The sequence below is a fragment of the Cyrtonyx montezumae genome, unplaced genomic scaffold (assembly GCF_038088225.1).
Source record: "Cyrtonyx montezumae isolate F1298 unplaced genomic scaffold, pur_monq_1.0 scaffold_2, whole genome shotgun sequence".
Classification (NCBI taxonomy): Eukaryota; Metazoa; Chordata; class Aves; order Galliformes; family Odontophoridae; genus Cyrtonyx; species Cyrtonyx montezumae.
Window position 1 is genome coordinate 15706871 of NW_027071936.1, and position 976860 is coordinate 16683730.

The 976860-nt window shown below is 38.7% G+C and overlaps 6 protein-coding genes across 11 annotated transcripts; 4 read left to right on the forward strand and 2 right to left on the reverse strand.

Moving 5' to 3' along the window:
- Positions 1-26964: 26964 nt before the first annotated feature.
- GRID2 (glutamate ionotropic receptor delta type subunit 2) lies at positions 26965-664413 on the forward strand. 2 transcript variants are annotated; one of them, XM_065736492.1, is made up of 16 exons: positions 26965-27076; positions 162892-163047; positions 417426-417710; positions 433377-433582; positions 483138-483191; positions 490796-490969; positions 495621-495782; positions 502831-502950; positions 545289-545390; positions 549518-549715; positions 557169-557481; positions 574773-574911; positions 584476-584671; positions 609008-609174; positions 659803-660043; positions 663917-664413. In XM_065736492.1, the coding sequence occupies exons 1-16, from the start codon at positions 26989-26991 to the stop codon at positions 664337-664339; spliced, it is 3024 nt and encodes a 1007-aa protein (XP_065592564.1). In that variant the 5' UTR covers positions 26965-26988; the 3' UTR covers positions 664340-664413. The 2 variants fall into 2 exon arrangements, with proteins under 2 accessions (XP_065592564.1, XP_065592565.1); XM_065736493.1 differs by lacking the exon at positions 417426-417710.
- Positions 664414-672599: 8186 nt separating this feature from the next.
- Positions 672600-673505, forward strand: ATOH1 (atonal bHLH transcription factor 1). Its single transcript, XM_065736070.1, has one exon. The coding sequence runs from the start codon at positions 672668-672670 to the stop codon at positions 673493-673495; it is 828 nt and encodes a 275-aa protein (XP_065592142.1). The 5' UTR covers positions 672600-672667; the 3' UTR covers positions 673496-673505.
- Positions 673506-756924: 83419 nt separating this feature from the next.
- SMARCAD1 (SWI/SNF-related, matrix-associated actin-dependent regulator of chromatin, subfamily a, containing DEAD/H box 1) lies at positions 756925-796546 on the forward strand. 2 transcript variants are annotated; one of them, XM_065736490.1, is made up of 24 exons: positions 756925-756965; positions 757086-757270; positions 765047-765221; positions 767114-767291; positions 769246-769309; positions 772985-773073; positions 774623-774712; positions 775305-775389; positions 776784-777172; positions 781624-781826; positions 782993-783083; positions 784152-784251; positions 785846-785905; positions 786101-786176; positions 786763-786898; positions 787880-788017; positions 788309-788404; positions 791361-791478; positions 791734-791855; positions 792954-793142; positions 793875-793993; positions 794785-794967; positions 795638-795747; positions 796405-796546. In XM_065736490.1, the coding sequence occupies exons 2-24, from the start codon at positions 757108-757110 to the stop codon at positions 796464-796466; spliced, it is 3036 nt and encodes a 1011-aa protein (XP_065592562.1). In that variant the 5' UTR covers positions 756925-756965; positions 757086-757107; the 3' UTR covers positions 796467-796546. The 2 variants fall into 2 exon arrangements, with proteins under 2 accessions (XP_065592562.1, XP_065592563.1); XM_065736491.1 differs by having other exon boundaries at positions 791361-791472.
- A 3028-nt stretch (positions 796547-799574) lies between these two features.
- On the reverse strand, positions 799575-813588 carry HPGDS (hematopoietic prostaglandin D synthase). The gene is made up of 5 exons (XM_065736494.1): positions 813450-813588; positions 804347-804439; positions 802196-802305; positions 800436-800534; positions 799575-799873 (listed from the first exon to the last, which is right to left on the reverse strand). The coding sequence occupies exons 1-5, from the start codon at positions 813580-813582 to the stop codon at positions 799709-799711; spliced, it is 600 nt and encodes a 199-aa protein (XP_065592566.1). The 5' UTR covers positions 813583-813588; the 3' UTR covers positions 799575-799708.
- Positions 813589-838411: 24823 nt separating this feature from the next.
- On the reverse strand, positions 838412-947156 carry SEC24B (SEC24 homolog B, COPII coat complex component). 4 transcript variants are annotated; one of them, XM_065736488.1, is made up of 24 exons: positions 946981-947156; positions 941367-942074; positions 934904-935089; positions 929966-930070; positions 927174-927254; positions 925258-925439; positions 923327-923511; positions 922060-922162; positions 921154-921280; positions 920461-920570; positions 919441-919553; positions 918060-918178; positions 917651-917706; positions 917165-917371; positions 916487-916610; positions 915699-915857; positions 915082-915255; positions 914696-914806; positions 913863-914038; positions 912074-912211; positions 910182-910286; positions 909100-909192; positions 907831-907960; positions 838412-838421 (listed from the first exon to the last, which is right to left on the reverse strand). In XM_065736488.1, the coding sequence occupies exons 1-23, from the start codon at positions 947099-947101 to the stop codon at positions 907853-907855; spliced, it is 3591 nt and encodes a 1196-aa protein (XP_065592560.1). In that variant the 5' UTR covers positions 947102-947156; the 3' UTR covers positions 838412-838421; positions 907831-907852. The 4 variants fall into 4 exon arrangements, with proteins under 4 accessions (XP_065592560.1, XP_065592558.1, XP_065592559.1 ...); XM_065736486.1 differs by lacking the exon at positions 838412-838421 and adding an exon at positions 907013-907152 and having other exon boundaries at positions 907857-907960; positions 946981-947146; XM_065736487.1 differs by lacking the exons at positions 838412-838421; positions 929966-930070 and adding an exon at positions 907013-907152 and having other exon boundaries at positions 907857-907960.
- LOC136048719 (melanopsin-like) lies at positions 863392-876104 on the forward strand. Its single transcript, XM_065736496.1, has 10 exons — positions 863392-863468; positions 863680-863822; positions 865575-865708; positions 866982-867185; positions 867600-867771; positions 868894-869049; positions 869862-869969; positions 872532-872706; positions 873477-873626; positions 875635-876104. The coding sequence occupies exons 1-10, from the start codon at positions 863466-863468 to the stop codon at positions 876022-876024; spliced, it is 1635 nt and encodes a 544-aa protein (XP_065592568.1). The 5' UTR covers positions 863392-863465; the 3' UTR covers positions 876025-876104.
- Positions 947157-976860: the final 29704 nt, after the last annotated feature.

Consider the following 976860-nt stretch of genomic DNA (forward strand, 5'->3'; position numbering starts at 1 on the left):
TATTCAGTGGTTCCCTGTTTTCGCTCCAGGATAACTTAGTAGTCACTCAAGTGCCTGCCTTTTTATCTGTGAAGTTGGGAAGATTTTTGTTTTGTTGTTGATGTTTTTTAATCTGATGACACCTTCATTTTATCTACACTGAATTTCATTGCTGTTTCTTTGCCCAGCTTTTTACCCTCCAAAAGAGTCTGACAAATTACAGAAATCCTGCCCCCATCCTCACTACCTTGAACAACTTTTTATCTTCAGCAGCTTTTATCATCTAGCTGCTCAACTGCTTTTTCAGGTCACTTTATTTCTAAGTCAAATACCCAAACTGCAGGACTCTGCTGCTTATCATGTACCATTGTGGAAATTGACCTTTACTTCCACCCATGGTTTCTTAATCATAAGTTGATTATTTATCTTTTCCAGATCTTTATCTCTTGAATCACATCTTCTCAACACCGAGGTGTCAGGATGTCCCTTCACTTATTCCCTGGCCAGCTTCAGGAACAAGGAACTCCTGATTATAAAAGTTAAATGAAGGCAAGTATGACCTTGACATCTATAGATCTGTCCGCCTTCAAGGGGCACAGATAAGATGCAGAGATTTCTGACAGGAATCTGTGGGTACCCCAGATGATTTACTTCTTCTTTTCACTTCCTTCTCAACTTCTTCTCTTCGGTGGTGCTTAATTCCTTCCAAATAGTCATCTGACATTTCTGGTGCTGTTTGCAAGCTCCTAGAAGTCAGCACAAGCCTGTTTATATTTTTCTTTACCTTCCTAAAACCTTTCAATTTTTCAAATTCATTCTAAATATCACTGGAATCAATTCAAAATTCTGCCCATAAATAACCCCAGAAAGGATATTTCCATCCCCCTCCTTAAAAAAAAGCAAACAATAAAACACTGGCTAGCTTTTGTCCTGCCTTTGTTACTATTCACAATGTTTTATTCCCTCTTTAATGGTAATGTTTGTTTCTGCAGATGACCTTATCACTACTCTTCCTAATTAGTGAGTCATCTTTTTAGGCTCTCATTCATGACTACAACCTTAAATCAGGAATTCCGTTATTGTTGAAATGTTATCAAAACTATAAGAAGAGTTCACCCTCAAGATAGTGCTGTGAATTATGCCAATTAAGGAGTCCAACACTCTGATCAGGTTCTTTAGAATATTCTACACATGGATGGTAAAATATTGAGTATGAAATCTATATAGTGAAGATATTTCAAGTGATGTGTGATTGTGATTTAAAAAAGTGAAATAGCAATGTGCTGAACTCACTATACAAGCAGAATGAAACAGTTGCAATTTACACTTAGAATTATAGCATCCTCTGAGTTGGAAGAGACATTTAAAAGTCATCGAGCTCAACTCCTCTGCAATGAACAGGGACATCCACAGCTAGATCAGTTATCCCAGAGCCTGGTCCGGCCTTGCCTAGGAGTTCTTTACAGACAGGACATCCATCACATCTTTGGGCAACCTGTTCCCATGCCTCAACACCCTCATTATCAAAGACTTTTTCTTTATATCTGACCTACATCTGCCCTCTTTTAGTTTGAAAACATTTTCATTTGTCCTGTCAACACAGACTATTCTAAAAAGTCTGACCCCTTCTTTCCTGTAGCGCCCATTTAGATACCGAAAGGCAGTTATCAGTAAGATCAGTCTATGCTTTGCTATCACGATGCTGGACATCCTCAGTCACCAGGATGGAATATGTTGGTTTAAGCCAACTCAAGTCTGCTACCACTTTCAAATTTTGTTTGGTAGCTGTTTAGTTATTATACTTTGTGTTGTGCTGAGCCGTGTTTTCACTCTTCTGCTGTTTGAACTGTTTTAGAGAGAGAGATTCACATTCTTTTTCTTTTAAAGATCTCAGGGAGAAACACAGAAGTTGTTGATCCATTCAGTTGTTAATCTGTTTATTTAAAACAAAAGCCACGCTCTCTTTGTGTTGAGATAAGGTTAACTTCGCAACAGCTGTGGTCGATCACACTCAGCATTATTCCCTAAAATTCATGTACATATCCCATTTCCCATCTTCACTGATCTTTGATTATACAGATTATGGGCTACTCTCAGTCTTTGTGGAGAGGTCTATAGCTCCTGGGCGTGTTCCACATTATTTAAGTTACTTTCCCTTTTGGCGTCCTTTTGCACTCTCTCATACCAAATCTGTTTAAGTTTATTTTGCGGGCAGGTAAGACTAAGAACTTCAAGCCAGCATTTTAGTTCTGCTAAATGATTCTCTATTCACTCTTAAACTTCTTTAAATAATGTTTTATCTATTTTATGCCTATTCTTTTACAAGTAGAGGTATCTATAACTTCTATTTCAAGTTCTATATCTGTGTAAATGTACATATCTATGTATATATTGGAATCTACATGTAAGTAAAAGTTATTTGTACGCTCCATATATGCATTTCCCCCTTGTTCTCATAAGCCACAGCATGTCCTTATCTAAGTATATCATACTTATTCAAGGTGTCCAATAATCATCTCTTGTTTCTATTAATTTGTATGGTTGAGACAGGAAAAGATCGGGCTTAAATTCTCTAGATTCTAGCTGATGACTTTTTTGTTTTTTAAGAAGGCACAAAAGTTGATGAAGTTGAGTTAGAGTAAATCCAGAGCTGTAGTGTACTGTATTTTACTAATTCAGCTATTTTGTCTTTGAGTTTTATTAAGGTTTTAGTATAGATTATTATTATTGATATAATTATTTACGATACTTACTTACACTATTTATATTATTGTACTTCTTCTCAACCACTTCACCTTCAGATTCTATGCTCTTCCCTTCTTCAAAGAAGGAAGACTTCTGCTATGGAAAACTCAGGCTCTTGACAATAAGCAGTGATTTACACAATTCACTTTAGTTTATCACAATGACTTTGTTTTACTTGCATGCATCTTTTAATCTAGGCATGTGAGTTGTCCTAGAGATAATCCAGCATTTTGTTTCATTGTCTATTTTGTCTCCTATCTGTTCTTTGCAGGCTAACAGATGTTACAAGAGAGAGTAGCCTTCTTAAACCTGAGGTCAATAAATCCACTGCTGTCCCTTCATCCATCAGGCCTCATCTTAGAAGGCTATTGGGTAAATCAGCAATTATTGCCTCCTTGTGTGGCAGTCTTTGCTGACGATTTGCCCACCTTCTAGTCTCCCATTTTTTTCCAGGATTATTTGCCACATCCCTTTCCTTTTGACAGGCCTTCAGTTCCCTAGATACTCGTACCTGCTTTGTGTCATTATTGGTCAGTTGAGCAGTTGATGTTAAATTAAGTTGCTTAAGTACAACTAGAGCTAAAGATCTTTCTTTTTCTTTTTTTCAGTCATTGCTTCCTCTCCATTTGCACTCAGAGGACTATAGTTAGTGTCCCCATCCAGACAGCATGGTGCTGCTTGTCTAAATTCAGACCAGAAGGAAAAAAAAAAAAAAGAAAAGAAAACACAGTGAAACAGACTGAGACTGAAACTTTGCAGAGAAACTATGACGAGGTCCTTGTAGCAGAGAAATAGACTAGGTAAGGTTTCTTTTTAACTACATGTTGCCTTGAGTTCATGTGTGGCTGACTGAACCATCTGGTCAGAAGCAAATGATATGAAAGAGTTGATACAAATGAGAGTCTGATATTTAATTTAGCAATGTCAGCAACGCTTAGAAAAGGAGATAACCATTTCCATTCATTTCTCTCATGCAATAAGATGATGTAGGGATAACGTGAGGTAGGGTTGAAGGAAAACTTAAAGCAACAACTCTAGAGTTCTTTCTCCAAAGGAGCTTCAAGGAGAACTGAGTCTGCACTGATAAAAATGTGTCTATGTGTTAGTATTTCAATGTGTATAGTGGCTTAGACTAGAGGATAGACAGGCTGAGAAATGTGAGCAGAAGGCTGAAGGGTTGAGGAATGGATCTAGATAGAACGTGGGAGTAGAGGACAAGGTGTCACAAAAGAGAAAACAGTGTTTATTGAGGGGAAAAACAGGAACATAAGAGTGAGATTGCAGATCTCACCTAAGCTTCACTTAGTATCTCATCTACAGTGGCAATCAAGAGTGAAGGAACAGGAGGAATATAGATGTGTTAAGTATGTAATACATCTGGAATGTGTTCTGTTTCCCCTAAATTACTGTTCATGATTTTCTTTATGTGAATGTTTCATTCCATGCTTCAGAAGAATTAAGTCTTTAAAGCCTGTTTGTTTATCTTCTATTAATAGTGTTGATCAGGTACAATGGCAGCATGCCTTTGTCCATTGTTTTCTTGCAAAGAGATTATCATCTCTTGTTCTATCAGCTCACTAATAGCAGAGATATTATTTTTGTTATTTATGAATATAGTTATTGAAGCATAGTATTTTTTTTGTCTCTGACTTTGACATCTCAGCTGAATGTTTCAAATGCTTCCTTCTTAGCAAAATGATCTAAAAAGAGGTTCTGAAAGCACTATCTATAAAATTTTGTGACTGACAATGGTGGGTGAGATTGTTTTCCTGATGTTTGCTGAGATTCCAGAAGGATTTGAATTTCCCTTATTGATTTGGGAACAAGGAGGTGTCCCTTTTCTAAGTTCTGCCTCAACTGTCAGAGAGTGCTTATTTGGGCGGTCTGTTCCTAGAGACTTCTGTATAGTGAAAGAAATAGAGTAATGTCAAGAAGTGATTTGCTACATAGGGTTACTAGCAGATTTTGTGAAGCTGACACAAAATCAATCAGGAGAGCCACCATAAAGATGTAGCCATGCTTTCCTGAGGTTTTGAAATTCAATATTGAGGAATTGCGAATGCGTCCTGGTCAAAGACTTCTTCATCTTTGGAGTAAAGTAATGGTTTTCTCATCAGCTGCTTGAGCACTTTTTTTTTTAACACTTTGATGTATAGATTTCACAAGTAAGGTTCATTCACAAGATTTCATAAATGTCCAACTGTTCTGAGAGTGCAAATCCCTGAGAGAATACTCATTTGAATTATTAATACAGAATGTCACTTTTGAAAATATGAGTATCTTGAACAAAGAGTAGAACTCAAATTTTTCTTATTGTTTCCCTCTGAACTGATATTAAGTAGCATCTTCTCACTGAAATGGCAAGAGAAAAATAATCTTCAAGCATTTCTTCCCTGACCATGAAAATAAAGAGAAACCTTTGAACATGTTTGTGGTCCCTGATGATTTTACTGTTGGAGAATAAAAGTACTGAATGGACTCGCAGAGTCTTCAGCATAATGTGGATAAAATTGTACAGGTGTTTTAATGTTAGATTTAAGCAGTGATGTCTTCCCGATAGATGAAAAATATATCATGAGCATGTCTTCTTAAATTGTCACTGTAGGCTAAATATGGATTATTTGTGTATTTGTTTCATAGTATTTTCTTTTCATTATATCTCTTTTTTTATTTTCCATGCTGAATGTATGCTCATTTATAACGTAAAATTTGTCTTGCAGTCCTACAAGAACAGTTTAGATTTAACTGTGAAACTGACTTCTTTCCATTTCATGAGATTTACTTAGTAAAAGTAAGCTTGAAGGTCTTTTGCTTCCCATTTCCGGAGTACCTTGAGACTTTTTGGATTACTCCTTTGTGCTACTTAACCAAACCTATTTAAGATTGATAGGTATTTAAGTGTGTAACAGAGAGAATGAGTTGAAATCAGAGAGGGTTTTTTAAATTTATCTGTAGGTCTGCAGTCCCTCCTTTACTTTGGTTCATGCGTTCTCTGAGAATAAGCTGCCAGAAAGAAGTATCTGATCCCAGGGAGCTCACACTGCTGACATTTTTATAAATTATAAATCTTTCATAGAGAAGTGCATGAGAAACTCTGCTTATGGAATTCCCTGTGTTGTTTCCATTTTCTCAAGAACTGCTCTGTAGATCAGACTCTGATGCTATTCCAGGAAGATCTGTAACAAATGGACTGGCAAGAGTTGAAATTGTCTAGCCTCTATAGAAATTGCAGTTCATGCCATAGGAAGTGAAACTAAGAATGACAGTTTAAAAAAAACAAACTTTTTTTCCTGCAATTCCTATGTTCTAGTGATTCAGGCAAGACCTTAATAGGTATTCTGTTGTCTGAAGAGATAATCAAAATTTAATACAGCTTCAGTGGACATAACTACATGATTCCCATGAACATGGATCATACAGTCATCTATTTAGACAGAACTAAGTACTAGGAACAAATATCGCTTTGTAAACCAAAGAAATATGAGATCTCCAAAAGTAATGCCTCCTATTTTATTATGTTGGACCATGACTTCAGAGTCAGATGTTGGTGGTATGACAGTAGAGGCTGAACCTTCCCACAACTATTATGTTGCATTTTGCTACCATGTGACAGATGGTAGCAGAGGAGCAGTCTGACAAAATGCCATCTGACATGGGAGTGCATATGAAACAAAGGTATGTCACTGAATTTCTCCATGTGGGAAAAACGGCATCTGCTGACTTTCACTGATGCTTGCTGAATTTATATGGAGATCTAACACTGGATATGAGCACAGTGAGGTGGTGGGTGGTGTATTTTAGCAGTGATGACTTTGATGCAGATATTTAAGAGCTTTTTATTCATCACTGTGGAGAGCATATAACTACTCGTGGTGACTATGTTGAGAAATAAAAATTTTATCTGAGAATTTGCTCTATCAAATAATGTTGTGCGTTTTGTAATTGTTGTTTCCGTGGAAATGAATAGGAGGCGTTAATTTTATCGCAACCTGTGTACCATAGAGCTGAGCTATTTCCAGACTTAAGGTATCAAGATAGACCTCAGGATAAATATAAACCTTACTGATTTAATCAGAGTGGCAGAAATTATTGCATCTGTATTGTCTTAAGCTAGTTATGCATTTAGTCCTTGTGGTAGGTCTATCCTTTGATGTGTTGCACCTGTAAATCCTTACCTGAAGTGGAAGATGTTAGAACAGTCCTTTGGAGCTTTTTTTTTTTCCAGTGTTTAGGAACCTGGTCAGATTACTTCAGCATTTACTTATTTTTCTTTTTTTCCCTGGAAAATTGTATGGTTTCATAGGAATGCGAGTTTGTTTGTACTTAGTTATTTCCCATTACAGAGTGCTGAAAATATTCTGATCACTTTCTAATTTTGTTTGAACCTTTCCTGATTCTTAAAAATATAACTGTTTTAGGGGATGTATTATATCCAAAAAGAATCAATCATGGATAATGTTCCTTTGAAAAGTGAACTTCACCTGCTGTAACGGTCACTGTTCAAGCCTTGCATTCAACAGTGTATATACACGTGTGGTGTGGGGAGGGAGAACAACTGTTCATATTTCAGAGAAGAGAAATGAATTCTGTCACTTTGAAGGAGGAAAATGTGTAGAATTAGATGTTTATTCCTTTTAAAATGTGTTATCTTTGATGTTTTTGTCATGTGATGGGAGAAAGTAAAAAGCAGAATAATGCCTGATTAGAATTTTTATTAATTAGAATGAGTTTTTAAGAAGAGAATATACAGTTCAGAGTTAAATCCTGATGCCCCAGCAATGTGAAATGTGATGTAATGCACAAATACTAGCACTTCTTTCATCACTGGATAAAACAAAACTGACTGTAAATGGAGAGGTGAACTGGAAAAGTCAGTTAATTTCACAAGAAAGAAACTGTGTATACCTAGCCAAAAAATTAAGATTTATGAAAATTTCTTATAGTAAACTTTTACTAATCAGATCTCTCCAGATGAAAAAGTTATAAATTTATTGTTTTTCTACTTTTGGGATTACAGATTATAGTTAACTTTATTGCATGAACATTAGAAAAACTGCAAGACCTTTACTTTAAATCTTTAAATAAAATTCTTGGAAATTTAGAGACAGTTGTGAAAAAAATTGGTTGCTTAGTTGTTTTTTTAACCATTTAGAGAGAATTTGCCTTTGGTGATAGTTAAGAGAGGACAGTGGTTAGAAATCATCTAATTGGCTTTCTTTTATACCATGACTTATATAATGTGGTAAAAACTTGCTAAGTATTCTGAGTTCATTGCTGCACAACATGCATGTGAGCTCACTGTGTTGTTCCTCTGTTAATAGAGCTCAGAACCAAGAGTTTTAATAGATCTTTTCCAAATATCTCCAGTTAATCTCAGAATGACTGACACAAAACACGTTTTTTGTAATGCATCTTGAAAAATAAGCTCTTCGAAGTATTTTATGTATTAAAGCAAAATTGAAGGCAGAACTTCAATTTCACACATTCAGTCCACAAGTACATTTTGCCCTAGGTGATTGAAGTTACATCTCTAGATATGCCAGAAGCAGTATTCTCATGTAATTTTGAAAACGTTAAAGAAACGTTTAAGTAAGTGTGTGTGCGTTCAGAATCAGGCATGAAAGCACAAGGCTGTTTAAAAAGATGTCATCTCTATTTTTAAATGGTTTTCCACTCTTATTGTAGTTTGAAAAGACTATGTGAAAAGAACCATTTTTATTGGGCTTATATGGCAAGACTTTGGCAGCAGTGGGGCCTCAGTGACCTCTGTGCAGAGCCCAGCAACTTCCCTGTGTTGGATTAGATCCAAAAGGGACCTGATGCTGGGCAGAGCTGGGTTGTAAGTGATACTGGGTGTGCCTGTGGGATAGCAGTTTTAAGGGGAAAAAGTGCTTTGCAACAGTAGCTGAGAGAAGAGTGAGAAAATATCAGAGCCTGCCCTGTGGACGTGTCATTGAAGATGGGCAGGAGGTGCTCCAGGCACAGCCCAGGAGCTGCCCATGGAGGATCTGGCTGTCCTCTGCAGTCTGTGGGCACCATGGAGAGCTGATCTCCATGTGCAGCTGTGGAGGAGCCTGCTGTGCAGCGGTGGATTTGGCCTGAAGGAGCGGGAGTCCGCGGAGGGCCTTTGTGGAATTAGTGGCTCTTGGACTAGTGGGCTCCTTCTGTTCAAGAAGCGTTTAGATGAGGTGCTAAGGGATTTGATTTAGTAGTTGGGTAGAGATAGTGATAGGAGGATGGTTGGACTAGATGATCTTGTAGGTCCTTTCCAACCTTATGAACCTATGAATTCCTGAAGGATGGGTCACATGACACAGACCCATGTTGCAGCAGTGCTTGGAAGGCAGCAGCCTGTGGGATTCCCATTTGGGGTCAGTTTGCAAAGGATGACATCCATCCCATGGGAGGAACACCATCTTGGGTTCACTCACAGGGCTGAGAGTGATCATAAAGGAGTGGCAGAGACAAAGCATCATGGATGGACTGTAGCCTGCATTCCCCATTCACCTGTCCCCTCTTGAGGGGTGAGGGTGAAAGGAGGATAGGAGGAATGTGTTTGAAGTTTGTTTTTAGTTCTTGCTGTCCTAGTCTGTTAGGTGGTAAATTACATTAATCTTCCTTATTTTGTGACTGTTTTATCAGGGATAGTAATTGTCGAGTAGTGTCTCTCCATATTGCAACCCATGCACTTTTCTTTGTTGGACTTTTTCTCCCTGTGCATTTGAGGAGTAGGAGTGAGAGAACAATGTGGTGGAGCCTATCTAGCCATCAATGACACCATCACAGATACATAGGATATCTGAATATTGGGAACTATACTGATATTGGTATAATATTGGAAAAAGTCAAGGAACCTGTGAGAGGAATGAAGAAGTAGTAGAAACTAATGAAGCTATCAGCTGTGAACATTATTTGGTTTTCTCAACCATCTGTGGGACCTTTAGGAAACACTCTGCAAGGAAAGTTTTCTGACAAAAATTCAGACAAGCGTTGGCCACATGTACAAAAATGAAAACTCAGAGAAGCTTGGAATGTCTAGACTAGTGCTGTCTTTTTAAAGCAACTTTGCTTTGCTTCTCTAGCAAGAGCTTCACAACCCTCAGTCTACCAGGGAACACCATGAACCTACAGTAAGTGACTCTGCATGTTAAAGCTTAAGATTATTCAGATCTGTCTAAAATAAAATTTAAAAAACCCATGAGTTTTCCAAATCTCTGTAAGAATGAAGCAGTTCAGAAGGAAATCACTTAGTGGGGAAGCTATTGGAAATGTTGAATGACTGTGGCATGCTCACAAGTTTTAATTAAGCATGGAATTAATATTTGAAGAAAGCACAAAGTTTAGACATACGCCTAAGGGAATGCAAGGTGAGAAGGAGTGAATTTCCAAGTATGTATTTGAAAAAATTGGAAGTAAAAGTACACAATCAGATTATTAAAGAAGATTTATGCACTCAATTGCACGCAGCAAATCGGCAGTTGTGAATGAAAGAGTACTTCAGTTGAAAGATATTTGTCTGATGTTTCTAGATAAGTTGTATGTCAGCAAAGTATTACATTAGCAAAATATGGAGCCTTATAATTGTCACATCTAATTGTAATTATCCGTGCTGTTTGAAGTTGCCTCATCAGATATGAGACAAATCTAAAGAATAAGTTAAAAAGAAGTTAGATATCATTTACCAGATTTTGATACATAACAAATGAGTCTAAAACTCAACTTTTTGATTGCTCTCATCTTGTCACCTTCTTATTCTTCCCAACTGCTCCATATAAGTGCTCTCAAAAATTTGCAAACCTGTGATCCACTGTTACTTCTGACTCTCATTTGTTGTTGACCAGAGTGTGTTTGTTTTTAAGCCAGAATTACCAACGTAAACACTGAAACACAAACAGGATGATCTAAGCAAATTTTAATCTAATGAGAGGAAAATACTTCAGGAAAATTTCTGGGCTGAGGAGAAAGAGTCTAGTAATTTGAATCAATCTTTGCCTACCTGCTGTTTGAGTTACGTGTCTTATTTACTGTAGCCATGATTGTTAACTTTTGTGAAGCTGAGTAATAAGTGATACAAGGCTTTTATTTTAGATAAATGTAATAGTTCACAGGTAACTTATTGCTTTATGATATACACCATACACCTTTCCAGGACAGAGAAATCAAGTTTTGCATTTCTTATTACTGTAATTCTGTTGATGGATAATGAAAATAATCAGCTCACATCCTTAAGAGGGTTTGATTAAGCACACAGCTCAAATAAAAACAAATGTTTCTAGAAATTCATTAATGTTTTAAGTAAAGATGTGCATCTTTCCTTGCATGGCAGATCACTGTTTTATAAAATTAACGTAAACATAAATTAGAAGAAAATGTGTTTGGTTGTTGAAATTAAACAAAACACATCTATTGACTTGTGAAATACTGATGCTCCTCACTTTATTGGAGACTTCATTTTAAATTTTCTTTACTATTTTTGAAGTATGTAAGATGGGCAACTCATCCTAAAAATAGATGCTTCGTTGAAATTAATTTAAGATAATGAAATTATAAGGGAGGGCTTTACTGATATCACAGGCTGTAGCATTACTTTTATGCCTTTTTCGGTAGCTCTTGTAATTCAAGATGATTATGTATTACTCTTTTGGATTTTTTGTTTGGCAGGTTTTTGGTTGAGTTTCAACATATTGAGTCTTTCAACATATACTTACTGGCCTTTGCCTATGAGGGAAATAGAGTTTTTAGTTGTCTATCCAGACTGGATGGCATTTTGTCATTTAAAAATCTGAAGCATCTAGAATACCAAGAAAGTTGCTATTAATGTACATTTTGGCAAGTACTGAAAGCTGCTTTAACACAAGTAGAAGCACCATAGGTAATTCCAAAGGCAATAACAAATTCTGCCTGTATTATTATATTTGATTGTATTATTTTACAGCAGCCTTACAATAAAGCAGAGGAAGTGTGAAATAGATGAGTGGACGGTGAGGTGAGTTGAGAAATGGTTGACTGGCAGAGCTCAGAGGGTTGTGACTGGTAGTGTGGAGTCCAGTTGGAGGCCTGTATTTAGTGGGGCTCAGTGCTTGGTCTAGTTCTGTTTAGCTTCTTCATCAAAGACCTTTATGAGGTACAGAGTCCGCCCTCAGTAAGTTTGCAGACGATATAACGCTGAGAGGAATGGCTGAAACACCAGAAGGCTGTGCTGCCATTCAGCGAGACTTGGGCAGGCTGCAGAGTTGGGCAAAAAGAAAAAAAAACAAAAAGATTTAATGAGAGCGAGTGTAGAGTCTTGCACCTAGGGAGGAATAATTGCATGCGGTGGTACAGGTTGGGGGATGACCAGCTGCAGAGGAGCCCTGAGAGAGGGACCTGGTGGATGACAAGTTGACAGTGAGCCAGCAGCACGCCCTGGTGGCCAAGAAGGCCAATGGAATCCTGGGGTGCATTAAAAAGAGTGTGGCCAGCAGGTTGAGGGAGGTGATCCTCCCCCTCTAGTCTGCCCTGGTGAGGTCTCACCTGGAGTATTCTGGGCTTCCTGGTACAAAAAAGACAGGTATCCCCTGAAAAGAGTCCGGGGGGAGGCACAAATATGAAAAAGGGTGTGGAACACCTCACTTATGAGGAAAGGCTGAGTGACCTGGATCTGTTCAGCTTTGAAAAAGTTAGACTCAAAGGGGATCTGATCCACGTCTATAAATATTTAAGGAGTGAGAGGTAAAAAGAGGACGAGGCTGGACTCTTCTTAGCAGGGTGTGGTGATAGGATGAGGGGAAATGGCTACAAACTGAGGCGCACAAGTTCCACACAAATGTGAGTGAGAACTTCTTCACAGTAAGGGCGATGGAGCACTGGCACAGTCTGCCCTGACAGGTTGTGGAGTTTTCTCTGGTGACATTCAAGGCCTGCCTGGATGCCTACCTGTGCAATCTAGTCTAGGGAGCTGCTGTGGGAGGGGGGTTGGACTTGATCTCTGGAGGTCCCTTCTAACCCCTACAATTCTGTGGTTCTAGTATTATTTACTTTATACCTTTACTACTGGTAACATTACTTTAACCTCATAAGTTCTCTGTATTTGAGTGCTAGCACACTTGAACAGTTTTGTACATCGAGGATAGGTTTCCTTTTTAAAGAAGCTTCAGCTCAAGCTTCAGAAGTATTACACATGTAAATTTAGATTCAAAATGTGCCTAAATACAAATTTGGAGGTAAATATATGCAGTTATCTGCCTATCAAACATGGACGCTTCTTTGCCTCCTTTTTAACTCTGCTCCAGTATCAAATGATGAAATAAGACATACTTTGAAATTAAATTATTTGAAGGTATATGTGTTTATTTGAAGTTTCCTAATCAGACTGACAAGCCCTGGTGAAATGAGTTACATTGTCTTTTACATCACTGCATTGTGTTCTATTCACTGTTATGATAAAAAGACTGCTTACTGTGCTGAGCAGGCACTGTTAAAAATAGCATGGAAACTCATTTGACATAAGTAATTGTCACATACAGTATATGTCAGGGACTCAGAGACAGTGTGGACTAGAACTGCCCATCTGAACTCACCAAGCAGAACATTTCTCTGAAAAATGGAGAGTTAAAGGGCTCCTGTGTGATAGGTTAAGTTGTGTTGCAAATGTCCCTAGTCAGATGAGATTTTTTTTACTTTTATTTCCTTATTTGAGGCCAGACACCGGTTTTGGAAATGTGTGTGGGAAGGTTCAGATGTGTGTGCAAAAAATTATTTGGGTTAAAAATGGAACAACCCAAAGTTGCCTGATAGCTGTTATGTATCATTAGTACTTCACCTTTAATTCACTGTTTTAAACTTCTTTTTTTTTTTTCCACAGCCTTGACACGATTCTTCAGCTTTCTTTCTGCAGAGTTTTTCAAGTTGACTTTTATCAAGGGCTTGAGATTGCAAAAACAGGGAAGAGCAATGGGGAGTGTTACCTGTTAAGTACTGACCCTGCTTCTCTGTTTTGTTGAAAATTTCTTTCTAACAAAGTCTTTTTCCTCTTCTATAGGTACTGAGAGGAGCTGAAACTAAGCGTAATGACTTCGATACTAGGCTGGGGTTCAGGAATAAGTCTGTATGGTAAATGCTGTCTATCCTTTGAAAGGTTATGACTCCCTTCAAATAAGGGATGGGCTTTTTTACTTGTTCTGACCTGTACTTCAAACTCTCATAATGACCAGCTGAATACGCCTTCTGCCATACGTACTTCAACACTTTCTAAAACTCAGGATGAAAACAGAACAGCTTCAATGTTGCTGGCTCATTCTTCTATGGCAACTTCAATGTAATATTAAAACGAAATGACCTAAACAGTTGTAATATGCATGGATTTCACATGTTTCAAAGTTTTTAAATCAGTGTCCTTTCTGTAATTCATCTTAAATCTTACCAGCTGCATCTTGAAGAAAAGGGAAGGAAGGAAGGATAGGGGTGGGGAGGGGGGGAACAAAAAGCAAACAGGCATCTGAGAAAGACTACTACTTTAGGGCCATTCACTGCAAAAAGCAGAAGGTCCAAATTAAATCATATGCAAGAACAGCCTAAGCACAGAATCAATCTCCTTTAGCTAGAGAATTATTTATAGAAATTGGGACAGCTCTGTCAAAAGAAGCTCAGGTGCAGTGCACAAATTGCTATATGAACGAGTATTTCTGTGCATCTAGAACTGCATTTTTTTGCCCTGTCTATGTTGGGCTCTAGTCACTGAGACCTAGCTGTGTACAAATCCTCTGTCCTGACAGTTATTTGGTTATCCAGGGAGGTAAAAGTTTCTGCTCTGGCTAGGAACCATGACCTCAAAGCTCAGAACATCATTCAACCAATCCTTATTTTATAGCCTAATAATTACAGGATTTCATGTATCAAGATTCATGTTCAGCTATCGCTCTGTCTTGGAGCTTAATCTGTGATGAAACTGCTTCTTCAACTTCCAGACCCCCTTCTTTTATTTTTTTTCTTTTGTTTTGTATTTTGTGTTTTGATTATCATACTTTTTTTTGTGGGGTGGGGGCAGATTTTATTAATAGCAATGTATCATGCAAAGTTTTGGTTTCAGCTTCCAGATTTTTTTCTTTTTTTTAATTAAATCAATGGCAGAGATCCAAGCATCTACTCAAAAGTACACTGTTCTTGGATGAGTTCCAATGTATTTTTTAATACCAAAGGAAACTGAGATTGGGGTTTAAAATTCAAATCCATCAGTTTGTTTAGTGCTATTTTCCATAGGATTTGTAAGAGTCCTTTCCCCTGCTTGAGCCCTTATGCACAGTGCTGTGTTGTTTTATACGAGCCTGGAAGACACAAGTTACCCCAAAGGTTCGTAAGTTCTTGTTTGTTTAGATGTTTTCCTGTTGGTGGTGGTGCTGTTGTCTTGTTTTGTTTTATCAAGTGATAAATGCTGGAAAAGTATCATACTAACATATATGAAAGTAGTTTAGCTGCCTTTGAATACTTCAGTGGTGAGCCCCTAAAGGCATCTTTGTCTTTCCTCTCTCCCATCTCCTTTTATGTTTTCCTAGTAAACAGATGGTCATTTCTTTACTCCTACATATCTACGTAGACCCATAAATTCAGTTCTCACTTAATTCTACTAAAAATTTGATTTCTTACACTGAAATCTAATCTCACACCTAGCATGACAGAAGATAAAGCTAAGTACTTTCAACTGCTTAATTCGTTATTTGATTTCTGAATCAAGTTTTGCCTGTTGGACTCAGTGTTTCTCCGCCATGTAACTTTTTTTAGTGATCTCATTTCAGTTCAAGTTTTTTTTTTTTTTTTTGTCTTTTTTAACCAATAAGCAGGTGCTTGATTTCTATCTGAACTGATTTTGAAACCAGTCTTTTCTACTGCATTCTGGACTTCTTTCACTTGATGTTGAAGTAAGAACAATCTCAGACAATGGATTTTTTCTTTATTTTTTTAAAGCTGCTTATATTCTGCCATCTGCTGAAGTATCCATATTTTGTCCATTGAGTTTTGACAACCCAAAAGGAGGCATGGCAGATCCCCAGGATTATCAATTTTTTATGCTACATTTTGGTAGAAACAATAGCAAAATAAAATAAGCCAAAAAATGCAGGGATAACTATGCTGAGATATTTATGCTAGAGAGCAAGTGTAGAAATCTTATGCCATTAAACTCCAGTCCTTCAAAACTTTATTGGTGTATCTGGTTTCTGTATATGGGAAAAGTCTTTAATGACACCAAAGCTCTCTGACTCAGTAAGTTGAGAGGATTCAGCTTTGATTATATTGAGACTTTAACTGATTTGAAAGAGATCAGGTAACCAAGTCTTGATGCTAATACCAATTTCTGGATGTGCTCAGATTTTTAAATCCCGGAGATGATTCTCTGCTTTCCAGTTTGTGCCAAGATCCACCTGTCAGAAATGCAATTTTAAATGTGATTTTAAATGTTACTATTGTTTCCCCTTCACTGGCTCTTTTCTGAGTTAATATAAAATTTACTTCTCAAAGGTGACAGTTTAAAATCTGGAACTGCAGCTCATTGGTTACCTCAGACAAGTCAAGGGCCACAGTCTGATGTTCACACCAGTATCAGCCTAGTTTTGCTTCTACAACATTTCCGCTATGCTTCTGTGCATTTACATGAGGAATAATGTATATACGTATATGAAAGGACCTGAACTATATGCATTTGCTGAAGCACATTGCTGTGTCTATATGTGTAGAAGAAAAAAAAAAACCTGTAAAATAATAACACAGTATTTACAGAAGATTTTTGGAGAAATGGGTCTTAATGCATTGTTCTGACTTGTGGGTGGTCCTGAGTGCAAGCAGGAGTTGGACTCACTCCTTGTGGTTTCCTTCCAACTTGAGATGTTCTATGGTGCTATCATACCCGACAGAAGTACGCAGTAAGGGACGCATATACTCAGGTCAAATTATTTACAGCTTTTGAAATTAGTGGCTCATCTTAGTAGTCCATTCAGATTTGTGCATGTAAGGGAAGTCTTAAAACGAATAAGTGTTTACCTATGAGAATAATTTATAAGTATTTGCTGTGGTGCTTTACTTGAAGAATTGTCCAATAAAGAACGGAGAGGATAGGTTTTTTGAAGTGCATAAAGCGTTCAGTGTTTCTTTTCATATCTTAATAAGCATTCAAATTGTTGTTGCTATACTGTAAGATATGGCATAATTCCGTCTATTGAACAGCTCTCCATTTTTTCCTATATCCAAGTGATGAACAGAAGTACCAAATGCTACTGAGCCACTCACTATATTTTGACAATATTGCTGACAATATCTTTTTCTGAATAATTAACTGAATCTTTATAGAGTAGCATTGTTTGTGTATTTTTATGCTCTTAATTTCTGGAATATAAAAAGTAACCGGTGAAAGTAACATTAAGTAGGGCTTTATTGTTGTTACCACTTGACTTTTCAGGCAAGGGACAATAGAGGGGCACATTGTCATTTTCTCTAGTGGTGAAGTTGTTCTCATCGTTTTGCCCAAGATAGGTGCTCAGAAATATCATGTACCTCACTGGTCACCTGTATGTTTTCTGAATCATTCACTTATTTTCAATGACTTAAGTTGATGAAAAAGATATAGATCAGAAAAGTAATCAATAAAGAGGAAAACTGAAAATAAAGAACGTGGAGAAGAGTAATGGTTGCTAAGCTTGTAGAATAAATAAATAGAGTAGAACTTTTTACTGTGCGATGCAGGAACATCTAGTATCTGGAGTCATCCAAAACACACTTCAGAGATGTACTAGTAGGATTTATCTCAAATTATTAGTGTGACTTTTATAATGTGAAGCAAACATTCGACTGAGTTGAAATAGAAAATACGTACTTTTTCTGTTCCAAATTTGTTAGTAATTCTAAAAAGAAATGTTAAAGTGATGTAGACATCACAGGAAAGGAGGTTGTAATAGGAGGATAATTAGGCTCTATTTGTATTTCCCTTTTTCTATCTAATATAAAGTTATTAGAATTTTGGTTATGAGAAGTTCAAAATCAAAATTTTTCTACTGGCTTTCAATGAAATAGTTGCATTTCAGGGTCGTATGGCCTTTCCAGTACTGTTGGGATGGTCATGCTGAGCAAATATTATGTGAAAAGTACTCAGAGAAGCCAGATCCAATTGAGAGAAATGGGTTGTTTATTTTAATTTTAGGTACAGACAAAAATTGAATTATCTTAAAAATCACTACAAATAATTTATCATGTTACTTAGGTACTTTCTTCCTTGCCCTGTCATCAGATCTAATGGTTCTTTCTTAATTTATGATAAAAATACAGTGGAATAAGGAAAATGCCAACTATAATGATGCTGTTTGTTATGATGAAAACACCGAGAGAAGGAAATTATGTTTAATGCATCAAAGCAAGAACTTTCAAATAGGTTATTTCAGCTACCTTGATTTAGTATTTCTTCTGGAGAGAAAGGAATGAAGGAAAGGTAAGAAATTCTTATTGAAAGAAACAGCATGGAAACATGCATCATAAAGAACTGCTGTAGGCTGTTAGGTTTGGAAACAAGATTTTCTCACAGGTGGGCATAAAAAATTATTTCAGACTTTTAGACATACTAATATCCAATCATGTAATGACATAGAAGTAGTGATTTATAGAGTTTTTACATTTAGAAGCTATCTTTTTCTACCAGGCTCTTAATTCAGTTCAAATAAATAAATATTAAATTCTTGCACCAGTAATTATATTGGACAGCAAATCTTAGGCAAGACAGAAGACTTGTTTTTTTTTTTTCTGAGAATATTTTTGAAAAGGTTTGTGGAAACTATGCACTATAGCTCAAGTGTAGTGTTAAAAAAACTTAACCAATGTTCTTGGGACCTTGATACTAAAAACGTAGAATTTGACAAGTAAGTGCGACTTCTGTCGTGTTACTGCTTCTGCTCAAAAAAAGATCATATAGTGTTCAAATGCACTGTGAAAGATAGTGGACAGTTGTGGTGTGGAGTTTTCTCTGATGGAAATTGGGAAATCCAATTTTGTGATGTGTGATCTTGGGACTTCCTTCTTTCCCTAACTCATTTTTCTTAGGTATCAGAATGTATTGTGTTTGTGGTGAGAGCTAGTTTGCCTATGTATTTTCTTTGTTGCCACAATGAAATCTTAGTCTTGTTAGAAATCCCTATATGACACATGATTACTACTAAATAAAGTGGAAAATATGTATAGCTTTGCAGGTACATCTTAATGCTTATTAATTGGTAATGCTTTCACTATATGTATTCTACAAATAATTCAGTCATATTTTTGTTAAAACATCAAATTTAACCAAACTCCTGTTACCTTTTCCAAGCAGGTGAAAGAATTAAATGTGAGTTGTTCCTTTATTTCAACCGTGGGCTTACAGAGCAACAATAATTCTGTGTTCCAATAGTAAGTTTTTCTGACTATCTCTTCCACTGCCAGTGGTAGCACAGACTTATCTGATCCTAGTTCTTGCATGATATGAAGCAAATAGACAGAGTGTGGCATTCCTGGTTCAGCTATGACTTCTCACTGGCCTTTCTTTCATACTGTCACAGTCAAAATTCTCCGCTTTCTCAGCAGCAGTGAAGTAAAATGAGATTGGTAAAATGGTTTGCTCTTGGTTGGCTCTTACACTCCATGTACTACCTGAAGTAGTTTAAATCCTTCACTTGCTTAAAACAAAAGGGTTATATGAACAGATTCTCAGATCTGAACTGTGACTTCAGGATGTCCTGTCACTACTCTGCTGTCTTTCAGAGTTTTTCTTCAAGTTCCCTTCTGCTGTAACACATCATATACTCAAATATAGTCCATCCTTCCTGGCTTCTCCTCTGTGCATACCTTCCTTGATGACTGCTCTATTTTGTTCGGTGGATTCTCCAGTGAACATAATCAGACCCCATTCTGATATTATTATACTGAGGTCTGGTGGCTGCAAAGAGCGAAGCCATTACTAACAGTCAAGAAAAGAAGCTGGAAGGGAGATGAATGAACATCTGATAGACAATACGCTTGTCCTTTGCTCGTTGCTGAGCGCTGCCTCTGCATTTGACATTCAAACCCTAACAAAGTTCTTCATGGTCCTCTTGCTGGAATGACTCCTCACCTATGCTGCTGTCAATAGAAGATGCTCATACATTAAAAGTGGTGTAGTGGCTGCTGGCATCAATGAGTTTCTGCTGCTCTTCCTTCCGCTGTAGACTTCCTCTACTGTTTGTAGCTTGTTTTTTCAACTGGAGCAATTGCAAGATGGTTTTGTCAGAAAGTATCTTGCATATCCAAAAGGTGAAGGAATGGAGAAGAGAAGTAAAAAACACAATTCTGAAACGTGCAGAGGAGGAATACTGGGAAAACTTCATGTAGCACTACCTCTTGCTAGTGCAACATGTACAGTATGATATTACCAGGAGGCACCAGGAAAATCGAAGAGGCGGAAAAATCTTCAACACGGCAAACAGGGAGTTGGGGGAAGAGAGACTAGCTGGATGTTTACAGAGACTAAGAAAGATTGAAAGAATTAGAAAAATTTGACTTGGTACTTACTACTCACTGGGCAGAAGAAGAAAGAGAAGGGAAATTATTCTCTGGTATTCCTCTAAACTAGATGAGATTTATAATATTGTATATATAGAAATATCTCAGAGCACAACTTGACATCATTTTTCCTTCTGTTTTCTTTTCTCAGGTGGTTTGTTTTTCTTTTCAGATCACACCCAGGAAGTCTTATCACTATTAGGCACTGTCATCTCCCTGTTGTAGCATAATGGGTTTTCAAGTGAGGAGCATAAAACGATGGCTCAAGCAACAGAAGAGATGGATAATGTGATTTTAATAGGAGTTTAAATCTACCTCAGCAGCAGTCCCTGCTAGTTTTTTCCAATATCACTGGTTGGTCTAAGGGTTGGCTTTACTTCATAACCACTTTCTGAGTTTTGTGTAGTGAGGCTAAAGGAGAAGACACAAGCTCTCAACTAAATGCAATAACTAAGTAATTGGAAAAAAAAAGGACTTTGAAATCCTTGCTGTACACTGCAGAAGATTTTTTGCATTTATTTTGCCTAGCAGAATAACTAAATCTTGATTTTGATTTAGTAGTTGTTCCTTTCTTGATAAGATATTCAAGGCCACCACATGCACTGTTGAAATGCAGTAAATATTTCATGATTTTTTTGTTTGCGTGTGACCAAATTAAATTACTTCGATCCCCACGTGTACATACATATTTATATATGTGTGTACACATATACTCTTGCAGCTACATACACATTCACACATTAAAGCTATGGAGAAACAGGATCAAGGAATAGGTGTGTAATACTTCATGTTTGGGGAAAAAAAATAAATTAGTCCTCAAAATATTCTGTTAAGTAAAGGAAAGATCAACACTGCTGTTATTCAGCAGTGGTGACATAGGCCCAAGAGTGTGTTTTGTACAAAGTGTGATAAGACAGACTGGAGTTATTGCCTGGGCCACTACTTAAAATTCAAATGGCCCTATTAACCTGGACCTCTTCTCTTATACTGAGAACCTTCGAGTTGGCAATAGACTGAAGATTTTGTGTAAAGGTTATTTGGCGGTCACTGAAGCAAGTCTATTACCTTTTGGACAGATGTCCTCCTAACACCCTCCCAGATGACATCTTGTTTGAAGCTATGCCAGGTTAAGCAAAGACTGAGTAGACACGTCAACTACAGTAGCCTCTCAGAGCTAGCAGCTTTCCCTGAGAGCCTGGACACTAGCACAGTGGCAGAGGAGTGTTTGCTTGCAGCATTTAGTCTGTGTGTAGGTCTGTCAGTGGGTTGCTTTACATCAAGATTTTAAGAATATATTTTTCCTCAAGATTATGGCAATATAAGGTGTGGTATATTTGTAAATTTTTCTTTTTAAAATAGGAGGATCTAATTCTTGTTCAGGTTTAAATAGCATGATAAAATGGAACAGGCTGTCCTACTTAAGTTAGAGAGTGGAAGCCTGTGGCTGGTTGTCTTACTATCATTAAATATTTATCTGGCCAACCTTGAGTAGCCTGAGCTTTATGGTTAGGCAGATCTTCTAAAAACCTACATGACAATAATGATAAGTAACAAGAATTAAATTAGTATTAATGATAATTTTTTTGCCTCATCTCATGTAAATTAGGAAGTGACCCAGGAATTGGATCCTTGCAGGGAGATTCCATACCCATGTCAGTGACTCATTCAAATGCCCCTCTGTAAGGAGTTGCCTATGCCAATCTGATTGAAGAATCTGCCCATTATATTTTGGGATGCAAATTACTTGACGATATTGTACATTCCTGCACTTCAAATATAAAGTTACTGTTTGGTGACAGATCAGAACGTAAATATTTCCTGAAGAGAGAAAAAAGCCCTTCTTTTTCTGTGTAACCATTAAAGAAATATGGAGATTAACAAAATTACTGTTAATTTCTCCCTGTCAGGAGTGCTCACTTAAAAAATGACCCAGAAAGACCCAAAGAATAAGAAGAAGCTTCAGTAGAAGTGAAAACAATGACGTCAAGAGTGCAGAAATATAAACCAATCTCAGCAACAGTCAGTGGGCCTTCCTGGCATTTTTCCCATGTTCAGATGGCATCAGTGACGACTTAGGTGTGACTGTTATGTATTTGTAATTGATGGTCCTTTCCTATACCAGGTGATCCATTCCTTCTAATCCCACCCCTTAGTGAAATAATGTTAAGCTATCTTACGAAAGAGAGGGGAATAAATTAGAGCCAAGCAAATAAATGCTGTTTCTCATGGCCAGCTGTCACTGATGGACTTCACTTTCACAGAAGTTCAGAGTTTAATACTGCCTGGTTTTTTTTTTGTTTGTTTTTTAATAATGTTTACTTAAAAAATCTGAAAGAACTCTTAGGAGTTGTGAATTAAACAAATTAACATCTCAAAGATAATCCATGAAGGTTGGTTAAACTGATCTCAGATCAGTTTGTGTGGCCAATCAGCCAGGAAGAAGGGAATAGCATTTTCCAAATGAAGCTTTAGTTATGTGAAAGGCATGTGAGACTGCTCTATTTGTCTGTCTCTTCTCCCCAAATATAAGATCAGGCCTCAAGCAGGTAAAGGAGAGAAGCGTGATGTGTGGAGAGGAAACACGCATCAAATGGATACGTTTGTTTTCCTGCTGCATCTGTTTTACAAGAATATCTTTCCTTTGTTGCTTCTCTAGGGGTTGCACTCACATGCAGCACTGCAAGAGGTGGTAAGAAGTATTAAGCACATCAACCATTAACCTGGTTTAACGTTAGACTGTTAGGAAGATGACTATTCCCTGTAGTTAAAAACGCTGGTTGGTCTGCAGAGATCCTTCTCCATGAATGCTAATGGTAGAGCTGAAGTGAAGCTGACATGATTGAGAATATTTTGGGAGGGAAATTGTAGTAAAGGAAGAGGAGTGTGGCTAAAAATTGTGGAATTTAAGTGTCCAGAGAGCCTAGGGCAGCATGCCTGAAGTCTCAGGAAATGTGCTCATAACTTATTTGAGGTTTGGATCTGATTAATAGAGTCATTTTTAGAATAATATTTCCACAGGATCAGTAAATTCTGTTCTGGATTTTTCTTCCTGATTTCAACTTTCTGTAAGTGCTTAGCATATATTGATTAGAAGAGACCATTATCCTTTTTCAATTTTCTTTTTTAATACCTTGAACGAATTATGTAGCACAAGATTTTTCACTTTCTTTGTATAGATGACACCAGTTTGTGGTTTTAATGAATAAGAATTGAAGAGAATGAAAGGTAGGAAGTACAAATGATTTTATCTCTATGGGGGATGCATATTATGTCAATAATGTGTTCATTATTTAAAGTGAATTTACTTAAAATTTATGTTTTAATTTTACTTTAGTCTTGTTTCTTTCAAGCTTTCAGGCAGTGTTCTTTGCTACTGGAATTATTATTCAGAACTACACTCAAAAAGCATTTTTATTAGATAGAGGGTATTTGTGAACTACAAACTCTTGGCTGTGCTTTCTGTCCTGTTAAGTATGTCCACAGTCTTAAGTGAAAATTTCCATTTAGTGTGGCCAATTCAGGGTACATTTGCTGGATGGTTTAAATAGTCTTTAAGGATAGCTGGCTTCTAGATAAGGCCTCAAAATTCTTAGTATTATCTAAACTGGGGATTAAAAAGTTTCAGTTTTCCAAACGTTTTCATTACATTTCCTACTCAGCCTGCACCACATTGTACATTATTAAAGAGTACTGCACCGACATGCCCCCAAAAGAAGCAAATTAACATTTCTTGTGAACTCTGTTCTTTTGTGAAGAAGTAATAATGACTCAAACAGCTCTAAAAGTTTTTCAGATGAATCAGAATTTATTACTTGTAAAATTAACGCCCATTACACTCACCAATACTGTTCATAAACTATCATTTATTAAAAAATTTTTTTAATACAATTTACTGTTATCAATAACAGTGACTTGCACAGAGGACGAAGACAAAGTGCATTATACGAAGGACGTTTGCTCACTGTCTTTTGTACTCTTATCTATCCCCTTCTTTTGTCTCTACAAGTTACATTAGATGCAATTTCTTACATTTTTTACAAGAGACACAACCCATTCTAGCCAGTGAAAAGGTGATGCCTGCCTCGTGCTCAAGATCTGGTTTGAAGTCTTTTGGGTGTTCATCGTTTTTAGGGGACCTGCCAGTGTGGATGTAGAAACAGAAATTGCTTCTGACAGTTTATTAACAGATTTGGTTATCAAACATAGAATCATATAATTGTTTGACTTGGAGGGTACCTTTAAAAGTCATCTAGACCAACTTCCTTGCAATGAACAGGGATACCTACAGCTCGATCAGGTTGTTCAGAGCCCCTTCCCACCTGACCTTGATTGTCTCCAAGGTTGGGGACTTCGACAACCTCTCCAGACAACTTGTTTTAGTGACAAACTACCCTTACTGTAAAACAAGCAAACAAAAAATCAAAATTTTACTCATATCATCTACATCTTTCTCTTCTAGTTTGAAGCCATTTTCCCTTGTACCATCACACCGGACCCTGCTAAAGAGTCTCTCCCCTTCCTTTCTTATATCCCACCTTTACATTTTGAAAGGCCATTACCAGGTCACCCCTGAGCCCTCTCTTCTCCAGGCTGAAAAGCCCCAGCTCTCTCAGCCTGTCCCCTTACAAACACGTTCCATCCTTTGGATCACTTCTGTGGCCCTTCTCTGGCTATGCTCCAACAGGTCCATGTCTCTCTTGTTCCCTCCACTGACTTAGTTTGTCTTAATCCTTCCTCTTGAGCTGAATCCTTAAATTTAGTAGGCATATAGTTGTGCTCCCTAAGTAGTTGCATGACGGAAAGGAATGATAGTTCAGTTAGACAGAAATACACAAGTCAGATAAGATTAACTTAATTAAAGTCCTATATCTAAGGAGATATCTTAGGAGATGCCTTCAGAAAGGGTTGTTTGTAGAGAGATGATCTACCTCTATTTACAGTTCTACAAAGAGTATCAGATCATATGTGTGAGTTCAGAGCATTTCTTTGACTTCTGTATCCTGATTCTAATATAACTGGATGTAACAAGGTTAGAAGGAAAGTATAAGAAGACATAAAGTTGTGATTTGTACTAGTTTATAAGAACACTTAACCTGTCTGTGCAATTCTTTATCTGTGCAATGGGCCAATGTATTTAGCTACAGCCAAAATCTGAGGATTAATTGGATAATGAATTCATACAACCCTGGGCATAAAAAGTGCACTGTGAATGTTTTCCCACAGAAATTTCTCCAATACCTAAAGAGAGAAAGAGGGGAGAAAAAAAAAGTAAATTCATTGTTTTAAAGAACTGTGACAATTCCATCAAGAACGCAGATAATTAAAATCATATTAATAGATTTTTAGGTCTTTGTTTTCCCCTTGGGGCCAGGTGTCCCTAATTTTTTTTCCTTTTCTCCTTCAAGCAGTGTCCCTGACTCAGTTGTCAAAGACCGAGAAGCAGAAGTGCCCATCCAGCTTTGAACTTGATACCTGCGGTGGAGTTACAAGGTTAAATAAATGGGATGGGGTTGTCTTTTTTTTTTTTTCTTTTTTTCTCTTTTTTTTTTTTTTTAAGCTGAGCATAAATCTTCAAAAGATTTTTTTCACCCTTCCCCGCCCCCCCCACTCCCTCCATTGTATTTTTAGGCTGCGTGCACTCCTGTCTATGTCTCTTCCTCAGTCCCAATTGAAGATTTCAAGGGAGATGAGAGCTCTATTTTGTTTCTCCCTCGTATTGCAGATAGGGGGAGGAGGTGGTTATTAGAGAGAAGCGCGCTCGCTCGCTCTCTCTGTTTCTCCCTCTCTGGCTGATAGCACTTATCTCTCGCTCTCTCTCCTTCTCCTAGGTGATCCATTTCTAGGCAACGTGCTGGCTGGTGCCGGAGCCGCCAGCTCTCTCTGCATCCCACCAGCAAAGGGAGCTCCGAAAGCAACCTGCAGACCATCGTTGCCTTCTTCTGCCGTGCTCCGGGCACTCCTCCTCTCGCTCCTGCCCTGTCCAACCACTACCTCGCGCGACAGAGACTGCACGCTGGGCTTCATTTGCAAATTGATCTGTTTTTTGCCTTTTTATTTTTTTTCTAATTTTTGTTTTTCTCCAGTTGTAGGAAGCGATTTTTAAGCCGAGGGTGGGGGGAGAGCTCTGCATTACTATCCGCATTACCTTGAAGTTCACTTTGTTTTTTGGCCTGCGGGGGGGCTTTTCCTGCAGGAATCTGGCTGCTGGCACAGGCATCGCCTGCCCTCCCGCTTCCCCTCTCCTCCTCCCTCCCTGAAGGCGAGCTTTTTGCTGCGGGCTCCCGGGGCTCCTCCGGCCGAGAGGGCTCGTTCTCGTGTGTGTGTGTGTTTGCGTGCGTGCGCGTGTGCTCGTGTGTGCCTGCGTGGTGTGGGGTAGGAAGTTGCCGTGCAGCAGCCGGGACCGAGCAGCTCCCTGGACCTGGCGGAAGGATGGGGATGGTCTGACAGGCAGAGGCGGCTGCTGCCCGCGGCGGCGCCCGGGCTCGATGGATTTGCTGCCGGCTCTCCCAGCAACTCTGCTGCCCGGGAGTCCTCCGAAGTGACGCGGGCTCTCGCCGAGGGGAGAGGCGCCCGGAGCCCCCCCGCTCGCCCCTCGCCCAGCCGCAGCCGCACGCTTGCCAGCGGGATTTACGCGTTCCTTCGGCACCTCAAACTCTTGGGTTTCCTGCGCCGCGCCATCCTCCGCGGTGCCATCGTTTCGCCGAGAGAGCCGCCGTCACAAAGCCTGGAGCTCCGCCGGAGATGGAAGTTTTCTCCCTCATCTTGGTTGTGTCCGTCTGTTGGACTCGAACCTGGAAGGCGGCGATTGCAGATTCAATCATTCATATCGGTAAGGGGATGCTGCGTCTGCCGGTGCCGCTGGACACTTTTTCAGCTCTCCTTTGCAACCTCCTCGCTGTTGGCAGGCTTCCCCCTCCCCGCAGCCCCCGCTCTCTTTCATCCCTCTCTCGCTGGCTGTGTGTTGTTCGCTCTACTCCCGTAATTGCTTCCCGCAAGGATCTCGAGCGTCCTCCTTTCCCCCTAGCGCTATGAGGGACGCTTTCTTTCCCGCGGGGTACGTGCGTGCTTCAGACCTTGCGCTTCCACGCGGTTGCCGCTCGGAGGTCCGAGGCTCGGGGACACTTCCTCGCTGCCGCCAGCCCCTCACCCTGCCTCCCAGGGCAAACCTCAAGTCCCCCTCCTCTCTAACTGCATCTAAGTGAAGCCCCCACCCCCCCTCGGCGGAACAGGTGGTTTGGCAACGTGAGTGCTTCCCCTCCGCGGGCAGCCGGCCGCAGGGGCGGGTGGAGGGGGAGCTCCGGCCCCGCTCCCCCTCTTCGATACTCCAGGCGCCTCCCGCGGCCGCGCCGGGAAGGATGCTCGGTTCCCTCTACGCAGGGGGAGGGCGGCTGGCGGCGGGGCGATCGCGATGCTCGGCACCGCCCGCACCTTCAGCTGGGGAGGGGGCACCGGGCTTCACCCGCCGCCGCTACCCGGGCGGGTGTCCCCTCCGCCGGCTCGGCCCCGGGGAACGCGCGGCCCTCCTCAGAGCGGCGGTCAATGTCCGCAGCGGGCCGCTTCCCCTACCTTCCCCCCTCCCCCAACCCCCGCGGTGGTCCGGGGGGCGGCCGCCCGCCCATCTGCATGCTCTGCACGCAGGCGGTGCCGGAGCGCGGACGGGCGCAGCGCTGCCCTGAGGAAGGGGCATCTCGGGCTCGGGGTGGGGTGGGGGGGTCCCGTGGGCGGCGTCTCCCCGCTGCCGGGGGTGGCTTTATAAACATGTCTGCCGGTAGGGCTCCGTGGGAACGGCGTGAGGGCAGCCCGGCCGGAGCTTTCTGTAGGACTCCGGTTTCTGCGCCGACCCCTCCCTCCTTCCCTCCCGTTCCCGAGCCCTCGGGCGACCGCTTCCCTGAGGTGCCGCAACTTTATAGGGGTCAGTCCTCTTTGCTGAGTGCGGCTCGAGCGGCGAATATCGCACGGGGGAGGCAGCGCTTGGTGCCCTCCTTTTAAAGGGAGAAGGACTTCTTTTAAACATTTCATTCTCCCGGCTGTAAACTGTCAAAGCGACACTAGGAGACGGTCTGCCTTATAATTTCTTACTTGGGAGCTTGCAACGGAGTGATCGCATTTTAGGATACGGGGGAAATCTCGGCTGAGTAGCAGATAGGGAGTTTCTCGGAGATTTCTTGCCCCGACCCCCGGCTGAGGGAGCGCTGGATTCTGCAGCAGCAAAGGGTGTGAGGGAGAGGAGAAGGAAGCGACAGCTTTTCTCTTTTCACGTTAATGGCATTTTGGTTTGTCTCTCTTATTATATACTGAGAATGCAACACATTTTACCGCTTGCTTTTTTTTTTTTTTTTTTTTTTTTTAATAATGCCATTAGCGGTTAGATGCATCAGCACAGTAAATCCTTGCTGGAAGAAAAAAATACCCGAGTAGTTGCTTCTCACACAATTAATTTGCCTTGAGAGACAATTAGTACGGTTGACAAGGGGATTAGCTCCTTTTATAGACTGGTTTATGTTGCCATGAAAATGGCAAATTCATATGGGTTGCACGGAGCTTTAAATCTACTAAAATGAATATATTGCGAAGAAATGACCTGAGTGTAGAATTGTGCCAACAGTTAGTGCGCAGACATCTGAACACTCCAACTAGCACAGTATCCTGTGCTGAGTGACCTGAGTGTTCTGACCCTTTCTGTTATCTTCCGCTTGTGCTGAGTGAGCTTAGGTATAAAATATTTAGAGATAAATAATGAACTGTATTTATCCAAATGAGTTATGAAAAGGATCAGCAGAGGACTCTGTGAACAAATTACCCACAGAAGGACTCATAAAGCCAAAGAAGAAAACAAAATGCTCAGTCCAGGCGAAAAGAAATACTACCAGAGGCAATACTGATGCCTTAGGCAACAGGCAAAGCAGAAGTGTTGTCATTCCCTAATTCTACAGTGTTAGTAAATGCTAGAGGAAAATATTTTCCTATGTATGGGAAGGGGACACAGTCCTAAGAGATACCTCGGTGCTGTGCGTATCCTCTCTCTGGTGGCACTGATGGTACTTTTTCAGTGTAGAGCATTAACTCTCTTGGCTGCCTGCGTTAATGGGAAAGGGATGTTTGCTGTATCAAAGTATGTAACAATTCAGCTGTCCCTGAGAGAGTAATGGAAGGTGTTGGAATCAGTGGGCAGGGATTAAAGAATTGGTGATGGCAGTGGGAGGGGAATGGTGCCTGGTACTCACCTATGAGCCACGCTTTCTCACATTCCTGTCCTCGGAATTGATGTTAAGCTGCCGCTTTTGATCATTAAGTGCAGGTCTGTGCTTGTGTAAATGTGCACATGTAAAAATAAGCAATTTTCTGTATCGTAATTTGAACCTGGGCTGGGCTGCTCGTAGTCTGTTTCTGCTGCCCTGGTCTTATAAATGGGAGCTGGCAGTTCAGAATGACCACACTGAGCACCGTTTTGAAAATGCTGAAATGAATCAAATCCCCTGCAATTTTCCTCACCTGTGTATGGAAAAGCAAGAGGCAGGCTTACCATGTCAGAGCTGTGTGATTCTGTCTTGTGTTGCTTCCCTGAGCCCATGCATTGATTGAGTAATTTCATCAGCCCCACATTACTTGATTGCTTAGAAGTTTCCTAATGATCTGTATGCTGTAGGAAGAATGTGACTGCCGTGAGTGGAATGGCAATGATTTTGTGTTTTATGAGGCTATTCAAAAACTCGCTCTGATTTATGTAGCTGGAAAGCTCCAAAGTCTTTGAGATTAGCCACGCTGCCTGGTATTTTCTTCATACATCAGTCGTCCCACACTCCTCACTCCCTAAACAGGAGTTGAGAACCCTGCTTTAATTAAGCAGGGATTAGGTGGCATTCCCTGTCAACTGCACAATTTGTGTATGCTCTGTGTTTTCTACAGTTGATGGTCTTATGCTTTTATATTTTGTATTTTGTACTCGTTCTCATTTTTCCCCTTGGCTTGTTTGTAGTAATGTATTTGTATGTGCATACGGCTTACCTACTGTGCATACACAGTAACATGTGTGCAAACATGTATTAGATGCAGCAAAATCACCTTAGGCAGTGGTTAGATACTGCAGGTGCAAAAGTTTTTACTGAAAAGAAAGTAATTTAAAGATTAATTCAGTACAGTGCTGTGCTGCAGTTGTTTAGATACCCTGATTATTGTGGGTTGTTTCCTTATATTCATCAGTGGCTTCAGCCGTGGGCACTCAGCTGCATACTACCCTTAGCTTTTTGGTTTCAAATGTTAAAATCAAACATATACAAATGCAGTATATGTTTGCATACATATTTACATAGTATTTAATGCATATTTGTATTACTTGCACTTTTTTAAATTCTTCCAAGAGAAAAAATTAGGTCTGCTCTTCCCTTCCCATCAGTTTGCAAAACTAGTGGGGCCAGGAAAGCTACGTTTCTTGCGTTAGGCAAACTGGACATTGCTAAGTCCTGGGCTGTTTTGTACTCTGAAGCTCTTCAGTACTGCAGATAGTAGACTTGAAAGATGGAGTTTAATACTTATTGAGGTGGTAATGCAGTAGAAAAATATAAAAAAGTGTATTTGTAAGAGAAAGGAATTTGGTTTGCTTGGTGGTATTCACATCCACGTTTTGTCGTCTTAGCTGCTGTAGTGCAGTGTGCTTGGCTTGTTTTGTTCTTTTCATGGGTAATAGGAATTTAATTTGATGTGTTGTTGATAAAACTTTGTTGGAAGGTATGTGCTGTATGTCACTGTCCTCGTGTGTTTTTTGTAAAGCATAAGGACAAGCAAGTAGAATGGATTTACTGAAAAAATAAATCCCAAATCTGTAGGTGCCTCTAGTGCCTGCAATACCCACGGATGAGTGTCTAGCTCTATTTTTCCTGTTGTAGAATGTATCAAGGTTACTTGTTTACTTAAAACCTACCTACAGCCAAAGACCCTAAGTGTAGTGTGCTGTGGCTTAGCAGCCAATAGAGTTGGTTAGCAGCGATGTTCTGTGGCATACTCAGTGTTTCTATATATGTGCACTATTTCTTAAAGTCTCACCCAGAGCTTACATTTTTGCTAGTACTTCAATCCCTGGAATGTGTTATAGTGACAGTTACTCTGCTGCTAGAGGGGGATAATTTTCCACGCTTTGGACTATGGCTTGCTGTCCTCCAAAGGCCTGTTTGCCAATAGGTGTCACTGCTTTCTGGAGTGTTTCTTAGTGATCATCAGGGCCTGATCCAGAGTCTGTCATGTTCCAGGTGAGTCGTTTTGTCACTTCAGAAGATTTTAAACTGATCCTGTGGATTGCTGACTACGCCAGGCGGCTCCCTTTCATGTTCTTAAATAACTCTTACCATTATTTCAACTTCTTTGTCCTTATATAAAGACGAGGAGGGGGAAAAAAAAACCAGCCATCCAATTTCAAGTGACTTCCTAACAAATGCCTGACATAGCAATCACTGTGGCTGCTGCTGCTGCTGTGTGCTTTCAGATGACTACTTATGGATGCACAGAGCCTTTATTCTCACAGTGCCATCTTTGAAAAAACACACTGGAGAAAAATCTTTTAAGACTGTGACTACATAAACCTACCAACTAAGGTTCATTTAACTTAATGAACAAAGGCATTAAGTATGGTTCTTTTCCACTCCCAGGCCCTGTAAAGCAAGTGGTATTGGCAGGAGATGACTTTTGTAAGCCATTAGGTTACTCCCTAGATATAGACTTGAACTTACATCACTTTCTTCCATTTGATATATAGCTATCTATAATCTGCCATGACAGTCTGTTTTCTGCTGAAATTTATTGGAGGCTTTTGCCTTTTGAGGTTTCTATTTTTACTCTTTGTCACTGCTGCTCCACTGCTTGATCTTTCAGCAGGCCAGCAATAGTTTTAAAAATGATTTGTGCAAAAGAGTAGTTCTATAGGGCTATCAATTTCTAATTAATTTTCCTAATTAACTGAATTACGTATTAAAGTATGACAAAACTCTTGTTATCTGCCTACCCTCCAAACATGCTTTGTGTTCTATGCCTTCAATGCTCATAAAACTTACTGGACGTAGCCAAATACTGTTTCTGTTTGGACTGAGGTGATTAGTAGGAGGAGAAAACAATATTTATAAAATGGCTTATATTTTGAGAAAATATCAGAAAATAAGACAAAATGGAAATAATGTTATGTAAATATGTATTACAATACATTGTAGCCTGTTATTGAAAATTATTGACTTTGAGTGGTATGCTGGTGATGTAAATTAGGGTATCTATCTGCATCTATGAACTCAGGTGTCACCTTCATTTTTACTTTAATTAATTTGAAATCCAGAAGGAAAAAAAAATGTCTACTCTGGTGAAATTGGAAGAAAACTTGGATTTTAGAGGTGCTTATGCCAACCTTGCTGAAACCTGGGAAGCTCTGCACCTCTCCAACCCATCAGCGCTGCAGTCCAGGTCATGTCTCCCCTCGTGCTGATGCTCACCTCTGACAGCCCTACATATCCTCGTTTATTTGTGCTGTCTGTGAATGCCAAGAAGAGAGCACGGAAACCACAGCCCAGCACTAAAAGCATGACACTCCGTTGGCCAGCAATCCTATTGTAACAGCTGGAAACTGGGAATGCAAGCTGAAGTTTTTCTGGAGCATTTTGCCCCCTAGGCTGACTGTGTAGCAGCTAGCTTCCTGCTGGGCTCCTGGGATGCAAGTGCTATCCGTTTCCTTTTGTGATATTACTCTGTCTTCCTATACCATGAATGATAATCATTAGGTACCATTTTCCTGATAAGTGAAGACACTGGCCTGGAACTGGCCTTCTTCTAAGAGCTGTAGGAAATGTTATATGAAACTCTGGACTCTGCCTTCCTGTGCAAAGCCCAGTTTCTTCCCCAGAACTTATTGTCTTGGGCAAAGCAAATTGCCCCTTCAGTGCTGACAGACTATTGGAGAAGGTGCAATACTGATCTGCCGGCGCGTGATACTTGGCACTGAGTATGTGCTAAATGTGTGCTAAGTGTTATTTTGTTGTCCCTCAGCGTTCTTCCCATGAGTGTCAGAGGACTGTTCCCTCTGTTAGTCATCATTGTAGGTATCGGGCTTTGTTTTCTGGTTATTGTTTACCTATTGTTTACCGAATGATTGCATGAGAGGTGGAGGAGCAAGGGAGAGATTTTCTTGTGCCCACAGCCACTGTAATTAATGTTTATGTGATCTGGAGATTTATTTGGAGATTTGGAGAGTTATTACTGATCTTAATAACATGGAGGACACTGGCTGAATTGAAGGTTAGCAGATGAAATGTACTGGATTTGGATGACAGTTGTGAAACTTGGCAAAGGAGAGGGCTCAGAATTGCATGGTGTAATTCTGCAGGGTTCAAAATTTACATCCTGCTTTCAGTGATAATATACTTAATTCGGCAAAGGAAGTGTTTGGTATTCTGTATTGTACTGCGGTGTACTTCAGCTGGAGAGTCTTGTTCCAGCTTTGATCTGGGTAATTACATCAGCTCAAAGAAAACATAATCTATGAGCTCTAAGTGTTGCATTAAAAAATAAAAAGAAAAAAAAGCAAAAAAAAATTGATGCTTAATGAGAAAGGCTAAAATAGTTACTGGAGTACTTTTGGGCAGTATTCAGCTTAGAGTGGAAGACTTGGTGCAGAGATGAATACTGTATTTTTTGGTCAGCTTTTTGTAAACTGATGGATATTCCATTTATATGTGCAGGGTTAGATTTAAAGTAGGTTCCCATTGCATAGATTAGTTTTGAAATGACATGGAAGTAGGGTGGAAAAAAGATGAAAGGGAAAAGTTTTGTGAAAGTTATGCTGGGTTTATATGACAAGCTATGCTCAGGAGGAAATAGTAAAGGAAGCTGAGTAAAAATGCAAGGAGCAGAAGAAAATAAGATATCAAAGGCAAGAGACACTAGTTCTCTGTTCCTGTTTTTCCAGGAGCTGTGTAATATTCCTGTAAGTGCTATGCTAAATGGAAAAGTTCTGAACCAGAAAGGGGAAAATGTGAAGACATAGAATTTAAATGAAGACTTATATGTGTGTTTTAACCTATTAGATAACACTCTGTGCTGAAATGCTAATTATTCCTAATTGTTATATTTGCTTTACCCATGAATAAAATATCACATATCTAATAAAATATGCAGTGAAAATCACTATAAAATTCCTCTTGGAGCCTTTCATGCAAATTTAAAGGATTTAATCTCTTATTTCTTCATTGCTTTTTAAATCATTAACTTTCTATAATCAGTTGGATTGCTAAGGCCAATATCCAGTGAACCTAACAATAATTGCTTGTTTTGCAGAACAATTTTTTGTTAGTCCATCCGTATCCTTCTCAGAGGCTTAAATCAAGTTGGTGATTTCATTATAATAATTCACTTGCAATAAATCAAAATCAAATAGCACCACTCTGATGCTGGGAAAAGTAGCTCTGGATGAGAGCTGCAGGGAGAGCAGAGGATGACACGTCAGCAGACCTGAATGTTGGCCTGGATTTGCTGTGCCTTTTTTTGCTGTTATACAGATATAATACTGCACACTGTTGCACATCCATGTGGAACAGAGGGATGAGAATGTGCACAAGGCAGGCTTTCCTGCTTTGACATTCCAGTTCTCAAATACTGGGCTCAGGACCCAGTTTTGATGACAGAAGGTAACTTGATTTGTTTTTAAAGTTCTTAGTCTGACTGGATGGCTGTAGAGCTTTGCCTCGCGAGCCACTGAAGCTTTTCGATGATTACAAAAACATAGAATCATAGAATGGCTCGGGTTGGAAGGGACCTCAAGGATCATCAGGTTCCAACCCTTCTACCACAGGCAAGGTTGCCAGCTGCCAGAACAAGTACTAGATCAGAATGACCAGGGCCCCATCCAACCTGGCCTTGAACACCTCCAGGGATGGTGCATCCACAGCTTTTCAGGACAACCTGCTCCAGCACCTCACCACTCTCTCAGGGATAAAGATGATGGTTGTCTTTCTCAGTGAGGAGATACTATTGCAGAGTTTACTAACTGACTGAAATTGTTACTGAAAGTTGCATGGCAGTACAGCCTGGGTTGAAAGTGCACAGCAGAGAGATTTGCGGACAAAACTATTAAGCAAGGACATTTGTTGTTGCCTGCTCTTTGTCTTGTTGCATGCTTTATAGTGCTCACCCTAAATGTCTGAGAACCTTTTAAAGCCATTTTATGTACCGGGTAGTTGTTAAAGGGAAACAGAGGGTAGAAAAGATCCATTTATTACTCAGCAAAGCCAGTGTAGAGTACTGGAGTACGGGCTGTATTAAATGGCAAACAAAAGGCACCAGTACCAGACCTATTAAAACATGTAGTCTTTTCACTACTTTTATTCATTTCTTATATTCTGTGCTCATGGCAGACAGATGTGACAGTAGCTGTGTTCTGTACTCTTGAATGCATAGATTGCTCTAAAAGTAACGCCTCCTATTTATTTCCATGGAAATGACAACAGATACAAAGAGCACAAAAACACTGTTTGATAGAGCAAGTTATCAGCTATGAAATATTATTTTTCATCACAGTCACCACCAATAACTGCATTTTTTTGCCAGTGATGAATTAGAGCCTGCATGCTGTGCTTGTAAAAATATGCACCAATGGAGGTGACCCACTGTCACCACTGCTGAAATGCACCAGCCACTGTCTCAGTGTGCTCACATTCACTGTTTTTGGTCTCCATAAATGTTTGGCAAGCATTGATGAATGTCAGAGTGCGATTTCTTCCTCATGGAGGGATTCTATGATACACCTTTGCTTCGTATTTACATTCATGTCAGATGTGATTTTGTCAGACTGCCTCTGTGCTGCCATGTCACAAAGCAACAAAATGTAATGGAAAGTTGGTGGGAAAGTTTAGCCTTTATTTCCATACCAACAGCCATATCTGATGCCACAGGCCATCATAATAAATCAGAAGGCATAGATTTTGGGGAAGCCTTCCTGTCTAATTTGTTTTGTTTTGTTTTATTTTGTTTTCTTTTTAAGCAAATGAGTTTAAATATGCCGTAACAAAAGTATCCGTTTTTGGTCAGACAAATATGCTTTTCTTTTCTTAATTCCACTTCTTTGATCTATTTTGAGTCATACACTCCCCCCCCCTGCCCCCGCTATTCAGTCCTTTTTCAACTCTTTCCTTTGTGACCCTGTAGAACCAAACGCTATTGCACTATACCGACAAGTGGACTTCCTGTAAACACACTCCTCAGGTGCTATTTCCACTCTACAGTTTTATAGCTAGCAATGGGGAAATGTATTCATGTATGTACATACAATGTTTAAATAAGTGTTTTTTCAGTCATTAGAGGAGTTATTCTTTAAATTAGGATGAAATGAGTTTCTAACTAATAAGTGACATTGCAGAAATTTGGAAGGTTTTTCACTTGTAGGCAGGAAGTTGTTTATGTGAATATAAATTATGCAGTGGCATCCCACTGCGTGAGAAGCTGTACAAATGTGGAACAAAAAGTTGGTCTGTCAGAAGATTTCAAGATGAAGTGAAAGAGGAGGGAGACTTGGATCTCGGCAAGCCAGACAGTTCCTACACCAGGAAACAAAGTTGCACATCTTTTGGTATGTTTTGAGAGACAAATTCATTCATTCATGCTTTTGAACAATCACCGTGTGTACACAGGAGTGAACGTACATCAGTATGTCTTCAGGGATGTACTGACAGGATAAATACGGTGTGGCTGATGGCAGTACTTTCCTGGTTTATCACACAGGGTAACAAAGGTTACAGTGGTGTGAGTTAAGGTAATTGACAGGAAATGAAGGCTAGCAATGCTTGTGTAATCAGTACCTGCAACGCTTTATTGCCAGTAAAACTGGTTAAATTGGCAAAATAGAGCAGTCATTATCTTATCAGCCGCCAACATTTTACTCTGTCTTTTAGTAATGCAGGAACTTATTCATACTTATTGCATATGCATTCCCTTTGTGTCTTCTTTTGTTTGGACAAAATATTCCACAATACAGTTTTAGAAGACGTCAAGGTAGAAGGAAAGTTCCTTTTGCAGAAGTTGGAGAAATGCGTTGCAAAGCACCCTAGTCTGTTTAAAAGAGCAATTTAAATAAAATCTATGGTTCTGAGAGCACCTGCATCTTCATTAGTTAGCCACAGGAAATTTCAAGAAAGCTATCAAAGTTGAAGCAACCTAGATAACTGATTCTGTGACTCCTTGGGGTAACTTTTCTGTGACGGAATTGTATTGCAGTACAACGTGCGGGTGTGTGAGAAACACATATCTTCTTGGAAACATTCTCTTGCTTTTGCTTGTAATAGAAACAAACAAATAAACAAACAAAAACCTCCTGTATCCTGTTTGAAATATTGACTACTTCAAATAAAATGGCTAAGGGGAGTGGGTAGGAGGGAAGTGTAGCCTGTGTGTATGAGCTAGGAGGGATGATGCCTTAGAGACAGCATCACCCCTGTGTCTACCTTCAAAGAGAGGAGGATTTGGCAAGTAAAGGACAGAATGAATGCATCTTCAGGAACCAAAGCATTCTTGTGACTTTTCTCTGCAGCAGACAAGCTCTGAGAACAGGGGTAGCGTGGGAAAGGTGATGCCTTCTCTGAGGGAGCTTTGGAAGGGGATGTTTTGGAAGTGGTTAGCAGTGAAAGCTGGTTGAGCAGTAAAGGAGTGCAGGAAGAATTTGGAGCCTCAGCAATAGCCTAGGTTAATTTTAAAGGGGTGTCAGGTAGTGTTGCATTTATATGACCTTGTTTTGAAGCCGATCTTGAAAAATTAGAGACAAACCATATAAAGGAGGTGTATGTGTGTATAAGGAAATTTGGGAAATCCAGAGGTGTGAGGCACTGGGCTGGCCCAAATATTACTGAGAAGACAAATAATATAATATTGTGTGATATAATACAAAGGATGCTTTGAGAACAATATACATGGAAGATAATACAGAGTTTAAAGGAAACTAAATTATAGATTAGGATGTGTGGTTGTTTCTCCGTGTCCAGACTCCATAATTTCATTGTATTTGATACGTGTGGTACATTTTTTTTCCTTTAGCTGATAATTGCAGCTGGTTAATTTACAGAAAAATTAGATCCATTTTATCTTCATTTTGTCTTGTACTATTGTACACAGATATAAACAACAAGTGCTGAAGTGCCATCTTCTTTTTCAGCTCCCAGGATAATTCAGGGCGTATTGTACCTTCCTGTGCCTTGGCATTATCCCTCTGATTAAATAATCTTCCTCTGTGCAGCAGTTTTTTGCTGCTCCATACTGTGCCTGCATGAAAGCTGAGTGTTTGTGACTGGTGAGTGGGAGGAATGGATGCACGCAGCCACAGCTTCTGCTCCATTGGCTTTTGACCTAATTTAGGAAGGAAAAGGAAAATAATGCATCATGCTTCTAGATTCAAAGCCTGCAGTGTCTTTCATGGAGAGAGAGAGAGAGAGGACTAGATTTCTCCTTCTTTCCTGAATAGCATTCATATTTTGTCTTAAAATTTAGATCTCTAATCAATGAAGGTCCAGAGTGGTGAGCAGATCTACTTCCATGCTTATCTGGTTGCATGTGTCTTCATTTGATCTGTTGAGGTCAAAGCCTGATTTTCTTTCAACATAAGCCTTGATTAGCCCAGCTACAAAGCAACAGAGGGATAGCCACTGACCTGCATTTCCTTTAAATGAGGCACAGCAAGGCTTGGGGATAATAGGTTTTTAGATGTACTTCTCTTCAAGATCAATGATCTCTGATAATGGAAGTGAATGATGTATGGAAGGAGGTAAATACCTCCTTGGGGAAAGGTAAATAATGATAGTACTTAGAAACTTTTATTGCTGAAAATAATCTTCTGCAGGATTTAGGAGTAAAAAATGCTGTTCATTAAAGTACTGTGGTGTTTTGTTTTTTTTTTAAGTACTTTTTTTTTTTTTAAGAGATGCCATTTTCCCCATTTTTTTTGTAAGACTGCCAAATGTCCCCAAAGCTAGAATTAATTGGGTCTTTGTGTTGTGTTAAGTAAGGAATGCAACTGTTTTCAGAAAATACAAAGTTTATAGACTCCCATCCAGAAAGACTAAAGGAAGATAGAGGCTAACTTTGTATGTACATAAACAAGATCCTTGCATCATTTTGCAGCAATAGCTGGGAGTAATAAAAAGAATATTGAGATTGTTGGTGTCTGTGCTTTGGATGTGTTAAACTCATTGCTATAGTTCCCATTCTTTCATTCCGCTAAATCCTCCCTTTAGAACAAGCAGAAGTTCTTTTCTTTCCCTTTCACCTTGATGAATCTTGCAATGAATAAGCAGATATTTTTTACCTAGGAGTAACAGGTGTTTGATTTTTGAAGCACTTCAGAAGTGCCATGGAGAGGTATTTTGGAATTTTTTTTGTCATGGTTTTAGCAATTCAAGAGAGGTTGCCAGTTGTGATTAATTCCACAAGTTCCCCTGGACCAATTTGTATTCTAATATATTTTATCATTCCTAATACTACTATTTCAAAGACCTCTCCACACGATAGAAGGAAGACAGTGGACAGCAGCAGCTGTAGTTGTAAGCTTTGAAATGACTCTTTTATTGAGGGGTTTGTGAAGTATGTCTTGGAGCTGTTGCATTAAAATTCTGAAGTGTTAACTTATATGTAATAATGCTGTGACAAAGTGCTACTACCATCTGCTAGTGACGATCAGTACTACTTAAAAATCTCCATATTTCCCAGAAAGAGCAGAGGAGTCACAGTGTGAAGAAAGTCTAACTAACTCTAAATTAGTATTTAGTTCAAGGAGCTTCAAACTTTGTGGGAACCACTGCCTACTGATATTCTGAGTAGCTCAGTCAGCTCACATAAAGGAGTAAATATTTGTGGTATATGAAAATAGCGATGTCTATTTCTATTGCAGCTGAATCCCTTCTAATTACAACCACTTCTCATTTACATCACAGTAACAATTCAGTGGTAACTACACATACAGTTTGTAAAGTGAAATAAAAAGGGAGTGTGCTCACCCTGTGTACTTAGAAAGATTTATTGATGAGCCTTTCCTTATCATTTAGTTCTCATGGACTAAGAAACAGTCTCTTGCTTAGTATTCCTATGTGAATTTGAACACCACTTAACCACTCAAGCCTGTTCTGTACGTGAATGTCAGTCTACACTTAGAGAGTGATCTGTCATTTGAAATGTTCTTAGTATCAGCATGTATTAATTCCCAGACTTTTCTCAACCGGACATGCAGAAATAAATGAAATTCTAGTAAAATCAGTTTGAAGGTATTCTGAAAGTCAGTGTAACCTGTTAAAAATGATTTGTGCAACAGTATTAAGGTTGCTTTACTCATATTAATGAGGGGCTAAGTCATACTTGATATTTAAGTATGGGAATAAGAAGAAAAATCTAGTAATGACAGACTGTGTATAGTTGTTGATCTTCTAGTTCAGGAAGGACTTTGGAGATCGATGTGAAAAGGTCTATTTTATAAAAATTCTAGCTGAGAAGAAAAGGGAAAATGAGGCTACAAATAAGTATTTTTTTATTTTCTCTTCCATACCTTTAAAAGGTTTCTCCAGGTTTTATTTAGTCTAGTCTGGCATGGAATATAGCTAATACTTTTCACTAGATCAGCAGAGAAGTAGATAGTCCCCCTCATATGCCCTTAGTGTATATATTGTGGTCACTATTACCTGCTGTAGTACAGGCCACGTGTGAGTATGCACATGCCTATTGGTGCAATGGCTATGTGGTCCACTTAGTCAAGACGTGCTAAGATTGATTTCTCTCAATAACATACCAGCTCTTGCCCTTTATTCCTTTATTCTTTTTATTTACTCATTTTCCTTGCTGAAATATGACTAAACTTTTTGTGAAGTCAGAGCTGTTTCTCTTGTTACTGTAAGTGTGAAGATCTTGAGCAATTTCAGTCTGCCCCCAGTAACTCACACTGCTTTCCAGGTTTTCGTGTGGAAGGATTGATCATCTATGAAGCTACTTGCTTAAGCTGCTGTAGAGCTAGGCTAAGTGAAAGATTTCTGAGCTGTCTGTGGCTCAATCCAAGCAACTGTGCTGTATTGTACTATCAGTAAGAGTTATTTCACTTTATTCCATTTGAGAGAGGGAGTATAGAGAGGCACCTTCTGTTGTGATAGAAAATGTTTACCTGAGGCATGGTGGATGGAACTTTGTCTTATCTTAAGGGTATTTTTGTTGATTTTTGTTTGCTTATTTCTTTTCTCTTCTTTTTTTGTTGTTGTTTACCCTGGAAGGCTTTTGTTTCATTTCATATCTGATATATAAATAATAAAGCAAGAGCGATTGGATTTTTCTACTCATTTCAGTAAAGAATAGGCTGATGAAATAGAATTGGCCAGCTCACAGTCACCAGTCAGTAAACTTCCCTTTACAAGTGAGCTTCATATATTATGACTGGGTGCTGAGTAACCTGTATCACATCTGCCATGGAGCTGTTTCTGGTAACTAAGCCAGCTCATAGTTTTGTTTCAGATTGTTCATACTGTGGAGCAGGTGTAATGTTACCATCCTTACATACCTTTTCACCAGGTAAACTTGGACATGGGCCTGGCCACCTTGACCCTCCTGCTCCTGCTTTGTGCCTACCTTTCTCATTTCTAAAATCTTATTTCATCCCATCCCCATCACATGCCAAGTTAGCCCTTATTCTTATACAACAGAGGCCACTTCCAGAGAAGAGTATAAACTTTATGTGCAAAGCAGCGGTTTCTTGTGCTTGTGAAATGTCAGAGGACAAAGCCAAGCAAGAGGAAAGTTTTCTGCTGATTGGCAGATACTTACCACAAGCAGTTGTTTGTCTCGGGCCAGTTCCTCCAGAGTGAGTTTGATACCTACAATGACATTTATCATCAGAGTACTCGTATTGCAAGCAATATCCTTGGGCTTTCTGGAGGTCCAGACCTATAAGATAACGTGAATGCGATTGCAGTGTAAGTATTTATGTTGGGATCTGGCATAATGGCAGCAAGGAAGGGGAGAAGTTTCCGGGGCATCAGCTTTTCAGGCAACAGCTGTTGCTGAAACTTATAGCTAAACTACAAGAAATGTACCATGTTCCCTGTTGCTATTCATCTAACAGCATTGCTTAGTGTTCATGTTGTGTTAATAGCACAGTCCCACCTGAGATCACAGCCCTGTTTTATGCGCTGCATATGTAGCAAAAAGCAGTCTGTGGTGAAGTTCCTGTAATCTTGCTGTCTTGTTGTTTCTTGTCAACTTCATTTACTTGGTTTTATGCCCCAGGACAATGCTCTTGTATTCATGTTTCCAGAAAGGCGAGAGAAAGCTTCAGTAATAGTTTTAGCCTGAAACGATGTGGGGAAATGTTTCTACTTCTATTACCTCTTATTTTCCCCATCTGTGCTGACAGATTATATTTATTAACACAACATAATTTTTGGATCCAGAATCAAAATCTTCTTAAAATTGCTTATTTATCAGTCTGTTCCTCATAAAATAGAATTTTTACATTCTTGCTGGTGTCATTTCTACACTATGGCATCAGTTTGGGTCCTAGGGCTAATTTGCCTGGGCACAGTACCAAACTTACTATTCCTTAGTCTGCTGTTCCATATACTGTATTCATATTCAGCTGCTTTTATACACAGCAAAAGTGAAGATCGGAGAAGTTGGTTGTTTTTTTTTTTGTTTTTTTTTTTCTAACCTATAATCATAAATTGTTCAGCCAAGTTTATGCGGTGACAAAACACATTTTGCATGCATTTGCTTTCATCTTCATGTCATGCAAAACAATGTTTTTTCCTTCACCTGCTGACCATTGAGGCATCTGACTGAATGCAGCTTTGAAATCTTCTCAAACGTAATTTTTTTTTCCCTATTCTGCCAAGGTCTGAAAACATATCATCATCTTATCTCACCTGCTGAGAACCCAGACATCATGTTCATTTGAACATGTTGCTGAATCCAGATGGAACTTTATTCCTGTATTATTTCTTTTTAGGTAATAGCTCCTGGTAGATCAGTCATAAGGATAAAGACCACTGCCTTACTCCTTTTTCTTATTTCTAGTGGGAATGTGACAAAGGGACAATATTCTTGAAGCAGATGCTGGCTACTGCATTTTCAAGTGAAGCATTTAATTCACAGCTCACCTTATTTTCAATATCCCTGGGGTTTGTTGTTCGGCCACTAGCTGTCTGATAGACATTATTGTGTGGACATTAGGGGGGAAAATGGATTTCCATGTGACACATTGCTGGAGCTATTTAAAAGGAAAAATAAACAAATAAAGAGGCTTTAACTCCATTCTTACAGATGATAACCTTACAGTAAGCATCATGTCCCCTGTTGCAAAACAGTTGGCGAAATTCCTGTGTACCATTAGGCCTTAAACCCGTTTTTCACTTTTTCAAACTTCTCCTAACGTGAATTCTGAAGTCAGTATGAATCATGCCATTGGCTTTATTGAACTTCAGATCACATCTTCTGTGTTTATCTGATTCCATCTTGTCCTTTTATACTTCCCCTTTCCCTCCCATCTACGACTTCCTTGATTTTTTTATTTTTTTTCCCCCAAGTCATTAGTAGCTGGCAGTACTCATAAGCAGCCTCTCGAAATGCATGTGGAGTATTCAAGAGTGTGTCATTCAGAGAGAGAGCTTAGGGAAATTTTCACACCTGCAGATTTAAACATAGGTGAAGATTTCACTAAGACGTTATTCCAGTGATAGTTGTAGCCTGTTGTATCGCTTTCAGTATTATTGCCCCAGGATGTGAAAACCTGATTTGGTATTTATTTTCAGTGGGCTTAATGTCCTTCTTAAGCACTGATGGCTGTTAACATCCAAAGACAGACAGGCTAGAGCACTGGTCTCCACAGATGTCTGTCCTGGGCAACTCTTGTGTATTTTCTTCTCTATGCTGAATTCATTTGAGTCAGAGTGCATATTTCCACTGACAGAAATAGACAAAAAATGATTTTATAGTCGAGGAATAAAACTTGAATATATGAAAGGTGCATTCAATTTTGGATTTTCTTCTAACCTTAAGGAAGACACACAATGATTGAAGAAGCTGCCAAAATGAAACTGACAGAGTTTCTTATGCATTAGAGTTGCTGAGGTGATATGTTACCTCTCAGCCTTTGTCTTGTCTTGTTGAACTTCAGTTTTTCCATGTGGATAGTTATATCCTTTCATTGAATACACTCTGCCTTGTCTGCTGAGTTTGCAAGCTCTTTAGGTTATACTCTATCTTGTGCTGTGTGGTATGTGCGTGGCACATTGCAATGACACTATGCTTCAGCTGAGAGCTTTGAAGTTTTCTGTACAACTGTTAGTTGTAAAAATGGTTATTTTTGCATCATTGACTAGAACAAGCTATTCTGTTTCAGGAATGAAAAATTTGGAGGCAAGCAACTAGCATATTCTATGATATGCTTCCAAGAAGATTTTGAGAGTGATGGAGCAGGACTGTTCACTCACATACTGGAGGGTGAAAAGTGCTAGAGTGCTGCTGTTACGAGCATAAACATGAGCTTTGCATGCAAGTTAAAAATATAAATATACATAGTTATGAAAGCAATCAGCTTCTAGCTTGTATGAAGTTGGCTACAACGTTTTCAAATGATACTATAAACACATTTCCACAGTAACATGGGACTACCTCTTTTTTTACGAGTTCTAATTGGAATTGCAGGCTAACTTGCACTGTCTCGAGGAATTGCTCCACTTTGCATTTTCAGCACAGATTTCAATAAAAATCTGGAATACCCAATTTAAAGATGTAAAATTGAAAACTGTAGATTACTTATTGAATTACCAGACAAGTTTTGTTTGGTTGGCTGTTTTTCCTCTGATATCTATTGTGATTCCATCAAATAGCAGGGTAATTAAAATGGTCATATATTCTGCAGTGCGAAGATCAATCAAGTGAAAATATTGAGATATTTAATATATGTAACAGTAGTTAACACTGTATTTTTGAAGGATTGGTGACACAATGTTGTAGTACACCCTTTAAAACATACACAATGTTCAAAATGGTCTTAGAATCAGGGGAGTTTCAAAGTAATACATATGTAGAAGTAGTCCCCAGTGGACAGTATAAGTTGTCCGCATGGTCTTTGCTTATGTTCATCTTTCAGATATTTTGTGGGTAAATCAGTTCCAAGTCACTGGGTGGCATAAGCATAAAAATAATATTAAATAAATAATAATAATGAAAGAGGTAAGCCGTGTTGTCTGAGTGGAGATGAGCAGATTTATTATTTTTCCATTGAGTGTGCTGTATCCCTTAATCAGCTTTATGTTTCTAGTCATTCAGATAATGTCCACTGTCAAATTCTTAAGAATATCCTGCTTTGTGCCTGCAGTTTCTATGGCTGCAGACTCATCCACTCATCTGGCTGTCCTTATGTGCATGTGTCCATCTCTCCTGGTCTGTCTGTGGCAGTCAACTCTGCTTAACTTTCCTTATTGCATATATAGATGCATTGTGCAGGTATATGACATACCAGTACAAAGGATATCATATAGGTGTTCCTCATCCTCATGAAGATGTCTGCACTCTGAAGTCCATGGGTTTACAGCACGGTATAATTAAAGTATTCAAAAGGATTAAGCATGAATTAGCTTTCAAAAGTTTGTGTACTTCACAGTTTATTTTGAAGTAATTCATAGTCTTCTTTTGGAAGTCCTTTTAAAAGAAGAAATATTTTAATGGTATTTCATATTAGGGCAAAGAGTGTAACTGTAGATTTTTTTTAGAGTTACCCAACTATTATAAGTCTTAAATGTTACACATGAATTCACATTCTAGGAATATTTGGATTGTTTATTATGCTAGATGGATTAATCAGATCCTGTTTAAAATACTAATAGAAAGAAATGTCAGCACTCAGTGTAATATTTTATCTTTAGGAATATCTTCTGAACAAGCAAGTTCAGATTAGCAGCACTCTTTAGAAGCAAAGAACAACGTTGTAGTTAAAGCACTTGACATGCACTCGAGATTCCAGTGTTTGGTTTTTTTTGGACCTTTCCACAATTCTTTTGAGATACTGGGGCAAGTTACTTTGTCTTATTATTTGAGTAACAGTAGCTCTGTTTATATCTTTTGATCATAAGGAAACATGGAAAAGTTGGGGCATCCAAGCAGGATTTTGAGCTTCAACGAAACAAACAATATTCCCTTTCTTGAGAATTTCTGCATTGCTTTAAGACAAACTGAGAATATTCTGTTCTGTCTGGATGCCATGATCTGTAATATGTAACAAACGTGCCATTGCCAGATCTTGACAAGGTGATGACAGCATATAGATAAAAATGATTTAATGTGGTAGTGGGAATACTTCCTAGACTGTTCATACACATATTTACTTACACAGTCACAAGTAAGTGCATACTTCTACTATTTTTTCCCCCAACAATATTCAGAGATTTACTTACACCACTATTGAAAATGAAATATTGCTTCCATTTCAACAGAAAATTTTTGTAGACATTGATATGGATAATTTGCCAGTTTCTGGTTGAAAGTGTATTGCAGAACCGTGGCTGACTCTCATATTAATGTCAGAAGTGATGAGAATGATAAATAAGAAAAACAAACAAACAAAAAAACCCCCAAACCAATAACACTGTACATTGCTGTTTACTCTCTAGAAAAGAAAAGATATATATTAAATTGGTGGGTACTGGGTCTTTTGATGGCTTAATGACAGTTGCTTATGCTGTGCTGTTTAAAAGCGCGGTTTAAAAATCTCTTGACTGAGATTTGGATACTTCGGCTATATGTTGTCCAAATTGGAGACATTAAGACTGGTTGCTATAGAGGGTGAATAATTTTTTCTGGCTACTAACATTCATCTTCCTGCATAGCAAGTATTTTTCCTTCTGTTCCAATATGCATATGCAGCTCAATTCATCTATGCTTTGTTCTGGGCGCGTTTGCATAATCCTACAGTGTTTTCTGATAGACTGTGGAATTATATTGTCTTATAATTTTCCTCTTCCCTTGTTCATCATTTGTAACTATATAGAACAATTAATATGAGGGAAAAAGTTTAGTGTGTTGATTATTCTTTAAAACTGCATATTAAAAATAGGATGGTCATCCATAAATTCTGTTTATCAGTCAAAGATTGTTTAACTGGTTAAGTGGTATCATTAACAGATAACATGGTCTTATGCGTGAATCACAGAATTGCAGGAGTTGGAAAAGATCTCCAGAGATCATTGACTCCAGCTCCCCTGCTTAAAGCTGTTATCCTACAATAGAATAGGTAGACATTGAGCCAATTCTTGGATATCTCCATAGAAGGAGGCTCCACAACCTCTGCGGTCAACCTGTTCCAGTCACTTTATCATAAAGATGTTCTTCCATATATGTTGTGATATTGCCAGGTAACAGCCTTAACCAATGGTTGAGCACCAGGTGAGAAGGAGTGGCTAACCCAGGGAGCTCAGGTGCAAACAATGTACTTGAGTGACAGGAAGGGGTGAAGCCTGGATCCACCCCTCCTCATCCTCATTTAGCGGTTAGCAGTGAAGGGAGCAGTTTTTCTTTGGAGGCTGGTGTTATGCTTCTTAACCTGTGACTGGTTGTCAGAAGAGGTGAGCTAGTTTTTCTTCTTTGTTGCTCGCTATTGCCCCATAGTGCTTATATCTTATTTGAAGGTACTGTCATCATCTTTTTTTTTGGTGTATGTTATGTTAGTATGAAGCTACCTATGTATAAGTTCAAGGATGTTATTCTTTGTTCTGTTGCTATGTGCCATTGGGAAGAGCCTGGTCTCGTCCTTTTGCCTCCCACATGTCTTTATGTATTTATATCTAAATCAAATCCCCTCTCACGTTTTCATTTCCCCAGGCGGGATAGACTCAGGTTACGTAGCCATTTCTCATACGGGTGGCGCTGCAGGACTGTTATAATCTTTGTGGCCCTTCTCTGGACTCTTTCTAGGAGATCCCTGTCTTTTTTTGAACTGGGGAGCCTAGAACTAGACTTAGTAGTCTAAACGAGGCTACACTGGGGCTGAGTAGAAGGGGAAGATCATCTCCCTCAAACTGCTGGCCACGCTTTTTTTAACACACCCCAGAGTACGATTGACCTTCTTGGCTAACAGGGCACGCTGCTGGCTCATGGCCAGCCTCTTGTCCACCAGGGCTTCCAGGTCTTTTTACACTGAGCTCAACTCCAGTAAGTCACACCCTTAATCTGTTTGTAAATAGTGTTTTTCTCTGTACTGTTTTGGCTTTCGTAATGTTTTGTTGATGTTCTCCTATGAGATCTAGTGCCAAGTTCAGTTCTGTAGGAAGGAAATAATTAGGTTACTGCACCACAACTGTTATTAAAACTTCCTGTAAGATGCTTGTGACTTTGACCACTGAGTTTGTTCCAAATGGGAAGATATAGTTTTTTGCTGTGTAAAAAAATAAAAATAAAAAATATGAGAAATATGTACCCTGAACTTAGAATAGAAAGCAAACGAGTGTCCTAGATGACATTAGCCTATTTATTTTCACATTTTAAACCACTCAGGAATTATACTGCAAAGTTGTTAGATTAGCCAGTCAGAGTAGTGTCGGAGGATGATAAATTTTAGCCATTAGCACATTAGCAATGTGAAAAAGAGAAAGAAACTCTTCTATTAATGGGGCTGATGGACCAGTCAAAGTAGCTTGAAACTTATTAGGCGGTGTACTTCCATCAACACGTATGTCTGTAGCAATTGAAAAAAACATTTAAGGATTTGGAGACTTCAGAGTATGATTCAGGCACTTGCTTTCAGTAAGGCATTTGTTTTTATGATAACTGCTGTGCGTAGAAACATTTCTTAGAATGCTACAGAGAACTACTCTGCAGTTTCCTATTCTCTAATATTATTTTGCAGCTATCTGATGTCTGCAAAAGTCAAGGATTTTAATGTTATGGACAGAGAAAAGACAAACACAGCTTGTGGAATGGTTTGCTTGATTTAGTGTGTTTTATCATATGTGAGGTTGATGTGGCAAATATACAATAAATGCATGATAACATTACACACTCAATTCATCTTTTGAAGTCACAAATGTAATCGCATTCATAGCAGTGACTGTTGCTTGTCATAGGTCCTGGGTTATTTGCTGTCAAATGCAAGCAAAAATTGTCTTTTTCAGCACCCAGTTCAGGCTTTATAACCTCTTGACTTTCTTCAGCTTGCTTGATCAATTTCTCCTCAAAGTAATTTGGTGATACTTACTGTTGTTTTCTAGCAGGAATATTTTTTCCCCATCTGGTAAATGATGATTTCTAAAAGGTTCTTCAGCAGCAAAAACAAAGGAAAGCCATAAGGGTTGTAGTTGTTTGTTCCCTGCTCTGTAAAGGCCTTTGTAAAATACTGAATTCTTTTTAATCCCGGGTGCTGTTCATGCTGCTGCCTTTGCATGCTGTTGGTGTTTTCGAAGGAGAACTGTTTCTCTTGGAGTAAATGGTTGTTAAGGACAGAGAGAGCCGGTTAACTCAATGTGCTTTTAGACCAGAGAAAGCATATAGTTTCTTCATAAATTCTTTGCTCCTTTAATTCCTCTGGGGGCAAAGGACTTGAGGTAAATTTCTAGATAGTCATTTGAATCTTGGACTTCTTTAAATTAAATTAAACTCTTCATGAGAATTTCATAAATGCTTCTGTAAAGAAATGGTTTCAGTGAATACAGTTCCTGGTAAAAATAAGAGACAAGAAATCAACTGAAATATAAATTGTATTAATTTCATTGTTTAAAAAGTAGTAACCGAAGATTTTTTACCCCCCTAAAAATACAATAGAAAAGGGAAGAAAAGGACTTAGCTTAAGTTACCCTGTGGATAGGGTTTATAACAATCTGATGTAGTGAAGATGTCCATGCCCATAGCAGAGGGGTTGGAACTAAATGATCTTTGAGGTCTCTTCTAACCCAAAGTGTTCTCGAGTTCTAGGATTTTGATTCTCATACTGGTTTTGGAGTAGACTGTGTCATGCATGTGTACGCAGGATACTTCTGAGAGAATGTTTGCTAACATGCAAACTGAACTTGATGCAATTATCAACTTAAACAAGAAGCCAAGTAATTTAAATACAAGCGTGTATATATTTTGCTAAAAAGGATGATTTTCTGTGCTCGCATTACTTTTGTTTTTGAAGTGCAGACTGCTTTTAGGTGCATTGCATGTGTCATGAGTTGGTGAACTAGTTGAGAACTAAGCAAACAAGTTATGCTGGATTTTACAATCCTATTTATATAGGAAATTAAATGCCTATAGTATAGGGAGATGATTGATTTTCAGTCAGCAAGGCTCTATTTTGATTTAATAAAATTGTGTTGTTTCTGTACAGGTGTGTTTGCTTCCAGTTCAGAAACGAACTCTACCTGAAAGGCAAAAAAGTAGGATGAAGCTGTTTTATTTTTCTGTGCCACATTTTCATTTTCTTTTCTTTTGTATATCAGTAATTCCTGGCATAGGAAAATGTTGGAAATGGGGTATGGAAGAAGGAAACAAGGCAGACAATTTCAAATTGCTTTTTCAGGATTTTGCTGCTCAGAATTGTTTGAGTTTCTGCCTGTCTAAATTGATAATTCATGGGCTTTGAGTTTTAGCAAGCAGTTGGTGTAAATGAAGCTTCAGAGAATTGATGTTAACTTTCGCACCTGTCACACTGATAGCTTGTCCTACAAATGTGACCACCTTCCAGAGGACTATCCAACATTGTTGGTAACAGCTTTCCAGAGACTTGGAATTGTCTGACTTGGAAAAGTCACTGGAAACATATGCTGGATCTCACCTGCACTCCAAAGTGTGGGAACTGAAAGGCTCTGAGTGACTTGTCACACCACGTTTAATGTGTTTGAGACTTGGGCTGGTGGCTTCCCCAGTGATAAAACAAGGACGCTTTCTGGTTCTGGACAGCTAATAACCTGTAATTTACAAATACAGACCAAAGGGCAACATATTTCTGAACCTCCTGTCTTGATCAGCATCCTCTCAGTGCTGCAGAAAGTAGGTTTTTCTAGTGACAGGAGGACACTAGACTAGTGACTGCTGGGGTGGGCACCTCTGGTCCAGGGGTCAACCTTCTCTTTTCATCCCAAAGGGTTAGAAAAGCAAACTCATATTTCCAGCTTTTCTCAGTATAGCAAGGGGCAGCTCATTTGAGAGTCAACATTTTAACTTGTCCTCTTTGAAGACTTGAGGTTTCAGGGTTGCTGAATTTGGGCCTCGTTCAAGGCCCATTCAGGAACGCATGCTTGAACACTGACAGGGTTCAAGACCAGAGATAAATGCATGGCCAAAACTGTTTGATTCTCCCTTTTTTGTTGTGTTGAATGTATATCTGGGTGACACCTTGAACCAAATGTAATGAAAACTTCAATATTTCTAAGCCTTCCATCTCTTTATGTAGAGTTTTGTTATCCCCACTGGAGCGTTATAGAAGTTGCTACTTGGGATGTTTTTGTGAACCAAGGGCTGGCTACATGTAATCAACTAACAAGTAAGGAAATCAAACACTTATTATAGTGTTTGTTTGATGCTCCAGGGCTCTCAATAGATTAGGAAGTATAAAGCATATCACTTTCCCGCATGCCATATTGATTTATACTGAACCAGGGTAATGCATATTGATTCACATATGCTTTCTGTTGACACGTGAAAGTCCCTCCAATGTTTCTGGCTTGGTTGGATTTTCTTGTAATGATACTAAATATCCCACAGTAAGTTCACCTTAACAAGTCTCCAAGGCTTGTTGGCCTGGGGCTTGACTACAGGGCAGCTGGCAAAACAAGAGCTTAATGATATTTCACTCTTATGTTTTTCCCTGTGAGTTGATGAGGGTCTATAAGAGCAAGTATATGCATTTGTAGATACAATTTCTAGTGTTAGTATCACTGTATCATTAATCGTGGAACACTGAGAATTCCCCGCAAACATGCAGTTTCCTTGTTTCTGTTGAATGGGAATAGAACAGTCTGTCTTCGAACTTCAGAATCAAGAGACATTCTGGTTGTGAAGATAATCTAGCAGCTCTACATTATGAAAGTTGGAATCTTGCGATTTCTGGCAGGTACTCAGCTGCTTTTCAAACATTGGCTTGGAAAGATATCCAGCTTTATTTTAGTGCTTTAAATTTTGCTTTAATTAAAAGTGACCTTCATGTCTGTGGGCATTATAATTGATAATATGGTCTTCTCTACAGGTGTTTTTAAGAACTAAGCACTTTCTGTAGTTTGAACCTAGCAAATCTTTGAACTTATAAATTTTGTATGCATTCTATTAATCAGTTGTGTTTATGTAGGCGTCTTTACCCATTCTCATTTGACATCCTGCATCTTTGCAATTTATATTGGAGTTTCAAAGTTGCATGTATAACTGAAAAGAAATCTCAGCTTCTGTTCCACTTTCATGTCCTATGTGCTGATATACACTGCTACTATAAATCAGCTTATTTTTTCTTTATCTTCTGTGAGCCTTGAGGTAAGTTGCTGCTGCCCAGATGAAGTCAGTTTGCCCTTGTTGAATTTGTTTAACTCTGTTCTGGGCAGACGCTAAGTGCCTGGCTTTCTAACACAGCAGAACACTGTTATCTCTCCTTTGTTATATTAGTGCTCCTACAGAGTTATTTCTTAATGAGATCAGGGACTGAGTAATTTATAATGCTACAGCTAAGGAAGTTACAGTTTATTACATTAATAGAGTAAGTGTTTGCTTCTAAACCACTGAGATCTGCCTAATAAAGTAGATGAAATTATAAAGGAAGAACTTTTTCCTTCTGTTTGGAGGAACATATTCGAAATTCTGATTGTGGGCAGAAACCTAGGATAGGATACAGTGCTAACATCTTTGTCAGAACTTGAAGTAGGCAAAGAAGAGTTTAGGGTATGAACTGAAATCAGAGAGGCTAATACCTTGAGAATAGAGTTGTGTAATCCCACTGGAACTTCATAAGTTGCCATAATTTTCCTGATCTGTTTCTCCCTCCTTTTTCAACTGTGGATGGTGCACAACATGCAGTGCTAAACCTGGTGCCATAAAACACTGGGGCAAGAGTTATACTGTATTGTGTATTGTTTTTTTCCTGGCTGTTCCCACAGTCTCAGAGATCAGCTTGCTGCAACTCGCTCTAAGCAGAAAAGGTAATGCACAGGGGACCCTGCAAGGTCTAGTGTGCTAGCTGCCCTGCACTTTCATTTCTAAGGTGAGTGGTGAGGATTTTTTTGTGCAAGTGTGTGTTTCAGCTCTCCTTTTTTTATGATGATGCTAAATGGAGTAGATTTTCTGAGATCCTTACTGGCTAAAAAGTGTTAGGCTTGTTACTGATGTAACCATCACTTTAATGGGAATTATATTCCGCAAATAAGGAAGCGGGTGGATGGTCACACTAAGGGTTACTTATGGCTCAGTGCCCAAGTGGAGACCAGTGATGAGTTGTGTTCTTCAGGGACTGGTACTGGGACCACTGTTTCTCAGCATCGTAGTAGGTGACATGGACAGTGGGATTGAATGCACCCCAAACAAGTCTGCAGGTGATATTTTGCTGAGTGGTGCAGTTCACATGCTAGAGGGAAGGGTTGCCAACTAGAGAGACCAGGTTGGGCTTGAGAGGTGGGTTCGTGTCAGCCTCATGAAGTTCAACAAGGTCAAGTGCAAGGTCCTGCACCTGGGTCAAGGAAATTCCAAGCACAGAGATAAGTTGGGTGGAAAATAGCATGAGAACAGTCCAGAGGAGAAGGATCTGGAGGTGTTTCTTGATGAACCATTCAACGTGAACCAGCCAAATGCATTTGCAGCCCAGATGGCCAATTGAAGCCTGGATCGCATCAAGAGAATGGTGACCAGCAGGTTGAGGGAAGTGATTCTGTCCCTCTACTCTGTTCTCATGAGACCACACCTAGAAACTTGAGTCCAGTTCTGGGGCTCCCAACAGAAGAAGGACACTGAGCTGTTGGAACGGGTCCAGAGGAGGGCCGCAAAGATGATGAGAAGGCTGGTGCACCTACCCTACAAGGACAGGCTGAGAGAGCTGGGGCTCTTCAGACTGGAGAAGACTCCAGAGAAACCTTATAGCGGCCTTCCAGTACTTGAAGGGGGTCTTTAGCAAAGCTGGAGAAGGATGGCTTATAAAGACGTGTAGTGATAGGTTGTGGGGAAATGGCTTTAAACTGCAAGAGGATAGGATTTAGACTAGGAAAATACTTAGACTAGATTAGGAAGAAATTCTTTACTATGTGGGTGGTAAGACACCAGAACCTGTTGCTTGGAGAAATTGTGGATGCCCTTTCCCTGGTGGCATTCACGGCCAGGCTGGATGGGGCTTTGAGCAACCTGGTGTATTAGGAGGTATCCCTGTCTATAGCGGATGGGGGGGTTGGAAGTAGATGGTCTTAAAGGTCCCTTCCAATCTAAACCATTCTCTGAAATGAAGTTGCAACTCACCTTCATTCTGTCTTTTGAAATAACTTAGGAAAACATCTAATCTGCATGCTGTAAGTCTTTCTGATTTTTAGTTCAATTTAGGCAAACATTAAGCTTTTGGGTAGCTTAATTACAAGTAAGAGACCTATGTGGACTATAGGAATTATGGAAGTTTTCTGACAGTTATACAAATAAGTTAATCCAATGATGAGTTTTCTAGTGTTGCAAGTACATGTTTTTGTGTAACCTCAGAACTACCTTCTCATTTCAGGTTTAATCTTAAAGTATTCATTTTGAATAGCCAAAGTGAATAAATCTTATTCTCCATAGAAGGAAAGTTCTTAACTGTATTGATTTTGGGGTGGAAAATGCTAGGAGAGGAGATGACAGAGAGCATCTGCCATTTAAGAAGAAAAAATGAATTAAAATCTTAAGTGTAGAAATGAGCAGTCAAGACAAAGCATTAAGACTATAGTCACAGATTTAAAAGAATATTAAAGATAATAATATTAAAGAATTTGGATCTAGCTGCAGTAACACCCCCAGAAATTGATAGTTTTCAAGACATTTAAGGAGGAGAGTGCACTGTCTTTGTTAGTTATAAAATACTTCAGTAATAATCAATATACATGCTTTGTTCTATAAGATTTTCTCTTCATTGAAAACTGAGTTAGTGACTACTGATATTTCCAGGGGCTTCTGAAACTCTGACTGCCTTTAATTAGCTACTGTGATCTTAGTTGTTATTTTGCCTCTAGTAAAAATCTGGGTGTACAATTTTATTTTTAGTTTTCTTGTATGCATGAAACGTGCTTAACGAGTGACTTCATGCCTTATGAAAGATTCTGGAATTAGTGGGAAACAAAATTGACTTTTTGATACGCTTACACTACATCGTATTCAGAGTACCTCTGGGCTTCTTGTTTCAGAGAGCATGATGACAGCACCTTAAACTCATGTTGGTTAGTTATTTTCCTGTATGGTTGATATGTGAAACCTTGCTCTGCAGCAGCAACTCGCTGTTAAAGGACATTCAGTGAAGTACAATTTGTCTGTATAAACTGCAGTCACTGATTCTCAGGACTGGTGAAAGTTCTCTGCTAGATGTCTGGATTATACACAGGCAGGATGTTAAGGTTTGCCATGAAGAGCATTCAGAGTTCTTCTGCCTGGTCTTCTTCTGATCCTAGTCAGAAGGGGGTGTTTTGGGGAATGAGAGAATGTACCCTGGCTTTGCACTTAGCATAAGCATAAGCAGTGGATTTACAGCAAAGCTTATGATGATGGCTGAAATGGAGCCGGGCTTGTTTTTGCGTCTTTATGTTCACCTGTCGTCTTTGTCGAAGTCTCTGTGAGGTAGTTGTATTATTTAGTGGAAAATGAAGTTTTCTGGCTTGAAATTAATCTGTGTATGACACACTTTTCTGATCATGATACCAAATTATAGTATATTCAGAATAGTCTAGACAACATGGTTTAAATATTTTGTTTATAGAGGGTATGACTGATTATTTTTTCTTGCAGTATTAGAAATCTGAACGATTTCCAGACAATGCCACTAAACCAGTGATCAGTTGTATGAATTGGAATTAGTTGTAGTAGTAGTGTTGTAGCACTGCTAGACTTTTCCAGGAATTCTACTGTGTTACTAATAAGGCTGATAAAGAATGAAGATAATTCTGACTTCTAAAACTCCTACAGTATGAATACAAAATGAGACAACAGCTGGGTGTAGGCTAGGCAGTTACATCCTGATTCTGTGGGGTTGTATTACTTAGCGCTGTGGGTAGTCCCAGAAACATTGCAAATAAGGAGTGAAGAGAAAAATAGGTCCAGATATTTGGGGGTGGGGGGAAGCATATATATTACCTGAGCATTAGCGAAGCATCAGAATTGACATTTGCTGCTAATGTCTCTTAATCAGTTGGTAAGAAATTACTAGTTAATTGGAAAGATACAGCACAGCGTGCCGTCTTCTAATCTAGCAAGAAAGATATGTTTCTCTTCTTATGGCTTGGTGGCCTTTTTTAACCAGTAAATAGAAAAAAATCCGAAGTAAGCAACATTGATGAAGCCACAGAATGGGAATTGTCTTCCCTCAGTTGTTTAGATAGGTAAAGGTATAATGAAGGCAGTGTTGTAGTGCACCCTGTGTTGACATTGTTGTGAACTGAGGTATTCACGTGTGGAGGACCTTGTTCTTTGAGGTCATCTGTTTTTCCAACCATCGATTTTTATCAATTAAAATCTCATAATTCATTTTAAGTCAGTGCTCCCCAAATTAAACTGAATTCTCAGAGCTCTCTTAAGTTCACTGTTGTGAAAGGTGCTCTTTTAATTTTGTCAGATATGCCCATCCACCTAAATCCATCTTCCATGCGTATGTGTGTTCACATGTGAACACACATTTGCTTTCCAGTCCTCAAGTAATCCTTTTCCACAATGTCAACATCAAATAATAAAAAAGACTGTATTTTGGCAGGAACATGGGGATGCTATGACTTGAAAGGGCATGTCCTTCACAGTCAAATCATGGAAGCATTACCTTCAAACTAGCGTTCTCCTGGAGAAAGGCCAAGGAGAGTGCACTGCTTTACAAGCCGGTGTGATGAGGGAATAAAATAATGTAGAAAAAGGATTTTTTTTTTTCAGGTTCCAAACCACTTGCTGTTGAAGAGCTGGGAAGTAATTACTGCTAACAGGTTTTTTTGTTTGTTTTAATTTGATACACCTGGTCTGGCTGGACTGACTGTTTTTTTTAAGCAATTATTTATGCTTTGATGAGTTCCTGCTTGTTTGCTGCCTCGCTTGCTCAAGAAGATGCTCATGTGGACTGTGTCAATAATCTTCCTTTCATTGTAGCCACTGAGTTCACATGAAACAAGGCATGGAGAATGTAAGGGTGGTTTCAGCAGCACGTGATGATTTTCTGTGGAGAACGGGCGGGCAAGTATAGGAACATCAGCTGCCCAGATCATTCAAACAGTCTTTCTCGCTGTCAGGCCAAGAAATGGGCCTCTGAGACAAGTGAGTCCTTTCAGGCTGCAGCAGACCTCTCGCCTCTGGATTATGAAATCCAAAATTCTGGAGAAGCAGCAGTCTCGGGGCCAGACACTGACAACCTGGGCTAACCTGTTTCTTTCCTTGTCTCTCTCCATTGCTGGGAATTTGAATACCTTTTACTTGTTTGATGCCAGTGACATTTCTGCAGGCACCCAGTGCTCTGCACTGATGAAATTCCTACCATTTTTCAAGGCAAATCTATCTTGGCTCATACAGTCCCCTGGGGCTCTTGAGCCATTCAGACCTCCTCAGATGGAGGTCCAGGAGACCATAAAGCTCTGTTCTCAAACTTAATTATTCTGTTCAGTGACATTTAGTATTATATTGACTGTTCTTTACAGCTATCTAGTACTTGAGCTCCACTCTACAAGGTAGGCTGAAGAAGTTACTGGCCTTAAAGCACTTCTGGGCACTGAAGAGGAGTAAAGTTGTGCTTAGACCTGCTTTCAAAATTTGGACTATAATGTCCTGCCTACTTTGTTCTGAAGATTTGGCAGGTGGAAATTCAGTTCCTTAGTTTAGGCACTTGCCAGGGAGAACAGGCTGAAGGATAAATTCATGCCTGAATATTTTGAGTATCTTTGGTTAATTATGAAAATGTCCTGCGAGAATTATGTAGTGTGCACTGCTTAATATGTACTCATATAGCTGTGTGTGTGTATAGATCAGTTGTGTTGAGTATTTGAATACAGAAGGGAAAGATTTTTTGGAATAGAAAGAAGGAAAGACAAAAAATAATAGTTTATTTGACGTGGCTGTTTTTAGTGAGGAGTGTTATAGTAAACTCCATTCAATTAGTCTGTGATATGCAAGAGAGCTCTGAGTTATTTTTTAAACTTTCTTTTCCCTTTGTTTTTGTTTTGTAATTGAAGTACCGACCTTGATGTGCTGTGTAACTAATTTACCATCTAACTCTGAGATGCAAGTTTTATTTTCGCGTTCTTCATTTATACTCAGCTGTTATCTATAGTTCTCTCCTTTAAAAGCACATTGGAGGAAATGTTTGTTATATATTTGCATTTTAAGTGCTGCAATTGGCTAACAAAACACTGACATAGAGATGTCACATGTTAAATAATTAGCAGTTGAATAACTGCAAAAGAAATCACTTTTAAATCTTTGAAAATTTTCTTATTCTTTAATTAAAGACCTGGTGGTAGAAGGAAAGTTGGGGGAGGGGACGAATGTTGAGGAAGCAAAGAAGCCATCTCCTTGCTCCTATTTGGTGGAATGAGACAGCACTTTGGTTTTATCTCTAAAATAGCCTGCAAATTAAACAAAAACAAATCACAAATTTATGTAATCAGGAAAATGTAAGTCTTCAGTTAAACAAAAAACCACTGTTCTTTATTTTTTTTTTCCTGAATAAATCAGCCTTGTACGCTTTCTCTGTGGGAAGTGAAACAAAAATACAAATTTTAAATTCATCTTTTATTCTTCAGTTTTAGTGCTAATTGTCTTCCTTTTACTCCAGTTAATACTCTGCCCTTAAGCTGTTAATGCAAGTGCAGTCAGGTGATGCTTTATAGTAGAAATATTATTCAGTGCTACTCTTCTTCTTTCTGGAATGAATGTAAAGCTTCACTTAGTCTCAAATGTTTAGGTCTGTCATTCTGTCATAGCAGTGCTCTCGTTTCCGTAGCAAGGCTCACATCTCAAGGAGGATAATAGTAACCTCAAAAGTGCTTTCAATCAGATAATTTGTGGGTTTTGTGACCATGTGCTTTTCTGAAGCCTACTTGGAAGGGGGATAGTATCCACCTTACAAACAAAGACAAGCATGTCTTCCAGAAGGATGTCCAGTGTGTGAAGGAACACTTATAGGTAAGGGTAATGAGGAACGGAGAGTATCCAACAGTGAAGTGAGGAAAGGTTAACAAAGAAAGTTTGCTGGATGAGCAGGAGGGTCTTGCATTGAAAATCTATGTTGGCCCATGTTCGAACAGATACCTACAGGACATCTTCTGGGAGAAAAAAGCTTTTGCACCCTTCTTGGGATATCAGCATCTCTCAAGTGCATGGGCAGCAGGCAGGAGAACCTTGATATCTGGATGTGGCAGAGGTATTGCAGAAATAAGATAGATTAGTCCACCTGACCTGCACACTGTAAGGGAGAGATGCAGGGCCTTTGGGAAGAACAAGCTGGGATAGGGAGGGGAGGGGGTTTCCCTCTGTGAGAGAGGGCAGTAGGAAAGCTTGGACCTCTGCTGTGGAGTTCCACTTATGAGCAAGCGCTGGCTGTCAGAGCAACACGGGTGACCTTGTGGTGCACGTCAGCTGTTGGTGGATATCTGCTTCCATCTCCTTGATCAGAAGTGCAGGCTTCAGCCTGTTCTGAGCTCTGAAAGAAATGAACCCTGAATAGAAGTTCTTGAGTTCTCCTTGATTTTCATGGATCACTTACTCTGAGTGCAGGATTGATCACTCCCATTGAGCAGGCTATCAGGCAGAGGGAGCAGGAAGCCTCTTTTTTTTTCTCTTCCCCCTCACCCCCTTTTTTTTTTTCACCCTTTTCCTCATCCACTTTCTTTGCTTATTCCTGTTTTTTTTTTTTGTTTGTTGGTTTGTTTTCCTATGTATAACTTAGGAGTTACAACTTTAATGTTGGGAAGAGGTTGTGAGGAAATAACCTCAGAAAGCTACTTTGGTATTAGTAAATCGTTGTCTAAGTGTATAATAACCCACACCTTCTGAGAGATTATCGAACAAGGTAAGGTCTGTAGGTATGAATTCAAAATCTGAGAGAAACAAAGGAGAGAGGGAGATATAGGAAACTGAGCAGACTGATTTCCTGTTGTCTTTGTCATCACACTAAAACAGAGTTGCGTAGGCGGCCATGGAAGCATGTGAACAGAAAGAAGCTTAGTCTTTACTGTACAAATGACACTCAGTGGAAGAGCCATGATTGCATGAGCAGAAAGGCGTTACCTTTCAGGGCAGGAGTTTGTATGGAGGCGAATATATAATACATATACAATAACTGTTTTCTTCTTAATAGACCAGTTAACAAGACTTTCTAAAGGGAGAATGCATTAGGTGACTGAAGATTTTTCTTAAATTTGCTTAAACCTGTGCTGTGAATCCCTTTTCTTTGGAGCAGTAGTTTGACCTTTCTTGAAGGAGCAATGGGATTTTAACCTCTATCTATCAAATGAAGGGAGAGACATTAGTTGCTTATTTTGTGTAGTGATGCAGTAGGTGACCCACTCTTACCTTTACATGCTTGTACTGCAATTAGAAATGAAAGCTACTGACAGGTTTTTTTTTTGTTTCTTTTTTTTTCCCTCTATTAAGTCTTCTAAAGATGATTACTTCATTTCTGCCTTTCTGAAGGCAGATTTGGGAACAAAATGTTCCTCCTTTCAAAAGCTGCTGTCCAGAACTATCCTGACATTTCAGTTAGAAGCAAAAAAAATAAAAGTAAAAATAGCATACCTGTTGAAGTGCTCTACAATTTGCCGTAGAAGCAATGCCGGTACAGTGCACCACACTTGACTTGCTCATAACAAACTTAATTGGAATAGCCGTGGTACTGGGACATCTCTCTAAGGGCAACCTAATGATACGGAGATACAATTACTACTGCTTGATCAAGGTGGAAATGGTCTATGTTCTGCTCAGTAGCACAGCAGCTCCCTGGTGCTGTGCTACTAAATGTTGTTTAACCAGGTGATAAATAAGTGTGAAATTCTAAATTCTGATACTTTTTAAGGTAGTAGATAAAATGGAAAGCATATGAATTATGTTAAATTGTTTTATTTTTCATTTTTGAATTGGCTTTTTCTCCCTCTTCAGACAAGGTCTCCTTTTTCCAGTAGCAACTGAACTTAATTTACGTAACGAGTCTTTTATTCCATTGTATTCATTTTATTATTTGAGTGGTTACCTTAAAATAAACTTTTCAAGTGAGAATAGTTATTCTCATTTATTTGTGCTTCCATTTTGAATTTCTTGTGGGAAATTTTCAAAATTTTTGGCACATGGTTAACCACACCATGAGAGAATGCACTTTGTGTTTCAGCTCTTTTTTCCATCTCCCAGCTGTTGGTGTAAAACGGCAGATGAGATGCAAATGACACACTATTACAGATTCACGGGATCACAAAATCGTAGGGGTGGATTATCTAAAGATCATTTAGTCCAACCCTCAAAGCAGGCTACACAGGTAGGCATCCAGGCAGGTCTTGAGTATCTCCAGAAAATGAAATTCCACAACCCCACTGGGCAACATCTAGTGCTCTGTCATCCTTATTGTGAAGAAATTTTTATGCGCATTGATGCTGAACTTCCTGAAATTCAGTTTGTGGCCATTTACGGCTGCAGAGCCTACTGATCCTTCTGCATAGCTGTGTACCCATTTAGATGTATACATTTCTACATCTCTGATAGATGCCTAGATTAGTGTACGTTTCATGAAATTAAATTAAAAATGTTATTACAGATCTTTGTCCGTGTCAGGAGTTGCTGGGTGCTCTAGCAATATTAAAAGGTTGAATTAGAAAGCATTGAACAAACAGAATTTCAGAAAGGTTTCAGTTGGATTTTCCTTAATGTGCTCTCAGCTTCTCTCAGCTTGTTTGCCTATCTAGAGTGAAAATTACAATGTAGAACGTTTCTGAGGCATGAGAATCTTTCCACACCTGGATGTACTGTTGGAAGTTCTACACACAATTTTTTATATGGCTATAGTTGCAGGAGACTTTGTCACTTACAAATGGTAAGAAGACACTACTTTAGTGAAGCTGTGTTTGCCTATGTGAAGATGCTCTACGAGCATTTATTGAAATTGCTTTTTTTCAGTTTTATGATTTATGTACGGTGTTCATGTTGTTTTCTAAGGAGTCTGCAATGTGTAACTAAAAAATTGCTGTTTTTACAGGAATATTTGATGTAAGCAGCCTTGTCAAACAGATTAAAAAAAGAAAAATGATTCAATAATTTGGAAGACTAATAGTCCTTAACTGTGTCTTGAAAAAATGCTGATCCTGATAAAGATCTAAATTGTTCATGATTCAGTTGGATCAGCAGTGAATGATTGTGTTTCTCTGTGGCTTCATTCCAAATCAAAGATGCAGGTTTTTGAAGTAGACAATCCAGGTTTTTGAAATGGGTAATCATCTTTAAGTATGTGTGTAAATATATAATTAAAAATATATAAACATATGTATTGTTATATGTATATTAAAAATGTATACATATAAAAAGCCAGATTCTTCATTTTAAATAGCTATTCATTTGATATGTAGTATTTATATGTACGTATGTATTCATTCCAACTTATTTTGTATTTGAGCAGTCGGTGGGGATTTTTCCTCCGCTGATAAAAGTTTGTGTTCAACTAAATGCATCAGTTTTTGGAGTAACGCTACCCATCTGCCCTCTGGATTGATCAGAATTACCTAGTTTCTTCTGCATATGCTGAATTAAATCTTTTACTTATTTCTTAAATCAGCACAATTTATATTTAGTGGAAAACTGTCATGTAACAGTAATTGACACCAGTATTTGAAAAAAAGAAGGAAAACAGGGTATCATTCATAAAGAAAATAAATTTAATAGTTAATATGAAAATTTAACCCCAACCCAGCAAACAAATACGGGAGAAACGTTATACTTTTGAGACAACAAAGGAAGGGTGGGTATAATTCTGTTCTTTTTAGTTAACCAACGTGAGGACAGAAAGAGCAATCAAGTAATCAAGCAGTAATCCAAGACTGTTACAGCTATCGCTTCGTTATTTTTGGGTAATGTAATTGTTTACTTCATTTCTGTTAACAGATATTAGGTTATAATGGACCTATAAATGATGTTCTTTCTCAGCGCGATTACAAATTTCAGAACAGTTTTTTTTTGCATGACTACTTAAAATGGGGAACTAACCATGGAATTGAAGTTGTGTTGATGGAAATCATCACCAAACCACTCATTGACTTTAGTGTGTATGACTCATACTAATAAGTCTTCAAGACAGGACCTGCATTCTAGATGTGGATTGTATATTTTGATCATATCAGTTAATGATTTGAGATTAATTGGTGCTTGCATTTTGTCTGTACAAGTGAAGTAGGAAGATAATACAAACAAAATATTGGCTAATGTAAGTTAAAAAGTCATGCAGTCATTACACTAGACAAAAATATTCTCCTTGTATTCAATTTGCTTTGTACAACCCTTGTCTCGGTGTACTTGATGTAATGAATGGATTTCCTTGTAGAATGATCTTGATACGTTGCTTTTACCATGTTGTTTAATGTGTAAGCCCATATCTTTCTGCACTCTTTTAATTCTTTTTAGCTAGAAATATTCATTTTCTCATGAGATTTTTTCATGGTGCTTGCTGCTAGAGTATCTGAGTGCACTCACAAGTATTAATGATTTTGTTTTCACAACAGTGACTTTTGTAGACTTCAGTCGCTATTACAAATGTTCAGAACCTCTGTAAATCAGAACCTAGAGTCTCTAGGCAGGCAACCAGAAAATAAGAGCATGCAATTGCTGACTATCTGTGAAAGCCCACCGTATATGGGTTTTTCTCAGATGGGATCCATAGATGATTTCTGCCTGCAGACTGTTGATAGGAATGGGGATTCTTTGGTTGTATTCCAGGTTCTTGTGTTTAATATAATCCCCTTACTCCATTATTACCCCATGACTTATCCCATTTTTATCCTTTCCTTGTTCTATGCTCTATTCCTTTACTTACTGTGACCATATTTTCACTCTTTAGTCTTGTTGATAGCTAGTCTTTCTTTTCCCTGAGCCATTGTGCCAGACTCTTTCTTCCTTCTTCTCTACTCTTTTCCTCCACTTCTCATGAGTTTCCTATCTCATGCTATCCTATTCACTATCCAGATTTGTTTCTTCTTTTGTGTTGTTTTGTCCCTTTTCACCATTCAGCTGCCCCCTTCAACCTCAACAGTTTAATTTCTTCCCCTTAGCCTGTTCTCAGATTCTGACAGAGCAAATCCAAACTCCCATTCTCCAAATGATCTACATTTTCTCCTACACCACTCTTCTATCCCACTACTATTAGAGTTTATTTCCCATCCCAGTTTCTTCTCCAGTGACATTTTGGATGACTTTCACAAACATCTTTTCTTTGACTTGAAGGTGGCATCATCACTGTTTCTCTGTGGACTCCCTCTACGAGTTTCCTTCTTTAGTCATTTTTCTTACCTACCTAGGAGTGTAATTCACAACTGCACTTTTCTGGTTTTCCTATGTTCTCATATAGCCCTCTGGATGCATTTATTTGTCCCTTTTTAGCATTTTTACTATGCCTCCAAAAATTTTGAATACTTCTGGAGAATGAGCTGTTTGTTCTCTGCTATGCTTTCTAGATCAGTTTACCTGCAAGTCTGCTTAAAGCTGCAACTTCGGGGACAATCTCAGTCCATTTCACCTGTGCGTTAAGTAGTGAATTCAGGCAGGAGGGGAGCTTGTGGTTTTGGACAGTTCAGTACCCATTTGGAGTCTTGCATGTCAGAGGTCCTTAAAAATGGTTATACCTTCTGAAATGAAACCTCCCAGGGCTGGAAAAGGATGGTAGAACAGCAGGATAAGGAACATTGTGCCACCTACAAAAACCTCAGGCGATAATTAAATTAAACAGTACTTATAGTTATCATTGGAATATATTTTTCTGACTGGAAGTAGTGACAATTATCTACAGGTTTTCCTCTCTTTGGAGAAAAAAAAAATCCAAAACCAAAACAAACAGAAGAGAACAAAAATGAAAAGCAAAGCAAAACAAGTACAGTCAAAAGTAGGTGTGATGTTTTGAAATCGATTAATCAATTTTTAGATTAATGCTTCTGTACCACTGTGCTGCAACATAACTTGTGATATCAGTCTTCTTTTTCACACAGAACTCTTCAATTTCAGGGTCCGCACAAAATATATTTCCTTTTTTTTTCAATAGAGAATGGAATAGGAAAGTCTCCAAAATCATGTTTTTCCTTTTTCTGTTAAGTAGTTGTCACAATTTCGTTTTGGCTACTTGGAGAGTTGAGTTCTTTTATGTTTATGTTCATCACAGAAATTTTTAGCGAAGTGTTTAATTTTGATGTATTGTTACAGAGTATAGTGAAAAGTGGGAACTTAGAACTGGAATGAGCTTCAAGAGATAATCCTCTTGCCCCAAGTTATTTTATGTACATCACTGCTGGCAGGATATCAGTCATGCCTGTTCTAATTACAGACTTCCTCCATTCTGCCAGGCAATTTGTCACAGTCTGTTACTCGTTTCACTGTTTCAAAGTTTCCACTATGTTTAATATCCATTGTTCTTGATGCAAGGTGGATTCATTAATGAACTTAGAAAACAGCCTGCTTCCATAATATTTGTAGCAACGTTTTATGTACCTGTGTCTTATCATCATCCTGCATCTCCTCTAACTTATCTATAGTCCGTCCTCAATGTTTCTACGCAGTACTTTCCTAATCACTGGCATCTCAGATGAGAAAATGTTATCCCAGCTTCTTAAGTAACATTTGCTGGTGCTTATCTGAAATTCTGAACAAGCAGGTACTATATCCAGACAAGCAGATGGATAGGTTTAAAAGCCTGAAAAAACAAACATCTCGTTGTTTACCTGGAAGGAAGTGCCTGTACTAAGATTGTTTCAGGTCTTTGTGGACGATTTTCGTATCCAGCTTGTTGTTACTAACATCTTCGTAACACTGTATCCTTTAGGTTTTTCACTTTGTAGGCTTTTGTGTGACTTTTTCCCTATCTTGTATCTAGACTGTTAAGGTGCTCTAGCTTTTATAACTGCATAATAATACGTTTTAGAAATACCTGGGAAGTAAGTAACATTATTTTTTGTTTACTTAATACACTTCAACATCTTTATCTGAAACAGAACAAAAATAACAAGAAAAGCTTCCAACCAAACTATAACAACAAAATACTCTGAAATAAATTCTTGAGAAAATGTCTGCTTATATGCATGAAATTTATACGAATTCATTATGGTAGTGAATGCAGGCTTTTTAGTTGTTATAGGTTTTTGAGCAATATAAGAACATAGTTATACTTTAATATGTTTCTTTGGTATCCAAGCATAGTTACCTATTCGGTCACTTTATCTCACTGCACTTGCTTTCAGTGCTCTCCAACCTGCTTTCTGGAAGCTGAGTGAAACTTTTTGTCACCTGTTTTGCTTATTACTTACTCATCTACATTGTCTCAGATTCCTCATCTTGGTTTTCTGTAATTGGCAGCCTTGGTTTTAATGAAGCTCTTAGGTATGCTGTAGGCTGATGTGCTCTTTCTCAGATTCTTGGCTGTGTTTCTCAGTCAAGGCAGTTGCTAGTTTATTGACTTGCTTTCTGCCTTTTGATATGAACTGCAGTCTTTTGGTTGATGCTTCATTGTAATCCTTTTTTTGTTGTTGTTGTTTGCTTGATTTCCTTTGGTTTTTAAGCATTATCACTTTTCCTTGCAGCTGCTGAATTAATCGGGCATTTTGTAAACAGTGACTCAGAGTTCTCTGGTGCTTCATCTTATGGTAGCTATTCTTTTTGACACTACTTAGACCTTTACTAGTTGCAGGCTTGGGGGGGCGGTGGCCTCCAGATTTGTGTGTTGTTTTTTTTTTTGACTAAATAAAGGGTAGCTGAAGGAGTAAGTCTGTTCATTTGAAGCTGAAACATACACAGTAGTAGGCAGTACAAGCAAGAAACTACACAGAAAAGAAGCATCAGCAGGTGTTTACAGGAAAGAAACAAGCTTGGAGACCAATGAGAAAGTAATTTAATTTGCAGACATTACTTGTGGGGGCCAGCGTGAACTCATTCACTGCTGGCATGGAATTTTAGTGAGATCTGTTGGTAAGGTAGACGTGTCACGCTCTTCTACGGAGTGATCTACACAGAGGATCACAGTGTCTGCTAACAGTTCAAAAAGCTTTTTCTGTTAATCTAATGGTTCAATGTTAATGTTTTTAAGGCTCAATAAATGACAACCTACACTATGAAAATGAAATAAAGTTGCATAGGTTCTTCTTAGTTTTCTTTATTTTATGGATATCACATGGAAAAAAGAATTGAAAGAAAAATGGTCTGAAAGACTTAACTTCAGTCTTTGAGTATGCATCAAGCTGCAGAATCTTTAACTTTTAAGCTTTTTTTTCTGGCTCACATACTTGAAAAAGGTGATATTTGGCTAGGTTAAGTTCTGACTGGTCATATGTTAATCACATTATTAGAAATGTGCTATATAAAGATACATAATGGGTTATAAGATACCGTTTTCCTATCAGTCAACTACAACTAATTGACTTGTTTACTATTTCGCCTCTAAATGCTGCCCTTCAGTTCCTAGTGGATAATACGGTCCACCTTGTTTTCATAGATTGATAGATAGATTCATAGATACTATAGGTTGGAAAGGACCTACAAGATCATCTAGTCCAACCACCCTCCTATCACCATCCCTACCCACTGAACTACTAAATCAAATCCCTTAGCACCTCATCTAAACGCTTCTTGAACAGCGCTAGGGATGGTGCCTCAACCACCTCCCTAGGCAGGCCTTTCCAGTGCCTGACCACTCTTTCAGAGAAAAAAATGTTTCCTCTAATCTAAATCTTCCCTGGCGCAACTTGTGGCCATTCCCTCTTGTCCTGTCATTAGTAATCTGGGAGAAGAGGCCCACCCCCTTCTCACCACAGCCCCCCTTCAGGAAGTGGTAGAGTAGCAGAGTTTTACAGGAGAGTTGCGAAGATAGATTATCAAGTTTGTTTGAAAGAAGAGCACGCTATGATAATACAGTAATATAACCATAGAAAGCCCATGAGGAAATGATTAATTTTGTATTCAGTGCACAGTTTGGATAATCTCCACTAAGTACACTGTACAGTACATTACTTTCAGAGTAGCAAATATGAAAAGAAATGAGTAACTTCCGATTGAGTACTACCTATACCCTGCCTTGAACAAAACAGATGTCTTGGAGAAAAGTAACTTCTCAATGGAAATAAAGAATATATCATATGCATATAAGAACATCAGAAATATAAGGTTTAGACAGGCTTATTTCTATAATCCTCCAAGGTTTTTAATCTGCCACTTCTATATTCCCCAGATATTATAAGTTTTTGTTGAGGAAATGTAAAATGTATAATAGCTGTATTTTACAGGATTCCTAGCTTTAACTTAGCCTACTGATTTTAAGCACATATAGGAGCTTTCTGAAAGTAAAATAAGTGTTGGGATAATAGCAAGGTAATATCCGAAAGATAAGATGATGTGGATGGAGGAAGAAGGCTGTAGTAAATGAAATACGGAGTTAGATCAGATAAACACATTTACTATGCCAGGGAATAATTAAGAATCCCTGGTGGTTTTCCAGGCCTAAATTTAGTTGAAGTCATAAGATTATGTTGATAACAGCTTAATGAGCAGATACAAAGAACATGCATACCAAGAGAGATCAGAGAGGCTTGTCCACAAACACAGGAGAAAGGTAGTACTTCATCTCATCGTGATTGCTGCCTCTCTGTATCAGCTGGGTAGTTGTGAAATCACTTGAGGCTAAACTTCTAGACGCTGTAATTGGCTTTTCCTTGAAGAAGCTAATAAAGGAATCGAGGGCATTTTATTGACACTTTATTATTACCAAGGTATGGTGTATAACAACATTCTTCTAGTCAACATCCTCTCAGAAAACTAAAAAAAAATAAAAAAAATCAAATGAGTCAGTATGGCAGTATGTGTCTCCACTGATGGAAATTGTGAAAAATTGAGTTTGTTCTTTAAACTACAAGAGGGAGGTAAAAAAGCAACAACATTGTTTTCCTAGGTGACATAGTTATTTTTTAAAGGCACTGTATTGGAAGCTAAAACCAAATGCATTAGAGCGTTTTAGAAAGACCAGATTAAAGAAGCATCATTGTTAAGCAGCAAGATTAGTGAGGTGATTACATACACAAACATAACAAGGCTGAATTTCCATTCAAGGAGTAAAAGAAATTGTCTACTAGGTTAAATATGAAACTGCATTAAGGCAGAGGAAACAGGATTGAGGAAGAATTTCCATAGACTTTTCTTTAACTCGCTAGCCACAAATGCCAGTTAAATAAAATAGTCTGTGAAACTAGTGGATGGTAAGATTATAAGAAGCTGAAGGACAGTGCGTGCACACCCGCACGGGATTTGTTGCAGAAGCAGTAACTGTGAAATAAATTAGTAGATTCCCACATGGCCACATGATGACTTTTTATTTATTTATTTATTATGCAGGACTTGATTTGAGAATGTAGTACAGTAGAAGAGGCAGCAGAGTAAACTGAGAAAATAAATGGTATCTATTGGTTAAATTGAACTGTATTTACTGTGCCTCCTTTTGTCTAACATCTTCTCCATACCAAGGGGTTGGAAAAAAATTAATATGACATTGAGCTGTAAAATGATTTCTTGAGAGTATCCAGGGGACTTATTAACCAGAAAGCCTGTGTTCAGCAAACTGATAGAACCTGTGACAAGGGTTAGGTATTGGACATATGAATACCGGCGTTATGCTGGGGAATGCTCAACATAGGTTATTCAGTCATTTATCAGTATTAGAATTCACTTTGTTGTCTGGAGTGGTCCTGTTGATGGGACTGAGGTATTCAGAAAGTTTTTCACCAAAAATAATACTGAAAAAAATAACTTGTTCTGAGAGGAAATGCAAGGTGTTTAGCATGATGTATTTAAAATAGAAAATACAACAACCAACAAAACATGGTAGGAATGGGTGTTTCATTTGTTTTTCGATGGGATCTGAGCATTCTGGAGAAGTGGGTTAAAAATGAGTAATGATGAATTCTCCTGAGGTTGCCAGGCCAGTCAGGGTAATACATAACGGTGCTGTGATGCATCATTTTAGGGACGTGTCCTCTCTGCAATCTACGGAAGATCAAAAAACCCACATATTTGTATGAACAATTGTGTATGTAAAACACTACATATATGAATTCACATTATGCCCATGTACTCAAGCCTTTTTCCAGAGCATGTATTAGAATTTACATGGCTAAAAAGAGGAACAACAGAGGTTATTAAAGAACTGCTTTGTCTTAAGTAGCAAGTGGTAATCAACGTCTCTTCAGATTTGAAAAGAATATTCAGAGAATATGAAGATAATTTGTAAAATACTGGGGCTGAGGGAAGATGAATGGAGAATTGTTATTTACAATTTCTTCCTTGATGAGAACAGTAGGGCATCAAATGAAGATAGCAGAAGTCAGTTTTCAGAAGACTTAATTAAGCTTTGCAAAGCTGTGCTGTTAGATGTTTGAAATGCTGAGTGGTTTTCATAGATCTAAAACAGCAAATGGGTAAAATGAAGGAGAAAAGATATCAGAGGACATTTAAATACAAATTTATCACTGATTGAAAAAGTTCCCAAATCATTAAAGGTAGGAAGCATTAGATGACAACGCGAGAATGGCAAAGAGGCAATGAAATGTGGATTTATGATGAGAGGAAATGTGTAATAATTCTTAATATATTCTCGAAGGCTTTTTCCAGATTAAGTGGTTCTGTGATTTAATCTGATGGACTTCTAGTGTTACATGAATGGTTGGACTTCACGATCTTGTAGGTATTTTCCAACCTAATTTATTCTATAGTAGTGCTGAGGAACTGGAAGGTGTGACTATGGTATATGAGAAAGAGAAGAGAGGTATGAGCAAATCTTGAGAGCAGCAAGAATGGGAAGTTGACACCTATGCTGAATGGCACTGCTGTAATTTAGAAAAGGAGTGGCATGAGAACTACCTGAAGAATGGCAGTGGAACAGAGTAAAAAAATCGTGTGTTTTGTGTATAGCAATATTTCTTTTTTGCACTGAATGTTATGAAGCCTATTGATTCTGATCTAGTAATACAATATAGGTTTGTTGATTGAATATTTTAAGAAACAATAATTGTATTTGAGATGTTGGCTAGTCTGTTTAAAGAAAGTAACATAACTAATGTTTTAGAATTGGAACTGTGTTGAGATTTAAATTAAAGTTCAGTGAAAGTGTCTGAAATATGTGTTTTCTCACATATAGCAAAATTGGGATCATCAGCTAGCTTGGTAGAGCTACAGAGTGCATGCTGTAATTTAATTCTTGGTCTTCTTGTAGTTCTGTATGAGAACTGCTGACTCATGTCCTGAACCACTGATAGAGCGCCTCAAGAAAAGACTCGGTCTGCTCTGGAAGCACAGGTGAAGGTAATTCACCTGTGACCAGAAGGGGTGGAGCCGGGCTTCACCTTCACTTCCTAGATCACATTTAAGGGCTGACTGCCACTGAGGAAGGATCTCTTGCTGGAGATATGTTTTTTGTGAAGTTATTCTATGAGCCTAGATTTTCAGAGGTGGGTGAGCATCCTTCTTTTTGTAATATGTTCTCACTGCATTGGTCCTGCAGCCATTACAGTCTCTTATTGTATCTGCAGTGTATTTTTTGTTGTTGTTGTTATTTTTTTTTTTTTTTGTCAGAGCATCATCAATTTAGCATAGTGAAGATCAACAGAAACATTAAAATCTTCCAGGTTTTCTATTTCCATTCTATGTGTAAGAAAGTGAAAATGAACTGTGTGGATAGCAGAGCTGCATGTTCTTAAAGAAAGTTCCCCTGTGAATGAAATTATAAGCTTTCCAAAGAGTTTATTACTGAAAGGCTCAGGAAAGGCCACTGAGTATGAGGTAAGTGGCTATTTTACATTAAGCTGAGACACAAATTTAGGCTGACAGAAACGCTGTTTTCAAAGACGTGCAAAAGTTGAGCTCAAAGTCAAAGCTAATGAAAGGAGCAGGAGAGGAAATACTTTTCTTATCGAGTTAGGTTTTTGGCCAAATCACTGGTTAATCCTTAATGTGATTATTTCCAGTGTCTAATTTTGATATGGAAAATACCTTGTAATGACATAATTCACATAAATCAGCGGAATGTCATTTTGAGAAGCAATGCTAAATCATGTTGATGTTTTTCTAGCATTAGTTAGTAAAAAGCAAAGGTTTTGTGGGGTACAGTCTTGGTGGATTTATTTGTCCCTTGTAGTTTTAAAAGAGGATCATCTTCTGTTTGAAAGATGATTCCTTTGATTACTGGTGTGTATGGTTTAATTTCTAACTAATGTGCTATGCAGAATGCACTGAATGTGTCTCTCAAGTAGTTTTGTTATTTATTTGTCCCAGTGCAGTGGGAGCTGGTTCAAAATGAAAATCGTCCTACTAAGTGTTGAGCACGTATCGAAGGGCAGGTGTGAAACCACTGACACTGAAAGTTTTACCGGAGGGCTGTTTTTTTTAATTTTTTAATTTTTTTTTAGTGCAGTCTCAACATTTAGAACTGTATTCATACAAAAATTCAAGTAACAGTCGAGTTTAAAAGTTTGAATAAAGAATAAGCATTTTGCCATACTTTTTTCACAGTAAGAGCAATTCTGTCTGAGTAGTATGTCTCATCTGACATTCAGGAAGACTGTGATTAGGGTTTTGGGCCAAGAGTATCAAGTTGCCTAGTAATTGTCCATCTGTGTAAATGCTATCAGTCATTCTAGGACTATTTGACCTCATTATGGTTACAGGGAGCTTAAGTCTTTGTGTTTTCTTACATTGTGTTTATAAATGCAATCTGATTAAAAGCAGAACTTTTTCTACAGCTAAAACCTTTTCTGTCTGTAATATTTATTCATATTCTGTGCGTTTTCAGTGTAAATGAGAAGGCAATAACTTTACTTCTCATTGTATTTAGAGGTTGTTCACTGGGCTTCTGATGTTATTCCTGTTATCATTCATTTCTAGAAGTCTTTTTATTTGTAGCTTTATGAAATGCTCAAACTGCATTATCTTCATCAGTTTTATCTGTCTGGCATGGTCTGTCTGTCTAGAAATACTTATCAGTAGTAGTGAAAGAACACTGCTTGTCTAAGGGCAGTTATCAGTGATAAAAGGACTTGTGCAGAAAGGAGAGACAAAAGGGTACTCTACACAGGGTTGCTGAGATACTTCTAAATATGTCTTGCATCTTTTAATTCTGGTGGTCTGATGCAATTTCTAATGAAATTAATCTGTAAGAGTGATTTCAGATGGTTAGTGTCTGGTTTCAGAGTTTGTCGGGGAGGAGCAGAATGGACTTGCATTTTAGATGGGAATGTTACAGTTCCCTAGAGCCTTATTTGCCATTTCTAGTACACGCTGAATTACCCTGTAAGTTGCCTTGAGTCTGAGATACCTGAAGAATTTAAATTTTCACTTTATCTGAAGAATTCATCATGGTAAACTGTCACTGGGTAAGGGCAGAAATATGTTTTAGGTCCTCACACCTGTTTGAAGAATCTATGCAATCTGCACAGTATTTCTGAGAATTGATTAATCTAGTAATTTATTGCTTTGGATCATTGACAGGGAATGATGCTGTGCATGTTCACATGCTGTCAACCCTCATTTTGATGAGTACCAACATAACTTAAAAAGTGCTGACTTATAATAAAAAAGAGTAATTTATAGGCTTCTTGATTGATAGTTTCTTAATTTTTCAGTAAATAATTACACAATTCATCCCTTCCCCAGCCCCACTCATTTCAAACTCTTTTGGTTTGTCATGAGAAAGCTTGGTTAAATCAGCAAAACTGTAATACTGGGAGGGAATGGTTATTTCACAGGATGATTTGAATATATACCAGTAACCAGAATATCTGTATTTAACCTTTTAAATGTGTTGCAAATGACATTTTGGCAGCCTTTGTTACTGGTGAGTTAGAGGAATGAAATGAATGCACTTCAAGACTCATTAAAACAAGTGGAAACCTGGTGAATGGTACACAATTACTGTACTGAAACAGACAAGTTCTGATCAAAACCCTTCTAGTAGACAAGCTGCTTAAAATCGAGAGGGCCACAGTGACAGCTGGGTGTAATACTTTAGGTAGATTTTTGCAATATACTCTTTGGTGTTTTGATGTTTTTCTTTTTTAGGCATTCTCTGCCATATCTATAAAAATTCTTTTTCCTTCAGTTGTAAGGCTGACACTGAAGTGTTTTCCTTCACATCAAACAATGTATCTCTTCAACTGCTTTTGAAGTGTAGAGATTGCGTTCATTCCATTCTTTTTCATACACAAAGTCTATATACAAACATACATCGAAGTCTATGTCTAACAGAGTTCTGATGTCAAGTGACAGTTTCAGAAAGACTTCTGTGAATACGTTTGTACTAATGGTAAGTATTTAAACATACCTAACCCCACACTTTTCAAATACTACACTAATTGTAGATTTATGTATAGATATCTTTATTTACCTAAGTGGTTTAAATTGAGGAAAGGATAATTTTTATTACGGGTTGTTTAAGTATGGCAAATAACAATAAACACTTCGCTGATATTTCCAGAGGAAATCTTAATTCCTTTAGAGGGCTGCAGATAACATGTTACAAGAGACTGATGGAAAGTAATTACAGTTGCTTCCTAGTTAAACTTTCAGCTGTGCACTGAATTATAGAAATATTTTTTCTGTTTTTTATTCATCATTCCTTCTCACTGAAGACCTAAACTTTAAAGATTCAGTAATGATTTCTATAATATGTACTTTCAATAAAAATTTGTTTTTACTTGATATAATTGCCATTTGTGTGTTGTACTTGAAGTAAATTTGCTTATGTAAATCAGGATACTTCTTAGCATATAAGCTACTTTTAATAGCCTTGTAATTTTATGAAGTTCTTTAGTCCTTTAAACCAGATCTTGTTTTCTAATTTGCATATGCCTAATATATACGAACTACTCATATTGCCTATATCTCAGTAATGCTTTATTTAGTTTTAATTGCTAAACTTCTTTTCAAATAGTTTGAATGGGAGACATAAATTGGTTTCCATACTTCTGGCAAGTAGAATTTTATTTTATGAGCATCTGCAGTAGTCTTCCATTGAGTCATGGTTTGAAAAGCAGATAACAAAACAAACATTGTATTGCACCTTTTAAGAGAGTCCATGCGATAGCAGAGGTGATAAATTTAGGCAAACACTACACAGGTTCTCACTCAAGAGGTCCTCGTAATTATGCAGAGGAAAATTTTATTAAGAAAAAATTTGTCTTCATTTCCACATGTCTGTATGTCATGTTTAAAAAACTTATCCAGTTAGCTACTGTTGTATTGTCTTCTTTGTACTTAAAAGCATCTAGTGATGCTCACACAGTGACCCAGCACAGGAGTTTGTAGGTGGAATTTGTTGTTTAGCCAGTAGAAAGTGAAATTGAAGGAGACCTTTGCCGGAAAGGAACTTCGAATATTTCATGATTATCAGTCCCTTGCTAATTCTTCCTTACTCAATTCTGTTTTTTATGGTATTGTTTGACATTTTTGGCAGCTCAGTTAATTAAGCAGAAGTTATCCCTGATTAATGTACTGTAAGCTGCTCCTGAAGTGCTATAAATAATGTGGTGATTAATTGCTATATCCAAACGCAGTCATCCCGTAGCACACTTCACAGATGGATTGTTTTGGTGAAATGATGTCCCATTCTCATATGCGTTAGAGATGTTGACTTCAGAAAAAAAAAATATTGCTCTATTTTTGTTTACTTCCAAATAATTCATTTCTTTTGATCACTAGAGCGATCTGTATAGAGAAGTCATTTTGAAGAAACAAGTGTAGTATTCCTGCAGATTCTTTGAGACCAAGCACTGCAGCTGGAAAGAATGAGGCATTAAATGGCTCAGATCTAGAATTTCCAATTTTTGAGTTTGTATTCTGTACATTTATGAGTTTTCTAGTTATGTACAGTGCCAATGTTCTTTTTGAATCATAAGGAGAAGATTTTAGTATCGGTTAGCATAACAACAGTACTTTCCAAACTCTTCTTGCCATCAAGGCATACAATACACAGATGGTGATCTGATTTTTTATTTTTTTTAAAGTTGATAATATCCAACTGGTAATATCCAGTTTGTGACAGATAAAAGAATGAGCAGAAAGCTTATATTAGTATTTCTGAATGAGTTACCTATTTATTATTAATTTGAGAATCTGTTTTTAAACCCATTAACCGGAGGGAGGCTATTAGTGCAAAAATGAGTGAGGTTTTCATTATTTGTTCCTTTTGGGAAAGAATGTCTCCATAGTGCAAGAAGTCCCTGGAGACTTCCAAGGTGAGGCTGGATAAGGGCAACCTGATTTATCTGTGGATGTCCCTGTTCATTGCAAGGGAGCTGGACTCGATGACTTTTCTAGGTGCCTTCAAACTCTAAGGATTCAATGATTTTCACACAGATCCCCATTTTTAGATTCAGCTGCTACAGTGTTTTCTGTACAAAGGCAGGCACTCTAGTGGTCATAGGCCTTCACAGCCAACACAGAACTATTTGTTTGCTTCATAATCTGAAAGGAACTCTGGCTGCATTTCAAAGACTGCAGCAGTGAAACAATGCAGATCAGAAGTTTTGTACTGTTCTCTGTGAGATATGGTGTTTATCCAGATAGGATCTCAGTAAAAGACAAGTCAATAGGTTTATTACAGAGGAGGGAGTTGGGAAGACTGTTATTTATAGAAAATTTCTAGTCCTGAACTCTTTGAAAATCACCTTGCTCTTACTTCCCAATTCTCAGCTAGGTTTTGGAGTCATGAACAAGTTCTACTAATATAATTTCTACTAATCAAAAATAAAACCTGTGTTCTGTTCTCTTCTCAGTGAACTTTTGTTTAGTTTTTTTAGGGTTATCCAGTGATTTTAGAGGAAGTTTTTTCAAATTATTTATCTGTTAATCTGTATTTTCTATCTCAATTTTTTTTAGAATCCTTGGTATTAAGTCTGGGTGAAATCTCTGTGAACAGCTATGCTCAGTCAGCAAGAATTAGTATCGCCCTTGGTCCAGACTGTGGGATTCTTATTCCTATGCAATCTTAATGACAACAATGGGACTCTTTCTTGGTATGAATGGCTGACAGTTTCAGCTCAATTGCTTTTAGGCATGGTGTTTCAGAAATACGGCTGATTTTAGTCAGTTAATTAGTTGTCTTGATTGAACTCTATCAGCAGAACAATACTGGCCTCTCTTTAAGATTGTTGCAATTGAGTCATAAAGACAATTGTATCTGAACTAGGAGATTGTCTTCACAGTTCAAATTTGTAATATAATCTTCTTTTTCTACGAAGATAGGAAATAATGTGTTTTTCTAATTCTGGATCTAATTCTGAGTTATCCTGGATAATTCAGAGAATAGAGAAAAATGAGCTGTTGTTATGTCCTTGTTATTTATTTATGCTTTCCCTAGGTGATAAAGTTTCTTTTCTTTACCATTTTGGTTTCATATTTGTACTGATGTGCAAAATGTAGTAGTTGATAAGGAATTTAAATCTTAATGCATTTGAAAGCTGAAAAAACAAGGAGGAAATGTAACATAAAAAGCTTGGGAATTGTCAGCGTCACTATCCATAGGAAATTTCAGTTCAGTTGAAGTAGCTCCAGATATTACTGATAAGATCTATTTTTATGGTTTATTGTCTAATTATGCTCACATGGTTTTTTTGTTAGGCTGCTTGTTGAAGGATGAGCTAATCCATATTGAAGTCAGTAGGAGCTGGAACATATCCCATTCCTGTGAAGATTTACTTACCACGCTCACATTCACATATGTGTGAAGCTCTGTTATCTACAGAGAAATCTATACATGCGTATATCTCAACATGGTGAGCACATATAAGATTTTACAGAATGAGAGTTAAGGACACTTGGGTGTTCTTGTCAGAGTCTGTGTTCCGATATCAACTTTTTACTTCTTTCTGTATATTTGAGGAAGTATACCAGTATTACTCCAAAAGTCTTTTCTACTCACTTAAAGGTACTTCATAAATAGATATAATAGATTATGTAGAGAAAAAATTTTCTTTTATATTCCATCAGTGATAACACCGATTTACACCTCTCTGTACAATTTAAAATCTGTCCTATATTTAGAAGTGCTCTTATGCAATATTTATTGTAGATGTTTACAACAAACTAATATGCTCCTGTTCATGAAGTTTAAACGGATAATGATGGGAGCAATATATTCATAAAAAGTAATCTGTATACTAGGTCACTTTTGCTTCATACAGTTTCTTAAGTCTCAGGAATTTCTTTACAGTCATTTTTACACAGTCAATTTAGATCAGTAATTTGTGAAAATATCAAGTATAGCATACAAACTAAAAATACGGCTAATAAAAAGGGCAGCATATTTGTAAACAGCTATTGTTCTCAAAAAAATTTTATTTATCTACATGGACATTCTTTTTATTACAAGTTCTTTTTCTGCTTGTTTTAAACATCAGCACCAACAAATAACAGCTTAACAGAAGTTCAGATGACTATTTTTCACCAGTCTTCTGTTACTTGTTACCATTTTTCCACTTAGTGCTCTCCTTGTGACTGTAGGAGAAAAAGCTGTTGCTTCATCAGCAACATAAGAAAGCAGAGAAAAATTCTAAATTTTATGGCAAGTGCTTCTCTTCCCTTCTCAAGAGAGATATATTGTCAGATATATCCTAGAAATCAATCATAGAAATTGAAGTCTAACATCACTTCAGTCATTTCTCAAGCTCTGGTTCTCACAAATAATGTCATTCGCTACCAGAAGTTCGAGAGAAATGAAATGTGAGAAACTTACTGAGGTGATGTCTTTTGGCTGAGCACAAAACCTTGAGCAGTTACTGAACTAGGAGTATAAAGTATCAGATTTGGTGGGTAGGGAGATAACAGGACGACTATGAAGAATGACTTCCTGATTTGTAAGACAGGATAAAGGAGGAAAGGGCACATGAGGACTTATGTTGCATTATATATAATTTCTGTACTGAAACGTTCAAGAAGGAATTACGTGAAGGCAGCTGATAGCTGCTAATGGTAAAATAACGTATGTGTAAGGCTAAACATCAGAGGAGAGAGAAAACTTGTGTGTGGAAGACCAATGATCCCTGAAGGAAAGATGTTAGTCTGTAATATGAGTAACATTATGAAATTAGGAGTATTTCACCACCATACGAAGCAGACTATTTAAAAAAAAAAAAAAAAACACTTTGGTGAGCTACTCCTTAGCAAGAGATATTGTTTAAATACACCTGATATTGGTTATGATGGGCATAATAAGGAACGTGACGTTTTGAAGCTGCTCATTTAGAGTTGCCAAAATTTTGCCAATCTGCCTCAAAAGCTACAAGCTACTAGAAATATGTGAAGCTGACTTTTAGAGTTCATAATAAGAAATAATCATAAACTAGAATAGGATGATCTTAGTTCTGCTACTCTGTGTTGGTTTCTACCCTTATGCTTCAAATCCTTGCAAGAACATAGTCAAAATTCGCATTTCGAATAGAACCTGCCTCTTCTGCTTTTTGCCATAATTGTGTAAAATAATTAGTTTGTCATCTTGGGGAATCAGAAATAAAAGTCTACTGAGCTTTTTAATGAATTGTTTTAAATGTAGCTGTTTTAAGCAAACTTGTTTAGAACTCTCTAACCTATAGTATATTATTTCATAAAACCTCGAGTGGAATATGTTTTTCTTTGCCAAGTGTCCTACCTTATGGTCTAAAATGCAGTAGATGTATTGTCAAATATCAATATATTTTTATTAAATGGCCATCTAGAAGGAAATGTTATGAATTCACCTTTTTGAAATTTAGAATTCAAGGTCGAATTAATTTTAAAATGCTGTCTGGAATTAAAGTTTTATTGAAATAGCTTTTATAAAGGTGACATCTTTTACAGTGGCCTTTCAGAATTGAAAGAATGTAAATTATGCATCTGAGGGCATAAAAGTTATGGCCAAACTGCATTTCCTGGAATCAGTACATGTACTTTCTCTTGCACATAGGAATTTATGTTTTGCAACACAATGTCATTGAATCATTGAAACTCAATTTCAAGTTACATTTTGCACTTAATTTTGCACAACTTTTCTACCTAATGGGCATGTTAGCATAGCCTTTAGGAATTCTATAACTCAAGGGCAATTGGTAAGATATGGGTAGAATCGTTCTAGAAAGAACGATTAGAAGAAACTTTCAGTAGTAAGCAATGAAAATAGACCTTAAACTGGAATGTAATGTGTACTTTAAAACAGCTAAAGGAAATTCCTTTTTTTTTTTAATTATTATTATTTTTTTTACTTTTGGACAACCTACTGTCCCACTCCGCAAATATTCCCTGGGCATTTCAATAACAGTGAAGTAAAATCATTTACTTACTTTACATTTCAAGTAGCTGACTTGAGTCACTGAGTTGACTTTTGTGGTAAGATTATGTGCTTAAAATAAATCAATGCATTTATGTTGCTTGTAATGAAATGATCTTAATTTGCGGAAAGACTGAAGTCTTCTGACTTTGTAATAAAAGTTCATAGATCAATTTCTTATCAGTTATGCCTGTCACATACTTAGGAAGAAATGTACCATAGATGTGCTACTGGGTTAACGTTTTCAAGTTGACTGAAGAAAACACAATTTGATCCTCGCTTTGTTGGTGTATTGTACACATAGTGGACAGCTTACAAAGAGAAAAAGCTTGCAGACCTGTGAGGAGAAGTGTTCTGACCCAAGGCATTCTAGTCAATGAATCTTTCTTTCTGCATCTGAAAAATACAGCCATTTTGTTACTGGTCTGTACTGGACTGACCTTGAGTAGCTGCTGGCTGCCCTACCCAGCCACTCGATTATTGCACTCTTCAGCATGTCTCTCTTTCCTGGGTGCAACTTCACTTCTTTATCCCCAACTTCTCTACCACTTCCTCTTCACAGGTGGCATATGGGGAATGAGCAACAGGGGCTGGGGTCAGTCTAGTGTGCAAGCCCTTGCACAGGCTGCATTCCTTTTGGATAAACCTGCTCCACCATGGTCATCAATGGGTTGTGGAGTGACCTTTGTTCACCCTGTTCTGCTACCTGCTGTTGGTTTATTGTTTCTCATAGGTTTTGTTGTGCAGTTTTTCATGAGATGTTCCTGTGTACAATGAGATGTTCCTGTATACAAGTACTCAATCAATCTTCTGCTTCTGGAGCATGATTTAACAAAAGCACAAGTTGATAGGGTGTACAAGATAGATGTACTATGCATTTAGTTTATTTTGCAAAATCTTACAATGAAAAAGGAAAAACATTTTTGGAGGTTGTTTTGGACACTGGGAAGGAGGTCAGAATATTGTTGAGAGAGAATAGGGGGATAGAACTAAAAGTCACTTCAGTTATATGTAAATTATTAAGATTTCCATAAAACATGTTCAACAAAGGGAGTACTGTTGTGAAGCTGGACAAATCGTAAAGCAAAATAATTTTGGAGACTTCCTTCAGATCTTGTTGCCCACTTGCTACTCTGCCGAGGAAAGCCTGAGACACTGCAATTTACTGATACTAATTTACAGAAAAATCAGGCCTGTTGCAACTAAAGCTGTCTGATTAATAGGTGCATATAGGTTTTCTCTATCAAGTCACTCCAATTTTGAAATTTATTGCTTAAATGCCTGTATGGGGTCTGCTGAGTCATGGCCTGAACCACTGATTGTGCACCTGAAGGAAAGACCAGGTCAGTTCTGGGAGCACAGGTGAAGGGAATTCACCTGTGTGACCAGAAGCTTCTTAGACCCCGTAGACCTTACCCTTAGTAAGGAACATTGATGCATGCAAATCCATGAGACCCGATGGAATGCATCCACGTGTGCTGAGGGAATTAGCGGAGGTGATTGCTGAACTGCTCTCTATCATCTCTGAGAGGTCTTGGAGAATGGGAGAGGTGCATGAGGAGTGGAGGATAGCCAGTGTCACTTCAGTCTTAAACAAGGGTGAGAAGGAGGATCCAGGGAACTACAGGCCAGTCAGATTCACCTCCATCCCTGGAAAGGTGATGGAACAGCTTGTTCTGGATGCTGTCTTCAGGCAGTTGTAAGAGGAAAGAGTTATCAGGAGTAGTCAGCGTGGGTTCACCAGGGGGAGGTCATGCTTGACCAACCTGGTGGCCTTCTATGATGTTATTCTTGATTGGATGGATGAGGGCAGAGCAGTGCATGCAGTCTACCTTATTTTTAGCATAGCAATCGACACTGCTCCCACAGCATCCTTATAACAAAACTGAGGAAGTTTGGAATAGATGAGTGGACGGTGAGGTGGGTTGAGAACTGACTGACTAGCAGAGCTCAGAGGATTATGATTGGTGGTGTAGAGTCCTATTGGAGGCCTATACTTAGCAGTGCTCCTGAGGGGTCAATGCTGGGATCGATGCTGTGTCCGGTCTTGTTCAGCATCTTCATCAAAAGACCTCGATGAGGGGACAGAGTCCCCTAAGTCCTGTCAATGTTAATTTCATCATACTTAAAAATTTCTAAACACCCATTTAAGAAACAGTTATTCCTTTACTGTTAAAAAAAATTCTAGTAAACTGATCGTTTGGACAAAAAAAAAAAGATAAATTTTGGGAAGAACAGAATTTAATTAAAATATTGAAATCCTCATAATCTGTTTCTTTTATGATGATGGTTTTACACAGAAGATAACAGAGTGAAATTAGTGATGATCACGATTATGGGAACTGCCGAGTCACAGCCTGAACCACTGAATGAGCACCTGAAAGAATGATTTGGTCAGCCCATTCCTCTTTTTTGGAGTTAGTTCCTCATGAGCTTAGATCTTGGGAGGTGGGTGGGCGCTCATTTTCTTTCTTTTTGTAACATCTTCTTGTTCACATTGGTCTTTTTGCCTTTACAGCCCTACATTAATAATGAAGACAGATATTCTCCAAAATGGATTTTAGGTAGAATGTTGGATTTGTTTAACAAAAGAACAGAGTCAGATCTTCATCTAATATGAATTGATATAAATCCATGGAGAATGGTAATATAGGTCTGGAAAAACTAGTTCTGTAACATACGGCAGAATATTAGCATTAAATGGCCAAAAGATAATAGTATTTAGTATGATCAAATCAAGTTTTAAATAAAAAAAACAAACCTGAAGTATTTATGATTTTGATTATTTGCTCTGCAGTTCTTTATTTTTTAACAACAACAATAATAATTGTTGTTGGTTTCTTTTTTTTGGAATAGGTGGTAATTAGAGCTGGACATTTAGTTCTGAAGTCTAGTCTATTTGGTGACTTTAATTGTTTAGCATTTAGTGAGTACTTGTATTCACTTATTTGTTTGCATTTAAATATTTTCTTTACTATATCTAAAGCTATGGTACATCTAATGTTAATGTGAGCTCTACGTGTTAGGGTGAGTCATCCTTTCTTTTCTAGTACTAAGAAACAACTTACAGGTTCTTGGTTAGGCCGTAGTTCGGGGAAGTTTGGGTTTGTTAATTGTTTTGGCTGAAAATTTGTATTTGCTCCACTTCTAACTGTTCTCATCCAGTGCTGGAAATGTTCTCTTAACCTGGATACCTGTGCATCATTGCCACTGTTATCATCTTCTATCTGTACAAGCTACTAGTTATTAGCTGTTGCAAACAAACGTGATTCCTGCAATTAAAGGATAAAGCCCTGCAGCTCCTTTTAAACCATCTCAATATAATAATCCTGCCTAAAATACAAGATAAATTAGCACTGATTGAATCCAATTTTGACTGTACAAGACGCTATCTGCAAGGACAGAATGACTATGCAAAAGAGCACAACATAACTACTGCTGTAGCTGTCTTTATGGGAATGTTTTATGTACAGTGCATGTAGTTGAAAGAATGCTTCAATTAATGAAATCTGGCATGACCTGAAGTGTACTTTGATTTACTGTATCATATGGGAAAAAGGAAATTTTGAGCGGAGTACACAAATCAGTCAAAACACTGCTTAAGTATTTGCATGGTAAAATTCTATAGACCCAGAAAGTGATATTTTTGCTCTTTTCCCAGTCTTCAACTGTATCCAGTACGAATGAAATATATAGTATTTACCTGCTTATAGTGCTCAGATCACTTTTTCTGTATAAAGAATGAAAATTGCTTTTTCTTGGTAGACCGTGGTACATTTTGTGATTGGAAAGCATGTGCATCTTGTAAACCAAGGGCCTTTAAAGATAGATATTTAGTAACCTAAATATTAAGTGGATTTTTAAAGTAGCCACCTTAAACTTGGTGTGAAAGACAACATAGTACTGGTGTGCAGTACATGTGCCTGTTTGCTCATTTCACACACCCTTGAATTTAGGAATGGCATGGCAATAGAGCATTATTTTTTGGTTAATAGCAAACATCTCAGGAGCAGAACAGGAGCTTGCTGTGAATTTATTTTGAATTACAAATCACTTAAAACACTAAAGTAGGGGTGTGTTACGTGAGATGTATTTTCTTTGATGTCAGTACTCTCATGGTTGCTACTTTCAGTGCAAGTACAGACTTGTAAGTAAAGAAGAGTTAAATGAGTGCTGTGTTTGAAAGAGAAGATAATTGAAACAAGCCAACAAGGATAAAAATGACAAAAAATCCTCCAAGGAAGTCTGTGGTAGTCTCTATCTGGAGATAACAGAATTATTCCATGTGCTTTTGGGAAGCTTTATGTGACTAAACCAGCTAAAGTATATTGACTGTTTCCTGCAACTTATGCAATATGTTTTATTTCCTCTAATGTGCGCAAAACTGTATCTAGCACATACGTGTACCAAGTTCATTTTTAGCTTGCTCCTCTGTCACCTGTTCTGTATCTTGACTAAAGCGTGTGGAGGGAATATAGCCTCAGAGATTGTCCATTTCTCTGGGAAAAGCTGCTGTCTAACAGCTCTTGATTAAAACGTAGCTGTGCCCACTTCTGCTTTTTGTGACTCATGTGTCCCCATATATATGTCATGAACTACTAATTAGCACTTCTGCTGATGAATTGTACCATCACTCTGACACTTGTGGTAGTGCTCCCTGTTTCTGATGTCAGGTTGCACTCCCCATCCATAGAAGACCTGGTTTAAGCATTCTCACTTACTACACAGTGCTAAACTCTTTGGCTCGGAAACAGAGAATGTGTGTCTACACCCCTAGCAATGTCAGCACTAAATAAACCACACTGCCTTTGTCTTCAAAATGTTAAGAATTGCTATGTATCACTAGCAACTGTAGTGTGCATCCAAATATCTGTTGAATTCTTTGAGGGGTCTGTAATAGGATTAGCAAAATTCAGCCATGATTAATTCATCTTTGTAATCAGGTTACTAAACTGTTCATAATGTTCTTGATAACCTAACTGAGGGAATGGTAAATAGGTTTTTATAAGGATTAAGGAATGGCTGACCTTGCTTTGAGCAGGAGGTTGGACAAGGTGACCTCTTTTAACTGGAATTATTCTATTGAAACTACTAGTATACATTTCCAAATGCCATGGGCATGAATCAGGAGACTCCCTTCAGAAACAATAAGCCCAGGTCACTTCACATAACCTGAGCCTTTATGTCTTTGACTACTTTTTTCTTTTTTCAGCTAGCAAATTTTCATTGTCATATTCATTCAGATGAATATGTTTTCGCATCAGGTCAGAAGTTGTGCTCTAACTCTTATTTACACTGCACGATTCTTTACATTGTTATAAAGTACTATAGATTCTGGTCACAAAACAATTGGCTGCACACCTAGCAAACAAATCCATGAGTCCTAAACCCTGCTTTCCAGCTAGAATAATTTAACCACACTTTCTCAACACCAATCTTCATGCTGAGTTGCTGTGCATCAGGATGTGTACATTGTTCACAGCGTTCTGTGTGAATAACCATCTTTATTTCAAATTTCTATTAAATTTGTGTTGTTTAAAAAGGTAAAGTAAAAACTCACAATGGTTTCATGCCACAGGCACAGCAACTTTCCAAATATGAATATTATGTAACTCTGTCATGCACTGTGACATTCAATATAGTGCTTCATGTCACACAACATTGGTATATGTGAAAACTCTGGGGAGAAAATATGCAAAAGAAGGGCAAAAATATTCCTTACGTTCTGCTAGTGCTGGTTTTATATTTTCAGTCTCAAAATTGTCATTGCAGGCATAGAAAGAGCCTTTGATGTTTAAAACACAATGTGTCAGAAGAACAGCCCGAGGAAAGAGATGCAAAAGCAAAGGAAGGAGGATCATACTCTGTTAGTTCTTTGGGTTCATCAGCATCTTTGTCTTGTTCCATCTACCAGCAAATATTATGTTTTAAATAACATCAAGATGAAACAAAGCATTTGTGAATCCACCTGTCACTCCAAACCAGTATCACCTTCTGCAAATTGCTATGAGTTTTAGATAATGCACATATTGAAATATCTTATTAGGAGCAACTGAGTGATTTAGGCAGGTTATGTATTGCTTTATAACTACACATAGTTCAGCCTTAATGTTTGCTTCTTTGAGTCTCAAAATGTTAATTAATTAATTACTATCTGTGGAATAAGGAGTAGGGTTTTTTCTTGTCTGCTAGTAATTTATGAAGTGAACTTTAAGCTGTTACTTTTGGCTTTGACTAATAGCAATAGTGCCTTTTGTCTTCCTTAGTTCTACAGAAAAGCGAACAGTATGGAGGGTCTTCTTTGTATTTCTTTGTCATGAAGATTATTTCTGGTATTTCTTTGGTTTTTTTGGGGGTAGGGGTGATGTAGACTAACTGAAATAATGTTAAGACTACTGAAGTTGTGTATTTATAGTAAGAGAACAAGGGCAGGTGTTACATGCCATGAGATTTAGTGTAAGGGTGCATGAAGAGTGTTTGAAGATGCAGCTCATTGGGAATGTGTTGGAAAAGTGTTCCGAGTGGAGAGGGGTCAAATGAGGTATAATCTTGTCTTGTCAGGGAGTATTCTCTCGAGAAAAACATGTCTCGGCATGAGCTGGTTGACTTGCTAGTAATGATAATTGGGAAGCCATGAGCATTAGAGTATTGGGACTTGAGAGCTCACTTCCGTGATAATGTAATCATGATTGATAACTTATTCTTGGTAAATTCCTGGTAGACTGAATAACCCAGTGCATTTTTCCAAGCTATGTTGAACATTTATTGAAAGTTTAAATGGTGTGAATGCTTATGATCAAAAAAGAAGATAACCTGTTATGCTCACGGTGAGGCTCATGAAAAGTCAGACTTCTCTGGAAGCACTAGAGGAGAGAGAGGAGTAGGAGCTTTTCTTGACTTTGTTTGCCAACATGATGAAGTATGAAGCAGGAGAGGAATGTAGAAAAGAGGATGAAAAACTGATAATACTGTTTTCTTTCTATGTAAGGCATGCAGAATATCTTTCTGTCATCTTTTATTAAATAAAATGTCAGAATGACTCTTTTTTTGTTTTGTCCTTAAAAAAAAGTAATGTGGCAAACAATGAGGTTTGCTTCTGTTATGGGAAACTTATCCATTAGTAGCCTACTTTAAATATTTGGATAACCAGTTGCTTTTTAAAAGAAAATCCTATGTCACTAGTTTTCTAACAGCATGCATTGCCTTCTGTTTATCTCACAGGCTCTCTAAAAATACTGCTGATTGAATTAGTTCTATTTCCACTAGATTTTTGGAAGTATGTTGTTTTGTCTTGTTACTTCAGAATTCTGGAGAAAAATAAAATATAGTTAAAAAAAGAACCCATAACAACAACAATGATTTTATAGTTGAATGTTCATCTTTTGCTGACTAAAGATTAAAATCAAATGAGAATATGTAGTAGTATATAATCCTTTTTTTGTTATTTTTCTTGTTCTGTTCTTTTAGTATTTTGTAAGATTGATTAGTGGTCGTACAAATTGATCTCTCTTTAGTGAAATATTTTCTATATTTAAATAATAACTACAGACTTGTTTTTATTTTAGTTCTAAATATCATTTTATCCATCATATTGGCTGTTTTTAAAGTCTGATAAAGTTAGCTTCTACATTTATATCTGCTGCTTAAACATTGCTATAACTCTTTCAGATTGCTTTCTATTCCTGTGAGAGGATAAGAAAGAGGAAGCAGACATTTGAAAAATGACATTTGCATCATTATATAGAAATACAATATTTTTTAAAGTATCATTTATTTTTCCTTCCTGGCAAAATAATTATATTTGTTCCATTGAGAACACTTGTCAGCTTAAAGCTCTAGAAGTTGTACAGTCAGGTAATTAACAAGGGACTTTAATACTGTCATTTATGTTAATAGTTTTGTGATGAGTGTTACTTAGTATAAAATTACTTTGTACCATTCCTGTTTGCATCACTGCTGCAGGAATTTACTCACTTCACAATCAGAGAATGTAAGCATGATTTGCTCATTGTAGAACAAACAGTATTCATAATAACATGCAAATTTTCAGTAATTGTTAAAATGACAGCAGCTGGGATTCATCTTCCACCTGGTCTGGTGCAAAGGTCTCTCTGAGGGCATTGCTATAACTTATTTTCAGCTCTTACCTGAAAGTAAGAGATTAGTTAAGAAGTGGCTGCTGTGCTTTGAGTGGGGAATGTGATAGAAACCCAACAAATGGTAAGCAGTCTTTTTTCACTGATTCCTTGAAAATGATTTCTGCTTTAATATAATTTAATTTATTTAAAATTTAAATTAATTTATTTAATAACATACTTAAAAGCATTCAGGACTGAGTCCAAACAGCTTCTTGAAATGAATTTACTGATATTTAGCTTACTGATCTTTTGGGTTGGTTTTTTTTGTTTTTTTTTTTTTTTGGCTGATGATTATTAACTTTGCTGTTCAATAGTTTTGCTTATAGATGTACCATTGTTTGTGAAGATAAACTGAGCCTTGGGGGGGACAGTGGGTTCTGACTTAATGCAAGGGCATACAAAGCACTCCAGTCATTGGTCTGTAATCTGTATGTCTGAACTACTGAGTTGACTGAATTTGTGTACTTTAGTGAAAGGTACAACTGGTATTTAAATTAATAGAGTAGGGAGCCATTTTCACTAAAGATGTATTTGGTCTTGGCATGTTGAAGTGATATAAAAGCCAAGCTTATTTGCTTTTTCCTGCTACTACTTCCTCTGGCTTTCTTGCATGCACCAGAAACATTGCTCAGATGCCAAATTTTCCATTTGCGATCATCTTCTGTTTAATTAACCTCTCTACCTATCCTACAGATGAATTAAATTCCTATAGAGTTAAATCACTTAGTCAAAGTTACTGTAGCTCAGTTTTGTGGCTATTTTTTGGGGGGGGGGGGGGGGTGAGGGGAGGGGAGGAGGGGGGGCTTTAAATATCATTACTAAGGACTTGTGCTGATTTGATCTAGGTATTCAATTTGAGTCTGTGCATTGTAGTTACTGTTTTTCCTCAACTCCCCCCCCTCCCCTCCTCCTCCTGCCCTCCAAGTTTTTTTGTTTGTTTGCTTGTTTTTTGTCTGAGGACAAGTATAACTTTGTTATTTTGTATGCAAGTCCATCTCATGAAAAGGAGTCAGTTTGGTACTGCTTTCTTCCTTTGGGCCAACGTTGCAACTTGTTAACTAAAATCTTTTATCTGAACATGGTGTTATGTCTGCACAGGAGGATAGTACAATTCTAAGAACATGCTTTGGAATTCAAAGCAATAGTCTTTGAGCCTAGCTCTCTTAATTACATTTTCCTAAATATGTAGAAAACAAAGATTGTCCAATGATATTTTTAAACCGTGTGATATAACATTTCCTTTCATATTGAAACCAAGTTGCTAGTATTTACTATTAAATACCTGTTCCTAGAGCTTTTTTTTTTTTTTTGTACCAATGTTTATTAAAGCCTTTTGTTAGGAGTAAGTTACATTAAATTAGGTTTTTATATTTATCTTTATTGTTGATCTTAATACTGTGAGGTTAGAATTAGTTTTGCTTAGAGATATCTTGAACGTAACACCTGCCTTCTTTGGAGTATTAGAAATGAGCCTATATCTGACAGGGTGTTTCAAATGTGTCTTCCAGGACTGAATTGTAGTTTCGCCTGCATTGACCGTCCTCCAAACTCCATTTTTTATCTCTTCTTGTTAACAGATCTTTGCCTTGTTATTTCATTGCTTTGTACAGAATTCTACAGTCACAATTATGAGTGTATCAGGCTATTATTAGAATGATTTTTCTGCTTAATCAATACAATTATGTTCTTGGTTTTTGTGCTTAGTTTTGGATTGCCTTTTGATAAGGCTTACAGAAAAATCAGTTTTCTTCAATACTTGCCTGGAAGAAGCATGGATAATAGATACTGCATAGAAAAAGGCAACTCCTGTAGTTTTTGCAAGAGATGTCTGGGGAGGACTTTTTTCGAAGTAGCACCTAAGAAACTGATGTTATTTAGATCTAGATAACCAAACGTTTTGCACAAGTGAGACTTTTCTTCTCACTTTTGCCTTTGTATCGAGCCTAGTTCAGCAATATTTAAGCAACTGTCTAATTTTAAGTGTGTGAGCAGCCCAATTGATTTCACACGTGTTGTGCCAAGTTGACTCCAGGCCTTTTATTCCTTCTATGAAAAGGAGCAAGTGGTGTTTGAGGCAGCAGCTGAGTTTCTCCTTGCACTAGGACTGGATCACTCCTGCTAGAAGTTTTTGCTTCCTTCTAATGAAAGTGATTGCCAGGAAGCAGTTTTTAATGTTAGAAATGGTAGTACTAGTTCAGGAATCATTTTTTAATATCTTTCCCACACAACACTCACCAAGCAAATGTGGTGACATTTTTTTTCATCTTCCAACTGTTCTTCAGTCTCTTTATTATGTAAAAGTTCAGCCAGGTAATGTTCTGTCTTGATTTCTAATGGGAATACTTCTCATCAAGTTGCAGAATAGAGTTCTGTCCCTCTGCCCAGAGATGACAAGATTCCTTTAGATGATTTCTTGAAAAATGTGGGATGTCTGGGAAAAGTGAGAATAAGGACGAAATTTTAAGTCAATAGGCATTTATTTATGCTTCTGTGAATCTTACTGTTTTCTATGATTAATTACTGTTTGCATATAGTATATTTTATTTCTGAACTTGCAATTGCATGTAACTAACCTTAATGCATTTGAAAAATGTGAGTGACTTGTTACATTTTAGATAGCACTGATGTGAACTATTCCTAATTATTACAATTTGGTATTTTTGCATCTAAATGAGCTAGAGTATGTTATCTTTATACAGCATAACCACAAATATGCTCTGAGAACATCTGTGGATGCGGCATTGAGCTGTGCAATGTTCTAAGCAGCTGTAGATAGAAAGTTTTAGTAGTTGGAGCTAAATATTAAAAAGAGATGATAATCAGTTTTAATTAAAATGAACATTTCAAAGTTTACTTTCCTTTCTCATCTGCTAGGCATCAAGCCTGCTGGGTTTCATGTATATTTCGTGCTCCTCTGTGTAGCCAGGAATTAGACTCAGTGATTCATGTGGGTCTCTTCCAACTCAAGATATTCTGTTATCTAATCCTTTCTGCATCCCTCAAGGCAAAATGAAAATAATAATAATATTTCAGGTGGAATGATAATATTGTTGAAAAGTCTTTCTTATTTAGTTTATTTGCTGTTTTATTGGTCTTTTGAGTAAGGATGTATTTGTGTGTTAGATTGTTTATTTTCTGAGTTACCAGGCTACACAGCATGTGAGAGTTAGCAGTTAATTTAACCTGCTGATTGTATTTGCTGCTGGTTCAAATGTTTCTACTCTTCATACGACATTAATGATGCTTTTTTGCTAAATTGCTTCTTCAAACTAAATGATAGATAAACGAGTAAACTTTATTCTCCTATTTTTGTGGTAGCAAGGTCACATTAGTTCAGGGATCAGTTGTTCAGACACTTGAAAAGACAACATGATTAGCACGACAGTGGTTTTATTAATAGTTATATTGAAATACTTTTCTTGCTAAGATTTCTAAGGAGATTCTATGTATGTATTTGGTTGCAGTGTGTAGAATCACTGAACTGCTCAGGTCAGAAGGGATCTCAGGGTCAGTATTTAATTCAGGACTTACTTTCTGTTTGTTTTGATCTTTGAGGACAGACCTTTTGTAACCTCTCTGGATTGTTTGTTCTGATGCTTCATTGTCCTCAAAATGAAAGCCTTTTTTATCCCTCCTTTGTCTAGTTGGAATGATCTCCATTTCAGCTTATGGCTGTTGTCTCTCACTGTACATCCTCATGAATAACCTGGATTGGTTTTCTTAATAGCCTCACTGTAGGTACTGAAATACTAGAATTTTCTGGCTTCAAGGTTGAATATGTCCTGTTTTCTCCATCCCCAGGATGATTATCTTGGTGATCCTCAGGTGAATTCATTAAAATTTGTCGACCTTTTTTTGTTACAACTTGGTGGAATATCAGCCTTTGTTAATTCCAAGGTCCATTGCTGACTTATCTTTAATCAAATATCCACAAGGATCCCTGGAGCCATTTCAGAAGAGCTCCTTCCAGGCTACAAGTGCACACTGCTGGCTAATGTTTGGCTTTCAGTCACGAGAACCCCTAAGTCCTTTGTAGCTCTGCTCTCAATGAGTTCTTGTTCCAGCTTGTACGCTTAACTTTATTGCCCTGACCCAGGGGCAACATCTTGCACTTGACAATGCTGAATCTCATTAGGGTCATGTGGGCCGACTTTTCAAGCTTATCCTGGTTCCTTTCGGATGGCAACCTTTCCCTCTGTTGAATCAACTGAGCTTAGTGACATCAGCAAGCTTGCTGAGGGTACACTCAATTCTGCTATCCAGGTTGTTGATCAAAATGTGTTGTGAGAAGTGCCCTTCGACAGGCCTGAGAGTCACCATTTCTATCTGGTCTCTACCTGGACAAAAAGACATTGACTGCAGCATAGAGCCTTTGACCACAAATGTGAATGTTTGTTGTCGCTGTGGGACATTGCCTCTTAGGCAACATATGTGAAAAATATGTTTATCACTGTGAATAAGAACTTAATTTCTTTCAGAGCCTGTGCTTTTTAGTCAGTCATACTTTCTAACCAGGTTCTATAAACGATACAGGTTTTTTTGAAAATTCCACTTGAACTCAAAAATCATTAGCATAACTAGCAATTTATTCTGTCATTGAGATTCCCTCTAGTGATTAATGTCCCTTCAATGACTAGATTTCTTGCAAGAAATATGACTATGTTTAGGCAAAAGCAAGCTCAACATGACTGTCCTTGCACATGGAAATTTTTGTGGTGTTGTGTATAATTACTCTTGTCTTCCATCCCTTTTGACTCTATTTTAAATGAAATAGACCTGGTGTAGTATGCTCATGACATCACTGATCTTTGCAGAACAGTGTCATTTACTCTTAGTTGAGCCGCATCTTAGTTTACAGTGGTAACAAAGGTTGTGAGAATATGCCTTTGAGAGAAGTTAATTCACTCAGAATTTAATTGGACTGTTAGCTATGCCTTAACTCCAGGTATGATCTATTCCACAAGGAGTTATTCTGGTGAAAGAGAATACATGCCTGCTGCCCTTCAGAAGTAAGGGCAAGAGGTGAGAGAGAGGGGGAGTCAGTGAGGAAAACTTAATTGAATGGATGTTTGATAGGCAGAAGAATATAAGTCCTCCAGATAAGTGGTTATATTAACCTGGAGGTATTGATGTTCACAGAACTACCCTCTACTGACATGTAGAACTCCCTGAAGATGAAACTGTCGCTTAATTAGAAAATTTGTGGTAGCCTTTTTGAAAGAGAAAATATTGACTGTAATGACTCCAATGTCTGGGTTTCTTATTACATCCTGTTTTCTGTTTGCTTGTTCCTTGTTGCTTGATGTAAATGTGGTTCATGGTGGTGGTGTTTTTTTTGTTTTTGTTGTTTTTGTTTTATCATTTTATAAAGCAATTAGTACTCAGGAGGAGGGGAAGTACTTTCAAAGGAACATACAAGGTTGCGCTGGAAATCATTTTAGTGATCAAGAGTTAATTCAGACACCTTAGACAGAGTCAACAATAGCCATTATCTGCAAACCAACATGTCTTAACTGACTTTCTTCAGTTTAGAGGGACAGTCTTGTTCTGAGAGCTTTGTAAGTGAGGAGGATGTGTTACTCACTCTACAAGCACTGAACTGACTCAGCAGTATTGTCCTATTTACTCAGTGGGCAATTTTAGATCATTAGCTATAGTAAGCTTGTGTTCATGTTCCTAGTTTCCTTCCTATTTTATATTTAAAATGTTGCTTTTTGACAGATTGCAAAATGTGCAATTTATTAACACTTTGACTTTTCTCATCTAACTGCAGGAACTAATTATTTTTATTTTTTTGAAGCACATAGTTCTTTTCATTGTCTTGAAATCTTGCCCATCTCCCTACCCTCTCCCTTTTCCCCATTTCCCAGGACGTGGGTTCGTGGGTCTCCTGCCCCATTAGTAATGGAACTGGGCCAAACTGGCCTGTAAACCACTCACAGTTAACACTGACAGTTAAGCAGTAATTTTTCAGGAAGTGAGAAAGAGTGTCTCTTTAATAGGCAGGAACTCCATTTCTAGTGTTGTAGAGCCTAAAATACCAATATTTTTTTTGATATTTTTATGCCACCACACATGCACATATAAATACAAATCAATTCAAAATGTCTACTATGAACAAAAGAAAAGAAGCAACAGACAGTGATGTTTCCTGTTTTTTAGTTTGGGCATGCTATTTGTTGTATTTTCTCAGGATACAATTGAGGCGAGTGTGGCTCCATTCCTTTATTCCTTTAATGTCAGGTATTCAAGCGCACCTTAAAGATTTCCCTGAGCCTGCTCTTGAGGCCCATTGCTGGACTGGCTATGTTCTGTCAGTGTTTATTTTGTACTGGAGAAAGCTTTCTCTGTTACCCCTGTTCCCAGTGCTCAGGATGTACCTCACTGCACAGTCAGAGGGGAAGACCTGCCTCTCTTGACCATGCCTAATACTGCTAAGGAAGCTATTGGTATTCCTCAAGGCAAGGGTGCATTGTGGGCTTGTGTTCTTGTGAACACCAGGGCTCCCAAATCTTTTTCACTGGGTTCTTAAACATTGATATGCTTATACATCCATTTATTTCTGAAACAAGCAGAGAGCAGCAATTCAATTAAGAGTCCAAAATCCAAACAGGAATTAGGAGTACACAGCCCTGCAGGGTGTACTTGACAATCTGATTGGGTCCTTAGAAAAGGACTGGCCTACCAAAAAGTGTCTCAATATCCTGTTGTTGGCAATTGTAACTTGTTTTTACTTTCAAGATGTCATGTAGATTCTTGTAGAATTTATTATTATTATTTTTAATATTTAAGATATACAATAGGTTCTCTTGGCAATAGAAAGTTTAGATGCAGGTAATTTTTTTTTTCTTTCAAGCAGATTTTAACAGAAGTGATTATAAGAAAGGTACTTAAATTTTGTTTAGTGGTGACTTCAAAGTTTGAGTTGTTTCAGGAAACGTATATAGCTGTTATAACTGTCCTTTTTTAAACAATTATCACTAATGTGTAGGTATTTTCTGATTCTTTAACTCAAAGATGATCAGTTCAAAGTTAATTGATTTTTTTTCCTTTTACGGAATCTTCAAAACGTAGGTCAATTGAATCTGAGTGTGCATTTCACACTTTGTCTAAATTGGCTTTTGTTACTACATGTAATTACCTTACCCAGTTTACTACTGTTAAATGCTGAAGTGAAATTTTCTGATTTTCTTAGTATTGATCTTGATTTATTGATGTACTTGTGGACTGCTACACAAAATAGCAATTTTTATTATTTGACGTTAGTTGTGAATTGAGAGGGCTTCTGAAGGAAGAGTCTGAAGAAACAAAAGTACTCTAGAACAGGAAAATCAGTTTACACTGAAATGAAGAAATGATAGAACTTCCTGTTATAAAACTGATTATTTTTTTCTTATCGTTTTACGTGGGAATACTCTTATTTTTTGTTTATGTATAATGTATGCTCTGTCTGTTATGGATAAGTATGACTAAATTTTCTGTAGAAAGAATAAGGAGGAGAATTTATTCATTTGTTGTTATTAAACTGCTGGAATATGGTTACAACACTAGAGAAAACTTGTTTTCACTTGGTTTTATTTAATTAATTTTCATGAAACATTTTAGTGTTTGATTTTTAGAATATTTCAATTTTTTTCATGCACCTTTTATTGGAGTGGCATACTGTTTTGAAAGGTTCTACCTGCGTATGTGTATGTATACATTTACCAATAGAAGTAGACTCCAAATATGCTAACCTGAACCTTGTGCAGTATGCACAATGTGATGATGAAACTTTCAAGTACCATTAAGACCTTGGAGCAGTTTCTATCTTGCAGAATCCAAGCTTTTCTCATCGTTAGATCTTTGACGAAGTAATAAACCTGTATGACTACTACATTTTCCCCTTTTCTGAAACCTACTTGTGTAGCCATTGATCAAGTTATTAATGGAACTTAGGTATGCTTTATGAAACACGAAGTTGCAGTAGTTTTTAGGCTTGCTAGTAAGTTAGTTTGGAGTCAAGTTGGATTTTACTGTGCTTTACTTAAGCACTGCTTATTGTGGTATATTCCCTGATATGACTGCAATTGCATGAACTGTACAGTTGTCTCCGCTTTTTCTTATGCAAAGGCTGTGTTAGGTTCTGTATAGAAGGCTAATTTGATCCTGTTTTAACAAAATTTAGAGTTTTTAATATTCCAGCTATATTTCACTTAGGAGTTTACTGATGCCTTATCCTTGGAATCCTGAGATTAACGTGTTCAGTGTCCACTGTCTTTCTTTTCTTTACTGTGTTTGGACTAGAGAGTGGGCAAGATAATGGACTACATTATTCATTAGCTGGGAAGTCATTTTTTCTCTAGATGAAACTTTGTCTCTTACTGAGTTAGTTTTATTTCCACTCAACAGAAGAAATTCAAGCATTTAACTGGCATTTTCTCTGGACTTCTGTTTGACTCTTGCTTTTAGGACACATTCATATGTTGAAATATAGTCTTAAATTCTGGAAGTGAAATCTGTTAGAGAATTGTGTAGTTAAAATGAATACTCTGAAACTATAATTTGAGTAAAATAATACATGTTGTGGTGTCTCACAGTTCATCAGTTCCCTTTTATGGCTGACAAGGGGAATGAAAAGTAAAGAAGTATGCTCTGACTCATATGGCATTAATTGAAATTCAAGCATATGGTGTAAAAAAGGTAACATCTTGCTTTAAAAATTTAGATTTACTTACTAGTGTAAATGAAAATACTACTATGAAAAGAGGCTTTTAAGCTAGAACTTCATAAATTATAGAATAGTTCAATTGGAAGGGGCTTTCAAATAGTTCCTAGTTGAACTGCCTGGCCATTTCAAGGTTAGCAGAAAGCTAACATGTATTAACTGTGGCATTGTCCAAACGTCTCTTGAGCACTGACAGGCATGGGCTAGCAATCTTTTAACAGGTTGTAAAATGTCAGCTTATTTTCAGGAGAAAGCTGAAGGCCATGGCCCTGGTGCTGAATTCTATAGACCAACAAGCTCTACTTTCTGATGGGATTTAACCTTTTGAAGAATTTCCTGGCTTTTCTGAAGCATTTTTAGGAGCTTTTTAGTTCTGTGGGCCAAGAGACAGCAGCAGGTCCCATGAGCCATGATCTCAGGCCTTCCAGTCAGAGGTACAATGGGGTCATGGCTGAGATGGGGACCTTTTCCAGTGAGGATGGGGTCATGCCTGTTGATTGGTAGTGTGAAGAAAATGGCTGCTTCCCACTCTGCTCACTGCCTTTCGCAATCTTTTTAGATGCACTGTGTCCGAAAAAAAGGCACAGATAAAAGATTGCTTCAAACATAATATTTTACAAGATTATAATCAAGAATTGGATGATATATTTAAATTGTTTTGGTAAATTACATTTCCATTAATGTACTACTGATAGCACTGAAAGTATATCTTGGTCCAGTCATAAATGAAAAAACAAAAAAAAACCCAACAGTATTATTAAATGTGAATGCTTAAAAATTACATTGGAACTACTTACTGAATATTTTATGGCTCATCCTTGATGGACTACTAGATTGTATTACTGCAATTGTAAATATAAGATGGTTGGAGAATATCTTCTGTTTGCATACATGTGGAGCTTTGATTAGAGGAAGACAGCTCTGCATTAGAAACAGAACTGTTATGCTTTCTAGAGTTAGCCTTACTTTTTCTGAGATACGTTGTATTCCCACTCACATTTTATTATTATCTATATGGTTTTGACTGGTTGTGTTGCATACTGAGACTGCTCATTTTGGAGGTTGTTTTTTTTCCTTCTCACTCTACATGTCTTCTTATTCACGATCTCAGTTATGCTTGTTTAACTAACAATGCTTCCTTCTAAGCAGCCAGTATATGGCTCTACCTTGGGCCATATATATGTGTGTATGTATACAAGTGTACACACATATATCTGTGCAAATCTTGGTCTTAAACCTTTATAAAGCAGGATGGTCACTGCAGGAGGCCTGTTTATTATTCAGAGTCAGTGTTGAAATAGATATCTCTACTAGGATTAAAATGAGGAACTGATGAGAAGTGGAGTATTTAATGACTTACATTCTCATCTCTTTCATTTCTATAGTTGGTATATTGGAGGTATGCTAACTATATAGTAAATCCCTTCTTTAAATAGTAAGTGGACTATTTGTATGAAGTTTTATGACTACCAAAATACAAAATCAACCTGTAAAACTCAAGTAAATATTTTCAATATTTGCTTAAACTTGTCTCATATAAAGAGTGAAAATGGGAGAGAACACTAAGTATCCATTATTCCTGAACAATTGAAACATATTTCTTTGAAGTTATGTCCTCGGTTGTAGAGGATTGTTTGAATGTATCATTAGACAGAAAAAAACATGCAACCTGTATGTTCTTCTTAATTAATAGTCTACCAAACAGCGTTAATGGTCCTACTTTTTCCTAAATTAGAGGAGTCTGCATATATTGAAAATAAATAAATAAATAAATACAGTGAAAAGTTAACAGTTACCGCTCATCTGAAATGAAGTTGTCTACGTTAAAGAAGGAAACTACAGATGGCAAATTATGCTAACTGTTAAACAAGTTTCCTCAGGGCACTTGGAAGGCTTGTATTTTTTGTTTTTATCAAGGAAAGTGATGGCCAGTGTTAACAAAACGCAAATGGTTATTTTGTAGTTTTCTCTATTATTTCATGCACTTCATCGTTCTTCTTTGTTTTGCTTTGTTAGCTAGTATTCTTTAATACAGATACACGTTCCTCAATAAAATGATTATCTTTACACAACTAACGATACTTTAAGGAAAAATGCCTTTGAAATGGATGGCTTACTGAGACTCATCAGAAGAGGAAGAAAGATCAGAGTGAAAGAAAAGAAAGGAAATAAATAGGATTCTATTAATTATTTATTTTCCAGTAATTCCTTATTTTGCTCTGGAACTCCAACCTGTCCCGAATTTGATTGCCAAAATTAGGAATATTGTTTTCTATATAGTGGCTAGTTAGCTGGTTTGTGTATAGGAATGTAGTGTTTATCTTCAAGGTTTCTATGGAGGACCTTAATATGAGTCACACAGTCGTTCTAAATAATAACATGAGGCTTTTAAACTGGATTATTACTACTACTATGAAATGAGTCCCTGACTTACAGGCCCTGCTACTTTGAACTTGCTCATACTTTTTTACATTTTCATACTTCCGTAGAATGACAGTCGGAGTGAGCGTGGTCATCTGTAGAAAATAAAGGGACTTGTGTAGGTCTTCTGAGGGGAGGTGATAATAGGTCTTAGATGTGTATGGCCTCCTCCGTAGTTTAGAATACTTAAGTAACTTTGTTATTTGCTCCCTAACTTACCCAGCTCTCTCTGCTGTGAGTCCTTCAGAGTGCTTTATGCTGCATAGCAGAAGCATTTGAATAATTATGACAAGATCTAACTAGTTCTTGTGCTTGGTAAAGGAGAACTTTCTCTCATTGCAGGGCCTGCAGGTGGCAGGACAATCTTGTAGTGTTCATGCAAAACATTTCTCCTGGGAGTGGCAAGGGGATGTAAGGAGAAGAATTATGAAATAAAACTTTAAGATAATTTGAAATCCTTTTTCTTAGTTATCATTTACTGTTGAAAGTTTTCATAGTGTAAATTTAAAAAAAAAAATTTAAAAAGCTTGTTCGAAAGTTGGATGCAACAGCAAGTAGAGCAGAAGTAGGAAATCAAAGGTTGAGAACATCTATGCACAGATACATGCTTCTTTATCTCGAGGCTAACCTGTGAGATGGTCCAAAGTCAACAGAGGTTTGTTAGAAATGCAGCTCTTACATCAACTCATTTAGTTTATAATTTGGAATATTTTGTTACCAACAGATGCATAAGATCTCCTCATCTCATGTGTTAAAGGTGTGACATATCTGTGCTGTTAACTAATGCAGTCAGGAAAGCTTTAGGTATGTTGAGAAAAACATTAACTTAAGAAAAATTAAATTCAGATTGTACTTGTATGGAATGTTTTGTAGTGGGTACGAAATGAACTAAATGGGAAGCAGTGAAATTAAATGAAGTCTGTGTAACAAAACTAGTGATTTAGAAATTGTGTTCAGTCTCACACGCTTGCAACATAATGCTTTCTTGCAAGTATGTTGCCACATTTTTTATTGCAACTCACAGGTAGAGCAAACAAAATTTTGGACATAGAATGGAAGCTGTTGCTCACTGAAAAATATTTTCTTGATTTCTTTAATGTTGGAATGGAAATTATAACTGGGGGATTATTGTGGAGTTTTTGAATTTACTATCTGTCATAGTCTTTGTTCATCTAAAATTGCAAAATTACTCTAAATTTCACTTAAATTGGCTTCTTATTAATGAGGAATACCTTAATTTTTCCCTAGGAGTAATGCTAACAGTCCAAAGCTTTTTCTTAAGTCACTTCACGTTCATGGCATCGTTTTTAAAATGCCCACAGCCTTCAGATATTGAAAAAATGAGGTTAAGTGGCAAATAACTGAGAAAAATATTCCTGTAGTTTGTTTGTTTATTTATGTATTCTATATGGGCTGTCAGAAGACAAGGTGAATATTACATGGCACAAGTTCCTTGTCTGTAGTTTGTGTGAGACTGAAGTCTGAATTAAGAGGCAAAATCTTTCTGACTGAGATGTGTTTTTGATCAGCAGGTTTGATGCACTTCAGTATTGCGGAGATGAGTAATCCAATCATTGTCATGAGTAAAAATTATTTCTGTTTGCACATACAAGTGACATTTACACTTGATTTAGATCTGTTATAGTAGGTCCAGAAGAGGAGTATGAATATCATCAGAGGGCTAGAGCACTACTCTTAAGAAGCGAGGCTGAGATAGTTGAGGTTATTAAACCTGGGGAAGAGAAGGCTCTGGAGGGATCTCATTGCAAACTTCAAATATACTGTATAAATGAGCTTACAGGTAGGCTGGAAAGGACTCTGTCAAGGGAGTGTAGTGATAGGACAAGGGGTAATGGATTTAAACTCAAAGAGGATAGACTGAGATTGGATATTATGAGGCAGATCTTCAATATGACAATGATGAACCATTGGTATGGGTTGTTCAGAGAAGCTGTAAACGTCTCTTCCTTGAGAATGTTCACGGCCAAGGTAATTAGGGATTTCAGCATCCTGGACTAGTGAGAGATGTTCCTGTTTTTGGCAGGAGAGCTGGAGCTGTGTGTTCCGTAAGCTCATTTCCAACACAAAAGCATTTTATGTTTCTATGAAAGCACCACAATAGTTCAAATATTGGTGGTGAGTTATATCAAGTTCAGTTAACCAAGTTTTTCTGTTCAGTCCTGTTGCTTTTGCAGATTTATAGTTAACAGCAAATAATTTTTGCAACTGCTAGAAACACTTATGTGGAGATCATTTATTGCTTAGTAATTAGTTTGTCTCTTATGCTTTTGTGGTATTCTATTTTTATTGTCAAATAGTGTTTATTAAAAAAAAGGAAAAAAATCAGTAAAAAGCAGTGATAAGAAATTTTTAAAAGATATCTTAAAGAATATCCAGCAGTGAGTATTCTTAAAGTTAACTTATGAAGTCATCAACCTCTCTGGAGTTTGAGATCCTGCTGTTGATGCCATGGTGGCAATTTCAGCGTTAAGTTTGTTGTTGTTTCTTTTGTATTTCTATTTTTTTAAAGCATTTCGTTGAGACATGAATATTCTTACATTATGTGGGTGTTGGTGAGTGTATGCTTTTTCACATTCTCTAAGTAGAAAATCAAAGTAAAATAATGCATTCATTGTTTATCCTAGATTAGCTCAACATAGCTACTTCATAGAGCAGAACTCTGTATTACTGATGTTTTTATAGAACTACTATTTTACTGATAGTTACGTGTGTCTAGAAATAGTACCTTGCAATCATTAGCAGTTTACTCTGCAAGTAGCAGGGCGGTACGGAGGAAACATGATTTGTGAATTTTGATAGACAGTTTCACAATGGTGGGATGACTCTAATCGCAACTGTATGAGAATCTTTTCATTTTTCCACACTGGATACTCTTGGACCGTTAATTTTATTTAAATAACTAAACAGCAACTAGATACATATATAAAAAAATCTAAATGAAAAATAAGAAACAATCAGCACAATTTTCTTTTTCTTCTTTTCAAGATAAATAGCACTAAATAGAGACTTGACTGCTGGTGAATGTTTTCAGTATATTGGAATGTTTTCCTTTCTCTTAGTTAGGTTCTCTAATCTTTGTTTGTTTTGTTTTGGTGAATCACCTCTGGAGTGAATAACTTTATATTTTTCTGAGGATGAATCATTCCAAAATTCCATTTTAAAACCTCCAAGTAATCTCATATTATTCTGCCTTTAGCATATTTGGGCTTTTATGGCTGTGAAAAATAATAAAATTAAAAGAACTTATCTATGAGACTGATTGAAGTAAAAGGGAACCAGACAAGTCTCCTTTCACTTATTGTGTGTATAGACTGAAACTGTAGTCTAACTTGCCAGTAGCCTCTGCTTCTCTTCCAAAAACTCATTGTTATGTAGTTGAGAGTCACAAATCAGTGCATGCTGTGTGGGGGCAAAAATGTATTGCTGAGGCATACATGAGCAACTTAAATATATCCTTTTTCATTTTTAAATTCCAGCTTACAATGCCAATAGAACAATAGTTGCCTCCCATTGTTTTAAAAAAAAAATAGAAATAGCTGTGGAGAGATGCATAGCCTTTTGAATGAAATGTTTTCAGTCGTTGCTTAAAATTACCTGTGCAGCCTAGTCTAGGGAGCCTGCTTTGGCAGGGAGGTTGTGCTTGGTGCTCTCTAGAGGTCCCTTCCAACCCTTACAGTTCTGTGATTCTGTGAAAACAGAATTAAATTCATCAAACACATGCCTCAAGTTTCTCCTATCTGAGGAGTAAGTATTCAAAAAACTTGCCAAATAATTTAAGGAATCTTTAGGTATACACAGTGTAGAATTTTTAGTCATGTGTTTGTTTCTCATTTTATTAGTTTCCTTCTTGTTTGCTTTTGAAGTTTGCCATTTTGATTATTTACCTATTCCTAATGTAGAAATTTTGCAGATGATTATATGATCATGTCTATGATTCTTTGGATGTGCGTATGACTGCAAAACTGTCACATGATCCTATGCCAAATGTGGAGTCTGAATATTTCTGGTTTGTTATTATTTTGTTTGATTTTGATCTTTCAGCCATGATTCATGTTTCTCTCAAATGTAAATCAGTATGTGAATGAGAAACTTGGCTACAATTAACTTCCATCTTATCCAAAAAAGAGGAATATAAAAAGCCTCCAAATCTCAGGCTTAAAGAAATGAAGTACTATCAACTAGGCCTATAATTAGTAGTTAGTGGCAAACTGAAAATACAGCAGCAAGATACAGTATCTACCTGTAAGGGTCCGCTCACTCATGGTCACTATCAAAAAAGTTGAAGAATGCTGACTCTCTTAGTAAATGCAGATATAACTTCTATTCATTTTTGAAATGATCTGAAATCGGAGGTTATATCCCGTTCAATAAATGCTTTTTGATGAATTTTAGTGGCACAACCTGTTTACCTATTCCCTCTTTGCATTTAGTCAAAATGGCATGGTTTGTACTCCTGAAACAGACAAAGAAAATGAAAAATGCATTTGCTTCCATTCTCTGTCAAATATCAACACTATAAATTCATATCAAGGTTATGTCAGGTAAATGTATCAAGGAAATTCCTACTACAGTAACCTTTTCTTGTTCTGCATTAGCAGAGTACTTTCTGATCCATTGCCAAATCAGATTTTAAGTAACATCTCAAGGGTAGAGACTCATTAAAATAGAGGGATTAAACTATCACATGCTCTTCCAAATTGTGTAAGTTTCTATGACACTTTGGCTATCTGGACTAAATTCATGACAGAGGCTGATTTTCAATCTTTCATTCTCTTGTTATGTTGTGTTATGAAAAAGACTGTGCCTTATACCTAAATAACTGAAGGATGAACACAACATGGGAAACTATTCTTCTAGGTATAGCTTTTATTTGTTCAAGGCTTTAAACTTCTGTTTGGATTGAAAGCTGGGGCAGGGAAATGGAAGAAGATCGAGATGGTTTCAGAATACTTTTCTAAAAAGAGAGAAAAATCCAGGCCTACAAGTTGAAAACAGAAAAATAAATAAACTTCACTGAGGTTTGCTTATTATTTACTAACTGCTCACTATTCTGTGGCTATTTTTTTGAAACATTGATCATTCTGCTGTGATTTGGCTGGGGTGAGTCCTTTATAAAATGTTATTGAACTGAATGTTGAACAAAGCTGGTTGATCGCTACCGTGCTTACAAAAATTCTTTTCTTTCCTTTTTATACTGGACTTCTCAACCCCACAGGGGAAAGTACAGGCTTGTTCTGTTTCTTATAAAAATTATTTGAATGCTAAGAATACTTGCCAATGAATTACTCTGCTGTTTTTGAAATAGTTCTGATTGTGAGAATATTGAGACAAACAAGACTCCACTTCCTCCTTTTGCCAGTAAATTCCTTCATAAACTTTTAAAAAAGCGTTTGTTATGTGAAAAATACAAATAAATTTTATAACTAGATAAATAGAGTATAGAATACTTTGTCACACTTTTTTTTTTTTCTACGTGGGAAAACTTGAGCCATAGAATATTATATCAGCATGGAAAAAGCTGCTCACAAGTGCTGGTTCGTCCAACTGCTCTTCAATGAACTGCATATATTGAAAAAACAGCAATGTTGTGAACCACAGGGCAGAATCTAAGTGCCATTCAGATCCTTGTGGTCTGCCTGCCTGTGGTTTTTGCAACACTTTTTACAAGATGGTTGCAACATAATATTCCTCTACTCTGAATTGGAACTTAGTCTGCTTCTCTAATGGAGTCAACAGGAGCTTCAGTATAGGCTTTTTCAATCGTAGGTTTTCAGCATAACTAGGAATGCATGTAGTCCTATAAATACACTGACAAAATTTCTAATATATTTTAGTAGTATTTTTCCAGCTATGATTCCAGAAATACTTATATCCGAGGACAACTGTAATATTTGACGTTATACTTGTAGCTCCTATCTGTGTTTTTCTAAATGGCTGAAGTTCCAAGATGTTGTATGATTCTCAGAATTATGCTCAAAAAACACTCCAGGAAAATGGTAAGGTTCAGTGACAGGTGCTAGTCCTTTTTCTAAGTGGAAATAACAGGTTGAAAACCAACAACAGAAATGTGCTGGCTTGTTACAATGCCAGTCCAAGAGGGAAAAAGGGTTTTCAAACCTGAGTTACATGGAGATATCTAGGAAATTATACATATATGTAGATCTCTTCAAAAGTAATGCCTCCTCTTTGTTTGCATGGAAACAACAACAGATACAAAGAGTACAGCAGTATTACTTGATAGATTGAATTCTCAGCTGCAAATCACTGATTTTCAACATATTCACAACTGTTAGCTATGTGTTTTCATCAGCAATGAACAAGAGCCTTCATGTTGTGCCCTCCCCTATTATCTGTTCTTCGGCAATGAAATATATTGGAATATTAATGGGAAGGTTCAACCCCTACTGCTGACATCCATCTCTGATGTTATAGGACAATGTAATAAAATAGGAGGCATTACTTTCAGAACAGCTCATGTGTATGCATTCACATAATAAAGGATATATATATATAATATAAATAATTTATAAATAAAATATATGTTTACATTTATATATATATATAATATATATAATAAAAATATAGTTTTTTTCTCCCTTCCTTGTTTACATTCTCACGTAGGTCAGTAATATCTGCATAAATACATTACTTGGAATAGCTGCCAAAATTAATTTTGTTTAACCCTGCAGAAGTAGCTTTCCTTTGCATGCAAACCACATTGCTTCTCTTAGTAAGCAGATACTCAAAATGAATATTATCGGGAACACTAGCAACAGTTCCTCCATGGAGGATGCAGTAGTTTTCTCTGCTTTTAAGCATGGATTTAAATACAAAGTCTTATGTACTTCTTACTTTGTTACTTCTTTGTTATGTTATTTGTTATTTATAAACTGTCACAAATGGAAGTTTTAACCAGCGTTAAAGTGAAATACCACTTACATGAAATTAAAATATACTGTTACTTTTGAATTAATTCATTTGCATAGTTAAAAATATAGGGGTTTATGATAAAGTGCTGTGGTAAGCGTTGCTAAAAAGATTGTTAATGTGATAAGGCACTAGGTAGAGGTTCAAAATATAATATATTCTGGTTCTGGCTGGGAAAGGGTTTGCATTCTTCGTACAACTAGTACGGTGCTGTGTTTTGGAAACAGGATGAGGACAATGTTGATAGTACACTGATATTACATTTTTTTCAGGTCAGTGGTTACCAAGTTCAGTACTTTCCAACTTCTCCTGCTGACTTGCCAGCTGGAAGCTAGGAGTAGAATCTGGGAGGGGACAGAACCAAGTCAGCTGACTGAAATTGATCAAAGGGATATTCTGTACTATATAGTGTCATTCTTGACAATGAAAGGGGTAGTTGGTTGGGAGTAATGCTTCCGCTTGAATTCTGGCTGGGCATCAGTTGATGAGGGGTGAGCAACTCCATTGTGTCTTACTTGTTTTGTGTATTCTTATTTTATTTTCTCTTCCTCTTTAGTCCTTTTAAACAGTCTTTATCTCAATGCACAAATTAACCTTTTTCTGATTCTTTCTCCCATGGAGTTGAGGGAGTGAGAAAAAGCTTCTGATTCTTTCATCCCACTGGAGTTGAGGGAGTGAGAAAACAGCTGTGTGGTACTCAGCTCCATGACAAGTTAAAATATAATGGATAACAAGATTTAAAATAACACGGTAATTCTAATAGAGCTAGAACAGAATTTGAAATTTGGAAATCGGGCTATTAGTTTGCAGTTTTGAAGGAGTCTGATGACTTTAAAAGCTAGATGAGCTAGAATGAAATCAGAAGAAATACAAAGTAACCTACTATGTTCTAAGGATTACAAAGTTATTAGGATTTTCTTTGGTATCTAGGTGAATTTTTTACTTAGAAGTGTCATTTTGAAAAGGAATTTCTATGTCTACTAGCCTAAAGATGTGTCATGGAGGTCATGGCTCTGATATGTTGAAGTAAAAAGGAAGACTGGAGGTATTTTTTCTTATTGAAGTGTCTAGAGACTGGTCAATCATAATATCTGTTTTTCCTTCAGGGAAGTAGTAGTACTGGGGTTACTTACTGAAAAATGCAGTTTAATATTGTAGAGAAAATCAAGATTTGTGTGAAATATCACATTGCATTTATTTAATATTATTTTCAGGATTGATTGTAAAATACGCTATTTTCAAATGATTTTTTTGAGGCAATAGGAAATCTTATCTTCTTCTGAAACCTCGAGTTTCAGATAAATCCCAGAAATGAAAACTCAAAAGTAGACCTGTGAACTGCTTGTATGTAGAAAGCTAATTTTTTTTCCAAACTGCTCTCAAATGTATGCATATTTTCTTCCATCCTTCTGAAAGATACTGAGACCCTAGATTTGCCTGAGAGAAATTCATGTATGGATAACAGTAGTATGCTTTCACAAGCACACACACCTGAATGTACTTCGTAGCTCGTGAGACATCAGTTCTAAAAGTGTGGATCTGTGTGTGGATTGGACTTCACTTTATATTCTGATAATGCACCATCTGTTCTAGAGGGGTTGAAAATGCTCATTTGAAATACGGGAGTTTCAGTGGAAACTGTGCCCACTCCTAATCCCTATCCGTGCAGCTCTTTGAGACAAGAGTCTGTGATGGACAGAGGGTACTCAAAAGTTCATACAGTGCTGCATGAGGTATCTGCTGTATTGGGACACTGGCCAAACCTTCTCTTTCAATTTTAGGGTCAGTTTTTGTAGTCCTGCCTTGGATGTCTATTCTTACAAGGTCACTGGCTTATATACTAAAACTGTATGCCTGTACAGTGGTGTTTGATGATGCATTAGTATGAGATTGTTGTGTCTGAGCGTGCAAGACTACATTATTCTTGATAACATTTATGAAAGTAAACTTAGTTGTCAAGCTGATGGGGCAGTTTCTGGCAGTGGAGTTTCCTGAAGAAGCATTAAGCTGTTTTTTTTTTTTCTTGTAAGCTATCTGAAAAAAAAAAAAAATATTAAAATCATTTCACAAAATGCATTAAGTATATCTCTTCATATTACATAGTAAATCCTAAAAGACATTATTACGCCATCTGTCAAAAGCTCTTCACAATATTGAGATGAGAGAACAAGCTTTTTCGGTAGGTAACTGAAATTCGGTTTTACTAGAACTGGAAATATAACTAAATGTAACCTGAAATACAAGTGGAAAATTCTGCTTCCAGTGCCACGTGTCATTGATATACAAGCTTGATTTTTCATGATTTTACAGCATTACTGAGAAATCAATTGTATTTCTGAGGTACCTGAAACAACCTTAAGAGTATAAAGGTTGCTGTTACATTACTAGAATGTGCCTTTAAGATGCTATTTTTTTTTGCTAATAGAAATGCCACATCATTGGGCATAAAACTTTTCCTATCTCCTCTGATTACATTTTTCTATCACAGGATCAGTGCAACGTAACTCAGGGAGACTGCAACCATACAAAGGACTGTTCTCTGCATCCATTTAAAAAAAAATAAGTCTGCTCATATTATCTGTGTACTGTTTCAGTGAAGAAAAATTGTTGATAAAAAGCAGATATCTCTGATCTGATCCTAGTCAAGTAAAAATGATATTTTAAGTCCAACCTCTGTGAATTATTGAAATCAAGTAAAAAGAAGCTTCTTTGCTGACACTGATCAGCATTTTTCAAAAAGCATTTGTCCTAGAATATACCACCAGGATCCTATTTGACTTTTTTTTTTATGGATATTTCTCCCTTATTTTGCTGTTTGTCCTCTCCTCTGAGAATTTTCCCCCAAGCACTTCTTGTGTATTGTAGTGTCTTATGGAACTCTTTGATCAAAAAGTATTTTTTTAGTTTAATGGAAACACTAGCATTAATTTCTAGCTGTGCTAAATTCATATCTGCATACACAAAAGATGATAGCCTATAGCAGGAGGAATTCAAATCCTAAAGCAAAGAATTAAAAAGGAAAAAAAAAAAAAAAGGCAGAGAGCAATTTTACCACGAGGATAGATGATGGCATGGTGATAGCAAGACCTAGGAAAGAAGACTGCTTTTATTCTCGCACTTTCAATTGTACTCTACATTATATTATCAGAGATTTGTATTGATTTTTGTTTTGAGGGATGAAGTAGAGAGGTTAGCATGTCTAAAATTAGGTGCTGTTGATAGAAATCCTTCCTATGAAGGAGAAATTTGACATAGCTAGCTTATGTGAGCAGTCTGCCTCCTCTACCTGTTACCTGTATCACCTGTGATTCACTGACTGAAATTCTAATGTAGATGAAAAAGATACATGAAGTTAATGCACAAAGCTTGAATATCAATGGGTTATTTCATCTGTACAATGTGCATTTCAGTACAAATACAAATGCATCACTCATAGAAATACGTAATTGTTCCAATTAGTGCCTGACTATGCTTGCCTGTCTGTTTCTCCTTAACTGATAGATATCTGGAACAATTTTGTTATTTTGATGGCTATACTTATAAAAAACAAAAAAAAAACTGTTGTCAGGTTTTTATTGAGCTGCTTTCAGTGAAGACTAAGATATTGCACTTGATTTGTCAGATGCTGAAAAGAATGATGGTTTGTAGCTGGGTACGTAGAGGAAGTTTGTTATCAGCTAAAGCTGCAAAGTGCATAGTGAAGTTTCAGGTTTGTTCTTTGTACGTAACAGGTTAATTATGGTAGATAAAATTTGTTCAGGATATCTTTCAGCTGCAGTACTAGATAAATCAAAGTACCATGTGCATAATTTTGTCTTCTCACCTAGCTATTCCTATTCTCAGTTGCTTTTTCTCCAAAAAGGATGTTATCTATGACTCTATTTATATATTTACTTTTCATAAAAGCCTAGCAGAGATCTAAATGAATGGGGATTTTAAAATTATCAACTTGTTGAATTAAAGTTTACTCATCCTACATTTTGACTAAAATCTGTGGCAGAAACAGGTATTAGTATTGCAGTTCACCCTTGATTCTAACTTATTCTAAATGACACAAGACAATAAACTTTGAGTCATCTTTCTTTTTTCCCTGACATTAGTCATTTCTCTTTCAAAAGCATGTGTTCAAGTTGTCTTTTTTATACCTATTCACTAGAACATCAATAGTTTTTTCATTTAAGAATGTATATCTATGACTATTTTGTATAATAATAGCTACAGAACAACTCTGATATACTGAAATGTCTTTATTTTTACAAAAATAAACAGCGGTATACATACTGGATAGGATCTGTATGTATGTATGTATCTGTATGTATCTGAGTGTATGATGGTAGGTATGTACTCTTCTACTTTCACATGAACTTAAGATGGGGAAGGCTGTTTTATGTATCCTCTTTACCTTGCAACTGGTCTGTGTAAAGACTGGAGTCTGAAGGGAACTACCAGTCAGGAAAGCACCTCAAAGCATTTATGTTCATTATAGAGCCAGGTTGAACTGCATGCCTTATGTTCCTCCTTCATTTTGTAATTTTTTGCCTGCATATGGCATGGACCTTGTGCTGTCAGTTTTAGGTTGTTTTTTTTTTGGCAGAGGTGGACACAATGATCTGATTTTAGGAGCACTTAATGCAAGGATCCTTCATAGTCAGATACTGTAGGTAGGATAGTAAACTTGGCAAAAGTGACCAATAACAAAATATTTCCTACTTAGTTGGGAAAAAAAGAAATTGAGGTTAAGTGAGAGTATTCTTGTTCTCTCAGGAAACTGACTTTTTCCATCCAGAGCTGGTTAGAGTTATTTTATTGTGAATTATAGACTATCATTTCTGATACCTGCTGAGATTGTGCTGCATTAAGTTTCAGAAAGTTTTTATATATTAATTTCTGTGCTATCGGCTTAAGATCAATTTATTTTGATAAAACCATTAATTATAATGTTGAGTTGACCTATATTTTTGCTCCTGAATTCCTGAACTTGGTCTTACTATACTATTTTGTAAAACATTTTCAGAGTTCAAGTATTCTAAAAGTATAGTACTATTGCTAATAGATCCAGGCATCTTTTCTGCTGGTGTAGAAATAGAAAAAAAATATGTTTTTAAAAATCTGCATCTTACGTAACTGTTGTCTTCTTCTGGATATCTTTGATCAATACACAAAGATCTGAAAGCAGTTTTAAACTCATTGTAGCTTCTGAAACAAACTCAGCCTCGTGTATGTAATCCCCAGGCAGGTCCATGCCCAAAGTGAGATAAGGATTTTCTAGCATCCCATCTGCTAATAATTACTGTAAGACAGCAAGAAAATTTTACTGGGTTTATGTCCATTAATTTATTTACTTAATGCTCCCAGGCTTTTTAGCAGTAGTAGCCATGCATCATAAGTGAAAATGATGGTAAGAAGCTTGATTTTTGCTTCTGACTTCAGATTTATGACAAGTGTAACAAACAGAAATAAAAGATCCGTACCATTTTATCTTGAAGCTTATCTCCTTTCACTCTGTGCTAGAAATGTGATTCGGAAAATTCCTTCACATATCACCCATCTCAGAGAGGAATATCCATTATAGGAGAGTTCTGGCAGGCAACTGGAAGAGCAACTTGTATGTTTAAGCGTAGAGGAACAAAAATCTTCCTAAGTTGATGGTCTAGAGAAACAGTAGCAAAACAGCTTGCAACCTTGGCAATAAGAGAACTTGACATGTTAATCAAGAAACTTCTACTGTAAGATATAATTTGAAGGTTCTTAGACATCAGTATTTCATTTGAATTAACACTTCAGGATTTTTTAGTAGAGATTGGTCATATCATTTGCTTGTAAATACTTCCTAGTGTAGATGTTAATAATTATCTCATTGCTTAGAATCAGAAGAAGAAATATGCTTTTCCTTCAGTCTTAGTACAGATTATTTATGACAAGTGTGTCCAAAACTGTGGATTCACTGATGCATTTGTTGAAACCGTTTCCTAGAAGATTCTTTTAAGCTAGTGCTAAGTAACTTATTCTGTCAGAGGCCTTCTACTGGAAGTCAGTGAAGGTGTTGTAATTGCTTTCAATCCTCAGGACAATCTATTACGTTATGCTGGGATTTCAAATCGAAGTTTCCTGTCTAATTGTGTAGATAAGTGGTTCTCCTTCTTTGGCTTATCCGTGCAGATTTCTGAGGTGAAAGAGCAATAGAAATATGTATTTCTAAAAGTTGTCTTTCAGCCTGGCACATGTTAGGATGAGAGTTGTCTCTGATATCAAAGGCTGGTAAAGATGAGAGGAAAAGAAGGAAACCAAAATAAGCGGAAGACCAGTTGATAAATTTTAAGAACATGCAACTCTGTGCCATCCATAGGCAAGCATCAATACTGGAAAAGTGTTAAATCTTCCTAAGAGTCCTAACATTCTCCAGGCCTCCCATAGCTATGAAAACAACTAGATGAAGTGATGAAGAATCCTCTCTGTTAGTGGTCCACTGCTACTTGCTTCTTGTCACGTTTCTAGTATGTTAGATGTCAGCCTTATGTAGTATTGCACTTGACCTTGCAAACAGTGTCACGCATGGTGGTTTATTTCCAGAGAAAGAGATTGTATCAGTTGGACACAACCTTAAGTGAGTGGGTTAAATGCTCTTGTTTTCCTATAGAAATTGGAAATAACAGACCAACTAGTAGCTATGCATTAAAGTAGTATATGTTAATTCTACAGATGAGGTGTATGGATGGCTCTGACTCACAGCACTGCCAGACTTTTCCTCAGTGGCTGGCTTTTAGTTTACTTGCTAAAAGAATTCTCAGCTTCTCTAAAAAGAATAGAAAGGAAGAAAAAAAAAAGCTCACCGATTTTTAAAATGGATGTTTTGGTTCAGTGCTTGTATCTGATGCCAACACTCTTACCTAAGTAGGCTCATGAGGATTTTTTGTTACTGTTGCAGTTTGTTCTCCCCCTCACCACACATGCAATATGTTACTATTAGTTTGTACTGTTTTCAGCAAGAACAGTTTATCCTCAACCCATTATTTTCTCTTTATTTTTAAAAAAGGAATGTTAGGTGGTAAATTGGTGGCAAATAACTCCCTGAATGAATGCTGAAAACCTGTCAACATATCAAATATAATTGAGTCCACGAATCCTAATACAACATAGGTACGTTTCATTGCCTGTTTGTAGTAGTGCCTGTAGTGACAACCAGAAACCAGAGACGGTATATTGGAATACACGTATACTTCAATTGTTGCAGTGTAGGTTTAAATTTTAGTGCTACTTGCTACGGACTTTTAATTTCAGTTAACTTAGAGATGACTCTAATCATCTACTTGAATTTAGTTTGTTTTTTTTCTTAATGTTTCTGCTCATAGGATGATTTCCTTTACTGTGAAAATAACTGCTATATCTTGCAATATGAATACATTAGATTAAGCATCAATGGAAATAGTATTCATTTATGAACTTGCGAAAAGCTTGGGGTAAATTTGCCTTAATCCAGTCATCTTTCTTTTTCATAATTTTCTTTGTATCTGTGACATTTCTATGTTCCTAGCTAAATAATTTCTAAAGCTTACTTCTTCTCTAAGAATTTATATGCTCAGAGATTATTTCTCTGCTAAACTGCCTAAAAGCACAGTTGTTTATTGTCTTGGAGACTTCATTTTGCTATGGCAGTAAGGTGTCCTATCAATGAAAAATTGAATTTTTTTTTTTTGTTAGATAAGAAGCAGCACTAATATTTTAATGCAGAATTGTTAAAAGCACAATTACAGTTTCAAAAAAAAAAAAAAAGAATTGTAATCAAACTGCTTCAAAGGGTGTATTGGTCAGGGGGTTTTTTTTGTTTGTTTTGTTTTGTTTTCCCTTGAAATATTAGTTACAAGATACTAAACTAATGTATTATGCCGAGCAGTTTAATGACTTTTTAAAAAAGGCAAGCAACCCTTACTGCAAGCTAGTATATAGAAGCACTGTTCAGTTTTTTAAATATTTCTGTATTGTGTTCAATGTGCAGAAGAAGACAAGGGTGCCCAGATGGTTCAGAGTCTGGAAATAAAATCAATGGCTAAATTGATTATTCTATTTTTAACATTAATGAACTTTAAAAGGGAAAGAAGAATGTGGAACAGCTGACTGATCTGAATTTCTGTTTTCTAAGCGTTTTGTGAATTTTTATTAATTTCCATGTCGAATGATTTCTAGCCAAATAGAATTGTCATGAGGGGAGTGTAGATCGATCAAGAGATACGCGGACTTTATGTTGGAGTCAAATACAAGTTTGTAAGACTATGTAATAGTATGCATGGGTTGGGCACTCTCCTTTTCTCCTTCCCTCAGATTTCTTCAGCTGCAGCAAATCTAATTTCCTCAGTTTTGGATCCATCCAGCCTTCTGTATGGGAAGAGCTGTTATAGGAAAGAGGAATGGGCAAAGTCAGTCATTTGATCCACTTAGAAAATTCTCAATAGATGAATAAAATTTGATGTGTATATGCTACTGAAACATCAGAAGAGAGACTAAGGCATCCAGTTACTGATAGGGAGGTGGTTCAGACATCCCTGTAGTTTTGAAGACAGAAGAGGAAATTACGGAAGAGCCTAGTTTGTAAAAGAGATGGTGCTGACTGTTTTGATTAAAAGAGGAGCTGGAGACTACTCCATGAGCAACTCTTAAATATTGTTAAATAGGATTTATATTATTCAGAAACAATGGTGTTGCAGTTAAACCACAAGGGTATTTTCTGTAGTTCTTTCTTCATCACTGGTAATTAGAATATCTGCCTGTCAATATGAGTTGTATCCTCACTGATTAGCACTCTACTCCTGTGTGATTTGTTAACTGAAGCTAAAGTAGAACTGCATGTATCATACATCCTGAAGTGTGACTCATCTCAGAAAACAGGAAAGTCTACAGCATAGTTTAACTTCTTACCAGGAGCAGGTTAACTCAGAGAGAAAAAGGTTCTAGTGGCTGATGCCAGTAGTTCATCCAAACGTCTTGAAAGTCAAAGGTAAGGCTCTATTGCTTCCGAAGTCATTGAGACAGCTTTGAAAGTTGATTTGAATGGTTACAAATCTCCAGGCATTAGTGCTTTGTTTGTTTGTTTGTTAACCAATTATTGATTGTGGTGATTACTTCTGAGGAGTATCTATTTGAAGTGCCAATTATTTAATTTGCATATTCATAGCCATGAGGTATCTCAGGCAGTGGAAAGGGGAGTAGTCTGCTTTCTCTTCTAGTTTGGAGTGCCAGACTGAGAAGAGAAAGTGAGCAAGAGAGCCAGGTTTTTCAATTGGCTGGGTCTGGAAACTCATATCTCACACAACGATCCTTGACCATAAGACTGAGTTCATGCTTTGATGGCAAACAAATATGATTTATAAAACTGGAAAGCATCAGCATTTCAGAACTGAAATCTTAGCAGTGACAATTTCCCTATTTCTATGAAAAATCCAGGGGAGGGAGAGCAAAGGAGACAGTGATGCTCATTCTCATTTTGTATGTGTGTAACTTCAGTTTGTGTCTCAACTTCTCTCTATTTTCTTTTTCTTTTTTAACGCTGTATCTATCTGTAAATAAAGTAAAACGTGTGAAATCTGAAGTTCTACATAATTACAGAAGGATGCTGGGTCAGAAAACCACTGACCAGGTATGAAAAGAGTAATTGATATTATCTTCAGCATTAACAAGGGCACTTAACAGGTTTAATGGCATATTGATTCACACAGCAAGAGTGATGAATTTTACCAATCCTATAGAAGTCCAAATAATAATAAAAAAAAATCAGAATACAATTGGTTTTAAGCTATAAAAATGGTCATCTTTACTGCAGTAATAAGTCGTCTTCTTCCTCATGTTCTCCAGATTGTTGATGAATACCAAAGTAAGATATGCTGATGTTCATTACTGAAGATGTTAATTTCTGTAGGAATTAAGGGTCCTTTACTCATAGTAGTGTTGATTTCTGTTCTCTTCTCAAAATAGCTGGGGGGTTGGTTAGGACTTGCGTGTTTGTGTGTGATATCTAAAGCAATATTACAAAGTGTATGAGATGGTGTATTATATCACTTGCTAGGAGAAACTACTGCAAAATACTTCATTGTAACTCACACTTTTCACCTACCTTTAGTTTTCCATATCATTTCCTCTCTAAATTAAGATTTATAAGGATTTTCTTCCAACTGAAATACTTTTCTTAAATCTGAGAAAGTTTTTTTTCAATAATTAGCCAAAGTACAATTATGAGTAGTACTGTCTATGCAGTGTGGGTTTTTTGTTTGTTTGTTTTTAGTAGAGACATACAATGATTGTTTTCTTTTGAGCCAGATTTGTTACTATGTGAAATAATTTTATTTTTCCAATATAAATCCCAGGTGTGGTAATCACATTCTCTGAATCATATGAAAATTGAGATCAGCTCTTTTCTTGCTTTGAAAGCTTTTCATAGTATTGAGACCACTATCATATGATTATTGGGGGTGCTTTTTCTTGTTTAATCAGATCAAGTGTTGGTCTCAGTTGTACCTGAAAATCTTTTGGAAGGGTTCTGTCATTATTGGATTGTGTGAATAAATTAATCTCTGTTGGTTTTTCCCTGGGACTGACTTCAGAGTAAGCAAGACAAGCGAAGGTGACTGTTTCTTAAGTACAGTGTGTTTGTTGTCAGTCTTGGGGTCCTGGGCTGTTCTGTCAATACAAAGCAGTAGAATGTCTCTTGATCACTCTGAATCATTCCCTCTAAATGGTGTTTAGTTTGTAAAATCATTATTAATGGAGTTGGAAAGGACTTAAAGTGTTTGGGCAGTCATCCTTCCTGAATCATAAAACTTGTTAGGTAAAAAGAAAAAAACAAAATAAATAACTGGGATAGAATTCCAGTGGAATTTTCTTACAATCAAAGCCATTCTTATTTTGTCTTCAGAAGTCAGCAAAGCCAGATTTCTTCTATTTTTCTTTCTCTGAGGCTAATACCATCTTTTCTTCAATCTTTCCTCACAGATTGGTTTTCTAGGTATCATTTTCTTCACCTGTGTTTCCTGTTTATATCTCCTCACCCCCAAAGACCATTTTATAATCCATTACTGGATGTTTTTTTTCCTGAAGTAAGCATATTAATTGTGCACTCCTGAACTCTCATTGAGAGTGGTACAGAGAGCGAAATTACTGAGTCATGTCTTTTATAGGCTAAACACCAATTTGTACATCACAGTATGATGTTTATCTTTTCCTGAAACAAAAACAAAAACAAAAACAAAAACCAAGTGCTTATCATAAGTTTGTGATCCAATACAATATGCAAATGGTCTTCTGCTAAAACATTAACTAACTTCTCATTTTTCATTCTGTATTACAGGAAGTATTCTGCACCCACTGGGGCAATAGTCTTCTAAAAATTCATATGTTTATAATTATACTGAGCAATTAAAAGCTTATATGATGCTTCCACTTGCAAGATTAGAGGCTCACTTTCAGTGCTTATCCTTCCTCACTTATCATATTAAATTATGCAGTGTTTCTGTAGTGACTTGCATCCCAGACATATTTTACAAGCATTAACTAGGAATGATATTTTTTTTTAAATAGAAATTCCATGTCCTCAGGGAAAATGTTTTTTTTATTTTGAATGCAAACATGCCAAACAGTTTCCTATTTGCTGGCTAGCACTAGTTGGCGATCTATAAAGTATGCCATCTCTTTTATTCAAAATCAAAATGATATTTTGTAAGAGGGATAAAAATTCCATCCTTATTTACGAAATTTCACCCTCCACCCACAAAATTATAGAATGGCTTGAGTTGGAAGGGACCTGAAGGATCATCTACTATGGGCAGAGTTCCCACCCACTTAATCACATTCCCCACAACCTCACTTTGAACGTCCTCCATGACAGGGCATCCACAATTAATAGTGCACCTGTTTTGCATCTGGTGTTTTTCATCAGACTTTCTCTACAGATGATTTGGGCTTTTAACTGATTGAGTAGCACAATTTGCAAGAAATACTGAACCTGCATTGAAGTGTTACTTTTTTTCTTGTCATTTTGCATTATTTCTAATGAAATCAGAGATGGAAGACAACATACTGCAGAGGTCTAGCTGTGGGTTCTTCAATAGTTAGCTGAAAACACTATTTCATACTGGTAGTAAAATATTCTAGATGCAATCTTCAGAGTCATCACTACATTTCTTGCGATGCATTTTCTTACAAATATAGTATGACTTGACGCAATGAAAAGAATGCTTTGTTGAATCAGTAGATTAAATTTTAATAATACTTGACCCAGAATTCAACAAAGAGATATTTTTGATCAGTGAGGTATGGTATTTAGATCCTAGTCTTCTATCTCATTTGGTAATCTGTGGTACAGACATTGAAACGCTGTAATTTAAACTTTTACTATGCAAGTTCTGATAGTATAAATCCAGCAAAATATAAGAGATGGAAAAAGCAGGCCTGTTCAGGCTGCATATACCTGCCTCTAACCAAGTTTTCCCAAGGGATGTATTTTAACTTTTTCAGTTTTCTTTGTGTAATGTTTAATTCATTCTTTAATATTTGCTACTGTCAATTATTTAGCCATTACTATTCTATGCCATAAAACCTGCATGTAGTTGGAGTCTTCATTACAGCTGACCCCCTTCTTGTGGCTAGGGTGGATGCTACTCTGCACTGTTCACAATCTACACAAATTAGGAAAAATGATAGTCGAAAGCCTTTCTGGAATAAATACCTTGATTACTGGTGCCTCAGTCCACAAGTACAAAATTTTTTTCTCTGGTTATTCACCTTCAGTTGCAAGGGCACTAAGCTACTGTTTGCTCAAAGACTATCAGGCAGTGCAACACTTAAGAAATATTGAAAATGTAAATATTATACATTTCACGTGTGACGGTGTACTATCACTTGCAGCTGATAATGCATATATTAACTCTGAAAGATGCTTCGTTGTCTAAATTGTAAAAGGAAGAAAAAACACATTTGTTTTTTGGTAATTGGCCTTTTCATATACTGTTTACTGTGACAAAATTACTCAAACAAGAAGCTGTTGTTACATCTTCAAGACATACTGCCAGAGATTTTCTTTTCTTGGGAAATCTTTGGATATTTATCAGGAGAGTTTCCGAATGTCAAAAGACACTTCATCTTATTGGCCTTAAATATAAGTCAACATTGAAACAAAGTATAACTAGTTGATTATCTTTGTACATTTGCAACTGTGGCCTTATATAGTGTTCCTTTTTTCCCAGCATATACAATAATACCATTTTTGTACTTTAGATGAAAAGTTCAAACTTCTTCAGGGGTGATGTATTGTGGAAGGATAAAATTATAACTCCAAGTTGAACACTGCTTATTTAAGAACATTCTGCAAGGCTTTTTTTTGTTTGTTTGTTTGTTTTTAAATGGTAGACTTCTTAAAAATATGACTGTTTGCTCTAAAATATAGAGAAGTTCATGTCTTCAAACAAACAAACAAAAAAGCAATGGAAAAAAAAAAAAGGAACTTCAAAACCCAAAAAGAAAGAAATGAACAATAAAGGAAAAATAGATCAGAAACTTACAAATTATATAGATTTAATTGTTATTTACATATGCACCATTACAAATGTGAAAAAAATGAAGTGATTTCAGTAGTTGTATATGGTAGTAGTCAAATGCTAGATTTTTTGCTTTCTAATTTCAATGAGTATGTCACCTAAGCTGTTACATACACATTTTACTTTCTGTGCTCCATAAGTGAACTGAAAAAAAATTCTTTTTTTCTGTTCTAGAATAGGCTTTTTGAGTTACTGTGGTCACAGCTGCATGCAATATTCATTATGTGTCTACACCAATGATTTGTACAATCATATGAAAATTATTTGTTGTGCTGCTTCTTCCTGACCTAAGAATATATTGGGCTGATTAATCCAGAGAGCTTTTCACAATTCTTTGTTCAGGGAGATTTCACCTAACATTTAATAGGAAGTTATGAAACTTTTCCCAAAATGTTTTCCCCTGATTTATTAAAATGCATGGAATTTCATGTCAACTCTCACCTGAAAGGCTGGAGCAGAAAAAAGAACTTGACTATGCAAACGTATTTGTAGAACATAACTGAATTGTCTTACTGTGAAGGACCTTTCTCTCTTAAGCTGAGCTTAATTATCTTAAAAATGAAGATATGCTGAAATAAGAAGTTGAAATTTATGACAGAATTTTATATTGGAGTGCAGTTGATGTGTCCAGCAGAGATCTTAGTGCCAGATAGAATTTGCTAAAACACTTTAAAATAAATTGTATTTTCTCGTAATGTCCAGCAAACAAAGGTGACCTTCTAAGGTGGAGAAAATAAAAGAGCAACTACTTCAGGCTTGATTTTAACAAATAGATAGAGCTGAGTCTAAAAGAAAATAATTAAGTTGAAAGCATTCGGAAACAGAGTGCTTCAAAGAATGACTTATACCACCAACTATCATCTCTGAATAGAAAAATGTGGAATGATCATCAGTGGCAATGAGTTTTGAATGCTAAGCATCAACAATCTGATGAGATAATTAGGTAGAATAAATCATTTAAGTGATAAAGGTCTTGGGGAAGGTTCTTTCTTAAACAGGTGATACAGTATACAGGCAATATAAGTATAATGCAAAATGATTTTGATGTAAAAGATGGGAAGATTATTAAAAGGCAAAAATAAAATATAGTTCTTTTCATTTAAAAAGCTCTGATTAAACTGTAAGCGGTAGTCACAATCTTGGTAATAACACATGTAAAATATAAGTAGGGACAAACACATAGGAATAAAAACAAAAAGGTGTAAAAAGTGTCAGTGACTAAAAGGCAATAAAAATATAATATTTGCCATTTTTTGAAAGCAAAGAAAACAGTAAATCCATCATTTCATGGGGACAAAGATAAAATAATGGAAAACATAACAAGCTTAAATGCTTCATTTTCTGCTGTTTTTCAGGTCTTTTTAAAAAGCAAACAAACAACAACAGAAAAACAAAATTAAATTGATTTAATACAATTAAAATAGAATGAGAACACAGGCCAAAATAGGAAAAGAATAAGTCGAAAAATATTTATCCCATCTTGCTGTATTTAAGGCAGCTAGGTCTGATGAGGTTTACCTGCAATCCCTAAGGAACTAACCGAATCAATGGCTCAGAAACCAGCACTGTTTATCATGGAGATCTCATGGAGAATGGTTTGGCCCCAGAGGGCTGAAGGAGGGCAAACATAGTAATTAATCTTTCAGAAGAGGAAAAACGAGCGTGACTGATCTAACATCATTTCTTTCCTAACTCAGGAGCTGAAAAGAGGCTAGAACAAATTAACAGAGAGCTGGGTTTTAGGGACATAGAAAATGAAAATAATCCAATATAGTTTTACAAAGAAAAGATTACATCAAACCAATCTGATTTCTCTTTATGTAGGAAAGTTTGCGTAGCACATACAACAGGGTGTTCTTTGATAGCCTTGCATGTGATTTTTCTAGAAAGGAAATGGGAAATAATGCAAATGCAAGATGATTATAAGATAATTGCGCCTTATTAGTAGCCCTGTTTACAGTAATCATCAGTAGTTCTCTGTCATTTGATTATGAAACTGGGATCACAGTCCCAAAGGATACAAAATCCTATCGTTATACATTTCAGGAGTGGTCTGAGATCAGTAAGATGAAACTGAATAAGAGAAAATATGAAAGGTTTATTTATATTCCTAATTAGGAGTGAAGAAAAATCTGATTCAAGACTGGGAAATAGGGAATAGCTGTGTAGAAAGTGGTATGATAGAAAATCATCTGGGACCTGGTGATGAAAAGGTAATAATGGGCCACAATCTCCATGATAAGATAATGGGATAATGAGGAGTGGTGGGTGGAGCAATTAAGCATATTATGGATCCAATTAAATATCATAAAGAATCAAGGCTGTAAATCATTATTTCATTCTGTTCATCAGTAGTAGAATATCTCACACAGAGTTCTCTGTTTTTAAGAAGATAGCATAAGTTAAGAGTAGTAAAAAAATTACTTAAGCTTTTGGGATGAAACATGTAATACTCCTCTATGAAGAAGTGTGCAAATTTGTATGTGTGGAATGAGCTGTTTTAGCCAAACAGAAAATTCTGCTGAAGCATATGGGGGAAACTTGTAATTTAGAGAAATTAGATGAGGAGTGGTTTTGGTAGGGTAAGTACTAAATGAGGGTTTGAATTCTCTCTGGTAGAAGCAGAAATTAGAACAGGTAAAACAGATATTGTCTGAGATTTTAGTGAGGGATATAGATAAGGTAAGGTTTCAAGGTACATTCCAGAAGTATCTTTCTTTGTTTCTCATTTCTCTGTCTAGAAAAATAAGGCAGAGAATACAATCTAGCAATATGTTCTTCTGCGAGTAATGCATTTTTCATTCCTAGTCACTGATAAAGCAAGCTGATCCTTGAGCAGAGATTGCTGTATCAGGAATTTGCAGTTTGCACAGGAGCATGTAGCTGGTGAGAGCCTTTGCTATCCAGGTGGATTTTTTTTTTTTTTTTTAACAGCTTATGGTCAGCACTCTCTATTTTAATAGCACCTGGGCGGTTCTTATGGGCAGAGCTTACAGGGATCTTAGCTTCAACCCATTCTCTTGCTGTCGTTTTAAGCTGTGTTGTTCACCTGAAGGATTGCACAGAAGACGCAGCAGAAGAAAATCGTAAGCAGTCAGTTTTAAGTTCAGATAAACTATGGCTTTTGTATTAAAATAACCTCCTTTTGTAATGTATCGCCCTCTGCACCAACCACGGAGGCAGAATTTGAATACCTTCCCAAGGAGGAGAAACCAGCACTTTTCCAATTATTTATGGGACAGCATATATTTTTTAATTTTCACTTGTATTATAAAGTCCTTTCTATTATTCTTTTGACATTATAGTTCAATTTCTTAGTCTTCACAGAGGGGCAGTGGGAAGCAGCAAAGATCACTGTTTATTAAGTTAGGAAACAGCCTTTTGCTGATGACTGAGGTCATGTATAGCCATGTTTTCCCTGCAAAGATACATACACTAACTCTTAGATCCTGAGTAGGTAAGAAACTTGACCTATTAAATGTTTGTGGAAAAAGGAAAAGGAACAGGAGATCTGTCATAGAAAGAATTTACGACAAACCAGAAATACAAGGTGAGCCCAAGACCAGAACCTAGGTTGCCAGGAAGTTAGGTCTTCATTGCTGTTACTCACTGATCAGTTTCCATGCAGCCTCTTGGTTTTAATTTTATCAAAGTGTATCATAGTGTTTATTGTGTCTCTCAGGAAACACTTAAAGATTAGTATGCTGAAGGGGACATTATGGTTAGGAAGTTTCAATAAAAGGAGCTTTTGCTAAATAATGGGAGCCTGCCAACACATCTCCATAAGCTTTTAAGTGCAACTGATCTAAAGAGGAATTTGTTTTTGGAAACAGAAAACATATAAATGATATAGATCGTTGGGTTTTTTTTTATGCTACCTGAGAAATTTGTTTACTTTTTGTTTACATATGTATGTGTGTGTATATGTCTATACACACACACAAGGAGGGAGAGAGAAAAAGAGAAATATACTTTAATGGTGCTTCAATGGTGTATTCCTGTGGATAATGATAGAGCATACAAAGAGCTTACAGCTTCAATAAACAACTTGATTGGAAAGGTAGAAAATGTTATACCAAATTCAAAAAACTAAAAAATATCAGGAAGGTTATTTCCTTTCTTTTTATTCCTTCTTCTTTTTAAAGAGCAAACTGTAATAGAAGTATTTATGGGCCACAGGAGTAATGTATGGGTAATGTTGACCCCAGAACTCTTCACTCAGTGTTGGAAAATGGGAGCTGTGACAAATGTAAGTGGAAGATACGTTGTAGCACGGCATTAGGATAGCTTTAGGAGAACCTCTTAAAAGGCTCCTTCTAACTCAACCCGCTCTATCATTCTATGAATACAGATTTTATCATTGTTTGTGTTTTTAAATGTCAGTTCAGTGGTTTGCAAGGATGGACCCCTATAAATTAGATAAAGCTGCTAGAGACTTTTTAAAAAAGTTGTGAAGACCAGTGAAGTTGTGTTGTATTCTGGTTATACTTAATGTCACACATACATGTGACATTTTGGTGTATTAATTTGTTTTATCTGAGCACTCATCCGTGTATTGTTTTCTGAAACATGACGAATGCTTATTGTTTTTAAGAATTAAATGCTTATTGTTTTTAAGAACAGCCTTCTTTCCACCTGGGCATCCAATCATTCCTCTCCTGTTCTCTAGCAAGGAATTACATTTTTGTCCTGCAGTTAAACAGCTCCTTGTGACTTCTATTTTTTTGTCATAGATTGAAGCTGTGTTTAAGGCTGTGCTTACGTTTAGTGTTAGGCAGCCACAGTGCGATGTTGGATAGTTGTGATACCATTCATAACAGTGGATGCCTTTGTTATAATTCTTTCCCTGGTAAGTTGTTTATATTTAAATTGTTGCAGAAAAGATTGCTGATTTTTATTTTGTGCTTATGGTTATCAGTATTTCAAGAGAAATATTTTCCACTTGGCAGAGCATTTCCAAAGCAATGCTCTAAGTTTGACAGTTGCATTGAAGATGAGTAGTGAGATTGGCAGTCACTGTGCAGACAGGCTGACCTCAGGAGGCTGAAAACCCGATAGCTATTTTAAAAGTTTTCAAAAGCTTCTTTTGCACTGAGGGAAGACTTCCTGAGTGTTTGTTTAAATAGATTTTCCAGTAGGAATAAACCTTTAATGCTTTTGAATGACTCCGAAGGTTTTCTCCTTTGGAGGACAGAATCCAACATAGCTTTTGCTGGGAAACTCATTTCGAAGATTAGGATTTTTTTTTTTTTTATTTGAGAATTTAAAAGAAAGCTTTTACAACTGATATGACCACAGGGAATTTCCTAAGCTTTTGCTTTTGGTCAAGATGGGGCCCAGAACAATCATTGCATAAATGAGTAAGAGATCTGGAGTATTAGTAACTCATGTGTGAGACTGGTAATTCTTCAAGTACTTATTATATTTACATGGGACCTATTTATTGCTAGAAAACCAATCAAAAAAAGTAGAGAATTATAATATATAAATAAAAATCTGCAATCAAACAAAGCATAGCACTGTCCTGCTTCTGGGTGTTATTGGGCAGATATTACACAATTGAGATGCACATGATGGAATATCCTTGGGGGGTGGAGGTAACACAATAAAAACAGATTCCTGTTCCTACAGGCAATAATCGTAGCATCAGTAACTTAATCATGAGGGTATTAGAAAGAAAAGTGTGATTTAACATCCTGATTCCATTTACATTATTAGGATAAAATTTTGCTTACATAGTGGGAACAAATTATCATTTGCCTTCTGAAACATAATAATGTTAGCCTTCTGAAAGACAGCACAGATGATAGGATAGACTGAACTTGAGCATGTAAAATATAATCATGAAATTGTACGATGGCTTGAGTAGGAAGGCACATTGCAGGTCATGTAATTCTAATCCTCCTTCCTTGAAGAGGGATTCCAATTGAAAAATATAGGGTAGGATCTTGTCTGGGCTCCAAATGACCAACTTTTAGATGTTGGAGGCTTTGGACAATTTTTTAATTTTTTTTTTTGTTTTATTTTCTGAGCTGGTCAGAGATCATTTCCCTTGGTTTTGCAGCTGCTTACAAAACCTGGATTTTTATTGTGGTGAAAATTATGATCATAACTGTTTTATGAGGTGGTCTTGTATTTGGACAAGCATCTGCGTTTTTCATAGACTTTGCAGCCAAATTTTTCATTTTTGTTTAGTTCTCTATTTATCTTTTTAACAAGATTCATGACATGAATTAGAAATCGTATCTCTGTATAACCCTGTCTATGCATGCTTTTTTGCCAACTCTTTTCTTTCCCATTTCTATTCCACTAAAAAGAATCTCCCTGCTTCTTCAGGAACTACTGTTCAATATCTAGGGCCATGATGATAACTTATGGTTCTCAATTTGTCACCTTTGCTTAGTGTTGAACATTCTTTAGTATTTTTGGAGTTTGTATGCTCAGCTTTAGAGGATTACTAATGACTGTTTAGCTATCATTTCATTCCAAAGGGAGATCTTAGATGTACAGACAAATCACTTGTTTCATTGTTGATGGGTTGTGTTAGTCAGAGAATGATATCTGAGATTGGCACTTGTATATTATTTTATATTTTGAATTGCAGGCAGTGACCTAGGATAGTCTGCAGTATTGTACTGTCTGATTTTAAACACCCTGAAATAAAATAAATCTATTTATAGTTATTCCCTCCTCCCTGTTTCTTATTTTTTGCAGAAAGTATCATAATATGCCATATGTTTCAGGGCTTGCAGTGAATTTTGCCAAGACTTTTCTGAATATCAAGTGATTTTTCTATTTTGCATTTCTTTTTCTTGAAATTAATTGCAGTATAATCTTTTGTTTTATAGCCCTGTAGCTTTTTAAAACAAAAAGATCTCCAGAAAGCAGAGAAATAAGGAGTTCATAATTTATTTACAGAGCTTCACACTCTTACTAAGCTACCTTGAAGGATTCAAAAATAGAAACTGATAACTTGAAAAAGACCAAGAAGGTATCAAGAGCAATAAAATATTAAAAGAACTAACACTGAAGTAAAGTAACTCACAGTCTGAATTAGAACTATTTCTTCATTGTATCCTTTGGTTACCCTGGTTTTTGAATCCAGTGTTAGTGATGATGCCTGCTTGATGCTACTTGAGTTTCTTTCACTCTGCGGAAGAGGTATCTTCATCTACAGTGTAAATTTAGCATGTTTCATTGAGATAGAAGCTGCCAATCTTTACTCAATTTACTTTTGTTCTCCTTCAGAGAGTTCATATTCTCTGCATTTTAAGTTTCCTTGATAGTAGGATGCTTCCGGCTTAAAGTTGCATGGCACCTTTCCATATAATTTTGTGCCAATGCTATTCTGCATTCCTAGCTGCTCAGTCAAGGCTGCAGCATCCTGATGTTTCTGTCACATAAATCTGTAGCAGAAAACTTTGTTCTTATGTAACTTAAATGCTCTAAGGAATCAAACTACAGGTTGCGATCACCAGCTATTGTGGGTAACTTAAGCGTAATTCAGCATTAGATTGCAGTACACTTATTTTACTTTAGTTGAAAATTTGATTACGTCTATGTGTATGGCATACTCTGAATCTTGTTTAGAGTAAGGAGAAACTGTGCTGGCTCTTGAATCACATATCCAAATTATGTACTTTTTTGTGCATCACAGAGTCCCTTGTGAGTATCTTTCCAGAATGTACAGTTGACTCATGGTTTTGGGATGACACTGGAACTCCTTAAATCTATTTCTGTCTGAGCCCCTTATATACGCTTCTTTACTTCTGGAAAATCATAGTGTTTCCTCGTTCATTTTCCTATTCCCATTTCCCCTCTTGTGATGGAAAGAGAGAAGGAAGGGAGATGCCCCTAGGTATGTGTGATGTATTTTAAACACATAGGACTGTGCTATCTGATTTTTCCCATCCTAAGTAGTGTTAATGTTTTCCAGTGACTTGCTAAGTTGCAATGGCATAGTATGCACATAAAATTAAAAGATTTGAAATTTAGATCATGCACAGTGTTATGCTGTGATACTCAGGTTTAAGTCTTTGTTGTATAGATATCAAACTAAGCAAGACTGAGACAAGTCCAAAATAGAAAGGGGGAAAAAATTCAAATAATGAATGACTTCTAATCCATGATCTGTCATCCAAACCTAATGGATATTTTCAGTCTCATGAATATATTCTTTGCAAGTCTTAAATAGTACTAAATCAGTCATGAAGATTATAAATTGTGAAAATGAAATGCACTAATGTAGTGTTTTAAATTTTCATACCAATTTGAGTACTTGTGTGACCTTTACATGGTAAAATAAGCTTTCTGGGTTTAGTATGCGCAATTCAATATGCACGTCATCTTTCAGGTTTAAAGAGAGGAGAAGAAAGAGAAATCTGTCAGTTTGTAGGATGCAATAAACTGGCAACTTGGCATTTATGCACCTTCTAATACATTCAGATATTGATAAGTGAACTCTGTAGATTCACAGTCATCTCTCCCACTGAGATTCCAGTAGACCACCTTGTTGGTTTTTTCTTTTATTATTATTTTTTTCTCATATAAAAACAGGTATCTTTCTGAGAACACTTAGTAGGTGGAGGGCATTTTGACACTGTCCTCAGCTTTATTTAGTTACATAAGAAACATGATTTTAAGGCAGGAAAACTAACCTATAGTTCAAAATTCTGCTCTAAAAAAAAGGATATTTCAATATTGACATGACTCAAGAGATCAGGGTAAGTAATCTATATCTGTATATCATCCAAGTGTCAGATTTCTAAAGCCCCCAAGTTCATTAGGGTTTTAGAAACTTGAATAAACCGCAAAATGACAGGTTGATGGTTACTGTAACTTTCACAGGAACAGTTAATAAACTTGATATTTTCTACTGTATTAGTCATATTACTTAGACTTATGTACTGGGATATGTTATTGCTTATCATTAGGTATTTCATCATGTCTTAGGTGTGTTTTCTTATGAGCTATCATATATCTAAACATGTATAACAATGCACACAAACTAATAACATCCAATTTTTCTGTCTTTGTGTGCTGTGGTGATAGTATTGTTCTCCCAGAGGTGGTATGCCAGGCATGTAACTGCATCCAGTTTATGTTCACATATGTGTTAAAACATGTATGCAGTTAAAAATCCAAATAGCAGAGGACCCTCGAAGTGTTGTAGCAAAGAAGGTAGAGTTTGTGTCTATATGCACAAATATTTCACTTCACTCAAAGTCACAAGTCTAGATATGGACCAGTGCAGATATCAGAATAAAATAAAAAGTTATAGGATGTCAGTGAATCTTGTGTGCTTTGTGCTGATTTATTGAACTCCAAAGAGGATGGACTAATATTTAAATATCTTTAATTGCCAAGACTTACAGTTGATGAAAAGTTCTGTGTACTTCGAGAAGTAAATAGCCATATATTTGCAACATTGAATAGCGTTTTTTGGATGTTTCTTGTTGCTTGGGCACAGTATGCTTTGCTGTGTGTTTATCTCCTGTTTTTCAGTTTCATGTTTTCACCACTAGAAGAACTGGATAATCTAAAATAGCCTTTTGTTAAAATGATGTGTTGAGTGGAAATATCTTCAAGATTTTATGCACAGAATAACAGTCCTTTCCCAGCTTAGGCCACTCTGTTTCAAAGAGAGAAGTCAATCAAAATTTTGGCTTGATATCTAGTAAATTTAATCTTACTATAAATTGTCACCATACTCTAGGTGAGCCTTTAAATTTGTGTACAAATTTCTGGGCAACATAATATAATAACAAACAAACGATAAGGATGAATTATGTACACATACCTTATGGTACACCACAGTGTTTCTGCTGTTATCAGTATTGTTTGTTTTCTATTTGATATTAAATGCTTAAAGGATGGCTGTCTTGGTGACTTGGTGTTCTGGTTAGTAGATACTGAACAAATAAACTCACATATTAAATAATGTGTTGTTGTTTGTGATGGTGGTGCCTTTGGTTTGTTTTTATATTTTATTTTTCATTCTCTTTTTAAGCTGGTGAAGTAGCTGGACTACAGAGCTTATCAGTTTTAGTTAAAATCTTCTGAGCTTTTATTTTCTGGTCCTGGAGTCCAGAGGAAAGTGAAGTTTGTGTAGATAAAGAAAACAGAAGATTTTGCGGATTGTTCTTTGAACAAGCTTCAGAAAACTCTTAGGTGAACTATGTAACAGAGAAATCTGTCAGAAATAAGATTCAGCTTTATAGAGAAGAATCTTGGCTGAAGCCTGAGAGCTGTTTTCAGTCCCCAGGCAAATTGTCTTCCCTTCTTTTTCTTACTTTATTTTAGAATTTAATGGTACCCCTTGGGTTACATTTATTAGTATCACATTCTCCACTGGAGAGCTTGGTTTTTTAAAAACTAATAGAAATACAACTACAAAAAATAGGATGAGACTCTTAAAGTGATAACAATGGTTAAGATATATTAAGTATTCTTATCTTTGTTGTTGTTGTGTAGATAAGCTTTCTTCAGATCTTGCTTCTGATAGTTTTCTGAATGTGCCTGAGAATTATTCGATTTTGAATTGAAGTTAAAAATGGTTTTAACTAGCAAAACTCTACTAAATTCCTAGCAGTGACAGTAACTACTGTTAGAATATGAAAGCGAAACAAATAAATATGGGTATTTTAAAAGGTCATCTTGAGACAGAAAACAGGAATAAGACAAAAAAAAACTTGTATGCAACATCTAATTTTTCATGATGCCTCCAGAATTAAGTTATATGTGGAAGTAGGTGGCCTTGAGGAAAAACTAGTCATTGAAATATATTACTAAATACTTTGAGTCTCTTCAGTGCAGTCGTGTCCTACACTTAAGGAGCTGTGGATAAGGGGCAAGTTCCATTTGGATGAACAGCACTGTGTCTAGTGCAGCTTACAGTTAAAATTCTGCTTTCTTCTTTCTTTTCTTAAGCTACATAATATAATGTACATATTTAAACTCTCCAGAGGAGAGAATTGTAGCTGAGCTAATGATTAATGTAAATGTAAATGTATGTTACTATACTGTTTGTTATAGATGATTCCATTCAAATTAAATTTTGCTGATCATCATCTCAGACAAATTTCTGAGAGTAACAGATGAGTGTATTTAAAACATGATATTACAATTTTAAGAGAAGAAATATGTGTAAGTATCAGTGTACATATAGAGAAGTATCAAGAAAACTGCTGTTTGAAGTAGCGTAGTGTCAGATCACAAGTCTTTCTTGCTTCCATGTACAGTTATATTCATTTATTTTTTTTTCTACTTTTCAAAATCTCCTGTCCTCTCCTTTCACTCAATACTGACCAGGCATGAGGGAAGGCTGTGTTCTCATTCATAGGAATGAAGGCTCTATAGTAATACAGAAGTTTGTGTTTCCTGCCTTGCTTCTCTGCCTCCAGTCTTGTTCCTGTAGTTTCTTCAGTCTCTTCAAATATACAGGAATTTAAGTACAAAATTAATGGTGTATCAGTTTTTCATGTGGTGACCACCAGGAGCTCAAGCATGTCAGATGGATTACATGTCATTACATAATTTTGTGCAAATTAGTTGACAGCTGCTCGGCTTACTATCATTTCCATTCATAGCTGCTTTGGCCTGGTTGTTCAGAAAACAGAGAGCTGCCTCAAATAAGAGTGTAAAAGAAAGTGCAAAATTCAGGGCCTTCAATCATATTCAGATCTGAAGGCAAGGGCTGTGTCTTTTTGATAGTGATTTTCTGTGTATTTTATATTACGTGCAAAATCTCTAAATTAAGCCTAATGCTGTGGCTGAAAACTGCATGTTAGGAAAAATTTCTTCTCGGGTAGTGTAGTCTAGCATTGGAAGAGGCTGCTCAGGGATGTTGGTGGAGTCACCGGGATGGTGTTCAAGGAATGTGGAGATATGGATCTGAGAGACATAGTTCAGTGGGCATGTTGGTAATGGGTTGACAATTGGACTAGAGGCTTTTTCCAACCTTAATGATCTTGTGATTCTATGAAGACAAATAAGATGTTGCCTTTCTGCATCCATCTTATGCTATTATCTTTTCAGAAGCAGAATAAAAAAGACAAAGATGAGATTTTCAACATGGTTAATTGGGCAACTTGCTAAATGGAAGGGATTTCTGGAGTCTCTCAATGAAATATGCACTGGTCACAGTTTCTCCTAGCTGGAAGTAGCTATTGCTCTTAGGTTTCTTCTTATTAGAATAGAGGAAAGAAGGATTTACAGTGAGCAAATGCAGTAAGAAGCATGGGCTGAAGTCTTTGTTTGCTTGTTTTTAAAAAAGGAAATAAGGGCTGAGAATGAAAATGGCTATTTCTGGAGAAACTGTGAAAGTTATAGACTGTTTTCATGGCATTCTTTCTCAAGTATTAATAGATTTTAGGTTTTTTTTGTTTTTTTTTTTTAGGTGCCTTGTTTTCCTTTAAGCAACCAGATTACAGAGTTGTCTGATAGTTTCATTATTGCCTATAACCGTTGTATCTTAATGAGTGGTTTGAAATTTTGGGGATGAGTTGAGGAATTACCTCTTAGAAATGTGTAAAGTCTAGAAATCAGTCCTCAAAGTCTTATATATAGCTCTAGAAGATTAATTGCATCTAAGGGAGTAATCAGTTAAAAGCAGTTTTCTGCTACTTTCTTAAGGCTATTTTTTGTGGTTTGATTAATTTTTATTCATATAAATAAGAGTTTAATCAAACAAGAGGTAGCTGTGGGTTTTTTTCTGAGTATAATAGAAGTTGCTGCAGCATTTTCCTTATGATCTGAAATGCAGCTGGGTTGAAGAGTTCACGTTACATTTACATACAGTATGTTTGACTGTTGACTCTGAATTTAATTTCTGACAGCCCTAAATGCCTTAATGGAATACAGACATAAGAGCGGAGAGACTGCTTGCTTTTAACAGCTCATCCTACGAGGCACACAGCCCTTGAGTGATGCATGTAGAAAAACACTCAAATACTGAACTAGTTTTGTTTCATGCTGTTCACTTGAAGGGAAAGTGTGTTACCATGTACTGCTGTGTCCTTAGGGCTACAGTGTTCTGCACTGGCATTAAGCCTGATCTAAATCCAAACACTGGCAATAGAAATAGTGTTTAAAAAAAAGTAAAAAATTAAAAAAGAATAGTTAGTCAGACTAATAGAGCTGAAAATAACATGGGAAAAAAAAAGAGGGGAAAGTCAAGTTTATCTATTATTTTCTTTGCTTCTACAACGTTACATTGTAAGCATAGAATGTTTCTATTCTATTATATTTATGTTTTATATAATCTTTTGCTGGAGATATTCCCAGGTCTTTTGAGGACTGATAGCTTCTTAAGAAATCTTTGATTAAGGGCCACTCAAATTCTTTGCCAGATGTCTGAGTTAAACATGTTTGTGAATACGGAATACTTAGGTGTCATGGTTTTATGATTTTTGGTACTGGTATTCCACATCATAACATCATGTAGTGCATTTGGAGTTGAAGAGTTAATGTTCCAGCTCCGTGGACCATCGATAGTTCCAGGTATGCCTGTCTCAGAAGAGAAGAAGAACTCCATTCCCCAGAGGACTTTGCGATGCTTTGCGTTCTTACGTGTTTACGCTCAGAGGGAAAGATAAAAACTGTCTGCAGTCACGGGACTCTCTCTTCCCTTCGGGACCGAGCTCGGCAGTGGGTGTTTGTTGCAGCCGTCCGCCTTCAGCGTTAGCGTAAGGCCTTCGATTTATCGGACACTCTCTCTCTCGCTCATTTTATTTGATTCATTTGCCTCAATTCCAATTATATTATATTATATTGTGTTATTTTTCCTTTCTGATATCTATTTAGTAAAATAGCTTTCCTCCTCAGATCGTTGCCACTGTTTTGTTCCTAGGGCCATCTCCCTTCTCCTTTTCCCTTTTCCCCCTTCCCCTTCCCCGGGGTGTGGGCCCGTGGGTCCCCTGCCTCAATTGTCACGGTACCGGGTCAAACTGTCCTGCAAACCGTGACATTAGGAAACATGAACAAAAGTAACTTCCTTGTGTATTCAGGAAAATGTCACTATGTTATGGTATATGAAGGCTTAATTCTTACAAGACTTCCAATTGATATTAATCTAAAGGGAAAAAATGCCCTATGGACTTCTTTGTTGGGGGTATTTCTATGTCTTTTTAAGGAAGTTCATTGACTCGCATCTAAAAACATAAGAAGATATAAATCAGTTAGTACTACCTACTTCTGTGTGTCACTCAGATATCCAAGAGAAGAAACAAGGATATATTTGCCAAGGGATTTTCTCAGCTTGCAAGTCCCATCAGAGCTGAACTAGCAGTAAGCAGTTAGCCTTCAGAGTTCTTGTAGATTGCCTAGTTCTCATTCGCTCTTTTTAATTCATTAAGGGTGTTGTTATTTTAGTGTCTCAGTCCATCTTGGAAGAAAAAATAAGATGTTTTTCCCTATCATGTCTTGAGATAACCATTAGCAAATGACAGGTTGAATTGAGATGCAGAAGATTCAGCTCCAAATCAAAACCAAGATCCTAGTTTTGTCTTAAACTGGGTTTTCATGCTGGGCTTCACAAGATTTCTTGACAGATTGTTGTCCAAAGAAAGGTATTAATTTTGATGAGCTGGTGTTATATGGGGAAAATATGTTCTTGAAAAACTTTGTCACACAGCAGGAAAGAGAACAACTAAGCTAATCAAAGCAGATTATACTGAAACCATTGCTTCTCAAGACTAGTATTAAATCCGGAGAATTGTTGCTTTCAGGTACATTTAGAAGATTAAATCTGGTTAATGTTTCAAAGCATCTGTTGGGTGTCCAGATGAAAGTGCATCCTGGGTCATTAAAAAACACTGAGCACTTGTATCTTAGTTCACGGGCAGGCAGGATGCCCTGCTGTCAGACTCTAGATGTCATGCCAGTTTCCTATTGTGAAAGAGAATGTCCTGAGTGTGGGGGTGAGCACATTGCTGGCATCACACTTTGCCAGGAGTCAAGCTGCCCTCAGTGATGTCTGTGGGACTGCTGGAGGAAGTGTTAATGCGGGTTAGTTTTAAATCCAGATGGACTAAAATTTGAGTCCCGAGTGTGGCAGCTGTATGTCAGCTACCTGGTCTGCCTGCGTTCTGCACTGCTTGGACATATGGAGGCGCTTCATGTCAACCCTTGGTTGGTGTCTGATGCTCAAGAACTACCTGAACATAAGAATTGTGAAGTTTTCAAATGTGTCCTTCTGGAAAATTATGTGTTTCCTCTTCATTCTTCCAGCTGAATAGCAGATCATCTCCCTGCTGTCCTTGGAGCAGGAGGAAATGAGCTTTGAACATAGCTCTATGAATACACTATTTTATGTATCCTGTTGATTTTTTTCTAAAGCTTCCAGGGACATTCTCACTGTTTTTCTCCATGTAAAATTTAGCCTGTCACTGTGACAGTACTGAAAAGGGACTAACAAACAGAACCAAGCCAAAACATAAGAAAACAAACAAAAGTGCAGTGCAAAAAAAAAAAAAAAGGCAATGAACATCAGTATAGAAAGCACAATATTTGTTTGTTTCACATTGACACTTTGAACTACTCCTTGAAAAAGGGTTTAGCAACTGTCTCTGCCTTTTGAGTTGGTTGGCTGACATTTTGCTGAAGGAACTAAGAAAACAGATCTGTTATATCTCTTTAATTTTTATTTCTTTCTGTTGTAGTAGAAGCAATATCATCAGTGTCTCTAGTATTTAAGTTTTCCAGTCACCTCACCTGTGAAGTCTGACAAATTATATGTGTGGTTGTTTTTTGTTTGTTTGTTTTTCTGTGTGTTTTTTTTTTTTCTTCTATGTTGTTTTTGGTTTTTATTTATTTATTTATTTATTTTTCGGCAGCCTTTCTTATTCCAGTGAAAGACTGGGATTGTGACATTTGACGTAGACATCAGAAAGCCAGATAAATAGGAAAAGTCCTTTAAGCTTCATAGCTCTAATTACATTAGGGGTTATTGTTGGACTCAGGAGAAAGTACAGGAGCAACTGCTCACTGCTGGACAGTAGGGAAAAACATTTTTCTATATTTTTTATTCTCTGTGGATAGTTTTAATCTTTTATGCTGTACGAAGTTCCAGTTAACTTTTTTGTTTAAAAAAAAAAAAACTTGTTGTTTTACATGATGTAATCAAACAGAAAACAGCCACAGGGAATGACTTTACAATATTCATGCAGAATTAATGCTCTATAGAGGAATTTCAGTTCAAAGGAGAACCTGAGTTTAATGTATATTTTTGCTGGTAGTTTTGGAAAATTTTTATTTATTTTGAATTGCTTATTGAACCTTATTTAGTGCCTCATTTAAAAGGTAATGTTCAGCCATCAGGATGAAATTTTTCTCGGGTTTGAGTCTTTGGTTGTTTGTCTTGTTGCCTGAGACAGTAAAGTGTAGTTTTGAGTTCTGCAGGTGATAATTCAGTGTAGCGATATCTACTATGAGTTAGACATGAGGGAAATGACACACGTGCAGAAATAATTTTAAATGCAATATGGGCAGCTCACATTATGATGTGCCATCTCACACCAAATGAGCTTCCTTTGATCTTCATTAACACATGTAATAAGATAAGACGCAAATACATGCAGACTACTATTTCTTTATTGTTAAGTGCTTGTGTTTGTGTAGAATCCCATGTAATTTTTAAGATCCGTGTTGTTGTTTTTTTTTTCTCTTGCCTGTTCTTGTTTTATACAAGTTTCAGGCTCACAAACAAAACTTGGGCCAATTTCTTGCTCTAATTCATACAGGAAAATCAGCCTTTGATAATATTTTCATGTGACCTATTTAACCCATCTGATTATTAAACTTAACAGATGTCCAAAATTTCACCTATTGTAGTAAATAGCCACAATCCTGAATCACATAGTGGCGTTGATGATGAGCCATTTTTATTGAGGAAGAGAGAAAAGACAGATCTGTCTGCTGTTTGTAAGGCTGACCTTTAAGACAATCTTTCTATTTGGAATTTTCAATCTATGAGTTGTTAGTTCAGAGCATATTACTTGGTACCAGTGATAGTGTTGTGACTTAATGACAAACTGGTGGAGCCAGCTGAAGATTTGAAGTGATTGGTTTTCTTAAAATGAAATTTCTGTTCCCACTTAAAGAGTTTTGAGACAGATGTTGTTAACTTTAAGAAGGTATGTGCTGAATTACAACTGTCTGCTCCTAGTGCCACATCTATTTTGTTAGTTGACAAAGATTCAAAGTCAAAGAGCCAGACAAAGAGAGAGGTAGCATAGGGTCAAGCTGACTGTGGGTGTTACTAAATAATCAGCTCTATCTAATTCTTACCTGAAGCTACATATGCCCCAGACATAAGTACTTTTGTATTCAACACGATTATAAGGGCTCCCAGTTTTAACACCCTGTGGCCGGCAATTAGAAGAGAGAGCTGACAGCAGGACTGCTTGCTCATGCAATGAAATAGCTCATTTTCTTCTAAAAAAGGCACTTTTGTCCTTCAGGCCCATCTCTAGAGGTCAGTGTTGTTGGCTATCAGCTGTACCTGTGGAAGGTCACAGCCTTGATTCTGTTCCTCATGGACAAATTGAGTGACAAAAGCATTTGAGAGAGAAATCTAGGAAAAAAGTCTTTCTCAGACCATTAGCAGTCATGACAGTGCTCAGGCAGACTGAGTGTCCAGGTTATTTGTGTTTTATGAGTGACAGCTTCCTTTTTAATATGACAGAAACCAAATTTCTGACTTGATTTTGCTGGTGAAGGAAATGTAGGAATGTTTTAATAGAGAGAGCTATTCATATTTTGAACAGCCCAACCATAACATATTTTCAATGTGTTTCTGTATGTTCAAGTAAGAATTTACACAGCTATCAAGAATATAGGATGAGGGAAAATATACCCCACGATGAACTGAACTGTAGAAACCTTTCATTAAAAAGTTCTTCTATAATCCCTTTTTTATGAACGTGTACCCCTTGAAGAGTTAATTATATCTGAATGGATCCTGCAGTTATCTCCTAAGGTTTGTGCGCATTCTTTGCAGGAATGTTAGCTGAATTTTACACAGATTTCTTTGGTTTTGGCAGGTAGAAGGTATTTGCTTTACTCTTGTCTGAATTATATTTTAATGGAAAAGACACAAGCTGCAACAGCACAGTTAAGTGGAAAATAAAGGACTTTTTCCTTCATTAATAAAGTGTATAACAGAAGAGAAGAAAGGAAATGCCATGAATTCTCTCATGCTGTAATCTATTGGCAAACCTAGCTAAACCTCTTTTTCAGTGGTTGAACTGCTCTGAAAGTGCTGTGGGTTTATTAATATTAGAACAAGAAATGCAGGGCTTCTGGCTGCAAAATTCATGCAACTTAAGTGCACCTTTTCCTATTTTTAGGGATGATTTGTTGTTGTTTTTCTTTCAGGTAGATACTACATGGCAAAACTTCTCTTGTCTTGGACATAGATTATATTGTTTTGTAACTGAATTAGCAATATGGAACCACTTACCATTTTTCTTCATTGGGACTGGTTAACATTGATAGTCTGATTACTTGTACCGTTTTTTTCTTAACTTTTTTTTTTTATTGTTGTTATATAAGTACCTTTCCGTTGTTTGCCTTTCCTGGATGAGGCTTGGAGTAATCTGGTCGAGTGAAAGGTTACTCTGCTTGTAGCAGAGGGTTTAGAACTAGGTGGTCTTAAAGGTCCCTTCCAACCCAAACCATTGTATGATTAATTTACAGCCTGATTTATTTTTTACTTAGTACATATATAATTGGGAAAATTGTAGTACTTTAATGGGATGTGGACAATTCAAAATCTTGTCATTTTCAGAAAAAATTGACTTCATGGTTGGTACAGAAACTGCAGCTGATACTGGCTCACCTTGCCAGAACCTCGTTGTGTTCTTGTAAATGCAGTTTCATGTGGTTTATCTCCCTTTGTGTTGTTTAAAATAGTAACACAGTAATGAAAATGAAAGATGACTTCCTCACTATAAAAATAGGTGTGAAATTTACTGTGTAAGGGGCTTTGTCGTTCGTAAAGTCAGTGTAAGGAATGGAAGAATGCATGTTGTTGGGTTTTTTTTCCTGACACTATTTTTAGATATTGTTGGTTTAGAGTACTTGGAAACATTCCCAAATCTCTTCCGATGAACATCAACCAATTTTTTAACTGAAGAAAAACTATTCAGTACTGTGTGTTTGTGTGTGTGTGTAAAAGTGTAACTGTGACTAAAGGCTTATACATCTTGGTACTGAAATAATGACACTTGAACTGGTCATCAGAAGACAGGGAACTGTAGGGTCCCATTGTCTGGAACCACAAATCATCTTCTTGAGCTAGAAGGTAACCCTTAATTTCAAAATGTCTTTGGGGTTTACTCAATAGCAGAGAGTATAATTGTTTTTTTTTTAATGCAGAATCCTTGGAAAGACTTGTCTCAATCTTTCTTCTTCTCTTTTGTATAAAGGGAAAATGTTCTTTTCAGTGAAGACTGAAAGATATTCCTAACCCATAGTAATAAAGTTGAAAAATATGACTTTTGAGATACTTGAGGCTTTGTAAACTACAGACAGCCTCAATCTGGCTTTCACTTATAGTACAGAAAAATAAAAGATACGACAGAGTTTGCATTTTCTACAGGTAGCAGCCCATTACAAGATGGTTCAGATAGTTAAGAAATGGTTTGCAATGAAAACAATATAGAAACCAAGCAGGATTCCAACGGAAGATTTCCTATTTGAAAGCTATTCATCAGAAACTTGCCTACTTTCATGCCAATTCATTTTCTGACTGCTTGGCAGCTGGCCTGAACGACTGCAGTTTACTCTTTGCCACCATCCAAATTTCCTCCCGACAAATATTCTTTGCCTCTTATATTCTTTTGTTCCTCTTATATATTAGTACTTTTCTGGGTATATTGTGCATGTCTGCTTTTCATTGCTTTTACCTATGATTCTTCTATTGAGGAACTTTTGTTTATTTATTTGTCTCCTTGAAATCATCCATGCTCTACTGATGCAGAACAGAGCTCATTAAGCTCAGTGATTTTTGGATAGGAAGAATGTTCCTAAAGCTCTGTTGGTTTTATAGTCACTGATGCTTCTATACAATGTCTTCCCACTGCATCTTTCAGAATGTCTTGAAGAGGAAACTCTGAACAAGTAAACTTTAAAGTAAGAGGTACATGAGGTGCTCTGTGGTGCAAAAAGGAGAAAAAGGAAGATACAGTCCTGTGGAAATATCTCTTGAAATCTGTCATTCAAGACTTGATTTCAGGAAATTATAACAGTAGTGAGCTACTTCTGTGCTGGAACAGAAACACATCTCTCGTAACCAGTTTGTCTTGGCTGGAAACAGAGTTAAAGGGAATCAAAGAGGAACTGAGCCTAATTCAAAGGAAAGATGTTAAATCCTCACCAAAGTGTCCACGTCCAGAGGTAAAGTAACTTCTGTGACTCACTCTTTCGTATGAAATATTCATGCAAAGGAAAAAAAAGCTTCTGAAATATGTTATCTACAAGAAATGGCTCATGCTAGAATTACTTAGGTTTCCCTTAACTTTAAATGTGCTAGCATAGAGGAGCTTTTGTCAAAGAAACAGTTCAGCTTATAGTACTGATCTGATGGTTAGAGGTGCTGAGTACCCAGAACCCCACACAGATCAGGTGAGTGGAGTACATTCTCAAGTGACTTCCAAAGATCCTTACTTGCACACAAGCATATGTCTCACTATAGAAATCAGAGCAACACCACTGATTTTACTGAGACGATTACATGAAATTAAGTATACGCTGTCGTTTTCTTTTTAGAAAATAGTATGCTGTGTTCACATCTGTTGGATGTGGGGAAGAGCAAAGAAGGTGTTTCAGGTTACCAATATGAAGGTTTCTGGAAAACAGCAGTACTGCTGTTGAAAGGCAGTTGATGTGGAACAAACACAGTGTCCGCAGAGTATGATACAGTAATCAAGATGCTACTGGGTATCTAAATGAGGTTACTTGAGTAATGAGAGAAGCATTACATGACTTTTTAATATTTCATTTGAGATAATTAGGCTGGGTAAGTTATCCAGGAGTACCCTTTACTGAGCCTGACTGAGTTGCAGTTAATTTCCATCTGTGTTATTTTGTTACCAGCTGACCAGAAGATTCTAGGATCTTGACTGCAAAAAGCTAATATCACTAGGCCTTCAGCAAACTTCATAGCTATTAAGTTAGAAATACAGTCTTCAAAGACAGGTCTGTGACTGTGAAGTTAATAGAAGGGGTGCACCAGAAGTAATGTCTTCTGTTTTATTATGTTCTACCATTACGCCAGAGGTGGCTATTGGTGGTGTGGCAGTAGAGGTTTAACCTTCCCAACAATATTCTCTTACATTTTGTTGCTGTGTGACAGATGGCAGCAGAGGGGGCAGTCTGACAAAATGGCTTCTGATATGAAAGTGTGTATAAAGAAAAGGTGTGTAATCGAATTCCTCCATGTGGAAGATACGACACCGATTGATGTTCATTGACACTTGTTGAATGTTTACAGAGACCAACCAGTGGATGTGAGGACAATGAGGTGTTGAGAGGATGTGTTTAAGCAGTGCTAAGTGATGTGGAAAACAAGCCATGTTCCAGTCAGCCATTCATATTTTTAAGTGCAGAATACATACTCTTGTTCATTGCCAGAGAAAATGCATAGCTAATGGTGGTGACTATGTTGAAAATAGTGTTTTGTAGCTGAGAATTTTCAGTATAAACTGGTGTTATGGTGCTTTTTGTATCTGTTGCAGTTTCCATGGAAATAAACAGGAGGCATTACTTCTGGAACAACACACTGATAAACTATTCTCTTTTTATACATCTGTTCTCATTCATTAGTGGAGATGAAATTCATTCAATGCAGGGTGTCTGATGTTGTTATATAAATTCTCTGAGAGCATTGTGCCTCTAAGAGGAAAGAAAGACATGAATTCTGTATCTCTTTTGTCTGCTGGAGGGGTGAATTTGAAGTGGTGATGGTCTGTTCTGTTGTTTGATTTTCATGCTCATGAGACAACGATACTTTTTATAAGCTTAGGTTGAAAATTCCCTGCATTTGTTAAGTAGTGTCAGAATGCTGCCTCTTGCTAACTAGAAATAACAGTGTCCACTAACCTTTAATGGATTAAGAGAAGTCACTGGGTTGCCTTCTAATGACAGCAACAGAGTATTTTATCTGGAGACTGAAAGCTTTTCAGGAGGTTACAAGATTGTGTCTGATGGGCAGGTTCAGTGGTAGCTGAACGCTTTAGACAATTTTGTCATCAGCTGTTTGCTGTGTGCTGTTCTTTCCCATGTTAACTTCATTAATGTCTGACACATCGAGGAGAATTATGCTGACCAATCTGCAGAAACAACCTGATTCAATGCCCAGTGAAACTAATGGAGGTCTTTACACAGGGATAAGTTGATTTTTAGATTCCAGATGCTCTTCATTGCATATTGTAATTAGCACCATTGCTCCCAGAAAAATGACATCTCTGAAGCTGGAAACTGAATATCTGCAAAATGGTAGAGGTCTTTCCTGTTGTGCTAGGACTGATTGATTTCAGTGTTATCGCTTATTACAGCAGAGCATCTTCTGATAAAATAGCACATATACAGTCACTGGAAGATAATATGTAGAAAAAGTATGGTCTAGTGTAATTCTAATGTAGGAAAACAGGTAAATATAGTAAAGCTTTTCTGTTTTTAGCTATTTGAGTGACAATAGCAATAATTTCCAAATGTTCTAGAGAGCAAGGCAAACAAAGATTAACTGTCTTCCTGAATTCTTCCTTTGATAGATTAATTTACATTCCATCAGAATATGGACTTGTACTAATTGTTCTTTTGTTACTGAATCATTAGGCAAATCTGAGGTCAAGACAAATTCGACCTTAGCTCTCCAGTTGTGATGAATGATATTTAACTCAAAGCACTGTAACATCAAATGATTGCACCATTTTCAGTATACTCTTCCTCATACCATTTCTGAAAGGTTGGAAACTGACTCTTATCTGAAGCCTTTGGAAAAAAAAATTATTTTTCCTTTCAGAAAATAGTTCTGAACTGTACATGATGAACTGTTTTGCCCTCATCTCTGTTTGGAAGCATCCAATTCTATTACAATTATGTTCTGAATCTGATCTAGGCTTCTGAATTGGTTTGTAAATATATGGAAAGTTTTCTCTTAAGGCTTGCACTCCTTCTCCATTTGATTCTCCATGTTTATATGTTTAGCACGCAAGAAAGTGAATTTAAAAGAAGCAAGGCAATTAGGATATGCCACAGGTAACAGATAAGCAACATGTTTCTCAGAAAGATGACCATGAAATGCAAAATCTTTAGTGGATGAAGTTGGAGGAATGAATGGAGGATCATGTAGTAAATGGAACAGAGGGAAAAAAAAAAAAAAGGAACAAGCTAGATGCTGAGAAATGAAAGAGGTGAGAAGAGAGAGTAGAGAAGTGTTTGTGAATAGAGAACTGAAAACCAAGATCAAGGAAGAAATTAATGAGACTTTTTAAGAGGACTCGAACATGATTATGCTGTAGTTTGATCACATTAGGTTAAGTCAGGGACATTTCCCAAAGAATGAAAATGGTATTATTTGGTAAACGTTCCTGTTTACATTGTTAGTAAGTTAAAGTTTTGAAGCATGTATATGTTTCATTCCCACTCCTCGCCCCCCCTTGCCTTTTTCCATAAATTTATAGAGTTGTAAGTATCATGGGACTACTCAATAATCTAGCAAATGTTTCCTACTTCAGTGGTGTCATCAGAAGTAGCATAGGTAGAAGTAAATTTTAAAAATCTCTCAGTGAGTAGCTTAGTGATAAAGGGTAGACTTTTAAGACCCTCAGAGAATATCTTCCTCTTTCTAGTCTCACTTGGAAGGAAATATTTTTATTCAACTTCTAGCTATTACTCTTAGGATGTCTTGAAGTTTAGGTAGCAGGTATTCTCCTTTTCTCTCAGATGACGAAAATTTCCTGACACAAATAAGTAGACATTATCTTTTTCCCCAGCATCATTCATTTCTGTTATTTTAATACCATCACTTTGTGGTTTTTAGAGGCCAGCCTTTCCTCCTGAAGCTTGAATGTTAAAAAGACCAACATGATGCAAACTGCGTGATTGATAAAGAATAGATATTACTGTCTTTCTTGTTTTGTCCATCATGGTGATATGCCATTGACAGCCTTTTCCTGTAGGCTGTAATTTCAGGCTTCTTTCAAATGCATGTTGTCCAGGACACAGGCAACATATCTTTTTATCATCTTCTGATTTCATTCATAGTAGCTGAGGTACTTTTATTTATTTATTATTTAATCTACTTTCTATTTTTTATGGTCTTGTAAGTCAAAATCCTTGCTCCAGAAGTTCTGAGTGTGAATCTAACTCTCATAGCTATGTTTTTCACCCACGTGTTTATTTTCTAGCAGACAAACCAGCCTATGAGCAAGACCTAAAGCTCACAGGCTCAAGAGCTACTGAAATGTTGGACTGTGTTTTTTCAGAAAGTGGTTGTGACTGTTTATGACACAGGAGTTAAAATATTTTTCTAGAAGATAACACTTTTTTTTTCTTGCTTAATCTCATTGTTCATAATCTCTTTACAAAATACTTTTTGTTAACATTGACTAGGTTTCATGTTTCATTTTTCAACATTTAATTGACTTATTTCTATATAAGGATGTGAAAAGCTGTCAGAAGAAAAAGCACAGTATTGCACAGAAAGTGATAGGAGTTATCTCAAATACTTGTAGTGCATTCACACTTCTCTGGAGACTTCCAAGACCTGTTTGAATGTCTACATGTGCAATCTGGTCTAGGAAGCCTGCTTTGGCAGCAGGGCTGGACTCGATGATCTCCAGAGGTCCTTTCCAACCCCTATAATTCTGTGATTCAGACCGTGACTGGTCAGCTATTGGAGCTATTTTTTGAAATGCTCATGTTTGATTTGGGTAGGTCTCTTCACTTTTAAGCCTATTTGTTCCTAACAAAAATACACTAGAAGTACACCTAAGTGTGTAGGTATGTGTGGGCTTATATATAAGTATGTATACTTCTGTATGTATTGTCATTTACTCATGTGTATGCTGTAGACAGGTCTTGCCCCAGTCAGGTATGGCTTTTGAGACTCTCTCCTTGTAGTGAGGAGATAACAGTAACTTTCCCTCAAGAAATTTGTTTGGTTTCAAAAGAGGAAAAACATATCCTGCTTCCCAAGGGGTTACTTCTGCAGCCCTTTTGGAAAAAAATTAAATCCCCATTGTTCAGGTAGAGAGTCCGTGTGTTTCTTTTAAAGAGTGGCTCCGGCAGATGCAGCGTGGTTTGCAGCATATTCTAACTGAATTCGACGAGATGAGTGTAAGTTGCCAACAACAGCAACAAAAGATGGTGGTGGGGGAGGAAGGGGGAGAAATAGAAAATGTGTTGACAGTCTCTCTGACCGACACAGCCCAAAACAATAGGATGCATGTTTAGCATGACTGGCTCTATTCATTCTCCTGTCAGCACTTGGCTTACATGCCTCTCAAAGGCAGAAAAGCTGCAGGAAGTGTCTCTTCCTCACACAATATATAGAGAAATTTCCTTTAGGCTATATTCTTCAGTCACAAATTGATGGTCCTGGTGGGTTTGAATTAGTAAGCAGCTTTAAAAGATTTGCTAAGTTTATAGTAATCATGATAAAGAATAATATGCATGCATGGGAAAAACCTGTTTTATGAATCAGTCAGTGAATGTTAACTAGGCAAGATTTTCTTTTATGCTGCACAGCATGAGTATTTAAGCCTGCGGAAAAGTGTAGCGAAAAAGGCTGTCTGCCCTCTATAAATGCTGTTTTTTGGTTGAAGTGGCAGGGCACCATGTGATCGTTGCTTTTCAAGAATATGTTTACCTTGCATTTGACATGCAGCCATGTCACATTTTCCTTTAAATACAGCAGCAAGCTGCTATTTAATCACAAGCTAAGCCCTTAAATTTGGCAAGAGTTATGCTTGAGAATGACACGTAAAAAGGTAGCCTCCAATTACTCTGTATTTGCAGTACACCAGTACAGTACTTCATCTGCACAATAATATTCTGATGCGTAACAACTGCATACGCTTCAGGTTGCCTGGATAATGCCTCCAATTCCACTGTAAATCAACCAGAAATAATGCCAAGATAGAAACTCATTTTAGTAGCATCCTTGCCATTTTTGCTGTTTCTTTTCTCTTTATCCTTTCCTTAAATCTCACCTACAGCTTCCAGGTCTACACTGTCACCCTGACTCCCATTTGTAGAATTTGCAATAAAACAGTAAATAGATTCAATACCATCTTTTATGGTGTAATTTAAACTGATGAGTACAGAAGGATTTCTGGGAAATGGTTTCAGTTGGTTGTCTTGTGGTGATTTATTGTTCTACCAAGTAAGTGCTAAGTTCTTAGTTTCCCATGGTTGATATAAACCTGTCTACATTTCATACCTACTTTCAGTCCCCAGTGCTTACTGAGAATATGGCTCTGAGTAGTTTTATTTTTGACATGATTTTATGTGCTTCAACTGTGAGGAGGTATAAGGCAATCCTCAGTGCTTTGTATTATAAGCTATTACAGAATGTGGACCAAGTGTGAAGCTCTTTCTGATAACCGTGGAGTTTTTCACATTTCTTGGGATATGTCATAAATGATCATTCTGAATATTAGTTCTGTTTTCTCAAGCAAGTGCTTGATTATATCCCTACCTAGGCTGTTTCAGCATGTGAACAATGTTTACGTTGGTGGAAGATGGGTTAGTCTCTAATCAGTGATTATCATGATTGTCTTTTTCTTGTTTTATCAAAATGAATCTATTTTATTTAAATTTAAATAAATATTTTAAAGTATGTGTATTGTACCCAGAATATTGGGATAAGTGGCAGATGCTTTCCAGTAGAGCCATCACCCAGTTACTGAAACCTGGTTCTTCACAACTTTACAAGTTGATACCAAGATTGTGTAGGAATTAAAATAGCATAAAACAACAACAGAAATGCCAAAATACGCTGTAAGCATTTTCAAAAGTGGATTTCTTTTCTAAGTGAAAGTAGAATTTGAACTAATATGTGAGATTTAAAAAAAATTAACATAGTCTTTTCTTTGCTCTTAATTTAAAAAACAAATAACAACATAAGACAGCTTTCCAAGATTCAGCCATTTAATTTGTAATGAACTTCATAACAGGACTGAATTGTGTCAAAACTGGAGTCAGCTTCTGTGAGATGATAAAGGGTCATGTGTTAGCTGGCTGAAAACTTGCAGGATGTGAAGAAATATCTAGACTCAAGTGTTGTCACCAGGATGAGAAATAACACTTGGAAACCTGTGGAAAATCCTATACTCATTCAGTAATTGCATCAAGTAGAATTTTGTTTCTATGGAACAATTCTCTTGATGTTGTAAATAAATGTTGAACCAGTGAAGCAAAATTCAGTTGACTTCTAAAGAAAATCTCTACTGTTCTCCCTGTGGAAGAGATTTTATATACACATTTGACGAAAAAAAATGGCAAGATCTTTAGCAAAAACACCATAGGCACTAAAATAGATGATTCGTAAGCTATGAATAGATGATAAGAAGTCCAAATAGAGGAAATCTACTAAAAGCAATTAGTGACCTGTGCTTTTTTTTTTCTACTGTGTTTCTTGACAGACCGAGATCTGTTTTCAGATTAACATTAAAACTCTTTCTTGACACTAGTTAAACTATACCCAGCTAAAAATGTAGTTAATTTCACAGAAGTACACTGATAGCATAACTTTCCAATTTTGCAGCCATTTCCTCAGATGTTGTTGATCTTCTTAGCAAATTTGTTTAGAAGAGTGTAAAGTGAAATCATCAACTTCCTTAAAAATGCCTCATTTACATCTGTCTCCCAAACTGTATTGTCATGTCTTTATTTCTGAAATGACTGCCTTAATATCAGAAAACGTTGTAATTTTTATTCCATAAATAGAAAGCGATCTTTAGATCTGCAGATTGCAATTGATTCTTTGAATGTTTTCAGAAATGTGCTACATAGTAAGTATACTACCAATGAAAGGTGGATACAAATATTGCTGGATTCAAAAAAAAAAATCGTCTTACTGCAGCTTATTGGAAGATATTTCTCCTTTCAATTTTGAGCGGTAACTATGGTTGCTTAATTACTCTTAATAAGTATTTTATGGTTATATTGTATATATATTTCCCCATCTCCTATTGTGGGCCTAGGTATTATTTTTAATTCCCAGGATGTAGTTTGAAAATTATAAGCTTTTATGATTTGGTAGCCTTGAGTTCACTTAAATGAAGCAGAACTGACCCTGCATTTTTTTCTTCTGACTTGCTGCTTTTTCACTTTTGATGTTAACTTTATTATCCTTATTCTTTGAGAATATCATCAATTTGGAGAAATGAAGTTCGAGACACAGACATATAATGGACTATATATGCTTACATTTAGGATTGCAGTGCAACAAAGTTGGCTTTGTTGTTCAGATGATATCTAGAGCAGAACTCACAAATCACAAATGATCTTCTTTTATTACTTATCATACTTTATGAAGCCTCTGTTTTCATTTTGAAACAGTAATGTGCTGCTTCTTCATGAAAAAAATGAACTTTGGCTTCTTTACTTTCTTTTGGAGTGTGTATGAATATGCACGAGTACTCATAGTTGATAATTCTATACAGCGTGTCTTTACTGCAGAATTCTATGTGCTCTTATTTTTTTAAATGAGATTTTTCTTGGATTTCATATGACAAACTGGATTATTGCAGCTCTTAAATGTAAAATGTTACCCTTTAGAGTAGTACTTCTATTTATATGACTCAGATGAATTGGAAAGGGAATTTCCAATTTTTTTAATGTAAAAAATATTAAGCGATTTTCTTACAGTAGTTAGAGAAGCAAAACATCATCAGTCTTCAAGCACAAGTAATGTTTGTTTGTTTCCTCCAATTTTCTAGATGTCTGTATTTAGGCAGAAATAAGGCAAATAGAAACAAAGACTAGAAGCTTCTGAGGATTGGCAATTGTTCCATAGCCATAATAAGAGGTGTGGTAGGTGATCTCTTCTTCGACACACTCAAGATCTGACTGAATGGCACTCTGAGCAACCTGATTTAGCTGTAGGTGCTCCTGTTTAATGCATAGGAGTTGTATTAGATGATGTCTAAATATCTCTTCTAACTCAAGTGATTCTGTGATTCCATATGAAATGGAATAACCATTTTTTCTTGTATTCAGTCGGGTAAAAAATAATGCAGGCATCACACCTGTACCAGCTGCTGTGACATAGTCCAGAAACACTGACTGGCATATGCTTACTATGATTTGTCTTGTTCTAAGATAGCCAAAGAGAATCACTGAAACTTCAGCCACATCATGGTTTCTGTAACATACTTTGATGACAAAAGTCTGTCTTTAAACTTTGTTCTTTCTTGAGTTGTAAGAAGCAGAGAATATATTATGAAGACGCCTTGGGATTTACAGTCTTAAATCTTCTGCAGGAGTCAGATGCATAACAAATCTTACCTACGAAATATATTGGAGCATGGGCTCATTTGTCATTAGTTCCTGTATACTATTATGTTATTGAAGAACTCATAAACATTGCTGAAGATCTTTGTTCAGCATTTTCTGCACTCAAGATTTTGAACTGTGTCCCATGAAAATGTTCTGGCCACCCTCAAAGAATTCTGGTAGTCTTCAGCAGTTTTTTTGTTTGTTTTTTTTTAATCACTAGTTAAGGATAAGATTTACTACTATCCAGGAAAAGCAAACAAACAAAAAACCACTGCAAGTTTACTGATCCAAAATCAGTATGAAGTGTATGAATATGAAGTGAAGGAGGAAGGAGAAAATGGGGAATGTTCCCATAGGGCAGAGACTCACCTGGCAGAGCTGTGTCCCTTTTTCAGTGCCTAGTATTATTTCTTCTTGTGCTTTGAGGACTCTTGTTGGTATTCTATTTTTTTTTGTTTTTTTTGTTGTTGGTTTGAATTTATTTTGTTGCTGTTTCTTCTGCTGTTGGTCATAGTTTCCTGGTGGTTTTTTCTTTTCTTTTTTTTTTTTTTTTTTTTTTTAGGAAGAAAAATTGAATTTTCCTTGTTACGCTTTCAGTGTACATTTTAATTTAGGGCATGTTTCAGTACAAGTTCATAATGAATTGTAACTGGAATACAGGATATGAAAGAGGAGATCTGAATGTCAGTTCTTTCTATTGCCCCTCTTCTTCAGTAAATATTCCTATTCTTTAAGAGCTAGTTTGATATATGTGGTATGTTACTATGCAGCATGTTAACTACACTGCTCTCAAGTCCTAGGCAGTATGGTTTTCCTCTTCCTGAAGAATTTCATCTTACAGTAAACCTTACTTTATCAGCAGTAAATGGTCTGTATGATGATGATTTAGGTAGTGTGGGAAATCATTTCAGTTAAGAAATGATCCCTTCCCAAAACAATGGATTTGGGAGTCATGCCTGCTGTTTTGATCTAATTCCTTGAAGTAACTTTTTGCTACTATTAAATTTAGCATAATGAACTCATAGATTTCCTTAGGCACAGAAACACATCAAAAAGACACACATAAAACTCTCCTGTCTTTGGAGCAATGCTGAGTAAGCAGAGGTTACAATTTTAAGGAATTTTTTATCTGTCCTTAAGGAAATCAAATACCAAATACCACAAGTTATGGATACAAGAGGCATTTATATCAAGCAGATTTCTGGCTGTACCTTCAGCATTCTCCCCCAGAAAGGTTCCCCCAATATAGTCTTAAGTATTTATTGGCAGTAATACTACAAAAATTGCCATAAGTAAATAATACAGTCATAATAAGTTTAAAAACTTGTATACAGATTTTAAAGATTTACTGTCTCTCACCACACAGAAAGCGTCCAAGCATCACTGAGTGAGATTTACTCTTTTCCCAAACCACAGAAAGACTTTATTGACACAGAACTAACTAGAAACTGCAGCAGATGTATCCACTGAAGTCGTTTAATTGCAAAGGGGGGCAGAATTCTGTAATATTGAAAATAACGTCTCCTTGTGCTTTGTTAAATCATTTCACAGTTTATTTGATATTCATATTCCATATTTAGAGAGTATACTGGGATTGTTTTATTGAAGTTTTAGAAACAGCACATAAGAAACATGTTTTCTTAAACTAATGAGTTGGGAGAGTGGCTAATACTAAAAGTGACTACAAGAATAGTATGAAGGTTATGCTTCTTGCATGGGTTTCCTTTTGCATTCATCACATGGGTAGTAATAAAATGTGACAGAAAATAAAACACACATTGTTTACAGGCAATTTTATGCTGATTCAAAACAAAACCTTGTTCTCCTTTCAGTCTTGGAACAGAAAATGTTTTAGGCTATATTAGTGCTTTGATAAAGAAAATCTATTTTTATGATTGTCAGTATGTGATGGGAGTGTTGCATGATCTTTTTTATCAGTTCTGTAAATTAAGAAAAAAAATTTTTTAAATATTCTGCCTGCAACTAGCTGCTGCCAAATTATAGCTTCCTCATTTTAACTTTTCACAACCTTGAACTGATTAGCAGACAACATGTAACAGTAAAAAAAAAAGGTTTTGTCCCTCCACAAGTTTGCACATTTGGAGTGTTTCTTTTGTCTATTTATATTTTAAATTTATTTATTTATTTTCCATTCTTAACTATACATGCTTAAGTTTGACTATGAAGCAACCACATGAGATTTCTTTGTTTCTTCCTGTATAACTTTCTCTATTATCCAGTCTGCAATATTTTCCAATTTACAGTATGTTAAACATATTTAATAATCATAGCTTGAGTTTTTATTATTACTAGAAATAATAAAAATAGAAATAATTCTAAGACATTACACACATGATTTGGTCACCTTCAGCTTATAGGCACTTCATGTCCTCCCCTGCCATCATGCTCTCCTATGAAATATCTCTATAAGATAGGGTCTATGATAATAATGTAATTATATTACTTTTAGTGTCAGTTTTACAAGATTATAACGGTTAATCTGTAGATTAAACACAAGATACTCTGAACAAGCAATCAGCACTATTTTAGCTTCTAATTTTAACAGCTGAATCATTACTTTGTCTTTGCAAGTTATTGTATATCTTCTTAATATTCTTTCATCTGTAAAATGGGAATATTATTACTCATTTGCATATGATTCTATCAGGAAGTATTTTAAACCAAATATTTGCTTGTAGATTTCTTCAGTGATTTAAGTGCCTAGCTGATTTCTCAAAAATATTTTTAAATTGCAGATAATTTGAGTTCATAGCAACTTTGGACTTGGAGATTGGGGTAGAAAGTATGCTTCATTTATTTCTTCTGTGGTTATTTTGTGAAATGTTAGAGCAGAAAGTTCATCTGAAATCTCACTCTTCAGTTACAGTACTCATTTGTCAGAACATAGGGCAAAACTATTGCAATTCGACAGGCAAGAATTTTTTTTATTTTTCTTAGGAAATATACACTTCTCAAGAAAATATATTGCTGCTTGAGGCATTTTCAGCCTCAGATTTGCTAACATCCTGACATATATCACTGCACTATGAAGTCTTGAAAAAATGTGGAAAGAAGGGAGGGGAGTATTTGGACTGATACAGGTGCCTGACACATCCGTAGTGTGCAGAAGTAGCCCAACAATTCTTGCTTTGAAAATTTGCCTTCTAAGACAGCAAGAATAATAAAAAAACAGTGTAGGAGTTAGTTGTATTTGTCTTAAAGTTAGGAATTATTTCAATTAATTAATTAATTAATTTACTTCTTACATGATGCTCCTTGGAAACTACGTTTTAACGCAACTGGAATGCACTTATCTAACTTGCGATAAAGCTTTGGAAATTATAAAATCATAGGCATATGACAATGTCATAATTAGCTTTCAAATAGCTTTATGTTACTGCGGTACAGTAGTGTTATTAAAAACAAAGAAGTAAGTTCTAGTGCAGCAGAGAACTGAAGGAATTTAAAGCTGATCTTTTTGGTTATGTTTGGTAGTCCTATACAGATTGATATTTGTTCTGTTTTTCCTCTGTTTTCATGTTTCCTTTTTGCAAAAATATGAGCAAATGTTATCAGAATTTATTGGTTGAAAATTTTAAAGTAGGTCTAAGTTTATTTGTGAGTTATATTCTCAAGGATGTTTTTTTTTGTTTGTTTGTTTTTGTTAGACATACTTGGCAATTATGAATTGGAAAAGTAGAAAATTTTCTCTAATGTTTGTAAGAATTATATTTAAAAAAAAAAGAAAAGATAAAACAAATATGTCACTCTATAAGTGTCAAGCACCACGAACATGCAATGTCTGTGATTGTGAGGTCACTTTGAGCCTTGAATGTTTTGCTAATTTCAGATGAATTAACAAAATTATAGAGCGTGAAGATTAGAGTTAAGGGGGAGTATCAGTACTTCAGAAAACTTGGTTTGAGAAGCATGTGGGAAACATGTTAGAGACAGGCTTATTTGTGCCCATTTTGGAAAGTGGCTATTTCTTAGGACATTTGTGTTGAAACTGGAATCTGATCGATCCTACGTTTGCTACCCTCTGTGACATTAGAGTGAAAGAGGTAATGTATGCTAATTTTCAGCTGAAATGTAAATTACGTTCTACTGAACTATCTTGCCTTTGCAAGAAAATAGGCTAGATGTCTCTGAGACTAGATTGTTCAGTTTCTCCCATTTCCTTTCAAAGAGCGTGTTTGTGTGTAGATTTGCTGAATGCCTCTATTCTAGCAGAAAGAAAACCTCTAAAGAAAAGAAAAGCTGTTTAAGGAAGGGATTAATTTCAGAGTCAGCTTTTGCATTTTTAGAGGAGCACAAAAAACCATTTTTCACTGCAGCTATTCTCTCTGCTGTCATCTCAATCTTGACCATGGTATTCATGACACTTCATGTAGGATCAGATAGATTTTTAGAAGCAATATATTTCAAAGTTATCTGTCTGTACTTTTCAGTAGTATGCTGACTCAGTACCTCTTTATCTTGTTTTTTTATAATGAAATCTACAGCATAAAGCCTGGGTTTATATAATGTGGTGCTCAAGAAAATAACCTTTTATTCCTGTAATATTCTCCCAATGGCAATCTTTATTGTTAACACCTGTATTTCAGTATTCAAAACCAGAGTGCTCTACTGCATGAAATAGCTAAACCATTTAGAACAAAAGGCTCGAGTAAATTTTGATTATTATTGTTATTATTTTATTATAGAATCATACAGTGGTTTGGTTTGGAAGGGACCTTTTAGGCCACCTTTGAAGAGAAATAGGAAGGGAAAAGCCAGAAAACGTTGCACTGTAGCCTTTGCACTTTTACGTTTGTGTGTTATGTAGACATATGTCTGTACGTTATTATTACACCTATAGCACACTGGTAATCTTATTCTCATCAAAGTTCAGCTGTTAGTAGTGTACATTTCAGCAGCTGCTTCTTGACTTATATAAAAGGGTTTGACAGTGGTTTCCTCTCCATCTCTAAATAATAGTTTACATCATTTGGTTAATCTTTCAAAAATTACAGAAGTAAAATGTGACTTAGTGGCAGACGATAATAAACAATGACAAATGGTTAGCAGCTGTTTAGGGCTTTTAGGATGTATTTATCTGCAATGACATTGTTTTATGAGGTGCTCTTACGTTCACAAGCATGGGCTAATGAAGATGATTAAATAGTGTGTAGAAACTGTATTTGCTCTGGTTCTAAAACAGCAGCTCTTAATATACATTATAAAGCATCTTTTGAACATTCCTTTGAAAAATGCAGATACTGTTCAGCAGATTTATTATCATCACACCAATTTTCTGCATGGGACATTAATAATGTGACAATAATATCTACCAAACCAGATGCTTTTCACAGCTAGACCCCAACTTGATAGTTATGGATAAGATAGAAAACATGAAAATCTTCTCATTATTATCAGATCATTTATTGCATAATGAATGCAAAAATTCTATCTCTGTAGTTAATCACCACATCATGTTTACAGTGGATTAGTGCAGAGAAGATATCCTCATTCTGTGGAAGGTAATCAGTATATAATTTGTATTGTTTATAGGGATATCGTGACCTGCTTCAACTACAGCAGTAGACATCAGTCTCCAAAAGCATAGCTGGTGTTTGTACAGTATTTTTGGATTTGCGGGAAGAAAATCATTGCGATATGTTCCATGGGTTAAATAACTACGAACAAATGAAAGGTGTATGCTGATTGTTATGTCTTTTCATACAGTAGTTTGTACATTCATTTTCTATGGAAGGTTCACTCAAATTAACGACAATATAGAGCATGTTAGAAGATATTTTATCTACCTAGAGATTTTTCAGAATCGCTTTTTAAAAATACCATAGGATATTTACTCTGTAGATAAAAAAAAATGCACCTGAATAATGACACACAACTATTCAGGAGTGTACAGATGGTGAAGGGTCTGGAGGGCAAGAGATGTGAGGAGCAGCTGAGGCCTCTTGATTTGCTCAGCCCAGAGCACAGGAGGCTGAGGGGGGAGGCCTGTTGCTCCTTGCAGGAATCAGAGGAGCGATGCTGAGCTCTCTAGTGACAGCTACAGGACCCGAGGGAACAGCATGGAGGTGCATCAAGAGAGGATAGGGGTGTGTGTTAGCAAAAGGTTCTTCACCAGAGGGTGGTGGCCATGGAGCAGGTTCTCCAGGGCAGTGGTCAAGGCCTCAAGCTACCAGAGTTCAAGGAGCATTTGGACAATGCTCTTAGACATAGAATTTGAATCTTGGGTGGTCCTGTGTGGACGTAGGAATGGGACTTGATGATCCTTCCAACTCAGGATACTCTGTGTTTCTGTGAAATGCATTTTTAACAGTATTACAGTGTTTCATTTTATTTCTCTCTCTAGACAACAACAACCTTCCCTAGAAAGAGGCTAGCAAATGTCAACTGTTTTCTGTTTGTTTGTTTGTTTTATAAGATTAAGGAGATTCAGCAGAAGAATTTGACAAATGGCATCATTTGTTGTATTAAACTTAAGTGTTAAATGATGGCTTGGAACTTGAGAACAATTAGAAATGTCTGTCAGGATGAGCTCAAAATAAATCAGCAGTGATTGAAATGAGTTCGTGCTTGTGCATATGTGCTTGATAGACAGTGTAAATAAGGAGGATAAGATCTTAGAATCTGTTATTTCCAAATGTGAACGTAATTCCCAGTGACTCTTACGCGTATCTACAGTGCAGCAATAGAATTAAATGAAAAAGAATAAAAATAAAAATTCAATATGTGCTTACTAGCATTGCAAATTGTGAGAGCAATAAATCTCAAAACTTCCTGAGAACACAACAGAACTCCAGCACCTGTTGCAGTCAAATGAATTGACTGCCACTAATCGTGTTAGAACTAAATTTTGCAAAAAACAATGAGAAGACAGTGAATTCTACATCCTCGAGCTTCTGTTTCTGCTTTTCTAGAAATTCTTTATTGCTTTCTAATTAGTAGGTGTGATGTACAGTACCTGAAGAATTGGCTCTCACTGTACTTAAATTCATTCAGAAAAGCTTGTAACATAAAATGCTCGATTTTTCTTTGTCAACTTGTCAAGGATCCTTTATACTTCCAAATCTGCGTAGCAGACCCTAAGAGGAGAGAGAGGGGAAAATAAATAAAGAGAGTGAAGGGGAATATCAGAGGTTCTCTGATAAACGCAGAGAAGAATCTGCATTCTTCTGCTGAAGAAGGGCTTTTTTTTACTGCCTCAGTTTCACAGTGAAATATTCACGTATCTGATTTTTTTTGTGAAGTCTGTTATTTGTTTGAAAACATTTAACTTCAAGATGTTATTTCACAATTATTATTTTTTTTAAATTGTGATTTTTTTAATTAATAGAATCATAGAATGGTTTGGTTTGGAAGGGACCTTTTAGATCACTTAATTCCAACCCCCTGCTATAGACCAGGTTGTTTAATCTGGCTTTGAGTGCTTCCAGAGAGGGAGCACCCAGAACCTTGCTGAGCAACCTTCTCTGTCTCATCACCCACACAGTGAAGAATTTCTTCCTAATCTCTATTCTCCTACTGTCTTCCAGTTTAAAGCCATTTTCCCTCATTCTGTTGTTACTGACCTTACAGAAAATCCTTCCCCAGTCCACTTGGACATTGAGTTGTTGACCAGAGCCTCTGAATGTGACCATCCAGCTAATTCCTTATTCAGAATGTGGTCCATCCATCAGTTGCCCTGAAAGAGAAGAGTAAAGCATGCTGATACTCCCCCTTCATTTACTGAATCAAGTCTTGATTGCATGGTTTTGAGTGCCTGTAATTCAAAAGAGAATCTTACAGCAGCTCTGAATGTTTCAGGAATTAAAGTTTGTGTTCAGCTGCATTAGTTAACAGTGCGTGCTGTAATTGTGGGAGCTACATAGACAACGGGAGATGTCTGCATATGACCTTCTAAATTCCTGTGATGAGAGCAGTGAGATCCTCAGATACGTCATGACTCTCTTGTTCGTGTTGACAATAACTCCACTATATAATTATTCTTCCAGTTCTGTGTATATATAATCATTCAATCAGGCATGATATCCTTCAGTTTATTCAGAAATTTGCTGTTATAACTTTAAAAAGAATGAATTTTATACAAATATTCCCAATCATTGAACATAACTATTGCCTAATGATATCATGGGACCTTATCCTACACAGTATCGCAGGAGCAGCCTCATTGATTTAAGCACTCAGAAACTAATTTCATGTGGTGGAAGTAAGATTTGGGGCAACTTGCTCATATTTCTGCAGGACAACTCAGATGAGGTTTGACATGAGAAGTCCAAATTCCTGGCTTCCAGTTTTGAGTGTTAACAGCTTGACCATTCTCCTCCCATCTGCTGCATTAATTTTCTCATTTAGAATAAGAATGTAATATTCTTTTTCTTTCCAAACATTCCTGGACTTCTGAACTAGTAAATTACTGGGCTAAGTACATATAACTTTTGCTAATGAGGTTTGCATGGGTAAAATTAAGAAGTGGAGATCAAGCTTATGTGCAGAAATTGAACTCTAACTTCAATTTAAATGGCATTTAATCCATATACTTTCCCCTTATTTTTGAAATGAAGTACTTAATTTGTGATATTAATGCCATATCTTCATAGATAATAGGATACATGGATGATAGTTTAAAGCAGTACAATAAGTGATTTTCCTATTTTCTTAGCCATTGGAAGTATGGACGTAGTTTGAATCTCTTCACATTTCATTCTTCTGGTCATGGTGCAATTCCGTCCTGTATTTGTGTTTCCTGGGCTGCTTCTAGTAAACTAGATAAATTTCTGAAGAAATCACCAGTAGTATGTAAGTCAGATTATATTGTTATACCTTGAGGTCAGTAGGACAAGTGATCTCTGGAATGCTTTTCTGACAGTGTCATTGCTACTTAGTGAACTTAACAAATCTGTGCGTGATTTCGTCTAGGTTCATTGAAATTGACAGATTTCTGGTGACATTGTTGAGTGTGAATGAGATGGTTAAATAATAAGAATTTTCTGCTATGCTACAGGATGTTATTGATGTGCTGAGGTTTTTTAGAGAGCCAGTAGATAATTGCATTTGTGATGCCCTCATCCAGATTCTGAAGTAAAACTGAATGTAATGATGCCCTAATAGAAAAGTGCGAGGGGAAAACTGGTGTTAAGTGCTGTGTCAACACATCAACTCCTGATGCAAGCGTGGGAATTCTCCTTGAGTATAGTTAGAAATGACATGCTTAGTATGAGAACTGTTTCAGTTGAGGTATGCAGTAGGGAGGAGAAGAAAAAGTAACACCACCTCATTTTGAAAACTGTTTCCTTTGCCAAATAGTATTTTTGTATCATTTTCTAAGAGACCATTTGCACATAGTATCTGGAGAAATAATTTTGCTACGTTTCTTTAGCTGCTCATTACTTTCTTTAACGTTTTTTTCCCCCCTATAGCTGAAAGGCTTCATTTTGGAAACACAGTTCAAAAAAGTCTGTGGTCATTCCAGTTTGTCAAGTGAAGAAGATAAGGGCAATATTTACTGTTATCTGGAAAACCTGATAGACCCAATTCACATCAGAAAAACAGAGGACAATTCCTGAGACCACAGAAAATTGAAAATATTTCAGCTATGTTACAAACCAATAATACTTTTATGTTTTTATTGAAATGAGTTTTATTTTGGAGAGCTAAGAAAAATTAACACATTGCGTAATATTGATTATGTAGACACACTGTTGAAAGAAACCTTTCGATCAACAAGTGTGTATATAAGAATAGGAACAATTAGAATGCTTCAGATGCTGCTTTGAGTTTTTCAGTTTTATTTGAGAACAAAAATTAAAGAAATGTGGTGAATCAATTATGAAATTTGTTGTCACCATTTGAAGCTGAATGCACATGCTGCTGTGCAGTGACATTTCCTGAAAGGAACAGTGTTTTTTTCTTTAGTATTTCTCAAAAGGCTTTTTGTATAATTAAATTAGATCCTCTGGTGGATAAAACCCTAATTTCTGAAGGAATCTAGGCTATGTTGCTTGAGCAGAAGTTATTGCTGTTGTGCATTTTTACAATGCTTTTATACATGTAATTGTTTTATGAAGACACAGACTAAAGCATGTGCAATGTCTCATTTCCGTAAGGTAGCTTTTTTAATACGTCAGATGCAGCTCTGTTTAGGGAACTTTTGAAATTTGTGTTTGGTAAATGGAGCCATAAGTGCTGCTTACAGTAGTGCAAAACAGGAGTAGTTGTAGTGTAGCGGGGAAGTATACAATTTGTGAATGCTGCATGGAGTTTCATGAATCCCTATACTTTATGTATGTTCAGATGCTATCAGAGGTAGGATGTGCTTCAGACTGAGTAATGAGAGAAAAAAAGAGTTGTTTAATAGGGGGACCCGTGGCTGAAAGAAACAAGAAGGATTTTGAGAAACTCGTTGCAGCACAGATGAAAGCAGTTTTGGGAGTAGTTCTCTGCTGACCAGTGGTGAAGCTGAGAGTATGAGGGGGGCTATTGTGATAGCTGTTGCAGAAGAAGCTCGCTAACTTGGATTTTTCTGCATCCACTGTTCAGTAAGTTACCTGGTTTGCAGAGAGGAAGCCAGGCTTAAAACAGCATTTCTCAGCTGTAGAATAAGAAACTTTACAGTGTTGGCTGTGAAGCTTTTGTTTTGCCATGGTGTTTGCAGTGGAGTCAACAGCTATCCTGTATGCATGCAATAGGTACATGTTCGCTTCCTTCCACTGTGGCATGTTACAGAATTACTTAATAACCATGTGAAATTGTTGCTTCAAATGTTTATTAGCAATCAATGTCTGTGCTAGGTTGTCATCATCAATATACATGTATTTTCCCTCCACAAAGACAAACAAAACCAAGCAAAAATATTTAAAAAGAAAAAGAAAACACTCCCCTCAAAATAACTCCATAAAACAACATGAAAACAACCACAACCAAGAAAAGCAAAAACAAAAGTATAATCACAATAAATTTTGGTTAAAACAAACAAACACTATTTTCTGAGATTAGAAACAGAAATATGTTTTAGGATATTGTATTAGGTGAAGTCTCCTGTAATTTTAAATTTTACTTGTATACAAAAATAATCTTCTTGGAGAAGCCATGGTTTGCAGCATCTTGCATACTAAGTGTTTTCTCAGCTGTGTGAGGCTTTGCTTTATGGAACTAAATTAAAAAAAAAAAAAAAGCAAGGGAGAAAATGAATCTTTTCAACTGAGATTTGCACAGAGATGACAGGTGAATGAGGTGGAGAGGTAAAGAACAGCTGTTCCAGATGGCAGCAGCTTCAGGAGGAAAATGTTTGAGTCAAAGCGGTCAGATTGTATGAAGAAATGTTCATGTGTAGAATGAGTGGTGCTGGCAGGGAGACTGGAGCTGGAGGTCAGTGGAAAAAATAGGATAAATAATGCATATGATGTTAACTTCTCTTAAAGTTGCCATTGCCTGTAAATCAAACTTTTCCCACATCACTGCAGATTTTTTCTTGAGGTCATCAGCAGTCACTATTATGTGTACCCTTTGGCTGCCTCACAACATGCATTGTTTTAGTTCAGTTTTGTGTTGACAATGAATGCTCAAGAATAAATAAGCCTGAAAACTTGAGAAATTTCATAGAATAGCTACAGTTTTCATCAGTTTGTTTTTGAAGCTTCCCTTTGTCTATGAAGCTTTGAAGCTTCTTTAGTCTATGAAAATAAATAACTTAGAGGTGCTTGAATGCCTCACTTACCCTTTTGTGGCTTTAAACAATAACAAGTTCTTCATAGGACTATGATACTGTGATTAGAGCAATCTCTGCTTAAATACTTAACATAATAAATTAATGTAAAATAATAGGAAATTAGAGATGCTAAAAGTAACATAGACTAAAGAAAGTGAAAAACAGCACGCTCTAGCCTGGTAGTCCTTTTTCAATATACCTAAAGAACTGGACGTGCAAGCTTTAGAAGCCTCTACACTGCCAACTCCTCTTGTGTCTAACAGTTTCCTGTTGAAGATGCTCTGCTTGAAGATTTTGGGGAAAACGCAGAACAGTCACTTTCTGTCACATACATACAGGGAGAAATAACTTTAATTAACCAGTTCAACTTAATTTACTGACAGGTGGTTAGCTGGAGTGGTTATTTTACAAATCGGATAGGAATTAGACCTGAAATAGTTTTATCAGCTGCCGACCTGTGTATTGATTGCTGTTGTCAATTCCAACTCATTTTCCCAGTGCTGCTACTTTTTTAGACTTATTCTCAGTTCTTTTGAACTTCATTTCTTTCTTATCTTTCTTTTAATGATCATTAGATATAATGTGCAATAGACAACTATGACTGTTTTGGTCATCCTGTGTATTAAATAGCACTTTTGGAAAGGTATTTAGTTCTCATTTCTTGTCTGTTTTTCTCTATACATAGATAATTTCTTTTGTGTCTGATTGAAGATCCCCACTATTTCTTGCTGGAGTAAATGCTTCTCTTATATTTCTGCTCTATATTATGTTAAAATGTAGAAAATCTCTGTATTTTGATGTAGCTTCTGGGTTCTGTGTTTTGAGAACTGCTCATCAGGAGTGAGTGAAGAGGTGAAGTTAAAGCATAAAATATGACTCGAGTGATTATGATTAATGTTTTGAAAAGTGAAATGTGCAACTTCATTTTTCTTTTTCCTTTGTTCTTTTTTTTTTCCCAGGGGCAATTTTTGATGAATCTGCTAAAAAAGATGAGGAGGTTTTTCGAATGGCAGTTGCTGATCTCAACCAGAATGATGAAATCTTACAAACAGAGAAAATCACGTGTTCAGTGACATTTGTGGACGGCAACAATCCATTCCAGGCAGTTCAAGAAGGTAGGACATGATTATTTTTCTTTTCTTTTTTCGGGCTTCTTTTTCCATTGAACATCAAATTCTGCCTTTGGTTTTGAATTTAGCTGGTCTGGTTTGTGCTGGTCTTCAGCTGTGACTTCAGGCTGTAAGCTTCGGTTCATATTTGTTGTTTTGCTGTAAAGGCTATTGAAAAATGGTACATTACTTAGACTATGTCTTCACACTCTTTCAGGCTATTTTTAAGTTGTTGTGAAACAGATAGTATTAAGAGGTCATGAAGTACTATTTCTTGGTTTCATTTCATGACAATACCACCTTACTTAATTGGATAATACAGGCTGCTGTATGTCTAGCCTTTTAGCACATGCCCTTGAAAAAGTTACCTGCTTTATAGGAGGGATTAGAGATAACCTGATGACTCAGAGTCACCCATGTCCAACATGATTTTGTACTCATCCATCCCTTGCAATTTCTCAATTACTCCACAAGAGATGGGGGCACTGCTTTGGGCTCCTGTGATAGCAGTCAGATGATAGCAGGATTCAGTATTTCAAATCTCTCTGAGCTTGTGTGACTGAGCAATTGTCTGGAAAGACAGCTATATGAAGTTGGTAGGTGTATGGATTTGAATTCCTAAGTGTTTGTATTTCTTTGCTATTCTGTAATCTCTTTCTGAGTTGCTGAGCATGCATTTATTTTAGGTATATTATTTAACTTGAGTTATAAAGAAAACAAAATGTTGATGGCTTTCTAAATCCTTATTGGCCACTCCAGATTGACAGATAACATAGAACTTAAGACTATGTAGCTAATTTTCAAAGAGTTACAGCAATACCTGTGAAGTTAAAATCCAAATAGCACTTTGTTTTCAGTGGGCTTTTGACAGTGCAGTATTAATAGAATGGTACTCAATACTTATGTTATTGGATTTTGTTTGTTTGTTTGTTGGTCAATAGAATACTTAAGTTATGAAATTTTAGGAAATTTTGGTTTAGTTTAAATTGTGCAAGCAATGCATAAATGAGTAGAGTGAGCAGCATTTCAAGACATGTGACTGTGAAATTAATTCAGTTAGAATGAGTTCACCCTATTTCAACCTAAAAAGATAGACATAAAAGCTATTGGATAGGTATGGAATCCAGAGGGCTGAGGAATTGCAAAGTGAGGTAAATTTTTTTTATAAACTTCTTTGTTGTTGTTATTTAAGCTTTTTTCCAGTTGGTCCAGGATGAATAATAAATGATGCTTTTTGATTAACACCAATTAATGCTGATACATAACAATTTCCTGTATCGATGAGTCAGAGGAGTCGCTAATTATTTTGCAGAACTGAGTTTAAAGAAAAATATTTATTTAATTCTTACTTAAATGAAAAGGAACATCTAGAAAATTAAAGCAAGTTGGATGAGTTAATGACCTTACACTTCAATACTCAATTACTCTTTTTTTTTTTTGCAAGACAGTTACATTTGACTTTTTTTTTAATAATATGGTCAGTACCTGAAATACAAATAGAGTAGATTTGACAGAAGTTTTAATACCATGTGTCAAGGGAAAGAGGTCTGTTGTGATATTGATGAGTTCAAGAAAGTGTTAGTAAAAACTATTGCCAGTGCACAGTTGAATACAGCTATGTGTCCATGATTTTAGTGAAGAACAACAGTTTCATCTTTGGCATGTGTTTATCTGTGGAAATTTGTTTATCGGGTTGTTTTTGTGCAGTTAATATTTGCTTTTAATAAGTTGGAATTGAATATATACATAGGTTGTACTGTATTGTTTCAATTACTTTACACCAGGCTTCTTCCTTTTCCATTTTCTCCACATCCTTACTTAACTTGTATACTGTTCTTAATTGGATTTCTTATAAACAGTAATAGAAGGGAGGAGGATCTCTGTAACATTACCACATATATCATACCTTATACCTTGGTGGTTACTGTGGGTTGAGAAGAGCAGAAAGAATGAGACTGGTCTGTAAGCAAGAAGGAACAGTAGTAATATGCTTAGCAATACCATAAACACCTAAATGCTCAGACTTACATATTCAGTGTATAAAAGAAGTAACAGAATGAGGCAGTTTCCTGGTATTAAACTCGTATGGTATTCAGTGTACCCAAACTTCAATTTCCGTGCCTGTGTAGCTCTTCCTTTAGCACTTCAGCATTGCTATGCTGCTTATGTCAGTAGAAGGTAACGTGTAGTCTACTAATACAGCCTAGAGTACAAAGATTATACTGTAGTAAACTGTCTGAAATGTGCTTTATTCAAACTCATAATAACTATTTGTTGTGGCTTTGACTTCTGTTTTTCATCTTGTTGAAACTATAAACAACTGTAAAAATACAAAATATTCTGATGTTTGACAAAATGATCATTTAAATCACTAAAGACCAAAAGCTTAAATGTCACCTAAAATTACCTAAAATATACTATTTCTAGTAACTGGGGAAAGTTCATAAAAACTTGGCTCAGATTTTGATTTTCAAAAACCACAAAGTCATAAGTAAAGAAATGATAAAATGAGACTTAATTTGCAGAGAAAATATTACAAATATATTTTTAATAATTATCCACTCACATATTATTTCTATCTTTTATTTAATTTTATTAGCAACGTTAGCAATTGACTTCTGAATGAAGTAAACAGGAGCACTCAGATAATTTGTATTGATTTTTGGATGTAAATATAATTAATTTGATGGGACTGGCTGGAACACAGTACTTACTGTTCTCTATGAATCTGTTTGTATAAATTATTATGGTGCCCTCAGATGTCTTCCATTTGTACCTTAGGGCATCTCATTAACAGTTCTGATTGGACCGATGAAACTATATGGCAAAGCTGAGTGGTTTTATCCCAGAAGAGCAGTGAATGACATGCCCCATAATATCACTTGAAGTGTCCTCAGGGGTGATTTATAGACATGTGATAGTGCACAGACATAGGAGATGAAATTGATTTTCTTTAAGTTAGAGAAATTTTTCTCCCATTTGGTTTATGCTGTGTCAGAACGGAGCAACAGTGAGTGTGATGTGTGTAATTTTATAGCATGACTTGTGTTGACATGCAGCATGATAGGGCAGTATAAACACTCCATCAGGATGCAATCAGGAGAGAGAGGACTGCTGTTTGGGGGAAAGATAGACCAGAGTGGTCAGGCTGAGGACCACACAGTTGCATGGCCAACACATGGAGCTGCAGAAGGATGGGCATGAGTTTGCAGAGCAATGTGGCCAAGAAGAAAGGTTGAGGCAAATAGATGCACATCCCAGTCCAGATCAGGGTAGTTGCCATCTAGCTGCTGAAATATGTGTTTACCTATGGACTAAGTGCGGCACTTTCTTTCCTCTCTTCCTTTCTTTCTTCACTACAAAACACTTCACAACACTTATAATGCACATTTTCAGGTAAGCTCTTAAAATGTTTGCGTGTTGGTATGAGCAAGAAAGGAAAAATATTTTGTCTGGTCTTTTTATGCTGTGCCAAAGTTGGGTGCTATGAAGGTAAAGAAGGAAGTACTGTTTTTTTAGCGTAGATACTGAAGGAAGTAGTGATAGCCAGTTATTGCATTGCAGCAAGTTAATATTGTAAGCACTATGAAACAGGGAGTTACGATCCATACTAGTGGCAACTTTAAAATATATAGTATAATAGTATAGACTTCCCTTCTTGTGAGACTTGAATTTACAGCTGTATTTAAATAGGACTGGGATAGGCATTCTGCAATATACTTAAACTGTAATTATTTTTGGAAGATGACATGCTTATATATTTCTTTTTAATGAACTGGGTTGTTGTTTTGTTGTTGTTGTTGTTTTTTTAACTTTTACAGGGTTTTTTTGTAAAAATAGATACATCATTTTTTTCATTTGTCAGAAAATCACTGCATTTTCATAATTCTCATTTTTATTACTCTTGCTTGCTTCTGTATGCTAATAATTAAAGCCTAAATGTTATGATTCAAGGCCTCCTACTGCCCGCAATTCTTAACTTGTCATTAATAATATGATTATGTGGCTACTGAAGGGCTCATGTGAAATATGCATTTTGTAGGGGGTTCTCAGCTGAGTTACTTTGCTGGATAGAGCACTAGGTTTCAGTCCGTTCTTAATGATTCTCTTGTCTTCCTTGTCTTCTGTTTTCGAGTCATATTTCTGCAGTACTGATTTATTTATATCTGTGAGAAAACATTTTTTATACTGAAGGTATTACTGCCGACCTTAATTCCTATCTCAAATTCCACAGAGGGCAAGTAGATTCTTTGGTAGCGTAAACCAAAGCTAACACTTTGGCTCACGCTGATCTGCCTCCTTGGGCAGCACAGGTCCTACAGTCCCTAAACTGCTGTTCTCATCTGTATGTAAGAGTTGTAGAGTGAATCCTGTAGATACTAGCGGTGCTGGAGGCATCCACAGTTTTTGGAGGGCTATCAGAATTTGACAGAACTCACATCCAAACACGTGTAAAGCGTCCTCATTGCCAGTTTCTTAAACCTAATGGCCAGTGTCTTGTTTGTATTTGGTACTGCAAATTTTTATTCTACTCCTTTTCCTGTCTTTTTTAATATTCTTAACAACATCATGTTTTACTTAAATAATCTCCATTGTGATCCAATGTTTTCTTCTACAGGCAGCATAAAATAAATGACGTATAGATTTTGCTGATGTTTTTTGAAATACGGTTTGTTTGACAATTTTTTCTATTATAAACAAATATAGGTTTTACTTCTACTTAATTATTTTTAAATGAACCTCTTTGTCATTCAGGTTAGTCACCAGAGTATGCTAACAGACACCAACTCAAGCCTTCGTAATGGTTTTTGAAAGCTTACTGCGATCAGTGAAGTAAATAAGGCAGTGAGTCATAACTAAATTGTATTCAGCTGTAGAGTAACAGAGGTTTGTAGGGCAGCAATATGTATGAAGGTCACATACAGGATTTTATTCAAGTCAAGTTTTGTGGTCAGAAATTATGGCCTTATGGATACATATGCTTTAGCCTTTGGGACTAGAGGAATGTAATAAGATTGTCCTTTGCTTTTTTTAATTCTTCTTTTTTTTTTTTTTCTACAGAAACCTGTTTAAATCCACAGATATCGTGGACTGCTAAACTTTCTGTCACTCTCTGTCACTTATTTCTTCACATTCCTTACTGCTTCTAGTGCTGTTTATTAACCAGTATGTGTTCAGCTTGAGATTAAACCTTATCAGGTTTTCACTTCCTCACTGACCTTCCATTTTTTTTCAGGTTCAGTTTCTTACTTCCCAATAAAATGGATTTTGGTGTTAAATAATACTACTAATGCTGAAGGGGAAAAAAAACATTTTCAGATAGAATTTGAACTGTAAGATGTTTAATGAAAATAGGAGTAGAAAGAGTACAGTGGATATATAGTATCCCATTGTAAATTGGGAGCTATTGGAAACACTGACAATTGCAACTTGCGTGTGTCATCATTACCTCAGTGATGTTTGGAAATAACATGGTGTAATTCTGTTGAATTTCCTAGCCCCTGTGCATTGGTACCGTGTAGCAGTAGTGATGGCACTGTACAGTTTCCAAAGTGCTGGATGGGAATTCTGGTACTATTCCACAGCCTTTGCTATCATTTTAGTCCTAGTGTTACAAAATCAGTCAGATCTCCAGTTTGTGGAAATATGCCACACATATTCCAAGTGTTGTTAGCTTAAGAAAATTTTACAACTCTTGTGATAGCATCGTGGTGTTTAGAAGACAGGAGTTGCATGGGAGAAGGGAAGGGGGAGCAGTGGCTGAGCTAGAAAGGGCAGAGACTTCTATTGGGAGGAGCAGGACACATTTAACACGTCTTCAGTAACAGTTTCAAAGCTACTGTAACCTTCCTTTCCCTGGAGGTAATTTACCAAGAGCATACTGCAAACTGTAAAGGAGGATCAGATTTATTTTGAGTAAGGCAACATACTGATTCAGCAGTTACAGTAACTGTGAGGTTTCTACTGCCTTCCAGCCTTTGAATTCTGGGCTCCAGTGTTTCCTAATTCTGAATTCTTGCTGTAGTAATGTTTTCTATAACTGCGATACAACTTCTATTGTCTTTGCTTCTAGGTGATAGATCCAGTCTTTCAGTTCCAGCTCAACCTCTGGCCTTCCCAAATACAAATAATTGCAAACATAAGTAAATAAATAGAATCACTCAGTCTGTCAAGAATGGATTTTCCAGAGTTGTTTATGCAACGTGAGAAACGAGGTTTCAGGAAAGAGGTGCAAACCTCAGCAATATTTTGAATTCGTAGATGGCAAATCTGAAACTTTTAAGGTAGACATCAAGTTTAAACTGGAGATATTAGTGCAGTTGAAAAACCATTTCCAAAGGGTGCTTCTGAGTAGCTGAACAAAAAGGGGTAAAAATGTTAATAAAAATAAAAATATTTGCAATTAGGGCAAATTCCTGGCATCTGTAGTTATTGTTATTTGTGTTGTCTTACAGAGTATCTAAAATTCACTAAACACACTGTTTATGACAGCTGTATCTATTTGATGTGGTTTAAACAAGCAATACTGGTGTTTCCACGGAAACCAGTTTGCTTCAGATGACCAGGATGCCCATCTGCTTGCCACTGTTACACTCAGCCACATTACAGCATTCAGACTGATCAATATGGCAAGAGGTATTTCTGCAGACCACACAACAAAACAAAGACTAACATTTAGGAGCTCATTTTGCCTACTCCATTAGCTTTTAGCAGTCTCCTTTTCCTCTTGCTTTTTCATAACTTTAAACCAGCAAGAGTTATTATCCTAAAAATGATGACATTGGCTGTTGCTAGTTGCTGAAGTTTGGCTCAACATTAATTTTTAAGGCAGATTTTGAACTTTCTACCAGAGAGCTTCCACTTTCAAATTACAGACAGCAATTTAAATAGACATGAAAGAACTTCCTCCTCAGACTTCTCCTTTAAAAGCATGTGTCTATGAGGCAGATTATTAACCTTGTTTAAAAAGGTGAATCAAATAAATGAATAAATAACTGTACGAGTGTGATGGCCTTTGATACTTGAGTGCAGAGTGAATTTTCTCTCGTTACTGTAGGAGTAGCTAGATAGGCTGGTATTCTGATACTCACAATTTCAATTGAGATTTGATCATTTCTGATTTTGCAGTATGTGTATTTTCTCTGTCAGTTCACAAGTGCTCAATATATGTTTTCATATGATAAAAATTGTGCTTCCATCTGCCATGTTAATGTATTGTGACATGCTGCTAGTAGTTCACTTGTAAGAAAGCTATACAAAATGTGATGTGATTAAATAATATTTGTAGCACATTTAAATGTTTAAAACCACTGTGCCTGAAGGCTTTTGGGGTATTTTAACAAATAAAAGTATAAAAACAAAGTGAATGAGAGATGCTTCATCTTCCCAGATGTCAATTATTTAGCTACCACCCTAGGCTATTAGTTCCCCCTTTAAAACAATCTCCTTAAGTAAGTAATGGACACCCTATCCAGATTTCCTTCCTGTCTTTTCATGAAGCACTGTCCACTAGAATCACTTGAGCAGTCAATCATCGCTGTCCAACCAGAAATGCATGTTCACAGATAGGCCTAGCAGTGTGTGGTGGCAACCGCTGAGCTATCAACTGCTGTATTCAGTTATTTTCTGTTTTGTGCAGGTAATCTCTTTTTTGCTGTTGCTTTTCCCAAGTTCTCTGAGTTAAGCAAAAGTCAGATTATTTATTTCCTCTGTCCGTTCAGGAAGGAGTATGTATCTGGCTGCATGCCGATAAGTATTTAATTTGTACATCTATATTTGTGTTGATCTAGAAGTCAATATAGTTAATTTAGTAAATTAATTGTATAATTAGTCTCCCCTTTGAGCCTTCTTTTCTCTTCTTCTTCTTCGCTTTCTTCTAGCTTTTCTTAGGAGCAATATTTTTGTGTGGTTGTCTGTGTAATCTGATAGGAGCACAGGCTGTATTCTGTTTTGGGCCAGAGACATTTGGCTATTTCTGTGATTCAAAGTGATTCTAGTGGACAGTGGTTCATGAAAAGACAGGAAGGAAATCTGGATAGGGTGTCCATTACTTACTTAAGGAGATTTTAAGCATACTCTTCTATATATACATAATCAGAGGAAAACTGTACTTTATGGAGGACAGGAGTATTTTAAAATCTAATTCTGATAATGAGGAAATGAGCCATGACACTCTGGAGGTGAAGCCTGAAGTGAATTATGAAGGTCACTCTCTTGGGTGAGGAAAATAATTATATTTTATCCAAGTTCTTTCTCTCAGATTCTTTATATTGGCCAGTACCAACTAATTTTGACTACATATCAATTTATGAAATATTATCACAGCAGTTACAAGGACAGATTTGGAAACTAGGCAGTGTTTTATTAAAACAGTAATCGTATCAGAGAACCATAACCATTCATGTTATCTTTTTTGAAAGGATGTCTGCTGTGGGATTTTAATACTCATATTATTCAATATAATGCCAATATGAAGTTAATTTTTGTGTTCACTATCCTTTTTGAAACCATTTTTCCCTCTTTAAAATCCAATTTTCATTTTGTTTATTTTAAGGGCATATTTGCAACAGAATCTTGTGTAAGTTTCTGCGTTTTTGCACTTGACACCTCTGACTTCTCCATATGGCTGTAGTTCTTCTGTTATTGCTTGAAGCAGAAATGTGCTTTTAAGTCATAGCCATGCCCTTTGACTTCTGGAGAAGGGTTTGAAATCAGAATGAATCTCCCCGGTTGTGAGGCCACAGAAAACAAATAAGTAAAAATCTATAGATGTTTTGCTTTTCATATTGTATTATATGGCAGGAGGGTTGTAATACACTGGGCTCAGTCATCACAAAATTCCAGTGAGCTGTGCTCAGAAATTGTAGCTTCATATTACAGGGAAACAAGTTCTGTTTATCTCAATTTGATGACGTGGTGCAAGAAAAGAAATAAGCAATTATGATGGCTTCTCCACAAGTAATGCCTTCTATTAATTATGTTGGCTTATGACATAGGAGACGAACGTTGGTGGTATGGACGTAGAATTTGAATGTTTGCAAAATATTTATGTAGATCAAACAATAGCTGTGAGGCAATGGGTGGTGAGTTTCAGCAGTGGCTACAGCAACTTCTGCTGGTGCAAATTTCTTATGGTCATGACATGCAGGTACTTGTTCATCACTGGCAAAAATGCATAACTGTTAGTGGTGGCTGTTGAAAACCGGAGTCTTGTAACTGGAAATTTGCTCTACCAAACAGTGTTATTGTGCTTTTTGTATCTGTTTTAATTTTCATGGAAAACAGATGGGAGACATTACTTTCAGAGCGACATTTGTTTTTCGGAATGTGTGTTTTCATCCATTTAGGACAGAGTTGTGACTCAGTGCCAGGCCTTGTGATAGTTAGCCACTTTTAGAGTGTTTTTTGTTTGTTTTTTTCTTTTCAAAGAAACAGTAATATTTGTATAATATAAAAACCATTCTGACTACCAAAAGCTAAAGCATTGGTCCAACAGTTTATATATTCTCCTAAATGAGGGAAATTAGAATTGTGGTGATTTTAAATGACAAACATGGTAAAATAATTGTGAAAAGATTCAACAGTTCTACTTAAAACATACAAAAACTTGAATTTTTTCCCTGAAGTCTTTGCTAACCCTGGTACTCTGACAGAAGAAAGGAAAAGGGAAGTAAAAAGGAGAGGATAACTGCAGTTTGGGTTTCTTCCCTTTCCAACATTTACTATCTGTCTTTACTTAATCATTTCTTCTTAAATTAGCACTAATGGATCAAATAAAGAGCCAAAATCATATTCCTGTGTATGCCTGGCTCACTGAGTCCAGTGCATCATGGGGTAGAAATTTCTTCCCATGAAGAGAATGAGACTTTGTAGAGAAACCTGTGTAGCGTGGTATCAAAGTAACACATTGTTTACCTTGGCTGCGTTAGAGTTAACATGATCTTGAGTCACGATAGAAGCATGTGTAAAACCAAACTCTGAAAACTCTACCTTATGAAAATATTTGAAAATTTGTTGGTTAGTCTTTGACTGTTTTTTTTTTCTTTCTCATTTATTTCCGGCTGTTCGTTGGTTATTCAACCGTATTTGTTTTTTATCTAGCCAGCTTTTATGATGTGAATGTACAGTCATCTAAAACAAAAGCAAATAGCTTTCAGTAGTGGTATGAAAGAGTCAAAATTTGGTGCTTTGAATTACCTCGGAAAATCAGCATGGTTACTCATGCATGGAAGTAGCAGATTCCACAAATACTGCTGAAAATTTTAGTTAGATTACCTATGCAGCGTCGAGTTGGAAAACATTGCATGTCAAGTATCCATGCACTCAACGGTGTGTCTTTCATTGTGATTTTATTCAAAATGAATGCTGAAAACAGTAGTAAAAATTAACTATCAGTTTACTGTGTTATTTTTCTATTTTGCTTGCTTCATGACATCTTGCTGGTAGACACTTGACTAGATTTTTTTTTTTTTAGTTCAAGTCAGTTTACCTTCGCAATGTAAACAGGATTCAGTCTTAGTAAAGTTCCTCAAATACAGGTATTTTAAGAAAGGTATGCCAATCAGCCAGCCAACCAAACATCAGGCTCAATGTAGTAAATGAAATGGACATTAATTGCCATAATATTATTTCAGACAAGGTTTCTTTCTCACAAATTAACAAGCTGAACTGTGCCACTGGCATACAGAAAAATAGGGAGGAATGGTATAAAGAAAAATGTGAAAGCAGCATTTAAAGATTTGCTTGTGGATTTCTAATCAGTCTTAATACCAGATGTGTTTAAAAGCAGAAGTGCTAATGCTAGATTTTGATAAAATGCACAAAGGGCAAATGTAAAAAGTTCATGATGGCTTTTGTAATGCTTTCTGGAAGATGCAGAAGTGGAATAATGATAAGTAGTTGTGTTTATTGATTATAGTACCATACAGGTGGCTTGAAGTTTTCCTTCCTTGTAAACTCCTCAGATTTTGAACTTGGATGGTGCCAAGGAGCCATTTGGGGAGAAGTGCATGATTTATTGCAAGAATTGTCTATCTTATGTAAAAAGGCTTCTTGCCAAAAGCAAGGCTTTTTGAACGTAGATTTTGGTGTGGACTCCTGCACCACAGGAGACCTTTACTTGCTATCCAGCTGCAGGTTATGGAATGAAGGAATATTCTCTTATATAGAAAATCATCGCTTTAACCAGCTTTGTAGGTTAGTCATTCCTTGAGATGCATTAGGCTGTTTGCCTTTTGATTTCAAAGGATAAACGTAAGTCTTTACACACATATTAATGTTCAGAATTGTTAGGGTTGGAAAGCTTCAGGAAGCATTGGAGCGTATGCACGTTTTTACTTTGAAGAGTTTTAAGTGACTTTTGATTAAGTTATGAGAGTTTACTGGTAAATAAGTATATTTGATTCATATAACTTTTTGAGCTAGAAGGGCCCTAAGGATCTTTAAAGGTCATCTAGTCCAAATTCTCTGCAATGAACAAATTTACAGATAGATCAACGTTGTTCAAAGCCCCATCTAGCCTGGCCTTGAGTGTCTCCAGGGATGGGACGTGCACCACCTCTTAGGGTAACCTGTTCAGGTGCCTCACTACCCTTATCTTAAAAGGTTTGTTCCGTTTATCCAGTTTAAACCTCATCTCTTCAAGTTTGAAATAATTTCCCCCTGTCCTGCCACAACAGACCTTGATAAAGAGTTTGTCTCCTTCTTCAGTATCCCTTGAGATATTGAAAGGCTCATATAATGTGTCCCTGGAGCCTTCTCTAGTCTAAACAACCCCAGCTCTCTCAGCTTGTCCCTCCCTGTGAAGGTGTTTCATCCCTTTGATCATTTCTGTGGCACTCTTCTGGATGTACTCCAGCATGTCCATGTCTTTACTGGACTGAGGAATCAGTCCAGTAAAGCCTTACTGGACTGAGACTTACATCTCTGCAAGCAGTACTCCAGGTGAGCTCTCACCAGCAAAGAGTAAAGGGGCAGGATCCCCTTCGTTGTTCTGCTGGCCACCCTTCTTTTTAGGCAGCCCAGAATATGTCTGGCTTTCTGGGCTTGGTGCACGTTGCTGGGCAAGGGAATGTTGCTGGCTTATGTCCAGGTTCCCATCCACTAGTACCCCAGTCCTTTCTGGCAGGGCTGTGCTCTATCCTTTCGTCCCACAGCTTTTATTGGTAGTGGAGGTTCCCTTGACCCAGGTGCAAGACCTTGGTTTTGTTGAAACTCATGAGGTTCACCTGGGCCCACTGCTAGAGCCTGTCTAGGTCTCTCTAGATGGCATCCCATTCCTCAGGTGTGTTGACTGCACCTCACAGATTGATGTCATCCACAAATTTACTAGGAGTGTGCTTGATCTCAGTATCAATGTCATTGATGAAGATATTAAGGAGCGTTTGTCCCAATACTGACCCCCATGGGAAAAGGATCTTATCATAGGGACCTGCACTCCATAAAGACACTGTAAAACAGAAGGAACACTGTTGCAAACAAGAAGTTTGTGCTACTTCTTTCTGTTTCTGTATGGAACTTGAGGGGAAAAAAAAGGATTGCTGTCTCTTGGAAGTAGCAGCTGTGTTGTACACAGAAAAACTTTAGCCAGATTTTTAATTGTTAAGAAGTTATCAAACAAGAGCCAGTGGTGTCATTTCAAGATCTGGAATACAGTGATGTATCTGATTCTTCTGAAACTTGAAGTAAACCTTTAGAAAAGCATGAAATGTTCACCTAGTGTCGTGAACTGAATAATTTAATTCTCATATGACCAACTAATCTGAGATTTCTACCCCTCCCCCCAGTTTATACTGAGGACTGAAATTCTGTTAATGAAAAGCTATTTCCCATGAGGGGAGGGGGTTATGTCTTTAATACTGCATAGATCACAGAAATTGATATGGTGGATTTAAGACTAATTCTCTAGCTCTAACGTTCAGAACAGGAGTTGAGTAGAATCTGATGCCTGTAAGCTCTGCTGGATATTGAACAATGATAGTGCAAGAAAGAGATGGTTTTGCATTTTTCAGTTAACAGGAATTTGAAGATGTTTCTTTAATAATCTCTATATACTTGGTGTTTAGACATAGGAATACATAAATGAAAAATATAGTACTTAATTATTAAAAACAAAAAAGGACAAGCACACCTTCAAACAATAGAATAGTTTTGTATAGAGAAATATGCAGGTACATATAGGATATATTAATGTGTGATAAAATTTTTGTAGTTACCAAGGCTACAGGAACATACATGATGTCATCTTAAAATGCAACAGTAATCTCCTTTTAAACCTATCATTGTAGCAGCAACTTGAGCATTTCAAATAGATGTTCCCTAAAGCTTTACCTGGCATAAAAATTACTTGGCAGATGTATCTGTCTTGCAGAGTCATTACACCTGGCAACTGGAATATATACTGAGATGGAATAGACTGCACTTTTGGAAATAACAGAAGTTTTAGAAAAGTTAAGTATGATTCTGAGATTATATGGGATGAAAGTAATTTTTGAAATGTTTATCTCTTTGTCTGTCAGCTTTCTTAGAGCTCACTCAGTGTTTGCAATCTGATTATTTCTTAAACTGTTTCATCATATCTCCAGATTTGTGACTTAAATTTAATCATAAGGCAAGACCCTGGTCATGTGGACCAGGAGCACGGCACCTACAGTGGGCTGGGGGGGGGGGTGGATGAAGGTCACTTTGTACCTAGAAAAATTAAACTGTATTGGCTTATAAATTAAAAGCAGAGTTTTCTAACTGGACCTTTTTGTGATCTCTTCTGATCTGCCTATGCTGATACTGCCTATGAATGTCCATGAATATATGTTACTAAGAATATCTATTTTAGAACAAATTTCCATGGAAGTAGAGTCTGTCTATCAACCAAGACTAATAATAATAATCATTATCATCATCAATACTCTGCTTCAAGATCCTTTGTTCTGTTTTCTGCCTAATATTCTTGTGTATGTTAACACCTTATTTGCTGTGGAGAATATGGAAGCAGGAGCATAGGAGACAATTTATTAGGACTCTTAGAGATGGAAATTTCTGTGGTTTTTTTTTTAAGCTTTCTAACCTATAGAGCATGAAGTTCTAAATAGCATTTGATGTTTTGCAGAATAAGTAACCTATATAATATTTCACTACAAATAAAATATTTTATGATCTTAATAACAGCTCTTAGGAACAGTTGTAATTTCAGATGGTTTGTGTCTGTATGTGGAATGTTCTAAAGCATCTTCTTAAATACATTATTTGGCTTCTTGGCTATTATTTATTTATTTATTTATTTTCGCTGTATCTCTGCCTCATACAATTATTATACTGATTGGCACTGATTATAACCTGACCTCTAATTTTTTATCAGCTTGATAGTTTTTCAATATTCCGCTTGCAATGCTTGATACCAGCACCAGAGTCCTATAGTTATGGAGTCATTCTCCTCCAGTTTTTTTTAATGTTTTTAGTGTTGCAGCCTTGTTATTTCAAGTGTTGTTTAAAAAATAATACAAACAGGTTAGCAATTATTTCCTCAGCTATCTCTTAGGATTCTAGGATTTTAGATAATCCTTACTGATTTGAAAGTATTGCTCCTTAATGAATAGGAATTTTTACAGAATATGATGGTGCTGTTTTTTCCCCAGCATCTCTCTTTGCTTGCAGCCAGTAGCCCAACCATCATATCTGCTTACAGCATCAGTATTTGGGCTGTTCAGCGGGGCTGTCTACAATATGAGATGGTGGTCAGTTAGGAAAAGCGGGGCTATGACAATGCAATACAGGTGTCCAAGTAGAAAGAGAAATGTTCCCCAGTCTGAATAAATGTCACATGCCATTCTCAAGTTTTGGAGACTTCCAAATGTGCAATTTAGTATAGTGTGCATTGATGAAGGCTGAGAAGTCCAGGGGGGCTTAGAGGACATGTTTCAGAGAATGACAATTGCTATTAGTTGTAAGGCACTAAGGCACTATATGTGAACAGCAAGAATTGAACATCTCTGACTGTAGTGAATCTGTCCCTCTCCCTTTACCCACTTTCCATAACCTCACATTCAGGATGTTTTCAATAGCTATCCCTACACATTAGATCTGTCTTCTCCAAGAAAGACTCTGAATGCGGGGGAGACAAGACCAAGTCTATTGCTTGATTATCTTTTCGCTCTTTGCTTTGCATTATTGCAAGAGAGCAAGAGATCTTCATGTTTTATTCAGCTAATTTAATGTATATTTAATTTGCATTTTTTATGTTTTGAAAGGTGAAGGATAACGACTTCAGCTGAGTTGAACATGGTAACTTAATTGGTTGTAGGGCAACCCAAAAGATTATCAGAAATGTCTGTAAATGCATAGAGGCCACAAAGGCATGCTGAGCACTGGTGAATGTTTCCTCTAATTTCTCTATCACTGGAAATCGTTTGTTATCTGTGTACCTGAGAAATGAAAAAAGAAAACACAGCCCTTATTAAAGGGCAGGGCTTTATATCAAGCAAATTTTATTTGCTTATTTGGCATTTAATTGTAGGATTTAGGCTTCCAAGACAGCACTTTTTAATTGTGTGAATTGCATGTTATGGAAGATAACCAAAGTAAGATGAGGCTTAAGGAGGTGCAGACAGCTGTATCAAGCAAAGAATCTGAATTCTGCAGATTAGATGCTGAGGTGATGCTATTTTCAACTAGCTAATAAATATTCTGAAGTGTGAGCTCAGACAGAAAAACTCTTTAATCAAATTAAAGTAATTAAGTTAGTACAAAGAGGCTATTTGTCTATAGTGTATAATTGTACACAGTATATCAATCTGTGATTACCAAAATAGAGATCACTTAAAACATAAATTAGATTTTGTTACTGCAGTTTTCCTTCAATATGGCTGAGCCACAGCTTTTTTGAGTAGTTTATATCATTGGTGGTAGTTGTAAGAGTAAATTTGCTGAAAAAAGATTTCATTAGCAAAGCTGGTTCCCTAGTTCTGAAGTCCTTTTTGTTTTCCTCTTCCAGTCCTGCTTCTGCATCTTCCGGTTTTTTTTTTAGGCTAGTATATAATGCAGAATAAGATTTCTTTTTCCTGCACATTATTTATTATTTTCCTTATAGAGTTTGTGATACACGCTTTTTTTTTTTTAAGTATGCTGTTGATAGTTATAACAGGAATATGGAAATTAGCCAAAGTGTCTGAAGTTTCTTTATGCTCCAAAGTGGGTGAGACTTCCCAAGACTGATGTCTTGCACTTGTGATGATATATCTTCTTTGTTATTTTTGTCCTTCTGATATGTTTTACTTTTAGAAGCCAGAATTATGAATGTTGGTTACCCCTTGTTTGAAGTTGGTGTATATATTCAGTGCAAATTACAGTAAGATGCCACTTTATTCTTCAACTTTGTTAGACAGGTTTTTAGATTGCCTAACTCAGTTAAGTCTTTGACATTCTACCACCACTTTGTAAGCCAAAGCATACACACACAGTAGGTCAAGGGATGATTTCATGAAAAACATTTATTTAGAATTAGGTCACAATAATTTCAGCAACATCAAGCCATCACTTTTGTAAGGCAGTTTAATCCTGTATGAGTTATTGTTTAGTTAAAGGTTATTAATTACTGCATGCCATTCAGTTAGTGGCAACATGCCAAGAAAGCACTCAGAGGCCTCCCCACTCACCCATCTATCCCTTGCAGTCAGCTAGAGTCAATCAGAACATTTGTCTGTGTGGCCAAAAACTGTAAAGAATTTGTCTGCCAAGCTTTTAGTTCTTCCAATTATTCTATTAATAAAATGCAGATCTTCAACATCATTCTTATTGTCTGGATTTGAGAGAGATGAGGAAAAAAAAGTGGTTGAGAATTGTACTATAGTGTCATCCCACATACCAGCAATTCTTAAAATATTATTAGGGATAGATTAGTAATAAACTCCAGTCATAACTATCCACAGTTTTGTCAGTATTTTTGAAAGTCACTGGTCTCTTTTGAAAGTTATTTCATTTTTCTTGCTTATTCTGTTATAATCTCTTGTATCTATCAGTCTCTCCTTTTCTTTTCCTCAAGAGTATGTCTTTGGAAGACATTACCATACAGTGCAATATATTTTTATCTGCTAACAAGTTATCAAGTCCCATTGGAAATTATATTATTATGGCACATACAGTGTAATAACCTATTCAAAAATATGAAGAGAAAATCAAAGGAGAGCAAATTTATTTTCATTACACTTAGGCCATTTGACACTTGTAATTTTTTATGTGATAAACTAGTGCTTTCATATGAAGAGCAGTCAGTGTGTAATTCATTTTTGGATGCTGCAGTGTAGGATTGTGAAGGAAAATCTGACACTTCACCAAGTAACTCAGCAGCCAAAGTGAAAATGTCCTCCAGTCAACTCCTTCAGAGCACTGGGAGCCCAATGAAAAGCATCCACAGACTAAATGAGCACATATTCCCTGAAGAAACAATTGTGGGAATTTGACTTCAGGCTTGACAGACAACACCGCTTCAAGTGTGACTTTATTTTTAGTTTCACTGTACAACAAGAGGCCTGTAGGGCCACTTGTGCAAAGGGATTTCTGTATTCCTAGTGCAAGAATAATTCCTGATCTGAAACAATGATATTAGCAAAAGCCATACTTATGTTTAAAACAAGCAATAGAGTCTTTCATGATGTTTTGGGAAAAGTTAGATTCTTTCCTTAGTGAGGCATAATACTTTTCCCTTGTGATGATTCTGCTCAGTATATCCAGAAAGTTTTCTGATGAACTGTGTAGGTGCAAATACAGTTTTACAGGGGATTTTTTTTTTCATTCAGAAACATTATTACTGGAAAATGTTATAAGGTTCCAAGCAGAAACTCTTAAAGCAAAATACTGTAGCACTACATATTATTTAATAACTATAGCATGCAGGAGAGACCTATAATGAGTGGTTACTTAGAACTGTCCTTAAAGCTGTTCAAATAATTTTGGCACATATTAGTTTTGTATGCTTTTTGATGCATATTTTATAGTTGTTTTTATTTCTAATATGAGCATGGATTTGTAATCTTGAAGAATATATGTAAAATGAAAGATTGTAGCAAACAGAGGGGTTAGCAACTTTTCGTAATGCTTTATATACATAAATTAAGACTTGAATTTTCTGTCTGTTATACGTCAGTAGTGCTTTAAACTGCTTCTCATACTAAAAAATTTATTTTCACTACTTCAATATGCCAAATAAGCAAACGTGATAGAGTCAGGGGTGGAGAAGGAGGAGGCAAGCAGAATGAGGACTGGCACATGGCTTTTGGCTTTGATGCAGAGCTTGTGATGGTAGGTTTGTTTCAGGGTAGGAACTGTTCTTCAAACTCTGATATTCTTGTGGTGATTAGTTTTGCACACTACTATTGTGGTGTGATGCAGCAGATTGTGGACATTACAGTATTGCTGAATTTGTTGACACTGTTCTTTACCTAGTTAACTTTTAAACTATTTTATGCAAGTTCAACTTACTATAAGAGGAATTTAATTAATTTCACAATGAGTTACAGGACAGAGATGAAAAATAATCAAGGAATAAGTTCTGCCTGTTTTCACTGTGGATTCACATACCAAATGAACTCCACACCCCTGAGAAGGAAGTGACCCTAATGCTTCAAATGTACAACTTCTCTGAATCACCAACACTCAGGATATCATTAAATGTAATTGAAGGCAACTTTCTGTTATCTCACTCTTCAAATGCAATAGTTTTACAGTGGAGGAACATATTTTATGACACTTTCCTGTCTCATGATACTCCTGCACAGGAAAAGCTGTGGTTTCCTTTCATCTCATCACTTCATTTGTTGCTCTCTGTGGTTGTACGAGGTCTTTACATTCAACTTGGTGCACATATATCTGGCAGTACAGGGTAAGCATGCAAGGATGCAAAGGCCTATTGGAAACTGAAAAAGTCCTTAATATTCTCCCTGTAGGGGGACAAGAAGAGCTATGATGCACATATTTTTGCAGACAAGTGGAAGGAGTAGGGCAAGAGGTGCTAGCAATCAACTGCTTTGATTCCAGCAATGGAAGGAAGAGAAGAAATGGTTACTGATGATAAAAATTTTAAGAACACTTACTATATTCCATTTCCAGTATCTACAACAAACCTCTATCTTCCTTCCATGAAGCTACAAAGCCATTGTTGTAGCATAACTACACGCCATGCTGCTAAAACTTGCATTTTGGGGTTTGAGGCAATTTTTTCATGGCATTGGACCGGCATGTCTCTAAGTCTATAACTCCTTCCAAACTGGTGTGGAGATGCGTGAGCTCTACAGACATCTCAGTAGAAAATGTACACAAAAGAAAAGCCTCGAACAGCAGCTGTGTTTGCTGTTCGTGGCTTGCTGGGCATACTTCCCCAGCTCTTTGTGTTTGCCAAACCAACCTTTTGCTGCTGATTCACTGTGAGCTGCCACCTTGCTCCGTTTCTTTCCCCTTCCAACTCCAAAGAGCAAGAGAACTCTTCCTGCTTTTTCTGGACTTCTCATGTTTCCAACACAGTTAACTCTATTTCTCCACCTTTTATAGTTGACCTGTAGCTCTCCTGAATTGAAAAGCAAAACCCAAAATAGATAGACTTAACTGATGAGTTTCTGTTTTTCTGCTTGTAGACTACAGAATTTATTAGTGATTTAATCAGGGTAATATTTGCAGCATTATTAGCAGGGAGATGAAAGAGAAAATCATCTTTCCCTGACCAAATAGCCAAATTCCATGCTTGTGTGTCTGTTCCACTCATCTATTTTGTTATCAGGATCATGAAATGCTGCACATCAAAAACACATAAAACTTGTGTGTTATCATAGTAATGAGCATATGCTTATTCTTATTGTATGTTTCTTTGTTAAAAAAGGCCATCTTATTTTCTCATAATCAGTATAAGTGGAAACAATAAGTCTTTGAATCTGAACTGTTATGTTTTCATGGATATTTCATAAGTCTAATTTTAGTAACTGCCTATTTTTTAAATGCAAGGATTTCTTAATTAAACAGTTAGGCTTCTGATTATGTTTTATATTTCCTTTCAGAAACAGCAGCAAGCACTGTTATAGGCATGTAGAACTACTGAGTCTTAGTTCTGGAATGAAATAAACACCTAACATTAATTTTCTGTTGTTACTTATCTTCCGTATACTTCAATGACTTAATCTGTGCCTACATACAGATGAGTAGGTCAGTTGAAGAGCAGTTTTTACCCTCTTCAAAGCCATTAGATCTTGCTGGAGGAGCTGACAGACTGCAGCTATCAACCATTCTAGCCTTTAGATGGGCAATAAGAAAACATTTGTTAATGAGCTTATTATATTTGTTCTTTATTGGTTATAGCCATCAATCTCGAAACATGAATGCAGATAACACATGATGTCAGAAGTCATTTAAGCAAGCAAACAGTAGCACTTAAATCCTCCCACTCTATTTTACTCGCTCCCAGTCTGGTATTTCACTTGAAATCCCTTTGTGAAATATGTCTATTTTGTGTGTATATATATTTTGTTATTTTGTCTGTTGAAGAGGGACTGTGTTTTTAAAATGTAATGAGCTCTCACAGCACTGCTTAAATAACATCCTGGCAGCATTATATTTGGAGTAGAAAAACCTAGAGCACAGTGCTGTGATAGGTATGGATTTCACAGTTACGAGGGCTCTGAAGGAAAGAGCTTTCATTTTTATTCAGCTCTTATACTTGGTGGCTTTTAAGCGTTATGCCTATTAACTTTTATAGGTGTCATACATTTTTATGTTAATGGTGAAGCTTTGAGTATAATGAGAAGCTCAACTTCTGCTCATCAAACTGGTGTACAAGCAAGATGATGACGCTTTTTCAAAATGGTTAAAAAGCTGTTGTTATTGTTTAACATCAATTCATTGTTTGAGCGTATAGGTATTAAAAAAGGATTTGGGGAGTGGAACTAGAGGACTTCACACTAGCTTAATTAGAAGAATTTGTACTGAATTTTATTTTTGTAGGCGTAGGCACCAGAAATTTCAATTTTGCTGAATCTTGTGTGAATTTTCACATTGAGGTAGAGAGAAACAGCATGTGTTTCTGTGGAGTTTATTTTAAATAGACTAGATAAATGAGTATGTTTGTCTTTCCAAAGTCTTGCTTCAAAAGAGTATAAAACCTTGTTTTATTTCATTCATTATAGCTAAAAGCAAGTGTGATTTTTCCATGGAAACACTACTCATAGTGTAGGTTGATAGGTGTCAGGAATAATAGACTGGAAGTCTCTACAGGAAATCTTTCAACAGCATGAAGTAGCCAATGAACCATATGAGCAAAGAAAAGAGTCCACCTCTGTTCTGCTGGGTGAGGACCTGGCATGAAGGATAATACATCAGTAGAAACACGCTTTTCTAAGTCATTTGTGCTTCTGTATTTGACTACATTTCTACATTTCTTCCACTATACTACAGTATTTCCCTCTTAGCAGCACTGTTTCTCCAATTGCTCCTCTGATATAAAATACTGGGCACTATGCTTTGAATGAGTTTATGGTTTGCTGAATTTTTATTTTTTTCTGAGAAAGAGAGGAGACAGTTACACTTTTTTTTTTTGCCATTGTTTCTTCAATTATGGCAAAAGATGGTAAGGAAAGAAACAAAAATCAGTATTTTGTTATTATATTCTGTGTGCTTTGTTCCATTTCTAGTATAACTGCTACAATCATGTCCTTATTTGCAAACAGATGTCTATTAGATTTGAGAAAGTAGAGAGTGGAGTGCAGTTCATTACAAAATTTGGCCATAAAAATATTGTTACAGTATTTTATTCCAGTTTAATATTTTATTTTTCAAATATTTTCAAATATTTTTCAAATAAAAAGTTGCACACATTCACAAAGACAATATTCACATAAAATTAATCATGGACTACTTTCTGTATGACTTTTCCTATCTAACTTTACATAATAGAAGAAAAATATGTAGTCCACATCTGTCCTGTGTGTGACCTTGGCCTAATTGCTTGATCTTAATTTCCTTGAAATATGGAAAGTAAAACAATGTCAGTAGAAATTGTTGATTAGGTTTAAAAATTAGTTGCTAATTGTTGATTACAGTGATGTTAGTAATCTGAAACTTCTTTTCTTGAAACAGTTACCTAATCAGTCAATAGACCTTAGCACTGTGGTTTCTTTTTTTTTAATATGTCTGTGAATCTAGATTAAATGCAAATTAAATGTGTGCAAAAATTAACCATTATTTATATTTGTGTCTTAATAAATTGGATATATTCTTTCTTGGGAGAAATACCATCAACCTGGTGTGAAAATTATAATTTTTTATTTTTAAAATTATTTTCTTATTTTTCCACTAAAGAGAGCAACAGTTGCTATTTTTACATTTTCTTTTCCAACTGTTTGGATATATTTTAATTTACATACTGTAATTACTGGCACTCCATATGTACCTTTCACGCTAAAGTGTGAATGTTTTCCATTATACAAATTCTAACAAAATATAGCATAAGCAGCCAAGTTGAGATGCCCTGTCTCAAGGTAAGAGATTTTGTTTATTTGACTTGAATGCACATTTGGAAGTGTAGATTTGTATCAGTGAACTTTATAACCCAAACACCAACCAAAAAAAAAAAATCCACCATATTAATGCCATCAAAGGAACTTATTTTTCCTTTGTCACTGGAGGAAAAAAGAAACACAAAAACAAAAAAACAACAACACCTGTCTGTAGCTTATTTAGCTATTTATATTCATTTACCACAAATATGTAGCTGTAATTGTCCACTGACATGCATATATATGCTTCTCCACATAACAAAAAATGTGAACACTAGAATTATTTACTTGAAACCATTGAGACATGACCGATAATAAATAAATAAAATCAGTGCTTCTCTAAATTCAAAGCTCCAAAAAATCTTTAAATTGTTATTTGTATAATCTGGATGGAAAACATAAGATGGAAATGACAGTAATTTTTAATCAACCTGTCAAAAGTTGTGGAGGGTTTTATTCAGGTACTAAATAGGAGAAAATCATCCAACATCAGCCAAGATGGAAACGTCAAGATAAGTAGCAGACCTAGTGGAAATGTTCAGGTTTATCTGCCAAGTAGGATTTAATTTTTATCTGATGTCATTTCTGTCTGTGACTTACAAAAGGAGAACAATGAAATTGTTATGAATGCTGATGGGTCATGGAAAGGCAGCATGAGCGCTGCTGAGCCCAATAACTACGTCAAAATAATTCAGTAAATTCAGTTTACCTTTGGTAATACATTTAATAAACTTATTAGGTGCAGTTAGAGCAAAAGAAAAACAGAGATGATATATAAAAATGACAACAGGAATGAACGCAGTGTTTGACAGAGGTAGAAATGACCCTTTACCACAGATACGAGAGTCTAGAGATTAAAAGATTCTCTTTCTAATTCCTGGCAGTGTATCTAATCTGTATGGTGTGAATTAGTCAGTGAGTTTCCCTTAGTTGTGAATGAGAGCCATGTAATTTATTCTTGGAACTACTCTAGTAATACCACTCTCACTTTGTACTAATCTCTTTCCTTTGTGTTGTAATATGAAGAAGTAAAATTTTCAAGAAAGAACTTTAAAATTTTATTTTATTTTTTACATCACCTTCACAGCTTGATATTATTGTTTCTTCCATGGTGATTCTCCCTAAGAAAAAAATATTATAAAGGAAGTTGCTTTATCATTACAAACAGAAACATTAGCAGATCTTAGCAACATTAAGTAAAATGTGTAAAATGCTTGGACTGTGATTCAGGTGTTTTGTTACCATGTAGAATATTTGTGCTATATCAAGTGAGCATTAGACATTTGCTGAGTGTTGTCATAAAGGCTCAGACTCTTCAAGGTTTTTAAGTTCCAAATTTCTTCTAGTTTCTGTTTTAATAAGTGGTCTTTAACATAAACTACATAACTTCTTATGAAATGATTGTGTGAATATCTAGTACATTGGGTAGTCTTCTTGATGTGATATCACAGATGCAGAACAAGTAGCAAGTAGGTCACATATCATACAAAAAAAAAAGAATTTCACAGTTTTTGTTTGTTTGTTTGTTTTCTTGGGGTGTCCAGAATCCCTTATTTGTGTTATCTTTTTTTCACTAGGTTAGTTAGCTTGGAACAATAAGCAAGGCTTTACATAGAAAAAGTTAAATTTATTGGAGTCTGTAAGATGTGTTGCCAGTCAATTTACAAACAGTAAAATAAATTACTAAATGGGAAAAGCAAAGGCTCATTAAACCTACTTAAGTGGTGTTTTTACCTCCTTTTTTCTCACTCAAAATATCAGTTTGTTCAGAAGAAAAATAAGTAGAATCAATCTGGTATGCGAGCCAGCAAGGTGTAAACCACTATCTTTATCTTCTCTGTCTCCCATAGATTCTAATTAGTTATCCCATTTGACAGTCTGCACATAGACTTTAGATTAGTTTGCTTTGTAACCAACAAAGCACCAAAGACAAAGGCCATTTGCCATCAAATAAATCAGTAAAGTGGCTTATTTATCTATTTTGTCCAGTAGTCATGCACTCAGAATATGTTTCCATCATTATAAAGATGAAAGAAGCAATGGGATGTTTTTGTAATAACGTGTATCTAACTTTCTGTCTATCATATATTTGGTTTAGATTATTCCCTTTATCTGAAGCAACTTTCTGATGCAGGCTGTCCTCAAGAGCTGGGCAAACTATATTGTCCAGAGTTCACGCCCATCAGATTTATCTTCAGATTTTCAGCTTAGGAAACAAATGGCACTCCCTGTTTGTTTGTTTTCTTTTTGTGTTTTCAGCTCCTGCAGTTGTATGTGCAGTAAATTTGGCGTTGATATAAATATTTCTACAAAGCTTTTTCTCTCAGCAACATGCGGCAAGATGCATTTCTTATGGAGAGGGAAGAACAGGTCCCATGTAAACCTGCACTCCTCAATGATATTGGTGTTTTGTATATAGTGTATTGACCTTGCTGGTCCAAAGATGCAGGTTGCTTCTTTGAGAGGATCCACAAACTTCTGAATTTGGCTACTGACAAAAATTCCAACTTTCTGTTTGAATTCCAAGGTTCTTTAAGCATCTTTGTGCTGAAAATCTGGTACCTTTAGTTCCTTGGCAATCTTTGAAGAAGCGACTCTAAGCATTCTTTTCAGTCAAGTTTAGTGGATGTTGATTTATTTATGTTTTAATTGATTCTATATTCTAGTGATTGAAAACATTTTCCAAATCGTTGGAAATGTTTGAGTTTCATTGCAGAGTTTAATACTGTGTTTATCTCCCCATATACAGCTGTGAGTAATGCCAGCTTTTCAGTGTTTGCAGTTTTCTCTCACCCTGTCCAGCCAAGTTTTCACCACAGCATGTCCTGAAGCCCCATTAGGTCTCTCACAAATTGCCTGTATGTTTGCTGCAGATTTGTAAATAATGTTAATATTAGGCACAAGGAGTGTGTTGTCAAGTGAAAACTGTTATTTTTATATTTGCAGTTATTGGAAAGCTCTCACAGGGTTTTGGAAACAGTTTCTCTGGTGTGCACTGCGTTTGTCTTCCTTTAATGCCCAGACTGCAGTTTTGTGTACTTGTGTCTGTCCTTTCCAGAGTACAGGTTTTTTTCCACTGCCCTGGCACTGCAAACTCTATATCCTACCTCAGAACTCTGTATCCATTGCACTTCTTCGTGGGTGCACACTTCAGGTAACAGAGATTTTTTTTCTTCCCACGGAAAGTCCATTGCTCTACTACACACAGAGCTTGTCAGTACTGGAGTCAGAAGTAGGTACTGCTCCAGGAGACAGTGTGAAGCTCAAAGAGCCTGGGAGACCTGCCTGGTACTGAATTAATATTCACATCTTTTTTCTCACTGAGGTCTGTGCTGCCACAGCTATTAGAATTTATTATTTTAAAGTTAACTATATCACTGTAGGTGGATCTCAGAGGTTTAGCTTCCTAATTCCTACATATCTGCATCATAGCCTGTGACCTTATTAGAAAATCTGAAGCTAACTTCTTTGATCAGATAAATTCGGATTGAAGGGAGAAAAATGGAACCTCTGGAAAGACCTACAGATCTGTCTATCAAACACGGTGGTATTGGGATACCTAAAAGTAGCTCTGCAATTAAGACTTTGCAATTAAGACAGGATGTTAAGCTAAGAAAGCTGTGAGGAGGCAGACATAATCCTTCTGAATACCATTCTGAAAGTTGTGCTAATGTAAACAAGCTGTCCGTTACCAGATTTAGTGCCTGGCAAAAATTTCCCATCTCAGATCATGTCAACAGAACACTTAAGAAGTCATCCTGAAATGGAATAGTCTTCCTAATGTAAGTTGTGCACTAAGCCAACTCATCATCATGCGGGTTAACTGTGATAGTAGTAGTATTTATACAAAAGAAAATACATATTGACCTCATTCTTCACAGTTCAGCAAACCTATTTGCGTATGGTGTCCATTCAGAAATCATCTGCTCCTTTGCCAAATACTGACTGCACCTGTCAGCAACAGAACTGATCACAGATGGAAAAATGCTCAAGAACTGAAGACTAAGGGGTGGTTCCCCCAGCATGTGTGCCATCTGGGTGTGTATGCTGTGTATTCTTTCTGTGCCAGGTTGGCCTTTACTCCTTGATGAAATAATTTCATTCAGTATTTGTTGCATTTTCTCGTGCTTGCATTAACATATTGCTTAGGAAGGTGTTTAATACATCTGAACTGTAACTGTATTATCATTGAGGGGGAAGGGGTTGGTATTGTTCATCTAATTTTAAAGCAGAAATCATAACAGCTAATGTTCGACAGATGATTTGAATTCCAGCTCCCCTAAATATGCTACTGTCATGTAAGTCTATTGTCCTAACTCAACATATATTATTATTTAACAGATGTCACAAATCAACATTATCTTTCTATTTACGTATGTATTTATTCAATTTCTAAGTGGCCTCACTAAATCCAGTAGGTGAAATGGTGGGGATATAATCCACATATTATGACATTATGTTGACAAGGATCACATGAACAGTTCAGCTTTCAAAATTCAGTCTGTGGTTACAAGATTATGTTAGGGAGATAGACAAGTCAGTGTCTGGAATACAGTTCAAAAATTATGAAAATTTCAGCACAGTTGCTTGTTTGATTTGTTGAGCCTAGGGATTAAGATGGGCTGTTCAAAGCTGGAAGCAGGCATTTCCCTTTTTATTGAAGCATTTTTTTTGTCCCTAGACGTAAAAAGAAAAAAAAACCAAAAACGGTACAAGTTGAGGCCAATAGCTAGCACCTTGTAAACAGGATTGCTGTTTTTAAAACTCTCTTCCTGTACTTTGTAGCTAATGGGTTATCTCAGTAAGCTGTTCCTAAAGTAATTTGGGAAGCTGAATCAACAAGAGTAATTCATTTCAGTATTACTAATTATTTCTGGTGAGAAATTTAACAACAAAAAAATAGAGGCTGGGAATAGGATTTGAGATTATGGTAAAAGAGGTGAGTAAATCTATGCTCTGTCCCCTTCCCAAATCGAGGCCAGTCGATTAACACAGCAGTGTTGAAACCTTTTTGGACAAATGTCAGCAAATCAGGCTACAGGACTTGTTCTGCCTGTAGTCTAAATGGGTAATAACTCCCAAGTGCCTTGAAGCCAGACAGCTTTTCAATCCCCAATCTGAATTACTGCTGCAATTTTAACCTGGTTACGTGAATAAATCATTCTAAAAAAATAAAAGTAAGAGGATATTGAACAGCCTAAGTATTTATGGCCTCTGGTTACAATAGTGCTGGACACAGGGCAAGAAAACCAATTTCCAGGGGTGGCCTACTTCATACATCACTAGTCAACTATGCTAAAATGCTGATGGCAAGGAACACCTAACTATGCGTGATTAGACCGTGGTGGCAGCACACATTTTTTCCTTTTACGTTCCTTCGCTTGAAATTTAGAGGACATATCGCTCTTTAACTTAAAAGATCAGAGGTCAAGAAGTTTCAATCTCATCTTTCTTCCATCTGAACCTTCATCTCATTTCTCTCCCCAAAACACTATTTACATCCATTGTTAGATGCTGTGGTGCGAGATGCTAAAGCATGTCTTTTTTTTTTTTTTGGCCTGTCAGCTGTCCGTCTCAACAAGCAAAATACAAACTATAAACTAGATTTGAAGTATAGCTAAATGAGGTCAGGTCACTGCACGCATGGCCCTCCTTTGTCTGTTGGATGTGAGGCATTTTAGGACTGTGGGTAAAAATTCTGTAGACTATCCAGGTGTTTTCATTCTCTTGCATAGATTTGATGATGGCACAGTTCAAGAGCTCTGTGAGGCAAGAAAGCCAATTAAAAAAATGCAAAGATGAAATACAGTTTTATGTCTTAGACCACTGTATATGAAACAGAATCAGTGTTACAATCTGACACTAATGGCATCCTTCTGGACCATTTGCTGTTGGGAAGTTGCATCATACAACTTTAAGCAGATGAGTATGATCCTCACAGACCCAAGTTTCGCCAAGACTCGTGATAGGGTCTTCAATCGTGGTGTCTGTGTATTGACTTGTAGGTAAGAATTTTGAAGTACCTTAAACTGAACAGAATGCTAATACTGATTGATTGCTTTGAGGTAATTTTTTTGCTTTTTTTTTTTTTTGTCCTCTTCCAGTACCTAAGGGAGCAATCAGGACAGTTTAATAATCAGCCACCAAGTCGCCTAGAACAGGAGTTTCCTATTTCTAGTACTCAGCCTTCGCAGCTTTGTTATACAATGAATCAATAGATTTGTTAAATATATTTACAAATAATAGTTCCTGTCAGAAAGGGCAAGAGACAATGCATTGCATGTTTGTACTGTCTCTAAAATTGTGAAGAAAGGATATAAAATACTTTCAAACCTGGTAGCAGTCCTCTTGAACGAGTTCTAATGAATGAAGAAACTGCACTGAGGTAATGAATAAGAAGGTCTGCTAGTCTTTATTCTGCTGATTTATTTGAGGAGGTGGATATTAATGGGGAAGGTGATTCTGCGTTATCTCAGCCTTGTCTGGGGTGGCTGAGACTTAATATGACATTTAATAAAGAAGTGAGGTTGCATGATCTAATAGCTTCCCACCTCCCTTTTCTTCTAGCCACGTTTTTTCCCCTTCCTACATGAGGTCGGCTAGTCACTTATTCCTTTGGCAAGCTGGTTCAGATCATAAATTTAGGAGGAAAAAAGTCAATTAAAAAAAAAAAAAACAGTCTTTTCAGCCTAACTGAATGTGAGTAGGAAGCCAAGAGAACAGATTTGATAACTCTGACCGCCCTACTCTGTATTGGTGCAGCCTCATCTTGAGCTCTGTATACCGTTTTGAACAGCATAACGTAAGGACATGAAAACATGAGAGTATCCAAAGGAGAGCTCTGAAGATGTTGAAGGGTCTAGAGAGAAAAACACATGAGGAGCAGCTGTGGTCCCTCCGTTAGTTCAGGCCAGAGCAGAGGAGGCTGAGGGAGAGTCTTATGGTGGCCTACTGCTCTTATCTGGGGTATCAGAAGGGCAGTGCTGAGCTCTGCTGTCTGGTGCCAGTGACAGGATCTGAGGGAATGGCATGGAGTTGTGTCAAGGGAAGGTCAAGCTGGGTGTTAGGAAAAGGTTCTTCACCAGAGGGTGGTGGGCATGGAACAGGCCCCCCAGGGCACTGGTCACAACCCAGTTGGAGTTCAAGGAACATTAGGACAGTGTGCTCAGACAGGTTTGAATTTTGGGTGGTCCTGTGTGGAGGCAGGAGTCGGACTCAGTACTTATGAGTCCCTTCCCATTTAGGATATTTTATGATTAAATTAACTTCCAATTATCAGGGTACAGTTTGCTGGATGAACTTCCATGTGAATCTTCACATGCTGAGTGTTTTTCAGGTACTTCAGCTGCAGTACTGCCTGACCAGATTACTCAGCAGAAGACTTACTCCTGCCATTGTAGTGTGGTCCAGGCTTATATAAAGACAGTTATTATTAGGTCTTACTTATCTTTTAATCTTTACATTATGATGAGAGCTACAAAGCTCTGGGTGTGGCCGCAATCCTAAGAAATAATTTTTTTTGACTCAGGGAATCATGAACACTAATTCAGTTGGAATGAATTCCGTATTACTTGGAAGATATACTTAAAAGAGATCTTCTTTGTGTGTACTTAGTAACAACAATACTATTGATATTTAAAATTGCTTTAGACTTTCAGTCTTCATATTTGAAAGACCTTTTTCTTTAAAGACATTTTCTTTAACAGTATAATGGTTTACAGAAGGATGTATTATAGAGGTTTTTACTAATCTCTGCAGTATTTGTTGAAGGTTTGTTGAAGACTAGTTGTCATCATCCATCTAGCACAGCCTCCTTTCTTCTCCTGTCCTTTGTAGTGATAAAGACAGGAAAAACAGAAGGAGCCTTTAATATACAAAGACTCCTTTTATGTCCAATGACGTTTATTGTTCTGGATACAGAGAAAAAATAAGTAAAATAAATGCTTCAGGATACATAATGAATACTAAAAGGGAGGAAAAAACCCAAAAAACCGACTGCAAAGCTAGAATTCTCTGAAACAATTGGGTAGATGCTTTGTGATCAAGCTCCCTGAAGTTTCTGTCACTGATTTCCTAGGCTGATAGACCAACATCTTGATGCAATGTGACTAACTCTGTGTTTTTAAAGATTTGAACAATGCATTTGCTGCATAGTTTTTAAGGTTCACTTAAGGAAAAAAACTACTTGGAATGCATTTTTTGTGTAATAGTGAATTATTCATTTTAGCAAATTTGTAATCCCCATTTCTCTCTGTGATAGTCACCTTCTTATTTTTTTTTCCTCCAAACACATAGCTGTACTTTTCTTCGCTCCTCACCTTTTTCCAGTTATTATTATTTCAAGTCTAACAGGCATTTTGTTGCTTTATTACTGCCCTCTGAGACCCAGACTTGTGTAATGAAGGACAAGGTCATGCCACTAATGTATGAATTCCATTTCAGTTTGTTACTATCTGTATAAAGTATAGGCATTATCTGAAACTTGATAATGTTTCAGGGGAAAAAAAAAACAAAAAAGGGAACAGAAAACAGTTTGTACCAAGCAGAAGGTGAATAAACACTTAGGTTCTCTGTATTTCCATAAGTAAAGCGAAGCAAGTAACTCAGATATTTGTAGGGGTAAATGAACTTTGCTGACGTTCTTTCAGTAAACTTATTCACTAGTTTTAGTTTTAGCATGTGACTTCACTAGCATATTACTGTGTTTCTAATGACAGTAATGAAGTGTGAAGAATGCAACTTTAAATTGCTATACTTAATTATAGCTATTTTCCCTCTCTGCTCTCCTGCAAAATTGTTTCCTTTTTTATTTAATAGCTAGTGATCAAATGATTTAATGAAATGATCTGTGGAGAGATTCTATGAGAACAGATTTGACACCTCTGTTAATTCAAGAGGTTTTGGCTCATTTCTTAGGAGAAATGGCTTTAAAGAGTCTCCGTGGCTTTAATATCAACTTCTGCCTATATTTTATTTGTTGGATAGTGATTTTAAGGACTCAGTCCCTTCAAAGTTGCATTCCTTGCTATTTAAACCCTGTTAAATGTATTCAAATTTTCTAAGGAAATTATCAAGGTCCACGGTGATTTAAAGCTACCTCTTGTGCTAGACTTCAGCTACTTTTAGACTGCACTATAAAATGTTACCATTAGTTGCTAGGTTTCAGGAAGTACTGCCTCTATCCAGGAGGTCTTATTAAAAACTATGGTCCTTTTTAGCACCTGGATTAGCTGCCAATGCTCTGGGAAAATATTGTTGGGGGGGAAGTAAAAAAGGCATGTTCATGTTTCTCTAAATTCCTCTTGGTTATCATTGTCTCAGGTGTAATTGAACTGGATATAGAAATTTGAGGTTAAAGTGTGCCTTTCTTCCTGCAAGTGAATATTTATTTTGCCTGTAGGGCATGGTGTGAAACTTGCTGTCTTTTGCTCAGAGGGATGTGATGCCTAATGACAACAGAAGAGGGATGTATTTGTAAATTCTTTTACATTTTTAACTCCAGACAAGGTTGAAAGGAGGTTTGGAGTGGGAAGGGGAGGCGTATGAGATGGTAAAGGAGTATAAGTAGCTGGAACGGGGAAAAAAATGGACGATTCTAACTTAAGCTCTTGTTGCCGTGCTATAATAGAAATAAGTTCTGCAGGAAAAAGAAAATTTATGCTGAAGTTATTATAGCATACAACAAATTTCTAAGTCACATATGAGCTTGTGGACTTAAAGGGTCCTTCTCTAAGTATTTCAGTCCAGAAAGATTGGCAAAAGAAATGTAAGATGCTCTCTTTATCCTTTCCACTTCATTAGTGAAACAACGTAATGAAATTTAAGTGAGGTAGTTTGTTATGATGGAAGCCCAGCCTTTGTGCAAGCCCATAGCATAGAACAGGTCAGACATTGTTATTTGAAAATCAGTGCTAATAGAGTAACTTAATTAAAATTAAGAGAGTATTATTCGGTTTGTTACGTGTAAGATTGATGTAGGTTATTTTCAGCTGCTTCTTTGCTTAAGGTTAAACTTGGCTTCCTTAAAGTCCTCCTTTATTTTGTTATTCATCCTTTACCTTTTCTGAAAGCCCATGAAATGGTTCAAAGGTTTGAAGAATTCAGGTTTGGGAAAGGCATATTAAGTCACCTGAGCCTGTTCTTCTGCTAGACCTCATTAACATTTACTCATTCCCTCATTCTTCAGCATAACTCTTAATTGATGTCGCAATAAGAATTGTGTTCATGAAAGCAAAAAAGCATTATACATGGTAGGACATAGTGCATTTGAAGAGTTACGTGTCATCTAAACATAAAGCTTGGACTTTTTTCTTTTAAAAGCAGCACTGCCTCAACATCAATATGTTAGCTGCAGACTCTGGCCTTTAAAAATATAACTGTAAATTAAGGGAAGATCACAAACAGTATCATGTTATGTCTTCTGTAGAACAGTAATTTCTTCAAATTCTTCTCTGGATTTTGTATTGCCTTTGGATAAAGCATATAGCACATGCATTTTCTCATGTGTAGTGGCCTATTTGCTATTTTTCACACCTATCTGAAAGTAGCATTAAAATGTACAAATATTTGTGGATGGAGAAGGAAAAAGGTAACAAATACAGTCATCCATGTTCTTGTTGAAAGTGGAAAAAAGTTTTCATTCATTCTATCATCACTTATTTCATGGTGATGTATTTCAGAGAAAATCAAATTGCCTTTGTTCATGTCATTATCACTGCAACTCTGGAACAGTACCTCTACATACCACAGGTTGTATAACCTGACACAAAACATTGTTTAGTTTTACTGCGTAGTTGGCACTTTCTGAAGTAGAAAACTAAATAACATAAATGGCAAAATCATGGGAACACACAGTGCATCCCTTGCTTATTCTTGTGCAAAGAACTTGCACCTTGAAGAGCTGTTAAGTGGATTGCAGAAAACTGTTTGGGTTGCAACTCAGGTTAAATGCCTTCAATTATTAAAAAGCATGCTGCTACAATCAAATGTGCACTGCCTCAGAGAAAAAAGAACTAAACAAAAATATTCTCAGATGAAAAACATACATGCTCACTGTTTCTCCACACAGAATTTAGGCAAACAAAAAAGGAGTATAAAAACGTATGCACACCTATCTACTTTATTGCTACTCCCGTTATTTTAGCTCACTGATAATACAGCTATGACTTTTCTTGCTATTTGATACTGAGGGAATTGAGTGACTTTCTCATATTTTATAGAATTCAGCATTTTTCTTTATATTGCCACACTGATACGTGCTATGAACTACCTTCATTTTCAGTGTGGTATTTCCTTTGTTAATAAGCATGCTTCACTAATGTTTTGCAAGGATAAACTAGTGTGAATACTTTCTTTTCTTAGCCAGTTCTTGTGAGCTGCTAGAGCTATTCCTCATTTTTCTATTGAAATACCAATCAACCATCAGCATAGGGGAAAGTTGTAGCAGCTTCTGATTAATCTGTAATATACTACTATTCCAGTATTTTTGTTAATGGAATTTGGACTTAGACTGAGATGTTAATTCTATGAGTTTTAAACAGAGCCTCTATAAAATAACGTGTGCAGTGAGCATTTAGTGAAAATTTGGCAAAAACTGTAGAAGATCAGTACCATCTTGACATCCCTGTCCTGAGTTTGAAGGAGTCTGTTCATTATTGTAATCATTTTCTTCAACTCTACTTACACACTTTATTGAGCTGTCTCTAGTGCCAAAACAGGAAAAAAGACTTTCAATTCTGCAGTAAAGTATCAGAGAAACTTCCACGACAGTTTTTAGATGACTATAACAGCCCTAATTTTTGAAAGTTTTTGTGCTATGGAGATTCAATAAGCATAAGCTTGAGTATCCTGAAAGGATGTAAAGGTAAAAGGTAAAGAGCCAAAAATGTCTCAAAAACTGCCATGAATATGTCTGGAAAATGAATGGAGTTGGCCATAATTTAGATAATACACTGGTCTTACCCTTCTGAGGGGTAGTAAAATAGATTGCATGTTTAAGGTTGTTCCACATCTGTACATGGGTTTGCTCCAAAATAATGCCTCCTATTTCTTTCTGCGGAAACTATAACAAAGAGCAAAATAACATTATTTGTTAGAGTAAATTCTCAGCTACAGATTACTATTTTTAACACTGTCACCACCATTAACTATGCTTTTTTGCCAGTTATAAACAAGAGCCTGCATGCTGTACTCATAAAAATCTGCTCTAATGGAGTTTGCCACAATTTCACAGTTACTGTAAACCTGGCTCGTCTTTCACATCATTATAACCACTGCTGAAAGACACTACTCCCCACCTCTTAGTGATCACTCTTTATTTGGTCTCCATGAATGTTCAGCAGGTTACTGTGAATGCCCTTTTTTCCTCGTAGGATAATTCAGTTGCACAGCTTTGTTTCATGCACACTTCTACGTCAGATCCCATTTTGTCTGAGTGCCTCTCTAATGCCATCTTCAAGTGGCAACAAAATGTAAGGAAATATTGGTAGAAAGGTTCAACTTCTATTGTTGCATCTCCATTATCCACCTCTAATACCATGGGGTAACATAATACTATAGGAGGCATTACTTTCAGAGCAGACCTTGTATGTATCTCTATTCTCTTGTATACATCTCTGTTCTCTTGTTGTGGAAAAACACTATGGTTATTTAGCAGACAAAGCTCATCTGTATTTATCAAACACCTACCTTATGTACTTTGTTATTAGTAAATTTATCAAATTAAGGGAGGATAACTTTTAAATCTCTAGAATTTTCACACTCTAGAAGGACAAATAAATTACTTGAGAACATCTTAAAGTATATAAACATGAATTTCATCAAAGCGTTTGAAAAACTAGAGAAGCTTTATATCTATGTAAAATAAGCCAGCTAAAATTTTGAGAGAGATCAAGCATTGCCTGCAGGAAAGATCCAGGGATTACTGCTTAATAACAATAAATCATCAAGGGGAGAAGCACTGAGCAGAATAATGCAGATGTGTTGGAAATTAAAAGGTATATTAGCCCATTTTTAGAAAGCTCACTCCCCACTGAATGTCACAATAATTTGTGAAAGCTTTACTGCTGGTCCTATCTGCAACAGTCATAAATTTAGGTGTCTTTCTGGCTGTGCTGTTGTATCAGCGAGGCAGAACCTATGAGCAGAAGTGCAAGTTTGTGTCTGCATGATGAAGCTTCTCCATCTTCAGACAAACGCTTATGAGTTGATATTTTGCATGAACGTGATGGGAGCCCAAGTCGGCCTCGTCTTTTAGGTGGATTTTCCTTTTAGATAGACTTTTATCTATATCTAGTGTCACCAAAGACAAAAAAAATTTTTTAAACCCAAAGAATAGACTCACCTTGTGTATAAATTAATATTTTAAAGCAGAAAAGTACCCTCAACATAGCCATATAGACTGAAACTGGAAGTTCACAAATTTTATTCTGTCAGACTTGTCTCCTCTTGCAGTCTTTCCATTTCTTCCCTCATACCACTGTGGCCTCCAAGCCTCCAGGCTTGTTTTCACCCTAGTGATTCTGTGGCTCTGGAGCAACATGTACACTGTCTGCTCTGGGCCTATAGATAAGGACTTCATCATTCTGAAACCTGGCTGTGTGTCTGTTGCTCATGTCTCTCAGTGGTTTATGCTGTCCAGGCTCAATTATCTGGTAAGCTCCCACTCAGAGTCCTCCTGCTGCCTCCCCTTTCTTCCCTCACCTTTAGTCTCTGCCCCAAGAAAATCTTGTCCTTAGAAGCAAGCTTCATCATAACCCAATGCGCAGCAGCAAGACAAAGAAAATAACAGCTTGCCCCCTAATGCTCACTCATGTTGTGTAGTAGTAGTTACACCTCACACAATATAGGTGTACATAATACAGTTAATTATGATTTAGAAAGGAAATATGCATGTCATCACAGTAGAGCACTGTAGATTTGCAGGAGGATGTGAATACATTATAAAATCATCAGATGTTTGGAAATACAGAATTTTCTGTGAAGACTGAATAACACAGAGACTATAAAAATGCTAACAGTCAATTCATAGTGGTAACTAAGATCAATGGCAAAGCTTTTCCTCTTTTCATTATAGCTGTATTTGCTAAAGATAGTTTTACTTAAAAATACCCCGAGGAATAAAAACAATATTCAAACTTGCAGTGAAGAGGATAATGCAGTAGATACATGAGAGAAAATATCAATAAGGCAGAAATGCATTTAACATTATAATATGTGGTCTTGTTAACCTCAAACTTGAGACACTATGTTTTTCACTACCTAATAAAACTGTCTGCTCTATTAGCAAGTAGAAAAACAAGATCATATATGAGAGGAAATCAGGTCAATGCAGGTAGCAGTAGTAATTTATTATGAAAAAAGAAGAAGCAAAGCAAACAGTGCAAAAATAAAATCTGAAATTTGGGATAAAAGACTGAAAGATAACCTCTTTTTTTTTTTCCTTGCACACATTGGTATTATATACTGTAAAAATATGAAATATATCTTGTTCTTTTTTACTTCTAGGGTAGACTTGTAATTGTAATTCATATTTACAGCTAGAGGCACTACAAGTTGGGGATGGGTATGTGATGTGTCTACTTTTTTCATGGCACAGTAGTGGTTTTCTATTTATTGCTTAATTTTTCACTTACGGCTAGCAAATAATGTTTATTAAGGGAAAATTATGTCTTCTCTCCGTATTCTATATTGAATACACAAGTAAAAGTATTCTCTCTTCCTTCTGTGGTATTTTGTCTACTTTCATTTTCATATCAAATCTATTTTTTGGATGATTATAGATTTTTTTGTACTTATCTTAAGTATATTTTTACATCTCAGAAATAACTTTTGAGGGCTCAAACATGTACCTTTTTAAAAATAGGATTAAGATACCAATCTAATTTGGCAATATTAAAAGAAACCAAAAAGAGTTACTTAAATACATCAACATGACAGTCCCATGGGGTGAAGTGCTGTCAATGATAGTGGCAGATCTTTAGGAAAATGATGATAGTGATAATGATAGTGGCAGTTCTTTAGGAGAACTGGCATCTAGCAGTGCCTGCTTGATTTGTTCTCTCACCTTCGTGCTACCATTTATTTTCATGTTTATTAGGCCTTGGTGGGCTTCTCATGAAACTGGCTAGTCTGTTTTTGGATGTGAAGAGGCTTGCACTGTGGCAAGGACTAGCCTATAAAAACAAAGCAAAAACAAACAAAAAACAAAACAACAAAAAATGTTAATGGATCTTAGGCCTTGTATAGACAGAGGTGTTTTTTATTTTTCAGTTTTTCTTTTTCTGTGAGCTACATCTAAAATACAGTTATGAAAGTTGCATGTTAGTGATACTGTAAATATCTGTGCTCAGTTTCACTTACTTAAATGCTTTTCTAGGATGCTGTCTGACTTTAAGAGAAGCATAGTTCACAAAAGTAATCTTTTTTTCATGTATTGTGATAATCTTTAATTTAGTCTGTTATAAGTTTGCATGCTTTTAATGTTCAGCTGCAGGGTTTAGTTTGATCATTTAATCATCTTTCACAAGCATAGAAAAGGCCATTCATCTTCACTCTACTTTATTATAGCAATTTAAAAATGGGCCTTCTTATATGAAAAGCACTGGCAATCAGGTCCAATAAGAGAAGCACAGAGAGGAACTAATGCCCAGGCAAGAAACATAATTGATTCATTCTTCTGACTTTTAATTAGAAGTGTATATGTTTTCAGAGGTTAACCTTACTTTATGGAAATTAATCATCTCTTGAAAATTCATTTTCACATGACTTTTCCTCAAATGGTCTGAATCTCATGTGCTATAGTGAAGTATAGTATTCCACATATTTTTTACATAGTGCTATACATGTAAGGCTGTTGTCCAAACTTACGTAGGTTGTTGGGCTTTTTTGCTTTTTTGTTTGTTTGTTTTGTTTTGTTTTTCTGAGTAGGTCCAAAGTCTCTAAGCAATTGTTTCAAGCAAAAGTAATTAGGTAGATTGTCTTGATCCATATGCACATAACTTTGCAGTCATTGCTTTGCTACTGGCTACTAAATGTTCAGCCAACAGAACTGAAAATTTCCAACTTAGCAGCTCAGAAATCTCCAGCTGCCAGGACTTTCTTTGGTTTGCTCAGAAAAGAAGTTGTATTTCACTGTTGTTTGCAATCCAGGCAGAGTGCAACCATTTTAGAAGAGCTGAAGGTCTAACCCATTGCAGTTCTGGTAAACAGTTTCTGCATTTCTTCATTTGGCTGAGGTGGGACACTTAGAATGTGACTTTAGGATGGTGACAACGACTGTCATGGACCTACACCCATCTCACATACAGTTTCTATGCTTTCCTTGGTGGTTTGCCTTTGGTTTGGTTGTGCAGGTGGTAAGGTTTTGGAAGTAGGAATCTAAAGAGCTGCTCTCTAAGAGGCCAAGGCTGCCCTCTACCAGGCAGCCAGCTCCAAAGGCCTTGCTTCAGGGCACAGTTGGGCCTCAGAGCCAAGGTGGCTACACCTTGGGGAAAGAGTATTTAAGGACAAAAAATGCTTCAGAGGGGTATGAGAAAAACAGTACCCTGGAAGGAGGTACTCCAGGCACTAAAGCAGAGGTTCCCCTGCAACATGTGGAGAGGTGGACCAGGCTGCTCCCTCACAGCCCATGTGGTACACCATGTGGACCAGATTACCACGTGGAGCCCACAGTAGAGCAGGTGAGCTTGTGCTATAACCCATACAGATGTTAAATCAGGCTCTGTGAAGAGATGACCATGCAAGAAAAGGTTTTCAGGCAGGAACTGAAGTTTGTGGGATCTTCGTGATGGAGCAGTCTGTACTTAAAGGACTGCGCCTCATGGAAAGGACACCTGTTAGAGCAGTCCATCAATCTGTTTTGCCTGTGACAGTATTTAGTAAGTGTCTCTTACTTCTCCCTGTGGTCTGTACAAAGTCTTCCTTGACCTCCTGAGGAAGGAGAATGAGAGAGCAGATGGATGGTCATCTGATAAGCCAGCTAGTGTCAACCCACCACAAGCTGTGGCATTAGTTATTTTTAGAATGGCATGGCACCAATTTCTGTTTGATTGAGTAGAGACATTCAAGTAGCTGGGAAAATATGCAGGAATTACTGAGGAAACACCTTTTCTGTCCAAACTAGAGACCTGATCCTTGGGAACTCCCAAAGATCTGTTGCAGACACGCATAGAATCTAAATTAGTTTTACAGTAAGAATGGATTCAGTGAAACTCAATTTTCTGATGAAATTGAACAGACTCTCCAAACTGAACATCAGCTGTGGAAACTAGAGTTATGGACTAATGGCCCTGCTTGTTAGAAGATAAATTAACAAAACAAACTTCAGTAGAAAAGCTTTGGGTTACTATTTTTAATCTATAATCTCTTAAGAATAAGTTTTAGTTTGAGAGAGTTAAATAATACCTGGATACAGATAAATCTGTGTAGAAGTACTGTAAACTGTGTTATGCACTTATTCCTGAATTCCTACAGTATTTTTCTCATATATATATATATATCACCTCTTCAAGAACAGAGTAATGCTAAAGAGATACTATCAATTGTTTTGTCAGATATACTTTGCTTCTGAAGTGAAGAGGGTAGAGAGGAAAATACAGAAGTTCTCTAACAGCTATATAGCTACAGCTTTGTGCTTATTCCAGTTAGATCTTTTAGCAATGAATAATTTGTAAGAGCAGGAATATTTACTTTCTAATCCTACTTGTATGGCTCATAAACTAAGATAAATAAATCAAACAAACCAGGATTCTAATGATAATATTTACAATCTGCCTTAAACACTTGTAATATTATTATTAGTGTATTTTATAACTGTGATGCTGTAGTGATCTAAGTTACAGCTTTTCTTCCAGCCTCTTGAAGTACACTAGAAATAGGGACATTTCCATCTGTTAAATGTCTTTAATTTTATTTTGATCTTCCTCAAGTGCTTAGCCTAAATTAGAATAACACCCCACCACACTTTTCTGCTCTATATTTTTTTTCGTCTACTATTTTTAGCAACTGGGTTGCTCACAAGGATACATTTTTTCAAATACCTTTCCACATTTTACTTTCTAATTACGTAATAAAGACTAGTTATTAATGCTGTAATAAGTCTTACTGAGTTAGCTGGAGGGAACACTGTTTTTGCTTAACTTTCAACATTTATCAAAACCTAAACTGCTAAAAATTAAATTGGGTCCTTAGAGATAGCACTTTCCTACCAGTGTTGTGCTTAATCTGACACCAACATCCAGGGGTTATACTCAGTATTGCTTGATTGGCATAAGTAAGAATCATACTAAAAATTACATCACATTTCTAAAACATGAGATTTTAACTTTGCTTATAGGCATTGCTTTTTCCTCTCATTAGAAATTAAAATTACTTCTAGATGCATCAGTATTCCATACAAATGATGCTTAATATTATCAACTGTCAGGTCTAACAGATATCAAAGGCAATTCTTGGCCCATGTTGCCTTGACAACACATCTTGGTTTTGGCCTTCTTTGTCAATTCAAATTCTTGAGCCCCCCCCTTTTTTTTTTTTTCCCTCTTTGAATAGGAATCATTCAGGGGTATCACAGATTTTGAATACATTCAAATAAAACAAGTGGATGCTATCAAATTTGTCTTTATTATCTATCTGCTGGTAACTGAGTGTATCTTACCTTCTGATGGTGTGCTCTTCCATGGAATGTATGAGACTGTCACCAAAAAGGTCTGTTCCATGGTGTTGTTTCTCCCTTGGTCTTTATTCTATGTTTAGTGTTGGAGGCTTGTGAGACCTTTCTTCAAGATCTGCCACGGGACCATAGAGCCATGCTCTTTTTGTGAAGTATCATGCTTAATGTTAATGTTCCTAATGCTGCAGAGCTCATAATAAGGTGTTCCAGTGGTTCGTTGCCGTCAGTGTTAAAAATATCCCACTTATTTTCAGACTAAATTAATCTTTTTTAGGTTTTGGCTGTTCATTTGTGATTCTTCCGTTATCAAATTTTTCTGCTTCGTGTAGTACTTAAAGAGTGTAATCAAGTCACTCCTTCATGTTCCTTTAGATCAGTGAAACAAATTACAACCCCTTTTTACTGCATATCGTTTCTCGAGGCATGAGGTTGCCTTTTGAATCTTCAACAATTTTTCTGAAGCACGAACAGCCAGTCAGGACTCAGCAGTACAGTAGCACTTAGATTCAGTGGTAGATGCAGAGAAAGTAGGACCTTTCAGAGCTTACTTAGTGTTTTCTTACTTATGCAGTGCCGAGCCTCTCACAGTCACAGTCACAGTATGGCAGAGAGTTGCTCTGACTTACCTGAGTAGATGCTGTGACCTGTAAGTATTCATCTTCAGATACTGTTCCCTGGGAGAAAGTCACCATTCAGTAAATCTAGGCTTTGCTGTTGATTCCCAGGAACAAGAAACCATAATGGTCTACAGTGAAAATTAAGAAAAATAAGGATGTAAAATGCAGATGGGTTAGTTCAGCAACAGTACAAAACTATATTACATCCTAGTTTCAGTTACATAGAAAAATCAGACTTTTGACATTTGTTTTTTCTCCTAGCCCCTTCAATTTATTTTCCTCTAGTTCATTTGAAATCCTTAGTTTCCTCTTAATCACAAACTCCATCTATTTACTAGTCTGCTGCACATTAGAAAGGTAGCAAAAGTAACAAATCATTAATCAATTTAGAATATAAGTGATCTTTCTATACCATTTTGTTTTCAAAATAGCTATTGAATAACAAAGTGACATCTTGGTTATTGATCATTTCTAGCAATGTCCTTCCTACTGGAAACTTTCACTTTTCTGATCCAACTTGGCCCATTTGCACCTATGAAGCTGTTGTAGCACAGTTACTGCCTTTGTGTCTCTGTTATTTACTTCAATAAATATCTGATAGACCATTTTACAGTTTCTAGAGAACCTTTTAAATTTTAATTTCCCAATTATCGTAGATACATATTTCAGGTGAAACTTTTGTCAGTTACTGCATATCTTTGATCACATACACTGTAAATGGACAGGCATGCTTTTGCTGAGGTATTTATTTATTTCCATTTGGAATGGGAATACACATCCATTTTTATGTAGTGTAAAATTGAAATGAAAAAATAACCCAACAAAGCAGCTTGTTTGCCTGTATTCATATATGTTTTAAGAATTTCACCAGTTGTATTATTCTAATAACTTCAACAGCTAGTAATTTTCTATTACAATTTTGATCTGGAAGGAGTAAGATATATATATATATTTTTTTTTGCTTGTCTGCTGGTAGTGATTGTGGGTTTGTTTGATTCTGTGTGGTAGCATCAAAGATTCCCAATTAGAAATGAGCTATCGTTAGCACTGTGCTTAGCTGTCCTTGCCTATGAATGGGCAATTTAGTCTTTTATTCCTGTTATGAGGAAAATGTAGTAATTTAGTCTAGAAAAATAGTAGGAGGGAAGGAGTACAAAGTTAAGCATAGCAAAATACAGCCACAGTCTAAGATAGACTCATAGTTTAAAAATATTTCTTTACATAATCAATAAATTAGACCAGTTTTCTAATGTTTGAATGTTATTTCTTGTTTAATAACTTTTATGAATCACAGGCAAGAATGAATCCTGAAGAGAAATTTATTTGTGAAAAAGGTGGAAAGATAGGAGTACAAAGAAGAGCAAAGTATTCAAATGATAACAAAACAAAGACAATAAATACATAAAATCAAACCAAAACCTTTGTATCACAAAGATGACTTAGAAACAGCATTTTTTTTCCCTCTCAGACTGCATCCTATACTCTGTATGCCAGATTAATTCAGACTACAAGGGAGAGACATCTGTCACTGTAAACTCTCTCTCAGCATAGGGAAGGCTGTCCTTGGCACAGCAGTCCGTGGAGATTCTGGAAGACTGTGGGGCAGCTTGTTGAATTCATATACAAGGAACTTTCTATGTTCAGGGCTTCTTGTTTTACTTCCAGACTTTACTCTTGTGATTTTAGAAGCAAATACTTAAGCTACAAATCCCAATTTAAGAAAAAAATCACAGTTACACTGAATTGAACTTCTTTCTGACATTTGTATGATTTTTGTCTCTGTCATGTAAAGTATTGACACAGTGTTGAAAGCATTTTTTAAGATGTTTTTTTGGGCCCAAGTCATGTCTGAAACTCTGTAAGATTTGTAATGATTATTGGTTTGCAAGGAGGAGTTCTAAGAAAGCTCTATCGGAGAAATTGGAAAGGGGTTAAATAAGCTCACATTACGTTCAGAGGAAGGAGTTTGAACTTTACAACTGTTACTGATTGTTTGTTTTTCTGATCTGGCAGTCGGAAGTAGTCTCAAAATGATTCCAGCTGTTATTCAGTCTTGTACCACAGGAGAATCTGTGCCTTGGATGTGTCAGCTCTATGGACTGAGACAGACCCATAATTTTTGAAGATATTCTTGTTAGAGTGTCTGATTATCATAATGTCTCAAGAGGTTTTAGCATAAAAGAAATGTTTAAGGAAGTCCGTCTCTCACTTTCTCCTCTCATCCCTCTCTTCAAAGTACTGTTTGACTTTGCAACAAGGCTAATGAATCAGATTCCTTTTCTTCTATAATTCCTTTTTTGCAGAAGCAATTCTAAGAGTTCCTATGACCTTTGATTCTCTTTCACAAGTGTGGAGACTCGCATGGTTCTTTCAGACCTATCATCTCTCTTTATCCCCTTGTACCACCACCTGATAACAGGCATTTTGGCTTACTGTGTGCTTAGAGATGGCCTATCAGGATCACAGAACTGTGGGAGTTGGAGGGGACCTCTGTGTCCTAATGTCAGCCCCTGACCTTTAGTGATGCTTGCAGTTATTCCTCCCCACATGTAAGAATCTATACTTGCTCTTGATGAACTTCATCAGTTTCCTCTCTGTACAACTCTCCAGTCTGTTGAAGTCTTGTTGAACGGTAGCACAGCCTTCTGGTGTGTCAACCACTCATTCCAGCTTTGTATCTTTTGCAAACTTTATGGGGGTTGACTCTACCCTTTCATCTAGGTCACTGATTAAGATGTTGAACAGGACCAGACCCAGCACTGCTCCCTCAAGAACAATGCAGTCGCAGGCCTCTAACAAGACTGTTGTGATTCACTGATCACAACACTCTGAGTTCTGCTGGTCAGCCAATTTGCAGCCTACGTCACTGTCAATTCGTCTATCCCATACTTTCTAAGCTTCATCTCAAGGGTGTTGTTGGAGACAGTGTCAAACACCTTACTGAATGCAATGAACACAACATTCACTGCTCTCCCTCCATCTATCCAGCTGGTGATGACATTATAGAAGGCTACAAGGTTGGTCAAACATGATTTTCCCTTGGTGAATCCACGTTGACTACTCCTGAAAATCATCTTCTCTTCCAAATGCTTCAAAATGGTGTTCCAGAACAACTTGCCTCATCAGATTTCCAGAGACAGAGATGAGGCTGACTGGCCTGTAGTTGCCCAGATCATCTTGCCCAAGTCCTCAGAAATGAGGGTAAAAGAGGCTTGAGGAATGTTCAGGGTTGGGCTGCAACTCCCAAATTAGCTTTTTCCCTTATAATCAAGGTAGTTGTGTTCTGTATTTTTTTTGTCTGTGGTTTCTTTTTTATAATTATTTTATCATTGTCTTTTTTACCTGTGATAATTTAATTGGTTCTTAAATACTGAGAAATCATTTTGTGTCAAAAAAAATGCCCTTCAGTCTGCATGAAATGGTGAAGAAAATTGGGATTGTGCCAGTAGTATGAATATCCTAGTGGGAGGTAGCAAGAAATTGATTGTACTATCATAGAAAAGTGCTAGGAGTAGTCAGTTTGACTCTTTAATCAGCAATGTATTTCTGCACGTATTTCTACATATGCGTTTTTACTATTTGCAGCTCAAGTAATAAATATTCATATTTTTACAACGTTGCTAAGCTAAAAGCTTTCAGCAGAGAAAATATACAGAATAGAGGGAAGGAGACAGTCTCAAACTACTAGCCTAAAATAAAGCAGCTGAATACATTCCAGCATAGGTTTGTAAAGAAAGGCAATGAGTGTTATGTGAGCAAATAAAACACTGTGACATTGCACTCAGCATTCACACATGCTGAAGGCAAGCTGTGCCTGGCCACACAGTTCTTCACCTAAGGGCCCCTAGCTTTGTCATCAACCTCAGCAACAGTTCCAGAGTCAACAGACAGCAATGAAACAGCTTATAAAATCCTCAGGGACTCAAGTACAGGCCAGCAAAAAATTATTCAGTCGGGTGATAAGATTTTATTCATTAACTTTTTTCACTCTGTATAGGCAGTAATTTCTTCTTAGGGTTAGTAGGGAGACCCATGCTTTTTGGCTGATTAATAGAAGTTCACTAATTATAACATGAAATTAAATAAGTTGAAGTATGAACTCAGGTTACCTACAGTCAGGCAAATATGAAGTTATTCTTGCAATGAAATGATAAGTCCAAGTATGTCCAACCTAAAGTCCGTGGGCTCTATGCAGCTCAGCACAGCTTGCAGTGTGGCCCACCCCTACCTCATGTCATCATCATGGCAGCAGCTCTGCCCTTCTGAGCAGCTTGACCCAGCTCTTCAGCATCAGCCAAACACTGGTGCACTATGAACCCTATCTATGCTGAAACCAGGGTGCAGGATGCAGTGCATTCCTAACTCAAGTTATAGCAATAAGTTTATGGATTTTGGCTAAACAGTCCTGTGAACAGCAAAAGCTATGCAGTCATGGTTTCCATTTTCAGATAGAGATTTGGAAATAGGTTTTGAGATTACTGAAACAATCATCAGTTGTATGCTTTATTTGCAACATCATTTTCAGTTAGTGTAAACTTATTACTCAAATGTAAACTCAAACAAATACAGAAAAGCAATCCCAAATCTGATCGTGTCTCTTAACTAGGTTTGTATTAGCCCCTTCTTACTAGAATTACCCCTCACTTCACAACTATACTTTATTTATGTCATTGCTTTTTTGCAGTAAGTACATTTGTGAGCAACTGTTTTGAATGATGAAGTCCGGAAAGAGTAAAATTTTAGTAAGAGTAAGACACTGATAATTGCATCCTGTGCCATCGAGCCAGACTGACATGTTAGTTTCACAAGAACAGGGCCAAATATCTTAGTCTATAGTTTTTGTTGGTCTTAATGTTTTAATAATATATATTTTTTTCTTTTATATTCAGTAATTGTAATATATATTTAATGAGGGCTGCTACAAAAGTAATGCCTCCTATTTTATGATGTTGACCCACAACACCAGAGGTGATTGTTGGTAGTATGACAGTAGAGGTTGAACCTTTCCACCACAATTCCATTACATTTTGTTGCTATGTGATAGCTGGCGGCAGAGGGGTGGTCAGACAAAATGGCATCTGACATGGAAGCGTGAAAAAGGCAAAGATGTGTCATTGGGTGCAATTTTTTCCACATAAAGGAATTCACTGATGTTCATCAATACCTACTGAATGTCTGTAGGGACAAGTCAGTGGATGTGAGCATAGTGAGATGGTGGGTGGTGTGTTTCATCACTAACAACAGCAAAATTGTTTCTCCTCTGCTAGTGCAGATTTTTACAAACATGGCATGTAGACTCTTGTCCATTGCTGGTGAAAATGCATAGCTAGTAGTGGTTACTATGTGGAAAAATAGTATTTTGTAGCTGAGAATTTGTTCTATCAACTGCTGTTATTGTGCTCTTTGTATCTGTTGTGGTTTCTGTGGAAATAAATAGAAGGCATTACTTTTGGAGTGACTTGTGTATGTGGGGCCGAAGACAATTCTTCTTCACTCAGTGTAGCACAGGCAATACAAAAGTTTGGGTGCCAATGGGAAAGTCCTTAATTTTGATGTTCCCACTCAGCAACTTGGCAAACAATCACAAACAATTGTTCTGAAGCTTCAGTAAAAGACTTATTTTCCCAGTTACTTTGTGCTATGTTGTAGAACGCCCTGTAACAGGAAAAAATCCACTGAAATTATCTTTGAACTGAATCCCTCTCCTAGTGTTAAGAAAAAAGCTTTGTTCAGCAACTTTCTTGTACATTAGCCATATGTTCTTTCTCATGGTTGGGAAATACATCAGATTCCCATGTGAGTTTTATCTAGCAGTTTCCCACAGCCCGTGCAATACATTGTACAGAGTATACATCCCAATTATTCTTTTTTAGTAAGAGAGCACTAAGTGACCAAGGTCTTGGATTTATTTGAAGCCAAATCTTGAATCATGACTTGCACAAACAAAGACAAAATAGGTCTTTGATGCCATTCATGGGTCCTCTAGGAAACAATAGTGAATGTTGTCACGTTGCTTGATTATTTATTTGAAATGTTCTGTGTACTCTCTGCTGCCAGTGCAGTATAATTGAGAAAGTTGCCATTTAAATCCACATATCTTACTGTGATATTAAGTGTATTTAAACCTCATAAAATGCCTTCTAATTTATTTTTCATTTAGTCCATTTAATAAAATAGCAGTAATGTTCTTTCAAGTGAAGGTTATGGAAGGAAAATTGCTCCTACTTTTAAAATACACTCCTCAATTTGCTGTACCATTTATTGCACTGCAGAAGTCATTTACCCTCTGGAACATTCACTTAGAATAAAATTATTGCTACATTTCTTTAAAAAAACACTGGAGATTGATCATATTCTTCATAACTTCAAATGAAGTTTTATACATTGTTAATGCTTCAATGTTATACTTGATGTAAATTCTAAATTTAATTTATCCTTATTGGTATTGTTTCTGAATTTGCTCTATGGAAGTTTTGTCTTCTTCAGTCTTTGGGGAGGTATTGAAGAACAACAAAAATTGTGGTACTGATGGTGCTGTTATCTTAAAATGCTTTATATTGCATTACTGTTGCACTCAGATTTCTTCTTGTTACAGAATAAGCCAGTTTATTATTTCGTGTATTGTTTTTCAATGTGTGTGGGGGCAAAGCATCCTTGATTTACCAGTGCTGCTGCAGAGATGCGCATTTCTGACACACCCAAATGCTTGAAAGACACACCTAGAAAGAAATGTTCTCGCAAAAATAAGAACACGTACAAGTGTGGTGTTTGAATTAGCCCAAGTCTCTTTAATCCAGTCCAAGTCCAAGCAGTATTTCTGCTTTAGGAACCTTCCTCTCTCCACTTTTCTTGCTTCCCTTTGTGCAAACCTTTCATTTGATCAATATTACTTTTAGAGGGTGAAAGTTCAAGTCTGAGAAGTGATTCTGAAACTGTGGCAGTTTTATAATTTCATTTATGTATATCTGCGATTTTCATATAAAGTATTCTCAACTTACAAGTAACTGTATGTGTTTTCTAAACTAGCAGCCTTACATAGTACCTCTAGGAGCTGTAAATCAGGCTGTGCTGCAACTTTAATGATGCTGCTGTTCTCGAATGGTATTTTTCATTGTATAATTGCTCTCCACTTACACCTGTGCAACCCTCTTATTTTCAGTCAATATGAGTACTTGTAAAAGTTCAGAACTGTCGATTTGGTACATAAAAGCAGAGCTGAAATCATTAGTTTTGCCTGTGTTGTCCTGCAAACTCTGGTCTTGGCTTATTCATCCTGGTGGAGCAGAATTCAGTTGAGTGTTACACTTGCCATAGCATTTTCCAGATGAAAAAGCAAGCAGCCCTCGTCCTCCTCTGGAAAGAGTCATTTACAAGTTCAGTTAGGTTAAGGATAATCTTAAATATAAAAGAACAGAAAAGTCCCCCTTTGGGACTGCACCCTTGAGTTTCACATTTTAATCTTGGGCTTCTTTCTGTTGACTTCAATCATGTTTTCTTCTGTGTAGGTCTGACATACAATTCTTGTCCCTGCTCTGTCGCAGAAACTTAAATCTTTGTCTGAAAAGGCTCAGGGGTAAAGAAACAGAATGATTTCTTCATTAATCTGTGACTCTAACAGCTTTCATAGCAACCAAGAACTGTTTTTCCTAACCAAGAACTACATATCCCAAATAGAGGATTAATCTGCTTGTCACAATTTTTCTGTTCTGAAGCAAAGTTTATTCTCTCACAGCTAATAATGTCACTGATAATATTCATAACTTCTATTTATTTAGTTATGAAAATTGATGCCAAATGGGGTTCACTGTTATTTTAGAAGAAATCTTAAGTTACTTGTCTTCTCTGCGGATGTTCCATTAATTGTTTATCTTGAATCTAAATTGTTTTTCTATTAGTTGACTAATGTCTAAGTATCCTTTTTCAATACAATATCCTCCCAGGGCTTAGACCAAATAAAATTTAGAAGACTTAGATAACAGGTCTAATTGTGGAAATCACAGTGGTCGTAACTGCGTGCCACAGCAGAAAGCTGTAAATAGTCACACACGCTGACTGTCATAAATATGATGCTTAGTTGTTGTTTTTTTTTCCTGTGATTATCCCAATACAAACCTATATTGGTGGAAGTCTTGTGACTACTGACTGTGTGATAGAGGATGGATAGTCACATAATAATAAAGCATAACTGTCAATTTTCTGTCAAAAATGAAGAGGAAATGGATTACTTTCACAAAATGTCTTTGTTAAGAATCAAATAGGAGAGCTACTTGGAAAGTAATGCTTCTTATATTATTATGTTGACCCATGATATTAGATGTGAATGTTGGTATGGCAGTATGGTGAAAATGCATAGCTAATCGTGGTGACTGAGCTGAACAATAGCGTTTTGTAACTGAACATTTGCTCAATCAAATAGTGTTTTTGTGCTCTTTGCATTTGTTGTAGTTTCCATGGAAGTAAATAGGAGGCTTTATATTTGGAGCAACCTATGTCTTATGGAATAGAAAAATGCTGGAATTATGGGGCAAAATGTATACGTAGGAAGTAAACTGGCCAAGGCTTTCATGTGGAACTTGTGCTTGACCTTTGACCACTACCTGGGCAATGACTGTTTGAACAGCCAAACCTTTGTCCTTATTCATATTCCAATGAAATATTTAATTAAATAAATGAGTATTCATATAGCAGTTTTCAATCTGTTTCTCAAGAACTGACCATGTTGTGCGAGTCACAGTTTACTCCTATGGTGCTAAAAATGTACCTTTGGAAAATGTCTTGCAACGATGATAAAAAGTAGGAGGATCCTCTCCCTTTGTGTAGGAAGGTAGAAAGAAGTGTTGTTGCTAATGGATCTATAATTATCTGTGGTGGTAGGACAAAAGCCTAGATTTCAGTCTTTAGAATATCTTATATTTATATACCGACAGAAACATCTAAAAATCTAATTTCAGCAGGGGAGTTTTGCATGTGCTTTAAATAGTGAAGAACATGCTATTTTATGCATTCCTTCCAGAGACAAAATTAAAATCATTACATTTTAGCAACACTTAAGATGTCTTGATATGTTTTTCTTAAATTATTCATGAACTTTCCATAATACCTTTCACTTTTTTTTTTTTTTTGTGGTGCTGTTGCAAGCTTCTCAAATAGGCTCGGATTTAATTTAATGAGAATTTCTTATATGTACAGAACAGCGTGGGTGTGTGTTTATAGATGCACAAAATTGTGTGGGTTTAAAAGCTTGATGATTTGTTCTCTTGGTGTATGAAAATAAATGTTTAATTCCCAAGCTCTTAATGTTCTTTACTAGGCAAGTACAAGCACTTTTGGTAGAATCTGCATGAACATTTGATTTCCTGTGGCTAGTGAACAGAGGGTTCTTATAAACTCTTATGAAAGGAAATTACACATTATCTGGAGTCAGCATTGTAGACAAACAGATAAGCCAGACTGGCACTTGCTCGCTTGCCCTTTTGAACATATTAATCATGCCTGTCTATCATTTCTATTTTACCCTTTCCCCTTTAAGTTCACCCTTACACATTCTACTACCTCTCTGCATGCATTTCCCACAAGGAGATTTTGTTTAAGCTAATATTTGCATTACTGAACAGAAAGGCATTATAGGAAGTGGTTTTTTGTTTGTTTTTTTTTCCCAGTGTTTCATGTAAGTGTAGCATAAGTACTTAAAAAGTGTGAGAAAAACAGTCTGAGGGGGATGGCATTTGTTTAATTTATTCAAATCTTTAAATCTGTTATCTAGCTGCCTCAGGTCTCCTGGTTTTTATGAGGTCTTTATGACTGTTTGCCTGACAAATTAAATTTATGGTGTTCCTTTCTCAAGTTTACTTGGATTCCCAGAATTAATGCAGTCTTCTCCCGAGGAGTTGAGGGAGGCTGTGCTTTTTAAGATCATGATCACTGTTCCATATCTTTCTGAAGTTGTCAGTACTCTTAAATCTTTTCAAAGGGTGATAAAGATGCTGCCCTCTACCCCCTTCAGCTTGAGAAACAGCTGGGAGAAATTGTTTAGAAAAACATTAAGGTAATGCACCTGTATTAAACTAGGAATTGATGACAATTGCTTTGCACACTGTAGGTCCCTGTAATAAGTATTGAAATATGAAGCTTGACATTCCATGAGGAAATGGTTTTAAATAAGAGGGTAGATTTAGACTAGATAATATGAAAAAATAATTTAATGTGAAGGTGGTGAGACACTGGAACAGATTACACAGCAAAGTTGTGCATGTCCCCTCCGTGGAAGTATACAAGGCCAGGCTGGATGGAGCTTTGAGCAATCTGGTCTAGTGGAAGGCATTCCTGACTCTAGCAGGGGGTTGGAACTAAATAATCTTAAATGTCCCTTCCAATCCAAATCATTCTATTATTTTATGATTCTATATGAGTAATTCTCCAGTTGGTGGTTGAGGTAAACAGTGGTTGTGCTGTCATCATGACATGTGTTTTCATCTGGCATTTATTGTCATTCAGAGGACTAAGCAGTGGTCTTTATCTGCTCTTCATTAATGCAGCGTACATCACTCCCCATGGCTGTTGTGCAGCATTGTCTCCTTTCCGTTGTTTGGCCTATAACCTTGATCTCATTCTCAGTTTTGGTTACCTTTCATATTTGGTATCTGCTTTCATCTGACATGATTTTCTTCTTATGTGACAGCTCTAACAGACAGCTTTTGTAAGCCATGCACAGGTCTTAAACTCATAGCATTTCATATCCCAGTAATGCAATATTCTGTTTTCTGGTCTTGGCTAATGCCATGTTTTCTGATCCACGTGCTGCCAAAATATTTTTCTTAACCTGTGACTGAGGGCACTTTGCCAGTTCTCAGTTAATCTCTCTAATGGCCCTCCCTCCTCTATTACATCAGAATAAGATACCTATTTTTTATGTTAATGATACTGAAGGCTATTCCAAGCCTACACATTTTTCATCAGATGTCTAAATGTTGCATCCTGTTTCAGTCAGCCTGTGATGTAAGGGTTTTACTACTCATGTACTAGCAGAATCATAGTTCCTCCTCCTTGCTAGGGAAGTACTTGCATCAGCGCGTGAGAAGTCACCTCTCTGCTTCTTTGTCTCTTGCCTTAATATACACCCTTTGTCTCTGGAAAAGGCTTGACAAGTCAAGTGATTGATGTGGTTCTTGTGCTGACTTATACTATCTCATTTTCAAGTTTTCCTTGGCTTTTTTCCATAGATTTCCTTTGTCTTGTACTTCTGTTGTCAGGTCTGTAGAGCAGAGACTGTCCTTTTTTCTGTGCTTGTTAGTTAGTAGGAGAGCATTAAAAAAATGTTAAGCATACAAGTGATATGTTTACTGGAAATGAGCAATATACGAGTTGATATTTGTATAATTTTTAATGGAAGACAGCCTCTTAATTTTGAGGGAAGACTACTTTTCCTTTTTAACTTTTCTCCTCTTTACACAATACCATTGCTGTGAAGTCTGTATGAGTGGTTTGTTTGCCTGATTTAAATACATATCCATGGGCTGAACGTTTTCTGCAGAAAAATGAAAAGAAAAAAAGAAAAAATACCTGTGGGATAGACTTTTAAAATATAAAACGTGCCCAAGGAATTGAATTTGCAGAACTGAAAACTAGAACTTGCAAAGTTTAGGAATTCCTAATATGTTAAACTTAATTTTGTCTTGAGCTACAAAAATCTGTATCAAGTGTATAGCTTGTGTCAATTATTACTTAAGAGAAGCAGGTTTGTATTGGAAACTTGCTTAATTACATGCTTGGGAAATAATTGCTTATAGATACTCTGACTAAACTGATAGAAGTTTTACTTGTGATAATATGCATTTAGAATGGAGAAAAATGGGGTTCAATTCAAGCAACTTAGACTTCACTTTACAATATTCAGTATCAATGCAATTGAGGTTTTTCAGCTTCTCGGCTTTGTATTGTCATCTCTCTAAGCAAGACCTCACCTTAAGGTCCTCGGAGCTAAGAACTGATCATACTGTTGTCTATCCTGGTAGATTTACTGATGAGTATTGTATCTGAGATAAATCCCAAGTCTGTTTTTTTCGTTTCCCTGACTCTTTTACTTTTGCATTACCCTCTATACTTAACCAAGCACTTCTCCACAACCTTTTCTTCTAATTTACTACAGCAACACTGTTTTCATTTCTTCTTGGAAGCAAGTTCTAAGAAGCAAGCTCTCTTCCACCATTGGAATGACTATGTGACTTTCTTTACAAGATCAGACTACCAGTCTGTTGAGAACATGATCCTACTTGCATCAGTGACTAATGCTTGATGTGTCAGGGGTAAACAGGGCAGGAAAACATAATGAATGACACTGTGAATTGCTAAAGATCTAAAGCTATTTTTAGAGTAAGTACTCCTTTATGATCTCTGTGGTGGACTACTAGCACCCAAGGATGTGATATTGCCTCTTCACTCCAACTTTCTGCTTTAAATGACAAAATCTCTATTTTTATATGTTACCAATGACAAATTCATGATGCAAATATTTCTGGCCAAAAACAAATGAAAAGTGAAGCAAATCTTATCTCAGTGTAGGAGTAAAGTGAGCTATTGTATTTTATCTTAGTGATTTACATTTTATTTACATTTCTATATCACTGAAATAAGTTCACATTCTTAAAATGACTGTGCTACAGTGCTTGAAGTTCGCAGTATTATTATTGTTGTATGAAGCTGCATTTCTACTGTAGAGGTAGATGATATGAAAATCCAGTTGTTGCATCTGTCATCATTGCAGTGCATAGTTAAAGATTTGTCATTATCCAGAAACTAATTTGGACAATGGGACTCATTTATACTGAAAGTCAGCAACTGCTCTTTAACACAGGTTGGTCCGTGGTAGCCATGCTTCAGCTAAGGGTTGACTAAATACAGTAGACTGAACACATGACTCTGCTTGCTCTGTGAGATGTAGAAGCAAGTGGCTTGCAGTTTTCCCTTTTTCTTCTAATGCTGGGGCTGAATTAATATGTGTCTTAAGGCTGAACAGCAGTGTGGACTTTCAGAGTTGCCTGGCATTCTAGAAGTCAACGGTGCTGCTTTGAGAATTACAAGGTCTGCTCCAAAAGTAATGCCTCTTACTTTATTCTGTTGGCCCACAGTGTCAGAGGTGGATGATAGTGGTATGGCAACAGAGGTTATGTAGCTATTACAGTTTCCATGGAAATAAGTTGGAGGCATTACTTTCAGAACAATAATTCTGGAAAAGAGCAGTTTCATTAAATGATCAAAATTCTTCTCCACAAAGATACTTATGGGAATGGAATAATAGTAAGGAAAAAAAGAAAATAAAGCTGCTTTTAAAATGTTATAGATATCTCAACACTTAATTTCTTTCTGTTTGTAAAGCATCTCATTGCTTTTGTAAAACTACATACAGCTTCAGATTTTTTGCTTTTTCCCATGTTTTTGGAGAGATGACAGGGGGTGTTGAAAGCTGCATGATTTTTAAAAATTGCAATGTAATGCTCACCTTGACCCAAATATTTCAGGGAATGGATGTTTTCAGTGAAAGCATGTCAAAGGAGGGAGAGCGTGGATTTGAAAGAACAGTACTGGTAGAAAGAACAAGAACATGCTAGATTGAGTAGAGAAGACAAAAGATTGTGGACTTCATTGCTGCTCTGGTTTAACTCCAGTTTAACCATTACAGTGACAGCTCATCCAACCACTTCCCCCCTGCTATCAGTGTTCTGTCTGCTCCCCTCCCTTCTACTTCTTAGAACTCATACTGGAAGAGAACATTATAGGCTTTCATCTCTACCTTTTTTCTTCCACTCTTGTTTTCTCCCTGTGCCATAGATTTATTAAAAAAAAAAAAAAGCATTAGAAAATAAAAAACAAATAGATATTAGAGGGGTTGTTTATTTGTTAAGAAACGTGTAAATGAAGTGGAGCCTTGATTAGGAGTAGTGTAAGTTGAGTAGTTTAAAATAGGGAAATAATTTTTCATTTTTTTCTTGCTTAAATTACAGTGAATACTCAAGGATTTAATTTAACATATTTCTGAGTTGGGTAGTGACTGAGAGTTTTGCTGTAGGGCTGGTTCTGCTCCTGTTCTCATTAGTTACCTGTTTCTGTAATGCCCTTGCCATCAGTATTTCCTGTAGCTACTGGAAACTTGCTGTCAGAATGGGCTGGTACATGTTTACATTAAGGTTAAGAATTTGAAATTAAAAAGGAAAAATTATGATCAATTCATCCTACTGTTTAAAGCCTGCAGTCAACTGTGAGAAAGCAAATATTGTGCACTTCACAGATGAATTTAAGTCCACTTCTCTCATAAGTAACTTTTATTTTCAAGGGTAGTGAATGTTAGTTTCCATTTATTTGAAAATGATACTTCCAGTTCGAAGATCACCTTTGAGTTTTGGTAACAACATTTTAATGTAGTGAAATGATCAAGGCAAATAATTTCTATACTGCTGTACGCTCTGCTAGTGTTTAATAAAAAAAGCATAAATCAGCTGTCTTTTTTCTCCTGCATGCGTATGTGCACAGCATGTCCCGTATTTTAATAGACAGTAGCTAATGATTCAGAAAATATATCAAAACCTCAACAGAGATCTGATCTATGTTACATTCATATTTTGCCATGATTCATGATAAGCAAATAAATAAGATTAATGGAGGCCTGCTGCGTGATATGTCTTACAGGTTGGAAAATCTGGTTGTAGCTGTCAGTTCTGTATTTTGCACCTTTTTCTAAACACAAAAAAAACCAAGAAGATGCTTATTCTCTTTATAAATCAAGGGGCACTGGCCAGGAGGGCTGCATCCTTTGATTGTCACGTATACAAGCTGCTTCTCTATGGCTCACCATCCTTGCTTAGCAGACTGGCTCTTTTTCTGGAAGCTTGAATAACCAGGCCACATTCGAAAGCTCCAGGAAGAATGTGATTATTAATTGTTTTTTAAATTTCAGACCTGCATTTATTTTATGGTTGGAGCTGATGGCAGACATCAGCCCCAGCCTGAACCACCTGTCTGTGTTCCCATAAGCAGTGTACATGCTAGGAGGATTATGCGATTTATGTTTGTACCATGTGCTCTCTAATTCTTCAGTATTTATTTAAAGCATGCTAAGCAGTGTTTGTTTTACGGTTGAATGGTTCTCACAATAGGCTGGAATTTGTGTCTCTTGGCTATTTAACCCCAGTTGTTACAGGAAAGAGAGTGTGTCACACCTGTCACAAAAGTACAATGACAAACATGAGTCTGAGTGCCAAGGCACTTTTATTGCTCCTGTTATTATCAGCATACAGTGCAGAACCAGAGTCAGAGGCCTTGATTAACACACAGAGAGAGATAAGCCCCTGTAAATTGATGGTAGCAAAGTGCTGGGGAATTTGGAGTGGTGCATTCACTGGGTATTGCTTATTTCATTACAGTGTACTCCTTTCCTATCAAATTTTTACATTACTCTTTTCCCGATGATTGACTTCTAAAGTGATAGAATGTATTCCTTTCACATGATAAGGAGCTTAAACGTGTGCAAAGAAATTGGGCAATGATAAGAACCACTCTTTACAAAAACAGATGAATGCTGTTTTTTTTCTTTGATTAAGAATCAGTTCTGAAGGAATCAGTGTCACGCACTGTACAATCAAAAGATTTGCTCTGCACAGGGAGGCTAACATGCACCCAGCAGGAAGGCAAGTAGTGTTTTTTAAGATAAGATGGATGTTCATCTGCAAAAAAAGAAAAAACAAAACAAAAAAAAAACCAATGGTTGTGAATTCTTTTCTTTTTGAATTGTTGCTGAAGTTCCATGTCGTATCCATTTTAATGGCTGAAATTGAAGTTGAAAAAAGGATAATGGAATGAGGAGAAAACGAGATTAGCTGGTTCTGTTATATGGAAGGGCTAACTTTCTATCTGGTCTTTCAAAAAACAAATAGTGAAAAGTATGTATAAAAGTCATGTCTTATGCCACTGGCACAAGCCATACCAATCTTCGTATGAGACAGGGTATCGTTAAAAAAAATATAAAAACCAAAGCTTTGTATTATCACTGTGTCTGTGTTCTCTTGACTTCATATTTTGATTTCTGTTAAATACCAGTTTGATACTCGTTACTCCGGGTTGTTGGTTGCTGCACAAGCTGGCAGTCAGGGCTACGCATTCCTGTTGCTTATGAAGTCTTGAAATTCTTGTAGTTCTCCAGGAAGATGCCATTTCTCTAGTCCCTGGCAAAACCTGCTTTATTGCTTGTGTGATCTGGGCATGGGATTTGCTTCCTGTTCGTCTGAGATTAGAGATACTTACCAGTTCAGATTGTTTTTTGTTTAAATTATTTAGGTGTGTCAGCAGTTGATTATGTCATTCTGAAGTGTATATCTCATTTTTCTCAGACGGTCTGCTCAGAGAGTGTCTCCTTCTTGCAGTTCAAATTCCCACCAACATACCGAAAAAAAAGCTGTATGAAAAAAAAATATTGTCTGCTTCTAAGATCAGTTAACAGGCAGAATCATGAAACCAAAATTTTCAGCGGAAACACTCCTACTAGTTTTGGTAGTGCAAAGACTTTTCATCAAGAGTAAAAACCCAAAGGACGGTAGCTGGCCGTGTAGGAGAGAGTAAAGTATGGATACGGAAAGCCAGGATTTGAATTCCCATCCTGATTAGTTCAAACATCCCACATTACTTCTTTGTATTTGAAATCCTCTTCTCTCTAAGCCTGCCATGTTGTGTTAGTAATTATCTGCTCATTAGATCTGCAGGTTGAGCCTAGCTCTCTTGTGCTGTAGGTTAGTGACATTTAATTATTTGTAATAATGCCAGGCAGAGAAAAAAATCCATCGCTGCAGCAATGCAGTGGCTAGTATTCTGTCCTGTGTCAAAGGAGGCATAGATTCAGGTACAGCCTAAATCAAGATGTTCTGAACTTTGGCCCGGCATCTCCCAGGTGGGCATGACATGATTGGCATATGCACTTAATGAAATTGCTTTGCTCTTTTTGCTTCATTCAAGGAAAGTCTTCCTGCATGCATGGGAACTTCTAGCTTTTGTGTTGGGCGGTGGAGTTTCTAGCAGCACAGGAGTAGTGAGACTCATCCCATGCTGCTAAACCACTTTTAGCAGCAGAGAACCTTTACAATAAAAAATTATAGTGTCAAAATAACTCCAGAAAAACAGTAGTGCTCTCAAAGACTAAGATTATTCCATTGAGTTACTCGAAAAGTCTATATGATATATAAGATATGAAAATTGATCTATAGATATAAGAGAGGAGTTTAAAGCAACAGCTCAGAACAGCACCCAAGCTGAATAGCAAACAACGCCCTCTGCAGCTTTCTTGAACCTTCCCACAGTGCTCAGTGAAAGATCCCTTTCAAACTTCATAAAAGTGTTCAATTGAATAGCATGCTGAGGGATTATTTACAAAAAATCTTACAATTAGTGAGCAATTCCTTTTTACTTTCTCTCTCCAGTTTTATTGCTAGCGGAATTACAAAGTATAGTTCTCTAATTCTAAGGAAAAATTCTAAAGGAAATAAGCTCAAAACATCATGCAAAATTTCTAGGAAGGCAACGCTTTGAAGCCCTCGTTTTTCGGAGGTCTCTTTTACTCTCATAAACTGTGCAGGAGAATTTGTTGTGTATGAAAGTGTCCGTAAGGTGAAAAGTAAAGAAAAGAAAAAAAAAAGCTGGTTTGTAATCTTTGGGAGGACAGAAGTCTGCCCATCTCTCATTAAGCAATTTCATATTTTGACCTTTTTATTCTGAAACAAAAGATATTTTGAAATCTCTGATGTGAAAAATATTAACTCCTCTTTGAGTGTCTCACTGAAGTGCAAGTAAATGGTTCAAACTGATTAGAGTGCTCAGAATTGAACAGGAGTAAGCAAATATCACAGCATTCATTTGCAGGGAAAACAAAACAAAGGGGCAAACAGCTAATGAAAATAAAGTGAGAAATGGAGTGCTATTTTTGTAATGTCACTGGACTATGCATCCATGCCAGATTTTCTCCGTGTATTTTTCATAACTTATATTACTATCTGTTGCTTTATGGTTCCATCTGTGTATTTTTCATAACATATTACTATCTATTGCTTTGTAGTTCCACATAAAACATTTTGCCCATTCAAAAAGGGCAAGATGTTGTGTTTGAGTTCCATACTGAGAGTAAAGACTCCTAGTGTGTCCCAGTATAAAAAGCTCGTGTTGCTATGACAAACTCTGGAATTAGTGGCCAGTGTGGTTTGATGTGTTCTGTGCAAGGGCATGTTGGATCACTACAATCCAACCACAAGATCTTCATGTTTTACTCTTGCAGAAAAGAGTAAATAAGTCACAACCAGGGCCATCCATAAAGGGTTGTAAGAAGTAAGACAAGTTTAGATGTCAATTGATTAAAATATAAAAATGGAAGGCAATATGAAATTTAATAGTCTAATGAAGTGAAAATTAAAGGATACATGGCTTTGAATCAAATAATACACCAAACTTTGAGGATTATTCTTTATGTGTGATTTTAAGCCTTTAAGTCACGTATGTTTGAATGGCTTAGCTTAGCTCAAAGACGTGCTAGTCTCAGTCAAAAATAACATGCCTGATATTATTATATTATTATATTTAATATTATTATATTATAATAATTATTATAATAATTATATTATAAATAACATTATTATATTTTAATGCACTTCTGTATCATTAGATACCCTTTGCACATAAGATTCCCCAGAAGTAAAATAATCAAATCTAGCATTGAATTACTAATTAAATGATAGAGAATAAGTGGCATTTCTCAGAGCAACTCAGATTGAAAGAATCCTCTAGATATGCAGTGTGGTTTTAAGTCTTTGCAGCTGTGGAATTTCAGTACTAACAGTACTATGCAACATTTTAAAATGTAAATTATTTATAGCAAAGAAAACTTTAAATATTTAATCAGAAATATTTCATTGTAGTAGTTGTTCTCGACATTTTTAAAAATAGAGATAATTCTGTATAGTGATGCATAACTAAAAATAAGTCACATCTTAAGTTTGTGGCCCAGGGAATCAGGAAATTTAGAAGCTCATTGCAGGAAAGTCAGGGATGTGCTGGATGGTATGTTGATGAAGTTGCAGGCAATCAACTCTTTTTCTTCTTTCACATTATGCCCTTCACATTTCTGCCTTGGTTTGCTCAGTTCTTTCTGTGACATCGTTTTCATCTACGCCAGCACAGCTTTATGCAGCAGACAGTAACTCCCTCAGCCTGCCCTCTGAGCTACCTGCAGGCTGTGTGAATGTGCTTAGCAGAGTCCTGAACCGAGGCTAAAACACCCTGCCTCTTTGAACAGATTATTTCCTCAGGCTCTGCCTTTGCTAAGGGGAATCTCAAGCCTTTTGGTCAACTGTGAGTGCACAAGCTTGCATGTCTCTGAAAAATACCACCTAGATATTTGTGTGAATGTGTCAGATGCTGTGTCATCCTGATGTGAGGTTGCAGCCACTGGGTTTGTTCCTTTTTCTCTAGTTTTATGTTGAATGATTCCGGGTTGACTTTTGTTGAGTTTGCATGCATGATAAAAACTCATTTTGGTTGTTTACTTCTGGTATCTGTATACAGTTATTAGGACTTTGCACTGAACAAGTTTCCTGGACTCTTGCTGTTCCTAACTTTTTTTTTTAATCTTAATTATAATGTTGAAAAATAACCTTATTAACCTTATTCTTTGAGATATATTTGCAAGTGTTCCTAGAAGTCAAGGTTCCATGTTAGCAAGATACACTCACAATATTGCAACATTTTTTAGCTGTAGCCTGAAAACATACTGATCAAGTTTCTAATTCTAATAGAGATCTGTATGGTATAAGCTTATTTCTTTGTTTGCAGCATTTGTTGTTTGTTAGCTATTTCTGTCATGCCTAATTTCAATGGTAAAACAAATTAATTTGTTTTAATCTACTTATCGAAAATCTCAGTAGTCTTTTTTAACATTATTTTTTAACCACCATGTTAAGTGTTTCGTCTTCCAATTGGCGTTAAGAGGTACTGTCTCAGTTTTCATTGGAATACTATCATTGGAATGACTGCCTCAATTTGAAGTGCTAAGTGTATGCATTTTTGTGATGGTTTGCATTAGAGTCAAGGTGTAAATATTTGAGATGGAACATATTATTTGGCTTTTTGTACAGAGCATTAGAAAATTTACCCGAGTGATCTACAACAATTGTTTGTGTTTTTTTTTTTTTGTTTGTAATAAAACTGAAATAAGATAGCAGCTAGTTGCAATGTCAGATGCTGAGAAGTAATAGTTCTGTAATATCTTCCCAGTCAATGATCCTATACTGAGTAGGTTGTAGTAGCTGTAAGTTTCAAGGAATTCTCTGTGATGACAGTGGGGAAGACTAGGCGATGTAACTATATTCATAGGGAATCAAATTAGTACAGTGGGCAGTGAATATTTATTTCCTGGTAACTTGTTAGTGCTATTAAAAAAACCTCTGAATCTGTGAAGCCATGTTAAAGAAGACAAAGGGAAACCTATACCAGAAGTTATGCCTATTTTTTCTGAGAAGTTTAGATAGCTTAGGACAGAATCCTTAAAATGTAGCATAGTCTTCAGAATTTGTGGTTAAATTCCAAAACCGATGACCCGAGTTTCTAATAATTGAGCAGGAAGAAGGGAATTAGAGGGGCTGGCAGAATGTCTGTAACAGGAACCCTGAGGCAGTAAAGCCTTTTAAACACCTGGACATTTATTCAGGCGATTGTTTTGAAATTTCTAAGTGGTAGGTCATTAACACTGAGATGATTAATACAATGTCTGTCTCACTGTAGCATCTGGAAGTCTCCCAGATGTTAATGAATGTGCCCATGGAGCATGGTTGTTTAAAAAAAAAAAAAATATATATATATATATATATAACTCCAATTTCAAGAATGATAATAAGTATTGACTACTGCTACATTTCCAAATATGCTGAAGACAGAAATTATCTGTGATTTGCCCTAAGTGCAACAAAGAGGAAACACGTGACAAATCTGGGAATTAAGCTAGTAATATGGGAGTTCTGGGGAAGACGAGGGCCTTATTAAGGACCTTATCCTGTTTTGAAAATTACAAAGACATCCTTTAAACTCAACACTCTACATTTTTATTTATTTTCCATCTAGGCGTATCAAATGGAATGTAGGTTGCTTCTTAAGTAATGTCTCCTGTTTATTTCCATGAAAACTACAAAAGGTATGAAATGCACACAGTAACACTAATAGAGAAGGTTCTGGGCTGAAGAACAGTGTTTTTCAACAGTCCACCACCATTAGCCAGGCATTTTTACCAACAATTAACTAAAGGTTGCATGCAGTGCTTGTAAAAATCTGCATGGCTGTTGAGAATGCATCTTGTCATTCACCTTGCTGTAGCCGACAATGAAACGTGCCACTCACCACCTCATAGTGCTCATATCCATTATTTGGTCTCCATAAACGTTCAGCAAATGTCAGTGAATGTAGATTAGTGCAATTTTTTCTGCATTGAGGAACTGTGACACACCTTTGATTTATACACATTTCCATGTCAGACACCATATTTTCAGACTGCCTCTCCGCTACTATCTGTCACACAGCAACAAAATGTAATGGAATATCAGTGGAAAGGTTACACCTTTACTGTCATATCACCAATATCTAACTCAGATGTTGTGGGCCAACATAATAAAATATGAGGCATTACTTTTGGATCAGCCTTCATATTTAAAATTCCTAATATAACTTGTAATTCACATGAATTACTCAAAAAATGTGGCACATTTCTATGCAAAATTTTTATTTCCATGGGTGCTTAGCATTTAGTTCACCTATGGAAGATGTATGCTTAGTTACCTGCTGTAAGATAAAAACAGCCTTACACAGTGAAACAAGAGTAATGCATAGGTAATAGTTCTTGGGTGCCAGTGATGAAATGTACTTTTTTTTTTTTTAAATCTTATAATGAAGTTAGTAAAAGCTAAATATTTTAGGCCACAGAATATTGAACCTAAAAAAAGAGAAGGAAAAAAAAAAGATTCCATGATTTTACTCCTTCCATTTTTATTATCTTCTGTATTCTTGTAGTTGGTAACTGGTATGTTAACCTCATTCAGAGGATTCCCTAGCTCCTATCCAAAAGAGCAAGCAAGGATTTAATCAGTCCTGCCCTCATTAAAATCCTTCTAATGTAATCTGTTGTTCTCAAAAAGCTTAGCCTCAAATCTACCAAATGTATTTTAATTATGTTTTAGATGGATTGTGTCTGGAACTACACTGTTGCTGAAGCAAATTAATCCATTGCATCATTGAATCCAAATTCTTTGTATGAGAATACTTATAAATGATTCACAGACTACCAAAGTACACTTTTAAAACAATGGTTTTATTTACTTTATCTTTTTATTTTTTGTCCATCAACAGTGCATGGAAAAAAATGTTTTTTTCTGCTTCAGAGTATTCCATCTCATAGATGAAAATATTAGCAGTGATGTTTACCACACATGCATTCAGTAGTGATTCAATATTCTTTCATGGAATTTTGTCTAGAATCTGTATTACCACTAATAGAATCACCACAATCAGGTCTTTACTACTCCAAGAATGCAGTAATTTGTAGAATATGTTAAAAAAAAAAAAAAAAGTCTCCTGAAACTTACTATCCTCTAGAGCTTCATTTTCCATGGAAAATTGTCATTTCCTGTTTAACGAACAAACACTGAACAGTTGGGGGAAGTAGTGATGATCTATTCGTTAATCATTTTTTAAATCATGCTAAATACAGTTAAAGTATGGTCTTCAAAGAACCTCTAATTATTTCAATTAGCTTTGGAGTGTATCCTTTCCCTTTGGCTGTGCCTGTAATTTTGAACCCTAGAGGGCTATCTAGTCTTCAGATCTCAGATATGTTCCTTCTCCATTTCAAAATAAAACCCACTGCCATCCCTCTACTACCTCCTCGTTTTCATGAAAACAAGAATTTGGTGCCTTGTCACAACTTTTCCTTCTTCTATCTAGACACTTTGGGTGAATGGGAATCTGGAAACCTGCTGGTGTTTGGTCAGCAAACAAGTTCGGATGTGACTTTTAACCTGTGGGTACTAGTGAGGGATAGTGGTAGCAAATAAATATTTCACACAGGTTTTAAAAGATAATTATTTCATTAAAAACAGGCTAACGTTGAAAGGAACAGAACATTCAGCAGCTCAGTGTTTAGCTGCTCAGCACCTGAAAATCAAACTTATTCTATTGTCAGCTAAAGGTGCACCAAGGACCTCATCTCCAGGGTGTCTTAGTTCAGTAAGTCAGAATATGAGATTTCTGAGAAATCTGAAATACGTCCCCTCATTCCATTATCTGTTCTTAAATTCTCTTCATCCTCGTCTGAATAGAATTAAAAAAATAAAATATAGTAATTAAAAAATTCAAGATAGAAAGAGGGAAGGGCAAAAGGAAGGATAAATATTTCATTTCCTTTAGAATTGTCTTTGCTGATGCTTTTCTACATCTCTCTTTTCTCATTTCTTCTTGTCAATTTATGAGAGAGGGATGTTTTCAGATCTGAAGAGTGGATACGTTTGTAGTGAGGTGGTGGGTGACGTGTTTCAGCAGTGACAACAGTGGGTCACCTCCACTGGTGCAGATTCTGATGAGCGTGGCATGCATGCTCTTTTTCACTGGTGGTGAATTTTTGTAGCTACTGATAGAGACTGATGAAAAAAAGTACTTTGTAGCTGAGAATTTGCTCTCTCAAATAGTGTTATTGTGCTCTTTGTATCTGTTGTAGTTTCCAGGGAGGCATTACTTTTGGAGCAAATATCATGTAAGCTGTTAATTCTTTATGTGCCCTTTTTCTAATATTTGAATTTCAGTAGCTTTTTCTGTTTTATACATCATTTCTTATATGTCTTTGCTCCAATTAGCAAGTATAACTTTTTTTCTGCTGAGCATTAGCATTGCCTCAGTGAGGTTGCCTTACATTACAATGTATTGCAGCAATATTTACAGCAACGTGCTAAAGATTGTAATTAATTAGAAGTTAGTGAAACTGTTCCAGCATATATTTTCTTCAACAGTTCTAATATCCTTTAAGCTTTCCTTTTCTATAAAAAATGCTAGTGAGGGTTCACGGGGGACGATGTATTGTGTTTGTCTGTATAATATCATACTTCACTTTTGTTTCATTCAAAGTGTTTTGCCTGCAGGCTACTGAGTATGTTTGTTGACCTGTTTTCTCACCTGATGGTTGCATCCTCAATCATAGAAAAATTGATCTAATATGTTCTCACAACTCAGAAGACAAAAAATATATATATAAAAAAAAGCTGTTTAATATTTTTTACTTCAGAGCAGCATTCAGTACAGGCTCCAAACAAAGGTTTATTTAGCCACTGTGAAAACATTTATCTACTGAGGCCTTCAGACGAAGGTAATGTCTACAATTTCAGGAGGCACTTTAAACTATAATAAAGTCTTGACAAACTATTTTTTTAAAAAGATATATGCCCCATTATATTATGTTTATGTAGCAAAGTTTTGGTAGCAGAGCAGCTGCGAGGGTGGTCCCTGAGAGCAAAGCCCAGTGTTGCCTTCTGTCAGATAAGAGCTGACAGAGAAACAGCCCTGCAGCCACCAAGCCCAGTGCAGAATTAGGGCCGGAGGACCTCCAGGATCAGAGAATGAGCTCCCTACAGCCCATGGAGGAGCCATGGAGGGCTGTGCCCCTGCAACCCATGGGTATCACATGGAGCTGATCACCATGTGTAATTTTCTGCATGTTTTTGTAAAGGAAGGTGGGTTTTTTTTTGTTTTTTTTTTTTTTAAGTCAAAGGCAAAAATAGGAAGTTGGAAGGCTGGAAAGCATTCAAGCTTGTAAAACTTGCTGAAAAAAGCTGCCTTGCAGGACTGTCATTTTAAAGATAATTTCACATCTTTGAAGCACAAAGGTGTGATGCCTTTAAAAGAAACAGAATAGCCTTTTTTAATATATATGTAGAACAATTCTGCAGTTAAGTATTTTGAGAACTGCTGACATAATCTGTGTATATATTTTATGTATCACTTTCCTTTAAAGGAGTACGTTGAGTCATTTTTTATTTCTGTCATTTCAGCACAAACACAGAACAAGCCCTTTTTTTTTTTAGTAAATCAGACCAGTAATTAACAAAAAGACATTAAATAAAGTGAAATTATTCCCAGAAACTTTCCCAGCTAAACTGTTTCCAGCTTTCCCAACTAAAAGTAATTTGGATCCATACAAATGTATGTTTATTGGAAAGATTTCCTGGTGTGACCTAGTTCACAATGGTTATTCCCTGGTGCAAATTAGATCTCTGAGATTAATGTCCATTTTGAATTTGGAAAATTATTTGCAGATCCTCAAGATCTGACAATATCTGCGGATTCTTCAATACCTCTTTCAATAAATAAATAAATAAAGGAATATATGCAATGTGATATGGTGTATCAATTATATCCTCAGTAGTCTGATGTGCAACTAGATTCTCATCTATGCACATATGAGGGTTGCTCCAAAGTAATGAATGACTTCAGAGGTGGATGTTGATAGTATGGCAGTAGAGGCTCGACTTTCCCACGACTATTGCATTAGATTTTTTTGCTGTGAGACAGCTAGTGGCAGAAGGAGTGTCTGAGAAAACGGCATATGACATAGAATTGCATATGAAACAAAGGTGTGTCACTGAATTCCTCCATGCAGAAAAGAATGGCACTCATTGATATTCATCAGCAATTACTGAACGTTTCTGGAAAACATAGAGAGGACGTGAGCACAGTGAGGAGGCACATGGTACATTTCAGCAGTGACAATGTGAAAGACAAACCATGTTCTGGACAACTGCAGAGTGTTATGCGCTCGGCATGCAGGTTCTTGTTCATTGCTGGGGAAAATGCATAGCTAATGGAGTTAACAGTGTTGAAAAGTAGTGTTTTGTAGCAGAGAATTTTCTGTCAAGTAATGTTACTGTGCTCTTTGTTGCAGTTTGCATGGAACTAAATAGGAGACATCAACTTTGGAGCAACCTGTTCATATTGCCTTGTTTTTAAGTTAAATGTAAGACTAATTACTAAAATACTGTTCTTTAATATCATCTAATCATTTGTAACAGCATAAAAAACTGTTGGTTTATTTGTCAATGCATGTATTTTCTGTTCTTGGTTTCACTGGATGCTATTGTGTGATTATATTTGCAGTATTTGAGGGGTAAGTTTTTTTTATTGGTTGCTAAGCTTGATATAAGGTTCTCAATGGAATTAAATATTAATGCACCCTGAAGCTACTTATAATGCTACAAAATGAGAAAATCCAGATAAGAAAGAAAAAACATGCTCAGCATATAAATTTATATTTCCAAATAATAGGATTTGATTCAGAACATTGTTGGATTTTTAGGGTTTTTTTGTTTGTTTGTTTTGTTTTTGTGTTTTTTGTTTGTTTGTTTGTTTAATTTTTCTCTCTGCTTTAGTGGTTAATGCAGTAAGAAGGTGCAAAGAAGTGTCAAATTTTTACAGTGGTGCTACACTACCAGAAACAGGAAAAATGTCTGACTCAGCAGGTCATCATTGACTGCCGTGCGCTAGATTTCTTAGATTTCTGAGGATTTCTTGAACAGGATTTGAGTGGTTTACAACAATAAGCCATTTGTCATTTGTTTGGAATAGACTCTATCTGCTGTGTTCGTATATAGATGCCAGATTCAGTGAACTTTGGCCTGATTTTATTATATAATTTAGAGAAGGCATGTGTGATCTTATCTCTGGTCTCCTACTGAGCCCATGGTTTGATTGTTGGACTCCAAAAGCTTTCAATCACGAGCCCAAATATCTCAAATAACAGATCTGAATAACCATGAGGAAGCTTTTGTTCACAAGATGTCGTTCTTCTGACTTTCCCCTTGCAATCTTTCTTTTTTTTTTTTTATATTTCTTGTCTGATTATCTGACAGTACCAAAGAGTTTCAGTACCACCTTTCCTGCAAATATACTTTCTGAGTAAGCTTCATTGCTTTTTAGAATCACAGAAAAACTCTGGACGATCTTTCCCAACCTATGTCACATTTTTTGTCGCTCTATCTGGCCTTCTTGTATTGCAGTTCTCCTGATATCTCTTGTACAGGACCATCAGTTCATAGATTAAGCTACTTTCATCTCATTCTGAAAGAGGATTTATTATGCTTTGCCATCTTTTCACAGTTATGCCCTTAACATTTTTCTCTGCTTTAACTCAGGAAGAATCATAGAATTATTAAAGTTGGAAAAAGCTTCTAGGATCATCTAGTTCAATCATCAGATCTAAAAATAATAAAAATGTTTGTTTGCTCTGTGCAGAAAATGAATTTTGTTATTTTAATAACCATTATAATCTACTTTTGGCATTTTTTATTCTTGGCATTCTATTCTTTGGCATTTCTTGTTCTTACATTCTTACTGTGATTTGGATGATTATTTAAAAAAAAATAAAATTAGTTTTAAATAAAATAACTCACCAGGAAAAAGTATGTAATTTTTCAAACAATCTATTTATGCTGAATTTGCTATCAAGCTAGTAGCATAATGGTGAGAATTTAGAGCCAATATTCAGTAGTAGTACTAAAAGCTGAATTTTCCTATTGGCTAAAAGAGAAAAATATTTTAAAGGTAAAACTAATATAAAAATAAATTGTCAGAGGAAAAGAAACTTAATGTTGTATGGAACTACTAGTACAGTTTATACTTATGAATTCATCTTAACTGGATAGATTCTGATCTCATTTTTGGCTCAGTCGTTCCTGACAGTACTTCCTGGAACTGCTATTTGAAGATATAATTTTGAGTGTAGTATTTTTTCTGCACACTTTTAAACCTTGCTTGTAGTTCTTTAATGCTCATCCGTTAGTTGTTGCCTTTGTTAGTATTCTTAGAGATTGAAATAAAGTCAAGACAATTAAACTGAAAGACAAATGTCCAACTGGTTACAGCAAGAAAGAGCACCATTATGAGTGTGTCTTAATTGCTGCTTTTATTTTACATTTCTATTAAAAATCAACAAACTATTCAATAGATCAAACAATGTTGATGATTTCTGTTGAGTAAAACAGTAAAACTACTGTTTTTCCATCTGTAAGAAAGCAGTCCTGTGTTTCTTCGCAATAGGCAGGACAAAATCTGAGCTCGCAGTTTCCCTGTTTTACTCCAATGAGAGTAAGAATTTGATGCTTAACTTCTGAGATGATGAGCAGGATACCCATCCAAGAACCAGGAGTGCCCAGGGCTCTCTTATAGTCTATCCTGGCAATGCCACTTCCCTGTCCAACTATTTCTTTCTCAATTTTATTCAAAAAAGAGGTGGTAAAACTTGATAAGAGTCATACTGGAGTCTAGTGAGCTGCAGAAAATAGAGAACGCTGACTTCAGGTACATTAAGGGCACCTGAACACCAACACCATCTTTTCTGCATGAGTGTTAGATTTCAAACTTCACTGACTGAGTGAGGGATAACTGGGTTCAATTGACTGTAGTTGCTTTCAAGAATCTTACTTTGTTTTTAATTTCCATCATTAGTAAAAAAGAGTAGGAAGGCATTTTATTAGAAAATGGTTTTTATGGCAATAGAACATAGCAATATAACTCTGATGAAGTAGCAGATTTGCATTTGTAGTTGATATTGCTGTATTGTTTCTGTGTCAGAACGGACCTTCTGATCGTTTTATGTATTCATTATAACGCTGATAAATGTGAAAGGTTTTATACAAAATTCTCACTATCCTATTTAATTATCTCACAGAATTGTAGGCATGTTTTAATGTTATCACTTTGTAGTAAGATATAGGTGTATATGTTATATTGCCCTTGAAAAGAATACAGCTGTTCTGCATGTCTGCATTGAGCGTATATATTAACCTCTAAATAATGGACCTAAATTTCAGCTACTTTACTGGGCCTGCTCTATGCACCCCTACTTCTGCTCTCTGATGATAGATGCTGAATTTCCATAAAGAAATCAATGCCTTTCTGAGCAAGTAACGTGGAAATGTCACACTGAAAACTCTCAAACCCCTGAGCTCTACGTGGTTCATGTATGGACCGACAAACTCCATCTGATATTTCCTTACCTGCACAGTGATTAACATGAAGTAGAAATTAACATGCCCAGTCTGTCAATGCTCACCACGTGTATGATGTGATGCCTTCTGACATTCAGAGTCACTTTAGCTTTCAGGCAACCTGGATAGGGGAGGGCATTAAAAATGTAGGCAGCTTTTCTCTTCATAGTTCACTTTGCTGTGATGTGTAATTTCAGGATAACACATTAAGATACATACAGAGTATTTTGCTGCTGACTGTACTTTTCCTGTTCCTCTTACAATGGTCTCTCTAGCTGTGGTGCTTGACCTAGGCCAGTGGCCAAAGCAGGGCCCAGCCATGCCAGACTGTGGAGCCTGGAGCTTGCTGTGTTTGGCATGGGGCAACCCAGACCTCTTCTGACAGCATCCCTGCAGCCTGGGCTACCTAATGTATCACCGTACTCTTGATTTGCTTTGAAAAGAAGGTATTTCCTTCTTTAATGTCTTCTGCAGCCTATTAGGTCTCAGATATCTCCTTAGAAAGCTGATGTGACACAGTGTGGAAGCTGTGATGAACTGTACTGTTTTGGCATTTGAAATGGATGAGTTTAAGCATTAAGTTGTGTAATGAAGCAGCTCTGTTTGCAGAAGGTGTTTCTCAGTTTTCTCATTTTCATTAAGCCTTACCTACTTGTTTTGCCTTAGTTCTTTCTTGAAGGACAAGTCTGTGGATTGATCTGAGTTCCCTACATTCTGTGACAGATGTCCTTTGACTCCATCCTTTGTCTCTACATCAAAATGGCATGAACCTGGTGGTTGTTTTGGAATCTTGATTAAATTTAAAAAAAATCCTTTCCAAACTTGCTTAATTATTTTTTTCATGCACTATTGTTGATTTAAGTATCTGGAATTTTCAGGTGGCCTATTCACAAGATTTTTTTTTCATGAATTATCCACGTAAAGCAATTTCCAATATAAGTTAAATATTTCTTAATAACATTCTCTGTTCTTTCTATTTTATATTTTTAATTCATCTATCGCTACAATTAAATTAGGCGAGTATTTCAGGCAGTACTAATTTGACAGATTTAATTCAGAGCTCTGGATCTAAATTCAGAATTTTGTGCAAGTTCAATTTAAGGAGATAATTATATAATCCTTCTCTCCTACATCTTTAGCTCAATTTATTTTCAGTTAGACAATGAGAGAAGAAAGTTAATGGTCATTTTGGACTCTGTAGAAAGATATGAATGTACATAATTCTTCATAATTCCAGTATAGATTGTCAGGTTCTTATGTTGAGAAGAAAACATTTTTCTCTTGAGTTTGACACCAACTTCAGTTCAAAATTGACATCCTCTCCCTCTATATCTTAAGTAAGGAAGTTATTCCATGCATCAAATGTGTTTTATATTATACCAGCTATAGACACTGTCACTTTCTTGATTCATTTTCTCCATAGATGACCTGTTGATTTGTTTTTTGTGTTGCCCCTCATGCTTGAAACGGAGTACATAATCTTACATGCCATGTAAATTTACTTGGCTTCAGATCATTTCGTTACCTGGTTACTTTTGATTGGCTCTCTAACTCTGGACTATCCTTCTATCCTAGTAGTACCCTCCAGCTTTTTCAACTGTTGGAGATTCAGTATTAAGTTTAATTAATGCCCAGGATTTTTTTTTAGGTCTGCGGATTTCACTTTATTTTGTTTGGGAGCAGATTTGAACCTTCTTTAAAAGGACAGAACATGATTCTTGTTTTCTATAATACTGTGATAAATGGGACTAATTTCATTTCTAAGGAAAATCTAAATGTACAAAGTAAGAGACAAGTTGCTATTTTTCATATAGTGCAGTCTTATATCTTCCACTCCATATGATAGCAAATAAAAACTGGAAAAACTGCCTTTTTCCCTCCTCTTTAAGAATGGCAAACAGCATGGAAGGTTTTATAGACCACTTGTTTCACTGTCTTCATTAGTAAACCTTTCCCTACCAAAACAAATTGATACTAAACAAACAAACAACGAAGCAACTCAGGAAGAAAAAAATGTAGAACAAGGAAAGAGTGTTCTTTTATTTTGTTTCAAGAGTATGATATCCAAGGGTAATTTCAGGGATGTCTGTTGTTTGATGGTATTTTCTATATCAAAGCTTAGTTGTCGTACAAAATAAAAACTTCCTTTATTTCAGCTGCACCACAAGAATGATCAGATATCTTGTCATCACAAGCCATCTTTATAGAAAGCCATTTTTATTTCAGTCAGTTCTTTTTTTCTTCTATGGTCCATAAAATATTATGCATAGACATAGACGTTATGCGTAGACATAGGACTCTCAGGATGTAAAAGCGATCTATACTGAGATAGTATATATAATATAACATACATACATATATATATATATATATATATATATATACTGATTGGGGAAAAAAAAGAGTATAAGTATGGAAATCTGATTTATGTTTGTTGAACTCTGAGGAAGATGATAAATTATTTGTTGAGACCTTTAGAAATGGGTGAGTTAAAAAAAAAGGATGCTAAGTGCTTTTGCCATCACATAGGAAAAATCTCCAAATGGAAAGACAAAAAAATCTATTGAAATATTTCCAGATAACAACATCCCAGTGTTTTTTAAATGCATTGTCTTTTTCTAACCACCTATTGATAGTGTTGTACTGAACAGCCATTTCTGTCCTAAGAACTTGCTGTAAATATTCATATGATAGTAAAGCCTCACTTGGTTCACACTGATTAGTAGAAATTAAATATAATGGTAATCAACCTCAGCATTTAGCATGTGATATGGAAATCTACGATTTCCATTGATTGCAGTGAAATTATACGTATGCTATTTATGCAATATGTGAAAAATGCTAAGATGCTTTTTACTGCTAATAGTTGTATATTGTGCAATTAGAGCGCATCCTTAATCCTACGAGGTTATAGAGCAGTTCACAAATTATGACTTTAGTATGACAACAGCTCTTCAATGCATGCTTAGCCTCAAGTATTGAAATAGTTGTGCTACAGTTAGTGTAATTATTCCTGAACATTTTTGCTGCATTTGGGAATGTCAATACCAACAGTGTACAGTTTATGTCGGATATCTTGAGTGTACTGTGTAATCTTGCTGATGGTCAGCTACACTTGTAGTTCTTTGCAATTTAGTCAGAGATGGTCTTCTTACAACCTCCTTTCTCTAAGATTGAGGATGTTTCTGCAATAGTCTTTGCTAGTTTTATACCTGTTGTTTCTTTTTCTAAAGCCTTGGAATCAGCTTCATGGTTGTTTTTGCATAGCTCTTACCCCAGTGTTAATAAGGAGATAGTTATTTAAATATACAAAAAATTTTTTTGTCAAATGAAGGTGAAAATATAAAGAAAAGTATGGATCTTTTCTGCTCTGCTTAAGTAAGAAGTTGTGTGAACCTCAGATTGCTATGGTCTCATCATTCCTAGAGGAATTATGTACATTTACAAGTCAAGCAATTTTGCTACTTTGGTCTCTCATAAGTGTCTTTTTTTTTTTTTTTTTCAAAGAGATTTTAGTTTAGTTGCAAAACCATCCCTGTAATTCAGATAAGTCGTTTAATTGCTGATATAAAAGCTTTTCCACTAATGCATGTTTTTCATCTCTTTCAAAATACATTTCCCCCTTACATACAATAATAACTGTTAACTCAGCAGGTAGACTACTCTAAAGTCTAAAACAAGTGTATCTTTAAATAAAGCTAAGAGAATTCTAAGAGCAACAAAGTGAGTGAAGCTGTGCATTAGCTGTAGGAAAATGGTGAAGGAATGTCACAATACATAGTTGCTACAACCACTTAGAAAACCCTCTAGACAGGTGAAGGACTAGGAAAATGAGTACAAATTGAAGGAAAGCAGAAAAATAAGATATTAAAACCCTAGGAGAGCCCTTGTCACGAATAAAATCTACAGAATCTAATACTAACCTATTAAAGATGCATAGTGCCTTCTAGCTCCCCAGTCTGAAGTATTTTGCAAATTACTGGCGACACTGCTAAGAAGACATTCACATGAAAATTGGCAGCTTTGTAAGACACAAGTAGGTATAAAAGACTAACATTCCTCTACCAAAACTGGAAACTGAGCAAAATAAGACAGCTATTTCCCATATGTGAACTGAAGACTGTCCAAACAGTCGGAGTGCTGAAGAATTTTCTGAAATATTAACATTAAATAAAAACATAAGGTATTAAATATTTCCGGATTCATATTGTGATGAGTAAGCTTGGAATCAATTTATGTATAAATGAAGTACAGAAATATAATTGAACATTTTTCTTTCTTGAAATTTATGTTAATTCATTTGACTTGATATAAACATCATTTCTAGTTTCACTTGCAAAGAACATGGTTTATTAGAACTTGTATGCAAACATGTATCTTTAAGAACAAAGAAAAAAACACAGAAACTAAAAAAAATAAATTTTACTGATGAGATTATGTGGAAATTTGGAGCAGGTCATATCCTGTATCTTGTTTTTATATATTCTTTTTACGCTATCCTTAGTGATGTTATGAAAGGACTCTTAGAATTCTCTTTGGAAATGCGTGACAGAGTCATGTGTCAGCTTTTAACACATTGTACCTGTCACCTTTATATTTGGAAAACCAACAGGACTGAAATGCGCTTTCCTGTAAATAAAAGATTTTTTTAATTATTATTTTTATCTTTATTTTTGTATGCTTTTTTAATGCTTCTATTGGTGAATGTGTTTGTAATCTAAAATTAAACCTAGGTTTAGTATCTCAAGTTGGGAATTCTTTTACTGGATGGGTCTGTTTATTGAAGAGTCTTGAAAACCTACTGGGGTTGATACGAGAGGAGTTACTTGAGAATTCTAGTTATTAGTTTTCTTTCAGTTATAAGAATTAAAATGGTTATTTGTTCAGTTCAAATTGAGATCCTTTGAGCTCTTGTAAAAGCTAGGGTTAAGGTTGAACTGCAGGGTTAGAAGAACTGTGTTTCTTTTTGTGTCTTCAGTGCCTATGTTTTGGATGTGTTGGTATGGCAACAGTTGACTTTGGGAAGGAGCAATAGTTGATTTTTGCTTTTACTATCTAGAAAAAGTATGAGACATTGGTCTGATTGAAATGTTGACCTAATGTGACGAACATAAAGATATTGTTAGCTATGTAATGGTGGAAGAATTACAGGACTTTGTATTGCTAGCTGTGTTGGCTGTAAAGCCAGTGGGTAGTTTAGATTTCAAGAATAAAGAATTGAAAAACCTCAGCTTATGGTGAATTTTTCAGGCTCTTGTGGAATAACACAAATAACAGAATAAAGAGTCTCTCATTTTGGTTACAAGCTTCATTGCTGTTTTGTTAAGCTTGCATTAGGTGTATGGGAGAAGACTTTAAACAGTTATGTACTAATCATGTAGTATAAAGACAAATATGAGAACAGATTGAATAACTTCATATTCACTTTGATGCAGAAGTATGGGCAGTGGACTCCAGTTAAATACAGGATTAATGTTAGTATCAGAATACAGAAAATCAGTGTCCAAATTTCCCTCTTTATTGTAAGACCATCCAAAGCACAGGGTCCTAGTTCTTGTGTCAGAGGAATAAGTGTCCTCTATTCAATATTATGTGTTGATTTTTTTGTGATGGTGGGGCTCAGAAATGGTAGAAAGAGATGGATCTGGGCTGGAAATGAGGGAATGAAAAATCTAGAAGCGCAGTTTACTGATCAGTGCCAGGAGAAATGTTAAAGGAAATGCTGTTATTCACTGAGGTGAAAATTTGAACCAGGAAGCATTAGTTAAAGATATAGTTAGAATTTAAGCTCCGAAGGATGCTTATTTGTGGAGTACCTGGGTATTTCATAAAAGAGTAATGTTTGACTAAGCTAATGTGGAATAAGATGTATGCCCTTGTTATTTTTTCCTTCTAGAAGACAGTATCACCACAAGGAGAGATAACATCTTTAAAATCCTGCTGATTTTTCAACAGAAAGATAAATAGTACATAAACGCTGATAAAAAAGGTAACTTGAGTAGGTTGTTGAATCCAGTGGTTCAACAAATAGATTTGTTTCTATCCGACAAGAAATAGAACTGTAAGTCTATCACTTGGATACACCCCAGAGGTAACTTAGAAAGAAGTGGCTGCTTCAGCTCATCCCTGAATGACAATATTGTGTACGGTCTCCAGTTATAACTTAAAACAGTGAACTTGATGTCTTGCAGCTGTGTCACTGTTACTGTCACTGTACACATGTTAGCATTCATAGGCAAGCGGGTGCCAGAAAACAAAATGATTCGAGCAAGGATTGACACTGCTTGTCTATGTAATTAGCAAAGGTGATGGAAACACAAGTGAAAGCATAAGCTCAGAGTTCATGCTTGGAGGATGGTATACTTGGAAATGATCCCCAGTGTGTGAAGATGTTCTTTGGAATGCCTCAGTAACAAATGCCGTGGGACTTTTTTTCCCATTCAGAAATGAAAAATGTCACTATAGTTGCCAGACCTTTGATCACTCTTTGCTGTGATCATTTCTGGGCTCCTACACAGATGGTAAAAAAAAAAAAAAAAAAAAAAAAAGAGGCTGATGTGATATGTCTCCTAAATGACAGTATTTCTTATGCGAGAAAGATGCACGGTGTGCCTCTGCGAAGATTATCTATGTTGCTATTGCTAGCATGAGGTTCCAGGTAGTGGCTTGGGCCCCTTTTTTTCTTTGTTTCTTTTGGAGCTGATGTGTGTACAGGAGGGGGAAGATTAATACCACCATTATATGAAGGGCTATGATTTAAATGGAGACATTGTAAGTTACAAACATGACATCTGCCTTTCTTGGCAAGAGAACTGAGGACCTGGAATGAGAATGTTTTGGAACTGTGGGGATTCATTTTAGAACAAGGTCAGAAACATAAAAGCAAATTACATGGGCCAGTCTGAACATTATTTTTCATTAAAAATCAGTGTCCATGCTTACTGTTAGATGCAGTATTATGACCATATGTTAGGACTAAAGAAAAACAGAATACATTTGGAAATTGCCATTGATCTTTAATGAGTGTGCTGTCTGTGATTTAATGAAGCATACAGCATGTCCAGTTCATGAAGTGGAATGGATTTTCACTGGGGACATGCTGACATGGCAAATGCTTGGCACATTTTAGTTTTTCTATTGTCGTTTTTTGAGGTATGGTTTACTGCCACTTTTAAGATGCTGTGACCTCTGTAGTGAACAACATGACCGCTGGAACTTAAGAATTCCTGGTAAAAGGAAAATTTGACTAATTACTATGGTCTTGCTGTTTTTGATAATTCATTTTAAACTGCATATTTTTTTTTATCTTTATATGAAACGCGAGAATGAGGTTATCATTGGTAATTTTCTGTGTAGCAAAATGGCAACATCTCTTCATGATAATATGCATTCTAAAAATCGTTTCTTTTGGCATGAGGGGTACTAAATTACACAGTAAGATATTTCAGGTTTATCAAGTTTCTGAATGTTTATCAAATTTCTAAGTGTTTTAATTCCATGGAAATCTGGTAATTCCATTTTCATAATTTCTGGAAATCCAATTTGAATGATCAAGCACATGGAAGAAATCTAAGGTGAAGTAGCTGTTTACTCACACGTTTATATCACAAGATCACTAGCATAAGTAATTATGAGAAATCAAATAATGTAAAACAATAACAGCAAAGTGTGTGTGAGGAATTTTCCTGACTGTTACTGATGGCAGCTGAGATGGTGGGTGATGCAGAGAACTCCCTCTGCCTTATGCCTTCCAGACAGCTCCATAGGCATTGTGAAGCGGAGCCCTACTTGCTAAATGAGCAAGTCCATTATCATCATTTTCACCTCAGCCACTTTTCCGGAGGCTGAGGCCAAGTGCTGTGCTCAGCAAAAGAGAAAAGTACATATTTTGTCAGCTGAATATGCAGGAGTTTGATAGGATTCGCACATGCAGTGAACTCGCAGTGTTAGCCAGTTTTTATTGCATTATTTTCGCAAAAGCAATCGATTGTACATGTCATAAGCTGAGTGAAAATTGGGCCAGTATTAGGATATTTCTTACAATTAGTGTGTAGCTGAAATTTGATATATTGCAAAATATAAAGAAGCATCACAGGATGTCATTGAGATTTAATAATAATAATAATAATAATAAAATGGTGCTGAACCTGGCACTTTTCCCATTGTGTCTCAGATGATTTTTTAATTTGTTTTCACTCTTTTAATGTAGAAGATGTCTTTCATGATTTTCGCTTTTGATATTTCCATTTCTTTTATTTCCAGAAGCTAAAGTGTGTGCTGACAGAGAAATACTAGTTTTCTGGTATCTTATATCTTTCTCTACACATCAGCACACTGGTAGACCTTTGGCAGAACCAAAGTTTTAGATTATGGATGTTCGTAAATGTTTGCATTATGTTATTTTTGTAAACATACACTCCACTATAAAAGTGAACTAAAATTGCATTCAAGTGTTAAGCATCTTTTCTTTACTGGACACAGGAGTTACTATGACATCCAAGTTTTTGAAAATACGATGTTTTCGGAAGCCTGAGATTTTCCAAATATATATGCATTTCTATTTCTCCCCTACCTAATTTAACTCACTTACTTTTGAATATTGAATTCTGGGACTTGAACTGAGTCTTTAATTTAATTGTCATATTAATCATGAGGCTGAGTATACAGCCTCGTCTGTCAGAACTGACAGCTCCCAGGTTTTTCCTCACCTAATGTGCGAAGCCTGAAGATGATGAACAGACATGACAAAAAGTTGGAACTCATTTTTAAATAGCATACAACTGTCATTGATTTTAGGTATTATTTATTGCAGTAGGCAATCCCCTTCCAAATAGGGGTGCTGTATCAAGAATTCACTGTTTTACAGTAGTAGATAAGAAAAATGAATAGAAAGTACTGTACAATGCATATTCTGTTAATGTAAAAAATGAAGCTCTGAATTGACAACCAAGGCTAAGTTCCATTTTCAAAGCTGTGAAGTCTTGCAGGTGTGTAAGACAAACTTGAAAATGGAATTTAATCCCCTAAGCTATTGAAAACTGCTCTTAGCCTTACAATTAGCTTAAGCAAAGGGACTGTGCTTGTGTGTCAGTTAGGCATACACATAATTCTTTTACAGAATCAAGGCCTTAAATTTGTAACCTTAAATAGCACTGGCCTATTTTACATTCAGGGATTAAACTGACTCTTTGTTCAAATCTCTTTGCTGCAGAAGCTCTGAGCAGTTCCTTGCAGTCCAGGTGCGCAAGCGACCTCGAAGTGAAGAAGGGAAAAAACTTGATGATGAGGGGAAGCAGGAGGAAGAAGGGAACAGAAAAGGGGAAATAGAAAATTAAACAAGACAACTGTGCTTCTAATAGTCTCTCTCAATTTTAAAGCCTGATTAAAGTTTTCAAAATTAGATGCCAATAATTGAAAACTAAAGGCCTGACTTCCAGTTGCAGAGAATCTCCATCTCCCATTGACATCTGCATGACCTTTCCATATCAGAAAGAACATTGTGGTCAGCTAGTTATGTAGTCGTGTAAATTGTACTCATAGACAGTAACACAAGCCCTTATGATATTTTTAAGACTTTTTTTTTTAAGCGTTCTGTTTGTCCTGGTGCTTTAAGCACTGACACACATTGCCTACTGTTGGTTCAGTTGTCATGTAAATACCCAAGCTGTATTATCACACATCAAATTAACATCCTATTTGCAACTTAAGGCTGTTCTCTGGGTATATGCATAATGCCCATTTGACTGTTAATCACTGTAAGTTGTTTGTAGCTCAAAGAACCATTAATAATACTCAAGGTTTTAGGAGAGGGCAAGACTGTACTGTTATGCTGCTGGAGTAGAAGAATAGTGCTGAATGTTGATGGTAATGCTGGTCGGGTCAAGGCTTCTTTAGTACTTTCTAGTGCTTACAGCATTTGCTGCAGAAGTGAGGCTTGTTTCACTCACATCTTAACAAGCATGGTGTGGTGAGGATTTCTTTCCTTTGATGCACTGACTTTTCAGGAGTCTGGCAGAATTCAGTTTATTTTCTCCTCAAGAAAAGAAGCAGGGTAGTATTGTTCTACGGCATATGTCTGCATTGGTTCTTAATATGAAAGCAATATGACTCTTGTGTTAACTGTTGATTTGTTACATCACCCTAATGTTATCTGGGATTCTCCAAGTTGATGAAATCTGTAGAGAGCAATGCCAGGATGTGCTTTGTGTGTATCCCATACTGTGTATACCTATGTACATGCCTCTCTTGGTGGAATCCTTATGCACTATTTTCAGATATATTCTATGCATAACTATCATGCTTATAAAGCAATGCAGACTTTCATTTTCTGAGTGGATGTTTCCCCACTGCCAAAAGCTACTGAAAAGAATGATGGATGATGATGATTCAAAGCTTATCTGTATTTGTAATATATTTCAAGATTCAAAAAGAAGTGCTCAACAGCATATAATACAGTTAGGCTCCGTGTGAGATTTTTCATATCTCAAAATCCTTCTCGCTCTCTAGATTCAAAATTATTTTAATTCCTACAGAATTTCTTAGATGCGTTGAAATAGCTGTCAAGGAGAATCTAGGCGAATGAAACCGCTCAGTGGCTATGTGTAATTCTGGTGATAATCCTGGTTATCCATAGACATTAGTTGCACTTACAGTTGCAGCTGGCATTTCTGCACAACTGTTCATAATTGTTCTGTTCCACACCTTAGTGTCAGTTTTCATATTGCAATTTTTGAAGCATAATGTATAACTGAACCTCATATCATTCACAAGCAGCTAGATTTGATTTTTTTTATTACATTTCAGGGCTTTTGACTAGTTGGGGTTTTGAAAATAAAACACTGCATAAGACCGCTCTTCATAGTGGCTCATCAGAACAGACTATGATGAATAGGTGACACTATGTCTTCCTGCAGTGTGCTTAGGTGTAACACACGTGATAAGATGAATCTTGTTCCAAAGAGCTTATGATCTTATTTATTATCTGTATTAAATCCTAGTAATAGAGTGGTAGGAGGTCCATTTGGCAATGAAGAACTAACTCAAGAAATACAGGTGCTTTAGCCAAACTTTATAGACCCAGTCATGCAAAGAGAGTGAAATTGTATATAATACAAATGATTACTTCACACACTACTTACCTCGAAGCTCTTTTTTCTTATTAGTGTTTTGGAAAGTCATACTGTGGTTTGAAGGATCATCATGTAAGCTAGAGTAGCCGTCTGCAGAATAATGTAAGCAATTTAAATTTGGTTAATACAGCTGTGAATTAAGGGGCATTTATTACTTTCCTTCCCCTCATTCTGTTTGCAACTGTTTTGATTCTGAATTGATGACTTTTTTGGATTGTCCTGTAGGGGAGAAAGAAAAGCTTGGTGGTGTAGGACTCTTTCCATTCCTCAAAGAAATACCAAAACTAAATAAAAAAAATTATCGGGTAAAGTTTGTCTGCCTTTGAATCATACACAAACTGTCTTTCTAGCTCCAGAAAAGAGCAAATTGATAATTTTACAGTAAATAAAGTGAAAAGTCTGCCAATAAAGCTTATCACTGTTCTGTACTGTGATGGAGAAATTAGCCTCTTGTCTCCTTATACTAGGAACAGATACTAGTTTAGATACTAGTTTAATTTGACATATAATTTTGAGAATATATGCATAATTTTTTTGGGCGTTGTTGCTGTTTTGCTAAGAAGTAATGTTTTTGTTTCATTTTGGATACAAGCCATTTAGCTCCTGTGTGCTCTGAGTTATGTTTTGAGTTAATGTCACGAGTGAGTAGAGTTCTCCAGAATTTTACTGACAGTTAATAAATAGAATAAATCAAAACCAAGCAAAAAACTAAACAAAAACAACAAAAAACCCTATACATTTCCTTTGAAAAGAAACTTATCATAAAAACTATTTACTGAGACAGAAAAAAAGAGAAAAATAACAATAGTAATAATTATACATATGTACGCATGCATAGGTCGCCTCAAGGTAATGCCTCATTTATTTACATGGGAGCTACAATAGGTATAAAAAGTGCAATTACACTATTTGATAAAGCAAATTCTCCACTACAAAAGTGTACAGGATTGCTTAGCAACAACTAAAACAATAGTGTATTATCAAAATTGTTTTTCTCCTAAAGCCAAAATGTACTAGGGCTGCTTGTATTGGCCTACAACACCAAAATGGATGTTGGTGGGTCAGGGGAGCACATGTGGTTGTAGAAGTTGGAGATCAGTTGCAAAGTGGTTGAGAAGTCATACTCACTGCTTTTCCATACAATATTCAGCAATTGTGGTTTTGAAGAAAAGAGGAGGAGCCTGGTTTTGCTGAAAATGATGATCCAGGGGTGAAAATGGGATTAGGAAAATTGGAGCAAAGAATGCTGTGGCACACAAGTTATACAAGTTTAGAAGAAACATGATAGAAATCAAATGAGTAAAGCTAGTCAAGCATATTTCCTTTTTAAGCATGCGTTGCTAGCAAAGTGAATTTACAAGATCACTGCTGAAGTAGTATCACTTTACAATCTAAACAGAAAGTGCCCTCTGTCAGCTTCTATCAAAAGTTCACCTTAAGAGATTTCTGTATTGTGCTTTCCCTAAGAGATGGTAGTACGATCAATGAAAACAGGGCTTTTTCTCTTTTTTGGTAGCCAAAGGGTTGTATGCGGTTGTTCAACTATAATGCAGTAAGTCAAACTGAGGTATAAGACAAACAAGCACGTGAAACTGTCTGAATTACTGTGTCCTGTTGAAGTAGTAGCCATGAGCATTTTAGTTGTGGATTTTTCCCATGGAAGTCATGCCTAATGTACAGTAGTTATCACTAAGGCCAATGAAAGCATGAAGAGACACTGGTGGAGAAGATTTGAGTAATGCTGGAAGGAATAGAGCTGCTCAGTGGGAAAGAAATATCTAGAATAGATAATGATAATCTGTTCACGCTCTTTAGGATACACTTTAATCTTCAAGCCACAAGTCTTGTCCAAAATGACCCTTTCAGCTTTATTTTTCTATAACCCTTGTGCATTTTGAGCTGCTTTTTCATTTCTTCTTTGGTACTGGAAATTTAGTGTTTTTTATACTTTCATTTTAAGCAGAGTATTTCAAATGTCTGTAAGGGCTGGAATATCTTTAAAGCTGGGATGGGAAAACATATTAAAGACTTCTCATTTGATTCATTCTCTATCCTTTTAAATGGTAAATTACACAACCCCTTCAAAAGCAGCCTATACTGGGCACCGGATCAAATTAAAAGTGTCGTCACATTTTGGATGCTTCAGTTTCTATTTTTGATCAGCCCAGTCTCACACTGTAGCTTTGTGGCTATAGGCCAACAAATTTCAAATTCCATTTTATCATACTGAATATTTTTCGCTCTTTTTTTGTTTGTTTTTGTTTGTTTGTTTTTTTCTTTCCCACCCATGGGAAAAAAAGTGTGACTCTGGTTCTGGCTCTGTAGAATTGAATTTTACCTGCAACATATGTGTGACAAATTAGAAATTGGTAATTTTTGTAGATTCGTGTTTACTTGAAATTTATAACAGCAGCTGTGAAGATTTTTTTTTCTTATAACTGAACCAAAGCTTTGCATTCAGTCCATAAAATCTGAAGTATTTTCTAAACATTTCAAAAGTAAATGAAGAGCCAGACACCTTCCATGGGTGATTCATCTTATTTATTTATTCATCTTTCTTATTTATTTATTTATGTTTAAAGATAGAGGAACCTAATATCCCCTTAGAGGTTCCTCCTTATTTCCACTGACTGAAAGAATAATCTATGTGAATTAATTAGACATAAATAACTATTTGCATCTAACTAATTGTTTAAGTCTGGTTAAGTTGTGTTGCTTTGTCCCTCACCTCTTGAAATGTGCTTTTGACATGATACTACTGTCCTGAATGTGAGAATGCAAACAGCGTTTGCATTGCATCTACCAGTCTAGCAATCTTGGGAGAAAGATGGTATACAAGTACTTATTATTCTTATCTGACTTTGGACTCTATAGCATTAAATTTCATTCTCTTCTCTTAAAAAATAGGCAACTTTTATATGTGTAATCGTGTTCATACCTTGGGAATATTTTTAAACCCAAATTTTATCCGAAGTTTCTGAAGTCTCCTGGGAAAATACTTTTTGATAGCATGAATAGTGTGGGAAAATGTTGTTGTGGGTTTTTTTGTTTGTTTGTTTTTGTCATACTTACCATACTTACAACTCTTTTTTTTTTTTTTTTTAATTTCAATTTGCTCGGCAAAATTAGGCAAGGGGGAAAGAAGATCTGAAAATGAACTTTTAACATTTTGGGTAAATTGTAGTTTTAGGTCTCTTATAATTTAGGTCTAGCTCTTAAGCTCACTAAAATCAATCGAATTAATGTGTTGTTTTTTTTTCTCTCATTCTTTGCGCACTATTTCAGGCAGTAATAATCAATTTTATTGTTTAACACCATATCTGTTCATTGCTTAATGTATTTATTTATTTATTTATTTATTTCATTTAAGGCCAGCTAGATGTTGTATTTACAGTGTACGTATATTTTAGCCCTGGGAAGGTTCATAATAAAAGGACTAGATAAGCAGTCTATAACTGTCAACAAACAAGTTACTCTTGCTGTTTTCACCTGGTTGTTAGTTTTCAGAGTAGAGAAGGGTACTGTAATTGCTGTATTCAACTCCACATGCCTGGCAGTTTACCTAAGCTAGAGGTTATTGTTTAGCAGAAGAAAGATCAATTATATTGTTGTGTATATAGCTACATGTAGCTTTAATGAGATACTGAAGTTAGTTCATTATTTATTTTTGTGTCACTCTGCACTGACTCCACCTTGATTGACCAGAGATCCACATGATGCATCAAAAATGCAAAAGCAGCCCAAGAGTTTGTGTATGTGTTATCATCATTAGTGAGTGGATAACCTGCAGTGAATTAGATGATAATGAAAACAGTAGAATATCCTTTCAATATTTCAAAGAGTCCATGTATCTTCACTGTGAGTGTGTGACCGGGAACAAATATAGTAGTTTTTTTTAATATTAGTTCTTGCTGACTTTAGTAATAGCTGGTGATCAGTTAACTGATTGCACTGTTTTATATAATTTATGAACTATCAGATTGTTAGCTTAAGGAGCTCAGGAAAACATTTTCAATGGACATATTTAATGTTTCGGGCTTATCAGATGCTTTACTACCTATAGTGCGATAAGGCTAAGGCTAAGATTTCTATTCCTGCTTTGCTAAACATGGTCCCATAAGGACAAAAATAATAGGTTTTGCATTTTTTTTCTTTGTAAGACAAAGATTTCACATAGGAAGAAATAGCTGACAAAAATATGTATTTGATAAATCAATTTAGCTTATGAGTTAATCTTCAGTCTCTCATTGTTCTCCCTTCCCAAATTAATATCCCACTGATGATATAATTTATCTAGTAGTATTTGACTGCAGTAAAATAATTCCTAGCTCTTAGAGTAGTACTGATCATATCTGAGAGCTGATCCTTCTTATACCCATGCATGTTTATTACTTTTTTTCTTCCAAGAAGTGAGTAACAGTATAATTCTGGGTGGATTTCCCTGTAGGGCAGGTTTTATAGACGTATAAATAAAATGAATTTTGTACTAGAAAAACTGTATTTTGTTTCAGCAGAAACATTTTTCTCCCATAACTTCAATCTGTACTTGCTGTAGGATCTGTTAGGGAGATTTACTACCCTCTTGAACAGATAAGATTCATGTGCACATATGTACAGCCATACATCCTACAGGATAACATCTACATCTTTAAGATTGGTACAGAATGTTGATATTCGCAGTTTTGCCATCAGGTTAGCTTATTTTCTGTAAGGTTTGTCTTGCTCAAGCTATTTGTCTATATGTACAGTAGCAAAATACTCCTTTCCTAAGTTGGAGTGATTGTTGACCCACGGTGAAACTCATTGATATCACTTGTAAGTAGTCTAAACTGGACTTAGTCACCAAGTTTCTTCAAAAACAATTCTTTTTGTAAATGTATAAAAATCTTAGGAATCAAGCAATGAATACGGCTTTATTAACAACATTTAGCAGTTAACAAACTCATTCCAAAAATCTAAATGTTCTATAGAGGTGGTAAAAATGTTTGCGAAAACATTGCTAAGCAGCCCATGGTTGAGTGAATTGAGTAGATTTTTTTTTCAGAAACTGATTATCATAATATTTTATGCATTCAGCTCACCTCTATTTAAACAGTGCTATGAAGTTTTTAGTGTTTCTACATCACTGCTTGAAGGTCAATAAAAAGATCAGATAAAAGATGACTTTTACTTACCTTTATCTTCAGGCAGATTATGTAAATCTGACATTAAGATGTGCTTTCTCATTGAGTATCCAAATATTCCAGTGTATTTCTTAATATACTCTGTGCTGGGAACTCCCTACTTTCTTCACTTTTAAATTTATTTTATATGGTGGTCAGTACCAGAGCAGAGTGAAAAACAGAGACGTCTTTGAGGCAGGATGTTGTCCCTACATAAATAACAGTGAAAAAGCTCTGCTGTGTTAGCAAATCACATTATAGAAAAATATTTATCTGCATGCTATGTATTCTGTATCAGACTTTGGAAGAATAAATACTTCAGAAGACAAAGAAAGAAGTGTTGAAATTGGAAATCACTGAAATGAGAAATCTACATGCATATATAACAGAGCTAGGAAGGGAGAAAATAGTAACTCTTTCATTATTACAAATTTACTGGGATGAAATATGTTGATCCTGTTAGAGGCAGAAAAGATTTTTCATTAATACCAGAGGGACCAGAATTTTCCCTGCGTGCTGTTCCCCTGCACCCTTCTTGCTACCCTTTCATCCCTTTAGGCTTTGATCTGCTTAGGGTAGGTATTTTAGGGAGCGATGTAGCTGTGAGCAAAAGAAAACAAGTGTGTTTATGGAATATCAATGTTCTCTGCAATTATTTCTTTGCTGCCACTGTCACTGGCAAAGTGACACCTGCTTTGGTGATTACTGACACTAGGTTAAACTGTTCTGTACTCTTCTATTGACTAATACCAGATTAATGCATTTCAGCAAATTTGAATCTGACATCACTTGCACTGTTCTGGAAAGCTTTCCTTCTTCTTTTCATATCAATCTTAAATTAAAACACATCAGGATTTGTCAGTTTCTTTTAAAAATCCTCTACAAATACTCTTTGACTTCTTCAGATGCACCTGTTGCTGTTGATGTGTCACTTGCTCAGTCACCTTATACAACATTTGAACCCTTTCTCATGGAACAAGGATGTGCCCTAAATTAGATAGCTTAGGACAAACTCTAATCTTAGTTAAGCTTGTATAAATCTGAACAGATACTTTTCAGGTATTTTTTGTATTCATAGTTCTATCTACATCATAAATCTGCGTGCCTATCATATCATTCAGTTGTTTGGACAAAAGGATTCAGAGAAGGTTTAGTACCTGAAACTACTCTTAATTCAAATTAAAGAATGAAATGTTACACCAGTTTTATTTGTTTACAGTGTTAAGAACTTCTATAAGCATTTATAAAAATTGGTGTATACATCCTACATAGAAGGTATTGAAGTACCATATAAAGTACTGAAGATTCTGCATGGATGCCCTGCAGCTAGCAGGAAAATACTTATCTTTTATGCTTTTTATGAAGTGCTACATATCTGGAGTTTGTATGTGATTGTCTTAGACCACTGACACCGGTTAGATATAATTCAGACAGAGCGTCAGTCACAAAGCAAAGACTGAAATAAAATTCCTTACTGTGTCACTGTTACTCTCAGGCATGGCTTGCTGGCAAAGCCCTTTAAGAAGAGGAAATGATCTGTCTTGTTCTCTATGAGGATGTTTTGAAATTACAGTTCTTGCTGCATTACTACAAATATAGCTAGCTGACAATATATCCCATTCCCATACTCCCTGTGGACAGTGAGCCGTAATTTTATATTACTACTGTGGGTTGCACCAATTGAAACTTTGAACAAGGTAAAAGCATCTGCTTTGTGGCATCTTTCCTGTCTTGTGCTGTGGAATGTGGAGGTGGTTCATATTTAGCACAAATGCCATGTATTCTCTGATGGCTGTACAGGAATGCACTGTGAGATGTCTTGATGCAAAGCAGAAAAGATATGATAAATATTTTTCATCTCTAGATGAGCAAACAGCTTGTGTCAATGGAGAGAAGGAGTCACATGCAATGGAAGGCAGAGCACCAGAAAACATATGGACAAATGAACTCAGGCAGCTAATTACAGCACATACCATACTACTAAAAATGTACTGTAGGGAGAGGCATCAGTGGTCCATAACACAGTGTGCATTCAAAGTGAGACATGTTACACACTACACCGAATCCACATTGAAAACTGCTGGAATTATATTTAATTGGAACATTTTTACCTCTTCATAACTGAATGGTTGTATATTTAGACAACTTTTGAGAACTGAAAAAGAAGTTTCAATCAGCTCTCAGAAATATTATAATAATTGTATGTCTGGAAAAGCATCCCGAAATGATCTTTTTGCTTTAGGCTGTTCTTCAGTGGTAAACCAACAGAGTTTTGAGAAAGAACTACAGTAACTTGAAATTAACTTGTTTTACTGATTTGCTTTAAAAGCTTTATAATAACAACATAAGAACTCTGATGCTTTCAGAAGCTTCTAACTTCAGCAAGTAAAGAGCATCCTGCCTTCCCCAGGAACTAGACATCACATCACTCAGCAGCCATTAAACAAAACAAAACAAACCAATATGTATTTTAGAAGAGGATAGAAACTAATGCTAAAATAACATTATTAAACTGTCACAGACATGGTTACTGCCCTATATTGTGGAACTCAGATTTCATGTTTGCTGCTCTATTTCAGACAAACTTATAGCAGATAGACTTCAGATGTAAGGGGCATGGATTTTAATCAGTTATTTTCCTCTTGCTTTTTGTAATTTATTTTTTTTAAATCTTAGCAAACATCACACAGAAGAGACTGTTGAGGCTTTCCGCTTTTGACTTTAAACTTTGATTGAACTTAATGCATTAATATTTAGCATCACAATCTCACAATTCCAGGAAGAAAGCCTTACAGTGAAGGAACAATTCAGTTCCAGAAAACAGGAACCTTGTAAAATAGAGTCAAAGCTACGTAAATTGGCCCGTAACTTGATATCATTCACTTCAGGTAGTGTATCACTTTTTACTAAACACTTAATGATAATTTGGGCATCTTTCTACCATGTCAGCATCATGTAGCCTTTCCTTAATTTTAATAGTATTAATGCTATTCACAATCTATCTGCAGTTCTGTCAAGAAGTTTTAAACATCACTACAAAAACTAAGTGATAGTATTTCACACTGTGCACTTTTATATCTAAATATACCAGGGAATTTTTGGAAGTGAAAGCCGCAATCTATTTGGTCAGGCTCTGAATGATCAAATGCTTTTTCTTTTTTCTGGAGCAGCAAATATCCATGTCAAAAGTTTGACAAAGGGTACTGAATCCACAGTGTGTCAGCCACAGCTTTGCAATTCAGAAAATCATAAACAGTGAAATATCTTGTGCAAATCTACCTTTTTATGCACGTTTGCCTTGATTTCCACAGAGCTAAATCAGGAATTAATTTGAGAAATAATGTTCAGATCATGAAAACAATTTAATCTCTTTGCTATCTACTAACTTTGGAAAATGTCCCATGTTGTGAAACCACTGCATTTAATTTTAGGGGTACTGGAGGGAACTAGCTTGTTAATTTCGCTTCTGGTTAAGAGAAGGACATGGTCAAGTTAGTCCTAGAAAAATGATGCTTCAATAAAATAAGTGGATTAACTGTACAGAAGAAGCAAAGCCCTTCTTTACCTTTGCTTAAAAGTCAACCATAATGCCATCAGAAGTGATGGCTGAGGCATAGAAAGATAGTTCATTCCTTCATTTGTGAATAGTGTGATAAGACATGGCAACAGAATGCAAAGGTAGGAGAAGGAAGACATCCCAGTTTTGATTTTGGAATCAAATAGGGTTCAGTCGTAACTCTTAACTGAATTCTTTGCATTTTCTGGGTGAATCACAGTTAATTGCCAAGCTTACAGAATAACATTAGAATATTCTAAGAGGTAAACCCTTTTTTCTGTACTGTAGAGTTTTACTTTTTATTCCTTTGAAATGCATGGGGAAAAAAATTGTTTGTTTATTTTATTTTTTAAAGTTTCTTCATAGAATAAATTTCTGTTTGATCATACTCCTTTTACCTACAACAGTGTACCAGGGCTCTGTGTTTTCTGACCTAGTATCAGTAATGAATGTGTATGCATTATAGATCGTCTCCCTTTTAATAAGATCTAGGTGATGCGATTTATGAGGCTATTTTCACTGAGTCTTAAAACACATTATTACTTGAAATTTTATGATACAACTAGTTTATGATCATTTATGATTTCCTTAACTCTTCAGCAATTTGCTTAGCTTCAATAACTTTTACCTTTCTTGTTTGAAAACTTACTACTTAGTTAATCCAAAATACTTGTTATGCTGCTGCAGGTTGAGGTTTTAAGGGACTTTTTATCTGAATTGAAGTAAAATAAATGTAAATAGAATGTGAAGAAATTCTCACATCAAATTCTTGAATTCAATTTACCTGAATCTTTAGAAGCATCTTATTTCTACTTCTGATTTCATCTGTTATGTTCTCAACTTTATAGACCATTTTGCACCAGCCAAACTGTTACTCAGGTTGCTGTGACTATGTGGGTATGACTAAGTGTGGATTAGGTATCAGAAGCTTCTACATTGAGTTCTTTGCAAAGTCTGACTGACAGTTCTTAAGGTATGATGTTCTTACAATTCTACTAATCAGAGAACACTACCTTTAATACGTTGTATTCTATACCTTTATCAATTCAGTGAATTCTGTCCTTCTAACTCAAATTCAGTTCCAGCAGTGTGTACCTTTTGCTTGTGGTCTTATCTTGTGTAACCTCCTTCTGTACAGCCATTATATTACAAGAATTAAAGGTGCTCTTCAAAGTGTATATGAAGTCTGAGGCCTCAGCAGCTCAAATCAACATATCAAAAGGTATCATTTTAATTTCTTTTAGGACATACAGACAGACCTAGCCCTCTCTGAATTTTTTTCTGTATTCCAACTTGTTACTGTAATCTTTTGCAGTGAGCAGAATATTAAATTTAATTAAATTTAATGAACAGCTTTGTAATCCTCTTATAACAGTCACTACAGGAATGTCTTGGATCATTATTTGATTTCCTAGTATCATAGTATTATATTCCTAGTACTATATTCCTAGTACCTTATAAACCTAGCTGGTTTATAAGGGAGGAGGTAAATGTATAACATGTACAAAATGGAAAAAAAAATTGTGGTCTGTATATGGAGGAATTTACAAAGAAAATGACAAATTAGAAATAAAAGATATTTTTAAAATAACAACAAAAAAAGGATATTGGGAGGAAGAGGCCTACAAAAGAGGTAAAGAAATAGCAGAGTGAGGAAGAGAAAATTTGTATCTACGTGTGCTTTTGCACAATGCATGAATTTTGGAGATACGTCTAAATATATACATATTCTGGTATGTTACAAATAGATTACGTAAGAGCACAGTTGCATTATATGTACATTATCTCTTATCAGCTGTCTCTAAAGCTCTCTAATACTAACTGGAAATCTGTTATGCTTTGTTGTATTCATTTTTTTTTCTCCTTCTTGCTTGGAATTGGTTCCTATGTTATTCATTTCTGAAACCCAGTAACATTTTTGCATGCTTTGTGTTTTGTGTAGGTAATTTGGGCAATTTGTGCTTGAAATTTGTTGAGTAAGGCTTACTCCTTGACAATTATTTTTCTCCTGTAAGCTTTGTGATATGCTACTGTTTATAAACTGTCATTTCCAACTTCATAAGAGCAGATGTTATGAGTGATGCCTTGCACTATGTTTTTATATAAATGTCTTCTAATGTCTACTAAAAGGCTTCTTTCATCTCTGCTAGGTAAGAATATAATTTCTACAATAAACCATTTAGAAAGTCAGAACTTTACCACATACGTGCTTCATAGTTTTGTAAGAAGGTTAGTCATACATCTGTCTGCAAATTTTTTCAGAATACCTGAATAAATATGAAGGGATATTAAAATCCTAAGTGTGCTGTTATCCACAGTGCTGGTGTTATTATTGTTTTCAGGCCAGTGGATAGAGTAAGTTGAAGATCTGGCCCATAGGAGACAAAACTTGTTTAACTTGGTTGTTGTAGAGGAAAATGCTCCACTGTTGTTGCAGCTGTTTATTCTGTGTTTTTACCACATTTTCCATTTTTTTTACAAGACCATAAAGTATTTTTTTTATTAATTCTAAGTTGGAATTGTTGGCAGGATTGCTTAGAACAAATGTGACAAATATGTGCATTTCTTAGTGAATGTCCAAGCAGTATCTCTTCAACACTTGGGATTTTTTGGTCATCCAAAATGCAATCTTAAATATTTGTTTGGTCTGAATTGGTAATTCAAAATTTTTAAAATGGTCAGAGAGCACATTACATCATCAGAAGGTCTTTCAACCTGCATGAGAGAACAGTTATGAATTATTGTCTATTTTTTCTAAAAATATTCTTAGGAATGGATAGAAACTGAAAGTGTGTTCCAGGAATGGCTAGGGTAAAGTAGAATATTGAACTCACTAGCAGTATTGACATTTCTCTGAGAAGTTATGAGACAGCTGTGAAGGTCTGCAGAGCTGTACAGAGCAGTAGGTGTATAGAAAGCTATGAAGACAGCTCAGAACGGAAATACTTCATGCAACTGAGTTTGTAGAGATGAAAGAGCCTCTGTGATTGGGAAATATCAAATGAATTGAACGCAGGGCAAGTACTGTCCAGTTGGTTTCTCAAAGACATGGCTATAGTTGGGGTTTTGGACTAGATGAACTCTAGAGGTCTCTTCTAACAGTTCTGTGATTCTGTGTGATTGTGTGACTCCATTTGTGTCTGACGCAGGTGCAAACTATTCCTTGTGGTCAAATTTTTGGTTTCTATCTCCAAACATTCTCCTTATTAGAACTAAAGACTTGGTTCATGTAGCACTTCAAATATCTAGTGACTCAGGTATGGTCTGTACGGTGTTCTGAATTGAGAGGAAAACCTTTCATTTGTAGACTTTTTATTTGGGAACAGACCTAAAATGGAGATATTTCTAACACATTGCTGCTGTTAGTGCTTTAAATTAATCCCATGATGAGACTTTCCCGATGTCCTAAACACGATCGTTCTCATTTTTGCTTCTTGTTTCTGGAAAAAGGCTATAACATTTCAGAGATTTAGTTAAGATCTGGCTTAATAGAGATCCATCTTATTATATAAACTTCGCTTAAAAAAGCACTCAAATATAGAGTCATACTAAAATTCTTCAAAATTTGCTCAAAAAATTTGTCTATAATTCAAGACTTCTCTGGAGCATCCAGGGAACGATGTGTACCGGGATGAGAGCCTTGAGATTATACATAGGTCACTGAAAGAAATGCTCCTATTAATTTCCATGGCAACTACCAGAAATACAAAGAGTGCAATAACACTGTTGGATAGAGCAAGTTTTCAGTTTTAAAACATTATATTTCAACAGTCACCACTATTATCTATGTATTTTTGCCAGCGATGAACAAGAGTTTGCATGCAGCACTTGTAAAAATCCACACCAGTGGAGGTGACCCACAGTCTCACAGCTGCTGTGTCTGTTCCATTGCTAGGAAAATGTTGCCCCTGCAAACTATTTTTCATCATCCTGGAGAAAAGAAGGTTAGAAGGCACCAAATCCAGACTCTACTGTGGATGTTATAGAACAGTCCAGAGAAGAATTGACCAAGATGCGACTTTGAAGCTACTTCAATTGAATTTTTCAAGTATTTGCTGCTTCATGATGGAGAAAAGTATACTTCATCCATGAAGATTTAGTCTGTTTTGCACCCCCATACCACCACACCCACTTAAATAAAACACAACAAAACAAACAAAAAAAAAAAAAAACAACAGAAGTTGTGGAATGAGTATAGAGAAGGAAAAAATTAAGAACTCTTGCTTTGAGAGATCTGGGCTGTTAGAGTGATGTTGAGAGGCTTGAGATTTGAGATTTTGTTTAAGTACTAATGGAAATACTGTTCTACTGGAGGGAAAGTAAGTTGAGAAAAAGCAGAAAGGTGCTTAGCAACCTAAAGGAAAAAAAATGGTGGAATGTAAGGCTAGAAGTTGTTTTTGCAGTGAGAACTGAGCATGCAGTATCAGCTACTCTGAAATCTTAACTCTAACCCCTTTAACTGGCATCAGGGGATGTTTAAATAGTGTCTGTGGCTTAAAGGTCACACAGTCATGACAAGCATGTAAAAAAGTTTAGGAAACACTTTATAACGTGATAAGCAGTCTTCTTTGGAGGCTTTTTTCAGAGGTCATGGTGGAGAAAGCAACAGTGGCATTCATTTCAGTTGGTAAGATTCATTTTAATGCGATAGTGCATAAATATACATCCATATAAATATATACTGTATAAATTGTTGGTGAGTTTTCTGTGCTTTGGTACTTCCGTGAAGAAAAGCTCTACTTTGATACATGTGCAGTGAGACTTATGGTTGCCATGGGAACTGCTACTCAACATTTTGTGTGAACGTGCTTATTATAAATGTTGTACTCATGCGGAGATTTTAACATGTTGTTGTTTTTTGGGTTTTGGGGTTTTTTTTTTTTGTTTTTTTGTTTTTTGTTTTGTTTTGTTTTTTTAGTTGGGTTGGTTGTGTGTACTGCTGCCCAGCTAAGAAACAGCTTAGAACAAATGAGTGCTTTCATTACTGGATGTTTATCTGATCCAGAAAGACAAAGAGAATTGCCTTCCATGAAGTCAAGGGTAGAGAGTAGAGCTACTGAGCCTTTATCTCATTAATTCTGCAAGCGAGAGTAGTTTGCAGTTAGCACAGGAAAACAACGTCTGTTTACTTTGATAAACGTTATTGGAAACTTAAATTTTAATACAGTAGTACTTCAGACTATCATGAGAACAAATGGAATTATGATTTTATTAGAGCTTAGATACCATTTAATTTTCCCATTTTATTTTCTCAAGCTTCTGGACAATCCTTAAACAGAAAATCCGTTTCAAATAAATGGATTACAATGTTGAGTTTTCAGGAAAACTATGGAGACTTAAGAGGAGAATGGTCAAGAGACTGACAGTTTTCGTACTTGTTGGAGGGTAATGACAGTTATGAATGAGTTATTCTAAAGGGACAGAAATATTTTGTAGAAACTTTTCTGATAAGTGTCTGAAGTGTGATTTGTTTACCTTACAGGGTGTGCTCTAAAAATTAATCATTGTTGTCCAGATACACACCATGAATTGATACATTCAGTTTTTTTAATACAACTTTTCTTGTTTATAAATAATACAATTCTTACCACTGCTTTCTCAAAGGTATGTTTTCTAAACTATCTTATGTGTTCTTGTATTTTCAATTTGTTTAGTTGTGCACAATAGCTGACAAACAGGTTCTGGACCATGACTGTTAATTTTGAGTGAGACAAATGTCTCTGTGTCTGCACATGTATGCATATGAAGTAATTGATAATATATTGAAGTTAATTGTGGATTTTTGCTACTATTTCTGAATGCAATCAGGAGGATTTCCTCCTTTAGCTGGAGGAAAAGGGCTTCAACAGTCTCAGCTTGATCATCTGGCCTGTAAGTAGATACTGATCATAAGGCTCCATTTGTTCCCTTGATCTCTAACTCTCACCCATAAGTCCTCAACTTGCTCACAGCCATTCTTCATGAACAAGACTTCACACACTATTCTTTTGTTGATGTAGAGGGAAACACCTCCACCCCTCCATTCTCACCTGTCCCTTCTGAACAGCTTGTAGTCATCGATAGCCTCTCTCTCCAGTCATGATAAATGTTCCACTAGGTTTCAGTGAGAGCAACTACACCATGATTTTTTAATAACACTGTGACTTGCAGTGCTTCCATTTTATTTCCCAAGTTGTGTGTTGGTGTGGAGGCACTTTAGCTGAGCAACTAGTCTCGTTGCCTTCTTGGAGGATAATTCCTTAATTCCTTCGAGGTGTTTCCCATAAGTTTCCCTGTTGCCTTTTGTGTTACCTCAGTGGTTACTGGCTCATTACAATATCGTCTCAAGTGTATTCCAGTGTTGTCAGCACATTTAGGGCAGCAGGTTGAGCCCCCACTAGCACCCTGTGCTTCTGACCCAGCTATGCCATCTCACACCTTATAATGGGAAGGCTCGCTATGTTACCCACCTGACCCTTCAAACCTTGTTTAAAACCCTTCCACTAGCTTTTCCCCAAGGACCCTTTTGCAACTTTGAGAAAGGTGAAAAGTATCTGGTGACTGCAAGCCCGGTGCCATATAGACCATGTCATTATTGATAAACCCAAAGTTGCGGTGGTGGCACCAGCTATGGAGCCAAGTATTTATAGACTGGATCTTGCAGTTTCTTTCAGCATCCTTACTAGAGGAAGCAGAGATGAGAAGATGACCTGTGCCCTCTGTTCCTTCAGTAGACATTCCAAGGTTCTGAAGTCACTTTTTGATAGCCCTTGAGCTATGTGTAGCTGCTTTATCACTCCAACATGGAAAGATAGTAATGGGTAACAACCTGTTCTCTGTACCAGGCGAAGGAGTTTGCTAGTGATGTCCTTCACCAATGCTCCAGAGAGGTAGCACAATTCTTTAAGAAGAGGGTCTGCCCAGCATATTGGGTGTTCAGTTCCCAGCTGGAAAAAGTCACTTAGAATACCCATCTCTTTCTTTGTCAATGCAGCCTTGATACTGGGGGAAGACTTTTCTGGTTTTGGTTTTATTTTTTCCTCTAACATAACTTTGATGATTTCCTTAACGTCATAGGGTAGTAATATATTAAGGCATTTCTTCCAAGTATTTTATTAGGCAGCTATTAATGAATACCTTGATTTAATTCACTGAGTAGCAGAGAAGGTCCCATTTTCATTCTAATAACTAGATAGCAGGAGAATTTTTCTTCTTGAACTTAATTATTACAGATGAAGGTCATCCTTCTCTTGACTTCCCCCTCTGCCTGAATTTTGCTCTTTGTTGATTATGATTATCTTACTCGTCCATATATTTATTAGATCTTGTAGTCATTAATGCGAGAAATATTTTCTGGCTTTTCAAAACAAAGTTCTACAGTGGCAACGTACTGTTTGAATGAGTCCTGACTTCACTGCCCGAAGAGAAGAAAGGTAAAGCTGTAGGGAGCTTTAGTGTATTGCTCTTTAAAGCACAGCTAGTATTAGTCTTCTGTATCTGTTTAAGCTATTACTTCAGGACTTGAAAAGCCAAGGAAACCTATTCTCAGTGGAAAATTTTCTGGACGGTGATGAAAATATTAAGAATACAGAAATCACAAGCTAAAATGGCACAGAGAAGATGTGAAACTAGCAAAATGAGATCATAATTAGTTTCTGGGAGAGGTTATCTTATTTAGAAAAATAAGTCTCTCTAACCTGAACCTCAAACACATAAGATGTCAATAGTATTGCACACCTGGCTGAGCCCAGTGCACTTTGCCATGCCAAGGCTTAGTAAATTTTCTTTAAGAAATATTGGTGTGATATTATGAAGCGATAAAAAATCAATGAGCCAATGATTTTCCAGTCAGGTGGAATGCTTTGCTGTTAAATTAATTCTTTCACTTGAGGCTGCAAGGGCTGAAAATAGCTGGAAAGCATTGCTGAGTGACTTGATGGAGATTTAGTTGCTGTATTATTGCAGAGAAGCCTAAAATGAATATCCAAATTATGTTTTTGACTGCAGTAGTGCACCTGTAATTATTCCCTTCACCACTCATGATAGACATCATTGATTAAATTCCAGATGCTATTGACTGTAGTGGTGGAGTTGAAATTATTCTTCTATTGAGATTCTGCATTTATATCTTGCATTTAAAAGTGGTACTGGTAGTGATGGTAGGGAGGGGTGTCATTTTTTTTTTGTTTGTTTTTGATTTTGTTTGTGTTTGAACAAACAGAGATAAAGATGTGTTCAGAATTAAGAGAGCCTTCCTCTGAATTATTACGATTTTATTTCTGACAAGCTGAAATATAACATGCCGATTTAGGAGCTAAAGTAAAAGTAAGTCTGTTTCCAATGGAAATCTTAAGTTATTAAGTTATAACTTTTTATTTTTCTGGTGAAATGATTATAATTGAGATGAAAGACAGTACAAAATCCCTGTTTTCCATGTGTGATTTGCTACCAGATATAGCATTCATAAAACTGATATAAATTATGAAAATGTTGTTAAAATGCTGCTCTACAAGTTTCAGAAATTGAACAATCTGAATAGCATTAGCCTTTATAAAAGGAGAAAGAATTAACAGTTTTAAGGGCTTTGTCATAAAAGTCAGTTGGATATCAAGTGAAAATGAAACCTGTCTGTGTCATTCTAGAAACAAAAGAGAAAGTGGATGAAAAATAAATAGAAAAATTATTTTGTTTTCAGTAGAAGGTAGAGAATATATTCAAAATTCTTCTCCCTATTAGGTAACTGATGTGAAAGTCAGATTTGTCAACCTCTTATTCTTGGTGGCAAAATGTTTTTGAAAGTGAAGGGGTCTCTTTACATAAGTTAAAACAGATCCAACCTCCTCATATGAATCTATATCCATGGACAAGAAGTAATTTGCGAGGCATCTCATCTCTACCTCTGAGTTGGTCATTACCTCTTTAATGCAACAGATGAAAAAAACAGCGCAGGGTACATACCCTTGCATATTTACAGATAAGGAGAAAACAGTCACAATGCCTAAGTAATCACAGCCACTTCAAATGGCATATGTAACCTGTAGTTCTTTTTTCTATAGTAAGGCATTTTAAAAGATTTAAGCATTCAGAGATAGGAGATGGCTGACATTTCGAGAAGACTGAATTTGGTGTCTCATGTTTGGTGTGAGTTCTTTTGCTACTAAGTTGTTAGATATTTTGAAGGAAGAAGAATGGCATTGCTTTCTATTTTAGATAGAAAATTTTTTAAGCTCGTGACCCTGCCAGAGAGGTATGGCCTTTCTGACCCGAAATTCTCTGTCTGTCCCTACCCCACTGCTGGAGTTCAGATTTTATTGATGATTTATTAAACTTGTCTTGACAGTATAAAGATATTGAAATAGGGTTTAGATGTCTACATTTCTTCATTACATGGCCTTGATGGAATTAGATTTTATTTCCCATATTTCGATTTAGCTGCCATAGGCAGCTAAAAGTCATTCAAGAAATGGTGTTACTACTTTTTATCGAGATAGCTAATGAGGAACAATAGTTCTTTACTGACTTCTACTACTTTATCCAAATTGCAAATTGTGATTATGGAAAAGAAAGGTAAGGGGAGGAGAATAAAAAATGATCCAAAATGTGTTTGTTATTACTATTATTAGTAGTAAAGAATAACACCAAAAACCTGCATTACTGATAAGCTTTTTGTGTTTTCACCAGTGCTTATTACTGCATGAAACTAAAAGACAGGAAAAACTTTTCATCACAGAGCTACCGTGTTTATGCTTTTAAAAGTCAATGAGGTGCTATATGCAAACGCCCCATTTTAACATTCTGTGTTTAAATGTGCACACATGTCATGACATAGCAGACTCTGTAGTGACGCTGCTGAATGGTTTTCTGTTCAACTGTATCATCTGCTAGAGGTGATGCTGGGGTTAAGAACTGTTAAGTAAGGAGTTTGTTAGGATGTGTTCAGGCAGTCCTCACTTCTTAAGGGAAATTTCCTTTGCTTTGTGCTATGAGTGCTCAGCCCAAGTGCTTTTCATGATATTATAGTCATGTAACTGGAAGTTATCAGATATGTACGTAAATGCCTATCTGTAAACTTGTTTTTCAGCTGTTTTCCTTTTTCTGTAGTTTAGAAATAATAGTTAACTTTTTCAGCAACAGAAGTTTTTCTGTCGAATCACTTTTTGATGAAAAAACTGCCAAACAAATATTGCTTGTCTGTAACAGTTCAGTGCTACTGACTCTCTTACAAAATAAATGACCCAACAGGTTCAGTTTTAAAATACTTTATGTTCTGTCTTACTCTAAGACACAAAGCCAGGCTTTTCTTTCTCAAAATGCGTGGGATAAGAGCAATAGCAAGGAGATAACTGAAGTGCTGGCAGATTTTTCTGCTTGGAGGTATACGTGATGACTTCTAAAATGCTAAGTTCAACTTCAGTGTTTTTGCAGTTTAGAGCTATGTAAAACTTGAAGTGTATATTTCTTTGTGTTTGTAAACCTGTGTGAAGTAAGATCCACATATTCTCTACTGTCTGAGAAATTCTGCCCCCAAAATGGTTTGCAGGACGTGTCATTTTGGGGGTCTTTGTCAAAGGCTCACAACCACCGAGAGTCTATATATATTTCCGTCTATCTGTGGCTATGAAAACAAATCCAAATTCTGAAAATCCTCTCTGAAATGTCTTGAAAATTGAAATACTAATTGTAGGTTTGCAGCTGTAGCTGTGGTATGTAATTTTAATTCACTCATGCAGTGGTGAGAAAGAAAACAGAAAAAAATAGAGGCATTTTAGGTAACCATTATATATATTGTTTAAATGATTCTTCTCAAAGGGAAGCTGATGTGATAAAAAATGAAATATGTTATTGACCAAATTATATGATAGGGCTTAAACAAATTACTTATAAGACATAGTAGTATTTGTGACCAAGTTAAAATAAACAATCTCACTGGCTATGTCTTGAAGATCACCAGCAAGGTGTATTTTTAAAAGATACTGTGGTATTTTGAATCTCCAAAGTGTTTTTATCACTTCTGGTGGTGTAACTTATATATCACTGTCAACTGGTCTTGCAGAAAAATAGTTCTTCCTGCTAACAGCTCATACATGCTAAAGTTCAAGTTGAAAATAGAGAAGGTATTCATTTTGGGAAAGTAGATTTTTTTTACTTGTTATATTTACATGCTTTCTTAGCTGTTTATTTATTCTGGAAGGATACTGAGATGAATCTTGATATTCTTACATATTTTATTTTGTGTAGATACCTGGAGCCGAACTGAAGAAAGCATTATTTATTTCAGCTGATCATTGTGTCAGCGTCCTATTCTTTTGAAAGCCGTATACAAAATAGGAAGAGTGTCTTGTAGGCAAGTCTGTTTCTGTCTACTGTATTTAAAGAGATGGCTTTTCAGGGGAAACGACACATTTCTGAATCTATGTATATGATGATATGAGGAAAAACATCCATCTGAGATCTCAGATATTATCTTTTCTTCGTCCTTTTTTAGGATTATCAGAACTCCATTACATACCTGGATTTTAGTTTTGCCACTTTTGAAGAGAACACAAAATTCAAATTGCTTGACTTAATCATAGAATCACAGAATGGCGTGGGTTGGAAGAGACCTCAAAACCCATCCAGTTTCCCTTGCCACGTGCAAGCCTGCTACCCACCAGCTCAGGCTGCCCAGGGCCCCATCCAACCTGGCCTTGTGCACCTTCAGGAAAAGGGCATCTACAGCTTCTATGGGCAGCCTGTGTCAGGACCTCACCACTCTCTAAGAATTTCCTCCTTACATCTAACCTAAATCTCCCCTTTTTAGTTTAAAACCATGCCCCCTTGTCTTATCCATATCAGACTGTGACTTGATATCAGAATATCTGCACGTGAAATTAATAAACTTAAAAGATGTTTTCATGATGCAAAAAGTTATTTCTGATTTCTGAAAACATTCCAAGAGGCTGTTGAAAAACTGAGATATGCTAGTTTAAGCAGAAAATATATATTTGCTTGTTTATTCGTTCAGACATCATTACATTTATTTTCTAGCTTTGAACTCGTTTTGTGTCTTTCAAATTTTGGATCATTCAGACTTTCATTCCAGGAAATTAAGCCTGAGGAAATACTTCTACATGACATACTTAAATAATAACTTTCCAAATTGAAGGATAGATTAACGGACAGAATTAAGCTTGTTCTGCTTTAGTGATAAGAACCAAAGAATCCTGTATACATACCAAAAACCAGGATTAATGGCACATCATGTACCCTAAGAGCTTTAGTCTACAGTGATAAATGTGTTTCTGGGGGAGAAGGGCAATTGAATAATAAAGAATAAAATAAAGATTAAATTGCAGTAGAAGATAAATATAATATCAAACAAATTCAAACAAATTTTATAGAGTTTGAATAAATTTTCAATGGAAGATGAGGTCATAAGTGAGGGAAAACTGCTGTTCAGAAATCCTTTTGTTTAACTCTTTTACTAACATGTGGAATTAGTACATAAGCTGCTTAAAGATGTTTCAGAGATGACTTTATGAACAAGAAACAATTGTGATAAAGTAACAACACAGTGATATTTTACTGGAATTGATGAAGGGCCCAAGACTTCCACTGCTATTGAAGAGAGGTATCAGTCTCTTGTGGCAAATTATTTCATCAGAAATGTTACATAATTTAAAAATGCTGAAGTTTGAAGATTAATTTTTGCAATATTGTTTTTTGAAATTGTATTTATTTTCTCCTGTTTGTTTCTGTCTTAGGCTAGACCTAGACTCCAGTGTCTAAATGGGAATTTTATTCCTGTAGTATTGATTTCTTTGTCCACTACATATACCTTGTAACCCCATGCAGACTACTTAGTTCAGCTGTGTTTTTTTCCAGGTATCCAAGGTCTTGCTCTAACACAACATGCTCACATAACCTGTGCCCAGATGTCTGAGAAAACAGTGAAGTTGTGAGAAAGAGCTGTGAGAATGTCTGCAAGACAAAGTTACGATTTCAGGCAGAGGACTTTAGAGACAAGGATTGTTAGTACCACAGAAATTCAGGAGGAAAAGAGCTAACACACACACACACACACACACACACACACACACACACACACACACACAATAAAAATAAAAATAAAAAAATAATAAAAAAATCTGAAGTAAAGAAAATAGAAGAGCTGGTTGGAGGTCATCAGATAAGGTTGTGAGCCACTCAGGTCCTTGGTGCTAGCAGAGGCAGTGAAGGATAGCAATTGGACAGCACATTGGAAGCAAAAGTATTTTGAGTCTTAAATCAGGGTAGTAAGCAGAGTAAGCCGCCCAACATCTCTTAAACTTAATACTTGTGCATGTGTTCACCAACAGATAATTGCTTAATACTTTTAAGCTGCATATATACTTCCAGTGCAGTCTCTTTGTATGTGCTTGAATAAATTAACACAAACGAGGGTTTGCAACACACTCACCCACTGACACACCCAGAAAGGCTATCCAATTAGGTACTTAGGTGTATAAAGACCAAGTGAAAACCTAACACACCAGAAAAGGTGTGAGATATTCCGTGCTTCCTTTTTGTCAGTGGTATACAGGTAGGGTAGAACAAAAGGGATGAAAATGTTTTGGGGCTTTTGAAATGAAGCTGTATTATGGCTATTTCTTTGCTCATTAATTAAAGTTAAGGATTTTGATCCAAAGACAAAGCATAACATAATTGGTTAATCTAAATGTATTTTTGTCTGGTACAATTTCTGTTGCTATTGTCTAAATAGCAATTGTAGCTTGAGTACATTTAATCAATACTTCCTTGGCGATTTTATAAGTTGCATAAGGTATGTGAGAGGTGAACTTTGATATTTCAAATGATGTATATCTTGTATAATTTTTCAGGTTAAAAGGTTTTAATATCTGTTAATTCATCTTAATTTGCACTCAGGCCTTCCATATGAACAGCTTAAATCCAGCAGCTCCTCAGGATAATAAAGGAGTAAGCATTTTGTTGGATTTATTTCCTTGTTCCTCATATAATTTTATTTGCATTTTGATTCTGTTTGGGTAGATTTGTTTTTGTTGTTTTTCTTCTGGTTTTGAATTCAGTTTAACTAAAAAAAGACTTATAAAATATGTATCACTGGAAATCAGTTTTTCTGCTTTGAAATTTATATGTGTAGCATGACTTCATTCCACCCTCATTATGTCTTTTGGATAATAGGTTCTTTCATGTCCTTCTTCACCCAACCCGTTCTTTTTTTTTCCTTCTTATCTCTTCTTATAATGTAATGTCCTCTTTGAAATTAAAACTTATGCAATAGGTTTTTAAAACCTTCTTTTCAGTACATCATAGCTAGAACGTACATAACATTTTAAAGTGTTAGATTTATTGAGAGGAATTTATCCAGTCAAAACAGGAAGATAATGCTATCTTTTTAAAGACTGGAGTAAATTTATATGGAAACCAATATTTTATTTACAGTGTGGTATGTTGAAATACTTGATGTGTAAGACAGGGTGAACACTCTGGTCATGACTGTTATTTTAAAAGACAATTTAATTTAACCCATTAGTTCAGTGAATATAAGAAATGATATTTCTGGAAACAGGCAAATGATTGTACTAAGACACTATCAGGGAAATATATTGTTCAGTCTGTAGACTTGAGATTTTATTTAAAATATTGCAGCTTACAAAAATAAAACTGAAAAAAAAAAGAAAAACATACAGAAATATCACTGAGTGTTCAAGGAAAAAATACCAGTGCAGAAGTGATGTGGGGTTGTTTGTTTGGTTGATGGGGGTTGTTGTTTGGTTGGTTTTGTTTGTTTTTTTAATTAGGAAAGAAATAACTAGAAGATTAATTTTCAAGTTCATTTAAGATCTGTATTTTGGAGCAGAATCAAACTGAAACTGTGGCTGCTCATGGCCATAAAGAAATGAAAATGCCTTTTGATAATGAAGTGGAGAAGTGTGGAGCCAATGAAGGGTGCAAGAAGATTTAAGGGCAATGAGGGTAAGGAAAGAGCAACATAGGATAAAGATTTCAAATTGATGTGGATATAATGCTACTATCAAGTGACAGTGGCAGAACTGTGGATGGGAAGAAAGGTACCAGACAAATCCAAGCAGAGTATCTGGAAGGCTGCCCATCAGAAAAGGACCTGAGAGTGCTGGTCAACAGCCAGCAGCGTGCTCAGGTGGCCAAGAAGGCAAACAGCTTGTGGCTTGTAGCAGAAATACTGTGGTCAGCAGGACTAGGCAAATGATTGCCTCTCAGTACTTGGTAGTGCTGAGACTGCTCCTTAGGTACTGTGTTCATTTTTGGTACTTTTGGTACAAGAATTTTATCAAGTTGCTAGAGTCTGTCCAAAGAAAGGCAATGATTACGGTGAAGGGGCGAGAAAACCAGAGGTGGTGTAGCACCTGAGGATCTGGGCAATCTGAAGTAGAGGCTGATAGGAGACCTCTGTTCTCTACAGCTACCTGTCAGAAGGCTGCAGTGAGGAGGATGTTCTATTCTCTCAGGTGACAAGTGATGGGATATGAGGCAACAGTCTCAAGTTTCACCAGGGAAATTTAGACTGGATGTGAAGAATTAGTTCACAGAAAAGATGGCTAAGTGCTGGAATGGGCTGCCCAGGAAGGTGATGGACTCGCTCATGCCTGGAGGTGTGGATGTGATACTTAAGGATCTGGTGCAGTGCTGGACTTGTTTGTGTTAGGTGTTATTCAGACATGAATGATTTTATGTGTCTTCTCTGACTTTATCATTTTATGATTCTATGCAATAAAAACATTAGTAGAGCAGTTATCTTTATTTTAAGTCCTATACGGAAGTTTCTTGCACAATTGTAAACTGGTGATCTGTTCATTGTAAATGTAGGACATTGTTAAATCAGTATTTATGCTTGTGTTAGCAGTTAACTCAGAAGCTATATGTAGATATGTTCTACTATGTTTCAGATTGATGTATTTATTTATTTATTTATATAAAATGCAGCTAGTTGAAGAGATTACCTGTGAATATAGAAAACTAGGAATAGCAATGAATGAATAAAAACATCACATGCAAAGATAAAGAAAGTAGAAAATTAAATATGAAGGGCTTTTCTTTGCGTTGAGTTAAAGGTGCATGAGTAGGTGGAAATCTGAAGAGGAAGACATGTTCAGAGCAAGGACAGGAAACACAGCCTGATAGACCTAAGGATACATACCAAAAACAAATAAAAAAACAAAAAACAAAACAAATCCCTTTGGGAAAAGGGAGGGTTGGACATATAAGTAGCCCTACTTTGTTTTACACTTCTATCAGAAGCTAAGATATATTAACGTGTGGTGTGGAAGTTTTGGAGGTGGTTTAGTAAGGGATCTGAAAAGTTAATGTTTAAGACCTACTTTTTCATTTTTGTAGGTTATTTTTAATGATGTATTGCTTCCAGAAGCAAACTCTGTAAGATTTATACTTCTCTTTTCAGGTGGGCAAACTCCACTCACTTCAGCTATCCCTGCTCACTTATTTCAAGTAACATCTATGTAGGAAGCTTTGAAGCCCAGTATGGCTGTAGGAATAAGAAAATGCTTAGTAGCTACTTGAGGTCCTCATTGTGGAACTGATAAGAAATTTAAACAAATACAAGAAACTAATCTAAGGGCTTGTAGCTTACTTAGATTGCAACTTACAGGCAATTCTTAACCTCTTTGGGAAGTATTGGTTATTATGACAGTTTACAGCTTAAAGTGGTCTTGAGCAGATCAGATAGTTTGGTAGACTAATTGGAGCAGCACAAACTTTTGTGCTGCTGTGATTTAGGAGAACTAGGGAAAAGGGACCTTGGACCTACGTTCCAAATTGTTATATTTACAACATTTGTTGGTCTTATTAAAAGGAGCATCTTATTAAAAGGAGTGTCAGCTTAGCATTCTGGAAATGGACTTGCAATGGATTTGTACTGTCTCTCTTCTAGAAGCAATTTAGTAAGTGATTTTAAAAGATGAAGTGGTTAAAGTGAGTTTTCCACAGCAATGTAGTTGATGTGTACACACCGGTGTGCTGAAGTGTGTATCTAGCTGGTTATAGACAGGTTGAGTGATAGAGGGCCATCTGGGTAATTGCCTTGCTGCACATCCGAGCAATGACAGACATCCTCAGACATTTCCAATAGAATTTTCCGAAGTTAACCGTGTACGTGTGTGAAAGAGAGAGACTTAAATTTTCAGTGTTTACTTAGGAAAAAAACTTGAGAATTCCTCATCTGCTGCTCATTTGGTTGCAGTGAGCGTGGCTGCATTAGCCTAGATACACAGAGAAGGTTGGCAAAGGCACAGGTATTAAGCTGGCAGCTTTTTGTTATTATTTTTTTTTTTTAATTGGCATAAATGAAACACAAACGAACAAAAATCCAAGAAGCATTTAGCTGGATTTGAAACGTTTTTCTTTCCTCCCCAAGGTCATGGTCTTCGAGTTTAGGTTTTGTAATGGCTTCTATTAGGCATGTCTCAAGAGCCTTTAAGTTCCTCTGCTAATTGCAAGGGCTAATAAATAAATCTTACTCATTTGGTCTCTTGGTAGTTTGCTAACTTCATGACACGGCAGAGCAACACCTGTTCTGGGCTGCTTTTGCTTTTTGTTCATCCTGTGGAACATTATGTGGTTAGTCCTTGTCTTTCAGGGAAGAGCATTCTGCATTAGAGAACCACGTGGTTATAATGCAAATTACTCTGCTTCTGTTAAGACCTCCTAAAGCTGAACAAAGGAACTTCTGTTTGCTTTCTGGCAATCTGCTAGCTCAGGTGTGTTCAGGTATATTCTTATACACCAAGTGTGCAATCCTTCTTCTTACTGGGGCTATGACAATGGTGGCCATTAGTGAGTCATTCTCCTGCCAAATCTTTGCTAATGGGAAGTCGTCTTTTTCAAGTTTCCAGGCAGAATCTGGGCAGGGCACTGAAACTGTTATTGTTACATGCAGCTATTTGAGAACAGGAACATACTTGCTGAAAACATCACTCAAAGCACCATTACCACTGAGTGATCATTAACAGCAGAGTCTGGACTGAATTCAGTGCTTCCCAGCTGGCCATAGTTGAGGAACAAAATTACTAGAGTAACCAATCATCTCAAGTAAAAAATATTGTGACTTTTGTCTTTGCATTTTGTGTATATATAAAACAATTCCATGAATACATTTGTTGTAGAGGAAAAGTTGAGTTTTATTCTTAACAGTAGTAGTTGTGATTATTATTTGTATTAAAAACTAAAATAAGCTTTGGTAGGAAGTTCTATGCTCATGATCAATTGCAGATTTTTGCTGGAATGCTTAACTACATCCCCTGTGACATTATTGGAAATTATTTGAGTTTGGATGATAGCATAATATAATTTGATGCTGGTAGCTCTGCAGAAATTTAAAAGATGTAAATGCATATGCATGAAAACCTGCTCCAGTGATTTTCTGTTCAGTGCAATGTGTTTTGGGTGATCAATTGTTAGTAATAATAATAATCATAATTTATTTATTTATTTATTTATTTGCTTTTTCATGGGTTTTTGCTCTTTAGTTTGGAGGGATTATAATAGTACCCATGGGATTTTATCACATGTCTCTGAAACTGGTAGCAAAACTCCCATTGGCATTCAGTACTTTTAATATTTACAGCATGCTTGCTTTTTGCTTCTTCTGGCATCCCATTTAGTGTCTGCACTGAGTCTGGAAGTTCTCTCTTTGAATTTATGTCAGTTTGGACAAGACCCCCTTCTTTAAAACTGTCAGTAAATTCCAGGAACTAGAACACAAACAGGGGAAAGATAGACACAAGCAAGTACGTGGTATATTTGAACCCAAGATTCATGTCTGCAAAACTATTTCTTAATAGAACCCTTTTATATGTATGTTGACTTTGAATGCTTTGCACAATGTGAAAAAAGTATATGTTGTATACCTATAGCTTGTGTTTTGAGCATATTCTAGTATATCCCTTTGCCTTTGTCAGGTAAAGACTATCCTTGGTTATACACTATTGAGCGTTCAGACTCTTTAGTACAAGCTCCCCAACATTTTAAAGATATGAAGGCTTCATGTGACTCAGAATAAACTGTAGTAGGTTTATTATTTCAAGTGCTGCAGAGCTTAGATTGTATTTTCAATATGTGCTACGGACCCTACAGAGATTATTAGAGGCATTGGATGAAAAATCAGTGAAAATAAGGTTGAAAGAAAAGGCATCAGTACTAGTGAATATAGGAAGTAGAAAATTATATAAACTGTGAGTTATAATCAATTGAGATTAAGTACTTGGAACAGTATTCATGCACGCACCTTCTTTCTTGTATGGAGATTCAATTTTGAGTGCGCTGGATGTTGGTGAGCTATGGCAGATATTCTATTTTTTTTTCCAGTGGAATAATTTGATTCATCAGGGTATTTGTTAAAGACTGGATAAATTAATAATAGGGAATAATGTATAATTAATACTCAGCTGAAATTCAGGCACTAATCCTGATGTGCTTTTTTTCTTACTGGGTACATGGAAATGTTGAAACTCACCCACATTCCTATGATGATTGAAACAGTGCTGCAAATAGGAATTTTGCATCTTTTTTCTGGTACTTCATTGTGCGAGAAGGAAATCTGACTACTTTGACTGGAGTATCTGTATGCAGAACCTACTGAAAATCCTATTTTTCTCCCTTAAAATGGAAGGAATTTAATCAAAGTCCCAGAAACTGATTCTGTCAGTGATTATTTCACTGATTTTCCCACTCAGGTAAGTCAGCTTGTTCTCTATTGTGTTTGCCTACCACCTCTTGTAATGTAGACATGAAACATAGGCACCTTCTTTAGTAAATTATCTGGGTTTGCAGGTAGTCTGTCACAAGTGGCAAGAGGTCAAGATTGGAGATTAAATTGAACAACTGCTTGGAAACATCTGCATTTATCGCATTTGTGCAGACGCTTTTTGTTCCAATTTTACTTTTAAGTAGGTGACTATTCTTAAGATGTTCTAATGTGGGTTGCAGGCTTTAATAGGAAGCACAAGTTTATTTTCAAGATTTGGTCTGTGAGGAATGTTATGATCCAGATCTATTGCTCTGAAGCAAAAGAAGTTTGAGAATCTGGGAATCTGGAAAGAGCTAGGGGCTGTGAATGGCTTCAGCGGTAGTATCCAAGCTGCTGCAAGGAGATCGGGGGTTGTTACAGAGGTGACATCAAATCCTGATATCTTAGATTGTCTGTTTAGGAATATCTTAAGTTTATTACACCTAGGGAGGCCCTGAAGATGAAATTTCACATCAGGACAATATGGATAGATACTACTTAAATTGGCGGGAGAGTAGCAAACTTTTTCAGGAGACAACTTCATCATCTTTACATCAGTAGAATGTAATGAAAATTAACAATCTGAGCTAAGTATGCCTCAGTCTTAGAAGTCTTTTTCTCACCTCTGAGAGCAGCTCTTACTTCTCCAGGTGTTTGGCCTCATTCCAGAAAGTTTTGCATTGCTCAGTCTGATTTGTTGTCACTTTTTAGAAAAAGCTCCTCTTTGGTTTTCTCATCTTTCCTTGACATTGCTTAGATCAGACATAGTTTGAAGATCCAATTCCTGTTTAACTGAGAGCTTTTGAAGTAAGCATATGTATATTTAGAATTTACTGACGCTTCTTTGAAGAACTGTTCTTGCACTCTGTGAATAGCTCTAATGAGTTTCCTTAGTTTGATTTAGAAACATAGAACAGCTCAATGTTATTGTAAAGACTGCAGGTATGTTTCATAATACATGTTATGGAAATGTTTGATGCTGCAAAGGGAAAAAGACAAAGTCTATGTGATTTTATTTTCTTTCTTTGTGAACTGGCAGGCAAAGAAGAAACTAGGAACAAAACCTGAAGCTACCACCAGCCATTAGACATAAATATTGTTTAAAGCTGTGTGATGCTAACCAGGTGCAGTACAGACAATAGGCTTAGTATAAAGAATCTTCTAAATCTTTTTAATTTTTGCTCTGTTAATGCAATGAATTAAATAAAAACACTTGCAGGAATTACATGAGAGGAGTGGCTGAATCTTGTCCTTGATGCTTTGTTTTCTTAGATGGAAGCTAAGTATAAAAGCAGAGCACAACAAAGAAAACCAAACTGTATCTTTAATCCAATAGTCCTTAGCTAAATGCATTAGAAATCTTTTGTGTGTTGTCCTTATCTTTTCCTCTCATAGTGTATTGGATCTCCAAATAGATTAAAAGTCCTTAAAAGGTTCGAGTGGAAGCAAGGTCCATATGACAGAATTGGCTGCTGTGTTGGAAATTAAAAAGCGTTCTGTTAACATTGCTGGATTTATTTTGGGATTGTATTCAAGTGTTTTTTCTTTAGTAAAGGTTAACCAGAGTGATGCACATCTCAGGTAATTCCTTTTAGGAACTCAGCATCTTTCAGTGAAGACCCTAGCTTGGCATTTGCATGTGAGAAGATATATTCCAGGTGTAAAAGCTGAATGAGAACTCTCAGTTTCTTACTCCAGCACACTGTGTTAAGTATACTTCGAAGACAGAAGACAAATATTTAAGTAGTGTGTTACACACTAATATCCTCACTCAATTACATGATAATTTATCCTAAAAGGATATCCTAAAAGTCCCCCAAAATTATTACCGACAATATATCCATACGCTTTTTACTTGAGGAGTAGTACAGAAGAAGAAGCTGAGTATTGAATGGCCTACAGTTTATGTTCTCAGTGGCTTTTCCAGTTCTTATTGTTTCCTGCATTATTTTTGTTTCTTTTCTTGTCTGCTAAATTTGTTTTGTATTGAAGTTTTACCTCCAGGGTTAGGGGACTGGCAGAACAAAAACCATTTCAGAATATAAGAAAATTTATATGTGTGAATGTCTTTTTCAACAGGTGAACGTGGAGACATTTATCTTTATTACTTTCATTAGTATACTTAAAGGAGAATTTATTTATTTTTTTTAATCTCCTGAAGATCTCTCTGAAGCTCACAGCTTATGGGTGGTGATTATAGTTCAGCACTGAGCACTGGTTCAGTGTATAGATCTGACACTTAAGAGATTTTCTCTACTGTACAAATTTTCACTACGATTTTGAGATCAACCTTACCCTGCATGATAAGCTACAGATTGTACAGTGGCGTCTGTGCTTGTAAGTAACGATGCATTCTTCTATGTGATTAACAGTGTTAAGGTAAAGGCAAGAAAAGTATGTTTTTACTCTCTTTAGGGAAGACAGTATGTCTTAAATATGTTCAGCATACAATTGCCAGTTGTAGCTCAGGTGCTTAGCTTCTGGTGTTTGCCATTCCTTCAGTGTCCCCATCAAATCATCTGTTATGCACTTTTATCAATGTTTCAGTGCTGACTCTGTTGACCAAGTCTTCCATGATCATCCCTAAAACATGGAGAAGAGTGGAGCCGCTCTCTTTAGGGTAGGATCTGTGTAGATTTTAGTGTGTTTTTGGTTGTTTTTAAAACATGGTTGAATATTTCATGTATTTCTCTAGTAAACAAGCAAAATTTGCCATGCAATTTTGTGCACTCATGATGGTAAGGGGTGCTGCTAGATAATTGCCAGTTTCATTTTGTCTAGAAATTCTTTGAGTGATGATGGAATTTAAAAAGCCACACACGAAACACCATTAAAGGGCGAACAGGACAATGTTGCTGTCAAGCAAATAAAGCTGCTTAGTGTATATTAGGCAAATGCCATAGGGAGTAGCTGCACATGAACTGTCATACGTGAACTGTATTTAACTATAAGTAGTCTGAAGGGATTTGTCTCATTAACTTTATTCACTCTCCCATATAGATAGAACACAAATAAACAACAATCATACACCTCCAAGAAATAAAAGATTCAGAAAGCTGCACCACTGTTTGTGAGTTCACATTTGTATACAACTTGCAGGCAAGAACAAAGGTATGTTCAAGTATGTGCAAGTAAATTATGCTTTGTCATGCAGGAGTAACTAAAGAAAAACAATCTGAAGAGTTGGTTGTTGTAGGAAATCTCTTATGATAACTTTTCTCAGTTAAATTTCCAAGTGGGTCTGTTTCCAAGCCTTGCCCTTCTGAAATATATGGGTATAGTCCTAACAAAATCTTGTCAGGTTAGAAGGAAGTCAGATTTTCTCATTCCCCAGCAAAGCAGCGCTATTCTCCTTCCTGCAGATTCACCTCATACAGAGTGAATTTTCATCATGTCTATGAAAAACAGTGGTGAAAGAAACCCAGATGTTCTGCAGCAGAAACTGGACAGCAATTATTTATCGCTAAGTAATCAGCAGAGAACAAATTTATCCTTCTTAAATGGAGGCACATATGCTCATTGGTGGTAGCCATATACTGTACAAACTGCTGTTTTTCATGCTCCGTGCAAAGAGTGTAAAGAAGGCTGGAGGGAATAAATGTACTAAGTGTTATTAAACCTTTTATTGTAGGAGAAGGAAAGAATTTGTGATCATTGAGTCTGTTAGGATTTACTGCAGCTATTTTAGTCCAACAAACTGAAACATTCAGTTGGAGGGATCTGTGACCTTAAGATTGTATGAATCTCTTATCAACTAATACAGATGCTCTGCAGGTTTGGGGTCAGCAAGTATTTAGATATTACTGTATTAGGATGCTGCTGAGTCATATTGAGACTTTATTCCCTTCTTTGTTGTTAGACCTTCTGCTGAGCAGTGATGGCTGAAATTTATATATAAATGAGAAAGGACAAGGCTTGGGTAAAGACCTGTCCTGGAATTAGCAAGTCGACTTCAAATATTTTTAATAGTGTGGAAAATTTCTTTGCTAAGTGCATTGATGTTCTGGTAAGAAAAGATAGTGTACCCTCACTTGCTGCAGGGTACAATTTTAGAAACTTAGCATTTCCAGAAAAACAAGGATGTATGGATTTTGAGGATAGGAATAACTTTTCAGGAACTACTTCAAGATGTAGGAGAAGGTGTGTTGGGCTTGTAGCTGCTAAGGGCAACCAAGAATTGTCTGTATTTAAAGCTATTTACACATGAGGATGATGAAGAATAATACGGAAATTTTTAATGTTGTTTTACAAACCCAAGGACTTCAGGAATAGCACAAAATATGTTGTTTACTTTCTCATTAAGATATCTATCCTGACTAATGTGACTGTTACTTGTTCATATTTGTGGGAGCATGAAGATAATTTTGCAATATGCTATAGATCAATTAAATTTCAGTTCCATATGTCAATAACATCTTATTTTCATAATCTAATAATTCAAGTGTCTCAGGACAAAACTGAGCTTTGTAGTTATAAACATCTTGAAATTCATTAACTTATATGGCTTTTGTAAAGAACTATTTAACTGGAATTTATTGAACAAGTATTTAGTACCTCAGTGGGGACAGTCAAAGGTGAATGCTATTTTCTAACCACGTCTAAACGACTTGTCAGACTTGCTGAGCAATCGGCATATTTACTATTTTCAGTTTGGATTATAATCAGTTACTTAAACTACAAGGGGAAGTTTAGGATATCTGAATATATCAGGTAACCAGGATCTGTTTATCTTTTATTATAACCTTTTTGTCCGATTTACAGGTTGGGTGAATTTAACTATAATACAGCAATGTAATGTCTTTGTATGAGACTTGCTATGAGAATGGTGGTGTTTTACTACTGTGCTGTATTGAGTGTTTCATCTGTTTTTATACATTTGAGGTTAGTTCTTTGAACTTATTCTTGATTTTGAGTTGACAATGACATAAGCTAGTAAAATTTCTCAAACATCCTTCTCTGGCTTACTACTTTGAAGTCTCAGAGTCTGCTGAAGTTGATATGAGTGTCTCCTTTAATCCCTGTGACCTTTGGATCTAGTTGTAAGCATTTTCTTTATTTCTTGCAATCTCATCTTTCTTTGACATAGTGACATACATGGGACACGTCCTGAAGTGTTCTGGGATCTATATGTTTTTGCATATAAAAGATTATCTTTACTGCAGATGTCCTTGGATTCTCATTCTTTGCTTTGAAAAAACATTTAAACATCAGGGTATGACCCAGCCCCAACAGACAAATTAAGACAGCACATCTCAGTGAAGTTTTTAATGTGAACATTCATCATCTGTATGAAAACAATCATTTCTACTTCGTATCAGTTAAAAATACAGCATTTAAAACTGTGTTCAAATGATTATTTCTTACAGTTAAGTAAATGTCAGCATTCAAAACTAAATTACAAACAACAGCAACAATTCCCCAAATACTTTATTTGTGCAAAAGCAGTATTACCTATGATTAGTTATTCACATTAAATTTACTACTTTTGAATAACAGGAGAAATTGAGTAAATCTCTGTACCCAGCAAGAACTCAGAAATTCTGCTATTGAGCACATAACCTACAACAGGAAGATTGAGAGTTCACTGTGTATTTTTTCCTTCAGACAGTATGTTTCTCTCACAGTTGGACCCAATTGAATTCCACTCTCCTATAGGACTTCAGGGAAAACTAGCTGTGGTTGTTAGAATAGTGTTTGTTTTAGAGACATAGTCTGTCTTTAGATCTGTGCATTGGGCTTCCACTGAGGTTATTATGTGTCCACTGAAACTAATAGAAAATCTCTGTATGATACTTCAGCTTCAAGTGGATAAGGATCTGGTTACCTAAGAGATCACTTCTTTTGGGTTGCCATATTTCTACAACTGTTAACATCAAATACTGCCAGGTAGAACCTATGGGGAAGATGGTGCCTTCCTGACTCCTGCTCATGAGGCACTGATCCCTGTAGGATCTTTCTTCCCACTTGGCTTGCATCATTTGCATTGGCTAGTGCCTACTTTCCTACCACCTCTTTTGTACTTTCTCCTTGTGACATCTGAATTTGCGATTGGCATTAAGAATGGTTATCTTGTCTCAAAATAATATCTGATACAAATATAATGACGAAGACAACTCTGCAATCCATTTCTCTCATCAACTGTGAGGAAAGTAGTGCATCTGCTACTGTTCTGTGCTTTGGAGTGGCAAGCTTCCTGAACACAGGAGAAAAAGATGTGCTTATTAATAATAATAATAATAAAAAAGTAAGATGTTAGATCCGTCTACAAAGTTTTGGCAGCATCTCATAAGTTTTTGCATATAATATGATATTATTCGTTGTCATTATACACGTCCCTACTGGGGCAGTGATGAATTTCTCCCGAGGCATTCTCCTGCTGTGTTGATCAAATACACAGACATTGCATTCTAATATAAGGTATGTTTCGAAGTTGCGAAGCGCAGGCTGTGGCCGCTTGTCTCCCTGGTATCTGGGTGCTTGGCTCCATCTTCCTCCCTGACCTCTTGTCCAGATTAGCTTCACTGTTCAACACTGTAGCAGCTGTGAAAGTGTCCCTAGGGGCTGGCAAAGGGTTAGATGGCTGCTGGGTAATTATGCAGATGTGGCTGTCAGGAATTTAGCTCCCTGTTTGATGTCTGGGTAGGCTACAGCAAAATAGCATTCTGAGTTGTTAGTTTTTAGGTTTTTTACTTCCCTCTCTCCCCCCCCCCCCCCCCCCCCCCAATCTCTCTCTGCAGACTGCACACTTGTAATGGTTTTAAAAGACTGCCTATAGGTATTTTCTTGGAACATTAAAAAAAAAAAAAGCATAAAAAAACAAAGGGCCCACTCGGGCCCTTGAGCCAGTGTATCCCATTGCCACTCGTAGATACACATTGTATCTATGGAACAGTGAGGTAAGGGCGGTTACACTTAAGGACTATTGGACGTAGTTTTGTTAATTGTGCCTCAAGAAATAAAATAAAATAACCAAGAACCAAGAAAAAAGGAAAAATGTTTTTTTTTCCTTTTTTCCTCCAGGTCAAAATATTATATTTATTTTATTAGTCTTGGAATAGTGACAAATTAATCCATAGTATTTCCCATTTACTAATGTTAGCAAGAACGGGTGTACCAAAGTCTTATGTTTAGACTGCTTTCCTCTGTCAGAAGATGAAAGCAGTCCATAACCAGACTGAGTCTGTGCCTGTCTCCTCTATTGCTTTTATAAGTGGGTTGGCAGATCTTCTACACAAACCTATGCCACAAAGTATAAGACAACCACTGAGCTATTCAATTTGCCACAAAACCAAGTAATTTGAGTACAAGTCGTAGCCTAGCTGTACCAGCTCCAGAACATACTGCAGCCTGAAATGCCTCTGAGCATGGCAGTACAAGTATCAAAGTCTTGTGGCATGCATGTGGGAGAGCCATGGCAAGAGGGAGCCTGCTGGAGAAGTTGGTCTGTTTTTATCAAACCGGTTGCGTGCTCACAGGAGTGGTGTGTTGTTCCTCATCAAAAAAATTCTGTTTAAAAAGGAAATAAACATTGAAACCTGGCACACTGTCAGAAACTGGTTTTCTGATGGCAATATTATAATAATGTTGACTTTTAATTAAATGAAGTTGACATATTTTAAGTCTGCAGATTAACCATCTGTTGTTGCATTAATGAATATTCTTCATAGCGTCAGTTCACGACCCATGTTTTGTTATGTTTTGCATTTTTCTTTTTCTTTTTTTTTTTCTTTTTAATTCCCCTAGACAGCTTTCTGAATCATATACTTGTTGATTAAGGCATGAAATATTGGCCAGAATCAATTTGGATGAGGCATTTACCCACTGCTGGGAAATGAACTTTGTGCACAGGATTGTATTTTCCATATTTCTGCTTTCTCTCTTGGTTAAAATGTTTCCAAGCAAGAATTTTTGATAGTTGTCTTCACTGTGCCAAATAACTTCCTTTAAGGAACGCCTTCTGATTTATGGACTGTGAGGTATCCCTGTTAACATAAGTTTTCCATAGAATATTAAACTTGGAAACGCTTATTTTTCTTCATAAAGGTAGGATATTTCAAAAGCGTGTGTTATCCTAAGTAAGAGATCTTCATGTATGTGATTTGTATTTTGAATTTTTATCTTCAGCACCAGATGTATTGTGCATAAAAGAAATATTTTCTTTGTAAAAATGACTCCTGCAACCAGCAGCCAAACAATATGCTTAGTATCATAATGACAGAGAAAGTAGCTTGTATGAAAACATTATGCCATAATTTGCAGTTTTATCTCACTTTGCTTTAGGTATTTATACTGCTTATTGATGATATTATACTTAGTGTTTATAAAAATGAATTAATTTTATGATACCTTAATCTAGATGAGCATTGTTTTCCTTCTATCATCATTGCATAGGGAGTTATTTGTATAGTGAATGTATTTCCTAACATACCATCATTCAGACCATCATTTTGCAGTAGATTCTTACTGTTTCCATTGTCCGGTCTGATTCGTTGTGAACATGCCTTGTTTGTAATTCTGGAGAGTTAACATTAAGTTTGGTTTCTCTTGAGAGGAAGTTTAAAATGGTAGCAATAGTTATTCTGGTTTTCATGGAATCTTTTGCTCTTATTGGTGACTGTCAAGATGTGGAGCGACATGTCTTCTGCAAACAGTAGGGGAAATGCAAGTGGCCTCCTGACACTGGTGCCCTATGCAGAAGACAGGCCATGATGAATACCACTGGGAAGAACAGGTCTTCTACCTGATTTTGTGATGGAAAAATCTTTATCTTTTTGTTCTATGTTTAGTCCTACTTTTCAATTGACCTAAGAAGGTCATTGACACGTGAGGCTGATAAATTAATTAATTGTGTAAAGAATGGAATCACAGAATTGCGGGGATTAGAGGGACCTCTAGAGATTGAGTTCAACCCTCTGCTAAAGCAGGTTCCCCACAGGTCGCAACAGGCAGGTGTTCAGTCAGGTCTTGAATATCTCCATAGAAAGAGACTCCGCAACCTCCTTGGGAAACCAGTTTCCAGAAGTAGTAGAAAACTTGGCAGTAGTGATAGAAAAGGTGGAAGCAATCTTGTGACCCTTCTGATGTTAATAGTAGTGATAGGAAAGGTGATAGCAAATGTAGGTTTGCTTCTGATGCTCAGATCCCATCTATGGCGAAGTTTATCAACATTATGGTATTTAGAGGTTTAGTTCATAAGTTCATAAGTTCATAAGGTTGGAAAGGACCTATAAGATCATCTAGTTTAATTGAATGTTCTTAAAAGTAAAATAAATCTATTTTTTTCTTTCTGTTTTCAAGTGAAGGAGTCATATATGTAGATATGTTGCTTAATCTCAAGATAAGACAAGGTATGTAGATGATGTCACCAATGTATACCACATGTAGACTGCTCCACATCAGTTGATCAGCTAAATCTGTCCAGCAACCACTAAGGTTTCCTGAGAGTTTTGTGTTCCTCTGCATTTCCATCAGGACAACTTAAAGGCAACCTGGTAGGTGCGCATTATGTGCCTTTACAGGAATGACCTGTGCTTATGCTCCATTTAGACTCAGTCTGAAATCTCTGCCTCCTCAGAACATCTTCTGGTAGATCTGTGAAATGACCAGATACAGCAAAGGTGCCCCACAGAGCAGCTATTTCACTGGCATGGTGTTTGCCAAGAGTAAGGATCTGATGGTGTGATCCAAGTACTCCCTGTGCTTTGTAGAATGCTGAGCAGCATTGGCAGATGTGTTATTTATCGAGGCTACCTTCCTGGTATCATGAATGAATGTGCAGCAAAGGTCCCAGTGTGAGGATAAGAGACAGAGAGGAGTAGCTTTGTGACTGAACTCTCGGGGATGAAGCCTTAGCATGTTAATTATTTAAGATCTCTGTTGTCAGATGTTGTCTGAATCAAGATGAATATCTGGGAAAATTATGAAGTAAAGCAACTCTTATGTAGGGATTTAAAGTTAACAGCGCTATCTTAGTGTTAATTTTCAATTTTAAAAAGCAGCCTTTGAAAACATCTTCAAAAAAATCTGTGTCATGTCACCCAATAATTCCATTAATTCCACATTTAATAGTGTTCTACTGCAAACAGAACTCACCAGTTAAATGATGGATTTTTTGTAATATTTGAAGGAAAAAAAAGTCTCTTGAGCATAAGAAAACTATTAAGTTTTTTTTTTTTTTATGGGGGGAAAAAAGCTTTGCATTTTTGTTAGTGTAAATGTTGTTAGGCTTTGATACACAGATTTTTTCATGCCTAATAACTGATTGCTATCATTCATCAGTATAATTTGAATCATTGTTATCCTGAAGAGAATTGCTTGATTAAAAATATTTATCTTTCAAGAAGATGAAAGAATGCCAATGCATAAAAGATTAGCAAGTCAAATTTTTTAAATGCAATACAAAACCAGAAAGTCAAAGTTTAATTTTCCCATTATAGCATGCTAGCAGAGCATGAGGAGCTAACATTCCTGTTACTGTATTTTCCCTGTATGAGAAGGAAGAAGCTTCAGCTGCTAGGTGAGCACTTCCAGTTCTAGAGTTCTTCCCTATAAATGAGCTGTCAACAGTGATCAATCCAAATGCCAGTTCAGCTGTGAAAGGGCTGGTGCCTCAGCTACTATTAACTAGTTGTGATGGAAATGAAGTTCATATTCTTCTTATAAGTCTTCCTTCTCAGTGTTACCAACCACTCAGACACATTACAGAAATTCCTTTGGAAGCCAGGACTTCATTCTGTGTCTGTCTCTCTTGTTCTCTCTTAAGTAATATCATTTCATGTAAATAGACAATGCTGCCAGCTGTATGAGAGCTGGACTGTAGCTATGGCTGATGTCTCTTGGGGGCAGTTTAACCCAGCCTGGTGCATTGACAGTGCGAGCAGAGACCAGTTAGAATGAAGTGAGCTTTCACCAGGAAGGCAAGATCAGGCTTCAGAGCTGTAGTTCTTTGCCAATGAACACCATGAGCTGCTGAAGGTCAGTGGCTGCTGCAGGACACTGCGGGAAGGAGCCCAGCTCCCTCAGAGCAGTGAAAGTGGCACAGTATTGCAGATGCCAAGGTGATTAAAGCAACCTGTAGAGACAAAGCAATGGAGGTTGCCAAGGCAACCTGATTTCTTCAATCTGAATGAACATAAAATATGAAATACCAACATAAATACTGTATTGCTTTATTTTCTGAAGAAACAAACTCAAAATAATATAAAATAAAAAGTGGAGGTTTTATTATTATTATTTGTTTTGGAAATTTTGTTTAAAATTGCCATATTCAGACTTTACCTAAAGGATAATTTTTTGTTTACTTTCTTACAAGCTTGTGCTGCTAAGTAATGAGTTAGGGATTTATTTGGTAGATGGAGCATTTAGGAAGGTGGCATTTTGTAGGGAAAATTTACTGGCTGAAAATAATGCTATGGTGAATACATACAACAAAACAACAAGCAACTGTCAACCATATTTAACCTGAAATAATGCATTTAAATACATTTTGAACTCTTAAAGAGGAGTCTGAATACAGAGAGGTTTGTAGTGCTGTAGAGGTGTGCTGGTTTGGTATCATCTTCCATTTAAAGTACACATTTTCAGCATCTCTGTGAACCTAAAGTGGTTCATACTTATAATTTTTAAGTGTAGGGTTCTGTTTTGCTCTGTTTTGCATTATAGAAACTTCAAGATTGAACTGCAGATGACTTATCTCTCAGTCAGAAAGCAAAACACATTAGGGAAGAAATAATGCCAACTACTGCAGAGTTTGAGAAATGTAGCTGGATGCAAATTCAAATCAGATGATCATATTTTATACCTGTTTGACCTTGGTTTGCACAATAGCTATATTTTCTAATGGCTGAAGAAAGAGGAAAAAGAAGTAGGAGTGTGGTAATATGGTGTAAAGCTTTGACAAATATTCTTTACCTAGTGAAGGGCATTTTTCCTGTGGGAAAGAACCAGTTAGGATTACAGCTCATGTGAAGACAGTTGTCATTTTGTTGCATGTGTGTCTGGCCTCAATTTCTTGTATCTCCCACCTATCTTTGCAGAATGGAAGTCCAGTATAAAAGGAAATAATTTAATATATTGTTGTTGATGTAAGATTTTCGTAGCCAGAAATAATTGAGACAAATCCTCAGGCAGACAGGCAGAAATATCTAAAGATGATACAGAGCTGCATTTTTGAATGGGGACAGCTATGAGGACAGTTCAGGGTCTTGTTTTAAAATGTGAGTTTGGAATAAAATTTGAAGTTTTTTACTTACTAAGACAAGTTTAGAAAGTAATAATACTAGTGCTTAGAGGAACTACAGATGTAGCAGCATTGTAACATACATGGAGGTATTCATTGATGCCACATAAACGTGCATGTAGTGGATAAGATCACAGAGTTTTTATGAGGACTAAACTGTGGTAAATCAAGGTTAGGCACTTTATGGGGAAAGATAGTGGTACAAGCAACTAAGATCGATAGATGAGCACAGCACTTCCATGCGTCTTTCTGTTAGGAGCATAAATAATAATTCGAAATGCTGCAGATGGAATCACGAAGCCATAGATCTATTGCCACTTTTGCTAAGTGTGTGTAAATCCGAGGAGAAATTTTTGCCATTTCATCCATCATTCCATTTTCCTCCAGAGATAATTGCCTAAAAATAGATGCCACTGCAGTACAGTCCTTAATTATTGTTTTAATTTATTATTTGTTTTAGACCAAATTCCCTTTAAATAAATGGGAAACTAATCGATGTGTTGAGGTCTTGGCATTTAGTAATAAAGGCTACCTCTAAAGTCAGTTTTGTTCCAAGTGGTTTTTTGGTCTGTAGGTATGTAGAGGGAATTAGATAGGCATCAAATGCAAACTCAGAATAGCATGCAGCAGGTCTGTTTTGCACCTCTCTAAAGTTTTGCATTTTTGAATGAAAAGCATCTTACTGCCTGATGTTTTTTTTCATGGCTCCAAGTAGGAAACTTGGACAGAATGGAATTATTAGTAGGAAAACTGGCAGAATGACAGTGTATAAGACCTGCTCAGTGCATGACTGCAGCTAAGTACAACTTTGATAAATGGTACAAAGGTATAATTAAAAATATATTATTTTCAGTCACAGGAAAGAAATCACATGAAGTTATTTGGATTCTATTTTAAATATAAGTTCTATCTTAGTAGCATTGTTCATTTTGTTCAAATTATAGTCACATAGGTTCCCTCTTCACTGAGTACCCCAGCCACAAGGATTTCCCTCTCACACAATATGCTTTGCTGAAACCTTTCTAGCTCTGGTCTTCAAAAACAATCATCTGTTATGACAATGGAACCTATTCAGTTCATAGTTGAGCTTGATTGCAGCTGTGCGTCATTGATTGTTTGTAAGAATTCTGTTGATATCTGAATTTGGTTAATATAACTAAAATTTATGAAATTTTCTCCAGGTTTCTACAGTGTTCAGTTTATCATTCCAAATGCACCCTTCTCATGCAAAACTCAAATGAAAACTGACAGTTTTTCACACAGTGCATCTTCAGAAACTGTCACTTGGTGAATACCATTATCAGCATAAATCTAGGTGTTTGAGTTTTTAATAGAAGTTTCCTGATATTATCTTAAACAGTCTGCAAATGTAATTATTTAGATATAAGCAGAATGTAAATAACTGGTTCTCTTTCTGCAAGAAGAAAGCTCTTTTTAGAAACATTCAAAAAATACCTTTGATACAGGAGCTGCTGACAGTATTTTGTGCTGCTGGTGACAGAATGACAACAATAAAACCAGTGCTTAGAAACCTCTGTTCATTATCTTTTAATTACCCACTGAATTATGCACTCTAAACTTCAGTATATTGCATTTGAAGAGGAGAGTGCGGTGGTGGAGGAATGCAAAAATCTTTTTCTTGACCTGAGCACCATGGTTTTAAGAGCATTAATCTGAAAGATCTTGAATACTATGTGCAGAATGGGAATTTGACTTGCTTAAAAAGATATCAAGGTGTATATCTTCTGTCTTCTTTCACACTCTTTTTTGCTTTTGTAGAGGATAGGAGCAGCAGGGCAGCTGGCACAGCTTACTGCCCGGGGAATACACTGGAGTAAAGGAAACCTCTTGGTGGCATCATGCCAGAAGAGCAATCGTATGTCATTACTCTCTGCATCTTGCAATATGAAGTACATATCAGAGGATGCACACATATATCTGTGGGGAAGTGAGAGGAGTAAAATTTGTCAGGAGTAAATCTTTAATCTGGGGTTTGGAAATACTTTGTTTGCATTTGAGCTGAATTTGAGTTGCCTCCAAACTGTGATTTGAATTCAAAAGGAAAATGGCAAAACTGAAGTACCAATACATCAACAGAATCAGGAAAAGGCCTACTGTGAAACATTTGCCTCAAATTTATAGGGTACTGGTATACAAATATATTGTGCACAAACTGTAAAGACAAAACTGATGAAGTTCAGTTTCAGAGTTTGAGAAATAGACATAAAACTTCTTTATCTGCTCCTGAGCATGAATTGGGCATACGCTTAGTTCAGAAACCATTCTTTAAATGAACTACATGAGAACAGAAAACTCACATGATTTCTGCTGCCAACCAGCCTGGTTTTTTAAGAGTACAACAGTAATGAATAGAAATTGCTCTTTATGTCATAGGAAACCCTCTGTTGTAGTTGCTACTGTGATATTTTTTTTTTTTTGCTATCTGAATAAAAGAATATTGGGGAGAAATAGTCAGGTTTCAATCCAACTTCAAAAAGAAAGGGTCAAGATTACAGCCAAATGATTTATTTTAATTTAGTTGCCAAGGTAACCATTGCAAAATGTTAGGAAATTTGACAGAGATTTATTTATAACACACACGCATAGGTACAAACTGTGTCCAAATACAAGAATGTTAGGATTGCAAAAATCAAATATCCGAAAACTAAGATATACCAAAAATGAGAATTGCCTTCAATCAGTAATCCATAGCAGCCAGGAAGCTGTCAGTTGTTCAGCACGTGCACTTCTAATCCTTCACAATGTATATCTGAAGACTGCATTTATACAACTCATTGTAACTTTTGACTAAATAATCTACAACTAAATAACATGTGTCATAGTGGGAATTCAGTGTTACACAGCAATGGTCATGCAATGCTGCGTAAACTTTAATGAATTTGTCCTAGCCATACCCAAAGGGAAGTTACTGTTTATTTTTCACAAATACACAACTGGCTCTTCAGGAGATGATCAGCAAAATTGACAAGTAAACATTTGTTTGCGGAGGCATGATTTGAATTTACAGATGTATGCATTTTTACAGCAGTATTCCCATTCAGAAAATCATTTCAGTCAAATACAGTTGCAGTTTGAGTGCTTAGCACTTCTGTAAATCTGGCCTCAGGTGTTGCAGGAAATGAGAAACACACAATCAGTAGCCATCTGTGAAATGTTTGCCCAGCATCATACTGGAGCTTGATGGCAGAGTTGGGGATGGAATCCAATCCTCCAGAGCAGTATTCAATTGTCTTCACCATCAAACTCTCATTTCTCTTCCGTCTGTCTCCAGCACCATTTATTAACTCCTTGCAACACTGACAACAAATGGGGCATGGACAACAACTTTCACTACTCAGCTCTAATTCATTTGTGTTGTGTGGTCCTGTACTACACATTGAATGAGTCACTCATCTCACAGAAGGGGTGAAGAAGTACATTTGTGAAATAAAAACTGATAGTTAACAGAGAACTAAGTAAGAGCATTTTTCCTAGGTTTTGAGTACTTTGCTGTACGTCCCTAATGTTCTTTTAGTGCAAGCCTGATGTTTAGAAATATTTTTATGTATATGCATGTTCACTCATGTGGTTATGTATTTAAATAATCATTTCTGCAATAATGGCAGCTGTTTTTTAAATCATAAGCAACCTAGAGGTATGTGCTAAATCTGTGCTATAACGTGTTCTCTCGTGTAAGTTTAGGAAGAACAACTTGACATTATTGATATTGTTGTTATTGTTACTTCTGTTTTATTTTAAGCTTTGACTTGTGATTAGGAATAAATAGCTCCTGGCCTGGAAAATGCAGACAAAAAGAGAAATGAAATCAATCAACCACTGGAATTAATTCAACATAGAATGTCAAAATGATGGTATCAAGTAAAAATGTTTCAGGAATAGACCTGAATACTGAATTCTTTTGCTAAATATCTGGAAGGTAACTTAAATATAGAGAGACAGTAGTTTCTTGTTGTTGATTACATGAAGAATGTCTTGGTTTCACAGATTTATTCTTTTACATTGAGACAATTTGCTCTTTTGCAGTTTCCATCAAGGAGCATTAGGGTCTGGAGATGAGAGACAAAGATGTGTTTTTTTGGTCTCCTTCAGGTTTCCCCAAGGACCTGATAATAATAGATTCTTCACCAAGAAAATGTGAGGAAAACAGCTTGAATCTCAGACACTCTCATCACTGTTTAATCTAAATCAGTTTGTCAAATGTGTTTTCATCAGGATTTGGAATTTAAAAACAGCCCTCTAGATTTTTGAGTCAATAGACTGTTCAGAACTATTTTACTGGTTTTCACTTAAGACTTTCAGATAAGTTAACTGCTAAGATAAGATACAAAAAACTGCCAGACAACTGCCTGTGTCCAGCATAAATGAGACTCGTGGAACCTGGCTGGTGAACTCCATTGAGGAGACTTTGAGGGTAGCAGCAAGCAGAGGTGGAGTATGAGGATGACAGCTGGGATCAGAATATGGGGTTCAAGTTGGAGTCAGGGATAAGTGGATCCTCTACATGGAAAAATGGCTCATAACTGCTGTATTTGGCAAGCTCTGCTTTCTACCTTTAGAGCACCTCTATGGTCAGGGATTACTGCTGTGAAATTTGACATAGTTAGCTCCTGATGTTCTCCAGTATCTGTATAAACATCACCACTTGCTGATGACTTCTCATTTTTTAGTTCCCAGTGGGTCATTCCAATTTTGTTGTTTAAAATTTGATATTCCAAGTAAACACCAGAGCAGTACAGCTGGGTTTGCAGCCGAACCAAAGGCTTGGAGCCACTCTGTTGTCTGCTGAGATCTTGTATGTATTCATTATTGCACTAACAGAGTCATCAACTTTATTGTTGTTATTTTTAGTTATCCATAGACAAGGCAGCATGAGTAGATAACTGTTTAGGATAATTTCTGTATATGATTCTTACTAAGTAGAGGCTAGCAAGTCGTCAGTTACAATAATGTTTATTGTTGTTTATGATTACTTAATGCCAATGCGTAAATGGGGAAATATGGTGATAGCGTATGATTATCTGTGTTCTGTTGCAAATGCAGGATTGAACAATGAGAGTACAATATTCTAATAAATGAATTAATTTCAGTAATAGAAGTCATGGTCCATGTCATATTTTGAAATAGTAGTTGTTTTTTTTTTGTTTTGTTTTGTTTTCTTTTTTTTTTTTTTCAATTTAATCTACATGAAGTAGTAAAATAAAGTCTACTTTTCATACAACATTAATGACTGTGTATAAATAGTTCTGGCAGCCTACTTGGTTATTGTAAACTGTAATTATACGTCCATACAGGAACTTTATGCAAATATAGTGACTACAAGACTTGGCTACAAATCTGTGGTGTCAGTAGTCAGAAATTGCACATGTATATATGATTCATGTACATACATTACATGAAAATATTACTGGATCTGTCTTCTAGCCAAAAGAGAGACAATTAAAAGCTAGTAAAAAGTATATTGTATTATAATAAGGGGTGAAATTCAGGAAACTAACTCAAAGCTTTTGATGCTCCTGTTGTAACTTTATTCCTGGAAAAACATGATCAGTTCTAGAAATGTTGCCTATAGAGGCTACGTAATAATGACACAAGGCTCCACTAGGTCAATCTGTGAGTGAGCTGGATGAATGCAACCTTGTTACATTTATATGATCATTTTAGCATCAATGATATTAAGTACCTTACAGAAAATTATTCTTCACGTAAATTTCATAGTTGGATTGTGATTATTTGAGCTTAAAAGAACAGTTTTCACTTAGGTTTTTCATGGTCTATGTTTGGCTGGAAAAATAGAAGAGGAAAACCCCAGAGGTAAGAGACTTTGTGTATACTGAAGTATGAGTTACTCTTCCATGTAATACAAATTGTCTATTGAACTGAAATGACTTACCTTTTTGTCTTATAATTCCTGAGGGTAATCGCCATCTCAGGTGTTAGACAAGTGGAATAGGAGTATAAAACTCTCTGGAGAAAAAAAATAGTATTGACTTACTCCTATTTGCAATTAATGTAATGGTGTTTTTTGCCTCTTATGTTCAAGTTTGTAATTAATAAATTGAAGTGAGTGTACAAATTGGGGCAATATGTACATTCTTGCTGACCTAAAGACACACAGGAACTGATATCAGAGAGTAAAAGCAATGAAATCACTGTAGCTTGCATGTTAAATCTTTAATACCTCTTTAAAACTTAGCCACAGAGCATATATAACCAGCAAAATGACCTGAAGTTTTGATGTTATCAAACCTGAATTAATCTATCTAAACCAAAGTAGCTCAGCATGGTGTGATATCCAGAATAACTATATTTACCACTACTAATCTCTGTTGCCCTTCTATGGGATTTCATAAGCTTAATAAGGTTTAACTATGGCTTCTACAATCAACATAGGTGCTGCTGGAAATAGTATGAGTTGTTCTCTTCCTTTTTCATTTGTACTGTTATGGTGTTTAAAAGCACTATGCTATTTGACCTCCAATTCTCATGATAAAAGGCCACGTTAAAGAACGGGGCAGGCCATTTCATCCTGTGGTACATTTTGAAAGAAAAGGTATGTAAAATGTAAACTCTTGGACAAATTACAGTTTGATTTCAGCAGCTTTCCTGAAGTTCTGGTATGAGTTCTCTTCCTCACTTGCAATTTCTTTTTAACTTAAATTAGAAAGAATTAGAGTCTTGAAGAAGTCATAAAACTATTTTAATGAATCTCAAGAAAATCTGACCTGGATTTATGTTTATTTTGGAGCCAAATAGAAGTAATATTTTACATCCTGTGAGAGCTCAGAATGTTTTTGAGCTTAGATTAATTAAAACTGATAAATCAGTCTCAATAAATCCATGCAGTGCTAGAAAGATCTGTTTCTTCAGTTGTTTCTATTACATACAATGCTGTTTGAACATTATTATTTTGTTAGAGAAGGTAACTGCCCTAATTTATAACAGAAGGAATTACCTCTGTAGCAGACAGCAAGCCACTGGAAAAATGTTTTATTCACTGTACTATAGAAATCGAACATCAGAGTTGCACATTTGACATCTTCAGACACATACTGTATCATGATCTTTGCTGTGTTTTTTAAGCGTATAGGCTAACTGAAAAATTCTCTTGGCTTATAAGAACATGAAAAATGCTATTTTTCTGTCTCAAGGACATTGTCAGCTTGAAATATTTACTGAATAAAGCCTCTGATTAGTGAAGAATAATTTAAAGAGTAGCATGTACAGCTGGTTAAATTTTGTCTTTATTGGACATTAGAGTCTATCCCATATTCATAATCACCACCTTGGGAAAATGCCCAGGGCAGAGAATTTTAGCTGTATCTGCTGTGTAGTTCATATCATAAAATGCTGTATTACTGGCTATTGTTTCTTGTCAGTGATCTCCATCCAGCAGTCTTGAGGTGTCTCCTTTGACTTTGGATGTTCGTGCCTGTGTGTATACCGCACAGGTAGGCTTTTCCCTGACTAGGGGAAAGGCCTGTAAGGTGTCCCAGCTGGAGTCTGTGGGTGAAACCTCAGGAGAATCCACTCCCCTAAATGTCTGCAGGCCATTTGAATGACTGTCACCTCACAGAGATCTACTTGGAGTGACCCAATTCTGCCAACACATCTCTCTGAAGAACATATGGCATGGCCCACACCATTCATTTCCCATTGACACCAGGATGCTTCTACTAACAGTGTGGCTCTTCACACAGTTGTTCAAGGAGACCTATGCCTTCCCTTCAATACAGAGACTGTACATGGTAAAGTTTTTATAGACCAGCATCCACAAAGCGACATGGAAGGTCAAGGAGACCTACTTTGAAGCAATAACAACTGTTCATGGAGGTAATCCTCTTCTTGAGAAGATCCAGAAGAGCTTTGAGAAGACAGTTGCAGTCTCAACTGTGGAATAAGCAGCTCTTTGAGAGAAGGAAGGAGTGACTTCAGGAATGGAGGAATTTCTTGTCAAACGTCTTGCATATCTGCACAATCATCCCTTAACCATTTCCCTTGGAAATGTCGTATGGTCAGTAAAAAGATTATTTCTGGAAACAGTATGCTAGAAGTTATCTGTGGACTGGCATGTGATTTAAAAAAGAAGAGGAAAATATGAAAGCTGAGGAACGCTGGTGATCTTTTCAAGGAATTACAGCTTTTTCTCTTCTTTTTTGTTTCCAAAATACTACATACAGTGAACAAGGGTTATTGAGAATCAGGTGACCTTGTCATCTTCTTTTTTCACTCAAGTTCAGATTGAAACAGCAGAAAAAGTGGTGTCTCTGTTGTAAACTCTTTGGTTGTTTTGTTATAAGGTGGACAGCTACATGCTTGCCTGATCAGAAAGGCATTGGAGGATGTCCCATACTCTCTAGGGGACAAAAAACTGGCAAAAGACAGTACCAAAGAACCAACAAGGCTCTCATTCCTTTCTCCTTTAGACAGAGGCTGAGATCCTTCCACATCTGAAGTGTTGATGGGACATTACCCCACAGAGTACATCCTGGTCTCAGGTTAACCTTGATCAGAACTGGGAAATCAGCCATCACCTCATCATTTATTCTGACTGTACTCACTCCCAGTCTAAGTTCTGTGCTCTCTTAACCACTGAATCTTGGTTCAGCTGTGTGACCATTGCTCATGATTATGCCATGCCCAACTGAGCATGGATGAATTTAATCTGATAACAAACATATGTTCTGAGTGCATGAGTTAATGGGCCATGGTTTTGATGCAAGGCTTTGATGCAAGTTAATCTTCGTTACAGACCATCAGACTTCCAGAGCAGTGTTTTATTTTTCAGCTTTCTGTAAGGGTCAAGACAGGCATAGTTTGTATTTGTTCATTTTCTGAACTATTTGAACTTCCATGAATGTACTCTCTGTACTAGAATTAAATTTGAAAAGTTATTGAGGGATCTTTATCCTGTAGCTAAGTGCTCTCTTTCAGAATAGTGACACTATTATTGTCCATGTTAAATGAGCATGGTCTGTGTAAAAGGACTCCATAGATGCACTTCAAATGTTGTCTGCTTGTCCAGCAAGAAAAGAAAAAAATACTTTGGTTTACAGAATCTGACTGCACTCTAAGCAAAGCATACCAATGTTTCTACAAAGGGATATATCTTTGTATAAATGTTCTTTTGTTTTTGTTTTTCTGGTTGTTCTCCCAGTGGGTGCTTAAACCCATGCGGCACCACTGAACGTAGAACAACTTTGAAGATTAAGTAATCTCTTTGCAAGGCAAGTATAGTTTGCTGACACTTAACAATATATTTTTTCATTCTTGATTGTTTCTGTGGTTTATAATGTGGTTTCTGAATTCTCTGCCCTGTACACAAATGTTGTGGCCTTCAATAGGACCTGACCATGCAGCTGCAGGATCTTGCAGCATGGATTTGATCTGGCAACCAAAGGACTGTAGAAGATCTAAGACCAGTATAGCTTACAGCAGGATGTCTTGCTGTCTGCTAAGATGAAGCTGCAAAACACCATGGGCTTCAAGGACCGCAGCTTTCCAAGTGCTTTTGATCCTGCAGCTGAGCAGCCAGCATGTCTCTGAGTATTTCCCCTGAATTCTGCATGTTCCTGCTTGATCACCTACACTAAGTAAAATTAAACTGAATGTTTAGTGTACGTGACTAGCTACTACTTAGGGTGAAAAGAAGCAAGGCAACAGAGATAGGGATCATGTGAGAAAGGAAATGAAAAACAAACACTGGGACAGGGCAATAGAACTAAGTGGTGGCACCACTGGTGAGAAAATATTTGGGCAACTTATGTGCTATATCATGAACAGGCCCCGTGATGAATGATTATGCAGGCAGGCTGATTGCTTTGTCTCTGCTCTCCCATTCCTCCTCCTTCCTCTAGCACAGTTATGGTTGTTCTGGGCTGCCACATGATGCGTTGGAGAAGGCTGGAGAAGGTGTTTGCTTGAGGCAGGGACTCATCAGGAAATCTAGCAAGGGAGTCTCCATTAGTAAATAACATTCATCCTGACACAGACTCACATGTGCTAAGGAAAGTTAGTTTTTTCTTATGTTTAGGAGAAATGGTTTGTATGGGTGTCTGGAAGGGTATAAGCAAGCCTCTTCCCTGTTGTAGACAGGTTAAAAAGTGGTTCAGAAATCTGGCTAGTTTGCTTTAATTATGAAACTGGAAATCTGTTTGCAGTTGTTTAATGTACAACAAAAGTGTATATTGATTAAGGTATTTCCATTTTTGTAGCCTTGTGTTCTAAACCTCCTCAGGTTATTATCCAAATCTGCTGTTTAAAAAAAGAAAAGAAATGCAAGCTTCGTGTTTTGTTGCTGTTGTTTTGCAGTTGGCTTGGTTGTTGGTTTTTTTTCATTTGTTTGTTTTGTTTTGTTTTTGTGGCTCTAGAATATGTTACGGGTTTAATATTTACTTAGGTTGGAGATTCTGGGGGATGGAAAGAAACCTGCCAATAAAAACCAGCAGAAAAGAATTAGAAGAGAAAAGAATAAGCTGATTAATCTTCTTTAGCAGGAGGATTGGACTAGAGGATCTCCAGAGATCCCTTCCAGCCCCGGTGGTTCAGTGATTCTATGAAGCGTGTATCTTGGAGATTTACTGAGAGCAAAAGTTTACAGCTGGTAGTAGGTGGGATTCAGTGAAAGGTTGCATTCTTTGATAGTCATGTGTCATGTATTTAACAAAGAGTGATATGCAGAATACTTCTAGGATATTACAGCAGGGATAGTTTATCAAGTTAGTTTAAACCCATTGCTACTGCAATACCTCCTCTTATAGAACAAAATTTGTTGTACTGACTTTAAAAAGACTTAAAAACTTTTCATGCCCAATGAATTATTGAAAAATAGAATTATAGATGGGGAACAGCAATTGTGCAGCATTTTTAAGCTTTGATTTTTATGTAGCAAAATTATTAAGTGTACAGTGATCGCTTTTCCTATTTTTTGCCTTTTAGCCTGGAGGAAAAAAATAAAGCCTTCAAGCACTGGCAGGTGTAACAGTTTGCTTCTCTGTTCTCATACAGTGTTCCTTGGGTTGTAAAAGGGTTAGGAAAAGATTTCTGAATCACTGACCTGTTCTGTTGCAGACAGCAAGACATGTCAAATTCAGAGAGTTTCTGCTGGGTGTAGAGTTCATTCGTAGACCCTAGAAGAATCAATATGTTGTGTAACAAGCATTCTCCATAGACACACATATGTATGTTGAGTGTGAGTGCCTCAGTGGCTCTGCTAGCAAACCAAGATGTGTGTGTGACTGAAGCAAATGTTTCTACATGCATTAATAATAGTTTCTGAGTCCCCATCCCAGACAGTATTTATGATATGCGTGGAGTGACAGTAAAGGACGTGGTTTAGATATGAGGTTCAGTGAATCAGGTTTGTGTTTGACTTGATGATCTTTAAGGTTTTTCCAAAATAAATGATGATCTCAGATGATCATTTATGATACTAGTTGAAATGATCTTAGTCTTATAGTCTTTCCAATGGTAATGAGTCTATGATTCTTTGAGGGCTGCTCTGAAAATAATGCCTCCTGTTTTATTATGTTGACCCTCAACATCAGAGGCAGATGTTAGCGGCATGACAGTAGAGGTTAAACCTTGCAGCTAATATTCTATTACATGTTGTTGCTGTGTGACAGATGGCAGCGCAGGGGCAGTCTGACTGAATAGTGTCTGGAAGTGAATATGAAGAAGCAAAGGTGCGTCACTGAATTATTCCATGCAGAAAAAGTGGCACCTGCTGACATTCATCAACATGTACTGAATGTTGATGGAGACCAAAGAATGGATGTGAGCACAATGAAGTGTGTGGTGTGTTTCAGCAGTGGTGACAACAGATCACCTGCGTGGTGCAGATTTTTACAAGCACAGTATGCGTGCCCTTGTTCATTGCTGGTGAAAATGCATAACTAATGGTGGTGACTATGTTGAAAAATAGTCTTTTTTAGCTGAGAATCACTCTGTCAGGTAGTGTTTTTGTGCTTGTTCTATCTGTTGTAGTTTCCAATGAAATAAATGGGAGGCATTACTTTCAGAGTAATCTATGTAAGAAGGAAAATATATGCCCCCCCCAAACATTATCTTTATAAAAACAAAAGTAGTCCAGGAGAGACCAATGAATTGGAGAAGTTTCATGAAGCTTCTTTTTATGTCAGGTCTATGTTCGATGGCCAAATGGAGTGGTCTGGTTCTGTTCTTGAACCTCATGATCATACTGAATTGGCTTTGATTAAAGCTCTCCTTCTCTTGTTTGGAATAAGTAGTAGTTAGTTTTAATTAATTATTGAATGCTGCTATTTAGAATACAGTGAGGTTATTGATTTGTATATTTTACATTTTATAGACTGTAAATCTGCTATAGCATCTAAATACATATAAAATGCGATGAGAACACCAGGGCTGGAGTTTTAAGAGATGAAAGGATTTGTTTATCAGCCCTTTAAAAATATATAACTGCATTTTTTATTACTGTACTATACAAGCTGTGTGAGCCATAGCATATGAATAAAGGCATGTAGGAGCTCTCAGGAAGATTTACTTGAGCATTTTTGTGGACATATGAGTAGTTTGGAGTTCTGTTGGTTTAAGAGTTTTTCTACTACTGTAAAACAAATTTATATGGAGTGTCAGAATACAATCAGCTAACAAGTCTGCGTCTTGTGATTTTGTGGGTTTTTTACAGCTTCATTTGCATCAGGAGGATGTGAATGATCTCTGATAATTTCTACCTCAGACTTCTAATGATGTGTTAATATTTTATTTATAACTTCAAATCTTATGATCAATCTATCCCATGGAAGAGGAGGTTAGGATTTCCTTTGTAATTTACTTGCATTTGTCAATATTTGTCATTGTAACAGTACTTACGCTGATGAATGGCGTGCTTATTATCTTCATACTACTGACTCTGAAGACTTTCACAGATTGTTGATTTTTCATACAAGAAGTATAATGTAGATATAGTAGATTTTTTTGTTTGTTGGTTGGTTTTCTGTTTTGTTTTGTTTATGTATATAGAGGATATATCAACGTGTGTTGGAGAACAAGCTCATATTTCCAGATGAAGCAGAGATCTAAGTCAGTAAATCTGTAGGTACAAGTGCTAAGGTGAATAAACCAACCCAGGAAAAAGAAGCACCATGTCCACATAAGGTAGAAGATAGGAAGAATCTATTCACTACTACACTGAGCATGTCACTGCAACTTCTGTATCTATGTGGGCTTATACACTTGACATGCAATTGTGATCCTTTGTGCTACTGATCTCTATGTTCCTGACTTTTAAAGATTATTCCTCATTTTCTATCATTTCTTCTTTTATCCACCAGAGTGCTGCTGTCAGTTGTTTAAGTGCCCAGTAAAGGTGTCTCTAGCTGGATCAGATAGACTGGAAACTTGTCTGCATACCCCTTCTCATGAAGTTTACTTCCATGATCAAATCTGCTGTTACTTATGATAGTTCCTTCTACTTCTTGTGGTTTCTTTTTACCCTAACTAGCTCTTTTATTAGCATCTGATTTTGTGCCTCAGATTTCTGGCTTCTACAACAGCCTCACAATATTGTTTTATACTATAGCCTAGTTTCTGTTTTCTTCTACACTTCTGCCTCAAGCTTAAAGTTAGATGAAAATTCACTGTAGTAGTGAAGGTGGCATCTATTACTATACCCCAATCACTGTCTCTTCCAGCCTTCAGACCTTTGATCAGAGTCGGAACAGGTTTCCCAGAAAGGTTGTGGATGCTCCCACCCTGGAGGCATTCATGGCCAGGCTGGATGGGGCTTTGAGCAAACTGGTGTAGTAGGAGGTATCCCTACCTATAGCAGGGTAGATGGAACTAGATCATCTTAAAGTTCCCTTCCAACCCAAACCATTCTATGATTGCACGATAGTTTTTGGAGAGGTAGTTTCATTGCCTAGAGTGGCTCATTTTAGTATTTTATTTTCTTTTGTTCTCCTCTCGCAGTATCTTGACTTTATCTTCCCCTACCCAAAGCAGAATAAGAGCTTGGTAAGCTCATGACTTGTTATGCTACCACTGAGTAAACAAACAGAAGTGACATTTATTGGCTTAGTCCCCCGTTTTTTACAGAACATCAAAAACAATCAGTTGGCTGTTACAGTTTAAGGTTTATTCTAAATTAGCTGTTGGATTACTTATTTATTTATTTATTTTGTCATTTGCCGTTTCTTCTTTGATAAACTGTGTTTAACATTTGGATAAAAGAAACTAGAAGAGAAAAGCTTTAAATAATGCATGGTTTTAGTTGTTTTTTCTTTTCCCTCATTAATCCATAATGGATTCTGGCAGTAATCATTGTTAATTTTATTAATTTTTAAAAGGAATTTTAAACAATTGTTAGAAACTCCTATTTATCCAGAGAATTACCTTGGACATATTATTCTTATTTCTACCTTGGACACGTTCTTATTTCTGCCAGCACAGGAGAAACAAACCAAACAACAACAACAAAAACAACAACAACAACAACAACAAAGAAAAGTCAAAAATCACTGTTTGACTAATGCAGTAATGCAGTTCCAGACTTTGTGCTAATTTTTAATTGAGTTTTAATGCATATCCATTGTTGTGATATCACAATAAAATGTCATTAATTATGCATGCCTTAGTCAAGAGGGAAAAATACTTTTTAAAAATTGTTTTAAATGTTACAGCAGCGTGTTTTCTAAGTTTTAGAATCTGACAGATTAACAGCATCAGATTAATACCTGGTTACAATAATTGGATCTTGGTAACAGTGGTGCTGGCAGGGAGATCCTATTAGCTTGTTTACAGAGCAGCCTTACGTGTCTAATCCAATTTGGAGCTTAGCATTAATTATAGTTATGCACAGATGAATGAATATTGGGTGCAGCACCTTTCTGCAGGGAAACAGGTTCTGGTGGGATAGTGCTGGTTCAATTGATGGGATGACTGTGAATTATCAGAGTTTGAGAAGAGCATACCCAGAGAAAGCTGATCTGTCACTGTGTCTGGCAATCAGGGTTATCCACACTCCTCTTCTGGAAAACAGAAGATTCCCCAGGGTTATCCTTGTTTCTGCCAGGAGGTGAAAGAGGAGGCGATGTTAAGCTGTACATATGAGAACGCAGTATGAAGTTTTGTTTGCATATTTTTATCTGAGTGTGCGTATAGCATGAGATAGAAAGAGCTACCCCTGATGTTGTGCTAACATTTCTACATGTACATATGTGTTGATCCACAAAAGGTCTTGATGTTGGGTCCTCTGAGTATTACAGTTTGTCTCTATTTGTGGACATAAGGCAGGAAACCTTAGACTGTCACATACAATATAAATACAGAACTTGGTTGATCTTATGTTAAAGTTGCTAGACTTGTTGATGCAAGTGAAGAAAGGACAAATCTAATTAGCTCATTTTGAAGCCGAACAAAATGTAAAGGATTTGATTTGATGATTGTGGGTTTAGTTTTATTTCTACTCTTATATCCTCTTCTCTACGTGAATATATAGTATGCATTTTAATGAAGCATCGAAAAGCATTATTTATCTTTTTCAAAGCAAAAATAGAATAGATGGAAGTTTCTTCAAGTATTGTCAAGTGAAAGAATGACTTAAACTGATGTAGCACATCTCGGATGAATAAATCAGATTTTTGGATGGAAGTATGGTTCTGTTCCTTGCTTGGTGAATTTTAGGTCCTGTTTTTCTTTTTTTCTTTTTTTTCGGTGAGTGCTTTTTTCTAGACAAAATTTGAAACTAAAATTTGCAGTGTAATTATTATGCATCGAAAATATATGCTTATCATATTATTTAACATGAAATGTCAATTAATATTAATGCAATATTTTTGTTCCTGAGAAGTGTTGGACTAGCACAGAGTGGCTTTGCTATGTTTTGTGAGTCCATCGATGATGAAACAGATTTAAATCCAAACTGAGTATTAAAATATTTTTATAGTATAATTTACCAGCTCTTTACAAGGTATAGCTCTTGAAATGCAATGTGCTTACAGTATATACATGAAGCTGATAGTCATGCAAATAGCTGATATTACAGCTGTTCTGTTTTCTCCCTTATTTCTTTGGTAACCACCACCAATTTGGCCTCTCACTCAGGCCCTCCACACAGATCTATTTCCATTTGAACTGAGTGCTCCATTTTCCTCCTGTACTTTTCCTGCAGCATTCCCTTCTACTTACACTTAGTATTTCAGAGATGACAGAATTGGGTATTCATGGAAAATATATGCAACATTCACCAGGCAAGGATTTTCAATTTCACAAGGTGAAATTATAACACTTTTGAAGTCAGTGACAAAACTCCCTTCAACTGCAGGAGGACCTAGATTTTATCCTCAATTTTTAGGCCCAGATAAGCACTTCAGACATGAAAATACTCACTTCAGAGTTTACAGTGGAAAAAACTGGCAAAAACAGAAATAATGGCTGTTCCAGAAAAAAAAAGTAAGTAGTTAGGTAACTATGAATTAAAAACTGTTTTCTGTATGCTTACTTACTTGCCAAGGTCATATTATGTATTCAGCTTCTAGTCTGATTGTGGTATATCACAGATACATGCAATGATATGTAACCTATTTTACACTGTAAAATGTAAAAGAAAGGGAAACATGGTGGTATCGTGTTCTCTCTATACAGTGTTAATGTAGAGCGGCTAGGTCACTGGAATTAAAATCAGTTTCTGTGCTTTTAATAATGAAACAAGCCAGTTTAATGATTTTCTGTAAATGCTGAATGGAGCAGAAGGGCAGATTTTTGTCAAAGTGACTTGGAGGACAGGCTTTCTTTCTTTCTATTTTCTTTTTTCTTTTTCTTTTTTTCCTTCCAAGGCTGTTAGGCAAAAGGAACAGAATAATAAGCAAGTAAGCACATTTCAGCCACCCGTGCCGAACTCTCAAATTGTGAAAACATAGACATAGTTTAAGTTTTTCCAAAAAATCCAGACAAAACAAACAAAAAACAGATACGAAACACTGATGAGGTTGCTTTTCTCTCCCTTAATACTGGTGTGCGCTTTCATGGGCATAGGATGACACACACAGCCCTGACATTCTATAATGATCGCCTTGCATTCAGGACTTGAAAAAATGTTTAATCTGGCTGGCTAAACTTTGTATTCAGTGTGACAAAGAAACAATTTATTCCTTTAAGCCTAACAGTAATATGTCTCTGCAACACTTTCAAATTAAAATGGTTACATAAATACTTGCTCTGGTCTCCATTTTTTAAATTCAAATGAAAATTACCCTAACTATTCTTTTTCCCTCCATATATCTATCTATAGTCACTGCTGTTTCAGATATTTAATTGTTTCAAAACAGAACTTGTTTCATAATTCTAGGTGTTTTTGAAAAACTAATTCTTGCTAAATACTGGGAGTCCTCCATTAGCCCACTAATGAGGCAGACAAAAACTTTCCACTCCACACTTCTTTGGATAAAATGATATGATGGAACCTCTGTTATGCCAGTTCTTTTGACTGCATATTGTGATCAGTTGTAGGTTAAGTAAAAGTAAAAGAATTTCCATGGACCTTGGCTATGGTTTCTCTAATAATTTGTGATAATCACAAAGTTAACATGAATTTTTTCGTATTTGATTACACAACATTTTGAACTTGGAGTTGCTGTGTCATAATTATGACACATTTGTAACCATGTTCAGAAATAGCAAAAGCAATTCTACAAAAGGACCGTTCTAATTCCAGGATGAAAAATTTAGCAAAGGTTTGTGCAATGAACATTCAGGGAGACTGAGAAAAATAGCCAATCTTGGAATGTCTAATTGAGGTTTCAGCGTTTATGAGAGAGAACATACAAATTCCCTTGTCAGTGTTTCAGTCAAATAGCATTTATCATTTCAGCATTCAGGTGTTTCTCAAAAGAATTTGCCTATGAATGTGGTTCACAGGCATTTTCTATGTGAAGTAATTATTCCAGAAGTACAAATTTTACTGCATTTCAGAAAGCTTCTGAAAGACCTTCTTCAGTTATTCTGCGTATTACGAAGAGTAATTAAAAGATGCAGATGACTATTTAAAAGGGGAAAGCAGGAAGGGAGCTGATACTCAATTCTGATCCATTTCTGTCTCCTTAATTGTTTGTCTGTTTTATTTCTGGGAAACAGACAGCCCTTTTATTTTGTCATTACAAACTGGTTTAGCATTGTTGTGTTGTAGTCTTGCTCCAGAACTGCGGGTTCTGGGATAGTAGTCACAACAAACTGTGATGCTGTCAGTCCAGATGTTTGTCCTGAGGTTAAAATCATATCAGCAGTGCAAGTGGACGTAATTTGTTTTGTCTTCTTTCTCCTAAAGCAGTGGCGTATTACGACGAGTCAGAATGGAGAGCAAATGATGTTCTCATCTCCTCTTTTAATCCACACAGCAGATCTTTCTCTCATCCCTATAGTTTCATCTTACAAGCTAGAAACACGCAAGAGAACTTTGACATGCCTTTACTTCACTGAGAGCTTTATAAAGAGAAATCTGAATCTGAAATGAAAGCCTTGTCTAGGAGATCTTCACATTCAGATTCGTGAGCTGTAGAATGTTAACCTACATGTTAAACTGTATTTTGGGCATTGGTAGCTTTTGTTTTAAGGAGGCTTATTGCAGAGTTCTGTAGCTGACTTGACATACAGATTTCTAGTATAATTCTCAAACATTTTTAGAAGAAAAAAAAGCCCTCAAACCATCATTGCACATCTACAAATCATCACTTAATTGAAATGCTTGCCCAGAGAGAATGTGATTGGCAGCTGTAGAAAGCTTAATTACTTTTCCTACAGTTCAGCTTTTGTTTCCATTTTGCAAAGAAAATGCTATTTCTCTTTGCTGGATAAGCTGTCAGGAAGAGCAGAACATGGTAGTAAAGTTTTTCTCTTTCCCCACCACTCCCAAATCCCCTGGAATTTGGATGATGCCCAGTAAATCAGCCAATTCCCATTTGTTTGAAGATCCTGGTTCTTTCAGGTGCTGTTTTCTTCCTGTGTGGTGATGGGAGGTAATACCACCACACGCCTTCCTTCAGCAAGAAGTGCTGACACAGTGCAGTTCTCAAGTGGAGCCTGATGTCATCTCCCGTGTGATAGGTCTAAGATGAATGAAAGATGAAATCCTTTCTTGTTAATAGGTATTTTTTAAAATACATTTCTGCCTCGTAGTCCATAGAGTAAAAACAAAAGAGATGTGTAAAGGAGGACACAGTTGTCAGAACAGTATTTTTACAACCACAATAGCCATGATTTACTTTTACATACGTATGACAGATTGAATTATAATTTGCACTATATATATATACAGTATATATATTTCTTTTGTATCTACCCTACAGGTATACATACCACATACACTAGTGTATGTGGTATATATGCATGTATAGGATAAATATATACTATATATATATATATAAAATCATATCACCTGCTTAGGAAAAAAAAAGCTGCAAAACCATATTTGTCATGAATTATTTCCCTCAGCCACAGTTTGTCTCACATTACAACAATTGGAATTGGGAAAAATATAAATGTAGGTTTCTCTTTTTCATTAAGGAAAAAAAAAAGAAGATGATGGTGAATCTAAAAAAATGATTAATGTATTATCTATTCTGTGCAGTACTGGTTACAGAATGTCCTAAGTTATTCTTGAATACAGTGAAATAAGTTAGGCTTGCCAGAACATAGCTTCCAGTCCACCTTTAAAGGAAATCATAAACACTGCACCACTGGGAAGGTGTTGATAATACTGTATGGATATGGGTGTCATTTTAGAATGCGCTTTCCAGGCATGCTTTTAGAGCTGGCCTTTTCCAGTGTGCTCCTTCTTCCTCAATTATTGATGGCATTGGATACAGGCTACATTAAAACATAAACAGTGATTTAACAATGATTCTTGAAATAGATGACAGATTAAAACTCTTTTAAAATGTTTTTTAAAAGAGCTCAAAAATGCTAAGATTTGTTGTTTCTTTTTAGGCAGAGAGAAAATAAACATAGCCAGATATTGTAAAATTCTCATCTCATCATTAGAGATGATTATTCATGAAAATCATGCTGGATTATTCATGAAAATCAGTGTCTATATCTAGGAATGACAGTGAAAACAGTTCAGCTATCTTAACCATCCAAGCAGGGTGACTCGGAGCTCAGTGGATCAAGAGCAAAACTGAATAAAAGTTCATTTTGTTTTTAAAATATCTTTATCTCTGAAAACCTGTAATATTGCTGTTTTAGGGGCTTTCTCAGAAAGTTAGTGATACCTAGTTTTCAACTGAATTTTATGAGAATCTACTTCAGATACCAACTCCAGTATTTATCTAAGGGGGGGAACTTTCTGTGTTTTGGGATGTTTTACTACTGATGTAGACTGGGAGGTAAATGCTTTTTCAGCTGTTTTTGACATCAAAGGGCAATCTGCTTTACAAGTATGAATTAAGAGGTAGACATGTTCAGTGGGCCATAGCTTAATTCATCTGACTCACTAATGGAAATAAGAAAAATTTCTTTGCATCTTGCAAAACAGGTGATTTCTGTGAGATGGGGATCTCTATGGCATTCCTGCTGCTTCCTTTCCATCTGCTTCATTTTCTTCGCCATTTGGAATCATTTCACTAAATAACAGAATCTTGGGGTTTGGAAGGAACCTCTGGAGGTCATGAAATTTAACCTGCCTTCTAACACAGACTCCCCAGCATTAGATGTGCAGGAATATGTCCTTTAGGATAGGCCTTGAATATTTTCAGAAAAGGAATCTCCACAGCCTCTCTGTGCAGCTTATTCCCGTGCTCTGTAACCCTTAAATTAAGGAATTTTTTTCTTGTGTTTTTATGAACTTTCTGTATTCCTGTTTTTGCCCATTCTCACTAGTCCTGTCACTTCACTCCATTGAGAAGAACCTGACCCCATCCCACTTGATTCTTGTTTTTTAGCTATTTATAAGCAGTGATGGGATCCCCTCTCAGTCTTCTCCAGGCTGAACGGTTCCAGATGTTTTTCCTCACACAGGAGATGATTCAGGCCCCTCATCATCTTTGTGGTCCTCCCCTGGAATATCTCTCTTGGAGAGCTCCATCTTTTCTGAATATAGCTTTGAAGTTAGCTGCCTCTGGGAAAGCAAGTTAGTTTCCTGAAAGACCAAAGTCTCGTTGCCATATGCTGGGGGTGTAAAAGAAACTGCCAGAATAAGATTACAAGAAACACCCCTAGAATACTATGTTTCCAAACTCCACAACTACGAAAATACTTCAGTTTTACTGGGTTTGTAACTAAGCAACTTTCCTACCTTATGGGTTTGTTGTACGTTCCAGCTGTACATCTGCCTTCTTAGGTTTGCTCTTGGAAATCTATACTTTCTGCAATTTCTTCCAAACGAAAATTGCTGTGGGAAGGGTGTGTCCTCTTTGGCTTATCTTTAGCTCTTTATGCTTGTCTATGTATTTACTGTTTTCACAAAAAATTTGAATCTGAGGCTCCAAGAAGGGTTAGGGGATGATTTCCAGATTTATTTTAGTCCAAGCCAGAACATTAACAGCCCTGGAGCAGAAGGCCTTAATGTTCCTATTTCTCTCTTTTTTGTTTTTTTATTTTCCTTTTCTTTCACTTCCTTAACACATAAACACATACACGTCCACACATGCAGCTGGCCACATGCAAGAGGAAGACTTGTAAGTAGATATTTGCCTAAGCTGAGAAGGTCTCGTAATTCAAAAAACGTGTCCAAAACAATAACAATAGAAGTATGTACATGTTTTAAGACACCGGTTAAGACGCCAGAACTCGTTGGCTTAGTTTATTTGGACACCAGTTTCTAACTCTAGGAAGGGAGTAGTGGGGTAAGCATCAGGTGGTCTTTGAAGTGTGATAGGAGCTTCTTTGCTCTTTGACTTTCTTAGCTCCTTAATCCGCATAGCCCGTGAAGGTTGTTTCTAAAGCTGGATCTTCAGCATTAATTCAAAAAGACTGCAAGCTACAGTGGAGATGGCAAGAATATTTTAAAATATTTTGTTTATTATAAAATAATTTCCTTTTTTTAATGAACAGTAACTTGTATTTTAATTAAACATTATTTATTTTGGAGAAGGTCATTTGACAGTTCTAGTAACAGAAATATAAGATTATGTAATTTCATTTGAGAGAGACACTGGTTTTGTTTGTTTGTTTGGTTGGTTTTTAACTACAACATTTGTGGAAAAACAAACAGATTGAATTAAAATTAAACACACAATTGTTTAAGTATTTCTTCTTTATGAAAAAAAGATAATCAGATTCAGCTATTCTCAAGTTTCACAATGAAACTTCAGGTGCTCCTGTGTAACCTTTGACTCCTGTGCTTCACTATTCCAGATAGGAAGAAACAGAATAGTTCATGGTTTAGCATATGGAGTGGTTTGGAGCCCAGTATGTTGGAAGAATATTTTGAAGAGAAGATCTGCACAGCTGTGAAAAGACTGTGGGGAAAAAAAGGTCTTGAGAAAATGCTGATGGATCCCCGTTATTGGGGTAAAGCTGTGCATTTCCCTTTATGTCACAGGGATACTTGTAATTTTGATAACAGAGATGAAGTTCAATTTTATTTATTTATTTGCTTTTAATTAGACTGCATTCCTGCAGTTGTGTGTCGGGGGAAAGATACTAGAGAGGGCTGGAGCATTTGTTCTGTCTCTTCATTAGACTTCCTTTGTAGCCTGTGGAAAATTACTTCATCTCAACACCTTCAGTTTCTGTTTGTTAAAATAGGGATTATGTTCTCACACTTCACAGGAGGTAAGAATCAAAATTTACTCATGTTTGTGGAGTGTTCAGAAATTAGGTGTTATTAAAATGCAAAGGATTCTTTCCTGATAGCAGTACGAAAGCAGCATTTCAATTTAGTTCTTTAACTTTTTCCTTTGCAGAATGATCCTTCCCTGCAGAGATCTTATTCACCTTTCCTGAGGTGTTTGCAGTGGAGCACCTTCCAGCCCACAGAACATTTTCTCATGAGATTAATATTGGCAAGATGGTTATTTGGTGTAGGTGGGATGGTGTATGGCTGAGAGCTCATCTGCATTTTTGCTCAGGATTGTAGCCTGCTTACTGAGCCTGGAAAATCAAGGCTAAATCACTGCAACCATGGCTGTGTTCAGGTGCTTCCCTCCACCTCTGCCTGTGTGCAAAGAAATTTCCCTGGGATCTCCAACTGTGGTACAGACAAACTCATTACATCTTCTAATGTTTAGTTACATTATTTTTGTTTGAAGAATTCGTAGTAGGGGAAGTAGGTGATCTGATAAAGTTTTATTGGGTAAGTTTATGATTTTATGTTCCATTTTAAATTGTTCTTGGGAAAAGTTAACATTAATTAAAACTGCATTATTTAATGATCCCATAACAACATGAAAGGGTTTTTCTGGCCTAACATAATATTCCAAGTCAAACTTCTTTTAGCAGCATTACAAGCTTGCTGCAGAGCATATTATGTAGTATTTTAGGAAGGACTTCCAGTGAAGGCAGACATAGCTAAGAAAATACATGAAAACCCAGTAGATAGAGCCCCAACCGCAGGAAGAGTCCAGCAGATCTCTCCTTGTTTCTGCTCTGCAAATTGCTTATTTCCTTGGATTTTTCTGTTAACTCGTGTCATCTCTTTATGTCCCTTTCAATTTTGCAGTGTTTCTTGAAGAGTTGTTCCATTTCAAGAGAAAATGATCCGAGGGACACATTTTAGAATTTTGTGTCAACTAACAATGAATAAACAAAGTTTTCTTCCTTTTGATAGGGAAAATATTAGCTGCAATATTTTACTATTTACCCTAGATTATTAAAACAAGGATGCTATTTTATTTTATTTTATTTTATTTTATTTTATTTTATTTTATTTTATTTTATTTTATTTTATTTTTTATTTTTATTTTCTTCTTACTGTGTTTCCACTGCTCTACTTTCTCTTTATTAGGAGATGTGGGCATGTGTTAGGTGTGTGCTGAGCCACTCACAGGATATAAATGCTATTTAAAAAATCCAAATGGACTTTATGCAGTGGAAGGAAGCACTGTGGTACCCAGTCAGTCGATACTGCTGTGCCTGGCAGCCCTGTGCAATAGTAAAATATCTTGCAATGCAGTGTAGTTTTAGTGACAGTTGATGTACTGTAAGATCTAGACATATTTTTTAACCTAAGATATGAGATGCTTAAGTCATTGAAAACCCGATTGGATCTTGCATACATAGGCATCTGCAGGTCTTAAGTCATTTTGCATGTGGAAGTTGTATAAGTTCATACAAATTGTGGATGCAGACTGAGAAATAGTACTTCAGATAGGTATCTATCTTCTAAAAGTCAGCTGTTGAGGCTCAGGGATAGACAGCACAAAGAGCACAACCCTCAGTTATGGAGAGTGGCATATGTGAAAATATTGAAGTAGGAAAATGAAGTTTTTTTCTGGGATTGTGGATTGATGAAGTCTCATTTTGAGCTTATGAAGTGTTTTATGGAATTTGTGTTAGGTTTTGATTATGAGCTAAGCACTGAATATGATTCAGACAATAATACCATTATCCAAATTTATCCAGGTGTGTTTCATGTAAATTTTCGCTGAAGTCTATTGTATTTTAAACCATATGGTAATTCGCATTAATCTTAGAACACATCACTGTAAAAGGGCTGAAAATTGATGATTTAAAGGATAAAAAGTAAAAGAAAAAACAAAGGCAACCAAGTAATTAGGACATGTGCCAGTAAAACAGGTATTAAAATGTCATTCTGAAGATGAATTTCCTGCAACTTACAGGCTATGATAAAAAGGAAATACTGTGTGCTGTCTACAAACAAATGATCCATTAAAAATGCTAAAGTTTACATCATGACATGTGATAAAACATCTCAAACATCAAACCCTTTGGAAACCTATGTTTTCTTAGAGCAAATCTTCAGAAAAAAATGTAACATCTATTGTGGAGTGGGGTAGACTTTTGTGCATTTTTACATCAGTTCATGTGCAAATCGAGGAGTTAAATTCTCCAGCTCCAAAGTTTCCTTACTAGCCCGTACTTTCAGCAGTCTTTTATGACCTGCTGCCCTTCGCATCTTGCTAGATTGCTGTGACTGAAGCAAGCAGGAATGTAAACATTCAGTTTATCCTCGGTCTACTCAGAATAATACTGTGGGACATTGCTTTTTGAGCAGCACACTTTCACTTGAACTTTCATTTGAAGAGTCTGAAATGGAAAATGTTCTTTTTTTTTTTTTTTTTTTTTGAGTCTTAGTCTATCAAAAGAAATAGCAGGAGATGAACTTCACTGTGGGAAGGAGATTTCCTGCTGATATTACCTAACAATGCACTTTCTGATTTCTCTAACTTCAATGGCATACAGCTACAGTAATGCAGACAACTGAGGGAGTGGTAAATGTATTTGCTAGGATCCAAACACAGGAAAGTGTCATTAAGATCTTAAAAATGCTGTACCTTGTGCTTCTGCACTGTTTGCCTTCGTTAGATGTCAATAACATACATGATGTTAATCCTGGTCCCAAATCATTAATCAGTAGGAAATCTTCAACTCTTGAATTATCAATAAATGCCATACTGAAAAACTACAGGATCCAACAGAGGATTTATATTATTTATATATAAATTTTATAAAAGCAGGTAAGTAGCTGTGGACGGATGTCAGCGATGAGAATTTTGTCTTGACTCTGCACAGATTTAATTGCTGATCCTTTCTGATTGCGATAGATCAGTTCTGGTTAAGAGCTACTTATTTGTATAGTCTTCGTTCCCAGTATACAGTAATTTTAGCTAGATGGGCAAGTTGTATGGGCTGTAATGGAGTTAGTATGGACCTTCCATTGTATAGTAATAGTCAATTATCTGTGTGGGTTCATCAAAGCAGAAAGGAAATGCACCCGAATTAAGCTAATACATTCACATATCAAACCCTCTGGTTCTCACCTAACTCTTTTAGTGTTCATTTACATAATTACGTCAAAGGAAAAACTGACTTTCACTCACAATCAATTTGAACATTAATTGTACATGAATGCAATCTTTTAATTGTTTCTTTTGTGACTGAAGAGATTAGCTGGAAAGGCATAAATGAACAGTGATTAGAAAATTGAGAAAATGGGATTTGCCTGTGGAGAGAAGGAGAGGAAAATAGGTTCATTTCTCTTGCCAAGTTTTGCTCTTCTTTGGTTCATGAGGTTAATGACCATATGCCAGAGATTTCCTTCAGGTTACAGAAATTGGAGGCAAAAATCTCAAGTGAAAGAAGGGTCAGATAGGAAATCCTTTTCAAGCAAAACTGCTCTTTTATTTCAATCAATGCCAGAGGAGACATCTTTGCTCAGTGGTTGGAATATATTATCCTCTTCAAAAGGCCAGCTGAAAGAGGTTCAATAGATAAGCTAATTTTAATGAAAAGACGTGTGATAATGCATTAATCTCCCCTTGTCTGACATTATTCACCCAGGAAAAGAAACACGGAGACTGGGGCTGACCCAACATAAGGAATCTGGCCTATCTACAAAAGTGGCAATGAGGGAGAAAGCTGCCACATATTGCAGGGCAAGATGAAGGAGACATAACTAGAAAAGCCAAGCCCTTAGCCACTATTAAGTGTTATGAGGAATGATGAAGCTTCAGTGAGATGTGAATGCCTTCACTGTGATGGTGCATGCCTTTACACTGAGCTTTCCTTGTTGACTGAAATTCTCACAGTCTGTACTAGGTGCCATCCACGTGGTGCGGTTGGGAATCACTCTTGAAAGCTGATTGATTATAGTTTCTCTTCTCAAGCTCCTGTAATTGAAACATGTATTTCCAAGGTTTACATATAACGTAGACTGTCATCACTGGACATAATCTGCCCTGTGTATGCCTAAGACGCCACTGGTCTCTGTTCCAGACAGATGAATAAATTAGATTACGTAAAAACAATTTGCCAGCCTAGTTGGCTTAAAAATAATGAAACCAAATGAAAATCCTGGAGGTCTGCTGAAGTTGTTACCAGTGTCATACAGCAGTGTGGCCCTTTGGCTTTGCTTGACTCAGAAGTGTCTCTGCTTCCTGAAAGTGCCTTCCTATGGCTGCTCACTAAAGGGATGTTAAAGATATATCATTTCAAAACTTACAATAGTCCTTTCTAGCTTCCTGCAAAGAAAATTACATTTTTCTCCAGAATTTCTGCAAATTACTCATACAATCCCGGGAGGACCAGCTTTTTTGTGATTGTGCTTTCCTGGCATTCAGACAGGGAGGTGAGAGAGACAGCTGTGAATATGAAGTTGATGAGGTGCTGTTGCTAAGAATGGTGGAGCAGAAGCATGGTTTAGGAATTTGGAGGCAGATAAATTATGCAATTCTACCTCTGACTGTTTTTGTTAAGCTGCAATTTGTGTGTGGCCGCGGGCATGTCATTTCTCATACCTTGTCGGTTATTCCCGGCATGGAGTGGATGCAGTGAGAACCCCTTCCTGGGAGCTGCAGCAGGGAAATAAGAAATCTCTTCAGGATTTTGACATCTCTTTCAATATTCCTTCAGAAATGACAGCTATCTCTTGTTTTCTGTCCATTTTTTATGTGCATCTCAGTAGTTCGAGTTCAGTTATGTTTGTAAAGGAGAACAGAAATTCCAAATTTAATGCAGATATTACAAACAAAAGAGCAGTACTTGTCACTCAGTAGCATTACATCTCAGGTCTCTTAAGGCTTGTGCTTGCTTTTGCATGAAAGATGAAATAACTAAACTGTTACAGAAATGAATCACCTGTAAAACACTATTTCCAGTATCTAAGAAGGTTTGCAAATATAAGCACTGCTTAACACGATCAATTGAATTGTTTTAACTTCTGAAAACATATTATGTTTTATTAATTTCTTAATCTCACTGGATATTGTTTATACATTTATTTCCACAGTATACCTAAAAAACCCTTTCTCACAAAACAAAAATAAAAATAAAAAAAAACCCAACAACAACAAAACCCCTCAGTTGTTGGACTTTTTGCTCCTTACCTTGATGTGACCAATAATTAGTATTTTAACTAGAATGTTTAACTGAGGCATAAATCCACCTCCTGAATGTCAGCTACCAAGAACAAAAAGAAAATCCTTTCCAAGGTGATATACTTTCCTAAAGATATATAGCATGTAAAATGCAGTGCTACATAATAGCATTAATCAGCATATCACAGCTTTCAAAATGAGCTCCTGACAGAGAGCATATATTGGTGCTCTGACTGATAATGGCATCTCTAATTTATGTCAGACTACTATGTCTGTACTAATAAAACATCTCCTCCTCGTGCACTTCTGATATTTTTCCATTGATGTATGTCATTTTTGAGTAGGATCAAACAACTCTGTCATAACGTGTAATACATGTTCTATAAATGCAGAATATGCTATTTTATAGAAGGAAAATGTTAATACTGTACTTTCTAGGAAAGAATAAACAGCTTTGTACTGTATTTGTTATTGGGTAGCAACATTTGTTTATCCACTCAACTCTTCCTCTGCTCTGAGGTGAAAGAATTTTCTGAAAGAAATATGTGCAAAGTGTTTTTGCTAAAAAATGAGATTGTGACTTCACGAGTGCATAAGATTTAAATTGGTATGTTGATCTATTGGTAAAATCAGCATTTCAGAAAGCACAAGTAACAGATAATAGTCATGACTTGTTCACAGTGGATCTCTTTTGGAGGGCATTCTTTATTTCAATCATAAAGCTAGCTTGTTCTCAGTTTAGACTTTTTTGACTAGTTTTATCAGTGGAGCCTTTTTAATCAGTGAAATATCAGTGAAAGGAAGTCCTTTGCTCCTCTTTTTGCCTCTTTCTGAAGTGTAATTCATAACGACTAAGAGTAAGATATTTAATACGTTTTATTCCCAGTAGGCTTTGCTGCTTGTAAGAAGAGTGCTAGCTTTTTTGGTAGATTTTAAGAATCAAAATGTACTAGCTTTATAAAATCAATAACCAAATATTGCATAACGTGTGGAAATACACATTTTTGTGAACTCGTAATATTCTTATTTTCACTGTGCAAGGAAGTTGCCATCCAAGTTATAAAGTATTAGTGTGTCTTGTCTGTTTTTAAGAGAAATCAAAGGCTTAGCCCTGAGAATTCTTAATGCCAAAAAAACCTCTGTTGTCTCTGAAGGCTTTTTCAGCACTGATAGTGGAGTCAGGTGGGTCAGCGTTGCTCAGCCACCTTCCTTTGAGAATACTGTGAAAAAGCTCTGAAATTTGAGCTTGCTCAATGCTCTCAGCACTAGGGTTAAAAAGTCCATGAAGTGCATCAGGCGCAGTGTTCATGCCAACTTCTGCTCTCGGTTTAGGAGATCAGAAGTATTCTTCGTAACACTGAGAAACGATTTCAAGGACTATTTTCACACTGAATAGTCTTGAATTTTCACAGATCTGGGTAGTACCTTTCTGCCTATATATATTGTCCCAGTATGTGTGAAGTTAATAGCACAGGATGCTCATAAGAAGTTGCAAGTGCCTTGAGCTACTGTTGAATCACAGATTTTCTGACCTTGCTGACCCATCTCATTGTAGCATTACTCTTTGTCAAAGGCTGGGCAAATGTTCTGCCCACTGGGTTGTGAGCACATGCTTGGAGATTCAAATGCTTTTCTTTACATCTTTCTTTGTTCTCTCTCTCTCTCTCTTTTTTTTTTTTTTTTTTTTTTTGTCACTGTTATTAGCAGTTCTACAGCCTTTTGGGGAAATCTTTGGAGACTCTTTCCAATCTCTGCAGTAAAAACAGATCTCTTCCCCCCACAACTGGAAAGCACAGTGAGAGAGGGGAAGGGTGCCAAGCTCCCTGCAGCATACATTTATGGCATGCTTCACCTGGTCTGGAAAGCCTCAAAATCTCTAAGAAGTATGTTGATGTGCCCTCTAGCAAGGACTCCCCAGGGAAACTGAAAATGAAAGGAACAGACACTACACTGTCATTAAGCTATTTCAAAGAAATTTTAGGATATTATCTAATAAGCTAATCTAAAAAAGTTAGTTTCCTGAATTTTTGCTTTCGTTCACTTTTTTTTTTTTTTTTTAGAACAATACTGTATAACTTTAGTAGCCCTTTGAAATACCAGATACCAAATATCAATGTCTGTGCGTGAGGATGGGCATTTTCTCAGCCATATTTGGTATTATTACATTGATTCCTCGGCAGTTATCATTTTCTGTTTTACTGATGACTTTACACTTAACTGCAAAAATATGATCCAGAGAAATGATGAAAGAATTAAGGAAATAACTTTTGTGTTAAAGGTAAGTATCACAACTTCTTTGAAAAGGAAATAGGGAGGTAAATATAGGAGAAGTACTATGCTCAGGCTCCTTCTCAAGAAGGAAAAAAAAATGGGATGTGTTTTTCCAATCAGGATCCAAAGCATCTGATATGGAGAGGGGGCAGTTGTTGCTTACTGAGCCTTTTCCAGTATAAAATTATAGCATCAAATGTTAAATGAAGCTGGCTACACTAAACATTTCTGCAAGATGACCTATGTTATCATGAAGCTGGTGCTCCTGCAATGTTTCTGGTGCCATTTGGGTCTGAAAGTATTATTTACTACAGCTTGGAGGCTTTTTAATTCTTTGCAAATGAGTATCTTTTTCATCTTTATATTCTTTATATCAAACACTGGCTTCTGGTCAGCAAGAGTTATTGTTTTAATAAAAGTATCTGAAGGTGACAGCAGGATGAATAAAGTTTTTTTTTTTTCCTACAGGTAGTAGAGATGATAGCTCATTTTACCACATGGAAATACACACATTTATATGTAAACATATATTTCATGTTGTGTTTCTCTGGTTCTAGTGGACAAGATGCCTGGTGAAGCTTGGTGACTGAAATGACTACCAAGTGTTTTCTCCATCTGAAATAAAACTTACTTTTTTTTTAACAGTATAAAAACTACTCCCATCAGCTTTGGTGCACACCAAATTTCAGTTAGAAAGGTTAATTATTTCTCGTGTGAACGATACAGACAGAAAATGTCTATCAATTTGTCCAAAGTTTCAATTCTTATTTTTAATATGAAGATTTGCATGTAATAGTGCTATGTAAATGAAAGGCTGTTATTAATCATAAAGAAAAATAAGGCTTAAGAAGCCCTGAGTATAAAAACAGCAGATTACTTTTAAGTTGTTTTAGTTGTGAAGTAGAAAGAGTACTGCATAATGAAAGTCATTTGCTGGAAATGCTGTATACTTGAAAGGCATAATGTTTTTCTCCAGTACACTATTTGTAAAATTTGTTTAATAAAACCATCAAGCCTTTACAGGGCAAAGCGAATGGTGAGTAATGTCACTACTAGGAGCCTCCTGGAAACTAAGAGTGGAAACAAACCAGCAGAGAAGTGGCTTTGAAGAGCTTTTGAGAGACAGCAGGGTAGAGTGGTAATGCATGGAAAGCAGTGCTGATTGAGTTTGGGAGGCCTGACTGCTATTCTGCCTTTGCTGTGGTCTTCCCATAAATCAGATATTGGTTGATATGTGTGAGTAGTAGAAGGCAAAGGGATTACGATGACTTCTTCTTGTGAGTTCTCTAACGTCTTGAGTATGAAATCACACTTCTTCCTCTGCTATATAAACTTTGCCTTTTGATGGATTGCACCTCCTTTAGAAGCTCTTCTGAATGCCCCTACCTTCTTATTCAGCAAGCTGCATCAGACATTTTTTCCATTGGTAGGTACTAAGCCTGATCCAGCAGAAGAGTAAGAATAAACCCACAGCTCTTCTTATCTCTCTCTGAATTCCCAACACTAGTCTTTATTTCCCTTGCATAAGAAATAGCCAGCATTGCTAACACCTCTTCCCTTGTTTGATGTTTTGCTATAAAATCTTAAGTCACATTACATAGTTCTGGACAAACAGAGAATAAATAAGGACAAGGATATTGCTGTGACTGGCAGACTGTTGTTTCAAGGTGGCTCACATGGAGGCTGAAATGTGACAAGGACTGACACAGTTTCGGCACATTTCTGTTGGTGAATTTTGGCCAGTTGTGCTCTGAGTCTCTGGACATAAGGCTGCTTCTTGCTCAGTTTGTATTGTCAGTGGAATCATAAAATCTGCAGATTTGTAGTATAGGATCCTGAATGCTGTTCATGCTCTGTGATGCTGTCAGTGGAAAGTTAAGATTAAAGTCCTTTATTGGATCTGATTCTTTGTGCCCAAAAGAAGCTGTACGTAGCCTAGTGCTTCATTTTGTTCTCTCTGCTGTTTCAAGCTACTGATGAGCATTCTGCTTATTGATGGTTAAAAGAATGTGAGGGAAAATGCCTTAAAGCAAAATGTATTGATTCACAGAACAAGAATAAAATATATGATAAGAAAACACTAGAGGAAAAAAAGTGTGTTTTTTTTGTTTGTTTGTTTTTGTGTTGTTGCTTTTTCCTTCAAGTAAGGATTATGCATAGAAAGGGAAAGATTCAGATCAGTGATTAGAAAAAGGGATTCATGATGAACAAAATCAAACTATTCTAAAACTCTTCTAGAAATGGATACAGAGAGGTTCCAAACCATGGCTGAGTTGCAGTATTAAACAGGAAGCCCAAAGACAAACGCAGGGATCAAACAGTTGGTTGCTTTAAAAGCAATGGAATTACAGTTGTTATCCTTCAAAATAACCAATTCTTTTCTTATTTATTTTATATATATATATATATATTTTTTTTTTTTAAATAAAGGATGATTATCAGTGGGAGAAGCTGGGAGGACCTCAGCCAAGACTGGAAAGTAGGCGGATGGTGACAGTGAGAGATGTAGCTTCAACCAAAAATGGCTGACCTGAGTTTTACATTCTCTTCAAGCCCTCTTGGCAGTGGGAAACAATAGCAACCAACGTCACCTATAGCAGTTTTTACTCAAGCCTCAAATGTTAATGTGTGGTGTGAATATGGCTTCAGTGAGCAGCATGCTTCAGTGCAAGTGAAATATCTTTTGGATAAATAACCTAGCTGATGAAAAACACTTGTGATTTTCTGTAGCCCCCAGTGAATGAGAACATATCCTAGCTATTGCCTTGCCCAGCTGGTAGCTATCTAAGCTAGTCCTCTGTGGTGTCTGAATGAATGATAACGAGCCTGGGAGGGATATGTGCAAACTGGCATTTTTCACATTTACATTAAGCATTCAGAGTTAGGCCTTCTCACTGTAAAGACCCATTTTGAACAGTCTACGCGAGGGTTGTGTGAGGCAGGTAAGCCACTCAGACGTTGAGACCTCAAAAGACAACAAAGAACGTTTTTGGAGCTGAAATGGTCTCTTTTTGTACTTAGCACTTTGAGGGTCACTTTTCTGACTTTACCTAATTCTCACCTAGATAGCTGCAATGCAATTCTGGACACACTGTAAGTACTTCTCTGTAAGGAGAAAGAAGTATTGTGGCACCTTGGAGGAGTAATTAGTTTTTCTTCAGCTGTAGTGCATTGTGCTGAATTGTTTTGAACATCTTTTTGTTCTTAGTAGATTAGTCTGAGACAATGGAGTGCCTTCTTGGCAATAAATATCAGCTAGCTTTCTCTTCTGTTTAAAACATATGGAGTCTGAAAGGAGATCAATATGGTTATCAACAGTGGACCATTGAGAAGAGGAAAACACGGACTAGATGTTGCAGCCAGACTTGAAAATCTCGTTGGAAAACCTCTAGCTGGACAGTTTACTTTGTCTTATTTCCATAATATGCTTCATACTAATGCTTTTGCAAAGTATAAATATCATTACTATGGCTTTTTAGTGCATGGAGAAATTTATATTCTTTGATATTTTTAGAGTATTCATATCATTAGAGCACCCAAGGCATTACAGCTTCCTGCCTACTATTAAGCTAGATAAGATAGCACCTGCGTGGCTCTTTTTTTTTTTTTTTTTTTGTGGAGAAGCTGCTGGGTTGCAGAGGGAAAACTTGTATGTGGCTGTGTGGCACCACATAGCAAGGAAAACATTTTATTTCCAAAGAGTGAGACCTGCATTTTGGTGGATGTGAATAAGCAAAGCTCAGTGGAGCTTAGGTAATTTACAATTGCTAAGAATTTTCCCCTGTATTGTCTCTTGCCTAATTGTTACTGAATGTAAAGCAGTGCATGTGGTTTGATTTTGCTTCTTCCTGAACACTTACTGATGCTACATTATCTTATCTCTGATTTTGTTGCCACTGGCCTTTTCTGCCAGCAATTCTTCTTCGGATAAATGTGGGGAATTTTTATTGACAGCTTATTTTAACGGATCTTATGATGAAGGGTGTTTCTGTTGCAGAGGTAGAGAACAGCTGTGAGATGAGTTTTACTGGCTATGAGCCAATTTATCTAAGTTGTCTGTCTTGCTGTGACTCATCAAGTACTATAAAAAGTGATGTGAAATGGGCAGAAAAAAAATCTTAAAAGACACTTTATGTCATGGTGTCATACATTAAAACAGGTGAAGAAGAGCAGCCTAATGCTTCTAGAATCAGTCCTGTTTGGGGTAGAGCTTGCAGTGAAGTTCCTATCCAAAATAGCAGATAAATTACCATGTTTGGTGCAGGTTTAGATCTTGAAAAAGGATTGTAGGCATAAAACCAAAGAAAAGCACCATTTGGAGCACTTGTCTCATCTAGATAATACCTCTTTTACATTTATACTCTATCTTCCTGGACAGAATTTGTCGCAGAACAAGTTTGGGCCAATTGTCCCATTTCACATAGAGCCTTATCGAGAAAAGATTTACTTGCTGATGATCACTGCTGGCAGTATCAATGCTTTGCTTTCCTACCCTTTGCCTTAATCTCATACTCCTTTTTTCTTTTATCTGCTGAAAGGAAAGAGAGGAGGTTATTTAAAGCCACCCACAAAAGAGTCATTGGCTTGCATTTGTGATAGGTGCTGGAAGTGACTGGGGAGGGGGGAAGAGAAAAACAGAAACAGGCAGTTTTTGAAACTTTTTTTTTTTTTTAAGTATTTGTAAACATGTATTTTATTGAAGCTGTTGCAATGTTACAGGCAAGAGTAAACAGTAGAAAAAAATGGTCAGTGTAACAGTTTGACAGACATATTTTGCTGCCTGAGTATAAATCGAATGACAGCTGCACAGTCAATAAAAAAATATAAAAAAACAACCACAGGAAATATGTGACAGTACATACAATGTATGTGCATATATTAATATACATATATATGTATATGCAGATATGTGCACAAAATGTTATAAATTATAAAACTGTCACTGTTCACCTTAGATATATTTCATATATTAGGTAAATGCTGCCAATGCTTATGAACTGTGCATATTACTTGGTGTCTTGCTTCTGGGAAAGGTGAAATCCAACAATTGAAATTTCCAAAGGAACTAACCCAAGACCTACTGACAGAATGAGAAAAGACGACCTCTAGTTATAGGCTTACATTCTGATCAGGTTTGTGCCTTCTGGTTCAAGTGCATTGTTCTACTGAAGAAAAATAGAAGTGAGTGGTACTTCCATAAACAATTTTTGCAAGAGAATGGCTAACTTTAAATAATTTGTTCCAATACTTCTACTGTTTTTCATTCTTTGTATACTAAAACTCTTGCTATCATTTGACCTAATATTGTGTGTTATTGTTTTTTTCTGTTTCTGTTTTCATTAACAGCAAAAATGATAGGAATGTGGAAAGACAATAGGCTCTAGGTGGATTACTAAAACTCAAAAGCACGTCTTTTCAGATTGTACTATAATTACATCGTAGTCACTACTGAATTTCCTGTTGACTCATAGTAGGCATTAATTCCAAGTCTATTAATTTTACTATATCTAGTTTCAGGTAAGTCTTTAGTGACTGTGTTTTTGAAAAATCTATCACAAATTCCAAAATTTTTCCTATTATTACTTTAAAAATGCATGTGAGGAGCTTAAAAATCACTTCTGCATTTATTCTTCAGCATCCCTAAAGCTACTCACCTCTCACAGCAGTACAAGTGGTCCCAACGTAAAGCACGTTGTTAAGTCTTAAAATGTGTCCAGTGATTTCCTTTGGATTAGTTTTTAAGCTAGTCTCTTGTGGAGAGTGGAAGCTCAGAACATAAGGCTTGGAAGTTAACACCGGCATTTAACATCAGTGCTGTTCCAAATTCAGTAGCCTTCAGAAGGAAATAAACTGTTGAATTATTTCTTGAAGAAAAGGGAATATCATCATTTTTTGCATCCTAAGATTATTTTTCAATTCTAGGGACTTCTAGTTGCATAATGCTCCTGTATTTTTTGCTAGAAACCTCCAAATTCTAGTGAAATTTAAATGGTAGGCCAAATTTCAGTTATTTCTTAAATCTGTCAATAGTTTCATTATTTTAGGGACAGAGTGACATTCTGCTAAGGTAGTTAAACTAAGATAAACTAAATTTTCTGTAACTATAAATGATTTTAGTAACTTTTTTTTCTTTTGGATATTTGTGGAGCCTCTTCATCTGGAAATGGGGCACAGACTAAAAGTGATTTGCCACAGTTGATTGTTTTTCAGTTTATCATGAACTAACTAAAATGCGTATTGGATAATTACTTAATTTTATAAAAACATAGTAAAGGTTTCTAATTTATGAAACATAACCTCTCGAGGACAAATAAACATAGTAACAGCCAACATGCTATTTTGTGCTTGATAAGTATGAAGTGATTTTCTCCTTGGAGGCAGAAATTCCTCACAAGTTGATGACTGGGACCTGACTTAATGTCCTTGAGAGATTTATAAACTGAGGAAAGAAGTAATTATCCTTAAATATTTGGAGAGGTGACCCTTATATTTGTAAAGTTTGTGAAGATGTTTCTTAGGGATTGCTGTATGACTGATTAATCCTCCAATTAATAACATTTGTAGTGAAATGGCTTCTTGCATTAGCAATAGCACCAAATGACCTTGACAGATTTGTGCATAAAACAACTTACTATATATAGCCGTGATATTGAGTAGTTTTCGCAATTTACTGTTAAATAGCTTGAAGAGGCTTGTATCCTTATTGACTGCTTAAGCATCTAAGATATTCTACAGCATATTTTCATAGAGCAGTTATCCTTGAATTTACATGTGTAGAGTTATTGTAAGTTAAAGTAGTTTTAAATTAATGATTCCTAGAATTCTCTGAGTTTGATTCAAGTAACAGTTTTACATAAGGACAGAGAGGTACTTGGTAGTCCATTGTTCATGGTCTTAAAAAATCATATGGGACATACTGATTCATTTATGTCGAAAAGTTTTCTCCTGAAAACTATGTGGCAGCCATGTGGCAAAATGTAAAACAGATATTAGCAGCAGAATCTAGACTTAAACAAGAGGAAAACACTGAGAGTATAAAAAACCCTAGAAGGTAGAACCTAGCAGATAAATTGATAAAAATTATTCTTCAGTACTTTTTCTTCTGTAAAACGTAAGATGCAGGTGTTGCAGAGCTAGGTATTCCACAAATAGTAATGCGTAAACCTGTAAGCTTTTTTTTTTTTTTTTTCTCTCCTGGATTGGAGATTTTTTGATTTTGCAATAATACTTCAACTTAATTGATAATTATCAAATACTGCAGTTCCTCAAAATTGGATCCTAAGTTCATACTGACCCATGGAAAGAGGTCTAAATTAGTTGTTAAGTTAGATTTTAATTCAAAGAAGTTACCCACGTGGTTGTCAGAAGATGAAATCTTTGAGCGCAATTTACTTGGTTGGTATAGCAGAGTTCTGCCATTTTAACTGCAAAGTCATCACTTTTTTTAAGCACTGTGGTGTTGGTTCCAGATTTAGCTTTATTTTGAAAGCAATTTTAAAACGAGTTGAAGGAGGGAGAAACGATCACACAGATAAACCTTTTTTGTCCTGCAGACCATCTTATTGGGAACTCCAGAGGTTTTGAGGAAAGTTCATCTTCCTTTTGGTCAACCATCCATTCAGACTATGAAATGAGTTGTATATGGTCATGCTTTCATTCAGACGATATCTTATACAATATGACTGAACATATTCAGAATTACTCTCATAACCCCAAGAATTTTTAGGATAAGCTTTTATATAGCAATGGACATGTTTTTTCTGTTTAATGAACAGGCTATTAGGGGATTGGGACCTTGCAAAAAGTAAATTTTTTTTGTTTGCATGCTTTTTTATTTATAGGAACCTTAAGACTGCTCAGATAAGCTGCAGTTCCAGCCTTGGCACTTGCCAACATTTTAATTATTCTTCTCTTAAATAATTTTTTTCTTAATCCCCTTTTATTGTTCTGATTCTTTACGTATTCTTTGATAAAACCTTACCATTTTTTCTCTGTTTTTCACCTTTCTCAGAATACCTTAATATTTCATCAAATCTTAAAGAATAGTTTGGACTGGTTTCATAAATGTGATAAATAATGCATGGGTCATTAATAAAGAGCTTCTCTGTCTATATTGCCCCCCCCACCCCCCCTCTTGGAATAGTCCATACTTTAAATGTTCTGTCCATCCACTCATACTGAACTTAGAAGGATATGAGGACAGAATGGAAGAGGTAGCTAATGACACTGAAAAAATCTACAAGAATAAATGCAAGTGACAGATAATACTTTAAGAAAAACAAGCTAGCCAACTGTATCAGAAGTCTGTTAAAAGCAATCAAACCTTTTCTTCCCTGTGGAGATTCAAAAGACAGGATAAAGGAGTAAATGTTTAGTATTGGGTAATGATCACATGGGCAAGAGATTTACAAGGACAGGCACTGGAGTCCTCAGTGTCTCTGTCTGACCTCAAAAACCCTGTTCTCTTCCCCAGCTTTCTGTCTGAAATTATGATGGAAAAAATGTGCTTGTTTATTGAACTTCTCCTAGAATAACGTAGTATTCATACATCATTTTCGCAATACAAAGCACTATAGGAGGCTCAAATATTTTAGCTTTTTTCTTATTTTTATTTTTACAGTTTTCCTTACTTTCACACCTGGGTAAGAATGCAAAAATACAACTTTTACTGTATTCTGAAATTTCAATCTGCATCATTTCTGTCTTCAATTTCCCAGCCGTGATACAAAACAAAAGGGAAAGCACAAATTCTAGAACAGTTGACAATCGCCACCGGAAGAATATGCACTTTAGTAAATTATTGTGGTTTTGATTGTTTTCGTTGTATTGTTATATATATTTTTTAAAAGTTTTGTAAACATATTCCTATTTAAAACTTTTACTGTGACTCTAACATTTGACCACTGCAATTATGTTGCTCTGTCATTAGGTTTCCTGCCTTAAGGGAGGAGCGTTCGTGCACAGCACACCTGCTCAGCAGCTGGCAGCTTCAGTAGGGCATGTGATCACACATTCACACTGAGGTGCTCCTGCTGAGCTGCTGCAACCCATGTACAAGCAGGAAGCAAAGCTAGAAAGCACAGTTGTGTTTTTTTGTTGTGTTTTTTTCTTTCAACATTTCTTCACCAAGTTCATTATCTTTTGGAGACAATATTTTTGCATGTGGTAATAAGAGTGGAATGATCTGAGACATTGATATAGCTGTCTGAATAACGAAATCTGTGTGTTTGCTCTTGTTCCTCTATGCTGGCCACCTTTAACTTGCATTCAAGCTTCTTTCATAAAGGCTGTTGAAAGCTACTTTGAGCCAAAGTAGCAAGGATTTCATCTTCACTGGGGACCCATTGATTTGTGAAACCAAGGAGATATTTATGCTTCCCCATTGTATGGGAACTGCTGAATCACGGCCTGAACCACTGACTGGTCACCTGAGGTGAGCACCAAGTCAGCCATGGGGGCACAGGTGAAGGTGATATACCTGTGATTGGAGGGGGTGGAGCCTGGCTCCACCTCTCCCAAACCCCATTTAAGGGCTGACCAGCACCAGGGAAGGATCTCTTCTCGAAGATCCATTCCACGTGGAGTCCCCTGCGAGCCTTGTCATCCTGAAGGTGAGCCATCCTCTCTTTTGTTTTTTTTGTATACTATCTATATAGAACTATTCAAAATATACCATCGTCTATACTATTTCTTTGTGAAGTACCATCCTTGGGAGTTATTCAACCAACACCCATATGTTTGGTTTTTTATTGTTTTGTCCCACCTCATAGCTGATTGTTTTTCTGCATTTTTTGTCTTCATTTCTTTTTGGTCTCTGTTGTGATCATTACTCTCAGAACAAGGAGCACAATGTGTCTTTTCTGTATATATGCACTTCATGTTCTCTTCTTTCACCCTGGGAGGAAAATTTTGGCTCTTCACAATTTTCCCCATTACTTTTCTTCAAGAGTTAGTATTGTTGTCCCTTGTGGTTGAGCAGAGATGGACCTGACTGTGGGCTCACTTTTAGACCCTTTCACTTCCCTAGAAAACAGTTCATAGACGACTTCCCAAACCACAGCTGACTCAGGAAATGAGAATTGAATTCCCTGCTGAGTGATCACGGTGACCAACTCCAAGCAGAAGCAAAAACTGCATTGTGTTTTTCTCCCAATTTCCCTTCTTGGAGAATGTGGTTTTTCTTCTGATTATTTTCACTATTTAAAATGATTTTTCAATATGCAGTCATTCATCATTTCCCACAAAAGACTCAGAAGACAATTTAGATCCCTGTAACCCCTATGATTTTAGCAGCTTCTGAGACAAGTAGGCATTAATTGGAGATGATTGGAGACAATTTTCCTCAGTGTGACATTTTGCTTTGCTTCATACTGGTAGGAGAGAAAAAATATGACTGGAATTTCAACAAAATGGAAACAGGAAGGTGCAGACATTTTAAATGCAACACTGTTTTTAACCAAATATTGCCCACCAGTTCTAACAAGTTGTTTTACCACACAGGTGCGCAAGGATGCAGTATACATGTACAGGGCTTTGAGTAGAACAGCTGGGGCTGGGGAGAACAGAGAATCCTCTTCTGTGAAGCTTCTTATTTATTAGTATGCAGAAGTTTTAATGTCAGGGCACTCTGAGGTTACTTTAGCCATGGTGAAATGGGAGAAGAAGAGGTTTCTCTATTCCAAGTTTTATTCTTCTGTTGCCTTTGACCCTCTCTCTGACAAATAGAAAATGCTTTGCATATTTTCATTTGCCATTAAAGCGTAATGTATCTAAGGTTAAGTATGCAATTAGGTCTTCTCTAATAAATGCGCCCTTTGTCAACACATCCTTATAAACTTTGGAATCTAATACGAGCTCATACTTCTCTAAAATTTGCAATAAGTGACCTTTAACAGTTCAATAGATCAAATGATGCTACTTCTTCCTTGTGATCAAAGCCAGTTAAGCTCAATGTATTCAGCCAGCAAATGACTCATTATAGCCATTTAGACCCTCAAAAGCATCACCAGCACTGATCACATTCTTTCTCCTAGGTAAATGTACAGCAGTGGCACTGAACTGGGTCTTCTGCCTCAAGGAGGGCCAAAAGTCCAGCTCTCAGCTTAGATGCAATGGAAATTTCTCTTATTTGGCAATAGGAACAAAGTGCCTTCTACTCCCTGTGTTACAATTTGTCTCTGAGCTGTTTTATAAAGCATCTCGTACTATGGGTCCTTGGTCTTACACTTGAAATTCAGCTTAATTATAAATCTTAGTAAAACTTAGTATTTTTAATTGACTTCATGGAAGTGTTTTCTTGGGTTTTTTATGTGCAGTGCCGTAGAGTTATTGTGGTTTGTGTCAGAGGAACTGCTGGCTCTCTCCACTTTGCTGAATGGTTGGTTGCTGAATGGGACACTGTACAGTGAATGACAGTAATACTGGCATTTCATGCTGTGCTGTGTTAAGTCTCTGCCATCTGATATACATTTGTATGGGATGTGTTGAATCATGGCCTGAACCACTGATTGATCACCTGAGGCGAGCACTGAGTCAGCCACAGAAGCACAGGTGAAGACAATATACCTGTGTGACAGGAAGGGGTGGAGTCTGGCTCCGTAGGTTCATTAAGTTGGAAAGGACCTACAGATAAATATATCACCCAAGGAAAATATACCATCCACCTCGTTATTTTCAGTGAATACTATTCGTTCAGGTTATTCACCCTACAACACTGTATGCAACATTTGTCGTTCCTGTGTTATACAGTTTATGGAGGGCTGAGTGGGATTGATGACAGTATCTTTTTTTTTTTTTCTGATTCAACTCTTTGTTTAATGCCTATGTACTTCAGTCACGGCATTTGCAGCTCAGTATTTGGAGCATTGCATGCATCATTTAAGTCTGCTACTTGCTCCAAGGTACTGTATGTGAAACTGCTTGATTGATTGCGCATTCAAAAAGTAATTAGTCTTGGATCTTTCCAGTGGTTTCCTTGGAACACCTGTGGAATATTCATACTAAAAGTTAGCTAAGTACTCTATCCATAAGAAGTGATGAGTAAAAATAAACCGAGGAAAAAAAAAATCAGTGATTTATTTGAAGTCAGTGTGAATGTCCATCCTCTTGCCTATGATTTACAACAGAAATGTGTTACTGAAATGCAACATTACCATCACTGTCTGAATTTTGTTTTGTACGTCTCTTCTCTGAGCAGACAATGGAAAGAAAAAAGAAAAAGTAAGAGAAAGGAAGAAAAATCTACCAATGCTAACAACACTTTAAACTTTTATTACAATAAATGTACAGCAAATACAAAAGCATTGATGCTAAAATAGGAAAAACATCCCCATACTGCATGAATGTAAGTTCTCTCAAGAGGAAGGATTCCTTTAAAAGAACTGTGGGGTTCAAATTTCCACCTCTTCCTTTTAGACACTTCTGCTTGAAGGTTTAATCTCAGTTATTTCATTCTAGTTGGAGGCTAGATAAAGAAAAGTGTAAATATGTATTTCTGGGACTGCTGTCAGTGGTGTGAATTGGTCTTAAGCAGAATGTGTGCACGTGTAGGGATTCAGCTGCTTTTAATATTAATATTCAAACTGAGAGAGAGTTTTAGATTAGATATAAGAAAAATAAGTATGTTGAGGAAAGTGAATTATTTTAAGTATCTTGTCTGTAGAAGAATGTTTAGAAGAGTGCCTAAGGTTGGTGTAGTTGACGTAACTCATGAATGGTCATTAAAACTAATTAGTCCCCTTAATATTTAGCACTGAGGTAGTTAGCAGAAATGTCCTAGTGTTTTACCATGCAGATAAAGAGTCTGAAATAAATGGGTTTATCCTAGTAGACTGTCTGTCAGTGTAGTGAAAAGGTCATGTTGTGCTAATCCAAACTGCATTTCTTGCAGGCAGGGAGATTAGTCTCTGATTTCATTCTTTTCAAGAAATTCAACTTCTGATGCTACATGACTGCAGATAGTAAAGCACTAGATCATGAAGATAGATAAGACCATGCCACGCTCATGCATGAGGTTATGATTTCCTAGCTGCACTCATTTCATTATAGCCTGGGGAAAGAGAAAGTAGTGTGACAGAGTATGGCATCTTTCTAAACAACTGCATCAGTAGAAACCCCCTGCAGAATTTTAAGTCATTCATCATCTTCACACCCTCATTCCTCCTCACTGTGCTGATAAAATGCTTTGCATCCATTATTAAAACACATCTTTCTGTATTAGAATGGCCCCGCAGCCAAAGCTGTTCTCTGCTTCGTTGTGTGAGGTAAGAAACTATACAAACTTCTAATTTAACGTGTTTTCTGACAGTCTAGCATTGTCAAACTGCTTTTGGAAACTTACTTTCTTTTCTGCATTGCTTCCGTGCACCAAAAGTCTACAAGTTAAAATGAGGTGGCACGTTTGTTTGTGGCTTCCATATAATCAAACAAAAAGTCTTGGCGTGAAATTTATTACAAGGAAACACAGATCCTGTAATAAAGGATGTTCAAAGCAAACCACTCATTGTTAGCACTAACCCAGTGTGAGTTGTAGGTTTGGTGAAAATGTTGCCTGTGCCCTGCCACGTTGTATCCTGTGCACTGCTTCACCCTAGATGTCTCACCTTGGATAAGATTGGGTGCTATTTAAAGTGAGTACAATGTACAGGATTTATTTAGTTTTTGTGTGAATCTAAACACATTATGCTGCAATGTGTGACCATCTGTCTAAAAGAAGGAAGCAAAATGATATTATAGGTGTCATGTATTTTTAAGACCTATTGGAGTCTTCGGATGGTGCAAAGTGACACATTGAATTAGTATATAAGGAAGTAAATTGAAAGGAAAAAAGTGTGAAAGAGGCCTTCCAGGACTAACCCAGTATCTTCTCACAGAAATAAACTCACTGTTCTACGTGACTGCTTTTCTTATGTTCAGAAATAACAAAGGCAACTCAAGAAGGCGAACCTCTGAGTATTACTAAACTCTTGGAACATTATTGGTCTCTATAGTCCACCTTACACTGTTGCAGTTGCAATCTTAGCAGATATGCACACATTGCAGGAATTACTTTCTTACATGCTAAGTGTTCTTGTTTATTTTAGCATGCTCCATGCACGTACCCTAGCATTCAGTGTATTCCTTTAGTAGGACTAGTTAAAGGCACATAACACGCCAGTAGTACAGTCAGTCTGAACCTTCTTTAAACCAAATGCTGGCAGAGAAGCTTGTGCTGGTTTCGTGGGTATTCTTTGCTGACATAGAGTGACTCCATCAATCCTATTTAGTGTCAGGAAATATTACTCTCCGTAGCTTCTGGAAGCCCTAAGAGTCAAAATGGCACATGTTATTGTGTATATAGCCATTTACTAATGTTTCCTTTTATGCTCAAAGGGAGGCAGCAACAGTGATTTAGGAGTATAGATGTTTTACAAAGGAGGTCTTAAGGGAAAGAAAAATCACGTAGCTCAAGTTTTGCAAGGTAAATGCCAGTGCCTTTTGGGTGCTTAAGTATAAAATGATTAAAAGCAATTCATCATTTTATTGGAAGAACAAATGAAAAACAACAAGCCTACCTACCAGTAAATCCCCAGTGCTTTTTCCATAGCGAGTTCCCAAATCCTCTGTTACAGGTATGCTCCTGCTTCCACAAGTGTGTGAAGAGTTCATAAAGCTAATTCCTGTAACACGAGGGATTCTGGGTGTAAATCTTGCACAGGGAAATTTCATGCATCTGAATGAGCTGTTGCATTTTATCTTGCTACCGATTTACTGATTTGAATTTTTATTTAAATTTTCTGGCAGACTGTGATGGTGCACTTAATAGTGACACAATGACTCGTTCATAGCTGTTACACTCCATTGTGTTATATGGCTAACTGGGATGTATTTTAATCCATTGACACCTCTCAGAGTAACGTGGACTGTTGACAGCACTCGCTATGAGCTAACAGTCAAGCATCTCCAAACGTTCAAGCTGTGTTTCTGTGTTGCATATATGCTAGGTAATGTGTACCATAGCTGCTACTGGTAGACAATAGACAAAAGTCTGGGCAATAAATCTGTTGAGTGATCTTACAGTAACTTCAGCATGTTAGTTTGTAAGAGCTTTGCATGCTATCATGGGGGGGCTGTCAATAAGATGAACGCTCTAGAATCTGTAGGATGTTGTTAAAAGAAACATCAATTTTGTGTTGATTGTGACTCTATTTGATCTAAAGCCAGATACCTGTGGTTTTGTGAAGATTCATTTAGACTAACAAGAAATGGTAGCTGGACATCATCCTTGAGATTTGCACTTCCTTCAGGAAAACAACTTCTACCAACAAAAAATTGTAACTGGCTTTAGGTATAGAACAAGAGATTACTAGTGGAAACTGCTGGCACTTCCAGCTTATTATTACTGTATTTCAACTCTGCATACTCTAAGTATAAATTCAAATGATGTCTCATACAGGAACATAAATAAAGTAAAAATGCTGTGATAAAAGGGGATGCTGAGCAGCCCCAAGCCCCATGTATAAGAGGTAAGCAGGGGATTCTGTTTCTTAATTAAATTTGAGATTTTGGGACAAAGAAAAGGAGAAACACACACAGAACACTGAAACACTCTTTTTTCCATGGCATGGTTAGCACAGAGTGGTGGATGTGTTAAAAGGAGAATATTAAACAGAGACCTGGGCTCATCATGTGATTGAGTGTACTATGATGTCTTGGTGTTGGAACAGTCTCAGGAATAGATACAGGCAGATGGGTTCTCAGAAGGCTATTCTAAGAAGGAGAAATTCAGACAACAGCTGAGGGTTAAATGATATACAGAAACACAAGTTGTTTGACCATCTACTTGGTGATATCATTAACTTCCAAGATCAAATGGCCTTGATAAGTGATTATGCAGCAAAGCAAAAAGGGTGGTATCTATCATTCTTGTTTTATTATTTATGTTAATAATTCAGTGGAATGAAAGATGAAAGTACACAGTTAGTGTGCCTCACTCAAGTTTGGAAAATATTATGTGCAGAAGCTTTACAAAGAAGCCTGTTAGAAGCTGAGAAGCTTATTCATAGTTAAGGCAGCCAACTGAATTTGCAGTAGGCAGGATTTTCACAGGGACAGCTTGTTTTGCAAAGTATCCTGCTGCTGCTTTCTTTCTTGTATGGAAATAACCAAGACTAGATTTATTTATTTATTTATTTTGCCTCCTCGTTTTTGAGCTTTAGATGGAAACAGAAAATGTGGAGTACAGGATTGTGTGTTCTCTCAGGGTGATAGGACTCATACACATAGTACGAAGGAATATCTGCATGGTGCGTGTAAACAAATGTTGTTATAAGCAAGCATAAATTATCAGGGCTTTTTCTCAACACGCAGCATTCAGAAGTCGTTTGCGTTTAAAGACAGATGTGTGGAGTGAGAGATATGCATTTTATGCTGCTGAGATCATATATATGGTACAGATAAAGTATGTAAATAGAGACTCACTCCAGCTAAGACAAATACAGTTTGGGTATTTTCTAGCTCTGAAAGCCTTGCTCTTTTACACTTAGCCAATAATGAGCAATTTTTGTTTTGTTTTGTTTTTTTTGCGAACAGTTCCATTCTCTCTGCTTGAGCCATGCCTTGCTCCTGAAAGTACAACCTTTTGCTCTTCATTGAGCATACACGAGCCTGGAGGGCAGTAATAGATTAATCTGCTTGTACTTCCACAGGGCCACAGCTACCCTGAGCCAGCACAAATATTTGCAAAGTTAATTAGACTTTGCTAATCTCAGAGTAATTTAAAGTAAGGTTCAGGTAGGTTCTTGTAATGCTTAAGTGGATGTGTTAGCTCTTGCTTCTTTTTAACAATTTCTAATATCATCACTGTGAAGCCATCAGGAAAAAAAAAAACTTTTTCATTGAATTATTCATTTATTTTATATAATTTTCTTACAGATTTAAGTACAGACTGTACTATATTTCTGGAATGGCTAAATATCTTAGTCTACCTGAGCTCAGATAGGCCAAATCCCATGGAACATCTTTATGGTACAGAAATAATCATCAACTAACACTGGCATTTTTTTTTTTCATTTCATTTTTGTAGCATCTTTGCTGTGTGAATCATTATTGGAATCTGTCATTTATTTTGTGCTTCCTGGCCTCTTGAGAAAGATGCAACATTGGCAAAATCATAAAAGAACATGCGTCATCTATTTACATCCCCCCTTGCAGGTTAGAAAACTGAGATCTATTCCAAAATGATTTTCACATCATCTTAAAGATTTCTTTAGAATTTACGCCTTCGAACATTTTTCATATCACTGGGATTAAACCCATTTCTGTTTCCTTGGAGACTTCAAAATTGAGATGGTGTTTATTGTAACCTGTAACATAAGACAATTAAAAAATAATAATAATAAAAGATCAGTCTCTATTCTGCTCATGTCTCTTAAGTCTTCTCTAAGAATCACTTCCAAGGTGGTAGAAAATATGGAGTGAGTTTATTTTTTACCTTTTCAGTTTTTTATTTTCACAGAAATATTATCAAATACAAGTTTGTTCACTGGGAGATGAGTTTATACATCTCTAAGAAAAATTTTAGGAATAAATAAATTTGTGACAGAATGATAGCACCAGCAGCAAAGGTTGACCCCATCTCTTGCTCTAAATTCTATCTTGGTGTTAGTCTTTCCCCACTGATTATCCTCCACCTCACCAAGCTTTCCTGTCCAAGGGAAAAGCCTGTCAGGGTCTAGAGCTCTGCACTGACATGGCTGTAGTAGATCAAGATGCCTTCAATTTTCCACACATGTGGTTTAACAGCGAATACTTTTTGTGTTTGCAATGAACACTATAAATTAATCTGAAGTTAAAGGAAAGGGCAGTTGTCCTTTAAGTGTCTATGAGTAGACCAGAGCAAAATACAATATTCATAAGTAAAATAACTTTCACACTGAGTCTCTTTCTATCAGCTCTTATATACGGAGATATTCAAGATAAAATATTTTGTACCTCCTTAAATTTGCATACAATCTTACACCATGCACCATTCTGCTTCAAGTGGATTTCTAGTCTGAAAACTTAGTTCACTTGAGCACTTACTAAGTTTCTCATTCTTCGTGCAAGGCAGAAAACCCTCTATCAGGTAAATAGTAGTCTTACTGAAGTTGTGAGAATATTCAACTTTCTTTTCATATTCAGTCAAAATTAATTGATTACTTTGATGTTATTTACATCTGTAAAACAAAATAATTCAGCTTCAGTGGGCGTTTTAAAGAGAGTTTAGAAAATGGATGATAAGTATTTATGTTTTTATTTTGTTGGCATTTTCCTTTTAAACAACTTATCCATTTAATGTCATAATGCTTCTTTTCTGTTAATATTTCTTTTTTCAAAAAGAAACATCAGTCTTTTTGCAAAAAAAGTTATATGAATGTTGACCCAGCAAGCTAGTTGTTCTGTCACAAAAAATAGTCAGACTGTAATTAGATGGCAAATTGCTTCATTTCCTTCCTCTACTACTTTGAGCTTTAAGGAGGAGAAAAGTTACACTATTTGGAAGGAATTTATTCTCTTGTGTAAGGTTTAAATTGTAGGTTATTGCGGAAGTTTAAAAGCTCTGTTGAGAAGTAGTCTGAGTCAACATTACTATAAGAGCCATCAATAAACTTGTCAAGAAAGAATTAACTTAATATTGAATACGTTGAATTAAAGAAAAACATCAATGACATAAGCAATTTGCTGCATAGTCCACCATCTGATATTTATGGGCATGTACATCTAAAAAATATTTGTCTTGGCATATGACAGGTGTTACATGTCTTCTTTTACCAAAATATTTATGCCAATGGATATGTTTTCTTACTTGTGGAAATATATCCAGAGATTTTAGACGTTTGTAATCATACACATGAAAGAAAGATTGAAGGCCATAGTGGAAACACTATAATTTTCTCTTCTTATTTTAGAGGTAGAAACACTTGATGTGAGCAATTTTCTAAGTGTCAAATCCTATCATTTAATGGAACTTCTTGTTGTTCTGTATCTCTTCCAGATATCAACCTTCTCATGCTGCAGAAGTAGAAATATTAATGATGCCAGGATACACTTACTAATTAATTAACCTATATAAAAATAACCAAAATGTATCTCTATCCCTATCTAGTGTATTCATAACACATGACATGCATTCATGTTTTGTTTGGCTAGTTATAGATCAGTGAATAAAAACCCATTGCAACCTTGGGCATGTTGTCTTATTGGCAGTAATGTGAATTTGATCAACTGGCTTGTGTCTGTTTTTGTTCATCCATGTGAGATGATCGAAGATAATTTTTGGAGTAGAGATCAAAATTTCTTTATGCTATTACTGTATCACCTAGGAGCACTTCCTATATGTTAGAACAAAAACAACAAAAAAAAAAGTGGGTGTCATTTTGATCCAAAAACTGATGAGTAGTTGTGATTTTTATTCTTTTGAAACCAGTTATGTGAATTGTACGGTTCCTCTTGAATCAACTGTTAGATATGCCCTCTGTAAAATATGGGCAAATGCATTGAATGTACCATATTTATGCCAGTGAGGTATGAATTATATAAATGGTTATGCAGTGTTAAATGGCTATTTATTCCTAATAAAGGAAACTAATATTTCCAGTGTAGACTGCTGCAGTGTTTCAGCTATTGATTGCAGCATTTCATTTAATCTTCTCTATACGTTTTTTTACTTGTATCAGGCTTTATACTGTGTTCATATGGAACTCTGAATTCTTCATTTCACTTCCTCCTAAATTTTTAGAAGTTATTATCTAACAGTAGATCTTGATTTGTAAAGGCAAATGATATCAGCGTTTTCGTTTAAAATATAATATCAGTGTTTATCTGAGCATGTTTGATCTGTGCCGAGGTCTAAGACTGTGATGGTATAAATTCTGAATCATCTATCACCTTATGCATTGTAATAATTTAATTAATTTCAGGACAATTCATCAAAACATAAATTTCATCTACTCTTGATCATGTTTGTAACAGATAGGAGTTGCTTATTTACCCATCAGAATTCTTTCATTCTAAGCAGCATTACATGGGTATAATCTTGTCCTGTACAATAGCTAATTTTTTTATTGTTAATATTTTCCTAGCTCGTGTATAAGTAGGAACTCCAATGGAAGTTGCTGAAAAATCAAGTTTTATCTTCAATTCTTAAAAGTTATGAGAGATTTTTCCCTTGCTTAAGTGTGTGACGTGATAATATTGAACTTCTTTCTCTATGGCGTGTTAAGTGGCTTTGTAAATTCGACCAAATAAGAATTGACGTCTTCAATACTAATTCACATGGTCAAGACATTCGAAAGCAGCAGTCAGAAATGCTAGTTCAGGAGAATGGTTAAAGTGAAAATTCCTGCTTTGGTTGGTAGCGAGTTATAGGCTTGTGTTGCTCTTGAAACGGGATTGTTGATAACAGCTTTTAGATTAAGAATTTCTGAGATTCGGACATGATTTTTTTTCTATTATTTGGGAGACTTAGTGGTTTGCTTGTGATTTGGACACTGGCAACCAAAAGGTAAATAATGCCCTTATTTTTTTGTTTCTGTTAGACTTTTTTTTCTAACATTTGGTTATTCCATCTGCATGGCTAAGTCCGTGTAAAGAAACAGTAACAGTAGTAACTGTGTGGAATCCCTCAGAAGTTCATGATCTTTCTGGATCTGCTAGCAAGTAATTGCTTGCTCGCTACTGTCACAAGCAAGCTGTAAGTATATACAAAAGCAGACCATATCACGGTTGCCTAAGACCTTTTTCTCCTTTCTGAAGATGATTAAATAATGTAAATTAATTCATACATGCATAATAAGCATCTGCATGGTCATACTGTTAGAAACAAACACATTTATCACCATTGCCAAGAACTTGTTGTACTGTGCAAATGTGTTGTCAAAGTCTGATACAGTGGCAGCCCTGTGACGGATTTAACAAGATTAGGTGACCTCCAAAAAAATCCTTTTGTGAAGCATTATAGATAATGCTATGCAAATTGACAAGCAGTACAAACAAAAAGCTTAATAATTACTCCTTCTCTCTGTTAAAACATTTTCTCTTTTAGAGGTCAGTCCAGGTTAATTTATAGAGTCTGAAAGTGTCTGTTACACACACTGTAGTCATTTTTCAGAAAATGAAGGAAAAAGATCCAACAGTTTAAATTAGGAAAAGTGATCAGTGCAGTTTATGTTAATAGGTCTTTGCTGAGCCTCAAAGGTCAGAGAATTTCAGTTTACAATTGGACAAGCTCCAACAGAACCATCGTTCCACATTAATGACCCTACCATATTAGAAAACCTTTTTAGAATGCCAAAAATCCCCCAACAAACCTTTGAAAGTAATTTTTCCAGCAATGATGCTCTCCTTCATTGAAGGAATTTCTTCCAGAAAAACTCAGTGTCAGCTAATGTACGGTTCTTACTTCATGTCTCATGAATGCCTTTCAAAAAAACAGCTTCTCTCATTCACGGTAATTTTAAGAAGACACATGTTGTGGCTTGGGTAAATGTTCTTGAGATTGCTGCTAACTGTACATAGTGCAAGAGATGATAGAATCGTAGAATCGTTTAATTTGGAAGGAGCCTCTAAAGATCATCTAGTCCAACTCCCCTGCAATGAACAGGAACACTCACAGCTAGATCAGGTTGCTCAGAACCCCTCCAGTCTGACTGTGAACGTGCCCATGGATGGGGCATTCACCACCTCTCTGGGCAACCTGTGCAAGTGTCTCACCACCCTTATCGTGAAAAAACTTTTTTCTTTTATCCAGTCTAGATCTCTTCTCTTTTAGTTTGAAACCATTTCCCCTTGTTCTATCAGTACTGACCCTGTTTAAGAGTCTGTTCCCTTCTTTCTTATTGTCTATCAGATCAGAACTCATTGTAATGTCATGATAGAATGTGGGAAATTTTCTGGAGTTTTTCAGATTTTATTTTGTTTCTTCAGTATCAATCTGTTCAGTGTATTTCAGTTTTAATTCATAATAAAGGTTGCAATTCCAACCATTTAATTGTGCATGCCCCCTTGGTATAAAACCCTGGACTTCAGTCAGCTGAGCATATATAATCAATTGAGCGTGTGGCTGAAGTCTTGGCTTCCATTTTGCATTTCTCCTGTCCTGTTGCTTCACTATGGATGTTTAGAGAATATTTGCTTCATCCAAATTGATTATCTTGGTAGGGCAAAATTAATCTTAGGTGACAAAGAAAAACATTTCTGCTTGCAAAAGCGTAATAAGTGCTGAGAAGTTTTTTCTTGAGGCAAGTGGATTACAAACCAAGAAAAACTTGGAATGCAATCACAAAATTATCATGCTAAAATAACCAAGAAAGCCTTTAATACCATTACTTTGCTCTCCATGAAAGGTAGTTCATTACAACATTTGTTGCCTTTTAATTATGGTTTATGATTTTAATCTTTTCTGCAGTGAGTTCTTATTTTACAGAAGATAATTTTGGGGGGGATATTCCTAGGCTACCACCACTGTCTTGTGTGATTATATGTTGTTACTTGAATAAAATCTCATACCAGAAAACATAAAGCATTTCATGTAAGAATCAATTAAAATGTAATAGTCCATCCTTCTCTGAGTACAATTTATGACTGGTTAAGTGCCTCATCTATTATTTGTGTTTATATTTTGTGTTATAAACCCAAATATTGAAACCAATACAATAATACAATAACCAATAAATAAAAAATAAATGTTTATTTATTAATTAATATTTGTTTATTTTATGTAATTATTGTAAATAATAAAATAACCAATACGAACCAATGTTGTAAATATTTTGTGTTAGCTATTGGTCTCTGCTAGAGGCAACATCCAGTACTTGATTCAACAGATGATCTTTTATTGCAAATTTTCTGTTTCTTTAAGTTCTATAGAATTCCAGGGCTGCCTTGTGGATTTTGAGTCTTTCATGTTCTGTGACAGAATGATTCATTTATGCATGTACGTTTGATTCACATTAAGGGAAACATTAATTTAAAAAACACACTTTTCTTCACCTGTGCAAGCACAAGAAGAAAGCAACATCTGATAGAATCAATTTAGGGCTAAAATTCGAATTATCTTCTGATGTCTGAAGCTTCAGTGCTCTCTGAAGATAAGTTACTTTTAAGTTCATGAACCTAGAAAGTTCTGCAGTGTTTACTTCTTTCCATTCCCTTTTATTCCCTTCATTAGATATAAGTTTATAGGAATTTCAACAAAAAGACTACCCAAGGGAAATTAGTCTGTAAAGTCCATTTGCAAACTGTAGAGTTCAACTGCCTTTTCTACTGAGCAAACAAAAAGAGGACTAATGAATATCAAACAGATCTGTCCTCATTACAGCATAACACCTGAGAGTGACTATCTGTAATCATAAAGACATGGACTTTATAGTTCTGTGGCTTTTTTCTAATATGAAAGGGTCAAGGGCTCCAGCAGATGTGAATTACTATGACCATTTTCTGTGTCTTCTCAATTTGTTTTGTTGTAAGCTAAATATTGTGATTTTTCTTTCACATATAATAGCCATCATTTCAAACAAATGATCTTCCTCAGATTTGGTTTTAAAAAGAAATCCTGCTGTTATCACACAGTTCAGCTCCAGATATTGACTCAGAGTAGATTTACTTTATAATAAGATATCCTCCTGGACTCAATTAACCCAAACTACCTCAACTATCTGCTATTTGGCCCCACTGCATGTTCAGAATTCTGTGAATAATAGCAAAAAACTGAACTTGCAATTGTACACAAAATGTTTTTTTTTCCTTAACACAAAAAATGTTGTGCATCTTGTCAAGCAAAGTAGATACCTACAAATTATATGAGTTTGAAACAGTTCAGAGATAGTAGACAAACTAAAGTAGGAAATAATCCCTGGAGGATCATTTACTGTAGGCATGAACTCTGTTTTCAGCCAACAGTTGTTGAAGGTTGGGCAAATATCTTGCAGGATGTTTGCTTTCTAATTATCCTGCTATCCCGGGCTTTGTTTGATTGTCATTTCCCAATGTTAATCTGTGTGTATTTCATGTCTGGCACCAGGGTTTCCCAGTTTTTACATAAAAATATCCATTTAGAATGTATTTCAGAACTATATTATGCTTTATCTAAAGTACCAGACACTTGGGTGAGATTTCTGATTGCTTTGTATGCTCATGAAATAACAAGTCCACATTCATACCTCGAAGGAAAAAGATTTCAGATTCAGTTGATAAATTTAATGTAAATATTGATAAGTAACTCCTGTGATACTGTCATTTTTATTTTTATTTTTTTTGTAATAAAAACAAAGATTCTACAGTTAATTCTCTGCCTTTCCAAATGACATTTGAACTTCAAATGAAAAAAAAGTATATTTTATGTATTATGTCAGACATCAAACTGTTGCTTGTTATTGCCTTTAGGAATGTAGAGATCAACAGTGAAAGGTGAATGAAGCTGTTGAGCATGGTGCTGGCATATGTAAAGAATGTTGCTGATAAATTAATTACAAGCAACATAAAGACATGAAACACTAATATTTGATAGCATACTGTAAGTCTTCATACTTTTCATTCAGCATAACTGGGAAAGCAGATCATTACAGAATATAGTTTTTCTAATGTTTTGTTTTCCTTGTGAATCCTGAGTAGTGTCACAGAAAATTACACAATGGGTTCTTCCTACATATTTGCAGACTGAAAGAGTCGTCTTGATTGACACGCATTTGAAAGTATACTGACAATTATTTGTGAGAGTGCTTTGAAAAGCAAACCCAGCCTGGTAATATTCTCCAAGTGCTGAAGACCATGCAAGAAAATATTTATCTTGGACCCGAAATTTGTTTTATATTTTGCATGTATATATTATGTCAGTGGTGTACAAATACAGAGGAAAATATAAAATCAAACAAAGCTAAATTTCCCCAGGCTTTTGTAGTTTGATGCATAAATTGATATTCACTGAGGCTGAGGGCAAGTGTGCAGTTCAGTTTGTAGCATATGGCCAGCTAGACCCTGTGACTTCATTGTGCGCACTGAAGAGTCATGCTCGTGAGTTATTTTCAAACAGATGTGTTTGTAGCATAAAGCATACATGACTTGGAAAATACAACCATAGAAGTTTGATAAAACCGTTTTCCAAGGCTGCAGTGAACTGGTTTGCATTAGTAACTGTTGAGAGCAGACTGTTTGTTACATAAATTCATTTAAATGTTTTGGAGAGTTTGCAGTCAGAACATAATTTTGCATTTTTAATGGATTCATTAAACATCGTCAACTGGGATTCATAAATATTTTCCTGATTGATATTTCCACTCTCCTTGTAATACAGAGTCTTTCCCGGTTTGGTATTAATGCCTTTCAATTTTGCACAAGACTTGCCTTAATGCCAATAAATATTCATTACGAAATAGTTCTAGGGTGGAAACTGGTTGGACTGAAGTCCTTGGCTTGCTTCTGTATTATTAGAGGTATTACTAGTTTGATACATTAAATAATGATAGATGGTTGGACTAAGCTCTTTAGAGTGTGATCTCCGTGTTTCCTTTTGCTATTAAAATTCATGTATTTCTGTTCTTGCATATTCTGCAGTTGTTCACCTGTGCAAAGTCTAAGCTCATAACTTAGACATTAGGACTCATCTGGTCCATGTATCACTGCAAAGACGGGAAAGAAGTGGTATAACAACCACAAGTTTCCAGATCTCTAGTGAACTAGAAAGATCTAAAGCCACAGGTACTTTTAAACAGGTTTTAAACATACTTGCCATATTAGAATCCTTTTTGGACCATTCGAGGTATCTTTGTTTTTTTAAGATACCCTTTTTTCTGTTATCATTGTGATGTTATAAGTCTTAGCACTCTTATTTCTTTGTGACTTTCTTTCTATTGTTTCCTCTTTTACCACTGTTCCATTTCTGTAAAGCTTCTTTCTGATTGCCTTTCCTGTACCACTTCACTTCAGCTTTTGCAGTTAACTTCTATCTTCTGACAAGCCCATCACCAACACCATGACTGGATGTTGTATTTTCCATCAGACATTCCTATGTGCCCTCTGTATATGCTGCAGGAGAATGCAAGCAAACAGGTAGGCAGCTAACGATTACGTTGGTTGCTGCCCTTGTCTCCCTAGTAGTAAAGAACATCATCACACCTTTTGTTGCACCATAACTTAAACTGGCAGCACTTCCAATAACATTTCCAGCAAGGCTTTTCACTGTGCAGTAATCTTCAGTCAGCTGGGACCAGAGAGCCTGAGAAGTAGAGTTATTCCCAGGCTGAGATTTCTAAAGAATATGCTGTATTTTGGCTCTCTATACTACAATTTCCAGCAGTAGTTCTAAAATACTCATATGATTGCTCTGGGGTCTGGCCGTATGGCTCAGTGTGTAAGTAAAATTTCAATCCTCTTTCTCAGAGTTAGGTGATAAATTTTCTGCTTTGCTGATAAAAATTCAAATCTCTGTTTTAGTGAGAAACCAGGCAATTTCAGTCTAATTCATGGCTTTCTCCTTGAGTACTCTGTGAGCTTATTTTAAATAAAACAGCCGTAATTGCTAATAATAAGACCTGGAAAAGATCTCAAATAAGTTGGAAATTGTGATTTACTTTGCCAGTAATGTGCTGGATTCAAGTGAATGAATAATGCAGATAAAATGGGAGCATGCCTTTGGTTCCTTATCTGTTCTGTTCATCTCCCATTGACAGTTCATATTTTCTTCCATGTGTGACCAAATTGTTATGTTGGCAATAAAGCATATGAATATAATATAAAAAAATGCAATATAAACCAGAAAATCCCAGAAATTTCCTTTGCATGGCACTGGAGCTGTGGCCCAGGTGTAGCGTGGTCAGTGTATTAAAATCTGCTCACAGCTGAGATGAACAGATGACATGCAGCCTGGTTTGTCTCCAGGGATAAGGAGGTGAAAAAACTTAGCTTGTTCTCTGTGACCTTCTATAATGAAATCTTAGGTACCTTAACAACTATGGTTAGTAATGCATTTTTGGCTCATTGTGGATATTGAAAACAATAGATGCAATATCAGCGATGGTATTTACTAAAGTAATCTGAAAGCAGAAATTGTTTTTCAGGGAAAAATCAGTAGCATTTCTCCCACTACTGAAAGATAAATGGCAACTGAAAATAATTTTGTCTCCTAGTGTCTTAGTAGTAAAATGGTTTTTAATGCCTTAATAATACAAATGTAGCATTCTATATCTGAATTTCCAGTACCTAGTGAGTGAGGATGAAAAAAAGATTTCTGCAAGAATTTATAAGGCAAATACTATTCTTTCGTTAACAGCAGTAAATCTAGTCCCCATAACATATGATTTACTTGTCTGCAGAAGATACTGTATTTCAAGATGAAAAATATGATAGAAGGTCTGTATTCTTTTTGACAATTAGCAGCTTCCATGACTGGTTATATCCTGATTAAACTGTCTAAATAATTTTATGCTAATAAGTGAATTCTGTACTTCTTAAACTCTTTTGTAGTGTTAGATTGTCATACTTTATTTCTCATAGGAAGAAGAATGAAAGCAAGGATTTTTCTGTTATCAAAAGCTGGAACTGTTGGGGTGTGGGGTTGTTTTTTTTTCTTGTTGGTTTTTTTTTTCCCTTTTCCCCTTTCAGTTTCTGACAACCTCCTCTACTTGACAGCTGTCACAATTTATGTATGCCATACTGTATTACTATGTTTCTCAAGGACTTTTCCATGTCATGGACAGAGGTGTTGGGAAATAAGTATTTTGCTCGGGGGTGATTTTTACTGACATGACTGTCTTGATGGCCGAAATACTATTTGCTTTTCTTTAAGATGGTTACAGGTAATTACTGATGATGCAATAAATGTATAAACGTGTTCAAGGAATGCTCTGGAAGTAATGCCTCCACTTTTATTATACTGGGGGGGGGGGGAATAAAAAAAAAACAAACAAAAAAAACTGTAACACTGACTGACATTCATAGAATCAGAGAATCAGTAAGGCTAGAAAAAGCCTCTTAAGATCATCCAGTCCAACAGTCAACCCATCACCACCATGCTCTCCATGTCCCTCAGTGCCTACAATCTACAAGTTTCTTGAACATCTCCAGGAACAGTGGCTCCAACACCACCCTGGCAGCCTGTTCCAATACCTCACCACTCTTTCTGAGAAGTTTCATATCTAACTTGAACCTTCTCTGATGTTACTTAAGGCCATTACCTCTCATCATGTCCCTACTTGCCTACACTTCTGTTCATTTCAGGAAAAAAGTCAAGAAAAAGTCAAAAAGTCATATGACTCAAATATTTATTTCAACAGAGCTTCAGAAGGTTCTTCAACAATTTATATCCATGTCTTAGCAATTGTTTCCATACATACTTTTCATATTCAGAGTGGTTATGAGAAGGGGAAAGATCTGTACTTGGCCAAGAGCTCTTGCCAGGATTGTTGTTTTCTCTGTACCTTTGTACACTGTATGTCTAGTGAGGAAGAGGAGTCATGGTAACCTAATTAAGGTGCAGAATTTAATATCAGGAATATTTAAAATCTGGGCCCAAAGATACTGAAATGTTAGGGATAGAAAAACCCAGAGCTTATTATTTTTTAGTTATGAAAGGGTAAAACCTGTAGTAGGTTACAATTGAGGTTGGTTTGTGTTTGTGCGTTTGGATATAGCTTCTGTTCTAATGAAAATTTTTAATGATTAATTTGCTGTGGGCTGGATTCATTCAAGGGATTAACTTCTGTTTGGGCATATGTGTTTATGTAGCTTACATGTGTGATATCACAGAATCACAGTATTGCAAGGGTTAGAAGGGACCTCTAGAGATCATCTAGTACTTTTACTCAATTTCCTGAAAGTATGGTTATCAATCACATCACTTGTTCTTCCATTTGTTATTTTTTTCATACTTGCAAACTTACTGTTCTGTTGACTTGTGTACTTTTATGTAAGGCAGGTGGAATTTTTGAAAGAAAATAGTGCTGTGCTTTGAAATTGTCCATTTCTCAAGCTAATCTTTTGTTCTCAATTTGTTTACATTTGTATCAAATTCTGTTCTGCTTTTAGTATGGTTTGAGGGTACGTGATTAATCTTTGTGATAATGGTATGGACAGCTTGTAAAATGTTGATGCCTTAGCATGTTAATTTTAAATTCAGGAGTCATGGCATCTGAATATGATTCTCTTTTAAGGAATCTCTATTACTGTTCTTTCATTTCTGCTTCATCCTGTAGAGCATACCCACGTAACCTATGGTTTTGCATTCGCTTTGCCAGAAGAAATTGGCTGTAGCCATGTATTGAAGGATTGTTCCCTATTGACATCTAATATATATATATATTTTTTTTTTTCTGGAAATGTCACATATAAATAAAGGCCAAAGATCACTCGACATCTCTGCCAGACTCCCTCCATCATTCTGTGCTTACTGTCACAAGACATCTAGTTTCAGAAGAGAGCAGCTGTGCCAAGTGTTCCTAAAAAAATGAATACCAGTCAAAACTGTTTTGGCTTTGACTACAAAATCTGCAATTCAGGTCAGGGTCGTAAAAAGCTTGCAAATGTGCATCAAAAGTCACCAGCTGCTATTGCTTCCCCTCTATATAGAGAATGGGTAAATATTCCTTCCATTCACGAGTGTTTTAGTTCATTTTACTGTACTTGTGTCTAAAAGGTGTCTTGTATGGGAATTTCCTTTGCTGCTGGAAATGACCATCTGGACTCGTGTTATGGTCGCAAATCCCCTTCCTAAAATAAGAAAATGCTATGAGACTGCTACACCTTAGACTAGCTTTTTTTCTCATTAATTTTTCTCAACTTCTCTTAATGTTGTTAGGTTTTATGGAATTGTGGAACATGACAACTTTAGTATCCTGATTTTTCTTCATTTAGGTTGTGGTGAGGGAATTCATAGTATTTCTGTAATCTTGTCAATTCACTTATATTTCCTCTGATGTATGGAAGTCATCTGGGGAGGGTTGAGTATTGAGTATGTGTGTCTTTATTAGGTCCTTTCTCTTGTCCTTTTGCTCATATACAGCCTACATGTCAAGATGACAGATGAATAATTTGTTTTTTAGTCTGACTGTATATTTACTCTATCTAATTTCCCTTGTTCTTTCCAGGTCTTTAATTCCTTTCTCTCCTTGATTAGTAACCATGGTGCTTGTAATGTGCAGCAATTATAGATTGGAACATACCAGCATAGAGTAATTTATGCAAAAGTAATTACTTAAATGACTCTTCATTATACTGCAATCAAATCCTAGATGCTCTGGTATAGATGTTATATATCCGATCTCAGCATGCTGCTTGAAGACTTTGAGTCCAATTCTGAGATGATGTAAATCAGTCCTGCTCATCTACACAGCCTCAGTGTTTTGAGAAGGGCTGCACAGATTCATTGTGAGCAAACTGAAACTCTAGCTTGCTGGTATACAGCTATGAAAGAAAAGAAACTGAACCTAAAAACTTAAGGTAGGTCTGATTGAAACTGAACTATTTTGAGAACAATAGCTGCAACTATCTAACAATGTCACTGATGTTATTCTTTCCTCTCTGAAAGTCATTTGAGATCATTTTCAGAATTTTTACTTAAGTCGCTGAGCTAGACAAAGTAGTGATTGATGCTTATGTTGATTTTAACCACAACTGATTGTAATTGATTTTTTTTTCATCTGTGGGTTCGTCGTTCGCTTGCTGAAGACCTTAGCACTGTTGTAATCCCAATTTCTATTTCAATCCTGTTTAAACTTGATAATAAGAAAATTACCTTTGACTTTGTTCTCTCAGCAATCTGGGTCAAATTTGACAGTAGCTGATTTGGAGGACTGCATTGCAAGATGTGTAACTGAGGCTTTGCAATGTTCTAATGAAATTAGCAAGTCTAGCTCATGTTGCAGGGTAGTGAAAAACATTTGTGGAGAAAGTTGCTTTAATTCAAAGTATTATAATTGATTGCACTCTGGCTAATATGGAAAGTCAACCTCATTACCTCTGTAATTCAGAATGAAATCTGAAAATGCCCGAATCCTCTGATGATGCACAGAAAGGTTATTATCAACTATGAAAGCTTTTGTGAAAGCAGTGGTTCTACATTTTAAGCTACGCGGTTCCATTTTATGTCTTTTGAGTGAGTGCAAGCCTTGTTTGCTGATAATTTTTCAGCATATTCAGTAAATATCAATATTTTCAGAGATTTTCATAGAGCACTTCTAGCTCAATCAGGTCTCATGAAAGTAATTCCAGGAAAGTCTAGAAATCTCTCAATAATGGCACTTAAAACATGGTCAGCAGGAAACACCAGTGAGAATCCATCCATCTTTCTGGTTCAACTGCTTTGTCATTAGATAAACAGCATGGTATCTGTGTTTCACAAGGATATTTCTTCCAGCAAGAAACCATTTCCTGCTTTGTCTGAAACATTATAGTGCTTAATGTCTTTTTTCCTTTGCAATTATATCTCCTGATCTCCATTGTATTCATTATGAGACAACAGCAAACTGGTTTCAATTCGCTTATGAAGAGGTGATGCCACACATGAAACATTGTAATGTATACCATTGGCTAAGTTTGCTTGTGTTAAAACTGTTAGTATTTTGATTTTGTGTCTTTTATTAGTACACTCATCTGTAAGAGATTCATTTATGTGTGAACTTCACTTGCGTGTTACAGCTTCATCTAACTGTATGTCTAAATAATGAAATTAAAATAGATGCTGGTTGAAACATTTTTCATACAGCTTTCTTTCATATAGTACTTTCAGACTGCTAAGACAAAGATAGAAATAAGAGACTCGAAGAGGCACTTGACTTATTTCCATTCTCTCTCTTCTTTCATAATGTTCTATATGGCAAATAACCTGTTTACATACAGAATAGCTGTGCACCATTTATTCCTAGGATATATTTTTTTTATGGTACTAGAGGATTGGTTTGATCAACAAGCTTTTGTTCCCTGAAAGAACTTTAATTGCTAGAAAATGACCTAATGACCTTCTGTTCATCACAACAAGGACCTGTATTCAGAACACATTGTACTCTGAAAGATGCAGTATAAAAAGGGCATTGTGGAGTGGCATGCATCTTGAACAAAAGTGTAGTAGTGTTTAATGTTGCAATAGTGTGATGTTATGGTCAGGAAAACTCCGGGCTTAAATATTTCATTGCAAAAATGTAGCTTTTAGAAGTATTATTGGGGTTGATTGTAGGCAAACTGTAGGTTTTTACTCCTTGTGAAGAAATGAAAAAGATGTGCATCATGTATTCAATATGAAAAAAAGAAAGATCCCTTCTTTATAAAGCCGTCACACCAATTCAGGTGTGTTTCTTTGTTTGTTTGGGATAAAGGATGGCCAATTTATTCCTAGTTTAGAGCATATTTACCTCATTATACAACATTTGGAAAGAAAGAAAAAAGTGAGTATCTGAGGCAAAAATGTGCATTTCTCATGCTGACTTTTCAATTTAGGGGATGTGTCAATCTAGGAAATGAATGTATGATTACCCTGAGTTGGACCATGTGGTCATTTGTTAGCCTGCCGAGAAGACAGGACCACTGAAAGAGCAGATTTCAGTACTCTACAGCCTGAAGTACCAGGAGAGTTGATGGATACAGTGAAGGCCATGCCACAGGCTTTCTGCTAGCAAAATAAAAGCTAATAAGGGTTTGTCTTCCTGGCTGAAATTCTTCCTTCATGCATCAATTTCATTGATCGACTTATATTGCCACGTACTGAAAGGTATAAAAAGCAGATCTACAATGAACGTATATTCCTGTACAAAAGTATTTTATGAGAAGTGATGATTCAGTAAAGCAGAGCACAGTGGAAAAGTTTTTGCTCTCAGCCTGTTCTTTCCTAAATATACACCATCAAAGACAGAATGTTCCTTTCCCGCTTCTTTTCTGCATTCTCAGTTTTGCTAAAAGGAATATATTCATTCAAAAACTAGATAACAATTTAATTTTAAAAGGATATTTTGAAACTTTAAACCAAATTAGAAATGTATAAAATGTGAAAATTAGTGCTTTGAAATGTATGCCTCAGGTCAGGCTTGTGGGTATTGAAAAAGTGTATATTCAACTTTAATTAAGTCCCAGCTGAGCCAAGTTTTGGAGGGAGGAGAGGTGAATGGGACAGAAAACAGTGCTTTTGTTAACTGATACAAAAATGTAGCAACTTCACAGTCTCTATTTTAGATAAGACTACACTTTTCTTGGATGGTTCAACACTTAATTTTTCTGTGGTGGTCTAGAGAGTAGTAAACAGCTCAGATTCTTATAAACTCTAAATCAATTTGCATTATTAAACTAAATGAATTAGAGTAAATTAAATTAATCATGTAATTTAACTTAGCCTTACTTGTATTCACTCGACTTCTTCCAAACATTCTAAAGGGAGTATGGACCGGTCTTTCAGATTTGCTGTGTCATCACTTGACCTATTTATTTCACTGGCATTGAGATGGTACTGAAGTATGCAACAACTATAGTAGGTGTTGAGAAACAATGACTATTTATCCACGGTAAAATATGAAAGAAAAAAAGACATGTACTTACAAGGCAAATCTGATCTAAATACTTGATTTTGAGTCTTATCATTTGCGGTGTTTTTGTCTCCATTTTAATTTTTTTTATTCTATTTTTTATCTTGATAGGAAACAAATCATTTCTACTTTCAAAAGTATTTAACTGTATCTTGTACTGAAACCTTCTGGAGTTTCATTTGTTTACTTGTTGAAAGTGCCTGTCATATTAATTTACTCAAGATCAACCTTGTCTAGCAGAGAGAAAGTGAACATTTCTTTAATTAAACAGAACATTAAAGCCCTAGAGTCTATGTGGAGTATAAGAATGAAAAAAATAACAGCTGAGCTGCTTTGTGATGTATTGTGACTGAGAGCCATTCAATGGAGTAGTACCTTCAAAAGTCACCATACTGAATGTGAAATAAGGATGCATTTCCGTTCTTACTTAGCAATGAAAAAAAGAAGGAAGAAAAATATTTCAGTTTAATATGAGCTTTCATCAGGATAAATTTTGTACAAAGGAATGTGCATATGAATGATGTGGTTTGGGTAATTTCAGCACTGGCGAGATAGCTTTTTGAAATCTGTAACTAATTAAATCTGCATAATTTAATAATTAGATTCAATTAAGGAGAAATATATCCAGAATTGACAACTTTCAAAACAAAGTTTTCCCAAATTACTATTTTTGTGATTAGTTATTTCAGTTCAAAACTGGCAAATTGACTATTCCGTGTTTTGGATTTTTTTTTTAGTAACACTAGATACTAATTCAACTCAATTACCTGCAATTTCAAATTAAAGAATGTATATCAGAAAGGCTGCCAAATTTTAACATTTAGGCCATGATTTACATAGAATTATAGAATTGTTAAGATTCTAAAAGACCTCAATGATCATCTAGTCCAACTGTGAACCCATCACCACTATGACCATTGAACCATTTCTCTTAATACCACATCTACATGCTACTTTAACACCTCCAGAGATTGAAACTCCATCACCTCCATGGATGGCATGTTCCAATACATCACAACTCTTCCTGAGGGGAAATTTTTCCTGATATCCAAACTGTATCTCCACTAGCATAACTTAAGGCCATTCCCTCTCATTCTGTCACTAATTACCTGGGAGAAGAGGCAAACCCTCACCTCACTACAACCTCCTTTCAGGCAGTGTTAGAGGGTAAAAAGATCTTCACTGAGCCCTCTGTTCTTCAGACTAGATGATCCCAGTTCCCTTAGTCACTCTTTGTAAGACTTTTGTTCCAGAACCTTCAACAGCTTCATTGCCCCCCTGTGGACATGCTCCTGGGCTTCAATGTCTTTCTTGTACTGAGGGACCCAAAACCCAGTGTGGTAGCCAAAGTGCAGCCTCACCAGTGCTGAGTGCAGAGGTACAGTCATTTCCCTAGTCCTACTGACAACAATATTTCTGATACAACTGGGATGTTGTTGGCCTTTTTGGTCACCTGGGCATGCTGTTGGCTCATGTTCATCCAGCTGTGGACCCCCAAGATCCTTTTCCTCTGTACAGTTTTCCAGCATCTCTGCACTAAGTCTCTAGAAATGCATGGTGTTTTTGTGACCAATTGTAGGGCAACAGCTAGTCACAGCCTGAACCACTGATTGAGCACCTGGGGAAAAGACCTAGTCAAGCCCGGAGCACAAATGAAGGCAGTTCACCTGGGTGACCAGAAGGGGTGGAGCCAGGCTTCACCTCTATTAGACCTCATTTAAGGGCTGAGTGGCACTGGGGAAGGATTTTTTGTTGGAGGTTCCTCTGTGAAGTTTTTCTTGTGAGTCGAGATCCTTAGAGAGAGGTGAGCATTCTGTTTTCTTCTCTCTTTGTAACAACTTCTCATTGTATTGGTCCTGTTGTTGTTGCACTTATATTCAAGATCTGACACTTAATCACGTTAAAGCTCATATTACTAAGATCAGCCCATCACTTTAGCCTATCCAGATGCTTCTGCAGTGTCTCCCTCACCTCAGACAGATCATCCCTTTTTTCAGTATGGTGTCATCTGCAAACTTACTGAGGGTGCACTCAATTGCCTCATCCAGATCATCAGTAAGGGTAGATGAATTGTCTATTTTGTGAATCTGTTCCATATTTTTTTGCCTTTAAAGTTGTAGTGAATTAGTATGTATTTTTATTTCTTACTTATTTAATATGCTGTGCTGAAATACAGAGGTCTTTAAGCTTTCATTGGGGAGGGAAGATGTACTCAATAAGTAACAAATAATGTTGAAGTGATAGGATTTCAGGTAAGATCTTAGTCCCAGAGGATAAACAGTTATGTTAGATTGATATTCCACCTTTCATACTCTCTGGTTTCTACAGTTATGGTGCCTATTTAGCTTTTTACTCTAGCGACATGCAGCGACAGCAAAAAGGATAAAATATTTGAATGTATTTATCAACTTTGACTCTAGTAATGAAATTTATAGCATCATATTCTGTAGTCCTCAGCTCCACGAACATGTGTTCTGTCTTCCAAGGAGTCAGCATAGGGCCATTGATTTTTGAGCTATTCTGTTAAATAATATTGAACTTTGCAAAAATCATCATCCTGTTGAAGTCTCATACCGTAAGATTTTGTTTTGCTGATAAACGCATTCTGGGGCTTGAGTAGTAGTAGGCAAAATGTGGCAAGACTGTTACCAGGTCTGGAAGAAACAAATTATTGTATTCTTGGCCTGTGATATAAGTTGTCAGAGAAGTTGTAAAGATGGCATGGAAAAGATGCTTTGATGGTCTACAATTTAGATGAATAAAATCATAAAGGTATCATCAATTATGAATGCAGATCTGTTTATTACTGTAGTAGTGTGACAGAGGGACACAAGGCCATAACTATGGGAAACCAATTTTCAAAGGATAAGAAAATGTAACTTTTTCGTGTTTTTATTTAAGTATTGATCTGGAATTTGTTGCCAGTGCAGAAAATGAAGACAGATAGTAGTGGGGAGATTCACAAAGAACTAGTCTAAACTGTGGCTGTAGATCCGCAATAGATACTAGGAATGTGAAGCATTTTCCACCACACATCCCAGAGTTAGTTCCTGGGAATGGAAAAACTGCAGGTACTGGTCTTCTTAATAGTTTTCTTTGCCTGCTCCAGTCATCAGCTTACTTGGTTTCATGCTGGAGAGAAATATTACTGGTCTAAGATGCAGGTCCGAGATGGTGTTTTTTACACTCTTAATACATCTGCTGTTTGAAAAGTATCCACAAAAGTATAGTTAAGTGTTGATGAATATGAATTGTAACTGGGCTAGTTTCCTGTTTCATAGTTTTCTTCTGCCGTTATCTTTGTTCTCGTGCACTCTCTTCTCATAAGTTCGGCAGATACAAAGTAAGAAGAGGATTTAATTCATTATCTCACTTTTCTTCCACTCTTGCTCTGGGTGTGTTGACACACTTTTAGTCCTGCTATATAAAGCCATGTGTACAGCATGTGTATGCATCAAGTATTGCACAAATCTAAAGAATTTTGTAATTTTGTGCTATAATCCTTGTAGTGTTATTCCAGACAAATAATAAATTCCAGAAATGCTGCCTGCTGCTGACTCAACTGTAGAGCATGGTAAGTGTGTGGTCCAACTTGCTGTAAGAAATGGCTGGAGCATAACTTCAGAAGAAAAGAAAATGACAACCCTTTAATAATGCCTTCCCTTATTGCTTATAACTGACAATATGAAATGACATTTTCAATAATAATTGCTTTTGGGTTTCAGCTATGATTCTCTGCTGCTGTGATTATGAAAATAAAACCAACAAAAGCTACTTTGCTCTTACAATCCTGTAATTAGTATCACATAGTAATTATTGGGCTTTGGCTAGTTCAAATTCTCTGCATGATTTTTGTTAAACTCTGCAGGAAAGTAAAAATGAAGACAAATGTACAGCTTTCATAGTTAAGTAATAAGATAGGGAATTTGGATTCTTTGCAGGGGACTGGGTGCAGTGACTGAAGAAGTATTACACAGTTCATTTTGCATTGGCTTATACTTGCACAGTATTGACTGTCTTTCATCTGTATATCCGAAATCATTACCAGTGAAAAGAGAAAAAAATTTAGGATGGAAAGATCCAGAAATATCCTGCTACAGGATGAAATATGACACACCTTCAAATGACACAAAACTTCAGCAACTGTTGGCAATACTGACATCTAGAGCAAAATTCTATGTAAAAGAGAACAAAGGGTAGGTGGATAGATTAAATGCTCAATTATGACAAAGTTTCTTGAATCAAGAAGAAACTCATTGTGTGTAATCAAATAAATACATGATTTTATGGTTTATTTAGTGATTAAGTGACTGTTTGTTATTGGATAGACAAGATATGTGCTACCCATATTCCTGCCTCTGTACATTTGCAAAAAGCGCATGGACAGAAGGATTTATTATTTTTAATGAATTGTTAAGCACTTTCTGAGTCAAAGCTGTTGTAAGTGAGAAGGGAGAAACTAAGTTTTGTAGTATATCTTATGTGGTGGAGAGTAATTCTAGTTGAATGTTGTGTGTATGTCACAGACATCTAATCCCATAGACTAGAGTGATAAAATTCTGACTTAATAGAGTACACAGGGTTACAGGTATGCTTTAGATATTATAGACACATCCAAAGATATTGTTAGAACATAAAAACATGAAGTTCATAAATTAGCATGGTATTAGTAATCCTCTGTCCACTTCAATGAGTATACTTCATTCACACAAATAACCTGTGTAGGCAACTGATATTCTTATAGCACAGAAGACTCCAAGTACATACTGTATTTTTACAGGTGGACTATTGAGTAAGGAAGAATGACCCCATATTCTGTGAGCTGTAACAGTAAGAACCCCAGTCACACTCATACCTTTATTTCTAGATCCTTGCCTCTTTGATCCTCAAATCAAAATTGAGGATAGAAAAACTTGAATGAAAGAAATGCACATTGTCAGTGGAATATAATGATTTAAGTACAATTCAGTGATGTAAGTACAACTTCCTGAGGATAATCAGTGTTGGCTTGGTGTAGGAATTTGGTGAAACACCCTAATCCAGTTCATCCTCTTGCCTCTCTGGAGAGATTAAAGTATCCCATTACAGTTACACGTTTCCTTTCATTAGGATTAGAGTTGTGCTCCTCCAATGGGAAAGAGCAGTGTCATGTCACTCATGTTGGCATGAGCAACAGTGTGATACCTAAATAAACCAAGCAGCGAATACTCAATGCTCTGTGAATTAGCTCTGCATAGAACTCTCTCTCTAAGCAAGTAAAATCCTACTTAAAGTGAATTTAGGGGAAATTAAAATAGGATCTAATCCAAAGCCCACTAAAATTAATAGAGGAGTTCATGCTTACTACAGTTCTGTGTTAATGAACACTCAGGGAAACAGATGTGCTTAAGGATTTTCCTAAACAGAATAATAATATGCATTTGCTTTGAGTTATTAATTTCGACCCTAGCCTGAATGATTTTCTCAGAATGATGCATGAAATTATCAGTAGATCAAACAGGAAGTTTTAACTGAGAGTCTGGTAGAGGGTTTTTTTTTGTTGTTGTTTGTTTGTTTTGAAATTATGAGTCTTCATGTAGAGATCAGCTCTTGCACACCTTACTGACAAAGTGGAAAGCTTTGCCAATAGTCAGAACTTATTAAGGGCATAATTGCTGATGAATGGCAAGACATTTCACTTGGAATTCAAAGCATGCCTCACACATCAGCTTGAATCTTTTAACTGTTCTGGAGAATTTAATAGAGAATTAAATCCCTCCTGTCAGTTCTAGAGAATTTTAAGAAGAATCTGTAGGATAGTTTATCACAATTTAATCATTCAGTTATAGTATCTGTACAAACTTTTTTTTTTGCCTCCTCACAGAGCCCAGCTGTTATAGGGCTATTTTGTATCAGATCATCAACTAAATTTCAAGCAAATGTTGTCACTATGATATGAAATAAACTGTTATTAATAGAAGTGTTGTCAAACTATATGAATTGGAATGTTTCAAATGTTTAAAGATGTTATGGGTTGGGATTTTTTTTGTTTGTTTTAAATGGGCAAACACAAGTAAATGTTTCTAGGAAATATCAAATATTTTTAGGACCAGTTATGTTTATTTCGTATTAGAATGACCTTGGAGAAGGATGCATTACAAAAATTTGTGTTGATAGCAAAACCAAAATTTGGTTGATGTTGATAACTGAGGTTTTGTTTTGTGTCTTTAAATACAGAGCACTGGGAGAAGGCAGTACAGAATTATTGGATAATTTTAATAGTTTAGAGACATAAAATTTAAAGGGTAGCGAATCTGAGATCCAAAAGTAAAGATATGCACATTGCAGTGGGGAAACGGAAAGCAATGCCAACTTTAATTTTGCAAAACTTTTTGTGAATGATTCCGTTGGCACAGAAAAAGCAATTCTTCATGTGGGCTTGAAAATAAACAATTGTTTATAATTCATTTCAAATTATTTTTTATGTAAGTTGAATAAGTAATGAAATTGCATTTGGAATAATTTGCGCACTTTCAGTGACCTTATAATAAGTAGGACATTGCTGATATTAGGTTGCAGCAGAGACCTCTAATTTACAGTCTGCAAGATGTGAAAGATTAGCCAAATTTGATCTAGGAAGCTCTAGGGGGAATAGAATGAGGAGGGTATCATCAAGGTATATAAAACTGGGAGAAAGAGGACAGGAGTGAAGCTAATACACTATTATTAGTGATAAGTGATTTAAACCAGCAAGATAGCTAAGAATTTGTGGAGCAAGAAAAAATTAATTCATAAGAAATTGAATCATTTTCTCTAAGCAGAGAATAGGAAGAAAACAGACACAATGTTCTGAGTCAGCATTCAGTAAATTGGTCCAGGAGGGAGCTGAGGGAGGTTTTGAAAACATTAGCTTACAGACAAATTTAGTTTTGTACAGATGTTTGCTACTTATCAAGGTTTTGTAAAAACAAAACTGATGGACAGCTGTCACCTGAGCACTACTGGCAGAAACAGGTTCTTCAGTATTGTCTAGGGAGGCAGTGTTCACTTAGCTATATACCTTTTTCTTTCCTAGTTGAGTCAATGCATCTGCATGCCTCTTGGCAAATGGTGTTGGAAAGGGAGTGCCTGCATTGTCTGGAGAGTTTGCAGTGGCTACTAGCTGGTTCCCTGTTTCCACTTATGTCTGTAGAAAGCGTGCTTTTGTTGGTGGAAAACATGGATCAGAAAATCCCAGCGCAACTTATTTTATTCTATCTGAAAATAAGTGAAGCAGAGAGACACTGTCCCGAATCTTTGTAAAGCTCTTTGTTCAGCAGACAGCATCCACTTGCAGAGTATTCAGCATCTCCTTGCACCCTTCCCAAGTGTTAAAAAATGTAAATGTACAAAGACAGTGAGTTCTCTAGGGTAATAAATAACAGGTAATAAAACTGGTGGTAATGCTGTTACTGGAAGTGTTGCTTCCTCAAAAGGAGCTGTTCTGTACTGAGAGTCCTGTGCGGGCCTCAGCTCTAGGAGGTAGCAGATAGGTGGCAGGGAATGCATCAAGGACTGGACTACTCTCCTAGACAGCTAGGAAGAAATAATTATGTTATATCATTGGCTTAGGAATAATTACACTTATCTTTGAGATCCCTTTTAGCATTTATCAATTTTAGAGCAATTGTGGCTTTTTTTCTGTTTTCTGTCAAGCGTCATTCATTTCTTTTTTTTTTCCTCATTGAAAATCTGTGTAATTTTTCCCAAAGCAGAGCTGCATGTCTTCTAGCTCTAATAAAATTTGTTTCTTTTCCTTGCAACTTGCTTCTAGAGCAGGGCCTTCTGGCAAACTCTGCAGCACAGAAGATAAAATAATCAATAAGCCCAGATCTGAAAGTGAAATGCAACATTTGTTTTGTGACTGAAATCTCTACAGAGTCTAAAACAGATGGCTTTGTGATGAGGCTCTGTGTGTGTTCATAAGGATTTTTGTATTGTGTAAGATTTTTATTATGACATATTTTAAAATATAAATTGATTGAATGACTACTCTCACAATGACATTGCATCTATTATCCCCCTTCAAGATCAAGAATCAAGAACTGCAACTGATGGATAATTAGAGTAACATTTAATAGAACTCTTGAAATTAAATGGTTGCATATTCAGTGTATACAACTCTCCTGCTTTTAGTATTGGAAAATGTTTTAGTCCCTCACTGCTTGTGAGGCTGCTTACATACATTAGTGTATGTTTCTTAGCTTATACTCCTGAAATAGTGAATGTGTGCACATCAAGGTGGTTGGTAAACATTGTTTATCTGATGGTGGCAGGCATGAGACAAAATGTATGGGTTCTTGAATATATTTTCATTCTTTATATGTTGCTTTAATTAATTTTTCTTGCCAGGACACATTCTCATAATCCAGTTTTTTAGATGCCGTGTGCTAATTAAAATAAGGAGAAAGAGCAGTAAAACATGCTCTATAAGCAAAGAGGTAGTGTTTGTGTAAGAGATCCTTTATCCAACTCAAGACTTGCTCTCTTATTCCTGGGCATTTGGGGAGAGCAGTGTCATTATGGCAATATTCCAGATACTGTCATTTTTAAGGTGGATAAGGATAATCAGAACATGTTTGTGCGTACTGTTTGATATTTCTAATTAGCAAGAACTTAAATCTCTGGAAATCATTCCCCTCTATGTCCATGTGTCTCCAGTGACTTTTACTCACTCATAAGGCAGCAGTTAGCTGTGCTGCTGCTAGCACAGGCATATGGCCTTCTCCTTAATAGGGCACAGACGGAGGCAGATGACAGAAATGTAATAACTGATGCACATGGCCTCAGACAATCCAAATGGATCTGAAGCTCTTCTATTACCTAAGAATCTTCATAGATTTTTCTCCATTGAAACACAAAAATCTTAAAAAATACAGACACGCACACACCTTACTTAGACTAATTGGTAATCAATTGAATTTATGGCAGAATAGAATTTTTTTAAACAGTTGATGTGTAGAATGACTGGTGGGTCAATTGCTTTTTCAAAGGGAAGCATTTTTAAGCAGATCTGGCATTTTTTTTGCAGGTGCAAACTCATAGGGAAGGAGATTTGTGGGCCTATTTTTGTTTGAAAAACTCATTTTCTTTGCAATATGCTTCAGGACGCAATATTAGCTTAAATGCTTACGAGGAATGCAGACATCCATCTGAAAATGACATGCTCTTGTCACAGTTAAGATGGCCAAATTAAAAAAGTATCAGCAATCTTCAAAATACTCTCTGTAGATCAGATGCAAAGCACTTGAATGATTCAGCTAGTGACTTCTTTTTACATTAGCAAATAACAAGGATTCAAAAAAAAAATTGTCTTCAACTTTTTGTCGTCTCTGAGAGGCAGAGATTCTTGTAGTTTGCCATCTACAGAGTAGGTGGCAACTTCGTTTCTGTTGAATGTAAGTACAAATAATCAGGGAAGAAAAAAACAAATACTTCTCAAAAACAGCAGACTTGAAAAGCTGACATAATGTTTATAAAGCCAAGGGTCAACTAATCAGTCAGTTACTTTCAGGAAGCTGTGGAAGTTCCATCCATGCCAAGGGTTGCATCACAAAATAGATCAATTTCCAGAGTGGAAAAATGTGTTCTAATTGCAAGCTATGGGAAATGTGTTCTCTAGCACTTGGCCAGAGACCAGTAGTGCTACTGTTTTGGGATGGAGGCAACAAAAAAAACTTCTAGATGCAAGGAGAACTTTGAAATACCTGAATAGACATTTGTTCTTTGACAATCCAATACTTCAAGGTTGTGTCAGTACTAGGTAGAGGAATAGAGTAATTTGCATCTGGCTAAAGGCATTTCAATATTTAGGTGTAAGTTTCTGAATGTTGTTTTATTTTACCTCAACCTGAACATCAAATCTAGCCTGTAAAATTACAGAAACATGACATGCCTTACTTCTTCCATAATAAACTATTTCCATTTGTAAAAATGGTCAACATTTTTGCATCCTGAATAAGAAGCAGTTCTTAGCAGGCTTCTGAGTCACAAAAACTTAGCAATCTCAGGGAAATGCAGAGAAATTGATTAATTTATAGCAGAGTTCTGTAGAAAGTACTGAGAAAATAAGGTCGTCTAATTGCAATATCTTATATTTGCTTTAACATCTGTAGATGTTAATCATTACAGATTCATTGTGGAATGCATCTTTCGTAGAAGTGTTTGAGTTGGAAAAGGTCATTAAAGGTCTTCTAATCCAACTCCCCTGCAATGAACAGGTACCCTACAGCTAGATGAGGTTTCTCAGAGCTCCATCCAACCTGACCTTGAATGTCTCCAGGGATGGGGTGTCCACCACCCCTCTAGGCAGTCTATTCCAGTACCTAAATACCCTAACTTATTTTTTTATACCCAATCTAAATCTTATCTCTTTTAGTTTGAAACAGTTTCCCCTCATCCTATCACAGTAGACCCTGCTAAGAAACTTTTCATACTCAGTGCTCTAAAATTTCTTTTGTCAATGGGGTTTTTACTTCAAGTTTTGCCACTGAATGATTTCATAATTATGTTTTATTATGTTTCTCCTACATTTCACTGATATTGTAGAGTTGTCTGCTGCCAACAATTCATCTGTTTATGTCACCAGCATTCTTTTTGCCTTACAGCATAAGGATGTACATTGCCCTAGAAGTTGTGTGTCTATGCTAAAAGCATTTTCTGTTCTGTGATTCCAACTTAATGAACCAATGGATTATAATAATTTCTCAAATATATTCAAGCCATTATAAAGCATTATTGGAGTTACACTTCGAAAAATACTTTGATGGTTCTTCCATTTAATATAATCTCACAAGATTATGGCTTGGATAGCACAGTAAGTATGGAAGTTAACACAGTTAAATAGAACATACAAAATAAAATGTAGTTTCCACTGACATCCACTGGAGCAATGTTGCAAATGCATATCATTTCTGAATCTGTGAAGGCAGCTGAGCCATGGGGATTCAGTTTTCAAAGATAACGTGTAATATTAATAGTTTTGTCACATTAATGGCTTTATCACAAAAGAAGAAACTAAAATTTACAAACAGTAGAGTTTTAGCAGGTCTGTGAATGAGTTACCCTGGCCATACTCACTTTTTTTGTCCAGCAGGAGCTGTGGAGACTTGCATTGGGTGCATTAATGAGGGACAAAGCTTTATTTTCTTTCAAGCAAAAGTTTAGGAATTTGTGGTTCTAATTGTAAGGCAGGTATGTTGTATCTAGTTTCAATATTTGGAAGAACAGAACATTCATTTCTCTTGCTGAATAAACCAGCTCACTGATTGGTTAGTAGAACATCATAAACATGAATTCTGGATCCGTCTTGATTAGAAACTGTTGTCTTGATTTAAAAGAACTAAAATGTAAGATGCTGAACACCATGAAAGTGTTTTCTAGCCACAAGAACGTGAGAGCTGCCCTCTTCCATTATCCCCTTTGAGGCCATCTCCTTTAAACCAGGAGATTTAAAAAAAAATAAGTCTTCAGGAAATTTGCAGATCAAATGGCCCTGCAATTAATTTCTAATGAAGACACCAAGATTTTCAAGCTGTCAGTCATAATTCTTTTCATAGCAACACAGCTCTTAATAGGCACCTGACTTGCTAGTTGTTGTGGAACAGTATTTGTTGGCAAGCATATTTTCTTCCTCTTTTCCTCATTTTAATAGTGTGTCCATGGTAAGCCAGTTCAAACATCAGTGGAAATGATTTCTGGTTTAACAGCAGAGGATGGAACATTTGGAATAACATACAATCTCTCTGCCAGTCTTTATCATTTTTATAAGAATATACAATTTAAATCTCAGAGTTCATCAACTCAGAAAATAGCTGATGTGTCCCAAGGCAGGATGACAATCCTTATGTATGGTGATATCCATTCTGCGCAGGCATCTTCATCTTGCAGAGATCTTCATGAGTTTTTGGCAAAGATAAAATTTTGTCTAGAACAATGTATAGCTTCTTTGGCCACCTTGGCTGAAAGATAAGCAGATTAGTGATTAGTGAATTAGCAAAGTATGCCTACAAGAGAATGTCTTTGGCATTCTTGTTGTCAGTAATCTTATGCCACTAAGAGATAATGTATAGCATCAGTTGTCCATAAAAAAAAAAATGGTGCCAATATGGAGCCATGTTGTGCACTTGTTAGTTCCAACTCTAGGAATTACCTTACTGATGTTGCATTGTTATAGAAGTTTTTTTTTTAATTTATAACACAGAGGTACGAAGGAATTGTTGGATCCAGTAAAGTTGCTGGGGGAGAAAGGTCTTGATGAAAATCCATTTAGAGTGCTAATTTTTTTTTTTTCTAGTAGCTAAGGATAAAGACTTGACTAATGGCTCTGCTTGATAATCTGTCCTGTAACCAATATCTCTCTTCTTCTTCCTCAAATCCTTTATTAGTTTGATACGTTAACTGAGGTTTTTTTGTTTTGTTTTGTTTTTGTTTTGTACAATCAGTAACTGGAGGTGTAGCTTGTAGTCTAATCATACTTCTTGTAGAGACAGAACAATAAGCTTCTAGTTATCATTTATGATTTAAGTGTAGTAAATAGCCTGAAATTATCAGTAGCCATGGGAGGAAACATTAGTTCCCATCTTCAGCTCATCAAGGTTGATGTTGCAAAGAATGTATTCCAGAAGTCTAGCTTACGGAATGTCAGCAAGATCTTTGAATAAATGAAGAGGAAATCACCCCATCTAATGTAACTTCTAATTCAGGGGAGAACAAAAGCAGTGAAAAAAATACAACTGAGCAATATCCTTAAGTTATGGTTTTGTCTTGATAATCGATATTTCATTGCAAAGGCATAGAGTTTAAAGAAAAAGAAAAAAAAAATGAAATAAAAAGCAAAGTAGATTATTCTTTTTTAAAGTAGATTATTCCAAGCTCCTTTCCGCTATCACCAGCATTTGAGTTTTCCTACATAATGAAAAACAATTGTCTAAATTTGTTTTTCCTGAGCTATACCAACTTAGTCTTTTATTCTCAACAAATACATTGGAAGAGAAGCTAATGAGTATCTAATTAATTGCTCTTGTAATTAATTCACTTTGAGAAGTTAAGATTCATCATTTCATAAACATTTAATTACAGAATATGGGCAAAAGTAACTTTATTGTAACTCTAAAGAAGTAGAGTAGCTCAATGCAGAATTTTACAAATGAACACAGATGTTTGGAGACATAGAAATAAACAGAAGGGTTTCAAATGGAAATCTGATGAAATGTCACTTCAATTTTAATTTCTTTTTCCATAAGCTAGTGAAATACCTAATCATTCAAAACTGAACAAAAACATAAATACTTTATAACCTAATCAGCAACAATCTGAAAAACAAATCTAAAAATACTTAAGGGTTGTTTTTTTTAAGCTCAAGAAAGAAGGGGAAGTAAGGGTAAGTACTTACTGAAATGTATTTTATTGTTGCTTTTCGGCTTGGTTTGGAATACTGTTATTGGGAGCATTGGGGAATGAAAGAATATTAAAGAAACAGTAAATATGTAGGCTTTTCGTCACATAAATGCAGCCACTTATTGGCAGAAGCACAAAAAACTGGGTGTTAATAATATATTGTGACAATGTAAGGTTGGAAATAAAGAATAATATCATGCCTATTGAAAGTTGCCAATGCTATTTATGCAGGTAGGATCTGATTGCCCAAACTGGAATATAGGCTATCATGAAAGTGTTTATGCCGTCTGTTTCCAGAAATTGAATGTATACTTCTGTCATAACAAGAGGGAATTTCATCAAGATATACTTGCACATCCAAACTCTAATTCTTTTTATGAAAACTCTGAAGAATCTGTACATTGTTACAATCAAGGTATTTTGTGATTTTAACGTGGTTGCACAGAGAAGAGTGAGGCTGCTATTCCCCGGAATCTTTAAAAATTAAAAAATCAAAACAAAACAAAAAACCTTCCTGTTATATTCTGTTCTAGACGTTTTGTCACTCAATGTATTTAAGGGACTTATATAGTTTGAGCAGATTAAAAATTCATGGTTTACCAGATTCGCTTTTTAAAAAAGTCTGCTGTGAGAGTATGTTCAGATTAAAAAGAGAATATTGCAGGCTTGTTCCAAATTTTTCTGAGGAACCCAAACAGTATGTAAACATAGACTAAATTGCTCGAGAACTTTTTTTTTTTTCCAGAAATTTGCAGTATTACATATACTAGGCTATGATGATTTTATTCATTTTAAGCTGAGTTTAGGATTGATATGAAATGTTATGTGACTCAGGACTTGGACTCTAATATAACAATGAAGCTCAATCTATCAAAATGTCATGTATATGCCCTTGAGCCATAAAAGTGAAATTAAAAAGAGCAAAAGAAACAAAACACATACAGATAGAGTAGAAGGCAGCTCTCCACTTTTCTGTTTGTATTCTTTATCTAACTGTTTTATCTCTTTCTGCTGACTGCATTGTTTTCACAAGTAGGATTGTTTTCTGTGGTCCACCCTATGTTACTTCCACTTCCTGTATACCAGCCTTGGGGAAGGGGATTAGATGACCTGTATCACTGTTCTGTGAATGTGAATAAGCCAAAATTGATTTTTGTATTTGATTGGAGACTTGAGCACATAGATAAAAACTTTTCAGATTTTTTGTCTGTTTATTTAGGCTTGCTTTAAATTCACTTCTGAATATTTCTCTATGAGTAACTGTTAGTTTTGATTTATAAAATTAAAATATATTCCATAATCTTCAGCTTGGTTTGAAGTTTAATTAAAATCTTTGAGACCTACAAATTGTCGCCTGAAGAGAATGTGATCCTAACATCACGATTCTCAATTACACAGATTTAAGTAGTGCATTTTTGATGTGTTCTAACCATACAAGTAGGATACCAAGAAAAAAAAATACTGAACTTCCTTTATTGTTTAGTACATAATCACTTTACCTTGGTTTGGCCAAACCATAGAGTTTGTTATTGGAATGGTACTTTGGATAAATGCCTTGTAGAAATAAATTATTCTGAACTAAGATTAAAATATCCTTAACTATGCCTTTTAAATCCTGTAGTAAAAGACAAAGTACTGCTGAACTGTATTTTGGGACTTCTCTAACTGTGTTTTTCTTCATCTTCATCATAAAGGTTTGCATTCTACCAGAATCATTTTTACGTAATATGGAAAACATGTTTTTTCATTTTCTTCTGTAACATCTATTCATGCTATCACTTGGATGCTGATGCTTTCTTTCTGGGATTTCTCAAGGTGATTTCATGAGCCTTGCTGTTTCTAAGGAACAAAATGAGTTTAGCTTTAGCTGATGCTTAAGCTTTCCAGCAGTTCTTAGATTTTACTGTCAGTATTGTGCTTACTTAGGAAGAGTTGATTAAAAAGAGGAGGAAAAACAGGAAGTAGCAGTGACAATAGCAGTACAGTATGTTATCAAAGAACCTAAGTTTCAGATGTTTCAAGTAAGCTATCACTGTTTGGCCAACTATTTGCACCTTTAGATGTCCTTTGCAGTAAAGGTAACTTTTCCAGGGAAAATATAATCAAGTATTTGCCAGTGTTAGCAGAAGAGAAATCCTTGTTCATCCCACTTCGAGAGTTTCTCAAACCTCTTTCTCTCTTTGTCTGCTTTACCTGCCTTCCTGCAGCCCAGGAACAGATCCAAATCCTTTTCCTTCTCTCTGCTGGAGATATGGCTGTCTAAATGCTGATATAATGGGAGAAATTAGGAACAGAACAGGAAGAAATAGTGTCAAAGTAAACAAATACAAAGGGTACTGTCGCTATTGTCAGCTACTGAGCCAGCTTACATGAGTAGCCATCTCATACTCCAGTGAGTTCACTTATTCTCCAAATTTTAGGGTAAAGGTAAAAATGCCCTTTGGGAATGACCCCTGGAAACCTTATCCTCACAGTTAACCACCAGGAATTTTAACTGATCTTTTTCCTCTCTCTTTCCATAAGTCTGTTGATTTTTATTGCCACAAAATACACCTTCATAAACATTTTGGGACACAAAGATTAATTCAGGTTTTGTCTGTCTTTGGAGGCATATTCATGTGCCTTGAACCTATTAATGTGGTCTCGTATATACTCATACCAACTATAAGAATATTCAGGGTGCTGATGTTATGTTCCTGATTTTCTAGTGTCAATTATCATATGAGTAATCTAATAAATAAATACAACCACTCTAACCATCCAAAAAATTCTTCCCATATAATTGATGGCATTTTGTTTGCTTGACTGTAGATGTGTAAGGTATGCCTTAGGAATTTAAATAATATTTTGTTGAAAAAGAGGACAATATCTTATTTATATTCAAGCACATTTTTTAATTTAGCTACTTAGTTCTGATTTTAATCCAGGGAAACTGGATATATAAACATCTTTGAAGACCTGAAAATATATCTAGGAAGACTGTTAAAAGTGGAAGGCTTATGAGGTACCTCAGTATAGTGGGTAGCATATATCAGAGATGTTTCTTAAAAAAATGATGCTATGTTGTTGTATGCTTACACAGTTACAGAAAGGGTAGTGAGTTTTTGATCCATGCTTTATGTTGTAGTTTTTACTTCATCGTAAATGTATTACTCCAAGTAACAAAAAATATATAGACTGGCTAATTGATTTGCATCAGATGAGAACTGCCAGAAATTAGTATTTTGCCAACAAATGTCTACTGTCAAATATGTATTTAAGATCTTTTATTTAGCTGAAGATGCCTCTGAATTTGCTGTAGAGTAGATAATTATCTTTCATTGTCATTACATTTAAGTCAGTTGAAGTTCTTTCAGCTCTTTCACTTTTAAGTCTTATAGTTAACTTTTGTACGAAATATGAATATGAAGAAAGAAAACCTAGGAGTTTCCTAGCTCCAGAACTTGAAGAGTGACTAATTAGCAGGAAGAGTTGAAGAGACTGAAAACTTTGCCCACATCCTTAGTATTATTGATGAAACTATCGTGTGGGAATTGAGGTCATTATTCTACTAGAGCTGTTCATGTATAGCAAGGCTCATAGGTCTAAAGACTTTCATGCTCTTTCTCTTATGTTCTTCCAAATACAATAAACATGAACATCAAAGAAATTTTTCTAAAATTTGTTTCTAGAATAAAGTTCTAATTATTTTCCTTTTATTCTTTTTTGAGGGTAAAATATTTATGGTGGAATACTAATGTTCCCTAAAAGCATGTATAAATGTTGCGGTGAGTTTGTGGGAAGTAATTAAAACAAAGAAGACAAGTGATAACTTTTAACATCAAGGTTATGGATAACATAATAATGATAAATAATACTGGGATTGTGTAAAACATTTGTGAGACCATAGTAAAGCTTTTTGTACAGGGGCCATCTAAGTACAATTAGAGAATATTGAAGAGCACAGAAATAATTTATCCAAGGGTTCAGGGAAAGCTGTTATTTTCCAAATTGACATATTCTTTACATTTCAGCTTTCTTATGCGTGGGCCTTGTGTATTCTGTTTGTCTTATTTATAAAGAGATTCATATTTTGCATGTAGAAAAAACTTACATTTATGAAAAAACTTACATTTATGAAATAAAGATTGTCATGAAGGAAATTACATAGGAAGCAATCCTATGTCAATATACAAGATTATAGAAACTCTCTCTTCTCTGTCATTGTCTAAAAATTTCCTTGCCTCCAGTGTTGTGCCACTTGCGTGCTTGGAAGCCATACTAACACATCTTCCAAACCATTGGAGATGGTGTGTATGTGTTGGGGGACTCAGAGCTCCTCCAATAAATTGGTAATGTATTGCTTAGTGGTGTTCAGTCTTGATGTTTTCAGAAATCTAAGAAAAAGGATTACAACAGTAAGAAGAGAATCCACGTTATGCACGTGCTTATCCACTGTAATGTCAGGTTCTTTAGAGAAAGAGGAATACAATTGATGTAGTGTTTTGTGTTCACAATATGGCAAGGTACAAGTCCTAGTCCTAGAAGAGCAGTTATCTTTGTTGAAGAAGTCTTCCATCAGGCATTGTTTGTTAAAGTAAATCTTTGTAATTGCTTGAAAATGCAGCAAATGGACACTCTAGGCACCATTTTATTTTATTTAAACACTTCTGCTCTAGTTGCATAAGTGACACTTCTTTCAGACAATCAGAGTACCTCCATCCTCCATCAATAGGGGAAAGCTTGCAAATATACTTTCATAAAGTAGGAAACTAACCATGCTTCAGGTATTGGCACAAATGCAGGAATATAATAGTGGAAGCTATCTCCAACTGACCTGCAGTGTGAATGTAAGGTAACTCTTTAAAAATAAGTTGATGTAAAGCAGTACTGTGAGGGGAATTCTGTAGATATTTACGAAAAAATAACAGCATTCTTTATGGGCTACTATTTCAACACCAGTGGAAAACCCAAATGTATTTCCAGATTTCATTACAGAAAGTCTGTTAAATGTCTGACAGTATTTTTGGTTCTGTCTTGACTAGAGTAAAGAATTATTTTGAAAGCAGAATTCAGAATATAATTCAGAAACTATGAAACGTTTAAATTCACTAATACCTAATTTCATGGTTTGCTTCTGCCTAGTGCAGACTGGGATTACCACTACTTGAACAGTCTAGGCAGAATGTCGTTTGTTTGTTTTTCTAAGAGATGTATTTGAAAAAAATAGTCCTTCTTGGCCGCAATGTACATTAAAAATTACTTATTTTTCAAGTTTGGATGTCAACAGCAACAGAAGAACAAAATTATGACTTTGAACTAGCATAAACTGGTGTGGCTCTATTAAAATCTCGAGGCCTACACTGATTTATGTCACTTCAGCTTCTCAAAGGGATTTTTGATGGTCTGGTGGACTTGTTCCTACAATAAATAAATGAAAGATGATGGCTATAAGATGATATAGCAGCATCTGATTGCTGCTACAGAACAGACTCTTCCAGAAGTCATTTTTCAAGTCAGTGCATTGTATCTAATACAGGTCTTCCTGCTTGCAAATTTTGCCTGCAACTCCAAAAAACTTGGGTGTTACAGCAGTGTAATGCTAATTAACTGAATTGCTTACCCATTCAGGTTTTTAAAATGTACCATTCACCAAGATATCTGGATACCTTTCACACTTTCTAAGATGATTAATGCATGAAGTAATAGAGAAACTTGTTAGGACTATGGGCATCACTGTTTATTGCTATACCTTAATAACTTGGTATGATCCTGGTGTGAGCAAGGTTTGGGCAGCATTTGGGACTGATGGGAGTTCTTGTCTCCGGTGTGAAAAGTTTTTATGCCAACTAGCTCCCATTCACAATTTTTAAAGCCTAAACTGGTTTTCGAGTTAATTTCATGCTTACCTCATATTACTGGTGCACATAAAAATGATAGTTATTTGTACAATAGCAATGTTGTTTTTTTTTCTAGTGTTCTGCTCACTCTGTGTTGCTCTTTTTTTCTACTTACTGCATACTGTATGTCAGATGTATGGTGATGGCAAAATAGATGAGTTCTGTTAATTCCCTGGTGTGAATCACGTCCAGAATGTAGGTGATCACTCCTACTGTGAATCAGAGAAATCTCTAATGTGAAGAAACAAGGAAGAAAAAAGCAACCTTCTGAGATGTACAATTCTATTCCTTTTTTTCTCCTCCTTCTCTTTGGCTCTCTCCACTTTGCACAGTGTCATTTTGCCTCATGTGCTTGTGGCTCATGTATCTTATCTCCCATTTAACAAAGCAGTGATGCCTGCTGTCTACCTTTTAAACTTGCCCTTTTATGTTAACTATGTTTAATGCAGACTTTTTTTTCCTGTTGTCCTTCAGCTACTTCTTGCAAGGAAAAGTAATCCTATACATAACTTTCATGTTCTCCTTCACTTCTTACACAGATGTTGAGGATTATCTGGCTGGGCTGTTCTCTTGCATTTCATCACTAATCTTTTTTGTCAGCTTGTCCATTCTTCAGATGTTATCAGTTCTTTTGAAGTTGTTCACTTCTGTCCCTTGTATTCACTGAAGGAACAATGACAAAAGATCATTGAAAATAGCAGCATAATTTACATATTTTAGACTAATGCTAAGTATACAGAGTTATGCCCTTCCTTGTCACTTCTCATTGTTTCATATCTAGGAATTATTAAGACCTTATTGATTAATAAGAGATAAAAATTATAGCTTGTAGGATGTGTCTGTGGTTGAAAATATTAATATTTGACTCTCAATCATGATGGATCACTCTGTTCCTTTCATATATTTTTCTTCTTATTAACTCTCCCACCTCAGCTGTCCTCAGTACAAAGGCAGGCAGATGTCTGCTGACAGCTGTATTTAGAAATAAAAGTGCTTTCCAGATTTCAATCCAGGATCCAAAATTTTGAGATCAAGGCACAGATACTGTGGAGGTGAGAAAGTGTGGTTTTCAGCAGGGTTTTCTTCTGAGTACCACATTGATCTATCCTTTTAAACAGTGTTTCATCATGTTCCTATTCTATGAAAATAGCAGCAGGCAAAATTGCACTAGCTCACAGAAGCTGAGCAAGTGGATATTTATTTTTTGAGGAGATGCATATTTTCAAGGAATACAATACAAATATATCAGACTGATGGTGTAGTAATGCTCATCTCTGAGGAAGCCCACCCAGGAGGAATGTTAAACTGGCTTCACATGCTTCCAGCATTAATTAGCATTCCAGGTAGATTACTGGGAGTCAGAGCCCTGAGGTTGCATCAGCACACTAGCACAATTCAGAGTTGTGTAGCCATAGCACAATTTCTAATTATGTGTTTTGTTTCTCTACCTTTAGCTCTTGTAGACAAATATCTGTCAACCAAGTCAGTCAGAAAAGCTAAATATATTTATAAAGGCCTGGAGATTTTTTTTCCAGGTGGAGCCACGCACTTTTTGGTGTCAAGTTTTGGAATGGAAAAAGAGCTTTTCTTTTATTATCATTCATATGCTACAATGTTTGCACTGCAGCATTTGGATATAAGAGAGGCTCCTGCATTTCTCATAACGATTGGGAGTCAAGGTGGGAATTAATTTGTTCCTGATTTTAATTTATACTATATTGTGAGAAATCAAAATGGTTCCTTGACTGGATTGATCCTGCAGCAGCCACACATCTGCCCAACTGCTTGCTCGGTCCCCTCTCCCATAGGACAGGGAGGAAATAGGACAGAGGTAAGAAGACTGAGGTATCGAGATTAAGGTAGCTGAGTGAGAAAAGCACTCAAGCAAATCAAAGCAAAACACAGAATTTAGTCACAACTTCCCTTTGGGAGACGGGTCTCCAGCCACTTCCTGGGAGGTAGAGCCTAAACACATCTTGTGTGTGTTTGCAAATAAAACTGCAGTAACCACAGATGTCTTTCTAACCTGCTTCTATCCTTGAACTTTTATTGGTGAGTGTGATGGCATATGGTATTAAATATCAGTTTGGTCAGTTTAGGTCAACTATGTCCTTTTCGATTCCCCATGTCTTAGGGGATATCTGTTGCCACTGCATTTTGGTGTCCAGCAGCAGCAGGCAGTGTGCTTCTTCAGCTGAACCGTTCAAAGATTTTTGAATCACTGGCACTAAGAGGTCAAATTTGGTGATCCTCACTTCCAGTGGACAACACCTATCCCCCAGACAGTGCAACCCACCTTCTCAGCCATCTGCTCAGAGTTCTCACATAGTGACAAAACTTCTAACTGCTCCCAAGTTGCCCTAAAAATCACCATTCAATCCATGGCGTGTTATTGTTGTGTCGTGGTTCATTGAGCCATATAATATTTCTGAATGCATCACCGTTTCCTCTCATAGTATAAGTGCTTGGCATACAGAGGTGATATGATAGCAAAGGTGGTGTGACTGCTTCAGCAGCAAAGGTCTCTTAGTGTTAAAAGACAGGTATGAAAGAAACTGTCATAATGTATTAGTGATATTGTATATTTGTTAAGTATTTGAGTTTCCTGTGGGGAAACACTCAAACTCTTTATATGTTAATTTTTAAAACTACATTGGTTTTTCTAAGATAATATATTTTAAATTACCTTTAAACATTTTATGAGATGCATGTAAAATAAAAACTACTTCATTTGTAGTAGTGTTTTCTTCTCTCAAACCTATTTAAATTTCGAGTGTCGAATGTCCCAAACCCCTAGACAAAATCTGTAAGTCTTCCAATAGGTTATTTTAAATAAGTGAATGACTGTCATGGCTAATGAGTTGATATTGAGTATGGTTCTACCATTCATAGGTTCTACCATTTCTCAGATGAGATTCTTAACTTTGCAGCACTAATGTTAATTCTTGTGTGATCCATTAAATGATTAAAATAAAAAATGTATCCTGAATTTTGTATCTTCTGTTGTTCAGATGCAGCACTAATCCCACTCTGAAGAACATTCCCTCACTCCTCCACTCACTAAAAGTAGTAAATCAGTGACACTTTACTTTTGAAAGACTGGATTATGTTTGTACTATCTCTTCAGTTCTTTCACATCACTGCTTCCCCTTTCCTAATACTTTCCAATAGCTTCACTGCCTTTTGTTTTCAGTGTAGCACCGTTTCTTCTTAATTTTCATAAGTTCATAAGTTCATAAGGTTGGAAAGGACCTATAAGATCATCTAGTCCAACCATCCTCCTATCACTATCTCTACCCAACTACTAAATTAAGTCCTTTAGCACCTCATCTAAACGCTTCTTGAACAGCGTTAGGGATGGTGCCTCAACCACCTCCCTAGGCAGGCCATTCCAGTGCCTGACCACTCTTTTTTTTATTTTAGTTCGTCTGAATTCCAGCTATTCACCTTTTTCCTGATGATGCTTTGGATACTGGGTTTTTGGTTTCCTTAATTTTATGGGGTTTAATCTTCTTCAGTCAATACCCTAGATGTCTTTTTTTTTTTTTTTTCCTCACTGTTTCGTAAAGCTGTTTTCTTTTACTTGTTCTTCAGTGTACGTAAAAGGGCTGCTCTGAATGTAAAGCCCCCTACTTTATTATGCTGGCCTGCAACATCAGAGGCAGACAGTGGTGGTATGGCAGTAGAGGTTAAACTTTCCCACCCATGTTCTGTTACATTTTATTGCCATGCAACGGATGGCAGCAGAGGAACAGTCTGACAAAGTGGTGTCTGACATAGCATCCTAGAACGTCCCAAGTTGGAAGGCGGCATCCAGATTACTGAGTCTAACTCCTGATTCCACACAGAACCACACAAAATATAGTCCATATATCTGAATGTAGTGTCCGGATTCTTCTTGAACTTTGTGAAAATCAAGGCTGTGACCACTTCCCTGAGGAGACAGTTCAGTGTCTGACCACATATTCTCTCTGAAGAACTTTCTGTTGATATCCAGCATGAATCTCTCCTGTCATAGCTCTATGCCACTCCCTCAAGTCCTGTCCCTGTCACAGAGTCACAGAACTGCAAGGGTTGGAAGGGACCTCAAGAGACACCATCCAACCACCCTGCTAAAGCAAGTTCCCTACAATAGATGCATGTTCAGATGAATGTCTTGAATATCTCCATAGAAAGAAACTTCTCAAACTTTCTAGGCAACTCCACCACATCTGGCTGTATATCCTGCAGGTTCTACCCCAGCAAACCCCTTTGCAGAAGAGGGGAAGACCTTGACCTGGACTTTTTGCTTGCTGTGATACTCAACGCTTGTCCAACATCTGGTTCTGGCCCATACCCCAAGCTTCCAGTAGCTGTATCACACTCTGAAGCTAGCATCCAGGAGCAAGCCATACACATTTACAACAAAAAGTCTCTGAGAGAGGAGATCAGCACTGCCCCTCTGCTCCCCCTTGTGAGGTGCTGTAGGCTACAGTGAGGATTCCCCCTTGTGTGGGCTAAACAAAACAAGAAACTTCATTTGCTCCCCAGATGTCTTCCCCTCTAGAACCTTCACCGTATTTATACCCCTTCTTTTGGCACTCTCTAATAGTTTTATGTCCTCTTTGTATTGTGCCACCCAAAACCGCTTATGGTACTCGAAGCCACACTAATGCAGCGTAGAGCAGGACAGTAACTTCCCTCAGTTGGCTAGTAATGCTGTGCTTGATGCACCACAGGATACAGTTAGCCTTCCTGGCTGCTTGGGTACATGGTTTACTCATGCTCATGCCATCAACCAGATCCCTTTCGGTGACGCTGTTCAACATTCTCTCTGATAATCAATCACTTTCTTTTTCTTATCATTCACTCTCTGTGCCATATCATTTATATGTTTGTTTGTTTATTTAGCTCACAATTCTTCTTTGCTTCTGACTTTAAAAGAAAGTATGTTGACATGGAGGAGAGCTTGTTATGCCAGTCTCCAAGCCCTGTGTATAAAATGAAGAGATTACGTGTATATGCATTTCCCACGCTAAATGAAAGCAGAGCTTGCTCCATATTACAGTCTGGTCAACAGTCAAATATTTATAAACACATTTCTCATTTTTGGAGAGTCTAAGAAGAATGTATTTTTTGCTATTCATGTTAAATTTTATGTCAAATTATGTGGAAAACTGCTGGAAAAGAAGTAGGAAAAAATCAGATGGGCTTTCTTGACTCCGATTACAGTAAGCAAGGAATTTTCATCAAGAAAAAGTAATGACATTAATAACAGATATTTTGGGCAAATGGGGCCAGCATTTGCTTCTGTTTATAGTTTATATGCTCATTAAATATAGATTTAGTTTGCATGAGCTGTTCAGAAATGATAAAATATTTATCTGGCACTCTAAAGTGAGTTTGTATTCACAGATCCCTTGTGTATTGTGGGATGTAGTACTACAGTATTTGTTCCGAAGACCAAATAGGAGATGCGATGATAGACAGTTCTCAAATACCAAAATTCTCCTTAAAATTGGCACTGGAATTTCATACATAGCCTATGCCATTTCCACATGGACAAAAGTTTCTTTGCATGAGCAAACATACATGGCAAAAACTAGAATAACAAATTCATGACTGATTGATGACACCCAAGTCTTTATTACACTCAGCAATTGTTTGTGACAGCTACCTAACACATTTTCTAAGTTCAGTCTGTTGTCAGCATGATTCCTTGCAAGACTTAATGTAGAACAATAATTCCAGCAACATTTCCCAAAGAGCTGTAAGTTTTATATTGTTGATAAATCATTTTGCTCTAAGGACAGAAAAATTCAGTCAAGAGGTATATATTGCTGTTCTAATTTCAGTTTGCCTTTGGCTTGTTGAAGGAAAGCAGCTTAATTAGCCCTCTCCAGCTATCACAATCCAGCCAAGTGATTGTATAAGCAGGTAGCAGAAGAATAGAGGACACTGGCTCAGCTGAAATGTGGAAGCAGTGGCCCAAGCTGTAAGGAGCATGGAGATGAGGAGGTGAGACAAGATAAGTGGGTGAGGTTAGGTGTCTGCTATTAGGAAGGTGATATACATAGTGATTTTTTCTGAGGATGACTGGAGGAACTGCAGGAAAGGAGCCAAAGAGAGCTGTTGAAGTTTGGAGCTATTTGCATGCTGGAAAAGTTGAAATTCACACTTAAATTTCATTTGGACAGGCAGAGCAACATAGCTGCCAGAGAAGGCCCAGGTGGGAGGAGTTGGCAATAATCTCAATTTATACGGATGAAAGCATAAATGAGAATATTAATTAAATGGAAAGGCAGAGGAAAGGTGGACTCCAGGCCAATACTTAACAGAATCATCCAGTGCTGATTGTTGTGGGTTTTTTTTCTTACTAAGTCCCTATCTTGAGCCCAACTTTTTTCCTCCTTTCCATATTAATGAAGTACCCATCCAGATAACTGTCAGTGTAAAGACAGCTACATTGAGTTGAGGCTCTGGGAAAGGAAAAGATACTCTTGCTGTGTTAAGTTCAAATTGATGGTGAATCTTCCTGGAAGACATATCAGAGATAAACTTGATGCAGTCGATCCTGTGCATTCAGATGTAGTAATTGGACAGGCGCAAGAAATACTTTTTATTTGCTGCTTCTCTTGACATCTATTCTTTTGGTTTACTCTTTTCCTGGGTATATTTTCAAGATTCTATCTATAGGTACAATGTTGAAAAGTCTGTGGTAAAAGTATCTAGTTGTAAATTTCCTTACCCCTTTGATTCTAAGGCAGTAACAAAGTTGAAATTCAAGTGTAATTATGCAGATAATGAAGGGCATACTTAGAACACCCACATACCTTTTCAATACTGTCCAAACACTGTTGGAGATATATTTAGATATGTGTTATCTTTTTTAATAGAACTGAATAGTTTTAAATGAAGACAATTCTACTGAAGCCGCTGGTTAATGCGCCTCAGTCATATTCAACATTTCAGGGATCATATTTCAAAGAGAATTTATTTTTAAATTGCATTTTAGTCTCTGATATGATGTCTGCAGTTTGGAAAAAAATCAGCAAATGGAGCTAAGTAAATGCAATCACTTTTATCCTGTCAGTATTAATTTGCTACACAATATTTAGAATGATTTCATATTCTGTTTAGAGGAAATCTCAGTTCTCTCAGTGAAAAGAGAGCATGGTTTTTGAATACACACATTGTCTGCTTTATCTGTGTGCTGTTAATACCTGCTTGCTGTACAGAGTCATAACTGGGCATAAAGCTGACTTTATTTGAGCAGATTTTTACTTCTAGTTCCTCCAGAGTGAATCATGGAGAGGCAATATCTGCTAGTTGTTATGCTGCAACTCATTTCTAAAACAACTTCAGATTTAAAAGTGGAAATGGAAAGTGTTGTTGTCACTGTTTCTTGCAAGACACCTGAATGAAGGAGCTTGTTCAATAAAATAGTTAGATGGAATTACATAACTTTCAGTTGATTTAATTATTTGAAATAATTATAATAATAAATAGATTATGATATACTATGATTTCCATGGCTAAGGCTAACATAATTGCCTCAGCTCAGAACAATATTCGTATACTTTAGCCAGTCTTCATTGTAGTGTTACTGTCATGCTCTGATATTTGAATGGAGTCATAGAATAAGAGGAAGGAAACAAGGCTTTACTGTACGTACTAGACAAGATGAGGCTATAGAAAGAGTAGTAGAAGCAAACAGATTTTGCTTGTTTAATCAATCAATAAGTGTAAGAAAGGAATTAAAAAAAAAAAAAAAGCCACACACCTGACTAGCGTGATGCACTTCTCCTGGAGTCAGCAATAAATTGGGTAATGCTATGGTGTGACTCCTAATGGCGTACTCAAGTGGAAGCTTCTTGGGCATTTCTTTGATTGAGCAGCCGGGCAGCTTTCACCCAGCATCTCAGGCTTGTCTAAGTCACATTTAGTGTAAAATGGAGTACATTTCTAACAGGAAAGGAGATCTTGTTTGGGAGTATAAATGTCTCTGAGATTCGTTTCCTGTATCTGTAGAAAAGAAACAATTCAAACATGATGTTAGGGCACTGTAAAATGAATGACATTGTCATTCTCCACAGGGTGACTAGCGGGAAGGATACTGTTTACACAGTAATATTTATGTATTATGTCTTCTTCTGTTGCTGGTAGCATTTTCTGATGAGTTTTTTTTTTCCTCTTTCTCCTTTTCCCATTGTATAATTTATATAGCCTTAAGAGTTGGAGTTTTCTGTTTCTGTACAAATGGTGTCCAGCTCTATGTTGAGGAATACCTTTCCTTTTATCTTCTTTATGAAGGAGGTCAAAGCATGGAAGAGAGCTTCAGAGAAGCTGTGGGGTTTCCATCCCTGGAGGTTATCCAAACCCAACAGGATGATGCCCTGAGAAACCAGATCTCATTTTGAAGTTAGCCTTGTTCTGAGCAAGGAGTTGAACCTACATGACCTCAAAAGGCCTTCCAACAGAAGATTTTCTGCATTTCTGTGGTACACAAACTGAGCCGTACTTTTCTTGAGGTAGCTGTAAAGGCAGTGTTAGATATCCCAGAGACTGATTATTCTGGAAAATGGAGTGGTGGGAGTATAACATTAATTTATAGAACAAGTTTTTATGACCGTTCTTAAGTATATAACCGAACAATTCAACTTACATACAAATCAAGGGGTAGGATGGCTTGGTACTAAAACCAGTATGACTAACGTTTATGAAGGAGGAGCAGCTGTCTCTAGTACTGGAAATCTCTGCCACATAGTGTTTATTTTTTTCTGCCAACACAGAGAAATTGGTAATTACGATAATTGTTCAGCTTAAATCTTGCTTGCAACCCTTCTGTGTTAATGTATTTTGATATTGCTTCTAATTTGAAAGTATACAGTATTGTTGTAATTTAACTTTTGGATAGCAATTTATCATCCTTCTTAAAATACAGTGAGTGAAATGCTCTATTTGTTCCTATCCTTTCATAATGCCTAATATCGGTGGCTTGCAAAGAGGGTGATGAGACAGCACTACAGAACTGCAATTCAAGTTATGACTTGATTGTTTTGTTGACAAGAAAAATGACTGAGGAAATGAACTTCTAGTTACCCTTAAAAAAAGAAAAAAGAAAAAAAGAATCCACTGTTGCAGAGGAGTACATATATACATAATTTTCTTCTATTTTTCCCCCTAAAAATGCTTTCTAGTTTGTTATCAACTAATAAGTGCAGAAAGCACTGAAAAAATCAGTAGTACAGTAGTATTTATATTTTAGAGCCTTTTGTTGAAGATAGCATTTCTAAGCTGTTAAGATGATCTCTGGTTCTAGAGTTCCATGGTACTAACACCTTGAAGTTAGAATTAGAGCTCAAAGCTTCAAAGCAGGAAGCTAGTCCTCCAGATAAGAAATGCAATTGCCACCACTGATATTTAATTTTTACAGAATCTGTAAAATTACTCCAGGCTGGACTTCCATAATTTACTGTAAGAGAGTGGAGAAGTATTCCACAGGACCCCAAGGACTGTGTTTTATAGCAATTGCTCCACACTGTGAGACATGTGGGAGTTCCTTTGCAAATTTTTTCCTTCCTTTACCATTGCAACCATTCTGCAAGTTGTCAGTAGGGAAAGTGAAAGAAAGGTATGAGCTAGAAACCAGACTTGATGAGTACATTTCTGTGGGATTTCTGGTCCTTTTCCAGAAATGCAGCTCAGTTATTCATCTAGTAAATGGTATCCCTGAATCCACTTTGCTTAAGTTTGAAGGTTCGTTTGTTGTACTTAACTACTGTACTTTGTAACTTAACAAGCACAGGGAATCGAGAAGAGAGGAACAAATACAAATAAGTTTGGAAATAAAAGGAATCAAATTTATGTAACTTAAAAAACTGAAGATAGTAACAACGTTTAGTGATGTTAAAAATCACTGGAGGAACGCAAGAACAAAAAATTCTCTGAATCTACGTAGGGCGAGAAATATAGAAGCAGGGGAGTCTGAGGTTAGCTATTAAGCAACATTTTGAACCGTAAAGATTGTGGAGCATTGAAACGAATTGCCTGCAGGGACTGTGTTACTTATATCTTTTGATGGTTTTTAAGAATAGATAAGACAAATATCTGACAGGAATTGCTTATATATAGTCAAGCCTGCTGTGGAGACTTAAATGACCTCTTAAGACCCATTCCAGCTCTTTTTTTTTTTTAATTTTTTTCTGATTCTTTGTAAATAGGGTGAATTTTGAAATCAAGATGAAATGAAATCAAGATGCGCACTGAAAACCAATTTTTCTACATTATTTTTGTTGCCAGTTCTACCCAACCAAATACTTTATGTTTAAAAATGCAGTAGATTGTGTATTATGTTTGATCATATTATGCTTGGTCATTATGTTTACTGTTGGATGAATGATGCTAATTCTTGTTCAATACTAACCGTCTGGAAGTTTGATGCAGGGAAAGCATGATTTAATATCTCCCAGGAATATAAAGGATTGGACTGGTTTTGTCAAAATAAATTTACAATGGGAAATATTACAGAAAAATTAATCCGTGTGACAGTGATTCCATTTAAATTCCAACGGTTACATTTTTAATTGCAGCATAAACAGGAGGTATTCTGTTACAAGTAGAATACTTAAGAAATTAATAGTGGAAGCTAATGAACATGAACAAAAAGGATTTTAACAATTAAATTGGTTATTTATTTATTTACTACATTATTTAGAAAGCGTTCATTTAAACATTAGATGTTTGTCTGTTTGTTTTCTTACTGGCCCATGAGAATTACTGCCCTGCGGACTTTTTTTTTTTTTTTTTTTTTTCCTGTAGCTCATTAGTGTAGCTACACCCCTTAATCTGACTTTAATCATTATCACCTGTGTCTATGAGGATCTGAGTTATATTAGGAAACAAAGCAAATAAATTGCTTCTTCACATCACAGCTTTCTTTTGACATTTGGGACTAAGGACCTTACAGGATCAAGTTGACTTTTGATTTGCTCATCTGTATAGGACAAATTTCTCAGAAGTAAGTGAATATAGAAGTGTTATTAATAAATATTCTGTACTGTGAATTTGCTGCTGTAATGAAATGGAATCCTGAATAATATAATGTAATTGTTTTAAGAAATTTCAGAAGGATTTTAATATGAGTGAACTAAGTTATTTTTTACATGTTTAGAAAAAAACATGTTAGTGTCTACCATGGTAAATAGTTGTACTCTGTCAACCAAAAGAAAAAACAAATTCATTGTGAATGTATTGTAAAATAAATTAGAAAATACCTGCTAAAGTTACTGGAGAGAACTGAATTAAATATGAAGCAATAAATAATGAATAGGTTAGAGGGTGTTTTTTGTTTAGGTGAGAAATGCCAGGACACTGATTAGTTAAAAACAGCTTAGATCTTTCAATCTGAGATGAGAATCAAAATTTCAGTAAATGTTAAGAAAATGAAGAGTCCAGCTGCCTAAGCACAGTGTGCTGTATTTTCAAATTTCTAAGTGATGATGTCCATGCATGATCATAGAATATGTATGGACAGATATTGCCTTTGTACTATAACAATAACAGAAATTCAGGTTCAGTAGCAGCTTTTCTTAAGAGAGCGCTGACGTAAGTCATTCAGTCTAGAGCACCCTGGGCAGTCAGACTGAAGCAGAAATGAGGGAATCATTTTCTAATGAACCCATTTTTTCAAGAGTAGAGTAGCTTTCCCAGCTCTGGAAGGGCCATATGCGACCCCAGGGCAGGGCACAGTCTGGAGTTGCTGCACTCATGTCTGTGTTAATAAGGGTGTCAAAGGAGATTTTTATTTTTTTTATTAACTATTGGGTGAAGTAGTCTTTCCAGTCTCAACTGGCATCTATCTTGCAGCCATTAAACTGTGGCATGTAATGTAGGCATAGTGGTTCCCTCATTCACTGTAATTGTCTGATGGGTATTTTTGGAAATTAATTAATATTGTCCTAAGCAGTAGGATAAAAAAAATTGATCAGGAGGGCATCATCAAATGCCAAAATGCACAGTTAATCTGTAGCTGTGTAGGTTACCTTTTCTAAGTTCTGCTCGTTTAAAAGAGTGTAATTAGAAGAATAGTTCTAGAGGGCTGTTCCAAAAATAATGTCTCCTATGTTATTCTGTTGGCCAATGGTGGCGATGGTGGTGTGGTAGCAGAGAACGAATGTTCCCACCAATATCCCATTATATTTTGTTGATGTGTGACAGAAGTTAGCAGTAGAGCAGGCTGACTAATGGGCAGTTGACATGAAAGTGCATAGAAGGCCAAGGTGTATCATTGAATTCCTCCATGTGGGAAAAATTGCACCCGTTGATGCTTGCTGAACATTTATGGGACTCAGCAGTGGATATGAGCACAGTGAGGTGGTGGGATGTGCATTTCAGTAGTTGCAACACTGACATTGGATCACCTCTGCTGGCACAGATTTTTACAGGCATTACTTTTGGAGTCACCTACGTAGAAAGAGGGAATGTTTTCCTTGTTTTTTTATTTTTTTAATTATTATTATTATTATTATTATTTATTTCTCTGATACAGATTTACTTTGCTCTATATTTTTTAGGGTTGGGATCTTGATTTTTAGGGCAGAACAAAAGATATTTTCATTGTGACTGATTGTAATGAAAGACCTTTGGCATTCCTAAATAATGAGATCTATATAGGCCCACGCTGTAGTGTCATCTCAGGTCTGAGCCTGGTTGTTACTGAAAACTGAGCAACCTCTGCCATTGCCTCCCTGAGAGTGTGAACAGCAGAGCTGTACTTCGGGATGGAGCAACTGGGAGTGTCTGAAGTCTAAGATTCCTTAAGAAATCACATGTTGAGTAAAGAGGACCATTAGAAATATGCGATTACATTGTAAAGTGAAGCACTTGTTTGTCTAATTGTGACGAGTTTTTTGAGATATATTTGCATGTATTCTATATATTGAATATAGTAACACCTTTTTGTCAGCAAACAGAAGAAATGTAGCTTTGGTCTTCTTTTCCTAATAGTTTTGAGGACCAGGGATGCTCTTACTTATAGTCTGGCTTTATTTTAGGGATTTTTCCTTATAAAATTAGTATTTCATCTCTTAGTTTGTATTTATCTTCTTATATAAATGCTTTTCACGGTGTAGTTTATTGAAGAGAGGGAAACTCTTCTGAAACCTTCCATATTAGTTCAGTTAAGGTACTTGATCTCAGCACATCAAATCAGAATATTTTAGAAAGATAAAATATTTGAAGAAAAAAATTATTAGACCATAAAATCTGTTTTTCTGCTGACTTTGACATAGATAGGTAAATCTGATATTAAACTGATCTCACCATAATCTTAGCCAAAGGGTTTAAACTTTATAGTAACCCAATTTTTGATCCTTTCAGTAGGGTTTTAACTGATCATTGCATCCACCTGTAAAAATACTATTACCAGCAGCTTTCTGAATCACAGATATGTGTTTTCCGAGTGGTTTTATTTTAACGACTTTCTGGGAGAGTATTCTTGTATTGTGCATGAAAATGAAAAGGTCATTTGAGAAGACAGATGCCTTTTTTCAGGTTTGATTTCATCGTCCAGATTTACAAAACATAAAATTAATGTTTATGCAAAATAATTGAGGCAAAAGCACAATTACAGTGTGGTAATGAAAAAAACAGAAGGGCAAGTGTGCATATGGAATTATGTACAATGAGATATCTGGTTTATGTAATGTGCATGGGGTACACGGGTTACGATCAACACATACAAATAAAATGTAGCATCTGGCTGATTGCCAAGCAGTATTTTGGGCAGGTGCACGATTGTTTTAGCACTGCAGTTACACCAGATTTTATTATCTCTGCATGCCCCATTTAGTTATCAAACAGGAACATTTGTGCGAACTTTTAGCAAATTAATTTCTGAAGAGAAACTGGGTTTTAGGAGTTTGTAGCTTCTGATCATTTTTTTCTCTGCAGTGTTACTACTGTGTAGTGTTCCTAAGCTAAAAAAAGATCAGTGTCTTTGTGTCTATAGCCGTAAGAAATCCCTTTTTAAAAAGAAAAAAAAAGTAAATGGGGATTTTTGTGAGCCTACATATCTGTGTGGGCCCACAGTAACACATCTTTCATTGACCTTCCCAGTGAGCAGAGTTGCACTACAAGCTGTGCCTGAGCTGTGTATGGTCTCGTTGTCTTCTGTGGTAAAAAGGCACAATTGTTTCTGATGCAGAGTGGCAGAATCTTGCCACTAGAAATGAAACCAGTATCATCTCTTCTTTGCTTGCTGTACTATTTATTCCCTTTGATACTGATCTTTGTGCTTTAGCTGCTGCAGGAAAATGGCAAAGGCTAGGGCAGGAGGAAATGTCCAACTGTTGTATAGCAAACCTGGACATATGGCATGGGTTAAATGGGGGAGTTAAGAGCTGAGGTGCTCTATTTCACTCCCCAAGGAGGGTGGTATCTTGGGGGCCTTGCTGAACTGTAAATGTTCTAAAAGCAGAAGGGGAGGGAGAAAGAACTGCTCCATCAGTGTTGAGTCAGTTAGAGGAGTCTGACTTCCCATGCTCAGTATCGTGTAAAACATGAAGCCAGGTCTGCATTTGGTTGATTTTTTTTTTTTTCTTTGTGAGAGTCTATTGACGCATTTTAGATTGCCTGGTGAATATAGAAAGACTGAAAATAAGTAATTCTGCAGGGCTTTTGCTTTCCTTCCGTCAGCTCTGACCACTGTATCTCCAGTCCCACAGGTACAATAGCTAGATGTCTTACCAAACTCAGGTGACTGAAAAAAAAATCATTTATTTATTATTATTCCAGAGCAGTGTATAAGACCAAATTGTTTTGGATCTTTTCTGAAGCAGCAAAGATTGGCTTGGAAACCATATTTCTCTGGTCCTTATCCTACTTCTTTCTAAGCCATTTATCATGCAACTGACAGCTTGCAAGGAAAGAAGAATATGATGGGAGGGATGTGAGGGCAAAAGAACCCGGAGGTGTGAAGGGGGTCTGTCTTGAGATACCAGCGGTGGGGAAAAAAAAACAAGAACACTAGTGCTGAGATAGAGCTCTGGAAGCACGTATTGTTTCAGGACACTTAGTCTGATAATGAGGGAATTTTTTTAAGCTCATTTGAACGTTTAATTTATTGCATTATCTTAAGTAATGTTGCTCATTAGCAGGTTGTGTCTTCAAAACAGCTGGCTACTAATGAATGATATAAAAAATAAAAAGCAGATCAGAAGCAAATACTTGTATTTATATCTGTTTGAGAGTCAGTGTCAGTGTTATCATCTGAGGTGGAAGGTGTAAACGTCTTTTGAGCTGCTCTGGTGGCTTTCAGACAGCTTACTCGGGAAACTGGTTCCACAAGATTCTTGTTACTTTGAATTGCATCTGATTTCAAGGTCCCTTATTTTTTTTTTTTTGTAAGGTTTTGTGAAGTCCAAGCCAGAAGACATATTTGAGCTGGAAATTAAAATGCAATGCTGTTTCTTTGAAAAAATGAAGGAGGGCTGAGAGTGATATCTCTTCAGTTTTAACATGAAAACTTTTCTTTTTGGCTGGATCCTCAGGTGGTTATGTTTCTGGAGCACTTGAACTGAAAGGCATATTTATATATTTTTTTAACTAATTTTCAGACACTTTCAGCAGTCACGTCTTTAATAACAGCAAGAAATAGAGTGGAAAACACCAGTGAAAACTGAAAACTAGTTATTTAGGCATCTAGCCCAGCTCAAGGAAATACAGACCACTTTCTACAGCTCACACATGCAGAAAGCTGCAGCTAGAGAAAAACAGCAAAAAAACGGCAGTATGTATTAGGGATTTGTTGAAAGATTTTAGACATCTCTTGTCTTTGTCATCAGTAACAGACAGAAAAGCTAGTTAGCTGATGTTTCTATCTTGCTATCTTTCTCTCAGTACGTGTATTCATGTTTAACTGTATTGTTTTGGTTTATTGATGACTTTCTGTTAGCTTAATTCATTTCTGATCTTTACTAATTGAGTAAAGGTATGTTTTGTTCCCATGACTATCAGTAATATTAACACGCTGTTGTCATGTTTAGTGTTTTAACTTATGCATTTATTTTGGAATGTGCTTTGCCTGCAAAACAGTGAAGGTACTGACTTCTTGCTAGGGGACTACTGTTCATTGTGATTAAATGGGGGAAATCCTTTTTATAGATATTACAATAGAATGTACAATCCGTAGCAGGAGTAAACAAATGCAGTGGGGTTCAGCTAAGGTATTGTGACTGACTTTTCAAACACAGCAGTATTAGAAAGATAGTCAGCTGAAATCCAGATTTGCTGAACTCTGGACTTTTTCAGGCACAAAGCATTTAAATAGAATTGAGTTCTTGAGGAGGAATACGATTGTGCTGTAAAACGAGAAAGAGAGGTATAAATAAGATGAATAATGTATTATTTATTCACTCACATTCTCACAGGGGAGGTGTTCATGGAACTGAGTGTCTAAAGTAATAAAAGAGCACTGTATGGACAATGGGACTTATTGCCCATGGGACATTGTTAGACGACAAGTTCTAGAGAGTTCAGAAAGTGGGGCTTTTTTACACTCGTTTTGATATTCTCCCTGCTGTCTAGATGAGAAGCAGCTCAGGGAAAAAGCAGATAAATCTGAATATTAGGTGGGGAAGTGAGGAGCAAGTTAATGCTTTTATTCAATGTATACGCTATAATCGGATCCAAACTGTCTAGCGTGTTTTCCAGAGGAGTGTACTAATGCCTCTTTGAAATCCATTCAGAAATCTAGTTGGAGACCAATGAGGCATAAGATGGCAGGTCTACTACTGACAAGTGTGCTCAGTAGATACTGCATGATTTGTATGAGTTTACAAGTAAGGGAATTGAATTATCAGAGGGTCTGTGTGCACATGTGGTACATGTGTGTGAGCCAGATCGCCTGTTTGCATCAGGTAGAGCCCCATAGCCATCATCCAGAAAAAATGGTGCTTTTATTTGTGAACAGGCTGGTTTCTCCTCCAGGGAATAGAGAAATACTGTTTGTCAGAGTGGCAAAATCTAGTTCCTTGAATCCAAACCAGTGACATATCTCATTTATGTTATCACTACTTCTTTTTATAATCAATTTGAAAGTTCAGCTGTTGCAGAAAAGTGATGAATGGTCTGTGCCCGTTATCTGCAGAAGTTATCTAGGAGCTTTTGTAAAGACTGGTGAGGCTGTTGCTGGTACAGATGTAATCTTATGAATGGCAAAGCAATTGCAATCTTAGAGACAGAATGGAGATCTTAAAAGAAAAAAAAAAAAGGCATTGGGAATGCCTGATGAAATCAGATAAACCCATTCTTCAGTGCACATGGAAAAAATAAGATACCTTTGTGTTTGGCTGTGGATTTGCCAAGCACTTTGAAACCAACACTCATGGTTTGTTTGTTTGTTTTTGTTTGGGTTTTTTTTTTGGGGGGGTGGGAGGGTGGGTTTGTGTTTCTCAAGTGATGTCTAAAATTAGAAGTATTGAATCATTCCTCCTTACTGTCCTCGTACAGCACTGAAGGAAACATAGATGATGATGCAAAACAGTAATGTTTTAATTTTACCCTAAGTTTAAATTGATATTCTGAGAATGAAAATTTATACAAATTGTTTCCTAAACATCCAGAAGCAATGTGAAAAATTTGGACCTTGAATTATTAAAATAAAGGAGATGGCCTGAGTTTACCTGCATTTGACATGTGATCACCAAGTGTAGAAGCACAGTCTTAATTTAACCTAAGTAGTTTCTGCACTAAAAGGTTATGGAAAAGGAATAATATATATATAGCTGGCAAAACTCATTTTCTCAAGTGAAGAGGGGATTATGTAGTGGTGTATTCAAGTTATTCTCCCAAAATAGCGAGAAAGCGGGAGAGTCACTAGATGAAGAAAAACCCAACAGCAGCAAAGGCACCAGCGGGGTGGGTGCTCTCTAAAAAACAAAGCTGCTCTGAGTGTATGCAGAGAAACTAGAAAATGGACCACTGCTGCCAAGCCACTGCTTGATGTGTTTCTGGTAGGATCCTAGCTGCAAGTTCCTAAAGTTACAGGTGGGATCAGTGAACTTCTGCAGCCTGATCATTCTATAGTATGAGACGTCTCCAAATGTGGAAAGTCTGAGATGGGCCCATGGGGAAGCAGTGGGCACCAATTCTGTTCAAGTAAGCTTTAAACACTTCTAAACCTTGCTAAGAGCTCTCCTATAGCTTACTTCATTCTCTTGAAATTACACGCTGTTTTGCATCTGTGGCACTAGGACAATAGAGAAACATCAGTACCTCACTAGATATTTTATTATATATACTATAGAGTTAGTCACCAACTCTGAGAAGTTCTAGAGTATTAAGTGGTTGCTATCAAAAATAGCACGTTTTTTCCAGTAGCATACTGTGGATTTGTTTGTTATGATGACTGCCATGGAGGTGAGATTTTTCAAACAAAATATAGCCTGAACCCTGAATTTAAATGTGTCCTCAAATGTACAGGTCTTTCAGCAGAACAGTGTTATGCCCTATTCTTTTAACTTAAAACTGTGTTCATGCAAAAAAAAAAAATAATAATAATAATAAATGCCATGAATTCCCAACTGTTGTCCTGGCTTTTTCAGCATCTGAAAATACATCATTGATAATTATATTGAGTTTTTGTAAAATAAAATAATTTTATTTAAAAATAAAGCCCTCCTGGGTAAAACCAAATTAGATGAGTCTTTCTACTGGTACAGGACACTGAGGAGCCATGTTTTATTCATATAGCAAGCTGCTATTTTATACTGATGCAAATAAGGCAACATGTGAACTAACAGCTGCTCTCAAACAGATTGCTGCATGTCACAATCTGCTAAGGGAGCACAGCTGGAGAAATCTGCAGAACATGCTTAACTGTAAATCAAACATAAACTAGGAAAGCATTAAGTACTGTACATATAATAGCACTGATGTTTACAAAGGGTTTCCCCATGCTGTACATGGGGAGAGTGGCTTCTGTTTCTAGGCTGCTGTTGGAGAAGTATCCAGTCAAACCATATTTTCCAAGGTATTTGTTCCTATCTCAGGCACGCTCTTTACTGACTATTGGTACCTGCAGATGTTTTAACTGGTTGTTCAGGCTCACGTTTTCTGCCACAAAGTTAAAATCGTTCTGACTTGAACTTCCATGGTGTGCTTCTTTTGAATAAGACTTTGGTCTAAGAAGCCAATAGGCACTCAAGTCTTCGCATCAATACGAGGAGAAGCTGCTTCTGACTCAGATGAATACAAGTCTGTCAGGCACGTTTGTTGGTGGTTTTGTTGCCTGAGAAGACGACCTCTTTCCCTTGGTACGTACTTGACGCCTTTGTGTCAAGCCATGGTCGCAGGCTCTGTTTCTAAAGGGATGGAGAGTTCACATCAGCCTAAGCAAAACAAGTAAAACCCGATAATCACTGTTCTTTCATACGTAAATTAGTAAATACAGAAGTGTAGTATCTTAGTATTTTCCGCTCAAAGCAAGTCGTTTGTTTTGTTCCCCGAAGGGAGGTGAAACCCAAGAATTTACCATTCTTGTCCCTAGCTACATTTTAGCGTTGCCATCTTTTGACTGACAGGTGCTAGCTGGCAAGCAGAGACGAGAACCACAGTGGGAAATGCTGAAAAAGGAAACATCTGAGGTGGTCGGTTAAACCTGTAAACTTCCAAGGGCATTAGGCTAGTAACCAAAAGTGAAATCCCTGTACTGTGTCTTTGTGGTCTGGAGATTTAATGAACGAATGTTTGTAGAGTTGCTGAAAGCAGAACGGCCTTGAGTGTACAGACGTATCGACCCTTAAAAAAGCACTTAGCTGTTTGTATGAGATGGAGACTTCATCACGTTACACCATAGGAGCAAAGCACAGATCCATTTGCATGTAAGATACGGCGTAAAAGAAATGTAAAGTGTTTTGAAGTGTTGTAAAGCACTGTATTGTTTAGACAACTCCATGGCAGGTAATTGGCTATGCATAAATATTTACGTAGCTTTCAGCAACAGTTAAGACTTCTGACTTGAAGAAAATTGCTTGTGCTTTTAAAGATTTACCTTTGTAGGGTGTTTTTTTTCTTTGTTTTTTGAATCTGTAATGCATCAAAGTAACATTTCGTTCTTCATAACTTCAGATGCTTGTTTTCTTTTCATAAATCAGCGCTGTAAGTGACTGTAAGTGCTAAAAAGGGCCTGATTCAGCAGGGCATCTTTACAGGTACATGTAAGTTTGCTGCATCAGGAATTCTGCATAGAGAACTGCAATTCTGTTTGCTATGTGGGCTATCCTCCAGAATTGTATTCTATACATGGCCACTTGTAGCCTAAGAGTACTCCTGGCATGTCAATTGGAATGGAAGCCTCTTTTCAACTAAAGAATGCCATTAATAATTCGGAAGGTGATTATCTGAAGTCAGCGTCTGATCTGTGGGTTCCCTTTTTCTCCCTCGAGCAAGAAATTGATTCTTTTTACATTAAACTGTAAAACAATTGTATTTGCGCTTTGTAGTTCTATTAAGTGGTCTTAATGGTGTAGCATTTCATTCACTCCATCTTTGGCATGGTTTAACTATATGAGGCATTTATTTAAGTCTATCCCTCATAGATTTCTTCTGAGTTTCCCGGTTAGGCAGTGAGATGCACATTCTTTTCAATGTCAATAGCTGACAGCAGCTCAATTAGCTTATGTAATGATATATTCTGAAACGTAGAGTTTAGAGAACTGGGATAGGTCAAGAAATCTTGTAAATGAAGAAAAATTCACTGATGAAATGAAAATTTAAATGTCTTCTAATGTCCTTAATCCTTAATGTCTAAATGTCTTTAATCCATGGATGTGAGAGGTTTTTATTTTTGGGGGAGGGGGTTGTCTTTGACTTGTTATTAGAGTCTTTGTGCTTTTCTAACTTGCTTAGCTTGTAATGAAAATTTTGTTTTCATTGCTTAAATACTGCTTTAAATTTCTTCTTAAAAAATGTAATAATAACATGGCTGTAATGAAGCACTGTGTAGAAAGAGTGATAGTGAATGATAAATTCCTAGTTTTAGAAACACTACAACTTAATTTTTTATTTTAGTGTTCCATGCTTTTATCTACATGAAAAACAATCTGATCCATAATGTTTAATATTCAGGCATTTATTCCTGTATAAGAGTCTGGTTTTGTTATTTAAGAGAATAGTTGAAGCACACAGATAAGAAACTCAGAAAGGCGATCACAATGGAAAAAGATTACCATCTTCTGCAGGCACATTAAACAAGATGCAAATAAATTACTTTGTTTTTCCCCCCACATAGCTTAGAGTTCTATTCTGAGGGCATACAAGCACAAGATGAAACAAACTAGAGGTAATTAGGGAGTAAATCAAAGCCATTTAATTGACCAAAACTTGTCTTATGATACTGACATATCCCTAAACTCTACTTCTGTAATGAATAATTCTACCCAAATGGCTTACAAAGATGTCTAGAAAAAAATTAATTTCAATACATTGTATTTGTTTAACCAGAATTACTTAAGATATTTATGTTGCAATTGGCTATTCTTATAGTAGCTCTGAACTCGTAGAAAATACTTTTTTTTTTTTAGTGGATTCTAACATTGTGTTGATTATCAGCTGTGTCTTAGTTATCAAAAGTAATATATTTTCTTGCCATTTAACATCTGGGAGGGAGAATGGGGGAATGATGTCTGATATGGAAGTAGCTTCTGGCTGCAGAAGAAAAGAAATGCGCAATATTTTGAAGTTCAGCTAAGTAAATATCAAAGGTAGTTTTAGAACTGAATATTCTGGGTGTTGGGTTGTTGGTTTTCTTTCTGTCTGTCTATCTGCCTTTTTTGAACTTGGTTTCATAATCAGGTCTGAAGTAATGCCACAGTTGTATCTTAAGTATTTCAGTATTACCTCTTCTTTTGCACTCGGAAATTGACTACTGCACCAACTTCCTTTACGTTTCACAATCTGAACAACGGATACATTATTTTCAAAACAATCCATTTAATGCAGATTACTCCTAGAGGATGAAGTTAATTTCATGTTGGAATTGCAGAGTTGTGCTTGAACAGAAAGCAATGTAAACTTGTATCACTCTAGCCCTTTGCTTCTAAAATTACATTTTCTTTCAACAGAAAAATTGAAGGCTGTTAGTTTAGATCTTTTGATAGGGAAAGCAAAACTGTTTCAGGAGCTAGAATTGTAGATATAGATCAATTAGCACCAAGATAATTACAAAAAGAAAATACGTTTTCATATACGTTTGCCTAAATATCAGAAGTTACTATTTGCTGAACGCATTTTGTAGCGTTCCTACTCCTCATGGCCTTGAAACATTCTGTTTTAAGATGCAGGATGTTCACAGCCAGATTTTAAGGAGAAAATGAATTATTCTTTTAATAGATAAGTGCGTTAAGAAGAAATTAATATTAATGTGAGGTCTAAGTTCAGCTACGTGGAAAGGGCACAATATAGCAATATAGTAAAACAATTTTATTTTTAAATGAAAAGGATGGTTTTTCTTTTGTCACTTCCTAAAGAATGCACAGAAAATGAATCATGGATATATATTTTGTATTACTTCCTTTGTTCTTAAAAAGTTGAGGCATTTCTACAGGAAAGGTGTTGTAGCACTGACAAAAAATGAAGATTTGTTCTAAATGCATCTCCAGTTTTACTCATCAAAGAGAGAAGAAAATCTTCAGCTGAGGTAAATGATACATTCTTCACATCTGCCCTATAAAATGCAAAAAGTTGTTCCATACATAACTGAAGTTTTCGGAAGTTTATCTTAAACATTAGTAACCAAATGAAGTGTGGGTTAGTCTTTCTGTAGAAGACCAAGTCTGCAGGTGGTGCTGAGCTTCATTAAGTCATATGTTTAAAAAAATTAAAAAATTAAAAAAAATTTCCACCACCATTTCTCAACAAAACAAATCAGAAGCCTGTTTGCCTCAAACTTATGGGATAGGGATGCAAGGTGATGTAAGGTAGATCCTAGGTACTGTGTGCTCAGGGCAGAAGTAAATTGCCAGGCGTTATTTTCCAATTGAAGCTTCCAGTGATTTGCAGAATGCAGTGCATGTTGTGATTCTTCCCTACAGCTTTTTTTTTTTCGCATAACTCCTCTGTGCTCTCAGAAGGCTGATTTCAGAAGTTGTATAGCAACAGAATGGTAAAAGATGCTGTAAGAATTGGGTATGCACTGCATGTCATGTTCAGAAAAGCATAAAATGCACAGTGCTAGCAGAGGCTTGCAACCAACCGCATGCAAACTTGATTTAAAACTTGAGACCTATAAAAAGAGGCATGAGTGTCTGGTTTTGGTTTTGAAAGACTGCATTAAGCTGGATTGGAAGTAAAAACTAAGAGCAACAACAGCAACCATTCTATAAAATATATTAGTGTAATTAAAGGACATAATTATAAGTATACAATGCAGTAAACAACAACAGAGAAAAAAGAACTAATGGGCTCTCCAGAAACAGTGTTGGCATAATTATGGGTACAGACATCGCTTTTTATTGTGGTTAATGTTCTTTATAGAAAAGAATCATGGACAATAAGAGGACAGTCTGCCCACGTTTATTTTGTGATTATCAGTTCTGAGACAGGTTAAATGTTTTATTATTTTTTTATTTATTGTGATTATCTATTTATTTAGGTGATCGAACAGATGGAACAGAAGTTATCAGGAGTAATCAGCATGGGTTCAGCCGAGGGGTGGTCATGGTGTTGCGGAGTCCAGTTGGAGGCCTGTACTTAGCAGTGTTCCTCAGGGGTTGGTGCTGGGTCTTGTCCTTTTCAACATCTTCCTCAATGACCTTAATGAGAGGATAGAGTCCTCAGCAGGTTAGGAGTTAACAATGTCTCAGAATGAAGTTCACTTAAAGGGGAGCATGGTGTGTTTCAATTTTGCCTTCTCCCAAGTGTGAGCGGTAGCATCCGATGTGACATACTTTGTACCAGTGAAATGCATTTATTAGAGATGGGACATCTCTGATGAGGCTGATTTGACTTAACAAGTGAATGAAAATGACTGTGGCTTAACTGAAACATTTTAACTAAAAATTCCACTTGTGTTCAACAAATGCTAAGGAGTAGAAGAGTGATTAACCAAGTCTTAAATCTTCAGCCATTTAATATAGTTTTCAGGGGAAGTTTAAAGGATTTTTTTTTAATTATTGTTTTTAATTAGTTTCTTACAGAATCACAGAATTATTTGAGTTGGGAGCGATCTTTAACATCATCTAGTTCCAAGCCCCCTCCTATAGGGAGGAGCACTTCCTACTAGACCAGATTGCTCAAAGCCCTATCCACCCTAGTGATTATTTACAGTCATGTACTTTGACAAATCTACTCTGTTCAAATGGAAGGAGCCACAAAGGGGACTGTTCATATGAGTTTTCTTGTTCTTCCCTGGAAATTCCTCTGACTCATAACCTTTCAGCCTTTTTTTTAACAGGTCAATGAGACCTTTCTAGAGACATTTAATAGGAAGACAATAATATACTTTTACTAGATGTTGAAGTGGAAAAGTTCTACTGTACCTGATTGCAGATGTACTGCTTCTAGAGTCTGAATGAGTGGTTATTTCTCCCTAGAAAGAGAGCCCGTGAATGATACTGAGAATGGCACACCAGCACATTAGCCACTTCTGTTAGTCATCAGGTGTGTTGAAAATATTTGTAATCTGGTTCATGTGTCCTAGGGAAGCACATGTGTTCTGAAACTGAATGGGGCCAGGAATGGTGAAGGGAATAGAGCAAGAAGTAAGTACAATGCTTCCTCTGGTCAAGGACTGACTTGCCTGTTCCCACAGCAACGGAGCTCAGTGCTTTGCTTAGGCAGCTGCTGATTACACTTTGAATTTTATTTGCATTCATGATTAAGGAAAGTATAAAAGGACTGAGGTAAAGAATTAAAAAAGCTATAAGAGGATAAAAGACCTTTCCATCAATGCCCCTTAGAAGCTTTAATTAAAAAAAGTAGGAAGAGGGGAAAGGAAAGAAATGGATGGAAAGTGATGGCAAAATTTTAGAAAATTGTATTTAATCAACAAATTATTATTGTCAGGTTATTAGAAGGATTGCTAGTGTCACCGTGATGAATTACTTTTATTTCATAGTTTTGTGCTGCGTATAAATATATTTATTTGTTATAGGGAAGACCACCACGTGTCAGTATGGAAAAAATAATTCAATCTGAGACTGCATTTAATGAAATATTTACAATATGTTAAAACATTTGAGGTTTTTCCGGATGTGGCTCTGTACTTTTCATAAGGCTACTCTGATAGTGTGAACTACCTTGGCTTTTTAGTCTGTTTTATTGTGTCTTGCATTATTAACAACAGTTATCAGGGGTTTTCATATAAGTGCATATCAAGTCTATACTATGTATTTATATGTGTGTGAAATAGATATGTATATATTACACCCACATAAAGAGAAGCTGCCACTGAAGTTCAGAAGCTTAAAAGCCTCTTCTACCTCTAATAGCTAGTGTACTTCTCAGTCAAATTACACATGTCATGTCATTGACATAAAAATGAATTTGGTCTTTCTGTACTTTGGAGTTAATGATTGTGAACATTTCTTAGGTTCCTTCTAATAAAATCAAAGCTGAAAAGTCTAACAGTGATCAAATAATCCCTTTTTAGGATGTCTAGGATTGTTAGTGGGAATAGTACAAAGCAGGACAGTTTTGCCATTGCCTTCAGTAGAACTAAGTTTTCACTCTGGATCTTTATCTTCTTCGGCCAGTCCAGAGCAGACCAGATTGGGAAACAATTTTTAATTATAGTTGATGCATAGTTACTCTTGTGGCTCTGTATTCCCTGGACCAAATTGAAGTGATGCCAGGCAAGTGATAAATTTATCTTTCCAAACCAAACATGCATGGAGAATCAAGTGGTTAGACTTTGAGGCAGCTGCAAGTACTCACATATAAGAATGGAAATAGGAGCTTTTGTACCCATCTCAACTTCCAGCTTGAGAGGAATTTGACCAAGATATATTGCTTATAGGCTTGTCTCTATTTCTAACATACTCTGTATTTGTTACTCTGTTAAAAGGTTCTAGACAGCAATTTTCATTTTCTGTGAAAGGACTTGAGAATGCTTGCTTAAGTTAATAAGATTAGCAGGAATTCATCATATTTGGTACATAGCAGCAAATTTTTAAGCTTATTTGACAGCTAGTGGAAATTTCTTTTGAATGATATATGTTAAAGAATACATAATCTAACAGAAATCTATATTTAACACTGTATGTATATATGTACAGTGAACTATATACACAATATAGATAGAATAAGAAGAGTGTACAGAACAAAAGTGGGCTCCTAAGATTATATCCTCAGCACTCAAGAGGTACTTGCAAACACTGAAGGAAAAAATATATATATATAGCTTTCTAGTGGAAGATATTTCAGTATTTTAACAGACATTTGAAACATTTCAACTGTAGAAATACTTTTCCTGAAAAGCTGTTTAATGTTTGAACCAGTATCTATCTTCAGCAAACAAAGATAAACTGATCTGGCATAGACATCCCACCTGTGGAATAGTTTTTCCCTCCTCCGGTAGCATTTAAAGTTTTAATCCTGCCAGCTCTAATATTTCTTTATTGAAACACTAGCCTGTCTGTTATGTCAGACAATGATTCAAACTTCTGAAGAGTACTCAGTGGGGATTACTGAATAAAATAGATATTGAGAAAATGAGTGAGAAAAATCGCAGAGGTTATCATTTGTCACTGCTGAAGATCGTCGCTGATGTGAAAGAGTTCTGTGAAGATTCTAGAAAATGTCAGAATCATTTTTGAGATTTGTAACATTACATGTGATGAAAATAACTGCTTACTGCCACTGTGCTGTGGTAAATCTGATGCTACCAGGAAGCACGCTAAATATGTCCCTTGAGCAGTGACCATTGCTCCTTGTCTTATCCCTTAGGATAGCAAATGTTCACTTTGAACAAACACTTTGATGATGTGCATATTGTTGTTCCTCTGAGCAAGTAACACTGCTGCTTCCATCACCGCTTTAAATATCTCTGCAAAGATTATAGGACTAACTCTGAGGGGAAAAATGGTGCCTTGAATACTGGAGATAGGTAAAGTAATTTGTAACTTGCAATTCTGTTCTAAGTTCATTTTATGTTTACTTACCCACCAAAGCTAGACATAGTAAACAGTTTAAGAGCACCCAATTTATAACACTTCTTGCCTTTTTAGTCTTGTTTAAATTAACAAACATCCTATGTAGTAGCAGGTATTTTGCGATGTAGAGGTTATGCTAGTACTTTCTTGCTTCCCTGAATTTAATTTTTGGAATTAGGAAAAACAAGCTGAAGATTGGCAACCCTGTCCTCCTCCATGCTGTTATCTCGGGGCTTGTCCTTTTCGATATTCCCTCGCTTGTCTACATGCTAACTAACTTCTCACAGCTTCAATTGGCTTCGTCATCCATCCTCTCGATCACCTCCTAGCAGACACACAAATTGATGCGTTTGCATAACTGATGTCCAGTCATCACTGCAATTACTGCTACTATTCATGGAATGGAGTAGCCTCCTCAGGGCAGACATTTATTTCATTAGCAGCTACAGTTTCCCTGAGACTAAACAACAGAAACTGATTACCAACAATGCTCTGAATTCAGAGCCCCGGTGCCAAGTGAGAAAATAGGTGTATATTATTTTCTTGTCTTTTTTAAGTTGACCCTAAGCGTTTTGCAGCTGTGGTGTTAGTTTTTCTTCATGTTCATCAGCGGACACTGGCAAACAAGTATTCAGGTCTGTGTTTTCTCCATTGTAGTTGCTAAATTAAATAATGGAACTGGGTAGTTTTTTATATGTAATGTCACATAAATCATTCAGTGTAGTAGGTTCTGGTAATACAACTTTCACTAATGGGAATGAGTTTTAGTGAGAAGTTCTTGAGTGTTCAAGTGCCAACAAGTACCGTTCTGGTGCTATCTTTGTATTTAGTTCATTCTTCAGTCTAGGAAGTATGTGAGGAAACTGTTATGCCAAGAAAATAAATTCAGTTCAGCTGTACAGTTTTCATGGAATCTTAAATCATCTCATGGAAATAACCTGGCTCTTACCCTGTATTTCTCCCTTGAATTAAATTTGTATGAGAAAATGAACCTGGATTGGTAGCATCTGTGAAGTAGTCTGCTTATAGAAACCAACACATATTAAACTAATGAAATTCCTAATTAAGCTAAAGAATAAACACAGAGGGCCTTAAAGCTTTTGAGGTAATATTTCCTGTTACTGAACAAGAAATGCTTTTGATGCATTCATTTGTGTTGTGAACATAGTGTTCTATGCTTTAAATGATTTAAAATTGATTTGGTCTGAATAATTTGATGTATATTTGCATGCATGAATGTGATAAAAATAGCCAAATAGAGCGCATAAATGCTTGAGTAATGCATGTTGTAATTGTAATGCCTAGCTTTAGCACTTCCAAAGTGATTGCAATACACATGAACGGAAGGACATATTTTTAATATTGTAGCCAAAATGGACTATAGTCAATTTGAGCTTGCTAAAGCATTTGGAAAGAGTTCAGGTAGTTGGCAAGACATGAGCTGACTGGTAATGAATGCAGGATATGCTGCCATCATCTTCTGGGCATGTGGTAATTTCTTTCTGTACTTTGATTTTAGTCAAGTTCTTTGATTATATATATCTTTGCATAGTTATATTCAGATTAAAAAAACACAGCAATGAATTGCTGTTTTTATTTTTGTTTTTAAATAAAAAGTATCTGTCATTCTAGAAAGAGGCCTATTACATATTTAACATCATAGTGGATGTGGCATGTGGTTTTAAAATTGTTTATTTATGTGAGTTAGGACAAATTGGCATGGCACCAGTTTTTTAATTTAATTTCTTCCACACTAGATGTTATGAGAATGTATAATCTAGTTACTCCTCCTTCTAGGAAATCTGTTAATCCGAATAGAAAATGTATCTTATGTGCTGTGAGTGTTCGACATTTTGGCAAATCATCCCACCCGGTTAACAAGGCTCTCTGTCTTCTGTGAGCCACTGACAAGCTACAGTCCTCAAGGTCTCTGGTTCCAACATCATTTTTTGTTTTTCTAACTCTTATATTGGAAAATGCAGTATAGTGGGGAACTAATGCCTCTATCAGAGCTGCTTGTGCTTAAATTGTAATGGATTGATTGACCTGTGTTTAGGCCAACATCCAATTTCACAAGTCGCTATTTTTACCACTTTTGCCAGATGAGCACACAGATCATCCTTAATGAATAAGTATTTACATGGATTTGTTTCTTATTTTTTCCCCTCTTTAGATAACCTAAAAATCAGTGCAGTGCTCTGAAGGGATTCTTTCTGGAGGGATGTAAAACCTCTGGTGTTTGCTTTTTCTAGGATAATGTAACTGTAGTGCTTGCAGTCAAACATCAGTCCTTCTTTCCTACAGATAAATCCTATAGATTTTGCTTGTGAAGTTAGAGTTAGCACACCGTGACCATTCACCCTGCAGCCAGTGTGCTCGCAGGAGTAGTTATGGTGTATGCTCTGCAGAAGGCTGTTATCTTGTGAGATCACCTTTGCTCATCATTTCTCTGTAGCACCAAAAATAGTTTCTAACTGGAAGACCTATTTTTATGTTCACTTCTGGCTATAAACAATGCAATATCTTCTGTCTGTGTTTTGGTTCTTATTTGACAGCTTCTTAGCGCTTTCCAGCTGATGACTCAGCTCCCCGTTTGCAGGATATTTAGACAATGTGATGGCTCTCGGGTAGCTGCTGATGTGGGCTGTCACTGTGATCTGACATTTCCTTGGTGGAGCTAACAGGAAGTCTGCTTCTGTAAAGGCCATGAAATTTAAAGCCTCCTGCTTGTTTTCTCATAAATCTTAGAATATTGATTCCTACAAATCTTCTCTACAAATGCCAAGGGGAGGGGAAAAATAAATGTTTTCTTCACTGCTCCACTTTTTTCTTATCTGAGTTTCTCTGCTGAAGATGTTTCAGATATGTGTGCTCTAGCAAGGCTTTATTTGTATATCTTTGAGATGCTAAGAAAGAAGATGTGGCACTGCCTTGCAAGCGTTTTAGGAATCATCACAAAAAAAAGAGCAAGTTAATTAATTTTCTGCTTCTTTTTGTGATCTTTCTTTTTTTCCTTGTTTTTTCTTTTCCCTTTTTCTCTTTTTTTCCCCTTTTTTCATTCAATTCTTTTGTTCTTTTCTTTTTCTTCTCTTTTTTTTTTTTTTTTTTTTTAACTTGAAATATCCTGTGTGGGTTAAACAAGCAGGAAAGTGTCCTTGATATTTTCACCTGCTTCCTAAGGGATAACAAAGTGAAACCTGACTGTTAGGATTAGCAGCCTCCGGAAATCTAATATGATTCTCATGATGTTACTTAGTGCTTTTCTTAAAGTGAGAGTACTGAAAAGCATCCCAATTGATAGAGAGCAGTCCTATCAATTAGATTTAGTAGTTCACTAATCTTTCTAGCAGGTGTTACGGGTTAAGTCAGCTTTCCCTTAGAAAAAGTGGTACCAAAGAAATAGAGGGGAAATGAGAGCACAGTGGACATCTTTTTTTCTTGAGACGTTGTTTAACAGCAGTTCGTTTTAGCTTGTATGAGGTTTGAGTTTGACCTGATTTTCCTACTCAGCCCAAATTATTTACTGCTAATGAGAGTTACACTGAGACTTCATTTTTTCATTGTGTAAAAGTTGAGCTATTGTGCACGTGACAGAAGGACTTATTTGAAAATGTTTATGTTGAGCAACTATTGACTTGTATGTTTACTCTGAGATAATAAATAAGTTAGCAGAATGTAGACTGTTGCTTTCCTATTTGTGTTTTCAGTGATTTGGGACAGCATCTGGAACTTCTGGTTTCCTGCTTATTCCTAATGAATGCCATGAATATTAACTTATGTATGACTCTAGTTTGCTCATTCCTGTTGCAGCAGGTTTTGTTTGCAAAAATAATTACTTATTCTCTTTCACCAGAGTTCTTTCACTTAGTTTAGTCAAGGTTTGAAGATGGGTCATTGTCATCTCTGTTTGTACTATTTCTTATCTCAGAGTTTTATGTATCTTGGATTTCTTCAGATGTGAAGCAATGAAAACTACTGAAATCTCAAAATACATGTAGGTAAGGTAAATGGTTTTCCATGTAACCCTGCATTTAGTACTCATTACCGGTGTCTCGTGGGGAAAAAAAGGGAAGTCTGTTCATTTGTTGTCCCACAGAATAGTTTGTTCAAGTTCAGGGAAGAATAAAATCAAAGTGGAATTAGAGGGTGCAGAATGGATCCCTGCAAGTGCCTAAAATGAATTTTCTTATATTTAGGTATTGAGAGGACTGTCCCTAATGGAATGGTAACAGATGTTTTCAAGTGTAATCCTTGAAGCACTGTATATTTTCAGTTTCTCCTATGTTCAGACATTTTACTATCTTATTTGAATTTTGTTTTGCTTGTGAGGTTTTGGTCAGAAAAATAAAAGACAATGTGCCCTCTTAGACAAGCAATACTCATAAGTGTTACTCTTTTTTTCTGTCAATAATCTGGAAAATGAAAAAATACTGGTTAAACACCAAATCCTGTTGTGTGTTTAATTTCACAATGTCATCTATCCGTGATTAAATACTGTACATATATATTTCAAAATCCACCACAGTGTTCTTGTGCTTATATTGTTGGATTGGACAGATTCTATCTTTTTCAGCTTTTGCAAATGTATTTCAGAGATGTCTCATTTACATTTGAAAAGAAGATTACAAGTCTATGACAAAAAGGGTGGTATTGAATAGCAGGTTAGAGTGTGAATTTTTGATTTTATCAAACACTTTGCAACCATATGCAGTAAAAGGGGTTAAGTTACCTCTGTTTTCATAGATCACAACAGGGTACAATTAAATATATGCTTTACAGTGGAAGCACTATGCATTTACCCTGTCCCACATGAGTGCCATATCATTCGCGCTTAAGAGGAGCGAGATTATTGTAATTCCTTTCCTGTCAAATGCCTGCTGGATACATGTTCCACATACCTTCTCAGCAGTACACTAAAGACAGCTTGGATGATGTGAGATTAGACTTCTTGATTTGGCTTTGAGAAGAAGAGATTTAAAGACTAGAATAAAATGAAGAGTTTATTCCTGTAGATGAGAGGTATCTTTCTACCCGAGACAAAATGGTTTGCCTGAAGTTTTTGTCAGAAGCAGCAAGTGAGGTTAGAGTCCAGGTTCAGAGAACTCCTAAGGGAATATATATTCTTCTTTTGCATGATAACTGAGTGATTTCTGCATGCTGTCAGGAGATTTAGAAGACATAAATTTTCTTCTTCCACAAGGGATTTCAACTTCTATCTCTCATAATCATTGTGCTATAAGGACACAGTCTCTGATGGGGAAAAAATGGGCTGTTAGTTCCTTGGATTACAGTCCTTATAACTCAAGTCCTACAGCTTTCTTGAAATGCAGTGGTCAAAGAGGCAGTCTTGGGATTCACCACGCAGTGTGTTTCTGTCTGAGGTGCAGCAGGTCCATGAGATATTGTTAGAAGGGAAAGAGGAAGACTGCATCCTGAATGAGTACTTTAATTGCTTATTGGCTGATTAAATTGAGCATTGTTCACAAGTGGTAAGTCTCCCCCCAATAAACAGGGCAACAAAGATAGTGTTTTCCGGCAACATTTTAGTTAAAGGAGTTAATACTTCCAGTACTGCAGGCCCTCAATGTAAGTCTGCATTTGGATTGTAAGAGACACATAACAAAGAAGTGATTCAGCACTGTGGCACAGAAAATGGTTGAATAGAAGGGTTTACAAGCCTAGATTCAGGTAAATGGATTTAATTCTGGAATTTGAAGATGTCAGCAGCATTCTGGATGAAAAACTAGCGACCTTTGCTTGTGAAGACAACTGCTGCTAAGAGTTATGAAGAGGTCCTGATGTAAGTCTACTGAAACACTGTGTTTGTGACATGATAGTAAAATCCCGCAGCAGCCTGTCTGTGCTGGAGGTTTTATACATCTTGCCCAAAACAACTCTACTCAGTGATAAAAGATTTCCCAGTAAGATGAAGTCAAAGCTTTTGATTCCACTTTTAGTTGTATAGCCTAAAATGCATCTTTACTGAACGACCCAAACTGGCAAAAATCATATGCAATTGTTGTGAACTATAATTGACCTTATTTTAACATTATAAACATAATATTACAGAGTGCCTGTGTTGACTGGACTAATTGAATTTTTTCCCCTGTAGTTTAGATTGGTTTAGGGAGTTGTTAATTGTTTGATTTGGAAGACAAGGCTTTTAATTTGTTTAAATGGCTGTAATTTACAATATGTCTGATGGTATTCCTGTCCTGTTCTTACTACCTTGGAAAAACAAATGGAACTGTAAATGTTCAATGGATGATAAATGTACAGTGGTGAAAGGTATAGTTTCCCTTTGTTGTTCTAAATGAACGTGGAAAAGATGATAGACAAAAAACAGTCTTTACTAGCTTTTCTTATCTCTGATGATGTCTGCCTGGACAGTGCCAGACTTTTAACTTGATCTCATTTGTTCAGGCTTGCTTAACATCCCAAGGCCATGCTATTTAAATCCATATGCTCCGTGTGAACAGGTTTTGAATGCATAGAATTACTATTCCCTTTTTGTTCAACTTTGTTTTAGATCATCACCCTTGTAATTTTAGCCTCCTTCATGTGAGCGTTAGCATAAGGCCTTCGGTTTTTAGATGCTCGCTCTCTCCCATTGTATTTCTTTTATTAGCTTCAATTCCTATTATATTATTTTGTGTTATTTTGTGTTCCTTTATCTTGTTTACTAAATCAGCTTTCCTCCTCAGATTGTTGCCACTGTTTTGTTTTTAGGCCCATCTCCCTTTTCCTTTTCCCCTTTCCCTCTTCCCCTTTCCTGAGGCATGGGTCCATGGGTCTCCACTCCTCAATCATCATGGAACTGAACCAGCCTGTAAACCACTGACAGTAGTGTTCTTTCTAAAATGTATTGTTTGTCCAATCTATTTTTCATGACACCAGTACTGTTAATAGATACAGTTGCAATGGGAATTGTTAAAAATAAAACAATGGTATCAGTCCACTGAAATGGCATTATGTGATAAAGTCTTTTTGTGATAGAAGGAAACGATTTACAAATAAGAGCAGTCCCTAGCTCTGTAACAGGATGTGTTAGCTTAAATCCCTGAGCCTATGCCATATCTTACTAATGGCAAAAAGACAATAATAAAAGGCAACAGACAGTTTACATATTCTACAGCCAGAAGGAGCTTCTATTTCTGTAATACTCCCAGGTATAAAAAATTTGCATGTAAAGAAAGCTGTCCTTTAGCTGATAGAAACACATGACACAGTGACATTTCACTGTGTGTGTGTGATAACAAGGTGCTAGGATGTGATGCATTGGGGATTTTATCTCCAAGCAAACCATGGTATGTTGATTTTGAGAAATGTCTGAATCAGATCCTATAACATCTGAAGTGTGAGGATGATGGTTGAGGTCTGCACCCTCTAAAGCTCCTGCCAGCTTTTATAAAACCCTTTATGGTACCTCTTATTGTTCTCCAGTGACACTGGCAAACATGGTTTTAGGTGACAGACTGAAGAGCTTTCCCAAGCTTCGTACAAGTATGTAAGCTCCAAGACTCCCCTGTGGAAGCTCATGTTGAGGACTTTAATTGGAACTAACCATGGGAATAGCTCTCTAGCTAATTGTTCACATTACAAGCTTCAAAAATGAGATGAGCACAAGTTCCATAGTAAAACTGTGGCTGTAGTCTGTTCTGCTTTAGAGGTACTATTATTGATATATGCTGGCAAAATATGTACTCACAGTTCATTTAGGCCTCTTCAAGACTGTAAATCTGCAACTGCTTTGAAGTGAAATAGCGTTTTAGGGAAAGATGACTTCCTAGAGTGGATTTAGGATAGGATACATGGGATGCCAGATCTGGGATACGTTTCCCAGTTTGTAAAAGTAGTTGAAATCACAATTTTACATCTCCACCAAAACCATCTGAAGATGACAGGTTTTTTGTTTGTTTGTTTTTGCTGTTTTTGTTTTTACCATTCTTTAATGTACCTGGGCTTTAGCAGTGTTTGGTTTGGGATCTAGAAATGTCACTTAAACTAAGAATAAGAATTACTACGTCTTTTCTGTCTACTCTTTTATTTCTTACTTGCCAAATTATTACACTCCTCCAATCTTTGTGTTTCAAAGTTCTGTGCAAATCATCTTCTGTGATATGTTATTGTTCATACTATATAGTGAGGAATGAAAGCTGCATTAATTCAAATGTCAATTCCAGGCTAGAAAAGGCTTTCATTTTGGTTTGTGGGGGCAGAATCACTGGATTTTGGGTCATCTCTTGCACTAATACTGACTATATATTTGTGTTAATTGAAGCCTTACTAAGTGACTTTTTCCTACAGTTGGGTGACTTAAAGGCTTAGGAATGCAGGCAACAAACATAAGTGATGGAGGCTGGGGAAAAAAAGATACTGTTCTTAAAGTAGAAGTCTGTTTCTTTCTCTTGGGTTTGCACTTGGCCTATGGAGAATACTGATGTGCACAAGATGAAGCTGGAGATAACTGTGGTATTTTCTGTGTGCATATTTATGTTTTTGTGTGAACATATGCTACAGATATACCATTCAATCTAGTTCCTAAAACAAAAAGAATTCTGTTGTATTGGTTGAATTTCTATTAAAAATAAACTAGTATCAAAAGAAACAATGAGGAGAGAAAGAAAGAAAAAGACATGCAAATTGGTAGTGTCTTAATATATAATTCTCCTTTCGACAAAGGAAAATAATTGATTGCATGGAAATTGGGAAAACTACAGTGTGTAGTTTGCTCTTTCCTCACTAATTCATTAGCAAAAATCAGGAAAAGTCATTAAACTTCACAATTTCTAAGATCACCGAAAGGAGATCAGTGCTATTTGCTAAGCTTAAACCCTCCTATTTTGTGTAAGATCTGCAGAAACAGATGTATAGACGATAAAATAATGTACTAGAATTATGCAAACTCACGCATTACAATGCATTTTAATATTATTTACCCTGGGCAACTAGTCATCTGTAATTAAATTTCTGACAATTGACCATCCTTTTTTATTTATTTATTTAATTTCTTTATTTTTGCAGCTCACCTCTTGCTGCACACTAATGAGATGCTGTGGGAAACTTAGACAGTGTTTGCTCTTTGATCAGACCAGCCAGTGGAGGAAAGACCATGTAGGCATTACCTCAACGCCCTTGGCAGCACTTAAGTTACTAAGAAATCTTTGCTGTGCTCAATCCTAAAGAAACATTTCTGAAACTTCAACACTGTTTCCCTTGCATGCAGGATTCAAACTGCAGTTAGGCATTTAGCGTGACATGCATACGTATCCATCTCTTGCTGCATACCTGAAAACTGGGCAGAGAAAGATTTGTTTCCTAACTCCAGTTTTCTGTGTGTGTGCTGCTTAATCTGCTATATGCTTCCTGTATCACGATGACATAGAAATCGCTATACTTTCTTCCATAAAAGCATCAAATGTTTGAATGAAAAAAATGCTATTTGTTCCAAATCTTTTCTCTTCTTTGCCTCTCACTTCTCTTACTGCATGATACATATTGTACTGTGGATGAGATAGTGGTATGTGGTATTCTGGTTTAGTTCTAGTACTGTAGAATCATTAAGGGTGGGAAAAGTAAAATAATTTAATCCAACTATCGGCCTATCTCATTTCAAGGCATCCTTGCAAGCTCTGTGTGCTAGATGGTGGCAAGGCCTTTTTTCCTGCTGGCATCAAACTTAGTTCTAGAGCTAAGCACTGTAAGTTCAATGTAGTAAATGCATTTGACATCTGAAGCAACCATCCCTGAATTTTGTGCCTCCTATCAGGAGACTGTGTTGAGAAATTGGGCTGAAAGTAACATTGCTTCTTGTAATCCACAACCAGGAGCTCTTGATATACATGGCAAGCCTCATTCACTCCTCGGTGAAGTCCAACATTGACTGAACAACTTTTACTTGAAACTTGTGAAGCGATAACAATGAAATGAGTGCAAATGTGCCTGTAGTGGATACGATTCTCCCATTGTACAGAATTGTCGTAGCATCTCTGTGAGAGAACTGAAGAAAGAGGAGAAAGCTGCTTCAAGATGTACTGTGCACAGCGGTCTGAGGACAGCAATGAAAAAATAAATCTACTCCGATCTGAAGTAATGCAGTAAGCACTGGGACTTATTTCCAATAGTTATTAAACTTTTTTAAAAGACCTTATAAAAAAGTAATAACTTGCATTTTAAGCAGAAGTGAGCAAGTAAACTCAACTAGTCCACTGCTTTTCTTCTCATGAGATTCCTGTACGTGGTGTTGATGTTTCTCAGTAGACAGACTGGCTGTGGCAAACCATATTTCCTCCAGTTTTGGAAGCTGAGATGCTTTGTTTTTTCTACCCCATACCATTCTGTGTTTGTCAGGGAGGGATAGAGTTCTAAAATGCTACTTCAACAGGATCTGTGTCAATTGTTTTCTGATTGTCATTTCCACCACAGAAATGTCCTGTGTTGGATATGTGCCACTTTGTTGTCAGAGGAGGCTTTCAAATCTGGCACTGATGGGAGTTCATGGTTTGTGTGATTCAGATCAACTGCTGCTTCCAGCTAAGGTTAAGTGTTTAGTGTAACCCAAGTGCTCCTTATTGTCAATGTTTATTTTCCATTTTAGAGTTAAGCAAATTTCTTTTTCTGTGACATTGGGAAAAGTGGAGGGAAGAGAAAAGCTGCATTATTATCATCATTTCCTGACGTCTCTTGCAACCATTAAAGTCAAAGTAATCTCAGTAAAAGGTTGCAACTGGCACCAAAGGAACATTGCACAGTTATTCCTGGAGTAAGAGCACAAAAACAGACTCAAACTTATGCATGTTTTGTCTTCCTTCTCCTTCCCTTCACTTGCTGAGGCTGCTGCCAAGCCCTGCTGCTGCTTTTCCTACAACATGCACTCAGTTGATGCCTCAGTGCCCTTTCAACTGACACATTTGTCAATGCACTGGCAGTCTACTTCTTTGGCTGTTTCAGTGTCACAGTTGCAGGCTTTCCTGCTGTATCTGCTCTTCCATTATTCCCATATTGCAGCAGCTTAGATCTTGCTCCTTGATGTATACACAGATTTATTATTTCCCAACTGCAAGTCTTACTGTCTGATTACTTACTGTCTTGTAACAGCTTAACAGTGTTCTCTGTGACATCAAAGCCACTATTACATCCCTTTTCTCTTTCCTCTTTTAGTTCCATTACTGTTGTTCTATGTGCGTTCTTTATTTTTTTATTTTTTTCTCATGTCTTCTATTAGTTCTGTTATAACACTTCTGATTTTGTGCATCTCTACACAAGTACTCTGCCCTTAGCACCAATCAAGTGCATTCTTCTGTACTGTTGCCATCTTAAATGGTTGTTAATGAGCACAGATAAGATGTGTGACTTTCTTAGGACCAGTTATGCTGCATATCAGATATGAAATCATGTTGTGGATATTTGTAAGTAATATATGTTCAGAGACTGGACTTCTCTGTCACTGGTACTGGATACCTAATCTGAAAAAGTCTGTCATTTTTTGAAATGCTTGATCGTTACAGTAGATTTCCCATGCAGTTTTTCTTAGCCTTTTATTTCAGTACCGTACAATTGTCTGTAATTTTCCTTGTGAAATGCTTACTTCTTTATTGAATTCTTCTGCTTATTGTACGTTCCTCGCATCTCCTGTCATTTTGTTATCCTCCAAGTCTTCATCTCCCACCTACCTCTCTGCTTTTATTTACTTCATTCACTTCCCATTACATACTCATTTGACTCTCAGTGTCGGGATACGTTTCACCTTCCCTCATAAACAGGAGTGTGCTTGCTCTGGGGATACTGTACACCTGGGAATCTTTGTCATTTAATTCCACTGTTGTAGGCCATGTTGCTTTGCCTTTCAAATTGTTTTGTTGGGTTTTCTTTTTCATAAAGCTTAGTTATATCAGGCTCAGAACATAAAATGCTTTTAGTTGAACACTAATGCTCAATGAAAACAATGAAAAGCTCCAACAAAAGACTTTGTTTTCAGTCTTTGTGCATGTTTCAGTTTGGCATAGAAAACAGTTTCCTTGGTTTGCTTTCTGACCTTGGGCAAGTAATTCCCTTTGGCACATCTGTTTTCTTCTGTGAAATAGAGACGAAGATGCTGAGAATCTTTGCAAAAGATTTTTGGAGTTACAAATAAAAAACATTCTATAAAAGGTAGTTGATATTTCTATTCTTAACGTGATTGTTATTCTGTGTGTCAGTCAGAGAAATAAGTACAATGTCTATTCTTAGCGAGTAATAATGGTGATAGTTGTTTCCACTCGTCTGAGGTTTTCTTGAGTGGCTAAGTTGCTAATGGAAGTGATGTTCTGAACTCCTACAGGCTTCTCAGGTTTTTCACACCCATGTATTTTCTGCAACTGATGTAGCGGCATCCTTGCTTCCTTTTATTCTCATAAAAAATCTTTTGTCATGATGTAGAATCTGCTTCTCTTTTTCAAGGCAAATGCAAGATCTAACCATAGTATTGTTTGGTCTTCAAAATGCACTGCTCAATTTGCTTGTCTAGTAGAATAGCCTATTTTTCATTAAATTTTATTTAAAAAAATTAAATGCATGTCTCTTTTGCATTTTTTCCTCCCTGTTTTTGGCTTATGAAAATAGCTTCCTCTGCAATGTCACACACCCCCACACACACGCGCGCGGAAAAAAAAAGTTACTCTACTGTCCCCTTTCTGTTCCCTTTGCTGTTTGCACTGAAGGAAAGAAGACTCCCAGACTGCTATTCACAGATTTTCTTTCCTTTGGTGTTGGCCTTATTTTGAGCAGTATTGTTCAGTAATATCTGTTCTTGGGAGAATGCCAAGCTCATCCAGGGCAGCACAGGCAGCTCTTTCCATTGTAGGGCTTCCAATCAGACTAATGCTACCAGCTGTGTGTTCTTTTGTCTGCCCTGGACTAGGTTGTGCTATTGTGCTTCATAGTGCATCTCTTCAGCAGAGTCTGTTGTCTCCATACTAATAGTTCAGGCAAGAAAGGAGAGTTACGAAACATTAGCACTCACAAGAAGGGAGATGTAAAGGAACTTTGCAGAATGTAAATTATACTAAGAAATGGCTTTTCTAACTTTAGAAAAGGTTGTTGGTGGGGCAAAGGGATGATTGTAATCCTTTGCATTTAGATAATCCAAAAGAGTTTCACAAAGGTATCGCAGTATTATAATCCACTCATAATCCTGAGAAATCGTATTTCTTATCCAAAAAAAAGTCATGCCACAAAGTAATGGCAGAGGCAGGAACAAGATCTGAACCTTTAGATTCTCAGCCTGGCTGGTGCCAGAGCTTCCAGATCTTGTGTTTTGTTCTTGGAGGAGACGGTTTGAAGAAGATGGGGGAGGAAAAAAAAAATCAGACAAAAAGGGTATGGAGGAGGATACATGAAGAGCACATGGCTTTGGTTGTAGTAGATGCTAAAGAGAGAGGGAAAGCAGGACAGGGGAAAATGAAGGAGAGTTAAGCAGTACTTTGGGAACAAAAAAGCAGAATAGGGTGAGAAGCTGGATCTGAAATGAAAAGATTGGAAGGAAGAACTGCATGACAATCTGACTGATAGGTGGCAAGGAAAAGGTGTTTTTGGTCAAATGTCTTTAGGAGACGTTTTAATCTCTTAAAAGAATTTTGCCCTGACTTGTTTTGAGCAACTCCATAAAATAAGAATTGTTAATGATCAAAGTTTAAACATGTTTTGTTGTTAATGGATTTTCCCCTAATTTAATAACTTCTGCATAGATTTTCAGGGAACACAGAAGTAGACTAAATCCCTAAGATCTTATCTTTTGATAAAATTGCCTTTAATTTTATATTAAGCTTCTTTAAGTCTCAGTCTTTTTGTTTCCATATAATTGCTGCTATGCAGCAATTGTCTGCTCTGCAGCAGGCAACTAGCTATTAAAAAGAGTATCAGACACTATGTGGTGCTTAATAACTTCTCAAATAGTGCTGGTAAGGAAAATTAAAAGATTCAGCAACAGTAAAGGGGTGAAGATGAAGAAAGTGAGAATGGAGGAAGTTGCACAGTAGACTGTAGTAATATATGCTTTATCATTAAATTAGGTAATGAACTATAATCTTCCAAGGGCTGTGCATGAAATAAAAAGTTTTCATTTCCTTTAATGGATGAATAGAAATTGCTCATACAACAGCTTGAACAAAGATGCCAGCAGTAGATGGGATTTGACTCATGCTAGCAAGGAATCGGCATGCAAAAAAGGGAGGATTTTGGAGTTTCTGTGCATTTCTTAGTTTTCAGTCAGCTAAATGAACTTTGCAGATAGTCATCCTTGTTGGGATGTCAGGTTTAAGACTAATTTTGTGATATCTCTAGCTCTTTCTCCAGTGCAAGTCGCTGCCTGACTTGAATTGGTTTTACCTCCTCCTTTCTCTGCTTCCCTTCAATTAGTGCTCTTATTGAGCATTGATATGGCACCACTGTACCCTAATAAGCAGTGGTGCTTTTCTTCAAGCTACTTATCTTCTCATGGTAGAGGAAATGGTGGCAAAAGCCATTATTTGGCTAAGGATTTGCAGCCATGTATATTATTATGGAATGCTATTTTTAAATGTATTTCAAGATAGTTCAGGGCTTCTGAGTGTGAGGAGCCTTCACTCCTCTCAGCCAAAGTGTGGCTGCAACAGTTGAGTACTAGGTGAAAACAGATTTGAGAAATGTTAACTTTTAAAGATAGTTCAATTGTTTATCTGCTTGTGGTAGCAGTTTGTCAAAGCAAGTGCCCTATGTGTCTCTCTAAAATGGAACAGAAAATCTGCAGGTTGACTTGGAGGCAAAATAATCTGAATTTTAGGCCGAAAAGAGATATTGTTTGAGTGTTCCACTTAGTAGTAGCCTTTGTAATTTGGCTCTACAAGATGCACTTGCTTGAAGCTCTTACTGCGTCCTGTAAAGAATGATGTCAAAATGACATTTGTGTAGAGGTCTTACATCCCTCCATACTTGTGAGATTTCTAGTTTAATTTTCAAGGCTTGGATGAATGATTAAATTTTAATGTGGTGGATTTAATGTTACTGTAATTAGTAGAGCCTTTGTATAGAAGGAAATCTGACCTAAAGAAAGACTTCACAGCAGGCTTGTTAGTAAAAACATCCAAAATCAGCTGCACAACAGAAATGCAAATGCTCTTTCTGATAACGTTTTCTACTCTTATAACTTTTCATTAGAAACGATAATTTTGGATTATTTTTCCTAAAGAAACTCCAAAGCTTAGGAAGCTCACCTGCTAAAACTTAAATATGAGTTAGTTTCTTTTGCCTGTAAAAAACAAATTTTCATATGCATTAATTACAAGTGAATTTCAAATACTGCTAGCAGTCTGAGTTGTGTAGTGGAGAGGACAGCTGGTTAGTTTACAGAGAAAATGAAGAGGCTTTCTATAAACATATAAAAAAAAAGAAAAACAATCTTTAAAACCAAGTGAATAATACTTATTTTTTTCCCCACATCTTACTCTTATTTCCTTCTGAGTAGTTTTCAGGATATATTAAAAATGTGCTGTCACTCATTTATAATTCAGTTCTAAGACTGAGATGAACTGTTGCGTTATGAAAGTAGAATAATTTTCTACAGCAGAATTGCTGTCTGAAAGTGACTATAAAGTTTTACTGAAAATTTTAGACTAAGCTCTAGGATTGTGAAGACCAGAAAGAACTGTACTTTATCTGTTGAATTTCATGTAATTTTTCATGGCTTCTTTTTTCCACGTGAGCACGCTTTTGCAATGAATTCATGAGTGTTTAGGGACAGTTTGTAGATGACGGGTAGGCAAAAAAAACTACTTCTGTGGTTAGTGTGGACACTCACTGGAGGGAGGAGAACACCTCAATGTAAGAAATCCAGGCATTACATTATTACTTAGTCTTCACAAGGAGGAACTTGCTCACTATGGTTGCTCAGCATTCATCAGCATTCTGAAACTAAGTAAAAATTTCTAGGACAGTCATCAGCATATTATTCTGAGAGTAAACAAGGAATTAACAGCTTACAAAAACTGCACAGATGTTCTGGTTTCTTAAAATATGTTTTTCAGGTGTTCAAGTCACCCAGTGTTGAATTTTGCCCTTTCAATCAGGTGTTTATCCTTTTTGAAATATGCATTATTACAAACAGAGTGATGGAAGGGTTGATTAATTTTCTAACTGCATTAATAAATCTGTAAGTACTTTTCTTGTGCCATGTATGGGGAAAACCTCAGGTTCTCATGGGATAGATATTTTCTCTCTGACCTCTGAGTGGATATTTCCTGGCTGTTGTGTTGAAATGGGGAGAAAATTGAGCATCCATTTACTTAAGTAGTGATCAGTCTGGCAGTTTCTTTTGTTTAATCAGCAAGTCAAATGGGAATAAAGTTACTGAAGCCATTACTGAAGACAAGAGACTTCCTGATAACTTTTTCACTTTGACTTGTCACTTTGTTATGTGTGTGACTGATACGTTATGATTTATTATCAGGAAAGAACAGTGGAAAATTAGTAAGAAAGCTGTCACGTAAATTGCAAGAACTAAATCTCAGTAGGCCTTTTATTATTTCTTACATATTTATGCATCTGTTTTCAAGCTTGCTCTTAATTGCAGGAGTTTATTATTTTCCTGAATTACAGCAATCAGTAGTTATTTATAAAACAGAAACAATTGTAAGTTCTTAGAGAAAACATTGAAAGGACATATTTAAATAGGTAGATTTAAAAAATTCTGTTTTTCTGGAAGTGCTTATATAAGCTAATAGGTTACATGTAATTTATTTATTTTAAATTGTATTGGCTGTAGTCTTCAAACAAAATCATACTGGACACAAAATTAGGTTTTTGCTTTTTCTACTTGCCATGCTGTAATGCTATAATACAATGGAAAGTATAGCAGTACTAGCAGAGTTGAAAAATCCTAGGCTGTAGCAGGTGAGGATGAGCCCAAATACATCAGCCATGGGCACAGAAACAAAGGTTCAACAAGGCCAAGTACCAGGTCCTGCGCTTTGGCTCTGGAATGTGTCCAGAAAAGGGCAACAAAACTGGTGAGGGGTCTGAAGCACAAGCCTTACGAGGAACGGCTGAGGAAGCTGGGATTGTTCAGTCTGAAAAAGAGGAGGCTCAGCGGAGACCTTATTGTCCTCTGTAACTACCTGAAGGAAGGTTGTAGTGATCTGGGGTTGACCTCTCATGTAACTAGCGATAGGATGAGACGAAATGGCTTTAAGTTGCACCATGGGCAATTCTGACTGGATATCAGTAAGTATTTCTTCTTCAGAAGAGTGGTCAGGCATTGGAATGAGCTGCCCAGGGAAGTGGTAGTCACTAATCTTGGAGGTGTTAAGGAACATTTAAATACTGTGTTGAGGAACGTGATTTAGTGAGAACAATTGGTGATAGATGGACGGTTGGACTGCATGATCTCAGAGGACTCTTGCAACTTTGGTGATACTATGATGAAAGCTGCTTACCCTTAGAAGGATTTAGGTATGCCGAGATCTACAACAAGATATCCTAGCCTCTACTGCCATCCCTTAAAAGAGGTCTGGGAAGAGGTGGATCCTGGCTCTACCTCTTCTGGTCACTCAGGTACATTGCACACACTTGAACTCCCCTGGGTTGGCCCTGCCTTTCTACCAGGTGCTCAATCACTGGTTCAAGCCATGACTTAGCATTTCTGCTACACGTGACAAACTATATTAGAAGGGATTGTACTCAAAAAGATTGATTTTAAAAAATTATTCCAATTTTTAATTGATGCTTAGGGTGTCAGTGTTTGAAATTCAGTAACTTAGCATTTGCAAAAAGACGAGATAAACTGAAGACTGAAATGTAAAGCTGTGTGTATGCAAGCATGTGTTATATGAGAGAGAGTCTGTATGTATATCTATATCTATGAGAGATATCTATCTAGAGAGTCTGTATCTATATCTATGTTCTATAGACAATATTATCTCTATACAATATTTAAAAATCTTTGTACAGTTGTATAACTTAGTGTATAACTGAATTGTATAACATAATAGCGGAAAGTCCACTTTTTAATGTCATCTGCTGTCTGCTGGTTAGGAGAGTGAACGTCTGGAAAATTCTGCAAAGAGATAATCCATATTGTGAAACAATAGTGTTTATTCTGTGTTCCTTCATTGTTGAGTTTGCAGTGGGAGTGTGTAAGCCTATATGAACTTGATATTTCTTCTGTCCCAAGTGAGGTCTTAAAAGAGAATATTTTTGTATCTCTAGTTGGTAGTAAGCTAATGCAACTTGATTGTATCCAAAGTAGGTCAAGAATCAGCTTGAAAATGCAATCTTTAGGGTTATAAGTAATTTCAATTGTAACTATTTTGAAAGGCAAACTACCATTTACGTAATTTCATGTGTGTGTTTGTACATTATATTTTTTGTTACAAGTGGTATCGAATATAACTTGAATATTTGAGGTTCAAAAAGAAGCGCAAACAGGGTTTGGAATTTGTTTGAACTAGAGCTTTTAGTCAGTTATTAAGGTACAGTGGCAAGATTTGAAGGACTAGGAGAAGGATTCAACTAAGATTTGGTTAATGGATGGGAAGGGGAAGAGGCTAAGGAAACACGTAGAACTCAGTCTCACATTGTACCAAGGTGCTCTTCTGCTGGAGCCAACAATTTCTGCTTACATTATATGGATATTGTATGTGATAGTATAACATTTGTGATTCTCTGATAAGGTATAAGTTTTACTTTCTATGTGTATATATTATAGGAATATATTTCTGTTCAAAAAATAATGTAGTCGTGGTCTGACTCAGAGGTGAGCTCTGCAATTCATCGACTCATTTTCTAGAAAAACTGTTTCTGAGATAACAACCCTTTTTCCAGCATCTAACTCTGTATTAAATAGTTTCTAAGTGTACAGGAAAAAGTTCTATTTGCAATCATAATTAAACGCATAGTACCCCAACCCCAATGCGTACAATTCTCATAAACGTCCTGGAAGAAAGGGCTAAATGGGCAGCTTCGGTCTTGAAGCTATTGTAACAAACAAACGTGGCTCAGTGTCAAGAGAGAAGGTGTTAAGCCTTTATACAGTTTATTTGCTGATATTAGCATTTGGCCCTGTGGAGCTAAACGTTTCCCGCCGCTTTCTTCCCCTTCGTGTTTCAATAACGTTTCCCACTACCTGGTGTTACAGTGAGTACACTGATTATTCTCAGTCTGAAAGTGTGTGCCTGTAAGTGTACACATCTCCAAGCTATTTTTGCAATGTGAGCTGACTCAGGTATATTTTTAAATATATCTGTCTGAGAGACAGCAATGTTGCACTCAGTATTTTATTTGTGTAGTATCAGGACTTCCTAGTACTAAATTTTTGTTGAATTAAAGCAGACATCTGCAAAATCTAGAATTGATTTTATTTGTCAATATTTAACTGGAAAGATATCTATTGAAATATAAGTAGCTCTAGGTATTTATTGATGGATAGATCGATATATATATATATATATATATATATATATATATAGATAGATATAGATATATATAGATATATATATATATTATTTTTTTTTCTCAAGCAGTAGCATTTTCATCAGAATGTGCAACCTAAAAATTGCAGTACTTTACAGGAAAACTATGTCAGTAAAGAGTTTCCAAAAATACCTAAACACAACTTGACAAACTGTTTACTTTCCTGAAAGCGAGGATGATGAGAAATATAAGCAAGCAGCATACTAGGTCAATAGCTAATGAGAATTTTAAGATGTTCTGAATATTACAAATGTGTGAAACACTGATTTATTTTTTTTAAATAATTTTCTAGAAAAGATAGTTGTGAGTATTAACAATCTATTATTTCCTTTAACCTAAAGCCAGCAGCTGGTCAAAAGCTGTTGTATGCTCAGAGCTAATACAAAGTAACACACTATTCTAACCCAAAACACTTGGAAAGCTTTGTGAGAGCAGTCATCCTCCTATTTGCGTGAGGTGTTTGCATCAGTTAGAGCCTCTGTGGTATCATGTTTCAAGTCTCAGTATCTTAATGAGAATCATGTGCTGTCTTTCTAAAAAGGCATTTCCCTGCATTTAAGACCTCCAACACCATCCTTTGCGAGTCATGCTCTCCATGAGCCTGATTGCAGGAACTCCATTTAAGTTGAATCATTCCTTATGCTGTAAATATTTATATTTCAATCAGTAAGTGTTTGTGGAATGAAACATTACTCATTGTGAGCAAGAGCCATATGATATAAGACAACAGGTATGCCACAAGAGTATGCTTTTATATTTTTAGGGGAATATATTCTCACATATGGGTTTTCTGCTTTTTGCTTGCACCTGTTATGTGCACGGATTATTCCTGAATGGTAATTACGCAGTTAATATTAGATGTGTGTAGGTAAATGCATACTATGATTTGATGATTCTCTTTACCATCTCATTGTAGAATTTCTACATGTGTATACTGATTAAGTGCATATGCAGCTTTGCTTGTGGCAAACTGAGCATTTCAGAATTTGGCTTTGGGTGTACTCTGGGGAATTATGCTACAAGCTTCTACTGCTTCGTCATTCAAGCTCTCAATTCTATTAGAAGCCCAACATAAACACTTGACTCTGCTTTGTTTCACAGGGTAATTCTGCAAAATTACAGACCTAATCATTGTTAATTCTTTTGGTATTTATTGATTGCATTAACATTAATCATGATAAACATCTCTGGTATTAATATGGTTGGCATTTATATAGTACTTCAGTTTGTCTGCTTGTAAATCAGCCATCATTAGCTGAACAATTAGTTACAGGGTGTTTTTTGTGTAAGCAACACCATGTCTTTCTTAAGGAACTGAGGAGAGTGAACACAAAAACCGTTCTCTGTGTTTTGAAAGCATTTTATTTATTTTTATTTTTTATTATTATTATTATTTTATTTTTATTTTAAGGAAAAGAAGAAAAAGCTTATGAAAATGATAAGTTACATAAGATCATTGCATAAGTCTTTTAAAACCCAGTAGCATCTCCATTTTTGCTTAGATAAGTTGATGTACCTAACCCTATTCTGCTGTTTCTCAAAGTTGACGGTGAGACTGAGCTGTTACTCCTTCAGATTTTCTCTGTATAATACAAAGATGCTATTTATGGAGCTGTTATGCTAGACAGAATAGTGCTTAACTTCCTGGGAAGTCACGTTAATTCAGTAGCTGGAATTTGCTTTTGATGTTCCTCAAAAGGTCCAGGAGTTAGGTTCCATTTTGAAGACATAATTCACTTCTGGGCTAGGTGAAAGAGGCAGTCGTTCTGCTTTTACCACAAGACAGCACACATGGAATAGAGAAATCTCATTACCTTCATGAATTACTCAATGTACAAAATTTTATCTGTATTTCACTTGATTGAAACCATTGTATTTCAGTGTCAAGTATCTGCACTTAAACGGCAAAATTAGGCCCTGTACAATGAACTGCTCTCATCTTGAACTTTACTGTGTTTTCTTACAGCCTGTGACCTGATGAACCAAGGCATCCTGGCCCTTGTGAGCTCCATTGGTTGCACGTCAGCAGGTTCCCTGCAGTCACTGGCAGATGCCATGCACATCCCTCACCTTTTCATCCAGCGCTCAACAGGAGGAACGCCAAGAAGCAGCTGTGGGCTCACCAGGAGCAACCGCAATGATGACTACACGCTCTCTGTCCGCCCCCCTGTCTACTTAAATGATGTCATTTTGAGAGTGATCACTGAATACGCCTGGCAGAAATTCATCATCTTTTATGATAATGATTATGGTAAGTAAGTAACTGGGTAATTTCTGTCAAATCCTTAATTCTGTGGAAAGCAGTCATTCTATGTCTTTACTGACTTCAACTATGTTGTTTTCCTTCTGAACATTTATGGTTCCACCAGTATTTCATGTTACCTGAGAGGTTCTAAAATCATTTGTTGTTTACAGGTTAATCTGATGATTTCTATGTTAGTTAGCTTATAAATGGAGCAATTACCTGGCTTTCTCAAGAGTAAAAAATTCAGCAATCTTGCTGGGTTTTTTGGGTTTTTTAGAGATGACAGTTCAAGAGGTAACAGGTAAGATTTCATATTCTGTCCAATTTGTTTCTTGTGTTGTGAATGTCTCGTTTTTTATAAGCTTTCATTTGATATACAGAAGCTGAGGTAGCAATGAATGTAGGACAGATACCTTAGCAAGAATGAGATGCTATTTGTAAATGTGAAACTTACAGAGAGAACTTCCGTAGTGTGAAGCACTTGAGGAGGAGGGCTAGAGAAGGCAATATTCCTTCTTTTTTGGTGCATTCAGTGTTCCTGAAGAACGCTGAGTTGACAGCAGATGTGTCAGTAAGTGCAACACAAGTAACGGCATCAGACAGTGCCATCCTGTTTGGTGATTCAGCCAATTTTAGTACAGATATCTTCTGCGACTGACAGCTAAACAGATTTTTGTAGTAGAGATGCATTATCTAACGAATTTTATGATCTTTTCCTATGGAAAATTGCTTTGAAATCAGACTTGTTTTCTTCAGACGCATCCATTATTCATATGCAATCATGATTGGTTTGGATGAACATTTTAAAACTTATTTTCAAAGTTAAATCTTCAAGCTGTTGAAAAATGCAAACTTCAGCAATTTGCTGCGCATAATAACTGGTTCATTCGGGTCAGGTGTTATTGATTTTTTTTGTTCCATGACTACCTAATAAATTCTTAAATTAGAACTATAGAAAATGATGAATAGGAGAATTGCTATTTATAACAAAGTAGTGCCTAAAAGTGCCAGCCACAGAATCAGGAACATGGACATAAACACTGACCCAAAAACCTTGCAGCAGAGTAATTTTTTTCACGGTTTTTTTTGGTTCATGCAACTGAGTACCTGTGTAGTTATAAAGAGTACTGTAGTCTTGTCGACAAAATGATACCTCTTTGCATGCATTTGTTTTAAACATCAAAATTTATTTAATGTTTTTTCGTAATTGTATTCATAAATACTAGTTTTAAATTATTCAGGTTACATTACTTAATGTGAGAATGAAATTCAGGCAGCGTGTCATTTTGTCTTTGATTTCTGGGTGGAAATCTCATTATGGTATAACTTACGTAATGCAGATGCCTGAATAAGTTTCAGACCAGGAGCTTATTCAGTGACACATCGACCCCAGATATGATTTGTGGTAGTCACTGTCTTCCCTCATCTTCTATTCTTTCTTTAGTAGACTACAAGTAATGTTGTGTTGAACTAGACACATTGGTAAAGTGACTCTGGTGAGTGATCACTATCACATATATCAGGAAAAGATGCAAAAAGACCCCTGCATTTAATATGTACTAAGCAGTCTGTCCATTTTCTAACGCTCTTCTATTTAGGCAGAATCATCAGGCTTGACACAGTATTTTGCTTGTGCTTAATTCTCTTAGCCAGTTTTTAATCTGTGGCAGTAGTTTTCCTTTTACGTGTGATTGCATGATTTTCACAGCAGTCCCTAATGAACAATCTTGCAAGGAGCTTATTATAAATATTTTAAAAAATAGATGTTTCTCTCTCCCCTTTTCCTGTCATTGTGTTGATCTGCTCCAAGCTTTTCTAGTATGTTAGCAGGGCACTGTTTTTCTTTCTAGCTTTGTATTGACCGGAGAAGAGTTTGCACACAGGGCAGGATGGAGAAAGCAAAGGCATAAAAGACATGAAATGATGAGCTGGGATCACTTATTTAATGGATAATAGAGTGGAAAAATCTCAACTCACTGTCCACCCTGCTTTGAGCAGGAGGTGGGACTTGATGACCTCTAGAAGACCCATCCAACTCAATTATTCAGTGATTGTGATGTTTGAGAAAGTAGTTTATTTGGATGTGCCTTTAGATGCAAAGTACTAATACTAACTAAACAGAAAAAAAAAAAGCCTATCAGTTTGAGTTTTATGCACACAAGTTGGCCTAAGAACTCCATAGCAGCATAAAGAAGGAGGCATTGGCTTTTGTTCCTGTTTTAGAATGAAATCAAGACTGGGCATTCAGCCCCAGGGCAAGGCATCCTAGTGCTCAATGCATCAGTGCAGCAAAGTGTGGTTGCATTTTGTTCCCTGTGGAAGCCAACATTCACATTCCTCAACATGTCTGAGAGGATCTGAGGCAGTATTTCATTTATTTATTCTCTCACCTCATATAGATTTGGGCTCAAATGTAGGCTTGGAAGCTTTGCTCCCTTGAACTGCTTGCAGCAGTTAATATAACATTTAGTATTAAAGTAGGAGGTAGATTAGCACTTGCATTAGTATTAAATTCATACCATTTAATAAGGAGGGTATTATTTGTTTAAAGCAAAACATATTCAGTCCTCTGAAGTACTCGCACTTGTGCAAACAGAGCTACTTACTACCCCAGTATTTTTTTTTAATCTTTCTTTCTTTTTCAAGATAGATATCGTATTAAGTGCTATTTCCATAGCACTAAATCACACTTGAAAATTAATGGAAATATAGATTTTGCTGTGTTAATTCTTTATTTTCTTTTTCTGTTGTTGCTACAGAAAATATGGAGAAGCAATGAGAAGAGTTTTATTAAGAAATTTCTTCTCAGAGATTAAATTTAATGATTTAGTAAAAATGCTGTAGTCGTATTCCTGAAATTGTTTCAGGGAATATTTTTATATGTGAAAAAGTGCCTTTTGTATTTGCAGTAATTTTCCTACAATGAAATTAGGCTCTTATCCAAAGTAAACACTGTGCTAAACCAGATCCCTTGCACCTTTAAAAGAGGTTGCAACCATTCGCGTATCAATTTATAAACAGCGTCATTTTTTAATACCACGAACTAAACTGCTTTTGATCTTTAACTTGCAATCTATCATAGATTCTTTTTCATTATCAGAGAATGAAAGAATTATTTATAGCTGGAAATGTGTCTTTCTGCGGGGCAGAGAGCTATTTGCTGGATGTTATCCTTTTGTAAAAATGACAGATCTCTTTTGAATAGAAGAAGACAAGTATATTCAATTGTAACATTTTAACACTTCTTCCAGCTTAATGCTAGAAGATTCGAGTCTACTTAAAGTGCATTTATCAGCTGAGAAAGTTGCTATTTGAAGGAAGTAATTATTTTAGTGACTTACAGAGATGGGTCTTAATGAAGGCATGAAGAAATGCAATTCTGGAATAACTGATGTACAAATTTTAACTGCTAGCTATTTTTTCAAGTAAAATTTTAGCTAAATTGGCTTCTGAAACAAACAAAATGGCGTATACATTTTGGTAATGATAAAGATTTTTTTTATTGTTGTTGTAGATGTAGTTAAACTAACCAAAAGAATGTATCAAACCTTTGCCCTTTGGTGATAGAGATTTACTGGTAACAACTAAGGCACAGAAGTATGGTTAGTGGTAAAGAGGTGAGAGAGGAGAACATTTTAATTTGAGCATACTTAAGTGGTTTTTGTGTTTCATTTGCTGCTTTACTTTACTGTATAAACTGAGATGAACTTCTAAAATCATAATGAGACTCCTTCCCCTCATCCTTGCTTTCTGCTTGGGATGATGAAAGTCAAACTCCCAGTAAATTTAATGCAGAGACCCCTTTTATTCAGCGTGTATTGTTCCTTAAGATAAAACAAGATAAAATCCTATGAAAACATGAAACCTGATTTTGTTGAAGAAAATTTCGTATGAGGATATTAAAAGTGTTCCAGGACAATGCTGTGCTTCTGCAAACACCATTAAAGGTAGCTTTATTGCACAGTTAAGGAGTAGGTGGCATGAAACAACCAAAATATCCAGTGGAATAATGCCTTCCTCAGCCTGCTATGAAAAGTACTATCTACACAGTATATAGAAACCAAATTTACCTCATTTAAGCAGCCAGTTCAGCTCCTAGACTTTTTGTTCTTGAGCACTCAGCTGAAGCAGTAGGATCACTGTGCTTCAGAGGACAGCTCTGTGTCTTCCTTTAAGCCTCTACTAAGATTTTGATCTTGTCCTTTGGACTATCAGCAGTTTGTTAAGTCACTTCCAGGCTGGATAATGGAAATGTAAAACTTATACCTCTGGAAGAAGTCACTAAGTTTTGGATGGTAGAAAAGCCACTGAGATATGTAAATATTTTTGAACAAGCTTCACTAAGTTATTTCACCTTTACTTAGTGATCTCAGGTTCAAAATGCAGTTTGTAACAGTAAATAATTCAAATCCTTACACACTATGGACCAACATCTGACCATGGCCAGTCCTCAAATACTGACCAAAAAACCCACCTCTTAATGCATGTAAGAATCACAGAATGGTTTGGGTTGGAAGGGACCTTTAACATCATCTAGGTCCAACCCACCTGCTATAGGCAGTGACACCTCCCACTGGACCAGGTTGCTCAAAGCCTCATCTAGTCTGGCCTTGAATGTCTCCAGAGGGGGGACATCCACAGTGTCTCTGGGCAGAATTTAAATCAGGGAGAAAAACAAATGAAATAATAATTTGAGATCTGAATGTGAGCACCCAGGCTACATAAGGACAGTAATTGACATAGAATGTATGTATATATATTACTATTTTTAATTCTATGGTGTACCAACAAGATGCAAGCTTTTGCAATTCATATCTTCATTTTCAGGCAGTGTACAACTCACTGTATTTTCCAGGAGTATGTAGATACTTAACTGCAGTAGTAAATTTTTTATGAACAAACCAGTCAATCACTGCAAGAACATAATTGTGAATTTTGTGCCATTTACAGTGTAGGTATTTCTGAGTTTGAGATGAAACAGAGAAAGTCTAGCTGCTTGGAAACATATATTTTTAATGTCTTGTTGGTACCAAAGCAGACAAACTGTGTAATCTTTCTATCTAGAAATGTTAAGGGAGTAAGATTGTTTCTGGAGAATGAGTTTTGCCCTAGTTGCTATTCTCTTTTCAACTATTGGTAGTAATATTTTAAAATCTTAATGCATTCTATAAGCAAAGAAAAAAAGAAGTTTAGAAATCCCACTTCTCTGTCCAAATTTCTGGCTTAACCTTTTGTTTTTCAAACCAGTATGTCTTTAATATGCAAGCATTGTTAATATTTACTGATATATATATATATATACTGAAATTAATATTTACTGATTCCAGGATTAGTACATCTTTGCTTGTGTTTTTTTCACCTTCCTACTAATACCTTCATACTGATGCGTAATACAGTGGATATTTGCTAGTCAGTTGAGTTTTTATTTAGTTTTCTTTTTTTTTAATTATAAAAATGAGGCTGCTGTGAGCAGGTTTTACTGCGTGAAGCAAAAGGAGGTAGTCTCATTGCAAATTGAGGTTGAATAAATTATTGAAAACTTCATTGGAAAGGAAAGGTTGAGTTTAGCAGCTGAAAAGATGTAGAGGCAGCTCCTGCAGGAACTTCCATTTGTATTTAACTCTCAGCATAAACAGGGGTTTCAAGTTATTTGTGCACTGGAGAAGGATTAAAGCAGTGGTGAACTAACTGCTTGCTTGCAAAAGCGGGAAAGAGGTGTCCCAATCTAACAGTGGATCTGGGGGAGGATGCACAATATTAAAAAAAAACAAACAAAAAACATTCAAGGTAGAGAGTAGTGAGGTCTGCAGATCTATGAATTTAAAAGAGATTATCTCTGTCTGGCGGCTTCCAAATAAACTGGGTGCACTGTGATAACATGGGAGTACAGTTCTTTAAAGATTGTGGAAAAGAGGAGCTCATACTTGGAACTCAGAAGGCAGAACTCTGCAGAAAGAGCTGTAAAAGGAATTATACTCATAGCTGATGCCCACCTGTGAGTAAAGGCCCCAGACTCCCTGTATCTCCTTTCAAAAACATGTAAAGCAAATAATTCCATTGATGCTTGCCTGCATAAATATTTTCTGAAAGGAAATGCATGATGGCCATAGACAAAGATGTGCTTGAAACCATAACATTTTCAAACCATTTGAAGTTTTAATGCAGGTTTAATAAATATCTATAAAAGAATCACACTCTCCGTAATCAATTGCAAATGCTCATAATTACCCCCAGGCTGTTTTCAGCTGCCTGATAACTATAATATTCACAAATCCAGCTCCAGACAGCCTTAAATATGTTTATTACTCATCTGGTTCTTTGCCAGCTTTCTCTACTCATTTACATCACTGTGCCTCAATAAACATACAATTAATTCAGGCTTCTTATTGAACCACTTTGTTCTTTCATTAGTATGTATTACATCATCTAGACAAGGAAAGTAACATGTATATTTCATCTGTATAACTGTACTGTGTCAATTACATTGCAAATTGACAGCTGTTTGTGAGAACTTTCTTATTAACTTGCTTTTGCTCGTTGACGTAACACTGCAAATTGAATATATACTGTGGCTACCCCCTAGAATTATTCACTTCTGAGGCAAATAGACTGCTATCTTATATTTTTCCAGGGGAACAGTGGCCAAGCTTCTGTTTTTTACCTTGATGCTGTTAGGGAAATTCATTCCAGGAGCTATGTGTCATAATGTAGAATGGTTAGAGAAGAATATCTTTTGTTCAAGTAGACCTTTTTAAAAATGGAATTGATCAAGTTCTTGAAGGCTTGGTCTGTGCACCTTCTGTTCTGTGTTAGTAAAAATGGAATATCAAATTTTCTAGAACTTCAAAATTGAGGTCAAAATCAAGTTGTAGATACTTTCCTGATATCTATATAATCATAATCTCTGGAACTGAGATCTTGATGTTTTGCATATATGTGGGATTTCATTTGTGCATGGGCAGGCTGCAAGCCTCAAGTGAGTACTGGCTGATCCTTGTACTGATCTGCACTTCTGTTAAGTGCCCTTCAACTTTTAATATGATTTTGGTAACTTTTCAGCAGTATTGAAGTTTAGATTGTAAATTATTATTTTGGCAGCAAGATGAGCGGACAGTTGCTAAAATAGGGAACTGTTGAACATAGTACTTTTCATGTTGTTTTGAAAAAATTATACCACTAATGGAAATAAGTGAGTTGATTTCCTATTATTACCATAAATATCATATAGTTTCATAAATAAAAGAAAACTTTGATAGTTTCTATCAGTCAAGAAAAAGAGAGACAGGAAAAACTGAGAAATTATTCACTGCGCTATTTATTAATCAGCATTTAACTGTGTAATCTTCAAAGTTTGTGCTCTTCACATCACCAATCCACTCATATAACATTCTTGTTCCTAAAGTGTACAATTGTAATCAACCAAAAAATTTGTCGAGGAACAGATTGAGGTACACTCGGAGAAAAATTTGTCTCGAATAAGATGATCACACACATTGTTGTGCTTATTCTACTACCACAGTGGGCTGCAAGTACAGTTTCCCTGCAACAAACTTCATATACCTAAGTATAAATAGGTATAAATAGGTATTAAGCTGTTTTACACAACTATAGGGGAAAGAAGTATGAATTTTTAGGATTGACGTAATTTTTAAGAAAATAAACGCTGAAGAGAAATAGTTCTCAGTTCTAAACTGTTATCTGAGTCAACAGAGAAAAATTTATTGCACTGCAAGATGCTGCTTTAGTCAAAGGAAGCTACTGGAGGCCTTCTGAAAATCTCTAAGGTGAATTGTGGTAAAAAAGAAATGGATTGAAGAGGTTTAGAGAAAGTTATGCGGTCAAAAGCATGTGACTGTAGACTGTACTGGCTTGTCAGCCTCTGTGGGTGAGGGGTGATCACAATCCGACTTCCTTTCTATTTTCAAAAACCTAAAGTAACAGCTGATACTCAAGGATTAGTTCTAGCTTCATTTTTATTTATCTTTTTTTTATCTTTTGCTTTTTCTTTTTTTTCCTTTCCTCTCTGCTGAGAAACTCAAATGAAAAATCTTGCATGAATCACCATCATGGTTGGAAATTTAAGTCTTGCAGAATTTGAAAACTGCAGAAGTTTGTAATATCTCTCCTGCAATGTTGATTCAGTTCCAGAGATTATCAGTATTAATTTTCCTTATTTAGAGGGTAATCTCTAATAAGTATGTAGCGAGACCAAAATAAGCTAATGGGAATGATGTATTCAGAGGATCTTTTAAAGAAGGGTTTTTCTACACCCTTCAGTAGTACTGCAATGTTCAGATCAAACAGTACAAGTGAAGTTACATGCTTTTTTTATGATCTGAAGTGGAAATGTTTTCAGATAAATAAATAAATATATATATGTATATAGAGAGAGACAGATGTACTGTCTATTATACTTCTATTTTCCCAACTGGATGATTGTAAGAAATTTCAGACATTTTTAAAAACTTTTCATTTAATGTGTGAAAACTCGGAAAGTTGCATGTGAAGAAGGAAGAAAGTCAGTTTTATCATTTACAAGTTTTAGTTTCACCTGAGAAATAGCATATTCATTTGCTAGGTTCCACAAATTTTGATATTATAAATGAAATTTCAGCTGTAATTAAGCGCTTGAGCTTAAATATTTTTATTGTTTTGAAACTAATTTTCAGTTTCCAAGTACTGATAAGAAGCAACAACAAGAATGTATGTAGGTGTGGAGCTGAGCATTTTTGTTGGTGCTATTGTTTTTTTTTTTCTTGGTGTTTGTTTTTGTTTTTAACTTTGGAGGTTCACTGAATTACATATAAACTTACTAATGAGACGAAATCCCACTGCGTGCAAGTAGGATGAAGGACTATTACTGAATCATCATGCTAAATTGTTGCTTTCCTTAGTTTAGATCTTAACCGTGTTAAAAAACATCAACACAAGCACAGGAATGCGAATGCTTTGCTCAAGGCTTTAAGCAGAACGGTAGCTCTGTCAGATTCCAGCCAGAGCTGCATATCTCCCCTGTGTGCAGTGCATTTCCATAACTAATAGTTTCTGTCATGTTAGCCATCGTTGTGTAAGGAAGAATCACTGTGCTAGTCTTAAAAAGCTTTCTTGATAATAATTTGGACAGTGTCATTTGTTATACAATGGCTTTTCTCATCAACTGTACAAATAAAGTGGTCTTTTGTGTAAATCAACCAGTGAATATTTATGACAGGTGCATTCACCTTTGCTGCCACAGCTGAATCAGTTGGTATTTATCATTTGGATACTGCAAGGAAAATGTTCTCAGATCTAAAATGGTATCAGAGGGAGGATGAGCTAATGACTGTAAACCAGCTTTGAGGTAACCAGAGTGCTCAGTAACAGTGAGTACCTTGTAATTTAGATGAAATACAATAAGGGTGGACAGATAAATTTATTGCTGTTGGTGAATACTGCCATCTTTCTCTTTTCCTAACCATAGTGTGAACTGTAAATTTATTTTAAAATATTTCCTAGAATCACCAAGGTTGGAAGAAGAAGAAATTTTTTCAAACATCCACCCTAAATCTCCCCTGGTGCAAACTGGGGCTGTTTCCTCTAGTCCTGTCGCTTGTTACATGGGAGAAGAGGCAGACCCCCACCTTGCCACAACCTTCTTTCGGGTAGTTGTAGGGAGCAATAATGTCTCCTTTGAGCCTTCTCTAGCCTAAACAATCCCAGTTCCCTCAGCTGCTCCCCATCAGACTTGTACTCCAGACCCCTCACCAGTTTTGCTGCCATTCTCTGCACGTGCTCCAGGGTCTTAATGTCTTTCTTGTAGAGATGGTCCCAAAAATGAACGCAGTACTCGAGTTGCCTCCTCATCTGTGCTGAGTACAGATGGATGATCTCTTCCCTGCTCCTGCTAGCAACACTATTTGTGATACAAGTCAGGATATTATGTTCAGCTGCGTGTCTACCAACCTCCCCAGGGCCCCCAGTCTTCCAACCACTTTGCCCCAAGCCTGTAGTATTGCATGAGGTTGTTGTGGCTGAAGTGGAGGACCTGGCACTTGGTCTTTTTGAATTTCATCCCATTGCCCTCAGCCCAGTGATCTATTCTTCCAGATCCCTCTGTAGAGCCATTCTGACCCCAGACAGCTAAATACCTCCTCCCAGTTTGGTGTCGTTTGCAAACTTACTGAGGATGCACTCGGTGCCCTCATCCAGGTTATCACTAAAGATACTGAACTGGGACAGATCCCAGTACTGGCCCCTGGGAAATGGGAAACACCGCTGCTGACCAGTCTTCATCTGGGTTTAACTCCATTCGCCACCACTCTCTGGGCCTGCCATCTAGCCAGTCCTTTACCCAGCGAAGAGCATACATGTCTAAACCACGGGCTGCCAGCTTCTCCAGGAGAATACTGTGGGAAACAGCATAAAAGACTTTTGCACCTACTTCTAGCTCATTTAGTAAGAGTGTGTAAGATGTACTTGGATTGTGAGATGTTAATTTGCTGTTCTTTTTGCATGGATTATAAAAGCTTCACTGAATATACATACAAACTGCTTTTGCTGCACAAGGTGTGTTAGCCCCAGCCTGTCTTAATCTAGGATGCCCTAAACATTATGCTTTCCCCAAGTCTGAGCGGGACATTTGATCCCTATGAATTTTTTCATTGGCATAGAAAGAGAAATGTAAGAGGAAAGTCACACAGAACTAGAAAGAAGTGAAACTAAGTACCACATCTGTGGTAAGGAAAATTATAGGAGGAGTAATGATTTTTTGGTTGTTTTGTCTTTAGTTAAGATCAGACAGTGGAAATCAAGAATCTCGATGTTCTGTGTGTATCATATATATTCTGTAGCAACCTCAGTAAAAAGTGAGCTATCACAACTCCTTAAATCTTGTGTCAAGGAAAGCTGCGGGCTTTAAATTATCATGATCTATTGAAAATATTGTCTCCCTCTCCCTATCCACTTTCCCGTGTGTATTTTCTACCATAAAGCTGGTGAGTTTTACACTGAAGTTCTGCTACTGTTTTTCTTAGGTGAGGTCTGAGCATTTCTGCCAGGCTGGCCAGTTGAGGAGATCTAGATATCAGACCCATTGTCCAAAGGATAATTTAGTTCTGTTCGCTCTGAGCGTGTTCTTCGGTATCTTGTCCATATCTTGCGGTCTCTCTCAAGTACTGATGTTTACTGAACAGACTATGGGGGTTTAGGTGCTTGCATTTCATTTGCACTGTACCGATGTACAGATACTGACAAGACTATAGCAAAGCTGACATCTGAATTTACGTCACAACCAGACACATATCTAGCTACATTTGAATATACCTGTCACGTCTTTGGAGGTTAGAGGGCTTGTAGGCCTTGTGCTCACCCGCAGAGGATGCTCTGCAGCTGCAGTTCTGCAGAGATAATAATAGATGGATATATGTTACTTCCCTGATCCTTGTTTTTAAACTTTCCAAGCCAACTAACGGTGTCTTCCATCAACCACAATTATGATTGAAAAGAGAGTATTTGCTAACTTTTAAAATTTCCAGGTTGCATACATTCTATAACCGCTGGTGAATCTCTGACTTCAGAATGGTACCTTGTTTTCTTCCACGCATGTGTAAACTGATGACTGTACAGTAAAAAATCAGAAAAGATAATATTAACTAAGAGTGACTGTGAGGCGAGAGAGAAGATAGTACGTAGCCTTGGTTTTAGCATAAGTCTGTCTCTGCGTGGTGATATTGACTTTCATCAATAAAAAAAAAATAATACTGGTGATAATGGGCAGTGTTTCTGGAAATGACTATGACTCATCTGATTTACATAGAAAATAGAAATGCATCTCCTGGCTGGGCAACAGGTTGGCTAGCAAATCCAGGGTGAAAAGCACCTGTGTTCCAGACATGAACAGTTCTGGGTCTTTGCAGCAGAGCCATCTGTGCCACAGGTTGCTTGCCAGATTTTCCTGCAGAAGGAGTTTATCTATTAGAAAGATGATTCCACAGTGCAGTGTGGAAATGTGCCACTTTCAGACAATCCACGCAGGAAAGATAATGCTGCCCATTCACTGGTAGCATCTGTTCTTTGGCATTCACTTTGCATATGATGATTACTAGTGACTTGCTGCTGAAATACTGGAAGCACCATCATAAAAACTTGTCCGTTTTTATACAGATCTTAATGCATTTGGTTGGGCATGGAATAATTCAGAGTGGGTAGTCCTCAGGAACTTCAGAATGAAGGAGTTAATATTATTTTATCATTTGGATAAAGCTAAGCATGTTGTAGCAGTTCAGACAATCTTGTTGCTCCTTAAATTGGTGTCTAAAGTGCTAAAAATTCTAACATCTGATTGGATTGAATTTAATTTTCTTGATTTGGGTATGAGATAAAATCAGATAGAAATTACAGATTCTCTTATAGGACTTCATTTTTAGGATAAGGATATATTTTATTTGTCTTTAAACTGTTCTTCAAGTGTTTAGTAATACTGGTATTTTGGTGGACTTTGAGAGCTGCACTGTGTTGTGGTGCTGAATGCCTAGAATCGCTGCCATTTCGCTCCAGTTCAGTGTTTTAGAGCTCTAGACAAGACAGAGCTTGTTGGCTGTGCCAGGATGACTTCCAAGACCAAGCCCATGGAAATATTTTTGTTATCTGTTTAGCTATAAGCTCTTATGCGATCAGTGCTTTATCCCTGATAGTGGCTTGGAAATCTGGTGCTTGAGGAGGGTGGTTGATTGTATCATTCTCTAGGTAGTATCTCTCTACTCTGGAGACTAAACTTTTTCCTTATACTGTGTTAACAAAAACAAGAGGAACAGGATGGGAATGTATTTCTAGGGCTCAGATCTTTTTGTTGTGCTATTGAATTCCTCTGAAAGTCAGAATCTCTCTGTTGATTTATTTTGCCAAACCCTGAAGTCAAAAGCTAACGTGAACAGGTTTGTTAGCACTTTAAACTTCAGAATATGTTGGACCCCCCCTCCAAATCTACAGACACATAGCCAAGTGGAAAGTGTATTAACTAGGGCCAGAAAAGAGGAAAGCTTGCATTTAGTCATAGTAAAGTTCTTCTGAAATTCAGCACAAAGACATTTCAGCTCAAGTATATTCATCTTTCCTCCAAGGCTCTTTAGGCCTGGATGCTGTAGCACTTCAGCTAGACTCCCTTTGGACAATGCATTATTTACCTGCTGTAGTTACCAGCCAGGCCTTAGGTGCATTTCTCTTTCACCTTCACAGATCCCATGGTAAATCCACTATGGCACATTCTTGATCTTCTCAAGGGTGTGTTACACTGGTTTCTCTATCATTACGTTGGTGCTTTCCCATGGGCATGGGCCACATCATCCTCCACTGTAGCCTTGTTTGCACCCACAAAACTGAAAAACAGTAGCCGAGTGCTGGTAGTAATGCTCTCTGGAAGCCTCTCTGGAGGCTGTTTGTGTGTAGGTGGCATTTTGGGAAGGTACTGGAAAGATTTCTTCACAATACTTTTCTCTTTTTCCCTAAAGGAGTGATTTTAATTATTTTCTCTAGTCTTAAAATTATTTTCTGTCTGTCTGAATGCTGTTCATTGCCTGCCATTGCACCTCTGTAAGAGTACAGTAACTGAAGTCCTGATAAAGTAGAACAGCACTGTGTTCTACTGCTCTCTGCAGCTTGTCTCAGCATTGCCCTGAGCTGTTATTACAATGTGCCAGCATGATGTCACTTGTACCTCTTGCAATGTAGACCACCCTGAGGGTCAACTGAGAGCCCTTTCCTGTTCAATGTTACGGCTGTTCTTGTCATATCTCTCCAAGGGCTTACGGTCTGCCATGCTCAGATATCCCCCTGATTTGCTCTGATTTTCCAGCCTTTTGCAATTCTCTATCATCATGTGAGAACTGAATCTTCTGAGTTTCCAGTAGCATCAATTATTTTTAAGTTCCCCATTCCATATCTACTCATTCTGTACTGGCTTCATTGAAAAGCTGCAAATTTTTCCTGTCTTTTTAGAACAATTTAGAACATGATGTTGCTTTAGATAACAATTATGAATTCAGAAACTAAAAGAGAAAAGTCTGCTTTCTCCTCTCTTCTCCCTTCAGGTGCCCGTACTCAGTGGAAGCATTGTAAGTTGCTGCTATTCTTGAATTTTGTCGTGGAAGTCCTTTAAGAATAATATGGACCTACTGTAATGATTGACTGACTAAATTAAGAAACTTGCTAGAAAAACTTTAGTTAGATTCCTAGTGGTTATTTTTGACAGGAGCTGTTATGTGGCCATTGTATCTTGTGTTTCAGTACTTTAAGTACAAGCATAGCTCCTGAATGATCTCCACTGAATCCGAAGTTAAAGCCTGAGGGGGTCTACCTGACACTGAACAAAACATTCTTGTAATATGAATTGAGTTTTTTTGTGTTGGTGTTTTTCTTTCCAACCTCATCCCCTTCTATGACTGGGTGACCAGACAGGTAGATGAGGGAAAGGCTGTTGATGTAGTCTACCTGGACTTCAGCAAGGCCTTCAACACGGTCTCCCACAGTATTCTCCTGAGGAAACTGGCAGCCCGTGGTGTGGACAGGTTCACTCTTCTCTGGGTGGAGAACTGGCTGGAGGGCCGTGCCCAGAGGGTAGTGGTTAATGGAGTTAAGTCCAGCTGGCGTCCTGTTACGAGTGGTGTCCCCCAAGGGTCAGTTTTGGGGCCCATCTTGTTTAATATCTTTATTGATGACCTAGACGAGGGGATTGAGTGTACCCTCAGTAAGTTTGCAGATGACACCAAGTTGGGAGGATGTGTCAAACTGCCTGAGGGTAGGGAGGCCCTTCAGAGGGATTTGGATAGGCTGAACAGCTGGGCTGAGCTCAATGGGATGAGGTTCAATAAGACCAAGTGCCGGGTCCTGCACTTTGGCCACAATAACCCCATGCAATGCTATAGGCTTGGGGCAGAATGGCTTGAAGAATGTAGAGAGGAAAAGGACCTGGGGGTGTCGGTTGATGCTCGGCTTAACGTGAGCCGGCAGCGTGCCCAGGTGGCCAAGAAGGCCAACGGCATCCTGGCCTGTATTAGAAATAGTGTAGCCAGCAGGAGCAGGGAGGTGATCGTCCCCCTGTACTCAGCTCTGGTACGGCCGCACCTCGAGTACTGTGTTCGGTTTTGGGCCCCTCACTACAAGAAGGACATTGAGGCCCTGGAGTGTGTTCAGAGAAGGGCAACAAAACTGGTGAGGGGTCTGGAGCACAAGTCTTATGAGGAGCGGCTGAGGGAGCTGGGATCGTTTAGTCTGGAGAAGAGGAGGCTCAGAGGAGACCTTATTGCACTCTACCGCTTCCTGAAGGGGGGTTGTGGTGAGGAGGGGGTGGGCCTCTTCTCCCTGATAAATAATGACAGGATGAGAGGGAATGGCCACAAGTTGCGCCGGGGAAGATTTAGATTAGACCTGAGGAAACATTTTTCCTCTGAAAGAGTGTTCAGGCACTGGAATGGCCTGCCTAGGGAGGTGGTTGAGGCACCGTCCCTAGCGCTGTTCAAGAAGCGTTTAGATGAGGTGCTAAGGGATTTGATTGAGTAGTTCAGTGGGTAGGGATGGTGATAGGAGGATGGTTGGACTAGATGATCTTGTAGGTCCTTTCCAACCTAATGAACCTATGAACCTATGAACCTTTTTCCCTCCTTACCAATTAGCATCTTGTTTGGTTTTTGTTTTTCTTAGATATCCGTGGAATACAAGAGTTTTTGGACAAAGTATCTCAGCAGGGAATGGATGTGGCATTGCAGAAAGTGGAAAACAACATCAATAAGATGATCACAGGGCTCTTTGCCACCATGCGAATTGAAGAACTGAATCGCTACCGGGACACTCTGAGACGGGCTATTCTTGTGATGAACCCCTTGACAGCCAAATCATTCTTAACAGAGGTATGTGTTTAGCAGAGGTAACATCTTGTGCTGTCAATGAAATCTGCAGTTGTTTGACAAAAGATTCAGTTTACTTGTAATCATTTAAAATAAGTATTTAAATGGTTTCTTCAAAGTTCATGCCTATTATCTCCATGCCTGTAAATGTGTATGCAGAACAGTAAAACTACATTTTGCATCAACAAAAGCATTTAGGGAAAACATAGAAAAATTAGCCCTCCCTTTTAAAACTCACAGGTATTGTTTTGTTATTTCCTTGTTTGTCATAGCCATTCCTTACAAAAAATCAATTTAAAAATGATTTATGATATAGTGCTTGATAACAATCTGTTATTTGTAGCAGTGGATTTATAAAGGATTTGAATCTGATTGAGGAGTGTAAGATGATAAGCTGAAGTTACACTTAAGTTTAAAAAAAAATTACAAACAGAATGCAGTTTTCAAGGCTCTATGAGATTTAGAGACAGAAGATTTGTAGAGTGTGACTTGCACACTTTATGTTTTAAATACTTCTTATACAGCACTGTATTTCTAATGTTTGTTTATGTTTTAAATGTATGTAGTCCTTTGCTCAACGTGAACTTATGGTTAAAATACCTTTTCTTTTTTTCTCCATTCCACCATTTCACAGAAATATACTTTCTCTCTGCAACAATTTCTTGCATCTATTTGTAAAACTGATGGTGGATTTGTTTGTTTGTTTTTTGTTGTTGTTGCTGTTGCTGTTTTTGTTCTTTTGTTTTGTTCTTATACTTCCTTATTTCATAGCAGAAATTGATGCTCAAAACCTAACTGGGTGTATGCAGTGGCAAGTGAATGGCTGTTAGGAACGTTATTTAGAACAGGGATTTGGAGTATTATTGTGACTAGGCATTCTGTTGTCCTCATCACCCTTTCAACCTTGCTAATTCTGAGTATCCTGCCCTATCCAAATATTTGCATTGCCTTATAACATGTAAACAATTTGTGAGCATGTTATAGATTGTTCTGCACTGTTTTCTTCACTCGAGACAGAAGTGTGCCTTAGATCATCGTTGCCTTTTGTGAGATTCAAAGAGAGAATTTTATATCATGTTTCTGCCAATGATGGTACTGAACTGTGCTTCAACAATCAGTGCCCGTGCAAGAAGATATTTCTTGGGATAGCTTTGCCAGTCAAAATCTCGTACTCTGTAGTTGAACTAGCAGCCATACATTATGGGTAAACAAGTTATAAAGTGTACGTATTGCCAGTGGGTTAAGACATTGCTATGCAATCCAAGCGTGAACATACATTCTTATTCCAAAGAGTGTGCCTTGGTGCCCAGTTAGCCCAACCTTGTCATTTAGCTTAACCTAGTGGAATTAACAAATGAAGCATATAGTTTTAACAAGAAATAAATGCATACATCGACAAGCCTTCATTTTTAAATTTATTCTTATGGCTTTTCTGCCCAGAAGATATGTTTAAGCTGCCTAGTCGCATTTGGCTGTCAGCTTTTCTTCCCAGATCTCACATACTCTGTTTCTTGATCCCTTCTTGGATGACCAGTTTGGCTGAACTCCCTCATTGTTTAGCAGTGAAGAGGGTTCATTCACTTTGCAACAGCTGTAGTAAGTGTGAGCTTGATTACTATGCAAGTAACAACTTTTCCAGGGTAAATAGATAGTGGCTTGTGTAAATAGGCAGTCTGCAAATTGGAGATTCCTTGTGGCAGAAATTATCTTCTCTTTGACTCACTGGAATATTTGTTTATAAATAAGAGCATTCTGGGTTTGAGCCTTCTATTTTCTTTGTTTTAAGAAGTGTTTCTTTCTATGTTGACTATTAGCTGATGCTTTCTTTCTTTCCAGCTTGCTCATCTCTAGACGTTGCAGAGAAAATCATAATTTTAATATACAACAAATTGGTATTCAAGATGTTAATGCAGTGCTCTGACTATGGAGTTTAAAAAAAAAAGAAAAAAAACCACAACTCAAAACGCCCCCCATCCCCCTGCCTTTTTTTTCCTCCTTAACAGTTGCATAATCATTTGCCCACTGTGGGGCATAAAGGCACAGGAATACTCGAGTAGTGGAGCAGGTATCTCTCACCATTCTCTGGCTAATGGGTTAGTGTAAAGTGAGAGGGAGAGACCAGCCATAATCTCTAATGTTCTTCATTGTTTTAAGTCGTCCTGGTGACGGGGAGAAACTCTGCTGATGCAGTGAGATTTGATGAGGCTAAGGATTTCAGAGTCATGGAGGTAGCAGAGGTAGAAAACACTTCCCAGACTGATTTACGGAAGAATATGGGAAAGTCCTTTGCAAGGGATATGGTGATGACTTGTACAGTTTTCAGTAGGGTGATGCATTTTTGTACCCTGAAATAATCATCCAGATCCCATATGTGAAGAAAATTATTCTCCTTTGAACTTCCTTGATTACTGAAAAGCACCTTACATCCAATCATTGCACACAAAAATTGCTGCACTACAGAAATGCTAGAAAATGATGAGAATTGTATGCCGCTTGCTTGCTACTTTATTGCGTGTGTGTGGTTGTTATTTTGTTGTTGCTGCTGTGGTTTTTCTTTGCTTGAGTTCTTCTGATCTGTGATGAACTTCTGATGAAGTTCCAGGATGTGAAAATCCATATGGCAAAAAATCCAGGATCAATGGTAGAAGCAAAGAGAAAGATTCACCTGGTGCTTTAGCAAAAGAGCAGGGACTCTGAGCCAAAGATGCATCTATCTTCATGTCAATCTTGGAAGAAAGGCATTTCAAAATGGTTAGAAAAGGAAAGAACAGTCATTTCTGTGTTGAGCCCATTCTGCAAGTCAAGGACTTACAAAGCCATGTGTAAGAGTGAGGAGGAACAGATCAGTAAACAGATTGCCGTGTCAGTTCTGGTGAGAAAACAAAACCATTTTAGGAAGCAAAGTTGACCAAAAAGATCAAGCTGTTCAGGGCCCTATCTGATCTGGCCTCAAATACCTCCAGGGATGGGGCTCCCACAGCTTTTCTGATCATCCTGTTCCAGTGCCTCCTCACCTTTGCAGCAAATATGTTCTTCCTAATATCTAATCTAGATCTACATTCTTTCATTTTAAATCATTAGCCCTTGTCCAGTCACTACATTTCCTGATAAAAAGTCCCTGTCCTGTGTGTTGACCTGTGTGCATACAGACAAGCTTATTGTACCAATCTACATAAGTTGCCTTTCATTTGTCTGAGTTCATTTTCAAAGAAAATTCAAATCATTTAGCTTTCAGGTGTTAATACTATTTACTGTGCATGTTTTTATCTAGTTTTACTGTTTTCTTTACCCCAAGTTGGTGTGGGGTGTTATCAAGTTAAGGTTGCCTTGAAGAGAAGCTACACTATTACTTTCATAAATAAAAGATCTTGTCACAAATTAAATCTTAAAAAGTCAGGGAAAATAGGAAATGTAGATGAGATATTAAGGAATTCTTGCCACGCAGAATACAAAACAAATTGAGAAGTGGATGTTTATAGGGCACATATGATTAAAAAATGCCATATGTTATTGTACCTCTAATGTCATTTTTTTCTCATTATTGCTGTGAATAGAAGGTGTAATAACATTGTTCTGGGAAATTTTATTATTATTCCTTGCGATAAGTGTTATGATTATTATTATGACTTGTTTTTGTAATAATAGGATATTTTATACTCAGGTGGTTCAAAAATAAACTAATAGTGATAAGGCCATATCAGATTTCATCTTTAGATCTGCTCATGCAGCAAAATCATGAATCTCTTAGGTTAAAGATGGGGATTTGCTGTAGTGTTATAGTGTTTAGTGCAGGCATTTTCTTCAAAACTCTTGTTTGAATTAGAAGAGCCTATTCAACGTTTTGTCCACAAGGACTTTCACCCTTTGTGTGTCTAAGGTCGTTGGAAGCTCACTCTTGTTTTTTTTGTTTGTTTGTTTTTTTTAAACTTTACTGTGTATTGCTGTTCTCATTGACCTTTATACATGCTCCCTGGAACCATTCAAGGCCAGTCTGGACGGGGCTTTGAGCAACCTGGTCTAGTGGGAAGTGTCCCTGTCTATAGTAGTAGGGTTGGAACTAAATGATCTTAAAGGTCCCTTCCGACCCAAACCATTATATGATTCTATGGTAGCCTTGGGAATGTTACATCAGCATTTAACTCTTTTGTTTTTTTAGTTAATAAATGAAAGTGTCTTATCTTTAGACAGAAATGTGATATATAGTTAAGAGATGAAGTGAATTCTGATGAAAATAGAAGTTAAGGATCAGAGTAGTGGATCTGGGTGCTATTTCCTTTGAAATCCGTGGAAAATTTCTGTAGTTTTCCCTGAAAGTAGATAGCAGCATTTTTTGTTCAGTCATGAATAGTTAATTTACATTGGAGAGTTTGGAAGACTCTGGATAGATATCAAGTATACATAACAACCTCTGGAGAAGACACAACCTTCTAATACTAGTCTGAAGTCTCTGAAGGCCACACTAGCTCAAGGAATTCCCTTTTAGTAGTAGGGGTAAAGGGTCATCAGCAGCTGCGTGGACTTAGTGTTATTTTTTGTCTCCTTTTCTTATTGTGTGTTGTCATACATGTTTGAGTGTATGATGAAGAATTATGCTAAGATTTTGCTAGAAGAGGTGATCTTCAGAGGCTAAAATCCAGTGTCACAGTGAACAGTGTCAGCAAATCTCTTTTCTCCTATATTTTTTCTTGTAAACAGGCTGAATGCTGTGTTTTTGAAAGTTATCTTTCTCTTTTCATTTATTTATTTATTTATTTATTTATTTATTTCGAGGGTTTGAGCTTTTTCTACCTGCATTATCTTGAAAAACACATGCTCTTTTGAGGGTCCATTCTCTATGCTATTTGGTACACCCATTGTAATTTCTTGATATTAATTGCAATTGAGTTATTCTCCTTTCTTGTTTTTCAGTCTTTCTGTAAATAGAAACTTAGAAGATTTTTTTAGTCCAAAGATCTTCCAAATCCCTTTACTGTTTAGAAGGTTGAACATGTTGCAACTTTCATCCTTTCAATGTGGTAGAAGACTCTTTTGTGAGTTTATTTAACATGACAGAGGGGAATCCATTTTCTGGATTTTCACATTTCAGTGAAAACTTTCTAATCTTGGATTTACTGTTTAGTCCTGTCTCTTGACTTTTTATTCTTGCAGCTTTGAGTGCAGGCCATTCAGACAATGGATTAATGATTGGATATGATTTATCTGCTATTTTCCAGTGCTTGATGAATGAAGTGATGCTAGGGTAGCTTTTTATATAAACCTGCTTGCCATAAGCACAGGTTAAAAGTTTAGACATTTGGTTGCAAGCAAATTAGAGTGGAAAGAAAGTTTCACTGCTCAAGTAAGTTAACTTTAAAGGGATTTCCATTGCATGCATTGTCACAATGACCAGAACCTAAACCAAACCATTCTGTTTCTGTATTTTTGGAAAAAAACATCAGGAGGGACAGGTTAACAATGTTGTGATGGGGTACTTTTTGCACTATGTAGTACTTGCTGCATCTAAGGTAGTTTATTTTAGTATCTGAAATGAGGAGGAGGCATCATAGGGATATCTATCCCAGTGCAGAAGGTCTACATCTTCTTAGAAGAGTAACCTGAAGCAGGCCCCTTGCACTGACGTGAATTTTAGAGCTGGACCTTGCTGTTCCTCAAAAGTAAGTAGGTAAGTAGAGTGCAGCACAGATGTTCCATCTGTGCTGGTTGCATACAGGCCTTGTTTCCTAACTGAAATGGATAATAATGGCAGCTAAGGAGAATTATAATGCAGGCGTTAGTCAGATAGTCAGCTGTGCCTCCTATGTTTAGGTGATGTGAAAAGTGAGACCAAAGGCTGCCTGGCATTCCAGCCTGGTGGTACCAATATACTATGTTAATGTATGCTCTACCTCTTTTTCAGTATTTTAAGGGTAAAATGATAGCCTCAATGAAGAGTGTGTTAAAAACCAAGTGAAGGAGGATTTATGTATTTCAGAACATGACAAAGTATAGGTGAGGTTGGAAAGAGTGGGTGGGGGTCATCCTTTCTGACCCCTTGCTTATATTCTTATTTTTATTTTTTCTGAAATTTCTTCCTTTTTTTTGTTCCTTATTGTGATATGACAAACAGTGTTTAATGACAAGATATTATAGATGAGTATTGATTTGACTCCAGTTTTAACCTATACCAGAAGGTAGTAGAGTTGTACGGTCTGAATTAGGTCTTGCTTCCTCATGTCAACATCAAAATAAGTAGCATTTTTTTATACATATAAAAACAAAACTTATTTGATTAAAAAATGCACATATATTCATTGATGTGTGCACAACGTGCGAGAGTAATTGCTCTTGGTCTCATTATCAGTACTAATATTTGAACTATCAGTGTTTTCGTAGTAGCACAATAGCACAGTAAAATTTTTCATCCCTTAATACAGTCAAACAAGAAAAATAAATTCTCTGCTGGATGTAAACTTTGACTAGTATTCTGGATTTTAATCTTCTTCAAATTTTGTGACCACTTAATAGTCTTTTAAATTTCTTCTTCTATCCCTAGTTCTCTTTCTAAGTGAAACTAAGTTTCAATCCACATTCATGAGTCTAAGTACAATTTTACTTTCAATGAAATTACATAAGTCATTTGAGGAAACCTACAGCTGGACTACTATGCATTCAAGTGACAGAGAAGAGTAAGAATTGTAGGGGTAAAGTACTGAGCAGAAGAGAATTTTGTATTGAGAGATTCATATAAGAAATTCATATTTGCAGATGTACAGACAACTGGTCACATTTTCCTATTTTGTTGTTGTTTTTGTTTAAGTATATAGCAATTAATGACCGTGTTCCTGGCTTGTTGCTGGGAGTGCTGTTCTGTTGACTAAAACTAATTGAGAGTTTGATTTCTCATGATCTGTTGACATCTAATAACTAACAACTTTCTTTTTCTGTTTGGATTGGCTGTTATTTTTTTTCTGCTTTCATAAACTGCTGTCATAATTGATTATATTCTGCTTTTATTATACCAGAGAATTTAATTGGATATGATAGTCTTCCTTGGTTTTATAGCTTTACTATAAACATCTCTGTTGTGCTCCTTTTTTGACAAATGTCTTGCCATAGAGAACAAGGATATAAAATACATAATGAAGCAAAGCTATTATATGTACATTGGGAGAGACAGTCAGTATATTAAAGTATGTTTTTTCCACAGAGCTGAGGGTGGTTGCCTGATTCATGTAAGCATTATAAAAAGCCAACTCTGAACATCTGCAAAGCTAATGCACAGTTGACTGCCACGGGATGAGTGCCTTTTTGAAGTAAAATGACAGTCAGAGAGGATTAACTTAAAGCCGCGATAAGATATGACAAAACTATTTCTAATCCAATTCTTGACTGAAGTCACGTTGCCTGATTGACAGAACTGTTCTGCTTCCTTCCTTCCCACCTGTAAACAGAGGTGTAGCCATTCTATTAGCCTACTCAGGTTTCTCTAAAATATAACCAGTTTCCACTTTACCGTGAAAATTCACTGTTGAATGTTTCTAACCCTGAAGACTCATAATCAATTAATATTGAAAGCATGTTGTCCATCTGTTAGTCAGAATTGAGGAGAACTTGTAGTTATTAGTTCTTCTATTTTCAAACTTTTCCCAGTGGTACTGATGACACTGTGCTATTTTGTTTACTCTAAAAAGAAGTCCACCTCTTTAATAGTGTTACTTTGTAATTCCTTATGAGATTTAGCTGAGGATATCCCACAATTTCTTGGTTTTTTTTTTTTTATTTTTACTTTTCGGAATGCATGTATTTTTTTTCTATATATACTTCAATATTTGCATCAATTTAAATTCTATCTTTTAAAATTTGGTCAACCAATTTGGATAATTATCTGCAAATAGGTTAGCAGTATATTAGCAACAATGCTTAGATCACTAGAAGCAGCTGCTGTAAGAAGGGGGGGGTTGCATCTTGCATTTGTGGATACTGCTTAAGTGGCAGTGATATTTTCGAAGATTGCTGTAAGATAATTTATTCTATTTTGAAAGTATTTAGCAGACAGTAAGATGACTTTGGTGTCTCCACAGAGTTTAAGAACTTGTCGACTGCTCCGTTGAAGAGCTGACTTCTGTATTAGGCAATAATATTTTTGCACCTCCCAACAATAAATTTCCCTAGTTAGAACTTGTGTTACTTAGCTGATTTATAAATGATTTTAAATCACTTGTTTTTGTCCTGGATGGTCTCATTTCAATTGGAAAATAAATTAATAGTTGTGATTCATCTCAGAATTTCGGTCAATGAAAATAACAGCTGCTTCTGCTGATTGTAAGAGGAGATGCAAAAAAATATAATTTTGTAAAATCATGATATCCACTGGTTTCTTATGCCATCCATACTAAGACACTCATATATAAATAACAGCCCTGTGCATCCTTGGAGGGTTCACTCATTTTATCTCTATTTACAAATGACTAGGCAGTCAGCACTACTGAGGCTGTTGATTAACCCAAATCCTGCAGAGAAAAAACATAGACGTATTGCTCTTGATAAAGGTAATTACACAAGTTTGTGCCAGCCTGACCTATTTTTGGGATGTTGGTGACATTAAGTCTTCTGAGACCGGTTAGGTATAAGTTTCCAGAAAAACTGTTCTCTGGTAAATGCAAGAAAATAGGGTAATATGAAGTAGCAAGTAGGTAGTACATCATGTTGTTACTTCTTTGGGATCCTATAGGAATTTCCACAAAGCTGCTGAGTGTGCTTCTGTGGGATTTAGACAATATCCTTTTGCTCCTAGTATATCCAGTGGTGACTCATTAGGTAGCTCTGACACTAGCTGTGATATCAGATAATGTATGAATCTGAATGTTGAAGAGTTGTCCATTTTATGAAACAGCATAAAGTAAAGCGATACTGTTTCTCCAGCCTCTGATGGAGTTTTAAGAAGCATGCGAGATTTACTTGGGAAAGGAACCAGTGTTTGTCTTAAGATTTATGAATATTTTTATTTTAAGAAATTTCCTATATTTCAAAGCAAATAAGGACTGGGAAGTAGCAGGAGTTCAGGCTGCCAGCAAAAATTATTTTAAAGATTAATGTCTGGACATTTAAACACAGGGAGAAAGAAAAAGAGGAAAGGAAAAGTTGTAAGGTGATGCTATTGGTCTCCTGTATTAAATGAGGCAAGAAGCCTGTCTTGTCTTGTATTTTGTACTTTTATCTGGCTTCTGATCTGGCATTGCCGATGGGTTGTGCAGCCACAAATTCAGAGATTTTAGTTTTAAAAAATGATTCACATATAGTATTGATTTAATTACAGAGGTGCAAGGGTAGAAGCTCCTTTTAACTCCTCCTCAGGCAACTGGGGACAGTCTATAAGAAGTCCTTCAAACTACGCCAGCTGGCCTTGGCATACCGAAGTAGACTCACTGACAACTGTGTGACTTGGCACTTCTCTGCGAGGTTATAAAGGAGAACAATTCCACAGGGTTATTGTGTATGTTATTGGGCATTTCTGCATTGAACAAGAAGTGAGATGTGGTTGCTGGAGGAAGGAAGTGAGGGAGCAAGGAATAGGAAGTGAATGAATGATTCAATCTTTCTCCATTTTCAGTCAAACCAGTGATGAAAGCAGCTTTCCACTAGCTCTTTGAACAGGGTCTTAAAAAAAAAAAAAAACAAAACCAAAAAAAACCCACACATGTACTTGGCATTTTGGAATACTCTGAGGAGTGAATGCTTTTCATGTGTGATCTCCTTAAAATAGAGTTCATGTTTGATTTGCCTTTATACGTATGAACAAAGAGAGAGAATGCACCCTGAGATCCTCTGCTTTTTTCACAAATAGAAGTGTATTTCATAAATAAGCATTACAAAATAGAAATCTTTCACTCTCTGAAGAGAGGAACTACTGGCAGCTGACAGCATGGTACAAATGTACTTTGTGGAAGTCTCAGGGTATTTCAGGTTACAACATTTCCAGGTGCTTCAGTGTTCTGTCCGTAGCAAAATGCAATTTTCCATCTCTTCATATGATCATATTAATGTTGGGCTCTTCAAATTTGTGTTGTGCAGTAACTCTTAGTTCCCATCAGAATATAATTTAATGGATCAGTCTTGCCATAAACCTATCTTTGATTTTTAAAATATTTTATAATCTCTGCATTCTCATTGAGATCTGTTTCTCTCAGACTCTAAATTGTGCAACTCCGAAGATTCAGTGTGTAACAACTATCAGCTAATTTTGAAATGTGCATCTTAGATCTGGACACATTTGCTAGTGTTGAAAAGGCTGTATAGCAGGGCCAGCCCATATTCTGCAGCTCAGCGCAGAGACAAGCTTGCAAAATGCTTGCCAGCTGTGCACTTAAAACGTGTAATTGCAATACACTTCATGTATCCTGTTAACTTTAATTCTTTGGAGCATCCTCATGGTAGCAAGTTAAATGTGAATTTGATTTGTTTTTCTCTGATCTTTATTTTTGGCAACAGCTTGCCTTAATATTAGTAAGTGCAAATTAATAATTATAAAATACAATCATGTATTATTTATATACTGTTTTACATATATCCCTTTAAAATGCATAATCCAAAAAGCCTACTTGTAGCACAGAAGTCATGCCAGCAGTATATTGCTTTTGGAATCAATATTTCACGGGCAAGTTTGTGGTTTCAGCTCTGTATATCAATTTAATGTTGGAAAAACTTCACTGACATTAACACTCGGATTCTGACTGAATCCAGCTAGATGTTTTGGTGTTTTTTTTTTTTCCATAACAAAACCCCAGGGTTTTATGGTATGTTCTTCCAAGACAGTCAGACAGACAGACTACCTGATAGCTTGGGCTCTGAAAACACTTCTCCAAAACTTCAAAAATACTGGGTTTTGTTCCAACTTAAAATACAACCAGATTATGAACATGCTCTGCATATTTGCGTGACCTTTTTTATACAGCTTTCCTCCAGAAAAGATTTTAAATTTACTTCCAAGCCAAATGCTTTACATTTCAGTCTGGCATATTACGGTCATGGGTCTTTCATTACTGAGGGAACATTACTAAATTACTGTCATGAACGTTAAAGCATTCATGTTAGGGCATTTAAGTGTTCTTATTGCCAACTGCTAAGCTTGAGATGGAAGTACTTTTTCATTGTCCATTTCATCCATTTTCATTTTCATCTTGTTTAGAGGTTGCCAGCCTGCTGTTTCTGAGCATCCTAATTAGGCTTGCAACAGTGAATTCAAGCACACTGTCAAAACAGCATTCAAAGAGGATGCAGAAAGCACTGACTAAGTTATGCAGGCTGAGGTACAGCTGGATGCACCACATGCACATCGAGAGAGGTCACACAGTGTGCGACCGTTTTCCCAACGCAGCTGCCTGATCATACGTGCGTCATGTCACATTCATCATGTGCAAAGACAGGCTCCTCAGGCTGTATTCCCCAACTTTGCCATTTCTTATGGAGCTGAACCACAGGAACCGTGGTGAACCATACTGAATACTGCTGAAAGATCTAAAAATCCACCTCACGTCAATGTCATTTGACTTCTGCCCCTTATCAGAAGGAAAAGATCTACTGTAGAAAGAACTATGCAAATGCCTATTCAGGCCTAAGATCTAAAAGTAGGAGGAAGGCAATTGTAGTTTGATTTCCTATGATTATTTTGCAACAAAAATTTAGAATGCGTGTATATGTACAGAACTTAAGTGAAAGAACTGGGAGTGGAATATAAAGTCAGTTCTGGTAACTTACTGATGCTTTTATTTGCCTTACACTTTTTCTGTCATCTGAACATCTGAGAGAGATGAATGAATACTTATTTTCAGAAAACAGTATTAAGAATATATAAAGTTAACTGTTCCTAAGTTATTTGTTTTATCTGAAATGACAATTAAACTTAAATCCTATATTGTCATCGCTGATCACTGTCATTGATATACCAAGCAGCCAAATCTGAGGTTTTATAGTGTATTGCCGGTCTCACTACCAGTGAAGTGATATTCCCTGAGGTACAGTAGTTAGTATTTGCTCAAGGAATTTTTTATGTGTGTACAATACTTGAAATGTGTATACGATCAAGGTTTTTGATATTTTGAATGTATGATTAAAAAAAAAAAAAAAAAAAGGACAGGAGATATGTCTTAACTGCATAATAATTCCCTTTGAGAGAAGGGAAACAGGAGCATAGAATTGCCCCCAGGGAACATTTGTGGAGCGGCTTTCAGTTTTGACAAATATTTTATTGGGATGTTAACATAAATTCTACAGGTCTAAATTTTTTGAGCACAAATATACATGTATAAAAATATACGTATAATCTTAGGCAGTAAGAGTATGAAATTTTAAGTCTGTTGCAGATGTGCTTCTCTTCACTCAACTGATAAGTAATAATGTGTGATGCGAAAAGCTGCTGTTCAGACTGAAGTACTTGACTACTTACATTACTGCGTAATGATTTGAGAAAGTCAGTGAAGAGCACAGAAAATTAATGTTTATTAGAGATCAGTTTAACTATATAGATTCAAAATAATTGCATTTCCATAGCTTGCTTCCATCCTAAACAGTTAATATTGTTTATTTTTCAATACAATTTATATAATTTCCTCTTTCGAGGATTTTTTTTCTTTTGGCTGCTCATTTTTCATACGTATTTAAATGCTCTTTCCAAGGTCAAATCTTCCTGTAGTGAGTTGCACCTTCATCACAATATATAATGAAATTCCTTTCACTTTTAGCTTGGTCTATCTTTCTTTGTCCAAGATCTCTGAAGTATGTTACCTCATTTAAAATCAGGTGTATCACTTGATCCTTTATTATTGTTATTATTATTATTAATTTTCTAATGTTTGTGTGGGAATATACGTAGAATATGGTTACTGTCTCATTCCTTATGTATACCAATTTTAAAGAAGAGGTTTGACTCTTCCTAAGAAAGCAGCATTTGTGTATCATCATCCTTATTTGCATAATCATTTGCAATCATTCTTGAATGATACCACTTGATTCTAAACGTCTTACTTTAGGTAGATCTCTTTCCTTTACCTTGCTGCCTTCTCTCACTTTGTTGTTGCCTGTTTGGACCACAGACAGCAACCCTCTTTGTGGAGCCCACCTCATACTGCCAGAGGGAAAATCATTGTGCCATTTCATTTTGTATCTGAAAACAGAATTTTATAACTTGTCTCTTCTGATCAGATGGCATCCCTCTTTTCATGGAGTGGCTGAGTCAGATATTCCTTTGTGTCATCAACTTTTTTTGTCAGAAGATCATACGAAGTCCCATTTGTGCTTTTTGATGTCAGAGTTTTTGTTGTTTTTTTTCCCTCCTTTTCAGGATTTAATACCCCAATTATTTTAAATACACTTCTTTCTCAGTAGTACACAGCCTACTGGAGTGTAGATCTGATTGCTTCATGAAGTTTTATCAATATTCTACTACGTCTTTTTGAATTTATCCTGTTCAATCAATCTGTCATCAAGACAGCGAGCTTGTGATTTGAAGATGATGAGCTGTCTACCTTTTGTGCAAGTATCACTCTCCCAAGGCAATCACATGACGTGCTCAGTAAGACTACACTTGGACTTCTAGCTTCTACTTGCTTGAAGAATTTGGTTTGCCTTTTTATTTATCTATTCATTTATCTATCTATCTATCTATTTATTTATTTATTTATTTGGAACCCCTAATTAAATTGGCTGATGCTTGCTTTTGTTTCTTTCAGTGGTCAGGGTGGAGAATCACATACCCTCCTCACAACCAATACTTCAAATACCTTGATAGTCTGCTGCTTCTTTTCCAAATTGATGTGAATGCATGCTGTGGTTTGTTCAGTCCAGCAACAACACTTGCTCAGGGATTTCACTTCTTTCTATGATGGATTTTTCTATTTTGATTTCATACTCAGTTATATGCAAAAATACTACATTTTCAATGAAGGGGGAAAAAAAAGGAAATCATATCTTTTTCCCAGACAATTCAGTGTTTGATGGTAAATATTTCTTCTGAAACACTAGAATTTACATGAATTCAGAAGAAATAGGCAAATAGACTATGAGACCACCAGAGTCTATCTGTATAAATAAATAAAATTCTACTTTTCAGCAACTTAAGTTTTGTCAATGCGTTTTGTATAACTTTTAAATTGTTTTCATGGCACTGCCTGTTTTTCAAGGAGCTCGTATTTTACATGATAGCTGTAGGGTGGATTTGTCTGACAGAACCTACTGCTGCTTGTATCTTTTGTTCAGCTTGTAGAATTTGATTCTTTGCCACATCTGTACATTCTGTGCAGTGATATCTAATTTCCTAACATTAATGATGATATATCATCTTTTTTCTATACTGACTTCCCTATGAATTGATGTTCTCTTTATTCGCAGTAACAAAGATATATATTTATATTAAATCATCCCTTCAGTACGTGATTATTTTAAAATATGAGGAATCATATTTAGGAAGCAAAGGGAAATTCTAATCTTGTTAAGGCTTTTTTATTATAATTATTTTTTGTTGACAAAATTTGTCAACATCAGTATGTCCTCGTTTTTCAAAGAATTTCATGGCAGTATTTCATTAGAATCAGTGGCATTTCTACTACGATATCACAGCAGGTTTTAGCAATATGATAGCTCTTAGTAACCTAAGCTCTCATACTCTAGATGACTACAGCATGGACACTGGTGATTTGCAGTTTATCGTAATTTTTTCTTGCCATCTTCTATTGGTACATAATGCCTGGAAAATTGTGATTGTAAACTGAAATTTGAGACCTTCAAGAAGCATTTAGATGAGCGTTCAAGAAGCGTTTAGATGAGGTGCTAAGGGATTTGATTTAGTAGTTGGGTAGGGATAGTGATAGGAGGATGGTTGGACTAGATGATCTTGTAGGTCCTTTCCAACCTTATGAACCTATGAACCTACTCTATGAGGAAGACTCACAGAGATACGCTTTCTGGATCTCCATCCAACTTAAATTTGTTCTCTGTCTTTCAGCTTTCAGTTTGATGCCTAATCACCTCAATTTATGCATTTTTTAATCTTTGTTTGTTTACTCTATTTATTTTGGACAAGCTGCTATGTTCTCATTCATCCCTTATTTGTCAGTTTTGCCTTCTCACACGATCTTCACGTTGTGCAATGTTTGAATATAGCTAATTCTGTCCAGAAAGTAACTTTGACATGCAGACTTTCCCAGCAAAATGTGCACAGCTACAATTTGTTCTTTGCACATGCAAAATCTCTTCGCCTGATCTTAATTAATACAATCTCACATAGCGTGAAACTATTCAAAATTCTCATGAAAAGTTACTTTCCTAGCTTGTTGCTCTAATCATCTCCCTACTCTTCAGTCTACTTTCTTAGCATTATGAAACACAAAGCTTTTACTATTTTTTTTTTCAAGAACTTATCTTGAAGTATTGAATCTTGGCTTTTATATTTTAAAAGGTGTTCAGATGTCAGCCCTTGTTTGCTTTACCCATCTGTTATTGTTCACTGCTTTCATTTTCAGTGATCTTGCTTCTGAGTGTCCTTTGCACATGGAAAGAGCACGCTGCTAATTCACACTAAAGCAATTTATTATCCTGCTTCAAACTTTTCTCACAACCTTTTTGTCACCTTTCCTTTGATTAACTTGACAATTCAGAGGCAGCTGTTATATTGAGACAAGAAAACTGCCTGCCATAGTGAGTAATATTCGCTTGCTTTGTACTCGTCCACCCGTCGACCCATCTTTTTCTCTGTCTACCTACATATCTATTCTGTTTCTACTCTTCAGATAATAACTTTCAGAAGGCGGATTCTGTCTCACCCGTACTCGTGTTCCAAGATGGGTTTTGACCTATAGGACTTCCATTTGCAGTGTTCGTTTTTATGTATCTACCTTAGCCTGCTTCACTGGCCACTGTGGTCCTACCCTCCTTTCTGTCCCTAATTGCCCACTGCATCTCCTTAGTGCCAACTCTTTCACTCATTCAACTTTTTTGCTGAACTGCTCCAAAATGCTAACCCAGCAGATAATTATCCATTTTTCATGCAGGATGGCTACAATTACCGATCTTTCAGTACATGAAATACTTCTTAAACAAAAGCAAACAAAAAGAGCTAACCACTTGCATCTGTACCACCAATTAGGTCTTGAATCATAGGTGTTTCTTGATATTGTTGTAAAAGCTGTGAAAGGATTAGAACATTTAATGTAGCTCTAGTATGAATCAGTTTGTACTAAGATCTATTCAGATGTCTAGAACTCTCAAAATAAGTTCTTACTTGAAAACCTTGGAAAAAGAATAGGTCATCAGAAACTATCTCATAGTTATCTATGACTATACTCATAACTATCCCTGTAGTTAGAAGTGAAAGATAATTCCAGTAAAATTATATTATTTTCCACTTATGAGGGAAGAAGGAAGTTTGAGTTAATGCATTCAAATATGTCATAACATAAAGAACAATCTAAAAGAATGAAGTAGCAGAGTGTGTACATATGTGTATAGCGTGACTGTGCCATGCAACTAGCACCTTTTTTAATATAATAAGATTTTGTTTACTCACATTTGTCTCTCTGGTGCTTGACTTCCCAGAGTCTATTCTGTGGTTCCTCCAGGAAGAATTTTTGCTGCAGAAGACTTTACATGTTATAATTACATACATAGCTACTTAGAAAATCTAAAGCTCATTATAAAAGCAGCAAGCGTGTTCTTTCATTGTTTCAAACTATGGTAGCTCTGAATTTTATCAAATTGCTGCACTCAGTAGCTGAACCTGTAAAAGAGCAAGTGATTACAACAGAATTGTAACCATCATCTTGTGCTAGATATGTCTAAAGTCAAGGCTGCAATTAAGTCTATCCATTTATTTTGGGAACTGTAAAATGATTTTGGAGAACTATTAAATGAAACTTTAGTTTTGATTTTTCTGAGAGCATTTTTGAAGAGTAGGGAACGGTATTTAAGGGAGATTTGTTCAAAAGTCTATTTGAAACAGTTATGAAGATGACTGCACTTTGATGACATCTCTCTGGCTTTGTAGGATACTTCATACATTCTAAAGTTTGAGTTTTCTTTCCAAGAAGCTCATGCCTAGTCACTAAGTTGTTGGAGTTTTTGTTTCTTTTTCTGTATTTAGACTTAACATGTGAACATATAAAATCCAAGAAGTGAAAACAGGTAAAACAGTCTTTGTTTTGATGAATATAGGTTAGTACTGTACTTAACTGCTTACTTTCTTTACTTGTGATTTAAATAACTGTTCTTTGTCTGTCACATAATTGAACACCAACAGTAATTAAAACTAAGTGTCATATAAGACACTTAAGGAGTTACTGAAATGTATATCATTGAGATGAGGTCTACTGCTTGGAGCACTGTCACGTAGAAGAAAGTCAGAAATATTCTGATCGTTTAAAGTTGTAAAAGACAATGAACATGTGGTGATTCAAACTGAAAGTTGATGTCAAATTTAAAGAAGCTGGGAGAATTAGGCGTGAAACTACTTTTAAAACTGAATGGAAATTTACTGTTTATTTCTAAGGGTTCCTAGAAAAATCTAAACATCTCAATAGTTTGAGATAAGAACCACCATCACTTGTCTTATTCATATGATTTTATGTACATTGTTTCAAATCAGTTTAGAAAAGTTTTAATTAATCATTACATAGATCCCTAAATATGTCGCAAAACTAATTCAAAAAGCTTTCAGATCACAATAAGCAAATCAAAACAGATAATGTTTTTAATTTCTCAACTAAAAAGGACAAGTTATATTCCTATATTTGCTTCAGCAGTAAGGCTTCTAAATATCACTGTTATCAGTCCTTAAGGTAACTTCTACAAGGTGAACATGCAAATCAACTTTAGTAAGTCTCTGTAGGTTTCTGATAATATGATGTAGTACTCCAACAATTATGTGGGTTGGTCCAAACTGTCTGGTTTCAGGAATTGAAGGTAAAATGATTTGAGATGCATGTTATCTTTCAATTTAAGTTCATAGAATATGCTAAAATTTTTAAATCTTGCCATTAAACCTATATTGATTAAATACATAGAGAAAGTCAGTTGTTGACCCATAGGGAAGTTAAAAAAAAAATTTCTTTGAAATTTACTCAGAGAAATTTAGAGTTTTAGAATTTAGAGTTTTTGAATGTTTGAATTCCAGGAAGTGGTATAGTATTCAAGTATGCGTTTGGCATTGCTTAGGCTGCACTTTTCTTAAAGTTTTGGCTTCGTCATATAATATTTTTATGTTTGATGACAGATATCTTGCAGAGACAAATACACTGAATAAAATGAAGCAGTGTATTTTTCTTTTGATGTTATATATAGCATATTTAAGAAAATCAATATTGACAATTCATATGATGTATATGTGAATTCCATGGGGTTAAAAATCTTAACTCATAAGTATATATGTTTAGATTTATACTGCTGTATTGGCATCCTGATCAATCACCAGTTTAGTATTTGTGGAGATGGCAGAGACTGAAAAGAGAGAAAATGTTCCTCATGTAACAAAAAGTGAGTTCAAACATCTGTATTACAAACAGTTCCTTCAGAATTTCTGATGGATGACACTATGGTTCTTGTAAGTGTACATAAAGAAGGGAGTATTTTAAACTTCACCTTCAAAAGGGATCTGATCTGAAGATGAATTTTCTGGAGTCTTCCAAACTTAAATGAACTATAATCAAAAAACAATATTTAAAGCTAGTTTTGAAGCAAAATTTAATAAAGAGAAAAGCCTACTGCAGCGTCGTCTTTTCATGATATTAACAGGTATCACAGCAACAACAAATGTAGTGACACAGAAGCATAAGTCTATGGGAGCAACAAAATCAAGGTGTTGGATGCTGATTAATTAAATTGTTCGAATATTTTGTTGCAGAGAACATGCTGCAGCTAGCACAGTCTCTTAATCACATGTTCGCACATACACAAGGAGATTTTGTAATGCATATGGCTACCTTTTCCATTTAGTTTGTTTTGGATGAAGGGTGAATTTCAATTGTTTTATAACTTCAGGAATACTTTGTAGGCAGTTTCTATGTCCATGGTAGTGAGGGGGCAATGGGACGGAGGAGGGATAGGCAGCTAAATGAGTTCAAGTGTTATAATGCCAAATATCACTTAATTGTCTTACTTAATATAAATCAGTCACTCCGAAGATAAATCGTCCTATTTATTTCCATGGAAACTACAACAGATACAAAGAGCATAACAACACTATTTGATAGAGCAAATTCTCAGCTACAAAACATAATTTTTGAAATGTGACCGCTAGTAACCATTTTTTACAACAGTGAATGAGAGCCTGCATGCTGCACTTTTAGAGATGGCCATGCAGAATGTGTCATTCCCATTTCATTACCTCTGTTGAAATACACCATCACTCTGCTCACATCCACTGTTTGGTCTAACAGTTTTTGTTCAGCAAGTGCTGATGAATGTCATTGGTGCGATTTTTTTTCCACCTGGAGTAATTCAGTGATGTACCTTTGCTTCATATGCACTTCCATGTCAGACACCATTTTGTCAGGATACCCCTCTGCTGCTATCTGTCACACAGCGATAAAATGTAATGGAATATTGGTGGGAGGATTCATCCTCTACTGCCATATCAACGTCAGCCAGCTCTGACGTTGTAGGCTGGCATATCAAAATAGGAGGCATTACTTTCAGAGCAGCTTTTGTACTTCAATAGGAAGGGTGTATTAATATGGAGTGCATGCTTCTCTCTCATGACTTGTTCTGGTCAGAGCAGGCTCGTATTTGTTCACATTCTAATGTGCAGATGCAAAATGAATCAAAATACCACTTGGAACTACTGCTAGAGGCTTTGAGTTACTGAGGTTGTAATCAGATTAAGCAGATCTTTGAATGATCTTATGATTTTGGAGAGAGATAAAACTCAGTCATGACTCCTCTAGGATTTTAAACCTCTCTTCTGGGGGAAACCGTTGTAGTGGTGTTTCTCAGGAATGTAATGTTTTACAAGTCTTGATTTATCTGATTCATATTTATCCATAGTTCCAGAAATGGTTATAGTCTTGGGAGGCAATGTGTTATGTTATAAAAGAGAGCCTGGGAATGGAAGTAGGAAATTAGAAAGTTTTATAACCGACGAACTGTACCACAATTCCACTTTGTATTTATTCACTATTAGCTAATAACTCCCATTGTTTCCTTCTGTTTCCTTCTCTGTGTTGGTGTTGTGGTTAAGTCCAAACTGAGTAATTATGTAATGTAGAGAGAAGCAGGGGAACTGTCTCTTTGAGCATGTTCATTAGGTAGCTTTTTTATTTTTAAGTATATTGAAGCTATTCCTAACAGCCATTTTTCCCTCCTCTTAGCAGCTATTGTCTGCTGTCCTCAGCTCTTTGTCAGAGGTACATGTATTTTTTTCTTGACTTCTGAGTATTAATATTTTAAAGAGAGAATTTTGGAGGAGAGGGGGAAGGTCAGAAACGATTCAACAAAGCTTAGGAAAACACCAAGTCAGTTTCAAGGCTACAGAGAACACAAACCATTCACTATAGCTTAAGCCTTCAAAATTATAAAGTAGGTAAATTGGATTTTCATGGAAATTTCACAGAAAGGCTTGTATTTCCAAACACCAGTATAATATCTGAATCAGGGTGAAATCCGCATGAGATTTTCTGACTTTTAAATTCAGCATTTTCACTTTATGCCATTGAGCAAAAAAACTAATTATTTTTTTAAATCCATATTGCATAAATAACAAAATGAAATTTTACCCTCTGTTGACTGGCGATATCTTGCATTAGCCAAAATGAAGTCATTAGAGAAGCATTATAGATTTGCTGTATATTTCAGGGTCTGCTGATGTTTCCATTATAAGACCTGGTTTTAAGGGTTATATAAAACCTGAACTTCAAATTTATTTCCAAAGCAAATTGGAAACTTGACAGAGGCAGAGGCTTTTTTGTAATAAAAGAGAGGAAAGAAACTGTCAAGATTTAAAATGACTTCTTGAATTAAGTATAGGGGCCAGTAACGTAAACTTCCAACTCCTGCCACTGACCTGCTCTGTGAAAGCAGAACACCTTTGCTTCTTGGTGGCTGCCACATCTTTGCCTTCTTGGATTTCAAGTAACAGGGAAAAGGATTCTTTTATAAGGGATTTTAGCTATACAGCTTAGCTCAGCGCAGTTAAAGTGACCAAATAACAAACCAAGCCATTCAGTATACAGGAGGCTGTTTCTGTTTTCGAGAATTATTGAAGATTGAAAAGAAGAAAAGAAGATTGATCTTAAATGACTTTTGCCTGAGTAGTTTCAAATTGGAGTGGTTCCAAGCTCTTCAAAGGCAGGCTCCCATCTATATTTCTCACTGAATAAGCTACATAACATGGGTAATTTATGGATCTCTGTCCTAATCTTTTGCCATACAGAAGAAATTAAAACACGATTACTGCAAAAACTGAATTAACTAACATTTTCCATTCTATTTTGCATTCTAACAAAGTGTCCTTGTCTTATATTCCACTTTCAAGTGACTGAGTAATACAAACACATGAAATATAATTTATCTAATAATAACTTAGAATGGCTTAAGTTGCAAGGGACCTTAAAGATCATCTAATTCCACCCCCCTGTTGGTAAGGTTGCCAACCATTAGATTAGACTGCTCAATGCCCATTTAACCTGTCCTTGAACACCTTCAGGGATGGGGCATCCACACCTTTTCTGGGCAGTTTACTCCAGTGTTTCACCAACCTTCCTAACATCTAACCTAAATCTCCCCTCTTTTAGTATGAAATCATCCTTCCTTGTCCTGTCACTAGCAGACCACATATAAAGTCAATCTCCTCCCTGGTTATAAGCTCCTTTTAAAGTACCCAGAGGCCACAGCAAGGTCTCTGTGAAGCCTTCTCTTCTCTTATGAACAAGCCTCAGCTTGTCTTCATAGGAGTGATGTTCCAGCCATCTGACCTGGACTCACTTTGACGGTTCCATATCTTATTTATGCTGGGGGTCCCAGACCTAGATGCAGTACTGCTGATGGGGCCTAACAACAGCAGGATAGAAGGGGACAATCCTCTTCTCCTTGCTGATCACCCCTCTTTTGATGAAACCCAGGACATAGTTGGCCTTCCGGGCTGCAAGTGCTCAGTGCTGGCTCATGTCCAGCTTTTTGTCCGTGTTTTGGTAGTCTTCATGTATTAATGAAACTGTGGGTTCAAACATGATTGCCTGAAAGAGGCAGTGCTAGGTGCTTAAGGTTTTTTTTTTTTTTTTTTCAATGTAGTGCTCTTTACATTTTTAGAAAATGCAGAGCTGCAATAGCAGAAGGTCCCACTGAAGGAGAACCTTTGCGCCTTTTCTGAAAGGTGTCTTCTTACTGTGGAGAGTAGAGATGAAGCGAGAAGGAGAGGAAGGTCTTCTGGATCTTCCCTCTCTTTTAGCCCAATTGTAGAAAACACAGTGAGCTACTAGAAATGATCACAGCATGCTCAGACACTGTGGGGGAAGGGACAAACGTGATGTCCAGAAATAGGTAGAGGAGCGCTTGCTGTCTTTGTCTGAACAACGTGCAGAGGCACTCCTAATGAGTTTTATTCACTGGAAGGTATTTCTTTCTTCTGGTGGGTTTGTTGTTGTTGTTTATGTTTTCTTTGGTGGTTGTATAGTTGGGTACTAGTTGGACTCAAATATAAACAGCACTTGTGTCGTACTGACATCAATTATTGTGTGTGAGCTTTTAGAATTTCCTCCTGCCTTTCATATTAACAGAGGAAAGGGCATGTTATTGCATCTGTGCCCACTGAAGACAGAGAAAATAGATGAGTTGCAGAGGTCACAGGGCCTTCACAATAAGTCCTTTGCTCCTCTCCCTTCTTCTGTCTTCCGTCTTCCATCCTGTGCTTCAGTAGATTGTCTGATATGGTTGTTCATATTAGGTAATAAAAATATCCTTTTCTATTAATTTGAGAACTCATTAACTGCTTTTTAGGATTTCTTCTACCATGTTTTGTTAATACTGAATAGTCATGCAGTTTATTAATGAATGTAACCGAAGTTTAGTCCACATTGATATTAAATGTTTATGCGTAAATCTTTCAGTTCATTATAAACTGCTAATTAATGCTCTGTAAAGAAGATCTTATTAATGATATTTTGGAGAAAACAGAACAGAAATCTGCAAATCCAGAGCAAGAAACGAGTATCTGTACCCAATAGTCACTCAGGAAGGTTTTGCAAGCTCAAATCTGCAGTGCACACAAAGTAAAATCTTATTATTGATGCCTGTGTTTTTAAAACCAACGTTCTTCCTATATCTTTATAGTACGGATAACATCTTACCCCAGAAACCATCTTAGATATGTCCTCTTTTATTCATGATTATGTCAAAATACTGTCAGCCAAAGCTATAGCTTTTCATGGAATATTGATGTATACATTGCTTTTTCCCTCACAAACTTGGGAGATGAATTTAGAAGCTTTCTGCTGAGCACTGATATTTTCTCCAAATATCTGTTAAACACAGAGTGCAATTATAGAAACACTGCATTCATGCTAAAACAAATCTCAGAAATAAAAAGAAAGAAAAATAAACATGTTTTGCCCCTGGGAAGGGTTTTTGGCTTGATATTATTATACATTACAGTTAAAACTCATTGTGTTATCAGTGGAGCTGGTCACTGGAGAAAGAATAATGGAACTGGCAATCAGGTGCCCTGGGGAGACTGACACTGCTTTTTACTTTCTCGTATTCTGCTGAAATAATTTGGGAGACTGAGACGTAAAGATGGGCATGTAGATGCAAATGGCCATTCAAAATGTTGAGATATCAAAATGTTGTTTTTTGAATTAATCCAGTCCTCAGGCATTTGAAAAAATATTTTATCTGAGCATTGTACCACATATCAAGGGAAAATATGATCTTTTGTATTGATTGAGACACAATGTTTTTTTTACTCCGGTCAGAGCATCACTTTCACTTGTCTTTTGCATGTGTTACTAAGGTAGGCACGGTTATATCGTTATGTTATGAATCTTAAGGTCTTAGAAACTAGGTAACTGGTTTTTATGATGTTTCCTTAATTTGAGAAGAGACGGTTCAGGACAGTTCAGGAGATGCAAATAGCATGGTGTTTTGGCCAAACAGAAAAGGAAGAATGCTAGCCAAGTGTTCCTGAATATCATTTGAAAAAAATATATATTTGGTTGTTGGACTTTCAGAAGAGAAATGCCAAAAGGAATGTATCCTTCTCTAAGATTTCTTGGCTTCACTCATAGCATGTTAGCTCAATTTATTGACAAGAAATTAGCGGTACTGAAGGAAACATATAAGAAATATGTACAATAAACACATCATTAGAGAGTTGGAGTGAATTGTTTTGGATTATTTGACCTGTGGAATTAAAGTAATGAAAAGTACTTAGACTATGGAATGAGTCACTATTTGAAATATTATATGCAAAGCATTTGCAACCTAATTAGAAAATGTGGTCCTGTCCCTCCCACTGACCCTTAAATATTAAAGCAAAAACTTATTATTTTTGGAAAATGAACATTCTGACTTTATTATCATCCTCTGGCCACCATCCTGACTATAAATGGTTGATTCCTTACTATAATTCCACGTTACGATCAAAATTGAAAGAATAATTTTTAGAAAAACACAGGACACAACTTAAAAAAAAGAGAAGTGAACAAGCAGGACATTTAGCTGAGATGTATGTCATTAGATGAGATGTACTCTGTTACGGTATTTCAGATCTGGTTGTTTTTCCTCTCCTAGTTTATTTTTCTATTTGCTCCACCCCCTCCTGTATGCCTGCTAACCCCCTCTCTATCCTTTGAAATCACCTTAGTGAAATGAATGCAAGAGCCTTCTGTTAACTCAAGCACCTTTTTCACCATTCTATGTTTCTATACATATACATTTCTTAACATAAATATTTGTCAATACATGTCAAGAACCTACAGAAAATGTACTTCTTTCCTGTCTTCTCCACTCTTCTTCCCGTTTCTTAAAATCTAATTATATAACTGTATCTGAAACTAAGAAAGAAATTAAAAAGGCAAGCTCTATGTTTCTATCTGCTTTCATTTTTCATCTCAAGCCATTTTGCTTAGTTTTATTTTCATATTCCATTTATTTTGCTCAGTTGTGACTGAAAATGTAAGAGGAAAGATAATGATGTAGTTTGAATGGAAGAGAAAAATAAAAGCTTTTCTGTCTTTGTAATTGTTCCAGAAAAAGAGTGGTTACACTAGATGATCTTAGTGGTCTTTTCCAATCTGAATGATACTATGATTCTCTGAAAAGCTATGCAGAATGACTTGCCTATAATCTACTTTTCCACCAGGAAAAAAATATATTTTATTCTGTTACAAATTAGTTCCTTCTGAAAGCAGTGATTTCTGGTGAAACCAATGATCTGAACAAAAATAACTTGGACTTAACTAGGCTTCAATGCAAATCCGAGAATGTGTTGTGCTTAAAAAAAAAAAGAAAGAAAAATGAATAAACAAAAAAACACTCAATTGAGTTTCAGATATAAGTACAAAAAATGTTTTTCTGGACCTTGCTTTTGTTCATACTAGGTGATTTCATTCTACCTATCTAGATCGAGGTATTGTAAAACTACAGAATCTTGTGCTTGTTTAGGAGTTTGTCTATATAAACAAAATTTGAGCCCTATAACATGAGACTAATGCCTATTTATAAGATTAACTTAAGTGGTTGTGATCTTATCCTATAAAATGTAGATGTCAAAGTTTTCCCTAAACTTAATACTGCTTTCATAAATAATTATATTTTTCATTTGATCATTTTAGTTCATGACTTCTAGTAACACAGTGTGATCCTACGTGTAATTTCAAATTCATACCACAAATAGTGGGAAATGTTTGCGTGTAGGCTTCATAGCACCTTGTTAGCTTGTGCAAGACTGCCATTGCTTATCTTAAACTCTCTCCAGGGTTTAGTCTGTGGACAGTGAGAAGAAAATATTTACTATTTAATGAGCCAAGAAGGTGAAAGAAATCACTTCTGCTACAGAAGATGCCCCCTTAAATCTCAGAATGGACATTTTGTTTTATGCTAACATTTATAATTCAGTGTACTAATAAAGCGGGAGAGAATAGGAATTGAGTTGAACTTTTATTAACACATATTGAAGGCAGAAATTTTGCTGGTCTCTTGAAGTTACATGACTTATTTTTAACCCCAGTTTGGTGTTCTGTTTTGTAAGAGCAGGGTTGGTCTCTTCTCACTGGTGACAGGACAAGCGGAAATGGCCTCAAGTTGCGCCAGGGGAGGTTTAGGTTAGATATCAGGAAAAACTTCTTTACAGAAATGGTTGTTAATTACTGGAATAGGCTCCCCTGGGATATGGTTGAGTCATCATCTTTGAATGCGTTTTAAATCCATTTGGATGGGATGTGATTGGTGGTGGGTTGTTAAGAGTTCAGGTAGTATGGTTTGGTAGTGGTTAGACTTGATGATCTTGATCTTTTCCAACTGGAGCAATTCTATGATTCTGTAGTTGTTTGTATTTCAGGCATCATTTTAGCTTCAATACGGTTCTATCAGCAGTCCTGTAGGAACATGCCAGCTGGTAGAAGGAGGTTCCTGTATGTATAGGATATCTAAAGGCCATAATATAGAATGGAAGAAAAAAAAAAAGTGTTTTAAAACCATTGTCCAGGGTGTTTAAGCAGAAAAGGTTAAGGTTACAGAGGTTACAGTAAGGTTTTTGACAACAGATAGCTGTCAGCATCCTGTCCTTGTCTTAACGCTTAATTTAATGCCAACTTTAGTTTATCTGCAAGATGCAAACAATGACATTGTCCCTGCAATGACGGTCTTTAACCTTAAAAATCGAGGTAATGTGTAAAGCAAGAGACTTAAATCAGTCACCAAGTAGGGTATGCTCTGCAGTGGCATGCGTGTCTGTTGCCATTAACTCACTGCAGAGAAAAAAGCCACTCAGCTGCTCAGCTGTCATTTTGCACAACAAATTCAATGCAGCATGTGATTCTTGGAAAATACGAACAGTGCTCTGAGATGGCAGTCGAGTCTGCAGGCTCTGGCTGCCTTGAGAGCCTCCTCCCTCCCAAGGGAGGGCTGTGTCTCCGCAGCGGGGTCATGGTGAAAGCAGGACTTGCAGCCCTCAGAGGGATGGAGCTGTGCGCACGGGGAATTCTCATGTTAAGAAGTGCAACAATTCTGCTTTTGTAGGCAAAGAAAAAAAGATCATGTGTTTGAAAGAAAGATCGCTACTGTGTTTTATTTTATTTTTTCTATACTGTGGGATGGCTGACTGCATTTTCAGGAGCAGCACTTCTTGGCACTGATATTTCCAAGGGGGGGGTAGATCATTTCACACCGTTCACAGTTATTGGAAGCAGTTATGCTAGCACAGTAGAACATTTCAACCTCAGCACCACATGTAGTAAGATATTCTAAAAAATATTCTTCGGATTTGTGTTTAATCTTGAATTTATTTATTTTTAATTTTTATTTCTGATAAGGAATAACAGACTTGTTACTCTGGATCTTTGCCTTGCTCTAAAAGCTGCTAATTTTAAAAGGGAGAAGGGACTTACCCTCTACCTATAATTTGTAAACCAGGCCAGACAAATTTTACTGCTTCTCCTTATTTACGGTTTGCCCATTTTCTGCTATCTTGAGCGCTTTTGTCTTTTTGTTCACAAGAGGCAGCAGAGATAATTCATTGAGAATAATATGTCCATGTCTTCTCTGTGTTCCTTACACTGAGCAGGTAACCTGTTTTTGGATGAATTCAGGGTTGTCTGACTATTACTTTAAAAAGGAAATAAGAAAATCCTATACCTGAGATATCTTCATTAGCAATGTCTTGACAGCTCAGTGATTATTAAAATAATTGCCTGTATTTTTTCTCTTCTTTTGCCTCTGAAAGCTGCAGTATAGAGAAATACTAGAACAATGTCTCAGTTATTCCAGATGGGTAGACACATGTTGGGTTCCTGCTTTTGATCTGTTGTATTTCTAATAGTGCTATATATTCATAATATAGTAGAAGTTAGGGTATAAAATATATCTATGGCCAAAGAGTTGGAGTTCCATATAGAAGTAGGGGCAAAGAAAACCTACTCTTTTACATGTCACTGAGCTTTGAGACATCTTACTACTGAACTGGCCTAATCTGTTTTTCCATTTTCTTTTGACAAATCCAGTCTCTGCCTGTGGATCTGGCAAGGAAGGGCTGTTTAGAAATAGTATATTTTTTTATTGTTCTGAATCTGGTTCAGTTTCTCTGCCTGTTCCACAGACCGAGCAGGACAAGAGAGGATATAGCATGGGAGGGGATCTCTTGACAGCAGATGAGGAGGGTTCATGGGTAGACGTTGTCACTGGGACTGATCAGCCAGATGGATCTCCCCCAGAATTTCCTAATTGTCAATTAATGGTATTGCAGCAAGACTGGGGCTTTATACAGAAGCTTAATGAACTGAAGTCAGTACAACGTGTGTGTGGAAGGTATAATCCAGATACCTGTTACTCACTGTCAGAAATATCCTTTCTCTAGCAGAGAAAAAAAAAAAAGACTATAAATGGGAATTGATTAAATAGGAAGGGAGGTGTGAGTCAGTGTTTGTTCCCTGAATTGCCATGTGAAAGCCAAAGCAACCTAAGCGTTTCGACAGAAAGTTTTATCCGTACTGTGACGCATTACAATTTCTCATTAACATGTTTCCACAGACCTTAAAAATTTGCCCCTTGCAGCCCTGTATTCTGAAGTTAGGACTATAGGAGTTGTTACAGGGTTTTGCCAAATCGTGCGGTGTGTCTGAGGAATAGCACAAGAAATTAGTTCTCATAACATTTAGTCCTAGCAAATGCGTGTAGAAATCTTTAAGCAATGGAGTCGTTTCTGTTCTTATTTTTGTAAGATTTAGAATTCTCAAGATGTGTAAATGGCTACTTTCTGTAACCTCATAGCTGCCAACTGTTATTTCCATATTTCTCTACTGAATACCAAGTATATGTTTTACATATAATTGGTAATGCACGTTCTGTATTAATCCAGATGGCAAATACTTCAGAATGCACTACAGGGTATGGATTGTAATTGATTCTTATTCTGAACTATAGCTATTAATTACTTAAAATAATAAAGCCTTTATAGCACCTTCAGTGTGTATATATTTTGCAGGGAAAAAAAAAGGAGAGAAATAAAGATATGGTTATTGCCTTGACATTTTGATAATGGGATTTTATGCTGAGCTGGAGTTCAGGAAAAGCGCAGCAAGTGAAACTAATAGAAAGTGGGAAGAAAAGAGCAAAGGTTGGAAGGTATGAGGGAGAGCTCTCAGGCTCCACACAATCGTGCTCATCACCTCTTTAAAGCTTTCCCAGCTTGCCTCTCTGCTTCTGACAGCATCACTGCAGTGGCTGAGGCAGCTAGCAGCTACAAAGAGTCATTGTGAATACAGAGCTCAGTATTTTCATGTGGCATTAGATTATCTAATAGCTTTATTTTATTTAATAGCAAACTAGTGGTAATTCTATGCAAGCGGGTAACACAGGGGAAGTTGGCCTTCCCCCTCTTAGATAGTTACTGTCCCTGACACATTATATTTTGCTTTCTTAACGAATTGCTGCTTTCCTCGCTCTTTGTTTTCTCATTTGATTTCATTTAGGTTCACTGAGAGGGTGGAACTCGGTCTTTTTGCAAATGTACTGGCTATGCATTCATTGTTTTCTGATTGTTCCATCGCTGAAAGCTTAGGTGTTTTGTATGCACAGATAATACGGGTGTATTGCATGAATATGCATAGGGTTGTGGAATTATTTAGGTATGTATTCCACACTACTTCTCATTTTGAAAGCAGTTTCTTTGAATATGCCTTTTGGTACTCTCTATGTGAAAATCTGAGCATTGCTGTCATTTATTGATTCAGGCTGTGTGGAATGATTCCTTTAACTGTTTTGGAACTTTCAATTTGGCTCCGTGTAATTTGCAATGAATACAACTTGCTGGCTGGATCAAGCGAGTGTGGGACTTAGCAAGAAGTAGTTTTGTAAATATAAAAGAGCAAGTGGGCCACGGGAAGGTCACTGTTCTTAATTTATCGGGTTTTATTACACGTTTTGAGCTGACAGAAGATGTCTGCCTTAGTTGTTTTCTCTTTTTTGTTTCTCCTTCCCCTCAGCCTCTTTCCAGTATTTTTTCTTTATAAAACATTTAACTTGTACTAAAGATGACATCTTAGTCATAATAGATGCATAAAGGAATAGATGACATCACCAGTCATCTATTCTTGTATGCAGTTAGCCAACAGCAGCGGGAATTCAGTGGACCTCTGGGGTGTGTATAGCACTCTATGTATACCTTCTGGCTCAAGGAACTTCTGAGTAGAAGGATTTACAGATGGAGTTTTTTGCTTTTTGTCCTTCATACAATTAGTGTTTCAGTCAGTTCTATTACTTTGTTGTGACTTGCCTACATTTCAGCTACATTTATACAACAGAAAATTGAATGTTTAGTATAAAATACTTCTTTGAATACATAAATGAAGAGCTGTACTTCTCAGTTGAAGCTTTTCTTCAAAATCTTACAGTTACAAAATTAGACAGTTTTGACTTATTCCGGAAAAATCTCAGTTTCTCAGTATTAGTTTCTAATGCAAAAGACTTTTTCAAGCAGTTGTGCAGGGAGCATACAACTGGCCTGCAAATGAAATAATCCATTTATGACTACGTGTTCATGCGCCTTTATTAGAAAATATAATTAACATTAACGTTTGCATTTTGTTGGGATAATTTAGGCACTTCCCTGAAAACCTGATATTTTTTTGGAGTGCTGTCTACCCAGCGATAAGTACAAAGAGCCTCTAAAATTGAGGTGTGAGTTGTGAGTTCAGCAGTATGCACCTGTTGGTTCTCCTGTTGGAATAACCTGAGAAGTAATTAATGTGGTGAGAGAAAACAGAAATAAGAGTCTTTGTTCAGAGAGTTTTTCAGTATGTGACTTTAAGAAACAGTGAACCACAAATAGTTACAATGGTGAAAATGTGAGAGCGTACATCCCATTTGTTACGTGAAATTATCTTGCTGGTTGCAGTGGCTTGTTTTATTATGAATAGCCTACACTACAAATGTCAAAGGCAATGAATTTATGAAAAGAACCATAATAAAACATTTTGTTAGGAAAGTAGTGGGGAAACTAATAACAAAGAAATAAATCACAGATTTTCACTTATAAATAAACAAAAATTAATGGTTTCATCAACAGGAATATGTATAGTGGCTTAGACTTGGCTAAGTGTGTTTCAGATTTGAAATGAAAACTTTCTCAACAAATTATTCATAGCTGATTCATAGATCCAGTGCTAAAATTTCACGCTTTCTCTAAATTAAAAGGAAAAACTGTCCCATTAATGAGAGTGAAATGAGGCTAGCCACTATGGTTAATGTGCTATTACACTGTTAAAAAAAAAATTAATTTGCACTATGATAAATGTTAATTTGAAAGCAAGGCAGATTATACTAGTTCCATAATTAACTGCAAACGCTTCACCCCAAGGACTTTGTTTAGCACAGTAACTGACTGAATAGAAAGGATTGAATAACTGTGACTAAATCATGAGGTCTAAGCAGTTTGTGCCTAAACCTCTGTTCAACCTGTGTCTCCCAAGAACTGCTGTAGTACATCTGTAATTAATATACTTAGGAGAAGGTGTTCTTGATTTATTTGTAGGATACAAACTGATGTGTTGATACTGCTTTGCACTGTGTTATGCATCTCCCTGCAGCCAATGAGCTGAAGAGTTTGAATTCAAAGTTCACACTCGGCTTCAAATCTGCTGGAAAAATGATTCTCAGTGAATACTATATTTCACCTAGGGGCTTAACCTCAGGCTAGCTGTGGTCACTGCAGGAGAACTGCCTAATTCACTGAAACGCTTACACATGCTGTGGTTTAAATTTGTTTCCATTATTTATGTTTTGAGTGTTGCATTCTTTTTTTTTGTTGTTTGGATTTTTTGTTTTTTTTTCACATCACCATGTCACTCAGTGCATTACGCTGCTGGAATTTGTTGCCTTCAGAATGAAAAAGCAGAAACCTAGTAAAATGAGAGGAGAGCATGTATGCATGCAAGTAATTTTTATTTATTAAAATAAGCTAGTTAGAGGCTAGCTTAGAGCTAGCAGAGACCCCTTAAGAGGTCTCTGGTGTAAATGAACCTTACATAAGATTTTCCTGTGTACATAATGTTTATGTACAAAGGCTGAATCATTGTATGTTGACTTCACCACCTCAGTACTCAACATAGATCCTTCACTTTTAAACTTTGGGCATGGTCAAGAAAGATTCACATACAATACTGCAAGATCCTTTCAGTAGGCTTTTATATACTGGAAATAACATAATTTGTATTAATTGGTGAATAAAAGCTTCTTAAAATCATCTTTATAATTTGGTGCCAAATGTAATGTGACCACATTATCCCTTGCTTGTTGTTTTAGATATCGTCATTTTGAGAAAAGAGAAAGGTAGAGGACTGAAGAAGGTGCAGATTTTGAAAGATTCCTTCCCTTTGATAGAAATGCATTGCAAAGTGAGCCAAGTTCTGTAAACTGAAATGGTTTTTTGTCTTTCTGAGGTTCTTTGTTGTCTAAGGTTCAGTGCTTTCCTGTTAAATATCCAGACAATTTCCCTGATGTTTCCTTCCCTTTAGGAAGATGACAAATTTGCTTCATTTTGTGGGTTACTTTTTGAAAATTGGGTATACTGTTTTTAATGTATTCTTTCAAATCTACAGTTAGTGGCACTCACAGTACATACTGAGTAATATAACTTCTGTTATAAAGCAATTTTATCCAGGATCCACATGTTAACTCTGTGTTCATTCAGTTTCTTGTCCTTTTCCTTGTGGCTTCCTTCAGGTTTACTTGGTGTGTATACCTCAGAGATAGTAAACTTCCAGTGCATTTATGTTTGAGATAGTAAAGGAAACTTTACAGACTAAAATACAGAAAAATCCATGATGGCTACATCAGGTCTGCTCATTTTGTTAGCTGATTTAGTACCTTTAAGCACATTTATGCTCATACCAACTCAAACTCTAATGATGACAGGCTTCGGGCCTATTTAGCCACTTTAAATGAGCTTTGAATGCTGTTTGACCACTCACTTGCACCTATCAACCGAGCAGTACTGGAAAACTGAATGGTGCCTTTGTGTGAAAGTGTGAATATAGCTGAGAATGCTCATGTAGCTAGTGCTATGTACGATACCTTCTTTCCTGCTTTCCAACTTCAGAGATTGATTTCAGAAAATTCAATCACTTTTTTTTACCTCATCTTCATTATCATCGTAGTAATGTGTTTTCCAGCTGACTCAAGACTAGAATCTCGCTGAGGGCAAAATTGTATTAAAAGCAAACAAAAACAATTTCCTGTCGTGTTACTATCCCTTTCAACATAATGTTCCCCTAGAAAGGAAGGTGCAGCCATACCTGCTCCTCTATCCTATTTATTTACGTTTCGGTACAGGAAAAAAATGAGACAGAATCTGACAGGAGCAGAGGAGAACCACAGTTCTGATTTTTGAGTGTTTCAATTGCAATTGTAAGTGGTGTAATGCCCAAGCTCTATGCCCCAGTTTGAAAGATCACCCACAACTGATATGCAGAAGGTTTGCTGGACTTGAAGCGTAACTGTACATCTGCAGCTACTGCCCTGTCTCAAACACTACAGATAGGATCTCAATGCCTATCAAGTCTGAGCTCATTTAGTGTAGCCATAAGTTTATTTGTTAGGCACTTTTCCTCGTAGGTCTGATTAACCTAGCATAACACCTTCAGTGCTGCCCTGAGGATGTGCTCAGTTGCAAAAAAAAAAAAAAAAAAAAAAAAAAAAAAGAAAAGCACCATAGGTTTTCAGGAAGCCTACATCCACAGCAAGAGCAAAACCTCAAAGATTTCCAAACAAAGACAGCAGTTCTGGTGCTTTTCTTCAGCTAGATGATGCCAAGTATGTTTGTGCTTTAAATGTCCTTTAAGCAAGAGAACTACAGACGTGGGTGGCTATGAGGAGCCTGTGTGTTTGTGTAAGGATGCACTACAAATGATGGTGGGGGTCCTGGCAGTAATGAAATACATGCTGCTACCAAGAATAGGTTTTGTGTTTACTGCCTGAAATATTTTAAGATACCAGCTCTTATTTTAGTTGCGTTGGCTAAATAGTATGATTTTTTTATTCCTTTCTTTCTACCCTGCTCATACTGAACCAGAGCAGGAGTTCTGGATGTGCTTTTAATCCTAGTCATTCTCAGATCTAATTTGATTTAGGCTTTAGTTCGGTTTTATGATTTTTGGCATTGAGAGGTAATAAACATATTTAATTCCAAGTTTTTTCTTGCATTTATTCTCAAAGTAAAGGCAGAAATTATGGTCCTTTCTTTAAAATGTCAAAGAATGATCATAGGAATGGTGATAATTTCTTGCCAGAGAAGATATCTCTTTCATTTATTGCTCAATCGTGTGCTAGGATGTCACTGTTAGATATCATGCAAGTGCAGAACAAAGAAATGATAAAAATGTCTTTTTTTTGCCATAAATAACAATAAAATACTCATGTATTGGTTATTGAAGCATATATTCCAGAAGATTCATATTTTGACGGAAATATGACACAACTCTACTTATATCTTTTGCTCAGGAGAGGGTGAAATAGATATACAATAAGCAATTTTGATTGCTTCTATATTTTGGAGACATGATATGGAGAGGGTCATGGATCAAATTTTGTATCTTTTCCACTAGAGAGAATTTTCTATGATGTTTATGAGGAAAATTTGCCCTCAAAGATGCATGCATCTTCAGTGTAGGGAACTAAACATGAGCGATGGCTGCTCTAGGATCTTGGAAAATGCCTGAATTGGGAGATAAATCTAGGGAGCTGGAATATAAATTGGTGTAAAGGACAACTTGACATGTGCAAAGATGCATTCCCGATCCCTCTCAAAAAGCTAACTGATGGCATATAGGACAAGAAATAGTAGATTAAGCAAATAGGACTAAATGTGTGATGAATGCACATCAAAATATGTTATTTACGTGTAGTAAAGAGGGAAATAAGCTTGTTTTGTTTAGTTGGCACGCAGCTATATTTACTGATAGCTCCATTATTGCAAGCATCAGACATCGCATTAATGAAGCTTTTTAAAACGTTTCCACGATACCAGTGCAAAAAAATGAGCTGAACTTGAACTTCTCATAATTACTTGGAGCTTTTGTCTCACTTAGTTGAAATGTAATCCATATCTGTCTTTCATTAACTTTATTTAAAGTCCTTCCTTTTCCCTTCTCCAAGTTTCTGGTTAATCACAGCAGAAATTTTCCTTTCATTTTTTGTCTCTCTCTCTCTCTCTTTTATTTTAATTTTTTTTTATTTTTTAATGGATTCTCTTGATTCCTCCAGTGAAAATGCTTACTGTGTTCAAAGAAAAAAATGCTATAAAAACATCAGGCATGAAGGCACTTCCAGTCAAAGTAACAACCAGTGGAAGCAGATGTGTTCAAGCTTCCCCAGCAGCTCCTGCTGTGATGGCCAGGGAGAAGGTGGACTCTTGCTCAGTAGAGAGGTAGGAGTCAAATGAGAGCACCGAGACTTCAGGCTGGCCTCTGGGAATGTTAGGGACTTATGTGCCCATCAGCAAACTAAGCATCACTGTATAAAAAGCACTTGGAGGATATACAGCAGACTCCTAAATGAGAATATGGAAATGTCTTCAGTACAGCTAGATAGCAGTGCCTGAACATTTATATTTAAGTGTTTGGCAAAGGTGCATCCCATTCCAGTGATCTTGGTGCCTGCTTGCTCACAGGTGTTGTTCCTGGATAAGGAAGGGACAGGGAAGAGAGAAAGGTTTTTCCACTTCTGTCCCAGACAGCTTCAGGAAACGGCTCCAGCAGTCTCTTGGCAGATTTGACACAGCTTCATTGTGCTGTGCCAGCCTGTCTTGCCCGGGAAAGTTGGAATTTAATTTGACTTGAAATGGGCCATAATTATGTACACGCATTCTGAGTTTCGCTGAGGTCCACAGCAAGCTTCACTGTAATTTATTTCTTCATGATAAACACGCAGTTCTTCTACCTCCCTCACAATAGACCAAATAATGACCTTCTGAAATCATTGTGACTTCTTTCTTTCATGCATTTCCTTTTCTTTCTTTTTATTTTTTTTAACTGGCTCAGCTTCATGCTCTGTCTGTATACCTGGAGATCACAAAGGACTCCTGCTGTACTTACTCCCAGCTGAAAATACAGCCTTATTGCCAAATTCTTATCAATCAGTCTGGAGAGAAGAGCTCTCTATCTTGTTGATCATTCTTGTGTAAAGCTCATGTATCACTTCAAGGATTGTCTAGATATTGGTTCTGTCAGTTTGCTTCTATCACTGTCCAAAAGCAAAGACAATGTGCCCATAATATTAATAGTCAGAACAGGAGACATATATCACAGCTCTGGTTCACGTTAGTCAAAAAGGATGATTGAAAGAACACTATGAAAATGCAGTGCTTAGAGGTAGAAAGATGTTTGACAGTACCTGAGGGAGAAAGAAATGTGATTCTGGAAAAATTATGACGGTCTATATAATAGGCCTTTCATAATTTACGTCAGAGACCTGGACCTGCAATCTCTTACACAGATGAGTTATTTTTCTCACGTGAGTAATTTCAACTGAATAATTACAATGACTTTAGAAGAATTGTTACCATAAATATAAATCGAGTTACTGATGTTTATCAGTCTATCCTTGAGAAAAAGAAAAAAGCAATTAAAAATGATGCCGTAAGCTTCTTTTTCATGAAAAAAAAATATTTGAAATCCAGATTTAGGCAAAAATGATCTTAAATACTTCTTTTGCAAAATTGTTTGTCTTCTTTTTCTTTATAGCTCACTTTGCTAAGGCTATTGCCAATTCCACAAATGCTGTTAAAATGCGGAACCAATCGTCTTTTTAACAGCGTTGTTTCTTCCTTTACTGGAATTCTCAAATCCTCTTAAAGTTCTCCCACTCTCTTTACTCTTCTCCATCAAAGATTTCCAATTTATTAAAAAAAAAAATGTGATAGCAGGGAACTAATTTAAGCCTCTTTGTTCAGTAAGTGAAAAGAAATGAGCAAATGTTCCACAACGAAAGTTCTTGAGAAATAATTCTTAGCAACCAAATTCCTTTAAATTATTAAGGAACTATCTAGCCATTTTTCCAATACATGTGTTTGTTACAGTGTCTCTTTCTGCGACATTAAACTCTCCGATAAAGCCTTTGCATTCTGTACTTAACAGCTTGAAACAGAAACTATTTAGAGTATCTACTGAGACTTAAAAGGCTAGGGAGTTTCACCTTGTTTCTGTAAACGAGCTCTTGCGGCTGTGCCGTTCAGTCGCTGATAAAGTGCTATCTGATCTGCTAACATCTGTCCAGTATTATTTTTACTGAACACACCGTTACATAGAATAGTTTGTATTTACTTTGAACATTATTTTGTTAACAGTTTCTAATGAAACATGAGGGATATCAGATCTAAGGTATGCAGACGTGTCTTCAAAAACAGATTTCAGGCCAGCAGATCTGCATGGAGAAGCTGATTTTTAACCATGTTGTTTGTTTCATGTTAGGACAAACATTTCTTACCAAACTTATGTTATAGCAATATTAAAAATCTTAAAACTATGACATAAGCTTTGTATCATTTACTTGTTGAAAGTAGAGTAATAGCAGGCTTTTTTTTTTTTTTTTTTTTAAGCAGAATTTAAATAATAATTAAATAATGAATTTAGAAAGGCCGCATCCAAAGTACTGAGGTCAACAGATCAACGTTCAGGTGGAGACCAGTGACAAATGATGTTCTGGGGCTGATGCTGCTTAATATCTTCATTGATGGCAGAGACAGTGGGCTTGAGCGCATCCTGAGAAAGCCTGTGGGTAACAGCAAGCTGAGTGGGTGCTGTTCATGCTCTAGAGGGAAGGGATGGAATCCAGGAGGATTTGAATAGGCTTGAAAAGTGAGTAAATTTTTTACTTAGACAGCAGTGAGGCACTGGCACTGGCTGCTCAGAGAAGTTGTGTATGCCCCATCTTTAGAATTGTACGAGGCCAGGTTGGATAGGGCTTTGAGCAATCTGGTATGGTGGGTGGCCCCTTTGACCATAGCAGGAGGGCTGGAATTAGGTGATCTTTACAAGATCCCTTCCAACCCAAGGAATTTTTTGTTTGATTCGTTGAAAAATTAGAACCTTTATGAAAAACAGACTGATGTTTTTATCGTGGCTTTTCAAAGACTTAGCGAGTCCCTGTGTGGATCTGGATTTGCAGTGACTTTGGACTATTAGTAAGAGCAATGCATTTTATAGATCTCTTATCAGGCATGGAAACCACATGGCTGATGGCTTTCACATTTGCTATTGCAGTTTTGTAGTCAGAATAATTTCAGCACATTTACAATAAATTTTTACTTTTTCTGCTTTTTGGGAAGAATTTATCAGATGGAGCTCCAAGCCTGCAGCCAGATAGAATTCATTTAACATGTTCTTGATTCTTGAATTCTTATTGTCACAAAAAAAAAAAAAAAAAAAAAAAAAAGGAAAGGAAAGAAAAATAGTGCTTTCTGTTTGCTTACTTGGAGAGGAGCTGAATGTTCAGTTTGTGCACAAGTCAAAAATGCAGGTTGTCTTGCTTGAACCTCTGCTACTTCTGTCCTCTACAGATAAGTGAAATGACAGGAGAGACACCTCCGTAAAGCTCAAGGAAAAAAAATGCTGATGGCTTTAGTCATATTTTGTCACTTGGGCAGTGATCTTCGTTAATAAAACCTGTGAGAGGAAAATGAAGTACTTTCTGTTTCAGTAATGTCAAGCTGATGCTTGTCAACAGTTGATTTTAAAGGTAGACAGTGAAAAAGAATAGTTGCGCGTTACATTCAGTAATATATGATTTTCAGTATTTCCCTCTGCTACATAGGATGGATTTTGAGTTTACTAACAAGTGTAAAAGGAGTTGAAACTACATTTCCGTATCTCTAAAAAATACGCGACGTCCTGCCAACTTAATCAAGCCTGGATTTTCAAGGCACTCAGCTTAAGTTTAAAAACCTGAATGGAATGGACAAGTTTTTGAAAGCACTCCGCATCCTGCAGCTCCTGTTGAGAGTAATCTGCCTAACTTATGGGTGCTGAGCAATTCAGAGAGTCTGTCCCTAGAATAGTCCCTTAATACTCCTGGAGAAAGAAGGTGGATTGAGCCTTGCATTTTTAACTTGTTGGTATAAATTCAGTCTACACGTTTAATAGTTCCCCTAAATAAATGTTTTCTAAGCATTTATAGATAGCACCCACATACAGTAACAGAGAACAGAAGAATGGTGTCAAACAGACTATTCTAAATTTAGTCATTATTTTGCTTGCTTCCTTTGGTTGCTGAAGCTAGGACAGACAGGAAGGTTTTCTTCTGGGATACTGGCTGCTACTGAGAGAACTGGTGTTCTGCCTTTGTTGAGTTTTTGTTCTTGTTGATTGTGTGTGTGTGTGTTTGCTTCCAAGCAGTGACAAATTAAAAGTGTTTATTCACATACAAAAGACCTTTCTGAATCAGTGACCCTATTTCTTGCACTGGTGTTCATTGCTTCCCTCCTTCAAGTTCATCCTCAAAGCCCATGTTTTTCACCCTCTTTCTGATTATGGTTTCCATTCTAATTAACTGTTCTTCTTCTCATTAAACTGGTATAAAGCAAGTGTAACTGTAGTACATTAGTGAGGTGTGAAATCCAATATGGATAAGAAGGACACGGTTATTCAAAATAACTACCCTTATATGATTCCTTTACCAGTTTTATTTGAATCAATGTCCGTTTCTTAAGTACAGTCAAAGTAGCTAATGCACACTGAGAAGGAATCTTGTGCTTTGTTTCAATTTTATCAGTTTTCTGCCTTGACAGTTAGACACGTTATCTATATAATTTCATTTGGAGACAAGTAAAGAACCCCCGTCCCCCACCAAAAAAAAAAAAAAAAAAAAAAAAAGAATTATTTATATGTCCTACTAAAAACCAGCATATTTTTAAATTGACAGGTACTATTTTATCATCTCTGTTTTCTCCTGCAGCATCCCATACTCTCTTCACTGGCAGCCTAGTCACCTAAAACATGCATTAAGAATGACCCTTCATCAAACTTGACAGTCCTTTCCATTCAAGTTAGAGCCTAGAGTTAATGCTTATTTGTCTGAGCTTCTCTTGTCACATTAACACGCTGAAAGGCTTCTTCATATCCTTAAGAGGTTGAAAGACTTCTTCATATCTTAAGTTTTGACAAAGAAAAATGTCAACATCTGTAAGGCAATTATTTTCCCTGCATTGAAATGCATGTCAACAGCCTTCAGTCAGGAGGAGGTTTACTCAAAGGGTAGTTCTTGCATGTCTTTGGTTGTAGATAACGGTGAGGTATTTAAAACTACAATTGGGATAAATCTGTTATCACTTCAGAATCTTCACAAAGGCTAAAATCTGGAGATTTCAACATAGGTTTAGATTTACATTCGATTCTTCAACGTGAAGTGTGATGGCAATGAGTTTAATTTAAAGCCATATTCAACTCAGATACACTGAAAGTTTTCTGTGTAGTTTTGTAACTTTCAAATATATTTCAGCTTAAAAAACAAAACCAGCAGTTGAAGAGCAGAGACTGTTGAGAAAACTACTATTACTATGAAAACACAACAGTTACGTGTAGAAGAGATTTCAAGAAATTCTTAAGGAAAGGCAGCACAGTCAATTGTACAGAAGTAGCATATCAGAATATCCATGAATCTATGTATTACTTTGAAATATGCAGTTTCCTGGTGGGGGGCACATTACTGTTCACTGAGAGTGCTATTTTTCTACCGTATAACACCTGTTTTTGAGTGGAGGTAGTACGAAGTTGTACTCATGACTTTGAGTTAAAGCAGATTAGTTCAAAACAGGGATGTGTTGTATGTTTTTTTGTTTTGTTTTCTTCTTAACACCAGCTGTTATAAGCATTTTTTTGTGAGGATAATCATAATATAAATCAAAACACATATTTAGAAATTGTGAGGCTGAGTATAATGAAAAGATCTTGGAAGACATTTAAAATGCTTATAATGAGTATTGTTTTAAACCTGTAGTTTACAGGTTGACCTCCAAGGTGGAGTGAGTTTCTGATTATAGATTCCTATAAAATAAACATGTCATGAGCTCTTCTTGATGATGAAGGAGACAAACAAACAAACAAAAAATTAAATGGTCATTTCTATCAGACAGAAGGCACTCTTATTTTCTCTTCTCATTACAAGCCTGTATCATATTCTCTGAAGTACTAATGCAGTGGCTTTTTACACATATTAGATGTTTAACCGTTGGTGTTCCTATACACTTTGTGTACTTCTAGTTTGGGACTGATTTCTTTGCTTGACTGTGAAATCTCTTAAAATCTCTCTTACTTGTAAAAATCTTAACACAGAGGAGATGAAATCTTCCCTGGAACTAGACTTGTTTTATATATAATAAAAGTGGCAAGTAGAATCAATGTAAAAGTAATTATTTAGTGGAATAACTCAATTTCACTCAGCTTGAAAGTGCAGTCTTTTGAAATAAATCTGGAAGAAAAAGAAAAGTAGATCAACTACTTTCTTTTTTAAAGAAATGTGCTCTTATAAGACAAGAAAATTAAGCCTGTCAGCCACTTCAGATGTCCTTAGAAGGACACTGGAATACTTCCTTTCCACTGGAATTGCTGTAGAAACTTGCCTTTCCATGCTTGGTAACTAGATGATTAGTGGCCTAGGGAATTCTTTGTCTGATTTAACCAACCATACTCCCTTTTTCTTAGAAGGAACTTGAGGGAAAGGAATCCCATAAAATGATGCTTCTCCAAAAGAACAAAAATAACAAATATTGTCGTGTAATCTTTTCCATCTTAAGTGTGGAAATGGTTAGAGATTAAAAAAAATTGCCTTCTCTGAAGAGAGATTTTTTATGAGCTTTAGTTTCTGGTGTGCAGGAATGAGCTTTATAAATCAACAACTGATTTCCCTATTGAGAAGCTCAGAGGCTGAGAGCAGAGACACAGAAAAGGCCTTGCTGGGCACAAGTAGGCATGAATGGTACAGAAAACCTGATAAAATGGCAGTGGCTTGATGAACCAGCCACTAGTAGAAAAAGAAAAGAACAAAAAGACACGAACAGGCAGGCTCAGGATGACCACTCATAAGTCCTGCAGCTTTAGTTTGATGTACTATAACTCTGTGCATTTACTTCTCCTCATTACTTACCCACCTTTCTTAGAAGTACATGCACATTAGCTATGTAAGTCTTAGCTTTAACGTTTTGGTGAGTATACCGCTGTTTGAGGAGCCATCTGCAGTACAGCAGACAGCTGCAGGTGCTCAAGTTAGTCAAACTACTTCTCTTCAGTTACAGGAAATGTAAAGAAATGCCTTCCTAGTTCCTATGCTTGCTTGGGATTTTTGCAGAGTGGGGGATCTCTGTCTCATATAGTTGTGTAGGATGCCTGATTTTTGTCATATTTTGATCAAAAAAATACCTATGTCCCAGGGAGAGATAATTAAGTCAAGGCACGTATTTGCCTATAAAACAGCAGTACTGATTCTAAGAAGTCAGTCTATGAAAAGACAAAGACAGCAGGACTAATGATATTGGACATAAGCAATTTAGCACTCTTCCAGCTGGAAGAGCGCAGTTCGGATTACAAGACAGTGTAAATGAGGCATATTGTACGTAGAGGTTGTTTGGAAGAGGTTAGTACTGAGTTTGTGTCCCAGCTCAACTCTTGGGTAAAATAACTAAAAAATCACTTCATAAATGATTTCAGTACTAGTCAGCTCCAAATCAAAGAATTATGCAATGCCATCTGTTGGCTTCTGTGAAAACTCAAATGAAAAACTCACTTGGCATAGCAGTGGTTCCACAGAAAGGGATTTCCAATCTTTACTTCAGCTTCTGGTGGGGCAGAAAATTAGCATGAGGTCCAGTTCTAGTTGCAGACACTTCAGCATTTTGAGAAATGAGTCACGACACCTGGGTGGCTAATTGTAGAACAGTCCTAGCTGCAGCAAGGCTCAATATTGGAGCTCAGGAGTTGCCCCTATATTTAAAACTGGAAGCACTCAAAGTGGCCAAATTTTGCACAGATCTTTCCACACCTAGCACTGCTGCTCATTAAATATTTGCCAGAAACGTCCTATGTGTGGAGGTAAATTTTGAAGATCTGGAGCAGTTTATTTGTAAGGGTTCTATTCTCTGTCTTGCAGTTGAGATCTATACCTGTAAGCCTGTATTTGTAAGTAAGAGATGTAGAAAACATTTAATGTTATTTTCTGTTAAACCGGATGTTCCTTTTGATTGGCAGCTATATTTGTCTTGCTTGTTACTGTAAGAAATATTATTCTGATAAGTAATGAGGATTATCATGAGAAAAGCCTGCATACTGGCAGTGCTGCTGCTTGATTTCCTTTGGATTGTCTTGCATTTAGCCCATTTGAAGATTTAAGTATGAACAATAGAAATAGTTGTGATAAATTATCAGCCTCTTCCAAAGATACAGAAGTTCTGGGGCTACTGCCAATTGACAGATGGTTTGTCCTTGCTCATTGCTTGTCTTTTTGACAGCATTTTTCTGCTCTGAGCAAAGTCTCCCTTGGTGTGTAGTCGTACTCTTTTGAGAAAGAAAATTATATTCTGCTTCGTCCATTTTCTTGTTCACTGATTTGACTAAGTGGAACACCTTCCTCGTGAAGCAGAAGATATATTTATTGCAATTGATTAGAAAAGTGTTAGGAAAACTGCTGGAGTTTGACACGTGCACATTTCTAAGGTTACAAAGATGTTAACAATGATATTTTGTATCTGTTGCTATGGATTTCTGTGGCTGTGCGAATGGCACTCCATACTGGACGGCTGTATTCTTTGCTGCAGGAGTTATGCAACTGATGACAGTATTTTCAAACACTCCAATATGAACTTTCTGGCTGAGCAGGGATTGAGTCGGTAGAGAGGAAATCTTTTTATTTTTTCCCCAATTTTTTGCAATTTGTTTCAGAACTGGCCTGCACAAGTGAAGCTTTGATTCTTACTCATGGAGAATTGTGTTATATGGCAATAAAAATAAGCTCAATAGTAGCTGCCTATAAATGAAAAAGTTCTGAATGGACACAAAAAAACTGTTTTTTTTTGAAGTTGGTGGCTATATTGTCCAAACTCTGCGTATTGTCCAGAACTGATTTAGTTGGGTGAGATAGGAATGTGTGAGTTACTTTGTCCATTAGACTGCAAGGATGCAACTTCATGCAGAGATCCTTCTACTTCTGGATAGTCCTGCATAGTGAAGACCTGAAGCAGAAGTGTCACCTCAACAGCACAAAATGCTTTTGTTGCAAGCATCAGAAAGGCAGCCAGCTAGTTTCAAATATTTATTCTCTCAGTAATTAGAAATAGCCTGAACTACGCAACAGCTGATACAGCGTTATTAAGATTCTTCTGCTTCTTGCCGCTACTATTCGCTACAAAAAAAAGTAAAATTTATTTGGAAGCATAAAAGCGGTTATGTTGGGTTAGACTAAAGACTACTTCAGTGTCTCATCTCCAAAACAGGCTGAAAGGGAATGCTGAAGGAGGAGTAAGAACAGGGTAAGCACATATACAACTGTGTCCTAACAGTTTCTCTGCTACTAGTTATGTTTAGGTTTAGAAACCCTGCTGTGTTGAGTATAACTGTATGTTCAGTAACCCACAGCTGGATTTTTATATGATTTCCCCTAGAGGTACTGATACCCCAGAGGTAGCTGAAAAGAGAATTTGTCAACGTGTGCATGGTTTAATTATATTTTGGAAAGGGTTAACTTTCTGCCATCTGTGTAGATTTCACCGGATGTTCAGCTGCCACAATGGATGCACACTGTAGTTTTTCTCAGTTTTGTCTTAAGAGGTGAGCTGCAAACAATACAGTTACCTGCTTTCTGTCTTGAATGGAAATTTCCAATCTGTCCCTAGGCTTTCCGGAGTGCACAGCAGGGCTCCTTTTCACAGACAGTAGAACAGGTAGATGAATCTGAAAATAGCATTGTATTCAAATTCTCGAGGTCTGTAACTTCTAAACACTCCATCAAATTCTTATCGCTTCTAATATGCGAGATACCATATTTTACATTATCTCCCTTGTGCCCTTGCAAGTATTGTTTTGCATAGTTGTTATTCTCTGGGACAAAATAGTTCATGTCAGCTCACAACATGTGAATTTCAGCCAGAATAAAAGACTCAGATAACAGAATAAAAGTCACTCAGATAACAGATACCTTTCAACTTCTTCAACATATTAGTCATATGAACCTTCTGAACAACTCGATCACATACTTCTACTGAAGCAGTGATCTATATAGTTTTTAGTTAGGATCAATTTTATCAGAACCAGATACAGTTTTTATTTGTTGTTGTTGTTTTTAATAGCTGTGTTGTTTGTTATCATCCCTTTTAAGGGATGTTGCATTAGCTTTCTACGTAAACAAGTGACAGGGTCAGTAGAAAGACAAAGGCGTAGTGGATGACTGTTTCATTACTGTAAAGGCATGCCACTTCAAGTAATAACTGTTTTGCTGACAGATAATTGGGTCTAGGCTACGTTGGTGCTAGCTTTAGATTTATTTATTTATTTCAGATTGATTTCATACAGTCTGGAGCTCGTAAGTGTGTGCATAATAACTGCTGATTGAGAGAATCTTCTGACAGTCGAATTATGAATGTAATCATAAATTTTTAATATTTGAAGAAAACTTTAGGATCGAGCAACATCTTCCTTCAAGTGTCAAGAGTGAAGGGCACATATTTATTTTCTGTATAACGGAGACTGTGTCTGTGTACTTTCCTTCTACACTGAAAAACTTAAAAAGCTCAATAATTTAAAAATACTAGAAGGCTATTACTGATGATAATAATGTAGTGCCCTGCAGTTCACACAGACATAGCAAGAAAGGTGTACTGCCCAATTTCAAAGTCATTTAGCTGAACGGTATTGTCCATACTGGGAGAAGAGAGGTGCTCAGAAGTGAGAGAGTGATCTCAATCCTGCTGAAATTGATAGCCCTGAAATGCTAATTGAGTGCTGGGTCCAAGTTCAGAGATAAATGCGTACTTTATCAAAAATAACACCTATTCATAATAAAAAGATCTAGCAACTTCTTGAAGGGCAATGTCAGTTGCATTTTTAAGCAATTATTTTCAATGCTTGAACTATCTTTGTGTGGATAGGCTAAGGAAAATACCAAAAAGCAGCTTGTGACAGGATGAAAGGAAAAGTGAATTATTAAATCACGTGCTTCTCATAGCTCCTCTAAACTTAGAATATATTAGTTTGAATGTCTCTGAGTACATTACAAGTTCATCGCAGCTTGACATAAGCTTTTTGAATATGGCTTTAATATTAAGTAGATTTATGAACATTTATTTTCCAGCTGAGCATTTTCAGTTGCAACTGAAATTGAGTATTTTTCAACTTAAGATTTGCAAATTACAAGTAAATCTCTCATGGGTAGCCGAGTTGTTTGAGTGACTAGTGAGACCAATAAGCTTCTTCCAGAATCCAGATGAAGTTGTCTATGATCTACATTGAATAACAGTGGTGACTCTTACAACCATCCTCTGTTGAAAAGGCTTTTTTTTAATTGAAATCTGATAACCTAGATGAAGTAGTCTGCAAAACCAAATCTTTCTTAAAGAAAATCCATTGAAACTGAAGGTTCAGTTGATTACTATTTTGAGGCAGAAGAGCTGAGATGTCCTTTGTGGAACTTCTAAATCATTTTTGTTTCCCTAATGCCACCATGAGCCTTGAATCTGAGGATATCCCTCTGACAGATTCTCAGAGCCAACAGGTACCTCGTGAGGTCTTGTCTGGAGAGGAGTATTCAGTGTAGAGCAGCCACCCTCACTGTTATGTCTTGGATCTCGAGGACCGGAGATTGCTAGGGAAAGAGAAGCTAGTGTAAAAGGACAGATTCTCGCGCTTTTTGTCTTTTGGAAATTCTGTTTGCTTTCCAGCAGAAATGCGTGTAGATTGATCGGTAGAAATGTTTCTGCTTCAGTAAGGTGTTGATTTGTTTTGTCTTATGGAATATTTAAACAGCATTATTTATTCTATAAATGGCATAAACTTTCTATGCTTGGGTACTTGTAAGTAAATGGTGCCTTGAGAACATTAAGATTATCGTTCTGTCCATTGTTAATCTTCCTCTCTTCCCAGATGCATTTGTCTTCTAACTGGTTTGATATAAGAGATTTGTTTACAAGCAATGCTCTACTTCAAGCATCTGGGTAGGGCCTGTTGTCCGGCCCCCACATTGCTTACTCATTTTCCGTTGTTTTCTTTTGTTTGTGACATTCAGACATTTCATATGGAGGATGTAAGACAGCGTCAAAGGAACATGGCAAAATACACAGTTGTCATCACAGAGAAAGAGCAATGGATCAAAACCCTGAATAAAGCAAGGACTTTGGTTCTTGCTCCTAAAAGCAGTGATTCTTTCCATGAGTACACTAACAGTGACGGCTTTCCTTCCTCCCAGTTTCCAACTGACACTGTGAGAGTTTCAAACACAGTCTCAGCTCATACACTGCTGCTCTTGTTTTGTTGTACCTAGTCTCTCTAGATCAGAAATTCCAATCTTGCCTGTCATTGTAGTAAATAAGCAGTGACCCTGATTCTAATGGCCCGTGAATTAATAATGAAGGTTATCAGTATGGGGTCTTTTGCTGCTCTTAAGGTTTATAGTCAGTTTAATTGTTCTCCTTTGGATGTGGAACAGTATAAATTGTAGCCATCCTTGGCAACTACTTTTTCTGGTGGTTATCGCTAAGAAGCAAGCATCCCTGCTGTGCACTAGTCTGAGTAATAACAGGCCAGCACCCGTCGTGTACCAGGGCTGCTCCAAAAGTAATGCCTTCTCTTTTATTATGTTGTCCCCCCATATCAGAGGCAGGCGTTGATGGTGTGGCGGTAGAAGTTGAACTTGCCTGCCACTATTCCTGTGACAGATGGCAGCAGAGAGGCAGTCTGACACAATGGCATCTGACGTGAAATTGTGTATGAAGCAAAGTTGTGACTTTGAATTCCCTCACACAGGAAAAAAAAATTGCTCCTACTGACATTCATTGATACTTGCTGAACATTTATGGAGAACAAAGAATGGGCATGAGCATGGTGAGGCAGTGGGTGGTGCATTTCAGCAGTAGTGACAGTGACAGTGGGTCACCTCCACTGGCGCATATTTTTATGATCATAGCGTGCAGGCTCTTGCGTTCATTACTGGCGATAATGCGTAGCTAATGGTGGTTACAATGATGATATACAGTGTTCTGTAGCTAAGAATTTGCTTTATCAAACAGCGTTATTTTGCTCTTTGTACTTGTAGTTTCCATGGAAATAAGCAGGAAGCATTAGTTTCAGAGCAACATATGTAACTGAATGTTATAACATTCCACATTCCAAGACCTGTTTAATTTTTGTCTTTGTTTTTTATTTTAATGTTTTTCTTGGATTAAATACTGTTTTAGATTTTCACTGGTTTTAGATGACGAATTGAGAAGCATACACTGATTATACAAATAAATTTGGATTAACCTATTTAAAACTATTTCAGTGTAAATTCAATTCAGTTTTATTTATTAAAAATAATAATAATAATTAAAAAAAAAAGTAAGCCTTTTCTGTAGATTTCTTGGTCTCCCTTCTGTCAACAATTTCCTTCGTAGCTAGTAAAATACATCATTTGTACATTTCTTCTTTGCTGTGAGTCAAATATGGCTTTTCTTGAGAGTAGTTAACTCAGGAAGGAAAATAATAATGATAATGTTGAGTGAAAGAAGAATTTAAGCAGTAAAATTTCAGTACACTACAAAGGTATTGTCTAGAATAATTCTTAGTGAGGAAATGAAGGGGATGGTGGGAGAAAGATTAGAGGCCTTCTCTAGGGAAAAGTCAAATAGCCAGGGGCAGACACTGTCCATCGTCCCAGTAACAGCCCTCTTTCTCAGGAGAAGCATTTCCTCCCCACTCTGCATTTCCATGAGTCTTAAGGTCCTTGGCTCTTTTTGCTTTTACTTATTTATATATTTATTTTTATTCACAGGTTTCCATGTAGTAGGCATACAAGAGAAAGTGCATAAATCTGATATGAGTTACTTGATATTCATTTTTGGCCTTCCTCTCTGTTGCTCTGTCTCACCACACAATATTACGGCAAAAACGATTTCATTTTCTCCTCAGTCAACTGAAACATATTCTATTTAGCGATGCCAGCAGTGAAATGTATTTTCCAACTGTAATTAGCAAGTCAAACAATAACACAAATGCGTCCACAAAATTATGCTAAAGGTTCTCTATCTTCAGTTGAATAACAAAGGTCTTAAAGAGCATGTGCTTCCATTTTTGTCATTTGCCAAGAACATCTATTTAAGTATATATTTTTTTTCATCTGGTTTTCATAAGCAAGCTCTGACTGATAGCTGGTTTGTTCTCTGTTTCAGGTCGTGGAGACTAATTTGGTTGCTTTTGACTGTCACTGGATCATTATAAATGAGGTAACTGTCAAGTGCACATTGTTGTGAACTATAAATCCCATTTTCAGTCTTACAGAAAAATATTCATGCTGGTCTTGCCTTTGCAATAGGAAGCAGTAGCTACAGCAGAGTTCAGGCATGCTACGAGGGTGAACATTTAGTAGAAAGAGAATGCCAGGACTTTTGGTTTTGCCATTTTGTTTTACCCGTTTTAAACGAAGTAGGTAAATGAGTAAATGAAAAATAAACTGAACAAAGAAAGCTTTCCTACTGAGGACTTGAGCTGACCATTTTAGAGGATGTACTTAAGATCATTTCTCATACATAATGGATTTTTCCCACTGGAGTGCTTTTGTTTCATTCATATTTTAATTACTTTTCTTATTTAAAAAATAAATCAGTAATCCCATCTTTCCCTTTCCTATAAGAATTCATCCAGAATTCAGTTAGAGTTGGTACGCAAAACCACTGATATCAGCAGGAGGCTTTTTGGTAGACTCTTGAACAAGGTCATGTATCAATGTTCCTGAAGGGAACTAAAAGAAAAACTGAGATCTTATTTTTAAACTGTGAAATAGGCTGTTCCATGAACACATCTAAAATATGGCAAGTCAACGTGAAGTAGCTTTGCATATAAAAACTTTGAAAAGCGCAGTTGTTCTAGATTTGAAGGCATTCACTTTTCCTTTTGTTTTCTGAAAAGCAATTTAGATCAAGAACTGCTGAATTCCTTGAGGAGATAACTCTCCCCAGCATGTTAATTGTACATCTCCCGCATATTCTTGACACAAAAGATGTCTTGGAGCAATTGCGTATGAATTCTAGGTTTTCTCTGTATTTACTGTGCTCTTCTGTTTTCATACCTTGTTACTAGTTTTTCACTAGTAGTGTTAATTAATCACATTTTTTTTCAAGGTTATAGTAAGTTTTAGCATTTTACAGTACGTGCATACTTCATCCTACTCCCTTAAAGCAGTGAACTTTAAGCCAACATTTTGTGGAGAAAACTACGCCTCGTTAAGTGCTGTGAAGACAACTGAGGTTCAGTAGAAATTATTGCTTTGGGCTCTGTGTTTCTCCTGGCCAGTACTTTTCTTTGTTCTTCCGCACTGAATGGGGTAGGTCTCACTGGCTGAGAAAGTCACATGAACTGCATGGGTTTTTTGGGTTTTTTTTTTTTGTTTTTTTCTGTCAGATTAAACTAGAAATTATTTGTAGTCAGTGGAATATTGAAGTGGAGTAGATGCGTACTCCTCTGGAAAAGTTATTTAAAAAAACAAACAAAAAAAACCCGAACAGAATTTATATCAGTAGAAGATAGTTGAATGCCTCTGTATCAATAAAGTTCCCAGAGAGTCTCAGAGTAGGTACTTTCGGTTTTTTTTGTGTCCATTCCTCCACTCTCAAATGCAAAAAGAAAACCAAGAACCATTCCTACTGTACATACTTTCTGTATTTTCTGTATTCAGAAAATAGTCTATGAAAGAAATCTTGCTTTTTAAGCACTGTTGTCTGCACGTAGAAGTGGATTAAACAACACAGCAGTAGAAATGCTTTTAACCCACTTTAACCCATACTCTCAGCTCCAAAACTATTCACTTCTGCAGCTAGTAGAGCTGTATGATGTATACAGAGGCATATGCACCACCCCTTCTTTGCTTTGTGAAATGGATGAAAGCTGAAATTAAGTTCGTTCTCACTAACTGTGCTAAGAACCGTAGTCATTGAAATCTTCACTGTATCCCATTTAGTCATTCCTGATGTCAGCTTTGAGAAACGATAGCATGTTTAAGGCTGTGCAGTTAACTCTTCAGCCGTCTCAGACTAATCTTCTCCTGAAAGTAAATTCATATCCCCACTGAAGCATTTTATTGTCAAGCTTGCCCTGTTGTCGAGTGTAGGAGTTGGACTCGATGATCCTTGTGGATCCCCTCCAACCGAGGATATACTATGATTTCAAAATGCTCAATATTTTGTGGATGTAAAGATCATATTAGTATTAAATAAGGTTTGTAGATAATGATACAAAACGTATTTTGCCCTGTCCTTCTTTTAGTTCATAATGCTATGTTCAAATTAAATAGAAATAGAAATATTTTCTGACCGATAAATGTGTCATAATATTATTTATTTATTGCAACATTTTACAAGTTCAGTACTGAGATCATAACACCAGCACTTCTGCAGAAGTGGAGTAATATCTAGGACCTTTGGTACATAAAATCGCCATCTTCCCATCCAAAGCCAATCCATTTGATATGGTTGTCCATTAACTGTTGATGACTGTAGTACTTCCATGTGACTGTGATCTGAATGCTCCTCCTGTTTTCCTGCAATTAACTATGCAGCTCTTCCATAATGAACTTAGACATCCATGCTTGTGTGCCTGCATTAGCCAGATCACTGTCAGTTATATAACTGTGACAGTGCTTCTCTTGCCCCCTGTGAAAAAAATTTAAGATGCTTTAAAACAGATTGCAAACGCACTGTTTGTCAAAATCTACATGTGACAAATAATTCCTTGCAGTAGGACACCACAATAGGCCATTTTTCTTTCCATCACTGTGCTAAGGGATTACAAGGTGCTTCCTGACTGTAATAATATGGAAGGAAATACCACCTTCAATTTTGTGACTGTGAATCTGCCTGAATTTTTGAGGCAACATCTGTTATTTTAATTGCTTGCTTTAAATGCAATAATGTCTGGAAAGAGCTGCTTAATTTTTATTGTCCCATTAGCTGCTATTTTAGGTAATACGGAAAAATTGCTTGAAGACCGTGTATCAAAATGGAAACGCAAGTGTGGGAGGAGGAAGGTTGTTCCTATAAAATGAAATAATTTGTAATACATCTTATTAGTCCTTTGCAAATAACACAAATCTCTAATGCCTGATCAGTGCACTCTGTTGAAGAAGCACGCTCCCAATAAATGTTTCTTTTTCTTTAGGGCTTTAAAGCAGATGGTGCAATTCTGTATTTAAAATTTGTGAGAGTCATAGATGTGAATGTTGTCATGATCAAATGTGCCTTAAAAAATACAGGAGAATGGATTTTGCACTCTCCCTGTCTTTCCCTCTGCTTTCTTTTTTTCTTCTGCACAGTAGTGAAGTGTAACCTTAAAAATCCCAGGGTAGTAAAATAACATTTCTTCACAACTTTTAAATCACTAGTGCACAGTACGACAGATTTTATTTAGTGGACCTGTAGAAAGGACGCTTGCAGCACTATTATTTTTTCTCTTTTTAAATTAATGTTTCCTTTTAAAATTAAAATCAGTTTCTGTCTCAAGCATTTTGCTTTGTTAAAGCATTCAGGGACATCTTACTATGCTCAGAGCTGCCACCAGTTTTCCATTACTATTTACTCAAGAAGAGTCTCAAACACTTTACACTGTTTACAGTAACCATACAGAAGGTAGAAATACTGAAACCTCTAAAAAGTATTTGTAGGTTTCCATTTGCAATAATATGCACAACTGTGACTAACAGAGTTAAAATAAAAGTGGAGCAAGTGCACAGAAAAGCTCGTTTTTTGTGAGAATAGCCTGCCAATTTTGGCTTGCTTAGACTAGGAAAACAAAGGCTGAAAGGGTATATGCTCTCTATTTATATAACAAGTGTGAATAAATGTATCTTTCTCAAGGGCTAGAGAGGACAAGTTTGCCACTCAAGTAAATTAGTTCAAAACACCCGTGAATCAAGTGAAATTAAAATTAGAAGATTCGGAATTAGCCGAAGCATCAGAGTCTGAAAGAGCTCCTTAGAGATGAAGCAATGGATAGTTTATGGGAAAAGATGTAATGATAACTTTACCTGTGACAAAACAGTAGAGATCTGGCAAAACCCACACGATTCCATTCAGAACCTGCTTTCAGATGAATTTTTTCACTTGGAGTGGGCTGCTCCTTGCAACTGATGCGTTCAGCTTGTCCTATTGTGTTTTGGCCCATGAAGAGGAGTATAAAGCATGACTACGTTTTAAGGTTGAGCAGTTTAAAATATTCAACTAGATCAGGTCCCCGGATCATAGTTAAATTCCAAGTGTTCACATTATTTTACATTTGAATGCATATAATTGACTAACAGTAGTGTTAGAGGTTCGTTTCAACCCTTAAATTTTACAGTGGTGACAGCAGGTCAAGCATTAAATGCCACCCCTTTTGATACACCCTCCTTATCATGATGATGGGTCTTTGGTTCAGACGGCTTAGAGCCTATTGATAGGGGTACTCTGCGTGTGGGACTGGTTAGCTCTTGGTTTCTTTTTTTTTACTTTGTGAAAGCTGAAACCAGATGTGGTACTTCCTCTTACCTTTTTTCTCCATCTTCTTGTCTCCCTGCTTTTTTCATCAACTGCTCCACTTTGAGAAGTGTTGAGGAATACAGAAAGGGTATAGCACACGTGCTACTGTGCTCATCTGTACTCCTGCCAAGCAGGAGTAGTGGTGGTTCAGAGGCCACAAGGGATAGTGGCCACCTTATCCTGCTGTGACCCCTCCCTAAACTTGCTTCAGCCAGCTTGCAGAGGAGGAAGAAATAACCCCTCTGAGTGTCACAAAGGACGTGTTGAGAACCTTCTCTTAGAAGTAATTTTTGGAAAATAAGACGTTGAATACATGATAAAATCTGGAAATGTCCTGGCTGAAAGTTAAGATGCCTCCGCAATAAATGTTGTTTTCTTTTTTCTGCCTTTTTTGAGTCTTAATACAGAATAAATTATTTCCCTCCATGTCTCTCGGCTACTCCGTGATAAACAGTAATTCTGTATCTAAGCTGCACATCTCAAAATAGAGATCAAGCTGAATGGCATTGTGTACTGTGTGACCGATGTGTTGTCCTGCTTCTGACTGGAATATTTACCTTGATACGTTGAGGTGATCCTCTCACTTTCATTTTTCCACCTGTACAGATCTGTACATTTAAAATTGCGGTCCTTTCCTTACCTACTTGCGTAATAGAATGAAATGGACATTTAAGTTGTATTTATGTTCTGTTTGGAAAAGAGGCAGTGTGTTCTTATGCCAAGTTCAGACCTTTAAAGAAAGATTTGGAACTGCGTCTTGAGCTTCAGATTTTTCTAGAAAGCTCACAGAATCAAGCCTAAATTTATACAGGTGTCAACTCAGTTCAACTTGGCCAACTTTGTAATTCTTTTTGACATTTCGTGCTTGTATAACAGATCATCTGCCATCCTTCTATCATTATACCGTATCCTGCTTTGAAGTGCAAATGAAAATTGTTTCCTCTCATACAATAGTTACTTAATATAGTTTTCTCAAGTCAGATCCAAAATTCAAGAATGAGAGATTATACTGGAGAGTCATTATATAAAAGCCTCATCACTCAACCTGTGCCAAATATTAAGAAATTGCAAAGAAACACATAGCAAATGACAGAAGTTGAGCCTGGGGTTTGTATGGCATCGCTTTCCAGTTATCCTAAAATCTGAATTTGTGATAAAATCAGTAGAACGCATAGCATTTAAAGTGATTGTTATTATTCTATTGACACGTACATTTCCTAAGCACCACAAGAAAATCTCTTTGCTGTGTGGGTTCTCTTATTAGTTCCCAGGTGCTGTATAAAAATATAATAACCCGAAGTTTAAAGTGTGAGCTTTCTAATTAAAAAACACAAAAATGCTGATCGTATAAAAAAGAAAAACTTCTAAGAGAAAAGAGGAACGCTTAAGCAGGTAAAAGTCAAAATCTCTTTTAAACTAATGTTTAGTGCTGTAGAATTGCTACTCAGGAATCTTCTTTTCTTTTTTCTTCTTTTTTTTTTTATATATTAGTATAACTGTTCCAACAGTCTTGCTATTACAGATTGGGCGCAGTGTGTAATGAAACCAGACTAACTTTGTAAATGCTTCCAGAGAGGACGTAGTTTAAAATCCAGATAAGATCCTTCAACTCTTGTTTATGACTATTGGAAAATTTATTTAAAATTGCATGCTCTTTGCTAAAACAGCACTTTTTTTTTAACCTCACAGCCGGTAAAATGATACAAACTAAATGAAAGGACAGCATCTTAAGCTGAGAGAAACCATTATCTATGGTACATTAAGGATTAATCGACCAGAAATGCAAGATATTGCAGTGGACACAGCTGATACCATGTGTTATTTTTGTTTGCAGAAAAATCTATATTTCATAAGGAACATTAATAACAGATGAATTCTAAGCTATGACAACCTGTGAAAATGAATAAAATATTTTTACTATAGTCAAGAGAGCTGAAGTTAAAGTTTACATCTTGTATGTTTTTCTTCCAAGCTTTAAAGAAACCAAGCGAATCCCGGTGTGTCCAAACCTGTTGTTTCAAACTAATTCATTTGAAGGACATTAAGCCACAGAAAAGTAATCAATAAATAAATGCCAGAGTGGTCGTTTTAACTTCTGGAGAGCTGTTTTTAAAAAAACCTGGCCACCTTTTCTCAATAAAGAAAATTCTCATTAGAATCTGTCCTGGATTCTTCTCAGAAATGAGCGTAGATTAGGAGCCCGGAATGACTGTAGTGTTTAGTTAGAGGAATAGCAGCATGGAACTGTCAAATTCTTTCAAAATTTAGAAGCTAAAAGTATGCAAATGAGAATCAAACATTCAATAAACTGTGGCTGTCTGCAAAGGTATTTTAAATGCAGGCTGTTAATGGGAGTTCCCCGAGGACTTCACTTGCTGGGTTGAGTCTCCCACATTTAAATATCTGGAAAGTTTTGGGACATCAGCCTCTGGTATTAAGATAGATTATGGACAAACAATCCAGTATGATGGGAAATAATTCTACTTTAAAAAGCTGAGAAGTTTTATAGATTATTTCTCCTGGTTTGCAGGAGAAAAAAAATAAATAAATAAAAAAAGCATAGGATTGCCTTGAAAACTGCCAGCTAAGTTATTTGAGTCCTCAGAAGCGGCCTGTGTTTATCTAAATACCAGGATTTTATGTGTGGGATGGAGTCAGCTGCTGTTGCCCCTGAGCCCTGCCTGTCCCTGCCTTCCCTCAGGGCCTCATCTTTCAGCGGTGTAAGATACCGTATTACCATGCTGCAGGAACTCGTTTCATACGGGGCTGTTCCGACTTCCTTAACCTGCCTTAGTTAATCTTTAAAGCTTGATGTTTCGGATATTGATGTAGGTAAATGATGTTCACTAACTTGCACATTCTTGACATTTTTTTTCTGGGATATGCACCCTTAAGATCGGAATAATTTTCAGTACCTTCACAGCTGCTATGTAACGCTGCACTTAGAAATACATCATGCTATGACTTCCTACTGATTTATGCATCATCTCTACCAAGAATGCTGTGAAACACTTTTAAGTAAAAGATCAGAGGTTAAAGGAAAGGAAGAGCAAACCCAAAATGAAACGACTAAGCCCAATTACATCTACAGAGATTCTGTGAAGTTTGGGCACAGTGTATTTTACAACGATTTTTGCAATTATTGAAAGAGTGGTAGTCAGTTGTTTTACTGAGCTTAATCTGTTCTTCATGAGACTATGGCTGAGCTCAGCAGTAGCCGTGTAAGTCATACATCTCTTGGTGCTCTCGGTTTATTTTTCATTTATGTAAAATGTCTGTATTTTAACATCTATGCGTATTGTTTTCGTTGCCTTATCTTCCAGGAAATCAGTGATTTGGATGTGCAGGAACTGGTGAGAAGGTCAATTGGAAGGTTAACAATTATTCGACAGACATTTCCCGTCCCCCTGAACATTAGTCAGCGCTGTTTCCGTGGCAACCACAGAATATCTTCATCACTGTGTGATCCAAAGGACCCTTTTTCCCAAAGCATGGAGGTAGTTTATATTCTGTTCTATTCCCACCTGGGAACTGTCTTTGTGGATAAGTTCAAGGTTTTTCCCCAGAGACTTACTTAATTTTATGGTTATTTTTCATGTCTTTATGACATGCAGGTTAATGGTTCATAAGGTGACTGGGAAAAGTAGTTGGGTGGGGAATGAGCAACAGATCTCATGGACAAGAACTCACGCGCTCCACAACTCAAGAAAAAGCATAAGAAAGCCACGTGAACTCCCAGCAGCATGGTCATTTTGCTACCCTGCTCTCTCAGCTTCAAATGTGTTGCCAGTAGAAAAGCTGCTACTGGGGACAATCCGTAACATCTGTTTCGAGTATTTTGTGTAGGTACCTCAGCTTATGTCTACATTCCTAAAAGGCCTTATTTTGTAGTTGCTAATTCCAAATCCTATCTGTGATTCTGTGATTGTAATTCTAAGTTATAGTTCTACAAATTATAAGAGTCTTTCTACCACGTGAAATCGACAAGATCGTGATCATGAGCAAGTCCCCTCTCTTTTTCTTACTTTCTCTTCCTTATGTCTGATAAGACTGTATCGCGACGAAGCTATGACCAATCAGAAATGTAAAATCGGCTTAAAATATCAATTTACTTATGTATTCATTTTATGAGGTCATTTATGGATTTGAGGAAAGATGACTGTATTGGCGCTGATGCAGGGGAGCGTATCTGTCTTAGCAGCCAAGAGAACAGTTGTGGTGCCAAAAGGAACGAGGGAAAGAATGGAAAACAAATAGGAAATTTTAATAAGCTGTTTTCACTTGCCGATAGTGAAAGATGTCAAGGGGAAAAGAAGCGTGGCCAGTCTTGCACTGTTTCAGGTTAGCAATAAAATCCGTTGTCTCACTCATTGCTCACAAAATAGCCAGTAAGCACCTATTGATGGTTTGAAAAGCTTTGGCCATAGTACATTATACAGTGGTCTTATCAGTGGTTTTAAGGTAAACTGGCCTGTGCAAGTGCAATAAATGCATAGGATGTCAGTAGGTGCTATTTAGGAGCTATGTAAAGTCTTCAGCCTGTGTTGCTCTGCTGAGGCAGCATGGACCTAGGGGGAATGTTTGGAAGTCCGTGGAACGTACATAAGAAGTGAGGAGATGATTATATACAGCAACTAGTGATTGCAAGGAGCAGTTTTCATAGACAAAGTTACTAACTAGAGCAGTGCAGAAAACAGGGATCCCGTTAATAAGAGACTTAACGTTCTGATTCTCACTTCAGCTTAGCTTTTATTTCCCCACATCATTGAACTTATTCTAGGAAAGAAAAGTTCTAGAAATCAAATATTTGTTTTCTACACATTGGTAAACTCCCTTTAATGTGTTAGGTGGGATCATATTACACCTTAAACTATTCTTCTTGATCAAAAATAAGCCATAGCTCTTGGATAGCTGTAGTCTTCCTATTAGAGGCCGTCATTACATTTCTGTTTAAAAGAATTACGGAAGTTCAACTTCAATGTTTGCACAGTTCAGTTTCAATGTTCTTGCTTTCCCCAAGATGGCTGTCCTTCATTAGTAGCCAAGTGAAACAATGATCAGTAGTGAAAGGCAGTGTCCCCTGTGTCTTCATATGATGTACAGACTCAAGTAGCTTTGGAATTTGTTAGATGTTTCTTTGTTCTCCCCAGCAATATTATGAATTAATTTCTATTCCACTGGGAAGTTGGAATGGTTTATAAATTGAAATTCAAATGCTTTTCTTATGCCATCAATGTGTGACTAATCAGAAATATTCCCTGGAAATTATGAAGGTAGATTTTTTTTTCTTTTTTCCCTGAAATACTCCCCCTAAAGGCTGTGCGAATAATTAATTTTTTTTCAGTACCTTAATTAGAACTCTGAAAAAGATGATGGTAAAGGCCTACTCACAACAGCAGTTTCCGTCAGTCTGTGTTGTTTTGTAAGCCTCGGAAAACAGGAAGTTTGCAGAGCTCACTACCGTAATTTTGTCTAAAAGCTCTGCTCAGCAGTCAAAAGATAAATAAAATAAGTGTAGTTAATCCAGATAAATCACTTCGTCTGATTGCTGAAGAAATGTCTTTTTTCCTATGCTCTGAAACAAAAATTCATATCTGGTTTTTGAATTACATCAGCATGAGGTTAACCAATTACATATGGCGTGGTAATGCAAGTGTCCAGACATTAGTCTGAGAGACTCAAAATAGATTAAGCATCAGTAATGGATACCAAGCAATGAATTCAATGTCCCAGTAAATATACGTGGAATTGTATAAAAATGTAAAGTGACTTTAAATTGCAGCCTCACTGTGTGTGTGTCAACACAGTTACTAATGAAGTATGGTCTGGCAGTGGAATGGAAAGGTGATTTTGAGAACCAGAAATTAATTGCAGTGTCTTTATCATTATATTATCAGTGATTGATTGCTGTAAATGTTAAGCAGTACTATTAGTGAAGGAACAACAATGCTTAATAATTGCTGAACTCTGTACTCTTGAGTCCTATTAATACTTGATGAAAGACCAACTATATTTCTCTTGGATTAGTAAGTGCATCCTTCTTCGTGTTCTTTGAAAACAGTCTTCCATTCCTATGAGAATAGGTTATAGAAACTACCTTGAAAGCAATGTTATTTTCTCGGGAAATGATGACTTGGCATCTGTAGCCCTTCATGTACCAATTTAGTCTCGTTAGTGACCTTATTGCCTGTTCTCTCTAGAGGTGTTGTTTGGTTTTTTTTTTCCCCTTCGGTGAAGGCATATTTAAAATAAAACTGTCTCACAGCATAGCAGTAATTCCTTTTTCTCCCTCTAAAACAGAAGTCCCCTTGGTGATGATTTCTTTGGGGAAATATGAATTTAACTGAAAGGCTTTGAATCTTTTTAGTTTTAGGAAATAAATAGATAAATCATCCAAGTTGTTTTGAAAATACTCGATTCATCTAAACCCAGATACTCGATCCGTGCTTCTAATCTTGTCACGTGCAGTGATGCCTAGCCTATGCATCTGCAGGAAGCAAATTAATTCCTGTGTGAATATTGAAATGGAAATTCTCAGAACCACAGGTATTATGGCAGGAGTTTGAATAAGAATTAAGAGCCAAATACCAGAAACAATGAGTGAAGAATTTCTGTCATTTAAAGAAAAAGATATATATATGTAAGGATCACAAGTTCCGTGCATTTCTGATTCTAACAACATGGAGTTGAAAAGGCAACAGGGAATCCTGGGAGTTTGTTTGGGGGGAAAAAAGGCAGAGCATAAGATCTCCTTCGGTAAGACACAGAGGGCAAAATAACCCAGGACATTCTGGCAAGGGAGACGGATCGCCTCCTTCCTCAATTCTAGGCAGGGAAGGAGTCTGTCACGAAACCTTTATGTGAGAACTGCACATAGCGTATTGCAAATGACACAGGCAAAGCCAACATAAAGATAGAATTTACATGATAAACTAAGTAGCATTAAAAAAAGGTATACGGAAAGGGTTGGACAAGACTGGAGGTGTTTTTTTTTTTTTTTTTTTTTTTTTTTTCTGTTGTAAGGTAATTTGCCCATCAGTGTCTCAGATCTTCAGCATTATTGTGCTTCCTTGGCATATATCTACTTGTAAAGCTGTCAGAATTTCCCGATCTTCAGATAAAGAGGCAGAGTAAAGGTATTCTCCACGAAGTGTAATAGTTTCCGGTCGTAAGTGCTCTTAAAGGCTTTGAGCAGAACACCTACGTGGAGCGACCTTTATACACAACGGTCATTCTATTCCAGGAATCTAGAAAATGTCTTTTGACATATCTGATGGAGAAAAAATAAATATATATATATATCAGCAACTGTGGCTCAGTTAGCAATTTGCTGCTGGCTAATTTGTTTTCAGGGATTAGAAATGCCCTATAGCCCCGTATGCAGTACAGCTGAGGAAACAGAGCTTCCCTCAATCACCACAGGAGGCCCTATGGCTTCAAATGACCAGTAGATCATCTAAAAGTAATATTCTCAAAGGCACTTCCCATTTCTAAACGTTGTCTTTTGCTGAGCACTTGCATTCAGTATCACTGATGTTTGGTTTTTGATGCTGCAAGGAATTAATAGGCATTGCCAAATACTCTGACAAGAAATGCTGTAAACTTTGGAACAGGAGGGCAACTGTACAGAGAGGGATGACGTCACTGGGTCAGATTTTGTACAAGAAATTGCCTCCATCACAATTGCCTGCAAAAGCAAAACCAAGCAAAACAAAAAGCCAAGAAAGCCATGCTGAAATGGTTTATTAAATTTTTCATAGCGGCTGCTTTTTGAAAGAACAGACAGCCTTAAACAGAATTTGATGGTGTTCAAATATCTAACAGTGGGAAAATTGGAAGTTCCAGGTATCTGGTTAAAAATAAAAAGAAGTTAGCTGGTCCCTTAATCCATCCTGTGGAGCTATAGCAGCGATTGGACTACCTGTACTTTACGTGCGTGTAGTTTGTTGCTGCAAATCAATTGTAACATTACAGCCACTGGTTTCTACCAGTGCCAAAGAGAGGACTTTTTTACTCGTGTTTCCTTCTTACTACCAAATAAGTCATTTAATTACCAAGGGATTACGGGTGCGACGAAACAAATGATAAATTCTGGCTGCTGTCGGGAGACCACGCATGCTGTTACAACGTTATATTTTATCTTCACAGATTTCCAATCTGTACATATACGACACTGTCCTTCTGCTGGCAAATGCCTTTCATAAGAAGCTAGAAGACAGGAAGTGGCACAGCATGGCCAGCCTGACCTGCATCAGGAAGAACTCTAAGCCCTGGCAAGGAGGACGATCCATGCTGGAAACCATCAAGAAGGTACCTTTTTCTGTACTTTATCTTCTTTGGTTCTGTAGTATTCCGGGAGCAATTACTTTGGAGATGTGTACTATTCTTGGCCAGTACCATCAGAGTCTTTTCAAAGCTAATGTTTTGATATAATCACCAGTTCTGAATGCAAACCCAGCTGTTTCTTTTCCATGTCGTACCTGTATATTGCCTTTTCACCAAAACTACCAAACACTAGTAGAAACTAAAATCCCTTTGAAAACAATACATTGCAGTTTAGGAGGTAAAGCGGAAAGACATACTAGATTTATTGTTTACTAGTGGAAGAAAATAAGTTTGACTATTACACACAACTGATGTTCTTTGGAGTTTGATGTTGCACTACTACTGAAATCAGAATAGTGCAATAATTGAAATGAAAGCAAGGCAAAGTCTGTTAAGTAATCTAGTCTACATCTCATCATTACAGAACATTTTCTTACAGTGGAGTAGACAGTGCTCTATCCAGTGTTAAGCTCTCATTACTTCTCTTTGAATATTACTTCATACCTAAATAATGCTCCTTCCCAAGACTCTTTTACTGTTCTTCAGCTTGAAATATATTTTTCCTACTTATGCCTTTTATTATGATATTTAAAGGCCCGCATCATTAGGAGGCAATTCTCACAACGTTCGAAGTCATTATTTAGTCAAAATATGCATAGGTTCTTCATTTACCTTTCTCTGTAAGCTATTCTATTCAACCTCGTTATGTTATTGATGTCTTTCATAAAACTGCCTTTTCATTTGCCGCCATGCACTTTCTCATAACGTATATTTACATTTAAAGTGCTGTCAGTACCGCCACTGCAAAGACAAAAATAAAAGGTTCTTTATTTATGGCTTTCATTCGAAAGACATAAAAATCATTTAAAATATAATGTTGTTTCAAGAAGTTGCTGTTCTGTATTAAGTCTTTAACTACACAAGAAAGAATGATGATGCAGGCAAAATGTAAAGCTCCTTCGAGCACTGTTGTTGCTCTTTATTAGTTATTTTTCAGTCTGAAGTCATGACTTTCAGCTACTCGAATGGAATCTGAGGACTGAAGCAGTCCTCAGATTCCATTCGAGTAGCTGAAAGTCATGAGATTGCAAAGGTAATCCAGGAGAGAGGCAGTTGACAGTCTTCAGTGGTTCCAAAGTAGTATCGCTGGGCAATTTCAAATCCACACTTGGAAGTCTCATGTATTTTAAGCTACTTCGCAAGCAAGGCTAACTCTGAAATTTTCCTTATCGACTTGCGCTTTGTAAATATTATAGTGCACTTTTTCATTAATAAAGGTATTTCTGCTTATACAAATTCTAAAGGGAAGTCTGAACCACAAAAGTCAAAATGCCCACTTCCACATTAGAATTAGATATTACTGTGTGAATAAGAGTTCAGGCAAACTCTGATGGCCCTGCGAGCAAGTCTAAATTTGCTTTTGAAATTAAAATCAATAAAAGGACTGCTGACTTGTTGAATTTACAATTATTTGCTTGCTTGTGACATTTGTGGATGTGAGACTGATTTTGTTGTCCTACATAAATGCCCTTCGTACTGTGTCCGACCACCATTGCATCTTTTTGCATTTCAGACAGCTAGGATTTGTTCCATTTTTGCTACATTCCCCTAGTTAGCACATCCAGTTTATCTTCTTCAAATTCCCACCTCCCTGAAATGATGTGATTAATGAAACAGTCTCCTCCTGTGACCATCTTGAAGACAGTTCATCAGGGAACGTGGATAGAAATGGACACTAAATTATGAAAGGCATTCAAGAAAGTAGGAGCATGTGGAGATCCAGAGATGTGGTTAGCTTGCTTAAAAATGAATTGAATGTCATGACAATTCTTGGCGTGCGCAGCTACTCGGGCTTGTTTCCTGTTGCCTTTGGGTTTCTCTGCTATTTGAATGAGATGGCTTTGATAATAAGCCACTTTACAGGTGTAAATGAAAGAATCCAAGTTCTTCTTACACACTGCATTGTGCTGACTGAGATTAATTTCTGGAGGCAACATGATAGAATTCAAAACCAAAATGAAACCTACAGCTACAGAGAAATTTTTTGTGTGTGCGTCTTCACCACTTCCGTCCCTATGTGAAGGAGAGTTAAAGGTTGCTGCTGAGAGCTGGAATTCTGCTTCAGTTTTGTGACCTTTTCAAAGCTTTCTCTTTGATTTCATTGGAGTGGTTATGTAGAACTTTGAAATCACAGTTGAGTATTTTGAAATGAAAATACTGACACTGATGAAGTGCCAGGAAAAAAAAATTGTGAAAGGAAAATGAAAAAACATTTAATCTCTGTTCGAGAATCCTTCCATGTTTTATGTTGGTTCTTTTTTTTGTTTCATTTCTTTTTTTTTTTCTGATATTTTTCCTCTTTTGCTCGTTGAACTGAAAGCAAGTGGAATAAGAAGTATTTCTCATAAATTTGCCAGTTTTCATTCACTTTAATCTTGAAAGAAAAGATAACAGGAAAAGAAAACAGAGAAAGAAAAAAAAAGTGACCAGGTGTTACTTAAATTGTTTCAGAGTGAAAGACTCTGACTTTTCATTTTGAAATCATCACTGTTTCAAGAATACAAGGTATATTGGGAGATACTGCTATAGCTCATACCAAAGATAACATGTACATTCTTAAGAGTCCCTGCACAATTGTAACTATAACTTCAGAACAACCAGTATGAAGTAGCTGGAATCACGGTCTTCTCCATCCTGCCCCTCAATCCTTTGCGATTTCAGTGGGTGTTGCATTGTAATCAAGAACACTGGTGGTGGGGAAACAGTTAAGGAATTGATGACTAATTGCAGGCTGCCTCCCCTAGAAAAGAACTAGCAGTGAAGTAGCTGTTCTGTTCTCAGTAGCAATGTGGAGGTGATGTTGCCATCTACTGCTGATCACAGCTGAGCTCTTTTTTGCCGCTAGGAAAGCAGAAAAATGAGAACTAGAGGAAGCTTTTCTGGAAGAAAATCTGTCTTCTAGAGTCAGAGATCAAGAAACTGCATTATCTGGCAGGCTTTTAGCTGCCCAGGGCATCTCCCTCTGATTTCCAGAGGGAAAAATAGGAAAAGAGATGGGAAATCTATGTAAGCTACACACTGAGGAAGGTAAGAGAAAGGAATGCTGATTTACCATTGGCACCACTTGCTAAAAATAGCAGAACTGTGGTAGAAACTAGAGAGAATAATTTTTTTTTTTATGATTATTGAGATAACGTGGAAGAGCAGAGAATGAGGGGGGGGGTTTAAAGCATTTCAGAGATTTCTTGAAATAACAGAATGGCTTCCCGAATCATTCCCTGCTGAAACTGGTTACTTTTTATTGTTGAACGTTGTATTCCTAGGTCACTATTTCTACAAAAAAAAAACTTCAGAAGCTCGGTTACTATACAAATTCATCTGATTGAATAAAGTCTAAAAACCATTTTAAGCCCAATGAAATTAATAAAAAAGACCTAATATCTTTTTCTGTGCATTCTGGATCTGAATGAGTAATTAGATTCATCAGGAAATACAATCCTACTAATGAATTTAGCCAGCTCTTGCAATTAGACATAAATTCACTTCCCTAATAGGAACTATCCTCAAACACATGCCCTGTTGTATATTTCTCAGTAAAGCTATTTCGCAGTGAGAGTGATAATTATTAGTGGAGAATAATTCTACTGTTGGAAAAATTAGTCTTCCCGAATAGCCTGAAAATAAATGCAAGTAGGATTATATGGAGGATCAACTCAGGAAAATGACATCCAGTCACTGCGTATATCTTTTCTCTCATCTCTTCTTCTGATCTCTTCCCGGTCACGTTTGTTTAGCTCGCTGGCAAACAACAAATTTTTAGTGCTAGCAGCAGCATAAAGAATATTCCCTTGAGGCAAATGGGCTGTAACGTGTGCTATTTCATGAATCACGGAGAGGAATTGTTAACTGGTTATGGTTTCAGACTTGTCAGTGATGTTCAGTAATGATGTGAAAAAGATGCCAAATTGTTGTTCAGGTAGTAGCTTAGCTTGTCTTCGCAGGCACCTGAAAACAGCGTCTTTGGTCGTGGACTCGAGAATTTTTTAAACATCAAATTTCTTCAAAATTAAAATGTGAAATTAATATTTGAGGCTTACAGTGTTTTGTTTTTTTTTTTGTTTTTGTTTTCTGACAAACAGCCACAGGAGTTTGTTTTTGTTATTTCCTTAATTGCAAAATATGTCACATCCGTGCATAACCAGAATCCGATTAGCAAGTGTGAGAGCAAGTGATATACTTAAAAATTAATGTCTGGTAAGCTGACATTCCCATGCAAAGTCCTGGCTGCTGGGTAAATAATACTTTCTTCAGGGACTTCCTTGCAGTATAATAGTGCCTAAGCGTACATAAACTGTAGTTTATCTTGCCAGTCTAGACGGGACTCAAGTAGGCTTCCACTATATTACCAAGCTTTATAGTAGCTCCGCAAAGCCCAGAGCGGTAATCAGAAACACAAGTAAACCATTTTTGTTCTAACAACTGACATTTCATTCTTCAGTTTTAAATGTGTCAGGAAATTGCATGGTTGTGGCTCAACCTTAGAGAAATTTTAGAGTAGATAATAAATCTGTCTTCTTCTTTTTGCAAATAATATTGTTTCTATAAGTTAAATGGATTGAAAAATTTCTTCGACTCTTACCCATTATTTTAATTAATGCTGACATAACTTGGAAAAATGTCATCAGGATGTTACTGGATCAGTAGCTGTCATAGAGATGGTCATTTCCTCTGTGATTTCCTTCCACTGTGCATCAGAAGAGGGATATAAAACACCTGCAGTAAATCAGTTAAGGCTTTAGAGGGTGAAAGACTATGCAGAAAAATGCGAGCACTGTCCTGAAACTCATATTTGGCAATATGCTGTGCCTATCCCTCAGCCACGAGCAGTAAAACACATAAAAAAGTTATGCAGGGCACCGAAGAGTAGCAGATGCACAGAATAGTGTTGCCTGGCCTTCACTGATGGGCTGACAGGACAGGTCCCAAATAGACCAAAGGTGGCAGGACCTCTATGGAATTCCCTATCAGATTCCAGTGTTGTTTTTTATTATATGGGTGGTTCTGCTCTGTTTTGACTCTATTTTGTTTGGGTTTTTTTTGTGTTTGTTTTACTTTCCAAGCCTGGAACATTGCCATATCTGAGCACCTATTACTCTATTGTTCCAGAGCGGACGCGCTCTGGGAAAGAAAACTCTAACCAAAGACACTTGTATATAACAATTCTTCAAAGCGTGAGGAGATTACCAAATAGATGAATGAGTTATTTTGTTGCGATGGTTACTGCCAGGTTTCAGACAGATTAAAATAACTTACTGACTTGCAGTTTATATTTTGCTCCAACATTTGCAGTCATTTAAAAATCAAGGCAAGTAAATTTACGCAGTGATTTGGATAAAGATTCCATTTCAAAATCTGTTAGTGCATCTGTTGGCTGTGATAGTTAGGGGCCATGGATGTCACGCCAACCGTAGCGACGCGCATCAAAATTGCCCCAGTGGCTCTCGCCTTGTGCAGAAGAGTATGCGGATGTACCCTTAATCAGAAGTGGTTTTTTCCTTCTGGCATTTCATGTGAAGAGTAGGGATTATAGAAAAGGTTAAAAATACATATACATCCAAAAATATTTATTGTTTTTAACTTAAAAAGGAACTTCATGCAAGATGCAGCAAATGTTTCCGTGAGAATTCGAGTGTCTAATCTTAAAGATTTAAAGGTATTACCTTGACGAGCAAATTCTTCCTTTTTATTGTAATTACGTTAATGTTTGACCAAAGGATGACCGCACACGTTTTTTTAGGTCACGCTAATCTGTAATGCAAATACTGTACTCCTGCCTGGATTTTCTCCAAATTAGAAATGTGAGAACAGAGCTATTAAAATCGTGATTCAGCAGTGGCCAGGTTCTTTGGTATTTTGCGCTGCAAAAATTTATTTTCCAATTTTTTCCGCTTGATATCATAAAACCTTTAACTGGAGAAGTGATTAGAACTGAAAAACTCTCATATTATGTTTTGAAGAAAAACTATGCATTTTGTATGGTTTTATCATGGATGCAGATAGTTTTATGTGCATACTTAAAATGTTGCAAGTTTCTTGGATAAAGCAGATCAAAGATGTAACTTTTTCTTATCCAAAAGAATGAAAATGTTCTGTGGCTTTCACTGTGGGCATTTCACGTGACTCTGTTGATTTTAGAGTTCCACTTTATCACAGTTCTTATAAGAGGCTGAAATATGTGTCGTGTTGAATTACTCTGGGATACATTCTGAGAATTGTTGCAGTCTGTATCGCCTTCTCAGTTCTGAGTCTTTATAGTACATGCTCACTGTCTTTTTTAGTATTTTAACTGCTTGCCTAAAATGTAAAGCAAAGTAGAAGGAAGCATGAAAACTGTGTGTGTGGCTTATCTGATGTATCCCTAGTATTAGTGAAGGCTTGCGTAGGAAAACAGACAAATGACCACATAAAGATAAACAAATCCCTCACAGCTTCTACAGATCACGTACGTCATCTCAAAACATAACCAGTGTAATTCAACGTAATTTAGCCTGATACCCTGTTGAAGAATGTTTTGGGTGATTAAAGTTTGAGGAAGACAAAGAAATTTTTGAGTATTTTTTTCGTATATTTGTCTTTCGGCTTGCTTCCATTAAAATTATTTGCAAAACTGTTTTTCTTAAAATGCAAATGGAATTTCATGTTCCTCTGAAAGGACGAAGAACAAATGTTGGTGTGCAAATATGATAAGACTACTGCTAGATCTCAGCATATTGTTGAATTGGATTCTTTTGTGAAGAACTTTAGTAATACAAGAACAATTTAGAGGTTGTAATTTTGGGGGAAAATACGGTCTTTAGAAAACAGTGCTACCTCTGGTAATTGTTTATATGCGCATATATGGGTATGTATGTATCCTGTATAGGTAGTACACTAATCCCCTAGAGAATCAAAACATAATTGTCTACTTCTAAATTGTCACTCCATTCTTCTTTTAAAAAAAATATTGTCTGTTTGTTTATTTGTTTCCCAATAGGGTGGAGTAAATGGCTTGACTGGAGAACTAGAATTTGCAGAAAATGGGGGGAATCCCAATGTTCACTTTGAGATTTTGGGGACAAACTATGGAGAAGATCTTGGCAGAGGGATCCGCAAGGTGAGGCTACATATGTTCTATCAAGACATTGTTTTTCACTTGATTTTTTTAGTCTTTTTTTCGTGCCAACCAGACAGAAAAATATCTGATGGCAGATATTGTGTTATATTTGGTTGCCAGGAATGAGAAATGTTAGAAAAATCTTTAATTTTTTGGTACCCTTCCACTTTATTAGTGCAAAGAGGCGCTGCTGTAGGACATGTTGATCATAATTTTGTTCGTAACACGGAGTATGTTAACCTGCTGGTAGGCTGTCAGAAAAGGCCAGTTTTGTTTGGTTTGGAGCCTATTTTAAAAAAAGCATATCTTACACCAGAAGATGTTTGGAGCACCCAGATTTATGCTTGATATTTATGGTCACGGTAAGATGTTTCAATTGTTGATTAAAATTTATAGCTACGTAGCTACAAAATTCATAGCTAGGAAGAGAATATCTGTTGTAAGATGGACAAAAATCGTGTAATTCCTTGTTTTAATTTCTACTAAATCATCCTGTACTTACAAATCTTTTCAGAAAACATGTAAAGTTAGTTACTTAGCTGCCAGACAAAGACCAAATACTGGGAATTGGATTTTTTGGGTAAATAGCATACACGTACGGGAAAAGGAACGAACCTCCTGTAGATTTAGGAATCTCTATCCTTAAATTTGTATGAACAGACCACTATCTGACGTGGAGAACGATGCAGAAGTCACATCGTACCTTTTAGGAGAATAGAAGACAGATAGATAGTCTCTTTCAGGAGCAACAATTCTTCAAAGATAAACCTTGTGAAAGTTAATACCGGGATTTTTTCCATTTAGGGTATTGGATCGTGCTATTTTTTATAGGTGAGAAACCTGAAGGGATTGTCTCAAAGCAGTTATCTTAATACATGTATACTGCTTCCATGTGTCAGTGTCACTGCATGATGAAGTGCATCATTTGTCTGCGTACCTTCTGCAGTAAAAAGATAAGTGCTCTGAAAGAAGAGTGAGATAAATAAGAAGTTAAAATTGACTCTAAACTCCCAGAATTTCTCCTTTGATTTTCATCAGAATTGTAATTCTATTCCTGCTGTTTCAAGCTCCATTATATCATCTGTTGTCAATAACGTAGTACACACATGTGCCTGCGGCTATGTCACCTTCAGCAAAGATCCCAACAGATGCTTCAGAAGCTAAATGGGGCTGGATCTTGTTAACATTTGGAAGGACGCTTTGCAAAGCCTTTAGGCAATCAGAATGTTGGATGAATCCGTTTCCCTCACCTACAAATTGAGCCTGTTTCAACATATTTGGGTTTGATTTATTTTCCATGCTATGCATTTAGGAGCTATTTATTTTTCAGGGCAACTAAGTAGTCTTTCCTAAGACAAATCCATATGACTTCATTTAATTTAATTGATTGAATTTGGGTCGCTTTTGACTTCAGGCCTTTGAAGGTGAATGCCTTCAAAGATAGGATGGGGGGAAATGGCCACAAACTGAAGCATAGAAAGTTCCACACAAATGTGCATGGCAACTTCTTCACATTGAGGGTGACGGAGCACTGGCACAGGCTGCAGAGAGAGGTGGTGGAGTCTCCTTCTCTGGAGACGTGCATGACCCGCCTGGACGCCTACCTGTGCCACCTGGGCTAGGGAGCTGCTTTGGGAGGGGGCTGGACTCGATGATCTCTAGAGGTCCCTTTCAGCCCTTACAATTGCGTGATTCTGTGAAAGCTTACACTTAAAGAGGAAGCTAATGAGCACGGGCACACAGAAATTTGAGAAGTAATGAGAGTGTAAAACAGGCTTTTTGGATCCTCCTTGTATATCCATTACTGTAGCTCCAGGACAAAGAGACATTGATTGTCTTTGGAAGGAAGTGATTGGTCAAAGAGAACGGATTTAGGACAGAATATCTTTGGACCGTGAAATTCAGTTTTATGAGGCCTTGTTCGGAGGAAAATCAAGGTTAAAAAGATTAGATTCCGAAAGCATGCGTTTGTATTTCGTTTTGCAAGAAGAGCGTTTAAAATTTCCAGAGATTACTGGGAATTTTTTTCTGTTGAAGGTAGCACTGTAAGTGTCTATATTCTGAGTCGGACGATGCTCTGTAGCAAGTTTTTTTTTAAAAAAAAAAAAAAAGCATCCAGAGCAGAAACGATTTAATCTGTTCCAATACCTTTTTCTAAATGACATTCAGTGATGCAGAGAAAGCTTTAGAAAGAGTCCAGATGTACTTTTGAGAGAAAGGAATTCTCTTGAGAAAGGCAGTCTTGTATATACTGTGAGAATGTATCGTTCAAAAAAGTTCGCAACAATGGATTACTTATTCACTCACATGTATTTATTAACGTGAATTGTAAAGGAATTTAAAATAATTGTGGTATTTGTAGTCAGTGTCCACCCTAACCCTAACAATCCAGCTGGGGATCCTTTAACAATTACATCGGAGATAGAAAAGAAAATATTTCTTTAAGGTGAAAATGCCAGACATTCATTTTACTCTATTGATAAAAGTTCATGTGTTTTCTTTGAGTTTTTATCTTTCAGAATGCAATGCGCTAGTGCTGGAAGCAAATTGTAATACTTACAGGAGTCACGTATATTTTTGTTAGGAAGGCTAACAAAGTACGCTTCAGTTTTTCCACATATTTAGTGGTCTCTCTACGGCACGGCCTAAATTTCTCAGCTCTAGTGGAAGCAGCTGCAATTAGGAGGCTGACTGAAACTTCTAAACAAATTCATCTTTCCTAATTAATATGTTTTCAAGTACTTCTGCAGATGATAAAAAGATTAAAATTGTGACAAAAGGCCCATTGAAGTCACTGGGACCAAAAGTTCACATCAAGTCAAGTGTGTAAATTATTTATTTATTTTTCCTAACGAATAACCGATTGATTGTAATTAAAGCAAGCAACGTTTTAAAGTGCACTCTGATTTCTTGAGTGTCCGAATTCTATTTGAAGTCAGTTCTGCTTGGGTCAGAGAGTTATTCTGTAACTTCGGAAATGTTCACCTGTATTCACGGGTTAATAATCCTGGGACTCAAAAAATGCAAACAGTTTTGAAGTTATCAAGATGTTGCGTTTATTTGTCCCCACTGGCCAATTTTTACCATGTACCTAGTAGAAGCTGTGTGTGGGTCCCCTCCTTCCACTTCCGTGTGTTAACAGACCTGGGAAGCAGCGGGAGCACTGATGTGAGAAGTCATTGTGTAAGGGTATTTCATCTAGCGAAGAATTACCAAATTCAGCAGATTCCGGGATTTGCCTGAAATACAAATTCTTCATGCTACTTATCTCACCTGATGCACTGTTACATCTGTAAATACCATTCATCACCTTGCAGACCGGACGTCGTTTAAGCTGTATGTGTTGCCAGGGTCAGACGCTTGGAGTAAAACAACCAGATCACTGCCAGATACTGATTTTATTGAAACCAGTAGTGTTTCAGTCCCAAAGGAACTGCAGAAAAACTCTTGCCTTTACGTATCCTGCTGTGGCCTGTGTTTGTGCAGATATAGTTATACCCAGTGAGAGACAAGGGAGTATTTCTGACATTTCTCTGTCGGCATTTGTCTGTTGGTGTTTGACATTTGAGTATGTATTCTTTGACATTTAAATTTTAGCGCAATACTTTTATCTATACTGTTGAAGTAAAAGCTGCCATTCCTCTGAATAACCATCCGACATACAAATGAATGAAAGGGAGCTCACCGCTCAGAGGAGTGCTGTTTTATATCTTAGCGGTGTAGAAAGCAGCGCTGCAGTAATAAAGTGGTTTTCATGTTTCATCCATTGCTCCTTGAAGTACAGAGCGGGCTCATCCTCAGAGGCTTTGGGGTAGACCTTTTGAAGTTTATAGGACTTTCTTGCTCTTCCCACACTGTTTTTCTTACCGCGTATGGGCAATTGGAGACCATGGTGCGTTTTGCCCTGCCTTTCTATCCCTATTAGCATACACCCACCTCCTATGGATTTTCTTTCTCTTCTCGACTAGGTTCTGTAGTTTCCTCCAGCCAGCCTTCGTCTCCCTCTCTGCACCTCAATGTGCTTGCCGGGGCTCAATTTGCATTCAGATTACCTGGGGTTGTCTCAGAGCAAGCAGGAAAATGGATACCCTGAGTGGGACGGCTGAGTCACGCAGGATGCTTTGAGCCTGCAGCGTTTGGTAGGATTTCATGGCTCCGTCCTAAATGTTTTTCATGTGATGACCTTAAGTAGAAAATGTTGCAAATCTTAACCCAAGGGGTATCTATAGTGCAAAGCATTCTTCACGTGTATGTGGGTGAAGAAGCCGTAGTGCCTAGCAGCTGTGGTGTTCCTCTCCTCTGCTAGCATGAGCGATGAGACCTTCCCTGCAGCATCAATTCATGCAGATTTTTTTTTTACAGATTACGATTACGTGTTGCATGGAACGTGTTATAGTTGCGATATTTATTCAAAAACGTGAAAGTTCTTTTGCTTTTTTTTTTTCCTAGTAAAATGATTACGGCTTCTTCTGCTTCATCAGAGAACAACTGGTTATAATCGTGGCTTTCTTTTGTCATCCGGTATATCTGTTTTTCTTACATTCGCTCCAAGAAGCAACGGTGTGAATTTGGCTTCTCTTGTGGGGAAATTTCTCTCTCTTCTGATACATTTAAAATGTAGTTTTGTTTTGTATTGGGGGGGGTGGGGGCATCTTTCTTTCTCTAATTTCCTCTTTCTTCGTTAGTTAAAAAAAAGTCGGGCAGCTTTGCTGACTTGTTAGCTAGCGCTATGTAATCACCGAGAATGGAGACAGCATTTCCTTCTTGTTTAGCTACGTGAAGCAAATTATAAGTTCAGCTGTTCTCCCTGTGATCACGATCAAAGGTAGAGCCCTGCAATGTGATTTAAGAATGTATATGTGTCAGCAGTTGGTGCTTGAAGCTGTGGTCCGTTCCAGCTGCTTTTAAAGGCTGACATGCAATTTATGATGCGACTGAAAGATACGCTCACGATTTTCAGAGGGTTATTGATGGTGTGTTTTTCAGGGAATTTAAAAGAAATGCCGTGTCTGCTCTGACTGTAGTATTGATAGAAACGATAGACCTGGCACCGTACTGAAATGATACTCTCTTTAAATAACTTGACATACATGAGTGTTTTTTTAAAAACGAAATAAGCTACTTAATGCCAACAGTAAAGAAGTAATGAAATACCTTAGTGGACTGGGACTTGCTACTCCAGTTCAGTGCAGTTTTTATACCTGCTGAAGAGTAAAATTTCCTTCCTTTATTTAATGCTGTTCAGTGTACGAAGATACAGTGAGCAGTCCTTCGCTTTCTGCCAGCTTCTTAAAATTTTTAGTAGCATCTCAGTGAAATTTGATTTGGCTTGGAGGTTTTTTTCACATGCACGGTGAACTTTGTGTTAGTGGAGAGCGATGAGTTGCTTGAAAATGCAACTCTGGTTAGCTTAAAAAGTCAAACTAAACAAAAATTGTGTGTATTAGACTTTTGAAGGCCAAAGCAAGAGAAAACTGTATTTCTGAATTTTGTAAGTCTTAAAAAAGTCTCTCTTTTGCTTTTGAATAAAGCATACTCTTTTAAAATGTGAGACTGCAGAAAGAGACAGAGAAGGGACTCTGAGTATTCTGTGGCTTACCACCTGGAAAAGAGATCCAAATGCCGCTGTTGTACAGACAGGTGCCTGCCCTGAACCCAGGCTGTTTCTTCAGACAAGCAAAGTCTGTTCCCAACAAAGTGAAGAAAAGAAGCTAGAGATAGGTACAGTGCCTCAGTGGATTCGGCCAGAGGAATACCGAAGGACAAGGTTCAAGTCCTTCTAGTGATCGTTTATTTATACAAAGCAACTACTATAGGATGTGTTATGAGCAACCTACACGTTCCCTGTGAATTATTCACTTGTGGACTGGGACATCCACCAGGAATACATGAGCCTGGATCAGGTAAAATTAACCAGAACACAGAATCTCAGACTCCAAATAAAAGCCCACAAAACCAAGGCAAACTTAGTGCAATAGCAACATGGGATTCCGCCTGTTTCTCCAAAGAAGAAGATCAGTAAGCCGTGTCTGCTGAACCATATAGTCAGCATTCGAACGCTGAGGGGCCAGTCGTACGAGAGCCGACTCTAAGCTGTGAGGTGGGGTAGGTGCCCAGATTTCTCAGTCTAGAATATTAACGTTGAATGGCAGGTTAAAATTTGTCATAAACGACCGAGGTAGAGGATGATCTAGTTTTCAGCGTGCAAATGGTTTGCTTTGAGTTGTGACATTGCTAGAGTTTGAGGAGATGATCTTGAACCCCCAGAATGAAAATCTTTCAGGCCACCTAGTAATCGCATTTTGCTCCTGGAATAGGAATGGTGGGGAAAAGAGAAAACGCAGGGTGGCCGGAGGGGACAGCGCAGTGGGACCCGGGGGAGAAGCATTGGTGTCAAACAGACATTTCCCTCGGGTGCTTGGTGCTCTGTAGTATTTCTCTGGGCGGTTTTGGCAGGGATGTGTCTGTCTGTATTTTGCTCAGCATTTCCATCCTTGTCAAAACTGATATGGATGTTCTTACTGTAAACTGCTTTCAGTGGGATTGAGACTTTTGACTGATTATTTTCATTAGAAGGAGACAATTTTTTAATGTGTTTTAAATTATATAGTTTCATTCTTTGTATTCATATTTGTTCAGCAGGATAAGAGGATATATTTTACATCCCTCGTGTTAAAAATGCGGTTGTCTTGACAGGAAAGAACAGGAAAAACATTTTCCCATTTCAAAACTGTGTTTTTAATTTCCCTTACTATGTTGTTATGACAGTGGACACTTGAGCAAGATCGGCCATTAAAAACAAAACAAAACAAAAAACTGTTTGTGTCAGTAACTCTCATTTTTCACTGATAGTGTTAAGAAAATGCCTAACCACAGCAGCTCCCACTTGATTATCGTGCACTTAAAAGTGGACATAAGAGCATAGCGTGCTACAAAATGTCATTCTTTCACTTTTAGAAATAGATATTCTTTTTCTCTGAATAGAGGAACGTGCTTTAAGTTTGTTAAAAAACAACAAATGAATAAACTGGGATGAGAAGGACAATTTGGATTGAAACACTGGTCAGGTTAATATGATGAGGGGAACTTGGTTTGTTTACATCAGACGATTTTCCTTCATTTTTTGGTTCCCTTCTTCCTCTTGCACTTGTTACAGCTGTCCACAGGCTGAGCAGACCAAGGGACTTTTTTTCCAAGTTCAACAACTGAAATTAGTAAGCATTTTCAGTTCTCACTGTGATTACTTGGGTAACTTTTGAAAAATGTTTGCTATGGCTATCTTTTTTTTTCTTCTGCCTAAGAAGCTGTGAGAGCCTCACAGTGAACGTGGATCTGCAGAACTGGCTGGCAAGTTGCAGTGGATTTTTATCCTCGTATACTTCGGCTGAGCACATTAGCTTTGTAACTAATTTCTGAGATCTGAAGTGCTTGGGAACTTTGAAGTGCCTCCAAAGTGACATTTTAAATAATGTCATAAGAAAGTGTGTATGATTATAGAATGGACTTAATGCTTCATTGACGTCCCAGGCAGCAATGCTGCTATGTGATTTTGAAAATCCCATTAGGGACTTCTCTTCACCTTTAAGGGAGCACTCGGTGTGCGCTGCTTCAAGAATGTTGTTCACCGTTCCTGAAATTAGTAGAATAGAGCACTCAGCTCAACCTGAAATCGTGTTCTTCAAGATAGAGATTCTCGGTGAAATGTAGGTAGATTTCAGAATGGAAGCGTTTAACGTTTGTCTTTTGCTGTTCAGAATTGATTCGTTTTTGACCAGAGCTATCATCTGATGAGAAGTATTTGATTTCTCGAATAATTGTAACTGAGATCAATGCACATTTTTCAACGGGAAGTGCACTAGAGGTCTTGTCGTTGATTCATTTGTGAAAAGGAGATAACAACTAGATCTTCAGCCAATTAAATATTTCCGTTCAAATTTGGATGTAAACCAGGCATAGTCAATAATTAACGGTAATTGGAAAACCATGTAAATAGGAGAGATGAACAATAAAAAGTTGAGCTACTTCTTTTAACAGGAGACATAAAGAGACAGTAGTGGGAAATGGGTCATTTAGCTTTAGCTTTTGAGGGTGCTGAAGGGTGCTGTTCAGCTCTTTGACTGAAGAGCTCGATGCACAGCTGGGGGAATGCTGGGAAGCGTAAGGGCTATGATACAGATCATAGGGCATAATATGCGGTACTTCATCTACAGCGATTTTACCTCAATTAATTGTGTTGTCTTTATTTGTCTTTATTCTGAAGAATCGTAAGACGAGATTGACAGGATTAGATGGCCTGCCGTGTCCCGTCGAGACAGAGCTGTGGGTCCCCGTAGTACTGAGCTGTTGCTAATATGTACATTTATCGTGAGGGGCTTTTACTTGAAGGCCGTGTTGTTTTAGGATGCTGAGACTCTGTGTTACGCTGAAAGATCTGGGGGGCTCACGTCGATCGGAACTTTGCTGGCACAAGTTTTAAAGTCGACAGATCACTCTTCTTTCCTATTGAGGTTGCTTTGTTCCAAGCTAACCTTTTTTTAGGAAAATAGGAAAGCATGTGTGATTCGATGCTGAATGCTTGTGTACAGCGGTGATGAAAGCAAGGTTTTTTTTAGCTGGTTTGCTTGTGGAAAGACTGCATTTCATTGATCTCGATGTCGAATCTCATTTTATTGACGGTAGTCTCTGGTATTCTCCTGAAGTAGGATAAACAACCGTGGTAAACCCAGTGCCCGTTGCCTTTGGGGACGTAGAGTGTTTGGTGGCATTTTCTACTACAACAGGGAGAACACAAGAGCAAACATTTTTACCATGTTCCCCCTCCTCCGGCTGTGGGATACAGGAGAGCTAGTCAAGTCGTAAGATGTTTGTGACAAACAGGTAGGTGAACCCAATGAAAATGTAGGCTGCGCAGATTTCCACTTAGAGCAGCCTCCGTAATATATAGGTAATATCTACCACTCAGTCTTCACAGCCCTGGGAGTAGGTTTACAGTGGGTAGAAATGTGACTTCATCTGTGAAACTGATGAAGACTCCCAAATTCGTCGGTACGGCTCAGTCACGCGTAGGCAAGTGTCAGAAAATATTACACGAACAGGGAGGTAAGGATCAGCCATCCCATCCTCCAGTGAGAGGAGAGTGGTGCCCACCAGGGAGAAGAGCTCAGGTTACTTTGAGCGTCCCATTAGGGCTAGGTGAGAAAACGTGTGTGGATACTGTGATTAGCTGAAGAGGAAGAGGAGAAATGGCGTGTCTGTGGAAACTGGAAAACTGTGGAACTGTGGAAATTGCTTTCTGCTGCTATTAATGCAACGCAGCTGAAAGTTCAGTAAATTTGTGTTGTGCTGTTTTTAAGACAGATAAGAAACAAATGGGGATATCTGAAAAGACAAAGAGAAGTGATGTCAACTTAGATAATCCTTGCTTATATAGCATTTTAGTGTTTAGCTCGTGTATTTCACAGTACGGCAGTTTAGCATGCATAAACCTTCATTTGTTCTGAAGTTTTGAATTACTTTTTCTTATGTATCAGACTAATTTCGGAGTTATTAGTATTTTGTTTTGTCTCAAAATTGCATTTATAGCAATGCTAAGTTATGTCTCCCGTGTCTCTTCCTGCAATTAGAAGAATCTTAGAAGCTATTGCCAGAGAAAAAAAGTTGCTTCTGTGTAAGTAGGAAGGGCCACCTCCTCGTACTTCTCAAGTTCTTTTCAGACGATAAAGATGAGGATGGTGAGGCTTTTGATGACTTCATAATATTTATAGTTCTTTCGTAATATTGATTTTTATGATTCAGCCCTAAAAGTACAGTGTTCAGGTTTTTGCCTGTTCTGCAGTTATGATATAGCGCCTTAATCAAAAGGTAAGTTAAAGTAAAAATTAATAATAAATATTCTTGCCATAGTGTTTTTTTTTGCTTAAAAATGTACTGCAGAGGTGACAGAAGGAGACAGGTATATATTGTCTCAAGTACTTCACATTTTCATCCCCATAAGCAGAAGTTACTTTTCTTGATACAAGCTCTTTTTCTGAGAAATTAATTGTTTCAGGGAGGGAATATTATATTTCAAGCAGTGTATATCTAGCAGCTGTGGGAGCTGTGTTAGTAAATAATCTCAGTCCTACTTCCAGTCCTACTTCTCTCCGTTTCTCAAAACCTGTAAAACTTAATATGGCAATTTCTTTCTGAAGTGTGGCAGTGGGCTGAATACGCTTCTCACGTATACGGGAAAGGATAGGGTGGAATTTTCCGAAGAAGAGTTTGGATTGGCATTTGAACTCAAATTAAAATTGATACATATAAACAATTCTGTGTCAGCTTTAAAAGAGCCACTGGAATGGATTGCAACCGAGGATATTAAACTAATGGTGACGTTAAGCTAACCATTTGCTATGACCGGTAAATTTAAACAATCTGCAAGAAGCAGAAACGTTTATCAAGAAAAAAGTACGTGATATACTACTGTAGGAAAAAGTGTCTCTCTTTAAAAATATAACAGTTTTTTTTTTTTAATCTGTACGTTGTACAGATATATATCTCAGTTGTAGGTTATCTAAGATAAATATATAACATAAAAACGTCAAGTAAGAAATAGTTTAGCTAGGATCTAGTTAAATAGCCAGTATCCACGGTCATCACTCACTTGGAACTGTGGCAGTTCATGCAATGACATTAAAATATCCACAGAACATCTAAAAAGAGTATCAGTCCCACTCGTGCTACAGCAATGAAATGGTTTTGTAAACCCTTCTTCCTCGTGTCATCCCTGTTTTCATTAAGAGCCATCTTCACCTTCCTTTTCATCCTTGACCTGCAGCAACCGCCTCGCTTTGCAATCCCCGTACGAGCCGCTTTCGTCCTGCTGCTGCTTCGTTCAACTTTTCCCTCAAATAACAAATTCTGCTTCTGAAGTTGGAGTCTGTATCGGAATGTTTTGCCTTGCAGTGTGCTACGCGGGGAGGTTGTAAGCCCCACAGTAGTATCGCATTAGCAAAAATAAAGGTTCATGCCTTGCTGAGAGACCGCAGGCAATGGTGTAAAATGCACGAGAGGTTCACAGTGAAAAAACCTGCTCAGACGTTATGTCCGAGCTTTAAATTATACTGGTGCTCTATCTGCTGTCCTAGCAGTTTTGGTCACGTAAAGGATTTTAACTAGCGAAGGTATTCGATATCGGAACTCCGTGGAGTTTATTCCAGAACAGGGCAGCAACTTATGAAAACAAAGTGCCACATAAGTGAACGTTTGCTATCTCTGCAAGTTTTTGTATGAGGAACAGATAACGTCAACTTTCCGTTCTACAGAATGGTAATGTTATAAGGAAACATTTTATCCGGAAATACAGTCTACGGTATTTTGGTAGTCAAATTCTCTACTCCAGATTGTAAGGTACAGCCTGTGTTTCCCCCACGTGTTGCAGCCTATTTGATCACAAATTATCTTCGGAAATAAATTTGAAAGGCTAAAGTAATTCACAGCTTGTTTGGTCTACAGTAAACGTATAATGAGTTTCTTGGTATGCCTGATTGTGGATACTTAAATTGATTTTTCTGTTTGGCCTTGGGGCTTTCCGTACACGGAACATCGTGTGGAAGTTACTGTCCCCTCTTGCTACTGACTGTGCTGTTGAAGACCTGACGATCTGCTTGTTTTTGGCATTGCCGCTTATTATATCTGCAGGAGAGCAAACGTGAAAAGACCACCTAAGTGATGGATATCTTTCCGCACGAGGATACAATCTTTATGGGGTTTTGTGAGTGTAAGCTTCCAACGGATTGCATTCAATAGGAATCGTAGCTCTGAATGCAAATGTTTTTAGCGTCCCCGTGTATTAAAGAAATTCTTTGCAGCCCAATGGGAAAGGAGTTTCCCGTCGAAGCGGTTTCATGACAAAGGTCTTTATGCTGCTGTTTTAATTTGGGAGAGAAAAGGTTAAACGTGATAGGCAACCTATGTTTTTTGTTTTTTTTTTAATGACATCATAGCTATTCTTATAGATCATTTCTTTCAAATTATTTTATAAATAATCATCATTCTTATTCCAGTGATTTCATGTCTTTTTAGTACTATTGGACTCTTTTCTAACTGCTGTGTGATATCCAGATTGTCAGTCCGTTAGTCATCAGAAGCTGTTTCTAGTTTGTTGTACCACTTTAGCATATTGAGGAAAATTATTTTTACGAGGAAAAGTGAGTACATCAGTAAAGAAAATGTCAAATGTTATGACATCTTGTTAAAGAAATGCTTTTCCTCAACATTATTATGCTTTTTATTTTGTTATTCGTTTCACTTGCTGTGAAAAGAGAGGCAGTACCTACGTGGAAATGTTTGGTCTAGTTAAGCTAGCTTTAGATATGCATAAGTATGGAAAGAGAGAGTGAAATGAAGGGTATCATATTTTATTACTTATTAATCTTTTAACGGATATTTTCAAAGGTGGCAGGCCGAGTACAAATACGTAACCGTGTGCCAAACTGGCCAGGTTGTATCATTGGCGTGATCTCCCCGTTCGATATAAACACCGACTTTCTGTACGCAATAAAGTATTTTCCTCTGGATTACATCTACCCCTTGAAAGTTTTTTTGATAAAGCAGAAATCCTGGGTCTGATAATAAAAAAGAAAGATGAGAACGCTTGAACTAATTGCTTTTGCCAGCCATACTTTTCAAACCACGGGTGTAACGGAAGACTCAGACTTTCTAGAGGCTATTTACTTGAAGATACCACAGTACTTCGGAGGCCAGAAATAAGAGCTGTAACAGATATTTTACTGTCAGATTTTGGTGGAGCGCATTATAAGCTTCTCAACATAGAATTCCATTGATAACCTCAGGCAAAGAAAAAAAAAAAAAAAATAGAGTGTACTGACTTCTCCCAAAGAAAAGTCAATCATCGTGAACGGCATAGGACAGCAACTATGACAAGATCCTTAGGAGCTGGGGAAAGAAGCAGCCCTCTACCTTGTCGCTCTAGATTTTGACAGAAATGAAATCGCAGAACAGGGCTGAGGTCAAATCCACATATTCTGGAGAAGTTACCAGAAGATTTGAAATTTTTTAAAAAAAGTTGCTATTACCTTGTCTGTAGAAGGCAAGTGGCTCTTAATACTCTGCTTTGAAAAAACTGTACGAATTGGGAAAAAGAAGTAATCTTATTTCATAGGATTTGTTTGTTTTGATCATTTTTTCTTTCTATTTTTTTTTTCCCCAGTTCTAAACAAAAGATTATATTTACTCAGGGATGGGAGGATTGTAGTTAAAAATAATACAGCATCAGTTAAATGCACCACAGATTTTGAAATTAAGCGTCTGCGGAGATTATTTGCTATCATGCTCGCTGTTAAGGGATGTGGCCGTTGTGGGAGATCTAATAATCGGAGATATTTCACTGCCCTCTCTTGGCGAGATTTGAAATTGGTCTCTCCGGTTTCTTAAGCCTTGACACAACAATAAAAAGGATTTTCCTTGATTCCACTGTTATTACTAGGAAATCATTTCAAGTGGGACGTTGTGGATTAATAGGCATCCATAAACCTTTCACGAGTGTACTATTTACTTCAGCTTAAACCTCATCAGTCAGCTCATTGGTTTGATCTATGATGTGTGGACAATTGCGTATTGGAATATCTATCCGTTAATTCGTTTATGTGGTTCGATCTTATGCAAGTGTAATGACAACATATCCTTTTTCATAAATGCGTAGGGGAAAAATTAAAATATCTTCAGCAATATCTCCGTGCCTCACGAACACTGAAAAAGCTAATGCCGTTTCACTTACTTGCTGGAATGATGATGTTGTCACTATTTTATTGAAACCTATCAACTCGACAGCTGACTCAGGTGCATATGTTAACCAGTCATCTCCCTGTACGATACGTTGAGAGAGGAACTGCCTAGAAGACAGTCTAAAACTGTGAAAGGAATCTGGAGATATTAGCCAGATAAATTCCCCGTTCATTTCCAACGTCTATCAATATTTTTCCTCCTCCAAATATATGAAATGTTAGAATTTGTCATGTTTCCTGAGTTACCTCCAAAGCATTGCTTCTGCGTGACGTTTGAGAGCATTGAGAAATCACGTACGGAGCCTTAATCCGTGACTGATTTCCTAACCTCACCCTACCACGAAAGGTGTTGTGGAGCACATCGCAAAAACATGAGCAATGATTACATTCGATTAGATTACATGAAGGATTGTAATTGACCTCCAGTTAATTCTGTGCTTTGCTTCAAAGTAATCACGCAAACTTTTCGATGATAGCGTCATTGGTTAAGGGAGAATGTGAGTGTTTACAGCAGGAGAGATTGCAAACCGGAAGTACTGTGGGTTTTGTTTGTATGGCTTGCAACTCCTGGAAAAAAATCCTTTTTGATTAAAGCTAAGGTCTACCGTCTAGTTCAGGATGTTTATGGTATGGCGATGTTTATGAGGGGATGAGTACTTTAAAGTAAGCCCACACAAGTATTATCTTTGCTGAGGTTTTTTATCAGGCCAAAGAAGTAAAAGAAAGCAAAAATTTACCGTCTGTCCGGGGCCACTTATGTGGTTTGGAGTGCAATGCTCTCATTGATGCTGAGAAATATTAAAACCCAATTTACCTGTGTTGGTAACAGCATAGCAAAATAATTTGTCTGTGTAAGACGTTTTTATTCCGATCAGTGACTTGTTGTGTGGAAGCTCGTGTTTGGTATTTCTCCATCACGAGCTGCTTGATTTGAGAGGACGGAGCAGTAGATATGTTGGTATTAGCAAGTTTGAACTAAGCCAAGAAAGCAGCAACTTCCAACGGAAAGGCTGAACGGGAGATGAAACGTGATGGAAAGGCGAGGAGAGAGGGAAAGGATTTGCACTCTTACTGTTTAAAGTCACTACTGCCCTCTGAGCAACTGTTACTGAGCAGGATGTCTTCCAGAAAAGTTTTCTCCTATCCTGTCTTGCGCCGTGGCCTGACTTTTCACCGGAGGGTTGTTAGGAACTCAGAGGATCGTGACGCTCATTGTTTGCTCTGCACCCAGCAGTGCCTCTCTTTGAGCACCTGGTGGGGAGCAGGCGGGCTTTTCTGGCACGTGGCAGTATCGGCGGGTCTGACTTGTAATGAATGAAGGCCGTTCTTTGTAAGAATTCTCTCGGCTCCCCGGCAGTTGAGCCAATCAATCTGTAAGGAGCTTTTGCAAATGTCACCTTGCAAACTGACTGCGTGCTTTGGCAGGAAATTAGAAGCGGCAAAAGCAATTCAAGAACCAGGTTGAGAAATGGTTATTAATTTTTTCTTCTTTCTTTGCTGAAAGGGGAAACAATCATATCTCTTTCAGCGCGCCCGAGTAAGAGGAATCATGACACGTTTTAAAAATGTCATGTATTTGATGCAGCAATCTTGGTACACGGTGTTGTGAAATGCCTCAGGGCTGCCACGCAGTTCCCTGTCTGCTTTCTTTTGTAGCGGTTATTTCAAGTCGGCCTTGCGGGATATCTCCCATCCCCTAATGCATTTTTGAAGGAGACATATTCATGACTGGCTGTTGTTCTCTACTGACTCTTTCTGCAGTAGTAGAAAGGCCAGCGTTTAAACTCGGAAATACAAACTTGGCCGGCTGGTGCATTTCTGCGCCTTACCTGTGTCAGGGATTTGACTTGTCTGGACACACGCCAACTGGAGGTGAGTTTTATACTCAACTGGGGCACATCGGAGACTTGAGGATGGGGCGAGCCTGCAGGATGTTAAGGAGGGTGGTAGGGTGATGTCTTTCAATCACGTTGCGTCTTCTCTGTTCCTCTCCGGTTTTAGTTTCTGATATCACGAGATGATGCCACAGGAAGGATTTTTTTTTTTTTCAAGTTCCCCCTTGAATGTGGGAAGAGAAGAGTTTGGAGGAAGAGAAGCTGTCTGGGGAGAAATGAGGGAAGAGAGAGAATATGACTGCTTCCTGTGCCAGCCTCCTGTGTTTTACTTGTTGTGTTTTTGCCATCCAAGAGGGTTCCAAGTACGCCTAGTCAGCGTGAAATGCCAAAAGCGGGATACAGCCAAGGGCTGTAGAGCTGTCTGTGCAAAAACGATTTGCCCAGCCTCAAATACAAGATGTGCAGAAATCCTGAACAGCTCAAAGGTGGTGTGCGATTGCGACTCCAGGTCTTTCTAAAGACTCGAGGCTTTTCTCAACGGGAGATCCTATATCTTTTGGAAATCTGTAATTCATGAGGTGCCTACGTTGCTAGGAGGGATCGCTTGCTGCAGCTCTGCACAGTTGTTTTGTCTTATCGGTCTCTTATTGTCTTTTTTTGTATTCTTTGTGTTGGCCAATCTTTGAGTGGAAAGACACCCCATCTCTTCTCTTCCCGTGTGCTGTTATAGTATTGGAAGAGTAGGTGTTCAGAGCTTTGCAGCCACCGTATCCTTTATAGTAACGATGGCCAGATTATGCCTGAGATGGTCGTAGGACATTGTGCCTGGGGTTTAACTTCTGCGTTTAATAACTTTACAGGGAGCTGTTTGACTTCTCCGTTTCTCTTTTTTTCTCACTTGCTGGCCGTTTTGTCCTTACCTTCCTGACTCGATACTTCCGTGTCATCCGTTTTTTCCTTTTGTTAATTTTTTTTTAGTATTTTTTCTCCCTCTCTAACTTGTTCGTAGATATACACGAGGAAGCTATTTTTTTTTCTTTTTCTTCTTCACAAGGAGTCGCTTACCTGACCTTTATCGCTATAATGTTAAGTGTGTTACAAGCCAAGTGACTCGGGCGGGTTATTAGAAGAGGGTCACTTACCATTTATGTTTGGTTTTAGGCTTAGATGGAGCACTTCGTTAGTTCTACCAGGAGTCCTGATGACAGATTTAAGAGAAAGAGATTGCTTTATCTTATGTTCTTATCTTATATTACACTGTATTCTCTGGTCACAATTGGATATCGCTTAGTATAGTTTTTTTTTTTGGGGGGGGGGATTCATTTTTCCAGCCACAAGGTATTTGTCAGTGTTTACTCCTCAAATTCTGTCCCTGATGTTTGAGCATTAGTAGATTTGTTAGACTTGAGCGCACAATATCTGTGGAATATTGGATTGTTTTTTACTATTGGCTTGAGTTATTCTATTTGATAGATCCTCCTAGCTGTAAGCTGTTTTTATGTCCCTTTAGACGAGATAGATTTCTTCTTCACATACAAATACATACACGATATTTTTTGTTGGAACGCTTCATTTCATTTTCTTTCTTCCGACAAGACTATATTAGCTGCAGAAAATTCACCAAAGCTTCAGGAAAACCCTGAGATATATTAAGCTCCCTTTAGGTGTAAATTGTCCTTTAAGGCTGCATTAGAAATAGCGTGGCAAAACACGCACCAAATTAAAAAAAGACCACGTAGCTGAAGTTCCCACTTTTCTTGAGCTAGGATATTTATAAAATTTACAAATCAGAAATGAAACCGAGATGTTTGAGGTTTTGGAATTAAACGTTCGTATTCTTAGTTTAAATGATTTTAGCTTTGTTTTAAGTGTGGCTATTGAAAATAATATTAACATATTCATTTACATAATTGTTATTCAGAGAGAAATTTTATCCATACTGAAAGTATTCTTGGTGAAAAGAACAGTAGAGGTAACCTTTTTTTCCCCAGCACGGGTTAGAAATCTCAATTTACGGAGGTAATTGGCGCTAAAATTCTTAAGCGTCTTGGAAGAAGAAAACAACCTGGACTAATAAAGATTTAAGCTCCAACATTTAGGTGCAGAATGAGTAACATCTAGGGCGTTTTACGACATTGTAATCCATTTTACCGAAGATTCAGAACATAATGGCCAGTGGATTACCTTTGTTGATGTATCCATGTGAATTTTAGACATTACATATTAATATGTGAATTTTCCATTATTTTTCTGCGTATTTTTCACCGTAGAAATACGTGCTTTAAAAACAAAGAAAAGTAAAAAAATTAGAAAAGTTGTTTTCTGTATCTATCTCAGCATCACTGAATTTCTGCAGCTGCAGACGTTGGCTGGTGCCTCAGAAATACCAAACGGAAGCTGTAGCGCTTAGCTTTGAAGAATGCAGGAATGAGTTTTACTCTTTGGGGTATTAGATGACTTTGCTCTGCAAATCCATATTTTCTCCTGAAGGCGCGTGATATACAGAAGTCATGCACGGTGCGGTTCCGGAAAGCTTTTGACTCCTTCGGATATTATGCCTCTCGTCCTTTGGCTTCGTGTGACTTAAGAGGCAGGTCACTAGCTGTTCATTCGAACCATTCACGTTGAAGGTGTCTAAAGTGATCTCGTAGGTACCCCTCCTTGACTTTTGTCTGCGCGAGACTCATTCAAGGTAGGTGACAAAAGGGTAGGGTCAGCCAGCTGTCTTGGCTATCTCCTGCAAAGGTTGATGAAAGCCCTTTTGTCTCCTTATGCGTTTGGTCTGCAGGAGCAGAATTGTCTGCCAACCGTTGACCATACATAATTAGTTGCATTTAAGATGCCAGTAAAATATCTTTAAAATCAATGTTCTGTGGCGGAAATGTGGTGATTAGTGTAGCAGTGTGTTGTTTTTTTTTCCCTTCAATTTCCATTTCTGCAAGTTCGATTGCATTAAGTTTACGGAGATCAGAGGTCTGAGGAAATTAGTTCAACTTGTTTTTAAAATCTACATTTAACTCGAGGCCTTGAATTAATGTGGATTCTAACTATAGGGGATGCGCCAGAAGTAATTCCTCCTATGTTATTATGCTAGACCTTGGCATCAGAGGTGGAAATTGGTGGTGTGGCAGTGGAGATTGAAGCTTACCTCCATTATCCCGTTACGTTTTGTTGCTGCGTGACAAACGGCAGCAAAGAGACCATCTGACAAAATGGTGTCTGATGTGGAAGAGTGCGTGAAGCAAAGGTGTGTCATTAAATTCCTCCATGTGGAAAAAATTGCACCCACTGATACTCGTCGATGCTTGCTGAACGTTGGTGGAGACAAAAGAGTGGTTGTGAGCACGGTGAGGCGGTGGGCAGTGCACTGCAGCAGAAGTGAGTGACAGCAATGCGGAAGACAAGCCGCATTTCAGATAGCCGTGCAGATTTGTATGAGCGCTGCATGCAGGCTCTTGTTTATCGCTGGTGAAAACACATTGCTGGTGGTGGTGACTGTGTTGAAAAATAGTGTTTTGCAGCTGAGAATTTGCTCCATCAAATGGTGCTGTTGTGCTTTTTGCGTCTCTTGTGGTTTCCGTGGAAACAAATAGGAAGCATTATTTTCAGAGTGACCTATGTCCATTTTTGAAGTTCACTGATTTTTTTCAGCAAATGAGTTTATGTTTTTGCAAATATGCACTGAAGATAAGTTTTTTCTCCCCACCCCATTTTGTTTTGAAAAGAATACAGTTGGGAGTGTATATTGCGGAAACATTCGGTGAAGTGTAGATTTTTCATAGAAAAAAAGTGTCATTCTCGACCCTGCGTTGAGAAATAAATGAGCAAATGTTGTATGAAGGACTTTCCACCTACTGTTTCATAGTGTACAAAGCCTACGCAGTTACAGCTGAGTGTCTGAAAGTGATGTTTGGGGTATGGAAGGTATGTTTCTTCATTCTCTAGCTCCTAACTTTAAAAAAAAAAAAAAAAAAAAAAAAGCTTCTGCAAGACTTCACGTTTATGTTAGTGATATAGGGAAAACTTTACAACTTCTGTTCTAACCGTACATCACCTGCAGCTTGCGAGGCTGATTTGCTAGCAGCTTCCCGCAGTGGTGCTACCGTGCTCTTCCGATAAGTAATCGTACCATTACGAGGCAAAACGCAGAATATTTTCCTCAATTTCGCAGTCTGTTTAGCAGAGAAAATCTTTCAAACGGCCGTAATTATCAAAGTCTTCACTCCTGTTGACGCTGGGAGCAGAGAACCTGCTGCACCGGCCCTGTCAGAGCAGCAGCTTGATTGCGCTTCCCTTCTGAAGGGCCATCGTTAGACTATCTATGTTGATTTGCATTAAGCATGCATTGTGCATGCCAGAGATTTCCAGCAGGATTTGCGAACGTATCAAAGCTTCTAATCAGTCCTATTCTTGTCCCGTCTACAATTTCTGTGCATCTTAACACCTCAGTAGTCACTGCGGTTTTTCTTCCTTTCTTAATATTGTAAGGAACTCTGTTGATTGCCTGCACTACCTGGAATAATAATTAGCTTTAAAGCCTGTTATGACTTATAGTAAAACTTTGGACGGCGGGCAAAAAAAAATAGGTTGGCTATGTAATTACACCATTGACAAAACACGTAGAACTACGGCACGATGTTGGTGACTACTCGGTGGTATCAGAGTTAAGGAGGAGTCGCGTAGTGACATCGTCGGTACTGGGCTGATGTACTAATCCAACTCGGAGTGCAGACATTATCTTTTTGCACTTGGACTCCAAAAAATTTGCACTTTTTGAAATGTGCAGTCAAGAACACTCGTGCACCAGACATCTACGTAATGCCTTTGTTATTTGCATCTGCAACCTGTTTCTTTATATGTGTGAACATAGATAGGACTTAGCGAGAACTTTGCCTCTTCGTGTACCTTATTGTTTATTGTGTTTGTTCTTTATTTACCAAGCACACTTTCATGTTTGTATATTCTGAATGAAGAAAGAAATGACCAGCGTTTTAGGGTGTAATCTATCTTTCCTAAGTTCTAATACTGCATCTGGGTCCCTCGCTGCAAGAAGGACATCGAGGCCCTGGAGCAGAGAAGGGCGACGAAGCCGGTGAGGGGCCTGGAGCACAGGCCTTACGAGGAGCAGTTGAGGGAGATGCGATTGTTCAGTCTGGAGAAGAGGAGCCTCGGGGGAGACCTTATTGCTCTCTATAAGTACCTGAAAGGAGGCTGTAGTGAGCTGGGGGTCAGCCTCTTCTCTTACGTAACTAGTGACAGGAATAGAGGGAATGGCTTCAACTTGCGCCAGGAGAGATTCAGACTGGTTGTTAGGAAATACCGCTTCTCTGAAAGAGCGGTCAGGGGCTGGAACGGGCTGCCCAGGGAGGCAGTCGAGGTGTTCAAAGAACGTTAAGATATTGTGTTGAGGGGCGTGGTTTAGAGAGAACTATTTGGTGGTAGGCGTACAGTTGGACCGGATGACCCTTGAGGTTTTTTCCAACCTTGGTGAATTTATCGTTCTACGATCTGTCTTCTTTGCGTTTTTTCTATCCTTTATTTCTCTCTCTGGCTGCCACTAAATGCAGAAGGGCTAAGTGTTTTTAAGTACGACCGCGGTGTTTGGTATGCATGTTTTCGTGGAGGCTTTGAATTTCCACTAGAAAAACCCTAGGAAATGGGTTCTCAAGGGATCGGACCCTGGGAGGAGCTTGCACTGGAGAATGGCGTAGATCGTTCCTCGTGAGCTTTGAAGTTTCTCCAGACAGGAGAACCCCTCGAGAGCCTTTAGATTGTGACCGTATCGAAGCGTAGCTCTGTTAGAATAAATTTAAGGTCCTTTTCTGACTTTTCCCTTACTGAAATGTTGCCTCCTCTGCCTCCAAACTTTGGCAGTCGGATATTTGTGGAATTAGCGTAACCTCCAATTTGAAGATTGCAAAAACGATCTTAAATGACAAATTCTGCCAACGTTACCTGCAGAACACGCTTTATAAGACATTTTCAATTTCATTTTTAATGTGCACAGCACTTTGCTATTTTCCTAGACTAAAATTTCAAGCTGTTGCCTGCAAATTGACTGCCTTGGACACGTGCCTTAAAAGACGGGAAGAAATAACAAGGCAGATTTAATGTTTTTCAAGCACTGTAAAATGTGGTTCTGTTTTGGGTGTGCAAGTTTCATTTATCCTTTGAAAGAGAAGGCAAATTATATGAATCTAAGTGGTTTTGTTCGATTCCAGTTTTGCTTTAATTACCGCGTTTGTATTAATATAATAACTTGGCGTACTTTTTTCAATCCAAAACACTAAGAAGTTTCCTTTCTACCGTTTGTGATGGAAAAGGCATTTGATTTTATCATTACACTTTCTCTGCAGTCTTGCAGACAGGTACGTTGTCGTTCTGAACTGAGAAATATCAATGTACTCCACTCATGCGGTCAAGCCCGATCTAAATCAACCCAATTGTGAGTAAAAGTCCTGTTACAGCCCTATCTCAGGAAAAAAAAAGTATTTAAGAGCGTGAGCTACGCAGCTGCCTCACATCATCCGTTGTAGATGTGGATCAGGTTGGTACTTCACATAATTAGAGAACTGCCGAAAGCAAATAAAAACCCTGAAAATGAAAAGCTTTGTATTCCCATCTGATGATACTTAATACAAAATGAAATTTATACGTGTATCTATCCTGTAATTTTCTTGGGTGTAATACACATAATGAAATTGCTCAAGTGGGTTTGTGACCGAGGAAGATGACTGAAGATATTCTTTACTAAATCTGTCTAGAGAATAATGCTGAGCCTACGTCACGCAAGTGAACAGTGAATATAAATTTGGTACGCTTACTTATATAATTTGCTTTTCAGTTCAGTCGTACCGTAGGCTGGAGCTCACAGCTTAGTTGGGAGTTTCATATCTTTGTATGCATTTTTGTGTTGCTGAGCGAAATTCAAAAGATCAGAGCCCAAAAGACACCAATGTTTCTGATTGAAAAGCAAATCTACGTAATTTCATTTGTTTTACTGCATGCTACATATCTAATGGAAATGATATATATATGTATATATATTTTTTTTTAGTTGGTTGGTTTTTTTCCTCAATTAGAGGTTTGATATTAAGCCATCTTTTGTGCACGGTATTTTTTCCTTCCAATCGCAGAAATAAATAAATAAGTTAAAATTTTATTGAAATTCTTAACTACCTGTTTGAATCCAGTAGTGAAATTGTGCTATCATCGAAGACAGCGGCAGAATTCCCTCAGAACGCTGTTTTTCCAGATCCTTTTTCTTTCGAACCTAGACTTTTTGTTTTCTTCATATCTAGAACTTGACAATCCAGTAGAACTAAATCTGTCTATAAAAAATGTAGTCATTGCGTAAAATTTCTGTATGGATACACAAGAGGTGGAGAAGAGGGGGCAGGGCTACAGTCGAATGGGTAGAGTTGCATTAATTGGTGAAAGAAGAGTTTGTGTTTGAACGCAGTTTCAGTGTTTTGTTATATAATGCTATGAAAAAAAAATAGTGGTAGTATTTAACCGTGAGTTCTACCTGAACCCTTTGTCTTAGTCGTGTACAAATTTATCGTACAGCAGATACTAGGATATCTGTAATATCCCTCTGCTGTGACGCTTTCTTTTTTTTCATTTTTGTCCTTTGAGATTGCATATCTCTGAAAGGCCCTTCCCTTAAAGGTCGTGACATCTTTTGTCTTTTGTGCCATTAATGTACGAGAGGTGCGTTGTTTTCCCCATAATTCAGTATTTAGCAGTGCTATTGCTAATTCAGTTTATCTTCTCCCGTCTCCTGGATGTTTCTATGTGTGAGCAGTGCGCATTTTTTTCGCTCCATCTCTTGAAAGGAAAACATTTTAACTGTAAATGCTGAGATCTGGCGTCTCTCCCAGGGCTGAAGTCATCATTTCGATCGCAGAGTTTTTTTAATGCTGCTGAGATTATTGCCGAATTTCAATTGTTCTCTTCAGAAATAGAAAAGCTTTCCTAGAATGTGAATTTTGTCTACCTGCATATAGTACTTCCTATACATGCATAGACTTAGACTCCTAATGGTTTTTGTTAAATGGAGTATCCTAAAGTAGAAGTAGTGTAAATAAGAGATAATGTACATTCCAGTTGTGCCAAGGCTCCGAAATCATGCAATATTAATGAAGGTTTTGATTAATACTTCTATATAAAACCAAAGGAGACAGAGTAAAGCTTTTTCTATTAGCATCCCCACCCTGTGTCTGCATTTTAATGAAAGCTTTGTTAATATTTAACGTGCACTTAAAGCCTCGAGCGTATGTGAAAGTGATGTAGTGGAAAAAAGATATGGACATTTTATTAAGCAGAGCAATTGGAACAAAAGAATAAATGTCAGGCTAATAATGCCAATGACAAATCCTGCAACTTGCAACATAGTTGAAGATTTTCAAGTGTATTTTGCGCTTTTGTACCGCACCAAAAGCAAATACTGTTCTCAGACACTTCAGACAAATTGCTGCTGATTTATTCACACATTCTTCATTTAACTGGTATATCTTTTGTTAAATACTGTAACACAGCATTTGTAAGCTCTCGAAGTGCCATGGGACTATCATAAATCAAGAAATGCGTTTACGTTAACTGAATGAAGTATTTTAATAAGCGAGTCTGATTCATTCGGACATCTGATTCGTTTGGATTTTTCCATTCGTCTGACTTGAATACTGTGCTGTATAAGAAGGAACTCTGCAGAGTATATTTTCGATCGCAATTTTTCTAATAGATCGACCCGGCACACAGGAGAAAAAGAATACAGTTATTTCAGCTGTGACGCTTGTGGAGGAAAATCCCTGGAAATGAGCCATGTAGTGAGAAATCTATATATTTTGCTTACCGCTCAGCCTACAGTCACGGTGCGCTCTTAACTCCCTGGACTCGTGTTTAAAGTAGATGTATCTACCTTTAACAGCCAGAAGGCAACCCCTTCTTTCGGTAAGGTCACAGGGAGTTATGTTATAAAAGTAAGTGCATCGTGCTGTGCTCTGGTACTGAATTACGGTCGGTTACCGCATTCTCTTAACGCGTGCAGAAGAGCAAAATCTCCGCTTCAAAACGTTTACAGAACAACTGCCTTTGCCTTATAAACTCTGACGAAGTTAGGTGTCCTTGCGAGGTGTCTTCCATTTTCTTCTTAGATCATTTCTTCTTGGCCTCCCTCAGTATTTAGCCAGGGAATAATTTTTCTATCTCTTTCTTTTTTTTCTGTTCACTGACAACCTGGCCTCTTTTTCCTATTTCCCGGATGTGAGTTCCGACTATTTGACGTGGGTAGAAGAAAGGTAGGCGAAATCTCTGTGTGTGGATACCGTATTGCCAAGTCCTCTTGATCCATGCACCTGTGTCTTGCTTGTTCCGTGCTAAAGTCTAGATTAAATTAGAAGTGTAAATCTACGGATGCGCTAGAGATTTTTGAATTTTTCTCAGAGGTCCAAAATGGTATGTTTTCCCTCTGGACGTAAAATGATTGAATTGTTTCACCCAGTGAAGACTTATCTAATGAGCCATCGATTTCAGTGTATAATGTCTTTACACGCAACTTTAAACAAAGAAAATCTGGCCCACGTGAAAATATACACGCTGTAAATCCGCGGCCGTATTTTTAAGTGCGGGTCTCTGGCTTTTTTTGTGTTTGTCAAATGTGTATTACTGTATCCTTATCTGTGTCTGCACGGACACGTGTTCGGGTAAACTTCCATTAACATGAACGAAACACTGATACTTTTAGGCTCTAATGCCTAACGCTGAGGCTGAACGTTAGTACGGTGTTTCCGAACTGCTTGAGTGTGATCAGAGGTAGCTGTGTAGCACTGTAACCGATTTCACGTATCCTCGTTCTCTTGTTTATCTTTGTGTATTCAAGTGATTGAAATTGTTGAAAGCACTAGCACGGGTAATAATTGCAATAGTTCGTTACGGGCAATTAGCGCCAGATGTCCGAATGACTGAAATCAACTCCTTTAAATAACAATCCTAGGAACCCGATATCGCCGTGAGATGGAGTATAACTATCAACTATACTCCCATAGCTTTTTCAAAGGTCTTTCCTGTGGCTATTTTTTTCTAAAATCTGACACTCCTCGTGTGTCTTAATATACCATTTTATCTTATCTTCACTTGTTCTCCCCTATCTTTTCATCAGTCCTCGTACATATTCTTGATTGCTGCGTCCACCTCTATGCACAAACGCGTGTTTGCGGTCAGTTTTGCTTCACTGAGTAGTCGTCGTTCTACCGCTAATAATTCAGAGCTCGTGAACATCTATAATTACTTGTGAAATGAGGAGGCAGAACTGCTGTGGTGCAATTGTTTTTACTAGCAGACTATTCAGAAGATCGTGCGTATATGGTGCTGATTTGTGTGGTTTGTGTATCGCCAAGCTGTAGCACACGCAAGGTGAGAGAGAAGAGGGTACCAGCCGGACAAGGAGCGGTCTCGGCCTCCGTCAGCTGCGTGCTCAGCTGCTGGTACGCCCAAAAAACCAAAGGTTGCTGGCAGAGTTGGGAAGAGACGGACGAATGCTGCAGGTGCCGCTCTAGCTTTGTTCAAAAATCTAGAGCTGACATCCAAAAATAAGTACCGTGGTAGCTGGACCAAAAGCCAGGTGCTTGGCAGATGTTCCAGAACAGGATTAAGCGAGGTGCTTCGCGGTGAGAGAGAGATGTTATTCTCAACAGGGGAGAAACGTGTCAGTCAGCTTCAGAATGCGTCAACCAAGGTTACTGCCTGCTGTCTCTTCAGGCTGTTTTAAGTGTGGAGCAGAGGGTCGGCCCCGTCTTTTTGCAGCGTTTTTGACGGATGCTGTCAGCCTCTGGTGTGGTGGAGGCGGAGCAGCCTGCCTCTCTTGTTACAGCAATTGCCGGAGAGTCATCTGTGTCTGGAGGTCCTACAGAGCGTTCTGCGCCTAAAGTTGTTTTGAGATCCGGCTACTATCTTCTTGTTCTTTTGAAAAATCTTGTTTTGGTTGGAGGTTGTGTTTTGCTTTGTTTTGTTTTTGAGGGGGTCGGTCGGTTGGTTTTTGTGTTGTTTTGTGTTTGTTTGTTTGTTTTTCCTAACTGTGTGTGTGATTCTTCTGTCGATTTCCTTTCGTGTTATCTTTCCCCGTCTGGGCTGTATCCCGACGTACTCTGTGTTTCGTTTTGAATCATCTTTTTCTTTATAGGAAACTGCACACTGCGTGGCATTTTTGGCCAATCATGAAATCGCAGTCTTTGTTCTTCCATTAAAGTTGAAAGCGGTGCTTTTATCATTCTCTTTTTGGGTTGCTGTTAAATATCCTACATTCCCTGCGTACTGTAACAGCACTTTTATTTGTAAGAGTGTAGATGAAGAATGGTATGTATATTCCTTAAATAGTTTTGGGTGAAAACGCTTCGCTGCGAGACAACTGGACTTCTGTAAACTGGTCTTATCTTCATCGCTTCTATACATTCTGTCCTTTTACGATACTTATTTTTTACCCGAGACTCCAAAGCAGTCGCTTTTTTAAATGTGAGAGAGGGCAAATTCAAAAAATAGATGTAAACATTTTCCTCGTGTACTGGGATTTTATAGTAGTGATGGATGCCTAAATACATCGGTGCTCTGAGTGTTTCTTTCGGCTATTACGTAAAACATGCTTCAGGCTCCGGAGTAGAAAGCACTAAAAATTTGAGTTTTTGCAACCAAGCAGCCGATGTTGTGCACCCTTTTCAAACATAAATGATCTGTAAAGAGATAGCTATCCTATCTTCTTGTAAGTAACCGTTGTCAGGAACAGTGTTAGACACGAATGCCATCTCGTCATTCAAGAGACGCTGATACACAAAGTTACAGTGCGAGGAGCTTCTCCCCGTCTCCATTTCTCTTCTGGATTTTCACTCCATTTGTAACCCACTCGCTGTGCATAGGTCGTTACTCTACATATTGTTAGAAACGTAGTATCCTCACATGCGCACAAATGAAAGATACTGGACTGATACGCTTAAGCGATCGGTGTTTGAAAGTAATGTGCAAATTGCAGTCCGGAAAAAAAAAAAAAAAAAACCCCACAGTAAAATCGACGCTGAAAATGCATGCTTAGTGCACAGTGCAGTTTAAAGTATGCATGTGGAAATGTACTGCTGGGAATTATTACTTTTTACTGTCTCCAGACCGCAGCATTTGAAGACCCGACTTTCGATTTCATTTATCTGTTCTTCTTGTATCCCCCCACCCGAGCCCAGAGCCGACTCGTATTATTTAGAGTGGGAAATCTGCGTGGCTTTTCAATGGATCCGACACGCTTACATGCTTGCCGGAAGAAATGTATGCAAATTGCGACCAGCCAGAATAATGACCAAGTTACCTGTTTTACTGTTACAGGTCATTCTGATTAGGTCTTTGGATATGCCAAGATATTTGGTTCGGGACAAAATTATGATGTTTTGTTTCTAAGGACAGAGTAATCTGGAATAAAAAGTAAAACAACACAGCTGGGACGAGAAGGGAAGATCGGCGTGTCCTTAAGAGGAAAAAAAGAGATAAATCAGAAGAACGTAATAATGAAATCTTTTGAAATTTAATGAAAACAAAATTAGCACTTAAAGTAGTTTAGGTCAGCTGACTTTGAGAGAGGGGAGAAAAAGGGATTGCTATGCTGACGCCTAGTCGTACACACAGTAGGTGATACCTACTTGACGTTTAACTGAGAAATCGAGTAGAAGTCAGAACTAAGTTTCACCATCTACAATTTCAACCTGATGTTCCTTTTCATGAAAAGTAGAAGTCTCTGTAAAAGCTATAATTTGGAGAGTTTTCTGCAAGTAAAATATCGGTTGCTTTATTTGAAAGATGCTTAACAGGACTAGGATCCGCAGCACCACCGATGAAATAAGTCTCTCTTCCTTTTTTTTTTTTTTTTTTTTTGGTTGTTTTCATCTGTTTGTGTGTGTCACAGTTTTGTGCCCCACTTCTTTACGTGAGGATCACGTAGCTTTGTGGTGCTAGAATGTGTGATGGAACCGAGAACTTTTTATTGTATCGTTTTTCTTCCCTCTAAGTAATTTATACTTACTGGGGAATGAGATAACTGAATTACCTGATAGCCTGGGTCAGGGCAGGCACAATATGTCATTTTTTGCATTTGCTGGAAAATGAACTAATGCAGGGCTTTTTAAACTCATAGTACTGCGCAATAAATGAATATATTTAGAAATAAATTTTTGGCAGATTTTATACATCTATATATATATTTTTTGTCTCGGTCGATTGATACTGAATCTTCAGTGTCAAGGGAACATATGCGTTGCTCAAACGTCAAGGGTGCTAACCGAACTTGCCTTGGAAAATGGGAACGGTGCTTTTGCTATTTTTCAGGCTCTTCTTACTGGGGTTTTCTTTTTTTGTTCTTGTTGGGTTTTGTTGTTGTTTTGTTTGTTTGTTTTTTGAACTGTTCTGACCGATGAAAATACTCTGAGAAGAAACAGGAAAAAAATAATTACGTACAGATCTGACAACACGTAATTTCTACACGTGACTGTGAAGCGTAGGTTATGTGGCCACGTAGACTTGTGGCCCACACAGGGAGAAGGCCACGAATCTTCTATATGTACTTCATGATCGGTAAAGGAAGAAGAAATTGCCATGTTTAATGATGTCTATAATTCAGTTACTCTACTGTTATTCAGCGTTGGCGTAGATGTGGCTCGTGGAAGATCTAGTTCCCTTGTCTTTGTTTAGATGTTTCTCTTGCTTTTGTTTGCCTATTTTTGCTTAAACACTTTCCAGCATTTTCCCAATCAAAGAGTCTGTAAGTTAAAAATCCCTGTTTGAAATTCTGCTGTGCTTTGGCTCCATTTTTAAAACGAGTCGGTGAGGTAGGCATGCGGCAATATGGAGAAAATAAGTGCTAATTGTGGAGCGGAGCACTGAATTGGCAGAGAGGGTTAAAAAGGTAAAAAGATTTGTGCTGGACAAATGTTTTTTTTCCTTTTTATTAGAAAGCCAGCTTTTATTTATTTTCCAAAGTGCCTTTGGGTTTTTGAGCTCAATTTAACATGGTTTATTCCAGGGGCATAAGCAAATAAGGTCGGATTCTCCGCTTCGTGCGTTACAGGTTTTGAAGTCCTGGAGCCGTTTATAGAGAATATAGGTTTCAAGTACCGATTTTTTGAAGGAAACCCGTACGGGATCAGATCCTGCAAACAGTTAAGGCTATAATAAACGTCATCCTTTCTAACAATAGTTACCGAGCAACAAAATATATACTTATTTATTTAACATATGTTCAAGCTTCAGCAGGACTAAGCAGATTTACGTGGTATGTACTCTCTCGCATAAAAACAGTGTCCTAAATAAGGCCGATGGATGAGGTTTGAATATCGGCGACATTCTTTTGGCGGTGGTCTGTGAACTGGTGAGATATTTAGTTTGGCCGATTCTGTAGGACAAGAAGTGCTGTACAAGTTCTGCTGACCGGACCCGACGGCTCATTCCTGACGATGACGGAAGCCAGGGCTAGAAAGAAATGTGAGTATCAAGATGATATGTCTTCCTGCTTTGTAGATATTTCAAATATGTAGGTTTGGCAGACACTTATTTACTTTTGCGGTGTCGATAAATGACCTTATATGCGGTCAGGGGAAGAATAGGGACGTGTTTTGTAAATGCTACTCGTCTATTTTTTAATGTAGTATTGCAGTGACGATACAAACTGAGCACTCTCGTGTGATACAGTGCTAAGTAGCGAAGCGTTTTATTTTTATTTGTGATCGCAACGGTTGACTTTTGAGTTCAGGTACATTTTATTTGAGTTTGGATTCCCAGGTTATCGTTGTTTAATCGTCCCACTCTGAAAAGTACTCGAGTGCTTTGGCGTTTTCTTTTTATAAGCGCAGGCTAAAACTGCAATGACACGCATCGCGTTTTAGCAGGTAGAAACCAAGATTAACCGTGTTATTTTGTTACGCTGATGAATAATAATCACTACTTTGAGTGGGGGTAGAGAGAGATTGCGTCTAGCAGCCAGCTGGAAATCAGAAGAGAAGGGGATATAATGAATAAAGGATAGAGTCATAGACCCAAAGAGGACAAATAATACTGCCGTAATAGCAAAGGACTCGGAATGAACCAAACGAAGCAAAATGAAACAAGAATGTTTGTTTAACTAACTTACGATATTCTCTATATTATTTCCCGCAAACGCACTAGCTGTAGTGAAATAGTAATTAAATCAGAACTGACGTTGGTAAGCTTTAGTTTAAGTCAAATTCTAGAAAAATAATTGCCTGAATTCCAGAACTTTTTGCCGAGGCGACTCTAGAAGTAATGCCTCCTATTTATTTCCATGGAAAGTACAACAGACACAAAAAAGCACAGTAACTCTATCTGATGCGAAGAAACTTCTCAGCCAAAATTAAGTAAAAAAAACCCCTCTTTTTCAACACAGTCTCCACAGTTAGCTTTTTTTGTTCTCCTACAAGGAACAGGAGCCTGCGTGCTGCGCTTGTAAAAATCTGTCTGGTGACTGTCAGTGTTACCGCTTTTGAAATGTACTACCTAGCACCTCGCTGTGCGCGCACATCCACTGCCTCGTCTCCGTAAATGTTCGGCAAGTGTCGATGAGCGTCAGTGGGTGCAATTTTTTCCACACGGAGGAATTCAGTTCCACAGCTTCGCCTCATACGCCGTTTCGTGTGAGACACCGTTCTGTTAGACCGCCCTTTTGTTGCAATCTGTTGCGTGGCAATACAATATAATGGAATGTTGTCGAGAAGGTTCAACTTTACGCTGCCTCGGCCGCAGTATCTGTCTCTGAAGTCACGGGCCAACATATTAAAATAGGAGGCATTACTTTTGGAGCAGCCTTCGCGGTATAGGATGTATTGGTCACGCAGCAAAAGCATGCCTCGTTTTTATGAGAAATTGCCAATGATCTGGTTTTGAGACAAAATATTAGAAAATGTTATCGGAATATTTTCACTATATATATTCCTGACAGATCTCAGTTAGAAAAGCGAGAATGCCAAAATCGGTGTTAATGAAGCTTAAAGAAAAGGAAAACAAGATAAAATCAACCGTTTTAAGGAGTGTGCAAGATGAAGATGGAAATGCAAGGCAGTCATTCCATTTTAGTACCTGGCACGTTTGTCTTCGTAATTTTTCGGTGAAGTGTTTTCATTCAGTGTTTCGTCTGTGAAAACACTTTCGACATTTCTTTTTTGAAAAATATTTTATGCTTATAGTCTGGATTATGATCTTTAGACACACTTTGAAATGAATTGAGCACTCCCGCTTTCGAAGATGCTTTAAGACACGTTTCAAATCCTTAAAAGCAGTCTGCGGGTCAAAGCTAGCGCGTCATTGCTGAGAACCTGTCAGAGAAATCTGAATTTATTACCTGAAACTCCCAGGAGAGAATTTCTCCCAAGACACACTTCGCGTGACTGGCTTAAGCTTCTAATGTTTTCTATATTCAGATATAAATCCCCTTGTAATGAAGAGAAGAGAAGGTAGCAGTCCTTTCGATATCAGATTTCCCCTCTAAAACGGTCTTTTTAACCTGTCTCCAAATCCGAGGCAAACAATGCTCCTCCGTTGAGACCCAGAAAAGCTGAATTCCATGAGATGCCCTAGTATTTTGCTTTAACTCTTAATATCAGACGTACGGTCAAAACAGATGAGGAAACGCATCGAAGAGATTGTGGAAAATTATCGTATGATGTACTTTACACCCAAAAAGTTCAGGACACTGTTCTTTATTTAGTGCCTTCAGTCCCATCACTGTGAGATCAGTGTTTCAAGAAAGAGTCGATAGGATCAAGTGCTGTTAGTGTGAGAACAGAGATTCTAAAAGAGTGTAAGCCTTTGTGAAATTAACTCCCGCACTGACGCATTATAGAGAGTTGGTGAACTGCACCTAATTTACATATAAATTTGACGTTATTTTTTCATGCAAAAGCATAGAACCAAGATAAATAAATAAATAAATAAAATGCTTCTACGGTCAGGTACGCTCACGCTGCATATTGTCACAACTCCAGTACCAAATCCAGTACCAGTGATTTCCGTCACTGAGAATTTTCTCCGCTGCCAGCGATAGTTAAATGAGTAAATGAACTGTACTCTTTTCTGAGTTCATTTAGTAATAACCTGTCCACATAAAACTAATGGTTCAGTTCCAGATAGCCGGAGGCACGAGCGTAGACAACTTTTCTACTCCTCCACCGCAGAATTTTCTTTAAAAGTCTGCAGTTTCTAGCGTTTTCGCTTCTCTTGACAACCTGCCTATCTGTTATATTATAGCCTTTGCTTTCCCTCAGGCTCTGCCAAGAAGTTTGCACTTGCAGCTTGATCAAATTACATGCCTTTCCTTGATGTGAACATGTACAACACCATCGTGCTTGGCTGGGGAAGAGATGACAAATTACTGCACGTCTCTTAGTTACGTCAGCGATCCGAATCCAGTCTAAGCCACTAGTGACTGACTGCCATCCCTAAATAACCCGTGTGAAACAAGAGACAGTCTTAACCCCTTTAATTTCATAAACGAAATATTTCTTTAGCGCGGTCGAGGAAAGCCTGAAAAAATCACCTATGCTATAACTACAGCTGCGAATGGAAGGAAAATTACGGAGCAACAGCTGAGCTTTGGTGGAAAGGGAAAATACCTCCGACGGATGCTGGACTATAAGGCAGCACTTGATTGACAGCAGCATCTCGAAGAAACTGAGGAACAAGGTTCGCTCCTCCTTGTTTTTTAGTTCACCAAACGGCAGCTTTTGGTTCTTCCGGTTACCGTTATGATGGTAACGTTAGTACTGATCGGCTATGTTAATACGGCGGCAATCATCACCGTAATGACACCACATAAGAAAGAGCAAAGGCAATAATTTAGTTAAAATATAAAGTACTATTACCCGTTACCTCTCATAATGAGAAACTGAGGAGTAGCTTAGCAAATCTATGCTCATAAGACTGTTCTTCAGCGTATCGAGAAGCTTCTGGAAGAGAAATAGAAGCAGTGGATCTCAGTAGCTTTTTTCTATCGAGGTTTGAAGTTAGACTTAATCACACGCATCAGCTGCGCCGCAGAAGTCGGGTTAAAGATCTTGAGATGTTGTTCGAACGATTTAGTGTGTTCGTATCCCAACGTAACCAAACTGCCCTTTCAGGCAAGTAAAGCCCCGTTCTGCTTCGATTGGGTTTTATCGACTTGTCGATTGCGATATCAGAAATCTTACACGCCTGCTCATTTTACGCTGGGTAAATGAACTTCGTCAGTTTTACGCGTATTGATCCCTGAATGTTTTTCCACCTGTACGATTATTTTTAGGGTACGGCGTTATCCTTATTTAGAGGGCAGAGTGTAATCGATATCGCTGTGTTAAAATAGAAGCGCTGTCCAAAATTCCTGAAGATCGATGTCATTTCACATTGAAATTAATCCACTGGATAAGATTAATCATTTTTGATTACGGGGAATTTTCCCAGCAAATTCATTATGTAAATGAAATATTTAATAGTGGATCATTATTTCTTCGAACGCGTATCGTCTGAGACATCATGTAAGATAACGGATCGTAGTCTTGCGAAGAAAGGTGTCAGAGTTTGTGACAAAGTTAGAGCTCTCTGTAAACTTTCCTAGATGTTTTCGGTCTCCGTAGCGACTTTATGGCGTGTATTTCTAAGTACAGATAGAAGAGATATTGTGTAATTCGGGAACGTTTAAGTTAAACTTGTCTACGTCGCATTGAAGTTTCGTGTCTGCAGTATTTTTTTTACAATTTCTGTTTCGTTTATCTCTCGCAAATATTGACGTGTTATTTAATACAATGCTTAAACTACTGTCCTGTTTCAGATAACTTTTTGTGCATTTGATAAGTCAGCATCCCGAGTAGGAAGCATTTTCCTTGATCGTGTCTGTGATATCAGATTGTCGATAAGGTACGTGGAAAATGAAAGGCGACGTTCTCATTAGCGTTAGCGGGAACTGAATTTTCAAAGCAGAGAAGAGAACTCTCCTCTTGCATTAGCTCTGCAGTCCAGCTCGTAGCTAGCGCTGACGGAATTGCATCTGTGCTACCTACCGACTTTCATTCTCTCTTGCAATTAATCTGGCGTTTGACTTATCTTTTCAATAGCACCAACTGCATGTCAGAGCGTTACAAAGTATGAATAACTGTGCAATTTTGATTAAAGCAGAAGTGTGGTGAGACCGGATGTTGGCGTAGCGCTTAGCACGATACGCAGCGCGCGTGAATAGAACTTACGCGAATGGTGACTTAGGTCAGCTTCGTGGAAGACAATTGGTACCGGAAGTTACCGAGATCAGTCTCACCGCTATCGAGGCGTACGGGAATCACAGGAGTGCACGATACTGGGGGTCAGCGAAGGGCTGAATGTGTTGAATAAGGACGTTGCTGACTTCTAAAGAGGGAGAACATTGTGGTTCAAAAGAGAGCTCCGGATACTCATTTTGAACAGTTTCATTCGAAACTTAGGCCGGCCATTGTCTAATGACTACTTCTAACGTGGTGCTTCTTTTAAATTGTGCTAGGTGCTCAGAAGGTTAAATTACTGGTATTCGAATAAGGCGAGGGAGTTAATCTACACCAGTTTAGAGAATGCATAGAAAATGTTGGAATGCCTTAATGTGCTTTCCGTACAGAGCAAACCGATGTAACGGTTGGGAACGGTCAACGGGGATAGACAGTCAGTTAGTCTTTGGCAGTGAGTCTCCTGGGTGAAGGACAGCATTATGAGAATATTTTAAGCATAAACGCATTGTATTTTATTTTCTTCACTCTATCTTTTTCTCTCTCTCTTCTTCTCTCTTTTACTTATTTATTTATTTATTTGTTTTTATGCTTGTTTGTTTAAATCGTGTCACGACCATTGTGGTTTAACTCGGACGGCGGCTGAACACCACACAGCCTTTTGCCTTCCCTCCCTTACTCCTAGAGGGCTGGAAGAGAGAATCGGAAAGAAAAAATCTATAACTCATAGCTTGAGATAATAACTGTTTACTAAGACAGTGAAAGAAGAGGAAAAAAGTTATAATGTTAGAGTAGTTATAATCTTATTTATGCGTGCGTATCTATATAAGTTGCGCTACAGTTCTCACCAGCACTGATGATGGGCAATTGAGAGTAGCTTTTCTGATGCGAAAACTGCATGAAATAAGAAATGAAGGACGTATATTCACCATAGATACGTAGGTTTCGAAAGCACGATAACGAGAAATTCATTCATCTCGCCACAGATGTCAACATTGTACCTTTGACTATATATATTTTAAGTGGTTCATTATTTTCCTGCGGTTTCGAAAGTCGGAATGTGAAGCGAAAAGGGAGAGGCGAGTCTTTGATGTGACACTGATGAGAACGTATCTTGTAAAGTTTAGGATGGGTCAGAAAAAGGCGAACTGTGATCAAAGGGGATAACGAAGAGTTATGAAAAGTTTCTGAGCTTTTATCGAGTTAATTGGATCCAGTACTGCTTGGACAGGACCTTTTCTATCGTTTGTGTGCCGCTTTGAGTGGTTTTGGCGGTTTATATCGTGCTTGATCCGTGGCTGTGGGAAGCTCTTCATCACCGTAGATTTTTCTGACGGAAATCCCATGGAGATCTGTAGACGGCGCAAGAGAAGACTTTTCTGTGCTACAGAAGAGGCTTCACGTTCATCTTAGTACATTATTAAAGACGCACGGCGTTAGCTTCGTTAAAGGAAAAATCCTCCATCTGCTATGGATTTTGACAACGTATGCCTAGGTTTCTTGGGTTTATGGGCTTCGCCGTATTAACAGAGTTGGAATCGAGCGAGAAAAAACTGTCAACCTATGAACTTAATTCTGTTAGCTTTAAATGTTAAGAAGGTAGCCGATACGTCAGCAGTACGCTTTGGGAACACGTCTGCGAGAACGAATGATTTTACGCTTTCTGCTACGTGGCTCCGAGTCACAAGAGTTGTGTGTTGTGTTTTTTTATCAATACCTTTGGTCCACTTGCAGTTGAACACAGACTATATGGATTCCTGCAGATGCAGTGACTGTTGCTATTCTAATGACGCGCACTACGTGCTCTGCTGTCTTCTGTGTTTTGGATTATATTTTTTCTCGCGTGGTTTTGCACTGTTGCACAGGAAGTGATTTGGAAGCGTAGCAAATTCATCGGCTTGGCGTCATAAGGAAATCGGGGAAGCCCGATATTAAACGCTAGAGTTTGGAATTGCAGTCTTGTGTTGTGATCATTTGAGGTTTTATAAAACTTTGACAGAAAGCATTTGGGAGAGAGCCTCTCTATGCTTCAACTATTCCCATCTTTTGTCTTCACGCTGCACGCCAGCTATTTCCTGTGGAATTTCATGCTTTCTGTTTCTGGTTTCAGTTCCTAAGTTCTATGGATAAGAGTCAGATTTATCTGTCTGGGAAGTTCTAGTAAAATAAAAGGATTGTATGAACAGTCGTTGGGTTTCAGAAGCTGCTTTAACTTTTGTTTTCCTACATGTAAGGAAAGCCGTGGTGTTGTTTTTAAGGTGTTACTTTGGATTATGTTATGCACCTAGGACTGATTTTGAAACGGGTGTATGTCAGATGGGAGAAATAGCATATTACTGAGTCAAGCCTGCCTCAGATAAGACAAGTTTGTCCCGCTCAAGGAGATATTGGTTTCTTAGGTATTTTACGCGAGAACTCTGCGCTCTCTTAAGCGAGCAAAAAAACAACAACCCAAAAAAAAAAAAAAAAAAAAAAAGGAAAAAATACCTTTTTGGATTAGGATGCCGATGGGCAACAAATGTTGTCTGTCTTGCAAGTGTTTCAGCTAGCGTGTGTCAGCTATTTCCAAACTACTTGTTTCTCGTCTGGAGCGAGCTTCCTGTTCCATACAGTGTTTTGAGTAGATCACGGCACCTCTTTGTTGTTGTGTTTCAATGTTGTTCTTTTTTAATGATCAGCATATTCTTTTCTACAATTGTCCTGCTGAAAGGAGTTTGAAAAGTGTTGCCCTAGCTTACCCCGTTGCCACCGTCTGATCCCTTAATATCCTTGTTTGGGTCGTTGAGGAAACGGTGAAACAAGTATGTCATGGAAAAGGAGGGAAAAAAATGCGAAAGGCGAAAGCAAGAGAAGCGGGCTCCAACTGTAATGTATTTAGTGAAGTACGGTGTCCCTCATAATCCGAGTGGAGAAGCAGGAGGCGAGGGGAAGTTTCCAGGGAGAAGGAGCTACCGGAGAGAAAAGGAGATTCGAGGGCTCCGGAGAAAGCAGGGACGGGAAGCGATGGAACGCAAAATCGAAGCGGGATGAAGTGAAAGCGAGAAGCAGCCTCGATCCCTTTAGCAACCCAAGAGAAAATCCAGGTCCCTCTACCGATAGGAAAAGGGCACGGGAGACTTTGGAGAAGATCGAGGGAAGGAAAAATAAAGAAGAAAGCAAGTGCGCTGGAAGCATGCAGAGAAATTGCAGGAGTCGTAGCAATACGGGAAAGAGCCAGATAATCAGTGCTGAGGAAGCTGCTGAAAGAGTAGCGGCGCCACGCAGAGGACCGGAGAAGGAAAAAATGTGTTTTCCCAAAATAAAAGACGAGCAGTATTGGGCTATGATGGATTGAAACCACCAAATTTCCAATGAAAGGAAATGCAGTAATAGAGCAAATAATCTAGAGGTGACGGTCGTAAAAAAGCGAGGGAGATTTGGAACGACGCCGCTGACTCGAGGAAACGGTTCGTTACCTTTGAGATGCGGTGATTTACTACGCTTTCCAAAAATCGAACCGTTAAGAGTTCCTCTGGAAACTTGGCCTAAGCGCTAAGCTGTGTTTCACGAGCCGAGCGCACGGTGTGAGAGCAGTTATGTACTCTGTGAATGTTTTTTCTCCCTGTATTGGTCGGTGCTGCAAAACATCCAATTATAACTTCTGGCATCGGTCCGGTGTCACGAGGCCTTGAGGAAATGCTAAGCCGAGAGCCGGGAGGAAAGCAAGCAGCCCACTGCCGGCAGGTAGATTTTCGTTAGCGTCTTTATTTCTATTCAAAAAGGGAGCAAATGCGGTCAGGCTCCGAAGGGAAGCATTTTATTATCTATGTTATTTAATCCCGTGCTCTGGCTGTGACAAAAGAAATCCGTACTCAGGTCATTTGCACGCGTCTGTGATCGGTTAATCGCAAAGAACTGAACGCTCGGAGCGGTGCAGTTATGCTCCTTAAGGCTCTGGATTTTAAAGCGAACTCGCATGCTCACATGCCCCTAACGTATGTTGAGAACGGCAGAGCGATTCTGGTAATGATTCATTCCTTCTTAGTCCAGAGCAAAATTAAAGCAATGAACCGTAACGTATAAAAGTATAGCTTCCTTACGCAGAATTTAGGTATTGCCAGTTTTGGTATACATTATACGATTTTTTTTTTCCTATTGTTTCAAACAACTTATTATTTGCTGACTGTTGTCTCAGCTCCGTTGAAGGGTGAAGCTTAACGCAGCCTTCCAACTAACCGGGTTCACTGGGGAACGGTTGTGGTGATCAAAACCGGTCCTTGTTGTGTTATCGCTCCCGGGAGTACCGGAAGATTGGTTAACCTATGGTTATCAGACATTTTCCAGATGCGGTTGACCGGACATTGGGTGCTTGCTCGGGAGCTAAACTAACGGGACCTTGCGCAGGTAAAAGCGTCTCCCTCAAGTTTTTGTTGCCGACAGTGTCGGAATGACGTCCCAAATGCATCTTTTGTGGAGTTTCTTTTGTGATGTGGTCTCTGATTTCTCATTGGCTCGGATATATACAATCCCAACTGAGATGAGAGTTGTAGCAGAACTGCTGTGATGGCCTGACCCAGTGATTGAGCACCTGGTGGGAAGGCGGGGCCAACTCAGGGGAGCTCAGGTGCACAGAATGCAGCTGAGTGATCAGAAGGGGTGGATCCTCGCTCCGCCCCTTCCCAGAACTCATTTAAGGACTGGCGGTGGAGGCGAAGGCATCTCGCTGTGGTTCCCTGCCTACGGGAGGTTTTCCAAAGGGAAGCGGGTTTTCTCCTCTCATTTCTACATCCACGGCCGCTACGTTTGGCCTCACGCTCGTTTGCTGCGGCCTGGGACCGTGCCACCCCACTGGTATCGCTGAACTTATTTTCAGCTTTATAGCATCGCAGCGTTACGAGAGTCATCGGGTGTATTCCGTGCAAAGCAATCCTCGTATTCTCCCGCATGAGCATCGCTTAAAGCGGTGTCCTAGTAAGCTTTGTAAATGCTGAATCCGTCTGCCACGTGGTGCCAGTGAAGAGGTACGTTCACAGTTTTTCTGTTTAATTGATCCCCTTTGTGAGTCTTCTCAGAGCACCTGAGATGTAGAGTCTCCCGGTCGAATGGTGTCTCGTGACAGGCTTGTGATATCTCTTTTATTTGTTAGAGGTTTTTCTAGTGTGGAACGGAGTCGGTTATTTCTAACAGCTGTTTTTTCTCATAGAGTCTTAAGTCAGAGAGGAAAATCAGTTCTTAAAGCTGGCTGAAGCCAGGTGAAAAATGAGAAGGGAATTGATGAACGGTACTGCAGGTGAGGAGGGCGGTGCTGTTTGCCCAGGTGACCGGCTCTCGCGCGAGCCTCTAACGGAGCAGCTCACTGAAAATGCTCTGCGGAGAACACTGCCGCCGCCCGTGTTTTCTCAGACTGTAGCAAAGCCGCTGTCTTGTGGGCTGGCTGGTAGGTTTTTTTTAAGGAGGCTAAGGAAACTGTGGAAAGAGGAAAGAGTAGTCGTGGCATCCTAACTGATTCTGGCTGCACGCGTCACGGTGTTTTTTCTTTCCGAGGTCCTCTGCGGTTTTCTGGAGTGTTTTCTACTCCGTCCTTGTAGTGTTTCTGCGTAGAAGCGGTCTGAGTTGAGATCAGAGGCGGCTGCACTGAAGCGCTGGATTAAGTGGTTCGTAAGGGATAAATGATAAATTATTAGTATCTGCATTATCGGTGACACAACAAAAGAAGCCCGGAAATAGAGCGACAGCCGTTTTGCAGAAACGGCAGAGAGAGACAGAGCTGAACACGAAGCCTCTCGCTTCTTCCTTCGCTGTCTGCTGTCGTTTCGTGCTTGTGATGCCGCTACTCCACAGCAGATCGTCAGGCCGCTAGTTAAGGAGTCCTCGTTCAGGCGGGGATCGGCAGAGGGGCGGAACTCCGGACCGGGCGCCAGACTCCCTTCGCCTCCGGGAGCGCGGTCTCTCGGCTGCCGCGGAGATACGGCGCGCGTGGTTCCCCTGCAGTTTTTCGAATGTCTCGGATTTGTTGTGGAAACTTTTGTCTCTCCCGATTGCTCGGTTACGGTAGTTTGAGTAAAGTTACACCGTTCCTCCTCAAATCGTGCCGCTGTTGTTTTTAGACCTGTCGTATCGCCGCGTACCTTTCCACCCCTCCCCTCTGGAGCGCGCGGCTTTTCTCGGGCGGGCGCCTGGCTACCGACGGTGCTGTTTTTTTGTTTTGTTTTGTTTTTTTGTTCTTCCTCTCCCCTTTTTCTTTTTTGTTTTCCTTGTGTCCGGCGTATAACACCGTGGCGCTGTTTCAGCAAAGGTTAGCCTTTGCTTTAGCCGCAGGGACACGCTGAACTTGTCGTCAATAAATCCTGTTTCATTTTTGCCTCATAATAGTAAGCAGCTGCCACTCCAATTAAGTTTCCACTTGTCAGGCACGGCGCGTTTGTCTCTGTCGTGATCGCGCCGAGTCGAGGAACAAGTGAATTGGAAATGAAGCGAGCAAATAGTGGAAAATGAAATGTCTTCTCTTGAGAGGAAATTGGGCGCGCTGCTAATTTTGTTGCGATCTGTTGCGCTGTGATTTTTGCCGTAAAGAAGTGGAAAGGTTTGAGGGAAAAACTTCCCAATTTGAGTGTGTCCACATTGAAGCGCACAATTAAAATTTTTTTCTCAGAGAGAGAAGGAGGCCGAGCTGCCTCCAAAGTTCACTGAAGTCAGTCGTTTTACTTCTGTAGGTTTTTGGATGTAACGCAGGTATTTTTTGAGGCCAGGAACTAAATTACGTTTCACTGTCTACTAAATTCAGATTAATGCTAACACCCGTTCAGAGCCGTCCCTCAGGAAAGGCTTCTGTATGTTAAAAGAAAAAAAAAAACAACAACAAAAACCATTAACAGATACGATTGCGCCAGGGCCAAACCACTAATAGCTGCTTTCCTTCTTGTGCGCTGTCTGTTCTCTGCGCTCCTCTGCGCCTAGGTGTCTTTTGCTTAGCCATTTTTAAATTGAGTCTTTGTCCTGGCTACAAATTACCGCCGGTTCGTTATCGATGAGACATTTTGATGAAATGTAGTTAATGCTTTCAGTTAGGGTTCTGCTAGGAACTACAGGCAGGTTCAGACAGCGTATTGAAATTCTGGTAGCTGTTATTTCACCGATGAGTGTATTAGTGGAAATGAGCTGAAAGTTTTTCTACAGCCTTACTATGTTTCAGATAATTTTTTATTAATACTGAAGCTCTCCCTGTGCTCTTCAATAGCAAAATGTATGCCTCCAAACGCTGGATGCTGTCATCCATTACGCTCTGGTATTTGAAGGCACAGAGTGATATCCCTTATTGCTTCATTTGGAATGTGGAGATAAATCTGCGCACAAGTCCTCCTCCGACTTTCCTTTCTATTGTTTCCAAAAGGTGCTCTGCATATTTGCTACGCTCCTACTCGAAGCCACCTGAGAGGGAGTACTGGTGTTATGGCCATTGCGGAACCAACCTCTGCTTTTTCTTTCAGCTCGGCTGCTGGAATCCCGTCACCGGTCTGAATGGGTCCCTCACGGACAGGAAGTTGGAGAATAACATGCGAGGAGTGGTTCTACGAGTGGTGACCGTGCTGGTAAGCGGAGATCTTTCTCCTTTTGCGCTGGAAGATATATGTTTTTTTGGTATTCTCTCCTTATCGAGGGGTGTAATTTGAAAGGATTTGTATTAGGTCCATAATCTTACCCATTGTTACCAAGTCAGCGAGCAAACATTTAATTTATGCCTGTCTGTATCAGAGCTAGGGTGTGGTTTTCACTGACCAAACTCATAAAAAAGTCCTTTTTTGTTTGTTTGTTTAATTCAGCACCTGAACCGACTTCCATAAAACCGGGTATTTTTTTCCCCACAGGCACATAGTGTGTTTGAGAATGCAACCGTATGATCTGACCGAGTAACTTCAAATGTTGTGTTTAGAGCTAAAGTTGCCTAGACGAAACTGAATTTGATTTTTTGAATGTAGTTACTCGTCGCCTCCCTATTGCCGTGCCAAACCGAGTACGGTCTGACCCGTGTTGTCTCGGTGCTTCGACGCTAACAATAAAGACCGAAGATTTATCTGCAGGCTCTGGACGACCTCTCGAGGCTCTGTAGCGCTTACCTATGTTTTTGTTGACCCTTAGCCACCCGTTCAGCCGGGCACGTTTGCGCTGCAGGGCAATTGTTGCTGCTCACGGAATGCTTGGGAAGTGTGGCTTTTAAGCAGAAAGAGGTTCTCGTGCCGATTGCAATCTTCCGGGTGTTCTAAGAGAAAGGGTGGTGAACTACACGTCTGTACCATGTCTTGAACTATTATGTGAATTCTTTATAGGCAGAGGCTCTTACGTAACCGCAGGATGCATTATAATATAGCTCTCAGCCAGTGAATTTGTTTTTACTGCTCATTTTCTTATTTGTGTCTCTGAGCCAGTTGCGTGAATGCCAGCACGGTGCTGTTCAAATGTGCTCTGAAACGCTCCCGGCCTCCGTACAAATTCCTGTCTTATAATTGTAATGGTTCTGAAAGAGCTATTGGGTGCATTAAATTATTTTGAATCAAAATCAATAGATGGAGCTTGGCTGCATCCTGACGAAGCATTGCTCTAGGTGGCGTCGAGAGAAGCCTTAGTTCTGCAGCAATAGGAGAGGATAGCAGAAGGGCGGCGAGGTGGCCGACGTGGTAAAAATGTGACTGGTCCAAATAGAGCTATAAATTCAGAAGACAAAGTTTGAATTTGGGGAAATAAAAAGCCTGCGGTAATGCGCTTTAGATTCCCTGGAGTGAATGAACTCGTATCTCATCCAAGAACCTTAAGAAAACGGTCATTTTAAGAACGATTGTAAGTAGGCGGGTAAAGAGAGGGGCAAGTCAAGGCTGAAGTTCCATGTCATTCCTCGAACATTGTTTTATGTTGTAGATGAAAGGAGTTTCCTGTTAGGACTACTTTACAGTTTGTTTGAAAAGCGGAGGACCCGAGAACGGCGCGTGTAGCGCCGGTATTGAGACGTTGCCTATTGGCAATACGGGCTGCTGGATGGGAAGAGTACTGTGAATTTATGGGGCCTGAAACCTTCATCTTTGTTTTGGCGTTATTAACGGGTGGGGATCGTATCATGTTTTCCAGCAGCTTTTATAACCTGTGCTAGCCGGGGAATGGCTGTAATCAGGAAAATGAAATGTTTCATTTTAGTTGTGGTTATTGGTTGTACTGTGAAGTAACGTGCATTGCTGTTCAGTTTAAAAAAAACGGTCTGCTGCGCTGTTCCTAGCCACGCCCTATCCCCAAAATACCGGTTGGTCGTGCTGCTGAGGGAATTAAATATTTGGGGCTACTCGATTTAGTGAAATCATCTGGGAAAGAAATACCAAATAGCTAATAATTTAATGTGGGAGGTTTTTTTTTTAGGAGTAGAGATAAAAGAATAGCAAAGAGTTAGATGTCAAAAGCCTATGGTGTTTGAAAATATTTCAGCAGTGGTTAATAAGTAAGGATGCACCTCTTAATATCACTTCTACCCTCTCTCTTTGGTCAGCTTGTAGCCAGCAGAAAGTGAGAGGAGGGTCTCACGATTAGAGTGATTTTTCACTTCTGGGAGCAGTTCTTTAGCATTAGCGGGTAACGGATGTTTTAAGTGTCTGAGCACGTATTGACTTGTCGTGGCTGCAGCGCTCCGTTTGGGCTATGGAAATCGTTTCATGGTCATTGTTCCTGTTCCTCGAGTCAGCGCTGAAAGCCGACTGACAGTCTTGCCCACACCTGCGCTACATTTCTTGCATTGTTTTTTTTCCCTTTCTCCGTTCGCTAACTTGTGCGGGAGAAAAAGGGAAGCGGTAGTGAAAGTAGTATTCCATTGATAGAATAGTATAGAAGTGAAGTCTCACGACATGGCTCTTTCTGAAATGTTTTAGGAGTAGATGCTATGGTCATCTTCCTATGTTTGCTGAGCTCCGTCTAAGGGTACAGTCACCTAGGTTTGTAGCCATCTTCCAAACATATAGTACTAACTGGTAAAGCCATCGAGCCACGGCCGGAGCCGAACCCCCACGCACCTCACCACTCGCAGCGGAGACAGGTTTCTCTGATGTGCGCAGACCCTGGCTTTTCCTTCATTTTGCCTATAGCTTTCACCCTAGGAATTTCTTTTTGCCCTAGTTAGGGGAAGAAAGGGTACAGTCCAGTCGTCAATTAATCCCTCACGGTTTGGTCTGCTTAAATATTTTCCTCTTTCGAGTACATTCTCCTTTTTTTTGTTTCTGTTTTCATATCATTATTGTTACCATCGCAGTCCTTTCTTTAAGTGAGTACAACAGAGCAGCACGACACTGTTCAGTCTGGGAGAAGGGAGCTAGCTCCTGCTCGTGCACGTCGTAATGCAGTTCGTGCTCTTAAACTATGTCCTGAAATATAGCTTATTTCTGGCCCGTTGTTATTGTGGTAATGAATTAGCAAACAGAAATTCCTTTGGTAGCTTGCCCTCAGGTGTCCCCCCCTCTAGTCTGGCTATGGTTTTGGGGCCCTTTGTTTTTAGCTCATTTTCTGGAAGACCTTTTCTTTTTCTGAATACTTCTGTCTTCCTTTTCTTCAGCGATTGACAGTGGTGGCACAATAGGAAAGTAAGAACGGCATTAGAAGTGGCAAAACCGCTTCTAGAGACACAGTTACAGGCTCGAGCACCAGCGTGTGCTCCCGAGTAGCAGAAGAGGGGGGAGAGAACAGTAGGGAACGGGCTCAGAGGAAATGAGTAAAAACTTGAGTAAAAGAAGAGACCTATCCTCTCCAACAAGCATTTATGTTACGGTTGCAAAATAAGAAGGGTGATGGAAGGAAAGGGGCAAGCGGGTAGGGAAAGAAAGAAAATTATTTAAACTTAACCTTAACCATCTATTTAGGGGAACAATATGAGGAAGATTACTTTTGTAAAATGAAAACAAAACAAAAAAAACACAGGGTGGAAGATTGGCCTCAAAAGGAAGTAACTCAGAGTCATGTTCTTAAGTAAGCTGACAATCCAATCCCTCTTATCAAGGTGAACTGAATTTTTTTTTTAAGCCTTTTGGAATAGCGGTCTTCCCCTATTCTTAGATGAACTCCAGGCCCCCACTCAGTTGTTGCTGAGGTAAATAAACAGACGATCCTCGGAGAAGAGCGTTCAGGATTAAAAAGAAGTCTACCCATTAATAGTCACACCTGCAGCATAGGTAGAAAGAGTTGAGCAACCTGCAGCATAGTAGAAAGAGTTGAGCAATGCTAGCAAATGTCTCTGCTGCAGCTTAGCACACATTGCTATGTTTTTATTCCCTAGCACTAGGATAATTGGAGCAATCATTGCATTTCTGAGACGTTACGCCTTCCTTGCCAGAAGGAAGCGGTAGCGTGACAGAATCCTCCGCATTGACAGACAGATATATCAGCAGACACACGTCAGGCCGAGTGTAGGTGCAGACCTAAGGCATCGCTGCAAAGCATCTAGGTTGTCACGGCACAACAGATTCACTTGTATACTCTACATCCCAGATAATTTCGCACCCCGAGCTTGAAGCAGTTCCATTTGAGTTAAAACAATATCCTTCTGTGAGGTGCTAAAGGTAATGCTAATCCTTTTAGTGGGATACGCTGTGTAAAAATTTTAAAGACTTGATGGTTTAAGAAAAAGTGCCTTGCTTCGGTGAGCCCTTGCCTAACTGACTCAGTGGCTCCATTTCTTTTCCTCCCTCCTCTTTAGGAAGACCCCTTTGTCATGGTCTCTGAAAACGTTCTGGGAAAACCCAAGAAGTATCAGGGCTTCTCTATAGACGTGCTGGAAGCTTTGGCCACTTACCTTGGCTTTAAGTATGAAATCTACATTGCACCGGATCACAAATACGGGAGCCCTCAGGATGACGGGTCGTGGAATGGACTAATAGGAGAACTGGTGTTTAAGGTAAAGCTGTTAATAAGTTCACCTAATAACATCACTTCCATTTAAGTAAGCCATGCTCTATTAAAGCTTTGTTAGCTATTAAGCTTAACGAAACTTTGGTCCCATTTGCTCATTATTTGTGCTAATAGCATCCAACGTGGCACCAGGCTTTTTTCTGTCACCGGATGCACTAACTAGGTGGCAGGGGTTTTTTTTTTTTACACAGTCAATCAGTAAGCAACCTCAACGCAGCCAGTTAACAGGATATGCAGCCTCCCAATTCATTTGGTGAAACCCGACACAAAACCGACACAAAACTGCAGAAGAGGCGGGTCTGAGGAAAGCTCACCTTGCAGTTAGCGATCCTACGCAGCGCTTCAAAAAAGTGGGTTGCTTGTAAAGTATGCCATCAGCTGAGATGCTTTGCCCTTAAAACCTACATAGATGATTTCAGAATGGTATACCCTTGCCTGTGTGAAGTTAGTAACATTACTACTTTGAGGCCCAGCTCCAGCCTGCATTCCGCATCCTCAACCTGCCTTAAATGTAACCCAGAGAAGAGTAGGTAACAGGGATACAAGAGACCACTCAACTCCGCCACAGCCTGTCCAAAGACACTCTTCCTTTGGTAACCTTCTCCAAATGCACGTGGGACAACCATCCTGGAGGTCAAATGTCACGCACAAAACCCAGCTAAAGAGGAGAGTCAGGCCCCAGCCAGCATTGGTTACCTCCTGGCATTCACCTTACCTGCAGTGCTTATCATCAGCTACTGCTAGCAATCGTGCGGCATCACCCAGAAGACAAAGCCTGCAACCTTCAGTTGTCTCAAGTTCAAGGCATCGCTGAGATACGTGAATGAAGCAGAGAGCCATGCACCAAAACCTGAAGACATTTTCTCACTCTAGCCAGGGAGAAATTCTTCCACTCGGTCATTTTGAGAAGAAGAAGGGGCACAGTTCTTTGAGACTTTCCCAAGCCCAGCATCATCTCCAGAGGATATCTACACAAGTTAAAGGCCAACACATTACACCACCCAGCCTGGGACTCAGCACCACCAAGATGATGCCACCACTGTACACATGCCCCACCTAGCTCCAAGGTACACACCACTCCATAAGAGGTTCCCCCCCCCACCCACCCGGGCACGGGGGGAGCCTCCTGCTTTAGAGGTTTCCCCCCCCCACCCACCCGGGCACGGGGGGAGCCTCCTGCTTTAGAGGTTTCCCCCCCCCACCCACCCGGGCACGGGGGGAGCCTCCTGCTTTAGAGGTTCCCCCCCAACCCACCCACCCAGGCACGGGGGGAGCCTCCTGCTTTAGAGGTTCCCCCCCCACCCACCCACCCAGGCACGGGGGGAGCCTCCTGCTTTAGAGGTTCCCCCCCCCCACCCACCCAGGCACGGGGGGAGCCTCCTGCTTTAGAGGTTCCCCCCCCCCCACCCACCCAGGCACGGGGGGAGCCTCCTGCTTTAGAGGCTCCCCCCAGACCCCATAGGTAACCTTCCAACCAGCAAGGGCTCCTGCCACAGCAGCCACCCACATGGCAGAAAGACAAACCCACCCTCCCCACCAAAAAAAAAAAAATATCTCTTTAGAGATAGTGCAGAATCTAGGCTCTAGCAACAAACAAAATTGGAAAAAACCAGGCTAAACCAACACCCAAAAAATACTGCAATACTCAACCAAAGAAACATAACCAAATACCACACTGCTACACCAGATAGAACCTCACCAAAACAAACTTACCAAAAAACCCATCACCAAGAGGTCAAGAAACAAAACAATCCCCCACCCAACAAGGATAGCCCCACTGTTTTGTACCACATTAACAACAATTACAAACAACAGTCATCAGCTACCCATTTTACCACTTAAAGACACACCTGACACAAGAATCACTAAAAACAAAAGCCAAAAAAATTAATATTTCAGACTATCTATAGCACACTATTCTCCATCCACCCAGGAAAAGAAAATGTAAACAAATACCTCAACACATTCTGCCACCTCCAACAGCTCCTTGACACTCACTGCTTGGACTGATAACACCCCACAGAAGCTGAAAAAAAAAACCACAAAGCCCATACCATGTGCTCTATACTGTCAAAACAACACCTCTTAACACAAAAGCACCAGAAAAAAAACAAAGCCCACCAGCCCCAAGAACACTGGGAACCTTGCACTAACCTTCTCAAAAAATTCCTTTTCTGACTTACTTAAAATAATCTTGACTCTGCAGTAATCCACCTAAAATAAAAACAGATAAAAACAATAGTTTTAAACATAGCCCCGAACACCAATACAATCATGCAAATGCTTCAGACACATCACCCCAGGGCCACACTTTACTTCCCAGAGTTAAACAACCCTTCGCAGCCTTCTACCAAAGGGGTACGCTTACCAGCACCACTAATAATTCACATTGAAGGCTCAGCTGCTGCTCTCACTAACCCTGAAATAATATTAAGTCTCTATAAACAGACTCCAGGCTGGTGCTTCCATTACATTTAAGCATCCGCTTGTACTCCACTTCCACACACAAACATACAAATAGGCAGGACTGATAGCCCAAGAGCACAACAATGCCCCTACGATGCAAGTATTACTGGAAGAAAACTAACCATTAGAAAAAAGGTAAAATCAAAAGCAACTTCCAGCCGTGGCAGGTGGACCTACGACACATAACCCCATCAGACACCAAAGCAGCCCACACCATAAAACAAATAATATATATTAAAAACAATTCAGATACAAACTCAAAATCAACTTCCCACCATTATCTCCAGTTTACCAGATCCTCCAGCCAAGACAAATCTCTACCATGTTCGGCTGCAGCCCTCACCCTGAAAACAAAAAAAACAACAGCATAAAAAAAAAAAATCAAAGACAAGTTGCCACCATAGCCCCCACTTCAGCAGTCCCTCACACCGCATCCCACCTCTGGCAGGGCCGGCACTGCAGCGCAGGACAGGATCCCATCTTGCTCTGCTGCAGCTGACCCTCCAATAAAAACAACAAAAAGAACAAAAAAAAAACAACTTCGCACCACAAACTCCACTTTAACAGCCCACTCACACCGCATCTCACCTCCAGCCACTCCATAGAGGATCTACAGAACACGCTATCTGGCTCTAATGCAGCCCACACCCTGTAAAGGGAAGACAAAAAACAGGAAAAACAAACTAAAGGTAACTTCCCACCACTGCCTCCAATTCACCAGTTCCTACAATCCTGCCAGGACTCACCTACAACACTGGTCCCCATCTTACTCCAATGCAGCCCTTTAACCTGCAAATAAAAAAAAACCTCAAGTAAAAAAAAAATATAGGCAAATACACAACATGGCCTCAAACTCAACAGTCTCTCAAGCCACACCTCTCACCTCCAGCCACGGTACGGCTGCTCCACAGGACACGGCCCCATCTGCTCCACCGCAGTACTCAGCCTAAAAAAAAAAAAAAAAAAAAACAAAAACAACTTCCCACCAAGGCCTCCAATTTAACACTCCACTAACACCACATCTCACCCCCAGTGATGTTTGAGCTTTAAGCTCCTCTGTGGCACATAACCCGATCTCTCACCACTACAACCCTCACCCTGAAAATACAGGAAAACAAAACTAGAAGAAAAAAAAAAAACACACATACCTTCCCACCATGGCCTCCAGCTTAACAGTTGCTCCAGCCATGCCAGGGCCGCTCTACAAAACACATTTCTCTCATTCTTCTGCACCCCTCATCCTGCAAATAAGAAATGAACAGAAAAAAGATGAATTGCAAAGGTACGTTCCCACCACTGCTGCCAATTTACCAGTCCCGCATAACAAATCTTACCTCCAACCGTGGTCGCTTTTCAAGACACGGCCCCATCTCGCTTGGCTGCAGCCCACACCCTACAAAGACAAAATTAACAGAAAAATAGTGATTTCAAAGACAATTTCCCACCACAGCCTCCAATTTAATACTTTCTCACGCTACATCTCACCTCCAGCAACACCAGGACTGCTTTACAGGAAACTATCCCACGTTGCTTACCTCCATCACTACAACCAGGAAGGTCTGCAAGAACCACACACCTCCGAACTTTGCTTCTCCTAAATAAATAAATAAGCAGAGTTGCAGCCTGACAATAGCAGTACTCCACCATCTCTACAAAAAAAGCCAGGAACCCGACACTCAGAAGAACAAGATGGGAGCCCAGAAACCTTTCTCCACGAGCAAAGCAAGCCAAAAAGCAGCCCTCGCATCCCCAAAACCTCCCAGCACCCTCTAGTTGCTCCTAGGGCCCCCTGGCAGGGTTTAAAAGGCTTCAGAGCCGGCCCTGCCCTGAGATCCCAACAAGCTACAGCTGTGCCAGGGCACTCCCAGCCCCACGGCATGTGGGTGCGATTGCTTCATTAGCACAGCCGCTGCTCGTTAGGGCCAGTACCGGGCACTGACAGCTACCCCGAGTCCCTTCCCTAGGGCTTCGGCTCACCCAGATGACGTAGTACCCATAAATGTCCCCGTAGACATCCCACTGCAAGCCCAGATGGCCACAAGATGGCCACAAAGGTCAACTCACCCTGCGGAAGACAGTAGCAGGGGCACGTGAAAGGATGCGGGATGAAGCACGCGAAGGGGGCTTGAAGGATTTCAGGGTGGTACCACGCGGAGCCAGGAGCAGCGCTCATTCATCCTCACTGAACATTGAGTATCATATTACAAATAAATATAACCAAAATTACACATACCATTTTTTACGCCTGCACTTTACATCCTATTGTCTGTACTCACTCCTTCGTGCAGACAGAAAAAAAGGGCTAGGCAGACTACTCCGCTTCGCTTCCATAGATCCAAAATGTGCTAAAACACACTACTGAAGCAGGACGATTTCGTCACTGAAAAAACCAAGAGGATAGTTTCACATGTTCAAAATTCAGATTGACAGCGCTGTATCTAAATATTGACATAATGGTACACATTCACTTTTCCCTCTCGGAAGCGCTAACTGAACCTTGAATCCTTCAAACTGACATCTGTCTTCACCGATCCAATTTGACGTGTTAATGACAAGCATTTAATATTATCCATCTTCAAATCTCATACGCAGTGACAGATTCTGCACCTAATGAGGAAAGCTCACCTTCAGCGGATCAACGGAGTTAAGCCTTAGTGCGGTTCTGCACTAAACGTACCGGTTTCTGCTAATCTAGGTTTGGAATTCGATTTGGTAACCGAGGAACGGCACTTGTCACAGTTCGGTTTAATCATCATTGCTTTGTAGAGCAAGGGCCAAACACAAGGGTACCGAGAAATCAGGACCGATCTGTCTCCCTCTCATTTTCTCCATCGCTAGCCATTTTTTATCTCAAGGCATCATTATAACACGATCGCTGCCACCTTAACAATAAGAAAATAAAAAATTTCCATTAGGACAAGGTCATTCCTTTCTCATAGCTACCTGATATCCAAACTGGAACTGGAACACCGTGGAAGGTGAAAAGACCGCATCTCAGGGATGCAAAATACAAGCGGCGTTTCCATACGTATCACACGCCGTGCCCTTCAGCGTTCTGCACAAAGAAGTGCGCTCCTCTTCACAAAATAAAAAAATGAAAATGTTAATCCTCACAGTTTTTTCATCCCTGAAAGCATCTTTACTTACAACGGATTTCATGGAAGGATCTCAAAACATCTTCCAAATACAACTTGAACGGTACCTCGCAATAACCGAGCGCAACAGTGAAGTAACTCAGTAATATGTGAAGTTAAATAGCAGGGCTTACGTCTATCGCTTCACAGTTCCGCGTGCCATCCCGTCACCCACTTCACGTTTTAAGATACGTTCGAGAAAAAATAGCCTGCGCTACCAAGTACTACTTTGGTGCACGGTGGTTATTGTTACAGAGTGCTGGACTGTTAGACTTGGAAAATATTTGGAATATACGTTTACGTTCTCTACCGTGGAAAACATTTCAGATGACATCTGCTTAACATGTGGCTCAGTTGAGCCGGGCCTGAACTCTCGAGACATACTGTGAACGGTTCAAATCATGTCCTTTTTAATTAAAGGAGCCACGCTTGCAGCCTTGTACGTCTACATAGCTTCGCTTGCGATCCTAGAAAATGTAAACTGAAAACTAAGGGTGACGGACGCACCTATTCGCTGTTTATAAATAGGCAAATGTTTACAAACGGCTTATTGCCTAAACCGTCAGGCCCCTAGCTACTTGCCGCCATCCCCCGAGACGCTGAAAATTTAATGTGAAGGACATCCTATAAACCAAAGACTTCAATGCACTGCGATTAAACATACATCTGTACCGTGGGTAACAGCGCGTCTCACAGACCATCTTTTGCAGATGACTTGCAGATTTCGTTCTAATCGGCCTCAGGTCCGTAACTTGTCGCTTAATGTTTAGCGTTTCGTAGGAGCCGGCGATCGTAGCCACCTTAGGGCGAGGAAAAAGAAACTTAGCAAGGTAAATGAAATCGACTCGGTACTGACGCTTCGATGCATTGGTGCTCTCCTCGCCTCCTTGCAAAAGACCGCACACTGCTTTAGGCAGATCAGAAATGGATTAGATGAGACCAGTGGCATCTTTAGGTATTTTAAATACTCTTTTTTCATCTGAAAATATCCAAAACAAAAAGCATCTTTCTTCACGATGGGGCGTCTTTAAGTAGTGTTACCGTGTCTGCTTTCACCCCAGTTAAGATTGTATCCCTATAAACGAAAAAGGCACCCTCGGTAGCGATGCCCGCCATCTCTAGGGACCTAATAACCAGACGCGCTGTGAATTACAATGGTCGGATCAAAAATTATTATTCATCCCATCCTAACCTGAAATGAGTTCTTTAAATTCTATAAAAAAAAAAAAAAAGGCACAAATCAGTAGCATACAGAGGAACGAGCAGAGAAGGAGCCGCACGTGCTATCTGCCATACTGACTTCGTGTGCCGCTGCCGAGGTTGCTATTTTTCAGAAGATCATATACCTGACACACCCCATGACATAAAAGATGCCCATCATAGTGCAGCAGCCCTTGATCGCGAGCATCATTGTCATCAAAGAGTTAAAAATGATGCGTCTCCGTCAGGAACAAATTCCCTCCGATCGGAAATACCGCTCGCAAAGCCGTGACGACCATTCTGGCATCGGTAATCCAAGGAAAATAATGAGAAGTAAATTTCCTTGAGCTATTACCTATGCGTGAAGTCTTTTGATGTCTTGGAAAATAATCACTAGCAAAGCTAAAGTGTCCGAGTGCACCGAGCAACGTTCACTCGCGGAGGCTAAGAGAGGTGGCGCAGCCATTCCGTTATCACAGCTCCTGCTCACCTTTCAGAGTTTGTATGAACTGTGACTAAAATGTTGGTGTTGCCATCTGCTTTTCCGTACCGACATTGTCCTCTGCCGCTCAAAGAGGAGCAAAGATCTTTTCTGCGCCTCCCGCTCACGCGTGTTATTCTCTCTTCCTCTGTCCTCAGAGAGCTGACATAGGGATCTCCGCCTTAACCATCACCCCCGACAGAGAAAATGTAGTGGACTTCACAACACGGTACATGGACTACTCGGTAGGCGTGCTACTTCGGAAGGCGGAGAAGACGGTGGACATGTTTGCCTGCTTGGCGCCGTTCGATCTCTCCCTGTGGGCATGCATAGCCGGTACCGTGCTGCTAGTGGGGCTGTTGGTGTACCTCTTGAATTGGCTCAACCCTCCACGCCTTCAGATGGGATCTATGACCTCCACGACGCTCTACAACTCCATGTGGTTTGTGTACGGATCCTTCGTGCAACAAGGTAAGAGACACGGGGAAACTGAGGTCATAGCCACACGTCTCCTATTGCCGTCCTCTTCTCGGCTACCTGCCGCCCGTGACGGACTAGGAACGCCAGCAAGCCACGTGCCACAAGTTTCCTAAAGCATGCAGCAGCTTGCCGCGTGAACCGTGAGAAGTTTTGAAGCGTGACGTGCTAGCTTGTTTTTTGTTTCTATCTACCTAGGTAGAGGAGGAATTCTTGTGCTAAAAAGAGTGTTTCTTGTCACCTTCTCAGAAATTACTTGTCCTTAATGTAAGTGCCGGGATCCAATGAAAATGTCAGAAAATGTCAGGGTTTGGATTTTGAACTAAGTTCGGACCGCTCCCCTCACCGTGCCCGATACGCTTTCCTCCTTCTCCAGCTCGATCGCGGTTTATTCCCCACATCGCTCTTAGACTCGAACGAGCTGCTCTGGCCTCCCCGGATTCTTCCATCCATCCCCGGGGCATCTAGCGTGGCCCGGTCGGCTTTTTATTTACCACTGACTCGCGGTCTGCCTCTTCTGGCAGAGATTTAATCTTGCCTCTCTACCGAATAGATTTCCGGCAAAACTCTCTTCCGGCAAAAACTCAAAATCCAATAGAATAATTTCAAATGTTCTCTTGATTTCCACCGAGCAAGGAGAAGCTATACGATACGGCTCTCCTTCAAAGGAAAAGCAGAAGGACGGTCTTGAATTGGCCAGAGGAAAAGATGACAGGAATTTAATAGCATTGATACTAAAATATAACGACCTCACAGACCAATTTAAATAAAAAGACTCAGATGACCTCAGAAATCCGTCGCAAAAGAGTAATACATCCATTTATAATGTCAGTCCGTATTGCACATTCGATTACAATATAACAAAAAACTGTATTAACTGAAGCATCCTTGTTTACTAACCATTGTGAATAACGAGCAATGAAATTAATTTTCACTGACAGGCTGACCGGCTACGGTAAAATTTTGCTTCTGTTTTCACTCACCGGCAGAAATTCATTCGGCAGAAAAATCCACAGGTTTAATTTGTTTTGAATTAGCCGATCTGCTGCTATGAATTGTCATTGGCGTACTTTAACTGTGGCAGCCGGGGGCATTTCAGATGCTCTCACGTTCAGTTAAGAAGTCTTTCAGCTACAGATGTAAAACATGGCAAGATACTCATTTCCGCCATCGAAACATACAGCCAGAGATGCCTTTGTATTTTGCGCCAAAAGCAATAAAGCTACGTGAACGGAGTTAGAGCTTCGATAACACCGGATTCTTTGTTCAGTGCTTCCGTCTGTTCTTTCTCTCCTCTGGCTAGGCACCTGGATGCAGACTTGCTACACGTCTAAAGAAAGAGCCTTTTGGTATAAAAATCAAAGTCTTCTTTACAGAATTGTATGACCTATTCCAATGGATACAGAATGAATTGGGGATTTTTCACGTGGTTCTGAAGTACTTACTATTCTGATGCTTTTAGTAGTTCGATTTGGTACGCTGCATGAGGTGGCGTGTCAGCCAGCCTATCCGGTGCACCAAACGAATTCTTTTAACAAGTTCTAACCTTTGCAGTTTGAGCTACATCGGTGCAAAACAACGGTGGCGTCGCCTGTCCGCTAGACTCAGCACGGCCGATCTGATAGGTTTTAGGGCAGGTCGATAAATTACTGCCACACTCAGCAGCACTTTTAATTGTTCGCTCAAAGATGGACTGTGAAACTGGAAATAGGATTCTGCTACTCCGGTTTACTACGGAGGCTGAAAGATTAAATTTGCCCTGCGGAACGCTTTGGGCAAAGAAAGATTAGAGGATGACAGAGGACGGGACTGAGGATTTGCTGCCGGCTTGTGACCTGCATACGTCCAAAGCCAAATCCTCGGGGCTAAACTTTTAAGGGTAATATTCTGTGAACTCGCTCTCTCGAGAACTTAGATGTCACCAGTTCTTATACCATTGAAATTTGGGTCTCAATTTTGCCTTTCGATTTCTTTTATTCCGTGTGGAGGGGAATGGGAGCGATTGCACAGTCTAGGTACCCTTGCAGAAACTCGGGAAATAAGTAGGTATATTTTCCTTCAGCTTGTCGTTTTAATTTTGTATTTTTTCATTGCAGACATCTGTGTGTTTGCATTTACACCTTTTGGTTTTCTAACCTGTCAGATGCACATTAGTTTTGATTCAAAGAAACGGTTTTGACAGCAGAGCGGAAATCCAGTAGCCTCGATTCACAGGAAGAAACATAGCCAAGCATTCCTTTTTATCGTGTACTTAAGCCCTTCGTACAGTACGCTTGACAATGACAAATAATGACTTCCCCATTGGCTCTGCTTCTCGCAACCCTCTGTTATCACACGTGACGGTTAAAGGGGCACCTCTCCCGTGAGGAGAGGCTGAGCGACATGAGACCGTTTAATCTGAACAAGGGAAAGCTCAGAGGGGAATCTCATCAATGTCCATAAATATCCAAAGGGAGGGTGCGAAGTGGATGGAGCCAGGCTTTTTTCGGCGATGCCCCACGTCACGACGAGAGTCAGTGGGCGTTAACTGATGCAAAGAAAGGTCTGTGTGGATTGTGAAACCCTTTTCTACGTTATAGATGACCGAACACCGAAACACACTGACGAGAGATGATCTCCAGAGGTTACCTCCCACCTAATCCAGTCTGAGCAACGCGTCGTAACCTTGTACGACCAGACATTGCCCAGCTTTAATGAAATTCGATGTAGCTACATTTTTCTCTCTCTTCGCTCCTAGCGCTGATGCCACTCTCTCAAATTTTGTCCTCGGTCAAACACGCAAATATGGAAAATCTAACGTGTGACCAGACACTGGTAAACAGATTCCAAAACGTAAACTGCGTTTACTAAAAACTAACGCAAAGACCTGCATTAAAAACTTCATGGAGATCAACTGAATCAAATGTTTCAATGGCAGAATGTTTATTTAAAATTGACGATGCCCTAATGCGCTCTTCCCGTGAAACATTTCAGAGAGAGTACTCTGCTATCGCTATTAATGGAATGAAACAAATAAACAAACACACACACAAAAAAAAAAACAAACAACCCAATTTAGGAAACAGAAATACAGGATTTAACGTCAATTGCAACTATGCTTGTACAATAGACCATTTCCTTTTGAACAGGTGAAATGCGGTATAATTTTTAGCACAAATTCACAGAGGATTGTTCCGGAAAGTTTTATTTCAAAAACCTCCTCTCAGAAGCAGTTTCAGAACACGCTAAGGACCTTACTTTATTCAACAGAATGGAACTGAACATACACGGAGTAATGAATTTGTACTGAAAATTACAATGTTTTGTCTTTAATATGAAACACACCGCAAGAAGCCTTCTTTCTCTTCCACCTCGTATCCTGCTTTGTTCATTTTACTTCAAAGTTTGCTTCAAGAGGAAATATTCCTGAATGTGACCACGATTCTAGACTATTCAGCTCGAGATGCAGAGCTGTGTTTTTCACTTGGAAACATCCTTAAGAAAAAGAGTAGGCAGATAGAGGTCTTGCTTATTTCTTTTTTTTTTTTTTTTTTTTTTTTAATTATTTTTTTAAAGCGTGTGAGAGTAGTTTGAGGGTTATTTTTTGATTTGTTTGTTTTGGTATTAAAAAAATTGACTTTAAAAAGCTTAATCGTTTGATATTTTGCAGTAACTCCAGAAATTCCTCTAATGTTTTCTAAGCGGGGTTTGACCCCAGCTTCTTAAAGTATCACTCGCAGAAGGCTTCTCCTGTTCAGAGATCTTCATATTCTCCCTTAACCTAACAAGATTTTGAATAAGCGGCGCAAAAGTGTCACTAAAGGGACACTGTTTATCCCCTTATGTTTTGAGTAATTTACAATGCTGATCACAACTGAAAGTTTTGATTGGTCACCAGCGGTGTAAGTAATGGTCAATTATATTTCAAATGCCCAGTAAATAACCAAATCTCACCGCTCGCCTCATTTAAATTACATCTCATGAAACGCAGGAAGATAGACTTCCAGTCTCAGCTCTTCAAAGTCATTATTATAGCCCACGGATGGTTACAGCCGCTTAGACTTCTCAGTCTCTCTCCTCGTACTATCACCCGAGGCACGATACACGCTTCCCAAAATGCGCTGCTGTTGCATAATAAATTACTCTGATATTATTAATATATAGAATGTTATCACGCCAGAAATAAAGAATGTACAAGTTCACTAGAGATTAACAATTTAGACTTTGCAGAGTTCATCTGTGAGGAAATGAAGAAGAATAGTACAGCCAGAAACCAAACGATTCTTGCTTTTAAAAGGAACGTAACCCACGCTGTCGCGCGCAAAGTTGTTTAGGTGCGTACCAAGCAGGCCGCTCTTGTCCCAAAAATTGAATTTTCTGCCCAGAAGTTTGCACTTCAGTTGGCGACTTAACGTGCTCAAGGTAGGGAGGAACTCACATATGAGTTACGGCTTTATTTAAAACGCTCCCTTCTGCTCAGATGAGAGCAATTTCATTTACAGACCGATGAGGCATTTTCCACTGGGGATTAGCTTAGGCACCACACGAACGTAAGCTTAAAGAGGAACCCGCGGTAGCTTTCCGTCGCTTTTCTGGTCGGTGGGGAGTCCGTCCCTCCTTCGCAACGGCCTCGCCACAGCTTTTTCCACCCGCGACGCTCTTCTGCATTCTACCAGCTAGCAAGCGATCGCCAGGAAAATCATCTGCAACGTGAAAAAGAAGAGAGTAACAAAGAGACGGCGTAGATCCTAGCGCAAGCGTCTCCCTTCTACAACCGTTGAGACTTTTTTCCTCAAATCTCTTCTACTACTAAAATGCGTAGAAAAAGAATTCATCATTGAAATTTCTTATTAGGAAAAACATCATTCCTTTCTTTTATCCTATTTAAATATTACATTATTTAGAATTAGAAATTAATATTGAAAAGAAACATAATAAGACAAATCTCTCGATCGTTCATTTTGTCAGCTTCCCAGAACGCGACTTAAAGAGATTGTCTTCACTACAGCAGCATCCTAAATTGGGAGCCATCTGCTGCCTCATTCTTATCGCTTCGCCCTCAACAGGGGACGACAGACTATAAAGCAGGACGTCACCTTTCCAGTGCCGTTGCAGCGAGCGAGAGACGGGGCCGGGTAAAAAATGTGCAATACCTCGTCTGAGAAACAAACAAAAAAAAAAACATGAGATAAACGGTAGTTCTGACTGAAGAGTTTTCTTCCCCCATGCTGGGATAGATAACTGTAAATGGGACAGAAAAAAAAAAAAAAAAACTTCTGCAAAGAAGCCGTTACAGTCGAGTGTAGTCAACCAAGAATATTCGTCGTGCATGCCTAAACATACTTGCTGGTAACACATTTTTGAGAATGAAATATGTACTTATACCTACAATAGCTTCTCCCTTTTCTCTATTCCCAAAACTGAAAACACGCTGTCTGGCGAAGACACCTTCGTAGTCATTTCTCGTGTCTGTGCGAGTCATCTTCTTCAGCAAGACACTAGACAATTTAGAACTTCAAAAGAAAAAAAAAAACACTTCAACTGGCAAACATGGACATTTGCACTCGTGGTTTAAATAAATGCAATTATAGCACTGTTTGTAGTGGAACTTAAAGGATGCGAGTTTCTGCTTCCCTTTGCTTGCCATCAACTTTGGTATTATTACCATCGGTCAATTTGACTGCTAGGGACCGCTTCGGTAACAACATTACAAGATGTACTTAAGGGGGAATTCAAAGCCACGCTTCAAAACACATTACTTAGAAACGCAATGAGAGCTTCTATATCACTTATGGTAAATTTCTGTAAAGTTAAACTTCCAGCGTGGAGAAATGCTCCGATACTAAATGGATAACTAACATCAGAGGTACAAGAACTGAATTGACGTCTGCAATTCACCTGGCCTCTGAAGGAGTCAGACACCACCCTGTGACGATGGATGCTTAGTTGTCTTGCAAGAGCAAGTCTATATGACACTGAAAAACCAAACAAGAAATACGCATATATATAAATGGATCTATAATATAGAAATCTTTTTGTAGAGGAGAGGGGATTTATAATTAAAAAAAGAGGGACAAATTAACATGCAGCCGCGCAGCAAAAGAAGGCAATGACAGTGCCTTCTACTGGGATGCAAGCGCTACGGACTGCTCGAAGATGACAAAGAAGATAGATTAGCCCGCTCCTTCCGATGACCAGCAATGGCTCGAGAGCCATACAAACTCTATCCAGAGAGATGCTGCTCCTTCAGCTGCTAACCCTGAAACGAGGAAGTAGAGGGGCCGACCGAGAGTCCGCCCCTTCCGGTTACGGACACGCATTGGTCGCATCCGAGCTCTCGGGATTAGCCACGCTTTCTCACCTGGTGATCCACTCTTGGTTCAGGCCCGGCAGTTTCTCTGCACGCAGGCATTACTGGAACTATTAGCTGTCCTTCCGCTCACGACGAGTTGTATTTTATTTTGTCTGTAGCTCTTCAGTTTCAGCCAAAGAGGACTCAGTATTCCATACGTTCATAATGTCCTCCATGACAGCCTCTTCGATAAAGCAGCACTTTAACACCTCATTAATGACATTGTTCAATTTAACATTGATTATATGTGCAGATGGCCAGTTTTCAGTCCACTGTGGACAATCCCTTTTGCCATCCGGGAAGGTACTACAGATAACGTTGTCAGCAGTCCACGGAAAGCCCGCTGCCCCATAAACCGCATGCGACGCTTTACTCATTAGCCACTTACAGATACGTAGCGGAAATTGAGTTCCGGTTATTTGAATGTTTAGAGCGTTAGTACGCAAACATTATCAACAGGGAGATTAGGGTTCAGCATCTCATGAAATCTAATCGGAAGGTGGCCAACATAAAAGGGGTTATTCGTTAAGATTGGGTGCCCATCTTCTCTGAAGCAAAAACTAGCGTACACCATCTCGATGCATTCGCATCGGCTGCAAACAGCGGCTCTGCAGAGGCGTGCAATCATTTGCGATCTTAAAAGCACGCCCCGCACCCTCAGAAAAGAGGATCCCCAGAATCTCCTAGAGATTTTTCTTTTTTTTTTCTTTACACCCGAGCATTCAGCTCCAGTCCACTTTGGATTCTATAGGTTTCTCTGTTCGGAATTATATAACGTAATTATTTAACTCGATCACCGTGAAGTAGCCAACATCCAAAAGGAAATATTTCGTTGCTGTTGCTCTGCAGTTCAAAAGGACACAGTCAAAGTTTAGCGCTGCCTAACAGAAATGTAAACGTGACAGACGCGTGTGGCTGAAACGTCACTGATAGCAGAAGCTAGCCCGCAGCGATTCGCTCTGCGACGATGCGCTTCCCTTCTCAACTTTTGCCACGCAGTCACGGTTTCGGCAGGATGAGTGGATATAAATGATTTATTGTCAGAAAGGGAATTATAAATATAGTATAACTAATATGTTATGCTAAGATCATTTTAATCAGGTAATTATTAAAAGACTGTTTGGCCTTTAAGGACATTGATTTAATGGAAATTAATTTAATGATCGAGTACCGTTTGCGTAACATTATCATTGCTAGCGATGCAGAAAATTGGAATCTCAGCTCAGCCAAAAAGAGGTTACATTTTCCATTATCACATTAAATCCCTTTCTTCTGGATTGCAGTTATTAGACCTTTATACTTTCAGTGTCTACGTAACTGCTTCGGCTTTACCTGAATATTCCTGATTCAAAACGTAAGTGGAAAATGTTCATTGCCGTACCGTTCTCGTTGTTACTCAGACTTAAAGTCCCGTTTAACGTAGCCTTAGACAAAATCCATTCAATCATCATATTGACTTGCTATTGCATCTCCTATAAAAAAAAAAATTCTCAATTGTCATTTTCTACTTACCACAGATCCGATCACTTTGTTTGGGACGAGTAGGTGTTTGTTTTCAGCTATAAAGAAGCGGCGTTATTCTAAGTAGAATCGGATAGCACGCAGTTCTGTCAAAATCCTTCTGAAGTCGCATCGTACCGGGTCGCATCACACCTTAGGAGTCATTGTAAAGCCACTCCGTCCCATTCCTTCTCTAAGCATCGAGCGCCGGAGAAAGGCCGTGTCCAGTAATTGATAACGACACTGCTAAAGCCAACCCTTGTACGTACAGCTGCCATTTACTTAAAGGGACTTCGTAGCCAGTTACCCTTCTTAATTTGTCCTTAGTTGCGCTATTGTTATAAATTATTTTTCACCTACACGCTGCCAATAACAATTATAGCATAGAAATAAAGGTCTAAAAAGAAAAATATGGAAAACAAAGGCAATTAGATGCACGTAGTATACAGCTGTGCCGATAGACTTGCACAGATTGATATTCACAGAAATTTTTAACAAAGGACGTGACTGTGACAGTTGTTGATGCATCTCAGCACTTCTGCAAGGAAGACGGGTAGCCGAGCATTTCTCCCTCCGTCACCAGAAAAAAGCCATTGAAGAAGGGACCGCGAGCCAGGCAAGTCTAGGTTTTAAATACAGAGAGAAATAATTTGACAAAAAAAGTAAAAGACAATCAAATTCCTAACTGCTTCGTAGTTCGATCCCCCTGCGTCAAGCCAACGCTAAATTGGCTGAAATGCTTTGCCGTGGTTATCGTCGTTCTTACCCTGGCTAGAAGAACATTTTCTAGCTTCAGGTGGAGGAGTTTCCGAAGAACATAGCTGAGAATCCTGTGTATCAAATGAAATATTTTGTGAGCAGTCATTCGGACAGTCCTTGGATATTTTTCTGTTTGTATGTCAAAGCCGTCCGAACAGATTTAGCAGAGAGGTACACCAGACCGGCACCCGATAGGCGACTGTGCCACCGATGCTTGCTTAACCCCAGCATCGCAGTCTCCCCGTGGATACGCGTTTCCTATGATTGAGGAAACAGAGCCGAGCAATGAGCCTTAGTATGTAAGCCAAATGAAAAAGGCACATCTGAAGAGATGCACAGTAGTCGCAAATGGAGGCTTTTCACGGGGAGATAGCAAGTCTCTTCCTCGCAGAAGACTAAACTCACCGCTTTGATTAGCGATAGAAAACCGATAACGATAGAAGTAGCGTATCAATGTCTCAATTTCGGCACCGACCAAAAAGGCTTTTTCTACGTGAACGGGCTCCCCACGGTAGCGGGGTAAATACAGTTTGGATGGGTGAGAAAAACTTGTAAAGGCTCCGTAGAAACCGAGCTCCTTTGCAAGGACAGGATAAACGTCACCGTTCCTCATTAGGGAACGGAGAAAAGTCTCTGTCAGAGATCCTTTTGCAATAGGCAGAAGCATTGACATCACGTAGACGTCAGGGGCGGAATCAGGGAGCGATCGGCTACAGCCGCGGTTTAAGCAGTCTGTCACGTTCCAAAGGGAGTGCCGGCACCTGAATATTACAATATTTGGTTTTAGGTACGTTCCCAGCACAGAAATTTTCCCAGGAAAAGCATTTCCTGTAGAGCCTTCCAAATGAAACAAAAAATAAAAATAAATACATAAATAAATAAAATAAAAATGTACATCAAAAGCTTAAGACTATTTCCTACAGGCACGCATGCAGAAAATATTGTGCAGAGCCCAGCAGCCATACGGTATAAGCAGATCATCCTTGTACAAAAGGGAACGATAAAATGAACCGCTATCTTCTCTAAGCAAAGATAAAAAATATACCTTGGAAATGACGACTGACCGGCAGTAACCTAGAGCGACAACGTAAGGAGGCGAGAACGTTCGGGCTGGAACCGGCTCATTCCCAACTTTCCCGGTACGCAGGCGACGAGAGCCTTGGTCGTGCGTATACCACCAGGGATATATAACTCCGGCTTCCAGAATTGTCGACAAGAGTCCGTATACATGTATGAATAAGATGCAGCTTCTCAAACCACTTGACAAATGGCAGATGAGTTGAAAGGATTTGAAATAAACCCGAAGGAAAAGAACGATCGTCTCAGATGCTCTCCCGGTCGTACAGAGGGGAGAAATAAATGAGATCTTGCTTTTGTGGATCGTTGCTTCCTTTCCGGGAGGGCAGCGAGGGCAGTGCTTTCCACCCAGCCGAAAGGAAACAATCTTCCAGGGAGCAGCCGTACTGAGATTAGTCAGGGGATCGTTATACTAACAATAATAAATGGAGGAGGCTAAGCGATTGATTAGTCCAGAATTAAGACATTGAGGAAAAAAATTAATCAGGGTACCAAATGTGAACGCATTATTTCATTGCCTATAGACCAGCACCAGAACTCTGAACAGTAAACAAGAATGGTAGAATTAACCGATGAATATAAATTTGTTCTTTATGATGCTACTAAAATGCGATAGGAGGACTCACGCGGTTGAAGTGCTAACACGCATACTGGAAGGTAGATGGACGAGGCAGGCAAAAGGGGAAGAAGGCGCTATATCAAAATTTATTTAGCTATTTTGGGTGATTTAAAACTTGTAAGGAACCGACTTCTTCTAGGAAAGCACGCTAATGACTGGAAGGCAAACAATTGGCTCTCCTACTACGTGTCTGGAGCGCATAAGGAAAAATGTGAGATGTAATAGGGGAATTCAATCTCGGCAGTGTACTCTAACTCGTGCACTGCCCGTGCCAAAACACCTGAAATGCACATACAGAACAGATGGGGAAAAATAAGGAACATTGGCTGCAACAAAGCTACTGCTTTCAGGGAGCAAGCATTCACAGCTGAGAACAATAGGAAGTAGAACGCTAAGATCTTAGTAAGAGCTAAAGAAACCTTAATGCTGATAGCGCATTACGAGGTGAAATTGATCGCATTCAAAATAGTTACACAAAAAAAGCCATAAATATTTCTACTCTACATTTTTGAAAAAAGCAAGTGTTGGATTTGTCTCAGATGAAATTTAAATAATCCACGTAAAGATCCACTTGGAAGGCTGTTAAATGGCAGGTGCTAAATTCAAATCAGCAAATCCAGACAAATGCCTCCCAGGTGTTTTGAAAAAATCTCGCAAAGGTACTATTCGCACTATTTGTTGATATCAGACCTGGAAGGTTGGGCGAGTTTAAGGAAGCTCACAAAGATTCTTACATAAAACTTGGAAAACAAACTAACAGAACCTTCAACTCAAGTCTTAATGTGCGCATACGACAGCGTAAAAATCTTCAAGAATATCCGCAAACATAGCAGTTCTAAAATACATCACTGTAAAGGCGCTCCGTTGCTTTACTTACGTGTGTACGTACGCCCGAAACTTTCGTTGTCCTTAAAATCTCTGAGAGAAGGAACGAGGGGACAGAGGGACCAAAGAAGCCTAAGTACGTCCACGGCATACAGGAAAACACTTTAAAAATGCGTTGCTGGGAGCTTCATGCTATCCGCACGCGAAGCCGACTCACACGAGACGAATTATTGCCGGAATCTGGTAACAAAGGACACTCAAGGACACTTTCAGTAGAGAGAAAGATAGGTTGTATTTGTCCCTTAAGCAGCATTTGATGACGTATAAGGGACTTGTGTTCAGCAAACTGTAACGCTGTTCAAGTAGGCATACGAAAATGTCTAGACTTGTATGCCGGAAACACATTAAAAAAACCTCATATTTCTAAATTGCAGCACTGTTATTAATTGGAACGGCTCCGCTACGTTATTTTGATGCTACAGAGAGGGTGAAAATATTAGCTACCCTACTTACCTCAAAATTATTTTAGGCTACACAAGTTTAAAACATTGAAACGTGTTTCACATTTAGTTCTAGAAAGCTGATACACGAGGATATCTTGACAATTAAAAGCACAAAAACCAAACAACTTTTACATTTGACAAAAACTAAAGAAATCACTTCGGGGCTTGAGTTTTGTTTCGTTGTTCTGTTAGCGGTGGGATTATCTTGTGTTCCTATTTCTTTTAAAAGGTTATCGCCCTACAAAGCCCGCTACCTCCGGTGAGACGGAGCCCAGTGCTTTCTGTTAAGAGAATAAGATCTGAGAAATTGTTTCAGGGATGAAACAAAAAATTTTAGTGGAAAGATGCTTTTCAAACAATAAAATAAATAGTTCCCCTTCGGTAAAAACAAAACGTTCGGGAGAAAGAAATGAGTAGCGTGGTGAATAAAAGCAAGAGCCGTCTCTAGAGCTTGTCTAGACTGTAAAAAGTCTGGCCGCTGCCCTGCCTCGCGCTGAGTTCTTTCCCCGCTCGCAGTGCCGTGCGATCTGCCAATATTTGCAAGGCTAAGGATCGCAGCTTCCGATTTACAAGCTCGTTTGTAAGGCATTACCAACTCAAGGATCTGTATTCTCTTGTTGAAAAATACACATAATGGCTGCTGCAGTGAATGGAAATGGCCTTCGGCACACAACGTCAAATTACAAACTCAGGTTATGATTTGCCACCTCGTAACTTAGGGAAATGAATGCACTCTGCACCATACGAGGAAGAGAGGAAAAATATGGCTGCAAAACAAAAGACAGGAAGAAAGTGTGCGATGAGACATTTTTTGAACAATCACCAAACCGCTTTTATTTCATAGCTGGTAGAAATGGATTCAGGCTTCACTGACCGCAAAGATTTTATTACCTTTTTTCCGTCCCGACTGAATAGAACCTTTACAGTTGAAGACAGAAAAGATTTTACATTATCAAGGAACTTTCTAACGGAACAATAGGAATAGCTAATGCCCCAAAAAAGGCTTTTGAAGAGCTGTGCTTTGCTCAGGTTTTTAAAATATAACAGAGCTTAGTCAAACTTTAAGTTTTGTTTCGCTTGAAAAAAATAACAAAAACTAAAATAAAATGCCTGTGCGTCTTCGTTAATAAACACTGCTCCCTCGCAGCCACGCTCTCCTAAATGCCCCTGTCACCAAGCAAACTTCAGATACACGTAGATTTAAACCGGGCGCGGCAGAACTCCGCGCTTCAAATTCGTGCGAATGGAAATTGCAGATGCACAGCTTAATTGACGCGACAGTTCTAACAAGCTAAAGGCTAAACCTCAGCCAACTCCCAGTCCTTTGCGCTTTTTTCCAAAGGCCGAAAATTCACCAAGCGCGGGCAGAAGTTTTGCAAGAAAAAGCAGAGCCAAAATCTGTCCCCAAGTAACCTGCCCTATTATTTCTTCACCTCTCTGTTTCAAGGGCCATTAAAACCCCTACTTCCTCGTTTAGTAGTATTAGAGTTTCTCAGCGCAACGGTCTCAATTAGCATCTTTCTCACAGTTCTCAAAATTCAAATAAATCCGATTCAAACTCCACACGCAGCAATTCGGGTCGCTACTGACCTGTAGCAGAGACTACGAGCTTAAATGATAGAAGTTGGACAGAGTCACAGACACGTCAGTAAGGCGACAGTTGTTGACGGCGGGTATTGGTGACAAACTGAGTTTTGTCTAGAAGAAAAATCTCACCTCCGCAATTTCTACCACACCTGTATTTCTCACAAAAAGACATTGCAGCATACGATTCCTCTAGAGTCCTTCCGGAGCCTTCTTACTCATGCCTCTCTCTTCACGTACGGATTATCTCTGGGTAAGCTCCCAGGCTGGCTCTCGACTGCCTTGAGATACCTCATCTAACCGACTTTTCCAATTTGGGATGTTCTAGGAATTTTCTGCGTGCGCACGTGTCACTGTTCTGAAAATTACGTTTAAAAAGTTGCAGTCCTTCGAACCTAAGGGAAAATAACTGACAAATAACAAATGGTTAACCACGACGACAGATCACGACAGATCACGTAGAACTACACAAGCTAGTGCTGGAGTCAAAATGGGCAAGCTTATTTACCTACAGATCAGTCGCGAGTTTCCTCAGCATTAAGAGCTCTACGCTTCCAAAAGGTTTCCTTTAGTCACGGTGAATTAAATAATAGTAATCCATAATAAATTTCTTCGTAAATATTGTGCATCCTTCCCAGGGAAGCTGTTAAATACCAATAACGGATTGGGTAGAGACCTTATCCAGGTAGGAAAGGTGCAAGACGATTAACGATTTAAAAATAGCTTCTACCTGGCCCGACTTCAAAAATCACAATTGCGGTTAACACTTCTCCGAAGAAATCTTCACCATTTTTAAGGCCCTTTGATACACATCCCTAGCTCTGACCTACGTCACTGAATGCAGTTCTCCTTGAAACACGCGATTGGTGCCTTCAAAACCACGCATGCATTTTGAATTACTTCCAACTAGTCCAGAATTACAAAATAATAAGATCTCACCGGGCCGTGATCCTCAGATTCCCTGTTTCGGTCACTTTATTCACGATTCGATAAATTCCATCTATAATCCTGTAACACAGTTTTTTTTTCTTGAAAGCTTATTAGGGAAGAATAAGTTAAGAGGTATTAGAAATTCATATAGAACCGTGTACGTTCACGTTTTGTCACCTCTTGTGGTTTTTTGACAGTTCTTCCAGGTCTGTCATAATTATACATTACATTGTTTGCGTTGTCCAGACCACGCATTATTTTTCTCGCCTGCCGATAGCTAGTTCGAAGCTCTTGGAAGGAAATGAAAACTCAACCATTCCTACATCGCAGTATAAGCCCGCTGTCTGAAGCACACACACAAAATCTATACTAGATACCGGAAATAATTCCATAAAGCAGAACCCCAGGTGTACACACATGCTACTTTACGTTCGAGAACGGCAACTGTACAATCGGTAACTCTTTCGCAATGAAGCTAAAGGAAAACCAATGAATGTTGCTCTCCTGACTGACTCGTTTCTCGGTTCTCTCCAGTGTGAAGAAATACACAAATTTACACTGAAAAAAAAAATATATATATAAATATACATAGGGAGCTTGAATTTAGAAAAGAAACAGGGTTGGAAATGAAGGCGTTTCTTAAGGTGAGCTGTCACAGTACAGTAAGTCTTTTAGCAAACAGTACAATAGAACAAGACTACATGGCATTTGCTCTCCTACTACATGTCAAAGAAATTATACTGTAGCAGGAAAGCAGTAGCTATAGCCAGTCATTTTTTTTGATAGCGTGAGTCATGCGCTTTTATATCTTCATCGATGACACTGACAGCTGGATCAAGTGCACCCTCAGCAACGACACCAAGCCACGTTTTGAGAGAGACGCGCCCGAGGGATGAGATGCCATCCAGAGGGGCCTAGACAGGCTCAAGCAGTGGGCACGGGTAAACTTCGTGAGCTTCAATAAAACCAAGTGCAAGATCTCGCACCTGGGTCGCGGCAACTCCCCGCTACCGATACAAAGCGGGAGATGTAAGGACAGATCACAGCCCTGCTTGACAAGGACTCGGGGATACTGGCGGATGGTAGGATGGACACGCGTCCTCACACCCAGTAAAGTCAAGCGTATCCTGGGCTGCATCGAGAAGCGTCACCACCAGGTCAAGGGAAGCGATCCTGCCACTCCGCTCGTTCCTCACGTATGAGAAAACTCCGCCAAATGAACAAAAGCAAATGCCATTGCTGAGGGATCTGTGATAGATTTTACAAATGCTTGTTGAACAGCGTCAGTTGAAAACCTGAGCTGTGCCCAAAATGCGGGCGGTGGACTTTCAGTAGCCCTCTCTTTTCTGACTCTAAGTTTCAAGAGAAAAACGTGAGAACTTAGAGTAATACTCATTAAGCTATAAAGTGAATACGCAAAGGTGCCCAGGAGATCGTCGGCTTCTCCATCGTTCCAGCCATTTCAATTTAATACGTAGATCATCTGCAGAGATTGGCACTTGAACGTTAAAAGGACAAACGGTCTGTTCCAGTGCATTGATATAAACATCTTTTCCTTCCATTACAAAACATTTTTGAAATGAAATATTCCAAAGACATCCCAAAAAGAGTTGTAGAGTGGACATACTACTAAAAACCATTAAAAAAAAAAAACCAAAACCTTTACGCAGGAGACAAAAAACCAAATCCTTCACTGTTGAAGATAACATTCATCTTTGAAAGTTCTTCTATTGAAAAAATAGCTCCCGATCTGATAGGAAGATTCTTGTTTCGGATAATTACACAGCATCTCGGAGACAGAAGGAAGTTTATTTCTGACTGCAGAGGTATAACAGCTTTTTTTCTTGCAACGTTGTAACTCTTAAAAGGCAAAGATTTGAATACTTACTTACTGAATATATAACAAAATGAAATCGGTTACCATTTAGCACGTGGCAGAAATTCACATTGCTAATTAGAAAAAAGCTTCACATTTGTTCGGCGACGCAGAGCCCCCGAGGTGGTCCCTCGTACTCAAGAACTAATTAAACATCCAGATAATCGGTGTTCGTAACTGAAAATAATTTCTACTTAGGAGTAAGGGGAAGAAAAACTACAGTTACACTTATTTACTGGGGAAAAAAGGAAGAAGTTTTAAAGTAAATATCAAGTACAGAATACTTACAGGTGACTGAACCTTTAACAAGCTGCTTTCCTTACAAAAATCCCAACTATCATTCTGTCATAAGACTTTGCATCTCAGATAACTCCTTCAAAATAATGACTACCTTCTTCAGTTCTGAGTATCGAGAGAAGAAAAAAAAAAAGAGTGAACCTCTCGAACAGTTTACTGGAAACGTTTTGTGCATTCACCTGTCCCTCTTAATCATTTGTAGCTGTGACAAAACTCGCACTACAGACAAAATGGATATCTTTGAAATAATTCATTTTCTTTCATCTAAAAATGGGCGAAGTTTTATATTTTTTAACAAAAAGAGTTATTTAAAGATTAAACGCTTTCTTTTACACAGTTTGCTAATAAAGGCTCTGTCCACACAAGCTGTAGTGAGTCGCTCAGGTCTCATTAACCACCAAAGAGCGGGAAGATTTAGCTGCTGCTAATGTATTGCTTGAACGACATTTAAATTGTGAGGAAAAGCAGCGTTGTTTCGTACTCCTTTTCGGCACGTGTCTTTCTTCCACGTCCTGGTGGACTTGAAGCAAGCGGTACGCATACGTACAGATCTCGTGAGCATCTGCTTGCCTACAGAACCGTGACAAATAATTGCGTTTTGATGTGTGTGGTTTAACTTTATAATCCACAGAATGTGAGAAAAGCTTAATTAAGGTCTCTATGTAAGACCCCTCAGGAAATAACATTTCACGAATTTATTTGTCTTTGTTCTGAGATCTTGAAGTCAGTTTCCGTTACTGAATAGGACAGGCAGATGTATTGCAATTAAAGACACAGGAGCAAAACAGATTAAATCTAATAATGATGACTGACCGCGGGGCTCCTTTACACTGCATAGAAAGCGCAACTCAAATTTGCTCATTTAATGAAAGCAGGTACCCCACTGACCTCGGGACCCAAAGTCTCCCGTGCACAGCTTGAGTAACAGAGATCCGGGTTTCCTTCCACCAAATTTCAACTCTTGCTTTTCCTTCTTTCCCGCAGGAGGAGAAGTCCCATATACAACCCTGGCAACACGACTGATGATGGGGGCTTGGTGGCTTTTTGCCTTGATTGTCATCTCCTCCTACACAGCAAACCTAGCCGCTTTCCTCACCATCACGCGCATTGAGAACTCTATCCAGTAAGTTGATGAAACAAGGGAAAAGAAGGATGCACATACATATACGCACACCCAGAAGGGTACGAAAGTTCAAGTTAAGTGCGAGAAAGAGGAAAAATGGTAACGCTCTCCCAAGTAGCAGTTTGGAGAGTCACAAAACAACATAGCATAGCCTTCCAGTATGCCACAGTACTTCTTCCCTGGAGAGGCTTTCTCTTTAACATCAGAACTGCTGGCTTCTGGCACATACGATTCAGTGGTATGTACACGTGCATCTGTATATACACATACCACGTTTAGTAAAAAGTAACTGAGTTTGAGATAACCACAGTATCAGTATTTGCAGTGGGAAAAATTACGAATTGCTGGTATGTGTGTTTAGGCTACGCTTTCTGTTCAAACGCAGCATGCAATAACGGTGCTCTGACTCTTCGATCAAATAGCTTCTTCCACATATGGTGAGCTCAAAGGTGATTCGCTTTCTTTATTTTTTTTTGGAAAGGCCAAAAATATGGTCATAGAAAAACAAACAAACAAAAAAATTAACTGACAAGTTACCTTTACACCTTCTGCTCCCAAATGCTCCGTCTTTTGCTTCTTTTTCTTCATCTGTCCCAAACGATCGTGTCCTCATCTTTTTTTATGGTATTCTTCCATTCTTTTTTCCTCAATCATCTCATCTCTCCGCACCGCAGAAACCTTTCTAGGTGTCCTGCTCTCCTTCCCTCCCATTTCATGCTTTAGCTTGCTCTCCCTCAGCAAGCACCGTGCCAAGTTCCTGTAAGTCCTATCGCCCACCTAAATCCTCTGTCCGGATCAAAGCAGAGACCGGTAAATACGGTAAAACATGAGCAAGCCGAGCTCTCCGAAGACCAGCTGGCCATTTACCGAGAGCACGTTTTTAATATCTAGGCTATGCATTCACAGAGGTACGCGAGAGTGACAGACTCGCCTTTCCTGTGAATTCTTTGCAAAAGTGCAGCGTGGCTTTAATAGAGACACTTCCTGCTCTTCTTCTTTCTCCAGGAAGATAGCTGATTAATACTTTGTCCCAGTACTGATCTTAAGGAAAATTCAGCTTCCGCACTCCACTTGCTGAATCGGCCCCCTGCCTTCCGTCTCACCATCTAAGGTCTCGCTACCTGTCTTTCAGCTGTTTCCCAGCCTTTTCAAAATGCCCCCAATACAGTGAGACGCTGTTGTGGACCGGGCTGCAACGTGAGTTTTTGCACAAAACACAAATGAAGGCGCATTCAGTCATTCATTTACAAATATGAAATATTCATCTTCATCCGACTTTCCGACTTTAAAGTTATGTCTCCTCCGGTTTTGAAATAATCCAAAAAAATAAATACATAAATTCCAAAACTGCTGGGACAACTATCTGAGCATTTTCTTATTATGTATATATATATATATATATATATATATGAAATATACCCAAACTATAATTTAATTTATCCTCAGCTTGTTCTTATAGATGATGATGTCACTAGAAAAAGCCCAGTGGAACAGTGAAATATTACATACAGTTGGGACTACATTGGTGTTCGTGCTGTGTTATTTATGGGCGAAGTCACTGATAATGTTTTATTCACTAGGAAATGTTGCAGCTGGAAAGCTTCTGAAGTGAAAGAACAGAAGCATTTATCAAAGTGCTCGTAGCTTAGAAATTGAGTAATTAGATGTTTTAAGTATCCATTAGGGAATGAAGTTATCCTAACTATGATGGGAGTGTAAAACTTTAGTTTACAAAACTGCCAAAATTGGAACCCAAACCGACACAGAACAGAGAAGATGTTTGTTTACCACGCTGAATTAGTGCAAAGTGGGAAACATGAATAAGCAATAGAGAAAAAAGCTGATGTTCTTTTTTTCTTTTTTTCTTTTTTTAAACAGATCAAATTGTACCTCGGGGAGCTTAGAGGGACAGAATGGAAATGAGTTTAATCATCTAAAGAAAATAAACCAGATTCTGTTCATATTACTATTCAGTCAGCTTCTGAAAAAAGAAAAAGATAAATAATTAGACAAATAAAAGATATTGAAGTCAGCAGGTTTGCACAGATGTAGCAAGTAGTTAACGGGGTTTCATTTCAGATTTCCAGCTAGCACCAGATATGACAGCACGTTTTCCTTATGATATCTTTTACGGAAAATAGGAGGATTTGAGCTATTCACAGCACACTTCATTTCCTTGAAACATTTCAGCAGTTACTGCATTTCAGCTTTTGGATGCCTAGCCAGCTTTTGCTCACAACTCCTCCGTTCTTCCTTTTGACTCCTAGTCAGAGTCTCATGGTGTCCCGAAACTTATTTCAAAAAATAAATACACATCGTGTCATTAGGCGAGGCACGAGGAAGGACCGGTAAAATATTCCCTTTCCCTGGAGAAGCTCAAAGTAGATCTTTGCCATATAACTTCACACGAGATCGGTGGAATTTTGTTACCTGCTTCACTGCTAACTTTGACTACGTTTGTTGCAGTCTGCAAGTGGACCGTGTTTTTAAACACGCGCTGACTCTTATCTTCGACAGCATTGATAGTAATACCAACGGTTAGGATTGGGAATAGAGGCACGCAAGCGATCAAACGCTAGGTCATCTTTTATGCACACTTGACCCACGTTACAGACCTTATTTAAAATCAAGACAGTCATCGTTTGGCATTTCAAATGCCAAAACATTGTGACAGCAAAGAAAACCACAACTTTAGTATTCCTTAGATCTTTAGGTTACTGTATGCATTGCAACGTGAATGAATGATAATCAATAGTTTCTCAGCAAATGACAAAAATGTTCAGAGGGCTCGAGCTATTTCTTCTAGGTGCCGATGCTGTGAATTTCATCACTGAGCCACTATTTCCATTACGGAGTTTTGATCATTCAGGTGGGATAGAAATACGAGGCTACTGGCAGGAAAACTGACTGAGGTCATATTGTACTGCTCTCCTGGGTAAAGTAAGCTGTCACCAACAATCCAAGAGATGTTGAAATTGTGAAAGAAAACTGGAGCTCAGAGAAAAAGCCAAAGGATTTGTCACGAGAAAGGATAGGATTAGGTTCAGGTTTAAATCTAACCCATTGCTAAAAAAAAAAAAGAAATTTGATTAAGATGTATGATTGCACACGTTACAGCGAAGAGTCTATAAAGTCTTTGAAAAACAGGAAGTTCACTTTAACGTTCTCCAAGCCTAAAGCCATATATCCTGTTTGGTAAGTGATATCTCCACCTCTAAGTAGTAGCACCACGGCAGTAAAGTTTGCCTGTAGTTAACGCTTATTTTACCTAGTCATTCTCACATCTTCCCTAAACCACAATTAACTAAGCTGAGATGTCCCCAAGGCTCAAGTAGCACCATGTAACCACCTACACGTTTTTAGCAAAAGGGGTTACACAAGAATGCTGTAACTGAAACAGGCATTTCCTTACTCAAAAAACTGCCTGACAAGCAACATTTTTAGTTTGTAACATAGCTGTCATCGCCAACGATCAGAAGCATCTCGGCTTCCTGCGTCTCATTTCCTAAGCTCACTTGTAAATCAATCCTGAACATAATAGGAAAAAAAAAAAGAAAAAAAAAAGTAAAAAAAAAATACATGCTTTATCAGAATTAACCACAGATGAGGACTTGAGCATAAATGCTAAAAAAAGTCAAAAATGACCTAAAACGTAAGGACCAGCTCATCGCAGAGTGCTATGAAGCGGTCAACTCTAAAACAGCCCAAAACAATGCAAACCCCAAAACTACAAAGATATTCTCGTCCCCGAGCCTCTGACTTCAGTAAGATGTAATCATCTAAAAAGGAATTTAGTTAAGCCCCCATGAAACTGACCTCTCATTTTTCTACGTGTTCACTTTTTTTAAACACCTTCAGCTAACATACCCGAACAACAAATTATACTCTAGACAGAGAATTGATGAGTCTATAGAAAAAGGCATGCCTCAGGAAAATAAGCGTACGTAAAATTTAATGTGAAAACAATTTTTTGCTTTGTATTTGAACAAGAGACAGTTTTTGGTTTTTTTTTAAGTTGAATATTAATTAATCAAAAGGGAATTGATTTCTATTGCTTAATTAAGGTCCAGAATAAGCAAACTCAACAAATGCTGTAAAAATATATAATTGCTGTTAACTCACCCTTTAATTACTTAAGTCATCCTCATAAAGACCTTACATTTTTAAACTGTAGAGAAAAATAGTCATGTGAACTCAGTAATGGCAATTAGAAAAAAAGACAGAACAAACACCGTGTGTAATATTTCTCTCCCACAACATTAAATGAACGATAGCCAAAACGAACTATAGCTTGTGTACTACGCTAAATAATCATTTCCTTCAAAATAGGATTTGTATAAGCATAAGCTCAGGTACAGATATTTAACCTCACAGCAACTTCTTAAATTTCAACTACTTTGTGCTAGATTTTAAATCCCAAACGTTAGGACAGGTAGCAGTCAGTATTATCATTTTCAACTGCTTTCAGATCACCCAGGAAAAGTAGTGATCGCAACCCAGTAAAAAGAGAAAAATTACTTACCCGTTCTGAAGATAAGTTTGCTACAAGCTCTAACTAGAGACAACCTCTGAGATACTTTCCATTTTGTTGTCAACCCTGAAATGAGATTAGAGGAAGAGATCCTGTGTTCACCCTTTTCCGTTGCCTTGGTTAATTGTTTGTACCTGTGCTCTCTCAGGGTTGGTCACGCCCTTTTTCCAGGTCTTGACCTAACAGTTTCTGAATATCTCACCGCTTTGAAATTAGAAATCCAAAGAGAGTATTTTTTTAAAAGCGGGATTCCAGTACCCTGAGTCAACTTAGATCTACTTTGCTTTGCAGGTGTTTCAACTGAGATCAGTAGAACTACTGCACAATTAAACCCTCATCCAAAGCAGATAATGCTGCCAGAATTTGGGCAACAGATAGCGATCGGTATGAATGCATCATCTTAACCTGCAGTTTTTTCTTATTCTGAGGCCTCACCTGGCAACTGTGTGCTGAGGCTGTGTGACCGTACGGCATCTGCTGAGTCACTGCCTGAACCACTGATTGAGCACCTGGAGAAAAGACTCGCTCACCCCAGGGATCACAGGTGAAGGAAATTCACCTGTGTTACTGCAAGGGGTGGAGCCTGGCTCTTAGACTTCATTTAAGGGCTGACCGTGGTTAAAGTAGGGTCTTTTATTAGCAAGCTGCTTTTTGTGGATTTTTTCCTGGGAGGCTAGATCCTTTCATGTGATTGAGGGTTGGTTTTGGGTTTGGTTTTTTTTGTTTGTTTAATCTTTTCATTGCATCAGTCCCGTTGCCTTTGTAGAGCCACCCTGAGACTGAGCATTAGTCTCTGGTATATGTACTTATTTGAGTTGTTAATGTGCCCTTTAATTGAAGAATAAAGGTATTTTAAGCAGTGCGTAATTCGCAATCCAGGTTGGAAGGAAAAACAAAAAACTTTTCTTTCATAAAGAAATCTCTATGTTTCAGTGGTTTTAATAGATCTGTCAAGATTTGTTGCTGTTCTGTGGTTTGTAGTAACTTGGTTGCAAAGTTGTGGATGTCATTGCAGGAGTTTGTGGAGATGCGGGTTATTAAAATGCACTTTCTGAAATACGTTCCAAGTATTATGGTCCCACGGAGCCTGTTTGTGTGAGGGGCTGTAGTCAGTGGTATGGTAAGTCTTCTTGTTTACGGAGCAATGAATACACCTGTACTTTGGAGTCTCCAAACTTTTCTCACTTCTCAAAATAGGGTTAAGTAAACCAATGTATGGCATTTTTAGCTGGCCACGGCGTGTCTCATCTGTACAGTTCAAACTCATCTTGCCGTCATCTTTCTGTTTATGTCCTCAGCTCAGTGCAGTACCTTCAGTGTACAAAGGTACAGAATAGTGAAGCTGGGAGGCATCCTGTGTTTTAGGATAGAATATTACGTAGTGAAGAGCTGAGGACTGTAGTTGATGTCCAAATAGACAGCTATAATGTGTTTTCCTGAAGGCATTGGTGCAATTGTCCTCATAACTTCTCTGCTGGTGATCCCTTTGTGATGGCGCTCTCGCTTTCTTCTCCCTGATTAAATGGCAACTTCTCCATGCCGTTCTGTAGTATTCTTCTGGGCCAACTGCTCGTGTCTAGTGTTATTTCCCACTTGAAAATAGAGAGGTTGCTTTTCCAGCCGCAGGATAGAGAGAGGAGCTGTTTTAACTTGTGTTGTTTGTGGCAGCAGTTATGCGTATCATTTCTATACCACTTAGCAATTATCTTTCAGCCAAAAATGCTTTGTTTCCTGTTCCATTAGAAATTACGTGGCTATACTGAATCCTGTAAGAATTGCAGTTTGGCTAGGCGTTATCTTAGGAAACTGGGGACTCCGTAGATACTTTCCGATCTTTTTCAGTATTGTTTATAACAAATAACGCAACAATTACAGGCTACTGCTATATGTATCCTGTGGCAGATTGTAGCACTTCTTAGGACTGCCGGGAGATACTGAAGCATATTGATAGCTGTGGTGCTGACTCAGAATTGGTGAGTACAGTATCTTGTGTTAGTCTAGTGCTTTTTTTGACAATCGTGCTTTTGACAGTTATGTAACCTATGAATGCAGTACACCTGCTTCTACACAACATTCTGTGTTGTGGTGTAACAGTTTCTCAGCAAGGCACGCCGCTGTTTGCAGGTATGTTATTTTGCAGAGCTGCTGCATGAGCGGCCAGCTCCCGGGCTGGGTTGGTGCGGAACTGCAGCTCAGGGCTTGGTGCTTTCTGCTTAATTTCAGTGTTCCTGTTGGCCTCTTCTTCCAGCTTCTCTAGGTTAATCTAAAAGGAGGTCTTGTCCCTGAGGTGCTTGCGTTGTGCCGTCCACAAACTTGATAAGAGGATGCTTCTTTAATGTATTCTAAGCTATTGGTAGAGATTTGGACCCTGTGATGTTTGTAACTGGATTTGGAGTGTGTTACAACCCACTAATGACTACCTTTTGAGTGTGATTGTTTCTGATTGTCCAATCAGGAACTCACAGAATCACAAAATTGTAGGACTTGTAAATGCCCCCATGCCCCTGCTAATGCTGCTAGAGTAGGTTGCTCAGGAAAGCATCTAGATGGCTGTTGAGTGTCTCCAGAGAAGGAGACTCCACAGCCTCTATGAGCAGCCTATTTCCCGTGCTCTGTCACCCTCAAAATACATAATCTTTTCCTCTTGTTCTTATGCAGCTGCTTGTGTTGCCTTGTCCTGTCACTAGGTACCACTGAAAAGTGCCTGGCCCCATCCGGCTGACACTCTCCCTGCAGATATTTATAAGCAGTGGTAGGATCCCATCCTTTTTTCTCCAGGCTGTACAGTCCCAGATCTCTCAGCCATTCTTCGTAAGGGAGATGCTTCAGGCTTCTCATCATCTTTGTCATCAGGGAATACTTAGGAGGCTAGAATATGAGAATGTAATCTTACATCAACGTTCTGAAGTTTATCAAATAAGCGAATTCATTTCCGTCAGCCTCTCCTAGACTTTCATATTCTACAAGGTACGTAGTGGTGATTGATCAGTTATGGAGCGTCAGGAAGTTTTGGGAACTATATTGTATAAGCCCCTGGGCTGATAGAAAAGTGTTTGGTTTTTTTATCTATTTGTCTAGTAGATATTTTATGGGTGAATTTGCTAGCAAGTAAATAAGGTGTCTCCTGGCACCTTAGTCTACCGTAGTCTCGCATTTTTCTCTTTGTCTTCCTAGAAAAGGGCAAATCTCACTTATGCGATAGGAGACCGGTACGCTCAGGTTAGGTGATAGCCTCATTTCACAGCTCCCTTGATCACATTTGATGCTCCTCTGTGTACTGATTTTGTGTTCTCTGTTGCTTCTGGTTTTGAAGAGGAATGCTATCTTGTTGGAGACAGAGAAGGGGATTCTGGATTTTTTTAATGCTGCTAGTTATTTTCTCTTCAAAATTGAATTTATTTCTCGCTAATATTTGCTGTATAGTATCTACTTAGAATTTAGCTTTTGTTCGAAGTTTTTCTTTGCCCATATGTTTGAATTTCGAAGAGTTTCTCTTTGACTCGGTGAACCTCTAAAACCTTACCGTTGGGCTCTATTGATTTCTTCTTTTCTTGCCTTCCATTGTGCTCAGCAGCATGCGTGTCTTTCAGGATGCGTGTTCTTTGGTGTCATCTCTGGAACGTTTAAGTATTTTTTCCTGTGCAGTATCCTTTTTCTAGTCTATAAATTTACATGCTTCAGAAACGCATCTTGGAATCTGATGAATTTCCTACCATTGAGTTTGCATTTTCTGCTGCTTCAAAGAGCCTTTACAATTTGCTATTACTTGCTTTAAGCCGGCACTCGGATCCTTGATTTGTCCTTAGTTGTCGCCGATTAGATTTGTGCAGTTTAGACCAAATTAATTTGTACCAAGAAAGCTGTAATGGATTTTAGGCACTAGACATATTGCAGTAGCTATTTTGAAACTTTAATGAATGTCATTAAAGAAATAAAGGTATAGGAGAGTAATTTTGCAGGACAGAAAAATAAAGGCTAGGAGGTAAGGATCTTTAGAAGACTATGAAGATATATAAAGCAGGGCTGATAGACTTGTTTTTGAGGCACTTTAAGAATGTCTAAATGGTAAATATATTTCCAATTGTACAAAACAAATAAGACTACGTAATATGTAAGGAGAGCAAATCTATCACACAGAGTAAGGCAAAATATAATGTGGAGGCATTTTGGAAAACCTTAGGGGAGAACATCCCGGTGCTGTGAATAGCGTAGGATGCAACCTGCTCTGTGTGATGGGTGCATCATTCAGTATAGGAATAACACCAAAAAGCTCTTCTTTGCTGCGTAATATGGTAGTTCAGTGGGCTGGTGTTTGGGTGAGTTTGGCTGTTAAGAGAATCTGATGTGGATCAGAGGGGATCTGATCCACATCTATAAATTCCTAAGGAGCGGGAGGTAAAGGGACGAAGCTGAGCTCTTCTCAGCAGTGTGGGGCGATAGGATGAGGGAAAATGGACACAAACTGAAGCATAGCAAGTTATGCACGAACGTGTGTGGAAGCTTCTTCATGGTGCAGTGACGGAGCAGTGGCACAGGCTGCACAGAGAGGTGGTGGAGTTTGTCTCTGGAGATGTTTGAGACCTACCTGTGCAACCTGGGCTAGAGAGCTGCTTTGGCAGGGGGTTGGGCTTGATGCTCTCTGGGGGTCCCTTGCAATCCCTACAATTCTGTGACTCTGTGAATACTGTTAATTTGCTGTGCGTGGCTGGAGGGTCTGTGATGCTCCTTTCTCTCCTTTGTACCTGCACGGAGGAGCTGTCAGCGTTTGTCAGGTTACTCTTGTTCCTTCTGTTATTTTTTCACTCATTTTCATTTTTTCCACCTCTGCCTAGCATTTCATATTTTTCCTTGTGTCTTAAACCACAAAAAATTTGATTCAGTTTGTCTTAAAAAAATCAAATTATTTTTAAAAGTTAGAAGAACAGTCTTGCTGTCCATCTTTCTATATGTTGCACTTTTCTTGCTTGCAGCATCTTCCTCTTGAAAATGTGGCTTTATGTCTCCCGTGTCTCTTTTCTTTACCAACAATTAAGGTCTCTCCAGGATCTGTCAAGGCAGACGGATATTCCTTATGGCACTGTCTTGGACTCTGCGGTCTATGAACATGTTCGAGTGAAAGGGATGAATCCTTTTGAGAGGGACAGCATGTATTCCCAAATGTGGCGGATGATTAACAGAAGTAATGGTTCGGAGAACAACGTTTTGGAGTCGACCGCGGGCATTCAAAAGGTATTGCTGTGAGTTATTTTTTCCTTCCCCTTGGAGACTTGCTGTTATAAACACCAGATTTGCTAAGTTATTGCTCTTAACGGTCAGGGATGCATTTGCACCTAGGTAACGATCACGCCTTGTACCGATTTTTGCAAGCCCATTGCATCAGCGTAGAGGATTGGGACTTCTCAGTGGGTTAACTTGTTTTCAGCTGCGTTTTAAGATGTATCTGGAGTGTTCGCTCTGAAAAGGAATTATAAGTATGAGAGATGAAAGCATTTTTCAGGATGCAAAGTGACTGTAGGATCTCTGGACTGCTAATGACAGAAGATGTGTGGCAACTTACTGCACGAAGTTCAAAGCGCTTTTGGTACAAGACATTGATTAACTTCTGTAGGCTCCCAACATCGACAACCTTGACTTGGTTGTAATCTGAATCGTGTACGTTTCGAGAGAGGCGGGTAGAACAGAACGGTCAACCGTCTTTTATAACGCTTTTAACAGGACAACGTAATCTGAATCAGTTTTTGCAGGTACATTGGTGAATGCGATGTTTTTGCTTTTGATTAACAGCTACAGCGTTTGTAAGAACAGTAGTCCATGAAGCGGGTCAGTGCAAATGAATACTGACTAATGGGTGGCTAAGTATAAACTTTATTCCTACCATTACATCTTCCCATTAAGTTTTCAAATCAAACCTTGTGAAATAATGTTTTAAATTTGATAATGTCATGATTAATCGGCACAAATATCCATGGATTTGTACTTTATCTTAAGTTTGGTTTAAAGACCCCCGTTTCATTTTCACTGGAATCCATTTGCCAGGGCAACTTGAAATTTCTGTGTTTCTTTGTTGGCACTCAAAAGAAAGACACGAGGAAAGATGTTATGTTGAAAAGAATGACGAAGACTCTTATCTCTTGATAGGAAAGGAACCACAGAGTAACAAAGGTGGGTTGGAGTTGACCAGTTCAATCACTAGTTCACTTTGTACAACTGGTATCATATTTTCTGTTGTGAAGGATGAAATGTCACAAATGAATGGGCAAGGGAGGTTCTGTGAACTTTTGAAATGCTTAGAAAAAGGCATAAGCTGAGAAGACGAGGAAAAAGCAATCTGCAGATTTGTTGGCTTGAGAAAATTGCTTTTTTTTTATTTCTATGGAGAATACACATTGTAGCTCAGTTTGCAAGGAACCAGTACGTGCTATGGTTTGCCTTTTGTATTAAGAAAGCCTCCTTCTTCTGTTTTACCTTCCCAAATTATACTGAGGGGTCTGGGAGAATGAAAAACAAGAGCACATTAGGCAGAGCACTCGATACAGTGCGTTGACCAGTTGTTTTTGCCTGGAAAAGCGACGAATGTGTCGTGGTGGCAACTAATTCTGGATTACGATCTTTGATTTCTAATTCCTGGAAACATGGCAGTTGCTGTCTTGTAAAACCTACACCATCAAACTTTCTGTCAGTTTTCCATGTTTCTGCTTCCCAGGAATAAGCACTTGCAAGTTGTATCAAACAAGCAAGCTGCGGTATGTGAGCGAGCCAGCCACACTCCAATTTTAAAATACCTACGGGCTCGATTCCAGAGAATATACGTAGCCACCTATGTGTGTGCAGTTTCTCTCCTTTTGCCTTGCGGGAAGAACACAGAAAAAGGTTATCTGCCAACTGCTGTTCATGTGAGAGCTTCTGGGAGATCGTATTTGGGTTTCTTAGGAGGAAAGTTCTGTTGATCTGAAAGCAAGCACAGGAAAAACCACTGAAAAGCTGTCCCTTTTGAGAGTCATTAGAGTTCTCCCTCAGCTGGAAGATAAATGTGATGATAAAAGCTACTCTTAAGCATGGATAATTTGAGTAGAGTGGAAGGGACTTTCAAAGATTAGGTAGTCCAACTGCCCAACCTTTTCAGGGTTAACTAACAGTTAAAGTGTGTTATTGAAGGCATTACAGAAACGCCTCTTGAATGCTGCCAGGCACGAACGTCAACCATGTCCCTAGGAAGCCTGATCCTGTGCTTGACTACCTTTATGGGTGGTATCCTTTACAAAAGATAATCGCTACAAGGCATGGATTTTGATCTATTGAATAGCTTCAAAGACAACATTTTACAGCAAAGAATTTGTTGGTCCCCTCTGCCTATATATATTTACTTTTATTACTCTTTGGGGTTCTGAATAAATTTAGCTAGCTGTGTCGGGGCTACTAACACAGCCAGACTATTTTTTTTTTAACACAACGAACCTCCGTGACTCTTTGTTAACCATTGTGAGAGCATCAGATATCAGTGGGTTGTCCAGGCTGTGCTGTGCTCGGCCTGAGGTGAACAGGGTTTGCAAGTAGCTGTCACAAGATGACAGGGTTAGTTGGGCATCAAGATATTAAAAAGGCTTAACCAAACATTTTTTATATCCTAAAATCCCACTGTTTTGTCTTGCTTCTCTTATTCAAATAGCCCTCCGCATTTGGAGGAAAGTCATAGTAAAATGTGAGCGTACCTTTAAACAGTTGAAGGGGGAGCTGGCTCAAATACTGACGTATTTGGCGTATTATCCCTTGCTCAGCAGGATTTGCTGGACCGGAGACTTCATGGAGAATCACACCTGTGCCAGAAAGAGCATGTTGTAGCCGAATTATAGTGATTACGTCTTCCTGTTTTGTGACAGAATGTCTGTAGTGCTGACTTTTGTTTTCCCGGTGGGAGGGTAAGCCAGGGAAGGGAAAAAGGAGGGGAAAATTGTGCCACTTTGAGTGTCTGGTGTTTGATGTAGGTTGGTTCTATTCTCGTCATAAATCAGATGGATACATATTGCTGAATGGCAGTTTACTCATGTATATCAGATCTTGTTAGACAGCAGCTGGTTGGTTTTACCTGGAAAAGACAGAGGAGTTTTAGATACCTTAAATAGGAGGAAGCCTGAAGAGAGAAGATACTTTTCTAATTTCTATAGCTTATTGTCTCTTCCTTGCTCGAAAGACAACAAAAAGCAGTTTAAGATCTATATCAGAGCAACGGAAGCATTCAGTTGTTCGTTCTCCTGCTTTGTCACTTGAAAATGGTTGGGGCGTTATCTGGATTCCTGTATATGCTTGGATTATTCTGGAGAATAGTCACTTTTATCTCCATTTTTTCCTTTATTATTCCTAAATGTTTTGTGTATCTCAAATTGATTTGGGGTTGCTTTTTTTTTCTTTGGCATAGGTTACGAAATAAGCATCCCATTCCATCAAAGCAATCTCTATTTTCAGGGAAGTTATTTATTCGGAGGGGATTTACCGGGGCCTAAGTCATGCCTGCTTAAACATTCATTGAGGACTCCAAGAAAATCATTTAGGCTTAAACATATCACATTACATACCTCTTTATGTCTTCTTAAAAAGCACATTACCCTGCTTAATCCTTTACAAGCACCACAGGCTTTCCTATCCTTGGAACTATTCCCATTTAAAATATAATGAAGTGCTTCCATTGTGCCCCTGTCTGTTTTTTCTTCCCTGGAGTATAATAGTGCCTAATGCCCTATCCTACCCACCTCATTCATCTGATGAGATGCTGTAGCCTGCAGCACCTCCATTTTTCACAGCAGTACAAAGTGGAAAATTCCTTTACCGGGCTGCATAGGCAGAATCAAGATGCATTTGCATCCCCCCGTCTAACTCTGTGCAAAATATTTAGCTTGTAGGAAACTGGAGTATGACTGCCAGGAGAATGAAAGTTTTTTGGATGGTACAATACGAGAAACTCATTTTACTCGCTCAATTCCAAAGCATTTGTGTTCAGTCTCTAACACTCATCACAATACCGAAAGGAATTTGGTCTTGAGATATTCATTTTCTTGTTATTTTACCTGCATTGGAAACATGTGAACAGTTGTGGAGTCTTTCCATTTTCCCAATATGACGATGGATGACAGTTTTACATTCCTGAGAATATTCTTAACTGTAATATTATTGTTTAAACTACCTATGAGTAAGTCATAACAAAGCCTTGCTGAGGTGATTATTTTGGGGAATAGATGAATAATAATGAATTGCAGATCTGTGCTAGAACAAATTATCAGGGGTTGAATGTAGTTATTCTTCATTCGCAACACCAGTGGCATCTGTTGATGGGCCGGAAAACTCCTAAGCTAGGTAATTAGTTTTATTTATTTACAAACTTGCTATTGAAATTGTCATTCTGGTAGTGGGTATGCTCATCGAACTACAGAAAGACCTAGTTAATATTTTCAAGTCCATACGTCTTTCTTATGGATATTTCTGACAGTGCAGCTAGCCTGTAAAGGAACACCAAAAGCAGGAGATAACCAAGCACACTTGTTAGGTCTTGAACCCATACTGTCGTTTGGTAGTGAAGGAATAGGTAATGAGAGAGGCGAGAGCACGCAAAAATACTGGAACTGCACTCCACTCTCCTCTATGTCTTCTCTCCAAAGGGATCGGATGCATTGTGGAGTTTTTGGTCAGGAAACTAGTTATCAACCTGTACATTGTTTTTTTTTTTTCTCTGCTTCTGGAGGTGATGTTTTTCAGACAGAAGGGATTTTCTGTAATAATGTTCAGGAGTGCCCTTAAGACATTGACGTGTTCAGCCTCGCAGATGAAGGTGCAATTTATTTATATTGCTCTTACTTTTTCCTTTATGGTCCATGGTTTGGAGCTGACAGGTGCTTAGGGGTACTAAACTCGCTTGCCATCCTTGCTTTGAATTGTCACAGGTGGTCTGTCTCTGCCATATTGGTGCTACAGCAGCCTTTCCTCGAAAGCAAGTCTCAACTCAAAATCTGAGCCCAATTCACCATTGATGTGCTGCTACTAATGCCAAGATGAACGCATGATTCTCTTACACTGTAATGTTCAAAGTACCATAGTTAGTCAACGTGTCAGTGTAAGGTGGGAGTGGATTTTATTTCATTGCAAACCACATTTCTAATAGCCTTATCACAGCTTGACTCAAGCTTGCTTCAGCTTAAAAAATAACCAGCCCGGAGGAAGATTTTCTTCTGAATCCTGTGTTTCTTTGCTCCTATATTTATGGCTTAAACAAACTTTATGATAGTGGAAAAAATGTAGATTACTAAATATCTGACCGAAAAGTGCTGGAAATACAGTATGGTCTTACCTGCAGGCATTATCAAAAGGCTTTTAGGTATCTGGATTAGGCCAGGGATCGGGGTGTTTGAGATGTTTAATAACTGAGCTGTGACAGTTAACAGAACACGAGGGAGATTCTGAACGTAGTTTCATATGTGAAATGTAAAACTTTCTTCTTGTTGCCTCACTTTCTCAGTATTTAAGGCAGCCTCCGCAAAAGCCTTTCTCTCCCTCGTGAATATTCCAGAATATATTCCAGAGTTTGATCCAACTTGGTCTTTCTAGGGAGATTTCTATCTGGAGTAGAATACCTGTAGAAGTTCTTATTTTGTGCAATTTGGGTTTATTCTGTTGAAAATTTAAGTAAAAATTTGAGTCAGTCTGCAAGTCCGAAAAAAGCTCTGCACGCATGTGTAGATCCAACAACCAAGCCAGTGATCTTTTATCTCCAAAATTTCCTGAAAACTTAATCTCAGTTCACCTTCTGTTTCATCCTACGTGCTCCCAAATATACCTTACACCTTGTGCTCCAACCAAAATGCTATCCAAGTTACATATGACTTCTGTTCAAAGTTCAGTCCGCAAATTCCTGCCAGTCCCTTTAGCAGTCTCCGATGTCACAAGTGGCATCTTGCTGTGGTGGCGGGCCGTTCTCCCATCCGTGACTGTACAATAACAAGAAAAGGAAGAAAAAAGCTAACTGTCCTTATTTTCTCTCATTTCTCCAGCTTCCTGGTTGCCGGTTACATTTTCTCTTGGATTATCTCAATTATAAACATACTTGCATCTCAGAGACATTGTATGAATCTTGAAGATTTTATTTTATTCTCAGAAAAGGCTTTGAAAGCCGGGTTACTTAGGCATCCCACCTGTTATATCCCTTCTTCTCTTCAAAGGTAATTTTCTCCTAAAACTTCTTTTCACTTAGATCATCAAACTGTCGAGGCAATGTTCCCACTGCCTGTAACTTTGGGGGCCTAATTTAAGTGCCCGGCTTCCATTCTGAACTATTGTAGACAGACAATTTCCTTCTCTAGAGAGTGGCTGGGAGTGTGTAGGCTAGGAAGCTATTTTTTTTTGGTGGCTTATTTTGTGCAGTACCTATCACAATAAGATCATGTTTCACAACTAGAAGAGGCAATAAAAATAGAAGGAAAAAAGAAAACAGAAAAAGAAAATAAGAAATGGCAAAACATACCCCGTGGAACTAATTTTGCTTGACTTTGGTAGGCTACCATTCTGTAGAGAACTGAGATCAGACTTTCTGCTTTAAGCAGGATAGCTGACAGAGCTCTGAGGGGTGAATGTGAGATGGGAGGGGCTCCCATGCTTCATCCTAATGGTCAGACACCAAGATTGTCTCACCTCAGGCTATTTCTAACCTTATAGTTATCTTTCCACGTGACAGACCCGGAGGGAAACCTTTATCTCCACTGGCAAAGTTTTATCATTGGAGATTTCTATTGAGGTTTTTTTTGTTTAAAAGTGAATTAGGGTGGTGTAAGATAGAAAATCCTGGAGTGCATACCTGTCCCCACGGTAGGTCAGCTCTGTGAAAATGTTACTTTCGCTGTGTCCCATCTGTAATCTCTACCACCGTATATGAGAGACTTCAAACTTCTGACAAACTAAGCAATGTGAGTGTTCATTACGTGTGCACTGGCAAGTGATTAGTGGTAGAAATGACAAACCCCATCCTGAAGCGGTATTTTTAGGGGGGTAGGAAATTGTGCAAGGGAAAGGGGAGTAAAAAGTCTGACAATTAGTGAGCAATTTAAGAAAACGATTCATTTGTAGTTTGTGGTTGTGAAAGCTGATCGTGAGTATGTCAGGATAATGAAATTTTATTGCTAACTTTTTTTTGTGCTGAGGTTCTTTCAGCTGGCCACGCTCTGTTAGGAAAGTACTTATAAGAGTGACTATAACAGTGGAAGATGATGAAAATATCCCTACTTGAGCTGCCCCTGCTGAAGTAGCTAGTTTGGGGTAAATTTTGGTCTAACAAAGAAAACAATGCTGCTGTCATACTTCATAAAAGGGAAGGTTTTCTGAGCATTTGTGATCTGTACTTACCATGCAGTAGCAGAGGAGAAGTCTAAAAAAGAAACAGCTCTCATGGGGGCTGTTATGAACTATCTGGTGAGTGAAATACAGGCTCTGGTAAAGCATTCAAAACAGGAGATGTCTTTCTGGATATACTTGTCACTCTCTCAGTTAAACACAAAACTTGATGTTCTTTTTTGTTTATCATCTGCAAAGCCTGAGAAAGATTTGAGAGAAAAACCCTGTGGGGCAGGAATGTTCTGAAGGCCATTTTGTTAGGGTATCATTTCTTAATGTCGCTGGAGTGACTTTCATTCTGAGATGGCATCTGTCAATAAAATATATCAATGTAATGCCAGGCAATTTTGTTCTAGTTTATAATCTTCTGCTCACACTCAAATAGTATGCAGTGTTTTCCCAGAATCTTTCATCTATCGCGTTGTTTCACCAAAAAAGAGCGTTATCAACAGCTTTACGTGTCCAGAAGCAATGGAGGGATAAGCTGTTCTGCGATGCTATCAGCACAGTGAACCTAACATCTTGTGTCTGCAACTTGTGGGATTTTTGAGTAGCAGTACGTTGTCTCAGGTTGTATTACTGCAGGGTGACTTTGAGCTCCGCTCTTGTGGCTCTGCTGCATTAGCATCTGTTGTCTTCAGAAACTGAACGTGCTGCTTGCGTGTCATTCCTCTTTGGCAAGCGGTCACTTGTTTTGATCTAGTGGGTATAGGGATGAATGTGACATTACAAGTCCTGTATTCTTTAGGCCTATGAGATCGCTTTGTGTTAAGCAAGAGAGACTCCCGATGGAAGTCGCAAGCACCTAAGAATTCATTTTCCCAGTCTTGCCACTCAAACGTGCTGTTTTTGTGCAAATGTTGAGGAAGCAAAGTTTAGGCTGAGGAAAATAGTTGTTGAAGTGTTTTCTGTTGCTTGATACAGATCGCTTCTTGTAGCCGTTTTGCTAGGGAAAGTTGACAAAGTATTTGCATTTGGGCAACTTAACCAACTATGTATCTTCTTTTGTTTCTTTTGTTCTATAACCCTTTTTCAAAATAATCACTGGAAAATAACCACTAGAAATTACTGCTTCCAGAGGAAATAGTAATACGTATTGTATCTCCTCCTCCTCCTATGAAGTGCCTGACAGAGTAGTTGGGGGTCCTGAGGGCTCTCATGTAGCAACAGGAGGCGCGAAGGGTGTTAGGCACCTCTTATTCTGCTCCTACAAGCTCTTTCCTCTCCATTTTATCTCCATTAACTTAGCGCTTCTCCTACAGAGGTTCTGAAATATTTCCAGGTTTGTGGAGTTTAATAGTACCACCGTACCGAGGGTGACTGGGAATTACACAGGCTCCAAAAACCTTGACTCATTCATTTCCTTTTGAATTCTCTCTTGGCTTTGTTCCCTCTCTCTCACTTTTCCTTTTTTTCTGCCTTTTGACTCCTTGTCCCTTCTGTTTGGATTCCAGCTCTTCCAGCTTTTCCCCTGCTCTCAGAGCCTTTCTTCTTTCCCCACCTCACCTCTCTGTATGTAGTCACACATCTCCTTTGCCATCCCCATCCCCTCACGCTGTCTTGCTGTTAATCTCTGCTGTGAATTTTGAGACTTTCAGTTCACCATCCAGCAAAGCTTTCCAAAACCCTGGTTGTCTCTTTGAAGCCAGCTTCAGGCTCACAGCGTGGTGAGCTGCACTGGGGACGTACCACGCTCAGATCAGGGGATATGCAGGCTCTGACTAACGATCAATAGATTGAGACAGGAGAGCACGCTTGCTTCAGGCACAGAACTTAGTAATGTATTCACTTCCTTGCTTAAATGTTTCCAGCTATCATTTCTATGTATTAACATTTTAATAATACCCAAATACATTTTGATGCATTAGCAAATGCAAATGATGGGTTTGAATGTAAGGTTGTTTAAAGGATATGTGCAACAGGAAAAAAGCTGTGAATAGAAGCAATGAGAATGAAATATATAAAAAGTGCTGCATATTTCAGCTCTAAAGCGTGTCTTGGAAAATGAGGCTGCAAAGCTGGAACGGTGAGAGAAATCCAAGAGGTAGCAGAGAAATCTTGGCTCATATTTGTGGAGCTGCCGTAGCAATTGCTTACAGAAGAGCAGATTTATATCATTCCTGTTAAATAACTTGCTACCAAACAAAAGCAAACAAAAAACATCTATTCCAGAGATCAGCAAATTGCAGAAAGTACATCTGAAGCGAGTTCCCTGAGACATTTAATGCTCCCTCATGAAATCAATCAGAATTTTTCAGTTCTAATAGTCTTACAGCTGTAATAGAAAACCAAAAGAAGAGCGCTCAAGGAGTTCCTGCGGCTCCTCTGATACCAATTTTTTAGATTAACACCCTTAGATAAGTCAATACATTAATAAGCAGTTAGTAGGCGATAAAATGCTAGTGAAATAGGGATGGTGCAGGGAAATAGAATTGGAGACTGGGAGCGTTTGATAGAACACTTAGCAAAATCAACCTTTCCTATGCGCACCTCCCCTATGAGGATGTGCTGAGGGAGCTGGGACTATTCAAGAAGTGACTCCAGGGAGACCTTAGAGCAGTTTTCCAGTACTTGAAGGGAGCCTACAGAAAAGCTGGAGAGTGACTTTTTATAAGGGTGTGGAGTAACAGGACAAGGGAAAATGACTTTAAACTGGGAGAGGGTGGATTTAAACTTGATAGTAGGAATTAATTGGTTACTGTGAGGGTGATGAGACCCTGGAACAGGTTGCCCAGTGAGGCCGTAGAGACCTCCCTTGAAGCATTCAAGGCCAGGCTAGATGGGGCTGTAAGCAACCTGATCTAGAGAGAGGTGTCCCCTACCTGTAGCCGGGGTTTGGGACTAGATGATCTTAAATGTCCCTTCCGCCCCAAACCATTCTATGTTTCCCATCTCTGATGTATGTAAGAATCAGATGTCTATCAGAAACGTTAAGTAAATCGGATTGCCCTTAAAGTCATCTTAATTTCAAAATGAGCAAGTACTCGAGTGCGGTTTAAGATACCACCTAGTGAAATGAAGCATAGCAATGTCTGATTTTTAAGTGTAAGTCAGGAACCCGACGCTTGATCTGAGTATTCTTCAAAATGTTGCCTATGTCTATAAACTTCAGGTCTGTGTTCCTAATACCCATGTGCACATGTAAATGCAATTACAGGTTTTGGAGCCAGAGTGATCTCTAAGGACCAATCTTAAAACGTCTGATCTGGGAGAGTAGCGAACTCTGAGCAAACTCTGCTTCTGGCTGCTCTCTAACAGCGTCCTAAATCATCAAGTTAGAGGTAGTTGGGAATTTCCTAGTAAAGCTTCATTTTGTAGCAATATATCAATTTATTGATGGGGGGGAAAAAAGGTTTGTGCTTAAGTGGAGAGCGTGACGGAATAAGAAATTTCAGATCTGGGGGTTCAGACTGTGTGAATGTTGCACAGTGTTCTACGGAGCTGAGTGCCTACCATATGATTAACTTCTCTGGACTTAAATCATCCTTGTGAAGGTAACATTTGGTGTTTGGGTGGCAGGGAGTTGTTTCTCTAAAAGACAACTGCAGGAGCATGTGGTGCACAGCAGCAAGGCTGTCAGGCTGTGTTGGGCTCTGGGCTCGGACAGAGGAGCGGTTCCTGTGGGTTTTGTTGCTCTCCAGCCTTTATTCCACATGCCTTCTCGAGAGTGATGTGAAATGTAAACGCACCACTTCAGCTCCCAGTAAATACTTCAGGGAGTTTCAAATCACATCCAGCAGAGCTGTAAGCTTTGTGCAGCTTTCTTCGTAACATCTGTGCTGAGGGCTCTGAAAATGTTCCAAAGAAAACTGGGATTCTGTGTATGCACTGCACCTGTGGATGAGGCTGGGAGTGACCCAGAAGTATGTTATTGGGGCTGCCTGTCCTGCTGTCGTCTACTTGAGCTCCTCTGGGAGTGTGCAGAGAGGGTCTTTTATAGCACCCACAGTACTGTCAGCTCCTGCAGGTTGTGTATGGCTGGAGTCGCTAACACAGGCGTGCTGGTGGAGGGGCTGGGAATCAAATGGATGGAGAGAGAAAACTGGATCTCTCAGACCTTCAAAACAAGCATATGTCAGTGTGATGAGAGGTGATGACAAAAGGAAATGAAAAAAGATATTTCGTTCTCTAATGTTAGCTTGGCACCATTCGTAGGCAACCAAATCCTTAGAAAGACAATATTTTTGTTCTGTACCCTATATTAAGATGCCTCCTGCTACTACTGTCTGTTTCTGACCTGATTCAAGCAGCTGAAGAGACATTTTTTGAGTGGGTTTTTTTTTTTTTTGGAAATACATGTAGATGGAGTGAACTTTTGCGCCAGCAAGTTAAAAATTTAGAAGTAACAGCATGGCATGGAGAAAGGTATGTCAGGAATATAAACTGGCTTTCTTAAACTGCAAATTAAGCTAGAAATCTGTCAAGTAATCAGAATATTTCTTCGGACTTAAGAGTGATAATTTTTTTTCCAGTTGTTGTTTTTCCATCTCAGTTAAATTGCCAGCAGACAACTCTGTATCAGAGTTAGGGAACAGTTGTCTGGTTTGAAGATGTGATTGTTAGTAATTCAGTGTCTTCCGAATAGCCAGGATATGGGAGGAGAGGATTCAAGTGCCACGTGGAGTGTTTTAAGCCTTTTATCCAGGCTGCAATCACGTTCTCCTATCAGTTTGCATAACGTGCCTGATCCAGACGGACAGCAAAGCTCCCGTGCTGGGATCGCCATGGCAAGAGAGAGTTGTTTACCATTCCTGACTCCGAAGATCTCCTGCTGCACAGAGGTTGATTGGTGTTTGTGACTGTTGTTTGCAGAATTACTTTTTAATCAAATAAAACAGACCTCATTCCCTGCTGAATATAACACAAGGAGGGGTATAAATAATGGAATGCATCAAGATGGGTGGATAAAGCAATGCATCTGAAAGCAATGCATCTGTAATGAAGAAGACAATAGATTAGCATCTGGTACTATAAAAGTCTATAAGTACCAAGGGGTTCTGGATGGAGCATCAATCACAGAGCAGAAGCTCTGGTTGTTGTATCACTCTTGGCCCAGGATGGTATTCCCCAGTAAGAAGCTTCTCGCAAGAATTCTCAACGCGTGAGTCAACAAATCTAGGATGTAGCACCTTGCCCATCCCTGGAGGTGCTCAAGACTTGGCTGAACAGGGCCCTGGGCAACCCGATCTGGTGGGTGGCAACCCTGCCTTCAGCTGGAACTGGTTGATGTTTGAGGTCCTTTCCAACCCAAGCCGTTCTGTGATTCCATGACCTTCCCAAGTCCTGTGCCCAACCTTGATTAAAAAAAAGTCTCTAGAAACCTCAACATCACTCAGCAAGTATCCATCTTCCCTCAGTGCTGGCTGGGGTTTCGGGTTATTTCTTTGTACTAAAATATACACCTGGCTGGGACAACGTTCTTATGCTGAAGTACCTTGGAATTAACACACTTTGGTCTGAACCAGCCTGATTTTGTCGCCTGAGTCAGACACTGGAAAAAATAATCTGTGTCCTGCAGACGGGGAAAGGGTGTGGGCCAGCTTCCTATTCTGCAGGTGGTCAGAAGAAGATGGCAGATTCAAATTTGAAACCCTCTAAATTGTTTCTCGTGTGCCAGGAGTCCCGAGCAAGGTTGTGATTTATGTATGTGCTGAGGAGAATGCTGGCCTAGGCTTTTCAATAGGCACTAGTACCCCACCACCGCGTTCAAGGGGCTTCACTAAGCATTGGTGTGAAAGGATAGCAGTCTGTTCATCCTCGATAGAGGAGAGACACAAAGCTAGTGCTTGTTCAAACAGCAGAATCTGGCATGGAAAAAAAAGATGCTTACGAGCCACTGTATTTTGACAGTCAAAGTTTTGGCTTCGGGTTTTAAATTTTTGCCCATGTGCTGCCTTTATTTGCAAATTATTTATAAATCTCTTTTGGGGACCTAAGCGTTGCAGTTCATAGCGTAGTCAGGAAAAATGTCGACGCGCATTAAGCAAGTTTAAACAATAAAGGCAGGAATAGTTTATCTCACAAGGAAGTGTGAGCATAAGTAAATGAATGTCTGCAAAATGCTTTTAGTCCTTCAGGTGATGCTTATTATTAAGCAGTGTCTGGGTTTATGCTATAGTTGTGCTAAAAGGTAAATGAAGGAGACGGTTTTCTTTAAACAGCATCTTATTCTCGATTACCTTGAATATTAAATGCTTTTGGATGTAACGAAGTGAGGAGCAGATGGAAATCAGAGAGCAGGAAAGCAAAAACCAAAAGAAACAAGAATATGATATGAGATCATGGAAGGGGAATTAAAGTAGACGTAGACAAAATTAATTTAAAAGAGCTCATACCAAAATTCTGACTGAAATAATGACATTTGTTTGGGAACAACAGAAGTTGTGGAAAATACTCAAGGTATTATTTTCTTTCCAAAGATCCCTGTAACAATCTCGATTTAGATAATTGTAAACCTCAATGTACCCTCTCGTTCTTTGGTGCTGAGTTTATCCCTTCATTATCAAATGGGATTGTGTTTTTGCAATAGAAAAATGATGTTTAATGGAAAAAAAGTAGACTCAGTAGTAAACCACAGGGGTGTATTTGCACCTACCAATTTGGAAGGTGACTTGACTACTCCAGTCTTGATGAGCTGAATAACGTGAAGGGGAAGCCTCGTAAGAGGAAGATTTATTTTACTATCTTGGAATGTAACATCCAGATCCATTCTTAGCTGAATGGAGAAAAATTAAATCCAAAATGCAGTGAAAATTTTGGACTTCATTCTAAAAATCATCGTAGGGCGAGTGGAGTTCGCTATGTCCTGTAGAGTTTTACACGCTTTTTGATAGATTCTGTGTCAAATTCTATTGTACCCTTTCACAATTTATTCTACAGCAATCCAACACCACTTTCAGCATTTTAGTTATTATTACTCCGTAAAATGTGTAAGCTGTGAGGTGTTTTTAACGCTCTGTGACAAGTTTTATGTACATTATGTGGCTGCAGATCTGATTTAATCTGTGTCATATGATACTCATTCTGTAGCTTTTCCTATTTTTATTATGCTCTTGCTGTACTTTGTCTTTACGGGTCTGTTTTATCTCTCAGTTCATTCAGCTAGAATATCGTTAGGCCTATTCCAATCTGATCGTGTTCCCCATGTAAATACAAAGTCCATTGAATCACTCATCCTGTAGCTGCCAAACATGACTGTTCTGGGTCTTGGATTCCCATTGAACATGCACGTTTGAGCTCTGTAAAGTTTTTGAAAAATGACAAAAAGAATAACCATAACGTAGAAGTCAAAAGAGATGGAGTTATTGTGCTTTTATCTTCTTCAGGTACCCGGGAATATTTTCTTCCTGGAAGCGTCACTCGTAAGACAAGAGAGGATGTGTTTCCTTAGTGCTGTACTCCCCCTGGTTTCTTGTATCCATCTTGTGAACTGAACTTTTTCAAAACATAATGTGAATGAGATAGCAACAAAATGCTACATTGGATTTGATGTAGAAGCCCATCAGGAGGAAATATGCCTTCCATTTGTGTCTGAAGGGATCCTGTTTTCAGAACAACCACCCTTATGTGTGCAATTGCAGAGCATATGATTTTGATGTAACTGAACAGGGAAAGGAGATATATCTCTGCACAAATACTGCACAGCTGTTTGTCTGTGTGTTGGTCCATTCCCCCATACACTGTGACTGTGAGCATACATGCAGTCACACCGCTGCTTCTCCTGAAAACTTGCTCAGGAATTTAGCACCGATTTGTGAGAAGCTGTGTACCACCCTCTAATTTTCCCTTAAGAAAGTGAGGCTGAATATTCTTGCTTTCCATTTAGAAAGTAATACGGAAGGAAAGAAGGGTATGGCAGTACAATAGACCTGGGCAAGAAACTATTTCATGAGCTTAAGAAAGATACGTACCAGTGACCAAGATTAGCTGTCCGTGCTGCATATATAGAACCCTGATTTGCAACAACATTCACCCTGTATGTACCAAAGAAATCTCAGCTGAAGTTCCTAATTCTAGGTGAATTTTCTTTCTCATTCTAAGAAGACAAATGACCTCATTGCATTGTATCATGACAATTCAAATTGAAAATTCCTGTACCATCAGTTTTTTTTACCCTTCCTTGAATATTTTCACTTTTCTCCTTGATTAAAGATGCCTCGCTGTTTTTATTTCTGCAGTAGGAGCACCTATTTGGATTTACTGTACATGTTAAAAGCACATCAGTGGCACCCACTACGTCTATGTAGGAAACAAGAGTGGTTGACTAATTGCTTTCCATTTAATGCAATTCCTCAATTCCTTTTACTTCTGATTTGATGAGATCTCAGAGCAGATTGTGCCTGAGTTTGAATCTGCAAGGTTCAGGCACAGTGTAAGGAGACGTGAGTTGCCATGATGACCAGACCTATGCAAAATCTAGAGTGAAGCAGGAAATACAATTACTTATTGCACAAATTAACAAATTAATTATTATTTATATAAGTTTAGGTTTTTTTAAAGATGCCTGCAAACATAGCTCAAGTGAACAAGAGCAGTCATTTGTCATTTATGCGCTGGAATATTACATTAACTAAAACTAAGGAAGAACGTGTTTTTGTAAACATCCTAATTTTTGTTTCCCAAAGCTCTAGAATTGCCAGCGTCCCCTCGTAGGATGTTTTCTTACTGAACTTACAAGTTTTGATTAAAATGTTTTCTCCTTTTGAAATATTGCTCCACTGCGAGGAAAACAAGTCAGTTTGATATTAAGTTTTTCAAATAAAATATGCTCCAGCAGGGACTTGTTTATTTTCTGTCTAAAATTTTCCAGTGTTTCCCAGTAACTGCAAATTTTGAAAATTCTTGTACCAGAAAATACCTGTTTTCTGCCCAGCTCCATTTATCATTTTCATCGAGGTTTAACTTACGTCTCTGAATTTTTGCCGGGTGTATTGCCCAGGAATTTTTTGTCGATTGCACTTGCAGGAGAGTGAAAGGGTTAGAAATCTTTCTTGAAAAATACCTGTTCTAAATGAGTCCTCCAGTACAGTAAGGGAATGAGCAAGAGCGATGGTTATCTCCGCTATCACACGTGGGCAGGTCAGGATTAATTAGAGACAGATTAAGTGGGAGTCTGCATTTTACGCTGTGTTCACAGTTTATACTGCTGTAGCCTTGAATAAGAAGAGATGAATACTCAGAAATGAGCAAAGCTGTGTACGTTATCAGGCACAGACTGTAAGCGGTTTGATGCTGCGCTGAACTTTGTCCTCCTCCAGCTCCTTAGTATGGAGTGAAGAAAGAAAGGTGGGAGATAAGATCAGAAAACATACGTTTTTTTAGAGCTTTGAACAGTTATGTTTAGATTTGCAGTGATAAACTGGCTACGTTCAAGTTTAGGCAGGAAATGCTTATCAGAAACAGAAGGGTAAGATAGTTGAGAAGATAGTTCGCTACCTATCATGTGTGACTTGTGGAGTATCTGAAATCCTACTACCACTCTGAACATAGGAGAGCTCTTGCGCAAGTAACACGAAAACCTAAGGGTTAAGTCCATTTCTTTAAGATAAGTTTCTGAGATGAAACCTTTTTTTCCCCCCTTCGAATAAACATTCATTGCCTGAGTTTTCAATAGCGTAGATGATTTTACAAAGGATTTTATCATGCTTAAAGTACTTTCTCGGATAAGAATAGTGTTGATGAGTAACTTCTTGACTTTTATAAGCGTTTTTTTGCTTTGCAGTTGGTATTCAATTTGTATGTCTTTGAGTAAGAAATAATTCCAAAGAATTGCGGTTATATGGATTCTGCTTCCTTTCTAAAACATAGCAGGACCGAGAGTGGGACAAAAGCTAACGTTGCACTGAACTAACTTAAGAGAGACACTGTTCCTCTAAATTCACCTGTGCCTCTCTTCTTTCCAATACTCTAACCTGCAGAATTTTATGTTTTCAGCCAAATGAAGAGGATTAAAACGTGGGAGTGTACACAGATAAGCATTCTTTCGTTATGGATTAGCTGCCCCAGAAATATGAATATACCGAAAAGAGAAGTCACTTCAGTAAGCTCATCTCATTAATGAGGCTGCTACTTGGCTTCCACAGATGTAATTACTGAGGAACCCGAAATGGTTTCATAGCATTTCTGCATATGACAATATGACACAAGGCTTCAGGTACACAGGGATCTCCAACCAAAAACCCTCACCTCCACTGCCAGTCCTTAATGAGGTCTTGGAAGGAGTGGATCCTGTCTCAACCTCTTTGGGTTACTCAGTTGCATTGCATGTGACTGAGCTCCCCTGGGTTGGCCCTGCCTTCCCATCCGGTGCTCAATCGCTGCTTCAGGCTGTGACTTAGCATTTCCATTACAAAGCTTCACCGGCGATACACTTAAAATAGTTTCCAATAATACCTGCAGCGCTGATTTCTCATGAAGTAAATAAGAAGGGAGTAATAAAAGAAATAGGTTCCCTGCCTTTGAAAGGCTGCTTGGTTGGTTCTATATTTTCTCTGTCTTTTACCTTCTGTTTCCTTTCTATCTGAAATTAGCAGCAGCATTGAACCTGTTGTTCATCTTCATGTCAGTGACCAGCTGCCTTTCTAGTGCTCTGCTGTGATTACCAGCAGAAGAGCTGACTCCATTCTGCTGCACTCAGAAACAGTACCTTTGCCCTCCACTTTGTTTTGCTCCAGTTATTAACTCTCAAGTGCATTTAATTGCAGTGGTAAAAGGCAACTGCACTGAGCACGCAAAAAACCTGTCTAACACAGAGGCTCTTTCTCATCACCATACTCTCATGCCTCAGTAGTTCTTCCAACTCCAGATGAATTATTCTAGGTCTGCTTAGCATAACGTAAGTACACGTGATTGTGAGGCTTTTCTCGAGTAGTTGGTGGCAGCTTGCGTAAAAGGAATTAAGCTTCTCTTGATCAACTTGTATCTGGAGCGAAGAGCTATGCCGTTGAAGATGAGATGACAGTGTAATGAGAGAGAGAACTTCACGCAGAAGAGGAGATGAGGTTGAGATTTCTCAGCTCTTCTTTCTTCCCCAAGGCTCCCGTGAGGTTCATTTTCTGCTTCTGTTCACTCCTGGCCACTAAGCTCAATAATTCTTTTGTAAATGTTTATGGGGACTGCTGAGTCACAGCCTGAACTGCTGAATGAGCGCGTGAGGGAAAGACCTGGTCAGCTCTGGGAGCACAGGTGAAGGCAATTCACCTGTGCAACCAGGAGGGGTGGGACCTGGCTTAGACCTCATTTAAGGGTTTACTGCTACGGAGAAAGGTTTTTCTGTTGGAGATCTGTTTTCTTGGGGTTCTTTCCCAGCAAGTCTAGATCCTCAGAGATGCGTGAGCATTCTTTTCATTTTTTTCATAATATTTTCTTGTTTGTGATGGTATCTGTGCAAAATGATTTGTCACTTTTTCTGTTTGATGAAATAAAAAGACTAGTTTTCAGTGTTTGTTAAGTAGAGGCCATAGGATTTTTCTATGGTGCCTGCAAAATGGCACCCTGAGGAGTTTTTTCTTTATTGTTATTTAATTTGCTGCTTGCCTTGATGACTGAATAGTTTTGTATGTAGACAAAATTTTATTCTCTACTCTAGTGTCACTATGGGAATAGCCATCCTGTACTACAGAGCTAACAGGTTTGTTTTATTCTTCTCTGACTGCGTGACTGCATTGTACTCAGGTTATGTAGGTCAGCCACAGATGCTACGCTACAAGAGTGTGGTTTGAGAAGCTCCAACATTGTAATTAAGAGCCATGGATAGTTTAATTTGAGGAGGGTTCTAAATTAATGGGTTTAGTCTTGTTCTAAAAAGCTGTAATGTGGGATTTTATTTCTCTGGGATCTAGCAGAGATTATCCAGATTTGTTCCCTTTGTGATTTGCAAGATCAGGGCTTGCAATATTTGTCCTATTTGTTCTGAAGGAAAACAAAATAGCAAACTGAAATTTCTCTGAAAGCAGGGGATCTGTCCTTTACTTCAGCCTAATAAACAGCAACTTCATTGGCTTTTTGCTGGAGGATTATGGAGATCAATGTGTCTCCATTCCCTTCATTGCAGATGCCATCTAGTTACTTGGCAGCATCTGGCAGCACAGAAAACTAGATTCAAGCTCCTGCCATGAATTTTATCTTTGCCTTTTCCTATTTCAGAGCACAATATCCACATTATGTATATTAGCTCTCACTCATATATTTGCAAATGTTCTTTTGCTTTTTTTCCTTTCGCTCCTCATGTAATAAAGGCCTTCGCAAGGGTGCTTTGTAGAATAAAGCACAGCCCTCTGCAGTCTGCAGCTACCACTTACATAAAGGAAAATGCAAGAATTGTCAGAAAATTTACAATTTATATAAGCCAGTCTCAAGTCCATGCTGCTAGGCATAGGACAAGCAGCATCTGGTGTTGTGATTCCCCTGTGTAGTTAATCAGTGTATTGGAATGGTCAGCAGAGGAGAACACATAGCGAGTGCCGCTCACGGAGTTGGTGATAAATCAGTGTCCTTGACTGCTTTTAGGTCTGAGCTGAAGCCGTTGCTGCTATGCAGGTGAAGAGTCTGCTCTCGATCGTGCCTTCTTGGCTCAAGGACGCCTGGCAAATACATAGACAGAAAATGATGCACAAAGGGGAAAGATGCTTTGGAATGGAGACACGTGGGAAAGCATCACCACCTTGTAGGGTCAGGGTATTCAGAAAATAGGACCACGTTGATTGGGCCCATTCATTTCTGATAATATTATTGTAATCACTTGAATCTTCAGATTTCCCAGGCTTCAATGTTTGTTTTGTTTTTATAGAAGGTAGCGCATTTTAAGTATAATGAAATATTTGAAAGAGATCTGTATGAAATAAGTGCCAATTCCATTTGTCATCCTCTTTATTTTGTATCTTCTAACTTCGTGAGATTTCTTATTTTTTTATTTTAAATCATGCTTAAGTGAAACATAGAATTATTGCTGAAGAATTTAGGTCTGAAAAATTGCAGTCATTGGTAGCTGTTTTATATATTTCAGGAAAAATATTTTTTTATTATTTTCTAGAGGTGGAAATGTATTTGTAGAGTGCTGGGGCAGTACACAGATACATTATTCAGCCTACTCTGCATGAGAGGGTTAGCTGTGAGAAATACTATCCACGTCAGTGCTGGTGTAAAATATGTGGATATGCAGCAGCATAATGGCTTTAAACGCTTTCCTGGTATAACTCAACTGGTTCTTGGTGGAAACATCAAGGATAAATTTCCACTAATGTCTACAGGCAGGGCTTCAGCAAATAAAAGCCTCATAAATGTGCAGTGATGGAGTAGAGAAATGGAATAGCCTTAGAAAAATAATTTCGCCATCTATGTGCTGACGGCCCCTATTCTTTGTAACAGCTCTCTACAGTAACTCCCTTGAAATTGCTCACAAAATTCTGAAGCTAAGTCGAGCATTTTGCCTGGTACCATCCGTACCTCTGAGCTTTGCTTAATGACCGGAACAGCGCATGAGTTTGAAATATCTATATGAGCAATTTCCCTTGTTTTCGTTGCAGTAGTCATAGGATGTTCCAAAATCTTCTGAGTCTCTGCCACGCTGACAGGCAGATCCCTATGGGAAGGGCAGTATTGGTTTTCCATGTTTTGGCAGGCTGCTGCTGAATGGGAAGATGCTGCCCATACATGAATGCCTCCATGGCCATCCTGCACTGGGAAGCTGTGTGTGAGCTGCATTCAGATTCGCCACTCTCCTAAAATGTCTTTATCTTAATGCAAAGCAGCAATGTAATGGTGTGGAAATGAAGAATAGGGCTGAAGATCTGCCACCAGTTACAAAGAGCCATTTCTTCTTTTCTTTTGTCTAGCCGCCGTAATTGACGGACTGTAAGCTCCTTAATTTTTTTTCATGTTGTTGAGCTGGAATTTTTGCTACTCGTTTTGAGGCCCAAAGTAGAGCATAGTTATTGGAAAGCTAAAAAATATGTGCCTCTCATACAAGTCTGGAGGGAAGTGCATGAAATTCAATGTAATTGGCTTTTGGTTCTGAAATTCCTTCCTCCTTATGTGTTGTAACATTTTTCAATCTGCAGCCACCAATTCTCTGTAGGTACAAATCTGAAAGCTATCAGCAAAATGTGCTTCACTGCAGCAAAACTTTTTTCTTAGATCTTTGGTTTGAATGTTGAACAGTCCTGTGTGGAGCCAGGTGGTCCTTCTGGGTCCCTTCCACCTCTAGATATTCTGTTTTTCTGTGATCTTGGGCTAAAACAAGTCTGAATCCTCGTGATATAACCATGGACAGACAGTTCATCTGTGAATCCCAGAAGTATATGCTAAAAATGGAATTAAATTCTTCCAGAGCTGCTAGATCATTCCGATTCTTAGCAAGACAAGATTTTATTCTCATATTAAAAAAAAAATAAAAATCGTTTGGATAGAATTCAGAAGTAATATTACTGTTAATGAGAGGAATGAAATGATAGATATGCAAGGGGAAAAAAAAGAAGCTTTATCAGTAACAACCAGCTAAACTAAGTAACAGGAAAGCTGATGAATAATTGAAAACTGACAGCCCCAAAATTAGAGTGTTTTGAACTATACAAGGAAAAATAACTCAGAATAACAGATCGTCTAAAAAAAAGTAAAAATAGATGTATGGAATGGCAATAAAATCTGTTAGACTAAGGGATAGTTCCATAACGAGTGATTGTAAGCCCAACAGTTTTAACTTAGGTTTACTCCGTGGGCTTGAATTCCCTAGATTTGTAAATGGTTGGGGCAGAAATTCCAAAAAGAATGTATTTTGTTGCACAAAGCAATCGTGTGTTGAAGGTAGATGATTGGGATGATGCCATCTGGCCCTTTAATCTCCCTTTTCTGCCTCCTGCGCCTTAACCGAGACTCACTGTGATCTTATCAGTGAGAAATATTATCTTTGCAGGACCCTGAACTGTGATATTATTAGGTTCGCTCTAAGGATATTATATATACCACTTCATCACAGATACTATTGACAGTAAGTGCTTTTACCACTTTTATATATTCTCACTGTGAGTTGTTTTACAGAAAGGCAGCCAAATCAAGAGAGTTTTTCATGGCCGCCCGAGCAGCTGATAGGTTTCTTTACAAACACTTACATCAGTTCAATGCCACAGGGTGTTAAAATGGTGAGGTAGGACCAAAGCATCTATCTAACATAGCCTTCAAAGAAGAGCCCCAAAGGTTATTTCCTTTAGTAAAACTACTTGTCTACTTGAACCCCACTTTTTCTTTTTTTTATCTTTTGTTTGGTGTTGTTTTTGTTGGAAAGTCCATCTGATACTCTTCAGGCTCTGTTTATACTATTCTGATGCTCTCTGCTTTCGCCTCCTCCTTTCCTCTCTTGCTGCTTGTGTACCATAATTCTTCAGCCTTTCAGGCCAAGTTATTATCTTTTCTGAAGTTCTCCGAAAGTGCTTTTTTTCTCAGTCACCCTCTCTATTTCTTAGCCAAATAGTGCGTTTAGGAAGTATAAGTACAGAGTATCTACGCTGGCAGAAAACTGGGCTAGTAGGCACTTTGTAAATTGCAGCGCCTCAGGGATAAGAATGCAAGTTGTATTGTTTGTTAACAATGAGTTCATTTGTATCCTTTCTTCCCTGGCCGTTTAGGTAGACTTAAGCCTCCAGTAAGAGACAAAAAAGCTTTTTTGACCGCTTTCAGAGCATGCAAATTAAAAGTGTCCTGTCCTGCATTAATGTGGATGTATTTTGAAAATAATTCTTAATATCCTGCCAATCATTCAGAGCCCATAGACAATACAACTCCCTTTCTGCTCCAGCATTTGCACGTGTACCCCCGCTACCATGTCTACAAATGCAAATAGGAAGTATTCCCTTCCCAGGCCTGTGGTGTCTAATTCAGATTGATAGTGCATGAGAAGGAATGTGTCCCAAATGCGATAGTTACTCGCGCACTACATCTTGTGAGCAAGCAGCCGGTTTGGCTCGCTTCAGTAACTTTTATGTGTAAACAGTCTTTAAAAACATAATCTACGTTGTCAAAGCCTAATCTAAATGATGTACTGACATTGCTTTTCTTGATATGCTGTCTTGGTTTTGGATTCTCTTTGGATTGCTTGGCCCCAGATGGCCTCCTTGTGTTTTGTTTACATTTCACTTAGCTGTCACAGATTTATTCCCATTAGATGTACAAAGTCAATGGAATCAGTCTAGTTTTGCAGTATAGCTGGCTAATATGGCATGGAGAAAACACTGAGTGAAGCCAAGCGGACGGGCAAGAGGAAAACAGAGTAATTCTTCGGTTCTGATGTAGAGACCAGCGAAGCAGGGAACTGGTAAACTATCTGGAACAGCATGTAGAGGGGTGGGTTTTCTTAGAACAAATCTTTTTTGCCTGGGGAGTGAAATAGAGAAAGGTTTATTTAGACTGCATGTCTGTTTTCAAGAGCTTTTTTTTTTTTCTGATTAATTTCTAAAATTTTGTATGCATTCCACATATTAAATCTTTTAAAAAATAGGTGTGTTTCAAATGTAATGGGTATTAAAATATTAATTCAAAAGCTTAGAGTTGTTTGGGAGTTGTCTTAATCGAACAGAATGACTTGCATCTCTCGCTGTACAAAATTCTTGGAAGATATGTAAAATCTTCTGCGTTAGCTCTTTCTGTGAGGGGGAAACAGAAGAAAACACTTCCGTTGTTGTTACCTTACAATCACGCATACAGTCTGAAAGACAAATGGGTGCTCATGCCTTCTGTGGCATCTTGAAGCACAGCTAACATTCTGAATTGTGCTCTTCCATCTGGATACCCACGCATACCTTCCCATACTTCTCCCAGTGCAAATACCCATCTTCCCTCTAAATGGTTGTTTTAATGGTTTGAAGGAAAAACTTGGCGCAAGATTTGGGCGGAATGTAACACTGATGGAGGAAGCCTTATGTTTCTTCTTGTTCTCAGAGCGAGGAAAGTAAAAGTTTCCTGCGTGGAATTGTGACGCTGATGGCATGTTGCTCCCTGATCACGTTTCTTCCATTTTTGCTGAGTTGATCAACCAAAGCACCATATTGTATCGGTCAAGATGCATTTTTTGTTTTGACGACTGCGGGGCACTCAAACATCAGTCTCCTTAAAGAACAGACTGTGCCAGAGCTGCTGCCGTTTTACAGTGCGCCGCCCATGCCCTTTGGTCTTGACACCCTATCATCTAAGATCTTGTTTTGTTTACTGCAGGTGAAACATGGGAACTATGCCTTTGTATGGGATGCAGCAGTACTGGAATATGTGGCTATCAATGATGGAGACTGCTCATTTTACACAGTCGGGAACACTGTTGCGGACAGAGGATATGGAATTGCACTGCAGCATGGCAGCCCCTACCGAGACGTTTTCTCACAAAGGTAAGGGCTCGGAGGAGAAGCAGGTCCTAAGAGGAGGTCTTTCTGAACTGCTGCCTTTTCTTTTAATTCAATTTTCTGTGAAAGGGAAGGATCTCGTCTTTGCTGCGTAGACATTCATTTTTTCAGTGTTATAGTTCATTTTCCTGTAAACTTCAGTAAATATGCTCCGCACTGCATTTATTTGGCTTGCTCTTGTTTCTCTTGGAAAACATTAATGAGAGAGGCTAAACTTCATCAGCTGGAAAATGAGGAAAGACTTGATGCATTTGTTTTAGATGAACAATAATACAGTCCTTATAATCCAATAGTACAGAAGCCTTTTCTTAAGGAGAATAAGGTAAACGTGGGTGCTAATGGGAAAACTGAAAGGGATGAACAAGTGCATCTGATGTTTCAGAGAAATGACCTGTGTCAGAACCCAGAAGCTTAGTTGCTGATCTCAAAACTAATGAGTGTCCTGAGTTACAAAAATGAGATGTCTAGACATACTTACGCTATTGTGTTGCTACTAGATTCTGACGTACTAAATTAATTGCACGTTTTTTGTCTTTGCAATGTTGATGCTTCATTTCACTATTGATTCATAAATTACGGAATCGCAGAACTGTTTGGGTTGGAAGGGACCTTTCAGATCATCTAGTCTCAAACCTTTGCTTTAAGCAGGGGTACCTCCCACTAGACCAGGTTGCTCACAGCCCTTTCCAGCCTGACCTCGAATGCTTCCAGGGAAGGGGCGCCTACATCCTCACTGGGCAACCTGTTCCAGGGACTCATCATTCTCACAGTGAAGAATTTCTTCCTACTTTCTCGTTTAAATCCACCTTCTGCCAGTTTAAAGCTATTTTCCCTTGTCCTGTTACTTCACGCCTTTCTAAGACGACCCTCTCCAGCTTTCCTATAGGCACCCTTCAGGTACTGGAAGGCTGCTGTAAGGTCCCCCCAGGTCCTTCTCTTCTCCAGACTGAAGAGCTCCAGCTCTCTCTGCCTGTCCTCGTAGGGGAGGTGCTCCAGCCCTCTGATCATCTTTGTGGCCGTCCTCTGGAGCTACTCCAGCAGCTCCACATCCTTCTTGTGTTGGGAGCTCCAGAACTGAACATGGTATCAATATATGTGTGAAATGTAACATAAGTGACCAGAGATTTTCGGAAAAGTAATATCTGTGGCCTGAATATCAGGAGAAGATGTAGGCTGATCTTAATATCTTTCTTGATTCTGGACCAGTTCTTTCAAGCCAGTTTTTAATGGTTCGCATTAGATTCTTGTAACAAAATTTTACAGTCGCTGTGATGGAATTTCTTACTGTGGATGAGGCACGTGTCATGGAGATGAGCTTCATTCAGGCTCTTGCCTTTGCCTTCAGTCTGTACTTCAAAACAGGGGAAAAGGTAATCAATGTGTAACAGTTTGGTAATTCAGAGAAGTCAGTCTGCTCACGCGCACTGCATGAATAGGGGAAGCTCGAGTTCTTTAAATCCTGTTCCATTTTGGGAATCATTTGGCTGATTTTTATTTTTTTGCTGATGTAGCAAGTAACATAATACCGCAGATCACAGGATCAATTATATGTTTAATTTCATTAAGTATGTATTTGCTTTATGTGCTCCAATTAAAGGCAGTTATTTACTGAATACTTTAATATTCTGACCGTGACCAGGCTGAGTCTATCAAATGTCTATGTAACTTTCTGGTTTTCCATACAAAAGAAAGTAGCAGAATTTATTCCTGTAGTCTTCCAGCTGCTAGAGCTCTCAGGTGCTAGTCAAGGTGTTCAGTCATGCTCTTCGAAGGATCCATTTTAGTTTCCTAAGTTGTCTTTATTAATAAATATGATGAACCTGCCAAGTAGCATGGCATAGCTCATACCCAAACAGCCGAGCTTTCCTTGTCCTCCTCACCATTGCTATGCTAGTCAGGGTGGATATAACCAAACTGCCCCTTTGTAATGATTTCTGACATCAATTCTGGAGTTACTGTAGGTCTCAGTCCACAGGGGAAATGGTCACATCTAGTTCTGGTGAAAGATGATCTTCTCTACTGCAGTACTCAACACCTGGGAAAACTGGCTTACACCTTCTGATGCCTTCAGGAACTTTTGGATCATTAGTCTGTGCAGGCATGACATTTCCAAGTGTAACTTTATTTCATAACAAAATGTCAGCGTATTATATTTTGAAGGTGCAGGAAAGCAGAAAGAAGCATAAAAATTTGCACATATATAGCTCTTTTTATCCAAGGATCTTTGAAGCAATATTTAAATATTGCCATCTCTCAGTGGAAAGTAAATGCCATTTCCATATAATTCTTATGAAATATATGGCATAAGAGGACATAAATGAATTCCCAAGGTCGGATGATTTTCCCTGGTGGAATTGGGGATCATAGGTACTCTGGCTTCCTCATTTTCAGTTTCCCGCTACAGTTACGAGAGTTCAGGCAGCTGAAGAAAGGGATGATTTGTGAGATCTCTGGCCACAAGAGGGTCTGGATAGATATGCAAAACTCATCGCTGCTGAGAAAATAACTCATCGCGTTATCAAGACTAATGGCTGAACAGAGAAATTGGAATTGGCTTGAAGTTAAACTGCCTACCAGAGAATGTAGAAAGCCTAAAATCTATGCTCTGCAAATGTCTGTGCTGCCCTTGTATTTTTATTTCTGTGTTATAAGAGCTTATTATATTGCATTTCTAATTACGTCCATAAATATAAATTTACAGTTTGAATCTGTGAAACACTATATGAGAAACAAACACATGGAAGAGAAAGCGTGCTTACAAGGTAGCTTACAAAGGTGTTTCGTTTCTAAAAACCTTTCATTATTGTTCCTTATGATTGCTTCCATGTGGTTTTCACAAATCATCCTTGCTTTTCTTCCTAATGAAAAGGCTAAACAACCTCTAGCCTGCATACTAAATAGAAAGGGAAATAGATTTCGCTGGGTGGGATTAGCAGACGTTCACACAAATATTTCACGTTCTTTATCGCAGCAGGGAACTGGTTTGAAATACATTGACATTTCTCAGTCTTTCCCCAAATAAATATATTTATGTGAAAATGCAGGGCTTCTCTTTTATGAAATTTCTTATAAACCCATAAGCTGCATGGAGTTAAATCCCTAGAGGGTCTAGCAAGATTACAGGAGATTTTGATCTCAGAGCAGGAAGCCTGAGCATGAGTTTAAGGCTTTGAAATAACTTTTCTGAACATTCAGGCCATTTCCAGAGAAATGGGAAGAGAGAGAGAAGTGTAAATCCTCACCCCTTCTCTCGCAGGCTACAGGCTATGAGTTGCCGTCATGAGAGCACTGTGGTGAGCTCTAGATGTATTATATGTTCGGAAATCTCAAACATCTGGGGTGTCTGCTGTGTCATTCTCCAGCAGACTGACACAGAGGCTGCACGGCCTGGAGCGTGGTGATGACAGTATGCATGCAGTATGAACACAAGTTCATAACTTTACAGGTGTAAAGTGATGCCTCTAACCTTCACGGGGAAGGGGGAGTGCTGCCACGTACTTGAACTGATGCAATTTAAACTCCGAATTTTAATTACAAATGCAAGCTTGATGAAACTCTGAATAGGGTTATTCTCTCTATCCTGGATGAAATCTAACATTTCAGGGGAGAGCAAAATGTTTCTGATGAGTAGAGTTATGTCATTAAAGATGCGATGTCAGTATACCTACAAAAAGGCTTTTTGTGGGTATGGTTTAATGTAACAGAAAGGCAGCTGGCTGAAAGCACTGCAAAGGAACTGATCTTGGAGACCTTTTTCTTCCTTGTGCAGGAGGTCTCTCCTAGGCCATAACTAAGATGTGAGCCACAGTGAGCGGTTTGACTGCAGAGCGAAGCTGCCCTTTTAATGTCTTGGGATGAGGAGATGGCCTTCTGGGTCCCATGCAGTTGCTGTGACCATTCTGTCAATTGCTGCTTCTGTAGTCAGATTCAAGTTCATCCAAAGAACAGTGTGCAGCTGTAGCACCAGCAGTTTAGAAAATGCTGTGGGTAACATTTGAGCGATGGACTTGCAGCATCCTGATGACTTCATTCACATGTCAGATCTTAACAACTGCACCTGGCCATGCTATTAGGCAGCCAGTTGATGTCTGCGAGTAGATTGCTGTCCTCTTGTCTTTGTCACTGCTTCACCTTCAGAGCACCAGCAGCCTCCATGCAGCGTGTCAGTTTTCTCTATTTCTCTTTTAAAGTAATGACAGGGGCTTTAATAATACGAACTCCCAAATTTTGTAGGAGACTTTGAAGAGGATGTGTTATTTGATTTGTGAGGAACAGTGTGCTGACACTTAAATTTGACACCTGTTGAGTCTTTTCAGTCCTAAACTCTGAAAATTCCACTGACCCCTGGGAGGCCTAAATATAATTGTGAGCTCTTTCAGAGCAGTTCGCAGCATGCCCGTGCTGCCTGTGGTGCACCTGCAACGGTTCAGGCATGGTGCTGGGGCCTACGTTCTGGAGTGATTGAGGAGGAGGTGATGGGGAAGCACTCAGATTCTGTTCCCGTTCCCCTTCATCTGCTGGAGAACTTGCTTGTTCTGCTGTCCTTGTCGAAGCAGCATATTACGGGCAGAGGGAACGCTAATTTCACACTCGTAGGAGGCCAGCCTCTCACTTAAGCAGCTCACAGCTGTCAAGATGCAGTACCACTGAGAAACTGAGCCAGAGTTGTGCTACATTTCTTGTATTTCTAGAACATCCGTGTGTGTTCTGCCTCAGTGACTTCACTTAAAAAAAAAAAAAAAAAAGTAGTGACACGGTGACAACAGAAGAGGAAAAAAAAGCAAAATTTCCCACAGAGCCAGTAACGTGGGACTCAGCTCATTGTTTGTCAGCTGTTTCCCGAACCAGTGTTGACCCTGTCTGAATTCCCAGACACCTAAATTTGCCTTTGTGTCCAAAGGAGAAGCAGCAGCCACGCACCTCCTGGTATTAATTTATTAGGGGTGGGGTATGCAGTGGCATATTGCATGACAGGCACAGCCACCGTGTAGCTTCTGCAGAACCTGCAAATTTAATTTGGCGTAAATCATGAAGAATCTGTGTTTCAACCAGTGAAGTGAGTCATTTCTTTCTGCTTCAAGAAGAAAAAAAAAAAAAGAGTCTTATAATGATTTCCCCACGACAAGCTCTAAGACACGTTGCTAGCAGCAAGTTGTTGCATTTTCAGATGTTCGGAACTTTGAAGGTAAGGAGGAGAGAGCCAACATGCACAGTTTGACTTCCCCTTCACAAATCATTAGGGATATGATTTAAATAAAATGGGATGGGTTTTTTTCTTGTCCTTTTTTATCTCATCAGCAAAACTCTGAGGTTTAGAAAGTTCCTGCCCTCAGTCATAAATATGTGTTCTTCCTGCCTCCTTGCTCTTAATTCTCCCTGCTCAGGTTTTCATTCTGTGTCTTGGAGGTCACCGATGTCCAAAGACTACAGCGTAGAGAAAATTACTTCCTTCCTGTGTACCTTCATTTCTGTTTTTGAGACCTTGGGACCGTGTACTCCTTTCTTTAAGGGAACTGCTCCCCCACTTACGTTTGCCGTGGAAATCCAAGTGCATGTCCCTTACTTTCTAATTTATCCTTTCCTAGATATGGGGGATTAACTCTCCTAACCCTCCAGCGGGCTGCCCGTAATGATCTAATTGTCCTTTTCATACTTAAATACCGTGATCGTCTGAAGAACAGATGCCTGAGTAAAAGCTAAGGTTTGTTTTGCCTCCATTGTTTGCTTAGAATTGTAATGCTGTTGCAAGCTGCGCTTTAAAAAGTAGTGGAGGAGCTAGTAAAACTCCTCTCTCCCTTGAGCGTTTTTATTCTTGTAGAAAATTGGGAGAATTATTGGAGTTGAAGCCAACCCTATATTTAAATAGGATCTTTTTAATTCTTAGAGCCTGTCCTTAGACCGTGTTACAAGCTCATGTAACTGAAATTAAGGTAGAGGAAAAAATGAAAGTTTGTTCCAGATTTCAGAGCAATTTGACGTGAGAATCCAATGCTAATTAATTCATATACTGTCGCTGTTAAAAGAAGAGTTAACTTTGAGGTAGCACATAATAAGAGTTTTGCAGATTAGTAGGATGTGAAGAGAAAACCCCCGTAGTAACACCAGTGTAATACATATTTATCAATCATCACAAATAACACATTCCGTCTTAATTTTATAAGTGCACTCTTTAGGCTCGTCAGAGCGAAGCTAGGAATTACTAGGCCTCAAAATACATCTACCTTCCTCGTTCCTAACTCACTTCCTCTGAGATTAACTGCAATTGGCCTCCATACCTTGAAGGTTTTATTTCCACAGTAAATTCATTATTTGAAACTGAGAGAGATAGAAACAGCTATAGAAACTCAGACTTTAGCAACTTTTTAATATGCTGTAATACTAACTGATGGGGTGAGTTAAAAGATTCTTCAGCAAGTCTGAAATTTATAGCGTGCTCATAATGGAAAATGTATTAATGAAAATATGTAACAGCAGCCAGCAGATTAGTGGGCTTTTAAAATATACTGTAAAATTAATTGATGAGGGTAAGTTAAAGGATGCAGAAGTAGCAGCACTCAGCTTGAGAAAGACAGAAGGGAAAATCCATTAGACCTTGTTGCGTTCATACAGCGTGAGCTATGAAAATTAGAGAACTGCTCATCTGCTTTGTCATGGGAAGGCGCTCCTGTATCTGATCTATATGAAGGAGTTGCTGCTCATTGTACGCAAGGTGCTGTTAAAAAAAAGTAAAATAAGGCACCTTCTTACTTAACTTGCTACTGTTTGCTTTCAAAAAGGGCTCTGCTTCCGAAGTTTCAGAAAAGCAAGCCAGACAAGGTGTTCATAAATCCCCCGCTGCTATCCCTGAGGTATTCCAATGAAAACATTACTACACTGCAATGTGTTAAAATTGCCAGTAGATATCACTTTGCAAGCTATTTCTTAAAGAACTTCGTAGCCTTAAGCACCTCAGACTCGGTTTGTAAAATGACCAGATATTGCCCAAAGAGGTGCATGCTGGCAGTCAGTGGCAGAAGTATTGCTCATCCGACTATCTGGAAGTAACATTTATTGTAAGTTAAGTTGCTCATGTGTTTTAAAGTTTTATAGAATGAGTGCACGGCTGCAGAATCTGAAACAGCTTAGTTATAAATCTGATGACAGTAAAGCTAAAAGAATTCTCAGCAAGTGGCTTCCCCCCGAGACCTTTCCATTTTATGAATTTCTAATGAAGAGATTATGCATGAGGTTAACACGTGCTGTCCTGGAGCACTTTTTAGTTTTTGTGGCCACCTTCTCTTCTGCTCGTGTCCATCGGCCTCAAGAGGAGCAGGTATAAGTGCTCCCCCGAGTACAGTCAGACAGTTGGCTTGCCTTCAGACACTGGGGTGGAGGGTGAGTTCAAAGCTTCCCCAGCGTGTAGGAGGGATCCAACTGAGCAGCAGCCTGGTTTGCAGTGCCACAGATAAAGGCTTAGCTCTCCCACTCCTGTGGCAGCACTGCCTGCCAAAGGTTCCTGCTTCTTGACCTAAGATGCATATAGCACTTGTCAGCCAATTTCAGATAAAATGAGCAAGAGAAGCAAAATGGTAAAGAATAATAGATCTTTCCTAACCCATTTTGTTAGTTGGAATGGTAATTGACCTTTAGCTGGATTATAAAGCTAGTCTTTAGCTGGTCCTGTTTTCCAGATAGAAAGGAAAGTCTTTTGCTTGAAAGTAAAGCCTGTTTTCAGAGCCTGAGATGTGCTCTGGTTAATAGTGAACTTGATGCCGTGACTATTCACACCTATGCTGGGAATTTTATTTCCTAACTCTAGAGGTTTTGGAGGGGTTAAAACAGATCGAAGCAGTTGGTAGTACAGGTCAGCTGGAAACAGTTGGGACTCATGTTGGCACAGTGTCTTTTATGTACTGTACCGAAGCGAGATTAGCCCAAAATAAATCAGGATCTTGATCCTAGCTGTCATAGATCTGATGACTTTTATAAAAACCAGGTGTTTTCCGGAGTCACATTTTGTACTTAAACGTGACTTCGTTCTGCTTTATGGATAAGTGCAAGCAGAAAATAATGATAGTATGGCCAAGGAGGAACTGTGCTTGCCACTTTATTCGTAAAACACTTCGCGGAGTGTATTTAGCAATTTTCCATTGTACCCACCTGCATGCAGAGCTTTCAGTGCAGGGCTCTGATGCTGTATTTAGTTCATACTTTGTTCGGCTAAAACTTCCCATTTGTATGCATTTATTCTGCTTTGTTCATTATGTTATCAGTCACTTTCAATATTTCAAAGCCACAGCAGTCTTTTTCTGACACATTTGTCAGAATGAACTGCCTTGATTGCTGTTATTACAGACTGCAGTTTCTGAGTAAGGGAAAGTCTTATGCAGAACCAGAACAATGACATTGCTCAATAAAACAATAGATTAAACAGGATGAAATGAGACTAAATAGGAGCTTTAAATGACCAGCCAAAAAAGACCAAAAAAAAAAAAAAAGAGAGAGAAGAGGAGTGCAAGACAAGATTTACAATCCCACGCAACAAAATTGATCAGGAAATATCTAATCTTTTTAAGCTGATATTCAAGGTATTGGAAATGGCTTTTTTCTGCTGCCCGGTAGTGAGTCAGTAAAGTATGTCTTTCTTTGACTTCGTGTTAATCAAATGCTGTATTGTATTCCTCTAACGATCACTCACAAGAGAAGGATTTTAATAATCAGTCCATTACAGTCCCGGCACAATATAATGAGGGGTTCTGGCCTAGCCCGAGAGGGTGCTTACGCTCCTGATTAACTTCAAGTCCAAGTGGTAGTAATTTATCATGGCACTTGAGCACATCTCTCCCTCGCATGTGCTTAACGCGTGCAAGGGCTTTGCTAGTTGAACCCAAAAGCCCTTTCAGTTTAGGACCTTGGAGGAATACAGTCATCTGGAGAGGTAATTATCCATTTGTGCTTATTGTAATTATATAATGCCAAATATTTTTTTATATATTTACTACTATTGTCCTCAACTGAAAGAAGATGATAAAAAGAAGCAGACTTCCAAAGCAGTGAAGAAGAGCTGCCCCTGGATGGCCTTACTGTTGTAGATATTACAGCTGTTCTCAAAAAGACAGAGAGGTTTCAAACGTAAAAGGGCAAATAACTTCACCAGCTGTGGTATTGTAGGTGGAGTTCCTAAATATTCTCCAAAAAGTCGTCTGTATCCCTAAAGAGATCTGGTTCCTACAGAAAGCCCACAAGACAGGTAAACTAATTTAAAAAGAAAGAAAAAATCTGTTACAGCAATATTTGCAGAGGAAAGTAGCAGAATGCTTAAGAGGGATTTGCAGCTTTGAGAGCAGGGACTAGGAGTTCCTGACCCAGGCTTGAATTTTCTTGGCTTTGCATGAGAGGAGCAGGTAGTGTGTGGAGCTGAGCCTTGGACTGGCTGAGAAGCTTGCCCTCAGACTTGTTTTATTGTTTGGCTGTGCTAATTTCCTTGGGCTTGGGGCGACTTTACTTAATTAACAAAGGATCTTCAGATCATGGAATTACAACAGATTTATACTGGTTTAGCTGATGGGAAATTTTAATCCTATAAATACTACTTTGGCATAATTTAGATGTAAGTCTTAAGGTTAACATCCCCGGGAAACGTGTAATTTATGTCTTTCTCCTTTTTGCCTGTGAAGTGCTGTGCAAAGCTACAGAAAGGCATCGGCTCAGACAGCGTGCTTACGTACCGTGCAGCAGCCAAGGGGTTCAAAAAGCTGTCAGGGTTCACACACGGCATCTAGTTCCTCTCCATCCTTCCACCATTTCATACAAATCTGGAGGAAAGCATAAAATCCACAGAAGAAAAAACAATTGGAAGTGAAACACTGTTAGACTTCAGAGGAGATGAAATTTGCTGTCATTCTTTACATCCCTCTTACATTAGAAATGCCCACAACAGTTTTTTGTTGTTGCTGAGTGGCCATCATGCTCCCAGTTAAATATATGAGGCCTCAAGAAGTAGAATCTCTGAGCACCGCAGCACTACAGTTGAGAAGCCAGCGCAGCAGTTAATCTCCCTCCTGTCAGCTTGGTTTCAAATTATCAATTGCCTTTTTCCTTTTCTTCTGCCCCAAGTCTATTCTGACTGCAATTTCGGCTAACGCTGACCCCTTTGCCCAGGTTGGTGGAGTTGGGCAAGGGCAAGTTTTTGTCTGCACAGTCCCTTAAAACTGGCAAACTGCTGGCATTTGGAATTGGTTCAGGGTGAAGGAAAAATGATTTTTTTAATTATTTTATTTTTTTCCAGTATCTGGAAGGAAATAGCATGAGCCCTTTCTCTGTTCATCGGGCTGAACTGCCATCATCTTTTTGCTTGTGTTTGAAATAAAGCCTGGGGAAGAGACTCTTGCAAGGCAACTTACGTCCCAGGCGGGCAGGACTGGGAGCTGTGCTCTTTTCAGCCAGCTGCAGACCAAGATTTTTCCCACAATACTGCATTTTAGGTTCAGATTTGAAGATCTGCTTGCTTGAAAATAGGGATGCTTGCTCAGAGGTGCTTCCTGATCCCCACAGGCACTTTCATGCATATTAGCATCACTTTCCAAATAGAATAAAAAGTAGAAATGCTAGCTCTTCATTTGGGCTAGGCAACTGTAAGCTCCTCGCTTAAATGCTTAAATCTTACAGCCCTTTAGATCGCTAGTATACATCTGAAGATCCTTTGCAGCTAGAACTATTGCAGGGCTGAATCTTAATAGTGATGCTGTGTAAATAGCACCATACCTTTATTCGGCAGGAGAAATGCTGCAGGTCTTAATTGATTTATTGATCTAGATAAACAGAGCAGTTTATTTCTACCTGGAGATACCTTCTTAGTGTTCAGTTTGTGATGCTTATGTGTAAAACTTGATTTATTGGTCCTGGATACGACAATATACCCAGCGTGATGCCCATGAACAAAAGTCATTTTCTCCTTAGACCTGATTCTGGACTTCACAAGCTTCTTCCTATACCTCCACTGCTAATGGAAACATTGCACTTGGGCAAAAATGTCCTTATTTGTCCACGGCTCTTTCCAGCAACCTGCATTGCTTTCATGTGGGGCTCCAGCGATTCCTGCCTTGAGCCATAGTGCTTCGACAGCAGGGTTGTAAGAAGCTTTCTTAGCAGTGTTTACTTTCCTACATAATTGTTTCCTGGCTGGAGGCTTATTACCACTCTGAACTTGAGGCTTTCTTTTGAAGAAACTTCAACTAACTTCTTGAACTCGGTTTTAACATAAAAGCAATACATAGCCGAAGGAGGAAATATGATATTTTTTAACTCCAAGTTGGGAAAAAAAAAAACGATGAAATTATCAGGCAATTGCTAGCAACCCTGTCAGTCGTAACTGCTAATCATCATTTCTCCTGTGTTACGAGCCATTTTCACAATAACACTGTAGTTAGCTAAATTAACTATTATTAGCTAGATATTTAGATGTCATTAGAAATTCTTAAACTGAGATCTTTGTTAAAGTTGAAAGAAAAAACCTGTTATTTGATAAGAAGACAGAAATGAATGCCTATACTGACTGCAGAATCGGTAATGATAAAACGAAGAAAGTCTGAATTAAGATGAGGTACGGAATCAATTCATCCAGCTAAACCTAAATTAGATTTTTAGTGACACCACGCAGTTAACCTGTGGTTATGATTATGTCACATCCTTAATTATTAGAACATGGATAGATAAAAATAAGTGTTTGTTTTCATTTACTTAAGATCTTGTTAGATTTTTGTCTTTGGATGGTTATTTAGTGGCAAAGATGAAAAGGTCAGTAAGCTGAAAGCACAGAAAATTGGAAATGTGTGGGAGGAGGCTGCTTAACCCTTTTCACTTTTGTGACAATCTTCCTCTGGCTTTTCCTACAGCCGAATGACTTCTCAACCCTTTGTGTCACAGGATGCTGAACAAGGTGCTGTAATAGCCTTTCTGGCCCTACTCTCTGTGAATCTGTTTTCTTCATTTTTAAACCATTTTTCCTCTGCCATCACACTGCTGCTTTCTTTTCCCCAAGCTTATATTCTGCTCCTTTGAAGCATCTCTCTGTCCTTTTCAGGGCACTTTGGTCATCCTCAGCAGCATATGTGAATGTTTCTGCCTAGAGCATGCATTGCCCTGGGACATCCAGGAATCCTCCAGATTGCTCACTGTCCATACCGTGAACCACAAGAAACTTCATATGATCTATTCTGCTTCATTACGCTGCTTATTGAATTTTGCTGCTGGTATTTTCTTTCATACTCTTGGGACCGGCGTCAGTTGTCATGGCAATTATTTTCAGATGGTTTCAACTTGTGCGCTTGGAGGAGGGTATGAAAATTGATGGCCAGAAGAAGGAGTAGCAGTTCAAAGATTCAGAAAATACCAGTTACTAATACTATCCAGTGTGAGAAATACTTGGGGCTGTAGATCATTTGACTTCAATCAATATCGTGTGCCTTTCACATTAGCTCCCAGTGACTATTATTAGTTTGTTCTTTAATAATCAAAATGACGTTTAAAATGATTGGTAAAAGAAATGGTCTGTTGTGGTGAAGTCATTCTGTCAGTTGCTGTAGCAGTCATACGCTTGCCTGCCCTGCACGTGGCTTGTCCGTTTCACGATAAGAAGGAGCCCTGAGGCATGTTTAAAAAAAATATGGATTCTCATTAAGCATAGAATGGCTTGGGTTGGAAGGGATCTCAAAGATCATCTAGTTCCAACCCACCTGCCATGGGCAGGCTTGCCAATCACTAAATCAGACACTAGATCAGTTTGCTCAGGGCCTTTAACCCTTTAGTCTCTCTGTGACGCTTAGTTGAAGCTTCCCTGAAGCTCCAGTGACGAGAGGCAGCAGAAATGGTGGCTGACTGTGCACTGCAGGTCATCTGACAGTGTTGCATTATAAATGAGACCTGAAGGCAGATCTTTCCATCTCAGTGCAATTGAATTTTGGACCTGCCTAGTGACACTTTGACATGGATGGGATCGTTTCAAGCTTTGAAGAATCTGCTTTGCAGCCCTCTCAAGTTAGATAGACCTAATAGGAAAAAAAATTCTATGTCCATTAGATCTTGGTGCAAATTTCTTATCTTGCATAGCAACTTGACACAGAGGTGTTTTGCATTATGTTATGACTATGTCTAGACAAAGAGGAAAAGAAGGATCCTTAACTAATCGATTGCCAAATATCTCAGCAAGAGCTGCCTACTTCTTTGTCAAGAGCCTGGCTTTCACTGGGGAGGGAAAAGAGGATTCTTTGCACGCAGGTTGTCGTATATGTGTCTTGGGCTCGCGGCAGGGAGTCTCTATCCTGTGCCTGAGGAAGTCACAGGTATTTCTTCATCTCACCTCTTAACCACGTGCCTTGGAAAACAGCATAGGTTTTGCCATACATCGGGTGGCATTTTAAAACCTCACAGCACAGGAGATGTGCTGGAGATTACATTTCCTGATTTCTTCACTCTTTTGTAACCAACCCCTATGAGGGAAAAAGAATGGTCTCATCATACTTATTTCACCAGCATCTCCAGGGAATAGAAGCCTGTTTCTTGTCACACTACAGCTGACAATTTTCTGATTTATGCTATTTAGAGGAAGTTGAAAGAGAATTAAAGCTTCATAACGCTGATTTATGGCAAGAACGTGGTATGTTCAAAATGACAGTAAAGTGGGAATTTTTCTTCTGTGGATCTTTTGTGCTTGGGGTGGCTAAGGATGAAACTGTGGAGCAAGTGATGGCTGAAGTCAAACATACTCGTTTCTGAGGCAGCTGGATGCAAGGTGAGAGGAACCGATTTTAAAACCGTGGTATATTTTCACTTTGGAGGACTTGAAAGCAAAGTCAAAAGGAAACTGATACTGTAACGATTCATTTGACATTGGTGGCTGAAACTTTCAGCAGTGCTGAAAGGCACTTTGCTGTAATGTGCTTGAATTTCATAGTCATGCTGACGATGTTTATCTAGGATTATCATCGGCAACAGGCACCGGAAAAAGAGGTTTGAGATTGCAGCTATTTAGTGGGTTGGTGAAGTGAGAGTTAATCTGATATCCTCTTTTGGAAACATACCACACGCGAGGAGAGACAGTGCTTACCAGTATTATGCATTAGTGCAGAATAATGAAAAATTCTCACAGAAATGAGGGATGATCTCTGAAACATCTATCCATCAAGTACCCGAATCCATCCTTTATCTTGCTTTACTGTAGAGCTCTGAAACAACTTTTCATTGCATAGCTATTTTTATGTTCACTTAAAATGATGTTTTAAGTAGGCTTGGTTGGTTCGTTTTAGTTCTGCAGTTTGAGATCTTTGTTTGTCTGATAAAACAGAAGACCCAAGAGACAAAACTGCAATTTACTTTATTGCTGTTCTGTGACCATAGGAATCAAAGGGATCCGCTGGGTCACTGAATCCATTATCCTGCTATGATAGGCAAGCACAACATGTGGTTCCCTTCACAGCCTCATCAAGCTCCATCTTTATATCAGTCTGGAGGATTTTTTGTCCTCTTGAGTGTTCTCTTGGGCGAGTTCTCTTGTTCTGTTGTGCTGCTCCTGTTGGGAAACGTTATGTTGCTCCCAGAGCATTCTTTGGAAGTTCAGTCCAGATTTCTTCGCAGCCACCATGTTACTGATTGCTTTTGTTAATGCTGGCTTTTTCTACATCTTGCTTGGCTCTGTTTTTGTCTTCAGCCATTGTCTCCCTCCTTGTTTCCATGCACCTCAGAAGGGCTTTTTTCGTCTTGCAACAAGATCTCTCTTCATCCCTCTGTCTCATATCTGCACTGGTTCATTTATTGAGGGCTAATGGCAGTTGCGTAGTGCATATCAAATGAGATCACAGCTGTACTCTCCTCAGTTTGAGACAGAAATGCCTTTGTCGGTGCACTCTGGCAGAACATTTCTTTCTTTCACAGTCTCATCACAGTGGTTCTACTTGTTCACTACTAAACCCCAACCTTCGTTGTACTCGTTCACCTCAAAACAATAAATTCCTAGCTAGTAAGGTACACTGTCCTTCCTCCTATAACATCGTTTCTCATCGGCTTTGGATTCTGACTCAACTCAGTAAATATTTTTACTGAAACCTCTACTGAACCTTCCAAAAGAATTCTCCGTAAATTCTCAGTTTAAATGATAAGTTAGGAGGACATTTTCAGACGGATGGCAAGCTGATCTCATTATCTGTGAAAATCATAATTTTTAATTAATGGTAATTATCATGGCCAGCCCCAGATAGGTCTCCTGGAATGACTTCTTTTCTGTTTCTTTTTTTGTTTTTGTCGTTGTTTTGATCTGAAACTAAAAGTAGTCTGTAGGAGAAAAATCCTAGTCACCTATTTGTGTAGCAATGTAGCAATAGCAGTGTCAGGAAAAGGCCTGATGCGAGTGTATGGACCGAAGTTGAATAAGAAACTTTATTTCATTATTCAAGTTTTCTAATAGCCGGCTCGATTCCATTCACTTTTCTCACACCCACGCTCCTTCCGCATGAAGGAAACAGTGGTACCGAGGAAAATGCCATTGTTGTAAACTAAAGATTACGTTTCTTTATTCTGTGCAAACCTGAAGAATAATAAATGCAGATTGCATCAGAGATGTAGCTGGTGATAATAATACGACATTTGGTCTCACATTATTCACTGTAGTAGGACAATTACAGAAATCTTGAATTTTTCTATGGTGCCACTGAGATTTACAATACTTCATTTAAAAACTGTAGAACAGACTCAGTGAAAGTAGAATGTCTTTTTCCTATAGTTAGAGGTAGCATTTGTGACTGCCACCAAGAGCCTGCCTTCTTGTAAGAGCAATGAGATGAAAAACATAAATTGCTTCACCTGAAGGTCCTGAACCTTTTAGCAAAACTGGGCTTTGAGACTCCAGGAAAAGCCAAACTGGTGTGTTTCCCATGGACTGATATTTTACTGCAAGCATTTTGCACTAGAACCACTGCTCTCTCTGCCTGATAGATAAATTCTTTTTGTTTTGTGATGGATTTCTACATGCTAAATCGCATGAAATTTTGTTATTTGACAAGTATGAGTTATTGGAAAGTACTAAGTGGAGTCGAAGAGAGACTCTTCTCTTAAACACCCTCCAGACTGACAGCTGCGTGTTTCCATTTCAATACTTACAAGTTTGCAGTGCATGTACACTGCTATCTCTGTGGGAGAGATTTGATCTGTGGTCATTGAGACATAGTTCATTTTTGGCTAGTACTAGTAAAAATTATTGCAGTGTCAGTTCTGTACCTGAATTGTTTATGATAGATATACTTCTGGATTAGGCAATCTGCGCTCTGAAATAATGAGAAATGTCAGGTTTTGGTTAAAAAATGAGGAGTGAAATATCTCTGCAGGTTATTATCATTTTGAGGGATTGTGGTTCCTCTCCATTATTCCCTCCGCGATTGTTGAATTGTCCAATTTAAGTGAGTAACAGCACATTCTTTCTAGAAACTGTTGGTGGGAGCCAAGGAAATAAAATGTAATAGAGGGATGTATTATAGAAAGGATACCCGTATATAATAGCCATTGGCAAAGTTGGAAGACAATAGCAAGCAATCAACCCACTTGATATTTTTTGTTTTGTTTTTCAAAAATCTGAGCAACATGTACTGACCAACCTAGTCCTACTAGAAACTTTTTTGTCTTGCAATTCCTGCTAATACCGTTATTGCAGCAGTCTAGATGGAGGCCTGATGCATTCTGCCTTCATTAAAACTCATACAGTTGCCACTCTTTCGGAACAACGCATGAATAACTGTAGAAAGGATTAGGTGTCCCACACTCTCACATCTGCATAAATAGCTGTGTTTTAATTTCCAAAAATCAGTTTTCCCATACATGCTACAGAAACAGCTTTCATTTCTATCCTATTCAGAAAGAATAAGTTAGATCGCTGTTTTCTGGCCCTAGTGGATAAGGGGCAGGGATCATTCAGAATTTTACAAGTCTTTCTTTGCCTATCCACAAGCAATGATTGGATCCCTGCAGTTTGTTGCAGCAAAATTGTCTGTGCAGTTTGTTGCTAAAGCAGCTTAGAATTGCTTGAAGCTGACACTTGCCTTTGACAGGCATTTTTCAGTGATAGAGTTATAGAGTTGTATGGGGACTGCTAAATCACAGCCCAAACCTGATTGAGCACCTGAAGAAAAGTCCTGGTCAGCCCTGGGGGCACAGGTGAAGGCAATTAGCTTAGATGTCATTTACAAGCTGACTGCCACTGAGGAAGGATCTCTTGCTGGAGATCCCTCCTTCTTGCATTCTCTCTCTGTGAGCCTAGATCCTCAGAGACGGGCGAGCATTCATTTTTCCTTCCTTTTGTAACCCTACCGTGTTTGCACTGGTCCCTTTGTCTTTACAGTAGTATTAATATGCCCCAATTTCGTTTTCAGTTAGCAATATCCAGGTGTTGGTCATCTTAAAGAAAGAACTTGTGTGTTTGGCAGCCTGCCCAGAGAACGTCATTGGGAAGAAAGCACCGCTCCTTGGTTTCCTTGCTCCTTCCAGTTGCCTTGTTAGTTAGCACAAGGCTGTTTCAGTACACCGAACGTCCTTCTTTTGTGGGGTAAACAGGTGGGACTCTGATAGAAGTCCCTTTTGGGAAGTAATAAGAAAAAAAAAAGGCCCATACTACCATGAGGGTTTGGGTGGTTCTTCAGTGACTACTCAGCAGCGTCTCAGAGCATACCCCGCTTTACCAGCTCTATTTGGGCTGAGTTACTCACATTTGTGGAATGAGCTGACGTGGGTATAATGCAATGGAAAGCACAGCAATGACAGCAGAACATCAAGATCCCAGGATACAGCAGGTGAGGATTTAAACAATGCAGCAGGCATACTCACAGAAATAAAAGAAAGAAACGGCTTACCTTCAGAAGGCCTCTGGTACATAGGGATCTCCAGCAAAAAAAAAAAAAAGAAAAAAAACAACAAACCCTCATTTCTTCTACCAACCCTTAGTGAGGTCCACCCCTCCCAATCACTCAGGAACACTGCATGGTCCTGAACTCCCCTGAATTGGCCCTGCCTTCCTGCCAGGTGCTCAGTCACTGATTCAGGCTGTGACTTAGCATTTCTAGTACAACGGGAAATGCAAAACTTTACGGTATACAATGGGTATCGGCTGGTTCTGATTACATATTGAGATTACACGTAATAAGGAGCTTTTAAAAGTTAGCTGTTTTTAATGATAGGTATCCTTTTTGCTGTGAAACTTGTTAAAATATCCTTTTTGCTGTGAAACTTGTTAAAATATCATAAGCAATTAAATCATGGTGCAAAGTCACCGGGTTTCATTATTTACGTCCCAGCTGCCATCGTGGCCCACGAATGCAGTACATTTGTAAATGAGGAACAACCTTCTTTTATCTTTTTTGCATTTGAGCGGTATAAGACGGGCCAAACTGTCACGCTTAAATCACCTTTAATGAAAATGTATTTATTTGCTTTTCATTTTGTAAGTGCATTTAAGATTTGGTCTGTGCAGAGAGGAGAAAAGAAATCAAAAACTCTTCTCTAGGCTAAGATCTTGTGCTGCGTGCCAGATTTTATTATAAAGCAGATTTTTTATGGCCACGTTTCAAAACCTTGTGCAACAGAGATAATAATAAAAATGTTCCCGGGGTCTCCATACGTAGCAGTGCTGGGTGTCGCTGTTGTACGGAATTTAATTTTCTCTCATCAAATTGCATATTGCCACAGTATGTTGAGTCTGTCTATTTGATTTACATAAACAAATTTCAGTGTAGCTGAAGTATGCTGGCATGATGAGATGAACACAAAATGTCACCCACTGCCTTAAATGCTCTGCATTGTATTTTACTTGTTATTCTTTACAGGTAGTGCTGCTGCTGCTCTGTTAAATAGGTTTTCATTCATTCACGGTCCTTTTTGTTCTACTTCACTTAATGATCCATGTCAGCAAGTAGACACCATTTTAGAACAAAACAAAATAAAATTGATTTTTACAGTTGTATTGAATTTATTTTACAACACAAAAGCCATCAGTCTGATTCCTAGCTGAAACCTGCACGTGTGTTTGGGCAGAACCTCCCCACCTCATACCTGCCCGGCTGAGCTAAAGTGGGCACACAGGTTAGCCACTTGGCTCACTTCTACCCTTGCCACAAAGCCAAAGGAGCCCAGGACATTCTCCCTTGCAGCTGACACTAGCTGGCATAGCCACTCACGTGTATGTGGGATGCATGCAGATGTGCTGGCTGCACAGTGCTCCAGCTGCTGGAGGCGTAGCAGGAGTACCTCTTGCTTGGGATACTCTTTCTCCTGCCCTGCCCTGACTGCAACAGGTCTGCAAATCAAAGGAAATTCTGCCCTTAACTTGGGAACAGGAGCTAAAGTAGGAAAAAAGCTTGTTAGAACATACAGTTTATTTCCCTCAGAGCAGATCTATCCTCTGCGTTTCCCACTGCTTCTGTTGTCTTCATTTCTCTCTAACGGGTGTGAATCAAGGATTTTATCTGGTCATTAAAAAGAACAATCTTGCTTTTCTTGCTTTTTCCCTCATGCATTTCTTGCAGCACAAAATATATGATTGGTTCACACGATTTTCTGTGTATTGTACTCCATGACATCTTGTAGGCAACCACTATCTAACTGATATCAGATAAGCACCATCTGTTTGTATGGCTCCCATTACCATGATATCTGAGCACCAGTGGCAGCTTTCTTCTCCTTTCCTGTACGCGCATCAGGTTGGCGAGATTCATGATTGTCAGCTATATTCTAAATACTTATGCTTGCGTACGTGTACGCTTAAATGAGCTGAGACATTTTATGGAGCTTGCTGAGTTTAGCCTGTGCCAGCATTTTGCAGCGTAGGATAAGACAGGCCTTTCTATCATTTCCCACAGCCTTGGGATTTTCCAAAAGGCAAACAAGGAAGAATAACCAACCAATGCAAAAGCAACTGGGTGCTGTGGCTGCAGGGAAATACACACACACATATATATATTATATATTATTTGCACAAGCTATGAAAATGCTGAAAATCAGAAGGCACCAGGAGTACCGGCATTCTTTGCCCTCTGCTTGCCTCCAGCAGAAGGAGCTGGGCTCAAGGATGAATGTTGAGGATGTGGCTTCAGTAATGGTACTGTTGTTTCCACTGGTAGTTTTTAGGAACACCTGTCATTGTTAATGCTCTTCTTACTGCAGGTTGAAAGGATTACCTGCCTTCAGCTTTCATCTGCCCCGGTGCTGGGAAACATCCCCAAGTAGGACAGAAGAAGAATCGTCAAACCTGCTGATGTTTGTTGGCATAATATTTAGTGTCAGCACGCAGCTTCCTTTGGCTTAAAAAGTGCATCACAAATTGAAATGTCATCTCCGACTCCCTGCAAAATATCTGCTTTCTTTGAGAAGTTAATTACTGATTTCAGAACAGCTGAAATGAGGCTTAATGATGGCCTCCTCTTAGTTCTTGACAAGCGATGGCTTGTTTGGAACTAACTTTACTCAGCTTCAAATGCAAAATTTAATTGTGGTACATTTCAGTTTCCTCAGATCCTCCAAAGAGGCTTGCTTATTTTCTGGATCTTTAACAAAGTGGGAATCGCAATGTGCAAGGAGGCATTTTGAATGCTCTCAGCAGCTGATGAATTCTGCAGCAGCAAGCTGTGCGCTATTGCTATCTCCTCTACCTCCAGGTAACAGCAAGGAAAAGGGTCTGGCACATCAGGCCTGAGGGAGGCAGCAGGTGACAGTGACACTGATGGATGCCTGAGGATGCATGTATTAGCTGAGATAGGTTTTGAAGACAGTTTCTTCTTTTGTCGTTGCTGCTGAGCAAGGAAAGTGGGTGAGTCATGAAGAGGTTGCTTTCCTTGCCCCAGTGCCTAGATGATAGATGTATGGATGGCTGCCTCAATTCAGAAATGTTTCACTTCACTTCCCATGCTCACCAGGTCAGCACTGCCTGCGGAGGGACTTATCCTGCCTAATTTAGCACATCCCAGTGGTGTCCCAGCCTCACCTCCTTACTGTACCGATTTTTTTGTTTGGCGTGTGACCTTAATCCTTGATTAAATTAAACTTCCTTTGTCCTACCAAAGCTCTTCTGAGCCCGACAGGATTAGGCCTTTAGTGAGTTATATCAGAAGCAACGCCTGTAACTCAGAGTCAGTGATTTCCTTCTTTTCTATGTTTTTCTGCCAGAAACAACAAAAATAGCCACAAGAGACAAGAATAATGCACTCTTCTTTAGGGAGTACTGAATGTGGAGTCTGTGTTATTTACATTCTATCAAATTAAACTGAACTGAATGTTTGCTTGACATCTACCTTTGTGTACCAGGCCTTATTCTAAGGGCAGAAAGCAAATTAAAACAAAATCTGGGAATTAATGGAAAGATAGTGACTTACAGACAGGTCGGACCTAGATGGTACTGTTTGTCCCGATCTGGCTTTTCTTTTCCAGCAGATTGAATTTTTATTTTATTTTTTGGTTGGTTGTTTTTTCTGTTTGCCTTGAGAGTATGTTTTTGAGGCTATGAAATTGGCCATTGACTGTAATTATTTTCTAAAATCTGATTTAGATTTTTAAAATCCTCCTGCTATCAAGCCTGTGCAGGGATTCTGCTCCAACAGCAGAGACTGGAAAACAGATACCACTGTAGCAGTTAATAAATACAGTGCTTCCTGCTACCTTGAGCACCTAGCTCTCCAATCTTTGGCTTTCCACCATCCCAAGATGGTAGGACCCTTTTGGATTCATCTGTGTTTTTGTTTTTGTTTTTTTTTTTACCATTTACCCATACTCTACTGTTTGACTAAAAAGTCATTTCTTGTTGAAATTCCCTAGCGGTCTACATTCTTCACTTCTGCTTGCAGTGCCTCTTACTGTACCACCCCACCCAGAGATTTTGTTTACCTATGAAGTCAGCATAATGAAGTACCTCATGCCAAGCTATGATGAGTCCTTTGTGTACTTGACAACCCTGACCCACCACCCTGCAGCAGATTTCTGGTGGCTGCTGCTGAAATTGATCTCCTGGGCTGGAGGAAGAGCAGCCAGAGCCCAAAAGAAAGATCAGGGAAGCTTAAAGTTTTCTAGACCTTGTGATTTTACAGAGGCCATTTGAAGGCTGGAGATGACAGACAAAAAGGAACTGGGGAAGAGAGCAGCAGAGGAGACAGAGAGATGGTAGAGAAACCTTTGTGCGTCCTCTTGTAGCCCAAAGAGTAACTTGAGGTATTTGATCATATGAGATCCTATTTAAACCAAAAAAGTATTAAATCCTTTCTGAAACTACCAGGCAAACATACATTTAATGTAATACAAGATTCTGATCCTTAACATAATTTTTTATTATTTTTATTCATATTTTATTCATTTCCCCTTTCATTTCAAAAGCTTGCTGCCTTTCTGTTTATGTAATGTTTGAAATCTTTACAAGCCTTTGTGCATTTGTTCCATGAAGATACGCTCTCCTCTTCATCAACAAACACAGCTGCTGGCTGCAACCTAGGAAGGCTCCACTATAGATAAACCTGCAAATTCCCCCCCATTGACTCAGGAAAAATTCCACAGAGTAACATCATCTGTAATAATAATAATCAGTAATAGAGCCCACCTCAGTTTTGCATCTTCCTTGTAGTCTGCAGATGTTTGCTGACCTTCCCATGTGCCTCTGTGCTTGTATAAATATGCAACACCTGCATTGCAGTCATGTTATCCTGGGACCAGGGGGATACCACAGGCTCAGACCACCAGCCCCTGCACTCAGTTTTCATGACAGGTCCCTTCTGCACTTGCAAGTTTCCAGGTGGGAGCTCACCACACATTGCCTCCTGGTTCCCTACTGTAGCAGAAACATTAATTCATTCCTTGAAAAAAGTGATTGAGCACTGTTTGGAAAGGCAAGGCCAACGCAGAAGAGCTCGGTTGCATGCAGTGTGTTGTAAACACTCATCTTAGAGCATCCTTCCCTTGCCCCACTTTAGCAGCTCCATTTGGGCTGAGTTACTCATGTGCCCTTGTGGGATGAGCTGACGTGGGTATAATGCAATAGAAAGCACAGCAATGAGAGCAGAACAGCAAGATCCCAAGTTATAACAGGTGAGGATTTAAACAATGCAACAGCTACACAGAGAGAAATAAAGGAACTGCTTACTTTCAGAAGACCTCTCGTACACAGGGAACTCCGGAAAAAAAAAAAAAAAAAAAAAGAAAAAAAAAAACCCTCACTTCTACTGCCAACCCTTAGTGAGGTCTGGATCCTGGATCCACCCCTTCCAATCACTCAGGTACAGTGCATGCACCTGAGCTCCCCTGGGTTGGTCCTGTCTTTCCACTAGGTACTCAATGGATCTTGGCTCCACCCCTTCCCAGATCTCATTTAGGGGTTGGCAGTGGAGGCAGGAATTTCTTGCTGGAGATCCCTGTGTACTGGAGGTCTTTCAAAGGTAAGCAAATTTTCTTTCTTTGTTTTGGGGTCTATTGTTACTGTGCTTGCGTTCATTTGTTGCAGTCGAAGGCTTTGTTACTCTGCTGTTGTTGCTGTGCTTTCTATCTCACTGTTATGTTTTTCTTGCTATGTAGTTGCTCTTTTTCCATTTTGCACAACTGGTAGGTGTGCCCTTGAGAGGCTTTTGTAATTTCAGAGTGGTGCCACAGGGAGAAGGAAGCAGGGGCTGAACTACAGGCAGCTCTTGTAGGGCGCTGCTTCCTCCTAGTGTCTGTACCCCACCATCTCTTTACTGCTTGCCATGGTTTGTTTTTCTTTTTCTGGCTTAAGGGTTATTTGTTGTTGTTGTTGGTTTGTTTTTTTGTTGTTTTTTTTTTTTGTTTGTTTTGGGGGGGGGTTTTGTTTGCATTGTAATTTGCTTTTCACTTCAGGCTGGAGAAAGGTGAGATAGCATACTGAAGGCTGCACTGGACTTCAGGCTGTGACAGGCGACTGGCTGTGGTTCTAAATGTAAGTTAAGGGAGAGAAACTTTCTGGACTGAGTCTTGCCACGTTCATTTGAAGCAGGAGAGATTTGTACATACATGCTTTTGCTGAAAGACTGCATTATGTGGAACATACAAAGTAACAATTCCTATCCATTTTTAGAGCCATTGTTAAATAGGTCGTTAGCATTGAGGAGAAGACAGTGGGGGATTTCTCTTTCTTCCCTTCTCTCCCTCTTATGGTACAGCGTCTTTATTTTCTTTTCATTATTTCTCTTTGTCTTACTACTGTACTGCTTTCATTTATATTGAAATCAGCTGGCAGGAGGTGAAGTTCACCGCATATATTTGAAGGCTGTATTTTAATAATTATTATTTTCCTCTGTCTTTCCCGGGAAGCTGTTGGTGATTTGTTTTCAGGTTTGTTTCGTGACTGTTTACTGTCATTTACTATGAACTCTGGTCTTTTCTTTTCTCTGCCTGTCCCTCAAAATGCTAACCACATGCTGGCTCTGCTTTGCATTTCTGTATCTGAGTTTGTATTTTAATATTCATTAGGTATTTGTACTGACAGCTCATCAATACATTAAATTAGTATATACGCAGCTAACAAGTATGGTACATGCCTAACTGACTTATAACAGCATTAAAACAGACAGAACAGATTGTCTCAGCAGGGTTTAATAAACTGTACTTATCCACAGTCCCTGTGAAAAACAGGCATGCAACTGCAATGTACAGTGCTCCCTTGGAATCAGAAGATCAACATTAAACGTGCTAAACTGAATGTGATTTGTTTTTCTCATCAGGAAACTGAACTTCTATCTTTGGAAAAAGCGCTCAGTCATCTATTCTCCTTTTGAGAAATTGGAGTTTCATTATAAGCAGCAAGAATTCTAGTTCAAACAATGCTTAATGAACATCAGGTACCATTGGAGCTGATAAAATGTATGCATTGTTATGCATTACTCGTTCTCATGACGTGCTTTGAAGGTATTGATATCTCTGCAAGTAATCAGTATCATAATTGGAATACCGTTTTTTTCTGCTAATTAAGACTAATGTGACTAAAAGGAGAGCTTTTTTGGATAAGAGGTATTCTTTCATCTTCATATGAGTGAGAAAGTAGTTCCTCTAAAGCTGGCAGAAAACTGATATCAGATGAGAAGAGAGTTCTGTTTGGTCTTTTTGGATATGGTTGACTCCCAGCCAGAAATTTTACTGGAGAGGTCTACTGTCTGTTTTGGAGAGCACATACCACCTCTCGCATTACAAGAATTAGGTAGGATAGAATCTATGTGTTAATTTTATATCCTGCTTCTCTGTAGTAAAAAATTGGCTGTTTAAGAACTGCACAAAAATTCTAAGGTAGTCATCAGACAACTAAAAAACATGAGTGAAAAGGGTTTTGAAATAAAGTATTTCTCATCTTTTTCATCTGCGTCCTCAATCAGATTCCATGTAATTAACTTTGCTGATGAGAGTTATCCTTCAACATCACTGAAGTTACTAAAGAAGTTTCTTATCCTATATTAGAGCATCAGAAGTGCTCAGTGTGGCCCCTCCTTGAACACTTCATTGAACCAGGCCTGGGGCCTCAGTGGTGGTGTTGTCAGTGCTCTACCAGGGTGTGTTCAGGAAGAGCTCTGTGAAAACTGCTGGGCTTCAGACAGTCCCCTAAGCAGCATTTGCTGTCCATGTGGCTTTTGATTTCCCATCAGGTAACTTGAAAGCACCAGGGAACACAGGACAAATAAGCACGGAGGTCAGAAGCAAAGGGTTAATGTTCTTACCCACAGGAGAACAAACAGAGCATCTGATCGTGGTCCGTGTAGCAACAGTCTCTAGGCACCAAGGTCCTTCTGCAGTAGTGCTGCTGACGTCCTCCATAAGAGCACACACCATCACTGTGGCGATCAGGAGATTCCTTAGCAAAATGTTTCAATGTGCTTCTGAAAAGAGTGATTAATAATTTCTTGTTCCCTTTTCTTTTTCTCCACTTGATCTCTATCTGTCTCTTCACAGTGAGATGTTGACTTATCCATTACTTAACACGTTCCAACTTGTTTAACTTATTCCTTCTGTTAATGAACAGCATAAAAAATCTGAGAAGCTCCCGTAGGACATAATAGCAGTGCCCTGCAAATGTCAGAGGCCTGTTTAACGTCAGATTTTTCCTATTTTCATAATGAGAGAAAAATCAGCAGTGGCACCTGAGCTGCTTTTTCCTGGGTTACGCTTCTGTGAACAGTGCGAGACATCTCTGGTAAAAGAATTAAGAGCCACTTGACGTGGACCATGGGTTCTCCCCCTTTGGCCAGGCTCTGTAACCTAGGAAATCAGGGGCTTTTCATTGCATTTACCTCTGATTACAGCTCTTAAGAGGAAGATGAAAAGGGGTCCTCAGTGGTACCTTATTCTCCCCGGACTTGTTTCTTTTTCCCCTACCACTCCGGACCATTTATTTTTCCTAGACTGCATCCAGCCTTGTTGATCGTGTGGAATAGGAGGCCCCAGAAGGGAATAGGTGGCTTATTAGTGATCGCTGTACGTTTTCCCTGGTAATTTTTTCCCTACCTTCCTAAAAGCATCTTGGGTGGTTTACGGTGACCGTTGGCTTCATGAACCTTTAAGAGTATCCCAATGTTTTCTCCCTGTGTTTCTGATGGAAACAGCCCACAAATCTGGAGGCAGTCAGCACCTAAAAGGCCAAGCTGAGCACCTGAAGGTAACTTTCTTACACATAATCAAATTCTCACAGACCAACGTCCATAAAAGCTGTACACCTCTGGGAGTGCTGGTGCTTTTAGTTCATTAGAAGATAGGTTTCGTTTCTGATGCGCCGTATTGCAACCCCAAGAAGTAGAGTGTGTGAAGAGAAGGCTGCTTATTTATTTTATTATTTACAAATGCTAGGTTATAAAGCTTAGTTGTACAAACCTGTAAGTGATCTGTGTAAGTGCAGAAGTTATTTGCCACAGAACTGGAGGACTCTGGTTGCTTGAACAAAGCCAAGATACGTTGCAAGCACTTTCTGTTTGGAATGTCTGCAGGAGTTTGCACTTCAGTGCAAACAAGGTTTGTTGAATTTCTGGCATTAAGAGAAGGCAGTTTGCTGCTAGAATGTGCGTGTTATGCTGTACTTATCCAGTTATCACCCCGAGTGTTTGGTAACTCTCCCATCTCAGCTGTCAGACAGCTATTGTGAGCTTGGATTCACGTGCCAGTAGCACACTGAGGCTTATCACTCTTTCCCCTTTGTTTTCATCATTTTCTTTTACGCTGGCTGGATGCAGCACTTGAGTTGGGCGTTGCACCTTGGAGCTGCCCCTGACCTCCGTTTCAGTGTCTGTGCTTTACAGAAGTCTGAATGCTTTCCTAAAGGTGGAAAATGCCCTCTTCTTGATGATGACAGGTAGCAATAATGTTCGTGCATTGGGGGAGGAAGAATGGAGACACTTCACTTTTTGGTGGTGTTGAAGCTGTCTCCGCCTCTGTTCTGGTGAAGCTGGCCTATTACCAGAGATGAGGCTTTCCAGAGAGGAAGTTTTCACCTCCAGTGGTGGTGTTTTTTATCCAGCTTCTACAAAACTGATTTTTTTTTTTTTTTTGTTTGATATCCCTGGACTTCCGTCCTTGCTTTTGTTTTCTTAGTCTGCAGAATTCAAGCTGCATTTGGTCGTAGTCTTGCATTGCTTCCAGTATTGCTTTTAAAAACTGATAGTATCGGAGACCCGAGTGTGTCGTAGCGGTTAATTTACTTTTTTACTGGCAGCCTTGATGTTAGTCTTTTCTGACATGTGCGTACTGTGTATTTTGTTCTTACTCAGTTTTTCCATTGAGCTTTAATACATGAGCTGGGAGGAAGAGCTATATCATGTCATTTAAGCAAATGGGGGTTTAAGACTGCCACGCTTTACTCTGCTAAGCTATAATAACCCCAGCTGTGCCACAGAGCCTGTCTGATTGGGACTGGGGGGCTCAGTAATGAATCTTGAATCTGCTTTATCTTTGAATGAGTCCAGATGCTTTGTTAGATACCACTTCTGTTCTCCCTCCTTTCTCTTTTTATACTTCCTCCTATTTTAATGGCAGAATGAATTGATCCCAGGCTGCTCCTCTGTACTCTGACACTCCTGAATATGGAAGTGTCACTGTAAAATGAACCATAGCAAATTCTTAATAAGCTACCTTCAGAGAGAGTTATAGTTTTTGACATTTAGTTATGGATTTATCCCTTGTGCAGGAAGCCTCATTCATTTCATGCATGCTAACCACAGTGAGAAAAAGTTATTAAGTATTTTTCTTACTTTGCTCTATTGAACAGCCACATCACATGCACTGCCGGTCTCCAGCAGGCTGCGGGAGGTTAGTGAGAGCAGGAAATGGAAGAAAGGATGGAAGGAATGAAGACTCCTTGTATGAAACCTACGGTACCACGCTGTTACAAAGGCTAATAGGTTTAAGGCTCCTACTCCATCATTTTAGGTTGGAATTCCTATTTCATATTTTGAAAGCCACCTCCAGTTGTCCAAGCTTGTTGGGTCAGGGCTCTACACTGTCTCCCATGAAATCAACCCTAGAAGCAGCTGCTTTTGCCAGTAGTTAGTAATTGGTTGTTTTTTTTCCAAAAATATATTTTATATGTAAACATATTTTATGTAGCATGTGTTACTGCTATCATTAACAAAGAAGGTAAGGTGCTGACTGCTATGAAATGTACCACAAATAGCTGATAGTATTTCATTATCACATAAGTATTTATTTGAATAACAAACTATAAACAAAATTGATGTAGCGAATATCACTTTGAATAAAAATGTGAAGTGCTAACGTTTTGCTTATAAAAACAGTAATCTCATTTCTCAAGTGTGTGTGGGCCTGGAAATATCGGCACTCTGATCACTGGTACTGTTTTTTAAAGTGGACCTAGGCACAGTAATTTTAAGTCATCATTATGTGTGTATTTTGTCAGATCTAATTTTGTTACATGTAACAGTCACTACGTCACTGAAGGAAAACCCATCTTTAGAGGGAAATGCTCCCTGTTCAATGGAATCAGGTGGGGAAAAAAAACCTGAGTATTCTAGTAGGAAGATTACAAACGTGTCCAGAAGATGCACTGCCAGCCTGATCCTAACTTTGTCACTTCTTTCTTCTAGCAGTGAGCAAAGCTCACTCTGCAAATTGTGAAATCTTTATTTCAGCTTAACTAGTACAATTAAAGGAACAGCAGCGACTTTAGGTAGTTTTATATATATATATTTGCCAAATACACAGGCTTTTCATAGTGTTGTTATCAAGCCCTTCTCTCTTTTCTAAAATTATTTTATTTTGGTCTGTTTTTTTCAGCAAGAGGTATAGCAAGGTATTTGCAGAAGTGGTTATATGAGGCGATGCATGCAGGAGATTGAAAAGAGAAATTATATCCTGAAGACACGTTGAATCAAACCACAGGTCGTTTTAGTCCAGTATCATGTTGCCAGTCAACAATTTACTGAGTGAATGAGAATCTGGCCACTAGTTCCAGACTGTTGTTGCGCTATTTTTACGTGTGGTGACTGATGCTTCATGGGTTTACGCTGTGTTTCTGTGTGAAGAAAATGAGCTGCAGACAGCTCTAGGTGTCCCATTTCCCCGTTGCCTCCTCTCTCTCTCATTCTCATGGGGAATGAGAATGCAAAGGCTCCCTTAGCTCATGGCTAAATCCTTTCAGCCTCACTTCTGAGCAAAGGGCAGCTCCTTGTGTTTTTAAGCCTCTTGGGGTATCAGACAGAGAGAGTAGATGATATATACCATGACTTCAGGACCCAGGGCTCCACGTATTGTGTAAAGTACAGTTCTGAAAACTGTATAATTTATCAGGCAGATGTAATTCCATCAAGGGGTTCTGGAGATGCTGCAAACCACATCATCCAATTATGGCTTGGAAATTCAGTTACTGTGCCTGCAGGAGTAAATACTGCTCTTGTATCCTATAGTGTGATTCTGCAAACCTTATTTGGATGGCAGCAGCGCTGTCCTCTTCTCCCTCAGCACGGTTGCAGAGGTGTTTGTGCCGTACACATCCTGGAGCACAGGATGTATTAAAAACCTTACCAGAGATGTGGCAAAAGGAGTTGAATCATAGTTTGTAGAATGTCTTAAGTTGGAAGGGACCTTAAAGAGCATCTGCTTCTAGCCTCATCAGACCAGTTTGCTCAGGACCCAATGCAACCTGTCCTTGAGCGCCTCCGTGGAAGGGGCATGCACAGCTTCTCTGGGCAGCCTGTGCCTCACCACTTTGAGTGAAGAATTTCCTTCTAGCTTAATTTTTTCCTCTTTTGGTTTAAAGCCGTTCCTCTTGTCCTATCGCTGCCAGACCACGTGAAAAGTCGGTTTCCCTTCTGCTTGTTAGCTCCCTTCAAGTACTTGAAGGCTGCTATGAGGGCTCTTGAAAGCCTTTTCCACACCGAACAAGCCCTGCTTCCTCAACCTTTCTGCTTAGGATAGGTACTGCAGCCCTCTGATCATCTTTATGTACTCACTCCAATAGCTGTACATCTTTCTTGTACTGAGGACCCCTGGCCTGGGTGCGGTACTCCAGTTGGGATGTTAAAAGGATGGAGTAGAGGAGGACAGTTTTCTCCTTCACCCTGTTGTCTGCTGTTCTTTTGATGCAACTGGTTAGCTTTCCAGGCTGCAAGTGCACACAATAGAGCACAACTTTTTTCCTTAAGAGTCTTTTTTACTTCTGCAAGTTTAGTACCACGCTAGATGCGATCCTTGCAGTGTGTCCAGAGAAGCAGGAGGGTTAATCAGATACACTGTGTATTCTGCACTACAGCCAGCATAGAGATTGACTAGTTTAAGTCAACGCTTGGGTTTGATTAGGCTGTGCTTATCCTGATAGAGACGGTTGTAATAGAGACAGTACAGGTTGGTTTTCTTTCAATCTGCGGGATTTTTCTTAATAGGAATGAAAGTTTTTGAATTACCCAAAGATTGAACTTTTCTATGGGTGGCGAGGCACTTGATTTATACACATCTGATACCGTTCTGTGGAGAGTTTTGCTGGATTTGCTGTTAATATTGCTCTTCTTAAAGGAAATATTTTTAATGCTCTAAAGGCCAAACTCTACACTTCTGAAATTTAAAAACATTTTCCAGAGTACTCGCTTGGTGTTACGTGAGGGCTGTACTTAAACTTTAGAGTGTATCAGAATTTACTATGATTGCATATACTGAGAAAGGCCTGTGAAATATTAATTTATTTTGTCCCGTTTAAATAACTGACTTCTGTCTATCCAGTCTGAAAGGATGCTGCTTCCGGCTTTCTGCTATTAAAGTTCCCTCAGTGTGGTCCCAATCTTGTCAGTCCTGACACCTGAACTGAAGGCAGTTTAGTTGGGTTTTGAAATGTGTGCCTTCAGGTGGGATGCCATCACCCTGGCTGGGGTGGTGTAGCTCCTTTATACATTGCCGTAAGATCTGAATGTAGGTTGTGACCAAATTTTTCTCCATTTCTTAAGACATACTCACTTCATTAAAACCTCCATCATTCTGGGTGTTATAGATAATCCAGGCTATTTCCAGGTGTATTCCAGTGCAGGAAAAGAAAAGCAAAATGTACTAGGCTATCAACCAGCAATAAGGTGCAGTGCAGCAGCCAGTCCTCCAGGTCACCCGTGGCTTTATTACAGTCTCTGTCTTTTGCTGCATAAGTGGGGAGGTGGCTTGTTCTAACTGGATTTTGTGTAGTTTTTTAGCATGTATTCAGTTGTTAGAAGACAGCTTTGTTTTTCTGAGGTTCTTCATATTTATACTGAAAACACCTGAGGGTGGTGAACAGGAGTTTGGTCTCAGCTGAAAGCGCTATTGTGACAGAACAGAAAACTTGAGGCTCTTTTGCTGCATTTCACCTTCACCCTTGCATCAAACGCATTAAATGACATTTTGGGACCTCACCGGGCTCCAAATCAGATCTGTTGGCAGAGAGAATGCTGCTTTTGAAAAGCAGTCCTGATTGCTAAATACCATGTTAAAATGCAAAATTCCTCCCCAACCAAAGATTTAATAGAAGATCATTTTTCTTTTACTGCATTTTTTTACGAGCACTGCAGTGTCTTGTATCCTCAATGGTTTTACAGCTCCCTTGCTGTTGCCTTGAGTGTAGTGGATGTAATAATATTTATAGAGAGTACAGACTTTGTGCTCTGAACACAGACTTCCAGCCAGCACCGAGCGTGATTCACAGGATGGATTTTTTGCATATCATGAAATTTGCCACTAAGACAGAACTTGTATTGTTTACTATTCTCAGTTTTCTGGGAGAGTGGACTCTCTTAACAGCAGATGCAGCTCAAATACCCCATCCTCACATGGGAAAAGCTGCTGCCGTGAGCCAGCAGTGGCGCGTTCAGGTCCTTACTCATCTCATTGCCCTTTGTAAAATGTGTAGTCTGTTACGCTGCAGGAAAAGCCACTGATTGCAGCCATCCTCATTTCTGCTTGGTTTACTTCTTCGTATGACCATCACTTTGGGCCCCTAGGGAAATGGGAAATGTTTGTCCTGATGCACTGCTCCTGGAGAAAAGGGCTTCCTCCAAAACACTTTAGATGCTTTCATGTGGATAAAATGGCTGAAGCTGTTCTCATCCTTCCCATATCAAACATCCCTCTAGTACCATCCAAACCTAATTGCAAGTGAAGCTGTCTCCCACAGAGGACGTTTTTATTACCACGGGAGCTCATGGTCATACTGTAGAGCTGTTTGCTAGGAAGGACAGGGTTTCTTGCACAGAACTGTATTTTTCTTTTCTTTAATCAGAGCAGGAGTTAAGTGCATCCAAGGCTCATATTTAATTTTTCGTGGATACATGGCAACTCTTTAAATGGCTAAATTATATGAATGAGACGGGAAATGCAATTTCCAAACACAGCAACTACATTGCAAACAAAGTTGATGATTCGTGAGTATTAGCAAAGTGCTTTGACCGTCTTTTCCAAATGATATTAATATTGTTACTGTTCTTGCAGTGGCTGAGAACCTTTTATTGCATTCGTTTCCCTTTTTAGCAGTTGTACCAAGGCTGTTTTACTGAGTAGTTGCAGTGTGTATCATAGCTATTGTTCTGACAATAAATAGTTTAGTGAGGTACGGTGGTTTATTCTAGCACTGACTGCTCTTCTATTAGATCTCTGAAAATTGACTTTAAATTGACATTGCTGTATCCAGTGTTTATAGCTTCAGAAATTTTCAAATCAGTGGTGTTCACATTTCAAATATTTCTATTTTCTTGCTTCTGTAGTTGCCAGCTGCGCCAGTTCAGTGCTAACTTAGCATTGCAGTTCATCGCATTTCTCCTAGCTATGTGTTGTCTTGAGCGGCTCGGTGCACTCTCCTTGCTTCTGGGTGCATACTGAGGCTCTTGATTCAGGTTGTTACAGTCCACTTTTGGCTATATAGCAGCATGTGTAAAGATTATTTCTCAGAATTGTGAGCGCTGTGTTCTTACTCCACTTGGTCCTCTATGAAATGTAACCAATGGTATGGAAATGAGACCTTCATTGTCTCTGGCATTGTTTTGCAGTTTTCCTTAACCCAAATTAACCCTCAAGTGTTAAAAATTGTGAAATTGTTGAGATGATTTCAGGAGAGAAAAGCGGGAAAGAGAAGGAGACAAAGTATGCTGAGAATACAACAATTTTTTTTCTTTCTCAGAGATGGGGCCCCAAACTAAGTCAACAAAATATTGTCAAATACTATGTTTGGACAAATTCACAAAAATATTAAATACTGGCATGAAAATATTGATAACATTTTCTTATCAAAGATAATTTTATATCCTTAAAAAATGAAAATTCTTAAATGCTTAAATCTGAAACAAAGAGCTTTACTCTGTTTTGTTACAAGTGAAATTACTTTCTTCTTTAACTGAAAACAGACCCTCAATTTGTTATTGTAAGATTCCTAAGGAGAAATATTGGGAATTTAACATGCAAGTCGGATACTATCGTGCAAGCAAAAAGGAGATGTTGCTTCTTCATGCAGCACCAATGATATTTTTAATGGTTATTAATACAAAGTTAATTTCTGCTACAGATACAACATAAAAATTCAGAGCTGTAATGGCTGAAAGGGCAACCTGGGATCTGTGAAACAGGACTTGTGAAAGATGCTATAAGCTCAAGCTTTCTGGCTTATCTAAACATGAGTGAGAAGGTGATCATCTGGGATGTGATTATAGCTTGAATATGTGGGAAGAAAATTTTGGTAACAGACTTGAGTAAAAAAAGCTTATCTAAGTCTAATGGTCGGATATTGAAATCACACGAGTTCAATCTTGAATTGAAGTTTTTGAGGTGAGATTTTTGTTTTTTCTTTTGAACAAAGGAAATGAATTTTTGGAACTATTTTGTGGGTAAGAGGGCTTTTTCTATTGGTTGGAGTTTTTGAATCTTACCCCTCAGGAAGACCCCTAGCTCTAGCACCAGAGGGGTTTGGGGTGAGAGGTTTCTCCCACTTTCTTTTCCACAGGAGGCCATGCAGTGGTGATTGTCATCTCTAGCCTCACTAGCTCTGAAGTTTGATGGGTATATTGCTTTCTACAATCAACATGACTTGTTAAGATGTAGATTCTTATTTAAAGAAAGAATGGCCAGGACAGATTCCTCATTAAAGAGAACATCTTCTCAATTTAAGACATATGTTTTTTAGTTATTCCAGTTCAGAAAGAAAGAAATTTGTCAATGTTGGTACGAACATAATTTTAATTTCCAAGATTTTTATCTAGGTTTTAAAACTGTTAGTCAACTTCAAGAGCTTTATACAAGTTCTTTTGCTGAACTACTTTCCATAATGTTACTTATGGATCGAGACAGGAGAGTAGATACAGCTTATTGGTTATTCATTGTTTTTGAATGAGGATGCAGAAACTCTGAGAGGAATTGCATTTTTGGTAGAGGATATGTGTTTTTCTCTGGCAGCTCAGAATTTAAGATCCGTTTGTACTTTGCATTGTTTTTTGGTTTTTTTTTAACTTCTATTAAAGAGTTTGAGTGTATACAGCGTTGCAGGGAAAAGTGAAGCTGAGAAACTGTTTTAACCATGTTTCTGTTAGGATATGAGTTGGTGAATTATGCTCTGTCTTCAGAATCGTTACTGACAGGTCTCCTTGACCAGAGCCACTTGACATGGGCAGAATATTACTGTGTCCTTAATGGATTTCCAGACATCCCAAGTGGCCACTTAGCTTTAAGTTATGTGATTTCAGCTGATTTGATTTTTTTCAGACTTAACTCTGAGATCCGTTCCCAACTGGATAGCACAGTGCAACACTCGGTATTACCACAAGGCATGCTTACCTGCATCAGGGAGAACTTTGGTTTAACTTCTTACCTTTTTTTCTTGCCTCCAGCAAAATAGCAAGAAAAACAATCACAAAAGGAGGTTATTTGCCAGTATCTCCTTTTCTTCATTCTTCTGAGGAGCAGGCATCATCTTTAGGTTTACCTTGGAGACCTCAGCAACAGCAGGACCACAGGGGATGAGAGCAGTGACAAAAGCAGCCAGTAACGCAGACCCTGCTGCCAGGCAGAGCTGTGACACTATGGCTGAATGCAAAGAGGGAGCTTTGAGCTCCAGGGCACTCCCTCAGCTGCAAGCTGAGGCGCTGAATCGCAGAAGGGCTCAGGTAGTGTTTCCCTGGGGATGCACAGTTCCTTTTTGGCTCAGCTGCCATTTCCTAGCATTACCTGGAGGAACGGAAGACATAAGACCCTTAATGCACTTATGCAAGTTTGTCTGTTTTGTTTGCAGAGAGAGTGATGCCTGCCGTGGCGAATGACAGAGACTCTCTCTCTCTATATATATATATATATATATTTACACACTGCACAAAATATCCACTGCTATTGATTAACGTTGAATACCGTTGGATATTTAATTCCATGGTAATGGAGCTCCACAAAAGGAACCTGCAATCCTTGGGGGAAAAAAACAAGGTGTTTCATCTAGTACAGCTCTGAAGTACAGTAAATATAAGTTGTGGGAGGTTAGAAGTTCAGTGCAGTGCATAAAATGCAGTCCCATTTAAAGCACCTCCTTTATTCGATCGATGCTGTCCTGTGGAAAAAATTGCCTTCTCATTAGAGGACAAAGCTGCTCTGTAATTAAGATAATGATTTTTTTTCTATAGCCACCCTCTATCTTATTTTCTATTTAGTTTTTTTCTTTTCAACTATTAAGTTTTTGAAATTAAATGTGTTGGGGAAATGACTTACAAAATGCTAATAAGAACTGAGCTGCTGCGTGGCAAAAATGAGTCAGATGAGGGGTGTTTTTGCTTAACTTAGTCCGGTGGGAACTGATAATCATCTATTGAATCACATTTGAAAGGCTGTGGTCTCCATTTCTAATGAAGCAGCTGTGTCTGAGACCTTTCCTGAACCAGCACCTTATCAGACTAAAACCATAAAGGCATTGAAGTAAGCACCCCAGCTATCGCTGCATCGCTTTTATCTCTGCATGGTGGGCACTGTGCACTGGAGGAAAAATCTGAGAATATGAGTACAGGTTTTATATGTCTCTTCTTCCCTCCTGCCCCGTGTACTCAAGAAGGATCCGAGAGCAGTCTTGCATTTTCTGTGGAGATCTATAATGATTTGGAGCTGGTGTTGTATGACCACTACTAAGACACCCAGTGCCCCTCAAAAACCTTGTGCCTCTCTAAACTATGGTAACCTAATTGAGCTCTTTGGAGCTTCTCATTTGATGGTTCTTGAGGTGAGGTGGGTGCTCACGCCCCATTAGCTGTTAGAAGTGATTTGCTGGGGCTAGGGGAGCGCTACACAGCTTTAGGAGCACTGGTGTAAGTAATTACGAGAGGAAAAAGTATCTTTGCTGCTTGGCCTCCATGTGTAGTAGTGCAGGCTTCTTAATGATGACGGGATTCTCCCACTGCTCTTTTCTGACACTCGGTGCCTGCCCTGAAATCTCATCTCGTACCAAAGCAAAAGGCAGTAGGGCAAAAAATGTTCATCTTCCTTCTCACTGCAGGTGCTGTTAAAAAACGTTGTGACATCTGCGCTTTGCAATCTACTTGCACCCCCTGGATGTGCTAGCATTCCCCAAGTGTGCTGGCAAGCTACCTAAACCCTGCTGTGGCGTAGCAACGTGCATGACATCACGTATACGTTATGGATGTAGTTGTGACTCAGATGCAGTCATTCGAAGGAGAGTTCAGTGGGGATTCAGTGATAGGAAGGGTTTGTCCTGGTTATTAGACATGGACTGGTTGTACCTTTGCCACCACTTTTTTTACATTATGGTTATATGCGTGGCAAGGCACACCTATGCTCTATTCTCACAAAATTCAAAAATGCTGAAGCTATTTCATTGTTCTGGAAAATGTTTCCCACAGTTCTCATCTTAACAGAAAATGTATTGATGTTACAAATTGGATGTCTGTAGGAAAAGAAATGAAATCTGTGGCACGTTGAAGCCCCGTGACTAACAAACTTTGTGCTGATTTTACCTGTCTTTCCAGTGCCCCTCCCAGGTACCATTTTTTTTTTAATCAGACTGTCATAAAGCCCTTGTCAGACAGTCATAGTATACTGCAGTAGGAAGGCAGAAAGCCTGTAGGGTCGGCCTCTCTGCTGCTCTTGTTTTACTTCTCCTAGCCAACGAGCTTGATCAGCTCTATGACCTCATCTGCTTGGCTAAGACTTTAGCTGCCCAGAGCCTCTCTAGCAAGGCATCAAGAGTTGAAATCTCCTTGATAAAGACTTAGGCACTGAATGAGGCAACAAAATGCTAGCATAGAGTTTACACTGACCTTACACAGTGTGTATTTTAGGAGCACTGACAAGAGCTGGAAACGATGCTGATGCAGTGGATCAGTGTGTCCAAGGAGCTTGGAGGTTTGTCTGTGTATTTTCTGGACAGGAGACTTTAAGCAATCATGTAGAGTTGAATCTGTCCTCCGCAAGTGGAAACTTCTTTCCCCAGCATCAAAATGTGAGCAGATAAACAGTCCTGAAGCATCCTAGCAGCCACTGTAATGTGACGACTCATACAGAAAAGTCCCTCGCTAGCCCCAGCACTGTGCACAGGATTGGGAGACAGTAATGTAAATGGGTTTGTGGACTGAGAGAAAAAACTAGAACAGAGAAACCTGGAAATACAGTGTACCTCCAACGTTAGTTTAAAGTTGAATGCAAACTTTTTTTTTACCTAAACGCCTCAACTGCTCCTGAGTCCTTATGTCAGATTTATTGTTATTTATTTGTGGCTTTTATTTTCTTGTTAAATATTAACTCAGTTTGTAAATATTCAGTGTTAAGGAGCCCATCCATAGAGAAAGCAGGTAAATGTGACTTCTTTCACAGACCTGATGAGCAACCAATGGTCTTGTTGGTAATACTGCTCTGAAGTGATATGGTATAAGTGAGTGTGAGTGCCTTTTTGTCTGCAGAAGCTTTCTGTACTAGTTGTTCTTCTCCTCTAACTGGATTGGCACTAAAAATATGCTTCCCACTCCCTCATGCTACCTGCACTGCTGTGTTGTCTTCTGTTTCCAGCAAGGGAGGAAATCTGGCTGCCCGGTTCTGCAGCTGGATTCATTTTCTTTGTTCCCATTCACGTGCCATGGGATTGCACTCTAAAAGGATGCCGGCAGCAATAACAGATGAAGCATCGTGCTCATTGCACACCACAGGGAGCAGATATGTGTCAGGGGCAGAAGGTTTGTTCTGACACCTGTTACCAAGGGCTCAGTAACCTTTCTAGGCAGCTTAAAGGTCATTAATTGAGCAGGCAGCATGGGTGAGCTTTGCCTTTTTGCACCCACGTGCTTCCTGTGCTTGAGAGGGAGAAGAGCAGTGAGTGCAGGCTGTTCTCCAAACGCAGTGCAGCTGAGGGTGGTCCTTTCCAGCAGGGAAGTCCTGTGCTGACTGTTGAATTCCTGTTTCTGGAAAGGCTGACTGGAAAGCAGTAATTCTGTTTTGGTGGAGTCAAGAAGCCTAAGCTTTGGTATTTGTTTTGACAGAGGCTTTATGGTGCAGGCAGGCTTTTCTATCTGATTTTCATGAACCCTACAGTACTCCCTAAACACAGATGTGCTCAAAGGGACAGGCATTTCTTATCGCTGTCTTCAGCATGAGTTCTCCACCAGATCATTCCTGTCACAGAGGAGATCTGCCCTCTTTCTTTTGAACTGGGCATATGGGGTAGGAGCTCAGTTTGCCTACACTGTGGCACACGTCTTTCTGAGACATTTTGTCAGGGTTTCCAATTTGAGCTGTCGTCCAACTGAAAAGGGAGGTTAGAAAACAGTAAAAGGAGAACATTTTATTAACATGCTGTATAACTGAAATCAGAATTAGGAACTAGTCTAAGCAGAAAGCTCTTTGGCATCTGCTCAGGCCTAATGAAACAGAAGCTCTGGAAGGCTCTCGAGCACTGCTATCTCACAGAGGCAATCCCAGCCATATCTAAATGGTTCTGGACTCAGGAAAAGACAGTCAGTTTTTAGCCAGCTCTCAGAGATTGGATATATCTTTATAAGGAAGATCTTTATTTACAGAACTCAGGCAAATTCATTTTCTTTCTACACTGGACGGAAAATGTATTGAAATGAAACTTTAGCCAAATGCTTTTTGATTAACAAAAGCCTAATTGGAACTGTCTTATGTAATGGATTGTGATTCCATGAATCTTCAAGGAGTGTGAGTGCTGTTTAAAAGCCCCTGCTCCTGGCTTCTGCCAAGTATGAGAAGGATGGATCTGAGGTTAGCTGAGGTTGTTAGCTATTTATCCCCACCTGTACCCAGTGTCCATGAGGATGCACTGCAGCATGTGTCCTCAGTCTCAGAGAGGTATCTAGCTATCTGCAGGGTCTGACCCAAAGTGCGTGAAATGATTGGAGCAAATAGTCTGGGACGCTACCTGGAGCTGGCAAACCAAGGTTGTGGCCATGATCAGCCAGGGGAGGGCTGTGCTGCAGTCATTGATTTAGGAGCTGAGCAATGGAACAGGCCAACTGCTTGTTCAGGGAGTCACAGCTAATGCACTCTCATAGCTTTAGCCTTTTCCACTGTCACGTAACCTACTGAGCTGCTCTTCTGCTCTTTCTAGTTTCCTATTCTCTTAAGAAAACCAATACTCCCAGCCCGAAAGGGGATGGGGAGAGGCCAGGCCAAGCTCACTCTGCTTGCACTGCTCACCTGAGGTTTGCTCTTGCAACACGTGCTGCGTGGTCCTGCCCCTGCTTCCTCTGAAAGCAGAGAGATGTTCGTTATTAATGAAAACACTTGTAAGATTAGGTAGGTTCAGAAAATTAACATAGCAAGCTCCTGAAATTTGTCTGGAGTTATGACAACTTGTTGAAAGAAATTCTCCTGTGAGAGAAAAGAGACAAATATTTTGAAAGGCTCACAAGTTAATGTGATGATAAATGCTGGGATCCCATTTTTTGGGCTGTTCTGCTTTCCCTGCCTTGGGACTTCATTAAGCTCTGCTCCTGGCAGTGGCAGCAGCTGTTGGTGGCAAGGGAGAGCTCCTGTGGCATTATTTATGGCAGCTCTCTGAGCAAGGACAGTGATGGACAGTGATGTCATCCTGCGCAGCCGTGAGCTTGCAGCATGGAGACGAGACTCCTCAGTACAATCCTCATTTTTGGTCTGATGCAGAGCTAGAGAAAGGTGAGCTGGCTGGGTAAAAGCAAGAACCTATTTATGCCCTCTTTTGCCCTCCAGCAAATTAACTTCTATTTCCTTCAATCGGGAAATTAGGGTTGGGAAAATCACCTTTCCATCTCTCCTGCCAGATAGCTTCTCAAGAGAAGCAGGATTGGTTCTGATTCTCTCTCTGAACTTGTGGGGGACTTCATACATGGCTCTTGTGTGCCTTTCCTTCACCACTCTGCTTCCGACTGCTGCAGACCCTCTGAAGGGGCCTGCTTGCCACCAAGCCTTCCCCACACTCAATGCGTGCAGCACACAGCAGTGCCACAGCAGTGATGCGTAACAGGCTTTCAGAGGAGCTGCTTCTGTGGAAAGAAAGGAGCTGGCTTCTCTGTGCTATCGAAGAAGCTGCAGAATTGACCTTGTGCCCTTGATCTTGGAGGAGATATGCATAGATGTCTGAACAGCTCGCTGGCTTACAGAAATTGAATCTCAGTGCCAAGTCACTTGGTTTTGACCTGCTCTATAAAATTGTTAAATTCCCTACAAAGCTATCAGCTCACTTCAGAGGACAGTTGATAGAATACACCTGGGAATGCAGCACACTTCATTTCTGCAGTTATTTGTTTTAGCCACAGCTCATCTGGCACAAAACGTAGGGAAGCACTGGGCACGTTTTGTAGTGCTGTGCAGTTAAGGCTGGCATTGTATTCCATCTGCAGCTGTGAGTCGTGGCTGGCCACACAACCAAGCCCAGCCCAGCAGCGTGCACAGGAGGATGCATCCATAGGAGGGTGCTGCGGGGGCTGTGTTTGTTGAGAGGTAAGGCAGGGTTCCTCCTTCAAGTCTGGATGGCAGGTGATGCATGCCTACAAGGGAGTTGGGCATTTTGTGAGCGAAGGGGCAGCAGCTGCAGCAATGCCAGGTAACTGCCCATCGTTCAGTCTGACTGCCTGTGAAATATTTCTGCTTCTCTTGAAATTGCAGAGTTGGTTGATCAAGGTATTAAATGCTCGTAGGCTACATGTCTGTCATACACATGCAAGCTTATTTTTCCTGTGTGTCTTATTGCCCTAAGCTGAATGGAATATAGGTAGCTTGGGCAGTAAGCAATAGACAGGTGGGAGCCAGGGAACAGAGGGGAGGAACCTCATAAAACTCCCAATCACTGAGGAAAAAATGAGAGACTAAGACTGCAAAGCTAAATACTGAAATTGCTACTTTGAAAGGTTAGGATTTAAGAAAGTTACTCAGTTAAGCTATGGGGACTTTGATTGTCATGACAAAGATATGGCAAAGGGAAGGCAAGATTCTGCATGAAAATGACTAAACCTCATGAAAATCCCTAAATCTTGATGCAGCATGAAATGCTTTAAAAACATAGAGGCACTTAAAAAGTAGATATTAGCCTGTGTTGTTGCTCTGTTAGGAACCTGATTTTTTTAATATTAAATTTAAAAATTAAGGTTCAGTTTTCACCTTGAAACTTTTCCTGCTTATGTGATTTGTAACTTTTATTTGTGTGTAATTATTGGCCACTGAAATAATAGACATATGGAGCATTTGAGAAGTTATTTCTTGCAGAGGGCCAAATCTGAAGTCCTTCGTAGATTCCATTAGGTGTGACTTTAATCTTCAGACTGTATAGACGATGCATACTTTTTTTTGTATGGGTGCGTGCTTGTTTTTGTCCCAAGTGAACTTACTTATTCGGGCAGGTTTGGGGACAGTCGGTGTGAATTTTTCATTCCATACTCTTCCTTGGAGCTCATGTTTTTCAGATTTGCTAAAGCTTTGCTGATCTGTGAAATGCTTCTGACCGAAAGCCCTCATGTGGGAAGGTTTCTGCGTTATCTTGTGTGACGGATGCACTTTGAATATCAGTGCCTTTCCAAATCTGATTCTATGGAAAAATCTCAGGTCTGATCTGGGTGGATTAGTCACAAAGAAAAGCGTTTATTTCCTGGTGCTTCGTTCTGGGCTGAAGTTTCTGACAGGCAACTCGGCTGTGCTAGTGGCCTTGCTGTGAGTGTCTTCTGCCCAAGAACTCTTTCTGCACAGAGCAACTTGTATGAATAATGTTGGCCAAGATTTGAAGGGAAAAATAGGTTCGAGGCTAAATGCAAAGCTTCAGATCTTGCTCGTTCCTTCTGACCCACTTCCTCCAAAAGCAAAGGTCGCAGTAGGCCATGAGTTCGTCTCCAGGAAAGGATCTTCTGTGAAAGATTTGCTTGGGAGGACAGATAAGATTCTCGAGTTCCGTTTTTGGAGCACTAATATAGCATAAGGGATTCCTTAAACTTCTTCACTTTCTCTGTTCAAAGGAACACTTGGGCATGAATTCTCCTTGGTATAGCATTAACTAGCCTTACAGTTGGATCAGTGTGCAAAATTACCCATTTCAAACCCAAATGTTAAAGAATGTGTGGGAATGGATCTGGGAAGCTCTCTCTGCTATAACGAAGCAGCTATGAGCCTTAGAGATGTTTTGAAATGCCTAGTTTCAGACATAAAATATATTACCATGGCTTGATTTTTCAGACTTTTATGTTTATCTGTCTAGCTTGTCTTGCTCGCTCAACAACTCTGTTCACCTTGTAGGCAGCTGTAAATTCTTAAACTGTGTTATTTGATAATCCAAATGATTATATTTAAATCAAGCTATGTATTTAATTCATTTGAACACTCTCTAAAAGAAAATTCCTTTTATAAATTTATTTATATCTTTTATAAATAAAAAAAAGAAATTTTTCGTTTTCAAGGGCTTAAAAAAAAAAGCAGTGAACAAATAGCTCCAAAAACTGAAAGTAGTCAGCTATTTATTTCATTGGTTTTGCTTATGTGAAGATCAAATGAATGTCTAATATTCAAGCGCAGTCTAGTTATCTTACTTTAAAAACAAGCTGGTCTAGACAGTGAATTAAGAGGTCTTGGTATGACTGATGTATATTCTGTTTCTAGAAATGTGGACAGAGTTAGTAAAATTCTGAGGCTTTGCACTGCCTGAAGCATGACTCCAAGCAATGATCATCATTTCCAGGTTCTTTCACTATAAAGTAAGATCTTTGCCTGCACCCAACAACCCAAATATCACAGTGTACTTAAGGATGATGCTGACATTTCCTAAGACCACCTAAGGTGTTCACTTTCCAACTGCAGCTATGCCCCAGGTTTTTGTGGGATTTACTGCCTTTTCCTTTCGAGCTCTCTTGACTCTCCTGAGTCTTTTAGGTTTGATAGATCTTTTTGCTTGTTATCAAGTCACTGAAGCCCAACTCTGATATTGGCAAAGATCACATTGTTATAGCTGTAATGAGTGCTGGACTTTTAAAGGTAGCATAAACATATACAAAACAGAAAAATAAAGTTTGCTATTCATTGCAGTTCTTAAGATTAATCAATGTTAGTCATTTGATTTTGAGCTTAGTTGCTTCTTAGCTGAAGATGTAGCTTGCATATTTGTTCAGTAAGTGCCTCTTTATTTTTCTTGTAGGATGATAAGCGAATGGTCCAAACAGAAGTGTTAGTCCTTATGTGATCCCATTTGTCCACAAAAAAAACAAGCAAGTCTTAAAAAAGATAAGCATTTTAGCATTTTCTCTTCATTATTTCTAAATGAAGAACTGGTGAATGAAAGGACATTTTCCAAGCTTTCTGGTTTTGGCTAATCCGACTATCCTGTACTGACTTTTGTGCAGACAAATGTCATTTTCACGACAGCCTAACCAGAAGAGTTGTGTTCTTAAGTGTGCTTCGTTTTTGTCTCTGCTGTCTGCAAGTTATTGGTGAAACTCCTGCCGACTTCAGATACTGAGCTCTCCCGATTTGGTGAGAAATTATCAGTTATGCCACTTCGGGGGAAAAAAAGTACCTGTCTGCTTACGTCCTGCTAGAGACCCATGAGTCAAGTCCTCAGATTGTATGTATGTAATTGAGTGGTGCCCCTCACAGTCGAAACATCACTTACGGCAGCCTTCCATTTTGCACAAGCAGTATCGTAGGGGACAGCTTGAAGAAAGTGCAGTTTTAGGATGGAGCGTGATCTCTGTGCTGTGGCAGTTGCACAAAGTGGCAGCTGACCTTTGTGTCTTAGGGATGACTTTGCAAGTGGAACTGCTAGCAAGATGGTATTTCCTGGTGTAAATGGATGAAAAGAGACAGAGAACTGTCGCAAGGAACCTGCTGATGCCTGCTTTGCTCCTCTGCAGAAGCCATGAGCTGCCCTGTCCAACCTTGCACTCAATTGGACGTGCTTGCCATTGGTCTGTGGTAGTGAAGGCAAGAGGGGAAATTAAGCCCCAGGCGTTCACGTGGCTCATGAACTACATCATCTCCATAAAGCTTAGTATCTGTCATTTTTCAAGTAATTTAGTAAATGGTCTAGAACAGGACTGGGATACAGGTAATGTGCAGGAGGCAGTATACCTTGAAAGTACATTTCTTTGTTTTAATAAGGTTGGCAGCATACCGTGACTTGCCGTAATGAATTAATTTTGTGTTTACCGTAATAGCTTTAAGCTTAATTGAACTCATATTTGTGTGTCTGTCTGGAGGTGTTTGCTTGTCATTTAGGATTTATAAATAGGTACTAATACTACTATCTCTGTTTTATCCCAAGCAAGAAACGTACAAAAGGTCTATGTGGTAAAAGCTCATCTCAGATTTTTTTTTTAATTAATTTTTAAATTATTATTAAATTTTGTGAATTGTTACTATTCACCAATGCTACATGACCTGAGCAAAGCTGATGTAGAGATCGCCTTCACAAGTTCTAGCATGACTGCCTAATGAAGGTACTTCATATCTCATTTTTTATTACTGAAGGTGCTGTTTCACTGAAGTTCAGCATTCGGTATTTGGGAGACTGTTGGTTCAAATTAGTTAACTTGTACCTACTTAAATCTGTTAAATCTGAACAAAGTAATACTAATTCATGGGATCCAAAACGTGAGTGCTGTCTATTCCAAAGCTAATGGTTTATTGCTGAGCAAAACCAGAAGGTCATCTGCTTTCTCTCTTCAAGTTATTTGCTATGCAAATCCTCAGTGCTGAAGCCTGGCAGGTCTGTTTTGCCACAGCCCTTGTTATACCTGGGAGAGAAGATGTTTATCCTGGTCTTTGTGAGGTATGAAGGTGACTGCCTGCTCTCTCATGGGGTGCAGTTTGGTGGGGTTTTGATCTGCTTGGAGCTCATGCCAGAAATAAGTTTCACAGTTGGGCCCTAAAGCACTCTTTTGCTGTTCTTAATTTTGAGAATGCGTGTTGAGGGAGCACAGCTTCATCTAATCTGGCAGCCCAAGCTGCATTTGGCCAGTGTGAAAAATTTCCTCTTGTGCAGCCTGCGATTGGCAGCTCATCAAAACACTGGCTTAAAAATAAAATGAAGACACAGCAAAACAGGAACCAGACTCTTCAAAACCAGCATTACCAGAGGGACCTGGACAAGCTTGAGAAGTGGGCCCGCATCAACTTAATGAGGTTTAACCATGCCAAGTGCAAGGTGTCGCTTCTGCCTGGAGTACTGTGCCCAGGCCTGGGGATACCAACACAGGAAAAACATGATGGTGTTAGAGTGGGTCTGGAGGGATCCCTTGAAGATGATCAGAGAGCTGGATCACCTTTCCTATGAAGAAAGATTGAGGGGAGCTGGATTTCTTCAGTCTGGAGAAGAGAAGGCTCTGGAGAGACCTCCCTGTGGCTTCCAGTATCTAAAAGAATCTTATACTCAGGAGGAACTTTTAATGTAGCCTGATAGTGACAGGACGAGATGAGACTATTAGAGGAGAATTTTAGACTGGATGTTAGGAGGACATTTTCCACTCATAGGGTGTTGAAGTCCTGGCACAGGCTGCCCGGAGAGGTTGTGGATGCTCCATTTCTAGAGGTGCACAAGTTCATGTTGGATGAGGCCCTGAGCAGCCTGATCTGGTGGATGGCAACCCCGCCCATGGCAGGGGGGTTGGAACTAGATGATCTTTAAGGTCTCTTCCCATTCAAGTAATTCTGTGATTCTTATCTACCATTATCAAGACCTATTCTCTCTGCTTCGAAGTGTTTTGTTCTTCTTGCATGCTCTCCTAGCATCACCTCAACCTGCTTGGAGGTGGGTGCAGGTACTACTCCCATTTTACGTTCTCCCTCAGACATCTACTTCTTCACTACAGCTTTTCACGCCTACTCCAACTCTGGGCTGTGTTTTGTGGTGATTTGATACCCTCTGAAAGGTAAAGAAATGGCTAACTGGGTAGTGCAGCTGAGGCCGGGCAAGCACCTATTTTGATATGAACCCAGCAGCACCCTAAACACTTTGGAGTTGGATCTGGGGGTTTTGTTGTTTGTTTGTTTTTTTCCTGACTGCTATTTATCTCTTTATTCTGCGTATTTGGACAAGAAAAAATCCCACAGGACTGTTTACCTACTGTAAGTGAATACAGATAAATCCTCGGCAGCTTCGTAGTTCAAATGTGATGCAAACAGGATTTACTGGGTAGCACAGAGGAATGACAGTGCTTCTTGGCACTTGGTATAGAATCTAAGTCGGGGCTTTGAGTATCAAAGCAAGGCCACAGGGATAAGGCCAAAATAATGAAAAATCTTCTTAGTTCACCAAGACATGAGCAGAACTTAATTCTGTGAAGTCTTATCTCCAGATCTTCCTATAAAAGTCTTTGGTGCAGAGCTTCTGCCCCAGGAGCATGATTCCCTGCTAGCTGCTGGAAAAATCACTGGAGGGTTTTTAACCATCATGCTCCATGTGCAAGCACTGAGTGCTCCCAAAAGCAACTTGAGTTACTTGGGAAAATCACTGGATTGCGTGGATGCATATCTTGAAGATATCCCTATGGTTAATGTGCTTTTGTGCAGGCAGATGATACTCAGTAATCCTCCCCACCTCAGACTCGTTCCTCGTTAATGTCCTGTTGTGTCTTTTCTGTCCTACTTTTAACCCAAAATAAAACAGTAAAACGTTGTTGGAGGACCCAGAGCAGAATGCAGTCATCTAGGTGGGGCTGCAGTAGAGCAGGGCAGAATCATCTCCTTCGACCTGCTGTGAGCTGAAGGTCCGGTCAATTGAAGTTTATGCAGACTCCCTTTTTTTTCCCCCTCTAGAGCAGTTTAATAACTTCATCTCATCGCCTTAAAGGATGTTAGCGTAACAGTTTGCCTGCTAGAGAAAAATAAAGATCCATGTTCTATTGGAAAGTTTCAAAGGTCACGTTCTTTCAGACAGCTGAGGCTATCTTAATATATGGGCTTCTTGCATAAGCTCAAGACAATGGTATTTTGAAACAGCAGGGAATCGTTTGCCCTCCTCACTACTTTCCACCACTATTGGCTCACGTTTAGCAATGGCGCTCCGTGCTGTAGGCTCAAAGATGCCTGGAGGAAAAGTTCAGATGTCAAAAGTTTGGAGTTGCAGGGAGAGTTGCTTGCTGGACACTGTCATAGCTTTTAGTGTATCATTATCATTCATTGCATTTAGTCAACGCGCAATTATTTTAGTCCCTTATTAAATTTGAAAATCAAATATCAAACCGATTGTAGTGTCTGCTGCCCAACAGGTATTTGATTAGCTTGGGTAGGGCACCCAGCAGGAGCTGCAGCAACAGCGCAGATCTTTAGGGCGACACTGCCATCGTGTGGGAAACTCTTGCAGCATGCACGGGAGGGGGTTCCTACCTGCTGCGTGCCTGCAAGAGACCGTCCTTCCTCGCGGTATTTGTCATGGCGTTCCACTAAAAGCGTAATTTTTATTTCTGAGAAGGTGCTACAAAAATAGCGATTCCCCTAACTAGGAAAACGTGGGTAGCATCACATCCTCCTCATGCTGTCGTCTTGGTTTCACAAAATGTTGGAATTCAGACGCAAACTATTTCCTGCAGAACCAGGACCTCCTTTTTCCTCTGCATGAACTTAATACAGCTGACTATTCATGCTCTCACAATTTCACTTGATACGTGGTATATATTTCAACATCTGTTTTCAGCTGCGGTTTTACAAGTCTTCATGATACAATTTCACTTTCTTGAGGTCTTTCCTGTAATTGTTTAATTACCGTCCCTGGTTTCTGTTTCTTTCTTCTTATTTTTCTTTCAGTAATTGAACTTACATGTTACATCCATAAAGAAAATTGCTGATCATTACCAGGAGTACAATTAGGAATAAATCTCTGTTAAGGAGCAAGCTGAAGTTCAGTGTTTTATGCAAATGCCTACTGTTGAAAAGATGTCTTGTGTAATCAGGAATTAAAGTGACAAGTGAAGAATCATTTAATTAATGAGAATAGAGCAATCATTTAGATGGTTTGTTCTCTCGCTGACTGAATAGAAGAGGCAAAATAGCCCTGCTCAGGGATTAGAGCTGCCGCTAAAAGAACAAAAAGCCCTGAAATGTTGTTTGGTTATTGCCTTATGTGTAGACAGTTTAGTGGTTCCTAAATATAAAGAAATATATGTGGAATGTTTGAGACTGTAAAGTGAAAACTAATGTGCTGTTTCCTTTTAAGAATTTACACAAGATTTTTGTTTGTCAGAAATGCTACCTGCTGCCCCTGTGGATGTTAATAATCGGGCCTAAGAATCCCCTTAAATCCTATTGCAGATCTCAGAGAGTGAGACCTGGAATAACAGTGAATTATGTCTGTAGGCAGCATATTCCATAATGTAATTCGGCGTACAGATCATGTTCGCAGTTGAGGAGGAATGCTTCTGGTAGCAAGGGACCTCTGGAGGTCTGTAGCCCAGCCCTCTGTTCTAAGCAGGCCCAGTTAGGTCAGGTTGCTCAGGCAACCTTTGAATATCACCAGCCACGGGGATCCCACTGCTCTTCTCTTCCAGTGTATTGACCTCCCTCTTTGTAAGGCATTCTTCTTTTTATCATGTCGGAACTGCTCGTGCCCAAGCTTGCCCCTTAAAGCAGAACAAAGAGTCTTCGGTCCTTGACCAATCCTTGCCTCCTTTGGAAGCTTCAGGATGTGCAATTTCCGGCAGCAGCATCCCAGACTGCTGCTGGTTTGTGTGCACTTGGATTTTTTTGCATGCTGCGACCAATGATTGCACAAGTGATTGTTTGCCTTCCAACACTGAAATGAAAAACAAATTTATTATGTGAAGGAAAACATTCCTTTTGTTTTATTCCCTTTATGTGTAATCATCAAATTTATTATTTTGGGTAATCAGAAGCACCCAGCTGCCACTCGAGGCACTTATGGATCTTTATGGGCTAATTTTTTGTTTTAAGGAGAAAAAAAAAAAAAGTATTTATTGAGATGAATAAATGAATCGCATATGAAAATCTTCCAAACAAACCTCTTGTTACTCAAACTGCTCACCCCACTGGAAGCCTAGGAAAACACGTAGCCCTTGAAAGCTACCCAGCAAATCCTCAGCAGCAGGCTGGCTGCGTAGGTGTAAGGGCAACTGAGTTACACAGCAAAGAACCTTCCCCTGGAAATTTCTTGCTAGCAGATTGCGTGCTCCTGGTGGGCAGGATTAGTTTAGGTCCTTACTGATTGCAGCTGAAGTAGTTCTGCTCTGCTCCCTCCGAAGCAGCAGGTCGGTAACCAGGTAACAGTGAGCTTGCAGTAAGATAGCGTGTATCCTGTGGTACATCTAAAACTCTGATTGCCTTTTCCTCTTTTTTTTATTTAATTTGAAATGTTTCTTTTCCAACTATTAAAATCCAGAATGTATGTTTCAGGTATCTCACACACTACGGAAGTCAGGTGCTGTAGTCTGCAGCAAAAGCCAGCCATGAAAATGAAGCATTTTAAATCTAACGTTTTCCTTCTGGGTTTAAAAGGAAAAAGATTTTACAGGTGCTGTTGTTCAAAGAGAGTACAGCATGGGTATCCATGTGCTCAGTCTTATACACAGTCCTGTATTCAAGCTGTCTTCTAGATCAATACATCTGTATTCTCCAGCTGCTTGGCCTTCCCATTCACATGTAAGGCGCTCAGGTTTTGTCCTCGTGCCCTTGTGCTTTGATTCCATCTCCGCTGGCCCAGTGTAACCCCTAACTTTTTGCTTTTTCCTCAAGGATTCTGGAGCTGCAACAGAACGGTGACATGGACATACTGAAGCATAAGTGGTGGCCAAAGAACGGTCAATGTGATTTTTACTCATCTGTGGATACCAAACAGAAAGGAGGTGCCCTGGACATAAAAAGCTTTGCAGGTGTTTTCTGCATTCTCGCCGCTGGGATTGTCCTATCTTGTTTCATTGCAATGTTGGAAACGTGGTGGAATAAAAGGAAAGGCTCCCGGGTTCCATCAAAAGAGGTATTAGACCCTCCATTTCTCCTGGGAAATTTTCATGCACCGTAAACAATGTTGTCATGAATTGATAGCCTGTAGGGAACAAGAATCAGATAAACTTCCTTAGCTTCCTAATTTTAAGGTAAATGTCATTCCTCAAAATCTCTTCAGCTGCTCTTTCCAGAAGAGCTTTAAATAAAACAATAATGTATAATGATATATAAATTTGTAACAATTCTGAGTAAAACATGGTTGTTGCTTGTAGAATAGTATGTTGTTAACACATCCTTATTAGGACGCCATTGCCATAGGTGAGAGTTAATCCTCACCAGCAAGCTCAAAGGTTTGTTGTTTTATTTTGCTTGTAAGATATATCCCCTAAGCTCAATGGCTCGATCTTTTAAGATAGATTCTAAAAGTTTAGCCCTTTATTCAGCTGATAACTTCTTAAATAAGCTTATTTCGATTTTTCAGAACCGTTAAACTCTTGGAACTTCCATGAACTTCAGCTGTTGTTACTTGATCTCAAATCCAGGGAAGCAAGGGTGGTTTAGATTTTTCAGACTCAGGCCAACCTTATTTCTGAAATCTATTACAGACTTTAAGACAGTCCTGGACAGAGAGTGGGGGAGATATGTCATCTTATACCACAGATGAGTTTGGTTCTTCACCTTCCTATGGTAATCCACTTGCTCCTTTGCCAGCCATCTGAGCCTTATGCGGTCTTACCAAAACTCCTTAAAGTCCTTTAGCTCTACAAACCTGTAGAAAAACATCAGGAAAATAAAAAGCTATTAAAATATACTTGGCAGGCATGCCTGAAGGTGAATTTAAATATGAGCTATAATATAGCACTATCAGTTATGCCTATTTTGTGTAGCTTAGACTTACGTTGTGGGGTATTGCTGTTAATTTGTGTGCAGCGATCTCACCTTCTCTGATGTTTCTCCATTGTGTTTATTTCTGCTAATCTAATGCTGTGTAACCAGGCAGGATTAATTACACTACCTAATTAGACAGCATTGACACTGATGTTAGAATACTTATTATCTTTTCTTGCCTGTTTTAATTCCCAAGCTTTTTTTGTTAATGATCTGGACCAGAGCATTATTAAAAGCAGGGGGAAAAAAAATCGCTAGTCTTTAATTGGCTTTCTCAGGAACGGGAACTGTCCAATTTCAACTGGTAAAATTCTAGAGATGAAATGTACAAGCTTACTGTTTACCCAGATTATTAGAACATCATATGGTGCCAAACATAAAAATTAATACCAAGGCAAAAGAAAAGAACAGCCCAGATATTTTTTAAGCATGAAATATCCCGTTTCAGTTTTCAAACACATAATGTGTGCTTTCCGTAAACTGTGTAATTCGGCCTCCTTCGTCTTTGTCACGTATTCATCAGCTTAGCATTTAAGATTGTCTCAAAGCTCCGCTGAAAAGCTTGGCTCAAAACTGAGTTTAACGTGGACGCATGAGCTGAATGTCCCCGCTGTCCTGGATGTGGGGGTCATTCAACAAAGAAATACATCTTAACTAACTTTCTTAAAATTCATTTTAGCTTCCGTGAAATCCATTGGCTCTTCCAGGCCACTAGTCCCAAATCGGGGGTCAGATTGGGCCAATTTGTGGTCAGCAAGCCAACCCCTTTTCCTGGCAGCTGCCATCTGGTGCTCCAGAATGCAAGCATTTATACTGAAAAAAAAATGTCTTATGGTTATGAAGATAACATTTCAGTCGCATACCAGAAGTAACCCCTTCCATGATGTCTGCCTGAGTCTGCAGACAGCCTTAAACGGTAGCTCTGAGAGAAGTATGAACTGCCCCAGTAATCTCAGTGGGATGTTGACTCTGAAGCCTGATGATAATTTAAGTGTGAAAACTGCTGCATATTTCACTACTGATCACACGAGAGAGAAGAGGAAAGATCATAATATGGAGATGTGCACAATCTTACTGTGAGTGGGTCTCATTTTGGTGTATCGTTTGGGTGGCGATTGGGTTGTGGGCTAAAGCATGGGAGAAATATCACTGCTTTATTATATTTTTACTGGTCTGACTCTAGCCCCAAATGCATCTCAGAGAAGAAGGAAGAATATTCTGAATAACTTATAGAGGCTCAGAAGTACTGAAATTCAAATTGGCATTTGAAATTACAATTCCAAACAGCAACAACAACTAAAAATTAGGCCCGTCCCTTAGAGACATAGTCATGACTTGCACGTGCTAGAAGAGCCTCTTGTATATATTTTTAAATACCAATGTGGCCTCAGTTCTTCTGCATCCACATGCAGCTCCAAACATTTTAAAGGAGAGCGTTTGGTGAATGCGTTTGGTTTTGGTGTCACCTGTGTGGTTGTTATGTGCATCCATGTCTACGTCCACATGTGAATAAACTACAGACCGAAAGCTAAGTCCAAGAAATGAGCACTGCTTTTATTCCCCTCCTGTGATGAGCTCACCTACAAAGCCCCCTGTGGTCAGCTTGGTTTCCTCTGGCAGAGTCCCGATGCCCTTTTCCCTGCTCTTTACCCTCCAGTTTGTCTCACTGTCCCCTGTCTCAGAAGGGAGCTGCTCCCTCAGTCTCACCTGAGTTGGGCTTTTTATTCAGTGTGGTACTGGTGCGAATATTCGGTGATCCTTTTTGCTAAGAAGATAAACTCCTGCAGTTTGTTCTAGGTGGAATTTTCAGAGTGCTTGACTTCATTCCTAGACAAAGGAGGGACCTAAAGCCCATTCTGTTACTAGGAGTTTTGCCATTGATTCAATGAGCTCTGGATCAAGCCAGTCATTGAATTGCAGTAATCGAGTCTGGAAGCCAGCAATGCACATCTATCGGCCGCCTTATTGCCCTCTGTGAGGTCCTAGAGTGTGAGATATTTCTAGTGGCCTGGAAGAGCCAGTAGATTTCACAGAGATTAAGGTAAATGTTAAGGTTAGTTGGAACTGATTTTTGTTCTGAATGAGCTGTGCTGCCTAGGCTTGAGGGAATGCATCCCCTAATACGTGTATACATAATGCTGCTTTGCATTAAGCTTTGCAGTTCAGTAGAAATGCGTGTGTACAATATAGGTGATTTCCTGGGTCACACAGGACGTTCTTCTTTTCCAAATTCCCATGCATTTGAAATCTGAATAATAATAATAATAATAAAGCCTCTCTAATGGAGTTCACTGGGTTTAAGAAGGAAAAAGAACAGAGGTAAGAGGAGCGATGCTTTGTTATAATAAGTCCTCCAGGCTGCCTTCTCACCCAGCAGCATCATAATTCCACCTGAATTTATGGAATTGCTCCCTTATAGGTAAGGAGAGAACTAATCCCTCTTTTGGCATCACGCTTTCAAATTGTCTGGTGTACGGCTTTTTACGTGATGTCAGTGAGATGCCAGTGCTTGGATTTGGGCCTGGAAGCTCAGCTTTTCTGCACTATAAAAGCAAAAATCAACCTGAGACTTTAGCCCATCCTTAAGCCCTGAGAGAAGGAACATGGATGAAGACAGCAATCTGGTCCCTCAGAGTGCCCCATTTTATCATCCAAATTTAGTCATTATTGCAGCATTTAAGAACTGGCAACATCCCAGACATTCGAGGTGATGCTGTTTTCATGTTATGAAGAAACCTCCCAGTAGCTCTTGGAGTTGAGTCATTCAGACAGGGGATTTGAAGGGAGATATGGAAAAGGGTCTGCGTGAAGTTTTAGCAGTTTTAGCTCATCCAGCTTCAGGAGGTGGGGATGTTTGCTGGTGATGTTTTGAGCTGCCCACAGCTAAGAGAAAGCTTTAGTAAGCGTGTATTTTGTTTACCGAGCAGTTCTGATTGTGCTGTGATGCTTCAGTCCTGCAAAGAAAAAAACATGGCGGTGGTGGTGAGCGGTACATCTTGTTCTTCTCCTTCCCCAGGATGACAAGGAAATAGATCTGGAACACCTCCACAGGCGCGTGAACAGCCTCTGCACAGATGACGACAGTCCCCATAAACAGTTTTCCACATCGTCCATTGACTTGACCCCGCTGGACATTGACACTTTGCCCACCCGTCAAGCACTGGAGCAAATCAGTGACTTCAGAAACACTCACATCACCACAACAACCTTCATACCAGAACAGATCCAGACGCTGAGCCGCACGCTGTCTGCCAAAGCTGCTTCTGGCTTCTCCTTCGGCAGCGTACCTGAGCACCGAACTGGCCCTTTTAGGCACAGAGCACCAAACGGGGGCTTTTTCAGAAGCCCCATCAAAACAATGTCATCTATCCCTTACCAACCAACTCCTACTCTGGGGCTGAACCTCGGCAGTGACCCGGACCGAGGCACCTCCATATGAGCATCAGACCGAATTTCTTCACTGTTTCTTTTCTAGGACTCCCTTTGCAAGGAGCAGCTGTAATGTTGTGGGACTAACATGGATGTAACCTTTTTCTTTTTCTTTTCCTTTTCCTTTTTTTTTTTTTTAAGTTTTAAATTGGTTTTCTTTTGTGTGTTTTTTTTTTTTCTTTATTTAAGAAAACAATCAGGATTATTAGTAACAACTCTTCTCTGCTTTCTCAGTCTGGTCTCCTCTTTCCTTTCTCTCTTTATTCTCTTTACTACTCGAGTCGCTTACTCTTTCATTTATCACCACTTTAGGTTTTGGTTACTTCAGGCTTTTCATATACTTAAATATAGGAAACAATTAGTGATTAATGCTTAAGAAAACCCTGAGGATTACTTTACAGAAGGGCATTGGCTCCTCCTCCTCCTCCCCACTGCCTTTTTTTTACTATACTTGCAATAACTTAAGTCCTTTACATGTATTCTGCTGCGTATGGTCAGCGCTCCACTGCTGTGTGTCCTTTTAACTGTGGACCAAAGGCAAACCCTGCAGTTTAAAAGACAGGAAAAAAAAAATTAAAAAAGGCAAAATGGGAAAAAAAAAAAAAAAGAAAAAAAAAAGGAAGCAAAATAAATGAAGTCGGAAGACAATTCAGGCCCCATTATATGAGAATGCAGTTTTGTAGGATTACAAAAAGCCATTACTATGCCAGTAAAGACTACAGTTAAATCTACTTTTGCACTGCAACAGTGCATATGACCTTTATGTGATTGTACAGTGTTAAAAGTTTTTCTTATGTACAGTAAACTGTATCATATGGCAGAAGCCTCTGTTGTGTTAAATAAATTAGTATCTCATACATATATATATACATATATACACACAAGTATGTATATATATATACATGTATATATAGCTATAAAATGGCAGCCGTTGCTTTGGCAATTCATTCAATAAAGCTTTAGTAAAATGTGTTGTATACAGGGAAGATGTACAGTGCAGGGGTCTTTTCATTTAGAAAAGACGGGTCGCTTTTAACATTATTCTGACTTGCATTGTTTGCCAACAGAGCATATTTTATACTTTTTTATTAGAACATCCAGGACAATTTCAAGTTTGTACCTAGATGTAACTCTTTCGGTTAGGTTTCTGCATTAGCTGTTGAGCATTCTATATAGCTAACCTTGATAATTTTACTTTTAATTAACTAGACAGATGGAACACTCTCTTAGGTATACCACGCTCATGAGCAACTAATATAGCTCTAGAGAAGTTTAAACATAGATCAAAGGTTAATAAATTATTTTCCAAATCAGTACGGCTGATCAATGTGACAATGGTGTTAGTGGAGCAAAAGCCCTTGAGAAATACTGATGTGGCCTTAATTATAATCGCTTATTGCTCGAAGGGGAAAACGATACATGAACCGGCGCTCATTTTAACCCTTTATATGTTAAGTTAGATTTAGAGGAGCTACATACTTTCTTATATTAGTGCCAACTACTGTATAGAACAAGAGAAAGAACAGCAGCGAGAGCAGAACCGGTGCCGGTTTTGGCACCAGCTTTTTAAAGTAATGCCGTTACCTGTTAGAAACGTAGGAAGAGCTTTCAATTTGTAATCTTTAAAGCTGAAGATGAAGCTAAGTAGAAAGCAAGCAGTTTATCCCGTGAGGTTTTTTGGTTTGGTTCTGTTTCTAATGCAACCACGCGCTTATTTTAACCTAACTCATTCTCTTTGGCTGGGATTATTAGGAATCCACCTCTGCGATTTGCTTTAGGATAAATTAAAAGGTATATTCTTCAGACCTATTCTATTTTGATGCTAATTCTGTTCTGGGGGAGCATCTTGTACTGTCACTGTTTTTTGTACTAAATCTTCAAATATTGTCTACTGTGTAAGGCAGAACCAATTCTTATCGTGCGAAAGGCCATTTTGTTTCCGGGGTAGCAAGCGTCTAAAAGCATGCACAACTTGCTTCTCCCTTGTAACATTCATGAACTCATGCACACCTCTGAGGAAAAAAATTAAAAAATAATAAAAAAATATATATTTCTTTCCAACAGGCTATGTAGGGACATACCAGATGTTGCAGTGATTTTAGCTATTAAAAAGATAAATCTGTTAACCATGTACGATATTTAAAATAGGCCTATTTTGATGTGTTGCCTATTATACAGATACACGAAACACTTTTTGGAGGCCTCAGTTACAAGTGGCAGAGCTTTCTGTGTATAATTTGTCTAAATAATTTGTCTAATAAAATTGTTTTCTAAAGTCGCGTTTCCTCCTGCTTAAACACTGAGTACTGTGAGCTTTTTCCTTTGGGGGCAGGTGTCTACTCATGGATGTTTTTGCTGCACTGGGGGAGAGAGAGGAGAGGGTGTTTGAATCTTATTTTATGGTTTAAAGAAAAATACGCTGGAAGGAGTACTCAATTCAGTGCTACGTTTTTATTTAAAAAAAAAAAAATCTGAGTCTGGATAACATACAAATCTGAAGGGAATTACTGATGGCTGAAAATGCCTTGAGGGTGAAAGGTGCCTACGTGCTTGTGCCAATAGGCATGTGTGTCAGGGGGCACTAAATGCCCAAAGACAGGATGCTAGAGGGTGTTACCATAGGTAACAATTCCTATACCTGCCTCTACTGACTGATGGTGAGATACCCAGAGAGAAAAGAAGTGCACTGCTGCAGCAAACAGGTGAGTGATTATAGCACTCACTGATCCAGACACAGCGTGATCAGAGCCGTGGTCTCATGAGTTTCCCTCCTGTCTTGCCAAAACAAAGCGTTGGTACGATTTCTCTAAATATAGCAGGTATTTATGCTAACATTGGACACTACAAATTCATGAGGATGTGAGGATATCTTTTTGTGCTAGCACACCTGCTGGGCTGGAAAGCATGCTGGAGCTTGATACCCTGGGTATGTTTGATTTCACAAACCTGAACGAAGGTGATGGGATGAAAAGCAAAGCAATTTCCCACGTGCACACTCATGGTTGTAAAAAAGACATTCTCCAAAACAAACGAAGTGTTGTACCAGCACAGCCCTGCAGTATTCACTCTCCCTTGGCCCAGAGAGCTGTTTTTTCCTCAACATTCTATGGAACAGTTTTGAAAAATATGTTAAAATCAGGTATCTGCTCCTAAGAATGAGTCATAGGTACTTTTTTAAGTACTGGGATACGAATACATATTTCACATCAAAACCAGGGAGCAACAGATAACTCATCACCATCATACCCTACCATTCATTGTGTCTCATACGTGACACCATATGTTCGCTGTGTGTGAAGTCAGAAATCAATGTCCCCCAAGGAATTCTTGTGAGGGCAAAATGTTTCATGACCTAATTAATTCCTAACCATAAAACTTGATCTGATATCCTAAAATTATAGGAACCGTGAACTTTTATTACTTGTCAAGACTAAGAATAGTTGCTCCCCAACTCCATCCATCACAGTGGTGTGATGCTTCTCATGTGCTACAGAATTTATTTCTAAACATGCTTCAGAAGTAAAATATCTGAAAGTATTTCAACAGTCCGGACAGGCTTTGGCCACACCAGATGGAGCAACTGCAGGTTCATTCACAGAAGAGACTGCCTATTGTGGCATTATGGACTGAAGATGGCTTTGCAGTGCCTTCCTGATCAGTACCAACATGATAATGGCAATCAGGGCAGAGGTAGAGAGATGAAAACGAGGTGTGCCCTAGGTTAATACAAGAGTATCATAGCCTGCCCCGCTCTTCCCCTCTCCCCCCCTCTCCCCCCCCACCCCAATAAATAAATAAAATAAGAAGGAAAAAAGAAAACCAACTAATATCTAGATTTGATAGTGTTGTAAAGGAAGCTATTCATTATTTTGGCATTCCACAGCAATCCTTTATTCTATTGGTGCATCATCTGTTTGGAGCAAGAATACTCCAGTTAGGAGCTACTACAGTAAGATTAACCAACCCCTCCAACCTCCTTAGCAAAAACAAAAAAAAAAAAAAAAAAAAAGAAAGAAAGAAAAAAGAAAAAGGAAGCGTGGGGGGGCAGTCACCGAGTTCCCCAAGTAATCACACAGCTGTAGGTGTTTATTTCAATTCCAATTCTGGCTCATGCAGCAGCCAGTGTGGCAGCAGAAAAAAAAAAAAAAAAAAAGTGCTGGTAGTTCAGGCTCAGCCTTCTATATGGAACAGGCAGGTTTGCTTTCGTTTTCTCTGTCTTGCATTTCAGTCCTTCAAGTGAGTGCTCTGAGGCTGGGGAAACTGTTCAGCTGCTTGCTTGCTTCCTCTGGCATAAAGGAAACTGAGTAGCAATAAAATTTCAAGTGGGGTGAAGACTCAGGGATGCTGCTTACACCCCAGATTTGATTGCCAAGGGATGATCCCGGGGCAGCCGGATGCTGCTGTGGGTGCCTTGCCGAGAAGTTGGGCAAGGAGGTGGCCACTGCTGATGGAAATGAAACAAAAAAAGGTGGAGTGGGCAGCTCTGTGAGCATGTCATAGCTCTGTTGCTGTGGGTCAGCTTGTATTTCTCACACGTCCATGTCTTGCTCTAACTATGCCACGGAGAGGTCCTTGAGTATTGGTTTTGAATATTCCCTGTGCGTTTCTCTGGTGTGGACTGAAGTAGGAGCAACCCCTGTTGATTCATGTTCTTACTGATTAATTATCTTGCTTACCACTGGGAGAGAGTAAGCAAGTACTTTGATCGAAATGTGCGGTGTATCACTATTCCCACTCTCCAATGCACTCTGAAGGAAAAGTCTCTGTGGTGTGGCAGTGACTACATCAAGAAACGTGTAGTGTAGCAGGAAAATAGGACTGCGCTGTCAAACAGTGCTTCGGCAACACTGAATGGTTTGTCTCACAAAGCTTTACAGCTCCGTCTGTCTAAGTTCTGCTGTTGCTTGGATCTCTGCAGGTTTGGGGGATGACAGCTGATGCTTTCTTCTCATTTATCTTGACTCTCTGCCTCGAAGAACAAATAAGGCTCCCTAAAATACTTCGTGTGACCCCTCTTCCCATCTAAAAAGTCACGGCTGCCGACGCCGGGGGCTGACTGCTCTACCGCCGTCCACACGGTGGCGCTGCGGCACCGGCCGGCGCGTTGAGCCCCGCTGAGGCCGCCCACCCGCCGGGCGCTGCCGTGAGGGGCGGCCGCCGTCGCGGGCGCGGTGTCCCCGGCGGTGTCGGGCGGCGGCTGCGGAGCCCATATCCCGGGAGACGGGGCGGCCCGCGCTGCTATGCAGACGGGATAATGGCGGGGGCCAGCGCCGTGTCACCTCTTGTGTGCGCTTTGCAAAGAGGAGCCCATGCGTGGCGAATGGGACACAGACCGCCATTGTGCAGGGGACACTTTAATAACCCACACCTACAATATCCAACCTGTTGTTCGCAGAGGGACGGCCCTGCCACGCACAACCCACCCGAGGGGCGCGGGGGGGGTGGAAGCGGAGCTGGCGGCGGCCGTTCGTCCCGATTGGTTTCTAAACGTTGCGTGGCGATGGATGCTGGTTGTTCCCGGCAGCCTTTCTGCTGCCGGGAGATGCAAAGCGTTGGAGGAGGGTTTCCTGTGGATGGAGAGGTCTGTTTTACTTGCCTGACAGGTGTTTCCCTCGTGGGGATTGCTCTGCAACCTGGGGGATTGATGGCAGGTGTTGATCAGTGGCCGCTTGGGTCCATTCTCTTCATTTTGTCCCCTAGGGGGACTTCAAATGCATAGTCCCCGCATTTTAGGAGCCTTTGGGAGATCTGCTTTCCTTAGGAGACCTGCAAAGGTTGGCATTTCCATGTCTAAGAAACCTCCTCCCCTTTTGGCAGCAGTAGAGCTGATGCCAAGAGCCTGGCAATGCTGGAAGTGCCTCAGGGTGGGACCCTGTGTTTAAGGCCCTGTGTGGCTCAAGAAGAGCCCCTCGTTCCCAGCTCACTGCTCAGGTGATGCTGTTGGTGAGAGGCAGTGTACGGACTGTTTAAGATGCCGGATTCTTCCTTTTTTTTCCCCCTTGCTGACATGCTCATAGCATGCAATGCCTTAAGCACGAGGCAGTTTGTTGTTGCTTCTTTCAAGCAACTGAGGTAATGAACTTGTGGGTTACGTGTGCAACAGCATCCAGGCCCAGCAAAGTTGGTGATGCTGCGAAGGGCAAGCAGAGTAAGTCTGGAATAAGATCCCTGCTAAAGAGGTGAGGGAATTGAGAAGGCAGAGGTGTAAAGCCTGTGACCCTAATCCCACGGGTCCGATACTAGTGCTTGTATTGCATTGAAAGTGGGTTTTTGGGTTTTTTTGGTTTGTTTTTTGCTGTTTTTTTTTTTTTTTTAATGGACAAGCTTCCAATTCTGTGTAGATGTCATGAATGCTTCTTCCTCTGGTGCTTAGTTCTGGGATCTATTTTGTAATGCAGACCCTAATCCAGCTAATGCCAGGTCGCTGGGTCACAGTTGCTGTCCGATGCTGCAGCCCTCTGCATCTCTGCAGCCAGGAGGAAACAGCTCACTTCCTTCCAAACTTTTTAGGGCAGCAGCCCCAAAACCCCGGGTTGACAGCTCTTCGTGGTTGGTTTTGCTGGGTTTCTGAAGGGCTGGTGCTGAGTGATCCCAATGCTCAGGCACTGCTAGGGACTGAGAGCATCGAGCAGCTTCACAGAGAATATCTTGCTGAGCCGTTTCAACTCAAGGAAGTTTTTAAAACAGTAACCGAAAGAAAATTATTAGTCACGCTGCCGTGAATATAAGGCTTTTTATTTTTTAAATATCAGCAGCAACATAACTAAAGGAGCAGAGCAGCGGAAAGAACACGTTCTATAGGCAAGATTTCCACTTAGATGAGGAGGATGAATTCATCGTGCCCTACAATGGCCCCAGGAGGTACCAAGTGTTGCAGTGATGCTGTGCGCATCTCTTGGAGGCAGTGGGAGTACGTGCTTCACAGCACTGGGTGGTCGTGTTGCCCACGTCACTTCTGATCCGCGTTTAAAACACTTCTGAAGTATCACCACCATCAGGTCCGGGTCTGTGCCGCCAGGATGGGCTCCGCCACGCCGGAGCTGCGGAGCCGTGCAGGCTGAGAGAAGGAAAGGAACAGAGAAAATAGGGCAAGGGAGGAACGGGATACTTCCTAATCTGCGGCGGTGCCCGCCGCGCTGACCGCAGATACTGAAGCGAGATTGAATGAGTAATTAGGGTGCCGTAGCACAATTAAGCTGAGGGCTGACCCACGCGCTTTGTGTGCTCTGAGAACGTCCCTGGCTGTAACGATAGAGGCATTTTGCGCGACTTCTCTCCCCCCACCCCCAATCCCCCCCGGTCTGTAACCCATTTCTCCGTGACACCGCTGTGTGCTGACCCCGCGCCGCTGCCTCGGCTCGAACCCGTCCGGGGGGGAGAGGAAAGGGGGGGGGGGGGGGGGGGGGGGAGCGGAGGAAATCTGCATAAAGATACGGGGCCGCGTCCAGTTTGCGCGGCTCTGAAAGCTTTGACACTTTGAGAGAGAGGGCAGCTTCATTTCCAAGGCGCCCGCATTCCTGCTATTGTACAGTAAGCGCTGCGGAGCGGTGTGCTTGTGTTTCCGACTCCCGTGAAGTTCCCTGCGCGCAGGGCGTGCCTCGAACCGCTTCAAAAGAAGCGAGTCCTACAAAAGGAAAAAAGAAACTCAAGTAGGCTCGAACATACAAAGAGAGGAGAAAGGAGAGAGAAAAAGGGCCGGGCGGCGCTGAATGCAGAATGAGCTCAGCCGGCCCCAGGAGTTCTCCATCCCTTACATGTATCTCATCCCGGGGGAGCGGCGCTCAGCGCGCACCGCCCCGCGCTTTCGGCTTCGACTCCGTAGAGCAGCAGCCCTGCAAACAAGCAACTCGCCCCGTCCGTCCGACGTGCGAACGGCGCTGGCAGCGGCGCAGGTGCACGCAGAGGGCGCCCACTCGACGGCTCCGCTTCGCCCACGGGGGCAGCGGGCGCGGGACGGGCGCCAGGCGCGCGCCTCCCCGGGCGGAGCGGCCGCGCGTGCCGCCGCTCCCCCCACCTTCCCCCCCCCCCGCCCCCTTCCACCGCCCTCCCCTCGCGCTATTGGCTCCCCGCACGCGCCGGCCCCCCGCCCGCCCGCGCCATTGGCCGCCCCGACACGCGACCGGCGCGGGGAGGGGTGGGGCGCCGAGGAAGGGAACGCGGGGCGGGGGGAGCGGGGGAGCCGGGACGGGACCCCGGCGCGTGCCGCTCCTTAAAGGGGGGCGCGGCGCACGGCCGACACCGGAGACGGCGGCTGCCACGCGCGAGGCGGGCGGGCAGCCGCTGGCAGCCGTCCGTCGAGCCGTGCCGTGCCACGTCCCATGGGCGCCGCGGCCGAGCCATGAGCCTGCCGCGGGCAGCCGCCGCCGAGTGGGCCGAGGGCGGGAGGGAGCCGGAGCCGCTGCTGGGACCGGAGGCGGGAGGCTGCGGCTTCGCCCCCGGTTGGTTGGGCGTGTGCTGCGCCGCACGCGTGCCCGCCGCGTCGCCCCGCTACCTGCTGCCCGCCGACGAGGAGGACGAGGCGGCGGCGGCGGCGGCGGGGGGGGGAGCGGCGCGGCGCCCCGACGGGAGCAGCCCCGGGGGAGCGCGGGGCGGCGGCGGGCGGCCGCGGGGCGGCGGGGCCGGGCCGCGGGCGCAGGTGAGCGGCGTACAGAAGCAGCGGCGGCTGGCGGCCAACGCGCGGGAGAGGCGGCGGATGCACGGGCTGAACCACGCCTTCGACCAGCTGCGCAATGTCATCCCCTCCTTCAACAACGACAAGAAGCTCTCCAAGTACGAGACGCTGCAGATGGCGCAGATCTACATCAGCGCCCTCGCCGAGCTGCTGCACGGGCCCCCCGCTCCCCCCGAGCCGCCCGCCAAAGCCGAACTCCGCGGGGCCCCCTTCGAGCCGCCCCCGCCTCCCCCTCCTCCGCCGCCCCGCGCCTCGCCCCCCGCGCCCGCCAGGACTCGCTTCCCCCCGGCGCCGACCGCGGGCGGTTTCCCGACGCAGCTCGAGCCGCTGCGCTTCCCCTCTTTCCCGGCGCAGAAAGCGCCTTCTCCCGCGCTGCTCCTGGGGCCGCCCGCGCCGCAGCAGCCCGAGAGGAGCAAAGCGTCTCCGCGCTCTCACCGCAGCGACGGCGAGTTCTCGCCGCGCTCCCACTACAGTGACTCGGACGAGGCCAGCTAGGGGGCTGCGGGGCCGCGCCTCCCACCTGCCCGCTGGCCCCGGGGCCGCGTCGTTACGCCGCTGCGTAGTCGCTCCTGGCAGAGTTTCCTTCGCTCAGAAACCGTCGCCGTCCCTTCTTCCTGCCAACGCGGGGCGAGAACCGCCGCGGGGCTCCCCGCCACGTCCGCCCCGTCCCGTCCCCGCAGAACGCACCGCGGCGGCGCTCCCGAGGGGTGCGCGGCGCAGAGCACTTTATCGGCGGCGGAGACGCGGGCGGAGAAGAGGGCTCCCGGCTGCCAAGGGGAGCCCCGCGCCGCCGTGGGCGCTCAGCCTGACAAACGCGAACTCTTCGCTCGTGTCAAACTTCGACGTTCGTTTTATTTCGCTTTTGTGGTAATAGGAAGCTTATTTATTACGGAGTGTTTGCTACTGTTTCTGCCTTCTGGTTGTTTGTTTCTTTTTTCGTTGTTGTTTGTTGGTTTTTTTAAAGAAAAAGAAAAGAAAAAAAAAACTTTTCTACGACGGAAATCGTTTATTTTAATTTTAGCCCAGCCAATTACCACTGGTATATGTATTTTTTTTTTTTTCGAGATCAAATAAAGGTGGAAAAATAAAAAGGCGAAGCGAAACTGCGACGCGGTCGCGTTCCCCTTTCTCCACGCACGCCCTGCGCCGGGACGTGGCTTCGCAGCGTCCCCTTTCCTCCCCCCGCCCCGCTCCCCGTAGGTGGTCCCGCGAGTGGGGCCAGGCCGGGCGGGGCGGGCGCTGCCCGAGCTGTGCACCTGTCCCGCGGTAACAGGCGCTCGCTCGGCCGTCGGCACAGAGCGGACGAAAGGGACGGGGGGGGGGGCTCGGCCTCACAGGGTGAATAGTTCAGCGGGACTCCCCCCCCTTCTTCCTTCCCAAAGTTCTGGAGAGGGAGCAGTTTTCGTTGCCGGGACCGTGTCTGGCCCCGTGGTGGGGAGGGGGCGGTGGGTGGGTGGAGAGGAACGCGGCGTGGAGGAATATCATCGGTGATGATATTCCCAGTCACCCAGTTTATTTTTTTTTTTTTTGGAGGGGTGGAGGACCAGGGCTTTATTTTACTTTATTTTTTGGGTGGTTGGGTGGTTTCTTTCCTTTCTCCTCTCGTTTCGTTCCTTCTCGTTCTGTTCCCCCCCCCCGTCCCCCCCAAATAAACCGGCGCCCGTGCTTCAAGCAGCACGAAGCGGCCGCGCCGCGCAATCGGAGCGCATCCACCGCGATGTGCACATCACATCTGCCCTCCGCGCACCGGGCACCGCTGCTCCCCCCGGACAGCGGAGCGCAGCAGATCCTCAGCTCTCGTTGTCTGAGGGTTTTTTGTTTTGTTTTGTTTTCTTCTTCTTTTTTTTTTTTTTTTCTTTAACACTTCTCTGAAAGAGATGCGCAGCGTATTTCCATGTTGAGGTTCAGCCCCGGAGTTTGCATAACAACCGCTTGGCAAGCTCCCCTCTCCCTCCTTCCCTCCTCCCCCCACCCCCCCCCCAACCCGTTAACAAGCTGGAACGTAGAGCTGCAGGTTGCTCTAATCTCATTAATATTTTGGAAAGTTGAATATTGAGCGTTTCGGAGCGCTCATTCCCCATATGCCGGGCCGCTCCCGCTATGCTGGCTGCTTCCTTTCTCTCCATTATTAGCAATTAGCTCCTACCTTCCAAAGTGGGATCCAAGTATCCAAGATACTAGCAAAGGCATCAACTCTGCGGTGCAAGCTAAGCACGCTCCCAAACAAACAAAGAGACAACATTTCTTTAAGTAATGAAGATGGATAAATCGCTTTATTGAGCTCGCGACAGTGTTTGTTTTGCACGGACGAGCGCGAAGTTTGCAAAGCGGAGCGCGCTTTGCTTTGTGCGATCTTCCCCGCTTTTAAGAGGCTTTTCTTTAAACCGGGAGCGTTCGGTTGTGGCCGAATGCGCCCTTTTCTTCGGGGCGCAGCTCCACGGCTGCTGTTTGCCCAACCTCTGGCCCCGAGGAGAGAAGGAAGGAGGGAGAAAGGGTTAACCCCGGCGCTTCTTAATTAGAGCGGGGCGGACAATGCGGCGGGGCGGTCGGGGGGGGGGGGTAAGGGCGGGGGGGGCTGGCCGCGCTCCCGGCCGCGGTGCGCCGTGTCTGGAGCGGAGCACGCGCTGTCAGCTGGTGAGCGCGGCGCGGCGGCCTTTCAGGCGGCACCCCGGGGAGCTGCGGCCCGCGGGGAGCTCCGTTGTGCCCCCCCCTCTCCCGCCCTCCGCATCCCACCTCCAACCCCTCCCCCCCCCCCACCGCCCTGGCAGCCCGCGCTCGGGCCTCCCCCCGGCCCCATCCTCGCTCTCCTGTCGGAGAGGGATACAAAAGAGGAAAAGCAACGCCCGCTTGCTCGATGAAGGGGGGTCCCACGCGTGTGCGCCTTGCGCACACGCGGGGCGCCGGCGGAGCTCTCCAGGGACGCGCGGCTCTCGCGTCTGCTGCAAAGCGCTGCGGCATCGCCGCCGCTCCCCTGCAGGAATGTCCCCCGCGGAGCCCCCACGACCCCTCCGAGGGCAACCCCCCCGCTGGCTCGGCTCCGGCTGCGGGGAAGGCAGAGAGCCCCTTCGGGTGGCAGAGGAACGCCTTTGGGAGCGCGGCCAGGACGTGACAGCACGGAGAAGCGTTTCCTCGCTGCCTCCGGTGCCGATGGCCGCTCGGGGCGGGGACACCGGGGCCCTTCGCACCGGGCTGCTGCTGCCGCCGCTCGGAGCCGTGCCCCTTGTGCCGGGCAGGGGAAACCGAGATTTGGGGATAGGAGAGCGACATTCGGGGCTGGGAAAACGAGTTTTGTGGCTGGGAGGGCAAATCACGCTCACTTACAACGACCCAGCCTCCCATTTGTCCAAACATCCTTCTTTAGCGTTTATTGTTTTTACTTGTGATCGCTGTAATCCCCGTGTCCTCCCTCCTGCCTTGATGCGCGCTCCCGCGATCAACCCGGGACAGCGGCGCGCACCCGAGCGGTGCTGCCGCGCTTTATGGAGCGGTTAATCAACTGCGCATCAGCGAGACAGCGCATCAGCCCATCTGCTTGATATATATTCAGGAGGGCTCCAGCCCTTTTGAAGTCTAATTTCTTCCCCGGGAGAACGCGCCGGGTAATTTACCATCATTTCATACGCATCGCGGCCACCGAGTTAACCCTTTCCCCAAGCGCTGCCCGCGCAGGATTTTCCTCCCGAAAAACGCCAGGTTCAATGTTACGAACTCGTCAAAGTGCCTCTTCCACGATGGCCGTTGAAATAAGAGTCCGCAGCCCACCGGCACCGTAACCCCTTTGGATTTGTCGGATTAGAAAGGAGCGGTTGTTTAAGATCTGCTCGGAATACGCAAATGCTTAGAGCAGCCCGTGCCGATGCGCATCATTTCATCCTTAGCCACCTACTGCTGGCTTTATTTTTAAGATCCTTGGGACTTTTCTTTATTATCTTTCCTATTTATTTTTTTTTTGGCAGGACTCAGCCTGCGGCAGCACCCCTTCTCTGTTAACTGCAATAAATGCCATCTCCTACGGCTTTTTTTTTTTTTTTTTCTCCAAAGTCTGCTTTTAAAAGGAGTGGCACGGGGGAGAGGGTTGCGTTTGTCTGTGCCACGCAAGCACTGCCTCGGGAGAAGGCTCCATACGTGGGTTAGGCTGTCCCAGGGGCTAGGACAAAGCTGGGACTCCAGAAACCAGGGGTCTCTGTTAGGAGTGGACACTGAGCTCTTTAGTGTTGAATTTTAAAAAGGCAGAGGAAAGCGGGCCAAATGCTTCCCTACAATTGAATTTCTTTAGACTTAAGGTCCCTTCCAACATGAGCCATTCCATGATGTCAATTCCTGCAATAGAAGTTTCTCTTTTATTATTTGTCTCCTATCCACCTGCTTGCTCCTTTTTGGTTTTCCCTTCATTTTCCTCTGGCTGGTACTAATGCTGAACTAAGTCCCAGTGTTAAGGAGGGTTCATCAAAACGCTGTCTCTGGGCTGATAGCTGAGATGGCTTGTTGGATCACTTCCATACCTCTGTGCTTAACCCTACAGCAGTCATGCGGCTGGGAGTTTGTCCAAACTGGTGGCCAGCATCCCTTGCTGGAGCTGATGCTCCAGTTCTCAGACTCCCAGAGTGGCTCCCTGTGTCCTGTTTGTGGCAAAGGACATGGTGTTAGGTGTCTTGCAGTCTCAGGGCAAGAGCACAGTTTGTGTGTCTTCTTATGCTTCTTGCACCATTCACTTTCTCCCCAGACCTGTCAAAATATTCCCAGCAAGGATACTGTTCAACACTGTGGATACTGCTTTCCTCCCTTATAGAGATGGTCCACCTGGGCCATGCCTCTTGCTGGGACCCTCCTTCCCCCTGCCCTGGGAAGCAAGATATGGAGCGTATGCCTTATCCAGCTTTAGTTTGCTGTCTGGAGTGAGCTGAGAGAGAGGAAGGAGTAGAGATTTCTGTTACAGGGCATAGCTGAAAAGCTTTGAGAAGGATGGCAGCTGCCAGCATTTTTCTGTGGGCAAATCATTCTCCCCACCTGTAGCCTGTTCCCTCCCCAGAGTCATTGCAGGGCAACTGGAGGTGAGGCATCTTGAAATAGGCTGCACGCACTGCTCCCCTTGGTTTTTCTCCTATGTTGTGGGTGCTAGCTGGAGGTTCCTTTTTGGCGGGAAAGGAAGATGCATTCTGACATGCGGAAGTACCTACAGGCCTTGGTCGCATCTCAGGTAGGAAGGATACTTGCTGCTCTGTTACATTGCTTACCAGACTTTTGTTTAAAAAAGAAAAAAAGTAAACATTTCTGAGGTTCTTTTGTGGTCATGACAGGTGCTCTGGGTAAAATCAGTTACACTTTTATTACTCAGGGGAGCCAATTAACCCTATTCCTTTCTGTGTTGTAAAGCATCTTTAAAGCTACTTGTTTAAAAGGACTTTGGGGAAAAAAAAATCACAGTTTGTCTCTGTGGGAGCAGTAACTGAGACAGAAGGGCTTTGAATTGTCACTAGAGGTTTTGGAGTTTGCTTCTTGGGACAAGCAGTGAGAGCTCTAAAGCACTGCTGACTCTAACTCTGGGGTTAGCGAGCAGCGAGATCGCTTCATGTGAGTGTTGCTGTTGTCTGTGGCACCCTACTGCAGGGGAACTGGAGTGAACCCCTCTCACAGCTTGAGGGAAAGCGGCTTTGGGTTATTTTGTCACCTAATCTTGCAAAAGCTCACGGGTGCCCATGCAGTAAGATAATCTGCTTTTCCCATTTACTCGTTTTCACCTGGCCTCCTTTATGGCGGTGGAAACTCCGTGCTGTGTTTTTAATGGGCGTTTCACAACTGTGGCCTGCAGTTCAGTTTGCTGCTGGGGATGGGATGTGATGCTTCTACGTCAGATGTTCCTGGAGCTGCACCTGCAGTGCTTTGTGAGCAGGAGTTCATGTCAGCAGCCCTAGAGCACAGCCTTCCCTAATGCTTACCCAACCAGTTACCTTCCAGCATCAGAGAGCATGGTTGGGTATCCAGCTGTGGGAGCGTGTGCTGGAGGAGCTAACCTCAGTGTAAGACAGGCTGAACGGGAGTTAAAAATGTCAATTTCATTTTTTTGCCGGTATTTCAACCACCAGGGAAGTGATGTTTGGCAGGCGAACTTCTGTTTTTGGTTTCTTTTTTGTTTTCCAATGAAAACAGACCAAACAGAGGAGCATCATCCTGGCCCTAGTGAAAACAGTGTGTCAAGTATTACTGCTGTGATCTTGTTCGTAATTTCAAATGGGGGTAATGGAAGTTATCCTTCAGAAAGGAAATGGGAAACATGAAAGGTGAGCATCTAAATCCAGGCTCCTGACTCTCAAGAGGTCAGAGCTTTTTCTTTTGTTCTGTGGTAGTTTGCTGCTCAGTAGGCTAGGAAGTGTCAGCCTCTTCCTTATTTACATAAACACTGGAGTGATACTGATGGGTGCGTTTTGTACTCATATTTATTGTACTCAGTGCACATCTTGAAAACAGTGTGGGGGTATGCTATAGGGATATGGCACAAAGATTTCTGAAGTACTTGGTGTTACGGGACCATTGTCTGTGCAGAAAACTGGTAGATTAAGCTGAATAAATCTCTTCAAAGTCTGTAGCAAATGTTGGAAACAAATAGCTTTTGTCATATTTTGATGAAACTTTTTATTTATGTAATAAAGAACAACAAAAAAGAAACAGATTTTTCAAAACTTGAAGTTTTTTTTTTTTTTTAATGGAAGTGTTGGTTTTGGTGGATGTCAAAATTAAACTTGAGATTTGTAAATGAGAAGTTTCAAGTCAAGGTGTCTCTTTAACTGAAAGGAAAAATTACGGGGAGATGGTTCTGAGCACTGCCATGTACCACTGAAAATTTTGGGGTCTTTCATATCAATCTCACTTTGCATTCCTTGCAAATTATTACAGGCAAAGCAATCTGGTTCTGATATTTAACTTTTTTTTTTTTTTGTGGGGGGGGGGAGGAAGGGGATGACTAATTTGTTTTTAATGCCATTGGCTTTTTGGTGAAGTTGCTTGAGTACGTGTTTTTTTTTTTTTGAGAAGTAATTGATCCTCTCAGAAGAAGCTTTCATTGGAGCAGGAAATGTTTTGAAAAATCATGTTATTACTTAGCATGCTAATAATGACAACGTTTAGTAGTTGCACTGATTAATTTTGTTTTTCCATTTCTACCTCTGCATTCAGTTTTGGATTTTGATCATGTTAAATTGTCTAGAATGTGAGTGTTAGCATCTGGCTTGTGCTGAGCTATTTAAGGATATGAGATCTGCTTTTGGAACTTTTTGGAAAAGAAAATAGTGAACCACAGTGTCATATTCTTTGCCGTTTCAAGCTTCCCTGTCGTACTGCATTACCTAGGGAAAAGTAAGTTATATTGGCCACTGCTTCAGAAGTAGAGGGCTACGAAATTGCCAATAGGAAATTCCTGTGCTAAGTGTGCTGTATACCTGATTTGGAAACTTTGGAGCAGTCAGAATGTCTCCTTCCACAGCATCCATGTGATGGCCCCTTCTTTCAGCATCAGCCTTCTTCAGCAGGTTGAGTAGTTTGGCCAAAGGAAAGTGGGTTTAAGTACGAGGCTGTTGTACAGTGCCTGGTAGACAGTTAAATGTGGAAAAAATGAGATAGCCTTTGAAGTTGCCTATAAGCTGCTGTCTCGATTAATTTAAAATTTTAGTTTTACACACCCTGCAATAAACTTTTATTTACATTTTATTGCAACTGAACTTTACGTCTTCTGTGCTTACCTAATATTAGCGTGGTAACTGCTGAGGCAGGTGAATCAACAGAGAGAAGTCTAAACTGATTCGGAAATGGCCATAAAACCCCTTGAGCAGTGCTGATAAACCTGCCTGGCTTGCTTCCCTTCTATTAGCTTTAATCCTGGCTTCCAACACTGAAGCTGGTGATGGGGCAGTGGAAAGTTTCCACAAAGGGATATTTGATAAAGCAGATGCATGACGATCCGATGTGTGCTGGTCGCGTGGGTGATGAGTGAGCAGACTAACTCTGCAGCTCCTGGCGAGCTGCTGGATGACGCTTTAAATTATTATTATTTTTTTTAAAGCTTCCCTCCCCCCCCCGCAACCTCCCCCCTCCCCTGGAATTGTTATATTGACTTCTCTGTCAGAGTGCCCTTTGCCGTGCGTGGTGCGGGCGCTGTCCATGGTACCCTCTCTGTTGGTGGGCAGCTCCGTTCTCGGCGGCCTTATCATCTCCCGGAAGAGGAATTGAGTTTTAGCAGTTGTTTTTTTTTTGGGGGGGGGAGGGGAAGGGTGGGTTGTTTTGTTTTGTTTTTCCGGTGGTTCTCATGCTTTTTAAAATTTGTTTTCATTAGTCTGTGGTCATTGACTCCCGTTTTCTCCCTTTCTGCTAGCACAGACTCCTGCAAAGAACGCTTTTTCACCTTGTTCGATCCAGCATGTTTTTAATCTATGCTGTGGCTACAGCTGTATGACCTGAGTAACAGGTGAGGCTGCTGTGGTTTAGCCTGGCAGGCAGCTTAACGTCACGCAGCCATTTGCTCAATAACCCCCACAGGCATGGGGAGAGAACTGCAGACAGTGGTGGGGGTGTGGGAAGAAAAACTCTTGAGTGAAGGACAGTTTAATAGGAAGGAAGACTGGGGTAAAACAAAGCAAGTATAGCACAACGCAGTTGTTCACAATCAGTCTGCCTGTGCTCAGCCAGTCCCCAAGCAGTGGCTGTCCCTCTGGCTAACACCCCTGCTTTTATTGTTCAGCATGATGTGAACGGGCATGGAACATTCCTTTGGCCGGTTTGGGTCAGTTTGTCCTAGTTCTGTCCCCTCCCAGCTCCTTGTGCATCCCCAGCCTCTTTGCTGACAGAGCAGTGCAAGAAGCTGAAACACCCTTGATTCTGTGCAGCACTGCTTAGTAACAACTGAGGTGTTAACAATGCTCATCTCATCCTAAATCCCAAGTTAAGTACTACATCAGCTACCGGGAAGAAAGCTAACTCTATCCCAGCTGAATCCAGAACAGAAGCATAGAAGCTTGACTTGTCACACACCAAAGAGGCACTTTTCTTTTCTTGTCTCTGCCAATTGTAGTCTTTTTTTGTAAGTTGTGCAATAATCTTCTAATTACGATGTAACTGGGAAAATGTACTATATTATTCTGATCTGTATGCATTTCATTTATTAGCTTTTACTTAAAACCTATTTCTATGCAACATAAGGGAAACCTGATTCTTTACTTCACTCTGAGCATTTTTCTTTAAAGATGCAAAGCATTATATTACAACTGTTGAAAATATCTACCTTAGACAGTTGAATCTTTAGGAGTGTTGTACATAGAGATCTATGATTTGGTGACTTAAATTTAACAATATTGCTTGTCTAAAAAAATGAACAGTGCTCACGTAAATCTTCTGAGCTGATGAGAAAATGGCTTTGAAATACATTTGTGTGTGGCATGGATCATATTTTGAAAGTACAGATCTGATAAGCCTAAAGCTTCAAGATAAAATCCCCACATAAACAGGTAAATAAATACAACACAGATGTTTGATTAAAAAAGTGTCTCCTTGCTTTTCTCAGTTTCCCACTCTGCTGGATAATGTGAAACAGCATATCTCTGCTGCAAGCTGACTTCAGTTAAAGACGTTAGCAGGTGGTACAAATCACGAGGAGGACAAATTTGGCCTGGCTGTAGCATGCTGGGGAAGCACGTTGCACTGACAGGGGTAAGCAGTGAAGTTATTATAAGCAAAGACTTTGCTCACTCTTTCTTTAAAAGGCTTTCTTAGTAGCTTGTGAAGCCTTGATTTAAAATCATGATGCAAAGTAACAATTTTGTCTGAAGTATCACACTTCTTTGTGTTACCTGCACCTTCTTTGAAGTTCTCAACATTTGAAGTCAGGGTGTTTTGTAAACATGTTTATTAGCTCAGCTTTATCACAAGGAAGCAACCTCTCTAGACCTCATTATCTCTCGTCCTTCTCTGTTCATATAACCCAAGTGAATTTACATTGGCAAAAGCTTCTGCTTGAATTGCCTCTGTGTAGGGAGAATCCCAATAGCTCATGGTAGGCAGTGTAAGATCTGTTTCCTTGTGTGGTGGCCCTGCTCCTGGATGGTGACTTATCCTCAGCTGGAGCACAGCCTCCTACTGGGAGAAACAAGTAAATGGGATGGGAAGTGGGGTATGAGAGGGCTTTTTTCTATGAAGAGTAAGAAAGAAGGAGATATGAAAGTTTATGACAGGTTAAAATAAAAATGATGGCATCATCAGCTACAAGAGAGAAAGCAACACACAAAAGTGAGGTTGTATTTAAAGCTGATCTGTTATCTCTTGGATTTGCATTCATCTTGCAAAGCAGCATGCTAGGTGAAATTTTGTTGTTTCCTTTATGCATTTTTTTTCTCCTGATATCAGAAAGGAAGCAAATTTGGCAATGTATTGGAAGAAGTTATGTGATTCATTCTTAAGTAAGAAACAAGTGGATGCTTCTGTCTTAGATACTTAGTGAAACGAGAACTAACCCTCCTAGAAATTTCAGGTAAAACCTCATTTTTGGCTTGAACTGGTGCAGGAATTGGAAGCTGCAGTAGGATCCTTGTTTGTACTTCTCTGCATAGCTGTGCTTTGTTCAGACATGGATGAAAATAGTTTGTTTACTTTTTTCATTGTTTATATTATGATAACATTGGCAGTGAGCAGGTGAGTGCTGGAACGATGAGGGTGTAGCTCTTTATTACTGTAAGTCATCTTTAGGCTCATAAATAAGCCTTTGGAATTGAATGAGATTACTCAACTGTGCAAGAGTGTACAGGATGTGCCCATAAACTGAATTAAAACAAGCTACCCGATGTAGCTAGAAACAAAGATCTCTTGCACAAAGTAAGAACCCTTCTTGATGTAATAAAGTAGTATTAAAGTAGTTGCAGAAAGTTTCATATTGGTGCTAGTGCTTAAAGTTCAACTTGTTTTCTAGGTTTGGTGATTTTTGCATATGCAGTTTGTAGAGTCCTGCTCCACAGACATCTGTCAAATGGAGACAAGTGTTTTTAGCTTACTTAATGTGAGAATGCATCTGAATGAAATGGACAGCAGGTGAATTGGCAGAATCCTTGAGGCTCTTTCTCACTGTGCACAGAATACTGCCTCACGGTGTATATTGAGAGAAGCTGGCAGAAATGCATCTTAGCTATGTAGGTTTACCACTGAGTTTGTAAAACATGCATCTTCCTCCAAGAAGAATAGATTCCTTACCAGTTTGATACTTGAAAGTGAGCGTACTTTGGTAGTTATTTTAGTACTTTTGTTTTTGTGTTTGCTGGATACTGTGGGACACCTCTGCATGCAGTGGAAAAAAAAATAAAAATAGGGCAGTTCATCTCCTTTAATTAGAAATATACTTCCTTCCCAGATCTGTAGATGTACCTGTTAATTTGCCAGCGCAACAATTTTGCTTGGCATGCTGACTATACATTGGAAGGACTCCTCCAGCAACTCTATGCGAGTCTTCTACTGGATGGCTCCCAGGCAATGGTATTGGCAGCAGATGCTTGCTCTTTGCCACACAGTCATAAGGATTGTTTCACAAGCCCCCTAGCCAAACAAATGCCTTCTCAGTCAGCAGATAGAGATTTGGGAGAAAAGGTAGAGCCCTGTACATAATCCTTTATTTATTTATGAAAATTAATTTAGCTGTACATATGTGTGAATGTTCTTTCCAACTTAAAAAAGATGTTTGGTGTTTTTTTGGTTTTTTTTTTTTTTTTTTTTAGAAAAAAAACCTTCAGCTTGAGATACTGATACTATTGAAAGTTTTAGTCCCAGTTATAATAAGGAAGCAGAGTGTGGCAGTAGAAAAGCTAAATTAACAAAATTTTTTTCCAGTGTAGGGAGTCAGTACAGATTTAATAGCAGTTTATCTATAAGTTCAGTTGTCTCAGGTTTTGTCCAGGTTGGAGTACACTTGGGGTTAGTTTTGTTCCTTTCCAACCTGATCTTTTTTTTTGAATGGGCAATAAAAAGAGTACATATGACAGGGCGTGTACTCAGCTGCCTCATCCACGTGTCTTGACCACAGGATGTGAGGCCGCAGAAGCATAATGTATCTTGCAGTGTTTCAATAGTACTATAACATATATTTTTATGGATGAAATAAAACAAAGATTTTTCCTGCTGAAGCTTTGTGTAATGCTCATGTAACAGAATGGAGAGGAAAAAAAAAGTTAATGTATCTTCATTACATTACTCTTATTTCTCTGTTCTTTTGGTAACACAGCAAGCCCTGAAAGGCACTCAGGTGGATATAATTTTTTTCAAAGATATCTTTGCACTTTTCTGATATTGCTAGTGGAAATTCTTTAACAGTTGGGTCCTCATAAATCCTCTTACAAAGATCTCATGAGAGAGTTACAGTATTAAATTTCTCAGAACAACTTAATTTGTTTTTAATGTAAAGAACATAAATGTTTAGCTGCAGGATTTAACTGGCAAGTTAAGTAACTGTGTTTCCCTAATAGATTTCTGTATGAAACTTTTTTTTTTAATGTAGTTAAATACAAAGTTAAGTTTATTTTTTGTTTATGGCATGGTCATTATCCTGTTGTTACTCCTTTCTATTTCCCCAGAATCTCTCACTTTTTCTTAGGGCCAGTCCAAACTCCAGGTGCTAATGTTGCGCTGACTGGAAACTATTGATTTGCTAGGCTTAGCCCAGAGACTGATGGTATCCAGGAACTGGTGCCAAGTGTTCACATCCCACTGGCCCATCTTCATCCCTCTTGTCCTGGCAATCATCTCGAGTACTCTGCTGTTAAATTCTGAACTTTTCATAATTGAACTTGTCAGATTTTTCTAATTAAATAACAGCATTGTTAGCCTGTTGAGGAAAGAGATGGGGCAGTCTTTGTCCTGATGAAGCTTCGCCACAAGTACTGTGTGCAGCTTTGGGCTTCTCTACTTAAGGAAGACATGAAACTGTTAGAAAGCATCCAAAGGAGAGGGCGATGGAGGGCAAGATATTTGAGGAGCAGCAGAGGTCCCTAGGTTTGTTTAGCCCAGAGCAGAGGAGGCTGAGGGGAGGCCTCAGGGTAATTGACAGCTCCTTGCAAGGAGGGGAGGGGCAGCACTGAGCTCTGCTCTCTGGTGACAGTGACAGGAGACCCAAGGGAACAGCATGAAGCTGCGTGGGAGGGTCAAGTTTGGTGTTAGGAAAACATTCTTCATTGAGAGGATGGTTGGGAATGGTCTCCCGAGGACAGTGGCCATGACCCAAAACCTACTGGACTTCAAGAAGTGTTTGGACAACTCTCTTAGAAATATGATTTGAGTTTTGGGTGGTCTTGCGTGGAGCCAAGAGCTGGACTCAACGGTCCTTGTGGGTCCCTTCCAATGTGAGATATTCTAGTGTTTTATGAACTTCGTGGGAAGAAAATGCTGCGCTGTAGTTTACTTTATAAACAATACTGCATGAAGCCTCTCAGCTTCAGATAATCTCCTTAAGTTGTGGGTAGGTGTTGTGTGCTGCTGAGACCCTGTAACTCTGTTGTCGCTAACAGTACTGAGAGTACCATATTCTTCTGCCCTCTGACTATTATGAAGGCTTTCTGATGTGGGTGACTCTGGGGGAAGTTTCTGATGTCAGGTCCATCATTAACCCAGGCTGGAGAAAGCCCTTGAAATTCTCCAGAGCATGGATTGCAGGCTCTAGGTTTGCTTGAGGTGACCTGAACAGGTGGCAGTCTTGGGAGCTAGTGTGATCTGTCCGGACCATGGCAGCTGCTGCAAGAGATGCCATTTCTGTCATTGCATAGGCACAGCACAAAGTAAATTTCATTGCAGGACTTCTGAGGTGGCTTTTCTGAAACTTCCTGTTTGATTCCGGTGCCTATTCACTGGATGTATTAAGTTTTCAAATATTGATTTTATTCTTCCAGCCAGCTTGACTAATTTCTTTCTCCTGAATGTAGAGAATTTACAACCAGTTCATTACATTGGTGTAAGCACTACTAATATGTGGGACTCAGCCCTTAAGGTGTTTGGCTTTGCAAGGAATCAGACCCCAAATTAACTGTGACTGAGACAACATCTTTCTAATTTGTCACAAGGCATCAATTTGGATTTCCTTAAAAAAAAAAAAACAACACATCAAAACAAAATTACTTTTATCTTAAACATTTCATGTAACAAAATACAATGTTCGTTTCACATTTTCTATTTCACTTACTTTAACATCATGTACTCTATCAGTACGATTACAGTAGGTGATACTTTTAATAGTAGATATATTAACAACTTGAAAAGGATTTGTAGCTGTGTTTATGTGGTATCAATCAGTGGGAGAAATGAAAAGATGTTTCTTTATCTTCTCAAACTATCAGCAAAACTGGGAGCCCATTCTTTTCTGGTTGTGGATCATAAAATTTCAACTGCATGGGTATTACGTGAACAATATGAATTTCACTGACACTAGCCTGTATGCAAAAGGCCTCTTCAGCGTGTTTCAACTGGGCTGGTGTGCATTCAACCCTAGTACAATACTTGAATGCTCCTGCTTACAACTGCAGCCAAAGCTCTGCTAACTCTCTAACTGGTTTGGAAAAGAAAACTGAATGCCTAGTATTTGAATTTAATGCCCTGTCTATTCCAGATCACATTTATGTTGTTGAATGTTAATTGAAGTTTGAGCAACTTCAGCTTCCTTGTGCGGGTGTAGAGGAATACATCTGTGGGAAGTTGTCTGGGCTCTGATTCCCATCAGCAACTTGAGCAAAAATGCTGCAGGTATTGTGTAATGTAAGCAAGAGGAGGGCTAGATCTTAGTTTAGATGCCGAGCTTGAAAATTAAACTGAAAAGTAGCCATTGGAAATCTGCAGAAAACATGAAAATGAACTTCCTCAGACTCAGCTTTCGTTGCTCAGCCTGGAAGCAGAAGTTCATCCCCGCACATAGGCCTGTGTGGGCTCTTGTATGCTGTTCACTGTGGTTTGGGACAGGGCTCATTTTTGTTGTTTGTGCATTGACTTACAAAATCTGGTGTTACAGGTGGTAAGGGGACGCAAAAGCTCTGTGGAGGCATGAGGGATGGACAGTTAAGTGGGGCTTATGGAAGGTGGAAAGGTGTGCTGAGAGAGAGGAAGACAACGTAGGTTGGCATTGGGAAACAGTGTTTTGGCAACTGGTAATGGTATCTGCAGTGATTTTCTCGCTTTTGTGGGTGTTCTTTGTGGGCTGGACATATTTAATCCTGCCATGTAGCAGTACTAAAAAATGACCTGCAAGTAGCTAAATATTATAGCTCATGTTAACATGACCTTTGACCTTATTATACTTTTATTTGCTCCCATTTCTTTCTTTCAAACATGTAAGTGATATCGAGGCCTGTAAACCAAGCTGCTGAAATAAACTAGAAAATGGCGTAGACAAGGCAGGAGAAATGGTCTGGGAGGGATTTGGCTGCAGGTTTTCAGCCATTAATTATTCATTTGGTAAACAATGAGGGAGTGCAAAAGCAGCCAGGCCAGGTAGGTAGAGGATTAGGTTGTAAGATAATAGAGATAAGGGCAAATAAGGAAGAAATCCTTAGCAAATAAAGCTGAATGTTATTCATAACTGTCACAAGCCTTCTTAAACTGTAAAATAAAATACCAGTGAATTATTAATGGCTTTCATTAAGGTAATTGCACCACTGTTTGATGGCAGAGTTGGATGTGACTCATAAAGCCAAAGTTTTGCAGATGTCAACCAAAGGCCTAATTTAGGGAAAACAGCTGCAAGTTTGTTTTATTTACCTCATGAATGAGTAAAACCATGTCACAAATCTGAGTTGCTTAGGAGAAAGAAAAGAAATACTTAGGATTTTGTTTATTTTTTGTTTGGTTGGTTTTGGATTTCTTAGAGTTTGGCAAAAGGAGGAAGTACTAATTAAAAAAGAAAGTGATCATATGTGCTTCTGGCCTTTGTGGTTTTACTCTGTTAGCATGTCTGAGACCACTCGTGCTGCTCTCAATGGCTTGTGTACATATCCACCTTCCTATCAATGGCTTTCTATCAATATTCATGCAGAAATGCTTGTGTTAAAGATTTCTTGTCAAAAAGTAATTGACAGAGCAAGAAACACGAGGGTAGAAAAATTATAAAATCCGCCCAAGCTACCCTTTAGCATGGAAGGTCTAATCTGTGTTTTCCAGGCAAACGTAATACTGGCAGGTACCTATGCCTTAATCGAACTCCTGTTTAGTAAGGGCAGAGGTTTGTTTTTCCACAAGAAAGTAAATGCTGTAAATGACATTGTGTCTCACTTGTGCATACTGACATGATGAAACAGGTTCCTGGAAGGTACAATTTAGTTGTGAGGGGAATTGTTCCTGAGCCGTCTCCTGGGGCTACGTCTGGAGGTGGACTCCATCAGGCCACAATGGAGGAAGAACCTAGCGAGGCTTGCTGGGATGTCATATCCCACACACCCAACTCTTTGTCCAACATCTGTGCCTCCACTGTGGGTGGGAAGTTTTGGTGTGGTTTTGGCTCTGTTTCCAGGAAGATTTGGCATTTTTCAGCATTCTAAACTGCATATTAAATGTGAAACGGGAATTTTTAGGTTCCATCAATAGCCCTGGAGATTCAGGCACACGTACTGTAAAATCTACGCTTAGTGGCATAGTGATGCTCTTCTCTCTATTAAATTGTTTTGTGATATTAATGTAGGTAATCTTTTCAACTGATGAGCAACAAACCATGAAGCACAATAGAGGGAGGTATGAAAAATGAATATCACTTGAAATAATGCTTTAATGAGGAAAAGGCTTCAAGTGTCGAAGCGTGCTCCTGAACTTCACCCTGCTTCTGCTCCCCAAGAGGATCCCGCCATGGGAGCTGTTTTACAGGGAACATTTACACTTGGTATTCAGGTTGTCTCAAGAGTTTAATGGTCTTGTATTTTTAACAACATTAAGGTCTTGACATATTGCAGGTATGATTCCTGTTGGTTATTTTTTTTTTTAATTTTTTTTAGTCTATTTGATTACCCTTGCCATATCAAATCGATACGACATCCGCAAGTTGTGACCCAGGCTGCTGCGTAAGGCTGCAGTGCACCGCTGGTGGTTGCTGTTTCACCTCAGAAACAGCTGTTCCTCAGTGGCAGATGAAAAGATCCCTGCATGTTTATTTTTCTCTTTTTTTCCATCAATACACTCTCTGAGATCCGTTAAAGGCCTTGTATGGAAAGAATCACAAATTCATTGAGGTTAGAAAAGATCTTCATGATCCTCAAGTCCAATCATCTACCTAGTACTTATTCTGGAATCCCCATATTTATTTCTTTGGATAGGGAAGATCTGTTGCTGAGTGCTTAGAAATAAATTTTATATCCACAGTTCACTTTAAAATGCTAAGGTTTTTAAATTTGTGGTGATTTGTTGAGCCAGGTGGAAATAATTTTGGTAGAACTCTAGAGAAGATTTATTTTATAACTTCTCAGAGCTGGAATTAAGGTAAATGCACTTCTAAATTGATGTGCAGGTACTGATACACTTACAGGAGACCAACAAGCTAAAATGCCTAACGTAGGAAAAAGAACAGCATTCATTGCTGTGTGCAGTTGCATAGATCATGACTGAGGCGTAGGTTCCCAGGTATTTGGGAGAAGAGTGCTGATGCTGGAGGAGTCTGCAGGGTGGATTTATGGGTTGACACTATTTTCTATTTATCTTCATTATTCTTGAGTCAAACAGTGCCCAACACTGAAGCTCTGTTGAAACGATTCTCTGACTTCTCTTAAAACATCAGTTGCTAGTAATGCATGTTCTGAGAATGGGTTTTCAATTGATGTTTGCTGTAAGATTTCCCCATGGTCTCAGTAACTTAACGCTTGTGAAATGACCGAATTTGTGATCATTCCAGTAACCCCATTATGGCTCAGAGCTTCTGCTGTAGGTGTGCCATCTCTCTTCCTGTGCTTCACCTGTATGAGATTTTAGCAAGGCAAGTTGGGTGCAGTGGTGGGCAGAACCCTTATGCATTCAAGGCAGTGCATGAGGCACCTGATGCATTTGGCTTTCTTCTCCACAATGGTACACTAAGAGATGCATTCACCCTGTTTTAATTCAGGAGAAGGTGTCATTCTTTGGGTGACAAAGGGATATGATGAAAACTATTTCCTTGGAAGTTGTAGCCTTGATGAGGAAAGAACTAGTGTCCCGTGCAGCCTTTGTTTATCCCACCAGGAGGTCCTGGACAGCTTCACTAGTTCAACGATTTCTTATTTAAGTTTTTCCCTGCACTCGCTCTAATGCAGAGTATGGAGATGAGAAGCCTGCATTAAGCATGGATTCACTGGCATTTGCACAAAATTCTTCCTTGGACTGCTTTTCTTTCTGCTATTTTACTTGTTCTTCTCCCGTTACAGCAAATCCTACCTTTTAAAAGACACTACATTTAGCATATGAAAATCTTTTAGGTATTCTCATAAATGACTTGTAATATGTAACAGCAATAAGCTTAGCTACTGAGAAAGGCTTTACATTCATCCACACCTCAGTTATAGTAATTTCCAGCATCCCCCTTCTGCTATCTGTGTTCTTTCATTGCCCTTTAGTTGTACACTTTTAGTTTAATGATTTTTCTTTTTTCCTTTTTGCGTGCATATCCCTATAAAAGTTTGCTCCAACAGCATTTCTACCTCTTAATGATGGCAGTTCAGCCCTACTGAAAAGGGGGGGGGGGGGGGTGGATAATGTGACACGCATTTTACTTTCAGTGAGCTTGTTATACCAGTTCTGAATTTTTCATGAAGGCTTCAGTAACCTGTAGCCGAAGCTCGGGGGGTTTCCACCACAAAGAGGTGGATCGGCTGAGCTCTCACTTCCCATCTGGCACCGGGTGACAGGGACAGTCGGGGGCTGGAGGAAACCTGAAGAAGAAAAAAGTTCATGTGGGACATCCATTGTGATGCATGAAAAGCTGAACATGTGCCTGTTGTAGGGACATATCTTTGAAACGCTTACTTATCTCTGGCTTCAGATTATATTTAGTCAGGGTGTTTTACTTGAGTCACTGGCACAGCTGTCCTGTCTGTAAATAATACTAGAGATAGACTCCCTCTGACTTTTTTCCTTTATTATTATTTTTTTTGCCAAGGCTGTGTTTTCAGCATCTCTTGACAACTCGTAGCACAAACTTTGTGCCTACTGTTTGTCTTGGCGTGTGCTGCTGTCTGGCCAAAGTGGGGTTTGAATTAGAGTCTGTTTTACCAAACGATTCCTTGTCAGTCTGATGGCTTTTAAAGAGAAATCTTTTTTTTTTTTTTTTTAAGCACCAAAAACCCTGGGTCCAAGTTAATTGATCTGATTTTCATTCAATTAAAGAAACCTAGATGGCGTTTATTATGAAATAAATTGTTATCTGAAAATCTCTGTGAACAAAGCTGTGTGCATTTGGCAGCCTTCTAGCTGTTGCTTCCCAGCGTGCGACTGCCTGTATGTGGAATATCAGTAATACAACAAAAATCATAAAACCATAACAACGGGAGCTGAGCTGGTGCATTGCTCTGAAGGCAGTTGAGCATGTTCTGCTCCATACAAAGAGCAACAGTGATTAAGTATTTTATAAACAATAAAAAAGTTGGGAAGACAAAGATTTCAGCACTTGCTTAATGCTGGAGTAACTTTTGCCACTAAAACTCACTCCTAAAGCAAGTTTCAGTGTCAATAAATGCGAGGTCTGTGGAGATTCATTACTTTGACAATGCAATTACGTGATAACAGGATTAATTTGTTGTTGTGAGTGTGTAAGCATGTTCTGACAATTGAATATGAGGTTCGGTTGGCCCCACACTTACTGCATGGTTTAAGTTTTACACTGTACACAAACTAGCTCATCTTTGCATGAGGTTTTTCTGAAGGGCTCTTTTTCCCCAGTATTCTGAGTGGGTCTGAGATATTATTTTACTTCCAGGACTCTTCTTCAGATAAGGCAGTAGGGTGATATGGAAGTGTTTGGGTTTTTTTTTTTTGGAGGTTTTTTTTGTTTGTTTGTTTGTTGTTGTTTTTTTGAGTCTGGTTTGCTTGTTTCCTTTATGAGAAAGGAAATAATGAGGCTTATGCCTCAACTGCATTTATTTGTGGTGGTCAGGGTAAGATGCTCGTGGTCCCATAGCGAGCATCCCAGCAATTGCTGTTCTGGCTCTAGCTGCTACTATTTAACTTTTCTGTCCATCAGAAGTTTTCCAAGAGGAGTAGAAACTGCATCCCACCCAGGCAGAGCCTGGTTAGGTTCCTTGCCAACGGGCACTGTGTTTGTAGCTGAGGATGTTGCTCCCTGCAGTGCTTGCTCTGAAGTGCAGGGCTGCCCTGCCACCCCTCGACTGCTTACTGACCACTCACGATTTCTGCAGCCTTGGAGACAGGCAGCAGTCTTGCTAACTACACAGCTGTGATTTGCTCCCCCAGATGCATGGGGAGAAAAGAAGAGAACAATCTGTGCTAATATAATGGAGGTATTGCTGTGTGCCTCCAACGACTTCACTTCTCCGACGTTCTTAACTTTAAGGTTGTGATGTTACTGCCTAATGTGCCTTAGATCTCACACTTGATGGAAACTGTTACTAACATTAAAAGGCCATTTTGCTCTCAGTCTTCAGAAATTGCTGCTGCCTGTGGGGGAAGCACTGAGAATTGAGGATCCAAAGGTTTCTAATAGGGCTTTGTGCACCCACTGCTTGCCCTCATGGCTGTCTGGCTCCTCCAGTGCTCGACCCGTTTTCCTTCTCCCACCACACTGCTTTCCCAGGTGTCTCCAGTGCTTTTCCCCTGCTCTTTAAGAAAGAGTAGGCTAAGCAAAAGTGATGTCCTTGCCCTCAGCCCAGGGGCAGCAGCTGAAGGAACGTTTTCAAGGTTCATGAGCCCTTAAAACTGTGGGATGGAGCATCCTTTGGGAAGCTGACAGTGTCTGTCAACCATTTCTTCTTTTGCAAGCAGTTTTTCAGTGGCTTGTAATTTGAAGTCAGATGAATTTTCGCCCACAAGGCAAGGCAGGCTACAAAGTAAGGTGCTTAGCTTTGTCATTTCTCAAGCTCTTGCTTGAGATATGAGGTATCCCTCTTGGGGTTGTGTTTTGCTTTCCCAAAGTAAATTAGGAGAGTTAATAGTTAATTTTATGTATCTCACTAGGAACCTAGGTGAATTTTTCATTTCCGTTTATACATTAAAAAAAAAAGTGGTGAAAATCTTTACGGATAATATTGTTTGGTTTGTAGGTAGCTTTTAGACCACAGGCTTAAATGAAGTCACACCATTGCAGTGTCAGCAGCAGGCAACCTGCTTCCAGATAACAGGTTTATTAAAATTATCAGTTAATCTTGCTATGTAAAGGTATGGTCTTCCCGAGAAGCCCTTCCTGAAAGATAAATGTGTTTGCAAGTTGTTTGTTGCTGTTTAGGTAGGTTAGCATAGATGTCTGTAGTTGAAATCAAATCTGCTGATGGGGCTGGGTTTTGGGTCTGGCCTTTTACCCTTTTATATCTTCTCTATCTCTCACACCTTGCCTGCTTTTCCTTTTCCAACCTGCCTATTAGACAAAAAACCATCATAATATTTGACTCATGTAGCTGGATACTGTTTTAAACTGCTTGAAGTATGTGATAAGGAAAATTCCTTTCTTTCCTCACAAAGCCTTGTGAGAGTATTTGGTCATGGGATGGAACATGGCAGGCACCGCAAGATGTGTCCTGTGATTTTTTTTAAATTTTATTTTTATTTTTTAGGCAAACCCAAAAATGAAAGCTCAGATTTACAAATGTCTGGAGGCAAATCTACTTTTTGTTTTGTTCTGAGCTGCATTTGTCAGTGAGATATTAAATAACCAATGTCAGGTTCAGCTTTTGTCTCAGGGGGTCAGTGGATGTAACCTGCTCCCCGTAAATTCACAGTTTATGAGGCAGTGGTGATCTCTGCACAAGTGGGAGATGACTTTTGAACTCGCGCAGCCTCTGATGGGAGGAACATTACACTTTATGGGCATGTTTAGAGGCTGTTAAGGCTGCTTAGAGGCTGAGAAGTTTTCCCTCGTAAATCAGGGAACTGGCCCAGGAGGGAGAGTTCTGCTGGTCCCTAGACAAACAGACCCGCCTTGTGAACACATCCCCTGCATCTATTGCTGCTAGAGAAAAATAGCAAATGCTATCATAAATGCATTTTCTGCCTGTTTTCCTTAGCGTATTCACAGCAAGTATATTACTTGTGAGGAAATCCATAGCAATCTATACTAATATTTTTCTTTTCCACGTTGCTGCATAGACGTGATGAGAAATTTACGAAGGAGGGAGAAAACTCTAATTATCAGTTTAGAGGCTCTACATCTACTCTTATCGGTACTGTGTTATCTGTCTGCTCCAAATGCTAAGTGAAGTAGAGTAGTGCCTTTCTCACACCAAATATATAGGGAAGTGGGACAGAGGAGTCATGCCCTAGCTAACTATAGTCTCATCTGGCTTTTCTGCTCAATATTATTGTTATTTCTAAACCTGTAGTTTGCATTCTGTTACAAGACCCTCAGAGCCTGAAGAAGATTATAATGAGGAAGAGAAAGCCAGGAGAAGCAGGCACACCTCTGCTCCCTTCCAAATGGGAGTCAGAGTGGAGAAAGGCAAAATTCTGCATGTGTTTTATACAATTTGGTGGGGGAAAATGAAGTTACAGTATGTATGCTGGCAATTTTTATGTAAGAGCTACTTCTGCAGATAAAGAGCACTGAGAGTGTGGGTCTGACTTGGGCAGTGCCCCTATCATTCTATACTTGCGAGTGCTTGAGCCTGGCTGTACCAAGCTGCCAGGAGCAGGAGCTCAGAGTGAGCATGAATAGCAAGTTTAAAACACGGCATATGTAAAGTCTTTTCTGGGCAACCCTTCTAACATTTTTCCCTAATTATCTATGGATGGCCATATTGAGGCTTATGGGTGTTTTTTCAGTCTTTTGGACTATCGCTCCTGTTAAAGCAACTAGAGTTTTGTATCTTTTTATATGTGCTTGTTAATTAGGAAAGAGGATAACGTTCTGTGACAATAGCATTTCTCAGTCTCATCTCAAAGCTAGAAGTTAAGTACAGGGTGAGGGAGATCAGATGGAACTACTACTACCAAAGCAGGCTGTAGGCACAGTCTTACATAGCCATAGTTATTCTTTCTCTAAGCAGCTGTTAGCAGTCAGATACATATTTAATGGGGTTTCATTATATCCTATAAATGCTGGCACTGGAATACTTTCCCTGGGGCATTCTCTGAATAAAAGAAAGGAGAAAATGACGAACGCACTTAGCACATGCATCCACAACTTCACGATAAAAGCCAGCGTTTCCCCCATACAACACCTGTTGTTGTAGCTGGGTTAATTACTTTTCATTGTAATCAACTGCCTAAAATATTTATCACAGTGCCTGTAATTTCCCAAATCTGAAAGCGACACCCATACAAACAACAACACTTTGACGTTAGTATTTCAGGTACTGAATTCTATGAATTCAATTTTACCTTGTTTAGGATAGATTGTGTGATACATTTCTTAATTTTTATCTGAGAATTCCATTAATTAAGAAGTTCTCGCTTTTCTGTTTGGTGAAAGTACAATATTGCTGTGCTTTCTCTTCATTCCATTTTCAGTCCTTCCTCTTGCCTTTTCTGAATTACAGGGACTATAATTTGTACAGACCTGCACCATAGCGCTGATGAATAATGTAATTTTTATTTTCTCTGTGATACAAGACACGATTCTTGCAGACAGAAGATCTTCGTAGAAAGGGAGGAGGTGTGCATGGAGGAGCCCCGTGGCAAAGCATTGGAAATAGATCTGGGGAAGGTCTGTTCTTCAAGCCACCTGGCTCTACCTGAGTCTGCTCCCAGTGTTGTTTATTTTGTTGTATTCCACAGAAATAGGCCTGGATCTGGTAATATCAAACATCACCCAGTACTTAAGCATTTTATTACCACCAAAAGCATACCAATACAATGACTACCCCCAAATCTAGTTTCTTAGCAGTTTCACAAAATTATCAAGCTGCTTAAGTTTTAACTCAACATTCAATTTGTGATGGAGTTGTGCTCCAGATTTTGACAAGGGGAGATGGTATCTTGAGGCCAAGAATAACTTTCTCCCAACATAGAACTGAGAGAAGTGTTGTCTTCCCCTACACCTGTTAACACCTGTGAAATAATCTTCCTCATCCCAGCACCCTCTAAAGAAGTCCTCAGTGTTTTGGGAAAACCTAGGTGGTAAAATGGTCTTGCCACGTACAGCAGCAAAGGGGTGAGTGTCTGAAATGATGCTACTTTGAATTGTTCATCACCCTACATGGGTGGGAGTCAGGCTTTGGAAGACATCTTTCCTGACAGGTTCTGTCTCTTGAAAGTTGTTCTCTTCAATGGAGTCTGGTTGACTGGGATATGACTAAAATAGTAATGCTGAAAAGCTCCTGTACATAGCATCAGCTCAGTATGTCATTCATATCCTGGAGAGCTTAGTGCTCTTTCCCCTAGCCCTTCCAATGTGCATAAACCAGCATAAATATCATTCTCTCTTCCACTGGAGTTTGGAGTCTGCTGCGCAGGAAGGAGCACCCTAGCCAGGAGGTTGGTGAGTGGTGGGTGCTTGGGAACTGTGAATGGGATCTCCATAACTGGAGCTTTGTGAAGCAAAACGCTAAGCCTGAGTGACTGCTGGCAGTTGAACTGAAGCCTTACCTGTGGGAAAGGCACAAGAGTATAAAACTTATAGTGGGAAATGAGTAAGTTGTTTTGATGCCCTTTGGACAGTAGAAAGAGCAAAATGGCATGACATGCAGTCACGTATATATCTGGAAGCCGTAGTGATCTACTCAAGCAAGCATATCCTTTCTAATTTACTTTGAAGGTTGAAAGTTTGTTTTGTTTTGTTTTTTTCCTCTACTTGATCGCAGTAATTTTTATTTTTTTTTTTATGCAGAGGATAGCGTTCTTTGGAAGTCATGCTCTAATAATGAGATCATTTTCAATCAATATGAATAGGCTTTCAAGGTCTGACTGGACAAAACCCTAAGCAATCTGCTCTGATCGCATATCTGACCCTGATCTGGGCAGGAGACATCGTGCTGTCCCTTCCAACCTGAATTACGCTGTGACCTGAAGATAAGGGGCCAGGCAATGAATTGTTGAGAGTGAAGTACCTTTTAACCATTGGTGCTCACTCTTCTGTACTTATCTAGTGATAGAAGGAGGAGTGAGGTCTCCTAGAGAGCAACTACTACAAGCTTGCTTGTGGAAGTTGAAATAGTCCCCAGATTAATTTACATCTATGGCTTTTTTGGTTAAGAGATCAGCTGATTTTGGCTTTAATTCTTGCTATCTGTTTCACCTCTTGCTTTTCCTAAACTGCTAATCACTGAGAAATTGCTGGTTTTAACCTCAGGTCCCTTAGAGAAAAGAAAGCTCTGCCAAACCTTCAAATGGTTTCTGGCATGCTTTTTTTGCTTTCCCGTCCTTATAGGTGTAGCCCCAGATGATTACATTTCTCCAGCTTACCCATTTGCTTGGGAATCTTGCATTCTGTAGAGTTATTAGTTATCGATTTTTAAGTATAGTGCTCAGGTTGTCAGGCAGTGTGCTTAGTTGGCTGCTCATGGGTTTAAACTCCAGACAGTTTAAAAAGGGAGTCGTTGCGGATGAGCTGTCCATCAACAGGATTGTTATTCGTAGGTCTAATGTCATATCCATGTATAACAAGGTTTTGATTGACAGCAAAGTTTGTTTTAGAAGGAGCAAAGGTCAACATTTTGCTGACAGCTTAACAATGGGAAGATTGCATCATCAGTATATTTTATGGAGACATCTACATAAATGTAACATGTGACGGTAGAACCCTGACATAAGTTGAAGCTCTAAGCTATGGGATAAAGCACATAACTAACTTCAAGTACTCTAAACCTTTATCTTCTTGTAACATAGATTGAGACTATTTCTGGGTATGGCTCATGCAATGAATTTGACTTGCATTGCATAGAGGAACCTTCTCTGCATGGCACCATTGCCGAGTGGACAAGACGTTAATTCACTTTGTCAGGGACTTGCTTGGGGACCTTGAACAAATGACTGCACCTGTGCTTCCCTTTCCCCTCCATTTAAAAAGGGGAAAGCTTTTTGCCTGTCGTGAATTTTAGTGATGGAAAAACTCCCTCAGTACTTTTGGCTGCGAAAGAATTTTTTTTCCATTGGAAAGTGTATTAAAGATGCCAACAACTGAAAAGACATGTTCAGTATGCCAATCCTTCTGGCAGACCTCTCCCCATCCCTCTCTGCTGAGGGTTTTACCTCTTCAATTTCCTTCTTGAATCTCTCTGCTGTATTTTTAGGGGAGCTTATTCCCTTTAGGTCCAGCCTGCTTCTCAAACCATTGGTTCCTCTTTACTTTTTCTGTGGTAAATTACATTTGGGTTTTCTAGTGGACGTTCAGCTAAAAGCAGGCTGAGAAAGCTGACAGTTAAAAAAAAATAATAATAACAATAATAAAAAAAATTGAACTGAGACCTGAGCTGTTCGTGTTTTCTGCTCCATAGTACTTGATACTCCCTTTCTCTAGTCTCTAATCAGAAGAGTTATCTTTTTTTTAACACTGCAGTTTGTTATTCTTCATTTCCAGGAGTGTCCGGTTCTAAACCCAAAACTAGTTAGCCACTAAGCCTGTGAAACGGCAATTCAAAGGACAAAGCTCTCCTAGCATCTTCTTCAAACACAGCCCAACTGTTTAGTTAACATTTGAATTAGATACCGAAGGTCAACAGATTCAGGCCCTGCCAGCGCAAGTGGGTCACTGAGAGCTGTAGGTGGGAGTTCTCCCCACTGCCCGCATCCCTTTGTTCACACATGAGGGTATCACAAAAGGCATCGTCTCCTCCGTGTCAGGTTTCTTTCCCCACTTCTCCAATGTAGTTATCCCATTCCCTCCAACCGCTGTTGTATGGAGTTTTTGCTGGTGTCAGGGTCCCTCTCTCCCTGCTATGTGATAATTTGTCTTCTGTTTTGGGGAAAACTCTGCAGCCTGGGCTGCCTAAAGTTTCTGAATTTTTTTTTAAGGATCTCGAGCCACAAAACTGCGAGAGAAGCGTCTTTGAGGCACGGCTGTGTAATAAAACAGTGATAATAAAGCGAGAGATCTGCCGAGCAGTTTTACACATCAGTAATTAAAAACTTGAGCAATGGATGGGTTTTAATTTTAAGATTTGAAACCTCAGTACTAATTGTTACTCTTAACGTGGGCAATTAATCTAATCCAGTTGGAAAATGTAGTAGAATTTCTTATTGCACTTGCTACTACAATTGTTGCCATTATGCACGAGCAGAAAAGCTGTGCCTTTTATGTCTGGTAGGTACTGATGGAAGCAAAGCTGAGCAGAATTTCTATTCCCTTTTCGACAAGAGAAGGTGTCATGTTTGCATTAACATTTCTCATGGTAATCTTTAACACTGTGGCAAATTAAAGTAAAATTTAAACCCACAGTGTTTGTCCCCAAGCCAGAACATTCTGATCCTCCAGAGTTACTAGGGAATTTCAGTCTGGGCTCCTGTTTTTAATTGCTGTTGTGATGTGGGCTTCTCATCCTAGGCTGACTTTCACTTCTTTCACCGTCCAGCTAGGGAAAAAGGCTGTGCTATGTGGGGATGAACTTAAGGAAGGAAAAGCACCCCCAAAACATAACACCCAACCCCTTTTTACAAGTCAGTGTGTGTTTTTTGTTTGTTTTTTTTTATCCACCTCTACCTGCAGAATCTGTCAAATGTGCTCTCTCAGCGAGGATGAATGACAGAGATCCTTGTTTGTTCTGGTTTTAATGCGATTAATAACACTTCCATTACTAAATGACAGCCTGTCTATGTCTTTGTGAGCCACATCGACAAACAGTGGTTGGCAGCTTAGCTAAATACAAACTTTTATGGGTGAATGAGGGATAAGGAATACTGACACGATGTTCCTTTCCCTCCAATTTCTCCATGTTTGCCCAGAGTGTACTACTGTGTTCCTGTATTAGGATTATGTGTTCTCTTGGGATTATGTGTTCTCTGGTTAGGTATCAGGAAAGATTTCTTCTAAGAGTGGTGAGGCATTGGAACAGGTTGCCTAGGGAGGTGGCAGAGTCACTGTCCCTGTTCAAGCAATGCGTAGATGTGGCACTGAGGGGATACGGTTTAGTGGGCTTGGTGTGGTGCTAGGTTGGTGGTTGGGCTAGATGATCTTAGTGGTCTTTTCCAATCTCAGTGGCTCTGTGATTCTTGTCTGCTTGGTGTGGGAGCAGCATGCTGCAGATTGGAGTGCAGTTAAGGAGATGCTGAGGGGTTTTTAAGGCACACCCTTTCCCAAAGTCATCTTAGGTGCAGCGAAGGCAGACTGCACGCATGCTCTCCCTAAAATCCCCATTGGGATAGCAAGGTATCAACAGGTTGTCCACTGGAATAATGGAGTATCAACAGGCTGCTTTTCAGCAGCAGCAGACCACATTTCAGGCAGCGCTTGCTGATTGATCTGTGTAGCCATGGCTCTCGATTCAAGAGGATGCCCAGAGCACAGATGTTGTCTTTATTTATTTATTTGCCTACTAGAAAAAGCATAATTTGGTAGTGGGGAGACAGCAGCTTCCTTGTGCAAAGCTACCGCTGTTACACCACTATAAGTTTATTTTATTCTTATTTCAATGCAAAAGCATAAAAAGTGTTAAGAGCACCCAATTGATGCCACTGTTCTGCTGCTCAGCTGCACCAGGATGAGGGCAGCTCCACATCTGCCACATGACAGAGGGATGCCCTGCCGGGACAGGACTGCTTCTTCTGCCAACAAAAGTAGGAGTGGGGCCAGCGCGTGGCAGAGAACTGACAGGCAGCTCTAATCCACTCTGCTGGTACCCGGGGATGATAGGGCAGGGGTGTGGGATGAGAAAGTCACTGATGCTGCGTGGCAAGTGGTAGGGTTGGCTCCTGAGCAAACCCTAAGGGAAGGTTCCGTTGGGACCAGCTGAACACGTGCCCCTTTACGTAGTGGGAGGGAGCATTGTGCTTGTGTTAATATTAATGTTATACAATGGGAGACTGTACACAGGAATTCTGTATTTTATAGTATAGGATGATAGAGTACACAGTGGTGGCATGTAATATGAGTATTTGGGGACTTTTGCTGTTTTCAGCTTGTTCTCTTTTCAACTGTTTCTCTATAAGAGCAGCTATAAGCCTCACATCTATGTTTTTAACAGGTCTGTAAGGGCTTTGCTTTCAGAAACTTCATTTTCCTTCTCCACTTAAATTTATAAAGCAAGATTGCATTGCTGTTACGCTAATGTTGTGTTTTTGTGGCAAGTGAGGGGATGCAACAGAAAGGATATGGAAGTCAAATGCAAATGCTTTGGCTGAGCGATTGCCTTTTACTATATGTTTGTACTATCCCTGGTGCTGTGGGCCCTGACCCAGCTATTAAAGTATCATGATAATAATAATCACCGTAATCTGTGGCGTGCCACTGCGCTGCCAACTGGCTGCTGGCACTAGCTCTCGGGGAACAGAAGGGAAGGCTTGATATCAAAGGAGCTGGTGCCCAAGTTCAAATTTACAGTTTTTATCTTCAAAGCCCAACCCAAAGTAGGGAAGGGACTGCCTCGCGCCTCGGAGATCATGACCTCCCATGACAGCTACATGCTTCCAAGACAATGGATCTGTCAGCCGCAACAGAGAGGCTTGGAAGGGTGGGAGACAAAGATCTCTAGGCAACTTGGCCCATGATTATGGAATGCCTGGAGGAGATCAAAACCACCACAGAACTCGCCACCTCCACATCATGCTTAAAGACCATGGCTTTTCATTTGTGCTTCCCCGCAGCACACCACAGAAAAGAAGAAAGTCAGTGTAAGAACATGTGCTTGTAGGGGTGTGGAGGCAGGAGGTGGGGTGGAAATGTAGATATATTTAGCTATTTGCTTGCATGGGAGGCGTTCTGGATCTGTGAGGAAGAGTCTGGTGTGAATGTTTAGTGTCCTGCATTCTCGGTAGTTGGGAATATCGTTGGAACTCATTATCATGACACTTACAAGCAATGGCTGCCTGATAACATTCTTTGTGGAATAGCGTATTCAGGGGAACAAAAAACTGCATTAGAAGACTAATACTAAATGTAAGCTGAGCCCTGAAAATGAAGGCAGGTCTGAAAGAAAACACCTGAAATAAGGTGAAGATCAGGAGAATATCCCTACCTATTGTCAAGTCCATGCTTCTAAGGATGCCTGTGATTAAATACATTCCCGAATGCTTCCCAGGAGGTCCACTCTCGTGGACACTTGACATTTGTCCTACATAAATTAAATTGAAGTGATGTCTATGTAATTTGGGATTAGAGAATTAGGCACCTCCCAGCACCTCTTAAGAAAACTGCTGATGTTTTGTTTATGTTGGCAAGTACTTCCCCGTACTTGCACCAGTACAGGCTGGGGGATGACCTGCTGGAGTGGAGCTCTGTAGAAAGGGACCTGGGTGTCCTGGTGGATGACAGGTTGACCATGAGCCAGCGGTGTGCCCTCGTGGCCAAGAGGGCCAATGGCCTTCTGGGATGCATTAAAAAGAGCATGGCCAGCAGGTCAAGGGAGGTGATCCTCCCCCTCTACTCTGCCCTGGTGAGGCCTCATCTGGAGTACTGTGTTCAGTTCTGGGCTGCCCAGCATAAAATAGACAGGGATCTCTTGGAGAGAGTCCAGCGCAGGGCCACAAAGATGGTGAAGGGCCTGGAGGATCTCCCCTATGGAGAAAGGCTAAGTGAACCGGGTCTCTTTAGCCTTGAGAAAAGAAGACTGAGAGGAGACCTGATCCAGGTTTATAAATATCTGAGGTGTGGGGGACAAAGTGGTGAGGCCAGACTCTTTTCAGCAGAGTGTGAAGACAGAACAAGGGGGAACGGACAGAAGCTGCAGCACAGGAGGTTCTGCACGAATGTGCGCAAGAACTTCTTTACGATGAGGGAGCACTGGCACAGCTGCACAGGGGGGTTGTGGAATCTCCTTCTCTGGAGATATTCGAGACCCTCCTGGACGCCTATCTCTGCGACCTGGTGTAGGGAACCTGCTTTGGCAGGGGGGTTGGACTCGATCTCTTGAGGTCCCTTCCAACCCCTATGATTCCCTGTCCTTTAGTGAGGTTATGAACACTGCGTAGATGAGGAGTAATGCTGCACACATAGATTTTCCAGGAAATGAATTGTTTGTGGTTAGAAGAACACTAAACAGAGAGCAATATGATGTTCCTGAACTAGTAAATAACTTGTTCGTACTTTCTGCTCCTCAGTTCTTTATATGATGGTTTCATCCTTAAAATATTCATCCTTCTTTGGTGTGTTTTGAGTAACTTAGATGTCGTAAGACTTCATTGCTAGAGCAAATAAAATATTTTTTTACTTATAGACTATTCTGCTTGAAGATTACCGATTGACACAAGAAAGATGAGTTAGTGGCGTGTACAATAGCTGACAGTAATGTTAGTTACTCCTTCACATTTAATCCCAAGCATCAACAGCTATCATGTGCCCTTTCCTATGGGATGTACGATTAGGAAGTCCTGTGGTTCTGGTTCCTCTCTTAACAGAATATCTTGATCCTTTCCTCCCAGCTCCAATCTCTTTTATAACTCTACCCAAACTGTGAAGACAGGGAGATGCAGTGGAAGCTGAAAATCAAGACACCATTTTGTAGGTGTGTCAAAGCAAATAAAGGCAACTTTGAGCAGAAAGTGTTGATTGGATGTATGTGTCCTGTACCTAAAATATGAAGGATGCTGTTCAAGTGGAGCAGGTTGTCTATAGATATGCAGGTCAGCCTCCTGGCCCCACCTTAGAACACCTACTCAAGGCTGTTCTCTAGAGATATAGGGGTGTACTGATCCATATAGCTTGAACTCTAGCATTGTGTGCTTGCTCCTTTATTTCAATGCCACCAACAGTTCATCCACTTATAAGAAATAAAAGCTTCTCTAGCCAGAGGTTTTGTTCAACTAAGCTAGTACAGATCTGCAGATGTTTCAAGGAAGTAACTTATTTCTCTACAGTTTTAAATATTATTACAGTCTGTATAAATACATTAAAAATACTCCCAGTAAGTGGTAATTCTACCAGGTTCAAGTCTTCTCTGTGACTATGACCTTTGGTGGTATCCTAAATAATTTCTTCTCAGACAAAAATAGAGTAATGTCATTGTATATGATTTAATTTCAGATGACTTCATAGTAAAATTTCTGGCGTAGAAAGAAAAAAAAATCTACTTCAGTTGGCAAGAAGTGTCATTGTTGATTAGCAAAAATACAATGAGTCCATGAAGGAGCCACTCCACTCCTAATAATCTTAGCAATTTTTAATTTTCCTCCCCGTGTTAGTTTTAAGAGGATAAGGAATCATGCTTTTCACAGCCTGAAAGTAAATGCAATTTGTGTTATTAACTTCTTGCTTTTACTGTGACAATAATAGCATGAAGAATCACCTTAGGTGATATGGTAAAAGTAACTGTATTTGCAAAACATGAACAGCACAAACTTTGTTGCCTTCTAAAATATGGCTGTTGTGAAGTCCTTTAGAAGATTTCAGTACTGCTTGGATTAGCTGCTGCAGTCACGTACTGAGGAGTGATGGACTTCAATTGCATACCTTCAGGTGTTTAACCAACTGCCTTGGTAGCAGCAGAACTCATGCAGTTTCCATTGAAACTTTCTTTGCAAGCTTTCAAACGTGTGATGAGAACTTAAAACTCAGTCACCTCCTTAATGAGTGTTAATATGCTTGCCTTCTCCCAGCCATTTGTTTTCATGAAGCTAATGGGATCTTGATGTTTTTGAAGCCTCAAGGATTGGTCAAATTCTGATGAAACTGGCCCGTGGAGTTGAAAGATAAGATGAAAGTAGGAAGAAAGAGCGATAGGAAACAAGGTGGAAGACATGACAGCGTGAGACTCAATGTCTTGGGAAAGCAGGCTTCAAAATGTAATGCTCCTTGTATTCTGTAGTCATACTTGAGAGGCCCCGAGCTATTGGCTTTGCTGTAGAGGCAAGCACAGCAGAAGACTTATCCCTTACTCTAATATAAGGTCCATACATAGTCTCATGTAAAATTAAATAATTAGATAGAATTAGAAACTAGAAAAGGTGTACTTCTGTCTCAAAATACTCCAGGACAGTGGAGTCAAAATAAGTGTTTATGTGTAACAGAAACTTTGTTAGCATGTTATACCTGGAGAAACAGTAGATTCTGCAAGAACTTTAGATTGTAGACCAGAGTTTTAGCTCTAGTGAGTCTCCTCTTGAAGGCAGAGACATCTATAATGTCTTTATAGATTTATTTCTTTCAGGGTGATTGGAGGTTTGCATTTGTATTTAAATAAAGCTTTCACTGGTGTTTTAAATAATTGTTTCTTCTCAGCTGTCATTTCTGGTATCCTTTTATCTAGGATATCACAAAGTTAGAGTTGGAGCAGACAGTGATTTTTGTGGGAGCAGACTAAATATCACAACCTGGAGAAAATGAATTTCTTTAAATAAATAAAAAATCCCATGATTTGTGATATTTAGAAAAAATAAAAAGGCACAAAAACAGGTGACAATTAAGTATTTTCTTGAAATTTATCTCTCCATCTCTTTAGGCTCAACTAAAGTGACACTGTAATTAAGAAGTGATGATTAGGGGCAGGCTGAATAAAAGGTAGCAAACATCAAAATACCTTGTCTTACTTATATTAAGCTTTTTCTATTCGATAAACCTGGCTGTATCTGAGATCAAAAAGCATAAAATGAAGTTAAAGGTGCTTGGTTAAATTTCCTGCTCAGTGATGTTGCGTAGTCTAGACGAGGGAATGGAATTGGGGAATGAAAATGAGGTCCTTTCCTTGTGGTTTTTAAAGAAGCATATCCCATTCACAACTGTACTTAGACTGCACAGGAAGAGTGAACGTGCTGTTTGCCTGGATAAACCAAGCAGAATATAATCAGAGAGGAACCTGGCAATGCCTGATGAGATGCATTTCACTTTTTAACCAACTCTTTCATGCTAATTTCGTTGATGTGTATTTCTGTTATCGCCCTTTGTTGGCAAAGAGCTTTTTGGGAGGCAAAGAAAGCATTTGCTTGAGTTTGTGTGTTGAAATCTGCTAAAGATGCAGTCTTTCAATAATGGCTTTGTGTTTTCTAATTAAGACCATTTTGATATGGGGAATCCTGAGGAGCATAACCCTTAAGTTTTTTTGGATTCATAAAAACTGGAACAAAAGTATAAGTAACTGTCATCAGTGTGATCCATGGAGATCTCCCTTTCTGGCTTTCTGATGCCTTGGCAGGAATACCCACTGTGTCTTAGACTTTGTATGGTTTAACATCCTCAGAAGAATATCTGCTCCTTAATGAAGTGGTTTCTTTAATCGCTGTGAGAGGAAAATAATACTGAGTATCTTTTCATGCAGGTGAGCTGTTTAAGGCTTTAACTGATGTTTGCTGAACTATAGAAACATCTTGGTCTTCGCTCACGTAAAACTCTCCAAGAGGCAGTGTATCTCAAAACCTCCTTAATTCATGGCTTGACTGAATGTAGAAATTCTGCCTGTCTAACAGGTATAACGGCAGCAGATTTTCCCCACCTGTCCAATGATTTTTGTACTCTTACTGGTGCTTCTGGTTTGAGGTCACCAGCTGGGTTTTGCTGTTTATTTGATCAAAGGCATTCACAGGCAAGCTCAGGTCTCAGCTAATGCACGGACCAAGCCCTTCCATTAACTCCCAATGCTGCGGCTCCTGCTTCAGGTGAAGATGGTAGCAAACACCAAAGCTGATGGACTTCTAGCAGAGGATTTCTGCTCGTCTTTTTGCCACACTGCATTTTCTTTTCCCAGAGCAGATTCCTGCCCCTTCCAAAATGCTAACTTCCTATGATGACAGCCCTCTCTCCTTTTTTATCTCTGAGGAGACCGGAGCAGGGGATTGTTTGGTTTCACAAAGCACTTCTTTTAGAGACAAGAAATGCTCTTGCTTGTAGGCTGTGATGCAGTTCAGCTTTCTGAAGTATTAGTTTCCACTCCTTTTGTTTTTCACTGTCAGCGAGTGTTACTGTGTATACTACACCACGTTTCCCTGTCTCTGACTAAGGATTCCTGTGATGGCTGAGGGTGGAGATAATAGCAAAGAGGTCCTGGTGACCATGGGCCTTGTTCTTTACAAAACTCCCGATCCCATGGCAACAAGGCCTATTAGGAAGTAGCAGTCTTGTCACCACAACGTTAAGTCCTAATCATTCAGCCAAAAAGATAAAACGAAATGTGGCAACCTTATCTTGCTCAATCTTTTGCATAAAGTAATTTCTCAGAAACATGATCAGCGGCAGAGACAACAAGCATTTAAAGGGGAGAGGCTTTGAGAGGAGCAAACTCCATTCACATCTGAGTTTTGAAAGATGAGTGAGAGATGGAAGAAAACATGATATTAGAGCAATCTTTTTTTTACTTCTTCAGCACAATGAACAATTGGTCCAAAGTTTCAGATTTTGAGATTTTTTCGATTAACAGGCCAGCTGGAGGTTTCAAAGAACGCTTCGTATCTGAAACTGTTTGTTTTATGAAATAATCATTGATTGCAAATGCTTCTGGCAAAACAAAAAAAAAAAAAAAGAGGGAAAAAACAAACCACCAAAACCTTAAAATACCTTCTGACCAAAGCAGGTATATTTTGTTCAAGGACGCTTTGCGAAAGTGATCTGTCTTTAAAAGATACTTTGTCTAGAAGTAGGCAGTTTGGGTTTGTTTCTTTTAAGTGTCCTAGCTTCTGTGCAATCGCATGGACATAAATGGTAGTGTTGAAGAATCGTTAATATCTGTAGTTACCATACACGTTTCCTATATATATTTTCATGCAATGAAGGATTAACACCTTGTTTGTCATTGCGATGAGGGCAGAAGGTGTGATCATGGTCTAGTGGGATGAGATGGTTTGAGCCCAGCAGAAATAGTAGTGGAGATGCTGCTGTGGTGCTATAGAAGCTGTAATTTGAGTTTTGATGCAAAAGCCATCACAGTGAGTAATGTGTGTTCGGGTGTGAGCCCAGGGTGTCTTGAGAGACTGAAGGTAGAACTGGCTAGTTCCAGTAAAGGAGAAAGTGCCCGTGTTGCAGGTAGAGACTTATCTACAGGAGATCTACCGGGCCGTTATTTTAGCAGACCTGTTGCTTGTCCAAGTTAAAGCGTTGAAACTGTCCACAATACAAAACAACAAAAATCAGCATAAAAAGCTGACAAAATACCAAGCTAAAGACTAGATTAGTTGCCAGTGGAGCAGGATGTCTCATGGGGCTTTGCTCTTTCCTTCTGAAATCAGGTTACGGTGGGATGCTGCCCCTTGTTCTCTCTAGCCTATGTGCCCTCTCTTCTGGTGTTAGGTTTATCACAAAGGGTATCAAACTGTGACAGTCCTGTGTGAAGGCTGTGTGTTTCAGAATAGCTGAGGGATGCATACATAGCTAGCTGAGGTGCATCTGTCACTGAGTTGAGCTGGGAGAGACATGGTGACCATAGGTACACAAATCCTAATATCTGAGTGACTGATATAAAAAGGGATGCAAGAGGTAATAAAAAAAAAACATTCTGAAGCAGAATGGTGTCTTTTTCACTGTGGAGCTCTACTCTTTGGTGCAGGACACATCCTTAGTGAGGCCTAGTTACCCTGAGGCTGGATCTCCTTTCAGAGATAAGGGCAGAGTAATTTGTTTCTCTTTGACTGGAACATGGGTTAAAACATGCTTTGCCAGTACTTAGATCTTTCTTTGTTCCTTTTTTTTCTGATTATAGCAACAAAAGAGATCTTTTAACCAATAATATAAAAGCCAGCTCCTGAAGTTCAGTTTCTCTTGCTGTGTTAGGGTAATACTGTTGTGATTTTTGGTGAACTAATGTATATAGGTTTCAGGGACTGACTGAATGTGAGCCAAATGCTAGGCTAGGTCAGTTTGTAAATGGATAGGTAGTTTCAAGCTTAGTTGTTTGAAAGACAGTGATATTCCTGTGGATAAAGCTCTGTTTTCACCAGAATAACTGATCAGAAAAATATATTATGCTGTCAGCATGTTAAAACTTGATTACCAGTAAATTTGGGTCTGGTACCTGGTCTGATGTCTGCATTAGTTTGTTCTAGTGGTTCAAGTGAAAATCTCATAATGGCTTTTGCAAGAAAAAATCAGATTAAGCTTTGAGCTTGGGGAATGGATTACTTTGTTCAACAATGTTGATACCAGCATGACTTTAGATGTTGTGCTCCTGAGTCAAGAGCAACTTAAAAACTACAAATATTTTTCAGCAAGTGACATCAATGTATTTTCATCTACTTTGCACAGATGGAGCAGCAAAACAATCAACAAATCTTTTGGATTCATCTTTGTGTTAACATAAAATACTTAAAAATGTCCTATTGCTATGAGAAAGCAGAAAGAAAATGTCGAAGCTCTGCTTAGAGTGGATTCTCCTCTGAGCTGAATTGGTGAAAGGTGAACAAACTCAATCAGGCTTAATCTCAAAAAAAAAAAAAACAAAACACTTCATGTGAGTAGCAGGGTTCACTTCGCTTACTAGAGTGATAAGCTACTTGAGTTAAAAAAAAAAAAAAGAAAAGAAAAAAACAGTTTAGAAAAATACTTGTTATAATGAGATTGCACTTATTAAAGGTATATTTGTAAGAGAGCTGAGGGAGTGGTATAAAGAAGCAGAATCCTTGTAGCTCTCGTGTATACTCGTAGTAGGAAATGCTTTGTGCCTGGACCGCTGCTCTCCAGCCTTTGGTTTTCCCCAGACGCTTAATAATGTTTGTGTATTGCATATTTGTTATTTATTGGAACAGGACAATGATAGTTAAATATCATGAGTGAAGGGGGACCTGATACCACCAAATATAAGGCTTTTGCTGGCTTTTTTTTTTTGCCATTGGTCTAATAAAACACTATGTCTGAGCTTGCACTTGCTACTTGCAGTATGCACCAGTGGCGGCCAAGGCATACTTCTGCAGCTATAGAATAAAAATAGAAGGTGGTGAAGGATCTGGAGTGTGAGATGTGAGGAACAGCTGAGGTCCCTGGGTTTCTTCAACCCGGAGCAGAGGAGGCTGAGAGGAGGCCTCACGGTTGCCTACAGCTCCTCACAAGAGGGGTGAAGCAGCAGCACTGAGCTTTGCTACCTGGTGATAGAGGCAGGATCTGAGGGTACGGCATGGAGCTGTTCAGGGGAGTTTGTAGAACAGCAGAGAGTTCTCCAGGTGGATTTTTGGGTTGTGGTTAATACCAATGAATCATAGAATCGTTAAGATTGAAGAAGACTGCAGAGATCAAGTCCACCCATCCAACCTATCACCATCGTGCCCCCTAAACCACGTTACTCAGTGTCACATCTACGCGTTTCACGAACACTTCCCTGGGCAACCTGTTCCAATGCCTCACCATACCTTCTGAGAAGAAATTCTGCCTAATATCCAACCTGAATCTCTGGCACAACTTAAGTCTGTTACCTCTAGTCGTAGCATGTTTCCCATCACAATGAGTGATGATTTGCTGTAGGCTGTGCTATCTATAATTGAGTAAGGAATTATGAATTTAAAAGGCCACAAGTGTTAGTTTTTTTTACCATGCTGTCAACGGTTTATGGGCTGGTTTGGCCTGGTTCCGTGACGATTGGTGTGGGTGACCTGCAGACCCACGCCCCAGGAAAGAAAAAAAGGGAGATGGGCCTAGAAACAAAACAGCGGCAACGATCTGAGGAGGAAAGCTAATTTACTAAATAAGATATCAGAAAGCAAAATAACACAATATAATACAATATAACAGGAATTGAAGCTAATAAATCAAATAAAATGAGCAAGAGAGAGTGTCCGATAAACCGAAGGCCTTACGCTAACGCTGAAGGCGGACGGCAGTGAGCACCCACTGCTGAGCCCATCCCGAAGGAAAGAGAGCGTCCCGTGACCACAGACAGTTTTTTATCTTTCCCTCTGAGCATAAACACGTAAAAATGCAAAGCATCATACAGTCCTCTGGGGAATGTAGTTCTTCTCTTCTGAGACAGGTATACTCAGAATTATCGATGATCCATGGAGCTGGAGCATTAACTCTTTAAGTCTTAATGCACTACATGATGTTATGATGTGGAATACCAATACCAAAAATCATAAAGCCATAACACATGCATAGACACAAATGGAGGCACGGCGTTTTAGCACAGGTAGTTAAGTTACTTGGACAGTGGCATGCACGAAACACCTCAGTTGCTCCACTGTTTTTCACTTTCTGTCATTTCTGCTATTTCCTTATGTGATATCCTTTTGTGGGGGTTGTTGTTGTCTTTCAGAACTCAATAGGAGATGACATAAATACAAACACCTATGCACCAAGTAGGACTTGAGTTACTGTCACACCCTGGAGGGTAATACTGCTTGTGGGTTTTACATGTCGCCTGCATACGAGAGTTTTCACGTGATGCTGCCCAAACAGAGCAACCAGGAGGAAGGAACAATGTCCCTCTATCCGAGGCTGGACTTGCATTGTTCTGCACATAGCCCGCTGATGAACGTGAGATGGCAAAGTCATCGTCATTAGGCGGAATTTAATAGTGAATCAAAGTTGGAGGGGAGAATAGGCTGAGCTCAGCTTCAGCCTCCCTTGGGCCCTGCTGAAAGATTAGAGGGAAAAGAGCAGGGCCTTGCAAAGTTGAATGTATCAGATTGTTTTTCAGTAATAGTTGTGCCTGTTCTAAGGCCTTGAGAACCACCCAGTTTAACTCTTTTTGGAAATACAGGTACCACAGAGGTTGAGACGGAGAGGAAAAAGAGCTGCGAAGGACAGAAAGAAAGGTGATCCTTGATCTCATTTTCTCTCTGCAGAAAAAAAATCATTTTGCAGTTCAGAAATTTCCTTTTTGTAAATGAAACTGTTTCTCCTCAAAGAACAAGATCACTACGCTTTATTGCAAATGTGTGACCTAGAGGAGGCAAGCTCCAGGAAGACCAAAAGTGAAATCCTTCTTGTTTTCAGCGTACCTCCACCATGTCAAGTCCTGACTTATGTAAATGTTTTGATCTGTTTTCCCCCATACATACTCAGAATGCTGTTGATCAGGTGCAGAATAGCTGTTGCCATTGGCAGAGAGGGAGTTAACGCAGAGTGTGAAGAGGGGGAGCAACCTTCTGAATGCTCACCTACCAGCACCTGCAGGTCAGGATCAGGCACAGCTAACAATAAGACAGCAAAATGCTGTTAGGTGATCTTCCTTGCCATCCCCACAGTGTCACTGGGCACCCTGCCTCTGGTTTCCAGCCTCCTTTCAGCGGGAAGTCAGATGATGGCAGCCCCTACGTATCAGCACCTGGTGATCAGCTGGGTTGTCCCAGCCGCTTTACTCTTTTGTTCCTGCCTCGGGAAGTGTTATGTAGCAGCGATAACATCACTGCGAAGAAAAGTAAACATTGACCAGAGATATCTCCACGTAGATTTGCTGGTGGTGTTTTTTTACTTCCAAAATAGGCAAAAATAGTTTCAGGGGACATCTTTTTCTTGTTTTTCTGCCTTTCCAGAAGCCTCATGGTGCTGTGCGGGGGCTGTCTCCAAGGATGTCTCGCTCTTCTACTGCTTTCATTTCAGTAGTCAGAGGAACTTCTTTTAATGCAGTAATTCTCCAACTGGAGCCACTCCAGGGCTGTTTCTGTAGTTTCTCCAGTCCCAGGAATGCTGGAATACATCATTCTACCTTTGCTTTTTAGGGTATGCAAAACTCTGGAGGATACAAGTATTTTTTTTTCTTTTTTTATGAATCTATTGCTTTATGGGAAGGAAATAAATAGAGGGATTGGGCCACATTTTGGTTTTCGTGGATGCTTATCTTAGCTGGGCCTGTTTAGGTTCTAACTGCCAATGTTTTATAGTGCTGCTCCACACCATAGGATTTTTACTGTGTCAATATTTTTCAGTCCTTTCTGTCAATTCATCTTATTACGGAACTTCTCATTTAGGAGTAGCACTTTATGGCAAACCCTTACTCCACAGCTGATGTCAGTGCCCAGCAGTCTCTGCTACACATTCTTCCCTCTCAAGCCTTCAGATTTGTGATCACAGAAAAGATGACATATTGTGCCCTCAAATATTTCCCAATTTATTTTTTATACTCTTGATTTTGTTGGCACGGAATCGTGGTATTTGAAATGGACTGCATCTACCAACTTACTGGGCTGTGTGAGGATGTTTTCCTCTTCTGTAACATCTATGACCCACCACCACACACTGATACCCTTGCTGCATCCAAGTGGGGGCTTCTCTGCATGCTGGTTATTTCATTTCCTGACAAGCATTAAGCTCTGAATAGTCACAACAAGTCTGAAGGTTTTTGTTGCTTTTTATGTGCTTTAAGGTAAAAGTTTGGCCTAGTTCCTCCTAGGGTCTTTGATAGCCTGCAGGGACAGTTGTTGGCCTGGCCAGTGCTGCCTGTAGTACGTGGGTATTTGCCTGACTCTGAGTGGATTTCGGCCCAAAGTGTGTTACAATAAGTTCACAGCTCGTGTTCTCAGAGTCAAAGCCACATCTCATAAAGGACTTTTGACTTGACAAAGCCCAAGCACACTCACCTGGGAAAAGGGTCTGAGCCAAGCATTTTAGAATAAGAGACCCAGGATACAAAAGGCAACGGGAATAATTGGAGCATTAGCAGGCAGAAAGCTGTAACTAACTGTCCTGTCCAAAGAGGCATGACTTTGAATGTGGATCGAGGCTATTCTGTCTTGTTGACCCGCTTGTAGTTTTGAGAGGTGGACTCATGGGAGTCTTACTAACCCACTAACTCACCATGACTGACCCCAGTGTTATCAGCCTTTCACACTACATGACTCTGCGCCAGCAAGCTTGAGTTTACTGATGTGTTTCAGACTAATTAAGGTTGGTTTTCTTTTTCATTTCTAATGAAATTCTACCTCCTCAGAAGTATGTGCAAGCACAAAAAAAAAAAAAAAGACTCCAACTGCAAAACAAAATGAAACAAGAAAAGCTGCACAATAGTGACAAACTATTTTCTTTCTTTGCTTTATTAACCTCCATAAATGTCAAGCCTTTTTTCTACATAGCCTTAGGCAGTACAGATATTTTTGGCTATTACAAGGATCAGAATAAAGAATGCTCCTCTTTTTACTTTAGAAGACACATTGTATCTGCGCTTGGTGTTGCTTTCAGAATTAAACCTGATCATTAAAAGTAGTCGAAGCATTTAGGAAAGCACAAAAGGTTTGGGGGCAGCTGATTCTCTGGTGAAGCTGGTAGCACTCTTTATTCGCTGCCTAGTAAGTTCTTTGGCAGCATGTATAATGAAAATATCCTCATAAAAATATATACTAATTCCATGATGGAATATTAAAACCCCATTCTATATTTACTGTCATTACAGAATGTTTGAAAGAAAGGAGAGGAAATTTACTGTGTGGATTACTGCACTGAGGAGAGATATCTGCTTCAAATCGTTGCTTGTTTTCATCATTTAAACCTCTGTTAGGAAATCAGGCAGCGAGGGAGCTTCTCAGACGGGAGTGTGGTAAGCAAAGGCAAGCACAAGGATTGTGCCCTTGAGGTGGAATTATTATTCGCACTTGTCAGAATGAAACTGCAAACCCTACGTTAAGAAAAAGATTAGGGCTATTTTCCTGGATGAGAGCTGAGGAACCCTAGGAGTGCTCTTGCTGGCTCTGTGCAGATAAGCTAGGAAGGAGTTCAGGAGCTGACATAAGTGAGCACCACAGTGCTGTGAGCTTAGAGGCTATCAATGCTTTCAGGAGGTTTTGGGTCCATTGAATGAAAAGATGAAGGCTTGCTGACCTGTAGATGTCACCATTGTGTGCTCTCAACCGACACCACACTTGAAAAATTTTGCTGGTCCACCTAGAAAGGGTTCTCAAAAAAGGCACTTGAGCAGGCATTAAAAACAATCAAATTTCCCAGTGTACGTATGCTTAGATATGCACCTACTTTTTCTATACTATATCTATATATGCATAGCTGTATTTTAGATGTATATACAGAAGTTGAGAGAGTTGGGGCTGTTCAGCCTAGGGAAGAGAAGGCTCTGGGGAGACCTGGGAGAGGCCTTTCAATATCTAAAGGGGAGGGGGACTATAAGAAAGAAGGGGACAGACTCTTTGATAGGGTAAGGGGAATGATTTCAATCTAAGAGAGGGGAGATTTAGTCTGGATAGAGGTAAAAAAGTTGTTCGTTTTTTCTATTTTTACAGTAGGAATGGTGAGGCACTGGAATAGGTTGCTCAGAGATGTGGTGCATGCTCTGTCCATGGAGACATTCAAGGCCAGGCTGAACAGGGCTCTGAGCAAACTGAGCCAACTGTTGGTGTTCCTGTTCGCTGCAGGGGAGTTGGTCTGGATGACCTTCAAAGGTCCCTTCCAGCTCAAATGATTCTATGATATTGACTGCTGATTGCTAGGTGTCATCATGTCTTCTTTTGCAGTATGCAGGTAGTTATCATGCACACAGTACCAAAATAATAAATTAGCTCAGTAGTATTATATCTGAACATATTTTTTAATATAATTCTGAAGCTGTGATATTATTGCTGTGATATACTTTATATCACATATGGAAGCTTGTTGGCTTTCTATAGCAGCTTTGCTTTAGCAAAAATACTTCAGGATGCCTGTAAAAGATACAAGCACGCTTGATCCTCTCACAGCCTGTCTTGCTACATATATATTGTAGACCAGTGGCTGGGGGAAAGGGAATAATAGTGATCTCATCATGGTATTTGTGTTCTCAGATCATGAAAAGTGCACTAGACGTTGCCTTACAAATACAATCCCTTAGAGTTTCAGAACACAAAATAAAAATCTAAAAGAGTAAAAATGAAAATTTGTCCCGCTTGTTGCAGTGAAACCAGAGAGTTATAAAGAATCTCTGAACAATATTGAGTTTGGGGTAGCACAATCACATCACAAAAGATTTACCTTCACTCTGCAAACTCAATACAGGGCAATAACAACCCATTACAAGCAGAGCAATACAACGTCAAAGGAATATTTAAAAGAACTAGACAGAACCTTTAAATCACCAGAATTGTGTTAGCTTCTCCCAGAGGAAATACCCCAGGGACAATTCCTAGCAGGATTTTCAAGAGGTGGTGTTCATTTACCAAAAGTTGTATTTATTGCATATCTTATGCATAGCTGCAATCTTGCCTCTTCTGAAAACACAGAGGTCTGCAAACAAAAGGCACCTGTCCTCCAGGGATGATTAGGGTGGCAAAATGATAACAGGCGCTGTGTACAAGCATGCCCTTGTGTCCCCGAGGTCAGCATGAGTGATTCTGTTGTAAAGCCTCTGCTTTTGCATCAGTAGTGGAAGTGAGCCATGAAGTATTTATCGTACGCATCATCCCCTAAGCAGGTAAGTCAGTAGAATGAGATAAGGCATGTGGTGTGTGCAGTCTAACTGTAGAAGAGACCAAATTCACAGATATAATGAAGGATGTAGACTCTAACAATGTACCAGCTATTTAGGCAGGATTCTGACAGATGTTCTTTTTCTTTCTTGCCATAAGCGAGGACTTCTGAAACAGTTAGGATTTGGTAAGCTATTGAAAGTGACTGGCCCTGATGTTGTATCAAACATCCTTCTTTTCTAAAACATAACTTCTTGAAACCTGTCATTGCGTTCTGCAGAATATGCAGCAGTTTCTAGTTAGAGCTAGAGAGGCACTGCCGCAGAGCCGTGTCCCTTCCAGCCTCTGCTGGACACACAGACCTCGTGCCTATTATGTGTCTTTCTAGAGGATGAAAGGGGGTGTGACTGGAGGACAGGTGAAACAGAAGCCATTGATGAGTAATCTATAATCTAAAGCACTTTTACTATGGATGCTCTAACCTCTGCCTAAACAAGGTACCGATACTTTGAAAAAATGCTCAGCAAAAGAAACCAGATTTGAGAAGGTAAGCAACAACCATCTCCACTTGTGTCTCAGTGGTACATTTGCTTTAAAGTGTAACAGAGTATGTACAGAGCCATTAGGAGGCAAAATTGGAACTTTTTTGCATGCCCCCATTTCAGGAGAATTGGATTCCAATTAATGGAAGGGGCAAGTTTTGTAGTTAACTAAACTGCCTTTAAATCAAAGGTAACTCAGAGCAGGTCACGGGATTGGGTTAACGGCAGAAAGCCTCTTGCTTAAATCCCCAGGTGATACCCGACACACTCGGGCATTAACTTTAGAGATGGGAGCACAGACAATAAGTTCCAAGTCACACAGTGGTTTCTTTGCATTTGGCCCAAGAACCATGCATAAAAATACAAACAGGCTGTACTGCACAGAGGGCGAAATGCTTAAATGTCAGAATAGTATTGTTAAAACCCTATCTGTATGCATAGCAACTATCGTGTGTACTGCAGAGAAAAGAGCTTGTTTCGTGAAGACAAGCAGGAATAAAAGGCCCGTATCCTGTTTTACCATTCCCAGGTGGCTTTGAAAAAAATTCTTTTGCAATTAAAATGTTATTGACCTCTGTGACACATGTATCGTGTCTCTCAAAACCAACAGTAAATATACAAAATGTTTGTGTAAATACATATATATGTTTAGCACAAGCACATATTAACAGAAGAAACTTTTCTTTAACAGTTGATGAAAAGCATTCTGTCTTTTATTTTTTTTCTATTTTTAAGAGAGCATGGAGAGAGATTTATGAACTTCTACTTTATTCCTGTTCTTCAAAGGGACTATTGTAGGATATTGGGCCACACAATCCCATGTCTATACACTGATGCATAGGCAAGGGGTGTGGAGTCAGATTGTTCCCAGCTGTCTGTGAAAGAGCTGGGTACCACTGTAATACATATGTTTGGGTCACATAACAAGTGTTTTCTTTTTGTGTCCTGAGAAAGGCCTGGGCACACTGACAGAAAGAGGCTGGGTCATCTCTTCTGGTTAAAGCTAGGAACAAAATTTCTGGGAGAAATGGCTTCAGGGAAATGAGTTCTGCTCCCATATCTCTTCTTTTTTTTTTTTACCACCAGTCTTGATTTGTTCAGTGTTCATCAGAGGCAAGGATGTTTTTGATATCTCCCAGGAATGGAACTGAAAATGACCTGTTTAGCAGCTGACTTTCTATATGGATGAGTAGTCCACGTGAAATGTCCATTGGATCTTCTTTGCTTATATGCTTCTATCTTGCCTATTTTTTTAATGCAGTTGCTACTTAGAACAGATTTTTTTTGTTTTTCAAGAGGAGATAAAAATGTCTTTAGCCTAAATTTTTCACCACTTTGCATCACCCAAAAATTAGAGATCGTAAAGTGGTTGTACTTGTTTTGTGGAACTTCAGCCTTCAGATGCATTGCTTTCAGGACAGAGAGATGTTTTGCCAGCACTCTGGAAGTTATAAGAATGAACTGCTGCAAGATGAATGCTAATCCAGTGTAATGTTTTCTTCAGTCTCTACGTAGGATGAGTGTCACAACCATTATAGAAGCAATCTCTGGAAACTACACTGAACCTGAGAGTCCTCAAATCTGAAATTTCATGCAAACCGGTGTTAATTTTTAACCGTTCTCTGTGAAACTTCAGCATCATCCAGACTGCCATCCTGACTTGAACGATGCTCCAATTGTATGTGGCTTTCTCTGTGAAAAGCTTTGCTAAAACTTTTGCCGAGGAAGGTGTTTCTATCTGTGAGTGAATCTGGCAGAATCTGAATCAATGATAACAGGCATCTGTGCAATGGACCTTGTCAAACCTGCATCTTTTCATTAACATATTGTCAGGTGTGACTGTGGGAGCAAGAGAGCAAATTCAGATCCATGTAAAACTGTAGATTCAATCTCTCTATACTTTCGAAGGAAGAAGTTTGTAAGCTGTGCTGCACAAGCATTATGCAGTCTGACTGTCCTTTATTCCTGGAATACATTTGCTCAGCTGACTGAGGGAGAGGCAAACCTGGCAAGTTGTCTGCTTTCTCCCAGACTGAGGGTAATGGGTGTTGTATGTGGTAGTGATGAAGATATACTGGTCCTACAGAAGGAGCTGGTAACAAGTAACCTGTCTACAAAGTGACACTGGACATTCCCAGACTGTTAAGGGAAGACAGAAGGATACAGCTTCAGTGGCCAATTTGTGAAGTATTAATCTGAAGAGAAGCATCTACTTTTCTATTTGTTTATCCAAACTTTTGTCTGTAGCCTCTGTTAGTTAATTCTGAAACCCAGGCTTTCTGTCTCCTATAAATGAGCTCCTTTTGAAATCACGTAAGTTAGAGATTCAAGCAGACTATTGAAGGGCACAGCATTTCTCCTGAGGCCTAAACATACCAACAGTAAGCAAGTCCCTGTAGATTGGAGCTGTTGGCAGGAACTGCCTTCCCTTGGAAAATAAAAGGTGTGTTAACAAAAAGAACTTGGGACTTCAGAGAGCATTAGGTAGGTAGGAGCTTCCCCCCTGTAAATTCTCACAGAGCTTTCGTTTTCCCTTCTGTGGTGCTAATAGTTTCCCTTTCTAATTTCTCAGCTAATTAGCTTATCTCTCCTGTGCAGGTTGGGGGAATGAAAACATAGCTCCTGCTGGAGCTCTCTGATGTTCAGGCAGACATCTTGAGAACACAGATTGAACTGATAGCAGGCTATTTTATAGGGCCTTAAAAGCCACTAAGAAACTAGCAAGGGCCATTAAACTTTCTGTCATGCATATGATGAGAAAAATATACCAGCATAAAATCCACTTTATTGTCCTACTGTGACAGCAGCAGCTATTGTACTGGGGAGCTTTTGGACGGTAGCTCCACCTCAGTGTTTCTGCTCTGCTGGCTGGTGGAGTTTCAGAGAAGGGTACCCAGACAGAGGGGGCTTTGTGGTATGCTCCCGGTGACCCATAAGGATTACAACACGTAACCTGGTGGTTTGACAAGGAGGAAAAGCTCAATAAAAGCGGAGTGACCTCTTTCAGTTTCCTGTTTCAAGCCTTGCCGTTTGCTTCCTCGCACACAGATTGGTCTGGAGATGTGGTTGCATGCTGTATTCAAGGCTCATTTCATTGTGAGTTGCGTTTAGTTGGCTTTTCTTAGGGGTGTTTCTCTTCTCCGTTTTCCTCTCTGATGTCTTTAAGCAGACAGGAAAGCATACTGCGTTTTTGCAGGGCTCTGTGCTGTCTTTGAAAACAAAGTATTTGGCATCTACGGAGCTAGAAACTCAAGGTGAATTGTAAAAGGATTCCTTTTTTACCTAGATATTTATTTTATAGTCTAAGTGAGCTATAACGAAAGCAAGCAATTATTTGCTCTTTTGCCTTCAACTTATTGCTGGGTAATTATTTGACCCTTTAATAATAACCACTCTGCAGTTATATTGTATGTGCTAGAGACTCTGCATTTCACAAATAGTGCCTATGAGACTAGTTCACACAGATCTTGTAGGCTGTGGCATCCTGTTGTTAGGGAAACACGTGCTGGGTCCAGATGATGTCACATGAAGAAACTGAGCTTTCAGCATGGGATTACCTGTGCCAAGGTGCCCTAGAGCATTGACTTAGCCTCTTGCCTGCTTCTTAAGGAGAGGGCATCTTCATGGAGAATGAACGCTCAGAGTTATCACCCTTGGTGGACATGGTTGTATTCATTATTTTTCATAATATATAAGTATAAAAGTTAATCTTTTTTTTTTTGTCTAGAATAACTTTTCCATTTATCCCTCTCCTCCTTCAGACAATCTCAACCATCAAGTATCTTAGCTCCTTTCCACTGTCCACTGAAGCCTAATGTTCATGTGAATGATTACTTCTGGATATGACTAATGTCAGCACATTGTTGAAACCGTGTTTCTATTTCTGTTCACCCAGGATTGACCCCGACTTTTTCTCAGAGCTCTAATTGAGAACTTCTGTCCATAAAAGCCAAGTTAAAAGCTCAGGGGTGTTAGACATTATGTTTATAGTCCTAAAGGCATACATGGAAAGGGTCTGATGGCGTGGCCAGTGATGGAGGGCTGCTTCTTATTCTCAATTACCTATTTTCTAGATGGGCTTTCACTCTCTTGCACAGCTTCTCCTGGCACCTGTTCCTGTGTTTGCACTGTTGTAGCAGAGAAGACTCACCTGAAACCTCCACGCAGAGCTACTTTGCTTTATGCCAGGTGTTGGCAAAGGATAATAGCTGGCATGTGGATGGTTCTGTTTATTTTTTTTCTTCAGACTTTATCTTGGTGCTATCCACAGATCTTACTAGCATGGTAATGCTGGGACTCAGTTTGGGTTTCGGAATGTAGCCATGCAATTTACTGCTGGTAAATACTTCCGCAATGCTTCTGAAATCTGATTTAACGTGTTTTTTATTCAGGGATGCTGAATGTGTCTCTGTTAAAACTGTTCTGCGTTTAATTAAGAAGGTTTACTGCTTGTTGGCATGTATGGGGAAAGTGAGATGGGTCTTCTGGAAGTTGTTTTTCAATTAGCTTTTCAAGAATCTGTATTAAAATCAAAATGCTGATAGTTTAGATGGTGTGCTACTTCACTACAGACTTTCTTTCAGATCAAGATTTGTAACAGAGAGTGTGAATGTTTCTGACTTTCCCTGGCCTTAAAACTGACTGAATTTTGTGCAATTTTGTTTTAAGAATGCTTAAAAGAAGAACAGTTCCTATATCTTATGTGCTTCACCGGTTGTCAGAAGTCAATCCATAATCGAACCCTTCAGGGGCATCTACGTAAGATACTGCTCTTTCAGGTGGCTGCCAGCTCCCCTTATTCTCAGAGCAAAGCAAAGAAAGCCACCAGCCCTTATTGCTTTGTACTATAGCTTTTGTTTGGAGGTGTTTTTATTCTTCCCTCAAACTAAACATCAAAAGAACAATAGAACTACACTGAGATTTTGAGATTCAGGGCTGAATTCATCAAGCTGCTGCTCTTCAGCAAGTGTGTCTGTGGTACAAATGAGGGAGAGTGCATCTCTTTTAATCTCTGCTCCACCATCTCACTGCACTTCTCACGAGAGCAGGGAGGAGAATGTGACGTCCAGGCAGCCTGATTTCCCCGGCTTTCTGGCCAAAAGCAGAGTTTAAACTGCCTTTAAATTCACTGACTGTTTTCTTTAGAGAGTGTACATGGGGTGATGGAAGCAGTATTTTTCTCACCAAGGCAGAGATTAATTCTGCAAGGGATCAAGTCTGCTTATACGGGGAGCAAAACCGCTCTCCTTCAGGTAATCAATCAAAGTCACTGAAATTAATCCATGCATAAATGCCAAACTTCTTCAGCTTCTAACTATTCACTGGCAAAGATCACTCGCTTTGATGTTCATCTCTTAATTCTACACCTAAAACTTCTATTTGGAAATGTTCTTGTTTTTTCCTAGGTCATTCGTAGCATTTTAACGGGCTCACTCAGTTGCTCCCACATAATGTCTGCAGCAACACACTGCTTTATTCCAGCGTCTCATCAGACCCCAGCAAGAGCTTCAGACTCATCCGTAAAATACATAAGCATTCATGGCAGAAGGTGATGCTATCCAAAAATACTGATTTGTGTGTGAGTAGCTCGAAGTAAACAGTCTTTGTTTTGATTGGAAATGAACGTGGCTCTTAGTGCATTTTTATTTTCACTTTTTGATGCGCATGATGGTGGTGGCTTTCTTATTTGTTGTTCTGTTTTTCTTCTTAAAGCTTTCCTTGTGACTTAAAAGCAAATGTTCTTGTTGCTTCAGGCTGCTGGTATAAAGCTCTGTCTGAGGGTGAGAATTAATGCGACCGTCCTGTCCCCTGCCAGGCTGCACTTGCTCCCTCCGCCATCCCCACAACCTCTCCCATGCTGCTAAGGTCCATGTCAGACAGAGCCCCCTGTCATGTTCCCCTTTCACTCTCTGCGCTCTTCTGAGAGCTGTCACCACCCCCTGGAAGCACATCTTCAGTGTAGACACAAGGCTCCTACCAGCCCCGGCGGCAGGCTGGGAGTGTGAAAGTAAAATTTATGTCTAGTGGAACTCAGTCTGCAACGAGTGTCCTCAAATGTCAGGTTACTGCGAGAGAGACTGTGCTTAGGCACTGAGTGTAGAAAATGAGCCTGGCTGAGGGCAAGCACGAAAGCTGCTAGCAGTGCTCCATCCTCATCTCGCTGAGACCTCAGTGCAGTCTGAGATGTTTAAGTAACAGTCTTTACAAGATGCTTCCTTAAGTGCTGAGAGGCAGGGCTGTCACCTGCAGTACAGCTTCAGTTGCTTTGCCTTGCTCAGTTAGCAGTAGCAAACGTTAATATATTCCTTTTATCATCTTAAAAGGAATTGGAAATGTAGGCTGTCAAGCACACAAGAGATTATTTGTATCTGTGTTCCTGATCTGTGATACATTTTCCCTCTCTGTCCTTAATTTCACCGCCACATGCTATTTAGTTTTATTTTTTCCACAAGCAGCTGATAAGGTGGACGGTAAATAAATGCATAAATAGTGTTTGTGCACTCAGTAAGCAAGGAATTTGCAGGAAAAGTAAAGATGGTCTGGTCCTTAGGGTGATGCTAGCAGTTTGCTCTAACAGAAGTAAATAGCTACAAGCTTCCTGCATGTTGTTTTTTTTTTTTTTCCCCACCTCTTCTCTCCATTTTCCTATTTTTCTGTTATTTTTGCTGTTTCTTATTTCTCCACCTCTAGATGAAAGTGGTAGCAGACGTTGTTTAACAGGCTTTGCTGAGCTGTTAGAATGAGCTCATTTAATATGGTAACAACCATAATGAACAGGCACACTGAGGCTGTGAAGCTGTATCTCTCGCACAGTGGTACAAAGCAAGCCTTTGCTGTCATTGCCCGTTGGCCATAGTTTTATGTTTTTTTTCTTTTTTTTTAAAGAAGGTTAAATTATGCCCTTATCACTCAAATTTCATGAGTAATACTAGCTGTTGGTGGCAAAATGCTGGCAGTGGGTTCTGCAGGGGCAAGCACAAGTAAAAAGCATGGAGGTAAGGTTTTAGTTTTATTTTTTTGTCTTTTCGCCATCTAAATTATTATTTTAATTGGCACCAAATTAAATTAATCCTGCCCTAGTCAAGTCTGTTTTGCCTGCAATAATACTTTCTAAGTGATCTCCTGTCCTTATCCCAACCCACAAGCATTTTTCTTACTTTTTCTCCCTGCCCTGATGACTAAGAGAGAGACCCGAGTGGGAGTCTGGCGGCTGCCCAAGGTCAACCCACCACAGTAGTACACTCGTTCAGAAGTCAGGGTGAAATTTCACTCATCTCATCTATTCACTCTGTATTAGTCATGACGAAGGCTCTTGCAATTTACAGCAGCACTGGAAAAAAAAAATCCAGCTACTCACAGATGCAAAGAGAGCAGAAAATTCCCTGTGTTAAGAAATGTATTAATATAGTTCTGTTAGATCTTCCTAACCTTGACCAACTGCACAGCTCTCTCTTTCCTGCTTTTTTCCCTGAACCTTCCCCCAGACAAAAGAGTGTAATGGCTTTATTTTTGCTCTGTTTCAAGACTGAACAAGTGGCTGTCATTGGAGGCTACTTAAATTCAAGCCTCAGTGCATGCTGTCAGCTCAAGGCTCTGCTGCCAGCAGAAATGGAAGAACTTTGTGCGAACTGAATGTTTCTCTGCTTGATTAGAGTAATTTATGTTTGGGCAGGGTGCATCCACTTCTCTCTGGCTAGAATAAGTTCTTCTTTGTCGAGTCACGTAATCATCTGATCTTTTTCTCAACTAAATTTCCAGACTCCAAACAGACAGTGGTATAGCAGTTGGTAGTACCATTAACTGACATCATGGCTTCTTGGCCCTTCATGCCACAGCTGAGTTCAGCAAAGTTGTAGACTCAGAGCAGAAGCCTTTGGATTTCCAGAGCAGGGGGCTTGTGGCGTGCTTCCCTCTTTGAAGAGTCCTCTTTGTAAGAAAAGTGAGGGCTAACTGTGTGTCTTCAGGTGTCATGTCAGTTTCTCCAGCCGTTTGCAGATGGGGGGAGTTCTGAGTTGCGGAAGATTTATTGCTGTCTGGACTAGGGGTGACTTCATTAGTGTCTTGATGCATTTCTTTTCCTGAACAAAACGTGCAGCTGTTGTAATTTCTCAATGCGTTGATAAGGAAGGATATGCAATGTTTTTTTCTAAGCATTTATTTTCCCAAGTGAATTAATTAATAAAAAGATCTGTTCTAGTAGGCAAAAGTGTTTACAAGTTTCAGCCTATTTTGTGAGTTAAATACTGGTGAAAAATGAAGGGTTTTCTTTGCCTTGCTGACTTAAGTAAAAAGTGCTACTTGTACACAGTAAATCCTCCTAAATTTTCTTTCTTTCTTTCCTCTTGAGAAAACAAAGCTTTGATATCCACCTGGTTGTAGTCTCACTGTAGTCTAAAAATCTAAGTTAAATCTTCAGAAAACAGTCCTACAAAGTTCTTCCTGCCAATTTTGCTTACTCATTGAATTGAAATACAGAAGTATTTATATCCACATTCACGCACTCCTCAGTGTCTCATTTCTATTATAATTAAGGGCAATTGATCCCGTGAAGAGTACTTCCTCTACTTCTAGACAGCACTGGTAGTAGTCATACCAGAAACGGAAGCTCGACCGATGAAAATCATACCCAGGTCTGCCAGGATCTCGCCAATAACCGTGAGTGTTACCTGATCTTACTAGTATCATTCTAAAATGATAAACTGCATAATATGTTGTGTTCAAGACCACATTCTGTCTCATTCTGAAGATTTGTTCAGCTAGCCAAAATCTACCACTAGATTTCAAATAGGAAAAGAAATAAAAGCAGTAAATGTTCTGAGAGAAAGCAGTGACATGCCCTTCAATTTGATGGTAAATACCTAGAAATATCTTTGAAGTGCTTTCATGCTAACAGCCAAGGTGACAGTCATATACTATGGATGTATCAGATGGATATTGCACAAATAATTTGGGTTCCTTCCTTTTATAGGTTAACAGTTTTGACAGACTTTTTGCTCTACCTGAAAATTGATTATTTAAACATGTCATTGAAAAAATTTGCCTGCATTTGAGGATACAAATTGTCCAGAAATTCAAATACTTCAGCTGTTTTTATCAACTGGCTACTCGATACAACTAAGTGAAATACTGGAAATAGTACTGTGACTTTAGGACTGCAAATAAAATACGACTAAGGGCACAGCCAGCCTATGATCTTCTTCAGGTTTCTCCCACTCTCTTTAATTTGTAATGCCTATTTCAGCTGTGGAAGCTATGTCTCACCATGGTTTGAAAAGTAGTCACAGAAGTGCTGAAATAATACACAAGAAATTCAAGTCACACATTTGGTTTAAGAATGAAAATTTCTTTCCTCTGTTTTGAACTAAGAAGTTTTCAGATACAAAAGGTCTAAAACTGACCGCAACAAGATGCGACATGAGTGGGAGGTCATTCTCTATCAAATGCAAAGTTATTTCAAGTCAGCTAAGACTGCAGTGTCCCACCCTGGTTCATCTAAGAGGCTGCTGTAGAGAGAGGCAGGTTCTTATCTCCAGTACTCCCAAGCAAATCTAGTCACCGCTAGCTTTAGTAGCGTTCCAGTATACATCGCAGCACAGAACTGAGTCAATCCTCTCTTCAACTCTCATGTTCCAAGCTGAGGGCTTCCATAAACATTTGCAGAAAGCATCTCTCATCGTATTCTGAACAGCTTGAAGAAGAAAGGCTTTTGTGTGGTTGTTTTTACTTTTTCCTCGAAGTCATAAAACATATCAAGTGTGTTAAATAACTCCATACCTGCACCTTGTTTAAGCACCAGCATAAACACAGCTTAACGCCGCTTCTGATTTTACTGATTACCTGGGAATATAGTAGTGCACTCACAATGCAATTTGAAATCAACTTCTTCACACAGGATCTCAGCAAAGGCATGCTTAGTAAATACCAATCCATCATTCTTTGTTTGCTTGTTAACAGTACTTTTCTTTTTCCTTCACAGGTTCTCAATGAAATAATTTGCTTCATGTTAATTTCTTGAATTGCAGTTAATTGTTCCAAATCAGACACTTCTAATATCTTCAGTTTTCTTGGGATAGCCTTCTTAGAAGTGACTCTTCTTAATGTGGAGCAGGAAACTATGTTGAAATATAGAAAATTAAGTGGTTGTTGAGATGATACTGAATTCTTTCTCACACTGGGGACTGTTTGGAGCATTTCTTAGCCTTCTTAAGCTTCCTCTTTTAAGACCGTATTACAACACTTAATACTGTTTTTCCAAAGGGTTTTGTACATAGTAACCTTTTCAACTTATAGATTCATGTGATATACTAGTTTTGACACTTGTTCTAATGAAGCCTAGGGAAGATTTAAATCTGGCCAATTTTGTTTAGACTAATCAGTCTCAAAGATTAGAAGTTTCCTTTTCAGTAGGATTTGAATAGCATTTCCCTGTGCTTCAAACTCATTCATCAGAATTTGGAATCAGGTGTAGTTACTGTCTTTGTTGACAGTGAACACAGAGGGCTGTGCTTTGGGTGCTAGGTATTTCCAGTGTTAAGAACAATTATAGACACCATCCTTCAGGTGAGGTGAGGTTTATTCATTGTTGCTTGTGAACGGGTTGACGCTGTCTGAACCAGTGTAATATGTGGATCCCGCAGGCCACACAGAGATCTTCCATGTGCTCATGTGCTGATTCAGAGTGCGCAGGTACCTGTGAGCAACCACAGAGAGCTTATAAAAAATCAACCTGTCTGCCAACAGATGCAGCTCAGGATTTGTCCTATGCTATAAGCATCCAGCTTAAAGCAATAGTTGATTAAGTGCTTCTTATCTGATACAGTTATTCTAATTTCTGCAGAATTTTTAGCTTTTAGAAGGCAGTAAGTGGGTCTATTACTCATTTCACCTTTGTATTTTACCACAAAACTAACATCTGATGAAGACACACTGAGGGATCTTTCATCAAGCTACTGACATACCACAGCAGTGCATATCTAGGTACAAATGCTGTGCAAAGCATCAAGTATGCAGGCCATGCTGCAATAATAAGAGCACAAATATTGACCAGCCTGGTAGCCTTACTTGTTGCAAAGAATAAGGAGAGAGGTTATCATCTGGTAAAGCTGAGACATATCTTTGTTACACTTGATAAGCACTTTTCTTTCACTCTATTGGTAAAGAGGGCTGGATTAGACAAAGTAACTAAGCTTGTAAGATGCCTTGTCAGTTGGGGGTGGAATCCAGAAAAGAAGGAAGGTAAAGGTGGGCTAGGAAATCCTGTTCCCAGAGAGTGGCTTCTGCGTAAGGAATGACTGAGCAGGCTTGGACTGTTTGGCTTGCAACAGAAGGAACTTCTGGTAAGAATAATAGAGATGATCAAAGTAAGGAGAAACATGGAAATGGTGGACAGGTATAAGCTATTTGTTATTTCATCTATTTTGCTCATCTAATATGTTATTTCGTCTGTATACAAAATCAAGGGCTTTCAGATCTTGCGATGAGGAACCATGGTCAAAACAAATGCAAGGAGTTGGTTCCTGCACTCCAACATGTAGTAGCTGAATCCTTGTCAAAAGATGGTGCGGTCTTACAAAGCTTACGTAGGTTCAGTGGAAGAATGGACAAATATTTGAAAAACAGGCACATGGAGGATTAGTAAATTTAACAAGCCACATCACTATCAGGAAATTCTCTCAGCCATAATTTGTATGGCTCTGAGATAGTGGTAGGGGCACATGTCACGCATTTTGCTCTCTTCTCATTCAGGCACCTACTTGTGGCCACCATCAGAGATTATTTCTACGGAGCCTCTGGTGCTGAAACAGTATGGCCTTGCCTATGTTCCCTAATCTCTAGCGAGATTTCACTAACTCAAGTTGATCTTTCTATCTTTATGTTCCTGAAGCAAACTTTCTATTCCACCCCTTAAGTTCCAGTGAAAGACTGAGACTACTTTGCATCCCCTTCAGGGACATGAGCTCCAAGGAATGAAGTTTATATTCATCATATAGACTTTGCTAATATACATGTTACATTAACTCTTATAAAATGTTTTAGCACATATTAATTCAAAGTAACCTACAGGCAAGTATTTTACTCATGTGAAATGCCTTAAAAGAGAGAACAATTTTATTTGTCAACTAGATCAATTTCTAAAGGACGTGTAATTTTGAGTCTCAAGAACTGCCTCTTTCATAAAATGCGAAGCGACAGATGCGGGTTTTGTGGCTTTAAATTAAAAAACCCTATAAAGATATCTATATAAATAAAAGAGAATTCAATGCCCTAAAACTAAAGCAAATAAAAATTCAATGGGCCTTCATATACTGGTGTTTGTACTCAGAAAGCAAGGTTTAATAAAATTCTTTAATTTTATGGCAGAAGACATGTCAAGTGCAGTTTAGATTTTTCAGCCAATAATCATATTTTCTTGCAAGTGGCTGATACACTTATTTTTTAGAGACAGACACAGCGAATAATAAGGGTATATAGTTGAGAAGAGAAACAAGCATTTTTATCAAGATGAAAGGGGCATCATAAATTTATGAGACCTCACATACAGCTATAATACAATAAATTAGGAGGATTAATGTAATTGTAGGCTACAGTAACCCTCACTAGTAGAATGCCTATTTTATGGAGCTTGATAATATAGTTTATCACCGACTCCATGGGAATTCCCACAATATATTAGCTGTGGTGTAACAATAAAGCACACACAGTAAGAGGCATGTCTCTTTTGACACACATTCTCTTCCCACACTTATTTTACCAGGGAAACAACTCCGGTGCAGTTTAATTAAACTGCACTGCAATGAATTAGTCCAGGTCTTAGCCCCCTAACAGTGAGGAGCCTGGCATTACCCCAGGGGGCTGTCCCCCTGTGACATCAGAGGCTGTGGAGAACCTGGGAAAAAAAGTGCAGGGTCTCTCAAGTGACACTGTCACTGTGCAAGGCCTTAGCTGTCAATCACATGATCTGAAAAAAGCTCAGAACCCTTTGCATTAAACTTATCTGCCTACACTTGTTCACTTTGATCTCACCTTCATGAAGAGATCAGCAAGTGATGTAGGGAAGCATTTAGAAGACCTCCCCATCTAGGAAGAAGGCACGCTTTGGTGACAGATTAAAAAATCCAAAAAAAGGTACACTTGTGATACTCCACCACTGGATGGTGTGACAACTTGTGTTAAATCAACTGAAGGGCAAACTGTTACCAAATTCCTGTTCCCTGAAGATGCTCAAAGAGCATGATCAAATCACCGTAACTGGAGTACACAGAGATATCCAGTCTTCTAACAAGGTAGATTTTCCGCTCCTTTAATCGATGCCTTGTATCTTGTATTTGCAACTGGTACATTGAAACTATCCTAAGGTGATATACTCTTCAAAGAAAATAAATTGATAATGATTTTTTTTTTTTCAAATTGAATTGTCTAATTCTCATGATCTTGGAGGGGAGTTAATAATATTAGCACTATCTTAATACAGGCAACAGTATTTCCCTAGAGACAAACACTGGAACATATAGAAAGGTAATTCCCAATAAAACTTAAAAATAGTCATCCATTATTTATAGATAAGCCTGTATAGAACTTCTTGTCCCATAAGACTGTTTAGGGGTAGGAAGTGATAACTTAATCTTTTCTAAGAGCGTTTTTAGTAAGAGTTCCTTGCCAGACCAAGCTTATCATTTTATTTTATTTTTTAATTTACATGCCATGCAACAGAAAAACTTAGATCTAATTGTCATTATCTAATCTAATTGTTGGGCACTGCTGGAATTAATGCACTCTGCTTAAATGCCAGACATAGTACCTTAGTGACTGGTTTATCCTGTCTCCACGTTTCTATCAACTACCAAGTCTGAGAAATGACAGTCGCATTAGATGTCATGTAAAGCATCTGACCTTGCTCTCCCAGCACTTGATCTTCGCACTTCACGCGGACATTTATCATTGTCCTGCAGAGACAGAATTCAGGTGGCTCAGATTCACTACTGGTTTTCGCGTTACAAAGAAATGACAATGGTCCAGTCACTTTATCTTTCTGTTGCAGGAGATATGGAAATACAGTTTTGCTACCAGCTGACCAGGTGAATTTACTTGGTGGAGGGAGAGAGGAGGAGGTTCTTATGTGCCAAAAGACTGGGAAGAAATGTTTAGTCTCAGGGGATACAGTCTTTAATTCACTCAAATTCCCAGTGTTTTTAATGCTTTGCTGGTAGAGTCGAAGACTTTGATTAATCAGTTTTCACTGCTTTGTTTTTTATGACATGGGGGATAGCGGAGGTCAGAGATATTCAAATGGGATAAGCATAATGAATAATGGCAGTCCTAGGTGCAAAACAGTGGTCCTTCTGCAAAATGGAAAAGATCTTCCGTAATTAGCTGAGATTCCTCCAATAAAAACTTCCCATCATATCTCTTTGAAAATTGAAAATTACTGTGACCTGTACACTGCTAGGGACACAAGATTTTAGTGGGATTTTGTTAATTCTGTGAAGAATTTGGCTCACGGTGCTGTTTTTCAACGGGATCCAGTAGTTTTTATGCTAAAGTCTTGAGGGAAGCTGGTTAGGGTTTTCACAAACCAATGTTTCAATCTGCAGGCTTCTCTGTATACCGGAGATGGATTAATGCAAGCTGCGGGACTGCAAGTCATAGTTAATCCCAGTCTCTGTGGACTGTGAGTTTGGGCTTCCTTTTAATGTGTGAAGGAAAAAGTCTGAACCTGAAATAAGTTTTTAAAAATAAAGTGAAATCAGTTTTGTAGCCTTTAGGTATGGTATTATTTTCTAAGGAAACAAACCCAAGGACTTTACAAGTGCTGTTTTGGAGGCAGGCTAGGAAAGCAGCATTGACAAGCATCACTTCGTCTGACCGTAAACTCTTATTCTAATGTTTTCATCAGCAAAATGTTTATACTAACCATTAAACTAACTTTGCCTGAGCAGCTAAGCAGTATTTGCTATTGTTACAGGTAAACACAGAGAAGGCAGCTGGGAATTTGCTGTAACACGCCAGCTCTTCATGGTTTTGTTTCTTACTTTGGCAGGAGAGATACGCCCTCCCTCTTCCAAACCTGGACTGCAAAGGTAAGAATCTTTGTAGCAATCTTTTAGGTTCTGGATGGGATCTTTTCCAGTTTTGTTCAAAATTGACCTATAAAATCGTCCCCGTCTTTAGAACCATTATGGAGCTCAGAATTTTCATGAAATCCTAAACGCTGTGTTACTGAGGTCCATATAAGATATTTGGAAATTCTAACAGAACAATTAAAGACAGATCAAACTTATTAGAACGGGCAGAGGGACTACATATAAGTCAATTAAATAAACATTGAATTTTTCATTTGGGTTACAGTTCTTAAATGTTGTATGTAAGCCAGCACGGTTAGAACTGTAAAACAAAAGTCAGTGAATAAGCTCAGGTTGCACTGTGTCCCCTTATTGTGGGGATGCATACAATTTTGCTTCTATGAGAGGCAACACAGATTCTATCCAACTACGCAAGAACAAAGGGAATGCAATTTTATCTCGTGACTCGCCACCAGAATTGTCAGCAAAAACCTGGCTGCAGGTTGTTTATTATTGCTGTGAACTCAGAAGTGTGAAACTTTTTTTGTTACGCTGAGTTGCAAAAACCGTGGATAAAAAATATCCTGTAAGCTACAGAACATACAAATTTGACTTGGAAGTTGTTAAGAGAGATTATATGCTAGACTTTTCTCACCATGTTTCTTGCCACTGTGGGTATGCCTATGGAATAATTGATTCTGGTGTTTGAGTTATGTACCCAGTGCCAAAGGTGAGAGTGAGAGTCAAGGTCAATTATTTGACTGTTGTGCCCACAGCAAAGGGGATTTTTGAGATTCAGAATTCTCATTCAGGGTGGGACCGCAAGATGCTGTTGGAAATCCTTTTCTTTCTTATTTTACTGCTGCCCTCCTCTCCTGACGGGACATAGGTTCTGCCTTTAAAGATGTTACTAATCATTTCTGCGTTCCGTAATGTGTCAACCTGTTTATTATCTACAACAGCATGTGTGCATGCAGCTTTCATTTATATTATTTAGGGACTCAAATGATACGGTAAACCTCGAATTCCACATGGAAGGACCGAATCCTCTATCTTTTAAGATATAGCCTTCACGGTAATGCAACTTTAACAAGAAATGCAACCCATAAATTACTGTGCAAAGAAGCAGAATTTGGGACTCTTTGGTTGTATTTTGCTGTGCCTAAGCAATGACTGAAATTCATGGCTGATTTTTACTATTTTTTTCTTAATTAGCGCTTTCCTGGATAGCGCATTTTTAATTAAGAAATCTTTTACAAGAAAATTCATTAGTTGCACCAACACCATTCTCAGCATATGAGGACTTTGCATAGCTACAATTGTACGGGAAGGCCATATTGATTCTCGGTACCTGAGCTTGAGACCAAGCGTAGTCTCTGTTCGCTTGCTAGGCCTCCTGCAGGGTAGTTTGACATCAAAGAGACAAACTAGCTAAGTCATAATTAGCCCCAAGCTTGTTTGGTGTAAATTGTAAACAATATATCAAGTTGACTAATTGTAATGAGTCTAACTACCAGACACTGAACCTTGGGGATTGGCGCGTCCTGTCGCCACATTAGCGCTTGACGCTTCATCCTAGAGAAGAGCCGTGCACTGCCTGTGTGTCAGGAATCCCAGCACTTGAACCCGGCACTGCTCAGGGACATCCATCAATGTCACCAGTAGACGGGATTCAGGTGCCCCTGATTCTCCAGGGCTCGTGCAAGTGCAGCCAAGCCACTGCACAATTTCTCACGTTAAATTGCGCAATTTGAGGGGTCTCTCAGACATAGAAAGGTTGAAAGGAAACAGAAGACTCTTTAAGAAAGTCACAGGCACTGTGTTACTGTTTTCAGTGAAACAAGCTGTCTTCTGAAATGTAATTTTACTGAGGGAACAACCCAGCCCTTTCTTTCCTATTCAGTGTCGTCACATTGTGCAGTCATTTAGAAGCTGACATATCTAATCTCCAGAAGTCTTAATAAATATCTATTATTTAGAAGGAAGAATTTTCTTGACATGATACAAAGGCAAACAGGGTTAACGTGGGTCATAGGGAGTGGGTGCATTTCAACAAACAAGAAAAACTCTGACTACTAATTTTGCCTCACTGACACATACACTACAACTACATCAGTACGTGTCGCTCTTGTTCAAAGCTATGGGATCAAGTGGGCACAGTAGGAGAAATTACATGCTATTTGTCTGTGGCTCTGTCACAGTATCAACAAGACATTGGAGCAGAGCAAGGATTCTTATCAGAACAAGTTTTGGTTAGTTCATATTAACTCTGATGATAAGAAATACGCCCATAAATATTTCAGGTAATGTGCGGTGATATAAAGGAACAAAGATGAATGCCTGAAACATCTCATTGCAAACCAGCAAGCTCTTACAAGGTAAGAAAAAAATATCCTCATGTTATCTGATGCGCCCTTCAGCTCTTAGGAAAACATTTTTCCCTGTTTATAGTCTTTTTTTTTTTCATTTCTAAATTACATTTGGTCTTGTCAGTGAATTAGGCCTGAAAAAGAAAAAACAAAATTAAGAGCTAAGTGTGCGCATAACATGATATTGAATGATGTGGTGAGGAACCAAATCATAATAGCTGCAAAAATCTTTCAGTATTCAAGAAATGTGCCGAATGGGACATAAAAGTATTGGTGGGCAAAGATTAACAAAGTGTTCCTTCATTACTCAGCCACAGTGCAGGCCTTAACTGGGAAGTGAAAATGTTTCTCAGCTTATTTCTGGCTGCCGGGGACAGTAGTTGCAGCTTATTTCCGTCACCCACGCAGAAATAGCTCCTGATGAGATCACCTTAAAATGCAATTCTGTACAGTTTTTTTCCCAGTGCCTGAGAGAAGCACCCACTAAATACTGCCGTAAAGTCAATGAAAGAAATGTTATTTTCAGTGTCACGAGGACATGCACTGTGCAAAGGGATGATCTTTTTCTCCTTCCCTCTAGCACGTGCTTAATGCAAGGCTGAGGGAACTAGGAGGTGCAGACAGCTGCCACTGGCACAGCACAGAATTCAGTCCTGAAGGGTCTCTGGGAGCAGTGAGCAGTGCATATGTATTCCAGTCATTAGTCATCTAGTCAGTTATTATGCTAAGGAGGGAGGTTAGGAGTTGTACTTGGTAACTTATAGGACAGAATCCAAATGGAAACAGTCTTCATCAGCCATTGTGATTTTTCAGAGAACACTGGCTTGGGATTCCTTTCTGAAACGATGGTGCTGTTTACATGCTATGGGGTTTTCTTGTAGGTTTTTTTTTTTTTTTTTGTATTTGTGACATTGAAAACTGCATAAATCAGCACTGTAACTGTATCAAACTATTCTTAGGCTGCTCTACCATTTCTTAATGACTACACGTGGTAGAGACTAAGGATGTTAACTGTTCAGAACTCAGGTGCTCCTGAATCTCACAGATTCTCTTAATTTAAATGCTGTGGCTATAGAGTCCCGTATCATGACGGCAAGTGTGCGGCCTTGATATCTTATGAGACTGAGGAAGTTGTGTGTCCCCCAGGCTTTGAAGTGACTGGCTTCTGGAGCAGGCAGACTTTACGGGCCAGTTCACAAACACTAGAGAAACAACACAGATGCTGAATCAACTTGTCTCCAACTGGTTTTGAGCCTGTGTCGATTGCTCTGTGAAAGAGAAAACAGTTTCTCTGAAGTGTGCTGTGCTCTCACTGAAATCCGAAGCCCAACTGTGCTCACTTAGCTGGCTTACTTTAGGGCAATGGGAAGAACAGTGAGTCTTTATCGTAGTGACAAAAGTATAATATTTGCTTGTCACCAAATCCTACCCAAAAAGAGGGCACCAAAAAGAACTTTTTGCTTCATGCCAACAGCGGTATGTCTGCGGTCCCCAGCATCCCAGGAAACCCATTCATCACCTTGCGAGGCTTCAAGGTGTTAAATAACTACAGGCATGGTGCCAGGATGGACAGAAGGTTTGTTAACTCATAAGGATGTTTGGAGCTGCAGTCATGTAACTCATGCCACAGGTTTAGCATAGTCTCGGCATATAATCTTATGCTGTTTCACAGGAGCACATTGTGGAATGAGCTGCACATAACCCTGTAGGCTCCTTGGGCGTCCCTAGTCTGAGCTGATAAAAGATCAGCTGTGTTTCGCTGGGCACACACAAGTTGGTGCACTTTGGAATGGCTGTTTCGTGCCTGTGTCAGAACCTTCTGTTTGCCAACAGGGCGTGCTCCGCCAGATGAGCCCATGGAAGGACTGTGTGAAGCAAATAAGAACTCTGTTATTCTAAAGGTCTGTATCAGCTTACACTTTTATTACATTGGTTCCTCCCCCCCCCCACCCAAAAAAAAAAAAAAACCATGAAAGCTATGACAGGGATCCAGAGAATCTAGCAATAAAAGCCCACAACTACATTAAGCCTGCACAGTTTGTAGCAGTATCGTTTTTGGTTAGCCTGGTTTCCTGTGACTCTGAGACTTCTATACCTCAGAAAGTGAGTCCCTCTGGTGGTGTCCAATAATTAATGAAAAAAGAACTTTTAGTTGTGGCCAATCACTATTTCAGTCATCCCCAGGAAAAACCGTATGATTGAGTCTGCGTGTTAAACAGAAATGAGCCTAAAATATAGAAACACAGAAAACACACATGATCTGTCTCTACAGTGAGATTGGGGATCTAGAAATTCAAGGCAAAACTGTTAACTTGCGGTTCCCTAGCTGTACAGTCTGAAATCTGGATTATACATAAAAGATTTCCCTCTGTGTCATCCCGTCCCTCTGCTGTCGTGGTATGATGATGATCCAGCCCCACATTAGTGACTGAGTCTACATCTCTGGCCAAAATGAAATCCCTTGACTCGTGTTAGCTGCCTTGTTTCAAAGCCTCTTCACATTATATTTTTTTTGGTCCACTAGTGATGTTATTTTAGTAACTCAGTTCTTTTACTAAATCTCGAAATTAACCAGCTTTCCTGATTTAAATGGCTTTATTGATAAGGGAATATTTTGAAAATTATTATACTTAAGATGTATCTACAGTGAATATTTCTAATTTGTTCCTACCTCTTCAGAGATCGCACACAGTACAATTTCAGGTTTAACATTTTGGATGTATTACCTATCTGAAGTTTTTTCTGCCTGTTCTGAAATGCAGGGAATGAAGCTGTTAAATATTTCAGTATTGGGCCCATGTTAAAATTTTGAACTTAAATATGATGGTAATGAAATGGCAAAGTAATGTTAAGGGTCACATTCTGGCAGAGAGTAAGAGGTGTATGTCCTCGTAGTCAATGAAAACTGAACATGTATCAGATACAAGTTCAGGTGCTATACAGCTATAGCAGTGTGCATCTCAGTTTCAATACTTTGACAAAGATGATTCAAATGCTTTTGTAGATATGCTCTTGTAATAATTTAAATATACCTTAGATTATCCAGTTACTTGGAAAAAAATAGTGCAGGACTGTTTAAAAAGAATATAAGACCTGATCATGTAACCAGAAAGAAAATAAATGAAGGCAATACCATTATTTCCTTAAATGCCCAAAGGAAGCTTAACTTTGAAGTTGTTTTTGTATCAATGTTAAGATCTTGAAATCCCTGAGCCTCCTGGCCCACTAGAAATTTTTAGAAAAACCTGTCACATGTTCATTTATGATGTCTTGTAGTCATATAGAAATAGCTGATAAAATTAAAACCGGTATCCTAACGTGTAAGTTCATATATTTCTGTACTGAGCATAATTTGTCGCAACAAATTTTCTACTCTCTTACACCATATATTTGTTCTTTATATATACATATAAATAAATATATATTTTTATCTTGGATATGTCCTTCAGTTTCAAACAAGAAATAAGCCTGTCAGCATCTATTTTATCATCAATATATATCGCTGCAGGTAATCAACACAGCTAATAATTCTTTACAATAAATTTGTTGTAAAATGCATAGCAGCATCAACTAGATATAAATTAGTAATCATCAGGCACTTATGAGTGGCATTTTGGCACTCAGTGATTTTATATGTCCAGGAAAGAGAGAATATTTTCCTCATCACGCCAATTAATCTTGCCATGTTTGAGGTTCGGGTGTGGTGCCCACACTTTGCTGGCTTTTAGTAATAATATCTGTTGCCACCAGTTCCTCGGAAGAGCACCTGTCCCTATTCCCTCTGTAACAGCTTCTTCTGAAGCAGTTCAGATGATTTGTTATTTTTGTTGCTTGGTTTATCTAAGAATACAATACTCTACTGGTCATTCTAGGCATCTCTGATCATATGGTTGTTATGTGGCTGCTTAAGAAATGCCTTGTTAATATTCGTTTATTGTGAATTTATCTATCGCTTATTCCAGAGAAAAGTGGTAATAAGTATATTCACTTATAGCATCTAGACTAGATGTAGTCTTAGAAGTACAGGCTGACTGTATGGCCTCAGAGAAGGAGGAAGCACGCAGTCAGCGTTGGAGTCATGGCAGTTTTGAAACAACTGGCCCAGCTCTTTATTTGTTCTTAATCTGCCGGATTTATTATCGCTAGTCAGGTGTTTGCTACTGATCGGTTGACAGGGAAGCTCTGAAACTCTACTTACTAGGTTAAATTTGAGAGCTGCTTTTTTTAGAGGACCAAAAGTTTTGTCAAAGCAGATGTTCTCTTACACTTGACTGGCCGCTTAATGACTCTGACTCAGCAAGAGGTAAAATTCTTTCAGTTTTTGCAACTTGCTTCTCATTGTTCTGTATTTTAACATGAAGCTATTTACTAGGGCTTGATTAGACCAGACATTATTTTGTGTTGTCAATAGTTTTCTGGATGGTGATTCCCTAAGCCTTTTCACTGGCATTATCATAGCAGAGACACAATCTGAAAAGCATTTGAAGGGACGGTAATAGATGCAGGCTGATTTTGGACTGGATTTTAGAAGGAAAATTATGAGTAAAATGCATGTTAAAATAGCTTTACGTTATTAATCCTTGAATCCTAGAAATGCTTGAAGTCATAAATTTATCTAGTCCTGTTCAGAAAATCTCAAATTCTGTCCACACAAGAAGACCAAATGTAAGATTAAAATGCAGATGTATCTCAAAGGCAAAAAAACTGTATAATAGCAGCAGGGCTGGATGATCATCATGAAGGAGCTAGGAGGAAACAGGAGCAGGTACCCTACATCCTTAAAGGTAACAAAAAGTCTTGAGCGGATCTGCCATTTTCTCTGGCGTCTCCTGGATAGAAGCAAGTGCTATGCAGTGCACATCCGTGGGGAGCCTGAGACATCCGACCTTCATGTGTGTGTTAAATAGAGGGAGAACTGTACCTACTGCGTGCATGCTGTGTCATCAGTCTGTGCTTTTGTAAAAGCCACTGGTGTGAAATTTGCATTTGGAACAAGAGGCTAGAGCTAAGTAGGGCAGCCTATAAAAATCCAGATAAAAGGCCAAAGTCTTTGTATCCCACCTGGGCAAACTCTCCACGTGGAAAAACAAGTGTGTCTGGGAAAACCTGAAATGTGCATAGTCCTCCTACTCTCGGTACTGTTTGGGTGAACATTTCTGTACTGCTTAGGGATAGCCTGTGTCTAAAACAGCGCTATTTACAAGTACGTTTAAAAGTACTTCTGCTGTTAGATTATCCCTATATTGCTGCATCTTCAGGAACTGAAGCCAATGGGACTTGCGCTGGCTCAAAGAAACTTTTTGGAAATTCTTTTTCCTAAAGCATGGCTTTTATGATGTAAAAATAAAAGGAAAAGCATATAGTTTTTGATAAGCGACAGATACGTATCTAAATTTCTAATGTTAAATGGCCTAGAAGAAATAATATAAGGCTAGGTCTTTAATCTGCTCAGAATGGAAGAAAGAAAGGGCAAGAGGAAGAAACATTAGTTTTCACACAAGCACATGATAATTATGAAAAAAAAAATCAGCAAAATAAATAGTGAGTAGCATATTTGAACATAAAATAACCTAGAAAAATGTGGGTGGATAACATCCTGCTTCATTTATGATGTACTATATTGTAGAATAGTGTTATTTTCATGAGCTTGAGTTCAAACAGAACAAACAGGTCTCCTATTTGCACATAGTTTAATGAGATACAGATTGTAAGAATGTCGCATGCTGTTAGTCACCTAAAGTATTTTGGTTTCCACGTGGAAATGCTGGAAGGTGTGCGTGTGTTCGCTTACGTATTAGAATTTATTTGTGAGTATGTGCACGAGAGAAGGTACACCTTTGGTGGGACACTGTCCAGAATTAAGAAGCTAAGGAAGTACTAATATACTCTGAGAAGCATTAATTTTACAATGGCAGACAAACAGAAAGAAGCACTATTAAGCTACCAAAAATGTCAGGGATGCTATATAAGACCATAATTTCCTAGTCACAGGGACTGTTTAAAAGAACATAATCTGAGGGAACAAATTTCTGTCAAATGTCTTTCCTTAACTGTAAGAGTTACAGACACATTTTATTCACTGCGTCACATTTGCCTGCTTTGAAACTTTTAATTCCAATTCCATAGCAAAAAATACCTTTTCTTTTTCTTTCTCGCTAAAAAAACAATCAAAAACTAGCAAAAATGCTTCTAAAGATTGTTGTTTAAATATCTACTTCAAATCAATATTCACAGATATTTATAGTCAGTAGCACCCTTTTCAATGCTGACTTTTATTGCAGATTAAGGTAGTTCAAATGAAAGTTTCTACACTATGTAACAGTTATAAAAGTCTCGTTTTCACAGCTCTATAAACAAACTACAGAAAGCGGCCTCAGAATTAATGTACTGAATGACTCCAGTTTGATTCTAAGCTGTCCTTCCTAAATATATGTTAGGTCCTGTTTCTCAAATGTATTCAGCCATGTGATACGTAGTACCAGCTCATTCATATCAGATGAAGTGTGACTGGAAATAAAGCTGGATCTTTTTAAGAAGACACAGTCCTTTGCTCCATATTTCCAAACCAAAATAGCCAAGTTCATTGTATTTTTGCGTACATTTCATTATTGCTCTCTTTCCTTCTAAGTGAAGACTAATGTAAAGACAATCGCTAAAGAAGCAGCAATCATAATACCCTATACTAACTAAATTCAGACTTACGGCTACTCACAGGAGAAATACATGACAGATCCATTGTTCTGTATTAGCAGGATATTGTCCCACTATATGAACACATGCAAACTTTGAAGGCTTTGAATATTTAAGGCAAGACACTAGTGGCTCATCCCAGTGGGAACCACAGAAAAGGGGAACCTGATTAAATTTAATGTCATTGTCACTTTTTTTTCCATTGCTAAGAATTATATAGGTAGCCATAGCTACCACACTGTTCAGACACCATGACCACAATATTCTCCCTCAGAGGTTGGCGTCAAGGGCTGAATTATTCACTCCAAGAATGTGATTCATTACTAGATGTGATTCTCGCAGATTCAAAGATTTGTCAGTATATAAAATACATATACATATTCCAGAAGCTTATTTAAAAACTCCTGTAACACCCTCATCAACCTGAGCAGCTACCAGTTTTCAGTAGTGTCACATAAGTCTGGAGCACGTCCATCCCTGCCCTGTTCAGAAAACTTTGAATAACTGAGCAGTTTTTACTGTTCACTGTACTGCAAAAGATGACAGTGAAAACTAAAGTAGGCTTACATACGAGTCTGCTCTTAGACCCTGACATTAAAATGTTTTTAAACTCGTTGCTTAGAAATGTTTCCCTGCGTGCGCTGTCCCCTTATCTATTGTCGATTCTGCCAAATGAAACCTCAAATATGTATACTGTTTAACTGTAGGAAGTGCATAGCTCTGTTCCTCCATTGCTTTTTTCTATTGCTAACTCCCATCTTCTGTAGACTTGCCTCACAGTGTTATTCCTAAATTGGATAGACTAATTAGACTCATTTCCATCCCAAATAACTTCTGTGAGCATGCCTCATTTACCACTCACTGAGATACATGAATAAAGAAATGTCTCTATCTACAAGGATCTGCCTAGCGTAAAATGGCTGGTACCTCTACCATGCTTAAAGAATAGCATTATTGTTTTTCCCTCTGTGCATTATTAGTCACTAATTTTACAATTTTTTTACTTTCTGAGTTCTAAAATAAATCTCTAGCTTACATCGCTTAGAAAACTTAATACGGCAGCAATCCTTTCACATACAGCAACTACGCTGACACAATACCTCTGAGTTTTGCTGGGCTTATGGGCTCAACAATGAAGAGCACGAGACGGGCAGAACCATTAACATTTATGCAACTTGATCTCAACAGGGAAGCCGATGATAGGCAAAGTGGCTGAGTGCCCTATTGTATCCCCTGTGATTGTTTTTTCAGTGTTTAGTGTGCGGCAGGATTATTGGGTATTGCTGCTAGGTGAGCAGAGAACCGCATACTCTGAGTGATTTTCTCAGAAACTTCCGAGAGCCTTGGGTCTCTGCCTGGAGTCCGTGGGAGATGCATGGCAAAACTGAACAGGGCCTGCCGAGCCAGAGGCAAAATTTGAGTGCCTAGGAGAGAAATGCATATGTACAAACACTAAATACTTATCGGTCCACCAAAATTTATTTTAATGAATGGATTCATTTTGTTTAAAAGTGAAATTAAATAAAATGTATTAGTTGCAAGGTAGCAATTTGTGTCACGCTAGCCTAGCTGGAAGAAAGCAGTTTTTACTGTTCTCCATTGGTGATGTTTCTCAAATTAATTGGTATGTTTGTTTGTGTTTTGTTTTTTGTTTTTTTTCCCTAGAAAAGTTTAAAATCCGATACCTAGTTTGAATTCAGGAAAGGGCTTCCTGAATGGTATAGCAGGTGTTATTGAACAGTTAATTTAGTTAATTTTCTAACTTAGATAAAGGCAATGTAACCTACTTCTATATATCTACCTATCCATTACTATTTACTGTTTTGTAACTTGTCAGAGGCCCTTGCTCACACTGAGCATTTTCTCTTCCAGCAACCAGCCCTGTGAAACTAACACAGCACAGGATTGCAGAGCTGAGCAAGTGAGGAAGAAGTCAGAGCACTGGACTCTCTCTCCGTTTAACACCGCCACAAAGATGATAAAACTCTCGTCTCTACAGAAACTGGAGCCACTGTGCCTTCTGGCTGCCATGTAGTTTTCTGAGAGGTAATCCCAACCCAACTAGAAACTCCTGATGGCATGTCTGTGCTTTTTACAAAGAGCTGCCCCCATCCCAATAGGGGTGTGCCCTGCAGGCCTGCGGCTGGCCACCACGTGAGGTGCAGCGTGCCTAGCCCCAGGCACTGCTGGTAGGAGCTTTCCAGGCCGTCACCCCTCTAACTTCTCCTGCACCCAGGGAGCCTCTCTCACACATACTGATCGACCACAGGCATGAGATAACCAAAAGAACAAATATTGCCCCAGTGCAGTCTTAAGTTGATATGAGCTGCTACCTGGCCTGTTTGATGACAGCCAAGGGTTGGAGGTCACTTACCTGTTGATGATGGCACTGGGAGTACAGGAGGCAGGGTCAGCAATCATCCGTGCTACTGTTCACCTAGGTTTGTTTGCTGATCAGAGTGTGTCAGCCACAAAACTCATTCCAGCCTCTTCTCTGGGAGCTTTCTGCTGATACAGAAATAAGGGACGCAGAAAAACCCAGTTCTTCTTACCAACAGCTCCTATCTTTAGTCCTTCAGAAATGTCTTTCGCCCATCTTGAAAACTTCTGGAAGATAGCAGGGATGAATCCAGAGGTTTTGTCACTTGAACCCAAAAGGAGTTAGGATTTGGTGCTAAACAGTACAGCTTGTGTCCACTACATCGGAGAGAGAGGCTATCTGTGTAAAGCTTTGCAAAGGCTGCGTGGCTGCTCTGCTCTGCAAAGGAAGTCTGGCATCTAGTGGACATTTCGCGGTTGCATCACTTCTACCTTTTCGCTTAGCACAGCTGAGGGCTACCTATACAAACCCCGAAATGAGGACCGATGTTCAGTTCACGTACATGACTGCAAGTTGTTGCGAGCTAAGTCGAACTGTTAAACGTTCGTGCTTAGTCTTTAATCAGACTTGCTTGAAAAAGTTCGTTTGAGATGTTATTTTAAATAGACCCTCTCTGGGACTTGCTATTCTGCAGTACAGTTTTTCACATTTCGTTTTGTTTTCCTACAGTGGATACAAACTTGTGGGGAAAAAAGACAGAAGATTTACAATGACATTGGTTCTGAATACCTGCTCAGAAGTGATATAAGGTACCATGGGAAGAACTCACATCATTAAGTGTCAAATACATTTTTATATTTTCATTAGTTGTTCCAACAAGATGCAAGCAATGCTGAATTTCTTCTTTCCTTATATCCTGAATTTAATGTGAGCATGCAGACTACCTCTTTTAAGCACTCATTTAAGTTTCTTTTCCTTCTCTTTCATGTTCTTATTCTGAGTTTTCTGGAAGCCAAGTTAAGTTATAAGTGCTGTGTGGCACAGCTGCTTTGAACAGATCTGTTACTGTCATTTACAGCAATATTTTGCTGTTACTACTCATGCTAAGTTATGCGTGACTGAGGACTGAGTCCAATTTTAAGAAATAGGATTAATCTTGGAATAAGGTAATATGCAATATTAACAGAAGGAGAGAACATGATCTATGCGATTATGTCATTTTCGGAATTAAGTACAATTTTACACCATTTGTAACATGTTTTAGAAAAAAAAATCTAGAATTCATAGTTTTCTCAAAAGGAATTCATTCTGAATGCTATTTCAGTAGATGGATCTAAGTCACTGAGAAGTCTTAGGGAATAAGAAAGTGTTTAACCTGCTATTGCTAAGCCTGGCACAGGCCCTCAGTGGCATTTTTCTCCCCCTGGTGGACATGAGCTTTGCTTGGTTTCTAAATCAGCTAGCATCCCTATCCTGCTAAGGTGCTGGACCACCTGATTTCTGCAGGAAATGAAAACGGATAGTGGACAAAAATTTAGCACAGAAGTCGTTTTTTATTAAAAAGAGCAGTAGTGAGTCATCACTCTAGATTGGTACTGAAGAAATTAATGGAGCAGTAATGAAAAACTTGATGGGCAGTTGATGTAACTTGTTTTGGTATGAAATTATGACATGATTAGATCGTTTAACCAAATATCCATAGAAAAGACAATGGCCCAGGAACATGCATTTTATTATTCTTGGCTTTTTTAAAGGAGACAATGTAGTTCATTTTTTTAATAAAGCCAAAACAGAAAGGTTAATGATGTTACTTAGATAATTTGAAAACCGAGCTGTCAGCATTGCAGTGAATTAGAAAATAATGCACCACGGTACTTACTAGGGAATACTTAGTAAACACCCCTTTGGCTTTTGCAGTGTATCTGAGTTTAATGCTACCACGTCAATTAAGAGGCCTGTTTGTTCTCATCCTGAAATGTTTGTTCTATTTTAATTTAAACTCTCAACAAAGCCTTAAGTGCGAAGCAGCTCACAGCTCGTCTTCAAAAATGCTTCCTCAATATTCCCTTTGCCTGGCCCTTCAAAAAAAAAGTGAATATAAAAGGTTAGAAATTGAAAATTTCTCTGTAGATTAGTTCTATGTGATACTTGGTTCCTTTTGTACTGGTTCTCATGGTGAAAATATAAATCTTTTATAAGCAACAAAACAAGAACACTGCATTTATATGGCATTGCGGCCATTAGTTGACAGCTGTGTTCCAGACAGCCATACCAACTTCCTTTCCCCACATCTGGGCCTGGAGATGATCTTTATGCTCTAGCTCTTGGCCTTGCCAGGTTCTGTGAGTGTGGCACGAGAGGCAGAAGGAAAGCTGCTCTTCTCAGTGCTGGCCATGACTCTCTGTGATACTCAGCACAGCGTGGTGGGCAGCAGGGGTAAGAGAACTCTTGTCCGCTACAGCTCTTACCACAGCATCACCACAAGGATTACCTAACCTCAGCAACAGCTTCAGTAACAGCAGTAAGGGGTGGTGAACACTGCTGGCTAAGCAGTGGCCTGTGTTTCCTTTGGTCCCTACATTACAGAGAGACAGAGACCAAAAAGAGAGAAAAGAGCAGATAGTGGGAGGCAGTAAAGTTTTCAGATGTTCTTCCATTCATTGTAGCTTGAGAACAAGAGTATTCATAAGCATTTGTTTTTCCTTTCTTTTCATTCTTGCTACAGAAGTGGGAACTGGGAACCTGGGGGTTTGATGCACCCGTAATAATTTAAATACAGCCCACATTGTAAACAACCACTTTCTTTTTATCATTTGAAATATACATATCAACCAAAGAAAACTGTGATGTTTTAAAATCAACTGCGTGAACACGTTTGTGCGATATGTTCATCTTGCAAAATAAAAATAAATGAGAAGGTCAAACTGTGGAAAACCTCCACAAGTTCTACATATTGTTCTTGTTAAAATCAGGTTCAAGAAGGAAGGCTGAGAATCTGGAAAGCATGATAACGAAATAGAAAAGAAAGGCAGAGAAAGAATCATAAAAATATGTACTGGGAGGGGCTGTAGGAAATCATCCCGTCCATTCCCTGCCCAAAGGCAGGATCAACTTGTAAGTACGTTGACTTTGATGGATGTTTGTCTAACAGGTTCTTAAATAAATTCTTTCTAATAATGAAGAATTTGCAACCTTAACCAGATGTTATGCTCTAGTGTTTAATTATTCCTAGGGCTTTTAACCAATTCCGTAGTCTAATCTAACCACATTTCTATGGCTTACCGCTATTCTACAGGATGCCCCAAGTTATGGATATGCCACAATGTGCAAATCCATATAACATACGGTGCAAAGAACCCTACAAAGGTCATTATTTGCTCTTTTTTTTCTTTTTCATCTTTATATGCCTTCCTGCCTTGATGCAAAAAAAATAAATTGGTATGATGTTGCTTTTATACAAATTCACACTGGCTGCAGTTCCTTAGGTTGGAGCTGAAGATGGGTACTAAGTGTTTAAAATTTCTTTTAATTTTTCTTGCCATAATCCCTCTGCCACTCAGTGAATGTCTTTCAAGCTTGTGTGGTAGCCCTTTGCAATTTAGAGCTAATGCAAAATCTCACAACACAGATAACAACAGGAAATTGTCACCCTTTCCTCAAACTTTCACATGAGAGAAGATTTTACTGGGTGCAAATACTGGGTGCAAATGCAACCTAATAACTGTAATTTACTATGGAAATAACATAATAATAACATAATAACATAAATAATAAAATAATAACATAATTTACTATGAAAATGTTTGTAACGTGACTTAAATTAATTTACAATTGCTTAATAAAAAGGAAATGTGTAAATCCCTTTCTAACTAAGTGAACTTTTCTAAATTAAAAAGGTCTTAAGATGTACTCTTAATGAAAGAGGAGATTACCAAGTTTGGCATGATATATTGTGGTTTTAGGAATAAGACTTATATAAATAAAATGAAATAAAGTGCATCAATCCATTTACAGAAGTAGAAATGAAGGAAGGAACAGTAAACCTGCAAATGAAACTGCATCTGTATTATTGTATTGCAAACCTTGACTCCAGTTTTTAAAAATCAAAAAACTGAAACAAAAATTTAGTTGGTTATAAAGAAACAAAAATATAAATAATGCGCTAATAACTTTTTTTTACTTTTAGAAAAATAAGTATATTTAGGGTTAGCTGATCTTTCTATTCAGTGCAGGCAAGGCTTCTTTTTGCACTCTATTTGCTGTAACGTTAGGTTTTAGATTTTAAAATTGTGAATTATAGACAATAGCAAGAAAATACATGTAAGTGTATCTGATGAAAGGCTGTACACGCCTTGCTCCGGTCACTTTGAGAAGAAGAGCAGAGTACGTCAGAAATTTAGTACTTCTTTTATATTAATCATGTACCAGTGAAGTAACTTTATTTGTTGAAACCCAAATTTTGCCTTAAAAGATGCTCTTAAGTCCAGTTTGATCTTTGTATCTGAAAAGGTAGCTGGGAAAAAGATCTGTTTCAGGTTTTATAAGTTCAATTTGATTAACAACAACAAAAAGGTGTATTTGCAAAGGTGTATTATGCATATTTGTTTATGCTTATTTACATATGTTTTTATTTGTTTATGCAAGCACCTGAGACATTGCTTTGGTGAAATATGAGGACTGTTATATGAACACCGAGCCAAAGAACTTTCATTTCCCGTTCATTTTTACTCTCTCCTCTTATATACCACTCAGTGTCGAAAATGTAAAGGTATGGGAGAGTTACTGTAGCATAGCCACTAAGCATGAGTTCATCCTTCGGAAATATTTGTTCCACTAGAGTCCAAAGGACTAAAATATTTTTGTGCATCCATTTTGAAGCTCATGTTCTTCACAGAATTGTTCCTTGGGAAAAAACAAAACAAACAAACAAACAACAAAAAACCAGTAATTAGACAGTGATTTTCAAGTAATTTGGCAAGACTCGTGTTCGGGACGTCGGGACGTTGTTTCCTAAGGTCCTTGGAAATGATGTATGCACAAACATCTCTGAAGGTAAGTTCCCTTTAAAGTCCCAAGGACTGGCAAATAGATGTCTGGTGTTGCTACCCCCTTTAATATCTAGTTTCTCATGCTACCTAGTTTGCTTATAAACCACTCTTGTTTTTTTCTTCAATCATCTGCTACAGATTGCAGGCTTTTATTGATAACCTTAGTGTGTTAGTAGTTTTCCTTGTAATGAACATTATCTAAATATAATATAAAGAGAAATAAAGTTTGATTATCAGCAATGTAGACAGTCCTGCTAAGGATATGGATCCGATTAATAAATCGTGGTCATATGTTTAAACATAAATCACCAAATGATAGTGTTGTGTAGAAAAGGATCTTCAAAAAGTATTTTCAAGCTTCTCTTTCTGGGTCCATTCTCAGCTTTACATAGAGCAGCTTAAGTCCATCACCCTCACGTCCTGAGATCAGCTGGTAGAATCAAACTCTAAGTTGTGTGCTTGCTTTTTCTAAGTGGGTTAAATTACTTGCAAGTAAACATTTTATGACCCGTTATTGCAGGTTTTGTTACCCAAAGGTCTGTATTATATGAAAATTCCCCACTTCTCAAAGTAGATTCTGTCATACTCAGAGATTTCTTATATTTTCAGAGCTGTGCCCAGTTTTTAAAATAACGCCTTATCCTAGAATAATCTTCAAAATGCAACTCCGTGTATATCCTGATCAGTGTTATTTTAAGAAATACTGGTGAGGCTTACTCTACCATACTGTGCATTTTACTGGTTGATAACATTAGTAATTTTGTAGTGTAATAAGAGATGTACGTCTCTTGCCAGTATAGCCAAGGTCATGTATTCAGCAGCTCAGGCAAAAGTGATTCTGATGAAGTTGCATTTTATTCAGATACGTTTAACACTTATAAGTATTAAATAAACAGTAATTACTGCTTTCCCTCCTAGCATAATTTTCTCACTCAATATTTGTTCTAAGTGGTTAGAATATGTGGGATGCCACTAAATTAGGAATGCCGAGGGAAAACAAAATTCATACCCTTGACTACATCCAATAAAGAATGAATTAAAAGCGCTAAAGACAGGTGGTAGTCCTGCCATGAGCTCTGTGTGAGTGAACCACTGTGCCCAAATGCTTCTCCCACAGGAGCAGAAGTAAATGTGAAACTCATTGAATGTTCCAATGAAACTGATAATCTAGCCTCAGAAATCTATCTACAACTCAGCATATACTTGGAAGGAACAGATCTGGACAGGAAAAGGTCCTTTCATATGAGCCATAGGCTGAAGCTCCTGTAATGAAGCTTTCAATCAGCCAGCCTAGAAAGCTAGTTCAGACTAGTCCAATTTCATTTCTTACAACATCAGGAAATGTCAACCTTTGTGTCTTTAGGTCCACACCTTATGTACCTTCTAGAGGTACATAAAAAGGAAGTGGTACCAATCCTAGTAGCTGCCACTCACCATCAAGTTGCTACTCCAGCACATGTGGAAAGCAGTAAAGTCTATTGTTTTGCTTTGTTTTGTTTTCCAGCTGGACCGAATCCTTTGCACACAGATAATTATTCCAGTGCTTGTACAGTATAATTACTTTAAGATAATGGACTTAGAGAAATTACACGCTACTTTTAAACTCATATTCACATTTTTTTAAGCAAACATTTTACAAATGTCTCTACTTTTAAATGATTTCTTTTGAATTTCAAAATCTTATTTCATGTGCAGAAAGTATTTCTGGAAAATAACTAGCAGAATTCTCCTATTTGTGCAATCGGGAATAGATTGGGTATTACTCTTTTGGGCAAGTTCAATGCATTACACTTGCATAGCAAAGCATGCTTTATGTGGGAAAGTTTTATAACAGTGATATTTAACATGAAGAGCAAGATGTAAAATCACTAAGGAAAGCATATCTAAGCATGCGGGAGCATTAACAGGTAATACCTGGCCAAAGAACTTCACTAAAGCAGACTCTCCTACGGCCTTGTATATAAAAAACAAAGCAAATGCCCCATGAAAGTTTGATGTTGCAGATATTCTAACTTGCACTACTCGCCATTATATGGTAAAATGATCTGACAGGAGACGAAATACTGATAGTAATTTATCAGTCTCGGCTCCCCAGAAATGCTCTCTGGGGCTTTGTCTTTGTGCTTCCTTTCTGAAAATAGCCTTCTTTTTTTCTACTCCTCCCAAGCGTATACACAATCTTATCAGAATGATGTAAATTCGGACAAAAGGAAGAATCAGTTTGAACAGAAATATCTAAGAACTGACATACCCTAATAGCTCAGATAACATTTACTACTTCCATCTATAGTATTGTAAAGAAATCATTTTAGAAGTGTCAAAATGGTATCTTGGAATGACTGAAGCTTACTGTAAGAAACTATTTGTTCGCTGTGATATTTAGCCCAGTTTCCTAAGGAGAACAAGCTTTCCCTGTGGCCAACTTTCTCCCTTCCTGTTCCCCACAAAGCCTTATGAAATGAGCATCCAAATTGCAACCAGATTTGATAAAAAAGCAGAAGTCTTTTCAATACATTCCTTGGAAGAGAAATGTATTGGAGCAGAAAAAAATTTCCTGATATTCAGTTAGCTTTTCAGCAGCTATTGCATATGCTATAGTGGGGCAGAAATGGTTGTTAAGAAGCACTACATCCTAAATTCAACAATTACTGCTCTTCTCTCTTTTCTTTCTTAACCAAACATTTAGAAAACAGAGAAGAGTATTTGAAAAAATCAGAGGTGGAGGAAATTAAGATAAAACTAAGATTTTTTTTAAAGTAAAACAAACAAAAACCAATTAATCTTGAGATAATATTAACTATCTCAACTTCACATTAGAAGAAATATACTAGAACAATATTTCCTAGTAAACATGAACTGTGCCAGACACATTTAAAGTATCAAACAAACAAAAAAAAAAAGAATTACATAAAGTAATGCCAGCACTGTTCTGTAAAACCAGTCTTATCCTCTTATTCTTCCTCAAAGGTTTTTATGTTTTTGTTGTCTCTCAAATACAGAAAGCTGTCTATTCAATGGACAATAAAAAGGAATACTGCCTTGGGTAAGATAGAAAAGACACAGCTCTGGGACAATTCTGACCTGAGATCTTTCTTACTCAGTAATCACTGTGCGGCTTACACATCAAAATAGTTTGGATTCATGTATTTAAGTACAGTGGGGTTGCTACAGCAACGTCATGTACAACGCACAACTCTCATCGCTTTCCCAACTGCAGCTGTAAGAACTAGTCAAACATTTTATTTATATATATATATATATACACACACACACACAATTTATTATCAAGTGCAAACTCATCTCTACTCATCAGCTTGTCAAGTTGCTCACAATTTATAACAAAGCAGAAACACCTATCGCCAATCCTATACGATATTTGAAGACAAGCCCCAACAGGCGTGCTATGGGAATCTGTGTCACAGACTGTTGATTTCATACCACTTTGATGTAACTTTGGCATGTTCTAACACCGTAGTTGAGGCAGAACATCGCTTTTTCTTAACACAGGACAGGACATCTACCAATATTCCTAGTCGTGACAGGGCATAAAAAGGGCATCAATGAACAGTAAAAGAACGGTAGTCAAAACAAAACAAGTGGCCATAGAGGCATTTTGTCTTGGTCACTGTTTACTAATGAACAACAATTTTACTAACAACTTGTCAATCTGTAAAATAGCATGCAAAATAAGGCTTTTTCCATCTGGACATACTTCTAACAGCAAACTGTTACAATTGATTTTACTTCTAACTCAAGACAATGCTTGAATAAGCATCAATTTATAAAAGAGCAATTTTAATCTGATATTTTTGTTTTCAGCTCTAAGTGTTTGGGAAGTGGTTATATATCACTGCTTCATAAACCCTCGTAATTATCTCAGAAGGCCTACGTGCTATCTGGTATGCTCATATTTATCTCTAGCAGAACAGCAAAACTGTACTTTAAGTAAAAACATGTCAAATCTAACAGCTCTCATGATGCATGTAAAGTAATTCTCTATGTAAATAGATTATTTTCAAATTTCTGCTCCCGAGGCTTACAACAAGGTTCTTTCAAAAGATCTCACAAATCACCCTTCAAAACAATAGCAGATAGCAATCTGTCAGGTCTCCTGCAAGCATTAGCTAATTGGCATCACGAGCACCTCAAGAAAAAAAACAACAACTTTTGCTTGCTTTGCTTGCCAGGAATTCTGCATAGCGTGCTAATAATACCGATACCTCCCAAGTTACCTGGTCCTTTCAAGTTCAAAGCACTGTGAAAAACTGAAATAACCTACTGCAGCGCTTTCCAGATTCATGCTAATTCCTGTTAACACAATGCTCGTTAAAATCTAACACATTCTGAAGCACTGAATTTCATCCCTTTCATTTTCACTATTTTCTTAGCTTTCACCTGCTTTCTTTTCCAACATCTCCCCCCTCCCTGCCATGCCCTGAGACTGGTTGAGTGACAGTGGGGATTCAAAAATACAGACTGAGCTGACACTAGCTGGTACGCTAGATTTTTCCAGTGCTGTCTTCCTTTCTCATATTAATATTTCTTTAGTTGACTTTAAAATCCGTCAAGCAATGTGGCTTAATGTCTATTATGCATGAATTATTCTCTTCTTGAGGAAAGACTGAGTTCAGGGTTGTATGGATTTTGAAACAGTAGATGTTTTCATGTGTTGCTGCAAATGTGCGTGAGACAATCATGTCAGACACGCTGATACTAGCGCTAATAAATTGCAAAAAAGTGACGAGCTTTGTGATGGCTATCAGATCCCAGGAGGGAGCTAATCCCGCACCTTCTGATGAAAGTGTCCTCCCAGTCCATCTTTTTTCATCTGTCTTGGTTTTGGTGCACCAACAAACTGTCCCTTTTACAGAAGTAATGAGCCTCTTAGGTGGGTGGAATATGCCTGTTCACAAGTACATTGGTGTTTGGAATGGATGATCTTGTAGGTCATTTCCAACCTTGGTGATTCTATGATTCTGTGTCAGCTGGCAGTACTCAGACCTTGGGTGACAGGCAGATCCCCCTGACCTTCTTAAAATAATCAATGCATTAATTACCTCGCATGTGAGTTGCAAAGGAGAATTCTCCTAGAAAAAGCCCAGAGTGGCTGTCTTTTTATGTCACCAGTGATTCCAGCTTTGTACTTCATCTTTCTTTAGCAGAAATGAGCCCTCATCAGATGATAACCTCAGATGATTTCTGCAACATCAGAAGTTCCACCACATGGAAACCATCTTTGCAAATCCACCTGCATCCATCTCTGTGGGAAAAATATCTTCCATTCAATTTACAAGTTCAACTTCCTATTTTAAATCCTTTGCTGTCCAAATGTTAGATTCATATCTAACCTAGAGGCAAGATATTTTTCTGGAGCTTGGTTTGGAAAGAGGTTCTTCCATATCCTTTTGCTCCTTAGAGCTTTATTATGTCACTTATTTACCTGTCCAATGCTCAGTTTGGAGTAAGAGAAGACAGCATGGAGAGACTTTAAGAGACTAATATTTTATAATATTGCCTCAAAGTTTGCTGATGAACATGTCCGACCGAACAAGTCCAAGAAAGTCCTGGCCAAAGGTTGCAAAATCCTTTGTCTAAGGGACAAGCAGATGCGCATGTCCTGGGGCAATTAATGAAAGAGAGACAAGCTGCAGCTCAGTGGCCGCTGAACACTCTTTTGTGTGGTGCTCATCTCCGTGGGGAGATAGCCATCTCAGGAGATGCTTGCCTGACATCCTAGCACAGGATTTGTCACGTAGGCAGGAAAAATGGAGGATAAAAGAGGGATCGACCTCAAGATAGGGGCGCTCATCCATCAGAAACCTTTGTGAGCTGATCCCTGCTGCTGAGCTCCCTCCTGGGCCTGCTGCCTGAGACATGCTGCTTTCTCCTGGACCTCGCCGCTCCTTCGAGGTGTTCTACCGTCTGAACCCTCACGAGTTGATCACTGTTTGCTGCTTCCCGGAGAGGCCTTCTCTTAGGAGAGACCTCAGGAGCTGATCACTGCTCGCTGTTGCCCCTCCTGGGGTTGACCCCTTGCTGCCCCTCCCGGTGCTGATCCTGCGCTGCTTCTTCTGGGCTGACCCGGTGCCGCTTCCCCAGGACAGCTGCTTGCTGCTCAGGGCTGCCCGTCGCTGCTGCTGTTCTCCCCGCTTCTGCCACCCCTGCTCTTCTGCCTCGGACCGTCGGAGCCGCTTGCAACCGGACCGCCCCTGGGATCCTGACTGGTGACTTTCCCTGCGATGTACAAACCCTTGCTTCTTTCCTATCTTTCCTGTCGCTTGCCTTCCCTTCCCCATGACACCTTATTGGTAACAGTGTCCACTTTCCCCTTCCCCATCTCCCTGGTCAATATTGGTTATAAACTGGCCGGACCAACATTTGAACCGCTGCTTCTTAATCTCACGCCGGGTATACACATAAGCAAAGAACCTCGTCTCCCTCCTTTATATTGGAGCGTGACAGAGACACAAGAGCGCAGACCACTTCTCCTTGCTGTTCTCATGACAGAAATGGAAGGAGAACTGGAATCAGGTACAAATGAGTTGGATCACCTGCTTGTGCTGATTGTACATGAATGTTTGCTGTGAGGTATCACTGAGGTTATAACAGCAAAGGGAGCACCAGACGGCTTCCTTGAGAGTTCCCTTGAGGGTTACAAGACTTCACCGTAAGAACAGAAACGCACAGCCAAGTCTTACATTGCAGACTACTGGTGACAGCAACAGAAAGAAGCATCAAAGTAGAGCTAAAGCACACGTAGGTGGCATTTCTGGAAACACCTGGCTCCCATCCAGCATTCAGGCTGCAGCACATCTGCCAGATGGCACGCAGCTCTGCGGGTGCACCCTGCCCCTGAGCCACTGTGATGGATGGGGAATTCGCTTCCTTCCTATTTCTTTTTCTTTCTCTTTCTCCCTTCCTTCCTTCTCACTTTCTCTCTCTTTCCTTCTTTCTCTCTTTCCGTTTCTTTCTCTTTTCTCTTTCCCTCTTTCTCTCTCTTTCTTTCCCTCTCTTTCTCTTTTCTCTCATTTTTTTTTCTTTTTATTACTGTTGTTGACTGCCCCTGAAGCGCTTTGTTTCACATGTGGCTGCTTCAACTGCTGGTACCTCTCAGCCTTCAGTACTGCGGGCGATCTAAGGTCACTACTTCAGCCCCAGCAACCCTCAGCGCCAACGCTAGCGAGCTCCACACGCCGACAGCAAACTGCCCGCGCGCCCGTGGCACGATTATCCCTTCATGCAGGACTGGATGCTTTAACAGCAGCAACTTTCTGTTCTCCACCTACACCGCCCAACCTTGGCCCCCAACCCCTCCACTGCACTGTGAGGGGCCGCCCCCGCGGGGCAAAGCGCACGCGTCCGCAGCGTGGGCGCGTTTTTGGGCGGTGACGTCACATCAGAGCGCCGTGTCGGCCGGCAGCGGGACGGCGCTGCGCCGCCGTTCATCGGCGCGTGCGTGGTGTTGAGCCTCACCGCTTCTTATTCCGTGTGGGTCCTGATGCGCGGCAGGTGCGTGGGCTGAGGGGCAAGATAAGTGGTAAGGTCGGCCCGCGTGGTCTGCGCGTCCCTGTGGGAGCGTGGCCCTCCTACAGGATGAGCTGAGCGCGTCCCGTTTCTCCCCGCAGGTGGTGAGGTGCGGTGGGCCGGCTGGCGCGATGAGTCTGTTCAACCTGGATCGCTTCCGCTACGAGAAAAGGAGGACGAGTGCGGAGCAGGACGGACCGCCTACAGCTGCAGCCCAGGCCCAGGAGGGCAGCCCTGCTGCGGCAGGAGGTGCAGCGAGCAGCAGGCCCGGCAGCCCGGCCTCCAAGGCAGCAGGTGAGGCAGGTGTTTTGTGAGCAGTGCGGTTTGAGTGCTGCATGGCTGAAAATGAAGTGCTCTGTATTTTTGTGCTTTTGTTTTGCTTTTTTTTTTCCCCATTGTTCATTTTGTTAAGGTGCTTCCCTGTATGTGTGTGTTTCTGCGAAAGCATCCTTGCAGTGCATGCTCTGCTGGAGGCTGTGCATCTATGGTTGCATTGGTAACCTGAAATTAAGTTATTTCAGTACAGTAAGCAGGCTGCGCTTGAAATACACAAAACATTCCTGTTTATTGGTGTTCATTGTAAGGTGTAGTGAGGCCTTGTTTGAGAACTTTTGAATCAAGGCCTGGACCACTGATTGGTCACCTGAGGTGAGCACTGAGTCAGCTGCAGGAGCACAGGCGAAGGCAGTGTACCTGTGTGACTGGAAGGGGTGGAGTCTGGCTACACCTCTCCCAGGCCCTGTTTAAGGGCTGACCACCACTGGGGAAGGATCTGTTGTTGGAGATCCCTTCCCTGTGGAGTTGTTGGTGAACCTCCACCATCTGGAAAAGGTAAATCTCTCTTTATTCTTTGTCTGTCTGTTCATCATCCAGATAAGCCTAGCAAAATATACCATCTTCCTCACTATTTCTTCTGAGTACCACTCTTTTGAGTTATTCACCCTACAGGCCTTTAAAGGATGTTGTCTGTAAATGCAGCGATGCATAGAGTAACTCTTCCACTGGAGTCAGATGTATGCAGTGTGCACTATGTTATATAAAGCTGAAACCAGGCATTTGCTCTTGCTTTTGTCTTTCAGCTTGGCCTCGTTTTACCGAGATGTGTGCTGCTTGTTATCAAAAGCTGGTTGTGCTAATAGCTCTGCAGCAGTGTTTGTCCCCTTTTCAGGAGATAGGTTGTGGTTTTAATGGGAATCTAAAAAAGAACTACCTTCCTCATATAGGAGTTGATCAGTTTGGCTGATACGTTGGAGGGTTACTAGTTGTGTTTGGCTTCATCAGTTGATACTTAGTGGGCAGCTATAATGGCTGTCAATTATGTAATCACTCATGAACTTTTTTTCCTTGTTATACCAGCAGCTTTTCAGTTGCTGAGGGTGTGGGAAAAGAAGAACAGCAAGCATTTGTTGGTGTTGATTTTACACTTCTTGGATGTTCTTATTCTGTATGACTTCTGATACAGGCATCAATATGGAAGTGGTGTCGCAGAGATCAGACAGGTTTTCATTATGCTTTTAGGTAGGAGTGACAATATCCATAGGTGTTGCTTAATATCATTTGTTTTGCATGCAGCTTACCCTTGGGAAACTGCTTATTGTAGTGCCTTATCTATATGATAAGAGAACTTTTCCTGTGAAGGAGTTACTTTTTCTTTTGTGGGTGTGTCAAGTGATGCAATAGTATGTTATATTTATTTTTCCATGAATTTGGAAGTTGTGCAGGTTTATTGTTTTCAGTATCAATGAAGGCTTTGTGTTTATAAATAAAGGAATCAAAACTTGGACTTGATAGTTACTGCATAGGTAGAATGAAGGATGGATGGAGTGAAGGGGAAGAACACATGGCCTAGAGATGCATCGGTTTTCTTCTGAAGAGTACAGGTATTTGAAGTCATAAAGGCAGCCTAAAAAAGGTTCTGTTGTGGACGGTTATACAATAATGAGAAAAGTAGCAAGAGGCAGTTGTGACCAGCAATAAATCAGTCGGATAGAGGTGAAAGGCAAGCGCCTGATTTCAGTAAGATATCATGGATTTATCTGCTGATGTAAAACAGGTGCTTTACTTAACACTTAAAATTTAGTTGTAATTATTAGTACTTATATCAGGGATATCAGGGAGTACTTGTATCATTTTCATCTTTCACAGTGAGTGTTTAAAGAATTTATGCTTGTTTGATGTCTTTTTCCTCACATTTGCACACCATTTCTATGCAATGCATTTAAATAAACTACTGTAAGAATTGAAATATTTCCTTAAGTTGATAGGAGTTAATTGAAAGTGAAGCTTTCAAATTCTGTCTGTCACATGAGATACCTAAGTGTAAATGAGTAAACTACATTGTTTTAGCAGTTGTACTTTTTCCTTGTTTGCTAAATGGCATTAGTAAGGCAGAATTTTTCAGTAAGTTAAGTACCTAATTTCTGTATTACTGTGGAAAAGATGCAGAAAGGACCTGTTCTTTGCACTGTTCTCTCTTCTGCTGAATACTGAAGTGAAAGAATTGAGTTGCTTTGTTCAAGAAGTCATTTTCATCAAAGTAACTAAAAACAGTATACTCTCGTTGCTCCTTAAATCATACAAAAGCAGCATTTCTACTGCGCTTGTCTTTAGAAGAAACACAGTGGATTTGTGAAATATTGACATGTGAAGCTAAAGGGTCGGATGAAGTGAAGAGTGTTCCTTAGTTCATCTGTGCAATCCAAAGCAATTGATAAAGTAGCTGGAGATGTTTTTCTTTCTGTATTTGATGTCTTATGTTCATTTGGTGTATGTCAAAAGAGCTTTAAAATCAATAATGCATGTCTGACTTTACTACATGGTGAAGCTGTCTTTTTAATTTTCAGTTAGGCTTTTTTAATTATTTAAGTAGCTTGGTTTACTAAAACGGCAAGATGGCTCCAGTTGTCGTGACAGAGCAGAGCTGTGGTAAAGCCTCACACAGTAGAAGAGTTACAATGAAGAATTTCAAAATAAGATTATTCTGTAAGTGTACTCATGAAGCTTCAATGCTGCATGGAAATGAAAGTTATAGATGGAATTAAACCACTGTATAAAACCTGTTTTTGATGATTGACTGTTTTTGTTGCTATGCTTTCTGTATAATTTAAGCATAAAATGCAAACCACTGAACTCAGAGGTTCCAGTGTTGCCACATTGTTGCTTGCATTGGGACTGATTCTCCCTGGTAGTCTCATCTGTTACCATTCTGTCGGTGGATGGAGCAAGTCTTGTCTTCTATTATGTTCAAAGAATATCATTCTTTCTAAAGCATTTCTGAGAAAAGTTAACACCTTCAGCACCTATTGAATTTTTCTTCCAAGGGTTCATGGAAAGATACTCTGACCATTTAAAAGTGATCTCTTTAAGAAGCACCTCAGACTTCTTACTACTGTTTAGGATTACTCTATCAAATGCTAAAAAGACTTCTACTTGAAACAAAAAGATTGATTAGCTTGTCCGCTTGAGTAGCATGCCACTTCCTGAAATGGAGTAGGAGTTCCCTTCTCATTTGACAACTAGTTTGTTGTGCTGTGGTACTGAATGTGGTAAGCCTCAAAGTTCTGCCTTGGTTTTCTTTTTGTCTGGGGGAAGAGAAGGACTAGCCTTGAAAATGATGTGTTTTAGTTGTTTTTTTTTCTCCCTCTCTGAGTAGGGTTACTTCAGTGTTTTCTTATTTCTGGCCTTAGAGTCAAATACTGATCCTGTGATTACAGGCATTCTTTAGAAGTCCTCTTTAATCATCTGCAATCAGGGAATTGTGCCTCCAGTAATTATGTGCTGTGGTGATAACTGTTTAAATGATTACTGCTGTACAGGGTTATAATTTGCTCTAAATGTGTTAGAACCACTCCTCTTACTACACATGTGATTTACTCTTTTTCCTTGAATTCTCTTGCTATGGGATTCTGTTCAGTGGAATAGATGGAGGAGGGAATTAGTGTTTTTTCTGAGAGGGAGAAAGCCTTTTCTGGTCAATTCAGCATTTCACAGTTATGAGAGTTAGGAGCTGTCAGGAAGAGAGACTGGTATTTAAACTGCTAATAAATTGAAGAGAGGCAAAGTGAAGCAGCAAAATAAACTTATTTAAATCTAAACTTCTAAGGCTTGTTGTAAGGAATAAAATAACTTTTCAAGTTGTCTTATTTTTGTAAACTTAGTTTAAATCCAATAAGGATACTTAGTGAAGCTTTCATACCTGCCAACTGCTTATTGCCCTACTTGCAGGAAGGGTTTGTTTGAAATACACTTGTGAAAATGCCTTATCCGTTCTTTTAATTCAGTAGAGCTGGCATGTCTCATTAATTATACAGATGTTTCAATGTTTCTGTTCAGTTCTTCTCATACATCTGTCAGTTCTGTGCTGTTGTGATAGCCATTGTTTTGCTAGCGCAACTTGATAACTGTGAGTTTTATGCTTCAGAATTTTTGATAGAGAGGAATTACCCACATCACTAGGCATGTGAGCTTTAAGAAATTTGGTACACTAGAGAGAAGAGGATGTGCATGATGCTGTACTGGTGTGCTGAGAATCTAAAACACATTTATGTAAGGCCTTTAACTGACAGTTGTATCATTAATACTCAGCTCCACCAAGAGTTCTGTAGCTGTCTCCTGGACTTGCCTTCTATAGTTGTTTTGGTTTATTTCCTCATTCTGAATTCAGATTTCACTGCAGTAGGAAATGAATATGAATGAGGTTTTTTCCCACCTATCTGCCATCCCAGTTCAAAGTATATTCAAGTCTGTCATCATTCATAATAAGATCAAGTTGTTATATCATGCATGGTTTTGGTGTTCTATCCTCTCACAGTGTAAATCAGAAGCTGTTAGCAGTGGGAAGCTCCTGTTAGTTCAGTACTGACTGTACAAATGGAATTTGCTTTGTTGTGTGCAGAGATGAGCCTTTCACTCCGTGACTCGTGAGGAAGCACAGAGGTGGGTGGGAGAGCCCCAGCACCCAAACCTGTCCCACATACTCCCATGGTTGTCATAGGAAAGCTGTCAGTCCCATGGGTTGACTGTGATGCCTGTCACTGTAAGCGGAGACTCTCAATGGTCATAGGAGGCTTATGAGGGCACGTGGGCTTTTTTTGGATCTTAGGAAGCTTTCTTATGGGATGGTTGGAAGGGAGCCAAAGGTGGAGAGGGGAAGGGATCAATTTGAGTAGGATCAAGTGTAAGGGAAGTAGAGGAATAAAGGGGGCTAAGAAGGGCAACTCTGTAGCTGTATCCATTTGACTGTTGGTGAATGGCAGGCTGGACTAGCCTGACAGGAGATAAGTGGCCTGAGAAGCCTGGTAGAGACCAGAGGCTCCAAGTCACTCGTCTCTCTGTGCGTGAGGCAGATCATGGTGGCGGCATCTTGAAATGGGAAGGCACTGAAGCGTGCTGCCAGGTTTTGTTTGGGATGCAGTTGTATTCATCTGAAGAGAAGTCAGAGCTCTGATTTGTCAGAGTGACAGTTGTTGAGGGATTTGAGCAAGGATGGAGGCTTCTGTTGGTAAGGGTGTGTTCTCAGCTGATCCCTCAGACTGATTATGATGCCTGTTGTTCTGTAAGGGGAACATGAGGTATAGTTTCCAACTGTGTCTTACTGACAATAAAAGCTACCTGATTCCTGAATGTTGGCAAGTATGATATCCTGCCATGCCACATTCAGGATGCTAGATGTTATGTTTTCAGTCCTTGTCGTTGCTCATCTCTGGTTACTGCTTGTGGTTCTGCAACAGAGAAATGAGCATGGGCCAGGTAGCAGCAGCAGCAGATAAGAAGCAGAACTCACCTGTAGCTTGATAAGCAGGGTGTTCTTTGGTATGGAAAGAAAGATAAAACCTGTGTTATGCCGGTCAAAACAAAATATGGAAGTGTCAAGGTTTCTAAATTAAACTATGATTTACTGTGTGCTTTTTTCTTCCTATTCTATTTTCATCCTGATGGATTGTTTATGTTCCATGTTTTCTATAGAATCTGTGCTATATGTAGATAAGAGCTTCTAAAGATGGACTGTAACTTTTATTTTTTCTGAGTTGTAATTGAACCCTTATTTACATTTTCTTATGGATGCTAAAGAAATTTGAGTTAATATCATGTCTGTTTAATTGGTGCTCATACTGTCAATACTTATTTTCTTTATTTCCATTTTCAGTTGTGCGCTATGATACCATGTTTTTTAATTTACTGAGTCCCTTTCCCTTTTCAGATTCAGTATCACCTAGTAATTTCTAGTTTCTAGCAAATTCCTGTGGTGGTGCTTTTGGAATTTATCTCTGTTTCCATGAAACGCTGCCACAGTAAGTTCTTTCAAGTTTATTTTCTACAAGATTACTTTTGGACAGTAAATGTTCTCTGCAGCTGTCTTGTTCTCCACTCCACATATTCTTCATCTTTTCTTCAGTCATGTACCTCCAGGGTTCATAATTTGTCTGCTCTTAAATAAAATACTTAGCTTACTGTTTTGTGTTCAGTAGTTTTCTTCAGCACAGGCTGTTAATGAAGTTGTAGAAAAGAGTGATTTTTAGAATATGTGGGACTAGTGCACTGGGTCAGGCTATGGTTCTTGCTCATAGCTTCTGCAAAAACTTCAATTACTGTCATGAAGTGGAACACTTAAGAGGTAGCAGTTGTGTCCAAGTATTTAGTTCCGTAGTGTGAGTTTAATGGTGCAAGAGATGTAGGGTCTACTCATTTAAGTTCTTGTGTGTAAACCAGAGATTTTTTTGCTAGGGTTTTCTAAAGAAAGGTGGCTGAACAACTCCAGCCTTGGTACGTGGCAGATAGAGCCTTGTGCTTTAGCTTGCCTAAGTTCATATGGGAACATCAGTTCCCGATTTTCTGCCATCTAGTAGTGTCATTCCCTTTCTGCAAGACTGATAGGCATAAATCAGCCATCCAGAAAACTGGCACATTTGTCTATGTCCTGATCAGCTTGGAAGTAGCTCCGAAGATTTTGCAGATGGATTGTTTTGCCAATAATGAAGATGTACTTTATTAGCTTCAAATACACAGCTTTTTAATCCTTATGGTTTACAGTGTACAAACTTTTTGACATTTTATTTCAAACAAATATGAGTCAATTTTTATCTGGTTCATAGGTTCATTAGGTTGGAAAGGACCTACAAGATCATCTAGTCCAACCATCCTCCTGTCCCTACCCAACTACTAAATCCAATCCCTTAGCACCTCATCTAAACGCTTCTTGAACAGCGCTAGGGATGGTGCTTCAACTACCTCCCTAGGCAGGCCATTCCAGTGCCTGACCACTCTTTCAGAGAAAAAATGTTTCCTCAGGTCTAATCTAAATCTTCCCCGGCGCAACTTGTGGCCATTCCCTCTCATCCTGTCATTATTTATCAGGGAGAAGAGGCCCACCCCCTCCTCACCACAACCTTCCTTCAGGAAATGGTAGAGCGCAATAAGGTCTCCTCTGAGCCTCCTCTTCTCCAGACTAAGCAATCCCAGCTCCCTCAGCTGCTCCTCATAAGCCTTGTGCTCCAGACCCCTCACCAGTTTTGTTGCCCTTCTCTGAACACGCTCCAGGGCCTCAATGTCCTTCCTGTAGTGAGGGGCCCAAAACTGAACACAGTACTCGAGGTGCGGCCGTACCAGAGCTGAGTACAGGGGGACGATCACCTCCCTGCTCCTGCTGGCTACACTATTTCTAATACAGGCCAGGATGCCGTTGGCCTTCTTGGCCACCTGGCCACGCTGCCAACTCATAATAAGCTGAGCATCAACCAACACCCCCAGGTCCTTTTCTTCTATACAGTCTTCAAGCCATTCTGCCCCAAGCCTATAGCATTGCATGGGGTTATTGTGGCCAAAGTGCAGGACCTGGCACTTGGTCTTATTGAACCTCATAAAAGTAAAGAAGTATTGAAGCTCTGGTAAAGTATTGCTTTGAAGAATGCTGCTTAAGGAAGTTCTCTGCATGAAGGTGTAAGTTCTCTTTAAATGGTTGCTGTATATAATGAAGATGTCATGGCTATCTGATGCTCTGAGTATAGATAAATATTTAGAATTCTAACTTAAAGTCATTTTCTCCCATCTTTTCGCTTATTGAAATGATTATAGGGTACTCCAGCATCCCAGAAACTCCTGAAGCTGAGAGAACAAGAGAGCTGTCTTATTTCAAGCATCAAAGAGGGGTGCATTTCCTAGATGTATCTTCAGACAGTGAAGATGAAGTACCAAGAAAAGTCAGTTCTTCAAAAGAAAACAAGGCTCCAAGGAGAGACATGGTTTTTATGTAAGGTTTAAACTCGTAATATTTATGCAAGTTGATGCAGTGTCTTTAATTGTAACATTGAATTCGAAATAATACGCTGAGGTTCTGGCTTTACAGTTTGCAGTTTCACTTCCCATAACTAAAGGTACACTAAGTGTCTTCTCTGAAAAAATGGTTTATGAGCAAGGCATTCTGTGATATGAAGTGATCCTTCTAATGTTTATTATCTCTTTGCAACTCTCATATTCTTTTGTTGTCACTTGAAATTGTACCATTATGAATACTAGCTTTTTATTTCAAAATAAATTGTTTTTCTAATGAAACTATAGTGGATTAAGAAGGCAAACACTGCTTCAGTATGCAGTATAAGAATTTTTGAACCAAAGTATTACATACTGAGCATGTAGTTATGTTATGCTTAGTGAAAACTCTTCCACATTTTGGAAACGTGGTTCTAAATAAGCTGAAAGTTGAATTAAATATGCAACTGTCTCTTTTTTGGTTACTAAAAAAAAGGAGCATTGTGAATGTGGGAGAGACAAGATATGGGCACATATCTGGCACAGCCAGCTGGAATGATTTGAAGAAATCAATGCTATTAATTAGCTGCAAGTTGTGTCTGTGATGAAAATGTGCTGGTTGTCCATATTCCTTAACTGTATTTCTTCCAAGCATCACAGACTGGTTTAACCTATGTATTTTCTTAACCTGTCAGAACTGTGGTTAACTTTAGTGGGAATAGCAATGGGTCTTGAGCCTGATTTTTTTTTTTTTCAGTCCATATGGAGACCATGCTTTTACAGGATCTTGTCATCAGGAATGAAATAGATAATAGCAGCAGAGAAAAGCACTGACCTGAAACTGCTCATTATTTTTTTAATGGATTTTTCCTGAAGTTTCAGCCTCAGGCAGGTTGTGTGCACCATGTTGACGTGTGTGCAGTGCTGTGCAATCGGAGTTAGCTGCTTCTGGGGTCAAGTAGTTTTGGAAGCAGTACAATAGGTTTCGTGTAGTGTGGAGCAGAATCTGGTAAACCTTACAGGATCCAGCTTGCTATATCCACGCTATTGTGTGATTACTGGCAGAGAGAAACAGGCAGACACCAAAGCACCTCACAGTGGAACTGATCTGTGTTTGTCTTCTGGTTTCAGCTGTGACAGAGCTGATTTTCTTCACAGTATCTGTCATGATGCTGTGTTTTGGCTGCTGAAGAAAAACACAGGTTAATAACGCAGCGTTGTTTTGGGGTTGTTTTGTTGGTTTTTTTAATGAGCTGAGAATTAGAACAGGGAATTGATTCCATACCTAGAAGGCTTGTTTTGTAAAGAACTCGTCTCTGTTTGCCTGGGCAGAGAAACACTGCGCTGTTTGAGACTAACTAGGGTGTTCCAATAATTCAGGTATCTAAAATGATGAACTGTCTTGAGATAGTTTGTTAAATTTACCAGTAACTTACAAGAGTAAGTCATGGCATTTTCTGTCTATTCCTTCATCCTCATGCTGAATTGAATTACGTTTACTGGCATGCAGTAATGTATACCAAATAGGTATGCTTTATTTTGTTCGAGGTAGGAGTTGTCACTTTGGGTATAAGCTAGTTCAGGGTCACGAAGTGCATGTGAATGGATTATTCTTTAAGAAAGGAAGCTGATTTTGACTCTTCTGTTTTTCTGTGATACATGGAGTTTTCAAACAGGTGGAGAGGGTAACATTTTTACTAATAAATTTTTTATAAAAATGTTTTATATGCTTTTTGTGCAGAAACGTTTAAATATATATTTTAGAATAAGTTAACCTTTAATATGGATTTCAGCTCATGTGATCCTGTTTACTTGCTTATACAATGACTCTCTGATAGAACAAATATAAGAAACAAAAGTTTTAATACTTTTCCTTCCCCTCATACATCATAGCTTGGAAGACTCGTCAGATGATGACCAGCCTATGTATGAAGTACAGCAGGTGGCTTACGTAAACAGTGGGGACCAACTAGTTGACTTGCAGGAAGATACAGAGGAGAACATCTTAAGTGCAAAGCTACAAACACTGAAGGAGCTTTTTCCTCAGAGGAGTGACCAGGATTTGTTACAAGTAATAATGCTCTGTTATTTATTTTGATAACTATTCTGTAGGCTGTATTCCTATACTTTGGGCATTACAGCAGAGAAGAGCCTTAATTCTTAATAGTGAAAGGATATTTGAAAGTAATGTTTTAGGGCAACTATAGCTGTAGAAGTTTTTTGTTTGTTCAAGTGCATGTATGTATAAAAGTATTTGTTAAAAATCATTCCTTCAACAGTGAATTCTCTATTTATTTTGTCTTGACATTCAACCTTACTTTATAATTATAACTATCTTGATTGATAGCTTCTGATAACTGTTGGAATGAAGTTAACTGGTAGTCATCTTCAATAGATGAAATACTTCCTTCACTTTCTTCCGCTTTAATACTCAAAGCCCTCTATATTAAAGTGGGGTAAAAAGAATGTCTGAAATTACTATAATTTATTATGATTATGTTGCTGTATAAAGCTGAGACGCTTTGTTATTGCCCAACATACTACATGGGTTTACCATGATATTACAATAAAATAACTACAGTAAATTTATCTTCAGTACAGTAGAATGTATCTTCAGGAATGTTGCCTCTTAGGGCTGATATTTAACTAGTTTTTCATTAACTTTACTTTTCAACGCCAGATATGTTTAATCTTTCAAGTTTCCTGATTGAACTGTCATTAAAAAGTAGAGAAATAATTTTTTTTTGTTAAGCGTTGGTTTGTGTTTTTTTTTTTTAGTGGATCAAGCTTTAAGTTTAGACACAAGGAAGAAATAAGGGCTTGCAAATAGCAGTTTAGGATTTACTTTTTTCTTCTCTTGCAGAAACTAGGCTACAAATATCCAGAGCATATGATGTTTGATGGACCACATGGAGTGTATTTAAAGCAATGAGTGGTCACAATTCATTGTAGCTTAGAAACTATCTAGAATTGACACTTGAATGGTGTGTCTGATGCAGTGTTGTGGCTTCAGTGAGAAGCTACTTCAAGGGTGGTTCTGTGTAGTGCTTTGTAGCGTTGCTCTAAGGAGAGCGTAGAACAGATCTTTTATAAAGAGCGTTTTGTAGTACGTAATGCGTGTCGAACCTTTTTTCCCAGTGACTACAGCATTGAGGGAACATGGAATAATAGGCAAATCTCATGTTTGTTTGTGAAGGACCTGGGTCAGCTTGTCCTGACAAACCTTCCATGACTGGTGAATGTTGTTAAGAAGAACTGTAGGCAGTACCTACTCTAATCCTTTCAAGATGGAGATTATAGTAAAATTGTCAAATGTGGACAGATGCTTGGAAATCAGGTTTCCTTATACATAGGCTTTGTCTGTATTTGTAACCATTAGGCCATTTGCTTCTCTTGAAGTTGTCACAATTGAAAAAGGCAGTACTTATAACTCTCATTCAATTAATTTGTAGACGTTTTCTGTTTTAAGATTACAGATGGATGGAGAAAGAAAATAGAGTTGCATGGTTGATCATCTAGTGGAGTCATGGTTTAAATTTCACTCTCATAGTCTCAGAAAGTCAGTCACCATGACATAGCATCATATACAAGCTTATTGATGTAAGCTGTTCATCTTTTTGGATCATTTGACTTTGTAACAGTAATAATTTAAGGGGTTTTGAAAAAGCAGTTCAGGTAAACCTTAAACCTTCATGTTATACTTATGAAATAGGAAGGATGGCAGGGGAAGCGGTAATAAATGAGATTTAGAAACCTACTGGAGAACAGCTGAAATAAGATTTCCAAATACAGCTGATGTGATTGTATTCAGAATATATAATTAGTAATCTGTTAAGTGTTGGTTTTGGATTTTACAGTACATGTCCTTTTGATTTCAAATTTTTTCAAATTTGAATTTGAACGTTTGGGTTTTTTGTCTTTTATTCGTCCCAATTGTGTTTCAGTCCTGCTTGTTTATAACTGTTATCCTCTGTTCAAATAGCTGTTAAATGGTAAGATTCAATCTGATTTATTTTTTTCCATAGTTGGTAAAGTCAACACACTCAATGGATGAAGCAATATCTGCTTGTTTGAAGTTCAGTGATGAAGGTATGTTTAAAAGAAAAAAAAGAGGGGGAGGGAAATGCACTTTAGAAACTACAACCAAATTAGTAAATAAAGTAGTTGTCAAGTAAACTTGAGGCGTGCAGGTGATAATATTTGGAAAGTGCTAAGACGTACATTGCAATTTATTCTATTTGTTAATTGTAATAGCACAGAAATGAAGCTACAGACTTTGCAGTGGGAAACATGAGATGTGGATACAGAGCAAAATCTGAAGATAGAACAAAAGGGGGGATTTATTCTGTGTGGCTCGTGATTGCTGATTGGAGTCTTGAGTAATTTTTGTTGTTACTGTTTGCTTCCTTCTTTCAACAGAAGTTGAGGTGAACAGTAATAGGTTAAAGATAGTAGTTCTGAATGTTGTATGTGAGAAATCTGATGTGAAGAGTTATGCTGGAGTAGGTAGCTATTTCTAACTTGTGTCAAATCTTACCTGTGTCAGACTGTCAAAATTTTCAGTGTGAATTCTAGACTCTTAATTCTGAGTAAGAACTACTGGTCTTCAACACTAGTTTACTTCTGTAGTAGAAGATACCCCCCCAAACACAAATATGTTCTGTGCCCTCAGCTTGCTTAGGGCATTCTTTTTATGCATCTGAATCCATGCAGAGACTCATGGTGTTATCAAAGAACCCGAAGATGTGGGAATGTATAGAAAGCAGTAAGCATGTCCATGTCAACCCTTCAGGCTTTGGGTTTCTTTGATAATGCTTAAGTCTGGAGCTGTTTTTAATCACTCTTGATTTGTATTTGGTGTTATTTGATTCATGTGTTTTTTTTATAAAGTATCCTATCGATTTGAAAACTGCCTCTAGGAGGCTCATGTGCTGAGGAGGACACAGTTGTACTTCATTTGTATTATAAATGATTTTTGGTTTATAATATTATGATTCAGTTCTCCCTGTTGTGCTTGCCTTATTTTCATCTTTAGATATCTTATATGATTCAAGTCTTTACCACAGAAAATTTTTAAGGAAAAAAGTCTGTTTTAATGTTTTTAACCTAAGTAGTTTATCTGATTACTTACTGTTTAGGGTTTATCACTGTGTATACAATCAGATTCTGTTGATGGGACTTATTTGATGTTGACAGTGGTGACAGGGAGTTGAAGCTGACATATTTTTGAGGGACATGCTACTTCTAAGCTCTGCTTCTTCAAAAATTCCATCCTGGAAAATAAAGACATACTTTTCAAGGATTTTGGTTAATTTTAAACTGCTATTAGATCTCTCATCTCTGAATTTAGTTATGGTTCTATGTCTGAACTAAAACACTTTAATTTCTGGTATCTATACTATCCCTTCTGGCCGTTTCTTATGATATAAGAGTATCCAGAGTTGGAAGAGACCCACAAGATTCATCAAGTCAAACATTTTTGTGTTAGTTTGTCTGCTGCTACACGTGCTTTCAGTGTGAAAGCCCAAAGAAGAATCTTGGCAGCAAAATTCTCCTCAATCACAGCTGTTATAGAAAATATTTAGTAAGGAATGAGCATGCCTGAAAGTGATGGCATAAATCATCTCATTTTGGATACATTTTTCTTTTTAAAGTGGAGATGCTATTGAACATCTGCTAATCCATGTCAGTTTATGATATGTTTTACTTATGAAGTGTTGAGTGGATGAGAAGTGAGGGGCAAGATGAAGTCAGGTCTCATGCATTCAGCTTCCATTCTGAGGATTTTGTGTCAAACAGTCACAAGGCTTCTTCATCCTTTCAGTTCTATGCTTCCTTAACTTAGGAGGCAATAACTATATACATGTAACTTGTAAAGTGGATCTCTTCAGAAAGTTATTTTTCAGTTGTGGATGTGATTAGTTTTGTAAGTCCACAGAATGATTTGTGTAGTTTTATGTTGATGGATTCCTGAGATCGTGGTTATTCAGATCCTCCACTGTGGCTTAATTGTGACTAAAATTGCCGTTTATCAGTTTTACCTATTTTTAAATCGAAGACCAATGATCATTCAGCCTATTACTTCAAAGGAGGGTGATCTTAGAAATACACTGATATGGAATCTGTTTATTTTTAGGGCTGAGAGAATTGCATGATCTGTTTTCATCTGCAGTTAACCACTTTGAATACTGTTCTGGTTGATGTTAGTGTTATAACTCTTAAGTTTTTTATTGCTTTTTACAGCAGCAACCTGATGAATCCTAGCCTTGATATTAAGACAAGGCTAAGATGTGGTTCTTATCTACTAGCATGTTTTTTTTTCCTGACTATGTTGTTTAAATGAGCATCTTTGACAGAGAAGCAAAGCACATCCTTCTTTGAATGCTGAAGGAGACTATCTTTGTCAGCATATTTGCAGGGTTCTTTTGAGCTATGTGTCTTCTGTACGTTTATATTGATCTACAAAACACTTGCTTTGGAAAGTCTCACTAGTAGATACCTTTGTCTTGCTAGATAATTCAGTTAGTGAAGATTTAGTTACTTCTGCTTTGCTTCTGCTTCTTTGAGAAATGTTAATTTTTTTTAGTCTTATTTACTGCATCTCGTTCTCATCAGTGGCAGTGAATGAGTCTATTAGGAAGCTTTATATGAAAGCAATTTCATACAAAAGTGTTTGTACAAATAAGTAGATACCTTGTTTTTTCAGAACTAAAGCTATTTTGATCTTTCAGACTGTCTTAAGGATTTGAAAGCGTGGGTGCTGTGCGTGTGTGATCAGCTATGCTTGTTTGCTGACTGTCCTTTCCCTGTCTGGGAGGGGAGGTTCACTGCAGATGCTGATGTAAGGTGTCAGAGCTCTGCTGGCAGTCTTCCAAAAGATAGACTGGCAGCAATAAATCAGATCATCAACTAGGAATATTTAAAATTTCTGCTGTAGTGAGTAGAGAGCAGTCATCTGGTAACAGCTGTTGCTTCAGCCAAAGTTAATGTGGAGAAACAGCAATGATGTGGTTTGTGTTTTTTTTTACTTCGTGAGCTGTGCATAGTGGCAATTGAAATTGCACTTGACTAGACAGATCTAAATGCTAAGACGATAATCTCTGATAATCACCCAGGCCCAAAGGTATTCATAAAGTACTGACTCATGTAAGCTATTCATAGGTAATTTCATGTTCATTGATATTTAGTTATCTGTCTTACTACGCATAGTTTCTTTCAAAGGCTTTGATTTAATGTTAAAAACTGCTTGATAATAACCTTTCTGGTGAGTTACCTGAGCCAAAAATCAGTCATCCATCGTTCCATGGGGAACGGTGTGAATTTTAACTCGTTGGATTTTAGCCTTGGTTAAGTATAACTTTTCGAAAGCATACAGCTTAAATAAGATTATCTTTCGTTGGGAAAACTACTGTTTTAAAGGCAGAGATGTATCATTATTCAATAAAGTTCTGTGGAAAGTGCTTGTCAATTAAAAGAAAAAAAGCAAGCACAAAACCAAAGCCCATTCTTCCACTTAAGACTAAGCTGTTTGCTTAACTGCTAACCTACTGCAGAAAATGTGAGGACACGTGCATATGTAAGTTTCCTAAGCACTTGCTTTGCTTGGGGTTTCTGTATATGTATGGACCGTAAGAATCTATTGTACAAGACTGGTAAAAGTATACAGTTAACAAGTAGCTACTACAGTAGTGGTTTGAATGATCCTACTTTATTGAGGTGAACTTAATGAGAATAATTTTTATTTTTCCTGATTCCTTTTTAAAGCTGCTTCTTGTAAAAGGAAACTAAAGGATTCTCACGTAAATGGCAAAGACAGTGATGAGCATTTGGCAAAAATGACAAAAGCAAATTATGTAAGTATTGTTTTTTCTGTCTGAGCACTGTGAAGTGGAACTGCCTGACCTGGATCGTTGGCAGTTGTGCCGTGTAGTTGCTGTGTGTTACCAGAAAATCTTATCCAAAGGGCAAGATTTGAATTTGATGAGTTTTCCAATCCATTCTTTTTGGTAATGCCAGAAGTTACACATTTAAATTTTTAGTTTATATGCTTAGCTATTGCTTTCATGGTAGAACTTGATGACCAGTAGCAGTATGTGTGGTACTGGATGCCATTTAATTCTTGTGAACGCTGTTGGGGGTTGTCAATTATGGGGCAATTTGCCTCATCATACCATTCTTTATTTTTCCTCAAATAGGTGGATTTTGACATGTGGTGTTACTGTTATCCTGTTTTATAGGTATAGGAGTGAAATAATCATAGAATCATTTTGGTTGGGAAAGAACAATGGCTTACAGAAAATAATGAATTGGTTATGTTTAAAGGGATGGTTACTTTGACCTGTGCTTTTAAATAGGAACTGTGTTGATGATCCTGGTACATTGTTTGTTACAATGATCCTACAGTGCTATCAGTAGACGGTTGATGTGCTGATGGAGAACATGGGAAAATATTTGAGAATGAGGATTTTACAGTATGGACCAGAGGCTGTATGGAGAACAAATAATTACCACTCAGTTGAAATGTTACTAAATTTGTCTTCCATCAGAACAGAGAGCTCCAGCTTTGTGCTGACCGTAGTTCTACTCTTAATGAGACCATAGGTTTGGTGAGGGTAGAGACCTGGAGTATTTGGGTGCTGTGGTTTATGCTCTTTCACTATGCAAATAGTGTAATTCAGTTAAGTAAACATGTATTAGACACGTTGGCATCTCTGCTGTAGATGTGTAGATTAGTAAACACTTTGTATTCGTGGAAGACGCATAATTTTTGCGTCGAATACGTATCAGAATAGCTTGTGGCTTGAAGATGCTTTGGCACTTGTTCATAAGAAACCTCCCTTTTTTTTTCTGACTTAGAATAGCTGTTAGTGAAACTAATACTGATGAAAATATTGCCAGGTTTTTATGTGGCTCATACACAGTTTTTGTACCTTGGTTTTTAGATGTAGATCTTTGTATAAACACTCCAAGTGACACATTTTATAAATTCTAGAGGGTTAAATACAACAGTCAAGTTAGTGAACTAACTGTGTACCTCTTGAAAACACTACTGCCTTCTGCCTTAAATATCTTGTGGAATCACTAACTATAATTTTCATTTTAAAGAAATTTTAACTAGATACTTCTAAATTATTTGTTTTGGTATGCGACTTCTCATGGTATTTGCTAACCAAGTCAGGAGTCCCAGTCTGTCATGACTGAGGACTTTCTACACTCTTGAAAGAGTTAGCCTTCAGTGCTGTTTATATATGAGGAACCATTTCTGCAAATTGGATGTGTCCTAAGTGCTTTTGTCATTTAGGGTGGTTCGTTAAAGGTAAGCCATATTGATTGTTTCATTTTTCTATTTCTGTGCTAATAACTTACATTAAGCCTAAAATAGGTATGTTTTTTTTAACATAGATGGATGGGTCTAAGTCTGAAATACAGTGGGAGAAGCAAGAAATACTTGTAAAGAAGCTGCAGAACACATTTCCTGACATGGATAAGGAGGTGAGTTTGTGTCTCTTGATGGCAAATGAGGTTTTGACATCTGAAGAACGCTGTATCTGTTCCTGCCAGTCCAAATGAAAGTCCTCACACCAGCAGCGCTCTCAGAAAGAACCTGTCTTCACTGTTCCTGCTTTTGGAATGCATTTTACCCTGAAGTGAGAGCAGCTGGAAGTAATCAAGGCTATATGGTACTTAGTATTTTGGTCCTATTGGCAAGTCTGGCATAGTCATGTTTAACCTGTGATTATATGTACAGTAGGTCTTCCCTGTTTCTTACTGTGTGCTGTGCATTAATTCAGTACACAAAGATAATCATGGCCTTTTAGTGCTGTACTTGAGATTTTTTGGAAATGTAGTTTGCTTGTATGACCCTAGCCTTTCAAAAAACGGAGTGCAGGTCTGTATAAGCTTAGGGTTTAAAAATAAACCAAAACGCTTCCTACTTATTTCTTCTCTTTTGGATCCTTGCCCTGGGGAGAGGGTGTTATTTGTTTTCTGGAATTAAAAGTACTTGTGCCTCAATGTTTCTATTTATATATATAAATCTAGTGTCTGCTTACCTTACCATAAAACAAATTTTCTTAATTACTAGGAACTGAGAGAAGTCCTTCGGGAACATAACTGGGTGCTTCGTGAAGCACGAGAGGCCCTGAGAGTATTCATGGAAGACAGTGATGGTAAAGACAGATTTATAATCTGTTTTATCCCAAGATAAAACTAACAAGCTTGCAATATAAGCCTTTTCCAGTGTCTAGCATTAGTGATGCTGACAGCACCACATCTTGAAACTTGAATTTCTATTTGAAAACAGAACTGAGGGGAGGAGAGTAGAGGTAAAAGAAGGGTAGCAAATATTTGTCTAGTTTTCAGTATCATTTTATTAACCTTTTTCCCTATAGATTTAGGGATTAGTATCTTTGTCTTGCTAACATAGATAATTTGTGGTCAACTATATCATGAAATGTATTCTGATATCTGTTAAAGCTGTAACTCATTACATCCTGCTTGCTTAAAGTAAGCTTGCTTTTTCTTTTAACATAAGTAATTTGTAAATGGGTAATTGCTGTTACATGCATCCTTTTAAAATATGCTGTAGTATAAAAAATAAAATTAAAAGCATGCTTTAAGTTATTCAATGAATGTATAAATACCAGTTCATTAACTTTTGGGGGGGAACAAAAGCTATAACCCTGTGTATCTCTGCACATGGTCTTAAGTACTATTTACTGAGTTGATAACTTCTTGGTGTTACACAGCTGTCATGTGTTTTGCTACATCAGCTCTCTCAGTATTTGGGGTTAGGATGCTCTTCTTAAATCTTTCTAAAGGAGAGGGAGCTATCAGCATGCAGAAAGTTGGTTCCTTACCTCCTGAGTAATCAGAGAGGCTCGAGGATTGGAGTGACTTGGGAGCAAGCTGACATTGGGCAGAAGAGAAAGCAGTGTATGTGACATGTAACGAGGGGGGGAAGCCCACAGCATACAAATAGTACTGAAAATGACTAGTTTGTTTGTAGTTAAATAAGTTGTTAATTGAAGGTAGTTGAATTGTTGTAGTTGTTAAAATAGAAGAACAATATATTGCCAGGTGTATTATTATCCCATCTTTAATACTGTACTGAGGTGCAATAAAATAGAAAGGAATTTATACGTTTATACACAAGTTGTTTACTGAAATCAGCAGAACTTGTTTGTCAGTTGGGCAGATTGGGACCAGTATCTGCAGTGTTATCAGGACTCTTAAATTATTGAAGGCTGTTCCTACCTAAAAGCTTCTGCAGCTCACACATGACATCTTGTTGCTCATTTGTGTTCTAAGGTAGTTGTTAAAACATTGATTTTTATGCAGCTCAAGTACTACAACGTTCACCCCATCACAGTTGATATTGTTCATGTTTTGAACAGGCTGGAATTGTATTTTACTGCTATTTTTTCTTCTCTTGGTAAGACCTGTTGTTGTGTGTTGATATGAAACAGTTTTAATATTTTAACACTATTTTATTTTGGAAGGATGTGGAGTTTCATTTTGCCCTTAACCAATATGTGTTGACTTGTTGCCTTCAAATCTGTAGGCATGGAATTTCCTTCCCGAAGTAAAGTTTCTGACTGGGCTGAAGTCTCTGCAAATAGAAGTGATGAGAAGAAAGAGAAGCAGAAACAGAAATGGTCTGGGAAAGAGCAGAACCGCTTTAGGAAAAGGCGTAAAACCAAAGCAGATGTTTGGAGCACTAGAACAGAAGTACAAGACTCAGAGGACGAGTCAGCTGCTGAAGACGGCGGTAGCTCTCTTGACGAGGACTATGGCAATAGCGATGAAGTGGTGGAGAGTGTTTACAAAAGTAAAATCCTCAGCTTCCTGCAAGATGCATCCCCAAGTGAACTCACTATGATTCCCCAGTGTTCTGAGAAAAAAGTTCAGAAGATAATAGCGCTCCGGCCCTTTAATAGTTGGGAAGCTCTGGTAAGTCTGCATTCTTGTTTTAACATCCTCAGCATGCCTACAGTCAAGGTGTCTTTGGTCTAGAGAGGCATAGATGGGTGGCCTTAGCCTGATTAGGCTAAAATACTATATTCATTGTAAGCCAATAGCATTTCAAACAGTGTCATATGACCTAATTTTGAATGAATTAAGGGGTGATTTTGCTGAAAAACTCAACCTGATTGGCTGACATTACTGCCACTCACTTTTTAGCATAGAAACTTGGTTGGTTTCACTGCAGAAGAAGAAATTAGAGCTTTCATTTAGGAAGGAGGTGTTTACTAGCCTGTTCTGAGCTGCTTTAGCTGAAACCCCATGAAGAAGACAAGAATGTGGCAGGACTTTTACTGCAGCCTCTTCAAGGGTAGCTCTGTTACTTAAGGTACCAGCATGATTATTTTCAGTCTCATACAAGAAACTGTGATCGTCTATCTTTTGCTTTTTTTTACTCTTCTGCAGCTTAGATTCTAGCATGGTTTTGCTAGCTAAGCAGTGCAGCCATTTTTTTTAGTGGAGGAAACTGCTGTGTTTTTATTAATAAAAGTTAAAGCATCAGAAGGATAAACCACAATCCTTAGCAGAAGGAAAAGCAGTAGCGCTTGGTAAGTACATTATCTGTTGTCACTGGGATGTTAATTTGAAATGTTTCCCATGGTTTTCTTGTTGCCTTCACCTTTCATGCCTTTCAGTTATCTGGTCTGATGACCTGCAGTTACGAGCAAGGTGTTAATTAAGAAATTAAGTGCTTTACTGCAGTCTGTCTTGGTTCAGTTATTAGTGCTTTGGATTTGAAGCCGATAACTCTAAGTAGGCCCTCTTAAAGAGTAACTGGTTATGTTGTTTTTTCATCAGTATGTGTTCTGAAACCCCTATCGATGTGTAAAATGTGTTAGTTTTTTTTCAGAACAGAATATAATGTCATCAATAATTCTAAACCAGTAACATATATTATTTGGTGGGTGAAATGTCTTACCACAAAACAGTATGAGTTGATAAAGAAACGTTTAAGAAAACAAAATGTTTGTATGTTGTGTTGCATAAGGGGGAGATAAGAGAAGGATCTTTGGGGGGGGGGAAAGAGGTACAGATATTCTGCAGAAGAAATCCGTTTTGCCTCAAGCCTTTGGCTTCTTACAGAACATCTGTCATATGGCAATTCCTTTCTAAACTTGTTGGGTTTTGCCTGAACTTAATTCTCTGCAGAAATATTTGCTACAGGGCTGTTCTTTTTCTCTTTGTAAAATATTTAACAGAAAAACTGTATAGGCCTGTTCATGTTCAAAATTTTTCTTTCCTCGAGGTTGCTGCTGTCAGCAACTACATGTTTGTGTAGCATTGTGAATACTTGCCTGGAGTAGAAGTGATTTGCAGAAAGTTTTAGCAGATGTTTAATATCAGTGTTACTTAATTGTTTGTAATGATCCAGTAGTGCAGTGGCCTGGCACTTTTTTCCTCCTACACGTTAATGGAGTGGTAGAATAATGTACAGAGTTGGTTGTTCTAATGTTCTTTTTAAGATTCTTTTTAACCTTTACTAAGAAGGTACCAGAAGCTGTTTCTTCTGTACCATCATGTGAAGCACTAAGTAATAATACTGTTCTTCGGGAGAACTGAGGAAGATCTTACAGCTCTCAGCCTGAGTTGAAGATTATTGGCATTAACTGAAAGGCCTACCTCTTTGCAAATTACATGGCCTATTCCAGGAAAACTTACAGTAACTTTTTTTTTTCTAGAGAATGCTTTCAAGTTGCCCTAAGACTATTTTTTAATGGTTTTGAAGTTTTCATAGATATAAAATCACTGAAAACTCTTGGAATTGTTTCACTATGTTTTTGAACAGATTTGAATATTTCCTTGGTTTTAGCTAACTGCTTCTTCCTTTGTGGAATCAGTGGTTCTCTGGACAAGTACCTGTGACCTCCCTTCCTCCCTTTGAATGCACAGTGTACTTAGGGTAGCATGAAACACTGGGATGTGTGCTCCTAAAATGTGTTTGAGACTTATGATACTTGTCTTCAGAGAAGAACACTAGAAGTAGAACCAAGGCAAGACACTTGGATGTACAGGTAAAGAGGGATTGTGAAGCTGAGATCAGTGAAGTTGAGGAGCAAGCAGTTGTGTGTCTCCTGTGGTGAGAACTGGGGTTATGGTGCAAGAAGAGCAGGTGGATGATGGGGTAAACAAGCTGAATGGGTGACAGTGGAAAAGAGGACTTGTGGGAACTGGGAGTGAAGAGAGGGAGAAGTGTTGAGGAATGCTGTTGGCCACTTGACTGCTACTCAATGGTAGCCCCTGGCACTCTAATATCATGCTGTGTGGTTTGTTTGTTTGTTTTTACGTGGTGGCATTTCTGGGCATCCGGTGCCTTTTGTCCTCTTCCTTTCTCTTATTAATCACCACCAAGCTGTTTTTTTTGTCCTCTTCTTCAGACTGATCCATATTGGAAACAGTAGCTCTGGTGTTTCCTCAGAAGTGCAATCATGTAACCAAAACACCTGTGAGTTACTGAGTGTTGGAGTGAGAGGGACAAAGGGTATACTCTAGACTGGATGGAAAGTATGGAAGAAGCCGAGCTGAGCTTTTCAGGTTCTTTGAGGCTTGATCTTTCTTGCCCTGTTACGTACTTGAGTTCTTGAGACACTGGAACAGGTTACCCTGAGGTTGTGGATGCCTTCCTGGAGGTGTTCAAGGCCTGGCTGGTTGGGGATTTGAGCAACCTGGTCTATGGGAGGTGTCCCTGCCTATAGCAGGGAGGTTGCAACTAGGTAGTCTTAAGGGTGCCTTCCAATCCGAGCTGTTCTGTGATTATCTCTCATTACTCTCAATTGCTGTAATATTGTTCAATCACAAAACAAGGCATCTCTTTTGATATCGAGGACTTCATGTGAGTTAAATGATGCCTATATCTTTTAAGAGAAAGCAACTGAAGAAAAAGCCACTGAAGGAGTGAGTGGAGGTTAAACTTATGTATGAAACAAACTTTTACCTGGAAGTTTAAACATAGTGTGTATTTAGTTTGTTTCTTTGTTTCAGTTCTTAGCCCAGAAAGGTAGGCTTGGCAATTGTGTTCTGTGTACTGCAATACCGTATGTGCTGAGACATCCTAAGGGAGGGGAGCTCCAGCTATGTCGTCAATTCTCATTCTGTTTGGCTCTACATCTGTAAAATGCTACGAAGCCTGAACTGGCAGAAAATTTATATATAAATCCAGAGGTCTTTTACGAGAAGAAACTGACACTGCTAAAAATGGAGCTGGAGCTTGTTTATCAAGGTTGAGGTTGTCTTTTACTTCTAAGTAGTAAAATGAAATCCCGAATCACCTTCAAGTTCTCTCGAGTAAATTTGATCAGATTGTGTCAGTGTGGTGTTACTTTGGCTCTGGCTCTACTCTCCTGTTTCTTCAGGCCTGCTGTGGAAGATTGTCTGTGATGTCCTCAGGTGTTGGACCTCATTTCAAAAACGTGGAGCTATAGGAGTGAGAGCCCCTGGTAATGCAGAGGCCATCCACAGATCTACTTGTGTTCTGACTGATGGCAGAACTCTGTGTTTTTCCACGTGTGAACCAGTGGCTAAAATGTTCCTTGTTGTAACTTGGAGATGGATGTTAATGTGCTGACATGAAGTAATTCAACTTTTTAATAACAGATGGCTTCGTTCTCCACATGCTTATTTGTAGATTACAGGATTTATGTTTATGCCAAATGAAGCTTTACGCATGAAAACAAATGTTGAAATTTCTTAATCACCTATTGAAATTCATGTTCCTTGCAACTCCTTATTAAAAGGTGTCTGCTTTTTTTTGCAAGTATTGACGTGTGTGCTTTAGCCTGGGTTAACCTATGACTATTGATAAACTTAATGGATTTTGTTAAATTAAGCAAACCCTAAAACAAACAAAAGAACCCAACCTGGCAACTGTGACTTATAGCTGTCAGTAGAGGGCATCACTATCACTATATTGTGGGAGCCATCCCATGTACAGTCCAGTTTAGCATATTTTACTTTGAGGTATTGATCTGTTACTTAATGCTTTATGTATTTTGTGATCTTTTAATAAAAAGGAATTCTAGAAAGTTATGTTTAAGTCTTGTGCTAAATATAACAAATACATAATAAAAATCCAGAAAAAAATGAGGAGATTAATTTAGATTTAGGCAAAGTGTGGCACATCCGAAGATAACTAGAGCTGTTAAGCTTTGGTATGCTGTGGTTGAACAGGAAATTGCAGCAGCTACACAAAGCAAAGTGCTCTTGCTCTTGCAATTTTAAGTAAAATAAGGGAGAAAGTTGCTTGAAAGTACCTGTCAGTACAATTTTATAAAGCTCTGTGAACAGGAAGCTGTTAGGTGCAATGCTGAGAGTCTCAAACCAGCAGTTGATCTTCTGCTTCCCTTTAACAGTGTTCATAGTATTTTTTTAATACTTTTTTGTAGTTTACAAAAATAACTAAGACTGCTGGCTTATCAGAAGACATCGTGTGGAACTGCAAGACCCTGCTGAAGGAGAGAGATGTGGTTCTCAAGCTCATGAATAAATGTGAAGAAATCTCAAATAAACTGACAAAACAAGTAACCAAGATTACTGAAGATGGAGGATGCAAGTGGAACGTAGAGCAACCCTCCATTCTGAATCAGAGGTACGTTTTACTTTTGTTTGAAAGAGTCCTGGATTATAAACTGTGCTTGAACTCCAGGATTTTCAGAATTGTTACCTATGAAGGTGAAACTTTAAGTCTTTGATGCTCAATAGCTGTTGAGAATCTAGACAGTCATGTGTGCAGTGCTTGAGAGACTGTAACAAGTTCCAAGTCCGTCAGGGAAGCTGGTGAGGAGGATTGTGACCATAGCAGAGCAATGTGATAGTAAAACAGCTGCAGCTGGTGGGATTTCCCCACAAGTACTGCATCCTTGCATGTAACAGGGAGACAATATAGTATCCTGGATTGGGATAACCTAGGTCATTCACAGAAAACAAGGATACTTGGTTGCAGCTGCAGGGCAGCTTCTCACAAACAAACTTCTTCTAGCTACCTACAGAAGCTAGAGGTGGTTTACTTGTGTTCCCAAGCTAATGTGAGCCCTTTCTCTCAGGCTTATTGTCTGTTCAGGCCGTGAGTTGTATTTTTCCCTGCATGGATGCAGGTGGATTTGCTGAAGGGAGGGATTTATTTCAGGCACATAAATTGGTGATATCTTCAAGAGGTTACTGGAAATGAGGGAGTAAGTTGAGGAGGAATGACATTGGGGAGCAAGGTGGGGAAAGGAACAAGGCATGTTACAGTGATTAGTAAGTTTAGAGGTGAAATGGGAAATGGCCAGCCTAGCAGCTGGATGAAACTTACAAGGATTGTTGGTAAATAGCAAAATTTAATTTTGTGTCAGAACAGAGGAAGAAAGTATATTGGTCAAGAAGGCTTTGTGAATTATGTTTTTTGTTTTGTTTGTTTGATGTCAATATTGTCAGTAATACGTAATTCATTGTATTTTAAAAAATACTGATCATGTGACTGTTTTTAACTAGTTATCAATTACTGACGTATAATAATTTATTGTAATAGTCATTTTGACTGTTCAACACATTTAAGAATTCCAACACGCTGCTTAGTTCAGAAATGCTTTCTGAACTTAAACTGACTGATTACAGTGTTGGAGGTGTGTTTTTACTGCACCAGGAGGTTTGGAGTGGATTAAAATACAAGCAATGTTAAATATGCCTTACTGTAATGAACTTCAGTTTAAAATTGTTTTGTGGATAAATAAGCAAAAGACAGTAACATGGCAAACCTGATTTTTTTTTTTTAAGTTTGGAACTCAAGCCATATCAGAAGATTGGTTTAAACTGGTTAGCACTTCTTCATAAACATGGATTGAATGGTATTTTGGCTGATGAAATGGTAAGTACGAACCTGTTAGAAGTATTGGAGATGACTTATCTGTCTTAGGTGTCTAAACAAAAAAAATTTTAGCTAGTACAATTCAAATCACAAACAAATTATTGAAAAGTTTCTCAACATCTCTTTCAATATCAGTAGCTGCTAAGAGCTTTTTTTCGATTCAGAAGTAAAAGGTAACTTGAAATTCATAGATACTGATAATTACAAGTCATATGGTTCTCGGATGTAATGAAACCAACTTGTAGCACAGCAGATTATTGTTGAACCATTCATTTTCATACCTCTGTGCAATTAAGTAGAAAATTAATTCTTGTCCAGCAGTAAGCTGTAATGAGTCTGTTTCTTCTACCTTTCTCAGTCAGTTTCTAAATTTATAGGTAATTATACAGGAAAAAAACACTGCTTGCACTTGCTTCTCCAGCACTTTTAACTATCGTCCATACACCCCTCATAAGTTTTCTACCAGGGTTAAAACCAGGAAAGTTTACAGGTTTGAGGTTTTGAGCACTAGTTGCTTTTCATCTTGTGAATTCCTGTGAATGAACAGATTGGATTGCTTCACTAGGACTTAGGCAGAGGTTCTTCCATATTTTTCATGTCTGTAAGCGTGACCTCAAGCAAATTTTCTGGTAGCCAAAATAAAATTTTAAATCCATGTGTTAAAAGACAGGTGACTGTGAGTGTATTGCAGGCAAATCTGATTTCTCTATTAAATCCCACTTCAGAAGTAAATAAAATCAGTTGCACGCTTGGTTCTTGTTGCAATACATGATTAGTTTCCAAATGAGCTGTTGTCTCAACCACAGTTTCTTGAAGCTTTGAGGAATGAGCTGAACTAAAATGAAGAAGATCATAAGTGAATCACTGATGCTCAAATATCAAGCTGAAAAGACAGATAACTTTGGTTGAGGAGTTGTCTTCTGAAAACAGTGCTGTTTGACAGAATGTTTTTTCTATGCGGATCTGTAGTCTTAAGTTATCAGGGACCACAGTGTAATCATCTTATGAGTTTGGAACTTTCACATTCTGGATACTGAATTGTGTTTAAATGAATTTGTATTCTTGTAGGGCCTAGGAAAAACAATTCAAGCTATAGCATTTCTGGCCCATATTTACCAAGAGGGCAGTAGAGGTCCCCATTTGATAGTTGTGCCAGCTTCAACATTAGGTAAGTCGTACGTCTCAAAATTACTTGCCTTCAAAAAAACAAAAGGGGAGAAATTGTGGGTGGGTTATTAAGATTAGGATAACAATTTAAAGAAAGAAAATTTAATTTTCTCATGATTATGTTCAACTACTTAAGGATTTTCAAATGGAATGCCATCTGTAGTGGAAGAACGCTCGTTATAAATTAATTAGACCTTACATGGATTTATTTACTATGTAATGTATGATTCACAAAAAATAAAGCTGCTTGTTGCAGTTTGAACTTGTTTAGCTGGTTCTTTTACTTAATGAATTTTGGCTGAATTTCCCTATCTTCAGGCTGTGCTTAGAGTGAAGTTCTATTGCATTCAAAATGTTCAGTGCCTTTTTCCCCTTTGGTTTGTGCTGTCTTTTAAAGCAAATCAAAATCTTAAAATGATGAGGCTAATTGCATTTTGATTTTGTTTGGATTGCTTAATGAGATCAACTAAAAGTACAACGAATGCAGTATGAAATACATCAGCAAAGCTGATGCATTTTAGGATGAACTAGTTCTCTGGGGTTAAATTGGCTTTACTGAAAGACTGAAAAAGAGAAAGTAGCACTTTTAATTTAGTAAGAAAATACTGCTCTTGATTTTTGAAGCCAGTACATATCTCAATTTCTTCTAATGCATCAAAAAAGCTTTCAGTTGTTCAAGATCTGTTTGAAAATGCCATTATCAGTATGCTTTTAAGATTCCCTAGAATTCATAAGTGTTTTCATGTCATAAAAATGCATGTAATTTAAAACCTGACGTGTGAATGAGGGTGCTTTTATGAAGTGAGATGTAGAGGCTCATAAACTGTAGCAGCAACTTTGTCCGAGCTTGTAGTTTTTGATACTATGCAGCCTGAAAAGCACAGTCTGCCAGCAACTTCTCAAACTTTTCTGTTGGAGGATCCCTTCAACCATCACCAGACTGGGTTCAACCCATGTATAGGATGAGTGGCATTTACCAGAAACCCCTTTCTGCAGTTATATGGTTCAGGTTTCAGAGTAACACTCATGCACTGTGCACAATCGCACTTTTCTTCAGCCTGGTGACATTTCTGGTGGCTGCTTTGATGGCTGCAAACCTGGAAATGGATTGAGTTATGAACCTTTGCCAATTCTTAGAGGTACTGTCTCCTGACAAAAAGTTTATAAATGGAAATGGTTAAAAAGCAATCATTTATTGAGGAATTAATTATTCTGGGGAAGAAATCAGGCTGAGCAGTTCAGCAATGCAGTAGACACTTAAATTGTTTTAGTCCTGGTTAAACTCCTACTGAAATCAGTTTTTAAGTGTAAGCTACTTAAGTGATAGCAGGGGTCATATAAAAAAGGCTCATTTATAGTAAGCTGCTGTTCTTGAATTGCTGAGGAGAGCTTCTGAAGGAAGAGACATTGGTCCGATGGTTGCTTAATTTCCCTAAATGTTAACAATTTGACAGTGTTTGGAAAGATACTTCTTAACATTTGGGAGTATTTTAAGGTATTTCAAGACGAACTTTTGTTGTAATTCCAAGGTGTTTTTAGAATTATGTAAAGCATAAGTAGAAATAACTTGGATTTTTTTAATTGATATCTTACAGATAACTGGATAAGAGAAGTTAATCTGTGGTGTCCTGAACTGAATGTCCTTTTTTACTATGGTGAGGAATGTCGCTTAGAAGTTAATCCAGTAACGTGGTTGTTTGCATGTTCAGCCTCAGAAAACATAGTAGCCCTGTTTTTTAGATATTTAAATACACATCTAATGCTGACTGTTCTCCTGTGCTATTTTGATGTTAATAAACATTTAAATTTTATTTACAGATGTAGTTATACTTGTGTTTTTCCTTCCGTAGGATCGCAGGAAGATAGGAAACATCTCCGGGCTGACATTAATAACAGAGTTGTAGATTTCAATGTCATTATAACTACGTAAGTACAGTAATTAAAAAGCAAATGAAATCTAGTTACTGTCTAGTGACCTCTAGTGATGTAACAAAACTTGATCTCTGTTAGTTGCCTTACAGTAAAGGAAATAAGCTTCATGCCATTTTTCATCTTGTTTGGCAAGAGTTAAAGCCTTTGGAGATTGTTCTTTTCAATTTCACTTATTAAGGGAGGTGTAAAGCGTGCTTTGCTGATGAAATTCTGATAACAAATAACTAACAATATTTAGAATGCGATGAAATGGAAAAGGAATTTCTTCTTCTCTGAGTAATGATAAAAAAAGGCTGTAATTTATGTAATTTAATATTAATGCTGTAGGAGATTCTGTGCATACTTCATATTATATTTGCATGGATTTTTGGAAAATGGTGTGAAGTGTTGGCTGATGAAGTGAACTGTAATTATTTGACAGTAGTAAACAGTGTTATGATTATTTCTAGGTAGTCTTACTTAAGTACCCTACTATTCTTTTCCACAGCTCTTAGAATTATAGGAAATGTGGTTTAGTTGTTAGCATTGTTTGTGTTAAGTTTGTGTTTAATGTTTCTGTTGTGGTTTATTCCTTTGACAGGTATAACTGTGCAATTAGCAGCTCAGATGATCGAAGTCTGTTTCGCAAAGTGGAGCTTGACTATGCAATTTTTGATGAAGGTCATATGCTCAAGAACATGAGCTCTGTACGCTACCAGCAACTTATGAGAATTAATGTAAGACAGTTGTTCATGGGGGGGGGAACAACTCAGGTTTGTTTTGTTTACTTTTGTGTTGTCAGTATGAAAGGAAGGAGTTTATATACACATAATACTTCAGAAACTACAGTATTCAGCTGGACTTAAGTTGTGTGGTTTTGGGAGTTTATCCTGCATTGTGACTGCTTTCTTGGGGATGAGGTTCTTAAGATACGTAGTTGATTTCTTATATCATTGTTACAGTTACGACAGAGGTTCTGTTTCAGTATTAAGCAGTTTTCCAGTCTCTACTCACAGTAAAGGTGGTCAAGTTGCTGTTCTGAAAACTAAAAGGACTTCTGCTGGAATACTGTAGTATTTAAGGATGTGCTCTGATAGGACAGGACTGTACAAAAAAGCTAACTTTGAAGTAGCTTTTTCTTGAAGTCTGCAGCCTGATTTAATGGCATTTTTAAAGAGAAATTTAGAGTAAGTACTAATAATACTGAAAGAATAAGAAGCGACGTTAAATAATTAAAGTCACTTAAATTATTGCAACGTATTTTTTAGTATTTTCACTAAAAGTATTTTTAGGAAGCTGATCTTTAAGCCATCAAACTGTGGCTTGTACTTGCAGTTCAAAACTTGTGTTTGAAGTACTGTTTCACATTAGAAAAAAATATTTTGGCAACAGTTATCACGTGAATTTAAATTATGGGGGGGAAAAAAAAACAACCCGAAGCACAGTGCAGACAGAGAGGATTGTCTTATATCTGGGTTAGGCTTCTTGAGTAGTCTTACACTGATCTGAGGTCAGCTTCCCACAGATCCTGAAGATTTTCTTCTTTTACGTCACCAAGAAATTTTTCCATGAGATTTAAGTATTTTTAAAATTTAAATAGTTGTGGTTTAAACAAAGTTCACTTCATTTCTCAGTAAGCTGTGTTGCTCCTTCCAATATTATCCTTTAACACATTCAACTTCTGTTTCTCACTACTGTTTTTTACTTCGGACAAATAGGCAAAGCATCGCTTACTGCTAACGGGAACTCCAGTTCAGAATAATCTGTTAGAGTTGATGTCTCTCTTGAATTTTGTTATGCCACGTATGTTCAGTAGCAGCACAAGTGAAATCCGAAGGATGTTCTCCTCAAAAGCAGTAAGTGTTGTATATTCTTTTCGGAGACTAACTTTATTGTTTACTATATCACTGCTGTTACCACTTGCTTATTGGTACCTCATACAAACAGATGGTGAAAATCCAGGACGTGAAACTGTAAAATAATCAATTTCAAGAAAACATACCATAGTAGGATGTCTCAGAATGCTAACTGTCTTGTTAGGTCTGTCTCTTCTGGTTGAGATCTCCGTCTGCTTAGAAATTTTAAGGTAGCATTGTTATAGCTGAAAACTTCACCCTGCAATTGAATTCTTGCAATTTTTTCCGTAGAAGACTGCTGAAGAACAAAGCGTGTATGAAAAAGAGAGGATTGCACATGCAAAGCAGATAATAAAACCATTCATCTTGAGAAGAGTAAAAGATGAGGTAATTATTAAGGAACTTTTTTTTGGTACCAAAAATTTTGATGGTCTTTGAGACTCATGGAATTTAATGCCAAGTTTAATCAGTGCTAATTTTACGTGTTTCTCTAGGGAAAAGCAGGAAAATTGAGCTACTCTTCATCTTGGAGTTTGCAAAAATGTGGCATGCTGTGGTAATTTTGGATTTCAGTGCTCAGTATTTATTTAATGCAGCCAGGAATTTTAGTTAGGAAAGATCATTCAAAGATAATCCGGTGCACTAAGCAGATATCAAGAGACTTCATAGGAATCATAGAATCACCAGGGTTGGAGGAGCCCTCCAAGATGATCCAGTCCAACCATCCTCCTATATCAGCATTTCCCACTAAACCATGTTCTTAAGTACAACATCTAAACATTTCTTGAACACCTCCAGGGACAGTGGCTTTACCTCCTCCCTGTGCAGCCCGTTCCAGCACCTAAACCCACTTTGAGAGAAGTAATGTCCAACCTCAGTCTCCCCTGTTGCAACTTGAGGCCATTACTTCTAGTCCTATCACTAGTTACATGGAAGGAGAGACTGACTACCACCTTGCCACAGTGTCCCTTCAGGTAGTTGTGGAAAGTGATAAGGTTTCATATTCAAACTGAATATGGTACACAAGGTGCAGCCTCACTAGTGCTGAATACAGTGGATTGATTTTTTTTTTTCCTGTTCCTGCTGGAAACACTGTTTCTGGTGCAAGCCAGAAAGCCATTGGCTGCCTTTATTGGCTGGACACACTGCTGCCTCACGTTCAGCTGAGCATCAGTCAGTATCTCCGGGTCTGTTTCTTCTGCACAGTCTTCCAGCCACTGTGCCCCAAGCATGTAGCGTTGCTTGGGATTGTTGTGCCCAAAGTGCAGAATGTGGCACTTGGTCTTGCTGAACTTCATCCCCCTGTTCTCAGCCCAGTGATCCAGCTTGTCCCTGTCTCTCCGTAGGACATTCCTACCCCCAGTCAGGTTTATGCTTCCTCCCAACTTGATGTCATATACAAGCTTACTGAGAGTCTACTCAATCTTCTCATCTAGGTCATCAGTAAAGATATCGGACCCTTGGACGACACTGCTTATAACCAGTTACTATCTGGATTTAACTCTATTCACCACCACATTCAGGGCCTGTCCATCCAGCCATTTCATCACCCAATAAAGAATGTCTGTGTCCAAGTATGAAATGGTGTTAATAAAGGCTTTGCTGAGATCTCTGTAAACTACATCAACAGCCTTTCCCTCATCCACCAGACAGGTCACTCAGTCATAGGAGGGGGATGAGGTTGGTGAAGCAGGATGCGCCTTTCATGAACCCATGCTGGCTGGACCTGATTCCCTGGTTGTTCTGTACGTGTCATGTGATCTCCCTCAAGATGATCTGTTCCATAAGCTTTCCTGGTGCTAAGGTCAGGCTGACAGGCCTGTGGCTCAGATTCCCCCTTATGACCCTTCTTGTAGATGGGTGTGATGTTGAGAAGCCTCTGATCCTCTGGGACTTCTGTGGTTGACCAAGAATGCTGATGGAAAGTGGCTTGGCAGTCAACTCTGCCAGCTCCCTCAGTGCCTTTGAGTGTATCTCATTTGGCCCCATGGATGTGTGGCAGTCCAGGTAGAGTAGGAAATCTGTTTCTGCCTGAATCATGGGGTATTTATTCTGCTCCCCATCCAAAACGTCCAGATCAGGTTAGAGTATCCCAGTGTAACCTGTCTTCCTTTTGAAGACATGTAAGGAAGACATTGAGAACTTCATTCTTTTCCTTATCCTCAATAGTCATGTTCTCCTCTGCATCTAGTAAAGGATAGAGATTCTGCTTAGTCTTACTGTTTATATTTTTTTTTACAAATATTAAAAATTAAAAAAATTAGTTCTTTTACCTCCATTGCCAAGTGGAGTTCAAGCTGGGCTTCTGTCTTTCTAGTTTTCTCCCTGCTCATCATAACGAATCTTTTGTACTCTCCTCAAGTTGTGTGTCCCTTCTTCCACAGGAGGTAAATTTATTTTTCTCCTGGAGCCTCAGGAAAAGCTCCCTGTTTATTCATGCTGGTTTTCTTCCCTGCCAGCTCATCTTGTGACTCAAAGACAGCCTGCTCCTGTGCCTTTTGAAATTTCTTTCTTCAGGTGCAACCAGCCTTCCTGGACTCCTTTACCCTATGGGACTGAATCCCAAGAGATCCTCCCTACCAGTGTCCCAAACGCTTGTCTGCTCTCCAGAAGTCTGGGGTTGCAGTTTAGTGGCCCCCCCTGCTCCTGATTTCATCAAGAATTGAGAGCTCTACCATTTTGTGGTCACTGTATCCAAGACAGCTTCCGACCTCTTTTTCCACCAGTCCTTTTCAGTGAATAGCAGGTCTAACAGAGCATCTCCCCTGATCATCTTTATGACCAGCTCTATTAGGATGGTGCTGGATAATGTTTTACTTAAAGTGTTAAGGCAGTGAATATTCATGTATGTGTTTGTGCGTATGCTTGACTAGAAACAGATTGTTGCTATGATCAGGGTGTTCCTTTTTCATTTTAAATTTCAAACCTAGCTGAATCCTTCTATTTAGATCTGCATGCATTAAAGACTGGATAAGTAGAATAATTTGGAAAGGATTTATTTGTCTTACTGTGCTTCCTAAGCGCTTAGTAGTCGTCTGCTAATCAGAAGCTGCTAAGAAGTTTCCTATTAGTGCATTTGTTATTTAGTGCAGGTACTGATTTTGTTGTTGTTTTTTTCTTTTTGAAGTGTTCATATGTTAATTAAATGTGTGATGCATAATGCAGGATAAGTTGTGAATTTATAAGTCAAGCTACAGATTGAGTTTCAATTAGCAAAGTTGCAGCTGATGAAAGATGTTGGCATGAAGAGATTGAGTAGAATAGCTTAAGAATAGGCTTTTAAAATAATACAGAACTGCTATTTGTTACAGTACAGTTTTCACCTGGTACATTATTTTCTCAGGTTCTAAAACAACTACCTCCCAAAAAAGATCACATTGAGTTGTGTGCCATGTCTGAGAAACAAGAGCAACTATACTGTGATCTCCTAAACAAGCTGAAGAAAACTATGAAGGGTAATGGTATATGGTGGTCTCATTTCCTTTTGCTGGATTTTTTTCTAGCTTAGATTTCTGTTGAGTGTGACTATGAAGTCTTTGCTTTGTAAAGATGTCTAATACTTATTATAATGAGACATTACGACTATATCACTCTTGTGATTTAAGTAGGTGAAATATTGAATATAAGAAATACTCCTTAAAACTAACGTTCTCTTGAGAGATAGTTGCATCCAGATCTGTGCTACTTCTGAATATACCTTGTTTTTTTGTTGACAGAGAAAAGCTCTGATATGGGAAATGCAATGATGCAACTTAGAAAAATGGCTAATCACCCTCTTTTACATCGTCAGCATTACACAGCTGACAAGCTCAAGACAATGTCCAAACTTATGCTGAAGGTAAGGTGGTGAGATTCAGCAGCAACCCTTAATCCCTCAGAGTTTTTAATGCAACCTGAATTGATTTGTCAGTTCTCAGATCAAAAGTGTGTCCTTTGTTTCTGTGCATCTCTCCCGTGTTTGAGCCAAGTTCTGTTTATTTTAACACTCTGACTTCTAGATCTAATGTTAAATGGAGAGAATCGTTCTGTGATTGCAGTCATCTTCATATTAGTCCCTCATCCTTTAACACCTCTTCCCTCTACACCAAAACTTAAGACCAAAATATTCATGAAAATGTCTCAGGAGGAGAACATGATTTTATTAGTATTTGCTGAGCAGCAAGAAATTGAGGCTATATAGATGTAAAAATAGGGCGCTGTTAGTTGAAGCACTGAGCATTTTTTTTGTCACATGTATGGGCTTAATTAATGCCTGTGGAGTTCAGGAGAAGTTGTTACTTCTTTCTCAAGTGCAAACAAAAGTGATTTTGGGACGTTTCAGAGTGTGTACTCTGAGAAAGTTGCACCTGGCTTTGAGTATCTGTAGCTTTGTTAAAAATAAAACCAGTCAGGGATGGGGGGAAGGGAAGAAATCATCCATTTTTATGAAGGATTTTTGTCCCTTTTTTATTCCTCCTCATACCATCGTACTCTCCAGATGTGGCTTTTTCTTTTCCTCTTTCTTCCAGGCATGACATCCCTCTACCCACCCTAAATCTTGGGCTGGGCTGGGCTTCCCATGTCTTCTACCATCTAACCAAGGATTGGAACTCCCTTGTAGGGAATGCCTCTTCAGGGGAAGAGATCTGATACAGGGGCAAAAGATCGTAGGGCTTGATGGGAACTAGGTAATGGCTGTGGAGGTTGAGCATATACTTAGTTTTAGTAGTTACAAATTCTTGTAAAAGCTAAACTGTAAAGTAACAATCCTCTATTATAAACCTGGGGTTGCAGATTTCATCTTCTGTTGCTTGCATGAGCCATGCTCTGGTGTTTCTCAATGTCTAGTTGTGCTACTTTTTGTTCTTAAAGAAGTTGTGGATGTAATTGTTCAGGTTTTTTTTGCCTGTATAGTAAGATTGTATATTGCATTATTTTCCTTCATTTTTCCTAATAGGAACCCACACACTGTGATGCTAATCCTGACCTTATCTTTGAAGATATGACAGTAATGACAGATTTTGAACTGCATTTGCTTTGTAAGCAATATTCTCATGTCAGTGACTTCAAGTTAGACATGGATCAAATTTTGGATTCCGGAAAGTTTAGAGTATTGGAACGCCTTCTATCTGAACTTAAAGAGAAGGTTTGTGCTACAAATTGTTGAAGTGTCCTTTGCTGTCTGTCTGTTGGCTGGCTCCAAAGAATTTACCATCTGGTCACAAGCAACTGTATGTGATACTCATTTGATTTGCATGGAGTATTACAGTGTGGTTTAATGGGTGTGCAGTGCACTGCTTTTAATGTGTAGTCCTACTTTTGCACTTCACTCTATAGACAACAAGATTACACAGTGGAAGTAAGCTTCCTTATTTTTCTAAGTGTTGAGACTTCTATCCCAAGGTAACATGACAGTTAGTAGGAAGGGACAGTGTCACTTACACAGCTCATAAGCATTTAATCATCTGACTATCTTTTGGCCATTGAATAAGTCTAATAATTTGGCTTAATACATGGTTGTTCTAATGTATAAGATGTCAGTGTTTGGAGTTGCAAACTGAAACTGGCTTCTTCAACAAAGCCTGTTAGTCTAATTATTTCAACAGGGAGCTACTGCTCTGTATGATGCAGAGTACAGTTTTAATTTAACAGTATTTAACAAAATACTTTGGTAGATCTCTTTGCATTTGATCTGTGATTTCTAGGTTGCTTAATTGACTAAAGGTGGATTAATGCAACAAATACTGGGCATGTTTTACTGGAAGTCTGTCTGCATCTTAGTAATTTCAGCTTAGTCTTTTATTAATGCAAATACTACATTTGTCTAGTTCATTAATCGAAGTGTTTTAAAACTTTTGTTTTGCTTTGTTGTTTCCAGGGCGACAGAGTTGTATTGTTTAGCCAGTTTACAATGATGCTGGATATCCTGGAAGTTTTCCTAAAACATTGTCAACACAGATATATTAGGTTGGATGGAAAAACACAGATTTCTGACAGGTATGTGACTCTTCTGCATGTTTTCTGAGTTCAGTTGAAGAAACGGATGTGCCACTTGCAGGGAGGATGCGACTTGTTAACCTTTCTTTTCCAATATACAGTTCTGTAGTTGCTGGGAATTGGCTCTGGTAGGGGTTTAATGTTGAATTTCAGATTCCCTTAATAAGGATGAAGTGAGTTTAGATGATCAGATTACCAGTTGGATGTACTACGATGATAAACTTTCACCTTTGCTATAAATGGGGTTTTGATTTGCTTGTATATCAGCATGATTTAACAGAAGCTTATCTGTAGATGTTTCCTATTATCTGAATTCTTCTTTCAGCTGCTCTTTTCTTCATTAAATAAATATTTAAAACAATTAAATTGGTGTGTTGTTACTTCCCATTTGCAGCTGAAATCTACTCTTCTTTTGCTTTTACGTGCAATGAGTGGAAGACAGTTATGAACCTACAATCTTTACTCTCCTGTCACTTGTTTTGTAATACTTCAGTCCTCCCCTCCTCCAGCAGCTTGTATTCGTAGTATTGCATGATGGTAGTCCAAGATCTTTTTCCAAACATCACTTCATTCTTTCGCTCTCAGTCTTGTCACTCTAAAAGTATGTTCTGGTCACCCCTTAGAATTGTTACACCTTCTCCTCTATGCCTAACATCTGTACCTTTGAGTTGCTTTGCTATACCTCTGGCCTCTCTTTCACACTGTAGTCTTAACTTCTATATTCAACTCCCAGCAGGAGTTTTGTTCTGTTGTTTTCCAATGCCTGATGTGTGTGTTCCTGTGTTCTGTAGGATACATATAATAGATGAGTTCAATACGGATATGGGTATATTTGTGTTCCTCCTATCAACCAAAGCTGGAGGCTTGGGAATCAACCTGACCTCGGCAAATGTTGTTATTCTTCATGACATTGATTGCAATCCATACAATGATAAGCAAGCGGAAGATCGATGCCACAGAGTAGGCCAGACAAGGTAAGACTTTTTAATTATGAAGCTTGTTTCTCTTGGAGGCAAGTAGTTTGATTTAAAGGTTCTGTGTTAAGCAAATTTCTGTAAGCCATTTCTGGATTGCTTGGCAGCTGGGTGGTTGCAGTTGTTTTACAATTACATGTTGTAGTTGGACCTAACCTTATTAACTACATTCAACTGTTATTCATTTTACCACAGTTTACATCAGTTCTTAGCACCAGAAATTTGTTTGTAGGCAGGTATGAAGTCACTGGAACTGGTAGAGAAAGCTGTTTGTTCTCTTTCAGAGACCTCTAAGCTTTCACATGCCAAGCTGTCTTGAGTGAATGAATCCATTGTCTGCTTCATAGTCTTCTCCAAGGAATAAATTATGAGGAATGGGAATGTGTTTAGTAAACAGTTACTTCAGCTGTAGGGTGGGGTTGGGGAACGTTCAGTTGTTTCTATTAACATGAGTTTTTGAGGCCGTTAGACCCTTGTGCTTGCTGAGTACAGGAGAACACAAGTTTTCTGTCAGTATGGAACACAGCTGGTCCAAAGAGGAAAACTATCTACTTTAATACTGCCTCTATTGTTTTTGTACCTTGATATCAACTACTGCCATTCAAGCAAAGGAGTGGATCCTTTCTTCTTGCACTAATCCAAAGAAAACCATATTCATCCTATTTTTCAGAGAAGTACAAGTCATAAAGCTGATCAGCAAAGGGACTATTGAAGAAACCATGCTCAGAATCAACCAGCAGAAATTGAAGTTAGAACAAGATATGACTGCAGCAGATATGGGTAAGTGTCTTGCTAATAATGACTGCTTACACAAGTTAGGGAGATCACTGTGGTGTATAATTCAAAAAAAAAACTGCATTTGTAATGCAGGTGAGATCATTTTGATGCAGTTTAAACTAGAAAAACTTGTTGTGCTAAGCTCTATATAATGAAGTATAAATCATAAAACCATAACATTCCACCCCTAATTCAACATCATGCTAAATACATACCACCACGTACATCAAACAGCAGACATGCGAGAGTGACACGCGTGCTATGATGTTGTTGAATTAAGGGTGGAATGTTATGGTTTTATGATTTACATTGTATTACATAGAGCTTAGTGTGCCACTCTGTATTGAAAGTTTTGAATCATGGCCTGAAGCATCGATTGATCACCTAGGTGAGCACTGAGTCAGCTGCAGGAGCACAGGTGAAGGCAGTGCACCTGTGTTACTGGAAGGGGTGGAGTCTGTTGGGAGTATAAACTCTAACTCCCATTACATTACATGATGTTATGATGTGGTGTATTTGTTATATTATTGATATCATAAAACCATAACATGCAAACCAAATGCTTGCATGAAGTGGATTGTGTGCAGTTTTGGGATTCTAGATGTTGTCAGTTTCTGTAAAATTCTTATAGCTCTACTTATTCACGTTTTTATTTTGCAGGAGGCGAAGGGGACATTCCTGCAGATATAGCCACGTTATTAAAAGCCTCATTAGGTCTCTAAAATGTAAATATGTGGAATTTAAGGAAGAAATGTTATGCCATATCCCCGATGGACTCTTACGTTACTGCTGACTATGAGTTTTATGAACCTTTTTAAACTTTTTATAGTTTCTTCATTTTACTTTTCATGGTATTGACAATTTTTAACACTGGTAGCATTCTTTTGATGCTTGAAAACATAACAGTAAAAATTTACCAACATCAGATGCTGAGGAAACATTATTTTACAGGACATTTTTCAAAATGGGGACCTAAGTAGTAATTGTTTTGATAAATCTGCTACTGCTTAAGGTTTGTCAGTATTTTTGTAAGTATTTCTACCTCCAGTCATATATATATAAATTGTCTGTTCCACTGGATTATGCTTGTAGATCTTTTATATGTGCCTTATTGGACGATGCTTAAGTCTGTTTCTGCTTGTTCTTGTTCATTTGATGTACTGTTGTGGTTTTGTATTGATTTGTTCAAATAAAATTCCATACATTATCAGAATGTTCTCATGTTATGTTTTTTGCCAGAAGAGGGTGGATTTGGTAACTTGCATGTTACAAATCAGAGGCAGCTTTCAGACTATCCAGAGTGCTCCATTTGACGGGACTTCTTATCTGTGAATAAATTTTACTAATATTTAATTATATTCAATTAAAAGTTGTTAGAATACAGATTATAAAATGGGAATTCCTCTGCAGTGGAAATGCTAAGTCATGGCCTGAAGCAGTGATTGAGCACCTGGAGGGAAGGCAGGGCCAACCCAAGGGAGCTCAGGTGCATGCAATGAACCTGAGTGACTGGAAGGGGTGAAGCCAACCCCTTCTCATTTAAGGGTTGATGGTGGAGTTGAGGGTGTTTTGCTGGAGATCCCCGTACCTGATGCCTTCTAAAGGTAAGCAGCTTCTTTATTTCTGTGCCCACAACTGTTGCATTTGAGCAGGTCCTCACTTGCTGCAGCCTAGGACCTAACTCTGGTGTCATTGCTATGCCTGCCTTTGTGTACACTGCCAAGTTGAGTTTTCCACCCAGGAGATTCTTCTTGGTCAGTCCTTGGAGTAGATAACAGGTCTGCAGTCTGTTGCTGAAGTGCCCTAGACACAAAACCTGTCACAGAATCACAGAGCTGTTGGGATTGGAAGTGACTCCTAGAGATCATTGAGTCCAACCTCCCTGCTAAAGCAGGTTCCCCACAGCAGGTTACATAGGTAAGCAAGCGGACAGATCTCGAGTATCTCTGTAGGAGACTCCACAATCTTTTTTGCACTACTTCTGTCAGTAAAGAAGCTTTTGCCTGTTGCCCCTTTTTCTTTATTTGCTAACCACCGAAGTGTCCATCCCCATCAACTTGACTCCTGCGCTTCAGTTATTTATAAACACAGTGATGAGATCCTTCTCAAGACTGAAGAGTCTCAGAGCTCTCAGCCTTTCCTCATGTGGAGGTGCTTCAGGCCCTCAATGATGTTTGCTGCCCTATGCTGGACTCTTTCTAGGGGATCACTGTCTTTTTTTGAACTGGGGAGCCTCGAGCTGGACACAGTACTGCATGTATTGCATTATTAGAGTAGAGAGGAAAGCTAACTTTCTTTGACCTGCTGCCGGCTTTGCTCTTTTTGGTGCACTCCAGGATACTACTGGCCTTCTTAGCCACTGGAGCACACTGCTGGTGTACAGCCCATCTGTGATCCACCACGACACCTGGGTCCTTCTCTCTAGAGCTCTTATTGAGCAAGTCAGCCTCTCACCTGTGCTAATGATTGATTTGGGTTTTTTGGGGTGAAGAGATGTGGTGGTGGTGGGTGATTCTCAAATTTGGAATGTGCTGATAAGAATGTGATTTGAGGAGGATATCCATTTCCCTGGACAGAGGGAAAGCCTGGAACTTGGTCTTTTGTGCTCTGAGTAGCTGTGGTTCAGGTTGTTGCTATTTGGAATGCAAGGGAAGTCAAAAGTATGAGAAAGTTCTTGTCACCCTTGTCTACTGTCAAAGCACACAGCAACTAGAGCTTTAGTAGGAGCACAGAAGGTGACTGGTGACAGCACTGGCATGAGTTGCCCAGGGGAGACTGTGGAGTCTCCTTGGAGAACTTGAGAAGCCTCTTGGATATGATCTTTGCATCCCTGCTGGAGCAGGGGTGGGATCAGATGGACCCAGAGGTCATGGCAAGCCTCAGTTATTCTGTGATCTGTCTCTGGTTGGGAAACATGTACAGGAAAATAGTCTGTTGCTGAAGAGGGCAGTGAATTGGAAGCTGAGGAAAGAAAAATATGAGGAGCTACAGGTAAGTATGCAAGGAATCACAAGAGCAAGTGGAGACAGTCTTAGGTAGATTTGAATAGGCTGAACCTTGCTTCCTTTTCTACTAATACCTGTTTAGTTTCTGAACTGCTCAGTGATTGGTTTATGTCACCTTCATAGCTCAATGGAATAATACTCATCTGAGTGGAGGTGGAGGGAAAGAGTAACTGTAAAGGGAAACAGTTTCCCAGCATCATTCATTTTCAGCCCAGCCTGTTTTAAATGGATAAACCACTATGAGCACTAGAGTCTTCTGAGTGCTTGTTTCCCCTTGAGTTTGTGTAAACCTATCTCATCTGTAACTGCTCCTGTTTTCAGGAGCTTCACAGACCTGTTTTCCCTATTTATTGCTGGAAGAACAAACCCTTGGCATGTCCCATTTATTTAGCTCTAAATTTAGTTTTCACCTATGCCACGGTTGCTTGTTGATTTTTCTGGAGATGCTGAGCAATGGAATGCTTTTGCAGCTGGTGTGCTTACAGCTGGTGCTAATGTGAGCAGCAGCTCAGCTGGGCAGCTGCCTTGTTTTGTAATGGCACACAGCAGAAACTGCAGGAGGCTAAGAAAGAAAGCGTTGGAGAAACTTGACATCTGTTGAGTAGTTTTCATTTGTGCTGCCTAGCGTCCTTAATGCTCCCAAATGCTTCTCCTCTCCTTTAACCTGTCTTCCTCTGGAAAGTCAACAATAAACAGAAAGTATCATTGAGATTATATCTGCCCAGTAATATTTATTTTTTTTCTCCCTCTGTGAACCCACAGAACATTAACTGTGTTTTTATTAGTGGTGAAAGGAATGCAGTTGGAACAGCACCTCAATCCAGGCTCTACTAGATTCTGATTTGGTACAACACATCCACCTGAAATTAATTTAAGCAATTCTAAATTGAATAACTTAACACATTTGTAATGTTTAAAAATCAAGAAACAGGTGTTTGTTTTTCCACTGAACAGCCAATCTACATTGCTGTCTTGGGTCTTTTCTGGATCCAGGCCGCGATAGCGGGCAGCGCTTGCACTCTGTCCCTGAGAGCCAACAGCCTGGGGTACTTGTCTGACAGGTCAGGTTTATAGGACAGGAGTGTTGTGCTGCACACATCCCAGTAGAAGTCGGCCCATGTTACCTGGTGGAAAGAGGGGGAAAGTTGTAAATTTTAATTGGCAATCTCAAAGAAACAAAAACAAAAAACCCCAACTCTGCAAACTGCAGAGGAATCTGCAGAAACGAAGCATGAAGCATGCGAAATTTTGTTGTTGCTGTAAGTTACAGAGATAGTAACTGCTGCAATGCAAGGATTAACTTGATTAAAAATTTGTTAAAACAGATCCTTGCTAGTAATGCATAAATTGAGCAGTGACTCTAAGCAGATTTTGTGACTCATACCCCTGCTAACCACTACAAAAGCAATGATAATGTCCTGCGTCTGTATCTAGAATGGTTTAGGAAATGCAGATCTATCCTGGTTCTCTTTCCTTTTCTGACAGTGTGAGCAGCGTTCACTTTACAATGGAGCAACAACCAGTTTACGTACTGCTAAGATCTAAGAATTTTAAAAAGAATAAAAATAATGAATTCTTTTCACAAGATTTCATGAGATAGCATGAAATCGATCATATTAACAGTAGCCAACAGTTGAATTTTACTGGCAGTGTCATCGGAACGAGAGAAACCAAAATTATACTTACAGATTTCCCTACAAACCATTTTTTGTCCCCTAAGAAAGCGTCCAAATCTTTCAGCAGCTCGGGGGCTTTGTTGGTGAGGATGTCGTTAAAAGCTTTCTCCTAGGGGAACAACGGAACACACAGAGCAGTCAGCAAAACTGCCACCTGTATGGAAATGATTGAGATTGCAAACCGTTGTGGGCACCTGTCTGACCTGTCTGTGGAGCCAGGAGTTGGGCTCCCTGATCCTCGTGGGTCCCTTCCAGCCCAGGAGGTACTATGATTCTTTGAACCAAGTGTTACGACTGCAAGTCACAGCCACGAGTTTGCAATTCAGAAATGTCAGATTTGATTTTCAGCCTGTGCTGTAACATTATTATTATTTTTAATATCGTCACCCTCTGCAAAATACACGCAATAAATGGAATCTTCTCGTAACCCCTTAAGTCCCTGTCCTTTTGCACGTTGACCACAAGGTGGTGGCAGCGGACGCAGGGAGACCTGCTATTATTGCCACAAGCTCTACCAGGCTCCCAGGAAGCAATTTTCTAGATCTTTTGGTCCCCAGACGATACTAGGCAGCATACGTCCGCACTAGCACATGCAGGCTGCCTGTGAGCGCTGCCCCCTTTCACGTTGAGGCACGACCCAGGTCCATGTTTTGGAGACAGATGGACACACCCAGTGGTGGAAGAACCGGGACCGCAACTCTGTGGCTGTCGTGCTTTTCTGCACTACTCCACAGCAATGCTGTGCCCGTTTCTAAATGGTCAAAAACTGTGAGTCAGCGTTCCCTTGCCAAATTAGGGGGGAAATAGGAAATTCCAAGAAGTCATTAGGAAGCAAAGGAATCTGCTTTTTTGAGTACTAATACGTCCAAACTTCAGATTTTCTCCTAGAAGGTTCTGTAAAATTTCATTATTATTTTGTTATTATTATTATTATTAGTTTGTCAGCATTTAGTCCTCCATGGTTTCTGTATTTCAGTGTCCCGGTCAGCCCAAGGAGGAGGAGGCTGCACTGGTAGCTAATGATTAGACGTGCTGCTACATTGCAACTTCCCTAAAAGAGCTGGGTCATCTGCTGAGGTCAGAGTTATGTGAAATATCTGCAATGCTGGCATTAACTCACCATCCCCTGGGTAATGAATCTGTAGGTTTGCGTTTAAGAAAGTGGTGAGCGAGAACTGGGAGACAGAGGGATGCCAAAACCCCAAGGACGTGTTGTGACTGTGTTAAAGCATCACAGCCATGTGTTACAAAGGGCACTGATGTCTTCAGAAGGTCCAGGGGATGGTGGTGGGGCCAAGCAAGGGGTTCAGAAGTTACTGAAGTTATATTAAATGTTAAGAAGAAATCAAGATGTAGAAGTGCAAAAAGAAAATAGGGTGGAGCTGTTAATCTCACTGAATTAGCAGTAGCAGAAAGATTTGAGTTCTCTGTGGCAGGATACAGGTATTACAGTGCTAGCTGGGATGACAGTGCCTTTTGAAGAGCAGTTTGATGTGTATGCACACGGTATCCTCAGTTTAAGGTGAACCAGTGAGAGATGGCTGATGTTGACCTTGTTGTTCCCACTATGGAAAAATCTTGTGGAGGTGGAAGGGAGCGGACAACCCTAACTCAGTTAGCTTGGAGGAAGAGCCACAAAGGTCCTCCACCTTGGGGTGAGCTGAGATGATGGACTCAGGGGTTGGCGTGGGGCTTTTTCTGCAGAGGAGATATCCCGCTCAGGTACACATTCACATGGGTTATCTTTGTTTAGCTTAGTGGCTGTCTTACTCTCACATCCTGATTTCTCTCCGCCCAGGGGAACAGCGTCATGAAATCATCTATGGTGTCCACAATGGCATCAGCCAATGCCTGCTCCACTGGAGTCTGACCTGCCAGACCTGTCAGAAGCAAGCATAAGAGAGGTTAGGGACCCCTCAAGAATATTTAATGCCCCAGAGGTAAGCTCTATTCTTTGTGAACATTTCCATAACGATATGGGCTATCCAAAGTATTCTGATGCTAACCATATGCATTTGACTCCCTTACATCCTGGTGTAACCTCACCTACCTTTGCTTTTTCCCCCTCCGGCCTCATTTAGCTCCCTAAGGTGTTTTTCTTTCCACCACCAGAATGCACAGCCCATGACATACTGCTTACTTGTGATTACTTTGTCTTGTTTTCAAATCTGTTTTCCTCCCCTGTTGCTCTCTGGTTTGCCTGTGGTTATCTCAGTATGACTTTTTTCCCTTGCTCTTTTTTCACAGACCTGTGTTCAGAATTTTACCTCTGTGTGGAACCAGACCATCTACTTCCTCTGTTCTTTTAGACCCCCATAAGTCAAACGCCCTTCTTCTGCCAAGTCACTTCCCTGACTTATCCCATATGCATTTGAAGGCAGCGAATATGTCGCTCCTTTTGGGCACCAGATTCTGTAAGCCTTCAGTAAAGAACTGCTGGTGATGGACACAGAAAAATGTCGTTACTTTATTTTAAAGGGTTACTGAAAATTGTCACTGGGAATTTTAATGGATTTTATTTTCTCTTTCCACTCATGCTTCTTTTTTTTTTTTTTTTGCTGCACTAATACATAAGCAGCATGCTCAGAATTTGCCAGGATTGGCCACTCTGCTGGAAAAAGCCATGAGGGAATGTTCAAGTGATAATTTCTGTCTATAAAAGTTGTACCATTCCCAATCAGCCTCCCAGTAGGAGATGGGCAGGAAGGTGGTGTGGGAGGAAGGAGGACTTTCTTATCGTTTCTCCCAGCCTTATATTGTCACGTGGATGTTCATCATTCTCTTCCCTGGCAAAAAATAGGTCATATAAGGAATCAAGGAAATTGGCAGTATTGCTCAACACGTGAAAATATGTTATGGTAGTGCCTTGAAGAATAACACTGTTGGCTTTTCACTGTTTCCTCAGCTGGAAAATGTGGGGTATCTGGAAGTGCTCAGAAAGGCAGGTTATGTCTCTCTGCTCAGAACACAAAAACAGTCTGACAGCATATTGCTTCCCAGCCTGTCTTCGCTTTGCTGACATGCAGCACACCAACAACACATCTGCTTTCAAGCAGACTCATTTTGCACATGAATCTGAATGACAGCTACTGACCTAAAGCAAGCCCTGACTACTCTCTTTGATTATTTACATTACTAAAGAGTCTTATATCATTTGGTCTAGCTGGCTGAGTACTTTCATAGTGTGCAGTATTTAATGAATGAAGGCACCTTCTGATCTAATCTCTCTGCCAGAACAGAACTGTTGCCTACATCTGCTTCACAGTGCTCTGTCTGCTGGCTGCAATCATCTCGAGTGCTTTCCAAAGCTCCTTACCCTGTTGCTTTCCTGTTCTCATGACAGCTCAGAGTTTAGCTGTGTGGAAAACTACCCCGAGAGTCACTGGGGTCACGGGCACATGCATTCTGTCATGCAGAGACAGAAGGGTAAGGTTTAGTGGCTGGGGAAATTGAACCAAAACCCGGGTGTTAGATGCAGAAGGGAGTGTACTTGGGTGTAAAGGGATTCATGGAACCTTATAATCATTTGAGCTGGAAGAGACCTCTAAAGCTCACTGCACTGAATGGAGACATATCTATAGCTGGAACAGTTTGCTCAGGATTATTTGCGAGTTTTCCTTTCAACATACTTGACATGCAAATGGGAAGCTCTGCCAAGTGATTTCAGCTGTGAACACCATAACGCTTCATGCTGCAGACTTACTTTGAGCCTTACTCTTTACTGTGGTCTGATCTTTGTTCTCTACGTTCCATTTGAGTAGCTCTATATTTTGGCCTAGGGCTCACAGAAATCCTACTCCACGGCTGGTCTTGTCAAGCTGTTAGTTTCTTTCTGCCTTTTCTGTGATTTGTTGTTTGGTTTTTTTTCAGAGCATTTTAAGCGAGTACAGAACAGAGCAAGAAAGTTGTCAGGTGAGTTACCTGTTTCTCTGGCGAGGTATCTCGCGATTGCCAGGCTCTGGTGAATGATCACTCCATCTACTTCCAGAATGGGGACTTTGCCAAATGGGATAGCTTGGAGGGAAGAAAAGAATGAAATGGAATAAAATCATTGCCTTTGACAGTGAGTTGCACTTTTACCGCTCTTGGAGGGAAATCTTTGTCATAGCACTTAGCAGTTTCACAGTATTTCTGTAGGGAAATGCTATAGACATGGACTAAAAGGAAATATCAGGTTAAGGAGAAACCACCTCACTGCAAGAAGGCAGCTGAGGTGTAGAAACAAACGACTGCATTTTCTATTTCCTAGACTTGTGCTCTGAAGCCTGAATATGTCCCTAGATATCCTGGATTCTTTACAGGGGAAGATTTTTTTTTAAGAAGCTTAAAGTTCCTTTTCTTCTCAGCTTTCTCCTCCCCAGGAAAGTGAATGTCAAGGCTAGGCAAAGTAGTACTGAAGTCTTTGTAGTGCAGGGTCCAGCTGGAGTGTGATATAGAAGACTGAGTAACATTCCAAAGATACTTGCTTGCTGTTGTTTTAAATTCAGCGGAAGTATCTGTATTTCAGAACTTATGACAAGACTTTCCACACAACAGTTCTCCAGCAGAGAGAGTGTGAAAGCTTATCTCACTAGGAGATAAGTACAGATCTCAAACTGAACTGCAAATGCTAGGATATTCAAACCTATTTGACTAGGCTTGCTTGCAAAAACAAAAACTCAGTCCTGGGGAAAAGGCCTCCAGACACTGAGCATAGGTGAAGGGCAGACTAAGCAGGCATGATAGATACCTGTGAGAATCTATCCATCCAGTAATATATTGTATATGGAAAATTGGGCTTCTGTTATGCTGCATTTTGGTTGGCAAGTGAAGCTGAAACCTTGAAACTAAGCTGAATCTGAGAAAAATATAGGAAGCCTGAAAATTTGAGAAACTAATGACTATGGGAAAACATGGGAATCTACCTATGAGGTGTACCCCTTCCTTCCTCAAATGTTACTGACTTCCCTGCTTCTCCCAATCCACTACTGCCGCTTGCAAAGCAAGTGCACCCAGTCTTCAAATTTTATGGGATCCTCTGGTGAGTAATTTGGAACACTCCTAAAGTAGGTGAGCACTGGAAGAAGAAAACTAATGAAACCTGATGCACTTTGCACCTGTTTATCAAAATAATAATAGTGTTGCCACGTGTCTCTGTGGTTTAGCATGGAGTATGTGAATTACAGAATGAATTTGGCAGCTGCACAGAACATGCAGGACTCCTGTATGCAATTTTTCTTTCATTTGAGTGGACTACCTTTCTTTCCCCAAGTTCAATGCACTTTGAGGCCAGGATATGCGTCAAAACTGATGGCTAGTAGAAGCCAGGGAGCTCAAGGAGATTTAATTGTATTACCCCAGGGAGAAAGCATACAATGCATGTTTGTACGGAAACTAGCAATCTTCTTAACTTTTTCTCATAGAAGACTTTGTATGTTTGTCATCCGGTGAGCAGCAGTGTCCTTGAAAGTCCACATATTTATTCACTTGTTTATCAAATTCAGATAGAAAAAGAACATCTCTCAATGCTAAACTGCAGAGCTTTCTGCTTGTGAAAATGAGAACAGCCTTGGTTCTGCTGTGAGCTAACAGTGCTGGGTGCCCTGGGCCCCATTGAGTCCAAAGCTGCAGAGCCACGGAATGTTTTTGCTCGTACTGGATAGCAGTGCATCCTTTAAGGAAGCGTCCTTCCAACATCCCAGCCCAGAAAGAGATCACGCTGCCGAGCTTGGCAAAAGGGTAATAGATAAACTTTAGTTCAGAAACAAAGACTGTTGCCTGGAAGGAGTTAACGGGATGCCTGCAGAGGCCTGGTAGGAGCCCAGCAGTCTGATGCAGCTTTGACTTGATCAGCGTGACTCAGCCAGATTCTTAGGCAATAACTGCCAGAACACAGTGATGACAGTTCAGGTTGGGAAACTGTAATTGCTTAATACAAAACAGAACAGACTATTTTCTAATGAGTTTACACATGAGGGGGGAAGTCTGACGGCTGCAGTTTGACTGACATTTCACTCCGATGCTCATTATGTGGAAAATGAAAACCAGCTTGCTTATTTGCTTCTTGAGAAGCCCTCAGTGGTGGCAAAAGGGGGGAGACATCTTTCTGACAGCTGAGGAAAATGGGTGAAAATGTGACAGGCAGCTGCATGGCAATGTGCTAGTAATCTTCCTTGTCCTGTTTCTCAGGAGTGTGGCTGTGTCTGGATTACTTTGTTTTTTCCTGGTGTCCCGCAGAATTCCAGGAAATGGCTTGAAAGCACCACTAATGCCTAGAAACAGTTTTCTTCTCAGAGCTGACCTGTTTTCATTAGAATCTCTCTTTTTTTTCTTTCCCAGAAAAGAAACTGATTGTTAAAATGAAATATACACTAACATAGTTGTTGCTTTGTGTGCATTAGAGATATTCACAATTGTGTGATTCATAAAGCAGTATGAAATTGATAAATCAGAGTAGATTTTATTACATAGTCTCGTGAATCTGAAAAGTCCAAAAAGGATTGTTATTATGTTTTATAATGGGGCTTGGCTTTTTTCTTTTTTACCAAGAGACAGCATGTATGTTGTTGTCATTATTAAGCAATGAAGTCTTTAAATGATAACAGATAGTAAACAGGACAGACTTTCTTTTCTCTTCAGAATGTGATTTGATTGTTTTTCTTTCTTACAAAGAACAGGAAGTCTTTGTCACTTAAATACAGATATTTTTCTTAATGGTGTAGTGTTTGATATGCTCATTTGCTGACCTTATCATGCTGAATTCTTGTTGAGTTTTAAACTGCTGAGCTGTAAATGAGTGGAACCTCTGATAGGTTTGAAGAAAGCCTACTTGTGTTGACCTGTTGACTTGTGTTGTAAAGATCTGTCGGTTCTTCAAAAATCTTTAGCCACAAGGTGGGCTATCCTTGCACACAAACAAGTATGGCATATCTATGTCCAAAGAACAGTTAGAACAAAAAATATTTAAAGTGGATTTTCTCCACTTTGGAGGAGAAGGTATAATGGCTTATGAAGTTGGATTTTCAGGCTGAAAAAAACCTGTTTTAAGAAACTTGATTTGCTTTTGAAGCATTAGTATCAAAAATTCATGAAGTAATGTCCAAGTTCTTAGTTCCATGCAATGAAGTGTCATCTTGCTCTTAGCACTTAAAAACTTCCATATTAATAAATTCACAGCATTATTAGGAGATTGCCTGTACATTCAAGTTTAAATGCTGTGGGCCTTAACGTGTTCTCTGTGAGTACTGGAGATTTCCTTCTACGACTGGAAAAGATGGGTTTGGGTTTGTGTTAGTACATTTCATTGTTAGGAAGGATGTAAGTAGTCTTCTCAACAAGTGGTTGCTGTTTGGTTGCAGGGCTTGCAAAAAGACCTCCACGTTTCCTCTGTAGACAGCACACATATAGCCTATTTCCTTCACAAATAACAAAGCCAGGCTGTGTATTCACAGACTTCGAGTTACAACAGAAAACACTCAGTGGTATCCTTACATCACGGATGTGGGCTTCCATGGCTTCCTCTGAGCCTTCTCCAGTCGGTGCTTTTGTCCCCTTGCTCTCCTCACTGACATAATATGTTCAAGGAACCTCTGGAGTTCTATGAATGTAGTGTGTACATAAACACTATAATAAAACACTGTTAAACTTTTGTCATCCATTTTAGAACACAGAATCATATAATTGCTTGAGTTGGAAGGGACCCTTTAAGATCTGTAATGAACAGGGCCATATCAAGAAAACTTTGGCAGAGGCTGAGTGCGACAGCAGGTTGATCTACATTCTCCTCATTTCAGGAAGGATTCATTGAAGTATCTGCTCACTGTTTAACACTGGATGATTTCCTTTTATATATACCTCAGTTTTGAATGTCTGTTGTGATCGAAACAATGATGCTCATAGTCTCTGATGGATTCTGAGCAGGCAGAATGTAGCCTAACGTGTTAAAAGCAAGGATGTCTGTATAAATTTCTTCCATCTCATGAAGTCCTCCAAGGGCTGTGACACTTACTGTTTTCTTGGAGCGCCTATAGGTTCTCGCTGAAGTGTTCAGAACTTCTTCTTGAGCAAGAAGAGCTCTTTGCCCAGCCTTCAGGGCACAGCCCGGTTGATAATAAGCATCTGAACCTGTTTCTCTATCAAGGATAGGGAGGGGTAATGTAACTCAGAGCTGAATAGAATCACCCAAGCCTGCCAGCTACACTCTCAATTTCTGTGCTTCCTCAGCTACTGAGGAAGCCCCTACAAAGATACAGACTTTTGATTTTCTCCTTCCCTTAGTTATTTGCTCCTTCTCCCCTCATCTTTGCTTCTTCATTACTCTCATCATCAGCTCTGTTCTTTCCTCCCCATACTCATCCTGGCTTGCTTCAGTTTTGGTCCCAGATGTTCAGTTTATGTCCTCATATTTCCTGTGACTGTCACTTCCTAACTGATCTGCTCCTCCACATGTTTCCTCCTGACTATAATCAATTACTCCATAGCCTTAATGCTAAGCAGGCTGCACTTAAGTAGTTGAATGTTCCTCCAAACCTGAATAATGGTGCAGTCGGGCAGCTGAGATTGGAGTCATACCAAAGCATTTGAATTGGTTAAATATGAGGGAAATAAAGCATCACAGCTATCCTTACTGCCTTTCCTTGTCAAAACAAATTCCTTGTCTTGAAAACAGTCCCTTACTATTTTCCATTAATATTTAAATTGGATCACAAGAAATGCTTGTGTCGGAAACTTTGCATCTTCCAATAGAAGCGTACAGAATACTTATTTTTTGTAGGGCTGGCAGAGGAGCAAGGCCCCTGGGAAGTGATTGGGCTAGAGCTGGAGGCATCCATCACCCGTATCTCCTGGAAATGTATGTCTAGGATGGCGCTCTGCTCCAACTTCAGTCCAGCTTCAGTGCTGATGTTATTAAAACTCAGATTTTCTGTGAAAGCTACTGCTAAGCCATATCTTTTACTCAAAGATCACTACTATATATAATTCTAGCTAGATCTATGTAGCAGCACCTCATTTAGGAAACAGGACAGGTACTCCTTCAAAAAATCTTTATCTGCTGTCAAGTGTCTATAAAGATTTATCTATTGGAAATATTTTTAGTACAGTAATTAGTCTGTTGAGTTTCCTGAGGACCTTTCAGGAACCATTCCACCTCCTAAACAGTTTATGGGGTGTTTACAGCTTTCCGCACAATTAAAGCGTCCTTTGCTATGTCTAAAAAGTCTGTGTAATTGCCATTGCATCAAATTCCTCGAATGAGGCACAGAGCAGTGGCTGCTACTGCACGCTAGTCCAGTGTCTCAAGAGGATGTTATCTGAGAACATAATTGCAGCAGATTATCAGCTATATTGCAGCTGTTCTTTTCAGTGCAATAACACTTCATTTTTCTTTTGAGAGGAGCCTATTATGTGCTAGAATAGGTCTTAAGAGAGCCCATTACAAGATTGCATTCAGTTCTCAAATTGATTCAAGTTTAAATATGGCATATTCAAGTTAAAGCAAATGTAAAATTGAGTCTATTTATTTTGACAATTGAGTTCATATAGAATGGTCATTTAATGCTGCTTTCTGATCTTCAGCTGTTTTGTTAAAGTCTGTGCTAAAGCTGATCAACTCACGTCATACTTCCTTTGACTTGTTCATTTTAAAAATACCATTTTTGACTGAAATTGGCACATAAGAAGTGTTGAGTTACAGAAAATATACATTTAGAAAAAATAAGCCAAATGACATGTTTTTAACTTTATAAAGTATTCCCTCTCCCCAGCAAAATAAACTACCACCCCCTGGGTGTAAACAGAATCAAGTAAGACAGTATTTCTAAGTGTAAAATGTTGCTTATTTGCCTGAGCATGCAAAAAGGACCAGCTTGCTGGGGTAGCCACTTGAAAATGATAAAATAAACAACAAAAAGCATAACGCTCTTCTGTCTAGTCCAAAATTAGTCTTGAAGCAGTTGCAAGTCTGCTTTATAAATGAACTTTCTGCACATCAATCTCAGTGCAGGCATTTTCTATCTTCCTTTCAGTTTTACAGGAAAGCTAAGAAATAAAGAATTTATTCAGACATTCACATTCATGACAGTGGCAGTATTTTCTATTTTGTATGGGACGATGATTTGGGCAGGAGAGTGGCATCTGTTGTGAAACCATACCTTAATTTTTGGTAATTACTGAAACAAATTTTTCCTCTATGTTGACAATTTGTGCTCTTAGAAAAACTTAAATTCCTTGGTTTGTTCCTTGAATCATGAAGAGACTGTTCTGGTCCAAACTTGTTAAGAGAACAGTTTCTCTCTCTTAACTATTTGTTCATAATGTATTGTACTTCAATGCAATACACGGTACTTGCAGACTCTGCAGTCAGAAGTGATTTTAGATCAAGGGTCAAGTGGGAGTATTTTAGCACCCTTTTGTTTTCACCAGGCTGAGATTGACTGGAATCTGCTGCTTTAACTTCTGTTCTTATGAGAGTAGACACAGTCCAGGCAAAATGGAAAAATTATACTTGAACTTCATAGGAAGTCCCGACTAGAAGTGACAGCAGTGAGATCTGTCAGAAGAATAAACTATGCCTGTGTACGTTCAATGGGTTGTAGGCATCCTCTTATTTCATAGTTAGTGTTGAACAAAGCAGTAACTGAACATTTTGACAAAGGCACTTTAGCCCAATTTCCTGAGGACTGGTGCTTTTTCAGATGGCCATTACCTCTTCAATATGCTCCTACCCAGGGGGGAGATGAGGCCCATTTTGAAAATTCTGCCCAGTAGAGAATTCAAGTGGCTTACCTTATGTCATTGTAGTGTTTAGACACAAATTCTATACAATCTAGGTGAGAGGCATTTCTTGCTGAGTCACGGTGTGTGAAGGCAGTGTTTGAGCACAGGAGGGCAGATCTGGACAGTGACCCTTGATCATGTACAGTGCAAGGCTGTTAACCTCCAATCCTCATTGCTACCTTTTATCTGAAGCTTAATGATTTGCCTGTGGCAGATAATTTGGAAAGACTGTGAATAACTATTGCTTCATAGAAGAGGATGTGGTAGTCATCAACTGGTTGATTTCTAGGCAATTTCCTTAGTAGTGCTAAATTGTTTTGCACACAGAACAGGATATCTTAACTATAGTTTTAGCTGATAAACTTCTGAACTTGCAAATTAACTGCAGTGCAAACACCACTGTTGGCAAAGGCCACCATTACATAGGTATTTGAGCTAGGTAGGATTCAGTGAGCCTTCCAGAAGCGAGAGTTATAAAAGTACTTTCTGACGTGCAGCCAACTATTTCCTCACATGTAAAATGGTAAATCAGCACGATGCATTCGAGTTCTCATCAGCTGACTAAATGGAAGTAAAGCCTGAAATTTTCAACCAGCGTAAATTTTTCACAAATCATAGAATCACCAACGTTGGAAAAGTCCTTGGAGATCATCCAGTCCAACCATCCACCTACCAGTATTTCCTCATTAAACTACATCCCTTAGTACCCACATCTAAACGTTTCCTGAAAAACCTCCAGGGTTGGTGACTCAACCAGCTCCCTGAGCAGCCCATTCCAGTGTCTTCTCGAGAAGAAATTTTTCCTAACATCCGGACTGAATCTCAATGAGAGATGCAACACCTTAACCTTGGCTGAGAGACCTGCTGTTTGATTAGTTTTTCCTAAGCTACAAATGTCTCTATCGCCTGCAATTCACTATGTTTGCTTTATCTTTTTAATTTGTCTTAATGAAATTCTAAAATTTGGTATACGGACTTCATATGTTGCTAATGTTCTCTGAACTTTGTTTTGGGATGTAAGTTGATATGTGCATCTGACTATGTGCACACCTAAATATGAAAAAATCTCACACAATTCTCTCCTAAATTTATCCGAGTCCTCGGTATTGCCTTTGGCTTCTGCCTCACTTCCCTGAGTGGAGAGAGAAATAGCCTGTACCACAGGGTCAGCAAGATGTAAGATCTTACAAAAAAAAGGTTATCAAAGTCTGTCATTCGCATGCCTCTTTGTGGGATGTCAGTCAATGTTTTTTTTTACACTTGAGCACCTCAGTTAGCTTCAACTGCCACTGGGAAAGCAGCAGTGCTTGCCTATTTGCCATTCAAATTACTGAGTACATGTTGAGGAAGAGACAAATCTAACTACACTGAATTTGATAACCCATGGACTAGGCTTATTAAATGGTGTGAATTCCTACCAAAAAATATTGCCAAATTCATGGAAATTACCATGTTCATTAGCTGTGTGTTTTCCGCACATTTAAGATGTTATTATTTCTTCTGGATCTTAAAAGTTTCACAGATTATATACAAAGCATAGGCTGAATCCATGAACTAGAGACATAAATATCTTAAATTTCATCTCCCCAGTGTCCTTACTTGAGCTCAGTTTCATTTGAACTGAGGTTATTATAATGAGCAGAAGTAACATGCACGTTCAATAACTCAAAGGAGGTTTATTTCACTTAAAAATACATAGAATGGCTCATTATAGCCTTCAGCATACTCTCAGTAGTCTGAGAAGGGCTGTGCTGTTTTGGGAACAATACTGTGGCATCTCTTTTGATCATTTTTTTCCTTCCTCCTTAAATAATCTGATCTCTTTTTTTTTTTTTTTCTCTTTCTTTCTCTCTTTGAAGACTTTTCTTGTTGCAAAAGGGTGTCCTTGGCAGTTCTTCTCCAACCTGGCCTTCTAAAACTAGAGTGTGGTTCTTTGAGACCAAATCCTCTTAAGAACCCAGGAAGATGAACATAAGTCAGCTTTAGGCATGTACTAGTCAAATCAAATTGGATAGGATTAAAAGCCCATCTAAATTACCACAGGTAAGTCATTTTAGATTGCTTGAATATATGTGTTTGGACTTCTGTGACAGCGTCAGGAATGCTATTTTGGACATCTTGGATCTGGGCAATAAAATTTCTATATCCTTAATTAATGCCAAGATTGAATGTACTTCTGGTAGTGAAACATGAACGTACCTCCTAAATTGTTTTGGATTTTGATATTATTTCTAGTGGAAATTTGCGTATAAGTATCTGCACTACTTACTTGGTTTGATTTTGGGCCAATCTGCTGCTTCCAACCTATGGTCTTCATACTTTATGCCTGAATAGGCAAACAGGTAGCGACTGATTTCTGCTCTTCCTCGCAGATTGAAGTATGTCAGCTTGTACTGGGGCATGCTGGATCCCTGAAAGGGAAGTCACTGAGTTACTTGAAACGTTTCTCACTTGTGTTGTAGAAAAGACGGAAGATGTAGTCAAAATAATTTATGGGAGTTGTGTGATAAGTTTCTTAGATGTGTTATTTACTGGAAATTATATTTGCTGTTTGGCAAATAGAGCTTGTAAGTAACCAGCCTGGCTACTTCTTTCTCTATAAAGGATATTTTTGACACTTGTCCAGTTTTCAAGCTTGATTTGGGTAAGTGGTTTGACAAAGCAAGAGCAAAATCATTCTTTGTGCTTTGTTTTATAGTGGAAGATAAACTTTAAAATAGAAGTATCCTGAAATCTCTGGTGCGTGATGAATTCAGATTCACTGTCTGTGAAATGAGTGTCAGACATGTAATATAAGAAGATGAAATTAGAGGGTGTTCTTTTTTTTTTAATTTATTTTAATTTTTATGCTTTCAATTTTGTGTAATTATTGAGAGGGAAGAATGTTTTGTTTGTTTGTTTGTTTTTGTTTTTGTTTTTACTTAACTCATTGTCTGAGGCCTGAATTAGACATGGGAGGTGAAAAAAAGATGGAAGGAGAAACTAAACAAACAAACAAAAAATTGCTTGTTATATTCTTATTGTTTTATAGGGTAAGAGAAAAGCGATAATTCAAACTCCATTTGTAGAGGATGTGACCTTTGCCATGCCAAACCAGTGCAACTATATGTTCTGTTCTTCAGGGGTGTCTGTGAAATTCTTTTCATAATGAGTCCAGTGCTGTGGACTGCAGCTACCTCCCACCTGCAGCCTTGGCTACCCTGAGCCTTTGTTAGCAGAAAGTTACGAGCAGTTGGGAGGCACTGAAAAGAACAAGGATAGAAGGCTTAACCTATGGTCCTATATACGGACCAGGCTACAGGTAAGTGAAGCAGAATGTCTTTTTGTGGTAAGCGTCTTGAAGCATTGTACACATAGAAGAGAAAGCTGAGTATCATCAGGAGCAGTGAGATGATATAAAGAAATGAGAAATCTGGCAGAACACCAGGAAGTCTTTCTGAGAGCTGTAGTAGGCTGTGGAATGTTTTAGTCTATTGAGGAAGTAGTGGAAACTATTGTTTCAAGTGTTTAAAGCAAAGCTAAACAAATTTCTAATAAATACGCTGTAAGAAGTAATCAAACATTTGCAGTGCTGATGCACTTTTAAACTTATGTTTCTTTTTCCATCTGTGAACAACAACAACAACAACAAAGTAATCCTCCAAGGAGCTTACCAAAAATACGTGACATCTTAGAAACCTCTGTAGTTTCACTGTAAGCATGTTTTTGTAAATGTTTGTAGGTTTTATTTCTTATTTGTATTTGTTGTTAAATGTCAGGAGTAGTACTTCCTAAACAATTCTGCATAGGTTTCTTAATTGAAAGAAAAGATTTTGTTCTGAATAGCTTTTTTTTGGCCAAACATTGAAAGAAAGATGGTACTGTTTCCCCTTCATCCTCCTTTACCTCAATCTCCCACTGTGTTTTATAAAGAAATTAAACATGAGGAACAAATTGAGAACATGTTTTAAGAAAATTATTCCAAGTGATTGAAAAACAATGGTTCTATGAAAAATAAATGTTGAAAGAACAACTTGAGGTAAAATGAAGCTGTGGGGGGATGTTAATGCCCTTTTGAAAGTATGCAGTCACCTGCTTAGTAGGGTGAGTTCTGCTCAGGTAAGTCATAAGACAAATGTGTGTTTATGCAGTAGGGGAGTAGCTAATTTCCACTGGTAAATCTGTCTTCTAAGAAGAGTTTTTTATGATGGATTTTCTCGGCTGTTCATTTTTTCTTATTTTTCGGTTTCTTAAGCTGTGAATATAACTGAAAAATTGAGAGAACTGGTCTGTGGCTGGCGCCAGTGGTACATGGAGCTGTGCAGGCCATCTCAGCCTCATCTCACCCCAGCTGTGTGTAGGAAGGGACATCCCCCATGTAACTCATCAGCCAAAGTCCAGGTTCAAATTACAGGCCTCTTAGGCATTTTGTAACAAATTTCCAGTAATTCAAGTCAATTAGATGTGTTTATGGGAAAACTGTATTACCTGATGGGTTTGGAGTCTTTTCTTTCCTAGTTGTATGTGGGACTGAGCAGCCAATTTGCAAACGTCAAACAAGACTGAGGTTTAAAAACTTGGAAGGAATCAGCATTGTTATCTGAGAACTAAGATGCTGGGTTTCAGATAGTGATACTATTGAACAGAAAAATTACTGACAGACTGGAAATCATACAAAGAAACCTGGAGGATACTGAAGCAAATAGTTCTGTGTCTGCAAGCTGTGCAATGCTTTTGCCTGTCCTGAGTGACAGTGTAGGTCCTTGTGTGTCTATTTCTAATTCACAAATGCACAGCATACATTCTGCTGGTGCAACACACCCTCACGCGGAGACCTGGTGTGTTCTGTCCAGTTAACTGAGGAATACTGAGCTTTGTAGAGGCATTTCAGCACTTTCCTTGAAAACCCAGCATTCAAAGTAATGCAAGAAAATACTCCTCAATCTCCTTCCAGTGTAATATTTAGACTACAAGACTTTTAAAAGTTAAGCTTTTCTGTTCAGAAAGTAAGGGCAGAAATGTTGATCTGAGGTTCACCGGTGTATCTCCACAGATCAAGCTCTCTGCCTGGAAGAGGTGATGCATTGCTCTGGAGATACATTTGTCTATTATGGGGGTTCTTCAGAGTTCAGCAGCCAAGACTGCGCTGGGCATGAGTGGCTGTGTGTGAGTAATTCTGAACTGTTACTGATGAAACAAAAATAAGGCTGGGTCCTGGCATCTTTCTGAGTGGAAGCTGTGTCTGTTGAAGGGCATGAGAAAGTAATACAGGGTCATCTGTGGCAAGGAAGGTGAAAATCTTCCCCTGAATACAAGTGAGCTAATGGATGAGTACCTCAGTTTATTTTACATAGGAGACCAAAGATTCTTAAGTCTACGGATATCTTTCTGCCAGGAATTATCTTGTTTTATGAAGTGGAAAAGCGAGATCATGCCTTCTCTAAGCAGTACTGTATTTGAAAAATGAAGATCTGGAAGAGTTGGTGGTGGTTGTTCTTGTTGTTTTTTAAATCTTCTGCTTTTAAAAGTACTTGGTACTTTTTTTGCAGTGTTTGAGTAAATCTGGCCTGGAAGATAGGTGAGTAAGTCTGAAATAGATATATATCTAACAACCTGATTTGGGTGTCCTACCAGAGGGAGGGTAGTGCAATTTCAACTAGTTTATATGTTGACTCACCCGTGTATTTCTGTGATGCCCAGGATGTATCATGCCAGCTTGTGCAGCTTAACCCTTTCAACCCATAGCAGCTGAACCTCTTACGCTGAAAACTATTTCTTTGTCCCAGCTGCTGGGCCAAATGGTAATTACCACTTAAGAAATTAAATGCAAAGAAGAAAAAGAGAGAAGCTGTCTGACTCTGGTTTTCTTCAGACAGGCACAGAGATTCTCCTTAGGTTATTTTGTCAGAAGCTACCTATCCAAGTAGGAAGCATTAATCGTTGGTCTTATTGCTTAGGAGCTGGGAAGAGCTGTGTTACTTTATGAAGCATATAGAAAGCTTTTAACCAGAAAAGCACTAACTGTGCCTCATTTCGCCAGTTCTGTCTATCTTGCTGACTGCCCTCTGACGTGGAGATACCTTGCCTGTTTAGAGAACTCTAAAGTAGCTTTCGACTTCTCCAGTTTTTGAAACAGTTCCCTTTCTGAGCGAGTTCTCATGCCATTTCCATGAGAAGTGGCAGACGCTTCCATGACACATTCTCTGCCTTGGCAGGAGAGACCTACAGAGCCTTTCAAGCCTGCTTATTTCTGCAAATTGGATGAGCCTGTCAAGCCTCTGTATATGGTACTGAAAGAAATCTGAACTGATTTTGACCTGGGTTTTGGCTGAAGTTGAGAGTGCAAAATCTTGGCTTCAAAGTCCTATTTGAAGAATCTAGATGGAACTCTTTTAACATGCTGCTAAAAGGAAAAATGCTCATTTTCCACAGAACATAAAATATTTTCTTTTTCTCAAGAATGAACTTCCACATTTAATTCAAAGTAAAAAAAAAAAGTTAGAGGCCTGAGACATTTTTAGACTCGGAAAATTCCAAAAGAAATGAACATGTTTTCCCTAGCTAAGAAAGCAAGAAATCTTCCATCCTTGTTTTGTAGGAGGATGTGTGGAGAATATTGGCAGATTCGTTGGAAGACCTGTGAAGTCTTCTATCAAAGATTTCAGCAGTGGTCTTTGTTTTATACAGTAAAATGAAAAGCACTGAGTATTTCTGTATAGCTGCTGTCAGCTCCAATTGACATAAACCAACTTCTGAAAAGCGATTGTCTCCTCCTGCTCCACCCATTTACAGGAAGTGAACATTGTGATTCCTCCTTTTTTTTTTTTTTTCTGCTATGACAGATAGCAATCTGGACATTGGAGAGGAAAATTAAAGAAAAAGTGCACCCTCCTTTCTGTTCAATGCACAAATCATCTGCAGTAAATGTTTATGCAACTTGATGTAGGACTGAGTTTTGAAATAACAAATCCCAAATGTAACTGTTACACTCTGATACTTCTTAGCTTGTTTTTTTTGAGATCAGATATATGCACAGCTAAAAGCATATATATATTTATATTTACATATTTATTTTTTTAATGGACTACTGTGTGTTGTTATCCAGTGCATTTGTCATTTGCAACCTGTTGTGGAGTTAATCTTCTAATGTGAGAAAAGTCCTTAATATGTTGCAGCATTGCTTTGGGATTTAAAGGGTGTATTTTCCTCTTATTTCCTTCCTAATGCATTCTCAGTGCTCATTCCTCTAAAGTTTGCCCTGTATCCATGACTGTCCTTGGAAATAATTCCTGTTAGCTGCAGTAGGCCATTGGTCAGTGTCTAGCCTGGAATATGAGCCTCAGTGTGAGGAGCAGGAGTAATCAAACAGCACTGTTTTGTGTTAGGTTTTTATTGGAGTCAAAGAGAGTGTTGGATGAAAGAATGGTTCTGTACATCCAAATGCATGCTTAACTCCATGTGAGTGGCCAGATGCGAGTCTTGTGCATTCACATGATCTGTTCAGAATGACAATGGGACAGGGCTTCTCAGTCTGCTTTATCTAGCAGGCTCCTTGGTTTATTACCCGAGTATCTGTGATAATTTTTCTTTCTGTCCAGCCCTCAGATTTATTTATTTATTTTTAATTTCTTGGTCCTGTTTTTATTTTAATATAGAAGTTGTTCTGTACAGCCCCCCAAGCTGTAATGAGTTTCAAATGAATAAATTAGACACCTCAGACGAAAGGATACAGATAAATAAAATTGCAAGTGGGGAAATGTCAGGAAGTATCCAGACAAAGAAGCAGCTAAGATGATTTTTCATGAGAGCCTATATAAGTCTTATTTCCTCATCGGATGTTTAAAAATTCCCTGAAGTGTTTTACTGTAGAACAGAAGTCAAAATAATTGTAATTCTTGCCAACACCTGTCATTCTTGTAGAATTTGTGCCTTGTAGTCTCTCTTATCCTCAGACAAACCAGCACCCTCTCTTTATCTCCCCGTAAAACAAAGAGGATAGCTGCAAGTCAGTACTGCGTCTTAAGTGCATTAGTCAGCTCTCTGAAGGCGGCTGCTGGTTTTGCCAGGGGAATTCATGTCCTTGTCCTGAACACTCAAGCTCATTCAACACCGTAACTTTGGAACAGCTGCCTTGGCCACTTGGTATCCTTCCTTGGATGTGGGAAAACAAGAGGGTTTTTTTGTTGTTCTTTTTTTCCCCCTTGTATCCTAGCTACACCAACTCCTTGTCTGGACTAGTTCTGTAACTGTCACCTGTTGTGAATCTGCAGCACCACTAACCAAAATTAAACAGCACTGCAGACATAAAAATTGTGTAGATACTCAGAATGTGTGATCACGCAGTTTTCCATACATGCTAATATGGCCTGATTTAATTCACTTGGCAGAGGTCTTCAGCACTGCCCACCAAGCCTCCTGTATCTCACTTTTCTGCCCTAGAGTGTTGGCACACACTGCTCTGTCAGACTCAGTGCTCTTTCTCCTGCTTGTGGTGGTGGTGATTTTTTTCCAGCCAGTTAATTTTACATTAATTTCACAGCAGAATGAACCAGAGGAGACAAAGGTCTGACTAAGGTGCTCTTTGGACTTCACCAGTCTTCTCAGACTGGTGATGAGAAGTGTAGGCCTATAGCTTTGAGCAACACTTGGCCTGAAGGCTGGAGATCACCTAAATCTGGTGGTGAACATCCAGCAGTGCTGATGATGGTGGGTTCCTCAGCCTGCACCTGGAATTTGGTACAAAATATTAATCTGAAGCAAGCAGTTGCAGGACTTGTGTCCTGCATTTGTTCTTTCTGTCTGGCAAGATACTGTACCACTACAAGTTTGTGAAGCCCTTTGACTCCTACTTTCTGTACATCCCTATGTGTTATCATAGAGTGGCTTGGGTTGGAAGGGACCTCAAGGATCATTGAGTTCCAACCACCAGCCATGGGAAGAGATGCTGACTGCTAGATCAGGTACTAGATCATGCTCCTCTGGCCCTATCCAATCTGGCCTTCAGTACTTCCAGGGATGATGCATCCACAGTTCCTCTGGGCAGCCTGCACCAGTGCTTCAGGAAATCTGTGGAAAAACTTCTCCCTGAAATCTGATCTGTATATTCCCTCCTTCAGGTAAAAACCATTTTCCCCTTGTCCTATTGCTATCAACTCATGTAAAAACTTGATCTCTCCCCTGTTTATAATCAGTCTTTAAACGCTGAAAGGAAACTTATTTCTCCTGAAGTTCAGCTCAGTTCAAGACTGTACATGAAGTATCCTAGTGCTATTATCTGTGAGTAGGAGTTAGCATAGGCAGACTCTGAAGGTCATAATGTTCACTCTCCCATCCCCACAAATAGCACCTGGTGCAAAAAAGACAGGTGGTATCACAAGATGCCATTTGTTACCCAGATCCAAAGCATAGAAGTTTCTCTGTGTTATTAGCTGAATGTCCTTGTTCTCTCTCCTGTTTCATTTCAGGCTCTTACTTTTGAAGAGTCATTCCAACACTATTTTCCAGTCACTCCTAGGGAGGGGCAACACTGAGTATTTAACTTTCTCAGTTCATTGCTATAGTTTATTGTATGAGAGTGTTAGCAGATGGACTTCAGACGTGAAGTTGTTGACACTGTATGAGCTGTGTGGGGTATGGCAGATTCTATTTATTTTCCTCCTGGATTAATTTTTAACAGTGTGAATATATTTGGCTATTTGAAGTTAGCAGCATATGTGGTAAGTGTCATATATTCATATGCATACCTTTCAGCAGCATGGTGTGCCACTTGCTAATCGGCAACCTAACCAGCAACAGCTGTTAGTGCAGTTAACTGCTAGTGTGATTTTGCTCAAAAGTGATCTATGTTTTCAATTGTTTCTGCTTTCTAACAGTTGTGTGGAATGCTGTGCATGGCAAACAGCTACTAGAAGTCTTAAGAGCAAACCCTGAGATTGCAGGCTGTGTCCATCAGCGGCATAGAATTTTGCTGCGTTGAGGACAATGCATTTTTATCTACACAAAATGGGAATTCAGGAAGTCTTATCTCCGGATAGTTATAAGGTTGATAGAAATTCAGGAGAAGATGCTTTAAAGCTAAGGTTTGTTTTTCTGAAGCAGGCAGAGTAGAGGATTTATCTTAGCAGAGAAATGGTGCCCAGGACAATTCTGCACGTAGACAAATGAAGACAGCAAGATTTTAAAGAAAAAAAAAATCCTGGACCGATACTCAGAGAATTGTTTTGAAATAAAAGATAAAGATTGCTTAATTTTTTGAAAGGAGAAAAAAAGCAGTAAGTAGAAGCAGATAGAGGAGGATTTCTTCTATAAAATAATGGTGGGAATTAGAATGAGAGTATGTTAATCCATTGATGAGAGAGAGAACAGGTTGGAATTTGGAAAATGAACAGAATGGTGCATAAAAATGACCCAGAGGAACTGGTTAGTGCTGCTTAATATGTATCTAATTCTCTGACATTAGCCTAGATTCGGTTTGCTTATGTAAGTGAGTGCATGTGTCAGTCATTACATCTAGCAGAATATCGCTTTAAATGTTCTCTTGCTTACTGAAAGCCCTCTGCAGAACCCTGCATGCTTAACCCACATTATTTTTTTTGGCTGCCTTTCCTTTTGAATGCATTTCTCTGTCAATTATCTCAAGTATGAAAGCAGCTCAGTGCTGATTGTATCAGCTACTGGTGAGAGGTGGGGGCTCGCTGCAATCTGCCTGTTTGCCTCTAGAGAATAAATAGCTGAAGCTTTGTCTGTGGCAGGGCTAGGACCAGTACAGGTGTCAAAAGTGCAGGTGGGAGTTTAAAGATGTTTGCAAGCAGCAATATGCAGAGCTCAGGTTTATACCTCAGTATGCCAGCAGCCATAGCCATAGACTTATGTTCAATAAACTTAATTCTAAAAATGAGATACTCTCAGAACTTGTTGCACAGATAGTGTGATTTCCTGAGAAGAAATACTGTGCAGCTGTTATAGCAAAAGAACAAGAGCAGGAGATGAAAGTGGAAAGAAGAGAAGCCAGGTTCTTGCAGTAAGCAAAACTGAAACAGAACTCACTTGGGTGCAGTGGTATGTGGTGTGGTCCCTTCTTCAGTGCACAGGAGCTGCTCTGAGGGCTGGCGCTTGAGGAAAAGGTTTATATGTAGTGTTTGTTAACACACAAACCACTCCCCCATGACAACTATGCCATCGTGACTCCCTTTCACACATATACTCTCAAGGCAAATGCATCATTTCCTTGGAAATCAAGCAAGCTTGAGGACTTTTTTTAATTATTGCAGCAAGTTAGGCACTAAGGTATTTCAGCTTGCAGTGATGGCAAAAAAAAATTTAAATTCCTTTGCAGGGTAAAAAGAGTTAGACATTTAAACGATTAGACACTGAATAACTGAGCCAGATGATTGTTTTAATGTTGCTTTTTTAAACGGAACAGGGAGCAAGATACAAAATGTGTCTTTGATGATCTCTAACAGAAAGCACTTTGGCTCTGACTGAATTGAAGAACAGTACTTTAAATGGCTTCAATTAGGGGATAAATAAGAAAAAACAAAGTAAAGCAAGCTCAACTTCCAAATGTTTTCGTAAAGAACTGGGAGACTTGAGAGCTTCTTGCTTTTAACAGTGAAGGGGGGGAAGGGGATTCTTAGTGAACTCTGCCTGTGAGTAATGCATGCAGCTAGTCTGTGCTCAGTGGTACTGTTCTTATCACTTGTGGAAATTATGGGTGTTTGTTTTTGTTCTGTTTGTTTTCTGAAATAATACTTAAACATCTGAATGTTATTTTAAATATTAAAAGGTTTTTTTTTTTTTTTTGTCCCAAGGGTGAACAAGGCTGAATACTAATACTTACAAGCTCTGTCACATGATCCATGATTTTTATCTTTTTTACTTTTGAGGAGCATTTTACCATGCTGAAGATTTGCAGCTTTAAAAAAAAAAGAACAATAATAATTTTAGGACTGTGGAACAATTATACGTTGCTATATTTCCTTGTGTGGAGGTTAGTTATGCATTCAAATTAAATGTAATGATATAGTAATATTTAATCACATATATATATATATCTTGAGGTCCCTTCCAGCCCTTATGATTCTATGATATGCAGATTGTGATCAACTAATAACCGAATCATAGAATGGCTTAGGTTGGAAAGGACTTTGGAGATCATCGAGCTCCAATCCTCCTTTCATGTGGGGTTGGTAGGGCTGCCACTCACCAGATCAGGCTGACAAGGATCCCATCCAACCTGGCCTTGAGTGCCTCCAGGGCTGGGACACCCGCAACCTCTCTGGGTAGCAGTGCCAGTGCCTCACCAGACTTGGTTAAAGCCATTCCCCGCTGTCCTATCATTATCAGATCGTGGAATAAGTTGATCCTCTTCCTGCTGGTAAGCTCCCTTCAAGTACTGCAAAATCTGCAGGGTGGTCCCACCATAGCCTCCTCTTCTTTAAGCTAATTAAGCCCAACTCCCTCAGCCTTTCTTCATAGGAGTGCTTCAGTGCTTACAGCACTTTGCACTGGAATTATGTACTGTCATGAACTCACTTGAATATGTGATAATGTTTTACTGCCCTTTGTGGGTTTTCTTTTTATGTAGGTGAGTGGGCATTTGATTACTTACCAATTCAAACTGAATTAAGTGAATCAAAATCTAAATGAGATTATAAAGTACCACATGCACTGTTTTACCCACTGCAGTAGATCAGAAAGTTGAACAAACTCAGTGACTAGTATTTTCCCTTCAAAACTGCAGAAGAGAGAAAACTGGGCAAACTTTTGGCATGTTGGTTAATGATCTACTGTCTTCCAGTCTGGTTGTTCATTAGAGGATTTCAAAACTTTCCAAGACACTCCACACCACAAATTGGAGATGACAAAGTATGTGTGAATCCATTGTAGCTGTTTTGCAATACCAGTGCATGGTTGTTCACTGGAAAGTGAACAAGTGTGTCTTTCTCCAAAGGGTCTGCACTAAAAAAAAACAAGGCAAAGCTGGGCAACAGTCTCCAATCAGAAGTTAACTTCCAAGAAAGCAACATATTTAATCTTAGCAGTGTAAATGGATAAGTTTCAAGAGGCAGTTAGTAACTTGGGAAAGCATAAATAAGGATGCAGAATTCTGAGGATGTAATCTCATACTTCAGTTCACTGGAAAGCTATTGTAAGCACAACTTAAATGACTGAAAACATTATGGCTACTTACTAATCTGTCCAAAACTCAACAAAGTAACAGCTGCTCTAAAGTGAAAATGGAATAAGATTCCTGGTTTTTTTTCCTGTTTTAGTAAGCAATCCTTTGTACGTTTCAATTTCTCTTCAGTAAAGAAGAGAAACACAGAAGATACAGCTCCTACAGCACTTCTTCAAGGAGTACATCAAAGGGCAACTATCAAACTGATGCGTCACTGGAGATGTTTATGGCAGCAAGAACAACAACAAAGATACTAGATTCAAATGGGTTGCATTTAGGGATGAGAACTGAAATAAGACTTATTTAGAATCAGGGTATGCAATGGCATGCAAAAATCCCTTGCCAACAGGAGACTGAAATGTTACAAGAGAGACTAATCTTTTAAAGCTCACAGAAATTTCTCTCATATTATCAAACAATTTCTGAATCTGCTCAGGAGCATTGTGGGAGACCATAAAAGAACAGAATTAGGAAAAAAAAAAAAACCAACAACCCAATAAATAGGATCTATTGTAGAAGAATTAACAAGGCTTATATAAAGGCAAGGCATGTGTCAAAAATTCATTACATACATTTGTGGTCGATAAGAATGAAGTCAATAAAAATATGGATGCAAGACAGAAAGTTAAGCATACACAGATTTCCAAAAGGCTTTCTACATAATCTTTTCTTTTTTTTTTTTTAAAGGTTTTCAAATAAGCTGAGCAGTCATGAGAAAGAAGATACTCATGTGAATAAAACTGCTGACTAAAAGTCACTTCTCTCTCTGAAGAGAGATATTCATCAGAGTCTTATAGAGTTTATTAGTGGCCCTGGTGTTCAGCATGCTTTTAAGTTATCTGGAAAAAGCAGTGAAGAGTGCAATGACTACCTTAAAAACATAAACCTGAGACCTGGTGAGAAAGTGAGCACTAGTGACTACTGAGAAAGGAACTAAAAATTTAGCTCACTGTGCAAGTCCACTGTACTACACTTTATACAAAAACTGTATATGCCTTTGGCCTTCTCTTGTAGAGGAAAATAATTAAGGTGATAGAATGGCTTCCAAAAAATGGAAAAACTGAGTGCATTTTCATTTCCCAAAGTACAAGAAAGGATGGATGTTTATTAACAGTTCTACTTTCTGTATTTCTATGAAAAGAGGAGAGAGAAGTTTAAGAATATCTTTCAATATTTTGGGTGCTTGTTTGCATTGCAGAGTCTTCTGATTCCAATGCGAAAATAAAACTTTCAAGCGTAAGGATATAATATGCAAAAACTTGCACGTTATTTTCCAAGTTTGTAACCAACAAAAGTGAACTGCTGAGAGCAATCACTGTATTTCAAAAGAGATAAGGGAGGAAAGAAAACATGGGTAATTGCAAGACCAGGAATAGGGTACTGCTTGGACTTTTTACTGCTGGGAATTAATCATACAGTATGGCATAGTGAGGGTATAGAAGAAGAAACCAGATTTTAACTGGAACAGAACAGTGCAGCTCCTTGTAATCCCATTAAAATTGGTGTCACTCAGGAGCAGAATTAACTGACTTGCACTGGAAATTATGTTACTGAAGAGGAAACTACATGGAGCAAGCAAATTATGCAGGAAAGTCACGCCTAAAGGCTTTTAAGAGTTACAGCAGGAAAGGTACAGTAGTACACCTTGTGCTTTAGGGATAGGAGCAAAAATCTGGATTCCAGGAATAGAGGCTCATATGCCTTTAACACTTTGATACTTCAGAGTTTAAATGAATGCTGCCTAACCTTTTCATTATTGTCCCAGTAGGCTACCTAAGTATGATTAAGCTCTACAAGCAAAGCGTCGTTGCCAGCCACAAAGGCTTGCTGTCTTTTTCTGTTCTGACCTTGTGACATGTTACAATTAGGTCTTTTGCTTTCTTTTCCCACGGTTGATGATGTTTTTGGAAAATATGCCGTGGCAAAAGTAATGAGGAGGTGATGTTCTGGGGCTCTCACACGTTGACTATTTATTGCATGGTTGCCTTCAGTTGGATCAATAACTTTGAGTCCTTCCATTATTTTATTTTTGTATTTTTCCTGTATTTCAGGTATTATCATGTTGTGTCTCAGTATTTTCCACAAAATAGTTATGAAATCCTTGTTGTTACATCTAGATGTTAATAAGGAAATAGTAAGGAAAGAGAAAAGGAAGTGATCCTGGTTCCATTTAAGTTGATTTCCTGAAGTCAGCAAAGATGTTTCTGCCTTTGTTTGACCTCAGGAAAGTCCGTTCAGCATTGTTGTGCTTTTTTCCTGTTGTACACAATCTGCAAATGCGGTGGGTTTGGAACAATGCTAGCTGGTGTTACAGAAATAGGTCTGATATTTGCCTCATGTGTAAGTTTTGAGATTTCGTTCACTTTTTGTAGGTCAGTGGTTGTCAGTATTCTGGACTTGTATAATTTGAGTTCCAAGTCAAACTACCTAGTCTAACCGTGATGGTAATGTCACCTTACCTCAGTGTTTGCCTTGACTTTGCAGTAAAGATTTATGCTCTAACATTCTTTTCTTCCAGTATGTCAGTGAAGAGGAATACACCCAAAAGAGGAAATTTTAATAGGTTTAACTAAAGCCATATATTAACAGCCTTTAATTATTCATTAAATATATGGAGCAATCTATGGGGCATAGAAGTTCCTTCAGTTGCAAAGAAGCAACTGAGAACTTTTTATTTCCATTTCATTAGAAGAAAATTTTCCAGGAAAAAAGCTTTTCCTGTGGTAGAACCCCCTATAAGATTTAAGAAGGTTGCTTTTCAGAATCTCTCATTGCACAGATGAGCACAGCTCTACACGGGATTAAAAAGAGATGTGTTCTTCTTAAAAAAAAAAAAAAATCTTTTCTGCTGTATGTTACTGCAGGTGGGAACGATAAATTCCCACGCTTCCTGAAATTTGAATAAATTTATGCACATACGTTCAAACTAAAGAAGTCAATAATGCACTGAACTGACTTAACCTTAGCTTCCTCAGCTGGTGATTTCTTGCAGATTAAGCCCTCCAGTTATGCTCCCCTTACAGCCTGCAACAGCTGTTGGCAGCATGAAAAAACTGTCAGACAGCCAGTGGCATGCAGTTAGCCTGGGACTGTGCATTGCAGCTTGTTGCAAGGGGAGACGTTGTTTTTCACCATGATGATCTTTTGTTTCTGTCCATCTTTTGGAAGATTTAGAACCAAAAATAAACAGGTTGGAGTTCTTGTCTATTGAAGGAAATGTCTCTCCACCTAGGTTAGATACACATCCAGTCAGATGGGACATCATCTCATCGGTGTCCATGGCAGAGGTGGTATCCAAAGAGAATGCGTTGCCCCAACAGACAGAAGTTTACTTTTTAGCCATTTGCCCACTGGTGACAGAGCAACCTCTCTGGCTTTCTTGTGGTCAACCACAGTCAATGCTGGTGAGCCCTATGGAAGGCTTTGTGGGCGTATGTTTAGGTATTCTATGGAGTCACCAAGTCAGTATTCTGTGAATGTCATACAGGGACATGGAGATACTAACTAAATGACCCATATTCTTCCTTGGTCATATTGAGGCCCTCCACTCTGTCTGAAAGCCCTGGATAAATGCAGAGGAAGCCACGTGGATTAAAACTAAATCCAAGATTTAGCTCAGCAGATGTCCCTTTCAGAGAGTTCACTGGCTGTTACTGGATAAGCACACTACAGCCCATGTCTTTCACCATCATCCCAAGTGGTGTCATTCCCCTGGCTTCTGAATCGGTGCCAGCCCTTCCCTACCTCTCCTCTGCCGGTCACCACGCTGCATTGCATCCCTTTGCTCATAATTAGGCACAAAGTTTGAAATCAAACATGTTACTTCATGCTAGTGGGTCTGCTTGCATGCTACGTGTGTCAGGAGAATTGTCTGCAGAAGTGTCCTTGAGTGCTCATGGCAGAGGTTTCGGTGTAACTATAAGCACTGGTTGTCTTCATTCCCTTGCAAATTTCCTCACGTAACCTCATCATTTTATGAAGTAGAGCATTTTTCTTCCAATATGAAATGTTCATTCACTCAAATCAGTCAGTACAAGATATTAGAGATTAAAATCTCATCATAATTTTAATGAGGGATATTATTCAGGGACCTGTAAATACCACAACATTTGGCCTTTTATGTTTATATATAAAGTAACTCAGCAATTTTTATTCTCTTAGAGCAAATGATGTATACTTTAAACATATCACGTGAATATGTCTATTTTTACATTTGTAGCTTGTTTTGTCTGTGCATATGCATTGCTTTATGTTATTTTGTTATATAACACACAAAAAAACGATGTACAGTAAAAGTCATGAATGAATCTGAAAGATTATCCATTCTTAATCAGATAGGCCCCATAAAATTACTGGGCAAAGTTTAATGATCAATGAAATCTGATGAATTTGGTTTGAAAGCTGGGCAGCTTAGAGAAGCAATCAACTAAACAGATGTCTGTAGTTTTGGAGGTTATTTCTGTGTTCCTGGCAGCAGAATTTTTGTGCAAAGAGCAACGAAAAGCATGAACTGAAAGATCCGTGGAATCACCAAGACTGGAGAAGACCTCCAAGATCATCCAGTCCAACCATCCCCCCATCACCAATATTTTCAAGTAAGCCATGTCCCTCAGTAGAGTATCTAAATGTTTCCTGAACTCCTCTAGGGTTGGCGACTCCGTCACTTCCCCAGGCAGCCTGTACCAGTGCCTGGATCACTGTCTCAGAGAATGAAGTTTTTCCTAACCTCTCATGGTGCAACTTGACATCAATCAGTCTAGTTCTATTGCCAGGATGCCATATTTATATTCAGAGTGCTGCATGGAGAGCAAAAGCAGACTGCTGGACGCAATTGCATGTGTTCAGAAACAGCCTTATTCATAAGAAGTGGGAGAGTAAGCTGTCACACTGTTGACTTCCTTAGCTCTCCTATTTATCAGAAACAGGCCAAAGAAACGAAAAGCCAAATGCTAACAGTGTGAATGCATTTATCCTAGCAGCACCTCCCGCTTAGGAGAGAAGCAAAAACCCTTCCCAGCTTGCAGGATGAAGGGATGTTTCATCCCAAGTACTTCACTGGTATCCAGAGGGTCTCTCTACTCAGAGGCACAGGCTGGAGCTCCTTCCTAAATCAGCTGACATCTGGACTGCACCCATCTGTGGGCTCTGTGCTGATGTATTTTTTTTTTCCCCATTACATCCTGCAGAGAATTCCTTGTGGAACTGAGGGAAAAAAAAAAAAAACCCACACAAAAAAAACAAATAGACAACACAACACTACATCTGGGCCAGTCAGCTGCTTTTTGCATTTCAATTAATGCTTTGTTAACTCTCTGTAAGAAGATGAATAAGAAGTAAGAATGAAATATTTGTGTAGAAGTTGCAGAAGAGGAGAGTTTTGTTCTGCATTTCTTGCACGTGGTTAAATTTGTGATGAAAATTGGAAATGTTCTCTGTTCATGTTAAATCACAGGGTTTCACCCCCTGGAGGACCCTTGCAATAGTCTCACATAACGTGAATGGTACCTAGAGAATTGGATGTGTTTTATGAGTGAGAGAATAATCTCTAATTCACACAAGTAGGCCAGTGCAATTAGTTAAATGTTAAGCCTCATAACGTAACACGACATGTGCTGTCTCCCTGATTCCACCCAGATAGGTTTCAGCAGCAATATAATTGCATGCATTTTATTTAAGAAGGAAATAATGCACGTGTTTAAAGAGGAGCCTTCTTAAAACCATTAAGCTGCTCCATCTCCAGAGAAAGTACTAAAGGATCTCGCTAAGAACAGGGCTGGGGTGGGGAAGGCCTTCCCTCATTTTGCAGATTCGCATGCTGAGGCTGTGGGGAGGGGGAAAATCCTTCCCTACAGCCTTTAAAATGTGGATGTTCCCCAAAGTTTTTCACTGTGCCATCCTTCGTGATTCAACAAAACGCAGCATTCAGTAACGTAATCTCCTTCAAAGAAACAGAAGTAGATTGTGAATAACAAGGTTTGAAAACTTGTATTTCCTCTCCAGATCGCTACTGTAGTTGGTTTTTGTTCTTAGAAATACGTAGGGATGACCTGCTAAAGCAAGCCAGACAAATGATTCGGTCTCCATGGCCCAATTTGCCTACCACTCAGTAAAGCCACACGTCCCTTGTGAAGCGTGTAAGTTAAATAATTCATCACGTACAACAGCCAGAACTCCTTTTTTAAAGCAACCCTCATGACTCCACCACCAACTTTCCAGCAACAACATGACAGACATCTGTACAGATGACTCCAAGCATTAGTTCACTGGGAAAAAAATGCTCAAATCTGTATTCAGAGATCAGAAATTAGCCAACCCTGCAACTAGCCTACCAAGGCATAAAGCTGCTCTTACGTTGAAGGAGATTAGATGAAGTGTGTGCACAATAACGTATAAGAAAATCTTGCCAAAAATACTAGGTGAGGAATGAAATTGTTTAGCTGAAATACTGGATGCCTTTGATTGCTAGTTTTGAGGAAGAACTAACTCCAATCATCACTGGGCACAGAGACAGGAGGAAGAAGTGGTGAGTCTGTGCTCTAGAAATTAATTGTATTCTAAACCAGGGAAGCTTTGAACTTGGAAGTCAGCAGAAAATTATCAGAAGTCAATAAAAATCTGTTATGGACTTATGAACAGGGAAATTATCCATTTATGTTTTTGTGTTTAAGGAGAAAAGGACTCCTCACATTCTGCTTCTCAAAAAACGTGAGAGAAGAAATAGTCTTTAATCTGATATTACTGTTCGCCTTCCTTTCTGAATTAAGCAATAGTCTGAAGTGCTTAAATAGGAGATTTTCAGGTGTTCTTTGTCTTTATTAATATAAGCTATGGAAAAAGAAAAATAGGTAGGTTTTTTTTTTTGTCCCATTAAGTGGTGCGATGGCTGCTAAGACTGAAAACAGGCATCTCATCAAGCATGCTTTGGTCACATAGCGTACTGGTTCCAAGATGAGCTAGCTGCACTGTGCATAATCCACGTGCAGCATGTGGTGCTTGTCTGGCTGATGAGGGCTTCAGCCAATGTGTGCTGTCCTGACCTATGGTGCAACCACTGTTTCCCTGACTTTCCTCCACGTCGTCATCTGGGTTGGCATGGTCAAGGCTGCAGGCGTGCCATCTAAGGGTATGTACTTCCTGTTTCTTAAAACGTTAGGTGCAAAGATAACTGAAAATCATACATCTGGAAAATAGCTGCATTTCTGAGCTGCCCATAGAAAGCAAAGAATTACAAAGCTTGGCGGATAGACCTGGTGGCTGTTTCTAGTTCTAGCAATAAATATTTTCAACTTATGCGTGCCTGAAGTTGTTGAAGCTTAAATCCACAAAGAGAGTCTCTTTTGTTTAGTGGCTTAAAGTGCAGCAGAAGTTGAAAGGAGCTAGTATTTGTTTGATGTCAGGCCAGGTGCAAAGAGCTGAAATAATTACAAATTAACAAATACTAGGCATGATTAGAAAGAGAATCAGATGGGGAAAGCTCTCCAACATGTGATAGGGATAAGCTAAATACTCGAGGCAGAGAAAACTTTACTTTTTTCTCTGTGATGGTTGTCATGGGTATCCGGAAGAATCGGATAACAGAAGGAATTTCTTTGTGGAATGGGTGGCATTGGAACAGTCTGCCCAGGCAAGTGGTGCTGTCCCTGTTCCTGAAGGTATCTGAGGATGTGGCTGAGTGATGGGACTTAATAGGACGGGTTGATGGCTGGACTTGCTGATCTTGAAGATCTTTTCCAACCCAAGTGACTCTGAGATTCAATCAATTTTTGTTCTGGTGATTTTTCCTCGTGTGGATTGAGACAGAGCAGTGTGGAGCCTCTGGCTTAAGGCTTTCCTTTTGCAGCTCTGGAGAACAGAGGAGATCCTTCTTTTTCTTTTTTCTCAGGTGCCAGGGAGCATTAAATGTTTGATAGCCAGAAGGGTGATCTGGGCTGAAACTATTTCCAAGAATGACTGTGCCTGATATCCTCTCCATAACACAGGGCAAAGCTACAAGGACAGCTATTTTCTGCTGTCCTTGTAGAGGTGAAAGGGGGAAAATAGTGTACTTTCTAGTGATGTTCTCGTTTCATTTTTGGGGAAAGAAGAGATGTAGATTTGTATAGAAAGGTGAACAATCAGCAAGATGTGTTTACAGCAGTACGGTTTCCAAAGTGATAGTGCAAAGTGAAACAGGTGCGTGAAGACATAAGTTTAAAAGTTAAATAATTTTAAATGGTCCAAATTTTGTTACTGTTTCATATCAGTACAGCTTCAGTGATTTGAGCTTTATGTGAAGGCCAAAGCTTGCCCTGTTAGAAAGCCTGGATTTGTTTTCTTTTCTCCTAGGCGTAACAGGAAACGACGTTAAATACCTCAAACTTTCACGGAATTGTTTCTTCAAAGTCAGTATCAATATTTTTATTGCTGTGTTCAAGTCAGAATACATCTTGTCTTATGGTTCCTTTCCCTGAAGGAGTTTGAAATGATTGAGTTGCTCCTAAAAGACTGCTGGTTTTCTGTGTTTAATCTTCAATTTTGATGTTGCGAATGTGTTTATTTCCACCCTCTCTCCTCCTCCTAAATCTCTTTTCAACGTAGCAGTCTCTAAAAAAAAAGACTTTCAAATAGCCACTCTCCTTTCAGTTCTTTTTTTTTTTTTTTTAACAGGAAGGTAAACAAACAAATTAAAATTGCTCTGTGTATAAGACCAAGGTCTACCAGGTTCTAGACATTGCTATTTTTATCGTTGTCTGTCTGGGGAAGGAAAAACACTTGAATGTTGATGTAAAACATTTGATTACCTCCTACATATTTTACACCATTCCACCCACCCTCATAAAATTGAAGGAAAACATAAATTGCTTAGAGCATAACTATTTTGATGTCTTACTCAAAATATTTGCTGTAATCTTAAGGCTTTCGCAACATCTTTATCTTTAAATGTGCTTTTCTTAGCTAAAATTGTTCTTTTCAAGATTAAATACCTACATAAATTGTCTTTTATCTGCACTGTGACTTTGTGTTGTTTTGATGATTGTGATGATATTTTACTTGACTTTTTTTTGCGGAGTTCTGACCTATCTAGGAATGTCTTACTGGATGGCACGTGGTTTGGTGCTCAATGAATGCTCTTTTATGTGAAGCATTGGAACTGTGGATATGCAACTTCCCATGTGTGTTAGGGGCTCCCTGCACACCTCTGTACGTTAATTAACCACTGCACTTTTTCAGGGGGCTGAAAATGGGACAAGAAAATGTGTCTTTCTGTTTTCTTTTAATTTGTTCAGCTTTCCTGGAAACCGTAATGAAACTGCTCATCAGTTCAGACAATGCAGCCTTTTGTTTCTCCTGATTCAGACAGCAACAGGAAGAGGGGAAAGCAGGTTGCAGCATACATAGGGCTTGGAAGAACTGACTGTCTCGTTAGGGTGGGGTTGGATATCAGACCTTGGATTGCACCATAAGATAAAACAGGCATTTGTCTGCATTGTGCTGTCAGCCTGACAGCTTGCCTGCAGGCAGCTTTCTCACCTCTTTACCCACCTTCTGGCCCACCTGAATGAGTGTCTGGGGAAGTTTTGATTATCCAGGTAACCCTGAGGCTTGAGAGAAGCCATCCCAAGAGGCAATCATTTCCGTCTGTGCTGTGTGTGAAAAACATGACATCTCCTTAAGTGGTGAACATGATCTGCTTCTCACCACGCAATACGTAACCCAAACAGATGGATTTCCTGTCTTCACGCAACAGGAAAACACTGTAGAGAATGTTCAGTATGCTGTCTATGGCTCTTCTTTGATGCTGAAGTTCTTCCTGCAGTTTTATTTTCAGCTTAGAAATTGCCACTTGTGGCAAGATGTCAGTAAACTTACTAAGTTCCGGATAAATTTTCTTCTAGTCAAACTCAGCCATTGTACAGGCTTTCAGTGATGCTCCGTTGGTTTTCCTCTAAAGGAACAGTAAAATCATGGGAGAAGGCTGATTATTTTCCCATACAACTGCAAGAAATGAAAGTAACTGTGTTCTTGAGAGTAACTGTAATATTTTTGCAAACTTGTGAAGGCTGCTGAGTTGAAGTAACCAAAATTAAAATATTACATTCATTTAAAGAAGTTGACTGACAAAATGTTACTTGTTTTTTTTATTTTTTAGTGTACTTGCTCACACATTGCACGGTTGACCTCTTACCATGAGTGAGGACAGCTCTGGACAGAAAGGGAATCAGAAGAGTCACAGTAAAAAAGAAAAACAGTCTGGAGGTAAGATGCCTCTTTCCTGAAATGTGTGAGGAGATTTCTGTCCCCAGTAGAAGCTGAACAGTGACACTTCTCTTTCCAATCTGAAATGAGTTGGCTACCTCATCGCAGAATCGCAGAATAAAGTCTTTTTCCTAAACTGTGAAAGGTTAAAAGTGTCAGGAGTTCTGCCTGAGACTCGGTGAAGCATCCTGGTGTAAAAGAGTTTATCTGGGAGTGGCATATGTGCACATGAATGTTTGAAAGCAAGAGTTTTGTCACCTACAGAGTTGCACTTGCTCAGTGGTCAGATATAACATGTATGTACATTCTCCAGAGGGGGAAAAAAAAAAAAAGTTGGCAAATATCATTTAAGGTGTGAGCAACTTATTCTTTCTCACAAGGTTTGTTTTGCAGAAGTCTTACCAAATTTACATAGAAAATTGAACCAAACCCAATCACAGACGATGCAAGGATCACCTCTTAGCATAACGAGACACTGGAGTGATTAGCCCTTTATATGACTTTGGTTGCAAACGCTTTAGCCGTCTGCTAATGGTGCCGATGACGTTTGTTCCATTGCTGAATCTATCCTTGACCTCATATTTTCACGTTATCCATGAACGAAAGGCTAATCAATAGGAATTATTTGCAGTTATTTGTAGCCCAGTGAGAACCACAGATGATGCAAAAATAGATGCTGTGTGTGCAAGAATGTAGCAGCAATAGAACAACTGTGGCAGCAGTACTGAACAGATTATGGTGTTACTCATACCATTTGAAGGCACTTCTTGAGATCATCTGTCTCGATTTCCCCTAGAAGTGAGAGTCTGTTAGTGAACTTGTGCTAACCCGTGGGAAAACTCTTACTACCTAAGCAATTCATGCATTTTTAGAATATCTAGGAAGCTGTTGTGAAGTTTTCATCGGACTCGATAAGAACTCTTAGCACTAAGCTGAACTTTTGAATCCTCTGCAGCGGTGACTTGAAAACAGCTGAGCCTGTTGTTGATTAAGTGAGACTTAGAACCACTTATTCCAAAGAGGCATTCTTGCAGTGGCCAAATACTGATGTTTGTTTTTAATAAACTGAGTTAAAAGGACAAATCACGAGTGAAAACCTCTGGCATTGTGATTCACAGCTCTTCTTCCACTTTCCCTCTAAGAATCAGTCCTTTTGGAGGTGGTCTTGTCTTTGCTTCTGAAATTGTTGAATGTATGCCTAGGCACATGATGGGGATGTTAGATTTAAATTTTGAATTTAAATGAAAATCTTGATAGAATAAACTGTACGTAACTTCCTTAAAATAGACTTCATTTGGAAACTCATGCTTGAGTTAATGATCTGTTTTTCCATAAACATTTGCTCAAATTTTTAAGTGGCTTGGAAAATGAAATAAATATGGTTAAGTGATGATATGTAGCTTAAATATCCACATCTGGTGTGTTGTACTCACTAGTTATTTGTACTGATAAACTGTATGTTTTGTGCTTAATTTTGGCTTAGAAAATGACTCACTGCACTGAAGGTTTTTTGGCTCTCAGCTCTGAGGAGGCCGAGCTCTTCTGCAGAGAATTGTGAGTGCATTTCTTGGAAAAATTGGCGCTGGGGATGGATTTGTGAATGACACATCTCTCCTTCTAAAAGAGGCCGAGATGCCCCTATGAAAGCAGAGCTTTTAGAGATGTGGGAAGTGCCCTGTGGCCGGTACAATTGATCGTGTCGCTTTGAATGATCGGGGTAACTCATTCATGGCGTTGTTACGTACATACGTTCTTTTTAAAATAATGCTGTTTTCCATATATGTTCTTTGGGGTCCCCAGACAAAATGTTGTGACTGCCTGATGATGCCGTGATCTTTTAGAATATCACCACAAAGTTTTATCAGCAATTTATAGAATGACTAGGCAACAAAGCAATTAATTGATTTGATAACGAAGCGTGAAATCAGGCAGACTTTGAGATAGAGTTGAGAGAAGCTGGTGTCTGATCTGATTAAGATCTATGTCATTTTCTGCTTTTTGAGCCCAGCAGATGTTTGTGAGTAGTCGATGGTTTTAGTTTGGCTGTTGTAGATACCATTGACAGGTTTTACTTGGTAATACTCCAGCGACAGCTCAGTCGTAGGATTGTCTGTGTAGTAGTGACGCTGCTGATTTATGTCATGAAGATAAAAACAGAGCTGCAAAGATCCTTCACTAGGTGCTCCGATTGTGCTCACAGAAATATGTTCTTTGAAATGCAGAATTAATTGCATCCTTATGGTAAACTTATCAGAGTACTTTGTACAAACAGGGAAATGTGGTGGGAAAAACAATCTGAGCGCTAATGCGTACGAGGGCAGTCTGTATCAGTAAACTCCCAAATTTCTTTAGGTTTTTAATCATATTTGAAGCACGGTAGAGGCAAAGGAATTCAGGATGTCCATCTTTACAATTGTTTTTGTTCTAGGGTGTGATTTGTTTATTTATTTATTTGAGATGACAAGGTTTTATCTATAACTGGTGGGAATTACAAGGGGCACCAGATGGATGCAAAATGTTTGCACATTCAGGATGTAATTGAGAAATTAAAACGTTTTTGGATGTATCGAGCAATACACGAAAATAAAATCTCCAAGAAATCACAGTTGGAAATCGCAGTTATGTCTGAGTAGTACCCTGGATGGGTAATTGTTCTTTACCTTGAAGCATTAGCAGTAAGTGTTAATAGGGGATTTTCCAGAAGAACAGTAATTACACCCACCTGATACACACAACCAAAATCTCTCAGACTGCAGGGGTTATTGTGAGAGCAAAATGGGATTTGGAATTAACTTGCATGAGACAGTCTGGTATTTGAATGCAGAGCTTTGCTGACATGACTTTTTCATATTTAAAATTTCTCTTTAGGAAGAAGAATCCTCAAAAATCAATAATTTACATAGAAATATATTCCATCTCAGCGGGACGTGTTGGTATGCCAAAATTCATAAATTGCATTCATAAATTGATTTGAATTACTGAAACCATAGATGGATTGTAGAATTTCTTGGGTAGGAAGGGATCTCTAAAACAATCTAGCTCCAAATATCTCAAAGCACTTTGTAACTTCAGTATTTATCCAGATTTTTTTGTAAATGCATCAGAGGGGTAAGCAAGGGGAAAATGATTCTTCTTTAAAAACTACCCTTTATAGATGTTCTTCCTTTACCAAAATAACTTTCTCATGAATCGCCTGCTTGTGCAAATCACACACACCGAGCAGTTTAGGCAGCAAGAAATTGGTAATGTTTTATTTGGATGAGGGTGGATGTTAAGTGTATTTCCTCTGAGGCAAAGGGAGCGGTGGTCTCTTTTTTTTTTTTAACTGCCAAAAAACTAAATAATGAGGGTCCATTCTGCAAAATGAAATATTGATTTCTGCACAAGCCGTGCTGAAACTGTATATAGTTTTGAGTTCTTCTGTTTAGCAAAGCTTTGAATATTGAATATTACTAATGCTTCTTCGCAATATCACATTGCTTTTTTTTCATGGCATTATTGGCTTTAAACTTTATAACCAAGTTGCAGTATGAGATGCTTAAAATTTCTAGCCAGATTAGAAAATGGAGAAAAATAACTGCAGATTATATACTGGAAATGTAAGTGAATATACTTTGGAAGATAGCTAGCTCCAAGAGAACTTTTAAGCAGAGAATTTTGAGGAAAGAAATACTAACACCATCAAGTATGCCTGCAAAAATTAATCTTTTTAAAGAATTTCCAGCAGATGATTATGCTTTTAGATACGATAAACATAGAGCAAGTTTATCCTTCATCTGCTTCTGGATTTTTAAAGGCAAACTGAAGAAGACTTGTCCATTCATGGGCAAGAACACGCCATTAATGCTTGGATACATACATAGCCTCTTGGTTGTAGCAGTCCAATTGCTACTCTAGGATACCTGCCATCTTAGACTTCTGATGGACACAGACCCTGTGATATGTAAAGTGTCAAGTCTTTTGCAAATAGAATCGTTTGAGTTGGAATGGACTCTTATAGGTCATCTACTCCAACTTCCATATGGACCGCACCAAGTAGTAGCATTATTTTAAACAGCATAATGTGGCAGACAAAATGTGCTGGGAGAAAAAAGTTATGTCTCGGTAACTCAATTTCTTTCTACTTTTCACAAGATACATAAATTTTGGCTATTACTGATAGCTGGTCATTACTGACGGTGAGATCATCGCGGATCCATTCTGTTCAAATAAGTTATGCTGCTTTGTCTCCACATTTTGAGTTATGGGTGAGCTCAAAGTTGTAGGTGAGCATAATGCCATCTTACGCTTGACTTCACAAATAGCACAGCATCAGCTTTGTTAACAGACTTACCTTCTTCAGTACACTAAGCAGCAATCGTGAGAGTTTAAAATGCGATGTAAATGTCAGATAATATATACTAGCATGTTCCAGGAAATAGAGGCTTAATGCAGTAGTAGCACTCCAAAGATCAATCAGTTTTTATACCAGTAACATTGAAAATACAGGGAGACACGCTTTCTTGCTCTTTGGCAAAATAAACTATGCTCTTGAAAATGATAAAAAATAAACCTACCTAGTAAACTCATAACCAGGATCTGTTGGCTTCTTTGTGTGGATATTTTGCTTTCTGTAAAATATGAAAGACTCTGTTCTCACACCTAGGAATTCTGATTTCATACTTTTCTCCGGTAAAGCTGTCAACTCTCCTTTTCTCAAAACCTGTGAAGGAAGGTTCAGCAGTGCCTCTTTAAACCACTATTACCCAACAAATGTGTTTTTATGAAGATGTTTTTTGTAGCAATTTCTGTAAAGATGAAATTACTAGTTTGCTGGAATTCCTATTGATAAGTGTACTGAGTTTTCACTTGTAAATGAAAGTACTTAATAAGAGGAAAAGCAAATTGTGGAAAATGAAAAGCTAGCCTGTAAATTCAGAGTAGAGAATGTAGTACCTTACTCTTCTAAGAAGCCAAATGTTAAATCAGGCAATTGTAGCTGTAACTGTTCCACCAGAGGAAAATAAGAGATGCTCTCAACTCCTCTTCTTTGCCCTTAATAGCTCCTTTCAGTTCTGCCTGAGATTAATTCTGCCTGCAGTCTTTTTGTGAGATGTCTGACATCACTAGGAAATGTTATATCCAGAGGCGATTCATACTTTTTCAAGTGATACATTTATTTCCTCTCCAGCTGTGACCCTTTCAATTAGGTTGAGGTAGAGCTCCTGGGGGATCCGATAGAAGGACTGAGAAACCCTGTGGAGCAAGAAAGACATTATCCAGGTGTGCCACAAAGACAGAGGTGGTTAGAGGTGAGAAAATATTTGTGGAGAGAAGGGACTGTAGATATCATTTTAAGGGGAAAATCTGTCAGGACTAATAATTACTATGAGCAATAAAATATGCAGTTATCATTGGTGAATGATGAGAAAACGACAACAAATTTAACATAGTGTTTATGTAGTTAATCCTTTGATTGATGCAAAATGTGCAGTGTTACTCACTGTTGATGTCAGGCCTTCAACAAGACCACTTAAATGAAATAAAAACAAGTTGGTGGAAGGGTAAAGTTGCAGTTGTTTCGCATGACACCCAGCCACGCCCTTGTTAAACTGAAAGATGATCAGGGAGGTCTGAAGTGCATTGGAAGGCGCTCAAAAGTGCACTGAAACAAAAAGCAGGGAGAAGATGCAGATAAATCTCAGGTAATATGCCTGTTGTTGTTCTGCTCTGAAAGACAGTGCCTGGGAGCAAAATGGGTCTAGGGGCTTCTGTCTTGGCTCTGAGCGTGGATAAAGCCACAGATCAGCTCCGGAAGGCAAGACAAATGCTGGAGATAGAATGTGAGTCACCAGCCTGTTTTCCTTGTCCAAGGTATGCCTCAGAGAATCTCTGTTCAAGCTAGAAGGACAGACTGGAATTAGATGTCACACTATTTATAGAGAACTCATGTATATCTTTTCTAGCTTTCTTTCATAGTTAGTAATCCCAAGGTTAAACTTTGCCTTTAATGAGTACACTTGATATTTTTGCTTGTATTCTTTTCTCTAGCATCTAAATCCAAGCCAGGTGACTCATGGGTTAAGCTCCTTGGGCTCCAGGGCATGTATTTCCCACACTGTGGAAAAATTAGGTTTTGAGACTCACCAGTTGTTAAAATGTTTTTTTTTTGGTTTTTTTTTTTTTGTAGTGTGAAACATCTCCCAGCAGGCACTTGGCACTGGAATATGATTTCCGGACGCTGCGAAACTGGACCTTCCTGGGTGAGGACCGGTAGGAATTCATTCACTGGTCTCCAAAGCAGCCTTTTCCGACCATGTGTTGCCAACAGGAATTGCTTGTGTGAGTGGAAAGAGGGAAACACGAGCTTCAGCCAAGAGCAGACAGTGGAAGCAGAGTTAAATGGGCCTGCATTGTGTCCCCATTCTGCAGGCTGTAGTGGGTGAATATCCATTTAATAGGAGACCTGGATACATGGTGAAAAAGCAAATGTGTGAGCAGCTCACGTTATTCATACAGTAGAACCTGATGATGCTATGAGACACTACTGACCCTCTGGCTCCTGAGAGGCATTGCTATCAGAGGTGCAGAACCCAGACAGGATTAGCAAGATGCCAGTGCAAGAACATTTTATCACCATATGGCGTTGCTGGGAACTAGAGAGCCTGAAATGTTCTGTTCAACTCTCCCTTTATCAAATCTTGTCACTGAAGAAAATTTCAAATTTTTTGGTTACATACTGAGTTTTGATTGCACCAGACTGTATATCCTAAGCTATCATCAATGTGATTAAGTACTATTTGGCCAAGGGGAAAAAATGAGCTTATAGACATAGAGGAATATTTCAAGTGCTGATGTTCACAGCAATGATGGAGATATAATAGAAATTATAAAATGATACAATATTATATTATAATAGAAATACATAGGGAACTCTAAATAAAACCCTTTTGTCAGATTCATGTTGGAGGCTGTTGCTCTTTGAAGAGTAGCCATAAAAGATATGTAAAGAGGTTGCATTCCAAATTTGAGTAGTATTCACCTGCTTTTATTTGACCGCTTTCTCTCCTGCCCTTCAGGTTCTTCTCTGCACTACTGCTCATCTCAGTTTCTTTGCTGTAATCAAACACAAATTGCTTTGCATTCTACATTTTCTCCTTATGAGTCCTTTCTTGTAACTGCATTCTTTTCTCTCCTCGGCTCTCCAGTTCAACTGATCACTTATCTGCTTTTTTCACTCCTTACTCCTCCTTTTCTGTCTGAGAAACTTTCTCTGCCTAGCTTTTTAAAGCCTCTGCCTTCTGACCGTTTTGATGCTTCAGTTCTTTCTAGTTATATTGTGAGGAGCTGTGACTCTCCTCCAAAGGGTTCAGCTGTCAGTGGTTCAAAATCTAGTTTAGATAAGACAGAGCTGAAGGATTTTGGCAGGCTTCTGAGAAAGATGCTTGTGAAAAAGTACGGAGACGTGAGCCATGCAAGATAAGAGAGAGAAAACTGGAGGCGGAGGCAAGGTAAGCATGGCCAGTTTTTTCAGCCTAACATATTACTTCTATAGTGCCAGGTTGCCCAAACCCTCCTCCCTCTGTACTTTCTGTATGAAACGTAGTTTGGGAGGATCTCATTAGTAATGGACTGGAGTTGTGTTTGCTGGCTTAGGTGCAGAAAAAAGTGAGCTAAGATAAAAAGTTAGAAAACAAGAAGGAAAAATGCTCTTGAATTAAGCACTGACAGCGATTTCTATACAAAAATATTTCTCATCAGCAATGTGCAAAAAATACTAAGGTTGTGTTTTGAACACAGGTATGAAGAACAATGCTGTAGACCAACTTGTGTTCTCACTGCCCAAAAACGTACATGAGAGCCTAAGCGGAGCCTATGATATAACAGTAGATCTTGATTCCATGTGGTAAAGGGAGCAATTTGTTATGCTGGTATTGATGGCTATGGGAAAAGCTGATGGGAATAAAATAATACCAAACTTATACAAACTGGCTGTGTCAAACAGAGGCTTAGCGTTTCTCCTGTGTCTTGCACCAAACCCCAATTTACCATTATTTGACTTAATTAAAATGTCCCCACAGCAATTTCAATCTAGTTAATTTGGCCATTATTTTTGTTTGATTAATAACAAAAACATCATGGCACATCTAGCCTGTTGAGGTCTGAACTTTTTTTGCTCCTTGTTGCACGATTACTGTGATGATGTTTGAAGTTTCCTTATCTGTTTCTTTGACTGTTGCTTTTTGACAGAGCTGAATACTTTAGAAGTTAATCCCAAGTTTTCAGTAACATTTATTTATAAACCTGTGATTTAAATCAAAGAAAAAAAAATATTTAGGAGATATATAAACCCTGAAATGGTCCTTACAGTAGCCTTGTGTAAGAAACTGTGTCTCACGATAAAAGTCTTGTTTTGTTCAGCTGTGTTAACATCTTATTCCACTTGCTTCTCTATCCTATGCAGTTCTGAGTACTGAGGAAGAGCATCTCTCCCTGTAGTGATGTGACCTAGCTCTGATTTTACATTCTGGCTAACCTGTATTTGCTGTGATGGGAAAAGTATTTAATTTTCTTAAAGATTTATTGGTAAGTTATTTGTAAAGGAAGTGGAGTGTTGTCTCTTTTTTCCGGGAATCTGTCCTTTTGTGTTTCAATTTCCTTGAGAACTGGAGGCAAGAAGTTCTTGAAGTAGCTGCTCTTCTTCTTGTAGGAATGGGAAGGAGGACACCAGCTGGTAGCTTAAGTGCAGATACCTGAGTACCATGTACCATGCCATCCTTCTTTGATACTCAGCAAGTCCTTCCGTTTCTATGTGCTGGTCTTTCCCCCTCTAAACTGAAGCTAATAACTTTCTTCCATCTTTTATAATTCCTGTACCAGTTAGCTCTGTCAGACCTGAAATGCAGCCATGCGCAACTCAGCCAAATCAGCAGTAGTGTTGGTAATATTAAGAGAGTGGTCTCCGTAAGTCTGGTAACATCTGGAAGCAAGCTCAGAAACCCTTCTTGCTTGCTTATTTATTTATTTATTTATACTTTTTCAGGGTTTGGATAGTACAATGAGCACCGTTATGTTCATAAACCACTGCAGAGAACAGACACTGTGTAAAATACTGAAGTTTTCTCAGCATAGCTAGGCTCCATGTTTAACCTCTGAAGGTAGGTTTTATCTTAAACATTTTCTAATAGGAAAGCAGTTTTATCTTGCTTTTTTATTTTACTTTATTTTATTGAAGTGCTGGATTTTCAGTAATACCTATTTTGCTGATGAAGGTAAGTGCACCCCAGTGCCTTCTGTGCCAGATGGAAGAGGGATTACAGAAACTCATGTGGCATTAGTGCAAGAGAAACTCAGCAATGAAAACCAGACCATGACAGAGAAGAGATTACAGGACTGAAACTGCATCGTGAATGGAAGAAAGAGATTTTGAGTAGTTTTTTTTTTTTTTTTCTCTTCCAGGAAAAAAAAAAAGAAGTGAATTCAAGTCTTAAACATGTTAATGTTAATATAGCCGGAGTGTGTATTTACATGCTGGTAGATTTATCCAAAAGAAGAAAAAGACATGAAGCTTTTCCGCTTAATCAGCATATACTCTGTCAAACATCCCGCAGATACAGTTTGAGATTTCTGCTGCTCATGCATGAGACTGTGTATGTAAGTATAATTTTCTTTACGTATGGCATTAATCTTAACTAAAAATCTTAAAATGCAGAGGTTTGAAGCACCTTACCTCTCTGCTGTCAGAGAGACTACAGTAAGAGCAAGAAAGGAGATAAGAGCTCAGTGTCTACAGCATACATGTGAAGACTTGGATGTTGACGTTGCAACATTCTGACACTGCCACTACTGAGTCTTGGCAGAGGAGGCATCAAAGGGAGTGGAGGAACTGAAAGGAACGGCTCTGAAAGGGTCCTGGTCTTTTAACAAATCTATAGGTTTGCATGTCTGTTAATGTAGACAGATCACCTGACTTGTAGGTCAGCCTGTGCCTAGTTAGGCATGCATTAAAACTGGCTGCATGCTGGATTTAGTAGTGTCAAGACCTCTATCTGGAGCATGGCAGTGGTGACGATAGTTCTGACAGAGACTTAAGGTTTCTTAAACTCATAACATGTAGTATTGTGGGATAGTTATGGTTTCTGTAGCTGTCACGAGAGCTGCAAACACTTTGAAGTTCAATAAGGCCAAGTGCCCTGTACCTGAGTCAGAAATATACCAAACACAAATACAGGATGGGCTGAGAGCAGCCCTGAAGAGAAGGACTTGGGGGTAATGAAAATTTCAATATGAGGCAGCGATGCATACCTGCAGCCCAAAAAGCCAACAGTGATGTGGTTTGCATCAGAAGAAGCATGGTCAGTGGGGTGAGGGGGTGACTCTGCTCTCATGAGACCTATGTAAAGCCATGATGATGATCAGAGGACTGGAGCACCTCTCTTGTGAAGAGAGGATGAGAGAGCCTGAGTTGTTTGAGTCAGAGGAAAAAAAAGGGTCCTGACAGACCTTAGAGAGGCTTTCTGGTACCTGAAGGAGACCTTCAAGAATGTGGGGTAGGGACCCATTGTCTGGAAGTGTGGCAATAGGAAAATCTATAATGGCCTTAAACTGTAAGAGATTAGACATTTGGAAGAAATCTTTGACTGTGAGAGTAGTAAGGTGGTGGAACAGGTTGCCCAGAGGAGCCATGGCTGCCCCAGGCCCGAGGTCATGCTGGATGCAGCTTTGAGCAGCCTGAATTACTTCAAGGTGTCCCTGTCCATGGCAGGCTGTTGGAGCTAGGTGGTCTAAACCATTCTGTGATTCTGGACTATTTTTCTGATCTTTTTTTTTTTCTTATGGAATAGTATTGAAACTCACAAAGATAAAATCACAGAAGATCCAGCTGAAAGAAAGGTGAGTTATCTTGAGTTTGCTTTCATTTAATTCTAGCACTTGTGGTTGTAAACCGGTCCAAATCATATGTCAAATTGCCACCCAGAAGATATTAGTGATGGCTTATATTAAGAGCAGAGATGAAACCAAATTACTTTCCACTTCAGGGTCGAATCATTACGAGGCACCTAATTCAGCTACTGTCGCTTTCCTTTTCTGAGGTAAGAATCAACAATGTTGTCTGTATTTGCCACTAAGTTTTGGAGCTCTATAAGACTGAAGACTGAGCAACATCTTATTTACGTTTATCATTGGACTGCTATTTTACTCTGGTTCTTCCTTTAATTGAGGACATTTTTATGAGATGATCAACTTAAATATTGCATCTAAGATGCTTGAAAATGTAATTTATTGGTTTTGCTTTACAGCACTTCTCGAGAAACTCTGAAATTTATTGTTTATTTCATACTCTATTTTTAATGGGAATCTGGATTTTAGTTCCCATTGTCAGGTCTGAGGATCGGCCATGATAAAAGATGGACTTGCAGAGCTGGAGTTGATGTATGGTCAGTGAAATACTATTTGCCAGGGTATAGCTCAGGAAGGTCACTTTCAATGCTCTTTCATTACCATAGTCTGCAGCGTGCTGTATTTAGAACACAGCAGGCCATTACTCACAAGCACACTGCACGGAGCAAGGCCAGTGTTTTACTGTGTCTCTAGGATGGTTGTGCTAGCTGGCGTACTGGATTCCCTGGAGCTGAGGCTGAACAGGGCAGAGCATTTTCTGCTAAGTGTTCTGGGCTGGGATGTCCAAGCAGTAGCATAGCAGTTGTCAAATGCGTATTCCTTCTGGGTATTAGTAGCTGGACCTCTGTTTCTTCAAGGACACAACTCTTATTATTCTATGTCATTCACGTATATTCTTACTTCCCTTAGTACACAGAAACTGAAGATATTCCGTGCGTCTCTTTTGGAAACCGTGTTTGAATTAGGAAAGCAAAACAAGGACTAGATTTCTTTTTTAATCTCATTATTGAGAGCCTTTATCAGCACTGATACTGGACTCTGATGCATTAACCTTTTAAGACAAAATTCTCCAAGCCTGCTTTTTACACAAAACAATTTTGTTTTAAAGCATTTAATGTGTGAAAACGTTTCTGTTGTTTCTGTTTGTAGAAACAAGTCACCTTTGACCAGAAATGGAAAAATTCAGTACAGAAGATAATGGTTCAACAACAACAAAAAAAACCAACAGCGTAGTCGCTGCCATGACTTTGACAGAAACATTTGTGACTTGTAGGGCATGTTCTTTTTTATTTTTTCACCAAGTTGTCGGAGAAAACTTTTGATTGAATTGGGCCAGAAGTAGACTTGTGTTAGTCAGAAAGCAATTTGTCTTTTTTCTGTAGAGAGTTCTGATATCTTAAAATATTTCTCAATCACAATGAGAGCTAAAAGTAAAAATATTACAGCTTGTTTACTGAAGCTTTGTCAAAAAGCCAGAAACTTTTTACTTTACAAATTAGTGGCACCATGAAAATACTGGTCTGAGGACCTCATTCCAGCACAGATAATGCATTTCCTCTCCAGTTCCAACTCTTCTAGAGGGTAAAAATGTGCGGTGGAAGCGGCAACTAGGAGCCAGCATGTCCTGAGTTCAGTGTGTCCCTAGGAGTCTCTGAAATCAATCTCCTACTGATCTTATAACTCTGTAAAGGCAAAGGGACCAGTGCGAAAAGGAGATGTTACAAAAGGAAACGAAATGAATGCTCACCTGTCTCCAAGGATCTAGGCTTGCAGGGAAAGAACTCCAAAAGGAGATGTCTCCAACAAGAGGTCCTTCCTCAGTGGCAGTCAGCCCGGAATCGAGGTCTAAGAGTCACACAGCTTTCACCTGCGCTCCCAGGGCTGACCTAGTCTTTCCTTCAAATGTTCCATCATTGGTTCAGGCTATGACTTAGCAGTCACCATACACACTGCATTTCTTTCTCTGGTATTTTCTGTCTCCAACAGAGATTAAACCCCTTGATTGTGGGTTGATGCCGATACCGGTCTCATGGGAGTTAGGGACTTCAATGGCCATGAAGACTGTAAAATGTGGTTAAATATTCTCTGTCCTCACTTGACGAATAAAAGATTGGGAGTGGATTTTGGCCACATTCTTTCCTTGGAAATTGAATATTTATTTGTCCTTTCATAGGCAATGATAAAGCTGCCAGGAAAACTTGTGTCTGAGTCCTGGTAACCTATTTCTGCTGGTGGAATAAGGGGATAGGAACAATATCAACCCTTCTCCCGAAGGAGAAGAAGGTTGAAGGAAAGGAATAAGGATTATGCCAGACCACTCTGTTATTTACTTTCAGTTTTTCTCTGATTGGCAGCAAGAAGTGGCTTCCCTAGGTTTGGCACTGGCAAAGCAGGAAGAAAAGACAACTGCACAATTAAATTTCACAATTGGCTTATGTCACGTGCCTTTTGTTAGTGGGATAGAAAGAGTAAAGCTTGCACATCTTTACATTTGTTCTGGTTGGGTGATCTGTATATCAGATGTGTCGTAGATAAGCACTAACACGTTGTTTTCTTCCCCACACCTTGCGAGCAAACAGTTAGATGTGTGTTCTAATCCCATGATTGAGGCTAAACCCTGAGATTTCTTGAGAACTTTTCTGAGCTCTGAACCTCTAACGTTCTTTCATTAATAAGAGAAGATGTCCTGGCTGTGATAGTTCTTTTGTTTTCCTTTGTGATTAAGATGTTTCTGGTGTAATGTGAAGTATGTCAGACTTCTCAGATGTCAAATTCACAGTTGGATGACTTTGAATGTTTACACTCTAGCTTATAACCATGTGAATTCACAAATCAATCAGTAGTTATTTAAAACCTGTGTAAGAATAACCCCTAGCAAATAGGGATTGCTGAATTAGTCAGTTTTGCTCATTAGTATATGACTCTTTCCTCACTTCATGTTCAACGGAACACATTTCTTAACGTGCCCCTGCCATTCAGAAATGAGCACGATTGCAAATGATCTCTTGGTTTTTGACAGCATAGCCTACTCTTGTTCCAACAACAAAACTAGAGATGGTTTTGGATTATTTATTTATTCTGTGAAATGCCTTTGAACCTCTTCTTATTGCCAATTTTCTGTCCTCAGTGAAAGACAGATGGTCTTGATGCAGACTCAGCTCAAAGTTGGAGTGTACAGTGCCTCTTGATCAACTGCTGGGCCTGCCTTTGTGCCTGGATGTTTGCAGTAAATCTCTGCCCCCTCTTTATCCAGGGAATTATAACAAAGAAATCTTGCCATAAGAGGGGCTACAGGTTTTGAAAGTACCTTGACACATGGAGGCAGCAGCCCTGAGGAGTGCTCATGAGAATGCCTGCCCCAGGCACAGCAGGACTGCAAGATGTGCCATAAAGGCTCCAACAGCAGTGCTAATGGAAGAAGCGCTCTTCCCAACAACTGCTCGATCCAAATTTCAGCATCCATTCCAGCTATCTAACCTGTTAAACACGCCATTTTTTCATTCCGTGGGAATGCTGTAAGAGACAGATAAAATAATTTTGTTGCATGGTAGGTAATGGCTCTCAATGTGTTAAATTTGCCAGCTGCTGCGGGAACCTGTGGGATGGAAAATGTCATATAAATATAAAAACAGTGTTATTATTCACCCCCACACAGACTTTTTGTTGTTGTTGTTAAAAACATGTTTTTTTTAATGTATTTCTTTCCTGCATTCTCTTTTATGTTTGGATGGTTTCTTCAAGTCTCTAGGTGGAACTACAGTCATTAGCTCTTTACACTCGGGTATTAACTGCCCTCGCGTTTTTCTGACCTTTGTTTTGTGGTTATTTACCTTACCAGCTTTTCTTCTTATTCCATCTCTCTGTCTTCTGGGACCAATTCCAGGGCAATTTCAACCTCAAGTGCTTTTCACTCTAGCTGAGTTTAAACATGCAAATTTGATTCACAGTGCTTAGTGAGTCCAGTTTGTCTTGCACTCGATAGATTTACTGTTTTTCTCCATGTCCAAGGATTAATTACAAACAGCTGAAGTAGGATTGGTCCTTCTTCAAGAATTTCTAATGTGAGTGCACGGAAGAAAAAGATATGAGACAACAGTCCCGTCAGCCTCCAGCTTGAGGCTTAGTTGCACTTAAATGCCGTCATTCATGGAGCCAACTCAAACTATCCATCAAAATCCTGTCAGCCTAAACAAGTCTGAAGCTTGAAAAAGTTTGCTTCACTTGGCATTTCATTTTCTCTTGGCATCCAAATCTTAGCTTTTAATTAGAGTACCTCACACAAAAAGGGTTACTTTCAAGTCCAGCTATGCGAGGTGTTGTGTGTTGTATTCTGATCTCTGAGAAATTTCAGCTCCATCTTGCAGACGTAGGAATGAAGAACGGCATGAGCAGAAACAGAAAAGTTCCCAGAAAGGTCACAAGAACCATTTCCATGTCTGTCATCATCTCACAAAGCATTGTTTCTTTATTTCTCTAAGTAAGAACAAAGAAAACCCACCTTATCATTTCTATTAAAAAAACATGGAGAGTGTATTAGAGGTAAAACTTACCATCTGTTAATTATGGTTCTAAGTAGATTCCGAAACTTCAAAGGCACTATGTAGTACTACAAATTTTCATAAGACAATCAAACCATAATTTTGTCTTTTATAATATAATGTGTAAATGTTTATTATGTAGGCTCCCTTTTTGTTTTTTTCCTCCACTGAAGTACGTGCTTTCTGTTCTGGCACAGTTGTCTTTCCATTCTAACATGTTCACCATGCCTTTGTGATAATAAATGCCAAAGCAAACTTTATTTTGAAATCAGCCTTCAGTTTAGGAAGTTCCTCTGCATTCTTTAACATCTCTAGATTGTCTGTAGGCATGCACTGCTATACCTGTATGTTTTATGTCTGTAGCCAAACAATTAGTAAAAGAACAAATGGTAGTGGCTGTTACTAAACTCCGCATTTAGCATCCCGCTCTAACAGTTGGTTTTCATTACTGTCAAATCTCAGGTATCTGAGCTAATTTACAGGCAGAGAAACACATACCCTGCTATCACCAAATGATAACTGTTCAGAAGTTGTAGGGTTTTTTTCAGGTGCAGAGATATGTTACCCTTAGTCTGACTGAATTTGGTTTGAGTGGACTGCAACAGGAAGGAGGTGAACTTTTCTGTTTATTTAGAAGCATCATAAGATGACTGAGAAGGAAAAAGTCAGGAAAAAAACCATAATGATCATGTTGTAAATAAAGGCTGTATTACAAAGTAAATTTATCAAGAGTGGAAGAATTGCTCTGGACGTCAATGTTTCTTAGCAATTGAGAGGGAAACACTCTGTTAGACTGATACTTCTTTTAAATGTTGGATGTGTAATATATAGGAGTGCCAGATTAAGTCAAAACGGACAGGACGTAGACCAGAAAAGAAACCGGAATGAGCCATGCAATATATCCTAAAGTCTGTGAGGATGCATTATGTGATTTCAGCGACTACTGCTTTTTTCAGGTGCTGGAATGTTTTTGTCTAGGTTCCTGACCATTGATGATAATCTCTAAATCCTTCAGAGGTAGTATTACTTTCTTGTCACACATGGAAGTTCTTTACACAAAGCACTGTTTAGTTTGTACCTCCTGTTTGGAGACTGAACTGCTGAGCACCAGGATTACTATGAGCATTCAAGATGAGAAATGTTGCGTGAATCCGTGCTATTTGAAACAATTCTTCTTACATTTGTGGGAATTCTTAGTGTTAGCAATAGTAAAACCCTAAAATGGAAATTTAGAAAGATACGTAAGGACAGTGTGCTTTCATGTTTATTGAGAAGTTCTTTCTCCTTGGTTAAGCAGCAGAGATCAAAAGGCAGTTTTGTATTTGGCTATCTCCTGTTGTGTCCTGAGGCCATAGGTGCCAGTTGCGTTTCACCCCTGCATCAGCCCAGAATAAGGGCTGTAACACATATTCAAAACCAAAAAAAAAAAAAACAAACAAAACTCTCCAAGCCCACTGACTGCAACTCTGAACACCTGCTTCTTCATGAGTAGGGGAGCGTTTTTAATTTTTTTTTTTTTTATAATCACAATTAACCAGAAATATAACTATTTTTATAATGCCCTTCTGGCCAAAGCAGCCTGTTAGAGAATGAGGAACCCAAAGAGAATGCCTTCGCATCTCTGTGATTTTCATCATGTTTCAGTGTTTCTGGAGAGCTCAGCTTTACAGAAGTGACACCAATGAGGCCCTGTTAGGTAAGAAATGCCTGTCACACTTTGTGCCATTCCCTTTATTTTCTGCTGTCAGTCAAGCATCCCCATGGTGAACAACGCACTGATGCTTGAATGCTGAGCCATATGTTTGAAGATGGTCAGTTGCTGGGCAGCAGTGATGTTTTATACCCAGTCTGTGTTGCTCAGCATCTTAGCAGAAATACAGCTGCATGTTTCATATGTTAGCAAGAAGGAAGCAGAGCTGGATTTGAACGAGGAGGGCAGCAGAGGCTGCCCTTCCAGCTACCTAAGGGTGCTGCTGCTGCTTCCAGCTACCTAAGGGGGTGGTCAAGGGGAGTCAGAGACAGGCTCCTGGCAGCAAAAGCATCAGAGGCCGTGAGTGCCAGTGACTGTGAGGGAAACCCCTGACAGTGCCCTCCGTCGCTGGCTGACCACGCTGCCCGCACAGGGAGCAGGTATCGGGCAAGAGCATGCTCAGCCCTGGGAGCGTGCATCAGGCTGGGAAGTGAGCTCCTCCAGCTGTCCATTCTTTACAATAAACGCATTTAAAACGTCATCATCTTGCAATCGTAAGGGCGGCAGCGGGGACGGTCGGGCTGAATAATGGGACGGGTGTTTGCTGGGGGCTAGAGCTGCGGTTCGATACGCCGCTGGAGCTGGCAGACTGGGAGCAGAGGAGGGCTGGCTCAGCCAACGGATCTTTAAATGCTGGCGCTGCAGATGCTCCACGGGATGAGCTGAGCGTGTGGCGGTCCTGCGTGCAGAAGGGAGACGCTCTCAGCTGAGCCTCAGAGGTGCGTACCGGGGGGAAGACTTGGGGAAAAGGGAGATCAGGAGGGAGTCTTTATCTACTGCTTTGTTTTCTAACGAGCGTTTTCTATGCGTCTTTTGAAGAGGGGAAAAGTCTCATAGAGTTTGTTTCCATTCATCAAATTCTGATTACGATTTTCTGCGTCTGACTTGGATCTTCCTGAAGAAAAATGAGTGTTATGTGCTGTTCTGTCTAGATTTTTAGGATGGATTTGGAGTGTAGCTTGATGGGAAAACCCTGGCTGTGCAGAAGCAGATGTAGCAGGTGATTGCTCATGCTGGTACTTGTCTCATCACCGTGATCTAGTTGATTAAACCTTACTGTGACCTGATTGTTAATGCTCAGAAAATTTTAATGAAAAGGGTAGTAGTTAGTGAAATCTTAAAGCAAATTTCAGAGTTGCTACCCTTTTGTGGAGTCAGTTGATGTAAAGTGGCATGCTGTAGTGAGCTTTGTCAATTGTGTATATTTCTGGGAACAACTGAAAACATTCATGAAGAGGACTTGCTTGTGCATTGCAAATAGGTTATGAAGCAGAAAACTGATGGGTTATTCCTAGATAGGAGGAATTAGTGTGCTTCTCTCCTTATGCCCCCTATCTTCCATTATCTGTGACCTTGTAACTTAAAGTGCACAGATTTTAGGAGATTTCCTACTCGGTCTCGATAACTCGACTGCACTTAATTAGAGAATCCAGCCCTGACATTTCAAGAAATCTACTGTGGAAATTGCTGTGTTTTTCTATCAGCTATCACACTAATTGTATGAGTGTCAGAGAAACTTCAGCATGAGAGGGAAACTGTGGATGCCATCTCGTTGCAACAGATCTGTCTTTTAGAGTAAATCAGAAGGAAAGAAATCAGAGCAAGCTTTTTGTAGAGCCCTACTGGCTTTAAGTGATACCTAGATAACTAAATAATGGGCAAGCATACAGGAGTGTTAGAGCCTGTAACTTGTAACTTAAAATAAAAATGCACTGAGTGTGTTCTGGCACTGAGAGAGCTATTTTTGTCAAACTGATGTTGCCTTTTAAATCCCATTTTTATTAGGATGGCTTTATGGGTTACGTTTACTGTTGCTTTTGAGGAAGTTTTGTAGAAAATACAAGTTTGGTTCCTGTCATTATATATTTAGTGTGTTTTGAACTGCCTGCCTGACCCAGCAGCTTCTGGCCAAGCAGGATTGAAGAGAGTCAACTGATAGACCAACTCACACACTGTACTCTACCAAAGCACTGAAACAGATTTGGGAAGCCCTATAAATTGGTAGTTTGTTATTCTTACATTTGCTATATAAATTGATAGAGTACCCCGAGAAGCTGCTGAGTTCAATGGACAAGACCAGAAGACTAAAATGCTGAGGGAGGATTTATGCATGCTGCCATCGGCACAGCTGAGTTGCCAAAGAAATTACTGGTCAGGTGAAATAAAGTCCATGCTGATTGGTTGAATATGTGTAACTTAAACAGCTGCAGCTAGTCTAGAGCTGACAGAGCAGTGGGAAGGAGCATTGCTGAGCATGCTTCTTTTTTGTGCCTGTTAAGCTAATGTATGATTGAGGAACTTAATATCAGATGAGAAGGAAATGTATTTATTTTTGAATTTTGTAGAATGTGAAGTATTTTCTGGAACTTTCTGCAGACAGAGATCTTTGTGATCAACAGATTGTGTTTTTTTTTTTTCAATGCACAACTAGTTTGTTACGTATCTGGCAACTTTTGCCATTACTTTCTTTTTCTTTCAACTGAAAATTCTGTCAAATTTCAAATGATGTAGCGGGTTAAACTTTTACCGTGATAGAGGAACTTCCTTCACTGCATTCTAGTAATGCTATTGCACGGAAGATTGAGCGTTAGCAATGAGTTAAAGGTGAAGACAGGAGCACCAGAGAACCCCTGGATTAGTGAAGCTGACTGGGAAAGCTATTACCTACTGCTGCGGGTAAGTACCAGTCAGCCTTTCCTAAAGATGAGGAGGAAAGGCAGCCTGCCTTACATGCCAGTGGGTTGTCAGAGGTTTTTCTGCAGTCTCTGTTTTTTGGAACTGAGTGGACTGAGAAAGTCCAGCATAGGCTCAGACTCAAGGCATAAGGAATGCATTGCTAGACTTTCTTTGATTTATTTGTTTTGGGGGGACTCTCTGCTGCATACGAGTTCACCAGCTTGCTCGTATACTTTTTAAAAATACAGTTCAGAAGAAACTGTTTTCTAAGAGGCACAACACCTCAAAAAGCTGGTGGAGATTTCCTGAGTCTTTTTGATTCAGTGCAGAAAACAGGCTTACACCTAACTGACTTCTTACAGTGTTTCAAACTGGAGTTGCAAAGGTGGGATGAGTTACTTCAAATGTAATTCTTATATAGGGATAATTGGGCAGACGAGAAGATGATGTGTCCCAGTATGGCTGCACTAAAACTTTAATTATGTTTTGATGGGTCTTGAAAAGTGGCCTGTGAAAGTTATTCAGAGGAAAAGATAATTTTCACTATAAGTGAAGCAAGAGACCACAGTGGATCTACTATCTGTGGTCCCGATGCTTCTTCAGATCAAGATAAGGCACTTACTTCTATGAGAGATGTCACTGCTTCCTCCAAAACAAGAGCTGTTGTGAGATAATAAAGATTTTTCAAGAGATAGCGAAGTCACATTGAATATTCACACCAAATGTGTTACCGTTATTTATAAGACTCTGAGTCCCTGGGTTGCTGCAATTGCTCTCTAATTACATCCATACTGCAGTTTCTTGTCAGTTTGTCATTGCTGCTTAAATCTTTCTCTGAAATATGTCTTCAGTACTGTAATAACTTGTGAATCTCAGAGACGTTTGCCAGTTACGCTTCTCTCAAGAAAGCTTATTTCTCTGGTGATGCCACTCTATACCACCTGGGGGAAAAACAACTTCATAGGTTCAGAGTTTTTATTGTCTTTCACCAAGTAATTGAAAAAATTATTTTATTTTACATATGCTATAGTACCTTACTTTTTTTTTTTTTTATTCTATGCTTTGTGACGTTGCGTTCCTGACATTCGGGAAGATTTTAGGTTGGAAGTGTGGTTGTCAAGTCTCGCCTCCTGGTTCAATATTTTGAAGTTTTCTGTGGGTGATGTTTGCACTGCCTCCGTGTTGTAGTGCTTCACAGGTCTCATTGAACTTCTGCCAGCTGCAACTTGTCAAACAAACTGAAGCAAGGAGTCAAGTGCTACAGAGCTCTTAAGAATATCACGGACGTGCTTGAATTTAGCAATCAAGAATCGCAGAGCAATGTTGCGTGTGCTGTACTTCCTGTGTTCTTTCCCTGAGATTCTGCTGCCAGATGTCAGGTGTAAGAGATGGGAACTACCTAAGCTTACATGAGGACGTAATGCATATGGTGGCAAAAAGAGGTTTACTTTAAGCGGTTCCTCCTACCCATGACCAAAATTTCTATGAAATTTCCCTAATTAGTGCCAAACATCTCTGGTGTCAGGCATTCTATTAACAATATATCTTCCTGCAAAGCATTCAGGAAAATGTTGAAAGCAGATTCTCTGGCAAAACTGCAGCTCTTTGCACTCAGCTAGTAAAAAAACACGAGTGGTATGAACTGTAGCTAGTAGAGGAGATGTGTTGATTACGCTTCCTTCATCATTCAGTATGAACAATTCATTGTGAATGACAGAATAAGAATATACATAAGATAATTTAGCAGCAGAGGAAACACACAGTGATGAAAAATATTAGTTATTTTATTGGTGATAATACGTTTTTAAAATTAGCGTTAGAAGTTCTTTACAGAATCACTGAGTTATCAACTTCTTGATTAATTATTTTATTAAGAGCAATTATTACTTTGAAATACCTCTTTGAAAAGCTGTTACTGGTTCATGATTTCCTTCTTTCTTCGTTTGTTACAGAGCCTATAAAGATAAGCGTATGTTTCCATGGAATCTCCTTTACGTTGCAGGAGGCGCTTTGCAAAGCAGCTCTTGCACACGGACCCCCGGACAGCATCTGTGCAGGTTGCCTTGGGAAGCAAGGTAGAGCAATGAAAGGACTTCTGATGTTAGAGGCAACGAGTAAGACCAGAGGTGGCTGGTAAGGGATTTGCTCCCTGGGTTATCAAAAGTAAGGAAGAGTATATATTACATTTTTTCAAATAAAATACGTCTAGTTTTCCAGAAGCTGAAGTAAGCTTTCAGACTCTTTGACAGCTCAGGCTGAGATGTTATATCCACTGACAAAGATCAGAATTTGAAAATGCAGTGCCTCGTGGAAAGACAGTGACAGTTCTCAGCATGCTCACGTTAAAAGTAGCAAGGTGTGCGCATCACCCTGCATTTATATGCCACTAGTAACGGTGTATAAATGATGTTTCCCAGAAGACTGCAAAAGGTCTTATATTGAAGAATAACTCTGGTATCACAAATTTAACAGCGTATGCTTTTCTCCAACATTTTCTAGCTCACTAGAAAACATATTCTGAACTTCTGCCTTGTTCTGCAGTGCTAGCAGTAATCTGTTCCCTCATGGACAGAACACACATGCACTGAGCTGTGACAGTGCAGATAATCTGATGCAGCACTAACATTGATTGTTTGTTCAGTCTGCTGCCTCCCTCGGCACGCATAGCTCATGCTGTTAATTGGGTTGTATTTGAGCACAGCATCTGATCATTTAGAAGGGCTTTATGACCGAGGGATCGGTATAAGTGGGAGTCTCCAGGACAAAGGATTGGGCAGTTCTGGTGTGCAAGCTTGCAAGAGGTGAGAAGGGAAAGGTGGACTGAGCCCCAGTTCAGCTGGGTGTTAACAGCTTCCTGTGATGGGCTTCTATTTACTTGTTTCTCAAAAAGACTTAAGTTTTGACATGATCATGTTTAAACAGAACGCGTAGGTTCTGTCGGCAAAAGTTTTCTGCAGACCTAGATAGCACTCCCTGTCTTGGATAACAACCCACACTGGTCCTGGAACGGTAATGTTTTCCAAAACAAGGTTTTCGTATCTTACTTTGAATTTTCCAGGTCTTGGTGGAGGGGGATGCGAATCTGCTCTCTCAAAGGGTTGGCTATTGGACCGTGGAATAAAGCAGTGGGGAAAAAAAAAAAGCTAGTTCCTTGTCAGTGCCTTTCCAAGGACAGAGGAATGAGTAACACAGCATTCTATTCTAGACCTGGGTTTTGTTGGCAATCTCAGCGGGGTAACTTGTAAAATTTAGAGTAAGCACTCGTATTTGGTAACTGTTGTCCAAGTGATGCAGATAGTGCTCAAGCTGGACCATAATTCAGTTGTGCTTTTTTAATTGTTATCTTTAGTTTTCTTAAAGAAGAAAACCTTGGGATGTACATAGAAACAATGTTTGGTGTGAAAAGCATGTGGGCTTTATGTGTAAAGTTTTCATCTCCGGAGAGATGAAAAGAAGTCCTCTGAAATGCTAGAGGTCTTTTTCCTTGTCACAAAGCTATTGAAAGTATTAGTTTTCATTTTTATTGGTTACATCTGATTCCTGTATTATTCATCACGTCAATGATTTTTTTACATCATGCCTTATTACTTTTAAAAGAGATTGACTGCTAATACCCTTCATTCATGTTGTCTCAAAAGACTGGATATATAGACACCTGTCTACGCCTACCTCAATGAGCAGCAGGTTTGTTCTCATTATACTGACAACTTAAGAATAATTACAACTTAATCTTTGCTGATTTTATCTCTTTCGGATTCTTTTTGTGTGGTTGTTTTTTGTTTGTTTGTTTGTTTGTTTTTCCCTAATGCCTCCCATGAATGTTGTTTGATGGATTGCAACTGTGAGAAGTTTAAGTACAGATAGCTAGGGCCTGAGCATCTTTCTAAACACTGAGACCTTCCTTGAGAATGTCTAGTCAAACTCATGGGAGCTCAAGCTAGGGAGACAGTTGGTATTATTTCCATCTCTATAAATACCCAGTATTTGAGGAACACAAATGTGCCTTTGGTCATTTTAATCTCGCCCCTGGCTGGGACTCTTGCACTGAATTGTTCTGATGACGCAGCACAGAATTTTCCCAAATGAGCTTTGGAGTCAAGTAAGAAATGCTTTTTCTCAGCTGTCTGTTTAGTTCAGTAACAGCCCAGAAGAGTGCATTCTGGAATGATATTAGTTAGATATAAGTTTATTTTTCAACTTCTACCTTCAAGAAGAATACTCGGAGTGCTGTTCTTCTTTCTCTCTTCTCCCTCAATTGTATGTTCCCCTTTTTTGCCTTCTTCCCCCTCCTTTGCATCTCTGTTTTGCACTGTATGGCTATGACTTCTGTGTGGGTCTGTAAGTCAAGCACCACGCAAACTAAGGACCTCCATCTGGATGAACTCTAGCCTAGGTCTGTCCTGTGGTGCTCAACTGCCCCTGACAGTTGACCTGTCGGGCAGGGCTCTGGTGGTTCCTCTCCTTGCTTGTTGCTTTTGGATGAGCTGTATCACGTTCACAGTTCAGCTTACTGAGCTAATTATCTGCACTGTAAATGTGTGCTGGAGTGCTCATGGTATGGACTGATAGGAATGAACTGTGGAAGGAGAGTGTCATCTGGAGACTGATAGAAAAATCAACTTCTCCATCTGATGATGATCACTGTTCAATTGGACTCCGCTGGTCAAGTTAAATTTTACTTCCCCTGTGGTATTGCATTTATAGCACTGTTAGCCAAAAAAAGCAAGGTTTTTAATACTCAAAGTAATTAACAATATTTTCAAGATTTCATATGTATCGGATATTCATTATGCCCCACCTTTTGCTGTCATTTCAAACCAGATAATACTTCTTAATGAAACAGCACTTTACACTGACCCTCAGTGAAATTTCAAACAACTTGGCGATGGTTACCCGGTTGCTGCTTCGGCTGAACAAGCTGTTTCTATAAGAAGTGCAAACTGACATGTTGATTGCTCCTATCCCATCATGCCTGAATATTGTTTATTGTTTTCCTTTAAATTTTCAAGTTGCAATTGTATAGGCGTAAGGATGTTTTGTTTAGTAAAATTGAAGTCTGCTTTATGAGCCTGTATAGTGTGTGAGCACAGAGAAGCTGCTATGCTGTTAATTCACTCTTGCTAGTACGCATTAATCCTCTATGTAAGCAAGCCCTTACTTAAGCTCATTTCACTGTAAATCATCTCCACAAGATGAGCTGGCTTCTGTGATCAAGATCAGAGCATAAATAAGGCTTTAGATACTCTTGCATCCACGTAATGCAGATCACATCACCATTTCTGGATTTGATCGGTTATTTCTCATCCATTGATGGAGACCTGCCCTCCCCTTTCAATTCTAGCCTTTTTTTTTTTTTTTTTTTTTTTTTTTGCCTTTTGCACTGCTGTCTTTATTAATCTCACCAGCTGGGAAACAGAAGACTCTAATTATTTGGACGTTATTCTATCTCGAATCAAATTTGAAAAATCTCTCATAGAATACATTTTCCCATCTGTTATTTGTATTTTTATTTTTGGAGAAGTAGACCAAGTTTATTTTTATATCTGGCGCCTTCTTCTTTTGCCAGCTACTTGATGGATAGCTGTTAATTGTTTATCTTTCCTTTCCCTGCAGATCTGTTAGTTGTCCTTCCAGAAAGCCCTCCAAGCAGCCGTGGAGGTGACAGTCTTTTGATGTCATAGTCACATTCACATAAGGGTACAACTCCATTGTGATTGATACAAGTTGTCAGGTCCAACATCTCGTACAGTCAAAATGCAAGTGGTTGTAAAATTAACTTAGAACAAGCCAAAGAAAGTCAGCAGAGAGCAGGCAAGTAAGCCAGAAGCTGGCCCTGCTGCAATTGCTGGTATTTTTCACAAACTTCTTGTTTACATTTATATTTTTGAGTGAGACAATCGGATCGTTGTGGACACTGTCTTTAAATTCCGTGCTCAGGAAATGGTTGTATCTTCATTGCAGCCCTTGCGATTCTTCCCAAGTCATCAAAAGGAGAAAATAAAACCAACCTGGGAGACGAATGAATAGGTGGAAATATCTCGCGTGAGCCCTTGAAAACTTGCGTCATCCGTTAATGAGTCAATATATTGGCTGAACAAAATGTCAGATGTTCCCTCATTGCCTCTCACTTCATGTCATTGCAGCGAAGGAGCCAGTGCTGTGTCAAGAGCAGCCTTGTATTTCACAGCAGCACGAAAAGCTGAAGCTGAGGAGAATGTCTCTCACCACATCTTTAAACTTAGTAATTTTGCAGGCTTCTCAACTGCGTGTTCAGGAGGTCTAAGTTCCCCGTTAATAAAATGAAAATGAACTGACTGAAGTAAAACTGAGCTGATATCATTTTGGTGCTCAAAGAGGCTAATAAGAACTAAACCTGATAAGCCCACGCACGATAATGATTGTACCAAACGTGACCTGTTGTGCTCAGTTGCTGTTCTGGTTCCTGAGTCATCTGCAAAAAAGCAGTAATGGTTACATTGCTTTTCTTGGGACTGGAGTGGAAGAAACATGAAAATTTTTTTTTTTCCACGAGAAATTAAAATTACAAGAAGACACAGGGTAGTAACAGCAAAACTAGCTTCTCCTTAGAGAGCATGACCAGGGCTTCATTTTTTTTTTTTGTTGTTTTTGTTTTTTTTTGTTTTAAATATATTCCTAGTCCTAATCCTCATGTAAATATTTATGTAAATGAGCGTATAGCTTGTTACTCAAAACTAATATATAGGTCAGCTTCTCAGAGATGGTGCTGTGGGAAGGGAGAAAAATGTTTTTTGAGTATCCTAAAACCTTGATGATACTCCGTTTTGCTCCTGTTGATTTATTCTGCCCTGAGAAAAGGCCTGTATTAGGAAAGGAATGCTCGTTCATCAGAGTAGAGTTTAGATTTTCAGACTGACAAGTGTTTAAATTGTGATTCTTAACCTTTTATTTTGTGGATTTACACCAAATCATTGAAATATGTGACTGAAGTGAGTTATAAATTGTCTTAGATGAGCTTTGGAACCATTTTTATCTTTTATTGCCTCTGTTATTTAGGGAATTTTCACTAGTGTGGTGAAATCACTTGGGAGAAAATAAATATGTGCGTATATATCAGCACATTTAAAATGTTAGATTTGTATTCCAGTGTTGTGTATGATTTTTCCTTTTTCATCCTGCCATGCAGCTGGGTGCCTGCCATGTGCTGCTACATCAGGGCAGTGCTGACAGATTTAATTAGTAGCACTCTTCTCATTCAGACCTTAGTTTCTTTCTCTGAGGTTAGCAAACTAAAAAAAAAGCAGTTGTGGTATTGTACAGACTTCTCTGTAGGCAAGATAACTTCCCCAAAGCGTGTGTTCATCTACACAGTGCACCCTCCCCCCCCCTCCCCCCCCCCCCCGAGCCTTTCTGAGATCTGAGTCTTTGTGTAGCCCCCAGTATTTACTGCCTTCCAGATTCCAGTCTGCATGCTTCAGTAGTTCACACTTTGTCTTGTCCTCAAGAGTTTACAGACTATGAGCAGAGTTCACAAATCATGATGCTTTTCAGATTTGGGCATAGCTCATCAAGTACTAACAAAATAAATGGGGCTAAAACATCAGAGCTGGCTTCTCAGCAGAAAGAAAATGAGAACCCCCTTTGGGTGTGAACTTCATAACCTGTTTCTCGAATGAGTTTCTGTAGCAGTGGGTCCCCAGTATGGAGAAGTGAAGCTTAATGTGTATAACAGGCAAGTTGTACTTTCCCGGAAGCATATTGTTATATATCACACCCCTCTGCACAGGGGTAAATCCTGAGCATCGTTATTAGATAACAAGAGAAGGAAGAAAAAAGAGGAGTTATGCTTTCTCACCTGCTTTTAGCCTCTTCAGGGCACATTGCCCTGAATGGCACTGATTTGGGGCACGCATTGTTAAGAAGATGATGTTTGAGTGATGAAGAGTGGTGTTTGTCACATGTATTTGCCTGCCACAGCCCTGAAGTGTCCCAGGCAGCTTGGCTATGAAAGCATGGAGACACCTGTTATTGGTGTCATTGAACAGCCATGATTACATTTTTCCCCTGAGCCACCTTCCCATCTACTGCTAGCTGTCCTGTCTCTTTTTAAGAATGCAACGTAGAAAAGCAATTGTTCTTGCTGCTTAACCGCTGGGAATGGCTATGGCACCTATCACTGCAGTCAGCATCAGCAGATGATCCCATTCATTACTTTCTTCTCCTACAAGGATGCCATCTCTGCTGCAGTGCCACTATGGTGGAAGCTGTCCTTTTAGGGGTAGAATGTGACAGACGACTCAGATCTTGAATTCAGCTTTCTGCTTTGAAGCTGTAATTTTTGCACCATTGAAGATATTTTGTCAGTCCCAGGAACTTTGTTCCCGCTATTTCTGCTCCAGAGCTACAATTTCATAGGTGTTCAGGCTGTGCTGCGTGTTTCACTCGTTATTGCTGAAAGCAGAGTGCCCCCAAGAGCACTTCGGTATCATCACGCAGTTATCACAGTGATGCCTATGGCTGGAAAAGGACTGTTGTGCAAGGAAGGAACTGTTGTATGCACACCTCCTAGGTAAGTGAGGAAATAGCAGAAAGGAGAAAAAGCAATGTGCGATATTATGGGAACTAGGAGCCAGCACCTGCAGAGAAAAAGCTGTTCTCATCATTTCTGAGTGGCCCCTTCAATACATCCAGCTGTGCGATGTTTATCTTCTAGATCCTGTTCATCTTGGAGGTTATTTACCTGCCTTAGTAAATAAGACTTGCCACCAGGGTGGTGATTCAGTATCTGCTCATCGATAATGCTGAAGTGAGCTGAGTGGATGCTCTGTATGCTGTGCTGTGACTGCATTTTGCTGGCGGATAGTCTGAATTGGTTTCAAAAAACACATAGGCCATTAGTGGTGTTTGGTCAGTTGTATTTTTTCCTCCACGTGTCAATGTTAAAGAACAGCAAAAGAGGTGTCAAGACTACCTGATGTATTTGTGCTTGCGCAGGTATTGCTATCACCGCTGTGTTGTTCCTCTGATCTCCTGCCTTTCCCATGACGATTTCCCAGTGTTTACGCTATGGTAAGTCAGTTGTTCAGTTGCATGTTTTCTGGGGTAGTTAAAAATGTAATGAAGGTAACTTGATTTTAACCTGATAACAGCACAGAAATGTCTATGTGTTTCGGAAGCGAGTGCTCTATCTCCTTTCACCAGTTTGACGTGCTAAGCAAATGTTCCCAGGAGCGTGTGTACTGAATGTTCTCAGTTCTCCTTTCCTTTGTTTTCCATCCAGGATTTGAACATGGGCACCCAGCCCCCCACTGTGACCAAGTCAGAGATCCCAGACCATGTCCTTTACACTGTAGGGACATGTGTTCTTGTTATTGGCTGCATCGGCATCATAGGAAACCTCCTAGTTCTCTATGCATTTTACAGGTACTCTGATTTCTTTCCTTTCCGGAATTCATATGCATCTCTGTGAAGATGTTCTGCGTGGATTTCTTCTTAGGTTAGAACTTCAAAGAAAGGCTGATGGCATCAGTTAGATACACCTCACGTACGTCCATGCTCATCACCAGTGTACTCCTGTGTTAATTCCTTGTGTTGCAGGCATTCTTAGAAAAAGTGAGAAAACACGTGGAACCTTGATTTAGTAATAACTATGAATAAAAACTGAAGAAAAGTTTAATAACTTAAAACAATAGAAACCATTGCAAACTCCTTCACCACCACACCCTCCTCATCCCCCATCCCACTGTAGAATTTGCAGATTACTCGATTAAAGATGACGTTGTTCCCAACAGCCCGGAATCTCCTGGGAGAACCAAGGAAGCATTGTGTTACATGAATGAGCTCATGCCATCAGTGTGTTCCTCGCTTCAGGCAGATCATAGGATTTCTGTCAGTTTGGGTGCCTTCTGGGTCTCTGACAGTTTAATAGATGGTTGAAGCTACTGCATCTAGAGTACGCAAAGATCTCATGGAAAAAACGGAAAACTGTGGTCCACTCCACACTATGATGCCAGAAATTCTAAATCTTTTTGCTCACTGTTAATTGTCATCATGCATTTTGATGCATTGAGGGCCAGCAATGCTAGAAACTGCAGTGCCGTCATTAATCAAGAGTTAGGTTGCTGTTTTTAAATGTTTAAGCAAACGAAAGAGCTTAGTGGTTTTGAATAACTGAGTTTTGCAGTTACAGATTTCTATAATCTCCATGGTTTCTATCGCAGTTTATCCTTTTCTCTTGAAGTCTGTTTTAGCTGGCACAGCAAAAGAATTAAACCCTGCAAGCGGGAAAATCTCAGTAGGTGGATGAGCCCTTTCACCCACCTGTTGCAGACAATTAAGAGAGGCATGATTCTGTGAGGTCTGCAGAAGTATTCAGATGACCTTGTAGTTTATTTCTCATTATTTATTAATGTGAAGAAAGGCATTCGTATTAGTCGCAAACACCGTCATACTGGAAGCACATCAGAGAGGCCTCAGCTGCTAGACTGAAGGAAGCACTCAGAAAACTTATTTCAAGCCATTTAGAATTGCTACACGGTTTTCAAAAGCGAAGTTATCTACAAAATCCTGTTTGTTGCCTTTATCTAGAAGAATGTGAATAGTCACATCTTTTTGTCTTCTGTGTACCTGGCACTATGAAAAGTCTTGAATTCAGACTCGAGGTATCAAAGTTCTTAATTTATATGTGCAACCAAAATGCTGTTTCGAGGGACAAGAAGCGTTCAGCATTACACCTCCTCAGCATATCCATCAGAAGTGCCAGCTGTGAGGTAGAGGTAGGATGAATCCGTGAGTTAATGTAATATACTTTTTGCCGTATAATATTTAATCTTCAGAATTAAGGAATGTTCAACCAGAAAACCCAAAGTAATAGAGAGGGGTCGTTTATTATGTTAACAGTGCTCTTCTCTTGTACCAAAAGGTGTGTTTAAGGATAGCTGGAACTCTTCCTCTGTTGGAAGATAAAAGATCTATTTTATCCCCCTGCCTTTGTCAATCATCACTTTGAAATGACTGCATCTTTAGCTGTGGTAATTGATTGAATGAGAGTAACTGCTCATTGCCACCTGGTGACTGTTTGGTATAAAAGACTTTTTGTTTTATTTACTAGAAAGAAAGATGGCTGTTTGTTCCTTTTGCCTATTTCACATAATGTTTTTTTCATCTGTTTTTAAGCAATAAGAAGCTAAGGACACCCCAGAACTTCTTCATAATGAATTTGGCTGTGAGCGATTTCCTGATGTCAGCTTCTCAGGCCCCCATATGCTTTATCAACAGCTTGCACAGGAAGTGGATCCTTGGAGATATAGGTACTTTTTGAGACTAATTTGTCTGTCACTAGCTCTACGGTCTTTAATGTATTTTAGAGCTGTCAAAGTCGGCCTATGCAACGGAGGGAGCAACTCAAAGCTCCGGAATTACAACCTAGGATTTTGACATGATCTGTCCACGTGATGACATGTTTTGTGTAACGGTCTTTATTTCTCCATCACAAGTTAGAAAGAAATGAGTCAACAGCAACATGTAATGATGGCCATTTCGCTTCTGAGGGCAGATGTTATTGCTAAAGATGGATAGGAAAGGTTTCTTTTAATTATAAATATTTTTTCTGAATTAGTTTTAGAAGACGTTAATATGTAAAAATGTCCACTGATATCAATTAATGTGCTCCTAGGATCACACATTTAATTTAGGAAATGTAGGGATTTGGAAGGACTGTGCAGCGGACAAAGAATTGTTTGAATGGTTGCAGGCTATGGTCAAGAGCTTCACGTCCAGGTGGAGGCCAGTCGTGACTGGCGTCCCCCAGGGGGCCGTCTTGGGACGGCTGCTCTTCAACGCCTTTTTTAATGACGTGGACTATGAGATCCAACCCTCAGCAAGTTTGCTTACAGCACTGAGTGGTGTGACTGATACAATAGACAGGCTTAAGGAATGCACTTGGAAATTTGTTGAGGTTTAACTAGCCAAGAGCAAGTGTTGCACTTGGGCTGGGGCAATTCCAGAATGTGTTCAGACTGAGAAAAGAACTCACTGAGAGCAGCCCTGTGGGGAAGAACTCTGTCCGCCAGTAACCAGCGGCTCTTCTGTTGGACTCTAAGCTTGACACAGCGTGTCAAGCAGAGTGCGATTGCAGCCTGGAAGGCCAAAGGTATCCTGGGCTACATCATTTTTCGAGGTATCCGTTTGTCATTAGTATACAGATATCTGCTGCAGCCTGTAAAGATCAATATATTGGGCAACAGTCCAAGAAAATGTAACCTTAATTAGACTGGATTTACCTTGAGGCAGTTTTCCATTGACATAACGTTGCCGGCTATGGTCCGCAGTGGAGCGTAGGGCTTGTTAATACATATTTTTGTCTGTTTGTTTGTTATACATATGTTTTTAGTAGTGAATGCTTAGTTATGCAATTGCAGGGCTAAGAGCCTTATTCTAATGGGAGAAAAGCCCGGGGCTAGGTTTCTGGGTTTGGTTTTGTTTTGTGTGAGAATGTATGTGAGAGTTTATGAGATCAGGCTGTGAGAGCAAATAAGTACCTGTTTAAGAAAAAAACTCTGACGTTGCCATTTTCTGCTTCAGGTTGTGACTTGTACGCTTTCTGCGGAGCACTCTTTGGGATTACCTCCATGATGACTCTGTTAGCTATTTCTGTTGACCGCTATTTGGTGATCACCAAGCCCCTGCGCTCCATCCAGTGGACCTCCAAGAAGCGCACCGTGCAGATCATTGCTGCTGTGTGGCTGTACTCGCTGGGGTGGAGCGTGGCCCCACTCCTTGGCTGGAGTATGTTGTCTGCTCACTCTTTCTTCCAGCGTTCTTGATGCAGTCTGCTTTTGCCTTGTTCAGGATGTGAACAAAATGAGGGTTTGGAAAAGTTCTTGGATGGATGTTTAGCTACTGGCTGATGGTTTTTTGTCACATACTGATTTCTACGTCTATCGCAATGCAGTACCCTGGTTTGTTGTGTTTATTTTTTGCCCTGGGTTGTGTTCGAGGTGACCAAATTGCAGGTTGGGCGTTAGGAGTTTGGCAGTCAGAACCTCCTGTCCATGCGTGTACTCACACATGATACAGCCAGCATGGCTCTCGAAGGCTGTCTATACAGCGGGGCATTTGTTTTAATCACTCAATTGTTAATTCAGTAAGTACGCAAGCTTTGGTTATAATTGCAAATAACAAATTCCATGTATTTTGTAGGTTCCTACGTGCCCGAGGGCTTGATGATATCCTGTACGTGGGACTATGTAACCTACTCCCCTGCAAACAGAAGTTACACCATGATTTTATGCTGCTGTGTGTTTTTTATTCCCCTGATAATAATACTCCATTGCTATTTGTTTATGTTCTTGGCCATAAGAAGTACTGGCAGGTAAGCTGCGTAACTGAAATATGTGAAACTATATTTTCCTTGAATTAGATCATTTTCTGGAGAATTTTTTTTTTTTGCCAGTGTGAAAACTGGAAAGGATTGTACGCATTTTGGAGTAGGAGACAAAGTGGCCTCAGGTTGTTCTAATCTGAGCCCAAACTACGGTAATTAATACAACATGAGATAATTCGGTAGTTTTGATTATTTGTCTTTCACATTTGCAATGTGAGGAATGGGATGCCTCGGTTATTACAGAACAGTTCTCACCTCTGAGGGATGATAAATATTGTTTGGCAAAAAAACCTGCCTGGAAGCTGCTCTGTAAACATAGCAGTCCTTTTATATTTATTTTGGTTTTTGGCAGCTTTATTTAAAGCGAGGACCTTGTGGTTCACGCCAACAGATAAACAACAACAAACATAGAATGTGGCTGTGCTTGTTAGGATACGTTCTGTTGTTGTTGTTTTTTTGTTTGTTTGTTTGTTTGTTTTCCCTCCAAGAGTTTTACTCTGCATTTCACAGAATCACACAGTCACAGAACTGTAGGGGTTGGAAAGGACCTCTAGAGATCGTTGAGTCAAATCCCCCTGCCAAAGTAGCTCCCTAGCCCAGGTTGCACAGGTAGGCGTCCAGGCAGGTTTGAGCGTCTCCAGAGAAGGAGACTCCGCAACCTCTATGGGCAACCTGTTCCAGTGCAGTGTACAGCTGAAGCAAAAAATCTTCAGGGTACTGGATCTGCAAAGAAATGTCCTTTTGTTCCCTAATGAGTTCATTGGATTTTAGCACAAAGCTGTGCTTTTACTTGCTCCATCTTTGAGAACAGCGAGGGACAGGGGATACCCAATTCTTCACCCTCTGTGTATCAGGTAAGGACGTGGCAGTCATGTCCTGCGGTCCTAAAGGCTCCTCAGCTTTCCACAGTCAGACTGAGCCTGAACAATGTGGGATCGGTGTAAAGAATTAATTACCTTCTAGATTTGTAGCTGTCAGACATCAAAAGAAGAGAGAGAGCAGGAAAGATGAAATCTGCTTTATTTTATATGCCGCTGGCGATGTGCTAGATGTTGCTCTTCACTTCTTTGTTTTCTTACTTGTGTATCTGTATCTTTCTTCCCCTTACAGAGACGTCCAAAAGCTTGGGTCCTGCAACCGCAAATCCTTCCTCTCTCAGTCCATGAAAAATGAATGGAAACTGGCGAAAATTGCATTTGTGGTCATCATTGTGTATGTCTTGTCCTGGTCTCCATACGCTTGCGTCACTTTGATTGCCTGGGCAGGGTAAGTGAAAACATAATCCAAAGAGTACTTCGACTGAAATATAAATACGACTAGTGTCGTCTTTGGGAAGGATTTTAAATGATTGTAAATTAGCCGTGATAGCACACCCTTTGCTGAATCATAGAATCATGTAAGTTGGAAATGACTTTCCAAGATCTTCAAGTCCATCCATCGACATGGCCTATCGAGCCTTAGTGACAAAACTGAGTTCCCCAGGGGTCGGTATTGGGGCCTGTCTTGCTCAGTATCTTTACTTGAATGAAGTCAAGGAGCGCGCTCTCAGTAAATTTGCAGATGACACTGAGTTGGGGGGAAGCGTGGATCAGCCTGGGCGTAGGGATGCCCTACAGAGGGATACGGACAGGCTGAATTGCTGGGCTGAGGGCAATGGGATGATGTTGAACGAGACCAAATGCCAGTTCCTGCGCTTTGGCCACGACAACCCCAGGCAGTGCTACAGGCTTGGGGCAAAGTGGCTGAAAGACTGTGTAGAGGAAACAAACCTGGGGGTGCTGGTCGACACTTGGCTGAACAGGAACCAGCAGTGCTCTTGGTCACCCTCAAATAGCGTTTACTCATTATTTAAAATTTGCATGTCATTCACTCCTTCCAAATAAATGAAAGCAAGTATGCACTGTTAAAAACAAGCTTTTCGTCTGAGTAAAGAATCCACTTGAACAAATTTAACTTTTCATCAGTGTTTCTTATAATGAGACCATGCAACAGAAACAGTTATAAAGAGTAATATACTTCAGAGGTTTAATATTAATCCATGGCATGTCACTGTGTAATGACTTTTTCCTTTTTTACAGCCAAGGAAACACTCTAACACCATATTCCAAATCTGTGCCAGCTGTTATTGCTAAAGCCTCTGCAATCTACAACCCCATCATATATGCAATAATTCACCCAAGATACAGGTACAGTAATATAGGCATGTGTTCAACTCTACAAGAGAAAAAGTGTTTTTAAAAACGAATGAGCAACAAGAATGGTTTTTCAGTGTGTCACTAGATTTTCCTGCACTGTCTTCAAAGCGTGTCTTCGACAAAAGGCTGCGATAAATTTTTGGAGGAAGGACGGGGATTCTGGGGTGATAAAGGCAAGAATGCCACTAGGTGGCAGGGTGGATCGTTTGTACGTGGGTTGTCTTGCCCGTGACGTGGAAAACCCTCTTGTGACGTTGCCTGAAAGTGATATCCAATTATTTCCAATGTCTGATGAATGAAGGTGCGGTTGTAAATGTTTCTACAAGGCTGACGGAAATATGTCCAGAAATGTTGAAAACAGATTTTGGTAGGAAATATCTACTACCGTAATCATTTGCATCCTTCAAGAAAACTGTGAGTCCATCTAGTTTCTGAAAGTTGTCTAGTATTTCAGCTTAGAATATGAGATTGAGTACTATTCAGTGGCTTGCAGAAATGTAGGGAGAAGAAATGCATGGGTGGCTGACGTATTTTGAGCCTGTATTATTTTTCTGGCCCAGAGCTACTTTGAACAAGTACGCAGTTTCGAAGCAAATACCATATATATCAAACTGCTTCAATGAGGGGTTTTGGGGGTTTTGTTTGTTTGTTTTTTTTTCTTCCTGCCAGCCATGACTTTTATCATGTACGGCTGTACTAAGAAAAAGGCTCCTGCCAGAACAGGATTTCAGAGACTCTCTTAGAATCCTTTTTTGGATAATCCTAATTTATATTTCAAGCTGTATCAACGTAAGTGTTTATTCAGATATTGTGAAGATGTTTTATAGCCTTGGGAGTCATCTATTCAGAAAAAGGAGTGATGCTGCATCGCTTGTGATACGTCAAGCATGCAGCTTTAAAACTGAAAAGGCTTTGCCAAAAATCAGCTGGAGAAAATCCTTTGACGCAACCAGTTTTGCTTGGACAGTGAATAATGCATATATATGGAAAGATCTGTATTTCTGGATCATTTCCAAATCTTCTAACCATTCACATTATGTCTTTGGAGTAATTTATCCGATGATATCATTAATGGGCCAGTTTGGGCCCAAGAGTAAGAGATCTGGCAAGGGTGGTTGTAAATTGCTGTTCTGAATTGGAGCTACCGAGCTGCATTAAATCAAAGTTCTCTTAGAAATCTTTCTTGAAAGCAACACCTAGAAACCGAGATCAAAAATATTCAGGTTCGTAACAAACCGAATATGTAACATCACCACAACCGTCTGCTGTTTTGCACAGAGAGTTGTTGATGCTGCATGTTAATATTTTAACAACTTCAAGAAACTATTTCGTGGGATTTCCTTACATTAAGTGATTTAAAAAAAACCAAACCCAAAACACTACAATCAGTGTAACTGAAAATGTACCTTTTATCTCTGTGCTAGTATTTGTTTTTTAAGAGCTGTTTGGAGAGACTGTTATATACGTTCCTACTCACCCATTCCTACCAGTATTATAGGAAAAAAACTCCTATGTCTGATATGCATCGCTGGAAATAACAATCGAGTTTAAGTAAGGAAAAGCACGCAAATTTGATTTCACAAGATGCTGTTCTTTGGGGAAATTCCCTTTACTCCAGCACCATGGGGGCAGCCTCCAGCATCCTGAAGCAGCTTGGTTGGGCTCTGCTGGTAGGTGTTTTGGCAAAACTGGGTACGGTGGTGCAGGCAGAAAGCTTTCTGCGGCTCTCGTCTCTGCTGTAGGCAGAGAGGTGCTTGTTCTGTTGCCTCTGGAGTTTGAGAGAAATAGCGCGCAGAAGTCTGGGAATACAAAGACTTGTGATAACGTCAAAGATTGTTTTATTCTTATTTTGTACTGACAAACAAGTAATTTCATCTTGTGGTCCAAGAATCATAGATTTTTTTAACGTGTCGTCTTTTCTGGGGAGCTGAAACGCTCATTGAAAATGTACTAGGTTATCTGACAATCCTAATAGTTAAAAAACACACAGGAAAAAAAAAAGGTAAGCAAGTTTTTCCTACCATCAAGGATTTTACGACATTTTGACTTGTGCTTCAGTGTAAAGCCAATATGCTATACATTTCTCATTCATATTTCAGTCCTATGCCTATAAGTTCTTATACCTTGTTTCTTAACCTGTTCATTTAGATATGTCCTGTATTAGCATCATCTCTTGGTCTGACCTTGATAAATTAGGTGGCACTGTAGAGGCATTGCAGCAAAATGCAGCACTCTGAATTAATCTTTCAAATAAACTGCACGAACGTGTGGTTTTTTGAGCTATTTTCAGTTCTTACTGCTCACTCATGCAGCTCTTCCATGAGTGTTTTGATACAGGGCCCCGAGATCACCTGCTATTTTCCTTTTGTCCTTTTAGATGAGCATTTTCCACGAACTATACCACGTAGTTTCCAGGTGTGCTTTAAGGCCCTTTTCAATCAAAAGAAAAGCTGTGCTGAGGCGGCAGAAAGTACAGCCACTGCATGATTTTCGAATCCTTTCATCAGTGTATTATTACGTAGTTTGTCTTTCTCTTTACCCGTTTTTCTTCAGAAAAACCATCCACGATGCCGTTCCCTGCCTGCGGTTCCTAATACGAATATCAAAGAATGATCTCCTGAGGGGCTCTATAAATGAATCGTCATTCAGGACCTCTCTCTCCAGCCACCAGTCTATTGCTGGAAGGACCAAGAACTCTCACGTTTCCTCAGTTTCCACTGGAGAAGTGGTAAGTCTTTTCTTGTTTCCGCCAAGCAAAGTGACTATGATGTCTCTCCAATTCTCAGAATAAATTACTATAAGTGCACGCTCAGAATTAAAGAATGGAAAATAGAGTTTTTCTAGCTAGATTATTTTGGACCTGTGAGGTAATTTCTCCAAAGCTTTTGTGGGAATTTGAGTACGATGAGTTTTGATCAGAACAAACATGGAAGCTGTCAGATCCGGGGGCTTCAGATTTTTACTTGGAGCACGGAGGTTTGAGTTCGGTGTTAATTAAAAAGAGCCACTGTCGGGCACCTCCAAGTCATCATCTATTTGCCTTGAGTCATGTATCTTTGGTCGGCGGAGAATAGGAAAACCATCTCTCAGACAAAGATTTCTAACCTATCCAACAGTGCTATTTTTTTCTGCAGGAAGCCCCCTTTCTGTTATAAACTTTTAGATATGTTTGTCTTTTTCCCCGTGAGGAGTGAAAGCCTTCCTCACCTAGAGCCAGGTGTGATGTTTTGCAAGCATCATACCTTAAGTCTCGGTAAGGCCAGTGGACTGGCTGGAGTACAGCTCCATGTGGGCATTTTGCGGGAAAAGGTCACAGGACAAAAAATCAGGATATGTAACATGGCATGAAAGTTATGTTCAGGAGAAAAAACTCTCAGTGTGAGACCTGTATCTCTCTGTTGTCCGATCAGAATTAAATGGGAAGCAGTGTGCTAAGTTTAAGAACTGAAAATTGAGAAAAGGCGTAACTTTCTGAGATCTGTCTCCGCTTTTGATTAGAACTGGAGCGATGTAGAGCTTGACCCTGTAGAGCCAGCCCATAAGAAGCTGCAGCCTCGCCGAAGTCATTCTTTCTCAGCAAGCCTGAGACGGGAGAAGAGAGACCTGCTCCCGGAGACCTATAGCTACAGTGAAGAAACTGAAGAAAAGGTAAGGAAAAAATAGTGTTTGCTGAAGAATCTCCATTGTAATAGCTAAGCTTGTTACATTGCGTCATTTCAGAAATAATAATTCATTCTTTACGTCCATCTGTTTCATCTGCGGGCTTTATTGATACTAATTCCAATGTTCTCTCTTTGCCGTTCATTTATTTTAAGTAATGAGAATGCCAGTAATGCTTTTTAATCTTTTTCACTGTTATGTTGCCTGATTTCGGAAAGCCAAGAGCATCTCGCAGATCTGAAGCTGCATGAAAGAGGATTCAGTGGGGTTGTGTAGGAAGTTGACTTCTTTGTTTCTTTGCACGTTCATCTGCCCCAGCTCTGGTTTTTCCTGTCCTGACCCTCGCGATCACACTGTAAAAGCCCCTTCTTGTGACTACATATGGGCTGCAAAACAGTTTGACATGATAGAAGCCACCCTTTTTTGTCTTTTCAGCGTACGTTAAAATGTCTTATTTTTGTTGAGGGGGAAGACGAGAAAGAAACTCCCATTTCTCCCTAAGGGTGAGAGAGTCTGGCAGATGCCACCCTTCCCTCACTGAAAGAGGAGATGGTGAGTACTCAGAGCACCTTCTGTGGATGCATTATACAACTTGTCCAAGCCGCTGAGGTCTGGGGCCATGCTGTGAGGAGCTCCTTCCCCATCCTCTGCAGAACTGCTAAGGATGGGGGCAGTAGATTACCCGATATTTTCTGCCACTGCTATACAACCAACTTCAAGATGAGTATTTGTATGGAGGTGCAGCCTCAAACACACGTCAGTGCTGTATTGTCAGCAGGAAAGAATTAGGGCACGCAATATTCTGCCAACAGCTGGACACGGTGGCATTGTTTTTTCGCGGGGCGGTTCAAATGTAGAGTTTGGTGTGGCAGAGACAGCATAGCTTAGAGCGGAGCCTATTCTGGAAATTTCCAACCATCACGTGGCACGATTCCTGCATGCATCTGCCCCATCTGCCTTCCTGTGTCTCCCTAAGATCAAGTCCTGGGAAACCTCTATCTTTTAGTTTGTGGCTGACATAGGAATATCTGCAACAGAGGCAATAATTGACAAATGTAATAGGAGAAGCTCAAGCTATGGGTAATTAATATACGTTAAAACTCTGTAAAAGAAAAGTTAAAATTTATTTAAAAAAAAAAAGAGGGAGAGAGAGATAACTATTGTTAATAGAAGTACTGTTAATATCTCAGTAATGCCTCTGATTTCCAGTAGGCTTCATGGAAACACGCATGGAATAAGGCAAACATTGTATCACATGTTAAATGTTAATTCTCTCTAGAAGGGAGGAACCTGTATCATCTCTCTTTACACCCAACACAGTGATTTTATAACCTTAACTGTCATTTTCTACAGCCAGACAAAATTAATTGCTCATGCCTTTCATTTCCAGTGCCTTTAAATATTAACTAACGCTTTTAAAGCGCAATTCTACTACTCTGCTCTTCACTCAGGATTGGCTACGTAAAGTTCACAGAGGAGTTGTTGTCAGGGCAACTTAAAAATAAAACTTTCGCGACGAACAGATGGCAAATGGTTGGAAAAGCAGAATCTTGGTTGCTTTTTTTTCCCTCCTTCCTTGGTGGAAGTACTGTCCGGTGTACAAAGACACTGAATTTCCACGAGGCAGTCAGAGGAACTGTCTCGAGACATCGTGAGAACATCATGCTTAAGAGTCTTGTCTGAGATCTTTTTAGTGAGAGGCAATTACAGCTACATGATAGTTTCAGACGAGTTACAAAGTTGGGGGGGAGGGGGGGAGGAGGAAGTCAGATATAGGTGTGGGCTTTCCTTTTCTTTTTGGTCTCTGACGGTACGTGGTCGCATCTCCTTTTGCTTCGCTTAACATTCTGCTTTCCAAGATGCAGACAGGAATGCATCATGGTTTTCTTCCTTTCTAGTCTGTGATTCAAACTTTTAGAAAATACGAGTGACTAGTGGCACTGAATATTCCAAGTAGTGGTTTGCAGTGACATGGACGCCTTTCCCTCTGCTCTAGGTTCCGCTGTCCTCCGGCTGCCTGGAGAAGGTGCTGGGGCGCTCAGCACTCCCCAGCCCCCCTGCAGCCCTCGTGACCAGCTCCCTCCGAGCAGCCTCTCTGCCTGGTGGTTTGAACGGCAGCAGCGTCGGCAGAGGAGGAGGCTCAGATACCTCACAGACGGAAACTCGAGGAAGTCATAACAACGGAGGCCTGAACTCTGTCATTAGCAATACAGTCCCTCGCATCATTATTATTCCTACCTCAGAGACAAACCTATTTCAAGAGGAACCCGAAGAGGAAGAGCCTGAATTATTCCGCTTCCACGACAAAAAGGACAATCTGCTGGATTTGGAAGGGCTCAGCTCATCTACAGAGTTCCTCGAAGCCGTTGAGAAATTTCTATCCTAAGTGCATCAAAAGGAAACTTTCTGGCAATTCATTTCTTGGCATCTTCTCCCCTTAATTATACCAAATAACTGAAGCCTCGTAGGCTTTTTGTATGTTTATACGGTAGTCATTAGGCAGCCTTCAGATTCATCTTTGTCCAGATCAGTTCAGGCACGGAAACGAGCTTCTTTTCAGATCCGGCAGTGGAAGTCTGGCGGCGGGATCAAGTGGCATCAGAGGAGCTGGCTGCCTGCTTCGTGGGGCCCTGAGCTTTGATTTGCAATCACGGATACCGGCAGGAAGAAAAACAGCTGAACAGAAGCAGGGGCAGCTGCTGAATGTTTCTGCTACCTAGGTGCGAAACCGCGTTCCTGTTTTGGCAGCTTTTTTTCTGGATGGTGACGGTAAGCACTACGAGAACACAGCTTCCCACCAGCCCCAGAGGTAATATAGCTGGATGATCAAACTATCTGTTAATCCAATTGTTTATATAAATATATAAATACGAACATAAATAATGGACTGATCATGTAGCTGGGAGGAGAGTGCTTGCTTATAAACTTTAGTGCTAAAACATTTGGAATTTACCTCGGCATTAGTGTAATCACCTGAATGTCAAAATGCAAGGTGCTATATGCTAAAACATACAATCCACCTATAGAAGCACTTAGAGCACCTTGAGTGTTTCTTTGTGAATTAAAATATGTACAAACCCTAACGAATCTGCGATTAAAAGGATGAATTTCCACTGCTGACTTGACCATTCATTCAGGAGAATGTAGCCTTAGCTGCTGTCTATCACTCGGTTCTTCAGCAGAGATTCTTCCCTTTGAAAACTTCACAGATGGATGTCTTTGTCAGGTCACGTCCCTGAAGCCTTCCTGTGGGAAGACATCATAGCTCTGGAAAACCGTATGGTTTGCTGCAGGACCAGCAATCACATTGTTACTGGCGGTTAGTGTTTGTTCTGTCTGTGTTATGTCACAGCTCGGGCTTGCCGGACGCTCCTCGCATTTTATTCCGAAATACAATCTTCCTGTAGTTATTTGTTTTCCCTTTTTAAAAGGCGTTCTCCACTCCCTCCCGTTTGGTTTCTGAACTTCAAATGTAGACAAGTTGAGCTGCGTCGTTCTTGGCAAGGTATCAGGATATGCTGGGAGAAAGCGGGAGTTCCTCAGGCATCGGGTTTTCCTCCAGGACCAGGCATCGGGACAGAACCGCCTGCGGTCAGCTCAGTACTTCTGAAGACAAATCCTCAAGCAACAGTGATCGCATTCCTCTGTAACCAGAGTTTTGCTTTATGCTTCTTGGACCACAAGGTGACGTTCCAGTGACCACACGTGCTGATACTGACCATGTGTTTCAGAAAGCTAAGGCTTGAGATATGTGCATTTCATTTCTATACCTCTAACTTTATTCACAGTATTTTTTACTATTGCTGCTGAAGGTAACGCCAATATTACTACGTTCTTCAACTGATGTAGACCAGGATGTCAAATGAGATAGCAGTAGAGTCTTAAAAAATCAAATTATATGCAACATCAGACACATTTATTTCAGGAAGTCACAGTGTAAATCAATCTTAAAATAGCGAAAGCAGCGCAGAGGAATCTCGTGTGCTTCTCTGCTGCCACGTTAGAGTAGATGGCACATCATAACATCCAGTATTTCTGCTGCTTTTCATTTCACAGAAGCACGTGTCGGTTCACTCATGTGGAATAAAAAATTCTTAGGAGTTACATTGTCTGTTTTTCTTATTTAATGATTAATTTGCGTAACGAGGTGGAGGAACAAAAAGTTAACTCTCAGCTTTTGAAGCCCGTACCGTGTTCCGGGGCATGGTAAGTTGCATCAGCGTCTTCACTGACATGAGCAGCTCTTTTCCAGTCACAAAGACTACTCACATGCAACCAAGAACTTGCCTTGCCTAATTACAGCCATAACCTGACAATTCGGGTACTTGAAGTTAGAACCCACTGACTTGGGAGAATTTGAAGTTGCTCAGCGACTTTTGAAATAAGATTGCTTCGACTGCAGTGTCAGATATCAGGCAAGAAATTTGGGAAAAAATGACCAAAATCAGTTAGAACTCTGACAGCGGCCTCTGATCTTTGTAATAAATCTTGATGACAGTAAGCCAGCCGTCACTTGCTTCTGCTAAATCTTTGCGTAGCACACTTATACGATCTGTTCCTATTTTCACGATAGCAGAAAGTTCACGCCGCCAATCTAAACATTTTCTTTTATCATAAACTGGTGAACGGGGAGTTTTTTATATAGCTAAATAAAGGTTTTGAATAAGAAAAAAGATCACTTATTTAAACCATAATGAGTCTCGCTGCCTCGAGCTGGCAGGAGCAGGACTTACATCGCTTGATTCCAGAAAGCTCGTTCATTTCCTGAATACCTGTCCACTCACCTCCTTTCAGAAGGCACCACTGAGCAAGCAAGCCCTTCCACTCTGCCATCTGAAAAAGCCAGTGCCCTAAGGTGACATGAGCTGCACAAAACTGAAAAACACTGTGGAGTGAAATAGCCTGTTTTAATGTCTACTCTTGTTTTTTTGTTGTTTTTTTTTTCCTTTTTTTTTTCCTCATTCATATGTCTACCTAGTCTGTTTGTTTTAGTTATTTTTGCTTTGCTCTGTCATAACTGCATGAAAGCCAGTGGCAAGCTGGAAACCTGAGCGCGCTTCGTGCAGCATTTGGAGTGTGGGCTCCTTTCTTACTTGAGAATAGACAAAAACAGTCGCTCAATTCAGCAAGTGCCACACAAGGTGAGGCTGAATGAGATGGAAGCGTGTGAGGTGAAGCTGCCGCTCCTGGGTCATCTCAGAACAGGCTTGCCATTATTTCTTGCTTTGCACCTCATTCACAGCCTCGATCTGTCCCGTAAAGTTCTGGCTGCTCACCTGGAATGGGCAAATATTGAAGTGGTCGGTTTGGTGCTGGGCTGCTTACGCCGAGCTTGTCACATTTTCCTGTGTATTAGCACGTACTTACTGAGAAGTAAGATGAATAAAGTAGCCTGAATAAAGTAAGGAGTTGTTTTAGGATGTGTCTGAGTTGCTCTTGTGTCCGCACTCCTCTTGCGCTTGTTAATGCCAGATGTGATAGCAGGACACAAAAAACTGACTGCAAGATGTCTAAGTCAGGTGCAAAGCCACCTTTCATAACCCTCCCCTGTGCTAGTTGGAGTATCTGTCTGCTTACGGTCAGTCCCGATGTCGGTACTTCAAGGCGTAATTTCCTGAGAGAAAATTTCTGTGGGACTTACATTCTGAGACATTTTTACTTCTTATGTGGGGGTCAGTGTCATGTAACTATTTTCAGTGTATGAGTCAGCTGTGTTCACCCCCTTAACGCAAAGCTTCCCAAGACCCGTGTCAGCCTCGGGACCTCGTGCCGGACCGAATGAGCGAAGACACTGGCAATGGGAGGAGGGAGGAGACGGGCTGTCACATCTGCCATCACAGGCAGTGCGTCATCCTCAGAGTGACAGGTCCCGGACCTTTCTCTCCCCCCAAGGGGAAAGCTCGGTCCCTGTTAAGCCGCCAGAGACATGTGCTTGCGGATGTAAACAAGTGGAATTTTCAGAACCGTATATGAAGCTAAGTTTGGGTAGATTTTCACGGGGACAGCAAAAGATGCCTCCTGAGAGTTTCTACTTGCAAACTTTCAGGTTGCTTTCTGCTGTGAGCGGGCGGTAAAGCTCTTCAAAGAAAAAAAAACAGAAAGAATTCAGTGTTAACAACTAATTTTCCAGAGGCATCCCCTCAGAAACAAATGTTTTCCGTTTCCTGAGATGGAGGGAAGGAAAAAAAAAACAACTAGTTTAAGTCTGGAAAATATGGTACCGAACATACTTGAGTTTGGTCCGTGCCAACTAAATGGAAACAGGAGCTTACAATGGTAATTTTTGAGCCACCGGGACCAAGGCAAAGCAGCCAAGTCCATCTCTCTAGAAAGGGAGCTGGAGCCCAGGCAGCCCCGTCTGGTGACCACGACCCGAGCACGGCAAAGCTGTCGGGTGAACTGAAAACAGGACAGAGAAGAAGAGGTGGCTGTACTAAGCAATTGGATGCAGCCACGAAAAAGCCTGCAGGGGATGAGGATTTCCCTGCGGATGCTGGAAAGAAACACTGTCATTTATTTTAGGGGACGCAAGGAGGATGTCTCATCTGGAGTACTCTGTGGGTTTCTTACCAGCTGTGGGTAAAGCGCGTGAACTGGGAGGGGTGGATGTGAAGGGAAAGGGGATGAGAAGTTTCTCACAGAAATGAACTTCATCTGTCTTGTTAAATGCAGCAGAGGAAGGCTGGCAACGAGTGCTATCTTTAGAGAAGCTCGGGGAGGAAAATTGGCTCTTCAAGATAGGTGCCAATTTTGACAAAGGAATATGTTAACGTTAGTTAACAGGACTAAGTTAAAAGTCACTAACTATCTGTAAAGTAATATATTCCGATGAGGTTCTGAGCGCTGGGATGCTCTGAACCTGGGACGTGTGCCGTCTCTGCCGTCCGCTGCTGCCACCAGGATGACAACACAGGCAGCCTCTTAGAAAAAGGAGCCGCTTTCAGGATGCTCTGATTCACGATGGACCGGGCTGGCACGTCATAGAAAGAAATGGGAAATAAAGGAGGTTTACCTCCAAGGCCAATTAGCTTCCATGAATAATTTTGATGATAACAGCCAGATGAAAGCTCATAAAGAATTTAAATGCAGTAACTGTAGCGACAACGGAAAGCGTTGCGATAAGACCAGATCATCTGACTAATTCGTTGCGGCATCCCCGACGATCAGCAGCCCTTTCAGCTCTCAGCTTTCCACTTGGTTTGAATGCCACCAGCCTGAAAGTAGGGACCGCAGAGCTCAACATAAAGACCTCAGGGAAGAACACTGAGCTGTGTGCACGCGAATAAGAAATGTTTGTAAGGGGTTCGTTGATGGCTGAATAATGGCACCAGAAATAATAAATTCCTTTGGCAAATCCAAGTGTGTTTTTCTGTTCAGTATGTGTGTGTGTGTATGTCTGTGATAAACGGCCTCCATCTACTAAATAAATTTTTCTTCTATATAAGAAGTAGGGGATGCGAGTTTGCATTTCATAAAGCTGAAGAGGCTGTTTATTATCAGTTTCACTTGACGAGACATTGATGCACCAGAAGACGCCAAAAAAGAAGTCAATAGTCATGTATAAAAGTTGATGACAGGGAAAACCCAAACGCTAGGAGTATTGTGCCATTTATTTATTTATTTATTTATTGTGAATGGGAGTTAAAGTTTTACATAAAATTACAATGTACCTAAAGCACAAGCCTGCACGGCCAGCAGAGAGACAGCAGTAATTAAAGTAGCGAGTAATATTTGATTATCCAAGAAGCGTAGTCAAGGTCCACACGCACAAAAGGTAGTTTTACTCTGTACTGGTGGTAAAAATGAACCTGAAACTGGATTAAGCAGGTGGGTGGGAATACTGACCACATAATGGATGATCTGAGTCTTAAACGAAGGTGTTAATGATTGTAAAGATGATCTCGCAGAAATGAGCGTCTCACGGTGGAAGGAGAGTACACCGTATTCTGGCAGTCTTCTACATATCCAATTGCTGCTTGAGACTCTAAGATAGGAAGTGCTTGGGAATACAAAATCCCTCATTTTTTATTTCAGGCTGAAGTCTCACGTGGATTCCAGAATCCAAGCGGCTAACCTTAAATAATCCAGTTTCCTAACTGTTCCTGTTAGGACTAGAAATGTAACTCTGCAGTATGAGTTGGAAGAGACCCCACGAGGATCGTCCAGTACCTCCCGGCTCCGCACAGGAGCGCCCTATATCCTTCATCCTCCTTTTGTCCACAGCTCCGCCTTTCGCCGTTAACCCCGATGAAGGTTAGCACCCTTCATCCCGACTCTGCCGCCACGTCCCTCGCAGCAAAGTGACGGGCGTAGCCATCTAGTCTTGCAGCAGTACGGGAACATCCATGTCTGGGCGAGCCGAGCCCAAAGGTTCTCCGGACGCTGTCAGCGCCCGGTGCCGGCTCCGACGAGGTCCAGCTGCGCTAAGGAAGCGATGACCCACAGGTGCCTCGGGGCCGGGGCCGCAGCTGCATCTCGTTGGGAGCCCAGGACGGGGCATGCTCCAAAGCCTCTTAAACCCCGCCAGAAGCCGCTGGGAGCCGTGAAGGAGCTCTTGCGGTGCCTTACCTCTAGCGGGGGATTGTCGGGCTCTCCATCTGCTTTTTTGGGGGGCATGCGGTTTGGCGAGAGAGCTCTTGCGGCTCCCCGTTCCCAGCGGGGGACTGCCGGGCTCTCCGTCTGTTTTTGTTGGGTTTGTTTGGTTTTTTTTGGGGGGGGGGTTGGCAGTGGTTTGGACCTGCTGCTGGGCTCTCTTTTCTCCGGGCTCTCTTTATCTTTGGGGTCGTCACGGATCTGTTGTCCGGTTTCTTTGTTTTTCCTTTGTTTTTCAGGGGCTGGACCAGGATCCCTGTTGTCCTTCCCGAGGACGAGCACGACCCCGAAGCGCTCGGGCTCTGCAGCTCCTCCCACCCGCGCCGGTGGGGGAGGCGATCCCGATGAGGTTGCTGTAGGTAAGAAGCAATGCAAGATGCCGCTCTCGCGGGTTTCTTGTGACCGATCGTCTGTTTCTGAACTTGACTTTTTGACTCTAATCCTCTGAGTTTTTTTTCTCTGTTGCAGGGTGAGAGCTGCAGCGAGGATCAGCCCAAACCTGCGAGCTGTTCCGGCGCAGGTGAAACTACGGGGACCGCGAGCGCTGGGGGCCCGGGGTGCGCGCTCTCCCCCAAGTGCGGGGATGCCGTGCACCTGGGGGCTCCCACCTTCATCTTTTAAGGGTTGGTGCAGGGCTGCTGTTGGGGAGTTGCCCACTTTTTATTTTTTAGTTTTTGGTGCTCTTTTCGTACAGCAGGTCTGCAAGAGCTGCTGCTTAGCTCCCCGAGGCCGAACACCCCTCTCTCCGTCGGAGGTTTTCGGTGGGCGGCGCGGCCCCTCCCGCTCCTCTCCGTGGGGAGCGAGTAGAAGAGGGCGACGGTGTCCCCACCCTGTCCCCAGTGCTGGTGCTCCCGGTGTGAAGAAGCAGCACGTGAGACAGCTGAAGTGAAAGCCTTGCTTGAGATAGCCTTTAATCTTTCTTTTTTTTGTTGGCAGGTGAAGGCTGAAGTGGATTATCGTTGTGGTTGATCCTTGCTGTGAGTAGCTTCCTTATCAGTGGGACTACAAAGGTGAGTGCTGCAGAGCCTCGGAGCCAATGACACTGTCCTCCCTTATGCTATTTGTAGAGGATTTGTAGAGGTTTTCTTCCTGCAGGTCTGGGGCCGGCAGAAGGATCCTGTTTGCTTCAAGCTGTCGTTTGGACCTTGAGAGTGAGGTGAGTGTCGAGTATGTTCCCAGCCTGTGTGTGGGAAGCTAGAATTGGCTTATAGGGTTGGGGATTTTGTTTCCTTTCCAGTCCTGATGGTGCACAGCAGGGGCTCTCCTGGAGTAATATGGTAAGCACTATCTGCACAGTGAAACAGCCCATCTTAGAAATTTAGGGTCCTGGTGCTGTTTTCTTTGTCGGGCTGCTCTGTTTTCCCTTTTCAGGCCCTGGTGTGGTTTAGATCCAAGAGGAGAAGGCCAGGAGCACTGCCCTGCTGGAGGTGGAGTGGCAGCTCTGAGGTCTTGAGGTGAGTGGATGTGGGGATGTTAACAGAAGGCTGACCTCTTTGGGGTCACTGTAGAGCCCTGTGAACTTTGTTTTGTTTCTTTCCAGGTCCTGGCAGGAGTAGGGACTGCTGCAGGAGTCTATTGCTGGACCTCTACATGGTGGGGAACAGAAGCATGACTGGTGAGTAGGTATACAAGTATTTCATGGTGTCATGCTTCTTGGTGTGGATGGGCAGGTGGTGCTGTGGGGTTAGTATTGTCAAGCAAGAGTGTGCCTTGTAGCAGGAAAGGAGGGGTGAGTGGGGCTTTTTGTGTCTGACAGGGTTTTTTTTTCTACTGTTAGAGTGTGGGGTTTGTATTGTTGAGGTTGTTAGGCAGTGTTGAGCACAGTTTTTGTGGTGCTAGATGCTGAGTTTTGCACTATCTCAAAGAGATATTTTTTTTTTTGGTGGGAGGGTGGGCTCTGCTGTTTGTGTCTGGAGAGAGCTGCCCCTGCCTTGGGGGCTGGCCCCCTAGGGGGTGGGGGGCTTGCCCCCATGGGGGGTGTGAGGGGGCTGCCCTGGCCCCCTTGGGGTTGGCCCCCTTGGGGGTGGGGGGCTTGCCCCCGTGGGGGGTGTGAGGGGGCTGCCCCGGCCCCCTTGGGGGTGGAGGGCTTGCCCCCATGGGGGGTGTGAGGGGGCTGCCCCCTTGGGGGTGGGGGGCTGTTCTTCCCCCTTGGGGGCTTGCCCTCTTGGGGGGGATGAGGGGGCTGCCCCTGCCCCCTTGGGGCCTGCCCCTTTGTGTCCTGTGGATACCTGGATGCTGATGGGGGCTCCTGGGTGGTGATGGCTGCTTCCTGGTAGTATTCCTGGGCTGGAAGGAGCAGAATTTGTGTGCTCTCTGAGCACAAGTAATACCTTCTTAAAAAGTGCTTTAGTCTGTTACCTTTCAAACCATAATGACTTCAGTTGTTCTGAGTGGTGAGGGGACATTGCTTTTCAGAAACTGGTTTTCAGAGATCTCTGGGTGCACAACATTCCTGGGGGAATAGATCCTGTGGACATTTAACAAGCTGTACAACCTATGTTAACCTAGATAATTAGCAGATAAAACAAAAGTATAGGCCATGTGCACAGGGAAAGTTCATTGTTCTGGAAAATACTGTCAAGATCCATGCAAACTTCCTAGAAGAAGGGTGAATTTTGAGGAGGTAGTTTAGGTAAGCTGTCAAAGTTGATCAAAACTGTTGATCTGGACTTACCAGCTCAGTGGTGACATCTTTAGGTATAAGCTGTGCTGTTATCAAAGCTGCTGCTTCACGGTAGTAGTCAATGCCTGCAACTCTTTTGGTAAACAATGTGATCTGCGTATGTGATCAAAGAATCAAAAACTCCTTAATCCCTGTTCATTTTTCAGGGGCTCCCTATGCAAGTATAAGAGAAGCTTTGCTACATTTGCTGTGAATAGCTGTGGTAAGCTGAGCTTCTGGTGGGGAAAAATACATGCAAGATTCATGAAAACTGAATACCAGTTGAATGGGGAAGCACCTGGCTGTGGGGAGCTTTACCTGTGGAGAAGGGACCTCAGGAGGCGGAGGGCTTTGTTTCAGTGCATCCAAAAAACCAGTGGCTGTTTACTGGTGGCTTATCTTCAGGTTCTGGGTATTGCCAGCGTGTTCCAGGCAGTGGAACCTGAAGTAGCGCTTTAAAATTGTTAAGTTTGACTCTGCCCTCCCTTTCTTTTTCACCAAATACTTCAAGAGCCACTACATTTTTTCTAACAGAAAAATACAAAATAGAAATGCCTCTGAAGCACCCTGTCTTCTTGGTAAGAGTTCTATGTGAAACTAAACATTTGCCTGTAGGTGCCTTTGTAAACAGGCAGCATGAGTCACTCAAAGAAGTGAAGATGACGGTTTTCTGCTGTAACTGCAGATGACTTTTAGAAGACATGTCTTTTAGATTTTCTTGGGATTACCACTTAACTTCCCACTAACTGTGGATGAAAGGAAGGCATTTAGCAGTTAACCTGAATTTGAAGGGTGAGAAAAACTGATCTTCCTAGGAAAGCAAATTTAAGTATTTTTGACTACACAATCTTATTTTTCTAGAAGGCAACTGAGAATATTTTGTGAGCTCAAGATGTGTCACAAGGGCTGGCACTGAGAAGAAAACTGCCTTTTGCTCTCTGTAAGCTTTGAAATTGCTGTGATTGATGCACCCTTAAACCCAGATCATTAAGAAGAAGGGAAGCAGCTCTATTTTAGACTTTCCTATTACACTGCAGTTTTCAATAGCAAGGGTGCAGTACTAGAGATGCATGGTCATAAAACTGTAGAAGAAGTGAATGTGTGCAGCTTGCAAGAAACTTGCTGCTGCTGCTCCGCAAGTTCTCTTTAATTAGCTAGCATTTTTTGCTAGTGGTATTGGAATGCAGCTTATGCCTAAGTGCTGTAACTTCAGCCTTCATGTTCATTTTGCTACGTTCTGTGACCAGAAATGCTGTATGAAAACCAATACATCTATTCTGATGAATAATACTGTTATTTAAGTTCAGTCAGCTTGGACCTTCCATGCTACTCTTTCCCCAAATGCACCTTGTACCCTTTAAAGTACCCTTTAAATAGTCTTTAGAATATGAAGTTCTACAATCAGAAGAGGTGAGCAGCTGGAGGGTAAAGCTGTTTAAAAGAAACTTGATGGCAAGCTAAAAGAACCCCGGGAAGTTCAGCGAAGGAAGAAGCAGTCTAGTACCTCAGATGTCAGTATCCATCTCACCTTCCCGTGCTGGATGGTTGCAAGTTGGAGGGGAAGCTATGGTGGTGTCTGGAGAGGTGGGAATTTCAACCAGATGAAGCCCTGAGTTACCTCCTTTGATGTTGAAGTGGTATCTGAGGTGGATCAGGTAACTTCAGAATCTCCTTCTGGGGGAAAAAAAGCAGTTCTGTGACTATCATCTCAGCAGTTTCTTTCCCTGTGTTACGTGAATGCAGACCAGAGGTGGTCAACATTTAAGTAACTGTGCAAAAGAGAGATGCATTTGCCCTGTGACACCTGCTTAGAAAACAAGAAAGTAAGTAATTTATGCTATACAAAGAAGTTCTTGTGTATTCAGCTGATTAGTTCCTGCACTTGGCTCTGAACACCTGATGATACCCTTAAGGATGCTCTTTCTCAACTGTGAATTTTATCACCACTCCTTCCTGCTTTTGCTACTGAAAACAGACAGCTCGTGAAATGCTTCAGCCTGTCTGGCTTCTGGTAGGTCTTCCTCCAGAAACCTGAGTTATCCAAGAACAGTCCTGCAGCTGTCACAGCTAACAACTCTCACTATGCTAATGTCACTTCTAAAGCGCAATCCCTTGAGAAGCACCAAATAGAGATAGCAGTGGCTGGAACTCTCAGCAGAAGTGAATGTAAAAGGAATTTAATTCTGTCAAAACTTTGAATGGGCAGTGACTGACTTTTAAGCTTTATAGGAATGATGAGGCCACTGCTGCCATTTGACTATGTCTGTTTGTTTCTTTCAGAAGAATGCAGATGGCAAAAGGTTGGAGGGGCTTGGACAGATTCACTCCAGGTGGAGGTGTCCCTGGTGAGGACAGGGCAGTGGGACTCGATGGCCTTTAAGGCTCCTACCCAATTCAAGTCATTCTGTGAGAAGTCAATGCTTAAAAAAGCAGGGGTTCTTCCTGTTAAGCTGTTGAGTGTATCATCAGTATTGGCATAAATGAGTGAAATGTTTGTTGGTTTTTTTTTAATGTAATGGTACTGCCAGTTATAATGTTTTTAATAGAATGTAACAATATTTATCACTACTGTCATGCTACAGGTGCTCAACTGTTAGTTTGGACATGCTTGCTGTATAAAATCCAGGTTCCACAAGAAAATACTGAATTTCTGTCACAAAAATGTCTTGCACTGTAATGCACTAATTGAATTAACTAATGTGTATGGTTGTTCTTTATAAAGTGTAGTGATCACTAGATCACTCTTCTACTATATTAAACTCTCCAGCACTGTGGTAATACTTAATTTCCTATGTTTTGTGTTTGTGGTTTTGTTTTTTTTCCTGTTTAAAAAGACCAAATTTAAGGCCTCCAGCCTTCTGCATCAGTAAGCAGTTGTACTAGGCTCGTGAGGTTTTAGTTGGAGAATAGATATAGTATTTCAGCGTTTCTAAATTTCTGCCACCCTGGGAATGACAAGGACTTACTTTCTTCGGTAGTTGCCCTCCACGCTTTTCTCCGTTTGTTCAAGTGCTTCAACTTCCCTTATGCTAACAGTTTTTAGATACAACCTCCTTTTCTTTAGCTTCTGTGAAGTTTCTCTGGCCTCACATTACACAGAAAGAGCATTTGAAATACCCAGCTAGCGTTTCTTCAGAGCTTTATTGCTGGTTTATTAATTAGGAAAGTCTTCCTCACACCTACATCTTCCAATTAGCTGTTTAATTAATTATAGCCAAGTTAAGAAGTGATTTCTTGGACTAAAATATGAGACTCCCACAACTGGCATCCAAGTTCACACACAAAAATATTAATGAGAAGGCATCTTTGGCTTCTGATGCTGCTTCCTGCTAGCTAATCCAACTGTTACAGGAACACAAGAGGTTGTCCTAATTTTAGTTGCAAATAATCCATGGATATACCTGCTGGCTTCAGAGAAAACTTTTTATATTAGATACTCAAAGTTCTGTGCCATCATGCTTTCTCCTTAGGTACCCTTAGGTTCACTGCAATGGAGTGAAACTGTCTTTGCTGTGAGGGTAACTAAGCAGCCTCAGTATAATTCACTAGTAGGTTCACTAACTTCTGTACTAAGTATTCCCTGCTTTTAAGAGTTGCTTCCAAGTCTGCTGAATTAAATTCCCTTCTGCAAATAGTGGGAGACACGCCTGTTTAACCCTGCTGCTGGCTTAGCGCTCTATCCCCCACCTCCCCAGAGGGATGGTGGAGAGACCTACAAAAAATAAAGTAGAATCTGTGGGTAGAGATTGATGAAGCTACTAGCAGAGGAAAAAAAAAGATCAGTAGTTACAACTATATATATATTCATATGTGTAGATGTAACAAGTGATGCACAAGGAATTGCTCACCACCACCGCCCAACTGACACTCGGCTCACACTTCAGTGAACAGAAGAGAGGGAGATGAACTCCCAAACCCATTAAAACTCTTTCTGCACAACGTCACATGCTACAGAGTACTCTTTGGTCAGTTTAGGGCAGCTGTTCCTATTCTGCTCACTCCCAGCTCTGGGGGTCCTTTGCTGAGAACAGCCTTGCTCTGAGCAACACTGTCTGGCAGCAACTGTATCGGCGTGTTATCAACACTGTTTTTCTCCTTGAACCAAAACATGGCCTCATACCAGACACTCTAAAGAAAGTAGTTCGAACCCAGCTGCAATTTAGACAACGCCTTTTGATTATTTGGAATTAAAGCCAATTAGCGCTATAGACTCTTATGTTCTTAATTGACAAGAACTGCTTCATAAATACTATAAAAAAGAAAAAAACATTAAAGCCACAGGAAAAAATAAAAATAAATACTTAATTACAAATAAAAAAATCAAATAAGAACCATCCCTACTGAACAAAGACCAACGTTTTCATTTTGTAAATTGAAGAATCTTAGAATGGCTTGGGTTGGAAGGGACCACGAGGACCGTGGAGTTTCACACCCGCCCCCTGCCACTTTGCAGGATCATGGATCTGGATCATGCTTGAGAGCACGTCCTGACCAAATTTTAGGCTAGGATTTTGTTAACTATAATGTTACGATATCCTTTAAAGGATTTACTATTGCATTCTCATCCCACAGTGCAGCAGACCGTGAACCAAAACTCTCAGGTCATAGCTGCTCACTTACCGCTTCTTTTTTCCCTCACATTTATGTTTCAGACACAATGAGGAAATAAATTCACAATATCTCTTGCCAAGATGAAACCAAATATGGAAAAATATATCACCAAGTTTTAATGTGTACTTCAGACTTCTATAAATACACTCAATAAAGAATTAAAAACAGTGAAATGAATTAGTGTGTACTTACCCAAAGCGATCCATGTGCAAGTCACTGTGGAATGATTGTTTCTTTTTTTCTTTTTTCTTAATAATAGAAAACTTAAAACTAGTTCCATGCAATTGTGACCTTTTGCTAGCTAATCTTCATGTGAAGCTTAGGTATAGTTATCTAAAGAACACAAAGCATATCCAATTGACTCCAATACACTGAGCTCTATACACATCATCTTCATGCCAACAAAATGATGATCTCATTACAGAGAACTTTTAACTACAGTGCTCTGTATTCCCATGGTGGAAAAATAACACCTGCATAAATTGAACACGTGCTTTATTTTATGTGCAGCTTCTTCACAAAGCGAAGCGTCATTAATGTATTTGGAAAACCAAATGAACTTCCTCATCAGCTGCAAAAGGCCAATTGTCAACAGTTTTACACCAATGTAAAATAAGAAAGTGATATAAGTAACTAAGTGTAACATGATGGAAAGCAGTGCAACGACACCCGAGCAGTGAGATCCCATGCTACCACAAGTGAGAATTTGCTCAAGCGCATCAGCAGCGGATGCAGAAATTAAGGAAAGTTGCTGCTTACTCTTAGAAGACCTCAGTAGCAAGGAGCTGCAACAAAACATGCTTACCTCCACTGCCAACCCTTAAATGAGGTCTGGAAAGGGCTGGATCCTGGCTCCACCCCTTCCGGTCACTCAGGTTCATTGTATGCACCTGAGCTCCCCTGGGTAGGCCCTGCCTTCCCACTAAATGCTCAATCATTGGTTAAAGCTGTGACTTAGCATTTTCTCTACAATAAGAACTTTTCAACGTTGTTATTCAGAACACGTTCCTTCCTATGTTCACCGTCATTATTTGATGTGCATAACTACACCTAACTTTTCCATTAAAAGAAGAGTAATTAAATAAGAAAATGATAGAAATCTATTTTCACAAGAAGAATTGACTACAGTTATAAAATATTTCTGAACACCTCCTTTAAATGCATGGTAATAAAAATATGACTTCAACTAAAAATAACACAATTTTACCTAAACATAGGATTCTAATGTATGCTTTCATCTTTTGAAAATAGTGTATTTTTAGATAATATGCAAGAGATGGATTATTAGTTAAAGTTAACATGCTCTAGTTCTCTGTGTACTGTGAGAGTAAGGGATGCCACTGGAAAAAAAACCTCTGAGGTTAATATCGCTTCCCAGTCTGGACTCACATTCCACTCACATTCAGCTCAGCTGTGGAATGAGATGTACCAACACAGCAGCAGAGGGGACAAGAAGCACTGCTTAGAGATAAGGATGTTTTAAGACGATATTGCCCTCAAAGAAATGTGTGTGAGAGCATTGGGCAAGAGCCCGTGCTCCTGATCTAAATTAGATAGCTGTTAAAAAGCTCTGATGCGTAGTCTGCACTGCTCAGCCTATTTGTGTCCTATTCAGTGTAAGGCTTCATGCTAGCATGTTTGCTTAAGCAGGCAGCATAGCTGAATAACAGCTATATGAATCATTCTAATATGAATAAACATCAGTTTCGCCACTTGTTCGATGAAGGAGTGGCTGACAAAGCTGGACAAATGTGTCAAGAGATAACTTCCAAGCAGCATTGGATTCAAAAGCCCCAGAAGAGCTTGTTTTCGTGCTCGGCTTATCTACCTTTGAGGTTACGCGACATGCAGTGGCAGTATTGGGAAACTGAGGGATAAACTGCTGTTACAGGTGACAATAATCATCTATTTCTTGTTATGCCCTGAAGTTCAAACCGTTTTGTGCCAAAGTCCTTGGGCGGTTCTCTATACTGGCATTCATTTAATGCTGTTCTTATTTTTCCCTCAGATAGATGAAATAAGACTGTGGAAAACATTATACTTTGACATATCCTTATTGTTTATGTAAACAGTCAGAGAAAACTGAACTCCCCCAGATCTGATTCTTAACTGCCACAGAACAAAATTTCTGGTCCCTTCACCTAGGTAAAAACCATAACCTTCCATTCACAAATACAATACTACCAGTAGTTATCAGTAGAAATATTAATGTTTTAGTACAACCACCCCATTTCCCAAGTGTCACAGTAAAGTACAAAGCACGGTGCCGCTTTAGAAATTATCTCATTCAAACAGAACATGCTGTGAAAGAAAAGTCAGAATGCGCTGATAATAAGATATAAGCTTGATGTATTCAATGAAATCTTCACTGCGGCAAAAGAAAACACTAGCATGGACTTCGAAGGAAGATAGATGGAAATTTTTAAGAGGTGGTGGGTTTGTGCACATTCTACGCTGACTTAAATTACATTTTCCAAAAAGAGTTGACTAAATGGTGGTATGAGTAATCCGTTAAAAAACAAGCAAACAAACAAAAAAGTGAATAAGAACAGGAAAAGAAAAGATGACAGAATACCTTAAAAAGCACATTCGTAACTTAGTCTTGTTACTTTTCCAGTTCATCGTGGAATAAAAAGGGCAGAGCAGTATGAAAAAGAAACAAATCAATCAGGAAATTAATGGATGTGACAGGGCAGTATATTTTTTGTAAATTATATAACGGTGAAGGTAGTAAATCAAATTATATAAAATTGACTTACCAAAATGCAAGAACTTAGGCCCAGAGGGGTGGCATGCTATTTGCTTGTGACAGGGATTTACAAGACTTCCTCTGTTATTCAGTCTGGTGCCGCTTGCTTATCATTTCCCTAGAATTTGGAAGACATTCAGTAAATCCAGTAGAAGTTAAGTGAGGGTATGTAAGGATGATGACTGTGCAAATAAAAGGCTCGTTGTCCTTCATGTAAAGAAACATTGTTTCAGTACACAAGTACATGCACTGCATAAGTAAGTAGATAGCAGAGTCGGTGAGAAATCAAGCTAGTTTATTGTCGTTTAACAGCTAGCGTGATTTTGACTGCTCCTTTACAGATACCCCTGCGTGAGCGTAGCAGTACAGGTACCTTATTGTTTATATATTCCATTTCCACCTCTCCTTGCCCATTTCTCATAGTTGAATTTCCCTAAATACACGCACAAAATCTGTCCCACCTTCGCTTTATCCCCATCGCTTTTCTTTGTATCTTACTGAGCTTCGCTACACTCTCTACACCGTTCCATTTTACTGTACTGCTTTAAGGCGGAGAGGATCTGTACACGGCATTCAAACTGAGGTCAAGAGGCAGATGTATATACAATTGCAAGCAGTGCTCTCTGTTTCCTTCTCTTTTTTCCTTTTTTTTTTCCTTTTTTTTTTTAATTTGAATACAGACGAAATAGTAGCAAAATACTGTATAATTCTTTCTGTCACCACTCAGTAGCAAGGTTCTCAGTATGAGTTAATTCCAGATACACCACTCTACTTGCTAAGTTACAATTATTTTTCTTGCTGTGTTCATCACGCTGCGTGTGCTGACATGGAACTCGATCTGCTGCTTTACCACTGGTCCCCCCTAACGCCTTCTGTATCTTTTTGGTCGTTACCCTTGTCTTCGTCACGGTGAATAACCTAACAAACTGTGTCACCTCACTGTTCGTTCTCTTACGTCACGGGTGAACACATCCCTGGGGAACTCCACGCTGATTTTCCAGCAAGAAAACTGACTGCTAATTCCTAGTTTCCACGCCAGCTGTTTCTGAGCATGGCAACTGTACAGAGTGGGAGGCTTTTCTAAATACTTCTAACTTTGAAAAATGAAGTCACCTACATTATCATTTCTGTATTAGAAATAACTGTATATTAATGATACAAGCGTATTCCTAGGAAGAGACCCAGCAATCACTCTTTTGAAAACTAATGGCTTCTTTCTTATTAGAAGAAGTAATTTAACTTAGCACTCTCTCACACCTTGACATTTTTTCCCAGCTTATATTTTTTTACATATGTGAATCACTAGCTTTTTCACTATCAAACTGTCACAGACGCATATGTTTTGAAAATAAGGCGTTATCAGTGCCTGCATACTAACACATCCACCAGGAGACATAATTGTCCTAATACACAATTTTCACCCTGCAATTTGAAGAGAGTTAATGTTTGTTTTTGTTTTTCCTTCCTGTAACTGTCATATGGTTTTCAGTACGCACCGCATGACACAAGCCCTTTCCTGTACCCACGGAAATTAATACTAACACTTCATACCCATACCTTAGTGCTCTTTATAGCAGTGTGAAGGGAGGATGTAGTGAGCTGGGGGCTGGCCTCTTCTTTCAAGTAACAGGTGACAGGATGAGAGGATGGGGGTTGGCCTCTTCTCTCAAGTAACAGGTGACAGGATGAGAGGAAATGACCTCAAGTTGTGCCAGGGGAGATTGAGATCGGATGTTAGGAGATACTATGTCAAGAGAGCGGTCAGGTACTAAAATGGACTGCTCAGGGAGGTGGTGAATTCACTGATCCTGGAGGTGTTCGAGGAACATTTAGACATTGTGTTGAGGGACATGGTTTAGCGAGAACTATTGGTGATAAGCGGACAGTTGGACTGAATGATCTTGCAGGTCTTTTCCAACCTTGGTGATCCTATGAATAAACTCTATCAGAGAATAAATGAGTTCAAAGTAACTAGGACCCTTTTTTAGTTTGGTCAGTGGCTCATTTGAAGTCCAAAGAACTGTTTGTCTGGAAAACACAGAATGACGTGCAATGCTGCAGGAATACTGGCTGCCCCAAACCCTGCTCTGCTGTTTGCACCTCAGGAACTGTGATACCCACGGCCCATGCAGGGAGTGAGCAGAAGGCGGCGTAAGAAAAACCCCTGTTTGCCATTGTGCTGAATGAGAACGTCAAGAAACTGGAGAGCTGGGCACGTTTAAGGTTGTTCTTAGTTTTTTACCTGAACATCATTTGACATCACAACATCTAATTTAGTATGTGACTCTTCAGAGTGTATCAAAGGACGGACTGATCTGAGATTCTTAGGAAAATAAAAGGAATTTGGCCTAAAGATTCTGCTGCTGTTAAAAAAAAAAAACAAACAACTCTGCTAATCAGAGGGTGATTTGAGTCCCTCTGCATGATTATTCATCCTTATCACCACCCCGGAGCACTAACTTCAGTACCAAGCTATAGCTGAGTCACTGAGATGTGTCACTGTGCTGTAAAAAAGCTCAGAGTTGGCAGCTGAAAGCATGAATTCATGCTAACCAATTCAAGGATCTGACATTAAACTGAGGTCCAGTTCCACTGATTTCCATAGTGATATTGTTTCATTTCTAAAAACTCTCCTTTTGTAGAAGGAATTGTTGCCATTGTGCAGCTGTAAGGGATCCAAGGTGTCTCTGTGCCAGTGTTGTGACAGTGATGCCGCAATCACACCGCTGAAAGGACAGCAAAACCAACTTGCAAAAGAAATAGAGGCACCGAGGGTTGTGTAGCTGCTGTTGAATCAACTACATATGTTACATATGTTATATAGTTAGAAATGGCTGAGACCATGGTCCTCTTTTACACTCCACATCTTTTTAAGGCCAGCGTTCTTCAAAACTTTTCTTCTGCACACCGAAGACCGAGCCAAGCACGAGCCTCAATAGGAAGCGAGCAAGCAGCAAGGGAAAGTTAGTTACAGAACTTAGGACACGGTGCAGCTCTGTCATGTGTAGCAACAGCTGCATTCACTTTGAAAAAAGTGTTGCCATGCAAGGAATAGCCTTTCCTTGTCTCTTTTTCAGAAACTATATCATCCTTCAGGGCTTGCACAGCTAGAGCTATCTAGGAAACGCAAGAGAAGTAAATCGCTTCCTGTTTAGGCGTGCACGCTTAATCCCAGGCAATGACGAGATATAAACGGATAATACACACATTCTAAAGCATTTTTACAGATTTTTGTTATGAGAGCCACAGTTCACCTTACACGTCAGAAAGTGAAGTGACATCACGTCCTTCTTCTGCATATAGATATGGCCTTTCCCATGAAGGGTACCCTAGGAAATTAGCTCTGCAGCTTGTGGAGGCCGTAGCTAGCTCGCCCGTCACCCGGCAGAAGCGGCTCTCGCTCCCTCGGAGGGAAGCTCCGTCCGCAGCACGCAGGGCAACCTGCTCCGCCCGGCTTCAAAGCAGGAAGCCGGGGAAAGGCTGGCAACGCGACCCTTCCTCTCCCCACCCTCGGAAACCACACAGCGTAGAAAGCGGGGTGCCACGTTATCATCCCAGCCCTCTGGTTCTGCCCAGCAGGACTCTCCCCGAACACGCCGCTGATGAACCTGCTGACGAGGCACGCCTGGAGCAGCCCCCGTAGCACCACGTTCTGCTGATACATCCGTAGCTACCCGTGCCGGTCCAGCGCGGATCAGGAGCCAGGACTGCCCGGGGTCCCACCCAACCTGTGTCTGCTCGCCTCCAGGGATCGCTATGAAATCGATCTTTAAAATCCTTCGTTTATTACAAACGTTTGGGCTCACTACTGCTGTGATTACGTGTAACTCTGCTTAACTACTTTCCCAAATAGCAGAAAGGACCAATTGCAATTGCAATTTGCAATAATTGCTTGCATCTCCCCTTAAAATAAAATAATAAATAAGCAAATGTACTTACTGGAAACCAATCACACCCGCATCTTACAAAAAACAAACAAACAAACAAAAAAACCCATCCTTTTAAACTCGGTTTAATCTTATTAGAGTTCATATATATGTGTGTATACATATATATATATATATACATATTTATGTGTGTATATATATGTATATATATATATATACACACACATGCAGTCTACTGTGAAAATGTTTCATACAAACATTTTACATGTAATTAGGTTAAAACTAGTGCTAAGAGTTTCTTCCTGTGTTTATGATTTTATGGCTTGAACATTTCATCGCTTTCAACTTTTTATACATAATTCTCCTGGAAACCAAAACCGAACATTAGTTACAGTAAAACTGGTCGAGAAAGAACAGTAGCTTCAATGGTATGAAGACAGAAGAGTGTGGAGAGGAGTGTCCCTTCAGCTGATAGTGACCTTTGTGTTCAAAACCTTTGATCTGGGGCACATCAGCACGCACTCAGTCTTGCACCTTTTTTTTTTTCTTTTTTAAAGAAAATTCTTTGAGACTGTTTCAAAAATATAGTTCTCTTGATTCCAGTACACAAAGCAAAAGGAACAAGTTCTCCCCACACACAGGTGAGCACTAAGCCCACACACACCTGCAGGCAAAGCCGCTCCCACGCCCGTGTTCCTCACCCAAACACTCTCAGCTCAAAGCAGTGTGTGGTGAGAGGGGAGGAGACATCCATCACAACATCTCAACATATAAGGAGAACACTTGAGGAGCCTTGTTTTCAAAGCAGCTGTTGCTCCTCTTGCGGCTCAGAAGACCAATGTTATTCTGAGCTCTGCCAGAAGAGGGGTGGCCAGCAATAAAAACAAGGATTATTCTCTCTATTCTGCCCTCGTGAGGCTTCATCGAGGTAATGTGTCCAGGTCTGGGGCCCCCAGTACAAGAATGATGTGGAGCTGTTGGAGAGGGTCCAGAAGAGGGTCGCAAAGATGATTAGGAAGCACCTCCTCTCTGAAGGCAGACTGAGTGAACTGGGCTCTTCCTTCCTGGAGAAGGCTGTGAGGAGACCTCACTTCCAGTACTTAAAAGAGGATTATAAAAAGGAGAGGAATCGACTTTTTAGTTAGGTAAATAGCGATAGGACAAAGGGGATACTTTTAAGCTCAAGGAGGGAAAGTTTGGCTTAGATGTCAAGGGGAAGTTCTTTACAGAGCATTGAGGAGCTGCCACCGGCTGCCCTGAGAGGTTGTGGATGCCCCATTCCTGGAAGTGTTCAAGACCAGGTAGGATGGAGCCCTGGCAACCTGGTCTAGTACCAGATCTGGGGGTTGGTAGCCCTGCCTGTGGCAGGGGGGGGGTTGGAACTTGATGATCTTTGGGGCTCCTTCCAACAAAAGCCATTCTATGATCCATATGATTCTACGCTTTTCTCCCTAATAATTATGTCTTTTCCCAGCTTTGCCAGCAACAAGTGAGGTGAGGAGTAAGAGCAAAGAGGTTACTTTTATAAGAAAAAACAAATTAATAAGTAAAGGATGGTGTAGAGCCTTTCATTGGCATTATCCAGGACAAGCCCATGTGTTACTGCCATTTTAAACTGTGATATCTTTCAAAAAAAGCGAAAAGCTTTTGTCTTCATACTGCTCTAAAGCACTCAAAAGAGATAATCTTGTAAGAAACAAATGGCAGTCCTTAGCTCCTGAGAGCATCCTGTGCCAATTGCAGGCAGTGTCTGTAGATTTCAGGTGAGACAGATTCTGTATGCATCACCCGGGCATCCAAGGTGCATGAAAACACTTTTCGATGCATTAAAAGCAACGAGTCAAGCTCCTGCCTTCCTTCTAAACTACTTAGCAGGTCTTTCTACTTTTATGCAGGCAAAGTGAAAGCGTGAGGTAACTGCAGCAACAATATCTAGTTGAAAGGAAGGTGAAATTTAATCTGTGTGATGTAATGAGACGGTGTCTGGAAAAGTTTGGTCCAGAGGAAAAGCAGCACCTTAAAAATCTAATTTTGAAGATGAATATGTGTTAGAACTAAAAACAATGTTATAACTTCAATCTGGAAGCACAGCATTTTGTGGGGGAAAGATAGAGGTGCTAGTGTTTTAAAGCATAAAATATACGGACCGTGAAGTGGGAAAGAAAACTCTACCGGTGTGAGCTGAAATTTGGTAGAGCTGCATAGACCAGCGAGTGGCAATTCAATGGGAAGGGAGCAACCTCAGAATCAAGGCAGGCAGAGTGAAAGTACTTGCCTAAAGCTGGCTTAGTAGGTTAACTTGTTGAAACTGTGAAAATTTTTGTTCTTCAGGCCTTTATTTTTCTCCAAGCTTTTCTGCTGCAGCCCAGTCCTGTGGGGTGTAACCCCAGTCAGCATCAGGCAGAAAATCAGAGTGATTTCAGTCCTCCTTACAAGCTGCAGCTGGTGCTCCTGCAAAGGTGGGGTTGAAGGAACAGCTTTGAATCAGATATCATTTCTTTGTGTTTTTTCTAACCCAAGTTCTTACAAGAAATAACCCAGACAGAGGTAAATCATTGGAGAAACAGGAATGGCTCAGGGCAGGCAGTAGGAGGGCTTGGGGCTGCGGAACTGCTGCCGTTCCCCCACTCGTGCATGCTTTGTTTTGTGCTATGCCCTGCGCTTTCCTTTTCTCGGTGTAGGTTTGATTCCCCGAATTTGATTTGGACCAGTATATTCTACTAGAGCAACCCTGCTGCTTTTATTAGTACAGGACAAACTGAGGAGATGTAGTGCTTTTCTATCTCAGGTGCTCACCAACCCTGGCTGCTAGGTCTGCAGTCTTCAGCAGTGCTTACCAATCCTACCTGCAGCTCTTGGTGCTTCGCTGCACCTGGATGTTCCTTTTCTACCTCCAGATGCCAAAAATACTGGGCACTAGTTTCTGCAGCGACCAGCAGAAAGGACGCAAGAGGCTTCTAACAGCCTTGTTACTACAAAGCAGTTTGAGAGAAAGTTATTATGAGATTTACTAAATCCTATAATTAGTACTTTTATTATTACTTTGACTGCTCCGGCTTTGAGTGCCCTCTTGAAAGCTGTAAAAAAGCAATATGAGAAAGCAATAAGAGGCCATTAACTGTGGTACAAGCAAGTTAAGCTTTTAATTCACCTACTCCTTCACTGTCACGTTATGTGTTACAGAAATTGCTGTGCTAAGCTAATGCTGTTTGCACTGTGACCATAGTACCACTGCTGCTAACATACAGTTGTAATTCTTGCAGTAGGAAGCAAGCTGTCAGTAATAAGGACGCAGATGGAAGAGCCTCCTTTTGTCTTTTATATGTTTTGTCTGTTTGTTTGCTGACAAGAGCTGAGTTTTCAATGCAGTAGCAGAATCTCAGTCTGACCAGGGTTCGTGGCCATCTGACACGCTGCTGAATGCTAAAGGACGAGATAGCATTGGGAGCTGCAATGAAAGTAATGGATGTAGAAAATACAACTATCACTGATAGCTTTGTTGGGTTTTTATTTTTCCATTAATCACTTCTGGGGTGTTTTCTGGAAACAACTATAGTTCATCAGGAGTTATTACATTGAGGATACAATGGAGCGCATCAAGGTAAGAGCCACATGGTGACTGGAGTGCTGCTACTGTCCTTAGATCGGCCACCTACCCCCAAGGGGTCTAGCAAACAGGTTGGAGGGCCAGAGGCAAACTGCAGCTGACTGATGTCTGAATTCCTCCTCCTGGAACTTCATGCTGCTTCTTGTAGCCTGTCAGCTGATTTTGTCATAATTTAACTCTGTGTCGGGGTGCACTTTAAGTCCTTCTCATAGGTAAAACCAGAAGTCACAGGGCTTTTATTTTCTTCTAGTTAACTTCAACACTGTGGCATTTTGACACTGTTCTGAAACTGTCAAACCACAATGTGTCCAGAAACAAGTTCAGAGCTGATGCGAGCATGTGATACTTTGTCAGAGACAAACTTGCCACTGGGGGTAACTTCTTCCACACTTGGATTTAAAGGATACTTTCAATTCATGCTTGTCTCAGCATGACTGTATTCTCCCCTTTGCTTGCATGCAGGTATTCATCATGCTGTGGTCAGCCTTCAGCCTACAAAGCCTTGAATTGTGGGTTCTGCACCCAATTTGTATTTCCCCAGCCCTCCACACATCTTTGTTGTCTGAAGGCTCGAAGGAAATTGTGTCTTCATCTTGAATCCCTGCTGTTATCATCTATGCAACAATCCAGGCAGAAAGTCGCCTTGAATTCCTGTCCCTGCTCACCCTCAGAAAATCATGATGTGAGGATGGAGGCTGGCAGTTTTCTGCCTGTGCAGTTCACGTGGGAGATAGTGGGGGGGGGGGGGGGGGGAAAATCACTCATGTTCCCACTGTTTATTCAGTGGTTCTTAACAGAGGATCCTTTGGTGTCTGTCCTTGCTAATCCCACTACTTGCAATATGCTGTGCTTAAGAGACAGGAGTTATAACACAGCAATTCATTGATTTGTGCCTGGGTGAAAATGCCACTTTCTCATGAGTTTTTTATGCAGCAAGGACTCTTAATTGATCTTCACAGGAGAGCTTAATGAAGTATACGCTCTTAACTGATCTTGAAAGGATCTGAGGAATTAAGTCAAAACAAATGCAATCTTTGTACTCAGATGCTCTCTACCAGTTCCCTACTTTTGCTTTTTTTTTTCAGTGAAAAATTTTCTGTGTTGCATTTCAAAGCCTTTCTCAGACATCTGAAACGCTTTGTTTACATCACACAGGGACTAAATTTGTACTGCTGAATTTATGCGAGTACTGGAAATCTCTGGGTGAACACCTGTGGCTCCGGACTCCAGACGTGGAACCATCAGTACAGGAGAGACGTGGACCTGTTGGAGCACATCCAGAGAAGGGCCACAGAAACGCTCCATGGAATGGAACGTGTCACTTATGAGGACAGGCTGGGAGTGCTGTGCTGTTCACCTCAAAGCCTTCCCTGATAGCAGCCCTTCAGCATCAAAAGGAGAGCTATAGGAAAGAAGGGGACAGACCCTTTAGCAGCTCTCTGTTCAGACATGACGTATTTATAACGTGTGTTTCTTCCACCGGGCTTCTGCTTTTGTAATTAACATTTACAAATTCCTCTTTCAGCTTCTTTCCTTCTCTCTAGGGCAAGACAGAGACAGGACATGCAGGAAAGGAAAAACGGAGCCATCCTCTGGCTACACAGTGGGTATGCCATCTTCTCAAATATTTTTAAGACACTCTAATGCATCTTCTGACATGGTGATTATTTTAAAGCTTGTCTATTTGCACAACCCAGGCTAGCCCAGATCTCCGCCCTGCTCCCAAAGAATCGCTTTAGCACACAGCCTTTGGCCCTCCCACCTATTAGCCCTGCAACAGAACAACACGACCAACTCTCCCTCCTCAGGCAAATGCATGAGACGCGTATGGTTTCATTCTCTACAGTTAAGCAACAATAGAGAGAGCAGGAAGAGGAAACTGTTACCTGCACTGCAGAACAATGTAACACTTCATACAACTAAACATCTCCTCTCCATCTGACCAACTTTGATATAAAATGACCAGAGAGCAAACGACAGATTATTGCTTCAAAACTGCTTATCTGAAACTGAAAAAAAAAATAAAAAATTACCATCTTGCCTGAGTATAATGTACTCAAGTTTTTCTGTCCTTCTCAAGAGGCACTGCCTGCTTCTTGTGATAAGTGCAGCTTCTCAAAGCGTGAGATTCCTGTTTTCACACTGAACATTTCTTTTCTCATCCAAAGGAGCACAAGATGTTCCTCCCTCAGCAGCAGGAGGCTGCGCACCACCACGCTGGCACAAAGCTGTTTACCCATGCACTGCCTGCTGATGCTTGACAGCCACACAGAGCAGGAGACTGCTCACCCCCAGCCAGCCAGGAGTGGATGAAGAACTGGTTCATGGACTGAAACGAGGTACAATCTTTAGCAGGCAGGTGGTCAATCGATGCTCATTTTTAATCTCCATTCTCTTCTTCAGTTACTGTATTACAGAAGATAAAGCCGCTCTAATATTTAGAGGGGTTTACTTACCAGACACAAACTCGACCTTCAGGGTCTAAATCCACACCTCCCCAGCCCTTGGGGATCATGGATGCTGTGTCATGTGTTCCCTGGGAGCCATCTATCTTCACAGCAAACAGACCACAACTTCCTCACGCACCCAAACAGCTTCAAGTGGCACAGAGCAGCACATCTGCAGAGCGCTTTGATCCCCCCACACGGCAGGAATTAAAGAGCTGTCAGTCAGGCAGACACAAAGCACTCTGTGAATGGCATGCAAGAATATGGAAAGGAGTCCTCAAACCAGAGCCAGAGCTGGTGTTAGATGCCCCTAACAGAGGCGACTCATAGCCAACACTGTATTACAAGTCTATGAAACACCACAGGGCTTGGAAGAGCTTACTGCCTTCTCACCTGGCTGCAGTAACGCTGCTGCCAACCAGCAACCAACAAGTTCATCTTTGCTACTGACTTGCAAGCAACAGGGCTGGACTGCCACGTTCCTCATCCCACAACACACAAAAATGTACTCGCACACACAGCACTGTCAGAATTGCCCCAGCACCGCTCATAATGAAATCACAGCATCATTTCCTGTCATCTTTACAACCACAGTGAGTTTCTTACGGGTACTACTTCATGGTATGACTCCTCCTGCTCCTGTTCTAAATTGAAAAAGAAACCCAAGACATAAAAACACGACACTGTCAGAAAGTTCACCAGCGGGAAGGAACCTGCATTTGCACTTTGCTTTGCCCATTGCATACAGGTAGAGCCACTTATTTCCAAACTTTTTGGAAGCACAGCCTATTTACTTAGCTATCACATGAGAACGCTCTTTGCAGTGTATGTTAAAATACTGAACAGATAGAGCGTGCACAGAAGTACAAAGGATGATGAATTTCCACGATGCAAACACACATCTCCTGTATATACCTCCTATATATCTACCGTATTTCTCACCAAAAGCAAATTCACCAGAGGAAATACAGCCATCTCCTGGCTGTTCTGTTACTCCGGCACAGATGCAGTACTCCAAGGCAGTGAAACAAACTTGCTGATAGGTACGCTTCCTCAGTAGTTGACTAGGATCTTCTAAAGGACCCGCTGAAGGCACTTGTAAGTTAATTCATGTAAGGTGACATCCTTCAGGAAAAGGTTTCTGAATTAGAAAACAACCAAACCCAGTGGTTCCCCACTTGGCTGCAGCTCACAACTAGGAAAAATCCTTTCCTCAGCAACGAGCATTTGCTAACGCTAGAAGAAAAGTGAAACGCTTTTCCCAGCCACATTTGCAAGCCCATCTTGCAGCTTACACACAACCTTTATTGCGCAGATATACAATTTAAGAGAACCCCAGATGCAAAAACAGGACACGTTCTGAATTAATGAAGCTGAACAGAACAAACGCTTTGTAACAAACAGTTTTCCCATTTCAGTTCTCTCACTACGAGTCTTGTCCCTTGCAGGAGACACTGTCTCCACACCGGCAACCCCACACTGCACAGAAACTGCTAGGGAACCTAGTTTTAAAAAGCTACAAGAAACTGGGAAATGAAGCCTGTGTTACAAACAGCAGCTGAAATCCCCGGGGTTGCAGGCAGCCTGGTACAGATAACAACTGCATGAACTAAACTGGAAATCTCATGTCTATGAATGGCTGTGAAATGCAAATCCACTTTAGTTTCTCTGCACTGTCGGACTGTTATCCAGTTTGATTGTGTTTAAAATATAAAAATAATAAAAAATCAGCCCTTGCAGTGCTTTCTGGCTCAGACTGTTTATGAACGGTCAAGAAAAAATGGCAATTTTCAGCTTAATTCTGTGCTAACACACCTGTTCTCCATCACAATACAGGAAGTCTTCTGCACCAAGAGTAGTGGTGGTAGCAGAGCACCTCTGAGCATGGAGTTAAGACACTCAAGCCAAAAGGAAGCAAAATAGCTGTCAGCCTCGAGGTTCCAGCACACACCAAATCGCTGTGGCATTACAAATCTGTGACTCCACCAAAGCAAATCACATCCTTCTGGGAGCAAAATTTTGCGTAGTAATACTAAGGCCTGCCCAAAAAACACAACACCATTCACATAGCTTGAAATAATGTGTGTGTATATAAACGCTGAACACTTCTCAGAAAGAAAAAGTTATGCTACAAAAACTAACTTGTAAAACTAGAAAGCCAACCTGAAAAAATTAAGTATGATTTCTATAAACATTACACCAAAAGCATAGTGGCTAGCCAAAGCCATCAAAGAGGTTGATGATTTTATCCAAGTGCTGTGCTGAAAAGCTGACAGCTGAGGATCCTGCTCTTCATGACAGCAATTGCTGCTTTCACAGAAAAATTACAGCAAAAATTAGGCATTCCAGAGTGGCTGATTTACCCCTGTGGTAGCTTATTTAGTTGTGAAAAGCACAGCACACAAATACACCCTGCGCTTACACACCTGCTCACCAACACAGGAACACCTGAGCATCTCCATAGTATACGATCTCTGTCACAGCTTACAGCGTGCAAGCAAGCTGGAGAACGTGGCACCAGAGTGCACCACAGGTAAGCGTGACCAGCACCGAGCTCTGCCCCCTTAGCTGCCCACAAGCTCTCTGACCTTCCCCTTCCAGAGCTGCAGCAAAATTCTCCCCATCCCTGTGACAAGGACAAAGGAGCCACAGCAACACACATCGCACATCTAAAGGGGAAAGAAACATAAAATAGTCAGGCCAGTGCTTGAACTAGTGAGGTGAACATAATTTAATGTTTTACTTGACCTCAAAATCTAAAGAGCTGAACAGCTGCGGTACGGTGTTCCACTACATGAAATTATACCCACAGGCCGTTAACTTTCAGTTAACAAACATGGTACTGCCTCAGTTACGTGGGCCCAATAGCCTTTACATTACTCTTCCTCCTGGAACTTTACCTTGTGATTCTGCAGAAGTGATTACAGATACAAATCAGAAATCATGGGCCGTTTCAATTGAAAGATGCTCATCTTTGCAATTAGAAATAATATTTGAGATGCTCTGCTCTTCAGCAAGTAGCCTTCATTACTGTAAAGTCATCTATGAACAAGCGCATCAGTACTGAAATCCTTGGGGTCTGATTTACAAACAACATTCAGCATTGCCACAGACATTTATTACATGATCGTTTACTAAATGGAAATATGTTCTCAAGTCCTCTTTGGGCAACTTAAACACATTTAGAGACAACACACAAATTATATTTCCCCCAAACAATGAGTTGGTGCTAACATGCAGAACAGTACTTGACCAATTTAAGTCGTGTAGCTTTTAAAGCATTTGCAAACCATAGCTAGTACATTTTTTCTCTTGACTATTCACGTTCTGTTTTCAGGGGATATGGTAGTTATGCAACATGTTAATATTTTAAAGATGACTTTAAACTAAAATGTAATCACACCAACTATCATTAATCTGTCAGTACTCATTTCACTTTAGTCACGTCTCATTAAACAAACAAAAAAGTTCCAAATACTACACAGAAGTGACTACGTTTTGTGAATGTAATGTGCCTTTGAAAAAAAAAAAAAACAAAAAAAAAAAACACAACCAAACCATTTTAACTTTAAAACCTAACTTTAACATCTGGGCTAAATCTATCTGAAACTCCACCGCTGAGTTACTAAAACATCAGCAAGAACAAGGTTCAGAAAGATGGAACAGTTGTGTCATTCTGCAATTCAAAGGCATTTTAATACCTTTACTTTCATTGTTGCAAGTTCATTCATCCCCCTTCCATTTTTGTTCTTCTTTATATCACAGAAGTCATTGCATCAGACAGGGTGACTACCTACGTTTTACCCTAAATGGCAGACAAAACAAATTACAGAAGCCTGGAACGAGACCAACAGCAGTTTACACAAAGTAAAGTAAGTTTAACAGATATGCCTTCTTTATGTTAAGACACAGGGAGAGTTTCAGCAACTTTTTTGGATTATACAATGTACTTTCCTCCCTTCCAGACGTCTGTGAATAAAGAGGTAAACATGTTCTCTTCAATGTGTTGTTCAGTTAGAGTTCTGCTGCAAAAACAGGGTGCTTGCATAAATATAAAAAAACCACAAGATAAAGCAAAATATTTTTAATTCGTAAGCCAACCTTAAATAAATTCACCTAAAAATTAAACAGAACAAGAAGTTGTGTTCTTCCTACAGGCATTTTGTTTAAGCATGTTTTAATAGCCAACTTGAGACTGAAACAATTCATCATTGAACACTCAACAGTTCCGTACACTACGCTCTTTTTTTTAGTTACATTTTTACATTTTCTTTACAAATGTAACACTTATGTACATTATATATTCCATTTCTACAATTCTCGTACTTCAGTGAAATTCTACAACTTTCACAGGGAATTTGCTGAAGTCTTTAGTAAATACGAATCATTCCTTGTAAAAAGAAATCCATATAAACAACCAACATACAGCACTGCCCTTTGACATCTTTGTTAAGAATCCGAATCGTGAAGGGCTACCATACCAAACGTAAGAAAAAAGGCTTTACCTAATCATACATTTCGTTAAGAAATATCCCACAGAGCTACATAAATTCACCAGCTTGCAATAAACAGAGCACCATACTGCTGCACTACTGGAAACGCGTATAAATCAATTTAAAGATTACTAGTGAAACAGCTTCATTGCTCCTAGCACTTTTAGAGTGAAGTCTATCTGCAAAATTCCTCTGGAAATGTATACTTCTCCTATAGCTGTAAAGTTTCCAGAACAGTTCTGGTTACTACATATTGTGAAGAACAAACAACCACTTCTGTAACTTCCCGTAGCTTCTCACAGCCAATGCTACCCGAAGCCGGGCTCTTTTTGTTTTTTCCTTTATTTTATTTCACTTACAAATCTGCTGTTGAATATGCAGTAAGAATTCATAATAAGAGAAAGCTGCTTCTGTCCGATCTTCAATTAAGTGCTGAAAAAACTCAGTTTTGGCAGGATTTTCATCTCTGAAAGAACAGAAGAAGGTATTTGAATCCTAATATTGAGCAAATGAAATCCGCTGCACATTTATGTAGGGATCTAAGTTCTCAGAATTTCTAACTCTTTTTGGAATTTTAGACTCAGCCTAAAGGCACCACAGTACAAATAACTCTAAGTTCAAATAAAATAAAATAAAAAACAACTCTTAGGGAAGTGATCTCAGTTCTGTGATATTCTGCTGTCAAACAGCAGCATCTCAGGGGCTTGGATTCGATGAACTCTAGAGGTCCCTTCCAACTCCTACAGTTTTGTGATATTTTTAAGAGACAACATGGGAGAAAAGCAGGTGGCATTTCTAGGAATGTAAGAATGAAAGCATAACAATGATGTAGTTTTTCAAAGTTAGAAATTACGTTGATGGCAATGAGTTCTGAAAGCATTAAACTCAATCTCAACGAAGACTAACAGAAAATTTTACATTTGTGGCTGTTCCTACACAATATCATTTTTTTTCTTCCATTTTCCTTATTTGACAAGGTTGCTTATAATCTCTGTTGTCAAGGGGTTTTAGATAACATTCTATCATCTGGCAAGCAAATTGTACTCAATTTTCTTCTGGCCTAGATACTCCAACTTTTCATCAGTATCAACTAGAAGCTGTAAATATAACTTGCTGATAATTATTCAGTATCTAAATAAAATACTTACTTTATTACTTGAAAATACTTACTTTATTACTTGAAGAACTGGACTTAAAGGTCTGTTGTCTCTAAGCCAGGATATGAAAGACCGTGTCCTTTCTGAAGAAAGTGCATCTATCTCAGGAAGCTGTGTCTGGTTGAAAAATTGAAAGAAGTTATCTTTTATTACCAAAATTAATTTAATAGACATGACAATGACAATAACAAAATAGCCAACATTTCTATTACCAAATTACTCTGCACTACATACGGACATTTTCTCTTCAGCTTAAAATACAATAACTCTGTATTATCTGTTCTACTGGAAGTAAAACACCCTTAACCTAAGTTGCCTTTTAAGTACCAAAGATTTTAGAAAGCGAGCTCATTTTAGAAGTGATCAGCTTGCTTGAGTCATTCAATGAGATAAAGATACTGTCTCTTGGGTTGATATAACTTAAGATTATTAATATGGTGAAAAAACTCCATACAGATTTAAAAATAGTTCTGCTTCTGCCTTTGCTTTTGAACTATATCCTTCATTCATTTACTGCAAAGATGAAAACCTCTGTGTTAGTTTTTTTCTCTCATTTTTCATTACAGCAAATGCTGTGTAACCATCGGATTTTTTTTTTTAATCCATCCTTTCAATTTTTTCCTGAAAACACCATCATCTAATACTACCACCAGTTAATAACAGGAAACAATTTTAAGTTGCCAACGGGAACAAAATACAAAACCCTGAACGAACATTGAATTTCATAGCAGTCTTAAGGCTCACCAGTCTTTCTGACCTGTTCTAATAATTTCCAGTTTCATTTGCTCTTTCCCTTCATGCTATTCATGCTCTACGAGCAGGAAATACCTTGCAATGCACTTCCACAAAAGCACATTTTGATTTAGCTTTCGGAAATCACAAATATAACAATTCCATTTAGAACTTTATTCTAGACTATCTTAAAAAATGTCCAAGAGAAGTTATCTACAAATTACACACTATCTTTGTGAGCCCACATGCACTAAAAAAAAACCCCGCAAACAAACCCACAATCCCCCCTCCACAAGAGGTAATATTATTGAACAATTCTTGTCATTCAATGAACACATTTACATTCTTCCCTTAAAAGCATTTGACAACTTCTGCATCCTATGGATTTGGCAGGAAGTTAGACAGCGAGTTTTAAAAATAAATCAAATTTTCAATTACACGACGAAAAACTGACAATGCACAAAAACTAGATTAAACAGATTGCAAATGTAAGCACTACACAGCACTGATCATTAATTGCCTACCATTCTCTGGGGTATCGATGCATAGTTTGGGCACCCGAGGACATCTTTTATGAAGTTGTTATCACAGTTTTTTCCAATCCAAATATAAAAATTCTGGAAGAGATCAGTCAGTTTAAGTAAAGGTTTCTACGTGCATTTTAGAGAAAGAGACAAGTAGTAACATAATTTCAATATTGCCAGGAAACACTACTCATGCGTATTAATCACCCGAGAGCTTCGCTTGCAGTTCACGTGTACACTTCTATATTCATTATTTGAACTCTAACTTGGTAATAGTTGGTACTGTTTGGAGTTAAGATCATTAAATGTCAAAAAAGAGTTAAATTGCAAGTATCAAAAGAGTGAGGATGCAGGACATGTCTACGCTGGTACAGTTAATGCATTTTACCTCGTAACATAGAAAAGCTAGACCTTAAAGTCACACACTGTATCCAATTCTGCAGACTTCCACTCTCAACAAGTTACATCAAAGCAGTATTTATCAAAACATACTGAAGTAACTTCTGCAGACATAAGAAGAAAGCAGCTAGTCTGACATTTACACTTAGCCTCTGAACCTTAAAGTGCTTTCCTTCTGGAACGCCATCAGAACAGCGCCATATTTTATTGCGTTATAAAAGTAGCATGTTTTATCCCACTAAGTGTTTTTAGGGTAATTCCTAAGATGAACTTCAACTGCATTTGCAGGTTTTAATCAATCCCTACAATTCCCTTGCCCTTGCAACTCTTACCTCACGTGAGCCACATACCATAAAACCACTTACACTTGTGCACAACTGAGAAGGTGCCTCCCTCAATGCCTATGTGCTTTGTTAGAAAGACTCTAGTACCTGCAATCTAATATCTATTAAAATAAGCTTTTGAAAATGGAAATACATTATTTCCAGAAAAAAGACCTGAGATGAACTCTTGGCCAATTTGCTTAGTGTGAAAAAGCAAACCCTTGAAAATTTAATATACAATCTCAATTACAGATATTCCAGAGACAAAAATATGAAAGCCTTTCACTGGAACTAGTGTTGAAAACAGGCTGCTTTCAACAATTCAGAGTGCATCTTGAGTATATAAAGTTAGTAACTTACTGAACCACAATCCATGAGGAAAGCTCCTTCTCTCGTCAACTTTTCTGCAGATAACTTCTGAAGAGGAGGCTGAGGAACAACTCTGTCGTTTACATGGATTGTACTCTGTAAAGAACACAATCATCAGGAACACAGTAATAAAGAAAAATTCACGTATGAGTATTTTTGTCTTAATCTGACGTGAAAAAAGAGGAAAAAGCACGGGTAACCTCTAGCAACATTTTGAGCATTCTCATATAAGAAATATAATATTAAATTTCAAGTGATCGTATCTGTATCATCAAATTTTAATGTGTTATTTCACTTAAGCTTACTTTATAAGCTAAAGAAAAAATAATAGAAGTTCATTAAACTACATATGGAACCATTCTCATGCTCTGGATACCAAGCTTCCAAAATAACTCCAGCATCCTATCCTTAAAGGCAGTTATCTGCAATCAACCTTTATAAATTTTCTCATTGCATTCCACTTCAGTAAATATTCAGTACAACACATTCTAGAGACCTACCACATATACACACATAACAAGACTACAAAATAAATAAATAAATAAATAAATAAAATACACCATATAAAAGAATTCCACACTGTATTACAAAAGATATCAGGATTTATATATAAATATGAAAATCAAGCTACTGAAGTTCACTTGGAGAAGTTCTAGACTATTCCAAGAACCAAGTGTGAACAGAAAAAATGCATTTTTTTTAGAAGATCTCTAGAATACAAAGAATTTTCTAAAGAAGAAAGATTCAAAAGCAGCATTTCTCACAAATATTTCAAACAGAGCCAGTACTAAACAGCAGATTAACACTCCTTTACATAATTTAAGACGAGGCTTAACTAATATCAGTAGGTTAGATAGATCCTAATTTACTTTATTATTCCACTACAAGCAACTAATCTGAAATCCATAATAAAATAAATTCATAATAAAACTGGACCTCCCAAAGAGATTGGTGTGTTTTTGGGTTTTTATTTTTTTGTTTTGCCTTTTTTACATCACTCAGACACTGAAAAACAGCATCGTCTATGAAATTTGTGCTGAAAGAATGTCGATAGGGCTACTTCAAGTTGCCTTCTCAAATATGAGACAACAAAAAATAAAAATCTGAAAAGCCTGACTAATTAATTCCACTGAAGAATACTGTGAATACATGAGATAATTTAAAAGGAAGATTGACATGGCAAATAGCTTACAGGATGTGCTGAACAATATTAACTGCCAGAGGAAGTACTCCACTGCCTATGTAAGCCTGTACGATACCTAAAAACGAACACTTACATGTTTTTTGTGCAAAGCTAGTGCTAGGGCTATAACTAAGTATGACTAACCACCTTGTGAAAACAATTATAAAAAAAAACAAAAACACAACTTATTTTCAATTAGAGCTTTGCCTCTAAATGAAATCCCATCTTAGTTACTATGATTTAAAAAATATATTTTGTATTTCTTCAACTACCTATGTAGCAGGCACACAAGTAAAAACTATTTTTGATCATAAAATATTTAATCAGTCTGATCGTGACAGTCTAGATTTCATCCACAGCCGAGAAACAACTGGAGGTCTGTTATTCCAGCCAGCTTGATTGGGTTTCAGTATGCAAAAGCAAGTATTCCATGCCCATTATATTTCACCCATTTCCCCCCAGACAATTCTAAAACACAAATACATTGGATCTCTGCCTTCTTTATATGATTGAAAACCATGGAATTATTGTGGCCACTGAAACAAGGTGAAGAAAAACTCTATCTCATAATAGATACAGTGTGAAAAATGCCTGGTTTACATTACTGTCATGACTTTTAAATAAATTACTGTAACACGTTAAGTTTACAAGACACTCCATTGCAGGTAGAAAATGTTACAAGTCAGGCTTCATACATTACCTCATCAATCAGCTTGTCTATTCTGTACAAGTTGGGATGTATCATTTTCATCAAGTGAACAAGAGGCTGACTCTTTATCTGGCACATTGCATAAACACGATCATCCAAGCGTGTACTAGTGCCTGTCCTAAAAGCTTTCTGTAAAAAAAACCCCAAATGTTACTCAAATAAATCCTGTGTTTTATGTCACCTCTAAACTGCCTATTTCCTAAATTCTGGTAGTGTCAAGCACACCTGTATCAAACACATTAGGAAATTCCCATGTTCTTATAAAATATTAGCACTACACTAGAAAATGCCTTGTAATGCTGTTCTATTCAAGCTGCATTTGAAAATCAACCAATTTTTTCATCTGTAAGGAGGGAGAAGGAGGAGGATTTTAAAAAATGCCTCTGTTTCATGTAAAATGTGTATGTGGTTGGGCATTTCTCAGTTTCATTCCTGACAAGCCTTCCTGGCCTGTGAAACTCACTGACACAATGATCACAGGAAGTTAAGAGCACAGTAGGGTTCAAAAATGATACTCGCGAGGATAATCAGATTAAATCTGTTTTTATAGTAGTAAAAAAGATAAGGAAAAGCTCTCAGATGGAAAAATACATACATATTTATACCAGAAACTAGGTAAGCATAACAGTAAGGAAAGTTATAAGATACAAGTTATCTTAACATTTCAGTTGTTGTTTTTTTTCAGAAACAATTGGTAAACTACTGCTGTGAGAAACAACACTACAGACAAAGCACCTGACTGAATGGAGAACAATATTCCTACAATCAAAATACAAATTCACTTCTCTACCAAAGCTATATATGCCAGTCTTTTTTTTTTTCTTCCATTTCCAGTTTTTCCTTTACTTCAGGCTTTTTTATTATTGTTAATGAAGATAATTATAAAACTGCTCTAAGCTAATTATTTTCACAGTCCCTTTTACTTCTAATCCATCTTTCACATGGATTCCCCTGATACTAAATGGTCTGGCTTTTTTTTATCCACTCTTACTTACCTAAGTGGTTAAAAAGTCCTAATCAGTATATTAAGACACTAAAGTCACCTCTACATCAAAGAAAATAAATAATTACATCAGGTTCCCTATTGAACTTACATAAAGATTTGTTTGTAATAAGAAAGAACACAACGCTCTTAAAGCTAAGAGATTCACTGAAGATAAAAACAGTGGTAAGCTCTCATTATATGCAAGTCATGAGTTTTGATACAAAAAAACTAAGTTATTTCTTAGAAAAAAAAAGTAGTAACTATTTTTACAATAACATTAAAATAGTTCCTTTTGCTTCTTCTGTAATGATTTATGGAAACTAATTTTCCTTCTTAGTAAATGAAAGTACAAAGAATACGCACCAAAAACTATTTGTTTTCTTCTGAAAATTAAATGAATTACTTATTAAATGGCTTACAACAATCCCTTTGGCAACAGTATTTAGTTGCCAAAAACTCGAGAATCAGTTATTTTTTTTATATATAAAACATACACACAGTGAAATAAATACTAAAATACATAATAAAAACTACAAAATCAAGTAAAACAAAAACCTTTTCTGGAACTAATAATTTAAAGAAAGCTAATTAAGTTGTCTTGTTTCAATCCTGCAAGTTCATTTAAAATATACATCTCTCTCTCTCTCTCTCTCTCTATATATATATATATATATATATATATATATATATTTATACAGTTTTGGATAATTATAAGACTGACATTGCTTGAGCTAGGTGAAAAATTACTCAAATTGAACCATGAAGCAAACATCAATACCATTAGCTTATACACACCTGCTTGAGAAGAGCCAAAACATAGAGTGGAAACAACTTGAGGGAATTTGGTGCTACCAGCATAGACTGCTGCAGGTTTGAGGCAGTCGACATATACGCTGACAAAGAGTCTACCACAGCATTTACTAAGGCACCTCTTGCATCTGGAAGACTAGATGAAACCGAGCGATCCACGGCTGTTGGATTAGAAGGAATAATAAAATAAAGTTGACTTGATTGATTCCATTTTCCATACAGAAACTCCCTTTTATGATGCTCAGAGGAAAAAAAAAAAACAAAAACAAACAAACAAAAAAAAGCACCATGTTGGTCTGTACTCCCTCATTCCCATTCTTGAGGAGTTCTAACAATATATTTCTAACAATATATTTCATCTGTCCTATACAGACCCATTTTTTCCTCATCACTTCAATGGCACAATGCTTAAGGCAACTTAAGTGTTACTTTGCTATCTTTTGGTTGGAGAAGGACGCCACCTGCTGGACTGAATGCACATTTCAGAGAAGACACGAAAGTACTATTCCTTTTTTTCTAACTTATTTGCCATACACTAGAGTCTCGCACAGAGCAAGATTCAATGGCTCAGATCAATGGCAGACATCAACCAATGAAACAGCTACTTGTGACCAACAAGTAGGTGACAAGCAAGACTCCTCAATCCAGCAATGACAGGAAACTAACAGAGAAAAGAGTGCTAGAAGTACTCCTATCTTGCTCCTTTCTTATTTAAGCAAAGGAAAACAAGCAGGAAAGGGAATAGCCAGGTTTCAGTCAATACTCTGTTTAAACAGAACATAAGAAAAGATATTTTAATCTTTCTGACCTGTACTCACCCATGTTTGCTAAGAGGCATACAACCGCTTGCACATCAGCTCCTGCATATACGTCAGTCAGTGAATTTACTACAGGCAAGCAAAGTGTGTGCACTCGAATTCGACGTTCACCTACAAAAAAAAAAAGGTAGGAATTGTCACACAATATCCACTGGTAGCAGATGATGCACAAATCCCCTTGTTACAGTGCATTTCCTCCCATCCAAGACACAAACTCTTTGTAAAAACATCAGTCAGGAATTAGCTGCATCATCATCTCCTATCCTTGTCTTCAATTCTGAAATGCTCTAAAGTATTCACTAGCTAGTATGGAACTAGCTATACAAACATTATAATAAGAACAAAACAAGCACAAACGGTGGCCAATTCATTTGAAATCTCTTTACCTTTGCTGGAAGTGTACAGAAGAGCTGTTTGAAAACAAGCTAAAGATGTGTCAGTCAGACTCTCCTCAATGGACATTTGTACTGCAAACCCAGCATCAGGATTGACATTGGCAAGGGACAATAAATCAGTAGATCGGACAAAAAAGTTCCCATGAAAAGTGTGTATGGAAAGACCTAGAAGTAGATCAAATAATTCAGACAGTAAGGTTAACAGTGTGAAAAAACTCTGGTGAATATTTAAAGCCCACAGTTCTCCATCTTCAAAAATACGGAAATATTTATTCCAAATATTAAGCAGAATCAATTATTTCATGAATCATTAGACATTTAGGAGCGATCCTGCAGATTTCACGTTCAATTCTGAACATTCCAAATTGATCACTGCTCTTACACTAATCATTTCAACTAAGTTTAAAACGAAGTGGTGCCATCTTAACTAAACAAAGCAAAAAACAAAAAACCCTCTGTTATCCAAATGGAAAATGCTAATGTAACAGTTGCCGTAGAAGTTGTGAAAATCTTCTTCACTGAAAGAAGAGCACACAAACTCATAGAACCAAAATAACAATTAAAATGTTTGCATCAACTTTCCCACATGCAACAGCATTCTAACGTACCTTTTGTACATCTTATGCGCATAACTGCCTCAAATCCTATCTTCCTGGTAAGGTATCTTTTAAGGTCTTTTTGCAACTTTTCAGCCTGAGCGGGATTGTGGCTATGGTGGAAAGATGGATAATAATAGATGCACCCTGCAGAATACTTGGACATGCAAGCTGTGAAGGATAAAAATATATCGTCAACAGGTAAGCCACGAGGTCAAGACATAAAAATTGCACACAACATTCCACAAGCCACATCTGTATTGACCTTCCTCCTGATGAGAGCTACATCTGTAAGACAAGAACTGTCTGTGACGCAGTTCACTGAAGACAGCAGTAAGTCACTTCAATACGCAATGACCTGATTATACATCAACTTCAACATCCTAATCTACCTTCAGCAACTAAGACAGGAGTGCATGCACAAGTAAACATGGGTTGCCTGCCCTATCAAACAAGGGTGTGCAAAGAGACACATTTTCGTTTAATACTGAGAACAGCTCGCAGTTCTCCCCTCTGATTAAACTTCATTCACTTCCTGCCACCAGACTGTCTTCTCTTTTTGAGTAGCAGAGTACTTTCAAGCTTAAACCCGAGATCTCAGAATGAACTGTCTTTGATACCACTAATCCAATGCTCCTGTTCTTTACTGATATCAACTTCAAAGTCAACGCCTCTGCAGTATTAGCCGCATTTACAGAAGTACAAAATGAGTGATGCAATTAAAGAATTCCTGAAGCAGCCTGTGCCTTCTAAGACAAACACTGTGGAAGGAATAAATACATACATTAAGTACTCCTTACCAAGGGAAGCAAGATCAGAATATTGTGAACTTAAGAGAAATAAATCCACAGCAGTCTGCTGGCCGGAGCAGTCCAATGCCAATTTTTTATAAAAATCTGTTGCTGGACCAAGATGCTGGACCACCTTGGGTGAAAAAGTTACACAGGAAAGAGTTAGGACACTGACTGTTCCACACTAAGGCATTAAGAAACAACAGTTTCAATAGCAAAAGCTACCTGTAAGCAATTCTTCACAGGCATTTTAAAATAAAATCTTATGTTGCGTGTTACTTCAGTTCATCTTTACAAGCATTTTTAAACCTCTTAGAGAAATTTACACACATGAATACAATTTAAGGTAATTACACATTTAAAAGATATTGGTTTTTGACATTAAGAAGTCATGTTTAAAGCTTACAGATCAATACTTTCACGTTATGTATATTCAAAGCCCAAGCTGATGGCAAATGGAGTGAGATACTTGCAGATTCTCTTCCCTGTCAAGAAAAGTTACAGACCGAAGGCCCAGAGGACAATTCATTCACAATACCAGAAATGCATGTTTAAATTAGTGATTATACATACTCATTAACTTTTTGTGCATTTAAGATCTAGCGAACTGCAGTAATGGTTTGCAAGCTAAGCCAAGTCAGAAACATCGTCATTGGCCTCCTGAGAAGTATAACTAAGATTTTATACCTTTGTGCTTGATCTTTGATTGGGATCTTCTCTGGAATGCAAAAGCCCTGCACCCAAAGATGGTAACTGAGTTTGAAAAACAGATATCCGACCTCCCGTTGGAGACATCAGCTTAAATGCAGCCTGAAGAGCAGAGCCCAAGGCGCTGTGCGTTTCTCTTGTGTTAGTGAACATATTTGGTAATGCATTCAATAGATCTTTTATCAGCTGCAAAACAGATTAAAAGCTGTTTATGAGATCTGCAAGCTTAGTATTTTCTGCTATTTCTAAAAAGTTGTATTGCTATAGCAATCGGCATCAAATAGCTGAGCTTAGCTTCCATAGGGGAAAACAAAACTGTAACTTTAAAAAGTGTAATATATTTTTATAACTAGAAAGTAACATTACGTTTACAAATTATGCAGATAGTTTTGAATTCCAAGTTTAAAAGGAACTTTTGAATGTTTAACTGCTGAACTGCCATGAGCTAATTTTGAGTAACCATACCTCTTTGCTTTCATGGAGATTTACTAGTAAACCATCTGGTGTAGGTAGGAAAATATCTGTAGAGAGAAGGGAAAAAGGTTAATCAAGAAAAAACAACATTAAAATAGAACAAAGCATTCCATTGCTCACTGCAGTAACCAGTAAGATCTACTTTTCTGATACTATCCTGGAGATAAGTAACCTTTACAAAGCTCGCTGTATTCAAAGCAAAATTAATATTTGATTTTCACTGTTTAAGCATGAACTGTTCTGTAGATAGTGTATGGTTCTTTTTGAAAAATATATTCCCTAGGAATTTAATAAAATTGACCTAGTACCGGGAGGTACTTTAAGAGACTCAAATCTCTCTCCTAGAGGGAAAAAAAAAAGTAGCTTCTCAAAGATTTGTTTCCACTTTATTGATACTTACCATCTATGTCTGAAACAATGAGCATCTGAGGCTGAGATAAACCTTCTTGCAAGTTGTAAAACTGAACAGTGCTGTCAAATGTTATGAATCCTATTCTTGTTCTTGAATCTCCAGGCAGCCTAAGCATTAGTAGAAGAAAAAGGCAACTATTAGGCCCTACATTTCTCACTCATAAAGAACATATATATGTATATGTATATATATATATATATACATATATACATACATACATACACACAGCTTTAGCTGATGTCGATGTTAATCAGTTAACTTACAATGGTGAAAAGGGAATAGAAAAGGAGAGCTCTCAGCTGCACTACAGGATCCTAGCGCTCTTTTATAATCTTCATTATTCTGTGACCCTAAAGAAAACCTCTATTTGCTTGTGTACTGAGAGAATACCTCTAAATTAAAATACTATATCTTCAGTTCAATGTAATTAATTTATCCCATGGACCATATTCTTAAACATGGCATTAGAAGCACAAAGGAAAACTAAATTCAATCTTGAAAATACAATAAAAAAGGCATCAGTAAGTGGTGAAAATCTTGACTTAGAACAAAAGAAAGCGGCAAAAAAATATTCTTGCCATCTGGACACAAATTAATTGATTAATACTGATTTTTGTATAGGCTCTGCATGGGATTTTATGATTTTTCCTAAAAATAGAACTCTGAATAGAGACTAATATAGTACTTGCAAGTGAAAAATTTTATGTATGTGTGGGCGTCTTCATCAAAATGGATAAAAAGTTTCCTAATAAGCCATTGTGGAAAAGAATTTCCGAAGAGAGGCTTCCACAAGATGCAAATTAGTTTTTGAAAGGTGAAGTTCTTCGCTTCTCCCACAAAAAGCACTAACAAAAATTCTAGACATTGTTCCAGTGCAAAAAACGAGGAAAACAGAGAAGGTGGTATAGGTATACAAAGCTTACTGATCTAATACCCAAACTGACCATAAAGTGCAACTAGGTAGCCTCACATGAGCTGTCACAACATTTTATTATGTAGCACCTCAGCTGTTTCAGCATATAAAGATCTGTCAATCTCTGTAATTTAATCATTTTTGCTGTTTCGAGGAATAAACAAGCACTTTAGATCTTTGTACATATTATTAGAAATTACAGTTAAATTATTCTTCCACCTTTAATCACAGAATGGGAAGACAGCTCTCAGCTGGAGGGTTTTATTTTTTATAATTTCTGTTCTTGTTTTTAAGACGTGAACGTTTCATTTCATAAACTTATTTCAGAATCCCATAAACTTCTGTCCCTTAAGGACAGCTCATTTAAACAGCACATGCAAGTTTTCCTCAAAACTTGGGTTACTATTGTTCAGAATCATTTGTTAGCTGATTTTAAAAGATGATTTATATTCTTACTTGTCTAGGTTTTCCAGCAATGAATTGCAGACTATTGTCAAATATCCAGCATCCACTGCATTATGAGAGACATCTAAAACAAATAAATATACCGCAGGCTGAGGAGGACGAAGCTACAAAGTAAAAAAACATAATAAAAAAAATCAAATAAAAAAATCAAAAATCATGTTTAAAGAAATGTTAAAGAACTTTAGTCAATACAAAGGGGACAAAGGGATTATTTAGAAATAATGCAAGCTACACGTCATAACAAACAATAACATTAAACAACTAATAGTCAGGTGAATAAATTTTTTATGCAATTCCCAGTGGTTAATGATCCTCATTTATGGTATGTGTACAATGGTATTTTTCAGAGCAAAAATCCAATCTGTTAGACTCTCCTTCCAATGCGAAACTCATGCAACAGGATTTTCTTCCAGATATAGAATTTGCTCTTCCAAACATCGCGGGTCTTTGAAAATGTGGACAACACAATACATTATTCTGTGCTAAAAAGAGTCTACTGACATCTACATAGCAAGCCATGCTTATTCCTTCCCAAACATCTTGGCTACAGTATTCTAATTCTGTTTCAAAAGAACAGTTTATTTTAGCTGCAGTTACTACTGTCATTATTAACAGGGCCATTTTCCAAGCTTAGTTTATCATTCTTGGAGACAAGACTACTATGACAACACTTACAGGCTGATTACTGGTCGGAAACATAATAACTGGAACCAGCTCTCTCGTAATTTCACTATCAACTTTTCAAAACCACTCCACAACGAGGGAAACAATCCAGAAACTACACTGCACGGTAATCAAAACAGACTATGCAATATTAAACCGTACTGGACTGAATATATGCACTTGCCAAAACTCAAAATGAATACAAACTTTAAGAATTCCTTGGTCTTCAAGTACCTTTATAGGAAAATTACTACATACCACCTGAGCAACATGTCACGTTCAATGTTAACTTCAAGCACATTTATGTGCAATTTTGTGGAAGTTCACCACAAAAGTGTTATTTATTACCATATAGTCAGAGGAAGCAATGAATTCCACTGTAGAATTTTGAACCTCGGGCCGTTTGTGTGGCTCTCCATAAGATCGGGTCAGAGGATTATACATAAATTCTTCAGGAACTAGGAAAAAAAAGTTTCCAGAATTTATACACTTGTAAGCAAATAAGAACGACTGCTAACATCAACACAGATTCCAATTATTAACAGAAATAATGTTCACATTAAGGATATATGACAATTAAAGCATCCCATACAACATCAAAGTTAAAGAATTAGAAACTAAAGAAGCTTTAATTTTCAACAGTAACGTAAGCCAAACTTTCTAAAAACGAATGCAAATAGAATCTTTCACAACAAGGGTCAAACTCTACAGCTTATCATAAAATCTGGCTTAGACTGCACACAGTATTTAGCTGTCATCATCCTTCCAGTTGCATATTACAACAGCAGTCACAGCAGTCAGTGGAATAATTTTATTTTATTGCACAAATAAGTCAGGGTAATTTCATTACATCCTGAGTCTCCCACAGAATTCCAAAATGATCTTTTTCTTAGGAAATGCATAATATTCGACAACAAGATATTTAAAAAGCATCTTAGGAATACTAACGTTTTAATCTACTAAAGAGTACCCCCTGGAGTGATACAACCCAAGTGCAAGACATACATCATGTTAATGCAAGCTTTTTGTTACAAAACTTACCATCATTAACTCTATAGCATAAATTGCATTTCCACCTCCTTTGATCAATGAAAGAAACAAAAGGGTTGATATACGTCCTGCAAGACCTGCATCTCACTATTGTGCTTGATGTTATCACTGGTAATTGCTAAAAGGAAATAATAAAACATTGTTACAAAGATAGATAATACGTTTTATGAAGACCATTACTATGCGATACATCATATAAAAGCTTCAAAAGCCTAGACATTCTATCATCCTTCATTATCTTTCCTAGACTATTCTCACAGTGTGTAACAACACCTATTAAACACCTTGTATAAGTAATAATTCCAATTATCTTAATCCAAACTCATTAATCTTATGTACTATCTTTAATATAATTAGACAGCTACAACAATATGGCTATGCAGGTATAACAAAAAAAAAGCTGCAGAAGATATTGACCTTTTTACATAATTAAAAACAAGGTAGGTGAAATGGAACGGCTCAACAGTTCTCAACACAGCTCCAAACTTCCAATCTTATATCACGTGTAGCATTTACTGCCCATATTACTGGTGTGAGAAACACTGTCATGTTAACATTACTTTTCAAGAAAGCACTGTAAACATCTCAAAAGGTGTTTTGACCTCCACACTCAAAACTTCAATTCAGAACTCCTGAAAACCACTGGCAAACAAATCTTTATTTGCCATTTCAACAATAAAAAAAAAATAAAACAAAGGGCAAATCCCCAGCTTTTCCCTTATGAATTTCAATGAGACAGGAATTTCAAGGTTTAAATGCCCTTTTAATAACCAAACTTTTTTTTCTTACAACTTCTGTTAATTTAGCAATTAAAGGTCACTGTACCTTATTCTGTCTGATCCAAAAAGGATATTAAAATCTATTAAATATATGTACTAAAAAAGTAAGCTACTTTACCGTTAAGTCTCTGAAGGGATGCAGCAGTAAACCCAAAGGAAGTTTAGCTTTGTTTAACAAAGCCTGTGTCTGTGGAATATTTGTCAACGTACATCGAAATGAACTGAAATGAAATAAAAGCATTTTGTTGAAAATGAATTTTAAGAGATGCTAAAAACATTGGGTTAACACTGGATTTTAAAGAATTCTGAAATTTAAGAACACTTACGTTTCACAAAACTGATTTAAAGAGCAATGGAAAAGGATTTAAAAAAAAAAAAAAACTTTCAGAAGAACTGAAGAAGACTCCTCTACATCACTTATGTAGTTCAGCAATGCAAATACAGCCAAGCAAACTTGAAATGAAAAAGAACTGTTTTAAGTACAATATTCAATTTGAAATGACAGGTTTTTCTCACTCTCAAGATTTTATTTTTTTTTTAAAGGAGGGAACTACAGAAGGAATCCAGCATTCATTAGTCCAGGAAAGCAAAATCGATGTAAGAAAACAGCAGAAGTGTATCTAAAGTACTGAGCCAATCAAAATCTTTATCATTCATTCAATGCGAAGTACAGGACTGATTTCAAATTAAAAGTAGTACTAAAGAAACCCAAAGCATCAACAGCACTGTACAGCCTTCCATGCCTGATTCTGAGATTCTCACTTCTGAACTGTTCTCAGGTGGGACCACGCATTACCAATAAGGCAGTCATAAGAGTTAATCTGGAGCAATGAACATATAGCTCTCTTCATTAGAAGTAAGACATTTGGGGGGACAACAATTTCTGTACCTGAGGTGTACCTGACTACAGATAGCAGATGAATGTTAACTGGAAGTAAAAGTATTCATCGTATTTGCAGTATTAAAATGGTTGAACATACTCACAGCTTATTTAGTATATTAAGGTATGATCATGATAGTTTTCAGTAACAAAATCCCATGCAATATAAAAGAAATGCCATGAAATGGAACTGCATGATGTTAACGTGTTTTAGTATGTATTCTTTTATTTATTTTAAAATGGATAACATCGGGCAAAGATGGAAGAGGTTTCTTCTTGTTTTAATAAGTAACCTACTCACGCTGGATATAAAGCATTCTGCTGGCAAGACAGCTTCAAGTTTCGCATGCAGATGCAGGGGATAAACTTATTTTCAAGAGGAGGAAGTTATACTACTACAAAGATTTCAAAATAGTAGTCTGCTTATAATTACTTGTAACATCAAAAAAATATGTAAGTCATCACTGAAGCACGTAGCATGTTCTTTAAGACACAGTATACTTACTCTGGACTGCAGTTTAATTTCCTAAGATCAGAATTCAAGTTCGGCACAGGAGCTGGAACTGAAGATACGGGTAAAATATTTCTATCTTGTGTAAGGTTTACAGGTCTCAAGCTTTCTGGCTGCTGAGAATGCTGCAGACTTAACCCTCCTAAGGAAGAGGACAGCTGGTTCACACCTGGATATTGCTGAAAAAAACAAAACAAAACAAAAGGCCCCAAGAGCATTGCAAACAGATAAACATGTAGTTATGTACACACACGACTGTCTTAACTCCTATTGTAACTCCAATTTTTCCAGAACTCTATTAAAAAAAGATACCTCAGTAGTAATAACAACAAAACCAAACACACAAGACGATAGTTTCACAGCAGTAACTTAAAATATGTTCCACAGGGCCAAATTCAAACACAATACAAAAACCGTCACTGGAAGTCATATACAATCCTTAAAGCTTTCCAGGCATAAGTACCCTAACTAGAAAGACTAAGGAAATTTTTTTCTTTCTATATACCTATATATTTTTTCCTTCCTATATATCTATTTAATTTATTTATTTATTTATTTATTTATTTTTAAATATTGAAACCAGCACAGAAGAAGAGAAAAGGTTAGGTTAGAAGGCACTTCAGGTCTGGCAGTCCAAAACTCTCTGACCAAGCAGGGCTAACAGATGCTCACAGCCTTGACCAGGTAAATTCTCGAAGTGCCAAAGGATGGAAGACTTCATAGTATAACCTGTTCTAGTGCTTCCCCAGCCCCATCCTGAAAGATTTACATTTTATACATACAACTGAAATTTCCCTTCCTGCACCCAGCAATTTTTTATGCTTTTACTGTGTGCTCTTGAAAAGAACCTAACTCTATCTTTGCCATAAAATACCTGATACACGATTGGAAGCCAAATTGCTCTCTTCTTCCTGTGTCTCCTCAAAAAAAGTGAAGTCTAGTATTTCATAATATGCTTTGCCAGTTTTATGTTCATGCAAGCTTAGGAAGACAAAATTAGGATAAGCTTTGAGGTTTCCTTTCTTAAATTTGAAACAGCTTCAGATTCATTACATAAGACATGTGAATTCAAACTAAGCTATCGTAATAATAAAAATGAGTAACACTTCTTAAAAAGATCACTAAGCCATATGTTTTCCAAATTAATAACTGCAGTACTCAAGTTAGTGGCATTTGATTTCCCTAAAATAGCACACCAAAAATATATATGTGCAGACAAAGCTATACTGAACAGAGTAGTTCATTTATTTATTTATATTAAAGTTTTTTTTTAGCGTTTTCTGTATTCATCATATTTTACACTACTTTTGTAAAAATCAAAGGCCTCACTTTTGGCTACTACGTGCTTTCTTAAGGTATTATGCTTAGCTCAATAAGGAATTCTGATCACTAAAAACAGCAGTTTTGGAGACATTTGCTTGCTGGGCACTATTAGAGAAAAAGCAGCATATACAAATGATTAGGTTTGGTTTTCTACGTGCCTTTACACACACACACTTCTTTGCACTGTCAATGGGAACGGGTACACAGCTATTTGGGTGTTTGATGCTCTTGGGTACCAGAAGAGCAGAACAGGAGCAGGAACCAGCAACATCATGCCCCTGATTTTGCAGAGCTCTTTCATCTGGACTTATTGGTGTAAGCGGACCTAGCTTATTGTTTCCATCAATGAAGTATAGATCTTTAGAACAATAAATCTTAAAGTTGTAGCTGCTATTAATAACTGGTAAAGTAGAACGGAAACGTTTTATTAGTTGGCGACACACTTCAAATTTCAGTTCAAAAGCCTTCCAAGAAAGACAGAGTGAGGACATCAGCATTACACTCAGCATTTACTGGTTTACTGTAAATATAAAATATTAAAAAGAAATATACAGAAAAGACTTCTTGTTACATCAAGTAACTTTCCAAAAAATAATATGAACCTGTGGATAATGCTGAAACCCAGGATGGTGGCTTGGATTAGTGGGCTGCACAGGAGCAGCTGGTGCAGTATTTTGGTAGGCAGGCTGCAGTGTTGGATATCCATAACCAAAGGGCTTAGAGGTTTTGGGTGTTTGAGGGGCTGGTGGAGTAGGAACTGGACTGCTGGTCACAGAGCGTGTCTCTGGAAGGACAAAAATATCCCACAGATATTCAATATCACTTATTTATTCCTTATTTCCTAGTTAAAACATCAACTCCTAAATGCATTTTAACAAGCAACACTTTTACCATTTATAATTTTTGCATAATCCTTCAAGATTTTAATCTGCAATGATCACATAAATAAACTATTAGAAAGCACGTCTACTGCAGCCGATGCTTAAAGGGGTTATACACAGGAAGATGACCCCAGACCTGTTTATCTACTACTCAAAACTTTCAGATGTCATTCAACAATAAAAATAAAAACCACCAAAAACGCCACAGCTTTTAAAACGACAAGTATTTCAATTAAATGAGGGAAAAAAATCAGCATAACAAAAGCCACCCTCATACAGCCTTGTACCTAATACTATATTGCAAGATTTACCATTGATGATTAGTTTCTCCTCTAGTCATTTATGAATACTTTTAAAACATAACACTGAGGTGAAAGAACTAATCCCTATATACAAAGTGCTTTTCTTGAAGAAATCCAAGTCCCTCCTGTCTATTCCTGCAGAAGAATTTGGTCTTAAAATTCTTAAAAGGTTAAAAAGAAAGTAATAGACAGTTCTCAACCCATAGAAAATGTAACAGCTGTAAAAACAAATAAACAAACACACCACTACTCTTTTGAATTTAATGCTTTCAAATGGAAGGTAAGATACAGAATAATTTAGGCTTAGTAAAATCTGGAGAGAAGTGGCATGTGAATCACTCAAAAAAACCAACCCCTAAGAACCTAGGTTTGGTTCAAACAGTTCAGATGGGCAGGGTAAAGAAAATAATAAATTAATCCTGGCTCTTTGAGGAAAACAAAAGGAATAAACTCTTTTCAGAATATGTCTTTTCAGCAAAATTGAAATGCTTTCTATTAGCCAGAAAATTAAAGTTCATACTCCTGCAGTCATGCCTCTTCTGCCCTTACTGCACAAACTAGACCATACAGGGAGAGCAGTGTCAGGATTTTACCTGACAGATTTTGCTTTACACAAGAACCCATCAACTAAGCAAACTACTGTAACATTCTTAGATGGTCAGACCCCCCCACCCCCAAAATTAATCCGTTATTTATAATAATAATATCTATAACATAATATTGACTAACACAGCTACAAGCACCCATGCCACCTGCTCCCAAAATGACAGATTTGAAGACTGAGGTAGTAAGATCATAAAATATAAACCTGGCATTCCTGACATTTCGGAAGATAAAAACAAGCAACACGCCATCTACATTTTTCAAGTTTTCTTTGTATGCAGAAGAATAAAAAGAAAATAACCTGATCCAACTCTCTCTGCTAACTGCTATCTTTGGTCTCTCAAAACTTCAATGGTGCATGTCAACTATTACAAGCTACTAAGCCAACACCATCAGGCACACAACATAACCTAAAAAAAGATACCAGCTTTCACACAGAGTGTACTTTCAGCACTACCCTCAATGTTACTATGTAAAATATGACTTGTGATACAGGGGAATTTTACTTAATTCTTTTTCCAACTTCATTGTTAAAGCCGTGAGAAGTGATTGAAAAAGCAAGGTTTGATCTCTCTGAGCACTACTCTATTCCTTAATTCCTTATATAGGTAATTCCTCTCACTCGTTTACTGATTGACAATAATCAACAGCAGAAAGAGGGAAAAAAATAGTCACAGACAGCAGACACTAAACAAACAAATCAGAATTCACATGCAACAGGAAATGGATCACCTGGATAGCCACCTCCTTCCAGGGCATCGTAATTGTTCGGAACAGGGGACGCACTGCTAGTAGTAGATGAACTATCAAGTGCTAGAAACAAATAAAAGCAAAAACACAGGTGACTCCAATGGTATATCTTTGAGAATTTTTTTCCAAAAAACTTTCGCAAGGAACTGTGAAGATTTATAAAAAGAAACAACAAAACAACAACAACCAGACAACAAGCACCAACACTGCAGCCATAAGACTTGAAAGCTATTACCACTGTAAAAAGGGGGGGGTGTGTGAGAAAAGATGAACAACAGACATATTTTTAGGAACAAAAATAAGAGGCAAAAGAGAGATAAATGGTAGGACAAAAACAATGCAAAAAAGTTGTTTCTTGAAACCAAAAAATGTTTTTCCAATAGATTCTTTCAGGATTCCATGAAACAAAGTGATGTACAACATTTTAAAAACAGTCTGCCATGATTTCTTTCACAACTGCAAACAATAACTCCCACCATCTCCAGAGTGATCAAGCACCAACCCCACTTCAGGCAAAACTGAACCAATGTACAAACATGGCTGAGTTTTTGTTGGTTTTTTGTTTGTTTGTTTCGTATTCTAGAAACAGAAGGAAACTGGATTCATTATTTTGTGCGTTGCACAGCTCTGCTATGTCCTACTACCGACAAGCCAAAATATGCTTTTACTAGGTCAACAAGACAAAGACTCAAGATTTCAATAAGTTTTTCTTCATCTGACCAGAAGAGTTCGTTCTGTATTTCAAAAGAATACCAAGAAGATATAAGCACACCTTTGAACATGAGACTAGTTCAAGATTTCCCGTTTAACCAGTTAGACTTTTTTCTCCACACTAAGTTGTATTCAAAATTAAATCCATCCACAACACAGCTGCATATAAAATAAGTTTGTTCCTTACCCCTGAAAAATATTAACGACAGAATGAATTACAAAGATACATTATATGCTTCCCAGGTTCTGCTGGAACAGGCAAGAGAAAGCGCACTGACAATATCCAAAATGAACACAAATTCCCTTCTGAGTAACCTGTACACTTACACATAAGGTCTGTCTTTCTTAAGACTGCTGACACTTTGTAACGCATTCTTAGCATAGTCCACTGAGAACAAGAATGAAGACATGCCCTACTCTCCACTGGAGAGTGTGTGGATGACTATCAAAGCAATGAATTGTGCAGCTCCCTGAAGATCAGAAATAGGTTTGGACTCTGTGGTGGCGACACGCATCTAAACTTTCACCATTTCTCTCCTATAAAAAACTAAGAACTTCCACAAAACAAAATAGCTTTCCCATACTTGAAGTAAGCTCCAACAGCTGTCCACTTATTTTAGCACTTAAAGCACCAGGCCAGAGAACTCTCGGGGAAAGGGGAAAAGAAGTTCCAGAATGAAAAAAAAAATAACTGAAGACACTATCTAGACAGAAGCAATACTTACAACATGCTTTTAACATTGTCTAGTTATTCACATTAATATAATTTCAGCTTTCACACAGTTAGCAAGACAGTTAAAGGTCCAACTGCAGAAAAACTTTGAGAACCTACATAAGCACACACAACAGATTACAACACACCTATTTTTCGTAAAACCACTGGCACAGTCTGAGCTAGAAATCTGTTAGGATACACATCAACCCCTGGTGACAGGGCATAAAACAGGAAATGTATCAGTTAGGCAACGTATGCATTGAGTCTGGGTGCTCTTCTACTCTTTCCCATATGAAATTTGAAAACAGTGATAGCTCAAAGACTACAAACTTCAACAGAAGTATAGATCTTGAGAAATAAGGATGGCGGAGTCTACAGAAACTCAAGTCTCTAGTAGGTCTAGGGAACAAAATAAGGATGAAACATCGTGGTCAATAAATAGAACTTTGGCATAATCTTTCGAAGAAGCTTTGGGGTGGGATTAGACAAACATACATTTCTGCAGAAAAGTCAGTAGCAAAGCCCTGCAAGAAAAAAAAAATTCTATTCTTCAGAAAGCAGAGTTCAAACAGCATCTTCCTCACAACCAACAAAGCAAACTTCTTTGAGTTGGCTGGAATAAATAGTTGCCATTCAAGAACTGAATTTGTTTTTCAAACCTGACAATTCTGGCCAACACGGATAGAATCCTTGCTGCCAAGAATCTAACATTTCAATCAAGTAGGACAAACTGCTTCCTAAAAAACAGTAAATGCATTTAGGTTCCCACGAAGCAAGAAGGTTAAAACTGAACCTATATGTCTGAGCTGCAGAGATGAAATGAAATAAGGCAAAAAAAGAAAACGATAATAATTTACTGTTTAAAAAAAAAAAAAACGTAAAAACTTCTAATATTTACTTTACTACATTAATATTAAGGCTTTCCTATACACAGAACGGGAAACCAGGTAAACACTAATATTATAAAAATGGCATGCAGTTGCTTTTCTTGCAAAACAATTATAAATCTAGAGTTCTAAAAGGCTCGTATCTTCACTTGGTAATTTAAAACCCACTTCAAATAAAAATATTAAAACTCAGTGACTCTTTTGAGCTGTGAATATTACTTAATGAGATACATTAAACATCTGATAACAATATGTAAACAAACAAAGTTTGCCGACCACTACCAAACTCCTTTTTGTTTGCAATGGTACATAATGGTTGGGAAGTTTCTAGTTAACTTGACACATACTGAGTCTAAGTGATTTTCTGTTTTAAAGAAAGAAAAATAATTTCAGGGGAGGGAAATATGGAACAAAACTTGAGTAGGAAGAGAATAAGATACTGGTGTAAAGCTAAAGCCAACCTGCTTCCTCATCCTCCTCATCCTCTTCCTCATCATCTGAACTTGATGACAAGGGAGTTGGTGCAGAGCTAGCTTGATTATTAACATATCCACCATACTGCATGCCTGTGAAGTGGAAAGCACAAACAAGAATCAGACAGACAGGAAAGATGAGAAACAAAAGTCACAAATCATTGCAATAGAAGTGAGAGATATTAGCCATTCCAGAGAAAATCCCAACATGCAAACAGTTAAATGAACACCATCTAGGGAACTAGATCTACAGTTCATTTATGAACTATGTAGAGCAGAAGCAGTTTTTAGTGAGCTACTTTAGTATTAGTAACACAGGAGTTAGCAGAAAGTTTTGTGTCTGTGTGTGTAAATTATATACACACAGACTTCTTCTATGCATGTTTAATATCAGTTTGGCCATGGGAATACCTACATAAACCAACATCTATATATAAATGTGTTCTTTACCAGGTAGTTTTAAATTCCATTATGAAAGCACCAATACTCAACTTTCACTTGGCACAGCTGCCCCTTTAAGGCAAGAGGCATTCACTTCAAAGTGTGAACACATCCAGAAAATAACGAAACATAATGCTGCTGTGATGTATAAGAATACAAACGTACACTTCAGTAACACATTCAGTGAAACTTCAACTAGGCAAACCTGAACACTTACTGTTATTTTAGAATTAGTGCCTAAATTCAAGTTTGTAGAGACACGTTTAAATACTTAAAAAATACCATTCACATTTAAGATCTGGTGACAACTCACAGGCAACTCCAAACCATACACAGACAATATTTAAAACAAACATATGTGAACAAAACCAGCACATGCACATACCACTTCTTTAAAAAGAGTAAAGTGTGATGCTGTACTTTATTACTAATAAGCAATGTTACTACAGCCTAAACATTTCCAAGAAATCTTAAATTTCTTTTGCCACAGGACAGGGTGAGGACAGATTTTGAAATATGCTTGCAGCCAGAAAGAGACATACTATGAAGAAATTTAATTTCCCCTCCAGTTATCTGGTGGAGCACTGCAGCACGATCTAAATATTCAAAACTCAGGAGTTTGGGATTTTACTCTCCATAGAAACAGTGTCACCATTACACTAGTTGGTTCTTCTTATCTCAACACTATTAAGCACTACAGATGTGTCACGGCTAAGTTAAACGACCTGCAACCAACATGGTATTTATTAATCCTGACTTCAAACTTAAATCTACATAAATCTTTATTTTAATTAAAATATCAAGTACAAATTCTGTTACTTTCATGGTGTTTTTTTTTTTTTTTTAATGTTAGCAGTCTCAGAGCACTGTTTCAATTTCACTTAAGAGAAACAACAGAGTCAAGGCAAAGAGTATCTACACACATTAGAAGTAAAAAGAAAACACAGCAAACTGTATCACAAGGTTCTTGGGAAGCTGTACTTTTCATACAGAGCTTACTGCAGAAAGTGACTGATGTTATTTCCTTCCATCTAGCACATGAATGAACATTCTCACAACTTCCATCAAGTTACTCCTCAATGTAAGTAAGACACAATGAAGACAACCAAGGTGTAACGTTTTGGTTTCTTGGTCCAGTTAACACACAGGACTAACTCAGTGCCTTCACGTACCCATCTTCTAAGAAGGCTACAAAGTACACTAGATAAGGATACAAAAACCAAACAAATAAGCAAAAAGAACTTTCTCCGCCCTAAAAGAGATGATAGCTGAAGAGACAACATGTTTTTCTCAGGCCTAGGAGAATTCCTAATGAATGAGACAGAACAATTAAATCACAATGAAGGAAAAAAATCACTGACATGCCAGTAACGGAGAAAAAAACAGGGAGTGGTAACAAGATGAAGTGAAACAGGAACAGGCGTCACAGTGAAAGAAGCTCAGCACAGTGTGTGAGCACAAAGACATTCCTAGTAATATCACAGATGGGAAGAAAGGAAGTAGATCTACCTCAAAAGGGCACACCAGTGCAGAAATTCCAAGCATGGGTAAACAGAAGGAAAGGAATTAGTCATTCTACTAGGCCACCTTTTGAACCTTTGTAACATGTTGGGGAAAACAAACAAAAAAACACAAACAAGTAAATAGATTCCTATTTCTAGAACTGTTCCTCTTCCAGTCACCAGTCACATATGTGATGATAACATGCAGTTCAGAAAGAATACTGAATATAAATAAAAATATGTGAATGACAGAAATTTAGTAATGAGAAGCTATGACATTATGAAGTCTGGAGGCTAGCTTAACTCTTAACTTAGCAGCTCAGATAGATTTTTTGTTTTGATTTTTGTTGCCAGCAGTACTACAAATTTCTGCCTTCAGGATACTGCTGCATTCTGCCAACACAACCATTCAGCTACCCCAAAAAATCTGTCAACTGCTCTGGTCGAAAAATAACCTCGTTTAAAAAGTCCATCCCAGATGCAGAAGCTTCCCATTCTGGTTCACAGTCCAGTGGCACAACCAGTAGGCCAGACCAAGGGCCTGAAGGACAGGCACGGCTGGCTGAACACAGCAATTCAAGTGTTATCATAACTAATCATGATGAGATAACCCATTCTGCTCAGTATCATTTACAGTGGCCAATAATTTGTTAAAATCTTCAGTCTTAAGGATTCCTTGCTTAAAAATGGAAGGAAAGTGCTAAACTATACTAAGAACTCATCTGTCTACAAAATAAACTATCCAGATACTCTAAGTAACAACCACTCATATAATAAGAGACTTAAATATATCAAGTGTAAAGTTATGTGGGTTAAGTTTTGTAACAGACACCTCACCAAAAATGAAAACGAAATAAGGACATGCAAAAATAGACTACATTTTAAGGGTCTTCAGTTGCATAAGCCTCATATTTTCAATGCACATGCTACAAGAATAAGAACACTTTAATACTGCAAACAGTAATTTTTACTAAGTGAACTCTCCTCTTTTTCTTTGCTTGCCATTATTTTCAGTTACTCATCAGTTCCTCTCAACAACACAGAACCTAAGGAAGTATATAAAAAACATCCAGACAGGACACGTGCATACAGAAGTTCATCTCCAGGATGCCATTTTCAAGTAGATTACTTTATCTGCATTACATCACTATGGATATTTAAGATGAAATAGGCTTGGACACATTTTAGGTGCTTTTTCCTCCCCTGTAAGAACTTACCCAATTAAAAGATTACAATATTTATATGCTACATAAGAATGCCTGCACATGGGCTTAAAACAAAGAAACAGGTGTAAAATAATGCAAGTTGCATTTCCAGGTTTCCATGCAGACAACACTTCTGTCGTGATAAAAATCAGTCGATTTCATCCCTGTATGAGAAACACAGGTGAAATTCTAATAAAACAGAGATATATTCAGAAAATGTTTGGTTTTTTCAGTAGGTTAATTTCTACAAAATAAGTTGTCACACTTAATTGGTGCTAAAGAGTTATTCCAAGAGTACATATTTCAGACTCCTAAAACAGAACCTGGGTTGAAAAAAGTTTAAAAAGTCTTCTAGTGCTTATAAAAATATCACCATCTAAAAGTAGAAACATCACATTGTTGAGGAAAATTCAACATTGATTACAATAATGTAAATAAATCAGCTCCTGGTGACTTAGCTACATACTCCTGATGTAGGCAAAGCATTGTGTGTGAAGAGTGCTAATCCAGCTATATAGTGCACTAACCTCCACTTACATAAATGATTTTGAGTTTAGTGTAGAGTTCAGCAGTGACCACAGTGTTTGTATCTGTTTCCACGTGAACACATGGTACATTATTTAGGAACCACTGCGGAAAACATACACATACATACAGTGATATATATAGCAAGCAAAATTGAACAACTAAGTCCTTATTCTCATCTGAAATAAGGTTATGCTGTTTCTTTGGAAGTTAAGCAGCATTTTTTTCTACTAAACACACCTGCAGTACAACTAAACTCCAGGACCAAAGCGATCTATAGAACTGTGCAAAAATCAAGCACAGTTCGGAAAAGCACACTGTACACAGGACTTGGTAGCAATGAATAATTATCTTTGTGAACTGATTCTAACTTTTTTTCCACAGAAATTATTTCTTTAGGTTCCTTACTCCAAAGGAAGAAAAAGAAGAAATGGAAGTAGAGGAGACACAGGTATCAGAGTACGTTGAAAGTTGGAAATGAAAAGCATGGTGTGATTGCCAAATGCTATAGGTTTGGGAATTATATTGAAAGCTAGCTATGTCACCTTGTTCTGACTAAAACCAATGTCTACTCCCACTCCACACACAGAGTTATTTTTTCATAAGGATTTAAAATTCTGAAATTACCAGAAGAAAACATAGAAAGAAATCACTGCAATAAATTAAGATTAGGAACACTAGAAACAGAGATAATAAACAGCCTAAAAGGCAACACAAAATATCACTGCTGAATTAGCAAGGCAGAATGCTGAAGACCCGCTCTTTATCACGAGGCCACCAATGAGAACAGGAAGAAGCTTAATTAAGGACCCCTCTGCTCTCCCACAAAACTCCTGCAACAGCTTTCCACAGGAGCTTGCAGCTAGGCATTAAAAAAACAGAACACAAATCCACTATTGGCAGTTTATATCTGACTTTTCAACAGATTGATTACAGAAGATATTTTTACCTTCTTCTCTGAATCCTGAACAACTGTTTAGAAAATGAAGGGAACTAGGAAAAGTGCTTTGCAAGGAACAGACATGCAAGTGCCAATAAGGCAGGCAAGCCAGCAATAATATATAACCAGAGTAGGTAAAACAGAAGAGGGAAAAATAAAGAGCAAATAGAATCAGAGTGCCACGAACACTAACGGAGCTTGACAAGATGGGAGAAGTCCTCTAATAAGACAAACGCAGAAGAGCAGTAAAGCTTCCAGCATTTGAATCTGCACGTGGAACAGGGTATTAGAGCTTCCCAATTCCTTTTAGTACCTTCCTGAAGGACTGAGTCCAGCGACTGTATAATGGAGGGTGAGGACCGTGGCTGTGAAGAAAGGCCTGGAGCCGGTGTCCTCACTGAGGAGATGAGAGCAGAGGAAGCAGGCATCCCGACCCCAGGCTTGGTAACCTGAACGCTCTGGCTCACAGAGTGCACGGGCTGTGAAGAGTCAGTGCCACCTGAAAACAACAGCAGAAAGTAGGAACGCTTTTTTTTTTTTTAATTTCTGTATTTACACAAGCAACTATATTTAATGTTGACTTCACAATCACAAAAACTACACAGTACTTCAGAGAGATGCCTTCACGCAAGCATTCATGGAAAAGATGGTTGTATCTAATGTTAAAGGTCTGTAATTTAAAAAAATTCATTAAAATGAGCAGTCTGCTCTGACAACCAACAGCAGAAAGGAAGATGTAAGCCGGCACAACCAAGATTAAGCAGAAGCTAAATGGATGCTTTTTTATTCCATCTCCCAAACACAACACTTTCAGGGGTTCTCCTCTTACTAGATGAGAGGAACACAGGGCTTTCGCCCTACCCATATACCTCTCACAAGCAGGAAACCTGCAAGTCAGCTTTGTGTGACCAGGAAGATTCTGCCTCCCTCCCAAGCTCCAGGTGTTGTGCAATTTGTTACCCAATAAGAAAACCCATTTCAAAGCAATCTGCTCCAAGGGCTTTCACAGAACTTCTTACGTATTTTAAACATCTTGATTAGGCATGATCTGTTTTAAAAATAGTCAGATTGATGCTTTGAGAGATTTAACAGTCCAGTTGAAAATCCTAACAGATAAGGACAGTATAAGTTCAATTATGTTCACATTAACGAGAGTCACTCTCTATTTACAACATTATATTATCATTCTCTTTAGAAACAACTACTTTTCAAGAACTTCTGACAGACCAAACTACTAAAAAGAAGAATGGGAAAAAAATATTTTACCAACTCCATGACTCAGCATACCAAAATAGAAATTAAGCTGGAACAAAATTCAGACATTTACAGTTTCAAAGTATTAATTTAAATTACAGATTTCACCGACGGATGCTCGTGTAATTTTAGCTTTGCTTCCCCTGCACAAATAATAGTGCAGCACATACAACCCCAAACTTTTTCCTGAATAAATTAGCTGATATTTGACAGGACTTTATGGGGAAGTTGAGGCCTCCTGCCTCCTTTAGAGGTGCAGAAAGAGGTTTAAAATGACCCTCTTGTATTTCTTACTCATCTTCAAAATTGACAGTGTCCTTTTTGTCACCTTAATGGCACTTTTCTTCATAATGCAGTTTTTAAATACAGCATGTAGTACACATACTACTTTTCTGCAACAACTATCAAAACCTAGAGTGAAACATATTTCTCCGAAGTACACGCACACAGCATTTTCTATTGAAATGTACTTGCTGTAACCTGTGTTTCCACACAACACCTCATGGACTTCTCAAGGAAGCACTAGCGTCTGCCAGCAGAAACAATGTTCTGGCAGCACAACAACTGTGTAGTTTCCTCAAGCAAGACAAATGAGATGACTTGGGAAGATCTGTGATGTTAGCGCGCTTACCTTGCTTTAGTAGCAGCAAGAGTTCTGGATGGGATTTTGGTACTTCCCACGCTTCATGTTAATAAAGCAATGCTTGCAATTTCAAGCACTGCCATAAAGCACTCTACATGTTAACAGCACCACACGCTTAAAGTCAAAACTAACTTGACGTGGCTTGAACTAGCTGAAGATTTAGTACTCTCCTGTCAGATACTAGATTCCTATTTTCAAGCATAAGCTATCCCAAAATTTCTCCCAAAATGATGTACATCCTTATCCGAATAGGATTAATCTCCCTCATTACTACTGTAAGAGAATGTTTTAAAACTTGGAACAGAAAAATAATACAGCTTTTCTCTTTTTATGGAAGTTGTGAAATTGCATGTTAAACTTGATTTGGTGACTGGAAAGTTTTGGGAAGCTACATGTAAAAGGGAACAAATTTAATCTGAAAAAACACGTTAATGACTCATCATGAGAGAACCGACGGTTAAGGTAAATTTTTTACTAATATTCTCTTTTTCTTGTCTAGTAGCAAGACCATGTCTTTCAACACAGGTACCAATCAGTTCAAGATAGCGTACTGCATTTCAGAGACAAAGCTGGACTGAACACATGCTTGAAGTTTCCCATCAGCTTATCCAGGACAGTGCTGGTTGGCCATTCCCACATCAAAGAAGACCTTCATTATGCTGCAGAAAATACAAAACCCCATCTCAGTGGACACAACGTTCTCTCTATTTTCCCTCTCCCCTATAAACCTTTCTTAATGCACGCTAACATTTCATTCATGCCTTTCAACCGTGAGGATACCCTGTACTAAAAATTACCAAACGATTTTGTAACCAACTCCTTGGTTATAAAAACCTTGCACCAATAAAGATGTCCTGTTAAAAGACACACTACAGAAACAACCTTTGGAAATGTGAGAATCAGAGATAAAGCATAATTTTTCCTATACACTATACCAGAAGTTTTTATTTCCAACTTGAGACCTAAAGAAGCAGTTTAACACAGCAGTATCAAGTTTTCAGAAGAGGTTAAAAATCCATCCGTTTTGAGCTGCCACAGAAATGATCTTGATTGGCCTCTTCCTCCATCCTTCCTTAATTACTATTACATCCTTCCATTTAATTACTATGGAGACGTTTACCATCTTCTTGCAGCATCCTATCTCCACAACTTTCCACATCTCAGCTGCAAACCTCTGCCCTTTTTCTAGCCACATCTGTGCACTATACACACAGGATTATAACATTCCTACAGAAGTGGGGCAGCAAGGACTTTAGATCCCAATCTGACGTAAGGGGAAGGACATACATGAGGTCAAGAAATTCAAGTGTCTCCAGGTCAAGCTGCCTGCAGCACAGCAGACAAGATACATAAAGCAAAGAAATCCATCCCATACATCCTCAGAAGTTCTCCCCTCAGTGATGGGCAGAGACCCTAGTAAAATTTGGGCATTCTCACTGACAAAACGCACAGATCCACACTGCCTGGAAAGTACTGAGATAATCAGAATTTCAACTGAGATAAGCTGGAAAAATAAAGAAAGCTACTGACCTAGAAAGACAAAAGCTCTGAGCGATACAGAGTATTATTTACATAGGATAGCACTGCTCTAGACAGATATCGTGATAATATATTTCTATACTTCTGCTGAAATACATAATCAAAAATCGCAACGACAGAAAGTTCTCTTGGTACAGCAACTAGCAGTAGGAGAGGGTAATCAAAACTTATTTACATGAACAGTCTTAGAAAACAGTTAAATTCCAGTGTATCTTAAGCAATTTTCAAGCAGTTTTGCACAGAACAGACTGAAACTGTTTTCTGACATTGTTTTCTCAAATATTTCATCCCTCTCAGTGTTCCCCATAAAATTTGTTTTTCTGAACTGTTTATCATTTCCTTAGATTGCCAGCATGTTATACTCTTTACAAAGTTGTACAAAAAATGGCAAGTAATTTTCAAGTTTCCACTGTTTTTAGTTTTTTGGTTTTTTTAGGACAGCCAACACTTTGAATTCTCTGTTTAAAAGTACTCCATCTGATTACAATAAAACTGCACAGAGAAATTCAGAAAGTATTCCAGTCTTCCAAAAAGCATCTGAAACAATTGTTTGGCATCTTTCTGGCCAACTTATCAGTGTTTTTAATACATTTTAAGCAAAAGATATTGAATTCTATACTTAAAACATGACAAACAAAAAAACCCCACCCAACCAATAAAAAACAACAAACAAAAACAACATTCATACTTCATTAACCATGTCAACCTGTTAAATTATATAATGAGAAACTGGTAGGCAACGAATCCTACTTGCATAGTGGGAATTAAATCTGTATCTAAAGGAGTTATCACATATAACTCAAGTCTGATGGAACACCTACAGCTACATAGTAGCTGTATAGTATACATGTATACATGTATAATGCAGTCAAGTACTTGCATCAATACCACAGAAAGAGTGGGACCATGCTAGTTCAGCCCAAATTTCTTAAACTGCTGTGAATCCAAGTGAAAGCTGCTATTTGAGCAGTATTTCAGCTCATCGTGCCAACATTGCCAGTAAATCAGACTGCTTTCCCTTCAGTCTGCTGCGTGTTGCTACCTTAATCTGCTCTCTCCCTGTCAGCAAACACAGAATCACTTCTGCACTGAGTTTCAACCTGAAAAATAGTTCAGACTGAAAAGAAAGAAGTTATGCTCCAAATAAATCAGCTTCTCAACAGAGTTCACTGCACGGAGAGGCAGAGGGCATGCTTATCTGAACAGCTTTACAAGCTCAAAAAGAGTCTGAATGTGGCATATGTAATTATGATCACAATCCAGCAAAAAAAAAAAAAAAGAAAAAGAAATACTATAATATTGCTCAAACAAAACAAACAGTGGATTAGCGTTTATTTTGGTAACTGGAAAGTATGTACCTATTACATGCCATTACCACAATGACTTCAATCATAAGCTCTTTGAAATTTAAGTTTGATATTACTACTAGTTCTTCAAGGACACGCGTAGCTTGTCAAGCTTAAAGAGAACAGATTAACATTGGAAGCAAGGAGGAAGTCTTGGACAGTGAGGGTGGTGAGGTGCTGGAACAGGCTGCCCAGAGATGCAGTTGATGCCCCATCTCTGGAGGCTTTTAACATAAGGCTGGATCAGGCCCTGGGCAACTTGATCTAGCTGTGGTGTCCCTGCTCACTGCAGGGCAGTTGGACTAGACAGACTTCAAAGGTCCCTTCCAACTCAAAGGATTCTGTGATTCTATAACCTCAATCACTCGCTTAAACTGCACTGAATGGCTCTGGAAGGCTACTCATGGCTCATACTGCTCTGCAGAGTCTGGCCAGCTCTGCTGTCTCACCCATAATACAGCCCTTCCATTCAAAAACAGTTATGAACAAATAATAGTCTTCAAAGAAAATCAAATTGATATGCATTTAAATGAGAAACCTCTGTAAATTAAATCGTAAAGTCTGAACATATAACAGATAGTCTTCATATGGCTACTGCAAATCTCACCACTCTGGAAAGATGCTGAATAAATAATATATGATTTTCATACAAGTAGTTCAGCATCCTGGAAAGATACATGAATTCCAGGAAGTACAGCTATTGGTTCTAGACTGAAGATAACTGAGTTTTCAGACACATTTTTAAACGGTTAGTCCTTGAAATAATTCATTTTTTTATGCTTAAGTATTTAAATACTATTATTCTCAGAAGCTTTGTCAAGCCCTCCCTCTTTTTTTTTTTTTTTTTTTTACAGGATTTTGTTTTAGTTTTGAAATATTAAATAAACATGCACAAGAATACCAGAGACAGAACTCAAATCTCTAGAAACTGAGCTGAAGAATACCACTCAGATTGGAAACAAAACAAAACAACACAGAAACTAAAGTCAACCCAGACATGCACTGGATGAACTTGGTTTAAGCTAAGCTGTGCTCCCACTCAGAGCTTTACTATCATCAAAAACATGTTCCTTGGTCTTCAAAAGCCTCAGCTACAAGCACTCCAAAACCAATTTTGATGTTAATCTATAATCTGAAAGATTTGGCATAAAGAAGGAAACATTCTACAGCTCACTAATACCCATCTCATCAGAAAACTACTTTTCTTCTACAGCTTACAAGTCAGAACTGCTTCAAGTCAGAATATTACTAGTATAGAAGGACAACCAGAATTTTCTTCCACACGCTATTTAGAGAAGACAGCCTCAGAGGGAAGCAAAATGTTTCATTACCTAGGTTCCCCTCACACACATCTAATTCCTTCCACTTTTCCTATCCCACGAACTTGCAGTCACATTTCCCACAAAGCAGCAGAAGCTGACGCTACCAGCAAGGACTGACCGTGCTTGCCTTCAACTGGCAGTCTCCCCACCACATTCTCTACTGCCACAACAATGCTAAAATAACGATGCTCATTAAAAAAAAAACAAAACAGCTACAATCACCTAAAAAGACATCACATGCAAATGCTTCTTGAAAAAAACACAAAATAATTGGCCCCAAACCCATTTAAGCTTCTAATTTTTCTGAACTGTCTCAAGAGAGAAGAGTGTATACATGTTCACGAACAAACAACAACAAAAAAAATTCTCATCATCCTCCTTCAAAACAGCATGAAATACTTACCTTGTAAGTCAACTTACTTAAAAAAAAAAAACAACAACAAATAACTTTTCAACTTTCCCCAGTAGTGTTTTTTTCTATCAACAGAAGCACATCAGTGATAGCATTAACTGCTTTTGTGAGGACTGGGGCAACCAAATGAGAAAAGCTCTCAGAACAGATAGAATTAAAAATTATAATGAAGAATTTCACAGAATGATCAAGTACAAAACAACAAAAGTACGGCACTTCTGATGTTTCCCAGGTGCAGCCTTTAAATAATAATACTGTACCTCTGTTTACTTGGTTGTTTACTTTAGCAACGGATCCAGTGAGATTCTTGTTGAGGCTGTCCTGAAAGGACTGAGCAGATGAAATAGTTGATAATGTAGAATTATATCCCACAGGGACGTGCTGTTGAAGTGAATGAGGTACTGATGTACTCTGGCTAGAAAATGTGTTTGTCTCTTTGAACTGTCCAACTGCGGGAAGGCTCTGAGAGGTAAATGCCTGCTCATACACGCTGCTAGCAGCCACAGGAGGATAGGAAACATTAGGATACATGGCACTAGAAACCATGGGCATGGTGTAATGATCAGAATTAAGGGGAAATCCCTGAGATGCAACTGATGAGCTGACTGAAGAGTTGTAGTGATCACCAAACGCAGAATATGACTGCTGAGCACTTGTATGCAAGTAGGATCCAGATGGTACTGCTCCTTGAATGGGTCCTTCAGTCAACCCCACTGTATGGGGAGGAGTTTTGTTGTAGAACTGCTGTGATTCCCATGTATTCAACACGTTGGTTCCCACAGGTGGTGTCATAACATTTTGTGCTGGTGCTGAATAGTAAGAAGACTGGTAACTGGCTCTGTATTGATTATCCAAATGTGATGGAACAGCTTTATTGGGCACTTCAGAATAGTGTCCTGAGGGTGCACTGTAGTTTGGAGGAGGCAAACCATAGCCAGAATGGAACTGCATCTGACTCTGCACAGGACCTGAAATGAAGAAAAAGTGTCTCATGGATTAAAGGTGCATCTGATAGCAGTGCGAATCTACTCTACTTTTTGTAGCTAAAACACAATTTGTTCTTGTTTTTTCCTCCTATATTTGAGGTCAGTGTCCATCAGTAGAACAAAATGAACGGACCAAGTACAGTGCATATAGAATACCACGTCTAAAATCATTTGCATATACAAAAAAGTACCAGAAAATGCATCTCTTCCATTACAAAAACAAAAATATGCTTCCACCTCAAGACCCTGAGACATCACATTTGTATTCTGAACATTTTAAGAAAATATGTAAGTAAATAATGAGCAACAGCAAGCACCAAACCAGTATTTCAGTATCTGATTACAACAATATGACTCCAAGAACTGACTGAATATGGAAAACAAAAAGCTTCTGCCAAATGAGTAAGCTAATATAATATATAAAAACACGGGTACTCGTCTTAGTAAATCCCCAATATGGCGACCAAAATAAGGAAAAAAACAACTACTCTGAAGCACTTTAACATATTTTTTTGTATTTATGAAAACTATCATTTTTATGAAACCACAGAGTGTCCAATGAGGCACTTCTGTTCACTACATTATACTTATATCAGGTAGAGAAGATATTGATATCAGAGAGCTTCAGCTATCCCAACAAGCAGCTCTGCAGCATTAGAAGTTTATTACATACCGGTCCAGCAAGGGTACATGTTGAGACAGCAAATAGTATGTCCAAATTTTATTTACTTCTTATATAAATTGATCAATGGTAAATATCAGTCTTTCTTGGTGACTACTCCCAAGCCCTAACCTCTGTTTTCTAGTAAACCATACTTGCATTTCCTTGGACTATCTCCTTTCTTAACACTGCCACACCCTGCTGCTTACGCCATGCTGTGTGACGTTATTTCCCAGCATTTGGTGGACAGGGACATGCAGCGTGACGCTGCGCCACTCAAATTCAACAGCAGATGAGAGAATGCTGAATTTCTGATTTGCCTCCTTCTACTGACTGTGTCAGTACATAGGCATTACTTCTCCCACGTATGCTTCTGTCGAAGAATGAAGTCACCACTGTCCAAGTAACATCCTGGTGTTTTATGATTAAGTTACAGGGCAACTGTAATAATGACTTGTTAACAGAATCATGTAAGCAAGGAACTTACCATCCAAAAGTACTTATTGATCTAACTAGAAATGCCCTTTCATATGTGGCAACCCAAAACTCGAGTAGAAGAACAAGCAACAGTAATGTAAGAGTGCCAGGTAAAAGAGACAGTAAGGCCCTGGGGAAGAAAGCACTGGAGCTTTTAAAAGCAACAACAACACATTAAGTTTTGAGGAGTGTGTAATTTTATGCTTCTGATTTGCTGTTACCATCAAGTGGAACCTACCTGATAATGTTCTGCAGTTTATCCTCCTTCAGAGAGAAAGATTTTCCAATTAGTAACTCACTGACAACTACAGGCTACACTTAGATGAACTTGAGCAGATTTTCAACCTGCCTTTCGCAAAGCAAACTCAAAAGTACACAAATAACTTAGATCAAGGTTTACTGGTTTCAGAAGCTATGTCATTTAAGGTGGCAAGGAAGGCTGTTCTAGCTGAACATTCTATGCAGTTGTTTGTCTGTGTTGTGGGATGCTGAATTTGGTTTATTCAGCAGCCATAATTTAGAAACTGGTTTAGGAGGACCTCACTTTAAACAAACGGTTGCATATCAATTCAACTTTTAGACCAGAGCTAGATACTGCAAGGCTTTACAAACACACACTACATGGATCAGTTGAAATACCAGTACAAAATACCAGTTTCCACATCACAGAATGCCCAAGTCATGTTTATTCACACTTGTAAACAGAACCCGCTACTATGAGTTCAAAAAGCACACAGCAAAATCCCACGAAATCAAGAAATACACTGACATCATATTTGGATTTCAAAATCTTACAACCACAGATGAAACATTATCCCTGTCATCCGAAATGAGCTTCATATCCACTTGAACATAAAGAACGTGATTAGAAAGTAACTTGTAGTGCAATTAGTAGCTGAGGCTTTTAATGATGACTACATAATTGGGCCACTTTCAACACGGGAAACCTGGGTCTATTTTTGGCGCTGTTTTGAAATCCGGATAATTGAACATTCTTGTCCTGCGGTCTCAGCAAGTGTACCTTCCTCCCCAAACACCTGACAGCTCTCTTTCATAAACTTTGTACAAGGAGGTGAAAGCCTTATCTGCACACAGCAAGCATACAGCTAATATGCCATCTCTGTAACAAAAAGCAGGGAAACTCTCCTGCCATAGACAAATCCATACCTCATAATGTTGTAATATGTAAGTACAAATGCCTTAGCAGCAGGATGCCAAGAACATGAGCACTTTTCCACAGAAAAAAAAGGTGCTGCCAAAGGAAAAGAAAACCACAAACACAAAGTGTCACAGCTATATTAACACCAACACCCGTGTAAATTAGTAAAATCAGCTTGGTTTTCTAGTGTTGTTTGCTATTATTTCTGTCCATGCATTCTCTTTAGCCTTCTGCCATGCATGTGTAATCTACAGATCCTGAATGCACGCTGCCTTTCTAGCTGAATTCCCTGCTGCTTTTAGTATCTCTGTACCCAACTGCAGAAAGCAGGCAGCACGGATCCCACGGGTGTCTCTTACAGAGGGACAAGGGGTAGCACTGCCCTGCCTAGTTCAGTTCTGCGTGACCTTCACTGCCAGCACACCACCCGCCACACTGGGTCCTGCTGGACTCTCACAGCAGCTCAGCGATGGAATTCATCAGCTTCCCGTTTCCATAACACGCTCAGGAATTTCTTATGTCTATCCTCCCCTTCAAATATAACAATAACTATTCTAAAGACCTAACATTTGAGGAGGGAGGCAAAACAACGCTAGATGATTAAAACGATTATCCCAGAATGCTAGCAGAGATAACAACTGTACTTTCTTTTTTTAACCAACTCTCAGAGAATACTAAACAAAGATCTTCTAGAGAAGCAAGGGAATTCAACACAGCATTAGAAATGTCAATGCATTAAGCTGTTAACAATGGCTACTGGAAAAAAAATAGTTATTTTACCACTGATTTAACAAGCAACACTTGGTTAAGCTGACATTCAGAGCCACTTTCATGTTACAAATAAAGCCACCTGCAAAACTACTACACTACTAATTTTGAGCCTGCAACACTTTACTCAGAAGAACTGCATCTTAAAGCCCCTAACTGAAGAACAAGAGGCCAAGCAAGAGTCTCTTTCTTTCTTAAGCACCAAATTTAAGAACAGAATCAAATTGAGAACACTGAGAGGGAATTTATTTATTTATTTATTCATTTTTAACCTGAAGTTCTGTTAAAACTGAAGTCTCCAGAGGTCTCAAATGGATGTGGTTACTAGATCGGCCAATCCTATTAAAGACAAAGTGGAACATCCGTTTTGCTATCACTGTCTGTGCAATGAGCTTCCTTATGGAAAAAAATCAGCCCTGCTTTCATCAGATCCAAGCAGCTTCGAAAGCTTAAACTGAAAAAATCCAAGTGTGATGAAATTAAAACACACAGATCACTCCAAACATCTGCAAGGATGCACGACAGTGTGTTTTACAGCCAATACAGAAATGGCTGCATTCACTGAAGTAACTTACATTTAACCTCCGTTATACTGATGTAACATTAAATTTCAAACTTTAGTTTTTCACACTTTTCCTATCTGACAAAATGGTAACTGCTAGTACAGACTTTTTTCTAGCACTATTCCCCCCCACTATCCCTTCTATTACAATTATAAAACATAGCTTCAAATCTTGTGTTACATTATGTAACTTCACAAGATTAATGCTTAAAGACTGACAGACTAATTTAAGAATTTCACGATTCTGGTGCTGAAGTACATAAAGTGACAAATGCAGAGGTCTGGACTACAAATTAAATATATATCATGGAACAATATTTGGAAGCCTAAGGTAACAGGAGTAGTTAGCAAGTTACACAGTAAAGATGGAAGACAATTACTGAGTAATGTAAGCTTCTCAAAATTAAAAAAAAGCACTTATATTTAAAAACACTTATATTTGACTGATGGAAAAAGATCTACCATAAAGTTTAAAACAAGGAATACTGACAACAACAAGGAAAAAAAAAAAAAAACTGCCGTTTCATTCAAACATGAGAATGAACAAAGTTGGCTTTTGTTTGTTTCCAAGAAACACACTTCCAGGTTACTGCTGATGGAGTATCAGAGTTCTGATAACGTTGCGCTTTTATTAAAAGCCATCTAAGACAGAGCTTTCTAAATAATTTTGAAGAGTCCCAGCATGACAACATTAAAGTTTGGTGGATATACCCGTAGCAGCTGTTTTTTTCCTGAAGGGTATGATTTAATTACCTTCCTCATCACGGTTCTTTTGTCTGATCGACCGAGTTACTCGAAGCCTACTTGAGAAACCTATCACTCAGCGACCCTTCAGACACGAGAAACGTTCACAAGTACAAATTTTGTAGGTCATTATCCTGCTTTCTAGCTTGTGCGAAACAACGCCTGTGCGCACACATGCACAAAAATAAATAAATAAAATAAAAAGCAGCACTGGGACATAAATGACTTTAAAATAAAGTCAAATAAAATCGCCATGAACTCATTTAACCGCGAGAAGAGCAGAAGAAGCAAAAGCCCTCTCCCTATCGCTGCTTGCCGAGCTCAGCAGACTCCGCGTTTCCCCCCTAAGTTCCCTTCGCGTCCCGGCCCCAGCCCAACAAGGACGCGCTCAACCGGGCCCCACCGGGCCATGGGCCCCAACGAGCGGCTCGACGGAGCCCTCCGCGCCCCGAGCACCGCAGCCGCGGAGCCCGGTCCCTCCCCGCCCGCCGCGCTAGGCCCCGCGCAGGCCGCTCACCGTTCTGGCAGCGCGGAGCAGAGCCCTGAGGGGCCGCGGCCTCCCGGAACCCACCGGGCCCGCCCGGGTAAGCGGCGGCGGCACCAGCGGGCCGCGGCGGCAACCCAGCGGGCGCAGACATGGCTTCTGGCGGCGCTTCTTCCCTCCCGAGTCGCTCCACCTCCGCTCCCACCGCGGCCGGGGGACACCAACGGGCGGAAGGCAGCGGCCGCCCCAGGGCCGGTCACGCCTCTGCCCACAGCGCCCCCTGGCGGGGCCTCCGCTCGCCCCGAATCCGCCTGGCGCCCCGATCGCGCCTGGCGGCGGTGTGCTGACAGAATGGCCTCCGGTTAAGCGAAGCTTGTCGCTCTCCGTACAAACTATTGAGTCTGTATTTCTAAATACAGTTGGTGAGCCTCGCCTGCTCGCTGCTGCCAAAGGAGCTCCATCCAGTTCCGCGCTCCCCACAAGGGAGCGCTGAGCCGTGGTGCTGCTGCGCCAGACATCTCCTGCCGCTCCCTCAGATGCTACTCACACTCTTGTGTTTGGGCTGTACCATCCTGGTGGTCACAGTATTCATCTTAAAGACATAGGCCAACAGCCTTCAGTCGCTTTTATTTGTCACAAGTGCTTGGCAACTCCTGCCCTTTTTGTGTGCTGCTTTTTCTGCTTGTTGGTATCCACTGAAGGTGTTATTCATTCAAGCCATAATCATGGATCAGAGAACAGCTTAAGTTTGAAGGTGTCTTAAGGATCAATCAGTCCCTGGTTCTGATCGTCTCCCACCAGATCAAGCTGTTCAGGGCCCCACCCAGCCTGGCCCTGAGTGCCTCCAGGGACAGGAAAGCATGCAAAGTATCCTTATATACTGAAGAAACTAATTCAAGCAGTTCAAAAATTACTGAGCCTGCACACCTGGAACACTGTGCTGATGCATCTTGCACAGGCCTCCTTTGACATTGTTGGATCTGTCTATAAGAACGGTTTCTATGTTGTAAGGAAATGCAGCACGATGCAAGTGACCTGTTAAAAACCTAATGCCTTAAGATACCAAAAGACTGAGTGACATAGAAGTCATGTGATGTTGCTGCAGCTGAAGGACTCTAAAGCACAAACACTCTGAGAGCCCCATTGCCATCCAGCTTTGGTGCAAGTAACTTCTTGAAGACCCTCCCAGGGCTATGTTGCTATGATCAGATCAACAAGTTCTACTCATGAAGCTTGTTCTCTAGAAACCATCCTCCATCCCCAAGAAGTATTTGTATGAAATATACTATAGCAAAATTCTTCAAAAAGTGAGGACAACTTCTTTGTTTTTTTTCATCATCAGTAGCGTTTTAGAAGGCATATGAGTGCTTCATTATACTACTGCTGTCCTTTGGCACATATGAAGCTGTATTATAACAAAGATATTCCCTTTCCAGAGACTTGTTTCTCTAAGTACCTAATTGTACTGTATCACCATAAACATAATCGATATCATGACTTATTTAAAAAAAACACAATAGTCACTTTAATATTTCAGTGTCCGATCAAGCACAAGAGGATATATTCCATTGTGCTAATGTACCGTGCTAGAAGGAAGAAGAGGCAACTGGGATTCTTTCTGCTGATCTGAATACTTTTGCAATCCTTTTACATGGATTAATTATTTATTTTAATTATTTATTTTATACAAGCAACTATTACAAGGTGCTTAAATCTTTTCATTCCTAGGAAATCCTGATGTGTTGGCAGATAAAATGCAAATCCCTAGTGGAAACCTACCACAAACTCAAATCCATTAATTTCATTTTTGATAGTTTGTAATTAAACTGAATGCATTAGCAAGAACTGAGTTTTAAAGTATACAATGAATGCTATCAATTATCAAATAACTCACAAGCCAGCTTACCAAGGCTATTACCTCTACTTAGTTTAATAACAAGCTTATAGAAATACAAAATTCTTTAAGCATCTGGGGAGTGATAAAACAGACATACAAGTTATATTTACTTGATAAAAAAAACCCAAAACCCAGAAAAGCCAATATCAAATCTTACCCATTAATGATTCCATGATATGCATTGCTTATTTCTTATCATACTGCTCTGAAGTTCTCTACTAGAGCACGGCTGCAGAACTCTTAACCTCTATTTAAAGCAATACAAATATGTCAATAATTGCACACAAATATGTAAACTGCTATGCTTAAAAATACAATTCTAAGCATCTTTACATAGCAGTCAGAATAATTATATCTTAGTTTGGAAATTTCAAGCCACAGCTAAGAAAGGTTTATATACTCTTTGTCAGGTGATGAGGCTTAATTACTGTAGCAGAAATGCCACGGCCTCAACCAGTGATTGAGTACCTGGTGGGAGAGAAGGCCAATCCAGGGGAGCTCAGGTGCATGCAATGAACCTGAGTAGCTGGAAGGGGTGGAGCCAGGATCTGTCCCTTCCCAGACCTTATTTAAGGGTTGGCAGGGGAGCTGAGAGCATCTTTTTATGGAGGTGCTTGTCTATTTGGGGGGTGTGTCTGGTAAGGTAAGCAGAGTTTTTTTTTAAGCTAGTGTCTTTGTGTTGGTTTTCATTTTCTGTAGCCAAGTTCTGTATTGTTTTGTTGTTACTGTGGTACTTTCTTTTCTTTTATAGTATTGTAATTTCTGATAAACTCGTTTCATTCTTTACTTAAGACTTTCTCTATCATTTGGGTTTGTGGAGGTGAAACATTAGGATGTATTTGTTACCTGTAAAAGATGTGTTAAATGTCTAAATCTAAGCTGCAAGAGCTACACTTTGGAGTAGGAAAATTGAGGAATAAGGTTTTCTTAAACTATATTAAAAATATTTTAGATTTCTTTTAAGATTAAGCCCAGTTCTTTCTAGTTTACCAGAAGTGGAGTATTGAAACTAGGCGTTCTTAATTTTTTTGTCATTAATTTTTAAACTGTTAGTCACTCAAATTTATTGAAAAATTGCTAATTATTTTTTCCTGCTTCTTATAGGAAGTGGGCTTCTTCAGTACAAAGAAGAAAGCCTTGTGTTTTCACAGTATGAAGCTTCAGACTGTATTCTTGTGATACCATCTGGGTGAGTTATTTGTAGTCTCTGTACTACCATTGTTTTCTAATGTGGTGAAGATAAATTAAGGTCCTTTACTTCTACAATATGTGTCTCTGCTTTGGTCACCTCTACATGTGACTGAAGGTTAAGTCCTTAGAGCCACTGGGTGGGTTTTGTGCTATGTGCACTTAATGTGTAGCTGTCTAATTAGTATAGGGGACCCAGGGTGGTCATGCTGCATTTTAAATAAAAAGCATTTCAAGGTCTAAAACTTTAGAGAGAGAAGTCAGTTGTGATGCAGATCAACTACCTTATGCATGTGAAGGTTTAATTTTCATGTGGGTTTTTTATTTTTTTACGTAATACTAATCCTCTCTCTGGCTGAGGGTAGGTAGTAGAAAAAGAATCATCATTTGTGGGAAAAAAAAAACCTGCCTGTTTAACCTCTAGTGCTTCTGTGTTTGTGGTTGGGCATGGCTTACAGGCAATGGAGTATGTTTGCTGGGCCATTATCATCCTTAGGTCACCTTGAGTATTCAGAATGTTTTTTGTTTTGGCAGAGAGTGGGGCTTCTTTCTGTCTTTCTGAATCACTTAACAATTTCAGATTAAGTACACAATTCTGAGTGGTGCTAAACTTTATTTTTTTCTGGGTGTTTGTACCTGCACTGGAAGACTTAGAAAGCAATGACATCTGCCTGCCTGTTTGTTCACCAGCTCTCAAAAAATTTACTTGAGTGTTTTATACAGAAAGCATCTTTACTTGGTCTTATGCAGACTGCTAGATAAAGGGGACTGTCACTGCCACTGTCGTGAAGGTTGTACTCTGAGCACCTTTGACTATGCTAGCATCAACAACAATCTGATTGTAGTATTATCCTAAGGTGGCTATAAATGTCAGAAAAATTTTGTAGAGCTTATGGCCATAGAAAATCCAGCTGCTACATCTGATAATTGCTGGGTATGGCACATATTAGACTATGTCTGTCTGAAAGTCAGTGTGGTTATTCCATCTTTCAAGGTTATTATGGGTCTTCTGTGTTTAAATGCTAGTCTTTGATTTCTACAGTACCTCTTCAAATCAGGAAATATGGAATTTTTAACTAGTTTCTTCTGTTGGGCAATTATGCCTGGTAAGCCTCTTGAGTATGCAGTATAGGAAAATAAATGTATCTGTATCCCTACTGTAATGTTCCTTAGTGGTTTCATCAGCTGCATGGTTCAGTCCCCAGCTTTAATACTAAGAAATCACTAGACATGCTGTGGTTAAGTGAACCTGCAAGTCAACTATATTCAGAGTTCTAAATATTCTCATGGGTTTTGTATGAAGGGCAATTTGAGGTACAAGATTCTGTGTGAGCTTAGAAGATGGCTAAACAAAAGCAAGAGAATCTGGGGGATTTTTGTCCCGCATCCCAACTGTAGAGTTGTAGCATGCTGTGATCCAAACAGGCTGAGCTTAAGCTCATGAAAGCTTTTCAGTTTTGAGCTATTAAAATTTTATGCTTTTCTTGTAACTTTTATAAGTCCTGTTAAACTAATAAACCCCTGAAAGATCTGTTGCTCTCTGGAAGTTTGATATTTTATAGGCTTTCCACTAAGGTGGAGCAATGACTTGTCTAAACCATTGCTGTTCCCTTCTTTCTCTGGTGGCACCAGATGTGCTGCTTGCCCCCACAGCTAATCTTGCCATTACTTTTAAAAAAGAGCAATGTGGTAGGAATAAGTTAAACTGTATCTGAAAGTAGTTTTTCTGGATGTTCAAGTTATTGGTCCCCTCTGTATCTTGATATGTGCACTGTGAAACCCACAGACCCAAATCAAAGGATGGTTCCTCTACAGCATGTGACTGTACAGGCAGTACTGTGCATTAACACTGCATGTTTTGAGCAGCTCAGTCACGTGGTGAAGGCACCCCCTTCAAAGTAGTTCTTGTATGAATGGAGGTAGTAAGATAAGCCCATGTCAACTGTAGATCAAACCATCTAAACTGAAATAGAAGGTAATGAAGCCTTTTAAGCACAATTAAAAATGTAAGTATTATGCTTTAGTAGTATTTGGGAAGCATGTTATGCTAATTAAATACTATGCATTAAATATAAAGCTCAGATCTTGCACTGACTGCCTTGTCCTCTGATGTGAGGCTTGCTATGGATAGGCACATAACATTTCACTCTAGTTAGAAAAAGCATTACTCAAAGGTATAGTGGTAAACAATGTGTTCTTGCAGTACAGTTGTACACTTGTGGTACCCTATCAACTGCTACTTAAACGTCACACTTATTTATGAGTAAATGTGCACTGCTGTCAACCAAGGTGACATAGCTTTCACTGTAAATTTTTTCTAAAAGGTAGAAAGCTTTCATATTGTAACGGTGGAAAATGATTATATGACATGCACACATGAACTAGAATGTTATATTTAAGAAAATAGACGGTAACGTCATTGTCAAATGAAAAATAACTAATAGTACTAATGCGGAAAGGAGTATTTGTTTTAGGTCTTTTCAGGTATTTAAATAGCCTGTTTGAAAAAGACTTCAGTGGTTTTACTTGTTCTGACAGCCTTACTAGTCTCAATCTTGTAACTGCTGTGGCTTATCACCTATTGTAACTTCCCAGCAGCAGCCTCATAATTTACTTTTGTTTTATTTTGTGTGTGAATTCACTCTCTTCTTACACCCTGGTTTGTGTTGAATTAAGCAGTGGTACTATAGCTTCAAATTCTCTTGAGCAAGAGGGAGTAGAGTAAGCACTACTTTTAAAGTACATCTGCTAACACTGCAGTGCTTACTGTCCAGCAACATAAAATAGTAAAAATAATTGAAGTGGTTGCATTGAAATATTTTTCAATTAGAATGCAAATTTTCACATGTAAAGATGAACTTTTGGTGTGGTGCTTTTTCTTTAAACAGTTTAGTTTTTTTGTCTTCTAAGAGCAGCCTGTGCTGAGGTTTCACCTCGCACTGGAAATAGTGCCAGAGCAGGTTGTACTTGCAGAAACGAAGGCGAAGCTTTTTGTTTACGTAAGAATGTGTGGCATGGTCTATGTAACTATTTTTCAGTAGGTGTCTGCTCTGAGTTAGGACAAGCAGACTGCCATTTCTTACTCTGTGGTGTGAGACATCCCTGGTTTTGATCTCCTCCTGTGCTGGCAGTTTGTCTCTGGTGAAGCTGTGACTGCGAATCAGCTTCAGAAGTGCCCCTGCTCTGGGCTCTTGGAGCTGAGTCCCCAGCAAGGGCTGTGCCAGGACCAGCATTTTCCTGTTTTCACTCTTGCTTTACCTTATGACGCTCAATGTTCAAGTCCGGTCTTTCCTGGGGCAAGTAGAATTTTTTAGGATGTTAAGAACAGAGCTACAATCTTACGTGCTTCACTTGTTTTCAAGGCTAATTTCTGTCCTCAGCTGTCTATTTGGAGCTCCTTGGACCTCTGCCTTTAGATGTCACTAAGATCCCAGCTCAGGAACATGTCCAGAAGTAGGTGAGTGTTTGCTGGCAAGTTACAACCTGAAAAGAAAGCAGTTCTAGATTGACACCATTTGGAAGGCTAACTGAATGCTTTTGGTTTCAGAAATGCTTTTTATAGCACTTTTGACAGTTGTAGAAAACAACACCTGAAATGCAACCAGATGATTTTATGGCTTGTCACTCCTCTTTTTTCCTTGGTGTCAAAAAGTTTCTATGACTCCAAAAACAGCCATTTTCTTAAAATAAATACATCAATAATTAATATATTCACATTTAAGCCAGTATTCTGCTTCAGAAACATGCCCAGAGCTGATCCTGTTTACATGCCTTCTAGATTAAATATAAGTAAATCCAAATGTCATTTTTTGAAGGCAAAATACATTGAAGTCAGCTAGACAGATGTCCTCCTCCTAATTTGATTGTTTGTAGGAGTATTACATTTATAGGTGGTAAATTAATGCCATATGATCTGAAGTGTCTGGAACTGGGAGCTCTCTCAGTTGGAGACCTTATTGCACTCTACCACTTCCTGAAGGGGGGTTGTGGTGAGGAGGGGGTAGGCCTCTTCTCCCTGATAAGTAATGACAGGACGAGAGGGAATGGCCACAAGTTGCGCCAGGGAAGATTTAGATTAGACCTCAGGAAGCATTTCTTTTCTGAAAGAGTGGTCAGGCACTGGAATGGCCTGCCTAGGGAGGTGGTTGAGGCACCATCCCTAGCGCTGTTCAAGAAGCGTTTAGATGAGGTGCTAAAGGACTTAATTTAGTAGTTGGGTAGAGATAGTGATAGGAGGATGGTTGGACTAGATGATCTTATAGGTCCTTTCCAACCTTATGAACTTATGAACTCTCATTCAACCCCAGAGTGTCTGGAGCTGTTCAGGAAGCACACATGTAGTAGTGCACTGCTATTTTCTTTCTAGCTCTGGGCTAGGCTTGGACAGGGTGATCAGGGTTAAGTTTAGTCTTCATGTGCAGAGTTTTGTGCTGTTGCTTGCAATAGATGTCGCAGCTTCTACTCTTGTTTGCTTTTTCCATACCAGGGTTGTGTCACAGTGCTAAAACCCCTTCATGCTTGCAGAATGGAGAGAGATATAATGGGCGTCTTCCCTTAGAGATCTGTGAGCATCTAAGAAGCCTGAATTCCAAGTATTCTATTTTACCATTTCCTGAACAAACACATTAATGATCTGTTTGAGCACAGAGGGGAATATAATTAAATTGGCCCCTGAAAATAGCAGCAGACACTGGCATTTTGGATCTATGGGAGCCATAACCAAGAAACATTCTGCTAACTTCAGACACAAATCCATTCCTGAGATTCACTGTTTAGGTACCTGTTTGTTGTTTGTATGCATTTTAATTAGAAAAGGCAGATTTTCAACAAATGCCAGAGAATAATATTAAGATTTTTGGAAGTGGTTATTTAAATTAGATCTTATTTTCAGAATTTAAGAAATGTGACTTTGCAGACTTGTTTTTTACTTTTTTCCATTAGTCTATAGCTTGTCTGAGGCACTGTATGATACAGTTATATTACTGACAGTGAAATAATAGAGAACTATTTGCAAGTGCCACATCTGAGATAATAGCAGCAGAGGAGTTTTTACTTGACTAGTTTGCCAGATTTCACAATACTTCTGATAAAACTGATTCTTCTACAGTCTCTGTAGCAGCTTCTTCATGCTTTATAAGTCCCTCAGAGACAATCCTGGACCCTTTGTGCTGCTGCAGTGTTTTCTTTGGGCTTCTTTGAAGAGAAATAAGAGAACCAGATTAGATTTCAATGGGAGAACACAATACAGGTGAGCAAAGGAGCCTTGAGAAGAGAGATGGAAGGGGGAATGCAGTGAGTGCTGCTAGTCTTAGACTTCAAAATCATGTTAACTGCACACAAATGTGATTTGTTTTCTTTTAAAATTTTATGAATTCATTAATGATAAATTTTTAATATAATGTAGCATTTGGTCCATTAGATCTTCAAATTAACTTTGCTTTTCTTCCTTCTTCTCCCCAAGATGATATATACTCAACCTTTTTATACTCAACCTTTCTGCCTTCATCTACCTAAAAAGCATTGTTTAGCTGTAGGTGGGTGAACTGTTTGAGGTTGACATGTTAGGCTCTTGTTGTCTGGTCAGTGGCTCCAAACTGTTTTTGCAGGCTGCAAGGCCCCTGAGGCAGGGTCTGTGTTTCCCTGAGGGCATTGCAAATGTCAATTACACAGGGAGCGCTCAATAAGTAAATAAGAGCAGCTTTGTTTCTGTCGCATGATTTTTTTTCCTTGCCAGTAAGTTAAAATGAAGCAGATCAAAACAGGTATGAAACAGAAAATGAAATACTCTTGTTTATCTACTTCAGGAGACTCTTGCTCAAGCCGAATGTTACTTTTCTGTTTTTCTTGCTGCTGCTGGAATCCTTGATGTACTTGAAGCTTAGTCACACATTGTAGTCATGGAAGCACAGATAATAGTGACCAGAATTAAGAATGAATTAGGTGGACAAGTTCCTTTCTACATAATGAACTTGTCTGAAGTCAAAGTGCTAAAACGTGTGCCTTGACATTTAATCTCCCTCTTTTAGAGGAGCAAAGCAGGTGCTTAAGTTGCCCTGAGTAGTAATTGTGTTGAATGTGGGTCTCTTCTGCTGTGCCTGGTGCTGGATTTGGCCGAAGAGAATTTGGTGGGTGTTCAGAAACTAGGGATTGTCTCTTCTGTGAGTGTTGAAAAGGTGGTGCATGGTTCTGCTCACACCAACGAGCCCATCTCCTGTTTGGTAGCTGGTGGTTGGCAGCGTGTGTAATTTTTCTATGAAATCCTCTAACCTATTTACTGGAAGTGCTGAGGTGTACCCCTGGATCTTTATTAATTGTTGGCCATCTAGAAATTATCTGTAGTACCCCTATATTTTCTCACAAGCTTTTGTTTGTCAGATAATTCAGATAAGTTCTTTGTTATAAACAGTGTATAAAGGAAGTAGGTAGCTTTTCCATTCTTGTTATCTGTGGCACTACCCTGCTATAAACTAGTACAAAATGTGACCTGATATCTGATTTGAAGGTTTGGAGAAAATTTTCCCACCAAGGGCAATTGGAAAGGGTCACTTGACAAAGCTCACCCTGCCTTCCTCAGCAGCTGCTGGGAGGCGTGATGGCCCTCATGTTGCTGGATCTTTTTGGAGCTCAGGTGGGAGCCCTCTGTTCTGAAGTGCTGCTGTGTATTGTAATAACTATATCTGAGCCCTTCTTAAAGATGGGAGGTTTAGTTTGGATTCAAGATGTTTCTTTCTGACTATGGTGAGGCACTGGCACAGGTTGCCCAGAGACGTGGTGGATGCCCTTGGTCCACCTGAAGGGGCTATGAGCACCTCTGATGGAACAGTAGGTGTCCGTGTTCATTGCAGAGCAGTTGGACGAGATGGAAGAAACCCTTAAAGGCCAACTCAAATGGTTCTATGATTCTTTGGCGCACAAACTGAGGGATATAGAAACGGCAGAAACCCCAAATTCCCATGTTTATTGCGTTTCCCGCTGAGCAGAAGCAGAATGGCCACTGGGGGATGCTGCTGCACATCGAATAACTGAACCCGAGGAAAGAAAGAGCAAGGAATACTTCACGATACGCTGATCCACAGCACTTTTTGTAGGCATTTAGTGGAGAAATCTGAGACAGAAGCAAGTTCAAGACTGTTGTGTTAGAGTGAAACAGTAACTCACAGCTTTCAGTAATTTGGGAAAACGACTTCAGCTCTTAAAGAAACACATTACCTTTTAGTTCTGTACAAATTGCTAAACCAGTTTTCTTCTCTGTTCTAGAGTATTGACTGCTGGGATTTGGGTAACCAAAAGATCTGTGTTTAGCCTGCTTAGTAATATACCTTAAACATAGAGAAAACTTGCAGAACAAAGTGAAATTAAAATTCAGAGATGTAATTAGGCAGAGAAACTAGAAATACTCCTGGGAATTCATGTAATCTTTTTTTCTGTCTGAGCAGCAACCCAATAGGCTTAGTGGTGATTCCAGTTTCTAACTAAGGTGTTAGAAAAGCTTTTGCTGGAGCAGTGTTGAAGAACTTCCAAAAATGCAAAGATGCACTGTAAACTTCATTTGTGTTTATATTTGCTTGTTGCTGTAGCAGACTCCAGGTGCTGGGTAGCTTTATCACTCTCTGCTGCAGCTTGGGATTCTGCGAGTGCTTGCCATTAGATAGTATTGTCTTCTGTCTTATGATGAGTTCTGCCATAAAAATGTGAAAATTAGTGAAACAATGCAGAGTTTTTATTGCCCTTTGGCAATGAGGATGGCTATTCATCTGCAGGGAGCACATTTATCGCTAGCGATCTTTTCTCTGTGCCTTTCCCATCATGTTTAACTTTAGGAATTTTTGAGTGCTTTTTCATTTTGTTTCCCTTTAAGGATTCTTCGTGGGTCAGGCAAGAGAAGGGATACTTTTTAGAAGCGTTTTCAATATGAGTTGCTGCTGTTCTCTTGCCCGTTTTATAGAATAAGGCTAATATGTTCATACTTGCATGGTTATTTTTAGATACCCTATTTCCATATTTAGTAAATGCAGTTTTTAGCCTTACAGAAAAAGAGGCCATTTAGATGGATATCTACATACAGAGAATTATAGGCACAGAGTAGTATATAAAGAAGAGCTCAATCCCTGGTTGGACCTGAGTTGCTGTGCCTTTATGGATCCTCACGTCATGGATATACTGTATTGTGCACCTAAAACAAATGCATATTTTAAGGTAACATTTTAGAAAGTTGTTATCTTTTGTCACTGCCTCTAGTGCTACTGCTGCCACTTTAGCAAGTAAATCCCACTTGTTGTAAGCGTAGCTACGTTTCAGTGACAGCAGCAATAGGAAGCAAAGCATAAGCCGCAAGTGTGAGAGGTAGGTGGGTATGTAGGGAGTGGGAGGCTGAGGGCCAAAAGGAAGATGGAAGTTCATGTAGTGAAAGGAACATGTGAGCTCTGTAGCATGTTGATCTTTTTTGCATATATCAGTGCTAATCAGGTGTAGAGCACAATGCCTGGCAAGCCTCAGTAAGCCAACTAATTTGATGGTGCTCTGCAGTGGGGGGACTGGAAGATAAATGTGCACTGAAAGGATAAAGTAAGTGTAATTGTATGAGTTGAAAAATGTGTTCTTCACAGGAAAGTCTATGTTGATAAGGCCTAAGCAAATGGGGGAAGTATTTATTAGAGAATGGGAAGCATAATAAGTTTTTTGTATTTGTTTCACAAGACTTGCAAATATTTGTTGTGTGAGGCTTCTGAACTTTCCTACATGCAATAGAGATATTACTGTTTCTATTTCCAAAGAGTTTCTGTCTCCAAAGAGAAATTGGTCTGTTTCCTTCAGTAGTCCAACTGGCAGGACGTGGTTGCAGATTCTGCCATCGAAACTTGATCCGGGATTGTGTCAGTTTCTGGTTGCTTTGTGGGGAAGGAAGGAGGTGATCTCAAGATGTGTGCTTGCTCTGCAAACAGATGGAAGACTGGGTCCTGCTACAGGCAGCACGAGGTCTACTTTAGGCATAAGTCACTGATACTGCTTTGCAGTAAAGTGGGTGCAGATGTTATTGGTGAGCAAAGGAACATTGGAAGCCTTTCAAAGGAAATGCGTATAAGGAGGGATTTGGAGGAGGAAGTAGCAGGAGCTTTGCACGTGAGAGGTTGTGATTAAATGTTTGACTTGATCTGTAAATGACAGGACAACATTCAGAGCGGTCTCACCAAACAAATCATAGGATATTTGATCTGCGAGTGTCACGCTTGACAAGTCCCTTGGCTGCTTGTGAGCATTTCACAGTGAATTCTTAGAAAAGTTAATCTGAAATGTATGCCCTCCTTTGGAGGGAGGATTAACAGTGCTCCTAGGAGAATCAGAATGAGTGATGTACTCAGCTGAACAAGAATCTTGATTAACAAATCTACAGGCACAGGGAGTTGGAAAGAAACTAAAGATAGACATGATTTTCTTGCACACAGCTCCACTATTATATGAAGTATTTTGTATTAAATTAGTTTCAAGCAAGCTCTGTGGAAATAGCAACCACATTAATGTGCAGATCTTGGTATTTGCTGTGCTCATCAGAGCAGTCAAGAACTTATTGGAGCTAAGTTCAGGCACTTTTTTTTCCTCTTGAAGAACATCAGCACTACTTTAACCTTTCTATAAAATATTTCTTCGCCTAGTGAATAATTTGGATAAGAAAATCAGACAGATCAAAGGAATGAAATGAAGTGTAGGAGTAAGGAAGGAATCAGAACAGTTTATTACAGGCTCTGGTCAAATCTGTTCTTCTGTTCTGCCATTCTCTACTTGATTTCAACTGCTGCCCATCCCTAAGTTTGACTCAGTGTGTGTGTGGATTTATAGAGTCTCTTCTTTATTTTAACACGTGGATGTATCTGCAAACATTTTCATAGGAAAAAGGATGAATCTAGACTACTAAATGCTGTTAAAGTTAATACTGATCCTTGTCTATCTTTAACCTTGGGATTGTCTAGATCAAGATAAGGTCAGGTCCTTTTCTTATATGAATTTTCAACTGACCACTCAAACAAGTGAGTTCTTGCAGGTTTATGCAAACAGAAATGCTGCAGAAGTGGAATTTGTGTGTGTTCTCTGCTGTGTTGACAATTAGTCTTTTTCAAATCGAGAGATAAGATCCATAAGCTCTGTTAAAACAGCCAAACCATGAATGGGCTTTGGGTGACCTACTCTCTCCTCTTGAATCACTGCATGATTCCTTCAGGTACTGAAAATCTGAAGCCAGAAATTAATTTCTCCATGGCCAAATTATTTCTGTTCAGGAAAAAAAAAGACAGTGAGCTCCACGTGCAGATTTGGTGGTTTTTTTGCAGTTATTATTTTAAGGTGATTTCTTTTGAGGAGCTGCCATTTCTCATTGCTGTCAAAGCAGACTAGCAGTTCAGGATGTTGCTGCTGGCATTGTCTGTTGAAGACAGTTTATTTGTATAGGTTTCTGATTCCTAGAATGCTGAAGATCTAATGCATTTTATTCGTTTTTCTTTTGTCTGAAGGTGGTCGCTTCCCCATTCTCTTTTTATGGTCTGCATGCACTTGGTGGCTACCAACTGTGCTTGTGAGTTGACCGTGAAGGTTCAAAGTAATTCTGTGCTCCATAACCACCAACAGTGCTCTGGTTCTGTGCCAGCTTCCTCAGTACTACCCTACTGTGATCCTACCACTTGTTTTTTCATATCCTCCCATCTCTCCTTTGCTATCTAATTTTATACACTTGCTTCATGGCAAAGTCCCTCAACAGTGATGCTACAAAGCTTGCGTTTTCCATGCTTGACTCTTCCACAAAGGGTTGAAACAGGCTCTTGTCTTCGCAGTTTGCTCTTTGAGTGGAAGTTCTGGGGAAACCAGCATTGCTGTTCTACTCATCTGTTCATAGGTACTGGCACAGGTAGACCAAAAAGGTGGTGAAACACTTCAACCCTAGAGACACTCAAGGTCAGGCTGAAGGCTGGCAGATGTCATCTACCTGGACTTCTGCAAAGCCTTTGGCATGCTCCCTCACTACATGCTTCTCTTGAAATTGGAGAGGTATGGTTTTAGAACTGTTAGATGGATTGAGAACTGTTTGCAGCCAAAGGGCTGTGATCAGTGGTTCTATGTGTGGGTGGAGGCCAGTCACGAGTGATGTCCCTCAAGTCTTGGGACTGGTGCTTTTCATCTTCATCGATTATATAGATGATGGAATTGAGTGCACTCTCAGCAAGTTTGTGGATGACACCAAGCTAAGTGATGCTGTCAATACACTGGAGGGAAAAGAAACCATTCAGAGAGACCTGGATAGGCTGGAGAAGTGGGCCTGTGTGAACTTAATGAGGTTCAACAAGGCCAAGTGCAAAGTGATGTACTTGGGATGGAGCAGTCCCAGGTACTGATACAGACTAGGTGAAGAACTCCTGGAAAGGAGCTCTGCAGAGAAGGAGGTGGGGGGTCCTGGCAGACAGGAAGCAGGATGTGAGCCAGCAGTGTGCCCTTGCAGCCTGGAGGGCTAGCTATATCCTGGGCTGCCTTAAAAAAAGGGGTGGCCAGCAGTGAGAGGGAGGTGATTATCCCACTCTGCCCACCTCTTGTGAGGTCCAATCAGTAGTACTGTGTCGAGGCCTGGGGCCTCCAGCACAGGGAAGATGCAGAGCTTCTGGAATGGGTCCTGAGGAGGACCACTAAAATGATCAGCACCTGGAGCACCTCTTCTATGAGCAAAGATTGAGAGGACTGGGTTTATTTAGCTTTGGGGAAGAGAAGGCTTCAGGGAGATCCTGTTGTGGCCCTTCTAATACTTGAAGGGAGCCTATAAACATGGAAGGAAGTGACTGTTGACATGGGTCAATAATGACAGGACAAGGGGGAATGGTTTTAAACCAAGACAGATTTAGGTTAGATGTTAGGAGGAAGCGTTTTACTTGGAGGGTTGAGATGCACTGGAACAGGTTGTACAGAGGCTGTGGATGCCCTATCCCTCAAGGCGTTCAAGGCAAGGCTAGATGTGGCTCTGGGCAGCCTGGTCTAGTGGTTGGCAGCCCTGCCCATGGCAGGGGGTTGAAACTAGTTAATCTTTAAAGTTGTTTTCAACCTAAGCCATTTTTTCTTTTAAGAGTACCTGAGGGATCTGTAGGTGTCCCTGTTTCTTGCAGGGGAGTTGGATTAGTTAGCCTTTCAGGGTCCCTTCCAACACCAACAATTCTGTGGTTCTGTGATTGTTGTGACTTTTATGATCTCAAATGTGAGGAGTTTTTTTTATGAAATTGAGTAAGGACTGTTGATTATACAAAGGCTGCATTGCCGTGGGTTGAAAACGAGAAATGAAGATTTTCAAAATGTTAATGAAGATGAATAAGTAGCGTGCTTCCTTCATAGTGAAACCAGTTACTGAGCTGCTGGAGCACAGAATGTATGTAATTTGTGCCATTTGTTTGTGTTCCTAAGTATGACCTTCTGAGCTAACTTTAGGTCATTTTTACAGAAATCTTGGCCTAATGTCAACACCATAATGAACAGGCAGAAAAATTAGTTGTAAGTAGACCACCCTGAAATAGTTCTGCTTTTGCTTGTCAATTTCTATCATTCCCCTCTGGATCTCTCCCTTGAGTGGAATATCTCGTTGGATTTATTGTGGCTTCACCATAATCATGATAGTAATGTCCTTTTTAAATTCCTTCACGAGGAAGGAGTCAGTTGTGAATGAGAAATCAGGTGTTATAGATAGCATACACCTTGTTCATGACCTTTCTTTCTTAAAAAATGTCTTCCATGACCTTTGAGTCCTACTTCTTGTTGGCTTTATCCTGCAGAATACAAAGCTCTGCTAAGTGAAGCATTTTGGTTTGGTCTCATAATGAATCAGTAACATAAATTCCATCCCTGTAGAGAGAGCTGGGAAGACGGTATATCTCAGCTACAGAGGAAAGAAAAATAATGCTTTTAGAGGCTATTTAGGCTTCTGAGTTACATTTGGGACTTCCTTTTGATGGAAAACAATGGAGCACAGAATTCACCTAGCAAAAAACAGAATGGCTTTAAGTGCAGATGTTTCTGCAGCTTTAGAGCAGGGGCATTTGTGGTATGGCTGAGGATTTTCTGGAAATTTTGCCCAGACTGCACCTCCATCTTGAACTGTCACATGGGAAGTATGCATATATCACAAGAACCTACAGGGCTTCCAGGGTGCAGCTGTGGGATGCTGCCTTGGTTCCCACCTGTGCAGATAAAATGCACTACTTTCCCAGGAACCAGCCTGTAGTGAAATCAACCAGCTGGATTTGGGCTCCTCTGTTCGTGACTCCTCTTGTGGGACAGTGCTGGGAATGCATCAATATACATTTCCTGGGGACCTTAAAGAGTTCTTCTGTTTTGTCCAGTGGTGCTTGGTTTAGTAGATCCTGAGTTACCAAAGCATTCTACCAGGATCACAGAAGATGTGGACTATTTGTCTTTTGATGAGTATTGTGCAGAGGTATTAATATTAAGTGGTGGAAGGATTATGCATTCTTTAAAGCTGAATGGGAAGTCAGTATTAAAGGGAACCTGAGATGGGAAAGCTGAGAGTCAGACAACTGACATTTGGTGCTAACGCTGAAATTATAACTAATGAGAAGAAGGTATAGAAAGAAACCTGTAATAGATCCCATGATAATACCACACCAGAGCTAAACTCTATTATATTCATTCATTGTACTCAAGTGCTGTCATAACCCCTCTTAGCCAGAAAAAGTCTTGCCTGTAAGATGTGAGGTGTTTGTTTCAGGACTGATAGAAATTGCAACTCACGTGCAAGTTACTTAAGTAAGCATAGGTGGGAAGACAGAGTTGCATGAAATATTTTTGCAGTAACACTTGCAGGGGAAAAAAGTAACTTTGTGCTGTGAGGATTGGTGAGTTTAGGAAGCAGATCATGTAAGATACTACCTTCAAGTAAATTAGTTTTCCAGACTGTGAACAATTCTTCATGTTGGCTGCTTTTTAACTTTCTTCTAGTGTCTCATTAGTGATCCACAAAATATCAAATCTGAGTTTACTTCACCATCTGCATCTTTTCTGCTGATTTACACCTCAAAGTAGCAAAAGCCTTTTTGATTCTTTTGATGCATTTGTTGTATTGCATATTGCAGGTTCCCACAGTTCTTGCTGCTCCATGTTCACAAAATGCAATCACCTTGTAGGACTGCTCATCTCATTGTAAAACATTTCTTCCAACACATCTCAGGTGTGTATTTCAGTAAGACAGCAGTGTAAGATTTTTTGCTGAGCTAGTAGGCCTATGGTGGTGTCCCACTTTGTCCAGCTGTTAACCAGCGTTTGAACAAAACTGATATATTTAATTCCTGTAAGAAAAAAAATTCTATAAAATGTTGTTTTGGCTCATAGTGTCAAGTAATGCAAGCAGCAGGGTGACCTGTCAAGGCAGAAACTCATGCCAAGACAGCAGTTACTATGGACTGAGGGAGTAAACACAAAGCTGGTGAGAGTTTTTTGAAGAACTTTGCTCCAAAAGGTCCCTTAATAACATGCAACCTGAGAAAAAGTATCCAGAGTTCTGGTTAGTGTTGGGTTAAATAAAAAGTTAATAGTAGGATATTTTTTTTTTTTCTGGAGACTGCCATTGCTGTTTCTGTGGCATCGAGAATCACAGAATTATGAAGGTTGAAAAAGCCCACTGTTCTAGTTGTGTTGTCAGCCTACCTCTACTGTGCCTGTCAACACGTTAGTACCACATATATCCTTTCCTTGAACACCCCCAGGGACCCTTTCACCTCCCTAGGTAGACTCTGCCAACACCTCCCCACCCATTCTGAGAAGATATTTTTTCATAATTCTTTTAATGTATCTTCCTAATGTTTCCTATCTCTATTCTTATTTACCATGAGACCACAGTTCTACTTTAAAGCAGGGTTACTCTTTACACTTTTAAATTCAAACAAGAACAAAAACATGTTGAAGACTTGCTAGGAGTCACTTATTTCTTATCTGCAGGAAGCTGGGCTCAAGAAAGGTTTACCTTTGTCTTGTGAGACTGAGAAATTGGGGGGTTTAGCAATACTGTGTTTTACTTCATTTCTTTCTGACAGATGACTTTGGCTGTCTTTAGGTTTAAACTTAGATGAAATGGCTTTAATTCCCATCAAAATTAATTTAGTTTTCAATTTGTTAGCTCATTCTTGTGTTGAAAGTAAATCAGAGGAGCACATTAATCAGTATTAATTTTCTGTTTCCTAACACTCTAGGTAGCTGTAAAATAATAGTGGGACAACGACTGGCTATTTTCTTTTGGTTTCTTGAACTCCCAGGGCTGTGCTGTGCTCTCCTCAAGGTTTAATGTGCATTTACTAATGGCGTAAGTTCTAGCCGCAAAGTGTATGATTAAAAAGTGCTGAAAGAAATGTTGATATTTAATTTCCTTTACATTAGCAGTGGCATTCCAAAAAGAAATAAAACCTTAGAGTTCAGAAACTGAACAAGCTAGAGAGACTTGAGGAAAAGCTTCAGTTTTCTACTGTGAGTTTGTTTTCTTCAGGAAATGTGACGTGTGTGTGTGGTACAGGGGGACAGCAGTACTTCTCTGTATGGCACCCTGAAATAATTATGCCCAATTCCTGGACATGCCATTACTGGAAGAATAAGTGACCAACTCATTTTCTTTTCTCTGAATTCGATCCAATTGTGGTTTGAAGCAAGGTTGGCTTTGCAATAGGCAATATGATACTCACATATGTTAGCCAAAGCAGTAAAAGATGGTAGGAATGTATTAATACAGCACAAGTGAATAATATACATGAAATTGAGGGCTCTGCTCTGTGATCCCTGTCAGATTTAGCAGTGACTACTAAGATCCTAGCTGCTCCAGCTCACTGTCCTGCCCTTTAAATGTTACTGTTTTTGCTGCAGAAGGGACAGAACAGAAGATGCACTCCTCAGCAGCAGCGCGCTGCATAGCATTTTAATGTAAGGCTTAAGTCAGTTGGTATATTGGGTTATGCCCTGTGGCATCAGTACAGCTGATGTGTTGCCTGCTGTGCTATCTCTGTCAGAGCAGCAGCTTCTGATAAAGAGACAGAGGAGACTTTGAGAGGCAGCAGACTTAGTGGATAATGTTGCTGTAAGTGATGGGGGACTGTGTAATGCATTGCTAAACTAGACAAATGTAAAGGCTGGGAAGGAGAGAAGTATAGCTGTACAAACTCCTTAATCATGTTTTACTTTAGTATTATAGCGGTCTTACATTTTCACAAGGGTTTCCTGCTGTCTTCTTCAGCTTTGAACTGTAGTGTAGCAGGTGAGGATCCTATCAGTGCAATCCCACCTGGATTCCTTTCAATTTTGGTTTTCACAGGCTGTCAGTGTATCACAGTCTTTGCCATTTTCCTGCCTTTATCATAGGTGTTTACTCTATTTTGCAAGGAAATCAAAAGGAGCAACTAGCTTTGGAGGGTTTGTAATTTAACAGTCAGGCAATGGCAGGGGAAAGAGTGGTTAGGTGTTGCAACAGGCTGCCTGGAAAGGTGGTGGAGTCACCGTTCCTGGAGGTGTTTAAGAAAGGTTTAGATGCTTGTTCTACTGAGGAACATAGTTAAGTGGACAATATTGGTGATAAGTGGATGGTTGGAGGTCTTTTCCAACCTTGGTGGTTCTATGATTCTGTGGAATTAAGTAATAGATGCTAGTCTTTTTCAATGGCGTCTAGAAAGTAAAACACTTGCCATGTTCACGTTGTCTGAAAGAGATCTTGTGGTTGCAGAGGAGCTCTCTCAAGCTCAGGTGGGAATGAGATGACCCTTTCACAATATGGGAATTCACAAATGAATTAGACTTCTAAAGAAATGGAAGACATTGTCTCAGAGCTATGGGAAGAAGAGAGAGTGCCCCTGAGCAAAGATGACAGGCATCAAAAAAAACCTCCTATTTATATTATCTAGGTTTCACAAAGTTTTAGGGATCCCAGAAGTTGAAAACTTTCTTGCAGAAGAGAATGAACACTGTTCTTCCTTCAGACTTGGTAACTTGAGCAAAAATTACCTCCTTTTCATAATCCTTCCTGTGACTCTTGCCTAGTGAAGGCACAGACAGCCAAGCAAGTAGTTGGGTAGCAGTGGGAAGATGAAACTCACAACTGTAAGCAATTGTGATGCCCTGAACTACCATCTAAGTGTGGAATTAGTTTTATATTCCTTGGAGATGTACAGAGCTTTTAACCTTGCTCTTTTCTGACCTTGAAATTGAGCAAAATTAAACCAAAATGAAAAATCTATGAGATGCAGACCAAGTGGGGGTTTGTGTGGGAAAGCTAAATATAGAGTCTCTAATAAGAGTCAGAAGGCTGGGAATGGAGTAGTGTGGCACACAAGACGCAGCGAGGCATTCAATTAACCTTAATTCCAGTGCCATGTTTCAGTCTGTGCTGCTTTGCTTGCTGAGAGTGTGCGTCAAAGTACCCATGGCATTTTGATGAGGGCATTGTGATCTGTTGAGATTTTCGCAACCCACATCTAAAATCTATCTTTGTAGTTCAGCTCTTAAATAAAAAGAAGAAAAGTAAGCTAAACCTATTTTCTAACAAAGTTGTAGAGTAATATTCATTGCTGGGCTGACAGCCTTAATGGCCAGTTACGGATGAACTACAAACCCTAGAAAATAGGGCTTATAATGGGAACTGCAATTCAACCATGTAATGATAGCACTGCCAATGGGATATGGTAATACCAAATCATTCTCTGCCGGAGTGAACTGGCTACCTTGAAGTAGGGAGGAATTCATTCACTTTGTACTAATCTTGTCTGAGCTGAAAAGAAATCAGCAGACATCTTCTTAGATGTAAAATATTTGAAATGTTGGCATATTGAGTAATATCATGGCTTATCGGGTCTGGAAACTAGAGAAGAATGCCTAGAAAAGGCTATAAATTTTTGGCAAGCTGTAGAATAGGTCACTATGAGAGTGGAGAGAAAGGAGAAAAGAGTCAGTGCTTTAATGGCTTAAACTGTGCCTGTAAATAAGGGACAGATGTTTCCTATCAGAGCATCCACTTAAGAAACAACTTCGTCCCTGCAAACCAGTAAACTGAAGCCTTTTTATTTAATAGCAGTGTAACACAGCATAACCAAATGCTTGTGGAATTGTTTGTTTACGAAACAGGTTGCTGTAAAATTAGAGTGGAGACAGGTAGTGACTCTGACAAGTACTCACAACTTCTGTGTTCAGTGGCATGTCTTGCTGTCCACCTTCATAGATAGCAATGTTTTGTTCCTTTGGCCTGTACTAGTTGCTGGTTCAGAATGCTACTTCTTACATTTATGCACAAGGCGATAAAGCATGTCAAAATTGGTTGTCCAAGGCCAGGCAATTCAGGGCTAATGTACTCTCTATATCCTTGAGCCTTTTTCCATGCACAAATGCACTATGGTATTTCATTACCAGATCATATAACAGTGTGATGTGACAATGAGGCGTACTCTTTAGTGAAATGGAAACGTTGAGAAACCCATGTTATTCACATCAGAAGCTTTCAACCATAAAAGTGACATGCTTTCTGTGATGGAATGAGTGTGGATGCATTAATATTCTTCATACAGCATCGCTTCTGTCGTTATGGTAATGACAAGCTTTGCATGCTTAACCTATCACTTATGAACATTTGTTTCCACAGAACCAGACTGTTCTCTACCCTCGTTTACTCAAGTTAGTGAGACAATTCCAGGATTAAGGGTTTCAGCAATGTCAGAGGGATTAAAGCAAATGTTTTTCAGAAGCAATTGGGATTTAAGAGCCTCTTTCCTTTTTTTTTTTTAAGTGCACTCTAGCAACTGCTTTTTTTCACTCAGTTTGTTATATGCTATAGTGCCTCAGCTGCAACATTTGAACCGGTAGCTGGACCACGCTCTTAGCTCTTTCTGACTTTCACAGAGCTGAAAGGTTGTAGTTTGTCTGTCAGAATCCCTAAAAGCTTGACTTGATGTCAGGAGATTGAGTCCTTTTCCAGGGGTGATTTCGCCTGTAATTCAGTTTCCTCTTTTCTGACCAAGAGGAGTCTAGAGCACATAAAGCATATTAGCCCATGGATGTTCAAAGAGCTATTTAATGATATCAAGTAGTTATCATCCACCTCAGGAATGCTGTTTCCCCTCCCCCCCCCCCCCCCCCACAGATGCTCTCCTCAGGCTTATCAAAAGGTCCAGACCTGTTTGATTCTCAAGAGCATGTAGTTATTAGATTTTGATGCGTCCATTTTTCAGTGTGATTGTTACAAAATGTTAAACTTTCCAGGTAAGTTTGCTTTTGCTCAGCTGGTTATCGGTATTTGACCCTTGTTAACCGTTCATAAAATCTGGTTCCCTGTATTCAAAGTATAGTGCAGGCAGGATTGCTTTGTTAACAGCATCAGCGTTTGGAAATGCCTTTGCTGGCTGCTAGTTGTGCAAAGTGCCCCTTGTTGAAAAGGCTTCTGTGCAATCAGCAGGGGCAGGCACGATGGAGCGAGCTGGCCAGAGTGTGAATTTGCAGCGCATTAGCTGCTCACCATTAGCTCTGGTAGTAAATGTGTCATTGTGCTCACAAAAGCATTGTTAGTGCAGATTAAGGCTATCCACACAGGAAGCTTTTGCAGAGTAGCTAGAGCTGCATAAATTCACACCTTAGTTTAGTCAGTAGTAAATTTCCCCTGTAGACAAGACCGCAGCTTATCCGCTCACTTAGCTTGCCTCTCTCATAATGCGGCTTTTCACCAGTGTCAAATGTTTGACTGCACTCACAGACACGTCTTCATTTTTGTCTGAGTGTTTTCTCTAATGCTTGGCACAGATGTCCCCATCTGTTCTTGTGCCTTTCTCCAAATAAAGATAGGGATGCCATGGGTTGGAACCTCACCTACATCCACCGCTATATTTCCAGTTGATGCTGGTGTTTCCTCCCATGTCCATCCTTCTTCATATTCCACAACTGACTTCATCTTCCCCTGCCTCCTCTGCAGTTCATTGTAGCTGCTTAGTTAAGAGTTGCACGAGAAAAGCAAAGCCTTGATGCAATCTGAGCTTGAACTCATGGGTTTACTGTATTTTTAGAGATTGGAATGCAGAGGAGACCATGTGGAACCATGGCTGAGCAGAGCTGTTATCATTTGTTGTTTTTTTCATACACCTTTGGCTGTGGACAAAGCTCTCTACTGTAATTCACCAGTGCTGTAATCTTAATTTTAGTACCTCCTCCTCATCCCTGATTTCTTTTATGGGCTGCCTATTGGTAAGTGCTAAGCTCTTTGGGACCGGGCTGATCTCTTTTGTACTTCAAGTTCTAGCTCAATGGAGTCATCACTACAATACAAGTGATGGTGATCGTAACTACTGCTGACAACGGAAATAAATGGCACTTTACAAACCTTCTTTGCTTTGTCTGCATTAATATGGAGAACAGAGGGATATCACCATGATCCTAACATTGAAAATGAGGATCAAACTGGTGCTACAGCTGTATTTCTCTCCTCTGACCACATAAGTCACCTTAAGAGTATTTTCTGGCATGCTTTTTGTTTTCCCTCAGCACTGAAGGAACATCAGAAAAAGTCCAGCTTTTCTACACTTTTCCCCTTGCTAAATTATGTGGGACTTAATGTGTAATCTATGCAGTTTCAGGGGCAGGCTACTCAAAGAGTATGTAGTAGTATTTTAGAGGACATCACAGAGATGCTTGAACAATTCTCTCCTCTCAGAAAGGAGAGGTAGTGTTGATAGTTTGGCTCCAAACCTTGAATTGCCTCTGCTAACCCCATTGCTGACCCAAGGGAACCTTTTCTCTTTGCCTTCTACCTTCTCTTTTTCTTGAAAAGGCTTTATCTTTTAATAAGAGTACTTATTTGCATGGCAATTTGCACTTCCAGCTCACAGATAATCTACAGCAAGGCTGTTGCTTGAGTTCTAGAAATTAAGGTCTCTGGACCGTTTCTTTTAAATATTTTGCTCATTAATGTGTTCTGCCAAAGAGAAAGAAGGTTCTACCTCTTCTTAGCTTCTGCTCTGTACCACTTTCAAACATGGGGTTACTGATGCGGTAAGTGGGAAATTCTTTTCAAAATCCTCTCTGAAAGCTTGATTAGGTGTATGCACACTTCAGTGTAACTCAGACAGAATAGTAACTTTTTATCACGAGGCCATCATAAATAACATTGGAAGCTGGGATCACTGCTAGTAAGTCTTTCTGTTCCATCTTCACATATGGAAAGCTTTTTAGGATGCACACCTTGTACTTATTTCCTTGCTGAAAGTCTTCAAGAATGCAGGTTTTGGCTTTCTACCCAGAGCTTTGAAGAAATTGCTCTAATAAACTCTCTCCTCTCTTTCCCAAGAGCTTTCTTTTTCTTCCCCCTGAGTAAGCAGCATGTCAGTGCAAGTGGGTTTACCTCATGTGTTTAGTGGAGATGGCATATTTTTAAAGCGAAGACCTCATGCTCACTTATGACCCTGTAGGCCTGCAATCAGGCACTACAATTACAGGCAGAGTCAGGTGCTGCTTTTACATATCCAAGGGAATGCTGTGCAGTGATGCTGCCTAGTTTCTGTTTAAATCACAGTAGGTAAGATTCATGGCAGTTGTAACTTTTAATTTCCATGTTGCATGTAAATGGTTGCTACTTTCTTTGTAGAAGAGGTGTTAACAAGACGTACTTCTGAGCTTCAGGATTTCACCTTTTTGGTACTCTTGACTTTTGGCTTTGTTTTGAAGTATAAACAAATTAACTACTGTGAATGTGAACGTTTAGATTTATTGATTTGACAGGTTGCTATTGAACTCTTGTCCTGGTCAATATTTGCCTAAGGGGATATTAAATCTTAGCGTGTGTCACAAGTCAGTACAGATATTGTACTTAAAGGAGAAAATCGTAATGTTAAAAGTTATATTAACCAGTAATGAAAGCTTGGTAGAACTAATTATTTTCAGGTTTGAGTCAAATTAATCAAACCATGGGATTTTTTTTTCCAAATTGTCAAGCATGTTGGCCTACGATTTGGCAATGTTTAACTTCAGTTTATCCAAGTTAAATATAATAAAGGGGAATTGGGGACTGGGGACAGTCAAAGTGATTAATTTAGAGTTAAATAAAACATTTTTTTCATTTTCACATTGGAAAAAAATATAAGCTCACAAAAGGAACAAACATAGAAGCACAGTCTCTGTTCTTTTAACTGATAGAAAATGATATTATTTCAGCAGTGCTTGCTTTTACATTTGCTATATAAGCTTTCACTTAAAGTATCAGGAAATTTCTCTGCATTGTGGCAATGTCTAATCTTGACTTTTAGAGAGAGGCAAGAAGAGACAGACAAACATTTATCTCCAGGGAGGTAACAACTGATTCAGCTGCAGCCAGCTGTTTTCATATGTATACCAGAGTACATTCCTCCAGGGCTCCCACACTGCTGACCTATAAAAGGTGAGCTCTAGGAGATTACTGACTTGCTGTCTTCCTGCGCTATATGTAAGACTTAACAACATGAAAAAGGGAAATATTTTCCCCTATTCTTATTGCTGGAGAAGCCGTTTTCATCCTTCTGATAGGCTTCTTATTGCTCTGCCACTTGATGAAAAAAGGTGATATTGATCCCCATCACATATTCTTCACATTTTTCTGGATGTAGGTATTTCATGAAAAGGAATGTCCCTCTGAAGTTTTGTCTAACTCTTCTCTGAATTAATGTGGGGCAGCTCATGCCATTCCACAGCTGTTGTCTTGTTTACATATCACCGTTCAGAGGGACATTCCTGTCATGGGACATATGGATCATGTATGTTACATACTGCATTCTAGGATAAGTCTGCTTAAATCCCATTTTTATGGCCCGAATTTTTAAGTCCCTGCAAGGGTCTGCCACAGGAGACTGACAGGAGGGACAGGTGTATCATGGATTCAGCATGGTGACAAGTTTTCAGATTCAGCTACATTCTTCCAGCAGCAAAGGGCAGAGCAGCTGGCGGTCCCCAGCCCTCCGCCTCTGTAGGGATGTAGGAAGAGCCTATCATGCTCCTGAGCATGTGAAAATGTAACTTTTAACTGAAATAAATTGCACCGATTTTTGCAGGATGGTTTTAAAAGGGTCCTTCTGAAGCTCACTGAGCTTGCAAGCAAGGTAATTCCATTAAGTGAACACTTCTAGATACAGGCACCCTATGTGTGTGTATTTTAGAGTGTTTTTTTAGGGAATACATATGCAATGTAACAGGGAAAGCCAAAAAGCAAGTAAGGACTAGGTTTCTTCTGGCTGCTTTACAGCTAAGGGTAGCAAGATACTCAGTAAAGGGCTAAATTATGTGGATGTGGTAGGGAGGAGAGGACATGCCCATTCCTGCTCTTTCCCCTCAAGGGGTAGCTGGCACTGCTGGTCAGAAATAGGCATTTTGGTAGAAGTGTTAGGTAGGGAGCAGCAGGCTGGGTGAGGCATTGGCTGTGCCTACAGAGCAGGCACAGCGAGGGCTCCTTTTGCTGTGCTTTCACTGGGTTGCACCTGGGCTCTTTTCCTTCTCTTGTGCATTTTCATGGTGCTGCTATAGCAGTGAGCTGGTGAGGTCCTGTTTAGACTACAAATCCAACTATAGGAAAAACAGTTAAGAAAAAACAGAAACCAGCCACCTCCTTTGGTTGTAAAAGAGGAATGGTGTGAGAACTCAGGATGAAGTCCCAGCCCCCCTCTTCCCTCATATATATGATATAGCCAGCAGGCAATCTCTCTTCAGAGCCCGTTCTTGCAAGATGTTATAGGTATTTCTGCATACAAGCTATTTCCTCTTCTTTGAAGGTCACTGCAAGGGTGAACTGCATCATTACACAACTCAGCAAAGGCAGGTGCTACAATTACCTAGCCTAAAAAATCATGCAAGAGCGCTTGCTTTTTCACAAAAAGAGCAAGCATCTGGGATCTTTTCTCTTTCATTGTAATCTCATTTGCTGGGATGTGAATAATTTCAGGTCCCTAAATTTCCCTCAAAGAGCATCTCTAAGTATCAGCCAGAAGGAACCTGGTGGGGGGAGAGCACTTATACAGAACTCCTTGCTTTACAGCCACCCTCCCCCAAAATCACACTGGGTCCTTCCCGAAAGTAGCAGCTGTGGCTGATGCATTCATCCAGCAGCGGAGAGCACAATTTCAGTCTGAAACTGCATTGTTGCTTGGTAACCACCTGCCCAAGTGCGCACAGTGCTGCGTGTGGTGCCCGGAGCCTGAGGCGTTACATCCCTCCGACAAGCGGGTGCCTCGCAGCTGGCCTGGGGATCAGCAGCACTCGGCGAGGAGCCCTCCTGCACCTGGTCACAGCGATTGAGAAGTTTGGCTCTTTTTCTGATCTGCACGATTATCGTCCTGCTCTTTGCTCCTGGCTTTGGAGCACTGGGAGGATGTAAGTGCAACACAAGCACGCTGTTCTGTGTGTGTAGACAAGTACCTGACCTAGTCCGCAGTGCTGTCACCAAAAGACTCAATGGTGCAAGAACTTTTATAGTCTTCCTAGTTACATATATTTGCCATACAACTTTTCATGATGTTCTGGGAATCTGTCATGTAGTATACTTAAAGTACGTTTGGGGATTTGAATGTATGTGGAGCTGGGTCAGATGTGAAGCTTGGCTCCAGATCAGATCTCACTTGCATTAAGTCTCATTACCATGTGAAACTTTAGATCAGTGTTTGTATTCAACCTAAACAATGCTAGAATCCTTGCAAGCTGTTCTTGTAAGAGCTCAGCTATTTTGGTGGCTACCTGAGCACTTGAGGCTCTGTGTAATGAACATTAGTATTGCGTGCTAGACCTTTGCCAGCATGCTCGTAAGTCTTATTTAAAAAAATTCAGACTTTTTCTGAAGCCTAACTGAAAAAAATCTTTTTCTTGGAAAAGATTTTAGGTTCGTATCATAAACTTATATCCTCTTCCCTTTTAAGACTTTCGTTTTTCAACCTTTTTTTTGGCAAGAGCCAGTAACTTATTGGAGGGGAAGAAGATGGCCAAAGTGGTATAGCCGTGGAATAGCATGTATCTGATGCTGTTGAACACTGATAAGGAGTTTCCCATTGTGCACGTTGCTAGCTTAAAATACAGAAGGAAAACCCAGAATTGAATCAGAATATAGCAGAACATTTGTTTTGGCATGCTGAACTCTGAGGCACATATTTGAAACAGCTTGTGCAGGAAGAGTCACACCTTTGAAAACAAAACGAAGCCCGTGTTCACACCTCACATGTGAAAACTGGGCCTAAAAATAATGTAGTAACATCACTGTGCTAAGCAGACTGCATAATGTAGAGCCACTGAGAACTTCCTTACACTTCAGCCCTCTAAGATGCTTAGTACCTGTTCAATTCCACCATGCATCCCATTGTTGTTTCCCCCTGTGTGAGAATTCCTTGCCCCTTCTTAGGCTTGTTGCAGCTGCTTGATGCTTCCTGCCATTTCTGTATGACCCCAAAAGTACCCTCTCCTTTCAACCTCACCATTGGTGATCTGGGAACACAGTGCAACCTTAATTTGTTCACACACTCCTTATACGCTTTGCTATGTATCTGCTTATGGAATGCAGCAGGCTGTACAGAAGTGCTCTGTGCGTTTTGTGTCAATTACCCCATTTTATTTAATAGCGTGCTGACTAACAGCTCTCCTGGATGCCGTAGAAATTCATCTCCTGTTCCAGCCTGCTAAGCAAGGAGGGGTTGCCTCGCTTCTTCACAGTTCCCCTGTGAGTGTCGTCCCTGTGCCGATGAGGAGAAGAAATGGCTGCACATGCACTCCCCTCACAAAGAAGAAATGCTCTTGTAAGAGTCCCCCATTTGCTGGGAGAGAGGGAGGTCCCTGTCCCTCTTGCTCTCCTCTCACGTTCACGCATCGGTAGTGGCTCTGAAGCTATTTCAGTCATCAGTTTTTTATGGGCTGCTGTGCTGCGTGTGAGAGCAGCTGAGGCACGCAGGCTGTGCCACGAGCATCCAGCCAGGGGCAGCCCTGCAGCAAACAGCTGTGCTGCTTTGAGAGTAAATGCGAGCCAAAAGCCTTATTCTGTGGTGCTCACAAGACCACTGTTCATGGGAGGAAAGAAGAAAAGAAGTATAAAACCAACGGTAATGTGGTAACTTTCCCCTTAACATAAGAGCTATTCTTGGAGGCCCGGTGTATAGCTCACATAGGTCCTTTATAAAGCACTCCTCTTAAGAGCTACCTGGCATGGTAATGTCTTTGCTCTCTCTCACTCTCCTGCTGTGACTTTTCCAGCTGGAATGATACTTTCTTTTAGTGCTCCTTCATTACACAGTCAACTACCTTGCTCACCTGGGAAATAAAGGTTAATTGGCCCTGTACAATTACAGATTTGTATCATCAGCACTCCAGATAGACAAGATTAACTAACAACGATTGCAGAAATGGTAATGATGAAGCTAGAGACACGTTGAAATTGTCACCCAAAGCTAAAAGTTGTGATGAGCACACTACTTAGGTAACTATCTGGTATGCGGTTACGCAGACATCTTTGGAAGTTATTTACTAAAGCAGAGTTGATCCATGGTAAATGACAACGTTTCCAAAATCGCAAGTATTTAGTGCATTCATTTTAAGATCTCTAATCTGCTGCTAACATTTTCCCAGATGTATTTTTTTTAACATAAACTGCATGCAAGTGACTTTCTATCCTCCGTCTTGACTATCCTCCGTCTTGATATTCCATTTCACTTTGTTAGCAGTTATTACTACAGAAAAGGCATCCTTAGCTCAGAACAGATTTTCAACCCATTTAACACTTCATTCTGGGATGATGGAAAAAATTGAAGCTAAATGGTTCATCTAAGCACAGAACTACCATTCATTATGGCAAAACC

Coding starts and splice junctions, on each gene's coding strand:
- SEC24B (XM_065736486.1), bottom strand. CDS start 947,101: ATGTCTGCGCCCGCTGGGTTGCCGCCGCGGCCCGCTGGTGCCGCCGCC. Junction 917,707..918,059: donor CATTGTTTCAGACATAGATG/GTAAGTATCAAT, acceptor TTCTCTCTACAG/ATATTTTCCTACCTACACCA. Junction 907,153..907,856: donor CCAGTTCTTCAAGTAATAAA/GTAAGTATTTTC, acceptor CTGTTCTTTCAG/AGATGAAAATCCTGCCAAAA.
- ATOH1 (XM_065736070.1), top strand. CDS start 672,668: ATGAGCCTGCCGCGGGCAGCCGCCGCCGAGTGGGCCGAGGGCGGGAGG.
- HPGDS (XM_065736494.1), bottom strand. CDS start 813,582: ATGCCCCAGTACAAGCTGACATACTTCAATCTGCGAGGAAGAGCAGAA. Junction 804,440..813,449: donor TTGGCCCAAAATCAAACCAA/GTAAGTAGTGCA, acceptor CTTCCCTCCAAG/CTATCCCATTTGGCAAAGTC. Junction 799,874..800,435: donor AATGGTTTGTAGGGAAATCT/GTAAGTATAATT, acceptor TCTTTCCACCAG/GTAACATGGGCCGACTTCTA.
- GRID2 (XM_065736492.1), top strand. CDS start 26,989: ATGGAAGTTTTCTCCCTCATCTTGGTTGTGTCCGTCTGTTGGACTCGA. Junction 433,583..483,137: donor CCAAATCATTCTTAACAGAG/GTATGTGTTTAG, acceptor TCTCTGTTTCAG/GTCGTGGAGACTAATTTGGT. Junction 584,672..609,007: donor CGACCGCGGGCATTCAAAAG/GTATTGCTGTGA, acceptor TGTTTACTGCAG/GTGAAACATGGGAACTATGC.
- SMARCAD1 (XM_065736490.1), top strand. CDS start 757,108: ATGAGTCTGTTCAACCTGGATCGCTTCCGCTACGAGAAAAGGAGGACG. Junction 773,074..774,622: donor AAATGACAAAAGCAAATTAT/GTAAGTATTGTT, acceptor TTTTTAACATAG/ATGGATGGGTCTAAGTCTGA. Junction 785,906..786,100: donor GAATGTCCTTTTTTACTATG/GTGAGGAATGTC, acceptor TTCCTTCCGTAG/GATCGCAGGAAGATAGGAAA.
- LOC136048719 (XM_065736496.1), top strand. Junction 865,709..866,981: donor GTGGATCCTTGGAGATATAG/GTACTTTTTGAG, acceptor TTTCTGCTTCAG/GTTGTGACTTGTACGCTTTC. Junction 869,050..869,861: donor ACTTTGATTGCCTGGGCAGG/GTAAGTGAAAAC, acceptor CCTTTTTTACAG/CCAAGGAAACACTCTAACAC.